Source organism: Lemur catta, chromosome 7, assembly GCF_020740605.2.
Source record: "Lemur catta isolate mLemCat1 chromosome 7, mLemCat1.pri, whole genome shotgun sequence".
NCBI classification, from domain to species: domain Eukaryota; kingdom Metazoa; phylum Chordata; class Mammalia; order Primates; family Lemuridae; genus Lemur; species Lemur catta.
Genome location: NC_059134.1, coordinates 53,704,661 through 54,679,835, shown reverse-complemented (window position 1 = coordinate 54,679,835; position 975,175 = coordinate 53,704,661). Strand labels below are relative to the sequence as shown.

Here is a 975,175-nt window from a genome sequence, read left to right as displayed (position 1 = left end):
AAGCCTGAACAGGGCTGAACAAAGCACATCCATTCGTGTCTGGCCAGCCTCTCTTCTAGGTCAAAGTTTAGTTGCAGTCCTTGCCACAACTCCTCTTCTTTTTTTGTCCCAGAAGGTCAAGGTTCTATAGTTAAGAAGGAAAACAGACCACTAGAACTTTCAGCCACTTTGAAATAAGATACTTCTTCCATAAGCCTAATGTCATTGCAAGGCTGGACTCTTCAGGAGTAAGTGCAGTTCTGGAGGCTGGAAAGTCCAAGATCAAGGCACCAGTAGGTTCAGTGTCTGGTGAGGGCTGCTCTCTGCTTTCAAGATGGCATCATGTTGCTGCATCCTCCAGAGGATGTATCCTCACATGGCAGAAGGCAGAAGGTGGAAGGGCAAAAAGAGCACCACTGGTGTCTTATTTAGTCTGTTTGGTGAAGTCATATTTTCCTGTATGTTCTTGGTGCTTGTGGATGTTTGTTGATGTCTAGGTATTGAAAAGTTAGATATTTAATCCAGTCTTCATGGCCTGGCCTTGCTTGTACCTGCCCTTCTACTGAGGGTTTTCCAAGAACTCAGAGGACTGGGCATTAAGTTAACTAAGCCTGTGGTCACTGCAGCCATGTCAGCACTAGAGGGCACCCTAAGCCCAGGTATGCTGCTACTCTTGCAGACTATTCAGCCCTGAAAGGCTTGGTGTATATATAAGGGAGAAATCCCTGGGTTCCCAGGCAAAGTCCCTAGCTTTTGTTCCTCCTTTCCCCCGAGTGGAGGGAGTCTTTCTGATTGCTGGGCTTCCTGGGTTTGAGGGAGGGGTGAGGTGGGCACTCTTTTGGCCACCACAGCTGGCATCATGTTGAGTCACACATGAAGCCCATGGCCTCCCAGACTAGCACAGTACTGGGGCTCACCCAGGGCCTGTAGCTGCTACTGCCTGACTTCTGCTGATGCTTATTCAAAGCCAGAGGACGCTTTAGTCAGCAGGAGGTGAAGCCTGCCGGGAGGCAGGTCCATCCCACAGGGGCAGCAGATTCACTTCTGGCCCAAGTTGGGTCTGCAAGTGCTGTCTGGGAACAACAGCTTAGAATCAGGGGCTTTGGGGTTCTGCCTACTTTATTTAACTATGGCTGGGCTGGTAACCAGTTGCTAGACAAAGTCCCCTGTAAGCTTCCCTTTCCTTCCCCCAGGTGGAAAGCGTCTCCCTCTGTGATGCACTGCCTGGAGCTGGGGTAGTGGTGATGCAGGCACTCCTGGGGCTGCCACAGCTTGGTGTTGCACACCAAGCACACGGCCCGAGACCAGTGCAGCACCAGGGCTTGCCCAAGGACCGCAGTCACTGTAGCCTGGCTGCCACTAAATTTTTGGGGGGCCCCAGGTCATTTTAGTAAGCTGGTGGTAAAGTGGGCTGGGACTTGAGTTCCTCCTGCTAGGATGGTAGATTCCCTTCTGGCCCCAAAATGTTCTAAATGCTTCCTCTGTGTGCATCAGTGGAATTCTGCCCAGAGCTGTCTTCCACTGTGATGGGGTGGAGCTGAGTTCCAATGCAAAGTCCCACAGTCACTGTGCTCTCCCTCCCCAGAGCACACAGATTCTCTCTCCATGCTGCACTGTCTGGGGTTGTAGGATGGTGAGATAGGCAATACAAGACGCCCTTCCTGCCCTCTTCAATGTGTCTTTCTTTATTACGCTAAAACCAGGTACTGTGATTGCTCACTGGATATTTGGTGCTTTCTTGTGTGGACTGTTGTCCAATCTGATGTTCCTCTGTGTGTGTGTGTGTGTGTGTGTGTTTGTATAATCCCTGGAGGGTTCTATTTGGCCATCTTGCTCCACTGCTGAGCAATAATCCTAGTTTGAGTTGTTTTTTTTTTTTTTTAAATGGATGCCCAGTTGTTTTAACCCTATTTGTTGAAAAGACTATACTTCAGCATTAAATTTCCTTTGCACCTTTATCAAAAATCAATTGGCTGTATTTGTATGGGTCTATTTCTGGCCTCTCTGTTCTGTTCCATTGATCTATGCGTCTGTCCTTTTGCAGACACACACCACACTGTATTGACTAATGTGGCTTTATAATAAGTCTTAAAATTAGATAGCATATAGTCATATAACTTGGTAAATTTATTTTAAAAATCATTGATCGTACACTTGGAAGGCGTAAATTATATGATACGAAAATCTCTCTCAATAAAGTTATATATTAAAAAAATCAGGCAGTGTATTTCCCCAACTTTTTAAAAAATTGTTTTTGGATTAACTGTCAAGGTGGCTGACTAGAGGCACCTGGCACTTGCCTCCTCTACGAAGGAAGTCAAAACAGTGAGTAGATAATCACACATCGAGTAGGTAACCACACGTTGAGTATAGCATTCAAGAGAGAAATCGACTTCAGCAGGAAAGTGACAGGCAATCTCTATGCCACGGAAGGAGAAGAGGCAAAGGAGCAAAGCAGCTGGCCTGGCCAGAATTGGCCTGGAGTCAAGAGAAAGTCCTCGGTGCAGGACAAATGTTGGCAACTGAGCCCCAGCAGGTCACATTCCCACAGCAGGCTCCCGCAATCCTAGCCATAGGAGAGCCCCTCGGCCCTCATGGGCCCTGAGACTAGTACCGGGAGCTGCCTGGTCTGTCGGTGGCATTGTCCCAGAGAGGGAGTTCACTCTGGGTCCCACACATACCCTGAGGCCCAAGCAGCTGCAGCCCAGTGCCATTTTGAGAGCCCAGCCCGCGTCATACTACATCCTGCCCTGCGGCCCAGCAGCCCCTGCATTTCCGCATCCCTGGAGCCCTGCAGACATCCCCCCATGCCCACCTAGAGGGCTGCGGTGTCACGACACCAGCCGGACCCAGCAGTACAGCTGGGGAGCCAGCACTCTAGACCCTACACCCCAGGGAACAGTGGGGCAGGCCACCCCAGGAAAAAGGGAACTGAAGTATATACTCTGCAGAGCCTGACAGACACTTGCCTGTGGCTATTGCCACTGACAGCAGCAGGGCTGCTGAGCACCTGCATGTGACTTTAGGGGACATGAGCACAGGTCTGCTTCATCTACTCCACCACCGCCATCTGAGCATGCTATCCAGGGGCCTGACAATAGACCTGCCACAACTGGTACTCACATGCACCATCGAGGAACCTGAGGACAGGCCTGCCCTGCCTAGCCTGTCACCACCACTGAAACTAGCACATACCCGCATGTGCCACCTAGGAGGCTGGGATATGGCCTTTCCAGCTCATTGCTGCCACTGCTGGCACCAGAATGTGCTGCCTAAGGGGTCAAGGGTTGGTTTGCTGTTACTACTGCTATTGCTAATGCCACACAGGCTGCTTGGGGCCCAAGGACCTGCTTGCCCGGCTCACTACTGCCACTGATAGCATCCGAGCAAGCAACCTGGATGCCTAAGGATCTGCCTGCCCAGACATGCTACCACTGACGTCCACGTACACCACCCAGGGGCCCAAGGACCAGCACACCTGGTCTGTCACCACAATCACCGGTGCCCAAGGATAGCTCACCCAAAGTCTTCATCCTCAGCAAAATGTCATCACAGCCTCCATTAACAACCACAGCCTAAGCCACTGAGGAATTCACAGACATCATTGAGACTGATTACAGCACAAGAAATTGTACAGAGACTGTACTACTGTCCAAGCATCCTACCCAACCAACGCTATAGATACATCTATAGGAAAAAGGCTCTTCCCTATGAAAGCCATTGTAAATGGTATTGATTTTACATTTTTGGTTTTCAACTGTTTACTGCTATTACATAGACATAAAATTCATTTTGTCTGTTGACTTTGTATCCTGCAACTTTGCTAAATTCACTTACCACTTCTAGGAGTTTTAAAAAATAGATTCCTTGGCTGGGCGTGGTAGGTCATGCCTGTAATCCTACTGATATTGTCACTCTGGTGCTTGCTTTTGATTAGTGTTTTCATAGTATATCCTTTTTCATCACTTTACTATTAACTTATACATATCATTATATTTGAAGTTTTTTATACAACATATAGTTGGATCGTGTATTTTTATCCTTCCTGATATTTCTGTCTTTTAACTGCCATGCTTAGACCATTTATATTTAATGTAATTATTGACATGTTTGTATTTAGGCCTTCTATTTTATTATTAGTTTTTTGTTGGATTTCTTTGTTTCTCCTTTCCTTTTTTGGGTGATTTTAACATTTTTTTCTTGCATTTTACTTTATTTACTATGTTTTTACTATATGTCTTTGTTTAGTGTTTAGTCATTGCTCAGGAGATTAAAATAGATGTCCTTAATATTTTGTTCAGAAATAATAACAATATATTACCATTTCAAGTGGAATGTAGAAATCTTACCACTGAGTAGGTCCCTTTACCCTCCCCCTTCTATATTGAAACCCTGTCAGTGCTAAGCTTTTTACTTTCAACTCTCAAACATTTTTAAAGAGCTTAAGAAGTATCTATTATAAACCCAAATAGTTACCATTTCTGTTGCTCTTCTCCAATTCCTAGTACTCCAAGTTTCTTTCTGGTATCAATTTGTCTGAAGAGCTTCCCGGAGCAATTCTTTCAGAACAGGTTACTTCATCTGAGAATTTTTAATCTCACTTTTAATCCTGAAGGTTATTTTCACTGGACTTAGAATTCTGAGTTGACGTTTTTTTCCCCACTGCGCTTTAGAAATGCTGTTCTGTGTTCTTAGGTTCCACATGTTCTGATGCACAGTTCATAGTTATTTGAATAATTGCTCCTGTATAAGTAATGTGTTATTTTTCTCCGGACGCTTTAGATTTTTTGGCTTTGGTTTTAGCAATCCAGTTTCTGTAGCTGCTCCATCTTACTTGGTACCAGAACTTTAAAGCACTTCTTTAAAGAAGAAATCCAGTTGATAAAGAAGTAATAAACTTAGAAAGTAAGCATTTTTGCATTGCTTTAACATTACCAAATCCTATCACTAGGAGTAGGATGACCAAACATTATGTGCCTCCTGATTAGATGTAATAGAAAGTTCATATGAACTAGTCTTGCTTAAAACAATCGAACCTGAATTTAATGAAGCCTTTAGAGCTACAAATCAGCTCACAGGCAATACGGAGGCCCAAGAACAAGCGAAGTGATGCTATAAAGAGCCACCAGCCTAAGCCAAGTTGTGAGACATTCTGCAATACAAATGACCTGGTTTCCCCAGCAAATAAATAGCACTAAAAAAGAAGAGGAAAGTGTTTTAAAGAGAATTCAGAGAAATAATAAAAGGGGGATAAATAATAGCACTCATGGGGTTCTTGAGAAGATGCCATAAGAAATGTAAAGTGCTCTCACTACCTCATGTCACCTCTCAGAGTGTCAGTTGCCCCTTCATTGTAAAACATAGGAGATGACAGCTCTCAAGGCTGCTTAAGGGTCCAAGGATTCAGCTACCTTCGGCCTCCTCCCCTCTGCACCTGGACAGGAAGGCTGGACCCTGGCAATATCTGATGCAGTGTGTACATTTGGCCAGTAGATGGCAGCTCAGGCCAGTCTATCCGGAGCCCTGGCCCCATGGGGTGCTAGTCCTGTTTTTGCTGCCTGACCACCCATCAGACAATGTTCCCTTTCTCTTCCTGGGTAAGAGGCATAAAACTAAAGTGAGAGAATCATTGCAATTTTATAGCGATAATAAGGGTTAGCAGTTGGCTGAAAATTCATCATCTGCTGGAGAGAGGTGTTTTTCAGACCCAGCTAGACCAGGGTTTGAGCACTTCCTGGCTAGCTGTGCCTGGCCCCTGCTTCTTCACCTTGGCATCCTGATGCCTGTCACCCCAGCCTGAATCCCACCCCTGCCACCCCAGCCTGAATCGCCCGTGTGCGGGTCCAACCTGGTTCAGCTTCTCTTTCCCACCAGATGGGGGTAATTTACACCTATGTGCCCACCCACACCTGATGTAAGATGTCCTTTAGGGAAAGGTTGTTGAATGAGTAAATAAGGAAATACAGGGCTGGGCATGGTGGCTTATGCCTGTAATCCTAGCACTCTGAGAGGCAGAGATGGAGGATTACTTGAGCTCAAGAGTTCAAGACCAGCCTGAGCAAGAGTGAGACCCCATCTCTACCAAAAAAAGAAAAAATTAGCCAGGTGTGGTGGTGCATGCCTGTAGTCCCAGCTACTCGGGAGGTTGAAGCAGGAGGAGGATTGCTTGAGCCCTGGAGTTGGAAGTTGCAGTGAGCTATGATGATGACACTGCACTCTGACCAGAGCAACAGAGTGAGGCTCTGTCTCAAAAGCAAACAAAAACAAATACATTGTGAATATTTGATTACATATCCTTCTTCCCGGGTAGACTAGTAGACTCTAGGACAGTGTATATACATTTTCTTTTTGTCTCTCAGCCTGGGAGGTTGCCTGGGTGGTGATTAATAGCACATGTCCTGGAACAGGATTGCTTAGATTCAAATCTCAGTACCTCCATTTGCTAGCTGCATGTCCTTGGACAAGTGCCTCAGTGTCTCCACCTGAAAAGCGGAAATACTAATAGTTATTCTCCTGTTGTATTATGGTGAGGACTAAATGAGTAATTGTATTTCAAGTGCTTAGAAAAGTGCCTGGCACATAGTAGGCACCCAGTGCTTATTAATTGCCATCTGAAACTTGCCTTGCTCTGAGCAAAATTTGATACACTTGTGAAAATGCATTCAAGGAAGATACATAAGGGCCTCATGTGGTTGTCTGGCATAGGGGAGGGCTCTCAAGAAGCAGTGGTTCCTTCTCTCCTCCTCCTTGTTCTTCTTGTTCCTGCTTCTATCATTCCTGGTTGTTTGGAGATGCCTAAGGTAAATCTCCAACTCCAAAGATTGTGAGCGCTGTTTTGTCTACCTTCTTCCAACCTCAGGCTCAGCAGGAGCCTCTACAGTCTGTGTGATGCTGGGGACAGCACACTCAGAACTGAAGGGTCCTCTTTGCAGTGGCCCAAGGATCAGAAGACACTGTGGCAGAAGACAAAGGGACACTTTCTGGTGTGTGAGTGTGTGGTGTGTTTGAGGCATCTTCTGAGAGTCAGTGCTCAGCCTGAGGCTGCTATGCAGGTCAAAAGGGTTTTGGATGAAGGGCATCTGAACCCTACAGAGGGCAAGAGGGGGACAGGGAGTTATTACGGTCTTATGCCATCTCACTGGTATTTTCTGTATGTCAGTTTGGAGAGAAGGGAAAGTGTGACCAGCAGCCACTAGGTGGTGTTATCAACGCAACGAAATCATTAGTGTGGACGCGCATCCCCTGCCCTATACAGGGAGAGGAAGAGCAGATAAACTTCTATCTGGAGAAAATCAGACTTCTCATATAAATGCATTCCAGCCATCTGATAAGATTTTGGGTGCAAATGGAGTCTAGCCCAGGAGAATGTGCACTGTGTGTGTGAATACGCAGGAAAACTGGGGGGAAAGGGGGGAAAGGGGGGAGAGGAGGAAAAGTCAAGCCTGCCTGGTCGTCTGGCCTCTGCCCGCCCAGTCCTACTGCCGAGGCCCCTCCTTGGCTCACCCATGAGATGTGCCGAGCTGCAGGGCGCCTTGGTGCCTTCGTCCCGCCACACCCTCCACCCGGAATGCCCTTGCTCATTCCTGTCTCTTAGGACTCCGTCAAGGGGTTGCCTCCCCCAGAAGCCCCCCCATCCTCCCTTCCCCAGGCAGAGCCGGTTTGTAGCTTCTCTGTGCCCCACTGAGCCGGCACCTCCTCCTTCCACAGGTCTTTGCCAAATTAGTGCACTTAGCTGTTTACCACTGAGTGGCGCTGGTGGGAAGATCTTGGCTGGTTCTATCTGGTCTCAACCCAACACGTGTGTAAGGCTTTCTCACCCATGGCACCCCCATCCCTTTGGGGGTCTGGGGCCGACCCTCTGTCCCTGGGCCTTGAGAATGTCCTAGAATGCTTACCTAACACTGTGGACAGGGCTGCCCATGTAACTTGCACAGCCCAGTGCAAACTGAAAATACAGGACTCCTTGTTTAAAAAGAATTTCAAGGTGGTGACAGCAGAGCATTAAACAAGAGCCAGGCCCTTCTGAGCACAGGGCCCTGTGTGACCGCACAGGTTGCAGGCCCAAGAAGCTGACCCTCAGTTTGGAGTTGAACAAAGTCCAGATGAACCTAGCGTCTGCTGAAAGGTGGTTGTCCATCCTCAAACTTCAGTGAATGAACCCCCTTCATATCAGGAATTCCCTGACTCCCCAGCTTTAAGACATAAGATCAATAGCCTAGAACTTGGAGTTTGTAAACCTGGATTTGAATTCTGATTCCGTCATTTAATAGTACAAATGGCAAATATCTCTGGGCTTTCATGTGGCTCCTTTGCCAAACAGGAGGCAAAGACCTGCCATGACTATTGCTGTAGGTTCAGATGAGATGAACTGTGCAATGCACGGGGTCTGGAGCCTACACCTACTGTGTCGCCTGGGCTCCCCCTACTGAGCCACGCTGCTTGTCCTCAGAAGCCTTTGGTCAGAGAGAACAGGGGCAGACATTGGGCCTCACAGCTGGGTGGCACTTGCTCAGAGAGGAGGGTCACTGTGTGGTGAGAGCCCAGTGAGCTCCTCCTGAGTGCTCTGCGGTCTCTGGTGGCATCAACCGAGTCAGGCAAGGAATGAAGGGAGGACTAGGGAGACCCTGGAGAAGCCCTTAGAACACAGAATCACCACGGGGGAGATCCAGTCCCCGTGTATCCAGCAAACGTGCATGAATGCTTCCTGTGCCAGGGATACAGTGGCAAGCAAAACAGGTGGGGTCCTGCCTTCTGTTAGCTTAATGCCTGTGCTCATTGTGTCCTGTTCTTGTGGATGCATCCCTTACTAGCCGATGGGCAACCAGCATTTACTAGGTGCTGTGAAATGCCACCATTTCCTTGGATGGACATGGATGCAGGTTGTGTGCTTTCATGCCCAGCAGCCAACGCCTACGTGTCTGTGGCAGGCTGTCCTCAGGCTGCCGGAGCGCCTTTTGCCTGAGTGCAGAGAGCTAGAAGTGCCAGGGAAGTGACATCCCCAGGGGCAGCCCTTAATGATGACTGACACGTGCAGGTGTCAATACCCGGGCACCTGCCCCTGTGGGGGACAACTCTCAGGTGTGACTCACATTGTTTCCACAAATCTCCCACCAGACTCAGCCAAAGTTCCTGTCCCTGGATTTTGCTTGATTTCAAACCTTGACTGGCCCTCTTTCCTTTCTTGTTCCTCATCTGTATTTGTCTACGTGTGTTTCCTAGGACCACTTACTTCCTAATAACTCACTTTCTGACAAATCCTCATCTCACGATCTATTTATGGAGAACACCCCCAGCCAAGATAGAGAAGCAAAAAGGAGGTAGCAATTGTTCCTGGTCTTCATGTTACTGCAAAAAGCGATGCAATGGGTCAGAAGTCAGTGATTATGAACGACAAATTAATTACTCTTGTTATAAACGAGAGTGCATTCAACATTGTCCTGTAACACGATCACTCTCTCACTTGCACTGTGAGGTGCTTCGTGAGTGGGGAAACGGAGGCGGTATTGCTGCTTGCTGGTTTGCACACCACTGCTGCCTGCATTATGCCAAGTCTAGATAAACCCTGGGTTCTACATGTAAATGTCAATGTTGTGTATTTTGCTGTGTGAAAAAAATTGAGACATGTGGATCAGAAAATTTTGGCTTCACGCCTACTGGAGTAGGTTCCCAGGATTGGGGCTTGGAGGCCCGGCTCCCCCAGGCCCACACCAACAGCACACCTTCCTCTCACAGGAATGTCTTCCCCTCTCATCTAATCCTTTCTCATGAAACACACACCCTTCCACGAAATTTCCTCAGATTGCTTCCTTGCTCCACTCAGTCCTGAGTTCTCCTTCTGTGGCACTGTGGAAAGTGGTTTTGTTGGAACCACTTCCTTAGCACTTGGACACTCCTTCTCCCACCCACAAGCTGGCTGGAGTCTGAGTTTCTTCCCCAAATCACAGGCTGGTCACCCAGGAGCACATTCAGAGCCTTAGCATGGGTGGGAGGTAGGGGCGGGGACTGGTCCTGCTGCCACAGAGTCATGGCTGTGGGCAGGTGAGGATGGAAGTCCCCCAGAGCTCAGCCAAGTGTGGACACCAGGGCATGTGTCTGCCCAGCAGCCCTGCCAGGTTGGGAGCCTGGCCCTGCATGCCCCTTCCTCGGGCTCTGGGCCTGCACCGTGGCCCTGCCCCAGCCAGTTTATACACTCATGCTCAGTAGTGCTGGCTCCCTGGCTCCCTGCCCTGCTTCTGACATAAAACTGGCAACGCCCATTCCCCAGACAGAGCTCATGCTTATGGCACCTCTTGACTCAAGACTGGGCCTCTGGCCCCCTCTCTCAGTGTACTGGGTTCTAGCAAGCTTGGATGCTGAGGCTTTTGGAGGAGTGACAGAGAGCACACGCTCCTTGGTGTCACAGAGTCTGTTTTCTGAGTCTATCTAGACTCTCTAAGTAGGTGGTGGTGTTTATATGCAAAGGGTCCTGTGTTTCATCTTTTGGTCTTCTAAAACTGCTTGGGGTAGTATCTTATACACATACACACGAAGTGCTCATTAAATGATTGTTGATTAATTGTAATTCTTCCTCCAGGCCTCATCAAGGGCCTGGCTATGGCATTCACTCATACAATCATCCATTCTCTATCCATCCATCCATCCATCCACTCAGTCATATAATAAATATCTTTATCTGAAAGAATGACTCCATTTCCTCTATTCTCATGTCACAGATTATTATGCTAAGAACTTAGACATTCATTAGCAGCAATTTCAAAGCTTCTGTTGTGTCTTGGCCCCATGTGCACGTCCTAAGTCCAGCAGTCCTGGAAGAGGGCATATTTTGAAAGCTCTACATACGTCAGCTACTGACTTCCCAAGGGGTGGGGTGGGCTTGAAGATTACAGGGTAGGTAGGAAAATGCTTCTGTTCTTCCCAATAGATTTAAGACTGTATTGTTGTCCTTGAGAATTGATATTTGTCCTTGCAAGGTATACGCGTGTATCTCCACAAATATGTTTTGGATTCTTGAAAGGATAAAGACTTTATTTGCAACTTCTACTGCCCATGAGACCTTTGAAAAGGGCTGGTGCCCACCCCGGAATGATGCCAGACTGATTAATTCCGGCTTGAGAATAAACGCTGGATTGCCTGATAGGGGCAGAGGTGGGCCCTCGGGTAGGGATGGAGTTTCCCAAGGGGCAGAGAGAGATTTTGAATGTGGGGGCTGGAAGGAGAGACCCCCACAGAGCTGACAGTGCGAGCACTTGGGAACAGGGTCGGGGCAGAATGTGACCAAGTGGAAAGTCCCTTAAGAGGTTTAACTACTTAGACACTCCGCTGGACGTGGGAAAAGACATGTCAGCACTCACCGTTGAAGTCTTTTCCTCATGTGTCGTCATTTTCTCCACAGCCTCCGTAGGTCAGGGAAGTCCTAGCCACCCATCTAGCTTTGCAGTCGGGGTTACAGAGGGATGTGAGGACGCAGGGCTTGCCGGGGGACAGACGCCCTGTTCTCTGCCTCTACTTACTTCAGCTGTGTCAGGATTGCAGCTGAGGAGGCGTGGCCTCCACTCAGAAGGGCACGGGGGACAGCCCCCTCTTTCTCAAATACCTCGGAGGGAGGGGGCCCTTAAGGCAAAGGAAAAGCTTACTTAGGGAGACCCACTGGGCACTGGGGACACACAGAAGATTAGACACAGTCTCGGTCAGCCTTGAGGAGCTCACACCCAAGGGTAATCCAGTCTTGAAAGTGCCTGGCACCTGGGAGACGCTCAGTGCGTGGGAGGGGAACGACCAGCGAGAGGGAGGGGGCTTCGGGAGTTGATTGCAGCTGGGCTTGAAGGAGCCGCGTGTGCAAAGGCTGCACAGGTGTGAGCGTTTGTGGGTACACCTGGGGCTGGTGCATGTCCCCACGCAGCCGGCTGCAGTGGATGTGGGGAAGGAAGGGGGTGGGGCAGAGGAGCCGGGTCCCCTTCTCCTTTGGCTGGAAATGGTAGGTTTCCTTGACCAAGGGCATCTGGAGTGCCAGGCCAAGTAGCTTATTCTGCACACAGTATAAAACGGTAGTGTAGTTATCAGTGGTTCTCAAAACCTGATGGGGGTATCGGCATCAACTGGGAAACTGATAGAACTGCAAATTATAAGGCCACATCCCAGACCTACTGATTCAGAAATTCTGTGGGTGTAGCCCAGAATTTTAGTAAGTTTTAATAAGCCTTCTGCGTGATTCTGCTGCAGGCCAAAGTTTGAGAACCACTGGTGTAGTGGAAACGGTACTAGACTTACTTTGGAAGGAAGGTGGGGTGGGATGGGCTGGGGAGGGAGGAGTGAGGGGGACAACGTACACTGGGTGACAGTTCATTGTGTTCTGAGCAATGTGCTACGTTACACGCCCTTCCCTTTAAGTGATCAAGTGGCAACCAGGAGGGGTCTGCATCACCACACCCTCATTACAGATGGAAGACCCAAGGCTTGGAGAGGTTAGATGATTGCCAAAGAGCACACAGTAATTGCTGGAGCCAAGTTCTGGACCCAATTTGGCCTGATTGCAAAAGCAGGTTTTTTTTCCCCCACCACTGCTGGTCCCTTGTGGCACCACGGAAGAGCAGTGGTCTGGGCAGTGTGCCTGGAGAGCCCACAGGGGCCTGGGTGGAAGGAAGGGGCTCAAGGCTTGAAGCTCCCTCCCTGAGGGCCTGGTGGTGGGTCAGTCCTGAGGCTGATGGGAGAGAGGTGAAGACTTCTGCTCTTATTCCTATCCTCAAAGGACAATCATCTGAATTTTCATAAGGTTTGCCATTCACACTGGGAGCTGGGCTTAGCAAATGTACTTTTCCACGCGACCAGCTGTTGTCCCTGGCTCCGATGGCAGACAGGTTAAATGTGAGGTTAAGTGAGAAAAGCAGGGTGAAAAATTACCTGTATGCTGTGATTACAACACTTAACAACAACAAAACATGAAACAGAGGGGAGAAAACCCAGTGCTAAAGGGATTTTCTTCCTTTCCCTCAGTTGTGTTATGTGATTATAATTATCTGCATGGTGAATGTAGATTCATCTATTTTAATGGCGCAACCAGTCACACCCGTCGTGGATGGTACTGGCATAGTGGACAACCCGTGTGTCTCGTGGTCGGGCACAGGCCCTCTCTTCATGGCAGGGTTGGTTCTCCAGCCCCTTGGAGTCTGTGGCCACCAAGGACAGAGGGGACAGGCTGTGGCCTGGGAGCCAGGCAGCACTAGTCACATCAGAGGTGCTGTGACATTCATCTCATCCAGCTGCTGGTTAGGCCTAGGGTCTCTGTGACCTTCTGGAAATCCCTCTTCAGGACAGCTGTGACCTGCCGGGCTTACGAGGGACTTTGGGGTCTACGACTCAGTCTTCTTCCAGGTCTGCCTGGTAACAGGTCCTCAGCAGGCCAGAGGACAGGTTCTGGGCTGGGACTGGTGAGAAGAAGCCACAGTCTCCAAACAAAGGCCACCAAACACCTTTAAACACAAAATAGTCTTTTATTTGTCAACGAAGGCTACACAGGATCACTTCTGGTTTTGTTTTTATGTTTTTTTCTTTTTTTCTAGAAGGTATCTACATCTGCATTTATTTACAGCCTTGTTGGTATTTACACAGTCAAGATACAGTGTTAGAAACACAAAAGTGTTGAGAAAAAAACTTCTCAAAATTAGTTCCAGACTTCAGGAAAACTATTTCCACATGGTAAGGCCAGAGTCTCCAGTGTTGGTCGTCCAGAGGCAGCTTGGTACAAAGTCCTTTTGCCGAAGCTGCGGGTTCAGAAGTCCTCAGAACAACGGGCAGATTTAGAAAAGTGGGATTCTGGCGTCGGGTGAATCCAGGGCTGCTGGGGCACCGCCAGACACCTGTGACTCAGCTTCTGCCAGGATAGCTGAGCCTGCCCGAGGGTTAGTCCTCCCTTGGCAGTTTGCCCTCAGAATAAATCACATTTTCTGGGAGACCAAGAGGTCACCCAGTATCATGCCTTTGGCATTCCAGAGGGGGTAAGAAACACAACACTGGCCCACGCCCAGGCCTCCCCCACTCTGATCTTGCACATTCATAATGAAACCTAAGAGCTCACCACTCTCTGGGGCAGTCAAGTACACAAGGCTGGTTTTTGAGAATGTAAAGGTTGGAGAGGATAAAGTTTCTCTCTATCACCTGAGCAATGAGTCTTTAAAATGAGTTTGCTGTTTTTGGAAGGTTAAATGAAAGGGCCTTGAACTGCAGAGTTCTTTTTCAAATCCCCTCCCCTCCCATAAAATAGAGGCAAGTGTGTAAACCTAGCTGGGAACTGTGTGCCTAGAATGGAGGGCTTTTTGTCCTAATGAAGATCCCAAGGGAAAGGAGAACCTGGGTTCTTTCTGGGACCCCTCAGGAGGTGGGTCCCTTGACCAGGACTGGGACCAGCTCCTAGGCTTAGTGGCTGCTGTGAGGAGTGGAGAATGGACTGGACTTTGAACATCTGGTGACCAAATCCCAAAGCCCAGGACCCTGCCGCGTGCTCGCAAGCTCATTCCTCCTGGGCACAAAGCTCAGCGTCACCGCCCTCACCACTTGGCCACTGCAAATATAAGGCTGCAAATGGTAAAACTGCATTCTAAGATTTCACATGGAAAGCCTTGTCTTTGCATAACGGAAACCCCTGCCATCTATAAAGGTGATACTTAAAAGTCACAGCAGAAAAGGTCCTTTCTTCTTCATTTTAAAAATTCTTATTCCTTGTTCTGTGTCTACAAAACACTGCCCAGTTCGACTCACCTCCCTGCCCTGGCCGTCACCTTCTGCTGGTGCCCCACCCTGACTGTCTGAAAGCACACCTCCTGGCCACTCTCACCTTCCACTCAGTTTTTTTAGATTGTTTCAAATCCTCCACCCCTAAGTGGAAATCGGGCACTGGTGTGGTCCTTGGGTTAATTCTCAGCCAACAATTCTGAGAGACAAAGGTCAGAGGCTAACAAAGGTGCAGTTTACCATGGAGTTCCTTCCCTTTCTTCCTGTTGTCCCAGCTCTGCCCGCCAGTGATGTCTGTTTGGAGGGAGGGAAAAAGGAAATCCCCTGTGAAAAACAAAGTTGGGGAATCGGTAAAGTCCTTTCCAAGGGAGCAGCAAAGGGACTGAGGATGAGGGGCCGATTGGCAGCTGTGTAGGGCAGGAGAGAAGGCAGGAACTATTCTAAAGTGGACCTTCTGCTAGGGTCAGAGGCCAACATCCTGTGTGGTCAAGAACCCAGGCCAGTGAGGGAGGGCTGGTCACGCTCACAAATGGACAGTCTTTGGCTGGTTAGTGCCCAAAGGGCAGGTGGCATCAGCATTGGGGTTGATGCTTGCAGCCTGCTAAGTACATGCAGGAAACTCTGGTTTAGGCCTTGGAACTCCCCCTCACCATGGGATTGGAACTGTGGTCTCAGCAGGAGGACAGACTGAGAGGGGAGGCACTGAGCTGCCTGCCAGCCCGAACGGGAACCAGCTGAGAAGGGCCAGGGCCAGAAGTGCCATCTCCAGTACAGCAGCACCCAGGTGAAGTGAGGTGCATAGCGCTGCCTGTTCCACAACTGAGATCCTTTCTCTGAAGCCTGGGGATCCTTCAACCTCTCCCCTACGGAAGCTGGGCCTCTGCGGTGGAATGTAGCCCAGGAAAAATACAAGATCATTCCTTTCAGAAAAACGGATGTCCAATAATTCTGTGTGTTTGATTCTTAAAAGTCCACACTATTCGTTTGGGGCAGGGGCAGTGGAGGAGGGACAGAGGGGTGGAGAATGGAGCGAGATGGTTCCCCTGGACCACATGCTTCCTCTGACCCCCGCGTATACGTCCCCAGCGGATCCTCACTGATGTCAGGCAGCCAGGATGGGGCTGATCAACCGGGCAGGAGAGCTCTGCCCAAGGCCCCTTTATATCAAGAGTACATTTTGAGAGGCATAAGTCTCTTTCCAATTAAAAAACACTGTGTTCTTCAGGCCAAACTCCTTTCCATCCCATCCAAAAACGATCTTGCCAGATAGGCGCCCCCATCCCAGCTCATGCCACGCATGGCGGGCCTGAGGGCCCCGTATCTGACTCAGCAGAGCTCTGGACCAGAGGCGACCGGCAACCAGTGACAGACAGGCTGAGGCACACTGTTGGGGCAGTGTGACTTTTTTTGGAAACAGGAAGAGCACTTAGCGAAACACATCCTTAATCCCAGTGGGAGGATGTAAGGCGAAATCTCCGCGCCCCGAGAAGCTCTGGATGCCTCCCTCCGCCAGCAGAACTCAGACCACACGCTGCTCCAATTCTCATGCAGCAAGAGACCTTCTTGGTTTCATTAACTCGTGTAATATTCTGGAGACTCTGTGAATAAGGCTATAAAGGTGCCATGAGCTTATCAGTCCAACAAGGTTTCCACAGGGAATAGCTCAGACTCAGAATTCATTTTCCACACTTAATGTAAATGTAACCCATAAAAGTCCCATTTTCTAAGAAGCCCAGCTTAAAAGGAAGCATTTGGCTTCTCCTCCTGTCTCCCAGAGCCTCCTGTGAGTAGTAATGACAATGGCAATCAGGCAGATGAACCAGGAATGGAATCCTTGAATAAGGAGCCCTCGCTCTTGCTGTTCCTCTCCCTGCCCTCAGGTGGGGGCTGTCCTCACTCCTGAGGGGGCTCAGGCCTCTTCCCGATGACACAGGCACAGGTCTTCGCGAGAACCATGCCAGCCTGGCCTCCCAGATCCATGGGCACCCGCTTTGGGAACTGCCCCTGAGCCTGGCGGGCTGGCATGACATGGGCAGGCCACACCAGTTCAGCTCTCCCTCCCTTCTCCTTATCTTTTACTGGGCTTCTCTAGAGGTGAAGCTGTTCTAGGAGAACTTCAGGAATTTCCTGCAAGCTCATCCTGCTGCATCCCAGCTCTACAATGCACCTGTACACGAGAGGCAGAGGGGACTTCAGGAGCTGGTTAGAAGGATGCTTGGCTCACACCTTCCTCTCTTTGGCTGACTTTTTTTCTTAAGCATCTTTCCAGAATCAAAGGCCCCCAAGAACCTCCTGCCACACTCCTGTTTATCAGTGGTGGCAACTGAGCAGTGGAGGGAAGATACCAAAGTCACAGGGAGAGGGATTCCCCTCAGAAGGCAGGTTGTACCCTTGCCACCACTGCCATCCCTTTGCATGGGTGGCCTTCCCGTCCCTGGACATGGTGCCCACATTGAGGGCTTGGCGTGCAGTGCTGGTTCTCACATCTGGCTTTGGGACAGAGGAGGAGATGAAAAGGAACTTCATGGAAGAGCAACTAAGCACAGACATCCTGGGAGCTTCCCCGTCCTGGGGAGGATGGGGCTCTTGGCCCCAGGATGTTATGTCACCACACTGGGGGAAAGGACCTGGGAGACACTTTCTCTATCCCAGCATGGAGGTGGCACCGACAACTACACAGGATTTGCAAAAGGGGAAGGGGGTTTCATTTAGCATCAAATATAAAGCTTGGACAGGAGTTTGGGGCAGCTTGAAAAAGGTGCTGAATGACATCATGAAATTCCCCGGAGCAAGATGATGCCATTTGTGGTCCTCTGGAGGCACAGAACGCAGTGAGTAAAAACCCACCACTTATCCGTGGGAGCTTAGCCAGAGAGCCTCAGGTCTACCGACCCTCCTCGCGGGCCCCCTTGGAGGGGGTGTTGTACTGGCCCATCACCATCTGCACCCCTCACCCCTGCCCGCCCCCAATCGAAGAAGAAAGGGTTGCACATGAGACAAGTCAGCACAGACACTCGTGTCTCACATCACACTGGGTACCTAGGGACGGACGGGGACACACCCCAGGAGGTGTGTCTCAGAGAGGAGAAACGTACCCCAAACAACAAGGAAAAATCCTCTAGGAAAAAGGGAACAAAAGACAATAAAGTTTTCATTGTGATCACACTACAGAGAAAAAAAATACCTTCTGTTCTTTGCAAAAAATGTGTGAAGGCCAAATTTGTGTTTTTCTTTTCTTAAAAAAAAAAGGATGTTGCATGAATTACAATGCAACCAGTATCTTTTTGTTTGTTTTCTGCACTTGTTAAAAAAAGGATTTTTTTTTTTTAAAGTACAACACAGTCAGGTATGCGGCCACAAAAGAGTAGCTGTCTTTGGCAAGAAGTCCAGGCCTTGGCCCTTTCTGTCACCTTCGGCCCATCTCGCTCTGTCTCATGAAGTGGATGTTGTTGGGGCTGTCTGACAGTTCTGGGTACTGCTCGACGGAGATCACGAAGAAGCCGTCATAGCCTTGCACTCGCCCTGTGCTCAGCACCTGCTGCTTCTCCCCCTCTGTCCAGGCCCGCAGGCCCTCCTCCCCTTCCCGCAGTCTCTGCTGCTCGCGGGCCCACGCCTGGCGCACGGCCCTCTGGCGCGCCAGCTCCAGCACCCGCGCCTTCTCCTCATCCAGCGTCGTCCCGTAGCGGGTATTCAAGCACAGTGCCCCGTGCTGCAGCTGGATGTCTGTGTAGCGTCTAGTCCTGCCGTTGAGCATAGTGTTGATCTGGGACACGGTGACGTTGACCCCCATTCTCCAGGGTTCGCCGCCCCCCGCTGAGGCCCAGGATGGCCAGGTCGCCTTCGGAAGGCCCTGGCTTCACAAAGTAGTGGGTGTCCACCCCATCAATGGTGAAGTGCAGGTTCTCTAGGTAATGGGCATTGTTCAAGATGGCAGCAACCCTACGCCCGTCCTCGTTGGCCACACTGATGATGTCTGTGGTCACTCGGCCGTCCTTCAAGGCAAACTTGACCCCTTTGCCAAAGACTGAGCCACTGGATGCAAACTTCTTCGTCTCTGGGGCCTGCTGGCAGCTGGTGACTGTGGAGCCATAGAGCTGGTCAAAGCGTTCTAAGGTGACGAAGGCCTTGAGCTGCTTCTGCACTTCACACTGTACCCCAAGGATGGACTGGTGGGGGAGGAGAATGAGAGAGACAGTAAGACAAAGGGAAAAACCCAAGGGCCTGGAGAATCAGCTCAGATAATGAAGTCGAATCCACACATATTTATTGACCTGCAGCATCTAGCTCTCCTGCTGACCACAGAACATCCAGCCTTCCTTCACCCATCGGTTCACCCACCCTTCTACTCCCAAACTGGGGAGCATCTAATCTGTGCCAGGTCCTCGTCTGAGCACTGGAGACACAAAAACGAATCAGACGTTATCCTTTCCCTTTAAGAACTCATTGTTTAATGGGGAAAAACAGATATGACAACAATAATTGCAATTGAATGCAATAACTGGTGGTCTAAGAGAGGTCGCAGTTATAGCTGATATTTCTTGATCTTCTTTGAGCCAAACAATTACCATTCATTGTCTCATTTGATCTTCACACTAACTTTATATAGTGGGTACTGTTATTATTCCGATTTTATGTGTAAGGAAACTGAGGCTCAACGACGTTGTAACTGGCCCGCAGTCAGACAACGAATAACAAGGCAACGTGCAGACCGGGTCTGTCTGCCTCTGGGGGCGCAGTTTCCAGGGCTGCAGGAGTAGGGGGGGCAGACAGAGCTTGGAAGCAGCTCAGCCTGAAGGTGGAGGAGGGAGGTGGGGCAGGCAGGGTTTGAGGACAGGCTCATCCTTGAGTTGGGACTTAAGGATGAGGGGGTGCTGGCAGATGGAGGAATGGCAAGAAATGTGTTTTTGGCCAGAAGGCATAAGGCGGCGAGAAGCAGTGATTTACATTAACCCTCTTGCCCTGCTTTATTGCTCTCCGTGTGTACACGCGATTTTCAAGGAAGGCGTCTGCCCCACCATGCTTCCCTGGGGCTCCTCAGGGGGCCCTGCTCTTGGCTGCTTTGGGGGACAGGCTGGGCCCTGCCAGCGTGGCGTGCCATCCACCCGTCCCTCCCAGGGCTCGGGGAGCTCAGGAAGCCATGTTCAGGCTCCAGGGCCTTATCAGCAACTCAGGGAAATGGCTTTAGAAACAGGCGCATCGGCTTCTCGCTGAAATTAAGTCCTCTTTATAATTAATAGAACCCTGTCTGTGAACAATTATTTCCTAGAGTTTCACGAAAGCTGGAGTGCTCAACAACAAAGATCTCCAATGCTTGCCAAGGGCAGAAATCAATAATTCATTGACAGGCGAGGTTGGCAGACAGGCAGAGACTGGGCTCTGAGGAGTGGGGGGCAGGAGGCGGGAGAGCTGCGCTGCTGGGCTCGGCCCTGGGAACAGCAGGTGACGGGACACCTGGGCAGGGCCTGGGGGTGGTGGGGACGCGAGAGGGCTGGGGCAGCACAGAGGGGCAGAAAGAGGAGGGGCCCCGTGGCCAGGCAGACTCGGATTCTCTGTGGCCTTTTACCACTTTCCAGGTGAGTGGCCGTGGGCGAGTTTCTCTCTGAACCCTGGTCTCCTCATCTATAAAATGGGGAAAGATATCTAATGCATGGGCCATTTACTTCTTTCAACCATTTATTTATTCGACAAAAGTTGAATACTGCTTGCTAACCCATATGCTGGGTACCAAGTGAGACCCAGTACTTACCTTCTTGGGGCTCAGAGTCTAGTGGACAGATAAGAAGGAAAACAGGCATTACAATGTAGTGTGGAGTGCTTGGCAAGAGGAAAACATAGGGTGCCACAGAGCACAAAGGTGCAGAATCTCATTCTCCAGAGGCTGGTGGAAGGAGACGCTAAGCTGAGGCCTAAAGGAATCAGTCTGGATTAAGGTACATGGATGTGAAAGTTTCCAGCCACCAGCAACACACCATCTGGCAACCCTGCTCTCCTCCTCAGTCTGTTCCCCCCTGGCAGGGACCCCCTTGAAGGCTCGGTCTCTGCCTAACTCACCCGAGTCCACCGGGCACAGCATGGGGCTTGGCACAGATTGGCTCCTAGTAGAGAATTTATGAATGGGGTCAGAGAGGAGAGGAGAAATGAACAAAGGAATGCGTGAAGTGAGCAGGTGGGATGAGACTGTCGTTAAGGACCTTTCTAGCTATGCAATAATTCTGAGTCTTTGTAATTGGGTCACAAAAGGAAGACAAGAGAAAGTAACGCTTTTTGAGCACCTACAGCATGCCAGGCACTGCACTCAACAAGACAACACAGAGCAGAGAAAATCTGGATTTGAATGCCAGCCCCATCCCTTCCTTGCTGGGTGGCACAGGGAGGGCCTCAGGCACGAAATCCGTACGATAAGAGCAATAATACTCTGGGATCTTTGCGAGTTAACTTAGGTAGAACACCTCATACAAGGCCAGGTGCATTGAGGTGCTCAAAAATTTCACATTTTCATCAGAACACACCTTCTCTCCTTGCACTTTTGTTCTGGATAGTGACAAAGGTGTCCTATTTTTGTGGAACTCCAAACTCAGTGTAACACACAAAGCTCCTTAAGGTAGCCCGTGAGTGTCTGTGTGCTGTTACAGCTGGGTCCCCAGGGGCTTGCCTAGGGGTAGGGTCACTAAGTAGTTGCTGAACAGTCGCTGGCAGGCACTGTGGAGGCACCACATTGGTTTCCATCATCGGCCCAAGCTGTCCTGAAAAGCTGGGGGACCCCATCCTGCAATGTCTGAATGGTGTGAGGAGTAGATAGCCATGTGTGGGTGTTACCTTGCTGTTGTCCCATTCCTGAGTTTTCATGTGGGTTTGGACGAGCTCGTAGGATGGTTCCATGGCATCCAAGTCGGGTTTGGGATAGCCAGGGATCACGTTGTGCAGCTGGAATCCAAAGGTAAGCAGCCAGCTGTTGACATCTGGCCAGGAGAGAAGCAGAAACACCCCAGTGGAGTAAGCAGACCTCAGATGCGACCCATCCTGATCACATGGCTGAGAGTTAGGCTGGCGGGCAGAGGGTGTGCAGAGCTGCTGGTGGAGAGTCAACCGCGACATATACTTCGGAAGATTTCATCACATGAAAGCTAAAGGTACTCCTGGGGCCCAGCGATCCCCCTCCCAGGTACATACCCAAGAGGGATGAAACTTAAATAGAACCTAGGTTTCCAGACTTCCCTTTCTACTCTGACTTCATCTCCCAGTCCCTCCAGCTTCATACCCAGGGGCAGCTGTTGATGGATGAAAACCCCCCACTTCCACCCCAACATCAATAGGAAACTCTTGCAAGGACAGCCAGCCCCACAGGGAAGATTTTAATGACTGACTTGCAAAGAGACAATTCACTTAAGAAACACCCCCCTCCTCTCCCAACCTTCTTGTAGTGATTAGAGCCAAAGTGCCACTAGGCATGGAGGTGTCCTGTACCTGAGATCAGATTTTCCTCCTGCTCCTGCCTTTCATTTACTCTGATGGCCTGGAAGGTCACTCGACCTCCCTGTGCCTTCCTTTTCTAGTAACTGTATTGGGCTTGGGGATCTAGTCCCATAGGCATGGGACTAATTGGTTTTATAACATTCCCTGGGGTTACTAATTATAAAATATTAGGCGTAGGGATAGACAGGATTTTGCCATGAGCACTTAGCTCACTGAAGAATGGAATCAGGAAGCCAAGACACAAGGAAAAGAAAGGGGGCTGAGGGTGTGCCACCAGCTACATGGCGGGCTGCTGCTGAGCACCTTTTATGTGCCCAGCAGTGTCACACAGACCCTCACTTTGCACACTCAGGACCCTGACGTGGGCATGGATGACTTTGCCAAAAGGGAAAACATTAAAAGGAGGGTGGAAGACTTTCACTTGGACAGGCTGACAAGAGCACACACAGAAGGTGGCATTTAAGCCAGACACTGAAAGCCGAGTACATTTTGTCAGGCATTTACAGAGATGAAGGGGGCACTTCAGACAAAGGTGACTGTACAAGGCAAGCCCTGGAGAAGGGAGGTGAGTGCAGAGCGTTCGGGTAACCAGAGAGAGCAGCTCAGCAAGGCTGAGAAAGAACCAGAAAGGAAAATTGTGGCTGGAAGAGGAAGAGCCTGGGATGGTGGGTAGGAGGTTATTTGGGGAAAGGGAGAGACAGAGAGACAGACACACTGTGTCCCAGCACGGCTCAGCCTTCCTTGCAAAGGGGCAGCTGAAGATGCCAAAGCAGTTGTTGACCAGAGACTCAATCCAAAGTCTGGGGGAGGCAGGATTTTGAGTGGAGCTTCAGAGCCAGGCCCAGTTTTGGCTTCTTTGCAATGGAGATAGAGCCCTAGTTAGGGAGGTCCTGTGTAGGTTCTAGGCATAGGTGGAATTGTCTTCCCTACCACCCACGGACTGCGGCCCAGTGGTGGGAGTGACCTGTGTCCCTGTCACCAATTGGTCCATGTTGCTCTCCCATTCAATAACCTCATGTTTGCCCTTGACCTCATTTTGCTTTGTTTCTGTTGCCCCTCTCCTGCTATGCGACCTGGTGGCACCAAGGTGGGTGGTGACAGAGAGGGAAGCTTAGAAACCCAGGCTCTGCTTCTTCAGTCTTCCTAGGCAAGATCATGGAAGGGGAAGAACAAGGTAGCTGAGGCAAGATACACCCAGGTCCAAATTCTGGCTCCCAGCTTGCAGACTGTGAACTTGGACAATTTACTCAACTTTTATGAGGTTTAGTTTCCTTATATGAATATTGATGATAAAAATGGTTTTATGCATTCATCTATGGAGAATACTAATAGCGTTACCATATGGGGGCTGTTATGACTGGAGCTGTTCTAAGTGTGTGCACAGATTATTGGATTTAATGTATTTTGAAGAATCCAGCTCAGTGCTGGCTCATAGGGAGTTTTCTCCATGTCCCCTAACCCGCGCTCACACGTCCTGGGAACTCCATTTTCTCATTTTAACAGAAGGGGCTTGGACTAACTTTTCTCCAAAATTTCTTTCATCGCTGAGTTTTTAAGAGTCTTTGATTCTATGAATCTTGGCAGATGGTTCTTTGGGAAATTAAAACAAACAGAACAGGGGGGAAAAACACCCTACAAAGCCATTTTGCCTGAGGCTAAGAACTTGCATCTGCATTTGTACTTGCAAAGGAAATCTTCTATTAGGAATGCCGCAAACTCCCCGGAAACCAGGGGCTAAGAAGAGGGCTGTGCCTTAATTACAAGTGATGGAGGGTGGGAAACTTTCCTATTATGCCTTTAGGAAAGATGCCGAAAACGAATTTATTCATAGGTTTTTCTACAGTGCTTTTCTGAAGAGTTGGGAATTTGACTCTCCCTCCTTGGGACATCAGAGGGAGACTTTTTACCACCGTCCCGGACTCCAGTGTTGCCACCGGGGAGTGATGCGATGAGAGCAATGATAATCCCTTTCACGTGTGCACAGCTTTGTTCTTCCCAAAGTATATTCAAAGTATATTCCTAGCATGAGGGTTTTGGAGTCAGAGCAGAGGTCTAATCCAGGCTTGCCACTTCTGGGCGGGTCAGTTATTTTACCTTTCTGTAAGGTAAATGGGGTCAGTGATCCCCACCTCCAGGCACCAGATTAAATGCAATGATGTACACAATGTACCTGTGGTGGGCAGTTTTCGGTTCCCTTCTCAGCATCCCATTCTGCTTTCTCTTTCCTTTTTGGAGTGTTCATGTAGTTTTAGGGAAGCTGACGCCACCTAAGGGGTCGGTAATGGATCACGTGCCCAGGCAAAGCCAATCACTGTACTCTTATCTCTCCAACCGTAGTGACTGCTTCAGGGATTGCCATGTGATCTAAGCCTACTCGACTAGAATATATCTCAGGACCCCTCAAGAAATTTTTAGAAAACAAGATGCTCTTTTTTTTTTTTGGTTATTATTGCTGGATGTGAACGAATATGCAGGTAGCCTACGTGAAAGCTAAAAGGTAAGGTAGTGAGAATTAGTACTATCTTGTTTCTTATTAGCGATTGCAATTTTTTTTCAATCCGCTAAAAACTTGACTGTTTATATGAAATCTCTCTTGTGCACGCCATGGTTTTTCAAACTGTGGGATATGACCCACTATGTAGTGAAATCAGTTTTGTGGGTCATGACCAGCATTTTATTGAAATGGAATAGATGAGACTAGAAAATATAAGAGTGCATCATATTCTTACATATGCTTTTGCAAACCTTTTGTTTTAGTGTTTTGCTGCCATGTAAACTCTTTTTCTTATGGTGGGTTCACAGTCAAAAATATCTGAGAAAAGCTGTCTTGGATCATGTCATCTATGAAGGAGGGCAGTATGCCTGACTGCCTTTGGGATCCCTAGTACAGGTCTGGTACAGAGTGGGTAAGAGTAATATAACATTTGCTGATTTAACTGACTAGAATATAGAATGCAAACTGAAAATGTTAGGTGCCCCTTGGTTGGTTGGTTGTTTTGTTAAAAACTGGATTTGGAGACCATGATTGTAGTGAAAGGTGTTCTGGAGTCAGAGAGCCCTGGATTAGAGTCCTAGCTTCACGTACCACATTTGTGTGACTCTGAGCAAACCCATCATCATTTGGAGCCTCAAAAGTTCATCTGTAGAACTGAGACAATGACAGTGATCTCACAGAGCTGTTGCAAAGTTTAAAGGAGATCATATCTGCCAAGAGCCTTGCGAGTAGTTAGTCATGTTAGTGCTATTCTGGAAGGAGACCATATGTATACGGTGGTGTACAAAGAAAAAGGGAGGGAGAGAGTAATATTTTGGCAAGCTGTAACAATTTTTTTTTTGATAGAAAAATACATTTCCTATTGCGGTATTTTTTTTTCCCAGCTACAGCAACCTGCCAAGACATCTCACAGGAAACTCATTGGAGGGTGAGGCAGGGGGTGTGCTTAATGCAGACAGATGTAATGGAAATGTCATTTCAATCTGTCAAGCTTCTCTAGGGCTAGCAGCCGAGTTGAGCATGGTGAAGGCTGTGAAACATTGTTAGGATATGCATGTTTATCCATAGGCCCCAAGTATGTTTTCATTACACCTGTCCACCACCTTGTTCTGCCTTCTTTCCCATGCTTAGGACTCCTGCTGTCAACATGACAACGTGGAATTCTTCCCTGAAAAACAAATCCTCCTATTGCTATAGGCAGAAACAGGGTCCAGACTGGGCCACCAAATTTAGGGGCTGGGGAACCATGTCTGTAAGGGGCACTCGAGTGAGCTAACATGTCACCCTCTCTACACTTCCATACATGCTGTCCCCTCAGCCTGGAATGCCTTTCTCCCCATTCCCTGATGACTGTCCACCCAGAAGCTGTGCTCAAATGTCAGCTGCTCTCTATGCTTCAGTGGCCATCTCTGCAAACCTTTGCCATGGTCCCCCACCACCTTGGATAGCAGTTGTCTGTCTCTCCTCTCACAGTGAGAATTCCTGGAGAGTAAGAACCACCCTTATTTCCAGTGCCTAAAACTGTGGCTGTACAGAGGACACACTTGTGGGACAGCGAAAACTGCCATAAAAGAGGGGGTAAGAGGATTGGGTCACAGACAGAAGAGGGGGAGAGACTTCCAGGTTTGTGAGTTGGGATGTGACCAAATTTGGCCGACCACAAATTCTCTTATGTCTAAAGTGAGGGCTGCACACCCTGCATGCTCAGGTTCGTTTCACCGTAGTGGAAGGTGGGGCTCACATTTTAGATCAGAAGGTGGAGGAAAGGAAACCAAGGTGAGCCAGGCACGGTGCTGGGTCTGTTATGCGATGCATTGCACCCTGCCCCCCACCTGGCCAGGCGGGTGCTTATTTCTATTTGTTCCATGTGTTCTTTGCTCCCCTTTCCCTTTTTTCCTGGCCTCGTTAGTCTTCCATTTTTTCTCCACACTGACTTACCAGCTACGCCTCTGTTTTAGTTTTTATCTTTTTAGTGGTTGCTCTCGGGTTTATAATGGGCGTATTTAGTTTATTGGAGTTGAGATAGGTATTCTAACTTCAATTTATAGACCAGGAAACTGGAACTTAGGATAAAGTAATTTTTGTAACATGGTGGATCCTTCACTCAGATCTGTCTCCAAAGTCTGAATTTTCTACCATATCATCCCAAATTGCGAACTTGTTATTATTATTATTTTTTAGCCATACCTTAACTCAACATATCAGGGACTCATAAATGGCTTGATCTCTGTGTCAGAAACTCCCAAAGTGCAATCAGGTGAGATACGAGGATTTCATGGTGAAGAAGGGCTTTCATGGTCAAATAAGTTTGAGAAAAAGTGGGTAAATATATTAAACAGTTCTCTACTACAGGACTTCTCAGGGCTTTAAATAAACTAAAATGAATTATAAAGATATAGTAATGGTGGTGGCCCTTACACATTTATTTGATGCCAGAACCATTTTTTTCAGAGCATTCTCTGAACTAGTATTTCTTCAATTATACTTTGGAACATGCTGCTCTATGAGGAAGGCAATGTTTCCTGTCACCCCATACCAGCTTTCTCAAGGAAGATTAAGCCTCGTCAAGTGACCAGAGCAATGCAGTGGGTCCCGGCCCCTGAATGAGCCCCGATCCTCACCTGTCATGAAGCACTTGATGTCCTGAGAGTTGCTGATAGGATTGTTGTTCTTAAACATATAGAGGTTGAAAGGCATGATGTTGTTGCTACTCAGGTGCTTCCACAGCTCGTGGTCTGGGCTGGTCCACCGCCCAGCCAGCACATCATAATCCCGGCGGCCCATGTGGACGAGCTTGGTGAGTGGATCGTAGAGACCCCCATGGTAGCCGATGATGATCTGGAAGTTGGGGTTGGTATCCATGTAGATCTCCCCGTAGGCTGTGTACAGGATCTGCTTGATCATCAAGCCTGTTCCACTGAAGACAGCGAGAGGGGTCCCGATGTTGTCACAAGCTATGTAAAACTCGTCACCGCTGCTCAGCTCCATGGCAAAGAGGTGTCCTTGCAGGTCGTAGTAGAGGGACGTGATCTCAGAGCTGGAATGGTTGTAGAGGTGGGTGACCTTGGTGGGGCTGGTCAGGTCTGCATAGAAGAACTGCAGGTGGTGGCTGTGGGTGCTCCTGCTGGACACCCGCCGCCCCAGGCCATCGTAGCGGTACCTGACACTCCAGCCACCAGCCCGGTTGTACGCCTTGATGAGCAGGCCAGCTGAGTTGTACTCAAAGACGTCACCACCCCCGCTGCCTCAGGAAGCCGTCCTCATCCATCTTGTACTGCACATCACCCAGCCTAGTGATGCGATCACGGAGGTCATAGCGCAGTGGCGTGAGCCGTGCGCTGTTCCCAGGGCTCAGTAGGTGGAGGTTCCCATTGAGGTCATAGCTATAGCGCCAGAGTGGCTTGTCATTGATGGAGACTGTCTGCAGCTGGCCGTCAGCATCGTACTCGTAAGAGTAGCGGGTGGTGTTGGCGTAGGGTCCCACCTTCAGCTCCTTCTTCACCACGCGCCCCATGTTATCATACTGGACAGTCATCCAGTACATGAGTGAGCGGAAAATCTCGTACTGCACTTCCTTCATCCTGCCGTACGCGTCAAAGTGCTTGGTGTGGGTCATGACTGCCGTGGTAATGATCTGGTTAATGTCATAGTAGATGACACCGAACTTCCCGAACTGCTCTGTCTTGCCTGACACGTCATCATAGCGATAAAGATCAATGGGCAACGGGGTCTCGTTGATCACGGCCTGCATGCTGGTCACCCGGAAGCTGTTGTCGTAGTTGTAGTCAAAACGGGCGTTGACCATGCCCTCCTCGGTAAAGCGGAAGATCTGCCGGTCGATCAGGGGCCCAATCTGACGGTAGCGGATGGTGCAGGTGAAGCCCTCGTTCTGCAGGTTGATGGTCTTCAGCATGCCCGCCGTCTCGTCATAGGTGAAGCTCACCTTGGTGGTGTCGTACAGCGTCTCGGCCAGCTTCGACAGCTTGCCATACTTGTATATCACCCTGCGGCCGGTGCCCAGGTAGAAGGTGTGGAGGAGGTGCCCATCCTCAGTGAAGTCCTGTATGACTGAGGCATTGCCCTCGGGTGGCTGGTAGATGTTCCTGTAGTAGCCCACGGAGCGCATGGTCTCCAGTGTCTGCCGGGCCACGTTGGGCATGGTCACAGAAGAGAGGCGGTCGTTCTTGTCGAACTCAAAGATATACTGCCTCTGGCTGTGAAGCAGCAGCACCATGGACTGCAGGGAGAGAGAGGAGGGTGGTGAGGAGGAAGAGTATCTAAGACTTAAAGGAAAGGAACAGAGGCCAGAGAGACTGGCGGTTCTCCCGAGTTGTGCCCAACTGAGTGCCATAGGATACTGCGCGTAGGTTACAGACGTGCTAATAAGCGAAAGCTTTCTCTCAGCCCGGTGGGCCTGGCAGGGACCAGGCCCCAGACACTTGGGCCACTTGCTTTCCTATGCTGACCAGCCTTGCATGTTTGCCCCTTTGTGCAGTACAGACCTGACCTCTCTTGTGTGTAACCGGGTGTGAGAAAGGTCAGGAAGCACAGGCCCGAAGTATCTGCAACAACTTCTCTATTGGCTTCCTTGCTCCAGACTTCGCAAATCAATCTTCCTACTCAAGCAAGAACGAGTTCCCCAAAACACAGTGTGACAATGTCTTTTGCCTGCTAAACTGCTTCTGTTGACTCCCTGTGGCTTAGGGCATAAAGACCATGTTTGAGAAGGGCATTTAAGCTTTGCACAATCGTTTATGTAGTAACAGGTCATATGCCCACCCTGGGCTGGGGCAGGCTGTGACAGGAATGGGGGAACCTGGTTTCTAACAACTGACTCATTGTGTGGCCCTGGGAAAGTTCTTCCCCTCTCTGGGTTTGGTTCTTCCTAGGCTGGAAGACCTTCAGGTCTCTCTCAGCACTAGCACAGAACGTCACTCTCGGAGACACTCACCCTGCACGGGCTGGCCAGGGGAGGCTCACCACAGAGCAAGCAGAGCCTGGGCCCTGCACAGGGGACCGGGAGCAGAGACCAAAGCAGGGACCTGGGGACTAGACCTGGGCATGAAGGGCATGCTTTCCCAGGAGAAAGCTAGCAGGTAACAGGCTTCTAGGCATCAAAGCTACATTTTTCACCTATTTGAAACCAACTTTTGATTTTAGGTAATTTGTGATTCTTAGCCCCTGGGATGAAATGAATCCTGACCTGAAGTAAAATGGATTTGCTAAGGCCACGCCCAGCACTAGAAGCTTACGATTAAGCACCTGCTCCCTACTGACTGATCCCAGGCTTTTGTCTGGCTCTCCGTGACCGGATGGCACCATGTGCCCTAGACCTGGGAGCAGACCCCTGCCCTGGGTCTGAACCCTGAGTCCCGCTCTGTAAGTCCAGCTGCGGTATGTGCCTGTTCCCAGCTCTGTTCTATGGGGCAGGCCTTTCATATTCTCCTGCCCTAGGGTCCCCACCTGCAGATCCTCCAGATGCCTCTTGGGACCCCCTGGCCTTGGTGGCAGATTTTTCCTGAACATTTCTGCTTTTGGAGACCACATGGGTCAGATTTATTCCCCTAAGGTCGGCAGGCTGGGCCTGGCCATGCATTGAGCTACAATGACTGGCCTTCTGTACGGCAAGGCCCGAGATGGAGGGGGACAGACACCTGCCTTCTCTAAGTATGTGTAGCTCCACGTCTTTCCATCGGCGAAGATCCTGGACGTGACGCGTCCCGCCTGGTCGTATTCCATCCTCTCAGACATGATGCCCCTCTGGATGCCGGCAATGTGGCCACCAGGGGAGTATGTCACGTTGACACCGTTCAGCCTGCTGCTGGGTGACCAGAGGCTGGGCCGGCCCGCCTGGTCGTACAGGATCCGAAGGGTGAACTTGCGGTGGTCATCATAGATCTTCTCCGTGCGAGTCACGCGGTCAAAGTCCAGAGATAGAAGGTTTCGGTTGTGAACCTGGAGAAGGGGTAGGAAGGAAAGAACAAATTACTCTGGACGTTAGGAACTTTGGTCTCACGGCCAGTGTGGCTCTCAGCTGTGCTGAGAAGCACCTGAGTAGCCTGGGCATCAACAGACATGAGTCCTGGCTATGCCACTTGGCAGCTCTGTGACATTTCCTCATCTGTAAAATGGGAATAATAATGCCAATCCCATAGGGCTGTTGTGAGGTTAAAAACAATGCAGATGTTGAGCAAGCAATAGCTGTGACTGAAGAGGACCCCCATGATTTTCGGATGTGATTCTGCTAACAAGTATGTATAAAAAAAAGGCAGGTCGTTCTTGGCTCCTTCCTCAAAAGGGAGCTGCCAAGTGAGCACAGCACATAAACACCTGACTCGTCTAGTCCATGCCAGACACTGCGCTAACGCTAGACGCTGCGGGGACCACGCTGAGGAAAGGAAGGGATTTGCTCTGGATCACGTGGCTGGTGAGTGACGAAGTCTGGGCTTGACTCTCACCACTGCAATGTGCCAACAAACGCTCCACAGTCCTCTGAGTAAGTTCTAGCTTTCTGGGGGCTCTGGACTTCCTGTCCCCTCTGAGGTCTGTCCTGCCCTTGCAGCACAATCAGGGCTTCTTCATCACCTCGGACAGTGCCCAAGACATCTTCTTCCTGGAGGTGCTCGGAGGCAGTGGTGTTTGAGGCTTGGTGGCTCCCGTGGCTGTGGGCTGGCTGGGGACACAGTCCTGGCTCTGCAGCACTTTGTTCCCACCTCCAGGACCGGGAGCCCCTTGTATAATCTCCACCTGGGCTGCTAAGTCAGTGCACAGTTCAATTTCCTTTCACAGTCAGAAAGCTATGGCTCCCACAGAGGTAGCAGTAAGTCAGGGTTTCATATTTGATAAAGCAATAGCCTTTGGGGGCCTGTTCTTGTATGTGGATCTGCCTGGATCAGCCAGGCACTGACTACCCGTGAACCGCTGCCAGGCACTCTGAAGCTGGAATGCTGGTTCCCGCTAATTGGAGCTTGGCCTCACGGGGCACGTGGGCACATTCTCTGCACCTCCCACTAGTCACTGGTTGAGTCTGACAAGTAGTAAGGAAGACCCCAGAGGAAGCACATAATTAGGTCACGTGATGCAAAGCGGCACATGTGGACTGAGGTAATGAAAGGTCTTCTGTGGCCCTGTGTGGTAGGAAAGGGGCGTAGGTCTAGGAGTTAAGGCTCGGATTCCAGCCTCAACTTTGTGACCAACTTTTCTGTGTGACCTTGGGCAAGGGTCTTCCGCTTTCTGAGTCTCAGTTTCTTCCTCTGTATGACAACAGAGCTGTTTGGAGGACTGAACAAACTTAAGTATATGACTTTGCGCAATGCTGGGTGCACAGAAGGTACTGAATAAATGGCAGAATTATTTCCGTTAAATGACAGCCAACAATCATGGTCATTCTCTGAAGAAGGAGAGACATGTGTGTCTCCCCCTTCTCCCTACACAAATGCTAAGGCCTTGAAAATAAAGATTTATAATGATGATGCTGAGACGACTCTGGCTGTGAATGGCCTGGTTATAATAAGGTTGCTTTCCCTGGGGTAATCAAACACAACTGCAGAAGCAAAAACAGTGTGGCAGACAATTCCCATGAAAAATCAGAGGCGTTGAAGGCTGAAGCTGCGTTCTTTGCGGAGAGGGCAAAGGAAGATACAGGGGCTGTGCTACCAACAAGCACGAGGGCCTTTTGAAAGCATCTTTTGGAAGGTCCCCCTACGACTCCTCCCAGGGTGGTGCCACCCAGCCCGCTGGCCCCCTCGTCCCCTGGAGGACCTGTAGTGAAGGGGAGCTGCACCTTTGTGGCAAAATTAATAAAATTAAATTAAACAGCTCACCGGGGAACCGTCTAATGCTTCCTGTGCTCGGCAGTGACGGCAATGAGATTATTTCACATCTTTCTTTATTAGAAAAGTTCCCACTTGTATAAAAAATGAGCTCCATTATGGGGAAGCACACCCGGCGAACATTCTAATTCCACATGCTGCCGCTGTGGGTGGCCATTTATTTTGGGAGGACACGTAGATGTGGCCACCCGATGAGAGCACCATCAATCTCAGGCTGGGAGAGGGACCAATTAGAGCCTGGGAAACTTTTGGTCCAGTTCGCACAGCAGAGAGGAAATCCTATTAGTACTAATCACTGCCGTTTATTGTGTACCTGGGGTGTACCCGCACTGGGCTAGGTGCTTTGAATGTATTATCTAGTTTCTGCCGAGGAACCGGAAGGCTCAGAGGAGTTGCTCAAGGATACACACGCAGCCCAAGCAGGAATCAAACGCAGGTCAAACTTTCCAGCGAGTCCACTGCCTCAGACGTGCAGGAAGGGCTCTTGGAGAATTCAGCAGGGGGACTCAGGCCACAGAGAACAAAGACAGCTAGGCCTCCCTTAGGGAACTAGTGGGAGGCTATTTTCCACACTGGGTAGCTGCTAGAGTTCTTAGCTGAGTTCTTGGCTGTTGAGGGCACAAAGGAAGCCTGGTTTTCTGGGTTCCAGTTGCGTGATGTTGGACAAGTCACTGTAATAAGGCTGTATCTGTTGTAGGTCTATTTTCTGGTCTTTACGAGCATCTTAGCTATGGAACTCTGGAAAAATCAATTACCCTCTTTGGATCTTGGTTGCTTCATGTGTAAAACAGGGGCTTAAATGAACTTTCTTTGCTAAAGGGCAGGGGACTTAAGAAAGCCTGAGCTGTGTTGGTCTGAGGATGCTTCTGTGGTTTTCACAATGTTAGGAACATTTAGCTCAGTCCTGTGGTTCACTTTAGCTCAGCAAATACCTCCTGAGCACCTGTGGACTGCGAGGTGCTGTGCTGTGCCAGGGCTAGTTCCTTAGCTTTCCCTCTGCTGTCACCTTCCCTTCTCAAGCTGGAGGGAGAAGAAGCTGCGCAGTAAGGCCCCAGGGCGGATGCCACACTCTGCAGAAACATGGATACAAGGCAGAGAACGAGCTGGCTCAGGGCATCCACATACTAAAAAGCACTCGGAATGCTAGGTCATGATGCCAGCGCCCTGGCAGTGACAGCTAGGGTGAGGCCATTTTGCTCATTTAGGGAGGGTAACTGCCTGGAAAGAGTGGAGAAGGTGGCTTAGGTTCTGAATAGCTGAACTGAATTTTGGGACATTATTACTATTAGCAATAGTAATAACAATAATTGTAACAATGGGGGGGGGTGCAAAAACCTACCTAACAAGCACAGTGAACACTATTTGGGTGATGGGCATACTTACAGCCCTGACTGAAGCATTACAAAAGTGATCCATGTAACCAAAACACTTGTACTCACTAAATATTTTGATATAAAACAATTGTAATAATAATAGCAATAACAACACAAGTAGCTATTATTGAGCACTTGTTATATTATGTGCCAGACTCTGTATAAGATGCTTTATATATTACTTCTAGTCCTTGTAGCCACTTGTAAAATTGGTTTTATCTTCCCCATTTTATGGATAATGAAATTGAGGCTCTAAGATTCTTGACTTGCTGAAGTTCACTAAATTCACTAAGGGAATAGCATATAACATTCAACTCAGAGCTGACTAGCACCAAAGCCAGCGATCTTTCCGCAAGTAAAAACTGGAAAGATACACAGGAGCCTCTTACGGCACGTGGTTCCCTGCTTTAGTTCCCCCCTTTTGCAGATGAGAAACTGAGGTCTCTGTTTCTAGAACAGAACCCAGTTCTCCAGAGTCACGACCTCCCTTCCCCACGGGACACAGCTGCCTCCTGAGGCCTTGCTCACCCGCAGCCGGCGCCCAAAGACGGTGACCTGGCCCCGAGCCTGCTCCTTGCGCTGCCGCCACTCCACCAGGTTGAGGCCGTTGTCGATGGGCAGGGTGACGTTCCTCTTGCCCACAGTGGGGTTGACGGTGCCAGCCAGCAGGTGGGGCTCGGTCTGCAGTGCCACCTCCATGCCATTGGCCAGCAGCAGCCGCAGGGAGCCATCAGCCCCGATGTAGTAGCTGTTCCGGACTTGGTCTGAGGGCAGGAGAGGCACAGACCACTCAGAGGGAGTGAGGACAGAGGGGGTGTGTGGAGAGCAGAGGCGGTGGTGGGGAGGTTAAAGGGTTTTCATTTTCTAACTGTAGAAGCAGTACATTATTATTAAACGGAAAATATGCAGTGAAGGTCATCTCCAACCTCAATACCCAAAGGAAACCATTGGAAATGCTTTGTATATTTGTAGATTTTAGGCTATTTCCAAATGCACTTACAGGTTGAAATAGTTGCTTATAGAGTTCTGCACTGATCGTTATATTATATAATGTTACTGAATGTTTTTCATAAACATTTTTCTTAATGACTGTACAGTATTCCACTGTATGGAAATGCTATAATTTATTTAACCAAGCCTCAAAGAGATATTCAGTTCACTTCCAGTTTTTCACAATTACAGTAACACTGCAAATAAATATAGTTTAAGCATTATGTTAAGTGAAAGAAATCATATGCAAAAGACCACATATTGTATGAGTCCATTTATATGAAAAGTCCAGAATAGGCAAATCCACAGAGACAGACAGCAAATCCGTGGTTGCCAGAGGCTGAGGGACAGAGGACAATGTGGAGTGACTGCTAATGGGTGTGTGATTTCTTCTGGGGGTGATAAAAATGTTCTGGAATTAGATAGTGGCTATGATTGTAATGATTGTACAACTTTGTAAATATACTAAAAGCCATTGAATTGTACACTTTAAAAGAGTAAATTCTATGGTATGTGAATTAAATCTCAACCTAAAAATATATTTTTTGGATAAATCAATGTTTTCATTTTAGAGTTTTTAATCAAAATAGATTCCTAAAAGTAGGACTACTAGAGCATAGGGTTGAACATTTTTAAGGCTCTCGATATACATGACAGTAACAATGTTCTTTATAACAAGGTTAAAAATAATTCTGACACTTAAATCACTGACAGAATGACAAATATATATTAATATATTTTAAATCATTGTCATACATATATTGTCATATGTGTGTATATGTCATGTATACATATATGACAATGATTTAAAAAGAGATCTGATTTGAAATTGTAAATTTTATTAAAACATTTTAATTCAGATCTTTAGCTAAAAGAAACTTCTGGAGGGGAAAAAAGTAAATTTCAGCTGTAAAATGCACACTGAGTTCTTTTCTAAAAATGGAAACAATTATCTTGGGCTTGTGCTGCATTCTCCTGACTCTTGCCCTTCCTCAGCTGTTCCCTCTGTCTGCGCTGCCCGTCTCTTCAGTGAGTGCTAGCTTCAATCTTTCCTTCAAGGCTCTGCTCAGATGTCCTCTCTTCCTAGAAGCTCCCCCTGTTCCTCTGGTCAGAATGAACGCGTCCTCTGCTGTACACTCCTCAGCCTCTGTATGGGCCTCATCAGGGTCTTGTAGCTGAGGGTGCAGGGTTCACCTCTCTGTTAATGCACACACTCTCACACATTTAAGTGCTTGCAGTGAGAGGCCTTACTGCACAGAGATGAAGAGCCTGCATCCTGCAGCCAGGCTACCTGGGTTCAAGTTCTAGCTCTGCTACTGCCATGCTGTAAGACCTTGGCCAAGTTCTTAACCTGTCATGCCTCTGTTGCTTCATCAGTGCACTGGGGACAATAGCTATACACTTGCCTCACACAATGCTCTGAGCATCAAGTGAGATAATGAACATGAAAAGCTGGGAACAGTGCTAGCATATAGTGTTACATAAATGTTAGTGTTTTATGTGCTAGTCGTGGTCACATGTGTCTCCTACTGTCTCTCCCCTACCTCCACTACCCCATTTCTCTCTCTCTCTCTTTCTCTCTCTCACACACACACACGCGCACACACACGTCACAGTGAACTTTTCTAGTACTGACCATGGTCCTGCAGTCGCTCCCCATGGCCTTTAGCTCAGCAGTTAACAGAGTGGGTTCTAAAGCCTGTTTGTCTGGGTCCAAATACCCTGTCTGGTGTGTGATGTGGGCAAGCTAATTAGCCTCTCAGAGCCTCTCACTGCCTTCATCTGGAAAATGGAGATATTAATAACACCTACGTCACAGGCTTATGAGGTACAACATGAGATACTGCTTAATAAGACTATGAATGTAAAATGCCAAAAATCATACTTTGTAGTTAATAAGTGCTCCAAAAATATTACATCATTACGATTATATGTGCTCAGTAAATCGGTAAATATTTGCTGGATTGAACTAGATATATTTCAGGCTATGTCCAGCAATCAAGTAGTAGTTTTCGTGGGAAACTCTCACTGAATCATCCCTGCTAGGATGGCATCCTGTTGGCCCCTCTTTCTCTCACTCCCTCCCCACTCCATCTTTCTCCTTTTCTCTCTCATGAACATGAAATTCTAAAATCTGCCTCAAACTCGCTATGCATTTCTTCCTTTGAACAGTGAGGAAGGCTGTGTCAATTTATCTTTGAAAGCAGCTCCTTGCTGAATTCACCCATGTCCATTAATGGAGACCGGGAAGGGAGCAGCCTCTGTGGAGGCCCATCTCAGACGGTCCCCACTTAATGTGGGCTGTGATTGCCCAAGGCCGCTGCTCATTAGTAGCTACTTCTTAGTACTTCCCATAGTTTAGACATAAGATGAAACCGAAAGAGCTTTTCACAAAGACTTGACTGAGGCTGCAAAACTGAGCATCTGTGCCTGGTACTCGAGAAGGGAAGGGAGCTTGGCAGAGGCACCAAAGAGGAAAAACAGGTACTTCGTTCCCTGGATTTCAAGACATGCTTTTTCTTTTCACATTTTAATGTTTCTGAAATTGGAATGTGTCCATGTATGTCTTTTGGGCACTGCGACTTTTTCCCCTCCGCCTGAAAAGTTGTTATTAAATTGATGGTGCATTTTAAAAATGAGGACTGTGGCACTTTTGAATTTTAAAAAGTTGCCCAAATATAAGAAAGCCTGCACCAACCTTTAGAAAAAACAGTCCAGCCAGTTTAGCAGTGTGGAATGGATGGAAACAGGGAAGAAAACAGACTCGAAGGCCTGAAGGCCTAGATGTCTGAGTCCCTGGCAGCCCTGTAGTCCCTGGTCAGGAGAATCCTGGCTGGCCCAGAAGTGGCACCTTCTCTTGGAAATAACCCAGTTAGAGCATAAGTACCTGGGGTGTGTCCCACCCACCATTAATGGTGGTTGGTGGCAAAGGAATTCCAGGGTTTGGTTTCTCTTTCTTTGAGAACCTTAATTGTTCTTCGAGCTCTTTAAAAGGCAAAAGACTACATTTAGGAATAAAAGTGCTTGTAAGAATATACAGACATTCGTTTTCTTACTGTAAGTTAAACTGCTTGCTAATTAATTAATTACTTAATTAATACAAATACTTAACTGAGCAATACTATGTGCCTGGCCCATGCTAGTCACTTTACATATGTTGTCTAACGAGATCGTCTGAGCAACCCAATGAGGCAGGTATTATAAGTCAGCCCCATTTCTCAGACCCAGAAACCGAGGCTCAGAGAAGAAGAATGATTCCACCCAGTTCACACAGGTAGGAACTGGCACAGCAGGCACAGAGCCCTGGTCTGTCCACCCCAGAACTCCTGCTCTTGCCACTGCCCACACCACTCAACACAGCTTCAACTGGCTTTCTTTTCCTGGAGGAGAAAACCGAGGGCCATAGTGGAATGAAATGGACTGGAACTTGGGCCTCTGAGTATCTGAGAGAGGCTGCTTTTAAGACTTTATGTTGAAACCTTTGGGAGTCGAGAGAGCCATCTAAGGGCAGGGTGAAAATCAGGCCAGGCTTTCCCTGGTGATGGTTTCTTTCTTTTCAAGCTTACTAAATCCAACGAAGCTGCACCCCCCCACCCCATCCCATGAGAACAACTGAGGCAGATAATTCACAGCAAGATTTCATCCTTGTGATTTTTACCTGAAGCTAAAAGACCAACCCACACCAGGATGACTTGGCAATGCAGAGAAGGGTCTCTTGTCTATGGAGTCCTAGCAGAGGCACAAACCTTCTCACCTGGGCTTCAGCAAGTATTTCTCCATGCCCAAACCCCTTTCATAATTAGCTGTAATTATTTTTGTCCTTTGTCCTTGCCTGCACCAGTGGGAGCATACGTCTTTTAATCTGGGAGCCATTAGCATGGCAGAATAGCGAGGTCACCTGGATTAGGAGCTAATGGATTCTCTACCTTTTGTTCTGATGATAATAGGACGGTAGAGTGAAATGCTGTTCTGAAGCTTCCAGGAAAGAATTTACTGGATTCAGGCTGGCATGTTTTGCAAATTAGGTGGCGATACAGAGAGAAACCAGTTGTGATGCTTTCCTGTTCTTGGGCAGCTCTGGCAGTAGCTTATTTCCTGTATCATCCTTCTCCAAAGGGGTCTTCCCACCCCTCTGCCTCAGCGTCCCCACGCCCCCACCTGGCTTACCTTGCAGCAGTGTGTAGAAGGCACCTGAGGCAGACAGGTTGGTGGTTATGGTGACATCATCCTTGCTTGAGGTCTCTACCTGGACATGCACTGAACTGTCTGTGTCACTGCGGAAACTGCTCACCTGGCCAGTAGGGAAAGTCACATTTGTCAGGCGGCCAAAGCTGTCATACCTGGAAACCAAAGGGGTGGGGGGGTCACTGAGTAACAGAAATATAATGACACCACGGCTTGAACTTGGCACGTTCTTCCTCATGCCACAGTTTTTTGTGTTCTGCTTTTCTTTCTGGTCAGATACATTCTCATGTCTTCCCCGTCTCCTTGCACAGGACCATAGATTTTGGGATATGACTCCAACTGCTGATATCCAACTGCAGGAAAATGACTGACCTCTCTGAGTCTTCCTTTCCTAATCCAAACAGTGGAGACAGTACCAGTGCTCTGCCCCCTGCCCAGGACTCCCATGGAGGATGTGGGAAAGTGCCTGGTAGCCATAAACTAGAATTCACTTGTGAAGGGTGGGGATGATCATGGCCATGATGAAACAACTGACCCAGAATCTTAGAACTGGGGGACTCCCCAGAATTGATACAGTCAAACTCAATGCTTGAATACCTTCTGCAAAATCCTGAAGAACTAGTTAGTTTTACAGGTTTTTCTGAAAAATACTAGAAATGGGAACCATTACCCAGGGGATTCCCAGAAGATACAGATCCTGGGAAAAGGGGACTCAATTCAAACCAGGACTCAGGTCACTAAGATTTGCAACCCTCCCCATCTAGATTTCACATTTGGCACTCAGCGTCTATGTATCTGCAACTCTCAGAACCCACAGCTTTGGACTGGTATGGTCTTTCTAAAGAATCATAATTGAATCTTAATTCTCTTTACCATTCTCCTGCTGATAATAAAAGAAATATCTACCATGATTGAGCACCTCTAATGTACTAGGCATGGCGCTAGTTGCTTTTCACACATTTTTACTTAATCCTCACTTAATATATTTTTCTTTTAATCCTCATTTAATCCAGTCTAAAAGGTATGTATTATCTCCTTTCCGGAGGATCAGAAATTGAGGCTCGGAAAAGTGAAGTCATCTGCTCAAGGTCACAGAGTTAATAAGTGTGACAGAATCAAAATTCAATTTTAAATCTACTTGCTTCCAAGCCACCACCTGCCTCTCTGTCTTCAATGAACATTTCTGCACCATCCATTTGCAAGTACCCATTGCTTGCGCACCTCCCTGCTGCAGATGTGGTTGGAAGAAGGCAGGAGTGGGCTATTCACATTTTAATTATTGGTTTTAATTAGGGGAGGCTGAAGTGTAAAAAGGTGGGCTTAAATAGCCTTTTTGCACGTGTGTGTGAATGGGGGAAGTTCTTCATCTACATTTCTGACTTCTGCTCCTGTGCAAGGCTTCAGCGTGGGTTCAGCTGGACATGTCTCCCCCATGTACTTTGGGTCTCCCTACTGGACTGTTTTTTACTGTTTTGCTTTTACTTCTGGAGCACAGTTGGCCTCTGGGTCCCTGTGAGGGTTTTAACGATGGGGAAATGAAAGGCCAGCTAGGTCAGATACATCCTGGCTCTTCCTGTGATTCCTTCTGCTGGGCCTCACTTCTTGCTGAGATGGCTGGCTCTGCAGCTTGTATGGTTTCAGCTGAGACTTGGTGGGTGAGACTAAGCAGGCTGTCACTGAGCGACTTTCTGCCCAGGACCAGACACTTGGGTGCTGCACTCCAGATCCTGCCATTTGCCAGCTCTTTCTGTACCTGTGCCTGGCACAGATCACAACACTCTTCACACTGAATGTAACAGTCCCTGGCACACTCTGCCCAGAGGAGGAGCTGGCAACAGTCTTTTGAATGAATCACCCCAGTCATTGGCCTAAGATCAATTCTTGGGGAAGGGTCAAGGGCCTTTGGGAAAGTTGAATCTCTCCATTGTGGAGGCCTGAGGAAGGGGAATGAAGCCCTTTCCAGGATGGCAGGCAATGCGGTGGTCTCTCCTACGCTACCTAGGCTGGGCTTGGCAGGGCAAGGCTGTGGAGCTGTATTGGAGGCTATACTACAGGCAGTTAGGGGGCTTTGAAAGCCTGTTTCCTGTCATGATTTATCCTTTTTCTTCTTTAGTACAGAGCCAGGTTCTTCCAGGAGAAGGTCAGTCTGGCCTAGGGAGGCAGAAGCCTGGACTAGGTGGTCATAGGTGGAGTGCCCTTCAGAGCTGGGTGAGTGAAAGGACGGCATTGCTGATGAACTAACAGAGGAAAAAAAGGGAGAAAAATCATAGCACACAACTGCCCCTTTGTTTGCTTAACCACCTGTGGCTTAACTTGTTTTTTTTCAGGAGGCTGTTTTACAGAACTGGAATAGTACTGAGCAGACAGAAAGGGGCATGTAGCCCTCCTCCACATGTGCCCAAGCACATTCTGAGAAGTCTGATAGAGCCAGTTTAGCAGAGAAGCAAAGACACAAATTGCCTCCTGTTATCATTTGCAACAATAACTGCTCTATCCTTCATCCCAATAAAAAGCCTAAACCCCTTATCCATGGGGCTGGCACTTCTTTCTTTCTTTCATGCTATGCCCTTTTCTCTCTTGGAAAGTAAAATAAACTCCTTTCTTTAAAACCTATCCTAATTTTTGTATCGAGAATTCTTTCTCATCCTGCATTACGAGTTCCCACCCTAACAGTGAGGAAGTAGTTCTGAGATGTATGTCCTAAGGCCTCTCTCACCTGGAGACACTCTCAGGGCTCTGCTTCCTTCAACTCTAAGAGAGGCTGGAGTTCATTTTTAACCCGTTATGGGCACTGAAAATTTGAACAGGAAGGAAATTTACAAAAAATGTGTCCAGTGGTTATTGTTGGGAAGTAGAATTACAGGTGATTTTAATTGCTTATTTATATACGTGTTTTATATTTCTATGATTTTCTACAATAAACATGCATTATTTTCACAATCAGAAAACTACTGTCCAGGTAATACCACAAGTTCATGAGCATGGCCATCTTGGGGAAGTGGACCATTTAAATTACTGGCATTCCTAGGAGAGTCTCACTTATAAGGCAAGCTGCTAATAGCAATTTCCAGGCCTTTTTAGCAAAATATTACTAGGGCACCCCAAGCTTCTGAGCTACAAGGCAGGACTCCAGAAACTGGTTTTGCCTTGGTCATCTTAACTGTCTCTGTGGTTCATGATTACACTGAGTCCTGTCAGATGCCGAGTTATATTATTTATTTATTTAAGACAGAGTCTCACTTTGTTGCCCGGGCTAGAGTGAGTGCCGTGGCGTCAGCCTAGCTCACAGCAACCTCAAACTCCTGGGATTAAGCGATCCTACTGCCTCAGCCTCCCAAGTAGCTGGGACTACAGGCATGCGCCACCATGCCCAGCTAATTTTTTTCTATATATATTTTTAGTTGTCCAGATAATTTATTTCTATTTTTAGTAGAGATGCGGTCTCGCTCAGGCTGGTCTCGAACTCCTGACCTCGAGTGATCCACCCGCCTCGGCCTCCCAGAGGGCTAGGATTACAGGCGTGAGACACCACGCCTGGCCCAGATGCTGAGTTATTTTTTAAATCAACAGGAAGATCTACTCCAGTCCAAGTTTCATGGGATGGGGAATGCTGTTCTAGTCTGATTCTTTGAGCACCTGTTATCCCTGTACATATTCTTTATTAAAAATAAGACTATTCACTCAGACTATCTAATCTCCTGACCTAACCACATAAAAAAAGATTTTATGGCTGCACATGGTGGCTCACGCCTGTAATCCTAGCACTTTGGGAAACTAAGGTGGTAGGATTGAGTGAGCCCAGGAGTTTGAGACTGGGCTGAGCAATGTAGCGAGATCCTATTTCTGGCCATGGTAGCATGTGCCTATAGTCCCCCCTACTCAGGAGGCTAAGGTAGGAGGATTGCTTGACCCCAGGAGTTTGGGGTTGCAGGGAGCTATGATCATGCCACTGCACTCTAGCCCAGGCAACAGAGTGAGACTGTCTCAAAAACAAAACAAAACAAAATCATTTTATTATGCCAAGCAAGGTACTTAAAAAGCAGCGTTGGAGTCTTACAGGTAAGAATTGACAGAGAGATTATTAACTAGGGGTCAGATGTCACTTCAGTACCACTTCTAACAAGGCCTTGTTCGAATGGCACCTCATAATGCCCTCCCTGGTCTCTCCCAATGATACCCTGTGCACACAGATCTATCCTAGAATTCTTCCCCTGCATTGCAGAGCTGATGTACAAGTTGTCTGCCTCTTCAGACTGTGAGTGTTTGGGGTCAGAACTGGTCTGTGGAGTCGGATCTCCAGGCTGGTAGCCTGGATTCACACTGCCTGGGTTCTGCCACCTGCCAGTGGCATGACCTTGGAGGACTGGCTCTCAGTTTATAACTGCTTCCCCAGCATTGGGACTGGAATAGAGAAGACAGGCAGGGAATGTTGGCTGAACAAATAAATAAACGCAGGATTGGATGTGCGAGGCCTCTTTCCTGCCCTGTGGGAGAGAAGAGACCATGATTCATTCACACACTAGCTCTTGCAGGACTTGGCAGAAGCTGGACATACAGTAGGTACATGATAAACATCTGCTGAATGCACAAATACGGAAACCGTGCTCGCTAAATGATGCTTTAGCAATCTCCCCAGGCATCGCCCCAGAATTTTAGTCTTGAAGACAGAAAGAGGCTTTATATAAAGGCAGACAGTTGTAATTATTATTGAAGGTAGCCTGTGATGCATAATTAAATTGAGCCTGAAGAAGAGACAATGAAAAGGCCCCATGCCATCAAGATCTGGTTTTCATTTTATATGAGATGGTCAAAAAAACAGTAATTTCCACTACTCACATTTTCCATTAGAAAGACTGCATGTCTTAATTAAATGAACATCAAATAGAACAACCAATTTATGAAATTTTCTTGTCTCCTATTCATTCATTTCAGTACCTTCCAGAGCTTGAGAAATGCCACTGGATCTCTCTGGTGCTTGATCAATACCTGTGATAATCCCATCAGAACCCTGTCCCTTCTGACTCTGCACGGGAAGAGCTGGAGCTGCCCAGCCTCTGGACCCTGCACATCTTTGCCCCGTGGGCCACCTCTGCAGAACGCTTTCTGCTCCGCTGCAGAGCTGCTAAGAGCTGCTCAACAAGATGCAGGGACTTGGAAGGGGCTCTGAGTGGCTGCTTCATGCCCTGGCCCTGTGATTGTGTGGCTTCTGGACAACGGATTAGTTACATTTGTCATGGCAAATTTTCTTTCTTTCTAACCAAGAGGAATAGAAGGAACAGTTGGTATGGAGAGGTCTCTGGAGCCAGATGATCTAGACTTTGAATCCAGGCCCCCCACTCGCCAGCAATGTGATCTTGGAGGACGGGCACTTGGTTCTGTGTTCCTCCTCACCTTCAAGCCCCCACCACAAGTGATATTTTTGCAGGCATGTTACATAACAACCTCGTTAAGTCTCTGTTTCCCCCTCTATAAGTGAGGATAGTAAATACCTATCTCATAGAGACACTGTGAAGACCAAAAAAGGGAAGTATTTAAAATGAAGTGCCAGCTTCTCACCAGGGCCTTTGGGACCCCAGGAGACTGTCCTCACTAGAATGTCAACCCCCTGAGGGCAGGAACTTCACTGGGTCTCTGCTGTACCCCCATAACTTAGAGGGTCTGGCATATAGGAGATGCTTAATAATGTGAATGAATGAATGAATGCTGGCTGAATGGCCTGGCTCCTTCCTGCCTCTCTTTCTGATTTCACCCTGAACCTCACTGCATCTGCCTCTGGTCCCCAAACGTGCCAAACTCAATCCATGCTGGGGGCGCTCAACACTTACTGTTCCCTTTGCAGGAATGCCCTTCCCTCCAACGTTGGTGTGGCTCGTTCCTTTCATCAGTCACGTTTCAGTTCAGGTGTTACCACTTCAGTGAGGTCTTCCCTGACCACCACTTCTGAAATAGATAGGTCTCCCCTCTGCACCACATTATCTTATTGCATTGTCTTCACTATGCTTATTACCTTGTTTACTTGTTTACTGTCTGTCTCCCCCTACTAGACTATAAGCTCCAGGGGCACAGGGGCCTTGTCTGTGTTCTCAGTGCCCAGAGGAGGACTCAGCGTGTAGAAGGTACCCGGTACATATTTATTGAATGAACAAATAAATACATAAAAAAATAGTAGATATTACTGCTGATTTTTCAAGACATTGACTGAGTGTAACTAAGAACTTCATCCGTTTTACCTCTGCCCTCCATATGAGGAGGGGAAAGCTCACTCATCCTCCCACAGCACCTTTTAGGTACCAGGCATCATGCTTATAACCATCTTTTTAGCAGGCATTATTGTTGTCATTTCACTAACGGTGAAGGAGAGGCTCAGAGAAGATCAGTAACTTACCCAAGATCGCATAGCTAGTAGAGGAATGTAGATTCAAAGTCAGGTCTGTCTGATCTCAAAGAACATATTATTTTATCAAGCTTCCCCTAAAAATGATACTATTTCAAATCAAAACCTTTGTGTTCATCACCGTGTGAAAGAAAACGTGGTGTCTGGAAGCCTCAAGTGGGTCAAGAAGTCTGACAGTTTTCCCTTCAGGGGGCTTTGCTTTGTCGTCACTACAACGGACTTAGCAGCAATGCTAAGTCCCCATTTGGGGGTACAATAGCGATGGCCAGATGACCGGCTTTTCTTTACTTCCTTCCACTGACTTTTCTCTACTCCATTTGTCCAAAGCATCTTTGGAGCACAGTGAAAGAAAACATATAAAAGATTCATATCGTTGCTGTGAACTTGGCTCTCAGAAGAGGATCGCTAAAGAGTACCTTCACACACACCGCTAGGCTTTCTTCTTGACACTCAGTACTTCATCTCAAGCCACTTACTATGCACAGCTGGAAAGGAAGACGCCAAATTGCCTCTCTGATACTCAACTCTTGCTGATCTTAACTTTCTGGTCAAAACATAAAGATTCGATTTTTATGACTTTGAGCTGGAATTGTTTCAAACAACGCCATCATCAACAAGGGGAAGTGGACCCTGTATGGTCTGTGAATAATTAGAGCTCCCAGCCCATGCACACTGGCAGTCCCCTGGCTCAGGCCACTGTCACACACGGCATCACTACATCATTAGCCACTCCAGAACGGGATCAGAGCCAGGGCACTCCGTGGCTTCTGCAGTAAAAACTTGCACTTGCTTCCCATTTCACAGGAGTGAAGTCCAGGCTTCAGGACCCTCAAGATCTTGCCCACCCTGCCAGGTTGTACTTGAGGCAGTGCCTCTGGGGGAAAGTGCTTAGGATTCGGGCAGACCTGGGACTGGACCCTGGCTCGCCACTCATGTCTAACACGTCTTGAGCTGCTTGGTCTCTGTGCTGGTTATTCTGTTTCCCCCCAGATCCATTCTCTGCCCTTGTCTGTGCCCAGAGCAGCTGAGCCCTGCAGGCTGCATCCCTGGGGCACCTTGCTGGCTCCATTCTGGTTGGGACAGGTCAGTGATAGGCACTGGTGAGACAGCAGAGTTCAGGAGAAATTTCTCCTCACCCCCCCTCTCCTCCAGTGCTGAATCTCTAGCACACGCTGCACCTATCCATGATTATGCCTCAACTGGGTGGCTTCTCCTTTAGGGTCACACCCGCCACTAGGCTAAAGTCACAAGATCCTGCAATTCCCCCACCTTGCCCTGCAGCCTGGAGGTTGGTAACGGCTGTTAACTGCTCTTATGCCTCAGCCCTGTTTCCTGGTTCCCTTATCCCTGTCTACACCTCCATAATGTGTCTTCATTTGAAAGGTATTTTTGCTGAGCATAGTATCTGGGTGGACAGGTTTTGGGTTTTGTTTTTTTCTTTCAGCACTGCTGTCTTCTAGCTTGCATGGTTTCTGATGGGAAGTCTGCTGTAATTCTTATCTTTGTTCCTCTTATAAAATGCCTTTTTTTCCTAGCTGCTTTCAAGATTTTCTCTTTTTCGTTTGTATTCAGCCCATTTGAATATGATATGCCTAGAAATGTGTGTGTGTGTGTGTGTGTGTGTGTGTGTTTTCTGAGCTTTTTGGATCTGTGGTTTGGGGTCCACTATTAATTATGGATAATTCTTGGCCATTATTTCCTCAAATATTTCTTCTGCCCTGTTTTTTCCCTCTTCTCCTAGGATTCCAATTATAGGTATGCCAGACCATTTGATATTGTCCCACAGCTCTTGAATGCCCTCTTCCGTATTATTTTTTCTCTGTGTGTTTTAGTTGCGTACTTTCTATTGACCTGCCTTCTTTCCTCTGCTTTGTCAAGCTGTGTTGTCAGGAGCGAGGAGCCCATCAAAGGCTTTCCTCATCTCTGTAACTGTGGTTTTCATTTCTAGCATTTCTATTTGATTCTTTCTTATAGTTCCATCTCTGCCGAAACGATCCATCTGATCTTACACATTGTTCACCTTTTCCATTAGAGCCTTTAATATAAGTATAGTCATTTTCAATTCTCTGAAAGATAGTTTCAACATGTGTCATGTCTGAATGTGGCTCTGGTGACTTCTTGGCTGTTGGGAATGTGCTGCTGTTTCGGGCCCTTCGGTACGTTCAGTTGAACGTGCGACATCTTGTGTGGCAGGGTAGAGCCTGGGCAATGGGCATAAGCCTGGAAATGGGTGTGCGTCTCCTTCCGCTAGGACTTTTGAGGGGTTCAAGTTAATCTAGTTAGGATTTGGGCTGTCTTTGCAGCTTGTTTCTATGGTGAACCTTAGTGCACCACAGGCTTTAAATGCCTCTAGCAATTCCTTGTCTTTAGGATGAGGCACTGGTTTGCCAGAGGGTTCTGTTCCCCGAGTCTGCTCCACCCTTTGCCTTGGGTCCTCCCTTTGCACTGCGCCTCAGAGAGGGTCTCTTTCCACTTTGCATGCTTTCGCCCCTCCTCTCCCCCTCTCCCAGAAGCATTCTGCTCCTCAATGTGTTTAGCCTTTCAGCTGGTTGTGGGGCTGGTGGCCTCCTCTCCTGTTTTGACTAAGCCTCAGGCTAGGAGTGGGGCCTCTTTGGTGCCCCTGCCTCTGCTCAGGCTGCAGTTCTGGGCTCCTTACATACTCCTGCTCCTCTCCCAGCAGTTTCTTTTTCTTTCTTTTCTCCCCTCATTCCGCTCAAAGGGTTGCCCCAGTGCCTAAGTAAGACAGTGTTAACTGCCCTCGTCTTCACAGATGGGGGCTTTTGCTCCCGATGGGAGATGAGGTGAGAGGGTCTGGGTGGAGCAGGTGTTTGTGCCCACCCTCAGCAGCTGCTGCACGCCCCCCACCCCAAGTCTGCCAGAAGGGATGCTTCCCTAAATCTTTCTCTGCTCTTTTCTGTGGGAAAACTCCTGGTGGGATTTGTGGAGAAAAATCCTGAAGAGGATACAGACTCCCCCAATTTCTGCAGCCTCCGAGGGCTTCATACTCTCTTACCAGTACACACTGAGCCCCAACAAATTCGCCAACCACCCTAGCTGAACTCTTCTTACCTGCATCTGACTGCATCTACCCCAGGTAAGCTAGTGCTCACATCTTGTCTCTTTCTGCAGGAGTCTGTCACTCCTTGGATTTGGGCTGGTTGGTTTCCCTGTGACCTCGGAGAAGTAGTTCAAGGAAGACTCATGAATTTGCCTTTTGTCTGGCTCATTTTCATGATAAGGTTGGGAATGATGCACTTTTCAGCTCTTCTATCCCTAAGCAAAACCCAGAAGCCAAGTCTCTTCATTTGAGCCATTTGGGTGAATTCTATGTCCTGCTGGGTACACCAACAGTGCTGGAGCTGAGATTTGAATCCAGCATTCTTCTCACTGCAGCATATTTTTTCTTCCATCTTTATCTCTCTCTCCTCCTGAATTTACATTTCTTTCATAAAATCTTTACTGTCTGTCAGCCCTACTAGCTGGTTTGATGCAGAGACAAATTAGTAAGGGTCTCACAGCAGTTAACGTGAGTGTAATTAAAATACAAGCTGTCACAGGGCACTACGGGAGGCCAGAGCCACTTCCCCTGTGAAACCTGGGGAAGCTGTTGCTCACGCCTACCCAGCAAGTCAATTCTGGAAACTGGCTCGTGCTCATCAGGCCATTTACTGAGCCACCAAATGCCATCTGACCAGGAGCCACGTCTGAGAGCAATGATGCCACACACTGGAGATGAAGATGGCATTTCTGACTCCTTTGAGGTTTTCTACCAGCAGACCTGTGGGCTGAGGGGAGGAAAGTAACCTTGATTCTCTAGAACTGTGAACTTTTTAAGTCAAATTGCTCTAAAGTGTGTGATGTTACATTAGGTGTATTATTTAATCTCTTAAGAGGGTCGATAAAGCCAACTAAAACTTGTTTCAGTAATAGCCCATGTCACAGGCAAGCCTGGGCTGTTTATTTTATTTTATTTTATTTTATTTTATTTTGAGACAGAGTCTCACTCTGTTGTCCAGGCTAGAGTGCCGTGGCATCAGCCTAGCTCACAGCAACCTCAAACTCCCGGGCTCAAGCAATCCTTCTGCCTCAGCCTCCCAAGTAGCTGGGACTACAAGCATGTGCCACCATGCCCGGCTAATTTTTCTTTATATTTGTAGCTGTCCATATAATTTCTTTCTATTTTTAGTAGAGATGGGGTCTCACTCTTGCTGAGGCTGGTCTCGAACTCCTGAGCTCTAGTGATCCTCCCACCTCGGCCTCCCAGAGTGCTAGGATTACAGGCGTGAGCCACCGTGCCCGGCCCTGTTTTTTAAAAATATTATTAATAGAATATTTGGGTTGGAATCCACTAAGCCAGTGGTCCCAACCTTTTTGGCACCAGGGACTGATTTCATGGAAGACAATTTTTCCATGGACTGCAGTGGGGGTGGGGGGCAGGTAGGGAAGTGGGGAGGCGGAGCTCAGGTGGTGATGCACAGCCGGGGGGTTGGGGATCACAGCACTAAGCTACCTGATGGAGCTGAAGGTAGAAAATTCACTGGAGCAATGGTTCATTGGCAAAATCTGTCTAAATCCTTATTAAGACACACCATAATGGTAAATACACCACACCCTTACTTCTATGGAGCCTCTAGTTTTCAAAGTATTTTTACTTTTGGTTTTTATTTAGTTTTTTGATCCTCATGATGGCCCAGAAATGGGGTTATTGCTGTCCGATCGAGACCTGGGTCTGGAAGCCAGCCCGACCTGGGGTAACACAGCTAACATCCCATGAAAACAGGTATCTGGCACCCTCGCTTGTTCCCAGTATGAGCTGAACCATTTTGCCCCAGCCCACTCTAAATGCCACTTTCCAGCCCGTTTGGGATATTCTCAGGGACCTGACTTCTTTCCTGGTTCATATCTTCATCTCTCATACTTGACACTTGATTCTGCTCCTCTTGCCTGATCTCTGATTCCTACCTACCTCAATTAAAACTTGTGTCTGCTCCTTTGATTAGTTTACTGGCATCTGGTTCTGGGGAATACCTTTCACACCCAAGTAACACTTCTGCAATGACTGGTACTGCCACTAATATTGCTTGAACTAATAGCAGCAGCAGCTATCATTTGAGTACTTACGATGAGTCAGACATTGAGCTTTCCATATTTTAGCTCATCAAAATTTTGAACCTCAGACTATCCCTATGAAATAGATACTATTTTTAATCCTTATCATACAGACAAGTCAGCAAGAACATAGGTGAACCTCGCTGTGCAGGTGAAAGAACACAGACCTGTGTTCTGGCTCTGTTACAGTCACTGTGTGATTTTACGCTTGTTACCGAATCTTTCTGTGCCTCAGTTTGTTCACATGTAAAAAATGTGCATGATAAATCTTACCATCTGAGGTTGCTGTGAAGACTAAATGGGAAAGAGCCTGGCACACAGTAGGATCTCAAAACAAAAAACAAAAAAACTGGTTTCCCCTTTCTCATTTAGGGCTTTTCTCTTCCATTTCTGGTTTGTGTCAACAAGGATCAGTACTTCTCCTCGGTACCATGAAGTTGATTCTTTGGAATTCCAAATGGCATTTTATAAAAAGCAATTGTAATAACTTTCCTTCTTCATAAAACCTCAACTATGGCTGTGTATTTCATCAAGGAAAGAGAGGGAGAGATCCTCTCTGATAGAAGTGTAGGAAACGGTCTTAGATTTCAGGGTGGTAGAGAGTAGCGGTTGCAGTGATGTGTAAGTATTTATTTTGAGATCTGAGGGCGTGACCTTGGGAAATAATTGAGTGCACAGACTTGCTCTGACAAAGAAACCCCTGTACTGGCTAAATAATGTATAAGAGATTTCCATCGGGCAATGGGGAAAATTGAATTATTTAGTGTATTTCCATTTCAATGAGTTAATCAAGATAATTGCTGTTTCCCTGGATCTTTGTCTTTTCTTTGTAATTAACAAGGCCCTTATTTGAAGAAAGGAATTTAGCCAGTGAACTTTGTATAAATTTCTGTGACATTTTTTGCACAAATTATATTTAAAAATCGATTACAGATCCTTTTCCTTTGGATTCTACTGGGACTGTGAGAAACTGATGCTTAATAAAGCTTGAGAAAAACTTAGGGTTCAAGGAGTCAAGTTCATTGGGAATTAACAAACTCAACTGGGGCAGGGGGTGGGCAGGGCAGAGCTGAAAAAGCATGAGCTCTGGCATCAGACAGATGAGGGTGTGGCCCTGGTTCTGCTATGTTCTCACTGTGAAATGGTGGGCAAAGAAGCCTCTCTGAGCCTCAGTTTCTCAATAAAACAGATATCGTCCATCTTCCAGAGCTGTTGTGAGCGTTAAATGCAATGATGCAGTTCCTAGCCCACAGCTGATGCTCAACAAGGCTAGTTCCTGCCTCGTCTCCTGCATCCTTATGTTATGGTGACATGTTCAGCAGTCTTAGTTGTCTGGAACACAGCTAAGATCTCAAAGAGATGCTTAAAAGTTTACATAGAAAAAGAGATGTTAGTCCATTCATTAAAATATCTTAAGAGGAACAGCTCAGACATATATTTGATTTTGGCTAGGATCATAATAAGCTGAACTTCTGGTTCTCTGGCCATACCCCTTAAGAAGCCCTCTATGATCAAGAGCAGGGAAGGGAGCTAGTGAGGTGGGCACTAGGACTGGGACAAATGATGACATGAGCGCCACCTTGAGGGAGGAAGCTGTGCCCTTGAGATCAGGAGCTAATAAAAGAATAGTTTAAATCACTTCAGGCAGGGGCGAAGGGGTTTGTATCCTTATTTCCCCACTTCTTGGAAGCTGTCTTCATACAGTAGCATACTATGTAATTGTTGCTCCTTATCAATGACTGACTCATAAAAAGAAAGGTTTCATTATGTCTGTGTAATATGTTTGAGAAGGGAGGCACATAACACACTTCATAAGGAATTCTACCCCAAATGGTTAAAGTGAAAATTTTTTTGGAACTTGAAGACATGAGCTTCAATTATGTGGAAAATTCACCCTCATGGGACTGTTCCTTTTCCCCTTGCCATACTTCTAGACAGTGGTCATACAAAGATGCTAGCACTTCATCAAGTACTTTTCATCTACATCACCTCCCTGTGGTATGCTGGGCAGGTATCCACTGTACCCATTTTACAGATGTGGAAACTGAGGCGTAAAGAGATTAAGTCCATGGTAGAGCTGGATTGAAGTCCAACTCCTCTGACTCCAAAACTCATGCCTTTCTACTCTACCATTTCCTTCCTAGGAAAAATCATTCAGAATAAGAACATGCAAAACATATTATTGGCAATGGTTTGCATACCAAATCGTGAATCAAAATGAAATATACCCCCTAATTGACACCCCATCAGTTTACCTCTGATCCTACAATGCACTTAATGAAAAAAACCATCAAATGGTCTTGTCTGGATACTTACTCGTAAAATGTTGTCCATCCATTTTCATTGCTTTTGGTTGCCAGAAGGCCAGAGTTGCCATGGTATGTCATCATGGCCAACTCGTGTCCTTGTGTGGTTACACTCTTGAGTGCACTGTTGGTGCCCATGGTCACCCAGTATACCTGGCCATCTGGGACCACCAGCCAGAGGGGCATCCCGGTAGAGTCTCGGCGGACATTAACCATGTTGCCATTGTTGTCTGTGATGAGTGTGACGTCACCGTCCCCGGTATAGGTGAAGTTGTACAGGTAGTCTCCTGTGGGAAGACTCTGGGTGTACAGGTGCTTGCCACTGGTATCAAACAGGTAGAGCTCCTGGTCGATTGGTGAGGACAGCTCATACATGTTCTGGGTGTTGAGGAAAGGCTTGTTCTTTCGGATAAACCGAATTCGGATATTCCCAAGGTCAGCCACATAGAGCTCCCCATCCGCACACACAGCCAAGGAAGAAGGGGTATTCAGCTTTGCATCCTTGGCATAACCATCGTCTCCAGAGAAACAATCACAGTTGGCATCATTTTTACAATCACAGCCACTGGGGGCCCCAGCAACGAGTGAGATCTCTCCACTAGTGGTGACCTGCCTGATGCGATTGATCTTTTTCTCGTCAGTCTCAGCAATATACAGCACCCCATTGTGTGAAACTGCCAAAGCGGTTGCTGACTCCAGGGTTGCATGGATGGCCACCTTGCTCAGCAAGAAGTGGTCAATGCCGGGGACTTGGCAGTGCATGGGCCTCCCAGCGACAATGCGTACCTGGTGGTTTTCAGAGATTTGCAGGACCACGTTGTTGTCAAGGACATAAAGTGAGTTGTCCATTGGGTTGATGGCTAAGTCTGTGGGCCACTCCAGGCGAACCTGACAATGAAGACAACAACACTCAAATGACTGGCAAGATGCCCACCACTCATCATCCCACACCCCATACAGCTTGTAACAGCATCCACACTGCCTTCATATACAGTCTTGCTTGATCCTCACGCAGCCTACCATCAACATTGAAGTGTCAGCCCCTGATCAGAGTGAAACCATGACACAGCTGCCACTGAGACATCTGATGGTCTCCATTAGGTGGACAAAGCATGAAGAAGGGGACAACAACAACAAAATAGCAGGCAAGTGGACAGACTTTGGAGTCAGGTAGGCCTGGGTTCAGATCCTAGTCCACTGCTTATGACCATGGGCAAGTTACTTTGCCTCTCTGAGCCTCAATATTCACATCTGGAAAGTAGGAGTGACAACAGTGCAGAGTGCCTGACTCACAGTAAGTGCTCAAACAATGGCAGCCGATGTTCTAGAGGTGGGAGGGGAGGGGAGAGGCAGTCTGGAGGCAGAAGTAGGAGTTGTTCAGAGGCTTGAGGAAGACTTTTTGTGAACGGTGGATATGGTACATGTATGGAGGATGATTTCTCAGCTCTTTGAGTTCATGGATTAATACCTGGCTAGGTGCTAGGGATATCAAGACAAAATAACCATAGCCACTGTCTGACATAGTTCTAGACCAGTGATTCTCAAATCTGGCTTCACATTTAAATTACTTATGGAGATTTTAGAAAATATTGGTGCATAAATCCCACCCTTGGTCAGTTAAGTCAAATCCCTGGGTGTGGGGCTTGGGCATTGGCATTATTTTGCAAATCTTCCTGGTGATTCTAATGTGGGGTTGGGAATCATGACTGGATCCTTCTCCTTACGGTGTGATGATCAGACAGAGCAGTGTTGGCACTGGCGGGGCACTGGTCAGAGAGCAGAATGGCAGACCTTCCCTGGAGCCTCATATTTATGCAAAATCCCCAGATGATTTCTGTGCACACTGACACTTGTGAAGCCCTGCTCTAGATAATGGTTCTGTATCTCAGAGAAGAGGTCCTCCTGGAAGGGATGATGGCAGCTGTCTGTGGGCACTAGGAGTTCAGAGGTCCTGGGCGCCATGCTTCCCTCCTGTGAGCCAGGCTGGGAAACTGGTGGGGATCGAGGCGAGCCTTCAAGCGGGCTCCTGGGGATTGCAGCTGGCAGGGTCTGAGTGAGGAATGCTGCATTCAGTGCTGTAGAGGCTGGGTCGTTGGATATGTCACACTGGGAGGTGCTGGCACTAAGGGGAGCCCTTTGCTGATTGTGTCCCTCAGAGGTCCAGCCATGCTGTGTGTGGGCCAGAAGTGCCAACGGGTGCACCCTTGTGCTGGTTTTTCTATCCCACCTAAAGACTCATCACGCCTACAAAGCCTCAATATTTGGTCCAACTTGGGGCTTACTTAAGCAAGTACATACCTTTAGAAAAGAAGTTTCTCCTCCAGGAATTTACTCTTGTACACCATTGTCTGCAAGAGTGTTTTTATCTCAGCCATTTTTAATAATGGCAAAAAACTGGAACCAACTCAAATACCCAACAACCAAGAATTAGCTAAATAGTAGTACATTTAGTTCACCTATAAGTTAGAATGCTGTGTGTAGTTGTTAAAAGTGATATTATAGACAGATATTTAATGACATGGAAGAATGTTTGCTATGTATTAAGTAAAAAGAACAGGTTATAGGACTATAAGCACAATGTGATACCAAGTGGAGAAAAAACACAAGAAATTTAGAATAGATTATGGACAAAAAGGAGATTAAAAGCTTAAGGGATATATACCAAAATGTTAACCATCCTGGAATTAAAGGTAATTTTAGTTTTCTTCCTTGTGATTTCTAACTTATGTTTTTTACAATGTAAAGGTGGTAGTTTGCCAATGTAAAAAGAAACCCCAATAAATCATATACACGTGAGATGAAGCCACCTTCATCTATTCCCTTCAGCTCAGGGCCACTCAGGCTGGTGCAGGCCATTTCTCAGTTCTTCAGAGCTCTGTCCTCAAGTCCTGCCTGCTAACGCCTCCTTGCACCCTCACTCCCAGCCCTGTCCCTGACCCACAGGACCAGGGAGCTGCAGCAGAGTGGCCGCCAGGGCTGCTGCTTCACACTCCCGTGCTCTCTGGAGCACACGTCCGGACAGCTTTCAGGCTGCATCAAGAACACAGTTTGCTCTAAAGTGACAGGGGAATTTTCAATTTCCTAAAACCCATTTCTTGTCAACACTGGTTGCTAAATATTTTATGCCCTCTGGTCCTGTGGCACCTTGGGGAACTGCTTGAAGAGACCTCTCTATCTGTCACTATGGTGAAAAGATGGCTCCCTGATGGATGGGGTGGAGGGTGAGGGGAGAGGAAGGAACAAAGAGCAAGTGCTTTGCTACACTGTCCCCTTATGCCAAGTGCACAGCGGAGCCTGGGGAGGGGGCAGGGCCACTGCTCCTGGAGTCGTCCATCACGCTGCCCGTATGATGATTCTGGACCAGACCAACTACCTAAGCCTCTGTGGTTCTCCTCCTTGTTAGTAATGATTGTGCCAGGGCTTAGTTTCCCTCACCAGAATGGAGGGACTAGACTTTATAACATCAGAGGTCCCCCAGCTCCCACGTTTTATGGTCCTAGCATAGAATGGAGCTCCCTCTGTCCTGTCCTCCTGAGCACTCTGTGCCTTTATTAAAGCACTTTGAGCCAATGCCTTGTTGCAGGGTGGTTTGCCTGCACACATGGATTGCTGAATGAATGAATGAATGAATGACCAGGGAATGGCATAGACAGAGCGACAGATTGGGATAAGGACACTTCATTTTCTGTGCCACTTCCACAATTACCACATGGCAATTTACTCAAATTTCTTAAACATGGAACTTCTTTCACCCTGTGTAAAAGGGCGTAATAAATATTACACAGGGTAGTTGTGAGGATCAAATGAGAAAATATACGAGGAGGTTCTTTCTATGAATAGATTATAAAGGGAACTAATGTTTCCATCCTATTCCTTACTAGCAGGTGGGCACTGTGCTAGGCAATTTATGTATGTGATTTCATTAAAAAATTCTTTTCTACATCCCTGATGGAACCTGGTACAGGGCTCTACATTTATAAATGCATTTGCTTTTACCAAGCCTCAGTTTTCTTATCTATAAAATGGGGTACACAATATCTACCCCATGGGATTATTGTGACAGTGAAATAAGAAAAGAGAAGTCGTACTCATCTCTAAATGCCCATGTCTAACAGAGTGCCTGGTACGTAGTAAGTTCTTATTTTGGACCCTAAGTACAGAGTTACACTTTCTCTGTGGTGGCCATACCCTGCTGAGCTGAGAGCTGATCTCCAGTTCTTAACAGGCTGCAGTACCTTCTGTTCCTTCTCTACTCTTGCCTCCCTCTGGTTTCTTTTTGTGCCTGGTCTCTGGAAGGAGACCAAGTTTCCTCAGTTCTCTCTCCCCTTTGCACTCTTGCCTCTGAGCTGTGCTCTTCTCTCTCTGGCTTACCCCGCTGCTCCCCATGGGGCAGCAAAGTAGCTGGGTATTTGTATCAGAGGAAGCTCTGAGAATGAAAGCCAGCACCCTCTGCCCATATGTGTATGTAAAAATATATGCTTGGTGTCAGAGAGTTTGATAAAAAAAAAAACAAAAATCCCATGCCATCATTCAGACAAAGGTAGTGAGGGCCAGGAGTATAGCGATTTCAGTCCAGGATTTCTGAATCTAAGTGTGGGTTTTTCCCCCTCCAGTATATGCCAGTTGTCTTCCAAGCCTTTGATCTGGTTGCTTGGCAGTATCTCTATCTGAAGTTAAACAATTTTCCAATGTGTGCACTGAAAATTTTCGGCACCCTATGCTGGCTGGTTGAGAACTGAAAATACTTGCATGCACATCCTTAGGCCATAGCAGCTTCCTGATGGGTAATTCAGGCTTGCTCACAGACCAGAGAGGCAGACTCTCGAGCCAGCAGGGGAAGCCTGCCAAATTGTGAAGACGAGTGGCAGAGAACAGATTCCATTCTGGAGTGTAACAATCACATTAGTTGGCACAGAGGGAAACCACCCCAGCATGCGACGGGGATGTGACATGTGCTGGGACTGCCAGCAGCAGCCACAGGGCCCCGTGGAAGGGCTCAGTGACACATGTCAGTAACAGAGGCAGGCATGGCCACTGAGACTGGGGCAGGTGCCACAGCCAGCAGAAAAGGGCATGCATGTGCAGGCCCCCCTAAAAGTGAAGGCGTTTAAAAAGCTAAGTGCTGCTGGAGCTGAAATCAATTTGTAATTGGCTATAATTCCATGCTCCTGATTTCCCAGGTTTTGGTAATGTCGGCAAGATTCAGCATAGGCCAGGCCCGGCCAAGGGATCTAGCAATAGAGGACACTTCCCTTGCCAAGTCATCACAGGATGTACTCACAGGATGTACTTGTGTCTCCGTCCGACCTATACTGGCATCTGCCCGCTAAGGTCCAAGTTCTTTGGAGTGGTGTGGCCAAGTCCTTCCCTAGCTGGCCCCAAACCATGCCTCCTGTTGCAACTCCTGCCACTTCCTTTCAAGTACACTCTGCTCTGGTATTTGATTTTCCACGTTCTTTGAATGTACCAGGCTCATTAACATCTTTGTGCCTTTGCATATGCTATCTCCTTTGTGTGAAACATCTGCTTTTCTCTCTTGCCACTCAGCAAACCCCTGCACAACCTTTAAAACCTGGCACACATGTCACCTCCTTTGTGAAAGTGGGCACTAGAACTTTTGTTTATTTGTCACCTCTGAAGAGCCAAGCAGTGCTACAAACCTTGCACCCATCGTTTCATACATTCTCAAGGCCATCCTCCCAGGGTGATGTGAATTATTTCCATTTCACAGATAGGAAAAATGAGGCTCAGAAGACTTCAGAAACTTGACAAAAGTTACTGAGCTAGTGAGTGGCAAAGCTAGGATTTAATCAATTGATTCATCAATTAATCAATGAACAAATACAGGTTGTGCTCCTACTATGTATCAGACACGCTGGTTACAGCAGAGGAAAAGACTGACAGAATTTCTGTCCTCATGTAGCTCACAGTTTAGAAAGAGAACAGACAATGTGCAAGTACCTGTCAGTGTTACCAAAGAGGAAGTTCAGGTCCCCAAGCCTCCACTACGGCCACACGTTGTTACCCCGATGGTGAACTCCCAGGGCATGGCTGTGTCGTGTGCATCACAGGCCTGGCACCAAGGAGTGGCCCTCACAGGCTGGTTCAGTGCAAAGATGAACTGCCACTGGGCTGGCCAGGTGCAGACAAGAGGACAGACTCAGGGCTCTGGTGGACAAAGCCTCCTCCTTACCTGAGAAATATCCATGACAGAATCACAGCTGAGGGGCCGGGCTGATGTCAGATCATTGGAGCCCAGCAGGGTGGAGATGATCCCGTTCTGATCAATGCGTCTGATCATGGTGCCATCCACAAAGTAGATCAGCCCGAACTTGTCCACCGTAATGCCTGGGGGCCAGAGCAGGGAATTTGGCGTTAGAGATGACAAGGCCCCACACTTTCAGGAGCCTTGCTAGCTGACAAGGCACCTCCCGACATGACTGGATCTGATCCTCCCACAGCCTTCGTTCCCCTTTTCAAGATGAGGACATCGAGGCTCAGAGGCTTTGAGTGACTCGTCCAGAGCAGGGATGAAACACGGGTTTCCACATCTTCCAGGGCTCTGGGCCTCCCACCTTGCTGCCTTTAGAGATTTTTACCTGTCACCTTAGCCATCCACTAAAACTGGATTCATAACTTCTGGGGTTTTTTAAGCTCTAGAGGCAGTGGTAAGGAGAATCTTTTTCAATATTAACACTGTGAATTATTTAAAATAACCTACTTCTGAAGTCCTATAATTATAATAATTGAATCTCCCTTCTCATCACAATTTTTCTTTTCTTTCAAGATAATTGTCCTTCATGTTTCTCTGTTCTTATTATTTTAGTTTCATTGGTCATTATAAAAGTATAGGCTCTAAAATGAATGCTATGGATTTGTGTAGAGAATATTATTGAATTTAATTTCTAAAGAAGGCTCCTGAAGAGAGGAGTCAGAATTCTCACTTGACATCTGCTGTGTTCACCAATCATCCACCCCATTAACTTTCTCCCTGGCCCAGCTTGTGTGACCGTGGGCAAGTCCCTAGGCTTCTCTGCATTTGTTTTCTCAGCTGCCAAACAACAGCATTGTTCTAAGTCTGTATTTCTCACTCTTGGATGTGTGTGAGAATCACTGGGGGAGCTTTGCTAAAATGCACCCCCCAGGTAGCTGCTTCAGATCTCTCAAGTGGAGCCTGAGCATCTATCTCATCTGCATTCTTGACAAGCACCTTGGGTGACCATGAACAGACCAAAGCCTGAGAACCACTCCACTCAATTATTACTTCTTAGCCAGTGACATGTATCAGAATCACCTGAAAATTTTTTTTTAATATACACCTGCTGGACCTCATTCCTGAAAATACTAACTTGGGAGGTGGCTGGGATTGGGACCAGGGCATGTTTTAGAAATGTTCCTGGGTGACATTAACTTCCACCCCAGGTTCAGAATCATAAGCATGAGACATACCCCTCCCAAACCATGCACTGTTCAGGGTTCCAGCTGAGACATGCCCCAGGAGCAGCTGGTCTCGTTGGGGAGGCACAGGAGTAAATCAGGACCACGTGATGCACCAAGGAAATGACAGACCCGAGAGGATTGTGGTGAAATAAAGGGGATTCTGGTCACTTTTGTTTTGTTCCTTTTTCTCTGGGGATGGCACGGGAGGAAGGGGTCAGAAAGGCTTCAATGAGGTGGAGACTCTGGATCATAAAGCTTTCCATTGTATTACGTTAGGGACATCACTTCTAAGTCTCAGTCTCCTCACTGATAACATGGGGACTTGCAATAGCCCTCAAAGATTATTAACGACTACTGTAATTATGAGAACGTGGCCAGCACTTGGTGGGTCTCAAGCCCTGCTCCCGGGGCCCATGCGTCTCTGGCTGGCCAGCAGGGTGGCTGGGGACACCCAGGGCCTCCCCAGCACCAGTTGTTCCTCCCGCCCTTCCTCAGGCTGTCGGGCTAGAGAGAGATTTCACACAGAGGACCAGGCAGCCTCCAGGCTGGGAAGCCTTTCTTGTGGCCCTGCCTAGAATGGAAATGAATTTCATTCTTTAAGTACCAAGACAGGTGTTTTCTTGTCTGCCCCGTCTTTCTCTTCCATCTGCTAGAACTGATGAGTGCTCCGTGAATAATCGGGTTTCTTGTTTACAAAGTTGGCTGCACAGGCTAATAGAAGTGATCTGTCCTCTGATTAATTACTCCATTTTTCTCCTTTTGTTGTGCTAAATAGATGGACATCTTTTCTCCTCCCTGCTGCAAAGTGCCTGCATATTGTGGCACCCTTGTCATTTCCATCTGGGTTAATTACAGGCTTTTGGGCAAATGCACTGTCACTACATCTGTGTGAGTGTGGGGAAGAGAACACACATGCGTGTAGAGTGACTGAAAAAGGCGTGGAGACAATAAAGATTCTCAGAAAAAAACTGTTTTAAATCCAAGAATGTTGTGGCTAAAAGAGGTCTTGAGGATCATTTAGTCCAACTTGCTCATTTACCAATGGGGAAACTGAGGCCCAGAGCCAGCCAATCACAGAGAAAACTCATAATGCAGGGTACCTAAGTGCAAGCCTAGTGTTCGTTCCACTTCCAACTGCTATCTTACTATTAGGAAATCATAATTAGAAGGGACATTAACCTTTGTTGACACAATATTTACCCAAGAGAGCTATTCCTACCAGTTATGTGGTAGAGACAATATATGATCATATGATATATGATATGACATGATGTATTATATAATACAATATAACAAAAACAATAGGAATCACTATTTATGGAACGTTTACCATGTGCCTGGTACTACTGTACAAAGCATTTACATTCCTAAGAATATTTAACCTGTACTACAACTGAACTGCGTATCCCTGTTACATAGATAAGGAAAATGAGGCTCAGAGAGGTTAAGCAGCTCCCCCCAAAATCACACAGCTACTAAGTGACAAAATCTGAATTTGAATGCCTGATTTTACTAGAGTCTACTGCTTTGATTTGAAACCAGACCCTGAAATCTGGCACTGTTTAATAATATAATCACTCAGAACAATTTTATCAGATATCATATGAAATGTATTTTGACCATCAGAGTAATCCTAGGAGGTGGACACAGACAGTATACCCCATTCTATCAATGAGGACCCTGAGGCTTAGACAACGAAAGTCACTGGCTGTAGGGTTTGCAACACAACAAATACTCCACTGAAGGATGTCTGTTAATCGTGACAGCTTCTCCAAAAAGCCTTTCCAGTCTGCAAGGCACAGGGGTCTCTCTCAGCTCTAACCACCCTTGCACAGCTCTCTCTTCTTGTATCTCAGGGAGCACTTCTTCCTTTCTCCCACATCAGAGTGATTCACCTCCAAGTCTTACTCTGCTACAATGAACTTGCGTATGCAACCACAGTGCTCTGTGTACTCAATAAATACTTAGTGAATAAGTGAACAAAAAATTGTGATTGTGGGCATTTAGAGATCCAACTTTTTGCAGGACTCAAAATTGAAACCTGTAGTTAAACCACCCTAAAACACATGAACATATGCAAAGATGATATACCACAATGCTTCTGTACAAGAATAACTAAGAGATAGCATAATTGTCCAATTGTAGGGTATTGACAAATAAATCACGAGACATCCATTTGTTGGAATACTATATAGCCATTTAAAGTGAATGCACAGGCCAGGTGTGTGGCTCATGCCTGTAATCCTAGCACTCTGGGAGGCTAAGGTGGGAGGATTGCTTGAGCCCAGGAGTTGGAGGTTGCAGTGAGCTATGATGACACCACTGCACTCTACCTGGGGTGACAGAGCAAGACTCTGTCTTAAAAATAAAATAAAATAAAATGAATTCACAGAAACTATTTAATGATATGGAGAAATGTTCATGATACATCATTTAGGGGAAAAAAGCAGGTTACTAAAGCAGTTTGCTTAATGGGATCTCATTTTGTTTTTATTGTAGTAAATATTACACACGCATGCACACACACACACACACACACACACAAACACTTAGCAAAAAGACTAGGAGGAAAGACAGGAAATGTTAACTGGGAATATTTCTTGCTGGTAGAATTATCACAATTTTAACTTTCCTCCATACATTTCTTGGTATTTTCTAAAAATTTTTGCAATACTAAACATTCATTTTGAAAATGGAAAATACTCCTGATAAATGTTCTTGATAGTGTTTACAAAGCAAGACCTTACCCCTGGGGTTGGTGAGTGTGGCTTCCGTGGCCTTCCCACCATCCCCACAGCGAGTGTCATCAAAGGGGAGGCACTGGTCACCTGTCCCCGCAACCACCTCAGAGTTCTTGACAAGGTCCTTCACCACCATGGTGGACTTGATCTTAAAGACCCGCCGGCTGTTGGTGTCAGAAAGGAGGACAGCCCCGCTCATGGGGTCTGTGGTCAGGTAGTACTTATGCGCTGGACTGTGACTAGAAAACAAAGACATGGCCAATTTGTGAGCACTTCCTTCTTCCCTATGAGGTAGCTAGAGATGTACAACTTCAATCTCTGGCTCTTTAGAATCCAAGCAAGGGTCCTACAGGGATGATGTCCCTATTTGGGGTGCTAGTTCCCCAATTTTTCTGACCTTAGTGATTGGCCTAACTATCCCTCCCAACCATTATCAATAAGAAAACATAATTAATGCAAAAACCATTCTAGTGCCATGCCCACATCAGGTGCTAGATACATGTCTTCTTGCAAAGATTATCAGTGAAGCCTACATAGGTGGCCTGTTAATTCAAGCTAGAAATATGGAGGTGCTTGACTTTAAAAAACACTTCGAGAGTTCAAAAACACAAGCCCTTCTCCCTAGGATTTTTATGGCAACCCTCCACCCCCATCTCAGGACTGATGGATAAGACCCTGGCTAGATCTGACTTCTGTTGATACTCATGTTATACTTATCAGGAGCCCAGGGATCTCCCTCCTGCAGTCAGATATAAATGAATTGCAGGCTTAGTTTGTGATTTGCAGCAGATCCAAGGAAAAATAAACAACACGGAAGAGCAGTGCTGACAATGGTTCTGTTTCTGGAAGGCAGTCACAAAGACTAAGCAATGCTAACAGAGGACAGAGAAGTGAGACTGTACAGAGGCATTAAGGAGACAAGGTACCACCTCTAGCCACAGGGTAGGAAAACTGCACAGGATTTGGAATCAGGTCAGTCTGGGTTCCAAGTCTAGCTCTGGGATTTCCTGGTTTTGAAACTTGGGCAAGTTACCTGGCCTTCTGAGTCTCAAGTTTTCTTCATCTGCAAAACGGAGGTATTAACAGCTACCTTGCTAGTGTATTAGGATAACTATATAAAATCATAAATGCAAGTATTTAGCATGGTGCAAGGCACATAGTAGGCACTCAAAAATAATAACTGTTATTTTAATTATCAGTGACTGCATCTGTTCTTGCATTTGGAGATGACTACAGAATAGGTATCCCTTAGTTTCGCTATTCCATGGTACCGATGTAAAATTTCTCCCAAGTCTAGGGCATATTGAAGTTGGATTCATCGCTCTTGGGAAGCTAATTTTGAGTTTCTGTGCTTGGTCTGATCACCTACCAGTCCCTGAAACTGCATCTCAGTATGAGAAGACCCTTTCAAGTCTCTGGAAAGTGTTTTAATTCAAAGGAGTCTCTCTCTCTCTCTCTCTCTCTCTGTTCAGACTGGGTGGCCTGGTACTGGCCATTCTCACTGCACCGTAGAGTACAGACTGTGCTAGGGGACTCAGGGACAGCCTAAGCAGTGATGAGAGCACCAGCAAGACCAGGGCACTGCAGACCCCTTTAAGACGCAAGCAAGAGAATCAGAAAAGTCTAGAAAGAAGCTATTTTGCATTTATCAGGCATGTAAGTTTGGGGTCCTATTGAAAAGCAAAATTTTATTTTACAGACTGGTGTTTTCTGAATTCCATGTGAAGGTTGGAGCACCATAATCTTGTCAGTGTGTAGGTCACTGAAGGTCTTAATCTGGCTCTGTTTGTCATTATAAACATCCTTTGCTTTGGACAGTGTACTTGGGGACTGGCTGCTTCTAACAGGCCAGGCGTCCAGATCCAAGGCTCTACCTGAACTCAACTAACTTGACATGATCTTCTCCAACTGTCCTCCCTCTCTAGCCCAAATACTACTGCCCCGTCACTTCCTTCTCAAGCCAAGGGTAAGTCTCTCTGCCTGTAGTGGGTCCTCTTCAAGCCATTCTTCCAGATCTAACCCAAATGCCAACCTGCCATGTCAATGCTTTCTCTTCTGGGACTCCCCAGCTGAGCAGCACACAAGCCCCTTCCTGCTGTGCTGCTCCATCCTCCCAGCCTCTTTGAAGCCCTTCCCTCATGGATGCCCTGCATTCTAGCCACACTGACCTCCTGTCCCCCCAGCCTGTCTCATGCCTGCTTGCACCTGCCACTCCTGCTCTGCAGAACGCCCTGCCCCTTCCCTCTCCTACTCACTATTCTCCTGTCAGCCCAATGGTAACTTCTGGTAAACCTTCCCCAACCTTTCTTCTCTGGACACAGAGATTCATATCTGGATTATAGGACACCTGACACAACGCTGGGACTGCTTATTTATGTGTGTGCCTCCCAAACCTGACTATCAATACTTGAAGAGAAGAGAAAAGATTTCATTCATTTTCATTTTTCCAATATTCAGCTTCATGCCATCTGGCCCACAGCAGCCACTTGTTTTAAGTAGATGGCATCGCCATTTTTTAGATTATTTAGGTAGTATTTTCATTCAAATTACTCAGCTTTTCTTTTACTTCTCTTTGGAGTGGGGTGGCAACAGGACATATCTTGTTTATCTTGAAATGTCCCCTGTGACTTACCCTATAATGTAGCACAGATTTAATCTTCCCAGATGACACTGATTCTGGCTGAATAAAATGCAGTGACCTTAGATCCTGCTGTTTGGTGCGGGGGCATCCTTGATTTTTCTGCTTTCCTGATGACAGCTGTGAGGTGGGGTGATTATTTCATTTCTTTGCGTATCACTCATGATAAACTGGTCCTATCTACCTTGGCAGAAAATGGTCCCTGGGGGGGGGATGGCGAGGGGGTCCTGTCCACTTAGATTAGCCCCCTGAGCTTCCAGCTCATGTCTCCCTGCACTGCTTCAGAGAAGTGTCACTCGTGGAGTTTCTCAGATCAGTAAATTCCAGGAGAAGGTGGCACTGGCAGGATTTTCCCGGAGTCTATAAGAGCTGTGGCCACATCTTTTGTGCCCCAGGACAAATTTGAGGTCTGGAGGTCAGTTAAGTGTAAGGGAAGGAACCGCTATCTTTGAACTTAGAAGGTTTGTGTTATAGTTTAGACGAGTCACCTCAATAGTACAAGCTGTAGGTCCCTCAGCTGTCAAATTTGAAGTCCCTGCTCTGCTCTGCTCATAGGTTTATCATTAGGATCAAATGAAATTATACACCTCAACAGCCCTTTGCAGTTTGTGGAGCAATCTGGACATTCTTCAGCTCATTTCCTCCTCAAGCCACCTGGCGCCGGGAGCTGCAACTGTGTCCGTGGTGTCTACCTGGACCTCACCTGGCTGCAGTGCCATCAGTCCGCAGAGCACAGCTGCAGGGACAACTGCCACGGATATGAATGCACCTGTCACCGTCCACGGGTGTTGATTCTGCCCTGGACGCTGTGCTAGCACTTGGCACACATGGCCTCATTTTCCTCACAACTACCGTATAAGGTCGGTACCTTTCTTCCTGACAGCTCAGAAAACTGAGACAGAGAGAGGTGAAGTGACTTGACTAAGTGGCAGGACAGAGTTCCAACCCAAGTCTGCTTCGCTGTAAAGTCTGCGTTCTGTCTGCTTCCCCACACTGCTGCTCAGGGCACTGCTCATCTCCTGAGACTCGGCTGGAGCATCACCTCACCTGTAACACCATTGCTGGACCCACCCTTCTTCCCCGCTAGCAGAACTGGCACTTCCTCCATTGTGTCTCCACTAGAGCCTAAGTAGTTTATACTTTTACTATCTGTAGCGCTTTAAGACAGTTTTCTGTTGAGTTATCTGTCTTCTCAATGAAATCTTGAACTCCTCAAGGGCAGGGACTGACTTTGAGTCCCTGGTACTTCATGCTGGGCTGATACAGAATAAGTGCTCCAATGTTTGGATGAATGTATATCAGCCTCCCTGGCTGGGGTACATATAGGTTATACACTCACTGCTATCAATCTTGGAGTGATGGTTCTCAAACATGGTTACACATCAGAATCACCTGGGGAGCTTTTAAAAACAGAGGCCTTAACCATAAATATTGAAGGGCATGGGCACCTGTACCTTTGAGATCTCTCCAGGTAACTCTGAAGCACAGTCAGATTGGGGAACCACAGCCTTGAACCAGTGCTTTCCAAACTTTAATGTGCATATGAACCACCTGGAAACTTTGCTAAAATGCAGACTTCAGTTTAGTAGTTCTAGGGTACAGAACTTGAGAGTCTGTATTTCTGGTAAGTTCTCAGAGAGTGCCAATGTTGCTTGTCTGTACTTCGGGTAGCAAGGCCTAACTCTGCAAATCATAAATGCTTTCAGGGTATGAGATGGAAGATGGCCTACAGCCGAGACCTGAGGCCTGGCTGTGTGCACAGGGAGCATTTCCAGGACAGGGACCATGTTTGATCTATTTCTGATCTCTAGTATCCTGAGCAGGGCTAAGCACAAAGTAGGATCACAGCTCTATTTCTAGAGTTTTCCATGGAAATCTCGGAGGACCCATATGCTTTTCTAAATCCTCAAACATAACCCTTGGTCCTTTTGGAAGTGACATAAAATCTAGAGGACTTCAGGATACCATTCATGAGGTTAATGGGCTAAAGCCAAGTCTCACTCTACCCTCTCTCTAGATAGTGTAGGGAGTTTTCCAGTAGGAGCTGGGGGCCCAGAAGCCTCTTGGGACAAGAGGTGGTCTCAGTGAGAATTCTCTTTCTCTCAAGTAAGGTCTGCCTCATGCAAAGGAGTGTCCTTCAACCACATTGGGTGGCAGTCTGGCAGAATCTGATTTGCCGGTTCTCAGAACCAGTAGGAAGAGCTTGAGTGTTGAAGCCACATAGACAAGGCTTCAAATACCAGTTCTACCACTCCCTTGGTTAAGGGACCTTGGGAAAATCACTTTCTTACTCTGAGCCTCAGTTTTTCCATCTGAGAAATAGAGATAATCACACCTACTTCAAAGGGTTACTCTAAGGACAAAATTGCAGGAGGAATGTTAATCTCTGAGCATAGTGCCCATTCCATTAAAATATAAAATGCTCAATAAATGGCAGCTTTTAAGCAAAGCTTGTCATCTTGAGAAACCTCCAGAATATTTTGTGCATAATGGAAAAGCTAAGTATGTCAGACTTAATATTGTCCTGTCCAACCTATTTCCTGGGGCAGTTAAAGGCTCTTGAGTTAATATAATATAATATGTGTAGCTGGGTTTGATGGAGCCTGGAGTTAAAATGTGCTTCTGAAGGCAAGGCTTCAAACATCCCTCCATGACCTAGGGAAGAGATCTGGGAAGAGGCGAGGATGCTTGTTTCCTGAGGGGACCACAGGGAGGATGCCCAGTGGATTTGGGGTCTCTGTACAGAGCACACCCAGCGTAGCAGGCTGGATTGAGCCTGAGGAGGCAAAGGCAGAGAGGAGCCTGCCTGGGGGAGCACAGCACAGGATGATATTATGTCACCAGCATCTAGAATTTCTTTAATCCACCTCTGACGTTTACTGATGGGGACACTGAGGCCCAGAGAGAGGAAGGGATTTGCCAAGACCCAGGTACCAGTTAAAGTCAGAGCTGGAACCAGGCATCCTAGTGTCTCCTGATTGCATTTAGACAACTGGGGAGCAGGAGGCGATTCTTTTTTCCCTTCTACTTTGACTTTGGTTCACTTTAGAAACAGTTTTTAGCATCTGAGAAAACAATGAATTGAGAGAGGGCAGGAAGCTGGCTTTGAAATCGTACCATGAATATATCAAAAGGTCACTGAACATTAGAAATAAAAGCTTCCCAACCCAGAACTCTTTCAATTTATACATGATGAGACTGGAAACTGGGAAAGCTGGTGCCCAGCACGAGGCCGCACAGTGAATGCACAGCAGGGCTGGATGAGCACCCAGCTCCCTGCCTCTTCCCAGTTGTGTCCCCTGTGTCACAGCTGGTCCCAGGCAGCCACCATCCCTGATGGACTTTCTCCAAGTTCAGTCTTAGGTTTTGATGCAAGATCTTCATGTGAAACATACTTCCGTGTTTCCTGTACAATGGAAGTTGAGGGCTCATATCAATGCAGTTCAGCATCATCCACACGAATCTCAGATTTCAATATCAGGAAAAATATTTCTCCAATGAGAAGTGGGAATATTTTCCATTTCTGATAATGTAAACTATGAAAGTAATTATGTTTTCCTATTTGCTCTGGCTGCCAGGCAGCTCAGAGCCTAATCTGATATACAATCACATGTATGTGTTTCCTCCTTTTGTCTTTTGTTACCAATTTCTGTTTAATTACTTTAATACATGTGTCTTTGGATGCAAGAGACTCAATTTCTTTTTGGGGAATATGGAGGCATCATAATCATCATCATATAAATAACTGTTGTCATAATGGTAACAAATTATAATAGTGTAAATAATGTATACAGTACATTATAATTATTACTACTGCTGCTACTGCTACTACTACCATTTCTGGAGCTCCTCCCCGTGCCTGAAATGTTGAACACTTACAAATATCCTCTGTGATCCTTACAACAAAACCCTCCAAGGAACATTTTGTTAACCTCATGTTAGAAACTAAAGTTCAGAGAGATGAAGTCATTTTTTCAAGGCCACATAATGGGAAGCTTCAGTTTTCTTATCTGTAAACTGGATGCAGTTATGGGTACCTACCTCACAGAGTGCTGTGGTGATGAAAAAAATGCTACAATCCATGTAAATCACATAACCCTCTCTCTGCTACCTAGCACTAATAAATGCTTTATACAGGTTAATTATTACTATCTTAAAATAATATATATGATTATTATGTGAATAATATATCTACTTACACAGACATAGACATAATCATCAATGGATTTGGGGTCTGTCTGTCTTTTTCCACCATCACTAAGATGTTCTTTTACCCCAACTCAGCACCAGCCCATATGCCACTTTGATCTGAGCCACACATGGATAACTGAGAGCCACAACTGTGGCCATGCAAGCCACAGCTCTATCTGCCCATGGCTACTTTTCAAATCACCCCAAACTGTGTGAGGTCGGGGACCTCTGCGGTGACTGTTACCCAGTCGTCAGATGAATGCCACAATGACAAGTGACACTGACAGGCAGATGCTTCTCTTGCTGTGTCTGACTAGACCACTCTTGCTTGCTGCGTGTCACGGCGAGCCTGCATGACAAATCTACTCTGTGACAAAGTTCCTATTTGGGAATGGCTCTCTGTAGGTGGTCCCTGTGGTCTGCCCTGTCCTTGCTGGCAAACCTTTTGGTGGGGTCACCTGGCATCCCAAAGCCGAGGCACCACGAACACCCCTAGAAGGATAAATGTAAAATCTGTCTCCCTCCAGATTCTTCACCTGAGCAAGACGTTCTCAGGACTTCCCATCATGACCATCAAAGTCTCCCGACACAGGTGGGCTGACATCCTCATTTATTCTAAGGATAAGCAGACTGTGGCATTCAAATGACTATTTCAAGATTTAAATTCTTTCCTCTATTACTTCAGTCTGTCATGTCCACAGACTACCAAAGTAGCTGCCTCATTTTGCTACAGACTCAAGGAGTTCAGGCTCTTGCCACCCACCCCCAACCATTATTGATGACTTCCTCTCGTTGCGACTGATTACCCCCAATCAGTTCCAATCATACAGAATTCTTTTGCCATGGAGCCATCTGAAATTGACACGTGTAGCTTACCATACAGCATGCAACAAGGCAGGGGAGAGACAGGACATTCTCCACTGGTTGTCTTACCTATGTCTGAAATCTTTATTTCTGACAGAAGACAGGAGAGCAGGGAATAGAAGAAAGAATGAGGTGTTAGCAGCAGGGTTAGAAGCATTATTAGCAGCCTGCAAACTTGACAGCAATGGTACTGTACAATACTGTAATAAATAAAGACTTAGCAGCTATGACACTGATGTATTTTCTATTGGATATTACTTGTCAGTGAGTTCACTTACAAGCAGCTACATATCACAGAAGAGGCCTGGTTACACCTGCACCACCACTGCTGAATTTGGGGGAAAGAGGACTAGGCTGACACATTCTGCTGCTTTAACAAGGGCCAAGACAGAGATTGGAATAGTCAATTCTCTTCCTGTACCGACATATACCCAGAGATACCCATGCTCACTGCTCTGTGTCTCTGTCACACGCCTCCTTACAAAGAGTTATCCGAACCTGGGTAACCTCCCAGGAGTCTCCTTATCACTGTATGCAGAATTGGTGATATGCTATAATTAGGAGGGCATGACTCAGAGCAACAGGTCTAGGAAAAAAAGCCTGGAAGAAAATATGTCAAAATGATAATTTACTGCTAAATCTACTTATACAGTAGATTTTTCTTTCCAAATTTCACTTCTCCCCTCCCTGCTCACTGTCTCACATGAGCTCTCCCACAGTTGTGGGAGGGAGGCAGGGAAAATGGGATCTCTTATTTGAAAGATGTGAGAATGGAGGCCCAGAGAGGTTAAGTGATTTGTCCAAAGGTGTACAGCTTCTCTGCCAAGGTGATCTGACCCCCTAATCCAAGGCTTTTCCATTGTAGTACATATATGCAGCTGACTGAAGCAAATACACTCACTGGTTCCTTCTTTCTCGACAGATGTCTATGCCAGTCAAACTCATAACAGAGAGGGAAGGCGGAGAACATTCCATTGGTTGCCCACTTCTCATTCAGCCTGACATCTTATTTCCTGCGAGCCCACCGCATGTCCCCGTGTGTGTGGGCTGACACTAACACTTCTCTTTAGGGCAGTGACCTTACCCTCCTTTCACATGTGCTCTGTAGAACGAGATCCCTTCAGTAGGGCCTTACCTCCAGGGAATAACTCAGCAAGGTATTAAGTTGCAGGAGCCCTCATTGGGCCAGGTGACAATTTTTGGTCAGGCAGAGCTGTCTAATGGCCTTCTAAATTTGAGTCCACCATTCTAGAAGTTGGACCTTGGGCAGGTTCTTTAAATTCCCAAGCCTCCATCTTCTCATTTGTCAAAAGGAGATAATAATAAACAGCTCACCGAACTGTCACACTGGGAAAATTGCAGGAGCCCAACAAAAGCGAGTGTCCTTCCCCCTGCCCACCCTGAGAAAGGCTTTCCAGTGCAAGGGCCTGTCCTGCTCACATGGACCCGAGCCCAGGAGACTGGCGGATCCCTTCCCTAACATAATTGTGATGGAGCTCGGTGCAATTTCTCCTGTAAGGGAGAGTGGGGCTGTCCTATCTCTAAAGCACTGCTTCTCCAGGACCCCAGAGCCCACCCTATGACAGTGCTCTGGCCCTAAAATGATCTGGTTTCGGGAGGTATAGAGAAAAGTCCAATACCCCAGGTCCTTCCCTGAGCTCTAAGGGTAGCTATATCCCATCACTGGTGGTCAGGACGGCGGGGGGAAAGGCTGACTCCACCCATTCTGCGGCACCTTAGGAGCAGAGACGTGTGCCCAGTTTTAGCCTGTGGGCCTCATCACAGTACTGGTCAGTCGGAGGGGACTGCTCCTAACTCTGCCGAGTGGTGAGTAATAGGGCCAAACCTGGGAACACTGCCATGGGGGCCTTGTCCATTATGCTCTCCCTTTTCTTAAAAAAGACTCATGTAACTAATTCTAATCAGTTTAGTGCTAGGAAACACAAAGAGGTTTCCAAGGAGTCTAACTTTCGGCTGCCAGCACCCTTCTATGTCATCTGGATGCTGGGGACATCTCACTGCCCCGAGAGTGGCTTGTCTTCAGTGCAGTGTGCTGGGGGAGGCAGCCCTGCTGGAGCTGGGAGGGGGAAAGTCCAGTCTGACAGGGGAGGCTCAGTGGGTGACGCAGTGGGGCCCACAGGATGGCAAAGGGACCTTGTCAGAAACTGCAAAGTGGCCATCACCATACACACCTCAACTCCAGGATGTTGGTGACGTTCCCAGAGGGGAAGATCCTTCGGATATAGTTGAAGTCACCCACGTAGAGGCTCCCGTCGGAGCCACAGGTGAGGGCCACCGGGGCCAGGAGCTTGTTGCCGTCAGCAAGGCCATTGCAGCTGGGGCAAGAGATGCTTCTCCGGCGCCCGTTGCCCATGACGCTCCCGATGACGGGGGGCTGCTGAGACACGAACTGGTTCTCCCCGTTCCCTTTGTGCAGGATGCCTGGGACAAGGACAGAACAGAATCACCTGAGAAGCAGAAATGTGTCTCCTCTCCTGTGGTGGGCCACAGAGCGACCCTGATTTTGCACGGCATGCAAGGTCTCTGGCAATCCTTTCCAGAGGAAAATCCAACGCACCAGGTGCCTTCCCTGAGCTCTAAGTGTAGCTGTGCCCCACCCCTCATGGCCAGGGTGGGGGGAAGGCTGACTCCGCTGGTTCTGCAGCACCTTAGGAGCACCCCAAGGCCATGCCTCGCTCCCCAGTGACACCCAGAGTGTCCTACAGAGGCCATACCGACTTCCTGATTCAATCAGTAAATTCTACAACTCTGTAAGGCAGGCAGTATTCTCATCCCTACTGTAACAGGGGACCAGGCCAGGTAGCTTCCCAAGACCGCAGAGGCAATGAGTGGAACTCAGCTACATGGCCTCTCCGACGGCTGCCCGTGTCTCAGGCGCCCAGCCCACAGCCCTGTGACAGCACAAATTCTTTACTGCACTTACTTGTTTTTCTCTTTTTCAATCGCCACCATTTCAAGTGTGGAGACTGTGTCTTCATCCTTTCTGTCTCCCTAGTGCCTAGCACAGAGCCTGACACAGCAGACACCAACAAATGTTCACAGAAATGAATGTGCACAACTCAGTTTCTCCTTGCCGAGCTAGAGTCAAGAGATGGGTTTTTACCTGGTGTTGCTACTATCGGCTGATCCCAGATCTGGTACAGGTCTCTTCACTGCTTTGACTGCCCTCGGGCCTCAGATTTCCCACCAACAACAGGAGGAATTGACCTCAATGACTTGCAAGCTTCCTCCTGTACCTACTCCACTTGCTTTCAGTCCAGCTCGTCCTCCCAGCTGCACACGGCCACTGCACCCTCAGTCTCCTGCCTCCCCGCTCCCGCACGGAAGCCTGCAAGGGCTGGGGCTTTTGTAGGTCACAAGAATCTTCCCCCCAGCTGTCACCTCTTAGCTTTGTCAAAGCTGTCTTTTAGTGAATGGATATCTTTAATTTTTATGTAGTCTAATCAATCATTTTTCCACTTTAAAGTCTGAGCTTTTTTAGGTTTTAGGAAATCCTTTCCTGTGATTTTAAAAGATATTCTTCTTCATTTTCTTCCATCAATTTTAAGGCGTTATGTTTCACACTTAGATGTTTAAGAAAACATCTCAATTTGTTTTGTATACAGTGTGAAGTGGGGACTTGATTTAATTTGTCTCCACATATTGAGCCAATTTTCCCAGTACTGATTTCTAAAACACGCATCCACTCTGCACTGATACGTGATGCTACCTCTTATCATATACCAAGTTCCTACATACACACGGTGTGTACAGAGACTCCTACTTGCCCACTGATATCCATCCCAGCCCTGCTTCCCGTTTTCTGCCGTTAGAGAACCTCTGATATTTAGCTGAGCACTTGACTACAATCCCCAGCCCTGTGGGCAGCTACGTTCATGACTAAGTTCTGGCCGGTGGCGTGTAAGTAGCAGTGGTGTGGGAAGCTGCTGGGAGGCGTCCTCACAAGGAAAGGGACTTACTCTTCGTCCTTTTCCTCGTTTTTGCTGGCTGAAGTGGTCACTGTGGACCATGACCTTGGGCGTGAAGGCCCCAGTGGAGCAAGGAGAGAGGGGGAGCCTGGCTTCCAGCCTGCAGCCCGGGACAAGCTACCTCTAGTCTTGCAGGTGAGTGAGAAACAGACTTGTTTGCAATTCTGTTGTTTTGGCTTTTCTAACACTCAGGGCCAAACCTGGTTTTAATTATGACTCAGAGGTCAACTTCTGAACTCTGTGTTCTACCCTGTGGGATCTATTTATCTGTTCCTGTGCCAGCACCACACAGTTTTAGACAGTATGGTTTTTCTAAGACAGCTTAATATCTTTTTTCTTGGTTCTTATTTTAAAGACTGCTTTACCTATTTAAAAATCTTTACTCTGTCATAAATTTGAGAATTAGTTTATGAGTTTCCCCCCAAACATGCCATGGCTTTGACACGCATTCACTGCCTTTTTGGATTAGGCAGGAGATATCTGACATTGTTACTATATTTGGTTGTCCCACCCTGGATCATGGTCAGAGTGAGTTATTGAAAATACAGATCTGATCATGCCGCTCACGTGCTTTAAGCCCTTCAGAGGCTGGATGTTTGCCTCTGGGAGACGTTGAAAGTCCTAATCTTCTTCCCCTGGGCTCCAGCTGCTCATGGCCCCGGCTTCAGCTTCTGTTGTTCACTTCAACTCACCCTCTGCCCAAATCACCAGGAACCTTCTCTCCAGTGACAGTGCTCTGGCACATACCGTGCCCTCTGCCTAGACCGGTCTCCCTGCTTGATACACGGGCCTGATCCTATAGACCCTCTCAGACCCAGCCTCAGGAGTTCTTGCCAAAGGGATGCCTTGGTGGACCAAGAGGCCGAGGGAGGTGCTGCTCTTCTACGCCTCCCTCTGTGATGCCATGTCCCTGGCACAGCATTTGTATTTCTGTCTGTCCAGTGTAAAGTCTTGAGGCCTTTCATTTCTGCACCCCCAGTGCCTGGCACAGTGACAGGCTCAGAGCAGGCACCCAAGCAATATTTGGTGACTGAGCCTTCTGACTGACTGATCCCATAGGAGCCTATGGGATTCAGAGTGTGCATTTTTTCTTTGGCAGGGCACAAGGGATCTAAGACAAGGGTCCCCTCCCCCCGACCCCTCACCTGGCTTAAGGAATTCTATTAATTCACTCACCACTTTGGATGTTGAGGGCATGATGTTTGTCTAGGCTCCATCCTCCCAGCTTGGAGGCGTCGATTTCATAGCCCTGCAGCACTGCTGTTCTTTTTTCCCATAGGATCAGATCCGGGCAGGATTCATACTCATAACCCACGGAAACTGCAGGTCACAGGGGAGCAAAATGTATAAGTGAGCAAAGAACTCTTTGGCCTTTAGACCCGCAGCCAAAGCCCCTGGCTTGTCTTTTGTAGAAGAGGAAAAAAGGAGCGTATTTCTAAGTTGGAACCAGAACTATGTGAAATACTAACACGAAGATTTGCTGAGCCTCAATAACCTTTTCTTTTTTTTGAAGAGCAATTGTACATTACTGGGAAAAGTTAAACAAATACTTTCAAATACTTTGAAAGGACCCAGGTGATTCAATTCCAGGGAAATAATCTTTAGTATGGAAAAGACTTTATATACAAAAATCTTCAATGCAGCATTTTTTAAAATGGCAGAAAACTGGAAGTAATCTAAAGGTTCGAGAGGGGCAGGTATGTCCACTCCAGGAATGCTATAGAGCCATTGGAAATCACAGTTATAAAGACCACATGGTGACACGGAAAATGCTTATGGAATAATGCTCACTTGAAAAAAACTGGTTATATACAATAATCTGCATTTTAAAAACTACATATGAAATAAGAAAATAAATCGAAATGTTAATGAGTAGTTGCATTTTTTATACGATCACACAGGACTTTTTTCTATTTTTGTTCATTTCTCAAATTTTTATTAATGAATGTGGTGTTTTTCTTTTATAAAGAAAAGAATCTAAAATCACTTGAATACACAGAAAGGGTGCTCAGTTGGGGTACTTTTAAAGCTGGAAGTTGCTTTGAGGTTTCAAAGCTTGAAAATCCCCTGGTTTCACTTCTGTTTCACAAATCCAGGCTCCCTTAGAAGGTCACTGGGATGAAGGCTAAACGAGGCAGGCTCCTTGAGCCTGGGCTTATGAAAAGTCCTGTAACTGATTTATGAAAAGGAACAAGGAGAGACAGGAATGCTGTTTCTTCCAAGCATTTTTCTGTGCAAGCACTGTGTTCCAGTGGGCAACATCCTACCATGTGTGCAAGACAGGAATTAACAATGGGCAGCCCCTTAAAGTTTCTTGTAGGTGCCATAAAAGATGGCTGACCATCTATGGCAACAGGGGAGCAGGCCGGGAAATGTCCCTGTGTCCTCTTCCCCATGACCTTGAGACCCTTTAGCAGCCACTATGCCTCCTACTGGTCACCTGTGATCTCAGGACAGTGACCCCAGCCTAGACCCTTCCATTTTTAACTGACTGGTGGACACTAAATGTGCTCATTTTATCTGAAGGGGTTATAAGGCCTCATTTTTTTTAAAAGGGATGATAGAAGGGGATTGACCTACAGAAGGGATTGTGAACAGTGAGAGCTGGCATCTTTGCTCTGAATGTGCCCTTGTGGGGTACGGTGGGAATGCACACCTGCAGGAAAGACCTGGGATAAATCCAGCTCTGTTTCTTCCTAGCTGTGCATCCTTGGGAGGTCACCTCACTTCTCTGGGCCCCAGCTTCCTCATGCAGAATTTGGGGATAACAATTTCTGACTCGCAGGTATGAGGATTAACTGAGATGCTAACATACAGGGGAGCACATTGCCCAGAGCAGGTGTTCATGGGATATTTCTTTATTTTCTTCCCAGCCTCTGCCTCTTCTTCCCCACATTCCTCCCTCCTCCCTCGCTTCCTCCTCCTCCTTCCTTCTTCCCTCCTCACTTCTTTTCTAAACACAGCATTCTTCTCTGCATCCTCATTCTACCTTTGTGAATCTATAAAGGGGATAAAAGTGGAGTAGGGTTCAAGGAGAGAAGAGATTTTCTGGGCTGTTACTCTCAAGTGTTTGGTGGATCAGCCCTTCTGGGGACCCTGCTCTACGGCAGAAGCAGATGTGAGTACAGCCAAGTGAGACTGGGACTGCAAGTGAGGCTAGTGCCAAATTCTGTTTCGTCTTACAAAAAGACAGCAACAATAAACAGCAACAAAGAGACCACCTCTCTGATTGGAAATAAGCATTTCTGATGAAGGGAGAACCTCAAAAAAACTGAAGGAACAGTTTTGCAGCTCCCTTATTTCAATGGATAAGTTCTGGCAGGATGACTGTGGGGTGGCCAGGCAGTGTCCCCGGGGCCCTGCCTTTGTGGCACACAGCCTCTTTTAGCCATCACGTGCCACCACAGTGCTTTCAAGGGCCACTTTGGTTTTGAAACCTCATTTTAATGGTCGAGTTTTCCATATTCAGGTCTTTCAGTATATTCTTTTAGGTCAGGGATGGTTTTAAAGGCCAATGAAGCCTTAGCTATTTTTGATCTAAGAAGAGGAAGGCAGAAAGAAGGAACCAGGGAGGTGGAAAAAGAGTCCTCCCTCTCAGGGCTGTTCTCTCTCTGAGTCCTGTGGCCGGGGGGCTTACCGAAGGCTTCTGAGAGCCCAAACACCTTCTGGTTGTAGACATCGGTCTTGTCCCAGATGAAGTAATAGGACAGGTCTGGGGCTGCAGCAAACCACTTCCTGAAGAGGCGGCCCTCCACCGCCACCATGAGGTGGACCTTCATGAGGTTGAAGGGGATGGTGGGGTGCGTGAGGCTGATCCTCAAGACAGACTTGTAGCCAGGGGTCCGGCTGCTCAGGTAGTTCAGCCTCATCTTGCAGCCAGAGATGGCGATCTCCTCCTGCAAAGCCTGGGGACAGAGACAGAGCACAGCAAGTGATGGAAACTGACGCCCTGGCGGAGGGAGGCTGGCCGTGGCCCCACAGACCCTGGGTGTTCAGGAGGTAGAGGAGGGAGCAGAGGGAAGGAGGAGAGAAGGGAGAGGAGGAGAAAGAAAAAGACGAGACAGAAGAAGGCAGAGCGGAAGGCAGAGGAGGAGGAAGAGGAGGAGGAGGAGGAGGAAAGGGACGTGAAAGAGATGGGAGGAAGGATCAGGGAGGAGGGAAACATGTCGGAAGACCAACTCTTATGTGGTAGGACCCTGCATAAGTCCCCTTACCTCACTGAGCCTCAGGCTCCTCCTCTGTGCAACAGGGATGATAATGCTCCCTGCGCTTCATTTTTGAGAGGGACACATAAGATAATGCATATAAAATACTTAGCATCATGTTGCCTCTGATTCACTAGCTGTGTCCTAGAAAACTCAGGGAACCTCTGAATCTCAGTTTCCTCCCTGGATTAGCATGAGGATTGAGTAAGGTCACACATGCAAAGTGCCTAGCAAATAAATGTTACCAGGTGGGACAAGGGCACTGCCAGTGTTGGTGGTGCTGGCAGCAGGTGACCAGGAAGAAAGAACTTTTTTCCCAGAGGAATGTGGACTGCTGCCTAAGCAGGAAAGAGGGTGCCTCTCTCAAAACTTCCCTAAAGTAAGATCTGTTTCAAGCGGCTTTCCTTTGGAGGAAGTAGACAGAGACTACTGAGATGTTGACCAAACAAATCATTCTGCGGAGTTGAGATCACAGCCTGGCAAGGACCTGTGGCGGACGCCCCAGCTCACCCACGGAGAGAGGCTGACCTGCGCACGGAGGTCCAGTGCCGGGTCAGATGAACAGAGTGGTGGGCAGGCAGCACTTTATCTGCTGGGGGCAATGGGCTTAGTTCCAAGACGGGAAGTTTAAATGAATGCCAGGGTGCTCAGGCACATGGCAAAAGCAGATAACTTTATCAGCTTCGTGCTCTGGGCTCTGTTTCAAGAAAGGGACATTCAATCATTTGAGGCTAACATATCTATTCAGGGGACAATGATTATTCTACCCTTGTGTTCACAGAGGAACTGGGTCTTTTTGATTCTGTCCATTTCATAGAAGGGTGTGGACCCCACTCCCACCCCACTCTCCTGAACGTGGGAAATTTCAGGGATTGGGCCTAAACCAGGGCAATCTTCCTAAATTACAGCTTACAAATTCCAGGCAAAGCAGGCCCTACACCCTGGTGAACCACAGGGTGGTTCCTCATGTCAGTGCCATCCTGACGCTCTCATAAGTATTTACCTTCTTTAATGTTCCCTTTAAAATTTACCTCTCCCAGCACTTGCAAAGGCTAACCACTAATAGGATTGGGAAAACCCCAGAGTTTGCTGTTGTGTTTTTCATGAATCTGATAATAAGCAGGGTATGTGCCCCAACTGAGTGTGCAGACCCCCAGCTCAGGAAGCCCTGTAAAAAGGGTGCAACCTTTAACCTCATTTGTTTCAAAGTCTCTGCTCCTGGGAAAAATGTCTAGCTGGGGTTGAGCCAGGATTGAGCAACAAATTACTTTTCTCCAGCAAGCTCTGTCTCTGCTGACAACCATTTCGTAAGAAAGGTCAGCCTGGAGGTTGAGACGGGAGACAGGCGCTAAATCTCTGAAAAGAAGAGAGGTTTCAACCTGTGAGTGCAAGGAGAATTCCAAAATGGTTGTATTTCCTTCCCGGGGGCTGGCGTTGGAAGCTGCGCAATGGGGTACACGTAGAGAGATGTGTTTGCTCAGCCAGGCATGAAATACACACACATAAATGCATAAACTCGCTGCTCTGCCAGCGCCCGCAATCCATTAACATGCACTTTGCCCCAGTTCTCATTAGGCAGGCCAGACGGCCAGAGCTTCTCCTGGGCTTCCGCACTGACATCTCGTCTCTTCCTCAGGCCTTCACTTCTGCCATTAGAAATGGGGCTGGGGATAGTGGAGGAAATGTAACTGGCAGAGCTTTGTTAGACCAAAAAAAAAAAAAAAAGAAAGATTTCAGAAATCTATCTTAATTTCTGTCAGATAAAAATGTATCTTTCCCAATTACCTCCCTTTAATGATAATTAAGTAAAGCACTTGCATGTATAAATTGGAGCCAAAGGAATCCTTAATTGGCACGAAGGCAGTGTATGTTAAATAATATCAATACTAGCTAAAATTTATTGAGCACTTACTAGGGTGCTAGACGTTATGCTAAGCACTTCATACACATTTTTCTTATTTAATCTTTATTATAATGCTCACTGTTTGGATCCTCTGACCTATTCCTCTTGGTAGAACCTATCATTTTAAATATTTTTAGCAGAAATAATGAGAGAGGGGACACTGGAGTCTGGGAAGAGGGAAAGTGGAAGTGACCTGGATGGCAGAGTGGAAAGCGAGAGGGAGCGTGCCAGGCAGTTTCCAGGTGCTCCTGTGTTTCTGTGTGTAATGTCCTCACGTCCTGACGTCACGTGTGCTGTAGGGTTTGGTGGCTGGATTCCACATGGTGGGCGGATAGGGTCTGACCCAGGTCCCACAGAGGTGTCTTCTCCTCCCATTGTCTCTGAGATCCTCCTCCACCCCCAGGTGAGATAAAAGCATGGCGAGATGCAGTGAGGAAGGCTGGGTACCTGGATTTCTGGCACGATGGGGCCCTTCTCTGCACAGGAGCTGGCAAAAGACGTCAGGGGGGATGGAGAGACCACGGGGTTGGGGCGGGCGAAGGTGCTCAGGTCGCAGCTGGGAATCTCGTTCTCCTCATGTCGCATGATGATGGTTTCCATGACAAAGAAGCGATCCCACGGCAGCCAGAGGGTGTGCTCCTGCGTGATGAAAGGGGCCCGCTCGAACCGCAGGATGATGGAGATGCCGCCATTTGTGACCAAGTCGAAGCTGTTCGGGAGGGGAGGGTTGAAACGGAGAGTAGCGGGGAGCAGGGAGAACAGGAAGCAGGATGAGGAGGAGAAGCAGGAGAAAGAGAGACCGAGAAGGGAGAGAAAATTACACCAAAGGGTCTAAGCGAAAGCATTATTTTTTCTTTCTTTTTTTTTTTTGTAAAATGATTCACCATAGAGAGTTTGCTGAAATAAACCACTGCTACAGAGAGCCATTTGCCAGGATACAGGACAGCTGATGAGTCGTCTGCTGTAGTGCTCTTGGTACTTATGGCCTTTCAACTGTGTTGGAGCTAAAGCCCGGTGGTGAAAAGTCAGCAGAACAAAGCAGAATAAGCCCTGACGTGGGTGTTAGGAACCCTAAGCCTAGTCCTGGCTCTCCCTTGAACTACCGTGTGATCTTGGGTAAGTCACTCACAGCCTCTTTGATCCTCAATATTTTCCTCTGTAAAATGCAAAGGCTCAAATGGATTATTCTTAAGCCATTTAGATTCTATAAATCTATAGTAATTTTAGCTCTGTGATAGACAACTCAACAAAAGCCTTTGCAATTACAAAACAGTGAAGCAGTTCAGAGATGACATAATTAGAATCACAGCATCTGGCTGGGTGTGGTGGCTCATGCCTGTAATTGCAGCACTTTGAGAGGCTGAGGGAGGAGGATCACCGGAAGCCATAAATTTGAAACTAGCCCAGGCAATGTAGCAAGACCCCATCTCTATAAAAAATTAGCCAGGTGTGGCGGTGCCTGCCTGTAGAACCAGCTACTTGGGAGGCAGAAGGATCCCTTGAACCTAGGAGTTCAAGGTTATAGTGAGCTATGAGCAGGCCACTCTAGCCTGGGTGACAGAGCAAGACCCTGTCTCTAAAAAAAGTGTCAGGGAAACCAGAATACTGAATGCCAACCTCCTACTTGAGAGAAGGTCACTGTGACAGCATCCTGAGAGCTTTTGTTCATTGTCCTCTGAGGATGGTGGGAAGGTCTGAGCAGGAACCTGCTTTCCTAGTCCTAGTTCTGGCTCCAAAATGACACCAAATAGGTCTGCTATAGGATGATCTCTGGGCCCTTCCCATTCTAGATGACTCCTGCCAGGCCTCTCTTGTTTCAGACTTGTGGGGACTGTACACGTAGAATCTTCCTTGCATCACCCCAAAATATCTTGTATTAAAACAGGACCCCACTAGAAACATGCTGGCAGCTCTGTTTGGTTCTAGCATCTTAACTCCCATCACCTGCGAACAAACCCAGCCAGGCACTTGCCCATCCAAGCCTTGGTGTGAATGTTTAATTTTTGAAAATCCAAGGAAAAAGAGTCCCCATTTGAACATCCCAATATTTCTGACACTGCCCAGTCCCACAGAGACTGATCTGAGGGTTCTGCAGCCACCAGCTCGGAATCCAGATGGTTACAGACAACAGGAAAGGAAGCCCAGGTGTGAACACAGGTACATCACTAATCCTGCAGGCTGGGTCTGCTTAGGTACTTAGAGGGTTTGGTTGTTACTTAAGGCCCCAAGTTCAGTGTGCAACAAGATCTCAGACTAGAATTTTGTGTCCTTTCTCCTCCTAAAACAGAAAGTTTAAAATCAAGTAACAGCTGAACCACTGGAAGGGAACTTAATGATCCTCTGACCTAGTCCCCTCTTCCCAATTTGATGCGTTAGTCTCTTCAGCACAATCACCCTCAAGGGCTCATTCAGTTCCTACCTGCACATTTCCAGTGACGAGGAGATTGCTATATCCACAGCAGGACTGTCCCATCCTTGGTTAGTTCTGACTGTTAGGACTTTTTTGAGCCTAGATCCTTCTCTTTCTAGCTCTTTATTCATTGGGCCTGGATCTGCCTGCTGGGGTGACTTCAGACTAGTCTGTTCCTTCTGCCTCTGCCAGTCCTTCAGGGCTTGGAAACAGTGATCCTGTCCACCTGCCACCCCTGGCTATAGTATCTTTTCAGACACAATCCTTTTAGCTCTTACTTTTAGGATGCAATTTTCAAGGCCTGGCTCAACTTGCTTTTTTGGGATAGAGAGCTCCTCCTAACTATCAAACTGGATGGCTCAAACTTCACCTCCTCCACACAGCCTTCCCCAGTCGGAATTCCAGCTCCCTCTCTGGGTTCCATTGTACCCTGTGCATTCACCACATTGCATCACATTGTAATTGCTCATTTAGCTCTCTGGCCAGGGACATTGATTCCTCTGTCTTTCCAGAAACTAGCCCAGTGCTTGATGATTAAAAGTTTACAGAATGAATGCATGAGTGACACTATCAACAACTTCTGAACTGACAGTCCACTAAGCACCCTCAGTCCCTTCTTTCTTCGGCTGTTATTGCAATTCAACCTAACGTTCACCTGTTCAGTTGGTGTGAGAGACCCCAGTGCAGGATCTCAGCCTTACCCTGACAGATCCACCTTGTGATATTGGGCCCATTGCTCTGGCTTGCTCTGCTCTCCTCTAAAAACTGCAAGGATTCAGCATTGAACTGTCCTGTCTTAGTGCCAAATCCTGCTCTTGGTAGATGGCATCCCCAAATTCAGTCCCCCAAGCTCCAAAGCCTGACTCTTCTGTCCTTTGCAAGAATTTATCACCAGTTTGCTCCTTGCTCAGCCCTTTCTGGGCCCACGGTTGGGTGGAGGAATCCAGGCAGCACCACTGATCAATAAGTAATGACAGAGAAACACAGGGAAGGTGTTTATTTTGAACCAAGAGTTCAGGTTTTGGCTCTCCAGGAGAATATCCACGGTTTGGGGGAAACACCCAGAGAACGACTTTTCTGTAACAGAACTGAAGAGCATCTGTGCTTCGACAGAGCATTTAACTGTCAAACAGCATTCTGGCCAGACTCCTGGGCTCCCTTCATAAAGGGCTGAATGTGGGGAGGGAGGGAAGACAAATATGAAAAGACATCCTCCCAGGCCTGTGAGCAGCAGAGAGCTGGGTGGCGTGGGCTGCGCCAGGCCTGCTCATCTGGAAGGGAAGCCCCGCTGTGGATGGGAATGTGGGTCTGACCCCAAAGGGAGGGTCTGGTCCTCAGATGAAGCCCAGACAGCTTAGGGCCAGTCGGAGCAAGGCTACTTTCTGCATAGGTGAGTCACGTCACCTTTCCAAGCCTCGGTCTCTGTATCTATAAAATGGAGCTGATGATCACAATCATTTGGCAGAGTTATCCATTAATTATCAATTACACAGATGGGATAATAGACGGGAAAGGCACAGGCCCCACACATTGCCTGGGCATCGTGCTCCGTATCATCCGTTTTTCAATTCATTGAGCTTCATCTGCTTCTCTGAGTTTTTCTTCTTGACCCCTATTTTCCATCTTTTTAGTGATCTCTTTGGCTAACTTCTTGGCTACTGTTTTCTGTTTATGAGTCCCTGTGTGTGTGTGTGTGTGTGTGTGTGTGTGTGTGAGTGAGTGAAGAGGGTGAGGGAGCTGGATGAGCGCGAATGGCAAGGTGCCTGCCTGGAAAGTGTAGGACACAAAATCAGACACGGTTCCCGAACTCCCAGGTCACTTGCATACACTGTTATCTCCAGAGTACAGCTCTAGTCCTACAGTTTCTCCTAGGGTATGAGAGGTAGGAAAGAAGGTGAACCAAGGAAGAGTGGGAGGGAAATGCTACCTGTTTTCATATAACTAACAGGGAGTTTTCAGACACTAAGAGAGCAACTGATAACTTTCCTGTACATTATGCAGTATTGGGAAGAAAATTCAAGCCCCATAACGCATTGGTAAGAACTGATCTGAAACTCCAGCTCTGTTGCAGCACTTCTGGCTACTGTGACGGACCTCAGGAGGCTGATGCAGGAAACACGGCTGATAGTCAGCTCCCAGGACCTCCTTGCTCTCAAGGGGCAGTAGAGATTGCAGGGGTAGCATGAAAAGGAGGAATCAGAGCCTGGAGGTGCCAGAGAGAAAGCTTTTCCCAAGGGCCACCAACCTTATGCCAGACTCTGGTATGTTGTACGGACCTACACTAACCAACCAGAGCAGGGCGTAAGGACTGATGATTTGTCACCTCACATGAGTGACTGGCAAGTTTCATGGTAGAGAAAGAGCAGTCCCCAAAGGTTCCTTTTTGATGACTGTTTCGCAGCAGGTAATGACATGGTCAGAACACCTGTTCCGTAGGATGCTCACGTCTGCCGTTGTCATAGAGCCGGCAGCCCTGAACCAGAAGGCAGCAAAGACAGAGCATAAAGAAGGAGATTCCTTCCTGCTGTAGTGGGCATCTTCACTGTGGTGCTTCCTGGGTTGGAAGGTGTACGGGGCAAGGGGCAGCGGCCTGGCCTGGCCAGTTTACCCCTAGGACCGGCCACTGGCCTCTTCCAGCTGGGCCCGTCCCATTCATGGAGTGAGAGGAGGGGAAGGGGCACCCCGTGCCACGCTTGCCAAGCCCATCTAAGTGGCACACATGTCTACAAACAGATGAGCCTCTACTTCATTATCGCCTCGGCCGGGACATGTTCACATCTGATATTGGATTAAAGAGGTGCTAAAATCAATCAAGCTGGAGCATATTTTCCCACACAGAGTGAAAATCAACCTTATGGGCCCACACTTAGCCAGATGGACTGCCACCACCTGGTTTTATTAAAAACAGAAGACTTGTCTCCACTGACAGCCTAAATATTCCACTTTCTTCCTCCTCCTTCGCTTTCCTCCAAAATCTTTTCATTGCCTGTCCTGTTACCATCACTTTCTCATCATTCAATAATTTTAAATCTTAATAAATAGCTAATATTTATTATATACTTAATATGTGCCAGACACCGGAAATACAGAAACAAATTAAAGGGGGGCAGGGAACTAACATTTATTAAACACCTGCTGTGTGCCAGCTGCTTCCTCATCCACCATATCATCTGCTCTCACAGCCAGTTTGTGAGATAGATATGATCAGGACCATTTAACAGATGAAGAAATTGAGGCTTGGAGAGGTTAGGAGATTCTTCCCAAGGCTATGCAGCTAACAGGTGGGAGAGCTAGGGCTGTTAAGGAAGCTTTACCTCATTCTACTGATGGTTCTTGGAGGAATTCAAAGGTCTGAATTCTGTCATCACCCAAATGGCTTCCATAGACCTATGTAATTGCTGGATGGAAACCACACAACAGGAATGGCTGAGATTTCTGGAGCTGTCTGGTCTGTAGAAAGTGGTCCACATGCAGCATTTCATATCATAAATCATGGAGCAGGATAATATGTATAAGGTACCCTATGCTTACTCTGAGAACCAAATAAGAAGAAACTGCTTCATCCATAGCCAAAGGGACATAGACCAGAGTCAGGTACAAGATCATACAACTAGTGAGTTGCAGAGCTGGGCATCCAAATTCAGGCCCTCTGAATCCAAGTCCCATCCTCTTTCCCCATTGTCCATCTAGTAGCAGCTACATGGCAAGACCACAAGAGCAGGGTCTTCACTCGTCCTGGCCCATGAGCGATCTCCTACCTGCCATCTTGCCTGCTGATTGTATATCCAAAGAGAGGGTTATTGACGAAACTGATGTTCACACCAACCAGAGGGGTCCCATCTGATGTCATCACTTGACCACGAATAACACATGCATGCCTGTGGGAAAAGAAGAGAGAACAACACGATGTACCTTTCATGGTCAGAGCCCTGGTCCTCAGGGAACCCCCAGAGGTCAGAAGACAGCAGCCAATCACTCAGACACATCTTTGCACCCAGGGACTCATGGTATTCACTCAAGATAGACAACAATCTTTTAAAAATACCACCTCAATTTAAAGCATCAAAGTGTCCTTGAGAGAATTGCTATTGGGAGGTGTTTTCAACTATTTCACTCAGAGGTTATTTTCTAAGGATACTATATTGCTGTAAGGAGATAAAACTGATCCCAGAGGGCAATACAGTGTAGCTATGTGTGTGGATATGGAGTTAGGTGATCTGGGTTCAAATCCCAACTCTGTCATTTCCTAGCTCTCTGAACTTGTGCAGGTATGTGACAGCTCTTTGAGCCTCTGTTTTTTTATCCTGGTAGAGAGTAAATTCCCTAAATGGTAATAGCTATTGTTGTCACTAACTGTCTCATTGGAAGTGAACATACAAGAAAGTTAGCAGGATGGAGGGTACCTCCTTCCATCTGGTAGTGGAGATGGAAGGACAGATACTAGCATCCCCTTGGAGGGGGTTATGGCACCTGTCACCTTGCCCAATATCCCACTCCTCTATATGATAGACACCAAAACATCTGCTTTTCCCAAACTTGCCAGGCGAACATTGCTTAGAACCTCTGTGTCTGCAATGTTCTTCCATCCGCCCAAAATATCGTTCCTGAAACTGTTTCCCAGCATTCTCACCCTGAAAGATCCAGCTTCAAATGATGCCTCTTCCCTAATCAGATGCCCCTAATCAGAACTAGTCCCTCTCTCCCCGCAAACCTGACACAAACACCTCGATACCCTGCCAAAACATACATCTTTCTCCTCTCCACTAGATCACAAGCTCTTTGAGGGCAGGGTCAAGGATTCCTTTTTTTTCTTCTCTCTTGCAAGTGCCTGAAGTATGCCTAGCAAGTACTAGGTCACTTAAAAAAATGGTGGCTGAACCAGTAAGTGGAAGAATTAGAGATCTTGTGGAATGATGGTTTCTCACATAGTCCAGAAACAGAAACTTTTTGGTAGATGACATTCTATAAGGACTTCAAAGTGGAAGACAAGTAAGAAGATCTCTGGATGAAGCAGAGGTGGGGGCTCCTCTCCCCTTGGGGGAGGTTCTGAAGGCAGGCCTGGAGTCTCAGTCTGGAAAAGTCAGTTGGAAACTCACTAGGTTAGTGGAACCCTTTCATTTTACAGAAGAGGAAACTGGGTTCCACAGAGGTTACATGATTTGCTCAAAGCCACACTGACAGGTGGTGGCAGAGCCAGGTCTTGAATTCTCGAGACTCTGAGTCCATCTCTGGACCAGTGTGTTTGCCACTGGCAATGGTGGAAATGCAGGCGCTGGCCGGGATGTCAACGTCCTAGGGGATCAGGGCAGTGGGAGGACAGCCCTCTCCGACAAGACAAATCTGAGGCAAAAATGTAGGCACTGTTGTCCACACAGCTTTCTCCACTCTCCTCAGTTCAGAAGGCTTTTTTCCTGGCCTAAGGATGAGGCCTGCAGACATTCATAAAAAAAGATCTCAAACTCAGTCCGTGCTTTGTTAGGTACCCACACCTCTACCTTCCTAGAGTGATAAACTTTTCTTTGTTTGATGAGAAAAGCAATTAACACCAGGCTTGTAAGCAGCTGGTCTCACTAGTGTCAGCTTGTCCTTTCTGAAGGCAAGAACAGCTACCCACAATGCACCAAACACCCCCCCATCCCCCACCCCCAGCCTCACCACACACAATCTGGTTAATGCTAATTCGGTCCGCAGTTTCCTTCCCAGGCCCTTGGTCTAAATGCAATTACACAGCAAACAAGTTAAGCAGGTGAAGCTCAGCAAAGACTTTTTCAGTCTTGCTCCGAAGGTCTCCCAACATATTTATGTGAAATTATCTCTCCACAAATGGGTATGATTTATTCCATCAGTTGTATTCAGCTGGTACCGAGAGATGCTTTCTTTAATGGAGGACAATTGGATTTCTTATTACTGGAACTTTGTCCTTCCGCAGAATTACTAACAGATCTCATCTCCTCATGTTGGCTACTATCCAGCCTTCTCCTGACACATGTGCCCTTGGATTCTGCCTGGACAGTAACCAGCCCTCTGGGAACAGTTTCCTTTTGGGGGCTGGGCGGTCGCTGCCCCTCTTAACACATGCAGGCTGCCTCCTCTGATTGCTCTCTCTTTGGGGATTTCCTGATAATTGGGAATCACTAAATCAGCACCATTTGGCCATCATGCAGCCTCCAGTTCGGCAAGCCAGAGCTGATGTAATTTTAGCCCAGGCTCCTATGGATTGCTTTTGGATTCCGGGGAAGATTAAGTTGACTCCTCGTTCGCCAACAGGCCATAGAGAGGCCTCTTGCCAGAACAGGAATTTGGCTCCGGAATTAAGTCCTGCAGAAAAACACTTCCATCCCCCTTCTGTTTTCATGATTTTCAGTAGTCAAGAAAGCCTAGTTTCACATAAAGCCTTCCCTGGAACAAAGGAGATGGGGAAGTCGGCGCTGTGGAGGCCTCTGAAATGTGTCTTGGGCCACATGCTTTCGTCCAGGGGGATGTTTGAAAAGATGTGAGTGCTGGGCTTCCCAATGCTTCCTTTCCTCTTCCATTTATTTAATGGATACCACCAGTGGTGCACTGGTATATGTTTATCAGCTGATTTTCAAAAAAAAGAAAAATGAAAAAGAAAAGAAAAGAAAAACAGCTTTAATTGTATTTTCCCATTTCTGTGGTGTAAAGACTCTCATCATGGTCCATTTCAAGCTACCAGTGAGATGCCACTAAACACAGAGTCGGGAAGCTCTGATGCAACAGTCCTAAATAACCTCAGCAGCAAAGATAATAGCAAAATACAGTAAAATAATTAGGAATAAGTTTTGAGTATTTATTACCTTGGTTTTTAATATATTTAATTTTATGTAATCTAATTTTAACAACCAGCTTGCAGAACTCCTGAACATTTAATAATCAGTTTTCTTTGCTTTTGAGAGAGAGAAAGTCTCACTTTGTCACTCCAGCTAAACGCTAGAGTGAAGGGGCATCATCCTACCTCATTACAACCTCAAACTCCTGGGCTCAAGTGATCCTCCTGCCTCAGCCTCTCAAGTACCTGGGTCTACAGGTGTGTACCACCAAACCCAGCTGATTTTTCTGTTTTTAGGAGAGACAGGGTCTCACTCTTGCTCAGGCTCGTCTTGAACTCCTGACCTCAAGAGATCCTCCTGCCTTGGCGCTCAGAGTGCTGTGATTACAGGTGTAAGCCATGGCACCCAGCCAATAATTAGTTCTTGTGAGCTGGTCTGAGCTGGCTTCTGTACACCACTGGAACACTGACCCCACATTAAGCGTCAGGCACTTGCTCAGTGCTGGAATGTGGCTAAGAAATAGTTGCTGCTTTGAATATAAAATTCCATAATGGAAGACTGTCTTGGTGAAAAACCATTAACATGGGAGCAAATCATTGTCACCAGCTTGGCCTCCCAGCTAGCTCACATGATCCTCTGATTGCCAGTCCTATATTTGATGTGTTTTGTTATCCTTTGGTCACTGTTAGAGTTTTGGGGAGTTATTTGCTACTCATCCTCACAGTCCCATTTAAGCTGTCATTACCTAAGTAAAGCTGTCATCAGCTCCTGGCGTAATTAATCACCTCCTCCTTTGGGCTCCTATAAACCTTACAAGTATCTCTCTAATACTGTGAGCACCACATGTTTATATCATTCCTATTTACATAGCTATATCACATGCTCATGTGTAAGCCAGAGGAGGGCTAGGAGCACATCTCCAGTGGCTATGGTAAGCATGGGATGTCGCTCTCTGAGTGGTTGTTAAGTGAAAAATGATCAAGTAACTAAAACTCAGAGAGAAAAGACTTGCTCAAGGTCACCCAGAAAGGAACTCAATTGGCTGAACTGGCACTCAAAGCTAGGACTTCTTACTCTCAAGTCCTTACTTTTACTACTGTGTTATTTATATACCTGTAGTCACTAAAACTGACTTTAATAAAAAACTGGGCATCTATGGTGAGCCAGGCACTGTGTTAGGTGCTGGGGTTATAGAAATGCATGAATTACAGTCCCCAGTTGATTGCTGGAGCTCACAAAAGCCAGTTTGAAATGCCTGCGTGTAGTTGTCTCTGACACATGGGTTTGGCATATGTCAGGCAGCTGGGATACAAAACAAGCAATTAGGCGGGGTGAACTGTGCCAGGAGGGAGTGCTCATGCCAGGCCAAGGGGGGTGTCAAACATTCTGGCATTAGTCCAGCTACACACTCAGGGCCTGACTGAGGTGCCCTTGCTGATGCCAAGGAGGGGAAGATCTGCCTGACTGCTTCCTGAGCACAGCGGCAAGGTTTGGGATCAAGAGGAAACTGCTGGAGAGAAAAAAACCACCCCAAAATGGAATCAAGCAAATAAAAAGCCAACCTCAACTGTTACTCAGGGAAAAGTGGTAGGGGTGCGGGAGAGAGCACCGGGCAGGGAGTCATAGTTCTAGTTCCGACTGTGGTAATTAAAACTGTATGGCCTTGGAGAGTCATCTGACCTTTCTGGATGTCCCTTCTCTCATCTGTCAAATGCAGGCTGAAGTTTTTCCCAACCTGGTATAAAATAGAATCTGATGTGTGTTTATAAATTTTTAATTGTTTTACTTTGGTGCTGCCCAATCCAGCTCAAGTGGATTGGGCACTTTACTAAACGTGGTTTCAGAATCTTAACAGAGCTCACACAATGCTTATACTTATCTCGGAATTGTTCCCTCTGTCTGGAACCTTCCATTTATCTCTATCCTGTTCACCTGAAAACTGCCTGCTCCCCCCAGGACCAGCTACAGCATTCACCAAGCAGTACCGCCGCCTCTGCCCCTCTGGGCCACCTCTGCATGAAGTCTGCGTGCTGCCACACTGTCAGGACAATCTTTTCTCCCCAGCAGACCATGAGCTCCTTGACGACAGGAACCAACCCCATCTCCTTCACTGCTATGTCCCCAGCACTGAGCGTGGCTGATGGTCACTTCTGACTGGGCAAAAGAAAACCTCCTCCAAAGCAGGTGTTTGTGCTGGAATTTGAAAGCAGGGCACAGAGGAAGCTCTTGATAATTATTCATTAATATTAAATGCATAGAGAGTTTATGTGCTTCTGTCACTTCAGGGGAGGGCAATGTCAGAGAATTCTGAGCTGCCTGACCTTGACTGGGATATGGTTAGAGGACCCAGGGCTGGAAGGGCTGGGCCAGCCCACATTCTCTCTCAAGGCTGGGGTCCCTTCCCCTGGGGGACTTCCTTGGCCTCAGCTTGCAGCTCTAGCCCTTTGATTCTATATCCTCCTCATCTGTACCACCTGGTGTTTGAAAAACTTTAAAAAAGAATGTTAGAAATTAAGTTAGATTTATTATTCAATGTATATTATGCTAGCAGATAAAGGAAGGCAAAGGGGGGAACATTGCAGCTTTCATTTTTTTTTTGTTATTAAATGAAAGCAGCTAATCTGGTATTCAGGAGATTGGAATAATCATTTGGGATCTAGGTGGCCAATAGTAACTCTAGCCTTTCTCTGCTTTAAAGCATTTGCTACTCTGTGCTATTATTGGTTATGTTAATCACTCCTTTGCATTATATACTTCAACCAGATTATATGCCTGATTTGTGCAAACCCTTAAACTGTGTTTTCTGCTAACTTCTGCTGACTGTATGGGGACTTTTCCAGCATCTCGTACAATTTATCCAAAGTCTTGTAAGAACATTACCTGGGCCCAAATGAGAAGCCCCGTGTGCACAGCCTGCCATGTTACCAACTTTGAAGGGGTTTCCAGCCCAAGCCTGACACTGTCCACTCTCCAGCTTCCAAGACCATCTTTGCAGCCTGGCCACACAGGCTGACCTGCAGCTCTCCCTTCCTAGTTTCCCATCTGATGCTCTGCCTCAGTTTCCTTAACCAGCCTTTCCAGCCTGACGTCTTGAACCCATATACACATTCTTGGGAAACCCCTAATCATGAAGTGTTAGAGTCAGAAGAGACCTTACTAATCATCTCTTTCAAACTTCTCACGGGACAGGCGAGGAGATAAAGTCCAGACAGGGAAGGGACTTGCCTATTCTTGGAAAGAGTTGCAGGGGAGTCAGGATTCAAATGCAGGAGTCATCAGGGCATTTATGATCCATGAAAACTTGGGAAAGTCACTTCACCTCTCAAGTTACCTACTGTCTGACATAGATATGTACCTGTGAATCCCAATTTATCTCACCTGCCCCCAGAATCAGAGTTAGCATCATTAGAGCAGGGCTCTTGAAACTTTTTGATTGCATATCCTTTCTGTAAACATTTTCGAGCAGCCTTCTTCAGTGTATTTATATTCATTGATAAATTGTACATATGCTACCATCATTAGTGAATACCAGAAAGCATAATATACATTTGGTATTTAATGAATACAAATTCCTATATGAAATAGCCTTCTTGATAATTTTGAGTCTTTTAGTTCTGTGGTCTCCAAACCCTGGGCCTTGGACCAGTACCGGTGCATGGCCTGCTAGGAACAGGGCCAGGAACAGGAACAGGGAGGTTAGCAGCGGGTGAGCAAAGCTTCATCTGTATTTACAGCCGCTCCCCATCGCTCGCATCACTACCTGAGCTCCGCCTCCTGTCAGATCAGCTGTGGTACTGGATTCTGCATTATGGTGAGCTGTATAATTATTTCATTATCTATTACAATGTAATAATAATAGAAATAAAGTGCACAATAAATGTAATGTGCTTGAATCATCCTGAAACCATGCTCCCCTCCCCACTAGTGCCTGTCTGTGCAAAAATTGTCCTCCATGAAACCAGTCCCTGGTGCCAAAAAAGTTGAGGACTACTGTTTTAGTTAACTCTGCTAGATTCTTTTTTTTCCTGTTATAGGGTCTTGCTCTGTTGCACGGGCTAGAGAGCAATGTCATCATCATGGCTCACTGCAGTCTACAACTCCTGAGCTCAAGTGATCCTCCTGCCTCAGCCTCCCAAGTAGCTGGGACTACAGGCATGCACTGCCACACCCAGCTAATGTTTCTATTTTTTGTAGAGATGGGGTATTGCTCTTGCTTGTCTCTAACTTTCAGCTTCAAGCAATCCTCCCACCTTGGCCTCCCAAAGTGCTAGGATTACAGGTATGAGCCACCATGCTCAGCCTAGACTTTTGATAATTTTGAATCTCTTTGTTAACTCATTGTTAGATCTGATGAGAATAATCATTCCTGTTTTTAACCTCATAGAGAGGTTGAGGAAGACTGTACTGCAAGTAGGAGAACTATCAGCTTTGCTATTTTTTTTTTTTATTGCTTATGTGGCACTGTTAGTATTGTCTTCCATTTGTAGTTTGCAGGAAACTTTTTAAGCCACTTTACTATTTTATGAGTAAGTCTGGTTAAGACTGGAAAGACTATATTTTACACAGACACACAGAAAGACAGACAGACACACACACAGTTATGGTGTAAAACACTACAATAAACCAGTGTGGATGCCCGTCCCTCTTTCTAAGGAGTGGATCCTGATCTTGCTCAGAACGCCTCACGTGCTGGTCCAGGCACGTAATCAAGCCACATAGGGACCAAAGGAACAAATCAGTGAAAATCCAACATTCCACAGGAATAAAACAGTCTTGCTTTCTTATTTTTTAAGATAAAAGTAAATACCATACAGATAGAAGCCCCTCATACTTTTTTCTAGTACTCAAGGCCCACTGTGCGGGCCCACGTTGGGACCACTACAGTAGAGTTACAATGGTGTGTATGTGGTGATTTCTTTGTATGAAAAATAAACTCTAATATACTATATATTGTTATACTCAAAAGCCAATTTCTTTTGTGATTCATTCTTTACAACTTATTTCTAAGTTCTTCCTATGTTTCCCATGCATGTCTTCCGACAGCCTTGGGCCCAAACCAATAAAACCTGATCTAATCACTTAATGTTCCCAACTTATTAGAGGGTGGGGAGTTGGGCCAGACCTTCCCACAGGCACCTTGCAATCTAAGATACCCCACTTTCCAACCTTCATTTTTTATTTATTATTTTTAACCAAGTCATCAGTAACTCTATGCCATTCGGGCCATTCTGTAGTACCCACTGTCTCCAGATAGAGGCCAGATGCTTTAGTTTGGCATAGAAGGCCCTTCAGGATCTGCCCCTGCCTGTCTCTTCAGCTCACGCCCTGGGTTTCCGTTCTCACACCCTGTGCTCCAGTCCTGTTGGATTTCTTCTCACATCCTTGCCCTGACACGCATCTCCACACCTCTCTGCCTTTGTCTATGCAGTTCCAGCTGCCTCGAATGTTTTTCCTCCCCATTCCTACTAATGTCTCCCTCAAGGCTTGCCTCCTCAGTGAAGCTCTTCTTGATTTCCCCACTACAAAGAAGTTATTCCCTCTTTTGGCAAACTCAACACAAGGTACTTATCCACTACATTGTATGGATTAGTTCATGTGCCTTATCTTTTGTTCTAGACTGTGAGTTCTTTGATGGTAGCTACTATGTCCTTTTCATCTCTGTAACTTCAGCGCTTAACATAGGAGTTGGTCATGAGTGTGCATTCAATAATTGTTGAGTAAAGAAATAAATGAATATGACATAAACTAATGAAAGAAGACGATGGGAGAAAAAATATGAATATAGTTATTTCAGATAACCCAAAGTAAAAGAAAAAAAATATAGATTAAGAGAAGAAAAGCTTAGACAAAGACTAGGTAAATGAGGATGGGGTTCAGTTATAGAACTTTAATTGAGCACTTACTATGCGGTAGACATAGTGCTGGGTGGTAGGGAAGGTATTTATTCATCTATTTTCTTACTTATTTACTTAGGGAAATTATAGGAGGACAGTGCCCCAAATCTGTTTTATTTCTACTGTATTCTTAGCAGGTACTCAATAAATATTTGTTGAATAACAAAAAGTTAGATATGGTTCCTACCTCTGAAGAACTCACAATCTAGAACATTCTTTGGCTTTTATAAAATCCTTGGATCTGGAATTAAAGCCAATAAAAATGAAAGCTGTCTGCAGAGTCATTCCGGTATGACTGTAACCAAGACATTCCCACGGTTGGGATAAAGTATCAGACTCTGCCCAAGTGTCCCAACTTCTGTTTTTTCATTTGGAATCGGGCTCAGTTTAGACTTCACCAGAAGCTTCCATACTACTTGTTGGGTACATGAAAAACATCACCAGAGGGGAGTATTTCTACTCATTACAAAAAAGGCTTTACTCCTCAGATCCTTTTGTGTATGTTTCAGGAGAGCAGAAGGAAATCCACGGACTCCTTCAGACTGACGGGAGGAGTTTGACTTGTAAGCTAGCGGGGTCTTCTGAGTGACTGAGTCCAAGCTCCTCATTTACAGGGAGGCAAGTCATCTCTGGAGGTGGGGCGGAGTTTCCCTTCCATCACTCACTGAGCCTGGGCACCACCAGCTCTGCCATGGTGCCCTGACACCACCACCATCCAACGACAACATGGCCCAGCAACTACTGGTGTCTTCAGGGACCTTAGGCCGTGGTTCCTGCGGAGCCCAGAAGCCACTGTTCTGTGGCCTCCTAGCTGCATGTAGCTGTTGAGCTTCTTCAGACATCGAGGGAGTGTGAGCTCTCAGGCTGTAGCTTCAGTCTCCCAAGTCTGTGGCAGCCTGGCTGCTGAATGCTGAGGCTTCGGGCTGAGTCCTCTCCCACAGAAATCTTCTGGAATATTTTCTGCTGGCTGACAAAGTTGCAAACAAGACTGGAGTCCTTGACTGTCCACCACACTATGTTTCCAGGGCCGTGAGTCCACTGGTGCAGTGAAGGAGAAACGGGATGGAGAGAGGCTGGCAGCAGAGAGCAAGGCCCCTGCCCCTGGGTAACCAGGTTGGCCACGTCTGGGGACATGGCTCAGAAACACCATCATTGTGTCTGGGGACGTGGGATGTGTGGTGCATGTCTACAGCTGTTGCCATGTGGCCAGAGGTCTGTTTCTAACAAGACTCGGGACATGGTTTGTACTGTTAGAAAAACACAAGGCAGCTGCTAAAATGTGACCCTAGCCATAGTCTCGGTGGACAAGTTCATTCCATGACTACATGTCCTGTCTTCCTGTCAGGGCACAGGGCAGGTCCTGCTTTACCAGTAAAGAGGAGATTGGTACGGACCATGATTAGACGCACTTCCTGGGGTAGGGGTTTTGCCGGGCAGAGACCAGCTAGGGCAGTCTCTACAAAGTCCAGCACAGCAAGCTGGATCTGAGGTGGACAGCGCTAAACAGGTGGCCTTTAAGGGAAACAATAATTTAAAGGACAAGGGAGGAGGCTCTGACAAGGAGAAGGCGTGGTGAAGGGGCTCCCAGAGGCATGTGGATATGGACATACCATGTGCCACCAGGTAATAAGGCCCAGGTCCCTGGAAAGAGTAGGGATGGAACTCCAGACCCAGATGTGGCAAGGGTAGGAATGTGACAAAAGAGGACAAGGCTTGAGTCCTTTGGTGCAGGGGCACCAGGCTGCTTATATCAGGAACTCAGGCATAGAGAATGAGGCCAGGACTCAGGGACAAGGCAGAAACCCACATGGCAAGTAATGGGTCAGACAAACAGTAGGAAGGACATGAGGCTGAGCAGCTGGGGTTGCTCCTAGCCCTTCTCTTAAGACTGCGGTTGGTCCTAGAGGCCTGCAGGCTGAGAGCCACGGAGTGGACTCACACGGCCCCCACTGTGGTAGGAGAAGGAGGCAGAGGTGGGGCGGGGGGCAGGCAGGGCTGGGTCTCTCTTCGGCTAAAATACTGCACAGAGGTTGCATCTCCCCACATCAGGCCCCTCATTGTGGGGTTCACTTGGAGCCACCTCTTGAATCCTCTGGGATCTGAGTGGAGGGCCGGTGAGACTCACTGCAGATTGTTAAGTCCTGATCTTATATTCTTCATTGGGGGAAACATTAGTAACGTGAAGCAAGTCTCTCCAAATATTTTAACTTCTTATTGCTTAAAATTTATCAGTGCTGGATGAAAATACAGAAAGTCTCTAACTTACAAATACCAGAATTATAGTTTGAGATACTAGAGCCCTCACTCAGGATTCCAGGTGCTCTGGGACTCAGCCTCAACTACTAACTTGCTGAGCCAAGGGCTCTCTCTGGCCTGGAAGTTTCGTCTTTCACTACAAAGGGCCGATGATCTCAAAGGCCCAGTCACCTTATGGTGCCAGGACATTTGCATCAGTTACATAACTACACTGATGTTTCAGGTTAAGATTTTCATTTTTCTCCCAGTTCTCATAGTGACACTAGAACCTACATGTATACTAATGTCACTGCTAATGCCAATATTAACACTGTAGCAATTAGAGATAATGGCCACTAACACTTATGAAACGCGTACTGCCCTGACATCTAAGTGTTTTACTTTTTCTTTAATCCTCACAACATCCCCATGAGGTATGGATGATTACCCTCCTATGACAGAGGAGGGAAGTAAGAGGCACAGAGAGACTGAGAGACTTGTCTAAGGTCACACAGCTAGCAAACAGTGGGACTGGGATTCAAAGCTCTGAGCTCAGCACTAAGCCTTCCTGTGCATCGGTTTTTTACTATGTTGTACTGCATTAGAGAGAAAGTCAGGGCAAGGTGGGCTTGTAGGGTTGTAGCAGCACCACACTCTATAGATTTCTGAACTGAAGACGCTGAGCTAGGAACATAAAGGACATGGCAGAGAAGAACAGAGGCTCAGCATGTGGGCTCTAGGGCCAGTAGGACTTGGCTTCCAGTGCTGGCCTGTGTCCTTAGCTAGTTTACTCAACTTGTCTGTGCCTCAGTTTTCATACCTGTAAAACAAGGATGACAAAGTACCAATGTCATATGGTCTGGGGGAGGTTTAAAGGCTCTCTGCCACCTGACACATAGAACATCCTCGGTAAATGTTAGGTGTCAGTACTAAATGTGTACGAGGTACTGGTCGTTGGATTTCTGGGTCTTTTATCTCATTTAATCTTCGGAACAACCTGGCAGTGTTGGAATGAGTAACTCCGTATTGCAGAGGAGGGAACAGAGCCTCGCTTGCCCAGGGACTTGAATCCAAGCCCTCTCCTAAACCCTGAGTTGTTCCCGCTTCGTCACAGCATCCTCTGCCAGTGCTTCCCATGACGGACAGCTAGGAACAGCCTTAAGCTACAAAGCAAACAGAGACCGTCATTCATTTCTGAAATCAATAAAGGGATGATCAAGTGGCAGAGCAGTTGCTGTTAGCTGCTCATCAGGATGGCGAGAGATGCTGCTGCCTGCATCCTGAGTTGAATTCACCTAGTTGCTTCATCATCCTCAACACTCGTTGCGACGTGGGGAGGGATTTTTAAAAAACCAACATGAATAATAAATAAGGGCTGACATTTTGGAGGAAGCAGGATCTTTACCTTCTTCCATCAGGTAATTCATCATTGTCCTTCCTTCTTTTTTTTTTTTTTTAACTGATGGGGTATCCTGTCAGCTCAGCTTGTTCTGAAAACACAGGAGTATAATTCAATAATAAATTCTCTCAGAGGCCAGCTGTCAGGAAGTTGGTGTTTATTTGAAGTCCATTAGATGCTCTCTATGCTTGGCCTCTCTGAGGGCTCTCTGAGGGCTGTGTAGGGCCTGGGGCAGAGGGGCGAGGGGAGCAAATGCTCTTCTGTAACTTCCGGGCCACCAACACTTATATATGGCTCCGCATCTGCAGTGGGCCAATAAAACGTGATATTGCATACGTGATGGTTTCTCCCTCCTTTCCATTATTTTTTCCTCTTGAAAACTCTTGCTTTCCAGATTCCTGGCAGCTTTGTGCCTTTATAAACGGTGTGGAAGGAATTCTGAAGACGTGCGTGGCACCAAGGTTATTTCACTTCTGTTGATAGCCAGTTTGAAGTACTGACTGAGACGAAATGCTCTAACCTGGTTTGTGAACAGTTGAGGGTCGAATCTTTCTCAGCTCCGGCCCCTAAACCACCTTTCTGGCCTTATATTCCCCTGTGTGTTCTTCCTTCTCCTACCTGCCCCCTTTGCCTACTGTGATCACATGCCTCAGATTTCCTAAGCCCATCTTGATTTCAAATGTCAGAGCACGTCTCCTGACTTTTGATGTGGAAAATAATATCACCCTAATTACCTTCCAACCACATTAAAATTCTCTCCATTCTCTGATTGTCCTGGGAAGTCATGCTGTTGCTCACACTGGTTCCTCATCTAAAATGCACTTGTAAATCTTGTTGGACTGAAACCCACAGTAAGCAACACAGCTTATCCAGTAGTATACACACACACACATGCACACTTACAACACATACATGCACACACTACTGAAATAGGTTACATGAAATACTTATTACTTTTACAGTGTTGCACTGTATTTTCCATTCCATTCTATCCCATTCCACTTAAATTTACTTTTTTTTTTTAAAAAAATTTTGACCCACTAAATTGATTTCATGAGGCACTAATGGGTTGTTGTGACCTACAGTTTGATAAATGATGTTCTAATGGCCAACCCTCCTGACTGAAACGTTTGTCTCAGGCCAAAGGCCATCTCCTGCAGGAAGTCTCCATTCATTCATTTGTTTGTTTGTTCATTCGACAACAGACATCTACTATTGCCTACCCCGAGCCTGCTCTTTGCTGCACACTGGAGAAGCAAAGCCGGGTCAGAGGCAGCTCTCTCGGTGTGGGCTCAGGGAGCTGGGCTGGCAGTGGAGTGATGGTCTTGTCTTTGAACTCTCAGAGCACTTTGTCTCTATTTCTCTTTATGCTCCCAGCAGGGACTGATTCACTGATTCATTCTTTCATTCATTGGGGTTCACTCTGGGTTCAGTGACAAACAAGGCATGGGACCTACAAGAAGCCCCCAAAATAACACGGTGAGATGTGTATCTTCTGCTATGCCTGGTGCACAGTAGATGCTGGTCAGTATTTACCAAATCCAGCGTGCTTCGGGGCAGCTGTCCCCTCTCTGAGCCTGCCCAGTCTCTCCTCCTTATAGGATCTGACCCTCTCTGTGGGATATGACTCTGCCTCCTTTGGGATGAATGTTCTGGTCACCAGCCTTCCTTTTCCTAAAGTCCCCCTGACTCCTTGAGTCTATTGTCTTTGGGCCCAGTGTCTTCTGTCAGCTGAGTCCCGTAGCTCCCTGTCCACACCCATCTGCTTGCCTGAATGAGCAGACAACCTGTTAGCATAGGAAGGGCCCAGCAAGACCTGACATCATCATGTATTTCTCAGACCAACACAGTGTCCTCAAACACATTCTGAACCTATATTCAAATACCTTGAAGGTGGTTCTTCTGTCAGGACTTCTTCCTGTAATCTGCTAATCTGTCCAGGATTGGCAACTTGCAACTATTCACTGAGGTCGTATCTGTCTCACATCTAGCCTTTCTTTTTTTTTTTTGAGACAGAGTCTCACTTTGTTGCCCGGGCTAGAGTGAGTGCCGTGGCGTCAGCCTAGCTCACAGCAACCTCAAACTCCTGGGTTTAAGTGATCCTCCTGCCTCAGCCTCCCGAGTAGCTGGGACTACAGGCATGCGCCACCATGCCCGGCTAATTTTTTTTTTTCTATATATATATTTTTAGTTGTCCAGATAATTTATTTCTATTTTTAGTAGAGACGGGGTCTCACTCAGGCTGGTCTCGAACTCCTGACCTCGAGCGATCCACCCACCTTGGCCTCCCAGAGGGCTAGGATTACAGGCGTGAGTCACCGCGCCTGGCCTTCTTTTTTTTTTTTTTTTAATTTTTTTTTTGTTGTTGTTGTTGTTGTTTTGTAGACACTGGGTCTTGCTCTGTTACCCAGGCTGGAGTGCAGTGGTGCAATCATAGCTCACTGCAGCTTTGAACTCCTAGGCTCAAGCAATCCTCTTGCCTCAGCCTCCTGAGTAGCTGGGACTATAGGCATGTGCCACCACGTCAGGCTTATTTATTTTTTAGAGACAGGGTGTTGCCCAGGCTGGTCTCCAACTCCTGGGCTCAATCAATCCTCCCACTCAGCCTCCTGAGTTGCTGGGATTATAGGTGTGAGGCACCAGGCCCAGCTTAGCCCTTTCAATCTGATTAGTCCTTCCCCAGAGAACAGATACAACCAACAGTGGGAAACAGCTCTGGCTCGAGTGTTCTCCCAGGAGATGTCTCCTGTTGCCCTCTCTTTCCCAGCTGTCTTATCCCGAGCTCCTCAGTCTGCATCCCGGCCTCTTTGTATGGACAAGCCAGCTGGAGAGCCTTCCACACACGGACCTCAGTGGCTCCTTCTCTCCCACTCGAGTCTCAATGGTGGCACCCTTCATCGTATTCTGCACGTGACTCCAGGTGAGGGACAGGTGTTCTACTAGGCAGATGGGGCCCAGGCATCCAGGCCGGGAGAGAAAGGTGATATTCAAGCCACGCGACCTGGTGAGAGTGGTCCCATGCCTGCTCTCTCCCCTCCTGCTCTACGTCACACCTCTCCCACGGTCTGTGGAGTTGAGGACAGCAGTGGCAGGGTGTCAGACAGAGCTGCTGTATTCATTAAGCCTGTATTAAACACCTGCTCTGGACCAGGCATTGTGCTGGGCTCTGGGGACACAGATGAACCAGACAGGGCCCCTGAGGGAGGTCTTCCTCACCCCCAAGCATGGGGTCAGGCCTCTGAGGAAATGAGTGCTGGGGAGAGCCCTGGGAACCAGGGACTGGCTTGCCTGCTTCTGCCACTGAAAGGTGGTCCATTCAGTTCCAAGGCCTGGCCTTGAAATCCCCTCCCTCCCGTGGTCTCAGCACCTGAGGTCCCAGCATGCCTCATATCTGAGGCTCCCTGTGCCTGACACACAGCTGGGACCCGGCGGAGTGAAGGAGCTACTCTTTTGAGACCTACCTTTCTCTGCTGCTCTCAGAAATGCTGTCGGGTCTCTGGGTGACAGCCTGCGTCTTGGAGGCTGTTAAATGAAATCCCAAACTGTCAAAACTATGGCATAGCATATGGGGTGCAGGAGGATATGGGGTTTTGTCAGGCAGGTACAGACTTTATAGTTACACACAGGTACCGAGTCAGGTCTGCCTCCCCATCAGAAATTCTATGCTCTGGAGAAATGTCCCTGGGTCCCTCTCTAACAAGGACCCCAGCTGACAGCTGGCTGGCAAGAATGCTGCCTCTTCCCTTCCTCAAATAATGATTCAACCATCTAAACCTGGCTCCTCTGTGGGGGGTTGCTGGACATGGAGGGCAGGTTCCTCTCAAGTTTCACATTCAATTAAGGGAGTGGATCTGGGAGCTCTTTTTAACGTCATCACCACTACCACCACGTAATTAGCAAGCATGTTTTTGTGGGGCAGGTACTAGTTTGTGCCTTTATGTACTTTTTTTCCCATTTAGTTCTCATGGCAACCCTGAGACACAGACATTATCACTCTAGTCCTACAGATGAGGAAATTGGAGCTCACATAAGGAATTTAGGAATGTTCCCGAGGTCACATACCTAGAAAGTGGATGCAACAGCCTTTCAATCCAAGTCTGTCTGGTTCCAAGGCTTGTGCTGTTTTCACTATGACATGCTGCCACTATAAAAGCCACCATTTACTGATCACCTAATATGTACCAAGCCTTGGGCTAGGCGCTTTATTTTAGTTAATCCTTTCAACGGTTTTCATGAAATAGTTACCATTATTGCCAATTTATAACCGGAGACACCTGCACAAAGGTTAAATCATTTCCCTGAGGTCACACACAGCTAGTGAGAGGTAAAGCCAGGACTGAAACTCAGGACACTTCCTATGACACCACACTCCCTCCTATGGGAGAAAGGAAGGCAGCAACTCAAACTTCATAGCTGATGTCCCTTTATCCCAACTGTGCACATAAACACTGTACTACCAGCCCAGAGCAAGCTAATGGAATACCAAGTACGTAGTCTAGTGAGAAAAGCATCTGCTGCCTCATGTTTCTGGGTTTCTGGTCACTTGGGCTTATTTTACATAAAAATATGTTTGGGGATCCTTCCTCATAGACAGCTGTTTCTTCTGAATCTATATCAGGAGGGAGCAGGGACATAACGATTTGAACAAATGTTAGGTAAAAGGAATTTTTACAGTAACATTTTGGAAGCTCCCATCATCTATTCATTTGTAGAGCAAATACTACATTACTGGCCCTGTCCAAAGTATTATAGGTTTGGAGAAATGAACGGTCCTGCTTTCAAAGTATATGTAATTAACTGTAGGTGACAGATATATAAACAATGATCTGCAAGCTGACTTCTGCTTCCGCTACTAACTGTAGTGTGATTTTTAGCAGGTGGTTTAACTTCTCTGGACTCTGAATCCTCACTATAAAACTAAGTAAAATAGATACTGTGTCCATCCTCCTTCCTTCCCTCCCTCCTTCTGTTTCTTCATTCTTCAAGACAATTTATATACATATATGTCTTGAGCAACTACTAAGTGCTAAAATGAGGAACATGCAGTGCTTCCCTGGAGGACTCAGTTCAGGAGGTTGACAGACATTTGCATGACTCACTATATTAAGCCACTTGTCCAGAGCTACGTATCCAGGAGTGGCAGAGCCAGGATCAGAAGCCCAACTTAGCCCCTCTCTGAGGCCTGTATCTCCCCGACCACCTGGAGGGGGGCGGTCATTCCCCCAGCACAGGCTTGTCAAATGCCACACTTGACAGGCTCCTTGAGCAAGGCAGACCCACTGGAGCAACAATACTGAGAGCCCTGCACAGGTTCCACAGTGACTCATGCTGCTTAAGCAGCAGGCTCAGTAAGTGTCCAGGAGGACATACAGGGGCCACGTCCCCGCTGGCACTGATCAGTCTGGCATGATAAGGGCACCCGATAAGGAGAACAGCCACAGGGCAGCTATAGCCCTAATAGGATCCCATAATGGGCCCAGTAAAGAAAGGCTGAGCTAGTAACATTTGCCTTGGTAGGAATGTTATTTATGTCTCCAGTTGGTTAAAAGAACTCATGCCATGGGAAGGCCTGCAAGCATTCATATATAAAATCATACAATTGAAGAAACTAGCAGGCAGCTTCCTACCCAGAGACAAAAGCAGCGTTTCTGGCCAAGATAAATGAATAGGGTTTTATTCACTCTATTTCTGCTCCTAGCTCTGCCACTTGACTAGCCTTGTGAATTTGGGGAAATCTCATAATAACCTCTCAGCTTCTCAGTATTCTTGGGGTCAGTTGAAGGGTTTGGCCTATGAAGTACCTTTACCTGCAAAAAGAGGCATGTTTGAATGCTGCCACACACCTGTGACGCCCTTCTTGCTGGGCTTCTTCCATCTCACTTTCCCACCTTGTCACTGCTTCTTGCAAGGACGGGCTCTGGAGCCTGAAAGGCCTGCACGTGTGCACCCCGCTCTGTCACACATGCCCGTGAGGCCTCACCTCAGCCTCCTCAGTCACCCTCTGGAGATGAGAGTGGCCGCCTCCTACAGAGACTCCTCGTGCCTCTGTCAGCCCCTGCTCTTTCCCCATGTGTTCCCCTGGGGCAAGCTCTTGTGTGCTCACGGTTCCAACTACTGCTTGCCTGTTGGTGGCTCCCAAATCAAGAACTCTAGGCCCTAACCTCTGCATGAGCTCCAGAAATCCTTCTTAACTGCAAACAGACATTTCCTCTCGGGTGTCCTACTGAGGTGTATCCCTTCCTCCCCCTTACCGTGCTCAGAGGGGAGGTCACCACCTTGTTCCCAGCCCTGCTCTGCTCTCAGGTCCTCACCCTGGTGAAAGTACCACTGTTATCCCGGCACTCAGGTGGCAGACTCCTCTCTCCAGCATCCCTTAATCAATTACCAAGTCTTGCTGATTTCCTCCCAAATAGAACTTGAAAATGCCCTTCACCCTTCCCACTCCTCACCACTACTCTGCTCTCCCCTTAGCCAGGGGCTCTCTGGCACAGAAGTCATGAACATAGAAAGTCACGCAGTCTGTGGCTGCTGAATTAACTGTGCTGACTTTTAGAGAAAATTCTGCCCATATGAGGCATCACTACATTGGAAGACATTCCAAAAAAATTATTATAGAGCCCTCCTCTTGGGTAGCTTGTCCTGGTTCACTGCCCTAATCTGGGGTGCAGAAAACAAAGAGTTACCTTTTGGTGGCTCCTGTGCCCTTTCATGCCTCTGGGTCTTTGCACAAGCTCTTCCCTCTCCCTGGAGCACCTTCTCCCTGCCTTGCCCAGTTAACCATTTCTCATCTTTAAGACTAAGCCTTGGCCTTCCCCCTACCCAAGAGTACCTCCCTCTGTGTTCCAAAGTACCCTGGGGGCACATTTCTGCTCTATCACACTGTAACTGTCCCTTTTTTGTCACCCCAGTGGACTGTGAGTGACCAGTAGGTAGGAATTGTGCTCCACTCATCTCTGTGATCCTAGCACAGGACCTCGCACAGAAGTAGTTAAAAACTGTTCAATGGATGACACAATGAAAAAAGGAAGAATGTGTTGGCATGTGTCCTGGGACACCAGCAGATGAACCCCTAGCCCCATTCTAGCAAAGTCTTCTGGATGTCAGCTTTGAGGGTGAACAGCATCAAAGCCTTTCAGCTCGTCTTGGAACTGCAGGATCAGTTAAGAGCTGACTGCAAAGTAGGTATTGATCCAAGATTCCCTTTGGACCTTTGGTTTCTCACTCTCTCCATCTGTCACCAGTGGGAGCAACAAAACTTTGCTCATAAAAATTCCAAATGCCTTGGGTAGCAGTTTTATGCATATGGGTACGTGAGGCTGCTTCTCTGCCTCCCCTGATATTCCATCAGAAACCTTTGATGCTTACCCTCTTGTTCTCCTCCCACCCCTACCCACCCAAATGTGGCCCTGAAGAGCCCTGGCTGGAGCTGGGGCCCTTGGACTCACCCTCCATCAAAGGGGTTCTCCCCAGGGATGATGTGCGTGCTGTCCCTGCCCACGAGGAACTTGATTCGGTCATAGAAGGAGTGTAGGTTCTGCTGGGACACAGGGACCTGTGTCTCCTGGATGATGTCCAGAGGGTCAGGGGAGCCCAGGCACAGCGGGTTGACATGACAGAGGGGCTGGAGGCAGCAGTCAGGGTCCATGCAGTCCACCAAGCCATCTGCAGGGGTGACAGAGTATGTGGTTTATATACTGTGTCCAATCAGCCATGTTATCCAGAACGCCTTCATTCATTTTTTCTCTATTTTTCACTCCCTGAAAAACTTTATTAAATGCTGATATAAGCCAAGGCCTTTGCTGGGCACCAAAGAGATCCAGGTGGCTAAAATCTGGTCCCAGCTCACCAGTCTAGCAGGGGAGACAGAATTGAGTGTATAGTGCCTGTACTGTATGTTTTTCCTCCCAAACAGACAGAGGGAATTGCATGTAGGAAGGCCCGGAGGTGACACAACACATGAACATCTGAGTTGCTAATTCAATGCTGGTGCTCAGAGGCGAGTGGCAGAGCACAAAATGCTGCTGCTGAGTGTGGCAGGGGCTCACCACGCTGGGCCTTGCAGGCCAGGGGAGGGAGTGTGAACTTCACCCTCAGGACCATGGGAACCACTGATTTTAAGCAGGAGGTGACTTCATCTGGTGTGTACTGCTGAAACGAAGGGGGCCCAAAGTGGAATCTGGGGGCCAGACAGGAGGTGGGGTGTCGGTGAGGTTGCACAAGTGAAAAATAAAAGTTGATTAGACTAGAGTAATAACAGCAGAGACTGAGAGAAGCAGATGGTTTTGAGAGGCGGTTAGGAGGTGACACTGTAAGACCCGGTGACTGCCTGGCTTTGGGGTGGGGAGCGGCAGCGTGGCTGCTGCAGTGCAGTCGTGCGGCCTGAGGCCCCGTGCTCCCCTCTCTGGGGGCCTTCTCTGCCTTTGGTGATAGGGCCCACAGGGGTGTTGGTGCTTTCTCAGTTTGCTGGATGGTCTCAGATCTCTGAAGAAGTTCCCATTAGCAGGGAATTCTCTCTACCACATGACTGGCTTTCTTCAGGACTGAAGAAAATTGTATTAAAGCTCTACTTACCTTCCCAAAGTGCAAAGAAGGAAATTCCACCAGGTCATAGATTTTTGGCCTCATTATCCCAAAGTACTTTTATAGGCATCTAATAGAACAACTTAAAATGGATAACAAACCCAGAGATCAGCACCCTGATCACCTCCCACCACCCTGGAAGCACAGATCTGTTCTGGTCATCTCTGTTGTATCCTCAGCACTTAGTAGGGGTGTTTAAAACATTACTGTTAAATAAATAAATGAATGACAACTGAATGGATTAGTTAACAAATGAAGCAGGGGATGAGACCAAATGCCAGTCCATTGAAGCCAGAAAACTATAACTTCATTCCACTCAAGTAAGCAGTATGGCATGGTGGGAGGGTCGTGAAGCTTGGAGGCTGAGGTTCAAAACCCAGCACTGCCCCTAAGAGTGGCCCCAGACACACTCCTGTACGCAACCTCTCTTACTTAACTCTCCGGCTTGAGTTTCCCATATCTCTTACAGGGGGATAATATGAGTATGATATCTATGTAACAAATATTTGTTTATATATATATATATATATATATATATATATATATATATATATACATATATATATAAAGTATAGCATTATGTCCCCAAACCTAGCACAGTATCTGACACACGGTATCTGGCACATAGTACCTAATAATGGATAGTTTCCCTTCCCGATCCTGAACCTAGAAGGTGGTTCACCACAATGAAGGGCCATTTGCTCTTTGTTCACGTGCCAGCTTCACTCTGAGATGTGGGGGGAAGGCCTCCCCTCACCCCCTCATCGTTCTGCGTCCTAACTTGTGGTTCCTGTCCCAGCTCCCAGACACAACTGCCTAGCAAAGCACCTGTCTTCTCCTGCAGTCGGCAGGCTCCATCACACATTCTCGTGCTGCCCCTGTCAGACATTGCTTAAACACATAATTACAGCCCGAGCTGAGGGTTATTTGCATTCTGCTATTGATGTTAGCATGACAAATTCAGCTGCCGCATCCATAACTCTGCAAAAATGCTCCATTATTCAATCCCAGCGAGCAGGGACGTTGACCATTAAATCAGCTAGCACAATTGAAGGGCCGTGAAAAGTCATGGCTAATTTGAAATTTTATTAGCTCTTGCCTGTTCTTGTTTACCACTGAAGCAGTCCCTGGAAGCCAGTCTTTTACCTTTTTATAAACGCTCCGCTCTGTGGCACCTGGAAAGAACTGCTTCCCGCTGAGGAGGGATGTCTGCTCTCTGGCCCTGCGAGAAGGTTGGCCAGGAATGATACTTGTCATTACTAATATCTATATTAAACTGATGACGATGATACACTGCAGCATTTACTGAGTGCCTGGCATTGTGCTGAGTATCTTACAAGCAACATGGCATTGAGCCCTCCCAGCCCCATGACGTAGCCACTGTCATCACCCTCATTTGAGAGAGAAGGCGGCAGAGGCGCAAAGTGGTAAAGTAACTTAATGAAGGTCACATAGGCGGAAGTGAGGAAGCTGACTCAGAATCTAAACTTGCTTCTTTCTGAGGTATGAAATGTTCTTTAGGCTCTGGAGAGACTTTCAGGAACTCTTTCTTAAGTAGAGAACATGGATTTAGGAATCTTACTGAAACAATATGCCACACCATGGGCCCTTTAATTAGGATTCGTGTCTTTTATCAGTTCCGCAAAGTTTGGCTACCAGCTCTTTGAATATTCCTTTCTCCCTTTCTCTCTAGTCTTTTCTTCAGGAATACTGCTAAATGCTTAAGGGGTCTTCTCCCATCTTCCATGTCTCTCAACCTCCTTTCTTAATTTCCAGCTTTTTATCTGTGTTCCATTCTGGTCTATTTCTTCAGATCTATATTCTCCTTCACTTATTTTCCCTTCATTTGTGATTGGTCTGCTGTTTGATTTGTCTTTTAGGTCATTAATTTAAATTATTATACTTTAAATTTTCTTGATAGTCTATTTGGAACTCTTCAAAATGTGCCTGTTTCTTTCTTGATAGTATTTTTTCTCCACAGTTTCTTATATCATGTTATCTCTTTAGTCATTTAAAAACATCCACTTTATAGTCTCTTTCAGATTGTTAACTTCTGGGGCATGGCACTCCCCTTGTATCTTGCAGTTGCTGACTGCAGCTTACGGTTAATCATTTCTGGCGTGTTCTATGATTCTGACTGTTAGTTGTAGGGTGGCTTGCCTTTTCTATGGGATCTGGTGTGGCTGATGTGGTTGAATCACCCTCCTGAATGGTTTCTTGATTACTTCTGCCTGCCACCCCAGAGGTACCACCTTTCAGGTTGATATCTTCTTAGCTTAGAGTTCTAGGACCACCCTGGTATATAAGTTTGGATTTCAAGATCTTTTGATGTGTAGGCTTGATCTCTCAACAATTTTTTGGTTCTACTCTCACACGACTTGCAGTCTTTGAGGGTCCTAGCTTTTCACAGGGCCTCAGTTCCAATCCCCCACTTGGAGTGTGCCTTGTCTCCTGACTCTATGAACATATTACATCCTAAGAGCCTGTCTTACTGGATCTGATAATCCCCCGTCTCCACCAGGTCTGCTGCAGCTTCAGCTCCTGTGCCTCCTGCTCTGGCTTTTGGCTTCATCTTACTTCTGGAATCTGGGGTTTCCCTGATGCCCCTTTTCTTTATGTTGAATTTTGAAAACAAATGGTTGTACCTTGTGGTCAGAAAGTCTTTGTGATGACCTAGGTGACCATTTTTCTTGAAATAAAAGTCCCAGCAAGAGCTCTGAGTTTCAGTTCTTCCATCTGTAAAATGAATCAAACCTACTTCATAGAGATGCTGTGAGCATTAGGCGAGAATCATGGATGTGAAGCACTTAACATGATAACCAGCACCTCAGTAAGTACTTGGTAGATACCAGTTATTATTAGCTCCTGGCCAGGTGCCTCCCTTGAACCAGTACCCTGGTAATAGACCTGCCCTTTGGCTCTACTCTGGACCCTCCCCATGCATGCATCACTGGGCAGCCCTTTCTGGATGCAGTGCTCTGTAAGCTACTATAGTAGAGACCTCAGGGGATTTGCAGATTGGGGTCCTCTGAAATGGAGATACCACATAAACTGTGTTCTTATGAGAGACCCTGAGACTGTGGAATTGTTCATTTTGTGCTTCGTAGGTTAGCGTGATTAATGCTAGGTCAAGAATTCTGTCTGTTTATGTTGACGTTTCCTAATCATTCATTTAAAAAATATTTGCTGAGTCATAAATGTGGCAAAACTTCCACCGATATAGGCAATCATATATAAATGAAGTACATATTTTTAAAATGAGTAGAGCTCACAAAATTATTTTCAAAAGGCTGCAGTTTACAAGACTGGGTTTTGTGTAAAACCCTCTTCGTATTTTTGGAGGTAGCATATGGCAGCCCGAAACAGTACATATGGCTGCTCCACAGTAAGGGAGAACCTTTCACAATTTAATTTTGTTAGGCATTGATGACAAATTTTAGAAGGTTCATATTAAAAGGAAAAAAGTATGCTTTGGGGACAGAAAAGTAAATTTGGGTGTAAACTAGAAACACATCAATATATAGTTTTTGGGATTCTCTAGTTTTGGTTGGTCTGGAAACATTTACATTTTCTAAACACTTCAAATCTCAATTGTATATTACATATAAGCTGGTTGACTTATAAACGGTCCATGTTTCATGTATTTGCTAATCCCACTGAGAGGGCTTTATTATTGCAGCAGGAAAAAAATCAGGAAAATAGGGAGGGTTGGCCTCTATTTTCTTCAAATTCTCAGTAATCACTACCCCCCCCAAAAAATCCTAAATTCCAGCTTTTGGGAAAGAACAACTTTTACCCAGAAATGTCCTTTTTCCTCGAAGTTCTGAAGGCTCACTCCCCCTCACATGGTGAAAGTGAAAAGGGGCAGAAGAAAATGTCAAAAAGTCCTCACGGGCTCTGGAGGATGGGGTATGGGTGCACATACACAAGAGTGCCTCTGATGGGGAGTGGGGAGCAAAGGGAGAAATAAGGAGGGCCAAGTCTCGGGGCACTGAATGACATATTCCAAAGTGGTTCACACACTTCTGACCCTGGAACTTGAAGCCCCCTGGCGTTCAGATGTTGCTGGTGCACGGAGCGTGGGCTCCTGCTAACATTTCCATCTCTGTGCTCCAACGGGGCATGAGGGCCAGGCCATTTCCTCTCGCAGCCCTTTTCAGCGCCTACCTTGTGGGGTGTCAACTGACCTGGAGAACTAGGGAAGGGTGTGTGGGAGAAGGAAATCCAAACTAGACGCCTGAAGACCCAGCTCCTCCTCTGGAGCCGTCACTCTCTAGCCACGAGGCCTTGGGCACATCTTTCATAAGCCCGAGACTAAACTGACTCATGTAAAACCAAGATGATAAGCCCTGCCGACCTTTCAGGATTGCCGAAAGGTTCCCGGGTCGTAAAGGGTAAATGAGTAAGTCAATGAAAGAAATTTTAGTGTCCTGCCCATGCGGGTGGCTGTTCCCTGGAGCCCCCTCCGCAGACAGGGGCTAGGCCACAGAAATGTGCTCTGCTGGCCGCCTGGCCCTTCTTTGAGAGAACAGTTGCCGTCCTGACTAGAAGCCGCTTCTCATTTGTTGTGAGATCTTAACAGCTGCCAGGGAGTGGTGGGACTGCAGGTGGCTCATTGCCTCTCTCACTGCGGCGGCCCCATCGGGAGTGGAAGGTAGGTGGGGCAGGCTAGGCTGTTGGCTGCCTGACAGCCACCTCCTGGCCCTTGCATGCCACCAACCATCTCTCGGAAGAGCTGGCCTACGGGGACTTTCACAGGAAGTAGAAGGCATGCTGGAGAGTTCTATTAAATGGGCTCAGCTAACTTCCTCATCGTTATGAACAAGGATGCTGGGGCTTAGGTTAGGTGACTTACCTAACTTCATACTGCTAGTGAAGGGGCAGGGCTGGGAATCTGGTCCCTAATCTTTCTTCACATCCAACTGCTAGGCACTATTCCACAGCACAGCTCTTTGCATCAACGCTTTGGGTATTCTGGCTCCCCCGGCCCTGTCCCTCTCCACAGGGGGCAGGAATTGGCTTGTTTATTTCTGTATCTGAAATGCACAGCACAGTGCCTTGCACAGAGTAACCAACATATTTGTTGAACGAATGAACAACTGCAGGAATTGCTATATGAGGACCCCAAACCAAACAGCTCAGTCAGTTTGGGAGGGCCGGTTGAGGGCCACAGGGTGTGATGGAAGCCATTCTCCACAGGAAGAGCACATCCCTCTCCTTAGACAGGAGGCACAGGGGACAAGCCTGTTAATGTGTCTAACACCTATCGCGGGGCTGGCAGGCCCTGTGCTAGGCACTGGATGTACAGGAACAAACAGAGTCGTGCCTCCAAAGGGTTCAGTGAAGTGGGTCACACAGAGGCAGCACAGTCCTGAGGAGGAAAGCAGGAAAGGGGGCTTTGGGAGCCCAAGGGTGGGCACCCAACTCAGTCTAGGGGCCGGGATGATTCCTAGAAGAGAGAATACTTAAACTGAGCAGGACAGACAAGGAGGTGCCAGAAAGAGAATGGGGATGTGGGCTGGGGCAGGTCTGGGGAGTCTATGGACTAATAAACTCTTTGTGCTGCAGTTGTCTGCATGGTTCCTTAAACTGATAGCCCCACGGACATCAGCCTCTCTGCAGGCTTAACTCTCCCTCTGGCTTGACGACCCAGCAGCCAACCTCATTTCACTCCTGTCTGCAGTCTGGCCACGGAACTGTTCTACAACAGGCTGTGAGCCATACCTGGGGAGGCCCTGGGGGTGGAGGTGGAATATGCCTCCCCTTCTATACACATGGGGAGAAGATTTTGTCATTTGCTATAATAAATTCTGTGCATTCTTTCAAAAGGTTTGCAAAATCTTTATCTGCCCCTTAGAACACAAGATTTTTAAAGGTCAATTTCTCTCCTGTCTCTTATCATGAGAAATATGGTTTAGAGATCACTTGAAGGGTGACCAAATTCTACGGCTTTATGTGAAATCTCCATTCCAGCAATAGGAGACAGGGAGGAGGAGGGAGGACAGAGAGCTTTGTTCTCAGTTTTCCTGAGATCCCTCCTTCTAGGTTGCGTCTCTTGATTATCTATTGCAACCCATGATTGTTTTTTAAGGGGCCAAGAGCACTGAAAGAGATTATCATACCTTGAAGCTGCTTAAAGATCCTCTATCAAAAGAAGTCTGGTTGTTTAAATTCCAGTGGAGTTTTTATTCTGGTTTCTTTTTAAACACGGGTTCCAGTCTAATCCTAGCTCTCCCACTGATCCCCGTGTGACTCTGGGCAAATCATTTCAGCTCACTGAGACTTAGTTTCCCTGCATGTAAATGTCTGCCTTGCAAGTTTGTTGTGTGGGCTAGAGATCCCGGACACAGAGTGTCCAGCACAGTGCCTGGCACTTAGGGAGACTCTAAATGGTGGCTTTTGTTTTCCTTTATAAATATTTGAATTCTTTTCATTTGAGCAATGAGCATGTAACAGTCTGGAATACAGATTTTGATAAAGAAAATGAAAAAGGTAAAAGCACATTGTTATATGGCAAAATACATCATAAGCGCATAACCCGAAGTGAAAAAAGTAGGATATAAAATTTTATAGAGGGCATAATTACAATTTTTAAAAATAATTATTTATATATGAATATATCCTTTATAATAAACATCATGCTTCTGTGGTTGCAGGTGGAAAGGAGCAGAAGAGACAACTGACATTTGCAGGTGTGAAACTGTCTTAGAGAACTTGAGTAATTCAGTCAAGGTCACACAGTCAGCAAACGGGGGAGCCAGGAGTTGAATTCAGACAATCTGGGTATAGCTTCTGTCTCATTGTGCTATCTTTCCTCTCAGCATTTTAAATAAACCCGTAATCCTTACAGCAACCCCACAAGGTGCATTATTATCCTCATTTTATCATCATTTAGTGTCTTTGGGATATAGCTTCACTATCTTGGAAATGGACATGAAATGAACATCCCCATGAGAGGATCAGTGAGTCTAAAATGAGAACATGCACGTGACTACACTTCATCAAGGGCTTCGCAACACATGCAACAGGAATGGGGCACACGGAGGGCTTCACACTGAGTGGGTGGGTCAGGGCCCCCTGACCTGCCCACCCGCTGGGCCCTCTCCCCACCCAGGGCCTGGGGTGAAATCTGGAGCCATGGCGGATGGATCGGGCAGCCCCGACAGTATCAGGAGGCTGGCAGTCACCGAGTCACCTTTGGGATCTGCTTGCTGCTTTTAAATCCAGGCAGTAATCATACATGAAAACAAAAACAAACCAATAAAGCAATAAAGCTACTCCCAACTCAGTCATACTGTGTAGCTTTTTTTTTTTCGGTCTCACAGTTTAAAAACACTGCTGCAGCATTCTTAATGAACCTTGAAATTCAAGTTTAATTTAAAAAGGGTTGCTTTAAGCCTAGCAAATTGGGAAAGAAGAGAAACTCGGGGTTCTCAGATAACTTGAAGGGCCACAGTGCTCTACGATGGCGCCATGTGTCTGAAGTCTGGGCACAGTGGAAAGCTCTAAGGTGGCCAGACCTCACAGATGCTGGCAGCTGTGTGACCCAGGCGAGATACTTGCTCAGTCCCCATTCCTCATCCTAAGGGAATACTAAGGGGATAATAACACCACATACCGCACAGTGTTGTTGGGTGGATGCACAACTGCTTTGCAAACTATAAAATGACATCCAAGTTATCACCATACTCTGGTTGGCTCTGTGGTACTGCTGCAGTCTCTCTGGATCTGAGTAAGTGCTCCCACTAACTTCTAGGAGAAGTCACCAGGAGAAGGCGAAGTGTTCGAGGTTCACAGGGCTATGTGGACTGGCTCAAGAGTCTGGGGTCCTAGTCCAGGCCGTGTAAAGACTTTCTGCATGACTGTGCCACATCTCATGTCATCCCCCCTCCCTGGGCTCCAGTTCTGCCGTCTGTAAACATGCAGGTGACAGAGCTGGAGTTCTCTGACGTCCCTCTCAGTCCTGTTACTCGACAGCAAGCTCTGCGGAGTCCATCTCCAAGCCCCTGGGTCACATCAGCCGAGAACCACCACTCAGCGAGACTCTCACCTTGTTTCCCTCCAGCCTGAACTATTTTTCAGGGATTATGCTGCGTCCCCTCTCAGGGCTAAAACAGAGGCACTTATTTAATTTTGCCCCCATTTGATGTAGATGTCTGGATGACATTTTTTCCCAAATGACTGTGAGCTTCCTGAGGGAGAAAGACTGGGCCTTTTTGTCCCTCAGAAAGGGGTATGTGGTTCCTTGTAGACAGCAGGAGCCCAACAAACGTGTGCTTGCCTGAACTGAAAATAGCTTAGTGCCCAGTATGGCTCACTCCTGCACGCCTTGCACAGTCTGCTCTGTTTCTCCCTCCACTATAACTGTCCCTGTTTGCCCAAGGCCCAGAGCGATAGAGGCCAGTGAAGATAAGTCTTGGCCCCTCTGGCACTTGGGGACAGTCCACCCCCTATGGCAAAGCAGGGTCCTCTGAACCTTTCCCTTGGCTCTCCTGATGGGTGGACAGCCCACCGCACTGAGGGGGTTATTAGATGAGATGTTTCCTCATTTCGCAGTTGAGAACCAAGGACAAAGACCCTGAACACTCTGGCCTCCCTAGCTGGTTGTATCTCCAATCAAGATGACCCAAGGGATGTCCTCCTGGATGGACTGGAAGCCCCACAGGACAGGACCCATATCACAGTTCCCGGCAGGGCACCCAGACATACTATGGGTCGAATGAATGGATGCTCCTTCATCACAGCAATTATCCCACTGCATCGCAATTACCTGCTGTTTCTCTCTCCCTCTATGTTGTGAATTTTCAAGGGTGGGGACTGTGTCTTATTTATCTCTGAAGCCCCAGGACAGGGCTGATGCAGTGTAGACACTCAACATTTGTCAAGTGAGTGAATGAACTATGTACAAACTCATTTCAGTCCACAACATGCTCCAACATGCAAGAGGTATATTCCCCTGCCATTGGGGATTTTCTGGTTGTTCTTTTCTACTTCCTGTTGGCTCATCTGTCAGAGCAGGTGGAGGAGGCTCCCTTCCCCTGGGGTCTGGATCAGCCCCGTTTCCTATGACAAGAAGCTCTGTCTCTCACCAAGCTGTAGGGCTTTGGGCCTCGTGCGAACACCAGCAAGTCCAGGTGCTGGGAGGCTGTCTCTGAAGTACAGTAAACAGAGGGCACACTTGTATGATGTTTCCATGTGAGAGAATAAAGGAACCTCATTCTATTACCTATTATTGTATGTGTGTTGGGGTAGGGGAGAAGTGCCCTCTCCCCACATTTACCAAAGACATTCAGTTCTTTTGCTGCCCAGATGTTCAACAGCTGTTTGAAGGCTGTGGTCAAGACCTGGACTCTAGATCAGGGAATGACTTTGTGGTGTGGCTCCTCCCCTTCCCTTCTGTTACATGAGTGTCACTGTTAGTCATTGCAATGGTGCCTACACGGGCAAGGCAAAGGGGAATGCTGAGGAAATCATGCAGGTAATCTGGGCTGACTTCTCCTTCCTATGAAGAACAAATATAAACACACTTTATCTTGCCTGAAGACAGGGACGCCTGATACCCTTCCCTGCCTTGCCGGCCTTTGCCCATGATGCCGTCTCTGAATGGAAAGCCCTTTCCTTTCCAGGAAACTCCTATCTGTGCTAGCGTCACTTTCTTGATGAATGTTTTCCTACTCCCACAACAACCAATACATCACTCTACAACAGCACTTATCACAGTCCATTAGCACTTAACTTTGGATCTTTCTCCCTCATTTGAGTTCCTGGAGTACAGGGACAGGAGTTACTCATCTCTACGTTTGGATAGCGCCTGATTCCAAAATAAGAACTTTGGATATTTATGGAGAGCAAAAATTAATGAACTCTACACTAATGGAAGTTATAACCCTGCAAGATCTTGGGCAAAGAACATGGATTTGGCCTGGCTCCCACGGCCAAGCCCCCAGCTCCTGTTGAGAGTTACTCCCCTGAGCCCAGGCCTGGTGCATCACGCCCACTCGCCTCCTGGGTTTAGACAGCAGGTAGAAGGACTAAAAGCCGCCTCAAATGTCCAAAATAGCCATCTTTAGGCTACTAGGGCCAGCTCAAGGCAAACGAATCACAGTAATAACAATACCACACACTTGGCCTTTTAATTCTTATGGTGCTTGGAGATTTTAGAATCCCTTTAAGCAGAAAATTAACAAAGGTTGTGATGCTGCATTTCTGCCCTATTGATTTCCTACTCTGTGCAGTATACTAGAAAGTCCTTTGTATAAGCAGAAAGGAATCACATAAACACGTTTGGATGAGGCCACTGTTAGGCCATTATTGGAAAGAAAGGGTTAACTGTTCCGTGTGTGTGTGTGTGTGTGTGTGTGTGTGTGTGTGTGTGTGTGTGTGTGTGTTTTGTTTTTGTTTTCCACATCTCTATCTTTTTATTTTCCTATTAACCTCTGGTAGAATCAGGAAGGATCAATCTATCTTCCAGGGGGGAAAGTAGAGCACCTTATGGTTGTATTTATCCAAGTGTATACAATACAAAAGCGAAGACTAAGACTATGACAAATATAAGGACTGAAATGGTCCCTATGGTTTGATGGCCTCATTTTATAAATAGGGATTGTGAGGCCCAGAGACACCAGGCAGCTTGCCTAAGGATGCACAGGAAGTCAAAGTCAGAGTCAGATTAGAAGCCAGGCCTCTTCCCTCTCAGCCAATGAATGTTCCACAAGACTAGCCCCTTCTTCCTTGGGCTTTGACTATCTAATACTTGAAAAAAAATCCAAAGCAAGGGCAAATTCTATTACAAAGATGTCCCCTGGTGTCCTTAGAGACGGATACCACCAGAGTCAGAGGAGACGAGGCCCTGACCAAAGGTACACATTCCTGTGCAGCTCCCGTGATGCAGAACTGCATGGCTCTTCCTGTCCACCTCCAGCCAGGGGGAACCCGTAACTGGGCCAGGCAACTCGTTCCACTGTTGCATTGTTTGAAAATTCTTTCTTCCATATGCCTTCTCTTCTACACTGGCTGCTGCGTGGCAATTGATTTCATTTACAGTAGTTCATTTTAATTAATTCATTGGAAGAACTAGTGATATGCACTCATTCCTTAGGCCACGTGTGCAGTTTCTGCTTGTCCTGGGGCCCCCCTGACTGGACAGCTCGTGTGCTGGTGGCCTGCTGACTCAGTGATGCCCACCCTCCATTCTCTGCCTCCTGCCCCCAGAGTGCCAGGGCCCATGGGTCCCAAGGGTCCTACCTCCATCATTGTCTTTGCTGTCACCGCAGGTGGTTTCCATGGAGGTGTCACATCCTGCTCCTCTCCAGCCCAGCTGGCAGACGCAGTGCCACCCGTTCAGGTCCAGGGTACATCTGCCATTACCATTGCACAACCCAGGGCAACCCTCTGCAAGACAAAGTACACAGAGTCGAGGTCTGATCTCCCAGAGCCAACTGCCGTCACACACACTCTACCTGCCGACTTTCAAAATGCTTTCACATCCGTCAGCACGTTGATGCCACAGCAGCCCGGGGAGGCAGGTGTCATTAGGAATTGCCGCTTTGCAGAGAAGGCAACTGAGGCTCAGAGTGGTAAAAGGACTTACCAAAATTGCACAGTCAGAAGTGGCAGGGATAGGTCTGAAACCCACACCTTCTGCATCTAAACCCCCCCCCTTTCAATCAGGATTCTAGAGCTGGAGTCAGTGGACGTGGCAGAATCCGACCAATAGAGCTTTCTGCCCGATCCTTGCTCTTTATTCATCCTTGTGTGTTTCTCCTGTCTCTGGCAGCTGTTTGGAACAAAGGAAACACCTCTCTGTTTACTCCTCACGTCCCTCCGCACTTCTGCATGTCATTCTAAAGGGCTATACTTTTTCCAACTCTTGTGACCAGTCAATTTTATTGGACCTTAGGCATTTCATTTATTTTGTCTTATTTTCTCCTAAACAACTGTCTTTGCTTTGAGGAAGAGGGCTTGGGTCTTTTTCTCACCATCTTGTGTGGAGCTACACTTAGAAGAGGGCTCTGCGCCCAGGGGAGCCCCAGTGACTGCCCCAAAAGAGACTAACTAGGGCTGTCTGCCAGCGCAGTGCAGGTATGTGCAGGCGGCTCTGCTCCCTACTTTCATCTGCACACCTGTCTGCCATTTATTAAGCACCTTCTCTGAGCTAGCACTGGAGGTACAGAAATGAATAAGACCTATTCCTATTCTTGAGGAGCATGCAGCCTACCAAAGGAGACAAATTCATAGAAGTAAAATATTTCAGTGCTAGGTGCCTTGTAGGAGATGTACAAAACATGGTGGGAACTTAACACAGGTGCGGCCATCTGAGAGGGCTGTGGATGATCTAATCAAGAAGGAGCAGGCAATACTTAGACTCTGCGTTGGTTATGCTTTGACCATATGATAAGGTGGGGAGTATTTATTGCTATTAAAGTAGATACAGGGTTTTTGATTACCATCCCTTCAAGCCCCTTTGAATCTGTGGCTCAGAAATCTATGTCTGAGAATATGTTAAGTTACATGGTTCACTTCAGCTTCTATTTTGCCACTTGGTTTTCATTCAAGTCCTTACTTTAATAAAGCTGTCAACCTCCTTCTCGGAGGGGCTATCAAAGATCACCTGTCACTGTCATGCCTTTTATTTCCTCTTTGCCCCTGTTCAGTCTCAGGGAAAGGTATGGATGTGAAAGCACTCTATTAGCTATACAGCTTGATTTGTTTTATTACTATGAGCAAAAAATTGCTCCAAATATGGCTACAAACTAAATTTTCTGCCATGAAACAATGGGAAATTGACCCATTATTCTTAAGTGGGGCAACAAATGTGAAAGAGGCTGTCTAGTACAAGACCCAGCCCAAGGTGGGCACTCACTAAATGCCTGATCAATCAGAATCTAAAACTTTAGTGCTTCAAGGACTTTTGATCGTTGGCTGTCATTCCAAAGTGAAAGAAAAGAACATGTTTATTTACACTTGAGATGTTCAACACAGCAAACAATCAATCAATCTGGCCATTGTGTTTTCCATTTAAAAGAAGAAACATTTACCAAGTGTGTATGCCAAGCCTAGGAGGGATTCCTTGAGAAGTTGGGAAGCGTATGTAGACTATGTGGTCTCTGCACAGCAGAAGCCTGTTGGGAAAGATGGGGAGCACCAGCATGTCCACCCCCGAAAGCGACTGAGAAGGAAGTGGGCTCCAGGAACAGTGCTGTGATGTGCAGGTGACTAACTGCACCTGATGTCCAGGTATTCTAACTCGGTAGCCAACATCAGCCACCCCTAGCGATCTAAGCAATCATAGCCTCTTCCTTTCTCGTTAGTCTCATTTCAATTTTTGTCCACATGGCTGGGCACAGTGGCCCATGCCTGTAATCTCAGCAATTTGGGAGGCTGAGGCAGGAGGATCGCTTGAGGCCAGGGTTTGAAACTAGCACCCTGGGCAACATAGGGAGACTCCTGTCTCTATAAAAAAAAAAAATTCAAATTTTGTCCATAGGCTGGGACTTATTTTTAATTAAGCCTCATTTGTAGTTGGAATTAGTCTTGGAGGAAGTAGGTTCCAATCTTTAATAATGGTAATAAACTGCTTTCTTTTGCTCTAAGATATAGCCTCTTATAAGATGCAAAGAATACCTCTTGCTAAGAGTGCAGGCTTGAGAGCCACACCAAAGGCTGGCTGTGCCAGGCAGTGGCAGTGTGACTCAGACTCGTTATTTAATTTCTTTGAGACTCAGTCTTCTTACTTATAAAATGGGGGTATTGGAAGGATAATAAGATGATGTGTGTATAATACACAAAGCCTGGCATATAGCTCAAACACGGTATCTGAATCTTCCACTCACCTTTACCTTCTCTCTATTTTGGGCACAGGGAGTATAATGTCGTAAATTGTACCTATAACCTCAGGTAGGGCTCACAGAAAGGCAAAATAGGAAATAGGCAGTTAGCTAGATCAGAGTCAGAAAACTTGCTCTGTAAATATCCAGAGGGTTTAGGTTTGTGAGCTACATGGTCTCTGTTGCAATTACTCAACTCTGCCATGTAGCTTGAAAGCAGCCACGTGCAATTTGTAAGTGAATGCACATGGCTGTGTTCCAATAAACTTAATTTACAAAACTAGCACTAAACTAGGTGATGGGCCAGATTTGGCTATAATTTGCCAAACCCTGGTTTAGATGCTTGAGGACAGTGATGACAATGACAATTGCCATATACTGAAGGTCTACTATGGCTGGCTAGTCCGTTAGGCACTTTACATAGATTATTTCTAAAATAAGTAACTTGTTAAAATTTTCAGATCCTGATTTTCTAGGGTAGTTCTAATCTCACACCACTTAATTCTAAATTTTTTAAATAAAAACCATGTATTATAACAGAGCAAGGACTTTGGAATTGGACAAATCTCAGTTCAAATCCCAACATCATCATTTTACTTATAACCCCATGTGATGACTGGCAAATTATTTAACTCTAAGCTTTAGTTTTCTCATCTGCAAAATGGAGACAATACCTAATTCAAAGAGTTGTTGAGAGGATTAAATGAGATAATGTATACAAATTATTTCTCACAGTGGGTAACATAAGTTGGCATTCAATAAATGGTAGCTATTATTATTATTGTTATTGTTGGATTTATTTGTTTTAATTTTGTATAATTTCACGAAGAAATTCACAAACAAGAAAACCCTTTGTCTGTCCAAACTGCATCAATGTTTGGGTTAAAAGCTATGGTCCTCATAAATACAACCTTGCCAAAGACGGCTGAGACAAGCCCAGTAATTGTCTCTTGGGGTTATGGGGTCCACATGCAGTACAGTGGGAGGTGGCATGATGGGTTCAGGGCCATGAGTCCCTGTGCATGCCACCATCTCATGCTTTCCTAGCATACTGTCCTTCTCTCAATAGCAATTGTCCCAAATGTACTTAAATAATCAATTTTGCAATCAGTTTAATTGTCTTGCTCCCTCCATTAGAATGTATACTCCATGAAGGCAACCTTGGGGCTAAACCAGTGCCTGCACAGAGCGGGCACTCAATATATATTTGTTGAAATGAATTGATGAATGAGATAAGAGACCAAGGTTCTGGTACCTCCTGACTCACTTGTGGGTAAGTTGGGAAAGTCACTTTCCCTCTTTGGCCTCAATTTTCTCAATTGTGAAACAAGGGTTTGGAAGAGAAGATCCATTAGGTCCTTCCAGCATAAGTGACCCAATAGAAAAGGTCAAAACAATTTCAAATTTGATGGTTCTGTTCTTAAATTCAACAAACCATACTGCACACCCACTGTATGCCAGACCTTGTGTTAATTCTGGGTATACAGAGATGAGATATATCCCCTGCCCTTAATAATTTTATATTCTATTTATCTGTACCCTGCTTTGTTCCAGGAAGAATTTAAAATGGGTCTTTCATCTCAAACAGTACTTCTCAAAGTGAACTGTGTGAAATATTGGTTTCTATGAGGTCCTCAAAAACAAGCTTCAGTAGTCAAATACATTTGGAAAACATGGCATCCTATACTCTTATCCTAGAAAGCCACACTGAATATCAATATATTAAAGGCTCTGAAAAGTTTTATCATAAGAAACCTGCTTACTTGATTACTAGAGCATTTTCCAGTTTGACCTTAGAACTCTTTTCCCTGCCAACAAGCCTGTAATATTCCATTCCATGAAACTCCCTTTGGGAACCCTTGCTCTAGTGAGCTCCTCTGGGCACACAGCACCTGTACACACATTCCATGATGCCTGGAAGCTGCCTGAAGAATAGGTGTTCTCAGGGAGGGGCAGCTCTAGGTGTGGAATCACAGGGGCACTATCCATAGTCAGTTTCTTCAAATGGACCAAGTTATACCCTGAGTATCTGCACTGTGCTATCAGTTTCAGAGGGACTTTGAGTAGCTGTGGGTGGAATGAGGTTTGCTCTCATCTAGCAATTTGCTTCTGGGATAATCACAGCCCCATTAGCCAGCAGGAGGAAGCTGCCTCTAGGGTGACTTGCTGACTTTCTTAAAGCAATATGCCCATCCTTACCCACTGCTGAGGCTGATTAATTCCACAAACCCTCAAACTCATCAATAATTCAGAGAGCCCAAGTGACATTAAGAATCCGTTCTGGAAGGATCATACCAGGCATTGGCTAGAGCCAAAATAATGTAATTTTAAGGTTTAGAGAAGGGCTGAGCTTTTCATAAGAAATGATGCCCTTTAAATGACAAGGGACTGCTTTATTGTCAACCTCCTGCTTAAGCCCAGGAAGTGGCGCCCCTTGCAGCTAGCATCAGGTGTGACTGGAAGACTTTCAGAATCTTTGAAGGTATTTTTCTTTTAGTGAGGTGGCAAGGGGGCTACACAATACACCTATCATATAAAACATACCCTGTTTCTTTATGTTTTGCTTCAGGTCCTCTTATACTTCTTTATCTCCACATTCACTTTCCTAGACAGAGTCACCTTCATCTCTTACTTAGTTGACAGCAATAGTCTGCTCATTGGTCTTCTCGTCCTCAACATTCCCCCTCAATTCTTCTTTCACAACATGGCCAGATTGATTCTTCCAAATCCAAATGTGATCAAATCATTATCCTGCTTTTAAAAACCTTCAGTGTCTCTCACATACCCTTATGTTAAATTTCACAATCTGTTATACGAGGCCCCTGATCAAATTGGGAGGGGCCAGTCTCCTTGCTAAGTGGCTCTTGGCTTTTCCTTAACCCTCATCACACTTTGTTGGAATTACTTGTTTTAGTGTCTTCTTTGCTACAGTGAAGGTACACCAAGATCAGGGACCATATCTGTTGTGCAGTTTCCACATTTCCTGGCATTTAAGGAGTTCAACGTATTTGTTGAGTGAATGTTGTTTCTTTAGTCTCTACCAACAGGACAGGAAAGCAACGAACAAAAGCTTGTTTGTCTCTGAACTGCAAAATGCTCCACTCTGACAAGTCCTGAGCTTGCATGGTACAGGTCTCTGAATTCTTTTTTTAGAATTAGTATCCATTATACTAGAATGTCAGCCAGATGAGGGCTTGGTTCAGACCTAGAATTTGCCAAGAAACATTCATTTTTTAAAGCAAGTTGTGATTCATTGACCGAATCCAACTAAAGGTCTGGTGATGATATTTTCTGAACTAAAGATCAGAACATGTAGTTTGAGACAGAATATGGGCCACTTCCCAGTGATGGTGACAGTTTGGAAGATGTGGTTTGGAGGAAAAAAATATTGGAAATTATGGGACATTCTTGGTGACTTACTGTGATAGAAGGTGGCATGTTGGACACATGGACAGGCCAGGAAATCCAAAGTCCTGGCTCTGCCGCTTACTGCAGGTGTGACCCAGGATGAGCCACTCAACTCCCTCAATTTCAGTTTCCTTTTTTAATCAAATCAGTATAATTATATCTGTTCCCTTAAAAAAAAATCACAGACTCACTTAAGGCTCATGGATGTGAAAAAACTTCACATAGTAGGAAAAAATTCCAAATTCCATCAAATAGATGGTAACATAATTAAATTTAGTCCATCCTGAAGGTTCCCCTGATAACGTGTGAAATACCTCTTGTAAAGAGGCTCAGAGGCACTACTTTTTCCCGTTGGAATGATTCTACTCTCAGCTGAGGACCAGCACATGAAACAGGAAGGCCCTTGCTTCTCACCCACCCGATGGGTCCTAGCAACACTTTCGTTGTATTGGGCACTGTTGTCCCAGCTGAAAAGCATTTAGTCAGTTATGTTTCCCTGAAATCCTTTCCATGAGTTTTCAAACAGCAGTTACTGTCTCTTGTACAAAGTCAATTTGGTCTCTTCTTTTACAGTTTCAAAAATTAATCTGGCTAATGAAGTCCTTCTCCAAATTAGGAGTGTGAATAAGAGTAAGAATATGATAAACTAGCATAACTCACATATGTTGAGCTCCTACCCATATACTAAGCACTTTGTATTCATTATTTCACTTAATCCTCATGCTAACCCTGTGGAGTGAGTCTTGCTACCATCCTCGTTGTATAGATACAGACTCTGAAGTGAAGATAGGCTAAATAACTTGCCCAAGGTCACCCAGGTCATCAAGTGTTGTGGCTGGGATTTAAACCCAGGCAGTGTGACTCCAGAGTATGTGTCCCTAACAACTGAGCACATATATCTTACCAGGTGCTGTGTTAGGGCCTGAGGATAAAAAGATGAATATGACATGGTATTTCTCCTCAAGGAGCATAGAGTCTTCTAAGAGCACACATATCTGCTCATTCTGAGACTTATTCTTAGAGCAATGAGGCCTATTTGGAAAATTAGGCACCATCTAATTAATGTAAATGTTTAAATTAGAAGGAATTACTTTGCCTTTAGGGAACACTCTTCAAAGATAAAACTTACCAAAGTCAGGCCTTCTCTGAAAAGGAAAACAACCGACCAAGCAAGCAACCATCTACCCCCTGAGGTCAGGGGTCTGCTTTTCCCCTTGTCTCCAGGGCCTGGCCCAGGGGCCCAGCACACACCGGGGGCTGCACACATGGTTGCTGGATGCACGAACACAATAGCAATAGAATACAGTCCTTAAGATTTCTGAACTTGCTCTTGGGTCTCTCCCTCTCTCAGGCCACCCATCCTGGTTCCCAGGGCCTTAATTCTGATGGGCCAGGGGTCATAAGGAACAGGCGGGGTGACATGAGATGGGGTGGAAAGGGCGAGGGGTGTATGTATGTGGGGAGAGGGGAGGACAGCAGCACAATGGTAATGTCACAAACAGATCTGAGCAACCTGGGGGGAGAATGACACTCCAGGTATATCAACTACCTTGTGACCAAGGGCATCCCCTTTGGGCAGTGAATGCTGCGGGGGACAAAACTGGGGATATAGCAGCATCTAGACATCATGCTTATGGGGTGTATATACATTTTTATATACACATTTCTTCTTTTATGCTCACACACAAACACACACAAAGACAACAGGAAAATAGAGGAAGGAAGACCATACCTTTAACTACCCTATCCAGATAGTGAGCTTGGGAGATAAAAGACAGGACATTTAAGGTAGGCTCGAGTAATTGCAATACTGCCTGCCACATAACCATGCCAGGTGCTAGGGAAACAAACGGGGCTGTGTCTCACATTTGGGACAGGCCTCTGTCCCAGTGGGGAAAATAAAACCAAAGACAGGACAACACGAGAGAGAAGGAGGGAGAGCAAGCAATTCTCCAGAAGGGCCACAAGGAACTTCAATTCATTCTGTGATCCAGGCGTTTGGAAATGTGATCATATAAACGAGAAGACATATGGATAGGGAAAACAGGAGAAAGGAGGATGGGAAGCTGCAAAAGTGGCCACACTCCTGCTCCGTCAGGTTTGCCCAGCTTTATGGAAAACCAGAACTTGCCCCATTGTCTACTCAGAGCAGCATCTGACCTCCCTCCAGGGGGAGCAGCTACATCAAGAACAAGCAAGTGCACCCCATCTGGGCAGAAGTGTTCCCAATAAGCTGGAATTTAGAAATATGCAAAATTTGAACAATCTCTGATATGCACTAGGGAATTGGGTTGAGTCTTTGGTCAAATACACTGCTAGACTATCTGTTTGCCGTTCTTGAATTTTCCACGTACACATGTGCCCATATATGCTTGAGTGCAGAACGCTTGGTGTTCTAAGGAAGATGCCTCCCTCCTTTGTGCGTCTCACACAGAAGGGGAGGCGCAGGGCAATGGATGTCACTGTGAAAAACAGGAAAAAGAAAAGGAAACCTGACTACTTCTCAGTGCTTATTAACTCAAAAGACAGAATGATGTGTGCTTTGTCTTCCAACAGAGGAGCTGTGTCCAAGCCTTAAATTATTTGGCTATCTAAGGTCTTGCTTACTTGTGAGGATGGGTGTCAAAGGTTGCTCTGAAATAAAGCCCACTGTGCATACATGTGGGTGCCTGGCTGTGTGTGTAGAGCAGGGCAGGCCTCTTCATTCCCAGCACAGATCAGTAAAACCATTCCACCTAGGCTGGAGTCATGGCCATTTGGGGGGCTCTCCTTTCCCTGTCTCCCTACACCTCCCCCTCGTATGTCCCCACAAGGGCAGATAGATGGCAGTCTCCTGAAGGAGCTAATGCATTCAGCCAGGCTGCACTCTGTCCTCAGCTCCGTTTTACACATCAATCGAAAGCCCGTCAAATGGGACTGGGCTGCAATGGTGTGGCCTTATCTGGAATCCCTAGGGCTCCATAAACTGTAAGAACATTCTTACTCTCTTCATAAAAAAATATAAATTTTACTTTTTCAATCCTCTGGATAAAACAGACATTGTTGCTGTTCATCAATATATATTAGCCTCAAAAGACTGGTGGATGCTCTTAGTTCAGGTATCCATGGGGTCCCTGTTTCAAGATGATATATGCCCCTGGAGGCTGCACAGCCAAGTGGAAAATTGGGAAGAGGAGATTTTAACTTGGCCTGCATGCTTCCTTTCATTCATATGGATGCTCCACAAGACAGGAGGATATAAGAGGAGAACATGAAGGAGAGTGGCTTATTAAGCAGGAGTGAATAAACAAAGCTGTGGAATGCCAAACGATGAAAAATAGGGACAGCCCACATGAAAAACAATCTTGGAAACATATCTGGCTAAAGGGAAGGGTTACTTGATTCTTGGTTCATCTGTCACTTTAGTCTTAGTCATGCTAATTCATCTAATTTTGCAAAGTGGTCTAAAATTTCTTAGATATCATCTCCCAGGATATACTATCAAAGAGCAAGAACACACATGATCTCCTGGCTCAGGTGGTTTTCTTAGCTTTCAGATCTGTAGAGTGTTTTGGAGAGTCCTAATCATAAGTTCTTGTAATGACTCTGAATCCAGTTACAGAAGAGGTGGAGTGAGCCTAGGTTTCTCTTCCAGGAATGCCTAGGCTGGCTGAGATGCCATTGTCGGGATCCAAATGGTCACACCACTGTGCAGCATCCACGTTGAGGGAGTTCTCTGAAGAGAAAAGCTTTCTTGACTGTCTCCAAACTAAATGGTGGTATCATGACTCTGGTGGTGATTAAAGATTATATCCACTCTGTCTATAGGATCCTCTCTCAGGGCCACAGGCTGACTTCAGACAGGTCTCTCTCTTCTAATGCCATTTCACTTTTAAGAACCATATAGTAATGAAGATCTCTATTACATGCAAATATATTTTTAATACCTTTAAAAAATTCTTACTAATGTCTCCAGACCACAGGTAGGAAGGGAAGCCAGTGGAAGTAACCCAGGCAGGCTCAGGTTACTATCAACATTGTGAGTTCTCAGGGGATGAGAGTAGACATTCAAAACTTCAAATTCTGACTCCACAAATTCAAAGAGATTCCTTTGCTACAAAGAGACCTCAAGCTGTGCTGAATCCCAAAGCTGATAACAACAGTTAATACCAAGTCCAAGAGTACTCTGGGAAGGGAATCCAGCTTTCTGCTTGTGGCCATTGAAAATGGAAGTGACAACTGGGTCTCTGAACTCCAATGCCATTTATTTATAAAAGGCATGTGTAGAAGTCTGCACTAGTGTTGCTTTTATTGTTTGAAAATCTTGGCACATAAGCTCTTGAGTACAATCATTTTAAAATTCATGATTTTTAAAGTACCAACTTTTAGAAAAGATGATGCAAAGTCCACAAGTTTGCATTATAGAAGGTGGATTCAGGACTTCATAAAATCCTGGTATCTTTTTCCTCAGGACTTCTTTCCTCCTGGGCCACACTTATTATTTTTTTTTTTTGACATTGCACAAACGTTTCTTATGCTCCTGCTATACCCTGTCACTATGCCAGAAGCTGGAGACAGTGGTGGCACATAGCTCTTTATGCCACAGACTCCGAGCCTTTGGCATGAGGTTGGTCTGTGAGGTCTTAGGTCTCTTTGGCATTTCTACGACCATCAACATGAAAACTTCTTTCCTTGACTTGCCTGTACCATCAGAAGTTTCCAAAAGTTTCTCTTGGGATAATCTCAAGAAACTTCCGGGGCCTCCTATCAAAGGTTATGGAGAACATGTCAAGAGGATTTCCATTCTTATTCTCCTGGATCCTCAGGTCAACTCTTACAGTTGTACCACTGGTACACGTCAGGCCAGATTACACAGGGATCGTTGCAGCAGGTGACACGTGTGGTGGTTATCATCATCTGAACTTCTTTCACATGGACGACAAACCTCCAAAGAGATGTTCTTTTTAAGATCTTGGATACATTAATGCTCTTCTCTCTTGGGATGAATGATCGGTGAATAAATGGTCGGCGGCACCCACCCTGGGAGAAACTCACAAAGCCCAGTAACTTTCCTGCAGTTTCCCACCCCTACTGCGTGTGGGCTGAAATCTCCCAGAGCCATCAGCAAATCAAACTCTCGCTCTGATACCGTGAGGTAGGTCCCTGTACATTTTCTCTTTCTCCTTGTCAGCATCTGTGCTGTCAGATCACGGGTGCTGTTGTGAGTAGATGCTTGTGAGGAGGGAAAACCACACGGGTATCACACAGGTGCTGATACCTGGTCAAGTGATTGGCGAGCTCTCGGTTAGGGATTGTCTGATTACAAAAAAGAAACCTGAGAGCTAACATGCAAAAGTGGACAAAGCACTCCAGAAGGTTTGTGGTCTTTCTTTCTAATTTCTCCTCCTCGTGAAGTTTGGTTTTGCTCACTCAAGCAATTGCATCATCAGAGTAGTATTTTGATCTGTACTCCCAGAGGAGGCTTTTGTTTAAGAATCAGGATTTATATGATTGGACAGCTCTCCCGAAGTCTAGTAAAGAATTCTGTGTATTTGGCATCTTGAACAATCACAGCTTTGGGGGCAAGGTTGGAATTTTACAAAGGTAATCAGAAGCTGGCATTTCCTACAGGTGTTTTGAGACTTTAAAGACAAAGGGCACTGAGGTGAATAAAATAACCATTAAAGAATTGATCTAAAATGTTAGTAGTGTTTTCTAAGAAATAGGAAAAAATTAAACACCTTCTTAAATTTAACTATGATTTTCAGCTTTCTCAGAGGAAATCAGAGGTCAAGCCCCAGGCTTAAGGGACCCACAAAATTCCTTGAAAAGACATCCAAAAATAGGCATTTGATGACTCGATGTTGAACATATACTTGAGAAACAAATACAAATCAATCTGTCTTACCTTAACTTCTGGGCTAGGAAAACTGAGCTTTATATATGCAATTGTGAGCATTAGCATTGAGAGCAAAATTGAAGAATCCCTTTTTCTTTGTAGGGTATTTTAGGAGCAGGCGACTCAGTTTTGTGCTGTTGGTTGTGCGGTTCTGTGGGTAGCAGGGGAAGGGGCCGGAATTCTGTCACCTTGGGGACTATCTCCAGCCACCCCACTCTGTGACCCACAGACAGAGAAACTGAAGCCCCAAGCAGCCACGTGGTCTGCCCATGTGCTTCCACCAAAGATCTGTCTTCAAGACGCAAAGAGACAGGTAAGTCCCAACATAAGGAATTAGTATTGCATGTGAAGTATTCTTGCTGTGTGACAAAAACACTGTCATTAAAGAGGATGCCACTGCTAAATTCCCTTTTATTCTGACAACCAGCCTCTCTTGAGAAAAATCAAGTAGCTTCCACAAAAGAGAAGGTGGGCCAAAGTCTCCAAAAGAAGACATTTAGTTCCTACCACAATAATCTGCTCTGGGAAATGTCATTGAGGTAAAAAGTTTCTTACGCTGGGGACGTGGCCATAAGGAGCCCAGATTTGTCTTATTCTTTAAATTCTTTATTCCTGCTGTAGAGTAATCAAATCCTTCTTTCCTGTTTATGGAGGGCAGCCGTGTGTAAATAAACAGGCCCTCCCCTCTCTCGCTTCCACTGCGTGGAGGTCGCTGAGTCAGTGTCTTGGATATCAGTTCTTTCCGATACGGGAAATGACTATATTGCAGTGTTGGAACTAGCTGCATGATAATGGCCTATTGTATAATAATGAAATCTGATAACAAGAGAAAATTTAACACTTTGAATTTCTAACTTTTCACATAAGCAGTTTTTTTCTTTTCCTAAATTACCCTCGCAGGGAGTAAAGTTCCCTGGAAACGTAAGAAAATGCTTCTTGTTCCCATCAAAGATTAAAGAAGGATCTCTCCTTCTCATTTCTATTTCAACAAGAAAAGGAAGGCACCTACCATTGTTCCTCTCATTTGCATCCCCTCCCCTCCCTCACATCCTACAAGGTTGCTGAAGTGCTCCTCCAGCCTGAGGGTGTTGGCTTTCTCTTGGGGATGCAGCTGGCCACAGCAGAGACCCACAGACAGAAGGTTGCCATGCAGGAAAATTAGACAACGACAAAGAAAACGCTCACCACACAATGAAAGGTAATAGAATTCTGAGCCAAAGTCCTTTCACCTGAGCCACTATGACTAGCCCATTACTTCTTCAATGTCCTATGACATTTTGCTGGTATTTAGGACTGTCAACCTTCCTCTCCTATTGTGCACATTTACCTTGATGTATTTCTTATCTGGAGAGGAAAAAGCATCTGCAACCCCAAGGAGGAATCTGTTCTTAAAGAGTGACAACAGGGTGTGCTACGGAGGTAGGAGAGGATGGTTTGACTTTTGGGCATTAAAATAAAAGAGACTTTCTTAAAGCCAGGCTGATGCATATCTACAAGATGCTGTGTGTGGCAAGGCCTGCCCACAAGCCCTGGCATGAATCATCTGTGATTGGACTAAGGGAGAATTTCCCTAAGTCCCTCATCATTTGACTCAGATTAGATGCTTTTATCTTATAAAAATTTTTGTCTGACATTTATAAACTTTTTGGAATTTTAGTAAGGTGAGCTGAGGACTGAGTAAGCAACTGATAGAAAACAGAATGTGCTCTCTCTGAGCTCTGATTTTTTTGTTTTATTTTATTTTTTAATAGGGATGAGTCTTCTTCTGGGCTGGGAGGCTGAAAGGTCAGTCCGCCCTTAGTCACGCAGAAAAGTGAAGGTGAGGGGAAAGCAGAGTTTATAGAAGAGGGCATGACTAGGGCCACCCCCTCATTAAGGGGTTCCCAGGACAATCACGAGGTAGGGTGACACGGACATAAAGAAGCCATCAAGTAGCGTACAGTAAGATGACATGGCACAATCTGCTGCAGAGAAGCAGGAAGGGCTGCTGTCGTGATGGAGTGGCCCTGTTGAGAATGGGGGCTGGGGCGAGTTAGGTGAAGAACTCTGAGCACACAGCCTCTGGGAAGGGGCTGATACCCAATAGAAAACTGGGGCTTTGTCGTGCAAGGACTGCAGAGCTAGCAGCTGGTGGGGAGAAAATCAAGCTTCAAACTCCTATTCTACCTCTTTAAGTTACATGACCTTGAGCCTCAGGCTGAAAAAGAGGAAATAATACATACTGCTTCACACGGTGATTGTTAAGAGAATAAAATAATACAATAAAAGTTCTTAGCACAGTGCTCAGCACGTTGTAAATACTTAAAAATTAGAAGCCATTATTGTTATTACTATTAATAAATGTAAGACATTCTATAGCCACTGATGTTGCTAGGATGGGGATCAAGGGTATAAACTAATGTCAGGCTGCAAACCAAAAAGAAGGAAGATTTTAAAAACCCACAAGAGATAAGAGGTAGCTCTGTTTGCTCAAAATTCCTTTGTCTCTCAAAAGCTTTGGGGCGTGTCTTCCAGTTTCTCTAAGACCCAAGAGGTCACTTTCCGAGCCGGAAAGGCAAATGGAATCCTGCCTTCTAAAGCCATGCGCTCACCATCTGATCACAGACCCTCCATTTAAAAAAAAAAGACAAGGAAGAAGTTAAAACACACATACATAAACTAGTTGATTCAATAAAGAGCTTTTGGTGAGTGTTCATTCCAGGATAATAAACAAAGCAAAACGTCTGGCTGAGTTTAAAATCAACAAGACCAGCAGGAAAGGCAGAAAGAAGGGAACGAAGTGATCAGCTTGTTTTTAAAGCTGCCAACAGTGCTGCTTCAGCAGAGGCTGGTGCCAGAGACCCCAAGAGAGGGGAGAGGAGACAAATGAAAGCAGGATGGAAGCTGAGCTCGGGGAAGGGGGATCCCAGGCCTAATGGACTGCAGATGTGGCCTTGGGGCCTGCGGGGAGCTTTCCCTGGATTCCAGGGCTCTGTGGGAGCTCTGACCCAGGAGCCAGTGGCCACGGAGGGCTCAGAGCTAAGCAAGAGCCATCCCAGACAGATAATGAATTTTACATCAATAATAATGGCTACGTGCATTAGGCTTCCCCCTATGTGCCAGCCAGTGCTACACTCTTTACATGTATTATGATCTCTATCTTCTGTTTGAGAAAACTGAGGCTCAGAGAGGGGACAGGACTTACTGACAGCTGCTAAGTGGCAGTCATCTGCCTCATTCCTGAACACTGAGCTCCTTGACCCAAAGCTATACTGCATGTAGCCTGGGAGAAGCTAAATGGCAAGGCACACTAACCAGCTAACCTGGGAAATGGAAACTGGGAGGAATAAGGTTGAAAATGCCAAGTTGAAATCCAACTGAGTCTAAATCCAAATGATGCCTAGGAAAGGCCAGTCATAATGTTGTCAGATGAAAGGACTTTTTGCCCCCTGTTCCCACATGCAGTGGGGGCCCGGAGGGACAGAGGTGTCCTGCAGACCAGAGAAGGTAGCCCGGGCCCGGGGCCCGCCATACCGATGGTGCAGTGCTCGCCATTCCAGCCGGGGCTGCACTCGCACTTGCCGTCGCGGCAGGTCCCGTGCTCGGCACAGCGCGGGTGGCAGGCCCGCTGGTCGCAGGCGGACCCCATCCAGCCGTCCTCGCAGCGGCAGGTGCCCCCTACACAGACGCCGTGGCCTCCGCAGTCAGCAGCGCAGATCTCTGTGGGGAGGAGGAGGAGGGAGGACACAGGGCCAGGAGAGGACGAAGGGGCCAGAGGGTAGGGGAGGGAGGAGAGAAACAAAACAAGCATTGAGAAAGTTATTGTTGGGCACGAGGGTCACACTTGGCTACCTACCTAGGCTTCTGTGAGAGATCAGGATTCCCAAGGCTCGGGGCACTAATCTCCGTGGACAATGACTCTCGGATGAGAACAATTCTCTGGGCAGAAGCCTGCCCGGCGCCTGCTTCCCCACCAAAATAGAGGGGATTGAAAGGCTCTGCTCAATTTGATTTTCCCTATTGCCAGCCTGTCCCTGCTTTTGTGCTTGCCACTTCCAAAGGGGACCGGCCTTCTGAACAGATGTGAGGAAAAGTCAAATTTAATTAAAAACTGGTTATGTGTGAAAACAAAGTGAGGATGAGTCCCCGTCGCCAAATGAAGTGCTTGTGGGTCTGGCCGGGCACGTGAAGAGTTCCGGGGCCTGCACTTCATTACGGGCTTCACGCCAATGGAGGGGGTGGGGGGGGGCAAAGGAGGCAGGGCCCCTATCCCATGGGCACACGCTGGGTTGTTGTCCAAAACTTGCAGTTTGTTCTGCGCTTTTGCTGGGTTTATTCTGTGCTCCAGCTCCCTGCTTACTCACCCTAGCTGCAAGCACCAGCTAAATGGGCTTTCAGATCCAAAGCAAACAGCTGGGGGGGCCACTTCACAGCCAGAGTGGAATTGCCCACCCTTCACAAAGGCTCATCTGTGAGACGGTGCGAAACACACAGGCCCCGATTCACAAGCCCGTCGGGCTCCAGGCCAGCAACGGCTCCCTGCTTATTGCAGGCAGAGTTGGTGAAGGCTTTCAAAATGCAACTGCTCTTTAGGAAACAGGTTGAGCAACTGTGTCCACTGAAGCTTTCTGCCAAGGCTCTCATGGAGACCCTGACTTCATTCTTATGCCTCATGGCCCAACATTCTTCAAATTCATGTGAAAATCCCAACGCTTTTCATTTCTTTCAAACTAAATTAGCTGGCACCTCTATCAAGTTGCACTTGCCCATTACTCCCTTCCAAGCTGCACTCCTGGTTTAGAAGCTACTAATATTCTAGCTACTTTTGAACAAGAAAAGAAAACAAAATTAGGTCTCAGAGGCTCAGACCTTCCTGCCAATCTAAAAGACAATGGATAAAATGTTTCAGCATTAAAAAAAAAATAGTAAGAGTTACCATTTATGGTGTATTCCTATGCTAGACACCCCGGCAAGCACATTATCTCAAAAGAGAGGTACTTACTACATCAGGTTTCCCACCTGTAAGATGGGTTGGGGATATCTCTGACCTGGCACCTGGGACCTGGGTTCTATGCCAGGCTCTGGAGCTCCTGAGCTGTGTGACCTTGGCCAGGTCCCTGGACTTCACTGAGCTGCAGTTCCTGGTCTGGGGAGCAGCCTCTGCTGACCTAACCAGGCAGGAGCGAACACCCGGGGAAGTGGATGACAAAAGGGCATGGCAAAGATCAGGTAACTCAAGGTGTTCTGAAGCTAAGGGCAGGATGGGAGTCTGAGGAGCGTGGTGAGGTCCATGTCTGCTCAGCCACTAACCTGCTGTGTGACCTTGGGAAGGTCACTTCCTCTCTTCTGGGTGTCAGTTTCCTCATCTATTGCAGGGGGAACCTGATGGTGTCTAAGGTCTCTTCAGGCTCTAAGCCTGTGGGATTCTATGATACAGCATCTTCCACAGTATAGTACACCCCAAGACTTGGCTGAAATGTCCCCCCACCTCTGAGAAGCCTCCTGTGATTCACCCTGTGGTTACTCTCTTATTTCTTTCTTTCCCCTTTTACATGGTGGGGTGACTTTCTGTTTGTGTGTCTGTCTCACCATCAGATTAAGAATAACCTGAGGCTGGGTCTAATTCCTCTGATCACCCCTATCCCTGGTACCCCACAGGTCATGGCACAGAATAGACCCCTTATTAAGGCTCCTTGCATAATGGACGAATCAGGGTGCTCCCACAGCCATAGGAGCCTGAGAATGGAAAACGTTCCCGCACACCCCCTTGGCCTGGCTGCAGCTCCATCCAGGGCTACCTATCTGTTTCTCTCCAGTGACCTGCCCGTATGAAATGTGCCATGTGAGGGTGGGTCTGTGGAGCTGAGTGTCACTACATCGAGCAGTCCCCCAGCATGTTGTTCAAGCTCCCTTCCCTTCTTGCTCACAAGACACCATCTTGGGCTTTCCTCAAGATAGAGAATGACAATCACCAGGCCTCAGGCTTCCCTGAAATTCCTATTTCTTCTGCCCAATGCTGAAAGGGCAATGACCTCCTGGTGGCTCTGGAGGATGGACCTGGGCTCAGGGCTAGAACTTTCCCCTGAGCCCCTTGGGAGAGAAGAACAACTTAGGATTTGTTTGGGTTTATTCAGCACTTTTCCCAGGTGGCAGTTTATGGTGTGAAAGTAAACAGCAAACAGCACTTCTGTTCAGTGAGGTGTGAGCCAGGAGAGGGACAGGCTGCAGGGCCCAAGCCAGGGTGTTTCCAGGCAGCAGGGCACACAGAGATCGTGGGCGCCAAGAGCAGAAGAGGCAGCCTTCCCCACAACTGACCTCCAGACTTCAGGTCTTGGCTAACAGGTGCTGCACTGCTTTATTCATTAACCTAGAGGCAGGGTGGATGGAAGCGAGAAGACTTGGAATCAGACATGATTCCAAATCTAAGTTCTGCCAGCTAAGTGATCTACTCAATAGCTCTGAGCTTCCTTTTCTTCTTCTGCAAAATGGGGATTATGATGGTACATACTTCCAAAGGTCCTTAGAGTCTGATATTTAGTAGGTATTAATGAGTTCATATGGATTTATTTATTCTTCTAATAACATCCACACATGCCCACTATATGCCATGGACTGTACCCAGTGCTAGAAATACAGAGGTCAATAAGACATAATCTCTGTACCTCAGGAGATCATAGGCCTAATAAAGCACAAACTAATACTGGCATTCCAAAGAACAGCCAAATACACTACAGCTGCTACTCATGTCTACTTATGTACAATGGATTAAAATAACCACAAAGCTCAGGATCAGACAGATCTGTGATCTACCCATGGCTTAGCCACTTACTTACTGCTTGGTAATCTGCAAGTTGCAAGTGATGCAATGCATTGAGCCTTCCTTTCCATTTCTGTAAGATGGGGATAGTAATTCTCACTTCACCACCTTCACAGACTTGGGGTTAGATCACATAAGGCAATGTGTGGGAAAGCCACATTGCTTTTGGCTTAAGTAATGCTTATATTGGGTTTTACAGTTTGCAAAGCACTCTTCACCTACAATTCTCATTTAACTATCACAACAATGTTGTGAGAACACCTGGCTATTAATCCTGATAGCGGTGTGGATACTGAGACCCAGATAGTATAAGGTCATTCTACGAGGTCACGTGGTCATCTAATGTGTTTTCCTTGTTTGATAATCCTCAGAATAATACGTCAAGGTAGGCACTTTACAGATAAGGAAACTGAGCCTCAGAACGGGTGAGGATGCTCACATGCCATGGGTAGGCTTTCCTTTGAGGGAAACTCCCGGCTTTCCCTGCAGATCCCCCTGCCCATTTCTGACCCTGCTGCTTATCCTTTGTTATGTCCCAGCCAGACCCTGGATGTGTGTGAAATGAAATGAGATCCTCTACACAGAGTTTCCCAGACACTCGGTCTCACTCTCCGCAGCTGCCCATCCACCCACCCTGTTTCCTTGCCAGTTTCCTCGAGACATGCTCTCCTGGCGTGAAGCTAAAGTTGCCTGGCGGCTGGGCACCCCTCCACCAGCCCTTTACAAGCCGGGCTGTGAGCTCTTACACAGTTTAATGCAAGGGGCCTGCACAGGGTGACCTTGGTGTTTACGGGGTGCTAACTGATGATGACACAGCCTGGGAGTGCTCAGGTTCTCCTCTGCAGATGGGCCTGTCGGCCTGGGCGGAGAGACCCAGCGCCTCACGATGGGAGCAGAAACCTGAGATGCCACTTTATTTTATCGTCTGGCCTCAAGTCCCTATTGTTTCTTTTTTTTTTTTTCAAATACCTTGATTTTTTTTTTTTTTTGCCCTTGAAATAAAAGGAACTGCTTTATATTTCCTTCTCAGACTCTGCTCTGACATTAAGGCAGATGTAAGTGCCCAGCGTGGCTAGTGAAAACAAAGCAGGATGATGCTGAAGAATGTGCTTTGACAGCTCATATGCCTTTTACATAATGTAAGTGGTCCTTTGTGAAATCTGGGTCACAGCTCCTCTCTAAGTCACAGGTTCCCTTATGTAAACTGGAGATGACATCAACTACTGTACTTTGGAGGGCAGCTGTAGGAATTACTCTCAGGTGGTCGATTTCCTGGGGATTTCTTGAGTGCTCACTATGTGTAAGGCCTACAGTGGGCACTGGGCATCCCACGGTGATTATGACAGACACAGTTTTTTCCTGACCCCAAGGAGCTTACATTCTAGCATAGCAGACAGATATAATCTAAATCACTTAAATTAAACAAGTTAGCATGAATGCAAGTGGAGCTTCTAGCACAGTGCCTGACACATAGTCAGGACATAATAAATTAATACATAGTTTTAGAAGAAAAGGAAATGAGATGTAGCGGCAAGTGCATAAGACTGAAGTCAGAAGCTCATACGTGAATTCTGACTTTCACAACATACTCGATACAAGGGAGCGTTTGATAAATGCTAGGTGACTTTCACATGATCAACATCAGAGCCTTTTGACTGAATGGTGGCGGGCTGGGGTCTGGGAGGAATCTTCTGAAGTACTGTGGAGTACACAGGCTATAGGGTAGACTTGGGTTCTAACTCTGACTCCCCAATATCCTAGCTGTGGGTCTTTGGGAAAATTACTTAATCTATCTGAGCCAAATTCTTCACCCCTAAAATGGGGAGAGTAATCATGGTCGCCCTACCGAGTGGGTGGTGATAACTGAAGGAAACAGTGTGTATGAAAAGCTCTATGTAAACTATGCGGTGCATACAACTGGTTGCTGAGGACCCAAGATGTACTCTCTCAGCACAACTCCAAGTCACCTCACAGAGGAGCATCTTCCTGAAGAGTGAAATATTTGCTTTTCTAGTAGCAGCCTCAAACTTTGGGTATGAAGGTCTTCTTTGGTCACCTAGCACGGCCCCAGGGGTATAGCCTGGGCTTCCTCTCAAAATCAGGGGAAAATCCTCAACTGTCCTAAAATTCTCATTCCCAGCTTATAAAGTCCTTGCCTGAACTGTACAGGTCCTTGGAGATGAACCTGGCCAGGCCCAAGAACACATTAGCTCTTCTCCTGTAGAAAGTCAACCCCACAGCACTACCCTTCCCCACCCCGCCTCTCCCTGTCTTACCTGTGTACCTATCTGTCTTCGCTCTAGGCTGGAAGCCCACCTGACAGAAGAGTCTAACTTCTATCCTTCTTGCTTCCCTGGCACTAGCACCGAGTGTGGCACAGCACAGATTTCAACAAATGTTTGTTGAAAGAACAGATGAATGAATAAGGAAAGCTTCATGGAAGAGGTGTATGTCAGTTGGCTTGACTCCGTCTCAGGGCCATACTGTACATAAGTTTTTGTTAAATATATTCACATACAGGCTCAGTTTCCTTTGTGTCTAGGCCTCTTAGAAACTTGTCTTCTCCAGTCTCTGATTGTGAACTCTGTAATTTTAAAAAGTGTCTCAGTTCTTACACTCTCAGATATACATATTCCTTCATGCCAAGGCCCATGTCACACCTGTTCTTCTATGACATGGAAGGAGGTGAACACATGGGGAAGAGGTGGGAGGGAGGGGATATGATAGAAGGTTTGGCTAATGGTTAATTATGCCAAAAAACGTATACATACAGGAAAAGCTGCCCCAGGCTTTTCTCACTAAATGTTAATCCTCACGCAAGCCCAGATGAAGCCTGGGACCTATCACAGCTATGTTTTAATTTGTCTGGACTTACTTTATAATCCTATTCATTAAAATGGATGGTAGAGGAAGCTGTGCCTTTCTCCTAAAGGGAGAGACTTACGCATAATTTTCCCGTAAAATTTCTTCTACTTACAAAGGTATTCAAAATTGATACAAATAAGGTATAGAACAGACCCCTCCCAAAGATCTGCATACTTTCCTGCTGAGCAAGGAACAGATGTAGGTGAAGCTGTTTCTAAAATTCTAGGGAAGTGGAAACAGTCTTGGCCCTGTTTTACCTCCTGGGGTGTCCTTTCTTAAATATGCCTTTAGCACTAAGAGGGATAATAAGTAAAATTGTTCTATTTTGCATAGGACTTGAGGTTCTGAGAATGACCTGAAGAAATTGTCATAGTGGGTTAAATAATTTAAAGAGATTCCTGCCAGGATTTTCCATTTCATCACTAGATCATCTGAGTTACTGCACAACCAGTGGAGTTTCTCTGAAATCCTGGTATACTTAAAGGCCAAGCCAAACTCATCAGCATTTGAGGCAAAAATAAGGAGAAAATGGAATATTCTCCTTGGAACATTCTCTAATGTTCTAGAACCATTATTGGTATAACACAAATATGGCCTCACTAAATGCTCACAATAGTCCTGCAATGATACTTTCACTCCCATAAAGTAGTTAAGCAGACAGCTTGGAGAGGTTAAGTGACTTACTCAAAGGAACTCAGCTAGAATGAAAGGTGACTATGACTAACACAGTGTTTTGGCCTGTGAATTGTGGAATCAGGTTGGGCCACGCCTCAGATGTCATCTGCCAGTGTCCCCTGACTGCTGATTGTGTATCAGATCTCTGCCCAGCTACACAAGATCTCTGGAATCAGAGTCAGACTCTCCCTCCTCACCCCAACCCAGTGCCTATGTCCTTTTGCTTGTGTGCTTATCTGTCTGCTCAGCCTCCATCCGTCTATCAGTCCATCCTAATCAGCTGTCTGTCACCAGGCTGCCTAACTGTCAATCCACCCATCTGTCCAACTGTATGACCTGAGCAAGTGACCTCATCCCTCTGTGGGTCAACGTTCTCATCTGCAAAATAGGGTATAGACACCCACATCTGCATATGTGCAGATTAAATGAATACTAACTAATGCACCTAGTGTCATGCCTACTTTTAAAAACACTCAGTGTATGGCAGCTCTATGGGGTAAACACTCACGGTATGGCATCGCTACCATGTTTACGAGCTGGAAAGAGCCAGGGGAAGGGAGGGCTTGAAGACACTGGGGAGCGCAAGGGGATGACATTCACCTGAGGTGCCTCTCACCAGGTGGAAAGGACAGATATGAAGCACAACCCGAGGGACAGGCTTAGTGGTCACCTCATCCTCTGGGGAGAGGGACAGAGGTGAAAGACGTGGGGCACAGGGTGTGCAGAGACCAGGCCTGGATAATGGGGAAGTGCTTAACCACTGGCCTCGGTGTTGTCAGTGAGGAAGGAGGCAGGATCCTCCGCTGGTGAATGGATGTGGGGAGTGAGAGCACACAGAGTACAAGAAGGGTGGCCGGGAGGGCCTGGCAGAGGGTAAAGCCTGAGCGTGGTGTGATTTGGCTCAGTGGCACTCAGACACCAGCTGTAAGATCAGAAACGGTGACTACTTGGAGTAGTGCTGGGTTTTGCCAGGTGGGTGTGGAAGCCACAGAGACACGGGGGCTGTGAATGATGAAGGGAGGTGGCTGAGGTGAAGGGCCACAGGAACAATGGAAAATGAAGAAGAAAGGCAAGCCAGGAGAGAGCTGATGCTGGAGGAAGTGGCCTGGTTCTGGCTGGGAGATCTCATTTCACCGGATTGGGGCCAAGGGAGAAAGAGAGGAGGAAAACCAGAGGAGCATGAGGAAGCGCTTCAGAGCCTATCTAAATGGAAAAGCAAGGGCCCGGAGGGAGGAAGTGGCTCGTCCTATGCCACGCAGTGTCACGCGCTCAGTACTTGTGCAAGAACTTGCTGTCCGCCATAGGAGTCGGTCATGTAAGGGCCAGCTAGACGATCAGCTGCACGAGGGCCGCCGCCACACCTGTTGGTCCCTCCTCTGTGCTTCTGCATGTGCTAGGCTCCCACACCCTGATCCTCACATGCTCACGTCCAAATGGGCTTTCAGATCTGGCTCCGATGCCACCTCCTCCTTGAAGCCCCTCCCAGTGTCCCAGCTGGAAGAGTTCCCCTTCCACCTTCCCAGAGCACTTTTATGTGGTTCTTTCCTTCTCAGGGCTATTCGTCTGTGTTGCTAGAGGGATTCATCTGCCATCAGATTCATCTCTGCCTTCCCAAGTGAATCTCACACAGGAAACGTGTCTTCTGACTGCATCTGTATCTCCAGATTCTCATTGTACAGGGCACAGTGCTCCACGGAACTATTCAAGGTTCTGTGATTTCGCACAGAGCAGAGGCTTGTAATCAGGGAAGCTGGGTTCAAGCTGCCTGCTCTGCTCCTTCCTAGCTATGTGCACCAAATATCACACACCTTTGAGCCTTATCTTTATCACTTATAAAATGGGGATAATGATATCTATCTACCAGAATTTTAAAATTTATTTAAAAATATACTGAGTACCTACTATGTACCAGATATCCCTAGAGGCTGGGGATATAGAGATGATATAAAACGATTCCTACCCACGAGGAACTCAAGCCTACCTGTGCATGTAAGTGAGCACAGTGCTGGCCACCATGCCTAGTAGCACACAGTAGCATTCTCCAAGCGCAGCACCTACTTTCTCTCCCTCCCTCCCTCCCTCACTAAATCGGACAGATGGATTTTAGTCTCAGTGAAGGTTTTAGGAAGAAGCCAGAAGGGGAAGAAGGTGCAGGAAAGGAGCCTCTGACTTCCTTACAGTAATTAGTCTCCTTTAGACACCGAGGCCAAACCCAAGCTATTCTTTCGTGCTTTTCAACTTCCCTCCCTGTCACCCGAGAGTCAGAGCTGCTTCAAGCCAGGGCCCTGTTCCACAGATCGAGATGGCAGAGAGCTAATGAGCCTTGGAAACCACACGGCCTTTCACCTCATTCAAGGAGCTTGGAGAGCTTTCAAACCAAGCAGAAAAGTGGATTCCAGTATGCTGGTGCAGAGCAGGTCTCCACATCTGTTCTCCCAGGACTAGAATTTCAAGCCTTTACAAAGCACCTATCACAGAAAGCAGCAAGCCACTGCCATTCATCTTAATTGGAGAGTATCTGGTCTCCTGATTAGAGGAGTTCAAAGCTAGCTTGGAGAGGCTTCCAAACAGGGGCTGACTTTGCTGAAGGAAACAGCCAGGAAAGGGCTGGTGAGCAAAGAAGCCAAAGAACATGACCGGGATGGGTATTTTTGGCCACGGTTGGAACCTAATCAGAACCCCACTGCAAGGGCCCCACTGGGTGACATGAAGGGATGGACAGCTGATGCTAAATCCTCTTCCCAAAGACCTCTGACCCTAACAACCTTTTGCAAAAGGCCCATTACTCCACTTAGTCATAAGCTCACCTATCTAACTCTTTCCTGGACACCTCCACCTGGATGTCCCCCCAGGCACTTCCAACGGCACACTGATACTAGAATAGCTTTCTAAAACCAAACGTGACTGTGTCACACCTCTGCTTAAAACTTCTCAGCGGCCCCCCAATGACAGATAAAACCTAAACTCTTTCAAGGCCATTCACGACCTGATGCCTGCTGGCTTCCTTCACCCTTTCCCTGCCTCACTACTGCCACAGATATCCTAAGCTAAGTCATTCCAAACTACTGGGCTTCCCTAGAAAAGGCCCTGATCTCCCATCTGGGTGCACATTGCAAATCTTCGACTTCTACAATGGGCTTCTGCAAGGTGCTTGCCTCCTCCTCCTGTCTCTGCCTGCTCATATCTGACCTCCATCACCCACGTACGTCCCGCCCTCATCACCAGTTGAAAGTGACTGCTCCTTTTCTTGAAGCCTTGTACTCACGCCAAATACACCAAGTTCACAATGTAATTTATGTGGTTCCTAGCAGTGTTACTAAAGGAAGTGGTACCTTATAAACCTGACACCTGATTCACTGGCACTTTCAGCACAAACCTTGGTAACAGCCAATGGCAGAGTTGAGCAGGGGGTAAACACGGGCTCTGAAGCCAGAAGAGCCTGGATTGGAACCCTTGTTTCCCCACAGTGTCTTTGGGAAAGTCACCCAAGTTCTCTGGACTCTGGTCTCCAGGCAATAATACCTTCTACAATGTCAGAGGCTTATATATTTGTTGTTTGAATAAATCATGAAGCACACACATGAAGGAGCTCTGTAAAATGTAAAATTTCCATTCAAAGAAGAGTTATTTTTAAAAAATTACAAGTTATCATAGCAGCAGTGTGATTCAGGAAGACAACTGGAGATTTCGTGCAAGATATCAGCTTGGGCATCCAAATAGAAACCTGATTCTGAAGCCCAATTTCAGCAAGGCTTATATTTGCATAATGAAGAGTTCCAATTCTGATAGAAAATGTTCCAGGGCTGTCAGGGGAAATTCTACTAAATTACAAATCTGCCAGCTCCTGGTTTATCAACCTTTAACTCTGGCGGTATTTAGCAGCATGCCTGTCTGGGCCCAATTTTCCAGTCTTTGATTAAATGTTAGGAACTGACCGTCTCATTGTGTCTAAACCTCCACACTACCTCCCAGACGACTGCTGGGTTCTTCCCTGCCTCCCTTTGACCCCTCCCCTTCCTTCTCTGCGCCAGTGTCAATCTCTCAGATATTTGTTATTCTGCAGTTTGATTTTAGGCTGTCACTCGCTGTTGGGAGGGGTACAGAAAATGTCAAGTCTCAGTGGATATTATTCCTTGGGTGAAATTCTAACCCTGAGTTTCCCCTCCTGTAACATACCTATACAGAAATAGCCCAGCCTGATCGTTTCCTTTTGATGTTTAATTGGATGTCGGTGCTGCGCTTTCTGGGCTGAGAAGCTAATGCTTCTCAGAGAGGGAACAATTCCGGCTACACAAATGAGACTTGTAACAGGGGAGAATGCTCGATGCTGAATCTAATTTTCTCTCGCATCCATGAACATAAGACAATTTCTCTGGCATTAAAGCATCTCACTCAGTCTTTCTGTCATTAATAAGAATTAAATTCTGTTCCCTCAAATTTAAATGTAATTATATTTTGCCTTGTAAATAAAATTGAATTTAGCACTAATGCAACTGCTATGTTTAGAGCTTTAATTTTTTTTAACCCTGTTGCTACTTTCAGCTTTCTTTTTTGTTTGCTTAAGAAAAAGCGTTGGGTTTATTTTGCTGTCAATTGTGACTTAATTTGATAACAGAGCTTTTCAGCTCCATATCCACCCAGTCATTACTGTTGTTATTTATGCGTTGTGACTTTCTTTCCTTTTGGGTAGGGGAGGGGAGTAACAGAGAGGAAACTGGAAGCGCAGAGGATCTGAGTTTGAATTCTACTGGGTCCCCCTAAATTAAGGGGGCTGAGTTGAGAGAGCTAAAGAGCGAGCCCTGGCATGGAGTCTGAAAGAGAAATCTTCAATGTTCACTGGAAGAAATCTTAAACCAAGATTTTTGGTAAGGCATTCAGTGGGCTCCACAACGTGGACCCTGCCTACCTTCTGGCCTTACCTCCTCCCTACTACCCACTCCTGCGGCTCCTACTCTCCATCAGACTAAGGTGTGACTTTCCAACAGCTCATACACTCATGCACACGCTGTTCCCTTTGCCTGCACTGCTCTCTCCTCCTTGGCCACCAGGGGCCTCCCTTCAGCCCCGGTTCACTGTCTGGGTTTCCTTGGTGAGGACCTGGTTCCTCTCCCATCCCTCTACTGGCCAAGTGCACTGCACCTGCTCTCGTGCTTCCAAACCATACTGTGTACATATCAATCAGAGCCCTTATCATGCTGCATAATTAAATATCTCACTTCCTGAATAGACTGAGGGACTCTCTGCTCCCTGGTGCCTAGAGCAGTGCCCAGCACACAGGGGAGACCAGAAAGGCTCAGTGAATGAATGAAGGGAATGTGTGTGCCTGTTGGCTCGGGTGCAGGTCTGGAGCTGTGGTGAGGTGCTCTCTCTGTGGGAGGTGAGCTGCTCTCTGGAACGGACGTCAGGAAGCTCATTCTCCTGAGGAGAGGCTGATGCTAACGCCCTTGTGCTGTGGGCCACTGACCTTGTTGTTTGGGCATAAATGTGTCAGCACATTAATGACTCTTCATCTAGAATTGACGCCCAGTGTTGGGGGTTGGGATAGAATATGGTAGAGAGACTCAGCAACTCCAAGGAAACTGAGTCTCTGAGAAAGAAAGCAAGTTGTTTAAGGTTGCATAGACTCAGCTCCAGGTCTTCTGGCACCAAACCTTTATTATATAAATTGTCCTCAGACCTAATTAGAGTCAAAGGACTGTTTGGACAATTTAGATCTAATCATGCATTCTAAAACTAAACACTAATACTTCATTTACTGAGTGCTTACTGAATGCCCAGCCACCATGCTAGGTATTTTATGCATATATATTAAAGCTAATTTGGAAAACAACCCTTCGAGGCAGGTATATTAGCCATATTCTGTGCATAAGCTGAGTCTTGAAAATCTACTGCAAATCCCAAGCAATTCTTACTGACTGCACATGCTACTTCCAAACCCATGTTACCAAATCTCTAAAACGTCTCCACCTATTATTCTGTGAAACTCAATTGCAATGAAATGATAAGAATCATAAACCAGCAGCATGAGCATTTTACAGGCAGAAGCTCTGCCATGTACTGCTTCTGTGAGCCTGCAACCCTAAGGAATAAAATACAGTGAGAGGCCCTCTCAAATAAAACTCATTTATGCCGGACAAGGCTGAAGTGAACTCACAGAGCAATGGAAATAGGAATGAATTTATGAAGCTGAGGACAGAGTCTATGGGGTGAGGGTGGAGAAGGAAGACCTGAAGGAGAACCAATGGGTGGCCTCTGAAAGGGTGCCCTGGAAAATTCCACAGAGCCTGAAATCTTCTTCGGAAGTCATTAGGCTCTGAAAGAAAGGTAGGCTTTCCTAATTCCAAGGACCGTCTCAAAGAGGTTAAATTCCTTCCCTTGTTGGGGGCAGCTCTGAGCCAAGAGGATGAAAAGTCAACCAAAGCTTGGGGGTTGGGGGTTGGGGGGCTGGGGGCTGAGGGGTGGGGGTGGGGGTGGGAGGAGTTGTTCTGCTCAGCAGCACTGCCACTTGGTGCAAAAGCTCATGAGGCATCAGGCCCAGGAGGGCTGCTCCCTGGGGAGGAGGGCTTAAAGGAGGTGAGCTGAGGGGGCTCTTGTCCAGGAGGGGTCTGGCTGGCAATGCACATGGAAGTAACATGAGCTGGGTCTGGCAAATAACAGAGGAGGAGCCCAGAGATCTGGTTCTAGCCCTGTGGAGTGTGTGCGGGGTGGGAGGAAAGGGGCCTGGGGGCAAGCAGGGGAGACAGTCCTGAGAGAAGGGATCAGGCCGTCTGTCTGGTAGTGTGCTGGGATCTTCTTGCATGGAGCTCTCTGCTGCAGCTCTCCCTCCGTTGTGTTCCCAGGGGGCTCTCTTTTTCTCACTGGTTAAGTCATTCGTGTAAGAGTCCCTGAGCACCTAATGCATGTCTGTCCCTATGCTAGGGATAGGGATGGATGCCGACCTCATGGAATTCACAGCTTGTTAGGGAAGGACGTGATTACAACACAGTGCTCAGTATACCATAGTGCTTAGTAGAGACCTTGGAGCCAGATCTATAATTTAATCTTTCTGAGCTTCAGTTTCCTCACCTGGGAAATGGTAATAGTAATACTTCCTTTTTAACCCTCCCTTCTTAGTTAAGGGTCCGTATGATAATAGCTGCAAAGCACTTAGATCAGTGCCTGGTACCCGGTAAGCACTAAGACACAGGTGGCTCTTTGACGCTCCATCCTGTGGCTTGTCAGGAAGAAAGGTCAGACTGCTGACAAGGAAACCTCGTTGGATGGAAAGGGGGATTGAATTTAAAAGCTGAATTACTCTGGGCTAGTCAATTCCCTCTCCAGCTCTTTTCTATCTGTAAAACAACAGCAGCAGTCGTCACCTTCCCCCATCGCTACCGCCACATTGTCATTATCACCGGCCCAAATGACTCAGGAAGTGAGGTCCCACCGGGCCCAGAGTTGAGGACAGAAGCGGGTTGGGGGTTGGGGATGGGCCATATGACCTGTGCTCTTCTGTTCCAGCAGTTACCTTGTGTGGTTTATCAGCAAGGGGGACCACATGAATGAGGCTGGATTTAAGGAGGAATTTCTGAGATGAGACTGGAAGCCAAGTTGCTGGGAAGCCAGGGAACTGAGTAAACACTTGTATAAAATCTGACTTCACTGTTTCCACAAACCTACCCAAAGTGCTGGGGAACTTGTCGGCTCACATTTCATTACAGGGCTGGTTGTTGAGTGCAGGGCATGTTGATTTAAGCTGCTTTCACTAAATCCTGTTCTGGGTGCCAAACAGCAAGACACTCATCTCAGGGAATAGACAATCCTCCTTCCTAGGAGGCGGCAGGCAGCAGGGGCCCATCTCTGCCAACCCTAGAACCCATAATCAACACGGATGGAGCAAGGATCGCTTAGGGTGCTGGCCTGCAGCCCCTGACGGGAGTTCTGGGCAGTGTCTTGCCAGCCCTGCCATGTCAGACAGCAAGAAGCACGAATGACATGACTAGAGCTATTGCCTGTCTGGGGTGTGAGCTGGGCCAGATACTTTGAGATCCATTTTGCCTCTATTTTCTCACCTAATCCTCGCAATAATTCCATAAGGTAATTTTACCTAAGAGGAAACTAAGAGTGAGACAGGTGAAGCCACTTGCTGAAGCCATTCAACTAGTAGGAAGCAAGTCTCCCCCAAAAAGCCCAGTGCCTGTTCCACTGCCCTGTAACCGGCTCCAAAACATAAAGACAGTCTCCTGGCTGTAGCGGATCCAGGCAATGAGGCATGTCCCGCTTAGCTTCACAGCAAAAGCTCAATAGTTTTGAAACAGCTTCCACTCAGTGAAAGTGCCCTTGGAAGGGAGGTGGTAGAAAGACATAAAGTGCTTATTCTGTGACAGGCACTGTTCTACGTGCGTCCAAAAATGATATAATTTAGCGATCACATAACCCACCGAGGTACTATTATTATCTCCATTTTTCAGATAAGGAAACTGAAGTCAAGAAAAGTTAAATTCCTTGCTAAGGTCACACAGTTAGCATGTGCAGAACCAGGATTGAACCCAGGAGGGCAAAGTCTACACAGCAGGGGCTGAGGGGAGGGAACAGTTGAGGTGCTTTCATTCCCCTTCAAACCGGCTTCCAGACAGCAGAGGAGAGACAGTGGCCTGTGGGGGGCAGCAGAGAGCACCAGGCTGGGCTTTGATCCCCAGCTTCCTCCTCACCGGCAGGCCTCACGCAAGGGACGGCACCCCCAGCCTCTTCACAAGAGGGTAATACCACCCCTGCCCCACAGGGTGCTGCTGTGCGTGTGTTTCTGTGCGAAACACCTTGGTATGCTACAAAGCACTCAGCAAACACAGATGGGTACTACCATCGCAAGGGGAGACGATAACTTTGACGCTGTCTTTTAAACTCCTGGCCTTGTGGCAATCATGACACCGTTTTAGTCAGTTACAGGCTAGAGATTTAAAAACTATAATCCAATTTCTGAAAAGGCACATTTCATCTTGCCTCTTTGTATCAAATGTCTTTGTTAATATCCGGTGCTCTCACCAATGAGTGTTTCAATCATAATCAAAACAATAGCTAACATGTATTGAGCCCATATCATGGGCCAAGAAGCATCCTAAACTCTCTTTTGCATTTTCTTAAATAATCTTACAATAACCCCAGAAAGCAAGTACTATCATTATCTTCATTTTATAGCTTCGAAAAGTGATGTAACTTGCCCCAAATTAGAATAAGTCAGTAGCAGGGCCAGGATTTGAATCAAGGTGTGTCTGACTCAGGGGCTTTTCTTACCACATGGATCTCCTTAGCCTTCACACATGAGGCCACCCACATATGTGTTGCATACCAGTTATGGGGAGTGGTGTGCCCAGGACGGAGGAAGATGAGGTCTCACAATTCTACTCAAAGTCCCTTTGGATGGTTCTGTTGTCTGCTTTCACAGGGCCAACTAAAGAATACTTAGTAATCTCACCCAAAGTTATACCTGCCTTCTCAGAGGCTGTGGAGTGTCATCAGGGATTAACAGTGCAAGACACGGTTATATACCTATCATAAATTAGCTTTGCGGCCACATAATGAACAATGCAAGGTAGCGTAGCTTTAAGAGGACCATTTATTACACCGCTATAAACAGAGCTATATAAAATGAATTATTCCTGAGACCCTGCACATCTGTGCTCACAATCATGTCTTTACATGAGCTTTGCAAACAAGGATAAAAGTCCAATTTAGACTGCACATTGGACATCAATTCTCTATTCAACAGGGAAAGGTAATTCAAAGTATTCCAAAGCCCTGAATGCTGCATGGATCTCATTTTTGCCAAAGGTCTCGACCATTTTTTCTGATCACAACCAGAACTGTTAATATACAACATAATGAGCTAATCTGAGCTTCACTTTGTTTAAGCAGTGTGGAGTGGTGAGGAAAATGATTTAGAGTAAAAAAATCTAGTTGAAGATGCTATCACTTTTTAGCTGTCTGTCCCTAGGCAGGATTAAAGTTTTTTCTGAGACTTAGCTCAGTTTACTTACCTTGATTTGTTTGTTTGTTGTCTCCGCCTGCCCTCCCAGGATGCAAGCTCTATAGGGGGAGGCATTTCCTACTCTCTTCTTCCCTTGACTAGAAGAGGGCCTGGTACTATAGGTGCTCAATAAGTATTCATCGACTAACGTATTATGCAAATTGGTAAAAGAGAGATGATTGACACCTTTCTCAAAGGGTTTCTGTGTGAATTAAGTGAAATATTAGGTGTGAACATAACCTACTATATACCAATGCTGTGCTCGGTTTTCACATGTTCCAATTCAATCCTCACTTTGAGAGGGACCAAAAATCCAAAGTGTTTTCAAACAGAAAGGTGCCAACAGAACCACCCTTTGTACTTTATAAGTATAAACCCTGTGGTGAACCCAATACTACAGTCCAGAACAACCTCACTCATGTGTTCCTCCATTCATCACTGTTTATCGAGCAGCTGCTGTGGCTCAGGCCATGCTGAGTCCTGGGGCTGCAGAGATGAGTGAGATGCTGGCCACCCTCACAGAGCTTACTGTCTAGCAGAGCATTTCGCCAGAAAGGCAGGTAAGGGCCGGATCCCAAAGAACCCTAAACACTACACTGCATTTGGACTTCATTCTGAGGAATGGGTGCAACAGAAGGGTTAGCCAGCTGGGGTCTGCATCCTGCAAAGCCCCACCCCTGCAGAGCTCACCTAGGAACACTTTCTCCATGGCCTGGCCTGCAGGGATAACCATACTAATATGAGAGATGAGATTTCAGTGAAACACATCTATCATTATAAGTAACATTGTTAAGGGATACTGTTTTGAATCTCGAGGCTACCACTAAGGAAGGAATGATGTACGGATGTGAGTTTTTGAATACTCTCTCCATCTAAGAGTAGAGGCATTGCAGGCTAGAGTCCGGGGAAAGAAGAAAAGCATTCAGAGACATGGGGAATGCACTGCTATGTGACTAAGAACAGGGCCAGGTCCCTGATGGTTAACATGTTACAGTGAAAACCCCCTCCCTCCACCCATGCTTCTTCTCCCTGCCCTCCCCCCAGTTCCTTCCCCACTCCCTCCATCCACCCTTTCTCTCCCTGCATTTACCGATAGAACAGTCATGTCCAGTCCAGCTCGGGTCACAGCTGCAAAGTCCGGTGTCCGGGAGGAAGGTTCCGTGGCCTGAACATTGGTCTAAGCATGTGGCTCTGGGGGTCTCGCAGTTGGTGCCTCCCCACCCCACGGAGCAGTGGCACTCGCCTCTCACACAGACACCCCGGCCCGAACACGTGGGGTCCATGCAGTCCACTGTGACACGGAGGAAGGAGAACACAGGTAAGCACTTGACCAGCAAGGTGAGGCTTCTTTAAGCAAACTGCTAAACTTTGTAGTCGAGGGGCAGAAGGACACAGAGGCCACTTGACATGGTGAAGAGCAGTATTTTAGCAAATGGCAGGCCTGGTCTCCCAGCTCCACCCAGTGACTGTTTACTGCCCTGAGTCTTAGTTCCCTTGCTGGTAACACGTGGATTCAAATTCCTCCCTCTTGGTTTGTGGTTGGACAGAGTAAGAAAGCTAGCAGGAGCATCAGCATAGCACCAATGCCCACTATAATAGAGGACAGGACTTTGTTTAGTCCACTTCTGTACCCCCTTAGAAGAGGGCCCGGAATATAGGAAGTGCTGAATAAATCTTTGTAGAACAAACTTTCATTATCAATTCACAATGCATGTTTATTTATGTGAGCACAAGATTAAAATAAAGAGATTCCTTAACTTAAACGAGAATTTATTTTGCAATTAAATTCCATTAGATTTCATCATATTCCCCCAATTCTCATGATTGATATGAACTTTCACACTTCACTTTCCTGAGGGCAAACATTTCAACAACTATTCAAAATTATATGTGCTGACTTTGCACAGCCTCTCCTTAGGTCGTGGGTGAGCTGTACAGCTGTGGCTCACAGCCAAGCAGGCCCTGTGGGGCTCCTAAGACCCAAGGTCAAAGTGGTCTCTAGTGATCAGCCCAGAAAGAAGGAAAACAGAATGACATTGTGAGTTACTTGCTCTGTGCTTGCACTGTATTAAGTGCTTGACATACACTCTCTCTTAGCAATCCAGTGAGGTACAGATGAGGAAACTGAGGCTCAGACAGAATAACTTATGCCAGATCACACAGCTAAACTCTGCCAAAGAGGAATTGTTTTTCTCGATTTTTTCATTGTGGTAAAATACACATAAAATTTACCATCTTAACCATTGTTAAGGGTACACTTCAGTGGTATTAAGGACATTGATATCGTTGTGCAACCAACGCCACAGCTCATCTCCAGAACTCTTTTTATCTTGCAAAACTGAAACTCTGTGCCCATTAAACAATTCTGTATTTCCCCTTTCTTCCAGCCCCTGGCAACCACCATTCTCTTATTACTTTGTCTCTATGAATCTGACTACTCTAGGTACCTTGTAAGTGAAATCATACAGTATTTATCTTTTTGTGATGCCTTAATTCATTTAGCATAATGTCCTCAAGGTTCACCCATGTTGTGGCATATGTCAGAATTTCCTTCCTTTTAAGGCTGAATAATATTCCATTATATGTATATACCAGATTTTATTTCTCTATTCATCCACTGATGGACACTCATGTTACTTTCACCTTTTGGCTACTGTGAATAATGATGCTATGAACATGGGTGTTCAAATATCTCTTCAAGACCCTGCTTTCAATTAATTTGAGTAGATGCCCAGAAATGGAATTGCTGGATGATATGGTAATTCTATTTTTATTTTATTTTTTTGAGGAACTGCCATACTGTTTTCCACAGCAGTTCTACAATTTTACATCCCCACCAGCAGTGCACAAGGGTTCCAATTATTCCATATCCATACAGGAATCTGAAGGCAGGTCTGATTCTGAAGTCAATGATATTTCTGTTAGTGGCTGACTTCCCCAAATCAAAGCTTTAATTATGGGGCTACACAAAATTAACAGAGACCTCTAACTGTTCACAAGGCACTGTATGGACAATGTAGAAGAGTACTGAGAATTAACTTAAGTGGCTCCAGTTCATATGAAAAATGCAAACGGTAGCGGAGAGAAGACAAAATTGGCAGAGAAGGTTGGTTCATGTTCTCTACCAAAAAGTTGTTAGGTCTGTCTTTCTCTTTAGGGAGGCAGGGATTCTACTCATTTCGTAACTGTGAGGGGACAGTGGTGTCCTGGTGGGGGCCCCAACATGTAGCTACTGGAGAGAGAGTGCCGTGGCACTGCAATGTGTGTATTCAGGTTCCTCCTCAAAGGAGTGAGGAAGCCTTGTGCTGCAGAGGAAAGAACTGAGCATTTGGCCTCTGACGACCCAGGTTCAAGGGTCAGGGGACAAAATGTACTGGTTCTATGACCATGATCAAATTACATGTCTGCTCTGAGCTTCCCATCTGTAAAGCAGGTACGGTAAGAATATCTCCCTCTTAGGTATTGTTGTAAAGAAGTTATTCTTTTATCCTATCAGGACATTCAGCAGCATGACTGGGGCAACTGTGATCAGAGCTCATTTATACTTCAGACATCCTTTTAATTCACTTATTAATTATATTTTATAACCCAGTATAATTGGCTTTTGCATAAAAGGCTGGGAAACGCAGCCTGGATATATAAGAGTCACAGACACAAAGTGTAAAGACTTTACAAATGGCAACATTCTGGGAACAGTTATATTGAGAATCAGCTTATTAAGAAAGCTCTTTTGTTATTTAGGTTTTTAAAGGAGTTCGACTTTATCTAAATGACAAATAAGATCAGGGTTTAGAAGTGACCATTTGCTAAGAAACATAGTAATGATCACAATATCAATTAGCATGAATTTAGTCCCTCTTTTATACACATTATCTCATTTAAGCCTAACTAGTAAGTATGAAGTAGCTACTACTATTATCGTCATTTTACAGATGTGGAAACTAAAGCACAGAGAGGCTAAATAACTTGCCCAAGATCACAGAGCAATAAGTAGAGGAATTTAAATTTGAACCACTCTTTCCTGGTATAGGCCTTTTGCTATTTCCTCTTATAATAAATCTTACTCGTTCAAAAACACATGCATGCATATATACTGACATAAACACATAAAGTGGTTTGAAAATAGAAACTGAAACAAAATAAGAAAAGAAATAAGGCAATGTGGAAAATCAATAAAGCCAAACAAAGGCAAAGAATCTCCTTCTGCAGTCTCTGGACACTGTTTAAAAATGGTTAGAGCATGACCTGTTAGAGTTGCTAGTAATTAAAAATAATAAAAATAATAATAGTGATAAATTCTCATGACCTGCCTCAGATCTCAGAACCTCAGAAGGCTTATCCTGGCCCATTAAGCTACTACTACAATTCCCTAGATCCAGAGAGCTTTCCAATTTGACAGGAAACAACTCAGCAATTCCTATCCCAAGGCCTATAAAGGTATTTCCCGTTCTGAGAGTACCTAGCCCCCCGCTTTGGGTTGAATCTGTCTCTGAGAATCCCAAGGTGCCCTTGAGGTTGAACCTATAAATTTCCACCGTTGGCCAGCAGGCTGAGAAGGTGCCAAGTTCAGCAAGAGGCCCTTGGGGTCCTAGCCCTGTTCCTCCTCAGCTGTAATGAATCTAATAGGGACCTGGGAACCAGCAAAGTGAATCCCATGCTCTCAGCAGATGGTCCAGGCAGAGAACAAAGATCAGAAGGACCCGATGAGAGGCTACCTCCAGGCAATTAATCTTTGCTTCTGAAGGTTGACTGGGCAAAGTGAGCTGGAGCAGGAGGGAAGTTTTAAAGGTGACTGCATCACGGGAGGGAAGGCAGCTCCAGGAATCCTACGCTGAACTGGCTGAGATTTCTGCAGGGAGGATGCTGTCCTTGCGCTCTGCTGATCCTAAACCTAGGATCTATGTTTATCTATGTCTCAGCGATGCTCTGCCAAAGAGGTGGTAGGCAGACTCTGGATCTGCCCTCACTTTCTGGGGCCTCTGGGGTGCAGGCCCCTTAGGATGGGATTAAAGTTGCCTTCTCTCCATCCCACTGGGACAGCTTCCCCAGGGAGCTGTGCTTAACATGGGAAGAGCCGGCTGGCCTGGGTGGCAGAGCCCTGTGACAAAAGGGTCAGGAAGGTGGTCCGAACTTTGTTGCAGAGTCAGTCTAACTTAGTTTCTTCCTAGAAAACCTGCCAAATAGTTACATTTTTTCCCTTTGCAGAGCTTGCCATTCAAGCCAAAATTTTTGGCAGAAGCATAGCCCATTAACAAAATGATGAGGCCTGCATGGCCCGGCTGCAAACACAACCCTTTCCCTAAATGTTCCATGCTTCAGTGACCGCACAAGCTATTAGACACTGTTCAGTTCCAAAAACACGGTGTCTCACTTTTCACTGCAAAACGTCTAGGTTTGTTCTTTCTGTTCCTCCCCCGACTCCCTCCCAGTGTCCTACTGGCTCCGCTCAAGCTTTAAAAAATACGGGGTAATAAACTTCAGAAGAAGGAAGAGAGAGGAAAAAAGTCAGCTTGTTAGCTGATGTTTTATAAACACAGTGAAACCGGTTAGCACAGAGCAGAGGGACGCAGGCCCCAAGAAAACCCCATTTTACACACAGGGACCGTGCAATGACGCTTCACCAGAGAAACAGAAATAATAAAAGGAATCAGGACCAGATGGCCCTCCTCAGAAAAGAAAGCAGGAGTAAAAACATTTCTTTTCAGATAGATAACGTAAATCACAGTTCTAAAGAACATTTTTTATCTCTTTGTAAGTAACCCCTGGCTCCGGGGCACCGTCTAGTCCGGGCTCATCTGGGGAAGGGCAGCTCCCCCTCTCCGGCCCACACAATGTGGGTGGGGTCAGGGGGCAGCCGCAGTTTCAAGGGGAATCTCCTCTTTGTCCCTCTTTCCTTTTCAGGGTCTTCACCTCAAGCAACTAGAATGAAAAGGGAAGGCAGACGAAGGTCGCCACTGTCTGGATAAGAATGCGGAGTTCCTTTGTTCCAGGGGCTCCCCCCTCAGGCAGCCTAATGTCGTCCCCATCAAAGTCAACAGGCCTGAATCAGGGCTCCAGCCACACTTGGGGTTTACACACAGCCTGCCTCAGAGAGGCGATGCTTTTCAGACATCAATCCCTTGTTGTTCCCCACTCTTTGAAGACAGGCCTGTTAACATTCTCAGTTTTCAGAGACAGCGATGTCTTGAGATGGGGCTCTCTGTTAAATACCTAATGGGTTTAGAAGACCAGCTCTCCTTGGAGCCCGGGCCACCCACTGGAGAGGGTGGCAGGGTGCTAGACTGCAGAGGATGGGAGATAAGGACAAGCCACGGCAGTAGCAAATGGTAACGTGCACCCATTTCAGAAGCCCTTGGATGAAGTGAGTGGGGGGGAAACAGGAAACGTGCTTCAATTGTCCCCAGAATAGTACTAATAATATAAGAGCTCACATTTACGGAGTGTTTACTGTGTGTCAGACACTGAGCTAAGTGCTTTACATGGATCATTTAATTCAATCCTCACAATGGCCCTCTGAGGAAGGTATTCCCATTTTATAGACAAGGGAACTGAGGCCAGTCAGAGGCAGGGCCAGGACTCTAATCTGCTTCTGATTCTAGAGTATGCGCTCGCTCGTAAAGCTACTTCCCACTGCTTGGGAGTGAGGCTCTGGTTCCCAGCTGGAAACCCCATGCAGTCAGGAAGAAAGAGGACTAGATTTGAAGTGAGAAGACCTGGTTTGAATGCCAGCCCCGCCCTTAGGCAGTTCTATGACCACAGGACCATCACTGCCCTTCCCTGGGCCTCAGTTTCTTCATTTGGGGAACCGAAATATCCATTTATCTGACCCAGTTAGATTTTCAGGAAAGAACTGATGTTGCTGTAAATCAGGTCACTTCCTCGCCTCGATCTGCACAGCCATGTACTTACTTTATGAAGGAGAGAGACACGCACATAGGCAGTGAAGAGCCACACACATGAATACACACACACATGCACACACACACAGGAGTGTGAAAAAGGAAGGCGGAGTTAGGAGGACTATAACAGGATGAGACCTCAGAAATAGAGACATAAAAGGAGACAAGCTTAGAAGGGAGTGGAAAGAACTTGGGCTATGGAGCCAGAAAAACAGGGCTCAAACCCAGCTCTGCCGTCTACTAGCCATGTGACCCTGCATAAGTCATTCAACTCTCTGAGTTCAGTTTCCCCAGCTGTAAAGTGGAGATGATTACTCCTCCCTAATGGGTTTGAAATTAAATAGGAGAGACTTCTAACACAAAGCCTTATATACGGTAAGTGCTCAATAAATGACAGTTCTCTTCCCCTTCACTGACCAGGACACTGATGTGTCTGTCCTCTTCTTTTAGATTAAATACGCTGCTGGCTGGGGGAGTGGGGTCACAGAGAGACTCAGGAGGCTTTCTCTGCTCCCTGGCACTGTGTGCCGGCCTCCGTCTCATGGGAAAGTGCTGGAGCTGCCAGCCTCGAGTCTTACCTTCCTCGCAGCTCTCGCCCTTGTAGCCGGGGTTGCAGATGCAGGTGCCCATGATGCAGGTGCCATGGTTGCTGCAGGCCACGTCGATGCACTGGTTGGTGGGCACATCACACTCGGTGCCCTTCCAGCCGCTGTGGCACAGGCACCGGCCCTTCATGTACTGGCCATTCCCACTACAGAGCACAGGGCAGGAGGCTGGGGAGACAGCACCAGAAAGCTGGCATGACGCAACAGCCAGTAAACCCCAGCTGCCTTTGTCCCTTTCTCTCCTCGGCCTGTCTGGCTTGACCAATAGCCACAAACACCCATGTGTGTCCATCTGTCTGCTTCTCTTGCTTGATTTCATTCCAGTTTAAACACATCTGGAATTGTAGATGCAGGTGTGCAGGGCAGGGCCTGGCAGAGCTGGTGCCCACCACTTCCCCCAGCCCCTTCAGATTGCTGATGGGACACTGTGCAGCCAGGAACCTTAGACAGGAAGCTACAGTCTGTTCCTGGGTCTCACTGGAAAAGACAGTGGCTGGACCTCCTACCGCCTGCCCCAAATCCCCCCTCCAGCACTCTCCTAATAGCACTCCACTTTCACTTCCCACACCTCATCCGCAGCACCACTTACTGTCCTCTTTAACCAGCAAATCTCGGCTTTCCTTGCCTTTCAGGCCTCCACTTCAGCCCCATACACCACTGCCCCCTTAAGAAAAGAGCTGAGCCCAACCTGGCTCTTTAAAGTATTATTCTTCCATTCTGCCTCTCAGCGTAAAGGGTTTTGTGATCATCTCTATGAAGGACACCATATAAAAATAAATTATATTGCATTGTGCTGTAAGTACTTACCAGTCTTATCAAGACACAATGAGGCTGTTTTATACATGACTGTTAACTTTAAGTGCATATGGGATGAGAAAGTTAATTCTCTTTAGAAGGGATGACTCATCTCCTCTCCCTGTACCACCTTCCCTTGGCCCCACCTGGCTTCTTTCCTTTTTAATGCACTCGGCAGGTAATCACTGCGCTTCTCTGGGGCTGCCAGCTTTGCTGCCTCACACTGAGTCTACTTCCTGTTAGGAAGAATAAGCAGAACCTCCAAAGCAGTGTCACGGCATAGTATCTGCAGGGTAGTGCTCCTTCAGCCTGGAAAACCATCTCTGCCTTCCACTCATGAACACCCTCTTGAGCTCAGACCTCAGGTCCAGTGTGGACCCCACGTGGGAAGCCTTTCCCCGTCTTCCTGTCTTCCATGCTAAGATGGCTCCTCCCCTCTACTCTGATAAGCTCCTTGCATTTAAGCTTGTTAGAGTGTGCTCCACTTACAGTACTATGTTGCAGTCATTTATTTGCTTATTTGTCCCTGAGACTGTACTGAAAGCTTCCAGGATTGGAGCTCCCATGTCCTAGCGCAGGACGGAGCCCTAAGTGGGCATGAGGTCAATGACTGCTGAATGAGAGAAGAGGTGGAAAAAACAAAAGGGGCCATTTCAGTTTCCCAGGAGAGTGCCAAATTCTCCAGACTATACATTTCCTTTGGCATTTTCCTCGTTAATTATTCCAGGACACAAATGAAGGCTAAAAGCCCAGGGCAGACTGTGGGCAGCCTTTAAACCATGTCCATAGTGGTGATCATTGGCCCTGGATGTGCCAAACATGAGGCAATGCTGGGGTCCCATGTGGAGCAGAGCAGCCCGGCCTCCCAATCCCTTCCCTGGGTGGTCTCAGCTAAGACCCTGCCTGTGCTGTTTGAGGACAGCAGCGGAGCAGCTCCTTGGGCTCCTATCCACCATCCAGGCAGAAATCGCACCAGCGTGAAGATAAACGTCAATGATGCTCAGCCAGGGCTGATGGCTCCTCTAAGGGGAAATCAAGTTTTTAAAGGGACCCTGATGCCACTCTGCCTGCCCAGCAATGCACACTAAATTCACTGTGGCTGCCCCTGTAAAAACCCTCTCTTCCTGACTTCCCAGATCATCCCCATGTGGGTAACAAGGGCTGACAGGGCCACAGCTCTGCCTGCACACCTCCCCGAAGGGCTTCTGAAGAATGGCCCTTGGGAGCCCTTCTCGGGGCAGCAGGAGGTGGCCTGGAGTTCTGCACTTGCTCTGAGAAGTGGAACCTGAGCTGCCCAAGGTGCCTGGGGAGCAAAACTCCAGAGCCCTCTTGTAGATTTCTCACCTCTGCCGCAGTCAGGGCCCAGGAAACCCAGGAAGCAGTGGCAGGTCCCAGAGATGCAGTCGCCGTTGCCATAGCAGTTGCTGGGGCAGTTATCCACCGATTCTGGGAGGAGAAAAGAGAAAGAGAGCTGAAAATAGAAATTTCTTTACCTAAACAGAGAGCCCAGGAATCAAGCCTTAGGGTAAGCAAGGCCCACATATTTGAGCTATTCTGGCCCAGTCACTGAAAGGAATCAATGGAGTTACAATTCTATGTTATTTTTACTCTTACTGAGGTGCATCTCAATTGACATTAGGAGATGTGTTCTGGAACAATGCTTTAAACAAATTTTTATAAATCAAATTTGCATTTATAAGTGCATTAAAAATTCTTCAGCTAAAAACACTGAGAGAAACAGTTTACCTGTTGACAGTGGATATCTGTAGGTGGTGGGTTACTGAGCAATTGGTGTAGTTTTCTTTACACTTTTCTGTATTTTATGTTGTCCTCATAGTGGGCTGATAGTCCATTAGTTTGTTTTTCATAAAGCTACTGGGCCTTTGCAAATCTGTTTTTTCCCTCCTCTGGTTTTTCATGTATCTGTCCAGGCCCCACCACCTCTCACGGGGGCTCCAACAGCAGCCTCTCAGCTTTGTCCTTGCTCCATCCTGACACATTCATCGCCTGGCAGCCTGAGCGATCTCTTGGAAACAAATCTGATCCTGTCACTTTCCTGCTGAAAACCCTTCCATGGCTCCCCATTTTCTGAGTTGAAAAAATCCAAGCTCTTTCGAAAGGCCTAGAAGTTTTCTTTCCTGTTTCCTTTGTACTATCTGCACCTGCAGAATCTGGTACCATGCCCACTTTTTGCAGGGATGTCACTTTCTCTAAGTCCTCCTAATACCTTTGGGATATACTCTGTGCGACATTGGCAAGGAAATATAGAATTCCAGAAAGATTTTAATAAAAAAATTAGGCTATATTTTGTAGCTCCAGTTAGTAAACCTGCTATCTAGGAAATGTATGCCTTTGGAACAGCTCATTTCTCAATGATGCTGGATGTGGAATAAGCAAAGAAGCAACTATATACTGAATGCCTTCTTTGTGCCATGTGTTTGCACAAAATTTATCTCTTTTCATTGTCACTGTATCTGACAAGCATGTATTGTTATTTCTATTTTACCAAAAAAAAAAAAAAAAAAAGAAAGAGGCAACTGAGATAAATGAAGTGACGTGCTGAAGTCCACCGGTACTGAATTACAGAGGCAGGACTGGAACCCAGGCGTTTGGACTCCACACCTGGTCTTCTTCCATGACACTATGCTGTCTGGGCCTTATTCCAGAAACAACTTATTCTAGATCTGTGCGGACAGGGCTCCCTCTGTTCCCTCAACTTTCTTTCTGTGTACTGACCGAGAAACACGGAGTGCCTTGACCACTCTGTGACCCAGCCATCTGCATTTCTCCTGCAGTCTTGAGCCTAAGCAGGGGCCTTGAACATTCCCAGGCACGATAAAAGTGTTTAGGTTGTTGCCCAAAACACTCAAAGAAACTAGCCTCAGCCCTGAGCCAAATTCCTTAAACCTTCATATAAACTCCATACCTGGTACCCCTCACTGCAGACACACCTAGGTAGAACTTCCCTTTCTCTTGCTGTCTGCCCAAGAGTTGCTACAGCACTCTGTAAGCAAGTCCCTCTAATAAATGTGTTAGACTGATCATCTTGACTTTTAGTGGGACTTTATTTTGAATCCCAGCTGACTGCATCTCAGGATGGTTTGGAGCACAACGTTGGAACTCCCCCGTAGCTGCTTTTGGGGCAACTCTAGCTGTGGGTTCACTGGACGAAATAGTGGGACATCGAGGCCAATGCTGAAGGCAGCAAAGGATCAGCTGTAGGGCAGAGAATTCTATAACTTCCAGAGCTTGCAGGATCCTGGAGACATCCAGCCCAATGCTCTCCTTTGATAGAGAAGGAAACTGAGACCCAAAGGAAGGGCAGTGACTTGCCCACGGTCTCAGAGTAAGTCAGTGGAGTCAGATTTGGAAGTAGAGGAAAAGGTTAGTTAGGCAGGCAGAGTTAAGGATTCAATCTGTTGTCTAAGCTCACAATTGTAAGTCAAGAAGCCAAGATTAAGGCCTCTGTTAAATGAAATGTTACCATGTAAGACACAAGGCTTGCCTATAAGAAGTTTGTAGCTTAATTGGGAGAACTAAATAATAAGTGAACGGTCACCTGGGCAGCAACATGGGGTACAGAAAAAGCTCTGCCCAGAGGTAAGGAAGCTTGGTTTTGAGGTCCATTCTTTTAGTACCAGGCTCTGTGACTAAAGCAACTTCCTTCCCCTCTCTGGGCCTCACCTTCCTGATACGTAAAATGAGGGTGAATGGCAGAGATGATTCCCTGGGAGTGCTTCCTGTTCTAAAGTTCTGTGAGTGTGTGATTAATTAACAGATCCACTGCGAAGAAAAGGCATCCAGACAAGGGCACCAAGACTTCAACGGAGCAAAGCACTTAAGGGTACTCCAGTGGCAGCTGGAATGGGGGTGACATTAGCAGAGGGAAGGCTTCTCAAAGGAGATGGGCTTGAAGAATGGTTTGATGATGGACGGGTGGAGGAGCTGGCATTTACAGCATGGTGCACTTCCAAGAGAGGTGTTTCCCCAAAGTCTTCCAGTATCAACTTGGGAACTACTTTAAATGTTTGGGAAAATGGTCCAAATGTATGGTTCCTTTTGTGAGTGGGAAATTCCACTCACTCGATGTGGTCCCTGCTGACACAGTAGTGTTTACACTAACACAGAATTAAGAATGGGGTATAATCCAGCACATGGTCTTATTTCAGGGCAAAGTGGACTGGGTCCCAGCAGAGTGAGGCTCACAGGCCAGGGCCTCAAGCATCTCTGCTCTCCATGGGCTTTGCCTGGAAGAATCTATGTTCCTAAGGCCTTTAAATCAGTAGTGGCTTCCAAAGCACTGTTTTTATAAAGAATCATTTAGGGAGTTTCATTTTGAATATTCTTTTTAAAAATAAGAATTTTGAGTAAAGTTTAAGGCAAGATACTTTCCACTTTAAGCTATTGGCTAGCTGTACAATCAGAGGGATAGTTCCACCCACAGTGCTGCAGAAGGAGTCCAGGCCAGAAAGGCAGATGGTGTAGATTCTACATCTTGTTCTGCTACCGAATGGTGGTGGATCCCTGGCCATGCCACTCGATCTTTCTGTGCCTGTTTCCTCATCTTTGCATTTGCTCATCCCATACATCCCTGCTTGGTAACTCCCAGTCCTTCTTTCAAATCCGGTTCAAATGCCACCTCCTCAGAAATGCCTTCTGGACATTTTAAACAGGCTAAGTGACTCCCAGGATTTGGGAGTAACTTTTTCCCTCGCCCGTATTAAAGTATCATATAGTCTACTTTGTTGACTGTGAACTCCTTGAGGACAGAAACTGAGTTTATTCATTTATGTATTTGCCCTGGTATTCAATCCAGAGCAGGGTCTCAATAAATATTTGTTGCTATCACTCAAAGAATTCAACCAGATGATCTCAGAGATCCCTCCCAGATCTAAAATTCTATGGTTCAGTCCTTCTCAAACCCAATGGTATAAAATATGTCTCCTAATAAAATTACTATCATTACCAGTTGCATTTTTAATAGGATAAACTGCAGTTAGGTGTTATATACTTTTTAGATTCTGATTGATGAAGTCTGCAAGATGTAAACCTGTTTATCATCTGCCAAAAAGCCTTCATAGTGAGAAAGTGAGGACAGCATATTTTTGTGACTGAGACTAGTATTGGTTACTAATCTGACAGAATAGAAGCCTGTTGGCTACAAAACTTGCCCCAGGCTGTTGGTGTCAGAGAAGGCATAAGTTTTAGAAGACATGAAATAATTTTAAGATGGCAACAAGGTATTGGAAGGGAGACATATGGAGAATATTTTATTTTGATAGGATGTTTATGTGTATAGTTTTTTTCTTCCACTTGGAGGGATTTCAACAATTTGGGGGTCCATGTGAGATCTCAAAAATAATGAGTCTTCGCTGACCAGCTATCTCTATGCTGAAATCTAAGGCAGAAGTGACATTCACTGGCTTGAAAAAAGTGTGAACTTTACTGCATAAATACATTGTATGTTCCCAACTAGTGTTTGGTGAATTTTTTCCCCCACAGTCTCTCCTGCTTTGCTCATGTTCATACTGCAGCTGCCTTCATTTAGCAGGAGTACCTTTAGATCTGCCTTGCATTCAAATTAAAAATTCAGCTGCCTATGAATAACGGATTTTCATAACTGGGTATGTGGTATGTTGGAAAACAGGGGCCTTTCCTCTAGCTTTTGTTTTTCTATTTCAGCAGTGGGCCCTAGTAGAAAATTTGATTTTCAGGAACTTGTTTTTCCTTCCATCAGCATTAGAATGCAGAGTTTAAATGTTTCCTTAGTTCATTCTCTGGACATATGTTGTGAGTGGGCATGTTCTCTGGATGTTGAACAAAATATTGGTCAGAATACAAAGGGGCAACAGCAGAAGGAAGAAGAGACAACCACCATTCTTCTCAGAGGAGATGCAGGGGTCAGGCAATCACCGGGGCCTCAGGGAACCCAGTGCAGTGCCCATTTTGCCTGCTTACTACTCTTTTCCAAAAACAAATCAGTAGTATTGTTGTGACAAGGTGAAAGATGATTGCAGTTGATAAACAAGTCCTCCTGAGTCCCGGGTTGATGTCTGGGAAAGCCTGCCTGTATTTGCCAACCTGTGGTTTTCTTTTTTGAAATCCCAAAGCATCATTTTGTAGGAGACAAGGAGAGACCACGAAATAAAATCCTGTGTGGAGGAGGACTGCCAGGGAAGTCCAGTTGCCTACTGGACTCCTGTTTCACAGGGGCAGTGAACCTGGAAAAGAAAGGGTAGTTTCTCCTCCATCAGCTCGCCATGGCATGGGCACACCTGCCTCTTGCCCTGGCCTGAGCAGGCAATCCTCTGTGGTCCTGGGAGCTTGATGTTGGACCACAGCAGCAAAGACAGAAGGAACCAGCTGTGTGAGTGAGGTCAGGGCCCACTCACCAATCTCAGTCTCTTCTTTCTGCTCATCTTGCACTTATTCCTCCCTGCCAGACCTCCTCTATGTCTTGTTCCCCTGTGATGTGTCTAAGCTAATAGAACCCTGCATTTACTTCTGACACCTCCTTCCTCTATTTCTGTTGTCTCTCCTTAAATTGTAAAAGTGGATGTCAGGAACTCTTTGGAGCACCTGGTTGAAGTACCAAGGTCTACCTATTGCCCAACAATCTTTTGATGCCTCCTCCTGGCTGCTCTGTAGGATAGATGATGATGCTACGGGTAAGAAGAAACTTCTATTCCAGGACAGCCAATTGCATGACTGGATATATTACCTTGACTGCAGCTAGTGAAATTTTTACTTTAGGTTACATCTATTACATCTTCTTTGTTCCTGAAATAGAAGGACTGAGCTTATTATTAGTAACCAAAAGAAGAGATGAAAACAAACTAGATAGCATAGCTGGGGTTTAATTCTATAGTAACTCAAGGGTGAAGGAATAGTCCAAAAGAGACCCTCTCATTCCCTTCAATGGAACTGTGAAAGGCATATCATATATACTAATTTAGTCTTTATAATAATTATAAGAAATAGGTATCTTTTCTACCATTTTGTAGCCTCAGATGGAAACTGGGAGATGAAGTCACTTTCTCAAGGTCATATAGCTGAGAAGGGTGAATCTTGTGTATGTTCTATATGCAGCCAAAGTTTGTGGCATATGGCTTGGACCAAGGTATGGGCTTTGGAGCCAGGCTAACTGGATGCCTTTGGATAAGTCATCTGTATACATCACTTTCCTCATCTGTGAAATGGGATTAATGATAACATCCACCTCAGAGAGTTATTTTGAAAACCAAATAGGGTAATGCTGTGTGCAAAAAGGTTGGCCCAGGACCTGGCAGAGTTGGTATTTTTGTTTTAAGGAAGGGTCACACATGCCTTCCACTTGTGAGCTAAAAGAACATTCTGACTTGGTCTAATGAATCCAAACAAGGAAATGTGGGTTTCTGATGGTAAACATACACATACCTGCCCCCTCCACATACACAACACATAGAAACTCCCCATGGTAAAAACAGGAAGGCAAACAAGCAATGCTTCTGAATGTGAAGAAGGCAGGGTGTTTGGGTAAATTGTCTCCTGGGGGAAAGCACTGTCAAAGCAAATTAAACCTGTTGTCTCCCAGAAGCCCAAACACAGGCAAACTCATGCCAACATCTGAAAGAACTTTTCTCCCTGTGCACTCTAGATTGGCACTGGGCAGGTGCCAGGTGCTGGAAAGCTGTTCCATGGCCTGTGAGGTGTCAGTCCCTGTAGGTGTCCCAGCTTTCTATGCAGATGATGGAATTCAAAGGCCATCAGTCTGCGACAGTCTAGGTCAATGCAATGACAAAAATTTGACAAAGCCCCTGACAGCCTGGGCTTAAAGCCAGTTCCATATTGGCATTTGAACTGGGAGATCTGTTTTCAGTCATACTCAGAAGTCTACCAACCACTATTAAAAGCATCTCTAAGGAGAGGTCTAGGGAAAAGATTGTTTCCTCAATTATATCCAGTCTTGGTTCTTTGTTAATTATTTCTCTGGGGGCAAATCAAATTTCACCAATAAGACTGTGAGCTCCTTGAAGACAGGCGTCCAGTCTGGTTTTCCAAAGAGTCTGTGAGTACTAAAGACAAACCAAGTCCTCAATATTTTTTGGATTGATAAACTAAGTAGGAATACAAGGGGAAATAGAGAAAAAGGGTCAGAAAAGTGGGCACAGCACATCAGTCAGATTCAGGAGAAGAGTTTGGCAGCCAACAAAGTTATTGCTTCCTTGTCCTATATTTTTAGATGTATGATGCTTAGAATAAACAGAGTGATAGGAGACTCAACTTTGCATTGCACTCTCAGACCATATTTAGAGTTCAGCAGTTCACATGTGGAAGCCACATTTAAGAGACTAACAAGATAAACTAGAACACATTCATTTAAGACCAACAGAAAGACAAGAAAGCTTGAAACCACATTTCAAATAACGACTTCTTGAAGGAAATGGGAATTTTGCTTACTAAAGGGGTTAAGCTAAATGACATTTGTTTTAAAATATCTGAAAGGCTATTATATGAAATAAGGATTAGACTTCGCAGCCCTAATAGGTTGACCTAGGTCCAATGAATAAGGACTATAATCCTTGGGAAAAAGACTTGGTTCAAAAGAAGAATGAATTTTGTAAGAGAGTCAGAGCTGAATACCACTCACTACAATGGGTTACATTCTGTTTATGTATATGTATCTGCCCACATATCATAAACTTCTTGAAGGTAGGAAATGTGTTATTTATCTCTGGCTCACCAGTAAATATCATTCTTGACTCAAAGCAGGTGTTTAATCAATGTTTGTTAGTTGAACAACTAAAATGAATGGACTACATGATCTATCAGGTCCTACATTTTCAGTCACTGGATGTATTCAAGGGGAGGGCAAATTAATGACTGGTGGTGATGCTATGGGGGTGATGAAAAATAAAGTGTATAGCATTTTCCAAGCCTGAAATCTTACGACTCTATGAGTCATGGTATATACGAACATACTTGGACTGTGCCAAAATACTTGAGTTCTAGCCCTACTGCTGCCACCAACTTATAAGGTGACTTGGCTAAGTGTCTTCCTCTCTCACGGCCTTTCGTCTACAAAATTTATTAAATTTATTCAGCAAACATTTACTGAGCATCTACTCCGGCTTAGGAAGCATTCTAGTGAAGTGGACGGCCCCAGTGATCTATCAGGTCTAACATCCTGTGAACTAATGACTCCAACCAAATTGCCAGTACTTAAAAAATTATACAAACAGATGAAAGAGCTGATAAACGGATCATCATGTTTATGGCCCCGCGGTGGCGGAAAGTTTGCTGTTTCAGGGCTGACTTTAAGTTTTCAAGTCTCCCTGCTCTGTCCTCAGATAATCGGCATCACATTCTCATCCATCCCGGGAAAGGAACCTCAGGCGAGTCACGGAGACCGAGGCCGACAGGGCTGGAGAGGGGCGCTGGCTGGCTGCCCCTGCCTGTTGGCGGCGGCGTCCCCAGTAGCGGGAGTGCCGCCGTCGGCTCGGCTCCGCAGCCTTCCCACAACTGGCTTGCGCGTGAGCACGTGCCAGGGAGCCCACTGACACGCTCCGAGTGGCGAGGACACTCACGAATGCCGTGCTGCTTAAGAGGGGCCTTCAAAGCGGAGGTGAGCGCTCAGTGTTTGGAGCCCGAGGGTCCGCACACCTCCACCCCTGCAGCTCCTGAGGAGCAGCGCTCTGCCCCAGCCAGCCAGAGCAGCGACCCAGAGGGGCTGGGTGCCGCCCCCTCCCACTGCCCACTGCCGATTGGACCGGGATGAGCACCTGACCCAAGCAGAGCCCGTGCATAGGCTGCGAGGCGCTCTGTTACGTAATGCTGCGCAGAGGTTCTGGGCCAATCAGAGTTCCTCTCTAGTATTTGAACTAAAAAATGCCCAAGGAGTGTGGCATTTGGGATGGGGGCGGGGCCAAGGGGAGTGATGGAAGGGGAGGGGCCGGAATTAAGAGGAAGTAGTCGTGAGTGAGGAGGGCAGCTGGCCTGTCAGCTGAGACTGGTGACTGGAGCTGAAGCCCAGAGAGGGGCAGAGACACCACAGCAAGAGGCCAGCACGGCCCACGGGGGAGGAGAAGGAAGGTCCCTGGAGTTGCCCGCATTCCCAGAGGCTTTTCAGCGCCTGTTTTTGTCCCAAGCCACAGGAATCTTTCTGAATAGACTTCACTGCCACACCGGCTTTTCTCTGAGGTTGCTTGAGTGTGTTTTGCTCCTTGCAAATGAAAGAACCCTAACACATCCATTCACCTGGGTACCTTATCAGGATCTACCTGATAGCTCACAGGCTTTGATGATACCTGTAAAGTACAGAACTTAATATTTTTAAAGCACTTCCACATACAGCTTTATTTGATCCTTACAGTAGCTCTGAAAAGAGGAAGGGGAGGTGTTACTACTTCCCCTTTTGTAGATGAGAAAGAGAAGGCACTGAGAACTTGCCTAAGTTCATGAAGCTAATAAGTGACAGAGCTATTATTAAAATCTGGATTTCTGCTTTTACCTAATCTAGGGATTCTTCCACTATACCACAATTGCCAATTCAATGAAAAAAATAGCATGCTGATCCCACTCCTTTTGCCTCTAGTCTCTAGTCAGTTATAGAGTCAGGACTACACAGAGGATGTTGCCAGGGCCAGTAGATTCCCACTAGTATCTATTTTGGTTTTGTTAGTTAAAATTCTGGTTTTAAAATATACCTACCGGCATTCAAAAACCAAAATGCAGCTCTGGTACTCACAACTGTATCATACTTAGACAATAATATTGATTCATTTATTCATTGATCATTCATTCATTCAAACTCTATTGACTCCACTGTGCTGATACTGTCAGGAGGACCCAAAGCATGGTCCTTATTCTCAAGAAGCAGTAGAAAGGTGTTAGGCTTTGGAGTCAGGCAGATCTGGGTCTGAATTCCAACTCTGTTACTTCTGAGGTTGAGACAGAGAGTCACTATATTTGAGTCTTAGTTTACTCATCAGTAAAATGAGAAAACCACTTGCTTTACCCGCTTGTAAAAATTAAATAAAACCACCATATATTATACATGCACCTGGTACATAAAACTTGCTCAGGAAATATTGGTTTACTCCTGTATAATCACAGTGATTTTCAAACTGTAGCCTGTCTCAGTTACCTGAAAGCTTGTTAAAACATGGATTGCTGGGCCCTACCCGCCAGAGTTTCAGATTTAATAGGTCTGGGGTTGGGTCCCAGGTGATGCTGGTATCTTTGGTCTGGGTACTACTTTGGGAACCACTGGTCTGGAAGAAAGGCTGAGACTTTACACACAAGTCTATAAAAACAAGCCAGAAGGGGCTGAAAGATCTAAACTATGCAAGAATGCAAAAGAGCTTGTGGACCAGTTCCAAAGAGGAGGGCTGGGGTCCTCCAGGAGGTAGTATTTGAATAGCTCTTAAAGAATAGGCAGCCTTTTGAAATGCAAAGCAGTTCTAGGCATGATGGGGGTCAAGTAAGAGCCAGATCCAGAATAATCATTTTTGCTGCTCCCACACAGTGACCTGCTGATCATCATGCCAACTTCATGTCGAGTCTGTCTTTGGGACAAATTACTTAAGAAATCGTTTTTTTTAAAAGCTCAACTCAGCTGCGGGCTACAGAGTTCCATCTAATGAGCATCGCTTTGTGTTGAATTATTCTGTAATGACAATGTAGGAACAGAAACAGGCTCTGAGGAGGTGGGTGGGGGGAGCTGCTAATTATTCTCTAATCATTTATCCAGGCTTGTCACCAAGCTCTCTACTACTTACAAACCACAGGGAAAACCAAGTGCCCCTCTCCTCCCTTTTAAGTCAGCATGTCCAGGTCTGAAAATGCACAAAACTATGTAAAGATGACCTAGATACTTGCAGGTTAAAAAACCTCCACATTGGCCTGGACTTCGCTTGTAAAATGGAAATATCCAGGCCATGTTACCTCTGGCCTGGACCATTGCATCAGCATTCTAAGTGGACTTCTGTCTCCAGCCCTGTCCCTTTCAGTATGTCCTGTATGTGCAGGTCAGAGCTATCATTTTGGAATTAAGTCTCTTCAGGGCACTGATAAGTCCACCGTTCCTTGTCATGTGCAAACAGGAACCCTATGGACACTTTTGTTTGCATGTTCTTTTAAAAAATTCAAATTAGTTGCCAGAATTTTGAAAAACGGAGATTTCAAAGGAAAAAAATCTTAATGTTGGCTTTAAGATATTTATTTTGATATTTAGCATTTGTTAAATATCAAAAAAAATTAACAAATTGAAAGACCCATCATGGCAACAATCTTCTCTCATTTATGGGAGGTCCAGACCCCATAGTCAGCCTCAGACCCTCTGCAGCTTCCTGCACCAATGCCACCTGCCTGGCCCCGAGGCATCCGAATATACCACCCGGGCCTCGAGCAGTGTTTTCCAAGAGTCACTTATCTGGGTACTGCCTTTATGCTGTTGCCATATTCACATACCATCTGTCCTATTATTCACTTAGCATTTTTTGATTCATTTACTTTCTTAAAGAAATGTATTTAAAATAGAAATTCAATATCACTATGAAATAATGATTTGATAAACCTAATTCTATTTTTTTCCGGTTTACTAAAATTCATAATTCTGGAGATAGAGTCTATGTATAATCTAAAATAATCTTAAAAATTATACTTTAGGAAACACTGGAGAGGAGAAAGCCCCAATTTTTGAACCAGGAGATTAAAGCTCCAACTTCCCTTTTCAAAGGTCTTCCTCATGTCCTCTTTGTGCTACTGCCAGATTCTCCCCACTCCCCCACTTGAACCCACATCCTTTTTTCAGCCTCCCGGACTCAGCCTATGTTGATAACTTTACCTGAAAGTCATGTTCTCTCTTATCCACTTGTCCAAGTCCTACTGGTTCTTCAAGTCCAATTTAATTTTTTTTTTTTTTTTTTTTGAGATGGAGTCTCTCTCTGTCACCTAGGCTAGAGTGCCCTGGTGTCAGCCTAGCTCACAGCAACCTCAAATTCCTGGGCTCCAGTGATCCTCTTGCCTCAGGCTCCCGAGTAGCTGGGACTACAGAAGTGCAGCACTACGCCAGCTAATTTTTTCTACTTTAGTAGAGATGGAGTCTCACTCTTGTACTGCCTGGTCTCAAACTCCTGACCTCAAGTGATCCTCCTGCCTCAGCCTCCCAGAGTATTAGGATTACAGGTGTGAGCCACCATGTCTGGCCTAAATATTACCCCTTTCACAAAGCTTTGCCAGATTCTTCCTAGCAAGCTAGAGCTCTCATCTGAATTCTAATGGCAGTTTCCTTGCATCTTTCACTTATTATCTACTGCTTTCTACTTTGCAGTCTGGTTATTTATGAGCATGGCTGTTTTCCCCTCGTAGACTGCAAACTCCTTGAGAGAAAGGAATACATTTCTGATTCTCCCTCTTATCTGTGCCACCCCAGTGACTGGTACACTGCTTTGTCCGGAGGAGCTGCTCAGTCAACACTTGTTAAATATCAAACGACAAAGGGCAATTTGCGATTGATTTAATATTTTTTGGTGTGTTCAGCCTCAAATCCTAAGACTGGGCTTTTTCTGTGGAGCCTGGACTGCTTACATCTTTGCTGATTTCTTTTTCTCAAATTTCCTTTTTATAAATTCTTTCCAGACCTGAGGCTTCACTGTCATCTATCTCTCTTCCTCTGCCTGTTATTATACATTCAGTTAGACACTGTACTGGGCTCTCTTCTCCCAAAACAACACTAACCATGTGTTTGGGGAGCATGCACTAATAAAATTTTGCAGAGCCTCAATTCTTTTCTCTAGCAAGAGCTGCCAAGATGGCTTCTTTGAATTATGTACCTGAATTACTTCTATCAGGATATAACACAATAAATTGATTAGCAAGATGGATACATTCTCCGGCTCTGGTGGATTTTTCTTTACAATAATTATAATATGTGTTGGTCAGCTGCACAATGATTTGAACAATCTTTCTTTCTTATTTATCTACTAGGTAACACTCAACATAATAACTTGGGTCTATAACTTTGGGCCAGAGGCCAAGTTGGACTTCTGCTTGACACCAAATCCTATTAGAGATCATGGTAATGTAATTATATGTTCAAGTTAAATATTTTACAGCTGCTCTAGCCACCTAGACAGATCACTCCCTCAGCCTCTAGGCAGAAACTGCCCAGTGGCAAAAGCCATAGCCACATATCTTGCAAGGAACTGAGAAATAGTTGCTGTTGTGAAAAGTTTATAGAACCTTCTGGCTACTTCTGACTGCCTGGTAGCAAGCAAGACTTTAAGCCACCATTGTACTGGGTTATAATGCAAATGTTAGCCCCTGCCTGGGCCTGGCCTGAAGGGGAAGTCTCCCCGGCTCCCTGACCAATGAATGGTGGCCTGTCCATGTGCCAGGGCTGCCTGCTGTCTATGCAGTGAGAGGCTTGGAAGTGGTCTGTCGCTCCTGCACTCAGCTGTCTGCATGCCTGGGTGAAGAGAGCCTGAGAAGACCCTTGAGCACTAGAGCTCAGCCCCTGTGGCTGGCCAGCCTCCCTCTAGGTCCCTGGTTCCTTCCCCTTGTCCTATGGGCTGGTGTATGAGCTGACCCAGGCATGGCCAGCTGGGGCCTTGTCTCCTTTTGCTTAGTCTCCAGCCCACCTCTCAGTGCCTCAGGACAGGATTATGTCTCTGGCATGATTTGACTTCCCATGGCTGAACTCCTTCCACCGCTGAGCATTACTATGCCATCAGGCAGACCTGGGGTTGATTTCCAACTCTGACTCTAACAGGCTGTGCAACCTTGGGCAAACCATTTAGTGTCTCTGAACTCTGGTTTCCTCACTTCCCTGTCTCATGGCAGGGCTGGAGGGCCTAATGAGATAATGCGTGTAAAGCACTCCGTGGGGCCTGCAGTAAAGTCTCATCCGTGGTAGGTAAAATGAAACCAAGTCAGAGCAAACTAAACAAAGCAAAACCATTTGAACGTGCGAGTCAGAGGCTGTGCAGAATAATGGAAAGGGCACAGGCTTACAGGCTTCAGAGTGAGACCCTGGCGGTTCTAATCCTACTCCGCCACCTCCTGTGTGACCTTGAGCGAGTCATTTCACCTCTCTGTGCCTCGGTTTTCTTGTCTGTAAAACAGGAATGATGATAAAGCCCCGATACACAATAGGTATTATAGTGTCAGCAGCTGAAAGACTGTGGATGGAGGCTGTGGACCCTTCTATGTGGGTTAGTTTTGGTGGCTGTCCCCTGGCTGACCTTAGCTCACACCTTCTTCACTAGGGGCTCCCAGAATGCTGGGCAAGCAGCTGCGTGTGTACTTTATGACAAGAGGATAAGAGGGAGCCCGGCTCTCAGCCTGGGAAAGCAGCAATTAATGCTCCAATACCGTCTCCACACAGTACTGGCTAATGTCATTAAGACACAATGAATCCACATGAGATTATGTTTCTCCCGCCTGCAGGACACACCGTAACACACTGGGATGTGTCCACATGGAGGTATTGGGGTTGTTGAATTCTCTTCTCTTTTCAGCTCCTATTTCCAAGATATGGACAACAGTTTGTAGACATTTCTCCCGCTTGCTGTGAACAATGAGTTTTAAGAGTCCAGAACACTCTTAGAAATCCCCCTGGGGCATTTCCCATAAATTCCTTTCACACTGGCCAACACCTGGCTTCTTTCCTCTGCTACTGCTCAGCCTGAACCCCGTGTGCTGCCTGTGACTAGGGAGGCTGTTCTGATGACTGTCGTGACCCGTCAGGACAGCCAGGGTCTGGGCCCAGCAGCCAAAGGCAGAGCACACACAATGGAGAAGCCTCGGGAGCTGCAACCTGCTCACTGTTCACTGTTCAACTGAGGGTGACGGGGGGGGGGGGGGGGCTGATGTGAGGCTTGCTGGGTCTTGGGGCTTCTAAAGGATGTAACAGAAAGCAGGAGAAACAGATCAGCCCCTTACCAGGGGACCGACGCCCCCCTGGGGAGCCTTCCACTGCTGGCGGCTGGCCAGTGCTCGGGAGGACGCAGGTGCACACCCTTCCAGAGCAGTTGGGCCCGAGGTGGCCGCTGCTCTGGTCCCCTGATGGTTTGCCAGGCTCTGACTTTCCGAAGGTTTGGGGAGAGCAGCTGAGTGCAGCCTCTCTTTCCTCTCAGACCCTGGGAGATCCCAACCTTCACACTCAGCTGCCAGGACAGTAAATTAAGGGGAAGCCTCTGGGCAGGCTCACTTTCAGAAATATCCTGGGAAAGTCAGAGGAGTGCTGGAATATCGGGCCTCTCATTCTTCCCATCTAAACTTCTTTGATTTCTAGTGCAGATCCAAGTCTTTAATAATAAAGTAATGGATTTAGACACTAAACAAGGTAACAATAAAAGCAACAGCCATCACCCCTACCACATCTCCTACTACGTGCTAGGCACTGTGATAAGCACACTAATCTCATACACTGCTTCATTTAATGCTCATCCCAGATTAAAAGTATCATTATCCCCATTTTTCAGATGAGAAAATGGAGGCCTAGAGAAGGGAAATGGCTCACCTGTGACTGCAAAGCCCAAAATGTTAGGCCTCCCAAACAGCTAGTTACTGAAAACCTGCTACGTACAGGTGATTAACAGATTTAACTGCCCCCTTCTCTGACCCCCCCAGCACGCTGCCCAAGTTTCACGACAGCTCGAGTGAAACTGCACTGCAGTTAGTTATCTCCACTTCGCCTCCTCACTGTCTATGCACCTGGAGGGCCCAGGTGGGCTCTGCGTCCCTCTGCAGCCCCTGCTCCCAGCTCACGGCCAGGCCAAGAGCAAATGCTTGGTCAACAGTCAGTTGTGATACAACGAAGGCACAAGGGCCCCAGACTTGCACAACCTTTGTGTCCGCCAGGGAGCAGCACAGTGCTTTGCACACACACACACACATACACAACCACTTAGTAGAGTTGGGCTTAAAAAGGTAAAATCTAAATTTGGACAATTGTATGACTTTCACAATTGTGTGAAAACAAATATGAAAGAGGAATTTGGAATAACAATCATATTGACATCTATTGCACCCTCAGTGGGGAGCCTGCTCTGAAAGCTTTGTATGTCTTAACTCATATAATCCTCACAATAAGATCTGGGCCTATGGTCTCGGCTAAGTCTGCCCTATACCATTACTAACAAGAAGTGGTACAGGAATTTGAACCTGGGTACTCAGCCTCCAGAACTTATCCTCTGAACCATTACGATAGTGTACGGAAAGGTTGCTAGCCTGTCTACATGCTCCAATCATCGCAGTATCCTTAACTTGGGTTATTCTGGATAATGAAAGCTTGGAAAGCACAGACTCTTACAGGAGTAATCCAGCATTCCACCTAAGTAAGTGTGCAGTAAATGCAGGATGTGGAACTTTCCCCCAATAAGCCATCCAAGTGAACTGGGCTGAGTGAGGAGATGTAGAAGTTCCTGTCACTACCTCCAATGGACACTTTCAATATCCTTTCTTTTGTGACTTCGGCAGCATTAAAATGTTTTTCCCCTCAACCAAAGTAATATATGGACACAGTTTAAGAAGTCAAAGAATACTATAAAGCCTACCATAAAAAATATCAGTCAGTCCTCTGTCCCACCCACACATCTGAATGCCACTCTCAACTCTCTTTTGCTATTTCTTCTAGAATTTACTTCAATATTTCCAAATAATGTGCTTAAACAGTGATTTTTTGACTAATATTTGATATTACTACTACTCTGTCCATTGCATTATCTACTACTTCGGACCAATATAATCTAATGAAAAAACATCACTTTTTGCTTACTTAATTTCCTGTGTTGCTATTAATACCTCTACCCAAACTACCCAACAGAACTAAAAAATCCCTCCGAAATAGAATTTTCCACATGGTCAAACACACCAGGTCATCTCTCTGACCCACAGCTGCCTTTTGCGTGGAGCTTCTGCCCTGCTGCAGTCTGGTCAGGTTGTTTTCTAGGCCTGCTACACATCCATCCTTTGGGCCTTCTCTTCACTTCTGTCTTGATTGAGCACCTTGTTTCCGGGGCCCCACCTTCTTGACTGACTTTATCATTTTGGTGGAGTGCATTTTCTAGTAGCTTTCTAAGAAAAGGTGAGTGGGAGGTATGATTTTAGGACCATGCATGGCTGAAAATATCTTTATTCTACTTAGACTTGATAATAATTTGGGTATAGAATTTTAAATTGGAAATAATTTTCCCTGAAAATTCTTAAGGACATTCATCTTCAGGCTTCTCACTGCTATTGATAAATCCATTGGCATCTGCTTCCTAACTCTTTGCATGTAACCTCTTTCCCCCTTGGAAGCTTTCAGGAAGATAAGTGACTTTTAAAAAATTAACTGGGCTGGGCACTTGTCATCCAGAAACCCATGTCCCTCAGCTATGGGAAATGTGCTCGTATTATTATTACTCTGTGTTCTTCTATTAGTCAGATCTTGGACTTGCTGAACTGATCCTTTTATTTTCTTACCTATTTTCTTCTATTTCTCTTTAGCACACAATCCTCTCCATGTTTTTCCAGCTCATTTATGGGAATTTAATTTCAACAGTCCTATTATTAATGTTCAGGAGTACTTTCTTATTTTCTGATTGTGTACATGTTCTTGTTTTATAGAGACAGTAATATCTTTTCCCTAATATCTTGACAGATTATAGTTTTGTTTTCTTTGAAGTTTTCTTCTTCTCCCTGCATGGTTTTTATTTTCTTCTTCTGTTTTTCCTTTTTTTCTCTTTTCTATTTGGTCTTTTTCCTACTTGCTAGAAGGTGTCCTTAGATGTCTGATCATCCTCTAAGGTCTGTTCATATTTAAGAGTGAGATACCAAAAAGCTCTATGTCAATTGCTGACCGTCACTGTGGGGGTGATAGGATGGGTACCTAGACATTTTGTGGAGAATCCACAAAACATACTGTCTATGAGGTTTTTTGGTTCCCCCAAACAATTTATTTTTTTCATCTCTTTCCTTATAGAGGAGACATGATATATTTGGCTGTCAAAAATGAGGTCTAGAAATACTGTTTACGAAGTTTAGTATATACTTATTTCCTCTGTTTTCAGTATGGTGACTCTTCCCTGCTTCTCCTATGACTGGTGTCCTGAATCTAGAACGCTTCTGGTTGATATCTCTATAGGACAGACCTCTGGTCCCATGCTAGGGTTGGAGAGGGGAGTCACCTGTCTGAGATGAGAGAGGAAACCTAAAGGGTTAATTGCTGCTGCTTCCATACTACATAGACCTCGAATCCATCCACTTTTCTGGCTCCGTGCCTCGCCCTTCCCTTCGCTGTTGCTGAGGTTTTCGGTGAGTCTGCTTCTAATTGATATCTCAATCAGCAGGGGCTCAGAACTCAGCTTCTCCATGCTGCTAACTCCATCCACTTTCTGTTTTCCAAAAGTTCAGTGGCATCTCTTGCTGGCTGTTGTGTCTTATTCTGTTTGTCCTTGTGGGTTTATTCCGTGTTTGTTTCAAATCATTACTCTCATTATAGTGAGGACTCCATGGGGGAGACAAACATACCAGCCGACTGCAAGCTCCTCTCAACAGAGTTTGACATGATTTTCTAGTCCCTCTTTTCTGAAGCTCTCTCTTCCTCAGCTTTAAAAACAGCACCCTTTCTGATACTTCTACCACTCCAGTCACTACTTCTCATTCTCCTTTTCTGGCTCTTCCTCTACCTATTAAATTTTGGTGATTCTCAGGCATCTGTCTTAAACCCACTTCCCTTCTCATCTAGCTGTCCCTATCCAATTTTTTGAGGTCTTACCTTAGATGTCGCTTACTCATTATAAACCTTCCATGACCACCATACCAATTAGGTTAGCACCCCATGTTAATGCACCCTAGACCCCATGCTTTTCCCTTATGGCACATCACAGTCACACTACTGACCACTGTCTTTCTCCCTGGATAGACATGAAGATCCATCAGGCAAGAGTCCCTGTCTGCTCTGTTCGTGATGGTAACTACAGCCTGAGCAGAGTACAAGGCAGATAGAAGGTGCAGAAGAAACATATTGAATGAATACATGCTTGCAAGAATATTATGAATGAAAGAATGAATGAAACAAACAAGAGAACTGCATTTAAACCCAGGCTTTCCAAGTACTTGCTGTGTGATCTTGGACCAGTGAAAAAAACCTTTCAGAAAAGCGCCTTACCTTTTCTGAACATCAGCTGCTGCTTCTACTCAATTGGGACAATAATCCTAGTACCATCCTACTTACTGGGTTGTGAGGATCAAAAAGAAAAAAAAAAGAAAAAAAGAAAAAACTGTATGTCTCTGTGCTCAGTAAGCTAAAAGTCTTATACGAGGCAAGGGATTATTACTGTCATGGTTAACTTTGCTACACAGAAAATTCTCATCCATTTTGGGCATGGGGATGCAGGAAACAGAATGGCAGGCTCAAGTTTTCAAATCTCAGGATTCCTTAAAATATTCTTTCTTTCTTAAAGTGAATCCCCACTAAGCCTTCTCTGTATCCTCTAATGCTAGGCATTCAAGATCTAGAGACCATCTGGGGTCTCTTCTTTCACCTCAAGCAAAGCTGGTTTAGAAAGCATAGTAAGCCTTCATGGTTAATGGTTTTAACTTAATGAAATTCTTTAAAAAAACAAAAACAAAACAATGAAAATATTTGAAATATTTATACAGGTACAGATGTGTAACAGAGAGCTGAAGAAACACATACAGGCTGGGATCGCCTGCAGCACTTAAGTTATACTGGCTGCTCAGATCCTTTTCTGGTCCTCTAGATGTGTCCATTTCATCACTTGTGCCAAATTGGGGAGAGGGGGAAGTTTTTAGAAGATCTTGGCTCTTTGAGGTTATAGTATTGAGTATTGACAAAAGTCTCGTCTTTCCCAAACCCCGTCAGTTAGAATCTCTGAAGCACTGCATTAGGCTCGGCTTGGAAGGGCACCGGACTTCCACGGTCAGCCTCACAAATCCACAGCGGTAAACCATGCCTTGGCTTCCACAGCAGGAAGGGATTGGGCAGGTGGAAAAAACAGTGCTCTCAGAATGGAAAACTTGAGTTCACGTTCAAATTCTACCTCTAAACTACATAGATTAGGCAAATCACATTGTTATTAATGGATGTGTTTATATCATAAATATAATTTCTGTGTCTTCTGGGACTGAAAATTATAAATATTTTCTCATGTTTCAGGCTTTTCATAATAATTTTTAATGGCTGTGTAATATCCATTAAGTGGATAGTCCATATTTTATTATATGCTTTCTTCTAATTAGACAATAATTAGACATATGGATTGTTTCCAAATTTTCACAATTGTACACAATGCTGTGATAAGCAGCTTTTCCTAGGTATTGGTTTATTTCTTTAAAAGAGACTCTCAGAAGTTGAGCATTTTTATGGTTTAACATAAATGCCAAATTGCTTTCCCAAAGGGTTGTACTGATTTACAATGCAACTAGTGATATATATATAGACGCAGTTCCACTGCAGCCTCAGTGGGACTGGATATTAACTTGGGGGATTATAACTTATTAGGTAAAAAAAAAGATACACCATTATTTTAATTTGTACTTCTTCAATCACTAGTGTGGTTAAACATACTTCATGTATGTTTATAGCACACCATACACTTTTGGAAGTTTTTCTACACATACGCTTTAGCTATTATTACTTATAGGATAATAATGCTTCCCCCCCATAATACACTTATTATTAACCCTTGCTCTCTCACATTTACTGCAAGTATTTTTTTAATCTACTATTTTTCTTGTTTTGATATATTTTATAAGACACATGGAAATGTTACATATTTATATAAACATTTGTCAGTCTTTTTCTTTGTAATTTCTTCAATGACTTTTAAGATTAAACGTCCTTCTCCAACCCAGAGACATGTGAATATTGGGTTTTACCCTCTTTTAGTTTGACTTTTAAATATTTACCTCTTTAATCCATCTGGAATTTATTTTAGCATATGGTATGAGATGAAGTCTGAATCAGAGGTTGAAAACTAAAATTCCTCTAGGGGCCGGGCAACGAGGTACAGGAATAAGGCTGGCTCAGTATAAAGGGATGAGGTGGAGATCGGTGAGTGACAGAGCCTGGGTTCCATTCAAATGCAGCAGGGCTCGTTCCTGCAGGAATTTTAGTCTTCTAATTTTTTAAGGAAAGCCATAAACCTATAGTGCTATGTGAATCGTCCAATTTTAAAATAGTAGGCCGAGAGTACAGGCTAAAAAACCTTCTCTGTTCATTGACCACATCCATCCCATTCAATGTCACTTTGCTGCCTCTGGTTTAAGCTAATGCTTTTTCAAGTTATTCCAACAACATTTATTGACTAAGCCTTCCCTTCCCCATTAATTTGTGATTCCTCCTTCTTTAAATAATAAACTTTTACACATAACTGGTAGTATTTCTAGGCAATTTTACTTCATTAATCTGCTTGACTCCTATTCTCTTTTAATTATTATAGATTTATGATATATTAATAACTTTAAAGACGACTCCCCTTTCATTATTCTTCTCTTTGGAATTTCTTCTATACATTTATCTGTTTATTATTCCAGATGAAGTCCTAAAACAATCAATCAAATTTATTCAATTCCCTTTAGGATTCCACTTGGCATTCCATTAAACCTACAAATGGACGTATTTAGAGTATTTTACCTTCTCATCTAGGGACATGTTATATTTCCTAATTATTCATGTCCTGTTTTATAGCTCTCAATAAAATTTTGCAGCATTGTCACATAGGTCACGTGTAGTTCTCATTAAAATGATATTTTAATTTTTATCGATTTTTTTTGACTAGGACATTTTTCATTAGATTTCATAAGTGGTTACTGCAGATATATGGGAAATCTATTGACTTTTGAAAAGCTATCTTATACCTCAGTTACAAGTTCTGAATTCTTAGTAAGTAAAATAGTTTTCAATTAATGTTTTTGTGTTTTCTAGGAATATAAACACATCCTACACAAATAATGATAACTTTGTCTCAGCCTCTTGTTTCTATGTCATGCCCTACATTGGCCAAAGCTTCTAAAACAGTGCTAACTATACATACCCCATGTATTATTAGCAGTTTTAAAGAGAATTCTTCTAAGATTTAACCAGGAAGCATAATATTGCCTTTTGACTAGAAATTGATATTCTCTATTATGCCAAGTTTCTTTCTTGTCTTTTGTTTTCAATATTTTTATGACTTACTATTATCTACAGAGGCATTTTCATCAGTTATTGAACACAAAAGACAGATCCGAGCACAGTGCATTCAAAAAGAATTGGATGCTTGCAAAATAAGTGTGAACCAGACATACCTGTTGGGATCCTACCTCTGCCTCTGTGTGACCTGAGCACAACTCCCTGCCTAATCTGGAAAATGGAAGTAATAATTCTGACTGCATGAGTTGGCTATGAGAATTAAAAGGAGTTAATGTAAATGAATTGTGCCTAGTGTAGGACTTGGCACCCAGGAAAAGCTCAAAAGATTTCACTTTCTTCTTCCACCACTTAAAAGAAAGAGGTAATAGTGGTACAAACAACATCCCAAACGCAAACTTTCCAAGGAATAGCTTGCATTTATAGGCTTGAGAAAATTCAGACTGTGTTTGTGAAAAATACCACCTTAGTCTTCTGCTTTAGCACATAGGGCTTTTTCTTGCTTTTCCAAAATTATACAGTCCATCTCTTGCACCCTGCATGGACTCTTTTGGCCTATGATACAAATGATAATAAAAAATCAGGCGGACATGTAATATGAACCAGGAATGAAACAAACTGGACTTCGTTTAGCCCAGAACATGAGCGTTGCTCAGATAAAGGCATGAACAAGCAGCTACTCAAACTGAAACCAGATGTTCCGAGGTTTCCGGCTTACAATTTTTTATAACCTTTCATATAACACTCATTGTCCTGTCATTTCAACAGAGGGTCCTCTGCTCTGTTTAAGCAGCAAGAAACCAGCCCAAACCTCTGTCAAATTTGCCATCACTAAACCTTTGCTTGATTGTAAAGGAACTCTTTCCCCAAGTAGAGATCCTTGGTACATACTCTTTGGCCAGAGAAGTGCCAGGGAGTGACAATGTACAAACCTTGCAGTGTCACTGGAGCACAGCCTGAAATGTCTTCCTACTGTAATAGGAAAGGAAACTTGGAGGTACTAGGAAAGGGGGTACTGACTTGGGAGGGACCCAGGAATGGAAGCCAGTGTAGGGGATGGGCGTGGTGGCTCACACTTGTAATCCTAGCACTCTGGGAGGCTGAGAGGGGAGGATCACTTGAGCCCAGGAGTTTGAGGTTGTGGTGAGCTAGAGCTATGATGACTCCACTGCTCTCGAACCAGGGTGACAGAAGGAGACTCTGTCTCAAAAAAAAAAAAAAAAAAAAAAAAGAAGAAAGAAAGAAAGCCGATGTAGACAGAGCATGGATTCCTCAGTCAGACTGGCCTAGATTCAAATCCTCCTGCCTTTGCTCTTACACTCATTGTGTAACTGTGGGCAAGTTTGTTAATTTCTCTGAACCCTGTTTCTTCATCTATATAAAGGAAATAATAGTTGTTCTTGCTTCCCCAGGAAGTTTGTTTGTTCTTGTCCTACAAACTATAGGTTAGGTAATGCCTGCATAACACTTAGCACACTCCTGGGGCCCTGTGAGAACTCAAAAATGTTAGTGATATTATTGCCAACAACAATAGCAAACACTCATATAGCACCTATTATGTACCAGGCACTGTTCTCAGTATTTTACAAATATTAATGCATTTTAGCTTCATGATTACCTTTATGAGGTGAGTACTAATGTTACTGCCATTTTTCAGATGAGGAAACTGAGGCACTGATGGGTTATCTGTCTTGGCCAAGGTCATACTGCTCATAAGTGGCAGAGCCTGCATTCCAGCCAGGCCATCTGGCTTTAAATCCATTCCCTAACCACTACACCATGGGGCCTTTCTCTTCACTGTCACATTGTGCGATATTTGAATCAGTGTTGCCCCCAGGTTGCCTTTACACAGAAATGAACACGGGCCATTCAGGCCCTGTGTGGCTTACCTCGTGGGGCAATGCGTTTCTAGAAAGCACTGCTGGCCCTGAGATCAGCGTGAATCCTGCCCTTATCCCACTCCCCTCCACCTTCAAGCTTGACCTTTCTGTCTTCACTGCCCTCTGCCCCGCTGCCCCAGGGAGAAGCGTCCCTGCCCCTTTCCAGGGCTCCTGCGGCCTTCGCCCCCCAGTCCGTGCCTCCCCCTCTCCCATTAATCCCTCCCTCTCTCCTGGGCCTCCAGGCTTCTCCCCTGGCTCCTTTCCCACAGCTGACAACACATTCAAGGCTCCCTCACCTTACGTAAACCCTTCCTCGAACCTGCCTCCTCCTCATGTTACTCCCATCCGTCTCCCCTGCTCTGTCTAGAAGGAATGGTTTCCACTCCACGCCTCTCACTCAGCCCTGCACTCGCAGTGACCTTGCTTCCGCCTGCACCAGGGGGCGGAAACTGCTCCCACCAAGGGTGCCAATGACCTCCTAATGACCAATTCCAGCAGCTTCTTTGTAATCCTCTCCCTAACTTTTCTCTAGGATTGGTCTCTGCATGTCTTCTCCTGCCTGCCCTCTGAATGGTGGGCCCCCTGCTTGACTCGAATCCCTGCTTCTCAGTGTACACATCTCCCCAGGCGCCCTGCTCACGCCCGCGCCCTCTCACATCCCCAGCGACGGTGCCCACTGCGCCTGTCTCCGGGTCTGAGCCATCCCCCAGTCTGCCCACTGGTAACTGCCAACAACCAACATCCACTTGGAAATTCCATTAGCAGCTCAAATCTCATGTGAATTTACCATCTCCCTACTTCATTCTCCCAGCAAACCCACTTCCCCTCATTTCCTAACTTATTTAACGATATCACCATCCATCCATTCTCTGCATACTCATAAACTTCCTGCCTCTCCCTTACAGCTAAAATATAAGCAGTCAAGAAAACCAGCCTCTAATGTACTGAAATGCCTTTGCTCCTTTTTACAAAGGCAGTGGCATTTGCTCCAATTCAGACCCCCTTCTCTCATCTAACCCTGCTGGCTGTAGAAACAGTCTTCCAATCAGTCTCCCTGTGTCAGTCTGAGAATCCAACCCACTTGTATATCCCATTGCCAAAGAGATCTATCTAAGACCCAACTGACACTACATCTTTGCTTAAAAAACCTCCTGTACTCCCTACTGCCTTCGAAACCAGACTTCCAAGCTGGTCTACAAAGTCCGTCCTAGGCTGGCCTGACCAAATTTTCCAGGCTTTCCTCCGGGCACCACCCCCTCACATGTTTTCTTCCCACCCCCAGTCTCCTGGACACACCAGACACTCTTGCACAAAGACAGAAGTGGGAGAGAACATGGGGCGAAAGTGTAGGTATTAGATCCAAACAGGCCTGGATTCAAGTTCTGGCTCCTTCGCTGACTGTGTATTTAACTTCTGCCTGGTCATTTAAGACTCTGATCTTCACTTTCCCCTAGGGGAGAAATACCTACTTTGTATGCCTGGTGTAAGGGTTTGAAATAGTTTATGTATAACATCTAGGATAATACTTAGATACGGTATGCATTGAATAAACTGTAGCTATTAATAGTATTAATTTTGTCAAGTAGTTCCAGAGAGACAGGGAGGAGTTTATAAAAATTGAAAACTAGCATGGGACAGTTGATAAGTTCCCTGTGGAATCTGAAGGAGGTCAAATTTATAAGAACAAATAACAGTTTAGTGCCTTGGAATGTTCTGGAACCTACATTTCCATTTTAGAGCTGCAGCAGTACCAGCAAAGAAAGATCGCAGGACTTGAATCAGTTTGAGTTGCTCTGCCCCTGAATTTAGCAGCGCTGGAACACGTAAACTTCCCAGGGCAGAAAGAACATTCCTCAGCCAGGTGCCTACTGTGTCCTGGATTGGCAGCTGTGTCTTCTCTCCTTCGAAGCTGCCCATAAGAGGTTCGTGCCCATGGCAGATGCTTCTAGGCTGCAGGGAACATCAGTGACCTTTGGCCTTCTCACTTGTGGTTCCCTGACCCTCTCATGGAGGTCTGCCATGTTCAGACCTTGTCAGGCAACTGGGCTCCAAAAGAAGTTACTGAGATTGGATTTGGAAGACTTGGCTTTGTGTCCTTGCATGAGCCACTGTTCATAGACTGTTTCCATGTTATCATCTTCTCAGGTCCTCCTAGTTATGGACTGAATTGTGGCTTCCCACCAAATTCCTATGTTGAAGCCCCAACCCCCAATGTGGCTGTATTTGGGCAGAGGGCCTATCAGGAGATAATAAGGTTAAGTGAGGTCCTAAGGTGGGGCCTTAATCTGATAGGACTGCTGTCCTTATTAGAAGAGATCTCTCTTCCTCTGCACATGCACAAAGAGAAGGCCACCTGAGGACAAAGCAAGAAGGTGGCCATCTGCAAGCCAGGAGGAGAGGCCTCACCAGAAGCTAACCCTGCCGACACCTTAATCTTAGATGTCCAGTCTCCAGAACTGTGAGAAATAAATTTCTGTTTTAAGCCACCCAGTTTGTGATATTTTGTTATGGCAGCCCTAGCAGACTAACACACTCCTTTTTTTTTCTTCTTCTTCTTTTGGGTAATTCTTTCGAGGTTCCCACTTCTGCTCTGGCCCCAAGTTGCTAACAGTATTTGTACATGGCTTTGCAGCTCACTAAGCATTTTTCTCACAGTAAGTCCTTTCTGCCTTACTGCCTTCTCCTACATCCCTGGCAGAGGTAGAGGCCCTCCTGTCTGCTCCCACGAAGCTCACGCAGACCTGCCTGTTGGCACAGGCCACATTACATTGGAATTATGTATGAAAGGGTCAGTTCTCCCAATTGACTGTAGGCTCTTTGAGGGCAAAGCTTCTGTTTTATTCACTGCTAAATCTCTAGCACTTAGCAAAGATGTTCAATAAATGTTGAATAATTAAGAGATATTTAAAAACACACTGAGTATCTACCATGAGTCATATGCTTTCATATTATTGTTAGACTCTCTAAAGAAGGTTTGATGCCTCATTACAGGTGAGTTAGGTGAAGCTAAGACTTATCTAAAGTCCCGCATCTCATAAACAGAGCAGCCTGAATTCAAACCCAGGTCTGGCTGACTCCAAAGCCTTTGCCCTTTCTCCAGCCCACACCACTTCTTTGGTCACAACTCTGCCTCCAGCAGTACTTCTGCTTCCGACAACCTCAACTAGCTACCACCAAAGCCAGTTCCAGCAGAGATCCACATGTCAACTGCAGCTAGGTTACTCCCTCGAGGGTGTCACAGAACACGAGGCCCCACGTCTATTATGTCCCACATATCAGCAGTACTATAAAGGGAAAGAAATAAGACAACACCACGTGAGGACCCTCTCAGAGCTGCAGTTCTGTCAGTAGAAAAGCCAGCTGGCAAGATGGGCATTAGCGACTGCCTTTAGCAACTGACAGAAAAAAGGGCTATAAGAAAATAAAAATGTAATCATCAGTTGTACAAATGAAACTATGACTGATACGTTATCCTCTATCAGAAACTCCATCTGGATGGAGGGTGGGAGTAGGGGTTCCTTCTGCAGGAGTGAGCACCAGGTCAGAGATGTTGTTTTCAGCAAGGAAGACGAGCTGGCTGCAGGTGCACTGCCGGCACAAAGGGGCCTGGGAGGTGTGGATGCCATAACCTCTCAGACCCCGTCCATCTGTACAAGGTGAGTGTATAAGGATGCACATGGATGTCATCACTGTAGATGCCTGGATTTAGACCTGGTCACTAGATGTAAGAGAAAGAGCTTGTGCGCTGGACTGCTAACCTAGCCCTGCTGCTTCCTATGTATGAGATCTTGGCAAGGAGCACGAGATCTCTGAGCCCTAATTTCTTTGTTGATAACACGGAAATACACATAATCCAGCTCCCCAGTGGTTTGGGAACTGATAATGTACGCTAGACAGTACCTGGCAACTCAAACTGGTTCAAGTCCTGCGACCTTTCTTTGCTGGTACTGCTGCAGCTCTAAAATGGAAATGTGGGTTCCAGAACATTCCAAGACAGTACCTGGCATAGAATCAGTGCCCAGCCGACAGATTGCTGTAAGTATGATCCTGGCTCTGCCACTTGATGGCTGTATGACCCTGGACAAGTTGTGCAACTTTTCTAATCCTCAGTTTTCTCATCTTTAAAAGTATGAGAATTAAATAAATAAAAGGTCAGTGAAGGCTCCTTGCATTATGTATCTCAAAGTGGCAAAAACATAAACCACCATGAAACCGAGGCTCACGGTGGCTCGGATGGAGGAAGATGGCCGAGGTGCTGAAGTGAAGGAGTCTGAAAGTATCTGGACTCTTGCTATGGAACCTTCTGCCAGCACATTCTGCCAGCCCCCACCCAGCTCTCTGACCCTCACAATCTCTTTTGCCAGTTGCATGTCTTCACTCACCCCTAAAATGGACCATTCCTCACACCTTTTGTCTTCCTGCTTTAGTCTCTTCCCTTAGGAAAAGTCATGTTTCCTTTCCTTAGGAAAAGCCACACCCTGGGGTTTGCCAGTAATCTTCATGGGTCACCATATAGCTCAAATCTGCTCATTCGTCTACATTTACAAGGCCTCCATCCCGGCGCAGGCCAGCACCAGCCCCTGCCTACACTCCTGGGTGGTTTCCCAGCTCCTATAACTGGAGCAAACTTTTAAATACGTACATCAGATGAAGTGAACCAAAGTCCTGCAATGGCTTCCTCTTACCCTTAGGATAAATTAAAAAACAAAACAAAACAAAACTCTTCACGTGCCATGTTAACATATTATATAGTTTGGTTCCTGGCCACCTCTCCAGGCTTACCTGATACATTCGACACTTGGATCCCCACACTCCATGATGTGACCAGCTTAAAGTTACTTGAACACATCCAGCTCTTTCCTACCCCAGGGCCTTTGCATGTGCTCTTTCCTCTGCTTGGTATTCCTCCTCCAAACATTCATCTGAACAACTCCTATTCATACTCCTGCCCCAACAATCCAAATTATGCCTCTTATTTATTTCTCTAGAGCACCCACTTTTCTTTACCACAATGCATATTTACCACTTACTATTATGTATCGCTACATAATGATTGCACTTAAACTTGAGAATCTATCTGAAGCCATCTCAAACACATCTATGAACATAAGGGCAGAAAGCATGGCTATTTTCCACACTGCCGACACTGAATGTCTGCTCAGGATGTGGCACACAAAAGGCAGTAGACACTGGTTGAATAAATAAGCAGATAGTGTCTAGGGCTGTCTGCCACCTGGTGTCTACCGCTCTGGACTTGCTCCTCCTGTCTGTCCTTAAAGCACCAGGCAAGGGGCTTCGAGGCTTAATGAAAACAGGTCTTGGTGCTTTGGATGGTGTAAAAAGACTGAGCCGAGCCATTTTACCTCTTCCTCAGTGAGATGGGCACCTTCTTCTTTTTCTCAGTTTCACTCACCCTAACTTACTAGCCCATGAGGACCTCAAGGTCAAGCACCATGTCTGCCTCCTGGCTGTACCCAGGGCCCAGGCCTGGGTCTGGCACCCAGTGAGCAGGCTCTCAGCTGGTATTTGTTGAACCAAACTGACTTGAGGAGGCCTGTGGCAGAAACTGCTGGTTGCCCACCCCACATTCATTTCCCTTCTTTCTGAGAGAACCCTAATTTTGTTTAGGGTGCCAATGTGGCAAGCTAAAAACATCCACTTCAGACTTCTTAAAGCTCTGAGTGTCCAAGTGACACAGCTCTGCCAAAGAAATGTAAGCTTTCTTCTCTTTCCTGCCTGAGATACAGACACGAGTCTGGGAGCCACCGCAGTCACTTTATGGCCAGGAGGTGGCAAGCATGAAACAGCAGCCCAGAGCGAGGATGGCAGAGCACAGGTGGACGAGTCTGATTCCTGATGCCACTACAGAACTGCTGCCCTGGCCCTGGATGGACACGCCCTAGACTAAGCATGTGCAAGAGGACATCAAAACTCCACTTAAATGCCACTCTAGGGGGGATTTTGGGTATTTGCACACTAAACACATTTGTGAGCCTCTCCCACAGAGAGACAAAGTTTCATTGCTTGGCACCTGTGATGTCCTTGGGCTACTTTTTCTGCTTTTCTGCCCTTGTGGTTCCAGGTAGAGAATTCAGAATGCTCAGCAGTGCAAGATAAGACCCCAAGGGGAGCGGAGGAGGTGGGGGTGGGGGCAGGGGGAAGCCCTGCCCTGGGGTGGGTAGAAACAGCTGCCGTGGGGCTGGTCTCCGCGTCTGCAGATGGAGCACTCCGATATTCCTAGCTCTCTTCCTCTGAACAGATTTCTGGCCGCAGTCCGTCTCCAATGTGCTGACTTGAGCTCTCCCTCAGCCTACGATTTTATTTCACTTATACCAGATTGCTCCAAATAAATCACTGCATCAGGGAGAGGTGAATTCATGGGGCACTTTTCCAAAGAAGTGTTTCCATTAGAAATTTCACAGAGTGCTACCAATGTCATTTACAAGAAGGTTAATTTATTACCAAGAGGCCTTGGTTCTTCATTGCTGTATTTACATCTTATAGTATAATTTAGAGGAAGGGGATATGGGGAGTAATGGGGAAGCAGTTTATTAAAAACTGAAAATCATTCCCCAATCACTTTTCTTGGTTTCTTCTTTGAGTTAGTGCAGAGTTTTACACAAATTACAGTATGTAATGTCAGAGATTTTTCTCTCCAGATCCTTGCAAACGCACTCAGAAGCTAATGCCCAATCAAAGCAAGGGAAATAAAGACACAGACCAGTCCAGTGGTCTTTGGCAAAGGATGAAGAACTCAATTTTGATGACCCTTGGAAGACAGAAACTTAGGTGAAACTATCTAGGCATACCAGGGAAAAGAAGAATGGACTACAGGGGAAGCAAATAAAAAATACCACTAGTGCTGCTGGACAAGTCTTTCTGTCCTTCCTGGATCTCTCTTCTCCATACAGCTGGACAAGCCCTCACCTTCCTCCAGCCCTCATGACACTTTGACTAGTGACTCCAGGAATGACATTTCTTGCTCTTTTCCTTGGCTTAGAAGCACTTACTGTATAAATCTTTCATCTTATTTAATCTAGACCATGAACTACTTTTGCCAAAAACCACGTCATACCTTCTCTGTATCTCTAGTTTGGGAAAGAGCAAGGATGCAATATTTGTTGATAACAAAAAGCAAAGATGAAGGAAGGAGGGAGGGATAGAAGGAAGGAAGGAACTAAATATGCTTCCAGTCCCTGGACATAGAACAGACTGGTTTACAATGGCTGCCTGGCCATACAAAAGGACTCTTCTTTTCAGTTTCAATAATCAGGAAGACCACAGCATGTTTCTCATAAAAATTCCGAGTCTCTATATTTTCTAACAGTGATTCTCATTTCTTTTCTTGAATTTCTAAGTCCACTGCAGGGTACCTCTGTTATTTTCCAGTTTGGCTCACACTGCCACAATGTCAGGTTGATCTGTCCTTTTACACTTCAGCATCAACCAAAATGAAAAGATAAGATGCTATCTGGAGACCCAAAATACTGCCATGCTAAACTGTTAGGACTTTGGGTTGCAAGCAATGCATACAAAGGTATTTTTATTTTTAAAGTTTTAGATGCTGTGATATTTTCTTCATGTCTTCTTAACGATTTCTCAAGAAAATTTCCAGGGTTAATGTAAGATGGTTACTTATAATTGGAGGCAAGTTAACAAGGGGGAAATCATATTCCATACAGCACAAGTAGAAATAAAATATTTAATGGTAACCATGACAAATAATGAGACACAGTGGCAAAGTGGGGACAGTGTGAGATGTGGTGACCAAGTTTCCATCCTAACTTTGCCCTTAACTTTGGACTAACTCTCTGAGCCTCAATTTCTTCATCTGTAAAGTTGAGATCAAAGTACCTATTGTCTAAGGTTCTTGTGAGGATTAAGTTGCACACAAGAGAGCTAAGCATGGCCTCCCAACACATAGTAGGTGCTCTTTAAATGTCTGTTAATGAATGAGTAGATGGAAAACAGAAGTAAGTGTAATACCCAAAATGGGGGTTTGATCTTGAGAAGAAAGCAAATTTTTGGAGAAGGAAGGTCATAAGTTTTGGAGTGAAAAAGATGCAAATTCATGTCCTAGCTTTTCTGTTAACATCCCTGAACCTCTTTCCTCATCTGCAATGGGGTGGGGGTGAGAATAAAAATAAGAAAAATCACTCATGGAGTGACCGCATGCCTTAAAGGATGTGTGTGAGAACCCTTTGTAACCTGCAATGGGTGGATTATAGTTTAGCTCGTGGCACACATCACCCTACTGCATTCAACACCTCGGGCCAGCAAGGCTGCCCACCCCCAGCGGAGCCAGGATCCGAAACAGTACCCTCAAATTCTCCATCTCCACACATGGGGGAAAGACCGCTGTTTCTGGGAAGAGCTTCCAGGTTTTATTCTAAAACTTGCTCGGTTTCAGTAAGGGGTGTGTACAGGCTCATGCATGTGTGCGTGTGTGTGAGTATAAATGTATCTAGTTTAGTGGGAGATCTGTCAACATCAGGTCTCTGTGTGTATATATTTGTGTATACAGTTTGTAAAGTGCTTTTAGATTTTTTTAAGGCAAAAGATAAACTTATTTAATTTAAAATCATCAGCTGGATTGCATTAAATGGAGGGAAAAGCAAAAACATACACAATATAGCCATTTGTTAAATTAAACATAATTATTTCTCCTGTTACTTAATTACAAACAGGCATAAATACTCTGGATTCTGACAACTCAGATCTTCTTAAATTCTAGATCTGCATTTCCCCATGTAATGAAGGGAGGGTCATATTCCAATTTGTGTGTTAAGCAAACCTGAGAGTTACAATTGTATATTGGGACCATAATGACTTCACTAAAACAAGACCTAAACTTTTAATTAACCTGCCAAGACAAATTACAGCTCATAGCTCACAGGTAATGATCACAGACAGCTGAGACTCAATGCCAGGGACTCTTGGGGAAAGAGGGATTAATAGCAACATCAGAATCAGTCTGTTTTTGTATTAAAGAAAAAAAAACAGTATTCATTAAACAATCACTGTAGCTCGACGGGAGACAGACAGGTCAGAAAGGCAGCAAGAGAAAGGTGGAAGGAGAAACAGGATGGGAGAGAATATTAACAGCTTCCATTTATCGAGTGCTTACGGTGGCCCAAAGCCTGTGCTAGCACTTTATATTTCTCTTTCTGATCTTCACAACAGGGACTGAAAAGTACTATTATTATTCCAGCAAGAAGAGTGAGGCTCAGAGAGGTGACATGACCGTCCCTGGCTGCAGAGCTAACACGGGGCGGTGAGGCAAGGAGGCAATGGAAGTAGCTGTCGTGAGGCGTCTGTTTTCAGAGCTCCCATGGCAGCCCACCAGCATCAGGGTCACCCGGGTCATCAGGGTCACCTCTACTGCAGGCCCGCGGAGTCGTAAATGCTGGAGAAGAGGCCTAGGAATCTGAATTTTTACCTAACTTCCCAGGGGATTCCTTTACTCAACTGTGTTTAAGAACGATCCACAACCTGTGGCCTGAAGGCCATATGTGTGGCCTCGAGGGTGGCCCCTTGAACGAATCCAAACTTCACAGGACAAATATCTTTATTATTAAAAGGATTTCTTCTGTAAAATTTGGATTCCGTCAAAAGGCTGCACTCAAGGACCCAGAAGGCCACATATGGCCCCAAGGCTGCAGGTTCCCCACCCCTCTGGCTCTAAAAGACATTACAGGGTTAAGGCAAAGTGAAGACAGGTTTCATCATTTAGGTGAGAATGGAGAAACCACAGGGAAAAGCAAAACGATCTCCCTAATCATGATAAAACAGGCTAGCAAGCTCTGACAAGCCAGGAATTGGCAAAGGTACCTCACTGTACCGACATTTTATTTCTCTAACATGTGTATCCTAATTAAAAGTAGCTTTCTTTTGGGGTTTGTATTAATATCCGTTCATATTTATGCTCAGTTATTAAAAATAAATAAGCCTGATTGTAAAAGCCCTTAGTTCTATGCAAGCGCCATACTTCATGCTTCTTTGTGAACCGAGCTTCAGAGAAATCAGGCTGTGAGACCATGAAGCTGTAGCTCGGGCACCACCGTGACTTGATAATCACGTCCTTCAGCTGAAGCCACCGTGTCCAGAAAGAGAAAAAACCAAGGACTGCAGCCTTGCAAACGCTACCGAGTGACAGCCACATTGAGGGTGAGGGCCAGACCTGGGCCTCCAGTGACAGGGAATGGCTGCCCCGTCAGCCTTGATATCACCAGTAACCATCGAGCTGCAGCCTCACATTCCAGAATCCTGAGAAACCAAGAGCTGGGAAACCGAAGTGACTTGTGCAAGGTCATAACACAACTTAGTGGTAGAGTCAGAACTGAGCGTACTTCCCACTTCCCTCCCAACAAGGCATTCGGGGAGAAAGCCCAGACTGCGGCCGCTGACAGTCCCGCCGAGGGGAGCTCACTGCCTTCCTCGCTGAGAGACACCAGCCCCGGGCACTGGGCTGCGGGTTGGCAGGTGGAGAAGACCATGCCGAAGTCCCTGCCCTCCAGGCGCTGAGTCCCGCGGCTGGGACGGACACCTCTGAATCAAGGGCAGCACAGAGGCTGCTTCCTGCGTCACACCTGGCTGCCCGACGCCCCCCACCTCCTTCATTTTGCCGAGAGGGTAGAATGTCGAGGCCACATTTACAGCAGAAGCTTATTACTCATGCCCTGTATCCAATGGGAACATATTCTCTCCTTCAACACTGAGGGCAAAATTTCAAATAAGAGGTTAAATAGCCTGAAATTGACTCTTACTGTTTAGAAGTAAGAACCAGGGTCTTGTAAGAGTTCTGGAAACCTAGAAACCAGATTCAGAGATTTTTATTAAATTCCATTTTTCCATGTGATAGGGACTCCCAGCCAATGAGTGAGACAGAGTTTTCAGGTGAACTCGAAGCCACATAGAACTTCTCATTACGCAGAAACCCCATTCCCAGGTGTTCTGCTGAATGGAGTTATGTTTCTCTGTAAGTTTTACTTTCCTGTAGGGTATTTTACCTCCAGGCTGTGTCACAGTGCTTCCAATATAAACTCAGAAACAATGTTTTCTGTCCTGAATCACCTAGACTGTCATGTCCTAAAACACACCGTGGCAATCTAAGGAGAAGAGAAATTCTATGAAACGTGTTGGTAAAGAAGAAAAAGTCTTTAAATAGGGAGCCAGACTACCCGACTCCCACAAGCTTTCGAGGTGGCCGAGGGGCTCACTGTGACCTGAGAGCTAAGGCCCCTTCCATCGTGAGGGACACGGAAGGTGCCGGCACTGGTTTCGCACAGCAGGGCTCACTCTATCTCAGAGATTAGGGTTTCTCTGTTCTCAGCTAAACCCCAGTCTTCGTCCAAGCCCTTTGCACTGCTATCCTCACTTTCTCCTCAAGCCTTTGTCTTCTTTTCTCTTCTGCCAGGGGTTATTGGCTCCCAGACAAAACAAACCAAAACCAAAACAAAACTCAAGCAACCCATCAGTGTGTTGAACCAAGTGAGACTCTAAAGGCAAATAGGTGGGACGGAAGTGCCAAGAAGAGATGCCTTGCCTGTATGTGGCTTGTCATGCAGGATTCCTGTCTCGTTGTCAGTGCCACCCCTAGTCTTCAGAAGTGCCACACACCCAGCTGCTGTGCCAGGCACCAGCTGCAGACAGCACAGGAGGACGTGGGCGACAGCCTGGGCTCAGGAGCCAGCCCAGAGTGGCCTACCTGCCCCTCCTGCGGCTCCTGACCTGCATCTCCAGCCGGCCCAGCCAGGAGGCCTCATGCCAGGTTCTGGGGACATCCGCAGCTCTGACATTCCCTTGTCGCTGTCAGCCCCCAGAATCCCCAAGAAGCCTCCCACCTGAACAGACAACACCCCACTTCCTTACCGATGGCAGTGGTGAGAAAGGAAACCACTTCGGACTCCTTCCCGTCATTGTAAAAAGCCAAGTGCCAGATTCCTGAATCCAAATACTGGATGAAGCCGGTCTCATGGCTGGAGGGGGGGACCACTCCCCGAGACTGGCGCTGGGGTCCCTCCAGGCTCCGTGCCTCCTGGGCCAGGAGCCTCCTTCCATCCAGAAGTTCCACAAAATCAAACTAAAGGACAAAGAAAGCACAATTAGCAGTGGGTCTGCTCCGCCACACGCCAAGTTCCTTCTTCTGGCTTCTCCTGGGAAGGACACAGGGAAACACAAATTGAGAGAGGTGCGAGAGGCCAAAGCTGCAGGAAGGCTGATCAAACTTCTCCCCAGGCCCCATGTTTTCACGGTAATATTCCCCTAATTCTTTTGTGAGTGTGGCATACGTAGTGGATTATTTTTTAGTTTCATTTTAATTTTTGCTGTATGGGTGGACAAGTTTTTACCAGGATAGCCATGCTTTTCAGTGGTGGGCACATGATTAAAAACCCAGCCACTTCATGATCCTTTGAACTCTGTGCAAGTAATGACAGGAATTTTGAGGAGCTAGGGCTGGAATTGGAGCCCTGGATGGACTGGAATGCCAGTCGCGTGCAAATAAAAATTTGATTTATATCTACATTTCTTTTGTCAATGGTCCTTTCTAAGCACTCCAGTTTCAGGGAACTAAACAGGGGGACTAAACTGGATCAGCTCCAGACTCTATCAATACTTACATGCTGTGTCAAATACAATTGCCAATTGATCAGAGACTGCTTGTGTGAGACTCCAGAAGCCAGGCACACGGTGCTAACAACAGGTAGGTGATTATGTCCTACCAGCCTCCTAGCAAGCAAATTGAGTAGTTATCTAGCTAGCTAGCTTTAAAAAGGCAAACCGACAAGATAGCTATTTATTCTAACTCACGTAAAACTGTCTAGAGATACGAAGTCCAGGACTCAGCAGTTCTCGGTCAACAGGGCCCCGGGCCCCTCTATTATTCTGTGACTCCCTCCAGAGCCGATGTATCCATCTAGGTTTTAACCAAAATCTTAAGTGTTAAATAACCACCGGGGCTAGGAAGACTACATTTGGCCTGGGAAAGCCCAATGGATGCCTGTGATTTATATTCCTCCAATTCCAGACCTTGGAGGACCTTGGACAAGTCTCTGATAAACTGGACCAGTCATAACTAGTAAAGAACAATCATCCTGGACAAATTTTTTCGAGTGTTTCTGGTGTGCATGTGTCTGAGTAAAAGTATGACCCCGAAGGGGAGAGAAGGACGCACACGGCCAAGGAAGTGACATTTCCTCCCAGCCTGGGCTGCACCGGCTGCCTTCTGTTTTTCTTTATTCTTCACAACAGCCCTGCATCATGGGTATTGTTACCAGCATCTTATAGATCAGGAAACTTGCTTGGAGAGAAGTAATGAAGCCAGGGGTACATACATAGCTGATAACAAGGTTCAAACTCAGGTCTGTCTGACTCCAAAGTGCATGCTTTTTTCTCTAGATCACATTTCCAGGATAATTTAACTTAGGAGATTAGGTAATAGCAGAAAGGCCATTAAGAGATTTCCTAGAATTCCTTCCTCTTAAAAAGCCCCAGGGATATCTTACTCATCTGAAAGGTAGGGTCTGAGGGGGGTAAATGGATGAAGCGGCTATAAAATACATGCACTTCCCTTCAGTTTCAAGGATCCAGACTGGGCTTCTTGACCCTGGGTTAAGAGACTGTGAAGACCAACAGGGTACGTGGGGGTTCTGGTTACCTGTGTATGTGAAGGAGGAAGGCCTTTTCTGCCATAAATGCCAACCAGAGCTGCCTTTCCCAGCGACACATTGAATTTCAGATGCACAGGATGGTCTATGAACACCTGAGATCTCCAGAAAGTGCCAGGAGGAATCTTCTGTGATGCTCGTCTTCCCACATCGATTTCTCCAGAGTCTATAAAACTGTCCTCTGGAAAGAAACTACTGGGCTTTCCTACCAAGACAGGGAAGGGGAGACAAAAGCATCCCAGTTAGCCACACGTGAAAGCAAGGAATCAGCCTGTCTGAACACCCAGGACTCTCCTCCGCCTCGAACTCCTCTCTACGATGTTCTGCTGCCAGCAACCCCCCTACCCCCACGGAGGAGTAAGAAAGTCCAGAACTTTTTTTCTCCAGTGATGCTCAAATTGTTCTGCTAAAAATATGCATTCTTCCAAAGCAGTATGGGTCCTCCCCAAGGGCCATCTGTTTACTGCATAATTCCACAGCTTGTTAAGATATATTTTGATCCTAAAAATAATCATTTGCAGTCACATGAGAGTAACTCTGTGCTTTTGTGTGTGTGTCAAGGAGAACATGGTGAAATAGAAAGGATGGGGGAACGAGGTGATGTTGTTAGGTTTCCAACTCGGAATGATTCTCCCAGCAGTGGGAGGTGTGACTTGAGTGGAGTGGGGTATTTGAAAAGTTTACTCGTTTGTGTATACATTGGATGCCAAATTCTGAGGCTAAGATATGTGGATGGGGGTTTGTGTTTAGGGCAGAGTTACGGGTTGAGGAAGATAAGGAAGAGGGTACTTCTGAAGGGAGGAACAATTTCTGCAAAATGCTTGCCTTTGGATGAGGGTGAATATCATTTTTGTGCTAAAGTGAGTAAAGATGAGAGAATTTCTCAAGTTCATACACAAAGTCTATGCCATACTTGGAAATTCAACCCAGGTTCCTAACCCTGTGCCCAGCATGCATGCAGGGGATCAGGAGTAAGGTCTCTTGGCCATTTCTGTCACCAATCAGGAGAGTGACAGCTTTGTGGGGGCAACGCAAGTGCCAGGAAGGAGGACTGCTTATTGAACTTTCTCTATTTAGTAATTAAATGCTCACATGTGAAAAATTGAAACCCTAGCTTCCTGCCAGACATCAGCCTTCTGAAGAGTTGGGAGGGAGCTGGAGGAAGCTCTAGGGATGTTAGGAGACCACCCTTAGGACACTGAAAATCCAAAGTCAAGTCAACAGACTATATTTTATTTGTCATTACAAAGGACTCCCAGGGTATCTTAGTTCCAAGGCTCATGTGCTGTTAGAGATGTTTGAAGAGACAGTTTAGAGAACAAGAATTCATTTGTCAAGAAAACACATTTTGGAACTTTTTATAAAAAGCATTTGGGGAATAAGAAATTAAAATGTCTTTTTTCCTCTAGCTTTGTAAGACTCCTTACAAAGCAAATTTGATGCTGCAATGGAGCCTGGCAGGGCATTGTTATAGTCATAAAATATTTTACTGTTTTAAATAATAAAATTCAATTTAAATGTTAAACTTCTCCATATGTTATCATTCCCGTATAAACGCCTGGGCAGAAACATCAGGTCTTTAGCTTCAAACCGTTAAATGTTATTTTAATTAAAAATATGCCAACAAAAAAATTTAAAATGCACACTATCAATACAAGTACCACTAGCATTCTGTCATTAGCAGGGGAAAGAGTTTGCATTTAATTCCTTTATGAAAGGAGTGTGCCCCGACTTTTACCTTCAAAATACAGACACACAAACCACCACACTGTGATTCACAAAGTTCAAAGACAGAAGCCAAATTCACAAAGCATTATAATGGGAGAGAATTATTCACATTCTTTCTTATCTGATTTTTGAGTTACCAATATCACAACTCTTCTAAATCCCAAGTAGAAATAGTATACCCACAGCTTTTAATTCTACTAGGGAGGCAGAATTAACAGGGAGTATGAAACAAAAGCAGACAAGTTCTGAGCTTCTTACTCCTAAAAACTGCAAAGAAATAAGTGCAATACTGCTAATTCTTAGGACTCATTTCCTTTGTGAGTAGGTGGGAGTCAGAGCTGATGTGATTTGAGAATTGTCTGCATTCAAATAATTCCTATGTTCTGAAAATCAGTAATGGAAAACTGCTCCCCCATTTTAGCATACTGCTGGAGAACCCTGCATAGTTCACTTTCTCCCCCAGTGAGCGTATTTTTAGGAGCCAGCTACTGTACCAGTACCAGCTAGGTTCTACAGCCTTATAGGCAGAGGCTAAGCCCAGAGGTCTGCAGGCCCTCAGAGGCATAAATAAGTTGGCTCTTACCCCACAGGAGGTGATAAAAGGGGACTCCCCCCCTCCAGCACTCTAGTGTTTCCCCTAGGTGGGCTGGATGGGAGGTAAGATTGTCTTGGGTGGGTATACCATGAAATAAAAATAGTGACTTCTGGTCTAGGGCATATCCTCCCCTCCACCAGGAACTCAAGAACCTCTGGTTGCCAGGGGTCTCCACACTCCAGCCACAGGGCTTGGTTGGGGGCTCTTGAGGGGACAGCTCTAGCAGCCCACTGTTCACCTTTACCTGATGGGGAAGAGTCATGAGAGAGCTATGCTGAGGGTTGGCAGCGTGAAATACCTTCCTCCTTTCTTGTCTTTTGAAAATGCTTATTGCTTTCTACTTTCTAGGTCCCATTAATATGAGAGTATTTGTCCTTAATTCTAAGTACCAAACTGTGAGCACTAGGATATAAAATATCCCCCCGTGAAACAAAACCTACCCACGGTAGAGTAATGAGGGAGGGCAGAGGGTAGAGGCAATTGGAGGAGGAAAGTCCTATGTATAAAGTTCTTCTTATCCCTACCTACATTCTGGAAAATAATAACAAATAATAATAATATTAACAATACACATTAGTGGTAGAAATAGTGATAGAAGTAGAGGAAGTAGAATTAGTTGTAGTATTAGCTACCAGTTAATGAGCTCCAATCACACTGGCAGCACCTTCACATGTATCAATTCAGTTAATTCTCACAAGACCAAAATCTATATACTAAGGCTCAGAATGCTTAAAAAAAAAACAAAAAACATTTAGAGGCTAGGCACAGTGGCTCATGCCTATAATCTGAGCATTTTGGGAGGTCAAGGTGGGAGAATCACTTAAGGTCATGAGTTCGAGCCTGGCCTGGGCAACATATTCTACAAAAAAAATTAAAAAAAAAAAAAAAGAAACCTTTTAGAGATGAAGCCACTTGGGTTCTCTCTTTATTTACTAGAATATGGCTCCTGAGAGCTCTAAATTGAATGACTAATTAAAACTCTATAAAGACATTCTCAGTGGTGGTGGGGTGTACTGACCCTTTTAAAGAGCAGGAGTCGAGTGGCAGGCTAAATATCAAAGCTAGACAAGCTAGATCCAAGGCCCATTTAAGAATTTCCTATAATGCACAATTTACTACTGCAAGGATGTGGAAACAACCCAAGTGTCCATCAATTCATGAGTGGATTAATAAAATTTGGTATATGTATACAATGGAATATTACTCAATTATAAGAAACAATGGTGATATAGCACCTTTTATATTTTCCTGGATAGAACTTGAGCCCATCCTCCAAAGTGAGGTATCACAAGAATGGAAGAATAGGCTCCACATGTACTCATCATCAAAATGGCACTATGGTGCTCACACGGTAGTAATATTCTTCAGGTATTGGGGGATTGGGGGTGGGTAAACTCACAATTAATGGATGCGGTGAGTGTTGTTGGGGGGGAAAGGCACGCTTCAAATCATGGTTTGGGTGTGGCAAAGTCATAATATGTAACCGAAATGTTTGTATCCCCGTAATATCCTGAAATAAATAAATTTAAAAAAAAAAGAATTTCCTGTTACCCTAGGATACAAGAGGTTGATCATTTTTATGCATTGGAACTTGAAAACAGGTCCCAAAGTTAAAGGGCAACAGTCAGGGTCTCAAAACATTCATGAGAAGGATACTATACCATCACTGGGTACCCCCAAAGGCTTAATAGCATGAAGAGCTCAGTTCAGCATTAGGGCTCCCCAAGAGCATGAATAGATTTCACAGGGCAGATTCCACTGGAGACAGTCCTTTGCTTTGTAAGGTTAGACAGACTTGGGCTTCCCACAGCAATGCTGTGCAAATATGCAATCATGTCTATAAAATAAATTTCTCAACAAATTGCTGAAATGATTGGATAGCTCAGTCAAATAAGCAAGATTTGGAAGAACTGAAATTCCATGTACTTCCCAATCACGGTCTTTACTTTCCTGAACTGAGACGTATCTACATAGGTTCTAAACTCCTAATCAACTAACATTCTCCCCCTCCCTCCACCTTTTTGGTTCTTTGCAGTGCAAGAACTTGCACAAAGAATCCTTTAGTTTCCTTAGCAACTGTTTGAAATTTATTTGGTTATCAAAATAAGCTGCTCCATTTTGGAGAGCCCAGCTGAGCCTGCGCACGGCAATTTGCATGGTTCAAACTGATGGGCAATTCTGATTTCATTGCAGAAAGAAGAAAATGCTATCCAGAGCCTACCAATTCAACCATCAGAAATGCCTGTTTAGTCAATGCTTTTTTTCCCCATTCTCCATTAATGCGTAACATAAGTTCTTGTGTCTTTATTTTGAAAGGCTGCTGTATTTGGTTTCTGTCCCATGGCAGCCCTGAAATGGTTACAGCCATTTTGAAAATATAGTACGAATTGCAGTTTGTTGTTATTCTCAAAGACATGGTGAACATTTACAATACTGGGGTTATCATATATTTAATTTGTATTATATAATTAAACAAATCTATATCCTTTAAAATATTCAAAACTACCCTAAACCTTTGCAGGATCTCTAGAGGAAATGTTAATTAGTCTGGATTTGGGGGAATTTAATAACTTTAAATATGGGATAGCTTGGGATTTGAGTGGACAAGGAGGGAACTAATATTTGTTGAGTGCTTCTTCACCTTAGGCTTTGAAAGGATAGGTATTATCATCCCTGTTCTGCAGATTAGGAGGCCAAAGGAGTTGCAGTAACTGGCACGAGTTAACATAGCCAGTATAAGGTGGGGTCAGGTCCAAAAACTGTCTGGTTCCAAGGCCCATTTTTCTTCTTTCTGTCATACTACTCTGCTTCCCCCATCGTTGCAGAGCAGAGACTCTAATTTTAATTCTGGAATCAGCTCTCTTCTCAAATACCCTTAGATGGGACAAGAAATATATACTCACATCAGGGTTAAAGACTTTCTCCACTGAGATATGTCTAAGGAACTACATTTTTAACATCACAATTAAAAACATAAACTGAGTAGACATTGCTATGGACAGGGCAAAAGAAATTGAGAACCATGTGGTCTCACAGAAACTATAGGAACCTTTGTCCTCTGATTTTCCAGACTGAGGTATTTTTCGTCACAGTAATTGCTTTTGATGCTGACCACTTCCCAGCACTGCACTGCATTGAAGGGGTTTGTAAACAGGATTTCCATTTGCATCAGTAATGACAGATAATCCCTTTAAGCAAAAATACTCCAATTAAAATAAACCAATAAACTGCTCCAATTTTATTTTGTCTCTTATCTGTACCTCCTGCTCCTTGGGAAAAACAAAACAAAACCTAAACAACCCACAAACTAATTTCATTAGAGTGGGAGATTTCAGATAGATCCAACTCCTGTTTAAAGAAGGTTTGATAGAGATCATGGAGGAAAGAAAATACATTTTGCTAAATGAGATTCTTCACCATTTCCTTGAGGGTTGAGTATACTTTAAATATACATTCACACATGCTGATCTAAGGCAGTCCTTACTTCATGGTATCAACCTGGCATCTGACACGATAGACTGACATGGGCACCACACGCCAACAAGCAGGACCATGGACAGGGCCAACTTGAAAAAAAAAATTAGGAAGCGCTGTCCAGTGTTATATGATGATCCCGTTACTAATTCCATACACACAACTTACAAACAAGAATGTACCTTAGAGAGAATCTAGTTCAATATCCTCCTTTTGAAGAGGAGGAAAATGATGCCCAGAAAGTCTGTTCAAGGGATTTGCTTAAGGCCACCCCACAGGTTGGTGGCAGCAGCTAGAAGTGTGCTTAGGGACTCTGACTCTCAACCCAGAGCTCCTCCCATGGCCCCATTCATGATACTTCCCTCCATATCACACTAAGGGGCAAATAAAGTATAAATTATTCAGTGTTTTAAGTCTGAAAATCTCTGAAAAGGGGAGGACTGGCTTTGCCTTGGAAAATATGGGGCAGGGGTTCTGGCTTGGGTCTGTAGAAATGCCCCCAGTCCTCACCTCCCTTAAAGATGACCACAGGCCAAGAGTTGACTTTGGCCTTCAGGATCATCATTTCACAGGTCACAAGTAGACACTATGACCAAACACATGCCACCCTGCTAACCAAACCGACTGCTGGAAGGCAAATTCTCCTAAGGACAGAGAAGCTCAAATGCCAGGACCTCAAACTTAACTGAGCTGAGAGGAAAGAAGATGGAAGCAGTGAGGGTTAGAGGAAGCTGTAGCCACTTTGCTGACTGAGGGGACACCAGAGAGATAAAGCAGGCCACAGCAGATGCAGGAGAAGGAATGGTCACACTGCTCAGAATGACAACGAGGCTGGCCTGTTAGCTCTGATATCTTTCCTGGTGCCAGTTTTTGTGAGTCTGTGCCACTCTTTTGGCTGACAGTGAAAGGATTTGTGTCCATGGCATGTTAGAAAGACCTCTAAGACATTCAGAACATGGGTCTATGGATGTCCCATTTAAGATTGCCAAAGCCAAACACTATCACCATTTCCATCACTGATAGAGAAATATCCGTGTCTCACTGTACAACAGAACTTCACATCCACATCTCTTTCAGGATCCTGTAGCCTTGGGCTGAGTCATGCAGGGAAGCTCACGGAGACAGCAAAAGCCCTGGATTCACAGACCTGGGCTCATATTCCAGATCCCACCACTTACTGAGACTCTAGCCAAGCCACTTAATTAATGTGATCCTTAGTTTTTGCATCTAGAATAGCATAAATAATTATAGTTACCTCACAGGATCTCCGTGAGGATTAAATGTAAAACTCAATCGCTTGAGAAAAAGCTTTGAAATAAACAAGCTGTACAAACACTAATGGTTATTATTATTTCAGATGTGGAAAGTGGAACTCAGGATAATTAAGTGACTTGTTCAAGGTCACATGGTTGGTAAATGCTAGACCATTTGCAGTGGTGTTTCCATTAAACCACAAGAGTTCAAGAATCCTTCCATTACAACACACCGTCTACCCACACACCGCACCCCACTCCCACAGATGCCCCTTTGTCCCATGAGGTTTGCCCGCAAGGGCTTGTTGGACCCCACACAGATGGCCACCCCAGCAGTGTGAAGCCCCCTTGAGGCATGGGATGGGACATCGCTGAGCAGCACGAGCCCTGCCCAAGCCCCCCATGAGCTCTCAGTGACAAGGAACTGCGATGAAGACAAAGGTGGACCGGCAGCCGGCGTGGAGTGCGCAGGGATGGACGAAGCGCTAGAGCATGGAGCTGTGAGCCAGGCACATGACGCAGGTCTCCTCGGCTCAAAGGCAGACACAGAGGACTCACGACACGGACAATGCAGCAACCCTACCTTCTGCGGCTCCTTTGCCTTTCCTGTCAGGGGTCTCTAAGCCAGTGCCCCCTGAGGGGTACAGGGAGACGTCCGTTGGCACAGGCCAACTGCTGGCTGTGTCCTCCGTGATCTCATACATCTGCCCCTCCATCGGCTGCAGGTGCCAGTTTAGGCCAAACAGGTGCATGGCTGTGGTGAGCAATGAGAAAAGTCATCTTTTTCTGCCGGAGGTGGAAATGGAACTCCCAAGCCATAAGGGAAGGGTGGGTGGGGTGGGGAAGACAGGCATTTAGTTCAGTTCAACAAATAGCCCCCAGAAAGAGCGCTTGCAGTGCCAGGCCCTGCAAGGGGAGGGGGTGCACAGAGGGGATCGAGGCTTGGACCCTGCCCCTGAGGGGCTCACAGTCTGCTAGAGCTGGGGGGGAACAGAGATGGGGGAGTTTCGGAAGCTCTTGCTTTTTGCTTCAAAAGATAAATAACAATCTAGGGGGAAAATTGCGATTTGTACCACAAAGAGTTAATTTTCTTAGCATAAAAGTAGCTTTTACAAATAATAAGCAAAGTCCAACAACTCAGTAGGAAAATAGGCATAGGATGTGAACAGACAGTTTACAGAATAAGAAATACAAATGGCTGTTAATCATAAGAAAAGACTCTTGGCATCACTTATAGTAAAAGAAATGTAACTCAAAGTCTGAAATACTATTTTTCACATATGGCTTGGCAAAGATAAAAAAGGTTGAAAATATACTATATTGGCAGAGAATGGGAAGCAAGCATTCTCATACTTTGCTGGTGTGAGAATAAGCTGGGACAGAACCTACGGAGGGCAATTTGATAAAAGCTAGCACATTTAAAACACACGCTTTATCCAGGACTTAAATGTTCCAATTCTAGAAATTTCTCCTCCAGATACATTCATGCATGTACTAAATGATGTATAGAGTTATTCACCACAGCATAGTTTGCAATAGTAAAATATTAGAAACCAGTTCATCAACAAGGGGCAAGAGAAGTGACAGCCAAAGGACACAATAGTATGCAACCATAAACAAGTGAGAAAGCTCTTTATGTACTTCTCTGGAAGGAAAACTACAATATGCAGAAGTGTATTTGATATACTACCTTTGGGTTAAAAAAATTCCTGTATATGTACACAGTATTTCTGGAAATATAAGAAAGACACTGGTAACAGTGAGTTTGTCCTATGAAGGAAAGAGGCAGTATGCATTGGGGGTGGAAGGGAGACATGCTTTTCACTATATATCTTTTGCATGTTTTCATTTTGTGCCATGTGCATGCATTTCTGTTCTAAAAATTTTTTTTCCAAGATAGCAACTACTAAATAGTTATGTACAACAATCTACAAGAGACCATAGGATGCCAAAAAATGAATGTTATCCCTTGAGATACACAACGCCTGAGAAGGCTAGGAAGCCTATTTCCAAAAAGCTTTGTGATCTAGTTCAAAATGTCTGCTATATCCCATCTTAGGATTCAAGACTTGGGCCTTGTCAATAGTCCAGACTCCCTTCCTCCGGGATGCCCACCCCAATTCCCCATATAAGGAGTTAAGCACTCAAGTCCCTGGACTCCCGCAGCATCTGGTGTGTAGCACTCACTGCATTGTTCCATTGATGGGCATTTTCTGAAAGCCCCCTCTATCACAGATTCTAGAGAGCCAGAATTGAATCAGACAGTCCCTGCTTCAACAAGCTCATAGTCAAGTAGGAAAGACGGACAAATAATAAAGTCTATTCAGAAGGACTAGAAGGCCCATAGAGGGTAACTGATCCATTAGGAGGGTCAGTAGAAGGAGAAGGATCTACAGAGATATGAAGGCCCGTGAGTAATTGTATTTACTAAGGACCTCCTGTATGACAGGCAATGTGCTGGCTCACTTGTGTATATGACGTGTAATCCTCATGGCAACCTCGCCAAACCCAATTTACAGAGGTGCACATTAAGGCTGAGAAAGTTAATTAAAATGATAATTATAAAACTATCATTTATTGAGTGCTTATTGTGTGCCATGCATTGTGCTAAGAGTATTAAAAGCAATATTTCCTTTAACTCTCACAAGTCTTAAAAGACAAGTATTAATAACTTCATTTTACAGATGAAGAAACCAAAGCACAACAAGATTAACATATGCAAGGTTAAACTGCTAACAAGTGGCAGAGTCTAGACTGGAATGCCAGACTGTTCAAACCCTGAAAACACACGCCATCAGCGGTCAGTCTTCCTGGTGTGAAGGTCTGGGCTCCACGCACCTTGCCAGGGCACGTCTCAAAAGCTGTATCTAGCAAGGTGGGTGTTATAAAGACATTCCCTTTAGACTTCAAATAGTCCCCAAGGCTTTTAAGTATCTTTCAGGTGGCACCACAGGATCCTGTGAGGTGGAGAGGAAGTTGTGTGTTACCTGGCCCCAGTTTACAGAAGGTGTCACGGATGGTGGTTTTGAGGGCCTGTGTCACTGCCTTCAAGACACGACAAACTGCTGAGGAGACTGGAGCACAGGGGGCCCCTGTGACTTCTAGTCCAAACAGGAGCCATCCAGGGACAGGCGCAAGTCTGCTTTAGCCCAGGGGCCGCACTCTGGTCAATGAGATCTGACCGTTTGCTTTTTCTTTGGTTACTGCGACGCAGGGGAAAGTGTGTGGGACCAGAAGTAAGAAAACTGGTTTAGAATCCTAACTGCCACTTCCTAACTCTAGTCCTCTCATCTGAGAAATGGGTATGGGAATTTCAGAAATTTCAAAGACTGTTGTATCAAATGAGGAAATATGTGGTAAAATGCTTTGCAAACTATACATATGTGGGATGACTATATTTTATAATGATAACGACAATAGCTGCTGACGTTTATTGAGTACCTTTTTAGGCACCAGACACTCTCTGAGGTGCTATGCCATGCTCTCTGCTACCTTTGTGTAATTGACAATAACAACAGAACAGTTAGCTTGCCTGGAAGGAATGAATACTCTGCTACTTCTGAGGCTGAGTTAGCTCACATTTCTGCTTACCTTCTTACTGTTTTAATGTATGTGTTGGCAACACCAAAGGTAACGGAGAAACTGAGCTACAGACGACTCATGTGTATGCAGTTAAATGAACAGCGCTTCTTTCCCCATTAGAATCAATTATCTCATCTAAGTGTGCAAAAGTGCTGTCTTGTTAAAAGGTCATGAGAATTAACTAATCCCAGAATGAATAGAATTCTCACAGCTTTTCGAAGAGAAACATTTTTATTGCAAAAGCTTTCTCTTATTTTTAGCAACATGCAAAAGCAAGTCCTTGCTTTAAAAAAAATACACTGAGGGGAGAAATAAGCCAGGGGAAAAAGGTGTGGCAAGTGAAAACGATCACTAGGTCTGGGGGCCCAGGGGAAGTAGTTAGGCAAGACAGTCCACAGCTGGTGGGGGTGTGGAGAGTAGAGGTGGATGTCACCCCTTCCAATCACTGAGGCCCACACCGCTGTGAGGCTGGCCAGTCACCTCCGTGACCAGTAGAAGATGCACTCCTGAAAACTACCCCAGAAAGCAGAGCTCTGTATCCAACTCCAACTCAGACTGACTCTCTTAGGAGATGTAGCCATCCGGAAATAACTCTGGAGGCTGGTGGGTAGGGAAGTAAACTCAGGGTCACCAAGATTGGAATGCGAAATGGCTAGCTGGCAGTTAAGATTGAAATACAGGAGTAGGATGAGGCACAGATTCAGAGATGTGGAGTTCAACCAGCAATGTTGTCTTGAAGCCAAAATAAAGGGGACATTTAATCTGTGATCTTAAATATAAATCTTAAATATAAGTCATGCTAGTGACCCCTCAATTCTTTGACTGTATTGTTTGGCTGGTGGTTAATTTACAGTTCTGGGTTATGGGAAAGGGGAAGAGAGTTTGCCCTAGTGCCTTCTTTCCACAGGACACAACACATGTTCAGCAAGGGTCTGCCCGTGAAATACATAAGATCAAGTGACCACTCTTCTTTATCCTTTATGATAATCATCATCATAATAAAAACACAAAATCAGTTTCATCTGAATGCATACTACGTAACAAATGCTTTATTTACATGATTCAATTTCATCCTTATATAAAGGTTAGGTTGGAAAACACTGGAGAATGTACATAATGGAATTGGAACAGAAATTGAGCTATAGTGATATACTTTGATTTACTCAGAGAGGTAAAGTAAGTTATGCAAGACTGTAGAGCTAGTAGAAGTTTGAGGCAAGTTTCAAACTCAGGAGAGCCTGTGTCCTCAAACCAAGCTTGCTCTTTTACATCATTTACTTTATTTGTTTATTAAATGGGCAACATGAAGCCACCAGCAAATAAAGTTTGAAATAAATGTTGGGGAGAGGTCTCATAAGTGATAATAAATAAACATTTCTTGGCCGACAGCAACCCTCATTTGAAGCTGAATATAGTAGTAAGTGCATGTTATCCAAATGATTTAGAAATAATAATTAAGGATCAAAAAAAAAAAAAACTAACAAATACAAATGGTTCTCCCTAGCCTAAGAATGGACCAGATCACCGAAATAATATACATTATAATCACTGTATTCCCTGAAGAATTAATGGTAAACACCCACCACCAATGTACATCACATGATTATCCATATCACACCCTATGCTGTGTTTTTATCACTATTGTGCAAAACCCTCCTCAAGTGCACTGAAGGTGGCCTAGATAAGAAACTTGGTACTGCTTTTCTGTTAGACTAGTTTGTAATTCAATGAAAAGGTGAAAAGATGCTAAGGAGTTCAGAAAAAGGCTGTGGAAAGGTAGCGAGTTCACGAGATCACCCACATTGAAATGTTAATGATTTCTAAAAGCCAAGAGCCAGGGTGGGGGACATTCTGATTCCTTTGGCTCTGGTCAATCTGATCCCAAGGCTGACATTTTCCCGTCGCCTTTTCCTGCCCAGTGAGAAGACATGAGAGATGGCTCAGAAAGTGCAGGCTCTATCTTGACATTTTTAAGAAATGCTTCATAGATGTTCAGACATTGAAGGCTGCCCCCAGCACCCAGCCAGAGGAGGCAATTAACAACATCATTATGCAGGAGTCACCAACACAAGTGCAGGAGAGTTTCTGCTGTCAAGGTGCCCACTTCCCTTCCAAACATCAAACTCAGGAACCCACTTGCATCTGTATATTAGCAGCTCCAGGGGGTGACTAGAGATGGTTATAACCACAAAGAGCTGTGGATTCAAGTGACATTTTTGGTTTCGAAAGGCATAGGAACCAACTCAGCCACACAGCTACCCACTTTTCTGTTCTATATTAGTGCTCAGCTTTTTGTTTCTTAACAGAGTCATTTCTATAAAATCGAAGTCACTGAAGTTCTTTGATTTATGCTCCTCTAATGGAGAAAACAATAACCAAAAAGACAAAACAACAACAACAACAGAATGACAGGCTTTCATTCCCAAGGTTTTATTCCTGGTTTTGCTACAAAGCCACGATATTGAAAAGTTCCAGACCAAGAAGCTATGTACACAGCAAAGTACATGGCAGTGTAACTAGAAAAAAATTAGAAGCAACCTAGATGTCTAAAAATAGGAGAATGACTTAGCTAATTTATGGTATAGGTACTGGATGGAATACGAGCAATCATTATAAAAAATAGCTATAACAACCAGCAATGAGGGAAAAAGGCTTAAGATACAATGTTAAGGAGGAAAAAAAAGCAGGGCACAAAATTGCATGGTTTTCCTGACTGCACCTCTGTAAAACCAGGTATGCATGTTGGAAAAAAAAATCTATAAAGAATAAAATGGACATCAGGCTTTGAATTACAGCAGTAAGATTCTTTTTTAGTTTCCACACTCACTTTAGTGCAACAACATTAAAAAGGAAGCTCTACAACTTAGTGTCAGGAGCAACAGGTAGAAGAGAAGGACGATGGGGGGAGGCATCCTAACTTAGGGCATTCGTCACATGTCAGACACTAGACAAGGGGACTGGATATTCCCTCATTCAATCCTTACATAAACCTGAGAAACTGGTTTTGCAAATGAAGAAAGTGGAGGCTCAGAGAGGCTCTAAGACTTGCTCAAAGACACGCGGACAGGAAGTGATAAAGTCACACTTGAATTCAGATCTGGTTCCAAATCCTGACTGGTTCCAAAGTCCAGGCTTTCCTCCTGGCCCATCACACTGCTGATGAGTTACAATGCCTGAAATTACATTAAAATTAAAAAAAAAAAAATTAAGGCAAAGCCTTTGCTGGCAGCATAGCCAGATTGGTTCTTCTGAGAAAGTTGTTAAGGGGCTTTCTTCTTCTCAGGGGCAAAGTGCAAGGGGCCCTATCCTTTCACCTCTGACTGCCTGACCCAAGGCTGATCCCCACAAACAAAGCTGTGGAAGGGCAAGTTAGGGGCTTGTCTGTGGGCAGAGTCAGTCTGCCAGTTTGAGTCTATCCAAAGCACTCAAAGCTTGTTTGTTTACTGGTTCTGTGGCTTTGGGCAAAGTGTTCAGCCTCTCTGAATCTCAGTTTCCTCACCTGTAAAATGAAGATGATAATAACCAACTCAAAGGGTTAAATGAGATGATGTACATTTTCTTAGAATTAAGCCTGGCTCACGGCAGGAGCTTGGTGACTGGCGGCTGTATCATCACTGTCATTCTGCTTTGCCTACATCCCTACTTTCTACAGCCACCGAAAACTTTAAGTCAGCTCTGTCACAGGACCTTTTTTCTTCTTTTTATATGTTCCCCATAATTTCCCTTCCATGTCAACTGCAAATGTTTTTAAACCGAGGGTCCTCTCCTGCTCCCGTTAGCTGACAGACTCCGGGCACGGCAATAGAGATATTTGCCCAACGGATGAAACAGCTTTTAAAAACAGAATCACTATAAAACAGCCTGACAGGATCCCACTGGTGACTACGTGGGGCTAATTTTAAATCAAGTAAATATATTGCTTTTCCTCCTGTCTCTGGATAAACTTGACTGCAACAATCAAGGCTACTGTCTCTCACTTCCAAATTAAGTGTTTTCTGGAGAATGGACTCGGGCACAGTTAATCATTTTTCTGTACCACACAGTGTTGTGGGGAAGGGGGACTTTCAGCAAGGATTCACGCACAGCTGTTCAACGTTTCTGTAAATCAAGGCAGAGTCGGTCCAGAGCCAGAGGAGGAGACGCAGTCAGCCACGGAAGCAGGAAACAGGTGTGCCTACCATCGATGCGGAGGAGAATATCAGTTTAACCAGAGGGCACCAAAAGCTGGTGACAAGGCAAGTTGCAGGGGAACTGGGACCAAAATCTAATTTGTACAGAATAGAGCAAACTGCTGTTATTGCAATAATAGAATAAGAAAGCCGTCTCTCCTGGACACCTTTCACCCGCAGGCTCTACGCTAAGACCTCTTCTGTAGGTAACTAAGTTAGGAGTTGGCCACCTCCCACCAGCCTTTGGACTAAGCTCAGCCCAGTTATCTGACCTCCCCCTGGCAGACTCCCAACACCGTGCTGGTTCCAGAGTCACGAAAATGGCACAGCGGTTATGAGCACAGCCGTTATGAGCACAGCCTCTGCAGCCAGACAGACCTGTGTTCCTTTTCTGGTTCTGATGTTTACAGCTATGTGACTATGGCACACTTATGAGTCTCAGTTTCCTCATCTATAAAACGGTGATATTATCACCTGGCTCTAACAGTTGCAGAGATGGAAAGAAGTGATGTGTTTCGTGACCTTGTGACAGTGCTTGGCAGTTACTGAAGTGTACCACCAAGCACCCTCTTTGTTGGTATCACCACCATCATTTCTATTGTGCACCAAGATTTCATTGAGAAAATGAAGTAAGGACATACCAGGACTCGAGGAGTCGAGAAGCCTGAGTTTTTGCTCTGGTGTTGGGGGATGTTGCTATGACTGACCTTCCAGGTCCCAGGGATCTGCCAACCCATCTGCACAGATGAAGAGACTCAGGCTTGACTAGTGCATTTGTGGCAGGGCCTAGGACTGAGCTGGGGCCGGTCTTCAGACTCCTAGTTCAGAGCTCTTTCCACTATGACCCGTGATTAAGTCACCGCAGAGAATCCTGTTAAGAGCAGGACAGCCATCCTCATCACTTGTTCTCCCACCAGGCCCTGCTTCTCAGGTGAAGGGAGTCATCTGCTGGGTCTAAGGTAAGGAGAACGCACCCACAGGATAGGCCATGTCAGGCCATCACACGGCCCTGCCCAGGGCAGGGATTATTCCTCCCAGCTCTGCCCCTTAGCACCTAGTCCAGAGGAGTGAAGAAGAAAGCAAGGAAAAGAAGGAGACAGACATAGAGAAGATTATTATTAAAACAATAACAGCTCCTGCTTACTAAAATTTTATCCTGTGCATATTATGCTGATTATTATATTATTTAAACTCACAACTCTTTAAGGTAGATGTTATCAGTAACCCCATTCTATAGATTAGCTTCCTCAAAACAGAGCTACAAAGTAGTTATTATTAATTTAATTTTATATCTCTAGAAAACCCAGGCTCCAGGATTGTCTACAATTGCACCATGTATCATAGCAGTGTCAAGATCCAAAACTAGCTGCTGGTGACTCCAAATCCCAAGCTCTTGTCACACTGTCCTCAAGGAAGCACAGGGCAGCCTTCCATTTACGCCCAATCAGAATAAAACTGTAGTTTCTGATCAAATCACTGCCAAAGCGCAAACATTCCAGGAAGTGACTCCACACAGAAGAAGCGCTGACACCTAGTAAAAGGCCCACAATCTGCCCTTCACACTCTGGGCCTCACTAATGATCCGGGGATCAAAGGAACCCAAAGGACTGGCTGCCTGTTCAAACTGCCGTGCTGGTGCGCGTGGTCAGCACCCCAGGACAGTGCCAGGCCTGGGAGAGTACCTGTCATTTCCCCAGAGGGGGAAAATACTGGCACAAAGTTCTGCCATACTTTGATTCCTTTCTTTGCGGGGCTTGTATCCAAGTGTAAACGCCACTCACAAGCCATCTAAAGCATCTCTCTATAAAGGTGTTCTGACCTGGCAAAGGACCCGCCTCTCACTATGACACATTCTCCCCTCCTTCACTTGTACTAATGATCAAATGAGGCAGAAGAAAAATGTGGGCTTGGTTAGTGCTTGGGAACTAGCCAGAGGAGAAGATGCCAGTTGCTATGTTCCATTTCCATAGCTACTAGAAAACACACTGTTCCCTGGCTCTGTGGAGCGACCCCTCGTTTCCTGATTTCCTTTGGCACACCAACCAACCATGTAACTGATTTTTTTCATGATCAAAGTCAATTAGGAGGTGGTCCCAACTGTACCTCAAATGGAGTTTTAATTTGTGTGTATATTATTAGGCTAGGCCTTTTCCCTCTGGAACATTCACTTCGGTGAGAGGAATGAGGGCAGACAGCTTAACGTGGAGCCTGCCACCCGGATTTGCAACTTGGGATAATATTTCTTTATAATGAGAAGCATTTTGAAAGAGCACTTTAATATCTCACAGAACAGAGTGTTTGATGTCCCTCTCTGACTCCCTACAGCTTCCCGGTCTCCTGCCCCACAGGCATTTTCTAGCCCTCTGGGACCATATCACATTTTCTTCCTGTCTGTCTTTGTGCACTGAACAAAGCACGGATAAATATGAGTTCCCTGTTTCTCCTCTTTGATTATACACAGACTCCTGGTTTGGTTTAGCCCTTCCATTAAAAAGTTTAAGGCAGTATGGAATTCTGGGCACCATGATAATTATCACGATAATGAAAATAACGACAACGATGACAATGTGAACAGCAGCCACTCTCATTAACTGGAAGCTATACTGTGGCAAGCACTGTGCCAAGTGCTTTATCAACAGTATCATTGAATCCTCACAAAGGCCTGTGAAGCAAGTAGTGTTATTACCCTAATTTGCAAGATGAGGAAACTGAGGCTCAAAGAAGTGCAACAACTTGTCCAATGTTACCACTTAATTAGAGGTAGAGAATAAACTCATATCTGGCTTCAATCCAGACTGAACCTGTCCCTAACCACTAATACTACATTGCTTTTCTGATTCAGTATAAAGCTGTGGAAATGACAAAAATGAAAAAAATATTGCCAATCTGATTTTTATATGGACCTGCCTTATTTTGCTCAAATTTTGTTGGCAATATTTCCCTGAGAACAGACACTTGAGGTAACGTCTCTTCAGAACAGAAAGGACTTTAACAGAGCACTTCAGATGCTTGTGGAACACAACATCTGATGGGCCACACTGCTTCTCAGTCAATACCCAGGAGTCTCACTCCGTGTGGATTTCTCTGTCCCTTGAGCCTCCTGCCCATCCAGCCTCTGTGCTTTTGCTGATACGATGCCCTTTGCCTGGAATGGCTACCACCTTCTCTATTAAAAAAAAATTCCCCCACCTTTCAAGGCCTCCTTCAAATACGGCCTCTTCTGTGAGGATTTCCTACCTCATTCCCAGCCCAAAGTGACTGCTACCCCCAGCCCTGCGCCCTTACCATTATTTCTGCACTTCTCCCACAACCACTGCCCCGTGGGGTGTGTACCTGTGCTTCCTGTTCCTTGCTGGTCCCTCCAGCAGGCTTAGTACCTAGGGGAGCAGATCTGAAGAGAGCGAGCTCTGGTCCTCACCAGCTGCACATCGACAGGTGTGTCACTTACCTACTATGACCCTCAGGTTTTTTATCCATGTTGGCATGGAAATAACATAAAACCATCTCCTAGGTTCTTATAAGGATTATATTTAATGAAGGTTCTTTATAGGTTATGAAGTGTAAGCATTATTATTATGTTGCTTAATAGTTAATGAATGAAGGAACACTCAAATATTCTAATTTAATACAGTCTCTGCCTAATATACAGACTGATGTTTGCATATATGTGAAACTACCAGCACAGTCTTGGGCCTATGCAATTAAGTGTATGTACAGTGCTATTTAATAGTGGCACTATTTAGTAGACTCAGTGTGTTACAGAAAAGTTAGGAGACATAAACAATGAGTTGGAAGAGTTTCTAGTTTTCAGGTAAAGAAAAATGCTACTTATCTGAAAATTTTCATTTAAAGGTTTGCTATCCTCCTACTCTATCTCCCCTCAGATACCCCTTTTGCATACTCAGTTGGATAGATTCAAATGTCTGCTCATATATACAGAGACACGCACACACTGAGACACACACAGGAGCCTGAGGAGTACATATTCCCGTACAATTCTACAGATGGCCTGAGTGGCAAATTTGGGACAATGTGATGAAATGGAGCCTACAGCACAATTAATGATACTGGCATTTTTTTTTCTTTCCTCACTGGAGGCTGTGAACAAAATCTAACTCCAGGCTGAAGGGCGTGATAAATCTAGCTGCCTGCCACACACCAGCAGGAAGGGCTTTCTGCAAAGTGAAATGTTACACCCATGGCAATCTCCTCATGCTGGATGAAGCCTGGAGAAGAGCAGAATCAGATACCACGAGTGCTACTGCTCAGTAAGTGATGGGTCTTGAGGTCTCCTGATGTCCATAATCCAGGCCTTCTGTTTGCTCCAATCCTGAAGCACTCTGGGTGCAAACCACAGCCCCATTCAATGCACAGGTACGTGGCAATGCTGGCATAGTACACAGCACAGGGCAGGCGGACGTTCATTTTTCTTCCATAAGAAGATAAGTTGGTTTCTTTCTTTAGCAGGGAGCATTTCGGATGCGGTGAGCACCACGCACCCCACGGCTGTGGGAAGACAGAGCCCAGGGAGAAGAGGACGGGCTCTGGGGGCAATCCTAGCTCTCTCCCTTCACTGCTGATGTGGCTTTGAGCAAATGACTGAATCTTCTTGGACCTCAGTTTCTCTTCTTTAAAAATGAAAATAAAGATAGATCGGTGCCTAGCACACGGTTGGCATGTGACAAATATTCACTGGATAAGTAAGACTTCTGAGAAGACTGAATGAGGAGATGCACGCGACACTTGGAACAGTGCCTGCGTGGCACGCGGTAAGCTCTCAGTCCCTGTGAGCTGCCGTCTCTGGCACATCAGCTTAGGCCTTGCTGGGGGTGGCTAGGAGCAGGGAAAGCCTTAGACAGGACAGCAAAGTGCCCCTCGTTTTCCCTAAGCCTTGGGTATGGGGCACATGACATTAGAGGAGCGCTCGTAGAGGCAGCATGGTCTATACAGGATTTAGAGTCAGAAAATTTAGTTTCTAGGCCCAGCCCTACTGCTTACCAGCCATTCTAGCTGAACAAGTTATTTAACTGCAGCAGCCTCAGTTTCCACATCTGGGGCTTGCTTGCAGGACAAGGAAATGCAGTTAATAATTCTATACAGTGCATGAACTGCAGAAGATCAACAGATTTGAAAGGCCTCACCAAGGGCAAGGTATTTATGTATTTGTCTAGTGGAACCTCCCTTTTAGGGGGAAGGCGGCCAGTGTTCACCAGCACTCGTTGTGATTTACTGTAGTTCTACATTCAAAGTCTGCAGTACAATAGAATAAAAGTACAAATGGAGGCCCGTAGATAAGTAAAGCACACAAATGGATGTTTTAATGTGCAGTCTTCTGACAATGATGCCAAAAATAGCCAACATTTCTATTTGCTGTCCTCTGCTTTTGTTTAGGCTGTTCCATCTTCCAGAGAGCCATACCCACTTTCTCTTCAATATTTTACTTGACTTATAAGCTCAATGCCTTGGGGAAACTTCACTTGATCTTCCTAATTAGAATGAAATGTTTTCTCCTTTGGGATCCCACAGGGATAAGGTTCAAACACCAGCGACATACTTTTATCATCTGCCTGGTATTGCCACCAGCTCTTTACACATGTGGCTTTACAGGAGGCTGTGGATGGCTGAAAGGCCGCAATGCCAGCTTATCCGGCTCTGTCTGCTCCTTGCAACCCGGCAGATGGGCTCAGCCAGTGCTCTCCGCCATTTTAACCCAAACGCGGGGAAGCTCCCTCTACTTAATCCCAGATTACCTCAAATTCCCACATCCCAGGATGACCCCTGGCTGCTAAACCTGAGAGGGCTTAAAGTCTCTAGGTGATCCAGCCACTGGGAAGGGTGAGAATTGCATTTACTCAGCATCCACTGGGGGCCACCCACTGGACTGGACCCTTTGCAGACATTCTCTCACTTAATACTCAAAACTCTTAGACAGTTACTGACATTTTACCAGTGAGGAAACCAAGACCCAGAGAGACTATAAAACTTGTCTGAGCTGGGGCTGGAACGCAGGTCTTTCCTAGCCCCAATTCTGCGCCTTTGCTGCTAGACCATATTGCTGCCTGCAGAAGGACAAAGCTGTTCAGATCTGGTTGTGTTGTTTTACTGATAGGAGGAAGCACCGAGTGGAAAGAGAAACACCCTATTTTTACAGCCACCTCTCCTCTCACCGTCCTCTTCCCCCTGTACCCGCCTTCCTTCCTGCCAGCCGCTCCCCCAGGCCCTGGTGGACCTAAATGCCCCTGCGCAAGGCTAGGAATTAACAAAGTGAAAGAATAGCCATCAGGGAGATTGTTTCCTCTTTCTCTCTGCACTTAAGTGCAATTAAATTATGTTCTTTCACAGTAATTAGTCTGGAATAAAAATCAGACTTAGGGAAAAAGCCTTTCCAACGATGCCCACAATCTGTAAAATCAACTCCTGTCCACACTCCCTGGGCGAAGTTGTAGAGGAGAACCCCCCGAGACCCAGCTGGGGCTCCCTCCTGGCAGACAGGGCTGTGCTGCCTCCTCAGGGGCTTTGCAACTGTCCGGAGGGCAAACGAATAAAATGAATATTCTGGTGAACTTGGGTCTTTTCTTTTTTGAGACAACATTTCCAAACTCAGGAACTGCTTGGCCCTCAAACCTAACACATCTCATTTGCCAGGGGGAAGGGAAGACAGATTTCATTTACTAGTGGCTCTTGCTGGTAAGAACTAGGTGCCCGACAGTCCTGTCACTCCCACAATGGCCTAGTACCTTTGTCCACAGGGCAGGAGAGACCGAGGCTCCGTGAGAGTGAAGTTCTTGCCTACAGTGGTGCAGTAGTTAGGAACGATGAGGTCCAAAGCCAGGTCTGTGTCCCGTGCTGACCACTTTTCAGCAGCCATCTCTGGTTTTCTCTCTTCCAGTTTTCCCTCCCTTTAGTTTCCAGGAGCCATTTTTCACTCTCATGTTATGTAGACTGTCCATCTTTGATCTCTGCAAGAACTTGGAGCCACTAATGTTTACTTTTTCTTTCCCTCCACTCCATGCCTGGCAGCATCTGTTGGGTTCTGGTCCTGACATCCTCCCCTCCTCTCCTTCAACAAAATTTTGCTGAACACATGTCACATCACACCAGACCCTGGCACAAGAAGCAGTGGCTACGACACTGAGCATGACAGAAATTGTTTCTGCCTGCAAGGAGCTACAATCTAAAGGTGGAGACTGACACTAAACAATCCATGTCACGGTCATTCAGCAGCAATTGTGTGAGCACCATGAGTGCTATAAAAGCATACAACTGGGCTCCTGGCTTAGTGTGAGGGGCTCAGAGGGGCTTGCTTGACTAAGTGACATCTGATGCAAGCTAAGCTCTTGAAAAAGAACTGACTGTGGGGAGGGGGATGAGAGGTGGCAGGTGGCTCCACTCCAGGGATCCTTCAGCCTCTTGGGACATCAGAGCCCCTTGTGACCCGACCCCCCATCTCCCACCAGTTAGACTGGCTGACCCAAGATGAGACACAAAGTGCCATGCTGGCGGGACTGCAGGGAAATTGGACACCTGTGGAGGCCCTGGAATTCAGTCCCATCCTTCTGAAGAGGATGGAGCAGTGCTCCTCTGTTAAACTCACCTCAAGAGCTTTGAACTGCTCACACCTGTGCCCCGGGAATCCGACTCTGAGGAATACACCCTCCCTAAGGTAATCCAAAGAAGAAAGCAGAGCAGAGGCACAAGATGTTCACAAAAGTGCTACTTATGATAAAGACCAGGAGTGTAATAAGGGGAAAAAAAAAAACACAAGATGAAAATATAATAGCAAAAACTGGTAACAGCAGAAATACAATGATGTAGTAACGGCACAAATACAATAGAGCTATTAAACTTGACAAGAATGAGAATTATGTCAGTACTTGAAACTGTTTGCATGAAAAAATGGCCTATGAAGGAAGAAGAACATAAAACCTGTGTGTTCACGCCGACCACGCAGAGGTGTTGGCTGCTGCCCTTCAAGGAGGTTAAGTATAACACGCAGAAAACCCCAGAATGTTTCTCTTCCTTGTCCTAATAGCTTGAATTCTGAATTATATCTTAAAAAATTCTCAACACCACTTAAATATCCTAGAGTTTGAAAATTATTTTGAATAATACCTGATTTTGAATCCAGTAATTAAATCACTTCTTTGTGCACTACACTTCTCAGAAACAGTGCCTAGAACTACAGAGACAGGACGGAGAGTGGTTGTCAGAGGTGGAGAGTGAGGAGAGGGGACTGACTGCCAAGGGGCATGAGGGAACTTTCTGGGGTGACAGAAATGTTCTGTGTTTCGATTGGGGTGGTGGTTTGTCAGAATTCATAGAATGGTAACTTAAAACATGTTAATTCTCTGTATGTAAATTACATCTCAATAAATCTGATTTAAAGGAGGGGGTTTGGGCCTGGTGGCTGAGGGGGTCAAAGGTAAGTAAGGGAGCCTTGCCTGAGCAGTGTCTGGGTCTCAACCCTAGTGTGAGGCCCCTAGAAGTACAGTCAGAGCCCTGCACGTTGCTAAGGAAAGGGGTGACAACAGGTGGGGAGACCGATGTTATCCCTTTGCCCTCCACATTCACTCTCCTTCCTTCTCCACCCCGCTGTGCCCTGGGAGGCGGATCCACAGGGCCTGGATGGTTCCCTGGGGCTCTGGCTTCCAGCTAGCTGGGTTCCACCAGAGGGAGGAGATCATAGGGCGGGAAGGGAGTGAGGCTGAGATATCTGTTCCCTGGCTCCCTCACCACCTTCCCTCTACTGAAGACCACAAATCCTGCCAAGCAGTCCCCTCCTGCGGCTGCCTCTTCTGGTCCTGGTAACCTCTCTCCCCTGCCCCTCGTGCCTGGGACATTAACAGTAAGTAACCTGCTGTCATTAGCCTGGGGTGGCACTATTCCTTGACACTCTGCCCTCCCTTTTGTAATCAGTCTCTTTATTAAACTCTCCTCAAATTAAAAACAAATGAATGATCAAACAAACAAACCCCACAACCCACTGCCTGAATACTTCCTTTGCCAGAAAGATCACTACTAAACGGTTCTATCATAGGGCAGGTCTGCAAACTGGAAAACAGTCTTTCATGCCGATGAAACATGTTGAATGACTTAACTTTAGCCAGTCTTTCATTTGTTTTTTTTTTTTTTTTTTTTTTTTTTTTGAGACAGAGTCTTGCTCTGTTGCCCGGGCTAGAGTGAGTGCTGTGGCGTCAGCCTAGCTCACAGCAACCTCAAACTCCTGGGCTTAAGCGATCCTCCTGCCTCAGCCTCCCGAGTAGCTGGGACTACAGGCATGAGCCACCATGCCCGGCTAATTTTTTCTATATATATTTCAGTTGGCCAGATAATTTCTTTCTATTTTTAGTAGAGGCGGGGGTCTCACTCTTGCTCAGGCTGGTCTCGAACTCCTGACCTCAAGCGATCCACCCGCCTCGGCCTCCCAGAGTGCTAGGATTACAGGCGTGAGCCACCACGCCTGGCCCATTTGTTTGTTTTGATTCCTATTGTACAAATGAGGAACTTACAGCTTCAGGAGAATAAATTCTTGCCCAGGTGGTTGGGCTAGTGCTGGCAGAAGGATAGAGCAAATGCGATCACTGGTCTACAGTCTGGGGACTGCAACTTCTGCTCCTCTCATTCCAGACACAGGCTCCCCCAGCACAGCCCACTCCATCAAACAGCTCTCCTGTTAGAAGAACCTTCTCCCACGGAGCCCACGGTGGCCCTCCCATCATTTCACCCCTCGGGCTGGCTCTGCCCTCTGCCGCCCCCTCCCCCGCGGCAGCATTTCAGACAACTGCAGAGAGCCATGCTGGTCTCCTACGTCCTCCTTTTGGGGAGCTGGAAGATATCTGTCTGGGTTCTGTTATAAAGAGAACAATCTATATATGTCTTGCTATTAGCAATTCCCACAGAGCAGCATGAAGGAATCAATCTTGGAGAGAAAGGTGTTAATGCAGGATCCTGCATCTTTATCACTTTTTCCTCCTCCTAAAAGACCATGTTCAATCATTTCCATTTCCCATTCTTTGGGCTATAAAGCTAAATCTATGGCTTCTGTCCAAAAGGCCTGACATAAAGTCAAAGAGAAAGGAGAGAAAATGAGCCTATTGCGCACAGATAACACCCGGGCCCAAAGTGCAACAGGCCCGTGCTTATGAAGCCAATAGCATCTGAGATCCTGACAGTGCATGAGCTGAACCAGATGGAAATAATTGGGGGGGGATTGGGGGGGTGTTGTTCTATTTGTACTTTTTTTTTTCTACTCATCTCATGACCATTTCACCTGTAGCTGAGTACAGGACATAAAATGCACAGTTCTGCCACCACACTTTTGCCCATCCTGTTTTTCTGCCTAGACTACCCTTGGCAGACTTAACCATCTTGCAAGATCTTTTATTCAAACAAGTCTTACTGAGCACAGCTACCTTGTGCCAGGCTTTGTGCTAGGAATCGAGTATGTAGCAAAGAGTAAGGCATTAGGAGATGGAGGAGTGAGAATAGTACCCTAAAGGGAAATGAAGTCTAATATCTCTTCTAACTGGATTGCTGCCATACTTAAGTCCAGTTTGCACAGTGAAATGTCAGAGATCTCGAGAGAGTCTACACAATTCTATGCAAATCACACTTAATGCCCAAGTTCACCTCTATCAACAGTTCCCAGATAGCCTTGAGAACTGGATGACCCAGGCTCTTCCAGACCAAGAACTGCAATAATATTCCAGCAAGCAAAGCTAAGAGCTGCCTTTTGAAGAAGAGCAATTAAACATTAAGCTTAGCAACATTCTCACTTATAAATTAAACTATCACCACTTCAAGCAAGGGTTCTGATTTTTTTTTTTTTTTTGTAATCTACAATCAGCTTCTGGTGGAGGTGAAAAATGTGACCTAATTTTTAAAAAGGATCCCTCACTGCCACTGTGCATGTTGCAACGTTCCACTATAGTCACCTGGAGGCAAACATTTGTGCCTCCACCCTTTATGTCCCAGTGCAGTTTCCTACAGGCAAAGAACTATACACCAGGAGGACTTTACTGGACCCTCCAGTCCCACTGCAGTCTGGGTGAGGGCCAAGGAGGGGTAACAACAATCTCCCAAGCCCACCAGCGAGGGACATCTCCTGTATCACATCATCTATTTAACCTGCACAGCAGCCTTATAAGGCAGTGCTATTATTTTTCCCACTTTGCAGATGAGAAAACCAAGGCTCCAAAGGTCACATAGCTGGAGGGTGGCAGAGCTGAGATTTCCACCGAGTTGGGTAGGCTCCAAATCCTGTCTTCTTTCCTGGTGCGAACGCCATGCTGCCTTGCAGAAACCATGGCAAATGTTGCCGACGCCCTACAAGGTGGACCTGGGCCTGATGACGGACCAAACCGCAGCCAGGGGACACTGAGGTCTTCTGTGAAATGTGACGCTGTTCCTGGTTTTCATACTATGAACGAGCCTTTTTTGTTTCCATTTCCAAAGGTCTATCTGGCAAGATAGGTGCTTAAAGAGTCAAGATATTAATCCGTGGCTCTTCTGCGTCACTCAGTGTCTACTTTTTACGTAGGGATTCAGAGTGCCAGGGAAGCTGTCAGCTTTATCAGGAATAGGCAACTGTCAGTGAAGCAAAAATCAACTTTTGTCCCAGTTAAAGAAATGACATGAGGTACTTTTTAGGCGATGACTCTTCTCACGGCTGCTTCCCTGGGACAGCAAGACATCCCTACAAATGTTTTCTGACGGGTCCCCCTGCTTGTTCTGTCAGCTGCCCTTGTGGCTAACACAGGCTGGGAAGCCCACAGGCACTGCAGTGAGGCGGGCCTGGCCCCAGTTTAGTGCCACTCAGGAGTCACTAATACTCTTTTTCCTGTGATGCTAATGGTACTAATAATACTATTAATAATAACAGTATCTAATTCTGTGCCAGGCAGTGGGCTAGGTACTTGGTACAAATTATCTTACTGGAATTTCACAACAAGCTTGTGAAGTAACCACTATTATTACCCTCATTTTGAGGCTGAGAGAGATTAAGGCACCTCGCCTGGCATCACAAAGCTGGTAAGCAGCAGAGCGGAGACTGGAAAGCAGCAGCCTCATTTCAGAACCCACGCTCTGAGCCGTGATGCTGCCCTTGGTTTCCTCTCCTATGAAGTGCACTGATCATCCCAGCCACAACTGTTATAAAAGTCCTGAGCAAAGTGGAAACTGAGGTTCAGAGAGGTTAAGCAACTTGCCCAAGTTTACACAGTCAGCAAATGATAGAGCCTGGTTCTGAACTGGGGCCTTTTGACTCTTCATTGTGTGCCCAGGACCTATGCAGCAGGTGGCTGGAAGCGTGGCCTTTGAACTCCCACGTCAGGGTTGAATCCCGGCTATCATTTACTGGTTGTGTGACCCTGGAAAGTTGCAAACTTCTTTGAGCTTTAGTTTCCTCATCTAGAAAATGCAGAAAATGATACTCATCCCACAGAATGGTTGTGAGGGTCCAGAGAGATGACATACATAATGGGGCTTGGCCTAAGGCTAGGCACATAGTAAAAATTCAAAGGACCAAATACTAGCATGGGAAAGTGATGGTATGAGGGTTAAGAGTGTGAGCTCAAAAGAGAAAAAATTTTAAAAAGTATTAATTCAAGAGCTAGAGTGCCGTGGTCAGGTGGATCCCATCCAAGCATTTGCTGTGTGACAGTGGGCAAGTTACTCAAGCTCACTGGGGCTCAGTGTCCTCACCTGTAAATTGCGGTTGTTAGGAGATTTCAATGAGAAAACACAAGCAACGTGCTTAGAGCAGAAAGGGGCACGTGGACAGCACACGGTCAGAGCTAACTGCTCTCACTATTGATGATAAACAGCAGCCAGTGTTATTTACTACTCCACACCACACCTCCTTGGTGAAAATGTTTAAAAAACAATTAAATGCTATAAAATAAGGCATTATTGCCATGGCTGTAAACGCTTCCTGGTTTGATGGAAAACTAGCCTTCCCCTCATATCACTCCCTTCACCTTTTGTTCTGCAAACAGATTTCTTCAGAAAAGAACAGGCAGGGTATTCAAATGGGGACCAACAAGGACCTGACCCCTTGCTAGGGGGAACGGGTGAACAGAACCATGCAAACTCATCCTCACGGCTGCCTTGCTGAATTGGCCTCTTTGGAGACAAACGTGCACATTTTCTCTCTGAAGAGATCCCACAGGGGCCTGAAGATCCCCGCCCAGGCTGGGGCAGCCAAGTGACACTCCCCGCAGAGCAGGAGAGGCCCAGAGGCAAAGCCCCAGGCTCCACAAGCTTTGTGGGTGGTAAGTGCTGACTCCAGTTTCTCTATTTTCCCATGAAAATGCCTGTAAATGTATCTATAATGGAAAGGTCACTGGTTGCACAAGTTTCTCAAGAAACTTCCCAACTAAGAGATGGAACGTGGAAGGGATCTGTCAGGATCACCATCCAGACGTGGCAGCCCTGGGCAGACACGAGCAAAAGAAAAATTCTTCCCGCCCTCGGTTTCTGCCTCCCCCTCTGCTGGCGAGGTGATGCAATTCTTATCTGGAACTTGATAGCATGTAGAAAATAATTAGAAATGAAAAGGTTATTCATAATTTTTAAATGAGTTAATTAGTAAATCCAGTCAGACTCACTCATTACAGTAATTAATAATTGATTGTACTTGAAATTAAACACAATTTTTCATCAAAAATCTAATTAAATATCTGTGCTTTCGCCTGTTGATTAGATCACTTGGTCTGTTGGAAGAGAGTCTTTGTTAAGGATATTTGTGCTTGGCTGAGACAATTAATTTGGTTTTTAATAATTGATAGCTCCTTACAAGTTAGTCATCACAGCCTGTAATTATGGCCAAGCCACAAGATGGTCACCCCTTGCCCTCAGTAGCTGAAGGAGACCAAGCGATAAGGCTGCTGCCCCCCAGGCCTTGAAGCAAGGTTGGGACGTCCTCACACCTGGAATGCGTCCACCTGCATGAGCCTACTCCCACCTTGCAAACATCCTTCTGAGGTAGTGGGCGGTGCCTATTTTCTAGAAGAGGAAGTCAGAACTCAGAAAGAGAAGGAATTAATTGCCCAAGGGTGAACAGCTGCTATGTGGGTTTTCGCTGGGCTGAGTCTCCAGGTGACAAAAGGAATGCCCCCAGGCTTGCCTCTCTGACCTGACCCTTGGATATGAACTCTAGAGTCCAGTCTTAATGCTTCTACGCAGATAGAATTTTATCAGAAGGATGTATTTATTCTTGGCAAGGACATACTATCAATGACTTGAGACACAAACCCTCCTGAAGTGACCTTAGATCTACCCCTTCTCTCCACCTACACTGGCATTGTCTTTGTTGAAGCCATAAGCTTTTCCTGACTAGTTCACTGCAATAGTTTCCCACCAGGTCTGCCTTCTACTGTTTCCTTCCTCTAACCTTATCTTTCTAAAATAAAAATCTGACTATGTCCTACCACTGCTTAAAACCATACAATGGCTTCCCAACTGCCCAGCCAATAAGGTCCTCAACTTGTCCTCCTAGCTGATCTTCATAATCTGATGAAACACTCCTGCATTAACTCCAACGGTGCACCCCACAAGACTCAAATACTTCAAATACAGAAAATTTCTTTGCCACCACATCATCCTTTTTCAAGTCCTTGTAAGTTCCCCTACTTTGAAATACCCTTCCTGCATGTCTACTGCTGGCTAACGCCTACTTGAAAATTCAGCTCAAACATCACCTTTCTCAGGAAGCCTTCTCTAGTCCCCTCGGCTGGGGTTGAGTATTCCCACAGCCCCTGAGCTGCTGTGTAAATCAATCACTGTTTTAGATTTGCCTGCTAACATAGAGACCTCCTCTTTTAAGCTATGAATGCCTCAAGGGTAGGGACCGTATCTTTAACCCTAGCACTTAGCATCATGCCTGGCTCAAAGCAGACACTCCGTATGGTTTGCTGAATGAAAAATAAAATTCATAAAATAGTAGATTCTAAGACTGTCAACACTGGAAGAAAAATTAAAGGTCGTCCAAGGAAAACCCCTAATCAGTGCTTGAATCTTATTCTTGCCAAGTGTTCACTGAGCTCTATTTGTACCCTTTCTGACAGGGAGCTCACTCCTTCCAACAGTAGCCCCTATCTTCAGATAGCTGAAGACCGACCATGTATTCTAATTAAATGGGAGAGGAAGAAACCCACGGGATAGAAAATAGGACAGAGTTTGATTAATCATGTAAAGATTTACTTTTTCTCATTAACTAGACTATATGGTAGAAACTTCAAGACTTCAATGGAAAACAAATTGATGTCCATATGCAGCAAATGACTTGACTTTTGAATAGTGACACTGCCTGTCCAAAAGTCTACTTGCTTGGGAAATATAATAATGTAAGTCAAAAGCAGGAGCTGTGCCAGTGGCTGGTGGGGACACAGTGCTGGTGGTGCCAGAAGACACTTTCATACAAAGCAATGGTGCATAGAACCCCACGACCCTCACCTTGATGCGATCTGTATCAATGACACACCTCTTACAGAGCCTGGGTAGGCCCTGACCTCTCCCACTTTGGCTGTTCCTTTTAGCCAAGGACCGACAGCAGGGATGGCAAATGCCTGATACATCAATATTTTCCATTCCTGTGACCATGACAGACATCAATCACAGAATCTTTCCCAACATACCTTTCTAGGCAGCAAGAACTAATCAATCAGATAGAAGGAGAGATGAAACAGGCATGCCATCCTGGCCTTGGAGCCAAGAAATTCTCAAAGCCAGTGTTGACAAGGGGAAAAGACCTGACATACCAGAGGAGGATTATTATGGCTTGAGATACTTTAGGAGACATTCTTGTTTTCAGGACTGTCATCTCCTGATTACTTGTTTTTATAAAATTGAAGCATCTTGAGAGAAAAGTGAGCACAAAACTTGCATCACCCAAACTTCCATCCATGCCTGAACCCCCTCTCCACCTCTTGAACGGTGGTGGCCCGTGCTCTGTTAGTGGCTCCCAGTGGCAGCACTTGCTACCGCTCAAGACAGCCCCTTCCCAGCCACTCTGGCTTTTCTTGTTACAAAGTTCTTTTTCACACTGGACAGCAATCTGTCTTCTTTTGGCCTCTGCTGATGAGTTCTATTTCTATTTGTGGGGCTTGTGCTGAAAAAGTCCCCTTTGCTTAGAGAATCATCTCAACATTCTCAAGCGTAGGTTCCAGGCCTTCTCATGTTGGCCTGACCTACCTTAAATCTGAGAATTACAGCATCTGAAGGCTGGAAAGGACAGGGGAAGCCAGCCTTCCCTGCCACGCCTTGCCAAGAGGTTGAGTACACAGAGGCAGCAGACCACACAATGCCCACATCTTTTCAGGTTAATCTCTCCCCTGGGAGAAGACCAAAGGGCGGGGTCAGACAGAGGACACCAGACTGTCAGAAACACATCAGAGGACTGTGGACTGCGGAGTTAGAGCCGCCCTGCTGCAGCCAGGCAGGGGCGCAGGCAGAGCTCCTCAGGGCCCTGTCATGCTGGGGCTCAGGTGAGTGGGGCTCCACACTCCACGCATCCCACCGCCAGCTCCGTCTGCTCACTGGGACGTGCTGCTCCTCAGTAGGAATCTCCCTGGCTTCCTGACGATGGTTTAACTCTGGACCTTGGTTGCCATGATACCCTCTGACTGCCTCGCCACACCTTCGCCTTCAGACGTGCTTTCCTGGCAGTTTCCCTCCAGCCCCAGGGCACTGCACCTCCTCACTGCAGCCACGAGGCGCCCGGGGAAAGGCTGCCTGCTGCCCAGCCTCTCCAACTTGTCATTTCGTTTGTAGTGACTCCAGTCTATGACACGCATGCCATAGGTCACCGCAAAGGCTAGTTCTACCAAGTGCTTACGGCTCTGTGCTAGGCGCCCAACACCTGAAAGGACACGTGCTCAACTTCCTTCCTGGTATAAGTGCAGAGTGGGGAGAAGGGCCCCTGACAGTTTGGGGGTGTAGGCCGTCCAGCACGCCAACGCTGCTTGGCGCACACTGCGTGCTTTGACTGCCATGCTGGTGAGGAGCCTCAGTGCCCACAGCTGTCTTGGTCACTGCCCTCTGGGCCCAAGGGGAGCCAAGGGAAGCCCGGGTGAGGGGGCGCTTACCCACAAAGTACGCCAGCAGGATGACCAGCGTGGCCGAGATGACGATGGCGCTGAGGGCTGCGCACTTCCAGTTACAGTACTTGGAGGGCTTCTTGAGGTTGAAGGCCGGCCGGGCAAAGGTGCTGCGGGGCAGGGGCCGGGGCGGAGGGGAGTACACCGTGCTGGACGTCAGCGGGTACCCTGGTGATGTGGTGCAGAAGAGCGGGGAGGTGCCTCCAGGCTTGAAGAGGAAGTGCCTACGGACGGAGAGGAGCAAGAGGGCATCAGGGTCTGCCGGCGGCCTGGGCGCCCAGACACACCTGCAGGACAGAGGCAGCAGTAGAAGAGGCATGCAGAGGAGCCTGGAGAGAGAGAGTCACCCAGAGACAATGGGAGGGACGCGAAAAGGAGAACACGGACCAGACCACAAAACAGGGCACACGAAGACACGTTTTCACGGAACATGGATGGGAGAGCCCTGCCCGTGGGAAACCCACCCAAGGCAAGGCAGGTGTTACCAACTCAACAGAAGGCTGGAGTTGAGATCCTTTTCCTGGGAATGGATGGGACTGAGTTTCTGTTTCTTGGGGAATAAATTACCTGTTCTCTAAAATTATTACAGTAGCTTGGAAAGTGTCTAAAATCTTGTTCTATCCCCTGGAGACAATAGGGCCTAAAATTTTTCTTCTCCTCCCAGTATGTACATTGCCAGTGCATCTTGGTTGAGGATTGGAGTACCCTTCTTTTTAAAGGGGGTCTTGTTGGTGTTGAAGCGAAGAAACCACCACTAACTTCCGCCATGGCCAAGAGTCCCCTAGCAGCTGTTACACAGCCAATGGCAGCAAAGGCCTGCAAAGCACTCTGCTCAGAAGCCAGACTGCTGCCTTCCAAGCCCCAGGTAAAAGCTGTGTGAGAGGGCAGATGGGCAACTGCACCCTACAGCCCAGCTGCAGTCTTGAGGGCAGCAGGGCACAGTCAAAGCACATGGTTGTGGCCAAACTAGGTGTCAGGGAATCCTCCACAGCTTGGCTTTAACCATGGCCATGGGAGGACTTGCACGCAGCCTGGGAAATGGAGTGCATTAGTTGCACTGTACACCCCTGCAAGTCTTAGGGTAAACCCACCTCTGTTGGGGTTCAAGATGCCTCAGACCACAGAATACACACTCAGAATACATACAATACAGGGCCTGTGCTGCATAAACACTGCTACATGAGATGGTTTTCAGAATGGCAAAGGCAGCCAGTGAGATGCTGAGAGCTGCATATTAACAAGACTGTTAATATGCTGGGGGACAGGGTATTCCAAGGATACACTGTTGCAAGTTGATCATGGACTCGGGGATGGGCATGCAACATGGGTCACCTCCCCCAGGAGATCCCAGGGAAAGGTCTCAGGTCTGCATGCAAGTGCAGGAGCCACGGGGGGAGCACACACAGAGAGGAGCATGGGGATGTCACCTACCCGTCACTGTAAGCCCCATCATGGCGGGAGGCGCCGAGAATGTCCATCTCAATGAGGTTGTCCTGCAATGTCCCTAGGAATGGCTGCTTGCCTAGGTTTCTACACACACATGGAGACATGAATGAAGCAATGAGTCATGCATCGATGAGGGGGGTAGTAGAGAAACACATAAAGTGGCTGTTTGGTGCAGCTGTGCGTGAGACCAGCGGGACGTGGTTTCCAGGCGATGGGTCAGTGTGCAAGCCACATGTGCAAGGGGTCCACCTGGCACAGAGCATCCAGAGGGAACATTCTCTATACAAACCCGAACATCTGGCCATTTGTGCATCAAATCACAGCTCTCGCTGAGGAGGCCTGACATGTGTCCAACACTGAGCTAGGTATGTTACAGTCATTTTCTCAAGTCTACAGAATAGTTTAAGTGAGGAAGGTGTGCTATCCCCATTCTACAGATGAGGAAACTGAGATATGCAGAGGTAACAGGACTTGCCAAGCTCACCAGCTAGCAAGGTCCAAAGTAGAAATCTGAGCTCAGGTTTATATGATTCCAAAGCCTGTTCTTTCTCTTCTACTTGTTCTTTCTCTTCTGCTTACAGCTGCTTAAAGAGTAGTAGAGACACTCATTTTGCTACTCCAAAGAAAAAAGAAAGTCAGCATTTTTGGCTATTATTTTCTACAGCAATGGTTCTCAAACTTGAGTAAGCATCAGCCCATCTGGAGTGCATAGCTGCGGCCCACCCCTAGAGATTCGGGGTCAGCAGGGTGCATGGGGCCTGAGGCTCTGTATTTCTCTCAGGTCCCCAGGTTGGTGCTGCCCATGGTTGGAGTATCATGGTCCTTTAGCTGTGCAGGGACCTGGGTGATGATTGGTTAGCAAAGATGGCACCACACGGAAGACAGAGGGAATATTCTGTCCCCCAAGTACACTGAGGGCAGCCAGCGCTTTGTGACTTTGCCTACTTCTAACCCAGAACGAAGACAGACACACTGGCCCTTTTTGGTGTCAACCAGGCTTGCTACGCGACATCATTCACACCTGAGTGCCCTGGGGCCTGTTTTCTGATATTTTCAGGGTTGCTGCCAGCTCACTTTCAGACCCCATAGTGAGTCACTGCTGACACTCTAGTGGCGGCTTCAGCCTGGTTCCGTGTGCCCGGAGGAAGGACTAACTGCAGAAAGCTAGCTTTTGGGCCCACCCCTGCCAAGAACCTTCCTTCTGACTTTGGCCAGGTCTTGAGAACCAGTATACCCAAATTCAAGTCCTTTTTATGCTACTTTCTTGCTGTGTGAGTTTGGGTAAAACCCTTAACCTCTCTTAATTTTACTTCCTTCATGTAAGAAGGCATTATAATACTAAATTCACATGCTGGCTATAAGGATCAACTGAGATAATGCTGGAAGAAGTTTTAAGGACCATACAAATATTATAGAAGGACTAAAGCTAAATATAATAGCTGCTATCTACCCTGTATCTACCACATAATAATTACTATGCTTGGAGCTCTGCAACTATCTAATTTAAATCTTATTCCTCAAAACAACCCTACAGAGTCAGTATTATCATTGTTCTTTTGCAGACTGGCAAAGCAAGGGATACAGAAGTTAACTTCTAAGGTAGTATCATACAGTAAACAAGTGACATAGCTGGAACTGGAACCGGGGTTTGTCTGACCCCAGAGCTCAGGCCCTGTCTGCTTCATAACCCTGTCCCACTCTGCACAGCCTTGTGACTCCTGCCTCCTGGCCAGCCTCAAAGACCAAAACGAGGAGGGGCTGTAAGTACTGTTTCAACGTCCCATGTCATTAACACCCCAGGGGGGACAGTGAGAGATCAAGGCAACACTGTTTTGCAGCCAGGCCACCGAGTACTGCAGTGGCGGTGGGGACCCCTGGTTCAGTGAGTCATGAAGCGCTGTCTGGGCCCAGCAGCCCAGACAATAGGCTGTTCTGCTGCTGTTCGGGGGCCCTGAGGCCTCCCACAGTGTCTGGGAGGAACTGCAGGAGCGTGTAAGTCCCTCAGAGTGGCTTCATTTCTACCTCCAGGCAGGTGGTTCTGTTGATGGGAGGCTTGGTGGCCCAGTGGGAAGCACACAGGACCTGAGTCCCAGACTTATCATTCACTGGCCCTCGGCAGGTGAGCCCATCTGAGCACCCACAGAAGGGGATAATGCTCACTTATACAACCAGAGTGTAATTTGGATATCACTTGTCTGCTCATAGTCCTTACCAGGGCCCACAAGATCTTGTAGGATCTGGCCCCTGCTACTTCTCAAACTCATTTTCTGTGCTACAGCTTCACTAGCTGTTTCTCCAACAAGCCAAGCCTTTGCTTTCATCTGCCTCCCCCAAATACCTCTACGGATCAAATCCCTCCCGCAAATACCTGCATGAAATATAACCTCCCCTCTCAACTACTACCTTCTTACCCTAATAGCCCCCACCCCATTCTTCCCAACCATGCCCTGGCCCCTTGTACTGATTATTCCTCACAGCACTCAACACTCTGCATATATAAGGAAAATATAAGGCAGTGCCAGTGCAAGGGGCCAGGGCATGATTAGGAAGAGAGAAATGTTTATCTATATGTTTACACACATGTATATGTGCATATATGTTTACCTGCTTATTGTATTTTTTCTTAATGCAATTTAAGTTCCACGAGGCAGGAGTCTTATCCATCTTGTTCACTGCTATCTGCCCAGAATCTAGAAGAATGGCTGATATGTAGTAGCGGCCCTCAATAAACATATGCCGAATACTGCTGAATTCAGGGTTACAAAGGGAAGCATGCCTGGCATATAGCAGGCACACAGTTGGTGCTTAACTGAAGGCAGCCACAGGTAGTGTTTTATTATTACTTCCTCCATCCCTTGCATTTCAGGAAGGAATTGTCTGCTCTCTCTACAGTGTGAGCAGGTCCCAAGGGCCCTGCCCAGAGGGCCCAGGGAAGAGCTCTGGTCGCCCCCCTGGGGCCTGCGGCTGGCAGCATGGCACACTCCCTAGAAGGCCCGGGAGTTGGCTGGCATCACCAGCTTAGGACTGTGCTCTCAGAGTCAAATCTATAGCTTAAAAGCATCAGAAATACACAAAGAAATAAAATCAGACGAAAAAGACAAAGGATAAAGACAAAAATGTTAGCAGTGGGGATTTTTAAGTGACTGGATGAAGAGTAATTTTCATTTTGATTTTTATAATTGAAAAGGAAACAGTTATTTCTAAAAAGGGAGAGAACAGATAATTATCTCCTAAAAGTACAGATCTATTAGGACAAGAAAAGAGGCAAGGCAACAGAATAAAGGCCTTCTAGAGCAACAGGGTGCCAGATCTCCTGAAAGAGCTTCCACATTCACGCTAACTCGGATATTAATCATTTAGATCACTCGGGAATTTGGGGGGACGTGAGCACTTGCTGAAAATGCTGGCTATTCAGAATGCTACTGCTGCCTTGAAAAGCCTTACTTTGTACTTTTAAAACTTAGTTGTGGGTCAAATTATTTGTCATTCTTTGACTAATGAGGAAACTGAAGCCCAGAGAGACATGTGCCCTGCTCCCAAACCCACAGCAAGTCAGGGGCAGAGCTGAAAGTACAACCCCAGTGTCCTGACTCCCAGTTCAAGGCTCCCCTTTAAATTTACCATCCTCAGCCCCAACAGTTCTTCTGAGAAACAGAAACTGTAAGGATTTCTTGATGAGGACCCTAAGCTGCTGGGCCCTGCATGGTCTCCTCTCACTGCTGCTGGGAGCTCAGGTATGGCCACCTGATTCACTTGACCTGCACACTGGTGGGTGTTATTACCCCATTTTGCAGATATGGGGACTAGGGCCCAGACAAGTTAAGTGACTGCCCAGGGTCATAAAGCAAGGAAAAGGCAGAGATGGGACTCACACCTCATCTCTCTGACGTCCCAGCTCAGAGCTGCCTCCCAGGAAGAAGGTCAGTAGTACTTGGGGAGGGAGCTGCAGCCAGGTGGAGCCCTGTTCTTAAAGCTATTCCCAGAGTGGGGGAGGGACTGGCTCCCCTTTCAGCCTGGGTGGGTAGTGGGGGGGCACCTTCGACTAGCCCTTGAACTGCCTGCAATAGGGGCTTCCAGGCCCATCTGTCTGACCCAGGGCAGGCTGAGCTCACCTCGAAAGGGCAGAACAAATGGCTTTTAGGAAAGAAGTGGCCAGGAAGCCGCAGGGGCCAGTAGTTCTTCAGGACTGTCCTGTTTAACAGCTCACCTTCTCCCAGTGAGCCCACTGTCTTGGACCACATTTCTTCCCACAAAGCCCTGGGACAGCCACTGCTGCATCTAACTCCCACAATTACCTAGAGGGGCAGGACAGGCAGGGATCAAACCCCACCACCTGCAGCTGAGCCCCCAAGGGGTGCAGTGGGTCAGTGACTCAGCTAAGACCACACAGAGAGTTAGTTATAGAGCTGGCATTTGAACAAATGAATGGAAAAAAAAAAATGAACCAGGTACCAGGTCTTCCAGACCACAGTGATACTTCTAGAAGGCCAACCCCATAATCCACCCTCTGATTTAAAAAATGCTGCTAGCTACTCACCACCACTTCTACCACCCCGAGCTTCCACACCCACAGGGAAGAGTGCAGCCTCCTTTGCACGTAACGCAAGACCCTCCTCTGCGGATCTCCATTTGCTCCCATCCTCAGGAGACTCCCTGGGCTCCCACCTCACCCAGCTGTTTGCCATCTCTCCAAAGGCCAAGCTCTCTCCCGGCCCTGTGCCCATGCCCAGCAATCCCTGGGCTCATAATTCCTTTCTCCCTGCAGACTCCTCTCAATGGATTTATGGCTATAACAACCAGGAGGCTGGCAGGCAGCGGGTAGTGGTCAGTTGTATAAGCTCTGGAGCCCACCCGGAGAAGGGACCCTGGCCCTGCCACTTACTGGCTGCGGGACTTCGGGCAAGTTCCTTCTCTGTGCTTCAGATTCTTCACCTCTAAAATGGGGATGATAATAAGACTAACCATGTGTGCAGAAGAGTTAAGACAGTAGTCCTGACTGCAATGCTTTGAAAGACCTGCTTATAAAGGTCGGCCCTTGGCTGGTGTCTAGGAGCTTAGGTTTCAGGAGGGTTCCCACCATGAACTGATGAGAGTGGCCAACTCACTGTGCCTAAGCTATTTGTGTGAACACTGTGGTTTATGCTGAACACCTGCTTTCCTTCTGACAGTGTGGTATTTGCTAGGCAAGAGGTACCTATGTGAGAAGCCCCCAGAACCCTGGGCACTGAGGCTCTAATGAGCTTCCCTGATTGGCAACATTTCACATGTGTTGTCACAACTCGTTGCTGTGTGATTCCTTTGAGAGAGGACTCCAGAACCTCATGCCTGGTTTTGCCCAGACTTCACCCCATACACCTTTTTCCTTTGCTGATTTTGCTTTGTATCTTTTCACCGCTATACGTCAGAGCTATGAGTATGATGACTGTATGTTGAGTCCTGTAGTCCTACTAGCAAATCATCAAACCTGGGGCTGGTCTTGAGGACCCCCAACATACTACCTAACGAAGGAGTTTTGAGAGCTAGTATGTGTGAGGTACTTAGAACCACACTTGGCTGTTCCCAGTAAGGGCTTTTTGAATATTCACTATGATTATTACTTAATGTGCCAAAGGAGAGGGAACCACACCCTCCTCTCTGCTGAGAGTACTCCCTCTATCAGAGCATTATTCACGGTGCCTGTCTTCATTCATTCACGGGTCTGGTCTGTTTCCCTCAAAGGACCACGCGCTTCTTACAGCAGTGGACTGTGTCTTATGCATGTCTGTGACTGAATCACCAAAGACAGGGAAGACTGTCCATCCCAACTCTCTGCAATGCTCAGGGGTTGGCCTGGCCCACAGGAAGGCACTGTATGCCATTCTGGGAACCACACCAGGGCTGGGCTGGAGACTGCCAGGGTGGCCCCCATCCCTGAGGGTGGGAAGGGCTGTTCCCCAAATTCAGCATGACCACAATATGGGCCCCAGGCTCCTAAACCAGGCTGCGATCAGATGAGCTAGAGCCGAGGTCTGGCAGCCCCCTGCTCTGGCTTCTCCTCAACTGATAGGAGCCTGACGGGTTATTCATCAGACAGTCCCTGTGAAATCAATTAAGCGTCTGATGCTGCAGAGTACAAAAGAAGTGGATCAGGGTTTGGGGGACCCTAATATATGGCTCCCACTAGAATGGATCACAGGCGCACTTGAGGAGCTTAAAGCACCGTCTTACCCCAGCTCTAGGGAGCACAGGTGGGCCCCGATTGCTCGCTGGCGGACTCATCAACCCTGGAGATTGCCAGAGGTACAGCGAGAACAGAGAAAGGGGCAGGCTTACCAAAGCCCTCTCTCTCCTTCCTCCTTCTGCTAGCCTGTCTTTTCCTGCCAGCATGAAACCTAAATTCCTCCTGGTCATTCTATCAGCTGTTACAGTATTTGCTCAGCTATTTATTTGAGACTCCAACATAGACTCAGTCTGACAGTTAGGGAAGGGTCTGTGACTGTTTGTCTGGCATTGAGAGGCTCCCATCCTAGTGGGGCCTAGCAAAAGCTGTTCAGGACAACTATCTCAAATAGGCCCTTCTCTCTTGGTCTTCCAGGCCTTTGCTCGGACTGTGCCTCTCTCAGGCCTTCCCTTCCTCCCCTCATGTACCTGGGGGACTCCTGCTTGCTCTTCACCTCTCAGTCACACTGTACCAGGTCTACCAGGAAGCCTTCCCTTTTCCCCACTCAAGTTTCAGTTAAGTAAGTTTATTCATTCATTTGTTCCATCATTCATTCATTTTACCTGTGTGTGAATATTTATCAAGCAGCCACCATGTTGTGGTAAGCCCTGGGTTGAGTGCTGGGGATCCCAAGCCAATTAAAACATAGCACATTCGCTGTGCTTACCTCTGCCATAGTACTTATCCTACTGTAGGAGAGTCTGTTCTCTTCAGTGTCTGCCCTGTTAGGCACATTCAGTGAATGTTTACTGGATAACAGGTACTACATGATAAGCAGTTGAGCACTTACTGTATGCTAAGACATTTTCAGACATTATCTTAATGTAATTGCTACAACAGCCTTAGGAAGTAATATAATGGATTAAAGATAGCCACAAATTCTTTGACACTTCTCCCAATGAGAAATGCGGTCTGTTTCCCTTCTCCTTGAAGCTGGCCAGCCCATGATTGTTTTGGCCAACACCATATGGCAGAAGTAACACTGTGCCATTTCCAGTGCAAGCCTTTAAAAGGGTCAGTGGCTTCTGTCTCATTGCCTTAAAGCCCTAAGCCACTAAGTATAAAGCACAACTACCCTACTAGGAAGACCATGTGGAGAGGCCCTGAGACTACATTATAGAAAGGTACCACTGAGCCTAGCTTTCCAGACATCCCCAGCAAGGCACGTGAGTGAAGCCATCTTGGATCCTTAAGACCAGTCCAGTTGCCAGCTGGGTACCACCAACTGACTCCTGTTAACACCATGTGGAACAGAAGAATAGCCCAGCTGAGCCCTTCCTGAACTCTTGACTGACATCGTGAAATATAATCAACTGGATGTTATTTAAGCTACTAAGTTTAGGAGTGGTTTGTTATGCAGCAATAGATAATCAGAACACAAAGTCACTATTATTTTCTCCATTTTAGAGATGAAATTTAAGGTCTAGGTCCACAGTTAGTGAAGACTAGGGTAGGGGTTTGAGCATAGGGTGTGTCTGGCCCTAAAACCTGTGCTTTGAACAATTTGCTATGGTGAATGGACCATCACTTATACCTGCAGAATATCAGGACCAAACTTACTTTTCCAAAGAAGAGAAAAGGTAGAACCTACTGTTTCTTCTTAACTCATCTGGTGAGTGAGAGCTCAATAAATATTTTTTGAGTAATTTTTCTCTTCACAGGGTTGCTAAAGGAAGCAGATATATATATATATATATGTATATATATAAAATGGACAATAGCTTTTACAGTGTGGCTTTTAACGGCCAGACACTATGCTGTGTATTTCTTACATATCTCATTTATTTCCTCCCTACCTCTTTGAGATGCCTGAATTCTTATCCCAATTTACAGCTGGGGGAATCAAGGATCTGGGATGTTAAGAAACATGCCCAGCCGGTAATGTTAAAGCCAAGGTAGGAATGAAGGTCCATCAGACTTTAAAGCCCCTATCCTTTCCACCTGATCAGCTTGTGATTCTACCTGCCAAACTTGACATTGATCCCTCTTAAACTGTACCTTGTTAGTTTTGTACCATCAACCAGTTAAGATCAGTATTAAGATCCAGAATTCTGATCATGTTATCCAGTGTATTAGGCACCTCTCCCAGTTTTAGGCTGTCCTTAGATGCACAGAGACATGAAAGAGCTTGGCATCTGGGAAAATGCTTATAAATACACATGTATGTATTATACATGCACAGACATATACTGAATATTAAATATATGTGCTACAGTAATATATATCATATATGATGTTACATATGTGCATGAATATATATATATATAGTGGTGTATGTATGTACCTATGTGTTAACAATGATTGTTACATTTTAGTGATAGATAGAGGTGATTTTCTTTTCTTCTTATTTCATTTTTTAACTGTTCAGCAATGAACATTGCTTACTTGAGTAATGAAGTATAAGGAAAAAGAAAAGGTTCCATGTGGTTTGTGTGATGGATGTGGGAGATTAGGGGGTCAGAAAGGCAGGTGAGCACCGGCTGATGGGGCAGGAGAGGTGAGCTGGGACCACCTTCGCATCACCAACTAACCATTAGGAAAACCTCCCTACTGCTTGTCCTCTATTTTCCTTTCCCTTGGAAAACCTGGAGTCTCAAAGCAGGAAGTCCTAATTTGCTCCTAAGTGAGAGAAATGAACATCCGAGCAAAGGGAGTGGCGATTGTGGCCTGTGCAGAGAATCAGAACCACCCGTTAGTTGCTGGCTTCTTTCAGCCACGTTTAGTCATTCAATAAGCACATTGGAAATAATGGAGATCTGATTAAGCTACCCTGGCGGGATGACATGCGATTTCCGACTCTGTTACTGACGAGAGCAAAGGAGGCACGAAGGGAAAAGTTGCACATGATTTTAAAGGATGCCAACAGAAATAATATTTAATAAAGAGACGGGGGGGCTGGAGAGGAGCTGGTTGGGCTGTGTCTCTAAGAAATCTGCTTTTGGAAAAATGATTCCACAGGAATAAAATGGTACAAAAGGATGTTGATTTTCTCTCACTGGACTCCACAGACTCAGTGTGACAATACTATAGTTGTGTACTTGGGAGTCATGTGGCTACACTTTCCATGTATGGATTAATTTTACATCCTTAAATCTGGTATGACTTTGTTTTCTTCACAAAGAACAGGAGTATGGGAAAATAAAATCATGTTTCCTACTACTTTAAAGAAATAGGGTAGAAGATCAAGAGGTTCCACTTTTGCCAGTCCGGGACACTACATTTTCAGTTTAGAGAAAGTAGGGAAAGGCTGCGCTCCCAGAGTCGACAGTGCTTATCCTGGAGTGGTAAGATTATGTGTAAATCTAATTTTCATCTTTATACCTTTCTGCACTTCCTCCAGTGAGCTACTATGGTTTTATAAGCATTTAAAAACATTCCATTGTGGAAAAATAGTGACTAGGCAGAGGGAAGGGGAACAGCTACTGAACTCAGGCTGACAAGTCCCTGAGCTGAAGGAAGCAGGGAGGAGGCAGAGGGATCCCGGTCAGTAGAGACCTAGGGAAGGAGGCCGTGGTGTAGGGGAAGCAGCCCTGGACGGAGTCAGGCAACTGGGTTCAAATCTTAGCTGTGCCATCAACCGCCTAGGTGCTCCTGAGCTCACTAGCTCAGCTTCCAAAACTTCCGAATAGGGATCATCATAATAATGCCACTTGATAAAGGCGTGAGGATTACATTATACCACACACAGGAAAATCCTTGTAACCAACAGCTGATGTATAAATGTTAGGGATTATTAGGGCTTTGGGTGTAAGTGATAGAACAGCAGGAAAGGAGCAGAGGAGGTTCCCCTAGCATGCCAGGTGCTAGGCACAGGGTGATGAGAAAAGGTAGGGAAGGTCCGAGGGGAGCGCCGGAATCACACCTGCACTGACAGCGTGCTCTGCCACACACCTGCGCCAGGGCCTCTCACATCGGCTCTCATCTACTTTACCCGCGGGCCTGGCCAGCGCGCACCATCGCAGCTGCGTAGCCAGGGAGGCGAGGCCCAGAGGCCCAGCAACTTGACCGAGGCCGTACCTTTAGCGAGCGGCAGGCTAGCGCTGGCCCTCGGGTCTGCTGCCCAGGCCTTGTCCGCCGCCCCGCATCCCGGCCCTTTTCTCTGGCGGTCAGAGAAAGGCATCCCCGGGCTGCTGCGCGCCCGCCCCGCCTCCGCCCGCCCCCGCACCTGGTCTCCAGGGGGATGTTGCTGTTGAGCAGCCAGTTGTCCTGGGCGTGGGCGGGCTCCGGGGCGCCGCCGGCGGGGGCCTCTCCGGACAGCGAGTGGTCGGTGGGCGCTGGGCTGGGGTTGCTCCTCGGCGTGAAGTTGCCCCGGTTCAGGGAGTTAATGGAGGCGGCGTGGTGCTGGCTGGGGGTGTGGGCGTGCGACAGCGGCGGGGGCGGCGTCCGGAGCCGCGGGTGGTTCTGCAGGCCGCCGGGGTGATCTAGGGCACAAACCGAACACGCGGTCAGCAGGCGGCGAGCCGGGCGCTGCCCTGCGGCGGACAGGCAGCCGCGATAGCAAACGTATTCAATACATAGGTAGGCAACAGGTGTTTATTGAGCAGCTACTGTTCTAGGTGCTGAGGATAGATACATCAACGAACAAAACAAAAATTGCCATCCCCATTGGGCTTAAAGTCTAGAAGGGAAGAGGAACGATAAACAACATAAAAACGACTAGTTGCAGTGTCAGCAACTTCACATTGATTCTTTCAGGCTTTTAGGACCATGGTTTTTGAAGTGTGGTCCGGGACCTTCAACATCATCTGGGTATTCCTTAGAGATGAAAATTGTGGGGCCCAGCCCCAGACTTACTGAACCATGTACCCAGCGGTGGGGCCCAGCAATCTGATTTCACAAACCCTCCTGGTACTCTGATGTATGCTAAAATTCGAGAAGTACTGATTATATATATGACAGTACATAGTAAATGAAGCAAGATATAAAAAGTAAAACATAGTTTACTGAAATGGTGATAAAAGCCAGGAAGAGGACTGTGGCCTGTGCACATAGGGGCAGTGGTGAAACTTCAGACAGGGTGGCCTCAGGGAGAAGATGACTTTTGAGTTAAGTGAGCCATGCTGGTGTCTAGGTGGAGCAAAAGTACCACCTGACATTTATTAAGCACATAGCATGTGCCAGAGCCCTGTTTTGAGCTCTCTGCATGTGTTAATTCAACTAATCCTCACAACCCACCACAGAGCAGGGACTATTTTTATCCCCATTATACAGATAAAGAGATTGAGATAAATATTGTATTTACTGCCTACAATTACTTGGAGCAACAGGTATTATTATAGCCAATTTAAATATTAAAAACTTAAGTCTTGGAGCAGGTGAGTAAAGTGCCCAAGGGTATGTGGCTAAGTGGATGTAATTTACAAAGAAACAAAGTAAATACAATTTCTGCTGATGCCACAAATGAAGCAAGTCCTGGAGGTAAATCTTTACCATCATCGAAGCTATGTTCACAGAAATCCCAGTCTTTCGAAGCCAATGATCTTACGGGGTGAAGAAGTCAAGAAATTAGATTCTAGATTCTGCCACTCATTAACTGCATGATCATGGACAAGTCTCTTAACCTTTTTTGAGCCTCAGTTTTCTCATCCATAAAATGGGGAAAGTAGTTTATTTGGGGAGATTACAGAGCTATAGTGAAATCAGGTGAGGCAATCAGTGGGAAAGAAATATTTGTGAAGTTGATGGTTTACAAAGTATTGTGTTTCATTTGTTCCTTATGAGAATTCTGTATTTTATAGAGGAGACTGAGAGTCAGAGAGAACAGGCTTCAAACCGGGGCAGATGCGATATTCCCAAGGCTGTGCTCTTCCTTGGATCAGGAGACAGCTTTTTGGAAATCATCAAGCACAATCAAGTATGAGGCACGATCAGTGTTATGGATAGTTTTAGTGTAAGATGCATCACTTTCAGCTTTTCGGGTAACCCAATCTTTTGTGCCAAAGAATTATAAAACAAATCTGGTAGGGGATTAGGGAAGGGGAGTTAGGGGCAGAAGGGAGAAAGAAACCCAGCTGAGTGGATCACTTCCTTATTACATGCTGTTATGTTCAGCATAAAGCCCATACTGGGCCTACAGGACCCTCTGGAATCTGATACACTGTCTTCCTGTCTTCCAGCCTCATCTCTCCTCAGTTCCTTCTCTATAATCTTCCCCCAGAGGCCAGGACATATGCTGAGGCAGTTCAAACAGCTGAAATCTCAACTCTGATGAGGAACGTCCCTAGGAGGGTGACAGAACGTGAATGGCACCTCCTGAAGATGTGCAATGCTGTAGCCCTGAACCAGAAGAGAGCTAGCAGGAATGCCCCTTAATGGGAGGGACGAGAACCTGGAAGCCAATACGACCTGTCCAGGAAGAGTGTCCCACTCAGAGTACAGAGAACCCTGGACCAGGGAGAAGCATCTGGTCATTTGTTTTGTCCAGCTGTCCTCAGGCAGCACTTTAATGGAGACAGACAGAGCCTGGGACAGAAGCCAGCAGCAGAAGCAGCCTCCTGGGCTGACTGAATGTCCTCCCCACCCATGGCCTTTCAGGCTGTTGGCTGCGGTCCACCAAGCAGGGAGAGGCAGTGACTGAGCCACCACTGTCCAGTGGTTGTTAGGAGGCCAGCAGAGAGGTGTGACCTAGTCCTTGCTCCTGCCCCTGCCCTAGGAGTCAACTTCCTCATGGCATTTTATTTCACTGATAGCAATAGTTGCTGCCATGTATTTTAGCACCTACTATATGTGCTTTCACACCCTTAACTTTTCTAATGCTCACAACAACTCCCAGAGGGCAGTTATTATTATTATTCCCATTTTACAGATGAGGAAGCAGAGGCTTACAAAACTATTCATAGTAAGTGGTCCTCATAAATACAAAGCCTGAATTCTGTCTACCAAACCAGGGTGCCTTTTCATGAAACACAGCCACCTAGTGGACTGTCCCAGTCATGGCCAAAGACAGTAAATAGACCCTTAGTGAAGAGAGTAGCATCCAGGTCTGGGCCAGGACAGGCTGGTCTGTAAGCCTACAAACATTTGCTTGGTGACTAAGTGGGGACAGACACCAGGCTCTGGCTTGATAACTGTTTAGAAAGGCTGTCAAGAGTCCCAGAATGATAGATTTTAAGTATAAGATCACTGGTCACATCTAAAAACTAACTTCCTCTGTGAGGTCAAGAGATATTCTGGTCTAGTCCTATTTTTTGAAAGCTCAGCTTAACCCCTATCCCACCCAGAAAGACTCCCTTGACCTACCCTCCCCAAAGTTCTCTTTTGCTCTTGAATGCTGACAGTAGGCAACCCAGACCTCTCACCTTTATCTCCTCCCCCAGAACATCCGTCCTATGTCCCCACCTTGCCTCCTGTAGGAGGTGTGAAAGTCCCTATTCCCTCTGTGCTGGGTGATCACCTGTCCCAGAACTGAACAGATGCTCAATACAAGCTCACTGAGTGAACAGCTTATGTGAGTGGCTGGGCAGTCTGTCCAGGTGAGCGAGGCTGTGTGGGGTATATGTGCAAACAATAATGGCAGACCACCCCGGACCCTAGACCACGGGCCTACACAGGCCTTTACTTACTTGCCAGGTACCAGGGTCGCAGGTGCTTCGGCTGAGCCCTTTGTTTCCCTTCCCCCACCCCATCCAGCCTGAGAAGCCTAAGAAAGGAGACTTTGATGTTTCCCAGGTTCCCAAGGGAGAAGCTCTGTATTTAGGAGCTCAGAATGGGAGCCTCACTCACAAACCCCAGAAAGAAATGTGACCTTCCCAAGGAGCAGATGTTTCCTCTGGTCTGAATGGACTCTCCCTTTTGCTCCTCTGGCCAGGAGGGGAGATAGAGGCGAAAGGCTACGGAGGAGCCCTCTTTTATCCCCTCCCCAATACACACTCCCCTCTTCAGAGGGAATATCAGAACCAATTCACTCATTCAGCATTTATTGAGTGCCTGTTCTGTGCCAAGTCTTGTAAACCAGGTGTTGGGAATAAAACAGTGAATGAGATGGATGTGTCCTAAGAGAAAATGTTCTTCTGGTTTCTATTTACTGGCTGGGCAGCCTCCAACAACTCATGTCTCCTCCTCTGTCCTTGGTCAGCGTATCTGTGAAAGCGTATACACATTCCTACTTCACCACCTTTGGGGTGATGAAGAGCCATGGCCTTTGCTCAAGTGCCAAGTATAATGTGAACTCTTACTAAGCCCCGAGGGAAGGACCATGTGTCATTCATTTCCATATTCCCAGTGGCAGCACAGAGCTGGGCCTGGTGCATGGTAGGCCCTCAGTAAATATTTACAGAATGTCTGGGAAAGAACAGCAAATCAGGTAGCTGGGCTTCTTGCCTGCACAAGCAGTTGCTTCTCTCCTGCTACTGGGAGTAAGCATCGCTACTTTTGCAAAGCTATGCCGTAAATTCCAATTTACACCCTCTTCTTGCAGATACAGCTCCAAGTGTATCTGTGAATCAAGGCCAAATGTGAGTCATTTTACTGTTATTTGTGCACAGCACTGTCAGTAACGGCCACTTGCTTATCTAGGTTTTGCAAGCCTGGTTTTCCAGGAGGATTTTCTTGTTCCCTTCAAGTTCTCATATATATATTTGCAGTTGGTGGTGCCCTCTAAAACCTCAGATAGTTTTCATTTATATGCACAAAACTCCTGAACACCGAAGCTTCCTGGCTGCATCTCCCTGAACATAGTGAGGCTCCTTCGGAATGCTGGCCAGAACAGTAGGTAACGGAAAAAGACTAGGCTCTGTGTCATACAGCCCTGAGTTCAAGTTTTGGCTCTGTCACTTATAAGCTGTGTGACCTTGATCAAGTCACTTAACTTCTCTGGAGCTTTAGTTTTCTTTTCAGTAAATGGAGATAATGCCCACATTATAGGGTTGTTATGAAAATTAAATGAGATAATGTACGTATGGTGCTTAGCACAGTGCCTGGAATACCATCATTCTAAAAAATGATAATTATTAATTCCACAATTATGATAAAGGAATGCTGAATAAATAAATTGTAAAGTACTAAATCGTCACCATGGTGACCACTTTAGCATTTACAACAGGGATTCCAAAACAAAAAACCCTGAAAGGGAAAGAGCAGGAAAATATCTAATAGAAGTATGATACTCTTTTAGTAATAAATTGCTGCATTTCCCTCCGGACAACCCACTGGGTCCCAGGAGCTTCGGTCACAGGAGGGTGCTGTAGCTCAACATGCAGCTCAGAAGCTAAAGAGGCCGGCTGCAGCCCTGACACTCTAACTACACAGGATGCATGGAATCTCCATGCATCAAAGATGAAGGCTCCTTTCTGTGTTAAATGAGCATCTTGGGGCAAACCAGGAAGGGGCTGCCACCCAAATCCGTACCTCTCTGTCCTGGGTTCAAGGTGCACTAAGGAGAGGGCCCCTGATATTGTTTAATCAGTCAGCAATATTAAACAGCCCTTTGTTGTATGCAGGGAGTTGGTCTTGATGGGTTAAAAGATGAGGAGAAGCCCCATCCTTGACAAGTAACCAGTGTTTTGGGTGATAGGTGGCAAAGAAAGGTAGAGCTCAGTCTCAAACTGGGCCTTAGGTCTGTCTCTTACAAGCTACATTCACCTCTCTGAGCCTCTAGTTACTCATCTATAAAATGTACATATAATAGTAATGGCAATAAAAGGAAGAGAAGGAAGGTGGGCTACCATATGTTGAAAACACAGAGATTCACAAATAAAACAAATATGGTCCTTGACTTTGAGATGCTCATAGTCTAGTGAAGGTAACAGACATACAGATACCACACAAGTTTGTAATTATGAGGAAATTATACATGATTATACATCATCATGTACATCAGTTAACATTTATTGAGTACTTGCTACATGCAAGTACTTTACTTATTTAATCCTCATAACACCTCTGTTAAGAAGGTACCATTATTACTCCCCATTTTATAGATGAGGAGACTGAGGCACAGAAAGGCTGAGTAATTTGCCCAAGATTACAAAATCATTAAGGGATGGAGTGAGAAATGGAACTCAGGCAGGGTGGCTCCAGAACCCATGCTGTTGAGCACTCTGCTTATGTACATAAAGTGAGTTAACACAGGTAAAATGCTCACATCACTGCCTGCCCCATAGTGAGCACTTTGCAAGCCTCAAGGACCATAGTCCTTGTTAGCTTACCCCACAGCCCCACTGGAACATTATGGGGCACAGAGGGCTGCTGCCAGACTCTGACTGCTGGGGTTGCAGGGAAGTTTCCAAGAAGTGACACATGACCTGTGTTTGAGGGGCATCCTGGGAAGAAGACGATGCATGTGCAAGGGTTCAGAAGCCTGAGTGTGCAAGGCTGGCTTGGGACAGTTTTTATAAGCAGCGTAGGAATAGCTGTGAGGGGGAGGGGCAGGGGTCATCGCCAGGAGGCACCAGGCTAAAGAACCTGGCGTTCATCCGGAGGGCGAGAGGAAGTGCCATGGTCACACTAGCGGTTGAGGCCAATTCCTGGTTGCCTCGCGGAGGATGAACCAGGCGGAGGCAGGCTTCAAGCATGCCCAGACACAGCGTGCCTTGCTGGGAGAGAGATTCCAGTGGAGCACGTCGCTATTCTTTTACAAGATCACATTCATGAGAAAAAAGGCATAAACTTCCAGAGCTTTGGCTCAGGCACAGAACTCAAACACGTCAACAGCCCTGCGATCCAAGGCCTGCACCGGCTCCAAGGGTGCCAGGCTGGGTGCCCACATCCAGCCCTGCGAACGGCAGACAGACGCCCGAAGGTCTCCTTGCTACGGAGCTAATGACGACCCCAGCGTGCACTGCAGTCATTAATCGGGCCCTGAAGATTGTCAGATATGAAAGATGATGGTATTTAATTATCATAAAACACAAAAACTCCAGCTGCCTGAGAATGCCAACAGAAAGAGTTATTTGGCTTCCATTAAAATGCCATCGACTACCACTGACACGGGATGGTGATGTAGCAGTGCTGAGAGCTTAGCTAATGAACCTTGGCCTCCACGACCAATTTAGAGAGGCCAGAAAGCTCTCTGTCACCACAGTTGGCAGGCGGGATCTGGTGGCCTGACTTCCAGTCTCAGTTCTGCCTCCTTCAAGCTGTATAATCTCAGGTAATTTATTTAACCTGAGTTTTAGTTTCTTTACCTGCCCAATGTATATATGAGAACATATCTTGCAAACTGTAAAGTCTTGTGCAAGAGTTAACGATTACTATTATTATTATTACCTCAAGCCAGAATGGATAAAAACAGTGAAGTCCAAAATATAACTACTGGTCTGAGGACGAGGCTAGGGGTCACACTTTTTGTGAGGTTTTCTCTGCCCATTCATTCCCTCTCTGGACAAGATGCTTTCAGTTCGTTTTCCCTGAAGTCCTTCTGTGTCGTGGCCCATACTCAGGTGTTCTAAATGGTACTTGGCCTGGACCCCCACATGGACTCACGGAGACGGAGGCTGGACGGCAGACTGGAGCTTCCCGAGGCTCCCCTTCCAATCTGCTTGATGGAGAGTAAGAAGTACCCTGAAGTCACAATAGGTCTGTTTCTGCCCCCTTGTTTGTTTAGTCAGAACAGAAGTTTGGGTGAACACACAGCCTATTAAATTGCTTTGCGTTTTAGAAACAGCCATCCATGAAGGATATGAAAAAGCCTTGCCGTATGATGCAGTGGCTTTCAAAAAGAGGTGTCTGGAAACGTGGTAGGGGGTGTTTTCTGGTTGTCACAATGGCTGGGAAGCACAACTGGCATTTGGCAGGAGAGGGCCAGGGAAGCCAGCCACATTCAAGGAATGGGACCCTGTGGTCCTGGGGGTACGCAGTCCAGTGGCAGTAGGATAGAAGACTTTATTCTCTCTTTGCTTCCCCCACCCCCATCCTCAGATCTAGATCATTCTGTGCCACAAGAGACTGACCCCTAAGGACTGCATCATCTGGGCTCCCTTGGCCCCTGGCTTGTTAGCTGGGTTTGGCTAACTGTGAGCACAGCCAGACCCTGAAAGGTAGGAGGAGAGAGAGGTTGGAGTAACCTCCTTATTATGATTTGAATGTGCCCCCCAAATTTCATGTGTTGGAAAGTTAACCTCCAAATTCATATGGTGATGGCATTTGGAGGTAGAGGCCTTTGGGAGGTAATTAGGATTAGATAAGGTCATTGGGTGGGGTCCCCACGGTGGGACTGGTGGCTGTCTAAGAAGAGGCAGAGAGACCTGGGCTGGCATGCTCTTGCCCTCTCACCATGTGATGCCTTCTGCCACATTACGACACAGTAAGAAGGCTCTCATCAGATGTGACCCCTAGACCTTGGACTTCTCAGCCTCCAGAACTGTAAGAAATACATTTATTTTCTTTAGAAATTACCCAGTCTGTGGTATTCTGTTATAGCCACAGAAAATGGACAAGATACTCCTCTTCCCCCACCCCACAGCAACCCTGCTGCAGCTCCATGTCTCAGGCAGGAGCCACATCCCTCAAGGCTGCACCACTTTACAGATAGAGTGGTCTAGGGCAGCTTCTAGGAAGAGCAAGGACTTGAACTTCGCTCTGAAGTAGAGGCAGCATGGAAGTGGATAAAGGGGAGGAAGAGGGCATTCTGGGTAGGGGCAGGCATGAGTGAGCAAGGGCCCACAGGCTGAAAGACACAGCCCCACGTAGCAGCAAGGCGGTGTGGAGACCTGGGGATGTGGAGCAGAGACCTGGCGAGGAGCCACAGAGAGTGACAAGGCTGGAGCCCACCTTCAGCTTTAAGGGTGTTCAGAGGGCTCACCCCAACTTCTAGGCTTGTAAAGCCAAGAACAGTCACAGGAGTGAACCAGAACTCCCAGGCTTCATTAAAATGTACACGAGGTTCCTCATCAAGCAACGAATGCTCCCCTGGATGGGGGGCTGGGGGAGAGAGCCCTGCTGCCTTTAACTTGACAATTGAGGAAGACCAGAGTTTCAGAGTCTCTGTCACAGAGAGGTGTGATCAACATCGCTCTGTATTCCCAGGTTCATGGTAATTTACCCACAAACTAAGCCAAGCCAAGAGCATCAAAACCTATCTTTTCTAAATGTGGTGCATAAATAACTTCACTTGGTCACCATCTGCACCTAGAAATCGAACTATCTCCCAATATATACTCACCCAAACTTCATTCTTGTGCTTGTTCCTAGCAACAGCTAATTTGCTGTGTGACCTTGGGCAAGGGACTTAACCTATCTGAGCCTTAGTTTCCCCAATTGACAAACAGAAAAGGAGATAGTGGGAGATGGTAGAAGGTTTAAATTTTTAATTAAATCTACGACTGTATCATTCTTGGCTGATGAGCCTGAGTTATTTATCAGTGACTGCTTGCAAAACATGTGCACGATGAGTTGTGTACTAAATCGCACAAAACAAGGCAAAAAGATGAAATGGAAGAAAGAGAAACATGTGGTGGTCCTTTCCTCCCTCCCTCCTTTCCTGCTTCTCTGCTTTCATTCCTTTTATAAACATCACTTTCCACAGGTCTTGTACTTGATACTGGAGACAGAGATGGATTAGACAAAGTTTCTGCCTGTAAAATCTGAACAGACTGCTGTAAAAGGCAAGCTGCAGCCGGGGTGGGGGAGGATCTTTTCTGGATACATGCTCTCCCCCAACTTAAAGCTGTGTCTACCTCAAGGCAGAATTTGTCCTGGGAAGGGTTTCTGGCTGTCAAGTATGTTTGTCTTCCTTCTATTGTCACCTTCCTACCCTTTTCAAAAATGATCTGATCCATGAAGAGTTAGGTCAAGTCCCAAATCAACAAGGAACCACAGTTGATAGGTGAGAGAGGGGTGTGTGTGTGAGTGTGGGGGTGGAATTCAGCTCAGCAGGCGTCAGCAGCGCCATGGAGCGGATGAGGATACGCAGCTCATGGAAACGTGGGCAGGCCACACTGACAGAGGTAGGAGCACGAGGGACGAGGGAGGGACACAAATGCTGTGCTGATGAGCTGGAGAGGGTGATCCTTCCCTGAGGTCTCTGGAGCTAGTTCATGCTATCCCTGGCTTCCCTGGGGAGTGAAGGGCTCAGAAACTGTGTTGCTATGAGAGTAGGTAGAGGACAGGTGAGATTAGCCCAGAGAGGAGAGAGGTTGGGGAAAGCCTTAAAGAAAGTGTGTCTAGGAGCCCAGGTGAAACATGCCAAGCACCTTATGATTAGCTCTCCAAGTGTCATGGCTTATGCCCACACAATTCATATGCTAGGACATTAAATGCCCAACTGCATGGTGTGTTAGAGTGCTAGATAGAAGAACTGTTCCCAGCTTTGCCATTAACTCGCTCTGTGACTTTAAGAAAAGTCCCTCTCCCTGGGCCTCAATTTGTCTATCTGAAAAATGAGGTGCCTTCATTTTGCAGATAATCTCTTGAGTCCCTTCCAGCTTTTGACAGTCTGATCCCTCGTGGCTTCCCTTGTTGCTCTCAGGGAATTTCCTGGAAAGAGGACAACAGTGAGAACACTACTGCTGCTTTCTTTCTTTCTTTTTTTTTTTCTTTTTTTTTGAGAGAGAGTCTTGCTCTGTTGCCCGGGCTAGAGTGCCGTGGTGTCAGCCTAGCTCACAGCAACCTCAAACTCCTGGGCTCAAGCAATCCTCCTGCCTCAGCCTCCCGAGTAGCTGGGACTATAGGCATGTGCCACCATGCTCGGCTAATTTTTTCTGTATGTATGTTTAGTTGTCCAGCTAATTTCTTTCTATTTTTAGTAGAGACAGGGTCTTGCTCTTGCTCAGGCTGGTCTCGAACTCCTGAGCTCAAACAATCCACCCGCCTTGGCCTCCCAGAGTGTTAGGATTACAGGCGTGAGCCACCGCGTCTGGCCTACTACTGCTACTTTCAAACAGCTGAGGGAGGAAGAGGGAGCAGTAGGAAGAGGACCCAAGGCCAGCAAGTTACCTGGAGTGGCCAGCAATTCAACCTAAGAAAACCCTTCTTCCTGCCAGCTGTACCATACAGAATGGGCTGCCTCTCAAGGTCGTGGGCTCCTTGTCAATGAAGCAGAGGTTGACGTAACTAGCCTCAGCCTCTTCCTTGAACTTCAAGTCTCTACCACTCTAACTCAATATGCACACAGTTAAACTTAACGCCTCCCTGTACTCCCCCACCCCGCTTCCACTCCTCCGCCTAATGCTCCTGATCTCAACACCACCGGCTGCTGCCAGAACCACCCACCCAATCAATCAAACCAGACCTCTGGGAATCATCATTGTCTCTTTCCTCCTTTTCAGGTTCAACAACTTGACAATGATTACCAAGCCCCCCAACTTTCACCTTCCTTTGCCCTCCACCCCCAACCTAAGCACAGGTCCTCATCAGTGGACAGGCAGGGCAGGGCCATAGCCAATGTCGGCGTCCTGGCCTGCAGGCTCACTCCCTCCGATTCACCGGGCATCCCTCAGCTGGAGTCAGCTCCCTGAAAGGAAACTGGATCATGCTGCTCCCTTGTCTTAAAGCGTTAAGGTGGCCCTGCTGCCTACAGGGCAAGACCTTTCATCATCTGGCCCTAGCCCACCACTCCAGGGGAGTACCCACAGCTCCTCACCCCCCTCTTTAAAAGGAAAGGAGAAGTTAACAAGCTCATTATAAGCCATTCATGAAACTTCTCACTGCTTGTTTCATGTCCATGACTTTGTATACATTGGTTTTGTTTTATGCACGGAAGGTTTTTTTTTTTTTTAACTTTTCTACCTGGTTAATTCTCAGATTAGAAGTTACCTCCAGGAAGCCTTCTCTGACCATTCTGACCGCCAGTTTGGGTTAGATGCCCCTCTTCTGGGTTCTTCTAGCCCTGATGGCTCACTCTGAGTTATCACCATTTGTTTACTTGTCTGTCTCTTCCACAGACTGTACGCCAAGGGCAGAGATGGTATCTTAATACATCATAGGCTCTGCAGCCAGAAGTAGACCACGCCTCTCTCTGGGGCCTATGGTGGGCTCCTCATGTGGACTCTTGCACTTAGGAACTACCACTGATTCTCGAGGGTTCTGGGGTGACTTGGGCTTTCTGGGCACCCTGATCTTTCTCTTTAAACTTGACGTTACCCAAACTGCACATTGAAGACAGCTGACAATCAACATGGGCATAAACTCTTTATATTTCTATCAGCAGTTGACTATGCCATGAAAAGAAAATCAAGGCAAAGAATGAATCTCAAGGCTCCTGCAGGGAACAGCCTACTTCATTGAAACTGATGCCAGCATTGAAGGTCAGGGCAGTACATCAGATCATTTTCCTAATTCTACCTCCCTCTGCATGGACCCTGCAGGAAGCTAAATACCAGCACATGGCAAGGTAAATTCTCATCTATTATGTTCTCATGCCTCCCTCCATTTTATACCCAACACTAATTTGGAAGAAACTGCTTTCTCTCGGAAGACACTGAGATCCCTAGGTGAAAGTGACAGGTTGGCTAAAAGGTTGCCAGAACCCACAGAGCAGTATTTCACGTGGGTGAGTGCCACGGCTCAGGCTAAGCTGCCTTGGGTTCAAATCTCACGTCCCCTGTGTATACACTGGCCACATTATGAACCTTTTCTGAACCCCGATTCCATGACATAAACCCCATTCAAACGGCACAGTGGCCAGAAGGATGAGTGCTGAGTCAGCTGGAACTAAGTTTTGAAACCAGGCTCCACCCAGCTCTGTGGCTTTGGAAGAGTTTTTAACCTTTGAAAGTCTTGATTTCTTCATCTGTAAAATGGGGATAATAGCGCCATCTACTTCTTAGTGTCACTGTGGGATTTAGTCAGTCCTTAGCATAGTGACTGGCAAATAGAAAGGATCGACTGAGGTTCACTATTAATTCACTCTCATAGCTCCTTGAAATTACATCTAATTACTTTCCCCTTAGGCTAAAGGGGCTCCAAGAGCAGAGATCTTATCTGTTTTTTCACCTGGTGCTTGGCTTTCCCTCTGCCTTCAGCGGACTTCCCTGTAGAGGCTATTAAGCTGCCTATAAATGTTTGTTGAATGAAACTAAATTAAGCCCCTATGCATGCAGAATCTTTAGGTCTGGGCACTTGGAGGCTTTCAGGGAGGAAGAGAAAGAATATTTATGGACACATGACTCTGAGCTGGGCTCTTATGAAGGCTTTCATTTCATCTTCCGGGCAACACTATAAGGTAGGTCTAATTTCTGCATTTTGCACATGAGAAAACTGAGCCTCAGAAAACTGCTCACACCTTTGATTATGAAATTTTTCAATTTTTTTTCAACAATGGGATATTTCAGGTCCTAGCATTTGGGGCAACTTTATATTTTATGTGGTATCTTGATTTAAAAACCAAACAACAAACAAGAAACCTGCCCATGGTCACGCTGCCAGAACTCAACACAGGTCTCTGACTGCTTTTTGTACTCTTGATGCCTTCTAGGGGCAGAAGATGAAAACATTAATTCTGAAGTAATTAAACTATATGCATTGAGAGATCTATTAAATGCAAAATCCTCTCATGTATTTTTTGTTGTGACTGAACAACAATCACATCAATAGTTATATGGATGACATGTTTTGGGGACCATGAAAAGTTTTAGTGTTTAATAACCCACCAGAACAACAACCCTAAGAGGTAGGTGTTATGATCCTCCTTCTATAAACGAGGAAAAAGGCTTTGCAAGGCTAAGCGGCGTGCCTGGGTGGCAAAGGCTATACACAGATACTCAAGGCCAGGGTCCTTCCCAGCCTTTATAGAAGCTGCATGCGAACTCCTTCTACCTCACCTGAAGAGCACCCGTCCCTCCCCAGCAGGTTTTCAGTGGCAAGGTGGCCCCCTGCTCACATGACCTTAACCTTCTTTCTTGGGCCCTAAAAGGCCTCACTTGGGGGAAAAGGCAAAAACGTCCAACTAATTATACAGATCAGAGAGATGCTTTTCATCATTTATGACATGACCACATGGTTTTGTACTTTTTTTATCAAGCTCAGGAGATTTTGGGCAGGTATTCCATCCATCAATGTCCATAAACCAAGTCATACTAGAAACAGATAAAAGAAGTTTTGTCCTCCTGAAATCATCTGCAAAGGGCCTGGCTCAATCCCCAGGTAACAGAAATGTAATAATACCAAATAATGGCCTCAAAGTGTTGATGGTTTACTGGGCTGCCGGTTACTCTGTGAAGCATCTGTAACAAATTTTTTTCCATTTCATCTTCCCAAGAGTCCTCTGAGGCAGGTGTAAGAGAAACACAATGCAGTATGTTAGCGGTGTGGCCTGGCTTTGAATCCTGGCCCTGTCACTTCCTAGCTGTGTGGCCTTGTGCAAGCTACTTAAGCTCTTCTTGTGCTCATTTTCCTGGCTTGAAATATGGAGATATTAGTCATAGAGAGGCTAGAAGGATTCATGTAAAGTGCTAAGAACAAGCATGACACACAGCAAGTACTCACTAAATATTAGCTATTGCTATTTCTATTTTCCAAAGAAGGAAACTGAGGCTCAGGGAGAAAAATCTGCTCATGCTTCGTAGCTACTCAGTGTCAAGACTGGAATCCAAATCTGTCTAGCGTCAACTCCCATCCTCTTAATGGCAATGGTATGCCTTCCACCCTTTACCTTGCTGTACACTTCACCTGGCATGTAGTAGGTGCTCCGTAAATGGTATCGTTATCATTATTATTAGTAGTAGTAGTATGAATGTTTGAGAATGCTCTTAAGTGCTACACTCCTGGTCAATGTCCTCTCAAGACTACTAACTCCCAGCTCCTGCTCCTCTTACCATGGCATCGTGTTCTGTTAACAGAGCAAGCCCCACAGCGAGGGCACAGGCAGCACTAACTTTATTTCAATGCAAAAAGCATACACTCTGTGGGCACCACCTGTGCTCATTCCCCAAGTTAATTCTTTTCTCTCAGCTGTGGAATATTTTATTTTTCCAATTTCAGAATCTACTTATGTTAAAAGAGAAAGAGAGAGAAATCCAATCAGCTCAGCTCAGGTTTGCGAAACAAATAATGCAGCCGGCACAGAACCTTAATCAGTTATATTCATAACCACAGTGATCACTGCTCTGGCTAATTTATACAGCCCAGGGCGTCCTAAAGAAAATGTCTCTTGACAATATAGAATTCAAAGCAGAGGCGCACTGACACTGCTGAAGGGGTGTAGCTCTCCTGGCCTGGCGTCCTGATGGATCAAAAACAAACTGGGATTCGGAAGCACGTCCCTAGGGATTCCACCTATGCCCAAATGTCACATTACATTTTCTTTTCTTTTTTTTTTTTTTTTTAAATAAGGAAATGGGAGAATTTGTTTTCTGGAAGAAATGTAGAAAGGCCAAGTTGCCTTAGTGTCCTGGAGAGGACAAGTAGTTTGGAATCTGTCTGGTGGACATAGGTTGGAATCCTGGCTCTGCCACTGACTAGCTGTGCGAACTAGACAAGTTATGTAACCTCTCTGAGCATCATCTACAAAATGCAGATGATTATACCTACTCACAGATTAAAGATTAAAGGACAGAACAGTGAATTTCCTACTAGACCATGAGCTTTGTATTCCCAATGCTGGGCACAAGACCTACTTTATTGTAAATCTAATATAAATGTTTGTTGACTACGCCTACAATCCTAATGTCTATTGTTTACTGAGTGATTACTATGTGCCAGGGATTGTGCTAAATTCTTTACATGCATTAACTTTATTCTAAAAATAACCCTGTAAATCATGTATTATTAGCCCCTTTCCAACTTTGAAATAACTGAGGCTCTGAGAAATCCGGCGGCTTGTCCAAAACAACACAGCTAGTAAGAGGGGCATCCATGGGGAGCATCCCAAGATCACAGAGGCAGAGCTAGGATTCAAAACCAGGCTTGTCACTCTACTTCTCTGTCTTGCCCCCTCTTTCCACAGACTCTATGCACACCAGATAGAAGATTCTCGAGGAATGTTATTTCCCCTTTCTTTCCCCTTTTTACTGCATATTCTGGGATTCCTTGGGACAACTCAGAAATCAGGGTACTAATTCAAAGGGGCTTAATCCTCATTTCCAACCAACATCAGTTGAACATGTGCAATGGGCTTGCTCTGTGTTGGTTACTGGACAGAGATACTTTTATTCTTGCTATGGCCTCCTAGATTTCTGTACCATCTAGATGAAAAGAAATTGAGAAATCTAACTCCTCTGAATGACTTGGGGAGAGTGGCCCCCTAGGCACACAGGTGAGTCTGATTCAGCCTGCTTGTGTCCTGCCCACTGTCCTAAGGTGGCGCATGGTAGGCCTAGGTTCTGGTCCCTGCCCTGCCATGATCTTGCTGGCAGAGTCCAGTTACCCCACCTCTCTGGACCACAGGTCCTTCCTGTGTAAATGGAGAGTGTTGGGCCTGATTCATTTGCTCAGCAAATACTTCTGTCAGTTGTTTGCAGACTTTTCACTGCTAGGATCCTATTAACATCTCCTCCTAGCTCCATTATTTATGTTTTAAAATATTTTATTTCTCACACAAGCTATATTCACTAACTAATCATAAGTTGTTTTCCCATTTTTTAATCAAGCACTTGTAAAGCTGGTGATTAGTTTCTGATAGGTGAGCTCAGTGAATGGATCCCTAGCACCTGGTCCATTGCTGACATGAAGTAGGCCCTGGGCTTACTAAATGAAGGAGTGTATGAATAAAGGAATAGATGAATGCTTGATCCTAAGCAGAAGAGCCATGGCTGAAAAATGGGGAGTCCGAATGACCTAGATCCAAATTCCAGCTCTACCATTTACAAGCTGTTTGATCATGCGTAGGTCACTTACACTCTCTGAGGCTCAACTATGAAATGAAGAACTGTCTTGCATGATTGTTTAAAGTTGAGGAATAATGACAATAATGATAAGACAAAAGCACCCAACACATATATAGTACATACTATGTGGCAAGCACTATTCTAAATGCTTTACACATATTAACCCCATCTGCATAATAAGCTTATAGGTAGTTACTACTACTATTCTCATTTTACAGATGTGGAAACTGAAGCACAAAAAGGGTAGTAGGGGCCAGGTGCCGTGGCTCACACCTATAATCTTAGCATCCTGTGAGGCTGAGGCAGGAGGATCACTTGAGGTTAGGAGTTCAAGACCAGCCTGAGCAAGAGTGAGACCTCATCTCTACTAAAAATAGAAAAAATTAGCCAAGCATGGTGACACATGCCTGTAGTCCCAGCTACTCGGGAGGCTGAGGCAGGAGGATTGCTTGAGCCCAGGAGTTTGAGGTTGCTGTGAGCTAGGCTGATACCATGCCACTCTAGCCCGGGCAACAGAGTGAGACTCTGTCTCAAAAAAAAAAAAAAAAAAAAAAAGGTATTAAGTAACTTGCCCAAGGACAGATTTGTATGATGGAGACGGGATTCAAACCTAAGTGGTCCGGCTTGAGAGTCTGTGCTCTTAGCCCTTACTCTCTACTGCCTTGGCATGTCATGCAAAGTGCCTAGTGCATTGCACAGTAACTACCATGTTTACTAAGTGGAGGCCCTAAAGGTTGGCCAGTGTAGCATTATCACAGGACAATGAACACATTTTTCAGCTGGGCATTTTGCAATAATGGCAATTGCTCATAGTACCCCTATATTTACATGATCTGTAAAGGCCCAGGAATCAAAGTTTGCGATTGAGTATGAGGTGCTATCAGAGCCTGGGTCTGCTGGTGACTGTGCCACAAGATCTCAGTGGACTGGAGAGGGGAATGAGGCAAGTGCTATCCATTTAGCCTCCTCTCTGGAAGACACGCAGGATTCCTCTTGCCCACGGCTGTTTCCTCCCACTCTGCCTTTGCCCCTCTAGTATATCTATGTGTCTTTTGCTTGACTGCTATTTCCTCTAACAATGGAAATTATCTTTTTGTTTTGGGGAGCCCTACTCTCAGCCTACGAATTGGGATGAAACTGGATAGCCAATGAGAGCACCCTTTCCTCTCTGGCTAGGGTGTCTGATTCAGGTGGAGACGTGACCATGGTCAGGGCCAGAGTCCATCCCTGGATTTTGCTGGAGGTATGGAAAAAAAGGCACTCTCTTTTCCTTGGGGTTACAAAGCTGGTAGTGGATAAGCCTGGAAGGGTCCCTTTGTCATGACATGGGGAATGTCTGCATGAGAATGAGGCCAAAATCAAGGCAAACAGAGTCAAGAGACAGAGAAATTCAAGAAGACATCATTTGAATGCCTGGATGTAGCTGCACTGATGGGAAAATGAGCCCTGGACTTTTGGCTACAGCAGCCACTACCTTTTCTTTTCCATCCCTCATAGCTGGGAGTCCTCTCTAACCCACTCCCACTGCTCCCTCGGCCTACAGTGCCTTTCCTAGCCCCCTCCTCAATCCATGAGGTGAAAACTCAACTCAGAGATTGAAACACCAAATCACTCTTCAGGTAGACCTGCCCACACCCTCCTTTGTGCCCCATGGACCTGAAACCACAGGTGGCTGCACCTGCCCGGCTGCTGCACTAACTCGCATGCATATGTCCCCCACTGATGTGTGAGCCCCTGGAGGTGACTCATTCACTGCCACGTCACTTGCGCCCAGTCCAGTGCTTGCCACACAGCAGGTGCAAATGCTGGCGAATACATGAAGAGGAATCACTTTCTCAGGCACCACTAACATTTAGGCAAATGATCGCAAACATCCTCTCTGGTTCAGAAAAAAAGGTTCCACTACTATAAAGTATGACTATTTCTACTTCATAAGGAAAATGTCTGTGGGTATTAAATAATGAGAGAGTACCCGTTCCCAGGTGGACAGACCACGAGCTGTGTGGAAAACGGAGCAGCTGCACTGTGAGCCCAGAGGCGAGGAAGAGCCGTCCGCTGGGTCACAGTAACTCAGTCTGTGGCTCTGTTCACGGTCTCGTTCTTCCGCTGCATTACTCAGGGACACTGTTACTAATCACACTTACATCGATTTTTTTCTCCCCAAGGATGAACTACCTCATCCCTCCTTAATCTAATGGCTGAAATTAGGCAAAAGCAGCCATCTGATACATGTTAGGCATCATCCCAGAAAGGAAGACATCAAACAAGATATTATAAAAAAAGTTTTAATGTCTCCATTCTCTTAACTGCCCATGGAATTCAGGCAGAATAATTCCAAATGGGAAAAAAAAAATCTGTTTGAGGGTGAGCCCGTTCTCCTGACCCTCCCTTGTGCTGGGTCAACCGGGGAGCACATTTTTGTGCTGGCCAGTCTTTCTGCAGAAGCGTGTGGGGCCTCCGTGTGCCAGGCACTGTGCTGGGTACTTTAAATCTGTGCTACAGCACAGTGAAGTTTTAACAGTATCATCCTCATTTCACAAATGAGGAAACTGGGGCTCAGGGACATGAAGGGCCAGCCTGAGGTCGTCTAGTAAGTGGCGGATTCAGACCCAGGACTAGCTGGACTCTGTAAGCACAGACTCTTTCTACCTCTCTCCGTTGTCTCCCACAGACATTGTATGTTACAGGGATTCGGTAAAGCTGGGAAGAGCCAGTCCTAGGGAGACTGGCATTTTCACAATGGATTGGGTCCCACCTACAGCCTGGCATTACTTAGACCTAGAAAGGAATGGGGGGAGATGCCTACATCTGTCGTGTTCCTGGATATCACAAGAGCTGAGGTCTGGGCAGGGAATGCCATGGCACACCAGCCATGTCCACAGACAAGCGGACTGTGCCCAAAGGGACTTCAGAAATACATCTCTATTTCTCCCTCTCTGGAACTCAAATGTGGCATTTAGGAATATTTTGAAATGTCAAAAGCCTCCACGCAGATAGAGTCTGACTGCCTCCCTCACATACACTTGAGGTCTGAGCTATAATTACAGACATGTCCTCCCTGACCCTCCATATTGCCTTGTCTGAGCCCATCTGTGCAGCATGGCAGGGCTGTAACCAAGGCAGTCAGGTGTTCCAGGCAGGCTCCCCGGAGAATCCTGCTCTCCCAGTGGACTGATGGGGAAGGCCTGGAGATGGAAGACGTAGGACCAAGGCAAGGAGGGAGGTGTCAATCTGGGGAGCCTGTGGTCTGAGTGACAGCTCAAGGCAATTCTTGTCCTGGGCTCATCACTAGACTGAAAATGCATATTGCCTATTTCACTTGTGATTTCACACCTTTTCTAAGGATCATGAGAACTCTCTTGGGGCCCTCCAACCCACAGACTCTCTGTTTTCCCTGACTTTGGAGAACAGAGTCAAGTCAACCAACTTTTACTGGTACCTACTATGTACAAGGCCACGTGATAGGCACAGAATAAAAGAGGGAACAGCGTGAATGTCATTCCTGCCATCAAGGCATTGAGCCTCCTGCAGGAGACAGGCTTAGAGATAACCAACCCTAACCAGACGCAGCATGGGAACTGTTGGTATGCAGGGTGTATATCCAGTGTGATGGGGCTGGAAGGGACTGCTGTTCTCTTGCAAACTTGGGAGAGAGAGCCTAAGAGAAGGCAATAAATGCCTATCAGAGCCAACATGAAGCAGGTACTCTGCAGAACATTTCTATTCAATGGCTCAGAGGCGATCTCTGGAGGCCTTGAAGTATGGGAGGCATTAAATGATAGAGACAATGTATAAAATATGCACGGATAGTGTGAACAAAGGCAGGCAGGCGGAAAATCAAGGGAGTGTGGTCTGTATCATTCAAAAGGCAATTAATTTAATTAAGCCTCATGATGTCTTTATGATGACAGTTCTTATTACTTAGCTCTTCCTGTGTTTTTGCCCAGTGTCTCCAACTAGGCCAATGTGTCTAAACACTTCTTTAAATCTCTGTTCTCCCTAGAATCCACACAGTGCTCAGCTTGCAACAAAAAATGACTCAACTGTTTACTGACAAAATAAAGACTATGTTCCTATACAAGAAAAGAACACTGACTGGACTGATACAAAATCAAATGCCATTTCTAAATATCTTATCCAAAGGCAGCTTTTAACATTAAAAAGGAAATTTTTTGCATGGTGATACAAAGACTAGAAGTGAATGAATGCAACAGTGTGAAAATGCTGGTCAAATGTTATTAAATGTGTGATTATAGTTCAGCAGATATCATAGCCCCAAAACTAAGACCTGTGAGATAGCAGGAAAGTAAGTTAAATAAAAATGTTTCTCAAGTACAAAACACAAGCAGCAGCACCAGGGAGGCTTGGTGTGGAGGTAGAAGAATCTCAGGACTGGTGGCAGAATCAGGCAGGGGAGCCGGTGGGAGGTATGATGCTCAGAAATCCTTGGCATCACCATCATCCTTATCCCTGCTGTCTCGGATCAGAGCTGTCAACTCTCAGCCAAGCATTCCTTCCTCAAATATTTTTTTCCTGGAGCACCTGTCCTATGTGAGGCATTGAACGAAGCGCAGAGAACACAATGGCAAACAAGAATGGATGGCCCCTGTCCTCAAACGGAAGGCAAAACAGTAAACAATTAAAAACCATGTGCAGCAGGCAGTTTGTGGTCAGGGCTGGCTTCATGGGTGTGTGAACTCTTTCTTCAGTCAGCCAAGGCCCCACACTCAGAAGGCCCTATAGTTGATTTGCTGTGCTGTTACTATCTTGAAATGCTTAAAAAATTTTGAACAAGGGGCCCTGTTCAAACCTGTCCAGCGGAGGTTTTCTGGAAGTTTCTGGACAAAATTATTCTTTGTTTTTAATACTGAGTGATGGAAGCTAGTCTCTCTTGACCATTAAATGGGCATGCACATAGTCCACACTGCTACTAGCAGCCATCTAACAAATGTTAGGTCATTAAATATGAAATGTGTAATTTTGAACCAAAAGTTTAGTTTATTATATCTCAAACAAGAAGCAGTACGATTAATCAAAGTATGCGCCTAAACTATCAGCACAGTTTTGCCATCTTAATGGTAGCTTGCTTATGCCAGCAGTGAAATAGCCTGAAGAGTGGCAATGAAATCATAAAAGGCATTTTCCACAGCTTGTTGAGAATTGAATATTTTTTGTTGCAAGAAGTGGTTCAAAGCCTGCAAGAAGTGGTAGTCAATTGGTGCAAGGTCTGGTGAATACAGTGGATGGCAGAGAGTTTCCAAGTCCAGCTTCTGTAGTTTGAGCAGCCCTATTTTTGTGACATGTGGTCCAGCGTTGTCTTGCAAGATGATTGGCCTGTCTCTATTGACCAATCTCAGCTGCTTAATCGCAGGCATCCTCATCATTTTATTCAAGTGGTTGCAGTAGACATCCGCTGTAGTCGATTGACCAGGTTTAATGAAGCTATAGTGGATAATACCAGCGCTGGACCACCAAACAGACATTATCAGCTTGTTTTGATGAATATTTGGTTTTGGGCTGTGTTTCAGCACTTCATCTTTATCCAACCATTGTGCCAAATGCTTGCAATTGTCAAAACGAATCCATTTTTCAGCACAGGTAACAATACGATATAGAAATGGTTTGCCTTTATGTCATAACAGCAAAGAAAGGCAAGCTTCGAGACGATTTCTCTTCTGACCCTTATTTAAATTCACATGGGACCCATCTATCCAGCTTCTTTACCTTGCCCATTTGTTTCAAATGGTCCAATATGGTTGAAATAGTAACATCAAACCTTGCTGCCAGTTCACACATAGGTTGAGATGGGTTCTCTTCCACTACAGCTTTCAGCTCATCATTATCCACCTTGGTCTCAGGTCACCCACATAGCTCATTTTCAAGATTAAAATCACTAGAATGGAACATCTCAAACCACACAGTACTGTGTGTTCATTAGCCACATCCTTCCTAAACACTTCATTGACATTTCGAGCTGTCTGTGCTGCATTGGTTCCATGATGGAACTCATACTCAAAAATAACACTAATTTTTGACTTACAAATGGTTTCACAAAAATTGCTCTAAAAATTTTTTTGAAAGATAATCACAAGCCAAAATGTGCATTTGAAAGAATGAGGATGTACCTTCACAATAATAATAAAAAAAAACCCAAGAAGTGTCAAAGTGAAATGTCAGAGATACCAACTGTCGAACTTAGTATTTAAGGAAATCGGACAATCCACACTTAGTAACCCAATACAAGGGGAAAGCAGCCTAAGCATGGCAGTGCAAAACCAGGAAGAGAGCCTGCGTCCTTGATGGTACTGTTGGTCTCTGGATCAGCCAACCCTGAGGCCCATTCTACCTCTGATTTTTCTTTTATGTGATACAATATATGTCCTAATACTTGGTGTTAAGTTTTCTGTTAATTACAGCCAAAAGTATCTCAGGAGACACAGCCAGACCAACTTCATTTGAAATCTTGATTCTGCTGCTTACCAACAGTATGCCTTTGGGCAAATCCCATTTCTCTCGTCCACTAGAAAATGAAGGCAGGTAATCATATTTTTTAATACTACAGTGAAGATCAAAGGAGGTAATGCCAGTCAAGATGCTTAGACAGTGCCTGGCACACAGCAGAGGCTCAATGAATAATAGGTATTATGATGATAATGTTTGGACCTAACAGCTCTCTGCCACTGCATTTCCTTGCAATCAGTTGGTTATGAGCTCAATTTCCCAACTGTATGAAAAAGCAGCAGAAATCTTAAAAGAGAAAAAAACCTTGTCTTTGCATAAATATCAATTTATAGCTACACTGATGGAATTTAAAGAGTTTGACAAGCAACTTTGATCATTTTGCACATTCCAGAAACGGTTGGTGAGTTACCCTCTCAGAAATTTAGACATTCCCTGATCACCCATCACAGTGGGACTTTTCTCTTCGTGAATGCTAATTGCTACACAGCTGAGATGGCAAAGCTGTGATTGTGTGACATTAAAAGTAATTCCATACCCATTGCCACTGATGCACACCCGAGTTTCTATTCTTATTTGAGTAACCTTCCAAATCTTAATTCTTATTCTGTATATTAACTTTGATCTCTTGAAATTTCCAGCCTTTCCTCCATTTTCTCCCAACAAAACCAAACAAAGCAAAAAAATATCAGCTGAGATTTCTGTGATTTCAGCTTAAGAGCTGCATTTTGGGTGTAGAATAAATTCTAGTTCATTGGTGGTAGGTGTTGCACAAACTTTATCAGCATTTAAGCTATTTTTACTTTTCAAAAAGCATGCATGCATGCGTGTGTGTGTGTGTGTGTGTGTGTGTGTGTGTGTCTGTGTGTGCAGGAGTTTTGCTATTGTCCATAACCTGGACAACTTTATGACTGGATAATTCCAAATGAATCTTGGGAAATTCCAATTGGGTACACCAGTGAGATGATTTTTACCATTCTCACAATGTATCTACATTTTTGGGGAAGGAAAATGTAGGAGAGCTGGAGTTCACTGGCAACTTGACAAACACCTATCCAAGTGTGGGAGTTTCCTAAAGATGACACTAGTTGTGTTAGAAAGATCGTGAAAATGCAGATGCTTTCACACACTCCTCCATGTCAGTTTGAAAACTGTTTCCATATGGACCTCTCACATAGTCACCAGAGGAATGTACCAGAAGGTCACTTCCCTGCCTAAAGCCCTTCTATGCCTCCCTACTCCCCTCAAGTCCAAGTTCCTCAGGCTGGCATTCAAGGTCAACTAAGATCTAGTCTCTTTTAAAGCCTCATCTGTTACCACCTCCTTTATATTAAGCATCCTGTCCTAACCACACTCAACCATTTACAATTTCTCAAAGAAGGCAAAAAAAAAAAAAAAGTGATTAACAACTCCCAGAAAAATGAAGGTATGCACACAAAAGGAGGAATGGTTATAGTATACTACTTGACTCAGGAGCAAAAACCAACCAAAGAAAAACCTCCTTCAAAACCCATATATTATATAATCATACTTATATAACCAATAACTACTTATTTAACACAAATGATTATAACAATTAAGTTAGAGTTGTGGGGAAAGGGACAGCAAGAGAGGAGGTAGTGTGGAAGTCTTCCATTGCACAAAGTCAACAGATAATGTATAAAGTTAATAAAAGAAGAGATAGTGGTATATGCATGTTATTTAGAAACACAGAGGTAAATAGCAGGGGAATAGCTAACCGAGATCAGAGTTGTTGACTCTTAGGGAGCGGGACCTGGCAGTGGGGAAGGCAAGGACCAGAAACTGCTATTTTTTATTATAAACCTTCTATTAAAATTGAACTTTTAAAATTTTGTGCACATATCACTTTCATTTAAAAATAATTACAAATGAAAGTTTTTCTTTTAAAAAGGCAGAGAGGCATAGCTTTAACATTAGGTTTGATGTTAATATTACAGACACTTTGAAAAAGGACACAGTAAACAGACCTATAGGGTGGTATTTTACAGATCAAGATAACTTGCTTTCTAATGGGGTAAACACCAGTGATTAGGAGAATCATCTGGAATCCATCAGCGATATGGGCTTTTGAAGGCTTTGGAAATGCTTATTTGCCTGACTTTGCAGATGATGATTTTGTAGGTTTGGGAGATAAAGATTAAAATCCTTATGATACTGTACATTTTTGCTGCTTGTTATACAGCGTTGATCTTCAACAAAATATGGTTTTCATATAAAACCATTAAAATGTTTTTGTTTGCTTGCTGTGCACTAATATTCAGCGAACTACTTGCTTGTAGTTTACGTGTGAGCATGATGTTGGAATTCCTTCACAGGGATTATTTTGCTGTATGTTTGAAGCTTGTTTCTGATGAATTATTTGCTTGTGTGCATTGTGGCTACTAGCATGGGAATTGATTTAATGTTAAAGTAGTTTGCTAGCTGCCGTGTGCCATTTTTTTACTGATATATTTGCTTTGTCGACATGGATTGCGTGGCAATTTATTCCAGTTTATTTTCAAAGAAAAGAACCAATGATGTATTACTTTTGTGTTAGAAAAAAACAAACAAAATTGGTAAGGAAAGTAGCTGGCTCCACATCACCCCTCTTCTCATTCTTCCATTAAAGATAATTAAGCAGGTGTCAAGGAACATGAGAACACGGCCAGGTAAGGGACGTAAACAGGGGAAAGTTGCAGATTGAAAATAATAAAAATAATATCTAGGGGAAGGAATGGGATCAGAACAGTGGCTGATTTGGCCCCAAGAGGTTTTCTTACAGAAGCTTTTATCCAAAATACAGGAGGCGTGTCTCCCTTTTGCTCAGAATCAGGCTGGCTCTGTCCCAAAGCCTGGAGACCCAGACACAGTGACTGACACTTCACACTCCTGTACTAAGAAAAAGGCTCCTCACTTTGAAGCCTTAGAAGATGTGTGTAAAGTTTCCTGTCAACTTCCCTAACAATGTCCTTCAAGTCAGGGACCACGTCCAAGCACAGCCTGTCAGAGAGTTGGCACTCAGCCAGGCCCAGCTCTCTCCCTTCCCTCCCAGAGGAAGAAAAGGTACTGTTATCTCTTTCTCTTTTAATCACACTTAATTCGAAGCAACTCTCAGTGATATCCAGAGCTTCCATTTCAAACCTCCTGACACCCCAAAGGGTGTGTTGTGTCTTGCTGGGATCCCTGCAGCCCCCGCTGAGAACACCAAACCCACACCCCTCCCACCTACTGGTCCCTGCCATCTAAAGGCAGAGTCCTTGTGGGGTCACCGCTGTCTCTGAAGCTGTCATGTGATCACCACTCACCCCCATATTGCCCCAGCGAGCCCCGACCTTCCTCATCGCCCTACTCTGCAGCTCCCTAAACAGAGCAGCCACTGGGGGTGGTTCTGGCTCTCTCTAGAGCCGGAGGTTGTGTGCCCTACAGTGATTTCCTGGAAGGAGGTTGGGAGGCCCAGTGCTGTCCCACCACCTGGTTGAATTTAAGGGGCAACACTATACTTTCAGAAGCAAAAAAAGATTCCTCTCCCCCCAACCAATATTCTTAACACCAAAGGTTATAAATAAAAGCCTGGGAGGGAAAACACCATCCTGCCGCTAATTCCCAATGTAACAATTCTCAGAATTTAAATGTATGATAAAGCTAAAACAATTAAAACAATGTGGAAATAGTTCAAAAATCTGGAAGGGGCTTGACAGAATAGGTTCCACGGCCTTGAAATCTACCTTGGAATACAGGAGAACTCACTGTGTAATAAAGGAGGGAGCAGAGCGTGGACATTATGAGTGAGGGTTCTGGAATCAGATCCACATAGGTTCAAATTCCAAACTCTCCTATTCGCCGGCTGTGGGACTCTGTACATACTGCATCACTTTTTGAATCCCATTTTCCTCACAATTGATGAAAATAATTATACCCAGTCTATAATATTGTAATAAGTTGTTGTAAGATTAAAGCATAAGCAAGGCACTTAGCACAAGGACAGGCGCCCACCGAGTGAGCGCTGACTGGGAGGACCGGCTTTGGCTGACAAAGACCTGGCCTGTCCACTTACTAGTTGGAAAGTCTCACTTTCCTCACCTGTAAGAGGCAGATAATCGATACTTTTATGAATGTGAAGGTTCTGGAAGGGTGGTATGAAGCACTTCCTACATTTTTGTGCCTGTGACTTGCAGAATGGAAAAGTGCCCTGGCAGGATGGCGAGAGCAGAGTGCACTGAGCACCTGATGGCCAGAGCCTAGGGCGCCCGAAGCCCACTCTGCCCCTGTCCTGGCAGGTGCCTGCCTGCACCTGCAGCCTGGGGGGCCACCATACAGAGGAGGGAAGCCCACCTCTCTCTCAGAATGTTCATTACCCATGCCTTCAGCCCCATTTGCCTATAAATCTGGACCCCTCAAAAGTTGCCTGTAAATTCACATCACCCTGCCTCCCACCAGGATATTCCAGACATCCGTGGACGGTGAACACAGCTGTCAGTCGAGGCTGAAACAGGCAGGACAAAGAAACAGCAATCAAACTCCTTCCGTGTACGGCAGGTAATTACAGAATCTGCTAAATTACAGTGATTAGGCATCGCCAAGGAGAAGTCAAAAGAAGTCTCTAGCAACTTCGGAGGTGGGAGGGGGAAAGTTTAATTAAACAGCTCCTTGCAACTGATTTAATCTCGCCCTCAGAAAAGCTCTCAGGTTCAGAAGAGACAAGGGAGAGAGGGCTAAGGAAGGGGATCCAGGGAAATCCTCCCACAATGGGACTGCCTAGGTCTTTAAATGGTTCTTGGGGAGTAAGTGATGAAATGGGAGACGGTGGCCTTTATTATGGAAATGTAAGACTTAAGCCCAGGCTCCCAGCCCCTAAGGGAGGTGGTAAAGAGGGAACCTGGTTAAATGGTTCCTGAAATCCTGCTGGGGCTGGGCCTATTTGCATAAATACAGCCAAGCCAAGCTTCAGGTGGCTGTAAGCTTTTCTCTTCAAGGATTTATTCTCCCTGTGTCAAAAGTTCACCACCCCCAGACTCTGTCATTTTGGTGTGAAATGTGCCCTTTTTAGCCAGCAAACATTGAAAACAAAGCCCTCTTTGCTGGGAGCCTATTTTACCAGCAAAGGTTTCTCTGAAGACTAATTAAATTTAGATTCTGAATAGAACAGAACAGAACCTATTGCAATTGTGGGGCCGGGACAGAAGGATTGAACAATTTAGACCAGGTGGGGCAGCTCTGTGCCTCTGTCCTGGATTAATTTTAAATTTACCATGAAAGAAGATGGGCTTCTGAGGACTAGAAAAGTGCCGGCTGAGGTGGCGGTCCCCAGGGAAAATAGTGCAAGGACTCTCAGTGAGCCTTTAATGTCCTGTTTAAATGCTTGGCTTGTGACCTTGGCCAGCTTATATAACTTTTCTAGGTCTCAATTTGCATATCAGTACAATGTGCACACTTGCTCTCGGTACCTTGCATGATTTTAGTATGATGGAATACTATTGAGAATATGAAATGTGAGTGACTTAGAAAGGACGAAAGAGAAGCTAACTGACTGATGTTCCCAAAGCCCTGTTTTTGCCATCATCCTACTCAGAAACCTTCTGTGGCTCCCCGCAGCCCACTGAATACAGTCAAATTCCCCCTAATTAGAGAGGTAGAGGTAGCAACAGTGTAGTAAAAAGGGCAATGGATTTGGAGTTAGTCTTTGCACACATAGGCAGGTGCTTCAGCCTGAAACATTTTCCCTCCCTTCTACTACACAGGGCTAAGTGTTACCAGTTTTCCATTAGCCGTGTGACACTGACAATGACTTCACCTCTCTGAGCCTCAGTTTGTTCATCTATACGTAAGAGAAGTGCAAAGCCTCAGTGTCAAGATCCTTGGAAAGGTAAAATTCACCCACCCATGTGAACTGGCCTGGGCTATAGTCGGTTCCCAATGAAAGCCCCTTGAATGTGACAAAGGTCACACTGGAGATTACCAGGTAAAGTACAGGGAGACTTATTCAAAAAATCTTGATTGTAAACTCGAAGAACATCTTAGATATTTTAAAAAGCGAACAGTATGGATAAGAGCCCTTTCTTCTGACTGTAGCAATGATTAAAACCAGGCCTTTAGCAAAGAAAAATTTGACACACTCTAACCCTTCAGAGGCAGGAAGCTGTCGTTAAAAGGTCATCTTTTCGGTCCAGACTTCATACGGTTCGGGGGAAGGTTCCAAATGGTTATGCTTTCATTTTGCAGTGTTGCCAAGAGGATTTGAGAATCCACAGGGCCTCATCTGTTGTTCCTTAAGCAAACATCTAATGTAATTTGAAATTTCACTTCATCATTTTGATGGCCGCCAGCAACTCTCCCCCAGCCTGTTAACTCTCGCTTTTAGGGAGATTAGGGCACTTTCTGAGCAGCCAAAAAGGTGCCAGCCCTACATGGATTTTCTCTGCCCACCAGTCATGAGGAATATTACAAAATGGGTTGTCAAGAAGTGCCCTGCCCACGATTTCTGGATGTGGCTCGCAAGGTTTCTCTTTCTCAATACTCCTCCTCTCCCACCCGCCCCCCAACAAAGCCAGTACTTTTAAAAGACAGGCTACCACTGCGTCCTAACAGCAATCCCAATACATGTTACAGAGAAAGGATATCCACAGCCTTGAAAAGAGGCACAGTATAAGGGGGGGTGGGGCCAGGGGCTTGTCTGACTATAAAACACACAGCCTAAAGCACGGTTTTTCTCAGTTGTTGAGTAGAAAAGGGGTGCCGTAGAAAATAGGTAGTGGATATGACATTTGCATCAAAGCACCTAAAAGCTAAACAGTAAATATTTACTGGCCACAGATCCCATAAGGAAAGAAACATTTATCAGGATCCCCTGGCTTTTGGCAAACTATCATTTAATCCTCACAAAACGTCTGTGAAGTAGGTGTTCCCATTACAGAGCATCTGGTTAAGGGACTGGCCTAGGGTCGCTAAGCAGCTAAGGGGTGAGGCCATGCTGTGGAATCGTAAAGAGTAGTAACGGTTCTAAAATCAGACGGATCAGGGTTCCAGCCCAGGCTGGATGTGAATTCCATTCTTGACTAGCTAGGGGACCTTCAGCGGGTTATCAGAATCTCTGTGCTTCGGTTGCCTCATTTAAAAATGGCAACGATAATTCACAGAGTTACGGGAAGATTTAGTGGAATAATTCTTGTAAAGTATTAGTAGACTGCCTGGAACATAGTAAATAATAGATGTTAGCCATCATTGTCATTACTGTGAAGTACAGACCAACCAGATGGCTTTGCTGGATGAAGCTCTCACTTTAGGCATCAACTCAACTTCCTGTACCTGCCAAAGTCCCAGATCTTTGCAAAATGAAATAAATAAGCCAGAAAACAAAGCAACACCAACCTGCCCCCAAGGCTGTGGGGGCTCCAGACCTGTGAGACAATGGGCCAATTTATCATGACAGGAGTTCTGTACATCAGTCTAGGGTACAGCGGATACAGGTCACTCTGTTTGATGATGCTGTCACCGCAGATTTGCCCTTTGGTGGCAGATGGCTCTGTGAGCATGGGATGGGCTTGGGGGAAGGTCGGAAGGATCCTGGCAGTGCTCTGAGAAGACCTCAGAATATACCCTCTGGATTTACCTAACTAGGGGCTGGCCAGTGTTGAAAAGCTAGTATTAACAATGGAATTTGACCAAGCTAAATTAAAAAATTCTCAGCCATGCAATTCCCTCATCTGTATAAACGAGGATGGTGAGATATACTTTACAGGATTGTTGGGCTGGGGTTCAGTACCTTTGCTACTGAGCTATTCCAAAGGGGAGAGTGGTGTGCCCTAGAGGGCTAGGAACAGGGCAAAAATTCAGCCCCTGCTGTCTGGCACCACTCTCCACAGGTAGCACCACCTATTAATTAGGAGCTGGAGCTGGAGCTAACCTGGGAATAGGCTTCCTCCTGCTACCTGACTTCCCGGCTGGAGCTGGGGCAAAAGCCCGCCCAGTGCTTCTCTAGATGAGTGGAACTTGGCTTCTTCATTTGGAACAGGGGGGTAACACTTCCCTCAAAGGACTGAGGAGAGAAATAAAAGAGAAGTAATATAAACAGCTTCACACAGTACCTGGCACCCAGCTGGGGCTCAGTAAATGGCAGCAATTATTATTATAATACACATGAAAAAGTTTGGGAAATTAAAATGCTGTATAAACTCAACATATTATTATTAGTCTTCCTATATCTACTTCATAGGCCCTCAATTAGGGCATAATTAAAGATTAGCTAAGGTTACAAGGTTGGCTGCCCACATTTTCTTTCTCGGTCTTCAGTGCTGCTTATAATTTTTACCCAGGCCCCAGGCAAGACATAAAAATACACTCAAACACCCAACCACGTTAAATGCCAATGAGATTTTGCAACATCTAAACCTAGAGAACACTTCTGTGGATTTGCTAGGTTTAAATCTCAGCGGCATTAAGGAGGCCAAGGAAGTTCACTCCAGGGAGGCAGGGCAAGGTAGTCATAGAGGCAGACAGCCATGTGTCAGCAGGGGTCTCACCCAGCATACCTGGACCTCAGTTTCTGCAGAACGTAGGTAAGAATACCTGCCTCTGGAGAAGAGAGAACATACGTTGCTCCTGGCAGGTGCTCAATAAATGTGAGCTCCCCTCTCTCCTTCTGTGCTTTGTAAAGAGCTCAGGGCCTTTTATTTGGCTATTTCTACCAACTGCAGACACAAATTAAAAGTACCTTCTTAGGGAAAGGGGACAAGGGGGTAATTTGCTCAGTGGGCTTCTAGCAAAAGGGCACCCTGGGATTAAACCTTACTTCCGTCTGTGTGAGATACAGTTGGGAATTTAAAATACCCTTCACTTAGGCAAGTACTCAGGGCAGTATTCTTACCAGGGAGGGGAGCCCCAGCATGGTGAGTGGGGTGGCTCCCAGGACAGGTCCGGTGGCAACTATAAAGGCCAAGAAGGGGGATGCTGAGGAAATGCTGCAAAGGGAGATTCTACAAAAAGACAGATTGGAACTCTAGTCACGAAACAGACACTTTGGTCCAGGCTCTGCTCATCCACATATTCGTTCACTCATCTCTCACAAACCTACAGAATCAGAGGGGCAGTCGAGTCTGACATGCTCATGTTACGAATGGGAAACCAAATCCTAAAACAAAGGCACAAACAAAAGCCACAAAAAAGACCTCAGTTATCGTCCCTCACTGTTTTGCTATGTGATGAGCAGAAAATTCTCAGGAAAACAGGTATCACCTGGGATCTGTCCCAGATTCTGTAAGTCCTAGGCATTCTCTAGGCCTGTTTCTTTATCTTTTAGGGGTTAGACTAGGGAACTTGGATGTCTCCTTCTAATGCTAAAGTCCTGACTTGAGTCTGTGAAATCCACAGTGCTATTCGAAGTGCCTATGTGCATCACAGAAAGGCGTTCTCTCCTCTCAGAGTGAATTTAAAACAATTGCTTCACATGAGGTCAAATTTCACATACTTGGGGGATTCAGCCATTACCTCGAGTGAGCTTACCTGATCTGCTTTTATATGAGTTCATAAAGTAGGCGGTGGGGGATGTGTTAATAGTTTTCATGAGGTGCTATGGCCCAAGATCTGGAGATGATATGAATTATGCTTTGTGTTAAAGCCTTCTTTATCCTTCTGGGAGGAGGAAAATGGACATACTATATATGGGGTTTTTTTTTGGTTTTGTTTTGTTTTGTTTTGGAGTACAGGAACTTTTGATTTACTACGCAGGAGGGGTTTGCGTTTCATGACCAACACTTATTTTGTTTCTACTTCATTATTTCTGTGTACTTTGTGAACGAGGAAGTGAACAACTTTTAAGAGTTTCTTGAAAACTTGGAAAAAAGGAAGCTGAGCACCTATTAAGTTCCAGGCACCTTTTATTCCTTGTACTCTTATAACATTACGCCAGAAACCCATGAGATAGGTTATTGTACTCTGTCCATTTTACAGGTGAGGAAAGGGGCTCAGAGAAGTAAAGTAATTGGACTAAAGCTAATTAGCCAAACAAATCAGTTAACTCTATAGTTCCCACTATTTGTGGGAACTCAATTTTATGTGTGTATGTGTATAAAAGGAAAACCAGGAAAATGATTCTGAGTGTTAGAAATGACTTAATGAGCCTGAGTAACAGGAAGCTGCCTGGGCCACAGGGTAAGGAACAAACACACTTAGGACGGTTAAAAGAGACTGCTGATTATAACGATGATACCAAGACATGCAGGAGAAAAGATGGGAACCATCCATTTGACACAAATTCCAAAGAAATATTTAAGAAAATGGTTAATGTATTTTTAAAATCCTAGGCAGACAAAGGAGCTGGATTCTAGTGTTCATTCCACAATAGTTAGAGCTACCTCGAGCAGCTCACCAGTGTCCTTGAGACTGCATTTCTTCCCCTTAAAATAATGGGGTTGTACAATGAGATCTATAAAGGCCCCTCTGAGTTAAAGTTTTGTGATTCCATCTGTAAAATTCACTTACTATAACAGCTCATTCCCCAGTGAGGGATAAATGAGGTGTTACAGGGCTGCCTTGCAAGTTTCATGCACATGTTTCATCTCCTTCAACTAGAAGGTGAGTTCCTGGAGGGCTGGAATGCATCTTACAGCACCCAGCACATGTCAATAACCGTTGAGTTGACTGGAAGAGTGAAAGAAGGAATGGATCTTATCATTCCTGGTGTAATACTAAAGAGCATGGAATTAGGAATCAGAAAGATCTGAGTTTTAATATAGCTTCACACTGAGCCTTATTTTCTTTGTTTATAAAATGGGAACAATAATACCTACCCCACAGGGTTGTTTACAGCTTATTATTATTGCCAAGTTAAGTGTTTTTATTGAAGGGAAGGCAAAAGAGAGAGAATAATAAAATCTTAAAGGGTACAATTAGCTCTTTAACTAATATCTTTATTACACTAATGGCACCTGTGTGTTCACCTACCAAGTATTTTTGAGGAATTAAGTGCAGAATACAGTACTAATCACTAGAAAAGAGACCTCCAGAAAGAATATTTACCAAGTATCTAAATATACTATGTTCCTAGAACTTTGCCGCACTAACTAGGGTAGGTAGGAATTGCTTTACCCATACTGAATATAAGAAAAGCAATTCTCAGAATGGTTAAATAACTTGCTGAAGGTCAAACAATTTGTAGAGGCCAGTAGACGTGACAAGATCAAAGGGTTTAACAAACTAAAATAAAATGCTGAATAACGTGAGCATTTCAATAATCACTCTGTGCAACTGCCAACCACACAACCAAGGTAGTGTGCCACAGTGAGAAGGTGGGTGGGGAAGGAGGTGAGGCTACCTTAACTAATTATAGCACACAGGTCAAAATCAAGGTGGAGTTCATTTATACGGAGGATGGGGATTAAAAACTACCATACATTTTTATTGAAATGCAAAAAGAGGTTAATTAGGAACTTAATTGGAAAACGAGATTTGAAGAATCCTTCAAAAATGCTTCCCTTCCCAGAAAAACATTGAATTACTTCTCATTATTGCAATTTTTAAAAATTGGGTTGGAAATGTGTCGTAGGCATCTGTGATGTTATTGTTCCCCTGCTGTTAACAAACCCACAAGGAGCCTTCTGTGCATGGGGAAGGGCAGTGATCTTGGGGGCTCAGACAGCTGGGGAAGGAAGGAGAGGGTCTGGTGGGCACCTGCGAAGGGATCCATGTATGTTTAGGCCATGGTTTCCTCTTTGCAGAATACAGAAGGAAGGACTATGCCACAAATACCTCTCCATTTCAATGCCAGCCAGTATTTCCCAAAGGGTGTTTTTCTGAATATTAGTCATGTGGGATGTTCCTACGATGGTTCCATGTTCAAAAATGTTTGGGAAACACTGCATATCATCTATTCTGCTTAGAGAATCACAGTGCACATTATCTATTAATAACAAGTTAATGCTGCTGAGAACTCCTGCAGTAAGGAATCTCTTTAACCTTAACATTTCTCAAATTTATTTGTCCATGGAACTCCTATTTCAAGTAGCTACTATTGACAGCCTGTAGAAATGGTTCTGTTCGGTGTTAAATACAATTTATAGAAGGCTATATTGGTTTGGACCAAGCTCCTGCACTAGTCCCAACAGACCCCACCAAGGTGGAGTCACTCACGCTAAAATTCCACTACCAAGCCAAAACTAAGTTGTTTATCTGACTTTCCAAGAAATCAGCAGAGAAAGAGGCTATAGTCAAATCCCCAAACAGGCCAGTTCTAGCCGGCATGGTCAGGAAGTCCCCTCTGCTTTAACCTAGACAACCAATACACTTTTGGTTCTCTGTCTCTGCTTTCCTCAGCCCTTTTCTGTCTATAAAGCCAAGCTCCTCTGTTCAGCTCATCAGAACATTCATTCTATTTTATAGAATAAGGTATTGCCTGATGCTAGAATTGAAAATAAAAGCCAATTAAAATCTTTAAATTTGTTGTAATTTTGTCTTTGGACATAGGGATACTTTTAAAGATTATCCTTTACTACCTGGGTTATTTCAACTGGCCCTAGGCTCACTTCTCTATAATCAGTCTTCACCCTGATTATCAAGTGATCTTTCCAGTAGGAAATGTGACTATGTTTTACACTTAATTAAAAACTTTCTATGGCTCCACACTATCTATAGAATAAAGTATGAACTCCCCGGCCTGATATGCAAGATTCTCCCTAATGCAGCTTTAAATGAAGACCCCAGGCTACTCCTTTCTATATTTTACTCTTTGGCACCCTGACCATTCACCTTAGGTGACAACCTTTTCAACTTTTTATTTTGAAATAATTTTAGATTTATCTAAAATTGCAAAAAAAAAAAAAAAAAGTACAAAGAATTCCTGTATACCTTTCCCCCAGCATCTCTCAATGATACCATCCAGCCTTTTCTAGACGGTACTCATCATTTCCTACCTTGGATTAGCACTCACGATCACCTGCCTTTAAGAGCCACATTCATGTCTGATACACCTTTGTATCGCTCCCAGAACTTAGCACTAAGTATAGATGAATAAAGCATAGGCTCAGTGGTTTCCAAATGTCGAAAATAAAAATAACAAAAGAAAACTTGCCCTCTACTCATCATTACTTCATTGGAAAAGGGATATTTTACGGAAAGGGCAATACTAGAATAAAAGACAATTCTAGGCCGGGCACGGTGGCTCACGCCTGTAATCCTAGCACTCTGGGAGGCCAAGGTGGGAGGATCGCTTGAGCCCAGGAGTTTGAGGTTGCTGTGAGCTGGGCTAACGCCACGGCACTCTAGCCCGGGCAAGAGAGTGAGACTCTGTCTCAAAAAAAAAAAAAAAAAAGACAGACAATGCTGATGAACAACTGCCTATATTTTTCTGTTTGTCCCATTTGTTGCAAGCAGGACCCTTGTGGCCAAGCACAGCAGACTGTCATCTGGTAGGCTAAAGGCATGGCAAAGAAAACCAACAGGGGGTTACCCCACCTTTCAAGCATTTTGTCAGGTTTATGGTGAAGGGTTTGGGGACTTCTGTAATAAATGCAGCTCCCACCAAGCTTGGAATATAAGTACTTCCAGCATTGCCACACAAGACTTTCCCTTGTTCTTATGGCAAAACCAGAAGTGATTTGGACTCATTAAGCACAGAAATTTCATTCAAAACCAAAAGTCCATTTGGCATTCCCAAGTCTCTCTTCCGACAGTAACACCTTTTCATGGTCTGGGTGGTGAACACATTTCTGTGCACATACGTCTCCCAACCCCGGAGCTGGATTCCACATGGCTGCAGTGACTTTCTGAAAGCAGATAAGGATAATGGAAATCACACATTTCTGTGGCCTCTCGTTGTTTTTCCTTTCTCCTTCTCTGCTACTTCAGCTGGAACGGAGATGAATTTTCCTGCAACAGTCAGTCTCCGGAGGAACACGTCTCTCTCCACATACGGCTGAGCTTTTCACAGGTTTCAGAAGCCCAAAATGATCTTTCTTGAATGTAGAGCTGACCATGTCAGAGCTCCTTGATGGCTCACTGCTGCCTAATGGAATCATGCTCAAACTTTGCAGCGCGATCTCCTATGCCCTTCCTAAACTGGCCCTGAAGGCCTTTCTAGCTGCTCACTGGGGAGGAAGGAGCGTGGTATTAGCAATTTCATAACGTCTGGCTCTTTCATGCCTTGGTATCATTGTTCATGGTATTCTCTGGACCTGAAAAACTTTTTCTTGCTTTGTCTGCTTGAAGAACTCACATTTATCCTGAAAGAATCAGCACAAGTACCAACTCTTCACTGCAGCCTTCCTGACCGCAGAGAAAGTTAATCTCCCTATATTCTATATTTCCACAGCAGCCTGTACAAACTATCAGTAAAAAGGATTAAAAAGTACCTACTTCATGGAGTTGTAAGGTTTAAATGTAAACACACATAAAGCATTTAGAACAATCCATAGCACTTAACAAATGTGTCAGTTTAATCATTGTTGCTGCTTAAAACAACATATTTTTGTTATCTGCTTCTATATGTTTATGCCATGCTAGGTAGGCCATGAGCTCATACAGGGCAGAGACCAGGTTCTTCTAAATCTCTCATCCCCAGCACCTAGCACAATGTTAGTTATACAGCAGCAGTGAAATAAATTCATTTTTAAGAAATTTATTTTCCTTTGACTCTTAAGTAACATGTTTCACTAGAAAATGTATAAAGAAGAAAGTACAAAGGGAAAAAACAAAAAAACAATCACAGCCAGAACACTCAGTAATAACTGCTGTTAATACTCGCTGGTATATATATTTCCTTCTAGTCTTTTCTTATATATCCATAAGCATACGCTTACCAAGTTTGGCTTATATTGCATATATAGTTTACACCCAATTTCCACTTAACATTATACTATAAGTTTTCTTATGTCTTTACATATTATCTGAAAACATGATTTTAATGATTACTCAACACGTCATATGGAGACAAAGCAACGTTATTTTACCAACTTCCTATTACAGGACATGCAAGTCATTTCAGATTTTCTGCTTTTGAAAATATTTCTTGAGTTAAATTGTAAGCTCTGCCAAGGGGTAGACTTAGTCCCAGATTCAACAGAGGGCCCTCACCCTGCTTTAGGAATGACAGTCTAGTGTAGGAAGCGCAGAGGACAAACTCCTCTTCTTGGGGATGGTTTAAGTGTCTCTGGGAAGGACTAGCAGACATTCACGGATGAGCTCACTCGGGAGGCTGACAGGATGGCGCTCAGACTGAAGTCAGTCTCTTCTCCCTCCCATGTCCCCTCCTTTCTCCATCCCATTAACATTCCTCCTGGGAGATTGCTGTTCCAAAGGACAAACAGGCATTGTTGGGACTCTGGCCCTGAGAGTGGGCCTTGTAACCTGAGCCCCACAGCTTGGCTATGCTGGGGCAGGTCACCCTGGGGACGCCATGGTGACAGATGAAAGTGCATCTGGGAGCTCTGGATTGTGTTTCCAGGGCCCAGGTGTGGGGAGATTATCTTTATGACAAGCCAAGCACTTACCCCAATCTCTGCAACTGCTTTCTCCTCTCTCCCTCTGTCCTAGGCCTACCAGAAATAGCACCCTCAAGCCATTCTCTGTTAAAGCTAAGAGCTGTCTTCCCCTGAGCCCCTTTGCCTGAAATAGTTACCAAAGGACCTGACAAATTGCCTCACTTTGTCAAGTGAAAGAGTGAACAAACATCCTGCCTTTTGAGTGCCCGGGCAGGCATGTTCCCCCAAGCCGCGAGCCCTCAGTGTGGTGGTGCAGAGACTGGGAGCTCTGGCACCAGACCCAGTGTCTTGCCACTTGCTAGCTGCCTGACCTTAGACAAGCCATGTGATCTCTCAGAGCCTCAGTTTCCTCTCCTGTGAAAAGGGAACAATGCTGGTGTCCCAGACTTGCTGTAGGGATGAAAGGAGACTAGAGACATAAACGCACTCAGCACCACATGTGCCTAGCAATGGTGCTCCTGTGGAAAACTGCAGAGCTGTGAAAGGGACCAGGTGTGTTTGAGGAACAGGAAGTGGCAGACTGGGGGCTGGCAGGTGGGTCTACACACTGAGGCCTAGGGACCTACTTAAAGCACTTGGCCAGGCTGCCAAGGTGGGGCGGGGAAAGGCTGTTCTGTTCAGGGCTGGGCAACACATTCAGATGTGGCTTGGAAACAGCCTGGCCTCCGGGCTGGGAGGCAGGAAGGCAAGCCCTGGCAGGGTGCCAGCTGGGATCCCGCTAGAAGCAGGTGCCAGGGCAGGGTGGACATGGGGACACAGACTGCTTGGCTCCCAGCGCCCACCCCGATGTGTTGTACAATCCTGAGCAGGCTCTCCCTGCAGCCCGATGCTGCCCTGACTCACTCTCACCTCACAAAGCTGTCCCTGAAACGGACAGGAGCTGACTCTGACAGAACACAGACTGCATTCATGGCCTGTCTTTAACCAGATTCCTCTTTTGTAGGATTCAACATTTTCTGAGTGCCTACTGTGTGCCAGGCATTGTGTTCGACCCTTTTGTACATGGGCTCTCATTGGAGTCCCGTGACAATCTTGTGTCGTAGTTATTCCCACTCCTAAGCAGCAGTGAGACTTGGGGGATGAAGTCTTATAAACATGTGCAAACCGTGGTGTTAGCCACTTGGACGACAGCCTGAATTACTGTTGTGGGGGACCGGGGTTAACCAGCTGGCATTCCTCTAGTGCAAAGGCTGACCGCCTCCCCCTTCTCTGAACCCTTAGTCGTTCATAAGTGCAAGCTCTGGGGGTGATACAAGGCGGAATCTGTCCTCACGGAGCCAGTGGGCCAAAGGACTGACTTGTTCATGTGCCTTCTGTGTGCCAGACTTCCTGCTCATCTTTCCAGAAATACTACCTAATTCATCTTGTCAATAACCCCCTCTCCCTGCTCCCCAGGTAAATATTATTATCTCTATTTTGCAAAAGACAAAAATAAGCATCAAAAATAAGTGAGGGAGATAAACTTTCCAGTGCTATGTGACCACAAATTGGAGAAGTGGTGATCTGAAGCCAGTTCTGGCTGACTTCAAAGCCTGTGCCCTTCCACAATCCTGAGTCTTTCCAAGAGAATCCTTGCAAGGCTGGAAGTGCTCACAGCCTTCTGAGTGCAGTAAAGTTTTGGCTCGATTTTTAAATCTGATGAAACTCTCCCCTCAAGAGTGGGTGCATGGTCCTATTACAGTCTGTCCTAAAGGACAGACCCTTTCTTCCCAGCCCAGAAATCTGCATCTACTGCTAGTCCCAAAGAAGGGGACTTAGCTAAATATCCTTAATGAATGTGCACTTTCAGGCAACAAACACTGAGTTTGTTCAGACCATAAATGCAGTCTGTAGGCAGCAATCCTCAGCTGGGGCGGGAGGCCCTGAAGAAAGCGGGTGCTTTCATATCCCAACTTTAGGCAATTTTCCAGTCCTAGAGCAGGTATGTTCTGAAGCATGAGGTATGCTCCAAGAAGGATCTTGACTCTTGGAAGAAGTGAGACAGAAAAGGAAAGAACACTCTGGTGTGGGGATGAGAGGCTGGGAGTGGGTGTAAGCAGCAGACTCTTATCCCAAGGAATGCAGAGATTGGAAGTGTTTGACCCAAACTAAAATGAACAGGAAACAAGTCCAGACCCTTCCTTCCCTCCTCTGCCCCTCTTTATATATTACTGTCTCTGCTTCACCAGGAGAAATTCACATTCAGTAAATATACATTTAATCGCCTGTCATAAATTCTCATCTGTCCAGAGGGATGCCAATTTTCAAGGCATATTTAAAAACCATTTTTTTCCTCATAGGGAAATGTATCTAGATCTTTAGTGATATAGACAACCTGTCTGAAAGTCTTGCTAATCCAGGTGTGCTACTTTAATGTGCAAAGATACACAGTCAAGAATCTAGATGCCAAAATCAGAATAAATGAAGGGTAGCAGATGGTAAGTAAATATTAGTTTTCTCTATCTCCTATCCTGTACTTAAAATGCTTCTATTTATTAAATATTCTATTTACCATGTATTTTAGTAACAACACACTCTGTTTACAGCTAGCTTTTTGCGCAAAGGTGTGCATGCGTATAATGCACCGCCTCACCACAGAGCATGCTGGTGGACCGCCTTCCTACTCCTCCCTTAGTGAGCACTCACACTTTTCACATGCCTTATCTCACAGAAGCCACATGGCAGGCTAGAGAGGCCTGCAGAGCAGGCAGTCTTCTTCTTCCTCTAGAGATAAGGAAAGCCAGGGCCAAGGAGACAGGGTGACTTTCCAGTGCCAATCGGTGAGTGAGGGGCACAGCTGGGATTTAAAGCGAAACTTGCCTAGGATGAACTGGCTGACACAGTGGTGACTCAAATTAAAATGCTTAACCTGTATAGAAGCAGTTTGGGGTTCTTAGTCCTAACTCAGGCAAAAAACCCAAAAACCAAAGAACAACAACAAAAAGAGAAACAAGGAACCTGATTCTGGCCCATACTTTCCTGCCCACCCCTAGCATGTCTGCCAAAAGAAAAAGGCCAGTGGAGATGATTTCCCTCATCTGACCACATGTCTGGGAACCTAGGCTCTGAGCAAACCAGCTTGCCCTATCTGAAGGAGCTTCCTTGCTTTGAAATAACAAATTGAAGTTTTTTTCTTATCCTCAATGTCCTCCCAGCCCGTCAAACCCCTAGTAGCTTGAAGGGCGAGGCTAAGAGACAGCTTCAAAAGGGGAGAAATCACAGTGCATTTTCATCATCCATTTGAAGGTTTGTGGGCAGGGTTTTTGATGTCAGCTGGCTTCCCTTGGGCTGTCATTCCTGGTGCCAAAGAACAATACTTGAGAGACAGGTCTGGATATCAGGAGCTCTTGTTCTTTGCAGATTCAGTACTAATTGTAGCTCTGTTCATTAAATGCTTTCTATTTGCTAGGTACTGGGCTAAGAGCTTTTCATAAAGTATGTGCTTGCTCACATCACCCTGCTGGGTTGGTATTATTACACCCTATTATACAGATGAAGCCACCCAGACTCCGAATGGATTATTAATCTGCCTGGGTCACTCTGCCAGTAAGTGGCAGAGCTGGGATTTGAACCTCGGCTTATCTGACTTCAAAGCCTCTCCTTTCCTTTTACTAAACACTGATAATATAAGGATAAAATCAAATTCTTTTCCTATAATTTTCCATGTATTTTCTCTTCCATTAAGAACTGTACTTTGGCTACCTTTCAGATAAAAACAAAACTAATTTTGGACGAACTTTTCTGCATGATCAAAAAAACCCCAACTATCCTCACTTTTAAGTTAATACAGTCATGCAAATCCATGGGTTCACTCAACATGTAGACTTTTTTTTTCTTGTCATGATTTCCTAAACAATACAGTATAACAACTATTTACATAGCATTTACATTGTATTAGGTATCATAAATAATCTAGAGATGTTCTAAAGAACACAAGAGGATGTGCGTAAGTTACATGCAAATACCGTGGGGACTTGAGTCTCCCCAGATTTTGGTGCCTGCATGGAGTCCTGGAACCAATCCCTCCCAGATACCAAGGGATCACTATATTCACCAAACGAAGTTAATCATGGAATAGAGTTTTCAGAGCTGTTTTATTTTACTAGTTTGTGACCCCCACAGTCCCACAAAGATAGAAAAAATGCCTAAAGTTCAGTTTACTAAACTGGTAACTACAATGATGGTATAACTGAATTTTACTGAGATACACAAGCTCAAATGCTCAGCGACCCTTACTAATAAGCAGGCAAAGCAATGCATTTTAACGGCAATGAAAAAAACGCTCTGGAGCAGGGGTTCTTAGTCTTTCTACCATCTTCCTACTGGCAACGCTGTAGCAATTGTCACACATTCCTGCGAGGCCAAGGACTTTAATCTTTGAAGAATCACTTGCTTTAAACCTTCTTTTCAACATATTCACTATGATTTCCTTCTTTGGGGTAAGACAGACAACCCTTGGTAGGTTTTCTCTCGTGACTCTAAATTGTGATCTCTGAAGTCCAGTTAATAAAGATTGAAGACATCATGGTTCTCCTTTGTCAAAACCCTTCCTTTATCTCTGGTAGAAGACTTGTTTTAAATTGGCTCAAGTATAATGAAAATATTATCTTCAATTAATGAATTTAATATCTTTAATAAATGAGGACTAAATATTAAAAGAAAGACAACTATTCTCTATAGATCTCTATGTATGGGCGTACCTCATTTTATTGCACTTTTCTGTACTGCATTTCAAAGATACCGCATTTTTTACAAATTGAAGGTTTGTGGCAACCCTGTGTTATTGGTTCCATTTCCCCAACAGCCTTCATGTCTCTGTGTCAAATTTTAGTAATTCTTGCAATATTTCAAACTTTTTCATTATTATTATATCTCTTATGGTGATCTGATCAGTGATCTTTGATGTTGCTACTGTAATTGTTTTGGGGCACCACGAACTACACCCATATAAAACGCCAAACATAATTGATAAATGTGTTCTGACTGCTCCACTGACCAGCCATTCCCCTTTTAACCTCTCCTTGGGCCTCCCGATTCCCTGAGACACAACAATATTGAAATTGAGCCAATTAATAACCCCAAAATGGCCTCTAAGTGTTCAATTAGAAGGAAGAGTAGCACATCTTTCACTTTAAATCAAAAGCTAGAAATGATTAAGCTTAGTAAGGAAGGCATGTTGGAAACTGAAATAGGCTGAAAGCCAGGCCTCTCGCACCAGTTAGCCAAGTTACGAATGCCAAGGAAAAGTTCCTGAAGGAAGTTAAAAGTGCTACTCCAGTGAAAAACGCACAAATGATAAGAAAGAAAAACAGCCGTATTGCTGATATGGAAAAAGTTTTAGTGGCCTGGATAGAAGATTGACCCAGCCACAACATTGCCTTAAACTAAACCCTAATCCAGAGCAAAGCCCTAACTCTCTTCAATTCTATGAAGGCTGAGAGAGGAAAGGAAGCTACAGAAGAAAAGGTGGAAGCTAGCAGAGGTTGGCTCAAGAGGTTTAAGGAAAGGAGCCACCTCCAAAACATAAGAGTGCAAGGGGAAGCAGCAAGTGCTGAGGGAGAAGCTGCAAGATCATTGATGAAGGTGGCCACATTAGACAACAAATTTTCAATGTAGATGAAACAGCCTTCTATTGGAAGAAGATGCCTTTTAGGACTTTCATAGCTAGAGAGAAGTCAATGCCTGGGTTCAAAGCTTCAAGGGACAGGCTGACTGTCTTGTTAGGAGGTAACGCAGCTGGTGACTTGAAGTTGAAGCCAATGCTCATTGAGCATTCCAGAAATCCTATGCCGTTAAGAATTATACTCAATCTACTCTGCCTGCGCTTTATAAACGGAACAACAAAGCCTGAATGACAGCACATCTGTTTACAGCATGGTTTACTGAATATATTTTAAGCCCACTGTTGAGAACTACTGCTCAGAAAAAAAAGACTCCTTTCAAAATACTACTAATGGACAACGTACCTGGATACCCGAGAGCTCTGATGGAGATGTACAAGGAGATTAATGTTGTTTTCATGCCTGCTAATACAACATCCATTCTGCAGCTCATGGAATAGGGAGTAATTTTGAATTTCAGGTCTTACTATTTAAGAAATATATTTCATAAGGCTACAGCTGCCGTAGCTAGTAATTCCTCTGATGGATCTAGGCAAAGTAGGTTGAAAATTTTCTTGAAAGGATTCGCTATTATAGATGCCATTAAGAACATCTGTGATTCAGAGGAGGTCAAAATAGCAACATTACCAGGAGTTTGGAAAAAGTTGATTCCAACACTCATGGATGACTTTGAGGGTTTTCAGTGGAAGAAGTAACTGCAAATGTTCTGGAAACAGCAAGAGAACTAGAATGAGAAATGGAGCCTGAAGATGGGACTGAATTGCTGCAATCTCATGATAAAACTTTAATGGATGAGGAGTTGCTTCTTACAGAAGCACAAAGAAAGTGGTTTCTTGAGATGGAATCTATTCCTGATGAAGACGCTGTGAATATTGTTAAAATGACAACAAAGAATTTAGAATATTACATACACTTAGTTGATAAAGCAGCAGCAGGTTTCGAGAGGATCGATTCCAATTTTGAAAAGAGTTTTCCTGTGGGCGAAATGCTATGAAACAGCATCACATGCTCCAGAGATATCTTTTGTGAAAAGATGACTCAGTCGGTGCGGCAAGCTTCAGTGTTGTCTTATTTTAGGAAATTGCCACAGCCACCTCAGCCTTCAGTAACCACCACCCTGATCAGGCAGCTGCCATCAACATCCAGGCAAGAAGACTCTTCACCAGCAAAAAGATTCTGCCTCGCCGAAGGCTCAGATGATTATTAGCATTTTTTAGCAATATGTACATACATTGTTTTTTAGACATAATGTCACCGCACGGTTAACAGTATAGTATAGTGTAAACATAACTTTTATATGCACTGGGAAACCAAATAAAATTATGTGACTTGCTTTATTGTGATAGTTCCTTTACTGTGGTGGTATGGAACTGAACCTGCAATGTCTCCAAGGTATGCCTGTATTGGACACACTCTGATGTAATTAATGAGACAATATTTAAAGCGTGTCCACTCTGTGTACAGGTTCCACACGCTCAGTGACCACATACCTGTATGGTCTGGATAGCCTTGTAATAAATATCGTCTATAAATAACCCAGAGGTTGAAGACCAGAGAGGGGACCCAACTTGCCCAAGGCCACACAGCTTCAGGACTCAGTCTCAGAAACCAAGACTTCCTGGCCATGAGAAAACCCTCCAACCACAGGATGCCCACCTTCTGTGTTTGATTGGATTGTGGTCTGGGCTTGAGGTAGGGAGTGGAATGAGGGTGGGGGCCGGGTGTTTGGGGGTCTGGCCAAGGCCTGGAAAAACAGAGACAGACAAGATTTTATTCCCAAACACTGCCTCCTCAGAAAACTTTAAAAAGAAAAGTTTGCCTTTACAATCTGAAGGAGTTTTTCATGTTTCAGCTCATGTTGAATTGTTTTATGCTTTGGCTATAAACCTCCGACAGAGAGAGTGTGGAGGCAAGGCTGACCAGACTTTAACTACGGCTGTGCCGCCGTAAAGCTCAGGTTACAAGGATCACTTCTGGTGCCAAGGCAGTTTAACAAGTATGAGTGCGCATAATTCGTTCCAGTCGTCCTGCCGCAGCACAGAAGGGCTATTTCTGGGGTGGGGCTCCCCACACTCGCGCCAATGTGGTTCCCATTACCGGCTGCAGTGCCTTGTTGAAGTTCCCTCCACGCCCAGGAAGGGCCTGTTTTATCACAACTATCAATTCTCTGTAAAGGTTCGGAGGGTTTCTGTATTCCAAGAGGCGGCAGTGTTTGTGAGGGTGTGCTCTCACGACAAACGGCGCCCAATCTCACTGGGCTCAAGAAACCTTTCCAAAAATCCAGTTGCTATTGTTCAATCTCTCTCCAACCCAAGTAGCCTCCCTCATTTTTTATTTTGGAAAATCTCAACCATACAGAAAAGTTGAAAGAATAGTACCAAAATACCCATATGCTCCTTACCTAAATTTTTCAGTTGTTAATATGTTGCCACATTATCTTGATGTATAAAAATTTTTTCTGAACCATTTAAAAGAAAGTTGCAGACATCAGAAACACTTTATACCAGCATGCATCTCCTAAGAATAAGGACATTCTTCCATATAACCACAATATCACATTACAATTAAGAAAATGAACACCTATTCCATATCACCTAAATGCACACCATATTTCAAAATTTCCCCTATTCTTCCCAAATGTCTTTTTTATAGCCTTACTACTTCAGGATCTAATCAAGATGTGTTGCATTTGGCTGCTGTTATTTTTTTTTAGTCTCTTTTAATCAACAGGTGCCTCCCACCTGCCCAAACACCGCCACTCCTTTTTTTTTTTTTTATGGTATTAACCTTTCTGCAAAGCCCAGGCCAGTTTTTCCACAGAATGTCCAATTACATTCTGGATGTGTCTGTTTTTTCATGATTTGACTCAGGTTAGACATTTTGGGCAAGCACCTCTCTCGTGTGATGTGGTGTACTTCTTACTGCATCCTATTAGCATGGCTCATTAATGGAGCACTGTTTGGTCCCTTGGTTAAGGTGGTCATTACTGATCCCTCCACTGTAAAGGAACTCCTTTCCCTTTATAATTAGTAAGGAATCTGTGACACAAAGTCCAATCTCTTTGCATCAGTTATTTAAACTGCCTCCACCCTCTCCCCTCCCATCCACCCTCCTCTGATTTTAGCCTGCACACCCTGAAAATGCCCTTACTGAGGTCAACAACGGCCATGTAGGTGCCAAAAATCAATGGGCATTTTCACGTGTGCATCCTTGAACCCTCAGCAGGACTGGATGTTAGTGCTCAGGCCCTTCCTTGAGGACAGGATTTTGTCTTGTTCACGTCAGTACTCTAGGGACCAACTCAGTATTTGGCACATAGAAGGTGCTCCAGAAATCTTTGCAGGGTAAATAAATGAACACATACATTGAGAGGATGTCAGGATTGGGAATCAAAAGGCCTGGCTTTGAATCCCAGCTCTGCCACTTTACATAATATGAAAGGGTTCATCTAAATCAGTGGTTTTCAAACTTTGAAAGATTCTAATATTAGGAGTGTTCTTTAAATAGGATCTTTATTCAGAAGCAAACATAGGAAACTGATAAAAGGGAGCTGCTGTTATTGAAGCCGGTAGTAAAGGCCAAACGATGTGCCTCACTAGTGTAGGGGCTTGGGGAATGATCGGAGGGGCTCAAGGAGGAGGGAAATGGGTACATTCTGGTGGGCCATGACTGCCGGCAGAGGGTTGGTACCGTGATCTGCAGGGTTAGAGTTCAACCGTGAAAGGAGCAGCTGGGAAGCTTAGTCTGGTCTGATTAGGGGTGGGCCTGCCGCATTTGGAGAAGGAAACAAGCCAAGCCAGGAAAGCCCAGTGCTGAATGGGGTGCAGGGACTAGGTGGGAAGTCAGGAATTATCACTGCCCTCTCTCTGTGGCGGTTTCCTCCTCTGAAGTCCTTTGTCATCTGCAAGCTCTTTGATTCTTTCTCCCCATTATTCCAGTGTTCCTCCTTGCTGGGAGGGGAGCACATCACTGGATGAAGAGCTGAGTTAGCAGAGGCCTCCCATGCTCTGAGGGGCTCAGGGCCATTCTGCTGAGGGATTTGATGACCTGAGAAGCCTGCCCATTGTCCAGGCCTTAAAGGGCCACTGCCCCTTACCATTAACCCACCTCAGGACAAAGGCCATCACCAGCTCAGACAAATAAGCTGCTTAGCCAGACCTCATGCATCATCTTGTCACCCACACGGGGCCCAACAGGAGAATCTGAAAAGAGCTGAGGGCTGGAGTGCAACTCAGCGGTTTCCATTCAGAGGCCTTCTGGCTAGGGGTTGGGGATTGCCACCAAAATGTGCCTGCAGTCTCATCCTCTGTGGAGGGTGGGGTGGGGAGAAAAGAAATCTCTGATCTGCTTTGGAGGTTTCCCTAGGCCCTAGGGCTTCCTGAGGGCTGTCAAGAAAGGAGAATGATGGCTATTGATAAGGGAGGCAGCTTGGTGGGGTAAGAAGAGACTGTGTTGAAGGGCCAGGCATACCTGGGACGCAAAATGCCACTTACTGTCTGTGTGGCCTTGGGAAAGTTACTATAGTTTGCTGAGAACAATAAGCAGAACAACAATGATAATAATTATAGAAATTTCCACTTATTAAGACTTTACAATAACCAGGTACTTTGCTAAGTACTTGAATTACATTATTTCGCACTGAATTTTAACAGCACCTATGAAGTAGGTATTATTATCCCCATTTATACATGAGGAAAAAATTGAAACTCAGAGGTTACATCAGTTGCTAACAGTGATGGAGCCAGAATTCAAAGCCACACTCTCAACTCTTCTGCTGTAGAGCCTCCCAGCTGTGCAGAGGCAATGGGTGGGAAAGGTGAAGCACTGCACATAGCACCTGGGCCCTGTGTGTGCTCAGTAAGGGGGCTTCACGCTTCTGTTCTGCAATCCCAGGTGTGATCAGGCCCTCCTTGGTTCCTGAGGCAAGCCCCCCTCAGTGAGCTCTGCAGTGAGTGGAGTATGGAGCAGCACACCTGCCCTCGGGCCATACTGCTCACCCTCTCCCCACATCAAACCCCAGGAAAATGGAGACTCCTGAGAGTGGGAAGGTGGTGGAGCAGAGGGTGGGCTGTAAAGCTGGGCCCCTGCCACACCAGCTCTTCCTTCACAGAGAGGAAGGGGCCTCACCTTCCCCCACCGGCCCTGCAGTGAACCGCAGTGCTTCCTTCACACGTGCCCTATGCACATGGTTGCACATGGAGGGCACAGATGAGGTTTGACCACAGTTCATTCTCCAGCAAAGGACCCCACACCGAGAACACACCAGGAAAAGTCTGCTAAATGAGTGGATGGATGAATGGACAAATGAATGAATGTTGGAGGAAATAAACATTTCCAGACTCCACAATAAGGCTGGGAGCATTTGGTTGCATGCAAAAAACTGATATGCAAAGTACAAACATCTAGGCTCTATCCTTATTGCCAGAGCCTTTGTCTTAGTCTGCTCAGGCTGCCATAACAAAATTCCATAGGCTGGGTGGCTTCAACAACAGTAACTTATTTTCTCACATTTCTGAAGGCTGAAAAGTCCAAGGTCAAGGTTCTGACAGGGGTTGGGTTCTGGTAAAGGCTCTCTTCCTGGCTTGCAGATGGCTGCCTTCTTCTGTGTCCTTGCATGGAGGAAAGAGAGAGTTTCTGGTGTCTCCGCCTCTTTTATAAGGACAACCAGTTCTATCAGATCAGGACTCTACCCTTATGACCTTAATCACCCCCTTAAAGGCCCTATCTCCAGTACAGTCACACAGGGGGTTAGGGCTTTAACATCTGAATTTGTGGAGGGACACGATTCAGTCCATAGCAGCCCTACAGATCCATAAAACTAAAGCTCACATCTGGGCAGAGCCCGAATGCGTAAACTTGCCTATGCTTCTCAGGAGTTAGTCTCCTTCTCCAGGAAGGTCCCCTGAACCTCCCAGTCTGCATTAAACCACTGCAGCCCCACACACCCTGGCATATTCCCCCACCTTGTTTCCCTCACTGATGCCTGCTTTAGAGCAGAGTTGTTTAGGTGTGTATCTGTCTCCCTAACAGCCAAGGGGTGAGCCCACTGCTTGCTATTCTCCATGGGCCCTGGCACATAGTAGGTCCTTAATAATAATTTGCTGAGTTGAATTGGTTCTGCGGGGTAAACAAGCCTCATGTTTTCCCCATATCACTGCAAATCAGACTTACCCTCATTCTCACTCTAAATTAATGAGGTTTTGTTGTCTTCAGAAGCCTTTGCTCTGAACATCAGCAAACATTCACCATAGGCCCTGTCCTGGGCCCCGTGTTGAGTCTGTACCAAAGTAAGCAGCTAGAGGGAGGGGACGACCCATGTGAAGAAGGGCTGGGCCCTGCTAAGGAGTCAGGACCTGAGCTGCCTGCAGCAGGAGAGCCAGAGAGGCAACTTGCAGGAGCTCCATGAGAGAGGGAGGGATTAAAGGGAGAGATGGGGGCAGGGAGGCCAGAGAGGATGCCACTGAGTGGCCTGGGGAAAGAAGACATAGTGGGAAATGTTTTGGCTGAGGGAAGCAGCATTTTGCAAAATTAGCAAATAGGAAGGGATCATCTTAACTTCCATGTTTTTTTTTTTTCCTTCTCAGGAGGACAGCAGACAGGTGATTACAACTTCAGTTTTGATCAAATACCCTCCTCACGCCCTGACAGTGTTCTCCATCCTTTGCCAAGGGAAGACCAGTGGACACTGAGCACCTGTTTTCATCTCAGGGTCTTAGATGTTATCCCACTGAAACACCTGCCAGACTGCTATTATAATTATTATTTTTTTTAATTTAGAGACAGGGGCTTGCTCTGTTGCCCAGGCTGGCGTGCAGTGGCATGATCATAGCTCACTGTAACCTTGAACTCCTGGGCTCAAGATATCCTCCTGCCTCAGCTTCCTGAGTAGCTGGGACTACAGGTAGGCACCACTACACTTGGCTAATTTTTTTATTTTTATTTTTTTAGAGACAGGGTTGGCAACCATGTTGCCAAGGCTGCTCTTGAACTCCTGGCCTCAAACAATCCTCCTGCATCGGCCTCCTGAGCTGCTGGGATTACAGGTGTGAGCCACTGTGCCCAGCTCCCCCAGACTGCTATTCTTACTCCCATTTTACAGATGGGCAACTGGGTGAGAGAGGTGAGCTTGGTGAGGTCGCCCAGGTCATGGGGAGGGGAACTTGGTTCACATCAGGTGTGCATTCCCCCAGAGGCTCCTATGGGACAATTCAAGAGAGGTTTCTGGAGGTACAGATTTATGTACTATTATTGTTAGCTGGTTCCCAGAGTTATTTATAGAAATATGATCCACCAGGAGAGTGGGAGTGGAACATAAATGAATTACCCGTCATTTTCCTTTCCTTTCAACTCCAGGCCAGCTGACCAGAAGGAAAAAGCATCACAGCACCAAACATCAAGGCTCTGTTGCTGGGACTGTGGGGAATGGCAGTTCAGGGGCCCCAGCAAAGAAGGACATCTGAGGCTGTGTTTCGAAGACCCCAGGCTATGTTTATTTAGCTGCTGCCTTGGGCTGGCTCCCTCACCCTAAATCTCTGGAAATCACCCAGGAGGGGGAGGGGGACTAAAAGCTCAGGTCTCCCAGGCAGAGCTGTTAATTGCTGGGGCTCCTCCAAGCCAGGATGGGTAAGAGTGTAGCAATCAGTCTTCCTTCCAGGGATATCTGGCCAAAAACTTTTGGGTTCCAGAAGGGGAATAAGGAAACTAACTTTCGGTGGGCACCTATTACATAGCAACCACCGTGCCAGAAGCCTTGCCCACATTTTCTCATTTACACAACAAATTTGTGAAGTATAGCAGGCCTTCCACATCTGTGGGTTCAACCAATGGCAGATAAATATTCAGAAAAAAACCCAATACAACCATAAAAAATAATACAAAAACAAATTAACAAAAACAAAATAAAAATTTTACATAGCATTGACATTGTATGGCTGGTATTATAAGGTAGGTATTCTAAGTCATCTAAAGATGATTTAAATTATACAGACGATATGTGTAGGTTATATGCAAATTCTGTGCCATTTTATATCAGGGACTTGAGCATCCTCGGATTTTGGTATCTGTCAGGGGGTCCTGGAACCAATCCCCCAAGAATACCAAGGGATAACTACACTATTAAAACCAGCAAGGACGTCTGAGCCTCCTGCTTCTTCATTTTACAGAGGAGGACACTGAGGCCCAGAGGGGTTAAGCAGACTGCCCATGACTACACAGCACGGCAAGGACCTGTAAGCCCCCATAACCTCTCTTCCCCTACCCTTGCTCCACACTGTGTCGTTTCTGTTTTTCTTCTAGCCTTAGTCCTTCTAGGTCTTGTAAAGCAGAGGCAATGTTTCTTTAGTTGTTTAATCTCAAACATCTACATAAATAATGGCAGTTGAGAAGGAGAGGGAGGAGGCAAAGGAGGAGGGGAGGGAGAAGAGAAAGCCACATGGTTTCCTTGTCCAGATTGGGAGCCATCAACCAGCAATGGGGGACGCAGCTGAGCTCAAAGCACCCAGCTCAGACGTGATGACGGGGCAGAGGGCAGAAGGCTGCAAGGGGGACGGGGGGAACAGATGGCTCCAAGAAGACCATGCTCAGGAAAAGAAAGACGGATGGGTTCTGGGAGCAGTAAGAGATGTTTTTTCTCAAGGCAAGCAGGCCATAGGGGGTAGCATTAAAATCCTAGACAGAGTGCTAGAAAAAGCCACAGAGCTGTGTACCCTATGGGCATGATTTGAGATGATATACCGTGAGAACAGACATTGTATAACACCGAGTCACATGCAGGACAGCGTCCATATTCTTTCAGCCCTTTGGATGATGTCGAGGAGGAAGTCTCAGTTTGGCACCAGTGTGTTTTTAACATCAAACACTTGCCAATGTCCCTGTTTAACAAAGAGAAGCAAATCTCTGCTCAGTATCCTTGAGCAGGCATTCTCTCACCAGGATGGGATAACCTGCTTTCCTAGTATTTATTTTTACAGTTACCTTCTATTTATAGCAAGTCATACACTTGCCATATGGCAAGCGAATTACAGCAGTCATATACCATTTCCTTTTGAAATAAAAAAATTCATTTAAGTAAAAAAAGTTTGGAAAAGGCAGCAGTTGAAAGGAACATAAATAACCGCGTAGGTGGGCACACTGCTGCGGTACCGACTACGTGAGTGACACACAAGTGAAGAAGGTTTGGGAAATGCCGATTTCATCCAGTTCTCTCACCGCCCAGACTAGAAAGCTGTGGAACCAAAGAACAAGGTTCTTGGAAGGTTAGAGGCAGGGCTGGGGTCAGGCCTGTGCCTCCCCAGGTTTCCATGATGAGGCTTCTCCAGGTGAGGGGTATGACTGGAGAACCGGGCTTACATGATGGCCTTGGGCTCCCCAGGTGGGACTGGCCATCCATGCGCAGATCCCACACTGGTTCCAAGCTGTGCAGCCAGAGGGGCAGCTCTGCCTATGCCAGGCCTCTTTGCTCAAGTGTGCACAGTGCTCACAGCCCTCCACTCTCCCAGCCTTACAGGACTGCTCTGTGGATCCAGTGAGGTGAGGGAGGAGAACCAGCTTCAGGAAGGCGAGGCCTACACAAATGTTAGTTATGCTAATCTCCCAAGCTCTCCTTGGCCTGCTTCCAGGTGCCTCTTCAACAGTCTGGACCCTGAAGTGTCAGGAGATGTTCTAAAATGTGGTCTGGGGTCCACGAGGGTTCCATGGAGCAGGCCACTAACATTTCCAAGGGGACACAAACCAGGCTTAGTTTCCAGATGGAAAAACCTGGACACACAGCTAATGTGCCTTCCTCAGGGGGTGGTCTAGGAATTACTAGATCGAATCAAGACATACACAAAAAATGTTATTTTTGTACCTTTTAATGCAATGGTATTTGGGGAAATTAGTGGAAAAGGAACTGCAAAGGGTCTATAATCGTGTCACGTGAGTGACTAATTAGAGGACCCTGGTTCTCCCAGGACGTTCAGTAACATTAATTCAAAGTATGACCTGTTTATTTTGCAAGGTCAGGAAGAAGCCTTACCTCCTAGAAAGCCAACGTGGCAATTAAATTAGAGTCACCAGAGTTTGCCTGAGGTAACATATGAAAAAGGGCTTTGTACACTATATAAAAACAGAGGTGACCTCCGTGAGGTTGTCACCACTGCCCCCAATTAGGGGGCATCACCTTCTGCCCCTGCTGGGAGGCCCCAGGTGAAGGCTTGCCCAGTTAAGGCAGGCACCACGCAGAGTGGGAGGGCCCTGGCATCTGGGGCCACTCTGCACTTGGCAAACTGCTTCATCTCTGTGACTCTGCACAGCTGTGTCATGCGTGTGGCTCAGTGGCTATTCCTGGGACAGTGGCAGTGCGTGTATGGGGAAGGGGTGCTGCTGGAAAGAAGAAAGGAAATCAACTTCTTTCCAGTGTTGATTTTAGCACCTACAGGTGCCAGGCGCTGCACTCAGCACTGGAGATACAGTGTGGACAAGGCCTGCCTCAAGGAACTTCAGAGTCGCATGAGGAAACCGGGCCTGTGACTGCCCCGGTCCCAGACTGTCACGGAGGAGTTTGGACAGAAGACAGCAGGGCATCAAAGAGAGGGGCTGCACACCGTAGGGGCTGTGGGGAAAGGTTCTCTGAGAACCCAGAGTTGCTGAGTTCTCGACTTTGGAGAACTGACCACTCGCCTATTTCCTCCCGAATTCCCAGGCCTGAGAGCCAGGCAGCCTGCTGGTGCCGGCCTCCTGAACCCGCACTTCTGCAGCAGAGGGGCAAACAACAAGCGCTTCCATAGAGCTTCCCAGTTTTCCAGTTTATCTAGTCATCTCTATAACCATGAGCCAGTTACTAAATCTTTCTGAGCTCTATTTCCCCCATTAAAAAAAAAAAAAAGGCACAATTCAGGATCACCGTTGATAACCTACCATGCTGAAACCCCCAAATTTTGAGACCAAATGTTTTATCAAAACTCATTTGGCGGCAAAACCTGACCTGCACTGACAAGAGGCCTGGCGTCTTTTTAAAATCCCACTAGTGTAACTATTTCTACATTCTACTGTGGAAATAGTGATGTATTTGGTTACTATGGGAGTGTGAGGAAAAATACAGAATATGCACTCTGTTTCCTCTCTGAATTCTGAAAGGCATCTGATTGTAAGGGTTTCATTTAAAGAATTTTGACCCCATAAATTAAATACCTATTTTTGAGAGTTTCTCTGCTTAAAAATACTTTCACCCCTCACTCTCTGGAAAACATCCACAAACATTTTAAATGTCATCCTGAATGAATGAATCAAGGAAGAACTCAATTTGTCTTGCAACGAAGAGTTAGGCACTTAACTCTACATAGGTGGTGTAATAAGAATTTATTTACCAACAAGCCTCTTTTGATGCAAAAGCATTGAGATAAGTGATGGGCAATATTGCCTGAAACCTTTACACAACCCAGTGTCCTTTACCCTTGAACTTAGTAAACATGCAGACTCATGTAAGTAACTGCAGTTGGCACAAAACAACAAAAACAGGTTCCACGAAATTCATAATGAAAGGAGACAAAAATTTTACCAGACACTTCCTTTCAACAGTTAGAAACAGACACAATTCTTGCCTTCTGATTTCACAAAATGACTTAAAAGGACCCCAGCAGACTCCCCCAGGGACTCTGGATGTGTTCTAAATGAAGCTGAATTTTTTTGTTTTGTTTTGTTTTAAGAAAACACTTTTAGAAGGAGCTTGCATACATAGCAGTGTTTCCCATTTAGAAAGAAAAATAAACACTGCTCCACTGGGTTGGAAGTCAAAACAAAATAATCCCAGCTGCTTAAGACCTGAGAAAGTTAATGAAACTGCCAAACAACAGTGATGCTGACTAGTGAGAAATTTGTAAGGCAAGGAAGGAAAGGCCCAGTGCTGGAAAAAGAAAATAGCCATGGCTGGCCCAGCGGCCAGGGCTTGGCTGTCAGGAAGCTGCACCAAAGTTTAATGTCTAAGTTGTCTGGTCTGACTCATCTTTGAAAGTCCTACCGTGCTCACAAAAACACGACTGAAAGATTCCAGGCTATGGTATCAGACAGACCTGGGGTTCAAATCTGACTCTATCACTTAGAAGCTGTGTGATTTAGAGGAAATTATTAACTTCTCTGGACCTGTATTGCTTCAATGAGGCTAAAATGGGCTATGTCACAGGGTAGGTTAGAGCCAATGGTTCCATGAGATAAAAATGCCTCTCACATAAGAGGTGCTTCATAAAGGGGTGTGAGGTGAGTAACAGGAATCCATCAACTTGGAATTCTTTTAAAACCAGCTTTTCTTTGGTGGAATTCCTCTTATCTCCTCTAGCCTCCTACTAAAGAGGAGACAGAAATAACAGGATCTGGCATTGGAAACAAAACAAAAAAGAAAAATAAAGAAAATAGGGGCTCTGGGGCCAAGCAGGCTTGGGTCTGAATCTCTGCCATGCCCCTTAAGAGCAATGGCAACGGGCAAGTCACTGCCCCTCACTGGGCCTCAGTTTCCTGAACAGTGAAGTGGACATAAATTGAAGGTCAAATAAGAGAGCATCTATAAAGAGGAGACTTACACCCAGAAGGAACTCATTAAATGTAAATTATCCCAGGCACCCCTCCCTCTTGACCTAGGCTTTGAGAAACTGACAGCCTTCTCTGAGCTATTTATTCCCTGATCCTCCTAAATATTAACCCCCCAGTTTTTAAAGCACCTTTGCTTTAGAATTTAGATTGGAACAATTCACGAAATGTTCAATATTTATTCCGAAAAGTTTCCAAGGGGTACGGACAAAGACCTACTTAATCCTAACCACTTCCTTTGCTTTTCAACTGTGACTAGTTGATATTTTAGTGAAATCTTTCTTTATATATATCAGTGATTTCTGGATGATTACGCTTGGGGGAGGATTAGGATTTCGATAACAGAAAGAGCTACTTCCCCTGTTTTCTTCCCCGCAGGGACAGCGAGCTGTTCTGTGGTGCCCTATGCGTTCTCTCTGCACTTTACATGGGGATTTTAGCGGGGCAGTCCTGAGGCCTGGCAGACCTGGGATCGCAGCCTCAGGCTGGAGTTGACACAGCTGTAGGCAGAGGGCCTCTAGGGGAGACTGGAGAGAGCCAGCAAACCCTGCCAAGGCTGCTTCCAAGAGGGTCAGGCCTCATCTTCACCCTTTAGGAGCCAGAGAGGCATCCTTTGTCATTTAAAATATATCCTGAATTAAGTCTCAGGGGAAGCAGGCCCTAAAGCAATTGCTCTGTTTAGGGTGGTCTCTAAATTGGTGGAAGGGCTGGGGGTGCGGAGATAGGGAAGGGAGATAGGGAAGTTTTATGGGCTTTATCATTTTTAAACTCCATAACAAACTTGGCAGCTTTCCCCCATTTCACAGACAAGCAACTGATGGTCTGAGAGGTTAGGAACCTTGCCCAGAGTCACATATCAGGGACCCAATTTCACAGTTGACTCTATAGCCATTACTCTCTCTGCTACACTGTGGTCCTTAAGTTTGTATTGCCTCCTCATTGGTTCATTCATTCACTCATTAAGTTAACACTAAATAGAAAGTATCTGAAAGGCCATGCACCAAACTATTAAAAGCAGTTATCTCTGGGAAGGAGGATTACAAGAGAATTTAACGTTGTACCTTTCTGTATTATTTGAATGTTAGCAAGCATTGTTACTTTTATAATTCACAAAAGAAATAAGCATAATCCCATTAAAATAATTTCACATTTTTCATGTAAAAAGGTCAAACAAAACCCTAAAAACATTTGTTGGGTCCATTACACAGCAGGGCTCTGTCCTCTTCACTCGCTAGTACTAGGTCCCTGCCAGTACCAGCAGGTCCTTTGGCTAATAGAAGACCCTCAGTTTGGGGTTTCAGGGGACAGGAAGGTGGCAGGAAGGGTCTACCATGGGTAAGACACTGCGCTTTCTCATGACTCCAACCCCAGAGCAGTAGACCAGTAAGGACCCAGACTCTCCCTTCAGGCTTGGGCCATGTTTACTAACCACATTTAGAGTGATACTCAGAGCGAGTCTTCGGGGAAGGAATCCAGTGTCTTACGGTCCCCTGGGGAACAGGAGCACAGAGAAGCAGAACTGAGCAGACAGCTGTAGGCCAAAGTCCCCCATCTTCCCTGCACATCAATAATGCAATAATGCCATCAATTTGCCCCAGAATTTGCAACAAAGTGATTGCCCTTGTTCAGTTAATTAGCAAAGGGAGAGATTAAGGACTTTAATCTCTTGCCTTCTCTTTTACTTGCAAGGCTTATTTACTCAGAAATGAACAAAGATCATATATATATACATATATATATATATGTATATATGTATATGTATTTTTTTTTCCTCCCCCCAGTAAGCTTAAGAAGGTACTTGCAGGGACAACTCTATCAGCACCACATGACACTCATAAAATCAGAGTACCTTAGTGATTGCTCTATCATTGATTGGCAAGATGGGGAAACTGAGGCCTGGAGAGGGACAGTGATTTGCTAAGGATAAATTACCAGGGAGCCGCAGAGCTGGGCCTGGAACCCAGGTCTCCTCATTCCCAGCCCAGCGTTCCTGTTTCTGAGCATCATATGAAACACGGGCAGCTGAAAGGTATAGAGGAGCAGTGACACTGAACCACCAAAGGGACAATCCCACCCTCAGGGAGCAGAGAGGGAAAAGGCCCTGGAGGATGGTTTGGTTTTTGGTCTTAGAGAATGCAGGGCCTAAAACCCTGTCCGAAGAGAACCATCAAGGCCAAAGATCTCTCTGATTTTCAAAGAGAGCAGAGGCTAGGAGAGGTCCTGGCTAGGGAAGGAGGGTGGGTGATGACCAGCCTTCTTTGTCATTTGGTGGTGGGTGGGGCTCAACCTAGTACCTAGAGGAGTTCAGGTGACTTTCAGGATGTGGCCTTTCATACCCTTGCAAGGCTAATGCCTATTACTGCCCAGGTTTCTAGGTTTAAAAGAGCTGGGGTAGGCATCCCATCTTCCCACCTCAGGTTCTTTGTCCACGTTTTCCCTCTGTCCAGGATGGGCATTAATGGCTATTAATCCCCTTGGTAATAATCTCTCCCTGGCACACCCTACCTATTCCTTCAGATCCAGCGAGCACCTCCTCCAGGAGGCATTTCCTAATTCTCTCTGGCTGAGTAGAGGCTCCCTCCTTGATCACCCAACACACTAGGTTCCTACCTCACTTACCACCTTGGCCCGTAATGATCTAGTCCCAAGAGAAAAGAAGGCATCTGACAGTTCTTGGAGCATTCCTAAGTGCCAGGTGATGTGCTGGGATTTCGCACACAGGCTATCCGTAAATCCTCGAGGGCGATGGAGGTGACTAGGGCAGTGACTAACATTTACTAAATTCCTCTGTCTCAGGCACTGTGATGGGCACTCGTCATGAGGCGGGTACTGTATTGCCCACTTTACACTTGAAACAAGCTTGCAGAGGCGATGTGACTCGTCCAAAGTCCCAATGCAATAAAGTTCATATTTAACTCAAAGCTGTCTGTTTCCAAAGCCCAGGGACTCTACCTTATACTTCTTGGAATCTCTGCCTCCTTTTTCAGAATCTGGCCTGAAATTTAGTACCATTCAGGCACTTAGAAATGTTTGCCAAATCAACACACAGCCTACCTACAGTGTTATTTGTGGGAAAACTGTGTCATTTCCTTTCCTCTTCTCCTTGCATCAGGAAATCTTAGGAACATTAGGGTGACCCCAGGTTACCTAATGTGCACCGTCTGTCACCTCTTAGAGGTTTGAATTGCTAACAGGGATTCACTGCAAAGAAGTGGACTGGCCTCTGCTGGACACAGACAGGGCAGGACCTCGGCCCAGTCTAACAGCACCTGATTAGGGGCTAAAACCTGGTCACCCTGGAGCTCCTCCTCCATACCCCCACACCTCCGCCTTAAGAAAGCCAGGGCAGGGTTGTCATGGGCAGGTACCTGCTTACACCCAGGGGCTCTCTCTGCAGCCAGCGCCCAGCCCTGCGGCTGCCCGGGACTTCAGGGCCCTCTGTCTGCAGGCTGTGTGAAAGTCAGAACTTTCAGCGCCAGCGCTGGGCTTCAGGTAAGATTCCCTTTCCCTCTGTTTTCTCAATGCAAATGGGGACAGTATAATACCGGGTCTCCTAGGGTTGTGAGGAGGAGCCAAAGAAGGGACCAGTGACTGTGCCTGGCACCGTCCCTGGCACAAAGTAGTCCAGTCACTTCTGTCAAGCCTTTACATTTCTTTCTGTGTCAACCTTTGTCGCTGTATCTTTACCTGTCTCCTCTCTACCTGATGTTTCTGTCCCGCAGTGGTGTCTGTGTGTCTCCGTGCATCTGCCTACCTGACCTCTGTCCCGGGGGTGGGGACAGCAGCAGCTCCCGACACCCAGCGGCGCCGCCCCCCGCTACCCAGCGAGCCCACCACGCCCCAGGCCCCTCCGCCCCTGCAAGAGGCCCGAGCAGGCATCACCAACGAAAGGAAATAAAAAAGCAAACCCGCAAAAGTAGGAAGAGAGAGGGACTTACCATTTGCCGCGACCCCCAGGCTGGCGGAGCCACTTTTAACTAAGAATGAATTAGGGACAAACTCTTCCTCAGAGTCTGAGTCCGGGGTTGGCTGGGCCACACCGTTGCCTAGCAACCGCCTCTGGCTCTCATTGGCCGGAGGGGAGGGGGGCGGGGAGGGGGACTGCTCAATAGGGGTTGATGAAGCGGATGAACAATGCAAGGGAGCACCTGCGAACCACAAAGACAAACACAGACAGAAAAAAATAATGAAAATTGGTTTTGAGGCACACGGGGAGGGGGAGGGAGCAAAATAAAACACGCATCAACAGGGGAGGGGGGTTCCCAACGCTGGGCGATCTACTGCACACGTGGCCAGGGGCGGGGCTGATGCCTCCACAGGAGAAGTTGGTGCAAACTCCTTCTGCAGAGCCGGGGTCTCGGTTGGAAGCCTGCACGGCTGGCCAAGAGGGCCCCTCGGACACACACAGGAAGCCTTCCCTGTTCTGCCTGTTCTTTGAGGGATGCCTGAAATCCTGGGGCCTGGTCTGACGGAGCTGTGTTATCTGTCAAACAGCTGTCCGTCTCTGAGCCTCAATGGCCTCCCTGGTCAGATAAGCAGCCAGGATTGGGTAACCATTGAGCCCCTACGGGCTGGTCATTCTGTGATGTCGCCCAACTGAGATGATATTCTCATCAGTGAGATTTTAATCCCACATGCCTCGAACAGGCTCTAGGTCTCATAAACGGTGGAGAGAGCTGTAGAGAATGATCCAAGGCTTCTTTCCACCCCTGGCACTCTAGGAATTCAACACATCAATGTTTTCATTGTCTAAGAATCTCACATTTTATGATTCTTAAATTCTCACATTCTCGATAAACCCCTTGAAAGCAAGAACCTTAGAAGTTTTGTCCATGTTTTTATCCCCAGAATCTAGCATAGTGCCTGGCACATAGCAGGCACTAAAGAAGTATTTGCTGAATACTTGATTCCAGGGTTCTAACATACTAGGATCCTAAGTTCTAACAGTCAAAGATGAGAATATTCTATAATGCTAGGACACTAACATTCTGTGAGTTCCAAGATGCTGTCAGTCAGTCTGACTGCAAGTTTCTACCATGTCATGGTTCTAAAATACCAGCTTTCTATAGTTCTATGAGCAAACTCCCAACTCTTCAGAAGGAGGAGGTGATGGCTTGGGATGAGAACTCTGAGCTCAGACAATTTGCAATCTTATCTGTGTCTGACCTTTCAACATGTGCAGTACATCGTCTACGAGACAGGGAACATAAGCACAGACATATCAAAGTATACAGTACAAGACAACGCATTCACTGACAGCAAGGGCTGCTTATTTTCTCCCACCTTGATTGATAGGAGGTTTATAACATAATCATATCCATCCAGCTTTTCAAAGAGACTGAACCTTAGGATACATAATGTAGCCCAGACGTGCCATCTTAAGATTTGGCAGGACTCCGAGGGGGAGGTGGCACAGAGAGTTGCTGACTGCTGGGGCAGGGGGAAGGAGTATTTTTGCGGTCTGTCCATATAAGAACAGCCCACTCAGTTCATAGTCACCAAATCCTGCAGGATTTTACAGATTCCCTGACTCTTGAGGTCAACTCCTGAGCCTAACTCTATGTTATAGAGTTGCTGTTTATGCCATTTGATTGGTTGATATTAAAATTCAGTAGGAAAAACTGCGGCAGCTGGGATTAGTGACCAAGGTACAACCTCTGGGTGGCTTCTTCCTCTGTGTTTTGGTTTCTTTACATAAAAACCTGGGGTATGATTCACCTTATACTCTTCCAAACCAGTACTCCCAATTCACCTTGAGAGCCTTCTCTGACACCACTGACCACTCAGTGCTAGAGGGTTGGACATTCCTTTCTCTATTATTCTTGTCTTCACTTCTGACATCACATTTGCCCTGCTATATTTGCAGTTACCTGTATCTGTCTCCCACATGAAAGTATACAGTATATTCTTGGGGTACAGCACATTCTTGGAGTAAGCTTTGGAGTTCAACAAAATTAGGGTTTGCATCACAGCATAGCCTCCTATTATTGGTTGCATGATTTTAGGAAAGTTATTTCCAGTTCCTCATCTGTAAGTTGTCTGCCCCCACCCTCTGCCTTTTATATAGTTGCTGTTACAACTATAGATACTATATGTGAGCACATAATATGTATGAACAAGTAGAAGCCTATGGTCAGTGCTCTCCAAATGTTTCTTAAAGTTAACAATACCACCCCACCAAGAACTCCATTCATGACTGCCTTTCCCCTGCCATCCCAGTTTTGGAAAGAATTTTTTCTGCCAGGCCACATGTATCAAACAAATATACATTCATTTCCTCATCTTTTATTAGCCAGAGACATCGTATAATCTCTAATCAGAGCTTCTGATGAGCTTGAGATAACCAGTCCCATACCATGCTGAACTGTTAGAATTTCAGACAAAAATTAAGAAACATGATATGCTGTTCCAGGGTGCTTGTTACAGCCTCTTCCTGAGTAAATCTGTCAAGCTTCATGAAATAAATAGTTCCAGAACTAAGTAAATTGTTCCATCACAAACTTCAGAGACCCTGGGGTGAGAACAGGCCCCGCTCACCCAGGCCTGGTGCCTGCCTCTTCTTCCTTCCATCCAATCACCCGGACTCCCCTCGGGCCTCATAACTAACACATGGTGCTCCGCACAAGGTGCCAGGCCCTTAGTAAGTGCACGAAGTTCCTGTGAGGTACAGATATTATTGGAAATATGTTAATTCCCTTCCTCTTATTCATTGGCAATTTTTAATTTAAGTGGTCTCCAAGGTAGGGTGGGTGCATGGGACGATTTCCTAGGATGCAAGACAATATTAGAAAATATTTATTTTTTTAACTCATCCTTTTCAAATTTCTATTTCGTATATATTTTTACAGGTACATAATACATGAGTGCTTGATATACATGTATGAAAATGCACTGCTGTACCAATTCAGCATATGTAGGAGCAGGGTAGGGTTGGATTGAAAATATGGGCTCTGGAGCCAGACTGCCTGCATTTGGAATCCAGTTCCACTACCTGCTAGCTCAGTGAGCTTGGGCAAATTACTTCACCCTTTATACCTCAATTTCCTTATCTTCATAGTGGAGGTAAAAAGAGCACCTACTCTTTTTTGGGTTGCTCTGAAGGGTAAAGAATTTGAAATAAGTAACATGTTGAGAACAGCGTGTGGCAGCCAGTAAACACCTAATAAATGTTAGATGTTGCTATGCATAAGTATGTACATAGAAAGTGAAGGGACACTAGCTTTCTTTATGTTTTCTTTTTTATAAAAGAAGTGTATGATCACAAAAGTATGGCGAACACTGTTTCATTTCACAAACATTTCCTGAGCACCCACTGATTAGGCTGGAAGGCGAGGGAGAGACAACTGTGAGAGGCACAGCCCCAAAGGAGCTGGTGGCAGGGGAGGGGGAGTGCACAAGGAGCTGTAAGCAAGGCAGAGGTGAGACTTGTCAGTACAGAATGACAGCCCAGTGCAAGGGGCTGGGGGGCTCATTCCACTGGAGGAACTGAGAAAGGCTTTGTGGCCCGAGACGCAGAGTTTCAATGGGAACAGATGAGGGCACGAGCATCTGTGGCAGAGGGAGGAATACCTGGCCTGAGGTCCCCATCCTTCAGCTGGTCTCAAGCCATCTGTCTATTCTCCTGGCCCCTTACCTCCTGGAAGGAAGGCAGCAAGGAAGAATACCTTGATTATGGCACAAAAGGTCTATGTCAAGAGGGTGGTGAGAAAGGGGACAACAGTGAGAAATGAACAGTGGGTTCAGGTCCCAAGCACTAGGAAAAGGAAATCAGACCTTAACTGGGGAGCCATGAAAGTTTTTTAAAAGCAGGAAAGTGACAAGACCAGGGCTGTGCTCTACAGGAATCAGCTCTTTGAACTTAAGGCATCTTCTCAGCCACCTAGATCTCCTCTCTAATTGGCTCAGCTCAGCCAGGATGTTGACAATCCAGATGACCTAGGCTTGCCTTTTGGGTGGGGCCCAGATGCATATACGTGTAGGCAAATAAGGATGCCTGATTCCACGGGCCTGGGATCTAGGTGTGGCTTCCCATGTATCCTGGTTATCAGCTGAAGGGGACCTGGTTTTGCAGGTGCTTCTACTATGTCTGTGGTAAAATGAGATGGGATAATTGGAGCCAACCTCCTCACACCCCACCCCAACAACCAAGGGGGCCAGTGAAGGATGGAGGGGAACCTCCAAGTTTTTAGAGAGGAGGTCCTGGTGAGCCCAGCTCTGGCTTAGAGTAGACGAGGATGGAGAAGGAAGGAAACAAAGCGAGGGAGTGCAGACATCTGTATGGTGGGGGCAGAGGTGGGTGAAACGTGTGGAGCTCCTCCTGGAGGCCAGGAACTGGGCCAGGTGCTTTACAGGAGCTTTTCCTCACAACACTAGCAGTAGGAAAATTCATTCCCGTTATCCAGGTGGAGGAATGGAGGCTTAGAGAAGTAAAGTAATTTGTCTGTGGTTATGGGACCCAGAGGAGAACCCATAACTGCAGTTTCCACTGAGTGGTGAGAATGAAATTTATCAGCCCTGGTTTGGATTTTCCACTGGGCATAGGGAAAGGGAGAGGCCTGTCCATCAGGGAAACAGCTCAAGTGGAAAGATCATGAACTTCCTATTAGGCAGCCAAGGATCAAAGCCTACTTTCACTGCTGGCTCTATGACCTTGGATAAGTCACATTACCTCTCTCAGTCTCAGTATTCTCCTTTGAAAAATGGAGTGATAACACCCCCTGCAAAGAGTTGCTGAGAGATTGATGGTATTATACTGAAAAGAAGGCCAGCAGTCTTGCTCGCTCATGGTAAAGGCTCAACCGGTATTGGCTCCCTCTGCCACGGAGACAATATGGTAGTTTTAGGGGAGAAACAGTGACAGACCTGCAAGCCTGCCAGTGATACTTTTACCATTATGTGTTATTTGATGATGTCAAAAGAGAGGAAAAGTGTTGGGGAGAGAGCTGTAATATATAAAGAGAATACAGGACACAGGACAACGGAATCCTGAGATCTGTAGAAAGAACAATTCAGTTACTCACACCTTTGTGTGAATTGATGGTAGCTTTCCTTTGCATTTGAAATCTAACCTATAACTAGAGCAAGGCAGTTCTGGCATTCTAGATTCTTAGTGTGTCTTTGGAATATACCATGAGATAGAAGAGTGAAGGGTTAGCTGATAGGCAAGTTTGTTACTCTGTCAAAGAAAGAAAGACAATTAACAAAATGCACATGTTTTATACTTTCCTCAGCAGTCCTGAGAAATCCACCTAAATGCCCAAGAATCTTACTGATCTATGTTAAGATCCCATCTAGGCTATGGTGGGGAATTTCATGGTCTGTTTATGCTTATACAATGGGAAAGTGTGAGTCCCCGACTGCAAAACATGAGCACTAGCTGTGGGCTGCAGGGAAGGCACTTTCTTCCCAGGCAATTCCCTGGATTATTTGAAGAGCTTCCTAATAACCTTTTAACTGGCAGGCCTGTAATTTAGAAGCCTGTATTTAAAATGCTTAGCCCAGTACACAGCCATTACTCCATAAATGACACCTAGAAAGAAAACAAAGCAAAACCCCCAAATCCTTAGACCTGCACAGGTACCTCATCTTGGTGGCACACTGCCCTGATGGATTCATCTTTCCTATGAAGGCTAGCTGGGTTTCATCTTCCCGGTCTTCTTTCTAGAAACACTTTAGTCCCTCCACCTAAAAAGCAAATTCATTCCTTCTCTTCTCATGTGCCAACATAGGGCATCCAGTTGCTTCTTTAAATAGGTAAACCTATACTCAGTTCTGAGGAGAGGATAGGGCATTGAGGAAAACTGAGGTGTCCTTCTGGTAGAAAGGTCTGGGGGCTCTAATGCAATGGTTTTGAGCCCTGCTTTTTATTCCAGTGAGTTATGTTCTCATCTACTGCTTGGATAGGCTATACTGCCAAACAGGGACCATGTTCTGGCCTTGCTCAGAATCTCAGCTCAGTAAAGGGTTACAGACCTGGTTCCCTTAGATATTTGAAATGGATTGGAATCCACTCCTGCAAAGCATTTTAGAAAGCTGGAAATCTGAAAATCTAGAGTGACCATATATTCTGCTTTGTCAGGGACAGCCCCAATTTATATCTGTTCTCCTGTATGGATTAATCGTAGTGCCCCTGTTTACTGTAAAAATGTCTTGATTTGGACAATTAATTATATGGCTACTCTGTTTTAGGGCAGTAAAGTACAGGCTCAGTTCGCATCAGAGGCAATAGTCTGCAGCAATGGAACAGGGGTCAAGTGACCTGAGTGTGGGTCAACAAAATGCTGCAAGCTCACGGGCAAGTCCTCTCTCTGTTGGACTGATATTCACTAAGGCTCTTTTATGGTCCAACGTTCTACACAATAGGAGTAACAGTAGTCTACACCTCAAGAGGTTGTTCTGAGGATTCAAGGAGACTATGGAAAAAATACAGGCTATAAATGACTTGAGTTACAATGGAAAGTCAGATTCTTCCAGCATCGTAGATACTCATAAATGTCTATGGAATGAATTAATTTGTAATAAATGTGTAGGAAAAAGATTGGTTAAAAAAAACTAACAATTGTTACACTGTTATGGGCAATTAAAAAATTTGAATATGCTTTTATATCTTCAGAATTTTCTACAATGGGCGTATACAGTATTTTTTATTTTTAAAATTTATTTTAGAGATGGTGTCTCACTATATTGCCCTGTGGTGGCTATTCACAGACCTAATCATAGCTCACTGCAACCTCGAACTCCTGAGCTCAAGTGATCCTCTTGCCTCAGCCTCCCAAGCAGCTGAGACTACAGATACATGCCAAGTTCTTTTTATACTTTTAGAGATATTTTTTAAAAAACTGCAGGAGAAAATCAAATAACTGTGAAAATATCTGGCACCTAGTAGGTGCTAAAAGAGATGTTGGTTTTAAATACAAATAAGATTTTATATATTAATATTAGTACTTTAATTTGGTACAAACTGATTTTAAAAACATGAAAACTTTTTAACTGAGCAACTCCACTTCTATGGATTTATCCAAAAAATTATCGTGACTTTTCAAAAGATTTACTCGTATGGATATTCATCACCACATCATTTGTAACAGTAAAGTAAAAATTTAAAAAAAATTTTAAAAAGGAAAAACATCCTTAATGTTAAAATGTAAATGCCTAATTACGTAAATTAAAGTACATCAACACAATTCTAATATCACACAGACATTATAAGCCCTGTTTGTAAAAATATTTAGTGACATAGGAAATAGGACATAAAAAAAGCATGATGTAAAACTGTATTAAAAGTAATTCTGACCACTGTTTAAATATGTGTATGTGTGCAATCTGTACAAAAATGTTAATACCAGTTACCTTAGGGCAGTAGCATTATAAATATTTTCTTTGTATTTTTCTATGTTTTCAATTTTTTTCAAGTAACAAAGGTGATGATGAGATTTAAAAAATAAATGTTACTATTTATTTTTTTTAGAGACAGAGTCTCACTCTGTCACCCAGGCTGGAGTGCAGTGGTGTGATCATAGCTCACTGCAGCCTCAAACTCCTGGGCTCAAGTGAGCCTCCTATCTCAGCCTCCTGAGTAACTGGGACTTACAGGTACATGCCACCAAGCCTGGCTAACTCTTTTATTTATTTATTTATTTTGTAGAGGCGGGAGTCTCACTATGCTGCCTAGGCTGGTCTCGAACTTCTAGCATCCAGCAATCCTCCCATCTCAGCCTTCCAAAGGCTGGGATTACAGGCATGAGCCACCATGACTAGCCCACTAAATGTTACTTTAAAAAGGAAAAAACACACACACACACACAGAGAAGTCGGCCAAGACGACAGCTTCTGCCTCAGGTCCCTAACAGAATGAGCTTGACAGAACTGCAGCCTGCAGGGTCTTTTCCAGCCTATTCAATCTTGTGGGTCTTACTCCCCCGGCCCCGGCAGCTCCCACTAAGTCAACTCTCCTCGACAGTGGTTATTTTCAGGAGCAAGTCCCAGGCCATCTGTCTCTGTGACTTACGCTGGGAAAATGGCTTTTAGAAAACAGGACGCAGTAAATTTCTCAGGCTCAGGTCATTTGATCTCCAGCTCTCCAGAAACCTCACAGGTTTCTCAGGGACTTCAATTTTTTTTTTTTTTTTTTTAAAGCATTTGCTGGGAACGGAGCTCTACTTTCACCTGCCTGCCTGGGGAAGCTCGGTCCCAGGTGCACCCTCCTCAACACCAAGAACAGAGCCCAGCAGGTCTCTGGTCTTCACATGGGGATGGCCTTCCAGCTAGTCTGCTTGTTCGACACAGGCATAGTCAATGAGGACATTCACTGATATTTTGGTAATATCAGATTTACTGAGATATAATTCACATACCATATGAGTCACCCATCTAAAGTGTACAATTCAATGGTTTTTTGTTTATTAACAGAGTAGTGCAACCATCACCATAATCAATTTTGGAACATTTTCATGATCCTAAAAAGAAACCCCACACTTATTAGCAGTCACTCCCCAGTGCCCTCAAAACCTCTGCAGACTCAGACAATTGCTAAGCTACTTTCTGTCTCTATGGATTTGCCTATTCTGAATATTTCATAAAAATGGAATCATACAATATGTGCTCTTTTGTGCCTGGCTTCTTTCACTTAGCAAAATGTTTTCAAGGTTCATCCATGTTGAAGCAAGGATTAAGACTTCATTTCATTTTACTGCCAGATAACATTGTTTTGTATGGATATACTACATTTTGTTTACCCATTTATCAAATTTGGGCTGATTCGAACTTGGGTTGTTTCCACTGTTTGGCTACTATCAGTAATGTTGCTGCAGCTATTTGTGCACAAGTTTTTGTGTGGGAGTATATTTTCATTTCTCTTGGGTATAGCCCTAGGAGTGGAATTGCTGAATTGCATAGTATGTCTATGTTTAACCTTTTAAGGAACTGCCAGATTGTTTTCCAAAGTGGCTGTATCATTTTACATTCCCATTAGCAGTGTTTGAGGGTTCCAGTTTCTCCACATCCTCGCCAACGCTTGTTATGAGCTGACTTTTTGATAACAGTCATTCTCGTGAGTGGTGTCTCACTGTGGTTCGGTTTGCATTTCCTTGATGGCTAATGTTACGCATCTTTTCATGTTCTTATCGGCTATTTGTGTATCTTCTTTGGAAAAATGTCTATTCAGATCCTTTGCCCAGTTTTTAATTGAGTTATATTTTTATTACTGAGTTGCAGACATTGATTTTTTTTTCCCTCAAGTATTCGTTTTGTGGGTATGCCATCAGGCACTGTTCTAAGTATCACTGGTAGGCAAAGAAGACAAAGCCTTGTCCTGCGAAGCTTACATTTTGGTGGGTGAGGAAAATCTATAAGCAAGTAAGCAAATAACTGTATAGAATAAGAGCAAGTGGTGATAAATGCTACGAAGAAAAGTCAAGTTGGTACGGGGCTAGGAGTGGTGGGTTGGGCGTGCTATTTGAAATAGGGTGGTCAGGGAAGGCTTCTCTGACGAGGTGACATTTAAGCAGAGACATGAAGTGAAGGAGGGAGCCAAGCAAACTTCTGGGGAAGAGCTTGCCAGATAATATTGTTTTGTATGGATATACTACATTTTGTGTATCCATTTATCAAATTTGTGCTGATTCAAACTCGAGTTCATTCGAACTTGGGTTGTTTCCACTCTTTGGTTACTGTCAGTAAGAGGGCCCCACAAGTGCAAGGTCCCTGCAGCAGGACCAAGTTCATTTGAGGGACAGCAAGGAAGCTAACAGGGCTGGAGGAGCTTAACAAGCAGGTGAGTGCTAGGAAATGAGCCTTGAGATGTTGCCAGGGGCCAGGCTACAGATGTGCAAATACTGCAAACTAAAGACCAACATACATACGTATGTGTTCTTACTAGGAGTTCTTGGAGGGTGGGGACTGGTCTTACTCATCCCCACATATCCACGGCCCACACAGTAATTCCACATACAGTGGGTGCTCACTACATATTAGGATCTATTTTAACTTCCTGAGCTCCTAATACAAACCACACTTACATGTGAATAGTATTTATTCTGTAGTTCACACAGGATTTTCACATCCGTGATCTCATTTGGATTCCTTCCCACATCCATGTGGGATAATGGCCATCCCCCCTATTTTATAGGTAGAGAAACTGAGGCTAGGAGGGGTGATGTGACTTGGGACACACAACTGGTAAGGGGCTAAGTGGGACTCCCACCCAGGGAAGAGGCAGCAAGTAAGATCCGGATATAAAACTGATTATTGTGATTTCAGGCAGGTTGCTTCATCTTTTGGAGCCTGGGACTCTCAGGATCTAGGCCTACCTTACAGGGGTCTTGTGAAGAGTAGAGACAGAAGAACATGCATGTCTGGGGCCCAGCATGGGCCTGGCATACAGCAGGTGCTCAACAGTGGTAGCTCTCCCATGTCACTTTCATTACCAACCCCGGCCACACACCCAGGCAGCCTCTGTGCAAGGCCCTGATGGGTCACTGGAGACAGACCTAAGACCAGCCCTCGTCCTGAAGGGGCATCAGCCTCACGCGTGAAGGGCATGGGAACGCATTGCTGTGACGTGAGAGGGGCGGGTGCCAGTGCAGGAGAGGAGCTGTGTGGACGGTGCTGGGGCAGAGGAGGGAGCAAACGCCAGACCGGCTGAGCCCCGCGTGTCAGCTACAACCCCAGGTTTCTCACAGGTTGTCACCTTGCCCAGGAGTTGCCTCCAAAGGGGTTTAAGACCGTCCATCTAAGATCTAAGCCTCTGGAGCCTCCAATTGGGCCAGACGGAGGGGCCATTTTCCACGGGAGGTGGGGGAGAGGCAAAGCACAAAGCAAGCTGGATTATCTCTGACTGTCAAAATCTGCCAGCGTGACCGAGGAGCCACTGAAATTTATGGCAGGCCTTGAACAATCTGTGGTCACAGAGCACTTTTTTCATCAGGGAGGCTCAGGCTTTACACTTGGCACTGAGATTTGATTAAGAAAGTGCTTCCAAATAGCTGTTTAAAGTCATTTATTACTTCTGGGGAGAGACATACATACATATATGTATACATAAAATATTTCCTGCCCCTCCCACTCAGTTTACACTGCAGCAAAATTCCAGGCCGCAGGCCAAGCAGGAGCACAACCGGACTGTCAGGCAGCCTTCTACTCAGACACGGGAGGAATGACGGAGGGAAAAGAGTCAGCCGCAGGAGGGCAGGGAGGGAACGGATATTAACTGGGCACCTACTATGTGTCCAGCATGTAGAAGGCCCTTTATATAAATCAACTCAATCAATCCTCAGACCCCTTGAAAGGATCTCTCTAGCTGACAAATGCAGAATTGGAGGTTCAGAGAGCCCGCTCACAGTCACCCAGCTGGTGGGTGCTAGGCGGGGCTCTGGACCTTGTTCTGTTGGACCCTAAGCCCACACTCTTCCCACTAAAATAACCTGAATAACAGTAATCAACATGAGAATGTACCTTTGTAAATTCATGGGTTTACTCCCTTGATCATGCATCAGCCTCAGGAAGAGGACCATATTGCTCCAAGTTAAGCCACTTGCTACAAGCCACAGAACTAGTGAGGTCTCGGAGCTGGGCTTCCAACCCAGGCCCCCCGAGCCCCAGCTAGGGTCCCCCCCAGAGCCCCCCGTGTCTCTCACAGCATCTCAGAGTGGGAGTCAGGGATTAGTGTAACCAATGAACCAGGCAAAAACTAAACAGGGGTGGGGGGGGGGGGGGCGGGAAGCAAAGCTTAGAAAATAAAGCCAGGGCTGTGTACTTATCATATGTGGAGTTTCTGAATATCTGTTACATTTCTATAAAAAGTTTTTAAAAATAACAGAAAGCTGTGCTGTATAAATATAAGCAGATAGTGAGAGACATTTCCCCCAAACAGCTTTTCCCAAGTAAGTGCCCTGATTGGAAACAGCTTTCCCGGAGCTTGCTCGCTGTGCCAAGGCCTCTTCCTCCCAGTCGATTTCTATAAAGATGCATGAAACTGTTTTCAGGAAAGCACAAATGTCACAGGGGCAAAGCGTTCTAGAAATTCCTCTAATATTCCACTCCAGGAAATCTCAAAAACCAAAGAAGTCATCAGGGGGAGAGTGGACAGGTAGAGAAATGGCTGCCCACATCTGCCCGAGTGACCGGGTCCCACCTGGGCTGTGAACGTCCCCAAAGTGAGGTTCTCAAAGCAAAAGGGCCCTTGAGGAGGCTTTAGGCCCAAGTGAGAAGAAAAACAGACTTGCCTTTTTATCTTAAATGACACTCTGTTCAGAAAGAAGCCTTTGAGATAAGAAAAGGGAAAGGAATAAACATTTGCCAAACGTGTGTCAGGCACTGTACTAAGCACTTTGGACGTGCTTTCCAACATGACTTCCACAAGTACCATTCTCTCACTCAGTAAATATTACTTGAAATTTAGTAAATAACAGAAATTCACTGGCTCCCAGTTCTGGAGGTTAGAAGTCCAAAAATCAAGGTGTTGGCAGGGCTAACACTCCCTCTGAGACCTATAAGGGGATCTTTCCTTGCCTCGCCCTAGATTTTGATCGGTTGGCGCCATCTTTGGCATTCTTTGACTCGCAGATGGTGAACTCCACTCTCTGCCTTTGTGGTCACATAGCGTTCTCCCCGTATCTCTAGGTCTTCACATGGCTGTCTTCTTATAAGGATACCAGTCATACCGGAGTAGCAGTCTACCCTACGGCAGCATGACCTCATCTTAAATAATTATATCTGCAACCCCATTTCCAAATAAGGTCACGTTCTGCGGTACTGGGGGTTAGAACTTCAACATATCTTTTTGCAGGGGGACACAATTCAACCCACAACACTGTCCTGGGGAGCTTTCAGTATAGAAGCCCCCCTTCACAGATGAACAAGTTGAGGCACAGGGAGGCCAAGTGACTTGCTCAAGATCTACAAATAGGTAGTCAATTGCAAATCCCGGTCTGACTCCAGAGCCCATGTTCTGTCTGCCGTACCACCCTGTCTTGCCACTCAGCAGGTGGTCATTTACATAAAAGGAGTTTTGCATACAACATCACATTCAGTCCTTGTAATACCTCTACAAGACAAGTATTATTGTTCTCATTTTACTGATAAAGAAAATGAGCCCCAGAAAGACAAGTCAGCTCACAAGAGAAGCAGGAATGAACCCAGGTGGATAGACTCTCTACCTACCCTTTTTCTGCACCCACACCAAGATGAGTGGCATTGTGGTGGGGGCTCCAGAGTAGAGCCAGGAACCAACACGAATAGCTAACAAAATGCTATGCTCGACACTTGCTGGGAAGGCTCATCACCCTGAGTGAGGGCACTGGATTAGAAATAATAATAATAAAAGTTTGACTGTTTTTGTTTCTTTTAACCAAAAAGCCTCATCTGGAGAGGGAAGACTTCATGCCATAACCTTGGAGGTTAGTGGCATTCACCATCCCAAGCCCAGAAGTTCAGATCTAGCCTTACTCCTCAGACAGCAGATTCTGGTTGCTGCTGGCAAACAGCAATTCTCATTTTCTGCAGGGGAGGGCACCGGGTGAAGCTTGTCTATAAAGTTTCTTGGCATTTCTTGGGCAGATCTGGAGAAGCTGCATCCTGTGACTTCAATGCCAGGGCACATGGGCTGCATTTGCCTCTGCGTGGTTAGGAAATGAAGAAAGAAAGAGGTGCCTGCAGGGTAGGAAATGCATTTAGGCTGTTCCTGGATGCCAAGCCCATGGAGTCAAGTGGTCTGTGAAGCTGGGAGGGGTGGCTGGTTCTGTGTGATCTATCACGGGTCCCTGGGCTAGTCAGAGGAAGGGAGTGCCAGCCACTTGGGGAAGAAGGCCAAGTATGCTTCTGGAGTGTCCTGACACCTAGATCCTGACCACTCTCAGTAATTCCCAAGGAGGGCTTCCAACCAGCGCCCCAGTGGCATTTATAGAGGGGAATCAGATTGGGTCCCCCACCTGCCTTTGAGAAGCTCCCAGTTTAGTGGCCCGAGCAAACCCAGAGTATGCAACTACCCCACAATGCCATGAAAGTGGGAAGCACAAAGAGCATGGCTTGGGGTTCAGCGGTCCCTTCCTAGAGGAAGTTTCAGCAGAAACCTAAAGGTGAACTAGGAGCTGGCCAGGTTATGGGGGCATTGTGGGCATGCACGAGTGTGCTGTGTATGCATGTGCGTGCACAGGGGTGGACTGGTTAGAGTGTCCCAGGCAGAGAGAATGGCGTGTTGCAAGGCCCAAGGGCAGGAAAGAGCACAAGACGGGCAGGGAACTACGAGTTCCAGGAGTTGACTGTGTCTGGCTGGAATAGAGGTAGAGAGAGGGCTGGGGAGAGGGGTCAGGCTCAGACCCTATGAAGGTTTCTCATGGAATCCGGGACCTGCCTCACCCACTGGGCTCTAGACACAGCATTGGTGACCAGCTAGTCTACGCCACCAAACTTCCCTGGGTCTGAAATTTAGCTGAAAATTACCATGGTTACATGGGTTGCTTTCTAAGCTCTCTCAGAACGCCAATAACAGAACTAGCAAGACTGATTTGGGCTATTCCACTTAATCCTCCTACCAACTCTCCAAGTTACTCTTTATTACCCCCATTTAGCAGATGAAATGAGAGAAGTTCAAAAAAGGTTAAGCGACTACATTCTGTACGTCTATGATTTTCTGGAAGAAATCGCCCCCAGGCTTGCTGCCTGAATAACCGAGTCCTTGGCTCTCAGAGAAGTGTTATGCAGGGAAGAGGAAGACAACCTGTTGATCACAACAACAATGATAATAATAGCTCCTATTGATCGGGCGCTTTCTCTTCCCCAGAGGCTGTGTACATGCTGTGGATAGACATGCATCCACTGTTACTCCTCACTTGGGAGGCAGGGACTTTTATTCTCCCCATTTCAGAGATGAGGAAACTCAGCTTACAGTGGTCCATCAACTTGGCCAAGGGCACTTGGCCGGCTGGTAAGGGGAGAGCCAGGAGGTGGCCCAGGTGGTTGACTCTACCCTGAACTCCTAATCACTTCTCTGTGAAGCTTAAAAGGAGCAAAGCTCTCCTAGCCCATGTGGTAGGTTTACACATGAGGAACCTGAGGCCCGGAAGGTGACAGAATGAGCCCACGGTCCTACAATGAGGCAGCCGTGGAATTGGTTTTGTGCCATCAATAGCATTAATAGTAACAGTGATGAGGGGCAGCCTGACAGAGGGGTTGGAACATAGACTCTGAAGCCAACTGCTTGAGTTTGAATCCCAGTTCTGCTTCTTAGTAGCTGTGCAACCCTGGCCACGTTTTTTAAGGCCCCTGGGCCTCAGTTTATCTGTAGAAAAGGGATAATAATGTACCTACCTCACAGGGCTGTACAGGGATTGAAGAGTTCAGGTATGAAAGCTCTACCTAAGTGTTTGCTGTCATTGATTTGCCACCTACTCCATGCCAGGCACTGTCCTTGATGTATTTTAATTCTCACAGCAACCTTTGGAGAAGGATTATTATTCCTACTCCCAGAGGGAGAAACAAGCTTAGAAAAATTAAATAATGTGTCTCACGTTCCATGGCATGGAAGCTGCAGAAGCTGGATTGGAACCGGTGACTGTCTGATTCCCAGGTCCATGGTATTTCCCACAATAACCTCTCCCCTACGCATACAGCCCTGCAGAGAGCACTGACATCCATAACCTCACTGCTATGAAGCAGCTGGCCTATTTTTAAATGCTGATAATTCTTGTATCTCCATGACAGGTGTGTGTGTGTAGAGGGGCTGATGAGCAAGAAAGCACACCACAAGCAGGACGGATGATTGCCTTCAAGTATCATCTATTATTCTATAATAGAATCATAATTATTCTATAAGGATAATAACAACTCATCCCATGTGCAGAACCCTCTATGGTTCAGAAAATCCTTTTACACCCATTATCTCATGGCATCCCATAACAGCCCTGGAGGGAGGGGAGTAGAGCTAATTATATTATTTTCCATTTGTTGCAGCCACTCTTGGTTGCCTGACAACATCCATTGCCCTGGCTAACGGAATCCTGGCTTTGTTCATCTGGCCGTGCTACAGGTATGGGTCTCAGTTGGTAGATCCTGACTAGCCAGTTACAGTGGCCCCAGTCCCCTTGTGGGAATGTGAACCACGGGCCAATCTGATATGAGGAGAGGTATAGGGGTTCCCTGGACATTGAATCATCTGGACACAAAGCCTGAGACTGTAGTAGCTGCAGCCAAGAAGCTGGATCACAACCTTGATGAACATGCCTAGGACTGCTCTCCCTCAGGACTTCTTGCTAGATGAGATAATAAACGTGGAAGTTAATAATTGTTGATGCCAGTTTGGTGGTTTTGTAGAAGGCATCCTAAGATCTCCTACCTCACTGTAGACAGAATCTTCACAAAAATCCATGCCTACTAGTGTCACTTTCACCCTTATTGTCCAGCCATGTCCTGTGTTAAGTGTGACTCTGTCACTGTCATTCAGTTCCCAACAACCCACAGCTCAGTTCTTTGGTTTCCTCTCAACTAGCATGAGTGTCTCCTGCCTTTGCAGTGGCTGTCTCTGGGTCAGGACTTGCAGGAGGGCAGGCATGAAGCAACCCCGCCCGCAAGAAGTCTGATTAGTTTGATTGCATAATGATGCTGAGGCTGTTTCCTCAACAATTAAGTGGGATAATGATGCCCACCTTGCAGGCTGGATGTGGGGCAAGGAGGGGGTGGTGTCCTCAGTCTCCCTCCAAGGAAATGCCACTTTCCTTAATCAGTAATAATCCCTGGATCTTCTGGTGGGCAAGTGCTATGTGCCAGGCACTCGGAACCAGTGGGGAATGAACAGAGCCACCACCGTTCTCATGACACTTCTCGTCTAACAAGGCATATGTGCTTGAAGGCCTTGTCCTACATTAGCCCCAGGTCCACTAAGGGCTGTGGCTTCTACTGAAAATCAGTGGCTAGGAGTTGTCCTTTTCCTCAGGGACGAGACCAGAGTCTGAGGACCTGCCCCGGGTTCCTGTTTCCGGTCTGCTTCTGTGATTGACAAGTGGATGATGCTCTGGGGGTGAGCCCTAAGTTGCCCTCAGAGGGTCCCCTGCAGCCAGTCTGGGAGTCAAGAGTCTCATGTGGTCGAGCTGGGCCCTGCCCCTCCAGCCCTCCTCACACTCCCAGTGGGCCCTGTGGCCCTGGGATGCATTCACACTTGCTAGAAACTGTTCCTCCTCTTGTTGCCAATTATATTATTGTATTATATATTATATACTGCTGCAACAACCCAGCCAGGCCTGGACTTACACACTTCCCTCAGAGGGGCTTATACAAAGCACAACAGATGGCTCTTGTTGTCAAAAGTCATTTCCTGACCCCCGGCTGAGATGTCCCAGACCCTGCAGTGCCCATTAGTCTTAAATCCCTGCTTCTCCTGCTCTTTGGAAACTCGTTAGTCTCTGAGCTCAGCGCCTTTTTAAGACAGCCGTGAGGACACAGGCTCTCCAGGGCTGCTCTCGTAGTTACTGACCACATCATGGTCTGGGTCTGAGGAACTCATTCCCTGGGACCTTTCCTGAAGCTTCTAGCACTTTCCTGGCCTCTGGGCTTTGCCTGGGCTATCCTTTTGACCTTTAATACCCTTGCCAATATCTGTTCTTGAAGGCACAGTTCGAATGCCATATCCTTGGGAGGAGGGAGAACTCACGCTTGTTGAGTACCTAGTATACACAATGTTCTCAAAATCTCACAGCCAGTTCATATTCATTTGTTAAATCATTCATTCACTCACTCCTTCATTCAACAAGTATCTGTTGGAAAGCCATGCTTGTGTCAGGAACTGGGGGTACGCGGCACTCAGAGAACTTACAGAGAGCAGAGCACCATTACGTGTCAAACACTTTAAGAGCATTATTTCACAGCGAACCTGTTAGATGTTTTGATACCTGTTTTATAGACAATGAAAACTGCTGCTAATGCCACGGGTCGGCTCAACTGTGGTCTGCTCTGTGCTTTTGTGTTGCCATCCATTCACCACCACATTACTGATGCTTACTGTGCACCAGGCCCTGCCCGGGCACCGAGCACACAGATGAACGAGTCGTGGCTCTCCCCTGCATGAGAAAACTCCTGCATTTGGAGCAGTGTGGTACTGCTAGAGACGAGGGGCCTCCTGAAGGCAGGGGAGGCCTAGCCTAGCATGTGCCATGCCTGGCAGTGGGGTGGCTCTCCACTCAGGGCGTGTACAAACCCAGGAGACGGATTGGAAGGAACAGCAGCCTCTGCTCAGCCTCTGGAGCAGGCCAGAGACCTTCAAGGGCAGGTCTTCCGCCTGGGCACCTTCCTGTGGTGGGGCTGGGTTGGGCTGTGGGGTTGGGGCTAGAAGCCCAGCACAGGCAGGTAGGAGCTCTGGCTGCAGGCCTCAGCCTGTCACTCACTCTTTTTGTGACCTTGAGCAAATTACCAGCCTAACCAGGACTCAGTCTTCTCAGCTACAAAATGGAAACCCTCAGGGAATGTTCTAGAGGGCATGGATGGCTAGTTATCTGTCAAGGGTCATATGGAGAAGATTCCAGCAATGGGGGTGGTGTAGGACAGAGCCCCGGGCCCCTCTGACCTTGGCCTTCTCTGTACCGCTCTGAGCCTCAGGTTTCTCATCTGGAAAAGTAAGAGACCAGGCAGGTTTAAGTTTAAATCCCATCTCAGCCTCTTCCTTTGTAATCTGTAATAAATTACTTAATCTCCCTGAGCCTTAGTTTCCTCCAGTGCAAAATGGGGAATTACAACATCTGCCTTGTTATATTGGTATAAGGCTTAGAATATTGTAAATGAAGTCTGGTACGGTATTTTGCACAGAGCAAATACCCAATAAATGTTAATTCCCCCTTCTCTGAGGGGCTAGGTGCCCTTGCGAGCCCTTGAGTGAAAATTTCGGTGACACAGTTTCCCATCTGAGATGTTAGCAGGATGAGGAGTGTGGATCGCATTTGCCTTCTGGGATCAGAGTCTCAGGAATGGGCTGAAACTGAGAAATGGACTATTTAACCCTTTCATGTTATCTGCCCGCTCACTCTTCCTGAATCCCACGCCTGAATCCCGCCTACAACACGGCTGCAGCTGACACGGCAAGAACTCACCACTCACTCCAGAGGCAACCGATTTCCTTCTCATTCAGCTCGAACTGCCATAACATTCTTCCTTCTCATGTGCCAAAATCCTACTGTTGCTGTTGCTGCTAGTATTGCTGCTGTTTTTAGTAGTAACCATAGCCAATCCAGCACAGCGACTGCGAACACAGACTCTATGTTACCACTGTGGTAGCCATTTTAAATTTAAATTCTAATTAAGATTAAAAAAAAGACCCAGCTCCTCAGTCACACCAGCCATATTTCACGTGCTCAATCACACCATGTGGCCAGTGGCTACCATACTGGACAGCACGAGTCATGGAACATTTCCGTTATAGCCCAACATTCCACTGGATAGCACTGCTCGAGCGCCAGAAGGTCAGGGATGGGGTCCTGGCTCTTGCCACTTACTGTGTGATCTCATTCAAGTTACTTAACTTCTCTGTGCCTCAGTGTCCTCATCTGTAAAATGGGGATAAAAGTGGTATATGCCTCAAAGAACTCTTTGTGAGAATTAAATGAATGAATACATGTAAAATACTTAGAAATGTGCTGGCCTTATAAATGCTGCTTATTAATAAAAACAATCACTGGTTGGTACCTACTCTGTGCCAAGCCCTATACTAGGCATTTGATGTACACTTGCCATGCAGACATTGTTTTTGTCATACGAGAATGAATATTTTTGCAAGTTAAAAGATAAATTGCTGGGCCAGAGAACATGAATATCTAACATTTTAAAAAGATACTGACAAAATGTCTTCCAAAAGAGAATGTACAGATTTTATACTCTCACTAATAACATGTTTCTCCATAGCCTGAGCAACCCCGAGTAGCCTTAACCTTTTAAATCTCTGTTCACCTGATAGATGTAAAATGGCTAAAAGTCACTTTGCTATTCATTAACTATTAGTGAGTTTGAGTATTTTTTTCTATGTTTATCAGATATTTATATTTACTTATCTGGGAATTGTTACACGTCTTTGATTTTTTTTTCTTGTTGGGTTATTTTTTTCTATTTATTGATTTGTAGAGTTTTCTGTATATTAAGGAAATTAATATATTTTATAAAATACAAATATTTTTTAAGTTTCCTTTGGTATTGCTTATGGTTTTTGGTTGGTTGGTTTGGGTTTTTTTGCCATGCAGAAATGCTTCATGTGTATGTCTCAGTCGTTTTCTTTATGGATTCTGCGTTCAGAGAAGGTCAGCCAACTTCCTGAATTACTTCCTGTATCGGGTTTGCTCAGGCTCCCTCTGGGTCTAAAGGCCAGCAAAGAAGTATTAAATTAACACATACAGACAAAATAGGGGCACCACCTCTATGCTCCCCATGTGAATTCAGGAGACGTCTGCACCTAACAGAGTCTTTTCTTTCCTCACAGGTCCCTGGTCGCCCTCCAGGGTGTATCAGAAGGGGCACAGCCTCTTCAGAAAGTCTGATTTTCATTTTGGATATACCAGGAGCAATTCCTTCTTTTCTACGGGGCTCTTCTTACTGCTAGAATGGAGATGCAGGGATGTTGGGGCAGACAAAAGGTGATGAAAATTTGTAGTTTTCCAAGAAATTCTAATTTGGGTGTTTGTTGAAGGAATGAATTGAGATTTTTTTGAGAATTCTATAGAACTCAAAGTAACATTTCCTTTTAATTTTTCAGAAGGAAGAAAAGTGATATTAATCAAACACATACTATATTCCAGGCACTGAATTAAATGATTTTCTGTCTTTTTCTCATGAATGTTTTGCCCCCTCTGAAGTTACATGTAGGTTCACCCCCTGTTTTCAGATGAGGGAACTGTGGCTTGGGGAGATTACCTGGAACTTGTCACACTGTAAGTGGACGAGAGGACCCGGGCCCAGGCCCCCTGACTCCTGGCATAGTGGTTAAGGTGTCTGGAGCCAAATGGGCAAACTTTACCTTGGCTCTTTGGATATCATCAATTTGATCTTAAGAGATAAAATCATTTCATCTCTCACTTTCCTCAACTGTCAAATGAAAGTAATTACATTCCCACATATAGATTCTGTGAGGGTTAAATAGAAACAAATATATAAAACACATAGTCTAATGTTTGGTCCGCAGAAAAGGCTTAACAAATTTTAAGAATAACAACAACAATGGCAGCAACAACTATTTTACTGTTTTCTGCCTATTATATTATTTCTCTGTCAATCATGTACTTTCCAGCTGGGTAATTTCATATTCTTAGTCTACTCTGTGGTGATGATGATATAATAACAGTGATATTCATAGCAGCTTTATTCCTAATAGTCTGGAAACAATCCCAATGCCCATCCACAGGTGAACTAATAAATAAATTGTAGTATATTCATACAATGGAAAGCTCCATAGCAATTAAAAAAGAAACTATTGATAAATGCGACATCATGGACGACTCTCACAGATTTTCACATTTTCATCATGTTGAGTGAAAGAAGCCAGATATAAGAGTATATATTGCATGATTCTGTTTCCATAAAACCCAAGAGCAGGCAAAACAGAGCAATACTTGTAGAAGTCAGAACAGTGGTTGGCTCAGGATAGGTGTTTGCTGAAAATATCTTATATCTTGATTCGGGTTATGGCTATAGGGAAGGATACATTGTAAAATATCATTGAGCAATGCAATTAAGTGTACTTTATACACTTTAATGTGTGCATGTTATTCGTCAAAAAATTTCTCAAGGGAGGGCAAATAAAAATGCAAATCTGAAAAATGATAAACGTGAAGGCACTCTATTTAAATAACAAAAATAGAGGTTACTATTACAGGCCACTTTCAATATTGTAGGCTATGTGAAGCATTGTATATAATTCTATTTCATCTAATATTCACAACAACTCAGAGAAGTAGGTACAAGTATTATTTCTATTTGGTAGACGAAGAAGCTGATGGTAGGGCCGGTTATGTTGTTCGCCCCAGGCCACTCACCCACGAAGGGCCAGGACCTCTCTGAGGCCTGTGCCCCGACCCCTTGACAATGCAAGAGACCCCCATGTGAGGCATGGCCAGCTCCAAGGTGGCCACTGATGACCTTCACTGTCTGATATTCATGCCCTCCTGTAATTCCCTCCCACACGGAAGAGCTGACCTGTAATACCAAAAGGATACGCTGGAAATTTAGAGTGCGACTTCCAAGGCTAGATCATAAAAGACATTTCAGTTTTCTTCTTGTGTTTGCTCAGATCCCCTGCACTAGGGGAAACTGGCTGCCATGCTGTGAGGACACTCAAGTAGCTATGGAGAGGTCTGCGTGGTGAGAAACTGAGGCCCATGCCAACAGCCAGCATCAGTTTGCCAAGTGTGTGAGGGAGCCATCTTGGTACTGCATGGCTCAGCCCTGGTCAAATCTGCACATGACTGCAACCCTGGCTGAGGGCTATGAGGGTGTCTTTTTTTTCACTGAGCAATACGTCTTGCAGATTATTCCCTAGCAGCACATTTAGATCTTCCTTATTCTTTTTAATAGCTTCAGAACATTCCACGGAACATAGGACCCTGGCTGTTTTCATGTCCTCGCTATTACAAACAGTGCTGCTGTGGAGATTGTTGCCTGTGCCAGCTGCAAGGTCGTTTGGTCCTGTTGTTGTCAGTGTAATAAGAAGATAGACATTCAGGACAGGACATACCCAAGTGACCCCAAGCTGAGCGGATTATGTCAGACTACTCAACTAAACTGCTTGTGAATTTCTGACTCTTAGAAACTGTGTAAAATAATACATATTAATAAACATTGTTGTTCTAAGCAGCTAACTTGTGGCATAATTTGTTACATAGCAATTAAAAACTAATCCGTAAGGGCCATTTGAATGAAATCATAAGCAGCTCTCACTGATGGGCTTCTATCTTTAAGAAACCACAAAGCCAGTAGTCTTGGCCCCACCTGAGGACTAAGATTCAGAGGTCTGACTCTCAATGTAGAGCCTGGTTTTTAGTTGTTCCCTGGTTTCCACGATTCCCTTTAGATTTTTATTTTTGTGCTGCATCCACACAGCTAAGGTCTAGAACTCAGCCATTGCATACTTCAGTTGTATTCTCTCAACCTGAATCCTATTGGCCCCAGTAACATCAAATCTTGCAAAGAAGAAACAAAAACGTGCAACTTATTTTTTAATAAATTAGTCCTATTGATGACCCAAAGCATATCGACAGTTCAGCTGTGTTTGACATCAACTCTCTTCTTTAAAATGTTAATCATTAGCGTCAAGATTTGCCTGATTCCATTAATATTAATCATTTTGGTCAGAACTTAGCATTTAAAGACTGTGGAAGAATCACAGGACGTGGGGAAGCACCTAGAAATATTTTTGGTCCAGTCCTTCTGTCTCTAGGCAAATGTTTTAACTATGTTCAAATATATCCAGAGTTAGAGATCCACACGATATTCTTTGGTAGCAACTTCTGCTTTCTACTTTTTGTTTAATCCTAATAATCACATAAATGTCTTTCCATCTTACACAAATTTCAGTTTCTTTTCTTCTACTTCATCTTCGGAAAGCGTGAGGAACAAGTGTTCAGAACTCTCTTCAGAGAAACCCTTTATATTTTCACAGAGTAATTAAATCACTGTTCGGTCTTCGCTCTGCAGGTTAGAGCTTTGGCTCCTCTGCACTAACCTCAGAGGGGTTTTTCCTTTCCTCTTGTTCCATGGAGAGCCTGCCCTGAGCGCTCCCTCTCTCCAAAGCTGCAACGTTTAATGAATGCAGCAGTGGCCTGATGTACAGTGTAAAAATGATGGTTGTGCACTTTTGCCTCCTTTATTGGATCACAGGATCATTTTAGGACTTATTTTCACAGTTTTAGACTCACAGATATGTTAGAGGTGTAGGAGTCATGTTGTCCCACCCCTCATTTTATAGCTGAGGAAACTGTAGCCCGAAGAGGACGGCTCAAGGTTACCCGACGACAGAGTGGCTGCGTCTGGAACCCAGGTATTCTGCCTTCCTGTCACGTGTCTCCAGTCTCTCCCGCTCAGCTTGAGGTCACTTGGGTGTGTCCCCCAGCCTGTGCTGAATGTCTATCTTCTTATTACGCTGACAACAACAGGACCATAGGCCCTTGCAGCTGGCACAGGCTACGATCTCCATGGCAATGCTGTTTGTAATAGCGAGGACATGAAAACAGCCAGGGTCCTATGTTCCGTGGAATGTTCCGAAGCTATTAAAAAGAATAAGGAAGCTCCAAATGTGCTGCTAGGGAATAATCTGCAAGACCTATTGTTCAGTGAAAAACAAAGACACCAAACAACGTGCAAAACAGCAAATAACGTATAAAATTGCGTTTGCATTTGGAAAGGGTACATATGCACATGAGTTTGTATAGAAATTTCTAGAAAGATAGGTATAAAACTACTAACGACAGGATGGAGTTGATGCTAAAGACTTTTCCTTTTCCTTTTACGCCCTTTAGCGCTGCTGGAGTTTCAAACTCTGTGACTTTATTACTTTTATAATAAAAAAGAATATAAATATTTAAAATGTTAATGCTGGGGACTTTCATTTTTCTTTTACTTGTCACCCTTCTCTATTGTTTGACTTTTTCAACTACCATGTATTACTTGCATAATTAGAGAAAAGATATTAAAAATAAATACATATTAACAATAATGCTCTACATCTGAATACTTGTTCTACAGCAAGGCTTTTAAGACACGGGACACAGAGATGACACACTGTGCACAGGTGAGACCAGGCTGTCGCAGTGGCCTCCCAGATGGGCCCTGAGGTGCCTGTGTGTGAACCGGGTGTGGTGGGCGCTGCGTCGAGGTTGTTTGGCTGCCATGGAGACTAAGAAGGCTGCTACTGGCACTTAATATACCCCGAAGCTGGGAATGCTAAAACTGTCTTGCCCCAAATGCGAGTGGTGCCCTGCTGAAAAACACTGGTAAAATACTTAAAAGTAGAATTTAAAAATGTCTCTATCCAGTCCCTCATTTGAACCTCCCCTTCGAGGTTAAAAACAAAAAGTACGCATTTTTGCCTCCTGTTGATAAAGAGGAAACATCTGGGAGGTAGGTTACCTGAAGGCCTCAGAAAGGGAACAGATGGTGGCAGGATTGTACTGAGCAACCAAGAGGCAAGAGCAGCGTTTGTCGAATGCTTGTTCATAGCACTGTGCCACGCCCATTACGTCCCTTACCACGGTGAACAGAGTGGTATTATCCCTGTTTTACAGATGAGCAAACTGAAGGCTGGGATTAGACCGCCAGCCCCAGGGCACTTGGCTAGTAAGCGGCTCAGCTCAAGCCCTGGTCTGCAGGCTTCCAAAGCTCTTGCTCCTTGCACTTCCCCACGTGGCCTCCCTCACAGCCAGGCAGGGAGACCAGGTGGCACCTGGAAGCAATTTCTCCTCTGGTTTCCCCCCAGGACCCATGCTACTTTGGTAGGGAATTCACGGTGGGAAATTAACCTCTGCCTACAAGGGCCAATTATACAGTCTAGAATAAAAAGAGCAATATGGGCCTGGACCCAGGCAAAACACTGGCTCCCCCACCCTCTGCCACTGCCCGTGGAGGCAGCTGGGAAGGGCAAGGGAGGGGGTGGGGGGAAACCCTGCTCTATTTTGAGGAAATAGTTGTGTTTGATTATCCAATAATACCAAGCTATAAAACTGGGACAACTATGGATTTCCCCTAAATTTGAAAAATTGTGAGTCATTAACTTTCTACTCTTAAGGCAGATCTATTCAAAAGGAATTTAATTCTTTGCAACATGCAATAAACAGGAGTCAGAGTTACTGCAGATGCAGACTTCTATTAGGAGAAGAGTAAGAATTCAGACCTGCAAAAACCTGCTAGAGAGAGAGGCTGAAGAGAATGAGCAGCATATAAGAGGATTTTTTTCCCACCATCCCACTGACCCTGGCTTCTCTGCCACTGTATCCTCTGATGCAGGCACATGAATTTTTTCTTACATCAGTATTTTATACTTTGTCCAGTCCTCATATCCTTAGGACACATCTCAGGTATGACCTCTTCCAGGAAGCCCTCCCTGACCGCTCCAGGCTGGTTCACATTCTCCGTGTCCCTAGCACTGTTTTCTCTTCTGTACTGATCTCAATTGTCACAGGACTCTGTGTGTGACTGAACTGTGTGTTCTTTTAGGACAGAAAAGAACACATCTCATTCATCTCAGGATTCCCATGACTTAAAACAGAACAGGCACTCAGTATGGGCCCTGCCTCCTGGATTCATGGTGGCACATGAGGTCATTTTTCCCACCAAAGATAGTGTTTGACGTGGATCTTGAGCAAGAACTGGACTTCTCCAGGTGGAGGAGAGAAAGGGCATGGCAGGCAGAAGGAATAACATGAGCAAAAGCTTAGAGGTGTGGAATTACATGATTAAGAAGTGGGTTGTAAGTAGGGAGCAGAGAAAGGTGGTTAAAAGCCCAGCTTTTGAAATCAATGTTGAGGGGATGACCTACAATATCATTTACTATCTATGTGACTGGAGGTGATTCACTTAACTGTTTGCCCTTTGGGTTTCTTGTTATAAGACTCTAATTAGGTGTGTATAAATGGCTTACCACAGTGCCAGGCATTCAGTGGGCACTCGATAAATTGTGGTTTTAAATATTATGATTCTGAAACGGTAGGTAAAATTGTTTCGTGGGATGACCTGGGTCCTATTGCTTCTTGGAAATTGTTTGCTTAAGATGTCCAGGATTTGATAACCAACCTGCATTGCTCTTATCTTTATTCATTCATGTACTTCATTCATCCATGCAATTCATTCATTGAGCAGTGACTATTGCAAGACATTGCAATATGCTGTGAGAGCCTCAAAGCAAGATGGATTCCCAGGCAGCAAAAAGTTCAAAACCTCGTAGGGGAGATGGGGCAGAGACACAAGCTACAGCCAAGACAGAATCACAGGGGAGCTGAAAGTAAGGCACTAAGGGAGCGTGGAGGACAAAGGAGCATCATAGGAGAAATGAGTTTATGAAATACTGGGAATCCATGTCTTTCTCTGGGTGCTTTTAAGATTTTTCTCTTTGTAATTGATTTTAGGAGTTTTGTTATAGTTTTCTTTGTGTTTATTCTTCCTGGGATTTGCTGAGCTTCCTGGATCTATGGGCTTAGTTTACTCCAAATCTGCAAAAATTTCAGCTATTACTTAATCAAATATTTGTACTGTCCTCATTTTTCTCTGACCTCTCACTGTAGGACTCTAATTACATGTTAGACCACTTGATATTGTCCCACAGGCCACTGAAGCTCTTTTTTTTTTCCTCACAGCTTTTTTTCTTTTCTCTCTCTGCTTCAGTTTGGATAGTTTTCATTGCCCTGTATTCAAGTTCATGGATCTTTTATTCCACAGTGTATAATCTGCTGTTAAACCCATCAGTAAACTTTTCATTTCAGTTATTACATTTTTCAATTCAAGAATTTCCATTTAATTCCATTTCTCTATGGATATTTTGTATTTGCTTGATTATGTTTATATATTTTTTAAACTCTTTGAACATATCTAGAGTAGCCATTTGTAAAGTCTTCATTTGCTAATTTCAAAATCTCTGTGATTTCTATTTCTATTGACTAATTTTTCTCTTGCTATGGGTCTCACATCCTCCTTCTTTGCATTCATGGTAACTTTTGATTATACACTGCATATTATGGATGTTAGGATGTTTGGGGTCTGGATTTGGTTGTTTTCCTTAAAAACTTGAGTTTTTGCTCAGGCAATTTATTTGCAGATTAGCATGATCCTTTCAAGGCTTATTTTAAGCTTTATTAGAATAGGCCTAAAGTATCCTTTAGGCTGTGGCTAGATGAACCCTATTCCTAAGGCATGGCCTCTCTGCCGTCTGTTCTGGAAGTCTAGAGTGTTAAACAAGGTCTTTTTACTTTGGATAGTTGGAACTTAAAAACAACTCTCAGCCTGTGTGAGCTTTAGTGTGTAGCTTCTTTGCAGTTGTTTTGTTTCCCAGCAATTAAATAAATAATTACTTGCAACATAAAGTAGTGAGTGAGGTGACAATGTCTTGCCCAGAGTGCTGGTTCTTTGTCCAGTCACATAAAGTCTTTCCCTGCATGTGTGAACCTTGGGATTTCATCAAAGACCCAAGAGGACCTCAATGCAGATTTCTGGAGCTGTTTTTCTCTAGTGCCCTATCCCACAAATTCCAGATTTGTCAGTGGCCCTAAACTAGGAGGATGGCTGTGTTCTGTTTGACCTCTCCTTCCTGAAGTTTCATAAAGTTCCTATAAGCTGAAAGCTGGGACAATCATGCGGCTTGTGTTGTTTCCTTTCTCTTGGAAACTATAGTTTTGTGTTGCCTTTTGTCCAAAATCAGAAAACAGTGATTTCATATATTGTATCCATTTTTATAATTGCTTATGGCAGGAGGTCTAGTCCTGTCCCAGGGACTCCATCAAGGCCAGAAGTGGAAGTGAGGAAAATGGAGAACCGGGACAGTTGTTTGAAGACTAAGGAAGATACAGACACAAAGCAATGAATGAGGAGGCTCCTTCCAGCAAGAGCAGCAAATATTTATCGAGCCTCTGCTGTGTGTGATGCACTGGGGATTCTGCGGTGAATAAGACAAATGGAGATTCGCCCTAATGGGGTTTGCAGCTTGTTCTGATCTGTGTTCATTTCAACCACTCTCAGGACGCCTGCTCTGTGCAAGACACTGTGCTGGTACAGGAAGTTGATGTTACGAAGAATAAAACACAATTCCTGTCCTCAGGGAGTTCACATCTTTTGGGAGAGAGAGATAAATAAATAATTACTTTCAACATAAAGTAGTGGGCAAGGTGACGTTTTGCCCAGGGTGCCATGGGAGAAGTGAGGCAGACTTACAGGTTTAGCTTCCTCTCTGATACGTGCACTGGGTCTCCAAGAATGCGTAAGAGTTACCCAGGAGTGGGAGGGTGAGAGGATGGGAGGAAGGCCTTGTAGACAATGGCAACAAGAAAAGCAAGAGCACGGAGGCACAGGCATCCACAGGAAACTGTGAGTGTCTCAGTGTGGCACTATGACATGAGATGAGAGAGGCAGATCAGATCTTGAGGGGCCTTGTATGCCATGTCAAGAGTCTAGATTTTGTTTGGAGGGCAATGGGGAGTCGTGGAAACCTTTGAAGCAAAGGAGTGACATCCCGCAAACTCCTGCCCTTGATACCTCCCAGCCGGCAGGAAAAGTACTGCACACACAAGGGGATTTATGGGCCTGAGGAGGGCTGTTAGATGTTAATTATCTTCTACCAGGAATTTGGAAGACCTTTTCATAAGAGCCATTTGGATTTTTTAAAAATAGTACAAGACACTTACAAAACAAATCCTATGGGGTCAAAATCTTGTCAACAGAGATACAGAAAAGTAGCAAATGTGGCAGGAGAAGATGTGCTTCTTCAGGAAAGTGGTGGGTGGGAAAGAGTTATAAAATTTTAGAGTTAGAGCAGCCCTTGAAAGTCATTCTGTCTCTTGCTTAATTTAACACACTACACTGGAGGCAACTGAGACCCAGAGAGATGAAAGGCAGAGTGAGGTGTCAAGAAGAGCCTTGGCATTGGAGTTAGGCTGATCCGAGTTTGAGTCCTGGCTTGGCCATTTACTAGCCGTGACCTTGGGCAAATCACTTTGCTGTCTGAGTTTTAGTTTCTTCCTCTGCAAATTGGAGGATGACAAAACCTACCTTGCTGGATTGAAGTAAGATGCATAAGAGGTCAGTGGAGCAGTTCCCATTGAACCTAAACTGAGACTACTTATGCAAAGTCATCAACTCGCCCACAGCTCATGCGGTCAACTGATTGACACTAATGGAGAAAAGATGGCCCACAAGGAAGACTGTTTCCTTGGGAACAGCCTGGAGAACTGGGGAGATAGTAGTAGATTAAAGATGGCTACAAATTCTTGGTGATTATACCCAGCAGGAGATGGGGCTTATCTTCTCTCTTCTTGAATCTTGGCTGACCCTGTGACTATTTTAACTAATTGAATGCAATGCATGTGAGCTATGCTAGTTCTGGGCCTAGACCTTAAGGAACCAGTAACTTCTACTTCCTCCCTGTAGGAATGTTCACTCTTGAGATCCAGCTGTCATGAAAAGAATCTAAGCTAGCCTGAGTTGACTAAGATAGCTGCCTTGCTCAATGCTCAATGGAACCCCACCTGGGCTCTGAAAGACAGAAAACAAAGCTAGAATTCTGGCAAGCCAGTTTCAAGCTGGATGACGCTGGGCAAGTCACTTTACCTCTCCGAACTTCATTTTCTTTTTCTCTGAAATGAGACTAACAACACTTGATCTGCCTATCTCACTTAGAAGTAGTTACAATCAAAAGAGACCCTGGATATAAAAGGATTTTAGAAACTACAGGGGGGATGTCTGGCTATGGCCAAATGAGAAGGTTGGCAAATCATCTCCCCTCCACAGGAACTATAAAGCTGGACAAAATTGACAAAAATAACCATTTCAATACTCTGGAAATTGCCCAAAGGCATACAATCATCTCAGAAGTGATTATGCTTGAAAAACGGCTATATTTAAGGTAAGAACAGTGGGACTCAGTGGTGGTATTGCCTTGGGCTCATCCCATCCTCCGCAGCTTGGCCAGCACAGAGGTTCTGCCAGGGTGATGTTGCTATGAGGATCGGCAACAGGAGCAGTGGGTGATGTCCACAGCCAGTGGCACTGTCAGCAGAAGTAATGCTCCTTGACAGCAGGCAAGTGGGGAGGACCAATGGGTCTGCTGGCATGAGGTCATGGTTGGGCAAGTATATTCTTGGCTGACATGTGCATGATTAGTGGAGACCAGAGAGGGCTCAGGCTATCCATGCACTCCTGGCCATCCCCGAGGATGCATGCATACAGGAGATGCAAATGGAACCAGTGGAAATCAAAAGCCAGAACAGATTTAAAAACGACCAGAACTTTGAATGTGCCCCCACCCCGCCCCCAATCTCCTTTGGCAGAGCATTGGCTGGAGGTGTTCTGAGCACAATCTCTGTATTACCATTTGTTGACTACTAAGCTATGCAGTCAGAAGCTTAACAGCAAGAATTTTAAAAAAGAAAGTGATTAGGGACACCAGTGGTCACACCGTGGGAGAGAAAGATTTCACAGATTTAGCCCAGGCATGTTCTGAACAAAGATAAAAACCAAAGAAAAAAGGAGCAGTGACAACAATCTTCATGAAGGAAATCAGAATCCAGACTTGCTACAATATGGTAACTAAAATGTCTAGTTTCCAACAACAACAACAAAATTACAAGACAGGCATACAAAGAAACAGGAAAGTATGGCCCATACTTAGGAAGAAACGCAGTCAACAGAAACTGACAAGAGTGAGACAACATTAAACATGCCAATAAACATATAATGAGGGCCCCAGAAGGAGAGGAGAGAGACAAGAAACAGAGAAAGAAGAGACAGAGAATGCAGAGGAAATATTTGAAGAAATAGTTGCTGAAATGTTCCTACATTTGATGAAAAACATTAATTTATACATCCAAGAAGTAAAATGAACCACTGATAAGATAAATGCAAAGAGATCCATACAGAGACACATCTTAGTGAAATTGTTGAACTCCAAAGACAAAGAGAAAATCTTGAAAATGATGAGAGAAAAATGACTCTATTACAGGAAAGCATTAATACAATGATTTTAATCTTAACTGATAGAGGCCAGATCAGAGCTGAAAGAAAAATAACTCGATCAAGAATTTTATATCCAGCAAAATTATCCTTAAAAAGTGAAGGCAAAATAAAGACACTCTCAGATAAACAAAGACTGAGAGAATTTATTGTAGGGGACCTGCCTGACATGTCTAAACCAAGTCTTTTAAGCTGAAAGGAAATGATTTGGAGATGTACTAAAATCCACAGGAAGAAATTAATAGCATCAAAAATGGAAAATATGTGGGTTAACCTAAATAAACCTATCAATATAAATTTTCTCATTTCTTCTCATAACATCTTTTAAAAATATAAAATTGAGAACAGCAATAATTATAACTTAACTGTATGGTTAAATTTATAACGTGTGTGTGTGTGACAAAAATAGCAAAAGGAAGGAAGGAAGGAATAGAGCTATCTTGGAGCAAAGTTTCTAGGTTTTAGCGAAATTGTTAGCATCAATCTGAAGAAGATTATGATAAATTAAACTGCATACTGTATTCTCTAGAGTAGCCACTAAAAAAATCCTCAAAATATAGTTAAACGATTAACAAAGATATTAAAATGCTATGTTAATAAAGATTTAACACACAAAAGTTAGTAGAGTAGGAACAGAGAAATAAAAAAGACAGGGAAGATATAAAAGACAAATAGGAAAGAGGTAAATGTAAATCTAATCATATCAACAATTCAACAATGACATTAAATATGAATGGTCTCAATGACCCAATCAAAAGGCTGATATTATTGAACAAGATAAAAAAGCAAGGTCCAATTATATGTTGTCTACAGGAGGCAGTGTAAAACACAAACAGCTTGAAAGTAAAAGAATGAAAAAGATAATGCAATCTAGCCAAAAGAGAGCTGGAGTGGCTACTGTAAAATCAGATAAAATAGACTTAGGATGAGAAATATTTCTAGAAACAAAGAAGGATGTTTCATAATAATAAAAGTGTTAATATATCAGGACAATATGACAATTATAAATGTATATCTAGCTAAGAATAGAGTCTCGAAATTCATAAATTAAAAACTGACAGAATTAAAGAAAAAACAGACAATTCAACAATAATAATTGGAGATTTCAGTGCCCGACTCTCAATAATTAATAGAAAAACTAGACATAAAATCAGCAAGAATACAGGTGACATGAATAATACTATAGACCTAATAGACATTCAGAGAACACTCTCCCCAAGGACTGCAGAACACACATGAAACACTGTACAGGATAATCCATATGCCAGACCATAAGTAAATATCAATAAATAGGGAAGGATTGAAATCATATAAAGTGTGTTTTTTCACAAGAGAATTATATTAGAAATCATCCAAAAAAAAAAAAAAGAAAAGAAAAAAAACATAGGACCCCTTCATCCCTGTCCTGGTTTAGCAAAATACCGCCTACAGTGACGGGGTAGCCGTCCCTCTCTTGGGATGTGAGCATTTTCCTTCTGAGGCAGGCAGAATGCTGTCCTCACTACTTCTCTTTTCCCCTCCCTAATCAATACCTCCCTTTCTACATTCAGTTAGAAGTTGCAAGCCCACGAAAACAGGTGGCACCTTACCTACTGGGAGGCCTTTAAGTTGGCGGATGGTCAGTGTCAGAAACCATAAAGATGGAGTATTCATTTACGTTACCCTAAACGCTTACAGGATGGCTGCAATATACATGGATTTAAATGTGGTGGTCCGGCAATACTCAGAAGTCAGGGAAGTGCAGGGCAGGGGGTCTTCTACTAAGTTGTGAACCTGGGTCAAGTATTATACGAGGCATTTTAATATATGACCCCCTTGAATCTTCAGCACAACTCTTTGAGGTAGGCTTGGTTGTCTTATTTAACCCACTAGATAACTGAGGTTCAGACAGGTTAAGCAAGTCACCCAAACAGACACAGGATGTGTAAAGCCTGGCAAGAACCAAATTTAGATATCCGCGAAATTTAGGTATAAGTCACAGGCCTTGATGCCTACGTTAGAGAGAAACTTTGCTATCTTTTGTTACAGAGAACAGAGTTAGAACTCTGAATGCAAAGAAGCACATGGAATGTTGAATTTTTTTTAGAAGCGTAAAGATGAGTTCTTATGATGGTTAATTTTATGTGCCAACTTGGCCGCCGTGTCCAGATATTTGGTCAAACATTATTCTGGATGTTTCCGCGGGGGTGTTTCTGAATGAGAATAACATTTTAATTGGTGGACTTTGAGTAAAGCAGATCACACTGCATAATGTGGGTGGGCCTCGTTCAATCAGTTGAAGGCCTGAATAAAACAAAAGACTGACCTCCCCCGAGTAAGACGGAGTTCTGCGAACAGATGGCTTCCAGACTTGGGCTGCAACACCGGCTCTTCCTGGGTCCCAAGCCTGCCAGCCTACCCTGCAGATTTTGGACTTGGCTCCCAGAATCATGCGAGCCAATTGTTAAAATAAATCTCTTTCTATATATACAGGCATCCCATTGGTACTGTTTCTCTGGAGAACCCTAACACCATGCTTAAATACCGTTTGAATGATTTTGCTTGACTGGAGCACTGAAATATTTCATGATACCATTTTAATACAATGGGTGGAAAGCATGTGGGTGGGAGCAGTGGGGAGGGGCGGGGAAAGGAGATAGGAGTTTATTATCCTCACTCTGCAGAGGAGAAACCAGAGCTGACAGACAGGTGAGTGACTTCCCCAGAGTGACAGACTGCGGCAAAGCAAGGTCTAGAACCCCGGCCTCTTAGAGCCCAGTTAGCATGGAAAGCAGCTGTGATGGGCGTCAGGGCCCAGCAACTGAGGCACTGCAGGCGCTGTGCACCCTAGGTCTGGCCACTGCTGCAGGGCTGCTGAAACCTCCTCACGAGATGGGGCATGAGGGAGGCCCCTCCCTGAGTGGCCTGAGCGTCCTCCATGCCTACCTAGGAGTGGACAGGAAAAGAGCACCCCCATCCCAAACCTCTCCTCCCTCAACCCCTCACAACCCACTTCCCTTCTGGAAGGATGGCCATCTTCCCTGAATCCTCTCCCTTCCTTGGCCAAAGCCACTTACCCTTCCTGAGAGAACAGGGAGAAGGTGGCTTTTTATTGTGACTGTGCACTGCACACTCTGCATGGCCCCATCTTTTCCTGTTTTTTACTAGTTCTGCCCCAGATCCCAGCCCTGACTTGACGTGTGGAGTTCTCCCAGGCGTCACTTAGCAATGCGCCAAGCCAGTGGGTTTAAAACAGCAGGGGACTCGAGAGTTTTAGACCCGCAGCTCTTGGTTGGCGAATGGGATTTTTATGAGGCCGCCGGAATCAGTCTTGCATATAGGGTGTTAAAAATTTTTATGGCTGGCTGGGATTCGTTGGAAGCGCCAAGCTGGAACGTGATGGAGTTCCCTATTAGAGAATGTCCCCAGGAAAGCAGGCTTGCATGGTTCCCTGGTATTCAGAGGTGTCAGAGAGCTGGTTTTATGGAAAGCAATTTCCTCAGTAAAGAAAAAATATGCTCCAGAGACAGAGTGATTTCAGCTCAGGGGCTCTGCCACCCCGGGTTTAACAGGCTTCCTTAGCAGGCGGTCCCCGGTGACTGCAAAGATAAATGGGCCCCACCCGTCCTTACTGCCAGCAAACTTTTCCTCCCTTCCTTTCTTTAAAAACATATATTTTAAAGACAAAATAATAAATATGTTGGAAAAAAGATGACCTGCAATGACATCATTCACACATCACCATTAGCATTTTGTTATATATACACACATGTTTTTTGACATAGTTTGGACACAGCTATGATATGATTTTATAACTTTTGCTTACTGTTTCATGGTAAACATTTTGAAGTCATGAAAATCTCTTTGTAGACCTCATTTTAAGTAACTTTATAATATTCCATTAGGTTGGTATACCATAAAGAGGTATTACTATTTTCCATACTGTTGGATATGGGGCTGGTTTCTGATTTTTTTATATATGTGATTGTAAATAATGACATCATAAACAGCTGGCATCATAAAGCTTTGCTCAGATTTCTAATAAGTTCTTTGGACTAGATTTCTAGAAACAGAATAATAACTAGGCCAAGGGATGGGCATATTTTAAAGAGTCCAGATGCATATTGCCAACTTGTTTTCCATAAAGGTGATCAGTTTACACTTCCATCCACTCTGCATGAGAGGGTGTCCGTGTTACCACACCCTTGCCAACGCTGAGGTCTTTAGTTTTAAACATATCTACTACATAATTTGCTAAGTACAAAATGTCATCTCACTGTGCTTTAGTTTGCATTTTTGGATTAATGGCAAAGTCGAACATTTTGGTCATTTGTGTATCATCTGCTTGCATTTCTTCTATTCTGTTGTAGTCTTAGTGCTTTCCTATTTGATAGACAAAGGACTGTCTGCCATTATTATTACAAAAATATTTCTACCAATTGGTTATTCCTGGAAAACTTTTCAAGCACAGCCCCAACCCTAACCAAGCTGGACACACGTGGGTTTGCAGTTTCTCATGTTTAGCTCTACAGTGATTGCCCCGTGGATGTCCCAGGCCCCAGCTTCTGCTGGCGGGGGTTTGGTGTTTAAGCTTTGGTTGGGTATGTAGGGTACCTACACTGGGTCCAAATTCCACTGCAGACCCCCAGCCAAGTATTTGATTGTTCTCATGAGCCTAACGCCGTGTGCCTAGTACTGGTGATGTGGAGATGAGTAAGACACAGCCCTTCAATGAACTTGCAGCCTACTTGGAAATAAAACAAGTACCACCACAACTAGAGTCTAAGGAAGGTGGTAATAAATGGATATAATAACAAATATTAGAGGTATGGCCCCGACAGCTGAGATTCAGGTTCTGAAATTCCACAGAGTATGAGGGTCAGTCTTTGAGCTCAGGAACCCTGACTCTTAGACCACAGATCACACAATATTGTTGAAGGGACATAAGCAATCATTTGTTGAACACCTTTACTTTACAGACGAGGGGACTGAGGCTCAGAGAGGGCAGTGACTTGACCAAGGTCTCTGGCAAGTTAGTGGTGGGGCTGGTCTGGAATCCAAGCCTCCTGCCTCCCAGGGGAGGCTTTTCCTCAAGCACCTCTGTTTCTTTACAGGCCAGTTTTCCCTGCCATCCTCCTTACCTGCCTGCCTACTTTTGCATGGTACCTTTTATGTGCCAAGCACCAGACAGAGAGTTAAAAATAGGTTCTTACCTCAAAGGGACTCACAGTCAGTGGGGGAGCGGGTGTGGGGAGGAGGCAGAGTAAGGAAACAGAAGAATGTAGGTAAGTCCTTTGGGACTCAGAGGAGATGTGGGGAGTCAGGGTGGGAGTCTTCCTGTGGCTCCCCCTTTCCTGGGGGCGTTTCCCCGGTGTGCCAGGTGCCAGGACAGCAAGGGAAGGACAGAGCCAAGATGCCAGCAGATGGCCCCACCTCAGCACCTGTCTACGGCGGTTTGGGAGAAAGAAGATGAGCTTTAGAGTCAGGCTCTGCCCTTACTAGCTGTGGTTCCCTGGAGAGTTACTTCATTCTCTGGGACTTTTCTGAGCTCTGGAATGGGCCACTGGGTTGTTTATGAGAACTAAATAAAACACATGGTAGAATGTTTGGATGAGTAGTAGGTGTGTTCCTCTCTCTGGGTCATTCTTATTAAACTTGATTAGAATATTCTCCTTTAAAAAAATTCCAGAATCTGGAAGAGATAGGCCTACCCAGGGCTCCACCCCGCCCTGCTCCTTAGAGGGTGCTCCCTGTGCCCTGTCTTCTCCCTTCTGGCTGGGCACGTTCTGACTCCAGTTCCCCACTAAGCTGACCCCGGGGCCCCCTGAATTATTCCGAGTCAGAATTGCAGGGCTGACTGCATCCTTCAGGTGCCTTTGTTCTGCTAATGAAGCTCCAAGGGGGGTTTCCGAGTCCCAGCTCCCAGCCCTGTGCTGGCCTCCGTCCTGTTTCTGGGTGCGTGCTCTGGTCACCTGCCGGCGGCCCTCCTAGGCCAGTCCTGCTGGGCTTCCACAAGACTCTCTTCCAAGATGACCTCCCTGAGGTTCTTGGCCTGTGTGTCCAGATTTCCGAGCGTGGAATGTGGGACCAGATCCTCTGCCTGCCCCCTTCTCTGCAGGGACAGTGGCTGGCTGGGGCCCTGGCTGGGCTCTGTGCCCCACTGCTTGGTAGCCCCCATCCAGCTTCAGGGAGTCGGCCTTGGGCCCGTATTACCATCCTCTCCTCACTGCCCAACTGTTGGGAGAAGCTTATGGCTGGAAATGAATGTAACTTAGGGGAATATTACAAGTGAGATCACTAGCACAGTCACCAGGCATGGAGAAGTACAGGCGACTTTCTCATCTCTTCACTGCTGCCTTTTCAAAGATCCGATGACTCCGACTGTCATTCTGATTCAGGAGACCAAACTCTGATCATAGTTCCTCCCTCAGTTTCCTTTCCTTAGATGAAACCCTTTTCCTCCTTGAGAGGAGCCCGGGGCCTATTTCCCGCCATGCATCTTTGTGCAAAGGTCTGCAAGCAGTAGCCGGGTGGCCTGCTGCAGCCCTCGTGACAAGCGGCTGCCAGCCCTGGGAGAAACAGGGAGCAGTCCAGGCCCACAGCACGAGAACGATGAGCAGAGAAACGGGACTGGTTCCTCTGTCCTGGGCAACGTGAGGTTGAAGTCTGCCAGCACAATTTTTAGATCTTGAGTTAGAAAGACTCAGAGACGTCACTGTGAGAGTCGCTCCTGTCTTTTACCCCAGCGCGTTCAGCTTTCCCCCGATGGCCTCACCTCTGCAACGAGACTCTTTCCCTTGTGGTGGGATGAGGTTTTCCAAGTCAAGGTCCTCGAGAAAAGACTGCCAGGCCATCCACCCACCCTCTGCTAGCAAAGCTCAAAATAAGGGACAATGGGGGCCAGTGCTCACTGAGCACCTACTGTGTGCCAGGCAAGTCCCCGTTTAATCCTTATCATAACTGAGCCCACAAGAGAATCTACACTTAATCTCCAGAGGAGGAAATTGAGTCAGTTTTCTTACTGTCTGACACAAAGTGGGTGAACGTATCTCTAAGCCTTGAGAAATGATAAAGTTTTCTGAAGATGTGAAGAGTTATAACCCTTATTATCGATGTAGTCTCTGAATGAGATCCAGGAGGTACGGGAGGATGTGTGTTCACCCAGGAGTGATAGCTAATGACCCGTCACACGTCACATGTGTGCTCCGCCCTTCTAGCACCGGAGGACTGTGGCTGACAGTGGCTGCTCAGCTGGGGATGGCATTTCCCGGCTCCCCGTGCGTCCACGTGGCACTGCAGCACTGGATCCCTTAGGGGACTGACAGAAAGGGAGTGTGACTCTTCTCAGCCCCAATGGGTAAGAAGCGGGTGTGCCTGCTGCACCCTTTTTTCCTCTTTTGCAGATGGCTCTGAAGCTCCAGGGGACGGAAGAGCCACAAGATGGAAGGCGCCCGAGTCTCTCAATCATCCCCAGGACAAAGGGCTGTGGCCTGCCAGTGAGGAAGGAGCACTGCACCAGACTGAAGCGTGAACAACACAGATCGGCCTGAGCCTCTGGAACGGCTTTCCCACTGATAACTGGCATTACGCTAACACACTCGACGTGGCCCATCCTCTTGTGCCTCCTGCAAAGGGGACGTTCAGGGGACTCGAGAGCTCTGATTCGCTGCTTCCCCATGTTTCTTCCACCTTCCATCCTTCACCAACAGCTTCATCCTTCACCTACACTGGGCTCCCTACATTCCTCATGGTGTCTCCTCAGGCTGCGAAGCTCCTTCACATTAATATCACACCTGTGCTTCAAGATACCCTCCAAGTCACCCTCCCTGGGCGGCTCTCCATGACCCGCTCTCCCCAGGCAGAACCAATCACCCGTGTCTCTCGATGGTGCCTGTCAGGCTTGTCCTGCTGGTATTTTTTGATGCTCTCCCCACTGTCTCATCCCTTAGCTCCCTGGGACAGGCACCAGGCCACTGCCCTTCCATGTGCCCTGTCAGTGCAGGGCTGGTGCACGAGGAGCTCAGCCATGGGGTGGAAGTGACAGGAATCCAGTGCATCCTCCAGAGAGTCTACTTGGAGGGATTGGCAGAGCTCCTGGAAGGCTGGATGGGCAGGATTCCAGGGCCAAAAGGGGCTCACCAGGAACGCGGGCTGTGATCAATGGGTGTTACCTGCCCAGGCTGTGGGAGGAGGTAGCTGCTCCATGCACGCTGGGTGTCAGCCTTCCAGATTGAACGTTTCCTGCCACCACAGATGAGGGAAGACCAGAGGTTACATAGCTCCTTTGCCGAGAATGCTTTAGAGGCTCCTCACCTCAATCCCAGTCAAAGCCCAGGCCCTGGGCATGGCCCCCAAGGCCCTTGGTGATGCAGCTGCTCTGCGATGGTCCCTCTCTGGCCTCCCCTTACTCATGAAGGGCCCATGGGCCTCCCTGCTCTTCCTCCAACTCACCAGGCACTCACTGGCTCAGGGCCTCTGTAGTGACTGATTCTCTGCAGGGAAACTTCTCCCGGAGAGCTCACCTCCTCCCACCTTTCCTTCTGTGCCCAAACGCCACCACCTCCATCACTTTTCTAACCACTCTACTGAAAACTGCGACCTCCCTTCCTGCCCACCCCCCTGCCTTGTAGTCCCAATTTCTCCGCTTCCTACTTAATTTTTCTCCATAGTCTTTTTACTGCCTAAAAAAACACCATGGCATTATATTTACCAGATTCCTCTGTTCATGACAAAAGGGATTTTAGCTGTTTGTACCCTCAGTGCCCAGCAAGTAGCAGGCAACCCACGAATATTTGTTTAAAGAACTGACAGCAAAGAAGTGAGTTAGTGTGGCACTCGTGCCTGTGCCATTTCCACTGCCATGAGAAGCCGCCCTCTGCCTTGGCGTCTAACTTAGGTGCTGTCTTCAGGGTGCCTGAGCCAACAGAGCCTTCGGAGCCACTGCCAGCAGCGACTGCTCCCCCCTCCCCCCCACAGCTCCCTGGCAGCGCAGAGCGAGCCTCGTATGGTGCTGGTGTGGCACAGGGGCGGGGGCGGCCACCGGAACTTTGGAATCCATTTATCTATTAATTTATCTAATTAAGGCCCACAATGACAGCACTATTCGTTCCAAAATGCCCTCAAACTAAACCGATACAGCATATGCACATTCTAATCAATTAAAATGGTTCTCCTTAATGCCCGACTTCAGCAGCCAGTAACTGCTGCACTCCCGGGTCCCGGGCAAGGAAATGCCTTTTCACCTCATTAGGCCCCAAACAGTCTAATTGCACAGTGGCCGCCAGGGCTCTCCAGCATAGAGAGTGAGCAGCAGTCGTTCCAGGATCCTGGGTGACGAGTGAGCAGGACTGTGCGGGGAGAACTGCCCTGCACTTGCCATGTGCAAATCCAGCTAAACCACAGGGAAAGTGGGCTCTGGGAGACAAGGGGATGGGCAAAAGTGGGTGAGAGAGCCTTAACCCACCACGCCCGCAGCCTTGGCCAAGGGCCACAACTTTGCAACCAAGAAGGCTAAGGGCAGTGGATGTGCAGACAGCTCTCCTTGGGGTTAACAGCCCCTGCCTGGGCATACGTCTGATGTTCCGCTGATTCTACCGCTTCACTCTACAGGAGTTGTGTGGTGTTCCCAAGAAGTTGGGAGCCCCTTTAGGAGCGGTTCATCCCCAACAAAGGGCATAGGAAATGTTTGTTAAACTGAACTGAAATAAAAATATCGCATTAGCCTGCTGGGAGAACACATCTGTAAGCTCAGCTCACAGTAATGATGGTTGCAATCATTCACTAACATTTACTGAGTACTGACTGCCCACCAGACCCTGCCTATTATGGCGTGGAATCCTCACAGCTACCATAGGAGGCAGGCACTATTTTTAGCACCCCATTGTGGAGATGATGAATTGAGGCAGAGCTGGGATTTGAACCCAGGCAGTCTGGCTCCAATGTCATGGTCTAAGCCACTACAATTGCAAACACTTTGGCTGCACTGAGTGGTGCCAGGAGCCATTCTCATCAAATGATGCTCTCCTGCCTCCCTAGGTGCGAGGAATGCTCGTGGCCACCTCTTTCCATTTCAGTGTGGATCACTAATGTGTGGGTAAAGGCTACACTGCTGATTTTATAAGGAAAAAGCCACTGCATATGTGTGTGCGTGTATATGTGTTTTCCAAGATATATTTTTATTATTCAACTCTCCCACAGTGCAAAAACCTATTCAATTAAAACAACAGGTAATAAAAATTATACTGCAGCTTTCTAGTAAGGTTTATTACAGGGAAGAACCAAAGAGAGGAGGGGAAAGAATCCCACAATCTTTGAGCGTCTGCTGTGTGTCTGGCTTGGCACTTACTACTGCTGGAAGTACCAATGCGAATGAAAAAGAGTGATTCCTGCCCTCATGGAGTGAGTGGATATACAATAAACAAACAAAAAACCAAAAATGAATGGTCATAAGTGCTGTGATGGGTGTAAACAAACAGGCACCTTGAGAGAGGGCACCAAGGCGCTGATTCAGATAAGGTGGTCAGAGAAAGCCTCTTGAGAAGGTGACAATCAGGTTGGACCTAAGGAATGTAAAAAGTGATGGAAGAGCGTTCCAAGAAGCGGAGTAGCCCATGCAAAGGCCAAAGGCAAGGACAAGCTTGTTCTGTCCATGGAACCAAATGTGTGAGCAGGAGGGTAGGGAGTGGCTAGGGCGGATCGCAGTTATGGGGGAGTGTGTAGGCAGGGCACATGCTCTGGATTCTATTTTAAGAATAAAGGGGAGCCCCAGAAGGGTTTTAAGCAGGGATGTAAGGATGTTGTATTTTATATCTTTCAAAGATCTACTGTGCAAGGGGCAAGAGTGGAAGGAGGGAGAGGGGTAGACAGGATATTCCAGCAGCTCAGATGGGAGCCTTGGAGACCGGAATTGGGGTTAGGGGTAAAGACAGAGAGAAAGATGGACTTGGGAGACACTTTTGGAGGTGGCACCAGCAGGACTTGCTGGTGATTTGAGCATGGAAGCTGAAGGAAAGGCAGGAATCAAAGGTGACGTGGGTTTCAAAGTGGGTAAATCATTCAATTTATGGAGATGGGGAAGCCTTTGGGGAGATACTAGATTTGGGGTTATGAGTTCTGGATAATGAGTTCTGTTTTAGTCATGTTACAGCTGAGAGGCTCACTACACATTCAAGTACAGGTGTCAACAGTTGGCTAGAGTTTGGAGGAGAGGTGTGGGTTAAGGACATAAATTTGGTTGATATTTAAAGCCTGGAAATGATAAGATTATCTTAGGAATCAAGTAGTGACTACTAAGCAACAGGACATTCAGCTGTCAGCCCTTGTTCACCAAAAGACCCCGAAGTGATTGAGAGGGGCGGTGGGATTGGGGACTGGCCAAGAGCATGGTTTGGAGCTGGACAAACCTCAGTTGAATCCTTCCTTTAACACTGACCTCCTACCTCCTAGAGTTGTCCTGAGGGACAACATGATGTCTGCAGGTGCACAGCATGGTTCCTGGCACAGAATAAATTTCCAAGGGAGCCATTATTATCATTAAGTTGGGTGCTTAGAGGTCGGATGATGAGAATGATGGGCGAGGTCAGTGTCCTTCCACCCTGAGCAGAGCAGAGCAGCCCTGGTGGTCAGTTGGCCAGTTTTGGGCCCCACACACTCAGAAAGTCACAAACTGAGCAGTGCAGACACCATATGCTGTGAGGAATGGCTGAAGGAACAGTCTAGATAAAGGAAGTTGAGGCTGGAGGAGGTGGAGTGGGGCCTGTTTTTGTATCTTTGCCAGGGAAAAAGAATTGGCCTTGTTTTGTGTGGTCTCAAAGGCAAGGGGAAGAGGGGGTGAGCAAACCTTGCCTGGATACCGGGAAGAGTGTTCTGATGCAGCACACAGAAGACCTGTTTAGCATGCAACTGTGGACTTTTACAAAGGGGACAAAGGTAAAAATATATGTTTATATTTGCATAAAGACACCCTCAAAGGGTACACAAAAGACTAAAAAGTGGTTATCTATGGGAAGGGGAGAAGGGGTGCAGGGAATGGGTGGGGGGGGTGGAAGTAAAACTTTTTACTCTATACCATTCTATGTTGTTTAACTTTTGAACCAAGTGAACATATTACATATTCAAAATATTAAATTACAAACATAATTGAAGCAAGCAAGCATGCAAATAAGAAAGCAGGCGGGAGGGAAAGTACATCCTGAGTCTGAGCTCTTCAAATATGGCACGGGCCGGGGTCGAGGACCAGCTTTCTGGGCTCGGTTCCTGCGTAGCTGTACAGGGCCCTGGGCCCGGGGGCCTCGCACCTGATGCAATGCTCTGCTGTCTTGAAATTCTTAATAATCTTCGAACATGGAGCCTTGCATTTTCAATTTGCATTGGGCTCCACAAACAATGTTGAGAGTCCTTCTGGGGAGGAAAGGTGGTCCTCATCCTTGGGGGAACACGAGCAGGGGCTAGAAAACCACTTGGCCGAATGCCCTGGGACACTTTCAAGCATGGGGGTGGGGTGGGGGAATGAAGCCACTCCTTCACCTGGAAATAAAATCGTGTTGCCTAACTGAATGCTGGGACCCCCTAATACTGGGTGTTTCTCACCCCAGAGCCCTACAGGTAGGATGACCACATGCTCCAGTTGGCCTGAGATGATCCTGGGTTGTGCCTATTGTCCCAGTAATTAACAGTGATCACATTCACTCTGAGAAGTGCCCTGGTTTGGGCAACAAATTATACAGCTACACTAACCTAAGGCTCTCTTGTCAACAGCCAGATCCTTGGTCTGATGGGCCAGGGGGAACTTCATTTATTTGGGTCACTTAAAGATCAAGACTGCTGCCTGGCTTCCATCCACTATCCTTAGATCCCCCAATCCCAACACCCCCCCCCCAATAAACACACACACACACACACACGTGCACGCCTGGCCTAGCTTACCAGTAAGCTGATTATTTATAATGTGGCAGAAGATAGTTTTAAGATAAGGAAATGGAACTCCAGCTTGATTGAAACAATGTGTTTATCTCCCTCTTGGGATGAAAGAGTGGCCAGAGAGAGATTACCCGGAATAGGTTTACTTGCTTCCTGGAGACCTTCCCCCTCTCCTTGCTTTCAGAATGGGTTTAATATGTGAAATGTGATTGGAGCTGGGCAGGGAGGGAGGAATGAAGGTGAGTCACTCCAACCAAGCTGATCCACATGTTATTCATTGACATTTTTAGCTAGACTTTCACATTAGCAGTCGTAGAATGACAGGTCTGGCAAAGATTATTACGATTATTTTAGAGACAAGCTAGTACAAATTCTTCATTTCACAGAGGGGCAAGCCGAGGCCCAGCGATGGGAAGAGGCTTGTCCAGGGACATATAGTCTGAAGCCCTGACTCCCAGTTCCCCCACATCTCTTGGGTTTCTTCTGGGGGACTCTCTATCCCATGGGAGTAGCTTGAATGTCACTCAAAGACTTTGCAAAAAATATGCAGAGGCATTTTCTGGACAACTTACTTCCCCTATACACTTCCATGCCTCTGTGAAAGCCACTCTTCCACCTGAAATGTCATTGCCTATTTGTGCTGAAGACGGTGAATTCCTCCAAGGGCCAGACTGATCACTAGGTCCCTAGGCCTGGGGCAGAATCGGGTAGAGGGAGGCCGTAAGGAAGCAACAAGGAGGGAAGTCAGTGAGGGAGTCTGGCCATGCTAACCTGAGCATCTCCCTGAACCTTCTTTCTCTCACTTCTTTGGGAGTGGGGGAAGGGGAAAAGGCTATATCAGTGGCGGTCACAGGGAACAGCCCATCTCCTCCAAAGCCACTCTTGTCCCTCTGAAACACCCAGGGCATCATTTCCCCTCAACTAGCCATAATAGCTGACTCCGCTGGCAGAGAGTATTGTCCCTGTCTTTCTAGTTCTTGTTTGAATGTCTGTCATCTCTTCCAGAAATCCCTCTAAGAGGTAGTTCTCCCTTTACTTTGTTCTCAAAACACTTTTTCCCCCATTCTCATGTCTTCATTATTTCAGTGAATATTTATTGATCACCTACTATGTACTGGGTTCTGTACTCTGTACAGGCTCTGTGCTAGGAGTCAAGAGAACAAAGACAAGACACCGCCACTAACCTCAAGTTCACAGTCTTGGGAGAGACGGCGTGAGGAGGTGGAAACAGACAGCACAGCCCTAGAGTGTGGGAACGGAAGGAAGCACTGGGGGCTGAGGGAACACCAAGGGCACATCCCCTCAAACCAGGATTCCTGGGAGAAATGACACCTGAATTGCATCTTGAAAGGTGACCCTGGAGCAGCTGGGGGTGGGGAATAAAGGTGAGAGGGAAAGACAGGTGCAAGGCCTTCGGGCACCTGAGCACCTGGTATTCTGTTGCTGTCACTTATCTCAACATTCTGCCACCCCGCCAGCCTTTTAGCTTTGTGGGGGCTGCCATGACTCACTCATCTTTTTACACCCCCATAGCCCTTCTGCCTTTCCCCAAACTCATCACTTCTTTGTTAAATAGAACAGATCAACAATGGCCCTCATTCAGGCTGAAACAAAGCTCCCTGTCTTCCAGGCCCAGACAACATCAGGGTGGGTTACTGATCCGGAGCCATCAGGAGAGCCCCCTTGCTGGGGAATCGGGGCTGGTCTCTCACCCGGCCTCAGCCATCAGTTAACACTTCCGCAACATCAACACCCAACACTCATTTTGCAGACATAAAAAGTGCTATTAGAAATTTCTTTCCAAATGTTGAGCTCATGTTGCTAATTCTGTTTTAATATTAACTATCTCATTTGGCAATTATATTTCAATAATGAAAAGGTTATCTCTACTGTAAGATACATAATGAGGAAGACTCACTGGCTTCGACTTGATAGTTCGAATTTATGTGTCATTGAAGCTGTATTCTCAATTACGACTCAACAAACTGATTAAGTATAAGCCAAGCATGAACAATAGCTTGCAGCTCTGATTCCTCCTCCCCACCCCACCTCTGAAAGCTTTTAAACTCTGGAATATAAATGTGAATTTTTCCTGGCATAAAAGAGACAAAAAACTTGTATTTCTGACCCCATCATCTACGGTTAACTGAACCAACATTTAAACCACTTGGGCCTTATTCCTCCGCCGAGATCAATGATCTAAGGGGAAGGGTGTTTCTCACCACTGGGGAAAGGAAATATAGGGTCAGAGGCCTCTTCCTTCTCTACTGAACCACTGAGTTCAATTCAATGAACATCACTGAGCACCTACTGTATGCCAAGCCCTGAGCTAGACCTAAGGCCCTAAAGATGATTCCATAGGGGAAGAAAAACAACTTGCCTTGCTCCTTGGAGCTCCCTCGGTCCCATGTGCATACCTTATAGAACACGCAGTGTTGAAATGACCTTTCCCGCATGCATCTATCCTTTCCAATATACGGTGAGTACCTCAAAGATAGAGGATGTGTCTTATTCACCTTTGCATCCCTGCTGGGCCAGCCCAAAGCCTACTACTGCACAATAGACACTTAACAAATGTTTGGTGGATTTTAATGAAACTCCGGAAATTTGAAATTTTATATGCTTTTGATTGAGTCCTCACAGCAAACCAGAAAGCTGCCCTTTCTTCTACCCAGCCCTCAGCACGTTAAACTGGAGGGTTTTTAAGTCTCTTCCCGAGAATGTAAGCATCTGAAACCATTTAGGATGCACTTGTGGACCCTCAGGAAACGGTTGCTGGATGAATGGCCGTGCCTCTTCCCTGGGTTCTTCTCCTATCTAGGACCAGCGTGCTGTAGTTTGGGTTCCCCAGGAGCAAACCCAGAAGAAAGGAGTCAGGTGCAAGTAGCACCTGAGAGTAAAATAAATACAGATGAAGGAATGGGGGTGTGAGACAGGGAAGGAAAGGCAGCCAGGCATGGTGTGTTTGCAGAACCAGGACACCCGGGAGTGAGGGAGCTGGGGTATTTATACACCAATGCTCTTCTAGTTGAGGGCTGTCCCAGGGGGTTTCATTCTTTGTCACTTATGATCTGCTCATGTGAGGGAAAACCTGCCTTCAGAGGCCAGAGAAAGCTTCAGGGAAAAAAAAAAGTAGAGTTGGAAATTGGGCCGGCTGCCCTGAAATGGTCAGAGGGTATAAATGGGGGTACCAGCTGCCGATGAAGAGTTATGATTACAGGATGACACAGGACCCCCGAACATACAAAAAGTATGAGATTTGGACACACAGATCTGGAGGTTAGAACCAGAGGACCATCAGAGGCTCTTTATAGTATCGGTATTCTATTAATAGGATACCAGGACTCCATGAGACACACTGGTTTTTAAAGTACAAACCATCTTTGCCTTTGGGGTGAGCAAGTAAAAGGCCCAGTGAGAGGTACATGTGTGGCATGGAGATGGTAGGGGAATACCTAGATAGTTTGCCTCAGTCATTCTTACATGAAAGCAGACATCTAGGGAAGCCGAGGGACACTGGTGGTGCACTAACCCACAATGATGGGGAGATGGATGGCTCGAGTCCTAACGTAAAACTCCAGGGAGGTCTAATCTCCTTGCTGGCCTCCACCAAGTCGTCGGATGTTTTACCTGCCACCTATTTGTGTCAGCACTGCCTTGTACTCTTCACGCATGTTAATCTATATTATTTAATATTCACAGCCACCCTGGGAGGTGTTATAAAAATATCATTTTGCAGATGAAGAAACTGAGGTTCAGAGAGGCCCAATAGTCAATGTAAAACCAAGGTGGGAATTTGGGTCTGTTCCTTATTCTGTGACCCTGCGGTGCTCTTCTCTATAGCTATTCATCCACAGACCTTCAAAGGATGTGCCACCTGCCTCAGCTATGCAGTAAACAGCCCAGCAAAGGATGTTTGTGCAGATTTGTGATTAAAGGCAAAGAAGATAATCAGTCCCAGGGCTGGGAGAACAGTCCTCACTCAAGCCTCAAGCATTCCTGCAATCACACAGCCCTGGAAACCTTTCACCATGGCAGTCTTGCAGCAATTACTCTGCAGACTGCAGAAGAAAGGGTGCTGTCTGAAAATGCAATTATTTCAAAATAAAAGGTTTCTAAAAGACACAAACATACAAAAGATAGCATTTTGTTTTTCTGAAACTTATATTCCCACGAAGTACGAAGATTAGCTTTGTAAAAAATGATGAAGATGATGAAGACAATGAAGAAGATGGTGATGATGATAGTGGATGAAGATGATGGTGATAATCATGATGAATACATTGAGACAAAGATTGAGATGCTGCTGCTGCTGCTGCTACTGATGATGATGATAGCAGCAGCTACCATTTTTGAGTGCCTAAGTGTCCACTACGCTGGACACTTTATATACATTATCTCTGATTATTACAATAAACCTGTAACATGGTGATTAGCATCTCCATTTAACACATGAGAAACTGAAGCTCAGAGAAGTAAAGTAACCTGTCCTGGGTCACAACTGTAGGCACAGAAAAGGATTGATAGAGATTATTGCTTGAATTATTACTCTAAATCCTGTGCCCATAACCACTAACCTGCTTCATTTATTTATACCTTCATTTATTCATTTATTTTTATAATTCATTCATCTATTCAGTAAATATTTACTTAGTCCCAGGTATACATATGATAGTTTCTAGGACTTTCTAATCCACGTATGTTAAGATAATGCCTCCATTCTCACATTAGGGATAAATGAAAATGAGGGGAAATGACATTCAAATCAAGATTTATCGCAATGACTATCCCCACAACTAGTGTGAAAAGAACTATCAATGATTTTTCAGCTCTTACAAGCTAATGCCAATTATCTGCTTCATTGTTAACCAACGTGGCAATAAAAGGCGGCTCAGTAATCGGTGGGTAAGGAGAGGGGTTGCCTTGCTTTTCACGGAAGCCTGTGCTCTAGGCAGGGGGCCCAGTGGACCAGGATGAGCAGCGAGCTCTTGGTGCCACAGGGATGACCTGAGGCTCAGGGACAAACATGGCTGGAAATTTGGGCCATACATCCTACGTGTCTACTCCCTGGGCTGGCTTGATGGGCAATGGTGGGCCTCATTCGTCAGCATTTACTAAGTGTCAGTAATAGAGACTTAATTGGCACAACAGCACCATGAAAGAGACATTAAGCATTGCTATAACAATTACAGTCTGGAGAAGTTAAATGACTTCCCTAAAGTCATTCAGTTAGTAAGTGGGGGAATTAAAATTTGATTGTATCTGTTTATGAGGTTTGTAAGCTTACCTTAGAGCTGCCATAAATAGAGATACACCCTTCCCATCCCCTGTGCAGTGCGAAGGACAAAAATAATGAAGGACTTGGAGAAGACCCAGAACAGGCCTAGCGACCAGGACGTCTGACTTCCAGGCCCAGCTCTATCACCGACTTGAGTATTCACCTGCCTGCAACACTTCTGTCCTCTGTGCCTCGGGATCTTTACTGAGAAAGAAAAGTGGTTGGTCTGTGGGATTTCGCAGGTCCCTTCCAGCCTCCCTAGACTTCTATGACTGTGTTTTACAGATTGTGTAGCTATTCTTCAACTCATCTGATCACAGGAACCACCTCCGGGGAGCGAGGGAAGGTGGGTGGTCTATGCAGCTTACCTGGAAAGACAGTACTCTAAAGCTATTCACATCCAAGGAAATACATCTCTGGAGTAGGTAGGTAACTCAATGGAAAAGCCAGATTCAATACACAGTAAACTTGCTTACAGCCTAAAACCAGGTATATTGTCTTGTTTTCTCTCATTCCCTGCCTAGATCATCTGTGTAAGTTTTTCTCCCCAGTGGAAGGGGAGCGGCTTGAAAGTAGGGCTTGTATCGTCTGCTTCTTTTGCACCCTCCACAGCCCCTAGCGTAGCCCTGGGCATGGAAAGGGATTGATGCATTTTGCTGCTGGAATTGTTACAAAAAGTAATATTTCAGCACTTGCATATGGCACAATCAGCACAGAGGTCACCTTGAGCAATACTGGGAACACCATCCCCATTTTCTACAGATGGAGCCCGGGGCTCAGAGAAGCTGAACAGCCTGGGCAAGAGCCATGTGCCAGGAAGCAGCAGCTCTGGGGCTGGCGCCAGGCCTCCTGATTCCCAGGCCAGGGTTCTTGTCACCAGCCCCCGACGGAGGGGACCGATGCCCCAGAAGAGGGGTAAGAACGTTAGGAAATGCTTCTCTTAAAGACAGCAGCACCCCCTGGAAAAATCTGCCAGGGGAGCATTTGGAGTCTTGTCCTAGGTCCTCCGGGAAGCCCTGGAGGATACCAGGGTGAGGGAAGTGAGGGTGGACTCCGGGTGCTTTCTCCAGTTCAAAGAACTCCCACTTCTTACCATAAAGAAGTTATTTTTTGGTTATTTAAGTGCCCCTCTGTCCCTCACATTAGCCTGAGAGCTCCCTGTACCCAGGGTCTGGGTCATATTCACGTGTATTTACCCCATCACCAACACCCAGGAAGACCTGGCGTAAGATTGGGATGAACGAGTGAGTGAGTGATGTAGTCAATCAGTGGGAACAACTAGAGGCTTTCAAACAGTCGGTGTGGTCTCACAGGCCCTAAGAACTGTGCTTTTTAATAGATAATAATAATAATCGGCATCTCTCTGGCTCTACGAAGTTTGGTAAGCACTTCTGCAGGGCAAGGATTACCATCTCAGTTTGGGACATGTGCCCAGGGCCACAGAGGCAGTATCATTAGCTGCTATTTAGTGAGCTTTGTGTCAAGCCCTTTCAGTCCTTGGCAAGGACTCTCTGCAACAGGTATTATTATCCTCAACACTCTTCAGATGAGGAAACTGAGGCCCCAGAAAGTAACCCGCATAAGGTCACATGGGTAGTGACTATGTGAAGCCAAACTGATCCGGCTCCCGGCCTGAGCATCTCTTACTCAGGGCTAACCTGCCTGGATCGACATTCCTGATGCTTGGCGTGGCTGCCCTAATGAGGCGCTGTCAGGCTCACAACTCTCTCAGCTCAGTGGAGGCTAATTGGGAATTTTACAGGAATAACAGAAACAAACCCGATCTCTCAATTACCACGCGCGTGAGTCTGCATGCGCCGCACGGCTGGCTCTGGGTCACGCATGTGCTGCTCATGAGTGTGTACACGTGGGAATGTGTGTGTGTGTGTGTGTGTGTGTGTGTGTGTGTGTGTCCGCTTGTCTTCCCTGAGGCAGAAACACAATGCACCCATTCAGGACCCTTCACTGAAATATTCCTAGAGGCTGTGAGCCTTGGATGTCCTGTGCTCCATATCAGGGCAATGACAGTGATCACAGCATGTACGAGCAGGATTCAGGGCAGGGCCTGGACAGGTGCGCATTGGAGGACGAGTGCCCTAATGCTGAGGGCAATTACAGGTAGTATATTTGACTTATTTTGTGTATTAAGGGTATTCTCACAGCCTTATCCTGGCTGTGAAGCCAGAAATAGTTAAAATATAACAGTAACTACAGTAAAACCAACTTAAAAAAGCTTAACCAACCAGGCACTGTTGTCTCAGGGAGGAACAAAGGCACACGCTTGCAGACGGAATTCAAGGCAGAGCTCTTTCTGGCAGTAATCAGGTAAGCAGGGAACTGCTGATCCTTACCCGGGGAAGCAAGTGGAAGGCAGGCTTATAAAAAGCGCCACGGACACGGTGCACAAGACTGTTTTCTATTAATACCAAAGACAGCTGGTGGGAAAAGGAATGGAGCAGTCAGGACATCTTCCAGCCCTGCAAGATCGAATGGAGATCAGTCCTCCCAGAACCTGATCAATGGTATTAGAAGTAGTACTTTTAGCGCTTTTTTGAATGCCTACTTTGGGTCAGGTACTGTTGGGTAGTTTCTGTGAATTATTTCATTAAATCCTCACAAGAACCCAGAAAGGTGGGGATTATCATTCCAGCTTTGCTACAGAGAAGGGATTCAATGACTTCTCATTTGGGTGAATAAAAAGCTGGGTGTTCTGATCCCCAAACCCTACAGGGTGGCTTCCTTGACAAATTGGATTAATCAAGATGATTGTGTAGGAGAAGAGACAGAGCTGCTTGGACTTTGGAAAAAGGGCAAAGCAAAGGGAATTTCTTGGGATCCTTCCATGCAAACCACCTTGTGCAAAGCTGGCTACTCTAGATACATTCCAGTACCTGTCTGCGTAGGGAAGGAGCAAGTGTGTGTGCATGTGTGTGTGTGTGTGTGTGTGTGTGTGTGTGTGAATGAGACAGAGAGAGTGAGACAAGAGAAATGAAGTCAGGAATTAAGCCCTTGTTCTTAAAGATGCTTGAACCCTGCCGTGTGTAATACAAGGGGGTGAACGGTTAGTGAGAAGGCAGAGAAGAGGTGGATACGGATTACACAAGAGACTTGAGCTTGGAATTATCCAGACATAAACATTCTAAAAGGGAACCTTGTGAAATTTAGGGGAAGAGCTTAGGGCAGAAAACGCTAATGGTAGGTTTGTGGCTTGTGGTTTCCCTCCACAAACCACAGAGGGCTGACAATTCTCCCCAAATTAAGGTCAGGCCCAAAGATTCATGCAGTCATCATGTTTCTGACCTGGTAGAGTCCTGAGATCCTAAGTCCTGATTCTCATCTACACTTCCAAATGAGGCTGAAATTGGGGAATATCGACTTCCTGGATTACACAACTATTTTGTGACAGAGCCAGGATAAGATGCTCTTCAAAGTCAAAAGTCCAGTAATTTTTGGCTGAGGAATACGTGGGTTAGGTGATCGCAGTGTGGAGATCCCACTAGACCACTCTGAATCTTTCATGTCACTGTCCCAGAAACCAGCATTCTCAGCTGCACCTGTTTCCTGAATTGACGTTCCTTTCTTCCCAACAGCTGCAGACTCACGCACTGGTGCAATTTATTTCTCCCTTTGCTCAGTCTCGTTCCATACACTCACCTCCTCTTCAACCCATGCCTCTCATTTCCTTGGCCATTTCTTCTCTGGCCTTCTTTGAACCTCAGCCAGCTCTGGGCTTTCTGTGGGACAGCCCACTTCCTTCATGGATCCACTAAGTGTTGACTGAGTTCCTGTCAAGGCCATGGTCACTAGACCTACTTGTTCAGCTGGTGCTTGCTGGGCCCCAGGCATGTGTTAGGTACCTGGCACTGACTGAGCCTCAACTCAGCCCCACAATAGTCTTGCAATGAAAAGGTACTACAAAGCCCATTTCACAGATTAGGAAACTGAGGCTCAGTTGGGTTCACTCACAGGAAGATCATAAAGCTAGCACATGGCAGAGACTTGATTTCACCCTGAGAAGTAATAGATTGCAGTGGTTAAAAGTCTGTGAGGACCAGACTGTATGGATTTGAACCCTAGTTCTGTCACTTAGGAGCTATGTTACTCTGGGAAAGTTGTTTAACTTTCCCGTACCTCAGCTTACTCACTTGTAATATAGCGATAGTAACACGGTTGTTGTAAAGATTTAGGGAGAAAAGAATATAAAGCACTTAAAACATAGAGCCCAATAAATATTAGTTGTTGCTACTATACTATTGTATCTCAGGTTATTTAATTCTCAAGGCTATGTGCTTTTCACTGTCTAATGTTTCTCAAACTTGTCTAAAATATGCTCGTCTTAGGTCAGGTTCCCTAGGAAACAAACTCTGAGATGGAGATTTGCTGGCAGGAGGTTTCTTGCTCTCGTGAGCTCTCCTGTAAGGGGAAGAGGAAGGCAGGAGTGGGCAGGGGAGACCCTGAACAGCAGTGTGGCCACAACACAGGCCTCCGCCCGTCTCCCCGGAGCTCTGGAGCTGAGCTGGCCTTTCAGAGTTGTCTCAAACTGGGGCAAGGAGTTTGGGCCTTTGTATCAATCTAATCCTCAGTCCCACCCCCACCTTTTCCATGGAGGAGTCGCTGGATATAGGCTGCCTTCAGGAGGGGTGTTAACCTTGGGCTGGGCAAGGCAGCTCCTTTCAGGGGAAGACAATTCCCAGAGAAAGAAGTAGCTGTGAGCTTCCGGCAATGGGGCAATGAGCGCCTTGGCCTTGGGGGGCATCTGGGTGTTGCATCGCAGCATCCATCACAGCCTCGAATAGCAGAAGGGCAGGCACTGCCCCTCCCCATGGCAGCACTGGCGTCAGCATCCTTGCATGGCTATCGCCTGGGGCTCCAGCTAGCAGGCAGCTTTCTGAGGCCGACTTAGAACCACTGTCAGTCATAATCTCTGGGTGGAGGGCTCAGGAGTCTGACAGTTTAACAAGCACCCAGGTGGTACATGTGTACCCTAAAGTTTGAGAACAAATGCCCTAAAGAGACTTGAGAAACTGGTCTTCAGTGACCATTTCATGAATTTCTCATAGTTCATAAGAATTCACCCCAATTTTGCATCCTTTCATAATATATCATGTTTGTTTTAATACAAGGATATTTTCCCTTTCATATCTTCAGAATTACAGGTCATTGTTCTCTTCTCTGACAATCTCTGTGCAGGCTCAAGGACAGCTGCACCCCAATTTGAGGAGGCTGGCTGCCTCTCTCTGTATCTTCACTCCCTGTTGGGGATACAAATAAATTAAGACTCAGCCTCTGCCCTCAAGGAGCTGGAAATCTAGCAGGAAACTAATACACAAGGCATCTTCCAGACCTGCAATCTTTCCCCCGGCTTCCTCTGCTGCTAGATTCACCTGCTTTCAAATTTATTTTCTGGGAGCCGAATAACCGATGCTCTTAAGGGGTTAGCAAATTTGTTTTGCCCGGGACTGCCACCTCCCCACCCTCAATCAATTTCCTTCTGTCTGAGGGCAGTTCATGGCTGGTTCAGTCTCTCCTCTGTCCATGTTTTCTGCTTTCTGAATCATTAAATTGTTCTCGTCCAAATACAGCAATCTATTTCATCTCAGATGCTTGGCTGTCTTGGAAACCCAAGAGCCCCCAGGGGAGTGGAAGGCCCAAGAGAACGGAGTGATTTAGAACTCCTCAAAACCAGGCCTCAGCACTTCTTAGTCCCACTCCCAGAGGGGCCTTTGCAGTTGGAATCTTAATTCGGAAAGTACCTTCTAAGTTGGAGGGCAAGCGAAAGTGAGCGGGACAAGAGTGATTTGGTATTTGTGGCAAGCAGCTTTCTCTGTCCAGGTGGGCTCTTCTCCAGGAAGCACTATTAATAACACTGCTCACTGCGGTAACAGCTTTTAGTTTGAGAAATCCCCAAGTCCTTTATGGGGAGAAATCATATCACCCGACAATGAACTGGATCTGCTGAGCAGAGTAAGTTAACAGCTGTTCAACAGCTGTATTACTCCAGCCCAGGGAAAGGGAAGTTTAGGGCCTTGGAAGAATTTAGGGGAAGGTAACAGACAGAACCCCACCTCGTTTAATCGGAGGCAATCAGAATTCACCCAGGATGAAAAGCGAGATTCCTGCCTGTTTTGCATTCCGCAATCAGGCACGTAATCAGAGGGAGAAACTGGGAAGCCGAGAGCAACTGGGGGCACAGGGCTGGTGTTTACTGGGCACTTCATGTGCCAGGCACTGTGCTAGGCTGTTTACAAGCAGTATTTAATTGACTCCTCATACCTATAGGATGATGTGGCTTATAATATTACCCCCACTTTACCTAAAGGGAATTGAGCCTTAAAGAAGGGAAGGAACCTGTTCAAGTTTACCTGGTGAGTAAGGGGTCCCAGGTTGAGTTTCCAAGTCCTCACTGTAAATGAGGAAGTCTTAGAAACCCTCTCTTACCATCTTGGCTGAGATGCTAGATTCGGAGCCCCTTTGGCCTGACTTTCCGACTCCTAGAGGTTGTGCCTCTTTCAAAACACTAAAGAGCCATTTCAGCTGGACATGCCACCAACAACACTCTAGCTATTTTCCTTCAGGGAGGAGAGGCACCCCCACACTGGGTATCTGGCAGCCTGTCCTTCTCGGGGTGTTGGCCCTCAGTCCCTCTCCAATTTTAGGAATTTCTCCCAGCGGCACATCAAGCAGAGCGGAGCCATGTGCTGCTCAGGCAGGACTCTGGGTGGATGATTTATGGGCCTCATATCCTTCCCCCAGCCCCAGGAAGGAGCGATTCTTCTTACTCAGAGCCCAGCCCAGCCGACTCCTGTTAAACAGCCTCGGCAGACCTCCTTAAATGACAGTGATTCTCCTATCAGGAGGAAGCCAGGGTGACAGGTGTCTGATGGAGAGCCAGCACCCCTGACAAGCCTCTCAGCAGACCCCAGCAAAGGACCCTGCTGGATATGGACAGGGTGGAGGGTGGGAAGAGCCAGAGAGACACAGGAGGCAGCAGTAAAAAGGGGAGGAAGACAGAGAAAGTGGGGGGAAGACAAAAGGGAGGCACGGAGGTTGGTAGAGGGCCATTTATGTGGCTGATTGATTATGTGATGAAAGCCTTCCCCTCCCGCCGCACTGTAGGGACCATGTCTGGTTTTGCTCACTTGTACCCTCAACGCCCAGCACAGCGCCTGACACAGAGGAGGTGCTTACAAGTACTTGCTGAATGAAATTAGAAATAAAGTGAGGTAACAGTACCGAGAACACAAGTCCTGGCACAAAAGAGGAGCTTAGTAAATGCTTGTTGACTGACTAAATGCCTACATACAGACGGCAAGTGTTTTGGAGGAAGGGAGAGACTCAGTTTCTAGGACCGGCCCAGTAGATCCAACAGGGGAAAGAAGTATTAAGGGCTGGGGGCTGGGGCTTTAAGCCAGGGTGGGGAATCGGCAGGGAAAGGAGCCTTCTCACAGCACCGGGAAGCCGGCAGCAGGCACGCAATCTCCGTAATCGAGGAGGAGAAGGGCAATCAGTGGCAGAGAAGGGAACTCACCACTGCTTTCTCAGAGTCTAGCACTGACCCAGGCATGCGACAGCATGTGATGGAAGTTTGCTGAATGAACGGAGATGAGGATTTTGGGGTGAGAAGGTCAAGGTGAGGGGTTTAGGGCTGCACCTGTGGCAGAACAGTGTGATTTGGGAGGTGGATACAGAGGCTTAAAGGGGCATGCTGGGCCAGACGTGCCCTCCCTTAAGACTTGCTGCCTCTGGGCACACGTGGGTGAAAGTTGCTTCTACTTTCACGCCAGGGCAGTGGTTTTCAACAGGGGCAATTTTGCTCCCCAGGGGACATTTCGCAATGTTTGGAGACATTTTTGGCTGTCACAACCTGGGGCAGATGCTAATGGCATCTAACAGGGTAGAGTGGGGGATCCTGGCTAACATCCTACAACACACAGGGCAGACTCCACAACAAACAGTTACCTGGCCCAAGATGTCACGGCTGAAGAACCCTGTTCTGTAGCCCTGTGAGAGCACCACTGCCTTCCTGACTCTGCATCCCAGGCCTCGTTTAGAGGTATTTTAGTCACCATAATGGAGATCACGACCATCAGTAAAGATTTCTTGAGCATGGACATGTAAAAGCAGATACCTGCCATCTTGCATTTTTTTCCCCTTAAAACAGATGACAATGGTCTGGGATTCAGAGAAGGCCAATGTGAACACAATCCGTCGTACAGCCCAGCCAGGGGCCTGACATCACACCAGCATCACCACCTGCCCTGCGGGGGTGCCGTGCCAGTGATGTTCCTTCAGCCTTCTGGAATTTGCAACCTCAGACCTTGGAACTGGACAGGCCCATAAGAGCATCTCTTCCCACCGCCTTATCTTACAAGTGGAGCAGCTCGAGTCCAAGAGGGGACTGACCTGTGGAGGGTCACAGGGCAAGTGAGAGGCAGAGCAGGCCTGGAACCCAAAACTCCTGACTGCCAGCCCAGGGCTTCTCTGAGAAAGAGTGTTGGGTAACTTAAGTTTCCAAAAAGTGCATCCTGCAATGAGAAGTGTGCGAAACACGTGAGTGACTTGTTGGAAGCTTTCCAAATGTTCAGGTAATGAGGTGCAGCTCACCTTAGACTGACCGGCTCAGGAAGCAAGAGCCTAAGAGAAGATTCTGGTGGGCTCCTGTGGCTGAAGTAATCCGCCTGTGATGGAAAGGTAATTGCTTGAAGATGTCTTTAAGCATTCACAGGGTGCCCCGAAGATCCAAAGAACAAGATGACTTTGTAATAGTCAGGATGCTTCTCCCCTACCGTCCCAAGGAAAGGGGCTAACAAGTATAAAGATTAGCACCACCAGTAGGCACTGATATTGCTTCCCCATTCCAGGCCCCTGAGACTTATTTTGATGATAAAAAGCTGGTTTTTACTTGTCCAAGGAGAACTTGCCAGGGACGGGTTCATTTGGAGAGAAAATTAAAGAGCACAGGCTCTGCTGGAGAGGTGGGGTCATTTACCAAGTCACAGAGCAGTAACATTTCCTCTGCCCCCCACCTCCACCCGCCTACTCCTCTCTGAGGACTCTGTTCCTGTGTCACCCACCCTCTAGGACATTTCTATCCGCCCTCCTCAAGGAAGAATAAATCTGCCCCATTTGGTGACCCACTCACCCTCACATAGTCTATGCCAGCACCCCAATATATAATGAATTTGTTTGTTGGGTTGTCTTTCTCCCCACCAGACTGTGAGATTTGTCCCTAGTGCTTGTCACAGGGACAAGCATACAGCAGGTGCTCAATAAATATTTGTTGATTTGTCAAAGCCAGATTCCTGGAAGTAAACTAGAGAATGGTGGTACCCAAGGTGAGAAGGTGCACATCAGAGGAGAAATGGGGTACCCGTGTTGGGATGGGGGTGTAAATATTGTTTTGATGGTCTTATTATTCCCCAAAAGGAAGGATGCTAATATTTCCCGATCCCCTGCTCTGCACAAGGCACTTAGGCCCACAGGTTTATTCCTCCTGACAAGCCTATAAACAACGTATTATTGTCCCTTGTTTGCTGATAAGGAAATGGATACTTAGAGAGCAGGATGACATGGCACCAAGGCACAAGGTTCCTGATCCACTAAGCGTCTCTTGCAGCATAAACAATGTATTTCCAGTGCTTCAGTAAAACCCTGATGATGCCCACTTGGATAGGTAGGAACCTGTCACATCGGAGCTTCAGTCCATTGATGTTTTCATATTTAACACAAAGACTTAATAAGAGCAGCTGTTTTAGCTATCGGAGCACTAGAAGCCTATTTGTTAAGCAGATATAAATAACGAAATAAAGTTGATTTGATTTGTGGACGTAAGATTTATGAAGTTATTTATTTGAAAGGTCCTACAAAGATACAAATAAACTTCATTCTGCTAAGCACTTAACAAATTGACTTTCATGTTTAAATTCCCTGAAATCAGATCTTTCCCAGGAAATCTAGGACTTGCCATAACCATTATCCACAGGAGGCATCTTAGCGCAACAGAAACAACATAGGTGGAGAGTGAAAAGAGCAGGGTAGGTCACACTGCTGCCACTTAAGAGCTGATTCTCAGTTTTCTTACCTGTAAAATGGGACAATAACATGCAGTGCACTCAGGCGTACTCTGGGGATACGCAGTTGAAAGCATTTTTGTAAACTGCAAAGCAACCTAGAAGCATTGGCTATTACAGCTACAGAAATTTTGGCATTTCATGCCCACTGTGAGCCCTTGATTTCAAAGAAACTTTAATTAAGTACATGGAAAAAGTTAAAAGTAAAAATTTCTACCCTGAGTAGTATACAATGACAGGGCCACTTACGGGTGTCAGTATTTGAGTTCACGATCTCTCCTTTCCCACTGTACCAGGGCCGAGAGGACCTTGTAATTTGTAGCATCGTTAACTAGCGTAACCACAGATGCTATTCTGGTGCCTCGGGAAGGCGCAATCCTTATTAACCTCCAGCACTCACAGGCACACCCTGGAGATCTTGCTCTTGTTGTGAGTATAATTACAGACATTTTAGCTCTCCAGAATTTTTTTTTTATATAGAACAAAATGTTCTGAAGAAATTCTAAGCCACCACGTAGAAAATATTGTGGAAATTTAATTTTAAAAAATTTGTTTTTTTAAATGTTAGGTCTGTGTGGGGCTCCAGAAAGCAACTCAGCACCTGTCTTTGGAACGCTGTGTCTGGGAGACACTAACGGCGATTCCACAGGGAGCGTCTGCAGTCAGACAGGCCGGGGAAAGGCCCGGGGACAAGGTGAGCACAGGCTGTGGGACAGCAGGACCGAGCCGGTGTGCGCGGACACTGCAGCTCTAAAAGCAGACACGCCAGGCGGAGGGTCTTGAGTTTACCTGGAAACCTTTATTCCTCAGGACAGGTGAAAGTTTTTCCCAGAACAAACTTGCAGAAGCTCTGCTGCAAACTGGCTTTCCCACAGTGCTCAGCAGGACCCCAGAGGCCCCTGGAGGAGGTCTGAGGAGCTGCAGAGGGCTGGGGCTAAGGTCCCCTGCTGTCCTGAAGAGCAGCTCCCCTGAACCTTGGAAAATCACTGCTCTAGAGCAGGCGAGGGCATGAGGCCTCCTCTGACTTGGCCTAAAAACTCTATGCGTTAACCTTCAGACTACGACCTTGCCTCCAGTGTGCTGAGGCGAGCAGAGCGGACACAGAGTTGCAGGATGTGGGCTGAACACCAGCTCACTCCTCCCTGGACCTTCGACAAGCTCGGAGACCTCTCCCGGCCTCTGCTTCCTCGGTCGTGCTGTGGCCACGCTACTACCTCGAAGACTCCACACTGGCACACGGCTGGCACACAGCAGGGCCCCAGATGCAACGGCCACTACATATAAAACATTCTTTTGTGGCTCTTATCTTGTATTTTATTTTAAAATTCTCAGCTGGCCACCAGTGATAGCCATTTGCATCCTACAGCTGCACATCACTCCACTGTGCCCGTGTTAGTGCATATCTCTTCATCTTGCTTTTGTAATTCCTCCTGAGAACATTTTTGGTCTATTTTTCCTATTACATAAGTGACACACATGCATTGTAGAAGACTTTAAAGATTCAGACAAGAAAAAAAAAGAGGAAAAACAAAACAAGGCAAAATCACCCATAATGCCACCACTTGGAGCAATCCTGTTAACACAAAAATGTGTTCCTTTTCAATTTAAGCTCATCTGAGAAATGCCTGTGCAGCTTCCTGGATCTACTCTTTGCTGTGTTGTCAAACTTACATTTACCAAAATCTCCCATCCTTCTTTATTTTTTTTTAAATTTATTCTGCGTGCTTTTTATTTCAAAAATAATGCTAATGTATTCACATATTGGAATTCAAACAACACAGAAGAAGCCGAACACAAATGCAAGTATTCCTTCCCTCCTTCCACTCCATCCATCCCACTCATCTCCCGAGGAAAGCACTGCTAAAGTTTGTATTTGCAGACATTTTCTGATTTATTTTCATACTATCATCAGTCATTGACACTTAACATGGTCTTAAAGATGGTCTTAGACCTACTGTTTTATTTCTCAAGCCTCTTGAATCATCTTTTCAACATGTCTGGCCTTAAAATGAAACGTAGCATTTCCCCTGAGGTCAACCTTGTTCAAAGTCCAGGGCAGTGCTACTCAGGTTTATTGTGTATTCGAACCACTTGAGGAACTTGTAAAAAGCAGATTTTGAGTCAGTTATGTCTGGAGTGGGGCTGAGATTCTGCATTTCTAGCCAGTTCATGCTGCAGGTCCCCGGGAGCACTTTGAGGAGCAAGGGTCCAGGACACTTGTCTGCCCAAGGGAGGCATCCGTGACTCCCCAGCTGACAGAAGCTCCAAGACGACTGTTCCTATGTATCCCACATGCCTGCATCACGAGCTTTCCTGGATAGGCCAGACTTCAGTCCAATGCACAAATCTCCCTCAAGATTTAGGGTAACCGGGGGGATGGAGTTCCCTGGGGTTCTAGAGTGTTCTTGCCTCTTTTGCATAGGGGAAGCATCCAGAAGAACAGAATACACCACAGTCATTATACCAAAGTCCCCAAAGGTGTGGCATGAACACTCAACCAAAAGACATCTAAATGAGCAGCAGTGAGGAGGCTCTAACTCTAATGGGGGAAGAAGCTCAAAGAAGCACAGCAAGATCTAGAAACCCAGGTTTAGCTGAAGTGGTCAAGCCCTTTTTGGCAATCGAGTTGAGGTCGTGGATGGAGCCTGAGGAGCAGAGACGGGAGAGTCAGTGGAAGATAATACACTCAGGATTCATTCTGACCAAGAACACCAGGGTGGGGCTGCTGCAGTAGGAAAGGGGCAACTGTGTTTACACACGTCACCAGAGAGAGCAGGGACAGTGTGGGGTGGCGCTGTACACACAGGCTAGAAATCACTGGATGACAAGCCAGTCGCCTGCTTCTCTAACCTCAGGTGTGGCCCCTTTAGGAGGCTCGCTCGTCACCCGCTGCTACACATACGACAACATGGCTAATTCCACCCAGTATAGTTCTTAAACCACAGTCCCTTGGCACTGCATAGTGACCTCAGCACTGGGTTGTCATGGTGGGGCAGTGCCTTGGGGGTTAATTAGATGGTCAGATGTCTCATCGATGAGAATTTCCCCCATCACTATACTCTGAGAATCAAAGAACTGGGATTTCTGCTTGGTTAGTGATAAAATAATGAGAGCCTAGAAAATACATTCCTTAGAGTTTCTACAATTAAGCACACCATGTTTCATTTTGCTTCACTTTTTAAGCAGTTGGCTACTAGAGAATAGCTTAAGTCTAAACCCTTTAGGAAAAACCCTTCCCTAACAAACTACTATGTCTCAAATTTTCTTTGCTGATGTGTGAGAGACTTTGCTCCATGATATGTCTATTGATATAATCCCTCCCAAATCACTGAAACCTGCCCGAGAAAGCCAGTGGACACGTACTTGCACAGTTTTCATTCAAACCTATCAGGATATCTAAGGCAAAGAATGCAAAGGGTGGGGTGAAATAACTCAATACATATTTCTAATAAACCTCTCATGAACTTGACCTGCATGGGAACCATCAGAAAGACTTGGTTCTTTCCTAATCGAATCAGAGCAAAAATACTAGAAAATGACTCCTATGGTGGAACAAAGTGAATGGTATGTACCGCAACATCAACTCTAAGATACCTTCTTTTTATGGAACATTTCCAGGGAAAATATAACAGGGACATATGGCCAGACTCTCCTACCCAGAGGTCCTGCAAAGCCAAAGCTGGGCAAAGGAAGTAAGGGGCCATCATCATCTGGGACAGCTGTTTTGTCCCTCACTACATTCCTGACATCTAGCAAAGGGCCTGCCTAGAATGGGTACTGCATACATGTCCCTTGAATGAATGAATGGATACATGGATGAGAGAATGAGCACTTCTAAATCACTATTTCCAGCATCTCTTATTCAGCTCCAGATGTCTAGTAATTATCTCTACTCAGATGACTCCACGATGCTCCAAACTCATCACATCTAAAACTCCAACTCATCAAGCGTCAACTCCTGTCCTTGCAAACAGCTCCTTTGGGGGTCTGGAATTTCAATGCCATCTTTAACTGTCTGGACTTCTCTTTTTCACCTTCTTCATCCACAAAACTCCCAGAACAAATGTTAACTACCTCTCCGATAACTTCCTGGGATACATCTTGCCTGCTCTTCTTCACTGGCCCTCTTTCTTATTTAAAAATCAATGTGAGTTTGATGTGATGTCTTTGCTTTTTATAAACTGGGAAGGGAGGCTGAGCTAAACACACAGGCAGCTGAGCTCCCTCTGAAGGGCAAAAACTCTTTTTTCTCTTCCATCTCATCTCTCTCTGGAGCTGCAATAAACAGAACCCTATTTGGGGGGAGTAGAGAAAGCCAAGAACTCTGGACACTAACTGCATAAGTTCAAATCCTGGCTTAGGAAAAAGCCATCTTAAAATTGTGCAGGAGTTTTAGCTTGGCAGGTAGGTTGCAGGAAGCCTAGCCTCATAAGAAGAGAAAGAGCCAGGGAAGGGTAAAAGCTTCAATACAACTATTCTGCTTTCGAATATCACAATGGAAAAGTGACGTTTAAAACTTCTGACAAAGTCCACTGACTGCCCAAAGACCATCAGGATCACTTCTGCAATCATAAAAAAGTATGTGTAGCTCGCTGAAGCAAGGGAGAATTCTCCCTAGGACAGCAGTCCCCATCCCCTGTGCTGCAGACCTGTACCTATCCGTGGCCTGTTACCAACTGGGCACACATTAGGTTAGCAGCAGGCAGGTGAGCCAGCAAAGCTTCATCTGTATTTACAGCTGCTCCCCATTGCTTGCATCACCATCTAAGCTCTGCCTCCTGTCAGACCAGCCATGGCATTAGATTCTTGTAGCAGTGCGAACCCTACTGTAAACTGCGGATGTGAGGGATCTGGGTTACGCTCCTTTTGAGAATCTAGTGCCTGATGATCTGAGTTGGAGCTGAGGCAGTGATGCTAGCACTGGGGAGCGGCTGCAAATACAGACTATCATTAGCAGAGAGGTTTGACTGTACAATAAATGTGATGTGCTTGAATCATACTGAAACCATCCGCCTCCCTGCCTCCCCCATCCATGGAAAAATTGTCTTCCATAAAACTGGTCCCTGGTACCAAAAAGGTTGGGGACTGATGCATTAGGGTATCCCAGACATTTGGGGGTGCTGAGGGCTTATGCTGGATGATTCTAAAGAAATCGGGGAAGCCAGGGCTAATCCTGGATTGGATGCTCTCAAAAAATGGGAACGTAATAAACAAGTATTTTTATTTAAGGGTGGGAGGATCAAAGCAGGGTTAGAGTTCACAATAGGCAAAGCAGCAGCAGTCACTCAGAGGAAGGTGATGGTACTCAAAGAGGTGAATTTTTGGTCATTTTTGTGGTCACATCCTGGCTGCGTTATGCCCTGAACATGTCACAGAGAGGTTTTGCCTGTGTCTTGCCCAAAGCATTGTTCCTGTCTGTTGTGAATATCACAGTGTGGTTGTCAGTAGGGCTGTTTTTTTTTTTTTTTTTTAACTTTTTTTGTCTTTTCAATGAACCTACTACTTATGAAGGGGCTTATTTATTCTATGCCAGGTACTGCATTAATCACTCTGTCTGTCAACTTATTTATTACTTTATAAGACAGGTAGGCATTGCAGCCATTTTACAGAAGAGAAAGGCTAAAAGATGTTAGTGACATTTTTCACAGCCACAGAGGTAAGTAAATGTCAAAGTCACAAACTGCATTCAGGTCTGAGCAACTCTAAATCCTGTGTTCTTGCCTTCTAAATGATACTGTCTCCATTTCATCAGGACTGGTGTCTACTCCATTCATTCATTTGACTGTTACTGAACCTGTGGTGGCCACTGTGCTAGGCACTGGGGCTATGGGGTCCCAGATGACATACTCTGCCCTCGTGGAACTGAAAAAAGACCCTTGATTCCAGAGCTGCACTGTCCAATATGGTGTCTACTGGCCACATACGGTTATTTAAATTTAGACTCAAAATTAAATCAATTAAAATTAAATAAAATTAAAAATTCATTTCCTCAGTTGCACTAGTTATGTTCCAGGTGCTTGATAACCCCATGTGGCCTATGGCTATTGTACAGGACAGTGTAGATATAGAGCATTTCCATCATGGCAGAAAGTTCTACTGGACAGTGCAGTTCTAGAAGAAATAGGTCCCTATCCTTCCTGCTTACATGGTTGTACTTGTCCCCTTTGTCCAATTTTCTGGCTAGGCAAAGAAACAACTCTAAAGGCACACCCGGAGCAAAGGTGTTTTTCTGATTGCCAGCGTCTGTTCCTGGTGCTCTGCTGAGTCACTCCCGCCCAGCTTCCAGCTCCAAAGGGGCTTTGGTGCTGTGGTGATGGCAGAGTGAATGCTGCCAACAGAAGACAAGCCCCAGTCCCACATCTGCCACACATCGGCACAACTCTCAGCCTGGCTGAGACTTCAGAGTCTTTATCGCTCAGGACACTGGGAGAAGCAGAAAGAAGCCAGCGTTAGGCTCTGGAGGCAAGGAGATGTCTACTGACTGTAACTGAACATGTTTGAACGTGGATGTTGTCGTGGGAGTGAGTGTGTCCGGCCTGCACACGGTCCCCAGCAGAGCTCCTCCACAGCAAATAACCCCATTTACCAACGGACAGGCTGGACTTCAGGGGGAGATGCGGGCACCTACGCTTTCAGTTGAGCCTTTTCTGTAAAAAGCCTGCAGCCAACTAAACAGAATCTCTATGCTTCTCTATGCTCTTTGTCCTCCCTCCTAACCCTGCAAGTCTTTCCTGAGGACTGAGAGTAGGCCCAGTGCCTGGAAGTCGGGGAGTGACTTTGTTTCTCTGAGCCTCAGTTTCTTTTTCTGCACAACATGAACAATAATACTGACCTAAAAGCGTTGTATGGAATTGATGAGATAATGAATGCAAAACACTGAGCGTATGTTGCACACACACGAAAGGTGCTCACTCTCAACCAGCAGTCCCCTCTCCTCCCTCGTCTGTCCCTTTGTCCAGTCTCCAGGAGCTGCCAGCCTGCGGCCTCCGGCCTCCTTCCTGTGCCAGCCCAGCAACTTCAGCCACACTCTGGATCTAGTCCCAGTCTGCTTGGCTGAGGCCTGGTGTTCACTGCACTTATTCTGCCAGGCACCCTGTGATTTACTTTTCTAGTGAGTTAATTGCAAAATCCATATGGAGCAGAGAGAAAACATCAACCCAAGCTTGCCACGAAAAGCAGGGGAACAGAGGAAGCTTTCCATCTTGGCCAGCACAGCCTGGAGAGGCAGGGAGGGAGGAAGATGCTGCCGTACTGTCTACAGAAAGGCAAACCTGCCAAGTGCAAGGTGAGGTGCGTGGTGTTTGGCCCTGGTTATTCTGCTATCATTTTTATATTCATCCCTTTAGACAAGAATCTCTCTGAAGTTTTAGAAACCTACTATGGGTATAAAAAATAGCTTATCAAATCTCAGTGTGCTTAAGCAGCACCTGGGAGGTTTATCTAAAATGCAGATTCCCAAGTTTCTCTTGCCAGAGTTTCATCCAATAAGTTTGGCATGGGGCCCCAGAATTTATACCCAGTGCACATAATCTGCAGACCAAGTGTCAAGAAACAGTCATGCAAAGCAAGATCAATAATTCAGGAGTTGGAAGAATTTAAGATTGGTTCTTAGCTCTTGAGCAAGTCACTTCGTGTCTCGGAGCCTCAGATTTCTTATCTTTAAAGCAGGAATGAGAATACCTACCTCACAGGACCACTGAGAGAATAACATAACAGATATTAAAAGCCCTTAACACAACTCTTGGCACATGGAAGGCACTCAAAAAATCGAAGAAACAATTTACTTTTCTTTCCCGGAGAAGGTTCTCTTTAAAATTGGCCTGGGCATCTTTGCTCCTGAATATTAATACATTTTTGTATCTGTTTACAAGCTACAACATCCAAAAAGGGGCCTTTGAGGGAAGCCAGCTCTTGTTGTGAAAGCACTTTGAAGATGAAAAGGTGTCAGATCCTCCAGGGACTTGGTTGGTGGAAGTTAAAACAAATGTTTATTTTAATTTGGTGAGTTATAATTTATTAAAGGCTTTTGGAAAATGGAAGTACTATTTCTACTGTCACAAGGGACCCAACAGTTTTGAATAGTTTGTAGTTAATTCATTCATTTCTTTAAGAAACATTTACTGAGCACCTGGGTGCCAGGCCAGATGAACATGTGCCAGCCCTGTGGGGGCCCAGGGTCTGGACAATGACAGCAACTTCGTTCTCATCACCGTGGGGGCTGCAGGAGCCCAGAGAGTGGTGACTTCCCTCATCCTAAGGGTCTGGGTCTTAGGAACAGCAGGAAATGACTCCATTTTGAAAGCACTCAGATTGATACACAATTTAAAAACCAATTCTGGTACAATAGATGTGCAATTTGAGATCCCTGGAGGAAAGAACTATTTTCTACAGAGATTACCCCCACACCTTTAATTTCTTAGACACTCATGCGGGTTAGGCAGACTCCTAAGCTTCAGGCCCTAATATCCAAGTGCTTCAAAGATACCTTGATTTGGAGGTTCCAGAAGTACTTCAGACTCCACAACGTGTAACACCTTATTATTTTTCTCATTATATATTTCCTCGCTGTATTCACATAGTTACCCTACTATAGTCTCAATGTTTGTGTACCCCCCAAATTCATATATTAAAACCTAATCCCCAATGTGGTGGTATTCAGAGGTAGGGCCTTTGGGATATGATTAGGTCATGAGGGCTCTGTCCTCATGAATGGGATTAGTGTCCCTATAGAAGAGGCTCAAGGGAGCTTGTTTGTCCCACCCAGAATGTGAGGACACACAGAGAAAGCACCATCTACGAAGCACAGGGCAAGCCCTTACCAGACATGGAATCTACTGGCACCTTGATTTTGGACATTCCAGCCTCCAGAATTGTAATAAATTTCTGTTATTTGTAATTTACTCAGTCTAAGGTATTTGGGTACAGCAGCCCGAATGGACTAAGACAGACCCCCAGTCAAAGCCATGTCATAAACCTGTGCCCACTGCCACTCTCATCACCCACATCTACTGATTTACCAAATTTTATCAGTTCTTTCACCTGGGTACCTCTCAAATCTGTCTGCATGATCACTGCTCTGATTCCAGGGGCTATAATCTGTTTCTAACTCTCCTCCGTTGAGTGGAACCAGGGTAATCTTCCCAAAATATACACATGGATCACATCCCTTTCTAGAGCACCTTTCAATGGCTTTCCCTCCCCTATAGAATGAGATTCAAACACCTACACATGGGGCCCAAGGCCCTGCTTATCTAGACTCACCCCTGGCACACAAGCCACCAGCACTGAGCTCCCGCAGTCACAGCTGCCTGCACATCTGAGCACGCCGTGACACTTCCCAGCTGCACTGAGCAGCACCCCAGCCCCCTCTGGGAGAGTCCAGAGAATGGCTCCCTCCTCTCCGATCTCACATCACCACTCCTCTTCCCTCCTCCAACACACTTCCCTCCGCTGTTAGGTCTGGTCACTTGTCTCTTCTGCTGGACGGAAACACCTCAGAGGATGGTGTTTGATTGTGTTCCTACCCCAGCGCTTTGAATCCCAAGCTGTGCGGAGACTTCTGGTGCTCGCTGCATCATTCTGGGCTCACTGGAGGAGCACATTTCCCGCCCCTTTGTAGTTAGGTGGGGCCCTGTGACTAAGCCAGACTTACAGGCTGTAAGAAGCAGCCCCCCAGAGCCACTTGCTCCAGACACAGTAGCTACAAGGTGGTGGAGCTTCCATCATCTTAAGTCCTTGAGAGACTGTGAGGAGTAAATTCCCCCCGCCCCCCACCAAAGCCTGCTGGGTACACACCATGAGAAGTACACTCTGCTAAGCCATTGAGATATTAGGTTTTTTGTTTTTTTTTTTTTTTTGCTGTAACATAAATTAACCATATGTTGTATTATATATTTAGCCATTAACCTATACTGACTAATGTACAAATCCATGTCTGTCTATGATCACTAAAACAGAACATGGAAATCTCAGGTTCTCCATAAATATCTGATGAATGAATGAATGAATGGATGAATGTTGGAATGGATGAATGAACAAGTAAGCCTAGAAAAAAGAACACAAGATCTGGAGTCAAAATAGCCTGTGATAACCACCCCGATCTCTCTCTCCCCAACCCCCAAGCACTGTTCTTATCTCCACTTGGCCCCAGAGGCAGGATTTAACATTTTGATTCCTCTCTCTGAGTAGCTCTGTACTGATACCAACCCAAACCATGTGCAAACCCTGGTGTATGCCTTGGTGTCCGGATGAAGGGCACCGGTGACATATTTTTGCCAGTTTTCCACCAAGTCATAATTCCACTGACTTTGAACTTCATGCTTCCTGGGCGACATCTGGACTTGGCCCCAAGGATGGGGATTCCTGAGCTCCCTGAACCAAAGGATTCTAATTCTGACAGTCCCCCCACTCTCACCCTCCCCAGATTAAAGAATGGCCCCATTAGACCAAATATCTTTTTACAGGTGGGGAAAACGTTCAGTAATTGCCCTTAAATCTTTCAACACATTTCGGTTAAACACAAAAGCAGGGTTGTGAGTTTTGGATTGATTCTACATATTTTCAAAAACAAACACAAACATAAAGAGTGTCATTCCAAAGTCATAGTTTCCTGAAATCACTGCCTAGCAAAACGGTCAGCGCACTAACAGAAACATCTGGCAGAGAGCACCTAGCTATCAGGCCAGGAAGATCACCGCGCGGCAGTGCTGGGAAGGAAGGGGGCCCGGGTGCCTGGAAGGCAGGGAGACTGGGTAGGGGGGCTGCCAGGGCCCTCAGCAAAAGGAGGTGGAGGAACTAACCTTGGCCAGTGTCTGTTTTGCCATCTACATGGCTTCAATCTCTTCCGGTGCTTTACTTAAATTAGCTTGTGGGTGCTGGGCCTAAGACTCGGCAGAAGCACACGGCACTGGAAACAGGAGGGGTTCATATCCTATTCCACCCTTTAAGAGCCGTGTGACTTTGGGCAAGTCCCCTGCCTTTGTGATTCTTAGTTTTCTTATGTATAAAGTAGGGGTGAATATAGCAACCTCCCAGTGTATTGAGGATTACACGGATTACCTATGTTAAGACAGAAAACAAATATCTGCAGTGTGTTGGTTTGCACCCCCTAACCCCAGACACCCACAGCCGGATCCTACAGATGCAGTCAATACATGTGCGCTAAAGAAATGGGTGGTGCTCTAGGTTGTTTTTTAAAGTTTTTTTTTAATTATAGAAAACTACACATAATATAAAATTTATTATTTTAAAGTGTACAATTCAGTGGCATTTAGGATATTCCCAGTGTTATGCAACCATCACCACTACCTAGTTCTAGAACATTTTTGTCACTCCAAAAAGAAACCCTCCCATACCCATTAAGCAATTATTCCCTCTCGCACTTCTCCAAGTCTACGGCTGTTTTAGCTACAAATCAATACTTTAAAACGCTGCTGGTGGATAGCGCTTTGGCAAGAAAGTTGGCAGGAGCTGGTCAAGCGTGAGTTTACTTCCCGAGTGCCCACTGCATGCTCATCTCTGTGGGAGGCGCAGGCAGGCGCACAGTCCCTGCTCAGCCAGGCATGTGCACAGATGGGAAGGAGGTTGTGATCAGGGAACTTTAAGGAGCACAGTGGGGTGGGAACCATCAGGGCAGAGTGGGGAGAGATGGGGCCGAGGGAGGGGCCTGCTGCAGGGAGATGTGGATTTAAGTCCATGAATCAACAAAGGGAAGCTCAGCCTCGTTTTCCCCTGCCTAGCGTGGTCTGGGGATGCTCTTAGGAGCAGAGGAACAGGAGACATGCGCCCCCCACCCCCTTACCGACAGTCTTCAGGGAGGGCCCTGGCCCAGCCGCTGCTGGGGCTCAAGCTGCAGAGAAGCCAGACTTGGAGGCAGGCAGCACGGACAGTTAATGAGTGATTTATTGGTGCTGCTGCAGAAGCAGCTTCCCTGGGACCTGTTCCTAATTAACAACCGCTAACTGAATGATGCCTCTTGTTTTTTTTTTTTTCAGAAGTTAAAAAAAAAAGGCCCCCAAAGACTTTATTCCCCATCTTAATGGGAGACAAGACTTCACCTTTGCTTGCTGGCTGATTCTAAGATACAACATGTATCTGGCAGAAATCCCCACCCACTCCTTCCCTCCTGTGCAGACACATATAAACACACACTCATGTACAGCCAAATCCACACACTCTTGTTCACGTGTTCCCCACACACCACCATACGTTTGTTCCTACACTAACAGGATTACACAGACATTGTCACTCACTCACACTCACACGCTGTGCGTCTGCACTTTACACCTGCAATCACACACGCACATGCATTCCTGCCTGGTCACACCCTTGGATCAGCACGCAGCCACACCCCCTGCTGTCACAGGGTCACCCACGTGGTCTCCGGTAGGAATCTTCTCGGAGGCATCCCATCTGCAGTGAAGGGGCTGACTCACCTAGAGGGGCCCTAAGATTGGGTGCCCTGACCCGGCTCGCTCAGCTGTGAGGTGGCGTGAGCCGGGGAGAGGGAGCTGCAGCCAGGCCCCAGGGGCCCTGTACTCCGGCATGGAAAGTGGCAACTGCTCTGGCATTCGGACTAAAAAGGTGTCTCCTGTTACAATTCACGGGGCACTGAAAAGCCACACACTCACTTGAGAGCCAGGCTTCTGAGTGGCAGGGGGTTCAAGGTGCCTGGCTCCTGATGGGCATCTGTTATGGGATGAGCTGTTCCCCCACCCCCAAACAAGACACGTTGAAGCCCTAACCCCCAGTACCTCAGAACGTGACTTTATTTGGAAATAGCTGGGGCAGGAGCAGTTAGCTGAGCGTACACTGGAGTAGGGTGGGAACCTACTCCAACATGACCGGTGTCTTGTAAGAAGACAGCACCACACAGGAAAAACGTCATGTGATGACAGAGGCGGAGATTGCAGTGATGCATCGGCAAGCCAAGAAATGCCAAATACAGACAGCAACCTGCTAGCAGCTCACAAGAGGCAAGGAAGGATCCCCTACAGGTTCCAGAGAGACCACGGCTCTGTCCACACCATTATTTCAGACTTCTGCCCTCTAGAACTGTGAGACAGTAAGTTTCTCACTTTTTCAGGCACTCAGTTTGTGGCCCTGTGTTTCAGCAGCCCTAGGAGACTAATACGGCATCCGGTGAATATCAGCTCCATTCTCTTCTTTCCTCTTTCTGGGCCTCAGTCTATATTCTGAGGCAGGGGCTGGGACCCCATGCTAGTCTGTGCATATTTATGGAATCTCATGTGCTGGGCCCTGGTTACACCGAGATAGGCGGAGAAACTGTGGCCTTGCCTAGATCAACACAGAGCTGGGAAAGGCTTCGAAGTAAGTGCAAAGTGGACCACCGAAGAAAAATAATGCCTCTGACCAAGAGACAGACTTTAAAAGGTCTTCAAATTCCCTTTATCCTCCATGACACAATCCTGAGCCGCTGAAGGGGATGGCAAGGTTAACCATCACTCCCACTTAAAAGGTTTCACCCCAGCTTTTGGGCTCTAGATACTGAGTTTCATTAAGATATCGTCATGGTGTGACACAAAGGCAATCAATAATGGGCAGCTCTTTTTCATATTAATTAGCCAGCTGTTCAGGGATAAAAGATAGATCAAGCCCACCCTTGCTCTCTGGGGATGCCAGAGTGGGCTCACTTTGCTGGTGTAACGACAGCAGCTTTTCCCCCCCTAGGTTCAAATTTAATAGACACTACTGAAGATCAATGGGCTGATGCCCTCTGCTGATACATCCTACAAATCAGGTGCCGGGGCCTGGGCTTCTGTGGGCTGTGACATTTTGTGGTCCTGGAAGTTCCTTGTCTATGAGCACACTCTGGATTTATCTCAGAGCTGTCCTGCTTCTTGGACTGATACCAGTCTCAGCAAGCACCTTGGCAAGCCTCCCTGTTCCGTGCCCATCTGCGCCCTGTCGAGGAGGCCTGTGGCCGTGGGCAAAGTGCAGGTTTGGAGTCTGGCAGATATGTATGTTTGAATTCAGCCTCTACCACTTATTAGATAGGTGGCCTAAGGGATGGCACTTAGCTTGTCTCTGCCCCTATTTCCTTATCTGCTAAAAAAGAAAATACCAATCTTGCAGAGATATTAAGAGGATGAAATGGGATTATGCATTTAAAGAAGCTCATATAGTACCCTACCTAAAATAAGTGCTCAATAAATAATCATTATTAAATAAACAATTATTTAGTAGTACTTAACTAATATATAAAAGTACCTATTATTAAATAAGTTACTTTCATTGTTATTTTCCCTGTACATAGATTTATCATGAGCACAAGTCACTGAAGGCCCATGAAGCCCCTTCATATCTGGTACAGTTGCTCTATTCCTTTGTCTTTTGGTTGGGGATAAGAAAGAGAAAAGCAGACCCTGCCAGCCAGGAGCTGGCCTGGCACTCAGAGTGGGGTGGTGGCGTTCTCCTGTTGAATATAAACAATCGCACGCACCAACCTCAGCCAAGGCAACTCTGACTGCAACAGATCAAGACAAAAACAAGGCCCTCTGCAGTCATGCCTGAACTCAGACGAAACCAAGAGCACTGTCCAAACCACAGCATGACCAAACATCCCCCATCCTGCCCAATATGAGACACTGCTATGTCTTTTCCGTTATCACTTTAACGTCCTGTCATTCTTCCTGCCTCCTACATAATATTTATTAAGCTACCCCAGCACAGAATTGCCCCTGTTCCCTGACGGATCCAGCCCAGAGCAAAGCCCTGAACCCACCCCCACAGCATCTAACACAAGCCACGTCCTGCATGTCCTTTCTGACACCCTGCACAGACTCCCGACGGCTCCCCACGGTGTGCTTTCTTCCTTGCTGCAAAGAGTCAGTGAACCCTCTTTGCTCAACTAACTATAGGTGAGTTCCTGGTGGTCGTTGGCTGGACAGCATTAACAGGGATTCTAAGGCCACCCGGCCCTAACAGGGAGACTGATTTAGGGTAACACAGTCTCAGAGACTTTTCCATACCTGGCCACCAGGCAGAGCTTTCTCTCTAGCCTACTTTCTCTATCAACAGGCCTCCTGGCCCTACAACCTCCAAGCTGTCTCTTCTGCCACTGGAACTCCTGAAAACCATGTTCGGATGGGTAGGGGGTAAGAGACTGTGCTGGTGGGCATTGTCCTTCCTGTGGTCCTGTCCCAGCTCTCTCTTGGTCAGGTGCTCAGAACTGCAGGGGATCTTAGGAATCCTTTAATCCAGTCACCCAAGTAGGGCTGATTTCTCCTGCTGACTCTCTGGCTTCCCCTCGCCCCCACCTGGGGCTAGTCCCCAGCACTGACGGGTCACTGTGCAGGGTAACTGCCCAGGTAGGTGCCCATTGTCTTCTCCACACTGTGAGCCCGCGAGGCAGAGACCACGCCTGCTGCTCCCAAGCCTTCCCGAAGCCCCGCAGCTCCAGCACCCGCCCGGCACAGACGGCTGAACAGGGCAGCAGGCAGCCAGTCACCGAGTGTCACAACTTCCCACCCTCCCCCGTCCCCAATTCAGCAACATCGCTATCGACCAAGCAGCACTGTCTCACTGTGAGATTCATCTGAACAAGGTTTGTTTTCCCCTGAGTAAGATCCACCGTTTCATTTTCTCTTCACTCTCACTGTCAGCACTAGCAGTAAGCTTTCTGTATTCTGCAATTTCTAATAGATAAAGTTTATAATCACTTTTGAAGAGTTATTACATAAAGGATGATGAGTAGAGAAAAAGTTACAACACTGTCCTGAGAAGCATAGACTGGGTGGTCTGCTGAGGCCACTCGGGAGTTAAACAGGAGGGCAGTCCCAGAGGCAGCGTGCAGGAAAGAGTGAGCACAGCAGGCCTGAGACTGCATCCCTAGGAGGGGCCGCTTGCAAGGTTGGCCCTGGGCTGGTACTTGGCTGGTAAACACTTGCCTATTCCCTGAATGATAGGACTGGGTCGCTGTGCCTAGACTGTACAAATACGAGTTTATGTCAGACACCTGCCACCCATCTGCAAGGCTGGAATTGGTACATGCTAGGCAGAGGGTACCTAGTGACCAGCCCCTGGTGAGCACCTTGGGCCCTGGGTCTCTCTTGAGCTTCCCTGGTGGGCAGCACTTTGCAGGTGCCATCACCTCTCATCACTGAAGGAATTAAGCACATCCGTGTGACTGCTAAGGGAGGACTCTTGGAAGCCTGCGCCTGGTTTCCTCCTTACTCTGTCCCATATACCTTTTCCCTTCGCTGATTTTGCTTTGTAGCCTTTGCTGTTATACATCTTAACCATGAGTATGACTCCATGCTGAGCCCCGATGTCCTGCCAGTGACCCACCGAACCCTGGGCACCACCTGGCCCAGGCTCCAGGTGCAGAGGTCCACTGTCGGGGCCCACAGTCAGGGTGTGGACTCGGGTGCCCTGAGCTGAGGAGATGATGTCATAATTTATGAAACATCAGGTACTAAAGGCCGTTGTGAGCTCTTACACACTCCCTGATTGTGAATAAGAATGACCAAGCTGCCAGAGCAGACTCTCCAGAAGAGCTTTTTAAATCTAGCGGGGGAAAAAAATGACACAATACTTCCTCCAAATAAAATCCACCTTTTAGCATTACTAACTCAAGCGCTGAGGTAATAAATTATTGAAGGCTGTGGATGCAGGTAGAAAGGATAAGTCCTCTGGGCTTCCGTGGTTTCTCCCCTCTTGCTACCAGGTGAGGCTGCCTGCAGAGCGGGCTTGATGCCCGGAGGCGCCTCATCCTAATTGCTGTCTAACTTCTGACCGAGCCCGTTTGGTTCCTGTTTGAAGAGCCTCCTCTTGCACTTTCACAGCCCACTTCACACCCACGATGGCTCTTCTCTCCTCCCTCTTCCATCTTTACAAGCTGCTGGAACTGCAAACAATTTCCCTTTGTTTATACCATGCTTTGAACCTGGTTTGTTCCATACATAGGATTTCCTTCTTGGAGGCACAGTCAGGAAAGCAATTTGTTTTGTAGTTAAGGTACTACAAAACCGAGCACAGCACACTCATTTAGGAGCCAGGCTGCTGAGTGGTGGTGGAGCGAAAATTCCCTCTGCAGTGTTTGGAACATAAAGGGTTTGGCTATTTATCTGAAGGGGGATTTCTTCCAGAAGGAGGATCGTTCTCACGGAGCAGACTGGGAGAAACTGGCCTAAGGGAAGGCAGGCTTGCTGGAGCCTTGTCACACTTGGCCGTGGTGCCTTGGAAATCATCTTTGGTGCTAAGAGCCAGGCTGACCCGCTGCCAGAGAGAGCTACGAACAGCTGTGCGGGGGTGTGGAGTCAGGGAGACCTGGGCTGGGATCCCCATTCTGTGATCTCAGAGCACTGCCAGACAATGATGAGACTGATATCTACCTCAAAGCTTGTCGCACATGTTAAACAAAATACAAAAACACTTTGTAAATCGTGGAGTGCAATGCAATTAGTAATAATAACGACAGCATACACTTACATAGCACTCCCTGCGTGTCTGGCACTATACTAAGTGTTTTAACTGTCTTAACTCATTTTTACCCTTACAACCACACTGTGAGGTCCATACCAGAATTATCCTCATTTTCCAGGTGAGGAAACTGAGGCATGGAGAGATTAAGAACCTTGCCTCATGTAACACAAGGAAACACAGCTAATAAGCGAAAGAGCTGGGGTTCAAACCCAGGCAGTCTGGCTCCAGAATCTGTGCATTTATATATAAGTCAGTGAGTGTTTTTGGAAGGGCTGGCCTGGCACATCGGCATCTTCTTAACCTATAAAAGCATTGACTGTCTTTCACCCAAATAGTTTTATATTCCTGTCTCTGTCAGGGTAACAACTTCAGATTTAGATAGCTGTGGGTTAGGTATCAGCTCTGTGACTACCTGGATGGTAAGTTACTTAAGTTTTTAAGGCCTCCGTTTCATCACCTGTAAAATGGGAATAACAACTCCTATTTTATAGGCTGATCATGATAAAGAAATGAAACAATGCATGCATGCCATTAATCTCTGGCTCACTGTAAATGTGTAATAAATAGTAAGCATTATTCTTTCAATTATGGACAGGTAGAGTTCATGAATAAAAAGAAACAGAGAAAGGGTGGGGGGATGGAGCAAAGGAGAGAAGGAGGGAGGGAGACAGCAGTTAGCAGTATCGATCATGGCTTATGTACCTTTTCAGATTCTCTTGGGGCCCCCATCGGTTGGCCTCTCAGCCAACTGATCCACCTCAGCTGCCACTGTGACAAGTCAACCCTTCCTGGGCCTGTTGAGTTCTGCTGCCCAGGGCCAGGGAATGCTTTGTCCTGCCTTCCTCCCACAGACTATTCTGGAGGCAGGACTTCTATGTATGTCTCTCTGCAGCTTGCTGTGACGCTGGCCAGCATGGAAACACATCGCCTTTCTTTGCTTCTCATCTTTCTTTGACTTGCTTTCCTGCTCCCTCCCTCACTGCCCTGAGACTGCATCTCCCAAATAAAGCATCAGCATTTAATACTAGCCTCAGCTCTGTTTTGTAGGAAATTTGGACTAAATCAAGTTTATCAGGACAAGAGGTCAGGAATTAGATATGTAAGCAAACTGTTTATAGACAAACTCTGATAACTAGTTAGGCACCTCTGAAAGATCCTTAAAGTCCAAATTTAGTAGAGGCAGGACTTGAGATTATTGATATGTCAAGTTCATGGTTAATTAGTCATCCAGGGCAAATGCATCATGAATGTAGGTTCCAGCCAGACCTGAAGCTTTATTCTGTTGACCTGCTTGCAATTCAAAGCTAAAGGCAATGCCAGTCTTCTCAAGAGCAAGTTCCCCCTAGATGTCTGCCCATACCTGAATCAGCAAAAGTATTTGACACTTTTAACTTCTCCCTGCTTAAAGCTTGTCTGTATTTCCTTATCAACTTCAGGAGAAAGGCTGAACTTTCGAGCCAGTAATTTGGAATCATTCTGCACCGTGACGGAACCAGCTTCCCTCTCTGGCCTCACCTCTTCTTAATCCCACAGGCTTTAGCCATAACAACTGCTCGCTGTTCCTAAACAGCCCTGCAGCCAGGACAGACCGCAGCCCTCTGACTGCTTGTCCAGCGAGCCTTCCTTACCAGTGCTGCTCCCCGCCATCAGGGAGGTGGGGATTGTCACCTTGAGGAGAGTTTGGGGAAGGTCTGGTCATCTCTAAGAGCTCTTCCTTAAACAGTACTTTGTGGGGTTTGCACTGAGCCTGGCTCCTGGGGTCCTATGGTAATTGCTTCCTCCCACACCCCATGCATCAAACACGCATGATCTCCCGGAGCTCCTCTCCACCCTTTGCTCCCCTGCTCCCTCCACAGCCTGAAGTCAAGGAGAGCAAGCCATCTCTATGTGGTGGCCCATCTGCCTGGGTTGTAGGGTGACATCAAACTTATGGTAAGGATTCATGGGTTGGGGGGAGCCCAGTTTCACCCTACATGCTGTGCTCATCTGCCTGGCCTGGGTTCCTCTCCAGTTGCCTTTCGCTTAGTGGAGACAGCCGGCTTGTCCCCACCCAGCCCCTGTATCCTCCTAAGTCAGCTCTCCCTGTTGGGGGAGGCTTTTCCTGCAGTCCTCCCAGCCCATGGCTACCCAAGGCTTAGCTGTCACCCAAAGGCCATTTACATGGGCGGGAGCTGGGAGAGGACAGCCGGCCAGATCTACAAACCAGGGATTCCAACTTTATCATTACATAAGCCCCATGACCTTGAGCAAGTCTGTCTGGCCCCAGAGCCCATCTTCTCCCAACTGAATCATGAGGCTCTGCCCAGATACACGCTCATTCTCAGTATGGGGACCCTAGAAATACTAGGCTAGTTTTGATCAAGACTATTACATCACAAATCCTGGAATTTTCAAGTTAAACGGTCCTTGAAGGAAGGGAATTAACATCTGCAAGGTCCAGCTATGTGCCAGGTGCCATCTTTTAAACTTGTTTTTACTGAAATCCACAGTAGCAAATGCATTTTGCATGACGACCTGGCACATGTGCTATGTGTAAAGTGTAACTGAAACAAATACTTAACAAAATGTTAAGTGCCTTGTGCTCTATTCCACTTCTATTTATTATTATTATTTTAAAGGATGGCCTTGAGCCATAGAATTTATTTCATGATCAGTTATGCAGTTATAACCCATGGTTTAGAAAACACTGTCCTAGTTCTTTCCTGTGCATAGTCACCTTCCATCCTCATTACAACGTTGTGAGGTCAACATTTATTTATTCCCTTGTTGCAGAGGAAGAAACCGAGCCTCAGTGAGATTCAGTTCTTTGCATGAAAGCACCCATTTCCTAAGTGGCCGAGCTGGGATTCCGAGCTTGACTCCAAAGTCCATTCTCGCTGCCTGAGATTCCAACAACCCTATTTAGTTGATGGGAAAACTAATGCTCAGAGAAGTGATTGGCCCAAGGTCACACTGGGACTGGTGACACAGCCTAAAATTAAAAGCAGATTCATCCCTGGACTCCACACACCCAGCACTGGAACTAAGCTCTGTGGGCTGTTTCCCCAGCATCAGTTATTCCCTTTCTTCCCTGAAGTCATTGTAGGTCAGATGAAGTTCAAACAAGCTCAGAAACTCACTCTCCCTGGACAAAGCTGAGCTCACTGAGGGGGAAAGAAATGCTTCTTAAACGTCTTTCAGTAGGGAGTTTGTCATTGTGCACATGCTTCCACTGGAATTGAAAGTCATGTTGGCTCAAATTAAAAGCAAAACTCACGTTTGCTGCACCTCTCTGCACACGCAGCGGGTCTTAACTGAGTTTCAACAATGCAATCTGTCTTAATTTAGCATGGCTCTGAGTCTCCCTTCTCCTCCTTTCCCAGGGCAGGAGCCGGGTGCTGTTGCACTAGTATGTGCCGTACACCAGGGAGCGTCGCAGAGCTCGCCAGAGGAGAGTGCAGGTGGGGTGCATCTAATCTGGGCTAAGACTTCTTAAAGTCCTTTTACAAGGGACTCCCAAGAACAACAAGGCCATTAGCTGTCAGGTGTGGGCTGCCAGACCACAGGCAACCCCAGCAGAGTTGGTGCTATGGGGAGGAGGCCCCAGGTCGAACTTCACTAAGGCAGCTTGAGGCAGCCAGGCAGAAGGAAGGGCTGAAACTAGGGCTGAAGGGAAGTGAGATTATAACACAAATCAGTGGTGCCAAGCATCTCGTATGCAAAACAAGGCAAGGTCAGGAGTGGGAGTCAGGCAGCGAGGTCTGAAAACAAGATGCAGCAAGGAATGAGGGACGGGCAAGAGATGTGGTTTGTGACCAAAGCCATGAACCATGAGCGAGAGAGCATGAGACACAGCATGGGACAGTGGTGACTAAAGGGCCCTGCAACTGGGTATAAGTAGCCGTGAGGCCAGGAGAAGGACGTGAGCCCTCTCTCCTTAGAGTACCAGGAAGCCCATTTTGGTCACAGAACCTAAGAGTACTGAAGTAGTTTTCAACGCTAAGGAGAGGGTGGGGTGGAGCAGGGAGGAGAAAGCTCTGTTGCCTTCGGCAGCTACATCCTCGCTGCCTCTAAGGCTCACCCTGGCCTGAGCCCCCATCATCTCTTTCCTGGATTACTGCAATAGAGTAACACAGCTTCCAGAAAGATCCTATTCAAGCATTAGTCAGACCTTGTCACTCCTCAGCTCAGAACCCGCCCATGGCTCCCCGTGCACCGGCCTGCACACGCCCCTACCCCACTGTGGCCTCCTGCACTACTCCAGCCTCTGGCTTCCACGCTGCTTTTCAAGCAGGAGCGCACACTCCTACCTCAAGGCCCTCCAGCGCCTGCCCTTCCCTCTGCAGGGACCGCTTTTCTTCCAGGCATCTCACAACTTGCTCCCTCACCTACTGCAAGACTTTGCTTAAATGTCACCTTCTCTGTGAAGCCTTCTCTGGCCACCATGTTTCAAACTGCACCCCCTCTAACCCTGGGCCTCACTACCCCCCGTAACATTTATCAGCTTGAAACACCCTACAGAATTTAGTTTTCTAACTTGCTCATCATCAGTCTCCCCCCTAGAATGTAATCTCTCCCTAAGAGGCGGAAGTTTTGTCTGTTTTGATCATTGCTAGAATCTCAATACCTAAAACAGTACCTGGCACATGGCAGGTGCTCCACAAATGGCTGTGAAATGACAATCCACCCAACTCGCCTCTTCACCTCCTCGCACACACTGCCCCATGTTCCCAGCTGCACACGCTTGTCTTCCAGCCTCATGGGACACACCTGCTATGTGTGCTCCTCCAGGCTTTGTCCTCACCAAATGCCCTTTCTGCCCTCAAAGCCTAGGCCATCCCTTTTCCATAAAACCTTCCCACATACATCCTGGTTGGATTTTTCTCTTAAACCTTTACAATCCCTATTTCAAATGGCTTTTCTCTAGCATGTCACAAATTGAGAGTGGCCTGGTCTGATCTCTAGGTCACGATTGGCTTCTAATAGGTTATGGGTTCTGCTTCTTTTCTGGAAGTTTCTAACATTGACAAAAAAGTATATGCTCTGGATACAGCTAGTATCATCTCCCAGACCACATATATTTTATGTATTGAGCTAACGGAACAGACTGCAGAGTGCAGTGGTCAAGAGAGACAACGGGCACTGGAGCGAGATGGGTCTGGACTCACACCCTGGCTCTGCCATTTACTAGCTGTGCAACCTTCCACAAATCGCGTAACTGCTCCAAATCTCAGTGCTCTTGTCTAGAAAATGAGGAGAGGCTAAGAATCAGTGGGCTTGTTGTCTCCAAAGTCCCTTCTAACACACGGATATTCTGGCTCTAACAGGCACTTCCCCGTCCTGTCTGGAACTTGGGGGTTCCAGTGGGCACTGAGTTTACGTGCATAGCTCTCTCCAGTAGGAAACTGATTCCCTGAAAACATCGGGCCCCTCTGCATTCCTGGGAGGGGTGTGGGCTGGCTCCCATAGCAGAAGAGTAGTCACATATGGGGCCCAACTTCACATTCTAGAAGACGGTGTCCCACTGTACAATGGATTGGGTTGCTGCAGAACTCTGATCATTTTGGGACTTAATGACAGATATTCTTATAGATCTTAAAAACCAAGTCTCATGAGTATGGGGCCAGCAAGGGTAGAGGATAAACTGAGTTAATTGGTAATGAGCTCCTTTCTCACTGTGCTTTGGAGCTACTCACCTAATCTGCTGACTGTGAATGAGCAATTTGGCTGCCTAATTAGGTTAACCAATAATTTCCCTTTTGACACTAGGCTGCTTGATAATTTGGTGGTGGGGGGGAGCATGTAACTGTGATTCTGTTTCATTGTTTCTTTTTAAAGTGAATTTCTCAGTTTGCCTGTGGGACTGAGGCATGGAAAGAACGCCTACTGCTCCCCAGCCCCACCATGCCTCTGCACGCCTCCACGCCTTGGCTCACGCACTCGCCTCTGCTGGGAGTGCCTCTCTTGGATCCCTCATGCTCAGCGAAATCCTGCTGGACCTTCAAGCCCGAGTGCGGAACATGAGTGGAAGGAAGGAAGGAGCCTTCGCACCCTCAGGGCAAAGCGAACAGCTCCTTGACTGTCATCCCACAGCTCTTTACAAAATTAATATTAATAGCTAGCATGAATTAAGGACCAACACAGACCAGGCGCTTCACAAATGCTGTAGAACAGGCTCACAGCAGCGCTTCGCGGAAGGAAGATGGCATGCTGTGTTTGTATTTTTTTTTTTTATTATTGTGGTAAAATATACATAACATAAAATTTAATCCTTTTAACCATTTTTAGGTGTACAGTTCAGAGGCATTAATGTATCTACACTGTTTTGCATCCATTATCACTATTTCCAGAACTTGCTCATTATCCCAAACTGAAAATCTGTCCCCATTAAACAGTAACTCCCCGTTATTGTTTACCTCCTCCCCAGCCCCTGGTAACCACCTACATGTTGTTTTCCCAGTGAGGAAACCGTGGCTGAGGGAGGTGAGTGCTTTGCACAAGGGCTCACAGCTGGGACACGGCACAGCCAGGGCTCGAGGCTGGTCTCCTCATTGGACTCTGAAGCTAGTGTTCTTTCCACCCCGCAACACTGCCTGTGACACCTCTGTCACAGAGCAGAGCCACGAGGTGGGTATAGCTCCACCCCCACACCATTCATCTACACTGCACATTCTAGAATAATGCCTGGCACGCCGAAGGGGCTAAGCATAGTTACAGAACAAATTTCAGAATGAATCTACAACATAGGCACTGTGTCAACCTGACACAGTGGTTAGGAATGGAGCTCCAATTAATTGCAGCCTCTGCTTTCTAAAAAACATTTATTAGATGCCGACTGTGTTCCTGGCCTGCTGGCCTCTCTCAGCAGGAGAGGCCTGCGGGCTGGCTCTGCCTCATGGCCCCAAGGAGGAAGATTTGTGTTTACATTACCCAGTCAATTCTGTATTTATTTTAGATATTAAGCAGTGACATAAAAGCTGCTGACATTAACCTTCAGGGGCAGAAATTGTCTTTAATGGACCCCATAAAAGTTATTATTGATGGCAGCTGCATGCAGCATCACTGTGACCTCAGCAAAAGCCTCCACCGCTATCAATACTGTTGACAATTACTATTGACTAATGCAAGGCCGGGTGTGGAGGCAGAGTCGATGTTCCTGTGGCTGGAGGTTGCTGGGGTGATGCTTTCCATTTTGCATTTATCTGCTAAGAATCTCTGAGAACTCATGGCACATTTCTGATGGCCTCAATTGAGAGCCCAATGTTCTTGCTGACTCCAATGGAGGCGGGCAAAGGGCTCAGACTATAGAGAGGACTCAGACCACTAGAGACAGGAGTTCAAAGCCAGGATTTGCCAACTTGCTGACTTACCAGTTGTCATATCTCAGTTTGGAGCCTCAGTTTCCCCATCTGGCAAATGGGAATGCTACTGAGTTGTCATGAGGACTAAAGGCAATTGTACAGGTACAGAGATGGGCCCACGGCACAAGGCTGCTGGCTTCCCTCTGCACCTGTAAAGGGGCCACACTGTGCTGTCCTGGCTAATGTGTCCAGTGGGGCTGAGCCCTGTTCTGATGGTGAGGTCCGAGTTCTTATCATAGGAAAAGGAGAGAGCTAGGGACAGGGATGGATGGGAGAGAAGGACAGGAGGGACTGGAGAAAGATGGAAGAGCCAGAAAGGAACCAAGACTCTTGTGATAGAGCCTGGCTCCTGCTCATCTAGACATATGGCCCTGTGCACACCTTTATCTCTCTGTGTCTCGGTTTCCTCAGCTCTAAGTTGGGGAGATAACAGTGTGAATCAAAGGAATGGGAACCTAACGGGTGAATAAAAGCGAGCCATTCCTAAGATCACTGTCATTAGTTAGACCCAGTGCTGTATAACAAAGCTGTCAGTGTAGCTCCCCAATTGGGAGCCAGTGCATGAGCCTTAAGGCACCTGTGGGGTGTCTGGGTTTGGGGAGTCCAGGCCCCTGGAAGGGATGCGGAGGCCAGGGGCCCTTTGTTAGAGTCACCTGCCCACCCCTTCTGCCTGCCCCTCCACCCTGAGCACAGTGAGGCCTAGAGTTCTGTGGGCAGCGTGGAAATAGATGATCAGAAAGAGAGGGCGACATGGCCTGGGGAGCTGGCAGCCTTCCCTGTCCCCATTATCAAAGGCTGAGATTCTTCAGGCTGGTTCAATGTGTCATTATCACCCAACAGAGGCTTAATTCAGCTGTAATTCTGCTCTCAGGGAATATACAATATTGTGGGTGGTATATACCTTGCTCTGCCATGACTTTATGGAAATGATCACTTGTCACCATGGCAAGAAGGCTTCAGAAGAACAAACAACCTAAGTATTTTGCTACAGAGGCAATTCACTGTAACCAGGGCTATAAGAGCAAAGATTTTAGAGTCATACAGGCCTGAGTTCTAATCCCATCTTGCTGGCTGTGTGACCCCTGCAGGTTTCTTAACCTCTCTGGGCTGGCGTTTACTTACTTTGTGCAATGGGGAAATAAACCTTTCTTCAAATAGTTGTAGGGCGAGTAAATGAGGTCATGTAAGTTTGGTAACTTACCCGTTAGCATACGCATTAACAACTTAAAGGCTCTGAGAAGTCCTGCAGTAAAGATATTGGTTCAAATTGGTTTAACCCAGTGTTTCCTACATTATTTGAACACAGAACACTCCCTCTCCCATCTAGGAACTATTCATATTTGTATAACATAGGAAATGCTAATTTCATTTAAACTATTTTATAGATGAGGAAACTGAGGTCCAGAGAAAGGATGCACCTCACCCAATGCCACACCCCGGGCCACTGATGGACCTGGGGCTCCATGCCCCCTGTGGTGTGGTGGCATAGACCCTCTTTCCTCTGCGCCAGGCCTTGCACTGCCCTTCAATTTGGTGCTCTGGTTGCACACATGGTAGGGTGGGAGGTGGGCTGCAGGCTCGGCGTGGGCCTTGGTGGGAAGGTGGGTGAGGGGGGAAACTCCTCAGGTGCTGAGGTCGTGGCCCCCTCACAGGGCTGGCTGGGGGCCAGGGGAGGGTGATATTGCCAAGCCTGTGCCTAAGCCACTGCCACCCCTGGACAAGAACACACGCTCCCTAGGCAAACGTCTATGTCCTATGGGAGGGGTGGCAGAATGGGTGTTTGGAACTCTGCTGCACCCGACTCTTTAAGGGGATAAATTTCCCCACCTGTCCCTGACCCTGTCTGGTCTCCTGCTTGATCCCCAATCTGGGAATCAATCCTGGCCTTGCCCAACTCTGCTGGAGCCTCCTTTTCAGAGACTAACCTGTCCAAGCCCTCATCTCTGACCTGGTCCCTGCCCTGCGCCAGGGGATCCTGGGCAGGAGTCACTGGGACCCTGCGTGTGGAGATGGAGGCCAGCAGGGGGCACTGGCACCTGGCTCAGCTCGCTCCTCCTCTTCCAGTTCAGCCTGCCCTCCCCACGCCTGCCCTGCCAGCTCTGGCTGGGAGTGCCAGCCACACTCCTCCCTGGGTTTCCCAGAAACAAAAGACCTCCGCCAGGCGGTGGGGCTGTCCCTGGGCCCTGCCATGCTCTGTGTTCTCTTCTTGAGCCGGCCCCTCCTCAGTGCTGACTCTGCTCAGCAAAGCTGCCCAGGGACTGGAGGGGCATGAGATGCCACGGGACGGGAGAGTCCCCTGAGCAGCAAGGTGCCACGCAGGACTGCGTTTGACTCAGAGCCCCTCAGAGATCCATCTGCCAACAAGGTCCCGAGAGTGAAGAGTAAGATTCTGAAACTGGGCTCCCTTTCCTCCACTGTAAAAAGGAAATGCTGGAACTAGACGCCATCTTTGTCTCCCCCAGCACGGCTCCGCTTTGGGAGAAGGAGCCGCTGGGATGGGATGCCAGTGGGACGAGGCGACTGGAGCCAGCGCTTCACGAGATCATGCGGAAGCTGGTGCAAAGCCTCCAGTGCTGAATTTTTACATGTATTTCCTTTTTGTCTTTTTCGCTTTCTATTTTATTAATTGTCAAACAATAATTGTATATATTTATGGGGTGCAGTGTGATGTTTTGATTCATGTATACACTGTGGAACCACTAAATCTAGCTAATTAACATACCTATCACTTCGCATACTTATTTTTTTGTGTTGAGAATATTTAAAATCTACTCTTTTAGCAATTTTGAAATATACATTATTAACATGCTATGCAACAGTCCTCGAAAACTTATGCCTCCTAACTGAAACTTTGTACCCTTTGACCAAAATCTACCATAAACCTCAAGTTTTTAAGTTATCGCCTAATGACAGTTTTTGTCTGGAGGCCATCCTCTGACCAACATATTAGGGTGGGACAGCGTCCCTGGAGGTTGCCCAGGACTTCTGAGCACCTGGCGGCTAGAGACGGCTCGGGCAGATTCAGGCAGAATTGATGCAGGACGGCTGTGGAGGTCCGTTACCGCCGTCCCGGGCTCCCTCTGCTCACGCACACGTAGGCACCTTGTGAGCAACACCCCAGCCCCTTACCCGCCTCCCTAATCTGGAAGGAAAGAGCAGCGGCCCAATCTCTGGCATGTCACTGGCGGGTGGGGACATCATGTCACTGTGCAAGAGGCTCTGACTTTTGACCACTGAGAACAAAGCAATTTTTCACCAACTTCACTGGAGCCCCAAACCATGGGGCAGAAAATCAATACCGTAATTAAAACCCCGGCCCCGCAACCCAGGCACCCGGCACAGGCCAAGCTGGCCACTCACCAGTCTCAGTGTTCTCGTGCTCAGTGTCCGTGAGCGTGAGGTTGGAGTTGGCCCGGCTGGACAGGCAGGAGCTGCGCCCTGACCGTGTGCTCCGGCCCCACAGCCGCACGGGGTGCTCAGGGGACAGCACGGTGTCAGCCTCCATGTCAGCGTCAGAGCCGGCCCCCATGGAGTAGCCGCAGTGGGGGAGGCCGATGTCAGTCCGGTACAGGGTCCCATGAGGGGGTGTCACTTCTCCCAGCCCCAGCTCCCGCAGGGTGAAGTTGGCTCCTGGGAGGAAACACAGGTGAGCTTGGTTAGGGTGCTGAAGAAGCCTGGCCTCTTTCCCAGGATTCACCGTTGTTCTTTGAACTGGCCGTGGCACTCCATGTCCATGCCTTTACCCAGGCCATTGCCTCTGCCTGCTGGGCTCTTTCTGCCCCTTCTCCACCAGCCTGTATCCTCCATGGCCTTTGAGGCCCAACTCAAATGGCACCACCTGTGTGAAGTCTTGCCCAAGTACCTACACCTGTGCAGAATCAATTGCTTCTTCCTGCAAGCCGCCTCCCAGGGCCCTTGGCCGCAGTTATACTGCACAATAGAGCTGTTCCAGGGTCTGTCTCCTCTGCAGGAGATCACTGCAATGAGGACAGGAACCATGTCCTGGTTGTTGCTAAATCCCTGAGCCTAGAACAACAACCGGAACTCAGAAGGGGATCGTGTCTGCTACATTGAATTGTGGCCTTCGCGTCCCGTCTTCCAGGGAGGACTTGTCAGCAAGTCCTGAGCAGAGCAGACGCCCTGTTAATGAGACCTCAACAGCTCCCCTGGGACCAGAAGATCCTTTCTGGCCAGGTCAGGAAAGCCTGGAGCCTGAGCATAAAGAATTTGGTAACCAACAGAGAAAAATCAGCCTCTTAGGAAGTAGGCTCTGCCTGCTGCTTCCTCACCCCCGGTGGGGCCCTGGTGGGGGACAGGAAGTGTCAGGTCTCTTGCAGGCTCAGGAAACCCTGGCAATGCCCAGGACTGAGGTTGGGGAAGATGTGGGTGAGGGGAGTTCACCCAGGGATTAGTATTTGAGTGACAAAGTGAATGCTCCCTTAATGGGAAACCAGCCTCCCTGTCACTCCTGAATGTTAATTCAGTGCCTATTTAGGGACAGCTTCTCCCACATTTCTAATATTCCCAGGAGTGTCTCGGGGTTGGGGGGAAGAGGAAGTAGACAAAGGCACTAAGGTCATATCCCAGTTAAACTAATGATTTGGGAACTGGCTCACGCTCAGGCAGCAACCACATTTGAACCAACCCCAGCGGGCCCCAGGCCTTTACAGATGCAGCAGTGAGGAGGGTGTGGTGCCCGACTCTACAGAGCTCACAGTCATGTGGGGGAACCACAGTCAAACATGTGGCTAAAGGTGAAAGGCCAAAGTGGAAAGCCCCATGGAGAGTGTTCTGGGAGCAGAGGCAGGTGAAACACCTGGGTGGGAGTGCAGAGGAGAGGTTTGCGGCAGAGGAGGAGAGTGAACACGGAGAACAGAGTGAGAAGACAGAGGCGTGGAGGCCCAGGCTTTAAAGGTATCCTGAAACCAGGGCCCACGGCCAAATAAGACAAGCCCTCAAGGGACAGTGAGAAGGACTGCCCTACTGGGAGGTGGGGAGGAAGCCAGCAGAGATGGCAGCCTATTATAATAGCTGTCTTGCTCTTATCAAATCAGCCCCTTGTGCTCCCGAGTGTCCTGGTCATCTCTGTATCCAACACCTATCACACCTGCTGCAGAGTGTGCTCTGAGAAAGTTAAACACACCCATCCTGGCAGTGCTGTGGACCATGGGTAAGGGGAGAGGGGAGAGGGGAGGAGAGACCAATTGGATGCCGCCAAGCCAGGCTGTGAAAGAGGGAGGAGGTGTGCCCCAAGCCCGCCACCCGGCTGGCGTATGCTGTACAGCCGTGGTGTGAAGGCGCAGTCATGAAGGACTTCCATTCTGGTTGGTAAACAACTGGTGCCCGAGCCACCTCTGTGTCTCCCTCCCCATCCAGTGCCTTCCAGCCTCTGCTCTGGCTCCAGTCCCTTTGCTACCCAACCCGTTTCCGTCTCCCCACAATCCAGTTACTAAACGAACGGTTAATGTCAGCAGGCCTGGCACAGCAGGGGCCTCTGGGCTCTGCTCAGTGGCCAGACAGACGTTCTGATTGGTTAGGGGCCGGGCCAGACCAGATGTTAAACACTTTGCATATCACTCCTGTGTACCATGCTCCAATCTGTCCTCCTATCTTTCCCTCTTTCTAAGAAAAAGAGAACTCTGCATCAGAGCCTAAATCCTTCAGTCTGCTTCCCACCCGCCCTGCACATCATGCTCCCTGGCAGCTCTCTGATCAACACGCCCCACTCCAGCCCTGTCTGTGCTCTGCTGGGCCAGCCCTCTCGAGAGAGGCCACTCACATGTTATGAAGAATGACTGCTACATTAAGTGAAAAATCAAATTTAGTTGCAATAAACAGCCTGGGCTGCATTGATTTCCACATGGCTTGCCCTGCAGACCCTTTTAAGCAGCCAGGCTCACCGTCAATCTGAGTGAGCAGAGACATCTCTGGGCTGGAGAAATGCATGGTAAGGGCCAACACCAAGGGCTCAGCAATCCTGTTGAACCAGCCCGGCCCTCTGATGTGTCCAGAAGATTTATTTCATCATATGTGAGAAGTCCTCATGGTTTGTTTGCTTTATGTCCTTTTGGCCTTTTTCTTGCAGACAGGGCACGGTTGACAACCCACCTTACTCAACATCGAGCTGTGCAATCTTGGGCTGGTGGTCACCTGAGCTTCAATATTCTTGTCTTTAAAATGGGGTGATAATCTATGACTCGTATCCTCAAAAAGGATTTTTGACATGCTTGCCTATGAGATGAGAATGATTCTTATTTGTTATTTACAAAGACAAGAAGGGGCTCCTTTTTCTGAGACACGTGTGCTAGGTTAGCATCCAAGCCAAGCAGGGTTCACTGAGCCTTGTCACACATAGGTAGGACAGAGCAGGAGGAAAGCTTTGAGACCATTCTTTCTCTTCCCCCAGTGAGACCCAGAGATGACAATAACAGGCAGTGTTTCTGAAGCATCTGCTTGTGCCAGGCACTGTCATCAAGTGCTTTCTTTGCAGTCTCCATGCCCTTAAACTGAGCTCCCTAACCCAGCATAGAGGGCTTTCCCAAGTCCCTTTCTGCCTTCCTAGCCTCTGTGTCCCTGCCTCTCCACGCCCCACCACTCATAGTCCAGCCTGCTGAACTGCTCATTGTCCCCGCACCTGCCATGGAGTTTGTTTCCTACCCTGCTGCCTCAGGGATTCCTGCTTCTCTGCCCACAGAGGCTTGAGCCGTCTTGATGCTTGCTGGGTCCTGGCCAATGCCTGATTCTTCCCTGCCTTCCTCCCCACACACAGGGTCAGCTGAACGCTGGCTAGGTAATTTATACACATTTTTAGCTGTTACTTAATCCTTGCAACCCCCCAGGCTGAATCATTTGCCCCAGATCACAAAGATAAAAGGAGCTGGTCACACACAGCCCACCTATGACCTCTTCATTTCCACTGTCTCCCACAGGCCAGGACCCACATGAAAGCTGACCTGTTAGCAGGGCTGCCTCTTGGCATGAAAAGTGAGAGTCCCTGTCCCAGCTTGTGGTTAAGGCTCAAACTCTGGCACCATCTGGATTTGAATTCTGGCTCTGCCATTCTTACTACCCTCAGCTTCGTCACCTGTGCAGCCCAAGCTTCTCTCTGGCTGCAGTGCAGAGAAAGGCCCAAGGTGGGCAGCTCCGGGTGGATGGGGATGGTTGTGGTTAATCCTCCCCGTAGAAACTGGCAGAGGGAGTGCCGAAGAGGGATGGATTTGAAAGGGATTTTGGGATAGGATGGATAGGCTTCGGTGACTACTGTATACAGGAAGTGAAGGTGCCAGGATATCCTCCAAATTGACTGGTCTAACCTCTGGAGCATCTCCCTTTCAAGGTCACATAGGGCTTGACACAAAGAGGCTGCTAAAATGTTTGTTGAATGAATAAATAACAAAACTAAGAACTATTATTTACTCAGCACTTACTTGGTGTTATCATGCTTACCACGAAGATGTGACAGCTCCCTAAAGTCCTCACCATTCCCCGCAGCAGGGAGACTTCTCACGCTGATCTAACGGATGAGGCTCAGAGGGGAGCCAATCCAACTCCAGGCAGTCTGACACCTGGAACCGAACTCCTAACCACCTCACCATGCCAGGGAAGTGGGCGAGCGAGAACAGAAATGAGCTAAGAATGAACTACAGGGCAGACTTTCCTAGGTGTAGGTGCCAGAACAGCAGAGACTTGGCGCTGACCTGGCGCCCCGCTCGCATTCCCGCTCACCTGCGCTCACGCCCAGGCGGGCGCACCTGCGCCCAGGCCCCGCCCCGGCCCCGCCCTCACCTGCGCGGCAGAACTCCTCGGCCTCCTGCGGCACCATGTCCTTGACGCGGCTGCCGTAGGCCAGGCGGGCGTCCTGGTCGTAGGCCTTCAGGGTCTCGCTGGAGCTGTAGGACTTCTGCGGGGCTTTGGCCTCCTCGCCGTCCGCGGGCGAGCTGGGGTAGCGGCGCCGCGTCAGCGAGCGGTACGGCTTCCTCTCCTTCACGTCCATGGCCTCCGGCCCGCGCCCCTCCACATCCACGAACAGGGTCCTCGCCGCGCTCAGGGCCGAGCGATCTGGAGCCGGGAAAGGCAAAGCAAGGGCGTGAGCTCCGGCCTCGGGAGGCAAAGGTAACACCCCTGGCCGTCCTGAATCTCGAGTCACTCGGGGCCACGTGGGCGGAGAATCTCAGGCTGGGAAGGCGAGGGCGCGGCTCCAGCGCCACCCAGCCTGCACGTGGCAGAGGAGACTTGCCCCCAAGACCTCTGATTATACTCTCTTTCTGCTACTTAGCCTGTCCAACGTGAAGATGCCTCAGCCTCCTCCAGCGACGGGTGCCAAGGAAGCTGCCAACACAGGCCAGAGGGCACTGGTAGTTAGTACTCCCCAGATAAGAATCCACCTATGCTGTTCCCATTACATTAAGGACGCCTTCAGAATGTGTGAAACGAATGCCGATGTTCAGGCACTGGGGCGAGCACTTTGTATATATTATCTTATTAAACCATCTCAAGATGCCATTACTCTCTCCAACCCTTTCTGGAAATGAGCCAAGATATAAACAACCAAACCACACTCACCACCACCAGATTATAATTATTTGTTTATTGTCTGTTCCCTTCCACTAGCATGTAAGCTCCCTGACAGCAGGAGCCTTGCCTGTTTTGCTCACCCCTGATCTATAGCACCTAGAACAAGGGCTGGTGCATAGTAGACACCGATAAACATTTGTTTAATTAACCACTTAACCAACCCCCATGTGACAGATGAGAAAACTGAAGTTCAGAGCCTCCAACAAGGTCACTGAGGCAGCAAGTAACAAAGCCAGGATTGGAACCCAGGTCTGTTTGGCTCTGAAGCCTGAGTGTTTTCTGTTCCATTATGCCTCCCTGAGGCCGCTCCCTCCCATTCTTCCAGCCACTCAGAGACTGTCCCTCACCTCCAGACTCATCCATCTCATCAGTGCCACCTTCAGCACCCGGGAAGCACCTGCCCCGTACATCTGGGTGTGGCTAGGGTGTGTGACTGAGGGGAAGCTCATAATCGCCCTTTCTCCTCATTTCCCCATCTCGACCCTTTTGCCCTACCCTGACATCCCGGGATATTTTAGTTGTGATAGCACCCTCTTTCTCCCTCCAAATGTCTTCCTTTAGCTTCCTTTGTGTAGCAAACACAACCCCCTACAGGGTCAGGGGGTCAGGAGAGCAGAATATCCTCCACAAAGATATCCGAGATCTCTTATTTCTTTTGGAACATACAACCTTCTCAGTTCTGGCTTTCCATGGCTCCATTTTTCAGAGCAACGTGGGTACACAAAACATTTCCCTGCTTTGCTGTCCTGTGAGAGATAAATGGTGCTGGCATCGGGTCTCAGTGTCCAGGTGGAGCCTCTGGCAGCTGGGAGGAGGGGTCTGCCCGCAGGGCAGGGGGTGCTCCCTGCCTGTGCAGCCTGTGTGTGCTGTGGCAGTGTGAGGGGGAGGGGTCTTGTGGATTTTTAAGACAAGCTGGAAATTTAGATGTGATATGTATGATTTTAAAATGTTACCCATTATATATGTTTTATTTAAAAAATTTCAATACTTGGCAGGTTAAACAAAACACACTGGTGGCTCAGATCTGGTCTGAGGCTAGTTCTGCCTTTGATCATGGACATCAGAGGCAGCTCTTTGGCTTGAAGATCCACATTTTTCAAAAAGGGCAAACATTTGTGATTTTATTGGTGCCTCATAATAACTGTGAAGCATATAAGATGACTATTTTTATCCCCATTTTATAGATGAAGCAACAGTGACCTAGGGCTATATGGCCTCCTGCCAAAAGCCACATGGTGAGTTAGTGGCAAAGCTGTCACTACTAGATAGACTGCTATGCCTTAGGGTTGTACCTAGAGCCAGTTGAGATGGATGAGTGACACTTTTTGGATCCTAATTCTGAAAATATCCCTGGAAATCAATTCTAGGGCAAGGGGCATGACCTAAGATACACAGATACCAGATCATATTACTGGGGCCCAAACCCAGGGCTCTGAGCTTTGCCATCTTAATGCTCAGCCTCCCAACACCAGCTGGCCAGACGATGGTCACCTGAGCATCTGAGAGGCAGGACCATGAGGAAGACTGGTGATAGTACCTTCTACTCCAGGGTCTTTAAAACTTTCTTGACTGCAAATTCATAATTAGAAAAACATCTTACATTGTGACCCAATACACACATTGATGTATGTGTGTCTGTTTATTTGTATACAATGGAAACAAAAGAGTCACAAAAGTTACTACATGATGAGCAATGAACTCTGGTATTTCCCATCTCATTCTCTTTCAGTTTTGAAAAGGCTGATGGTAACTCTCTAAATTGATATCATGACCCAATACTGGCTTTTGACCCAAAGCACCATTCTGGCATAATTTAGACGAAGATTTATGGCAACTGTTGCTTCTGGCCCTTTACTTCCAACCCCTGAGGGACAATAATAATGGTGATACTAATAAGAGGATGCACTCAGTAAATGTTAGCCATTATTAATACTAGTCACTAATCATAATAATAGTTTTAACAATAATAGCTAATATACTGCTATTAGTAGCTAATACTTACTGAGTGCTTTTGCTATTATTATGTATGATAACATTTTTAATCTTCACACCAATCCTTTGATATAGATAATATGATTATCTGCAAATTACAGATGCAAAATCGTGTGGTTAAGTATGCTGTCCAAGGTTACACAGCTCCTGGGTGGTGGAGCCAGAACGGTGACCCGGGGGCTGAACTTGGCACGTGGATGTAAGTGGCAGATGGCACTGCCCGTACAGGCTGTGCCAGAGGGATTTCCAAAGCCCAGGTCATGCCAACGTCCTGCTTATGCCTTTCAGCAGCCCTGCCGAGGCTTTAGGATCAATTCTAGTTTCTTCATCAAAATGAAGGCTCTTGTGGATCTGGCCCATCCCACTTCCATCTTGCTGAGCCCCTTGCTCTTTCCTGGAAGTTAATTTGGTGGCCTCTCCACCTTCGTGTATGCAGCGCCTGCACGTGCAGCTGGCTGCGTGGCCCACATTCAGTCTGCCTCTCTCCTTGACTACGGTTCCTGAGGGGGCTCGCTTGGCTTCCAGCACTCACAAAATGTGTCTTGAGTGGATGCATGAAAGTGAATGAATAAAATTACTTGGCGGCTACTCTATTCGTTCTTGCCAATCTTAAGTAACATAAAGTATTGGTAGTTCACTACCAATTAAGTAAAGTTGAAGCAAATCTAAGACTGACTTAGAGGCATTACTTAGATGTATTCTTTTTAAATTTCCAAGGTACCCTGCGCTTGAAGTATGTGTCCCCCACCAAGCAGGTGTGTGACCTTGGACAAATTACTTAACCTCTCTGTGCTTCAGTTTCCTCATCTGTAAAACCCCTAAGGATTGTTCTGAGAATTAAATGAGTTAATCTATGCCCCTGGTACATATGGTCCCTGGTACATAATGAGTTCTCCATATATGTTAGCTATTAATCATCAGAAAATAAAAACACATTTTCTTTTTAAAAGGCATAATTTTGAAGGCTCCAGCTAGATGTCACTTATAATTGAAAAAGGAACATTCCCCTCAGAAGCATATGTTAATAAGGCTCAGAAACATTTTAGGCTGTTACATTGGTGGGTGACCATTTCTTCTTATCAGTGTTTGCCTGTTGAGTGGAGACATTGGCTTCAAGGCGAGGGCTCAGTAACTACAAATTATTAAGAACATAGTCACCAAACTCATAGCTTCCCTATCACAAAACAGAGGCCGGGAGAACATTTGCCTGGTTTTCATTCCCTTTTAATTTTTGTGTATTTTTTTACATTTTAGGCTTAATATATTATTATGATTCAGTAAATATTTATTTTCTTTGAACAGATGGGAGGTTGGTCATGGTTCACACTCACATTGGCATTTAACAGAGCAAGAAAGAAGAGGTTGGGCTGGAAGAGGAGTGACAGTGGAGAAACGCTCCCCTCGGAGCAAGGGTCTCTGGTGACCTCGAGCCCCTGGCAGGAGGATGGGACAAATGCTGGGGAGGGGGCCCACTGCCGTGACAGTGATGGAACAAGCTCCAGGGTCAGTCCTGCTCTGGCCACCTTCTAGCCGTGTGGCCCAGGGCAAGTGCCCTACCCCAACAGGCTGAGTTTGTTAGATGCTTTGTAAACGGTAACGTAGTAAATAGGTATAAGGGATTAGAAAATTATTACCATCAATGTCATTGTCATCATCATTATTATATTGTTATTTATAAACAACAAATGATGTAACTACTTTAAACAGATGGCATTAAGCAAGTGAATATGTCCGAGGAAGCTGAAGTAGCACCTAAAGGACAGAACTTGCAGCTCAGTCACTGCAGGCCTCGGGCTAAACGTGGAGGCTCCAACTGTGGCTCCAGCTGAAGTTAACAGCCAGGACGAAGAGCACGTGGCCCCACGTGAGAAGGATCCCACTGACCACATGTGTGAGATGTGTAAGACCCCAGCAGGGACTGGGCCGCCAGCCTGCCCCTGAGGTGGCACGGCTTCCTGAAACTCTTCTCCAAGTTTCCAGCCTGGTTGGTTGATCAAGTTCACGCAGCCAGTGAAAGACAGGCTGGGACCTGAACTTGGGAGTCTCTGACTCTAAAATTCACATGTTTTATTTTTTTGTTTTGTTTTGTTTTGTTTGTTTCCTTTCTGTGGAGCTGGGCTTGGATGGCTGTGGAAGGTCACAGCAGGGTGTGCATGTGGGCAGGCCTGGGAGACACCTGGTGGTGCTGGTGGTCAGGGGATCCCTGCACACGGGCAAACAGCCTGTCACAGTGGAATAGCTGCTGGGAGTCGGACGCCCCCTCGTGTGCTGGGTACTGTGTGTATTATTTCTAATCCCTACAGCAACTATGCAACTTGTTTTCTATTTTGTCTTATTTACTCTTATTTTACTAATCAGCTAACAAGCCCAAAGAGATTAAGTGACTTGCTCTAGATCACATGGCTTCCAAGTGTCAGGGTCTAGATTTGAACCAGAAGAAAATGTTTAAGCCTCAAGAAAGGTATTGAGCACCTAGTACTGTAGGCCGATTCATTTGTTAAATACTTGCTACATCCATTTTCTGTCCTCAGTGCTGAAGAAGATGCAGGGAGGTATCACAGCTTCCCTTCCTCCCTTCTTCCCCACCCTGCTGCGCCACACCTTGTCTGAAGCATCAGATGACAAGACACACATGTTTCTGACTTCCAGAAGCTTCCATACAGTGAAGTCAGACAGGGAGAGAGGCAGGGAAGGACACCACAGGACAAGGTGGGCCAAAGGTGGAGAAACAAGAAGCGATCACTCCTCAGACACAGTAACATCTAAACCAAGACCAAAGAATGTCGAGTAAAAAGTGAGCCAGGCCAGACGGTTTTGAAGTAAGTAAAGATACCTAGATTTGTGGCTTTCACATTTCTCTGACCTACAGTAAAAATACACTTATATCACAATCTAGGAGGCACATACATCTATAAATTTCTAACTAAAAAATTTCGCAAATCTAGGCTTGACCTTACTGCAAAGGCTGAATCTGATATTTTCTACTCTGCTTAAACAGGATTATGAATGGGGCACCAGCATACAGTTTGAAAATCACCGTTCTAGGTCACAGCGTGGATGAATGAACCCAGAAGAGACAGAAGCCCAGTTAGTCCTGGAGTTCAGACTTCAGGGAGGGAAAGATGTGTAAAAGCCATCTTGCCCTTCTCTTAGAGGGCTTGTCAGAGGCTGGAGATAATCTTGAGAAATGAGGAGTAGCCTGGTAGAAGAAATAAAGTCATTTCCATAAACAATAATATAAGTGGACGGTAAAATGCAAAATGCATGTGGCAGAGAGAGCCTGCTCCAGGGAGACCCTGGGAGGGAGCGTGCCCTCCAGCTGGTTTTGGGGGGCCCCGATGCCTGGAGGGCTGGGGGAGCTGGAGCTTGCCTGGAAGATGGCAAGGGCATGGGGTTCGGGGAGAGATGTGAGAAACAAAGCTTTTGGTGTTTGGGGAGAAAGTCTAACCAACCGGGGCCCTTCACGTGGGCTCCAGCAATATTTATGAAGGGGCAGGGGCCTGGAGCGTGGGCAGGGAGACCTCTGCAGACAGCACAGCACTGCCAAGAAACCTCTGCCCTGGCCAGAACCTGCAGGGAAACGGGGCCTGTTATCACCCCGGGTTACCTCGCAACCTCAGACACAGCCAGAAACGAGCCAGGAAATTGACTGAATTCCTACTGGACTAAAGTTTTATAAGTTTTCCTTAACATAAGCACAGGGTGATATTTTTAGTTCTTTGTGTGTCAAAAAAAGCCCATAAATATTTCAGAGCTAAAATGTGTTCCACAAAATATAAGTCCTGGGTAGTGTCTATGTGTATATATAAAATCATCATGAATTTTCCTTTCCTTTGTCCTTCAGAGTTGGGTCTTGTAAGTCCTTTGTTTTAAACAGGGGGTGGGAGGCTGGGTGGCGGTGGCACCTATCCTTGTGCCGAGTACTGTGTCGGGCGAAGTGCAAACCAAAGAACGAGGCATTGTTATCCCCACTGCACAGATTTGGAAACTGAGGCTCAGAGTAGCAAAGTGACACCCAAGTTCACACAATACACCGGGCCTGGAATCGGGGAGATCTAGCTCCTGGGTCTGAGCTTTCTGTTGTAGCCCCCAGAGCACATCTCTCTGGCCCTGTCACTTTGGGGGAATCTCTTGCCTTTTAAAATAGTGAGACAGTGATTATGATAATGGAGCTAAGGGCAAAGTTTTTACATGCATTACCTGGTTTAATCCTCACCACACCCTACACCATCCCCCTTTTATAGACAAAGAAGTCAGGACTGAGAGAGGTTAAGTTCCTTGCAAGACAGCGGCAGAGTCAGGATTCAAACCAGGGTCTGCATCAACTCAAGGCTCAAGATTTTAGTTATAACCTACATCACTTTCCATGTAGGTCATCCTTTATTCTAATTGGTATAAACGTTCTATTCTTTCACTTTAAAAAAAATGGTATTAATTCTTCTGATGAACCAAGTTAGCACCTGGCCCGGGCCCCTGGGAGGAGCGCTCGTACAGCTGCTTCTTGATGCGCTCCCCGCACAGACAGAGCACTGTCGGGACAGGGAAAGGGCTTTCCTGGGGACACGGTAGAGTGTGGCTGCTTGCCCAGCCTGGCTGTGGGGACATCCCTAATCAGCGGCTGGCAGGCAGGTGACAGATGGTGCCGCTGTCTACAGGAGCCACCTTGCCCTTCTGTTAGAGGGCTTGTCAGAGGCCAGGTATCAAGGGGTGGGCACTGCTTCTTTGATCGCAAGCTGCCGAGCTGGGAGAGCTCCCGCCAGAGCTGCCTGAGCCCCCCAAGGCTGTGTACCCGCAGGACCTGGGACACAGAGGCCCTCGCTCAACAGGAAGCACTATGATTGATGTCTGTTTTCCAGATCCGTTGGTCTGCGTTCTTACTTCCCCCCAAAGCCATTGACCAGCCAATGATTCCCCTTTACAAAGGGTGGCATCTTAGCATCAGAAAATGCAGGGTTAGGATTGAAAGCATCAAAGGCCAGCTGACTCATGCCCCACCATATACCGGAACACTCCTCGGTCTCATCCCCACCAAGTGGTCGCACCAGCTCCAAAGTTGGGCACTTCACTACCTCTGTGGACAGCTCTGGCTGCCGGGCTGTGCCTCCTTTCAGCTTCCTTGCACAGGCTCAGCTCTCCTCCTCAGGGTCTCAGGAAATAAGTCCGACGTCTTTGCCCCTGCAGTAGCCCCTCCAGACTGAAGCAGGGGCCGGTCTGTGAGTCTTGGAGTCTTATCAGATCAAACATCTCTCCTGTGGTTCCCAAACTGTCACCTTCCTGGTGGCCTTTCCTCTGGGGTTGTCCATCCTTGTTCCCTCTTTCCCACCTAACACGGCTTTGTAAGATCCTGGGCTAGATCTGGGGACAAGGGGTTGGAGCAGATGCAGTCTCGGTCTACAAGGAGCCCAGGGAGCTGTCAGAAGCACAGACACGTCTACAGCTGAATCCAGCACAAAGCACACAAAAGAGTGACGGACACACACACTCTGGAGGCAGAGAGGGAGGATGCCACCTTGCGTGGGGGTGGGCAGCAGAGGCTGCCAGAAGGAGTTGACACCTGAGCTGGGTCTGGAAGTCTGAGCAGGAGTTGTCCGGGGACAGGGAAAGGAAGACACTCCTTTGGGGCCCTGCTTCTCCTGCTGTGTCGACGAGAATCCACTGGGAACCTCTTGGTGCAGCCTGCATGTCCCCCACACACCCTTTCTCCTGTACCCGATGCCATGTTCCCTCAGGGCAGCACAACCACATGGGGCTCTCTCAGAAGCCAGACCCAACGGGCCTCGGCTTGAGCTGGCTGCCGGGACTCTGGGTTTCCTCATGAATGACAGCTTGGGAAGTTTTCTGTCTCTTTTGCAGTTCCGGCCCCACTGAAAGGGATTTCTTCTCTTCTCCCTAGAAATCCCCTTTTCCTAGAAAACCCCTTCAGGGGTCAAGTTTATTGAGTGCCAATTCTCTGTAAAAACTTTTCTTTTTTCTGATTTATTCGGGGCCCACGCTATGAGCGAATCAGAGGGAGGGCAGAGGCAGGTGAGTTAATCACACCCCCCCCACTGCGTCCGAGTCTGGGCCTGCAATGACCCAGCTCCCCGTTAGGCTTCTGCCATGTGAGGTGGGAAGGAGGGAGCCTGAGGGAGACCAGCGCCCCGGAGGAGCACGTGTCAGCTGGAGGCTTCTGGAAATGGCAAGACTGTCAGTTTCCAAGGGTGACCTTGGAGGTTGGAGGAAGGGGCTGGTCCTATTTTCCTCTGTCTTTTCAGCCTGACGCCAGGCCTGAGTCCTGGGCACCTTGGGGTCTGGGGGTAGGCAAAGGTTTAGAGCCAGCCTTTCTGCTCTTCGGGCCCCCGGCGAGAAGACGCTCTGCTGACCAGGCAAGGAGCTGCAAGGTGGCTCCCCCTGGCGCTTTGGAACCTGGGCAGTGAGAGGTCTCTTCCTCAGATCCATTGATATTCCAGACTTTCTTACACTCAGGAGTCAGTAAAGCTCTGGAGTCTGCTATCTTGAGTTCGAATCACAGCTTTACTGTGTACCAGCCATGGGGCCAGAGACATGTCACCAAGCCTCTCCAAGCCTCAGTTTCCTTATCTGTCCTCAGCTGCAAAACTGTGATAATCACTGGACATTCTTAGAAAGAGCTGGTGGAGGCTTGAATGATATACTGCCCACAAAGAATTTAGCACAGAGATTGGCAGACGGTGGCACTTAAGGGCATTACCCCTCTTCAGAGGGCAGAGAGTGTGGAACAGTTGGAATATATGTGGAATTTAGAAAAAGACACACTTGGGTTAGAATCCCCACTGTGACCCTTAGGTGTGATGTGATCACAGATAATCACTTCTTCACTTGAGCCTCAGTTTCCTTATCTGAGAAATGGGGATGAGGATCCTGCAGTTCCTAGGGCTGTTATATGGAATGTGGAGATAATTTGTGTGCACACTAGCTTCTTGTCTTATAAAATTCCAGGCCAGGGCACATGCCCTCTATGCCCTGGGCACACCTGACACTGACGGTATCACAGGCAGAAAGGATAGAAATCAAGAGGTCATAATTCGTCTCTCCCACGGTCACGGCTGGGAAGACAGGATTAAGCAGGCTGCTGTTCTTGGGGGTTGGGTGTGTATGTGCGTGTATGTGCCCGTGCGTGCATGCAAGTGCACACGCACTTAGTGGCTCCCAGCCACTGCTGTCATTGTGCAGAAAGGGAAGGCTCTAAGGTGACTCTGTTCACCAGGACTCTCACTTGTTGAGCTTGAGATGGAATTGGGTCAGGCTAAGAACCGCTGCCCAATGGGTGTGGGCTCATAGCTCTTAGGGGCTGACGCAGGTTCCAGCATTCCGGGTGGGGCAGGGGCAGGACAGACGGAGAGAAACTTCCCATTTTCATCACATGTCCCCCACTGGCATTTTCTCCTTAGTTACTGTGACTCAGGCTGCCCCTCAGCTCATGGTGACTGGATACCACACGTTAGGGGTTTGAAAGTGATCTCAGAGCGGCCATCTGGTGCTCACGTGGCCTCTCAGGGAAGGAGGGGTGTCCTGGGGCAGGTCCCTTCATCACTCTGTGCCTTGACTTCTTCATCTATTAGGAAAAAACCCCAAACCTGGACCAGTAACTTCTTTGGTGGGTCCTACGTCTTAATCCATCCCAGTGCTGAGAACAGCCTAGAGGTGCATCCAGGATTTGTTAGATTGAATCAAAGTGAATAAAAATATACAGCTCTGCATATGCCACCTCCACGGTGCTTGTGGCTGCAAACTCTCTGATTTTCTCTTTGCCTGGTGAGAACCCTAAAGCCGGAAACCTTCCCTTCATAGGCCCAGCCCTTCCCCTTGGCGTCCTCTAAGTTGCTCTTTCTCTTTAGAGCAAATCCACTTTCCTCGACCCCACACAAACCCCCCAGATTTCTGAAGGTGACAATTGATTGTGTCCTCCTCGAGCTGCTCAGGACTTTGTACTTTTAGAGAGGAGGGAGCGAGGCTTGGGAGGCTGTGACCAGCTGTCAGCCTCATCCCAACAAATGAAGAGCCAGGAGCTGTCAGCCGCATCCTGTGTCCTTCCATGGCCTCAGTTTTCTCTTCTGCAAAATGGGGTGGTGTGGGGTGTCACACTTAATCTATGCTTGAGGACTGCCCTGACATCCCAGAAGGAACACACACACACGCACACACGCATGCACTCACACACAGTAATTTAAGGTACTCTGTCTAGGGCCAGGAGTTCTGTAAGGTGCAGGGATCGCAAAGCTCCTCGGGGAGGTGCTAAGAGGGGTCCTCACAACAGACAAGGCTGGTTAGCGAAGGCATCTCAGAAAAGGATGTCACATAGAAAGCAAGGCAGAGAGAAATGGCTTTGGCAGAATTTCACTGACAACTCTGGGTACCCAAGCCTCAAAGAGGTGGAGAAAAAGGCCCATAATGATAGGAAAACCCTGACTGCCTGAAGCTGCCTCCATTTCTACTAATTAAAGGCTGATTTAATAGATATTAGGGCTCTCTTTCCAGCAGCTGGGTGGCCAGGCAACTTTTATTTCAATAATTAGCCATTGTAAGTCACACAGAACTGGAGAGAGATAAAGGCAGGGCCAGTCTCTCATGGAGCTAATTGTGCCCAGAGTTCTACATGCCTAATCAAGCCTTGCACCGCTCCCATTCCTTTCATCCAAGCCCTCAGATGACTTCGCCGTGGGTAATTAAATCTCATAAGTGCCGTAAAGAAAGGGATTCTCCAGGGCAGTCAGAATGGAGAAGCAGCTTCTGAGGCAGAGATGGGGTGGGCAGCACGCAGCAGGCCCCCAAGATGGGCTACTGGGATCCAGGAATAGGCCACAGCCCGCGAGATTGGGCCCTTGCAAGCCTCTGGCCTCTGTGTGTTCTACCCATGGACACGGTCACTGCAGACCTTGTGGCTTTAGCCGGCCACCTCCTGTTGAGTATGGCTCAAGCTGTCACTCAAAGTCTTTATAAATTTCTCAACCTGGACAGTATCTGGGGGATATATTTGCTGGAAACTCCAATTCAGGCAGGGATAATTCAAAGACCACTCTCCTAAATTCTCAGAGTTAGAAGGGAACATGAAGGATATAGTCACCCAAGCTGCATCTAATGCTTGAATCCCTTCTATGAGTCCACCTGGATACGAGCCAGCCCTTGCTTCATCTCTGAGGGCAGGGAGCTTCCTCCTAACACATTTTGTCCCCTAAGCTTGGCCTTAGGTGATTCACTTTGATAGTGAGCTGGAACTTGCTTCCTTCCAGAGCCTTCCCACTGGCCCTAACTCCATGCCTTAGAGCTCACAAACAAACCTAAGTTCTCCTCCCTGGACCAAGACGTTTCTTCTCTTAAACTTCAGGAAGCAGTAGAGTACAGTGGTTAGAAGCACATGCTTTACAACAAAAACACAATCAAAAAAGGAAAAATTGATAAATTGGATCTCACCAAAACTGAAAACTTATGGTCTACAAAAGACTCCATTAAAAGGATAAAAAAGGTACAGGTGGTAGAAAATTTTTGCAAACCACATATCAACAAAGGAAGGCCCAGGATCTAGAGTATATAAGAAACTCTCGAGACTCAACAGTGGCAAACAAACACTGTAATTAGAAAACGGCCAAAAGATATGATCAGATATTTCACGAAAGAGGATATACAGATGGCCAATAAGCACATGAAAAGATGTTCAACATAATTAGCCATCAGGGAAATACAAAGTAAAACCACAATGAGCTATCACCATATACCTATTAGGATGGTTCAAATAAATAAATAGTGACAACTCTAAATGCTGGCAAGGAGGCAGAGAAACTGGATCACCCATGCATTGCTGGTAGGAATATAAAATGGTAGGGCCCATCTAGAAAACTGTTTGGCAGTTTCTTAGAAAACTAAATATGCAATTACTGTACAACTAGCAATTGTGCTCTTGGGCATTTATCCCTCAGAAATGAAAGCTTATGTTTATGCAAAAAGCTACACAATGATGTTCACAGAAGCTTTATTCATAACAGCTGAGACTGGAAACAACCCAGATGTCCTTCCACAGGTGAATAGTGAAATAAATGGTAGACTACCATGGAATACTACTCAGTGACAAAAAGAAACGAACTAATAACAATACCAACAAATCACCAGGGAATTATGGTGAGTGGGAAAAAAACTAATCGCAAAAGGTTCCATACTATATGATTCCATTTATATAACATTTTTGAAATAACGAAACTTTAGACACGGAGAACAGATTTGTGGTTGCTGAGGCTTAGGGCTGGGGCAGGGGTGAGAAGGAGGTGGGTGTGGCTCTACAAGGGCAATGCGAGGGAAGTTTATGGAGGGAAATGTTCACTGTCTTGACTGGATATATTAATATTAACCTACACATGTGATAAAATAGTACAGAAGTAGACACACACACACACACACACACACACTCTCTCTCTCCCTCAAATAAATGCCAGTCAAATGGGAAATCTGAATACAATGAGTTGATTATATCCAAGTCAGTACTCTGGTTGTGATATCTGCTTTTACTATAGTTTTGCAAAATGTTATTATTGGGGGAAACTGGGTAAAGGGTACACAGGATATCTCTGTATTATTTCTTATAATTGCATGTGAATTATAATTATCTAAAAAATTTCGATTAAAAAAACAGGTTTTTTTTTAATCAGGCAGACCTGGATTTGAACCTTGAACCTATTACATACTTCCTGTGCAACACTGGACAAATAAACTTTCTGAGCTTCAGTATCCTCATCTGTAATACAAATGGAAATAGTGTCTACCATCTTACAGGGCTGTGTGGAGGCTTAACTGAGGCGATGCATGGAAATGCTGAACTCTATGCTTGGACCATAATGAAGACTGAATAAACAACAGGTATAAACGTTGCATCATTATCCAGGAAAAATATTTCCATGCTTTCCTCTGATTAAGTTCTCATCCACCTTGCCCCATCCTGGCCATTCTTCTCTGAAAAAGTTTCTTTTAGTCAATGTCACTTTTTAGAATACCAGGGTTGGAAATTGAAGAGTCTGATGCAGTTTCATTATCTGAAACTTCTCCAGCATCTTATGATTTCTAGCTATAATGCCACACTTTACATTCTGTTTTGGCCAATCACTTGCTACTTCTTTCCTGTGTCATGTCTTTTTTCCCCAATCACATAGCAAGTTGCTCAGATTCATATTTACCTACCAATTCTTAAGCCTCTACTATGTGCAGGCACCTGTGTTAATACAAACACCACAAGTGTGGCATTACATATTTATTACCAAATCCTCAGGATACTTATGGAAGTTAGGCACAGTGGCAGATTACTATAGCAATGGCTCCCGAGGAATCACACATCCCTGTATCCAAACCCTTGTGTGGTCCCCTACACTGGCTCTGGGGCTAGCCATGTGAATTGCATTGGCCAATGGGCTAAGGGGATATTAGCAAACTTGAATCAGAGGCATGAAAAATCCTTGAGCATTTGGGCTTGCCTTCTCCTGCTGATTTTGGTAAACTGCCATCATGTAGAGAGGCCCAGGCCAGCCTGCTTGTTGCTGGACACACAGGGCTGAGCCCACCAGCTCCCAGTAGACTGCAGCCACAAGGGTGAGGCCAGAGGACTCACCTGAACCACCTAGCTTCGCCCAGCCCAAATTACTGACTCTCAGAAACAGGAACCAACAAAGGATCATTTTAAGCCACTACATTTTGGGGTGGTATGTTACATAGCAAAGGTTAGCTGATACAGGTATTATTATAATCTCCATATTATAGATGAAGAAACTGAAATTCAAATCATTACAGTATCTTAAAAAATAAGAGGTAATGTTATGAAGATAATAAAGATAGTGCCTAATGTTTTAACAGTACTTCATGACTTATAAATTTCTTCCACATTTTTACATGATTTAATCTACCACCCTGCACTTCTCTTTTGGGCACTTATCAACATTATATTTATATTACATTTGTATTTAAGTAGTTGCTTAATTATCTGCTTCAACCTCTATGAAGGTGGGGACTATGTCCATCTTGTTGAACATGGAATCCCAAGCTTCCAGCCTATAAATAGTAGGCACTTAATAAATAGACTAATTGAATAAATGAACAAACACCTCTGAGTAGCTGTGTTATGGTCCTGTATTAGGTACAGGATCTGAAGTTCAGAGAGGCAAAGTGTCTTGTTTCAAATTCACACAGCTAGCAAGAGGCAGGAGCCAGGACTCGGATGAAGCCCAGTTCTTTTGACTCTAAGTGCAAAGGTCTGCCCTTAAATTTTCCATGCATCTCGAGGGTGAGGCAGACAAGGAAATGATTAACTATCCCACAGTTAGGAGGGAATGCTGGTGGATGAATTCCACATGTTTGAGGAATGCCAATCCCCGTGCTAAGAGGATTCTGATCAAACCAAGCTCCCAGCTGGCGCAGAAACATGCTGCAGTGTGAACCCCATTGCTAGGATCAGAGATCCCTGTTAGCACAAGTCCCACGTGAACTTGTACCATCCAGCCCCAAATCCCTGTGGGGTTTCCAAATCAAACACAAAACCACTCAGAAAACACAGGGACGCTGAGGGGGTCTGGCCTGGGCCCTGGGCCCGGCTGCATGTTCCTTAGTGGGAGATCAGTGGATGTGAGTTCTCAGCTCTGCATTCTTCTGTTTCAGATGCCCCCTCCTCCTGACTGGGACGTTCCCGCTGCTCAGAGGTGACATTCTCAGAATGTCCTTAATCACTCCATGTGGGGGGAGCCCCCGACTCTAGCCGAGGAGGCTCTGTTTACCTTCCCCGCAGCCACCAGGCACAGAGGACAGACACTACCCTCCTCCACAAACCCCGGGCTGCACAGCACTGCAGCTGGTGCTGGTGGGCTGAGCAGAGCCTCCCTTGGGGGCTGCAGCCGCCTCTCTGCTTTCCGGGAGGGCACTGAGTCTGTCCTCTCCGTGGGGAAGCTCTGGCCCTTGGCCCCTCAGCTGGCTAATGTTACACCTGGGTCACTGGAGTCTGGCTTCCCCGGGCCGGATCCGCACTTTGTTCTCTTGACTGTAGCCCTGCATTTGTTTTCATTAAGGAAGTCTGCCTGTCACTCCAACAGTTCCGCTGTGTGGGTTGTTAATCCCAGTTGTTATCGGTACCAGGCGTGGTGGCTACTCCAGGCAGCAGAGGGGGTGGAGTGGGGCTGTGTGTTCTCCGCAGGGCTGGAGCCCAGAGGGTTATGGTGTCTAGGGCCCAGCATGGCCCCTACCAGCCAGCAGCAACGCAGGTTTGTCTAGCACGGTGCTTCTGATGGAAGGCCCCCCTCACGTCTTAAGTGTCACTGAGACACCACAGTGCAGGGAGCCAGGCAGGGTGAAGAGCATCACCCTCACCACCCAGCAGAGGAGGACATTCCCTGTTAGTTGGCTGGGTGTGGTGGCTCAAGGCTGCAATCCCAGCACTTTGGGAGGCTGAGGTGGGAGGATCACTTGAGGCCAGGAGTTCAAGAGAAAGAAGTGCATGGCGGCCAAGAACATCCTTCTGTAGTCAGACAGCTAGGGTTCAGCTCCCAGCTCTGTCTGCCCCAGTTGTGTGCCAGGAGGGAGTCCCCTCTCCATGCCACCACCTCCTCTCCAACGTGGAGATAATATTCTACCTACCTGATGGGTTTGGTGGGAGGACCACATGAGTTATTATGTGCAAAGCTCAGAGAACAGGCTTAGCACTTCATTATTTATTATCATTGCTATTGTTACTGTTGTTATTAGCAGATATTTCACTCTGGCCCCGATGCAGTTCTGGGTCTTTCCAGTCCATTCATACTATTGCATTAAGACAAATATCCCTGTTCAGCATTATTTATTCATTCATTTAATCACTGAACAAATATTTATATGCCCCATTTATGCTGGGATTCAAGGTGACAAGGGTTTGGTTCTTGTCTTGGAAAGAGAGAAAGGGCACCAGTTCTGAGCAGGCATATTCCACTTTGAATCTCAGCCCGGCATTTACTAGGTGTGTGCCAGGGGTGAGTTATCCTGGGCCTCCCTTTCCTCATCTGTAAGATGGGCAGTCATTTATATCCCTGCCACCTTGCCTCTTCCAAGGACCCACACTGTCATCTTGGGGCCTGGAGAGGAAGAATGTGACGGGGCCTTCTCAGACTAAGCCCTGGTCCTCCTCCAGCTCTGGCCGGCAGGGAGGAGAGGAGGGCAATCCCTGAAGCCGTTGCCTCGGGTCACTGTGCAGGCCTGTGCTCTCTGGGAAACCTGAACCACCTTCAAAAAGAGGGTTTTAATTGGCTTAGGCTCTGTGTCTGCTCCAAGGGAGCAGCACAAAGCAGGATTAGCCCCCAAGAGGGCCAGGCCCCACGTAACAGGCCGGGTGGCTGGCAACCAGCCTATTTTGCCTCAACCTTCCCAAGGTGTGCCCACCTTCAGCCTTTTGGGGCAGGAAGGGACCTGCTAGCTTTCTTTTCTTCCCATTCCACGAGCGCAGGAAAAGGGCATTTAAGGCAGAGCCTTGAGCTAAGAAGAAAATGGATAGGGCCGGGAGAATGATTTTTAGCATGATCTAAAAAGGGTCCAAGCTTAAAATCCATAGCCTATGACAAGCAATTGGATTTATGTCACCGGAGGGAGAGGCCTGGGGCCTTACCTGGACCTGGAACTTTACAGTTTACGTAGCACTGCCAACCAAGCTACCCCAGCTGACCCTGAGACGTAGGTTTCACATCCCCACTTGAGCAGGGAAGCAGGGCAGCAGGCCGGAGTGTGGCGTCTGGCTCGGGAGTGCTGACTTTGGCTTTGTGATCTGAGGCAAATAACAATAATATACAAATGACAGTCCAAGCAGTGGCTTTCTTTCACTGGGCACACAGTAGGTGCCTGGCAACACTTGCTTGCCATATTGTTGCCATTTTATATAAACTGAGGATCAGAGGGGGCAAGGATTTGTCCAAAGTCACACCGTTTTTTAAGGGAGCTGGGATTCAAAGCCCCACTCAGAGAGCCACAATTTTTTGAGCTGTCCCATGGAGGTGATAAAGATCAGCTGCCTACAGGGAGCTTGAGAACGTCACATGAGCAGGTGGAGGTGGGTTTGAAATCATTAAACACTCCATAGATATTTGTTATTCTTATTGAGGAAATTAAGCCTCCACGAGGTGAAGCGACTTGCCCAAGGTCCCCCAGCTGGCAAGGAGCAGAGCTGGACTTGATCCCAGTAGCCTGACGCCCGGTGTCCCTGCCACCAGGCTGCAGCTGCCACCCGTGACACCTGCCTGCGAGAGGATTTCCCCCGTGCAGGACAAAGGCTACAGATCTGCAGGAGCAATCAGGCTGGCGATATTTAAATACTTGGCTATTTGAAAAGTACAACAACAAGCAGTTGAGAATAAATGCCAAACCTCTAACTGGTTAGGAACACCCCCTGGGGACACAGAGATTTGTCAGCGTGACTGATGCTTCCTGCTTAAATGCAACATGCAGACGCTCACACAGAAGCAAGGCAGGCCGTGAGCTGGCGACAGCAGTGTGTGAAGAGGGCTGCTTCGAAAGCACAGCTTGCATCTGGTAACTCCCTGGGTTTGCATTGCAATCCTCCCAAGAGACGATTTGTTATATTTCTTTTATTGATGAGAAGCCAAGGCCCAGAGGCACTCAGGACTTAGCCAAAGTTGCACGGTCAGTAAGCGTATGAGCTGGGATGTGAACTCCAAATTGTTATACTCTAAAAATCTCAACTCCATCCCCTACATGCCTCTGCCACCCGCACTACCTTTGCTGCTTGGGAGAGAAGGGGTAATGTGTTTGGGGTTCTGGGAACTCATGCCCTGTCCTTGGGACTTGCATGCCCGTCATTCTTTCCTAAGTGCCTCATTTGACCCAGGTCCTGTGCTGGGCATAAGTATACCAAGATGGGTCTCTCATGGCCCTATCTTGTAGGACCTCACCATTTAGTGGAGGAAACTGAATCAGAAAAAGAAAATCCCCACCAAGATCCTGCAGAAGGGCTGCCTCAGCCAGCCTGGGGCCAGGGAGGGATCATGGCTGGCTTTTGGGGGCAACTGATGCTTGTGAAAGTCTGGAGGCTGCAGTGGGGATCTGCCTTTGGCACTGGGGAGAAAGGGGAAGGATTAGGCTGTCAAGTTCCAGAGCTCCTATCCCTGGGCCAACCTGGCACTGAACTATTTTTTATGTGACTCACATATTGGGGCCCCATTTAGAATTTCATGGAAGCAATCAGATCTTTGTCTAAAACCAAGTTAGAAAAGCACTGCTTTAAGACATATTCTCAATTTAGACTGGCCCGAATGAGTGATTTATATAATATTGGCTTACCAGTTTGGGATAACTTGACTCATTCATTCTTCCCGTTTGCTCATTTAAAAAGTCTATCACAGTTGACTCATTCATTCTTTTTACATACATCTATTGATTATCTGTTATGATCCAGACATCATTCTAGGTGTTGGAGATATAGAAAAAATAAATCTCTCATCCTGCCTGTATTCTTCTACCCTGCTGAAGCTTCTTCATGGCCTTTGGGATAATTTTTCTAAAAAGCAAATCAGACTACAGTCATGTTCCTGCTCAAAACCTTCAATGGCTCCCTACTTGAAGTCTTGCTACTCAAAGTGTGGTCCACAGATTAGTGACATCAGCATCACCTGGGAGCTTGTTTAAAATTCAGAATTTCAGGCTCCACCCGAGACCTCCTCAATCAGAACCTGCAATTAGACCCCTAGGTGACTTCTATGACATTGGGGTCTGAAAAGCACAGGACTGGAGGATGCAGACACAACCCTTCACCTCCACACACCCGTCGTGATCTATCCTTCCTCACCTCCATTCTCTTTTTTCAAATACATTATACTCAGTGCCACTGTGACCTGCACACCTGCCGTCTCCTGCCTCCAAACCTTTGTGCACATGCTGCCCTCTACCTATGGACACTTCCCCTCATGGCTGCCGAATATCGTTCCTTCCTTCCTTGGAAGTCAGGCTCAAATCCTCTGGAAGCTTCCCCAGATCCCTCCCCCCTCCCACTGCCCTGACTCCATTGCTGTCCCATCCCATCGCTTGGTCACTTGCTCCTGTATCTGTGAGACAGCTTGGTGCTCTGGAATTTGTCTGTTATTTAGGCGATGTCTGTCTTCACTCTCAAAACACAGTGAGCCTTGGAGGCAAGGGACAGGCCTTCTTTTCCCCTTGACATCCTTCCTTCCCAACTCTTCCCAATCCCTGTGCTGCCAGGCACTGGGAGGCGGGTGGGGTTCAGAGCCTGCCTTGGGGAGTGCCCACTCTGGTGGGGCAGACTGACTTCCAAAGTGATGAGCTCAAGTACATGTTCTTGGCACAGGTCTGTGGCAATGAATGGAGTGTTTACTGAGCTGAGCCACTTTCAAGGTTGAAGGAGCCACGTGAATGGTCACGGTCATGCATCTTTCCCAGTAGACCTTTCACTGTCCCCTGAGGGAGCACTCCTGGCTCCTGGGCTGAGTTCTCAGGAGACTGAGTCATATGCATGGACCCAGCTCTGTCCACCATTTCCTGGCCATCAGGGGCCTCTCTGTACTTGGACTCTGTCTGCTCACATGGCTAGTAGGGTACGCATGAACTAGGAAATGAAATGCCCACAGACAGCCAGGCCTGGTAAGGGCTCATGCTTCCTTATTTTGAAGAAAAAGTAGGCAAGTAGAAAACCCCATCATTCCTACCCCATGCTCCATGGGTCAAGTTAATAAATTAATCCAGTAACGAACGCATTCACTGATAGATGCATCAAACATTTACTGAACACCTACTTTGTGGCAGGCTGTTGAGGCAGCATTTGGGATACAAAGATACATGACTTATGGTTGCTACCTTCAGCTGAGGTCTTTCTCCCAGCTCACAGGAGGCAGCTCGAGAGTCAGGAGAATGGGGTCCTAGCCTGGCTCCCTTGCTTCCTGGAGTAAGTTACTCTACCTCTCTGAGCCTCATTTTCCTAATCTGCAATGTAAGGATTACAATCCCTGAGCTGTCTCACAACCCTGAGATGTGCATGCAGAATTACAGATCAAAAGTAAGTACTCAGTAAATTGCAAAGTGCTATGCTAATTGTGCGGTGGTCACCCAGGCAGGCAGTGCTAGTAACCAACCCAAGAGCCATCCTCTACCCCTTTTGCCAGGCTAACACAAGGCCAATTTTGTTTGGGACAGCACCATGCTCAGCCCTAGGCAATGAATCCTGATTTGGGTGAGGCCGTCAAGACTAGCCTATTTCTTCTTTGCCAGGTACTCAACTTCCCAGCCTTCCTTGCAGCTAATGGTAATCATGTGATCCAATTCTGGACATTAAGATGAAAAAAGAAGTTCATTGGCAGTGGGAGCCTAGGAGGGCTGTGGCTGATACCATTCCTGTCCTTGTCATAAATGGGTGCTCTGGTGGCCATCTTGGGACCATAAAGTGACAGGCACAAGGACTACAAGTCAACCGTAAGGATGGTGGAATGGATTGACTTTCCCTCTCCACCACCCCCATTCCTGGGGCACCTGCCCCTCTCAAGGCACCTCTAACCGATGCTGTCTGCCGATAACTCTGAGGGCGAAGCTGCTAAGATGGAAAAGGTGGGGGCAGGTGCTGATCCTGCAAACGGTTACTTACAGTCTCGTGTGGAAAGTCCTTGGGGCAAAGAAAGTACTAGACCCTGTGGGAACAAAGAAGAGGGAGGCCCACGCCAGAGTGGGGATGGCTTAGAGAACAGCAATGCTGGGGGAGGAGTCAGAGCCACAGCCCCTCGTGCCTGTCCCACAGGTGCAAACCTCATCTGTACAGTCAGACAATTGTCCCACAGCCAGGCCTCTGCCTTCTCCTCCTGGAGCCACCACTGCTCTCAACTCAATAAATGCTACGTAATCATAATGAACATGTGTGTCTACACGTGTGTACCGAATGAAGCACTTTTCTGGCCTCATGGAGTTCTACCACCGCGGCCTTTAGTTTACAGACAAGGAGGCTGGAAGCGCAGAGAGGTGCAGAGACTTGCCCAGGGCCATATACGTGCACTTGAGCCAGTGCCAAGCCAAGTCTTCGCGCCAGGTCTTCTGCAAGGTCTAGGCCTGTGCTGTCTAGTATGGCAGCCACCAGCCACGTGCAGCTAAACTTATGTTTCTAATGAAAATAAAATAAAGTTGAAAATCTAGTACCTTAGTTATACTGTCTACATTGTAAAAGTGCAATAGCCACACGTGGAGAGTGGCTACTGCGTTAGAGGATGCAGAGGTGCCGTCTCCAACATGGCAGAGGTTTTCATCAGACAGTGTTGGTCCAGAAGCTTGGGGTAATCAGCAAATACCGCAGATTCCTGCCTGTACAGTACAGGCCTGCACAGTGGCCCATGCGTGGGGCTGGGGGGCAGACAGGCTAAGTATTTGGATGGAATAAGGAGACAGGAGGGGAGAGAACATTCCCTGAGTGCCTACAACGTGCTGGTCACTGTGCAGAGTGCTTGACATCTGCCAGCCCAGCTATTCCCCAGGCCAGCTCTGTGCCATAATTCTACATCACAGATGAAGATGTGGACGCTCAGGAATGTGAAAAGACTTGCCCAAGACCACACGCCTAGGAAAGGCAGAGCTGGGATATGGACCCAGATCCGACTGTGAACTCAGGTTCGTCTCCCAGGCCTCTTTCCCTGCGTGCCAGGTTTGGAGGCATTTCCTCTTCTCACTCCTTTTTGAAAGGAAGAGATGAATATTTCAGCAAGGAGTGCTGAATTCCAGTAGGGGACGGGGGTGGGGGATGTTGTCCACCCAGGCCCAGAGGGAGGTGGTCTCCCTCCAGGGCAGCTCCTACTGTCTCCCCAGCCTGGGAGGCCAGGTCATGGGGCATACTCGTTCTTTCCTGGGCCTCCCCTCCCAGGCTGGGCTGTTGCTATTACAAGTCTCCGTAAATCAGGCCCTACTCACCCCTGGAGACTCCAGACTTGGGGGGAGGAGCTCCTACTGCAAGAAGAGCATGCTGCTCGGCTCTCCCAGGGAGTCTGCAGAAGCTTCAAAGGCTAGGGCCTGATTTATGAGGCTGCCACTGGCTCCAGCCTGTCCCAGATCAGTGCCTGCACCAGCCTCAAGCTGTGTATTAGTCCAGAGCTGGGTCAAAGGATCCGAGGCCAGACCCAGGACAGGGCCAGATCTGTCCCTTCTCCCCTGCAAGAGGGCTTGGAGTCAGCCACGCCTGGCAGGAGATGTGCCATCCAATCTCTTGGACCAGCCTGAGTGTTTTTGGCCCTGCCTGATAGGGGATGGGGAGGAGGAGGAGGGGGCAGGGCTAGGCCACTCTTGGAACTGGGGTCGAGGCTGCAGTCAGGAAGCTGTGCCCACAGAAGCAGTGCTAGAGCCGGCCTTCAATCCTCATAGCAACCCCTCAAGAGAGGCAGGACTCTCTTTTTTTTTATGTGAGGAAATGGAAGCCTAGAGAGGGCAAGTGACGTGCCCAGGTGGGAAGGAGCAGAGCAAGACTCGAACCCAGGTCTGACACCCCTGCTTCTTGCACTCTGCCTCCTCACGCAGTGCGCCACGCTCAGCAAGTCTTTCTCGACCAGCAAAGACAAACCTTACAACCCGTGCTGTTAATAGCAAGTACACATCCCTTACACTCTTTCTAAGCTCTTCCATAAGCTCGGATGAGTGGTGAGGAGAGGCTGCAGTATCCAGCCCTGGGAAGTTTATAAAATGAGACTGACTCCCTTGCCAGCGCCGACATCTGGGCCTACAGCCTGCCAGGACAGCCAGGGACCTGGCGACTTCTTAAGGCCCCTTCCAGCTTGAGGCCCGCTGGTGCCTAACCTGGTCCTTCCCCTGGGAGGGAAGCAAAGTGCCCAGTGCTCACTGAAGCCACAACTCTCAGTTTTCAGCAACTGTAGTACTAGTTGCCATTTAAAGGCACCTGCCCAGGAGGTGCCAGGTCACTCAGTTATCACTCTTTCTTTCAGTCATCTGGCAAAGTAAACATTTTTATCTGATTTGCAGAAGCACATAGGGGTTAATGCCCCACCACTAGTAAGCAGCAGAGTTAAGGCTCAGCCTGGCTGCATTTGCCTCCAACCCCACGACACTCCCATTGCAGCACCAAGCCTCTCATGACAGGCCAGCCGGGGTGAACCCAGCAAAGGTCTACAATGTGCCACTCGATTGTCATCTGTTTCTCTGCCCAGATGGTGGCTCAATTCCAGGCAACAATGCACACAGTAGAGGTTACAAGTATGGATGCCAGAGTCAGAGCCTGAGTCTGGATCCTAATACTGCTTCTTACCAGCTATGTGACTTTCCACAGGTAACTTAACCTCTCTGGGTCTCTGTTTCTTGTTCTGCAAAATGGGGATACTGCCTACCTACCCTAGGGGCTGGCTGTGACAAGGATCATTCCCAGGAAGCACCAAGCACCGCTCTGGTTCCTGGTAGGCAATCAACAAACATTCACTGTCACGATGGCCCCAGCGCTTCCCCCCGGTGCCCAGTGTGGGGCTGACACTGAGTCCACAGGCAAAGAAACAAGGAGATTCAACAAGGAGATGAAATAGGATGATGCACTGACAAAGTGTTGGGTAAAACTGCTGGTGCCATTGCTAAGGGGGATGATTTCCAGATGGAGCCCATCAGCACAGACCGTCATTCCAGTCAACTCGGGTTCCCAGATCATGTCCCCCTCACCCAACCCCCACCCTATAAGGCCCACCCAAACCAGGAAAGCGCCCGTTCTCCCCTGCCCCTGGCGTGCCTCAGACCTCCCCACAGTCTGTTCCTTCGGGGCAGGAAAGCAGCTGTCTGGAAGGTACCCAGGGAAGCCATTCCTTGGGACATGCATGTCCTCCCCCACGCCGAGCTCAGCAAGGCTGGGATGCCAGAAGAACTAATCTAGCCCAACATATGGACCCGCAGCCCAGGGGGGTCAACAGCTGGGCCACTGGCTGACTTTTCTACTGTTCCTTGGAATATTCTGGCAATGAGAAGACATAGTCTCAGCGACTTATAGAAAATTTCCCATGATATCCCAGCCTCTAAGGGAACAATTTGTTCCTTTCTCACACATTTAAATCCCTTTTCTTGGAAGAGCAATTTTTGCGTGGGTGAGCATGCACATATGCAGGCATGTGCACACACACATACATACAATTTGGTCCTGTTTATAATTAAGTAAGATTTCAGTGACAAATCTAATAATGGCAATCACTAATATTAATATTTAGTACACGCAAAGTAAAAAAATAGCTATTATATTCATCATGTCACGTAGTCCTAACAGCTCTTGAGATAGAAACTCTATTATCCCCATTTCACAGATGTGGACACAGAGGTGGGCTGACTTGCAGAGGGCAGGCTGCTGGTGTGGGGGGGCTGGCACCCTGTGCCCGGAAGTCCACTCCCTTCCCCGTGCTGCCTCCTCCAACCGTGCTTAAGGAGTTAGTCTGTTGGAGAGCTTTTCTTTCCTTGAGTATGTTCTCTTTTCTTTGGGTAAGTATGGTTGACAAAGAAGGGTTCTTTTTCTCCACTGGGGTGGATGACTCTGGAGGCTCAGGAAGGAACCCGAAGCTGCCCCTGCACTTTCTAACACGAATCGCCTACTGACTTTCCAAGGCAGCTCAGCCCCTGCCAGCGTCCCCTCCCTCCTCTGGGCTGGGGCCCGGGAACCCAGCCTCAAAGTTCAGCTTGCTTCCTCCAGCACGCACATTTGGAAACTGAAATTTCCCACATTTTCACCACACAAAAGCCAGGTTGTATTTTTGTCCTCTTCAAAATATGCCAAAGGAATTTTTTCTCCCCCTTGAACTTTCTCCAAAAAATAAATAGAAAAAGTGAACACCATTTTGTCCAACAAGCTGAGAATAGAAAAATCCACACGCAGGGTGGCATTTCAGGACGTTACAAAACAGCGAACATGCGAATCTGTCTCAACAGCATTTGGCAACCTTGGGGATACAGTAGATGCTATTTCCCACCCACGGGCTCCCCACTGGGCTTATGTTAACATTCGGGTTTTTTTCTTAAAACCAGAATCTGAAACAGGTAAGAAGCTTTGATAAATTCACACCACCTGGGTTGGAATTTGGAGTCAACAGACCAACCACAAGCAAACACACAAATATACAGATAATTTAGTAAAACAAAGAAAACAGTGGCCCAAGATGCTCTAAATTGGCAGCTTAAAGGTTGAACCCACAGAGAGAAAGGGAAGTGTTTAATCCCGTAACCGGTGAAGGCTGCAAAGAACTAAACATAATTGTAAAGGTGTGCGGATTATTCTCAACTCACCGAATCGTCTGTCCCCGGGACCGTCTGCCCTCCTGGTCTGGGCTGCCCAGGCCCCGGTATCTGCTGCTTTCAAAAGCCTTCACGTGGGTCTCCTGCGTCTCCCCCGCCCCATCTCCCGGCTCAGTGAGAATCATCTTTCACAAACAGCTTGATCACATCACTCCCAGCTCTGCTTATCTCTCCGGCTTCCCTGCTCCTCAAATCCAACACCTAGCTCTGCCCCCAGGACCCTTCTCCCCGCCCCTGGCTCCTGGCAGCCTCCTCCTCAACCCCTGCCCATCACTTCCCAGGAATGCGCTTCAAGCAAGGCACCTGCCTGTGTGCTGGGGCTTCGCTCAGCATGAGTCAGAGAAACTCCAGGTCAGAAGCAAGGGCCAGGCTACCAAGGACTCCCAACCGTTCACCTAGGGAGCACTCACCCTAAAGGTAAGCGGGCTGAGGGGCTGTAAGAACTTGCTCCCAGCCCTCCAGTAACCAGGAGCTCACTCACTCCCACAAGGAAGAGGAGCAGAAAGAGGACGAGGTTTGCAGACTGAAGTCTGCATTCAAATCCATCTCTTCCAGCTACCAGCTGTGCCTTGATGGGCAAGGGACGGGCCCCCTCTGGGGCTCAGACCTTCCACGTGTAAAACCGGACTGGTAAGTCCTACCTCACAGCCACCTACAACATCATGAACATCATCATCATCTACTTTGGACAATTTCAGTGTGAAAAGAAGATGGTATTGCAGGTAGAAAGACCAAATTCTAATGCCAACTCCAGAACTTGGGGAAATGAGTGAGCTTTTCTGACCTTCATTTTTCCCCATCTGTAAAGTAGGGATGAAAAATCCTCCCTCAAAAGGTGACAATCCAGACTGAATGAGATGCGACATATAAAAATGGCTTTGTGAATTGTTTAATGGGTATAAATGTAAGCATTCATTCCCACCGAACCGAAACCTGCCTCCTGGTGACTCACTCTGTGCTGCGAGTGGCTGGGACATCACACAGGCATCCTAATCTTGCCATCAGGACCCTCTGAGCCTGCCCTCCTGTCTGAGCTGCCCTGTCCCACAGCCATTCCCAGGGGTCTCTGGTTTGCTTTGGGCACCACTTGGGTTCCCCTCCTGGGAGGGGCTGGAACTGAGGGGTGCTGCTGGGGTTTTCTTCACTGGGGATCTGGCCCCAGTGCCTTTGCACCAGCCCCTCTCTCCTTTGCAGGGCCTCCCTGCAGTCTTTTGTGGAGCATCCCACATCACAGGTCATGTCTTTTGCCTGGTAATTTAAGGTCTGTGAATACTGAGGTCAAAGTCTTGGAGTCCTCTTTGCCTCTGTGGCCCTGAACCAGTCATTTCCCCTCCCAGAGGCACTTGCTTCCTTGGGACTAAAAGAAGGAGGTGGATGATGTCATCATTGGAGCTACTGACTGCAATGATCATTGAAACTATTTCATGTAGACTTTCTCCAAATGAATTTGACCGTGAACTCTCCCCCACTTTCTGCTTTAATTTGTTAGTAGAACTTCTCAGGGACTCTTTAGAAAGGACCTGGACTAGAGCTGCTCAGTGCCGATACCCAGTGCACCTATATGCTCTTTAAGGTGGGGTCCCCGGAGACCTTTTTGTGATCTTCACGTCAAGCCCAAGCTGGCAATGGCCATGATTGCTTCCAACACACCTGACAGAGAACACAGACAGCCCTGCTGTCACCACTTGGCTCTTGTCCACCTGCATCCTTCATCTGCCGAGTGAACACCTGTACTGCAACTCGCTGGCATGCGCCTGAGGGTGTCAATGAGTGTGGAACTCGTGGGTTCTCATGAATTTGTGCGACGTTTGCTGCCCCAAATAGGGGGAGATGGTGTTCATAGCAGTTCAGTAAAAGCAAAGGGCTGCAGGGTTGAACATTTTAAACAGTGGCTGTTTGTAGCCTCCTTAGCAATCTTTGTCTGGGGCTCTCAGATGGAGGAGGGGAGACCACCACTTCTATCCCTTCCCTCTCTGAGCACCAGTTCCCTCAACTGTAAAATGGAGGTAAGAATATGCAAATCATAGGGTTTCTGTGAGCACCAAATGCCATAATAAATATACCATACTTAGAACAAACAACATTTAGCACACAGTAAGCAGTTATTTTGCACTTTTGCAACTTGGTAAAAAGCTCATCACCCCTCGCTCCCCGCCCCCTCCTACACACCACTGACATCTAGTGGCAGACACGGGTAACCACAGGTGTGGGTACCCAAAGCTCCAGAGCCCAGACCCTTCCTGCGCCTGGCGGCCCCCACTTCAGGGACCCTGGTGTGTCTTACAAGCCAAGTCAGCCAGAATCTGCCTCAGCTTTTCCAAGCACTTCCATTTTTATTACATAATTTCATCCCCACCCCAACCTTTAGTGGTGAGTAGGGAGGAAGGGAGGATCACAGCCAGCTGCGGGGCAGGGAAAAGACCCGCCCCAGACAGTAAATTCCTTGAGGTCAGGGAATTTGTCGGTCTCGTTTCTTGCCACATCATCCGCTGTTCCTGTGACACTGCTTGGCACACAGTCAGTGCTCAGGACATATCCGGAGAAGAACTGACAATTTTAGGAAACCCCAGTCTGTGCAGGTCCTCTTCAGACGTCCACATGGCGAAAGGACTTGCTCCAGGTGACAAGTGGCCGTGCTGCTCCAGGAATAAGTTTAAAAGGAAGCCCCTCCCCATTTCCTTCCCGTGTGCGTGTGACTGGACAAGAAGTATATCACAAGCAGCTACCTGGGATGAGCGGCTGGGATCGAGGGGCCCCCACAGGGCTTCGAAGGTGGTATCGTGTTCTGTGTCTCAAGCTAGCTGGTAGGGCCATGAGAGCTTACTGTTATTCTTCAAACTGCATACATTTGTAATAAATATCTTCATAATATATGAAAAATTTTCATAATAAATATTTTAAAAGAGAAATTAGGAGAAGCTGATGTCTGTAAATGCAGTAGAGGGGACAGAGATGAGGCAGATTTTAAGAAGTTTCTCTGTGGATTCCGTGTCTCTTGATAACGACTGAGAAATGTTGAGTGGAAGTCTCGAGTTATTCTTAGTTCATTTTTGATAATCGAACTGTGCCTTGACCTTGGCATGCTCCAGGGCTGGCACCCAGGGTCACGGCTTTACGATCCCTACGTTATTGAAACCCACGGAGAAGGCAGAGAGGCTCTTGATCAATGGAAGCAGAATTCGAAGAACAGTCACACCTGGAGGCTGAGTGATCCTGGACAGGTGCTGTCACTTCTCTGGGCTCCTTGCGTTCTGCAGATAAACCTGTGCTCTTCTCATGTTCCTCCCTGGGCTGGTGTGAGGATTGAATGAGGACATGCAAATGAAGGTGCTTTGTATACCAGAAAACATGGTGTAACTGTAGGATGACCATTACCATAAGTACTCCTGGCAGAAAAATACTCTCAGAATGACATAAAGTGCCCCCAAAATGTGAGGCATTTATATTATGACTGGGCATAACTTTCAGCCAAGGTTTTCTGGAAGAGAATCAAGTTCTCATGCCACTCCAGCCAAAACAGGTGGAAAGTGCACTTAGCAGCTGCCTTCTCCTTCCAGAAGATTTATGATGAGAGGCTGCATGGCACCGAGGCTAGGAACCAAACTTCAGTGCCAGATCGTGAGAGTTCGAATCCTCAACACCACCTGCTGGCTTGAGTGCAGTGTGACCTTGGGAAGTTTCTTAACCTCTCCATGCCTCAATTCCCTATGTGTAACATGGGCAAAATAATAGTCGCCACATCGTGGAATTCTTACGAAGATTAAATGAGTTAGAATGTAAAGTGCTTGGAATAGTGCCTGGTACAGAGTGAGCTGCATGTAACTGCAGCAGTTATTAACATTAGAACAATACAGCTTCCATTTTCTGAGGGGAAAAATAAACAGAAGAAATAGGCGTCAGTTGCAGTCACCCATTGGAAAGCTGGGCTAGACACCGGGCGGGGCTTCCTGGCGAGGTTTCATAGTGCAGATCCCCAGGGAGCTCCTTCTTGGCCAATCATGGGCTGGTGCGATGGCAAGGTTTTCAGCAAGGCTGAAGCTCCAACGCTCCTCCCCATTCCCGCCAACATTATGTCTCCACCCTGGGTCCTGGGGAAGCCAGAGCTGAGCTATGTAAAGGATTAGAAAATGCTGAAAAGTGACCCACAGCCTTGTCTCTGCTCCCAAGGCTCCTGATACCCGGTGGACCTGTGCATGCATCCATGGGGCGTTGAGAGCTCAGGGAGCAGCCGATGTGGAGCCCCTGGACTGGTGCCTGGTACACAATAAGCACCACGGTCATTGCTATTTCTTTTGTCCATTTGTCCATCCACCCATCCTCAAGTGGTCATTCTAAAGCAGCCCTATCCGAAAAGAAACTTTTGTCACAATACACATGTTCTGTGTCTGTCCATGTGGCCAACAGCCCACATGTGGCTGTTGAACACTTGAAATGGGACTAGTGTGACTGAAGAGCTGAGTTTTTCATTGCATTTAACTTTTTTCCCAGGTGTTCTTACGAATTTTTAAAAAGTTATTTTTAAGGAATTATTTAAACATTTTTAAAATTAATTTAAATAGCTGCCTGTGGCTAGCAGCTACCATAGTAGGCAGCATAGTTCTAAACCTGAAATGTAGCCATGTCACCCCTTGGCTTCAAGTCTTTCCGAGTCAAGTCTCCAATCCCTTTGATATGCATCCAAGGCCCAGCGCTATCTCCAGATGAAGGGTGTTCTCTGTGCTCACCCTGCCCTGCTCCCTGAATATACTGACCATGTCTCTGTCCCTCTGTTTCCAGCACCCTGTCTGCCTTGTCTTCTGGTCACTTCTTCAGGAAGTTTCTCAGGCTCTCCCCACCCATCCAAGCAGGGTTGGGGGGCACCACCTCTGGCTCCCCTGGCCTCCAGGGCTCCCCCACCCTGGCATTTACCCGGCAGGGTTGTACTTAACTGGTTCCCAGCCTAGCTCCCTATCTGTTTCTCCCTGAGGTTTGACCAGGGCCACATGGTAAGCATTTCTATGGCTGGTGCTCTGGGCTGCACAGGGTTCTAGAAGACCTAGTCCATTCTTGTGGGCTCGCAATGCTCCCACTTTAGGAGGAACCACTGACTTCGATCAAGGCCTTTCCATTTCCCAAGACCAGTCCTTTTAGCATCACTCGCACACATCACTGCATTGCATCAGTCCTAAGATGCCAGCACCATCGATTCAGTAATAGCTTTTTTGAGAAAAGAAAACAAAGCACTACCTTAAATGTACACATTGATTGTAAGACACTTTCTGCTTTCAGAAATGCCAAAACGTAAAGAAAAAAAATTGCTGAAAATCAAGGAAAATAAGGCAAACCCTGAGCTGGCCTCTTGGCAGATGACGGCTCTAGAGAATCATGCCACAGTGGGCAAACGAAGGGCACCTTCTTCCACTCCTCACCCTCTGTCTGTGCCCACCGCTATCCGATTGGGCCTCCAGGACAGGAGGATTCAGGCAGGTCCTGTGGTCTTTTGAATGGATCGAAAGGATATTTGAATACAATTATTTCTTCTGATTATAGACATAATGCATCGTTATTGTATATGATTCCCTTTCATCCCAGGGCCTTTGTATTAGCTGCTCCTTCTTCCTAGAACACTCCTATCCAAGATTTCACCTGGATGCCCCTTCCTGACTTCTCTCAATTAAGTGTTCCCCTGCAGAGTGGCCTTCCCTTGCTATCCCAGCTGAAGTGGTCTTACCTCCCCCTGCTCTGTCAGTCTTTCTCAAACTAACCATCTCATTTCCTTCCCAGCACTTATTAGCATTTGGAATTAACTGTCTATTTATTCTCTGTCTTTTCCCAACAAGATTGTAAATGTCTCAGAGGCAAGGATTTTGTCTAGTAGGTATTCAAGAAATATTTGTAATTGAAACTACAGGAAAGCATAAAGAAAATAATAAAGACTCCCTGCATCCCCACTGCTCAGAGAGAATCGCAGTGAACATTGGAGTGCATGGCTGTCCTTTCGGACATTTTCTGCACGTGCATGTGCTTATACCATCACTTGTTTTTTAATTAAAGATGTGACCTTTTCATTTATGTTGCTTTCTAATCTGTTTCCCCACCCCACTTACTATGTCATGAGTATCTCTCGCATCCATATGCACACTGGACACCACTGTTTTTAAAGGAGGCACGCCATTTCCCTGCATGGGGTACCCCAACTGACTTGCCAGCCCCTACAGGTGGGCACTTAGGTTGTTCCAGTCCTCCTGCTAGGACAAGCAGTGCCGCCAATGAGCATCTTGGTGCAAATGCCTTTGCATGATGGTCTGCTTGTTTTCATTAAAGTGTTACTACTGGGTGAAAGGGCTTTGGATAAGTAATGAGGATGAGGCCACTTCTCAGGTGAGGGATCTACTGTACAAAAGGACTTTGCAAGCTTCAGAGAGGGTTGAGGAGGAGATGGGACACGGGCCCCAATCTATCCCTTGGGTAATCACTGTCTAGTTGGGGAGATTTATACAATCTCCTAGGGTCCCTGAACTCAGGCCAAGCACCCCCATGAAGGTTCTAAGTCCCACTTGAATAGCTGCCTGGAGCTAGTGGCTTAGCCATTAGAGGCTTTAGTTGTAGACGTTATTTTTAAAATGCTTTTAAAAATATCCTGAAAAGTTTTCTGATATATAGATACATGCATGTACATGCCGGGAAGGATAAATTTATAATTAAATTCTGTAATTATACCTGACTGAACCCACAACTTAATATAGCACAGGTGTGAGCCCCCAACTAGCCCCAATTTCAGTTCAAAAGGGTGAAATCACTATTTTCCCCTCTCAACATATTTAATAGCTGATGTTAAACCAATGAATATAATTTGGCTTCATTTGGAACTGCCATTTCTGTTATTGCTTTCCTACAATTCTGGTTGAGCTGAAATTTACAACAAATTCATGTCACCAGTGTCTCCAAACTGATCCAGTTTGACATCAGGTAAAGGCCTCCAGTTTGGAAAACCAGGGACAAAGGATGTGTAAAAACACTGACCTGACCATGCTCTAGGGTTTACACCATCAAAATCCCACTCTTCTTGTTTCTCTCAGCTCTTTTCTCAACTGGCTTCACTGAGGTCAGAGATCATGGTGGTGCTGGTCTTTCATATGTAAACAGCACACCACAGGCTGTAATACATGCTTCATCCTTTGTTGCTCCTGATCCTCACAACAGGCTTGGGAGGTTGGCCCAGAATAGTTGCTGGGATCATTTTACAGATGAGCCGACTGAAGCTTGGGGCAGGAAAGGGACTTGTGTCAGGGTAGAGCTGGGGGCCTGCCAAGTGGGCCAGGTTGGTCAGTGCCTATTTCTTTCACTCTTCCTTTGGCCAGTTTCAGCCTCATAGTCTGACCTAAAGGAGTCCCCAAACTTCAGTTTGGCAACTATTGCTCTAAACCAGATAAGAAAAGGGCTGGCTCTGAGCAGCAGTTTGCAAGAGCAACATAATCGCATAGCTGGTGCCTGAGAGAACCAGCTTAGTGCTGGGCAGACAATACTTACTACTATGAATTAATGGTGCTAGATGTTAATTATGTTCTAAAGGCATATTTAGCAAAACACAAAGGTGGCAAATTTCATTTTGATATTTTACTTTTCCATGAAATCTCAAAATCTTAGAACCATTGATTCACACGGCCACAAACAAGAAGTTATATTATTTTTTAAAAATTGCCTAAATTGTCATCACTATGCTAATGTTTCACACGTGTTCTCTTCAAGCCTCGAAATAATCATGAAGTAGGAATTATTATCTCCCTGTTATAGACCAGGAAGCTGAGGTGCATAAACGTTAAATAATGTGCCCCAAGTCACAGAGTAAGTGGCAAAGGCAGGATCCTATTTCAGGTCTGGCTCCAGGCAAAGTGACCTGGAGGAGGGGAGGGGGAAATCTCCCCAACACAGCGAGCAGTGATGCTTTTGTTCACGTTCACTCACTCTTTCATTAAACCTTTGCTGAATACCTTCTGGGGAGGAAGCCCAGACCAATGGGAAGAAGGTACAGAGGAACAGGCAGTCCCTGGCTAGAGTCCTGGCTGTGCCCCCTACCAGTGGAGTGACCAGCCGGCCACCGAACCTCAGAGCCTCCAACTGTAATGTGGAAATATACTATCTCCCTGGCAGGGTTGCTGTGAGGACTACATGAAGTAGCATATGGGAGAGGGCCTAGCAGTGCCTGGGATGTAGCAGGTACCTGATGGACATCAGTCTTCCTGCCTGTCCCTGAGGTAAAGCCACTGAGCAGGTCACTGACACTCAGGGCTTAGGGTTAGATGTGCTCTTTGATATCAGCTGGCTCAACTCTCCCACTTTACAGATGGGAAAACTGAGGTCCAGAGGGAGACCTTGTCCCAGGTCACAGTGCAGGGTAATGGGAGAGATGAGACAGGAACTCACATCTCCTGACCCTTGTCTTCTCTTTCTACAACAGCAGGTTAGTGACTTTACCTCTTTAGCTTACCACTGCCAAGTAAGCTGTAATGTAAGTGGATTGGAGATACATAACAGCATTAATAACATTTTGTTGGATAGTTGAAAAGAAAACGGTAACTCTTTGTTCAAAGAGTAAATGTGTAGAATCTGCTTTCCCATTTATCAAACAAGTATCTAGCACTTACTCTGTACCTGCCAGGAACTGTTGTTCTAAGGCCTTCAGAAACATGAAGTTGTTTAATCAACATTTCAGTCCCATGAGAAAGTTACTATTACTGTCGCTTCCAGTTTACAGATGGGGAGACAGGCACTGGGAGGTTAATTAACTTGCTTCGGTCCTACTTCTAGGAAATTGGCAGAGCTGGATTTGAACCCAGGCAGTCTGGCTACAGGGTCCGTATCATAATCACTGTGCCTTGCTGCTTCTCAGGAAGCATAATAACTTTCTTTCTACAGTGTGCACGTTACTTGAGAATCCTAGTGATAATCATATTCATAACAGTAATAATAGGAGAAATACAAATCGACAATTCCCTGTGTGAGTCTCGTTGGAAACTTAATAGCACCTACCGGAGTTTCTAAGACAGTCACGCTCCTTCCCCTCTCCCCACCCACCTCTGTTACACATGCTGTTCCTTCCCTCGCCTGACTTCCAGCCATTTCCTTCAAGGCTCAGCTAGGATGTCACTGGCCCTGGGAAAGCCTTCCCAATAGTGTCTCCAATCACGGTGGGTCAATGTTCCCTGAGTCAGCAGGGCTTGACATTGCATCCTGTGATGAGAATGATGAGGGGATAAAGATTTTCCTCAAGGAAATTTCCCAGTGGTCTCAGATCACTCCACGAATCAACGCTGTCCAGGAGCAAGATCGGCCATTGCTTCGCTGAGGCATGGATGTGTCTATTTAATGCCCTTGATGCCACAAACATTTATGGGATACCTTCTTTGTACTTGGCATCGTCACACATTACTGCATTTAAGGAACATTCCAAGCTTTGGGGAAAATACCATCTCCTTTATTTGAGCCGGGAGGACCCTGGATAGGGAATATTGGTAACTTGTCCGAGGCCATGTGACCAGTGGGTGGTAGAGCTGGGATGTGAAGCCAGCTCCCCAAACCCCTTCTCCAAGGGAAAGCTCTTTGTGTAACTGGCACAGTAAAAATTGATTGTGGCAAGAATCAACACGAGACGCTAATTCAAAGGGGAAAGTTTTGATGAGGAGCAGAATATTTACATGGTCTCGAAGTATCTCCCAACAAAGATTTATTTATTACAAAAGGAAAAATGGCAACAGGAGGAACTGGAAACCATCTGTGATGCTTAGTTGCACATCAGTGTGGCTGGGCCAGACGGTAGCACCTGTCATTTACTCAAACACTAACCCAGGTGTTGCTGTGAAGGTAGTCCGCACTGTGGCTAGCATCTGCAACCAATTGACTTTAAGTAAGGCAAAGGGCCCTTGTAAAATGGGTGGGCCTCGTCCAATCAGTTGAAAGGCCTTGGAAGCAAACACTGAGGCTTCTCAGAGAGAAAGACATTCCGCCTCGGGACTGTGTGTCACCTCCTGCCTGAGTTTCCAGCCTGCCGGCCTGGCCTGCAGATGTCAGACTTGCCGCCCCCACAAAAACACGAGCCAATTCCTTACAATAAATATATCTGTATGTATTATGAGATTACACACAATATATGTAGTGTATATATGTATAAAATACTCTCTTGGTTCTCTTTTTCTGGAGAACGCTGATGGATATATCATCTTAACCAACTGATCAATATTAGCATCGCCAATAAGAGACCAAAGGGCGTCCTGTACCTCCAAATGTTGTACCCTGAGAAGGACACATCATTTCCATAGGATTATTTTTATAATTGGAAAAAGATAAAAATATTAATTAAAAAGTTTTTTAAGAAGGCCATCTTCTATTCTCAGTGGCTCCCAGGCCAGCAGTGGCACTGGCCACTGAACCGAGTGACCGCAAAGCACCTGGCACAGAAATGGGTCACCCTTGGTGACTGTTCAGCTGAGGCTCTCTCGGGCTCTTGCTCTGTCCCCTGTCTGTCCTTCTCCCCTCCCTCCCTCCCCACACAGACACACAGAATCGCAAACACCCGTGGTTTGCAGCTCTCTCTCTGCCATCCGGCAGGCCTGGGATAATTCCATCTCCTCGATTTTATGACGGCAGCATACGCGGTGAGTCACTCCGCACACATCTGTGGATTCTTGTCGGAGCTGGTTATCTGCCTACGGAGGGATGTTAACATTTACGGCCGCGAGCAGGGACGTGTGGCACTTCAAGGAAGAGAGGTGCCAACTACCTTTCCGAGCTGCAGGTGCTTTTTATGGAAGCAGAATATTGCCACTTATTATTTATTTCCCTTCTTATTTTTAAAATGTGATTAATTTAGCTAGCCAATAAACTTGGCCAAGTACGAGGAGCACCCTTGGCAGGCGCGGTGTGACGAGGCCTAATCGCCACGAAGGCAGAGGCGGTCACGTGAGGGAGCTTCCTCCCGCATGAAAACCAACCAGCTGCTCTCTTGCGGGCTTCGGAAGCAGCAGTTCTCCCTGTGAGGTGCCCAGGGATGAGCCACGCAGGGCCTCTAGCCAGCAGGGGGTGCCGACGATGGACAGGACATGCCTCGCCATGCGGCGGGGAGGGCTGCAGCCAGGTGGGCCGGCGAGGCTCCCAGCCCAGCCCAGCCACGCCAGCCGGGCAAGCTGGCAAACCCCTGCGAGCTTCTGTTTCTCCACATGTAACAAGGGAATGGAGGGTTTCAAAGGATGGCTGCGAGGGTTTAATACGTACACATTTGGAAAGTTCCTAACCCAGTGCCTTCCAAATCATAGGCACTCAGACATCTTCAGTGTTTATAAAGGTACTAGGCTATGGAACAAGAACAGTTTGGGTCTGGATCCTAGTTCTGTCACTGACTGGCTGTGTGACTCTGGAAAATTCTGACCCTCTCTGTGCCTCAGTTCCCTCCGCTGTAAAGTGGGGGTGCCCACAGGGATGTTGTAAGCATTAAATGAGATAATCTTTACCTGGCACTCTGGTAATACTAAGGCAGCCACTGTTGCTTTTGTTACTTCCTCCCTTACTTCCTGCCCGCCTCCTTCCACGGTCTGATCCCAAATGATGTTTCCTGCTGGTGCATTCCTACTTATTCTCACAGAATAGTATCGTTTAAGTATCACCTCTTCTATAAAGTATTCCCTGATCCTCTGTAGTAGAAATAATAACCTCTGCCCTCCCTGCTGCCAGGACACTTTGTGCGCCTCCATCGGCATCACTCACACAGCCTGAAGCCCAGCCCACTTTACAGGAGACCCTCTCCCCTGCATCACCTTCAGGGTGGGGCAGGTTTTATCCACTGTGGCAAACCTGCTAGGGAGCCCAACCCTTATCAGCTCACAGCACACGGAGAAGATGGTACACTGGTCCAGCACCGCAGCCCCCGCCCTAACCAGCCTGGAGCAGACGAGATTGAAAGCTGTGCTCCCCTGTGGCCGTTCCCAGCACCCTGGGAGTCCAGGGCCCAGCAGGTGCCAGGGGGATGTGTGCTGGTGGCAGAAACACAGATCAGGGGGATTCTCTTAGCAGTTGCCTGCTCTCCCTGTCAGCATTTTGACAGGTGACATGCTGGCCTAGGAGAGGAAAGAACTGTCTCTTTGGGGCTTCTGGATCCACAGGTTGAAGCAGCGACTGTAGGCCAAGCCAGGCCCATGGAGATGTGCATTTCATGTGAGTTCCAAAGCTCAGGGCAAAAAAGAGGTCAGCTTGCTGCACGGGCTCCCATCTGGGAGGATGGATGGGATGTGCCCGCTTTGGAAATGGTGGCACTGGAATCTGGGACATGGCATCTGAGAGACAGGCCCTTTGTCAGTAAAGCACCTGACCTTGCTTTCCCTGGCGATGAAACTGTGGCCTGTTTCCTGGGCCCTGTGCTGTGAAGGAGCTCCCTTCCTCTCTCAGAGCTAACTCATTCACAAAAAGGGTATCAGCTCCACCCAACCACCACCACTCTTGGGCCCTCCTTCATGGACCAGAACCTGTGCTGGGCACAGGGGACGGACACAGGTGAGGCCATGGGCCTGCCCCCAGGAGCCCACGCTCTAGTAGGAGAGACTGCCATAGAGACCGCAATACGATAGAGCACAGCACATGCAGTAGACGCCATCTATACAGGGAGCATGGTCATATAGAAAAAGGGGGTGGGAGTCCAAGAAGGCCTCAGAGAGGAGATGGGGTGAATCCTGGCTTGAAGGAATTTATTAGACAGAAAATGGTGCTAGAAGCACACCCCAGGCAGAGGGATCAACACAAAGATACAGAGTTATAAAAAAATGCTGTCCACGTGGGGAACTCTAGGTTCACTGCAGAAGGGCAAGGTACGAGCAGAGAGAGGTGGGGTGGGTGACGTGGCTGCAGAAGTCAGCTGGAACCTGCCTCAGCCCTTGTGTGGGGTGCAGAGGAGGTGGTCTTTTCTGCCCAGCCGTGACCATGTTCTGCCATCAGCAGTACCATCTTTGAATACCTGAAAGGGACATATGTGCACACACCCACACATGAGCATGAACATTCCTATATCTGTTAATTTGTATATGTTTGTGTGTAAATAATATGAACAATCAAATTCTAAAGCATGGGTTGTTAAGCTCTGAGATGTAAGGAGTCTTAGAAACCCAGGTAGAGTTCAGCATGGTGGAGCATATGGTATGTTACAGAACACAGAGAGCATAAACGGAGAAAAAGAGACCTGGTTTAGGCTCTGTTCTAGGGCTGCTGCGTATGGTTGGGCAGGTTGTTCACTGCTCAGGGATATACAGCTGAGGAGGATAATTCAGGACTGTTTTTACGGGAAGTGGGGGGCTGGAAGTTGGAGTGAGAGGTGGGGGGATAGGAGGTGGCTGGGGAGGTTAGGGAAACCGTTGGTAGGTTCAGGCTGGGTCAGGGTCAGCCTGGCTGTGGTGGAGTAGAGGTGGTTCTTTTAAATAGAAGCACTGGCTCAAATGACTTCCCAAGTCTATTCCAGCACCGATATCACACACCCGTGCACTCAAGTAAGTTGATGAGGTTTCCTCACTGGTCAAGGAGGCTCATTCCTAGGGGATCATTTTCCAGTGTAGCCAGGCTGCACTTCCTGCTGCTCTGCTGTTCTTCTCCAGGGATCCCATTGGGATCCTCTACTTTCTTCAAGGCAGAGCCCCACCTCCCCCAGGAAGCCTTCCAGCCATGCCCTCCCCATTCCCCTCTTCTGGGTCACTTAGTCTTTAAACGTCCTCCCAGCACCTACTAGCCATTCCTGAATCACACTAAGGTGGAGATCAGATCTTGTTTTCATCAAGCACCAACTTGTCCCAGGAGGAAGAGACATTGAAATGGGGAATCTTACATCCTCACGGATTTCAGCAATTTTCTGGCCTCTATTCCCAGATGGGAGCAGGGCCTGACTGTGGTGGTAATGAAGCAGGCTTAACAGCGGTACAAAAGCAAGGAGGAAAATCTGCTCTTGTTTTATCATCCCTTGCAGTGAGAAAGCAGCCAGCCCTGGGGGTCAGAGTTAGCTGGGGTCAGGGATAGAGCTGGACTTCATTCAGGAAATGGCGGAGGAGGAGGAGAGGGAGGAGAGGAAGGGGAAGAAGGTTGGATCCCATCCAAGACCCAGGGAGGAAAAGCATGAAGAAAATTCATGTCCTTTCTATCCTGATTCTCTGAACTACATGGGATTCTGTCTGAGTCACTCCCCCGCCCACTGGACTGGGGTGTGTGTGTGTGTGTTTGTGTGTGTGTAAGAGAGGGGTATGCTTCAGATTTCACAAAATCCATTTTAATCACCCTCTGCAATCCACAACACTCTAATTACAAGTCTCTTGCACTCAAGGACAAAAAAACTCACTGAGAAAGCAACATTAAGCTTGCAAGCGGAAACATGAAAATTCATGAAACGCACAATTAAGGATCCAATGACAATGTTAACTCTCCCCTCTGCCAGCCCAGGCACGGAGGATTACCAACAAAATAGGCAATTCTAACCCCTGAGGTGTCTGCCACGGACACTGGGAACCCGGACCATGTCCTGCCTGCTCTCTCCGTGGCTTCCCGTTTGCCGCCACCACAGGCTGTCCTGGAGCCCGGCCTTCAGTATCTGAGCCCCAGCAGAGAGCGGAAGGACAGGCCCAGCCTTAAGAGGTAGGAGACTAAAAGCTGTGTTTGAGGAATGACTCCCAGTGCTTTCTGTCACCTGCAGAACCCCCCTAAAACATGGCCAGACCTTGAGGTTTTTCCCACGAGTCAAGGGAATTCCAGAAGGGTTGGGGTTGTGGTCACTCTCCCATCAGAGCGGCTTCAGCTTCCAAACCGCCCCTCCTCCTCCACTTCCGACCCCTGCGTCCAGGGTGTCCTCGGTTCTCTGTTCCAGGGCCTCAACTCTGCCTTCATCTCAGTCCCTTGCTGCCAACCCTGTACCCCGAGTCCACTCTGCAAACTTGCTTCCAGGCCAGCCTCCCCAAACGTGCATTTTAAAAGCCCTTCCTCCCCTTTCAATGTCACACGAATAAAGCAGGATGTGAAGTCGTAGCTGAGGCACCATCTTAACTACGTTATGTAGAAAAAAACCTCAGAAAGGTAGAAAGAAATTCACCAAACGTTCACTGGCTACTTTTGGATTTGGTGTCGGCAGGGCAAGAGGTAGGAGGATGAGGAGATGAACAGGACTCCATACCTTCCTATGCTTGTGCACATTTTTCACAATGAGTATTCACGTCTATGCAAGGAAGTGAATGAGCCCTTGGACAGCAGAAACGTGGAAGATGTTGACACACACACAGACAATTACAATACACTGTGGGCTTTGCCGTGGCAGATGCTCGGTGGGAACATAAATAAGAAGTGACCTGCCCAGCCTCAGGTGGGGAGGGCCTGTAATTTCATCAACTTTGAATCATTTCTATTTACTTCTTTTCCCCAACTCTCAAATCAGCAGAAACCACATCCTATTGACTATATCTTAGTAATTTTCCTTCCATTCCCACTAGCATGGACTAGCTTAGACCTTCATTTCCCCTAAGTTATTGTAATAAACTTGAATTGTTCTTTTTTTTTCTCATGCTACATCCTCTCCTGGGTGATCACATCTACTCTGGGGGCTTCATCCTAAATTTTATTCTCCAGTCCCGACTTCTTTCTTGAACTCCAGACTGGAGTTCCAACTGGCTCTGGAAATCCAACTGCCTTTGTTCTGGAGGAGTCCAAGGATCTGAAAGAGGGTGAGGCTTTCGAACTCCCTACCCTGGCCCCAGATCCTGTCCCTATTGGGCATTCCAAGGTGCTTGCCTGAGATATCAGAACCCTGTGTGCAAGGTAAAGACACTGAAGGGTGGGTGCAGGGGGCTGCCCAAGGCCTTCAAGGAGCAAAGCAGGGCTCTGCTCTTTTTGTCATAGCAGCAGCCTCACCTAGACCCCAGAGGCCAAGCTGCCTGCCTGCTACATCCTGCTATGTAATCTCCAAGGTCTGCTCTGACTCTAAGATTCCAGGTTTTTCCCTACTGTGAGGAGGCCCTGGGTCGGCAGACAGGAGAGGCGGAATCTGGGGAAATTTCCTCCACCCTGGGGTCAGGACAATAACTTGGCTTTTCCAGAAACCCAAATTTATCAGCAGCCCAGTGCTAAGAGGACCTGAAGACACTTGGAAAGTTCACACGAGACTGAAGCACAAAGCAGAACATCAATATGTTAGTTGACACTGAGAAACAAAACTGTCCACATTAGTCTGCCCAGACATTTCTACACAGAAAGCCAAATTATCCTCCGAAGGTTGCTGGGTAGGCATAGTAAATTACAGATGACCTTCCTCACTTATTCTGTGACACTCTGGAATAAGGGCTTAACATTCGTTACGTATAAATACCCAGCTGTTATGCCTACTTCACAGATGAAGAAACTGAGACTCAGAAATGCTAAATGGCTTGCTCGAGCTCACATAGCTAGGAAGGGGCAGAGCTGGAGTTCAAATTCAGTACATCGCCATGGCAGCCTACTGTTTAACCACTGGTGGAGACCAAATAGATGCTGCTGCCATAGAGAAAAAGAGCGATAAGCTTTTGTCTAAGTTGAGTCGATGTTTAACTGAATACCCATGACAGTGCTGTGAAATAGTATTGCAGCCATACAGATGGGAAGGATTATTTTTGAGAATTCTTTCACCCAAATGAGTCTTTATAATCAGGGTTTTATGTTAAATGCATCAGGTGAGAGTTACTTTTTAAAGGACTCCTATAAAGCAAGTAAATGATTTTGTTTCTGAAAATGAATAATCAGCCCTGATTTACTTATGCATATTAAATCTGCTGGAGGCAGAAACTTACTGTCCAGGGCCAGGTAGACCTCAGGTCTCAGTTCTGGATCAACATCAGCCACGTTGCCTTGGACACATAAGTTACCCGGCTTCAGTCTTTCTTGCCTGCAAAGCAGATGATCCTATGCACCGCACAGGACTTTTAAAGGAAAAATGGAGGAAATGTGTGTGCTGTGCTTAGCACAGGTCCTGCCTATGGTAAGTACAAGTTTCATTTTTTATTTTTTGGAATAATCCAATTTGCTCTCCAGTTCAAATTGCCTACATCATTCTTACCACCACCACTATCATCATCATCATCGTTTTTACTCATCTATCCAATGCAACTATCCAATTTGCTATGATTGCGACATTGATAATGCAGCTATTGAATTTGCTGCCCAAGTCAACTCATGCATTTGCAGTAAAACCCTAACCCTGCTGTTGACTTTGGCAGTGACCACACCCCTAGGGCCCTGACCACACTGTGCCCACATGGTTTCCTCTCATCATCTCTCTCTGTCTCAGAGCCAGGCACACACAGGACACACTGTAAGGGAACAGCATTCTTTTGTACCCAAGGGACACAATCTTTTCCGGGTGGCCTAAGTAGACAGATGGCTATTTTCAAGGCTGATTTGGAGCCCGTCTGGTGTTAAACAACCCCAGTCACTGGAAGGGGCTGTCACTTAGATGCTGTGAGCATGACTGGACCTTGCCTGATAGCAGCTGGGACTGGAGGGGCTGCTGGGGGCTTGGCTCTGAGCTCCTCCCAGGTGATGAGGGGTCCAAACATGACTGTGCCTTAATCAAATCTCCATGTCCCCTAAGGATTCCAGAGAAAACTCTCAACCAAACTTCCCACTGCTTCAAATGATGTTCAAGTCAACCAGCAAGTGTAGCTCTTGGTACAGTCTCCGGAGAGCGGCAGCCACTGTCCTCAGCCATCTGTAGGCCAAGAGCCGTGTGAAAGCGTGTAGTGAGCCTCGCCTAGCTCTGCCTCGTCTTAGTGCTGTGATCTTACGTACGTCATTTAACCTTTCTAAACCTCAGTTCCTTCATCCATAAAATGAGAATACACACCTCCCAAGGGTAAATAAGGGTTAAATGGGCTAACTCATAATTAGCCATCAACAAATATTAGTTCCCTGTACCCTTTCCTTCAGATACATCTGTGCAGAGAACATGTAAGAAACCCCAGGTAAGACATCGCCTGTGGAAGGACTTGGCAAATGATAAAGGGAAGAGGAAGAAACACCCTCAGGTCATGTACCGTGTGTCAGGCACCATGTTAGGCCCTTTATGGATCCTATAATATTTTGTGTCATTTGCAGAATAACTTTGGAGGGAAGATATTACCTAATTCACTTTTAAAAAATTAAGGTCAAATACACAGAACATAAAATTGACTATTCTTCACCCTTCTCAAGTGCATAGTCCAGTGGCATCCAGTACATTCACACTGTGTACCATCCCTCTGCAGAATTCCCCTCATCTTGCCAAACTGAAACTCTGTCCCCCTAGACAACAAAGCTCTATTTCCCCTTCCCCCTGCCCCTGGCCACCACCATCCACTTTCTGTCTCTGTGAATCCGACTACTCTAGGTACTTCATATTAAGTGGAATCACACAGTCTTTGCTTTTTTGTAACCGGCTTATTTCACTTACATAATGTCCTCAGGGTTCATTCATGTTGTAAAATGTGTCAGAATTTCCTTCCTTTTGTAAGGCTGAACAATATTCCATTGTATTATATATTATATTTTATTCATCCATTCATCTGTTGATGGATACTTGGGTTGTTTCCACCTTTTTTGGCAATTGTAAATAATGTTGCTATATCTGTAGATGTGTGATATTTCTTCAAGACCCTGCTTTCAATTCTTTTGGGTATATACTCAGAAGTGGAATTGCTGGATTATATGGAAATTTCATTTTTAATTTTTTGACAAATTGCTATACTGTTTTCCATAGCACCTATACCATTTTACCCAAACTTGTTTTAACATATTAACTGCCATGTGAGTTGTATTTAACTCAAGCTAGTTTTGAGCTCGGGGCCTCATGAAGCATATGTAACTCACATGTCTCTTTAACTTGGGAGACACATGAACTGTTTTTCAAGTTGCATATAATTCATGCACAGAAAACAATAAACAATAACAAATTTTTCGTTAAATTAGACAGGATCGTTTTGTTTTCAAAGTTTTTGTTCTATTTTCATAATAAAACACTGTGGCCCCAAGGAAAAATTTGTTTTCTAGTGTGGCAGTCAGGGTGTTAAAGATGAAAAAATGAAGGCTCAGAGGCTAAGCAACAGGCATGAGAGCACAGCTTTTGGAAGTGGCAGTCAGATACCAGTCTGGGTCCCATGTTCCCTCATTGACTAGCAGTTCCCAAAGCCAGGGCTCAGCCAGGTACGTCAGCATCACCCAGTGCACTTGTTAAGCATATAGATTCCCAGGCCTCTAGGTCTAGATGAGAAATAGAATTGCCAGGAGTCTTTATTTCCAAAACAAACAAAAAAACAATAAGCAAACCAACCAACCAACCCCTGGGTGTTTCTGGTGAGCATCCAGGTTTGATAACCACCATTTATGACTGTGATTGATAATCATCATCATTGTTGTCCTTGTTATCAAGATTGTTGCCATAACCATTCCAAACCCGGATCAACTCACCGACTTATAAGCATGTGGAAGCAGTGGGGACGTAAGGGTTACCAAGGAAGTCTCAACACTGGGTTTGCTCTCCAGCTTTCCAAGGGCGACACATTTAGTATTCTAACCAACAAGGCATCAGTCAGGCGCCTGCCCAGACCTTTCTTAGACTCCTGACTAACACTCATTAAGCAGCTCAAACCAATGCATTCCTAAGTAAGTGTGTGTAGAGGCAGGCTGTTGGCATTTTAATCTCATTAGTGAATTGAGGCCCTATGAGGAAGTAGCCACAGCAGCCTCTTGCCCCTTTGGGGTGAGATTCTTCACACCCTGAGACTGGCTGCCTGCCCCTCTGTGATGGCCCATTCATCCTCTCCAGATCTGCATCCTCTCCTGGGCCTGGAGCAAAAGGCTCTGGGAAACCGGAGCTCAGTGTCTTCTGGGGTGGTGGCTGCAAATAGCTGGATAACCAGCTCAGGTAACCAGGCTGCCTCCATCCCAGAGCAGACACTGAATTATCTAGCCCAGCCCGAGATGTTCAGTTGGCACCAGGCCACCAGCACTGCTTCCCGAATCCAACTGTCTGGGTCCCCTCCCCCTCCTATACCCCTTGATGGAAGCCAGACGAGGCTTTGGGGCCTTGGGAAAGAAGCATCCATCGGCAATCTTCCCAGCACAAAGCCCTCATTGTTGGAGGAGGAAGGCCTGGGAGAAGCAGAGGGAGTGCTTATCTATTGTCAACGCAGGACAGCTGAAAGGACTCCAGTGAAAAATGACCTTATAAACTAACAGATGGGGGAATATGCAAAATATGTAACTATGACCCTTTACTTCCCTAGCACAGAAATAGCTGGGGCTTTCTCTGCAAATGCTCATGGACACACACTTTAATACCTGCACCCACTTATTCTGCTCAAACTAAATCAAGAGGCAAATGTAAAACAGACTCATCCATCCATTTATCCAACCATCCATCCATCCACCCACCCATCCATCCATCTATCCATCCAGTCACTTGTTTTATTTATTCAAACATTAATTTAGTGCCTACCGACTAGAAGAAACAACAATAATCTAAATCAGTGGTTTCTAACTAGCGGACACATTGTTACTGGCAGGATTTGGGCACCCGTATGTTGTCCTTACCAAGGTTGACTATAACTGAGTCAATGTCTTATATAACATACATAGGAGCTGTTATGGTGATAAACATGGAGTTAAGACATTGCTGAATCCATATCAGCTTCCTGCCATATTTTTCTCAACCTATAAAAGCAAAAAGTATAAACACTAACCACTGGGAGATTTTGGACATGCTCTAGGCAAACAAAAGTGTGGAATCACAAAGTATGGTTTCATGAATGGAAATGATCACAACTATACCTCCACCATAACAACTAACTAAATAGCTTACTATGATGTCAGGCAGTATTCTAATCACTTTTTAATCCCCACAACAAACCTATGAGATAGACATTACTATTATACCCTTTTGCAGGAGGGATTCAGTGAGGCATGGTGACCTTCTATATCTTGCCCAAGGTCGCGCATTAGTAATGGCAGAGCTGGGATCCCAAATCAGGAAGTGCAGCTCCAGAGTCAGTGCTTTCAACTATCCTTGCAATGGTGGGTGTGATCATGTTGCCCAAAACACTCTCGGATGGGAGATGGAGACTTAGAGAGGCCACGCGACATGCCAAAGTCACACAGTGAGTTCTTGAGGGAGTGAGGGCAAGAACTTAGCATTCCTGTTTTCCCTTCTAGTTTCATTGTTGTTCAAATAAGCAGGACTTCACCCCAAAGTAAAAGTCAAAATAACCTGGGCTTGGGGCAAGGAAAGGCAAGAGAGACCATAAAGCTCAAGGTAAAACAGATGCTGCCTTCTGTACAATCTGGAACTTGGTGTCCTTCTCTTGGGTTGCTACTTTGTCCAGGATTTCCTTGGGAGAAATTCCTGACACATGGGAAGGAGGACCCAGGCTGTGCTGAAGGTGTTGGGGCTCCCAGCCAAGCAGCTTTATTTGAGGCATGAGCCACCATTTGGCGGAGCAGCCCAGCTCTTCCCTGGCCCACACAGATTCATGTCTCCCTAATTAGCATCTCACAATCACACAGCCAGGAAACCCTAGGAATGAAGGCCGTGTCCCTCTGAGCAAGTGCTGCCCAGTTAAATCCCAGCGATCTGACTCTGGCCACCGCAGTCATGCCAGACTGCAAGGCTGGCTCAGGAACCCACTGTGGGAGGATGGGTCTTTGGGAGGCAGCAGGTGGCAGTGGAAAGAGTTTGGAGTCTGACAATCCTGGATAGGAATTCTGGACCCTCTGGACACTAGCTGTGTGGCCATGGAAAAAAAATTCCTAACTATTCTAGGACCAGTTTCTGAGTCTATAAAATGTGGAGAATACCTTTCTTGTTTATGAGTGAACACATGCCAAGCGCTTGGCATATTTTTGCTCTGAAAAATTAGATTATAAGAATAGATCAGTGTTGTCCAAACCTTTTATCATAGAAGAACTGCTTTTTATTTTTGTAAAAAAATCTAAAGTGAAATTCCAATGGCTAAGAGAGATGTAGGGCTGCTGCTGGATTGGTGAGGGCCTTGGGGAGGGGGTGCTGAGGATACTTTCCTGCCTCAGTGGGCCCTGGGTTTCCTCTGAGGAACACAATTTGACCAGGTGATTGCGAGTCACTTTTCAATTGTAATTAAGAAAAGGAGGAAGGAAGGAAGGAAGGAAGGAAGGCAGGAATGAAGGCAGGCAGGAAGGAAGGAAGGAAGGAAGGAAGGAAGGAAGGAAGAGAGGGAGGGAGAAAAGGAGGGAGGAAGGAAGGAAGGACATACTCCTGTATGTTATTCCTGGGAGATTTCTGTTTATTGGGCACCACTGCTAATGGGCACCCTCATTAGCTGATAGTTTGGTAGCGAAGTCAGAGCCTGAACAGCCAATTTAAAGACTGAAAGGTGATTTTCAAAAGGGGGGCTCTACGGAAACACAAAGCAGGGGATCTGATTTAGTTTAGCAATCCGGGAAGCTGGGACTTGGAGGGTGAGATGAGAGAGGAAGGCCACGTGGACTGGCTTAGTGACGGCAGTACAGAACAGGGGTTGGATTCATGACATTTTGGAGACGGCATCTCTAGGCCTTGGTGACTGTCTGGCTGTGGAGCCATCACCGTGCAGGGTGTCAAGAATGATACCCAGGTTTCTGGCCTGTAAACCAGGTTCGAAGCTGAAAGAACAAGATTCCACTGGCTGCAATATCAGGTCCAGCAAGATCCACCTTGTACCCTGTGTCCTCTGCTCACACAGCTGTCCGTCCTTCCCCCCCGGGAGACAAGGCAGGAGGAGCCGACTCCCACTACACTCCACGAAAAGCACTGAGGTCAGAACTCTGCATGGCCTACAAAAACATCTGCAGGCAGAAGCATTTCTGGAAAATACAGGAACTGCTTGCAGTAAATTAATAATAGATGTACTGGATTCCCTCAGAAATATTTACCCAGCCGGCATGGTTGGGCACTAATAACCAGGAAGGGAACCTGAGCCTTACCTCAAACAGCCCTGACTATTGAAAATAAAGAAACGTCATCCCGGCCCTTCCTGATGCTGGTGGGGAAAACAAATTTGCAGATTGCCTCGCTCAGGAAGAGGAGCCTCTTCAGCCTGCGGGGCCTGGGAAAGGTGACCCAAGGGCCCTGGGGGGTAAGCACTGGACTAAGCCAGCAGATGAGGATGAGCACATATATTGTATGCTTATATAGTGCTCACCACGTGCCAGGCCCCATTCTAAGGACCAGACCTATATTAACACATTTCATCCTGGGCACTATGAGCTGGGCACTATTTTTAGGCCCATTTTACAGATGAAAGTACTGAGACACAGGAAGGTTAAGACAACGCGTCCAAGGAACTAGCCAGGACACAGTGGAGCTGGGATTCAAACCCAGGCAGTCTGGCTCCAGAGTATATGCCCTTCAATCACTTTGTTTTCACTGCCTCTTATTGATTTTCCCCAAATAGTCAAGAGCCGGGTGTAAGTAAGAGGAAAGAGACGCACATTAAACTGCCAAAGGTCCACTTGTACAGCACTCTTGCTACGCACATCTTCTCTGTCTCCAGCTTCTGCTGAGAACTCTGGACTCTTCTCACCAGGCAAATGCAATAGCCATATCTTCATTTAGTGACTATTTACTGAGCACTTACTGGGCCAGAACCTATGCCAGGCTTAGACAGGGCCTTGTATAATGCACACAAAATGTCCCTCCTTGGGGGAGCCCCATATTCTCTCCTTCTTAGGGCTCCAAACTGGCCCTTCTCTAGGCTGAAGTTTCCCAACTGAAGAACAGAGGGATTTGAATAGACATGAAAAAGGGGTTCTTGGGTAAATAAGTTTGGGAAACATTAGGTTAGCATCCTCACTGTAAGCCTTCTCAGAGCCTTTAGTATGCTCACTGCAGGCCTTCTCAGAGCCTTTAGTGCGCTAGTAGCCCTGAGAACTACCAGGAGGGATTCAGTGTACAATGATTCTCAGATCACTCAACAAGGAACCTCTCTTCCTTTAAAAAAATGCACACACACACACATTTTGTAGGGATGATGTATCATAGAACGCAGTTTGGGACATTTTCTCCTAGAATAATAACTACTATGTCAAATTTGTGTTGGGTTTTGACTGTCAGTCCTCTGGCAGGACTGTGAGGCTGGGGACTCTGTCTTACTTATATCTGCAGCTCCTGCCTTCAGCCAGGCCCAGATCAGAATAGTTCTTTGAAAGTTTTCTTCAGAGATGATACAAGTGAGTGCCGTAAAACAAAATTCCAGGACTGCACCAACACTACAGACATTTGCCTGCATCTCTTATTCTCCCTCCAAGGCGACAGGCGTTTATTTCTTGCCTAGATGAATCTCAGGCTACAGTTTCCTATTCACCCTGGACACTCCTTGTCCGGGCACAGGGCCCTTTGCCATCTGCCCCGTTCACGTCTTCTGGATCCTCCCCCTCTTCTCCCTACGCATCCCCTCCGTGATTTTAACTCTATGGAACCGCAGGCAGTTTCCAGAATGCAGCATGGCTTCTTTCAGATGAGGTTCACACCTGCTGGCCAGTCCTCAGCAACCTTACCTGTATGGTTTCCCATTCTTTAATCCTTAGCTCAAGCTCTTGAGGTTTGAAACCTTCTCCAAAGCCCCTTCTGGCTCCAAACCCCCAAGGTTGGACTAGATGTTTCTTCTCTGGTGCCTGCACTGTTACAACCCAAACTGCACCCAAACTGGGTGAGGATGTGCCCCGAGTTCAGATACCCCGTGCATTCTGCACTGTGGGTCAGACTTAAACGAGTTGGTAGGCCACTGATGTTACCTGCTCTCCTATTTAAGATGGTTCCAGTTCCTGAGTGAGGCTCAGACTGAGACTTTTAAAATGCACACAACATTCCCCTTTCTCAGCAGCTCTGTCTGACAGGGATGGGGTGCACCTTGCTCTTCTGGTACCTTCGGAGCCCGGGAGACCCCTCGACCTCTACAGAAGAGGTCTGCTGAACAGGCTCACAATTTTGTAACAAAATAAAAGCACAAAGCTAGAACCGAGGCACACTTTGTCGGATCTCATTCTCCCAATGTATTTTCTTCACAGTTTTCCAACTTCTACAACCATCAAACAGCTTTGGCATGACAGTCATCTTCCACAAATGAAAACACGATTGCATGCAGTGGTGTTTCCGGCACTCTGCGGGGAGCAGATTTCGACAGAAGAGGCAGGAAGGAGGAGGGAGGCGATCAGGGGAGCTGCAGCTGGAGCCAGGCCCCTGCAGAGGTGGCTGGGCCTCCAGCTCCACCGTCTGTGGGTGGAGAAACAATCGCTCCCCTTGGACCCAAAGCACAAGGCTGCCTCCCAGAGCTGAAGGTGCCAGATGGAGCCTACTAATCTGAATGCGCCACTCTGCCCAGGCAGCAGGGAACCAGCAGCAGCAGGAGACCTAGAGACTTCTCCCCGGCTCTGTCTTCCCCTGGCTCTGCTCGGAATTCCCCTGTTCTCTGGGTCTCTGATTCCAGTCTGAAAATGGGAGGGTCAGATGTGATCAGCAGCTCCTGTCTCCTGACTGTGTCCACAGCAATAAATGCACCTGACACCTCAACTCGGTCCACATATGCACATTTAGAGGGACAGGAAACTGAAGTTTTACCTAACAATGCTTAGGTTTATGACCTGCTGTATTTTTCTCCTCTGTTATGCTCATTTTATAAACTTTTATTGAAGTATGACGTAAGTAGAGTAGAGGGTACATGCTGTAAATGAACAGCTTGGCAGATTTTCACAAACTGAAAACACCCATGTAACTTGCACTTGGATTAAAAGACAGAACAGTGCTAGTACCTGGAGAGCCCTCTGCGTTCCCCTCCACGTACCGACCCTCCCCAAGGGCAAGCACTACCCAGACTGCTAAAACAGAGATCAGCTTTGCCTAGTTTTGCACTTTATTAAATGCAGTCATAAAGCCTCTTTGTGCCTGCTCCCTCCTTTCAATTTTGTGTTTCTCGGGGTCGTCACTATCGCTGTGTGCAATATTCTACTGTGTGACTATGCTGCGCGGTCTCCATTCCGCTGCTGGTGGCCGTGTGTTTTGGTGGACAGACGAGTGCGTATCTCGGGCGGATATATCAGAGAGTGAAAGTGCCTGTATGCGTATGTTCAGCTTTAGTGGACGCTGCTAAACAGTTTTCCAAAGTCATTAAACCAATGACACTTCACCCAGCAGTGTACCAGAGCTGCAGTGGCTTCACATCTTTGCCAACACTAGGTAGAGTTTTTTTCATTTTAACCATTCTGATGGGTACATAGTAGTATTTCATCGTGGTTTTACGTTTTGATTCCCTAAAGACTAATAATATTTTCATATGCTTTTTGGCTATTTGGATATCTTCTGTGAAGTATCTGTTTGAGTCTTTTGCCTATTTTTCTATTATGTTGTCTACCTTTTCCTTACTGATTTTAGGAGTCTCGTCTTTTTTTCCTACCATATATATTTTGGGGATGAGATCTTTGTTGAATACATACAATGGAAATATCTTCACCTACTTTATGGGTTACTGGCTCACTCTGTTTTACTTTAATAAATTATGATCTTGAACAACCAAATTCATTACCTGCTAATGGACTACAACCCACAGTTTGAAAAACACCACAGTACATGACTCTGCAGCCTTTCCTGGTCTGGACACCCGAGAGGGCACCTCTGGCCAGTAGCATCCGCACCTGCAGCAGCACCTCTGTATCTACAGGCAGCAGCTATCCGGAGAACAAAGGCTGCAATATTCACTATATTTAATTTCCAAATTTAAAAAAATCCTTATTCCACATCTTAAATGACAATGGTTTCCAATTCTCTTGAATGTGAAATCTGCTAGCCCCACAGCCCAGATTAAGGGGAGAGACTGGGAAGGATGGCCGAGGTGTGGGGACATCCCCGGAATTAGCCCGTCCTCAGGGCCAGGGGGTGTGTTTGCTCACACAGGCTCTCCAGCCACCAAGGGGCCTGGGCTTCAGGGGAACGGTCTTTTGGAACCAAAGATATCTCCAGAGGTTCCTTTTATCCGATAGGCTAAGACAACATTTCCTAAACTCTGGTGGAAGACATTAACCACGGGAGAGAGGCCACTGCATATCCTGAGCATTCTCTTGGTGTGAAGGGAACATCTTATGCAGCATCCTCCCAACTGCTCAGAGTAGCCCTGCCCACAGACTTTAAGCTCCAGGAAGGCAAGGACTATGTCACTTCTTGTCAAATAATGCGACCAAGGTCACGTGGCTAGTTAGCTATAGAGCTAGGTGGGCTGACTACATAGGCTGTGCTTTGATTCCTATGTTACACCCCTAGAGGCAGCCCTGCACCATGTGAAGAGTGGTGACCACATCCAAACAGCCAAAGATTCACATGACACACACACGTACATGCACACACATGCACAGACACGTGTGTACACAGATCTGTACATGCACTCACACACATGCTGTTTCACTCAGAAGTCTGTGGGCTGGACTCTACTGGTTCATTACACACTCAGCTTATCTGAGTATCTGAGTTTTAGCCTTTCACTTGATTTCCAAAGTATTGAAACAATCTGTAACACATGAATAATGCAAAAGTGCATATATGTATAGGGCACTTTACAGTTTACGAATCTCTTTCACACTCAATCTCTCGGCTGACACTCATTAACCAGCCCTCTGAACGTGCATGAGTGGTGGGTGATTCGCAAGGCCTCCCAGGCTGTGGGTCTGAGAACCCTCATTCTAGGGACACCAGGCCTCACTGTCCAGGGCTGGGGCTGTGGCAGCAGCTAGAGGTTGGCGGGATTTGTGCAGCCTCTCAGACCCATGCTAAATGTTTCCCTGTTAACTGTGTGTTTCCACAGCAACCCACCATCCTTGTCTGACTCTGAGAAGTAGGGTTTTAACCTCACCAACTTTCTGGGATTGGGCTTATGTTTGCAAGAGGGTTAATGGGATGTGAACAACTTCTCCCCTATCTCTAATAAGTACATCCATACTCCTTGTTTCTCTTCTTATTAGAGTCTCCAGCACCTCCTGTCTTTTTCTCCAGCTAAAGTTAAGTAGCTCCATTACGACTTATAATACTAGGGACTGCCACTCATGGAACATTTCCTATGTACCAGGTGCCACATGCTTTGTGTGCATTATCCCAGTACATCCTCACACAAATCCTTTGCAACGCGTATTAACGTCTTTAATTCACAAGTGAGGAAATACATGCTTAGAGACGAGAAGTGACAGTCCATGGCCACACCCGCAGCAAGTGATAGGGCTGGGACTGGACCCAGAGCCCCCTCATCTCTAAGTCCTGGCCCACTTGAAGCAGTGACAAGCAGCAACTCTTCACCGTGAGTCAGCAACACCCTCACCGTGAGTCAGCAACACCCTCCCTAACACCCTCCATATGGAGGCAGGGGGCACCTCGGGGTCTGTCTCGTCCTCGCTTCCTCTGAGCTCAGAATGAGGAACAGACTGTCCCGAACACACAGCAAGGGTACAGCTGGGACTGCAGCCCAGGCCTCCTCACTGGGGCCATCCTGCCCTGATTCTCAGCCATCCACTGGGACAAAGGACACTGGCAAGGCTCTGTCTGGATCCCAGGCTGGTGCCTCATTGTAAGGAGACACTTACTGGGTTGAAAAGAAGGTGACCAGGGCAGGAGCTGCTCTTGAAATCAAATTATGAAAAGTTATCGGAGGAACAAAGTAAGAAAAGATCGCAAGGAGGAACGAACACTATCTTTACGTTCAACCATTTTTAGGACTGTCAAGGAGACACGAAAGAGGCCTGGCAAGATGTGAGGAGGAGTGGGTTTCAAATGCAGATTATGGAAGGACTCCATAAAATTCCTAAATGTGAGGAGGTATTAACTTCCCCAGCAGTCCCTGAGGGTTCAAGCGCAGGCCAGGGATGCAGGGATGCTGCTGTGGCCTCCAGCACCCATGGGGAGTGGACCTCCAGCACCCATGGGGAGTGGACCTCCAGCTCCCATGGGGAGTGGACCTCCAGCACCCATGGGGAGTGGACCTCCAGCACCCATGGGGAGTGGACCTCCAGCACCCATGGGGAGTGGACCTCCAGCTCCCATGGGGAGTGGACCTCCAGCACCCATGGGGAGTGGACCTCCAGCTCCCATGGGGAGTGGACCTCCAGCACCCATGGGGAATGGTCCTCTAGCACCCATGGGGAATGGACCTCCAGCACCCATAGGGAATGGTCTGCCTCCAAACCTGTTCACCTCCAAGACCCCACACACCTTTGGAATGTATAGAAACCTCACAGGGAAGGCAAGCAGCAATTCTGTATTCCTCGCTCATTGTTCTTGAGGGGGGGACTATTATAAAATAAATGGAGATAAAGTCTACCTATTAGTGCGTATTTAAAAGGTAGAGAAAAAAAGCACCCATAACATTAACTTAAATCATGAATATTCTCTGAAGTGTAAAAAAAAAAAACCAACTCACTTTTCTTTAAATCTTCTTAAAAGAGTCTAAGAATAGTCCTTCAAATAATCCTTGAAGTATGCAATTTTAATTTGGACACATGGTAATTTCAGTCTACCTGTTGAAAGAGACAAGAGAGACATCAGTCATTTTTGACGAGGATTCTGTTCTGACAAGTGGCAGAGAAGATTCTGGCAGCTTGGGGGGTGGGAGTGGGCATTGGTAGGAGCAGCGTTCGCTTTGTGCCCAGGCTGAAGGCTAGTCACTGAACACTCAGAGGAAAGGGGCAACTACGGTAGCTACCAGCACAATGCCTGGCATGTAGCTCATGCTCAATAAATAGTTAAGGATTGAACTAGTAAAAGGACAAGATGGGTGAGATTTGTCATCAACTTTTCATGCAGGGAGGTACCCTGTAGGGTCATCTCTTCAACTCTTAGGGAGAGAATTTCCAGGAACTGGGTGTCTCATGGAAAACAGCACAGAGAAAGGCATATGGGGCAGTGAGGGGAGCAAGGGTGTCGGAGCCAGTCATAACTATGCCCAAATCCCGGCTCTACCACCTAGAATCGCACAACTCTGGGCCGGCTTATTTATTTATGTTCACTGTTGTTCTGAAATTGGATACTTAGCCCATTCATTAATTTTCAGTCCTTCTTTTTTAATACAAGCATTTAAGGCCATACATTTCCTTCTAAGTGCTGTCTTGGCTATATTCCACAACTTTTGATATCGAATATTTCTTTGATCATTCATTTATAAGTATTTTATAATTTCTATTATCATTGCTTTTTGACCTATGAGTTAGTTGGAGGTATTTTTGTAAATATTTCTCAATGTAGTTTTTTTTTTTTTAAAAAAACTCATCTTTCTGTTATTGATTGCTAACTTAATTGACCTGCAGTGGGTGAATACGGTCTGTAGGATACTGATTCCTTGAAATGTATTGAGACTTTTTTTTATAGCCTAACATATAGTCAATTTTTGTGACTGTTCTATGTGTGCTTAGAAAGAATGTATATTCTCCGGTCCTTGGGTATAATCTTGGGCTGTTTTTTTTTTTTAAAACCTCTCTGCACCTTCATTTCCTAATCTGTAAAAAGGCACGTGAGCAACACACACTGGTTCCCTCCCACTGCTTAAAACTATACTCCCTGACACAGAGGCGGTGCAGACAGAGTGCACAAGAAAGAAATTGAGGTGTGCTGTTTTTTGTTTATAACACTATTAATAACAATGCCCTACATTTATAAAGCATTTAAAAGTCTCCAAACAATGACCCCATCTGTCATTTGGTCTTAACAAATCCATGTAGTGTCGCTGAGGCAGGTATAAGTGAGGCCCCTCACAGAGAGGGGATGCACCAGTGGGTGTGGTGGTTCACTGAGTCCTCGGCGCTGGAACCCGAGATTGCTCCTTGACTGCCCCTCCCCCTCACGCCTCACCCCTGCTCAGTTCTCAGTTCGGTGTTCTGTGTTCTGTTGTCTCTCAAATCCTTCCTCCTTTTCACCCACAATGTCTCTGTCATTTCTTACCTGCTTTATTCCAATAGATTATTAAGTCCTTATTGTTTTAAAAATACAACTACAGGAAGTGAAACCAGACAACATCTTCTGGGCAGGTGTGGTTCTCACACGGGGCTGGGGCTGGGTGCTGGATGCCAGAATATCGGTCATGAAGGGGAGAGTGACAGTTACATGTTGAATGGGGCATGCGTGGGCTTAGGGAGCTTAGGAAGCACTGTGCTGGCTTCACATATTTTTCATCCAGCAAAACAGCCCTTCCCACGACCTTGTCCTCCATCCTACCCCAAGTTCTTTTTCTCCTTCTCAGAGAGATTTCCTGAAAGAGTCATCTAGACCACCATTTCCTCCACTCCCACACTCTTCACAAATCACCCCCAGAATGTTCTCTTTAAGATCACAAGGATGTTGTCACTGCAAATTACAGACACCACTTCTCAACCTGCAGTGGCCTCTCTGGGTCGCACACCAGCATTTGTCCCCCCTCTGGAAACTTTTCTGCCTCAGCCTCCACGACACCAGTCTCCCCGATCCTCCTCCTTCCCTCCGAGGACGTTCTCTGCCTCGTTCTTAGATTGTGTGGTTTGAACCGGCACTACTGTGATTTAATTAGAAGTGTTTCCACAAGATAATAAACATAAACCACCATGTATTAAGTACATGCCATCACTGTGCTAAACATGATTTTATTTCCCTTAATCTTCACAATAACCACCTGAGGTGGGCATTATTAATATTCCTATTTTACAGATGAGAAAGCAGAAGTTTATAAAAGTTATGCAACTTGCCCAGGATCGCTCAGCTACTACATGGCAGAATGGGGATTCAAACCGCAATCCATCTAATCACAGCCCACGCTCTCAGCCACCACGCTCACTCACCCCACCCTCCTATGCCCTGGCTCCCGTGACTCGCTATTCTTCCACCACGCCATGCATTTCATGCTTCCATGTTGCTTCCCCCTGAATGCAAGGCCTTTACCCACACTGTGTGCTGAGGAAATTCTATTCAATGTTCAAGGCTCAGTTCTTCCCATAAAGCTATTTGCAAGCCCAGGCAGGTTAATTAACGCCTTGCTGTGGCAGCTCTACAATGATACCAAACCATTCATTCATTCAACTGACCACGCATCCATCTCTGTGCAAACAGGGGAGAAGATTGTTTATCCTGAAGTCTTCACACTAGAAGCACCCAAAGGAATTGTTTCAAAGGACATTTTATGCTCACTCTTTGAAAAACTATATCATACTATTGTCAAAATTAAAGAAAATTTGCTAGAAGTCATGGCGTTTGGGGGAGGGATGTACTTTGCTTGGCGTTTGTGAATGACTGATGTGTCAGGAATAGCCGTCTACGTGATCTGGCCAAGGTGGTTTCCAAGGTCACTGTACCAGGTTTGTCCAATTTCCCTTACTCAATTCCCACATTTTAAGATCCTATTTACACATCAAGCCTGGCTCAAATACCTCTTCATCTTGAAGTCTTCCCTGATTCTCCTCCCCCAACGTGTACAAATGAACCTGGACCCCCACCATGCACCACAATGTATCTGTGATATCCCTGCTGGCACTTGGAATTTAATCACTCATAGCTAATTCTACATTTCAAAAAGCACTTCGACATATTCATTTCATATTTTTACCTCCCCTTCTGGTCTCCTTGGAGCTAAGTGTTGCATCCAATTCACCTTAGATGTCTTCAGGACCAAGCCCAGTGGCTGCACAGATGTCAATGAGTGAATGATTGATTGAAACTAGATGACATTGGCCTTGAATGGGAGAGGCCATCCCAAACCCACTCAAATGCAAGCACCCAGCAGCGTATTAGGCAAATAGTAGGTACTAAATAAATATAAAATCCTTCTATCCCCTTTCCACTTCCCAAAATATAAGGATCAGAAAAGTGGGACAATGTGTCCATGGAGCCCGTGGTTTCTGAAGGCTCGTGTATCATTGTTCACAAACACGTGGGTACAGTAGTGGCTTTTGACATTTTCAGGGATGAACTAGGCACTGAAAACCCACATTTGGACACATTCTACCATCCATAATCAGGCAATGAGAATCAGAGCTTTGAAGGTAGGCAAGTCCTTCAAGATGGGCTGGCACAACCACCTCCTTTTACAGAGGAGAACCAGAGGGTTCCAACAACCACACGCCACAGGACGAGAAGGCTGTGCAGATGCATCTTCCCTGTCCCCTCCTAGACTTGAAAATGAATCCTCTAGGAAACTCAGTGCTCTCTAAATGGCTAAAAATAAACTCCCAGAAACTTCATCTAGATATATCACGGCTGTAATTTACAGCGTCTAGAACTTCAGTGTGGTATAATTAGCAAATGGATTACAATAATTTATTTTTGGTTTAAAAGCTCGAATGAACACGACCTTCCAGTAGAATGGAAAATAAGAGGCTGGGAGCCAGCTATGTTCCTCCAGCCCCTTCCAATGCCACGATTTTAGTGCTGGCTGGCATTTCTCTTCTGACATCCGGCGGACAGGCCACAGGGAAGGACTGAGACTCTGAGTCGTGGGAGTTCTGGGGTAGAGCCACCCAAAATGGCCAATGTTCATCCTGCTAGTGACCAGGAAGATGTCCAAGCTCACCCTTTCAAGCCACAGGAAAATCCAGAGGTAATCACCAGGGAGGAAAAAAGAGTCACCAGCCTTAAATTGATGCAGAAGAAGGGTGCACATGGAACAACACATACCAAAGACTAATTCCATGGAAGGTTTTTCCCCTACAAATTCTGGGCACCTTTTCAGAATGGCTTTGCCTCACTTTCCTCACTGCCAGGAAAAGTTTGTTGTGATGTCTCTGAGCAGGCGACATCAAAGGATGGTACCATGAGCGACACTGTCATGCAGCTAAAAGAAGGCTAGACTGGGTTCAGGGAGGACCTGAGTGCAGGTTTGGGTTTGTGCCATGAATAACAACCAGTGCAAGTCCTTTTTATACAATGTCAAGTATCTCACATGATTGTTATGGAGGTTAAATGACAAAAATGTATGAAAAGGGATTTGTAAATGAATATGAGTGATTTTTCTTGAATGAATAAATTTCCAAAGTAGCTCTTTCTGATGAGGAGTTTTTCTAACCAGTGCACTATAGAATAGTGTAGTACGGGCCAAGGTGGAGCAGCAGAAAACCTGGGAAGTTGTCTTCTTATTCTCTGAGCAGAGGCAAGTATGCCAGCAGCGCAATCTGGAGGTAGGAAAGAGGGATCCCGACTTGGGTCAGAAGCACGAAAGCAACGTGCCTCGCCTCCCACACGCGTCTACCAAACCAGTCAAACATCAGCCCAAATACCCACGCATATCCTAGAAGGTGGGATGATAGTGGCCAGGTAGTGTGGGAAGCCAAAGCAATGCTTCTCCCAGCTAAGGGAAGGGAGTTGTTATTTTCTGAGCATCTGCTGTGTGCCAGGCACAGTGCTGGGCCCTTTTGCACTGGGGCTCCTCTCCAAGCCACCTGCAGCTCCCCGCCGTGGTGTGCCTTTGCTCGTACTGTGTGCGGCTGTGAAGCCTCCTCTCTCCTCTCTGCCTCTCCAGCCAGTCCCTAAGCAGGAAGGCCCAGACTCTCATCCTCACTCTTTCAATTCTTAGTGGTCTTAGGTAAGTCACTTCTTTTGGAAGAACTTCAGTTTTCTGATCTATTAGATTGGGACAAGAGCCCCAGACACGCCTGCCTCACCAGATGGCTTTCAGAGCCCAAAACGGTGGGTGTGAAAAGCTTTGGAAGCCGTGTGAAATCCTTCAGACCCGGAAGGCTATGTCACCCCTTGTTCAAGCTCCTCAACAGCTTCCTACTGCTCTTAAACAAAAATGTCTACTTGTCCTCTGCCCACCTTGCCAACTTTATCTTCCCATCTATCCCCTTGTTCCCGAGCTCTGTCCAAACCAGTCATCTTTCAGATCCTTTTGCTCAGGAATGCTGTCCCCAATTCTGGGAGTTACCTCCTCCCCTTTAGGTCTCAGCTTAGACTTAGAGTCACTTCCTGGGGACAGCTTCCTTGGCCCCTCAGAGTAGGGGCCTCTACTCTACATTCTTCAGAGTCCTTGTGATTGCACACCTAGCTGAGTATTTGATTAACGGCTTCATCTGATCAACATCTATCTCCCCAGCTAGAATGTAAGCCCTCTGGGGCAGGCCCACCGTGTGTCTTGTTCACCAGGATGTCCTTGGGGGCCAGGTATTCAGTGAACACTCATCTGTGTCTGTCTTGTTCACTGCCCTGGAGTAGTGCATGGCACATAGTAGGTGCTCAATAAGTACTTGTTGAATGAGGAGTACATTTCAACACAGTTCAAACCCCTCCTCTTTTCTGCGCTGGTCTACCGTGGCCCTGTCTCCCCTGGTCTCCCCAAGCTCTCACTGCCTTTTCCCTGCCCACAGGGTCCTTCCATGGATTATTTGCTACTGTGGCTTAGCCATTATCCAAGTGAGGAGCTCGTCTTTCTTGAGACAGCACAGTCACCCAGAGGGAGGCCGGAGAGGCAAACCAGGACCAGAGGGCATCTGGAAAAGGGGAATAGCTGAGTGTCTGAGGAAACGGTAAGGGCACATGGGAGGGGCTTCTCAGGGAGCCCGCTGTGGCCCACTTGGAGCTTCTGCCTCAGAACTGGTGTCTGGGGGCAAAGCTTCTGGCCTCAAGTCCTTGCTTCATGGGCTAAAATATGCCTCTCTCTCTCTCTCTGTCTCTGCTTCTCTCTCTCTTTTTTTGGTGTGAAATAAATGGTTAGCCATTAAGATGTAAAATGCAGCTGTCACAGTCCATAGAACCACAGACAGGTTAATGTGGGTTCTTAAGAATGCCATTTCCTCATATTAACCCCAGAGCAACGGCAACCTATCAAGAGGGACTCCGGAGAGCTCTGGAAACCTGCTGTTTTTCTTCTTTAATAATATTTGATGTTTAAATAATAGTTGATGTTTGTTTCCAAGTAGAGTTTGATAGTTTGTCTTTCTTACCCTCCCTCCCTCTCTCCCTCCCTCCTCTTCTTCCTCATACCTACTCTAAGGATATCTTGGCTTTAGTTTTCTCCCTGAAATCTGGGATATAAACATGCAGCTGTGTATCTGGGTCACATCTGGGGTTCTGAACTTGCCTCCTGTTGGGGTTCCCTGACCCCCACTTCCCCTCTCCACCCTCCACCGCCCTCCCCTCCCAGCCAACCCAGCCTACCTACATGTTGCCTGCCATAGAACTAATTTAACTTCAAAATGTTTAAAACTTTAAAAATAGTTTTTCAGTTCTTCCCTACAAGAGGTGAAGGGAAGTTAGACCTTTTGCAGTTACATAAACAGCAGAAACGACTAGGACGGGCCTCTCTCGGGAGGAAGCCAGCGGTGGCTCCGGAGGCCGGGCCTGGGTGTGCACTGTGGCTGCACCCACCCGGCAGCCTGGGGAAGTGACCACAGAGCCTGCCCTGCACATCCGACTATCCGGGCCCTGCCCACGCCAGCACCACATCACCGCTGGCAGAGACGACCTGTGCCGGGGAGGGTTATCGGCCAGGTGCTTGTCTGCAGGGGCAGCCTGGTACTCAGCTCCCCTCCGGCCGCTGTTTGTGTTGTAACAGGCACCCCAGCAGCAGTCCTGCAGGAGCGGGCAGGAGCAGGAGATTCTGGCATCGCCAGAAATTACTTGCAGACCCTCAAACGGGGCAGGCTCTCTCAGGCATCCCACACTTTGTACATGCTATTTCCTTGGTCCCTGTCACCCTCATCTTTCCCTGAGTAATTCCTTCTTGTCCTTGAAGACTCTGTAGAAGGTCACCTCCTCCTGAAAGCCTTCCTTACTCTCTGGCAGGATCAGGGACCCATCTTGACCTTCCATAGCCCCCCTTCTATGCCTCCCCTGCTGGCCCGATTCTCCCCTTTGTGAAATGGTCCGAGTATTTGGCCGTCTCCAGCGAATGTCTCCTGTGAGTCCCCACCAGTGCAAGGTGCCTGGCACAAAGGCAAAAATAATCAATACATTAATTAATCTATGTATTGACTCTCTGCCTTGCTTCAGAAAGAATTTAAGGAAACACAAAGATCAAATATGTCCCCGAGGAGCTTAGAGTCTGGTTGAATGGCAGACGCATAAGCATTTTTAACACATTAACTGCCATGTGAGTTGTATTTAGCTCATGCTAGTTTTGAGCCCGGGGCCTTGTGAAGTGCATGTAACTCACAAGTCTCTTCACCTTGGGAGATGCAAGAACTACTTTTCAAGTTGCAGATCACTCACACACAGAAAACAATAAAAATTAAGAAAATTTTCATTAAAATAGAAAGGGTCATTTTGTTTTTGAAGTTTTTATCCTATTTTTGTAATAAAACACCATGGCCCCAAAGAAAAAATTTTTTTCTAGTGGGGCAGTATGTTAAAATATATGATAAGGGCTGACATGATGTGATCTGGTTAAGGGCTCAACCCTCTCTGGTCAGGACCAGGCATGACACGTGAGGACGCTCAGTGAATGTTTCTTGAATGAATGAGATGGGTTGGGAGGGACCTAGAGATCACTTACTCCAAGGAGGGAAACTGCAGGTGGAGGGAAAAGGGACTATGGATGAGCCTCCCAGTTAGCAGCAGTGCAAGAAACAGAACCCGAGACTTTGCGATGTTAACTGGTAATCCTAAATCCCATTCATCAGGTGCACAGTAAGACAAGCTGCTTCTCTTCCATGAGCCTCAGTTTCCTGCCCCATAAAGGAAGGGGTTGGAGCAGCCCATCACTGAGGGCTGAGACTGAGGTAACCAAGAGCTAAGCAGTGCCCAGCTCACGGTCATAGGACAGTCTTACCTGTCTTATTCTGATACAAATTCAAGAAGCTGCTCACAGACAGCAGCCTTTCATGCATTTATTCAAAATGTGTACTGTATGCCAGGTGCAGGCAGACCTGGGCATAACCACAGGATATGATCCAACACTTCCCCTGCACCTGCTCCCCTCGTACAGGTCTCCAAAACCCTGGGCTGCCCCAACAATCTGCTCTACCACTTGTAGTAAATCTCTGATCTCTTTTATCACACTTTCCATCTTTCTTCCCCTTCCTTGCTTTCTCTCTCTTTCATACCTTCATTCATTTACTCATGCATTCAGCAATTGCTTACTAAGTCCCCACACTGTGCCTGGCTCTGTGCTCAGTGTGCTACAGCTACAGCAGTGAGGAAGGCCCAGGATTTGCCTTCTGAAACTAAGTGGGACCCTTTCCTGGTTCTCAGTTTTGTGCTGTGTGGCTGCCTGGAACACCCTCTTTACTGCCACCAAACTTTTACCCCACATCCAATGCCTCGTCTACAGGCTGCCTCCCCTGTAAAACTTTCCCTGACCTTCCCTGCTCTGGGGTCTCACAGTCCCTGCTTTCTACAATAATCCCACTGTATTGTATGGAAGGGTCGTGTCTGCTGGCCTCACTACTGTGAACTCCAGAAGGGCTGGAATAGTGTATTTTCATTACTGTAACCACAGCAGTGGGAAACACAGCAAGTGCTCGGGAAACCTTGGCTGAAACATGCTGCGATCCAACCTTCCTGTAACTAGCCCAGGCTCTGGGGAGAAGGCAGAATGGTCCCTCTATCCCACCGCCTGTCCTACCTACAAAGCCAGCACTATTCTGCTCTGCAGCTTCTCTCTGCCTCAGACATTGATTCCAGCTCACATGGGACCCGGGAACCCTGCTCCCTGCTTAGGACTTTCTGCAGCTTGCTGGAGAATGTGCATAATCCAAAGTAAGTAAATCTACCTTTGCAACATTTCCACAAATAAAAAGTGCCTATAGAGCCTTAAGCTTTTCTGGCTGAATGGAAAAATTTTGGTCAAGATTCTTTCAGGGGCCGGGCGAGGTGGCTCACGCCTGTAATCCTAGCACTCTGGGAGGCCGAGGCGGGTGGATCTTCTGAACTCAGGAGTTCGAGACCAGCCTGAGCAAGAGTGAGACCCCATCTCTACTAAAAAATAGAAAGAAATTATCTGGCCAACTAAAATACATATAGAAAAAATTAGCCGGGCATGGTGGCGCATGCCTGTAGTTCCAGCTACTCGGGAGGCTGAGGCAGGAGGATCGCTTAAGCCCAGGAGTTTGAGGTTGCTGTGAGCTAGGCTGATGCCACGGCACTCACTCTAGGCCAGGCAACAAAGTGAGACTCTGTCTCGGAAAAAAAAAAAAAAGATTCTTTCAGGAAGAGAGAACGAGCTCCCCCTATAAGGTTGTATTCACACTAGCCCAAGCACAGGAGGCCACGGATATTGGCAAGACCCTGCCTTGGCATAAGGTGGCTGAGGTTTCAGCTCTGTCTCTGTCGTGCTAGCTGCAGGGCCTCAGCAACTTACGTCTTCTCCCTGAGGAGTCTCATCTGTAAATCAGAACTGATAACACCACCCTTACATTGAAGATTAAATTAAAAGGATGCAAGGCTCTTGACACATTGATTGTGACACTGTCCTCACTCAGTAAGTAGTGACTATCAGTACTCTCACGGAGGAGCTGGGAAGGTGAGAAGAATATCATTTCTCCTTGTAGTTTACACTTCTGAAATTGATTCCACACGCATTGTCTGATTTAAGCCTCAATCAATAGTCCGTGGATGCATTTTATTATCCTTTTTTCAAAGAGAAGGTTACCAAGACTCAGAGAAGTTGAATGATTTGCCCAAGATCGCACAACCGGGAGATGTGGATGTTGACCCGGACTCACCAATTCTCTGACTGTAAATGTGGAGCTTTCCATGGCCCCAGGCCACAAAGGAAGCCACTTGCATGTGTCCCCATCTGGGGAGAAGTGCTCCTGCTCGGATGAACACCTCTGTTGGACTAGGATCCCCCCAATATCCCTAGTATGGCAGAGGTGGTTACTGCTCCCTGAACAGCCCCTGCTCTTTGCAGTGAAGTATAGAGAGGGTGAAGCGAGTGGCATGGACATGTGTCCCTTCTAGGCCAAGGGAACAACAAGTCCCTCCGTGCTGCTCTTCCTGTGCCACAGTGACCCTGGAAGCCATGGTTTCTAGACTGCACAGCTACAGGCCAGGCATTCTGCATGATCCTGGCCTGTGACATGAGAAAGAAACAAGTCTTTGTTGTGTCAACACCACTGAGTTTGGGCAGGGGTCTCTGTTATTATATCTTATCCTAGTCTACCCTGCATCTATGTAGACTGAACACCAGAAAACACCATATGGAATCATACTTTGCATATGGTATCTCATTTAATCCTACCCTATGCATAAGGTATCATCACCTTTATTTTGCAGATAGGGAAACTGAAATTTAAAAACAGTAAATACAAAAAAGTTTTAAAATAAGAAGAATAAATAACTTGCCCAAGGTAACATACATAGCTCATTTGTTTTTGTGCTTTTTGTCACTCCCATTGTCCTTAGTTTCCCTATCTGTAAAATGGGGAAATGGGGCCAGACCAGACACTTGTGACACATACCCCAGCTCTGACAAGTTATAACCGCCTGCCTGGCCCCCTGACACATGGCTGACCCTGCCGTGGAGCTTCCAGCGGGTTCCAGCTCCAGTCCCGGCCTGCGACTTCAGTCTTGCTGCTGTCGCATCTGCCCAGAGAGGAGGAGGGAGCCAGCTGCTGGCTCGCTCACTCCTTCCCTCAGTCACCTACTCATCTCACATAATTACCAACTCACTCATTCATTTATAATCATTTACTCATTCCTAGTCACTTCCCCAAATTTTCACTCCTTCACTCAAATTCACATACTTTCATGCATTCACTTATTAGCTTCTTTATTAATTTACTCATTCACTTACACATTCACTGAATCCTTTTTTTACTTATTTATTTCTTCATTTATTCAGTCATTAACTCACTCATTCATTCACCTTTTTGCTCATCCTTTTCTTCATTCACTCCCTTCTCCACGCATCCGCTCACTCACTCCCCGTCTACACCCTTCCTCCCTGATCCCAGCGCAGTGTCCGACCAGCAAGCAGAGCCTCCCTCTCAGCTGGGTCCATTAGTTCTCCCTCCCAGAACATTCTCTTCCCTTTTAGCATCCAGCTTGCCGAGCTGGGCAGGCATGTCTCCCGGCATGCAGGGGATATGCTCTCCACTCAGAAACAGATGTTCTTGTAATTACTGTTTCGACTTTCTCCCTCTAATGCCAGGAAATTCTTTCCACAAACTCCTCCAGCACACAGGAAGGCAACCACGCAGAATGGGCAGGGCGAGCAATGCCTGCGGGGGCAGATTCCAGGACACGGGCTATGCCTGGCGGTCAGCGCTCAGGAGACTTGGAGACCCCCTCACTCCAGGACTTTGCAACCTGGGGTCCAGGGCTGAGCTGGGGACAGCGGCAGCCCAGAGAGCAGCAGACTCTGTGAACCAGGTTAAGGAGTGTGAGGAGAAGTAGCCTGTCTCAGGACTGTGGAGTCTGGGCTTGGGTCACTGCAGTGACAGGCAACAAGGTCAGGGGAGAATGTGGAGGCTTATTGGCATGTGGCCAGTGAGAAACTTGTTAGCAACATCATGGCAGAAGATCAAAATCACAATTTACTGACCTCTTACCATGTGCTAGGTATTTCCCATACTTTAGGCTACTTGTTCCTCAATGATCAATCTCCGTATCTTTCATTTGGAAATAGAATCCCCTGAGTTTTAGCTGGTCCCGTGACCTCTCAGCCAAAGAATATTCCCAGATTCCCTTGCAGGGAGGTGTGACAATTGGGTGTGAGCCCAGGTGTATGTGTAACTTCTTGACTGTGTCTTTAGAAGGAAGCTGGATGCCCTCCACTTCCTCTTCTGCCGCCTGCTAGCTAAAGCGTGGCCCTATTTAGTGAGCCATCTTTGACTTTGGGCTTAAGGGTTATCGTAGGGTAGCAGAACAAGATAGAAGCAGCCCTGGTCCCTGAAGAACCTTGGGAAGCAGAACGTCTCTAACCCCCCAGCTGAGATTTCCCGTGCAAGAGAAACAAACCTCAGTTAGGCTCTGGCTACTGTTGTGTTGAGCTCTGTTCTTAAAACAGCCCAGCCAGGATTCACCCCAGGCCGAAACTTCTTTGCCCTTGTGGAGAAACTTCCTTTAGAGGAACACTCTTCCTTCTCTCACTCCCTTACTTATTTTTCTATTTTGCGGTTGAAAAGTGTCGCCTCAAAATTCATGTCCACTGGGAACCTCAGAATGTGACCTTATTTGGAAATATGTTTTTTGTGGATGTATTTAAAGTAAGGATTGGGATGAGACCGTACTCGATTAGAGTGGACCTTAGACCCGAGGAGAATGTTTTTTATAAGACAGAGAAGGACACACAGGGACACAGAGGAGAAAGTCCAGTGAAGGTGGAGGCACAGGTTGGAGTGATGCATCTACAAGCCAAGGGACACCAAGGATTGCTGGTGCCACCAGACGCTGGGGGAGAAGCAAGGGATGGATTCTCTCTCACAGCCTCCAGAAGGAACCAACCCTACTGGACACATGGATTGTGGACTTTGGTCTCTAGAACCGTAGGAGCATAAATTTCCATTGTTTTAAGTCACCAAGTTTGTGGTAATTTGTTATAGCAGCACTAAGAGACTCATACAGTCTCTGAGAGGAATGACAACTACTGAACTGGCAGGTTTGGGAGAAGCAACTGGACCTGCCTCATCCCTTGAGGTGGCCTACAGAAAGCAAACTTCCTCTCCTCCATGCAGTGGGATTGCCAAGTCTGTCTAATTCTAGGGTGAAGTCTTAGCAAGGCCCGCTGGCTGCAGAACTAAAGCCACAGGGTGGGCTTTCCATTGTAACTGGCACAGTGTGGTGCTCAAGACCATGGCCTTGGAAGCCAGACCACCCAGCATTAGGTCCTGGTCGGCCAGTTACTGGCTGTGTGATGTGGGGCAAGTGAATTAAACTTGCAGTGCCTTGGTTTCTTCATCTGTAAAATGGGGATAATAATGGTACCTACCATACAGAATTGTGAGAATTAAAGGGCTAGAACAAATAGGAAGTGCTAAACAAGTGTTAATGCTTAACTAGTGGTGATGATGCTATGTAAGTATTTGCCATTATTATCTGTCTGACTCCTCTATGTCTCAATTAATTTTGAATTTAGGCCAGGGAGATGGGTATTATCTTCTGGGTCCTCTGGAACCCCAATATTTGTTTAATCTTTATTAGCCTCATTTTGCAGATTAGGAAACTGATCCTGGGAGAGAGAGATGAAATGGTGAGCCCATGGTCACCCTTTGAGCCTCCTCCATGTACCCTGGCTGCTCAGTCACTGGTCTGGTCTGGTTGCTGGGCTTCCAGCTCACTCCTCTGGCAGCAGCCGGCAGGCCCTGGAAGGTCTCCCTCCTGGCTCTCAGGCAGTGTGCTGGAGCCCGGTGGGGACTCCCGCTCCAGCAGTTCCAGTCTGCCGTGCAGCCTGGCGGAGTGGGCATGGCCCATGTGAGCACCCGCAGTCTGTCTTCACACAAGGCCGGCTGACTCCGCAGCTCTGACAGGGCTGTGTCTACAGGCCTGAGTTGCGCCCCAGGGGAGCAAGGTGCATATGCTTGCACAGATGTGGCCCCTCTGCCTCAAAGGCCCGGAGACCTCATCCCTGGGTAAAAGCAGAATATTAATCTAGAGAACCAGCCTGCTTAGCACACACCCGAGGGCCCCTCCCCGTCACTGGGAAGACAGAGTTCCCCTTCGCCCAACTGTACTGACAGGCTGAGGAAAAGGGTGGGGAGGGCAGCAAGGCGAGGAAAGGAAGGGACATCTGCCAGGCTCTGTGCCAGGTGCTTCACATTTGGTGTCACATTTAGTCTTCACAACAATCCTACACTGTAAACCCATTTTAACAGATGCAGAAACTGAGGCCCAAGGAGCTGAAATCACTTATTCAGGCCATGTAGCCAGGAGACATCAGAGGCCTCTAGGCCTGGCGAGCTTTTGCTTTGACACCACATTGGACTGACTTTCTTCACTCTGGATAGGGAGGGGCCTTCGGGTCCCAACCAGACTGGGGCAGCGTCTACCACGCATTTCAGCCCTTGGTCACCAGCAGCAGCAGCAGCAGCAGCGCCGGCAGCACCGAATGGCGTTTGACACTTACGGAGGACTCTTCCATTACCTCCGTTCACTTGACGTTAAGTTGAGATGTGCTCTGCTAGCGATCTCAGGGAGAAGGTTCCAGAGCAGGGAGCTGAGGCTATTTCCTCTTCTGGGCCCCACTGGCTCCATTTCTGGGAGCGCCAAGGGCACAGGCCATAGGCGTGCTCTGCTTTTTAAGAGGCCTTTTCATCGGCGAACTTGGCCATCGTTTCCCGGTGCCCACTCTGCGCCCGGAACTGTGCTAGGGGCAGGGGCTTCAGAGATGAGGCGAACAGTCCCTGTCTTTGAGAGGTTTATGCATAAGTGGGGATTACAGACCCGGAAGATTAAGAATGATGACGATGATGATGATTTTAACACTTATTGAGCAATTACCATTCTAAGTGATTGATGCTTATTATCTTATTTGATCTTATTTAATCTCAATTTTGTAGGCAGGCAGTGATTAATCTGCCCAGGATGGATGGAGAGGCCAGTTACATCTTCACAGAGAAGCAGATATCAGAGCAGGGTTTTAAAGAATGAATAGGAGTTTGCCAGGCAGAAAACACGTGAGAGTGAGTCAGGAAGTTCCAGATAGAAGAAAAATGAGGAAAGCATGAACTGTGATCGAGAGGCACGAAACTGTGGTGTGCAGCAGGAATTCCAGGTAGTTCAGTATGGCCACAGCAAGAAGTTGGGGAGTGGAGGGTGAGGTATGATTTCAGAAATGAGGCCACAGAGGGAACAAGGAACAGCTCTTGGAGGCTCGTGAATGCCAGGCAGAAAAGCTAGACTTTTTATTTATTCATTAAACAAACAGGAGTTTTATTTGTTTCCTACAATAAATAGCTGGGGAAAAGCAGTTCAGGCTGGCACAGCGGATCAATAGAGTCATCAAGGTCCCCGGTCTCTTTTGCGTCCAGCTTTGCCACCCTTAAGGCTTTCCTCATGGTGGCAGGGTGGCTGCTACACCTCCAAGCCTTTGTATTCACAGAAGGAAGAAGGGGGAAGGGTCAAGGACAAAGATCTGCTCTTTGTGACAGGAGCTCAAAGTGGCAGGGTAGCTGCTACACCTCCAAGCCTTTGTATTCACAGAAGGAAGAAGGAGGAAGGGTCAAGGACAAAGATCTGCTCTTTGTGACAGGAGCTCAAACTTCACCTCATGGCCAGTGGGGACCCACTGAGGGGTCTGAGACAGAGAGGGGATGGTGACAATAGTGGCCAACATGTATGGAGCCCTGACTTTGCACCAGGGAATGCTCTCAGTGGGCACTTTATACACATCACCTCGGCTAACCCTCAAAGCAACCTTAAGACACAGATACTGTCATTATCCTTAGTGACAAATGAAAATGAGGAGACATAGAAATGTAGAGAAAATTGCCCAAGGCCAGGAGTGGTAGAAACTGGGCAGTTTGGTTCCTGAGTCTTGCTGTAATCACCACAGTCTCATGCACTATAGAAAGTACACTCTGACTGTGAGAAGCCCCAGGTGAAGGGGACAGGGCTGAGCAAGGGTGGTGGCCATGGGTGGAGAAGGGGGCAGGGAGGGAGGGGGAGATTCAGGACACAGAGAGGGACTGGTGTGGGGTGAGGTTGAGGGGCGAGGAGCGGAGAACCTCGGGTCTGTGTGACTCTCCCTCTCTTACCCAGCCCCTCTGTGTCCACAGGGCCTGCAGAGCTGTTGCTGGGCCACCAACGCTGGACACACACGGAGATTTTGAAAAAAAGTCATAGCACCGTGGCAGGCACAGCCTGACTCAGGGCTGACTTCCACACTGACACCCACATCATTACTGTCGCTCTGTGCAGACTCTCACCCTACACAGTGCCAGGGCCAAAAAAAGCATCAGCTGGTTTGCAGAGCTGGGGCCATGGTTAGATCATCGTCCCGTGCAAGGCAGATGGGAGCAGGGTGACGCTGACGTCTGCTGCTGACAGGAGCCTGGATACAGGCTCTAGGCCTGTCTAGAGGGGACAGGACAGAGATTCTGTGGCTCCCATTCCTGCTGTCCTCAAGCCAGTCCCTGGCAATCTCCTGAGCACCTACTATGTGCCACACCCTCAGTGGGATGCTGGGACATAGAAACAAATCTGCTTCTCCAAGGTCAAGGAGCTCCCAGTCCCCACAATGTTGGCACCCAGTGGAGGATACTGTGCCATAGCAAAGCACACAGGGTGCTGGGCTCATGGGGGGCTGGGCCAGGGGTGTGTGTGGGGGGATGTGAAACCAGCCTGGAGGTCTGGGTGGGCCTCCTGGAGGAAGGGCCTGCCACCAACTCTTCTCTTCCCAAAGAGCAGATTTGGCCAGGCAGAGTGGGGCTCCCTTTAGTGGGACTACATGGAGTAAGGGGAGAGGAGCAAAAGCAAAGCACACAGAGGACAGTCTTTGGGAAGACCAAGCCTACTGTGTTTCTTCAGCACACTCCTGGCTCCGGGTGTCCTGGTAGCTGGCAGACAGGGCCTCTGACTTTTGCAGAAAGCAAAGCTCTTAGTGCTTGCAGTGGATTGTAAAATTGACACAACCCTTCCCTTCCTTGTATCCATACCCCTTTGTGGTGTGGCTCTGCAGCTCCTCCCATAAGAAGTGGAGTCTATTTCCCTACCTGTTAAATCTGGGCTCACCTTGTGACTTGCTCTGACAAATAGAATGAGGCAAAGTGATGCTGTGTGAATTCTGGGCTTAGGCCTCAGTAGACTTTGCTCACGTCTGCCTGTTCTCTTGGAACCCTGCTCAGCTGCCAGGGGAACAAGTCCAGGCTAGCCTGCTGGATGACACTAGGCATATGGCCCAGTACCCCCTCATCCTACTTCTTTGCTGCACATGACAACCAGTCCTCAGCTGACCCACCAGCTGACCAACTCGTCCCCCTTTGCCTAGGACCTTCTTATTTTTAAAACTGAAAGTCCAACACCTCAGGAACCCTTTGAGTCAAGGCCCAGGAAAATGGGGGTGGCTGTTCACCCAGGCTGCCTTCAGATGCATGAGTGAGCCCAGCCAAGCTTCATCTAGGTCAGCAGAGCTGCCCAGCTGACGCACAGACCAGGGAGCAAGAATAAATAGCTGTTGTTCTAAAGCACCAAGTTTTGGGTGGTTTGTTACCCGGCAATAGATAATGGATACACTGGCATATTTGGGAATCAAGCCCAGGCTCTTGGCCTCAGTAGCAGTTGGGAACTGACCAGATTCCTCTCCTCAAGCTGGGCATTGAGTGGGTCATGAGGAGGGCACTGCGGCTCGGGGAGGTGAGTCACCTGCCTGGATCTCGGAACCGGGGCGTACCGGCGATGGAGTGCAGACCCAGGTCTCCGAAGCCTTCCCCTTCCACCACGCTGCCTCTTTAATCAGCACATTTGTGCTGCAGTAACTGAAGCGCCCCCAGAGACTGTTGATTTAACAAATTTCTGGTCATGCTCGGGCTTGCTGAGATGGTTTTCTTTACAAGATCCAGTGTCAGACCGTGTGGTGTGACCCCTTCTCCCAAAGGATGATGAGACCGATACTTAACCACAAGCCACTGTCAATTCCACTGTGGCCAGAGAGCAGGGCAAAGGCCAACGCTTGTCAGTTGGCCAAAGGGAGATGTTCAGAACATCACGAGGCAAAGGCTGGAAGCCACACACACTCTGGGCATGAACAAGGAGCTGACAGACAGGGATCTTAGTTCTGATTCTGGCACACGCCAGCTGCATGACCTTGGGCAAGTCACTGCCCTTCTCTGGCAGATTGAGTGTCAATTGATTATTTAAAGCCTGGACTACTCCCTGGGAAATCTTCAGGGGCAAGAACCATAAGGTGTTCAGCTTTGTATCCCATACCTGATATGGTGCATTGTAGCTGCTCAGTAACAGGGCAGGGGACCCTGGCAGATTAATCTGGAAGAAATGTATATTGTTTCCCTATTCTAAGGAAGAATGGAACTGGACTTTGTGTTTCTAGTGTTAGGGCATCTCTGCCCTGAAAGGTGGCTGGCTCTATTTCATTCCCAGGAGCTCTCTCCTGTCCAGCTGTTCTGCACACCTCAGACAGATTGTGAGACCTCGTAGTTTTGGAGGAGAATGGTACTAAGAGGGCTGATGTTCTCAGGAGTCTAGTGAGGAACGCGAGGGGCAAAATATAGCACCGAGAAGACCCTTCTCCTTCCAAGGGTCATGGAGGCTTGGGTGGGAAGGTAAAACTTTGCCACCTTAGGAGCCCAGCACTGGACAGACTGCCATGGGCCAGCAACTGTCTATGGGCAAAGCAGCTGTAGCTGCAGCAGTAGATCAAACAATAGCAGAGCTTTTCCATACTTGGGAGGTGTTATGAGTTGAATTCCATCCTCCCCCAATATTCCAGCATTGAAATCCTAACCATTAGTACCCCAGAATGTGACCTAATCTGGAAACAGAGTCATTGCACATGTCATTAGTCAAGATAGGCTGAGGTCATACCCAAGTCAGGTGGGCCCCTCATCCAATATGGCTGGTGTTCTGAAATACAGGGAAAACTTGGGCACAGACACCACACAGGGAGAACGCCATGTGAAGATGAAGGTAGACACTGGGGAGATTCTTCCATGTGCCAAGGAATGCCAAGGACTCCCAGCAACCCCCCAGAAGCTAACGGAGAGGCGTGGAACAAATTCTTCCTCCCAGCCCTCAGAAGGAGCCGACACCTGGCTCTCAGCCTTCGGGCCTCCAAACATGACTTTCTATTGTTGAAGCCACCCAGGTGTGGCACTTTGTCATGGCACCTGGCAAACAAATAGACGAGGGGGAGTCTGAGAGAAGGGGTCGCGGAGAGGACCACAGAGAGCCTTCTGGGCTCACACCAATCTGTGTGAAGGCTACGCCAGTTTAAATTTGACTTGAATAAAGGACTGGGTTACGTATAACTCCCTGGCCCCCAAGCATGGCCATGAAGCACTTTTCTCCATCGCATAATGGACAGTAAGCATCAAGGTGAAGCAGCCACAGAGCTCAGGGAGGCACCTTCCCCTGCTTCACAGGGAAGAGATGAAGGTCCAGAGAAGAGCAGCATTTTTGTCAGGGTCCCATGGCAGGGAAGGGGTAGAGCTGGGACTAGAGCTTGGGTATCTCCAAATGTCTCTCTCCAAATACCAGCGCGCCTCACCCAACAAGCATGAAGGGCTGTGGCATTTGTGTGAAATGCTGAAGCCTCTGTGGGCACAACTGTATATTTAGACAGTCTCAAGAAGGGAAGGCAGCTGCAAAGTGGATCTTTCCATTTCACAGAGTATTTTGAGAGCCAGGATGAATGTGGATTATCTTCCAAGACTGCACCTTCCTAGAGGGAAACCCGGCCATGAAAAAGCTGGAGAGGAGGTTAGTTCCTAAATAAAACCTTTGATCTGCAAAAAGATTAACCACTGGTTTCCTTTAAATAAAGAGTCTCTTGCCCAATGAAGTATGGTGTTTTAGAAATCATTAACAACTGGGGGAAGGGCTGGAGAGAGGAGGAGAAGGAGGATTGGGAACCAGAGTCCCATTCTAGGGGTGGGAGCCACGTGTCACGGAAGATGATCAGACAGCAGCGGAATGTGACCTGAAATAATTGCGTAAGTTAATGAGCAAAGAAGATCAGCTTTTGGACAAATCTTCATTAACATAGCTAATGCTGATTGACGTTTTACATTTAGATAGTGTTTTTCAAATTTCAAAGCACTTTTCCAACAATTCTCTACAAACTCAAAATTCTCTCTAAGTTAGGGTGACCAAGTACTCTATCATCCAAGGAAGGTCGCTTTTGAGGGTGATAGGAAGCATCCGTAACAATCGTGTTGGGTCAGCAGGTGTAAACCAGGACTGTCCTAGGCAAACAGGGATGTGTGACCAGCCCACCACAGCCTCCAGAAGAGACTGGGTGACCAGGGACACCATCATTCACTCACTTACCCATTCATTCAACCAATCCCCAAACCTGTCCCTCCCTGTCTGCTTTCTCTTTATCCATTCAGTTGTTCAAATAAAATATAGGTTACTCTCAATTCTGCTTTCCCTCACTGCCCACCGCCAATTCCCATTCATCAGCAAGTCCTGCCAACTCTGCCTGCAAGTTATACCCCATGTATCCTTCTCCTTTGTGGCCTTCTACTCTGATTTCATCCTAGTCTTAGGCATCATCGCTTCTCACCTGGACAGCAGCAAGAGCGTTCTAATCTATCTCTCCATTTTCATTCTTGTCCTTCTTATAATCCATTATCCCAAAAGCAACCACAGTAATTTTTCCAAAGCGTAAATCTAATCACACGTTTCCCTTGCTTAGAATTTTCTAGCAGTTCTCTGCTGTACCAAGAATCAAAAGCCGAACTCCTTATTTTGGCCCTTTATCTTTGCTCGACAAGCATGTGTTAAGTAAGTGAACACACAGTCAACAAGGGTTTTTATTGAGCACATCTTATGGACTAGGCTCATGTAAGGGACATTTTTAACTTCTGTGTTGCCCATGTCACTGTTGGGAGGGAAACTCCATCCTAATTCCTGATATTTATTTCTACAGGAAGGGAGCCCCCTTAGTGTCTGTCCTAACTTCTCTCTGCACTTTTGGTCACAGGTAGTGGTGTGAGTTACATTAGTGGTAAACTGAGGAAGAATAAGTCAGACATCCTTGGTTGAGCCTTGTCCTCCTTCTACTTGGCAGCTGGCAAAATTTTTCGGGGCTCCTCTGGGGGCTGCCCAGTCCTGCCTTATCCAGCATAGCCCATGACCAGGTGGCTCAGGCTGCCTCATTCTAGGTCCAATTATCAAGTCTGTTTGGCTCTCACATGAAGCTAAGTTATTCATTATCAACAATAAACATGGAATTTGGGCTTCCAGCTGCCACCCTTTGTTTCCTTATCCATGTGTTCAGAACTCAGGTGGGGAAGGGGATACTATTTCCTGGGCTGCCTCAAAGACCTCAAATACCCCCTGAGAACCAGGAGAGTGCAGTTGCATAAAGCCTGGTGCAGAGCTGCTGGCAACCCGAGGGGCTGGCAATCTGGGACTGGAGAAACGAAAGCTGTGATAGTGCGGTTGCCGCCTGAGCAAGGATCATGTGGGACTCACAGTGAAAACTGAAGTACAAATTTAGCAGCCGCATTTAGCCCAGAAGAATGTCTTTGGGAATGAATCATGAAGGGAATGTTGTCATTTATGCAAAGAGACAGAGGGTTATGAGGGAAAAGGTGGCTAGAGATTCTCATTTACGTTTATGAAAACAGATGGCCTTTTTGGAAAACAGAAAGCCAAAACAAAGGCATCATTTATTCCAGGAATTAAGAGATTTTTCTATTGACATCACATCAAAAACCCATCTCTAATGCTTTTTAACCCCCTGGAGAATTCATAAATAGCACTTAAAATAAAAGCAAAATGAGTTTTCATAAGGATGTAAGTTATATAAGATTACCTTGTCCTCCCCTACCCTCAACTTGTCCTCCCTAGGCCTGTTCTTTGCCCAGATGCCACTGAAAACCTTCAGACCTCTCCTGGGAGTGGCTTGTAAGCGTTAGCAAGTGTGAAACTGAGCACATGAAGCTCCTGGGGGATAGAGGTACTGACTCATACCTCCCTGTGTCTCAGATATCCTACAGTAAGTGAAAGACAGGATTGGAATTTTGATTTTGTTTCCTCACTATATTTAATTTCTTTTTCTTCAACCCATTCTTCCCTCTGTCTTCAGACTCTGATTTAAAATGAAAAACCAACGCCCATGTCTACAGCTAGGGCTGTGCCTGTTGCGTGTCTTCCACTGGCTTGTCTAGATCCACTCGTGCCCTTTTCCAGCCTGTTCTGTGCCCTGGAAGGCTGCTCTGTAACCACCGGGTCAACCGGCTCCCTCTGGCTTCCAGCTGGGTTCAGCCAATGGGAGGCCCTGGCAGGAGGTCTGAGGAGGCTGGGGGGAGAATGAGGTTGGGGTATCTGTTCTCCTGACGACCTCCCTGCTGGGCTGTGGGTTGGCAGTGGCTGTGTTCCCAAATAGGAGGGCACAACTCCTTTGGGGTAGCCCTTTGCTACAGCTACAGCTCTCTCCAGATTCCAGTAACTCTCCTCCTTGCTCATCAGGTCTCTGAGTGACAGCTCCCAGCTGTTGCTAGCCTCAGGGTGCTTGACCATCCTCAGTGGTTGTCCTTGACCCTGCCCACCCTTTTTAAATGGTCCATTCACTACAGTCTCCTCAACTACCTGAAATCTAAAAATGCCATTGTTTCCTGCCAGAACCCTGATTAATATGCTGTATCTCTATGTCAGTGTCTATGCCTATGTCTGTCTTTAATTGACTTCAAGTAGAATTCTATTTCTTTTCTTTCCTCAACAAACTTCTTGGACAAATGCCCCAGAAGATTTGAGCTCAAAAAAGTTTTCTGGACTGTGGAACCTGGTGTTAACTAGTACTTATTTTCTGGAAGTCAACTTGTTAAAATATAGCAAAAAACCTCTAAAAGTGTTCAATGTCTATAACTCAGAAATTCCAATAATTCTAACAAGGAATGCATGGATTTATATAAAGATATTTCCAGGGGTGATATTATTTGTAAAATATTTAATGACTGGTATGGGCACTCACTAGTTGAAATGGGGCCGGATGTATTACCGTATCAGTACTGGCCGAATGTCAGCACTGGGTTCTCACTGTAGCATTAAGTAGAAGAGTGAATAAAAGTAGGAAACAACCCAAATGTCTAATATCCAGAGAAATGTAAATAAACTCTGCCATTCCATATGAGGGAATACTACACAATTTTATAAAACAATTCTGTAGATGAATATTTAATGACATGGAAAGATGTAGAGTATATATTGTGTTAAATGAAAAATCAGATCACAAAATTCAGTATGGAGTGTTGTCCTGTCTTTAGAAGTTAAATAAAAGGTGAACTGTGTGTGTATGTTTATAGATCAGAGAGATCAACAGTGCTTATTTTTAATGTGGTAGGGTAATAGATATTTTTTTTCTTCCGTTTTCTTATCTGTAGTTTCTAGCTTTTCAAGAATTAATAATTATAACTTAGGTAATGAGAAACTATCACAATGAAATGTATTTTTAAACAAAAATCACCCAGGCCAGTTTTAGAGATGTGCTATTTAGGAGATGTTTGTGAAATTTTGGTTAGCAGTCTCTGATTATTAATTGTTTGCTGAATGCATGGCCATGGGGCCAATCATTTAACTGGTAGATTCTGGTCTCCTCAGAGGTGGTTGGCATTTCATAACAGTGCAATTCAGATCCTAGGGGGTCCTCGGGCCATCTTCTTCTATATGCCACCTACCCCAGTTCTGCTCAATGGCCACTGACTCCCTGCCAAGACAAAGATGTGTCCCACACAGAGTCTATTGCCGGAATCCCCGGCAGTCCTTTTCAGATGTGCTCTCTTCTGAACACTTAATATATTCCTAGCAGATTGACTACATGTTATTAATAACCATATAGGCTGTCAATCAATACCATCTTCTGAGAGAAACTTTCCAAGTCAGTCATATTAAAAACCCAATTAAAAAAACTATTTAAAAGGCATTCTTTCTCAACAGTACTTTTAATTACTTGACATCTAATTATTTATTCTTTCATTTTTTACTCTGCCTCCTCCTCCAAAGGACTCAGTGAAGCTAATTAGCCAACAGGAAGCTACATGCAGATGTATGTGTGTGCAAAGACAAATTGGTACACGTGCTTGTAGCTATAGTATTTACTACGTAGTAATATGTACTATACAGCATATAGTCAGCAATGATAGTGTAGATTTTAGCAGTTGAAAATGCAATCACATTCATTTTATTCAGGAAGGGGAGGCATGGGCCAAAGCACGCTACTAGCATCAGTCTTCCAGAACGGGGAAAAAAACGGGAATTTGCTGAGGTTCCTTTGGTTCCCTGATTGAGAAGTTCACTGTCATCACCCCTCACCTTGATCTGCTATAGCTTTCTGGGTGGATTCTCTCTCTGGTTTCCCCCTCTCCACTCAGCCCCACTCCCCCGCCAGACTCGTCTCCATAACGTGCAGACAACACTCGCACTCGCCTGCTCCAAGCCCTTGCCTGTGGCCCAGGACAGTTGTTTTTAATGAACTGTTTAAACACTTCTATGTTTTAAGCAGTGGGACTTTTTCCTCCAAAATGAAATTTGTATTGGCACTCAGTATATAAACAGATAAAGGAAGAGCTACTGTAATTAAAGCAGGGGTGAGGGGCTGCAGCCCCAGTGGGCTTCCCGGGGCCTCCAGACCTAGCACACTCACCATCCTGCACGTAATTACTTTAGAGCTGAGCTCCTCCGCCAGGCCGGCTTTCTCTCCCTTTCTTCTGCCCTCCCTCTTCAAAGGCTCGCTGAGCACCTATAGGCAATGCTCATTGCTCAGGGACCGAGCATTAAACAGACAAAGCCCCTGCTTCAGAATGTCAGAGTCTACGGTGGAAGTCAGATGACAAACATATGACACATTAGGTGATGACCAATGGTGGGGAGAGAAACAGAGTGAACGAGGAGGCGGGAGGGTGGTGGGAGTGGCCTGGTCTCTATAGTGAGGTCAGGGAGGGTCTGTCTGGTAAGGTGGGCTTGGTGGGGACCTAAAAGGAGGGGCCAGCAAGCCCTGCAGGCCTCAGGGCGCAGAGGTTCAGCAGGTGCAGGGGGCTGTGGCAGGAGAGTGCCTGGCACTGTGGAGGGGTGGCAAGGATAGGGTGTGGCTGGATGGGGAGAGCCAAGGACAGAAGGAGGAGACGAGAGCAGAGCACCAGGGTGGGCACTGCTGTGACAGATGGGTAGAGCCCCGTGGGACTTGGCATGATTTTGGCTTTTCCTCTGAGATGGGGAATCTTCGGAAGGCCGTACACAGAGGAGTGATGTGCAGGTTGAAGAGAGGAGCAAAGAGGAAGCAGGAGGAGCAGGCAGGAGGCCCCTGGAATAATCCAGGTTATAGATGGCCGGGGGAGGGCGTGAAAGTGGCACAACAGGACCATATTCGATCATATACTTCACATGCATTTGAAGGCAGGACCAACAGTATTTGCTGATGGATTGAATGCGGGATGTGAGACACGGAGAGGAGACAGAGAGATGCTAAGGTGTTCAGCCTGAGCGAAGCAAGGAACGGAGCTGCTGCAGGAAGAGCAGCTCGGCGAGCAGGAGGGGAAACCGGGGAATAAGGTTGCACCTGTTAGGTGTGAGAAGAGCTATTCCCTGTTTAGGTGGATACACGAATTTGGAGTTCAGGGCAGAGATCCAGGCTAGAGATATAAATCTGGGAGTCATCTGTGGATAGGGGGATTTAAATCACGAGACTGGACGAGATCTCCCAGGAAGTGGAGAGCAGAGAGAACTCCAAGGGCTGAGCCCTGGGGTGCCCCAGCATTTAGAGGTTCAAGATGAAGAGGAAGCAGTAAAAGAGGCAGGAGAAGTAGTGGGTAGTGAGGTAAGGCAGAACCAGGAGAGAATGGAGTCCCGGAACAAACAAAAATGAAGTGCTTCAGAAGAAAACCATGTAAAATGCCACTGGTAGGTTGAGTCACATGAAGACTGAGTGATGACCACTGTATTTAGTGACATGTAAATCTTTGGGGACCTTGACAAGAGTAATGTGGGAAGAGTGATGGGGAAAGAAGTCTGATTGGAGTTCCTCAAGGGCAAAGACCACCTCCCATCCATTTGTGTATCCCCTACCCTCACCCCCAGGGTCCAGCACAGTGCCTGGCACATCATAGGCGATAAGAAAAATGTGTTGATGGATGAACAATTTCCCCTATCAAGCCATTAATCTTTATATTATATTTCTCTGTTCTATGTTCCAAACTTTCCTAATGTTTAGTACATGGATTGTAAATGAGTCATGGATATAATTCATAAATAAAGCTGCAAATACTGAAGATGTGTAGTCAAAAACCAATTACTGTTAGGGATAGATGATAAAAAAAAGTTTGAAGATTGAGCAAGTGTTCAGTAGAGAGCTTGGCATGTAGTAGGTGCTCAAAATGGTTTGGAATAATATTAGTTAATGTTTACTGAGCCTCAAGCCTGTTTCAAGAGCAGTGCTATGGGCTTTACGTGCATTATCTCATTTAATTCAACAACCCTCTGATGAAATCAGTATTATATCCCTGTCCTATTTTACAGAGGAAGAAACTGAGGCTGAGAGAGATTAATTGTCTCTCCCCCATGGCACACATGAGAAAAAGGTAGCATTGGGAGCTGAATCCTGATCTTTCTGACTCAAAAAGCAACGGTCTGGGCTTACAAATTGCTGTGCAGATTCGATGGTGCCATCTTAAATAAATATTTTTAGGTACAGGCTGAACATTAACCAAAGCAATGTGAAAAGGGAAAATGTTGATTTTACTTTTGAAGCTTCCTTACTAAGGTTTTAAAAACGGCTTTTGGCCATAGGAAAAAAGGTGAGGGGTGGATCATGGGAACCTCCCCTGTATCTATGACTGTGCCCTCCTCCCACGTGTACCTGAGTGTGGAGCTTCTACAACTACGATAACGGGAACATGGCCATGAGGCAGACAAAGCCTGGAATCAGACATGGATTTCCTCATAGAAACTTCCTGACACATAGAAACTATTGATCCTAAAGATTAAGGAAGCATCATGGTATAGTGACTACAACATTAGGGAGAAAGTCAGGCAGAACTGGATTTTGCTCTATTATAAGATAATGTTGCCTTGGTCAAGTCCTTTAAGCTCTCCAAGCATCAGGGTTCTCATTTATAAAGTGAGACTAATACTGCAACTTAGCAAGTTTACAGGCCTGCTGGAACACTTAGCAAATTGTAGTTGTGGTTAATCATGACTAGACTGCATTTTAAAAATTGTTTCTAGCAATTTTTGTTGTCCTAATCTTTTTGTAACAACGCAGTTAAAAATAAATCAGACCAATAATCTGAATAGGCCTATATTTATTAAAGAAATTGAATTATTAATAACCTTCCACAAAAGAAAGTACCAGGCCCAGATAGGCACACTGGTAAAATCTACCAAAAATTTAAGGATGAAATTATACCAATTCTCTACAATCTCTTCAAGGAGACAGAAGCAGAGTGAATACTTCCTAACTTATTCTATGAAGCCAGAATTACCCTAATGCCAAAACCAGACAAAGACATTAAATAAAAAAAGAAGAAAGAAAACTATGGGTCAATACCTCTCATGAACATAGATGCAAAAATCCTCAACAAAATATTAGCAAATAGAATCCAACAATGTATAAAGAGAATTGTACACCATAACCAAGTGGGATTCATCCCAAGTATGCAAGGCTGGTTCAACATTTGAAATATCAATTGATGTAACCTGTCACATCACCAGTCTAAAAAAGAAAAATCACATGATCATATTAATAGATGCAGAAAGGGCATTTAACAAAATCTAACGTCTAATCATGACAAAAACTCTCAGTAACCTAGAAATGGGGGGAACTTTCTCAACTTGATAAAGAACATCTACAAAAAACCTACTGGTAACATCATATTTAATGATGAGAAGCTTGAAGCTTTTCTGCTAAGTCAAAAACAAGGCAAGGATGTCTCCTCTCACCACTGTTTTTCAATATTGTACTGGAAGTCCCTAGCTAATGCAATAAGATAAGAAAAATAAATAAAGGGTATGTATATTGGAAAGGAAAAAATAAAACTGTCTTTCTTCACAGATGACATGATTGCCTATGATAGAAGATCTGAAAGAACTGACCAAAGAAATCTTCTGGATCTAATAAACAATTATAGCAATGTTGTAGGATATAAAAAGTCAATGACTTTCCTATGTATCAGCAATGAACAGTGGAATCTAAAATTAAAAATACCTTGCCATTTATATTATCATCCCCCAAAATGAAATACTTAAGCATAAACCTGACAAAATATGTACAATATCTTTATTAGAAAAACCACACAACTCTGATATCAAAGAACAAAAAAAAAATAGATGGAGCGATATTCCATCTTTATGAATAAGAAGACTCAATATTGTCAAGATGTTAGTTCTTCCCAACTTTATCTATAGACGCAATGCAACCTCAACAAATTATTTTGTGAATATTGACAAAATTAGTCTATAGTTTATATGGAGAGGCAAAAGACCCAGAATAGTCAACTTGATATTGAAAGAGAAGAACAAAATTGGAGAACTGATACTACTGGACTTTAACATTTCCTATAAAGCTGCAATAATCAAGACAGTGTGATATTGGTGAAACAATAGACAGCCAATGGAATAGAATAAAGAGCCCAGAAATAAATCCATGTAAATATAGTCAACTAATCTTTGACAAAGGAGCAAAGGCAATGCAATAGAGCAAAGATAGTCTTTCCAACAAACGGTGCTGGAACAATTGAACATCCACATTTGAAAAAATTAGTCTAGGCACAGACCTCACAGCCTTCACAGGAATTAATTCAAAATGGATCATAGACCTAAATGTAAAATGCAAAACTATAAAACTCCTAGAAGATAACATAGGAGAAAACCTAAGTGATCTTGGATATGACAATGATTTTTTAGCTACAACACCAAAAACATAATCCATGAAAGAAATAACTGATAAGCTGGACTTCATCAAAATTAGAAACTTCTACTCCACGAAAGACAATGCCAAGAGAATGAGAAGACAAGCCACAGACTGGGAGAAAATATTTGCAAAAGACTATCTAGGAAAGCACTGTTATCCAAAATATACAATGAACTCTTAAAATACAATGATTAGAAAACAAACAACCTGATTAAAAAATGGGCAAAAGATCTGAACAGACACCTCATCAAAGAAGATATTCAGATGACAAGTAAGTATATAAAATGATGTTCAACATCATGTGTCAGTAGAGAATTACAAATTAAAACAACAATGAGATACCACTGCATACCTAATAGCATGGCCAAAATCCAAAACACAGACAACATCAAATGCTAGTGAGGATGTGGAACAACAGGAACTCTTATTCGTTGCTACTGGAAATGCAAAATGGTACAGCCACTTTGGAAGATAGTTTGGCAGTTTCTTAAGAAACTACACATATTCTTCTCACATGGTCCAGCAATTGCACTCTTTGGTATTTACCCAAATGAATAGAAAACTCATATCCAGATAAAAACCTGCACATGAATGTTTATAGAAGTTTTATTAATAATTGCCCAAACTTGAAAGCAATCAAGATATCTTTCAGTAGGTGAATGGATTAATAAACTATGGTATATCCAAACAATGGGATATTATTCAATGTTAAAAAGAAATGAGCTACTGAGTAATGAAAAGACATGGAGGAAACTTAAATACATATTGCTAAGTGAAAGAAGTCAATATAGAAAGTCTATATAGTATATGATTCCTGCTATATGACCTTGTAGAAAAGGCAAAACTATGAAGACAGTAAAAAGATCAGTGGTTGCCAAGAGTTGGCGGAAGGAAGGGATGAGCACAGAGGATTTTTAGGGCAGTAAAACTACTCTGTACTACAATGGTGGATATAAGACATTCTGTACATTTCTCAGAACTCATAGAATGTATGACACCAAGAGTGAACTATGGACTTTGGGTGATGATGTGTTAATGTAGGTTCACTGATTGTAACAAATGCACCACTCCGGTGTGGGATGTTGGTAGTAGAAGAGGTTATACATGTGTGGGGACAGGGGACACATAGGGACTCTGTACTATCCAATCAATTTTGCTGTGAACCTAAAACTTCCCTAAAAAATAAAGTTTATTAATTTTTAAAAAGGAAGACAAAAATCAGTCAGTCAATGAGTGAATGAATGAATGAATGACTCTACACTTCACATGCATTAGGAGGGCTATTACATCTGTAATCCCAGCGAGTTGGGAGGCTGAGGTGGGAGAAATGCTTGAGGCCAGGAGTTCAAGACCAGCCTGGGAAACATAGTGATACCTCATTTCTAAATTTTTTTTTTTTTTAAATTAGCCAGATGTGTTGGCAAGCACCTATAGTCCTAGCTACTTGGGAGGCTAAGGTGGAAGGATCACTTGAACCCAGGGATTTGAGGCTGCAATGAGCTGTGATCATGCCACTGCTCTTCAGCCTAGGTGCTAGAGTGAGATCCCACCTCTAAAAAAAATAAATAAAACTCAGAAAATAACAAGTATTGGGGAGGATGTAGAAAACTTGGAACTCTTGTGCATTGCTGGTAGAAATGTAAAATGGTGCAGCCACTGTGGAAAAGAGTATGGCAGTTCCTCAAAAAATTTAAAAGTAGAATTATCATATGATCCAACAATTCTTCTACTGGGTATATATCCCAAATAACTGAAAGCAAGGACTTGAACAGATATTTGTGCATCCATATTTATAGCTGCATTATTCACGACAGTCAAAAGGTGGAATCAACCCACAAGTCCACTGACAGATGACTGGATAAAGAAAATGTGGTGTATACATAAGATGGAATATTATCCGGCCTTATAGCAGAAGGAAATCTGGACACATGCTACAGCATGGTTGGACCTTGAAAACATTATGCTAAGTGAAATAAGACAAATAAAGGACAAACACTGTATGATTCTACTTACATGAGGCACCCAGAGTAGTCAAATTCATAGAGACAGAAAGTAGAAGGGTGGCTGCCAGGGCTGGGGAAAGGCAGAAGGAGAAATTATTGTTGGATGGATTAAGAGTTTCAGTTTGGAATATGAGAAGAGTTCTGGGATAGATGGCTTTACAGCAATGTGAATATATTTAATGTCATTGGATGCACACTTAAAAATGGTTTAAATGTTAACTTTTGTTATATGTATTTTCTCAATATCCCATACTAAGGTACAAATGACAGGTTCAGCTTATGGCTTATATTCTGCTCAAAACCAACTATACATTTCCTTGAAATGGAATAAAAAAAACATTTAAAATTGAAGAAAAAAATAGAGTCTTTTACTTCTTAGTCCATAACTTTGACAAGTGACAGAACAGAAGCTTAAAGCCACATATCTGTGGGCAGCACCCAATGGGTTAACTGGGCCAGTTAAATGGCCAGCCACTTTTCATAATGTGTCACCAGTGAATAGCTGGGTGCTCTTTGACTCTTGGTGCCAGAAAGAGACAATGAATGTGGAATTTTCCACAGAAAGCCTATTTTCCATGAGTATTGGCATACATCATTTGATTTTTACGTTGCTTGGACTATGTGAAAGCTGAAAAATCATTGCCCAAGGTTTGGGGTGAAATTGTCTATTCCTACCCCCAAATTCTTTATTCTGATGGAATCATAAACCTTGGCAGTTCTTAGAAAAAGTGCATTGGCTTAAGAAAAAAAAAAAAAAGGAAGAACGTTCACTCTGCAGAGAGTCTTTCCTTTTTCAAAATTCCTCCTGATATAGTTTCATTAAATTTCCAGAAACATCTGCCAAAGAGGTAATACTCATAACCACAATAATTATGGTAATGCAGTTAACAGATCTGAGTGCCTGTTCTGTGCCAGGACTGAATGTGGTATTTTACATAGGTAGAAGAGTTGGTTTCATTGTCCCTATAATCTTTCCAAGCAAATATTTTTTTAACCTCACTTTTAGAGATGAAAAAACTGAGTCTCAGAGAAATCAGGTGATGTGTCCAAGGTAAAGTGGCAAAATTAGGATTTGAATCTAGATCTCTCTATGTGCGAAAACTAATACATTCTCTCCTGTACACTACACTGCTTTTACTAACATTCCCATGTCTTGGATGAGTAATATCATCTTGCCAAGACTCAAGCTTATAGTTGGCTAAGCTGGTGACAGCCTCAGTTTCTAGGTAGGCAGTTGTGGCTCAGAGAGGAAGTGCCCTCGGTAAGAGAAGGGAGACAAGAATCCAGGGTACCATTTCCCCTGGCACTTCTTCCACCCCTGGAAGCCATCTACAGAGCCTTAGTAACAACAATTGCATCTATTCACCATGTAACTGTTATACCAGGCACTCTAGTGGAGACTTTCCACGTTTTCTCTCTAATTCTTGTCGCAATTCCAGAATGCAGGTATGCCATGCTCATTTTATAGACAAGGCTCAGAAAAGTAAATGACATGCCCAGGCAAAGCAGCTCCTCAGGGGCGAACTTTCCTCTTCATCTTGCAGTGCCTAATGGCAGTAACCCAGAGCCAGTCTACACACCAGAGAAAAGCAGAGGGTGGTGAGGCAATCTGGGGACATGGGATGGGACGATGAGGGCATAGTGACCCTTACCATCTCAAATGTTCTAAAGAAATCGTCCACGTTGCCTAGAAGTACGCAAATAAATAGCATGGGTGACTGTTCCTGGAATAAACTACTTTGAATCTATACATGAATGCACTGAGCTTATTGATTCGTCGGCATCCAGGGTATATTATTAAGCACACGGCTCTAATTTATTGCATCTGAAACAGCCCCTTGGAGCTGGATTCTTCTGGCCCTTTGGTGAAAGATTCTCCTCAGACCATGTATTCACATTGCAGGTGGTATTTAGCAAGGGTTTTGTTAAGGATCTTTCACAGGAGGGTGCCGTATTCATACAAGACCTTTAAACACCCTTCTTAGCCCTACTGCCCCCTGCCGTTCCTCCCTCCCCTGCTTGTTCTGGATGCTCAACTCTCACACACAGCTCTACTGTTCTGATAACGCTTTGGGTTACTACGCCCCGGCTCAGGGTGACGACCTGAACCCCGTCTATTAATTTGACTACGCGAGGGGTTCAAGAGAGAGTAGTTACAATAATCCTTCCCACTGGGGAGAAAGGGAAAAGTGCAAGTCTAAGAATAGCAGCACATATAAATAAAACACAGCTTCGTCCTACCCGTCAGGAAGACGGGCCCGCTACTTGCTAACGTGGTGGCCACAATTCCTGCCCAGCCCACGCACGGGTCCTTAATAATTAATCCCGGGCCCGCTCAGCCAGAAAGTGCTTCCTAAATAACCTTCTGTCAATAGTGGTTTGAATTAAGACCAAGTTCTAAATGCAATAGTTTTCAATTGATTGGCTTTGTGCGTTCCCCCTCCCTTCCCGCGTCCGCATCCCTGGGCAGGGCCCTGGGGAGACCATGCAGGGGAAGGATTCTACCCAGACTGCTCCGGGCGGAATAGCATCCCCCTCCCAATTCATCTGCTGAAGCCCTAACCCCCAGGATCTCAGAAAGTGACTGCATTTGGAGACAGAGCCTTTAAAGAAGTAATTAAGGCAGAATGAGGTCATATAGGTGGGCCCTGATCCAGTGTGACTGGTGTCCTTGTAAGAAGAGGAGGTCAGGACACACAGAGAGGGAAGACCACATGAGGACACAGGGAGAAGGTGGCCATGTGTCAGCCAAGTGGAGAGGCCACAGGAGAAACCAACCCTGTGGACCCCTTGGTCTTGGACTTCCAGCTTCCAGAGCCGGAAGGAAATAGATTTGCTGTTTCAGCCACCAGTCTGTGGAACTTTGCTACAGTGGCCCCGAGAGCAGAGTTTCACCAGCCATTGGGAGGGAGACCTACCGTTATTCATGACGGCAGGGCCTGTGTGCCCAATACCCACCCGTGAGACCTCACTTAATCCACACAACTGCGGGGACACTCTCACTTCCCTCCCGAGAGTGCTCTTTACAAAGGATCTCTGTGAACTGACTTTTTCAATAGCTGCACATTTTTGGATCAATTGTAGGTAAATTATGCATCTCACTTGTTGGGGGAAGTTGGGGAAAGAGGAAACTGGAGACTGGGGATTGAGAAGAGCAGCGGGAGAGCCCCAGCCCGGGACTCTGAGGATCTGGGCAGAGCTGTGGAACTTCTTCCCAGGAAAAGACATCCACGCCCACAATGTCTGAATTCAATTTCAAGAGTTAATAGATACAAACTCTGCTGGACTCACGGACTCCAGCTTATGAGCCCTACAGCAGACGGTTCAGTGACGTCCTCAGAGATGAAATGGTGGAGGAGAGAAGATGGGAGGAGAGAGGAGAGGGAAGAGGGAAGGGTGGGAGAGGGAGGAGGGAAGGGTGGGAGAGGGGAGGACAGAGGAGGGGAGGAGCGAGGAGAGAAGGATAGAGGAGGAGGAGGAGGAGGAAGAAGGGGAAAAGGAGAAAAGGAAGGGAAGAATAAAGGAGAGAACAGAATGGGATTGAGGATGGAAAAGAGGTGTGAGGAGGGAGGGATGGAGGAAAGGGAGGGAGAAGTGGGGCAGCAGAAGAGGGAGGAGGGGAACGAGAAGGGGCGGGGGTCCATCTGTGGCTGGCCCAGGCAGGGCCACAGTGGAGGATGGGGTGCAGCAGCTGCAAATGCAAGGCCTGACCTCAGGAAGGCAGTCACCACGTGGAGGCCCAGATGTAGGGAAATCTTAGCACGTGTTACCTGCAAGCATGTAAAATCAGTAATTCAAAATGTCACTAAGATCGTGGAGGGGTCCTGAAAAGTTCCTAGTGCTCATGGAAATTATTAATATTAGTATGAAATTCACAGGTATTAAAATAGATGTAATTGGCATAGTTCTGAGGCGGGATGTCTTTCTTGTTGAATTTTAGGGAATGTAAAAACATGTGTAAGGGCTTAGCAAGCTATTTAAAACACTGTATGAATGTGAACACAGATATATTATGGCATAGAATGCAAAATTTCCCATATTCATTATTTGTGATCTTGGGCACATTACTTTAACTCTATTAGTTTAAATTTCCACATCTGTTAAAAAAAAAAAAAGAAGTGATGTAACACATGTAAACTCTGCATTTAGCAGGTGCTTGACAAATATGAGGTTCCTTCCCTTTTTCCGTAGGCAGTTAGTCCCCCCACCCCCCATTCCCACAGTAGTCTCCTTCTCCATCGTCACACAAATATCTTACCATCATTATATGTCTGTATGTCGGTTTCTTCCCCGGGGCGTGTGCTTCCTAAGAGGAGGGACTGTGTCCTGTCCCTATCTGATGTCCAGGCCTTGATGCCATGCTGGCATGTGGTAGGTGCCCACCAAACAGTGGCAAATGAACCAAACATTCCCTTTCCAAACACTCCTGCGATGCCCTGTGACAGCTCTTACAATATCATTGATCGCTCTTCTCCCTCCTGGAATGAGAGCCCCTTGAAGTCCAAAGTTAGGTATCCACCGTCATTTTATCCTGGGTCAGTAGTGTCTGAGTAAGGCATTGTAGGGCCTCAACAAATATTTACACAATGGATTTCACTTTGACTTGACTGGGTATCACAGTTGGCATGAATAATAGAAGGCAGGGGTCCATGAGTGTAGCACAGGAGCTGCTAGTGCTGCAGGCTTTGCCAGGTCATTACTTATCCAGGCAGTCTCAGTTGGTGGTCCTGCTCCTGGTACCAGACCACAGAGTGCTGTGGGACCCCCATGCCACTGATGGTTGGCATGACTGCATCAGAGGGCAGTTGGTCACTCCTGGTGCTAGAGGGCAGCCTTCCCAGTCTAGCAGGGTTTACATAATTTCCAGTCTACTGACATGGTGGCCCCTCTGGGCAGCTTTCTGAAACCTACAGTCCCAGCAACATGGATCTCTCCCTTCTCTGTGCTCCTGCTAAACCCTGTAGCTTTATCTCCACTGTTTGCATGTTAGTCCTACTTGGTAGATGCCATCACTGTGGTATTCTAAAAGATGGTCACGCTTTTCAGTTAGACAGACACAAACTGCCATTTCTGCCTCTTGCCAGCTGCCAGTTAAATGGCCCTGGGCACTGACTTTACCTCCCGAGTCCCAGCTTCCTCGTTTGTGAAATGGGCGTAAGAATGCCCGCCTCACTGCTGGCAAGGGGCTTAAATGAGACAAAGCCATAGAGTGCTTGGCCTTGTGCCCTGCGAGTGGCAACTCCCTCTCTGTTTCCCCTCTTTGCCCTCTTCCAAAGGCAGGGCCAAGCCTTATTTCTCCTTAAGACTGTCAAGGCCTCACACAGAACCTGGTAAAGGGTAGATCCTCAAAATTTATTTTTAGATTCAATACATGAACAAGAGTCAAAATCAATACAATGCCACTCCCTGGCCCCTTAAGAAGCACCGCGAGGACCCTAATACAGAGAGCCCCTCCAGACAGACATACAGGCTGTGGTAGCATGTGTAGAAGGAATCATGTAAAAATGTAAATGGTCAATATGAATAGGTGGTACAACACAAAGAATGTGCTTTTTCTTTATGTTGCAAAGCAGTTTTAATTATAATTACAGTTTAAAAAACGATCTTCGGTACAGAGACCGCATCAGAGTGTTTTGGGCACAGGAGAAAAAGGTTTGGAGCACCATCCAGGGGAAAGGGTTACTTTCCCCACCGGGCTGCAGTGGAGACAACCGTTTCCGGCCATCGGCTCTAAGTTGCCTCTTGGGACTCTGTGTGCCGCAAGGAGGGGGCAGGTAGGGGGTGTCGCAGAAGGCGGAGGGAAAACTCAAGGATCCTCACGGGCTCCTCTTGTCCTGCCCTCCCCACGCCACCCAGCTCCCAAGGCCCCTCCCGAGCAGTGGAGGTCGGGGTCCAGCTCTCCCACCGGCCTCACCCCCGCCAGCACCACCCTCGCCATTTCCTAATGCCCTGCTGGAGGCCTCATGGGCAGCTGGGGGCCGGGCAGCCGGGACTCAGGTCTCACAGAGGGCCCCCCGATGCGCTTTCCATAGGCAACCCTGGTTCTGACCACTTACATTCTACAGCAGCAAGGCGGTGGGATCTTTTATGGCTTTAGTCCCTTGTGTTCCTCTTTTCCCTAGGTCCCTGGGTGCTGGCTGGTGGGGGGCATGGAGCACTGGACTAAGACCAGCAGACAGGGGGTTGAGACCCAGCCAGCTCCACCCTGACTTGCTGTGTGGCCTGGGCCAGGTCACCATCTCCTTTCGCCCTCAGCCTCCTGGGTGCAGAGCTGGGCTGGATGGCCTCTGTGGGCACTGACCCTGCAAGGGCTTGTCCACACAGCAGGGGCCCGACACCGAGCAGTGGCCTGGGGGGAGGCAGGGAGCCAGAGACATAGTCGCCTCACTCACTCACTCTCTCAGTGGGCTGGGAGACTGGTTCCCCCTCCCCACCTTGCAGGGAAATGAAACGAGAAGCTCACAGAGGTCAGGGGTAATCAACCCGCCCAGGTCACACAACTAGAAAATGGCAACTGTGGTGGGTTTGTGGAGGGGCAGAAGGGATGGGAGTACATGGAGATTGGGGACAACCAGCTGGGGAGGCATCGGGGGGCCATGAGAGTGGATGGCAGGGAGCATCCTGCAGGCTGGACTGACCGGAACGCCAACCTGAGCCCGACGGGCCTGGCCTCCTCAGCTGTGTGACACAGGAGAAGTCACCGTGTGTCTCTGAGCCTCAGTTTCTTCCCCATTAAACTAAAGATAACAACTCCTCCTTGGCCCATCCTGTAGTCTTGTTAGAAGAGCAGATGAGAAAACAGGTCTGAAAGCTGCTACTTAAAATTCTCCAAAGCCCCAGCCTCACCACTGATTGGTTCTGTGGTCCCTTGAGCCTCAGTTTCCCTGCCTTTGCAAGCGGGATCCTAACGTAGCCTCCCAGGGTGATGTGGAGAGCAGTGGTGCTGTCCGAGGGGTGCTCGGCCTGCCGCTGTCAGTCTTTGGCCGGTGCTCCAGCCATGGTGGCCAGAGGGAGCCCATGGCACACAGACCTGTGCACAGGTGGAGAATCACTGTCCACCTTTCCTGAGGGAGGTGGCTTTCAGGGAGTGTGGCCCACCCCAGGCCAATGGAATCAGAACCAAAAGCTGCTCAGAAGCCTGTGCCTAAGAGGTGCCTTGTTTGCAGTTAATCCCAAAGCCATTTCAGCTTGGGAGCATTAGTCCCAGGCTGGGAATTGAATCAGGTCCCTCTGACCCCAGGGCCCAGGTTCATAGTCACCGTGCTACATGGCCTTCTGTGGATCCACTCAGAATTCCAGGTTCAACACTCTCCCCACGTAGTCCTCCCTGCTCCCCCAACCTCCTGTGATTTCATTTTCCCATCTGGCATTTTGTTTTGATGTTCAGGGCTAAAGGGCCAATAGCTTCCCCCAAGCTATTTCTTCTCCAAAGCAGTGAAATAGCTTTGCAATTTTGGAGCCATTTAAAATGCATTGTTTTGCTGGGGGACCCGGTGGGAGGAAAACCTGGCTTTCTTGTCTCCTAAATCCTAGCACAGAATGTAGCAGGTTTCTAATCAAGACTTTTTGTTTCTCCCAGAGTCTTGTTAGTCATGAAGGCAGAAGCCTTTCTGCGTGCACTGTGCTCCCTGCGGAGGGAGAGGAGACTTACACGCCTGCAGGCTGTGTAGACCACTGAAGGGCTCACAGGGCCCCAGTTGAAACCTGGCCTCCCCCACTTCTCTGTGTGTGACCTTAGCCTGGACGTCCTCCTCTGTGGGACGGCAACACCACCCAGCCAACAGCACTCACCACGGTTAGGAAAGAGGGTGATGCAAAAGGCCCGGCACATTTTTTACTCAACAAATAAATGTTATCATTACGTGGTGAGGATGACAATTACCGTCCAAGGCCTCTGGCGTTGAGGAACCCGGAGCCGTGAGGCCAGGACTGGGTTTTCTACCAAAAGCTGTCTTCTCCTTGGTGGCTTGGCCTCCAAAACACGACCTAGAGGTTCAGGCTACAGAAACTGAACATACAAGACGTGCCCAAGCCCAGGTGCCACCCATGAAAGTTCTGATTCCATTGGCCTGGGGCGGGTCCCAGGCGGGGTGGGGTGGGGGCGGGTGTCTCTCAAAGCTCCCAGGTAATTCTAATAACGAGCAGTCAGGGCTGAGAAGCTCTGCCTAATTCCTCCTCTTCCCTCCCTCCGCACTCTCTCCTTCTCAGAGTCCTGATTTCCTCTCCTCTCCATGGCTGTGATGATGTTACAAGGAGAAACGATCCCCAGACCAGTGGGAGCCATACAAATGTGCTCTCAGCAAGCCAGTGAATTGGTGGCAACATACGCAGCCTGTTTCCAGGCACACCCTTGCCTCTGGGCAGAACTGCTACCAGCCCCGCTTCTAGCCCTGTTTCCATGCACTTAATTGACAAATACTCACCGGGTACCTACACCCATCCAGCACTGAACAGGACGCTGGGGAAGCAGCAGGGAGGACAGTGGCACCGTCCCACCCCCGGGGAGCTTCCTTTCCGAGGGGGAGGGGCGATGGGCATTTGAAGACTGGGCCCAGGAACTAGGAGGAAGGATGAAAGAGGGCGCTGGCCTGGTCTGGGGAAATCAGAGCAGCCCTCTCTGACGCAGGGACATTCAACTGAAACCTGAGGGTGACGACCAGGAGGTGGCTGGGGGAAGAGGGGACGGGGTCTGGAGGAGCCCTTGGTGTTAGGTAGACAGGGCTTGCGAGTTAGAGGAGCTGGAAAATGGCGGGGCAGGGCGGAGCAAAGCGGGGTATGGGGGAGAGCGGGTCAAGGTGCGAGTGGAGAAGTCAGATGGTCACCGCACAGATATCACGGAGAAGTGGGGTAACGCGGCCACGGCAGTCAGGAGCATGGCCACTGGACATGGCGCGTCTGGTTCAAACCCTGCCTCAGCCACTTGGAAGCTCTGTGGCTTTGGGCTACGCACTTAACCTCTCTGTTCTCGCTGTCCCCATCTCCAAATTGGAGATGATACTACTACTACCTTTTTCAAAGGATTTTTGTGAAGATTAAATTCATTAATTCATGTAAACCACGTGGAAGAGTGGCTGGAACACAGTGAATACTATGTAAACATTTGCTCACGTTATGATTATGTGCTAGGTGGTATTTGTCACCTCATCTACAAAGTTAAGAATAATAATGCCCCTAACTCAGAATGCTACCACGAGGACTGAACGAGAAGGTTCAGGTGGAATGCTTAAAACATTACCTGATACAAGGGAAGCAGGCAATACAAGTTCACTATCATTGTTATTTATCTTTAATCATTATGAATGCTGGGCAGAGGATATGAGGCATCTTAGAGCAAACTTGCAAATGACCAAATATCCAGAAATGGGTGGGGCGCTCTCCGAGGAGGTTTCTTCCCTGCAGGTATACAGCCTTGGGCTGGACAGAGCACTCAAGCCGGGTGCTACATGAGGTGCCCTTGCAGCCTAAGAATCCATGATTCTACCATCTCTAATCTCCATCGATTTCCGCCTATCTCTGAAAATTTTCACACACATGTCCTGGAGGCTTTGCCCTCAGACAGTAATCCTCTGCTGCCTGTTTTCCTGCCGTGGCAAAGAGACAGTAAATCCAGGCTACTCCTCCGCCCCAGGCTGACAACGCCTGCAGCGAGAGTGCAAGGGTGAAGTGGTCCCCTGGGGTCGGTGCAGCCTTCTCTGCCCTCACAGCTCACGGGACACCGGCAGCCTCACTGCGCCAGCCAAGGTCGCAGGGGCTGATGAGCCGCTCCCCAGGCAGAACCCTTCTGGGATCAGCTCAGGACCCACAGGGTCTCCAGAAGCATCCAGGGCTCTCCTCCCCCTCCCTCCTTGGGTGCAGTTCATTGCTGTCCTCTAAAAATAGCAGTGGTTATTCAGGGAAACACACTGCGCTCTGTCTCTTGGGATGCCAGTGCAGGGGCCTCTTTCAAAGACTGAGCCCCAGTCAGGTGTCTTCCTCACCCCCTGGCTCTGCCTGCCAGGCCCAGACCTTCGGCAGCACCCAGAGGCAGGGCAGGGCCGATGCCGGGCGTCACACAGCTGGGGCAGCTAGAGCCGGGGTTCTAGGACCCCGCTCTGTTTCCTTCCAAATCTCTTGATCTATCTCCACTTTAAAAAATCCATTTCACCTTATTCTAGGGATGATGGAAAACATCAAAGGTAATCTCAGCATCCAGAAATAACCACTGATTTTAGTCTGTTCTTCCTCTCTCCCTTCTGCCTATATGCACCATACACACACACACACACACACACACACACACACACACACACACACATTTGTAGAATTGGGGTAGTGTATTTTATATATGTTTTTTTTCACTGACTATCATATCAAAGGTGTTTTCCCACATCATTAAATATTCTTCTGTGTAAGTTTTTTTAATGAGAATAATATAAAGATTAAGCACATAAGCTCTGTTTCAGAAAGATCTGGTTTCAAGTCCTGGTTCTGTCACTTATAGGTTTGGTGGCCACGGGCAGGGATTTAAACTTTTCAAACTTTAGTTTTCACATTTATGAAATGGGGTCAGTAGTCGTAACCGTCACTGCTGGGTTGTTACAAAGATAAATGCAGTACTTCCCTAATAACTGCTCAGCAAATGCACGGAGTAATGAATAATAACAATAAACTCTGTTAACTATGATTGAGTTATTGTTCCCCCCATCGATAGGTATTCAGCTTGTTTCTAAAGCCCATGCTGTCCCACCACACACTCCTCTCCCCTCTGGGAGGTTCTGGAATTCAGAGAACAGAATTCAGCTTAGAGGATGGCAACTCCCTGCTTGGCGACGTTCCAGATTCACAGCAGGTTGGCTGATGAAGGGGGCCGGTGGTGGCGGGGGCGGGGGAGGAGGGGAGGAGGTGGTGCGAGCTGGCAAGGCCCCACACCTGGGATCTCCTGAAGAGACCTGCCCCCGCCTCTGCCACACAGCCTTGCCAAGCTCTGGAACAAGGCAGCAAGGCAAGGCTGTGCGTCGGGCCCTGGGCCTCCACCCTAACGTGAAGCCTGGACAGTGGGCCGCCTCCTCTGATTCTCAACCAGAGTCCATCCCGATTTTCTTTTTCCCTCCAAGTTCAATTCCCTGGGAAGTTGAATAGTCAGTCTTTCTTTCCCATGGGATCCTTTCACTGTGCCTGGAAGATAACAAGCTGGGCCCTGACGAGGAAAACGGCTCAGAAAGGTTAGCTGACAGCTCCATAGCCACACAGCTGGTCATAATCAAGCTTCAAACTAATTGAAGCTTATTATGGGCTGAATTTTGTCTTTCCAAATTCATTTACTAAAACCCTAACCCCCAGGATCTCAAAATGCGACTGTATTTAGAGACAGGACCTTAAAGAGGTAATTAAGGTACAATGAGGTCATATGAGTAGGCCCTAATCCAATATGACCGGTGTCTTTATAAGAAGAGATTAGACACAGAGGAAAGGCCATCTGCAAGCCAAGGAGACCTCAGAAGAAACCAAACCTGCTGACACCCTGATCTTGGACTTCTGGCCTCCGGAACTGTGAGAAATTAAATTTCTGTTGTTTACACCACCTGGTCTGGCTATTTTGTTATGGCAGTCCTAGCTAACTAATGCAAAGCTTAAACACAAACACAAAAACTCAACAGTTTATAAGGTTACAAAGTAATTCCTTTTTTTTTTATTCTTTTGAGCTTCATAATAAATGACCTTGTCGAGTAGAAAGAGTATTTTTATTCCCCTATGATTGGAGGGAATTGGTGAGATGGAGGTAAAGTGCTTGGCCCAGAGTATGGCAATAATAAATGCCCAAGAAAAGGTAATATTGTCCTCACCTCCAAGCACTGTGCCTGCCAGGGATTCTAAGTGGATGAACAGTGGGTGGGAGCCACAGGGGAGACAGTTCTGAAACTCCATCTAAGGAAGAGGTGCCCAAGGGTGTAGGGGCTTCCTCGGGAGGGAGTGGGTTCTGCCAGAGGACACATGAGCGCAGAGTGGGATGGCCCCTCGCACCACACTGCAGAGCACTGGCTCTCACCGTGATCTCCAAACCAGTTGGAAATGCAAATTCTGGGCTCTACCCCAGACCTACTGGAGCAGAAGCTCTGGGGATGAGGCTCAGCAACCTGTGTTTTTCATAAGCCCTGCAGGTGATTTTAGTGCAGTGAAGTTTGAGGACCAGTGGAGACTGGCCAGGAAGAATGGAAAGGACATGATGACATTTACAGCCCTGCAGAGCCAGACACCAAGATTCAGGAGGACAGTGATTTCTCCCTCTCCCTTTATCTTTCAGAGGCCACACATCTGTCAGCCAAAATGCTGGGGGTTGACTTGTGTCCTGCAGTATCAGCTGACCACATCCCATCGGTGAAGCTGGGAAAAAGCTGCCTGGGAGCTCTTCAGATTGCACGGTAGCTAGTGTCCCCCAGAACATGCTATAGGTTCCTCCATCAGTGCTCGAAGGGGCCTCAATTTATCATCAGAGCAAATCTGGTTCAGAAAGGGCAAGGGTCATCCAAGGTCACACATGAGAGTGATGCAGGCCAAGCCTTTCAGGCTTACTCCTCATCACTGTGTGGCCATGCTTGGTGCCCTTGAGGAACATGGGCATCTATCAAAATCACTGGGGGCAACTTCTATTCTCATCCCCCCTCAGTTTGGCTCAGCTGGCACATAGATGCCTTTCAATTCCAGGCTGATCATTCTTGACGGAATATTTCAAAGTCAAGGCCGGGGCAGGAGAGGACAAAGCTGTTGCTCCAGGCACAAGCACAGCCTCTGACCTTTTTGCCTGTCACTAGCAGTTTCTGTCCACACTGGGGGATTATTTTGCCTTGGAAACACTTTTACCAACGGCATTACAAGTGACTCATACTCCAGTTGCCTTAATAACCAGAGTCACCCAGGAGAGAAGCTTGTCAGACCTTGTTTAATCAGTCCTGTCAGGGAGTATGCTTGAAGGATGGGCACATTATAATTATGCCCCACACAGCTTTCTGACCTTATTGGCCATGCTACAGAGGGTCTAAAGGAAGGAGCTTTTGTTCCAACTGGTACAGCAGAGCCTACCATTGGGACTTGAGGACATGAGTGACTCCATGAGCAGGATATCGGACAACACAGAAAATACGATCTTGGCTGAAAGATAGCAGTTGGGAAGTTTGGGCTTGGCCACTTGCTATTTTATCATCTTATGGGTGGGGCCTGAAATTTACATTTGTAACAGTAATGTTGATTCTGGCAGTCCAGGGACCACACTTTGAGAGCAACAGGGCGTGCTACCCTGGCTTGCCTTCCTCATGGGCTTCTCGTGATGGTTTCTTGGGAAGACCTGTGGCCAGTCCAGTTCTGCCATTTGCCTGCTGTGTAGGAGCCTTGGACCCTCACTTACCGTCTCTGAGTCTTCAGTTTTCTATTTGTAAAACAAAATAACAATTCCTACTATGTGTACCACAGAGTGGTGAGGGTCAGAGAGAGAAATAATTAGGCAAAATAGTTCTAAACATTGTACAGACTATTCACATAAACACACACCATGAGTCAGAAGCTCTGTAAGACGCTGGGGATACTGGCATGAGCAAACCAGAATCCTTGCCCTTTGGGACGCTAGGGGAGAATGGGGAGGACAGATGAATGAACCCCTGACAGGGTCAGTGCAGTGACAGAATCACAATCACCTGAAGAAGCATGAAGAAGGGCTGGGCCAAGTGGCTTCAGGCCATCTGACTTTATCCTTCAGGCAAAGGGAAGCCATTGTGGGGCTTTAAGGTGAAGTGACCTGGTCTTATAGTTGTGTGGGCTGGAGAATGAACCACAGGGAAGGGCAAGGTGAGAGGCAGAGAGGCAGGGAGACTGAGGAAGCTGCCACAGTGATCTAGGAGTAAGACAATGGAGAGAACTGGATGCATTTGAGAGTTCCAGGAGAGCACTCAGGTGGCCTGGTGACTGATTTGATGTGTGAAACAAGGCAGAACAAAGATGGCATCCAAGTTTCTGGTCCACCAGCTAAGAAAGTAGGGCTGGGGAAGTGGGCTGGGGTGGAAATGATGTGAGTTTGGTTTGAGGCATGATGAGCCTGAGGTGTCCAGGATATACAGGTCTTAGCTGCCTCCTGTACACACTGGCCACGGCACTGCCATGAACAGACACCTCATCCCCTGGGCCACCGCCACTCTGACTGCCAGGTCTTCCCGGCTGTGAGGGGAGGGACTTTTCCCCTTCCATCCTCCCATGCCCTGGCTTTACTGAGCTGCTGTTCTCTGCCTCTCCGACATGCAGCTGTGTCTTTCCCATCCACAGAATCATCTCTGAAATGAACAACAGTAGCAATCAGCAAGCAATCATCTTTTCTTTCTCCTATACAATGCCTGGGTATGCAGATGATGTTTGTGATTGTTACAAAAATGATGGCATGAAAAATATGGCTCCTGCCAAGGAAAAAGAAGAAAAGGAAACCTACTGGAATAGATTCACCTGGTTCAGAACCCACTGAAGCTTCCTAACCTGGGACTTGCCAAGGTTCTTTGCCCTCCGTGTGTGTGTGTGTGTGTGTGTGTGTGTGTGTGTGTGTGTGTGTGTGTGTGTGTGTGTGTGTGTGTGTGTGTGTAGCAGGAGGAGAGCAGGATGTAAGACCCTGCCAGGGCAAGACAGCCCACAGCAGGGGTCCCTGGGAACCCTGGAAACCAAGGTGGTGGTGGAACTGTTCTGACCCCCACCACAGGTTCCAGGCATGAATGAAGGGCAGCCCTCTGGGCTTTCCACTCGCCCACAGCTGAGCTCCCAGCCAACAGAGAGGGGGTGCTCATGGAGGTGCTAGGTGACTTTAAGAGCAACCCAGACAAAGAGACTAGATGAGACCCCTGATAATAAGCTGTCACTGTCACTCTGTTCCCAAGAGAGCCAACTGCATCCCATACTGCTAAGGGCTTTACCAACCAATTGTTTTATTTAACCTGTTCTCACAACTGTCCTGCAAAGTTGGTATTATTAATCTCATTTTACAGAGGAAGAAAATGGAAGGAAAAGTTAATTATGATATCACAGCTAGTAAACAGCAAGAATGGGTTTCTAACCCATGTTGCTTGATTCAAAAGCCCACGATGGAGCTACAATCAAAAAGACAGTTAATGACAAGTGTTGACGAGAATGTGGAGAAATTGGAAGCTTCATACACTGCTGGTGGGAACGTAAAATGCTACAGCCACTTGCAAACATCCTGGCAGTTCCTCAAATGGTTAAACATGGAGTTACCATAGGACCCAGCAATTCAACACCTAGTTATATTTATGCCCAAGAGAAAGGAAAACATGTCCACATAAAAATTTGTACACACATGCTCATAGCAGCATTATACATAATAGCATAAAAGTGAAAACAACTCAATGTCCATCAGTTGATGAATGGGTAAGTGAAATATGGTACACCCATACAATGGGTTATCACAGTAATCACCTTTTATCCACAGAGGATACGTTCTGAAATGCCTCATGAATGCCTGAAACCGTGGATAGTACTGAACCCTATATATACCATGCTTTTTTCATATATATGCATACCTATGATAAAGTTTAATGTATAAATTAGGCATAGTAAGAGATAACTAGAAATAATTAACAATAAAATAGAATAATTATAACATACAGCCAGACCCCTGTATCAGTGGGGGATTGGTTCCAAGACTCCCTGCAGAGAAAGCTCGACTCCCTTATATAGAATGGCACAGTATGTCTGCACCTGTGGATGTTGATCTGCCTGCGGTTGGTTGAATCCATGGATGCAAAACCCATGGATACGAAGGGCCAACTGTACTGTAGTAAAAGTTACATGAATGTGGTCTCTCTTTCTCTCTCTCTCAAAGTATCTTGCTGTACTGTACCATGAGAAACAAACTGCGGACAGTGAACTTTGGATAAGGGGGGCTACTGAATTTGGCAACAAAAAGAAATGATGTACTGACACAGACTACAACATGGATGGACCTTGGAAACTTGCCAAGTGAAAGAAGCCGGTCACAAGTTATCACATATTGCATGATTTCATTTACATGAAATGTCCAGAATAGGCAAATCTATACAGACAGAAAGTAGATTCATGGTTGCCTACGCCTGGCTGGAAGGGGGTGGGGATGGTGGGTGGAGGTTTGGGAGGGGGTGTTAGCTTAGGGAGAAATCTGCCGTGACTGTAACGGGTATGGGTTCTTTTGGGGGCAATAATGAAAATGTTCTAAAATTGATTGTGGTGACAGTTGCCCAACTCTGTAAATATTAAAAACTATCGCATCAGGTACTTTAAATGAGTGGATTGTATGACATGTCAATTATATCTCAATCAAGCTGTTATTTTTAAAAAGTGATGATTAAATATTAACAAAAAGAATGAAAGGAAGAAAAAGAAAGTAACCATAACTCTTCCAAGCAAAAGCATCTGGAATTATTTTTTTTACTCATTCAGCAAACCTTGAGCCCCCATTATGTGCTGGGCACCTATCCTGGGAGTCTGGGTGGGGAGATAAGATGTGGACACCGATAACCATGCTTCATGGTAGAATCAGCCGAGGAAATTAAAACAGTAGGATGCCATTTCACACCCACTGGACTGGGAAAAACTCAAGCCTGACATTCCCACGATGGTGAGAATGCAGAGCCACGGCTATGCCGATGCAGTGCTGAGAAAGAAGAAATAGGTAGGGGCTGGGAAGGATTGGGAAGAAACGTGGCAGTGTTTAGAAGAGCTGAAGACGCACACACCCTGTGACCCAGCTGTCCTGCACTCTCCTAGGGCACAGTGGGGAGAAACTCTTGCAGAGGAGCACAAGGGGCAAAAGCAAGAACATCCACGGCAGTGCCGCTCACACCAGAAGACTGGAAATAACCAACCAAGTCCATCAGCAAGAGAAAGGATGAGTGTTACAGTCACACAATTGATAATACACAGTGATAAATTCCAACAAAATATAATTTATATAAAGTTCAAAGATACACCAAACAATATTATCTATAATTTGTGGATACTGTACATACACATGTAGTAAAAATATAAAAACATGTGAGAATGATCAATACCAAATTCCAGATACTGGCTTACTCTTAGGAAGGAGAAGAATGAGATTGGGGGATACCCTGGGGCCTTCAATTGCACCTATAATGTATCTTTTAAGGAGGTACTTGCCATATCTCTTTCATTTGTTTAGCTAAAATTTGTACTGAGATAATTGTAGATTCACCTGAAGTTGTAAGAAATAATACAGAGGGAGCCCTTGTGTACTTTGCCCAGTTTCCCTAATGATAACATTTTGCAAAAGTATAAAATACTGTCAGAACCAGGATAAGGATATTGATACGACCCACCAATCTTACTCCAATTTTCCCAGTTTTGCTTGCATTCGTGTGTGTATGTGTTACGTTCTATACAATCGTATCAGCTGTATATGTTTGTGTCTCCATCACCACGGCTGAGATAGAGAATGTGTCCGTCACCGCAGGCATCTCTCACGTTGCCCTTTCATGACCCCACCCACCTCCCTCCTACCCCGGGTGCAGTTCCGCAACTCCAGCAACCACTAACCTGTTCTCTATTTCTAAAATTTTGTCATTTCAAAACTCAGTGCAATTACACAGTATCTAAATTTTTGAAATTGGCTCTTTCTTGCTCAGCACGATTCCCTGGCGATTCATGCAAGCTGTTGTATGTTTGGAGAGCTCATTCCTTTTAGTGGTGAGTAGCATTCCATGGTAGGGACGGAGCACAGCTCAGTCACCATTCACCTGCTGAAGGACGTCTAGCTAATTCCAAATTTTGGCTATTACAATAGCTATAATGTTTTAAGCCTTCAGCTGGGTGGTGCCTTTTCACCACATTATTTTTTCCATACTACTTTTAGAAAAAAGAGCATTTTCTGATTGAAATAAAGGAGGGAAGAGAGAAAGGGGGCACTGCTAGTGCTGACCCAGCCCCGTGCAACGACCGTGCTGAAGAGAGGACAGCCCAGAGTGCAGGGCTCAGGCTGACAGCGGGGCCCAAGCTCCGGGCCACTGGCAGGTCTGGCGTTCGGGAAGTGGGGCCTATGTGTCCACTTGCTTCAAGGTTCTAGGCCTTATGTGGGAGCAAAGAAGCCTGTCCAAGTCCTTCAGCCTCTGGGGCAAGTGCTTAGGAAACCCCCTTTGGTTGCAGAGTCCTTTCCCCTGCCTGGGTGTGTGGGCAGGCTGCCCCCAAATGGGGAAATCAGAAAGAAAGCAGAGGAAAAGAAGGTAGTGCTAAAGGTGGACGGAATGAACTCTGGCATCTCTTGGAGGGCCTTGAGAAAGACCCAGAACTGCAGCAGAGTGGCCGCCTGCACAGTGCTGGAATACAGAAGGCCAAGCGGAGGGGACTGGAAACTTCCTTCCAATTTGTGGTCAAAGCTGTTTGGGACTTTTGTTGCCAATGGGTAGAGAATGAGGTCCTGATCCTGCCTGTGACTGCCAGGTGCAGGGGAGACAGGCTTCCTGTGCACCTCTCCATCCCTCACACGTAGCTTTAACCTTCTTTGCCTGAATCCCTGCAAATGCCAATTGTGAAATCCTTAGTCCTGGGCAGAGTGGGGGCCAGTGGCCAATTCATGCTATGAACCTCCACTGGGGGCCTGCCTGGTGCTCAGATGCGTCTCTGCCCTCAAGAGCTCCTAGTTGGGACATGTGGAAATGCCCCATGTGCCCGGAGAATGGTGGCACATGCTGGGAAGGCCGTGGAGGTGCTGTGTCTACCCGCTGTGGGACAGAGGCAGGAACAAGGCAACCAGCCAGCGAGGTCAGGGGCTGCCACCTGCCAGTTCACCTCCCAGAGAGTGAGTGGGATTTTGACAGGTTCAAAGTATCCAGAGCAGTGCCCACCCCGAGAGAAGAGCATTTGTAAAGGCTCAGAGGGCAGGAAGCACTGCTATTAAAGCTACTACTGCTGCTGCTGCTAATATCATCACAACTAACATTGATTGAGGCCAGGGGCCCTGCCAAGAGCTTCAGGTGTATTATCTCATTTGACCCTAACGAAACATTATTTTATTATTATTATTGTGATAGGAATTTATACATAAAAGCATAGAAGCACAGGGTGGTTAGGTAACTTGCTCCAGGTGACATACTCCAGAAGTAGGAGAGCTAAGATTGGAACCCAGAGCCTGAGGTCCTTGCCACTTGTGATAAACTCTTCAGCAAAAAGGGATAACGCTGGGCCTTCTGCAATACTGTGAGAAGTTTGGGCTTCTCTGGACAGCAATGGGAAGCCACAGACAGTGACTAACTAGAGAGGGTCACAGCAAAGCTGTTTTAGGAACGCTACCCCAGAGGCCATCTCGAGCTCCCTCCTCGACGTCTCTGAAGGCCCAGCACCTTGGTTTTCTCATTATTCTTCTGTGCCTAGTCTTGATTTTGCATATCAACATTTTGGTGAACTAATATCAAGCTTGTTTTGGAGAATCAGGCAACATTTTTTGCCATAACAGAAGGTACCTGCTGAGTTTGCCAAACCAACACAGGAAGCATCCTTTCTCCACAGTGTTTCCTGCTCCATCTCCCCACACTGACCCTCCAATGGGCACGGCTGGATCAGAGACATTCCTATGGCCTCCAAGACAAGACACAAGCACAAGGAAGCCTAATGGCAAGTATTTCTCCAAACCTGGATGCTGTAGTTCTCAAGGCTCCCCAGGTTCTACGGACTGCTCTGGACCCATGTGGCCATCCAGGGCTAGACCCTGGCACACCCCCTGCTCCCTTCTCTGAGACGTCACCGTGTAATGGGAGGAAAGGACACAGCCTTTGCTGTCAGTGGGTTCTGGGTGCAAGGCCTGGCTCTGTCCCTTGCCACCTGAGTGAGCTGTGGAGAGCTCCCTCCCTCCTTGGGCCTACGTTGGGAGAGGAGGTTGGATGAGAAGACACCAGAGGTCCCTCCAGCCCTGCCACTCCTTCTGGAGGACCCGCAGTGCCCAGGGCTGAGCAGACCCTCATCTCCCCAGCTGAGATGGCAATGGCATCCCCTCACCCTTCGGTGGGCTGCTGCAAAGGCCCCCAAGAGAACAGACAGGAAATACTGGCCAACTGCAACAGGCTTTACAAAGCAAGAGATCATTTTATAACCTAGTTCATCTCCAGGCCCTCCCGACTCTCTTTCTTGTGTGTATATGTTTCTGTCGGTGGTGGGAGAAGAATGAGAAGGGGGGAGGCTGAGGCTGGAGGAGGGTGAGGAGCTGCAGAGTGTTCCTCCAGCCCACATTTGGATTTGCTAGGCCGGTGCCCTGACATGTTCTGGGCAGAGACAATGAACCACTCAAACGCTGTTCCTCGCCGCAGAGGACAGGTGTTGCAGGGAAACAGAGCTGGAGTCAGAGAAAGGGCCCCCCTGCCTGGCTCTGCAGGACAGAGCAGCACTCCCTGGCACGCAGGCTGGGTGCTGTCTCCCGTGTGTCAGCAACATGGCAGAGGCAACTCGCCTGTCACGCCTGACTTGGACGCGCCCAGATGGGAGTCAGAGGTGGCAGCCATGCTGGGAGGATGGCTCTGACGGGTTGGAGGAGAGAGATGGCCACGCTCACTGCTGGAAAGGAATGCTCATCCCTTCCTTCCCTGGGCCAGGCACTGGGATTCAGAACGGAATCAGCCTCCGGCCCCGCCCTGAAGAAGATCCAGAGTGTCAGGGCAGATGTGAGCTCAGGCGTGGAGGGCAAGCGATTCAGTCATCTGGGGCAATGTCCTAGCCTCGCTCAGCCTCAGTTTCCTCATCTATTTAACATAAAATGGGGATGATGATGAAAATAATGGTTGAGTTGCTGTGAGAGTTAAAAGAGATAGTATAGTAAAATAATAATGCTAGTCATAGTTATTGGGGGGATAGAATTAATCATTCAACAAACATGTAATGAGGGCCTGTTAAGCACCAGGCATTATTCAGGTAATTCTAATATATGTAGACCCCTCCATCCCGGGGCACATGAGGACGCTGACAGAGGGCAGCAGGGAGCTGCAGGGAGAAAGAAGGGCCATCCGACCTTCCTTTCTCAACCCTCTCTGCCGCCTTCCAGCCCCTCCTTCCTCAGGTGGGCCACTCGCCTACTACTGCACCTGCCTGCGCCTGGCTCAACACTTTCTTCCCCAAATGGTGTTACAGAGACCTTGGAGGCCAGGAGCTCAAGTTGAGGGCCCCGGATGAACTTGAAACCCATTGGGAAACCCCAAACTCTCCCCCCTTAAAAGATAATCACTGAAAAGACTCAACTCCATCTGGACTTCTCAGCTTCCCTGACATGAATTTCTCCAAACAGGTTGAATATTAATTGTGTCTATGAAGGAAGAACCAGGAAATATTGTCTTTGATAACCCTAAATGGATCACCCCATCCCTCTCTTAGGTATTTCCTAGAACTCCTGGGACATCGTACATTTATTTGGTCCCAGAGAGGGGAACTCTCCTGTGGATGCTATTCATGCCCACAGCACTTATTGTCTGAAAAGCAATTCCCTCAACAGACTCTCTTTTTTTTCCCCTTCAAGACAAGGTCTTGCCCAGGCTGACATGCAGTGGTGTGATCACAGCTCACCTCAGCCTCAAACTCCTGGGCTCAAGTGAGCCTCCGGCCAGCCTTCTGAGTCGCTGGGACTATAGGTGTGTGCCATTACACCTGGATAATTCAAAAATTTTTTTTTTTGTAGAGATGGGGGTCTCGATATGTTGCCCAGGCTGGTCTCAAACTCCTGGCCTCAAGCAAACCTCCTGCCTCAGCCTCCCAAAGTGCTGAGATTACAAGCATGAGCCATAGGCCCTCTCCTGAACATGTGCGTGTTGGGCTGCATGGGAGTAGGGGACTAATACACGATAACAGTTATTGAGTACTTACTAAGTGGTAGGAGCTTTACATATATTATTTCCTTTAGTCCTCAGAACAATCTAATGAGAGGAGGTGTTATTATTTCATTTTATAAATAAGAAAACTGAGGCACAGAGAGATTGATTAATTTGCTCAAGGTTATATAGGTTGTTAAATGAGGCAGCATTTGAACTTGGGTGTTATCTGGCTGCAATGTTACTGCTTATTCTGTTATAGCAGTGCTTCTCAATCCTTCTTTTCATTACGACCTTCCCATCCCACCAACAGGGCCTGTATACACTTTCCTTTTTTTCCAAATCCCACCTTTCCTATCAAATTTTAATACTGCAGATATACTGTATGTGTTTATATACTGCAGCCCTTTGGAGGACCACAAACCATGGTCCTAAGATTTTTTCAGTCCCCAACCAACCCATAAGAACCAACGTTTCCCCCTTGAGAATGAGATGGCTCCTAATGAGAATGCCTAAATTATACCAGTGGTTCTCAAAATGGAAGTGGGAGAGGGAGCAAGACAAAGCAGAAATAATGAACAAAAGAATCAGACCTCCAAATACTAGAGGTACCAAAATGATCAGATTCAGAAAACAAATGTGTACAATATTTAAAGAAGTATATAAGGGTAGTGAAAGCATCAAAAAAGAACAGACTATCAAAAAAGACAAAGTATTAGAGCTTGAAAGATTACTAACTAAAAGTGCTAGAAATGAGACTGATGTGTGGGCTTCCTCAGGCTGTTGTTCCAAATCCGGCTGGCAGCATCAGAATGCACCTTGGCCTTGACATCAGAAAAGTGAAATGCTGTGTGACTTGAGCCAATCCCTGCCTGTCTCTGGGCCTCAGTTTCTTCATCTGCAAATAGAAAGTGGAACTAGATCACCTCCTAAGTCTGATTCTATAAACTGAAGCACAGGGAGATTAACTAACTTGCCCAGTGTCCAACGCTGGTATGCTAGCATCGGATCCTATCGGTCTGATTCCAGAGCCTGTTCTCTACCACTGTGACATCCTGGGTTTCCAGCTCCAGGATTTCTTGACTTACCAGGAGTCTCCTGGAGCATGGGGCGCCCAGTGGCTAGCATACACTATCAACAGCAACAAGAATGCCCATTCCAGTGGGGCAGCAAGAACACCATGAAGTCAATTATCAATCCCAGATATCATTAACTACATCTTTGAGCAAGGCCTTTGCTGATTTAGACAAGAGCTATTTATGACAGTAGCAAACAGTGACGAATTGCTGGGGCTTACCTTCTGAACACCCATTTTTGGAAAATGACCCATTCTGAAAGCACTCCTCTATGCCCTGGTTTCCTCATGTATGAAATGGGGATGATACGAGTACCTAATATCGCTGGGTTGTTGTGAGGATTAAATGAGCTAACGCAAATCAGGCTTAGAGTGAGCATGTCACAAATGGTAGTTCTTAATGCTGCTGTTCTTGTTATTATTTTCAACCCAGTGGGAAGAAGTTGGGCTTTGCAAATGACCTTGCTTCAATTCCAGGCTCCCCCACTTCCTAGCTGTGTGACTAAAGTCACTGACCCTCTCTGAGGCTCCAGGGCCCCATCTGTGAATCAGAATAACAATGCTGAGCTCATCTGGTACTTGTGAGGGTTAAATGGACTGTGAAATGCCTAGCACAGTGGCTGATATCTAATAGGTACTCAACAAATGCCTGTTCTCACCCCTGGAGTGTTTTCTGCACACTCTGCTTTTCCACTATGGTTAGAATCCAAGCAGACAAAGGATTCTGTGCCTCTTGTTGACTCATTGCTCTTTTCCATTAGAGGAACTTTCACAAAAGCAATGGGAGGTAGAAGATGTCTAAATACATTCACTTCACAGTGGGTAAGTCAAGGCAGTACAGTGATGGAGGTCCCCAGCCTTGGAAATGGGCCCTCAGACCACGACCTCAGCTGCTTTGGCTGTCCTGGCCACCAAGGTATGCAGCCACAGATGCAATCAGCCGCAGAAAGCCAGCCCTAGGATTAGGAGGATTGAATCCACCAAGGGCAATGACACTGACCTTCCCATTGCAAATAAACTAGGCACATGGCTTATAAATGGCTCTGTGACCATTCTGAACACACACCCAGGATGGCAGTGGCACCACTCCCGGGAGGCAGGACAGGTAAATAAGGACCACATCAAAGGGGTTTTGTATGGGCAGCAACATCCACAGCAGCGGCTGCGCTCACTCTGCTCACCCCAGCCCTGGCTGGCCTTGGGAAAGGGCAGAACCCACACTTGGCCTGCACAGCTGCCTGGTTATGGCTTCCCAAAGTGTAGGAGGCTGGGACCAGAAATGGTTCTCTCACAGAGATTCTTTTTTGAGCAAATAGGAAACTCCTGAGTTTCAAGCTCAATTTGTAGCAGCTTTTGGATTTCATCTTAGGTGAATTGCTCTTTCTTCCTAAGACTATTCATGTGTTCAGTTGGTCCTGGAATATTAATGAAGCAAATACTGGGTGCTGGAAGATGATGGAAGGCTGTGTGCATCCCGGGTGTTCCGGGTGAAGACTGCAGGTGCAAACTTGGGAAAGAAAAGAAGCCTAGGAAGGTTCCATGGTCTGGGAAGGAAGCCTGAAACCAGCACGGGGTTGCAGCGGCCACTGCAGCGCTGCTGAGGATTGCTCCAGCCTCGCCAGTCTGAGCACGGCACCCTGCCAGGTCAGACTCGGCAGTTCTCTGCTTGTGGAGGACAGTACGGTCTTCCCAAAGGACAAGACAGACAGACCTGGCTTCAAACTCCAGCTTCACCATGTAGCAGCTGTATGTCCCTGAGCAAGATGCTTCTCTGTGTCTCAGTTCGATCCCTGGAAATGGGAATATTTCTGTCTCATAGAGCCAAAATGTATAGGTTTCCATAATGAAGATAAAACATGCAATGTGCCTAACACAGAGAATAAGCCATAGCAAGAGTTCAGTAAATGTTCATTTATCCTTGCTCGACAGACATCACTGGCACCATGTCACGATACACACTTAGCCTTATAAGGCTTGTCCGCCTTACTCAGTGTTTAGACAGGAACTAGGGTGTCCCATATTAGGATTATTTCTTCAACCAGACCCTGAGAAAAAATATATCTATCTCAATTCCCTTGAGTTTCCAGGCTCCCACTGCCAACCAGGATGGGTTCTGGCAGGGCATGACCACTCAATAATTTCTGAGTTACTAGTACCTCTAGTTAATAGCAACTCAGGGTTTACATCTTAATTGTGGTCATATCATCTATGAAAAGCAAGCAATATGAAAGTGGGGAGATGGATTGTCTGCTGGCTCCATGGAAGCTGCCATGGTAGATGTCAAAAGTGTGGAGCAAAGAAGCATTATTGGTGTTCCTGTTCAACTTTCCAAGAGCTAAAAAGTATATTTGGAGAGAGATGATAGAAACACATTTTTCAAAAGAGCAGCAAGCAGCAGTAAACACTCTAGGCCAAACAAATGGTGCCAAGCCCTTGTGGAGTAGTGGGAAAAGGAGCCATGGGCCTTAGAGGCAGACTGACCTGAGTCTGGAGTTTGAATCCCAGCTCTGCCACTTGCTAGCAAGGTATCCTGGGGTGGGGCCGGGTGGGGGAAATAAGGGAGAAAGCCTCAATTTATTCATCTGTAAAATGGGGAAAATACCACCTCACTGTTGTGATGATAAGATGACATGATAGATTCCTGGCACATAGTAAGTGGTCAGAAGCTGTTGGTTTCTTTTCGTCTTCTTTTTTCTCATTTCCCCCTTTTTTCCCCTAAATAACAGACGTGACTTTATTTGCTAATGAGTTAGCATTAGTAGTGGATGACTTTTATCTGCCCATTGGTGACCCTGGTCCTCTGTATACATACATGTGTATACCATCAAGGAGATGCTTGTGCAAAAACTTTCAATGGCTTCTCACTTCTTAAACAACAATCAAAAAATGTCCCAGCTCCTCGCCAGCCTTCCACCAATAGGCCCCAAGCCCCCTCTGGAACCCACCTCTGACCACTCTTCTGCTGAATGCTCACGCCCTGCGGCAGCCACCACGGTGTGAGTGTGGGAGAGAGCTCAGCCCAACCTCGGATGTTCAAGTTGGTAAGAAAGCTGTCCCAGAGCAGTCACACCAATGCAACCTTAAAGCACGAGGAGGATTCCGCTAAATAGGCCAAGAGGGAAGGAAGCATTCTGAGCCAGGAGAATATCACGGGGGCCTCCCCAGAGCAGCCAGGCCTCATTCCAGGAAAATTCTATTCCCTCTCCACTGAGACTGTTCTCACTTCCCTTCCTCTCTGCACCAGAGTCACAGCCGATTTCTCCACTCCCTGCTGGACTCTGTGGTAAGAATTTCACCTCTTGTACCCACGGTTTTCAAAGTGTGCCTCAGGGATCCCTGAAGGTCCCCAACACTTTCAGGAAGTCTGGGAGGTCAAAACTATTTATAATAATGCTATGACGTTATTTGCCCTTTTCATTCTTACTCGCTTATGAGTATACAGTGGAGATTTCCACATTGAAGGCAGAAGCAGGTACATCTATTAGGCCAAACATTAAAGCGACTTGCTAAAATATAAAACAATGTCACTCCATTCATTTCTGGGTTTTTTTTTTGTTTTGGAAAATTCATTTTTCATAAAGGTGTGTTATGTATGCCAATGTAAAGGTTTACTATTGTTATTTTAAGTAAGCTATAAATAACAGTTTTAACATTTTCAGTGCTAATTACTAGTATGATAAATTCTGATAGATATAAAGCACAGTAATGAAAACTCTTTGGGGTCTTCTATAATTTTTGAAGAGTTAAACAGGGTTCTTTTTTTTTTTTTTTTTTTTTGAGACACAGTCTCACTTTGTTGCCCAGGCTAGAGTGAGTGCCGTGGCGTCAGCCTAGCTCACAGCAACCTCAAACTCCTGGGCTTAAGCATTCCTACTGCCTCAGCCTCCCCAGTAGCTGGGACTATAGGCATGCGCCACCATGCCCGGCTAATTTTTTCTATATGTATATTTTAGTTGGCCAGATAATTTGTTTCTATTTTTAGTAGAGACAGGGTCTCACTCAGGCTGGTCTCGAACTCCTGACCTTGAGCGATCCACCTGCCTCGGCCTCCCAGAGGGCTAGGATTATAGGCATGAGCCACCGCACCCGGCCTAAACAGGGTTCTGAAATGAGAAAGTTTGAGAACTGCTGCTTTAGGGTGTGCTGTGAGGAAGGCAGCGGGGGACAAAGTGTGTCTCTCTTCTTGGGCAGCCTTCTCAGGCAGCAATTTCTGCCCATTGCCGGGATCAGTTCTGAGTTAAATTTTGTATACGGTGTGAGGAAGGGGTCCAGGGTCTGACTTCATGCCTTTGCATGTGGATATTTGGTTGCCCCAGCACAGTTTGCTGAAGTGATGACTCAGTGTCTCTGTGCCTCAACTCTGTAGCCTAAACTCTACAATGAGCTTTAAAATACTGTCTTGCAAGGTGCTGTGAGCACTGAATGAGCAAGAAAGAGAAAAACACCCCGGTACAAAGCAGACAGTCAGTGCCTATAACTGAAAGAATGGACAATGGATCTGAAGGTGCTCTAACACGCTGGTCGTCGTGACACTGTGTGACCAGAGTGGCTCCACCCCTAAAGGTCTTTAGCACCCGTGGCCCCGTTTGCTTGTCACAAGGGCCTGTGCCATCCCCAAGACCCTGGTCTGCAGCCCCCTTCCCAGGAACCCCTTTTCTGAGTGGCCCCGTTCATCTCTTTTTCTTCTCCGCTTCCCTTTTGTCTCCCTTTCTACCTTAAATTTTTCATTACATGTTCTTCGTGTCAATTAATTAATTAAGTTAAAATTGTTAACCTACTCAAATCCTTTTTGGCAAGGAGGTGGGAAGGCATGACTAAATGAATGAGTCAATCAATTAAATGACCCCCAAGTTAAAGACTAGCAAGTGAAGCCCCTTGAGTGACTCTCACGGGTCACCCCTCAGGTGGGTGTCACAGGAGAGCCGGTGTGAGGCCAACTCCAGGGCTCTCTCCACCCCCAGGCTCCCTCCCACCCCGGAGAGATCCTTTTACATCACGTCTCCCTCCTCTGCAGTGTTTGCAACACCTCCCGATTTAGTTTTCTCTCTGAATTCCATTAGTGTCCCATTTACCTCCTCCTTCTAATCTCCTAGGCAGGCGCTGAGAAGGAGGAGGCTGAGCTGGCAGCAAGGGCTCCGCCTCCTGACTGGGGGACATGGGGACAGGCAGAGGAGGAGGAAAGGGACCCCCGGGTGCAACCCCAGGTGGTGCCTGGTCCATTCTACTCAGGACAACTGGGTCCCATCTGTGTGCCAGGCACTGGGGTTCAAAAACAGGTCCTTGAAAGTCCCAGGCTCCCGGGGATGGGTGGATAATGCCTGTGTCATGTGCTGCAGGGACTTCACCCTCCTGGGCGGGCAGAGTGCGTGAGTGAGAAATGAGCTAGTCGTGGGGGAGAAAGGCAGTGGGGACGTTCCAGGAAGAAGGACCAGTGTACGTAAAGCCTGGGTGGTTTGAACAGTAGTGTGTAAGCAAGTAGCAATATGGAATCTGCTCAATTATTTGTTCATTCATTCCTCCTCATTCAGTCTATATCTACTGAGTGCCTGCCGTGTGCCAGGCATCGTCCCAGGCACAAGAACACTGCAGGGAACAGCACAAAGTAGGGCCCTGCCCTCATAGAGCTTATATTCTAATAAGAGAAGACAGAGAATAGACAATCAAACTTATCTGGTAACACATAATGCATCAGATGGAGGTAAATGGTATGCAGAAAAGTTCAAACAGAGGCAAGGCCCAGGCAGAACTAGCCTGGGAGGACTGTGCCTTTGTGCAGGTGGCTGGGGACAAGGGAAGACCCCTGCCCTCACCTCCACTCTGCTCCACCTTGCCCACACCTCTGGCCTCCTGCAGCTCCTTGAGCAGCAAACGCTCTGGTGCTCAGGCCCTCCAGGGTGGCCACATTACTGCAATAATCCAAGTCGGAGACGGTGCTCACACCAGCGTGGGGACGGACGAGGGGTCACAAGTGCTGAGGAAGGGGGAGAGGTGATCGGGTCAGTGTAGACAGCTTGGAGCACAAGGGGAGGGATGGCAGAAGATGAGGCTGGAGAGAAAGGGGAGAACATTCCAGACAGAAGAATCCGCCTGTGCCAATGCTCAGGTTTGACCCCATCCTGCCAGACTCAGATCCTAATACCTGGTATTTTTGTAAAATGTCTTTCTTCCTTCAATTTAGATGAGTTCAACAAGCCTCGCTGTGGGCCCAGCTATGTGGGCGGCACCAACATGGAATGAGCAACCCAGTCTCTGGGCTCCGCCAGGCGCCTATCAGAGCTGAAGCTGTGTTCATGCCGCACAGCACAGCAGGCTGCTGGGGAGCGGGGAGAGGATGGCCTGGGACAGGGAGGGGCCTAGCGGAGGAAGAGGAGACCACACTTCTTGTGGGGGACTAGATCTGATGAGCCTGGCTGAGGCTGAAGAGTTTACCCTCGGCTTTATCCTACTTTATGTGTGAACCTCAGTTTTCTTATCTTAAAAATGGGATTGTAAGAACTACTCCCTGGGGTTGTGGGAATCACACGACATGCACAAATCAAGTACTTGGCACAAAGCCTCAGTAAATGCGACACATTTTACCTGTCCCTCTATATGAAAAGCAAAACATGGATCTCTTTGGAGAACCACATCTCTACTGCAGAACATTTATCTCTGTCTGCAGTTGTACATCTTTCAAGGCGAGAGCAGAGGCTACCTTTGTTTTTGCTCCTTGTAGCATCCCCAGAGCTCAGCAGGCTGCTGGGCTGTGGTAAGTACTCACTATGTTTTCGCTGAATGACTAAATAAATGCCTGAGTCAGAGGCTATGCAAGGTCCAGGCTCCAGCACTTCTTAGTTGGGAGACTTTGACAAGATAATTTCTCTGAGCCTCAATCCTTACCCGTAAAATGGAAACAATAATGTCTACTGTGGCAGAGGCAGTTACTGCTCCCCAAATGTCCATATCTTTCCCACATTTCCCAGAACCTAGAAATCAGGCAGGACCACAGGGCTGGTTCTGGCCAATGGGTTGTATGTCACTCCAGGACCAAAGCATTTAAGAGCCAACGCTCAACCTTCCAGCGATTTCTTCCACTGCTGCAGAGACCAAGGTGGCCACATATTCCAGGCAATATACCTAAAATGTGGCAGAGCTTTCATCAGCCTGGTCCCTGAGTCACCAGGTGGAGCAGAGCCCACCTTGGGTAGATACGGGGCGTGAGCAAGAAATAAACCTTTGCTATGTGAAGCCACTGAGATTGTGGAGTTCAGTCATTCCTGCAGCATAACTGAGCCTAACAAGATTTATTCTTCTAACTTCCAAGATCACTCTCAGGATAAGAAAAAGTTCTTGGTACCTAGTAGGTTCGTAGTAGGTTTTCAATAAAGGGCTCACTCCCTCTCTCCTGGCTCCTTCCTCTGCTTCCTTGGCCTCCCTCACCACGGCAGCCTCCGTTTATAATCCCACCCCTCTCTGACCCACGCTCCTTCTCTACTCGAAACATTGTTCTCTTTTGCCCACAAAACCCAGGCATTTCCTACTGTTTTTGTCATTGCTGTCCTGCACAGCAATATGAGGAAAAACTTCCAGAGAGCCATCCTGGCTGCAGCACTTGGCTGCTGGACCACCTGCCTCCTGGGCAGCTGTCCCCTCTCCTCTCTGTCCCCCATTCCCAACTATGCCTCTGATCTCACTCCAGCTCAGCTCCAGAGGTGGCTGCCAGACTCCTGGCCCCCAGAATCACCCTCATCACCACTGCAACCTCTGTGGTCCTGGACCTGCCTGTAGCCTCCTTACCGCCAGCGCTGCCGTCACACCCCTGCTAGACGCCTGGCCCTTGCCCCCCTGCCCTCCCACCACTCCTCCTGCCAGCCTAGTTTCCAGCAGCCTTTGCCACCCACCAGTCCTACTGCACCTGCTCCCTGAGCAGGCCACCTTCACTCTGGCCTGACCTCCTCCACTTCTTATGCTGCCTAGTGGCAAAAGCCTTCAACCAAAAAATATGCATGATTCCAGAGTCCAAGATGGCATTTCTCATCCAGGTCACAGGTTTGCAGCTAATGACAGAAAAGCAGAACAGAACAAGGGGACTGACCTGGCTCCATGTCGGCATGTTCTGAAGAGTCAGCAGTGTCTGTGTGCCCTGCAGCCCTCTCTCCAAGGCCATTGGATCCTGGAGGACGGGGAGGGATCCTTCCTGTTGAAGCAGAAAGCAGAGATCCAGCTGAGCAAGGTGGCGAGTTGCCCCAACCCTTTTTCACAGACCTCTCTCCGGCAGTAATTGCAAACGCACACCATGGGGAAATAAGGCTCGTTCTTGGTCCACAGCAATGACGAGAAACAAGTAGGATTTTAAACACCCTGCAAATCCCACACAAACACTTCTATGCAGCTTTCCTGGGAGGCTCAGTTGCGCCTTCCTCTCTTCTCCCATCTCAACTTGTGCAGTAGGAGTAACGGTCTTGTCTCATAGTCATTGTTTACATGTGTGTTTCCTCCGGTGGCCCAAACCCTGCAATCGCAAGGACTGCAGATCTGCCCTCTGTACAACCCGGGTGCCCAGCACGAGGCGTGGAGCAGAGCCGGAACTCAGAGTTTTACGAACAATGAATTGACTGTGCGCTGTGATGGGGATAGATGAGGAATGGAGCACAGGGCTGAGGGCTGAGGGCTAGGACCAGTGACCTCCGTGACAGTTCTATCACTGATTCACCAGGAAAATAAGTCAGTCAGTTGTCCTCTCTGAACCTCAGTGTCTTGCTGCTATGGTTTGAGGGTGTCCCCCAAATGTTTATGTGTTGCAAACTTAATTCCTCAAAGTGGCAGCGTTGGGAGGTGGGGCCTGATGGGAGGGGCTTGGCTGTGAGGGCCCCACCCTCGTGAATGGATTAGTGATGCCATTGCAGGGGTGGGCTTGTGATAAAGGGAGCCTGGCCCCTGTGCCTGCCTCTTGGGCACGTGCTCGCTTGTCCTGCTGCTTGTCTGCCATGAGGTGAAGCCGCAGGAAGCCCTCCCCAGATGCCAGTGCCCTGCTCTCGGCCGTCCCAGCCTCCAGAACTGTGAGCTCAGTAAATTCCTTCTCTCTGTAAATGACCCAGTCCATGCTCTTCTATTATAGCAACTTTCTCTGTGAAATGGGCCAATCTGCCCTGTAATATACCGCATGGGAGTGTTGGGGTCACCTGGGCAGAGGCCCTAACACAAAAGAATTCTGGTTCTGGCTCAACTGCTTATTGCAACTTCTGGCAAATCACTTGCCCTCTCTGACCCTCATTTTTCTCATCTGAAAGAGGAAAGCTCTAAACTGGGCAACATGCAAGGTCCCTTTTGCCCCTAGAATTCTAGGACTATGAATTTGATTCATCTCAGCATCTCCAGGACCTAAGTGGGTATCTGTATGCAATAAAGGCTTTTCCATGAATAGAAGAAATCCTGTTCTGCTCAAAAGAAGGGTAAGAGGAGGCTGAAAGGCTTTAAGTCATTTACTTCAGATCATTGAGGAGGAGGAACAGGGATTTGAACCCAGGCCCTCAGAGACTCAAGATCCGTGCATTTCCTCTGCACCTTACTGCCACACTCCCCCATCCAGAATACCGCAAAATGCCTTTTCATACAAAAGACCCACTGGGTTCAAGAAAAAGGCATGAAGCATACACATAGGTATTTGAGGTAAAAAAAAAAAAAAAGCCATTATTTGAGAAGATCCTGAGTATATATTTGTAAAATATATCTAGGAACTTAGCTAAGAATACATTATTGTCTATTATAAGGTGAGGAATTGCTGGTAATTCCTACTAAAAACAAAGTTCTCCTAATTGTAAAATTTTGTTAGCTTCATCTGCATTTCATGTTTCTTTATTGTAAATTCTCATTACTCTAAACAAAGAGTAACTCTGCCCTAGCACAGAGTGTCCCTTGCCTACCCTTGGGAGTCAGGCTCCTGAACACCCAGGGGAGAAAACCTAATGGCCCAAGTAGCGTTAACAAGACACAGTTTGGATGTAGAGCTAGGAAAGTCCTTATAAGTCATATTATATCCACTAAGATAAAAAGTAGGTAATACACTAAGTAGGAATATACCTATCATTTTATGCATTGCAAATAGGCAATAGTGGCTACTGAGCCTTTAATTTCTATTTACCATGCCTTGCCCATTAGAAGTTTATCCCCCAAGTTCCAAGACAGCGGGAAACTGGCTTGCTTGGCTGTAGCAATGGACAAGGCCAGAGGTGCTTTGTCCTGTGCCTGGGCCGCTCCCTGAGTGTGCAGTGCCTTGTGGATTTCAGGACTCAGAGCTGTTGGTTTTGCCCCCGGGGGCCTGCTGGGTCCTAGGCATATCCAGTGACTTCTCTGTTTGATGCTTGGATGAAACACTCAAGGTCCTTCCCCGTCCTTTGGCTAGGTCATGAGATTCCACTGTCCCCCCTCAACCCCACAGCTGCAGGCCAAAGCCTGTGCTTTGGCTTCTCCCCTGTGCCGTGTGGCCCCTCTGCTCTTGACGGACTTACAGAACCGCAGTTCTCACTCCTCTGCTGCCTTGTGTTTGCCAAGGCGGCAGGGAAAACCTCATCTCCTTGTCTTCAGTCTGTTTATTTCCTTTTTAAATCCCATCCTCAAATCCCTTCTTTTTCAAAGTACCTCTAGTAAGCAACACGAGGACAGTAAATGAAACCAAAATACTCATGTGTTGCTGAAAAGGTTTTAGAAGTATTTATACGCTAGCACTCCATTATGGTGAAATTTAGTCAAGAAGGGATTATGGCATTCACTCATTCACTTATTTGCACACTCATTCATTCATATACTGAGAGGTAGATGCTTTGCAGGTTACACCCATGACTCAGAAGCAAATCTTGCCTTCAGGAAGCTCACAGGCTGGCAAGGAAAATAAGACATGGCCACGAAGAACCACAATCTGTGGCAGTTTTGTAAGAGGATGCAGATAAGACCTAGCGAGTACACAGAGGATACAGACATCACCTTGGCTGGCAAGTCATGGAGGACTTACTGGACAATGTGCCATTTAAGCTCAGCCTTGCACTAGACATAGTGCTGACGAGGTGGCGTGGGAACAGGGCAGGTACTCCATATGAGGGAGCAGAGGCATGGGGGAGAAAGCATGACAAAGAATGAGTGTGTAGCTCAGCTTTCCAGAGTGTGCGGGCTGTGTAGAGGGAAGTGGAGGACATCACACCTGACAGAGGATGTGGGCCTCAACAGGCAGGGCCCTGAATGCCAGGCGAGGGAAAGTGGCCATTATTCAGTGAGTAATAGGGAGCTATCGAGGGCTGTTGAGCGGAGATGTGACATAATTGGAGATCTGCTACAGGAAGATGAATTGTTAAGCCTCGCACAATGTGAATTGGAAGAGGAAGCACCTGGGGCAGAAAACTCCTATTTATTTGTGTGCTAGGGATTGGGAAGGCTGTTAGGTGCTTTGATCTCATTTAACCTTTTAAACAACTGCAGGAGGTAAGCATTATCCTTTCACACCTGCAGATGAAGAAAGGAGGCTTTGGGGAATCTAAGCCGCTTGCCCCAGCGAGGAAGCAGGGTGACAAGATCCAAACCCTGTCCTTTTCCTTTCTGGGTGAGCCGTAAAGCATGCTGTGACCTTGTGCATGGCACCTGTGTACCTGACACAACTGTTTTCCCGATCCCCGTGCATTTCCTGCCTGCTGAAGGGTATGTGCAGCTTGTTTCCTGGGCTGCCTTTCAGGAGGGTCCAGGTGGAATTAAGTGCAGAGCACCTGCCTTTGCTGCTGTTAGATTCCCCCAAAGTGACCACAGATCAAGGAGATATGATGATGCCTCGAGTTGGGTTCCAAATAACACCAACTGCATTCTGTTGCAGAGAATTCCAAAGGCAGCAGGAAACCACCCTCTTCCCTGGCAAGACGTGCTTGCTTTTTGCCTTTCCATTCTCAGCTAAGCAGTGTGTAAGAGGAGCAGCGGACACGGAAACCGAGGGGAACATCTTTTGGATACCCAGGAATCTGCTGGGGCCATGCAGAATGCCAGGGGGAAACCCAGCACTGCTATGCTCTGGGCTGACTTCCCTGCCCAGAGGACTCCTAGTGCACTCGGAACTGGATCATCGCACCTGCCGCCTGGAGGTGATGATCCTGAATCACTCCCATCAAGATGCCTGCCATTAAAACTCAGTTTAAGGGGGGAAAAAAGATTTCCTCATTCTAACCATGGCACACAGTGACAGCTGTGCTCTGTACATGACGATCAAGGGTGCAGGTTTTCTGAGAGGAAGCCCAGCACAGTGGCAAAAGCAAGGGTTTGGGAAGCAGAGTGGAGGCTGAATCCCACCTCACCCAGTGGCAGACCACTGAGCTTCTTGGGTTTGCCTATTATTAAACGGGAATGAAAATAATGGATTAGAGAGTAAGTACCAGTCCCTTAGTACATACATGAAAATGTATACTAATTTCTCTCTGTCTTTTTATGTTCAACATTGTGGGCATTGCTTTCTCGGTGAGGTTGTTTTTCTCCTCAAAAAGTTACCAAGTGAAGAAATGAACTTTTGGAGAGAAAAATGCTGCAACTGCAGCAAGTTGTCCATACCCTTGAGCTAGTCCTTACGACCAGTGTCTTCTAATTATTTGTCTCTATATCTTTCTCTCCCAGCACACTGGGAGCTCCTTGAAGATAGTGACCACTGTGTCTTCAATTCCCAGCACGCAGCTACCTTATTTTGAGAACCAAACAAACGACAGAGTCTGCAGATCTTCTGGGATTTTTATATTCCCAGCCTGGTTTAAAGAGTGACTTTAAGCAACACCTTCAAGAGGACAGCCAATCCTCTGAAAACCACTTCATTATCATGTAAATCATTAGCATGGACTAATTCACCTTGTTACTTTGCTAAGAGCTTTGATTTCTAAGCCAAGCCAATTATATGTGCCAACATATTCAATAACATCTTAATAATGCCAATCCTTCCAGGTCTCTGGACAGAACCAGACCAAGGTGAGAGAGAGCTGGGGTCCAATGAGACACCGGAAGCGGGCATGGCAGAGGAGAAAGAAAAGAAGCATCAAAACTGTGTTCAAATCCTGGCTGTGAATTTGGAACGATGAAGCATAGTGCCTGGGGTCAGGGTAAACAGTCAGCAAAGGTTAATTCCCTTCTCCTCTCCTGACTCCAGAGAAAAGCAAAGCCGTAAAACTTGCTGCAAGTAAACAGGGAGAGAAGAAAAGATTCACCATTCCTGAGTCCATTTAGAATATGGATTTTTTTTTAAAGCCTTTCTCCCTAAGGACTGAAGGAAGCAGGTTATTTCATTTTAATTATGGCAGCTGCAGCTGCTGCTTGTGGACTCAAAGAACAATTTTCAGATTAAAAAGAAAAAGCCACACACATACACACCCACACAGAAACTCACCGAGAAACTCAGCTACATACACAGCACGGCACCTCCTTCAGAGAGCACGCCAACGGGGTGGAAAAATCTGGAAGGCCCTGCTCTAGACGCTCAGATCCAGGTGGAAATCCCTGTGCGTGCTGCCCCCACCTCCCCTCCCACCTGGCCTCCTCTGCGCCCTGAGCGTCGAGGACCAGCTCGTGGGCCACGTGGTGCGGTGGAATGTTTCGTGTGGAGCAGCTGCACGTTTTTAATGCACACAGGGGCAAATGAAGGCAGCAGATGGTTTTATGTAATCTTCCTATGAATTTTTAACTGGGAGACCTCATTCATGAAGGCCCGAAAAAGTTTTCTTAACTGGTCCTCTGTGGGTTGAGCCAGCCAGCCCCGGACATGTCGTGGTGAGGATGTGTCTGTTTGCCGGGACCCGTGCAGGGAAGCCGGGCAGAGCTCACTTGCCTTTTTTGGCCTAGTTTCCACTCGATATTTCCTCTTGCGGTTCTCTCTCTGTGTACATACAAGTGCAATGATAGCCACGGCACACTACGGCCCACGAATCCTTCACAGGTGTGCTGCCAAAATCCGAACCACGTGCAGCTTTACTTTTGAAATGGCTGAGGACCAGTGCTATCGCAGGGACATCTGTCAGACAGAGGGTCAAGTGGAACCGGTGGGGTGGGCACCAGCACGCGAGCTCCTGGGAGTAGGACGAGAGACACTGGGCTCTCACCAGAGAAAGATCGGAGTTGTACGAGATGTGCAAGAACTCTGCCTATGAGAGTGGCCTAACAGGAAGTGCTGGCAAGGGCAGGAAACAGTTCTCAAATGGCCACAAGAGCTCAAAAGCAACCTGATGAAGTCTGTGGTATCTTTGGGGAGTTTTATCAATTTTCTGAAACTTGCTTTTATTTAACCAATGTCCGCCTTTAAGCTCTTCAAGTACACCATCAAAAATTCTGGGAATTGAAAGTGCAGGACAAACACAAACTCTAGTTCTCAAGCACAGGCGTCCTCCCAGACCTCCCGGCCTCTGCTCAGCAGTGTCCTCAGCCTGCAAAGCCATCCACCCCGCTCCTTCCACGGCCACCAGACCCTCCTTTGTCTATGCCTCAGGAGACAATGCAGGTGCCAGCTTTCCACGAAGCCATCTCTGTCGCACCCGCAAAGCTGACTGCGCTCCTGCCAGGCTCGTTGACTCTACCAGGAAGTCCCAGGGGTAGGCTGACCTCTGCCCGGGCCTAGTGCTCTTTGCCTCCTTCCTACGTATTGCCAGCGCTACTTCTAAAATGCAAACCTCACCCTGGCTCTTCCTGGCATGAAGCTCTCATTGCTCCCCCATTGTATTTGGGACAAAATCCAAACTCCTCCCTAGAGCAAGAAGGTCTCATCACCGTCCCGCCTGGCCACCTTTCTGGCCTAGTCCCCAGCCACGCTCACCTGAGACCCTTTAAGCTCCAGCCAAACTGAAGTGGTTTTACACCTCACTGTCTTTGTGGCTCTTCCCCTGGCCTGGCACCCCTGTAGCACCAAGGCTAGTTTCCTGTGCAGTGCCATCTTGTCCTGGCGAGCGTCCCCTCCTCCTGGGAACCCCCTTCCACTGCTGCCACCACTAGGCTGTGAGAGTCATCGTGCTGCTGCCACCTAGGTCCAGCTCTCTGTTTTCTGGGAGCACAGAGGGGTTGCCCACCCTGACGGGGCATGTCGCTGACTGTGGTCACTGAGTTGTATGCAAAAGTGTACCGCTTCCAGGTGGAAGACATCATGGGCAACGCCAGACCCTCCAGAGCCCCCTTTCAGCACAGCTGGGATGGTTTGTCAGCCTGGCCTGGGGTCCCTGCGGACTCCAGTGAGCAGAACCCACCCCCACCACCACCTCTACTGCCCACAGAGGCAGAAGGGATCCTTTGTTGTTACAAAGCCACTATGACTTGGGGGATGACTTGTCCCAGCATTAATTAGCCGATCTGACAGACACATGGGTCAACACAGTTCTGGTCCCGTTGCTCCCCTTGATAAGATCAGACCCTGAGTGAAGACAGACGGGTTAGAATTCTTCCCTGGGCTTTTGAAAACAGGAAGTGAAAGAGAATGTAGTGAAAATTGTAAGATGTAAAAACTAGGAGCTATTGGTGGCCCCGTGGGTGTTATGGGTTGACTTGTGTCCTTCAAAAAAGATATGCTGGAGTCCAAACACCAGTACCTCAGAATGGGGCCTTATTGACTGGGTCTTTCCAGAGGTAATCAAGTTAAAATGATGCCATTAGGGTGGGCCCTAATCCAATATGACAGGTGTCCTTATGAAAAGGGAGAAACTTGGGCGCAGAGACAGACGTGCACACAGAGAGAGCACCAGGTGAAGACCAGAATTCTGTTGTCACAAGCCAAGGAACGGCCAGGAGCCAGGACAGAGGCTGCAGCAGGCCCTCCCCTCGCGCCCGCAGAGGGAGCAGGGCCCGCTGACGGCGTGATCTCAGACTGCCAGTCTCCGGAACTGCAAGACGGTCAGTTTCTGCTGTTTTTTTTTTTTCTTTTTTCAGCATATTATGGGGGTACATGGTGCTTTTTTATGTCAGCCCTAGGAAACTCACACGGCAGGAAAAGCTGGTCTGCAGTGAGAGAGAGACGCTCACGTGCCTGAGAAAAAGACTGAAGCAGCAGAAAGGGACAAGGCAAATCTAAACAGACTTAAAACTCTACTCACAAATCTACTCCATCTCTGCCTTTTCTTTTGCTTTTTTTTTTTTCTTTTGAGACAGAGTCTTGCTCTGTCACCGTGGGTAGAATGCAGCGGCGTCATCATAGATCACAGCAACCTCAAACTCCTGGGCTCAAGCCATCCTCCTGCCTCAGCCTCCCGAGTAGCTGGGACTACAGGTGCTTGCTACCAGGCCCAGCTAATTTTTTCTGTATTTGGTAGAGACAGGGTCTCACTCTTGCTCAGGCTGTTCTTGAACTACTGACCTCAAGTGATCCTCCCACCTCGGCCTCCCAGAGTGATAGGATTACAAACGTGAGCCATCGCGCCTGGCCCATCTCTGCCTTTTCTCTGACTGGAGGTTTTACTCGTTGTAGGATTCTATGAGACAGTAGTAAATCTCTGTTTTAAGTACTATGGTTTTGAGGTTTCTGTCACTTCAAACCAACAATCCTAATGAGCACTGTTATTAATATTTAATGATTATCATTGCCATGAAAGCTAAGAAAAGGAGTAATGTGAATGGCTCCAAGTAATGGTAGATTTACCAGGTTGGTGGCTGACGGACAAGCACGTCCACTGCTTCCAAACGCTGTCCACACATGTGCCTGAAGAGAGGACAGGGTCCCTCCTGTCTGGCTGCAACGGCCTTCATACACTCACACGGTTTAATCCTCTCGGTGTTTTCTTTAATCCAGTAACAGGCAGAATAAAATCTGAAAAGAATTTTCTTCTGCACAGTTATGCCTTTCTTCCTAATCCAAACACAACTGCATGCCTGGCCCCTTGAAATGCTCCAAAACAAAACAAGAAGGCCCAGCCAAATCCCTCTTCGTGTTTTATGTTGTTTTCTTGGCTGCACAAACTTAGGAGCCTTTGTTTCTTCTGCTCTGTCCTTGGACTTCTCCTTTCCACACTCGCATCTGTCCAGAACTCCCACGCCAGCAGCAAGGGCTCTCACTAGCAGAGGAAGAGAAAGGCGACGGAAGGGAGGCAAGCTGGAGCTGGTTCACCGCCTCAGACAAGAGCCGAGGCCCCCTAAGCAACCTGCCAGCCTCCTGGAATGACCACGGCACACAGGCCCCCTCGGCAGAGTGGGCTGGACGGTGGGGTGTGGATCATGCGCTTGGTCCTACAGAGCAGAAGGTAATTGTTCAAAGTACAGTGAGCCCCTGGGGCTGGCGCCCGTGTAAGAATGAACAGAATCCTCATGCCTTGAAGATTCTACCCGTGAAAAGAGACACTGCTCTTCTCCAAAGGACTAGGGACAGCAATTACACACATGAGCAAGATTTAACGACGACAGAGTGTGATAAAGTTCATTGCCCGCTCCCGCAAGTAAAGGAGGATCTTGATTTTCTCCCATTTCTTCTACCCAGGAGATTGTATAAAAACACGATGCCTTTATCAAGCTGCCAGCTGTCTTGATCAGAGAAATTAGAAAATAGAAGAGTTTTCTGGAATGGGTGGGGACCAACACAGCTTTGAACCAAGGGGGGCGGGTGGAGGCGGGAAGACTGATCGGACACCGTGCCAGCCATTTATCTGTTTGTTCCCAGCTCCACTCCCCACGCGTGCCCACTCTGATCTGTTTAGCGAGTGTGACATTTCTCAGTCTCCCTTGCTTACTGGCTTCTGGACAGGTCTGGCTAATGAAAGCCCCTGGTGGAAGAACGGAGGTGAGAAGAGAGCAGCAAGGGCATCTCTTTCTTCTCTTGCTTTGTCTCGGACAACAGCCCTGGCACTGGTGATACAGTCTCTGTTGCTTCAGGTCCTGACAGTCCCCCTGTGTAACAGTTCTAGCTCCTGCTGGATTGTACCAGCTTCTGGGATCTAGAAATATCACCTCCTCCTTGCCTGTCCAGCCTAGGGGTGATAGTGGCTCCCTGTTGTTGTTGATGTCAGGGCTGAAATGCGTGCTGCTTAGCTTCTTAGCTGTTTGACCAATTGTGTGACCAATTCTCTACATTAAATTCCCTCCATTGAAAGACCTCGACCGTTTCTGTTTCCCTGCCTGGACTCTGATAGAGAATCTGCAGGTGGAAGTGCCACTCTGCAGCCCCCACTACAGTGAATGCTCCGAGACTCTCGGTACCTGGGCTGGGAGGGGGCCCATTACAGAACCGACCACTGCAGCGAGCCCCGGAGGGAACAAGTGATAGGTGGGACACCCGTGCAGCTGGGGAGGTGGCCCTGGAGGGACGGTGGGCACATGTGGTCATGTCTTTGCTTTTGTTTTTTTCCCCATAAGTCTAGCCAACTTGGATGTGACTTTCTTGCTGTCAGGTGATAAACTAACGTGTGAAAGGCCAATCATTAATTCAGTGAATGCCAAGGAGCTCGGCTGTGAAACTTCAGCACCCTTTGGCTGGTTAGGGTGTCCTGGGACACTGCAGGAAAGCCAGGAGCTCAATGAAACCGAGAGAGGCCAAGAAAGGCACCTCTCAGTAGTCTTAATGGGATGTGGCTCATTTGGGTCTTGTCTGTGTGGACGCCTATACCATAAAGGGTTAGCGTCTGTCCCTCCAAACTCAGAGGGGTGGAGAAAGTCATTCTTTATTGAGAGAGAATGGGGACATGAGTACAATGAGAAGACATTTCAGTGACTGCTGAGAGACAGGACATCCTTTGTTAGCGAGGAAGAATTTGGATGCAAAAAAAAAAAAAGTATCTATACACAGACAAACACAGGCTGGGACTCAGAAAGAGACAAAGGAGCAATAAGGCTCACTATAAATGAAGGGACAAAGGCTCATGAGCTCCCCCCGCGAGCAAGGCTCCTGGGTGGTGGGCCAGCTTCCCAGCGGGTCGGCTTCCCAGCGTCAGAGCAGGGGCTCTGAGATGCACAGCACATTTGCCTTTTGCTTCTGCTCAGGTCCTTGTCACAGGTGGCCTTTTATTGACTGACCCAAGTGTCCCAGACCCATGTTCCCTGAGGACCTGAAAGGACCACCAGGTGTGGAACAGCAGGGCTGTTAATGAACTGCCACATACCTCACCTCCCAGGAAACCTCTAACGATTCCAGAGAGGGAACCAACGCGGAGACGCCAACACAGACTCGTCTACACCTCGGCGCCCCCACCCGCCTCCGTGGACCTCACGTGCCCACCCACACGGACACACGTGCACGTCTCCACCTTGGTGAGGCTGAAAACACTTGTCGGGGGAGAAACTGACTTGGAAAAGAAAGAGTCCTTTCCAGAGATGGGAAAAACCGAGAAACTTTGGAGGCTACAAATGTTCCCCCACTTTATTTTTTTTCTAATTTTTGTTATAACATGTCTCATTTTTTTAATACAATTTTTTAGACCATTTATAGATTTACAGAAAAATTGTGGAGATAATATACAGAGTTCCCCTACACCCTGCACCCAGTTTCCCTCATGTTAACACCTTATATTAGCGTGGTTCATTTGTTGCAATTAATGAACCAGTAGTGATACATTAGTCTTAAGTAAAGTCCACAGTTTATTCAGATTTCCTTTGTGTTTACCTAATGTCTTTTGCTGTTCCAGAATCCCATGCAGACGACCAATTTACATTTAGTCATCACATGTCCTTAGGCTCCTCTTGGCTGTGACAATGTTTCAGACTTTCCTTGATTTTGATAACCTTGACAGTTTGGGGGAGTCCTGGAAAGGTTTGTGCAGGATGCCCCAGTATTGGAATTTGTCTAATGTTTTTCCTACTGTAAGACTGGGGTTGCACACTATTGGGGAAGAAGTGTCCCTTAGGTTTTTAACCATTTCTCAGTTATAAAGCCAAGCCCATACCCCTGCTGGGCCCACTGGCCAACAGCTCAGGCAGGCAGCCACTGTAGACACGTTCCGCGGTCACTGCAGCATCTGTACCCGTCGCTGGTATCCTCGCCCCTTGGACGACCACAGAATCCTCACAGTCCTGCCACAACCGACCTCTGCAGTCTCGAGTCCTGAATTTTCCTTCCCCTGTTCTCTTGCCACACAAGAATCGCTTGCAATTTCCCAAACATGCCCACACCCTTTCTTATCTTCGTGTCTATGCTTTTGCTCTTTCCTCTGCCAAAAATGTCATCCCTCCCTTCACCTACAAGTCAGGGCCGAGCACAAACACACCTCCTTTTGGGGAGCCTGCTCTGATCCACCTCCAGCCTGTCTGTCCTCTCCGTGCAGCATCGTCCACTCCTATCCATTCCTGACCCCCCTGCTCACCACCCCAGGGCCCTCCAGCACCTGGCAGTGTGTGTTTATTAATATTAACTTGTCTACTCTTTGTCTCCCCCGCCAGAATAGAAGCTTCGTGATATTGGTCTGTTGTGTTTATGGCTACGTTGAGGCAGTGCTTGGCACACAGCAGGTGCTCCATCATTAATATTTGCTGGAGGAAGGAACGACCCTGCTGGAGCATTTCCTACACTGTTTATGGCTGGTGGGGTGCGCCCGTTTCTCCAGGTAGACTATGAGCTTTGCGGGGAAGGGCCAGAAGCAGATCCTGTTTAACGAGGGACGCCTGGGCACAGAAGCTGGCATTTAAACCACACCCTGAGGACCATTTCAGGACTTGTTGGTCATCATAAGCTACTGTTCCTTCTTTCAGGACACCACCCCACACTTTCTGGAGGAGCACCCTCGTGTGGCTGGAAGGGACATAGAGTGCATTATGCACACACGACCTTCTCCAGAAGTTTGGAACCTCAGAGCTTCTAAGCAGTGGTGAGGCCCTTCTTTTTCTCAAGCTGGATTTCTGACCCTGAGCACTGCCCCAGCTCCATTACTGAGTGGGCAGGACTGTCCCCAAGAACTCACTTGGTAAGGTAAGAAACAACAGCAGCTCTGCCATCCAAGGAGAGGGCTCCAGCCTCTGCCTGTGATTAGCTTTGGGACCACGAACAACAGGAGTCTCGGTTCCTTTGCCAGATATGGAAACAATATTAATAGCTACAACACAGCTAGAGGGTTATGGTGAGTAGTTATTGAAAAATGGATAGCAAAGCACTTTGTAAAAGTAAAGCCCAATCTGAAGCATTTTTGTTGTCATCAGCAGCAAGTAACCCCGGCTTCATGTTTTCTGAGCCCTGTGACTTTTGGCCAATGATGACAGAGACAAGACAGGCAGTGGGTGGGGAGACGGACACTTACCAGGTAGAGCTTTAAAGACAAGTCACTGGGTCTTTTGACTAAGATCAAATTCAAGTGTGCACAGGAAAACACACATATAAGCCAACCATATGTTTATGGTACAAAACATTTGTCTTCTTGCTGCCTAGCGAGAGCCCCTGGGCTTAGGCTACACTTCCAGCCTGCCTTTGATGCTTCTTTCAGCCCACCGGACTCCCTGGCACGGGGAAGAGGCATGTGTCGCCTGGGGCAACCTGATTCCAACCTTGGCCGGGGATTTAGCATGCTGATTATACAACTTAACAAGAGTGGAAATTAATTTTATTTTGTAATTCTGCATAACAGAAAGGAAATAAAGTAAAAAAGACATCAAACTGGAAAAAAGATTTGTAGCATGGAAGATAGGAGAGGATTAATAGCCATTCAATAAAGATCTGGTGCAAATTGATGAGGGAAAAAACTCAGGACCCCAGCAAATAAATTGGGAACAGACGTGGGCAGGTTATACAAGAAGAATATTAAGTGAATGCATACATGGGAAAAATGTTCAGTTTCTCTAGTAATCAAAGAAATACAAATTAGAGCAAAAAATAAAATACCATCATACCTAAATTAGTAACCTTTTTAAAAATTTATTTAAAGGGCTGAGATGCAGGGGAAAGGTCACAATGTTTTGGAGGCGCTTATTTATCACCTACTATACACCAGCCATAACGTAAGGTGAGCTGGATGAAAAATCAGATGTGATTCCTAGCAGCAGGGACCTATATCCAGGGCATCCACTTTCTGGCCCTGAAAGTGTGACTCTGGGGAAGTTATTTAACATGTCTGAGCTGCCCATTTCCTTATCTGTAAGATAAGGATCATGATATCTACCCCCAGAACAGTTGTGACAATTACAAATCTTCACATCTGTTAATTCATTTGATTCACCCAGCTCTGAAACCTAAGTTAGGCAGGGAGCATTAGCCCTGAGGCAATTGGATGAAGAAACCCAAACTTAGAGGGAAATTTCCTTGCCCAAGGTCATAGAGCCAAGGGCTCCAACCCAGTTCTTCAGCGCTCTGAGTCATGCTTTCTGCAGAGGCAGGAACGTGGAAGGGCCCCTGAAGAGAAGCTGGTGAGGGGACCATTCCAGGTGGTGAAAGGCCAGCAGGAGGTACCAAGAAAAAGCCAGGCAGGGCCAAGAGTGCAAGCTGGGGTGGATTCCTCTGGCACAGAAACCCTGCGTGGTGGCCCACACCCTGAGCCCTGCCTCTTCCTTACCTCTGAACCCAGCATGCGCTGACCCCCTCTGCACTGGGCAGTGACGGCGAGTGGGTTTTCCATTTCTTTGACAGATGATTGGAAAAGCAGGAGGAGGCATCTGGCCTGTTTATGATCTGTGCCTACCAGGCACTTTAGCATGATGGGTAGATGTGTGAGGCAGGAGTTGCTGAGTGCACCCTGAAATAATTCGCTCTTCACACACTCACTGGTACGAGCCAGGTGAATTGTGCTCACATGCAAGACACACTGTGTCCAGAACAGAGAGAGAATCAAAAGGAATTTCCCCGAGTGTGATTCAGAATTCTTATGGGTGAGCAGTGTCTGGGAGAATAAAGGTGATGTTCAGGTAGAACCTCGGTCAGCCAGAGAAGGAGCCAAATCAGTGATCTGGTTGGAGCTCAGAACCTGGACAAATGCTCCCCAGGAGACCGGAGCGAGGTCGGCAGAGTGGAGTGGTTAAGAGCTCTCTGCCTGTGGCACTGCCTTGATGAAAACCATCCCTGGCATCTCACTGGCGACAGGATGAAATTCCAGACCCACAGAATGAGGCACTTCATGATTTGGTCTCTGCCCTCCCAGCACCTACCTTGCCCTCGAGCCTTGCCGGGTATTTGTAGTTCCCCAGATGTGCACAGTTGCCCTGACCCCACACCAGCTCCTCCAGAAGCCTCCACTGAGGCCACCCGACTGGGTCAGACACCACTCCTTTGGTTTCCCTTCACCTGCAGTGTTACGCAGTTACTAATCTCTCTCCAGCACTACGGACTGGACCATTTCTTATGGAACTTTGCATCCCGAGTATAACGTGAACTCTGCCAATCAGCAAAGACTCACATATTCCACAGTCATTTATTGGATGGATGGAAGGTTGAGTGGCTGGTTGGATGGGTAAAACAAATGCTTGACAGAGTCACCCATACCCATACAGAAGATGGGGGCAGAGAGGGAGATATGAAGACCACTGAAGAGGCTGTATGCAAAGGGGGCTCAGGATGGGACGGGTACAGGGGATTCAAGTAACGATGGTAGACGGACGTATTAGAGCCTGGCAAGTGACAGCGTGGAAAGGTTGAGAGGGACACTGTGGGGAAGCCGAACGCTAGTTTCCAGACAGGGCAGAGAGTGCTGCATTTAGGCAAGGCAGGGACCCAGGTGTGTCACTTCATATTGGCGTGGGTGTGAGTGGGGAGAGGAGGTGATGAGCCAGGTTTTATCAGCAGGGAAGCATGCCTGTGCTAGCAGAGTTCCAGCACGTTCTTACCCCATCCCCAGGTGGCCCTTCCTGAACCTTCATGGGGCAAATCTTGGTTAAGGTGGCCCAAAGACAGAGTTTACATGATTACAGCAAACAGAAGGCTCTCTGACCGCAGCCGGGGTCTGGGGGCCTTGCAGTGAGCGAGAAGGAAGAGGCTGCATTAGAGAGTGACAGCCCAGAACTCACCTCCCACATGGCTTTGCCAGGGGACTAGGCGCTACTCTGCCGTGTGAGGGATGCCAAGGGAGGCTGTTCAATGGAGTGCAAAGAGCACGGGGCTGGAGTCAGGCAGACCTGGGTTCCCATATGGGGCTGGGGTTTGCTACTCGTTAGCTTTACTTCTCTGAGCCTCCGTGTTCTCACCTGTAAAGTGAGGGCAATACAACCACTTTCTATTGTAAATGTCAATTTAAATAAGCTTGCACATGCCTGGCACTTTCTTCCCTTTGTTCTTCTTTCCCGCTGAGTACCTCATTCATCATTTGAGCAATGGGGTAGAAATTGCTGTAAAGGAGCCTGTGAAGTACTTCTTGGGTACCTGTGTGCTGGGCACCCTGAAAGCTAGAGAAAAATCTAAGAGAAGGTTTGGCCCTCTATGTCCTTACAATGAAACACTGGATACTATGCACACGCGTGCCCTGTGTAGGCACGGACATCTCACCTCAGTTCCTCCTGGCTAGGGGGCCTGGGGCAGTTCGCTGCCCAGGCTGAGCTCAGTTTCTCCACAGGCTCAGGTAGGGCCTACTAACCTCTGCACTGGGGCTGTCCTCAGGCTGGGATGAGATCGCTTTTGGAAAGCATGGGGGTTAGGGTGTGGAAATGCTCAGGGACGGTCCCTGGGCTGGCTTCCTCCACCTCTGGAGAGAGTGGCTTTCCCTGGAGTTCTCAGAGCTCCTTTCTGCTTTCTCATTTGAACACTTCACGGGTTTCACCCTCTTAAGTGACACCTGCTGGAAATGTAATTGTGCACATAATTGCTATGTGGGAATGGAGGTGGGTTTATTTCCTAACGCTGGTGCTTCTCTTAGAAAGAGAAACAGTGCATCCAAGAAGCCTTTGCCTGTATCCTCGCAGAAGGAGCCCACAGTGGGCTTTTCCCCTGGATGCAGGGCAGTCAGCCCGGGGACTGTGGCAAAGCAAGAAGGAAATACCTGCTGAAGCATTAGGCTTTCCAGAAACCGCATATGTGGCATGGGGCTCAGTGAAGCCAGGGGGAATTGTCATAGTGCTAAGAGAAGAAGCCTAAAAGTTTCATCAGCAATTTCTCTGACGAGCATTCTAATTAAATTCCAAACAGCAGGGTGGCCCACTGTACAGTACAAAGCGAGAGATGTAGGGTTAAGACCTGGGACGAAAGAGGTTCCAGTTGCATTCCTCTCTAGTCATGCGGCCTGACACATGGTAGGTGTTCAAGATAGGGAGGTGGGGACCTTAATGATGACACTGGTGATAACAGCAATATTGGTAATAATCTTGTTAATGAATTGACCAAATGGAACCCAGGACAGGAAAATTTGGGAAAGCAAAGAGAAAAGAAATGTGGACCAGGGGACAGGAAAAACAGGCCTCTATATGTTCATAGATGTAAATACATCAATATGTGAATATAAATTCATATACCAATGTGCAAATACGTATCGGGCTTGTCATGTTCAAAAGCTGCCCACGGGTCTGTGGCTCTGTGGGAACTGCTGTTTTTCTCATAACTGACACTACCCGCTCCAGCCCCCTCCAGTGCCTCCTTTTAGCTGTCAGATTTATATGAAGTCCCCAGATAAGAATTAGGACATACACTTTTTAAAAAAAAAATTTTAACTAAACTTGTTTGCCTGTTTAGATCAATTCCTTTGCCCCTCATGTCTGTGGTTCAACTTCTTCCCTCTCTCCATTCATACAATACCTAGGAGGCAGCTGCGGCGGCCCTGTGAGCAGCGGGCTAGGCTCCTGAAAGTGTTTCGGGGTGACTTCCTCCTGCAAGAAGGACACTTGGGGCTCAGGGTCCCAGGCTCACATGGTGCTGACTCCTGACGCCGTCATGACACCTGTTACCAGGTACCGTATGAAACAAAGGTGTGTGCTGGGTAATAACCCAGAGTACACGGGTCCCTGCAACTCTACATCTCAGTCCTTCAGCACAAACAGTAAGGAGAAAATGCACATCGTTATTTGTAGAAATCCTTCAGAAGCCTCATAGAGACGTGCCTGCCCTCCAATCGAACTCTCCTGAACACAGTCTAAACTTTCCCTGATGGCTGAGGATTACGCACACTCTTCTTTTTACTGGGCTCTGTTACACGGACGCCCTTTGTGACTACTACCTCTGTAAGGTTATTTGCTCCTCAATGGCACAGCCCCGGCGCCGCCGTGTGCCTTTGAAGTTTCTATGCTTACTCTTTCCATGCTGTGATCTCCTCCTGACTGTCAGCACTCAGGTGTCACTTCTTTGTGTTCACTTTGCTGTGCTCATGTCTCTCAGTACGTGAGCCCTTGGAACACAACTCACAACAGGACTTGGCTCACCGGACACTAATTATCTGGCCACATCTGCGGCAGATCCCAAATACTGGCTCTCTCAACACTCACCAACCCCCTTCCAGTGCGCCTTTCTGTCCCACAGAGGCTAGACAGCTGGAAACAACTCCCTTGCGTCTAGACCCAGGCAAGCAAATGCATCCACGGGATTGTAGAGGGCGGATGCTGTTACAGGAGCTGCTGTCCATGCTCAGGTGCACCGGATCCTCCCACAAGCACAGTGGCGGAGGTGTGTGTTTATCTGGACAGCTGCCTAGTTCTTAGAGTTTTGAGTCCCAAAGAGTGAAGCCAAGGGGATTCCATTAAAACAGTCCATTGCTATGCTGGGTACGTCTCTGGTTCTGTGGCATCCAAGCGTGGGTCCCTGGCATTCCTGGAAAGTTTGCAGTCCACCTAATATCCTGTATTAAATCCTTTTCTGTTTAAACTAGCCAGAATAGATTCTGTTGTCTGAAACCAAGAACCTTGACTGAGACAACATCCATCTGCTCCCAAACTGTAAGCTCCTTGAGAGCAGACATTCTTACGTCTCTGTATCTCCCCTCTGCCAGAAACATACTCTGTGCCTCGAAGACTGCTGCTGACTGGTGACCAAACTAACAAGGAGGTAGGTGGAGAGGCAGGCACCTCCAGAGGCCCCGCCCACCACCGCCACCATGCATTGCTGCTACTCTGCTAATGCTTGGGAAATCAGATGGCCTGGCTTATTAAATGCTGGTATACAGTAAGCATAAACAAATAGGCTGTGGGTTGAGAGCATTTCTTACCAGAACAGTCTAAAGACCGTGGTGCACAGCCAAATTGAAATGTGTTTTGTCGGCTCAGAGGCTTTTTTCCGTTTCCTGCTTCGCTGGCTCTCTGCCGCGTTCCAAACAGCCGAGGGACTTCCAGATAATCAAAGTTCTCTAACCATACGTACTGCTAGGAATTCCTTTCAGACCCCTTCCTGTCCAGATGTACAAAGAGAATAGCAAAGGGAAATAAGTCCAACACTTCCTCGCTACACCCACTAAACCGCTAAATCTCAGCAGTCTTGAAGCATCAAACCTTGCATTTCTCATTAACTGCCCCTCATTGCAGCATTTTCAATTAAGCTGGGAGCACTGCTATACTAATTATGTTATGATATTAGTCCCTGCAGATTAATATGCAGCTAACAGTGTGGGAGTGCTGTCTGGATTGTATTTCTCTATTTACCTGAAAGGAAACATTTCCTTGAAAGCTGTCCTTGATTTGGGGACTTGCAGGGATCGGACCTGTGATGGTTAGTTTTATGTGTCAACTTGCCTGGGCTAAGAGATGCCCAGATAGCTGGTGCAACATTATTTCTGGGTGTGTCTGAGGTTGTTTCCAGCAGAGGTTAGTGTTTGACTCTGTCAGCTGAGAGAAGATTGGCCTCACTCACGTGGAAGGGCATCATGCAATCTCTTGAGGGCCTCGATAGAATAAAAAGGTGGAGGGGCGGTGACTTTGCTCTCTGCTTGAGCTGAGAGGTCCCTTTTCTCCTGCTCTTGGACCTGAGAGCTCCTACTTCTCAGGTCTTTGAACTCGGATTGGGACATACACCACTGGCTCCCCTGATTCTCAGGCCTTAGGATTTGGATGGGAACTATTCCGCTGGCTTTGCAGGGCCTCCTGGCAGACAGCAGATCCTGGGATTTCTCAGCCTCCATAATTGCATGGGCCAAGCCCTAATAATAAACCTCTATCTATCTACCTCCTATTGGTTCTGTTTCTCTAGAGAACCCTAATAAAGGACCCAAGAATTGGCGGCTCTCAGGTGAGCTGTCTCTGCAGAGGCCACTGTGGTTGCACCAGGACACGATCCCATCTAGTCCCGGGTGAAAGTCACTGGGCTCTCTAGGCAAGGCCACATTTGATGTTTCCTCTGTATCCACTCACAGGAGGTACTCAGTTAACACTTTCTGATCAGACCAGCCTTGAAAAGTCCTCCCGAAAAAACACGACAGGAACCCTGCAGTATGTCTGCTTTTTATAGAAAATATGGCTCTCGTCCATGAAAAATACAATCAATGAAGGGAAAGGAAGTCATATTTGCTGCTGCACATTCTGAGTCAGACACTTTCAAAATACATCGGCTCATTTAATCCCCCTGAGTATTCTGTGAGGCAGATGTTATCATCCTTATTTTACAGATGAGAAAACTGAGGTCCAAGAAGGTTAATTGCAGAGTGTGGGACCAATTTAGGAGATGGCAGAGACCTGGATGCATCGACCGTAGGGCCCACGCTGTGTCCAGTGTGCCCAGCACTTGTTAGCTCTGGTGTGACGGTGCATTGATAGGGACCACGCATCAGTGTAAGACGTGTCCCTGTGCTCAAAAAGGACAAAGGAAACTAGCAGCCATTCAATAATCATAATCACAATAATAGCACTCATTGCTGACTTTCGCACAGCACTGACTACACATGAGGTGCTCTGCTGCGTGCTTTCCTGTTTCATCCTCACCCGGCCCCATGGGCATCAGTGTCCCCATCCCAGGAATGAGAAAACGGAGGCTCTCAGGGTGCTCAGGTATAAACACAGGAGAGGCCGAGCCCAGAGCTAAGGTATCACTTGACTTCAGGTAAGTCACTTCAGAACTCTCCAGGCCTGTTTCCTCCTTTAAAAGGCAAGAACACCCAGTTGTTGCAGTGATCAAGTGAGCAGAGGTACGTGACATCATACCGTCAATTATCAAAGGCTTTACGGATGCAAGGCACTAGTCACAGAAAACTATGGTGGTTAAGCGCTCTGGAGCCAGACTGCCTGAGTTCCGGTTCTGGCTTTGCTATTTAATAGCTGCATGACCTTGGGTGAGGCACTCTCTGTGACTGACTGCCTTGGTTTTCTCATCTTTAAAATAAGGGTAATAATAGCACCTGCCTCCTAGGGTGGCTGTGAGGATTAAATGGACTTACTGCAGGTAGAACTTGGTATTGCTGTGGACAGCCGGGAATAAAAACAGGACTTGTGGACCCTCAGCACTTCCATGACATGCACTCTATCCTAACTTTGGCCAGGAAACTTGCAAGTCCATCTCTTAATCATAGCGGGTCTGATCGAGAATGTGAAAGGCTTCCAGTAACCACTGCTGATATATCAAATCCATCCTAGGTCAGCTCCTGCAGAAAGCCCACCTGGACAGCTCTGTCTTACCATGGTTACTTCCTTGCCTGATTTCCTATGGAAACTGAAATTCAGAGAGATGAAGTAACTCATCCGAGGTCATGCAACTAATAAATAGTAAACCAGGATCTAAACTCAGGCCCTCTGATCCCAAAGCTTGTCCACTAGACAAGCATGGGAATCTTCTGTTCCTTGGTACTTGGAAAATTTCAGCATTAACTTATCTTAACCTGAGACTTTTAAAAAATAAATAATTCCATTGAAACTTTTCTCAATGTGCCCTTTGCATACGATCTTTTTTCTTTCAAGTTTTTCTACTTTTTTTGGAGTGAGTTTGAGTAATTTACATTTTAATGTGTTAGAGTACAATAGCACATTGTATGGTTACCATTTGAAATCACATCAGTTGCTTTATTTTCTTTCTCACCTATTAGTTCTCTTGGTTTTAATCTCAGATGTCATCCAGCACTATATATTTATTTTGCAGCATACAGAGCAATAAGAAGTGTGCACACACACAGTTATTTTTAAATGCTGGTCACAGTGAGCCTGACTGGCCTGAAGAGAAGGCAGAAACTATCTTTGAGAAAGAACTGTTTTTTTTTTTTTTGCAAGGAAAAAAATGCCAAAATGAGCCTGTTAGGATATCAAAGGGATGGCAGCTCGGGTTTAGACAACGAAGAGTTATACTATTCTATCTAAGAAAGCAACAAATAAATCTGACTGAAGACTGACTGGTTTGGGATGGCCTAGAGGGAGGAGGACAGGGAAGGAGGGCCAGGCACCGAGGTGGCAGGCAGAGAGAAGTGGCCTGGGGGACTCAGAGAGGCTGGGGAGGGCCCTGCTGGCCAGGGCTTGCATGGCTTGCTTTGAACATTGAGGGCCCCAGTCACTACAAAGTTGGAGAAGATGCCAGAGAGCAGACTAGGTTCACTCCTGAAATCATATGAGCCACACAAGCAGGCAGAAGGATGAATGTTTAATTGAGTTTGTTACACTCTAAAGTGAGGCTTGATAATGCTTAAATCAAGGAGCCATTGTGGGAAGTAAACAAGGGAATGCATGCTAACGGCCTCGCGTGGTGCCCACTCGTTGCAGACCGTCACTGGACGCGACGTGGCCCTGTGCAGGGGGACAGAAGCCCTGGTGATGGGGGCACGTGTGAGTGAGTGCACGTGTGGGGGAGGCAGGTGGAGGAGGGAATGCTTAACCACCAGCCTTAAGAATCCCTGCAGGCCCAAACCACCTAAAATTAACCCCCACTCAGCCCTGAGTCAGTAAAAAAAAAAAACAAAAACAAACAACAACAAAAAAAAAAACCAGCAAGTGGGTGGCAGATCTTGGGGTACTACCTAAAGGCAGCGGGTGAAATAACCCCAGCCAGCTTCTCTGTGAGCTGGGACTGTGTGGGGCCCCGGTGACAGCCCAGTGGAGGGGCAGGCTGCCCGAATTTCATTTCTGATCCTCGCATTTGGGCCCCATCTCAATTAAGATCAGTTAGAAGTCAATTTCACAGTGGTTGGTTTTTTAAGATCCCCCAAAAATGATAAGCTGGAAACAGGCTTACATCACATCAGTTGCCTGGCAATGGCTTCCTTTAGGAGCAGGGGCCCCTCGACAGGGGCTCAGACGCTTTATTTATTTATTTTGATTTGATTTTAATTTGGTAAATAATGTTGATTTAATTTTTTCTATGCTTTCAAAAGCAATATATGTTCAGGAGGGAAAAACAGCTGTCATATCCCTCGCCAGGCCTCAGAAGAATAGTGATTTTTTCCTTCATTGCCTGTGAGGCTTAAATAAATACTCAGTGCTGATGAGCAATAGTTTCCCAATGTAGAAAAAAAACCAGAAAGGTGGAAAGAAAAGAAGAAAAATCATCCACAGTCCCACTACTCAGATACGACCACTGTTAACAGGTTTTTTTGTGTGTGTTTTTCCTTCCTGTAATTTTTCTGTAATTGTTTTACATGGCTGAGCTCACACTGTGTGTGATTGTGTATTCTGCCTTTCGCAGGATATAAAATCACCATAAGCATACTCTACGCATTTCCCCATGTCATTAAAAGCTCTGCAAACATCATTTTTAACGACTACAAAATATTCCGTTCTATGAACGAACCATAATTTACCTAACCTATTCCCTAAAGTGGAGCATTTAGCGGTTTCCAATTTTTCGCTCATATAAATAAAACTGCAGTGAACACCCGTGCGGATTCATTTCTGCCTGCATTTCGTATTATTTTCTTAGGATGGATTCCCAGAAGCAGAATTACTGGGTCAAAGGACACACACTTTTTTGAGGCTCTTGAGTCTCGCTGCCAAACTGCTTCTCTGACCAGCAGCCCCAACACCTGCCCCCGCCGCAGTGTGAGGGGCCCGTCGGTGTGCACAGGCCGGGCTTGCTCTGATGCATTTTCAAACCCTGCACCCTGGGAAGGGAAATCAGCACTTGTCTGGGGCCTGGGCGCTGGGGAGGGTTTTGATTCCTCCACTCCCGTTTCTAGCGGATTTCTATCCCCCTGATCAGCCCCCTCCTTGTCTGGAACTCCCCCTTTGTTCCTGGCTTCAGCTCCTTTCACGGGCCAGTGGGGGGCTCTGTGTGCTCCTTGTCCCTATCCCAAACCTACGCACAGGAGGAGGCAGGGAATGGGAGAGGAGGTACCTGTGATTCGGAGGTCCTTTTTACCTCTCTTTTCTGCAATTTATCAGACTGAAGGCATCCTGTTTTCTGCTTTTTTGAAGTCCCCCTGGGTGCATGGGATGGCTTTGATGCACACGTCTGACTGTCGTACTCAAACACACCCCCACACAGTGGATTCTGGGGTCCGTTTTGGGTGGCACCGGAGAAACCCTCTTTCTGAATTGTGCTATAAGGTCACTGGACTGCCCTGATCAGAGGGCAATGCTGAATTTAAACAAAAAAAATGAAACACTTCAAAGGGGAAACCATGTGAGCCTTTCCACAAGTAGAATCAGAGAACTACAACAAAACGCTGCAGGGGATATTTAATCTTGAGAAAAAACAGAAACACAAGAGGAGGGAGGGCTGCACGAACACAGCCACTGTCTCCAGGGTGGGCCGCTCTCAGAGGGGCAGGAGGTCACATGCCCACCAGGGAAAGGCAGGAAGGAAGATTCTGAGGGCCTCCTGTGGAACAAGGGCTGGGAGGCGTTCTCATAAACCGGACAGCAGAGGCTTCCAGTGTGCTAATCCGGTGTGCCCATCAGGACAGTGAGGCTCAGAGAAGCCATGCACCCAGCTGAGACCACTGAGCAAGTAAAAGCCAGAGTGGGAATTCAACCCAGGACCAGCTGGGGTCCGGGTCCAGTGTGGCCCACAATAGTGTTTTTCAAACTTTAACGCGGATGAGATTCAACTGGGGGTCTTGTTAAAATGCAGATTCTGATCCAGCAATCGGCAGGGCTGGGGGGGTGCCTAAGAGTCTGCATTTCCAACAGGCTCCCAGGTGAGTCTGGTCCTGTGGCCCGGGGACCACACTTAGTTCTCAAGCCTGTGGTTCTTAAACTTTAGCGAGCAACGCAATCACCTGGAGAGCCCCTGAAAACAAACACAAATTGCTGGTCCTACAGAGTTTGTGACTCAGGAGGTCTTGGATGGGGCCTGAGAATTTGCATTTTACAAAAGTCCCAGGTGAGGCTGATGCTGCTGGCCTGGGGAACACTCTGGGAGAATCACTGCCCTGTGCCAGAGCTTCTCTGGGGGAGGGCGGGGAGCAGTTCTCAGCCTGTACCAACGCTGCTGTCTGGCCTTCTTATGTTCTGATGAACATGTTAGGCCCTAGCTCCTGGGAGGCTGTGGAGGTGGGGTTGTCCTTGTCCTGAGATCCTTAGCTTTTGGATGTGGCTTTAGGAGGGACAGGCCTCGTGTGTGTGTGTGCGCGCGTGTTGGCGGTGGTATGACGTCTCCAAAGCCCTTTTAATCTCCCTCCAGCACCAGGCAGGCATAGGAGAGGCCAGAGAATTTCCGAAGCAGCTTGAGGACTCACCCATAAAAAAGCCGCTTTGCAGTACATCAGTTATATTATGTTGTCGAACAGAGCTTCCTGCTTGTTGGGTCTTGGAGTTTAATAAAAAAATATATTATGACTCAGTCCAAACTTTACAAAAGTCCTTGGGGAATCTGAAATGAATCATGTTAAGCTCCTGTTATAAAACAAACAGTCATCTCTTTCACAAGCCTGTATCTGCAGCAGGCTAGAGGCAGAGGTGGGGGGAAGGGAGGACAGGGAAGGCGATGCAGAGTAAGGGGGGAAATCTTTGCCCAGGGCTTTCTTAAAGAGCCAGAGACCTCCAGGCTGAAGGAAGGCAGAACCCAGACAGACTGTCTAGGGAAAAATTCTTCTCTAACAGTGAGTCCACCCCCTAATAGTAGAAGGTAGCTAGAGGAAGTGAAGATTTGGAGGTCACCTCCTCCAGAAAGCCTTCCTTGTTTTCTCTAGGCAGAAAGGCTTTCAAATTCATGGCCCTTTATTTTTGTCTCTGAGCACAGAAAACCATCTCCTTATATGCCAGCTGTTTGTGGCCATGTTTGCCCTCCTACTCGACTGAATCTTCTGGGCTGGCTGAACACAGGGTCCCCTCATCTCCACAGCCCCCACCCTGCATGCCGTAGTTCCTGCAGTGCAGCAGGAGCCCTGAAACTGCTGCATGTTTGACTGACTGGCTGACTTAACAATCCAAATCTATCTTCACAGAAGTAAAGAGGCAACATCATATATTACAAGAGCCCAGACTGCAGCAACAAGACCCAAACAAGGAGGTGGACTGGTGGGCGTATATCAACAAGGCATTAACTAGCATCAAAATACGTTCTTTCACACAGAGTACTGGCTAGGGGCCTCCCTGGAGGCAGAAGGTGGGCATAGGAACCCAGCCTCCACCAGTTACTGACCAGGAGAACATGGGCCAATCACTCCCCTTCTCTATGCCTCAGTTTCTTCACCTGAAAATAAGGGCTAATAATGGAACCAACATCATGGCATTGTTGAAAAAGTCAAATCAGATGCTACATGAAAAACCCATAGAACATAACCCTTAAAAAAAAAATAAAGGAAGAAAGAAAAAGAATCAAAGTGGTATTAATAGAAAAGGAGACCCTAAATCCACGACAGAGAAAGAGAGAGGAGAGAGACAGCGCACACACAGTGCAAAAGGTTAAATCCTTATATAATTTCAGGCCAAAATCCACAGATATATGCACAGAAAGGGTAAACGAGGGGGTCAGATAAATGGACTACACTTCCAGAGTGCTCAATAAATGTTAGCTATTATTAAGACTCGGCTCTGTGCTAAATATGTGCTAAGCACATGAATGTTATTTCATTTTAATTTTATTATTTTATTTCATTTTCATCTTTATAATAACCTTGTGAGATAACTTTTATTTCTTAAATTTCATAGATGAGGAAACCGGGGCCACCCTATGCAAGACTGGTAGAGCTATTTTCCTACAGCATAAGTTAAAGAAAAAACAAGTCAGCAAATTTGAGGAAATAATTTGGCACTATTTAGTGAAATTGAAGATAACCAGGCCTGTGAACCAGCACTTCCACTCCTAGGTGTACACCGAACAGATAGGCACTCCCAAAGACTTACATGAAAACGTCCATAGCACCATCGTTTGTAACAAACACTGGAAACAACCCAAATCCCCCTAAACAGCAGAATGGGTAATTTCTGGATACCTGTACAGTGGAGTATCACAAATGGAAAAACTTGAACTATATACAATTTGAGTGAATCTTAATAACATGATGTTGAGAGCAAAGATGGCCAGACACAAAGGAATACATATTGCATGATTCCATTTATAGGAAGTATGAAAACAGGCAAAACTAAGTCCTATTGTTTGGGTACACACACTTAGATGTCAAAACACAGGAAAGGAAGGATGAGGTTCTCAGGAAAATGAGGGTAGTGTTACCCCCGGGGGGCGGAGCGGTGAGGGACGAAGGAGATGGCTGTTTCTTAGGGAGGGGCCTAAAAAAGCTCTGGGCCTATTATCAGTGTTCTATTTTTGCCCTGGGTGGTCATAAGATGGTGTTCACTTTGCGATTATTTGTTGGACAGATTAGTTATGTGTGATGCATTTTTCTGTATGAATACTATATTTCATAATAAAATATTCAAAACCCTCAAAACAAAACAAAACAAAAAAACAAGGCTTCTTTTATAGTGGGGACTCCAGGATATCTTGGCTAAAGCCAGGACAATTAAGGACAGGACAGATGGAGTTCAGCATACAAGAAGAAGGCGCTGATGCCAAGCCTTGAGCAGTGCCCTGCTGGCTTGGTCTTCCCTTTCCGACAGCAGAAAGTGTGGTCACCACAGCTACCGCTTACTGAGGTCCCAACCGTTCCAGATCCCACGCTGAGTGTTTATGTTCATTGTCACTAATCCTTACAACAGCACTGCAATGTAACCATTAATAATTTATTCTACAGCAACAGAGGTATGTGAATGCTCTCCATGTCTCCCGGCTAGGAAGTGGTGGAACCAGGATTTAACTGTGTCTGTCCCAGGCCAATGCTTCTGGCGCCATTTTCACTACACTACACGGCCTCCCGCCACACCAGACTTGCATTCTTCGGGAAGGACAACTAAGATGAGGGAAATTTCTGGACTCGCAGAGCATTTGAACATTGCCTTAAGGCTATATGTTCCTTCCTCCCTGTTTTACAGGTGAGGAAACTGATGGGAAGGACAGTGAGCTGCATGGTGGCCCATGTGCTGGCCAGGTCTTCACCAAAGGGCACAGAAGCCCTGTTCACCCAGATGGCTTGTCCTCTGGCCCCTCAGAAAGACACAGGGCTGAGCCGGTCTTGTTGAAGATAGAAGAGCCTGAGATGATGTGGCTGTGCTGGAGCTCTGTGGTGGCCTGCCCTCAGTCAGCATCCCTATGTGACCTTACAGGACTTCACTAAGCTCTCGTGAGACTCAGGCCCCTCCGAAATGGAGATGCTGCCAATTCAGAATTAGGTGAGATACCTGAGCAAAGCTCCCAACAAGGTACCTGGCACACAGTAGGCACTGAACAAAGAAAGACTGGTTGACTGAGTTTTTACTCAATGTCCTACATGATTCAGGGGTTAGAGTAAGGGTCCTGCAAACCTCTCCTTCCAGAGAGTTCACACAGTTTTGGGCATGAGAACAAGTGAACGCCTCCTTTGGTATCCAGGGACCGCAGTGCTAGAAAATTCCCATCAGTGGCCGAGAAAGGCACTTTGCTCACCGCACACAATAAACATATGGAGATTCTTAGAGAAGTGTCCTCCACACCTCAGGGGAGTCTATTTTGGGCATCTCAATTGTATCTATAATTCCATCCCTAAAATCATTTTTTCACATCTTCCCAAGGATTCAAAAATAAAACTTCTGCCTGATAGAGGCGGTAAAAGGATTTTCAGAGGAAAAAAAAATCTTCAAATACTATTTTTAAAAAACCACACACACCTTTCTCCCATCTCCTCTTGCATCTTCACTAGAGACCTTTGAGTTATGAAGTGCACTTAACACCATTAATTGCCATGGAAACTACAGCATCTTCCGCTGAATATGGTCAACTTTTTTCTGCAGAGAAATTTTTTTTTTTTTTCCCTTTCAGCAGAGACTTTGAATAATGGGCTGTTTTTGTTCCTTTTGTGGGAAGATAAGGCTTCCCTCCCCCACCCCAATCCTTTGGATGTGTTACTTCCCCTGGCCACGCCTCTATGACAGCAGAAGCTGGTTACCAGGTTTCTGGAAGGCCAGGAAAGGGGAAGCGGGAACATCCTCTGGATTCCAACTTTCTGCTACCTGTGGCTTCCACGTGTTCTCACCCAATTTTTAGCAATGATTTGGTCTTCAGCAATTTTTATTCAGTGTCATTGACACAACCCTAGTTACATCAGTAACGATTGTTAATAACAATTCCCATTTGCTTGAGTGCTTGCAACAAAAATAATAGGTTTTACCTAGAAGTCACTCCGTGCAGGGACTAAGTGCACTGTGTTAATGATTTAATCCTCACAGGAACTGTACAGATATTAATCATCCCCATTTTGCAGGTGAGGAAACAGAGGCAAAGGGAGATTTAATCCGCCTTCCTGTGGCCACAGAGCTAGTAAGCACAAAAGCCAAGATTTGAACATAGGTCCCTCTAATCCCAAACCCAGCCCATGCATTTTCTATCTTGCTTCTAGTCTACCTTTTAAAAGAAATGACAGTGTAACCCCTCAGCCAGTAACTACATATTAATGAATTGATTGAATCATTAATATTTATTAGACTCCTACTATTTGAAATAGAACCCCAGCGCTGGGGTTCAAATTCATCTCCCCAGCAAACTCAGCCATCTGAAACTCTTCTGAAAAACAGGATCTATGCCAAAAAGCCTCTGAGCCACCCAAACATATTACAATATTCACACACTTTATTTATTTGAGAAATACTACCCCAACTTCTTTACTTTCTCTAGAGACAATGTTAGCAAGCTTGCCATTTGAAAACTGGGGAGCTAGATTTGAGTTCCAGATCTGTCCTTCCCTAGCTATGTGGCCTTGTGTGATTTATCTAACTCTTCCCAGCTGCTTTCCCCACATTTAAAATAGGAATAACCTCAGGAGGTCCTGACGATTAAATCAGAAGACTTATGTAAGGTGACTATTCCAGTAACTGAATAGCCAGTTACAATTAGCGGTAATGGTGGCATTCATTCATTACATAAACTCTTAGGATGCACCGGTGATTCCCAGCATACTATTTGTGCCTTGCACTAATTTTCTTCTAAGAAAATGCCCATAAAGTCAGTTGTGAGACTCAGTGAGACACTCTAAGTATAGGGCTAAGCAGGGCACCAGGCCAGAACAGGCACACAAACAGTGTTGGTTCTGCCTGTTGAAGGCTGCTCTCTTGCCACAGGGCCATTGTTTTTGTTTGGCCCAGGGTTTTACCTGCCAAAGATACAAGACCAGGAAGTGGCAGAGCTAGAATTTGAACATACATCTAGTGACTTCTAATCCTGCACCTGGGAGTAATTAGATTGAAGACATTTGTCCCAATGGGGAGTAGAGACACACATTCTCAAGTTACTGAAGGCCACTCCTGCTGTTCTGTACCCTCTTTTTTTAACCTTTCAAAAGTTCTGCGGTAACTTTTGCTATTCTAATCTGGTTTCCTGACATTAAAGAAAAGAGTGATCCTAGGAAATATTGTCTTCTGTCAATCCAGCATTAAACACAATTCAATTCCTTAATGACATTTGTGATCATTATGCCATGCTTGTCATTGAAAATGAATAATTGAAATTCTAATTATTACAAGAGTCCATAGAAGGCAACTCTAGAAGGCAACTTGCTAGGCAAAGCTTAAATTCTCAATCACTTTTTAAATCCAATAGGTGTCTGGCTATTCAATTATTTAACGAACATGCATTTCTTTGTGCTATATCCTGGGAAGAAGTTTAAAATGAAAGGACTCATAAGTGCTTTTCTATGAAGTCATAAGTGTTGGACTTCTGGTTCTGGCAACATAGTAAACTGACTTTTACAGATCTCCTTTCCCACCAAAACCACATAGAAATGTGGGACAAAATGAAGTGGAAAAAAAAATTAAATAAGGAACATTTAACCAGAGCTTTAAGATGTGGTGACCCAGAAGAATATGAGACAGAGACATAGAGCATAATAGCTGGGGGCTAGAGCTTTAACATCCACATGGGGGAAAGAAGATGTGGACCCAGGCTGGGTGAGGCAGGGAGTTGGAACTGAGCCCTGAGACCCTGCGTAAGGTCTGGACCTTGGAAGGGTCTCCTCCCTCCGGGTGTGAGATCTCTGCCCATTCAGCTATATAAGAGGCCAAGAAGCTTCCTTCTGCTTAGGGCTTTGTATAGAAAAAAAAAATTAGCCCATGATATAGATAAACTCAAACCTGTGCCATATGCAAGCATGAAGTCCAAATTTATATCACCTATGGTTTGCTAGAATTCTGAACCAAGAAATTATTGCAAAAACTGGCCTAGGACCAGTAGAATCTCTGAGGTACTTGATCAAATTAGAGATAATCTAGCTCTATAGACTCTGTAGGGACACTTCTATAACCTTGAATGCAGGGAATTCCCACTGGAAAAAGAAAACAAAATAACATCAAAAACCATATCACCTGAAGATGAGCTTTCAAACAATTTACAAATCACCCAAGAAAACACTCCACTAGCAGGCACAACAAGGAGGCTTAACATCCTTGAAATATTAAAGTAATTTGATAGATTATAAATGTATTTAAATGACTAAAAAGATAAATGAAGGAATAAAAATCATATTAAAAGAATAAGACCATGAAAAAATAAAGGCAGTTTTGAAAAATAACCAAATAACAAAAAAAATCAATCAACAGAGTAAATAGATAACCTACAGAACGGGAGAAAATATTCACAAACTATATAAACAACAAAAGACTAACATCCAGAATCTACAGGGAACTCAAACAAATCAGTGCCAAAAAAACAAATAACCTCATTAAAAAGTGGGCAAAAGTCATGAACAGTCATTTTTCAAAAGAAGAGATACAAATGGCCAACAAACATGAAAAAATGCTCAACATCACTAATCATCAGGGAAATGCAAATTAAAACCACAATGAGATAACATCTTATGCCTGTCAGAAGGGCCATTATTAAACAGTCAAAAAACAATAGATGTTGGCATGCATGTAACGAAAAGGGAATGCTTATTCACTGCTGGTGGGAATGTAAATTAGTACAACTTCTATGGAAACAGTATGGAGAGTCCTCAAAGAATATATTTTGATCCAGTAATCCCACTATTGAGTAGCTACCCAAAAGAAAAGAAGTCATTATATCAAAATGACACATGCATTCATGATTATCGTAACACAATTCACAATTGCAAAGATATGGAATCAACCTAAGTCCCCATCACCTGATGAGTGGATAAGAAAATGTAGCATATGTACACCATGGAATGCTACTCAGCCATAAAGAAGAATGAAATAATGTCTATCGCAGCAACTTGGATGGAAATGGAGTCATAATTCTAAGTAAAATATCTCAGGAACAGAAAAAGAAATACCACATGTACTCACTTGTAAGTGGGAGCTGAACAACAGGAATACATGGTCACACAGTGTGGTACAAAGGACTCAGGAGACTCAAAAGGGGAGAGGGTGGGGGGAGGAGGAGGGATCAAAAACTACCTATCGGGTACAATATATACTATTCGGGTGACAGGTACACTAAAAGTCCTGACTTCACCACTATACAATTCATCTATGTAACAAAAAAATCACTTGTACCCTCTAAATCTATTGAAACAAACAAAAAAAGAAAGACAATTAAACAAAATTTGAGAAATAGGAAAAAGTCATTAAAATTAAAATTCAGAAGTTGAATAAAAGAGCAGATTAAGTACAGCTAAAGAGAGATTTAGAGAACTAAAAAATCGGTTTCAGGAAATTTCCTATAATGCAGCACAGGGAATAGATGGAAAATACAGCAGATCTATTAAAACAAAGGAGGGAAAATTAGAAGATCCAACATATAACTAACGTGAACTTCCAAAGGAGAGAATGGGGGAGAGAAAACATGAGACTATGGAATAATGAAAGCAAAGAAAAAAAAGTTCTGAGTGTTGGTTTCCTTTTTTTTTTTTTTTAAAGGGGTCACTATTTGGAACACTGAAGAATGAAAAATAAAGAAAATCCATGGACTGAAAGCAGCACAAGACTTAGCATCGTGGGAAGAACGGTACTGTTGAGCAGTTCTACTCTGTCAGCCAGAAAACTAGGGCAACTTCTAGGTGCCATGAACCGTATATAGCAGAAGATTGCATCATTGTTTCTAATTTTTCACTCTTCACCTCATGCCCTTTGCCTTGGACTTTTCAGTGCTTCCTACTAAAGGTGGAGTACATTTCCCTACCCACCGACATTGGACTTGGTCATGTGACTTGCGCTGGCCAATAGGATATTAACAGATATGACATGAGGGAATGCTGGGAATGTACTTTCATAATGGAGATTGCCCTGTTCTGCCATTGCCAAGAGAAGAATATGCCCCAGCTCCCCTGCTAATCCAACGAGGACGAGGACAGGAGCAGACCTGGATCCAACCCACCAATTGGGGCCAAACTCAGCAGAGCCCAGTTTAGATCAGCTGACCCTCAGCTGACTCCCAGACACAAGGGTGGAAATAAACTATTGTTTTAAGCCACTGAATTTTCAAGTGGCTCATTAATGCAGATGATAGTGACAACAGTTACATAATACGTGTATTATCTTGGCAGATTTCACAATTATGAGGTAGTTGTTGCCCCATCTTACAGTGAAGGGACTCAACGTCTCTAGGAAGTAATGCAACTTGCCCGGCCTCACGCAAGAGTGAGCTCTACGACTGAGGCTTATTCTGTGTGTAGAGCCCGGACTTTTAACTTCTGTACCAAACTGCTTCTCAGCAAATGTTTGCTGGATAAAGGGATGAACAGATGAACAAACAAATAATCCATCTACTGGGGCCAAATACATCAACTGCACTCACTGAGACTCACACTTGGGGCCTGGCTGCTGTAAGGCCTGGGCACGTTCATCACTGTCCCCAAAGAGGTCCACTTTCCTTTTATGAGGCGTCTGCTGCACAAACAGCTTGCCCAGAGTGAATCTCCTTCGTGTCAGGAAAACAAAAACAAGAACAGAAACACCGCACTGGAGCGGAAAATAACCACAGCCTGTCAGACCCCGTGGCATGCCGATGACCTTCGTGGTCCAGCAGATGGTGTCAAGGGTGTGACCTCCCGAGGTTCACAATGGGCAGTCCACAAAGCCCTCATCTAAATGAGTGACACAGAGTCCCACAGCTGATCTGTGTCTTGGTGGCGGGTTCATAGCAGCTGCAGGAGAACCGTTTGATCGGTACAGCTTCCCCTCAGAACCAATGGGATTCGAAATAATTCATTGCCTTGTTCTACTTGGGGTGGGAACAGGGAGACCGTGCGAGAGGCCACAGAGGTTTCCCTGTTCAAGTGGGAGAGATTAAGATGTTCAGACCGTCATCCCTCCCCCTTTGATTTGGCATCTCAAAATAAACTGAAATAAAATTGGTGGTAAAAGTAAAATACTTGAGATTTAGATCCTGCTTTTGATTCCACAAAATACTTTAAAACTTATTTCCAATCCAGTAGGAAAAAATAGACAAAGAATATGAACATTCTATTTAGGGAAGAACAACTGTAAACAGCTAATAAACATATGAAAAGATGCTTGGTCGCACTGATAATTAAAGAAATGCAGATCAAAACAAAAATGAAATACCATTATTTTTGCTTATTAGGTTGGTAAAAATGGAAAAGCTTGATAATTCCCAGTGTTTGCCTGTAGGGAAGGGGCACTCTCCTATGCTGCTGATGGGGCCATCCACTGGTGAAACGTTTTGCAGGACAATTTGGCAATATCCATCAAAACTTAAAACTTTTTGGCCCATCCATTCTATTACTAGGAATTTACTCTCCATTATGCCTCCCCAAATATGCCAAGATAGCGTGTATGAGTTTACTAAAGAGTTATCTATAATAGTAAAAAGCTAGTAAGGGTCTTTGAGTTGAGAATGAGGTTAACCATCTACGGCACATTCAAACAGCGGAAGAGGATGCAGCAGTTACCCAGAGTGGTTCGTTCTGTAGGGCTTGATGGTCAAACACTTCCCAGCTGTGTTGTCAAGGGGAAAACACAGGGTGCAGAACACAGGATAAAATGACCTCTTTGGTGTAAATAAAACATGCATCCAAACTTTTTTTTTCCTGGGAAAATAACAAGAAACTCTTAACAGTGGCCACCTGTGGAGAGAGGCGACTAGGGCGCTAAGGTGAGTCACGCGTTCTGTCGTCTTTCTGTGCTCTTCGTGCTTTCTGACCATGCACATCTATTTCTTTGAAGGCTAACAGGAGTTATTTAAGCAGTGAGATTAAAGGCCATTTTTGTTTTCCTTACCCTCACGTGCATTAAAAATCTGATAAGTGTTACAATGTATTGTACTATCGAGTGTTAATTACACCGTGATCACAGGCCACGTCAGCGAGGCAGCCGAGGAGAGTCACACTCCCCAGTGGAAGCAGCCCCTGTACGGGAAAGGAGCCGGCAGGATAGATTTTCTGAATCACCCCAGTGGGTTTCTTTGGCAAGCCCAAGTAGTTCTTTCCTGGAGATAATCAGAAAAAGAAGAAATTGGGGCTTTGGAGGTGGAAGGAGACAGTGGAAGTCAGGGTAGAATAGAGGCTTATACCTGTAGCCTCGAAAGCAATGAGAGGACAGAGACAAAGCCTGCCCGTGCTGGAAGGGCGTCCTGCACCTTGCAGATGACAAAGAGTGGCAGGGACCCTAGGACAGCTATGGGAGGAGCCCAGTGAGAGGGTCCCACTGGATTTGAGGGGCATGGGCAGCAGCCCATGGGTGGCTAGAAAGTTCTGGAAGCCACCTCAAAGGGGTGGACACGATGCAACTCTCCCCACAGTTAGGCAGGTTGAAGAGGAAAAATAAAGGTGCCTATTTTTTCATCCCAAGTGGCCAAGTTTATGTTCCCATGGGACTCTAAGCTGTGGAGTACGGGCAACCCCTCTGTCTCCTGTGCCACTCAGCACCCAGCACAGTGCCTGCCACACAATAAGACCTGATTGTGGGACAAGTGGGATGTTGACACCATGTGCTCAGGCTGGCCTCTCAGGTTCCTGACACCTTCACATTTCACATAGATCCCTGCAAAACTGCAGCCAGTTACCCTTTAGAGCCTGGAGTCTGCTAGCAGAAGTTATTTATACATGCAAAGAAGTTCAAAGAACTCCTTCTGGAAAGCCTGACCTATTTCACCAGTGAGGTGATATCTGAGCAATAAAGATTCATTTGACTCTATTAGATCAAATGTAAAAATAAAATTAAAATTAATTAAAAACGACAGCATACAGCTCCTTGCAAAAACACCTTTGATGTGCATTCAGCACATCGAACAGCCAAAGTTAAGGAAGGCAATGAGGTTTCAATTATCCCAGCTACTGGCAGAAAGAGATAACATGGATAAAAGAAATCCACAGATAATCAAAATTAAAAATCTTTTATTCTTTTTCTCCATTTCAACTTTGTTCCTAACGCATTCTTATGAGGACGTATAAGGAATGCTCAGGTTTGTTTAATCTTCTCTTCCGTCCCTTTTTCTGTGGAGGCGGAGGTGGCCTGCCCCGAAAACGTCCTGCGTGTCAGAGCAGAGCTGGGCTGGACAACCTGTGTTTGCTCCTCCACCTCCTTTCTCTACCCTCTCCTGCCCTTTTCTGTGCCCCAGGAAGTTGGCCTTTTGGGGTGGTATCAATGGTCTTCCTTTCCCTCTGACTTCTAGTTGGGTTTAGCCAATGGGAAGCACAAGCCTCAGAGGACGGGAGGAGAGAGAGGCTGAGGTATTTATTTCCCTAACTCTCCCCTGCTCGGCTGTGCATTAGTAGTGGCTTCTTCCTTCTTCTTAAAGCTGTGGCTCCCACCCGGCATCTCCTCCCGTGGCTCCAGCTCTCTCTCAGTAACTACTGCCACCCCTTCCCACTGAGGCTGAGGGGGTGGTACTGGTCCCCTACTGTTGCTTAGGCTGGGGTGCTGTGCTGTCCCTTAGCAGTTTCCTGAAACCCTGCCCTTCATTAAACCCTCCTCCGTTACCCCATTTGAGTGTGCCATCAGTTTCTCACATTTCCCTTTTATTGTTTCATTCAGTGTCCTCATTTTCCAGAGAGCTTTGAAGGGGATAACTGATGTGCCTAAGGTCACACCACTAAGGAACTGGCAGAACCAGAATCCCAAGCCATGACTGCCCAGATGCTAGAGCTTGGAGATCTGACAACTGGGTTACACCACTGAGAACCCAAAGCGATTGGTGAGAATTTGCAAATGGTGCCATCTGCAAGAGAACCATTTGAAAGTTGCATCTCAGAGTTGGAAGGATTCAGAAAGCTGAATCTTTACGATTGTCCATGCCATGTTTGTCTGGATGTGTTAAGAATCCTGCCTTTCTCATCAATGACTTTGTCTCTTAAATTCCAACTCCTAAAGGTCCTGCCTCAGTTGTGGCTCCTAGACTCTGAACTGCACATGGGCCACCTTCAGATTTCATGGCTGCCATTGAGATATAGGGCTTTTTGGGGATGGGGTTTGGCAGTGAGGCAGCAACTCAGGTAACTAATCAGTCCTCTGTGTCCTTATTTATCCCTCCATCCGGTCACTGCACAATTACTAAGGGCCTTTGGAGTGGCCCAGATGAACAGGACATGGCAGGAAATCTGCAGAGCTCCTAGTGTGACCACAGTGGATGACACCTTACCTAGCCAGGGTCAGTGGTGAATGCTTCCTGGAAAAAGCAACCCCTTAGCGGCATTTCAAAGGATGAGTAGGAGTGGGCATGCTGAGGGTCTGGGACACAATGCAGTGAGGGAAGGCAGGGACATTCCAGGCAGAGGAGGTGGCCAGAGCAAGGGATGATGTGCAGGGGATGCCAGAAGCTCAGCATTTCTCATCATGGGATGCGTCCAGGTGGTAGGAGATGGGCTGGAGGGGCACACAAGGACCAAGCATGGTGGCTCTGTTCTGTGTACTAAGGAACTAGGCCTCTGTTATGAGACTGAGGTCTCTGGGCCAGCCTAGTAGCCTCTAGATCTGATATGCACTTCTTAGAGAGCTTATTTAAAAAATTTCCAACCTATTTAGAAGAGAATAGTTTAGTGAACCCCTATAGACTCATCACTCAGGATGCCGTTCCTTAATTTCCTCTAGTTTCAGGTCAAGATTGGACCTAGTGCCTGGAGCTCACCAGGCCTGCAGGTGCAAAGGTCTCAGCTAATGGGGAAGGGCACCAGCCGGAGGTGCTTCCTGAAGACTGAGAGTAACAGTGGCAAGCAAATACTGATCCACTTGCTTCTTTTCACCTGCACAATGGAAGGGTGGAGGGTGGGGGGCCCACAGCTAATGCAATAAAACTAATAAATTAGAAAGAGTTGACACATGTCTTTGACACCTGGGCTGCCAAACCAACTGCCAGGAAGGTTGAGCCTCCCCAAGCAGCAGTGTCTGGAGTAAATGAGAACACACAGGTTACCGGTGCGGGTCATACAGAATCTCCACCCGACCCATTTTCAAGGCCACTGCATGTGCTGTTCAGAAGGGAAAATGTCAAACTGAACTTGAGGCCAAAGAGCATTCCAACTCCACACATGCTATCATTAAGAATCATCACAGATAATGTGGTTTTAATTAGAAGGGTTGAGATCTTGGCAAACGTTCAAAAGGCTTGCCATCTGAGACTGCAGCGTCGTGGGTGCAAACAGCCTGCAGGATGTGAGGCTGCTCAGGTGCGAGAGTTCAAGCCTTCCTCCTGCAAACACCTGGGAGGTGAGGGGGTCACTCGCTCCATGGTGCAGACTGGGTGGATGGGAAGTTTGGTGTTGTCCTCTTTACATTGCTGAGGAGAGGAGGGAGGGGTTTGGTGGCTTGTCACATGCTGATGTGGAGTTTTGGAGTCACAGAAACAAGCTTTTCCGTCAATTACTGATGAGGAGTCCTTGGACAGATGCATAACATTTCTAAGCCTTGGGTTTCTTATGTGTAAAGTGGAGAAAACTGCACCTACATTCTGCAGGGCCATGCGAAGGACTAAGTGAATTAATGCCCTTCCACAGTGGTACAGGCAACCCGGCACACACTGGATGCTAGAGAGCATCTCTTCCTTCCCTTCTCCTGCCTCCCCATGCTAGCAGGCCATGGGACCTCCATTCCAACCTGTCTTTGTGAATCTAAAGGCTGACCCCCTTCGACAGCTCTATACAACCTCTCATCCTCATTTGCAAGGACCAGACCAGGGCTTTATTTCACAAGGGTCAAGTGTGCGGTAAGCAAAAGTGGCCTTGACTTGTAATACATCCAGTTTCCAAATGTGAGAAGTTTCCTGCCTGCAACTCTAAATCCTCTCAGCCTCCTGCACCAGGGAATCTTTACTGACAGTGAATCCATTAAACACCAATAGATGGCTGGGCTTCTGAGCACATCGCATAAGCCTTGTCTGCTAACGGAGCCAGGGCTTAGACGGACGCAGTTATTTCAACCAGGGAGGCTCAGGCAAAGCTGTTTGTCTCTTTTTAAGCAAGTGCTCCCCCACCGGCTCCCTAGCTCGCTAGGATGATGTGTCTGTCATTTATTCATACAATCCGCCCACTTCCCTAGGCAGGCGAATCATCTTCATGCTCATCTGAAGAGAAAGAAGCCCAAGATGAGTAGTCTGAAGCTGGGTTTCTGTCCTGGCTCCTCCACCTACCAGCTGTGTGGCCAGGAATGACTTCTTTCCTTCTCTGGTCCATTCCAAAATGGGGATGATCTAATTTGTTTGGTTGACAAATGCAGACCATGTACAGTGTGCTAGGCCATATGCTCAGTGTTAGATGAGCTCATAGTTCTCGAAGGAGTTGGAGGGTGTTCCTAGGACAGAAGTAGGTATGCGGTAATGAGGATACTGCTTGGCACAAAGGAGGGTTTGGTCAGACTACTTCCCACGGCTCGGCTGAGGATCAAATAAGATACAGAAAGTAAAGTACTGTTCAAAAGTAAACGAGGATGAATTCATCTCTCTGTGCATCTGTCCATTCACATGCTCTTTCATCCACCTAGCCACCCAATTCAACAACAAATATTTACTGTCTATTATGTGTCAAGTCCTAGGCATTGGACATATATCAAGGAACAGAATATATGAAAATTCCTGCCCGCCTGGAACTTGCATTCCAGTGAATCTATCCATGCATCCACGCATCCACACAACCATCTATCTCTATACCTGTGAATTCAATCACCAAGTATCCATCAGACACCTGCTATGTACTCACCACTGCACTGGGCACTGAGAAGGTATTAAAAGAGACAAAAAACCCAAGATCTTCATTTTGTTGTCATGCAGTCTAGTCACCCAAAATGGCTTGGCACCACACTGCATGCAGACAAGATCCCTGGGCTCTGAGTTGTCCCTTTATGGCCACTTCTCAGACCCACCCGTCAAACAGCTCTGTGATTCAGGAAAGAGTTGAGAATCAAATTAGTGGGACAGACCTGGCACTACCCTCTGGAGGGCTGTGGGCTGCTGGAGGGTAGGGGCGTTATGTGGAGGTTTACAGACTTTCTGTGGACTGAAAAAATATTATGCTCACTGTTGAACACCTGTTTCTGATGTGAGAGTAGATACTGTTGTGACAAATACATTATAACTCCACTGAAGGGCATCAGGGAAAGACAGTCACTTTCAGTCGTGACTTCACACCAGAGCTGGGACCAGGGTGCGGGGGTGAGGCACCAAGGGTGAAAATGCTCAGGAGACACTCGCTGTTGAGTGCTGATGTTGCCCGGCACCGCCCTGACTGGGAGTGCCTCTCTGCACTGTCCTCCTGGGCTCCTCCCTTCCATCTTGTCATCTGCAGTGTCACAAAGAAGCCCTTTAACGAACACATTCTCCATACCTGCAAACGTGCTGCGTATGGTTTGTACACATTATCTTACGTAGCTTTTACAGTCACCCCCCAAAATAGATATTAATGAGTTCCATTTTGCAGGAGGGTACACTGAGGCTACAGAAGGCATAGGATGTACTTAAGGTCACACAATCACGAAATCCAGGGAATCCAGGCCTGCCTGTTTTCTGACCAGAGGAGACCTCCCTGTGCCTCCCTGCGGCCCAGCATGCAGCGGAGTGACGCAGGGACCTGCCAGGTGACTGTGGAATCGGTAAATCTCCCTTTGCTTTACTTCAGCTGCCTTCTCCCTCCCGGTGCCGGCTCTGGGCTCTCCAAGGTGGCCCCTGTCCTCACCGGAGGGCCCCTCGCTCCCTCCCAGCACCTCCTGCTTCTGACACAGACTGGCCTGAGGCCCTTCTCGGGACCCAAAGCTGGACAATGCCAGCCGTCCCCCAGCCACCCCATTCCCCTCTCCCCAAGCTCCTTGATCAGAGGGACAACTGGGCTAGGAAAATGATGTCTCCTGAACCTGGATTTTTCTTCTTCTTGGAAGTAGAGAAGAAGAAAAGGGAGAAAATGAGGTGGTTTAGAGAGAGCCGCCAAGTCAATTTTTAATAACCCGGGTTCTAAAGTGGCTGTAATTGAATGACAATTTGCCGCGAGGCGCAGGGGCCAGCGTGCCTGTTTGCCTTGACGTGGCAGGTGTGGACGGGAGGCTGTCTCATGGGGAATTCCTGACATGAGCCATGCAGAGTGGGCCCTGTGTATGGAAAGTTCCCTGGGTAACTGCTCCCCCACCGCTGAACATGCTCCCACGCCGAGTCCAGGCATAAAGCAAAGCCTGGCCATGGATTTCTGTAAAAAGTCTGAGCTGACTTAGCAGAACTGCCCTCATGTTTCTGGGGTGGGGAAAGCTGGTAGAATCTGACCCCACAAATCTGCACCAATTGCTGTGCCAGGGGCTGTGGAATGGACACTAGTCAGGCACTAACTCTGTTCCCCACCCCGTGCTACGCCTGTTCCCACGTATTCCTTCATTTAATGCTCACCACGATCCCATGAGGTGCTAGGGGGAAGGGCACGAGTTTCTTTTCAGGGTGATGAAAATGTCCTAAAATTGACTGGCTTGGCTTGGGTCTGCCCCACCCCATCACCGGCTCCCTCCTCCCCCTGAACCCCATACTGATGACCCCTGGGAACAGCTCTTCCCACCTCTGTGGGGTCTGGGGCCGGGCTGGGAATACACACAGAGACAGCTGTGGGTGCCGCAGGACGTTGTAACTTACAAAGTTTTTAGGATTGTTTTTTCTTTAGGAGGAGGGGTGCTCTGGGTTTGGGGATGAAACCATTTCACAAACACACATCTTGACAAAACAAAGCCAGCGCCTTCTTCCTCCACAGCCGCTCAGATTTCTTCCCTGACCCCCAGAGACAAATACTGGGGCCGGCCTCTGCGTCCCTCCAGAGAAAGATGCTGCCAACACTTGGTCTCTAATAACCTCAGATGGATGGAAGCAAGTCACAGGCATGGGGCCCACGGGGACGCCAAAGGGGCCTGCGGAGGATCACCAGATCACAGCCCTGTAAGGATTTTCTTACGTTTTGAAAAAACGGCCTTCAGGATAGATTACTTCTTCTCGAGGCAGAGCCGGTGAGGTAGAAGACAAAAGCCCGAGAGCTGGGCATCTGAAGATACGTGGTGTGTGAGTTCCCAGCATGTGCCAGCCGCCAGGCCTGCCCTTCTGCGACACCACGGGTCCCAGCTCTGTACTTCATTCTAAAAAGTCTTGGAGGCTCAGTTTTCTCCTCCACAAAATGGGGCCAATAACAACATCTGCCTCACTGGGCTGCCGGGAGAGGGCTCGGGAAGGCTGGGGAGCAGCAAAGTGCCATGGAGCACACGCGCGTGGGCAGTTTTCCCGTGTTCTTCTGGGTCCTCTAGTCACGGAGACCAGCTATTGATCTGACACTCCAATCTGGACTTCCCTTTGAAAATTACCAGATTCAACAAAAAACATCTGGCTCAGGGCACGGAGCCCCCAAGGAAGTGGACGCCAGCCCCGACGATTAAATTACTACTACCCCTGGCTAGAACTGAAAACAAATTTTATAAGTGTAAACGGCTCGTTCTGTCCATTTCCCCTAGCTCTTTGAAGATCACTCTCTTTCCCACCCCCACTTCCTCACTACAGCAAGAAGAGATGCTTCGGAAATGAGACCTCAAGATGGAACTCTGAAAACAATTTTAAAAGGAATGTGTGACCCAGTGAGGGGTAGAACTGCTTGGAGAAGCAGCTTGGTGTGTTAGGTTTAAAGAGCAAGACAGATTCAAATCCCAGCTGAGCCCCAGGCTGGCTGTGTGATCCTGGACAAGTTACTTAATATCTCTGAGTCTTTTAAGTATTCCAGCTGTAAAATGGGGATAATGAAAACTTCATGGAAGGATATCTTTGAAGAATAGGTGGGATGATACATGAAGGTGACTAATAGAAACATTCGCTGGACTGAGTGGAACTGGATCAGTGCATGCTGTCTCTCCCCTCCCCAGCACCTTTGGTGAAAGCTCAGCTTTTCCAGCTCTCCCTGACCACCCGCCCAGTACAACATTCTTTTCCAATGGGCTCAGTGGCCAAAGGAGGATTGAAAGCATTTGGCCAGAACGCAGACCTCATTAACTCCCGTGTCTCTCCATCTGCTATCTATCAGGAACCCGTGGCAAGGAGGCAGGTGACCAATAAAAGCCCTCCCGTTTCCCTTTGTCTCTGGGCCAGTGCGTGACAGTGCAAAGCTGTTCACAACCGTGGGTCCCTGTCAGGGCTCCACTCTGGCCTTGTGATTCGAGGCAAGAGCAGGGGCTTTGCTGGGCTCGGGAAAAGGAAGCAGAATTCACAGCCAACTCAGAGGCAGCAGCTGGGCCCAGATGGCCTCGACTGTAGGTCAAGAAAGAGTCGGGAAACCAGCAAATGGCACTGCAAACACGGTGGAGTAAGGAGGTCATTATTCGCAGCACAGGAATCTACGATTCAAATGAGTTTCTTTATTCCCCAAGGCCATTGAAAACATTGCTTGATTTACAAAAGTGAGATCTGTATTTTAGTTTTTCCAGGAACATGCCACTTACAGAAAGTCAGGTAACAAAGAGTCCATGTAGACGGTAAATGCTCAATACATGGGAGCTGTTGTTATTATATGAAATGTATTAATATGCTGAGAATTCCTTTGCACTTCTTGCAGGTGGGACATAGGTTTGCTTCTTAATTTCCAGGCAGCCAATGGGAAGCAGTAAACATGATTAGTTTAGATCAGTTTCACAATTCCTAATGTCTAGAAGTAACCCCAGTAACCCAGAACGAACCCCACTGTTACTGGCACTAAAACTCGAAAGAAATAATATCTTCTGTAGGTCCTCATAGAAAAGGTGTTGTATAATGTGAAGAAAAAGGTGTTCAGTAACATCCCAGCAGGAAACGCAAGGCCGCGTTCCTGACGTTGACTGTGGCCTGTACTTGTCAGTATCTGACGACAAAGAAACTGCGCCGCCCTCTCTGAGATACCAAGGCGGTGGCAAAACAATGGCTGGCACGGATGCTTTACAATCCCAAGCCACCGGGCTCCACATCCATCTTTTGGCCTTTGTGTTTTGTTACTGGAGCAATTAGAGTATTATTAATCAACCAATCAGTCAAATAAGCCTCATTACCATTAAAAAAGAGAAAGTAAGCTTTATTTATGCAATTATTAGACATTTAAAAAACAAAGGGATTATTATTAATACTTGAGCCTGGCAATCTTCCCAGAGTGGTAAACCGACAAGGGCTTTGTTCTTGAAGAGGCAATACAGCAGTTGTAGATTCCTATCCCCCTGCTCCAAGCTCCTGGTGTATGGAATGCCTCCTGAATATTCAGGGAAGGTTCCCAGAGCCCCCTTTGGGGAAAGCTTCAGTGGGTCGGGGGTTAGGAGGCTGGGTGCTGTGTGACCCTAGCCAAAACAAACACCCTCTCTGAGCTGCAGTTTCCCAGTCATTACATGTTGGAAATTGAACTAAAATCACTGGGTTGGGCTTTCAAAAAATACTAGGACCCCATCCCCATTTTGGACCAACTGAGTCAGAATCTCTGAGGGTGGGGGGCCAAAATAGTATATTTAAAAACTGTTCTAGGTGATTCTAGAACACAACAGGGGCTACAAATCATGACCTGGATGCCCTCTAACTCCTTTCTACCTCTGGTCTTGTCAACGCTTAGGATTTCAGGTACAAGATACCTGATCTTGGGTTCTCAAATGCAAATGTCTGCAGAGCACCCATAGGTAACCTAATGGGTGAAGAGAGCCAGGTCTAAGGCAAAAGATGCTCAACTGTTTTGAGACTTAGCATAACACCAGCCAGGTTAGGTCATCTTTAAAGAGACAGTACAGACAAAATTAAACGGCACACACAGTCTACACGGCCCTATTTGAGACCCCTGATAAACAGATCCCAGCTCCCTTTAGACAGCCAGCTCACTGGCCTGCAACGCATGCAACTGTGGGCTCCCCAATGACACAGTCCATCTCTTACTTCACTTCACATCAGAAGCCCCGGGCACACAGTGGGCGATCAGTAAGCGCTGAGCAAAGGAACGACTGGGTGAACAGGTGAGTCCCAGACATCCCTTGATGCTTCAGTTTTACATTGTTAATAAAGAGTTTAGGAATCTAGGTCTGCACTGTCCAAGGCTCCAGCCACCAGCCACACGGGACTAGTGAGCCCTGGGCTAGTCCAGAGTGTAAAATGCATATCACATTTCAAAGAGTGAGCGTGAAAACAAGAATTTAAATTTTTCATTAATAAATTTTTATATTATGTACATGTTGAATTGATAATATTTTGAATACATGGTGTTAAATAAAATATGTGATTAAAATTAATTTCATCTGTTTCTTTTCATGTTTTAAAATGCAGCTACTGGAAAATTTAAAATATTATATTTTTATCGGAACGTGCTGCTCTGAGCCATTTTGCTTTCATTTATTTTTCACATATGTATCCTTATCTTCCTTATGTGTGATTTTTTTGCAACATTTCTCTCCTGCCAATCAACTCTATCCTTCTTCCTTCTCCTCTCTTTCTCATTCTCTAGTAGGATTATAATACAATACTGTGACAGATGGGGAGGGAGCAAGGAGTCAGATAAAAAACTAGTTTTTCTCTAGGCCTGGGAGGATATACTATCTATTCCCATCTTCCACCCTCTGCCCAGGGTGTGTTTCCTTGTAAATGACCACCATCTCAACTCTCCCCTGGAGATTTCCACTGTCTGATACCCTTCCCATTTTCTACTTGGGGAGGGAGTTCTTACTCATCCTTGAAGACCCAAATCAAATGCTCCCACTTCTGTGAAGCCCGCCCTCATCTTGCCGGTGAAGTAAGCAGCACTCTCATTTGCCTCTTCCTGCACTCAGCTCTTAGTGCCCTTGTAGCACTTCTCCCAGGAATGCTTGTGATCTTTTAACCTGTCGGTCTTTTCCATAAGATTTCTTCCATGCAGGGCTGGTCCACCCACCCTGTGTTCCCAAGGCCTGACTCAAGATCTGACATATGCTCAGTAAATGCTGCATGAATGGATGGATCTCACTCATCCAGGGAAGTACCTTTATTTATTCATCTTCATCCTCTCAACGCATAGTTACTGAGTAGCTACTGTGTATCACCTACCAAGCACACACAGGAAATACTGCAATGAGCAAAACAGACAAAAATGCCCGCTCTGGTGCCCCTTCCATGCAAGTGTGGGAAAGTGCCTGGCACCACCCTGATGCCCAGGTGAATGTTCACACATGCTGCTGCTGAAGAGGAGGAATAATGGGGACGGGAGGAGCTGCTGTGCCCCAGAGCCCACCCTACCGAAAGGCACAGGCCCCAGTCTTTGCTACTGGTCTCACTAGAGGCTTCCTTAACAGAATCTTTATAACCCTCCACTTACGCTGTGTACTAAAGAGTTTAAGAGGTGCAATAACAGAGTGACAGCAGGTATTTATTGGTTCTGATAGAGACAGAGGAGGCTCTGAATTGACCAAAGCATGGCTTTCGCTTTTCTTACAGGCACCGCAGTGGTGACCAAGGAGATTGCTAAGACTTTCAGAATCATCTAGAAGAGTAACCATAAAAAACAAATTGAAGCCATTGCGTTCATTAAACAAAGGATCATTAAACAGAAGGATCTCTGCCCTTCAGCACCACAGAGTTTTATGAGAGAGACAGGCATGTACATAAATTGTGAGATACAAACGAGGCTGGGATGAAGGCTACCATCACCAGCAAGTGGGTGTGTGGATGCCATCTTCAGCCCACGCGGAACTGAGCTCCATCTCTCCCCTCCACCGCTGCTTCCTCACCAAGCTCCGTGGTTAACCCCATCTTCCACCTGGTTACCCCAACAGAACCTCGGAGCCACCCTCGTCACTTCCCTCTCTCTTTTTCACCATCCACGTGTAATCAATCACGGAGCCTCATCAGTTCTACTTCCTAATCATGTCTCCAACCTACACATGCCTCTCCATTCACACTGCCAGCACCAGAGTCCAGCCCACAATCATCATAGGCCTGGGCTTACTGCAAAGCCTTCTTGCCAATCTCCCATCTCCGTGGGTCTGTTCTTGACACAGTCCCCACTCCCACCCAACCCCAGTGTTTTGCAGAGGCCACCTACTCTGTTCAAATCCAAAGATGAATGTCCTAACGTGAGAAGAATGTCACAAATACATCACTGCTCAGCTCATAGTTCTAATTCTGAGAATTATGGAAGGATGAAGGTTGATGCAGGGTAAGCCATATAGAATACTGGAGTATAACGTACGGATTAAGTTTTGAAGTCAGATACACCTGGATTTACATGTGAAACCTGCCACTTTCTTGCTTTGTGACCTATCACAAATTACTTAACATCTCTGCTCCTTGATTTCCTCACCTGTAAACGAGTATAATCATATCTACCTCCATAGTATAGACTCTCTCAACCCATATACTATATACCATAGAGAATAATGATATATGTATAGCACTCAGCCCAGTATCTGGCACATAAATAAATTCTTAACAAGTTGTAGTTGGCTGAAAAGAATAAAGATTATTCACAGAAAGCATCTGTCTCAGGCAAAACTCTGATTCCTAGAGAACCCAAGTCCTGCCCCAGCTCTAACACTTCATTACTGGAAAGTTCCAGATGCCTGTCTAAACTCTAAATTGATCGTGTTTTTGACTGTGTTGAGATAACCTAATCCCTTTCTAGAGTAACCAAGATAGAAGATCCTTTTCATTCCTGTCATTTGAATGCCAGGAACCTCCTACATTTTTAGGCTTTGAGCTTCTTAACATCAGTGTAAAGAAAGAAACATAATCAGTTATAAAATTCCCAGTGTTCAAGAGAGAAAAACAAACTGTTTAGGAAAGGCACAAACAATCCTGTCATTGAGACCAGAGAGAACTTTCTCCACTCTGAACTCAAAGGGAAAATTTGGGGTAACACAGGAGTCAGCAAATTTTTCCTTAAAGGGCTAGGCTGTAAATAATCTAGGCTTTTCGAGCTACATGATCTCTGTTGCAACTACTTGATTCTGCTGTTGTAGTGCAAAAGCAGCCACATACACAGTATGTTAAAGAATAGTGTGTCTGTATTTCAATAAAGCTTTATACACAAAACAGCCAGCAAGCCTGTCGGCGACAGTTGACTGACCCTGGTGTAATATAATGAACCACATTCCAGCTTTCTGATGTTGGACAAGTCACTTCATCTTTTTGAACCTTACTGTAACATATGAAAATATGGGAGTTTGGGGCATGAGTGAACTAAGTGAAATAAAATACAGTCAATCCTCATTATTCATGGATTACCTATTCGCTAAAATTTATCTGCGCATTTGCCTGTTTACTAAAATGTATTTGTAACCCCAAACTCAATACTTTCATGGTCATTCATGACCATGCCCAGAAAGGTGAAAAATTTGAGTCACCCTAGTGACGTTCCCAGCTGAGGCTGAAAAAGCAACGCTCTACCTTCTTGTTTATGCTCTCATATTGCAAACAAGTGTCCTTTTGTAATCTAGTATCATGTTTTTCCCATCTTTGTGCTTTTTTTTGTGATTTCACTGTTTAAAATATCCACCAGACATAGTGCTGACGTGCTGTCTAATGGTCCTGAATGCAAGAAGGCTGTGATGGAAAAACTACGTGTGTTGGATGAGCTGGCTTCATTCAGTAAGAGTTAGTAGTGCTGTTGGATGTGAGTTCAATGCCAATGAATCAAAAACATGTATTAAATAAGGTACCTTTAAGCACAAATACACATGAAACAAGATGATGTATTAATGAGTTGACCAAAATGTTGTGACCAGAGGCTCAAAGGAATCTAACCCTGTTTTTTTCCCAGGAGCAAAGGCTCAGTATTCACACCTACTTTATATAACATAACTACTGTGAAAAATGAAAATCACCTCTGTATGAAGATGTCCAAAGTAGCCGCTAACAATAATACTATTCTAAAACTCTTAGTTTTATAACAATGATGTGACGATGCTATTATTACTAATCATAATACTCTCATCTTCTAATGCTGCAATGATGCTATTACTAATTAACCATGTTAGTTTGTATTATTTAACAAGAGTGCTGTGCTGTATTACTGTTATTAAGTGGTTGTATCCAGAGTCAGCCAGAGAATTTGGCCACCACTCCTTTTTCTCATGACTTCCTGAAGGGGAAAAAAACAGAAACAAAAATAAAGCTTTCCTGCAGACTATCTCCCAGGGGCTTCTGCAAACAGAAAGCAGAAATGAAGCACTCTGGAGCAGTGATCTTGGGCCAAGAGCAGAGCAGCATCTTCCAGGAAGGGAACAGGAGGCCGTACCTGGTGGGGCCTTGAGGCCGGGCCCCCGCCTGGGTGACAACATGGCTCCGCAGGGCCCTCACTCGCCCCGATGGCCAAGCAGGCTCTGAAGAGCAGTGCCCTCAGCTCCTTGCTGCCCTAGTTAAAATGCCAGCCTGGTATTTATTTGTTTTCTCCCAGACAGATGCCAATTATAGGGGGTTGAGGAAAGAGACAATGGCCCAGATCTGATTGACAACGGCTGCCGAACAAGGGGCCTCTGTGGCATGTTTAATGAAAAGGCAACTGTGGTTTTATTTCATCTATTTGATTTTAGAGTGTCCTTTATAAAAACAATTCAACCAGCAGGATTAACTGCTCCTGGGCTTTCTCTTCTCCCTGCGGCTCCGTGGCTGTCCTGCTATCCACCCACCTCCTCCCTTCCTCCTCTGCTCCCAGCAGGTCCCCTTCCAGACTTCCACGGGCCCCCGTAGAGGAGCACAGGCCTGCACACAGGCCCAGCCCCACTGGGACTCCTCAGTGGTCCCTGGATTTGTCCCCACGTCCCCCTCTCTCCAGCACCACCATCCTTCAGGCCAGCAACTCCTCTCGCCTGGCCACCTGCAAGGGCCTTAAGGACTGCTTCCCTCTGTTGTCCATGACTCTGGGAAGGTTCCTTCTTCCCGAGAGGCTTTTGGGAGTGTGTAGGGCAGGTTTGGGTTGTTAACGATCTGGAAGTGTCACTGGCACCTGGTGCCTGTGGGTGGGCAGGACAAGAAATGAGCCATCCAAAGGGATCCCCCAGTGGTTTTATTCCCTTTGCCACTTTGTAGTCAAAGCAATTTAGTTTCTAGTCCCACAGTCTAATTAATTACCAGATTGTACAGTATGTGAATTATATCCAAATAAATCTGCTATATAAAATTTTAAAATCTAATTATCATACATCCCTACTTAAAACTCTTGAATGATTTGGTATCATCTGCACTGGATCAAGTTCAAACTCTTCATATGGTACATAGAGTTTCACTGAGTTCCGGGCCCTTCTATCTCCCCAGTTTATCTCCTCTCACTGCTTCCCACTAACCATGGCCTCCACCCCCATCCTAACACACATTTTACTTCTTATTCCAGCTCTACCTGTTGTTCATATTCTCTCTAGAGCACCCTCCACCTCACCTCCGTCCCTGAGAAATGCCTCCTCATCCTTCAAGGCTCTGTTTCAGCATCACCTCCTCCAGGAAGCCTACCGTGACTCCTCCCAGCCTCAGGCTGCCTCTCTGTGCTTGTATAATTTGCAGGGCAGTTACCCTACTAGACAGCCCCAGAAGGGCAGGAAGCAGGCTGGATTCAGTCCCCAGTGGAAGTCCCAGCTCACAGAAGTAGCAGATCAGGTGGGAGAACAGCGTCCCTTCTCCCAACCAGGTGCAGCTCTGCCTCTTCTTGTTTTACATACTAGGACATCATCAAAGACTTTGAAGAAAATTCCCACAGTCACAAAAGGTTTGGAAATGCTGTTCTAGGTCACTGAGTTTGTCTGCTGGGGAAACTGAGGCCTTGAGACTCCTTCATGATGACTTCTGAAGGCTCAGCAAACATGGGCTGTTTACCCACGGAGCGTACCTCCCCATCTTGCGAAGGGGGACGGTCCCGGCTCCTGAGGGCCCTGCCTAAGCACCAGGTGTTTAATGGTGGGGCTGGTGGAGCCCAGGCCTTCAGACTGTTCCACCCACAAGCCCTGAACTTGCCAGAGTGGCACCAAGGCGGGCTCCTCAGCCCACACACTCCCCGAGCTCCTTCTCACCGGGCCCTGGGGTGGCAGGAGCAGAGGCCTGGGATTTCCTCGTGGCAAGACCACCTTGGGATGAGGTCCTTGTGTTCTTTAAGTGCCCAGACTCTCCCACTCCAGGAAGCGGGAGAAGGGGGTGCAACCCATATTTACCACGCACTGAGCGCCAGCTGCGCCCCAAGACTATCTCAGACACACGCGAAGAGCTCGTAGTTAAATAAAATGACACGGATGATCTCATTTGGTTCCCATAACACCCCTACAAGGTAGCGAATTCTGTCCCTGTTTTCCAGATGACAAAACCAGAGCTAAGAGTAAATGGCAAAATAGGGATTTTCAGACTCAGGTCTTCATGGTTCCAAAGCCATGAAGTGCTTTTGCCAGTTCCTGCCTCCCAGCTGTCCCGCCCTATCCTGAAGGCCGCTCCCCAGCATTCTTGCAAGGTTCCAGCCAATGCACGTGCAATTCCTGTCCATAGTCATCGCCTGGGACACAGGTGCACGTGCCAGGCCATGGAGGTACATTTGGGACAGGTAAGCAAGGCGCAGTCCACCCTCCCAAAGTCACAGGCTGCTCAGTAGTTGGGGGAGAGGTCGGGGGGCTTAGATCCAATAAGAAGTAGAGCTAGGGAGGAAGGCAAGGCAAAGATTTTGAAAAAGAAATGAGCATTTATTGAGTGCTTATTGTGTTCCAGGCATGTTCTGAATGCTTTATATATAGTATTTATATATTGTTATTCCCCATGTTGCGTATGGAGGGATTTGAGACTAAAGTGATCTTGTCATTTGTGCATGACCACACTGCAATGGGGGCAAAGGCATGATCAGCTCAGCCTGAAAGCAGAGACTGTGCTAGGCTTCACCACTGCATATGACACCAAAGGCTCAGAAAAGGCTTCCTGGGAACAGGTGGCTTCCTGGCCCCAAGTAGTTCCCCAATCTCTTTCTTCGAGGACCCCTTACAAAAACAGAAGGTAATTAATTGGAAATTCTTTAAAGCTCTCCCCTGATATATGGGTCCCATGATAAGCAATGTTCTCCCCTCAGGATGCTGTAGGCATTGCCATGCCACACACCTCAGCCCAGCCCCTTCCCATTCCCGCAATCTTCCCTTCTCCTTCCTGCCCTACAACGTTTGGCTCAGTGACAGCTCCCACTAAGGCCTTCCAGCAGGGACCAGCGACCACCCCCGCCTCCACACTCCTCCAGCAGGCCTCCGATCTGGGGGTTGAGGGAAAGAACACTTAAGAACTTATGAACAATACAGTATTTACAAGCAGCTGGGCTAGGAGTTTTACATATTATTTCTTTCAATGTCACATTGTCCTTAGCACTATTACATGAAGCAGGTGTTAACATCACACAGAAGAGAGACCAGGCATAAAGAAATGCTTGCTCAGCCTGTGACCAGAGCAAGAATTAATTTGCCTGACTTTGAAGTCCACATGCTTAGTTTATGGTGCCTGATATGGTGTTTGTTCCTTCTACAGGTGTCTGTCCAGCTGAGAACAGATGGTGCACTCCTTGAAGGCAGGAGTTGGATTATCTCTGTATCTTCGGAGCCTGCATTGTACTTGGCATATAGTAAATGCTTGCTAAAATTTTATTCAATAAATATTTCACATTCCTGCATCCTCAGTGTTCAGTAGAGTGCTCTATATAGTTTAGGTAGGCAATGAAGAATGTTTTTTTTTCTTTTCTAAAAATTAAAACAAAGATTTTATTAATAGTTAAAATTAGCATTAACGATTTTGATTTTGTGCCTCGTCCATATACATACACAAAATACAAGACAGTGCTGTTCTCGCTAACATTTCATTTCTATTTCAGCTTAATTTTTAAAACCCTGGTTAACTCCAGGACTAAGTAGAAAGTTAATTTCAACCTATGCTGAATTTCACTCTTTGCCCTTCTGTGGCACATCATGGCTCTGGAGTTCCAGGTTTATGGGGCAGCATGATGCGATAGAAATGTGACACTTCCACATTACATTTGGAAGGCTCTGCTCTTCCTCTAAGTAGTTTATTAACTTGATTATATCTGGTCAATCTCCCTATAGCTTAATTTCTTCAAAAAAGCGGGTTTCAGTTGAAGCTCTGATGTTCTTGAATGAGGCCAAAGGACCTCTGAGGTTCTAGGGAAAGATTTTTTCAATGATGAAGATGAGTACTTTTTAACTACAACCCCAAATCTGGCAAGATGTGCTCCAGTGCTACCCAGTGGTCCTGCAGTCACCACCCTTACAGCATTAGGAGTGAGGCTCCAACTGAGAGGACAAAATTCAAGTTTTTTTAAATTTTTTTTTTAATTTTTGAGACAGAGTCTTGCTTTGTCCCCCGGGTAGAGTGCAGTGGCGTCATCACAGCTCCCTGCAACCTCAAACTCCTGGGCTCAAGGGATCCTCCTGCCTCAGCTTCCCAAGTAGCTGGGACTACAGGGGCATGCCACTGTGCCTAACTTATTTTTCTATTTTTTTCTTGTAAAGTAGAGATGGGATCTCGGTCTTGCTCAGGTTGGTCTCAAAACTCCTGGGCTCAAGCGATCCTCCTGCCTCGGCCTCCCAGAGTGCTAGGATTACAGGCATCAGCAGCCATGCCCAGCCAAAATTCAAGTTTTGATTTCGACATCGCTATTTACAATATAAAGTATAATGAAGAATTCATGAACGCTACCCACCTCAAAATATTAAGAACAAGCCCCTTTGAGGTGCTATATAACAATTCTTCCTATAATGGAGGCTTTCTGCAGAGAGTAGTCTCATGCCTGGAAGACACACTTCGGAGAGATGCATCCACAGGAAGAACTGACCCTTCAAAACCATTCTCATTTAAGTGTATTATTTAGAGTTACCAAGGTAACCAAGAGAAGAACTGAACACGTGATATATATTGACTCCTAATTGCAAGTATACCCTGGGAGGAGGTGGGGTGCCAGTGGGCTAAGCCTCCACTTCATCCAGCAGGAAGGCAATAGATACTGTGCAAAGCTGGTATGTCGATTTGGAGCAGTTTAAGCATATGCTATTTAATAACGTGGAAGCAACAACCAAAAAACCTAAAAACAAAAGTAGTTAAATGTGAATGTCTCAGGGAAGCATGTCTGGGGATGGGGAACTTGCTTTTTACGATGGGACCTTCTGCATTATTTTATTCTGTAATCATTTGTAAGGATAGCCTTCATTTTAGAAAATAAGAAAAAATCCTGCTTTTTGCCTTCCCTGTTCTCCAGGAAGACACTGTCATTTGGGGAGTCTGGAACCATTCCTGTGTTTTTGCTCAGCCACCTCTCAATCTGTGGGTTTTTGAAGAACGAGACGGTGCTGATGGAGACTGGGCTGTGTGTTACATGTTTATGCCAGAGAGTGAGGGGTCTAGGAACCATCATTCTAGAAGTAGCAGTGAATGTTCAGGAATGCTCCATGTTCTTTCAACAAGTTCATTTTCTGAAAACAGTTATGATGTAAACAATCGATTACGAAGCCAGGGAAATGGCCAGGCATCACAGCCCGTTTACAAAGGGGAGTAATGGCCAGGCATCACACCCTTGCTAACTGCTTGGAGTAAGGGACCAGGGAAAACTTCCGCAAATGAAACCCAATCCTAGGGATGGTGTGAAAAGCTTAGCTCCATATTATCCAGGTGTCTATGTCCCCAGCTGGAAGGTCTTTCTTACACTGACAGCCGAAAGGGGGGTGTAGAGAGAAGGAAAGATATAAGCTGGACCCAGAAGACATGGGCTTTGGTGGTGGCCCTGACAGTGTCCTGCTGTGTGCTCTGACCTGCTTGTGGATGGCCCCAGCAGTTTATGCATCTCTCTCCTGCCCTAGGCCCAGCACCCTCTAACACCTGGGGGTCTCTGTCACCACCATATTCCTTGCTGCTTTTTGGGAACCCTCTGCAGCCCCCCTGTCTCCCCAGGGGCCTTCCTTCCCTGCTCCCCCACTCCCCAGGGAGAGAAAAAGTCACCCAACAGTGAGTGGGGGAGACCCAGCCCAACTGCCCTGCCCACTCCTTGCAACCATCCCTCCCTCTGACCCCCAACTTCTGCTGCCTCAGGAAAGGGCTGAAGACACAGATTCTAAATATAGGCGCATCCCCCACCCTCCTGCCCAGCTAATATTAGCCCTTTTGTGGAATCCACTGACAGCATTATTTCCTTTCTCTGGCTGCGCTGGTGGGAATTCTTCTGCTTACTGTGAGGCGGGCTGAGCCAGCAAAGCGCGGGGACCACGCCGAGCCAAGCACAGAGAGAGCTGCGGGCCCGGCCTGTGCGGGTGATTTGTGGAGCTCCTTTTCAGACACAAGATTGATGCTGTTGGGGAACAGGGAGGTTTGGGAAATGGGCGGGGGTTGGGGATGAGGTGGGTGGTTCTGGTTAACTGAATTTGTCAGCTTCCAGATGGAGGGGGCACTCACAGTTGTTGACAATTTCCTCCGAGCCAGGGACGCTGCTAAGGATTTCACACGCATAATGTCACCGAATCTTTACAACAGCCCTGTGAGAGGGGTGGTGTTGTGGTCCCTGTTTTACAGACGAGGCACTGAGGCTCCAGGACGTGACGGGAACTCGCCCCCTGACACATGGCTAGTCAATGCGGAGACGGGATTTGAACCCAGGTCTTTGTGCCTCCAAAGCCTCGGCTTTTTACCACGCTGTGGGGTCTATTTGCTTCAACACTGGCAGAAAATCTGAAAATAGTGTGCGCGTGCGACTTCTGTACTGTCCATAGTGAGGGTCCGGGAAGCAAAGTGCCGACTTTGGAGTCGGGGACACGACCTCGGCCCTGCCAGTGTCTGGATGTCGTGGAGTAACTGATTAGGCCTGTCTGAGCCTTGGTTTTCCACGTGGCATATAGAGGTGCAGGCACAGGACCCCCAGAGGTGCTTCCGGCCCCGGCTCTTGGAATCTGCACTGTTTTCTGAGGGTCTTGATTTTCCTGGCCAGGTCTCACCACACCGGCTCAGAAATGCAGCCTGGGGCGGGGGGGCAAGGGCAATATATGTAACCTAAACTTTTGTACCCCCACAATATACTGAAACAAGAATAAAAAAAAAAATTGAAAAAAAAAAAAAAAAAAGAAATGCAGCCTGAAAGGCGCATGGGGACACGTGGTGGGGGCAGAGAGCCAGCTGAGCACGTACTGACCAGCAGGCTCCGAGCAGCCGCCCTGCTGAGATTTCAGCTCACTGTCTTGCAGCTCGTCTCTACAAAGTAAGAGAACACAAAAGCTAATTCTGCTGAGGCAGCGTAGCACAAATGGGGTCCTCCTGGTTTCTCAAATTCACTCAGAGAAGAGAGAATGAGAAAGCAGATGTGAGAGAGAGGGCATAGATCTGGAGTGACCGGTAATACGTGGGGAAACAGGAGGTATTGATTTCATTCTGTGGCTTATTTCCCCACCTTGTTCCACTGGGGACTCAAGGCAGGGAGCTCACGATGCCTAAGAGGGTGGCAAGGCCATTCGCCGAGAAAGGAACAGTGTCAATGAAGACAGCTGGTCCTGCCTAGAAACACAAAGCTATGAGCTTGTCCCATCAGGAAAATGGGACTGGCCCAAGTGACTGCTGACTGTCATGCTGGCTTATTCCCTGGCACCTGCAGAGGTGCACCCTTTGGGGAGCTGTCAGCATTTTAGTTACAGGCTCAGGACCAAAGACCAGGGCTTGCTTGCAATGGAGAAGCCGGGAAGCTCCCGAGAACCCCTTGGAAGGATTCTCTTCCCAGCAAAGCAGCATCAGAAGTACCCAAATCCTTGCTACTTCATCTTTGTTCTATTTTATTGAAGTTAAACTGATACTGAAATTTCATTTCCAGAAACCTTCCCTGGACCATTTCTCTGAGAAAGGACGTGAGCCTGTGAGTGAGCCACTCCAGCTGCCCGGGACAGCAGTCTCTCAGGAATTCTCAGAGCTTGCAGCTCCCAAGTGGTGCTGCGTATGTGTGTTCATGTGCCTGCATGACAGGCGAGCGCGGTGACACTGTCACTATCAGGAAATCACAAACAACAGGATTGCTTTCAAGGTGAGGCAAGGGTTCTGCATCCTCCAGAAACCAGCAGAGCCTGAAGGGAGATCTCACGGGCACATTCATGTACACGTTCGCGTAGACCCAGACAAGTGCATGAGGCCCAGGGACACAGACGCACCCAACATGCAGGTCCGAGCCCCGAACACACACGCCTGAGGAGCAGGCACACGCACAGGTCCACGCCTGCAGACACTTGCACAGCCACCACATCCCAGGCACGCATCCGAGGCTCGGCCCTCTCGACTTTGGCATCGGGGCTGGGGAGAGTGGTCCCTGCAATCTGAAAGCCCACCACATTAGGGATGCCCTTGCTGGCACCAGCTCCGGAGAGTTCCCAGTCTGATGATCTCAGAGAACTCCGCAAAGTGTGTTAATATGTGTATTTTCACAGCTGTTTCCTCATCACCTTCTGCCCAAAAGGCCTTGGAGGGAGTGCACCAGGCAGAAGAGGATAGCACAGCCCTTAGTATGAGAGCAGCCTCGGGTGAAATGGTGTTAAGCAGAGAGGCAGGCGGGCAGGGAGATGAAGTATAGGCTTCCTCAGGGTCAAGTCTGACTTCTTTATTGTTGGATCCCAGAGGCCCACAAGATGGGAGCGCCCAGTGGTGCTTCACAGGTGCATTGATTCAGGGCTATTTCAGACCAACCTTGCTTGGTCTCTCTCTCGCCTCCCCACCACCCGAGTATCAAGGCCACAGTCCCTATAGCCTGACCCACGGAGCCAGGGCCTGTCTTCCCACTTCGCATCCCACCCCTGCCCCACGCCTGCCTCCCCATTCCCCAGGCCTGTTCCTCTGAACTTCCTGCCATTCCGGGACCCCAGGGCCTTCCAGGTCTCAGAGCTTTTGCGGAAACTTTCCCTCTGCCTGGAATACCCTTTGCTTCCCTCTCTGTCTGGTGAACGCCTTCTCATTCTTCAAAATGCACATCAATTATCCCCTTGCTATGGTTTGAATGTTTGTGTCCTCTCTAAAATTCATGCTGAAACTTAATTCCTAATGCGGCAGTACTGAGAAGCGTGGCCCTTGGGAGGTGAGTAGGCTGAGAGCTCTGCTTTCATGAATGGGTTAGTGTCCATCATGAAAGGGCCGAAGGAACTAGCTAGGCCCTTTTTTGGCTCCTTCCATCCTTCCACCATGTGAGGACACAGTGTCCCTCCCCTTTGGAGGATGCAGCAACAAGGTGCTATTCTAGAAGCAGAGGGAGGCCCTCACCAGACACCAAACCTGTTGGCACCTTGATCTTGGACTTCCAGCCTCCAGAACTGTAAGAAACAAATTCCTGTTCTTTATCAATTACCCAGTTTCAGGTATTTTGTTTTAGCAGCACTAACGGACTAAGACACCCCTCTTCTTCTGCAGCTTTGTAGCTCATCCCCTCCCCCACCTCTGCCCGCAAGTCAGAGTTCACTGCAGCCACCAAAGGGCTCCCAAAGACCTTCCTTCATCCCTCTGTGGCTGTCTCCCCACAGTGCGTGGCTCCAGGAGGTGGGCCTGTCCCACTCATCCCAGAGCTGGCACTCACTAAGTGACGCTGGTGGGGGACTCAGCCAGGTGGTGCCACAGCTCCAAGGCCTGGTCTGGACTTGTGAGTCCCATAGCTTTCCCCTTCCACTTGGGCAGGAACAGAAGAAGCTGTGGATGTCACGTAAGGGAACCAGACAGGGGAAGGAAGTGGTCCGGGGCACAGACTGCACTAGACCTGCTCCTAGGGCTGCTGCAGTCATGAGCGCCAGCCCCAGGGACACATTCCAGGGTGTGATTCCTGTCTCTCTACATCCTTGCCCCCTGGCCTGTGGCTCCTGCAGCCTCCTGTCCCACTTCACCTTCCTGAAGCTCTCTTCTTAAGAGGCTCCTGGGTATGAAACCTCATTAAGGATACATCTCCCCTGGGTTAAACTCTGTGACTCCCTGATGCACAAGAGACACTTCTTTGCCCTTCAGCTGGAGACACGGGGACAGCCAGGCTGGGTTGACGGGAGTGGGGGCTATAGGCCGTCCCTGCTCCCTAGGGAAGCCCAAATTAATGAACACCTGGTTGGCCCACTCAGCAAAATAAACATATAAAATGAGGTGATTTAAAATATTTTTTCTTCATTGGTTTATTTAGATTTCTAAAAGGTCACAGTCAATTCTTTTTTCACATGGACAGAAAACTGAAATGAGTAAAGGGTTGAGGACTGGAACTAAATTCACCTGCAGAAACATTTGGCTGTCTTTATGTATCCAACATGGCGTTAGGCTCTGCACAGAGAGAAGAGGGAGATGCAGCCAACCCTCCGAGAGCCCCCATGGTAGAGGAAAAGCACAGCTTCCTTGTTCACTTTCAGACTCAAAAGGCAATTCCTCAGCATCTTTGATGTGCCTGAGGACAGCACAGGGATCATTTCACTTCCTCCTCTCACCCTCCCCAGAGGCGGGTATTAGGACCATTTTTTACTCCACAGAGGAGGAAATGGAGACTCAGAGTTCAATGATTTGTCCAGAGTCAAGCAGCCGAGTGGGCTGGGCTTTGAACCCAGGTCTGTGCAGCTCCCTGCACCGACGGTTTACTTGCCTAACAGACTGGGGCACAGCTTTAGTCTGTGGGAGATTCTTAAAAAGTTCTAGAGAACCTTTTATCATTTTATTGTCACAACCACCCTAGGAAGTAGGCATCAATATCCTTATTTTAACATCGAGAAAAGTAAGGTTCAGACTTCTCTGCCCAGCTTGGAAATAAGAGGCGAGACCAGAATTCAATATTTGAGTCTGATCTCCTGGTGATCTGCGATGGCCCTTCTAGGGTCATGGAAGGGAACACAAGGTCCTCAGGGCGGGGGACGCTCAATGACAAGGCTCTAGGAGGCCTCATTCCATCCAAGGACAATTCTGCAAGGTCTAGACCTGGCCTGTGTTACCAAATCTTATTTGAGTCCTGCCTCTCTGGTACCATTGGGCTCCTGTATAGAAAAAGGTCTGAATCATTAAAACATTTCGTGTCCCAGGATGAAGTTCAGACTCCTTCACAAAGCACACAGGTCCTTCAAGATCTAACTCCTCGGGTCTCTCCAAGTCATCTTTCCATGCTGTTCCTTTGAGTCCTTGTGACTGCCTCTGAATGTGCAGCTAGACTCTGTTCTCACTGAACTCCTGGTGCTACCTGGGTCTGGATGGGCCTGTCCCACAGGCCAGCAGGCAAATTCCTGTGCATCCTTCAAGATTCCGTGTGGACATTTCCCCTGACATTGTCCATCCCTGATCTCTCATCCCTCTACATTTCCATGGCCCCCTTTATGCCCATGTTATAGCCGTGATCATGCCTGGTAGTAATTCCTTGTGTAGAGTCTAATGTCCATCCCAGACTGGGTGCTGCTGTGGGGCAGAGACCCAGATGGATTCCCTCTGTGTGAGCAGACACTCCAGGACGGGGCCTGGCACAGGAAAGGAGCTTAATATGTAATTGCTGAATGAATTCATGGAGTGACTACTGAAGGAGTGAATGGGTACAGTTCTAAAACTCTCTCCTTTAGAAATGTTCAGGGGCTGACATCATTATCTGTACTCTTGCAAAACTGCTGCATTTCAGCGTGCAAACTTCTTACTATGTTCTAATCAATTTCAGCCAGGAATATCCTTTCTCAGTTTTACATGTTAAAAAGCAATAAAAACAAACATGCGACTCTTTTGTTTGCCTAGATGCCAAGCTATTGATACATGTGGATATTTTTATTTTCTAAGAGGACAAGAATGGATTCGAAGGGAGATAATGGTGTAAGCATTGGTCTTGTTCAGCATGTGGTCCAGAGGCAAACATGTTATCTGTTATGAAGGAGAAAGTTTTGCTTCAAAGGAGTATCCATTCAGGCATTTATCCTGAAATGTTTAAAATTGAGAAAACAAAAACCAAAAAAACTAGGAATATATCTGCTCCGTCCATCCTGGGTCCCCGGTGTTGAGCACCTTGCCTGGCGTGATGGCAGGAGATTCACTGCCCTGCCCATAGAGAAATTGTCAGGCTTCAATCCAATGTCAAGTTTCTGGTGCTCATAGATTTTTTTTTCTGACAGAAGCACATGGTACGACATAACTTAGAGCTATCATAAGCTTTGTTCTTATCACAACTTTTTAAAGTTTTCCAAAAAAGGGGCAAGATTAACATAAATCCTTTATAAACTCTTGCAAAAAATAAAAGAGCAGGGAATCTTTCCCAACTCATTCTATGAGGTCAGCATTATTTGGATACCAAAGACATCACAAGAAAAGAAAATTAAAATTACAGATCAATATCCTCCATAAGTATAGACATAAAAATCCTCAGTAAAATACTATTAGATTGAATCCAACAACATATAAAAAAGGATTATACACTATAACCAAGTAGGATTTATTAAAGAATGCAAGGTTGGTTTAACATACAAAAACAAATCAACGTAATATACCACATTATAACAATAAAGGACAAAAACTAAATGATCATGTCAATATACACAGAAAAAGATTTTGCTAATACCCATTCATGACAAAAAATTCAATAAACTACGAATAGAGAAAATCTTCAACTTGATAAAGGCCATGTGTGAAATACTCACAGCTAACATTATACTTAATGGTGAATGACTGAAAGATTTCCCCCTAGGATCAGAAATAAGACAAGGTGTCTGCTCTCATCACTTCTATTTGATATTGTACTGGACTCTAACTAAGGGAAATTAGTCAAAAAAAAAAAAGTATTGAAGTTGTGGAAAGAAAACTGTCTTTACACATAGATGAAAAAATCTTAATACATAAAAAAATTCTAAGGTATCCACAAAAAACTATTAGAACTAATAAATGATTTCAGCCAGTTGTAGGATATAAGATCAGTGTACAAAAATCAATGGTCTTTCTATTCTATACACTAGCAACAAACAATCAAGAAATAATTCTATTTATTATAGCATCCAAAAGAATAAAATATTTAAGAATAAATTTAGCAAAAGAAGTGTAAGACTTGTATTTGAATATTATAAAACATCATAGAAAGAAATTAAAGAAGCCTTAAATAAACAGAAAGACATCCTATGTTCATGGATTGAAAGATAATATTGTTTAGATGGCAACACTTCCCAAACTGATTTACAGATTCAATGCATTCCATAACCAAATCCCAGTTGGATTTTTTTGTAGTAATTGACAAGTGCATCATGAAATTCATATCGAAATGGAAAGGACAAAGAATACTCAAACAATCTTAGGCCGGGCGCGGTGGCTCACGCCTGTAATCCTAGCACTGGGAGGCCGAGGTGGGTGGATCGTTTGAGCTCAGGAGTTCGAGAACAGCCTGAGCAAGAGCGAGACCTTGTCTCTATTAAAAATAGAAAGAAATTATCTGGCCAACTAAAAATATATATAGAAAAAATTAGCTGGGCATGGTGGCACATGCCTGTAGTCCCAGCTACTCAGGAGGCTGAGGCAGTAGGATCACTTGAGCCCAGGAGTTTGAGGTTGCTGTGAGGTAGGCTGATGCCACGGCACTCTAGCCTGGGCAACAGAGTGAGACTCTGTCTCAAAAAAAAAACAATCTTGAAAAAGAAGAACAAAGTTGGAAGACCCAGATGTCTCAACTTCAAAACTGACTATGAAGCTACAGTAATGAAGACAGTGTGGTCCTGGCATAAGGACAGATGTACAAATCAATGGAATAGAGTTGAGAGTCCAGAAATAAACCTTCACATTGATGACCAATTGATTTTTGACAAGAATACCAAGACAATTCAATAAGGAAAGAAAGTGTTTTCAACAAATGATGCTAGGATAACTGGCTAACCACATTCCAAAGAATGAATTTGGGCCCAGACCTCACACTAGATACAAAGATTAACTCAAAGTGGATCATAGATCTACATGTAAGAATTAAAATTGCAAAACTCTTAGAAGAAAACATGGGAATAAATCTTTATGACTTTGGATTAAGCAATGGTTTCTTACATGTGACATCAAAAGCATAAGTGACAAAAAAATAGATAAATTGGACTTCATCAAAATAAAAAACTTTTATGCTTCAAAGGAAATAATTGAGAAAGCAAAAAGACAATGCACAGACTGGGACGAAATATTTGCAAATCACATATCAGATAAGAGAGTTGTATGCAGAACATAAAAAGAACTCTTATACTATGGTGCTCACATGGTAGTAATATTCTCCAGGGATTAGGGGGTTGGGGGGTGGGTAAACTTACAACTAATGGACAAGGTGAGCATTGTAAAGGGGAAGGGCATGCCTCTTATCCTCGCTTGGGTGAAGCAAAGACATAAAATGTAACCAAAACGTTTCTACCCTCATAATATCCTGAAATTTAAAAAAAAAAAAAAAAGAGAATTCTTATATGCCTATAATCCTAGCACTCTTGGAGGCCGAGGTGGGAGGATCGCTTGAGCTAAGGAGTTCAAGACCAGCATGAGCAAGAGTGAGACTCTGTCTCTACTAAAAATAGAAAAACTAGCTGGACATCATGTCATCAGGTGAGACCTGTGGTCTCACCTACTCAGGAGGCTGAAGCAGGAGGATACCCTGAGCCCAGGAGTTGGAGGTTGCAGTGAGCTATCATGATGCCACTGTGCTCTACCTCCAGGCGACAGAGTGAGACTCTGTCTCAAAAGAAAAAAAAAAGAAAAACTCTTATAACTCAACAATAAAAAACAACAACTCAATTAAGAAATTGGCAAAGGACTTGAATATGCGTGTGTGTGTGTGTGTGTGTGTGTGTGTGTATCAGGAATAAAATATTAATTCACACTATAAGATAGATAAACCTTGAAAACATTATGCTAAGTGAAAGAAACTACACACAAAGGCAACATCTTGTATGATTCCATGTATATAAAATGCTCAGAATAGGTAAGTCCATAGAGAAAGAGGGGATTAGTGGCTGCCAGTGGCTGGGGGGAGTGACTGCTAATGAGTGTGGGGTTTCCAGGTTTCTTTTTAGGGTAATGAAATGTTCTAAAGTTAGATAGAGGTAATGGTTACCCAACTCTGTGACTAGCCTGAAAAACACTGAATGTATACTTTAAAAGGGTGAATTTTATGGCATGTGAATTATATCTCAATAATGCTGTTATAAAAAACATATGCAAGAGACTGTCGGGAATGTGGAAAAAATGGAAACAGCTGACTTGCCAGAAGTGGTGAGATGGGAGGTGATTGTATTTCTTTTTCCTGTTATTGTTGTTTTAATGTTGTTTGTACAATAATAATGTGAAAAGAAGAGAGAATGGGAGAGACAGAGCCAAGTATAGAACAAGAGCACTGGCTTTGGAGTTCAGGGCTCTCACTCTGTCATCCCTCGCTCTGCTAATTACTGTGTGCTCTTCAGTAGGTGGCTTCACCTCTCTGGGCCTCAATTTCCTTTCTTCAGAAGTGGAAACAACACTGACTTTACAGGCTGCTGTGAGGATTGCGTGAGGCTTTACACACCCAGAGCAGATAAGTAGTAGATACCTACATTTTTAATTTTCTCTCATCTTCATTTATTTATGCAAACAATCACGTAGCATCTATTACATACTGGGGATATATGTGAGTTAAGATTGGACCTTGTTCTTAAATATCTTGGAGTTTAGAGAGGAAGACAGACACATTAATAACTAAAACAAGTTCATTGGGGAGGGTAATAGTAAGACATCCACAGATAACACGTTGGATAAGCTATCTGCATAGACCAAATACATTTGGGAGCTTCTGTTGGGAGCTATTGGTGAAGACCAAAAAATGAAATCTCACGGAAGAAAGACAGAATCCATAACCACAAATCCTTAAATTGGCATGTTTGTTTTCAGCATGCTTTCATGTGTATTATCACGTGCAATTCTCAGAGAATGCCAGCAAGGAAAGTATTATTACCCTATCTTACAAATGAGAAGCTTAAGTCCAGGAGATGTTAAGGGAGTGTTTTGTGCAACCAGCACATGGGACAGGACCCCTTCCACTCTGCCACAGCAGCCTCTCCTTCTGAGCAATCTTGGTTACAGCCCACTAGGAAGGAAGATGGGGGCAAGTGAAGTGCCAGAAAACAGACAGGTGTCTTCTCCAAGTCATGGCTGGTAGGAGGTATTGAGTATGTAACCTGGTCCCCCTTGGGTTCCAGTGAGGAAGCATGCCAGAGGAAGACCCCAGGACCCACCTAGCCCTGGATCATCCAACAAAGATTTAATGTGTTCCTGGAGGAAATATGCATGTTCTGTAGGTCATCAATGTGCAGTAAATTCTTCTGCAGTGATCTCACTAAGTAACGAGTCGAGGGTGGGGAAAGGAAACAGGGCATCATTTATAGAGCATTTACATTATACTGTTGCTTCCCCAACAAGAAGAGTACATAGAGTACATAAGGCATCATGATGACCATTTCCTATTGACACTGAGATGACCCTGAAGACCAGAGAGGTCAAGTGACCTGCCCAAGGTCACATAGAAAATCTGTAGCAGAGAAAAGAGTGAGGACTCACAGCAGCCCCTCTTTTCACTCATCATGAGGATGCTAAATTCCGCCCTATGAAAAGAAGTCACGGCTTCAAGGGCAGAGGGCTGAATCAACAAAGTGACCATAAGAGCTCAGGAGTGACACAGCTTTGGAAGCTGTGAAGCCCACATCTTCTATAAACACATACACACACACACACACACACACACACACACACACGCACGCACGCACGCACACCACTAGTCCGAATCTCAAGGGTGAGGGGTGGGACACTGATTTTATATTTGTATCCCCAAGGGCTTAGCTTAATATCTGGCCCAGAACAGGGGCTTCAATGGGACCTCCTTGGCAACATCCTTCTTGATCTTTGGTTTTGATGGAACTGGCCCCCCCTAAAAGCAAAAGACCTCTCTTTGCCAAATACATCTTCCCTGAAGAAGGAGGATGGTGGCTCGGAGCACAGGTACTCAGCACAGAGACCCAGGTGGGTCCTGTAGTGACACTGCCAGGCTTTCAGCAGCTGGCCAGCTGGAATGACCATGGTCTCATTCAAGAGCCACAACTAGTCACTGCTTGGCTTCAGAGTCAGCCCTGACCCGTTGACCCTGACAGTGAGTTTGTGATCCCAAAGACTTCTTACCACTGGAACATCTCTGGAATTAAATAAAACTAATAGCTTGCAGGCCCAAAAGCCAGGCTGTGCCTAGGACTTTATAACTATGCTGTTCAGGAAAAGCAGAGGGACTGCCACTCACCCACTAGGGTGGGGTATCTCCCATCACTCTGCAGTGATTCACAGTGACCTGTGGGCTTAACATCCAAAGTCTGTAGAATTCTCAGACACACAAGACTCAGTAAGGAGACCCCAGTGTCATCACGAGATCACCCCAACAAATACTCAAAGAACACAGACTTGGGAGCCAACAGGCCAGCTTTGTCTCTTGCAAGATGTCTCATCTTCAGAAAGCATCTTAACCTCTCTAAGCTTCAGTTTCTTCATCAGTTGAGATGGATGCAATTTCTTGTTGTTAGGAAGGCTCGAGAAGCTAATCAGATGGACGAGGTTAGCAGGCAGCTGACTGGTAACCCAAAACCGAGGTGAGGGAGGGATGTCTGAGGTGGGGTGCTGGTTGAAGTAGGAATGGGTGAGGTGACAAGAGTGTGTGTGGTGAAAAAAAGAGAGGAAAGGGAAATGAATCATGGGGACAACTGCAGTTAGTAGGGTAAGAGGAAAGCAAGTCAGAACTCCAGTGAAATGTAGTCAGGACGTAAAAACTGAAAATATAAGAAAATCACATTTTCCAGTAGACATACGGAGAATCATCTTTAAGGTTTGCCAACTGTTTGATCTTGGAAGAACAAGCCTAACACTGAAGACTTACTATTCCTGCATCAATACATGTCTCCTACAGATGTAGAGGGCAGAGGCAGCAAACAGGTTCCCTCTGACGAGCAAATTCCAGCTGACGGCTAACGTTTATCTGGAATATTGTATTTGGAAAAATCCTGAGGCCTCATCTGAACGCAGTGGTAGGGAGAGCTGTTTCAGCTGGCAGTGTCTGCAGGGCAGTGGCGGAAACAATGGCAGCCCACAGGCCGTGTGTGGTGGCCACTGTGATGTGCCGCCCAGACGCCTGCTCTGGGGCCAAGGCACTCGCTCATCCCCAGCTGCAGGCACTGTTGCTGTCAACTGCTGACAGCTGTCAGTGGAGCCCCTCTCCAGAAATGGCCCTTAGCCCAAGAGAGCTGTCACCTGTGGGCAGACCACAGTTCTACAGCTGTCACCGCAGGGGCCAGTGAGGCCAACTCCCCTTGGCTCCATGGGAGGTACCTGAAGGCCATCCCAGCTCAGGAGTTGCCCGTGGAGTCAGCTGAAGCCTTTGTGTGTCTGCATTGCAGCTCAATTCCTCCCTCATCCAAGCCTGCTCCCCTCACTGCCTTACAGGTGTGGATCCTAAGAGCGTGCCCCAGTTAACTTTCTGCATGGAGTTCTCTGTCCTAGAGTCTGGTCCCTGGGAACTCAGCCTAATGCACCATGTATTTGCCATTCCTGCACAAGCTATGCCTCTCTCTGCCTAGCTAATAGCTTGCATCTGTGTTTACTTACTCCTCAACAAAGATGCCTCAACGTTAGCCAAAGAGAACAACTTCTAATCCATTGGCTTTCTCTTTTTCCTGTGGTGACAAGCAAACTCAAAGATAAGTTCTCCATTCCTTCTTCTCCTTTAGGCCTGGGCTCGCTCACCTATAAATGACGGCTTGGTCTATTCCTCTCTTTCTCAGTCACTCCTCCGCCAGCCTCTAACCCTAGAAGAGATAACCTTCATCCATGACTCACTTTGTGGAATTATTATAGATCAAAGGTGACAGCAGGAGGAGGAACAATATTTGCTAATTATCCTTACTGGCATGATGCTTTCAATTTGTATGTATTATTTTAAAGACCCAAGTCTTTAAGGTCATTATTCTTTCTTTTGAACAAAAGGCACCAAGAGGCTAAATGATTTCCCAGCTCACACAGCAAACCCATTGCAGAACTAGACCAGCATCTGGCTTTCTTGACTTCCAGCCATACAGATTCCAGCCCCAGGCAGAGATGCTTAGCTGCCTCTGCGGCTCTCTCCGAGGCCAGTGCGTGATTTCTAGAGAAACCTGGAGTTGGCTCCGGGGACTCTCCTTCATTCTGCCTTTTGTTCCATTGCAGGACCCGGGATCTTGGTAGCGTTCAGGTTCTGGACCAAGCCCGAGAAAAGCATCCTGGAACCCAGGAGATGATCTGACAATCCAGTGCCAGCATCCCCGCTACAGCCGTGACAAGTGACCGGCTCATTCCTGTCTCGACCGTCTCACTGATGCAGACTCTCCCTGCTCAGAAGGCTGCTTATTCTGTTGTCTCCTCATTTCTACCACTGGGACAATACGAACATGCGAAAGCTGTGACATTTAAATGAGATAACGAATGCCAAGCACACAATAGGTACTCAGTGAACGGAAGGAGCTTTTTTCCTATTTCTGTTAGACACAGAACAAGAGCAGAAGAGAATTACCCTGCAGGGAGAGCACACTCAGCTCCAGCCACTGACGTGGGCACGTTCCTCCGGAATTACTCAGTCCTTACACAGCCCTGAGACAGAGCTGGAGAGTGCAGAGGTTGGCGTGTAGGCTCTACAGCCAGACCACTGGAGTGGGAGTCCTGGCTCTGCCATTTAGCTTGTGTGACCTCAGAAAAGTCACTTGATCATTCGATGCCTCAATTTTCTCATCCATAAGATGAGGAGAGAATAATGCTACCTACCTCAGCAGGGATTGTCATGTAGACGCTTAGCACTCTGCAAGGCACATGATAAATGTTTGTTGCTATTTTGGTCATCATTCCCATTTTAAAGATGAAGAAACTGAGGCGAGGAGATTGAGCCATCTCCTTAAGGTCAAACAGCTTCATAAGGAGCAGAGCCTGGATATAGATCCTTGCCTGCCTGGGTCCCAAGTGCATGTGCTTTCCTTTGTATGACATTACTTTTGCCATTCTTTTTACCCTTTTTATTTTTTTTGAAGAAAAGAGGGAAGGAAAGAACAAATGCTCATAAGAAATGCTGCCAGAAAAGCTGGTAGATCCTGCTCATTTGGGAGCACTGTTTGGTCATAAGGCACAGCTGAGTGAATCTGGGAGGCCCGTCCGCGGGCAGGCTATAAAGTGTGCTACCTGCCCGCTACAGAGACAACATGCCAGGGGCTGGGCGACAAGAGACAAGCTCCAGCTTCCAGGTCTGCGGCCACAGCAGAGCCAGCTTCTGTTTTGGTGGTGGGGGTGGGGAGGTGCAGAGGGACAAACTGCCAAGCCCCACTTAGCCATGTGGACTGGTTACATTCGGGTGACTCTGTGGCCCGAGGATGGACGGGCAAACGCAGCAAGCCCTTCTCAAAGACAGCAGAACTGTTTTGGCTCTGTGCAGTGGCTGGGGGTCAGTTGCTAGCGCGACACGCCTGTGTTAGGACGCAGCTGACATTGGATAGCGTTTTCTGGCTCTGCACAAAGGAAGGCTTGTGAGAAGGAGGGAAATTAAAAATATATAATAACTGATGCAGCATGGGCAGCGACCAATCAGAACAGACACGCTTCCAATGAGAATGGATATGAGCTACAAACAAACATCACGGCCATGGGGGTATGTCCCAGCTGAACATCCGCCTTGACAACAAAGAAGCCCAATGTGCACACGGGGAGAAGAGGATCTTTAGGGTGGGACCCAGAAATCAATAGAAAATCGTCTGCCTGTCTTCCCTGGAAGTCCCAGAGAGGATTCCACCAGACCCCAGCACTCTGCAGAGCATGGTTTAAAAACCGCTGCTGTGGCGTAAAGAGGAAGTGCCTTCAGTGTCGAGCTTCAAGGCCCAGTACTGTCACTCCTTCAGTGCACAGGGCAAAGCCCTGATTCCACCCAAAGACAGGTCCGCGAAGGCTCTAATTGATAGGCCCCCATGTTGTCACTCTTCTCACCTTTCCCTTTGCCAAGGAGTGTTCATTTGTGGTCTCCCAAAGCAGTTGTCCTGTTCTAGCATTTATAGATGAGGGCACCAGTGGCTCCCACTGCATCCCCAGCACTCAGAACACAGCCCGAATTCATGCACAGCGAGCCCTGGCCACAGCAGGAGTCAGGAGTCAGAATCCCAGTCCTGCCCGGACAGACCCAGAGTCACTCCAAGCCCCTCTCTCACCCAGGCTCAAATGTGCCCTGCTGCTTGACTGTCACTAAAAGCATATGTTCCTGCTGCCTCCTGGAGAAAGTCACAAGGGGTCAATTATCTGGCGGCAATGAAGCTGGAGCGCCATTTCTTCAGCTTGCGTAAGATGAAGCTCCATGTGATGAAACAAATCATTGGTCCGTGAGATCTTGGGGGAAGGTCCTAGAAGGGAAGGCCCTCCCTTGAGAGCAATGCACCAAGACCTGTCCCTTTCTCCTGGCCTCAGCCACCAATGAGTCTGCTGTAGTGGACTTGCCAGACCCAAGAAATACCCCCAGAAAATGCCGCTGAAACACCTCCACACTGTTCTCCATGGAAAGATTGTGCCCGTTCATGCTGATCTGCCCCCACTTATGTCTTACAGACTGGGTCTACTCCCCAAGAAAGGCACCCTTTTCTTGCTAATTTTATTAGTAGCTCTTCATTCTGTCTTTCGTACATGACTGTGACCTCCCAGCCTTCACCAGTTCTGCCTCCTCCAGAGGGAAATCTCACACAGCCTTGAGTTAGCACTGGATGTGAGTGACAGCTTCACAAGAATTGCCTGAAGGAGCTGTGGCTATGAGGTATGCAGGGACACCTGCGAGGGGCCAGCTCATCTGGGTGGGACAGGACATTACGCTGAGCGCCAAGCTCCCATGCCAGTCAGCCTGGGTCCCGTTCCCAGCTCTGCTACTTACCAGCTGTGTGACCTGGGGAGGTTACTCAAAACTCTCCAAGCCCTTTTTTTAGTGTAAAATGGTTATAGTGGTATCTATCTTATAGGGTTGTTTTAGGAATATATAAGGCACATAGCCATATGCCTAGCACACAGTCAATGATTTAGCCATTATTCATATCAAACATTTATCAATCCATTGCTATAAACCCTCCACCCTGCTAGGGGCTGGAACTCCTAGTTTCTGCCCTCAAGAACCTCACAGTCCAATGGAGAGGACCACAGAGGCACCAACAGTTAGGATGCAATATGGTAAGAACTTTATTAATAATTACTTTAAAAAAACTATCACATATAGGTGACAACCATTTTTTGCTAGCCCTTGTGTGCTACCTGCTTTTCATGTCACGTATATAAGCTTTCTAGTCTAAATACCTGGATTCAACTCTTAGCATTACCACTGAATAATTATGTAACCTTGGACATGTTAATTAACTTCTTTGAAACTTAGTTATCTCATCTTGAAAGCAGATACAAAAGTTAGAAATATATATGAGATGTCACCAGAGTGCCTTGCACATAGTAGGTGCTTAATAAATGTCTATTGATTAGCAGGTTGGAATAAGTACTTAATGCAGTGGAATAGGGTGTTAGGAAGATTGATGCTGGGTGGCTATTGTCCCCCACCCCTGGACAGTCTGTCTGGGTGGGTTTGAAGGCCCAGGCCACAATGTCCACCTGGGCTGTGTGGCAGGACTGTGATGCTCAGTGGCTCATCTGGTTTGGAGCCAGTTCTGAGCCAATGACTGCAGCTACAGGGGCCAGAGGCTGGCCGCTCCACTGGAGTTTCTGCCAAGAATCAGGCAGAATGTTCCTAATAAGGCAGGTCTTCCAGGACCAAGGTGGATGGTGGGGCTAGGGGAGTGGAGGCAGAAGGAGGTCTGCGTTCCAGGCATCTCCTACCCCACGTCAAGGCCAGGCCTGTAGGGGCTGATAATAGGCATGTCGCATCCTATTTTTCTCTGCCCCAATTTCTTCTCTGTCCAATTGGGAGAGTAATCCTAGTTCTGCCTTTAATGCAGGGTTAAGAAAATAATAAAAAGTAAAAGAACCTTGAGAAACATAAAGTACTACAAAAACAGGGCATTATCATTACTGACATCATTATTACTACTACTAAATTACAACTACCAATGACAACTGTATTTATCACTCTCTTACTATGCATCAGGTGTACCTTAAGGATTATCATGAATCTTCCCTACAATCGAAAAGATAAAGAAATTGAGGCTGGGAGAGTAAGGGCCACCACTAGGCACTTTATTGCCTTTGTGTAAATTTGAAAAAGATGTCTCTTCCTCTGGGTAGGCACGGCCCCTCAGGGACACGTGGCTTGGCAAGTGGAGCGCAGGCTGGTTTTTGGCCCCACTTGCCCTTGACAGGCAGCCTTACGCAGGACATACCTTCCACAGTCCCTGTGCAGCCGGCACAGAGAAGCTGGGTAGGGCAGTTCAGTAAGAAGTCCTATGCCAAGACTCAAATGCAGGCCCGTTACACTACATGAAGCCTGAGTACCCCAGGTGGGCAATCTGCTGCCTGGAGCCAGCAGCTTCTGTTCAATACATAGAGCGCAAACACTGGCCACCCCTCCTGCACACTGAGCCCCATGCTGGCTACTGCGGGGACGAGCAAGGACGATGCACACAGAACCCCACAGCTCAGGGAGTGCATTACCTCCAAGAAAAAGCCGTGCAAATCCGAACACACCAGCTCCAGAACTGAACCAGTGCACAGAGAGGAAGAAAATGGCACAAACCAGACCTGTTTACACGAATGAGCATTCTTGTAGCACAGCCTGATAAGCCTGTTGCTAAGCCTGCCTCGCTTCCTGTCACAGAGCACCTGGCTCTTGGCTCAGGAAAGATAATCGTTCTGGGAACCTGCTCACCTCAGGAGACCTGGCAGATGCTTGCAGTCTAGGGTGAAGCCTGCTTTCAGCACGGCATCACCTCCTCCCGTGTCAGACAAGGGGAAATCCGACCCCTAAAGGAGAGGGTTTGCACACACACAGTTCTGCCGAGTGTCTGTCGCAGTAAGTGACCCTCAGGGAAAGGAAGGAGCCCCGGATCTCCCAGCTCAGAGCACCTCCTAAACAAAGACCCTAAAGTTTCCTGCTGGGATAACGAGACACGGGCGCTCAGGTTCCAGGCGCACCTGCAGTTATCATCTGTCAGCCCTGACACCACCACTGCCTGTGCCGGGGTCCAAGCAGAGAGATCAGAAAGGCATTGGGGGGGGGGTTGGGGGCTGCGGAGGCCAGGGAGCGGGGAAGGGGCTTTGGAGAGATGAGTATGAATAGCAGGCACGTTTATCTGACCCCAGAGAAGAGGGCAGGGGAGAGCTGTGTGATCCGAGCCAGGATGAAAGAACGATCGGCCTCCCCTTGTAATCAAGAAGTTTAATGAGGCTTATTAAAAGCCCATTTCTAGGTCCTGTTGAAAAATTACACTTGTAAGTGTTCTCTTCTCTTTCATAAGAATTACCTCCTAGGGATTAAAAAACACACACACACACTTCCCGCAAGCCCCAAACCCCACACGTTCACACGCATTCTCCATAAATTCCGCACATCCTGTATATCACATGCATTGTGGGTGCATCTGCATGAAGGATGGCCACAATGCACAACATACGCACGTACCGTAAAACACGGAAACCAGATCCGGTCCTGAAAGTTATTCATGCACCCTTTAAAATTCCAGACTATGAGAGAACCCAAGAGCTTCATCCTCAAGGAGTTGTCATCCACATAAACAAACAGCATAGCCTCTAATCCAAAACATGCCCCGTGTCTCGCCTGAGGCGAGACAACTCGGCAAAGGCAGAAGCTACCGTTCTTGCTTTAGAGTCCAGGATCATTATGCTTTGGTGAAAGCAGCAGTTTCACAGCCCGGCCACTGCACGGGAAAGGGGGCTGCGTCTCACGGCCCAGGTTGGATTCTCTCTGACATGATAAATCCCAGCTACCTGGTGGAGGCAGCCCTGGGCCTGGGGCAGGTTTCCCTCCAGTTAACAGCTTACCCAGAGTCCACGGTTGCCTTCACTCTCAGGCAGAGAAGGCATTGGTTTCTGGAACAATCAGCCGGATGCAAAAATGTATTCCTCCACCGGTGTGGGCTCTATCCTGGTGCTGATCTCCCTAACATCACACTCACTGCTAGACGTAGGGTACGACAATGACCATTCAAATGCTGAAACCAGCAGGTGAAACAGTCTGCTGCTATTAGAAACATGTTTTGGAGTTGGTGAATGCGGGTTGCAAGCCCAGCTCTGACCCTTACTCATTGAAGGGCCTTGGCCAACTCTCTGAGCCATAGTTTCTCCTCTGCAAAATGGCAATACCAACTTCCTTCCATGTTACAGAGTTATAGGGAAGATCAAAAGTACCCTACAAACTGTTAACCCCAAAGCAGATGTTAGAAGCTCTCATGATGAGACAATAATGAGGAAACAGAGGAGCTCATAAATTGGGCTGTGAGCGCCTCAAGGGCAAAGCCTATGTTATATTTACGCTGTTATCTCCAGTGCCCAAGCCAGAGGCTGGCACCAGACATCCTGAGGAAAACCAGTATGAAAGAATGAATGCAGGATGGGTGACTCGCTGAGTTTAGTGGCTTGCCTAAGGTCACAGAGCAGGTCACTGTGGGGCCTAAGCCCAGGTCCCCTGGCCCCCTAGTGCGGAGCTCTCTGTTCTAGGTGCACCAAGCAGCTGGGACTTTTGGAGGGACAGTGAGTGTCACACCAGCTGCAACGTGGGGCCAGGCATCAGAGAGCCCTACCCTTCCCAGGGAAAGACCCAGTGTGTGCCAGGCAACCAATCCACCTTCAAAGAGTACTTCACAAATCCGCCTGTCAAACATTCCAACTCGACAGTGGGAACAAACTGAAACCCCAAGTGCAAATAATACCTCAATGCCTCAAACAGGCTCATCTTATTTGCTGACTTGAACTGCACAAAACAAAAAGTCACAAGACTGGAACAATGGGTCTGGCAGAGGTTAGATCGTGGCAACGAGAAGCATATCCTGTTTTAGGCTCACTTTCAGCATCGTTACTCACCTACTGACCAAGCATCCGAGAGATCACTAGCCCTCTCTGAGTCTCAGTTTTCCCATCTGCAAAACAAGAAGACAATCACAATTAATCCCTTGTGATCTCTAGACTAAAATGCATCACAGGTTTTATACCTCATATCGGTTACCAACTGCTTACGATCCCATGTAACCGAGGAAACTGCTATGGCTGGGGCTGCGAGGGAACTATTTTAAAAATGAAGCGTGATAATAAAAAATGAAGTGTGGTCATTAATAGCTATGTGACAAGCCAGATGCTGGTGGTGCCAGATTCCCGGTACAGAAAAGTCAGCCTTCCAATCACTGGAGAACTTATTTTTATTTTTCATCGATGTCAAAAATACAAAAGACCATTAAGAATACTAGGAAAGAAAAGTGCCACTATTTCAACATATTCACTTCTAACATTTTAGGGTGTTTTCCCAACTTTTTTTCCCTTCTGTCCATAGAGTTTACCATTTTTCAGGATGGGAGCTATAAAGATACACTATGTTGAAAAGTACCATGCATGCCATGAGTCCCCTTCTCTCGACACCAGCTTTAGACCAGACGATTGCCCTAGTTCACAACTCATTTTGACTCTCATCCCTTTCCTCAGTTTCCCCAGCGACCTTCCAGGTGTGCAGTCAGGTCTCTGGAGGGCCCTGTCCACACCCGAGCAGAGTGGGCAGCAGGAGCCCTCGGCCTGTTCTTCCCCTCCTCTAGCAACTGCACTGACTGATTGCAAATACCCTTCTCACTTACAAAGGTGAGGCTGAGGAAAAGGAAGGAAAGCTCATACATTTGAGTCCCTACCATGTGACAGCTATTGAGCCAATCATATCTACGGTTATTATCTCACAGTCCTCATAACCACCCTGGGAGATGTTACAGGTGAGAGAACGGCAGCGCAGTGAGGCTCAGCCGTCCATCCAAGGCCCACTGCAGGCATTGGGCACCCCATTCACGTCTGCCATATCCACGTGTCACCTCTGCTACCATTTAGTAATTTTGCCAAATCAATTCACATTTTTTACTTAACTTTATTTTTAAAGGATTTTTTTTTAAGTTTCTGCAGCTCTTTGTTTCTGGCCTTTCTCTTATGGCCCAGTGAAAGGCAACCTTGCAACTAAGATGGGTTCTACAGTTGCAAAAAGGTTGCTACCGGTGTAAAGGAATTTGTCAACAAAACCATTCTGTGTGAAAGTATCTATGCAGTCATAGGTGTGAGGTGCTGTTTGCACATATTCTTCTAATTCTCATTAACATAAATAAGTTAGGAAATTTAAATTGCTCCTCTATGTACTAGGTCAACTTCCAGCAGCACCCCTATACTTTGGGAAGGCTGGTCTGAGGTCCCTCACTACACTGTGACCTCAGAACCTCAGTCTGTCATATTTCAACGCTGAAACTGCAACATACATAATGCTTAGTCTATGTCAAGGAAGTTGCCTGAGTTCACACGGCAAGTAACTGAAGGGCCCAGACAGGGCCCTGCTGCTCCCTGGGTACATTCCGCTTCCCCCTTCCCCCTGAGACCCGAAATCTGCAATTCCATGGCATCTGGCCACCAATCAAGCTGTTTCTAAATGCAGGCAGGGTCATCCTGTTCTGTTATGTCGTCCACAGCTTTTCCATAGTGACTAACTAGATGGTAACTGACATCTATTTACGTTCCCAAAAGGGCACTTTGGTAAGATGCTGCGTAATTTCCGAAACCAAGTTTAGAAACTGTGAAGTGAAAGTGATTCTCTATTCAAAGATTCAAAATTGAAACTGAGGAAATAGAAAGGGCTGATAACGTAATACCCAGGAATGCCACTGCCACTGTCAATGAGCATAAAGTCCCAACTGAGTCAGGGGAAGTGGAAGAAAGTGGCAAAGTGACTGCACTGGACACTGATCGAAGTTGTTGTCAAGTGTCTTTCTAGAGCTCTAAGCCTCCATTTCCTGTCATCTGGTTTAAAATTAATTGGCATGAATGTTTTATGACCAGAGAGCCAACAGGCTGAAAGGCCTGTGCAACTGGCTTGGGTTTGCTTTCTGTAGAGTCTCCCATTTCTGTGCTGAATGTGAGCTCGTGCAGAAACAGGAAAACACACAGAACCTTGATTATTCATTCCCAATCCAGTGACACCTCTTCCCTGAAGCCTCTCCCACGAACCTGAGTCAGAATTAGCCACTTCCTCTCCTGGCCTCCCTTACGGCAATACTATATAGTCTCTGTTATATTGTAGTCATATAGTCTTCTCTTTTTATAGTATTATTATTTCTATTTACCCAGATTATATCTATTTATTAAATACAATAAAAAACTCACCTACCACTAGCAATATAATTTTAGATATACTTCCCTCTAAACCTTTTTGTATGAATACTCACATGCACAGACATTCACATAATGCACATTCAGGTAGTTTACAATGTGGGATCATACTGTACACACTAATTTTAATCTATTTTTTAACTTAGTAAAATAGCATGCTTTTAAATGGTTATGTAGATATGTAATTAATCCCCTACTGATGGACATATAGTCATTTCCAATTTTTCACTAGTGTGACTGATATTTTTGTGCAAATTTCTTATACAGTTGTTTGATTATATACTTAGACTATGTTGCATAACATTTAAAATAATTTATAACTGCCCCCCACGAAAGACTGTATCACTTTTAATTTCTACCAGCTGTATATAAGATGCCAATTTCTCTTGCTCTCATCCTAATGCTTAGGCGTTAGCATGCTTTCTTAAATCCCTGTCTATGTGATAGGTTATTTTAATCTTCATTTCTTGCATATCAGTTAAACATCTTTCTCTATGTTTCCTGGCCACTGCACGTCTTCTTTTGGGAGTTGCATGTTCACTGTCCCTTACTCATTTCTTAGTAGGGTGTTAGTCTCTTTCTTGTTGGCACATATAGTTTGTCATTTCTCTTTTGCTTTGATTATTTGTTGTGACTTTCTTCCAGCATGTTCAATCACAGGACAGGGCACCACCATCTACTAGTTGCTTCCAACAAAAACCTGGGTCCTGTCTTGACACCTCCCTGCATGTCGCTACCACGGCCACTCAGTCACCAAGTCCTATCTGTCCTACCTCCTAAATGCACCTTAAATCAGTTCATTCTGCTCCCTTTCTAGCCCCACCGTCTCATTCACGTCACCACTATTTCTCACCTGGACTTCTGCAGTAGTCTCCCAGGTAGTCTCCCTGCATCCTACTCCAATTCTCTCACCACCAGAAGCCAGAGGGATTTTTAAAAGAATGCAGATTGGATCATCTCTTCTGCCTCAAACCTTTTCACAGCTTCCTATTCCACTGAAGATAAAATCCAAGTCCTTAATGTGTCCTTGTGCCTTACACAGCTGCTTCTAGAACCTGGCTGCAGCCCCTCAGTCTCTGTACTTGAGCCACACTGGCTTCCCTTCCTGTCTGCAAAGAGGTCAAATTTCTTTCCAACCCAAGGCCGTGGGTGTGGCTGCCACTGCCTGGAAGGTTGTTTGCTGTCCTCTTTGCCTGGCTGGCCCAAACCCACGCTTTAGACCCCTCAGCTTAAAGCCTGTCTCCTCAGAGAAGCCCTGAACCCCTAAGCTAAGTGAGCTCTCTATTTACTGGAATTTTCCTTTGCGGTACATCTCCTAACTGTGATTAAATGCTCTTCAGCATGGTTTGTTTGACGGGCAGCAGCTCCATGAGGACAGAGGCAGGGTCTCTCTTAAAGCCACCACTGTCCACTCAGAACTTAGCACGGTACTTAGCACATACTAAGCATTCAACAAATGGCAAATTGCTTTCTTTTTTCATTAAAAAAAATGAAATAACCTATCTATTCCAAGAACCGAGCAATCACCTCTAGGTTTACTAAGAAATTAATGGAGTCTTCACAGAGGAAGCAGATGAGGTGACAAGCCAGTCCTAATCAGGAAGAACTGTCACATCTCTTCCATGTACAAAACTCCAAGCCCAGCCTTTGGCAACTACAAGAACACTACAGTGGAAGCATCTTGAAGGTGAAATCCATGTCTTGGGCTTCTCTGTAGCTCCCTCCTCTCTCTACCCTATGTGTTGCCCATATTCAATAAATGCCTTTTAAATGGACTTAATTTCAAGTCAAATTATATAGTAATCATATCTAATTCACTGCCCTCTCTCATGTATAACATTTTAAAATAAATTTGCATTACTAGCATTATTGACCTGATGGTTTTCCCTCTGTAGATCAATATCTATATTTATGAATATTTCCTCTTAGGTTATTTTCCTGAATTAAAAAACAAAAGTGGATTGTACATAAGAGAGGCTCAGCTCTCCTCTGGCCACATCTCTGCCCTGCTCCCCAGGTCTACCTTGTCTTCAGCATTCAGTGCATTGACTTAAGAAAAACTGTATTCCCTCCTTTCCTGTAGGGTCTCAGCATGGAAGTCAGAGACCAGGCTGCTGGGTGGAGCCACCAACTCCTTGACTTATCATAATTTGGTCTCTTCTCAAGCTAATCCCAGAGCATCCCCCTGGGCATAATGATCAGAGCATGCTGGGTGTCCATGCACTCCCTGGTCATCTCAGGCACTGACGTTCTAGTGCAGGGAATGGAAGGGAGTGCGCAGGTGAGGGATTTGCTGGGCTGATTACGGAGGGCTTAGGCACTCACCTGCGCTGAGGAGAATAAAAGCTTGTGTCCTGCCCTGGAGGAATTTGGTTTTCAGTTGGGAAGACCAGACCAAGATGCAGTAAATAGTCTTGATCCTGCCTGTGTCTGCAGCCTCGTCCCTGCCACTTCTCTAGTTGCTGCTCCAAGATTCCTTTTCTTTGGACATTTGTCTAGGTGGAGTGTCCTTCTTCAACTAAAGATCCAAGGAAGAGTGACTGGGATACCTGGTGGAGCTCACTACATCCCCGTTAAATGTTGTTAAGAGGCATTGGCTCTGGAATCAGAGTCTGGGTGTGACCCCTGGTTCTATTACCTCCCTGCTGGGTAATCTTGGACTGCGTATTTAACCTCCCTAAGCCGCTGTGTTTCCTTCTAAAATGTGGGGGACAGTAAAAGCACCTACCCCTTGGGCTGCTGCAGTGCTTATGTACCTGTCACCTGGCAGAGGCTCAACAAAGGTTGGTGAATATTATTATAATTGTTACTATGAGAATCCCAGTTAGCAATATAGTACTTACTGTGTGCCAGCCACTGTCCTAAGCCCTTTACAAATATTAACTCATTTAACTCGCACTATTATTTTCCTCATTTCACAGATGGAAACTGGGGTACTGAGATGCTAATAAAATTGCCTGAAGTCACACAATAAATGGTGGAGCCAGGATTTCCAACCCAGGCAGTCTGGCTCCAGAAGTCAAGCTCTAAACCATTACACTATTAATCATCATAACAATTATTTGATGAGTTACCATAGTTTTTAGTTATTAATAATTACTGTTAATTTTTACTGATGAGGGGTAGCTGGCCTACTCATACATGCCCCCAGGCAGCAGGGGTGACTGGGATGGGGTTTGGGCTGGTAGGTGTTAGGAAGCCAGACAACCTCACTGAAGTTCAAGAGTCTTCCAGTTGCAGGTGGGAAGCAAGGATCTGAACAGGAAACCAGGGCAGGAGCTCAGTGTTGTGTGTTGGGCCAATATGGTAGTAGTAGAAAGGGATGATGGGATGGCTGCCCTCGGTACCCTTGGGCTGGAGCAAGGGCACCTGCACCTCCAGGCTCTGCCTTCTAGAAGGGCTGAGATGTACACTGGGTTTCCCACTGTATCAGGGTGGATTCTAGGCCTGAGTGGGTCAGAACCTGCAAGGGGAGGGCCCCAGTGACCCTGAAAAGCAGGGCTGAGCAGGTGCAAGCTAATGTCTCCTTTCTGGAAGTCCCTGCTGCCCCTGCTCATGAGGTCCCAGGGACCCTGAGCCTCGGAGATGCTTCTTGAGCTCGGTATCTACTCTTCAGTTGTGGAAGCTGATTTCAGGACACTCGGTTGTTCTATGCTAAGTTGCCACCAGATGTCTGAGCGAGGACGCGTTCTTCCCCAGGGACCATGGTCTATGACTTCCAGCTGCTTCATTGTTGGAGCTTGGATGTTTTTCCCAGACTTCCGCTGCTGATTAGGTCCTCAAAACATGCTCACTTTAGTTTTCTTCTGGGCATTTCAGAGTCAAAGATTTTGACTTTTCTCATTCCCTCTTGGTTAGGTATCATTTTGTGTGTGTGATCAGAGTGGTATGAAACAACTTAGGACAATTTAGGAGGAGAAAGTTGCACTCTAGCCACAGGGCCTCAGCCCCAACAACCTAACAACCTACCATGGCTTGGGGGCCAAGAATACGATCCCAACACAGTAACTGGTTTTCCAGAGACCAGCTGTGTCCTCCTCTGGGTGCCCTCGGCACAGCTGCCTCATCTGAAGGTGGTCTCTAGCTGGGGACACTGCATCAAGTGGCTTTCAGAGTGAGGTGGCTGTCTGTGTTGTGCAGCAGAGATAACAGTTCTTATTATTTACCTAAAAACTTGGAAAGTCTAATAACAACCAGAGAAGCTGCATGATTCTGTTGCTTCTTTTCAACCAGGCCCATGGAACCATGTGCAAGAGCCTTTTTTAATTTTAAAAAACCAAGCAAGTCAGCTCTTGTTGAAAAATCAACTTCTCCATCCAGCATCTTCCTTCTCACTCTTTCATTTGACTGAGAAAGTCACTTAGCCCTTCTGAGCCTCAGCTTCCTTATCAGCAAGATGAAGATCCTCATCCCAACCTTCCAGGGCTGTTGTGAGAGTTATATGGGATGCAGCGAGGAAGAGGTCAATTCTACTGGGACAGGAATGGGACAGAGAGACTTTAAGCAAGACTCATGTGCACAGTCTTTGCAAAACACAAGGCCTGTGGCAGGAGGTAGAGAAGGTGCACACATCCTGAGAGGTGAGCAGTGGAAAGAGCAGCAGAACTTCCAACAGAGTTCAGAACTACAGAGGGCTCAGGGCCAGCTCCCGGCACTGGGGTCCTCCGCCGAAGGCGTCTAAGCTGGGCAAATGCAGGGTCAGGTTTGTCCTTGGGATAATCACTCTGGCTGCAGTCAGGACAGACTGGAGGGATGAGCCAGGAGGGAGACTGGAACAGAGAGAGCTGCAAGGCCCAGGATGATCCAGACCCGAGCAAAGGGTCCCTAAATTCAATCACGAGACCACTGGTCACCCCTGCCCAGCTCCTCCCAGTAGCCTGCCTGCAGTGGCCCAGTTCCCAGAGGGTGTGGGTCTGGCTGCTCCAGAGCTGCTCCGTAGAGGGTCCTCGCAGGCACCACCTGCAAACCCATCCACCAGACCTGTTCCTGTCTGACCTGGCTCTGCAGGACACCCTCTGCTTCCGGCCTGCCGATCCCTGCACCATCACAGAGCCCTTGCCTGGAGCCACGGACCGGGTGGCTGAGTGGCTGCCCCGGCCTCCAGCAGGCAAATGAATTCAATTCCATTCAGTTAAATTACTTTAATATCTGGACCCTGTGCTCAGTTTCGAGGCCAGTATGAGATTGTAACAGACAAGGCCAAGGGCCCAAGAGGATGTTAGTGACGGAGGCACAGGTGAGTGTAAACCACAGCTGAGTGCTGGGATGCACTCAGGAGAGGGCTGAGTGATAGTGCCCCTCGGGGACAAGAGATGGGGCCAGGGATTCTCCTTGACAGCATGGGAAAAGCTTTGTGGAAGAGGTGGCCCTTGCCTGGGGCCTGGAGACTAGGAAGGTGCTAGATGTCAAAGGATGAGAGGGCACTGGGGCCGAGGGAAGGAGTGTGCGTGGAAAGTGCCGTTGCCTGCTGGGGCTGGACCCCAGCAAATGCAGGGTGGTGACAGGAGACCAGGGCAGGAGAAGGGGCTGAGGTCGGCCAGGAGGGACCTGGTGTGGCTTTATACTGTCTTCCCTGAGGCATAAGAACAATGGTCACATAAGAGACAGCAAAGCAGCAACTTTTAAGTACCTACTATGCACCTACTATACTAAATAACGTGCATTACATTAACTCTACATAAACACATTCAGTCTGAATTTTATAACCATTACCTGGCCCGCCCAAGGCCAGAGAGGCAGGAATGGAACCCAGATATCTGAATCCCAGCTGCACACACACCGTCTCCCTGAGCAATGAGGCAGAGGGATGTGCCTCATTCAAACCGCCAAGAAAACTGAGAATCATCACCGCCACTGCTGCCACATCATCACGGACTCCAACATTTATTTCATACGGAAGAAAATGTACCAGATACGCAACTTTGCAACAGGATCTTATAAAATCCCTGAGGATATATGTTTAGCTAAAATCAACCACTGCCGGTGACTGCCTGTGGTCACTGACTGTTTAGAGAGCGAGGTGCTTCCACTCCACGTATGTAATGACTGTTACAACCACCCTGGAGAGTAGCTTTTACACCCCCAGTTTTATAGTAGAGGACACGAAGGCTGGAAAGTGATGTGATTTGCCCCAGTTACACGGAGAGGCAGCAGGAGCAAGAAGCAGGGGTGGTGGCACTCGGACCCACCTGTTCATCTCACTCCTCGTGCCAACAACTCAGTCCTCAGGGTGTCTCTCCAAAGGGTCCTCTCCTTCTGGTCCCCAACTCAGGAAGTGATACCACCTTCCCCCAGCAGCACAAGCTAGAAACCTGGTCACTCCTGACTCCCCTCTCCCCTGCACTGAATGCCCGGATCTAACCCATCACTGACTCCTGCTGGTTCTCACTCTTCAGTCTCTCCCATTTCTGTCCACTTCTCACCATCTCTGCCTCCGCTGCCTTCGTCCAAGCCACAGTCATCTCTCACTTGAGCTTCCGCAATGGACTCCTGACCAGTCTCCCTGCATCCCGTGCTGGTAGGAGATGGGACCCCTGCAACCTGTGCTGGTAGGAGATGGGACCCCTGCATCCCATGCTGGTAGGAGATGGGACCCCTGCATCCCGTGCTGGTAGGAGATGGGACCCCTGCAACCTGTGCTGGTAGGAGATGGGACCCCTGCATCCCGTGCTGGTAGGAGATGGGACCCCTGCATCCCGTGCTGGTAGGAGACCCCTGCCCTGGCTACCGGCCCTGGCATGGCCCGGTCCCTGCTGGCAGCTCTGCTTCTACTCACTCCGCCATTCTTTCCTTTCCTCTAACGCCCCATTCTGTGTGACCCGAGGCTTTTGCCCTCTCCGTGTCTCAGCACCCCTTTCTGCAAAACAACAAGAAATGCCCAGGCCCTCCAGATCCGAGATTCTCCCAAAGGACCTGCTGGGAAGAACGGGGATGGAGGGGGGCAGATGGAAACTGCGGGGACCTAGAGATCCAAGCAGCACAGAGCTCTCTACTGCCTGAGACTTTAAGGTGCAGCCCAGGCCTGTAGGGGGGTGGGGGCTCCACCTGTCTCCTCCCACCCCAACCCCCCGCTTCAGCCACCAACAAACTGGGAGATGTTGGTCTGATGCAACTGAACGCCAACCAGGCAGCACAGGGCCCAGGAGCTGTCTCTGAAGCTGCTTGGCTGTGGGGCCGCCCAGGCCGGCGGGAGGCTGGAGGTGAGGCTGGCACTAGGGAGCAGCCACGAGCCAGGGAACCTGGAGTCCCGGGAGTTCGGGTGGTCTAGAGATCACTGGGGCGGGGGTCTTAGCCTTTCGTCCCACGGACCCCTCTGGCAGGCTCTGGAAACTGACAGGCCCTTTCTCGGAAATATGTTTCTAAATGCATAAAATAGAAATCCATAGGATTACTAAGGAAACTGATTATACTGAAATAGTTATCAAAATGTGAAAATGAGAAATATGTGATACAGTTATATTTTTATTTCATTTTCAGTCATAATGAGATCCAACGGCAGGTCTAATAACTACCATAACCTTGAGGTAGTGATGAGTGTGGATGATTTTGTGAGCTATCTCCAATAACTATAATGGGCTACAAATATCTGATTCCTCCTGGTAACAAAGGCCCAGAGACGGCTAATGCTGTTGTGCTTTATTACCCGTACTCACAGTGGAGAAAATGGTCACTTTCGGTTATTTTTTCCCAGCCACACGCTCACATTAAGAGCCCCTAATTCAGGGCAGTAACCTCACTTTACAGAGGAGGAAACTGGAGCTCCCAACGGCCACCCGGCAAGTTAGAGCTAGGACCAGGCTGCGGCACAGGCCCCTCTGCAGAGCTGCCCCCACCTGCGACACTCTCCAGACCCGTCATGCAGGGCAATCGTTGCGCTTCTCGGGGCCTTGGTTTCCTCACCTGTAGAAAGGGAATAACCACACCCACCTGTGCAAGCTGTTGTGCGGACAGAATGAGAAAATGAACCGGAAGGGCTTTGTTACCTAGGCAGCGCCCTGCGATTGCAAGTATACATCAGTAGCATGTCAGTAATGATTAGGTAGTACCTCACGAGAAACTACAGGATAAGAGGTCAAGGGTAAGACCACAGGAGGGTGGGGACTACAGTAGACTCTGAAAAGTACCAGTGGAGGATGCCACGCAGGAAGCTGGCCTGGTGTTGACAAATCTGTATGATACAGTCTGGGTCTCCTCCAAATCACGTGTTGAAATCTGATCTCTAGTGTTGGAGGTGGGGCCAAGGGGGAGGTGTCTGGGTCATGGGGGCGGATCCCTCATGAACGGCTGGGTGCTCTCCCTGCAGTAATAAGTGAGTTCTCTCTCACATGCTAGAGAGCCGGTTGTTTTAAAAGAGCCTGGGCTGCCCTTTCTGCCTGTTCCTTCCTTCCTCTCGCCGTGTGACACACCTGCCCCCCCCTTTGCCTTTGGCCTTGACTGGAAGCTCCCTGAAGCCCTCACCAGAAGCAGATGCTGGCACCATGCTTGTACAGTCTGCAGGACCATGAGCTGCGTAAACCTCTCTTCTTTATAGATTACTCAGCCTCAGGTATTCCTTCATGGCAATGCAAAATGGACCATGACACTGAGTTTCTTAGAGATGGTAGAAATCTACATTTTTAGCAAAATGTCCTGGTTTTTATATTTAATTCCTTGATATTTAAAACAGAATATGAGCCCCAAAACATACCTCTAGGCTGCCAATTTGCAGCCTCATGGGTATACAGGTAGGGGAGTCCCACTGCCTGGGGAAGGAGAAGATGGAACAGGTCAGTGTTTCCCACGTGGGCCAGGAGGGTCCTCATCCCATGCTGGCCCTGGAGGTCAGACAGGGCCCGTGCAGGGTGGGCATTTTTGCGAGGGCCACGGAGGCCTCCCAAGGAGACCATGAGCTCTGCATTTGTTCTCCAGCCCCTTGCTGCTGGGAGGCTGCCTAGGTTTTATTAATAACCCTAGATTATGCTCACAGCACAGCAAGGTAAACAGAGACATTTCCAGGGTGTGTAACGTGGATAATTCTAACAGATGAAGAAGAAACAGGTTTCCAAATATACATAGGAAGATAAAATAAATCGGCAGAGACCCAAGTCTGCTGCACACTGAGTTACAGGCTGTGAGCCACAGACTTGGAGAATCGTGGATCCTCGGGGCTGGAAGGGACCCTCATTTGGAGGGTGGGGAGACAGGCCCAGAAAAGCGAAGAGACTTGCCAAGGGTCACATTCATTATTGGCTAGTTCTGATTTCTTATAGCATCGGTTTCCTCATCTGAAAACGGTTATAGAGCCACTCAGAGTTTCCTGAATGTGTCACATTCTCCTGGCCCCTGCCGATGCCCACGCCATTCCCTCTGGTATCTGGCCATCTCGAACTTGACCTTCAACATCAGCCTGGGGCGGCCTGCCCTGCCTCCCGCGGGCAGGCACAGACGCGACCCTGCTCAGGACCTCAGCCCACTGTGCCTCCGTCAATCATGGTACTCGCCACACAGGATTACCACCGTCCGCGTGTGTGTCTGCCACCCCTGTCCCGTGGGAGCCCCGAGGCAGGCCCTGCCTCACCCAGCCCTGTCTGCCCGGAGCCCAGCACAGGCCCCGGCCCCTGGGAGGTGCTCCAGAAACAGATGCTGAATGAAACGGAACAGCGCATGACGCCAGGTCCCTATGCAGTGGCATAAGGAGGTCGCAAATAAAGACGGCCACAGAAGCGCTCACCAAGCTCACAGAAGAGCTCTTGATGTCAAGTTAGCGTGCCAAGTGGTCCCGAGTCTGAGATAAAAGGAAGACTCTGGTCCACAACTTCAAAGACCAGCTAAAACTCTAGTGAGGAAGGTATGTGGTTACTTTGATAATCCATCTTGTGAACAAAAGAGGAAGCAAAACTAAGTACTATAGTTACTGAGGATCCAGCCTCCCTCCTGGACACCCACACACACTGCCTACTGAACTCCAGAGCTTTTGAAAAGTAGGATACACCCATTTTACAGATGTGCAATGAGGCAGTGACGTCCAACGGCTAAATAACACGTCCACGGCTGGAAGGGAAGAAGGCAGGACTGAAGCTGATGCACACAAGCCCGGAGCTCTCCCCACTGTATCAGAGCCGCCCCTGTGGTTGACAGTGGCCTGCTTTCACTGGCTCTGCCTTACCCCAAGCTGGAGCAGCAGAGCTCTGCATAAATTATTTCTGCACCCCCACTCTGAGCCCTGATACTCCAGACCTGCCGTTGCCGCGGGGCTGGGGGCTTGGGAAGAGGTGGTCATCATGGGGTCTGTCTGATGATTTCTAGGAAAAGAAAGAAAATGCAAAAGACAGCAGCCTGAAGCCCTCGCTCGCTGTAGCCACAAAGTGGGTAGGAGGGAGAAAGTTCTGTTCAGCTTTTTAAAAATCTTATTTCTTAAATATTATTTACATTTTCATATTATCCCTAGAAAACTTTCGTCTACAGGGTGCCTGCTTGGAGACAGAAGTCCTCAAGTTAATTCATTTCTTCATCAGCCTAATACTAATAATTCCAGCGGCAGTAAGACAGGACATGAGAGGGGGTTTGTGAAACCATTCTGACTGCTCGGTGTGTACACTGGGCATCTCTGGCTTCTAACTGGGCAAGATCCTGCATCCAACACCGATCAGTACGTTGACTTCCCGCATACCCTAAACGGATGGGGCAGAGGCTTGATGTTGAGAGACTGAAGTCCCAAATCCACCTAGCCCCTCCAGTCCTCGGTTTCTGCGCCTAAGTCTTACGGGGCTTCTGCGATGACAGCGACGTCCGTTAGGTGGCCAGCACAGTGTGCAGCACATTACACGCTGGTCCCCGTGGTCCCCTGCCACTCTCACCTTAGCGCTGCCGGAGGCAGCCGGGGCGCGGAGGGGAACAGGCGCAGCACATGTGCTGTGTATTCCCTCAGGCTTTGCCTCCCTTGTACCTGGTGAATCCTACTGTGTAGATTGGGCTGATATTTTAAAAGCCCACAATACATTGTTTTTATGAGCTCATAAAAATCTTCAGAGTGAAATCACATTCACTTGCTACTTTCTGGTGCGAGCACTAAAGCCCAGCCCCTGAACTTACCCATTGTGGGTCTCCGGCCTCCCTCCCTCGTGGGGAGCACTCCGTGGCCTCCCCACGAGTCTCTCACCCTTCTCTAGGTATGTTCAGCCTATCCCTGCCTCTGCACTTTTGATCATGCTGTTCCTCTTCGGGAACAATCCAAACCCTTCCAGGCTCTCTCCCTTGCCCCCTGCCATGAGGGGCATTTTCCTTCTTGGAATCCCACAGTGCTCAGAGAAGAGGCCATCATTTTTACTTCCTTCTTCCCTGGGACGGTTTTATTTGCTGCAGGGCCCTGAATGAGTCTCCAAATCCTTCAAGGCCTCCGTGTACTCACAAGAAGGAGAGCGCCTCCCAGCAGGGCCGGTGCAGCCCCTCACCCTGCTATCTTCACGTTCTTCACATGAGAAATACCCAGGGTGAGGGCTCCCTCCTCCAGGAAGCCTTCCTTGGTCCACTGAGCTGGCTTTGAGCTCTCCCATCTGCAGTGCCCCACAGCACCCCATCTGAATCATTCCCAGAGCACATGTCACTTCCTGTCCTGTAAAGTAGACATACACGAGGCTCCTCAGCACTGCGAGCCTGTGAGGGAAGGGGCCACGTGCTGCTCACGCCTTGCCTCCAGCATCCAGCACAGGGCTTGACACGAGTGGGATTTCAGTAAATATCTTTCTAATTAAGAATAATGACAGCTGCGGAAAACAGGTATGTAGCACTTACTATGTGCCAGGCATGACTGCAACTGCTTTACATGCATTGATTTAATGCTTTACATATACTAGCATATCTAATGTACACAGCCTCCCTATGAAGTATGTGCTATAATCACTCCCATCTTTCAGATGAAGAAACCAAGTCACAGATGAGTTAGGTACTATGCCCAAGGTTGAGCAAGTGACAAGCTTCCGCTGGAATCCAGGCCAGGTTGTCCCAGCAACATGTTCTTAACCACCGAGCAGCCAATACCACCTCATTCATCTTTCTATCCCCAGTGCCTAGAAAAGACCCCAGAAGTCAGTAAGCACTCAATTAACACATGTTCGTAGCGGCTCTGCGTTGGAAGACCACCCCCAGTCCTGGTGAGACGCGAGATGGGATGAGCACCTGGCAGCGTGGATCCAAGCCCTGCCAGGCCACCACCAGCACATGCCCCCTTCCCTTATGAGTTGCCCAGTCCCCACTCTGCACAGCCTTCTCTGCCAGGGCGAGCTCCTAAATCCATTCTCAGTAGCAAGCCTCGGCTTGAAGCCTGTGGCTCTGTCACCATCAGGACTGGCCGCCCACCTCTCTCTATACCCATTGAGGTTTCCCCACACTTGTTTTGTCTTCCAGAGGAACCCCATCCTCAGCCACTGTCACAAATACTCAGTTTGTGTGGCTGGAGACGCTCCCGACCCAAAACTAGAAGGCAAAGGAGCTGACCCTACATCATACTTCTCCGACTTCGGTTGTTTTTATTACCCTCAGCCTCATATTCACACATGCAACATAACTGTTCCTTGGATTACAAAATGCGGGGGGCTTCTAGTGTTGTGGAATGTGATTCCAAAGCCAGGTGACATTAATCTTTTGGCTTATTCATTCCCAGACCGTGTGCAAAGGGACCAGGGCTCAAGACAGACAAAGACGACTCCAAGTGATGGTTCTGAAGACCCTGGTCCAGTCTCCCCACAGCAGTTCCTCACCACAAAGCCCAGCAAATTGCACACACCAGACCCTCCCCCTGCCAAAATACGTCTCACATCATGCTGTTCAAAAAGATAATCCCCGGCTAAATCCTACACAGTCGTCCCCAATGTTTGCTGGTAATGGACACCAGAAAGCTAGTGAACTCGCCTCCACTCTAAGTACATTTGCTAATAACTCTTGCATGGAAAGAGCTCCGTTCCTGCTGATCTCAAGGCTCTGGACATCAGATTCCTAACACATTTCCTTTGACTTTGTTTCACATAATCCCGCTTCTGTCTGCTTCATGCTCTTCTCCAAGTGTGTTGGGTCCCAGCGGGCCATTGTCCTCCATGAATGATGGCTTCAGGCTCGACAAATGGCCCTCCATCCATCATCGCCGAGCTCCAGCGGCAGCAACAGAGGCTCTTCTGTTCCTCTCTGCAAGCAGGCAGAGTGATGGCCCTGCCTCGGACTTGCCTCCCCCACCCTCTTGGGAGAGACAGCAAGAATGCTGAGAGTTCTGGGGACACGAGGAAAGGCTGGGCCATTTCCACTTTCCACGTGAAACCCTTCTGGTCTGTGCAGACCCCATTTGTGTTCGCTTCTCCCTGGTGGCCAATCCCTGCTCCCCTCCATCCTCCTCTCTGCAGCCCGAACCCTTCTTCCAACCACAGCAACCATCTCCCTATTGAGCTCTGAGAACCTAATGGGATAATCACGCTTCATGAATACAGAATGGCAGAGCTGTCGAGGAGGACGGGCTCTGCAGTCAGGAAAGCTGGGCTCCAGTCTGTTTCAGCCGCTTTCAGACTGTGTGCCCTTGAAAGAGCCACTTAACCTCTCTAAGCCTCAATTTTCTCATCTGCAAAGTAGGAACAATGATGCCTGCCTCATGATGTCACCACAAAACTCAAGTGGACGGTGAAGGCAATGGATAATAATCACTAAGCATAGTACCTGGCAAACAGAAAGCAATTAATAAGGGGAAATACTATGTTTAAAAAATTATACTATAATAATATTAGTAAGAATTCTACATCTTCCTTAAAACTCTAGAAAAAATTATGGCAGAGAGAAATGAATTGCATTTACCTGTGGTGTTGGATCTCTCTTAACAAAACCTGCTAGGGGCTAAGCGTGGTGGCTCATGCCTGTAATCCTAGAACTCTGGGAGGCCACGGTGGGAGGATTGCTTGAGCCCAGGAGTTGGAGGTTGCTGTGAGCTATGACTGCACCACTGCACTCCAGCCTGGGTGACAGAGTGAGACCCTGTCTCAAAACAAAAAGCAAAAAAAAGAAAACCCCAAACAAAAACAAACAAACAAACAAACAAAAAACACCTGCTGGGGCTGGGGCTGGAGGAGCCTGGTGGTGCCGGTTCCAGCGCAGCCCTGGATCTAGCTCACACCCTGGCTCTGCCACTTGCTGCATTACCTAGGCTAAGGGATTTGACTTTTCAAAGCCTCAATTCCTCCCTCTGAAAACTGGGACAAACAAGATCTAGCCCACAGGTCTGTAGTGAGTACTCGCGTGGTTATGCAGGCAAACGTTAGCCTTTAGTTCCTACCATACAGTAGGTGCTAAAGAAATCTTAGCTAGTTACTTTAGTTATTTATTAGACACTTATTAATGGGAGTCCAGGACATTGTACAAGGTGCTGGAAGAGTTTTGAAGGAGGAGGAGGGGGAGAAGAAGGAGGAGGAGGAGGAGAAAAGAGGAAGGAGAGGTGACTGAAATATGATCCATACCCTCACGGAGCTCACAGTGTAATGCAGGACTCTCAGCCCTGGCTACACATCACAGACACTTAGGTAACTTTTAAGAATACTACTCACCATCTAATTGGTTTCACTGATCATCACCTAAGAGCACATTTAGGAATAACATTGATTGGGTGTTGGGCAGATGTGGGTGGGGGAAGGGATGGGTGTATACATACATGAGTGCGATGCTCACTGTCTAGGGGATGGACACGTTTGAAGCTCCGACTGGGGGGGCGGCAAGGGCAATATACGCAACCTAAACTTTTGTACCCCCACAATATGCTGAAATAAGAAAGAAAAATAAAAGGAGTATTAAAAAAAAAAAAAAGAATACTCGTGACCAAACTCCACACCCAGAGATGCTCATTTAATTGGTCTGTGTAAGGCCTGTACATTGCAGCGGCTTCCCAGGTGATTCTAATGTGGCCAGGGCCAAGAACAACTGGGCTATTTGGGGGAAGACATAAACACGTAGTTGTTTAATAATACATGCTTAGGGCTCTAACAGAGTAATGCACAAACGGTGGTAGGAACACAGACGAAGGCAAGGATAATGCCGTGTCATTTAAGCTGAGTAACAGGGTGGGAGAAAGGGTTCACCAGAAAGGGTCTGGAAGAAAGGCATTCTGAGTGAGTCTTTACTGCAAGACCCCAAATAAAGTGAGTCACCAGGCAGGGACTGGAGCAAACCAGGACAACTGTGAGGGTGCTGAACTGATTCCCATGAGCTGAGCTCCTGGGGACCCCAGCCCTGTACCTGCGCCCCACTCCTTGGCTGAGGCCCTGCTCCAAAGGCTTCACCACTCAAGACCAGGAGGCCTCCTCCGTGTAGGAAAGAGATAGAGCATATTCTGCATCATCAGGCAGCCTCTGGAAAGTTCCTTTGCTTTCCCATCAACCAGTGCCACATGCCTTGCAGAAAGGCCAAACACTTAGGTTGACTCATAGGTTCCTTGGGTTGGGGAGAGGGGGGCAGGAATTTGCCACCTGTCCATGGTGCTGAACAATCCCTGTGTGGAGAACCAGGGTACTCAAAGTGTGGTCCGTAGACAAGCAGCATCCGTATCCCATGGGAGCCTGTTAGAAATGCAGAATCATGGGCCCTCCCCCAGGCCTACAGAATCAGAATCTGCCATTGCTCAAAGCCACTGTTTTCAAGCTGCAGCTTGCATCCCCTTCTGGATGGAATGGAATAGAAAAGAATAAGAATTGTCAGAGTTTATCACATGCATTAAGAGCGAGTATTGTTATTATATACATGGGTGTTCTAAGCAGGGCCTAAAAAGTATTTTATTACCACGAATTGCATTTTAAACAACATCTGAAAGCCAGTGGGTGTTTTTCCTAATTCTGTGACACTGGTGATTCTTACCCAGTATCTACCAGGATTCTGAGCCAGGTGAGGAGACAGACAGTGGGAGAAAAGAGGGTTAAAGATCGACAGAGAAAGAGAATAAGAGATTGAGGCTTAGCCTGCTAGAGTGTGTATCCTGCAAGAACACTGGGTGTGTGTAAATGAACAAGGCTGGTTTCATATCATTTACCAGGCACCACAAAAGAAACCACCACCAACCAGGGCTCAGGTATCAAATGATTGGCAAAATAAAAGCATAGCCAGGCAAATGTAGGTATGCACAAGTAAGTCTGTGTGGGCAACAAGCATACCCAGGAGAGAGGGCTGGATTGAGTAGTTACGGTCTATAGAGTTACTTTAAAGTGCTCTTGGTTTTCCTTTTTATTTCAATGAAATTTTGCAACATTTTACACCACCCTTAGAACAAATATTGCAGTGAGTTTATATTTCTCACCAGATGCAGCTGATTCCCTCATATTTCTGATGGCTTGTTCCCGCCAGCCCAGGGAAGACGGTGGGGCAGAGGGTGGGGAGTGCCATGGCTTACAGTCAAGAGCCACAGAGTTTTGCTCCTCCCCATGGCCAGATTTCTTAGGTTTCCCACAGCTCACCATCAACCCAGAAATTCAGAGGCACAACTCTAGAGAACTTTGGAAAGAAATAAGTACAGGTCTCTTTAAAATGCACAAAGACGCTTTGTTCACTTCAAGGGGTGACAGAACAAAATGTCAAGAGTAGAAGTGACACCGTGATTTTTCTTCCTTTCAGAACCGGGCGATGGGAGTTATTAACCTCTGGCCACGCGTCTGTTATTTCATTTATACATCAGTGTTCTACATTTGATTCTGCCTAGGAAATTGGTGTCTAATGGAAGATGACAAAAAATGACTTTTAAAATAATTTTCTTCCAGGCTAGTGCAGTTTATGAAAGACTGAGCTCAATATTCCCACTTTGGGAAGTTCTGCATGGAGCGAGTGGTATGGGACAAAAACTTTAATATCCATATATGGTTTCAGCTTCAAGGAAGACCCAACTCCATGTATTTGTCCTACAGAATATGTGTTCGTCCTACAGAGCAGCATAATCAAAACCACCATCTCCTCCATAATTAGCCAAAAAGTTAACAGAGACAGTTTTACTTTATTTTTTTAAATAAAGAAATGACCAAGTAATATATATCTGTAATCTATAATTTTTTGACGCAGACAGGGTATCTAATTTTGTAAAGCCATTTTAATTCTCTCAAAACCCTAAGTTACTTGGCATGATGCTTGATATAACAAGTGCAGTGGCTAACTCTTATTGGTACCTATTATTTTCCTGGGGCTTTCATACCTTTATTTAGTCCACTTGAAAAAAATGGGGTGACTATTACAATCCTTATTTTCAGAGATGGTAAAATGAAAGCCCAGAGAGGTTCAGCAAACTGCCTGAGGTCACACAGCTTATCCGAATGCCACAAAGAGAATATGAACTGCATGTCTGACCCCAAAACTCCAAAGAAGTTGAAAAAGAGTCAACTTGTTTTATTGCCTTTTCTGTCTCAATTTCAAAAGCCCCAATGTCTCAAAATAACCTCTTTCCGATAGGCTTCTGGCTATGTTCCCAACTTGGCACTTTCATCTCTCTGGGTCTACCATCTGAGTAGGCTGAAATTCCCCCCTGGTTTTGTCTGTCACTGAGGAATTGTCCTGTGTGGGTGGATGGCCACTCACAGAGAGGGTCTTCTAGAAGCCAACTGGCTTCCCACAGTGGCCCCAAATGACAGCAGCTTCCCGTCTATTCAGACAATGATTGTAAGAAACAGCATATACTTGAAGTAGGAAAATTTAAGTAAAATTCAGCTTTGAGGCTGGATTTCCTCAATATCACAATTTAAGCATTTCTGAAACTTGTTAATGCTTACAGAGAAATAGTGCCCTCTGAGAAGTGACATTTTGAAAATCTTGATCTGAATACAAAGACAGTCAGTTTAACACAATACTTTTCTGGGGCCTACAATCTTCCTCTCACTGTGAATGGGGGAGGAAACAAAAAGGAACCAAGGCATCATCTTAAACCACGGTATTTATTTAACAGTGAAAAAGCAAATTCACTGAAAATTCTAACCAGAATTCAGGCTAGAAGGAGACACATTTCAGCTCAACATAATAAAGGATTTGCTGACCATCAGGATTCATCCGACAACAAAACAGCCAGCCTTATTAGGTAGTGAGTTTTACCTTAAGGTGTCTGGTAAATATTTAACAACTGGCTTGCCAGAAGCAGGGAGAGCCCTGATTTGCAGTGTTTGCTGAATTCTGGGGTGTAGATCCTCCTACCATGGCTGACTTCAAGCTATCAAAGCGAAGTCACTGTAGGTGGAGTTGGGGAGACCCAGCAACAACAACCATCATGTACTATTTCCACTACGCAGATAAAACAGACATAAATAACCAACCACCACATACCATTTCCACTACCCAGATAATATAGACACAAATCACTGCAGGAGTATAATATAATATAGTAAAATAATCAGGAAGTGGTGAGTGGCAAGGACTCATTCCCTTTGCTTGTAATAGAATTTCTTTAAGTTCAAGTTTATACAACTTAATTTTTAATAATGGCTGTGTTTAATAACTAGCGCACAAAATTCCTGGAAAATTAACCCTTGGTTCTCATAAGCCAGTGTGGGAGGGCTCCAGAACTCCACGTGGTTGTTACCGTATTAGGAGGAGAAGGTGACAATTGGAAGCTGGATGGCCGTTCCCCATGGATATGATTTCCTAAGTATTTAGGCCCATCCAGTTTGGGTGTCAGCCACTGCTATAGTATCACTGCTGCTGGCATTTCAGTCCCAACCATGTGCCAAGAAGAGTGCTGAGAGCTTTGCATGCATTATCTCATTTATTGTGACTAAAACTCCGTAAGGTAGATTGGGACTACTATCTACTATCTACCCCATTTTACAGATGAGGAACTGAGGCTTTAGAAAGATGAAGTAACTTGCCTAGAGTCCCAGAACAGTAAGTGGAAGTGCTGAAATGACTGACTCCAGGTCCCTTTTCCTTAAACCGGGACATTACACTGATACAATAAGAAATGCACTGTATGTGGCTGGTTCATGAACCAGCCATTATACTTCAGGCTAACTCATTTGTAAAGTATGAGAAAAGAAGTGATAGTCTGTTCCCGTTACAGATTTCAGAAGGGCTGGCTCACCTTTCCAAATCCAGAAACCTAAATTGAACCCAGAACATGTGAAGGAAGTGTTTAAATGAACAGTATCTTCCTTTCTTTAGTTCGGCAATAAACAACTAAAATCTTAAAATAAGTAGATACATATAATATCACCATCTTTGTAAGTAAAAGAAAAATAAAATCAACTTAACTTTGTTAAAGGGACAATTTGGGGCAAGCTAAAGAGACTGCCAGCAACGTGCAGCCCGATCTGAAGTCTTGATCATTAATGCTAACAAATAACACACCCTTTTCCTTTATCCAGGGGATAGTGAATGGATGAGTAATATGATCAAACTAGATACCTAATATGAGCAGGACAACGTATCTCTGTATTGCAAAGCTGCAGGTGATTACAGGGGCTGTGTCCCAGCACCTACCACCGCCTTCTCCACTGTGCAGTGAAACAGTGGGTGACCCCATGCTGAGCTAGCAGCCTCCCAACCTGTCCCATCCTGAAGCTCATCCCCAGTGCCCTAGTCCACACAGATGCCCACCCCAACTGGGCTTGCAGATGACAAGGTGTTCTTACCAGGTAGAGGCTGCTCCAGTGACGAATGGGGCTGCAGCGACCTCACTGTGTTCCCCACCTACCTTCTACTGCCATGGAGGCTCCCGGCAGGGCAGGGAGAACACAGCCCATGGCAGAGCAGAGGGCCCAGCACCCACAGGCAGAGCGCAGCCCACTGGCTCCCCTTCTTACCTTCTGCAGCCTCCTACTCGTGGTAACATCCCCAGGATTGCAACTGGATGCAAGCGTTTATACTCAGTGTTTACCTGCGGAGGTTTTGGTCACTCTCTTAACCGAGATCCCTGAGCTGTGCATGTTAGCTGCTTTTTCATCATGCCTCCACAGCATGGAAGGACTGAGCACAGCTGCATGATGCAAACCATCCAAATTGCAGGCAAGAGCTCCTGCTGCAACACACACAGGGCATGGGGAGGGCTGCCTGGCTCTTGGCCTGGAGGACTCTGACTTTAAAATCAATCAAAATAGCAGTTGAGAAAGAAATAATAACAGCCATAAATTTTTTTTATCATAAATGATGTGACAGGTGAGTTGCTTCCAGTCCTCATAGCAGCTCTTCAAGGTAACTGTGGCTATCCGACCTCTGAGATGAGGAAGCGAAGGCTCAGGAGAGTTGAGACGCTTGTCCAGTGTCACACTGCCAGTATGTGGCAGAGCCAGGTTTGAAACTCATGATGTTTGTTTATATCCAGAACCCTTATTCTAGCCACAATGTGCAAAGGGGAAAAAAATAATTACTGAGGGCTTATTCTGTGCCGATAATCACGATGAAGAGACTAATGATAATAGTGGAAATGGCTAACACTTACATAGTACTTGCAATGCATCAGGCAAGGTTAAAGTAAAGGTTTTCAAATTCTCCCAGCAGCCTTCATTTTAGAGATAAGGAAACTGAGGCTCAGAGAGATGATACAATCTGCCCAAGGTCACATGGCTAAAGACTGAGCTAGGTGCCTCTGCACAAAAGCTTCTCTTAGCATCCTCTTATCAATCTTGAGAAAAAGGACGGTAGCATCACTGATCCACAGATGAGGAAACTGGGGCTTGGAGCAGGTAAGAGACTTGCTGAGAGACACATGGCTAAGAAGCATTTGTAAACGGAAGCATTTATCCCAGCAGTGATCATATCTCAGCAGTAGAAGGAGACGTGGTTCGCGATAAGCTCACCACTTGCTGGTTGCATAACTTTGGACAAGTCCCTTGTCCTTTCTGTGCCTCAGTTTACTCATGAGGAAAGTGAGGGGCTTTAATCAGGGCTCCCCTATCGTCTCATCCAGGCTGAACATGCCAGGACCCTGGATGCTGGAATGACGATGGATGGGAGATGTTCTCTCAGCGGAAGGAGGAGAAAAGTGCTGCCTTCAGACCCAACACATGCGTCTCCCCCCTGCCCTGGCTGTTACATTTTCAGGCGAATTAACAGTCTCGAATGCTTCCCAAATCACTGCTTAATGCTTCTCCTCAGGGCATGATCTTGTTTATGAATCTGTAGAAAGGCTTTATGGCAACACTGTGAATGGTGCAATGTCCCAAAGGATTTATCAGAGAAGGTGATGTAAAAGAGCAGCAAGAAATCACAGGAGGAGGAAGGGGGTTAACTGCCCGATTCTTGCTGGGAAGGAAAAAGGGAGATGTAGCTGGGAGGGAGCAGGCGATCTAAGCTTAAGCAACTTGTCACGGGCCGCCTGTGACGACTTTCTGTACGAGCAGGGAATGACAAAAAAAAAAAGGACAATTTGGGTGGGACACGCCAAAGGGGCAAAGCCTGTTGATGTCTCAAAGGCACACACAGACTGGAATGCTGAGTGCAAAGCGTGTCACAGAGCCATCCCCATCTCCGTAGCTAGTTGGGTCGGCCAGGAGCTGCAGGTGTTTAGAGGTCTATTCACAGATCTCACGCTAACAGTGCCCGTTTGGCCTGTCCAGTGCATTGTGGGAATATCAAGCTACTTGGAAGGAAAGGGCAAAGGTCAGATGTTACAGGGTAGATGAGAAAGTACTGGGTTTTGGCCAAAAGATGACTATGTAGAGCCTGGAAATCAATGTGAGATCGGTTTCATGTGGACCCTCTGGGATTGGAATTGATGTAAATTCCTGGAAACAGGCATAGCTCTGGGTGAGCCAGGCCTCACCTTGTCTCACCTTCTCTGCATCATCTCCTGCTACATCCCCTCTCATGACTTCGTGTCACATCTCACATCTTAGCACTAGTCACTCCCTCTGTCTGGATGGCCCCTGCTGTGTGCTGCTGGCAACATCCTCTCCTTCCCTTTGGCTTTTTCAAGCATCATCTGACTTGGGAATCCTCCTTCCCCTGCATGGGCTGGATTCAGGTGCAGGCAATCCATGCAGTTGCACAGGGCTACATGCTTAAAAGAGCTCTGTGCTTGGTTTAATGCTCTGCTGTTGCTGTCTTTAAATTCGTAATTTTTGCATACAGGACTCTGCAGTTTGCTGTGCACTGGATCTGGCAAATTACGTGATGGGCTCTGCTCCTACCCCTTGAGGCTGTGGTCTCACAGCACCTTGCACACTCCTGTACCATAAGACGCATCATTGTTTTTAGTTGTTTGTATCTTTCCCCTTGCCTTATTTCAAACAACAACAAAAAAGTGAGTATTTAAATAGTTAAAAATGATGCCAACACCCCCTGCCAAAAAAAGAAAAATCCCTACAACACAACAAATAGCAATTTGGCATAAAGTGGTAATAGATGAGAAAGAAAAAAAAAAAAAACAACGACAGGCAGGTAATCAAAGTTGAGCTATGAATTAGGGTAATTCTCTTAACAGACAGACCTCAGCTTTGACCCTATACTCCCCAGCAGTCTACAGGGACAGTGAGACGTTACTGTTCATGCAATTCCATGTTTACAGGATAAAAACAAACCAACTTCTCTAGAGAGGCATATTTTTTCTTAACATTGAGAAGAAATAAAATTTCTCCTGAGAATCCTCATAAAAAGGATTGTAAACCAGAGGGGCTTTAACCTGGTACCTGCTCATCTTGAAACAGTCCATGGCACTCAGTGTCCCTGGGGAAGGACACTGCTTTGGGGCAAGCTCCATGCTGGGGCTGGATCCTCACAAAGAATTAAGGTTCACTGTTTCTCACAACGGCCCTTCATCCAGGCTAGTGGCATCTCCACAAAGCGCAGCTCTACATAACAAGTCTTATTGATTTGGCACTGGGAACTTGCTAGAATGGAATTATGTGTGTATGGGCCCAGCTGCAGGGGATCTTAAGGCAGACACCTTTTCCTTCTCACCTCTGATCCCGGAAGGCCTAACCCAAGACTCGATATAAAATCAGCATGTAGTAAAACTGGCTGGGCAGCTGCATGGAAGGACAAATGAATCAACAACATAAATGAATAAGTGAACTGAACTTCTAACAACCCATCTAGTACTCTTTTCACTCCAGCATGCTGAGGACTGAACTCTTGCTTAGGAACGTTGACCTACTCTCTGCTGGCACGTCAGGTGATTAATTCCCTGGGTCTGGGGTTTCAGCAGCAAAGTGGGACCCTCCCAGGCCCGTGAGCTTCCTTAAAAAAGGCAGCCTGTCCTCTAGCGCAAAGCGTCTCAGGGATGTGATGGTAAATTTTATATGTCACCTTGACTAGGCTGTGGTCCCCAGGTGTTTGGCCAAGCACTAGTCTAGATGTGGCCATGAAGGTATTTGTGGATGTGATTAACATTTACAGTCAGTTGACTTTAAGTAAAGCAGATTACCCTCCACAACGTGGGTAGACCTCATCCAGTCAGTTGAAGGCCTTGCGAGAAAAGAATGACATTTCCCAAGGAAGACACAATTCTGCCTCAAGAGTTAACTTAAAAATTCTGCCTGAGTTTCCAGCCTGCTTGGCCTACCCTGCAGATTTTGGACTTGCTAGTCCCCACAATCGTGTGAGCCAATTTCTTAAGATAAATCAATCTCTCTCTCTCTCTCTCCCTCTGTATGTGTGTATACACACACACACACACAAATATATACGCACAGTCATTATCCCTCAGTATCTGTTGGAGATTGGTTCCAAGAAGCCTCTGCAGATACCAAAATCTGTGGTTGCTCAAGTTGCTTGTGTAAAATGATGTAAGATTTGCATATAACCTACACACATCCTCCTGTATACTTTAAATCATCTCTAGATTACTTATAATACCTAAGACAATGTAAATGCTATGTAAATCGTTTTATACTGTATTTTAAAATTTGTATTGTTTCTATTGTTGTAGTGGTATTTCTCCCCCCTCCCCCCGAATATTTTTGGTTGGTTGAATCCATGGAGAGGGACCCGGTGGATACAGAGGGCTAACTGCACATAGATATAGACGCACAGACACACACATATATATGTATTACAGACTATACAGATACATAGAGATATAGTTAGATGGATACAGCCTATTGGTTCTGCTTTTCTAGAGAACCTTGAACAGGGACTAAGCACTCTTGATCACTCTGAGTAGGCGACACGGCTGCTCTCCCTCAGAAGCCTTCTCCACCGAGGGTTCCCAGAAGGGGACACAGAGAGTATAAGAAAGGGAGTTTCCAGAACTAACGTGAATGTGATAAACCAGCTGCTCACCTTAGGGGTCAGATGAAACGAAGTCAGAAGGGACCACCCCCAGGAGAAGGCCCCGCCTCTCTGTGAGTCTCTTTCTGAGGGAAGGGCCCGCAGACCAAACTGCCACCCGGCCCCCCAGTGGGTTTGTCTGAGGAGGAGGACCCTGACACGCTCTGGTGTCCCACCCCCATCTGTCAGTATCCAAATAAGTTGCTGAGATGATCCAAAGGTGGCAGCTGAGGGAGAGAGAGGAAGGAAGTCACAGGGAAAGGCTGGCAATGACATCTTTGAGCGGGCTCTGCCCCACTCCTGAGAAGTGAGTGCTACCTTGTGCTGGGGAGGGTGTCCCCAGCCTCTTAACCTTTAATTGACTCTCCAAGAGCAGCTAATATCTATGTGGGCCACACATGGGCTCACGTGGTCCTCTCAAGGATACGACAGGGGAGTGACCACACCCATTTTGAGGAAACTCAAAGAAGAGAAGTGGCCAAGATGGGATTGGAACTCACAGCTGTTGGAATGAAAAGACCACCCAGTTTTCCCTCAGCCTTGCCTTCTGTTTGCTTGTGTTGTGCTCTGAAAGAATGCCCCACTGGTATAATCTTGGCTTCACCAGTTACTAGGTGTGTGGACATGGACAAGTAACACATCACCTCCAGATAGCAGGATCCTCCTCTGTCAAATGCCTGCCTTTCAAGATTAAGTATTAATTGAGATCAAGTCACCTAGTACTTGGTAGGTGTTCAGTGAACAGAGACTATTGCCATTAATTTATATTCCACTGGGTCCAGGACATGGATGACTCGCTGGATCAATATCACGTCTGTATGAGAACACACCCGAATGGCTCCATAACCTCTAACAGGCGAAGTTACACCTCCACACTCTGCAGCTCGTGCCGTACTTAAGAGAGCATGAAACACCAGCTCCATCAGGGAATTTTTGCACCGGGGAGGAGAGGGGGTAGAAATGTGAAAATTAGGAAACAAAATCACTTTGTGAACTCATTAAACATGTGCCTGCTCGCATCTCTTTGTGCCTCTCCTGTTCCTGCTTTGGGTGGTGTGCCTATTATTAACTACCACCCTCAGAGGGGAAACGTGCGCCTTATCCCAGGAACATATTGTGGGGAAAGAGATTTCTGAATATAGTGCAATCAACAAGTTTTTTAAAAAGTCCCACCTCTCTGCAGTAGAACCTGGCTCAGAAACCATCTTGGGCTCCCCACTGCCTGCAGAATGAAGTACAAGCTCCCAAATGGGTGTGGAAGGCCTTTCCCATGAAGGCCCCCAGTCCCCTTTCCATTTGGCTTCCACTTCTCCTGTATGCATCACCCATCCCAACCAGGCCACCCAAGGTTAACGCAATGACCTGTCCTACATTGCGATTTGCTTATAGTATCCGCTGTCTGAACGCCATCCTTGTCTGTATCTTTGCCCCTCGAGTGTCTATCCAGTGCTCAAGGCTCTTCTCAAAGGCTTCCTTTTCTGCCAAGCCAGTCTGGACCCCCCAGTCCAAACTAACCTCCCCCTCACTGGAAGTCCCGTAGCTGTTAGTTCATTTGCCGTTCACAGCACTTATTGCATTAAATGGCAAGCTGTCACTTTCTTGTATGTTTCTCATCTGTCCTTCCTGTCCTGCTCACTGCCAGTTTTAGGTCAAATTCTCCAATAGCAACCATGAGCCTGTGTCCCATGAGAATCCCAACATCCTGACCTGGGGTCGTGAGTTTGGCTTTCCATACCCCGGCTCCCATTTAACTGAGTCTCTGTCTCCCATCCCCTGGGGCTTTTCCATGTTCACGGTTATCTCCTTAGCCAGGCAGACACCTCCTTTTAGGAGAGAGCCAGGTTTGTTCATCTGTCTCCGCACCCCAGTGCTGGCATATAGTAAGCTTTGGTAAATATCTATTCACCATTAAATAAATTAGAAAATAAACTAATAAATTAGTTTAAAAAAAAGAAAGAAAAAAACTGAATCATAAGCTGTTTAAGGGCAAGGGCCTCATCTTACTTATTTTCCTCTCTCCCTTTAATGCTCTGGCTGCAGCAGAAGCTTAATTAAAGATATGGGTTGCTCTGAACTGAACAATACTCAGGTCTTGATACTTAAAACAGAATATTAATCTTCATAAACGCTCAGACATTTTCCCCCAGCCTTTGCAAAGTGAGGTTATGTAAGTCAGCCAGAAGGTGAAACAAAAAGACTATGTTGACAATTTTAAGTGCCACAGAAATAGATAATTTTAATGGATACAGTATTTCTACAGAAATAAAATACTATAATTGAGACAGCAGCCCCGAGTTTCACCACTGGATGATAGTGAAGTTTAAATTTGGATCAATGAGGAAGGTCTACAAGTCAATTGCCTTTCATTTTACTCCTCTGCAGTAAATGAAAGTTTAGGGCCAATAGCAAAAGTATATTGGAAAGGACCATTTAACAATTTATTAGTTCATACATCACCACCACCACCACAAATATTCTCTATAAAACACATTTATATTTATTAGCTCATTGAATTTAAGTCAATCTCAATTTAAAGTTCACAGTGAGTTATACAACACAGAGAGTTAAGTTTCATTATCATTCCCATTTTACAGCTAAGAAAACTGAGTCTCAGTGACTTCTGCATCTTGCCCAAAGTCACTCATGTATCTAGTAAGAGCACAGTCGAAATTGGAAATGAGATTTTCTTTTTGACCCCCACGTCCTGTGGCCTTTGCCCAAAATCAGACCTACTCAGGGAACCAATGGGAGGAGAGACGGTGGCAACAAGACACTTGGGGAAAGAAATCTAAGCTCAGTGATCTGCATCCTGGGTCCTCAGAGGCCTCCGTGTGTTGTCTTCAAAGAGGCAATTCCACCACTGTCTTTTAAATGCCACTGAAACAGGAAAGTGCCAGAGAACTAAAGGCTTTCAGGCCCTGCTCATGAACTGTGAAGGAAAATGTTTCCAGGGCACAATTTAGGGAGTGAATGCTTCAGTGCACGTAATGACAGCCCCACAACCCGATACGGCCCCTCTGCCATCCCAAGGGACCCAGGGTGCGTCAGCACAGGGAGGTTATTTGAAAAGCTTCCTTAGCAAGACATCTTTTTTCTTTGTTTTCTGGAAATGAAAACATTTCTCTTTCAGACCCATCCCAAGATACAGCCAGAACTTCTGTTGCAATCAGGAATATGAGGGAAGAAAAGAACGAACACTCAGGCTCAACATTCTGCATATCCAGTCTCCTCTTTCCACAGTCCTGCAAAGTGCATGTGATCATTCTCATGCAACCAACAAGGGCGCAAAGGCTCAGAAAGATCGAATAACTTACCCAGGAAGCAAGTAGAAAGTGGCAGGTCTTGAACTCCAGCCCATGTTTCCTGGTCTCTAGCACTCTTGTTCTTCCTTCCCCAGGCTGGGAAGAGAATGCTTTGTCTGTGTAACCCACAGAGAGGTCTCAGAAAATCACAGCAGACGGAAAGACAGAGTCTGCCTCCCAGGTGTTGCAGACTGCCCAGCTGACTCCATGAAAGGCCCTCTAGCCTCATGCTAAGTGGCTTCTCATTCCTTGACAGCAAACCCTCCAACTGCAATCCTGCAGCCGCTGTAGGATGCAGTTCAGTGCGCCTGGTCAGAGGTGGTGGGGAGGCAGGGGGCACACAGAGGGAGTGCGGGAAAGAGTCTGTTCCAACAGTTATGTGGTAAATGAGGGGATCGCTCCCTACAACACACCCACTCTTGCGCCGGATGACAGATGGAGAACTGAGGGCGAAAATTTACATTTACTGAGCACCTACTATGTGCAATGCCCTATATTAAGCACTTTTTAAAAAATATTATTGCATTTACTCATCAAAATAACACTGAGAGGTAGGCAAGAGGAGCCCCATTTCATACAAGAAACTGAGGTTCCTGGGGGCTCAGGGACTAGTATTCCAGAACTGATACAGCCCAAAAGCTGGGCTGACTCCAGAGATTCTTTGGAAATAGCAGAAAAGTTTCCCATAGAAAAAGCCATTGTCCCTTCAAAACTGCCCTTCCAGCCTGGCAGAGAACCATCCCAGCTGACCTGGCCCAGCTGAAATTAACCATCTGACTAGGCACTGGCCTCTTGGACACCCCTGAGGAGCAGCTAAGAAGCCATGGAGAATTCTGAGCAAGTGGCAGCTTTAATGGATGAACGTTTTTGTTTTCCCCTCAATGCATCTTTCCTTTTCCCTCATAGTATGCAGATTTCCTTTCTGCCTTCTCCAAATTATGCACTACGGCCACGGTTGGCAGAGGGTAGGAATAGAGAATTTCCTCAGGGCAGGGCTGGGCGCCTTAAGGATTCAAAGAGACTGAGGCAGTGTCCCCAGCTCCGTAGTGACAGGGGAGACCTTCTCTGGGAGCACTTTCCTTTGGAAAAGCGAGACTTTCATTCATTCATCAGATATTTGCCAAGCACCTCCAACATCCTAGCCTCAGTCACAGGCCATAGAGAGCTTTTGTTTCGGCAGAGAGATGACAGATTAAGTAGTAAACACAAAAGAGGGTTGAGAAGCTCTGATAGAAAGTGACTTCGGGCAGGGGCGGGGCTGGGTAGACAGAGAGACTTGTCTCTGTTGGGGGTGGTGTCAGGAGGACTTCTCAGGAGGCATCACTTGAGTGAAGAGCAGGGTAACGGGAGAAGCCAGCCGTGCAAAGACCTGGGGCAGAGCTCTCTGGCAGCAGGAGTCCTGCACAGGCTCGAGGCAGGAAAGTTCTGGCTTATTCCAGTAAGAGGAAGAAGGCCAGTGCATCTGTGGCGGGTTAGCAGGGAAGGGGGGATGAGATCAGAAGTTGGCAGGGCAGGTGGAGTAGGCTGTGTGGGCCTCAGCGTAGGCTTTGGTTTTAATCTGAGTGTTCTGGGAAGCCACGGGAAGGTTTTAAAGAAGGGAGTGACAGGAGCTGATTTATATTTTGTAAAGATCGCTCCAGCTGCCTTGGAGGGAATGGCTGGTAGAAGAGCAAGCAAGGAGGCTGAGCAGGACCTGCTGAGTAAGAGATGAAAGTGGCTTGGGCTCCGCCAGTCGAAATGGAAATAAAGGGAGTGGACAGATCCAGGCAATGTTGTGTTGGTAAATGTTTAATGACCGGCTCTCTGGGGGGAAAAGCCTTGTTTGCCAATCTCCATGGTGTAAACACTCCCACTGTGGCCGATGTCAAGTTGTCAATGTGACATCAATCAGTGAACACAGAACTGGGAGAACTGTACACAATCAAATCTCAAGAGCTGGTGTGAGCCGACCCAGCACACTTCTAGCTTTGGGGGTCCACTGGATAGGACTTGCCAATGGACAGGCATGGGAGTGAGGAAAACAGAGGCATCAAGGGTGACGTCTAGGACTTGGGCTTGAGTGATGGGAAAAATGGAGAAGCCACTTCTTGCGTCACTGGCCCCTGTCCATTCCCTGGCTTCTGGATTCCCGAAAGGCAGGAGGCTATAGGCAAAGAGCACAACCACCGGGCTCTGGGCTCCCTGGGAGCTGACTGCACACCTTGGTCTTCCCTGTTTCCTCACTCACATTCGGCCTGGTGCACAGACAGAACTGATCAAAGGGCAAATGCAAGATCAAATGAGCAACCTCAGTCTCCTCATCTGCAAAATGGGATGGTAATATTAATATCCTCCAAAGTAACTGTGAGAATCAAATGGGAAATCATACAAAAGCTACCAGAGTTGAGAGCTATATCCATAGGCATTACATCATTATCCTTACATCAGCCCTGGGAAGTTTTTCTATCCCTTTTGACAGATGAGGAAGTGAAGCTCAGAGCCATTAGGTGATATGCCCAATCCCTAGCTAATATGTGGCAGAGCTGGGACTCGAACAGCCCCAAGCAGTCAGACTGACACGCTCAGCTGCTGGAGCCAGCCCAGCCACAGGCCTGTCAGTTTCCACTTTCTCACCAGGAGTGACAGATGCCACATGGGGTCTCGAGGACACGTCAGCCACCCCCTGCCTTGCCAAGATCTGCAGGCGAAACAATATGACTAAAGTGAAAGTCGGGCAAGAGCTGGGAACCAGATTTTTCCCTCTCCTGGCCAGGAAGAAGGGAGAGAGAGGTCCCCCAGGAGCAGCAGAGGATTTGCCTGCACTATTTAGGATGAGCGCTTCCGAGTTAGAGCAAGTCGGGGGACGGAGGCATGGCTGCCCTGCTGGAAAAAGCCGTGATTGTGCTCAGCACAATGGCGAGTGTGTTCCCTTGGTAGAGACACGCTGACCTGTCCCTGACTGATAAGTGGAATTTTTTTTTACCACTTTGCATGGCCAATATTTTTTCCCAGGCTGACAGAGGTGTACGAGCCCAGGCCTTGGAGGCAGCGTCTTGAGTCTGGACTCTGTTCTTACTACCCACGGGCTGTGTGATCTTCAGCCAGTGGTTCATGTGAGCAGCTTGCACCTCTGTTTTGTCATCTGCAAAATGGGGGCACAGCAGAGTTCTCACCTTGGCGGGCTGCAGGTAGCCCTGAGGGGGCTCCCAGGGTTGGCTGGGAGGGGACAGCTGGGCTACCAACACAGTGGCCATGCCTTTCCTTCGTTCCCCAGTGTCTGCTACACATACACAGGAGAAAAACAAAGAGCCGGAAGGAAAAAAATCCCCTCAACTCACTGCTACGTGTTATACAAATGTAAGTGACACATTAGTTCCCTCTCACCCTGGGAAGGCTACAAATTGTCCGATGCAAGAGGGAGCCTAATGGCTCTGGTAAATCACAGCACTTCCTGAGACCACTGGGCAGGGAGCCTCACAGAGGCTGAGCGCTCAGCCCACCCGCCAGCCGCCCTGTTCTGTCTGGGGCTCCAGGCAGAATCCCTGCTTTGCCACGTAATGGCTCCAGTTCCAGCAGCCTTGGCTACTCATGCAGAAAGGACACTTGTTCTGAAATCACTGTTGTCAAAACCTGTCAGATTTTGGCGCTCAGGTGTACCAGGGCACGAATCCATTCTGCTGGAGGAGACGATGATTCACATTGCAACAGGATGCTTTGCTTTAATAATAATAGATGCTACTTACAGAGCGCTTACTCAGTGCCAAGTGCAGATTTGATCCTCACACAACCTGTAAAGTGGTTTTGACTATTATCCCCATTTTATAGCAGGGGAAACTGAGACCAGAGAGGTTAAGAAACTCACCAGCTAGAAACTAGCAGAGCTGGGACACGACCCCAAGTAGCCCAATACCAGGAGCTAAAGCCTCAGCTACCGCCCCAACCTGCCACTCCAGCTCCTCCAGGGATGAATGGTTTACTTGCAGGTTATAGGCTGGGATGCAAGGCTAGAATCCTAGAATTTAACACAAAAGTCACAAATTAAATGGCTTCAGAGGGCAGAAAGCAGATCTGGCCTCAGTCTCAGCTCCAGGGGGCTGGGTGAAAATGAGGATCCCGTCATCATATCTTTTGCCCCTTTTTCAAAGTAAGTTGAACAACCTGAACTTTCATTAGAAATCTCTTTTAAAAAAAAAAAAAAATAAGGCTGATATTATGCTGGCCCACCAGAATCTATCCGGGGGCTAAATGTGGCCAGGGCATAGCAGTGTGCAACCTCTGTTGTTGCTTTATAGTTTATAAGCACTCTTCCCACCCACTGCCTCTCTTGCTTGGATACCCAACGTTGTTGTTCTCCCATTTCACAGATAAATAAACTGAGACTATAGAGCTTAAGTGGAGTGCATCTCTTCCCATGAGCAATCACTATAAATTATGGAATATTAGGGACCTTGATGATGTGGTCTACACCACTGCATTGTCCTGGCTAAGCTTCCTCCAGCCTCTGCTTGCTCACCTCCTCCAGGGCCAGGGAGCTCACTCCTTTGCTAGCAACCGGAAGCATTTTTAAACAGTTCTAATCTTGAAAAAGTCACCTGAACTTCTGCCTGCCTATCCCACTCGGGAACTCTGGAGGTATGCCCAATTCCCCTTCCACATGACGGGTTTGCCAACCACCAACAGTGAAGATGGCAGGGGAATGAAGTAGAAATTTTACTGAACACCTCCAGAGCAGGAAGCTCAGTGTTCAGTACTTAACATACTTTCCCCCCCCCATTAAATCCTTAGAGGAGCACAACACAGTAGCCTTCCCTATCCTCATTTGCAGCTGATGTTTAGGGAGGCTGGGTACTAGCCCCAAAGTCAAAATTGGTATATGATAGGGAGAGCATTCAAAACAAAGTCTGCCTGATTTCATGGCTGCCCATCCATTCATCTATCCAACAAACATTCACCAAGAACCTACGATGTGTCAGGCCCTGCTCTGGACACAGAAGGATACAGCTTTCCCCTCTGCCATGCCACTTCCCATCATCTTCTTTTTCAGGCAAAAATACATGGGTTCTTTCATCTGATCTTTATGTGGTCATTTTCTAGACCGTTCCTCTTCTCTGACTTGTCGTGGAAACGTGTCAACACCCCCATTACGCAGAATGGAAGATGGTCTTTGAGCAGAGCCCAGACAAGCACGTGGCTGGGAGCGGCCGCCCCTCCCCGACTTGGCACTCGCTCCTTGAGCTGACGGAGCCTATGCTCATATCAGCTTTTCTGGCTGCCTTCCCACAAGCAACTTTTCAACCCAAACCGTGAAAATTGTTTTCACAGCTGCTGCTACTAAACCATGTCTGGTCTTGGGATATTGGGTTTGAAGACCCAGGAAAAATGAAACTTCACCTAATACCTACTGAGTCAATTGTATGTACTAAATATTTTATAAACATTTTAAAATTTGTATTACTATTTTCATTTTTCAGCACGAAAAAAAATAAGACTCAGAGACGTCAAGTGACTTGTCCTCGATCATTTAACCAGTAAGTCATGCAGGTAGATGTGAGCTCAAGCCTGTCTGGCTCTAGAGTTTGATTTTTCCTAATGGGTTTCACATTCATTCCTGTTAAATTTCCTCTCCCCTGAACAGGACATTGCTCTGGACTCTTGTCTTTGATCCAATATCCTGATGACACACCCTGCCTTTCTCAGCACGTGGACTGAGCTGTATAAGTCATCCAGAGCTCCTGAGCACAGTAACACCGAGCGCGGCAAACACCATTGACTGCCTAACTGGGCTTCGGCACGAAGTAAACAGTGACAGCCCTAATGAGAACAAGCACCAGGACCAAAGAGCAGATCCCAGCGGCCTTCCAAGTAAAGAGCTGCTACTGAACAGGAGACGGACTGCCTTACCGTGTCTCACGCAGTCTGGCAGGACTCAGCCGGACCCCTAAGTGGGCCCATCTGAAGATCCCTAACCATGTCTTTGAATGTGATTGTCCTGGGTTGGGGCTGAGTGCCCTGACCTCGGCCACGTGCCAGGAAACGCCGCGCACACCGCAGCAGGAGACAGACATCTAAGAGGAGCCATCCCAACAGCCTTCGACCTCCCACCTCCAGCCCCCCTCCCCTGGCCCACCCTCCCTCGGCGCGGAGTACTTCCTAACACGTGGCCTTGCTCAAACCTTTCCACAGCTGCCCAGCGCCGTCAGGGTAAAACCCCGTCCTCACTTTACACTGTCCTGAGGCCTCACCCCTTGCCAATCTCCAATCATCCCCAGGAAACAACCCTATTCTGTGGCTTAGCATTTTCCAAGGTAGGTTCAAAAGAACCCTACCCCTAAAAGATGCTCCAAGTGTCCTGAGACACCAGCAAGTCTAGGAAATGCTGCAAACAATGTCATGATCTTGAAAAATCACAAGGAGCTTTAGCATGTGGCATATGACTGAGAAGTCCTGTCATAAAGGGATCTGTTTCACTTTAAGCTGGCATTTCTACTTTTGTGACAGAACTCCTTGTCTGACCAACACCCATGCACATCCCAAGGGAAGGATTTTTGGATTAGTCGGTGATGTCACCAACTTCCCATCATTTCTTTTATGCTTTGGGGCACTGTATTATGCCGTGCCTTCCAACAAAGCTGTTATTCTCCTTTCTCCACCTACGAAACTCACATTCATGCTTCAAAGCCTGGTTCAACTCATAGCTTCTCTGAAAAAAATATTCCTGTAAATTCCAGGCTTGGTTTTGTTCTTCCCTTGATGTTAGCACTTATCGCAGGATTTGTTACAGTCCCATTTCCTTTCAAAGTGTGAGCTCCCTGAGGACGAGAACCAGGCCTGCTTACTTTCTGGAAATGGCATGGTTCCTGGAGCAGTGGTCCACACTCGTGGTGTGATGGGATGTCAAGAGTGCTGAAGGAACAAGAAGGGGAATTGCCCATAGTCACCAGGAGAACATGCTTCAGCCTAGCCCTGCTGCGGAACCCTGCCAGGTGCCCTGCGCCATGACTGGGGACAGCTCCCTCCCCAGGCAAGGCAACACCGTCTCAAGGCAATAGCTGCCACGCTCCAACAGAGTCTACGGGTCACTTCAGGAAGATTCAAAATAGATGCTGCATCACTTGGCGTTGCTAGGAAACAGCTCGCTTGCTACAAGGCAGGCTGATTAGCGTTGTGCAGAAGACACAAGCTAAGAAATGGCTGCATCTTCTCACCTGCCCAAACCAGACATCAGTTTCTAATTCAGCCTAGGTGGAAAGGCAAAGTTTGCAGTCAGATGTGAAGACTGCAGATGCTTCTCAGAAGACCCTGGGACACCTCTGAAGCCTGGGGCGACTCTGTAAGCACTGAGACCAGAAGGGACAGACTTAATTCACGAGGTCTGCTCTACCTCGGTTGTGCACTTAGGGACTTTGTGCATCTTGGCCCAGGAAGAGCCTGGAGGAGACACAGTCTGGAGAAGTGTCACATGCAGGGAGGAGAGACCTCTGGGTGCCTGCTGCCCCCTCCCTGCCTGTCTCTGAGTTATAGAAACCCAGGGGTTGGAGTGACTCATGCTGCCTGGAGGTCTCGCAGGGCAAGCAGGAATCACCAGGCCATTACGGATGAGGCCTTACAGGCAGGGGACTGCTGACTTCCTTCCAAGGGGGCCATCCTGGGAACCACGTCCTCTACAAAGCCCTCTTTGCCAACTCCTTGTCTAAACCACCAGAGCAGTGTGCTAGATGCTTTCATGGGGACTATCAGCTGTGCACAGATGAGGAACCAGGCTCAGAGTGATCACACCGTGAGCAACTAGCAGGCCAGCCCTTGAATCCAAGTCTGACTGACACATGTGCTATGATACCAGCTAGATCTGGACTGAACAGGAAACAAACAAATGCAATTTGTAATCTTTGAATATTTTCTCCCTTCTATATGGAAGAGTGTCTTGAGGGGTGGGAGGGAAGGATGGTTTGGTCCACGGAGCCCCACTCTTGTAGCTGGGGATATGGTTCCACGTCCTGCTCTGCCACTAACTATCTGCACTGCCTTGAACAAATCCCTGTCCTACTCCGGGCCTGTAGCTTCTGCTCTGTTACATGGGGATAACAAGAGCCGTCCTACATACTTGGCTTCCCTAGGTATTAGATGGGAAATGGAAAAGAGCTTTAAAAAGCATAATAGACCACTCAGTACTCAGCACACAGTATGAGCTCTAAAAGAATTCGCTGGTTATGTGCTCATTAGCCATTACTGCAATGTACAGAGGAGCTCAGAGACCCAGGACTGGGCTCCATTTGGTTTCTACCATGTTGGACAAATTACTTAATCTCTCTAAGCCTCATTACTTCCATCTGTAAAATGGGAATTGTAATGCCCCCTTGATAATATTGCTATGAGGATATAGTAAGTTCGGGTATGTAAAGACCAGGCTCAAAAGGATGCAACATATTAGAGTTCCTCTCCACCCTTCTGCCCTCTCTCTAGACCCACTGGAAGGCAGAGGTAGCCTGCAAGCTGCCTGTCCCTCGTGCTGGCCAGCTGCCCGGGAGGCCCCCAGTTGCTGGGACTGGCCAGTGTGCACAGCGGCACTTACTCAGTTGTGCCCAGCAGGATGAGACAAACTGTAATTTCTAAGGCTGAGACCTAGCCCCACTCAGGGACACAGCATGGGGCCACTGTGAGAAACCCACATGCAAGGCACAGTCTCCCCAGGCCCCAGGGAAATGTAATGGCTGAGGGAACAAGGAGGTGACCGAGCTAACCGTCCCTGATTAAAGCAACTGGCCTAAAGCCAGCCTTTGCAAAGTTTAAATTTTATCAGCGATTCTCACATCTCACATCTACATAGCACCTTACAATGTACCAAGGCCTTCTGCAAACAGTCCTTATTCAATGAATCCCTGCAGTATACAAGGTACTTTTTTTTTGTTACAAACATTTCATTGGTCAGGGCGGTCTGGGAGAAACAGGTGTGTACCAGATGTTTGGTGGCAACTGCATACCAACATCAGCTTCTAAGGGAAACTGTCCCATCCATGGCCCAGCCATGTTTTGTACCACGTGATCATGTCCTATTGTGATCACAGCTGATTAGACCAGAGCTGGGTACTTGTTCCATGGAGGGTCCAGTTACCTGTGGTTTGTCTCAATTAGATTCTTCCTTTGGGGATTTGGAATTGGACTTGGGGAACAGAGACTGGGGCAGTAAGCAGAGGAGGGAAAGGCCAAAAGGGGTCACTAAGAGCTGTCAGGTTGAGAAGGCCAGCGTGGCCACAATGGGCCTTTGCAAGGCAAAGCTCTGTGGCACCGTAACCTATGACAAGCCAAGGAACTGGGAGACGCAGAGCGGAACAGAGCCACACAAGGCTCTCGTGCCTGGCAGCTTCCCATTTTTAGTTTCAGTTGACTCCCTGCCACCTATCACAGCCATCCTTTCTTGAGTTAGCTGGAGTGGATCTCTGTTCCGTGCCCTCAGTGGACCCTCGCTTGGGACAGCAGCAAAGTGAGCGCTGCTGTCCACACTCTGCAGCCCGAGAGCCTGTGGCACAGGGCAGTGCTGAGACGGGCTGGCATCTCGCAGGTAGGCAGATATTTGGGAAGGTGTTTCTCAGCGGTCCCTTCCACTAGAACGTGTGAGTTCTGGGAGGGCAGGGACCGTGTGGTCTTGTTTACCGCTTCATCCTGCAGCCTCAAACGGGGCTTGCCCCAGAACAGATGCTTATGCATGTCTGTCAAATGAACGACTGAATCCATTAATCAGTCTCAGGACGGTAGACCACGGTAAGAACCAGGGAGGTTTGCATACCCTCACCCAAACAACAAGAAGTGCTACTTCTTTTGGGATTCCAGATTCTTCTGGGGCAAATGTTCACTTCCTCCTCCTTTGGGAATTGTTTCTGAAAAGCAGCTGTTTTCAGCTTGGGTTCAATCCCGGTCAGTGCTGGGAAGTAAGAGGACCACTTAGTCCTGGAACAGGGCGGCCCCCGCCTGCCACCCAGGCAGCAGATGTTGGAACTCCCTCCAGAGCACCGCCCACGAGCGACCTCTGCCTCTACCTGATTGCCCACTGGACCCAAGGTCGTCCCTTCCCTCACTGGCAGCCATGGCAGGTGGGAAGCCGAGTTCACACTACTGTAGCTTCTTTCCCCTTGGCCCTGGCTCTCGGCCTCAGGGCCTCACAGAAGCTGCCTAAACTATCTTAAATACAGTATGGAATGAAAAATCTTCTGGAATGCAGCCTAGGGAGACATGAGTCCCAAATTTGCCCAGTGATATTGAGCCAGTCACTTGATATCCCTGAGGCCAGAAGACCGGAAGTCTTTGGCCAGACCTGGGTTCAAGTCCTAGCTGAACTTTGGACAAGTAGCTGTCACTGAGACTCCTGCCATCCAGCCCAGAGTAACGTCTGCTTGCTCAGAGCAGCCACGTGAGCTGCCTGCCGAGGGCCAGCGTGGACGTCAGATCTACTACGGAGATGCACTCAGTTCATGTTGGGGCCACAGGCCCCAAGACTGAGACTGGAAGCAGGAGAGGATGCCGCTAAGGTGGCCGCCCCCTCTCGAATCTCACACATGTGCTCCTGGAGCCGGGGCTCGGAGTGCCGGGAAGACCCAGCACAACCTGGTTTTCCCCAAGCTCCAACTACGGGGCCTGGGGACTGGCAGACCAAGCCAGGGAGAGCTGGATGGGGCTGTCTTCTGACATCCCCTTCCACAATCCAGTGAGAGAAGGACACCAGGCTCCATGAGCACGTGACAGGAGTGCCTGCTTACCAGTTGGGTAACACCTGCCAAATCACCTGCATCTCTGAGCCCCGATTTCCTCATCTGCAGTGTAGGCTAGGACACCTGCTCTCTCTCCATCCACATGTTGTCATGGAGATCAAACTTGGCCTGAGGTCAGCAAAGTTCTGGTAGACTGAGGAGGGCTGTGCCTTTGAAAAGGGCCACATGGCGCAGTGTGGAAGCAGCACCGCATCCTTCTCCCTCCCGTGAGTCGGGAACCAAGGTCGGGGCTCCTGGGCAGAGCTGCAGCCTCACATTCTCCCCACTCCCCTGGGATTTACGGAACACCTCACTATGGAACCCCCAAGCTCCCAGTCAGATGGGCATTATTGTACCCATTTCACAGATGACGAAGCTGAGGTCTAGAGAGACTGAGTGACTTGCTGGGTCCCACAGTTGCTAAGTGATAGCTGTGACCCTGGGGAGAGAGTCACAGGGAGAGAAGGATGAGAAATGGAAGAGCGAGAGGGGGGAAATGGGAGGAAGGCAATATCCACAGAGAAAGATGGAGGAGAAGAGCAAGCAGGGGGAAAGAGGGGAGGAGGGAGGAGGGGGAAAGAGCAAAGGTTGAAGATAAATCACCCGTGTTGGGGCACAGAGGGGACACTGTGGGCAGGCTGGGTGCAGGGTGTGGGACGGGCCCTCCAGGCAAGGGGTGGGGGGTGCGTGGGCAGCAGCATGAGGAAGTGACAGGTCAGCAGAGCCATTCAGCTGAGCTACAAAAGACTTCTGCCAGGGTGGCGAAAAAAATATTAAACCAGACTTCCTCGTGCTTTAGAAATTGCTGAAATACAGAGGCCGCAATGGAAGATAAAGTGTCCTACAAAGGGAGCTCTGAACGGAATCAATTTCCCTGGGCCGACTTTTATGTCCTATTATAAGAAATTGAAAAATTATTTCGGTGGGAATGTCGCTTTGCCAGTCCACCTCTCCCGGAGATATTGAGGAGGAAAATGGCTTCCAGTAAAGGGTGTCAGTTCTTTTCCTCCATCACCGAGCTGATCCTCTGCTCTGCGGCCCAGGAGCCTGGGGACGTGGGGCCGGGAGAGTCTGGGGGGCTTTCCTGTTAGAGTTTTGGGGCTGGCATGGAAGGCAATAAAAGGGAGACAAATGTCACTGCCCCAGGGACCACCAGCTCCTGACGGCCAGACACACACAGCACCGGCTGGAACACGATAGCCTTGAGGCTGGCTAGACGGGGCCAGGGTGGAATGTCAGGACTCCCTGGACGGGATGTCCCACTACAGGGAGGACCCTGGCAGCTGCTGCCATAGCACACATGTTTGCTTCTAGGATCACAGCATAAAAGGCCTTCCCGCCCACCACTCCTGCCCTGGTCCCCACGTCCCATCGCTGTGAACTTCTCGCCTTTCCCTACACATGGCGGGCTTTCCTTCCACACCTTGGCGTCCTTGCTCCGTCTGGGACGCCCTTTCCCGCTTGTCAGTCTGGCAAACTCCTACTCGTTCTCCAACAACCAGCTGAAATGTGCCTCCCCAGACGTCATCCCTGATCTCCCTCCCCCGTGTGGAGGGTGGAGTAACGGCCTCCCCAAATGCCCACGTCCCAGGCCCCAAAGCCTTTGACTCTGTTACCTTACACGGTGAAAGGGACTCTGCAGAGGTGACTCAGTTAAGGGCCTTGAGATGGGGGGTCACGCACGTACTGACAAGGGCCCTCCAGGCCAGCAGTGGGACATGAGAAGGAAGAGGCTGGAGTGACGCTGGGGGGGGACCACCGGCTGCAGGCACCTCCGGGAGCCGCAGAGGCGAGAAAACAGACTCTCTCATCAGAGTCTCGGGAAGGAGCCTGCCCTGCCGACACCTTACCTCAGTGAGACTGACTCTGGGTGTCTGACTTCCAGAACCATGGGAAAATAAATGTGTTGTTTTAAGGCGCTCAGTTTGTGGTGATATGTCATAGCAGCAACAGGAAATGGATACATGCTGGCAGGGCCCCTTCTCTCTCTCCTGGGCTCCCCTGGAACTCTCTGTCCTCACAACTAGCATTTATCAGCCTTCCGTGGGCCAGGCCTAGCCTCGGGCCACAGAGGAATGAACGCACTCGATCCTACCACGGTGCGGCGGGGCAGGTACTGTTGTCCCCATTCTGCAGGGAGGAAGCTAAAGCCCAGAAAGATCAAGCAACTTGCCAAAGGAAAGTCACACGGGTAGGACGTGACAGAGCTAGAACTTGAACTCAGGACACACTGTACGGTAATCGTATGTTTAAGTATTGGTCTCTGCCACCAGAAAGTAGGGTTACAGGATAGATGTTGGATTGTCTCTGGGTCCACAGGGCTTGGTCCAGGCCTGGTTTAACAGCCCAGGCCTTCAACAACTGCAGAACAGTAAACATCTGAACCAGGGCCTTCCTGATCCTATACCAAGAGGTTCAGTGAACCCTGTTGTATGAAAGGTGCAAGACATGGAATGTCTGCCCTTGGAAACTAGAACTTCTAATCAAACTAGATTATTTGTAATAATAACATAAAATACTTTCTTTCACACTTTCTCTGAGCCTTCCTTATGGGTGGTTTCCCATGAGGTAACCTCTGGCTGAGTTCCCGCCAACATATATCCCTGACCCTCAAATTCCTCATCTGCAAATGGATACCATCATCCCACAGATGAGGATAAATGAGAATGTGACACGAAAGCACCGGGTGCAACGAGAACGCTGCTCTTGTCCTCCCTGGGCCTCGCGGCAAAGCTGCGCCGCACGCTGGGCGGGTGGGCGGGTGGTCTTGCTGCCCAGCCACAGAGGGGGATACCGCGAGCCCACAGGCTGCTGCGGCACCCCGTTATAAAGCGTGAGACTGTCTGACCTCAGTACCACGGGGGCTGTCCACGCTAGGTGCCACCAGGATGCAGATGTGGAGGTGTCATTTGGGACCAGGATGAAGAGAGGTGACCAGAGAAGGCAGCCCGTGATTGTCAACGATGGGTGTGACTCTGATGGATCATGATGAGGGGAGGGCTTTGAGACGGTGCACGTGGGCTGAGCAAAGGGAGTGCCGGAGGGGAGAGAGCCCCACGGGGAAGGGGAGGCTTTGAGAACGTGGGATGTGGGGTTTGTGACAGAGGCCACAGAGCCAGTGGGCAGAAGAGGAGAGGGTGGGTGGGAGCAGGGGGGTGGCTGGGAGTACAGGGAGCCCCCTGGCCTCTCTCAATCGGTCTGTTGTATGACTTGGAGCTGAAAGTCCAAGGGGCTCCCAGCCAACTGTCCAGGCCAGGGGTTCCCAGCCCTGGCCTTGCAGAGGAACCACTAGGGGGAGGTTCGAAAATCCCAAGGCCCAGGCTGTGCTCCAAACCAATTAACTCAATGTCCCCAGAAGTGGGACCCCCTTACCCCGGCATCAGCATTTGTCAAAGTTCAAGTGAGTCCAAAGTACAGGCAGGCTGGGAAGCTCTGCTCTAGGCCTGGGACCCAGAGCCGGGATGCCAGCCGGGGTCATCTGGATCCCAAATTGGCTAATTACCTTCAGCAGTTCCCAGTGCGGTTGAAATGCTTCCCCTCCCCGGCTGGTGCCCCTGGAGCCCGGCAGCTCTGCACGAACACGATACTCCACTTCCCGTCCTCCGCCAGAACTGGGCCTTTGCGCAGTTGTTTGAGGATCAGATTCCACCTGCTCATTTCCCTGAGGGCCAGACTGGCTCCCTGGCTTGGTGGCCCTGCCCTGAGGCTCGGTGGCTCCTAGGCCCCCAACTCCCAGCTCACCCTGAGCATCACTGAGGCTTCTCTGGGGCCGACCCGTAGCATGAGTGGCTTGGGGACAAGGGGATAGGCGTGGGTAGGTGCTTCATAGGCACACTAGTTAAGTTAGCCTGATCATACCCAGGAAGCAGACATTTGAAATCATCCTATTTTACAAAGGAGAACACAGAGGTTCAGGGAAGTGCAGTGACTTGGCCTATGGTTTCACAAATGGAAAATGGAAGAGCTGAGTCTCCCACCCAGGTCTGCTGACTCCAGAGCCTGGGATTTAGCTCTTAGGGTCTCAGTTTCCCACCTGTAAAATGGGCATGACAAATAATTCCTCCTTCACAGCATTTGCGAGCATTAAAACAGTAGCATGTTAACCTATATAAAGCAGCTAGTAGAGTGTTTAGAATTCAGCTGATGCTTGATAAAAATGGCCCAGATTCACCTTTTTAAGGACTCCACATTAATGCCTACGTGGTCTGAAGAAGAGAAAGCGTGGCTAAGTTTAAAACAAAAGAAGAGGAGTTGAGATCAGAGTATTATTTTTCTCATCTCTGCTCTGATTCCTCTCCATGCTCTCTGAAAAACTAATGAGCTCGTTACCCATGCTAATTAGCACTTGTCTTGGCACCCAACCAACAAGGAAATGCCTCAGGTCAGCCATCGGGGTCCCTTGGGGCAAAGCTGAGCGGTGAGGCTGGGCTGCCTCCCCGGGGTCTGCCAGGGTGGGCAGGCCCTCAGGCGGTGCAGAAAACCAGGTGAGGTCTTGGCATCCCGGACACTTCCTAGCTGTACTCGCAGACATACTGCTTTTATCTCTCCTTTTCAGATATCACTATTTTCTCCCTGTTTTAAAGCATGCACCTATCAGTGCAGCATCCTAGATCCTACAAGGAAATGCATTTCAAATACTCACAGATCTAGGACAGTGCCTGGCACAGAGTACGCATCTAATAAATACTGGTTGAACGAATGAATGAATTTATGAAAACTCAAACTGCCTAAGTCTCCAATACTCACACAGGTGGCAATGGGGCTGCTCAGAACATGAGGCCTTAGTGAGCTGGAGGCTGAGGGAAGAAATGTCTCTCACCCTGGGCCAGGGGAAGTGAGGTCAGGGAGCCAGAGAAGGGGTCTGGCCTGGGCATGCACTCGGTGCTCGGGCAGAGAGGGAGGGGCTGAGGGCAGACCACGGCAGGAGAAGGACACAGGTCTGTGAGAAGCTCTCACACCTGCAGCACTGCCCCAGCTAAGCTGCTTGGAGCTACGGAGCTTCCAGAACAGAGTACGTGGACACTCACAGACAGGGCCTGCGAGTGCCCCGCCATGGTGGATTGGCGCTGGAGTCTCTGAAAATAAAACTTCTCTTTGACTAACCCTCCAGACAGCACCCCACTTTGACAGTCTCAGAATCCTTCTCTACTTTCTCCCACCCCACCCTGGCCCTTCCCTTTGACCCTTCCAGAACGACAATATTTCATTTCACTAAGAAAAACCAGCGGTCCAAGGCAGGAAGCAGAGTAGACAGGCCACCTTCCCAATTCTACCTACATTTTCTACCTAAATTACCAAGACAAATATTTCAGGAAACTGCACTTGGCTGGGATGGTTAGGTAATTCATCTTATTTACCATCTAAATGCACTTGAGAGCTGAGATAGATTCATTCACGTTGTCACTTCTTAGTCAGATGCAATTCACAGTAGAAATCGCTGCCATCCGAAGCTTCCATAACTTCCAAAGGGTAATGGATTTTTTTCAGCCCATCTTTCTTCCCTGCTCATATTTGCTTGAGGATTCCAAATGGATTCTATTTACTGTAATTACTGTTCTAACTGCAGCTCACTTGCAATGCATCAGGTTAATGTTAACAAGATACCCAGCTGATTCTGGCAATGTGTATTCATTGTTCAAACTCGTCACCCACCCCCCTTTGGTGTTGTCTCAATTCTATTTTCTGAACCCAAAGGGGAGGAAGCAAAGCCAAGTAACACGGGTGTTTTTTCGTCTGTTTTATTCTTCTCTAATGCCATGGGCTTTTTCTCCATGGATATTCATTGTTCCTGGGTTTTCCTATTCCTGTATTTACATGGCATTATTATAAATGTTATGCTTTGCTTAAATACTGATTTACATGCTTACCCTCTCTCAAGTGTTTTCATGCTATTAGTGTCATTAAATTCCATATTATTTGATTCTTAATAATAAAAGTTAACATCAACAAAGTGCTAACAATTTGTAAGACACATTTCTCCTATGTTATCTCTATAAGAAGAAGAGAAATAATGGCCCAGTGTATCAAGACTCTTAATCTCTAAGTTATTGGGGAGTTTTATATTCATCATTTGGATCTATGGAAAAAGTACATACTTCAGAGGGGCAAAGACTAGGGTTCAAATTCTACCTTCACCCCTTATTAGCTGTATGAGTTCAGGTGAGCTTATCTCACTGAACTTGAGTTTCCTTTTCTGTAGGACAAAACTAATACCTACTTCACATGTTATTGAGATGGTTCTTGCAAATAGTCGGTGCTTAATAAATTATTAATATATCTGTTATTGTTTTACCTTACTAATAATTCCAATCATATAGCCAGACCTGAGGACCACAGGCCAGATGGATATGACTGTATTTTAACAGGGTGTATTTAGGACTTCCACATGGACTTGTTGAGCCAGAGGGAGCTTGGAGATGAGACCCTTACTACTCAAAGTGTGGTTCACAATCCAGCAGCAGCAGCATCTGAGAACTTACTGAAATGCAGACTCTAAGGCCCTTCCCTAGGGAAAAAAAGTCTCATGACTTGACGCTATGGAGTTGGTAGAAAAACAGATTGTCTCTCCAAGGCGTCCTGACTACCTGGTTTCAGTTTGAAAAACAAAGAGAAGTCAAGAGGAGATATTCCCAGATAAAACCCCAAAGTCCATTCTAGCTTATTCCATCATGCAAACAGCTATAATGCCCCAGAGCACATTTTACCGTCCTCCAAACAGTGATGATCATTAAGTACGATGAAAATAAAGGCCATTTGTTGATTTGGGTGGTAACAGTCTAAGACACATGGCTTTGATGTTAGACAGATGCCCTCAAACTCTGGGTAAGTCTCTTCTCTTTTCCATCTAGGTTACCTTGTCTATAAAATGAGGATAACAATACCTACCTCCAGGGGTGTTTGAGAATTAATGCAGACAGATGCTTAGCTTGGTGCCTGGCACACCGCAGGCACTCAATTATAGCTGCAGCAGGAGTAGCCTTAGCAATAGTAAGAATTTGTGTGTCGGGGGGGTGAGACGTGGTGGTTGGAGCTGCAGCTGCTGTTATTGGCACGTCTGCAAAAAGAGCTATCCTTGCCCTGTTCCCAAAGCCACTTTCTCAGAGTCAGTCACCTGCTGTCATTAGGGGAGGCAAAGGGAAACTGGAGTTGGAATGAAAAAGTTCAGCTTTACTTCCCGTCTCCTGGTAACTTTCTTGGGAGAGATACTTAACCCTTGACAATCACACTTTCCTCATCTGTAAAATGGGCATAACACCATTTCCCCCACTGCCTCAGGGCTGGAGTGAATAGCTCAGAAAAGGAAGCATCTGAAAGTGACTTGCAACCATACCACACTGAACAAATGAAAAAGATCCCTGTGATCCCTGCTTCCTCCTAGGCCTGAGCCATGAACTCACGGTGGTTCTCTTCTGTTTCCTCTCATTTTTTTCCCTCCCTTTCTCTCCTTTGCAAAGGCCTCCATTGCCAGACAGGCCCCTGCAAGCTCCTCCTGGGTTTCACTCGCTCCCCCTGCAGACAGATTTGTTCATCACTGGGGAAGAATCTTACTTAGAAACTGCCCTTTCTCTTCCAAAATCAGAGGTGGCATTATCAAGGGATTGGGGAGGGGGTGCTTTAGCCTCCACATAAACTCCACTAGTCCTGGCCCAAGTCAATACTGTGTCTGCCATGCAAACCAAGCTTCCAGGCAGCCTCCAGCCTCTTACCACCCACCCTGTACCCCAACCCCTGCCAGCCCACCACAATGGTACCTTTCCACTGGTCCTAGAGAGATTCTAGAGTCATCTTCTACCAAACCCTCATGGCTTCCTTCCCATTCTCTGAACAACCATTGAAGGAACCCCTAATATGCCAAGGCCTAAGGATAGGATATAAGGCTGGCTGATCCATCATTTCCCCACGATGAACTCAAAGACAATGGAGACCTACTTGACTAACTTTAGGGCCAGGGTCCTTTTCCCCGTTAAAGGAGGTATGGGTGAGGGCCTCGTTCTCATGGCACTTTGGTACCACGCTGCTTGCAGGTGGGGCCTGCAGACAGTCAACGCTCCCCAGATATCCGTGTGCCCTTTGGCAAGCCGCTCCTCTGCTCCTTAGCTCCTGGGGCCCCAGCCTCCCTCAGCCTCCAACTCTCTGTCTCTAAAAAGAGGAATGTGCAGCTGGGAGAACGTGGCACAGAACAGCTATTTAGTTGTCAGGATTCCCCTCTCTTTGACAAGACCTCATGGGGCCCCATTTCCCAGGATACCTGGACAAAACCATTTTTGAGCTTTCTGTACCCAATCATAGTCATCAGTCTTGAATAGAGTCATCTGTTCCCTTACATGATAAATACTCATTGACTGTCTTCCACGTTCCCACACAGGCTACATCCGAGGGTACAGTGGTGAGCAATGTCGTCATGGTCCCTGACCTCAGGGAGGCCGTACTCTAACAGCAAATACTAGCTGTCTCCCAAAGGACTGACTGTTCCAACCCCGCAGAATCCTCTTCACTGGTACCTGGTATCAAAACAGACAGATCATGCAAGATGCCTCCGAGTCAGATTCGGGGGCCAGATAATGATCACCATTAAATTCTGGTTCCATCCCTTGTTAGCTATGAGGCAGCTATGGACTGAATGTTTGTATCCTCCCAGAATTCATGTTGCATTAACCCCCAGTGTGATGGTATTTGGAGATCAGGCTTTGGTGAAGTATAATAACTAGGGTTAGATTAGGTCATGAGGGTGGGGCCCTCATCATAGGATTAGTGGTTTTATAAGAGGAAGAGGGAGAGAAAGGCCATGTGAGGATGCAGCAAGAAGACAGCCATCTGCAAACCAGGAAGAGGGCTCTCACTGGAAACCCAATTGGTTGGCACCTTGATCTTGGACTTCCAGCCTTCAAAACTGGGAGAAATAAATTATTGCTTAAGCCACAACATACTGCAGTGGGAGCTCAAGCTGGCTAATAGTGACCTTCCTAATCTTCTCTGACTCAGTCTCCTCATGTAGAAAATGGGAATGACTATAACCCTCTCTCACAGATTTGAAATGAGTATTAGACGAAATAATACACGTAAAATGCTTTGTGCAGAGACTTGCTCAATAAATGTAGTTATTATCAAAATGCCCAACCTGAAATGCCAATCACAGCATGACAGAGCCGGAAGGGATCTTGTCACACTCCCTCACTGTATGGAGGGAATGAGGCTCGGGGGCGAACGCCTTGCCCAGGACCACATAGGGAGGGAGAAGCTGCGCCGGGACCCCTGACTCCTGCTCCAGGTCTGCCCCCTCACCCCTGGGGAAGGTCTCATCCTGACACCTAGCACACCCACTTAAATTGTCACCTCCCTCATGTGGTGAGCAGCTTCTATGTGAGGTTGCTAAGAGATGAGGATCCACCATTGAATTCCACACCTGGAAATTCTCTTAAATTAGGTCGTCAGTATTTTTCTCTTTGAAGAAAACCCAAATAGAAAAAAAAAAAATCTCACCCATGTTTGCCTTGAAAAATGCTGGGGGAGGAATCAGAGCTGTGCTAACGTGTGCAGCACCTTTATGATAATAGCTGAACACCTTTCATCTGCTTTGCCCTTTCTGGTCTGCAAAGCATACTTTAGATTGTTGAGTCCCCACGATCATTCATTCCTAAATACATAGTTAGCACTCTTCACGGACCAGCACTGTTCCGTGCCCAGACGCTTAGCAGTCAGTAAGAGATACAAAAACCTCTGCTTTCATGGGGTTTATGCTCTAGCAGGGGGAACAGTAACTTGCATATATATGTATAATGTTTTCAGACACTGGCAAGTATTATGGAAAAAATAAAGCAGGGAAAGGGGAGAGAGAGTTAGGGGAATTGTTTGGAGTGGCCAGGGAAGCTTTCTCTGGGATGCATTCCAGGCAGGGATTATTAATATTGCTGAGTGAACGACTGAACCCTCATTTTATAGAAACTGACGTATGGAGACATGGCCTAAACTCATGCAGCAGGTAGGTGGTAGGACCAGGAGGAGAATCCATATTCTCTCTATCCCAGCCTGTGGCAATGCCAAGTCTCAGGTCTGGATCCAGGAAGCCAGACTCGGGGATGAGGTGAGCTCAGTGTGCGTGGAGATCAAGCCCCCACGTCCCTGCAGTCACACTGCCCGCCCGCTCCGCCTTACTGCGTGCTGGGCCCTGGGCTGGGCGCTGGGACCAATGAGATAAAGCAGAAGTGGTTCCTGCCCTCGGGGAACTGCCAGACTAGTGAGGGACGTAAGACAAGCTCACACTTAACTGTGCCTCTGGGCGGAAAGCACGTGTCCATCCCAGGGCCTTCGGCGTGTGGCTGCCCTCTAGCACACAGGAAGCAAAAGCTCTCCGGCCTCCTGATTGTCTTCTCCTTGGTCAACAAACAGGAATTAGATGCTGACTCCAAGGTGACCACTGCCTGGGATCACCTCTGTCTTCCCATCCAGGCACCTCAAATGCAACTTCTGGCCACCTTTACTGTTAACATCTTGTCTGTGCCATCGTCACCCCTTGCCTGCAATGCTGTCATAGGCTTCTAGCTCCTGCAGCTTCCAGGATGAATCAATGCTCCTGACAATCACCCCCCTCAGGGTTTTCTCAACCCAGCAGCCAGAGAGAGCTATCCCATTAAAACGTTTATCAATCATGTCATTCCTCAGCTCAGAACCCTCTAATGGCCCCCAACGCACTCAAAGTAAAGGCTAAGTCCTTACCCTGGCCTCTCAGATTCTACATGACCTGACCTCCCCACTCAGACCTTGCCATCTTCCTACTCCCCTCGCTGCTCACTCTCCTCAGCCACACACACCTCCTGGCTTTCTTTCTACACGCCAGTCATAGGCCTACCCCAGGGCCTTTGCACATGCTATTCTCTCTGCCTGGAGTGCTCTTCCTGCAGGTATTTACAAGCTCTGCTCCCTTATCTCTATAAGTCTTTGTTCAAGTCTCACCCTATTTTACTTTATAGCCTCCTCCCCCGACCTCATCCCAATATTCCTTATTTCTGCTTTTTCTCCCTGTCTTTTATCATCTGCTCATGTTTCATATAATTTACTCACTTATTTTGTCTACTGTCTGCCTTCTCATACTAGAATGCAAGCTCCACAAGGACACAGATGTTTGACTTATTTAGTAGACATCCCAATGCCTGGGACAGCGCCAGGCACAGAGAAGGTGCTCAATAAATACACATCTGGACAATCATCTACCCCACCCCACACTTGTGTTTCCTCTGAAAGCCCTTTTTTCTGTTAATGGCATGATCGTCTACCTGACCACCCAAGGCTCAGTGCAACAGTTCAACGGGCCCTGACTGGTGCCCAGGAGGTGACAAGCCCTGTGCTGGTGCCATGGGAACAAAGTGAAACCTGGGAGTCACTTCCCGTTCCTCTTTCTTCCCACCCCCTCATATCCAAACTAAACCTCAGTTTTCTGATCTATAACATTAAGATATTATAGTAATACCTATTTCATAAAATGAAATCAGGTAACATGTATAAAGGGTCCAGGAAGCATATGTGCCTCATAGATGTCTAAGAAAAAATAACTAGAGAGTCATGTTCCTGGATATCTCCCAACCATGTCAGTTTCCCCCTTTCCCCACCCTGCTGCTGCAGGAGGAATTCGGAGGCAAGAGGAGCGGACAGAACCAAGGGGTTGGCAGAGAGGCATGTGGTCAGGGGGGACCTTGACTGCCAGCAGGCCCTGGGCTTCGCTGAACCCTTGACCTAAACATGATCACCAGTCACATGCACAGGGTAAGACCACCACCCTCTGGGGCCACAGAGCCCCCAGGGTTCCCACGGAACCAGAAGCGACCTCCTCCCTGCTGTCTCCTCTGCATGCCAGTCATGCCAGGCCCCCTCGGTAGGCCTGCTCCCTCCAACCGGCTCCTCACACCGCTGCCCGGTGACATCTGTGGGGACAGAGAGAGCCACCGAGCGTGACCGCCTGCAGCTAATGGATTTGTGTGAGTTGCTGACAGAAGGATGTGCGTGACCCCCATGGAAGATCAGGAGTGGGACGTTCTGGGCAGAGAGGCTCAGGGAAAATCTGCCCCTTGCTCTCTGCTGGCCGGCTGGGGAGTCCCACCGCAGCCTCTGTGAGTTTATTCCAAGGGGAAGAAAAGGGAGAGAGGGAGAGAAACAGGCAGATGGACAGGAGACACGGACACAGAAAGAGACACGCAACAAATTAAGGTTTCTGAGCATTTTCTGTGCGCCAGGCCTACCTTCTCTCTAAAGAAGTAGAAAAGAAAAAGGCAGTGTGAGGGGTAGTGGGCGGTGGGCAGAGAAAGAGAAAGGGACAGGAAAATGACAGAGAGACAATGGCAGATGGGCACTCCCCTGGCCAGGCCGGTGATGCATGAGCAAGATCAGCTCTTAGCTGTTGGGATAAACCTGTCTCCCAGTTGGGGGACAGCCAGGGGGAAAGGGTATGGATCTCTCTGGCCCCTAAATACTTTGACCTTACGGGAGAGGAACGCAAAGCTGAGCCCGCACGAAGGCACCGGTGAGCCCTGCCCGCAGAGGGCAGGGGGAGGGAGGAACAGCGTGACTGCCACACACCTGCCTCCCAGACCAGACCAGCTCCGACATTCCCTGATCTTACGTTTCAGTTTAGTTTAGTTTAAATTTGTTTTCTTTGGGAAGTTTTCCTTCCCTTCAAATCTATCTGATAAAACAGATCTTACGAGAAAGCCCAGCTTCTGGTTGATGATTTGTAGAGAGGAAGAGTCTACATTCTGATGGCCAAGTCTAAGAAGGTTTTCTGACCTAAGCAATCTCATTTCTGGACTTCTAATGGGGTTATTGGGGAAAAAAATAGTCTTCGCCTTGAACCTGACAAGGCAGACTCTGTGAATTGCCTAGACTTCCTCAGCCTCATCTGTCACTCCACAAATGTGCCATCCCAAAGCTGTGACAATCTCTAATGCATCATGGCTTATAAATGAGTCTGATGTGAGGCCTGGTACATGAAAAACGCTTATAATCAATCAGGCAAATCAGAGAAGCTGTAGAAATAGCTTATAGCTTATGTACCTACTGCCAAGAAAAGCTACAAAGAATGTACTCATGATCAACCTGCCAGAGATATGCAATTAAAACAAAAGAACGAGAAAAAAGAGGGTTTGCAGTAGGGGTCAGTAAACTCAGGCCCATGGGCCAAATCCAGCTAGCCAGTTTTTGTAAATAAAGTTTTATTGGTACACAGCCACGCCCATGGGTTTACATATCATCTATGCTGCTTTCCACTACAAGGCAGAGTTAGCAGAGTAGTTGTGACAGAAACTGTACGAGCTAATAAACCTGAAATATTTACTGTCTTTACAGAAGTCTGCCAATCTCTGTGGCACAACAAAGACCCACAACTTTTTGTCTATAGAAGCTAAATGCAGGGTCTATCGTTTATGTGACCTTGGTTTTTCTGCTTACAAAGTGGGTTTGTAAGTGGAAACCCACTTAATTCCCAGACTGAGAAGTAAAAAATGACAGCTATGTAAAAGCACTTTGCACTCTGCCTGGCCCATGGTGAGCTCTCGCTGAATGACATCTTTGTGACATCAACGTTATTTTAGCAGATGCTGGTTCCAGGACACAGAGACGTTCAGGGAAGGCAGAGCTGGTTGATGAACTGTAACCAGCGTTCTGATTAACGAGCCACAGGGAATCTTTAAGGAAGTTGTGGGAAATGAACATTTAGCAAGTGGCACTCTATGGCAAGTTCATTTTATTTCATTTCTTTGATTCTTATAAGAACTTGCTACCATTTAACAAGGGAGGATGTCAAGGCTCAGAGAGGGCACACAAAGTTACAAAAAGCCCAGGAATGCAAGCCCAGGTCTGTCTGCTTCAGAGCCTAACTCCATATTTTTTTTCTACTTTAAAATAAGTAATGTGGTTGAAGGAGCTGGTGCTATTTTACTTCGAAAAGGGAGAATTAGTGGTGACACAGTAGCCTGCCTCCAAATATTTAGGTGTTTCTATGTACAGAAGAGGTGTGATTTACAGTAGCTTCAGTGGACAAAACTAGGACCGTCAATGCATCCCTTTTCTGATGACATGCTGCTGAGAAATGAACATTTTCAAGGATATGTGATAATTCTCCACATGACATATGCAAAGAAAGCCCCAAACAAAAAAGACAACAAAGGATTTGAAGTCCAAAAAGTTTAAGTCTGTCTTAAAGATAAGCTGGTATGAATAAAATAATATTCTACATGTGCAAAGTATTGGTAGGTTATAAAGAACTTCTGTATGTATAATTTTATTTGGTATTCACAAGAATCATGCTAAGATGGTGAGCCACGTGTCACAGCCTCCCATTTCACGGAAAAGGAAAACTGAGATTTAGAAAAAAGTAGGCGCCTTAGCCAAAGTCATGCAGCTAGCTGGCTATAATCGAAGCTGTGGCTCACACTGGCATGAGAGACCAGAGTGACATATTATAGGACCTCAGTGGAACAAATTTACACAACAGAGTGTTTGTCAAGATGAGAAATGAAAATGACTTTGATCCTTTTAGCAGTCAGAATCAATAGCTTGAAGGGGGGAGCATATTTCCTATCCCGGGGGCTTGAGGGGCCCAAGGCAGAACCACTCTCATATCCCTTAGATCTATAGCCTCAGAAGCCCACAGAGTCACACCAGCAGCGACCCAGCAGGTGGTGGATCTCCTCAGTGGTCCGGGGCACCTGGACAAGACAAATGCAAAGTATTTGTGCCCATCAGAGGGTCCCTGACGTGCATCTGGACATGGATCCGAGGAGAGGAGCCAGAACTTTTGCCCACTCTGCATTTAAACCTCTTCTGCAAGAGTGTGGGGTAATGGTTATAAGGGGGCTCTGGAGTCCTGGATTCAAGTCTTCCTAACCAGTTGGGTAGCCTCAGGCAAGCGACAACATTCTCCACCTCAAGTCCTTCATTTACTAAAGAAAGATAATAATTGTACCTACCTCTTGGCTGGTTATAAGGATCCAACAAGAACATACCTGTGAAATACCTGTCCCGGTGCCTGGTACCGGGTCACTGTCACCACTGCTACTACAACACTGGGCTACAGCATAGCCTGGTTTAAGAGAAAGACAATTCCTAGGGTTGCTTGGGCTCCTAGTCTGACTCTACTCACTGTATGACCCTAGGTAAGCCACAGAAGCACCTGGGGCTTTAGTTTTCTCCCCTGTCAAATGCAAATAATAAGCCCTCCAATATCTGTCTAGTGGGGTCAGATATGAGAGATAATAGACATGAAAGGGCTTTGTAAACAGTAAAGTGGTGTTCACAGATGAGTCAAAGTCATTATCATCATCGCTATTGTTAGTCCTAAAGGATGGAAGTGTTATACTGGGTAAAAAACAATCTGCATTTCTATTCATTTTTATATTTAATAGGACAATGCCTTTTTTGGTCCTTTGTTTTGGAGATGGTGCTTGCTCTCAGAAATCATTTGCACACTATATATATCCATAACGGATATTAGAATATAATGAGAGCTATCATTTTTGGATGCCTACCATATTCTAGGAAGAGACTCTCCTTCTGTGACATCAGCACACTGCTGAGAGGAGAGGCAAGTCATACCCATTTTACAGACAGGAAACATCTGCCCCAGGTGCCAACAGAGACCCTCCTCCCTTCCCTCCCCCCCCACAGGCCCAGAGACAGAGCAGAGGACCTGCTGGTGCCACATTCCACACATGGTGGGAGATGCTTTATCAAATGACTATGGGAATCTCCCTTGAAAATGGCCCATTAAACAGAAAAATAACCAACACATGCCTTGGCTGAGGACTGGAGTTTCTTACCTGGAAGTCTCCAAAGTAATGGCATGCTCTCAAATGCTAGGCACTCTTTTAGGTTGTCCCCAAAGATGCTCAGGTTGCAGATTTGGTTTAGAATATCTCTCCTGTCTTGAGGCCACTTTCATAGCTGGCTCTGACATCAGCCTGACTTGGGAGAAGCCTGTATATAAGGATGCACACAAGATGCACAAGCCTGTCCCTAGCCTGGTCTCAGGGAATAGCTCGAGGCCGTCGTCATAAATCTGCCTGGGTGTGTCATCTACTCCCACCTCACATCCTGCCTCAACCAAATTATGAAGGCCCAGGGTTTTACAAATGTGTCTTTGTCAAGATTCCAGCTCTTGACCTTGGTGGCACTCTACCCTGATCATAGCCCATTGACTTAGCAGTTGCTGAAGCGTGTTTAAGGGGGAAATTCTAGACAGCCAAGTCACTACTGGTGCTGCCCATGATAGAGCAGGTACTAAATCATTTTAAAAATAATCACCTTGCACCAGGTGCTTCCATCCTTCCAAAGAAAGAGGGGGAAAATAAGTGTAACTGATGACAATGGTTTTTTTTTTTTTTTTTGGTTAAATTTATGCCTTTGGTTGATAACCCCTAAATTATCTTGCCCACTTCTACCAACAGCTGTCCAAGTGTGGCATGTATTTATAGGTAAATAAGCACTGTGAGACATACCACAAGAACACTCAATTCCTGGAACATCAAAATAGCTCACGTGTATCACTATGCATTAGGTTAACTGCGAGATGGAAATAGGCTAAATGGAATGGAAATGTTTCCACTTTGAAATGTTAACACAGTAATTACCATGCCCAGAGCCTTATTTACCATGATCTGGGCCTACCCCCAGAAATAATATCCCTCCTTTACAGCACTCTCCTCCTAAAGGCTCTGGGCTTTGATAAAATCAGGGCTATCATCACAGCAGTCCTGCCAGATGAAGAATCTTCCCAAATACCTTAGAATTATTAGCTCTTCATCCACTTAGCAAACTGCCCCCCCCAACATGTGATTGACAATTTCAGGAAATTAAACGATAAATATTTCTAAAATGACCTTTAGCGCAGTGCCAACTGAGTAAATGCCAGTATTACATCTTGTGGCTCAGAGGCCCAGAAAGCCACAATTATCGGGCAGCCTGGGAGGTGAGTGAGGGTCTGCCCCTGGAGAGCCCTGGGCCAGACAGGGAGAGGCTATGGCCAGGGCTGGGCACTCTCAGGACTCGAGACTGGAAGTGGAGGCAGGAGGCTCTGTCAGTCACCCACGGGCTTGGTCAAAAATGCTTTTGTCACCACGTGGGGAGAGCCGGACACAAATGGTATGCACAGTGTGATCACAAGAGTACCAAATTATGCATTTGTAAAAGGCCACATTCAACAAAACTGATGTGGGTAGTGAGTCTAAGCATTTGCACCTGCCTGCCTTCCTCTCTCCCTTTCTTTCCTTCTAACTTCCTAACTTCTGAACTTCCTCTCTCTCTCCTTCCCTCTTTCATTCAATAAATACTAACTGAACATTTGCTATGCTCCAGGCACTGTGCTACATGTTGATGATAATGCAGTAAAAATAAAAAACAGGTTTATTTTTCATTGTACTTGTACGTATTTTTGTCAGTTGTCTTTTTATGTTTTTTATTTTTTTTTTATTTCAGAGTATTACGGGGGTACAAACACTTTGGTTACATAAATTGCCTTTGCAATGTCCGGCAAGCCTGCCCATCTCCCCGACGTTAAGTGTGGCTTTACCCAACTCCTCCTCCCCCTCCCACCTGCCCGACACCCTATGAATGTTATTTCCATACGTGTACGTTAATATTACCAATTTGATGGTGAGTACATGTGGTGCCTGCTTTTCCATTCTTGTGATACTTCACTTAGAAGAATGGGCTCTAGCTCCATCCAGGATAATACAGTAGATAGTTGGTCATTTTTTTATGGCTGAGTAGTACTCCATGATAAAAAGGCATATTTTCTTTTTTTGACATAAGAACAAATATTCAACATAACTGGTTGTAAAAGTCTACAAGACAATCAGGGTACTATGAACACTGACTAGATAACTGATACTATTAAGGACTTATTGCTAATTAGTTATACATGATCATAGTTTTGGTTTCTTTTGAAGGTGGGGAAATCTTAATTTTTTTAGAGATATGCACCAAAGTATTCACAGATGAAATCATATGATGTATAATATCTGGGAATTTGACTCAATATAATCCAATGACCAGATAGTGATAATTGTTGAAGCTGAGAGGTAAGTACATGGGGTGGGGGGGGGGGAGGGTGTTACTATATTAACTTCTATTTTTGCAGAAGTTTGAAATTTTCTATAATAAAAGCAAAGCAAAACAAAACCAAAAATCATATAAAAATAAACAGGTTAAGTCTGTTGCAGACAGAGGCATGAATAGCGAAAATCAAGGTAGGGACCTAGACAGAAGGAAGACTGCAGATCAGACATTCAAAAATTTTTTACCTTCCCCTATATCTTCACTTAGATAAAAATTATCATCATCATCAAAGTCTCTTCAAAGACAAAGAACATCCCTCCTCTAATCAAGTTCGTCGTTACAGAGCCACAGCCTCTTCCTCGGTGGTCCCCACTGTACTTTGCGCAGTTGGACGATAGTATTTATTCTGCTTTATGGCAGTTCATTTCTGTGTCTGACTTCTCCGCTAACTCCATGAGGGCAAGAGCTACATCTTCCCATTTCTGAATCCCAGTTCCTCACGCTGTGTGGGGGCATATAATGAATGCTTCGTTAAACTAATTTCAAAACATCCTGGTGCAATTCCTAAGTTTTAAAACGTTTTCCCTAAAATCATAATAACTCACGTGGTAGGGCAGAAAGAAAGAATCTGTGAATGAAATGGAAATGCACAGGACATTTCTTCCCACTTGGGATCAGTCTGTTGATTCTGCCCACACAGAGAACCTCTTCCTTTTCAGCTGGAGGAGCCATTTGTCTTTGGCCACGCTTGTCGTCCATGGAATTACCAAGGAGCAGGCAAGACGATGCCGCACCAGCCACACACCTTCCCTCAAAATCAAGGAAGAAAAATAAGGCTGAAAAGTTGACATTTGTGCCAGGAGATGCCACTTCAACTACAGAAGAAAATCCCAATTACGACGATCAAGTTAAATGCCTGTTTGGTATTTGCATGGACTGTCAGATTTTTAGTCATGTGAAGGCCTAATCTCTTGAGTCTTTATTTAAGGGTAACTTTTATGAATGAACAGGCCATAATAAGACTTTCTTGTTCTACACTGGGATATCATCTTAAAGTCAGGAAGGTAATTTCTTAAATTTAACCCTTTCACATCTACAATGAAGAATGTGTTGTAGGAATCTCAAACTCATCATGTCCCCAAACAAACTAAAAACTGTCCCTGAATAATCTCTTCCTGCTCTTCCTGCCCTGCCCAGTGCCCGCTAGGCCTTTGACAGAGCTGAGCAAACTACTGTGCATGTCACAGCCTGGTCACTGACAGAGCCCAACACCGCTGTGCACATCTGAGGCCCAACAATTATCATGTAACCTGTGACCGTGTGGTGAGATGATATTTAAGGCAATGATGCCCGACTTTTGGAGGGATAGGGGTGGAGGTGTAAGATCTGACAGGCATAATGTCAGTGCCACTCCTCTGAGGAAACTGGGGAAGCCTGAGAAGCTGAACTCAGTGACGGTCCCCCAGCCTCTGGTGCCTTTAGCTGAAAAGGGATTCTTTGTGTTTACTGCAGTAAATGTAACTTGTATAAGATACATGAGTTTAAGAGTGCTCATTTTTACCAAACTTCAAATCTAGTCCTCTGCTGGAGGAGTTCACATCCCTACCACAATGGCAGAGTATTATTTCTTAAGTACAAACCAAACCATGCCATTGTCTGTTTCAAACCCTTCACGATCTATGGAGCTACTTTCTCTGGCTCCAATACTGGTGTCTTGCCCTCTCTCCTTAGGCCTCGGGTGCTAACAGCTCCCCGCTGGTGTTGGTGTTGGGTGGCTCTCCTGGCCCACACCTTTGTGAACAGTCCATGCACTGAACTCTCTCCAGTCACCCCTTCTGAATGTGCCTTCTCTTTCCTGCTGAGACCCCGACTGGCACAAATCGTCTGCTTCGAAGAAGAGGAAAGAAGGGACAGTTGCTCATCCAGAGATCAAGCTATGTTACTTAAACAGTGTGGTACAAATAGATAAATATGGTGACAGAAGAGGATATGGAGACTTTTTATAGTTGGAATTTGATAGATGATGGAAGTGGCAGTTCAATTCAACGGGGGGTGGGGGGGGTGGGAATAGACTATTCGATAAATGGTGCCAGGACAACCGGTTAGCCACCTAGAAAAATAAAACCTGTGCCATAGACACTGGACATACTTACAGGCCCAGTCTAAAAACTAGGCCCTGGGTGCCTCAACACTTAGCACATATTCAGAGATTCAAAGAGTCACAGAAGCTGGAGATAAACCTAATGGATCTCAAGAGATCTTCTAGACCAGATCCCTGCATCCAGTTAGGAAAAAGGATCATTCTCATCTGACAGATGAAGAAACTGAGGTCAAGACTGATCAAATGGCTTGCCCAAGTTCACCTGATAAGTAGCAAGGGGATTAAATCAGTATGACCTGGTCTCATACATCTTTGAGTGTGAAGGTGCGACATACAACTGTTGAGTTTTGCACCATTTCCCCCCATCCCAGTTTCAGGTGCAGAGGCAGGAACACAATGCGAGCAGACAGCTGCTGCATGTCAGCAGAGGGGAAAATAATACCTGCTCATTGGGGAGCTAATTCTGCAAAACACACCATCTAATATGTACCATATACACGTAAATAGGATGCTCTGATCAGCGGGAAGGCAGGAACTGCAATCTATCCCTCATGGACCTAAAATATAATGGAGCTAAATTGAAGTTTTTATGATGCCCAAAGCACTTTACTTGGAAGACTGATGCTTTTCCAGGCAAGGTGTTCATTTCCAGAACAAGTTCCCACACTCTTTGACATCCAGTCCTTGGGAACAGTGGGCACTGAACAAAGCAATGCCTGGGGCAGCTTGTCAGTATTTATGGAGCGTGTGGGAAGAAGTACAATGCGGAGGTTAAGAGCATATTTAGAAGACAGACAGACCTGGGTTCAAGTCCTGCTCTGCTAGTTCATAACTCTGTGATCCTAGATAAGTCTCTCAACCTCTCTGAACCTGTTTTCTCACCAGTGAGAGAAGGATGAGAATGTGCCACGGGAGTATTGGAGGATTCATTGAACTCAAGTAGGTAAAATGCCAGCACATACTTAGCAGTCAATGAGTTTTAACCATTATTATCAGACTGATTTCTAGGTGTGGCCCATCTTCTTGTTCAAAGAACATTCGTGGGGAAGAGTTCTAAAAATGTGAGCCATGGTGATAGTGTTGGAGCAAGCACATTGCCTCTTGGTGATCATTCTGACGAGAATGATGAACAGATCACGTAAGGCCAGACGCTGACTCACACAGACGGATTGCAGCTCCATGTTTGGTTGCCTGGTACGGTTTTTCCTTTCAATCCAATTCATTAATAATATGCTCAAATCATAAAATTTCACATAAACATCTGTATTTCCAGTTTCTCTTGGAACAATAAAAGAGGTAATGATGAAACACCTGAATTCCTTGCAGACCACGACGCGCTGGAGTTGAGTGGCAGCTCCCCACTGTGGGTGGTCACTGGGGCTGCTCCACTGCCCCAACCCCCACCGCTTGCCCTACCTGCCTGACAGCACCTGAGTTTCCAGCTCATCCTGACGGGAGGCTTTCTTCTCCCAATCTGAAGTCAGAACACTGTGGATTTGGGAAATGTGACACATTATCAGAAAATAACTTGGGAAGCAGCGACTGTGGGTTTGGAATTTGACTGACGTGAGCTCGACCTGTGGCTCTGTGGCTGCCCGGCTGTGAGGTCCTTCTGCTACAGTTTGTCTCCGAACCTCAGCTCTCTCTGAATTTGTCTCTTAACTCCTGCTTCCTCATCTGAAAAACGGGGATAAAACGCTCATCTCCCAGAGTCAATGTGTCAATATAATTATCACAATAATCATTTTGGGGAAAAAATGGAGCTCGGGATCAAAGTTATGAATAAACGTATGAAATCTCTTCATGTTGTTTCACTAGATAAAACTAAAAATAACAGATTGTACTCATTTATTTTAAAAAGCTATTTTATCCGCATATTTTTATATAGTGTGTGCTATCCATTTCATCTCCTATGCCAGTCTTTGCCAGCTAGAAACACTTTGGGATCTCCCTCCTTCATTGTTCCAAGGAGATGTCTGTGGCTTCGTTTGCTGAGTTGCAAGTAATATGTAAGTCACAGGAGTTTTTTTTCCTTTTTTTTCTGAGTCTGGTTCCTTCATTTTAATGTTTAATGATTTTGATGTTATCACCTAGAGCTGTTTGGCTCCCACCTTTTGAATTTTATTTGTGTTCCCAGAGATGAAAGTTTACTTTCCCTGATTGAGGCAGGGAAAGGGGGTTTTGGGTGACCCTTATTTTACCTTAGTGACATCACTACAGAGTTATTTTTCAAGCACCATCTATGAAACAGAAGGACAGGTAATCTCAGCTCTAGCATGGAAACTATTTGTTAAACACACACACGTTTCATAACTATGTGTACCTGAGCCCGCACCTGCAGGACACTGGGGCTAAAGCAGTAAGTGGGACAGACACGGACCACAAGCACTTGCATCTCAGAACCCTGCCTCCTTCCTCATGTCTCGGCACACTCTGTCTGCCCCACGAGCCTGCCAAGGATGGGCCTGGGGAACAGGGCTCCTCTGAGCCTCTCTCTCTTCTTGCTCTCCCATAATCTTTCCACTTTTTTGGTTGCCCAAGTCTGATTCTTTTATTCCTTGCCCCCTCCCCCCCAGTTATCTCTATCAAGAGTGACTCAAAATTCATACAGATCTAACTAAAATCCTCATAGGTATGGAAAAGCTATAGTAGAAATCTGAATTAGGCCAATTTATTATTGGGCAGTGGAACATTATATGTTATTAATAACAATGACAACAAAAATAGTGAGTACTTATTAAGCATCTGTTACATGGCATCTGTACTATCTAATTGAATTCAGCAATTCCTTGAGGTATTATAATTCCAGTTTTACAGATAAGAAAAGCAAGGCTCAAATCCCACTGAGTCCCAAAGTCCCACATTTGTAAATGCCAGCGTGAGTGTTTAACCCCAGCCCAGTCTGACTCTCATGCCAGTGGTCCTGTCTACTCTACTAGTTGTCCTATATTTGCTTAAAAAACAGTCTTTGCAATTTACTGCCTTATAAATCTCTTTTCTTAAGTGGATTTAATAGAGATACTCAAAATCACTCAGCTAGAGACATTTACGATACAATAGATACATTGCCTTTTCTTTAAAATTTAGTTGTTTTTAAGAGGAAAACAAAAACCATTGGGAGACACATTTCAAAATCTTCCTAATGAGGTATTTACCTGATAATCCACAACGGCTTTGATTGCAGGATAAATACGGGATTGCCACTCAGACTTTCAGGAAAATATATGTAATTACCAGGATTTAACAAAGTATGAATAACAAATTGTTTTCAATTCCTGGCACTAAGAATGGCAGCCCCAAGAGGCTTCGAGCTGGGATATTAAGCACCATATCTGCCCCAAAATACCCGTTACAAATTAGGTAAGTGTCCCTCTGTTATGACAACTTTCTTCCTGAAGAATTAATATAAGGTTGGTCTTTGATGAAGGAAACCCCCAGGCATTGGCTCTTCCTCCCTCTGAGGCCCACCACAGCCCCTCACGAGTTAGCCAGCCTCCAAGCTCCCAGCAGCAACTATATTATGAATCATTCCAGGTTCTTTTTCTTGGAGGAGTTCTGAAACCATGACATTTTAAAGCAAGTAAGACTTGGGTGTTTAAATCTTACCAGAGACAGAAGTCAAATACCCATGTGAGGCTGACCCTTGCTGCCTTCTAACCAGGCTTCTCCAAATTCCATCACCTGTTCCAGAAACATTTTTGCCAAGCTCTGGGCCAGGTGCTGAGGACACAGTGATGCACGTGGCAGCCACGGCTACCGCCCTTCGGAGCCTCTGCTGCAGTGGGGAGATGGGCGTTCACAGCTAACTGCCAGGTAGGTTAGTGACACACCATGCTAGTGACAGGTGCGGAGAGGAGGAGGAGGAGCTAAGAGCAGAGAACAAGGACAGCACCACCAGCCTCAGGAGGGCTGGGGACGTCTGTGGAGGAAGTGACATTGGAGAAGTTCGGCCTGCTTGAGGAACATAAGGATGCCTAGTGCAGAGGTGGAGGGAAGCCTGTGGTGGGGAGAAGGCATCGGAAGCTGGGTCGTATAAGGTTTGAAACTGTTAGGGGCTTTGAACACTTTATTTTCAACAGGAAGCCACTGGTGGGCTCTGAGCGGGAGAGCTCACGTGAAAGGTCAGCACAGCGGCAGAGTGGACGTGAGTTGGAGGTGGGGTGTGCTGAAGGTGGTTTGCCCGGCTCAAGAGGGCCGATGACTCACATCTCTTCCAGCTCCCCATTCAGTGACATCATGCTGGTGCCCGAAATCAGCCATGGTGGCGGTATTTACACCACAGAAATTGGCAAACACTTTTTTCTCTCCTGGTGAATTGGTTGTTAAACATTTGCTGTATGCCACCGACTGGAGGGGACGAGGGTGGCAGCGGAAAGGGCAGTCAGGAAGAGCAACCCAGGCAGGAGAGTATGGTGGCTGAGACCAGGGTGGAGGCAGGGGAATGAAGAGGAGGAGGGGTGCGTTTGTCTGTCATTTGTGTCTGAAAGGGAGATATGGACTCGTATGTGCCACAAATATCCCCTAAGCCCCTCCTGTGTACAGGCTGAGGATTCAGATGGGAGAGGATGTTCTGCATGTTCTCAAGAAGAAAAAAAGCCACGTTAAAATTATTGTAGTTCATGGTAGGATATGCCAAGGTTCAGGACATGTTAAATTCCGTAAGATACATTTGAGCATTAAGAGTAACAGCAGCAGCAATAATACGTAATGAGTGTTCACCGTACATTATTTAATCTCTGTTATGACCCCATTCCTGTTTTACAGATGAGACAACTGAGGTTTAGAAAGGCTTAATAACTTGCCCCAAGTGCCTGTTGGTATTGAGGACACGAAGGAGAAAGATACCCTTTCCTGAGGAAAGTGGCATTGAGCTCGGCCTTAAAGAAGGGGGAGAGTTGGGACTCAGGAGGGATCGGCGGAGGCAGTGCCAGCAGAGGGGCCAGTGTGAGCCAAGGTAAGGAGGCAGGAAGCAAGGACTCCCCGGCCACATGGCCCCTGGCACAGGACGCAACCCTATCACTGTAGTGCCGAAACATGACCATGGCTGGGTTCCAACAGAACTTTATTTATGGACACACATGATTTTCGCATGTCCCAAAACATTATTCTGCTTTTGATTCCTCCCCCCAACCATTTAAAACATAAGAACTATCCTTAGTGTATGGGCCATAAAAGCAGGTGTTGGGTCAAATTTGAACCCTGGGCTGCAGTTTGCCGATCCCAGTCCAGACCAGCACCGTCCAAGAGAAATACAATGCCAGCCACATCAGTGATTTAAAAATGTTCTAGTAGCCACATTTTTCGAAGTAAAAAGAAACAGGTGAAATTAATTTTAATAAGGGGTTTTATTTAACGCAGTATATTCAAGATATTATTTCAACATGTAATCAATATTCAAAATTATATATATAATTTTATATGTAAAATTATATATTTTCATATATAAAAATAACAAGAAATATTATGTCTTTTTTATTGGTACTAAGGCTTCAAAATCTGGTATGCATTTTACACTTATAGAACAGCTCTGTGTGAACTGGCCACACTTCACGGAACCATGAACCACCGAAGCTAGTGGCTATCACACTAGATCCTCCAAATTACTAGCTTGTTTGATCTTTAAAGCAATCTACACAATAGGCACCTGTTTACCCATTTTATAGACTGTGCTTTTTCCACTAGACCCCCCCCCCCCCCCCCGCACACCCAGCCCTGACTCTGTGGAAGGGTCTCCATCGATGGTCCAGGGTAGCATTAGTGAAGGTGCAGGGCTTCCTACTCATCCTGCCCTCTCCAGCTCACCTTCTTGATGAAGGCCCAGGCCTTGGAATAACTGTGCCATGGCATGTGCCACACCACGAGGGGACGTGGTGCATGTTCTGTATGCAACTTCTACTATGCAGTTTATAGGAGGTGGCAGAGAGAGTGACTCACACCATGTGAGGGACCCACCAGCCCCTGCAGCCGTTGCACATGCCCTGGATTAAGGGGATGGTCTGAGTGAGTATGATGGGGAACGTAAACTGGCGGCTCCCTCATTCTCTCACGTGAGATCTTCTCTCTGCTTCAGGGGCAATTCACAGATTTCAAGGGTGATGTAACCTATACGCAATTTTCATGTCTGGCCCTGACATTAGATGCTAATCCTACCACCCTGGTGCTGCTCCACTGTATTGTGTCTGGCAGTCAACTTCCCTGTCTCCCCGCAATTCACTGTGAGCTCCTTAAGGCCCAGGGATGTGTTCTATTCCCCCTGTATTCCTAGGCCGAGTAGGATAGCCAGCAGCTGAAAGGGAACTAGACACAGGAGAAATCACATTACAGTGAGTGGTGGATGAATGAACGATGCAAGCCACTATAGAAAAGTCCAATCCAATCATTCATTCCACAGCTCTGCCAGAAGGCACAGAGGTATACATTAGTCAATGAATAGTGACCCATTCACAGCTCTCGTTTGAGACTTATCAATATTTTCTTCCTCTTTGGATCAGAAAATAATAATAAGGGCCGGGTGCGGTGGCTCATGCCTGTAATCCTAGCACTCTGGGAGGCCGAGGCGGGTGGATTGTTTGAGCTCAGGAGTTTGAGACCAGCCTGAGCAAGAGCAAGACCCCATCTCTACTAAAAAAAATATAAAGAAATTATATGGACAACTAAAAATATATATAGAAAAAATTAGCCAGGCATGGTGGCACATGCCTGTAGTCCCAGCTACTTGGGAGGCTGAGGCGGAAGGATTGCTTGAGCCCAGGAGTTTGAGGTTGCTGTGAGCTAGGCTGACACCACAGCACTCTAGCCCAGGCAACAGAGTGAGACTCTATCAAAAAAAAGAAAGAAAGGAAAGAAAAGAAAAGAAAGAAAGAAAAGAAAAGAAAAAAAGAAAGAAAGGAAAGAAGAAAGAAAGAAAGAAAGAAAGAAAGAAAGAAAGAAAGAAAGAAAGAAAGAAAGAAAGAAAGAAAAGAAAGAAAGGAAAGAAAGGAAAGAAAAGAAAGGAAAGAAGGAAGGAAGGAAGGAAGGAAGAAAGAAAGAAAAAAATAATAAGGTTGGTGTCATTTACATAGCTCAGGCAAAAAAAAAAATACTATAAACAGTAGAGATCAAATTTTGGAATTGCTCAAACCTGCATTCACATCCTGATTCTGATACAAATTGGCTGGATTACCATGGGCTAGCCTTTCCTGGGGCCTTGGGCCTCCACTGCCTTATCTATAAAATGGGGGAATTGAAGTAAATTGGGAAGATGAAGCAAATCTATGTATGAATGGCTGCAAAGGTATCTCTGCTCAATAAATGTTGTTTTCGCTTTCTTTCCATCTGACTTTAATATATACATGGCTGCTAGAATCTCTAAAACTCTCATTGGAGGGTTTCTTTACAAGGAGCCACTTTCCATAAGTCAGCCAGAAAGAGGATATTTTCACAGTGTGGTGCAAGATTATTTTTGTTTCTCTGTCTGTCTCTCTCCCCCCCTCCCCTTATTCTCCTTCCCCCCTTTCCCTCTCCAGGAGAGTCTAGGGAAATGATTCCTTTAAATTCCTATTCCTCTTGCCAGGATTTAAAACATATCACACCTTTTCTGATGCACATATGTTATTGATTAGGTACAATGAGAGAATTGCCATCATTTTGCCAATAGCTACTTGTCAAAGAAGATATAGATTATATACGACTTGAGGCTTTGGAAATAACTTATTTATGTTAATCCAATGTGTCAATGACCTGCTGAAACTACCTAAAAATGGAACAATTTTATCATCATTTTGATGCAAATTATTGGAAGAAAAGAAAAAGGAGACAGAACAAATGTGACATTCAAATGGCCTGCTTTGACCAAAAACCACTTCTTCCTTGAAGCCTTCAAAAAGCAACAATTTGGATGACTACTGATCTTCTTTTGGGGGGGGGGGTGTCTTTCATTTCTCAGGATCAACAGTTTCAAACCTCCTTTGTGTCAGATTAATAGCAATAATAATAGAGATAGTCTCTTGTAAGTAGGTCTGACCAAAGCAGGTGGAGGCTGCCGTTTCTTTAGTCAAAAGGGAGCCAGTATGGGGTTGAGAGAGGCAAAGTGCTGCCACTTCTAGCTTGCTGTGGCCTGGGGGGCAGGAAGGCAGCAAGGCCAGAGGCCACCCCGAGACTGGGGCTCCTCCACGGCAGGGCCGGGTGGGCCTCATCGGTGGTCTTCCAACAGGCAGCAGCCGAGAACAGCCACTCACTGTTCGCCGAACTGCTGTTCATGCAGCAGATCAAGCCTCCGGGAATGATTTTATAAATCTAATGAAATGAACCGGCAAGTGAAACCATCTAGCTTAGAAAGTGGCCTGGAGCCACATCTAGCAGTGTGATCCTGGGCAGATCACTTGACCTGTCTGAGCTTAAGTTTCCACCCACCTTGATGGAGACAGTGAGAATTAAATACACAGCTACGTGAAACAAGAACGGCGTCCACCCTTGGCCAGCACTCAATAAATGGTCCCTTGTAATATTGTTAACAGCAGTAATGTCCTTTTCAAGGAGCAGGGCAGCAGGGTGTGGTTGAAAGGGCAAGGATGTTCAGACTGCTCAGACCTGCTTTCCAATTCCATCCTACTGGTTAAAGGCACAGGCTTTGGAGCCAATCTGCCTGCATTTGAATGCCAGTGCTGCCGTTTGCTAGCTAAGGGCAGGTCACTTCATCTTCCTATACCTGATTTTCCTCATCTGAAAAATGTGGATCATAACAGCACCTATCCAACAGGGTTATTGTGAGGAGTAAATAAGCTGAGACATATAAAGAGTTTATAATAGTGCCTGCCATATAAATATTAGCTTTTATCACCACCATCACCATCATTGTTGTCATCATTGTGCTGTGCAAATTAATTAGCCTAATCTCCCCACCTGCAAAATGGGAACAGCGACAGCTGTGTCACGAAGATGTGTGGAGTCAATAAATTCAGGAATGACAGGTACTCTGTACACGGTAAATGTCAAATTAATGTTAGTTTTCTCCCTCCTTTCTTTTCTGATTCCAGTAACAAGGCAGCTTTGTCAAGGGGGCTTTGGCATTTGTAGTGCACACGAGTCCATTCTTGCCTGCTTTGATTTCTTTGCAGACTCTCCTCCGCACCTTCTTTTCTCTTAACAGTCTCAGGCCCCCAGACAACAAAAGAAAAGGCCACATCCTCACTGAGAATGAAATCCTTTTTTAACAGGGAACTGTCCCTGCAGCTGGCAGGGCCAGGAGTCACTTGAAATGACACCACCAAATTACCAACCAGTCTCCGAGGTTTCCGAGAGAGGCTTAAGAACCTGGGCAAGGGTTTGCAGCATTTAACCCGCTGAAGCCTCTTCAATTGCAGGCTGTCACCCCCTGAGTTAAGTAGTGGATGAAATCAGCATGTATAATTTCTCATCTTCCGAGGTTCAGAGAGGCGCATTACATTTCAGCATGATTAACACTGCTTTCACTCTTTTTTTTTTTTATTTTGCATTTTCCCTTCCCAAGGATCAGTGATATGGTTCAAAGAAGTAGAGAGGGACAGAGGTGAGCACTTCAATAGAACAGGTGCTTAGCTTTAAGTGAAACACTCCAATGATAGTCAGGGAAAGGGATCTTCCTTTCCTCATGCTTTGCTGAATTTAGCAATTTCCCAGCAGGCCTCCCTGGGCTGCGAGAGAGACAGAGAACAGGTAGGGAAACAGTCGACCTCGTATACTCAGGCTCACAGTCATCCATCCATCCATCCATCTATCCAACAAGCTCTCCCCTCTCTAGCAGGCTAACTTGCATTCATCGGCAGACCTCAGCCATATCCTTCTAGAACCTGCTCTGATCTGTGGCAGGGTCAAATTCCCCCAGGATCTCACAGTTCTGAGTAGATCTCATTTAAATCACTGACCACAGTGACAAATGCCACATTTATCTGCATAATTATTTAATTAATGGCTGTTAGAGCTGGGTTCAAACCCAGGACTGTCTGTCTCCGAAGCCCAGGATATTCCCAGGTGAAGCATTTGCAGCTCCGGCCCTGGGTCTGCAGCTCACGAGCTGTGTGATGTTCCACAAGCAGCCTCCTCACTCTGGGTCTGTTTCCTCACCAGTCAGCAAAGGCGGCCACATGGGGTGACATTCCAACTCCCGTGTGCTTTGATTTTCTGGGACTCGTCATGTAGAACTGGCGTGTGTGAGGAAGGGCCCCTGGGAGCAAAGCCCAGCAAAGGACAGAGGCCACCCCCCATCCCCGCTCCCTGAGCCAGGCTCCTGCTCAGACCCCACTGCGGCCCTTCCATCAAGATGGGCTCACGAAGATGAAGGCCTGGGCCCACCCCCACACCCCACCACACCGTTATCATGACGGCGCAGGCCTGTCTCCTTCCTCCTTTCCACTGACTTTCAACTTCACATGCATCTCTGCACCTGACACCACAGGTTATCAGACAGGAGTGGAGATGGAGCCACGGGCCTCCCCCTCCCAAGTTGTGGTAGTGGCATTGCTCCCGGGGGACACCTGCACTCGTTAACTATTGCCTCCACGATGTGGAGTATGAGCACCCCTGAAGTTCAGAAAAATTAAAAAATGGAAAATTTAATTAAAGCTCTCTCTGCTAATTGCCTTCCTGTTGGCTTATGGGGTCCTCTGAAGGAAAGAAAACAAAACTCTTCATCCTCCCTATCAGACTGAGATTCATAAAGCTTGAGCCTTCTGTTAGGAGGAACATGAGCCTAGTGCTCCCTTTGCCTCCATGAGTTAGTAGAAACAAACATGGAAGGATAGCTTGGTGACCTGGTGGCAGGAAAGGACTTCTTAAAACTCCCAGAGGTATAAATCCTAAGGTCAAAAAGGGATGAATTTGATAATCTCAGAATTAAAATGTTTGCTTAACACAATTAATAGATGTATATAGTCTGGAAGAAGATACTTATCTAAAAGTGACACGGGATTAATATTTACAATACACTAGGAACTCCTTCCAGTAGACAAGAAAATGTCAGGAACCCTAACTGACCAATGGACAGAGAATGTGGAGAAGGAATTCAATGAAGAGAAACCCAAAAGGTCAACATGCTCATGTGGATACTCAAACTTATGTACAGTTAAAAGAAAACAAAAAAATAATAAGTAATGCCTGGACCCCTCACACTGGCAAAAATAGAAAGTTCTGCCCCAAGTGTGGGAGGCTCTGCAGGATATAGGATATCAGAAGCTTCATGCCAGTGTGCGTGCAGACCCGGGCAGCCTTGGAGGGGAGCAGTCTGGCACCAGTGGTCACGTTAAGTCCACGTGTGCTCTTGGTCCCAGGCACACAGCCTACAGTTTCCAAACAGGTCCGTTAGGAGGCATGGGGGAAGACGGCCACTGCAGCGTTGTTTAAAATGACAGGAAGTCAGAAGCCACTCTAGTATCCAAAATAGCAAACTCTTTTTTCAAGAAGGGATCTAGAAGCCACATTAACCTGTGTGTGTGGCTAGATTTTTCAACCAATAATTGATTTAATTTAATAATAACTCTTGCAGGGGACAGTAAAAATGTCTCCAACAGCATTCTTTGCACATTTAAGAGTGTGCAGAGCTCTGCAATTTGCAAAGCACTTTCTTTCACTCCCATCTTCTAATCTGATCCTAACAAAAACCCCAAGTGTCAGAAATGCTCTCCATTTTACAGATGTAGAAACAGATCTCAGAGAAGGGAAATGATCTGCCACAATCACCCAAGCACCAGAGGCAGGACTTCAAGCCTGGTCCCAAGACCCCTGCTCCAGTGCCTGTTTTAGCAGACCACACTGCCTGACTTGCTGATCAATGAATCATGGCGTGTTTGCTGGCCCCTTGGCACAAAACACAATCACCTTATAGCTCCAATGTGGTTTCATGGCCCATGTTCACTGAATACTTTCAAGAAACTGGGGCTGGAAAGGAGCCAGCCCATGGTCACTGGCTGGGAGGGTCCAGTTCTAGGTCTCTGACAGGTAGAAATTACCACCCTCACCAGCTTGGAACATGGGTGTTGCTGCCAAGACAAGACCATAACCAGATAACAAGCCCTTAAACACAGCGCTCACGGTCGGCTTTGGGTTCTCCGGGACTCACTCACAGCTCCCACACGCTTGCTCATCACACATTCCAGGAGGAAAAAAATCTGCATGAAGAGTCTGCCCTTCACAAGAGCCTGGATCTCTTTGCTTCTCTTCTCTCACAGTGCCCCTCCTGAGGTGTGCTTTGAGACAAGCTAGGGAACTGTGGTTCCCAAATTCCATGAGTGCCTTGAGAAAAGGCACAGAAGAAACATGAGCAGTTATTAACATGACGATGGTGGTTACGAGTGAAGGCAAGAAGCCTCATGGGGGATGCACATAGCAAATATGATCACCCACAGCACCAGCTTCCCGTCATTCTGAAGAAAAGAGACTTCATTTTACCTCCCAAGCCCCAAGCTACACTTCTGTCCCAATGACTGGGGCAAATGATCCCCAAATACTATTTAGAAAGTGAGCAGAGATGAGAGGTAGCTGTGAACGGCAACTGTCGTTAAGGAGGAAGAGCCCCAAGGTGTCAGGGCTAGAGCTTGGATCAGGAAATAGCAGCAAATCCTCTGCGAGCCCAGTCGACAGTTCTCCTGCCCTGCCTCTATGCCCCTCGTGCAGATGAACTTCATGGACTTTCATAAGGGTCACTGAAAGTTTGGAATAGAAAGATTGACTTTTGTATCATTACCCCAGCTTGTGATATATATTTTGAGTGGTGATTTTATTTTTATTTTTTCCAATCTCAGTCTCAAAAGGTCAATCCAATACTTACTAGATGGACATCCCAAGGTTTGCAATACAGTCGGGACCCATATGATGGGATTTGGATGGCAGAACCATTTCTTTTGCAGTAAAATGTAATAAGAGAATCTGCAAGAAGGGGATGTTAAAATTATATGTTGAGGGTATTGAATGGCTTTGCTGTGTCAAAGTGCGTAAGGCCCTGCTCCTTAGGAAGAAGCAAGCCTTTCCCTTCCAGGGTTCAAACGGTAAATCAGCAAGGGTGTGGGGTAGGGGGATGTGGCCTATCCCTCAGCTGCTGATTGTGAAACCAAAACTGATCTTCTTCTCAGAGACAATAACGTAAGAAGAAAGGACTGTAACAGAATCAGTTAGAACTGGGGGTGAATCCCAGTCTGCAACTACCAGCTGTGAGAGCTTGGACAAGTCTTTTGACTGCTCTAAGCCTCAGTTTACTCTGCTGCAAAATGGGAACAAAATGTTTGGAAGGACACACGAGCTCATGAAGATATGAGGCTTGGCATGTAGTGGGCGCTCAATAAGTGTCAGATTCCACATCGCCCCCTTTCCTTTTGACAAATTCACTTGGAGAATTATACATAAGGGAGATGGATGTCGGGCCTCAGCCCTGTGGGTATAGCTGACTCGGGCAAGGTGACTCAGGCAAGGCATTTCTGGATACAAGCTGACTCCACAGCCTGGTGGGGGTGTCAAGCATGAGTCCAATAAAGTATATTAATGGAGGCATGCTCAAAGTGCAGAGAACAGGTGATGACTAAATGCTTAGGATAGGAAGTTTTTGCCGGTTTTTTTCATTGGGACAGAATTTTTTTTAATTATGAAAAATACACATATAACCAAAGACATTAAACATATCTAAACAAAGAGATTCTTGTCTATATTGTTTACTGCTGTATCTGCAGTGGTTAGAACAGTACCTAATAAATAGTAGCTGCCCAATAAATATCTGTTATGTATGTATGTATGTATGAATGGAAGATGGATACATGCATGTATGTATAGACAGATGAATGGAAGTGTGGATGGATGCATGAATGGGTGGATGGATGGACTGCTGGCTGGGTGGACAGGTGGGTGGATGCATGGGCAGGTGGATAGCCAGGGGGCATCTCAGAGGGGGCAAGAAGGGAATCAGCAGGTAAACACAGTGAAGGAAAGAGGAAGGAGGTAGGGAGATCATAAGAAATCACCAAATTCCTGTTGTACCTTCTCCAACAACAAAAATTATCATTTAAAAAATAAAAATCTTTCTGTTAACCTGAAAGGCAAAATATGGTGAGGTAGCAGCTGATTCAAAAATATAAAAAACCTTATATACAACTTTATATAAAATATAGTTGTTTTATATAAAAAGCCTGACTCACCATAGAGGTAAAATTAATCTGCAAGAAACCATTAAGTTAAAGGCAAAGATATTTATTTCAAAGCTCAAGGGCCTGATTACTAGCTATTACTTTCAATTTCATGCATTCCCAGACAGAGGAAAGCAAGTGTTCCAGGACATTCAGGGTGGGAGGCAGGTGGGAGAGAGGGGACTTGTAGGCAGGCCTGGGACAGTGAACCAGGGAATCAGTGCTTGTCCACAGAACTCAACAAGTGACAGATGGGCTGACAATGTTCATGAATTCAAACCACAGCCAAGGGTCCTCTGATGATTTACCAAGATGAAATTCAGCGCACTCCTTGAGGACTGAAATGTTCAAAGATTAATCTTTCTACTCTGTGACCATACTGACCCTTCCAAATCATCTCCAACATACACGGTTATTAATAGCTAATTAATAGCAATACCAGTACTGTTTCAGGGAATTGGGTAGGTGTGGGGAGGACATCTGTGTCCCTATGTAGCAAAGTCACTTGTCACTTCAATCTTTATACATAAATTTGCACACACCCACGCACTGATATAGAAACTGAACCTAAGGCAACAAGCATTTTACATGCTGTCTCCTGTTACTTAAAACCATCATTTCAGGTGGTTGCATTTAGCCCCCTGAGTGAGCACAATTACTAGAAAATCCATTCCCTTAGTGTTAGGTATTTATTTCACCTATTTCCAACTTTTCTCTACTGTAGTAGACAGTGTAATACTACCTTTAAGTATAAAATCCTTTTTTTTTTCCTTACCTTGAATCATAACTTTAAGGTAAGGGTTCAAAAATGTTATCACTTAGTCAAGGGTATAAGCTTTATCAAAAAGTTTTCCTAAATTTATTTTATATGAGAATGGTAGTTTTGCCACAAATTTACTAATAGAAAATATTACCAAAATTTTCTCTTGGTAGTTTAATAGGAAAAACAATGCCGGGTTAATTCCTAAAATAGCTATAGTATAGAGAAAGGCATAAAACCACAATGAAGTTTTAACAAAGTCCAAAGACGCATTACAAAGAAGGCAAATGCAGTTGCAAACCTGAGATAATTAGTAAATACATGCACACTTCATAGGAATTCTGCTCTGGCAGTGACAATGGGCACGCCTTGCACTCATTCTCCTTTCAAAGACTCTAATGCCACTTTGCCCTTTTTTCTGGGCATTAGCCCCTGTGGGAATTCCATGAGAAAGGCTGGAAAGGAATAAGAGAGGGGGATTTCAAATATTCTCTTTGTCCAGCTCATAATAAGGATTATTCTAAATCTTTTGTCCAGCACATATAAGATACCATGACAGTTAATGAACAAGTTAATTGGTTGAATCATTCGAGTGGGCGCCTCCAATTCATTCCTAGGGAGCCAGTAATGTGTGAGTAAAAGATTAAAGCTGCATTTGAGAAAGGACCAAGATACCAGATGGCTCAAAGGAGCCCCATCCATATTTTAATTTTTTTAATAACAACAGTCATATGTTCTCATTAAAGAAAACTTGGGAGAAAGAAAAAAAGCAAAACAAAAACAACAATTATCCTATAGCTGCACAATCTATAGCCACTGTTTTGATAGATTTTCTTTTTTTTCTAAGAGACAGGGATCTGGCCCCGGTACCCATGCTGGTCTTGAACTCCTGATCTGAAGCAATCCTCCCACCTCAGCCTTCCGAGTAGCTGGGACTGTTTTGATAGATTTTCAAGCAAATACACCAGTTTTATGAAATTGGAATTAGACCATTTGTAGCTTCTTGTCCCGTTTTTTTGCATTCAACGTTATAAGCCTTTCTAATTAAAAGAATGCTTTTAAGACATATTTAATGGCTAAAGAACGTTATCTAGAGTGGATGTATCATGCATGTTAAATCAGTCTTCTCCCGCTAAATATTTTACTTCTGAAAATTTCTTTGATTTTTGTCGTGATTCTTTTATGCACTCAACATGTATTTCATGCCTGCCTGCCATGTGGGATGGACTGGGCCAACACAACCGTCTTGGCCTCCTGCCCTCCATAAGAAAAATGTGAAGCAATTAACACACACACACGTTTAATCAAAGCTGTGTAAATGCAGTAAGAGAAGTGACCTTTCAGTGGAGACCAGCAGGCCACAGGAATTGCGAGGTCGGCGTGGGAGCGGAGAGTGTCGCAGCTGAGGGACGCGCGTGTGCAGAGTCCAAGGCGAAACAGGGTCGGCGTGGACGGAGGCAGGAAGTTTAGCATCACGGGTCGCAGGGTGGGAGGGGGGAAAGCAGCTGTGCTTTCTGTACTAAGTGCACGGAAAAGCTATTCACACTGTGAGAAACGCAGGATGCGCTTCCACATTCTGAAAGAGAAGGTGTGTTAACACTGAGAACACCAAGGGACTGGATTCCTTCGACATGACAAGCCTCTAATTAGCAGCCAGTTTGCGCTCGGATTTCACGGCCGGCCAGTCTGCCTGTCTGCGCGCTACTGGCCGCGCGTACACAGCGGTAGGGCACGCAGGCAATGGAAGGCGAGCCCGGCACCCTGCAGAGACGTGCAGAATCCGTCTTTTCTCCTTCAGTGGGTTTCACCCATATGGAGGGATGCGAGGGGCAAAGATACTAGATGCACTTAAAACAACAAGATCGAATCTCTGGCTCTTGATGTCTTCGTCCAAATGATTTGTCTCTGTCCTAAGATGACCACTGGGCAACCTCAGCAGGTAGAAAGCAGGTTCAATGTTGATCACGTGGCTTTGTTAACGTTGCTCTGCTAAGTTGCCCTTTCCTTGTCTTGGCTCTACCTGGCTAACTCCCACCTTGCCTCCTCCTGGAAGCCTTCCCAAACAGGGCTGAAAATGCCCTTCTTGATGGCACATTCCTCCACCCCAGCACTTGCCATGGTCCGTATAATAGATTCTTGACTTAGCCGTTTCTTTGTCTGGGTGTGAACTCCAGAGGGCGGGGCATAGAATGTCTGCTCAATAACTTTGTGATGAATGAATGAATGAACTGTGGTCCGAATTTAATTCTTATTAGAAGCTGGCCAATGTGTGTGTCCCTCCCCAAGGACAAGAATGACACCCCTGCTAACTGCTTGTCCTGCCTTTGTCAGGGTGGTGTGTCCCCGCTGAGGGGCTCACACTCAGCCCTTGCTCCTGCCCCTCCATGTCTACTCTCAGGATCTGTGCTTATTTTCTCTGCAGCCCCCAGTGCTTGTGCTGTAAGCTGAATAACGCCCCCTTCAAAGATATCAGGTCCTAATCCCTGGAACCTGGAAATGTCATCTTATTTGGAAAAAGTGTCTTTCCTGATGTGATTAAGACTATTAACATAGGGAGATTACCCTGGATTATCCATGGGGGTGCTAAATGCCATCACAAGCGTCCCTACAAGAGAGAGGCAGAGGGACACATACGAGGAGAAGACAACATGAAAATGGAGGCAAAGATTGGAGTGATGTGGCTACAAGCCAAGGAATGCTGGCAGCCACTAGAAGCTGGAAAAGGCAGAAACAGATTCTCCCCAGAGCCTCCAGCACAGCCCTGTTGAGAGCTTGATTTTAGCCCACGGATACTGATTTGAAATCCAGTCTTCCAGGACCATGAGAAAATAAATTTCTGTTGTTTAAAACCACCAAGTTTGTGGCAATTTGTTATAGCAGCCGCAGGAAACTAATATAGCCAGATAGTGGATGGTTCTGGGCATCAGACTCCTGGCATGTCATCTCAGCTCCGAAACTCACTCAGCAATGCTCTTTTGGAAACAGAATTCTTACCCAGGCTTCATCTTGATTCACAGCTAAACCCAGGCGAGTCCCCTCCCTCTGGCCTTTAGTTCCCCAGCCAATAAATGGGACGGTAACAGTTTGCAGCCGGCAGAGTGGCTGGGAGGAGTAACGGAACACATGCGTGCAACCCCTAGCACAGCGCCAGGCACACAGCAGCCACTCCATGTAAATGCCTTCTGTCCTCCCTTTCTTATCATGAAAATAATCGTCAGCACCAACTGAGTGCCTACTGCGTACCAGGCACCATCTAAGCCTTTGCTTACAAAGGAAGTACAGGCCAGCGTTCCCAACAGGGGAGTTGGATGGATTAAATGTATCCCTAAAAGAGAAGTGTTTTGTGCTCCCTAGAAAGTAGGGTGAGTGAATGTGATTTATTGAAAAGCTATAGTGTCCCAGAAAAAAAAACACAAGACAAAAACCAAAAAATAACAGCAATAAAAAAATACAATCAACAAAATATTATAGAATTCTTTTACTCTACCAGGGGCATCTTTCCTGTCCTTTGTAACCAGCCCGGGGTATTTTCCCAGTAAGGAAGTCTTTCTCGTGATACAGAGGTCAGGCTCAAACACTAAACACAGCTGAGCATCTCTTCGTTTTGTCATCTCTACCCTCCGTGCCTTCCTGGAGGCTTGACTTTTCTAGATCCAATTGTCTAACATGAAAAATAAAGGTAAATAAAAGTAGAAAGCTTCTGGTATGACCTGCAAATTTCTAGTTAAACGGGCAACTGTTTCTCCCAGGAATTAATGCTTTGCTGTCTCCTGGGAACTCTCACGCATGCCCGGGCTCCTAGCAATCAAAGAAGACCCATTGAGGCCCAAACTGTCCCGCACCTGTGGGGGCCAACTGCAGGTAGGGCAGAGCATGAGCCAGGAACCCTGCTCTGTCTTTCTCCTGGTCCCTGCCACGTCCTCCCAGGCTGGGTGTAGGGACCAAGCCCCAGCAGGACAAGAACAGGTAGGCCTGGCAGAGTCCACGACTGCCCAGCTAAGTGGTGAGCATGGGAGGAATAATCCGGGTCTTTCTTCCAGACTCTTGGTCCAGACTGTCACCCTGTGGCATGCCTTGCCCTGACCCATATCCTCACTGGACCACGTGTTCAGACTGGGCTTCCATCACAAAGGAAGCAGAAAAGCTCAGTGGTTCTGAGGGTGGGTGAAGGCTCCAGACTTCGGGAGTTTGAATCCCAGTCCCGACATGAACCAACTGGGAGGCCCTGGGAAAGTGTCCTCACCTTCCTGGCCTCAGCACCCTCACCTGTAAAATGGGGCAATAGAAGATGGGGAAAGTGTGGCCCAGGGAGCCTGCACCGTAGTTGTCCTATATTCCTCCTCTTGTATTCCTTCTGGGAACAGACTGATAAACGAGGCAAAGCCCCTGCCCGCATGGAGGTTTCAGGGCTTGCAGGGGTGAGAACAGAAACCAATACAATTACGGCTGTGAGCAAATGCACGTTTTCACGAGAAAGACAGTCAAAGGGTGCTGAACAGGTGGGCACTGGGTGAGAATGGGCAGGCAGCATTTGCAAAGACCGGGACGAGAGAAGGGGCAGAGTCAGGGTGCCCAGAGCAGCGGGGGAGGGTGAGCGTGGCACCAGGTTGGTCACAGAGCCACCTCTCAGGCAGGGCCAGGCCTGAGGTGTTCAAATCTCATTTTAGATTTAAGTGATGATAAACCTACATTGAGAGTTTTTACACAAGGGAGAGGGGTTGTCATGGCTGCGTTGTCAGAAGATCACTCTGGCTGTTGTGTGAAGACCCTACTAGAATACAGTGGAAACAGGACCCCATTTGGATGCAATTGCCACGGTTCAGGGAGAGATGACAGTGGACTGGACCAGGGTAGCCTGAGTGGAGATGGAGCGAGATGGGCAGGTTCAGAGGACTGTGATATCCCACCCACTACTTCATGTGCTCCTCCTGGCTGCCCTGTGAGGTCAGTACTCTTACTACCCCCAGATGAGAAAACTGGACCAGAGACGTTAGGTAACTTCCCTAAGGCCACACAGTTCGTAAGGGGCAAAGGAGAAATCTGAGCCAAGGCCATCTGATTCCAGAGCCCATATGCCAACAGGCCTCGACAGTGGACGGGCTGAGGGTGGGGAGGGAAAGGAAACCTGAGACGGCTGCTAGGGTTTAGGCCTGGGAAACCGGGCCAGTGGGGAAACCGGGCCAGTGGGGGTGCTGTTCACAGAGGGGGATCTGCTAAGGGAGAGACTGGCTTGTTGGGGTGGGGGATCAACAGCTTGCTTTGGACCTGTTGAGGTCCAGCCACCTTCATCCACTCCTCAGCCCTTTCCTGAACCCACAAAGCAGTCAGTGGGGGCGGAACCAGAGCAGTTGTTCTCTGTCTACATGAACCTCCCTCCCCCGACACTTGCAGGTGTTCGCCTCCCAATGTCCTTTCATAAAAGGAGGTGGGATGGCAACATGTTTGGAAATGCAGTAAACACTGACTGAGAAAAGCAAAGCAAGATTGTCCAAACATTTTTGTTTTTAGGGGGTTTTTTTTGCCTTCAAAATTTGTCATAAGTTATCAGTAATTGGAATGGCACACATGGGCACTTTTCCACAACAAAACAATGGGAAAAAAAAAGAGGAAGAAGAGAATGAATGGCAACCCCGGGCCGCACTGTGTTCCGGAGGCAGGGACCCAGTGCTGTTTCAGGGACGGAGGTGGCATCGGGGGAGGACCCCATCCCCCATCCTTGGAGGCCCACTAGCTGAGTCAGGTGTTGGGAACAAGGCTGATTTATCTATTTCAGTGTTTAGTGAAGAGTCATTTGGCTCTGTAGGATGTTAATAAGCATGAACAAAACAAATATTTTTGGTCACATAGGCTTGGGAAAAATAGGCTTATTACAGCTTCCTGAACGTGAGGATATGCAGCGTGACCCTGTAAGAAGGAGGAGAATTTCCCAAATGTGTTTGATCACAGACGCCTTTAAGCATCTCACAGCTCAAGCCGTGGCTGGGTTTGGGAAATGTCCTCCCTTTCACTCTTGAAGGAAAGTCAGCGGCTCCATTACTCAGAGCTGGATGTGCAGACGGGAACGCCGGGCCAGAAGCCTGGTAGGGGAGACGGGGTAGCAGGGCTGTGTGGCAAGGCGTGGGCCCAAGCACATGCTGTGTGACCGTGGCCACGCTGAGGCTCGGTTCCTCCACTATCTGGGCAACTGGCTCGCGGAATTCTGTGAGGACTGATGGCGATAACTCTAAATGCCGACGACCGGCACACGGCAGGCCTCTCTTGAAGCTCCAAGACCTCTGGCAGGCTCCTCGAGGCCCTGACTCTTGAGTGTGTGGTCTGCACAGGTCACACGGCCCTTCTCACCCCACTGCTAAGCCGGCTCCCCCTCTCCTTGGCAACAGCCCTCCCCAGGTGGCCCGATTCCCTGCCATTATCGGTCTTCTCAAGTGGTCACTCAGAGGGCAGCCAAGTCTAACCTGGAACTTCATAACAAGCCCCCCTCGGGCACGCGGTAATTGTGGCTGATGATGCAATCATGCCCCACAGCTTACATGGCCTGAAAAAACTCCAGGAAGAAAGAGCCAGTGTGCACAGTTTTCTAAATGCATCAGGTTTCTGGAATGCTCCAAGCCTCCTTATCTACTGTAACCATGGCTTCTGCAGTGGCTCAAACAGAAGACCTGGCCCTGTATTTCAAGAGCTCCCAACATTTGCTCACCACTGGAGCGTCCGTTCAACACATTGCAACCCATCCCCCTGTCTGGACCCACTTTGGGGCCAGGCTTTAGAGCGCAGGAGAGCGGCCAGTCTAGTGAGGAAGGTACACAGTGGGTCAGTGAGCACGGGGATGGAGCTACACACAAAGTTCTGGGACAGCAGCAAGGACAAGGCTTTGGTTCACTCCGAAGAGTGGCTCCAAAATCCGCTCACATTTAGGGAGCATTTGGCATGTGCTTCCTGAAGGAAGCCTACCATAAGCCAGAATCCAAGTGATTATAAAGCGCAGAGCATCCTGTAGAGATGGAGCCTGCAGGCCTGAGCCATTGGTGCAGCAGGGGGAAGAGGGGGGCAGGAGGATGTGGACAAGGTGCTACCATGAGATTTTCTCTCCAGAAGAGGCTGGGAGCCTCTTCTTCAAAGGCTCAGAGCTGGCTCCAGGCCTGAGAAACAAAACCACGCCTCTCTGTGGGGAGAATCCTTGGAAGAATATTTATGAGACACTGAAACCACTGCCATCAACCCTTTAAAAAATTCCTGTACATGTAATTATGGGTCCAGGGATGAGATTCCCGGATATGGTATTAATTATTTCCCTGAAGCTCACAGTCCCTCGGGACTGCAGACAGGAACACTCTGCCTGCAGCTCTCCTGGGTCTTTCTCTGCCCCTTGCAGACCCTTCCTTTCACAAGCATGCTGCCACCTTCCCACCTGTGCCCCTGGCCCCTCTGCCCATTCTCCTCCTCTCTCAGCCCTGCTCTGTGCCAGGGAGTCTGGCCCAGCAGATGCAGTACTGGGGCCTCCTTGCTGGCTGCCCCTCACTGGCTCTGGCCAATGGAAGGTGCTAACAGGAGATGGGAGGGTAGGAGGGGAAGAGGCCAAGGCTTTTTTTGCCCACCCCGCCTTGCTTCGGTGCTGCACCCTCTGCAACCCCAGCTCCTGGCCACAGCCCCTCCAGCAGGGCCCGGCTCTCCCCAGGCTGCAAAAATACTGCTTTCTCTCCTGGCCCCTTCAGACCTGGCTGGTTTGTGCTCCACCCCCAGATGGCCTCAACATCTTTTGTTTGTTCCCTTAACCCTGACTGCTCCACTTCTACTCAACAATTCCTTCATTAAAGGCTCCTTATTTAGACTATCTGGAATGAATTCTATTTTCTGATGAGGATCTGACAAGAAGCAAATCAGGAAGAGAGTTACAGTATTTTGGCCCCACAGCCACAAACTTGGTAAGGAGTAAACTTGTCACCACCTCGCTGGTGTGTCCCCATTCTGTGCCGTGTGTGGGCACTAGAGGTGCAGGAGGGCTGGGCAGGGGAGGGCGCCCTGTGGCCAGCCAGGAGTGCCTGCTCTTGTGCCACTGTCCTCTTGTCCCACTATCCCTGCACAGTGTGTGGCTGTGTGCGTTTCTATTTTTCACCTTAGTCTAAAACAAAAACACCACGCTACTCACATCCTTGATCAACAAAATATTAGAAAGAATAATAGAGATTTTCCAATTTGTCATTCATTCACCAAACCTGCCCTGAGAACCTTCTGTGTGTCGAGCCCTGAAAAGGAAACCTCGGTGCAGAAGTGAATGTTTACATAAGGCACGTCCCTGCCCTTGAGCACCGCCAGAATACTGAGCCTCATATTTCTATTGAGCGACCAAGGAAACCTTCGGCACTAGAATAAAGATAACCTGCCCCTCATCCTCTCCTCCCCACTGGTTTATCTGCTAGGACACAGGCAGCCAGCCAGCTAGCCAGACAGACACACGCACACTCCAGCCCGATGACCAGGAATTCCCGCCCAATGCCACAGCAGTATCATTAATCATTTACACTGTTTTAGAACAAGATTGGGGGGATGAATGGAATCTGCACTGAGCAGAGGGCCTGAGTCCATACAAGTCCTTTATTTTCTTCAAAAGGACCTAATCAGTGTTTCCTTTGTGAAATGAATAACAACATTATAGTAAGAGCGCCATGCTTTGTGCACATGTTGCTTGTTTTCATTCCACCACGGTCATGGAGCACTTGGTCTGTGCCCAGCCTGCCCTTGATCCCTGGACTTCAGAGTTTCTCCATGCGGTGTCCTTCCCTCCAGGCAGGGGCGCCCACTTCCCTGTGCCGCTTGTCATCCTCACCTGTCTGCTGACTCTTCCAGATCCTGAGCTCCTGGTCTGTGACTCAAGAGGTCTGAGTTTTGGTCTCAGTCTCTCCCTGACTCACGTCCTGCACGAACGTGCACACACCACTTCCTCATTTTGGCCCTCGGACTTCCCACCTGCATGGTGAGGCGTTAGAATGGATGGCCAGGAGGAACTCGGAGTGAAAAGGCACTGCATGTTTCAGAGCCCCTTGTCACTGAGCATGAAGTGGGCTGCACAAGAAAGGGTTGCAGCCCACAGTGGTAGCGCAGAGAATGGAAGGCAAGGCATGAGAGTGAGTTCACTCTGCCTGGTCCAGTGGTTTCACCCTGCATGCATGTTGTAATCACTTCAGGAGCTTTTAGGAGTCCTGATGCCCAGGTTACTGCTAAGACCAATCAAATCAGCATCTCCAGGGCTGCAACCCAGGCATCGGAATTTGCACAGCTTCCTTTGTGATTCAAATGTGCAGCTAAAATTGAGAACCACTAATCCAAGTTCACTGTCAACACTTTGGGTAACTGTCACCAGATAGCCAATAATGTCCATTTCGAACTCGTGCTTTAGATCGGGCGGGGAAGAGATTTTTCAGTCACGGAAAACTGAAAGAAGCTAGGTTATTAAACACTCTCTATTTGGGCCTCATCTACAAAAATGTAATCCCCTATTAAGATGAGAGTATATATGGATTAACTTCTATAATCAAAAATGTAATTAATAACCCAGTTAGAACAAGATTTTGAAGAGCTAATAATCCCTAAGTACAAATTACGTGCTCTCATTAAAAATCTAACTGTTACAAACTCCACTTATTCAACAAATAACCCCTTGTCTAACAATTTGCTTTACTTTATAGTTATAGAAAAACATATTTTCCCCCTAACCTTTGTGATTCTCCCCCTAGAGCTTTTCAAAAGTGCTGGTTCACAGCTTCAGCCTGTCGCCTGCACTTTTCCTGACACCACTTCCCTCAGTGTGGGGACACAGGCTCCAACTGTCCCTCCTCCCTCCAGGTCGCCCCACACCTGCGCCGCCAACTCCCATTTGCCATGGGGACTGTGAGTACCTGCTGTGTCTCCATCAGACAGCACAGAACAATCCCACTCAAAAGACAGCATAGTATGTTCTTTTCCCCTTAGATTATTCTAAAATCACTTACTCAGATTCTTTCTACTATAGAATAATGAAAAGAAGACACACTTTAGCATCAGATAGCTCTGGCCTGAAAATTTAACCACAGGAGTCCAGAAGCAGACACACAAATGTGTAGTCACCTGATCTATGACTGGGATAACCCTGCAGTGCAGTGGGGGAAAGGTGGCCTTTTCACTAGACGTTGCTAGGTCAATTGGTTGTCCATATGCAAAAAGATAGACCTTGGCCTCTCTTTCACACAACACACAGAAATCAATTCCAAGTGGACTGCAGCCTTAAATCTAAACAGTAAAACAATAAAGATTTTACAAGAAAACCTTCGAGAATATCTTCATGATCTTGGAGTAGGCAAAGTTTTCTTAAACAAATCATAAAATATGCTAACCATAAAGGAAAAAAAATTGATAAACTGAACTTCATCAAAATTAGGAACTTCTCTTGATCAAATGACATAACTAAGAGTAAAGAGACAGGCCACAGAATGGGAGGAGATATTGACAATACCTGGAAAAAGGTTTATGCCAGAATATATAAAGAATTCCTACAAATAAACAAGAAAAAAATAGATGATCTGATTTTAAAAAGTTGAACAGGAGCTTCACAAAAGAGGATATGCCAATGGCCAATAAGCACATGAAAAAGTGTTCTACTTCACTAGTTACTAGGGAAATGCAAATTAAACCACAATGAGACATAACTGCACAACCACCAGAATGTCTAAAATGAAAAAGGCAGTTGTTAGGGAATACACGACCTTGGAGTAGGCAAAGCAATCAGAATTCTCATATACCTCTGGATATCGGTAAAATCACTTTGGAAAACTGTCTGGCAGTACCTACTAAATCAGAAGATAAATGTGTGTGTGTGTCTATATTCTCTAACCCAGAAATTCCAATCCTAAAACCAAATTAGTATCAAAAGACATTCACAAGAATATTCACTGAAGCACCATTTGTAATAGCCCCAAACTGGAAAGTAACCAAATGTCCACCAACAGTAGAGTGAATAAATAAATTATGTATACTCACAAAAGGCAATACTACGCAGCAGTGAAACTGAATAAACTACAACTACATGGAACAACATGGATAAATCTCACAAACATAATGCTGAGTTAAAGAAGTAGGCACAAAAGAATATATGCTCTATGACTCCATTTATATTAAATTATAAAACAGGCAAAATTAATTTATGGTATTATAAGTCTGGATAGCAGTTCACTTTGCAGGAAAGAGGAGAAAGAGATTGAAAGGGGGGTCATAATCTTATTTCATGATTACAGTTCTGATTGCATGTGAATGTTAATTTTATGAGAAATTTACTGAGCTATACACTTATGAGTTGCATACTTTTCTTTGTGTACATTATACATCCATAGAGAGTTTATACACACACAGACACACACACACACAAACTTGGCTGCTCCACCTTTTAACTATGTGTGACCTTGGGCAAGGCATTTAATCTACCCGGTATTGTTTCATCTTCTGTAAAACTTGGAATTATAATACCACTTATCTTGCAGGGTTGTTACAGGATGAAAGGGGGGAAAAAGCATGTATCCACACATATATTGATAGCATCTGGGACATACAGTATACACTCCATAAGTGAGTTTCACCTCCCTTCCTTTTGGAACTCTCTAATAACCTTTTATGACCCCAGACTTAGTCTCTTTCCCCTGCATACATTAAAAAATAAACATGTGGTGCTTGTTTTTCCATTCTTGTGATATTTCACGTAGTTGAATGGGCTTCAGCTCTACCTGGGAGGGATGGGTATATTCACACCTAATGGGTGCAGTGCGCACCATCTGGGGGATGGACATGCTTGTAGCTCTGACTCGGGTGGGGCAAAGGTAATATATGTAACCTAAACATTTGAACCCCCATAATATTCTGAAATAAATAAATAAATAAAGTAAACAAACCCAAAATAAAATAAAACATCACCAAAACAGAAGATGTTTTGAGTGTGAAAGGCAGTACAAGGCCTTTCACAAATGGCCTTGAAATTTTGGGGGAGTTTATATTTGGGTAATCACCACCTCCACCAAGGTTAGAACCAGGCATGGGCCACAGCAACAGGGATGTGAGATCCAGCTTAGTCCAGAAACAGGGACAGTGGGGACCACACTAGGATTACAGAAAGAATGCAGTAGGATGCCGCGAGCCAATATGGCAGCCACACGCTCTTTCCTTTTAACCACACATGGGCTGAGATTTTCAGCAACAAAATTCTTCACAGACCAAACCAAACCAAACAAACAAAAAAAAAACAACCAAAAAAAAAAAAAACACTCAAGGAAAACCACTTTGTTGCTTTACAGCAAGTGCCAAGTCACAATGTGAGAAAGTGCAAGTTACAGAAAACATGAGATTCCCAGAAAATAAACTTGTGATTACTGTACCAGGAATTGGAAACCAACCACTTCCTGCCACACCTTCATCCCCACCCCCAATAGATCGGGGAGGGGGTCCTCTGGCATGCACGTGGGGCGTGTCTCCCAGGCCACTTACTTGGTGCCTTAATTCTTTCATTCACCCAGCAAACATTAACCGAGCACCAGGGGATGGCTGGCCGGCCTTGTGTTGACTGGACACAGGGCATCCAGAGAAGAATGAGATGTGGTCACTGCCCTCATGGAGTTTACCATCTGTGGAGGGTTCCAAGAGGTAAATGGGGAAGCACAGGGCAGGGTGTTGCATGCTAGAATGGGACAAAATCCAAAGGTCTCAGGAACTAGAGAGGAGAGGACACCTTCCTAGAGAAGGGGACAGCTGAGCTAAAGCTGGATGGAGTTAGACGTGGACATTCTCAAACAGAGGGGCAGTGCGAGAAAAACCTAGAAGTAAGAAAGCAACAGTTGACGTTGCTGGACAGAGAGAAGAGACAAGAAGACCCAGGAAAAGAGGCCAGAGAGGTTGGCAGCACCAGATCCAGGCAGGCCTTCCGTGGACTCTGTCGTGTAGAGATGCCCAGAGATGAGTGTTTAATGGGCCTGTGCTCTGGGCCGCCACCGCTGTTTCCGAGCAGCGCCCCAGGTGACTCTAGCACGCAGCCAGCATTGAGAAGCACGGCTTATAGTCCGGGCGTCTGCAAACTATGGGCCTGGGGCCAAATCTGTTTCTGTACGGCCTGAGAACTGGGAATGGTTTTCACAAATAAATACTTGCATTCAATTTCATGGTTGGGGACATGAACTCCAATTAAGCAAACACCAATTTGAACCCCAATCAGGCCAAATGTTATCCCCCCAAAAGAGAAGTTTGATTTTTCTCATCAGTAGACCTGTATCACAGAAAGTACTCAATTATTACAATATTTTGAATTTTATCAATAAAAGATTTGTGAAAATGTGTTTTCTCTCTTATTATATAAGTACTCACATCATATTCTCCATTTTGTCTCTTGGACTGCAAATCCTAAAATATTTACTATCTGGCTGTTTACAGAAGAGTTTTGCCGACCCCCATTATAGCTGATGGGGAACAATTGGCCGTTTTTGAGCAGGAGAGGTGGGCAGGAAACCCAGTCCTCAGAGGTTAGAGGAGGAGGAGACATGTGCAGGGCTTGGTGGCTGATGGATTTGGGAGGTGAGGGCAAGAAAGGGGTCCCGGAGACCTTCTTGGGACCACCAAAGACCAGACAGAGCCACTTCCCCATCCTGTGGGAGAGGAACCCAGAGGCCTGTTCCAGCACAGTTAGTGGGAGGTGAGACTGGGGCTCACTCTGTCACCCAGGCTGGAGTGCAGCGGTGCCATCACCCCACTTACTCTTCACAGCTCTTGGCGACAGTTCCCTTCCTGGCACCTCTGTGCATAGACAAGAAAGCACAAAGAATCAAATTGTGTTTTAATACCCTTTGGATCCCTGAATTCCAAGTACCACCTACTATGACAGTCAAGGAAGATACTATTGTCCCCGTTTTATAGATGGGAAGCCGGGGACCACAGAGGAACTGAAACTGGCCGACAACACACTGCTAGGAAAGACAGGATGATTCAGAGTCTTTCTGCTCCCCCTCAAAGTGCCGACAGGTACCCTAGACCACTGGCTGCCCCACTGTTCTCAGAACGCCCTCTTTGTCTCTGTGCCGCTTATGTCCCCAAGCCTTCATGCAAGCTCCTGGAGGCCAGCACCTGTGAGACCCTGGGCTCCAGGCCAGTTGGTCCTGGGTTCAAATCCTGACTCCACCATGTCCTTTACCACTCTGAGCCTCAGTTCCTTCACCTGGGATATGGGGGTTGAAACTGTACTTCGTATGGTTGTTAAGAGGCTTAAATGGGATAATACGGAGTGCTTAGTACAGAGCCTAGCACGTGGTAAGTGCTCAATAATGCATGTTGTCTTCTTAGGATGGTTCCCTCTTAGCAGCCTTAATTTTTCTTTGGTTGAGCTGGACATATACAGAGAGGCGATGCCATTAAAAGTGTGAACTCTGGAGCCAAAATGCTGGGGTCTCAAGCCTGGCTCTGCCACATACTAGCTGTGTGAACTTGGGTGAGTCACTTAGAAAAATAGTTGCTACCTGCTACTGTAGTCATGAGAATTCAGTGAGTTAAAATACGTAGGGCATTTGGAACAGTGCCTGGCAATAGTAAGTGTTCTACAAGCGTGAGCTATTCCTATTGTTATACAGTTATTTTTATTTTCCATGGTAATTTTAACACGAGGCCAGTTACTGGGATCCAGCAGACCTTGTGCCAACGGTGAGCCTGCTGATGCATTTACTCACCCGCTGTTTTTCAGGCCCCTCCTCGGGGCCTCATCTGTGCTGGGCTTGGGTGCCAAGCGGCACGGGTCTCCCCCAGCATACCTGAGGTCCTCACCTCCTTGCGAACTACTGAACACTGGCTTATACAGCCTTACATGGGCAATCGTCATCTCTCTGTGGGTTTACATAGCGAAGTAGCAAATATTAATCAATGGAGCCACAGGCCCTTAACAATCCTGACACTCAAAAAATTCTAAAACCAAAAGGTTGTTTTGTTTTTTTAGCAACCCATTTGATGGCAAAACCTGACATGAAGTGATGTGAAGCTATTTATTCTTTATTTTTTCCACTTTGTGTGAATAGCCATACATTTAGCTGCAGAAAAATTAATGGGTTTGATTATGGAACACTGCCCCGGACTCTGCCAGAGCTATTACATAATATACAGTACATACACCCTATTTCCTTTCACAATTCTAAAAACATACCAAGTTCCAAAATACATCTGACCCCAAGGGCTTTGGATGACAGACTGTGGACATGCATTTATTACTTCCATGGGACAGTTATAATCATTTCTATTGTTCCCTTCAACCAAAAGATACAGAAAATTGGTGTTTGCCCATAACCAAATTACGTTTTATTTCTCTTGGAAAAAAAATCAATATATTGTTGGGATCCAAGAAATAAAATTGGCTTTCCGTTTTTTATGCAGTTGATATTGCAAAAAACATTTACTTATAACCAACACAGATTCCATCAGCCTGTTCTCAGACAGAAAAATCCAGCTCTTAGGTCGAGGACAGCCAACATCCACAGTGGCTTAGCCCCGGGAACACCGCAGGATGGGAGGATGGGTGTGGAGAGGAGCAGGGTCTCTCAGAGCAGGAGCCGCAATCCCCTGCCTTACATCCCTAGATAACCCTTTCCTTATGATGTTTGCTCACCGGGAAGTTCTGGGTGGCTACACGTGCTGAAGCTGGGCGGGGAAGCATATTGTGAACTTGCAGGCAGAAGGAGCGAGGCAAATGCATTGATTACTTCATTGGCTAATTAGGAGATATCCACTTTGTGAATTGCTAATAGCCTTGGGGCATTGCAGTGACAGGCTACATTAGCAGCCAGGATGACTGGGTTGCTGGCTTAGTGAAAGTCCCCTTAGAAAAGGAAAGTCTCAGGGAGGAAATGCACCTATGTGATGTTCCTCTAAGTGCTCCTGGATCACACAGATTTGGGGTAAGGAAACGAAGTAGGCAATCAACCTACGGTCCCTGCTTCCCAAAGTTGTCTAGCTGGGCCCTGCTCTTTCTGCCCCCACCCCTGTGGCACAGCAGAGGTAAACGAGAGCTGGGACACAGGTGTCCTGATCTCTGCAGTCCACTTGCTGTGCAACTTGGGGCAAGCCACAGAGGCCCTCAAATGTCACCTTCCAGATTCGTAAAGTATGGTGCTGTAGAGCACTTCAGCCCTTCTTAATGAAACATGTTTTGATTCTTGGGCCACTTGAATCACCCATTCTGCCCTTTCTTTCTCTCTTTTCTCTTCCTTCAGCCAAAATGCAATACGAAATTCCCAGCATTCTGGCATGTAGCAGGGGCAGAGCGATACACATACAGTCTGGGAGTGAGAGACAACTCAGAATTTAGTGAGAAATCCATTTTGGCTCCCCACCCTGGACACCACATACTGTGCAGGCCCTAGGTTCATCCCCAAAGCCCCCCACAGCACCCCCATAACTCTCCTTTCCTTCCTCTTCCTCTCCCTCCAGGATGCTGACCTGAGAAAAACAACATGTTTTTCCTTCTCCTTCCATTCTGAAATCCAGCTACCATCAACTGAGTACTTACTGTATTCCATGTAAGTACATTCACAGAGATTATTGGGTGTAGACCCCCAAATCGCCTTGTGGAGTAGATAGCTCACCCCCCTTTCAAAGAAGAGGAGGCTCAGAGATCAAGAAATTTCCCCAATGGCACATGGCTGGCAGGTGGTGGAGACGGTGTTCTGACTCAGGTGGCTGGGCAAGTTCCTAGATAGGTATCTCTCTGAGCCTCCACTTCCTCATCTGCTCACTAACTTAACAAGATGCTTTTAAAGACTAAATGGGACATGAGCAAAGCCATCCAATGGTTCTCAGTGGCTGTAAGAGTATCCTTATCCTTATCCTAAACAGCCACTATTTCCCACTTGTGGAGTCTTTAAATGATGGGACTGCACCAGCCCTCTGGGCAGCTCCTTCCTGTTGACAATGGCAAATGAGATGGATATGCAAGAATGGCAGGCCAAGGAAGGAGACCAGGAGTCAAGAGAGTGTGCCCAAAGCAGCAGAGGTGGGCACCCACCATGCACATGGGAACTGGACAAGAGCTGAGTCTTACTGCTGGACATAAGGGTGGTGGGGCCAGAGGACAGGAGCGCCCGAGGCCTGCTGGGGGCAGCCTGGACTTCGCCCAGGGCAGTGAGGTACAGACGGCTGTCTGGCTCTGGCAGTCTCAAGCTGGAGGATGCAGCAGAGTAGGAGCAGACCTAAAGGAAGGGTGAGGCTGAAGGAGGGGGCCAGACAAGAGAGGGGGACCAGCCTTGGCAGAGGCCTCAGACCTGTTCTCTGAAAGCCAGGAAGTGAGAATCAACCCTGGCTCCCCGCAACTTAGGGTGAGGCAGAGTAAATGCAGCTCCTCACCTGCAGAAATGTCCACAGACTCACTAAACCCTGGCTCTCCCGAGATTTGGCCTACACTGTCTGCCATGTTCAGTAACAGTCAATGCTTGCTACCGTGAGGGTTCTCCCCAGAGCAAGAGTGAGCTCCTGAATGCAAGTCGAGCCAACAGCATTTGCAGAGCGCCTGGTTCTCTTGAGCATCCTCTGAGCTCTCTGGGGACGTGAGAAGGGTGATGAGCTGCCCCTGCCCCCTGCAGCTCCCAGAGGTTGGAGGCACAGTGGGAAAGAGCCAGGTTTGAGGTCGAAGTCCCAGATTCAGGCCCTCTTCCTCTGTCACCTCCTCACTGTATGATTTTGAGCAAACTGCTTTTTAAAAACCTCAGTTTCAGCAGCTATAATAGGGCTGATTGTGCCACCTACCCTTAGGATTACTATGAGAATTTAATGTGATAGTCACTGTCTCACGACCTGTAAAACACCACACAGAAGTATTATTTTGTTTAAACACTAATATGTGACAACTATTGGGGACTGAATTATGTTCCCCAAAAGCCATGTTGAAATCCCAACCCCTGGTACCTGTGAATGTGACCTTGTTTGGAAAGAGGCCCTTTGCAGATATTATTAAGGTGTGAGCTAAGGGGAGGTCCTACTGGAGTAGGGCAGGCCCTTCATGCAGTATGACTGGTGTCCTTACGGGATGAGGGGAACACAGAGACAGACACACAGAGGGGGAAGACCACCATGTGAAGACACAGACAGCCACATGAGGACAGGGGCAGAAACTGGGGTTATCAGCTGCAAACCAAGAACAACAAAGATTGTCACGACCACCAGAAGCCAGGAAAAAGACATGGAACAGATTCTGCCCCTGAAGCCCTCAAGAAGGAGCCAACCTTGCTGACACCTTAATTCTGAACTTCCAGCTGCCAGAACTGTGTGAAAATAAATTTCGGTTGTTTCAAGCGATTCCATTTGTGGCACTTTGTAATGGCAGCCCTAGGAAGCTAATACACCAACCAAGCCACCACACAGAAAGCGCACTCAACAGACAACGGTGTTGCGGCACAGAGAATGAAGCACTTAGTTCCTGCCCAAATGCTTGCATCCTTTGCTATCTCTTTACGTCAGCCATGTGCCTTCCAACCCTGGGCTCCATCGATTCTGACTTGTCAGCAAGATACTTCTGGAAATGAGCCTTACAGGTACCGACTACCATTTTCTCAAACTGATATATCCAGTAATAACTGAGCACCTCCTTTGTGCCAGGACCCGGCATTGAGGATAGAGAGGTGAACCATGCAGACTCCACTCTTGACTTCATGGAGTTCACAGTCCAGATGCAGGAAACTTTGAATAAGAAATTGCAACCAGGAACACATTCCTGGAGCGGGCCTGGCACACAGGCTACTCTGAAGAAATGCAGCAGGAGGCTAAAACATGCCCCGCATGGAGCTGCTGACAGACTCACATCAGTTCCAAAAGGCCACAGGCACACAGCTCAGGGTCCTTCTATGACTCCCAGTGGCTACAGCATCAGGTTCCAACCCCTTGGGCCTCATTCAGAATTCCCCCCTATCCCTTTCTGGACATTTATCACCTACTCCTCCTTTACAAACACTTTATATTCACTCCAGTAAATAGACAGGCAACACGGGCCTTGGGGAAGCTTGAGTTAGAATCCTGGCTCTACTATATTCTCTTTAACATTGTTGAGTATTTATCAGAGGCCTGTTCCAGGGCTCTGTCCTCAGGATACAGAGATTACTAAGACATATTTGTCCCTGCTCTTGAGCAGCTGAAGAGCTATTTAGAGCTCCTTGGCCTCAGTTTGCTCATCTGTAAAATAGAGGCAATAATGTTAGTCTTACTTTACAGTCAGTGTGAGGATTTCAGGTGTAGCAAGTGTCTGGCACTCAGCAGGGATGCAATAAACACCAGGTCCTCGTGCGTTTATTTTCTTGGTCATGCCTTTGGTCAGAACTTGCCCTGCCTATATGCTTTCCTTTATCACCACTTCTCCATAGCCAACACATTTTTAAGACTCAGATGAAATCCTGATCCTTCTGTAAGCTTTTCTTGAACAGCCTAATCTCTCCTTAGAATTCCAACCTCCCCAACTGTATGAATCTGAATACTCTCCCCAGTTGTAAGGTCCTATTAGGCATCTTTTCCTTTGGGTCTTACCCCATCCTTGTTCCCTGCCTCTCACAGTTCTTTGATTCATGCTTTACATCTAGTTCTTGTTCAAGGAGTATCGGTAGATTGGTTTACTGACTGCTTCATTAGTACAAGCCCAGGAAAAATGGAGAAAAAAAAGTCACGCAAAACTCATCAAGTATTGGGCCGCTTAGGAGCCAGCCCTTCCTAAAAATGGAGGCAGGAGGACCGTCCTTACCAGGAGCCCAGTGATCCCCAGACCTGAATGGCCTCGTCACTTCCGCTTTCCTGGCTCCCCAAGCAGCCCAGCTGTGCACACCGTTGTGGGGGCCCCTTCACCCCAGGGTGAGGAAATGGCTGCCAAACTGCAGCCCTAATGGGGAGGCAGGCAGGGGAAGGGCTGGGGACAATAGCCCGAGCGTCCGCCTCCCCTCCGTTTGTGCTCTTCCCAGCCCTTTGCACACACGTGGTTCCCTCCTCTAACACATTAGCTGCCATGTGAGTCGTATTTAGCTCACGGTAGTTTCGAGCCCGGGGCCTCTCGAAGCACATGTAACTCACATCTCTTTACCTTGAGCCTCCTGAACTATTTTTCAAGTTGCATATAACTCACACACAGAAAACAATAAAAAATGACAAAAGTTGCATTAAATTAGAAAGGATTGTTCTGTTTTCGAAGTTTTTATTCTATTTTTGTAATAAAACACCGTGGCCCCAGGGAAAAATCTTTTTTTTTTCTAGTGTGGCCGTCAGTGTGCCAACCTTCAGGCAGGTGGCCGCGGGGCTCCCAGGCCCTCTCCTCTCTGGTTCACACTCCACAGCGCCCTTTAATCTCTCCAGGGCAGAGGGGGGAAAGCAGCTTGAATAACCTCGTGAGTCACCAAAGCCAAAAAGAGAGACTCAGAGGAAAGCTGCTTTCTGGGTCTGCCAGGGCAATGGTAAGGGAGCCTGGGCCATTGTCCTTGATCAAGGACTCTGCCTTTCATTTCTTCTTTCACTGAGCGTTTCCTGAGCACTGTGCCAAGGGGCTTCAGAACCTAGGCAAGGACACAGGAGCTGCGGCAGGGACTTGGGAGTTCAGATGGCAGACCTCTGGGCCTCGGCAAAGGAAGTCACGGGCTCCGGCTAGAGGTGTCGGAGAAGGGTCCCCAAAGGGCTGGGATTCAGAATAGAGCAGGTGCCGAGAAGGCATAGGCCGTCCTGGCTAGTCACGGCGGGGATGTAAAATTCACAGCAGCCCACTGGGTACCAGGCGGTGTGCTTGTTGATTTTTATATATGATTTTATTTCATCCTCAAAATAGCCCTAGGGCGTAAGTTTAATTGTTATTAACATCCCTATTTTGCGAATGAAGAAACCAAAGCCCAGGGGCCTGAGTAACCTGAATAAGGCCAGAAAGCCAGCAAGTGGCAGAATCAGGATTCTAACCCAGTTCTGAGTGACCCAAAGCCTGCCCCTCTACCCATGTGCTACAGTGGCCTAGGGAGGGGGAGAGGGAACAGATGTGCCACTCTTCTTTCTTGCCTAGACACTGTTTCCTGAATTAACGTGCTGTGCTCAAATTTTGGGCATCTGAATAATGCCTGTCTGGGCCAGAGGTAGGCGCCACTCATGGTCAGTAAGGAAAGACATCCAGTAACTCGATAGAGCTTAAGATTTAGCGGAGAGTGCAAATGGCTGGGGTGTTCTGAAGGCCATTCAGCTCTGGGGGTCACAGGACTTCTCTTGAGGATGGTTTTCTTATTTCAGAGTTTTTAGGGAGGACTGGCTGCTGAGTGGCCCAAAACTTGGGGAAGTTTGACTATTTTATTTTCCCTCTTCCTTTTTCAGGGGCTTACAAGTAATCAGCAAACCAATCTACAGATACTGTCAACTAGAGGTTGCATGGCGGGGAGTTAGAAGGAAAACCGTCTAGCATTTAAAAATGCTGACTCTATGCCCCATGCAAGGCCCATTTATATGGGGTTTCTCATTAAACGCTCGTGACAGCCTTGCATAGAAGGTATTACTATCATTTCCAATGAAAAAAATTAAGACTCAGATTCGTTTTAAGATTAATGAACTTATATAATGTGTTTACTTCTATTTATCCCAACTTATACAAAAAAATTATAAGCAGTCCAGTGCAGACGGAAGGTAGAAAATCTGGAATGTGGCCCAAGGCTTCTCTCTCTTTCCTGTGCTTTGGTGCACCCATCACATGTGTCCTCCAACCTAGGACACCCCCCATGGGTTCAAGATAGGACTCCATATGCAAAGGTTTGATTACCTGTGAACTTTCAGAAGCAGCAGACAATTAGGGGTGGAGGCGTCTCACCTGGTTGGGAGTTAGGTTAGGGGCTTTTAAAGGTCAGCAGTGTTTTTCCAGACTCACCTCTTGGGGTCTTGAGAGAGAGCTGGACTTCAGGCTGCCACTGCCACTCACAAACTGCATGACCCTGTTCAGATCACTTAACCTCCCTGTGCTTTTGTTTCCCCATCCATCCACATCGCGGGGATATTAACAGTAGTTATTCCTCCTCACTCACAGGGCTGTAAGGGCAGTGAGTGGGGAGTGCGATGTAAACACACTTGTAAACCATAAACCGCTGCACTAACGTGAGGGTTTATTTTCATTCTGACCTGGGTTACAGTGCGGACATAAACAGTGTGGACCCAGTACAGCCCAACCTTAAGGAGAGCATACTCAGGGCTGATTGCAGGATTTCTTCAACTGTACTCAATAAATGTATTTTGAGTACCTGGTTCTTTGATAGAAGACCAGCCAGACAGACGCAGAAAAAAAATTCAGGCCACAGTGTGTTAGGTTCTAGAACTGAGATGGAGGACAGATGAGGCATGCTGGGGGCCCAAGGACAGGCTGGCAGAGCGGACCCTGGACCCTGGACAGACGGGAAGGGGCTGATACCTGGACTGAGTCTTGAAGAATAAGTAGGATTTGGCCAAGTGGGCACAGAGAGGCATTCCAAGCAGAGGCAACAGCATGGCAAAAGCACGAGGCCTGAGCAGGATCACATGCAGGGGGAAGTGTGGAGTCGGCATGGGGGAGTCAGCCTCTCGGGGTCTCCTGGGCCCAGCAAGCCTGGCCTCCATCCTTCATCAGGAAGGGACAGGATTTACTCAGCAGTGGGACGTCACCGCAACTGCCTTGTATGACTTTTCACAAGCAGAAGCATGAAAACACCCCAAATCTCGCCATCCCAAATGATTCCCAGCATTGCTTTTGCCATTTCTCACTCTGATTTGCTAGCAATTTCCTGAAGGCAAAGCAATCCACCGGGTACGCAATCTGAGTTCCAACTATTTTAGTGAGCAGAAATCTACTGGTTCCATATTCTTCTCTGCGGAAAGAGCCGGCTGAAATAAGTAGTTGTTTCCCACATTTACATGCTTATTTTCTTCTCTCTTGAAACACTGGCAGACAAGGCCTAATCTGTTAGGCTGCAGAGAAAAACTGTGGCCCCTGCTACCCCTGCCAAGGAGAAAGGACTGGGGGTGGGAGGGCAATATTTTCTGCTTTGTCAGAGCAATAAAAAACTTTGATTCTTGGGAATTTGAGGGGACTTAAAGTTAGAAAGGAACGCAGAGGTGATCTTGTTCTATATACTTCCCAAGGCAGGACTCCCTTATAAAACCGCCTGGCTGACGGGCTGGCAAGTCTTTGCTTGAATACATTTGTTTATCAATTTGAGGATTTGATGGGTCCTACTTCTGGTGGAAACATACACATTGTGCATCAAGGAGAGGGGAAAATGTGGAGTTTTGGAAACAGACCTAGAGTCAAATTTGGCACCTCTGGTCACATAGATTGAGTTGCTATGACCTTAGGCAAGGCATTCAAACCTTCTGAGTTCTCTCCTCTGTAAAGAGTGGGTTATAAAACCTTCCTTGTTGGGGCTGTCATGAGGATTAAGTGGAATCATGTATATAAAGTGCCCGGCAGAGTTTCCTGGCACGCAACCAGCACTCGATAAATGGTAATTATGATTATCTCATTAGCCCAAACTCCCACCCAAGGCAGAAATCCTTCTTTAAACAACCCTGACAAACTAGAGAGCTATCAGGTCTCTGCTAGAATAAATATTTGTTGATTGATTTGGTAATCAGTTGATTCTAAATACCTGGGGTACACCACACACACACACACACACACACACACACACACGTACACACACACATTCTCCAGGATCACTTCCCCTGGTCCTCCCTGTGAGGGAGACACATTATCAACACGAGCATATCCCTCTCTGCTGGGTGACACTCAGTGGTTAAATTCCCATCACGGAGCCAGAATCTAGTCACTGCCACTCTTCTTCAGCCCATGGTCTGCCTCCTTAACCAAGTTTTTTTTTAACCACACAGACTCCTTTGAAGAATTTCCCAGGAAACTGCACATGCATGGAACAAATTGCCTACAACGTCAGGAGTGTCACAGACCTCGTGAAGGTCTTTGTGCCTCCAGGCTAAGCTCCACTGCGCTGGCACCTGACCAAACAAGTCTCTGAAACTGCAGACACTGTTCCCGCCCGCTCCTCCCAGTGTTCCTCCCATAACTTCACAAGAGGAATACAGTGCTGGGCTCCAGCTCTGCAGTCGGCGGACCACGGTGCAAATTCCAGTTTCCCACTAGTACATCTTTAAGCCTCAGTTTCCTCATCTACAAAATGGATAATAGTAGTACCTGCCTCATAGAGCTGTTGTTACCGCTGAAGGGATACTGCATGTTGATACTTAGCACAGGGCCTGCCACAGAGTAAACACATCATTGGTTTGCTATTGTCATTTTTCTCCCTATGATACCTGTTCCCTTACCCTCCTCCTTGCATGGCATGACACTTTGTCATTGTCCCACTTACAAAGCTGCTCCAGAATGTACACTCAGCTCCAGACAAGGGCTGCACCGTCCTGAGTGCTGTGTCCTAGGTGTCAGGCAGGGGGCTCTCTGCCCAACTCAGACTTGGGATAGTCGTGACTGTATGCCACATGTGGCCCCACAGGAGCTCTGGCTGGTATTTATAAGGTCTTTGATTACTAAAAATAAGAAAAATTTAAACCACTGATTTAAAAATCAGTGATTCAATAGATTTTTAAAAAATAACAAAGGGTCTTGGGGACAGAAATAATAAAAGGGATCCTTGGAGGTGTAAAATTTGAGAGTCCTAACGCCCTTCCCATTTGGCTTTCCTGCCTCCTTCTTTCTCTTTCTCCCTTTTAAAGAACAAACATGCATTGAGCGGTTACCTGTGCAGGCCTTGTGCTAGGCATGGGGAAGATGAGATAGATAAGTCGTGGTTCCTGCCCCCTAGGAGCTCACAGTCTAATGAGGGAGCAGAATTAGGAAAAAACATGCTTCAACGAGTCCCCCAGCAGGGTAGGCGCAGGCTAATGCCAGAGCCCCAGACTCAGTGTGGGACACAAAGGAATAAGGGATACATCCCACAGTCGATACTTAACTTGAGATCTTATAACCATTTTTATTAGACATTGTTGCTGGTTATCAAAGTGAAACATTTACTGCAGGATATTGGAAAGCACAGTGGTGTCAGAAAAAGAGAACATCAACCATTATCTCACCACTAGAGGCAACCGCTAATACATTCCAGAGCATCTCTCTATCTTACCACCCAAGCATTTAACATAAATGAGCTCATTACGTCTATGCATTCGATAACCTCCCCTGTTCACTTAACATTGAAACATAAGCATTTTTCCATCAAGTTCAGTCCAAAAGAGTGACCCCTGGATCTCTGATTTGGGGCACCAAGCCCAGGAGCCAGGGCTGGCCTAGAGCAGAGATGGCCAGCTGGGTTTCAGTGAGCAGGCGCGGAAGTCAGCAGTGCCTGAGGAGCGTCCCACCCAGGGAGGAACGCTGGCGATGGCTGGAGAGCTGGACGTGGCACTCAGGAGGCAGTTCAGGCCTAGAGAGTCCTCAGCACACCGGTGGTGGTTGACGCCATGGGGATGGATGAGATCCCTCAGGGAGGGTGTGCAGGGTGAGAAGAGAGATGACTAGGGTAAGGTCCCTGCCCTCTAGAAGCTCACAGTCTAGTTGTGTTCATGTGCAAGTCATCTACCCCCAGCTAGATTGTAAGCTCCTTGAGGGCAGTTACCACTTCACACACAGCAGTGCCTCGCCAACCATGGGGGTGAGGTTTCTGCAAACCCCTGGGGCAGGAGAAGTCAGGCTCGAGGAATTTAGGACCTTACTGGGGAAAAAACAGGGTTAGGGGAATGAAGTCACCAGTGAACTTGTGAAATCATTGTATTTTTACATTGATATAAAGAAAAATGATAACAGCAGCATATTCAAAACATGGAATGTCAATGACATATTATCAACATACTCTCAATCTAACAAAATATACTTTACAATATATTTTCATTTACCATCCATCCCTTTAGTAGAGCTCACCCCTTCACAGCTTTAACAGTATGCTTAGAAATGTATTTTTGCATTGATGGAAAAAAATACACTAGCTAAGAGTCATTGTCTTCTCTATGTTTTTACATCCAGTTCGATGCATTTTGTTTTTTAAGTCTCTAAGCTACTGGCTCCTGTCTCTGGGTCCCCCCTGCAAATGCAGGCACACACCCACATCCTAACAGGCGGGAGTGTGTTTCTGCAGTCCGATCCACACCCCCCCACCCCACTTCACGGCAGATACCTCTCCTCTGCTTGGCTGCCCCTTCCCCTACTCTCCTCTTCCCAACCTCTGGGAAGATTTCACCAGTTCCCCACAGGAATGAGCAAAGAATCCTTGCATTCTCCATGCCTTCTGAAAGAGTATGCCAACATGAAGCTGCCAGCATTAGAATCTGGTATTTTTTCTTTGGTAGACCCTAGTTTTTACTCACTAGCTCATAGTAGGTTCTCAAAGAATTCTCGTTGAACTGAGCAATTTCCTAGCCCAAAGTAAAGGATGTAGATTTTTCATTCTCTCTCACTCTCTCTAATCACTGCACCAAATGAATATTAAACCTTCATACAGCATAGATATTGAAATATTTGTAGGCACATTTAATTTTCACTTCTGGCAGGTCATGATGACAAGAAGCAACTAATAGATGCCATCTATCTGTACTCACGAAGGGAACTTGGAGTTCCACATGACATGCCGTCAATAGACTCAAAAGATATGACCCGTTAGTAAAGGAGTTCTCCATCTTTTCCAGTCAAACCACTCTGATAAAACAGAAGACCCACTAACCATTCCCCTATGAACATAATGACACGAAAGGTTATCACCTTGACTAATTAGGAGGACTGGCATTGTTTTTGATGAAATACCAACAAAACAATGTCTTTGACATGAAATAATAATCAGTTACATTTACACAGCACTTTACAGTTTGCAGCATGCTTGCAAGTACATTTTTATCTCATTTTTTCTTCACAGCAACTCTGTGAAGTGGTCAGAGAAGGCACTGACTGATATCTCCATTTTGCAGATGAAGAAACTGAGGCTTACCCCTCAGGAAGGGGCCACAAGGGAGCAACTCACTAGTTAAATTTGAGCTCCCCTGTCCAACTCCAACCAATGTTCTGTTTCCAGTGGGGTTACAACTAGAAAAATAAAACTGAATTGCAATGCTGTTCCATTGTCACGTAGTTGCCGGTGCCCAAGAGGCAGCCCCCCGTCACACACACTCCCCCGTCCCCCCATCCCCAGCTCTCTTCCACATCCGCTACCTACTCCACAAGTTGATGCCAGCCTGGCCCACGAAGACATTCGATTCAATATCACATGCACCAGATATGGCATTCAGCACTTCATGCTCACAATCTCGTCTCATCCTCACAACAACCCTCCCAGCTAGCAGACGGGGAAGTTGGGAGAGGTAAAGTGCCTTGCTTGGGTCACAGGGCTTTAAGTGGAAGAACCTAGTTTGAATTGAGTCTGCCCAACTTGACAGTCTTCTTTTGCATTGCTTCCCACCAGTCCATGACGGGTAAGTAGCAGGACTAAGCTTTAAACCCTGGTCATCTGGCTCTAGATTCTTGGGTTATCTTCTAAGGAAGCAAAGAGAAAAGTATGAGGGTAAGAAATCCCTGGGGACCCTTCACCAGCCTAATCTCTTTACGAAATACAATGATCACAATGATCACCCTTTCAGAGTTGCAGAAACAGGCTCAGAGAGTGTATTAGCTTGACCAAGGTCTCATGTCTAGGTTCAGTTTCTAGACAGCAGGGCAGTCCCAAAGAAAGGGGGAGAAAAAGAATGCTGCATGTGCTAGCACAGAATCTGCAAAAAGGTGCCTCGGGAAGGGTTTCTTAGATGAATTAGTCCTCTAGTTCCCAAACCTGTGGATATGGAAACTCTCAGCACAGGGAGTGCTCAGCACCAGAGTCGGGTGTGTGCACGTGCACGTTTGTTCACCTAAGTCAGTGTGTGCATGTGCGTTTGTTCACTTGTGTCACTGTGCGTGTCTGTGTACAATGGACAGAGGGGAAACTTCAGAATTACATTCTTACATCCTGACTCATTGGTTTAGTACATTGTTACACCTTCCAAATTCAACAACAGTAATAATAAGAAAAACAATGACAATGATAACATTATTATTATGCCTATTCTTAAACAGTGGCAGGTGCTATTTACTGAGAAACTGCTACCAGCCAGCCACCTTGGTAAGTGCCTTCAATGCATCACCCCATTCAATGTGCACAGCAACCCCTGAGAAAGGAACTCTCCCCATTTTTCAGGTGAGGAAGCTGAGGATCACAAGGTGAAGTACTGGTCCCAGATCACATGTCAGTAATGACAGAGACAGAACTGTAATTAGGTCTGACTGACACCTGTGATTTGCGGGAAAGCATAGTCAATGGTCCAAACTGTGGGGAAAAGTCTTAGAATATAAAAAAGCTATTTTTAAAAGACACATAATCACTTTAGCCAGAAAGAACCAAGATTAACACTCTAACATATTTACTTCTAATGGTTTTTGTGTCTTTTACACAATTGAAATAAAGCTATAGATGCAATTGTATATACCGTTTCCCCCTTACGTTGTACATCAACCTTCCCACATCTTGACAATTCCCCATACATACCACTTTGAGTAGCTACATAATACTCTGTCCCAGGGATACTGCAACTAACTCTCACCTTAACGTTGAGCAAGTGGGTGCTTTTCAATCATTTGTGCATATAAATAATGCTGTGGCAAACATTTTTGTTCATCTACTTCCTCTAAAGGTAGTTATTTCTTAAGGATTTTTATAATAGATTCTAGCTACGCATTTAACTTCATGTCCATAACTAGAACCCTGGCTGGGCAAGAGCATCATTTATGGAGGTTTCTACAAATAGAGGCATCTGGCCCGTCCCCAGAGCTAGGACCAGAGTCTCCAGGACTGGAAGGGGTGGCTCTGGTGGCTCTCGTCTTACCCACTGTGCCAGGGCTGACATTCCCACTCCCTCGCCCCTCCTGGCCTGACTTCATGGACACAGAATCTTGACCAAAGAGCAGGTTCTCTCCTCACTACACCAACTCCTGGCCGGCAGAGCAGAGGCCGGCTGGCAGTTTCGAGCTGTGTCTCTGTGATTTCTGCCACCCCCCACAGGCTACCTACACTATTACTGACCTAATATTTTTTCTTCCAATTCAGCTGGCTTTTGGTTTCTGGAATCAATTTATTAATAATATCAATAAAAAAGGAAAATGTATCTCATTACAGTAAGTGAAAAAGACACAACCTTGTCAGGGACAGAAGAAAAAGTCTGAAAAAAATGAATATGATGAAAACAAAACAAGATGAACACTGTTGCCTCCTCATTCAGAAGCAGGTCTCTGTTAAACAGGAAAACGAGCGTCACGGAGGTATTAAATACCTACCAGCGCCAAAATCAGGCTCTCTCCTCGACTAAATCACAAAGATGGAAAAGAAATTGAAATAAGACTTTCTCACATGATTCAGTGTTACTTAACACCATGCTTAGGTAACACACACAACCATTTGGTGCCAGGCCCCGTGGAAAATGCTGATCTGCCCCAGCCTTCTCCATTTACACGTGAATAAAGGAGCCCAAGGGTTAAGTGACAGCCCTTTGAGCCTGGCAGCAAGGCAGAACCAAGAATCTAGGTCCCCTGGCTTCTAAGTCTTATCTGATAGCTCTTTGAAAACTTCATTTTTAAAAAGTGTTGGGCAGTGGAGTATATATAGAGAGAAATATACTTTGATCTTTTCTTACCATTTCCCAGAGCATGTTAGGATAGAAGAGATTAAAGAAACAAGCATTTCTGTAAAAACAACAATGGAAAAAAAAAAAAAAAAACGCAAAAAAATTCAATCAACAAGTAAGTATTGACCAACACCTCCTTCTGTGCCAGACCCTACGCTGTGTGCTGGGCCTATAAATACAGAACAAGAGACAGCTTCCTGTCCCCAAACCCCCAACTGACGGGCTATGTGGGGCGATGTCTGTACTAGAAGTGGCCTTCGTGGATTCATCACTCATTCAATTCATTGCTTCACAAACATGTATGAGCACCTACTACGTGTGAGACTTCCATAAATGATCTTTTATGGGAATGCTGATGGTCTCTTCCAGACAATTACTCTGACACAATTACTGGGACGATTCAAACATAAGAATGGCAGGATTTAAAACTATCACTCAGATCAGTTACAGGAAACTGTTTTATAAAACTGATGCTGAATGTCTTAATGAAAGATACAATTTTAAAAGCATTAAACTGTTTAGGAACTGTTAATAATAGCTAACAAGCAAACCAATCATAAAATAATTAACAGCTAATATTTATTAGAACCTATACTTGGCACTCTGCTAAACATTTTTGCAGACACTGACTCACTTTGTCCTTACAAGAATCCCAATCATCTGCCACACCCAGTCTTGGGATCGAGGCTTAGAGAGGGTAAGCAGCTTTTTCAAGATCACACAGCTAATAAGTGGTGAGACCTGGATACAAATTCAGATAGCTGACTGAACATTAAAACCTTCCAAAATGTGAAAGGCATACTTACTAGAGGAAAAATAAATTCATTGAAATTTTTATCACTTTAATTATATTCACAATGAGGAGGAGAAATTTTAAAACACCTTCAAAGTTTAACGACTAGTTTACCCACCTACCAGCAGTTAACAAATGGGTGGTGGTGGCGTCTCCCAAACTTTGCTGTGCATCAGAGTCACAGAGGACTGGTTCCGACAGGCTGCCCGGCCTCACCCCACCGCTTCTGGTTTGGTAAGTCTAGGGTGGAGCCTGGGGATCTGCATTTCTAATAAGCTCCCAGGTGAGGCCGATGCTGCTGATCTGGAGACCACATTTGGAGAAACACCAGGTTATGGGCTAACGGGCTTTAGAACTAGACGGACCTGGGTCAGAACCTTGATTTTCCCATTGCTTTATGATGTGTGATCGTGGGCAAGTCACAGAGGATGAGCTCCTCATCTATAAAGAAGAATATCACTATCAGAAAAAATCATTGTGAGAATTACATTAAATGAGATTATGTAATCCGCAATAATTTCCCAAATACCTGGCACATAGCAGACATTCAACACATTGGCTCTGTTAATATTATAGATAAATGATCCCCAAGGGACAGTGCACAGGAACTTTTCCACTGCTTGCTTTATTGGAGATAGGAAAGCGTAAAGCTATACTTTGGGGGATAACGATATCTCATCCCAAATAATTACGTTTGTCCTCTCTGTACATAAAGACATTAGAAAATGGTGGATGATAAAAAAGGAAATCATACACGGCGGAAACTCATAGAAGCCAAATACTGGTGGGTTGAGAGGGCTGCTCTTCCCAGCACCCAACCCGTGGTGCAGAAGGACTTTCAGGCAAAACTAGAGGTGCTTGATGGGATCCAGGCTCATTGGAAGCCCATAGCAGAATTATAGTTATCCAATAACAAAATGATTGCCTGGGCTTTTTAAAACGCTTTACTATGGAATGGAATAAATGCAAAGTATTAAGTATTCCTTTTGGTCTTCCTTTGTCTGATTTATTAAGTGTTGTCTGTGGGGGATATAGTGCGTATATATGTGTGTATTGTTTTTTTGTTTTAAAATAAGCCACAGAGATAAATTTTGTTGTGAGTTCTGGAGCTTCTGCAGACCCTGGCACTGGGGCTCTATAGAACTGTGTGGTGGGGCACGTGGGCACATTTTAGGGCTGTCTGGGAGAATGTGAAGCATTTAAAGGCAGATTCTGGTATGCCTGAGCAGGACATAAATCATCTGATGAGGGATATATTTCAAAGGCTATTCGTAAGTTCTTGGTACAAGGAGAGTAAGGCATGTTTGTGGGGCCCAGCGAAGAGGGATAGAGGTGGAGCAGAGGAAGGCAGAGCTTTCCCTCCCCGTGAAGGTGGGAGAGTGGCCTCCAGGAACCATCTGGCTGCCCCACAGCCGCCCCCTCTTGTCCACATCTCAGCTCGGGTGCTGCCTGCCTGACACACCATCTGCAGCAGACACCACAGATCCCCTCAGTCCACCTGCAGCCCGGCACCAGTTTCCACGCCATGGAGGCTCCCCACCTCAACTCAGACACTTGCATTTCTCTGCCTGGGGACTCTCTGGCAGTGGACAGCCACGCATGGGGCAGGGAGGACGTGCCTGGGAGTTAACATGCCCAGAAGCAATCAACAGGAAATGAGGAGCATGAGCTAGTGGGTAAATACCCCCAGCTTTCCTGGGCCCCTGATGGAACAATTGTCTGCAATGACTTCAGTGTCTCTCAGAGGGTCCTAGCAGGACTGGGCTCTAGTTGCCCCCAGTGGCGACCTCACCATTAATTACCCCCAATAGCTTTGCTCTCTTTCTTGTTGGCCCTTTACTCCCTCCTCAGACTTCCTGCAATCACCCTGCACATAAGTTACTTACTGCCCCTGAAGCCTCCTCTCTCCTCCCTTGTCATTTTTTTGTGTCTTCCTGGTGCTCTCCTATAGCACCTCTTCCCCCAGTTTTTCTTTTCACCAAAGCCTGGAAATAAGAGCATCCACTAGATTGCGAGATCTCTGAGGTTTTCTGTTCTTTGGTTTCTTCTCCATATCATCTCCAGGCATAGTAAAAGCTCAGGAAAGATGTGTTCAATGGAAGTGATCAAATCCTCCACAGGAGCTGATGACGTGTTCAGTTGGAAACTCTGCAAGGCTACTCCTCTGACTGTCCTATTTCAGCCCTGTCAGTGTGTGAAGACAAGAATTGGGCAGCGATTCAAATCACTGAACAGCACTATTAAACATCAACAAAGTGTTCATCTTCAAAAGGGAATTCCATGACAGTGGGAGCCAATGCCCCCAACTCCAACTTTGCAGAGGAGCCCAGCAAAGTGCTGATGCTTCCCTTGGCCACAACGCAACAGAACTCCATCGGCTCAGCCTTGCTGCTACGGAGGAGGTACTGGTGGTCAGACCCAGTTATTCAGAGGGACAGGTGGACTGGGCACAGCCACCATGACAGTCCGGGAAGCCTCCTGAACACCCAAAGAGGACACAGGCCTCCCAGCTCTTTCAGCAATGGAACTTGTCGGTAAAGCCCAAGATCAGTGTCAGAAAGTGTCCACATCCCTGAAAGCCTGCCACACAAAGATCACCAACACGGTGTGAGATGCCAGGCCCTAGGGATGGCAAAGATATCTGGCTCCCTCAAGATGGCCCAGCTGGGTGACAGGCTGTCAACTGTGAGTACATCCTTAGCCATGGCCCTGGAGTCCACTCAGGGTCCACCAGTCACTGGAGGGAATTCCCTGACCTTGGAATCACAACACATAGTGAGATGGCTGAGAGTGGACTCTGGAGCAAAATTAGCTGGGATCAATTCCCGGCTTCAACTACTTATTACCCACATGTCCTTGAATAAAGATTCATCAAATAAATACTCATCACATCTCCCAATTACTTCCTAGTACTAACCTCTTGGAAAACTACCTAATTACCATGCTTTCATGCATGCGTCCACTCATTCATTTATTTATTCTTCCCCTACCAGTTCTCATAACCTTCTGCCTGATCACAGCACTTATGACTGGATCACTGGGTCTGCTCAAGAGCATCTTCTCTGCGCCACAGCCAGGCACTGTGCCAGCACTAAGAACACAACTAGACAACATTAGGTCCAATAAGGAAGGTGGAAACGGGTAAGGGTCACTATGGAACAAAGGCAAGGGCGGGTGCTAGAGGTATCAGTGGTGGGTACCTTAGTGGGACATTAGTTGTAGCATGTCTTAATGATGTTGTAATAATTAAGGGCCATCAAATCAGGCTATAGCAAATAAAAAAAACACATCTCTATATCTCTGTAAAGGCATGTTCATTCTCAAAGGGCTATAATCAAAAAATGGAAATGAGAAGCAGAAAAAGAAGTCAGAGCAGGCCAGGCGTGGTGGCTCATGTCTGTAATCCCAGCACTTTGGGAAGCAGAGACAGGAGGATCGCTTGAGGCCAGGAGTTTGAGACCAGCCTGGGCAACAGAGTGAGACCCTATATCTACAAAAAGTAAAAAAATTAGCCAGGCATGGTGGCATGCATATGTAGTCTCAGCTACTTGGGAGGAAGAAAGATTGCTTGAGCCCAGGAGTTTGAGGCTGCAGTAAGCTATGATGACCCAGCTGCACCCTAGCCCAGAGTGAGACCCTGTCTCAATAAATAAATAAATAAATAAATAAGTCAGAATAAAACAGCACATTCCAGGCCCCTTGTGTTCCAAATCTACTCCTATGTCATCTCCTAGGATTCCCAAACCTCCTGGCAGTTGTCCCCAGTTCCCAAGGTGTCCTCAGGCTCACACTCCAGGCTGCTCACAATCCTTTGGCAACTCCTTGCTTCCCACATAACTAGCCGTGGGCTGCAGGACAGTCTGGTTTCAGCTCCTTGGATCCACAGCCTTTCTGGCAAGAATCTAGGTGGCTCTGCCTCTGCCTGCCTGGCACAGTGATTCCAGCTCCTGCTACTGATTGGTCAGCAGACGTGAGCAGGAAAGCACCAATGTTCCCAGGAGACATCCGCGGCCAGCCCCGAACAGCTGCCTCAGCTGGAGAGGGCTGTTTCACTCTAATCTGGAGATGATTCTAGCTCATGAAAACTGCTTATTAGGAATGTTGGTTCAACATACCGACAAAATGTAACACATAAATTTTGTTTGGATCCTCATTTAAGAGGGAAAAAAAAGCCATGAAGACATTTTTTGGACAATTGGGGCAATCTGAAAATGGACTAGAAGTTGGATGATAATTGTAAATTATTATTGCTTTTCATGGGTATGAACATCATATTGAGGTTATATGGAAGAATGTCCTTGCTTTTAGAAGAGGCATAGCTAAAGGATGTTCAAAAGAAAGAATCAGGTCTGCAAAAAATGGAGAAAAATACATATCTATACATATGCATACACACACGTGGCTAAAGCATATATGGCAAATATTCCAAGAAAAAGAAAGATCAATTTCTTGTGGCTCTGCAGAGAGCTTATTCATATTCTCTGTACTGAGGACTGAAAGCAAAAAAGGAGAGATACACAAACACAAGATACATATAATTTATCTCTGTATTTCAAAATTCAACTTGACTTTGCCCTTAAAGGGAAACAAGTCTCTGAGCTCTGCCCCTGCCACTCCACTCACACACACGTGTCCACACACATGTGCAAGGGCCCGGAAAGGCACTTCCATCAAGCCCAAAGCCCTAAGAGAAATCCCAGAATAGCTGGCCTGGAACAGAGAAAAGATCTGTGACTCCTCGTTGGAGGACCTGGATTCAACCTCTGCTGCACAGTAGCTGGTGATCTTGAGAAGCCACTGAACTAATCTGAGTCTCACTGTCCTGTCACTAGAGACTACAATAACCATCCTGCCTCCCAATCCCACAGGGTTGGTCCAAGGACCAGGAGAAAGAATAGCCATAAAGATGCTGTCTCAATGCTCCTTATTATTGACTATGCTCACAAGCAAAAGATGCTAAGACTCGAATGCGTGGACGGGTATCTACCCTCTGATTAAAGGTTCTTCTGCATCAATCTTTTGGAATTAGGCTTCCAAGAATTTACTCTTCTGAGATGCTGGCTACGGAAACCGATATAACTCTTTCAGCCATACATGTTATGGTCAAAGCAATAAAAACACAACTTGCTTTCCAATTTTTTTAAAACAGTTCTGGCCGGGCGCGGTGGCTCACACCTGTAATCCTAGCACTTGGGAGGCCGAGGCCAGTGGATCGTTTGAGCTCAGGAGTTCGAGATCAGCCTGAGCAAGAGTGAGACCCCGTCTCTACTAAAAATAGAAAGAAATTATCTGGCCAACTAAAAATATATAGAAAAAATTAGCTGGGCATGATGGCGCATGCCTGTAGTCCCAGCTACTTGGGAGGCTGAGGCAGTAGGATTGCTTGAGCCCAGGAGTTTGAGGTTGCTGTGAGCTAGGAAGACGCCATGGCACTCTAGCCAGGGCAACAGAGCAAGACTCTGTCTCAAAAAACAAAAAAACAAAAAAAACCAGTCATTCCCAAAGCTGTGTTACATAAATGGATCTGAAACATACAGCAGAAATAGAGGGGCTGAGTAGAGAGATGGAACCCAACCAAGCAGCCCTGCTTAGATCAAGGGCAAAGAATGCCAAAACCTTGGCCTGGTGCCTCCTGAGCTCCTTGAACCTAAAACCTGGGCAGAAAACCTCATTCATTCAGAATCCATTAATTCTGATAATTTGCACACAGCCTCAGCTGACCTTGCCATTGTTCCATCTGAGGAAAGCGGTCTGGCTTAGAGGGAGCAGCCCTGTAGTGCACGGGCAGGCATGTTAACTGGAGCCCAGGAGACCTGGTTCGCCCCTGACCTCACCACTCTGTAACCTTGGACAAGACACCTTCCTTCCCCAGCTCCAATTTTCATCTCTAGGACAGTGTTGGATTAGGGCTGTCCCTGTCTTATCAAAGAATTTACGATCAGTCACTTCCTTTGGGAAGTCCTTCCAATCCTCAAAGAATGTTTGCTGAACAGAACTGGTATCTGTGAAATTAAAGCATGCTTAATCAACCAAAAAGAACAAACTGTTTTAGAGTACTTTGGAAGCACTCCTGTCTGCGCCCCAAGGAAATACAATGCATTTTGGTTTTCACTCAGGTTGATTCACAGAAATTTCATCCATTTGCAGGTGGTTTGGATTATCTAAGTACCCTATATACCTGAAAGTGACAATGAATGCTACCATTGCAGATGTCTAATTGGGGTGTCCACTAAATGCCGGATTCTGTGCCAATAGCTTTATGCACATAACTCCTTCAAAGACCACAGCAATGCTGCGATGGAGAGTTACCGTCTCCTCCACGGAAAAACTGTAGCTTGAGCTTACTAAACTTGTCCAAGGTGACAGTGGGAAGTGAAGCTGGGTGTCAAACCCCATTCACTGTGGGAGCATCTGGAGATAGCCCATCACCTCGTAAACAAACTCCAGCTTATGAGTAGCTGTTTGCCTTTCTTTGTAGTAATGTTAACTTAAAAAAAAAAAAAAGCTTTACTGAGCTCTACTTGCTATACAATAAACTGGACATGTTTAAAGTATACAACTTGATGAGTTTTGATATCAGTATACATTGAAACCATCGCTACAATCAAAATAGCAAGCATATCCATCACCCTCTGAAGTTCCTCTGTCTCCCTTTATAATCCCACCCTCCCCACCTTCCTGTCCAGGCAACCACTGACCTGCTTTTTATCAGAGTAAATTACTTTGCATTTTATAGAATTTTACATAGATGGAATCATAGAGTATACATTCTTTTTTGTCTAGCTTTTTCCAATCAGTATATTTATTTTGAGATTGATCCATGTTGTTGGGTTTATCAAGAATTCATTTCTTTTTTACTGCTGATTAATAATCCACTGTGTGGATATACCACAATCTGTTTATCCATATACCTGTTGAGGGACATTTGGGTCACTTACAATTTTTGGCTATTACAAGTAAACCTTCTGTGAACATTCCGATACAGGTCTTTGTATGTAATATGCTTCATTTTTCTTGGGTAAATACCTAGGAGTGGAATGGTTGTGTCATAAGGTAGCCATATATTTAAGTTTTTAAGAAGCTGCCAAACTGTTCTCCAAAGTAGTGATATCATTTTACATTTCTATTATTTCACATCCTCGCCAACACTTGTATGATCAGGCTTTTTAATTTCAGACATTTGAGTGAGCTTGAAGTGGTACCTCATGGTTTGAATTTTCATTTCCCTATTGACTAATGATGATGAGCATCCTTTCATGTGCTTACTAAAACAAAAATTCTTAAGCTATGACATAAGAATTTGATAAAAATAATATTAATTTTTTTCTATCCATTTTTTTTCCTTTTTTGTGAGACAGAGCCTTGCTCTGTCTCCCAGGGTAGAATGCTGTAGCATCAGCCTAGCTCATAGCAACCTCTAACTCCTGGGCTCAAGCAATCCTCCTGCCTCAGCCTCCCAAGCAGCTGAGACTACAGGCATGTACCACCACACCTGGGTAGTTTTTTCTATTTTTAGCAGAGACAGGATCTCACAGTTGTTTAGGCTGGTCTTGAACTCCTGACCTCAAGCGATCCTCCGGCCTTGGCCTCCCAGAGTGCTAGTATTACAGGCATGAGCCACCATACCCGGCCAACATTATTAGTTACTGTTTATTACATTGTTACCCTACTATGTGATGATATGATGCTAAGAGTTTTATGTACATTATATCACCTTACCCTCATAACAATCTAATGAGGATGGTACTAATATCCAGGTTTGGTGGGTTGTTATGGCTCATGCTTGTAATCCTAGCACTCTGGGAAGCCAAGGTGGGAAGATACCTCGAGGCCAGGAGTTTGAAACCAGCCTGAGTGAGACTTTGTCTTCACAAAAAGTAGAAAAATTAGCCAGGTATGGTGGCACGTACCTGTAGTCCTAGGTACTCAAGAGGCTGAGGAAGGAGGATTGCTTGAGCCCAGGAGTGTGAGGTTGCAGTGAGCTCTGATGACACCACTGCACTCTGGACCCAAGCAACAGAGTGAGACTCTGTCTGAAAAAAAAAAAAAAAAAACAGGAAAAAGAAAAAGAAAAAGAAAAAAGATCCAGGTTTACAGATGAGGACTGACACTCAATGAAGTCAGGTGATTTGCCTCAAGTCACACGTGAGTTAGTTAGTGGAAGGTTCAGGGTATCTTTCCAGGCCTTTGCTCTAAACCCTAGAGGGTGTACCTGCTACTAACACTGCTTTTGTGCAGAGCTTGCATCTTCTAGCTCAGGCACAGTCAGGATTTTGGTACCTAATCAGACAATGGCAAAAAATGACAGACAGCGCAGACAAATGTAACATCGGCACTTTCTTGCCACTCACACAGTCATTCCTTGTTTGCTAGAAACATAGGACAGCTTTGCCAAGATACACTGTGGCTGAGGTCCTGATCAATATATCAATATTGTATAACATTAAAGGCAAAACAGATATCTAGAAAGCAGTTAACTGAGAGCCTCAAATCTAAGGACTGGCATGAGAATGTCAATGTTTAGCACATTTATGTTGTGCTGAAGAAATCACTTACAAGAACTTTATTTTTGTTCTTTAAAGGCAAGTATATTTCAAGCGTTGACTCTTATGTAAGCATTGGAAACAAATCTACAGTTTCAGACACTACGTTCTGGTACCAAGGGCAAGGCCGTGTAGGGCAAGGGAAAGCTGAGCAGTTTGAGCAGGCCAGCCAGCCTCTCTGCACTGTTTGTTGGTGGCTGGTGTGGGACTGCTCCCTCTCACCCCTTCTAGTGCTGAGATGCTGTTGTTTGAACTTAAAGATTTTCAGGTAACAAGAACCACAAAAGTGTTAGTAAACACGACTACATAATGAGAACTGTACCTAAGTAGAAATTTTTCAACTCTGCATTTTGACCCTAAAACCTTGGCTTTGAACTGTGGTGTTCATGTTCCATGTCCACAGCGTTGCATCACCCTCTGAAGAACAGCATGCATGTCTCCTGCAATCCTGCGCAATGCTCATGACTTTCCTGCGGACACTTACAATGTGACACCCTCTATATATAGTGTCCTTGCTCCCTCAGAATAAAGTCCAATCTCCTTGTGGCTTTCCTTCTTCCTAAGGTCACTTTATCCCACCCCACGTCCTCTGTGGATGTGCTTTTCCAGAACTGCCGTGCCTGTTCTCACGCTCTCTCCTCTGCCTGGGGAGTCCTCCCACATTTTCCCACTTAGAGATCACCTAGACCCTTAGGATCCAGAACAAGTAAGGCCTCTCCTTTCTAAAACCTTCCCTGCTGACCCCAGGCAGATCTGGCCACCTCCTAACTGTACTCTCCCTGGCTGGGGTACCTGCTTCCAGGGAGGCCCTTTCCCACTGTGTACTTCAAACAGGGTGTGCAGCAACACTGGGCTGATATGTCTCCTCTCACTAGGCCAGCACTGCCCAGTAGAAAGAGAATACAAATATGGTAAATAAGTATACATGATAAATAATACATATAAAATAATAAAATATACATAAAATTTAAAATTCCACTTTAGCCACATTTCAGGAGCCCAATTGCCATATATCACTAATGGCCACTATATGGGAGGGCACAGATAAAGGACATTTGCACCGTTACAAAAACTTCTACTGAAAAGCACTGGTCTAGAATATCTCTTTGGGGATGTCTTCTCAATGGTGGTAAATCTGCTTCTTTAGAGTATAACATAGTTCTGTAAATAAGCAAAAGACACTGGGACTGCAGTATAAGGAACATGGAAAACATTAGGAATACTGATACTATTGGCTGCAAGATGCCACTTCCACCTGCTGGGGCATAGCCAACATGTGGCTCTGAAGGCCAATTCTGGCTTTCATGAACCTGTCCAATCTATTTTCCCTCTCACAGCTCTACAACTCAACACAACATCCTGTGCTTGAGTCCAACTGAAATGACTTCATTTGTCATTTTCCTATATATTTATATATGCTGTTCCCTATACCTGGAATGTCCTCTCCTGTCACGTCCTCTCCTGTCACTCTGGCTGACTCTGATCACCCCTTGGTGTAGTTTGTGCTTCATCTCTTCCGAGAGCATCCCTGACTGCCCCTGTGCAGGGTGGCTCTTGTATGTCCCTGTACATTCACCTCCCCCCTCCAATTACTGCTTTGCATGGCTGTGTCTTCCGACAGGCTGTCATCTCCTTGAAGGCAGGGGTTGGCTTTTCCTCTGACTGTGTCTACCACAATGCCTGGAAAATTGGACACTCTTGACAAATATTAGTTGAAAGACTGAGTAAATGAATGACTGAACTTTCAAATTCCCAAAAAGGAATCCAATCTTATGTTTAGCAATGGCGGCATCACTTGAATAAATGTCTGGCCTCTCCTAGTGCCACCTCGGGAGGAAATCAAACTCGTTGGGTTGTTTACATTCCAGGCCGCATCTATAATAGGCTTAGCTCATAAATGTTTGAAGCATAGGATGGTAAGAAGCCCATAAGGGCAGCTGAGCCATTTCCCTGCCTCGAGGACAAACTCACATCTAAAGTGGTCAAGGAGATAAAAACAAAAACAAAAACCTACTTGGCTTTTTAAAAACACATAGGAAAGAATCCAAAACCACTCCCAGTAATCCATGGCAATGTTGAATTAAGAACTAAGGGCGCCTCCCTCTATGTGCTGAGTCAGTGGCCTTTGTCTGCTCTGTGACTCACCTCACTGCCTATAGAGCACCTGAATAGTTGGGAACAGGGTGGCCGAGCTGCTCCCTCCCCCACAGTCTGAATGGCACCCATAGCAACCACAGCACAGAGAGGGATGTGTTCCCTCCCTACTCCTTAGAAGGCAGCTGGGCAATCTCTAGCTCTTTCCCACAAGGCAGGGATGGGTGGAGGGTGAGATGGAGACATGAGATTGGCAGTCAACAAACTTGCATTCTGGACTTGACACTGTGATATGGGCTGTGCAGTGGGTTCAAATCCCACTCTGTGGCCAGCGACCAGCCATGGTCATGTTGCTTAATGTGTGCTAGCCTTATTTCCTCGGCCTTGATGAAGACAACACCCACCTCCTGGGTTGGCTGTGCTGGGTAAAGGGATTAGGGGTCTGCCGGGCAGTAGGCGTTCAAAACATGTTAGGCGCCATCTCCATCTGTACTCCTTGGCCTAAAGTCCCATAAAGTGGCTTTGTGTTTGCAGACAAGGCAATTCCCTTCTCTAGGCTGTCAGTTTCCCCAGCTACACAGGGGAGACAAATCATCCCTCAGTTCCTCCCAGATCCAAGGTGTGGGGTTTTCTATTATGAGACTTCCTGTGTGATGTTTTATGTGTATATACGTGCGTGTGTATGACAGAGAGAGCGAGGGAGAGAATATGAGAGAGAAATCATTTTTGTAAAGTTCCCTTAATGGAGTAAGACAGATTTAAATATTTTGACCCAACCCACTATGTTCTCTTTGTTCCATATATATATATTTTTTAAAAGCTTGTCTTTGCCTTTTAGCTCTTTCAACAATGCAGATCCTTCCCAATACATGGTAAAGGCTTTCTCTCTCCTGATGACTTAACATACATTTTTTAAAAATGTTAAATCCTTACTCTTCGTATTTAAATTCTTTGATGTTTCCCATAAAATAGGTTGGGAAGGGTTGGAACAAAAACCGATTTCATTTATCTGAGTGACTAAGACGTCAGAAAAAGAGGCAGGCTACAGCCTCCCAGGACGGGTAGCAATCAGAGTCCCTGCAGGACTCTCGAAGCTTTCTGCTTTGACCATATTGCCAAGATAGGAACCGTAACCTAACCCTGTGCATTCATGAATCCATGAAGTTTGCACCTCCCAAACAGTTTTTGAAGAAATTCTCTTCTTGTGAGAGTTCTGAAAATGTTGTTGTTGTTTAACTCTCATACGTTAGAAGTTTGGTAACTTTTAAGTGCTATTTAAACTTTTCTTGGAGAGTAACATCAGCATAGTAAAGGCTCTGAGAATTCCTGCAGTGCAAGAGCACCTTTAACCTGTCTTATGTGGCATTTCTCAAATTTAGTTATACTCAAACCAGTTTTTCTTTGGGGGAAAGGGGTATTCTCTTCTATGGGGGAGAAAGCTATTACCCTTCCACACACCTGCACATACACACGAAATATGGAAAAAAATGTTTGAAACCCAATCCCTGGAGCCAGAATAGGGCAGAGGTAAGAGTATTGCACTCCGGAGTCAGAAAACCCAGGTCCAGTGCTAATTCCACCAGCAGTGCAGCCTTAGGGATATTACTTAACCTTGTAGAGCCTCTGCTTTGTAAGTGAAAACTGGGCTTGGATGGTGCTTGTGTGTGCACTGGATGAGCGGAGGCGTGCATGAAAGCATCTGGCACATGAAAGGTATTTTTAAAATGTGACTCTCCCTCTTCTCTCCTCTGCAAAATCACAAGTGGAGACATTTGAAAGCACGTTGGTCAATTTTTTTTAATGCTCATAAAACTTTAAATCAAATTATTTCACATAAGAAGCTATCCTGGAACGGCATTCCATTACCTAGTCTGTAAGTTTTCATAAATAAAGTCATCCAGGAAAAAAAAAAAGGCAGGGCTGCTTTAATACATAGATATGTGAAGGAGAGCCTAGTATTTCATAACAGCTATCTGAAATTTAATATCAAGGAATTTACCCGTGTCAGATATTGCTTTATTTAACGGAATGTGATATCACTTGATGCAGTCATAAAGTGCATTCCTATCAAAATACAGCTGTTATTAACATTACTAACAACTGCTTTATCCCAGTGAGTTTTATTGAAACTCTAACGATGGGCACTTTTGAAATAAGTGTCCCTAGCTAATTTTCAGAGGCCCATCTCCCACAGAGAGTTCGTATTATAATTCTAACGGGGTTTTCACACAAGGTAGAGTGAGGAGTTTAATACGCTTGAAACAGAGTCATCTCGAGGTCACCGATAATTAAATAGGAGCTAAAGGAACAGAACAAGGAAAACGTGTAATCTTCCCGGGCTCTGAAATAAAAACAGATATCAGCGCGACAGTGGCTCTGCGGGGAGACCCGATCTCCATCGACAGCGGGATTCCTTTCAAACCAGGATGTCTAATTCAACATGCCCATTAAAAGTCTATGATGGACTTTAATTATGAGAGGCAGAAGATAAGAGTCCAGTTCATTCCCTCCCTGTCAGGGTGCTTCCGAGCTGTCTGTCATCACCTACTTCAAAGAGGACCAAGGTGTGGATACCCCTTTAAAGACGATGGCTGGGCTGTGAGGGAGGAGCTCTGACCCCACTACCCCACATGGGGGTGGGCAGAGGTGCACCTGGCAAAGTGCACTGAATAGAACCCCTGCTAAGGCTATGGCAGTCTGCCTGTTCCCCCAAAATGCAGTAACCATGGGACCCCATCACCCCCTGCTTCTCATCGCTCTGCCCCCTAAGAACTGCCCCCACCTCTGCTCACCTCCTCTCACACTGTTTGGAGGTGATTTGATCTGGTGCCCCTTAAGCTAACAGGTGACATGAGCACACACACACACACACACACACACACACACACACACACACACGGGGTAAAGGACAGCACCGCGGGCACCCATCTCTGTAAAAACCAGCACCAGCTCTACAGTCAGAAAGGCCTGAGTGTGAATCTGTACTGCTGTGTGGTCTTAGGCAAGTTACTCAACCTCTCTGTCTGTAAAATGGAGACAAGATACCTGCCACCGAAGATACCTGCCATCTAGTTTAACATGAGGCCCCTGGTTCATAATAGGATACCTAATAATGTCATTCCCCCTGTAGAAAAGCAAAAGCAGCAGCCCTGCAGTCAATGTTTGTCTGCCTTCATGGCTTCCTATAAAACAACTCCCTCCGCCCCGAGAGAGAAACTCGCTGGAGAGGCCAGCTGAGAAAGAAAAATGTTAAATAATTCAGAAGCACTAACATCAAGTCTGATGTAGGTATAAAAATAGTTACAAAACACCACACTCCTCTTGTTTTCATTACAGCAACCTTGACTCCCTGGTAGGAACACAAGGGAGGGTCTGCCTGAGGCTGGGACCAGGCCTGGGGCAGGGACTGTGGCCCTGGAGCCTCACCAGGTTTCTATTTTGGCTCTTCTAATTACTCATCTTTGTGCAAAGGCAAGGCAGGCATTTGCTTGTCACCTCTATATTTTAAAACAGCCTTCTGATAGGCTGGCTTATTTTTAAATTGAAAGTATGCTCAGCTGGGCCATTTGGAGCAGAGGGAATTCTCTACATCCTGCCTTCTGAAGGGGACCAACTGGTGAGCTCTCCAAGGATGCTGGGCTCAACTCCAAAGCTTAAGTTCAAAGGAGAAGGCTGGTAGGCTGCCCTCAACCCAGTCCCAGTCCCTCAAGGAGTCCCGTGCCATTGGCCTGTGTTACCCAGAAGGACTATGCTGTCCCTAAAAGCACAAATTCTGGGAAGAGAACAGGAAGATTCCAACTAGCGAGCTAACATTAACTCAGCACCTACTATGTGCCAGGCACTCTGCCAGGACTTTTACCTATGTCACCTCCTGTAGCCTTCACAACAAACCCCAGATCAGTTGCAAGTCTGCATTGTACAGATGAGAAAACTGAGGCCAAAGTTGTATTAAAGGGTCAGGGCTCAGACTGAGACAGTCTGACTCCCCACCCATGCTCTCTCCCCCACACCATCCACAAGCGCAGAGCAGGTTTGAAAGGGTCTTCATGAAATATTCAACTGCATTTGTAGCTCCTGTCTCATCTAAGCTAGATCTGAACGCTTACTCAGTGTATTTTTCCTTGCAAGGGAGCTTCATAGAAACAAATTTCCAATGCATACTTAACAAGACAGGGAAGGAGGGCCTGTTCATGGCCTGCTCCTGAGCAAGGGGCATGTCTCTGTACACGCCTGGAGCTGTGGGCACAGGGAGGGTTAAATGTGAGGCCAGAACCAAACCTACTTCTTCCAGGAGCTGAGGGTCTCAGTAGAGTCCCTTTGGCTGACTTTGTAGGAGGGAAGAGGGAGTAACGAGCAAGTGAGAGAAGGCCTGTCAGGGTGGAGGAGGGAGGAAGAATAATAATGATCATAACATTTCCTGTCCTTTTGGAAAATATGTTCTAATCCTTCAAGTCTGACCCCAAATTCTTCTTTCTTTTTGAAGCTTCCCAGCCTCCCCTCCTCCCCCGGCCACCTGGGTTTGAGAGTTCCTCCTCAGGTGTGTCTACTTCATGCCGGGCCCTGTGCTAGCAGCTTCGTTAATGTTATCTCATTTCAGTCTCACAGCAGGTATTGTTACCCCATATGAAAGAGGATGGAATGAAAACTGAGAGTTTAGATAATGTGCCAAAAGTCACACAAGCTAGCCAGGTGGTTCCCAACCAGGGACAATTTTGCATTTTTTTTTTTTTTTTTTCCTAGCGAACTTTTGGTTTACTACCAAAACATTTTTGGTTGCCACAACTGGCAGGAGAGACACTGGAATCTAGTGCACAGAGGCCAGGGATGCTGCTAAATGTCCTGTAATGCACAGGGCAGGCCCACAACCAACAATTATCTAGTCAACGGTGCCAAATCTGAGAAAGCCTGGGCCAGGGGTGCTCAGCCCAGATTTAAACTGAGGTCGGCCTGATGCTTCAGCTCACAGCGTCTTGTGCTCTTCACTGTATCCTATGTGCCTCGAGGTCAAGCGGACTCTCCTGCTCTCCTGTCTCGAATCACCCCACTGCAGAGCCCAGCTCTCTCAGCAAGCTCTTACCAATGGGATCAATCAGTGCGCTTACATGCTTAACAGTGGTGCTGAGGGGCTGGGTGAGGAGCCCCACCAAAGGGAGCCAGCCATTCTGTGACTGAAGCTTTACCTCCCACCCTCTGTAGGAAGCTTCTGTCCAGTAGCCTGGGCAGCCCCTGCTTGCCCTCCTCCAGTGACGGGGGTCACTCCCTCCACAGGCAGCCCGTCCAGTACCTGGTGGGACGTTCTCCCTGATGTGACCTGAAGCCAGCTGTCCATGCTGCCCAGCCCACCTTGGCCTCTGGAGCCCAGGGGAAAAGACTGCAGGTTAGCCCTTAGCAACTAGCCCTAAGGTCTTGATCACGTTCTCCTGAGTCCCGCGATGGGAAAGTAGAAGAACACGGACTTGGCCAGACTGATCCAGATTCCAACCTTGGCAACACTACTCATATAGTTGGTGACTTAGCATAATGAGTCCTGTGGGCAGAGTTGCTGTGGTCAGCACACAGGACGGGGTTTTCCGCACATAGGAGGGACACAAATGCCTGAACTACCTCAGCTGGCAGGGTCTGCTCACATGGACCTGCTCTCACCCCTGTAGTTTGAGCTCTGTGACATCTGCTGACATTCCCATCACACCCCTCTCTTTGGCCTCTGCCTGCCTGCTTCTGGGGTCCACTTCCGCATAAGTGAATTTAATTTCATGATTACTAAGGGGATAGGGAACTCAGAAGGGTGACAACAAGAGATCAAGAAATAACAGCCATGAGAGTTACCAAGGCAACGCTTTAACTTGAAAAGTTCCAAGAATATTCTGTAAATTATAGGCATGTACACACACACACACACACACACACACACGCCTGAATGTGCAGGGCTTTTAGAAACTACTTTGATGCCTTGAGACTGTCACCCAAACTCTGGTCTAGAATGAATTTCCCCCAACACTATTTCCCACCTTCAGGGGTAGGTTACGGAGGGAATGCCTCCTTCTAGGAACCCAAATTAATTCTTGATACAAGGCTTCCTTCACCAATGCAGGCAGATGTTGGAAGAGACTAAATATCTTCTTTTAAAAGTTTTGGCTGAAGATTCAGAGACATGCTAAGACGGTGGATATCTTATCTCTGCTACCAGGTAGATGAGACAAGGTCCCCACTCCCTCCATAGCCCATGAACTAACTATCAACACCTGCTGGGGAGGAACATTTGCTTTAAGGCCAGGTGGATTTGTGCAGAACCCTGGTCCCCTGACTCACTTAGGGGGTGGCCTTGGGCAAGATGTCTAACCTCACTGCCCCTCTGAGCAATGGGAATAACAAGATCACACCCAGCTCACTGTGAGTCCTAAATAAGATCAAGTAGGCCAGAGGCCTCACACAACTTGACAAAGATCAGTTGAGAGCCTGCTATTGCCACATTCTTCTAGGCACCGGGGTTACCTCAGGGCACCAAGGACAAAGGTGTCTACCTTCGTGGAGATTAACCATAGTCCTGAGAGACTGAACGTACGGATGGACAGCACCAGGCCTCTGACACAATCTTTGCAGCCGGGACAACAGACCACCACCTATGCAGTGACTGGCCCAAAATGGCCAGGACTTGGTCAACAACCCACCAGCTTGCCTAAATTTTACCTTCACTTCCACCTCAGAACCAACCAGAGGAAGCCACATATACCCTCAGACCACTCCCACAGGATACCAGCTTCCGGTCGGCCCGCCCCCAGCCAGGCCAACCGCCCCCATCAGGGCAGACCCGAGGCCCCTCCCTTCTGTTCACTGTGAAGCTGCCCCACTGCCCTGCTGCCGCTGAGTCTCCGACAAAGCCAGGTGATGGTGGCTGACTCCCTTGTTATGGCAAGCTCTCAACAAATAGTCTCTGCTTGCCCTCACCTGGGGAGGCTGTCTTTATGTCCACAGTCAATAAGCAAATTAAATAGCACGTTCTGCCCTTGACCCATGGACCCCTTCAGATTATTCTTCACACAGCAGCCAGAGTGATCTTATTAAAAACAATAAAACATAATATTTAACACTGTGGAAAGAAGAAAACATACAGCAGGGTAAGGGAGGTCTGGAATGCTGGCGGTGGGAGGAGGGTTATGACTGCAATGGGATGGTCAGGGTAGGCCTGGCTGAGAAGGTGACATCACAGCAGAGACCAGGAGGGGGGCAGCCACCCATGTGGAACATCCCTTCAGCAGGAGTGGGCCTGACGTGCTTTTATAAAGTGCAGAGGGCGAGGGATGAAGGACAAGAGGGAGGCCCGAGAGGTCACAGGGAGACGTGGCAATGGAAAGGGGCTCTGCTGGTTGTACAAGGACTTTGGCCTTTACTCTGAGGCAAACGGGCAGCCACGGCAGGGTGTTGAGCAGAGGGGTGGTATGATCTGATTGAGGATTTAACAGGATTACTCTAGCTGCTGTGCTGACAAGAAACTGCAAGTGGGCAAGGACAGAAACAAGGAGCCCAGTGAGAGGGGGTCCTGCAGTCACCCAGGCGAGAGGGGATGGGGGCCCAGACTGGTGGTGGCAGTGGAGATGATGATGAGTGGTGGCTTCTGGATATATCTGGAAGGCAGAGCCAACAGGACTTCCTGCTGGCTCAGCTATAAGGTATAAGAGCAAAAACAGGTAGCAAAGATGACTCCAGAGCTCGAGGCCTATGAGCCAGAAGGAAAGAGTTACCACTAGCTGAGACGGGAGGACTGCCGTTAAAGCAGGTCTTGCAGGGAAGACGAGTTTGGATGGGCTGGTGTTGAGATGCCTATGGGATTACTCAAGTAGAAATATCAAGGAGGCAGTTGGATACGTGAGTCTGGAGTCTGGGAGACACTTAGTACCTTTCTTCCCTCTTTTCTTCTCTCCCTGAGAAGTGCAGATACCTTCACAGACCCAGGAAACGAGATATCGTGTAAGTCCATCCTAACAACCTGTTGACCATCTGGCCCAGTGTGACACAGTTGAACACACCTGAGCCAGGAGGTGGCACGCCAGAAAGCGCTGTCTGCCCTGGGCTTCTCCAGGATACCCTGGTATCCCTGGAAAGCAACAATCCCTACAACTCCCCACACAAGACAGGAATGATGAAAACTTCCCTGATCAAAATCCTACCAGGCTGCAGGGAGCTTAATCTTGGTTCCATCCCTCTGCAGGCCCATGGAGCAACACATACCAAAAGCTCTAAAGAGCTGTGTAATCTTTGACCTAGAAATTTTAAGAAATTGGGCTGAAGAAAATAAATAGGCAAACACATGTAAATGTTGATCTCAACATTATTTACAGTAGTGAAAAAAGAGAAACAATGGTACAGAATTAGCTAAATAAATAATAGTATATCCTTATGATGGAATACTACATAGCTATTATACATCATGTTGGAGAGAAAATTTAATGGCATGGGGAAATGTTCATGATATATTAAGGTTACGAAACAATGTGCACAATTTGCTCCGCAGAAAAGAAACCAAAATGCTAGGAGGAACTACCATGGCAGGATTATGGGTTGTTTTTACTTGTTCTCTGGGTTATCTTAGGTTTTCTCAATTTTCTATTGTTTACATGCCTTATTGCTGTAATCAGAAAAAAAAAACACACATTAAATAAGAACATAATAAATGTTATAACATTATCAAAGTAATACTTATCCCAGATAAAAAAAATCATTACGTATCCCACGATGTGCTGTGAGGTTTAATGTGTTTGAAGATATAAAAGATGCCCGAAGAGTGAAACATAATACCTGGAACTGGCTTCCTTCTACAGCATGATGATAATAGCCACTATTTACTATGTCTACTTCGCAACACAATTGTCTCCACTGAGGCCACAACAATAGCGACGAACAGATGCACAAAGTGGAGAGATTCCATTCGCTCTACGGCAGTCCACATCTGGTACTCCTGGAACTGGGGAGATGAAGAGGAGAGCACAGCAGGAAGGAAGATCGAGGTCTTAGGGCCCCGCTCAGCCAAGTGTGGCCTTAGGCGGCATCAGCATCTCCCTGAAGCCTGTCAGAGATGCAGGATCTCAGCCCCACCGACCCACCCACCAAATCAGAATGTGCATTTTATCAAGTCCTCAGGCAGTGCCTGTGCACACTAAATTTAAAAAGTCCTCTCCAGAATATAACATGTTTTCCCAGTTTGAGGTGGGTTTGACATGATCTCAAGAAGAAAGCAGACAACTGAGCAGAAGGATTTCTCAACCAAATACTAATCATCTAAAAGATGTAAAATCAGCAACCCATCCAGAGTGCTGAGCCTCCCGGGCCCTTGGGCAATGCTAAGTCTCTAGCACTGACCCTGGAAAGCCACTATCATCTGATGAGCATTTTATAGGATGCTGACGGAGATCAGGCATTTCCTCTTCTACCTGGAGAATTCCAAGGCCTCGCTGGCTGGGTGGATGGTTGTGCCTGAATGGTTAATAGCGCACAGCCCAGAAGTGAGCATAAAAGGAGCAAAAGTAGGTCAAAGGACTATCACGACATCTCCAGGCCTTTCCCAGCATTCGGAATGCAGCTGGGTGGGATGGGAGGAGAACAGGCTGAGTGAGAAGGCTGCTTTTCTGATGGAGATGCCCCAGTTTGCCAGAAAGGGGGCAGGGGGTGGGAAAGAAGCCTTGATTACCATACCCGTAGTCCCATGGCTCAGATAAATGGGTCACTCACCTCATATGTAAATTACTCAAAATGGGATCCCTTTATGCTTCTTTGAAAATGGGAGAAAACCAACATTTAATAAGGCTCTATTCTATGCACCATTTCTCAACCCTGGCTGTACCTCAGAATCACCTGGATAGCTTTCCAGAGTTCTGATGGAGAGGTTCCCTCCAAGGCAGCTGCAGAGCACCCAGTGGTGGGGCCTGGGGCTGGTCTTCGATGGGAGCTCCCCAGGCAGTTCTAACGAACAGCCAGCGTTGGGATCCCTGCGTTAGGCACTGAGCCTGAGGAGTTCTCAGTCTAGTGCCCAGCAGCAGCTCAGAGAAGCAGGTAGAGAATTACTGTTCTCATGTTTTAGGTGACTGACCTGGTGCAGGGTGGCAAAGAAACACAGCTGGAATTGGAACCAGGGTCTGCTGACCTCGATCTAGAGCACTTTGGTTTTTCCATTTCTATAGGCACGTCCATTTTCAGAAGGCAGGGATTCCAGGGGGTCCTCTCACAGTCTGACCTACAGAAACCTGGAATAGACCCCTTCAGACCTCCCATACCCATCCTGCCCCCTTCACTTGCCCCCCTTCCTGCTCTCCTACCCCCAGCCACACACTGCATCTGCCACTCAGCTGTGCTGGTGGCTCTGGAAGAATCAGAGGACCAGTAGCTGAGTGGTGGGGAGATAACAGGAAAAACAGCAATGCCAAGAGCCACTATTCTCACAGAGGACACTGACCATTGGGCACTACCCAAGTTACTTCACAAATCCCACAACAACCCTTTGAGGGAGAAACTTCTGTTCACCATTTCATAATTGAAGAAAATGGTGGAAGCTCAGAGAACTTAAGTAACTTACTTGAATGTATGCAGCTACCAGGTGGCAGAGTGGAGAATTCAACCCAAAATCTGTTGGCATTTTTCCACTATCTTACATGGCCTTAGGAAGCATTTTATTTAACTGAAGGATATGTACAGAAAAAGGAACCCAGGACTTAGTGGTGCTTAAATAAAATACTTTTAAGGCTCTGGAAATAATGGTGCTGATTCAACAATGACAAGGACCCACAACACTGTCACAAACATTCTTGCATGATCCTCTCCTACTAACAACGCGCCAAATACTGACTATTATCCCCATTTTATGGGTAAGCAAACTATGGCACAGAGATGTTAAGTAACCCGCCCAAGGTCCCACACACAGAAAGTGTCAGAGCTGGGAGTTGTGGCTGGTGACAAATTCATTGCTTCTTTCAGCTGCTAAGAGGGGAAGTTTGAGAGGAAATCTTTCAAGGTGGCAAAAAGTGAGCTGGACCCCAGTGCCCTAGACTCTTCCCAGAACATGGTTTCAGGCAGAGCCACATGGCTGCTGTCACTTAGTGGCTCAGGGCTACTTTTTAGTTAGGCATGTTTTTGTTTTAATCATTCAACCTGCAACAACAAAAAAAAGAGGAATGTCTGCTTTATTTATTTCTTGAGAGGGACAAGAAGCAAGGCTGGGAGATGCTGAGGGGCTTACACAGCATTACAATGAAGGACATGCCAGGGAAACCAAGAACCAACATGCAATGGCCCAGGCAGGAATGGAGCTTCCAAGCCTGTACTAGAGACAGCACAAGACTCAGAGTCAGCCAGGCGTCAGTCCCAGGCCCAGCACTGCCACTCACAGAACCACGTGATGCCTTCACTCCTTCCTCGGGAAAGTGGGGATCCCACTAATCTCAGGAGAGAGGCACGCCCCACTAATCTCAAGAGAGAGGCACGAGCCTTAAATGCATCTCCATTCTAGAGGGCGCTGCATACCAGGCGCTGAAGCCATCTGCATCTTTATTTACCTGTATGTGCCAGATGTCCCGCTGAAGCGCACACTTAGTCCTCACAGCCATGAGATAGGAGATGGATTCCATTGCTTTCCCTATTTACAGATGAGGACACTGAGGCATGGAAGGGTCGCCTAAGGTCCCACAGCAAGAAGTTAACGGGTCAGGGTCTGGACCCAGTTCTTTCCGTCTCTGAAGTTGATGTTCTTCCCAATACTCCATGCTGCTCAATTAGAGTCACCTCAGATGATTCCAAGTCAAAAACAGACTTAAATGGCCATAAAGAAGAATTAAGGTTTGACATTAGGAAGAACATCCAGGCCTTAAAGGCAAACACTAGAATGGATAAGCCATAAATTCCAAACTTCATAGAAAAGAAAGATTCAGAGCAACTAGGAGTCTCTGATGCATCCTACAGCAGAAGACAGGGCTCCGAGGGGCGTGCAGTTGCCAATCTTTTTAGATTAGTTCACTTATTACAAAAAAGTAAAAATTAATTAATTAAACATAAAACTTAATAAAGAAAAAAGTTAAAACACTCTTCCAGAAATCATCAAAAATGCTATTAATCATAAGTTATCATTCTTCATACTTTCTTTCTCTAGTCCAGCTTCAAAAACTATCTACTTTTTAAAGTATATTTAGAGTTTGACAGTATAGCATTTAGTATTTTTCAAAAATAATTTTTATTGTGGTATTTTCCTTTGACACAAAACACATTTTCAAAAGCAACATTTAATCTTTTAATAATATTCCACTGTTTGGTTCTGCCATATTTTACTTATTCAATCCAACTGTTTACTTTTCCCCCCACTATTATAAATAACACTGCAATGAACATTTTTATTCTTAAATCTTCTCTGCCCATCTCTGATTATTTTCTTTGGCTAGATTCCTAGAATTAGAATACTAGACTAAAGGGAATAAGTGTTCCTAAGTCTACTGACAGTTACTGCCAAATTGCTTTCCTAAAAGGGTGTATTAATTTGCATTTCCACCAGCAGCAAAGGAAGAGTACCTGTCTCCCAGCATCCTCTCCAGGATCCAACACTGTCTAAAAAATAATCTTGGCTAATAAGAGAAGTGAAAAATAGTAGCATGAATCTGCAAGGAGACACAGAGTGTTTAGATAGTCTGCCTGTAGTCACACAACCAGTATGTGGCATAACCAGGACTTGAATTCAAGTCCTTTAACCCCAAGAGCTGGGCTCCTAACTACTACCCCAAAGTACTTTGCCACAGCTTGGGTTACTTAGTGGTTGCCATGTTTTAGCCACTGTTTTAGAAAATTTTACATTGGAATTCCATAAGGACAAGGATCTTTGCATTACTCTTTGATTATCCCAATCTTTTAGACCAATGCTGTCCAACAGAATTTTCTGCATTGATAGAAATTGTTTACAACTGCACAACTGTACTATGCAATATGGCAGCCAATATCCACACATGGCTATTGAGCACCTGAAATCTGGTTAGGGCAACTGAGGAAATTAATTATTAGTTTTGTTTAATTTTAATTAAATTTAATTGAAATTGTTACTAGTGACTACCGTATTGCATAGCACAGCTCTAGATTATCTGCTACATCAGCCAATAAATATTTATTAGGTGAAGAACTGAAATAGTCTCCTAATTCCACCTATGATACCTCCTTTGAGGCAAGAGTTGGCCTCTTCCTCTCTCATCTCTGCATGTCCATTTGTTCTCTCAAATGTAGAGCTAATGCTATTTATCTGTTTTGTGGGATGATGTGAGGATCAGCTAATTAATGTTTGCAAAGAGCTACATCGCTGACTGGTTCTCAGAGTAATTGCATGTTAATAAAATGTTTAAATGACCAGTTCTCATCCAGATGCCAATGGAAGGCTGAGTTTATTTAGTAAAAAGCTGGTTTCTCTGACTCACTCTGAACTGTGGACCTCATCAATACAAACCCCTTTCATTTAACAGTTTCTACCAATCAGAAGATACTGAAATTTACCTTCACAATGGTTTTGATGTCACAGTTTGATGAGTAAATTAATAATACAAACAAGATTGGGGAGGGTGGATATTTAACCAACTTGAACAAATTGCTTTTAAGCTCTTAAGCACTTTAATTGCTTGCATGATAATGATGCAAATTTTTACATGTCTTGATCCACTCTCAAAGTAGGCCCAGAAAAAGAACCTCTAAAGAGAAACACTTTGCTAAGCACTTGATTTTAATTACATGACATTCTGGAAAGGTACAAAGTTGCCATTCTAGGAAAAATAAAACCCAACAGAAACAAAACAAGGGTTTGGGAGCCAGAGAGACCTACAATCAAATAGTAGTCCTACGTGTGTGACCCTGGGCAAATGGTTTTGCCTTACTGAGCCTCAGTTCCCTCATCTAGAACATGGGAACAATAGTAGCTGCCTGACACACAGAAGACACAAAGCACATGTTTGTTTTGCTCTTGCCCCAATCCTCTGCCTCCTATATAACTACAAGATGAGAGGATTGACTGTGTCCCTCCCCACTTTGTCTACAGAAATGAAGATGCCAATTCTCAAAATCCACAAGGAAAAAAATGAACACATCTCTTTATAGTGCCATTCTACAAACATAGGACAGCTGTTATTGATATCCAAGGGGTCATTATTATTACTGTTTGAAATAATGTCAGAGAAGGAGGTGGCTTGAAACCTTGCTATTCTAAGTGTGGACCATGGACAAGCAACATGGCATCACCTGGGAGCTGGTGAGAAATGCAGATTCTTGGGCTCCTCTCCTGACCTACTGAATCAGAATCTGCTTCGTAACAGTATGCTCAGGCAAGGTGTGCGCATGTTAAAGTTTGAGAAGCACGAGTTTGCAATACATTGAATCCGCTCTCCTCTTCCAACCCAACTTTAGAGAGGAAAACTGGCTCCAAGAATTGGTAAGGTCTGCTCAAAGCCATAAATGTACTAACTGCAATGATTTTGTTCGACTTTTAAGGGGTTCAAGACCAGACTTTTAGAAATCAACAGTCATTCCACAGCAAGAAAATCGACTTTCAGAGAAAAACATTCTTAAAACCTAATATTCTCGAGGATTTTAATGATTAATCAATGGTGTCTGATAACCCTTTCACACCGTCGGCCGAGGCTACAGAGTTCCCATCCCATACAGCCAACACAAGACACACGGGGAATGGGGGTGCTGGTCCCTGCTCTGGAGATCCTTTATGGCCTGTTTCCTTTCTGTTTTCCAAATAAAAGCCCTGATTTGATGTTCAGAACATGACAAAGAACAGAAACATCCCCTCACCTTCCCTAGTGGAACTGGAGTGCTGTAAGTATCAAAGCAGCATCTAAACACCTGTCTGAAGTCAGAGTCAGCAAGCAGCAGAGCAGGCTCCCTGTATGGCAACCACACCGTGAAACAACCCGCAGGTGACCTCGCCACCTCATCTAAAGGAACTCCTGATGCCTCCGGCTGAGCATGGGGACACCTTGGAAATGGGAGGACAGGACTTCCCCCACCAGCTCCACTGAATTCTTTGTCAGATGACAGTCATCTCATGAGAGGGAACAAATCTTTTCCGGATCACAGAAATCCTACGCATGAAGACTGGCAAGTGCACCCTCTGGCTGAATTGGACCATGCGAGGAGGGGACAAGATGCCCAGCTACTTCCACAAAACTGCAAGTAGGCATGTTGATTGACTGATTGATTGTACCCTGGGACTGTGAAGAGAGACTCAATCAGATTGATTTTCCCAGTAAAATGCCATGTAGCATGTGGGGATAAGCTTGCTGTGGGGCAGAGTCTCAACTGTGTGCTTTATAAAATCTCTCAGGCCAGTCTAAGGTCTCTGAACCAAATGGAAGGAAAAGGGGTGGAGGGGAATCCACAGCCCCAGTGAATGCTGAAACACACACACTTCTCTTCTCCGAGGAGGAACTGTTTGTCACTCGCCACAGAGCCAGCCCCACCTACAAAGCTGAGGAACATATTTACATATTTCAACTCCATTGCTGGCTGAAGCACCACAGAAAGTGATGATTCCATGAGCCAGGGAAGAAAAATGTTCTTGGAAAAAAGATTTGCCTATCAGTTCAGCAGAACAGCTCAAAGTTATGCAAATTTGCTGCTTGAGGTTTGATTGTCACCCTTGCCTTCCACCACCTGGGCTCCCAAGCCTATAAGCGACTGCAGAGTAAACAGCCATATTCTGGTTAAAAAAGATCAAGCAGACATCACAGTTTACCTGCTTTCCATGTGTGACAGAAGCCTTAGTATGACATCTGCCTTTGACCCTGAAATTCTACTTTCTAGGAATATATCTTAAGGAAATACTAAACTTGCTCAGCATGTATAAGGATGTTTACTGCAATTTGTTACAACAAAAAACTAAAAGTCAATAAACTGGGTAGTGATTGAATAAAATATGTCATATTTTAAGCATTTAAAATATTATAACTATGATCTCATTTTTTTTCTGCATTCATAAAACTCACAAGGTACAATCCAAAATGTGGCAAAACATTTTGTTTTTGCTTTTCTGAAATAAAAGGTCTGAAGTTGCTACAGTGAATGCAGAGTACTTTGGTAATTAGAATAAAGACAGTAAAAGTTAGAGGAAATATGTGACAAAGTAATAAATATATCACTCACAGAACACTAAGCATATTTACATTGTTTCATTAGACTCTTCCCTTATGGAGAACAATACATTCAGGGACCCACGTTTGCTTGGCTCCCTGGGAACTGGGGCATGTTGCTTGCAGAGTGGCCCCCATAGCAGTCTGTCAGCGCACAGCAAAGATGGAGTGATTCAGCTTTCAGTTACAATAAGCCAGGCTGATAGACCATGTAAGAAGGCAGGTAAAAATCAGCCCCTTAGATCTAGAATTGACATTGATTTAACCTGCTAGGCTCTTGGAATCAAATCTGCAAGGAGGTGATTTAAATCCCATTGTTCTTCTTGTTTCACTTTTTAGACTAACGGATGTGGGAGAATGTACTGGGATGGGAACAACAGAAGGTTTGGGGCCTGGGCAGAGTAGCTGTTAGAACAGGACAGGCAGCTGAGTACCCAGAAGAGGCTTTGCACCACTGTGGTGCTTATCAAATCTTATTTTCCTTCAACCTCTATCACGGTTAAAGAATGTGAGTTGGCATCTGAAACTGAGTCCCTTGCTTGTGTTGCCCAACAATCTTTAATTTCTAATCACCTTCTTTCTCTTATTTGTAACTTCTGATTTGGAAATATCAGGTTATGTAACATGCCAATCTGCACGAGAATGTAATTCTGCCAGAAAAGGACTCAATGAAGCACAAATTTTAACAAAACTGCAAATAACTTTTCTAAGAAAAGAGAAGATATTTTTGTTTCGAGCACTTGAAGCTAGTTTTAAATAGACTTTGGATGCAATGTTGCTGACTCTTTTTGGACTGTCGAGTTCCCTGCCCAACTCCCATCCAACAAATACAGGATGTTGGAAAGGGGTTAAGGTGGAAATGAACAATCATCTGCAAAGGGACCACAGTGTGCCAGAGGTTTTATGCATATTAACACAGTGTTGTAAACTAGATAATATTGTCCCATTTTTTTGTTTGTTTGGGGGTCACTTTTCTCCTTCTTTTTAATTTCAGAATATTATGGGGGTACAAACCGTTAGATTACATATATTGCCTTTGTGCCGCTGGTAATACTGTCCCATTTCAAAGGGGAGAGAACTGAGGCGAGGCTCCAAAGACAACTTGCCTAAGACCACATGACTCCAACCCAATAATTTAAGGAGTTAAAATCACATCCCATCACTTTATTCCCACAAAACACTGAGGAGATTATACCAAATAGAATCTGATTCTATTGGAGGAGCGTCCTTGGAAGCCTAAACCATCCACTACTACAATACCTAGCCTTCTGCTGGAACATCTACTTGGTGGGGAGCTCACTACCTCATATTCCAGATCATTCCACTCACAGTTAGAACTGTCCTCCAAAGATTCTTCTTTAGGTTAAGCACTGGTTCTGCCCCTGGGGGCCCTCCCTGAGCGAGGTGGACCCTTTTTTCCCCCCACAGTTAGGATGGCTTACTGGCAAGCTGTCCCATTGTACCTCCACCCCCAAAATGAGGCCTTGATGAGAAAAGGATGCCGGCAGAGGAAGAATCCGTGAAATCTCTTTAGAAAACTGAACCTCTCCATCCCCGATACCTTCCCCACTCCAGAAGATGGCGATTTCACACACGCCACTCCGCACCCTGCCCCCGCTCACTTAAAGACACATGCTGGGGATAAAAGCTTCCCTGATTTAGCCCCCTAAACGCACAGGAACATCTTTGTCCCAAGTCTTGCCTGAAGAGCCTGGGTACGGACGTTCAGGTCCCCGAACACACACAAGGACCTACTGCACGCAAAGCTCTACTGAGAGGAGACACTCGTTCGCCCCAGGCAATCAGCCTCGACTGGTTCAATTCCACTTCCGTGGAAGCGCTCCTGCCATTACCCACACCAGAGAAAACGGATTCTTTCTCATCATTGCCTCATAACGCCTGGAAAGGGAATCCCGTTTTCGTGCTGTCGGCCTTTGCTGCAAACCTTCCCTCCCTTCCCCATCTCTCTCTCACACACACTCACACGCAGAAAACTTGCTCCCACTGTCACCGCCAGAGAAAACGCCCCTCGTAACTTTGGCGAGGAGGGCTACCGTGGAAAGCCGATCCGCAGGGCGCCTGGAGCGCGCCGGTGGCCCCGAAGAACCGGGTCGGGAGGGGACGGAGGAAGGGAGGGAGGCGCGGCCGGGACCCCGCGCGATGCCGCGCGGCGCTCGGGGCCGGAACGTGGCCTGGAACGTGGCGGTCTCGGCTCCGGTTTCGCGCCCAGGCCCCGCCCACCAGGCGGCCCCGCCGGCTCGCACCGCGGCTCCGGCCAGCGAGGAACGCACAGCCGGGGGCGCCCTGCGGATTCCGGCGGAGAGCGCAAGGGGCCGCAGCCGACCCCGGACCCCCGGAGGCGGCAAGAGGCCGGCGAGGAGGAGGGCCGCGCGGGGTCAGCGCCGGAACGCGGAAGCGGGGACGCGCGGGCCCCGCGTGCGGGAAACAGGTTGCAGCCGAGCCCCATCCCCTCCCCCCGGCCGCCCCGCCGCGACCCGATTCCCGCCCTGCCCCGGGAGCAAACCCAGCCCCCTCCGGGGCGCCCTCCAGCTTTCTGGACCCCCGGGGCCGGGCCCGAGCCCCTCTGGCTGCCGAGTTAAAGGCGCCTTCAGCAAGGTCAAGGCGCGGCCGGCTGGCACCTGGGGATTTTTCTCAACGGAGCACTAGCTTTGCAATCGCATTGTTAAGGATCATGGCAGCGGCAGGAAATCCGAACGGCCTCACAGGTCTGCGAGAGGGAGGATTTATTTTACAGCGCGGAACGCATTCAGACAGATCCGGGATTTCAGTGGGAATGGATGCGGGGTTTCAGGACGTTGGAATGTGGCAAAAACAAAACGCTCCCCACCCATGCACACCACCTCCTCCTGCCTGCTGGAGGTAGGGGGATGGAGTTCAGGGCCAATGTGCCCCAGACTTCAGCGTTCCGCGCTGCTCTGTCAGGGTGGCTTATCCCTCTACAGACGAAAATCAAGATTTAAAAACACTCTACTACTGTGCTTTCTCTATCAAGCCCATCGACGTGACACGGGCTGCGGCTGCGAAGGGAAGCAGCGAGACGGAGAGAATAAACGTAACACAAGCAAACTGCTGTCCGCGGAGGGGAGAGGCAAGGGGACGAAAGCCATACGCGGCACCCACTCCCATCAGTGCCCGGCTAGCGCAGGAAACCAGGAATAGGCGTACATAATGGTGGCCGCTCCCGCCAGCGTGGGCCTGGATGGCTGGGATGTTGGGGCATCTCCAAGGGGGACAGGCATCGCGGGCGGGTTTCTAAGCTCGCGAAGGGCACTGGGTGTGAAAGACGGAGAGGGGCCCCGGGAGAAGCAGAGAAGAGGGGCTCTGGGGCTCCCCAGGACACAAAGTCAGTTTCCTAAAACGGCGGTCCCTGGAAGGCCTTCCAACACCCCCCAGGGGAGGCTCGAGGCTCTGAGGACTCAATAAAACCCGAGTTCTGACCGGCTTCTCCTCTGCGATCAATCCCGAATGCTCCCACCCAGTCCCTGCCTCGGTAACCGGTTCTTTAGGGACAGCAGCAGCAGCACCCGACGCCCATCGCAGAAGTGGGCGCCGTGGTACGAGGCGTCTCCTGGTTCTCCGGTCCCGGGGTGAGAGAGCCTGGTACTTACGCTCCCCAAGCAGACAAACTTTCAGGCTGTCTTTCGAGAACTGGGTGCTCGCATCACCTTTCTGGGTAATCACCGAGGCAGCTTATATAATTGCCCGCGATGCTGTTCGGTAGATCTCCCTCCGTACGCGGCCTCACAGCTCTCAGCACGTGAGCACCTTCTCCCCCCAACCCTCTCCCCTCTACCTTCTACCCCCACCCCCTGGCGCTCGGAATCCCTAGCGTGCCCTCCCGCCGCCTTCTACGAAGCAGCAGGGCGATCTCCTCTGCTAGTCATACCCCAAGTGTGCATGCAGGTTCCGGCAAAACCCTGGCTGCCTCCCTGCGCCCCTTTCGCTGCATTGGTGGCTTATGGATAACTACATCTCAACAAACCTCGCCAGGGTTGGGGCGCGGGGTGGGGGTGGCGGTGGGAGCAAGTTAGAGACCGGGTGGGGGATTGGCGTTGTTCTGGTGAGGGCTCCGCACCCAACTGAGCGCTAATACTCTCATCCACATGGACCCGGGAGAACAAATCGCCTTAACGTTTCGCCCTGAAAGGGGAGCCAATTTCCAAAGTTGGAGACCACGCAGTAGAATTTCCAGTACTTTCCAACCTTGCCTAGGCGGGGACAAGGGAGAGAAGGGGCAGGCAGCGGCCAGCGAAGCTCACTCTACCGCCCCGCCAAGAAGGACTCACTAGTTGAACGCCCCCCGCCCCCCGCTCCCTTCCCCCAAGTAGTTGGCTGTATATTCCTCGGTTGCGTACACACACACACACACACACACACACACACACATTCCGCGCCACTACCTTCCCGTCTGCTCCTCCAATGTAAAGACTTCATTTTTAAATCGCGATGAAAATGACTAAGGAGCTCAGTGATCACATTCCAACCCAGACCATATTTCCCGAAACTGGGCGTGCGAGTAGACACACACTCACACTCGGGAGCCCTCCGAGTTTCCAGCCGGGGGCTACAGACTAAACTCGCTCCGAGGAGAACATGGACACCGCGGCTGGGCGGCCAGCGAGGAGAGGCGGGCGCCCCGCGGGTTGCAGAGGGCGCGGGGTTGGGGTCGCGTCTCCAGGTTCTCGGCTCCCTCCTGCCCCCCGGCGCGCACCGGGCCGCTGCAGCCGGCGCTTGCCCCGCAGGGCAGGCTGCAGCCACCGGAGCCCGGCGCCGCCTCGCGGGCTCCTCCAGCACCCGCCGGGGGTCCGGGGCGGGCTGGTCTGCAGAGGGGCTGCGGGCGACCGGGCCGGGGCGGAGAAGGGGAGCCCAGCGCGACAGACAAACCCGGGGCGCGCCGCCTCCCTCCCAACCGCCGCCCCGAGTGCCAGGCCCGCGCCCACCTCCCTGCTCTGCCCCAGCCCTTGCTCTTAGGCTCCAGTCCAGGGCGGGCTCCGGGGGCTGCGGCGGCGGCGGCGGCTCGGGGATTCAGACTGGCTCGCCTCGTCCCGCAACCCGCGCCCTAGCTTTCCTCCCCCGGTGTGGGTCAGGAAAACAGGCTAACGTCTCCCGGAGCCCTCGGCAGCAGCGTGAGCCGCCCGAACCCTGCCCGGGCCAGCCAGCGCAGAGGGGCGATGGAGCCGGCGAGGCGCCGCCGCGGTCCCCAAGGCGCTTTTCCGTAGAGCGGATCACGCCGCCTTACCGTGGCTGCAGGCTGCCACCGCCGGGGAAGCGGGGAGGAGGGCGGCAGGGAGGCAAGGCGCCGCGCGGGTGTCTCCTCTCGCTCTCGGCGGCGCGGCTCCTCGGCTCCGCGAGCTGGAGCGGGGCGCCGAGGAAAGAGCAGGTCCCGGCTCTGCGCTCAGCCCCAGCGAGACCAACAATAGCTCCCGCGGGGAGCGGAGCCCCAGCGAGCCTCCAGCCGCGCGCGCACGCCCGGCTCCCGCTCCCGGCCGCTCCCGGCCAGCGTCCCTGCCAGCACTGCTGCCCCACATGAAACAGCTGCAATCCCGAGGCTTCTGGGGGGTTGGGGCGGGTGTGTGCGCGCGCGTGTGTGTGTGAGTGTGTGTGTGTTTAATAGCTTCCCTCTCCTCCCCTCCCTGCCTGCTCGCCTGCCTGCCTCCGTCCCCCACCCTCGCTCTCTTACACACAGCGAGGGCGAGCGAGACACACACGCACACACACACACGCACACGCGGGTTACATGAATGGGAGGCGGGAGCCAATCCTGCGAGGCCGGCGAGCCGCGGCGCACGGGCGCGGGGCGCAGGGCCGCACTACGGCGCGGGGGGGCGCCACGCAGGTGATGCGCGCCTCTCCCGGGGCCACGCGCCGCCTCTGCGCTCACCCCGTCTCTCCTCCCCTCCCTTCTCTCCGCTTTCTCCGTCTTCTCTCCTTTTCTTTCTCGAATTCTCTGAGCTCTCTCAGTTCGGTGTCTTTCCTGGGCTCTTCTTTTACCCTCCTCGATTGCTTTCTCTCCCCCTCTCTGAAACTTTCTCCTCTCTTTTCCCGACTTTTCTCTACTTCCTCGCCTCTTGCCTTTTGTTCTCTTTCTTCCTCCTTCGGCTTTCTCCCCAGTCTCTCTGTGGTGTTGTCTGATCTCCTCACTCTCTCCTCTCTTGGCCTGTCCCTAGGTCTCTCTGGCGCCGATGGCCTCCTTCTCTGCCTACCCCTGATGCTATTCCACCCTCACCACCCCCACCCCCACCCCACCGCTGTCCAGGGACAGTCTCTCTCTCTCTCTCTCTCTCTCTCTCTCTCTCTCTCTCTCTCTCTCTCTCTCGTTGCTGCTGCAGCCCAGCTAGAGGTAATTCAGGACTGAGAACTTGAGTTCCTTCCTCAGGCATGCAAGATGCCCGAAGAAAGGCCCTCCTTCCCCGCGGACAGCTTCCCCAAAACCATGGTAACAGCTACTGAGTCGTGATAACAATCATTTAAAAAATAGCAGTGAACGTGGTCCAAGAGATTTCTGTCCCTCGCATGTCTGGATCGTGATCACTAGCACATTTCCAAGAAAAGGGCATTTTCATACGATGGGAGAGGCAGCTTGATGGAGTAGCAACTGGAGGAATTCCCACTGCAGCCCTGCTGCATGCCAGCCGTAGGACTTAGTGCCAGCCGTTTCACCTTACCCGGCCTCAGTTTTATCATTTATAAAACGGATGATGCCTGCCTCATCAGGTATGGTGAGGATTAAAAAAGAGAACACTGGAAAGAAAGCACTGGGTATATAAGAGATGCTCAATTAATGTTAGTTTTCTTCCCTCCCACCCCTTTTAAAACTCCTTTCATGATCTACTACATTTTACCCCTACGTACTTAATGAAGGAGGAAATGTGACAATGCTAATTTCACATAAATATGAAAGGAGGGGTAGGCTGTTTTGAAAACTCTACTGTGTGGTCGGGGGACTGCCTAGCCAGTTGCCGTATGCTGATTAAAGAGGCATCACAGATTATAAACTTGGGGTGGCAGAATGCCCTTCAACATCTCATAACTGGGGCATCTCAGAAAGGCAGGGATGCAAGTTTCCACTCAACTCGTCCAACTGGGTTTAAAATATTCATAAGTGAACACTGACCAGTGACAAAGCCTCTGAGACTAACTAAAATGTCAAGTCTTTGCCTTTGGATAGCATTTATCAACTTTGTGTCCTCACTGCAGACATCAAATGCTGGGCATCAGCTGTGATTGGCAGTTAGACTCAGTCCTTCAACAAATATTTGCTGAGCACTTACTCTGTAGCAGGCACTGTGATGGGCTCTGGGCATTTGGTGGTGAGGCAGCCATGCCCTGCTTTCTGCGCTTACAGTGTAGTAGACATGTCTTATGAATGTATAATGAGAAAATGAGACACATACATCTTAAGAGGTGACATTTTTTTGGTGGACAAACTTTTATAACATGAGGTCCATTACAGGGGGATAATAAAGGAATCCTTGAGAGTCATACTTTTGGAAACCACTTTCAGTCTACGTACCTCATTTGACCCATGAGAAAACCGAGACTCAGATGTTAAAAGTAGTGAGTGAAAATATGTTAAGAAACAAGATATTACATAGTCTCAAAGTAGCTCCCCACAAGATACTGATTATTTTCAAAGGAGAAAATAGTAACTTCACAGTAGATAAACCTGGCAGACTACACCTTAAATAAACGATTAAAGTCAGCATCACCAGGAATGTGATAAATAGACATCATATGCCCCCTGATATAATGCATAGAGAAGGATATAGTATCACTTTTGTGGTATTCCTGCCAGAAATGAATAACCTAAATCTAATCATGAGGAAACAGCAGACAAACCCAGATTGAGGGCCATCAAAATAACTATTGTGTACTATTCAAGAATATTAAAGTCATGAAAGACAAAGACTCCAGAACAGTTTCAGATCATTGTTATGCAACATGTGATTGTGGATTGGGATATTAATAGGGCAACTAGCAAAATTTAAATAAAGTCTGCAGATTAGACAATAATATATATCAATGTTATTTTACTGCTTTTGGTGTTTATGCAGATTATCCTTTTTTTTTTTTTTTAGGAAATATGCAACTAAAATATTTAGAGGTTAAAAAAAATGAACAAAATCCATTTCCTACCTTCATGGAGAGGCAGTATGGTGGGTATCTGCCTAAGGAGCAGGTAGAGTGTGAGCACAGAAGGATGCCCAATCAAATCCTTGGCAATAAGGGAAGACTTCCTGTAGGAGGTGACATTTAAGATTAGTTTTGAAAGCAAGGAAGTTGGCTAGACCATGAAGGGAGGGAAGATGCCTGCCGTTTAAGTGCAGGTAACAGTGCAAGGACATGGACAACAGCTTGAGGCACTCATAGCAGAGGAGCTGGACATGGTGGAGTGTCTTGGGGGAGTCTAGAGCAGTCTGTAGGGTTGGACTTTAAAGGGCCTGAAGGAAGCTAAAGAGCAAAACATTCTGAAAGCTCAGGTACAGGGATGGCAGGGGACAGGAAGGTAGACAGTATTAAAGGCTTTTAAGTAGAAGAAGGATGTGATCTTGAGGGTATTTGAAAATGATGATTTGGCAGCAGAGAAATGGATTAGGTGGCTTGGGAAGACCAGAGACAGAAATAAGTAGGTCATTTAGGTAAACTAAGGCAATTGCAGTGAATATGGACAAGGGAGGAGAGATATGAAAGAGATTGCTGATGTAAAATGAACAGATTTTGATGTCTGATTGGATGGAAGTAGACAAGGAGAGAAATCCAAAGTGACACTCAATTCTTAAGCTTGGGTGTCTTGATTAAAGGTAGCAGTACTCATCGAAATGTCAAGAGACTTCAGGAGGAATTTTAGAGAGGAAAATAAAGCTAGCTGTTACCATGTTATAATCTATTAATAATTCTATAGCTAACGAGAAATTTTCCTGTATGGCTATTCTGTGCCATAGGAAAAACTAACTATAAACCTCAGCCTGAGACTCTCCAAACAGCCAGCTCCAAGTGTCAGCCAGAAAAACAGGAGATTGGATGTGGTAGCAGAACCTTCTTTGTAATAATGGGGTGGGGGGAGGTGAAACAGCCTAAATGGTCAAATAGGATGAGTTAATTGGAGGACAGCCTTTGTTGGAACATTACGCAGCTACTCGAAAGTATGTTTTTGCAGAGTTTTCCATGTTATGGAAAAATATCAGTGTTATTACATAAAATTTTTAAAAACAGTATTCAAAATCATTAAGTACATAAAAACCCTCTTAGAGAAAAATCTGGAAAAAATGCCAGATATTAACAATGGTTGCCTCTGGATGATGGGATTATGAGTAATATATATTTCCTTCTTTATGGTTTTTTGGTATTTTCTAACTTTCCTACTATGAACATTCATTACTTTCATAATAAAAATTAAAAAGCTGTCATTAAAAAAACAAAGGCATGGCTATGACACCCCCTCCACTTTATCCCTTTTCAGTCCACCCTTTCCCCTCTCCCTGAAGAGTAACTGCCTTTTGGGCTTTACCTTTGAGTGTGAAATAAGAAGACATTTAACAAATCAGGGGGAATTATCAGCTAGACTGGAGAGAGTGAGAGGGTGTTCTTATGGAGGCAGATATGTTATTAGAGCTGTTGAAACTGTATATATTAAAGATGTTTGCATTGCCCTTATTGATTCTGTGATATGTTACAAGGAAAAGAAAACATATAGTGGGGCCAAGAAAATGTGGGTATTTAAAGGGCAAGTTTTAATTAGGAAATGTATTTATTTGCAAAAATACTTCCCTTCAGAGTCCAGCAGTTACTACAAAATGGTTTCAGGAAGCAAGTACTTCAAGCAAGCAGACAGTGAGGGGCAAGAGGCATGCTTCATGCCTGTTGTCTGACACTACATCAAGTACACAAGCTGGTTACATAGGATTTGGACACCCACTGATAAGCACCATCCAACTTGCACAATTAAAGGGTAAGAAAAGTGCCCACCAGAGGATGTTCTCATTCTTCGGAAAGGTTACTGTAAATAGTTCCCTGGTAAGGTTCCCTCTGCATCTGTGATTTTTCACCTCACAGAAATGTTTACCATGTGGACAGATTCCCCAACTTAATAAAAATAACACCTTACACAAGCATAGCCCTTTCACCTTTTCAGCAGGCCTTCACATCTGTTGATTCACTCAAACCTTGCACCCACTGGGGCTGGGATCCTATTACTTCCAGTTTGCACAGGAGGAAGAGGGACCCAGAGAGGTTAAAGCAAAGAGGCTGAGCAGGGGTTAGAGCAGAAAGAAGGAACAAGGAGACATTCTTGGAGCACCTTCTGTGTGGCCCTGGGCTATCTTGGTGCGTTAATGCACGGAATCCTCGTGATAACTAGAGAAAGGAGTGAGCAAGCCCAGCTAGTGTGGTTCCCGCCCGGCAGAATCAGAATCCAAACCCAGCTCCCCAGAATTCCCAAGCCAGTGTCCTTCCCCAGACGACCCCATATTTAAAAGCCAAGAAGGGAGGCTGGTGATTACCTTCTGTCGTGCTGACTCAGTGTCATCTTTGAGCTGTCTTTCTGTGAGCTTTGTCGAACCTGTGAGTTGTTTTTCTGTCTCATGGAAATTAGAGCCTAGTATGTGGGGATTTGAGGATAAACAATGACTTTTGAATTATCTGCTAGAAAATAAGGGTAAGCCTCTGCTTGGATTCACCATAAATATTATCTTTTAGGGAAATGATTGGATCTTATCTTCCACTCCACCGCCCACCCTCAAATGCTCAGCAGAGTATTAAGCACTTATAGGTTCTAAATAAATATTCCTTCACTGAGAGAAGAAATGAGTGCTAATAATGCTAATAACAACAATAGCTGGCAGGTATTGGGCATTGTGCCAGAGACTGAGCAAAGGGCATTATCTCATTTAAATTGTAGCACCATACCTTGTGGTAGATATGATTATTATCCCTATTCCATTGGTGAGAAAAATGAGACCTGGAGAAGTTAAGCAAATTAATCCAAGGTCACATAACTAATAAATGGCAAGGTCAGATTCCAACTTGGATTGCTCTTAGCCACCATGCTGTATTGGATGGATGGATAGATAGATGGATAGGTGGATAAATGGAATTAGTGATACTAGCAGTGAAGTGAGCTCTCCATGAACTGCAGTACATTTTATGGCATGGTTAGTCTTGTCTACAGTAGGCCATCTTCATACCCTGTTTATTTCCTTCATTGCATATTTCACAAGCTATGATTATTTGTTTCTGCTTTTGTTTTACTTTTTTAAAAAACATCTGCCCAACTGCAATATAACACATAAGTTCCATGAGTGGAGTGCCCAAGAGTGTCTTGGTCACTGTTGTGGTCCCCAGCACCTAGCACAATGCCTGGCACAAAGTAAGTCTTCAGTAAATATTTGTGAAATGAGTGAATGAATGCAGGCTTCCATCCTTCTTAAGCAGTGGAGTGCCTGTGAGCACACATACATGTGCACTCACAAAAGGTGGGTATGTTATGTGAACCTTTTCCATCTCCATGCCAACGCTATACTTTCTGCCTTAAGGGCATATGGTTTGGGTGGTGGGGCTGAGATTCAGATGAGCACGGAATGGTTCTGATGTCAGATTGTGCCCCTCCACTGACATCTGCTCCCAGATAGCAGGGAAAACACTGATCAGAAAATAGCAGCATCTGTTGTGGTCAAAGGTGATGAGCTGGCAAAATTCCGTGGTGGAGGCATCTTAGGTCAGCCCCCACATTCACAGCACTAAGGCACTGCATCAGATGATGTTGCTTGCTTCATAATGTTTTCTTTCTGAGGGCTGCTCACAACGGTCTCCTCAAAAAGAGCTCTCTCCTAAAGCTTTCTTCTGCATGCTCAATGCCATATGATATTTTCCAAAAAGGATGCATCTCAGTCAAAGCCTTCTTTCCTGCCATTTTTTGTGCTTTCTCTTCTTATAATTTGCCTAGCAGACTTCCTTGCTCCTCATGTGGATTTGTCTTCTTCATGCAGGGTAAATCAGGTGGCAGGTGGCAGGTGGGTGCTGGTCTTCTGCAAAGCTAAATCAGTTCCATTTCCTGGTCTTAGAAGTCTACAGCCTTCATTAGAACTGCATATTGGTCCAGAGGGCCATGGCTGAGTTAATCAAGAATGGAGGAGAGCAAACAAAAGAGCAACAACAAAGGCCTCCACCAAATTACCAAAGCCTCTGAAGGATGATTCTAATGATGGTGATGTAAACTACGTGCCAGACACTGACCTAATGCCGTACACATATTCATACATTTAGTCCTTATAACAGACCTATACAATTAATTCTATTGCTACTCCCAAATCAGACTGTGATCCCATATTTCTAGGCCTTATCAACCTGTGGGACTATTAGAATTTACACACTGTTCTGTTCTGCATATTACTTTTTTCATGTACAATATGTCTTGGAAATAAGTATACATATGTGTATGTATATATGTACAATATCTTGGAAATAGGTATATATATGCCTATATAAATATATAGGTATTTATCTCTTTGTTCTTTTTATAAATGCAAATTTTTTAGAGGTTTGACTTTTTATTCATATATAATTGTACATATTTATAGGGAATATGATACATGCATACAATTTGTAATGAACAAATCAGGGTGTTTAGGATATCTATTACCTCAAATATTTATCATTTGTTTGTGTTGGGAACATTTCAAATCTTCTGTTATAGCTATTTGGAAATATACACTAAATTATTGTTAACTTTGGACACTCTACTGTGCTATCGAACACTAGAAGTTATTCCTTCTATCTAACTGTATGTTTGTATGCATTAACCAACCTCTTTTCATCACTCTGCCATCCTTCCCAGCTTCTGGTAGCTATCATTCTACTCTCTACTTCCATGAGATCAACTTATTTAGCTCCCACATATAAGTGAGAAAATGCTACATGTGTCTTTCTGTGCCTGGCTTATTTCCCTTAACATAATGACATCTATAGTTCTATCCATGTTGCTGCAAATGACAGTATTTCATTTTTTATGCCTGAGTAGTATTCCATTGTGTATATATACCAAATTTCTTTACCTATTCATCCATTGATAGACAGGTTGATTTCATACCTTGACTATTGTGAATAGTGCTGCAATAAACATGGGGGTACGTGTATTCCTTTGATATACTGATTTCCTTTCCTTTGGATTAATACCCAGTAGTGGGACTGCTGAATCATATGGGTAGTCCTATTTTTAGTTTTTTGAGAAACCTCCCTGCTGTTTTCCCTAATGGCTGTACTAAGTTGCATAGTATTTTACTTTCTGGATGTACCATATGAATTTAACCACACAGATCACACTGATGATGGTATATTAATTTGAATAAATATCAAGCAAATAACCTAAGGTAAGGCACATGGTAGCTGCTCAAAAATGTTAAATAAGTGAATTGAATTATAGTATCACTATCAAGTCTTTTGGGTCTAAAGTAACCCAGAGGAAGTTGAAGTTCCAAATTAGAATGTGAAAAACAAAAAATGTGAAAATTCTAGAAAAAAATCATGTAAATCACAATTGACATGATTTTGAATGTGAAGAAAGAAGATATTTTTAAGTGTGAGATGAAAAGGAAGAAATCCTAAAGAAAAATGTCAATAGATTTGAGTATATAAAAAATATGAAATGTTTGTGTATTTAAAAAACCAAGACAAAAATCAAAAGAACAAAATGTTGGGAAAGTATTTGAAACATACATGAAAAAGTGCTAATATTCTTAATATACAATAAGGTTCAACAAATGTATAAGAAAAGATATCTCAGTATAAAAGTTGGCAAAGGACATATAATTTACCAAAAATGTATAAAGCTAGACATAAATGTTTAACTCATTAATAATTCCAAGAAATGCAAGATATAATAATATTGAGTTTTTTGTTTTGTTTTTGCTTATCAAATGAGAAAACTGTAAGAGAAAAATAACAGAAATTATCCAGAAAGTAGTTATTCTACCTGTATTGCCAATGGGTATATATTGGTACAACTTATCTGAAAGAGAATTTAGCAGTGTTTACCAAAAACCTTCCATTATGTAGAACTTTCAACCAAAGAATCTATATCTACATTTAATGGTGCTAATTCAAGGAAAATAATCATGGATGGACCCAAAAAATTATATAGAGGTGTTTCATCAGTGTTAGTAGCAATAGAGGCAGTTGGAAACAATCTAAATGTCAACTAGTAAATGATCAAGTGTATCATGGTACACCGTAGTATGATGAACTATTATACATCCATTATAGATCATGGTGTCTCAACAGTCTTCTATCTGTATTTCCATTCTTCCATTACAAGTAATAAATGATGCTATAGAAAACTAGTTAACAATTTGGGAAAATGGCCACAATATCTATTTTAGTAGGAAATAATCATATATATATATATATACACACACACACACACACACAAATATATACTCCTCCCCAAAGATACGTGATGTTAGCAGTAGTTATTTCTTAATGACAATATTAAAAGTAATTTTTAGTTTCCCTTTTTGGTTTTTTGCTTTTTTAATATATACAAAATTTTCACAAAGAACCCATTTTATTTTTGGTATAAGAAAAAATTTTCTAAAAAACAAAAATAAACCAGATGGTATAAATTATAATATAGTAAACTGTCTGCCAATCTTACACGTGGGTAGAATAATGATAATTCATTACATCTGCAGAGTGCTTTGCAATTTACAAAGCATTTTCCATCTATTATCTTTCATGATCATCACAACAGCATTGTGAGGTAGATAGAAATATTGTTTTACAGATAAGAAAGTTGAGGTTTGAAAGGATCACCTATGGTGGAATCAAGGCTAGAACTCTGAGCTCCCGACCTCTTGGTCAGTATTCTCTCCCCTGCATGACACCTATGTCTAGGTGATTCTTACTATGTAACCTCTCATTTTACAGTAAGACAAGAAGACCCTGCAGTGTTCTGCTTGTTGCTTAGAATGCTATCCTTAGAACCCTTTCTTTAGCGTGAGACTTGGAGGCCCATACAAATACCAATACTTCCTTTTCAGCTTAATTTTTATTTTTATCAAAATGATTCATTAACATAATTTTAAAAGTCAAATATTCCACAAGGATTTTAATGCAAAACAGCAGTCCCCTGCCCTACAATTCATCATCCAGCTTCACCTCATATTCCCTCTCCTCTCAGGCAACCACTTTTAACTATTTGAGCTGTCTCTTCTGATTTTTATTTTCGTATTGCTAAATATTCTGCCTCCACTGCAGTTTCTTGATTTTTAATTATTAGAAATTATCATTATACTTCCTATTATTGAAGACAATCATTTAACTGTTTTTTTCCTCTTTACATAGACATTTCCCTTTTCCCTATCCTCTCAACATACTTACATCATAATTTTGGTTAGTGTTAGTGTTTCCATTATTATGATTGTGTAAAAATTATTCTCAACTAAGCCATGTTGTACTATGCCATACTTTCCTGTATTAATTTTTGTTTTTTCTTGAGTTAATGATTGGCTCTTTTATTCCCTCTTATATTTGCTTAGTGTTTTAGGTACCCATTGCTATTTCATCCCCAAACTCTCTACCAAATTATGGATCTTTTCTCAATAGATTCCAATCCATCAAGGAATCTGTCAATTTCTTTTGTTTTTCCTTTTCTTTCTTCTTTCTTTTCCTTTCTCATAGAAACTTTATTTCCTTTTGTCTAAACTGTTCCAATGTGGACTAGCTGCTTTGTAGGCCTGTGCATAGTTCTTATTCTCGGATCTCCTTCCACCACTTTCCTGGGAATGTTCTTGGATCTCTCTCTTGTATTTGTATTTTTTGTTTCCAGGATGCCATGTCTTCCTCTTCTTCCTTTCTTTTGCTCTTTATACTGTAAAGAACAAGTATATGGAAGGTAGTTTTTGAGACTTGATTTGGCTGGATATAGAATTCTAGATTGGAAGTAAATTCTCTGTTATTTTAATGACATCTGTGGTTCCATTGTCCTCTTTCTTTTAGCGTTGCTGTTAAGAAGACTGATGCTGGCCAGAGTGGTAGCTCACACCTATAATCTCAGAGCTTTGGGAGGTTGAGGTGGGAGGATCCATTGAGCCCAGGAGTTGGAGGTTGCAGTGACCTAAGGTTGCAGTGAGCTAAGGTTGCCTGTCACTGCACTCCAGCCTAGGGGAACACCTTTTTATTCCTCATCCCGCTAGAAGGTTTTAGGATCCTTTCCCAGTGTTTAGCAATTAATATGATGATTGATGTGGGTCTTCTTTCATCCAATGTGTTGGCCCATTTCTGGGTTCTTTTTCTTTAGAAACTCTGAGAGATTTGTTTGAATTATTCCATTGATAGTTTCATTGTTCTCAAAACTCCTCTTATTCAGATATTGGATCTCTCAGACTGTTCCTAATTTTTTAATCTTCTCTTTCCTATGTTCCATATTTTCGACTCTTGGTTCTACTTTTGGGAGATTTTCTCAGCTTTGCTTACCAGCCCTTCTGTTGACATTTTTATTTCTGCTGTCATATTTTTAATTTTCAGGACTCTATTTTAGTTGTTTGAATGTTTCTCTTTAAACAGCCTCCTGTTCTTTTTCATATATGCAATATCTTTCTATATCTCTCTTACGATACTAATGATATCATTAATGAAATGTTTTACTGTTCCTTGCATTGACTTTATGTTCTTTGAGATTTTTGTAATTATTATTTTTTGTGTGTGTTTATTTTTCCTCTTGGGGCCTTTGCTCAGATATTAATGATCTGTGGCTATCGATGCACATTCAACTAAAAACTAGCTGGAAATGTCAAGGTGTGTGAGCAGGACTTGTTGAATGATGGGCATCCCTGTAGGATGGCCTGGCTGGGTCACTGCATGAGTTAGCCCTTACAGTACCTATAAGATGTTTTCCAGTGGCCACTCAGATTTACCAGAAAGGAGTATTCCAGTCTCTTCCTGGGGAGTTTAAGACTGGCTGCTAAGATTTTCTAGAAGCCTAGTAAGGGAAGGGACTGGGAGATAGTCTCACCATTCTATTCAGATTTCATTTACTCTGCCCATTCCTTCTATTCAGCACAGAATGTCCACCTTTAGCTGAGCTGTTTTCTGTAAGTCCAGGGTGTCTCAGGCTCACTTACTAGAGTCAGGGATCTCCTTGTGGGTTGACAGTGGAGGCACTCAGGAAAGCAAAATGGAGGAGGGGATCTTAAGCTATTCAGCCAATTTTCCTGCTCTCAACCCCACCCAGACCCCTACTTCCAAAGTGCCTCAAGCTTCCAATGTCTGAGCTTTCCTAGGACTCTGCAGTAAAAATCCGATACTTTCTAGATTTTCTCCACTGATGGCTTAGATTGCACTTTCTCAGGTCTGCCTAAGTCAATTATTTCTGTCTATCTGCTTTATACTTCCAAAATGCTATTGTCTTCTCTTCAATTCTTTTTCCCGTGCAGTTCTGTGCTTTTTTTTTTTTTTTAATCATTTCTCTGTTATTTTAGTAGGTGTTGGGGAAGGAACAGAGGTAAAAGTGTGTGTTTCTCCCTCTTGGTGTAACAGAAGTCCAATCTCTTCCAGGCCAGCACTTTAAGAGGTATTCAACCTACAACAGGGTCTTGAGCTCTTTTTCTGAAAACTACTGTGATTCCACTGTGATTCACAGGGCTATAGGTGAATTCGGGAGCCTGAGTATCCTTATCTTTAAAGTATGGACGATAATATCTGCATCACTGGTTGTTGTGAGGATAACTGGGAGGCTGTTTGATCTATAGTTTTAGTGCCTAGTTATTTGAAGAATATCAATAGATGGTAGTTATGTTGTTTTTAATATCATGATTTCTGGCAGGCTATGTTGAGGGGGTGGGAAGTTCATTGGGTTATTGAAGGACATGATAAATCAACATTAGAAAACTAGAAGAGCCTCTTTTATAAATGCTTTGGTAACAAGTCCTAGGTTATACAAGTAATAATGATAGCTAATACTTACTCAGAGTTTACTATTTGTCAACTACTGTGCTTCACACGTTATCTCAATTAAGTATCACAATAACCCTATAAATTGATATCATTATTATCTTCATTTTAGAAATGAGCAAATTGAGGCAGGTGATGTTCAATCGTTTGGTTGATATCACACACAGAGATGTGGCAGGTCTTAGATCTGAACCCACAATTTGCTGTGGAGTTATTATTCTTAATACTGTGGCCAGAGCTTCTCAAACTAATGTCGTCACAAATCACCTGGGGATCTTGTTACAGTGAAGCTCCGGTGGGGTAGGTCTGGTATGGGGCTGAGATTCTGCATTTCTAACAAGCTCCCAGGTGATGCGGCTGCTGTTGGCCAGGGCCCGCACTTTGAGTAGTGAGGCCCCACCCTGTGGTCTCTCTATGGCGGCCACGTGGTGTGGAACCTCACTTTCCCAGGGACGGAAGAGACCATATAAACAGTGACCGCACCCATCTCACTGTCTTCCTGTCCCACGTGCATAAGCAGGACCACAGAACTCATTTCTCCTACCGCTGTCCCCGGGAGCCCCTAGCATGCCGCGCATGCTCACAGTCCACTGCTTTGGCCACAAGACACTCACTCTTTCTACCATTTTTGAAGTCAGCTGAAGGTATCCCCTCAATGTTACCTGTTTCTACTGCCTTCTCTGAGCCCGCCGTGCCCGGATTTCTAACTCTAGGTCTCCTGGAACATGCCAGAGACTCAAGGTGTGGAAAGACATTGAGTTCTTTCCCTGTAGCCCTTGGCAGAGTTGTGCCGTGTCCCCTAAGAAACAGGGAGAAGCCCCTCTCCCTCTCTGGGTTGCCAGGGCCCAAGCAGCACTACTCGTGCTCTGGATCTCACGGCTTCCCTTGTGCTGCTGCCAGTAGCCTTACTGGCCTGGGGAAATGTAACTTCTGCCCTCCTATGTCCCTTTCTCTGTCATTATCCTCTGCTCCAATTCTCCTGGAACTGACCATCCTGAAGCAAGTCAACTCTGGCCAACTGCCAACTCAGGCTCATTAATTCAGCAGATACACTCAGCTATCCGTGAATCTCAGCTTAGGCTCAACTAGAACCATGCTTTGCTATGACATAAGGCATAGTAAAGGAGATTTTGAAGAGGCACCTCAAAGAATCAGAGTTCACTGTGAGGCAAGGGAAGGCACAGGAAAACACTGGCTCTGAGATGGGAGACCCACCTCTGCCCCTACTTAGCTGTGCAACCTTGGGCATTTCAACAACCCTCTCTGATTGTTTCTGAAACTAAAAAAAAAGGAGCAAGGGCCTCCAGATGATCTTTAAGGTGTACCTTCCAGTTCTGTCTGATGTTCTGTAAACTTCTAATAGCACTTAGTAGTCTAGGTAAGTTTATAAGAAATTATTCCTACTTACCAAACATCCGTTATGTTAAGTAGAAATCAGAGCAGTGCTCAGTAGAGAGAGTTCAAAATGTAAGTCAAATGACTTGGGTTTGCCCCATTACTAGCTATGTAATCTTAGTCAACTCAATCTCCCTCTCCAATCCAGTTTTCTCACTCTAAAGTGAAAGGGTTGTACTAAATGAATTCATAATAATGAACACAGTTTTCAAACTGAAGGCTCTTGGGCTTCATTCAGTCTACAAACATGTTTTTCTTGATCCATAGAGCATTTAAAAAAGCTTTTAGTCAGTTACCCATTTAAAAATTGGAAGTTTTACATAAAAATCTGATCTGGTTTTCTGGCTGTTCTAGGAAGATCAGAAAATCTGGGCCACATGGGTCACCCACTGTTGCAGAGCCACCACTGACCTGAACTACACAGGACTGTCCTTTTCGAGGGGCCTGTGCCCACTACAGCACCACAACCCCTCCATGGCCCACGTTCCTCATTTATATCACTCAAGTCCTGTAAGTATCTGAGTCTGTGATCCCTGGGTAGTAGTTGTACTAATGAGTTGTATGATATCTGGTGAGTACTTATCCTTTTTTAAGACTCAGCATCCAAATCATAGAATGGGAATAATAAAATGTTCACATTATTGCTTTGATTGTATTAATAAAATAGAGCAGGGATTGACAGACTTTTCTGTAAAAAAAAAGAGAAAGTAAATATTCTAGGCTTTGCAAGTCATGTAAGATCTCTGTTACATATTCTTCTTATATTTATTGTTCTTTTTTTTTAACAGTCTTTTAAAAATGTGAACATTCTAAGCTTTCAGGCTGTACAGAAACAGGCCCCAGGTGGATTTGGCCTATGGACCGTAGTTTGCTGACCCTGAGATAGAGTATATGGGACACTTACAATAATGTCTGGTATGCGGTATCAATAAATGTTAATTCTCATTACTGCAATTCCAGGCCTCTCATGCTCTGACTCTGGGACATGGGTGGACCCCACAGTGCCTGTCAGAACTCCCCACTGCCATTCCAATTGTCTCCTGAGGACTCAGAGGGGAACAGCATTTTGTCTGTTGAGACATGTCCTTCTAAATAGAAAGCCCTGCATGGTACATAAAGAACCCCAAAGCAGCACGACAAATACAGTGCAAGTGTGTCATCACCGTGAAATCAAAGCCATTGTTTAAGCCATTTGCTAAGCCACATCCCCATTCCAGTTATTCCGTCTGAAACGTTACCAAACAATCACAGCTGGACAGAGAGCTGGAGGTCCTGTAAAATCTGATTATGAATTCTCTGTTCTCATAGCTTTCTTCCTTTGTTTTGGTCCTTTAATTCCTCTCCTCCCCACCCCCCAAACACCTTGTGCTGTATTATTTATTATTTAACTTGAATGCCAGGGATGCAGCTTGAGATGAAAGGTACTTGACAAAATAAAACCGCATTGTGTTGTGTGACTCTCAGACGTGCAGCTTGGTGTAATTAAAATAAGAGAGACGTGATATTGTTTGCTCATTCAAAGAATGTGATGACTGAATCTAAAGAAATGTCAGTTATTTTCTATGGTGTCCAAGAAACCCAAAGAGAATATGCATTTAAATAAAAGATCCAAGGAGCATATCAAGAGCTTGTCCAAAAGATACACATGCCTTTTTCCTCCTACTGGTTATTCACCAAGAAATGGACCAAAATCATATATGGGGCATAAGCCACATTCCTAGAATAACATTGACCTAAATTTCCTTAATCTGGGCTCTGTGCATCATGATTCTGGGAATTCACCACACTTGCATTCACTTGGCAAACATTGCTTGAGCACCTACTATGTGCCAAACCCTGTGCTAAGTGCTAGAAATGGAGGGATGAATAAATCAAGGCCCCTGAAATCTAAGAATTTATGGTCTCATGTTAAACACATAATTCTAATATAAATCTAAAGTGTTAATTAGTGCTATTACAGCAAGAGTCAACACTTAATACACATATACTACATGCTGGACATTGTTGTAAGTGCTGTTTATAAAATGAATCCATTTAATCTTCTCAACAATCCTAAGGGTTATATGCTGTTATAAATTTTCATTTTACAGATGGGGAAATAGAGGCCAGAGGCTAATTTAATTCTTTAAGGCCACATAGTAAGTGGAAGAGCTCTGATTCAAACCCAAGGAGGCTGACTTCAGGTCTAAAGCCCTTAAAAGGCACTAAACAGCCTTTTAATAAAAGCGCCTGAATCACATTCTGAAAGCACAGTGCAAAAAAGCCCCTAATTCTACTTTTGGGGGTCAGGGAACACATGAGATAACATGTTTGTCTCGAAGATTTCCTTCCCAGGGAAGCTGAGCAGGACATTCTAGGCAGAGAAGGAGCATATGTCTAGAGGATGATATTTGTAACAGACCCAAAAAAGAGAATATTCAATCCTGTTATACTTGCCTTTATAAAAAGCAACGCTGAGTGTTGCCAGTAGTTGCTTGTTCAATATTAGTCTTCCCTGCAGTTCTGGAAACTCCAGGAGGGCAAGTACATGTCTTTTTGTCTGCTGTATGCCTAATGCCCAGCACATACTTAATAAATAAATTTTGAGACCAATGAACAAACCTAGTCAAAGTAGACCAGTAGGACGATTAATCTAATGTGATCTACCATAGACAAGGGTTAATGCTCAGCATTATTTTATACCCATATTAGCATTTTAAAATTCTCATTTCACACTGCTCTTTTTTAGACATGCCCATGGTATTCTTAAAAGGTTTTAAAAGCACAGTATTGTCAAAACTCCCATTACTATACATATCGGTAACATTCAGTAACATATCTAGAGCAATTATTCCATGCACAGAATTCTAAGAATAATGTTGTACTTTACCCATGATAGCCATTAATTAGATAAAATGAAATGATGTTACAATTGCATGCAGCACATTTTAAAGTGCGAATCCATGTGTGAAAAGAAATGAACTTTCTTTTTTTCTCCTGTAGAAGAAAATCATGTTGATGCCCAATGTAGAAGCCTCCCAAACAGGCTTCCTTAGGGAAGCTGGCAGGACCATCTAAAGAGATGTTTTGACTTTGCTAATCAGATCAACAAAGATGTCTAAGGTTGGGGGTAAAAGGGAAAAGATGGGATCTGTTTGCTAAGGACTTTGGGGTAGGGCTACAGGAGGTTTGGCAATTTGATTATTTCCCGTTAAGATGTCTTTGCAAGCATCAAATTGAGAACAGCATGAGTCTGGAAGGTTTCTCCAACTCTTATAGATATTGAAAGTGCAGTATAGGGTTTAAGTTTTTTTCCACTACTAAACATTTTTGATTAGGAAATTATTGTAGAATGATTCAGATGTTTAAGACAGGTATTTGATTTTCCCCTGAAATAATTCCCAAGGTTGGGCCACAGACAGCTTTTTACCTACAACCACACAAAATAATGCATGGTCATAACTCCTAAGGAGCACTGACGTCCAAGACCAGTGCCCATTTCTGCCTCTAGTGGGCACTGTCCTCATAAATGAAGGTAGCGGTTCTAGCAGCTACTCTGTATGGGGCTTCCCCTGGATAACAGCTGAACTTCAGGTTGTTAAATATATTCAACCTGAAGGGAGAAAAGAGGAGAGCTTTGTGTCCGCCTGACCTGACTTCCACTTCTGGCCCCAGTGTTTAGTAGGCGTGTGCCTTTGGGAAATCATGAGGCTGGCATGGAACAGTGTTCCCTCCCCTCGCTCATTACATTTCCAAATCCAAGAGCGGAACAGAGATGGCAGAAACAGACATTTAAAGATAAAAACAAAACAGGTAATAACTTGCCTAATCCTGAGTTGGAAAGAGATTTATAATTGGAAACAACGTATTACCTGGCCCTGCCCTGAGTTCTGAGACAATATGAAACATGAGAATCATTTATATATATATATATGTGTGTGTGTGTGTGTATATATATATATATGTGTGTGTGTGTATATATATACACACACACACACACACATATTTCATTCTACAAATATTTATGGTGTATTTACAACATACCAATGACTGTGCTAAGTACTAAGGATACTACATAGAGCAAATGTGGACATGGTCCCCTTGGAGCGGTTCATAGTTTACCAGATTCTTCCATACACACCATTCCAGCAGTGTGACAGAGAAGTTATTGATGACCCCATACAATAGATGGCAAAACTGAAGCCACGAGCCAGAGAGTCTGAGTTTAACATAAGAAGTGGAGCCAAGTCACTCTCACATAGTGTGACTCTAAAACCAGTGCTCCTTGCACTGTATCCGTGGCCTCTCCATTTCTGTACCAACATCACAGATGTCTATTTAGTGCTGGACAGGTGACCAAGTACTTTTTGCTTATTTAATTTCATTTAATTCTGTGATACAGTTATTCCTACTATTATCTTCATATTTCATGGACAGGATTGAGACTCAGAGGGATGTGGTGGCTCATCCAAGGTCACACAACTAGTCAGTGACAGGCAGAGACTAGATTCCAGGACTTCTGATGCCAAACTTTTCTACCAGACATTGACTCCCAGTTTAAGTTTTTCTAAACTCAGTATCTTTGAGCCCTATTTTCACGGTCTAAGATTATTTCCACAACCTATGTAAATTACAATTAAATTCCTGCTAACATGCCATTTTGTGGCAAAACCTCCACAAGCAGTGAGCTGAGGTCTGCAGGCTTGCAGAGTTATTTATGGCTGACTCCGAGGGCTGCTGTTGCTCAGTCTATATGTGCAGCAGCGAAGTGTTGACTCGTATATGCAAGCTGGCTACTCAACTACATTTTTCTTCATTCCCCCTCAGCAAAATTGGGGAAACCGGATTTTAGCATACGGAAGTATTTCTATATTGCTAGATTTTCTGATGAGAGTGGGGTGGGATGGTAGAAACATGATTTGCAAGTTTGTGTCGGGAGAAATGTATATTTCTGAGTTAGGCTGATTGGACCAGTTTCCATATGACAAAAGTTGTCTCCAGAACAGAATTTTTTCTTCCACTTTACTCTCACTTCACCGTTTGTGAAACCAAGTGCTTTCTGAATCTGCTTCACACTTGTGAGGACACCAAGTCCAGAACATTCAGGATTTTTTCCCCTTGCAGTGCTGAGTTCTCTGGGGGGCTCAGGTTTCAGCCAGCACAGGCACAAACAAGAGCTGAGCACTTTCTTCAAGTGTTTGTGACCACACTCAAGTGTTTTAAAGTAAATTAAATTACTAACTGTGTAAGCACTGCCTGGATAGATGCTACCTTTAAACTTAGTATGCTCACCACATTAATTTTATGAGTTAACCTATACATAATACATTATTCTATTCTCAGACCAACAAAGGGCTTCTTGAGCTCCCAAGGACATGAAAACAATATGATGTACGCTTTTAGTGGTCTAAGAAATATACATTTTTCTCCTTCAGACAACACTTTCCCCTTTATTTGGATTCAAAATTTTTATGGAACTGGTCTACTGTATCAGGTAAAGACCTATCAGCTGCATAAGTATTTTTCTCTACCCAGTTTGCTATCTAGAAACGTATAGAAATATAGAGACACAGAGGTGTCAACATGACTTTGAAGGACTTGTGGGTAATTCTAAACCAGAGGGTCTGATGCGTGCTAAGGACCCTACGCCTGCTCTGTCATTTTAACTGTGCCGTAAGAGTCAGCACGCCAAGGAGCCCTCGCAGACGTCCTCTCATTTGTTCCTCACAGCATCCCCAAATGTCTGCCATTGGGGGTTGCTACTATCCCTGTTGTACAGATGAGAAGACTGAGGATCAGAGAGACTAGGTAACTTCTCTCAGGTTACACGTGGAGCAAATGGATGGAGTTCATTTCTTTGACTCTTTGTCAGACCCTTCACCCTCCCTGGAGGCATGTGGGTATCCAGGGTGCTCTTCCCATCAAGGGGCAGAAAGCTCCCAGGCGCCCCTCCTCCTGCATTTTTGGAGCAAGAGGGCTGACCTGGGTACTGTCCCTAAGGCTTCCTCCTTCTCTGACACCTTATAGGTCCTGTACTTGCAAGGCTCTATATCTCTAGGCAGTGACTCAAAAGATCTTGCATTTTGATTTTTAAAATTTTATTTACTGCCTTTCATGTATGTTGTATAAATCAAACTCATAAATGCTTATAACACAATTTCTTAAAGCACTCAGAAGGGGGCAGGGGGGATTGAAATTTTACTTAAGTCTGACATTGCTAAGAAATGTTTACATTCGTATCTTATTCCTCAAAACGACTGAAATCCTAATGGGAAAACTGATGGATTTGGTGCCACTGTCCCCCATCCCTGCTACTGTCTCCACACCCTGCTTTTCCAGCCTTGGAGACTAGCACAGTGCCCGGTGCCTAGTAACTATTCAATAAATAGCTGCAGTTTTGCTTTGCTATTATTTTATTCTTATTTAATTCGACCTACTACAAAGATTTTTAAACACTACTTTAAAGAAGTATTAATAATTAATGCCTCCCACAACAAAATGACTCTTTGTAATGACATATTCAATCAGTGTTATCACATGTGCAATCTGTACTCAGATAACATGCAGATCAGTTAAAAACAGGGATACTTTCTAGGAAGGTCTGAAGAGTTTCCAATGTAAAGAGCACTGAATACTATGTATGAAGATACGCCTGATTTTCCAGAACACTTCTGATTTCCTGTACTCTTACTTTTTTCAATAAAGGCAAATCATTAAATATACAATAGCATATGATTCTACCTTTATACTGTTGTTAGATTTTTCATATAAGTTCATCAACTTGAAGAAAACAAATCCTTTTTCTGCCCAAAATGAGATCTCCTGATTTTGACTTGGAGAAATTAAGTCTCTACTTTAGTGTGGCACATGAGAAACCTCTTGGGTGGACTGACAAACACTCAATCGTTTGCTTTTACAATCTGACCCCACAAGACATGCTGCAAATCAATGTGTTTGCAAAGCTCCCATGCGTTGAGTGTCCACTGTGTGTGAGGCATCCTACTATTCACAATAACCACGCAAGATGACTCTTATTATCCCTGTCTGATAGACAAGGAAACTTAGGCTCAAAGCCACATGGCGAGGAGCCAGCGGAGCAGAGAGCCGGACTCTGGCCTGTGGAAGCTCCAAAGCCTAGATTCTTTCCACCACCACTGAGCTGCTGCTCAGAGACCCTGATCTCTTCCTCTATGCAGAATTCACTGTTGACAGAGCTCCAAGCTAAAAACCATTGTCTCAAAATGACAGAGGAAAATCGAGTTGTCAGATGTGACCTAAAGCAAAGATCTAATTCAGAACCATTTAGTTTCATATCTGTCACCTGAGACCACAGCCATATTTCTCCCTTCTTGATGAAGGAGGGCACACAGACATACTCGTTTTGACTTACTTTTCAGGACCAGCATCTGTGGAGGCCCGGCTGCCATAAGACTGCTCAGTGGCTAACACTTAAAATGATACTTGCTACATTACAGTCGAAACCACCATGCCTACTTGCTCAACATTCCTCTTCCCGGACTTTTCGCAGATCCTGGCATGGTATTCTGCCTGCTGCCTGCATCACAACCACTGGGCACCTCTGGAAAGCCAACGCTCGATTTGTTCTAATGATGCAAGAGGCAGAAAGAGCCTCTTGAAGTGCTAGCTACGTGATAAAATTCATGGGACTCATCCTTTTCCACAGCGCACACTTTATTTTTATATGAAAAATAAACAACCTGAAAATGCTGAAAGTGAGTATCTGATCTCTGAATAAGGAAGTACTTCTAAGGATAATAAAAGGAAGAAAGCACATTGAAAGATATCAGTAGATCGACTGCATAAGACTTAGATTTCTGCACACCAAAAAATTCATTAAAAAATAGAAGGCAAATAACACTGAGAAAATATTTTTAATAGAGTGACAAAGGCCTAATATCTTTAATATAGATGGCTCTTTTATGAAATGATGAAAAAAAAGTATAAAAATGGACAAGGGGCATGAACAGAAAATTCATAGAAGAGTAAAGATAAATGGCTTAATAAACATGAAAAAGAGTTGCATCTCACTAATAATCAGAGAAATGTAAATTAAAACAATATTAAAGGACTAGTTTTTGTATATCAGTATGTCAAAGTTGAAAAAGAAAAATAGTTCCCATTTGTAAGCATGTGGGAAATGTTTTTACTTTTTTAAATGTGATACACACAAATTTGTCTCTCATTACTGTTCAACTTTGCATTTCTTTGACCATAAAAAGTTTTTAAAATGTTGGTGTTCCTTGACGCATTAACTCCAATTCTAGCAATCTATGCTAAGGACGTCATAAAAAAATGGGAACGTGAATTATGTATGTTTATCACAGCATTATTTACATTGATAAAAATTGGGGTGGTGGGGAACGTAAATGCCCAGGAAAGATAATTAGTTAAATTATGGTACTACGCAGGCACAAAAATTATGAACAAACAGTTGTAATGATACTAGAAAGTGCTTATGACATACATATACACATATGTGTACACACACACATACAATATAATCTCAGCTACTTAAAATGTATCCTGTACCCGTACACACAAACAAATGAAAAGAATTCATAAGTGTGTAAGTGTGATTATTCTGTCTAGAGGAAATATGGTATTATGGGTATTTTATTTTCTTCTCTCAATTTAACATTTTCTATAATGAACATGCATTGCCTTTGTAATCAGAAAAGAATTCCAATAAATGTTATTAATAACAAATCAGAAAAGAAGACATGTGGGCAGCCTGTGTTGGAGGCCCCACCGTGAAAGTCTAAACACAGATCCCAGTTCTCAACAACTTTGCACACACACAGTCCATCGTGTGGAATAGCTGCTGAGTCAGACGCTGGGGTTTGGAGGACAAGGCTATGAACCTCCTGGAATTAAGCCTTAATTCGGGGCTAAAGTTAAGATAAGCCAATCATAGCTGACCTGGTTATTGTCAACACATTGTGGAAGTTATAAACCATAAAATGCATTTTGACACTTGCTTAAAAGTCGGGTACAATGCACGTGAGACATTTGCTACTGCAAAGGTGAAGTGTTGTTAGTTACTATTTGACTTGATGAGTAGAAACATGCTGTTCTGAAAAAGCACCACTTCTTAATATAACAATTGTTCTAATAAATATAAAAAATTTTACTTAAAAGTAATATACATACATCATGGAAAATTTAGAAAATATGGAAAAGTAAGTAGAGAGAAAAAAGAAAATTATAGTTCTACCATGCAAAGACAACCACAGTTCAAATTTTGCTATAGTTCTATTCTTAGAATGGTTTTTTTATTTTAATTGATTTATTTTTGTTCTTTTCTCCTCATAATTGAGATCATAGTATATTTTATTTTCTAAAGAAATAACTTTCAAATTAACTTGTTGCCCCCCTCTTTTTTTGTATTGGAGGAAAGGTCACCATAATTTTAAGGGAATTGTGTGTGTGTGTGTGTGTATGAGACAGAGAGAGAGCATGAGCGAGCATGTGAGGACAAGTGAGTGGACAATACTGTATCTATGCCCATGAAGGAAGAAGAGGTTCCTTCCTACTAGAGGTTAATAGAGAAACCTATACTAGATGTTCATAAAGAAACCCACAGGACAAAATTAATAAACATACAATTGCAAGTAAATTTGAAAATACTGTACATAGTAGAGATATTTTCATCACGTAACTTTGATCGGTGTATTTTAAAAGATTGTGGAACTTTTTTTTACTTTCCTTTTGGAAACATAGGCTTAATTTGTACAGTCACGAACTCATATACTTGGGCCCTGAAATGAGGCAGGAACTTAACTAGTAGTTCGAGGCTCTGAAGACATTTATTGTATCCATTTCTACACTAATAGAAATGAAAAGGAAGCCAATCATGGTTTGTATTTTTCAGGGATTTGTGGTTCTCATTCCCGCCATCCAATACTCTGTAAGGCTTCTTTGGGTCTATACTTGCCATACGTTGCTGTCATGGCCAGCCACGTCCTGCCGGCCAGAGACGGTTCACCCCAAACTTCACTGCTCTCTGGCAAGGAGATTCTGTTGCTGAAATCAGCAGTAACCACTGGGGATGGTGTTTGCAACACAATTTAAAGCCTTGAGAAATTTCTAATACTTGAGTAAAATCCAGAGAATATTTTCAATTATCTCCACCCATCACTTTAAAAAAACAAAGAGTGAATGAGTAAATGAAAGAAGACAGGCACAAAGGAGCTTTCTTGTGGAGAAAACACAGCCCAACTTTCAAGGAAGTTATGTAAAAAACAGATTTAGGTTTTGTTTATTCTTTGATCTTTATTTTTTTAATTATGGATTTCAAATAATAAATGTTAACATAATAACTGGTACCATTTATCCAGTGCCTTAAGCACTGTGGGAAAGCTTCTTTGTAGATATTACAAAATGTAATTCTCCAACAATTCTTGGTCCTTATTCTCGTTTCAAAGATGATGAAATTGGTCAATAGTGGAAAAGACAGAATTTGAATCCAGTACTTTTTGCTGTGGATATCTTTTTAATGCAGTCCTTCAATTATACCTATCATATGGTTACACAGGGATCATTTTGATAATAATTCGTTGGAATTTATTATTTATTTTTGCAACCGTTCCCGTAAGTATGAGCAGTAGGACACTTTGTTGAAATGTATTGTTTTCCTTTGTCATGTCAGTAGCTACCATGTGTCTTCAGTGGAGGCCCTGGTGTTCAGTGTTGGGCATGCATCACTGCATTTTATTCTCATTACAACTCCACCGAGGTAGCTACTAGGCACCAGGCACCGTGCTAACCCACTAACCAAAAATCCATTTTTCAAATGAGGAAACTGAAGCACAGAAATGTTAAATGACATGCCTAAGACACACAGCTAGTAAGTGGCATAACGTTTGCATCCCCCTCAGTCCAAGTTCCATCTTCATCCACTACATTACTGTCTCCAGTAATCAGTACAAACTCATCATCGTAAAATCACAGAATTTAGAGCAGGAAGACATCTTAAGAAGCTCCTTATGACAAAGCACACGGACAAAGGGACACGAAGCCCAGAAAGGCCAGTAATTTGCCTTGGGTCGCACAGGGAAGAAATGGCAGAGCAGACTGTCTGCTCCCAATTCAGTATTGTAAAAGTAATCACATTGTGATTTAGTAAGGGATTTATAGTTACAGGTGAGAGTTTCGTTGGTAGCTTCTTGCCCATTAATTTTTGATCTTCTAAGAGCTCTGTCTAGATTGCTTGGCATCTGACTCTTATTAATTCCTTGGTGTCAAAGGCCCTCGGCAATGACACAGTATCAGATGCTTTGCAAGTGGGCAGAAGCCCAGGCTGTTCTGTGCTCTCCCTTCATATCCTTGTCCAAGGCCCAGGGCTGGACAGACCCACAGATCTATTTAGGAGCCCCAAACACCCCACTTCTACTGATGGCAACAGTCTCTTGAGCCACCGAGGCAAGGCAGGGCTCCCATTCTCTCTCCCATCTTCCCTCGCCTGCAGCATGCTTTCACAAACTTCCAGCTCCCCCAGGAATCACCCCATCTGTGACAGGGGCTCAGTGTTCACAATCCCCAGGTTCGGGTATAAGAAAAGAAAAACTAGAAATAGGTCTAGACTTTAGAGTGCTCTGTCTAGTGCGGTCCTGAGCATTGCTATTAGTGAGGGAGGGCTAATGACCACATTTGGAACTTTGCCTGGCCCACAAGGTCCCTTCGTGCCCAGCCCAGGCCTGTCCCCAGGTGAGGGGGTGCAGCATCAAGGCGGCCTGACCTTTCAGCCTGGCCCATTGGCTGTGCTTGAGGACTTCTCTATCTCCCTTAGTGCTTGCTAGAATTGGCTACAGAACAGTCCTCAACTCAAATAACTGAAAAATATACTTAACACCACATTGATTTTCCATATAATTTTATAAGCACAAACATTCTCTTTCATTTCCTGACAAACAACTATATTCCCCAAAGTGCCCAATAAAAATCAGTAATTTGCACATCACTATCTTCATCAGTGGCTGCTGTTTGGAGTTAGTCACCAAGGCCAAGTTCTTTCTCCTGACACCTTCACCCCCCTTGTCCCCCATCCCCAAATAAACCACAAAGTTGAACTGAGGAAAGGGGGGATAGCTGTGTAGACCTTCCTGATGCTAAGTTCAAAGCCCTTTATGGAAACATACATAATTTTCAAGCAATCCTTCATGGAGAAAGGAAACCAGGGATGGAGATGAAAGGTGCTACGCCAAACACAGTGCTGCCCCCCCAACTTGGAGAGGGCACAGACGGCACAGGTCCCCTCCCCACCTGCTCACCCCCAGCTGTGAGCCAGGGCAAATCCTCCTGGTGCACATGTGAAGCTGAGACGATTAATTCAATGGCCCGACAAAATTCTCAGGCCAAGCAGGCACCCCGACCTCAGTGGCAGGTCTTACTCTAAAGTTGCATACTACGAAAAGCAATGACAAGAGTGAAAATTGAAAGTGGAAGTCACAGTCCCTAGGAATCTTTACGTTGCACCCTCTCCCCCAGCACCAAAAGCACTGCACGTTCCTTCTTACATGCCATTCCTAACTTCCAGGACAGCCTTTCCTCCCGACCAACCCCTCCTCTTTTTGAAACAGCGACCCAGGCTGAAAGTGGCAGCCGAGAAACAAAGAGGAAAGTGTTCATTCTCACCCAGAAGTCTTGCCTCCACAGGGTCCTTTAGAAGCTCAATCCTCCAGAGATAGAGTGCTGGGGGTTACCAAGGGGACCTGAAATACCGGTTTGCTACAATCCTGACCAGGTTGGCTCCCAAGGCTGAGAGAGGAGAAGGTGTCAGTCATTCAAAACCCACTGTGGCTCAGATTCTGAAGTGGAGAAAAAAGAAGCAAAGAAAAGCATTGCTCAGCAGTGGGCAGGCAGAGCAGTGAGGAGCCTGGGCTCTTCGGCAGAAACGCTACAGCTCTCCCAACATGGACAGAGCCAGGAACTCGGGCTGGTTGTGTCAAGAAGTGTGTATTCTTCCTTAGTGTTTCGGTGTTGTTTTTTTCCCTCCCTCTTTCCCTGAGCTCTGGCACTGGGGAGCGTGGAATGGCTCAGCCTGTTGTAATCAAACATGTGGGTTGCTGCTTGTTGCAAAGATATTGCAGCAGCCTCTTCATTAAAGCAGGCTGTTCTTGGATGCTGAGAATTAATTCCTTGTCTGTGGTTGCCTGCTTGTGCTCTAGGCTGGGGGTGGAGTGGGGTGCCGGGCAGTAGGGCAAAGGCAACAAACACTGGGCACAGCGGGACTGGCCCTGGCTTGAAGCCCCCTGGAGCAGTGGCCCGTAATTCCCACTTGCTGGAGCCAGGGGGCTCCTGAGGACCACCTCCTCCTCTGGTTCTTAGGAGATGAGGCAGATGCCACAGGAGACTCCAGCAAAAGCATTGTCTATGCACAGTTGGGCCCTAACTCTTAATCCCATCCCAGACCTTAGTGACAACTCGAATTCCATCTCCTGGAATCTCACTGGTCCTCTGATGCTTATGCTTTCTGATCACAGGGCAAGCTCACCAGGTGGGGCAGTCTGGGGGAAATACGGAAGGCATGAAGGCATTCATTCACCCATTTATTGGCCCACTCACTTATTCATTCATTCCTGCACATGTGCTTTCATCACTCCATTCATGTATTCATTCATTCATTCCTCCTTGCATTAATGCATTTATGTATTAATGTATTTATTCACTTTCATATTTTCATTTGCCCATTCAATAGACTTATTTATGTATGTATTTATTGACTCATTAATTCACACATTCATTTACATTATTATTCATTGACATATTCATTCATTCCCCTATTAATCCATTCATGCAATCCATGTACTTGATAAATGTGCATGCATTCATTTTTGCATATGTACAGCATTTACTTTTCGTTACATGTGTTTGTTTCTACATCCATCCATCCTTCCATTCAATCATTTTTAAATGCATTTATTCATAGATGTGTTGTCCATTAATTTATATGTTCATTTATTTATGTACCACTTATTCATTTAACTCTTCATTCACATTCAACACATACCCTAAGTGCCTATTATGTGCCTGGCACTGTGGGGGAAGGAAAAAACAGAATCAGACACCCCTCCTGTCCTAAAAGAGTCAAGGATAGAAGACCTGACCTTAAGGAACCCTAAGACACAGAAGAACGTGAAGGAAGCCCTAGAGAGGGGCAGAGGAACGTGAGCACAGAGACTGTAGGGAGAGCCAAGGGGTCCCAGGCTGCAGCTCCAAACATCGGAAAGAGTGCTGGGCTTGGATTCAGTCCCACAGACATGATGTATCACAATCTGTCACCTAGTGTGGCCTTGTGCTAGTTAGTTAGCCTCTCTGAACCTCCGTCTCTTCTTCTGTTAAACGTAGAGGAATGACATTGACTGCACTAGGTGGCTGGGAAGCCTAAATGAGGTCATTGATGTCTAGAGCCTCACAGATTAACAGAAAATTGTGTGTGTGTGGCGGTGTCTGTAAATGTTCATTTTCTTCCTCCTTCCCTCTACATTGCTTTTCCAAACTTTACCAGTACGTTTGCCTTTACCTTCTCCTGGGGGGGGGGGCAGGTGGGGAGGATGAGGGGATGCCCACCTAGGAGCGGCAGCCACATGCGGGGGAGCTGGCTGGAGTGGCAGAGACAGCCAGAAGTTAATCTCTGAGAGGTTTCCAGACCCTCCCTGCAGCCCTTGAGAAAGGCTAAGGGAAACTGTCAAATAGCCTTTCACATGTAAAACCTGCCCAGTGAATTGGTCAAAGGAATCTATTAACATAGGATTTGCACAAACCCTCTAGGTTGGGTGAAAGGGGATGAAGGATTTTATTAAGAACAGAGTGAGGTCAGGGCCCAGGTGCCACTGGGGAGGACGGAGTCTGACTGGTGGGGTCTGGGGGGACAAAGGGGAGGGAGCCGACTTTTCCTGAGCCACCCACTCTATGGTCCGGACCTTGTGTGGATGTGGCCTGAACATGATCTCACTTGTTTCTCATGGCGGCCTCACGAGCCAGGTATTACTACAAATGAGGAAACAAAGAAGTTCGGCAGTTTACTCAAAGTCACACAATTAATAAGTGGTAGAAGCAGAATTTAAATGCAGGTTTGTCATATTCCAAAAACCTCTGCTTTGATCCACAGCAATATGCTTTCTCATGAAGGTTTTCCACCCTCTGTGGACATTTTTTTAAAGGCTCATTTAAATGGGCTATGAACGGTCATTGTCCAAAGATTTCTCACTGTCTTTTCTAACCAAAGCCTGAACTGTAAACAGAAGTAGGCCAAATCTTCAAGGGAATAAATGAGAATTTTTATTTCAGAGTCATATACAATACATGTGTACAGTATATATTGTTTTCATTTGTACTTCAAAATATTTTTAGCAGTAGGTACATAAAAATATGACACCAACACAAACAGCTTCATGGTTTCCCATTATGCTCCGAGGCAGGGGGTCTGGGGCTCTGGCTGTGTTGGCGGGACTGGTTTCTCAGCCCAGGCTTGCGGTAAGCACTAAGAACGTGTCAGGTTCGCAGCTGCTATTCCAGATATGCGGCCACAGGTATGGCAGGGCCACAGGGCAGTCGGGACCCTGAGCCCGAGCTGGAGAGGGCCAGTGTTGTGGGCTGAATGGTGTCTCCCTCAAAGTCATCTGTTGACGCTCTAACCCCCAGCAGCACAGAATGTGACTGTATTTGGAGACAGGGCCTTTAAAGAGGTTATTAAGTTAAAATGGGGCCTTAGAATGGGCCCTGATGAATCTGTCTGGTGTCCTTATATGAAGAGAAGATTAGGACACACAGAGGGACACCAGGGCATCCTTGCACAGAGGGCCAGGTGAGAGGCAGCACGAGGACAGCCAGCTGCAAGCCAAGGAGAGAGGCCTCAGAGGACACCAACCTTGATCTTGGACTTCCAGACTCCAGCAGTGAGAGATTACATCTCTGTTGTTAGGCCACCCGGTCTGTGGTTACTTGTTAGTACGTCGGCCGGAATTGCTCAGCACAGCCCGGGAGCAGCTGTGGTGGCCCTGGCAGTGGTGGGGGGACTTGGGGGACTGGGAACAGCGGCCATTCACAAGCAGCAAGGGAGCACTTCGGTATTTTAACAACTACTACAACTGTTCTGGGCGCGCTGCTCTACCAGCCAGAGCAAGTGTGACATGAAGGGGAAGGTCCCCGGGTGGGGAGATCCTGCTCGGAAGGGACAGAGAGACAGGTGGGGGATGTGTGGGCAGGGGCTCCCTGCGCTCAGGTTTCAGGGGAGAAGGAAGGACGAGGAGACCTTCTGGCAAAAGTGGCAGGTTAAGCACGTGTCTAGTTTTATTCCCTTGAACACTCCACTAAACTATAGGAGAAGGAAGATTTTTTTGGTTTGTTTGTTCTTTAGTTTTCTAAGAACATACTCTGATGAAGACAGGGAGAGTGGGAGAGAAGAGAACCACAGCATCTGAGTAGCCGAAGCAGATGACAGTAGATTGTAGAGAGCCGGATCCTGAGTCAGGGTTGGGGACAGTCATCCTAATTCCCAAACCTGCAAATGGCTCGAGCACTGGCAGCTTCAGGTACAGCTAGAACTGAGGCGAGGACAGAGCCTTTAGGTCCCCAGAACCCCTCCCTTGCTTCACAGTTCTGGGAGATTGCCCCTCCCCCACCCGGGAGAAAGTGGAGTGTATTTTCTGGAGAGGGTGAGCGTTCAACAGAATTTCTCTGGGCCGGAGCACACCAGGTACAGTTGAGGTGGGTGCCCCACTGAACAAAGGGCACAGAGTGCGTATCTGCACAGAGAAAGCCAAGACCATCCCAACGCCACCTCCCAGCGGTTCCTATTGCTGTTGTAATGACTATAAGCTTAGTGGCTTACAGTAATGCAATTTTATTATCTTACAAGTCTGAGAGGTGGAAGTTCAAAATCAGTTTCAACAGCTAAAGTCAAGGTGTAGGTAGGGCTGGGTCCTTTCTGGAGCCCCTGGGGGGAAATCTGTTTCCTTGCCTGTTCAGCCTTCTAGAGGGCCCCCCACATTCCTTGGCTCATAGCTCCTCATCACTGACCTCTGCTTTCATAGCTACGTCTCCTTCTCTGACTGGGGCCTCTTACCTCCTTCTCATAGGGGCCTCTGTGATTACCTTTGGCCCACTGCATACTCCAAGATGAGCTCCCCATCTCAAGATCCTTAACTTAATGACATCTGCAAAGTCCCTTTGGTGTGTAAGGTAACATATTCATAGGTTCTAAGGATTAGGACATGGGCCTCTTTGGGGACCATTATTCTGCCAGCCACACACAGGGCACTGGAAGGATCTCTGGAAGTCTAGTTGAACTGACTAGTTCCAAGAAGAAAGAACCACAGGGACTGACATTGGGGTTCCCAACAGGAGCCAGCTCTCCTGCAGTGACACACTGACAAGCCTCACCTGCAAACTCAACCAGCTTTTAATCTCCTGTTCTTAAACATTAGCAGACACCCGAGGAGTGAGGAGCGCTGCTAGGATGGAAGATGGAGACCAAAGCAGAGGGGGGGGGGGGGGTTGGGGGTGGAGTTCACGTAAGGAGTAGAAAATGTGGAAAAAAAAACTGTTAGGGAAATTATATACATTAGAAGGGTTGGAAATTAAAGTTGAGATCTCTTAGGAAATAGAGCAAAAAAAAAATTTAAGAAAACATCAAGGCAATGGAAAGTATGAGAGAAAAGATAAATAAATCAGAAGGCTGACTTAGGAGTATCAAAATATTAACAATAAGAGTTCCAGAAAGGAAAACACAGACAATGAGTAAGGAAATAATTCAAAAGTGTTTCCCAGAATTGAAGGGCCCACTAAGTGCCTAGAAAAATGGATAAAAATACACCCGCCCAAGGCACATCACTGTGCAATTTCACAACTTTTGGGACAAGGAGAAGATCTTGAAAGTTTCCAGGGAGCAGTAAGATGCAGACAAGAATGAGGAATGGAAATGTCTTTGGCTCGCTCAGTGGCAACGCTGGCCACTGGAAGACAGTGGGGTAATACCTGCAAAATTCCGAAGGAATAATCTCCCACTTGGAATTCTATGTGTAAGGGTGGGATAAAGGCATTTTTAGATATGTAAGGTGTCAAAAATTTTTACCTGCCATATACCTTGTTTCTGGAAGTTATTGGAGGATGTCTTCCACCCCAGGCAAAGAAGTAAACCAGGAAGAAGGAAATGATTTGAAACTGGCGATGGGGCATTTAATATGGGAACGAGGAGAAGGGCGAGGCCAGGAAGGCAGCCCTGCCCCAGGTGGAGAGGGCATCAGTCCAGGTGGGAAGGTCAGAGGCTGCAGCAGGGAGTCTGCGTCCTGCTTTCAGCTCACTGGGCTGGGGAATGTGAGGAGCCTTCTCCCCACCAGTGGTTTTTGGTGTCACGGATCCAGGCCACAGTTTTGCAGGGTAAGCCTACACCCATGCAGCCTCATTCTCTCAACTTTTCCCTGTTATCTAGTCCTCTTTTTATTAATCTGACTCAGTTCCCCCTCCAGCATTCTAGGTCTCTGATGCCCCACACCCCACACATTGCCGGGAACTTGGCCTCCCTGACATACCAGCAGCTGCTGCCAATTTTTCCCCCAGGGAGGGGGTGGAGGCTGCTTCCTGGGATCCCAGCCATGCATGGGATGCTTGCTGGGGACTATGATGTTGCTATTTGGGGCTGGGGTGTCCACAGGCTCATTTACCTACTTGCCAGGGAAGAACCCATCTGTCCTATATCCAGAGGTTGCTCCTCTTCGGCCAGCGCACACTGGACCAGGCACTCTCCATTCCTCAGGATTACCCTCCAGACAGCCTTCCCCTGTCCCTACTCTGCATGAATGCCGCATGGCCCGGGCGTCTTCTTTTACTTCACTGGCCCACAGTGCCAAGAGCCACCAAGCAGGGGATAGCACAGCCCAGGATGTTTCATGCCAGAGTCTCTTAACACAGACCATCACTACCTTTTGGTAGGGACTGCCTCTTTCTGCCAGCTCCAAACCAGAGTACAGGACGTGGAGATGAGCCCAAGTGGGGAAATGAAGAGACCCAGCTCTCTGTTGCCTACTCATACCTTCACCCTTTGCCTGCCTCCAAGAAAGCACATTCGAACACTAAAGTGAGAGTGGCATTTACCATAGGAATAGTTGTGAATCTACTCTAAAAAGTAAACCATTAGCAAACATCAATCAGATGGTGTTATGAGCTATTATGAGTAAAAATTACTTATACACACTTCACTACTGATCGTGACATACCAGTATAAATGGTGGACAACCACTGGTATACTGGGAGGAGGCCAAACACCCCTTTATTCCATGGTGTTCCCAGAAAGACACTCACCACTTGGAGAGAGGGTGGGGTTGTAGCGTGAGGTTCAAAACTGCGAGTGGAAATCAGTTTCAAGGAACATTCACTGCACACCTGCTATGCCCCAGACATTGAGCTGCAAATTGTAAAATACTCCATGTGATTAAATCATGGAGATGGGAACAATTATTATAACCAATTATAGCCACAGATAAACTGTGGATGAGTCCCTCGGTCACCCCCTTTTTCACACCTGTAAAGTATGGGTGACATTTCCCAGCCCAGCCAACTCTATGAGGTAAGGGAGCTTATAACTCCGAACTCTAAAGTGTCTCATAAGTATTGCAGCTGAAATTATACTTCCTGGGACATCACTTTACAGGTTTTATGTTTAGTTTTACTTTTTTGAGACAGAATCTCACTCTGTCACCCAGGCTAGAGTGCCGTGGCATCAGCCTAGGTCACAGCAACCTCAAACTCCTGGGCTCAAGAGATCCTCTTGTCTCAGCCTCCTGAGTAGCTGGGACTACAGGCATGTGCCACCACACCTGGCTAATTTTGCTAATTTTTTCTATTTTTAGTTGCCTGGCTAATTTTTTTTTCTATTTTTTTTAGTAGAGAGGGGGTCTTTATCTTGCTGAGGCTGGTCTCGAACTTCTGACCTCAAGTGATCCTCCCACCTTGGCCTCCCAGAGAGCTAGGATTACAGGCATGAGCCACCGAGCCCACCTCGGCACTTTACAGGTCTTAAAGCACTTCAAATCCCTTATGTATTTTCATTATCTCAGCATTCCAGGGAAGTAGTCTGGAATTAGAACTTTTCTAGCATTTTTTTGGCAATTCTATCAGAGAGGGGAAAGTATGATGTCAACTGAGGATCACTGGCATTCTGAATCTACCAGGCATGTGTTGAGCCTTTCCAGTGTGAATTACCTCATTGAAAAAGTGTTTTGTATTTTGATACTAAACATGAGTAGAGTTGGTCTGCTCTCTTTAGCAGATCATGAGCTCCTTACCAAGGACTGTGCCTTCCTCAGTTCAATGTCCTCAAACACTAATCTGGCACCTGGAAAAGAGGAAGGGCTCAGGAAGTGCTCATTGACTGACTGGCTGATTGACTGACTGACAATAAATGGGGCATGAGAGATTAGCTGAGTGGGCAGAAAGTTGAGATCACAAAGATCTGGGACTGGGATGCTCGAAATGAGATGAATACAAGATAAGAAGTTCCCTGCATCAAACTGGAATTGCAAATTGGGAAGGGCATAGATGGAAATATATACATGTCATTTAAAAATATGAATATACATTGTATTTAATTAAGATCAACAATAAGCAAATGAGAAGCTTATGTCTATCGACATTGCAGTTCTTACTATAATTTGTGATTAACTTATGTTTCCTCATTATTACTTTTGACACAACGTTAAATGGTTTTTTTAAAAAAGAGGAAAAAACCCTGAGAATTAGTTCTGCAAGTAAAATAATAAACACAAACACAATTTTCCACTGTACTAAATTTAAATGATACCCTTCTTACTCAACCAACTAAAGAGAAATTAGTTGTCATTAATTAAACGCTCAAACACAAAATGACCACTAGCCGGATCAACATAGGCCCATCTCCTACACCACCGGTAATTAATGAGCCTTTTCATCTGATTGACAATAGCGACCATATAGCAAATGGTAGCAATATTTCACTAAGGTCTGGAGGCTAAAAGTGATTGTGCTCGAGACTATTGGTGGATGTAAATAAAGAATCATGTATACCATGTAAAGCCTTTTCTGGACTATATATGTTTTATCTATTAAATGGCACTAAATATAGGTCAGCTTTATGGGTAATGAAGAGTCATTCATTTAACCAAGTTATTGGCTAGGCAGTAACTATGGGCCAGGCAATATGTACCAGGCACTATGTATATGTAATGACTATGTGCCAGGCAATAATAACTACATATATCTAATAACTACTTGCCAGGCAATGACTATGTGCCAGGCAATGTGTATGGAATAACCATATGCCAGGCAATAACTACATACATCTAATAACTATGTGCCAGGCACTATGTATGTAATAACCATATGCCAGGCATATGCATATGTAATAACTATGTGCCAAGCAATATGCTTGATGCTGGGGATACAAAAGTGGACAAAACCTAAACTCAAGGTGCTCACAGTCAAACAGTGAAAAGAGACCTGGAAATCAAAGGGAACAAACTTGATACGATATAAAAAAGGGAAAACCAAAATGTTGGGAAACCCAGAGGAGGAAGAGAAGAGTTGACTTTCTTAGATACAAGTTTTTTTAAAACAAAAAATAAAAAAATAAAAAAACAACTCATTTGAACTTGGTGTTTGATGGAAGTCATGTCTAATTCCCGTTGTAGCCAGAGAGGCCTTTCCCAAATGGGAACTGAAGATCTCTCACTGCTCTTCTCCTTAAATGCTTCAATGCTCACTGCCCGTCTCCCCAGCTAGATTCTCCTTGTAGAAGGTGGAGACTGGGTTCATTCTGCTCACCTCTCACTGCTGCATGCTTGTCACTGTGCTCCGAGCAAAGCAGGTGCTCAAGTTTATGTGCTGAATAAATGAACGCAGCTCAACGGGAGAAACCAAAACATGATCATAAAGTTTCAAAAAGTTTTCTTCCTTCCCTTTTTATATCAGCATATTCTGCTGCTTACGGCTTGTAGAAGTTTACCATGCAGAACAATGTGGGGTCAAGAGTATGAACTTTGGACCCCGTGACATCCAGTTTCAAGCCCTGACTTCCCCTTTTCCTAACTGTATGACCTTAAACACATTATTTAACCTCTTTCCATTTTAGTTTCCTCACCTACAAAATGGAAATGCTGATAACAATAATGCCATCTGCTTGGAAAGATAGCTATGAGCACTAGAAATTCATAGCAAGTGATTCACAGGCTCTGCATTATGTATTGAGTGTTCAGCAAATGTGGATGTTAGTTTTGTAATTCTCCTGTAAGCCAAAAACAAGCTCCCAAGTTTTTACCATTGCATAAAACACTGGGGACTTTCTCTTTGGGAATAGCTTTCAGGGTGCTCATGTCTAAGCCCCTCACAGGAACCTCCAGATCTGCTCCTCCTCCTCCATCACAGTCCCAGGGAGGATTCCTCATCTCCCACTTGGCCACTCCATATGTGCATCACCAGATTTGGCCCCAAGTGACTCGGGGTTATTTCTAAATTTCAACTAAAAAAGCCAAAGACTTGTTCCCGTTGAGAAGCCTGGAACCAAAGTTGCTTCACTGACAACTTGGGGGTGGGGGAGAGAAGACAGTAGTTTTTAGAAGGCAGCTTTCCTGATCACTGGCTAAACAGGGCTGCCCCTTTAATTTAACCCTGTGCTTACCTTAGAAAGGCTTATTTTTTTTAATTGTTTTATCTGTTTGTTCCTATAATACATTTCTGTAGGAAAAAAAAATAATGGTAACGAAGGTTGGGTACATGGAAATGACTCACTCTTTTTGATAGTTGACATTTGATATTTGCATCTCAGGAGTTAGATTTGGGAGAGTGGGGATATATAAATCACTAGGGGACAGAATGAGGATTACCCACATTTACGCCAGTTTGAAACAAGGTCACCTGTGATCTTAATAGTCTGATTTTATAATTCTGAAGCAGCCTTGTATCTAGACACAGTCTTCATGTATGTGGCATCCTGGAAAGGAAGCTCGGAGGGGCTGGGAGGTCTAGGTTCTAGCCCTTTGTTGCCCTCCTGCGGCGTTGTCTTTGGGCACACGAGCTCCCCTGTGTGTCAGCTGAATCACATTTGTAAATCATGAGATCCTTGGCACCTAGCTTTCTCACTACCAAGGACCCGCTTGGCATGGCTTTCCCCGAAGGACGCTATTTCTTGCAAGACTTTGCCCACCAAACAAACAGGGTTGGGAAGCTTGTTAACAACGAGCTTGTGCAAGGGGCACTGGAGGCAGGCGAATTATCTGGGAGGCACATTCGCCTGTGGAGGGCAATCCTGTCCCAACAGCAAAGATAATCCCAATAATAATTTGAATTGTATTAACTACAATCATTTATTAGGAGCTTAATATCTGTTTAGACACTCTGCATGCATTATCTGATTTAACCCCTACCACAAAGGAGGAGGAAGGTGCCATTATTTCTGCATTTTACAGATCAGGAAACTGAGGCTAGGGGCAGTTCAGTCGCTTGTCTAAGGTCACACAGCTAGTAAGGGTCAGAGGAGGGGCTCAGCTCAGGTCTGGCTGATTCTACAGCACAAGCCCTTAACCAGAAGACTCAACTGCCTCTCAGTTTCAGTAGAATAATTCTTTCTGTGTAGGGCTTACATTCAGAAGTCAGGAAAGTTGTATAGAGTTGTCATTGTCCCTGAGAATCCCCTGAAGCCAAAAGTGTGGCAATAATGCTTACAACTGAGAGCAAGTAAAGAAAAAGCATCATGTACCCCACCTCGGGCCTACCCTGGGGCATAGCCTGTTGGCAGAAAGGTGGGCAGGATTGCTGTCTTATCTCAACTCTTTATATATTATTTTTCCACTTTCTCCACTTTTTTCTCTTCTTTTCTTTCACTAAATGATTTTAGCTGAAATTATTTGTATTAGTTTCCTATTGTTGCTGTAAAAAAAATTACCACCAATATAATGGCTTCAAACAACAGAAATTTATTATCTTACAGTTTTGGAGATTGAAAATCCAAAATAGGTCTCCTGGGCTAAAATGAAGGCTTTGGCAGAGCGGTGTTCCTTCTAGAAGCTCTGGGGGAGAATCCGTTCTCGTTGCTTCTATCCTGTGCCTATGGCTCCCTCAGTCTTCAAGGGCAGCAAGTGGCTCTGCTGAGACCTTTGCTTCCACGTCACCTCTCTGATTCTGCCTCTCCTGCCCTCCTCTGTCACTTATAATGCCCCTAGTGACTACATCACACCCACTTGGATATCCCAGGATCAATCTGCCCATCTCAAGAGTCTTAATTTAATCATATCTGCAAAGTCTCTTTTGCCATTAAAGGCTACATAGTCACAGGTCCAGGTTTTAGGACGTGAACATTTTTCGGGCCCGTTTCTGCCTACCACACTGCTTAAGTTACATGTACACTGACAGGCCCTGGTATTAAAAATATGCGTCATATAAAAGGTCCCAAGCGCCCATGTACTCCTGGAGGGCAGGGTCCCAGGGTGTGTTATCACCGGATCCCCCATACGCAATACCATCTTTATAGTGGGTGCTCGATAAATGCTTGTTGCATAAATAAATGAATGAATGAACACTTTTTTCTCTTTTGTTTTATACAGACTTTTTTTCTTCCTTTCAAGAAATTTCAAAACTACAGAGAATAACATAGCAAGTCCCTGTTGACGCATCACCCAGCATTGACTATTTTTAACATTGTTTTATATACACATTCTTTCTTTAGAAAACGAAATACTTCTTCTAAGATTGTGTTTAAATTTTCCTGACCCATGAGCCATTTTTGGCTCCGCTCTGCTCAGTTTTAGGTTGTTTTGTAACAGAGGTTAACAAAGGACTCCTCCTGTCTTTGTTTCTGCTAAAACTCCTTGAGAAAGCATGCCCAGTACTGCCAGTTCCAAGGTGAGGTGTGAGACCCACAGAGCTGAGATTGGTCCGACGTGGTGTTCACAGGCGAAAGCCTTGAAAAGAATCCCAGTGGCCCAGGGGAAGCTGTTGGGGATTCTGGGAGGAGCCATCGGTGAGCTTTGTGCTCCAGCCTTACCCACAGGGACAGGCAGTATCCCTCCCTCCTCGTGCCTATGGACAGAGCTTCCATGGGACCCTTCAGAAAACTCTGTATGTCTCCGTGGAGCTGGGGGCACACTTTGCCCTGATGTCCAGCTCACACCTGAGACATCTAAAGGGCAAGAGATTGTGGCTGGTTCCTGAGCACACGGGGGAGCAGACAGAGGGTGCTGGACCAAGGACACCTGCCTTTCCCGGGGTTTCTCAGCACCAGGTACGGGCTACCTGAGACAGAGATCAGGCACAGGCTGGTCTCACATGCTGACAATGAGGGGCCCCTAGAGGAGGTAGGGACAGGCAGAAGGAAGCTGGAGATGATACCTAGGGATGGAGAAAGGAGTCATCAGTGATCAGCCAGGGGTGCCATCTGTCTGGGTTAAGAGAATTAATTGCAGGTGAACCTCCCGAGCACCGAGGTCTCAGAAGCAGCCTAGAGTGTGCACCGTGAGAGGAGGTTGGCCAAGCCTGGTGCCTTCTGAGCCTGCAGGGGTGCCAGTCAGGCAGGAGCTGTGCTGCCTCTCCCTCTCCTCCCCTTCCCTGCAGGGGGCCACCCCTAAGCATAGGCCAGGGCATGAAGAAGCTTTCACTTTAAACGGACTTGGACATTATAACAATTACATGGGGCTCCTATGCTAACTGCTGCCCTGAGTCTTTTCTGGCAGCAGAAGTGACTGGAGGACTTGCTGTTACCCTGTAGAACTTGCCTTAGATTTTATCCAAGGGGGTAGGGCAGATCTAGCCACACAGAGCAGATTGAATAATGTTGTTTTGGGATCATAGCCTGGCATTCTGCTCAGACAATGTAATCGTTGTGACTGTGCATTTTGAGTCTCAGAGCGGAGCCTTCCTTCATCCCCAAGTTCTTGAGCATAATCCGTACTGCCTTCCCCACATGCGGTTTTCTTGGTTTTCTTCCTTGCAGTGTCTGGAGCTTAAGAATTGTCCGACTCCAGTGTTTGGTCTTTGATCTTACTGCCCTTGCTGTCACTTTGGCTAAAGGGCCATCAAAGGCGTGAGCATCGGTGAGCTACCTGGGAGAGGCTTAGTCATGTAGGGGAATGACATTTCCTGGCTGGATCCCTGTGACTTTGGGAATGCACTCGCCATTCCCGAGCTTTCAAAACGGCAGTGTCTGGGAACCCAACTGAAAGCTGTCCTGATCGCCTTTGCAAATAAGCTGAAGATGAAAGGTTCTGAATGCTTGAGGGAAAATAAAAGTGGGCTCACTGCCTCCTCCACGGACAAGGTCTCTCTCTGCCTTTGGTTGGAGAAATCAGGGAGCCACAGGAGTGAGGGGCAAAAGGATGCTCTCAAGGCCAATCCATGAAATTAACAAGGCCTGGGGGAGTTATGACCAGATCGAGGACACATCGTGGTGAGAGGCAGAGCCAGGATTGAGATCCGGGTCTGTCTGGTGGCAAAGTCTGTGTCTTTCCCCCCACACCCTGTTCCTGCCCATCACAAGATCAGAAGGAAACTTCCAGAATAATGGCACCCACATTAACCAGGGAGGAAACAGAGGTCAGAGGGCAAGTGCTTTCCCCAAGGCTGGCCAGGAAGCGATTGGCAGGGTCTAGAAAGCAGGCCTGCCGACTCTCGGGAGGGTGCTGTCCTCACTGCCACGTGCCAGGGTGCCGCCATGTCTCTCCTCTGAGGACAAGGGAGGAGTGAGTGGATTTCAATACTCTGTCCCCTCCCAACCTGCCTGTTTGTATTGTCTTATGGCAGCAGATGTCTAAATGGGCACCCTGGCCCTCATCTCTTCCTCCACCTTTTTCACCCTCCCTCCTACTTTCCTTTCCTTCCTTTACATTAGCATCAAGTTTTATATTAAATAATCAACACCCCAACATAGGATAGGATAGGCTTCAAAGAATATAGACTTCACATTAAATAATAATACATAATAGTACAGCAGCACATAGCATATGGCAGGCACCATTCTGAGACTTATAAATACATATGTAAAAGTATATGTATATATACATACATAAGACTTTTCCCCCACACCCCCAATTCATATGTGGAAACCCAAATCCCTAATTTGATGGTACTTGGAGATGGGGTCTCTGGGAGGTAATTTGGGTTAGATGAGGTCATGAAAGTGGGGCACTCATGATGAAATTAGTGGCTTTATAAGAAGAGGAAGAAAGCGAAGAGAGCTCTCTTTCCACCATGGGAAGACATAGTGAGAAAGTGGCCACTTGTAAGCTAGGAAAAGAGCCCTCCCCAAACACTTATGCGGCCTGCACCGTGATCTTGGATTTCCAGCATCCAGAACTTCTGGAGAAATACATGTTTATTGTTTAGTCTATGGTATTTTGTTACAGCAGCCCAAGCAGACTAATACACATATAGAAACTCATTTAATCTAACAACAGGAAGAGGTAGTAGGTACAGTTATTGCCTCCCTTCTACAGGTGAAGAAACTGAGGCTCAGAGAAGTGCTGTGCTAGGTACTGAGTTGGCCACAAGGGATAGAAAGAGTAACGCTTTGTGTTCCAGGAACAACCTAGTGCAGTCCAGCCGGTTCAGCCTGGCCCGGTGCTGTGCCCTGGGCCCCCAAACAGGACTGTCTCCCTTTGGGAGCACACATTTTGCTTGTTTAACAATTGGCCTCAATCATGTTAACACCACTTTGAGAGTCTCTACATCAGGAAGTTTCCTCAATCATCGAGAAACATCTCTCCTGAGAAGGGAGAGAGAGAGGTCCTGGCTGCCAGTTCTGACTCCATCCTTCTGTGACCTTTGGAAAGTTACATGACCTCTCTGAGTCTCAGTCTTCTCATTTGTGCCATGGATACAATAATAACATTTATCTCATAGGGCTAATGAGAGGTTTGATAAGATCGAGATACGGAAAAAGCTACACCACTGAATACCTCAATCTTCATATTAGAACGGACATTATGAGTCCATCTGTCTCCAGCCAATGCAGAAACTCTCTCTAATTTTCCTGCCAAGTGTTGGTCTGGCCTATGCTTTATTATTTGTAGTGATGGGGGCACCATGCCTGGTGCACAGGCTGATTGTGGGCAACCCCTGGTCCAGCAGTGCTGGACCTTTTTCAATGACATGCATGGAGAATACCCAGTGACATGGGGATAATGATGGGGACATGGGGATTAGAGCCAGTGATGGTGGCTCTAATAATAATGATGACAGTTAATGTTTACTGAGTAACTAGTATGAGCTATGCATCATACCAATTCAGTATTTCATTTGATCTTCATGAAAATCCATAGGCTAGGAAGTAATTTATGTCTATTTTCAAGATGAAGAAACTGAAGATCAGAGAGATTAAGAAATTTGCTCAAAGCCCCAAGGTCAATACAGGGTTGAGATGGAATTAAAACCCAGATCTACTGATTTTAGGGCTCGCAAACCCAGTCCCTGATATTTCAAACTATCCACACACAGGGGCCAGGCAGGCGGTTTAGATGACACCCCAGGGGGCAGGTGTGACTGTGGTGAACTGGAGACCTCATGCCCCAATTAGATGGGGTGGCAGCTACTTATCAGCTTCAGCTCATACAGCTGGGGCAGGGGGATGGAAAGAATGCAGATATAGAGTTGTCAAATGCTCTAATTTCACCAAGAAAAACTAAGATTTTGGATATTACAAGGTGATATATCATGATTTTAAGATGTTGCCTCAAAATTTTTGAAATCAGTTGTCATTTGACTGCTCAGTGCTGTCCCTTAAATGCACATTTAAGCCAGTTTCTTGTTTTGCTGTCCCTTTCTCTCCCATTCAAGTTCTAATTTTGCAAAGAAAGTGAGAGAGAGGGGCTTATTGCCCCGAAAGCCCTGCATTGTCTAATTGTCTGTTAGGTGGTTGTTGGTTTTGAACATTGGATATTTAACAATTACTGGTGGTTGGCTGAGAGCCCCAGGGCTAGGGCTGAGGATGCAGGGGGCCAGGGCAAGGAAGGAGCTCATCTGTGCACACAGAGGAGGGGCATAGGAGGCCCCAACAGCCACCAGGGCCAGCCCGCTCCCCACGGGACCCTACCCTAGCCAAGTAGGGGAGAGCAATCTAACCCTTGCTCCAAAACCTCTGGGCAAACTAGATTTCACAACCTCCTGGAGGAGGACCGCCTATTGGCCCAGGCCCAGCTCCCAGGTGCTTTCCCAATCCCGCTTGCTGAGTTTAACCTTGTTTCTCCTCCTAGACTAATTAAAACAATTGCAAATGTGTTATTTATGGATGGGCTAAAATCATTCCTTATTCCTCAAAAAGAACTGAGGGGGCTAAATTTGCACAGCGAGGACGATATGCTGAAGAACAGTAGCACAATTGCACCATTTAACCCTCACGGCATCGTCATTTCACTTACGCAGAGACTGAGGATCAGAGGTTGTGTGACTTGCCCAGGGCACTTAGTGAGAAAGTGCCAGAGTTGGAAATTCTAAACTGGCCTTCTCTTCCAACGCATTGTTTCCTCTGGTGCTCCACTCTTAGAGGAGCAACAGAGATCTTCAGTCTGAAAAATGAGGAGGTAATACAATGGCCACTTGGCTACCGTTCCCCCCAGCGCAATCAACGGCCTCCCCCGAGAATGAGGAACAGACCAACAGCAACACTAGGTGCTGCTCTCACACCCCCTGTTCACGGGATTCCCGTGTAGCTCTGGGAGTGCAGGGTTACTGCGGACTGAGTGCAGCTGAGAATGCAACAGCCCCACACACCCTTCCAGTCCTCGGCCCATGTCTCCTAAACAGGTCCTTGGCCTGCCCGCCTGGGCTGCCAAGTTTAATTATTGTATTAACTGATTGTATAGTTTCTTAATTTATGTTTTATATCATTTTTCCTCATGATTCCAAGATAAGGTGGATTTTTGATGTGCTTTTAAATTATTAGTGTAAAAGGTTTTTTTTTTCCTACTTATGTTTTATATTTGCCTTAACTTTCTTGGGTATCTATAGAAAAAGTTTTTTTTTAATTTTCAAATTTAAAAAGGTATATAAATCTTTCTGGTATTTACATTTTCATCATATTAATACTTTCAAAATTTAAAAAATACAAATAAAATTAAAAATAAGTCTATGTTACATCAGAGTTATCTTAAGAAAAGGTGAATGAGGCCACATGTTGCTATGTGGCTGTTTATGTATTGATCTTTAAGTTTTTTTAAAAAAGTGTGAATAAATCATACTCTTTTAATGGAGTTCTTAAGTCATGTCTGGCTGGTACAAAGCTTGGGATCCTAGAGGTATTATAAAAACTTAATATTTAATTCTAGATTGTTCCTATTTTACGGCTGTGCACAGTGAGGACCATGAATATTCAATGACTTTTCTCAGGTTACACAGCACGTGTCTTGAAGAAGACTGGCTAGAGCAATGAAATTGGGCTAGATGAGATTTGAGGACCACAGCCCAGTATGCAGATAAATAGCCTTCCTTTGAGACCACTGACTTTTCTCCAAAGGTAGGGTAGGGGTCTCTGGCAATTCCACTTTCAGAGAGGAAGTGTCCTACCTTATGTAATCTCACTTTTTTGGGTAAAGGTGGAGTGGGATGTAAATCTTAGCATTTGGGGAACTTGATTAGAGGTTACAGGTCTCGTTCAACATTTTTCCCAGGAGGGCTTATGTCCCTTAAGCAAATAAGTCTCCTGGCCTGCTTTGAGTTCCCTGGTAAAAATATCTCAATCATCAGTGAAATAGCTCTCTGAGGTTAACACCCTGCAAAAAGGCAGAGGTGGGAGGTGGGGAAAGTCATGCTCTTCTCTCATTTTTATCCTATGCAATCGTGTTTATCTTTCAAGATCCCACTGAAATGCTAGTTGTTTTAGGAAACCTTCCTGATCTCTCTAGTTAGACAGACCACTTCCTTCTCATTGCTTCCATAATATCCTTTTTCATGTCCTATATCAGTGCTTCTTATAATCTCTTCGATATACTTAGTTATTAGTGCATTTATCTTATATCCTGTATATTCTCCTCTGGACTGGTAGCCCCTTTTGACTTACTTTCTTACCCCCATGCATTGTCTAGCTCAGAGAAGACAAAGGTATCTTCTGGTATCTTAAAATCCTGAAGTTACTTTGGAGTGAGATGCAAGGTGTTTATGTTCAGTTTTGCACAGGCTTCTCTAGCTCCCAGGCCATACACCTAAAGCAAAACCAGCACCACTTGGGAAGGAGCCTATGACGTCTTCTGTGCTGTCATAATCGTGGTGCAGAAGCAACGGTCCCCACCCACTGTGCATTGCCTGCCAACCTGCTCTGGTTTCAGATAATACAAGGCAGATTCCTAGCTATGGCATTACTAGCTTTGTGACCTTAAGTTACATCATCTCTCTCTTCAGTTTCCTCTTTTACAAAATAGGCATCATATTTGCCTTTTATGGCTGTTGTTCCGAGGACTGGAGATACTATATCCACAGTATTTAACACAATGCTTTGCACATAGTAATCTCAATAAATGCTAGCAGTTTTTTTTTCAATGTGATGAACAAAAAATGCTTAAGACAGTGTCTGGCATATAGGAGAGAATGTAAGAGCTGTGTGTAAGCAGTCAATTTTACTCTTGTTTTAGGAAAGTAATAAAATATAGTACTAAGATCAGGAGTTTTGGAATCTGCTTTGGGTTTAAATTCCCATTCTGCTAATTGCTAGTTGAGGTGTCTTGGGTAAATTACTTAATCTTTCTAAGATCAGATTTCTCTTCCCTAACCAGGGGATAATTCCGCCTTATAGAATTGTTGTGGTGACTTAGAGGCAAATATATATGTATGTGTATGTATTTTAAGAGTTGTGATGGATTATATTTATCAGGGATAGCCACAATATCTCTCATCTGACATGCTCTTCTAGAAACCTGCCACCTGCCTGCCCCCCACTCCCAAGAGCTGGACTCTGATTTCTCTTTCCTTGAATCTAGGTGGGCTTGTAGGTCACTCGTAATCTATAGAATGCACTAGTTGTGACACTGGGTGACATGGCTCCCATGTGGCTCCCATCTTGTCAGTTGCCACTTGCCTTTGGAATCCTGAGTGCCACGTAAATTTCCACTATGGGGTAAGGAAGTCCTGGCCACGTGGAGAGGCCACATGTAGGTGGCTTACTGATGGATCCAGCTGAGGGCCGGTCAACAGCCAGCATCAACTGCACAGATATCTGAGTGAAGATGCTTCAGAGCAATTCCAGCCTCCAGCCTTTAAGTCTCCTCAGATGAGGCCCCAGACATCACGGAGCAGAGACAAGTTGTTCCCTGTATGCTTTTCCCAAATTCTTGACCTACAGAAACTGTGAGTTGATTTAAGTTGCAAACTTTGGGGTAATTTGTTACGCAGTAATAGTTATTGGAACAGGGTGCTAATAAAGCTCTAGTGCATAGTAAAGGCCAGATGAGGGAAAGTAAAAGCCTTTGTTATTAGAGCAATTATTAGAATCCTTACTATCTGGTGGGGTATGTGTATAACCAGAGCGGCTGCCAGGAGCGCTCCGCCCCTCAGGCTTCTGCCCCGCCCCCAGGGCCTCAGCCATTGAGAGCCCAGCCTGGAAGCCCCTCCCTCTCCACACCGCCCCCCGTGGCTGTGCGGGCAGAAGAGGAGGTCTGGGCGCCGCAGGTGGTTTTGCTGGCTTCTTGAGCCACGTACTGCGGGGGAGGTAGGGCGCCCTTCTCCCTTTTTTGGGTGCGGCTTTCTTCCCTGCTGCAGAGGGGGAGCGAGTGCTCAAGCTGCTTTTGTGTAAGACTGGATGGCTTTGCCTGGGTGAGGACAGCTCGTTAATCTCCTGTCCTCTGCAGCTTTTACACACTGACTGGACAGAGGTCAGCTTCGCGGGACACATTCTTTGTTGCAGTGAAGCCAAGCCCTTCGGGTCTTAGAATTGGTTTAAGCCCGATTAACTCACAAGGAAAAGGAAATTTTACATTTTGGGCCTGGAGAATAAGATATTTAAGCCATCTCTTAGAAATAAATGCTTTCCATCTTGCTACTTTCAAAGCCAGGTGCACTGGCTCTCTCTCTGACGCTCTCGCCCTTCTACTCCTTTTGCTCTCAAACTGGCTTTTTCTCTCCTTCCTCTTTTCACCTCCTCTCTATTATTCGCTCTCTTTCTTTCCCGTTCTCCTCCAAATTCTACCCTGTCTGTTCTCTTCCGTCCTTTGTCTGTCTCTCCCTTTTTCTCTCTCCACTTTGCTCCTCCCAGCTTTGATAGCTGTCACTTCTCAGCGTCTTTGCTCCTGGATGCTGAAACGAGCAGGTGGCTTTGAAGCTGACATCAGTGTGGTCACCAAGCGGTTACAGAGAGAGGCTGGAATTCTGGAGCTCCTACACTTAGCTTTGCTTATATTCTGAGCCGTCTTGGTGGTGAGCATGCCCAGCAATGTGTTTCAGGTCTAATGGGCCAAATCTCCCCTTGTCTGCAGAGGGGCTGGTGGAAGCCACGCTGCGGGTTTGATGGCCCATCCTCTAGGGCTCCCTGGGACGTCTCCCGTGCTGTCTTTTGGAGGACAGTTGCAGGGCCGTGAATGAGGCAGAGATCTGAGGATGATTAGATCTGTCTCTGAAGGCTTTGGAAAGAGACTCGGACGTGGGGTGAAGATCTCGGGCCCCCACTAGCTGTATGATCTCGGGCCAATCACTTTACCTCTCTGAGCCTGTTCCTCACCCATAAAATGGAGAAATGACAGGCATCTTGCCTTCCTCAGAGGGCCGTTATGAGGCTCACATGAGCTAATGAATGAGAAAGCATTTTGTAAAGTATAAAGTGCTGTACAAATTTAAACTCATTTTATTATTGTTGTTATCATGATCATAATTTTTATGTCCCACTAATGTTCATCTTACAACTCATCGGTATTAAGAAGAATAAGCTCTAAGTGGAATGAAATCTTGTTTCTCCCTCGTGCATGAATTTATGACATTCTTGTGGGAAATAAACATTACTGTTTCAAGGGGCCTTTATGAAGCCCCCTGCTTCTGCCCCACCCTGGGGTGGGGGTGGTGTGTGCTATCATTTCAGAAGAGGGGCTGTCATGTCTCTCCAAGCCTGGCTGGCGCTCCCTGGAGGTGGGGCTGGGAAAAGCACAGTGCTGGCCAAGCTGCTGTCCTGTGCCCACCCTCGCGCCCAGCATCCTGCCCCATTCCTGCATCTGTCCGCTGTGGTGTAAGCCCAGCCCCAGTCTGTGTTCCTGAGACGCAGCAGCTTCCCTGAGGGTAACCCCAGGGTGCCCCAGCACCCGGCCAGCCTCCTGTTCAGGTAGTCCTCGCCCCGCCCTCTCCGCGGGCTGCGGCCAGCCTCTCCTCGGTCTCTTGGGCGCCCCCTGGTGGTAGGTCACAGCCGAGCCTGCCTCACCGACCCTCCCGGAGGTCCTACAACCGGGGAAAAAGTCAATTGTCCCTTTAGAGAACTGTGGCTCCAGGAATCACAGATTTCTCTATATTCTCAGGCTGCTGAGACCACTGGCCTCCGGTGCCTCTGGGATATGCAAAGGCAGCTCCGGGGAGCTGCAGCTACCTCATCACCTGTGCTTGGCTTGGGGGCTGCTTTGCTATTAAAGCCAGTCATCATATTGCAATCTTCCATCTTATTCCAACCTGAATCAGCATTCTTACCAATCCTCAAACCTGGATCAGACACGGCACTCCTGAGAGTTGAGATGGGGCTTGCAATGGAGGCAGGAAAGAGGTGAGAAGTGCATTCAGCGGAGGCTTTGTTTCAAGCCACCTCTTGGGCTGCACCCCACAGGCTGCACCAACCCGGCCAGCCTCACCTGGATCTGTCCTGGTGCCCCCGGCTCCCGACTCAGTGCACTGCCTATGCCTGCTCCTCCCTTGGCCTTTCTCTCCCCTCTCTGAATCTTGGGGAGCCTTTCACTTGGTCTCTTATTCCCAACCCAACTTTGGCTCCCACAAACACTCCAAGAGGAGCTATCATTGCATTTTACAGATGAGGAGACTGAAGTCCAGGACATTAAATGACTTGTCTGAGGTCTGAGGGCCCTTGGAGTGGTGGGGCCAACAGGGGAACCGAAGCGGAAGCTCATTCCCTTACGGCGTGCTGTCTCCTCTTGGGTTTCACCAAATGATTAAGGCTTAGCCTCTGCCGTCAAGGAGCTCAGGGCCTAATGGAACAGACAGTCACATAAACAAATGCCTGCTATAAACCGAGGCAGTAGTGGGGTAAGGGAGACATTTACCCACAGCTCCCCAAATACAGAAGAGCTAGTTATTAATTTTGCCTGAAGAGCTTGTGATAATGGTGTGGGGTGTGTGTGTGTGTATGTGTGTGTGTGTGTGATAGCTTTTAGAAGAGGCGCTGTGTCATGAAGCAATATTGTTAGTATTTTTCTGAGGTCAGAAAGCCAGAGAACAAAATAAGTTTTTGTGCTGCCATTGGCAGACACTGCTCATCAGTCTTCCCCAGTGAACCCAGATACGGCTTCAGAATCCTTTGTCACATGATGTCCAGGTGGCTGTACCTTTTGATTGAGGCTGGCAGGCAAGAGGGCATTTTGGCTATTCTGGAGTCTTAGAAACTTATGTTTTCTAGCAGAAGAAACAGGCTGAGAGAGAGGGGTGACTCCCATATATCACTCTGGCCCAAGAGCACCTTCAATTCCACTGGGATCAGCTTCTGAATGATTTTCTTATCTCTTATACATTATTTAGTTCTTGCTAAACATGTATTGAATTCTTGCTTTGTGGCAAGAACAGGGAATATTAACCTGCATTACTTCTCATTCTCACTGCTACCTGCGAGGTAGTCCCAATGACTGCCATTTTACAGAACAGTAAACTGAGGCTCAGAAGTTTAAATAACTTGCTCAAGGCCACATAGCCAGGAAGCAGTGGAACCAATGTGTAAGCTCAGATCCGTCTCATTCCAAAGCCTATTTACTTTTTAATCCTTCTAAATTTATTCCAAAATGTTTAAAAATCTAAAAAGATTTAAGATGAATACAGTGTATATCCTTGTCCCCACTCCCCAGTTAGGAAATGAAACAAAGCCTGTTTTATTGTACCATACCACACTCTCCTTCATAACACATAAATAAAAGAGATTTAATAAAGTAATTGTGCAACGTTGAACATTTCTCAATGAAGCCTGCTTTTAGTGGAGTTTTAAAATGAATTTTCTTTATAAATTGAAATAATGTCTTTGGATATTTCAGAGATTGTAGCAAGGAAAGTCTGTAGTTCACAGGCCTGCTTGTCTGAGTAGTAATTTAATGCCACAGATGTAGATTTCTCTTTTTACCCTTAATCAATTTTAACAAGCCAGATGGTCATTGCAAATGGGTCCTCTAGCATCTCCCTTTTCTGCCTCTGCCACTCTCAGGGATTTATTTGAATTTGGTCCTCCGCAACAATTTTATACCTTTCTGTTCTCTGCTTTCCCTGCCACCATTTGGATCACTCCTACTATTCATATCTGTATCTTCTCTAGCCTCCCAGTTGGAATTAACTTTCCTTCTATATTCTACACTCTCCTTCAGCACATGGTAACCCTTGTAAGGCGCATATATGGCTTGCATTAATTATTTATGTATGTAATTTCCACATTAGACCCAGCCTTGCTCATTTATAATCTATGTAACAGTAATTATTATAACTGTGAAGCCTTTATGGTTTGCAAGTGCTTTCCTACTCATAATGTTATTTAATATCTGAGATTTTATTTTTTATTATATTCAGTTTTACAGATGTGACCACAGAGATGCAAAGAGGTGAGGTATCTTGCCTAAAGTCACACAGCTAGCTCCTTGCAAGGTTTGGACAAATTTAGTGCTCCTGTCCTTTTAATAGAATATACAGTATTCTATATATAATTTTTATAGCTGAGATTTGTTATAGTTTTAGTTCGACTCCCAACCATCAAATGCTTTATTCTATAAATGTTTATCAGGCACTTACTATGTGCCAGGAATTATGCTGGGTTCTGATGAAACGGCAGAGAATAAGACAAAGAAGTTCTTTGTCCCATGAGCTTAGAGTATAGTAAGCAAACAAGTCAGCAAAGAAATAAACAAGGTGTGACAGGTTGAATGATGTCTCCCAGTCCCCCACAGGTGCCCACATCCTTATCCCTGGAACCTGGGAAGGTTACATTTCATGGCAAAAGGGACCTTGCAGATGTGATTAAGTTAAGGACTTTGAGATGCGAGATTTACCTGGATTATCTGCTAGGCCCAGTGCAATGAGTCCCTAGGAAAGGGAGGCAGTCAGACCAGAGGCAGAGAAAAAGATATGAATATGGAAGTAGAGGCTGGACTGGTTTGATACACAACCTTGAAGATGGAAGGGGCTGTGAGCCAAGGAAAGAGAGTAGTTTCTGGGATCTGGGAAAGACAGGGCAATGGATCCTCCCCTAGAGCCTCCAGAAGGAATGCAGCCCTACAGCCCCAGTTTAGATGTCTGGCTTCCTGAACTACAAGAGAATAAATCTCTGTTGCTTTAAACCACTGAGTTTGTGGTAATTTGTTACTGCTGCAGTAGGAAACTAATACACAAGGCAACTATGGATCATGATCAAGGCTATGAATAAAAAAGACATTTTGATGAGACAATAATTGGGGAAGCCCTCTCTAAGGAGATGATGAGAGTGCACCAGTCCAGGGAACAGCATCTCAGGCAGTGGGAACAGCAGGTGCAAAGGCCCAGAGGAGGCAATGTGATGAGGGACAGAGCCAGTGTGGCTAGACTTGAGGGAAAGAGGGGAGGGTAGTGCGAAGCGATGTTGTAGAGTTAGGCCAGAGTTGCATCATTCAGACCTTTTAGGCCATAGTGAGGGGTTTGAATTTTTTACTAAAAGAAATGGGAAGTTCTTAAAGGATTTTACACTGGGACAGAATAAATTGCCATTGCATTGCCCAAAGTTCCCTGCATGATGAAGACTTTTCCTTGGGGCACAGGGAAAACTTATACCTACCTAAGACCAATTCACCCTCCAAATGAGCTCTCCTGTGCTGTACCAGGTGCTTAGGACATGTCCAGTCTTTTTATTACAGGAGGCCTGGGGCACTCCAGTTCTGTAGGGGCAGGTATCTCTGATGTAAACCATGGGCAGGAGACGGAGCTGTAACCTGATTTTCTACAGTGAGACATGGATGAGAACCCAGCATGACTGAGCTTAGAAATACCCCTGCCAAGGGGTGGAACTTACCACTTGAAGCACTATGCACATATCTTGCTTATTATTTGCTCTTTCTTTAGACTGTAAGCTCTGTGAAATCAGGGACCATTGTATTTTTATCCATGTGTTTCTAGTTTTAGCACATAGTAGGTACTCAATAGGTACTAGTTGAAAGCATGAATAATTGGAGGGAGGGGACATCAATAATTTAGCCCTCTTTTTTGTAGGGAGCAGAAACAGGAAGAGAGCCTAAAAGTAGGAACATACAAACATCAAAACAATGTAAGTCAGTTTTGCTATAATGCTTGTTTTCAAAATATGAATTTGTTCTAATGCAGTTTATACTAAGGAACAATGTAAGCATAAGGCAGTTTCCCCCATGAAAAAGACGAGATGAATGCCAATGATCCAGCTGAACAGAGCGATGTACGAATCCACAAAATGCATACACGCATACACATTAAACAGCCACAGCCACCTCAGATCCCTGCGTGTGTCAGGCGCCACACCCATCCACATCCGGTGTTCTCACTTTCTGTCCGATTTCAGGTGATCTTTCTCCCCCCACTGCACAATTGCTCATGGTCTTTCCGATGCCCACTTCCACAAGCAACTGCAGGTCTTTATCAAAGTAAAGTGCCATATTTATTTTAGTGTTTATATATTTAACCATTACATACTTTTAAAACAGTACCACTATTTTTATTAGGTTCCTATTTTGTTTTAATGTGTCATTGGTAAAGTTTTTGAGTGTTGTGCCTCTAGCTCTATTTCCCCTGTAAACCCTGTGTTTTTAACAGATGATTTTGCAGAGGGCAGTGATTTTTTAGAACATGTGTATGGCGTTATAGCAGAACTGACTGTACTTTCTTCTGCTTGCAACATCAGGCAAACAAGAAAATACATGCAGTGATTAGCAAGAAAGTGAAACCAAACCAATAAACACTAAGGATGATTCCTGGTGTCCTTCTGGTATATAGAACAATCCTCCTATTATTTATTCATTTCTAAATCCATCCTTCCATCTGTTTATTCTAAAAATATTTATCAAATTCCTACTACACCTCAGGTCCTGAGATAGACTCTAGTGACACAGCAGAGAACAAAATTAGAGTCTTAGTTAGGGTTAAGAAAAAAATAATATATAAACAAAAAATGAGAGTTTATCTTTATTGTAGGCTTAGTATACACCAGGCACTATGATCAGCACTTGAAATACATCATTTTATTCAATCCTTGCAATAACCTGGTGGTTACTGGTCGATATTACTAATGAGTGAGGTAGGCATTATTATTCTTCCCATTTTCCAGATGAAAGTACTGAGGCTTAGCAATCAGTGGTGGAGCCAGCATTTCCACCCAGGAGTCTGACTCCAGAGCCTGTGCTCTTGTATGATATTGTCCAGATCTGCCCGTCTTGCCCCTGCTGATGCCTGGTGGTGGGGAACATGCTGCCTTTCCATCTTTGGAGAAGGAAGGAGAGCAGCCTGTTCCACCTTTGGCAGTATATCAAAGGCGTGGAAGATATATTTTAATAGCTGGCACTAGAGCTCATAGTAGGGGCAGAGTTGTATTTATTTAAGAAGATACATTGGGAGGCCACGGCCTTTGGGGGTACAGAGGAATATGAAGGAAAATCTGAAAGGACACCAAGTTGTACTGTTTTGCATCAGATTTTCATTGGAAATTACAGGTTGGGGCAGAAAAGAGGAGGTTAAAGAAGAGAGAGAAGGGACTGTGCCACCTGGCAGAGTGCCGGTGCCCACAGGAATGGTGGCCAGGGAGGAGGTCCTGTGGGCGGAGTGGCCACAGGCTGGGGAGGCCTTTGACGTTGTTTGCTTTGCTGTGATGTCAACCCTCTCATCGCCTAGACCTCCCTAAAGTCTGCAGGATACTGGGGGACGATCAAAGCTCAAGGGTCATGTCCCAAACTGGGCTGGAACAGAGCAGAGCTGGGAGCCAAGGTCCCCAGTACAGGCCCATTACGTGATGGCCAGTCACCACCAGTCACCACCAGTCTTCCACCAGTCACCACCAGTCTCCACCAGTCCTGGGAAGTAAGAGCCATTGCGGGCACTGGGGGAAATTAGAACCAGCTGTGCAGTGAGGACCTGGGTTCCAGGGGGTTTGCAGACATCTGGGGAGGGCTCAGGTGTAGATTGGGGGGCGTGCATGTCCAGTGTTACATGATTCTTCAAGGACTAGGGAACCTCAGATGGCCTCCAGGTTCCAGTTGTTAGGAGTAAGGGCTGTCAAGTCAGGTTTGAGTCCCGGCGTGGCCATTTACTGGGTGACTTTGAATAATGTACTTAACTGGCCTGCACCTCAGCTTTCTTCCTCCACGACATGGAAATGACCTTCCTTCCCTTTCGTGGTTATTCTGGGATTGACTGTATGTACAGTGTTCAGCACAATGCCCAGCATGAGAGTCAATCATTTAACGGTTGCCGTTAGGACAAACTCCAAGGTGGGGTGTAAACAGCACAAGTTTTACTTGGTTGGATCAGGGTTCAAACTCCAGTGTCACTGCTTACTAGCTCTATCTGCCTGAGCATGTGACTAAACTTCTCTTGCTCTTAGCAAAATGGGGAAAGAAGATCTACCTGGGAGGGCTGTGGTGAGGATTAAATGAGAGAATAGGACATACCTAACACTCTGCTGGGTGCACAGGCGACGTCCAATGGTCAGGGCCAAGGCTGATCTACAGGCTGAATTAGGGAAAGGTGCCCCTGCCTTTGGGCAACACAGCCTGCAGGTTTCAGCCCTGCTCACCATCCCGGCCGGGAGACGTGTGTGCAGTGCGCAACTTGCACATCTGTAGGACGTGGCCTCTCAGTGATGGGCAGCGTTATGACTGTGCTAATTGGTATTCTTCTGCCTCTGACTTGCTCCCTTTGTTCTGGCATAAGACTGTTCTAGGTTTGGAAGAAAGCACCTAGGCCCCTTCTTAATTTTCTGTCTCATGGCACTAGCTGCCTTCCCTCTTGTGACCTGGTTTCTCCATCCCACTCCCCCATTCCCACCCCCCACCTCCCTGCAGGCGGGATCCTGGCCAAGCCCTGCCTGTGCAGCTGGCCTGGAGACCACTCAGCTGGGAGGCTGGATCAATGGCCTCCCTCCCGCTTCACAGGCCCAGCCTGGGTTCTGGAACAGCCTCTGCTGAGATAATCTAGCGCTTTAATTGCCAACAGCAGTCAGAAGGAAGCAGATGATCGCCGCCCATAAAGGGCGCGAATCCTCAGTGGGCAGCCGGGCTGGCTGTAGAGCCATTGCAAGCTATTTTTAGCGCTTGGACACAGAAGTGCAAGGAGAAAATGCCAAGCTGGAAGGCAGTGTGCCGGCCTGGGCTCTGAGGGGCCTGCCTGTCCTGTGACTTTCAACCCCCAGCCCTTTGTGGTTCCTCTACCTCCATGGTGGGGGATCCAGGCATTGCTGATGGCAGCGGTCGTCCGTCTGCTGGGAGCCAGGGCAGGCTGGGAGGGATGCAGCCGCTGTGCCTGGGCTGGCGATTTAGGCTGACTCTTCAACCCACTGGTGATTCTTAGCACCAGGGGACTCAGCTCTCATATTGTTCTCATTTTATAGGTAAGGAGACTATGAGATATGAAATGGCTTCCTTAATGTCATTCTTCCAGTAAGTTCTCATCGTAGTTGTCTTTGCTTCCTTAAGCAAGGATGCATTTATTCAGCAGGGTGGTGAACTGGCGCAACCAGATGCCCTGGGTTTGCCTCCCCATCTCCCCCTGGCCGTGTGGTCTTGGACAGGTACTATCCTGAATCCCAGTTCCCACCTGTAAAGCAGGGGTAGGGGTAGGCAGCTAAAGAGAGAGCAGGAGAGCCGCCTGTACCCAGGCTCGGCATGCAGGAAGCGCTCAGCAAGCGTCTGCTGTTGATGGAATTACTCCAGCACTTGCCATGCGTCCTGCCTAGTCCTCATAGCAACTCAGTGAGGAAACATCAGCCCTATTTTTCATATGCGGAAACTGAGTCCCAGAGAGATGACTCAAATTCTGAAGGGCACACAGCTAGGAAGGGCAGGAGGTGGGCCTTGAACTCAGGGCTCTGCCCTCCCAGGTCCAGGATCTTCCTCCTATGTAGGCTGGAGCTTCCTGTGTGCTGTGTCCCTTGGGAACTTGAGCAGCGGGGACAGGTGTGAAGGAGGTGACGAGGCGTGGGAGTGCACAGCACGTTAGGAGATTGGTGGGGAGGAAGAGGGAAGCGACTGTGGCCCAGATCGGCACAGATCTAGCTCCCCTCCTTCGTGGCCTCCAGGGTGTCTCTGAGACAAACTGAGAGAAAGTCCCTCAGTGTCATCCCGCATGTGGATCACTCTCCCATCCTGCCCATGCCCGGTGGCATGGCCGTGTGAAGCCCAGGGGCCGTCCCCTCAGTGGCAGGTCTCCTAGAGTCGGTGTGGCCTCTGTGGAGTGGTGTTGGGGGTGATTCTCTCTCAGCCCTGCCTGCTCTGCCCTGTCCCTGACTGTTCTGTCTTCCACGTAACTCTTACAGGCACCGTTTTCCCTCGAGCCCACTGCCGCCAGCCTGCTGGAAACCTGCTTCTCCCGGCCGGACCACTGACGGCCACGGCTTCTAACCGGTCTCGCTGACTCCAGTCTGGGTCCCTCCCCAACCCACGGGGCTGCCTGTGCGGGCGGCCTCCCCAGATGTGAGGTCATCGGGGTCACTTCCCTTCCTACATCCTTCACGAGCTTCCCAGGGCCGGAAGGATGGAGCTTGAGCTTCTAGCTGTCCCCTCAGCCCCATGTGTGGTCCCTCCCCCACCCCAGAGACCCCAGTGGTGAAGCCCAGAGGTTCCCAAAGGAGTGTCCCCAGGAAATAGGCCTTTAGATTGTTCGTGGGGGAGGGGTGGGCAGCAGTCCATGGGGAAGTTAGTGTGGGAAAAACACTGAATGAGGGTACCAGGATTATTTGTTGTGGGACTGCTCAGAGTCTCTATTATGCTAATTTCTGATACAAAACTCTTCCAGTTAAGCACAGGCAAGGCTGCTAGGAGAATAGTATGGACTCCCCATTTTAACAATAGCTGACACTAACCCAGCACTCCCTGCATGCCAGGCACTGTCCTCTGTGCTTTAGTCCTATTGGCTCATTTCGTCCCCACTGTTCTAGGAGGCACACACTATCATCACCGCCATTTTGCAAACGAGGAAACTGAGGCACAGAGAAGTAAGTGGCTTGCCTAGGTTCACCCAGCTAGTCAGCAGCAAAACTAAGAGACATTCTGGCTCTGAAGTTGGCCCTTGTAGCTATTATACGAGACACATACTTGGAGGACTTCAGATGTACCTGGCATTGTGATAAGCAAGCACCCAATGTGCATTATTTCCTTGGTCCTCACAACCCCAAAATTATTAGTATTATCTTCACCCTTTTCATCAGGGAAACAGAAATGAAGAGCACACACATTGAGCTAAGAGGTACCGGAGGCGAGGCTTGGACCTGAGTTTTTCTGCGAACTGGGAATCTCTAATCTGTCTTGTTCTGGATGGAACAGGCATCTTTTTATCAAGGGGCATCTCACAGCATGTAACATGCACACTGGAAATGCTTCTCTAGCTATCTGGACATAGTCACTGCCACCAAATCACATCATCCTATTTCCAGACACCAGACCCTTCCTGTTCTGCTCCCCTGGCCCAAGGGCCATCTTCCTGCTCAGTCCTTCTGGCACCAAGGAAGAACTAAAATAAGGTCCCATCTCTTCATTTTTTCCAGACTTTCCCCTTCCAAGCAGCTGTTCCTTGTCCATGTTTCCATGGCACCCTAGGATAAAATTATGTGACGATGGTCTGTGACAGTATAGATTCTTTCAATTATTCATTCTCTCCCTCATTCAGTCACTTAAATGTTTACTGAGCAACTACTAAGTGCTGACACTGTTCCAGGTCCCAGGGATACAGCAGTGAATAAAACAGACACAAATTTAGGCCCTTGTGGAACTTACAATGGAGTGGATGAAAAGATAATTAAACAAGAAGTAAACTGGATGTAGCATTTCTGAAGGTGAAAGGGTACAGGGAGGGCTGCGGGTGGGAAAGGGTTGCACCTTAAATAGATAGGGTGTTAGGAAAGGCTGACCTGAGACTGTGACGTTTGAGCAGGGACCTGCAGGAGGAGGCCTGTTCCCACACTTGGGGGCGGCACTGCGGCTGCCGTAGGGTGAGTGGGGACAGTGGCTGCAGATGCCCAGCAGAGGTTTGTTCATTTGGATTGCTTAACATAAGTTTCAGCCTTTTCCAATGGTGTTACTGCCAAACTTCTCATTAGCATTTTCCAAAGAAATAATTTAATGATGAACTAATATATGTGTGACCACGAAGCACATAACCAGCATCTGAAGATCTGGGGACCAACGAAGGGCCAGGGCAGAGCCTTAAAGTTAGGGGCCTGCTTTAACCTTGAACTTGGGCAATCCCCTCCCATCTTGGCTGCTGTTTTTTTCTCTTGTATAAGGGACCCAGGGATGTCTCAGGCCCCTTCTGGTTCTGGCCTCATGCTATTTCAGGAAACACGGTCTCCTTGCCTGTGAAATGGGGGTTCTAATATCTGCTCCAGGCCCTGTTTTGGTGGTTGTGTCAAATCAGGCAACGGATATGTTTTTTTAAGAAAAAAATAAAACATGGAGTCCAAAGGAGATAAAAGCTAGTTTTAATAGGAATGCTATTATCATGTGTTAGTGACCAAATCTACCATGTATGTTTGCTGCGGTCACTTCCTCCTTTTCCACTGCCATGACTTGAGCATTACCAGGCCTGTTTTAATGGTTGACGAAACTGCCACAGAAAGGCAGATTCACTTGCCCGAGGGCACAGAGCGAGTGAGAGGAGGACCCAGGATTCAAATTCCAGATGCTGCCAAGCTAGTGCTGATGTCCCAGCTGCACACATAGGCGGGGCTGAGGACGAAGCTAAGCCTCCATACAGGGACAAAGCAGAGCCAAAGGCAGCATGAACCCAAACAAAAATTCTCAGCCCTTACGGTTGCTGCTAGCCTGGAACAACGTGTAGCCTGAAGGAAAAAAAGAGTGGGCTTGGGGGGATGAACCCGTAGGCTGCTCCTGGGGACCCAGAGCTAGGGACTGAGGCTTTAGGCCAGCTCAGGATGAGGCGCAATGTGGAGAAGGTACTGGCTGATCCTGGCTCCAGCCACAGCTCTTGGTGGCCCGGGAAGCACATGCCTCCCTCCCTGACAGGGTGTCTATGGGGAGCAAAGGGCCAAAGGTGTCAGCTTTGCCCAATGAGATATTAAAAATATTAAAAACATATATCAAGGATCCTACAAGACAAGAGAAAAGAATATAATGGGGGAGAAAGAACAGAAAATCATCTTATATATATTGAAATAGAGAGCCTAAACAAAACTATCTTTATTAATATTTCCATACTAGTGATAAGACAGATGGATTGGAATTAGATATGGAAAAATGTAATATTGTACGAAGGATACTCTAGGCAGACCCAGGCAGTTACGAAGGTCGTTTCTCATTAAGGGTGGACTTTTCTGTTCTTTCCTCCACCACCTTTTTCCTAACGAAGCCTCCGCCAGAGCCTGCGATTCCCCGCTCCTTTTGTGTGCTGGAGACAGACTGTGCCACCAAATGCCCCCCGCAGCTAGTCAGTGACAGGCTATTTTTAGCTTTTCCAAACAACTAATGAAATTGTTGTCCGTTCTTGGGCTGTGGGCTTTTCTTTACTGGCTGTTTCAACTGCTTTTGCAGTCAGAGCAGCATATTAACTCTGCAGCTCTCAGACACCTAGGATGGGGGAGATGGTTCTCCCTTGAGTTGGGCCACGGGAAGCAGCAGAGATTGCTGAATTTTGGAGGTGGCAGGTACTTTGGGGAGACTACAGGCTTTAAGGTAGACTTGAATCCCAAGACACAGACCCCTTGGCTGTAAAATGTACGTTGTAGTACCCACCCTGTAGGTTGTGTTTCTGTCTGCGAAGTGCCTAGGATGGAGCCTGGAACATTCAAGGAAGAAACACTTGTTCAAGGAGTAGATAGATGGATGGATGGATGAGAGAACAGTGGTGTGGTTCCTGCTAGAGCAAATTCCTTTTTTCTTTTTTTAAGTAGGGACGGGGTCTCACTCTTGCTCAGGCTGGTCTCGAACTCCTGAGCTCAAACAGTCCTCCCGCCTTGGCCTCCCAGACTGTTAGGATTACAGGCGTGAGCCACCGTGCCCAGCTGGAGCAAATTCTTATTGAATAAGTAAGACTGTGTGTGCAGCACTTGGCAGAGCAGATTATTGCTGGGGAATGTTATGGGCTGAACCACATCGCCCCAAAAAGACATGTTGGAGTCCTAACTCCTGGTACCTCAGAATGTGACCTTATTTGGAGACAGTCTGTATGGAGGTAATCAAGTTAAAATGAGGTCACTGGGGGAGGCCCTAATTCAGTTTGACTAGCGTCCTCATAAAAAGGGGAAATTTGGACACAGAGACACACACAGAGAGAATGCCAGGTGGAAATAAAGACAAAGATCAGGGTGATGCATCTGTGTCCCAAAGAACGCCAGGGAGGGCCAGCAAACCACCAGAAGCTAGGAGAGAGGCCTGGGACAGATGCCCCCTTATAACCCTTAGAAGGAACCAACTCTGATGACACCTGATCTTGTATTTCTTGCCTGTAGAACTGTGAGACAATACATTTCTGTTGTTTCAGCCAGCCAGCTCGTGGTATTTTGTTATAGCAGCCCTAAGAAACTAATACACGGTATACTATAGTCTGAATGTTTGTGACCCTCCCGCAAATTCCTATGTTGAAACATAACCCCAATGTGATAGTATTAAGAGGTGGAAGCTTTTGGAAGGTCGTTAGGTCATGACGGCAGAGCCTTCACAAGTGGGATTAGTGTCCTTATAAAAGAGGCCTGAGGGAGCTTGTCTGCCCCTTCTGTCCTGTGAGGACACAGCTAGAAGGCACCATCTTTGACTCAGAGAAAGCTTCTAAACCAAATCAATGAGATAACACAGAGCAGATACCTCATACAGGATCTAGCATGTAGTGGATGCTCTCAGTACTTGTTAGGTGGATGGATGAATGAATGAATGAGGTTATACATGATGCATGTGTCCCAGAGCTTGGCATACAGGCAGATGTGCAGTGCACATTTGCTAACTGGATGGTCATCAGAGCTAACATTTTTTACACAGCGTTTACTATGAGCCAGGCAGTACTCCAAGTCATCGACCCATAGGGAAGCCTCATTCAGTCCTCCCAACAATCCTATCATTTACCCCATTTTAAAGATAAGGAAACTGAGGTATGGAGAAGTTAAATAACTTTCCCAATTTCACCCAGCTCATGAGCAGTAGGGTTGGCTTTTTGATCTAGTTTGTCCGGGACTGGGGTGTTTACTCTTAACAACCTTTTGGAATAATGTATGTGAAGAGCCTGGCACGTAGTAGGTGCTCTATTCCAAACCAGCGAGCGGATGAGAGTACCTGGGCAAAGCCCGGCATGCAGGGCCCTGCCCTGCTCCTGGTGGCCCTACAGCAGGGAAAGCCCTCTTGCTCCCGTCCTACATTCTCCCTGACTAAGACTACAGACCTTTGGGGCTTCGCATGGCTCAAGGGCAGAATGGCAGCTGCCTGGGCCCAGCCAGAATCAGTGGGGACTTCCTCGGGGTGGAGCCCCTTATATATCAGCCCCTTATATATGTATCCCTACTCCCTGTCCTTCTGCTGGGCTCAGAGGAAGCTGCCTTGATGCTGAAGAGGGGAATGGAGCAGAGGGGGCGTCAAAGCCTCTCGCTGTCTGCCAGCAAAGCAGCTCGGCTGTCAGAGGGCTGGCCGCCCAGAGTGTCCCCGCCTCTCCTCCATAATTCACCCCAAACCGAGCGGGGAGTGCTGACTCGGCGCTTCTGCCGCAGGGCCACGCTGGCCGGCAGTTCACTCACTTTCCCAGATGCTCCTGGGCTGTGCCAAGCACTAGCAATGGCGGTGATTTACCGTGTCGCAGGCCAGCGTCCTCTACCCTGACCACTGCTCTAGGCCACAGGTTTAATTATTTAAACAGATTTTAGATTTTATGAGTGTGCCCTCAAGCCTGGCAGAGGAAAGAAAGCCTTAGGAGAAAGAAAACTTTGCTTAAAACATTAAATTGAAATATGCAACGACAGACTACAGAAAATATTTTGAATGCCTAAGTGTGAGCGTCGTAGGTGTTCAGGGCTCTTCTGAATTTGCCCTGTTTTACCAGCTCTGTCCCTTGTTGCTGCCTCAATTTAGAACAGTGATACTTGCCCATCCTTGCAATTTTGCTCTGCTAGCCAGCCTGTCTGTAATGTATGTGCACACACGCACACACACACACACACTCACTCACTCACATATAGGGTTTTACTATGTACCCGGTGCTAAGGTAGGGCTCGGAATGCAGTACTGAACAAAACACACAAAAATCCCCGCCCTCATGGAGTTTCCATCGTGTGGCAGGAGACTGCCTCAGCTCATCCCTTGAGACCCTGTTCTCTCATGAGTATCAGCTAAAATGCTACTTTCTCTGCCTTCCCTGACTTTGGAGAAATCCATCACTTTCGTGACACTCAGTAGTCGTCTACCAGAGCCCAGACTCACTCTGCCATCACTGTCGGTGGGCAGACTTGAAGCTCCTTCTCTTAGGCTGTGAAGCCCTTAAAGGCAGGGACGGGTGGATGTTGCTTCTATCTCAGCGCCTAGTGCAGTGCCTGGCACATAGCCGGTGCTCATGACATAGAGCCCATCAGAAGGCTCCTCTGCCTCTCCTTTCTGGCAAAGAGCAGCTCCTTGTGTGTTCTCCTTAGTCTGATCTTTTCTTGTTCATTTCATTGTTTGTTTTCTCATTCATTCATTCATTCATTCATTTGCTGACTTACTCATTCAACATGTATGCATTAAGCACCAGTGTGTATCAGGCCCTGCTCTGGGTGCTGGTGACATGCTGATACAGACAGAACAGGCTCCTGTCCTCGGCGTGCCTGCACTGTGCTGTGGGGGCGGGCAGTGAGCAGCTGTTCTGTGGTTGTGAGGATGTCAGCTTCTCCAGCGGCTGTAGGCGGCAGTCAGCCCTCAGGCCACGGCACGCCCGGGGATGGGCCTGGGAGGATCCACCCTAAACCTCAGGTCATGAGGTGTCTGCGTTTTCCCTGCCTGGCTCAGAGGGACAGGCTGGAGAAAATGAATCCCACTCATCTCCCTCTTCCAAGCTCTCTACCTCCGTGTAAACTGGGAGAACAAAGTCCAAGGCTATTAAAATAATAATGCAAATAATCCATATTTTTCATCTTAAAAGCACTTTGGAGCATCTGATTAATCTTCTCAGTACCCTTGTGTGTAGGTAAGTATAAGGTTTTGCTTTTAGATGAAGAAACTGAAACATGAGATGATTAAACTATTGGCCTGAGGCTACAGAGAAAGCAAGGTTTTGAACAGGGATTGGATTCATCAGTCCTCAGTTATTTTGAATAATTGCAGACTCCACGGGGCCGTGTCCCTCGGGCAGCTGCTAGGGAGTGTAGCCGGCCTGCCTTGGCGGGGCACCGCAGTGTGGTGGGGAAGGGCCGGAGCTCTGCAGCCCACAGACTCCACCGCATGTGGTCGTGCAACCTTTGGCAAGTGGCTTAAGCTCTCTGCACTCCAGATTCCTCATCTATAACATGGAGATAACAACTGTGTGTCAGGGTTATGAGGGTGAAATAAGATATATATGTTTGTAAATTGCTCAGCATAGTGCAGGATACCTTTTTCTTAAAGATATATAAAGACATAAGCACCTAAAATTGGCAAAGTGTGTGAAACTGCTAATCATCATCATCATCGTTGTCATTCAACATCTTCTGAGCACTTGGTGTGTTCCGGACGTAAAGGTGTCTTAGCATAACTTCATTAAATGCTAGGTGTCTCATTATTATTATCAGTCAGTTGCACACCTAGATCATGTCCTTCATTCAATTTCTTTCAACAAATGCCAAGGGTCTGCCCTGAATGCTGTGGGGGATATAGAATTGCCCTGAATGTGGACCTTGCCCTCTGAGAGCTCCAGCTGGGGAGGAATCCGTTCTTTCCAGCCCAGTTAGAGTCATGAATGGCCTGAGGCTACACCCTCAGCTTCACCCAGAGGTGGGTTATCAGGAAGCTTTGGTGATACCAGCAGAGAAGGTTGAAATTAGTCTTGACATTCCATAAGTGCCATGGACGGTGCGGGCGCATAACATGCATTCTTTTGTCTAATCCCCACAACAATCCTAGCAGGCAAGAACAATTATCACTCCAATTTTGTACATGAGGAGAAGGAAGTCATTTTTGCAAGGTCCCATAACCAAGTATGTAGTTGGCCAATCCTGAGTTTGGTAAGGCTGAGAGGAGATTTGTGTCTGAAGGTAGAGTAGCAAGGAATAAAATTAAAGACAGATTCATAATCCAGCTCCTAATAACATGTTATGTGGATTTTTAGGCTGTCGCCAAATTTTCTGTGCAACTTTAGTAGATCACTGAGTATTTATAGGATCTCTGTTATTGGCCCAGACTGTGTTAGGCACTATGGGTTTTACAAGAGCTGTAGAGGATACCTTTATTTCCTCAAAAATATATTGAGACAGAAGTACTTGAATTGGGCAAGGTGTTTGGATATACTAATCATCATCATCATCACTGCCATCCAACATCTTTTTTGACACTTAGCATATTCTAGATATAAAGATGTTTGACACAGACTATCCCATGGACTCCTCAAAAAAATCTTTATGAATAGGGATTATTTTCCCCATTTTAGAGCTGAGAAAACTGAGGCATGCTAGAAAGCTCACAGACGTTAAGTAACTTGCCCAAAGTCACAGAGCTGGCAAATATGAGAGCTGGTTTTTAATTCGTGCAGGGTTGCAAAAAGGATGGCTGCCACTCCCGATAGGGTCCTGTTTGAGAAGCCTCCTGTCTCATCTCCGCCCTCGGTGTTACAGCCAGCTTTCTCTTCTAGCAAGAACGAAAATTACTAGCTTTAATGTCAGAGGAGTCACTCTTTGGTTCACATGCTTTTACAAGGCAGCCCTGGGAGGACACTTAACCTCTGTCTGCACCTCCATTTCCTCATCGCCCCCACGTGTCTGCCTCCTGGGGGGTGTGTCTGTATTATAAATGATGGCAAAGTGATCTGAGCGCACTGCACTGAGATAGAGTCATGAGAGTGTAAAGTATGATTAATCTCCAGAAACAATGGCTAGGGCCATGTGGAGGGAAAGGACATGGGGACCCTCTGTTGAGCAGGGCTGTGGCATAAATACATTCACATCACTCTCATACCTCAAAACGCCTGTGTGGTAGGCTGCATGTCAGATGAGTTGAAGGATTGTCAGGGCCATGGAGACTCATATGATTACTGGGAAACAAGAGAGTTGGACCAAGGAGAAACCAGTGTTACAGAACTTCTAGTGCTCACCGACATCACAGCTATGCCAATCCCCCAGCCTGCCCTGCAGCTAGCTGTGTCCATGTGTCTGCACCTGGCCAATGGTGTGTGAATGGATAGACTGTGTGCGCCACTCCCAGGCTTGGCTTCTAGAAACCTCCCACGTGGCATGTTGCTCTTTTATTGCTAGAGGACTTAAAGGAAGGTGGAGCCACAAAGTGGATGGAGCCTGGGTACCTGAATGATAGCTGAGTTTCCTTGCCAACTCACATTGACCTGTGATGTGACAAATAAACTTTTACCATGTTAAGTAACTATGAGATATTCGGGTCTACCTGTTGCATCCACTAGCATTTTTCACTTACTAAATAATAAAAATAATGTGACTTTTATGGCATTTGTGGTTTTCTAATCACTTTCATATATTACAATTAGGAGGATCCTTGGGAGACCTTTGTGTTTTCAGTATCACAAATAACTGTGTGTTTCTGGAGAGGATGACGCAGACCTTTCACTTGCTGCTTCTCACACTGTTGAGGATCGTCAGTAGGCTGCCAGCAGGTGAACGAAGAAGCCACAGAATAAATGTGGCACAATTTTGCTAAGTCTGTGCAGAAACAAAACTTCTGAATTTTGAGATGGCATATGCATGAGCAACATCAGGAGATGTTTTCTTTCCATACTGCCCAAGCTCAAGGTCCTTCTCCCCGCCTCCCCTCCCTGAAAAAAAGCACTTGAAAGTAGAAAATTTTCATATGCCTGAGTGAAAGGACAGCTTGACATTGGCTATGATTAAAGCGTAGCCTCTGTGTCCCGGCTGCCGTGGTGCCCGCAACGTGCTCTCCCCGCGTTGCTCCGCAGGGCCAAGGCTTTGGCCGGTATGCAAACGCCCTGTGAGCAGCCTCTTGCATTACCTTTTCATGCTGGCACATCCCTCCCTAATTTGTAGGAAGTGTCCCACATCAGGAATTTCCCTCTGACTTGCATAGAGGAAAAGCAACCCCTCTCCCTCGGAGTGGCCATTTGTTCTCCTGCTGCTACAAGGAGCCCTGCGAACACCATGGCATTCCTCCTGCACCTTGGCAGCTGGGAAGCCCTGGCGCCAGGTTTTGCACATATTTGCTCTCTCCTATTTCCTTTAAACACATTGTTATTTCTTTCCTTCCTTCCCCCTTCACTTATTATTTTTATTAAGTTTATTATAAACGTCCTTTTTTGGTAACTTTCCACAAATCCTTTCTAGGGTAAGGCAGCACATAAATCAATTCAAGAAATCGCATAAGGCCATGAGGCTGGCGTTGTAAAACTTCTAAGTGGGCTAGATTCTTTTTTTTTTTTTTTGCTTTGTGCCTCCCTCTCTGCCTTCCCTTAGCCTTGTGGTCACTGCATAGCCCTCATTTCTTGCCCAAACTCACCTCTGTAACCCTCCCACCTTTTGCTCTGACTCCTCGTCCTTTATTAACCCAATAAATAATCCTAGCAAAGCCACAAAGTGAAAGGAACGAGTAGTTTTAATAAAACAAAAAGATATTCAAAGCTCCCCTTGAATGTCAGCTTCAACTTTTGGCCACACCAGAGATGGTGTGGAATAATTTTGATGAAAAACTGCAAACGGGGGTTCCCTGGGGGGCGGGATTCACAGGAAGCCCCCCAGGTAGAAAGAACAATGCCATGGGACGGCTCGGTGGGATGGGTCACCACACAGTATAGGGAGAAGAGTGGCCAGGTGTGTTGGCAGTGCCCAGGCCAGGAGCTGGCATCACTATTTTTAAGTGGGCTGAGAAAAATAGGCATTTTTCCTGTATGTTGGATTTTTATTTTTAATTTAATATTGGATAGTTGTGCTTAAAACAATGCCACCGAAAACAGAGCCCAGGGAATTAAGGCTCCACCATCAAATATTAAAAATCACTTTGGACTTAAGAAATCCATTTGCTAGCTTTAAAGAAATGCTTTTAATGTATATCTCTAAGAGTTCCCACCCTCTTTTGCTTTTTTTTGCGGCTTCCTGCCTGCCTCCCACTGTAACATCTCAAACATTTCATTCTGTTTTTTGGGGTAACTGAGACCTAGTTCCTTTGACCAGGTTCATTGTTGGGCCCCCTCTCCCTTGGTGGTCAGACCAAGAGTGGAAAGTTAGGGCCTGACATAATTGCTACAGGGACAGCCCTACCAAGTCCTGTTGACAGTGTGCAGGAAACAATTCTTGCATGTCTGGGTTCTGGAGACAATGAAATGGGACACAGAGGCTCCTCCCTGCTATTCAATGGATGTGCACTGACACCCTGTTACGTGCTGAGGGGACTTCAGCGTCAAAGATATGTGGCTCAACCCCTTAAGTTTAGAGAGGAAAGATGGAGTTCAGAGAGGTGAGGTGACTACCCTAATGTCACAGTGCCACTAAGAGGCACAGCTAGTACCAGAATCTAGGCCTTCCAACTCTCTACTTGCAGAAACAATGGGGTCTTGATCCTAGGAGGAGGCATAGGAGAAATAACATTTATTGAGCAGCTACTATCTGTCAGGCGCTGCCCTAGGTATTTTACTGCTATTACTACTTCTACTACCCAAGTAATGCCAATGTCAGCAACTGCTTATTGGATACTTGCTACTTGCTAGACACTATGCTAAGTACTCACACACATTTTGTCTAATCCTTACACAATCCACAAGGAAAATATTATTACTCCCATTTTGCACATGGGCAGTCAGTCTAGAATAGCTAACCAAGTTACCTAAGAACACATGAAGGGAATGCGGGAACTGGGATATGAATGAACCCAGGGTTGTCTGACTCTAAACCCATCTTCTTTTCTGAATCCGTATCCTCCCTGCACCCGCCCCCCCCCCCCCCGCCGTGAATGTTTTTATGCAATTGGTCCAGCCTTGGCAAAGTCGCATGGTAGGTGTTTGGAACTCAGGGTGTGTATGTGGGATTTCCCTTTCTGGGATGTTTCCTTTTCCACGCTTTTCCTCTCCACTATGTTTTCTGCTCTTCTGAAGCAGATGCACATACTTGGGGGAACACAGAATGGCACAATGGAAAGAACACATAAATGTCAGCTCCATTCCTGTTACGATTCTACACACCATGACATTGGGCAAGTTTCCTAACTTCTGTGAGCCTTGTTCTCCTTATTTTTAAAAGTGGAAATAATAGTATTCATACCTGAGGGTCAAATTCAAGCACATGAAGTGTCTGACTCATACATAGGTGCTTAGGAAGTGACAATTCTGGGCTATAGTGTTCCTCCCTGGTGCTAAATAGCCTTGCTCTCAGGCAGAATATTGAGAGCTCAAAGTCCCTGAAGGGTGTAGGAGACCTGACCTATCCCTTCCCCTCCTGGGTATGACCTTGGGCCTGGGAGCTCTGGGAGGGCAGGGCTGGGTGAGCATCGATGTGGGGGCACTCTGGGTCATGAATCATTGCCAAGGATGGGAACTGTTGGGTTCACCAGACTCATTGCCTGATACATAATTCCCACCCTTGTTATAGGGTGATGCCAGAGATTCTCACTTGTTCACATGAAGGAGAAGAAAAATAGCCCTAAACCATCGTGTGGGAGGGGAGGGGCCCCCAGCGGCAGATGCCAACAGCTTCCTGTAGACACCGAGGTGGGGCAGTGAATAAGAGACAGGTGGTTTGGCGATGGAAGCTTTCTTGGGTACGTGCATGTGTGCATGTGAGCACATGTTTGCTTGCTCTCGGCTGAGCTGGTCTGTATTTGTGTGAAAGCTCTCTGGTCTGTCAGGAAGCAGTAGGCTCAGGGTGTTGGAGATGCCCCCAGGTGTGACAGCTCGTTACTACCAGGAGCACTGAGGGCTAGAGGGTGGTTCCCAAACTTGGCTGTGCATCAGAACCCAGGCAGCTTACAAAGACCCCTGCAGAGTCTCAGGCCCCACCTCTGGAGAGCTTGATAAGAAGGCCCTGGGTGGGAACCAGGCATCTTCTGTATTTTTAAAAGGCTTTCCTTGTACTCCTGTTGAATAGCCAGGTTAGGAACCACTGGAACAGTGGACAGGCCGTGGTGTAGACACCAGACCGGGCTTGAATCTCTCTCTAACATGGACTATCTGGAGACTATGGCTCTGCCGAGTCATCTCAGTTGCTTCCTCAGAGCCCTGTGTGTGCATCAGCACCCCTCTCACAGAGAAGGAAAAAGCCTTCAAGAAGTGGCCGGGCCAGGCAGGGTCTCCCTTTGGATCACGGCCACATCTGGGGACATAAGATATCCTGGCATCGACTAAACGGCAGAGCCAGTGCCGTGGGGTCACACCCCTCTGGGCATCAGTGGCCATTTACTTAAAAAAGTAAATTACAATTGGTGCATTTTCTGCCTGCAATAATAAAGAATAATTTCTCTTCCTTGTGCACAAGAGCTCCAATTATGATTTAATTCAATTCCGATTAACTATGCTTTGATGGCATTTCCATTACATAAAAAATAAATGTATTAGCCAAGCATAATGTGTTTTGACTATGGTTCTGATGCTAATAAGGAGGCTGTTTGGCGGCTATGATCCCGCACTTCATTCCACAGTAGTAAAGAACGAGAGGGAAAGAGGCTGAGACAAGGAACTGAGAAATCCCGCACATGAGGGACGTGGTGACTCGGGTGGGGTGGGCGCTGCCAGCGTAGCCTGGCACACACAGGCTTGCTCTCACAGCCGCCGCTGGCAGCGTTTCGAGATGCGCCTGCGGGCAGGTAGCAGTGGCTATTCTGCCTCTCGGGGTGACTCCAGGGTCGGGGTGGGTGGTTTGGGGGAGAGGCGAGAGGGTGGAGCCGATGACACACCCACACCTGAGTCGGCAGGCAGGCCTGCCCGTCAGGCTTGTCCCCACCCCCTCAGGTGGAGCAACGCCCCGCCCACCTGCTGTGTGCCCTCAGCCTGCATTACCGCAGCCTTTGCCTCAGCTCCGGACCCTGCTCAGCTGGTCTCCAGCTGGACCACCCCCTTGAGAGGTCCAAGGGTCCTCCCACACCTCCCAGGTGCATCCGCAGTCAGTAACACCCCTGGGGCTCAGGGACCCCGCCATCCTTCACTCCTGAAGAAGGGGGCCGACCTGGGTGAGCCTGTGCTGACCCTAGCTTTACAGCCACTGTTTTCCCAACCATTGCCTGCAGGAGAAGAGGAAGCAGTACGGGGTGTGCCCGCTTGCCCTCTGGTCCATCTCTTGACACTTTCTCTCCTCTCTTCTACTTGGCCGGGGGCCTGACCGGCAGTCTGGCTTCCCCGGGGTTCAGCCAGGGGCAGGCACCAGCTGGAGGTAGGAGAGCAGAGGTTGCATTGCTCTGCGGGGCGCCGCCCAGGTGGACAGGTCTGCCCTGGGGGCGGCTTCCCCTGGGAAGCTTCTGACCTTCCAGGTGGGGTCATCAGAGTCTTGCTGTTGTTAACCTTTGAGTTGCCTCATTCTTCCCTGTTTGGCTTCCCAGCTTTCCAGCTCCTGTGCCACCCATTCTTTATAATAAATTCCCTCTCTTTCAAATTCCCCAAGTAGTTTCTGTGTCTCCCGCTGAGACCGAAGCTACTAGAGGTTAAGTAACCACCCAGAATAATAACCATCGACACTGCAGTGTCTTTCCATCCAGGTTTTAAAAATGTATATACTGATTAGATCTTTCTCTTTGGATTTCATATATATTAATATAAACTGTATATACATCTATATAGGAATAATATATATGACACAAATGGGTCATACTGTACATATGGTTTGATCTCCTGTTTATTGCATTATGAAAATATTTTCTTATTTAATTTCAAAATATATGTAATGAATATTTAATATTTAGTTATAAGATCTGTTATAGTTTATTTAAATAATCTTCTGTTATTGAGCCCTTAGATTCTCTTTATTTTTTTACTTATATAAATGATCACATGGGACTTTTATCTAATGTGGCAAAATAAAGCCAGCTAAATAATTGCCATCCCTTAGTTCTTGACTAAATGGACAATAGGTCATTCAAAATTTGCTCATCCCCTGCTCCCCTCCAAATCATCAGTAGCACCAAATAAGGAAAAGGTTACAACCTCATGCCATAAACTTCAAGGAAAGATTCCAACCCTGCTGGGGGTGTGGTTTTTAACTCAGCCCCGCTGAGTTAGAAGCCAGGTAGGGGAAAGGAGGTGACTGAGTGATGTGCTGAGGCTTCCAGGAGTCACCCACCCGGAGAGGAGCAGGCTGTGTGCAGGGAGCCTCACAGCCCTACTCACTGTCCCCAGGATCTTAGCACTGAAGCCAAGGCACGTAGACTCCCCGGCTCACCATTTTCCTAGGACGTTATGTTTATGCCGCGAAGCATGTTAGGAAGCAATGCCTGAGACCACCCAAAAGTGCCTAGTATCACAGTGCTACAGCTGTGGATGTAGAGCTCACGAAGAACAGATATCAGATGTAATGAGAACAGAATCAAGAAAAGTTTAACCACACTGCATAGAAACAGAAAAAAATAAACAGTCTAGTCAGAACCTCCCGTGTCAAGATAAGAAAGATGAAAAGAAACCATGTGGCTATTAGGCAAACACATTATAATCCCCACCCCATCCCGAAAGAAAGAAAGAAAGAATAAAAAAACGATTATTGCTTACAAAAGACAAATGAAAAACCTAACCTGAAAGAAAATATAACTCCAAGAAAAAAAGAAAACTTCCAATGTGTATTTTGCATTATAGAAGAACTTAATAAGATTCTGAATTTCATGAAACAGGGACTCAATAATGAGACATGAGATGACAACTCAATGATAAGAAAATTGAAGATTCAAACTATACTATGACAGAAGTAATAAATTATAAACAAACAACCTAAATCAGACAGCTAAAAACTATATTTTTGACATAAAGAAAAGGTTTGCTATAATAATGGTGAAAGCTAAGGAAAAGGACAGAGATTAAGGCAGTTAGAAAGAAGATATACATGTGAAGGACATGGTTGACTCAAAAATAAGAATAATTGGTATCTCTGCTGAAGAGAACCCAACAAGTGGAATAGTAAATGCATTTAATTCTGGTTTTTAAAGATTGAAAGGGCATACCATATTCCATAAAAAAAAGACTCAGAATGATGAACAAGAGAGACTATCTTGACACTTCCAAACTTGAATAATGAAGAAATAATTTTTCTGACATCTAAACAGAGGAAAACAAGTCATCCTGAAGGACAGAATCAAGCTGATCTTAAACTTCACAAAAACTTTCAGCACCAGAAGGTAGTAAAACAATGCCTAAGAAGTTCTAAGGGAATGTCAAAGGGACTAAACATTATCATAACTGACCAGATTACTGTGGAAGTATAAAGGCAAAAGGTAGTCATTCAAAAATGAAACATAAGAACTCATCTTTCCAGAGAAACTACTCAACTGAAATCCAGCCACTGATGGCATGAATGCAGAAACACAGGCAGAAAGGCTAGTGCCACACTCAAAGGCAGAAAGTGGTCGAACAATGTCTACATGATCCAGGGGGGATGTGAGACCCAAGATTGCATTTAGCCAACTTGTCCTTTATACATAAGTGCAACAAAAGAGTCTATATTTTCAAGCTCTTAGGAACTCAGAGATTATAACATGTTTTTTTTAAAGTTGATTGATGATGAAATACAGCCATCATAAGTTAAACCAATATGAAGAATTCCAGAATGGATGTGCTTTGGCAAAGGACAGTAGGTTAGCGGTCAATCAATTTAAATAAAATAAGATAAAAATAATTTTTTAAAAGTTATTTTAAAAATATAGTATTTAAAACAAAACAAACTAAACAACTACAGGAGTTATGGTTACATTAGGTAATTTAAATATAAATGTTGATAATGCAAAATTACTAATACACCTCCCAAATTGGGAAATAAGGTAGAGGAGGACGGAGGATTGTAAAAGTGCTAATTTTCTCATCTTTAACAGCAAAGGGTCAGTCAATAGTGTTTAAGATTAGACCATAGTGTTAAAACACATGACTCAAACTTCTTAAGACTTTTTCAGAATATTTTTTCTTAAAGGAGATATCTTATTTCATCTACGTATTTATCATGGGTTGAATTGTCCCCCTAAATAGATACACTGAAGTCCTAATCTCCAGTATCTCAGAGGGTGACTCTATTTGGAGACGGGGTCTTTACAGAGGTAATCAAGTTACAATGAGGTCATTAGGGTGGATGCTAATCCAATATGACTGGTGTCCTTCAAGGGGAAAATTTGGGCACAGAAACTTGCATGCAGGGAGAAGACATCCATCTACAAGATGAGCAACGCTGAGACTACCAGAAGCCAGGAGAAAGGCCTGGAACAGATCCATTTTTATGTATACAGGTTCAGAAATATATCTGGAATATTGTCACCTTATTTTAATGATGGTCATTACTAGGCGATACAATTTTGGTTGATTGTTTTGGTCTCTTTTTTTGTACTTGTTATTGTTTAAATGTTTTTCAATGGGTATGAATACTTTATTTAAAAATAATAATATTTTAAAAATATTAAATAAATATTATTATAAAAATCTTTGTGTTTTGGTCCATATCTATATATCTCATTTTTACAAAGCTATACATCTTAGATAGAGTTTGAATATTTTTAGGCTCTTGATAACTGTGACTAAATTCCTTTCTGGATTATAGCAGTTTATTATCATATATGCAATATATTATGATGCCTGCCTTATTACATTATTGCAATATTGAGTATTATTATTAAAATAGCAGTTTGATAGACTAAAAATGGCATCTTGCTTTTAATTTGTCTTTCTCTAATTACAAGAGAGAGATTGAACATTTTTCAGAAATTTAGGGACTTCTTGTATTTCTTGCTCTTTTCATGTTTTAATACTTCTGCTATGGTTGTTTGTTACTTATTTATGAGCACATCATACACACATGAACACACACAGACAACCATCTTCCCTGTGTGTTGCTAATAGTCTTAGTCTATGCTTTGTTTTTAATTTTGTTCTTAATGTTTCAAAATGTTCATACATTTTTAATTTTTTAGTCAGATAATTTATCTTCCAATCATTTCTCTCATTGATTTTGATTGATTTTTTTCTTTGGCATGTTTTATCCTTTTTAATGTGCACATCATATCCTCCCAACAGTGAACTGCTCTGACTGTTCCTTGAGGGTAGCATCTCTCATCCTCCCTTCCCAGTGCATTTTTTTCTTACCACTTTAACCATTTTAAAGTGTAAAGTTCAGTGGCTTCTAGTATGCTCACAGTGTTGTCCAACCACCACGACTATCTAATTCCAGAACCTTTACATCAGACCAGAAATAAACCCATATTTATTAAGCAGTCATTGTCCATTTTCCCCACCCCCTGAGCCTCTGGCAACCACTAATTTGCTTTCTGTTTCTATGGATTTGCCTATTCTAGACATCTCTTATAAAGGGAATCCCACAATATGTCATCTTTTATGCCTGGCTTGCTTCGCTTAGCATAATGTTTTCAAAGTTTGTCTATGTTGCAGCATGATCATTACCTCATTCCTTTTTCTCCAATCCTCTTAATGGCTGAATACTATTCCATTGTGTGCACATACCACATTTTCTTTATCCATTCATCAGTCAGTAGACATTTGGATTCTTTCCACTTTTTGGCTCTTATGAATAATGCTGCAATGAACATTTGCATGCAAGTTTTTGGTTAAACATCTATTTTCAATTCTCTGGAGTATATACCTAGCAAGGAAATTACTGTGTTATATAATAATTCTATGTTAAACTTCTTGAGGAATCTCTAAATTATTTTCCACAGCAGCTGAATCATTTTACATTCCTACCAGCAATGTATGAGGTTCTAATTTCATCATATCCCCCCTGAACATTTTTCATTGTAATTTAAAACTTAGAACGATCCTAGTGGGTGTACAGTGGTATCTCATTGTGGTTTTGATTTCCATTTCCTTAATGACTAATGATGTTAAGCATCTTTTTGTGTGAGTTTTTGCCTATTTGTACTTCTTCTTTGAACAAATATCTATTCAAGTCTTTTGCCCATTATATAAATTGGGTTGTCTTTTTGTTGTTAAAAGAGTTCTTTATATATTCTGGATACCAAATCCTTATTAAATATATGATTTGAAAATATTTTCTCCCATTTTGTAGGTTGCCTTTTCACTTTCTTGATTATGTCCTAAAGCTTTTAGGATACATAAAAGCTTTTAATTTTGGAAGTCCAATATATTTATGTTTTCTGTTGCCTGTGCTTTTGTTACCATATTTAAGAATCCCTTGGCAAATCTGAGGTCATGAAGATTTACTGCTATGTTTTCTTTTAAGAGTTTTATAGCATTAGATGTCACATTTAGGTTTTTGATCGATTTTTTTTTGTATATGATGTGAAGTATGGATCCAAATTTCTTTTTTTCCCACTGGCTATCCAGTAGCCCCAGTACCAATGTTGAAAAGATTATTCTTTCTTCCATTGAATGGTCTTGCTTGGTACACTTGCTAAAAGTCAGTTGGCCAGAGACTCATGTTTTATTCCTGGACTCTCAATTATATTCCATTGATCTATATGTCTATTATTACATCAGTACCACACTATCTTGATTACCATTGCTTTGTAGTAAGCATGAAATTGAGAGTCCTCCTACTTTTTTTAAAGATAGTTTTGGGGCTTTTTTGGGTCCCTTATAATTCCATATGAATTTTAATTTCAGCTTGTCAATTTCTACAAAATAGTCATCTGGGATTCTGATAGAGAATGTGTAAATCCACAGATCAATTTGGGGAATGTTGCCATCCTAACAAAATTGTCTTCTGTTCCATGTAGAAGGTCTTTCCACTCATTTAGATATTTTTACCATTTCTTTCAACAATGTTTTATAGTTCTCAGAGTATGCTGCTTTTGTTAAATTTATTCCTATGTATTTTATTCTTTTTGATTCAATTATAATGGAATTACATTCTTAATTTTTGGATTGTTCACTGCATGTTGTATGGAAATGCAATTGATTTTTGTATATTGATCTTGTATCTTGCAACCTTGCTGAAGTCATTTATTAGTTATAATAGTTATTAAAGTAAATTTCTTAGGATTTTCTATAAAGAACATCACATTGTGTTATCTGAAAATAGACAGTTTTACTTATTTTTTTTTACAGTCTAGATGTCTTTTATTTCTTTTTCTTGTTTAATTTCTCTTACCATGACCTCTAATACCATGTTGAATAGAAATGGTAAGAGAGTATGTGATATTAGGCGAAACTGTCCAGTCTTTCTCCATTAAGTATGATGTTAGCTGGGGATTTTTCATAGATGATCTTTAGCACAATGAGAAAGTTACCTTCTATTCCTAGTTTGTTGAAATTTTTTTAATCATGAAAGGTTATTGGACTTTATCAAATGCTTTTTCATATGCTAAACTGCCCTTGCATGTCTGGGATACATCACACTTGGTCATGAGGTATAATCCTTTTAATGAGCTGCTGTATGCTGATGGTTAGGATTTTGTATTCATTCATAAGGGCTGTTGGTATTTTCTTGTAATGTCCTTGCCTGGCTTTGGTATTAGGGTATCTTGAGGAGACTGTGATGATTCATAAACTGTGTCAACATTCAATGTCTTGGGCTTTTGCCCACCACACTCTTAATTCTACCCCAGATTTGTCTTGTTTTACAGTTCTAATTGTTCGGCCTCAAATGTTTTCTGTGTTTTTCCTCTTTGCTCTGCCTCTAGTCAAGCTATTCCTTCTACCTGAAACCCTTTTCTTATTCTGGCAGATACATTTGTCAAAATTCTATCAAGACTCACAGTAAAGGCCACCAGTTCTTAGTGGCCTGTCCTAGCTCTTCAACTGGAAGTAATTGCACCAGCCTCTGGGCTCCCACAGAACTTTACCTAGAGCTACATGCTTTCTTATACTCTTTGCTCACTTGTGTCTGTAGCTTTCCTTGAGCTGTGGTCAGCTGGTAAGCCAGCAACTGCACGTAACCTAGCTTAGTGTCACTGACACGCTGTTAACAATCACACATTATTGTAGCATCTGTGAGGTATAATTTCTGTAGCTAATTTTTAAAAAAGAATTTTCTTTGTCACCATTTTTGGTGGTTTTATAAAAATTTTGTTGTTTCGAGGGGACTAGGGATTTATTCATGTGAACATGATTTTTTTTATGGTAGAAGACAAATGAGAAGCCCTTCATGGGAACACGTGCTCTGGGACCTAGATCCTGATTTAGTCATGGCTATGTTTTCAGCTCTTTGGCATCCTAGGCACAACGTAGATGTTCTGGGAATATTGGGGAGTTGAATGTATCACATTTTCACAAACAGCTCTTTTCTGTTTGACTCTTGTCTTTGTCTGACTTCAAGCACTTTTTTTTTTTTTTTGGAGAATCAGGTCTTTATATCTTGGGTCTTGGGCTTTTACCCACCACACTCTTAATTCTACCCTAGATTTGTCTTGTTTTGCAGGTCTAATTGTTTGGCCTCAAATGTTTTCTGTTTTTCCTCTTTGCTCTGCCTCTAGTCAAGCTATTCTTTCTACCTGAAACCCTTTTCTTATTGTGGCAGATACATTTGTCTTTCTTATCCCTCCTTTCTTTCTTTGCCCTTCTTTCTTCCATTGACATTGAAATATCTTGTTGCCATAATAAGTGTTGAGACAGAAATATTAATTTGAGGAGTTTGCATGTCAGGTGAAAAGTTACTTATATTTGGGATCTTAAACAACCTTTCCCCACCAACTTCCACCCCAGCCTAGTCCCCAAGGCAAACTTCTCTGGAAGGGAGCTTGGGGAAGTAAAGTGGAATTTGTTCACTGAGAAGCAGGGAAAGGCCGGGGAGTACCTAGCATCAGCTATTATCAGAGCGCTGCTAAGTGAAAAAACCATGGGCCTTGGGGATAAAACAGCCTTACGTTCAAATTCTGATCTTTTAAAAAAATTTTTATTTATTATTTTTAACCTATGATTTGGATTTCTTTGGGCAAGTTTTCCCGAGCCTCAGGATTCTCATTGCAAAATAAGCATCATAATATTAAATAGTTACCTCACAGGATAATGATGAAGATTAAGTGGGATGCATAAATATTTGCTGAGCATTTACGTTCTGATTGATGAGTGGATAAATGAGTGTATGGTTTCTGTCATCAAATGCTTGGGCCCCACTGTTGGCCTAAAAATCCACCAACTTGAGCAATGGCTTTCCAAGGAGGGAATATGGTGGGAACAGAGAGTTCCCAAGAGGAGTGTTTTCTCATTGACATTGTGTAGAAATTTTTTGTTCTCAGAACATAGGGATAAAAAAAGCAGCCTGACTTTTGGTTTTATTACTGCTTTTAAATTTCCTCCAGACAGTGGCCCTCCTTATGGCTTATGCCCCAAGTGGACGGCTTCCCTGCTCCCCTACCCCACCGCCCGGAATGCCTCTTCACTGGAGATGGGACTTAAGATTGTGGAAATAGAAGACTTGGCCCTGACTGTTCTGGGCCCTTGCTTGTAGACTCTATGTTATTTCTGAAACTCCTTGCTTGTTCAATCTGAAAAGTAGTTTGCAATGGAAATTTCTCCCCCTTGAAATCCTTGTTAATCTAATTGCAATTGAAATGCATAAATGAAATGACAAAAGCTGCATTTTATTAGCAATTATAGTAATTTTCTTTTATTTACTGGAGTCTGACCTCTGCTGTATTGATGAATTGCACTTTTTCAAGGTCTATTTTCCCATCAGCAAAGTCAGGTTGTTTAGAAAATGATTGGCATAAAATGTCGTTCTCCCCTCACCTGTTTTTATTTTTTTTTCTCACATTTTAAGAATGTGCCACAAGTCTGAAGAAATTGACTAGAAATTTACGGAGACTGTACATCTCCATCTAAGTGGACATTTTTACACGGAGCTTTGAAGCATCAAGAACAGTCTTTTCAATGCTGAATCCGAAAAATAAGCAGCATCTAGCGTCTCACACCTCTGTCTTCTTCTGAGTCCCTAGAGATTTGGTTTGTGAAATCTCTACCTATTATATTTTTGATCTCTCATCTAATTGCTCTTTCCAAGGTGACATTGTCAGCAAGTTGCCATGGGAAGCTTGAGATAAGTGAGTGGCCTCGTCTCCCTCCCCTTGTCCAGGCAGTTACCAAGTCCTGCTGATGCCACCTCCCTGGGTCCTCCCTTCCTCTCCATTGCCACTGCCACTGCCTTAGTTTAGGTTTCATCCTCTCTCCCCTGGACCCCTGCACCAGCCTCCACACTGATCTCTCTGCCTTCAGCCTTAATTCTTTTCCTTTCTTCTTTTCCATTCTCCAAACAGCTGCCAGAATGATCTAACATGCCCCATCACCTGCAAGAAAACATCTCACTGCTTTAGGATGACCTGCAGGCCATAAGTAAGCAGAACCTGAATCCCCCCATCTGTCCATGTCACAGCCCACCTGTCTCTGTCCTGCCTCTCCCCCTGCACTCCAGCGACCCAGAGCTGGTTCTAATCTTCACACTGCGTGGTGACTGTGGGTTATGCTGTCTCCCAAGCCTGGAGAGCCTCTTCCCTCCTCTTCTCTTGTCTCCTGGCTAATCTTACTCAAGCTTTACAATGATGTGTCAGTCACCTTCCCTGGGAAGCCTCCTCGATCACTCTGGTTTGTGCTATGCATCTCTTTATCAGAGCTCTCACTGCCATGTATGGAAATGATTGCTTTTCTGTCTGTGCCTCCCCATCAGACTGAGGACAGCTTCCCTGAGTGTGGGACATGCAGCTTAGGTAGCTCTGTATCTCTGGTGCCTGGCTCAGGTAGCCACTCACAGGTGATGTGTTAAGTAAATTACGCTATCTCAGAGTTGCTCAGTAATTGCCAGTTTCCTTCTCTTCTCTCCTTATTCCTCAGAGGACCAGTTTTCTATCTATAAACTGCATAAGAAGTTACTTGTCTTATCTAGCTCCATGCATTGCTTTGAGGTTCAAATGAGATATTGGCTACAAATGTGAGATATAAACTTGAAAGCACTTCCTAATGTTAATTTTTTTCTATTGTTGCTTCTCTTTGGCACCTCCATCTAACTCCCCAATTACACCCCTCCACTCCCATGAACAACTCTGATTGAATGAACTATTTCAGATGGAGAATGGAAACTGCCAACAAACCAAATGCCATAAATCAAACCAAAGTAGAATAGCAAATGAGGTGGACCCTGACTAAGGTATACGGTTATACTCATTTTGGGAGTTTATTCAATCGTTGCCCCTTTCCCTGTCAAATCATATAAACGTCCAGGCTTGAGACAGCTGTCCCTTCCTTTGTCTCTTACCCTGTGGGTCTCAATTCCCTCTTCGTGGACTGCCTTGTGTTGTGAGCAAATGAGAGTTAACATTGTTAGCGATAGCTGATAGCAGCATTCACCATGTGCCAAGAGCCAAACTTCTAAACAGAATGGATTGATTCATTTAATTCTCTCCAAAATCCTTGGAGGTGGATACTCTTACTATCTTCATGTACAGGAGAGGAGACTTTGGACTGGCTAAATCACTTTTCAGAAGCTCCCTGGTTGGTAAGAGGGAGAAGAGAGTGCAGAGGCCTCTCAAGGCCGTGTGTCTAGTTCTCTGGACTGTGGTATTTTACTTGCAGGAGCTTGGTCTGATGGACCCATGTATCTCCAGACTCCAGGAAGCATTCTGGAATGGAAATGCTCCCACTGGAAGTCATGTAGTGTTAGGGAAAGAGTTCTGTGGAGATACAAGATCCAGATTAAAAACTGTGCATTCGCAGCTTTAAAAGTGAGCCTCTTTTCCACTTCCGGAAGATGAGAGGAAAAAAAAAACCAACCTCATAGATCTGTTGGGAAATTGAGTGTTACAAGTGGAAACATTAGACTAACAGTGAGACGGGTTGCTTGGTGAGTACCAGTTTGAACCTCCCGGGGCCTCAGTTTTGCCAGTGTTTTTTCCATACACCGTCATACTAAAGCTTGGCATACGCTCTGTGGGGTGTGTGTATGTGAGTGTGTGTGCATGTGTGCGAATGTGTTGAGTACGTGTATGAGTGTGTATATGTGTGAGTGTGTATGTGAATGTGTGTGTGTAACTGTGCAAGTGCGTGTGTATGAATGTGTTGAGTATGTGTATCAGTGTGCAGGGGTATACGTGTGTGAGTGTGCATGCGTGCAAGTGTGTGAACGTGTGAGTACGTGTGCATGTGACTGCCATTCCCACTGTCTGAGGGAGGAAGCAGGCACAGAGAAAGGTTGTGAGCTGGAATCCCCTGAGGGAAATGCCCCCAACACGAGAAGCCCAGTTACCCTGGCTCTTGCAGAGTGTCTTGGATCACTTAGGGACTTATTGGCACTGCCAATCCTGCTTGAAGTCTTGTTGCACCACATTTCTCAAAAGTCCCTCAACTAAGAATGTAAGATATTGTGGCTAACCAGGTAGAGTTTGGCCTTCAACCTAAAATCAACCTGAAAGGAATCTCTTTGATCTCATTGCACTGTTCTTTGGTTTTTGTCAATTCTGATAGCTGTACCTTAGATGTCTTTGGTTGCCTGTACTGTCTTCCCACACTGAATCCCTCCAGCACAGGCAGGAAGAGCCAGTTCTTACACTCAGGGAGGTCCCAGATTGCTAGGAGACCAATGCATAGACCAGGATTCCAGAAGAGTTCCCCAGGATGTATTAATACATGATAGAGTCACTGTAATCAAATGACATGTTCCTCTGGCTAGAGGTATCAAAAAGTGGCTTTGGAGCTTATCCTTGAAGGGCCTGGGGCAGTTCACCAGGAGGAGAAAGTGGGAAAAGGTGGTTTTGGTGGAAAGACGTGCGGGCAAAGCATACCCCTGCGAAGGCCCATGGTGAGGAATCTACTCTCTTTTTGGCAAGTGGCAGAATAAAGTCTATATTATATCTTGAAAAGCAACAAGTAGGTAAATATTTCAAGTGTGGCCTCCCAGCCAGGAGAAAACAGTGCCTACCAGTCCCGGCCCTTCCCTTTCCTGGCAACATATTTCTACACTTGTCATCTTAGCTCTACCAAATACTTAAAGTGAAAATAATGAGGACCCATGGTAAGGGAATCAAAGTCTGATATTTCTCTTCATGGAGATTAATGACTGTAATTTTCCCTATGGTGGGGGTGAAGTGGGGAGAGCTGTATAAGAAGAATGCTTTACTCCACAAGGCGTGCAGGCCTCAAACAGGGCTTACCTTGACAATTATGGCTTTGCACTCCATTGCACAGAGGGGTCTGATGCAGCAGAAACTACCCCAGGCGAGGGGTGGCCTCACTGGTAGCTCACGACAGCCAGTTTCACTCTGGGCTCCCAGCTGACCTGTGCCCAGCCCAGTGTGGCTCTTTAATGCCCAATTTTGCAGCTGTTCTTCTGCCTTGCACAGTGCCTTATACACTCAACACACAACCGCCAAATAAACTTGGCATGAAAACAAGACAGAGAGGCAGTAGAGCACAGCAGTTCAGAGCAAAGGCGGGAGAACAGCAAAGAGGCAGAAGAAATGAAGGCTGGCTGCTTCCTGGCTGCATGACCTTGGGGAAGGGGGAAGGTAACTCACTTTTCTGAGCCCCAGGGTTCCTCTTCTGTTAGACGAGAGTGTTGTGAGGCTATATAAGGTACCTGGAGCATACTAGAAGCTCAGCAAATGTAGAGCCATTTCCTCCTCTCTAGATATCTTTACCCTGCTAGTGCAAATGTCCTGTTTAGAAAAAGCACTGGGTAAACAGGGCCTAAGTCTTAGGAAACCTGAAGACAAGATGTTCAAGGGATTTAGCATTTCTTTGAGTGTGTTCCTTTCTCTGGGGATGGTGGCTACTCCCAGGGGATGGGATGACCAACAGAACGTGGTAGTATCAAGGTTAAGAATATCACTGTTAGTGCAGAAGTTTGTGTTTTCAAATCCTGTCCTTGTGACCTCCTAGCTTTGTGTCCTTGGGCAAGGGATTTTTACCTCTCTGAACCTCAGTTTTCTCATCTGTAAGATGGAGATAATAATAATACCTGCCTTAGTGGGCTATTAGCTCATTAACATATGCAAAGTTCTTTAGGTTCTTGGAGCAGTGCCCAGTACCTAGTACATACTATATAATCATTTGCTGTCAGACTTTCCTTTCATTGATTCTTGTCCTGAGAGTTTCTTAAAAATTGATTGTATCAATATTTCACATCATTTTCCCTTCTGGGGAGAATTATGCCTCTCTGTCTTTCTGTCCTTCTTGCTCTCATCTTGGACTACATGCCTTGAAAGGCCAGGGCAATGAAGAGAAAGTAATTTTGTATGTGTGGATATTGATCATTTGAGGTTATGACTGTTTGCTTTAAATGTGTCTGAATGCTTCCTTCTGCATCCACGCTTTTCTTTGGTGTTGTGGGAGCCTTGCTATTATACATCGCTGAGAAGTTAAAAAGGTAGAAGAGAGGAGAGTCTACCTTTGACAAAACAAGAAACCAAGGCAACCCTTAACCCCTCTGAATCTCTGTTTCACATCTGGAAACTAAGGAGTTTCAAATAGATAGTCTCTCAGGGCTCTCTCAGCTCAAAATTCCTGACATTAAGATAGCATGAATTTAATTCATCTGATAGCAAAAAAGGGATTGAGGGCATGGGGCAAGATCTATTTCACATAAGAATAATGCATTTCCAAAAGCATGATATATTCATGAGGTTATTTAAAAAAATTATCAGACAATTCTGTATTATCCTGTTGTAGCAAAATAAAAAAATAAATTGCAATGTAAGTCTGAGTATGACTATAATAATCTTTCTGACAATTAAAGTCCTAAAATGCATTGTTCAAGATTCTAGCCTGAATGCTATTGCTCAATAATCTGTGGATGTTCGGAAGAGGGGAGGATGTCTCCTATAGAAATAACAACAGTCCCATTAATTACAGGGCATTGCATTATTTTAATTAATTTCTTGTTATTGCCTTTTTGCCCAGGGTGCAGTTGGAAGTGCACGTCATTAATTCAGAGGAGCAGTCCTCTTTTATTTCTGGTAGGGGGAAAAAGGGGATTTCTTTATTCCATGATTAATAGCAGTTTTGAATAATTTCAGGTTCCATTTTACTAATAGAAAGTAAATTGTCCTTGGCAATGACTCCTGTAATGGATGAAAAAAATTAGTCCTTGTAAAGTGACACGTGGGTATCTCCCTTCTGGTCACATCTTTGTTAGAGTTAGCTGTTTCTTACACCCAGCAATAGCACGTCAAATCTGGTTTAAAATCTTCTTCCTCAATAAGCCATCCTACCAAGGGATTTGGAAACAATAGATAAAATATTGTAGAGGACCTTGTGTTGTTCTCTGATGTGACAACACAGTTCTGGCATATGGAACCGTGATGCTGGGGGAAGGACACCTGGACTATGATTCAGCTTTTACTAATGACTTGCTGTGGGACTTTTCACCAAATGCTTAACCTCTCTGAACCTCTGAGACCTCAACTAAAAAATGGGAAGAACCAAGGCTTCACCTTTTTCCCTCCCACAGTTATTTTGAATATCACAAGAAAATGATGTGAAAGTACCTTCTGAAATTATAAACTTTTACAGAGAAGTAATTAAAGCATAGTGATTAGCAGTCAATATAACATTGTTAAAAAGGAGTACCCAGCAATAAGTCTCTGAAATGTCATGCATTTAATCTGGCTCTGTAAAGTTTTCTAAAAATGAAAGGTGCTGGCAGACTGGACAGCAGTGGTTACACGTTGATCGATGAATCAGCAGGTCGTGGTACAGCACCTGCTGCGGGGCCGTGCCCAGTGCCGCGGGGTTCTGCGGAGGAAAGCGCAGCGGGACCAAGCCGGCCCTTCCCAGGCCGTGGTGAGGGTTAAATGACCTCACACAGGACATGTGATTTACCCCCTTCTCACGCTCTCCCCACTTGTGCCTCTCTCTTCCTCTAACAGATGTGTAGTGAGCACTCACTGTGTGACGAGCACTATGTAGGTGACCGAGATAGAGCAGTGCACCTGACAGAAGGAGGCCCTGCCCTCGGGGAGCTTAAACTCTGGAGGGGATGATTATCAGATAAATATCTACTATTTGGTAGAGATAAAGGCTCAGGGGAAAAAAAAACAAGTAGGGTAAAGGGATTCAACATGCCAGGACCGTATTAGACGGAGTGGTCAGGGAAGGCCTCTGTGAGGAGGGACCCGGTGCGCCCAGGAAAGGAGCCTTCTGAACACTGAACGAGCCTTTGGAGGATGGAGCAGGGACTGTCACCGTCTACCTGGGTCTGGACGGCCCACTCTGGCTGCTGGATAGAGGGCGGACAGTAGGTGACACGAGGTGGGGCCAGGCCGGTCAGTTTGTGGGGGACTGGTTGGGGACACGAGAGAGCTGACGGTGGCGCCAACTGGCAGTGAGGGAGGAGGTGAGGGGTCAGATCTGGGTGTGTGCTGAAGAGGGGACCAGCACCACGTGCGGTAGAGGGCGTGGGGAATGAGAGGGAGAGGCGCTGAGGGCAGCTCCTGCGCTTTTGGCCTGAGCTGTTAGGCTGAGAGAGTTTCCACTGGGCGAGATGCGGGGACTGTGGGAGGAACAGGTTTGTGGGTAGAGGGAAAAGGTCACAAGTTCAATTTCAGAGATGATAACTTACAGATGCCTTTTGGATATCTGAATGAGGGTGTCACACGCAATGTTGGATATGTGAGTTAGGACAGAGACTGGGGCTAGAGGTACTGCTAGATGCTTGCAGTGCGCCCTTTGGGCAGAGGGTTTGCCTGATCACATTTGTGTTCTTTAATGCTTGCTTGGTCCAGTGCAGCACTTTGCACGGAGTCCAGGTAAGCGCCCAACACAGGCTTCCCTTAGCCCGCCAGCCTCAGCATAGAGAATGCGCAGGCCGGGGCAGGGCAGTCCGTGCACTGCCCTTCGTGGGCGCTGGGCACCTTGCTGCTGCTCAGAGCCCTGAGAAGTCTCTGGAGAGGCAAGGCTCTCTGACTCTACATGCATCAGAACGAAGTGCTGATTATCCTGCTTATTCTGGTTTCTAATCATAAACCCCAGACTTGACTCAAGTGCAGAGTCACAGATTGCACACCAGGAGCGCCCATCAGTCTCCCCCTGGTTTCCGGGAGTCTAGCTGGGAGTGCGATGTGTTTTGCCTGAAGCTGTGACCACGTGTGGGGAGCTCACATTTGCGGGAAATTAAGAAGTCGCAGCAGACAACGGCTGCCGGTTCATTAGCCACTGGAAGCTGTTACCAGGTCATTCCTCCAGACGGAGAGAAAGGAGGCTGGGTCAGGGCAGGGAAGGATGTCAGCCCTCTGAGCACCCACCTGGACAGCAGAGAACTCCACGCCAGCCATACCTGGGCCAGCAGCCAGGCAGTGGGAGGAGCTCCGGGATAAAGTTCAGGTGACTTTGGTTCTGGGCCTGCCACAAGCTCTGTCGTGTTACCCTTCGTACATCATATTTTCTGTCTGTTTCCTTATCTGTTCACAAAGAGGTTGACTTACAGGATGTCTTGGAGTCCCTCCAGCTACCAAATGATGAGGCACAGGCAGACTCTGAGTGGCAGAGTCAGAGGTGACTATGCCATTACTCTTTCCTCTGCTGGGGCTTTTGCTCACCTCCTAACTGTTGGGCTTCTTCAGGCTGAGTCTTCTGCCTGCTTCTCTCCCCCCTCTGCACGCTCTGTGTGTGTGTGGCAATGACCCTGTCTTGCGCTCTACAGTCAACGTCCTGCCGGCCATCTTCTTCCCCAAGCTCATCTGCAGACCCCTTAATGTCAAGATGCTTAAAACTGAACTCATCTCCTTCCCTTCTAGAACCGTCTTTTTCTCTTGAGTTTTGTGCCTTCATTAATGACACCATTCTCCCAGCTGAGAAATGTGGAGGCCATCCTACCAGTCACTGCACCCTACCCGTTCTATGTCATTGCTGTCTGGCCTCTCCATCCCGGCTTCCCCATCCTTCCCTGGTGTTCTGGTGCAGCCGATGCCCTCTGCCCCCCTCTCCGCCTCTCAGCTTCTGGCTGCCTTTGGGAGTGGCCTTCTAATCACCAGGCCTGATGTTAATTTCTTGCCTGAAACCTCCAGTAATTTCCTACTGTCTGGTGGGGAAAAAAAAATCAGCACCTTGGGCAATAGATCAACGTTTGTTCAAAAACTGAAAGTTCAATTTTTAAAATACCAATAGTTACTGTTTAATGTCCTGGGCTTAAAGCTTTATTTTCATTATATTATACTATTTAATTTTCATAGCAAACCTGTGTGGAAGACATTATTATCCTCACTTTATGGATGAAAGTGAGTCTTTAAGAGGCGAGGTAACTTGCGTGAAGAACCCCACCAGTAAGTGGCGGAACTGGGGGTGGCGTGCTCCTGGGGCCAGCCATGCAATGCCAGCCCCTCATCTCCCTGCTGCTCCCACAAGCAGGAGCCTTCACAGGTGGTCTCAGCTTAGTCCCTCCCTCTCTCACTGATGTCTCTATCTCCTCCCAACACATAACCTTCGTTTGTTTTTATTAGAGTACCTCCTACAGATCAAATTTGCCATAACTTTTGTATCATGATACCTTTGCCTGTGCTATTTTGCCTGCCTGGGATGCTATTTCCACCCAGCAGATTCCTACTTCTCTTGCAGGCACCATTCTAATAGCATCTCTGTAAAGACTCCTCTTTTCACCCCAGACAGAATCCTTCATCCTGTCTCTCCTGCTGAAGCATCATACTTCGCCATTGTCCGCAGCATCCAGCGTGCCGTGATTTGAGTGGCAGCTCACTGTTAATACACCAGAACATTCCAAGGGACTAGAATCTTATTCCACTTTGTAGCGGTTTGTATCAGTCCTCCATGCTCAGCACTGATGCACAGGAACTGCTCAATAAGTGGCTGTTGAGTTAAATGGAGCCCAGCCTCAAATATCGTGACGGCACTCGATGGCAACGGCAGCGTTAGGCAGAACAGTTATACAATTTGAGTTATCATATGCTACAGTTTTATTAATCATTAATTGTGCATCCTACTCTGTGCTATGAGTTTTGGAGGAAATTAAAGATGAAAAAGGCATAGTTATCATACTGGCTAACATTAATTGAGCATTTACTACATTTCTGGCTGTGCTTTATGTATAGTTTCTCATTTAATCCTCATGCAAAGCATATGAGTTACAAACTGTTTTATTCCTATTTATAAACAAGAATGTCTAACCTGATTGGAAAGACTGAACACACTCTGAAACCCAGGTGATAATGCGTAGCATGAAAATACGAGATGCCGCAGAGGTACAGGACAATGCACTGGACTAGGACCTGGGCTCTAGATAAGAACCCTATTCACAGTGTGACTTTGAGACCTCAGTTTCTTCATCTATGAAACTGACACAGGGTCACACAGATGCAATTTTCATGGGTCATAAAATCTCAGAGACCTGTAGTGTTCCATCACTACCGTCTTCAACATTTGTTGTGAGTTCAGAACTCCCAAAAGAGTTATTGCCATATGTTCTGGGTTGATTGTGTCCCCCCAGAATTCATGTCCACCCAGAACCTGGGAATGTGACCTTATCTGGAATTAGGGTCCATGCGGATGCAATCTCATTCAGATGAGGTGATACTGGATTAACATGGGCACTTATCCAATAACCAGTGTCCCTAGAAGAAGAGGGAAGTTCAGACACACAGAGACACAGAGAGGGGGGCCCTACAGCACACAGAGAGGGAGGCAGAGATTGCCATGACAGAGCTCTAAGCCCAGGAACACCAAGGATTGCCGGCAATGCTACAATCTAGGAGAAAGGCATGGACCATATTTTCCCTCAGAGCCTCCAAAAAAGAACCAACCCTGCTAATACCTTGCATTCAGACTTTACACCTCCAGAACTCTGAGAGAATGCATTTATGTTGTTTTAAGCCACCCAATTTATAGTTCTTTGTTATGGTATCCCTGAGAAGCTAATAGACCTTACATGATGATGATGATTTTAATGATGATAATAGTAGTAACACCAGTAATAATCTATAAAAATAGAATTAAGTTTCTTTCTATGGGAGTGTTATTGTATAACTTTAAAACACCTATGCAAGTTTTTTTTTTTTTTTTAGAGAGGGAGTCTCTCTCTGTCACCTAAGCTGTAGCGCAGTGGCATGATCATAGCTCACTGCAGCCTCCAACGCATGTGCTCCTGAGTAGCTGGGACCACAGGTGTGCACCACCATGCCAGCTAAGGTTTTTAATTTTTTAGAGTTGGGGTCTCACTATGTTGCCTGCATGGTCTTGAACTCCTGGCTTCAAGCAATCCTCCTGTCTCAGCCTCCTGAGTAGCTGAGGCTACAAGTATGAGCCACCATGATTGACTCTGCATGAGTTTTGACCAGTTTTTTTGGGATGATCTGGCTTAAAATATAAGGCTTGCCATGGACTTAACTTAGCTACTTTTGAAGGTTCCTCAAAGTGACTAACCACCATCTCCCGGGAAAACCCAATGTGCCCTCTGTGTGGCAGGGGTATGCCAGACATTTCAAGACACCTGGACAGAGAAAACAAACAGTGGTTTATAATATTAAGGCCAAACAGAATTGCTCCAGGGCAGATGCTGGACCTGCAGGCTCTGAGCTGTGATGGAGTAGCTTCTGACAAGGGCAGCTCTAGGTACCTGTCTTCCAGGTGAGCAGCAGCAGGGATTTCCGTATTTAACTGTGGTTAATGATTCTTCAGCCTCACCCTGGGGAGACCAGCTGGTACGGCAGAAGAACCAGCCATTAGGGATGACTTACTCTGTGCCATACACTTTGTGAAGCACATTATGTCATCTCGCCTAACGCACAGACCTCAATCACCCATGTCTGACGGAGAAGAAGACGGAGGTTTAGGAAACCTGGGCTTTGTTTCTGCTTAATGAGCTCCGTGAATGCATCACCTCACCATTCCTTTGTTCTGTCTCTGTCCTGCATTACTCCAGATGGAGAACAGAACTTCCTTCCCCTTGATTTTCCCTTAAACCATCGTTCACAAGGCATTTGTGAGTGCAGCAGACGTTGTGGGTTTGCAGTGATGAAGGGGTTTGTTCTGCCAGGTGGCTTTGCCCCCTTCTGCTCTCCTCTGTCTCCCTCCTGCCTTCTGAAAGGCCCACCTTGCCAAGCCCAAAGACTCAATAACATGCTCTGCTAAACAATGGGCCATTTACTCCAGGACTGGCATTTAGCAGAAACAAAAAGTTGGCAAGGACTTCGGAATTTGGGTTCATGCCTCCCCTGCCTATCTCAGCAAGGGCAAAGGAGCAGTTTAGGCATGAGATAATCCTGATATAAATTGAATTAGGCCTCACCTGCTTAGAAAGCAAAAATGGCTACTGTCAATGAGTGCTGTAACTTGCAGTGATTTTTTTTTTCCCTCCTCTTGGTCACTTGTCCAACTCCTCTGTTAGACCACATGTTTCCTCGGGAGAGACATGGGGTGACACTACCCGTGGGTCCCCCCAAGGACCTGCCATGGTGCCTGCCACAAAATAAGGGCCCAGAGAGGGCTGGTGGGGGTAAATTGTTTCTCTAGGTGGTAGTTTTCTGGGGAGGACACCTTCAGAGCCTAATTTCTTGGCTTGGACTTTTAAATAATGGGAGGAAGAATATATATCCCTGGGTAAGTGTTAGATGTGGCAGTATTTTAGGGAACACTCCCAGGATTACTAGGACTGGCTCTTATCTCTTCATTCGCAGGCCCCAGCGTCTGGCTCCTTTGTCAGAAGCACTGCTTGACCAGGGTGCCTTGCTTGGATCGGCGGGGATTCTTCACTGTGCACGAGAACTTCGTCCCCTGCAATGCGAGGCAGGCCTGTGCCAAGCACAGTGGGACCTGGACAGGCAGCTCCCTGGCTGTGAGGTCTCTATGTTAAGTGTCCAACTAATTAACAGTGCTCAGTGGAGGGGACATCGCTTTGATTAATCACAACTGCAGAGAATTCAGAGATTGAAAAAGCAGCACCTTCCCTTAATTTTGTACCGAATATGGACTAGGCACCTCTATCAAACCTTTTATTTTAATCTCCAAATTAAAAAAAAATTCTGACACAATTATATAAAAGTTCTTTGTCTTTAAAATTCTTATTTAGAAAGTTTTATGTAACAAAACTAACCAAATTTAGAAGATATAATCTGGGTCTTCAAATGCAATAATTTCTGGGTTCAGTTTCCAGCTCCCTTTTGTCTGTGACACCCTCTTAAGACTATACTTAGAACCAGGCCAAGCACAGAGTAGGTATTAACTGAATGATTAAATGGAAGAATAAATGAGACAAGATATTAAGATACTTATGGGAGGGGCCGTGTCTCCTTTCTCTTTGGTACTGAGCCACTGAGTGTGCGTACAGAGAGGGAGATAGTGATGTTTCAGAAACACAGCGCTCTCTGTCAAGAGAGCATATTCATTCCATCTTGAGTTGAGTATAATTTCAATTGCTGATATTCTTTTACCAATCAAATTATGCCTTATTTCCAAGATGCACAGATATTAAGGTAGCATTTTGCCATAGTTTAGTTGGTGGAGGCTTTTCCTTTAATCATGTACATAAGATAGTGGTGAAGTTTACAACTGGTGGCATATTAGATTTGATGAACTATTGTATGGGGGGAATCTCTGTTAAATTTTATTCTTATTGATTGTTTTGTTATTATCTAAGTAATGCTTTGTTCTGTTTTGGTTGTTATTTTTGCCCTCTTAATTCTTTGTTATTTCTGAGTCCTTTTTCAATCTAGGAAGAAGAGAGCTAGGTTATAGCATATTTTGACTTACATTAGTGTGCTTTGGTCAAAAGAAGTTTGAGGGCTGGGAGCAGTGGCTCATGCCTATAATCCCAGAACTGTGAGAGGCCGAGGTTGGGAGGATCATTTGAGGTCAGGAGTTCGAGACCAGCCTTGGCAACATAGCAAGACTCTGTCTCTATCAAACAATAAATATTAATAAATAAAATAGATGGGTGTGGTGGAACATGTCTGTAGTCCCAGCTACTTGAGGCTGCACTGAGCTATGATTGGGCCACTGCATTCTAGCCTTGATGACAGAGCACCTCCAGAAAAAGAAATTTGAGGATTTCTGCTCCAGACCAGGGTAAGTATACAGAGTCTATGCTGTGCCCATATCAGACATCACTAATTGATCACTGCACTCTTTCCTGTTGAGCTCAGATAAGGGCTCACAATCCTTCTCACTACAGTCCCTTGGGCAGTCATTATGAGTGATCTGGGCTTGGCATTCAAGACCTATCTGACATCACAGGCATTCTAGATGCTGTTCCTGGATCAAGTCAAACCATTAAAGGGCTTTGGATTTGGCAGCCATACTCTAGCTATACTCTAAAAGTTGAGAGACCCAACTTTTATTGAGAAATGATACAAAAACTGCCTTATAAACTATTTTCTGCATTTTTTTCAAGGAGTTGTTAAAGTCATTATTTACTATATCACTTAGTGTACCTCATAAAGACTTTTTTTTAAGTATTAACTGCTAAGAAATACTCAAATACTTTCTATCTCTTGAGAAATGGCTCTATTTCTTCCTCTAACAACTAAGACTGCATAACCAACTTGGTCTCCCTTTTGGTTTTGGCTTCCAAGAAGCTCACAGCCAGATCTGAAAGATCCTTACGGATTCATTTAATATCTATATTTGTGTTCCTCCTCCAGTCCCAATTTTTTGACATTTAGCCTTTATATATGTTACAAATTACTTTTAGATTTTGTCATGCAATTGCTTCCATTGTATAATACATATTCTTATTGTAGAGCTTCTTCTGGACAAAAGGCAAAGTAAAAAAAGAGTGAAATTGGGTGGTTCCATCTATTAGGCCAACAGGAGGTTAGGCAAGAGTGAGAAAGAAAGGTCAGCATTTGCATGTAGGAAAACAGGCAGGCTCGAATTGTGGTGTAAATGGTAACCCTTCACGTCTGGGTGACTGGGGCAGGCAGCTTCCCAAATGGCTCTCAGTGGTTCTTGCCTCCTGGTTTTCACACCCTGTGTAATCCCCTCCCCTTGATTGCAACCTGTGAGAGACACTGAGCCAGAGGACCCTATTAAGCCACAGAAAACCGTAAGATAATAAACTTTGTTGCTTCACGCCAATATGTTTGGGGCTACTTTTTTTGTGTGTGTATGTGTAGCAATAGACAAGTAAGACAATAACTCTTCATGACTTCTGCAGGACTTTCTTTTGATTTGTATGTCAACTCCAACAGCTAAGTGTTATCCCTACTCTCTGTACACAGAGGGGAAACTGAGGCTCAGAACAGAGCCCTGTCATGATGAAGTTCACCCAGATAACAACAGAGAACTTGAAATCAGTTTGTCTGATTCTAAGTCTGGTGTCCTTTCTTCTGCAACAGTGAGTTCTTAACTCAGGGTGCATATAAGCATTGTTGTATAGCAACTGACTAACTAGTTAAATTGGTGGAACTTGACAACTTTCATCTGTATTCTCATGCTGTGGATACAAGAACATATTTTATTGAATGTCTGGAGTGCTGGACATTTTGTTGATTGTCTCATTTGCTGGAGTTTTAGCTTTCATATACAAAGTAGGTTGCACAGTGAATATATTTAGTAAAACATAGTTAGTAGTTTTATAACAAGCATTTAGAGAGCATCTGTGTGTCAGTTACTTTCACGTCTCTTTCCATTTATGCCATCTGAGCCTCACAGCTGCCCAGTGAGGAAGGTTACAGATAAAGACTGAGGCTCAAAGAGGTTGAGGGACTTGCCCAAGATTATCTGACTAATAAGGGAAAGAGACAGAGTTTAAACCCAGCTTTGTTCAAGCTAAGCCTGAGGTTTCTTCACCACAAATCATAAGTCTTGACTGGTTCCCCTTCTATAGCGAGATTAAGTCCAGAAAACTGGTGAGTGTTGAAATGGGGGTAAGTTTCTGTCTAAAGTTTTTACTTTGTATTATTGTAAAGAATGTCTTTTTGAAAAACTCTAAAACACTAAAGAACAAATTCTAATACCTGCTTACACCACTTTTAAAATTTAGGACTCGGCATCCCCCAAATCCCTATTGTATTAAAGGACATTTTCTCCTCCTCAAAGAGAAAAAGAATAAAGACATTTTGAAATTGGTATCAGCTCCACTTTACCAGATCCTTCTCAAGGACTTTTACATGTAAACAAGATCGTTAAACACTTAATGTGACATTTATTACCTTTAAATATTCATAAGCCACTGAGTACCGGGAAACACCTACTGTACCGTTCAAGCTGACTGACTCTTTCCAAATATGATGTGCACTCGAAATATTTTCAGGAACCTCGAGAAACTTCATGGTGTAGCTTCCTCCTCTGATACCTTGACGGCACTCACTCACTAAGTTTAGGAATTGTCCTGTTTGCAAACAGGGCAGTAAGCCCAACAAAGCAACCCATGTCTTTCATCATACATGTGAGCGAACCTAGGCTTTCCTTTGAAGAAGCTAGAGGGAGACATGCACGTTTTGGCTCCACTTGTTCTCCCAGCCCGTTCCCTTCCCCAGGGTTAAACCATCAAACTCTGGAAGAATGAAGGATGTCTCCTTTTTAGCCCTGATAACTGTGACCAATGTGTCGCTTCAGTTCTAGGATGTGAGATGGGAAACTAACTTAGCAAGAGAGGAGTGAAAAGAAAATGTATTTCTATTCCGCTGCAAACATTGCCCTGTGCAGACGGAGAAGGAAATCTACTCTCAGGTAGAGTGGCAAAACTCTGGCTGTGCATTATTTTCCCCTCTCAGTTATTAAAGTAACAAACATTACTTAGGGATGAAGTCAGAGCACTAGGAATCCGGCTAAGGATGTGGAGGTGGCAGGATGGGTAGGTGAGAGAAAGATCTAGTTTCACCTTTCATTCCCTGTAAGGCAAAGTGTTGAGTCCTGTTGTTGCTGTAGTTGTCAGTGTCCAATCTCTTTCATGTTGATAGTAATCACAACAATGATTATCATCCCATTTTACAGGTAAGGAAACTGAGGCTCAGGGATTTTGAATGATTAGTTTAAGGTCACACAGCTGGGACTCAAACTCTGTTATTCTGACCCTAAATTTAGGACTCTTTCCACTACAGACACCTAATTCACCAAGTCTTTCCCCTGTCCTTTTGGATTCCCCAGCATCCTTTGAAGGAGCTTGAGATTAAGAGCACAAATCAGAGAAGACTGAGGGGCGATAGAGTCTCTATCTTCAAGTAGATGGTCATATGGGAAAAGAATTAAGCCTGTTCTATGTAGTTGCAGATAACAGAATTAGATTAATTGGTAGAAATTAAAGGGAACAGATAAAAGGAAAAATTCTCTAACTATCCACACTAACCAACAATAAACAGGTGATAATGTTAGGTGTTGAGCTTCTTGTCCTAAGGAGGTTCTAACAGAGTCTGGTAACCTTCTGACTGGGACACTGTGGCTGGGATTCCTGCAGTGGGCGAGGAGTTGGATTAGATGGAGCTCAGGCTCCATGGTAGGTGCGACTGCTCAGTAGAGAGGTCTCTGGGCAGCTCCACTGCATGCTCAACAAACCGCACGAATCTAAGACTAACTTAAAAACCTTAAGAATTCCACCCACACAGGGGCTACAGGTTGCTACAAATGTTTGGTTTGAATTTGAATTTTAAAAGTTTTATATTTTCTCATAAAACAGGGAAAAAGACTTTGGAATAGAACCTAAACATATGGGATTTAATAAACGATCAAAGGTGACATTTATAAAGAAATAAATTCTTCAATAACTATTGTTGGGACAAATGCCTAGTCATCAGGACAAAAGTAAAACTCGACCCCTACCTCATTCCTTATGTGGAAATAAATTCCAGTTTAATCAAATATTTAAACCCTAAAAATAAATATTGGAAGATATGTTGTGAGGATACACACATGCACACAGGCACGTGTGCACACTTGCTGCACATATGATAGGTGAAGGGCTGATTTCCTAGTCTACACAGAGTTTTTCAGTGTATGTTCTGAAGTTTTCATGTGCGTGTCATTGATCAGGCAGTTGTAGCTGCATTTTTTGTTTTTAAAAGTCAGGCTTGTGCATGCTGCTCATGTGAGTTGGCTGACCCGTGCAGCTGCAGTCCCCAACCCCTGGGCTGGGGACCAGTGCCGATCCATGGCCTGTTAGGAACTAGGCCACACAGCAGGAGGTTAGCAGCAGGGGAGCGAAGAAGCTTCATCTGTATTCACAGCTGCTCCCCATCGCTCGCATCACCACCTGAGCTCCGCCTCCTGTCAGATCTGCAGTGGTATTAGATTCTGCATTATGGTGAATTGTGTGATTACTTCAGTATATATTACAATGTAATAATAATAGAAATAGAACAGGCGTGGTGGCTCACGCCTGTAATCCTAGCACTCTGGGAGGCCGAGGCGGGCGGATTGTTTGAGCTCAGGAGTTCGAGATCAGCCTGAGCAAGAGTGAGACCCTGTCTCTACTAAAAATAGAAATAAATTATCTGGCCAACTAAAATATATATAGAAAAAATTAGCCGGGCATGGTGGCGCATGCCTGTAGTCCCAGCTACTCGGGAGGCTGAGGCAGGAGGATCGCTTAAGCCCAGGAGTTTGAGGTTGCTGTGAGCTAGGCTGATGCCACGGCACTCACTCTAGCCTGGGCAACAGAGCGAGACTCTGTCTCAAAAAAAAAAAAAAAAAAAAAAAAAGAAATAAAGTGCACAATAAATATAATGCACTTGAATCATACCCAAACCACCCCTGGTTTGTGGAAAAATTGTCTTCCATGAAACCGATCCCTGGTGCCAAAAAGGTTGGGCACTGCTGCCCTACAGCACGGGGTGTGCTGATGAGAGTTGTGTGATTTATTTCTACCAAGGCTCAGGTGCCTCTATTCTTGGCACTCTCCTGTTATAACAAAACGGACAATCGGGTAAAAATAGCAACCACATTACAAATGTTTTGTTGTGTGCTATTCTTGAATTAGGAATCATTTTGTTGCTTACTGTAACTTTGGGTGTTCCTTTTCTGTCCTTTATGTTCATGTAAAAGAAATACAAGGTGCTATTGGAGGTCATTAGTGATTCAGCTTTGAAAAGAAAATGTCCTTCTGCTCCTCTTCAAAGCTTCTGGATCAGTTGATGCGAGGGGCATTCTGAGACCGCAAAGCAAGCCGTGAAGAATGCGCCACTGAAAGCTACTTCTATGTGCAGACACGGGTATTCTCGAGACTGGCACAACCGTACAATGCAGAGAAATAAAATGCACGCTGAGGCTGATCGAAGGTTGTAACTTCACAACCTCATTTTCTCATTGACTTTATAAATCAATGCTACATTTTGAACTTGAAAAATAAATTGAAGCTAAATAGACTTTTATTTGTTTTTCTTATTGGGACTCTTGGAAAGGGTTTATTGAAGGAGAAAAGTTCTCACTATTAAAATGGTTGAAAGTCAGTGACTTAAGATGTACTTTTTCTGGAAAAAAGCAGTTTTCTTGATTATCACTGCTTTTCCTCTTCTCTTTTGGCCTTGGCTGTCAAAATGCGCAGTACTAAGATACGTTTTCAACTGCGGTAGTATCCACAGCTTAAGTTTTCTAGGATAATTGTTTCCTTTCTCCATCATGACTTCTTTTTAAGGATATTTGTTTTTCTATTATCTGTCGATTGACCTTTTTTATGAATAAAAAACCATTTTTTTTCTGGAGGCAGGTGGGTTACATTCCTTCAACAAATAGTTAATTTAACAGATACTTATTGTGTGTCTACTACATTTCAGGTACATTTCTAGGGGCAGAGATATTAGACAATAAAAAGAGTCTCTGGCCTCATGCAGTTTACATTCCAATAGGCTGAAGTAGATAATAAATAAGTGTATAACATGTTGGGAATGATGCGAGCTGTGGAGAAAATGAAGCAAAGTGAGGAGGCTCAGAGTGAGGGCTGGAAGAGGGGGCCCCATTTTAGGTCACAGTTGGCCTTTCTGAAAAAAGTAAGATTTGAACAGAGACTTGAACAAGGTGAGGGAACAAGGCCTGGTGACATCTGAGAAAAGAGTTGCCCGTCTGAGGGATCAGCAAAGGCATGCAGTGGAGCCTTGGACACCATGTACGTACATTTAAACAGCGGGAATAACAGAGGTGACTGCATTTCTCCCTCTGCCCGTGGGAATGGGTGGCATGGTGGGCTGACAGCTGTATGCCCTCACACATGTGCTCGCCTCTGCTGTCCACTCACTTCTGCGGACTCTGTTTACCAGGGCAGGGCCAGAGTCTTTCCAGAGAGCTCGGGAGCCACAGAAATCTCATTACTGTATTCATCAGCTTCTGCTTTTTCCATTTTCACTTTTCTACGGACACTGCTGTCTTCAGCCTTCTGGCTTGGCCCTTTCAGCCCCCAAGCTAGTGCTAGTCAAGTGCTGACCTACACGTGGGGGCTAACGCTGTCACGCTAGGCCTGGCATCTTGACTGCCAAGACAGTGTTGCCGCTGATGGTGGTGGTGGTGGTGGTGACAGCAGCACCGATCATTTATCAAGCACTTGCTCTACGGGAGTCCCAAGAATCTTGCAGGACAGCTAACATTCCCAATCTGCAAATGAGAAAACTGAGGCTCGGAGATGACAAATTCTTTGCCCTAAGCCTCACATCTTGGGAGTGGTGAGTTAGTACTGAACCCAGGTCTATCTGACTTCAGAGAATGAGTTCTTTCCATTAAAGGTGCTTCTGAAGGTGAAATCCAGGCTCCCCTATGGTCATTAAGAAGCAGCCCACCCCAAACACACCATCTCTCGGCCTTGACTCAAGGGTAAGGCCTCTTTCATGGTTCCTGATTAATGTTGCAGTCACTCATTGAGAAAGACACATTGACTAGTAGTTCCAGAACCTTGCCCAGGGAGGTGGGCCTGTCCATCATGACCTGAGAATCCACTGAAGCAAGTCCTCTGTAAACCGTCTGGACAACTGTCACTTTCTGAGCCCAGGACATCAGTGCCGACAGGGATTTGAGCTACTGTGCCTCAACCGTCACGGATCAGGCCGAGATCTGCCACAGTTTTTTTTTTTTTTAATATATAATTAGAACTTCTTGTTACCTGCTTCAGGGGCCAATCCTTTAGCTAGTGGTTTTGTTTTAGCCCACATCCCAGACAGATACAGCCTGGCTTACTCTTCTTTCTGAGTTCCCTGGGTTTTGATCCTTTTCCTTGATGTGAGAACATATTCTACAAATGCAGAACTATTATGAGCATTTTTCCAGGATTTGATCCCCTCTGTGCTCAGTTTTTTGGGATATGTTCCAAAATGGTTTTTTTTGCAGTACAATTTCTGAGGAAGAAGCGTACTGTGTTTAAAACCTGCTATTTCAAGGGCAGATGAAAGTTTTTTCAAGAATTAGGAAAACACTCCTTCATTTAGCTCTTTGGCAGAGTATCTGCATTTGTTTCTTTTAAAATCCTTGAAATTAAGACCATACTGTATTTGTTTTCAAATTATAGAAAATAAGCTAAAGAAGGAGTGAATAGAAGAAAGACATACTTTGCTGAAAGCCATGCTTTCGTAAATTGCTTTATTATATGAATTCATTTGTTTGTCTAATGCAGAAATTGACAAACTTTATTTGTAAAGGGCCAGGCAGTATCAGTATTTTAGGCTTTGTGACTATAGCATCGCTCTCACAACTACTCAACCCTAGCAGACATGGAAACAGCCATAGGTAATATGTAACTGAATGAGTGTGACTGTGTTCCAATAAAACTTTATTTCCAAAAATAGGTGGTAAGCCAGATTTGGTCTGCAGGCCATAGTTTGCTCACTCCCAGTCTAATGGAAGAATACCTACTATGTGTCAACTTATGCCAGCACAAGGTAGAGACAAAAGTAGTCAGAGGTAGCAGGACTCTTACAGATCATCTATTTCAACTTCTTTATCTGTGAGCATCTGCTGATTACTCAAGGTTACACATAACAGCAGCATCAAGAAAAAGAATGAACTAATATTTATTGAATACGTTAATATTCATGGAAAAGACTGGTCGTCCTAAATATCTATTCTTCCCAACTTTTTCAGCAATGGAATCACTGATTTTTATCTGGACACATGGCCACTGGAAATTAAGACTATGTTTTCCAGCCTCCCTTGACTTTTGGGTGTGGCCATGCAACTAAGTGCCACTCAATGTTGGTGTGCTACTTAGAGGAAGTGTCAAAAAAAAAAAAAAAGAGAGAGAGAGAGAGAATGTACCATTCTTCCTCCCTTTCTCTTTTCTTGGAACTGGAATGTGGATGTGGTGGATAAAGCTTGAGTAGGCTTCTTGTGTGATGGTGGAAGCACTGTGCTGAGAATGGTGACTCAGTTAGACAGTCACCACACCTGGGCTGAGCTGTGTCTACACTGCTTTTATTTCAACACTTTAAAAATATTATTCTACTGCCTTCTGATCTGGATCACATCTGATGAGAAATCTGCCATAATTCTTATCTTTGTTCCTCTCTATGTACCATTTTCTTTCACTGCTCTTAAGATTTTCTTTTTATAGTTGAATAGTTGATTTTTAGCAAAGGATTGTGACGCACATTGGTGTGGTTTTATTTGTGTTTATCCTTCTTGGGGTATGTATATATTTCTTAAATCTGGAAAATTTAATGCTATTATGATCTCAATTTTTTGTTCCCTCCTTCCCCTCTCTGCCTTGTTTCTAGGCCTTCAATTACATGCATGTTAAATTTCTTTATATTGTCCTATAGGTCACCAAAACTCAGTTATTTTTCCAGTCTTCATTCTCTCTGTGATTCTGTTTGGAGAGTTTCCATGGTCTTAACTTCTAGTTCACTGATTGTTTCTTTCTGTTTGTTCTGCTTTTCAATAGTTTCAATTTCTCTCTTCATTATGTTTGTATTTTCTCTCAAATCCTTGAATATATTTATAATAGTATTTTAAAAGCCCTTCTGTGCTAATTCTAAAATATTTATAAATTCTGTATCTCTTTCTATGGTTGAATTTACTCCTGCCTATGGGTTACATTTTCCTACTTGTTTACATGTCTAGTAATTGTTATTGGATGTTGGATATTATGTATGTCATGCTATTGAATGTTTGGATTTTGCTGTTTCTTAAGAGTGTGCAGTTCGATTGTGGCAACCAGTTAATTTACTTATGGATCAGCTTGATCTTTTTGAGTCTTTTGAAAGTTTTGTTAGGGGAGGTGAAGAGTAGCTTTTACTTTCTGAGTATAGTTTCTCTCTTTCTCTAAGACGTGATCTTTTTGCAGTTTCTACTGAATATGTATTGAGTATTCAATGAGGTTTAAACTCTGGGAGTTGTTCAGCTTACAGCTTTCCCAAGTAATTTTCTTTCAGTTCATTGTTCTGTGCCTGGCCTCATGAAATCTCGTCCTATTTATGTGCATCTTAGGATTAAGCCAACGAAACTCAAGGGGATATCAATGTTGAGTTTTTGGAGTTTTCTCTACATAGTTCCTTCTTTTCTGGTATAGTGCTCTGCAAATTTCAGCTGCCTTAGTTTCTCCAGACTCTCTATTTTTGCAAGACTGTTGGACTCTGCTTAGGTCCCCCTCTCTATTCCAGGGAGAAAGACTTCAGGCATAAGCATGGGAAAATCAGCCTTTGTTTCCTTTATTTCAAGGATCAAAGGCATGCACATCCTTTTTTCCAATGTCTGAAAATAGGTGTTTCATATAGTGAAACAGTTTTCACTGTTCAATTTTCTAGTTGTTCATTGTAAGAAGGCTAGTCTACTACTAGTAATTACATTACAGCTGGACGTGAGATGTACTCATGTTTAAAAGAATGAGAATAAGAAATGTCTACTTGTATCTTGTATAAGCTACTGTAATAATTGGTTTTTCAGTTACTTGGAGCCAGACTCAATCTCAAATATTCCACTCCAATATGCCAAGTGCCAAGCCAGATGTTTCATATACATTATATCACAGATCTCATTTTAGCCTCATAAATGTCCTATAAGGCCATAGTTATTGTTATTCTCATTTTATAGATGAGAAAAACTGAACTAGAGAGGAAAAATGCAATCCAGGAGGCTCCTGAAAATTCCACTGGGCAGTTAATAAGGGTCTGAATTTGAGTGATCATAGAGAGAATGAAAAGTAAGATACCTGGAAGACATTAGGAAGATGGAATTAGTTGATATTAATAAGTGATTTGATACAAAAAAAGAGGAAGAGTCTGAATGTTGGTACCTAGGAGAATAGAAGTATTCTGAACATACACAGGAAAGATCCAATGATGCTCACCATGCTTACTAAGGCAAGAAAGATATTGGTGGTGGTGTGTAAGGAAGCTTAGAATTTGAGGGAAAATGTGGTACTTATTTAGTTACTACTTATTATATCATCAGTCAGAAGCTCATAAATCTTATTTTTTTCCATGCATATAACCAGAGTTTTTTTTCTTTGGGATTTCTGGCCTTCCAAGGGTGCTGTGTAGGAGACATTGTCAATGGAGTGACTTCCTCTGCACCTATGGGTAGGGTGCAATCACCATAAGCTGGAGCAGCTTCTTCCTGGACTAACCTTACATACTGAATGCCTCTTTTTTTTTTTTTTTCTTGAGACAGAGTCTCAGTCTGTTGCCCAGGCTAGAGTGCCATGGCATCAGCCTAGCTCACAGCAACCTCAATCTCCTGGGCTCAAGCAATCCTACTGCCTCAGCCTCCTGAGTAGTTGGGGCTATAGGCACGTGCCACCATGCACGGCTAATTTTTTCTATATATTTTTAATTGTCCAGGTAATTTCTTTCTATTTTTCAGTAGAGACAGGGTCTCGCTCTTGCTCAGGCTGGTCTTAAACTCCTGAGCTCAAACGATCTGCCTGCCTTGGCCTCCCAGAGTGCTAGGACTATAGGCGTGAGCCACCGTGACTGGCCCTGAATGCCTCTTGTACTTTGCCCCAACATCCTCTTGGCCCAACTTCTTACCCCAGTCACTGCCCTAGTGACCAGTTTCATGCAGGCTTTGATGGCTTTGTGTGGGTATGATTGGACAGCACTTCACCTTAGGAAGTTCCTTTCATTCCTTCCCTGGGACTTCTCAGACACCACCATAGAAGATATGTTATGGAACGTGCTCTGCTCACATATATCTAACTAGGGAGTTCAGGAGAGTTAACATCCTTGACAAATGCGAGAGAGGTCCTGAAGGTCCCTCTCATTCCTTAGACAGGTAATTCTGAGGTGCAATTTACAAGGCTGCTGGGGGTTCCTTGAAGGACTGAGAACCAGTCGCTTTAGTAGTGATCAACGCAATATCACATCCTTATGTTGGCTTTTTCCCCTTCTCCCTTCTCTAACATTTCTGCTCCCTGGGTTCACATTCCCAAATAAATGACCTGCATGAAAACGACAGTCTTAGGCTCTGCTTTGGGGGTAACTTAGGCTAAGACACACTGTAATGTGGAACGACTCAGGGAGTGAGTCTGAGAACATTATTGGTCAACATTTTGGGGTGAGTCTCCTAAAGAAGGCACTATAGGGACTAGAAGGATAAAGACAGAAAGTGATATAAAAAATGATATATAATTTCTTGAAGAAACAGGAGGTCATGTCATCTAACATACGAAATACCTGATCACGGAGTTCAGAGACATGTGAGCTCTTCAGAGCTTTTCCTGACTGGTTATTTAGCAATCAACTTGGCTTTGTGAACAGAAATTGGACAAAATAAATTTAATTTCCTTTTAAGATACAAGGTTAGAAATGGGAGCAACTGGTAATACTGTTTATAGAGTCTTGATTTGTGGGATCTGCAGGGTCAGGAGAGAATAGGGGCCAGTCGAACCAAGCTCTTGATTATCAAGTTGAACAATGTTCCTACAATAGCCTCTTCACTGGGCTTCCTGTCTCCTGCCTCTTTGCATTGCCTGCAACCACTTCTACCTGACAGCAGCAGAGCACTGCTCCCAAAGCTCCGTGGTGGTGAGACCAGACATTCTCCTCACGGACTGCAGTGGCTCCTCATTGCTTACTTCGACTTTCAAGGCCTTCTATAGTCTGTTCCCAAATTACCCACAATTTCAGTTAAATTGAACCAGAAGAGGTGCTTGGAGAACTCCAAAACAAGGTTCCACATTCTTCTGATTTATGTAGGGCTGGTGAATGGTGGGGAATGGATGGGAAAGATAATTTACCTCTACTGTGCATCAGGTGCTTTCCATACTCAGCTCATTTTCAGAGTCTTTATAACATTCTAGAAAACATGTAATATTGAACTCCCCATATGGAAGGAGAATGTGAAGCTCAGAAGGATTGAATGCATTGCCCTGGATGTACAGCTAGTAAGTGGCAGAGTCAGGATTTGAACACAGATCTCTGTGGCTCCAAGACATTTGTTTATTCCATTACAAACAGGGGACTGTAAAATTTATTGCCCTAATTGGAAGACTTTGGAAAAAGAAAGGGAGTGCTATTAATAATCACGCTGGAACAACTGAGGCAGGCTGGGACTCTTCTTGGCAAGCTGTGTCCTAGTGTCACCCTAATTACAAGCCATCATTCCCTCTGTGCCTCTGGGCTATTGACTGATCTGAAGCAGAAAACTAAACTGTCTCCTCCTGAGATCTTGATCCTTTCAGACAGGGCAACTTTGGAAGAAATGATTTGGCATTGCATAGATCTTCCTTTATCGACAACTGGAAAGAAATCCATGTTATCCAATGGAGCAGATGAGGAATGATGTCTTCTCATATTCTTTTAGGAGAGTTGGGAACATTCTTTGTCCCTTTTATCACCTGTCCTAAAAGGGGTGGGGGTTAAATAAACTATCTACTAAGGCAAAATTGAATAAGCTCACTGGAATCAGGCATACTGGGCCCAAATCTAGCTCAGCCACTTATAAATGGATTATAATAATAGCAGCTTTCTTTATTGAGCTCTTGCCAAGACTTTTATAGGCATTATCTCATTTATTCCTCACAAAAACCCTGTAAAGTTGGGTCCTAGTTTTATTCCTGTTATGCAGATGAAGAAACTGAAGCAGAGGGTGACCAACTGAGTTACCTAAACTCACCCAGCTATTTGGGCAGTAGGACCCAAATTTCTTGATTCCAAGACCCAGCTCCTAAATACTGAACCATGTGGCCTCCCATAAGGAGATCATGGTATGAAACCCATGGGGTTATCTAGTAGATTCAACAGTAGCACATTTACAAGTGCCAAGCACCGTGCCTCGTGGTATGTAGGCATTCGATAAATGGCATATACTGCTATTTTCAAGCCGTACCTTTCAAGGAAAATATGCTAAATGCCTGGTAGCACCCCATGTCTCTCTCTAACATGTCCTCACTGATTCTGCCATAGAATCACAGGTTAGAAATGGAAATAAAATTCACTATTTATCAAGCTAGTGCCAGATGTTGGAGATAAAACAACCCCAGCATCCTTCTTTGTTGCAATCACATTCTAGCAGAAAGGACTGACATCTAGGATATGTAGAAACAATGCTCGATATAGCAAAGGTATACCCAAGATGCCACGGATCCTTCACTCCAGAGACACTTGGCCAATACTGTTCTAGGCCTTGGAGATACACAGACTGTGGAAGTGTGGGGCAAAGAGGGGTTAGTTTTACTCAGGGAAGAAGGGCAAGAATAATTTACTCAAGAAGAACAATATCACAGAGATAACATTCAATATGAACTTTGAAAGGCAAAATGCAGTTTGTCAAGGTGTGCAGAGTATTCCAAGGTGAAGGGGCAGGTGATGCAAGGCATGGAGGAGAGAAAGCCCACAGCTTGTCTGAAGAGTGTGGAGGTGCCTGGGGCCTGGCTGAGCCCAGAGATGGCAGCAGGCACCACTGCAGGAAGGGGAATGCTATTCACCAAGTGTCTTCCAAGAACCAGTGCTGTGCTGAACACTTTATACACAATGCCCTGGGTCCTCAGGGGAGCCCAGTGCAGTGGGCACTATTGGGTTCAACAATGTAGCCAAGGGCACTTCCTAGTAAGACGGGAAGAGCAGATGTGAATGCATGTCAAGCACCCTCTGGGCCCTGCTGCCTCTTAGGCGGCAAATCCACCATGGAGTGAAGAGCTTCCTCCAAGATACCACCATGGGGGTCGTGCCACCTCTGCATGGCACCCCTTTCCCAGGGGCTCACTGTGGTACTTTGCCCTCGCCATTCGCCTAATTTCTGGCCAAGCTTTGGAACTGTGTGCCTGGGGCCTGTGCTCTCAGCACATCAGGGGAAGGAGTGACAGTTGACTTGCCTGGGGGGAGGGGAATTGGCATTTCACAATGAAGATGTGTAAAAATCACATCACACCCTTTGTGCCGGTATCTGGGCATAGCTTCCTTGCGGTAGCATTTCCATTTTGGCTTTCTGCCTTTTCTCTCTGATTCCACGTTGCTGCTGTCAGTACTCAAGTGTAAGGAAAGCTATTTTGATTGGGGGATATACAACACAGAAATTCCCCAGCCTATGAAAGAACACAGCTGAGGGTGTGAGGGACTTTTCCAGAAAACAGTAAATGCGTGCTGGAAAGATGCTAAACGAAGCAGCCCTTTAACTTCCATTTCTGTGGAAGCCCCTCAAGAGGCTGCATAACTTTAATGAAGCTCTTTGGCTGACTGTTGAGGCACAGGGGAGGGAAACGCACTGATCGAGCACAAAATATGTGTCCAGCCCTGCACTGGGTGGACACGCTCAGCTCCTGTAATGCTTACTGAGGGTCTATTCCAGCTGTTATGGGCCATGCGTCCCCTGCAAATTCATCTGCTGAAGTCCTAATCTTCAGTACCTCAGAGTATGACTGTATGTGGAGATAGGGCCTTTAAAGTGGTAATTAAGATGAGGACATTAGGGTGGCTTCTAATTCAGTACACTTGGTGTCTTTAGAAGAGATTAGAAAAGACACTGAGGAAAGACCACCATGTGAAGACACAGGGAGAAGACGGCTGTCCTCAAGCCAAGGAGAGAGGCCTCAGAGGAAATAACCCTGTCAACACCCTGATCTCGATGTCGAGCCTCCAGGACTGTGAGGAAGTAAATTTCTGCTGTTTAAACTACCCAGTCTGTGGTGCTTTGTTATGGCGCCCCAGCAAACTAACACACCAGAGATAAGCAAACTTTCTCTCAAAGGGCCTTGGTGGGCCAAATGGTCACTGTTGCAAATGATCAATGTTGCTGCCGCTAGTGGGCAGAAGTCGTAAACAAGTGAGTGTCGCTGTATGGCAATAAAACTTTATTTACAACACCAGGCAGCAGCCAAATATGACCTGTGGGCTGTTGTTTGCTGACCCCTGATCTATACTGACCGGGCCCTGTGCTGGGTGAATGAAGCCCACCCCCGCCTGAAGGAGGGTGCAGTCTGGTGAGGGAGTCATGCAGTAGAACCATTCTGCACAGGATGGTTAGTTTATGGCAGTAGGAAATTCAGGATGTTAAGTGGTACAGAAGAGGGGTGTGTGGTCTAACTTGGGGTGGCTGGGTAAGGACAGGGAAGAAGAGCTTCCTTGGACGAGGCTGATGCCTGAGCTACGTAAGGATTGAGAGACATTTTATTTGATAATTCCTTTTTGGTCCTATGAAATGAGATCATGGTCTTCTACCACTTGGGTTAAGATCTGGAGCTGGCTGGGCTGGAGTCTTCCCAAGGGTCCGGTGAGTGTGCCAGTGGTCTCCAGGGTACTTCTGGCTCAGCCACGCATGGAGCCTGGGAATGCCCCTCTCGGGCTGGGCTCCAGCCCCCTTCCTGAGCTTTCTCACTGCACAGCCCACTGAGCTCCAACAATGGCCTTGCCAGCCTGGCTCTGGCTGCCACCCCTCCAGCCACCGCATTCCATGCTGTGCTGCCCAGCTGGCCTGCCCGCGTCCAAACCACGGGAGGATGACACATTGGCGAAGTCCCTGTGATCACCAAGCTGAATGTCTGGAGGGTGATGGTGGCTCACTCTTTCTAGGGCACCGCCAGGGTCTTTCAAGTGGCATTTCTTTTCCAAAGGGCACTGGAGTGAGGCAGGACACTGGAGCTCAGAGAATCCAGCTTCCTTATTTTGCAGATCTGGGGAAAGCAAGGCAGGCAATGCAGCAGCTTGCCTGGGCTTTGCAGTGACAGGGCTGGGACAGAACTCAGACTTTCCACCCCCTAGGTGGAAGGCGGGGCTGCCCCTCCCTACCTAGTGGGGTTGCTTGTGGGAGGCTCATCTTCCATAAGAGGTTACCCTCTCTGACAGCTTTCATCTGTATTTCTTTTTGGAGGGGAGCATTGTATTTTTTTCTGGCTATATAATTAATATATAGTAATTGCAGAATATCTGGAAAGAATAGAGAAGTGCTGATAAATAGAAAAATTTATCTATGATTTCAGCTTTCTGAAATGATCACCATGGACTCATTGGCACATTTCCTTTAAGTTGTTTTGCTACTTAAAATAAAGAAACAAAATTGAGTCTTGATTTTTGACACAATTTTGCAATTTACTTTTTGTGTTTTAATATCATAAGCATTTTCTCCTACCATCAAAAATGCCCAACTATCATCTTCCTTTGCCTTTGGTGAGTCTCAAGGTTACCTGAGTAAAGCTTTCTCTGGGCAACAATCAATATATGAGCTGCAGCATGATGCAAGAGCCCTTGCAGGGGGCGTTAGGAGCTGGAGCTCTGTCCTGCCCCTGCCCCTGACTTGGAGAAGCTGGTCTGGCCTCGCCCATTCACTGGTCTTCAGTTTCTTCCTTTTTCTGTAAGCAGGCTGGTCCAAATGCCCTCTAAGGTATCTTCTGGCTCTGCGATGCTGCTCTATCTACTGCTTTTTCTAGTAAAGTGCTCCAATAGGATTGCTGACTTGTAATTAAGAAAATTTTCAAACTAGCTTTCCTGAAACACAACATTACTTTGCACACACTGTATCAGGAGTGTTTTGAACAATTCAAGAAGACAGATTGCCCCATAGGTATAAACAGCTGAATGTTTTTCAATTCATGCCATTCTTTAACAATATTTTGAAGATGGAGAAGATAGGAGGAATGAATGGTGGGAAATGAGTCTATTTAGGAGGGTCTGCAGGTGACAATTCTATTTTTTTTACATGAAAATGCCAATTTCATTGCTTTGTCAACAGCAATAGATTCATTATTTGATTGTTTTTACCAATTTAATAGGCATAAATGTTGTTATGGCTATATTTTATTTAAAAAATTTTTTAATTGCAGCATATTACAGGGATACAAATGTTTAGGTTACATATATTGCCTTTGCCCCACCTGAGTCAGAGCTTCAAGCCTGTCCATCCCTAGCACCTCTTGTATTATCCTGGATAGAACTGGAGCCCATTCTACTAAGTGAAGTATCACAAGAATGGAAAAACAAACGCCACATGTACTCACCATCAAATTGGTACTAACTGATCAACACTTATGAGCACATATAGTAATAACATTCATCTGGTGTCGGGCAAGGGGGAGGAGGGGATGGGTATATTCACACCTAATGGGTGGGGCGCACACTGTCGGGGGAACAATTCTATTTCTAACTCCCTGGCTGGCTGTCCATTTCTTTCCTCTGTGGTTCTCAGGGTTCACAACTGTTCTCTTCCTCTGTTAGAACTGAGCGTGAGTATTAATAACAAGTTTCTCTTATGCTGTACTGCCCTGTGATGACTGGGTGATGCACTTGGGATTTTATTATAAAGCTTGAAGGGAGTCAAAACTGAAGGGTTTTGATTTACCTAAGTGTCTCACGGGCTTTGGAGATGAACTACCTGGATTTGAATCTCGGGTTTGACATTTGGACTTGCATGATTTTGGGCAATTTCTCTGAGTCTTGGTCTTCTGATCTGAAAACCAGAGGTGGTGAAATAACATCTAGAACAATGGAATCATTGAGGGGAATACCTGGAACAACATATGTGACATTCTAGTATGTTTAAAAACACTATAAGGAGTACTGTAATTATCATGATGATACTGAGTTAAATATCAGTTGTGTATTAATTGTAAAGAACATTGTATCTAGAATTTTCAGACATAATTTTCAAGACACACTACCTGTAGCCTCTAGCATGAATGTACACATTCTCTGTGTACAGAATGCATAGTGAATGAAATTCCTTTATAATCATCCAATAATTTTTCCTTGAGCAATGACAGAATTTTAAAATGTTTCTCTGGGAGAGATTTTGATAAGAGCTTTAGGTTGATTACTTTTTGTATCCCATGTCCTGTTTGGCTGATGAGCTTCCAATCTCTGCATTTCACATTGTTTTTATCATCCTGGGCTGTACCCACCTTGTCACTGTCATCTTTTCGGTTGTCAGAGTGAAACTGAAGGGAGACAGAGGGGGAGTGAGGCATTGGGAATGAGAGGCTAAAGCCCCAGGCGAGGGTGAGAGGCCAGCGCTTCCTCAGAAAAGCCTGTTCTGGTCGTGGAATTAAGCGTAATCTCTAGGACACAGGTCTTTGCACCAGCATGGTCCCCAACGTCTGGCTCTCACATCGTGCTGAAGCCCCAGGCTTCCTTTCCTCTGCCTTAGGCTAGTGAAATCCTGGATTTTTACGATAGCTACTTAATTCAATGTACTCTTTAATCCCATTGTCGTTTCTTAGAAACAAATGTGTTCTGAGAATCACAGAATTTTAGAGTGGGAAGGGACCTCAGCAAACACCCAGTTTAGACTCTTCCTCTTCAAAAGGAAGCCAAGGCTAAGGGAAGACAAGAGACTTTCCCAAGTCACTAGACAAGTTAGGGGGAACATCATAGAACATTAGCACTATCTAAGGAATTCATGGGCACCTTACTGTGGGTAGGCTGGCCTTTGAGTTATTCATAATTGCATGGACATATTTGTGCTTAAGAGGTCTATCAGTGAATTCTAGGTAGCTCCTTCTGTAGCGTGGGCTCAGTTATCAATAATTACTTGAGTTTATAGAGCTGTGATTTTATACAGCCTCTTCAGATGCTGTTGGAAGAGAGACCCAAACAATTGTGGAATCATTAGGCTGGCAACCCATGTGGAAAGCCTAGAAAACTAACACTTGATTGAGGACTGTTACAGACTGTGTTCCCCCAAATTCATGTGTTGCAACCTTAACCCCCAGTGTGGTGGTATTAGGAAGTGGGGCCTTTGGGAGGTGATTAGGTCACGAGGGTGGGGCCCTCATGGATGGGATTAGTGCCCTTGTAAGAAGGGACAGGAGAGCTTCCTTCTTTTTCTGCTCTCTGATATGTGAGGGTATAGCACGAAGTTGGCTGTCAGCAAATGAGTAAGAGTGTCCTCACCAGACACTGGATCTGCCAGCACCTTGATCTTGGACTTCTTGCCCTCCAGAATTGGGAGAAATAAATGTTTGTGGTTTAAGCTACCCAGTCTATGGTAATGTGTGATAGCAGCCTGAACCGACTAAGACAATGACTTCAGTGGATACTGGTGTGTTCAACATCCATTTCAATTTCCTTCTACCGTGCCTTCTTATATTGTAGAACCTGGAACGCTAAAAATTATATTTCCCAGACTGCTTATGGCTGGGGTCTCAGATGTGATTTAGGCTTCCCCAGTAAGATACACTCATGCAAGAGTAGAATGTTGTACAACTAGGATTTTATTGTTGTTTTGCTGACAAGGACAGTCGGGGAGGCATTTGAATTTTTATGTGGCTACAGTAGAGGTTCCTAGTGGGACATCCATTTGGATCATAACAAAGGTGGAGTACCATTCTGGAGCCAGCACGTGTAGTGGTGGCTGCCCACTCTGTTAGGCGACTTCTTGTTTCTACATCTTCCTGCTTATAGCAGGGGCAGCTGCTCTCTTAGAAGCCCAATTCCACTGCATGGTTTTAGGAGTTATTCCTGGAAGCTAAGCCTAGAGTCCATTTCTTCAACTCTCAGTAGTCTTGTAAGATAGGGATTAGCAAGCTTTTTTTCTCTAAGAGACCAGATAATAAATATTTTAGGTTTTGAGGGCCATATGGTCTCTGTCATGACCGTTCAACTCTGCTATTGTAGAATGACAGCAGCCTTAGACAATGTATGAATAAATGAGTATGACTGTTGCAATAAAACTTTATTTGTAAAAGCAGGCAGATTTGGCCTGTGGCCTGTAGTTTCCTAAGCCCTGAAAAATACATCCCTTTCTGCTTTTTAGCTAGAATGAATTCTCCTCTTTACTGTCAAATGCAGACCAATAAAGAGAAGTCCAAGTCCAAGAGTGGATGGAGTGTGAGAAAGGAGGGGAGTTTATGCCTCAGGTTTCTGATTCAGAGGACTGATAAGGAAATAGTGCATGCATCTTCATAGCTTGGCAAAGATCTTTTGTACTGTGCCTTTCTCAAAGTGCTTTCACATGTGATACTTTGTTTGACTTTCACAACACCTCATGAGGGATGTGAAGGGGGTATGGTGGGGAAATCTCGGAAACAATCAGAAGGGTTGTAACTTTCCCAAGGTCACATGGCTTGTGGGGAGGAGAAGCAGAGCTTGAAATCAGGCCTCCTGCCTCTTAGTCCAGTGCTTCCTCCGGGGCTCTATTCTGGAGCTTGCTGCTGAAGCTGGGATACCTTCAAGAGGATAGTCTGACAACATTTGGGATGGCACTTGTGGAAGTTTTGAGGGCATTAAGAAACTGTGTAGAGAGGCCTGGTGGGAACTGACCACAGATTTGCTAGTGCATATGTGGGTTGTAGACCAGCAGCACCTGGGAGCTACTGAGTCAGAATCTGCAAGCTCTCTAGGTGATCCACATGCACGATAAAGCTTGGGAAGTGTGGGCAGACTATGCCTCAAAAGCAAGTGCTTGCAATTGAATTGCCACGGCTCGGGAGATACAGTATACATAGTACAGTCAGAAGTCAAAAATCATGGGGAGGGTGAATAGTATTAAAGGGAAATATTAAGATGTTACTGTTATGCCCTTTGGCTAGGAGATCCAGGGATACCTGAGTCTTGACCAGCCACTCTCCTCACTGCAAATTTTCAGAAGAAGATGTATGCTTAAAGGAGGAAAAACAAAGCAAAGTAAACCCTAAGATAGAAATACAGTGAGCATGTTCCAAGTAAATATTCCTTATTTTTGCATTTTCTCATTTAATATTGCTCCAACAAACCTGCAATTCAGGTGCTATTATTTCATTTTCCATTTGAGATATATCATCATCATCATCATCATCATCATCACCATCACCACCACCACCAAACCTGTATAGCTTGTATTACTGTTCTGAGCCTTTTATACACATAACTGACTCAATCCTTACAATAAGTTTATGAAGTAACTCTATCTTCCAGATAGGAAGACTGATGCATAGAGAATTTCAGTAACTTGGTCAAGGTCACACAATTAGCATGTGGTACAGCTGGGATTCGAGCCCAGGCAATCAGGCTTCAGAGTGCGTGCTTGCAATCCCTACACCACCCGCTTGCTGGGCAGCATGGCAATTTCCCCAAGATCACGTGGCTAACAACTGGCAGAGGTAAGGTTTCCATTCCACATAGTCTGACTTCAGACCTGTGCTCTTTACAAAAGTGTTCTCAAGCAGGGTGAGATTTCTTGGAATTCATCCTAGACTTCCTAAATCTGATTCTCTGGACATGTAATCTTTTTTTTTTTTTTGAGACAGAGTCTCGCTCTGTTGCCCTGGCTAGAGTGAGTGCCGTGGCATTAGCCCAGCTCACAGCAATCTCAAACTCCTGGGCTTAAGCAATCCTACTGCCTCAGCCTCCCCAGTAGCTGGGACTACAGGCATGCGCCACCATGCCCGGCTAATTTTTTTCTATGTATATTTTTAGTTGGCCAGATAATTTCTTTCTATTTTTAGTTGAGACGGGGTCTCGCTCTTGCTCAGGCTGGTCTCGAACTCCTGACCTCGAGCGATCCACCCGCCTCGGCCTCCCAGAGGGCTAGGATTACAGGCGTGAGCCACCGCGCCCGGCCAGACATGTAATCTTTTTTAAACTCCACAGGTGATTCTAGTGCCCAGCTTTGGCCAAGCAGCATGTGACTACACTATTCTGTCTCTTTGCTTAGTTAGATATATTAGTAGTTCTACTGGACTGTTAGTTCCTTAAAGACATGTTCAGTGTTTTATTTAGCTCTGTGTCTCCAGTGCCTAGTTCAGGACTTGCCTCACAGTAGGTTCTCTATAAAGTTTGTGGTTAGAACTGAACCGATTACTGCCCAAGGGCCCAGTACTCTAGGGCAATGGCTTTCAAACATTAACATGCATCAGCATCACCTGGAAAATTTACTAACATGCTGATTACTGGGCCCCACCTGGGCCCCACTTCCAGAGTTTCTGATTCAATAGGGCTTGAGAATTTGCATTTCTGACAAGTTTGCAGGAGGTGCTGATGCTGCTGGTGTGGGGACTACACTGTGAGAAGCACTGGTCCAGGAGAACTTGAGCGAGGAGGAAGGATTAGGCTGGGCCTTGAAGGATTCACAGGGAACACAGACAAGGGAGGAACGTTACTACTGTACTGTTTAAAGTTCATGTTTCAAGAGATGACTCACTATACCCTTTTATGAGTACATGACCCCATGAATTAAGTATGAGAAAATATGACATCTGATATCATTCGCACTGAGCCAATGGTGCCTTTAATTTCACCTTATCCAGGAATGTGGAAAAGTGCAGATGTAGACTTCAGTTATCACCAACTAATTGGGGATGCATGGTCAATCTTTACATTTTCCAAAAATGTGCCATTGTTAGAAATTCATCATTACAGGGTAGAGTGAATTTATTTGGTATTGATATGAAGGTAAAACATTTCATTAAGTTATATTTGGGTTAGAAATCAAGAAAGGAAATCATATTTAAAATAGAAATGGACAAAATGGATGGGCAAAGATGGGCTGCAGACTGCATGCTTGTAATCCTGTGATATTATTATTTGCTGTTACTGTTTCCTAGCAAAGTAGAGTGGAGACAGCTGGTCACTGAGGCCAATAGCACATGCACAGACCAAATGAGCATATGATCTAGGAGCATTTAGATCCCTTTGATTTTCTTTGGTTAACCATTTGATTCCAGTAAAAGAGATAGGAGATGGGGCAGGAGATGTTTCTCTTGTCTATACCATCCTTTCTTCTCCCCATTCAGAGTTTTCTGGGAATCACATCCTGAGAAGGACAAACATAAACTAGAGCTACCCAGAGGATGGTGGCTAGGTTGTTAGGGGACTGGAAAATGGTAGGTAAGAAGAAATGAGAAGTTACTCTTAGGAAAGGAAGCCCAGGGGTAGGTGTATGATTACTGGCCACTCACAGTGTCAACCTTCACATCTTCTCTTGAAACTCTAAGCATGTTTGGCTTGTTGCTATTTAACAGATCACACTGTGATCTATGAATTTGCTTATTTATCTCTCTCTCCTGCCCTACCATGAGTTCCCTGATGGACAGGAGTAGGTATTATTCACCCCTAAGTCTCTAGCATCAAACGTAATTCCTTTAACAGTGTGAGACCTCAGTAAATGTCCATTGACTTTAATTCAAGTATTGGAATAATGGGAAGAGGGGGTGTACTTGGTCTGTGTGACCCCAGATGACAGAGCTGGATCAGAGTGGATATGAAGAGGGAACTGTATTGTGGCCTATGCTATCAGTTTTTGCATCTAGATTTACACATGAGTAATAACGATACTTGTGAAGTGTAAATGAGATTAATTTTGTAACACGCTTGCACATTGCCTAGGGCATAGTAAATACTCAGTTTTCTATTATTATTACTGTTATCTCACGGCCTTTTAAAATTCTATAGCCTAAGTGGCAAGTTTCATGGATGTTATGACTTTGGTCTGAATCTCCATTCCTCCCTCTTTCCCTTCTCTTCTCCCTTCCTCTCTTTCTTCTTTCAATTATGATTCATTCTGTCTTTCTCTTCATCTCTCCACTTATTTATCCAACCACCTAACTGTCCATCCATTCATCCTCTCATCTATCCTTCTACCCACTCACACGTATATTTAATTACTTTCTTACTCAGCCCACCCATTCAGCTTTAATTGGGTGGCTGTGGTGCCCTGGGAAGTGCCTGGACACTGTCACACACATGCCTTATCATTGGAGTCCTCGGACAGTGTCAGCTATAACAGACAGCAGGGGACACTGATGTTGGTGTTCAGTGCGGCTGAGAGGTAGACTGAGGGGCCCGTCCAAGTGACTTTTCATGGCGTGTCTGAGAGCCATCGAGGTCCGCAGTCCCCATCAAGGCACTCTGGGAAGCCACTCAAAGCGGCAATATCTGAGCTGGGATACGCACATTTACCCTTTACAATTATATGGTATTATTCATCACAGTAATATTTTATTTAAAGAAACCAATAAAGCAGATGGAAACTGCTGAAGATGTGACTATTTTAGCTGGCATGTTTGTTCAGCAACTGGCACAATAATAGAGATGCAAAGGAGAAGATGAGATGGGAAACACAAATTATTTTAATTTTCTTGAAGAGGGGAACTGAGATCACAGTTTTGACCTTCACAAACCTTAAAATAATCTGGATTCTAGGAATTTCAAGATGATTGTGAGACACTTGGCAGAGCAGAAAATTAGGCTGTGGCTTTTATATTTGACTCCCTCGTGCGGCTGAATTAATTGAAGTGCAATTTCTAGAGAAAGAGTGATCCTGACAATGTAGTAGAAAGAATATGAGTTTGTTGTTGATCAGATCAAGGATTCCTGTTCTTCTACCTACCAGCTGTGTGTCTTTGGGCAAGTCATTTAACTTTTCTGAGCTTCAGTTTCCATTTAGGTAAATGGGAGATAATAACACCATTACATTATTAAGGAGGATTCAAATGAAATAATGGTGATAAAGCGGCTGGCAAAATGCCAGATGCAGCTCAACACAGACCGGCTCCATATTGGTTCCAACATTGCATACTGATCAGGTCACAACTGGAATATTCTGTTCCCTTCTGCACAAATGCTACAATAGTTTAGTATGTGCCCTGAAGATTGATCGGGATGATGAGAGACTTGAATCCACGTCCTGCATCCAGTTGAAAGCGGATAAAATGTCTAATCTTAGGAAGAGAAACTTGGGGCAGACAATACTGGGGTCTCCAACTATTGAAACATGTTGGGGAAAGAGGGTACAGACTTACTGTAGATGTTTCCCCAAGAGACAGATGAAAGAAAGCTACAGGCAGATACATTTCGCTCAAATATGGAAAAAATACTGTAAGAACAAAACAGCTCCTAGTAGTGGCACCACTGAAGGGAACGGAAAAGGCTGCCTGGAAGAGGAGAGGAGTGATCTGGTGCAGGGGCGTCCCAGGCAGCCTGGGGACACCGGTAGTGAGGGGTCCTCCCAGGCAGAGGAATATGAGATGTGAAGGTCTGGTGGGGTGAAACAGCACGATGAATCTGGGGAGCCATGCACTGTCAGCAAACTCCGGAACGTGGATTAGGCAGGTTTGAGGCAAGTGGCAGAATATGACAGGTCTTTAGGGATCATGAATCCCTGAATTTAGCAATTTTTCTGAGATAATGGAAGGTTTTCAGCTGAAGAATGATACGAGCAGATTTATTTATCATAATAGGAAAAAAAACAAACAAAACAAAAAACAACCCAATGACAAAGGGGACAGCACAACATTCACTTCCAGCTCTACCATTCGGTGTGTGATCCTGGGCAAGTCATTTATTTAGGTCTCCAAGACACAAATGTACAATGGAGCTAATAATCTTGCCTTGCTTTTTTGTTTCTTTTTGTTCCAGGAGAAATTTGAAGCACTGAATGCATCATGGATATGGAAATACATGAGAAAATTGCACAGTGCCCTGCCAAGTTAAAGGGCTGTTGTTTTATTGCTATTTCTACCCAGTTCTGATGAACGTGGAACAAAGCATCGAGAATATGTCTTCTCTTGGGTTCTTGGTCCCTTTTCTGCTTTTTTTTCCCTTTGGCTTTGACTGTGCTCAAACAAACCATAGAAATGCCATGCTTGTCCATCTGATTTCATAGATCAAGTGGGGACCAAACATTTTGGCCCTTCCTCATGGTCTCCGTCTACCTGACCTGTGCAGCTGGATGTTGGATACTGGAGCTGCATCAATTGCAAAGTGCTGTCACACGGGAGGCTGCTGTATCCACATCTCACGTCTCCATTAGAGCATCAATCTCACGGTGTTAGAATAAGAGGCCTGAGAAAGGTTACAGTGCACTATGGTTCCTAAATCTTCTATTTATACTTTAGGAATCACATTCCTGACACCCAAGGCTATTCTAAAGATCAAATGAGATATACTAAAGTGCGTGGAACATAGTAGATCCAATAAAAAAGAAAACAAACAAAAAAATAACAACTATAGGAAGCAGTATACCTTTAATGGGGTATACATATTAACATCAACATATATTTCAAATATGTGTATGTATAGTACATAGCCAGGTACTTTTGTTGTTTGCATTAGAAATGAAAGCCAGAAAAAAAGCAGGACTGGATGAAACTGTATGAACATTGATGTTTCTTCAACACTGAGACAAGACTCAAACATTGCATTAGAATGTTCTCCGGCCCAGAGTGTGACGGTGTTTAGGCCAAGCTACAGAAGCATTTTGGAGGCACAACCTCTATGGAGGCGTGGAGGAGGGCCCTGCCGGCCAAGGAACATCGACACAGCCTCTAATAATGGACCGTGAATTCTGGGTCAGGGCTGCAGTTCTTAATGACTCCTTTCAGCTCAGCCACCTTGTTGAGCTCTTGATTGCTTAATATCTTGGAAAGCTGCTGTATTCTATTTTCTCTACTGGCTCCCATTGTGGCGTGGTGTGAAATTCAAGACCAGAGTCTGCTCTCATGCTCCAGGGGCCTGTATTTGGAGATGGAGTCTGAGATCCCACTTGTCCATGGAATGCCTGCTTATTTCCCTGGAAGGCTCCTGGGTGGGCCTGCCAGAGGCAGAGGCCTGGCCATGGTGACTGTGACTGAGCTCTCTGGGCTCAGATGACCAGTGGCTGTGCAGTGGAACAGGGGCCGTCCTTAGGAGGGGTGCTGACTGCCTGGGGCTTTCAGGGTATCCCCAACTTCAGCTCATAGAAATGGATTTTTGGGGATCCCTAACAGCAGCCTGTAGAAATTCTTTCTAGAAATTACCATTTCTAGAAGCATTTCCCTTACATCATTTGGATTTTGATAAAATTTATAAGAGGTCGCAGTGTTCTCTTCAATATTTTATAGTGACAGTATTTTATAATAGACAGGTTTGGGTAGTTAAAGTTAGAGCAACACTAGAGTTTGAGTGTGGGATCTACTTTTTAACTTATGATTCTGGGGAATTCTCTTAAGCTCTTCATGCCTCAGTTTCCACATTTTATAGACGGGAATGATAACACCAACTTTCCAGAGTTATGACTTGTGACAGATAATGCAACTTGCCTGAAACCCAACCCCATTTCCATGTCATATTTTCAGATGGCATTCAAAGTATTTGCCAAGCAATTTAACTACCAAATACTCTCTCAAATATTTTAAGTGTAGACTATATTTACAACCTACAACAAACTTTATGAACACGTTTCTTTCTCCATCATTCTATTTCTCAGTATCTTTCACTTGCACCATTTCTCCAAGATTTTCTCCTTCTGGGTACAATTGTGCCCAGCCTCTCATAAACACCAGCCTGTGCAAGCTCTCTGGCCTTTCTCTCTTCCCATTCCTATCTTCACTGGCTGTGCCCCAAAAAAGGGGGCCCTGGAGCTAACACTATAAACTGGAATCCTCCCACCTTAGAAGTGGGGATGGGAGATGGGGAACAAGCACAAACTGACTGCCTGGGTAGCTGAATGGAGAGCAAGGAATTGGCTACCGGAACCCAGAGCTGGGAATGAAGGGCTGAGGAGTACCACGTTCTAAGGCAAATGCTCAGTGGCCACACACCCCAGCCTTGACCTCCTCCTCAACTCATCCTGTAAGCTGTTTAAAAAGAAGATTAGGGAGACAGGGAGAAATCCTTCAATTGTGTCATTAGGCTACCTGCTGCACAGGTGAGAGAATCATCTGACAAGACTGGGGGCGTGGGCAGAAGGGGGAAACAGGTTTCCCATTCCCTCGCTGGATGTCTGTTTCTGAGTGAATCCACTGGTGCATGGCATGCCTATCTGAGCAGGGGAGCAGACAGTTGGAGAGAGATGCCAGCACAGAGTGGGGGGTTAGCAGGTGGACAGTCTGTACTCCCAGCGTGTGCAATGGCAAGGGGGTGGTGAGTTCCTGAGAGTCAAGGGTCCACCATGGAAAGTAGCCAATCTGGAGCCCTCTAGGATGCCTTGTCCAAGAGGACTGGCTGGCAGGAGTGAGAACTCTGGCTGAAAGGGGACATGGATGGACCACATTGGATGAGACCTGAGGCAGGAGGGCAGGTCAGGAGGAGGTTGGCCAAGGTGTGGGCTTCCTGCCTCATCAGACAGCTACCCCTACTAGACCCCTGTGCCAGTGTTTGGACACTGGGCATCCAGAGGACACTGTGCTAGCTTGAGAAGCTCAACTTGTTTCCTCCCATCTTCCATTCCCTGCGTTAAGTTATGGGCATGCTCACCTCCTCTCTGCCAACATGACAAGTTGCTTAGCCACAGAGTGCCAAGCCTTCGTGGGGAAAGGATGAGCTTGAGTGTTAAACAGGATATGAAATTGAAGTTTCAAATGAGGCTGGGCATTTTTAGACCCAAAAGAGACCCAAAAAGTATGGAATATGCCTCAGATGTCATTAAGTGGTGAGAAGGGGAGATCTGACAACATGGTGGAAGGTGGTGATTAGAGAAAAAATAAAACCTGTTTGTATTTGTGCCCTGCTGAGTTCAGGCTCCTCAATAAGCCAGTTACATTTGATGAATTTTCTTTTATCTCTGATGCAACAATATAGATGAAAATGTTCTGTAAACTGGAATGTACTATACAAATATTAGTTATGATTAATAATCATTATAAAAAGGAGTAGAGAAATAACATAAGGGTTTTCTTCATTTTCTCAATATTATTTTAGAAATCCAAAACATAATTCCTGATCTGGAGGGAGAATTAAGTAGTGGTTCAAAATACCCCGCACATGGCCCTGGGGCAGCAGGACAAGCATGCTCTCTGACACATGGCCCTGGGGCAGCAGCACAAGCTTGCTGTCTGACACGGGAGCAGTCTGGCTCAGGGTGCTGGCAGGGCAGGGGGTATCTAAGTCCACATCCTCCTCGATAGCGTCACCACTTCTTGCTGACAGTCAAGACCCTTTGAAGATCTCTCTTTCTTTTATCTCTTACCTCCAAGCAGTAGCTACATTTTGTAGTTCTACTTCTGAAATGCTTCCACTACCTATCCTCTCTCTCCACATCTACTTACATAATGCAAACCACCCAAGGCACGTTGGGTGCAGAATATACCGCAGGCCATCCACCCCTCACAGCAGCCCCGTGAGCTAGATACAGTACAGAGCATAAGACTGAGACTCAGAGATGGGAAATCACTTATCCAAGCTCAGGAGGCTTCGGTAGTAGGTGACAGTTGGCAGAGGGGAATCTTGACTTGAGAGCCTTATGTTAACCTAGGAGGTCCCCAGTGTACATTCTCTCCATTGCCTCCGTATCCTCCGCTCTGTGGTCAGAGTGCTCTTTCCAAGTCTGGTGGTGCTAGTGTCCTCATTAAAACCTTTCAGGGGCTTCTTAATGCCCTTAGACGAATTGCATGCCCTCAGCTTGGTGGGCATGCCTTCCGTGAACTGACGCCAACCTCTGTCGGGCGCCATACTCCACAGAGCACCTGGACCACAGGATAGTCTCTTCAGACCTCTGCTTATTTTTTTCCAGCTTGTCTTTTCTGCTTTGAACATGATGGTCCACCTCTGTCCTTCTCTAAGCACTAGAGAAGACCATGTAAGCACTGGCTCAGTGCACAGTCCCCTGCAGGGCTCCTGCTAGAGGTGGTTATGTGTGACGGCCAAAGCAGAGCATCAGACCGGGGTTCAGCCTCTTACCAGCTATGTGAACTAGGAGGGTTTATTTAACCTCTATGAGTTCTGGTTTCCTCATCTGTAAAGAACAGTAATTATGAGGTAGGTATTCAAGAACGGACTCAGCTGATGCATGCAAAAGTGTGTAGCATAGTGCTCAGATCATTCTAAGCCCTTCATTCATTCCTTCAACATATATGGAGCATATTATATGCCAGGGCTATGCAAGGTTCCTGGGATACAGTGATGAACGAACCACATCTAGTCCCTGTCTTCAAGCACTTTACAGTTTCATTGGTGAGATGGACATTAACAAAACAAACAAACATGTCGTCACTCAGGCTGCCTTCTCAGAGCTTTCCCTGAGATGTGGCTGGGTGGTTGGGGGCTGCACTGTCTTTCATAACAGGCAGCCCTGGGAGGCATGCACTTCACAAGTGAGGAAACCAAGGCCAGGAGCAATCAAGAGATTAGGGTTAGCCTAATCTCGTCAGGATTAGCCAGACAATAAGGAGGGGAGACAAACCTGGAACCAGATTCATTTAAATTCAAACACTAAATTCTTTAATAAGCCAACCTCCCTGTACTATGGATGAGAATATGGGCTACTCCTAATGAGTCTTTCTAATCTCTTACCCTCAAATGATTAGATGACTAAATGGACGAGTGCTAAAACATTAACTTGTTTAAAGTATCAAAGAAGACCTCACAGGCTAGCAAAGGTCATCTTACTTTACCTTAAGTGGAAATATCCAGAGTTAGCAGGGACCCCTCCCAGATCCCTCAGAGGTGGGAGGAAGACACAGGCCAGCCAGAACCAGCCAGAACCCAAGTATCTAGGGGTGTTTGTAAGTGTCTTCAGAATATATGGACAAATATTTCATTTTTTGTGAGTTGATACCTAAGGAATCAAAAATAAAGACATGGCTTTGTCTCATCTCCCCACCTTCCAGTCCTCATCTAACCAAAGCGATACTACTGTTATCAGTTTCATACTTTGGGGACCATGAAATATTTCTTTACAAATAAGGATTCTGTGCTTCGAAAAAATAGTTGGAAACCACAGATCTAAGGGAATCAGCTGCCAAGAGACAGCCCCGGAAGTTGCCGAGATCTCCGGGGCAGGAGAGGGCGGGGCGGCCGACAGCACTGTTTACCTGCCACTGTTGCTCTCCCAACTCCCACACCTGCTCACTCAAGCACACGCCTGGCCTATGTTTGCGGAGTGTTTTGGAGCCTACAAAGGGTTTTCACACACATTATCTCAGCTGATCCCAACAGTGACTCCTGAGAAACACACAGAAGTGGTGTCCTCTCTGAGGAAACTGAGGCTAGAAACAGTGAGTAGCTACGAAGGGGTAGAGCCTGGGCTTGGTCACCCTTGTCCTTCCCTCTCGGATCAATGTGCCAGTCCCCTTGGGTCTGCCAGTCTCTGTGGTAACTTTTCACAAAGCGTATTCCACTCTGCTGTAAAGTTCTTTAGAAGAAATCTCAGCCAGCTGTTGCCTGGTCTAGGTGGGGTACGCCCTCCTTCCAGAAGCATGTGTCTGACTCGGGGATGGAGGGAGAACCTCACAGACTGTGGGGTTCAGGGCATTGCATTTCAGAAACATAACCCCATATGTGCAAAAAGTCTTGCTTCTCTGCTGGACAAAGTAACTTGGAGTAGGGAAGGGAGGGTCTAACCCGCTGAGGAACATGGCATCCCTTGGGTACTGTTCTGTCCAGACAACTCGTCATTTGTTACAGCTGTTTTTCCACAAGAACCCAATCCTCCAACATCCTCTAAACACAATATAGACAGGACATTAGCACAGAAAGAACATGGGGTGGGAGTCAGGGTACCTAGTTCCCAGCGTGCCCCTGCCATGGAATGTTTGCTATCCTTGGGCAGGACATATTCCTTCCCAGAGTCCTGTTCTCATTTATAACAGAAGTGTCTTCCCTGGTAGTTTATGGTTCCAGCAGCCTCCTGTCTTCCTTTTAATCTGCTTCTCTTGGCTGAGATTTCTAGACTCAAGACTCTCTGATCAAATGTGTTTGTCTGCGCTAGATATGAGCTGGCCTCTCCTGGTCCTTGACTCTGCAGGCCTGTGCCTAGAGCTGAACTCAGTCATGTGTCACAGAGATATCTGATGCAGGCCCTTGGAAGGCCAGCTGCATAATTTTCTGTATGTCCACTGGGCTCCTTTGTCCCCTGCTCCTGAGCTAATGCGAAGGCCTGTGGGCTTCCTATCCAGAAGGTGACCACCACTCCACATTCCTCAGACCATTTCTTACACGCATAATCAAACACAGCTACTGTAAATCACCTCAACAGTCTCTCTCTCTCTCTCTCTCTCTTTCTTATGGGGGATTGGCACTGAGCTCAGAGCAATGACTAACTTTAGGGACCGGATTCCTGCTGCTAGGAGGCTAATTAAAATTCCAGGGCCTGAGGTGGCTTTGCTTTCCCTGCTGGATGGAAGGAGAAGGGTCTAAATGCAACCGATGCAGCCTCCCTTCCACTCCTGCCCCAGGTTTCCCTGGTCTACAAGACAGCTTTTGATGAAGAGAAAGGGGTAACAGGGTAAACAGATTCAGTTAAGAAGAGGAGAGAGAGAGAAAATAAAGACAATGTGACCAGTGTAGAGGGATCACATGCTCTTTTGGTAGCGTCCACACTGTGGCAATATCACTCAGAAAATAACCCGACCTTGAATAGCAAGCGCCTGAAAATCATTCATGCCATTTGACCCAATAATTCCACTTTGACAAATCCATCCTAAGGACCTGATCAGAAATGCAAATAAAGCTCTAGGCACAAGCATGTTTATCACAGGGCTGCTTATTACGGTAACGAGTATTGGAAATAATTTAAATGTCTGATCTGGGATTGGTTATACAAACTGTGACTCATCTGTACAAAATGGAACATTCGATAGCAATTTAAAATGATGTTTATGAAGGCATTTTCATGGCATGGTTAAGTGCTTATAATGTAATGTTAAGCAAAATCAAGCAGAACAAATTTTAGAAAAAAAAATTATCAATAATATTATATAAAGATAAAAAACGTGCTTACGAAATATCCTGGAAGGAAATATACCAACATGTTAATAGTAGTTGAACTCTCAGATGGGAAGAAATTTGCTTGGATTTTCCAATTTTTTAATGATGATCATGTAATTTTTTTTATAATTAAAAAAGAGGATAAAATAAAAAAGACCTAAAGAGCTATTTTCTCCCTTGAAATTATGAATGCTCTGGATGGACCTCTGTTGGGCCCAGGAGTCTGTAAGGTTGTCCTAAAGGCCGAAGGCCGTTGGCTCTAGCAACAGCCAAACCAGAAGAGCCCTGTATTTAAAGTCTGGACAAAGGTGCTGTCTGGTGGTAGGTGACCGTCTGAAAGCTACAGAACCACATTCTCTAGGAAGCCTTTCCAGGCTCAAGTCAGGCACCACTTTGTGTTCCCAGGTCCCCCACATGGACCTTCTGTGCTTTACCACTTAAAGAATTTTGTGGCATTTTATGTATGGGAGAGACCTTAGAGATCATTTAGCTCATGCATTAACTCTTTCATTCATGTATTCACTGATTCATTCTAAATGACATTTCTGGGGCTCTATGGGAGGCGCTGGGGAGTCACATGACATGCTCTGTACCCTGGAGCCCCTCGGGGTGCAGTGGGGGGGGGCAGGGATGGCCAGCACAGGGGAGGCGGCAGGTAATGGTAGCGCAGCCAGCGTGAGAGTTTCATTCATCCTCCCCGGCATGTGGTCAGTGCCTACTGAATATTCATTTAATGACAGATGAATTGTGCTCTGATGAGGGTCACACAGGGTACTGTGTGACACTGAGGGGGAGACAATACAGTTCAGGAGTGGTAGTGTTCAAGAAATGACTCCTGAAGGGGTGCCCCGTTTTACTGATGGGGTCCATATGTTAGTATTATATAACTTGATGAGGGTCCAAGTGCCTTGGTGACACGGCTGAGATGTGAATCCAGGTTTTAGGGCTCTTCGCTCTTCTAACTACACACAAGTCTGGAGATGCTATCAGAACTCAGCCAAGATGTCACCTCGTCTGGGCAGGTTTTCATGGCTCTTTCCCTCGCTGCTTTTCCCCAGGTAGAGATGATCAACAGTGACTTTGGATTGAGGGACGTAGCCAGCCAGACGTGACCCTGTGGGGAGGGAGCCCGGGGAATAACTGCCCAGATTTCAGTTAGCTCCTGCTCCACACTGCTGTCGGCGTTGCCTGTTGGCCAGACCCAGCAGAAGCCGGAGGCTGCAGGAGCCCTGCTGAGGAGCCGCAGACGGCGGCTGGCATGAAGGTCTGGCAGGGCCAGGGGGAAAGACCTGGCACAGCCCTGAACCCAGCCTGCCCCTGGAACACTCTGTGTACTTGAACCAGTGAATTTCCTCTTTTCATAAATCAGCCGGGCTGGCTTTTCTGCCGCTGGCAGTCAACTGAATATTTACTGACCCGGTGGCTTAACCAAACTTCAGTTTCTTCCCTAATACTTTTTAAATATGTTTTTCTTTTATTGTGGTAAAATATGTATAACATAAAATGTGCCATATAAACCCTTTTTAAGTGTACAATTCAGTGCTATTAATTACATCCACAATATTGTGTGACTCTCACGACTATTTCCAAAATTCTTTCATCACCCCGAACAAAAAGTCGGAACCTATTAAACAATAATTTCTCATTTCTCCCTCCTCCCAGCCTCTGGTAAACTCTAATCTACCTTCTGTCTTTATAAATTTATCTAACTTAGATGTTTCATATAAGTGGAATCATACAATATTTGAACTTTTGTTTCTGGCTTATTTCACTTACTGTTTTAGCGTGTATCAGAATTGCATTCCTCTTTATGGCTGAATAATGTTCCATTTTGTCTGTGTGTGTGTGTATGAAAGAGAGAGAGAGAGAGAGCGAGCTGTCTCACAATTTATCTATTCATTTGTTGATGGACGCTTGGGTCGTTTCCACCCTCTGGCTGTTATGAATAGTGCTATTATGAACTCTGTATTTTAGATGCCCACCACTAGCCGAGGTCCTAAGGAGGGAAGGAGCTGCTGATAATAAAATACTTTGCACCTTGTGGCGGGAGCTCATGGAGGGGGGTCACAGCCACTGCCACTGAGCATCAGGACGTGCTGCCCACTCAGGGGCCAGACTGGACCCCAAGCAGCCCGTGCAGAGGCCACGGAGGCCAAGGGGAGAAGCCACTGATTTCTGAGGTATGGAGCCCATGACTCAGGGTGTTGTCTTTTAAAAATACCAGGAGCTCATAGTAACCTAGTAATTAGACTGGCACTGTCGCCAGCATTTCTTTAATGGTTGAGTGATCAGAAGTTTTCTTTTTTTTTTTTTTCCTTTCTCCTGTCAACTCGGGCTGATTAGAAAGGCATGTGAATCTTTCCTTCACATAATTTTGTAAGTCTGAAGTGAGAAATTGAACTGAACTCAATTACAGCAGCTGATCTAACGTACTTAATTGCACACCGGAGCTAGGAATTTGAAGGGTTCCTCGGAGGATGGGGGTGAGCAAAGTCACTGATGTCACATCTACCTGTGGACGTGCTTGTGGTCTCGAGGGCAGCCCTGGGCCCCCTGCCCCCAGCACACATTTGTGTGTACACACTGATGGAATGCAGATGGGGTAAGATCCTGTCCTCTGAGCTGGTGACGCTTCCTCTGATGGTTTGGCTAATGAGTTTATGACTGCTTTCAAGTACTAATTCAGAAGCCTGCATGATTTTTTAAAAACATGTTTCCTCTCTGAGCAACTGCAACAAAACTAATGAAAAGAAGTTATGCAAAGGGGGAAAGTTGCTTGGAGGGCAGAGCGTGTCCCCAAGGGGAAACAGTGAGCAGGGCCCGTGGAAATCCTGCTGCTCCCAGCAGCAGTAAATGTAACAGCAGCATGGTGGGGTCTCGGAAAGCCAGTGTCCTGTAATCAATGCCGTGGCCTTGGCCTTTGGGGCTAATCACCCTCACAGTGACAAACGTTTACTGAGCACTTCCTCTGTCTGGACACTGTGTCCCTGCTCTTCATGCCTTAACTTGAATCTTCAAAACACCCCTGCACGGCAGATGCTGGTGGGACTCCTGCTCTCCAGGCAAGGACAGTGAGGTGCAGAGGGTACAAGACTTCCGTGAGTGACTGACAGCACAGGGTTGTATTTTAGGTCTGAGCTGAAGCCAGAGACTGTTGCATTATGTCTCAGTGTCATGCAGAACTCCAGGCTCCAGGCACAGAGACTGCCACACAAGGCGATGACACCCCTCTGCCTGGCCTTCCTCCTTGCCCCCTCCCTGCCTTCTCCTTCCACATTCCTCATCCTCCATTCCCCCTCTCTCTCATCTCCATCCTTCCTCCTGAAATCATCCTCCACTTTTCTTCCTCCCTACCCATTCTCACCAAACTTTGATCAAGAACTGGTCATACAGTTGTCACTTTGAAAACAAAAAAGGGGCCCCAGGCAAGAAAACTTCTTTTCAACATAATTTAAGCTGCAAGGTTGGCAGGAGACACTGAGGTTGAGCCACGAAACCCCAAAGGGCAGCGAAGAGCAGCCTAAGAATGAAGGATCCTTTGACCTATACCTGGGGCCTGGGACTGTGCTCCAGTCCTCTGGCCTGGGCTGTAACTTGCCAAATAGGCCAGAGAAATGTCTTCAACTTGCCTTAGAGTTGTAGGGGCTGTGCAGAGTGGAGCATCAGATAGTGAGAGAAGGGAGAGAGTGGACTTGGCAATGAGGAGAGAAGACACCATAGGGAACCAGGGCACGGGGCCAGGGAATGGAAGAGCCGGGGAAATGTGTGCAGTGAGGTGCACATTAACGCTAGTCAGCAGGAGGGTGGTTCCAGGTGAGCTCAGGCTTGCTGCCAGTGACCAGTTCTGATGTGCCTGGCTCTCCTTGGCATGGCGTGGGGCAGGCCTGAGCCAATTCAAGGCCTAGGAAGAGGGCTGCCATTATCCGCTCTTTGGCTGGTACCACCCACCATTCCCTACTCTTAGCTTCTGTACATGTCAGACCTACTTTGGTGAGTCTGACATGAGGTCACCAAGGCAACGGCCAACTCTGTGATTCCCCCATGTTTGCAAATGATGACTCTGTGAGTCAGGGGTATCAAAGGTCTTGTCCAAGCTTGCAGAACTAGCAAGTGAAAAACTGGGATCAATCGTAGAAATTCCTTCCATTTATCCACGCTGCTTGATTCCCTGCTTGAAGGCCAGGTGGAGTGGGATTTGGAGATAAGCATAGGATTTGGAGTCAAACAAATCTGGTCCTGAATCCTGACTTTACATCTTATTACCTACATATTTCCACTCTCTGTGTTTTTCTGCTGTACCAAACTCCTTTGGTTTATCTTTACTCTTTGTGGTCTGCTTTACACAAATAAACACAATAAAATTCACAGAATTCACTGCTCCTTGGTACTTGAACGCCTGGTCCCTGTTAGTCACCCCGAGTCCACAGAAGGCAGCCTGACAGCACACCTGTCCTGGGAGGGAAGCCTAGGAGGGCCTCATTATTCCCAGAGAATGACTTTTACCTGGTGGGATCTGGGCCGGCAATGATGCAGATACGTGATAAGGAGCATTTTCTAAGTGAGAACTCGGAGGCTGTAAAAACCAAATGGAATGATTAGGGAGGCGCTGGACCATGGGAGTGTTTTCCTTGAACAAGTCTTTTAACCTTGCTGAGAAGCTGACCCTCTCTCAGCCACTGACAGCCTTTTCAGAACAGGGAAAACAAGCTCAGTTCTTTTTAATGTATATTAAATTGAGCCTGTCAACCTTGACAAGGTCCCCTTAAGTAGATGGTTTCTAAGAGGACAGCTTACCCAGAAGACACGCTGCTTGGAAGGCTATGTAGACGGCATTTCCTTCCACAATTTAGGCTGAACAAAATCTCACTTTCTTCTTCCCACTCTTCCTTCCTTTCTTCCTCCTTTAACAAGAGCTAACATTTATTAGTAATCACATGGGCCTAAATCTGTGCCAAGCACTTAGGTGTATTCTCTGACACTCCTATGAAATGGGTTTTATTTTATCCTCATCTTACAGCAGAGGGAAGCAAGGATCAAAGAAGTGCCGTGTCACAGTCGATGGCTTACAATAGGTGAGTCTGACTTCTGTGCTTAGGGTCTTAATATCTTTGGGTATCATTATCTGCATAAATCAAACTATTTTCATTTGCTCTGTGCTCCTCCAGGCTTTGCCCACACATATACATAATTTTTACATAATTGTGACTTTAATTATGGTAGAGCTATAGTTAGCGTTAGTATTCTTTTTCAGTTTCATTTTTATCAAAGTAATATTTTAAAAAGTCAAATAGTGTAAAATACACCCCTTAGACAACATGAATCTCTGTCCTTACTCTGTCTCTTCCAGTGGTTGCTCCTGGTATTGATCTCCAAATTGCTAAATACTACATTCATATGGCTACTTTTTGCTTTATCAGTTTTAAATACTGACTCCTTGGGTGGCAGATGAGAATGGGCTCTCTCTGCCTTCACTTCCCTTTCACACCACCAGCATAGCTATGTTACAATGTGATCCTTAAGTCATAAATATGTCTATTACGACTTTGTGGATATCATGCAGAGCCAAGCTGTGCCTCCTTTCTTGTATATATTTTTTTTCCGTAAAGACACTTGTCTTTTCATTTGCACACTTTCCTCTAATCTGGCTCTAATTTCTTCTGCGTGTTGTAACATCTCTGTCATTGACCTATCAGTAATGTTTCTATAAACTCAAACATATCAATTCCATTTTTTTTTCCTGGAGATCCCTTTGAAAGCATCTGTCTTCCTGTTCTAGTCTGAACTGGTTGCTTTCCAGGGTGGCTGCACAGCTGATCCATGGGGTCTTCTTTGGATCCTGGGAAAGGGCTTCCACGGTTCTCTTGTGTTGGTTTCTCCATTTCCTGCAGCCCATAGCTTTCAATGATGTGATTTCATTTTAAATTTACTTTGCTAACGAAGGGTGTATAAGTTAAATTTTTTTTTTCAGTTTTTGATTACCTAATTACTCACTTAAACTTACATGATAGTTTGACTAGGTATAAATTTCTAGTTTGAAAATGATTTTCTTTCAGAATATTAAGAGCAATTCTCCATTGTCATCCAACTTTTGGTTTTACCACTAAGTTTGAGGCCAATTTGATTCCAAGTTTTTTTTTTTTTTTATGTGACCTTTCATTCTCTAGAAACTTGAGGACATTCTCTTTATCTTTGAGTTTAGAAATTTTATGATGATGTGATTCAATATAGGGCTTTTTGCATGCATTGCACTCAGAATTTGATGAGTCCTTTTAATTGGAGACACTTTTGTTTAGTTCTGGGAAATTTTTCTTCTCTCAGACTGACTTATGGTGGAGAGATTCTCCAAAGTTTGATCTAGTCTGTTTTGTTTACCATGGAAGGAAGGAAATTGATTGTTTACTGAACAACTACTATGTGCCAGGCATTAAAATAGAGAGTTTACATGTGCTATTTATTTCATCCTTATAGAAAACCTCCAAGACGGCTATTGACATCACCATCTTATAAGTGAGACCTCTGTGACTCAGAGCAGTTGAAAAATTTGTCCACAGATGCCTGGCTATTGAATATCACCGTCAGAATTCAATCCAAGTCTGCACAATTCAGTCCCCTAGATGAACAATGGCCTAAGTGTGCATTTTAGAACACCAGTGTCTTATATGTTTCTGTAATCTCATATGTTTTGGAAATGCTGGGATAAATATATGTCTCAGTTACAGGATTTCTCAAAGGCATTGATATCTTAATGTGCATTGTGAATCTCTAAGTAGGAGACTGTGTAATGCATCATTCCCCACAGTAGATGGATGTGCTATTGAAGCTATGCCTTGAGTGGTGGACAGAATTTGAGCATTTCATTCCCCCCAGCCCACCTTGCTCAAGGTGGGCGCCAATCACAGTGCCTTATATTTACAGGTTATTAATTACTCAACAGGTATACTGACTGTCTTTCATATAAGCTCCTTCCTGCTTTGGGAATTTCTCACACACTACTCTCTTTGCCTGGACTACTCTTCACATCCCTTACCTAACTCACACCTACTCATCTTCCAGCCTAAAGGCAGCTACCTGGAGGAAAACATCCTTAAACACTCTAATTAGGTTAGGTCTCCCTGCATTATATTCTCAAAGTACAATGTTATACTTTTATATCATATCAATCATAACATGTATCATTTGCATGTGATATGCAACATATCAATTGCAAGCATTTAATTATATGTCTTTTGGTTTGTTTATTGTCTCCTTTCTGTAGACTCCAAGTTCCTTCTGGGGCAGGGACCATGTCTGTTTTGCTTATTACCATATGCCTGGAGCAGAGCATGGTGCTTAATACATGCTAAGTGCTCAGGAAACATTTGTTGAGTGATTGCATGAATGACCAAAGAGATGAATGAAAAAGGCTACTTTGTCATCATCATTAATGATGGTGCTAATTAATGAATTTTGCTTAAAATGGTGGCTCTTGTTAGAATTCCAACACCCAATGCTGCTTCATAATAGGTCTGCAATGAGACAAGGAAATAATGCATAAGACAGCCTCAAATGTGATGAATACTCCATGAAACAAAATCCTAATTCCAAAAAACAATTTGTTTCTGTTCTGTATGTGAATTATTTTGCCAACGGGTATCTCAGTGTGAGACTGCCTTCACCCCCAAAATATCCAGCCTCAAAAGCATATTCAAGCAGTTCTTCATGACTCCTGTAAATCAAGCTCTCATCAGTGAGCCAGGGGAGCAAATGAATATTCTCTTTTAGAGAGTGAGAAAGCAAACGCTTGGAATAAAAAGAATCAGATTAGATCTTTGTAAGGACTCATTTTCCAGCCTTGGCTGGCTGAGCAGGTAAGCCTGACCCAGAGTCCTGGGCCAATGCTTTCATCTCCCATGGGATCTTCTGACCACTGAGATGGGATATTCTGATAGCCGTGCCTTCTATTTTACCATGGGAGGACTTCTGGGAAGACCAAATAGCATAACATCCCCACAAGCTTCTACCAAATTGCCTGTCCATACAATAAAGCCTAGTTCTCTTGCCCTTCTTATTCCTCATCTGCCTTGCTCTGACCTTAATATATTGATTTATTAATTAGCTCTTGCTGTGGGTGCCTCTACCCTAGACAGTGGATGCTTTAAGGATGATAATATCTTATTCATCTTTGCATCTCTAGCCTTCCTACAATGCCTGGCACACATGAAACACTCAATAAATGTCTGCTGGTGAAGGAGTCAAGCATCCATCCACAGTCCTGCAGAGTGAGTGTGGGATCTATTACTCAGGAGAAGAAACTGAAGCTCAGATAGTTCATGTGACTTACTTGCCTGAAGATCCAACTGATGATCTTCAGCCTGTACAACCTCTAATTTAAGGATGGCATTCAAAGCGCTTTCTATGGTCTAAATGTGCACACCTTTTCCCAAATTCATATGTAGAAATCCTAACCCCCAAGGTGATAGTATTACGAGGGTGGCCTTTGAGAAGTGATTGGGTCATGAGCTTGGAGCCCACATGATGGGATTAGTGCCCCTGTAAAAGAGGCCCCTGAGGGTTGCCTTGCCTTCGCCACTGTGTGAGGACATAGGACACAGCAAGAAGGTGCTTTCTATGAACCAGAAAACCAGCCCTCAACAGGCACTGATTTTGCTGGTGCCTTGATCTTGGACTTCCCAGCCTCCAGAGCTGTGACAAATAAATTTCTGTTGCTTATAAGCCCCCCAGTGTAAGGCATTTGTGGCAGCAGCCTGAATGGACTAAGACAGCCCTGCGTGACCTGGCCCCTGTCCCCCACTCCAGGATTTTCTCCTGAAGCTCCTGACCTCACTGTCTATTCTCTAGTAACACAGAAGGCACGTGGCTCCACGCTGGTGCTGACTGACTGAATAGATGCTGAACGAATACTTTTTGTCGTCTGGACCTTTGTTCATTTTGTCCTCTCAGTCATTGACCTTTCGGAATGCTGTTGAGGCACCTCCGCCTCCTGGAGCCTTCTGTGGGTAGCCCTTCCCTGCTCTGAGGGGAGAGTCCCCCATTCCGTGCCCTTACGGTGCCCTGTGCTCCCCATAGCACTCGTGACATGGCACACTGGTTGTTTCCTGGTCTGTCTCCCAGACTGGACTGTGAGCTCTTCCAGGGTAGGGGACAGGGCCACCTGAGGTTGACATAAGACAGGCTGTAGACTAGAACTCAAACGTTTGTAAGAGCAACCAGGAATGCACTTGAGGTCCCAGCCTGGCGCTCCCGGCTGAGTGCTCTTTCCCAGATTCCAGGCTGCCCCATGGATCACATAATATGAGCATCAGGAGGAAAAAAAATAGATCAAATGGCAGCACAAACCCAAATTGGCAGCCATCCTCAAGATGCTGAGAGGCTGCCCATCTGCTCTCCTTGCGTTCTAAATCCACAGTTGTGCCCTCCATGCTGAGAGAGCCGGCAGCAGCTGGCCCCCTGCTTTGAGTGAGGAGAGGAGCGATTTATTACAAAGGGGCCTCGCTAAATCAATCTTCCAATCAGCCCCGGCCTCTAGGAGCACAGGCGGCTTGCGGGTGCTGTCCTCGGCACACCTCTGCTGCCTCTGCATTCCAGCTGCGTGCAGCCGGAGCCTCACCAGGCCTCAGCGAAGGTGTCTGATACTCATTTCCAGGAGCAATTTTGGGAAATCAGATATTAGAACATTTCATTCCCTTCAAAACAGATGGGTGCACTGCTGGCATGTCCCAGGGCTACGGCTCCCATGGCTAGCTGGCATCTGGGTGATATCCATGGTTCTGGAAGATGGTTTCTGACCAATGAGGTCTTTTATGGAAACTAGTTTCCATGGCTGATACCTCTGATTATCAAATGACGTCTCTGACAGCCACATCTGGGAACACCCCTTCTTTGGGAATCACTTAGAATATTCTTATTCTCAGATTTGGAGCTTGCAAGTTGGACCTGCGATCCAGTCCTCTGTAATTATGTTAGCCTGAAGTTGGGGGTGGAAGTCAGTCCCAGTGGGCCAACATGGATCTTTTCTAGAAGTCAGACCTGCTCTGCTTGGAGCCCAGGCTGAGAGTGTTGGCCCTCTGCACCCCTGTGTTGTACACGTGATCCTGCCCTCTGGACAGTGCTGATTAAAGTACTCAAGAGTAGCCAATCCACAGGCTTGTGGGTGACCCACCATGTGATCTGATGCAGAAAGATGATCTGGGCCAACAGCATTTACTATCTTGAGAATGTGAACTGAGAGTCCTCCAGGGAATGAGGTTATAGTGTGAAAACTGGAGTCGAAAGGTCAGATGGAGAAACCAGGGGGGTACGCGACAGTCAGTGAGCAGAAGGCATGGTGTGGAGACCCGCGTGTGGGGTCAGTGGGAAGGGAAGAGGGGAACAGATGTACGGGGAAGGGAGACACCACGATGAGAAAGCACACAGAGCCCTGCAGGCCTTCAGGCTGCACTCCAGTTCTTATTCCCACAGGTAACTGAAGGGATGTATGTTCCTTGAACCACAAAAGCCCCATTCATGACTTTGCTCATTAAATAGGGTTCGACTAAGCCTTTGCTATTTGTTAGGTGTGGGGCTGGGATGATTGGGGTAAGGCCCTTTATCTCAAGACACTCACAGTCCTGTGGGAGAGAGAAATGGATACCAGGTCGAGGACACAGCTCAGCAACCGGTGGTGAAATGCATCGAGATAAAAGGTGACATGGAAACTGGGGAGGAGCACCTGCGTTTGCTGCAGGAAGTCAAAGCAGGCTTTCCAGCCACGCTGATGCTGGTGGGTCCAAATTCTAGGAAGATGAAACAGATTTTGTAAAAGGCAGAGGAGGAGCACGGCATGCCTTAAGATCTGCAAGATGCTCGAGAGTGCAGGAACATAAAGCTCCACTGAATATTCCTTCAGAGGAGAAAGTGCACTAACAGGTAGTCATGAGGAGAAGGAGAATATTACATTAGGCATCAGTGAGTTAGTCTTCAGATGCAAAAATTATAAAATGATGAAGGAACTTAGAGACCATCTGGTGCAACTACCTTATTTTACCAGTGAGGAAACTGAGGCTCAGAGATGGGCAATTGCCTTCATGCTTCCATGAAGCTTTCTGAAATTTCACAAGGATGTCGGTGCAGGGCGGGGACAAGATGCAGGACTCCTGAGTGCTGGTCCCAGCCTCTACCTGAATGACAGTTAGTTGGAGTGATGCAGTGGCTTTTCCATTTCAGCCTGATGCTTCATGGGGGGAAGGGAAATCCAGCTACCTGCTCCTGGACAGAAGCAGAGGCCGCAGGGCAGCACACAGTGACAGAGCACGCACTTACTCTATGAATAAAGGAATGAATGAATGCTTGGCTCCAGTGCTTGCCGCCAACCTGCAGTGCCTTCTTTATCTTCTCACATCCTGCTTTCCCTCAGGATTTGCTTCAAAACTCCCTCTTGCTGCAGGAAGCCTTCTGTGAGCACCAAGGTCCCGCAGTTTAGAGGCTCTCTCTCTCTCCCATGGTCCCACAGACTTTGCCATTTGCGGGGCACTCATATTCCCTGTTTGTTCCATGAGAGTCCTGCTCATCTACGGAGTTATTTGTCCAACTGGAAACTGCTGCTCTGGGGAGGGGCTACCTTTCATACTTTCTCATACCCTACAACACCTAGCCCAGTGCCTGGCACAAGGAAACACTGATGATCTTTTCTGCCTTCCCTTTTATCCCTCCAAAGCTAACCGGACTTATTATCATTGTCTAGTTTCTACCTCCTGCCAGAGTTTCCTCATATTTTCAGAACACTGAATGCTAATTTTAAAATCCGTTTATATTCATATGGAGCTTCATAGTTGACAAATACTCTCCCACATGTGCAGAGACCAGAGGTCAGAAAAGTTCAGGTTTTGGGGTGATGCTGGTCAAAGTGATAGATGAGTTCAAAGTCATAGTTATGTGTACTGAGGGCTGACAGGAGGTAAAGAGCCACTGGTTTAAACATCTTCAGGTAGTAGGAACACAGGCTATAAAGGGGTGCTCTCTATGATCAAAGTGGATGACATTAGAAATCTTTCCCTCTGGCAGTCTATGACAGAGCAATAGTTGCTATGTGGGGTTTGTGCTCGTTACCCTGACACTGTGCCCATCTATTTGACCTACCTGGATGTTTACTGTGATTTGGCAGACAATGAGATGCTTATTCCTATTCTCTGATAAATTCTAAAATATCTCTTTTACTTTTCTTTCTTCTCACATCCTTCTCTTATTTGTTTGGTGCAAAAGTAATTACCGTTTTAGCATTGTTGAAATTTGCCATTTGATATTGGAATACATTCTTAAATAAATGTGGCTATGTTATATATATTTTTATTTTTTTGTTTTTATATTTTTTTATTTCAGCTCTTCATGGGGGTACAAAAGCTCAGGTTATATGCATTGTCCATGTCCCGCCCATCCCCCTGAGTCAGATCCTCAAGCGTGTCCATTCTCCAGACAGTGTGCCTGGCACTCACCATGTGTTATATATAATTTTAATGTGCATTTCTCACTTTGTTTTTTGCTAATGAGTTATTACTTGCTGTTTGTTTTATATTTACTTTAGACTATGGAAATGATGTTAGACAAAAAGCAAATTCGAGCGATTTTCTTATTCGAGTTCAAAATGGGTTGTAAAGCAGCGGAGATAACTCACAACATCAACAACACATTTGGCCCAGGAACTGCTAACAAATGTATAGTGCAGTGGTGGTTTAAGAAGTTTTGCAAAGGAGATGGTAGCCTTGAAGATGAGGAGTGCAGTGGCCAGCCATCAGAAGTTGACAATGACCAGTTGAGAGCAATCACAGAAGCTGATCCTCCTACAACTACACAAGAAGTTGCCAAAGAACTCAACATTGACCATTCTCTGGTTGTTTGGCATTTGGAGAAAATTGGAAAGATGAAAAAGCTTTGTAAGTGGGTGCCTCATGAGCCGACCAATCACCTAAATGCACATCGGGGAAAGGTATCAATTGGATATCAGACTGAGACGGGGGTAGGGGAGGGGGATGGGTGTATGCCTACATGATGAGTGCGTTGCGCACTGTCTGGGGAATGGTCATGCTTGAAGGTGCTGACTTGGGGAGGTGGGGGGGGAGGGGATGGAGGTATGACTACATGGTGGGTGACAGGTGCACTGTCTGGAGAATGGACACGCTTGAGGCTCTGACTCAGGGGGATGGGCGGGACACGGACAATGTATATAACCTGAGCTTTTGTACCCCCATGAAGAGCTGAAATAAAAAAATAAAAAATAAGAAAAAACCAACTTGTTTTGAAGTGTTGTCTTCTCTTACAATGAACCATTTCTTGATTGGATTGTGACATGTGACAAAAAGTGGATTTTATATGACAACCAGTAATGGACTGAGAAGAAGCTCCAAAGCACTTCCCAAAGTCAAACTTGCACCAAAAAAATGTCCTGGTCATTGTTGGGTGGGCTGCTGCCAGTCTGATCCACTACAGCTTTCTGAATCCCAGTGAAACCATTACGTCTGAGAAGTTTGCTCAGCAAATTGATCAGAAGCACCAAAAACTGCAACACCTGCAGCTGGCACTGGTCAACAGAAAGGGCCCAGTTCTTCTCCATGACAATGCCCGACTGCACATCACAAAACCAATGCTTCAAAAGTTGAACGAATTGGGGCACAGAGTTTTGCCTCATCTGCCATATTCACCTGACCTCTTGCCAACCAACTGCCACTTCTTCAAGCATCTCGACAACTTTTTGCAGGGAAAATGCTTCCACAACCAGCAGGATGCAGAAAATGCTTTCCAAGAGTTCATGGAATCCCGAAGCATGGATTTTTACACTATAGGAATAAACAAACTTATTTCGCATTGGCAAAAATGTGTTGATTGTAATGGTTCCTATTTTAATTAATAAAAGATGTGTTTGAGCCTAGTTATAATGATTTAAAATTCATGGTCCCAAACTGCAATTACTTTTGCACCAACCTAATAATCTATTGCATATTCCAACCCCTGGCCCAATCACATTAATTGCATGCCCAGTCTATGTCAAAGGAGGTCACTGTGCTGGATCTTTTTCATTTGACTTCCAGATGCACTTTCCACTTTTCTCCATCCTGCCTGTACCCACAGAGGCCACTCCTCTATGGACTGCACCCACAGGCCCCTTGGCCTATGGTGTCTCCCTGGGCTTGGCTTAGCCAGTGGGAAGTGCTGGCAGGAGGTTGAAGGGTAGGGAGAAGTGGAGGTCAGGGTATCAGTGCCCTGGCTCAGATGGTGATATTTGTACAATAATTTGAACATACTTAATGGCACTGATCTGTACACTTAAAAATGATTAAAGTGATAAATTTTATGTCATATATATTTTACTATAATAAAAACAATAAATAAAAGGAAAATAAAAGCCAATCACTTATTAATGCCTGATAGGCTAGACACAAGACAATATCTGTTTTTCATTTTCCATATTCTAGTAGGGGATCGACACTGGGTCAGCCCATACATTGACTGGGAATGTTTTATTCCTTCCAAACAATTTATCATGTTCAGAATGCTATTTAATTTATTTGGGCAAACAGACGTGTGCCAGCCTTGGTCTGGAAAAATATGGTGCTGGTACACAATACTGACAGAGAGCATCCTCCCATGTTATCCGTACTTCCAAGGCCAGCTCACCTCCTCTTGCCCCCTGAAGCTTTCTGGAATTTCTAGAACATGCTCTCATTGCTCTTCTCCTTCCTGTCACTGAGCTCCAACAGCACTTGTGCCTGCCTCTGCAGAAGTTGGCCCATTATTTTACTTCTGGTTCTAATCCCAGACAATTGTTTCTCAAAGATTCGGAGTTTCTTGAGGACAAGGATCATAGCCTTATTGCTGTAGTTCCCATATACCTAGATTGATGTTGAACAGTCCTCAGCACACGTGGTGATTGATTACAACCTCACACAAATGCTATTGTGTGATTTGCATAATGAAATGCACTGCACACCAGAATGTGTTTCTCTCTGGCTCTGATTTCGACTTGTAGGAAGACTAATTTTCTCAAACTTACCCACAGCCCAGACTCTTGACAGCAATCTGGCACCTGGGAACAATGGGGTGGTGGGGTGGTTTGATAGTCTGGGTGCATTTTTTTTTTTCCTTCAGTTTCCCATAGCCTCTGAGCCAGAATTTTATAGAGAACAGCTAAAATCTTCGAAGACAGCATAAACTCCACTCCAGGAACTTTGGAGGTAGGCAGCATCAACAGAGCTGCTGTTTCACCAAAGAATGGACCTCTGTTCTGCTGGAATTGTTCTTAGACTGTTGTTGCAGCCTCCCTCACTTTTTCTCTCTTTTTGAGTAGCAAACTCTGTGACCTATTTATATCATGATCCTTGTCTTGTTTTTAAGCTTGGCTTTTTCAGTGGAAGAGGGAATTTGGTTCAGAATATAAAAAATGCTAGCAAACTGCAGTTCTATTCATGAGCATTACTCAAATAACCAGCTATGTCAGAGACTTGGCCAGGGGAGTCCTGACACCCCAAGACTTGCTTTGCTCTTGTTCTCTCAATTGAGTGCTGGAATGGAATACTGGAATCCTGAAATTGGAATATGACAATGAAGTAGAATAGTAGTGTGTCCAAGTCCTTGGTTCTTTTACTTATTATGATCTATTTTTTTTTATTGATTTATATAAACTATTTCTATATTAAAGGCAACTCACCACATATTGTATTTATCACTTTTGAAATTAGTTCATTGTTTGTTTCCTACTTTTATTTGTGGCAGTTATGAAAACTTTTCACTTTTACGTACTCCGTATACATTGGTTTTTTTTCAGCTCAACGTCCCATTCCATTGAATTAGCTATTGTTTACATTAACATTGCATTTAATGCTAATAAGTTAAGTGGGCATTTTCACACAATTTTTTTTATGTGAATATAGTTGGTATAACTTCAAGAAAAGCTATTTTCCTGAATAGATTTCAGAAAAATCATGTTTATACACTGTAACCTAATAATTTCCTGTCTAGGAATCTGTACTAAAGGAATAATAAAAAATGTAAAATATTATGCCCTGAGATGTTCATTACAGCACTATTTATAATAGTGAAAAATTTGATATAATATATTGAAATTAGAACTTTTAGCAGACTGTTATGTAATGTTTAAAATTGTGTTTATAAAGACATTTTTAAGACCCAGAAAAAGGTTGTGATATAATTAGTGGTGTGCTAGTAAAGTTTAACAACAGTGTCTTTTAAAAAAAATAAACATCACTACTTTGTAGTGTCTGCCAATTTCTGTGGTGTAAACATTACTACCATGGCTGATTCCAAGCTACTAATGTGGGGTCATGAGGTCACTGAATGCAGAGTTGGAAAGAGATGTGTTTTGGCTCTTGCAAATAAATACGAGCCAGCTCCAGTGCACCAGTAGATATTATGTTATGTGACAAAAATAGTGTATAAAAAGGTGTATACAGTATGATCTCAACACTATAAATATCATATAAAAAAGGGATAGAAAAAAATTGAGTGGTTACCTCTGGGCAGTGAAATTATGCATGATTCTTTACCCCTCTGCCTTTTTTTTTTTTTTTTTTTTAGATTTTATTGTGGTAAGAACACTTAACATGAGATCTACCCTCTTAACTGTCAATATGGTATTGTTATCTACAGCACAACGTGGTACAGTAGATCTCTAGAACTTATTCCTCTTGTATAATTGAAACTTTATATTGTTGGACAGCAAAACTCCCTTTTTCCCCATCCCCCTAGCCCCTGGCAAACACAATTCTATTCTTTGCTTCCATGAGTTTGACTATTTTAAATACCTCATATAAGTGAAGTCAATCATTATTTGTCTTTCTGTGACACTTAGCATAATTTCCTCCAGGTTCATCTGTGTTTTTTCATATTTCATGATACTCCTTTTTATAAGGCTGAATAATAATACATTGTGTATATAAATTACATTTTAAAAATCCATTCATCCATTGATGGACATTTAGGTTGTGTTCACATTTTGGCTATTGTGATTAGTGGTGCAATAAACATGGAAGTGCTAATATCTCTTCAAGGCCCTGATTTCAGTTCTTTTGCAGAAATGTCAAAAGTGAAATTGCTGGATAATATGGTAGTTCTATCTTTAACTTTTGAGGAATCTCCATACTATTTTCCATAGCAGCTGCACTATTTTGCATTCTCAGCAACAGTGTACAAGGGTTCCAATTTCTTCATAACCTCACCAACACCTGTCTTTTGTTTCTTTTGATAATGGCCACTCTAACAGGTGTGAGATAATATCTCATTATGGCTTTGATTTGCATTTCCCTGATGATCAGTGATGTTGAGTATCTTTTCATATACCCGTTGGCTATTTGTATATCTTCTTTGGAGAAATGTCTATCCAAGTCCTTAGTCAATTTTAAAAATCGTTTTATTAGTCTTTTTGCTACTGAGTTGCCAGAGTTTCTTACATATCTTGGAAAAGAACTCCTTATCAGATATATGGTTTGCAAACATTTTCTTCCATTCTGTAGTTTGTCTTTCACTTTATTGATTTTTTCCTTTGTTGTGAAGAAGCTTTTTAATTTGATGTAGTCACACTTGTCTAGGTTTGCTTTTGTTGCCTATACTGTAGTGTCACAGTCATGAAACCTTTACCAAGATAAATGTCATGAAGCTTTTCTTCTATGTTTTCTTCTATGACATTTATAGCTTCATGTCTTATGTTTAAGTCTTTAATCCATTTTGAGTTGATTTTTGTGTAAGGTGTAAGACAAGTGTCCAAGTCAAGTGTTTTTGTATGTATATATCCAAATTACCCAGCATCACTTGTTGAAGAAACTATATTTTCCCCATTTTATGTTCTTGGAACCGTTGTTGAGGATCAGTTGACAATATACATGTGGATTTATTTCTGGGCTCTTTAATCTGTTCCATTAGTATTTATATCTGTCTTTATGCTAGTTCCACACTGTTTTAATTATTTTAGCTTTGAAATATGTTAGGAAGTGTGATGCTTTCAGCTTTGTTCTTCTTTTTCAAAATTGTTTTGTCTATTTGGAATCTTTTGTGGTACCATATAAATTCTATTAACTTTAATTTTTATGAAAAACACTGTCGATATTTTGATAGGAAGTACATTGAATCTACAGATTGCTTTGGGTAATATAAACATTTTGACAATATCAAGTTTTCCAATCTTTGCACCTGGGATGTCTTTCCATTTGTTTGTGTCTTTAATTTTGTTCATTAATGTTTGTAGTTTTTAGTGTGCACTTCTTTCAGTTCCTTAGTAAAGGTTATTCCTAAGTATTTCATTCTTTCTGATGCTATTGTAAATGGGATTGTTTTCACAGTTTCCTTTTCAGTTAGCTCATTTTTAGTGTATTGAAATGGAACTGATTTTTGTATGTTGATTTTGAATCCTGCAACTTCCCCAGATTTTTTTTACTGGTTCTAACAATTTTTTTGTGGTGTCTTCAGTGTTTTCTATATATAAGATTGTGTCATCAGCAAACAGGGACAATTTTACTTCTCCTTTCTGATTTGGATGTCTTTAATTTATTTTTCTTGCCTAATTGTTCTGGCTAGGACTTCCAGCACTATGTCCAATAGAACTGGAGAGAACGGGCATCCTTGTCTTTTTCCAGATCTGAGTGGAACAGCTTTCAGCCTTTCTTCATTGAGAATGATGATAGCTGTGGGCTTGTCATATATGGCCTTTATTACGTTGAGGGAATTTCTCTTTTTTCCTAGTTTGTTGACAGTTTTTGTTGTAAGAGGGCATTGAGTTTTATCAAACACCTTTCCTGCATCTATTGAGGTAATCTCACTTGGTCATGGTATATGATGCTTTTACGTACTGTTGAATTTGAGTTGACAGTGTTTTGTTGATGATTTTGCATCTATGTTCATCACTGATATTGGCCTGTAGTTTACTTTCTTTTTTTTTTCTTTTTTTTTTTTATTTCAGCATATTATGGGGGCATAAATGTTTAGGTTACTTTACTTTCTTATGGTGTCTTTGTCTGGTTTTAGTGTCAGGGTAACTATCCCTCTGCATCTCAATATTTCTCTGGACTTCACAGGATTTTGACAGAGAGCCTAAATTATTATTATGATCCTAAAAACAATTGCTGCAGGCCCTACTCCCCTCACCCCCACATCCACTCCTCAGCATGGAGCTTGGCTTCTTTTGTGACTCCAGGGACTCTAGTGACAATACTACACTGGGGCTTTACTGAGGGCAGCCTCTCCTTGAAGACTTGTCTGTCTTTCGAGAGCCTTTTCTTTGCTTAAGAATCTCCTGTCCGTACACTTTTCTCCTTTTTCATGCTCCTCAAAGAAGGTGCTTTATTATCCTGGGATAGCAGGCAGAGGGAAAAGAAATATACTTAGACAAGCTAAATACAGCCTCTACTTTTATCACAAATATGTGCCTCCTGTCACACAATGCTGATAGAAAATCCTCATTCTAGAAGGAATGAGTTCTCCCACTTCATTGTAAAATGGGGAGCATGAGACCAAGAGACTGATTTAAAGGTGTGCAATGAGTTAGTAGCTGGAAACCGAGGTCTCCTGACTCCCAGACAGGTGCACCATCTACTGAAGCACTGCCGAAGGTAATGATCAATCTAGAACTTTCCATTTGGGAACTGGTAACAGAAGGCAGTCTCTTCACATCCTTCACTCTCCGTATTAAGACAGGCAGACATCCGACACTGTCACTGAGAACTTTGCCTCAGCTTGCAGGGAAGTGTGATAGTTCCCAGGAAACAGCAAACCTTACCATTTTCTGAAAAGCGGCTCCCTCCTTTCCTTTAACAGGTGCATTTTGGGATGTGGTCAGTCATGCACTGAGAAGAGGGGGTGGCAGGGGCTTAGGGGAATATTGGGAACCTAGACTTCAAAACCTTCATTTCATAAAGAGCAACTCTACAGGAAATCATTTAGCAAGAAAAGTAGTCACAAAGAAAAATGTATAGTTAATGGAGAAACCATTTCTTCTACAGCTAGGGCAACCTGCAGTGTAGACAACACTGCCTTGGGCAATGTTGACCTCTTGAGGTGGGGCCTACAGTGAAGTCTTTGGAATTCTGAAATACAATTTTCTTACTTGAACCCCCCTCCCCTATCTTAAGACATGGCATTCCTCCCCTGTTGCTCATTCAGAGAAGTGTGCGCTAGTTAGAAACCTTGTCCTCAGACTTGTACTTGTCCTGACTAGTCCTGACACTCTTTCCTGCCCCCCTGCATGATCCCCCAGCCCATCACCACACACTGTCGACTTTCTTCCTGGGGATCCCGTGACCCCTCCACTGGCATCCGTCTCCATCACCCTCAGCCAAGCTGCCTCCACAGGCTGCCTGGACATTGCAGTAGCCAAGCCGCTACCTCTGCTGTTCCACATCCACCCTGCTTCCTCCCTTCCCATCCCTTCTGCACAGGTCACCAGGGTTGTCTTTCCAGAGTGTCCACACGGGTTCATGTCAACCACCTGATTGCAACCTCTGATGCCTTCCCTTTTCTCTTAGAACAAGATCAAAATCCTCCATGTGGCTTGTGTGCCCTGAAGCTCCTGCCTCTCACCCCCACCCCACTCCAGCCTCCCCAGGGCCCCTCTCACTCTGGCTTTCTCAACTCTGGCCCCACTTTCAGTTCCTTGCCATGTCATGCTTTCTCCTTCAACAGGGCTTTTTGGTACATGCCACAGGGCTTAATGCTGCCATGCACAAGCCCCCAAAAGACCCCCTCCCCCAGTAGCTCAAACATCACTTCCTTAGGGAGACCTTCCTGGTCTCTTCCCTTAGGTGACTGGGCCTTTCGTTATATGCTTTCAATAAGCCATGCCACTTTCTTGCAGAACAGTTACCCTAATTTGGAGTTACACATTAATTTGTATATTTATTTGGTGAAATATACCACTTGTCCCTACTGTGGGCACCATGATAGCAGGGACCACGTCTTTCACTGTTCATGATTATATTCCCAGCATCTGCCTCAGTGCTTGGTAGTGGCCCATTAAATACCTTTTAAATGAATGACCGAATGAATGAGATATGACTTCCTCTGTGCACCCTTCAAGACCAGACCTTGTGGAGTTAGCAACTCCTGCCCCGACGCTCAGCTGGCACTTCATCATATCCATCTATCAGTCTCCCCATCTGTACAATGGGCCTAACCATATGTCATGGTGCTGGATAGAAGTTGAATTATGACGACAGACCCAGATATATTCATCGCAATGGCTGTCATATAGTGAATGCTCAAGAAAGTGCTTATTTTCTGTACAATCACACTTATTTATTTCAAGCATGAGCACTTTAAAGGAACAGGCCTCAATTCACTCATCTCAATAGCCCTCACAGAGCCTTACATGTAGTACATAGGCCCCCATGAACGTTCCATGTTTGAACCATGAAACTGAGACACCAGTTTACATTCTCCCTGGCTGCCTTTTCCAAGACAAAATCCTTAATTACCTCATCTTCCTTTGAAGCATCTTTCCTGATCACATAACTCTTGGCACACTCTGGCTAATTCATTTTTGATCAACTGGATTACATTCCTGTGTAATGTGGCCTCCAGAGTTCCCCTCAGCACCGGAAGGCAGTCTGGCTCATTGGAACAAATTGCTTAAGATGTTAAATTAGATTCACCCATCCTTAGGAAGAAATTTTTTTTTCAATGAAGAAGATGAATATCAGTTGTCCTCATACCCATAATTTTCCAAAACTGCCTTATTTTACTGCTGACAACTCCCAAGTCATGTTTGCATTGTGTCTGTGACTTGCTCCAAGTAAGAGGTTTAAGTCATTTTCACCATCATCAGCCAACAGTCACTGGGGTGTGCTGAATGTTTGGCACTGCACTTACAGCATGGTAGAAATATTCCTGACTTTAAGAGACATACAATGTAGTTGAGCTAATTCATTCATTGATTGTTAATATTATTAATTTGTCCATTCACGCTTTTCCCTCTCAGCCCCATCCATTGTGCACCCACTGAAATCTTATTTAGCCTCTAAAACCCAGCTCCAATATTCCCTCCTTCCAGAAACTTTTCTATTCTTTCACAAAAAATTAATGACTCCTTTAATTGTATTAAATCTGTATCTTGAATACCCTTCTATTTTTATACTCACCAATCTGTGTTACTTTGTTAAATGCTTTCTCCCTTATTGGAGTGTGAGATACTTTAAGGCAAGGAAATAATTATATCCTGTGTATCTAATTCAGTGATTAGTATATAGCACATGCTCGATAAATGCTTGTTGAATTGAATTGGTAAATTCATTAAAACAAAAAAGCATTTATGGAGCATCTACATCTACTATGTGCCAAGGGCTAGGGACAGGTATAAACAGCATCTAGACCCTGCCCTTTAGGAGGCTGTGGGTTTTTGTGATATGACAGATACATATGTAAAACATAAACAAAGTGTCATAGATGGAATCACTGTACATAGTGAAGTGCTATGGAAGCCCAGAGAGGGGAATGGCCGACACAGACACAATAAACAGATGCGTAGCAGCGAGGCAGTCAGTACATGCACACGTGCACCACGAGTACTTTAGAGGGAGCACATGTTAGTGTGACTGGGGTGATCAAGGGAGGGTTTGTCCTAATCTTTTGATAATTTGGGTATGATTTGAGTTATATAACTGGAAGTTCTTTTTATCCTGATTATGCCAATGCTGCAAGTTAAAATATACAATATTTGTCTACAATAAAGAGGATGGACCCAGGTGTAAGAGTATGCGCAGCTTGAGGCCGCTGACAGCCAGTAGTTCTGGGCCAGTTTAGCAACATGAGGAGAGCAGTCTCAGGGCTTGCCTTCCGAAACCCGTTTGGTGGAGTTTTAAGCCTTGGACATTAAAGAATACACAACTAAATACAAATGAAAGAGTTCACTCTGGATTCAAACTCCGAATGATGGAACCCGATCTTGCAAGTTCCCACAACTTGGTGAGGCCTGTGTTCCATTAGGAACCAGGCAAAGCCACTTGCCTCACTCCAGTAGTGTCTGCTGTGCTAGGAGGACCAAGGAGGCCCCTGGCTGCGTGCTGGAGGGCTGGCTGCAGTCGCTTTGCATGGCAGGTGGGGCTGACACACTGTCCCTGATGAGGGAAAGGATCCCAATAAGATTCCACCATTGCAAGCATGATGAGCAAGCCTCATGGGCTAGATCAGTGGGTTCTGGTGGCTTCTAGGAGGCTCTGGGTACCATGAGCAGACCACCATGCAGAGAGGACAAAAGCCCTTGCAACACACCCTGGGCAAACATACGCTTTCATGGATGCCCCTGCTCCATAAAATGATGGTGCTAGCAAGAGCTGATTCAGTGTCACGCTGTGGAAAAAATCAAAGATGGGACATGAGGAGGCACAGATGCCCAAGTTCTGCCAACCTGATAACGTGGGCAGAAACGTGTGTGAGCTTCAGATTCTCCTTAGGCACCTGGAGCCTAAGGTCTGCACTAGAGGAAAGCATAGAAGCCCACTGGGAGACCACTTTTCCGTACCTTTGCCACCTTCGGGTCTTCCCTGACCTTACAAAGGCATCACTCTTTGGTAGGAGAAAGTGTTTGAGGAAGATGACCCATTCCCTTTTCCCCAAGACCTAGTTCAGAGCCACTTAGCACGCTCGGTCTGTGCTTCCTTTCTCCTGCGTTCTGTTCTGGTCCTTGCTAGGCCCGACCCTGCGTGCGTCTTCCCCTGAGAGCTGCAGCAGAAGGGGATTAGGAATCAGAAAGACAAGGCACGCAGGGAAGACAGTGGCAGCTCCAGTTCTGTTCCTTTTATTACCTCTTTCCTCCTTTCCTTGAAAGCCCCACTTTATTTCAAGAAGCCTAATGGTGTGTGTCTGCATGGCCATTTCAGGGTTCTCCTCGGGAGGGTGGGAGACGCCTTGGCCTCCCCCCGAGGCTGGACTGTGCTGCCAAGGGGCGTGATGCCCAGTCACAGAGCAGCGTGGGAGCAAGACTGCGGGGCACAAAAGGGCATCAGCTGCCTCCTCCTCCATGAAGCATTTACTGAGCATTAGGTGGAGACAAAATGACTTTTTAATCCTTGTGACATTCCCAAAAAAATAGTATTAGCATCATCTTACAGATACGGAAATGGAGAAGTCAAGAAGTGAAGTTCATTTCTGCAGTTACACTTTTACTGGTTTTAGCTTGCTCACTGGAAGGAAGATACCGAAAACAGGTTTTTAGGTCTAAACCCACGCATGGACCTGAAATGGAGCCACAAGCTGGCAGAAATGAAGGTGGCTTCAGGGAGGAGGCATCCTGGTTCTCTGTTTCTCCTTCATGGAGATGCCCACGCTCTTTTCCTGTCCACTCCAGTGTTCCCTTGAGCTGCCTGGCCAGCTCTCCCCACTTTCCCAGTCCACACCTAGAGGGGCGAGTGGCAGTGGTCTGCCCACGTCCACTTCCCCCGGTGGGCAGAGCCCAGCCCCCAGGACACCTCACTGGGCCTTGAAAACAGTGACTTTCACATTTGAAAAAAATGGTTTTATTATGATCTATTAAAAATATATTTTACACAGTTACATGTATACACACATAAGGTAAAGATACAAATTCACATGCGTGGTGTATGGCAAACACAGATCTATAAACACACACATACATATAATATAAACCATATGTTTGCTTTAAAAACATAAGTAACTGAAAAATGTTTTATGAAACAATATGACATTCAAACCACTCTGATATTTTCCATTCTTTCTATCCCATTAGGAAAAGTACTGCTCATTATCCTCCAGATTGATTTCATAATCCACTAATGAGTTGAAACCCTCACTTGGAAAAACACTGATCTAAATGTTGGAAGGCCTCAGGGCTCGGTCCTTGGCCCTCTTCTCTCTCACACCCTCTTTTGGTGATCTCATTCGGCTTCATAATTTAGGTGCCACATTTACTGATGACTCTCAAATTTACACCTCCAGCCTGGACCTCCTCCTGCACCTCCACACTCATATATCCGATGGCCTGTTTGACACTGTACTTGAATGTCCAGTGACAGCTCAAACCAAACTCCCAGCCCCTACCCCAAGCCTACTCTTCCTTCAGTGCATCCTGCCTCAGCAAACGGCAACTCTAGATGCTCAGGCTAAGGCACTTGGAGTCATCCCAGATCCCATCCCGTATCCAAACCACCTTCAGATACTCTTGGCTTAAAACTGTATCTAGAAATCAACCAGCCCTCACCACCTCCACCTCCAACACTCTGGTTCAAGCACCATCATTTCTCTCCCGGATCATCGTAACGGCCTCTTGGATGATTCCCGTGCTTTCAGTTCAGCCAGAAGGAGCCTTTAAAAATATGTCAGACCATGCTGTTCCTCTGCTCGAAACCCTCCAGTGGATCCCCACCTTTCACAGAGTGGAACTCACTCTTCCCACGGCCTTTGAGGCCTCCACCCTCGGGCTCCTGTGACTCTCCTACCTCCTCCCTCGCCCAGACCACTCCTCCGACTAGATACACGGCTCGTGGTGGCAGTCAGGGCTCTCCAGAGAAACAGAACCAACAGTGCAGACAGAGAGAAAGAGATGTTTTATAGCAAATTAGCTCATGCGATTATAAAGACTGACAAGTCTCAGTATCTGCAGTCAGCGAGCTGGAGACCCAGAAGAGCTGATGTTTCAGTTTGAGTCTGAAGGTGGGAAAAATGGATGCCCTGACTCAAAAGGAGGAGGAATTTCCTCTTATTTGGGGAGGGTCAGCACTGTGTTCCACTCGGGCCTTCAGTGGGTTGGATGAGGCCCACCCTCTTTAGGGAGAGCAATCTGATTTACTCAGTCGACTGATTTAAATGTTAAACTCATCCAAAAACACCCTCACAGAAATACCTAGAATAATGTTTGACCGAATATCTTAGTACCCTGTGGCCCGGTCAAGTTGACATGGAAAATGAACCATTACACTCACTCCTTCACCTCCTTTAGGTCTCTGCTCAAACAATGTTTTATAAGGGAGATTTTCTCTGGCCATTTACACATACTGGAACCCCTCTCCCCTCCCATGCTCCTCCAAATCCCTCACCCTGCTTTCTGTTTTTCCAAAGTACTTATTAATAACCTGACATATTATAATATATATTTATTATTTTTGTTCATTGCTATCTACCCAAGATTGTAAACTCCAAGAGGGCAGGGACCTGTTTTTGTTTCCAGTGTCTAGAACAATGCCAGACATATAATAACTGCTCAAATAATATTCATTGAATGAATGAATGAGTCTCTAGCTGGCCAATGAATAAGTCATTCTTGGACTAGGCACTTGCCCTGATCCAGCCAGTTGCCACCTCTTGTATGAAACAGCCGACTTTCTTCCCTGAACTGAGGGCAGGGGGCAGGACTGAGTCAGCCAGGAGGGGCCCCTGGGCATAGTAAGTCTGTGCACGTTGAGCTGCATGTGTAATGAACCACATATTTTCTTTCCTTGGTATGGATTGTGAATGAATATTTTTTGTCTTCTTTGTAAAGTCTAATGAAAAATAAAGTTACAAGAGCCACAGGACACTTGAAGATGCTATGCATGTCAGAGAAGGGAGGGGTTGAATAGAGTCAGTGGAAGAGAGGCTCTTTCTGGAGGAGCAGTATCTTAGCTGAGTCCTGGGAGAAGGATTCAGGACTGGAGGTGGTGCTGAGCAGAACGGGCACATCAGGCCAAGGGATAAGCACAAGCACAGGCAAAGGGGTGGGAAAGTGCACCTGTATGTGAAAAACAGAGGGCAGTGCTGCTTAACAGAGCATTTTGTAAGTACCAATAAATAAATCATTGCCGTGGGCGTAAGATCAACAGACAAATTCAGGTGCAATATAAGTCAAGCTCCTAAGTTTCATCTTCCAGTAAGAGGGTTTGCTAGCCTGGATTTCCCAGGTCACTGCGTCTCCTCCTGCCTCTGGTGGGCTGGGTGTCAAAGCAGGCAAAAGCTTAGAAATCCCCTGGCTGTCCTGTTCAGGACACCTTCGATGTTCAACAGGTACAGGCGAGATGGTGGTAACTCCGCTAAGCAATGGGAGCCTGTGATTGCAAAATGCTTGTCTTGACTTTCTGAGTGTTTAATCAGTTGATGCTCACATCTTTAACTGCACAAGGCACCTGAATAATGCTCACACAGCGCTGTTTGCTTTCTCTCCAAGGCGAACAATTTTAAGCTTGACAGAGCCATGATTTCCCTCTCAGTGTTCAGTGATTTTACTACTTCTCCCAATTTATTCAGACTTGCTAAAGAACTGCACAAGTAGTTGCTATGGCATTATTTTTTATCCTCCTCTTCTTAAAAATTACTAACTTCATCATTTTAAGGACCTCTTGGAAGATAGAAGATTAAAGGATGTTCTTAGCTTACACATCTCTGACTTTATATGTTTTTTTTCTATCTGTCTCTGTTCTTCTGTTTGTCTCTATTTCTGTGTTTGTCTCTTTGTCTGTGTCTCCCTCTCTGTTCATTTCTCCACCCAGGCTCTCTGAGAGGTGATGGAGTGGACTGCATAGGAAAGAATACTTGAAAAACAAAAAGGAGGGTTAGGACCTGGGTTCTAGCCCCGGCTCTGCCATTTAATAACTGGGCATCACTGGGCAAGTTGCTTAGCCTTTCTGAACCTTGGTTTTCCTGATTGAATAATGTGGAGTTGTCCACGGATTTGGGAGGCAGGGTGGTGTCGTGAAAAGCAAGAAATTCTACCTGGGGCCAAAGACCTTGGTTCTTCTGCCAGTCCTGTCATATACCAACTCTGTGGCCCAGGGCAGGTTCTTAAACCTGCCTGCCTCTCAAGTTTCTAACTTGATAGAATGAAGATAACACAAAGCTATGGGGAGCAAAAGGCATGGTGTTAACTTAGCAGAGACAGTTATGGCTTTGCACTTATGCAGGCCAGGGTTCAGTCCCCACTAATGACTAGCCATGTGGTCTTGGGTAAGTTTCTTAATAATAATAGTTAATCTTCACTGTGCTTGTATCACTTACCAGACACTATTCTAAACTTTTATTTGGATCATCTCAATGATTCTTCCTAACCCAATAAAGAGGGTGAAATCATTTTATATACTGTATATACAAGGGAATGGGGCTCTAAGAGACTTAGGTAGTTGCTCAAGGTCAAAGAGCTAGGACATGGAAGAGCAGGGATGCAAGTCCAGCTCTTCTGACTTCAGAGCCCACGCCCTTTGCCACTGGGCAATCATGACTCCAAGCCTCGGTCTGGGCAGAGCAAGTCCATAAGCAGAATTGTTGGTATAATAAGTACTAAATAGTTCTAGGGTTATTGTGAGGGGATTAAATGAGATGCTACATATAAGCAACTTAGCATAATGTCTCATATAATTCTGCAACAAATGTCAGCATGTATGTATATACTACCTTAAATATTTAATTTTCAGACATAATAGGGTAAAATATGTATATTTATATACGTGAATAAATGGTTTGCAACCTTTTATGTGCTATGCAAGACACTATCTTGTTGATAATATCTAATGTTCCTTCTAGCTCTTTTTTTTTTTTTTTGAGACAGAGTCTCAATCTGTCACCCCAGCTAGAGTGTAGCGGTGTCATCATAGCTCACTGCAGACTCTAACTCCTGGGCTCAAGTGATCCTCCTGCCTCAGCCTCCTGAGCAGCTGGGACCACAGGCATGCACCACCACACCTGGCTAATTTTTCTATTTTTGGTAGAGACAGGGTCACCCTCTTGCTCAGGCTGGTCTCGAACTCCTGACCTTGAGCAGTCCTCCCACCTCAGCCTCCCAGAGTGCTAGGATTACAGACGTGAGCCACTGCACCCGGCCCCCCTTCCAGCTCTTAATTCAGGCCTTCTGTGACTCATTTTCCCCAGGCTGTCAGCTGCAGTGGAAATTCCCAGACCACTTTGCACAGTGATGACACACGGTTCCACAGCACTCTGACTTCTGTATTAATTAAATGTGAGAAAACATAGAGCTCTATGGCAAGACACCTTTGTGGTTTCATTTTTAACTCTCTATTTCCACCATATCTTGCAGCAACACCACTCAGAACAACCCGCATACAATATTGTATTTTTTTCTGAATGATGAGTCACAGGTTAGTTATTGAAGTTTCATCTCATGTTCTCAAAAGAAAAGATGTACTTTGAGAAGCAGAGGGGAAGAAAAGTGCATCAAGAGGCTTTGAATAATTTGTGCGAAGGTCGCAAATACAGTGCCAGCCTTTACACACTCATTCATTCCCCAAACACTCACTAAGCCCTTATGCAACACAAGGTACTGAAGAAACAAAGTCAGGTAAGTCTTGCCTCCCATCCTGGAGCAGGGGAAGGGCGAGGGTCTCCCATTTATTGCTTGTTTGCTTGCTTTGGGCTGAGCACCAGGCTTGAAGTTTTACATTTAATTCTTACAATAACCCTCTGAGATAGGCATTATTATTCCCATTCTGGAAGTAAAGGAATCGAAGTTTAGATAATCCAAGGGGTTTGCCCAAGGACCAGACAACTGGGCAGTGGAGAAATCACAACTGTTGGTCCTGCCTCCACTTAGAGAAGCTCATATCTAGTGGGGGGGAGAGACCCAAATCATTTCTGCGTGGAATAATGAGCTTCTGGAATTTCACTCCTGCAGTATATGTGGAGCCAGAAGTGAGAGCTTCCCTGTGGCTACTGTCAGATCCTCCCTTGCCCGGTGTAGGGAGGAAGGGGATGGATTAAGTTTTTTGCTACCTGTGTTGTCTCAATCCATGTGTGTCTATTTCTTCAAATCAATGCTAAAAGCTCAGGAAATGTAAAGGTCTGGAGAGTGGAGCCACCTTGCAGGCTGCCACAGGTGCTGAAAACTGGCAGCCTTTGCCTGTGTCACATAGAAGCAGGGCGGAGTCTGAGCAGCCCCAGCCTGGCTGACAAATTCTAGGACAGGCTGCCCACAGTGCTCCTAAACCTGGGTCTCCCCATATTGATCCTCTGCTCAAAACCCTTCAGTAACCCCCACAGCACAGAAAAGAGGCAAAGTCCCGAGCTGGGTACCGAGGCTGCCCTCTATGGGGCCCTGGCCTGTCTTTGCAACATCCTCTGCCACTCAAGCACCTGTCCCCTACAAGTCCAGCCATGCCTCACCTCTCTTCTTCCTTTCGAGATTTTTTTTCCACTGCTTACATGGTCTCTTCAGTCAGCTAAGGTTTAACTCAAATGTCTGCTGCTCCAAGAGGCGTCAGATCTTCCCGAAAGGAATGAATCACTCTTTCCTCTGCGCTCTCACAGCACTTTCAAAAGTAGGTTGTGCCTCCTGCTTCTGAAATAGCACAAAGCACAACCTGCCTTTGATCATGCCTGATCACGAATGCACATGTGTTAAGACAAAGACTTGGCCCTTGCGGGTTCCTCCTCAGGCACAGAGCCCTGCTCACAGTCCGTACTCAGTGAGGGTTTGTGGAATGGACTAGGACGCTGTGAAGGGTGCACGGCTGGCTCCAGTGTCTGTGCCGTCATGGTGCCCCTGCTCTGTGCTGGATCCCAGGGCGCTGGTCTCGCCAACCACACCTCCCCAGCCTCCTAGCTCAGGTTCTGAGACCATACCATGTGGGCCTCAGGAAACCTACATGCTCATTCTGGCTCTGCCACTGAACGTCTTTGGGCAATTCATATAATTTCTTTGGGCTTTAGATGGCTCTTTAATAAAATGAAGATGCTGAATCGATATTCTGTAAGTGTCTAAGAATCCATCTATCCATCCTTCTTTTATCCACATACTCAACGAAAAATGTACTGAACCCTTCCCCTCTGCCAGGCGACGGGGACATAGAGGTAAGTACAGCGCGGTTCCCACACGTGGTGAGCTCACACAGAGCACGAAGTACCTCCAGAAGGAGAGGGATGTAGGGGGGCGTGTTCTTTAGAGCATGTGATGGGCAGTCTGCTGTAGGCCAATGGGAGCCCATTTTGAGAGGGCAGAACCACAGCAATGGGCAGACGTCGGAGGGGGTCTGGTTTCATCTCAGCTGGCAGGGTGAATTTCTAGTGATTAGAGGAGCTCCATGCTGCATTGTAAGATAGGAATGTCCCTGTCAGCAAACAGATTCAAGAAGCAGCTGGATGACACCCTGGCAGGTAGCAGGGGAACATTTTCCTGCTTTGGGAAGATACACTAGATGGCTCTTAAGATAAACTTTTAATCACAGCTACTGTGATTCTAAAAGTCAAGGTTTCCATTCTTTAAATTAGTGGGCTTGAAAATCTTTTTAAAAAACCACAAGACTTTACCTTTAGACAAAACCCCATGGAACCCCGGTTTATAAAACCAGTAAGGTTGAAGCTCTCCTGGTTAACGTGCAGGACTCACTCTACTGACTGTCCCCTCAGTTCCTAAAAAACACCCAGGTTTCAAGCAGAGTTTTGCAGTCTAGGGCCTTCGGCTTGCTGCTAGCTGGGCAGATGTGTTCTGCAAGGCCTGCTGGTCCTAGATCTTCCCTTTCTCCTCCCTCCGTGGCCTGTAGCCACACGTGTAGTCCCTTGTCCTACTCTCTGCCCTTGGCCATGAGAGGTTAAGGATCTGGCTCGATGCCACGGGACCCGGCAGCGTGTGGCCCTGACTTTGCCATGCTCTGCTGCTGAGGCCTCCGCCAGCAGCTGCCTCCTGAAAAGGAGGCCACTTCGCCCCCTTTCCTTTTCCCCTTCTCCCCTCCCAACCTCCTCTTCTTCCCTAAGCCCTGAGGACCTCCTTTATTAGCAGGAACTCGCCTTTCCTGAGTGCGTCCTCTGAGCCAGGCTCAATGCTCTTGTCTGACTCTCACATCAAAACTGAGAGTTGGGCATTAGTATCCGTTACTTATGTCACAAATGAGGAAACCAAGCCTCAGAAAGGGCAAGTGACGTGCTTGTGGTTACTGAGCCGGGAAGCAGCTGAGTTGAGATCACATGACTCATCTCTGCCTGGCCCTGGAGCCCACGTTCATTCCACTCCCCATGGCCCCCCAGTGCCTCTGGGGCCTACGCCCTGTCTTGCTCTGCCTGGTTGTCCTCTCAGGGGGCCAGGCCTCTCACTGCTTGAAGACAATCTTCCTACCTAGTTTTGTTGAGTCTCAGCTGCCTCTGAATTCCATTTTGTCTTAATCTCTTTACATACGCCTACATTTATAAAGCCCTCACTTCATACGGGGCATGGTTTTAAACACTTTACATATATTAACTTATTTAATCCTTTCAACAGACTTATGAGGTAGGCATAATTGTTCCACCCATTTTGTAGATGAGAAAACTGAGGCCCAGTGAAGTTGAATGAAATGGTTATACAACTATTAAATGGCAGAGCCAATACACAACTGGGCATCTGTCTCCAGAGGCTGAATTCCTAATAACAAGGTCACCGTATACAGAGTTTTACGTGGCTAACTTATGTCCTCCCCACACCCGCAGGTGAGACTCAGTGACACTGGGACTCAGTGGGGCTTAGTGACTGCCCCTGCCTAAAGATCACTGCAGATCTCACAAGCCTCAGGACCTGTCCAAGAGCACTGGAAGGACACAGAGTCCAGGACAGTGGCGCTGCTGTTGTCATTGCCATGACTTCTGGCAAAACAGATGCAGAACAGTGCTAGAGGGAAGGAGCCCTTAGCCATGTCGCCAAGAACTAAACAGAGAGAGAGATCTCTACTTATTCTCCAAATTGATGATGAAAACATCTAGGGTCTGTTTGAATTGTGAGAGAATGCCAGGACAGATACGCTACCCAAGAAACATCTTCTTTGTGAACACCTCTCCCCATCCTCCCAGCTTCCTGTTCCGCATCACATTCCTGTTGAGGCCATCCAGGTAGGAGCTGGATGGAGATCCTGGCAAAGCTCAGGTCACATCTTAGGATAATGATAGGCCTGGCCTCACTTAACTGACTGAGGATAACACAGGCAAGAAAGAGTCAGGATAAGAAATCAGTCCATGGGTGTCAGATAAACAAGCAACTTGTGTGCATCTCCTTCACCTCCCTTGCTCACGGCAGACATTATTAATACATCCTGGCTCATTTTCCTGCTGGGACCAAATGTGACCCCAGAATCCTTCCCAGCTTATGATTCCAGGCAGCTGCTGTAACTCAACCAAAATTTGGAATGAGGTGAAATCTATTTGTTAGCTGAAAATGGCAGCCATTCACCAAAGCAAAGTGAGACGTTTTGATAGGGCTGGGTGGAAAGAGACAAGTCCTGTCGTTCCAAGTAATGAATGCAGAGATATCCCTGCTCCCTGTTCCATCACACACACACACACACACCCTTCATCACTGATTTCTTTATCAGCCAGAATAAAAAATGTCCTCAAATCAAAGCATCTATGTAGGGTAGTTACCACTTTGACACCTTTAGGCACCTCATTTTTACAAACGAGGAAACTAAAGCTCAGGGTATAAATGTCTTGCCCAAGTTTACGTAGCTGGTTGACAAGGGAATCAAGACTTGAACATCAGTCTTTTATGCTTAAATTGGAGAACAAATACTCAAATGTCAAAAGGGACTAATTACATAAGGGCCACGGCATGTGGGTAAAATACAGCGAGAAGTGAGGGGACCTGTCTGCCTAGGAGAAGCCACCCATCAGCTCCAGCTGATGAGCACCAGGTGGGCACGTTCGTCCAGCTCTGCCAGGTATTCAGGTTTCACGGAAAAAGTGGAAAATTATATTTGTGTGTGACATCTCACCAAATGTTTAATGTTGCCAACTAATCCTAATTAAAAATACTGCACGATCCAAGTACATTCCCTCTGTGGGCCAGATGAGGCCTCAGCATGCCAGTTGGTGACCTGTGCGTTTTATCTCCGTAGGGTTGCCCTGGATACAGTACCAGGGGTCAAGTGCTTGGACTTGCTGAGTGAGGGACAAGTTCCAATTGCCTCTGTGGCTGAATAATTTAAAGTCTCTGATATTGGGCTGATCTCAGAGCCTTCAAGGTGAGTGGGATGGACACCCTTGAGTCTCACATGGATGCTTTGAAGTTGTGTCAACTCCAAATGACAGTCTTCCTGGTCATTAAACATGACCAAGAGCACGAGCGATGGTCTGCAAATGGGCTTTGCTGGGGATAAATGCAAATCAATACAAATTATGAAAGGGGCCCAGTGATGGATTGACTGGCTGTCAAGAAAGATGAAATAGTGAAGAATTATTGCAAGGAGGGGGGTGTGTTTCTCCGAATGCCTGGCTCTTTGGAAGTGGAAGGCAATTAACTACCTAACAATTACATACATGGGCTGGGGAGTGGTGTTCCGCCTTAGAGGAAATGATCAGCTCTGCTTTAATGTAGACACCAAGAGACATGCAATAGAAGTTTCGGCCACATTGACTTGAACATTCATTTATTATGACAAAACGAGCTGGTATTGACCTGAAGGCCTTAATGCATGATATCAGCATATTAATAACAGGCTATTATAGCTGTGTCTAAATGCTGGGGAAGAAAGAATTGCTGTCCTTTCAAATATCAAGGAAACGGTGTCATTTAGATTTGCAATGATTATTCCCAAGTTATCATGAATACATGCAAATTGGAGTTTGGGGAATAAAGAGGAACAGCATGGAGCCAGCATGGGTTCCTATCTTAATTTCACTACTGACTAGCCTTAAGTCCTTGGGGATGGTGCTTAACACATTTTCAGTCTCAGATTTACCATCTGTACAATGGGAATAATATCTTCCTTCCAGGTAGGTTGGGAGATGGCATTTGTAAACCTACCTTGCACAATGCCTGGCACAAACTGGATGCTGAATGCGTATTCATTTTCTTTTCCCTCTCAACTCCCGGAGCACTTTGTCTGAGCCATGCTTAGGATTTAGCTGGCTTTCTAAGTGCTGGCCTTTGATGATGTTTACACATTTAGGTGTCCTTTTCCTAGATGGAATGTCAAAATTATCTCTATAAGTAGTTATGTGATCACTTCATTGAACCGCAGAATTATAGAGAATCCAAAGGGAGCTTTTATTATGCCAGATGCATTTTACTCTGCCTGCCACATGCTATTATGGGACCAGGAAAGTTCTGGAAATTGGTTTGCTGTTTGGCAAGAGACTCAGAGATAAGCATTCCCACAGGTAGTGATAGTTTAGGCACAAGATGGCTCCTGATAGAATTTCTTTAAGGACTAAAGGTGGGACTAAAGACAATGGAATTTGCAATAATCTCGGTAAAAATGCTGGGCTTTTCACAGGATTTAGAATGGGATCTTGTACCAATCTCATATTAATGTTAAGAGGCAGAGAGAGGACTCCTAGGTGACCTCTTGGTCACACAAGTGTTTAATGGCTAAATGTGGACACAGGAGTGGATGTTGAAATTCATATTCTGGCTCTGGAAACATCGGTAAATTACTTAACCCCTCTGAGCCTTGTTTTTTCCTCTGTAAGGTGGAGCAAATATTAGTGGTGACTTTATCAGGCTGTGGTGAGAATGGAACAGGAAAAGCACATGCAGGTCTCAGTGTGGAGTGTGGTCCATGATGAGCACTCAAGAAATGGTAGCTTATACCTCCCACTACCACTAGTACTTCAACTGCACACACAACAGCATATGGTTGATTGCATTCTTCCACATCTGTAACATACTTTCACTATGCCTCTTTTAAGATTTTTGTTGCTTTCTCTTTTGAATTTGCAGTATTTGTGTCCGTGTCATGTCTCGTCTAAGTTACCTTGTACACACTTATTTCAGCTGATTTATGGCTGGGCCCTTCCAGCATTCATCACAGTGCTGTGTCCTGGTTGGGGTCCCCTTTTCCTACCTGCCTCCTCAGCCCCAAACAAGGAAGACTTTGTTATGATGCTTGCTTCCTTACTGTGGTCACCAGTTGTTTCCTAGTTAGAGCCTATAGACCTAAGATTTGCTGCTGATGTAACTGATTATATTGCAGCCATTTGAATTTTGGCAACATACATTTTGAAATGAGAGTGAGAAATTGATGCTAGCTGTCTGTTTTATTAATAGTAGGGTTGGTGGTTTTATCTGTATCTGGGCCATTTAGTCCTGACGCACGGACAGTTTTGCTAAGATCAAAGCCACACCCAGATCACCTGTGAATTTTTCTCTGAGCCACAGACATATACCAGATCTGAGATCAAGCAGTTACATTCAAGTTGGGTCTCAGAAATGCCATCTCCTTCCCATCAAGATGAGGCAGGGCCAGGTTTCGTGGGGACCAGCAGGCTGCCAGGACATCTCCACAGCCGCTTCTCTGTCATAAGAGTGGACAGTTTGTGTCGTGAGGGGTGAAGAGCAGCATCCTTGATCCCCTTTCCTGCTTAAAGATCCTTCTTTTCTTCCTCACGGGGCCCAGGGAGGGCAGTAGGCACCTGTAAAGCTACGTTCTTGGTATGAAGCCCTTCACGTAGAGGAAAAAGAACCTGCACCTCGGCCCTTCTCTGGAACTAGAAAGTTGGTTAATCTCTGATGGGACAGATGCAGTTTGGCATATAGATGCTTTTGATGGCATGTGGTATTATGGAAAGGACACAGATTTTAGACCAAGATTTGAATTCCTGTGGTAATTTATAATAAATAATGTTTACAATGCACTTTCCTTTCCTTATGTGTAAATGGAACATTTCAAAATGATAAAACTGGTTCTTCTGTCTGATGCAGAATAGAATTTTGATTATAGTCAATTTCCAGCACAAAATCTTCTATTACCCCCTAGTTACCACGATCTCACTCCTGCAGACTGGGGGTGCGTAGAACCCTCTTGCTTTGTACATTCTATTGGTACATCCTGTCTGCTGGCAAGGAGCGTGTCGTAACAACACAGGATATGGTTTCTGAAGACTTGTCTGAAATGTCCACTTGCGCTATTGGTTGACCCTGGGACACTGGGCAAGTCACAGTCTTCTCAGGCTTTCATGTCCTCACCAGGAAAATGGGGACAATAACACCTTTCTAGCCATCTCTTACGGTTGCTCAGAAGATTATAGTAATCTAGTCATATGTACTTTGGGCTTTATGAACTATTTTTTCAATTTCAATAATTTTAGGGGGTACAACTGTTTTTTTGATATATGTATGAATTGTACAGTGAAGTCAGGGCTTTGAGTGTGCCCATCACCTGAATACCATACATCCTACCTGACAGGTAGCTTTTTGATCCCTTGCCCTCTTCCCACCCTCACTCCTTCTGAGTCTCCAAAGTCCACTGTGCCCCTCTGTGTGACCATGTTTACCCCTTTGGACTATATTTTTACATGTGAATTTTCTTTATTCCTCTGGGCCTCAGTTTCCTCATATGGAAATGGGGCTGATCAGGTCATCTGTAGGGGCAGGCACTCAGAGTGGCAGCTTTTAATTATTAATACTAATTCTCATGATAACCCTTTAAAGCTGAACTATTATTATTAATTCCATTTTCTACTTAAGGAAAGTGTGTTGTAAACATTATTTATTATAATAGTATTTATCACTACAGTGATTACTTTTCAGTGTTTGGGAACCAATCAGAACTAGCTTATATACACTTTCTGTTCCTGTTCTGCAATAACAGTGACATAGAACTTAATGCATGGAGTGTGCTTATTAGCAACAGACAATTCATTGGGACCAGTGGGAGTCAGCGGAGCTCGCTTGTAAGGGCTGCTGTCAGAGCCACCACGAGGCTCCCTCTCACCCGCGTGTGCCACCCTTAGGGTCTGCTGGCTGCTCACAAATCCAGCCCTTATCAGTGTGGCTTTTCCAGCTTCTCCGTAGAAAGTAGTATGTGACAAGCCTGCTGGGGCAGGAAATAGTTTCGCGTTAATGAGTTTGTGCTTCACTGATGCTTTCCCATTAAAATCATGTTAACTGTGCCCCCCCTCCCGTTAATCATCCCCAAATCAGTTTATTAATTAACTCATTTTGGGAAATCGCAATTTAGTCAGAGCTCTCCATCTCATTAGCATGTTACCAGGACAGAGAAAATAGATGTCATTGAAATCTCTCCTTGCGTGTTTAGCTCACAGGGCACCGAGTCTTCTTCAGGCCTGTTGGTTGGTTCTCTCATGAATTCATTTGACAAAGAATGACTGGGTGTGTCCTATGGGCCTGACTCTGCCCTTGGTTTGGGGGTGGAAGATAGAAGGCCTGGCCTCTGCCTCAAGAGCACCGGAAGGTTGGGGAGCGAGACTTGTGAGCTGGACATGAGTGATGGCGAGAGAAGAACACAGGGGCTTGTTTGCGTTCCAGCTGCTTTTTTTTAGATAATTTCTCCTTATACCAGAAATTGTCTCAGGGGCCAGTGTTGCCTTCCAAAGTCACTTCCGAGTGAGCAATAACCGGGTAAATGCATTTGGGTGAGGAACTCTGAGATTTCCAGCCCAATCTCCAGTTTTATTATAATGATAATATTATGAACAAAAAAGAGCTAACATTAATTGAATGATTACTGTGTGCCTTGTCCTGTCCTAATCACTTTACATGTAATAACTCATTTAATAACAGTGATTTAATAACTCATTTAATCAATAATAATAATTAATGAGTTAGTACCTCATTTAATCCTCACTCTAACCCTATAAGGTAGGCACTAAAAATATCCCCATTTACAGATGAGGAAACTGAGGCAGGCCACACAGATTTGAACACAGGCCATTTGGCTCCAGTATCAGGTAAGGGAATGAGACTCAGGAAAGGAAGTGACTTGCCCAAGTCACATAGGAAGTAGTGAGAACAGAGCTCAGGCATCTCCAGTGGACAAATCAGCATTCTTTCAACTGCTGTCTGTTCGCAGAAGTTTCCATCTCTGGATCATGCTACCAACTTCTGAAGGTTTCTCATGAAATATAATACAGAGTCTGTGCTCCTCAGGGGTAGGGGTCAGAAACAAAGGTTCTTAGTAGATGTATTTCTGGGTTCTCTATTCTGTTCCAATGGTCTATATGTCTGTTTTTATGCAAATACAATGCTGTTTTGATTACTATAGCTTTGTAGCATATTTTAAAGTCTAGTAATATGATGTCTCCAGCTTTGGTTTATTTTTTTGCTCAAGATTGGTTTGGCGATTTGGGGTCTTTTGTGGTTTCATACATATTTCAGGATTGCCCTTTCTATTTTTGTGAAGAATGTCATTAGTATTTTGATATTAATTCTTTCAATCCATGAACACAGGATATCTTTACATTTATTTATGTCCTCTTCAATTTCTTTCATCAGTGTTTTACAGTTTTCATTGTAGAGGAACACCACCCTACCCTCATCAGACATAGTATTATAAAGTAATAAATAGTGTAATAAGCCACTGAGGTTTGGGGGCTATTTTTTACTGTAGCAAAACTTGACCTTTTCTGACCAGTTCAAGTAGGTTCTATTGTGATCCATTTTCCAGATTATGAAATCAAGGTCTTGTAGAGGTAGGAAAGCCAGCAAATGGGCAGAGCCAACATTCAAAACCAGGTCTGTCTGACATCATAGACTACTCTTTCTATCGTACCACAACTATGAGACAGAAGGAGACAGGGGTGAGACAGGGAAGCAACAAAGAACTAGGAGACACAGACCTACTGTGTCACTTCACACAGGTTTCTTTAGCTCTCTGGGTGCTGTTTGCTGGCCTGTGGAAAAGGAATTCAGATATTTCCCACCCACTCTTCCCATCATCTTTGGATGTTGGCCAAGAAGTTGAGTGATGTGAGAAGAGCATCACTGGACTGTGGGGCGGGACCTACTGCTGGCCATTCTCTGGTGGGGTCTTGAGCTCTATGGCTTTTTCCCCTCCACGAGTTTCTTCTTCATAATCTGTAACAGCAGGGGGCTGGGTTAGATGACTTGTGAGGTCTTTTTAGTCGTAAAAGTGAACTGACTTGCCTTGAAGGGCTCTCTTGGGGGTCGAATGAGAGCAGACAAGTGCAAGACCTTGTAAATTGCAAAGTACCACGCACTGGGGAGGGAGCACTGTGGTGAAGTCGCCCCAGAAGCTGTGGAACATCCTGACCTGGGGCCTCGTTAACATGAATAAATGATTCCTTCCGGATTGTGTCAGACAAAGACACTGGAGTGCGGGAGGCTGCTACTAAAAGCTGGCAGGAAGCAACAAGGGTGAGGAGCAGGTATATGAAGTCTTTCAGCTATGGATGAACAGAATGGCAGGGGCTCATCCTCATTCAAGAAAGACTTGAACTTCCTAACACCTTCCTTCCCTCCCTGCCTTTCTCCTTCCTCTTTTTAAATGTTATTTTTCAGTCTTGCTCTTCCTACTACACCTTCTAGTGTAACTCTCTCATCACCTGCTCTTCACTTACTTTATTCTTCTTTCTATTCTTCTGTGGTCACCACCTGACAATACTGTGCACTGTGTGCTGCCCCACTGCAATGTGAGCTGTGTGGGAGCAGGCGCTCGTCTGATTTCTCACATCTAGAACAGTGCTTAGCACCCAATGAATGTTTGTTGAATAACTTAAATGAACCATTGATTCATCTTACAAATGGTTATTCTCCCACTCCTCTTGTGAAATACATCAGTTGGGGGGGGGGGAGGATTCCCAGAAGAGCAGGACAGGAAGGCACCTGTGGGATCAGGTACTCTAAGAATTTCTCTCAGAGGAGGGGGATCTGGGGGGCTAGAAAGAGGGAGAACTGGGAGAAGAAAAGAAGCCCCCAACAGCTATAGCTTACACTTACCATTTTGGGGCCCTTCTGAAAGTAGAAGCAGGCTGCCATGACTGTGGTCCCAAACTCAGTCACATGCACAGTGGCCCATTGTTTGGGTACACCAGAGACATGGCATCCATAGACAGGGACCATGACTGATTCATGTTCTGTGTCCCCAGCATCCAGCAGGGAGGTGTCCTAAGTGGGAGCTTGGGGAGTCCATGCTGAAAGAGCATATGGACCAGAGAATTTCCCCTTGTTTCTGGATCTCCCTGCTCTGGCTCCCAAATTTTCACTCTCTATTTCCAATTTGCCTGTCCACCACCCCCATGTGCCAGATGCACAACCATCCTCAACACCTCCCTCTTCCCCATTTCTCCTAATAATTCACATTTTATGCCCATTTTCTCCGCAAAGTTCCCGTTACCACTTAGAAAGAATTTATTTCCTCTCTCTCTTTTAGGCCTTTGGTTTTTTGAGAGCAGGAACTCTGCATTATTCATCTCTTTATCCTCAGTACCTCCCATGTTGTCTGGCAACCAGTAACGACAAGGATAATAATGAAAATAATAATAATAGCAGCTATCATTTATTGAGCATTCACTCTATGTCAGACTGTGTGAAGCATTTCACATGATTTCACTTCACATGTTTCATTTAAATCCATGAGTTGGTGAATTATCATTCCCATTTTACAGATGATAAAATGTTAAATAAATAGTAGTACTCAGAACTTGAAAGTCATAGTACTCACCCAGCTAAATATTAACGGAACTGATTAAAGGGGGATAAAAGAATGAAGCAGATTGAACTGTTCTTTCTACTTTCTATATCTATATTGGTGTGTGTGTGTTTCCTTTTTCCTTTAACATCAGTAAAAAAGAGTCCTATTTCCTAGATTCTATAGGCATGCACGTGCGTGGAAATGAGCCAAGCCCAAACAGGGCACCGAGATCATCACGAGGCCTTTGCAGGCTGATGAAATGAGGGCTGCGACCCCACTGTGGCCTTTTCTTGGAGAAACTCGTGATTCACTGCATCTCCTCCTCCCTCAGGTACAGGGGACCCATGAGCTCGACCCCACCCCCAACAGCAGCTATGAAAACCCACTTGAGTTGCAAATTAATATGCAATTATGATTTTGGCAAGCGGTCCAAGGAAACCCAAAAGGACTTAATTGACTGGCACTTTCCCATGTGCCCATTCCCAGACAAATGGGACAAAACACTTTCAGATGTGCTCTGGCCCCAGACGTGTAGCAGAGGCCATTGCGATCTCAGGGGGCGAAGGGTGCTGACATCTGAGGTGTGGTGATGGGAATTCAACCTGACAAGTACTTGTTATTTGGGTCTGCTAAGCTTCAGTGGGGAATCACAGCATTAAGGAACTTACAGTGTAGAGGAGGAGATGCTAGAAAAACAAATCCCACCACAATTAAAATAAAATGTCATAAATCTTCCCAAATGGGTTTCTCTGGAACCCAGTCAAAGGCTAGGGATTCAGCCTATATGCAGGAAGGTTGGGAAATCTGGGCCCAACATCAGGGCACCACAAGCCTTGAACTTGAGCTGTGCAGCGTAGAAGACACAGCCAAGATCCAGGGATGAGATTATAGGGAGGCAGGGATCAAGCCAAGCAAGCAATGTTATCAAGAAATCTCCTACCTCACACCATATACAAAAATAGCTTCCAAATGCATTAAAGATTACAATGAAAAAAGAGAAGAAAATTAGTAGAGTATTTGTACAACCTTGGGAGCTACAGGAACCTTTTTAAGCAAGTCAGAAGCCTAAAAGGAAAATATAAATATATTTGAATACATAAACATTTAAAATTTGTACAGGTCAAGATAATATAAACAGCCAAAAACTTCAAACAAAACAAAACAAAACAAAGGCTGCTCTAGAAAGACATTTGCAACACATATGAATAAGGTTGTAGGGACATAGGTGAATGTGTCTGTGTACAAAGTGATTTCAAAAATTGACAGGAGAAAGTAAATCAAATTAATTTTAAAAAACAGGCAAAGGTTATACACAGACAATTCGTGACATCTAAATGGCCAATAAGCACATGAAGGGAAATAAAAATTAAAGGAACAGGGAGATCCCACTTTTCATTATCTAGATTGGAAACATTGTAGACAGCAAAAATGTCTACTCCTAGGGAGGAGGCAGGCCAACAGGTGGTCTCATCCACTGCTGGTGAGAAGATGAATTAATAATGTTTTTGGAAAGTTACCTAACAATATCTTTAAAAACGAATATTACATGTATCATTTGACCCCTAATGTGGGCCCATTCTACACTTAAACATATCAATATGGAAGGAATTATTTATAATGATGTTTATTATAGCAAATAGCACAAAACATCAGCAAAAGAAATCTGGGAACAATTTGAATATCCATTAATGTGAGAATTATGAATAAATAATAGTATATTTATGCATATTATGGCATATTGTACAGCTATTATGTTATATGAGTTAGTTTTGTATCTTCTTATAAATTTTGACCTGGAGCACTCTTGCAAGGTACTGCTAAATGAGAAAAGCAAAAGTAATGTATATATTATAATTTCGAGGGTAAAGACAAATAACAGCAACAATGCTATTTGTACACATCTGTATATTTTTATGGGCATGGGGACAGGTGTTGAAAAGGGAGTGGAGGATAAATATTAGATTTTTACTTATTCATCTTTAATTAGAATGCACATAAATTGCTTTTGTAATTAAAAAATCCCTAAATAATGGGAATACAAAAAGAGGACCCCTGAGAATGAATGAATAAATTATAATAGTTATTAAGCAGACCAAGGCAACGGACTCGCTATCACAGACAGAATGCTGGGAGAGGCCAGTTGGCCACATGTGGGGATGCTGTGAAGGGGATTCCTGCCCTGGGTGGGAGTTCTGTTTCAAGACATTTAAATTCCCCTCTAGCTCTAAGACTGGTTGGTTGGGTTAGAAGAAAAATAGGACAATGCAGGGTCACAGCAAATTAATGAAGGGGAGACTTTCAAGGGGGGTGGGAATGGCTCAGACAGGTGATTCCAGGGTGGAGTCAGGAGGGGTGAGGCTGGGCGCTGTCACATTTGATGCGCAGTACCCTGCTGCCCACGTGCTTTAAAGAAGCAGCCTCGGCAGGTCTGTAGGAGGGATGAGGAAGGTGAAGGGGAAAGAGTGAGTGTAGCGTTAGCAAACTTGGGCTGGAAGGAAGGTGAGAGAAGGCTGCTAACTGGAGAGGCGGCCAGGCAGAGGGGAGGTTGGGCTTGGCTAGACCTGAGTGTGAGTGCGTTTGTAGAAAGGGCACCCATGTGAGCAGAGAATCTATTGGATGAGGTCTGCTGAGGGCCAGAGCTGGGTTACAGGGCAAGGGAGAGGGTGCTTGGGGCTGGCTTGGGGGCAGAGCCCTTGCTTTCTAAAATAGGAGGGTGGAAAAAGGTCAAGGTGAAGGACTTTTACTTTGGCTGGTTTAATCTTTGTAGATAAGCAGATCTTGGTTTGCAATCCAGGTTACTAGCTCTGTGGTCTTTCCTGTCTAAGCCTTAGTTAGATTCTTATTAAATGGAAATGCTTAATGCCTCCTCCGAAGGCTCGATGTGAGTACTAGGAAAAAACACAGGTAGTGTCTGGCCCCTAGTTGGCACTGAGTACATGACAACTGTGGTTACTGTTTAAGACACTTTGGAGTCACACAGAGAGGGGCTGGTTAGAACCCAGGCCTGGACACTTAACTACCTGGTGATCACGGAGACCCTAAGGCAGGCCGTATTCCTCATCTATGAATCGGGGCTGTGAACAGAAGGCGTTGAGAGGTTCAGAAATAATGTTTGGCAAGTACCGTGCCTGAAACAAAGAAATTGCTTCATACATAGAAGCTGCTATTGTTTATTTTTCTCATCTTCCTTTTCATAGGAGGTGAGGTCATGGGATGGCAGTCTTTGCAACACATCAGGAACAGTCTGAGAAATAAACACACTGGTTTCCAAGCAGCAGACAGGCCCTGCTCAATTAACATGGTGTTCTCTAACAATTCTTGGCTTCCTGGAGTCGGGAGTGGGGAAGGGAGACAGAGGGTGGGGGTCAGAGTGAGAATGGGTACCCCCGACTCTACCTTGTAACTAAACCTCTATCTGACCATTTCTGTTTTGTAAAGTTTACTTTGCATATCTGTGGTATTATATGGGAGAAGCAGGAAACGGATCCAGGTGGACCTACGATTTGATCACTTGCTTGCTGGGTGATGCTGGGCGATGCTGGGCAAGGAGTTTTATGAGCTTCAGATTCCAACCTGTAAGATAGTTAATAACTCCCACATCAGGATTCAACAGGCATTAGCTGACACCAAGGTGCACGCAGGGTAGATGCTCAGTAAATATGAAGTTTGCTTCCCTCAGATACTAACGAGGGCCTTTGTCTCATTCATCTCCCATTGTTCATAGCCTCCCATGAAGCCTGGCCCAAATGAGATACATTTCATAAGTAAATGGATACATGAATGAACAAAAGAACTGAGGAAGAACGCTGGTGAGGACGATGTCACAGTGGATGATCCTATAGCATCGCTCCACTGCATGTAATAGAGCCATGTGCTTCTAGTCTCAGGAAGTACAGTACCTAAGAGACCTTTCTTCCTGCCATCAGAGATAGTGATAAAACGATAAATTATTTTACAGCCGGTAGTAATTAGACAAGAGGGTCATTGCAGTCTCTCTGTCTTTCAGCTCTTGGGGAACATTTATGGGGCTCGGAGGGCAGCTATTTCCTACTGCCCCGGCATCTGTGCTGGTTCCTGCATTCAGGGGCCTAATGGACCCGGAGTTGGGGGGAGGCAAGTGCATGGTTGGCTGTCCCTGCCTGCTCAGCAGGTCCTGGGCCGACTGGAGGACTCAAGCAGGGTCCTGCTGCCCTCTGTGAGTGCCATTCTCTTTCTGGCTCCCAGTCTTCTCTTCTATAAAATGAGAAGTTTACATTAAATGACCAATAGTGCTCTAATTTTGAATCTCATGTCTACGCTGATCTTTTTGAAGCAAGTATTTAACTTGACTTTAGGTTCAGGGACACCCATGAGAGAGTGCCTGTGTAGGTTTTCTGGAGGTCCGTTCTGTAGCCCCCAGATGCTTATGGATGCTGCACTGACTTTCATAAGCCCAGTTGGTGATTAAGATCACACATGTCACAGCTAATGCCAGAAGGATCCCCAGCAGCCTTCTAGTCTAGAGCTTACACACCAATGTCCTGCTGGCTTTTGTGTTGCTGTCCTTATTCCTAAATGTTTTTAAATCTCTTTTTATCTTAATATACATCCTGATTTACTGATTCTCTTTGCCCATCTGCTCTCAATGCATTTTAATTCGTGACTCTTGAAAGTGAAGTTTTTTCCTTTTATACACAAGTCATTGGCTCCGCAGGAAGGGAAGTGACTTGTACAAGGCCCCTCAGCTGGGATTCCAACAAGAACTTCTGGCTCTTAACCCTCAGCTTCTTCCTCCACATAAATCTGATAGGCACAAGTTGAAGTCCCACAGAGATGGGCAGTCCTTTGACATAAGTACCCTGGGGGCGTCTGATAGTGAAGTCTTCCCTGAAGCAGATTTTAATGGGAAGAACAGAGAATGAGAACAAAAGACATGTCTCAGATGGTGTTAGCATCAGTTTCCTCACTCAAAATGGTAGAATGATCCTACTGTGTTCCCTACCTTGATGAGTTTGGGGGCTTTAAGTGAAATTGGGAAGGAGCCCATGGGTACTCAGGAAATAGCAGACTTTCCTCTGGGAATTGCCTGAATATGGGTGAGGGGTTGACTGGCCTTTACTCTCCTCATCTCCCAAATTGTAATAATCATGCCCACTTTCATTTTCAGTTCCTCAAAAGCAAGAGATTTACATAAAAATGCACATGAGTACTTTGAAAGACTTGGGAGTACCAAGACACAAGCCCTCAGGGCAACCTCAATACCTACCTTCCCCCCTCCTAGTACCCATACCTTAGGCAGCCGCCTGCAAGGCTGGACCATGGACCTGACCCAATTTCCCTGAGTTTGCATAATGCAAAAAGTCATTTACTTTCATAGTCCCATTCTCTCTAGGCTGAGATACATTTTCCTTTCCTGAAAATATCCCGGTGCAGATGCATCACATTTCTGACAACACATTCTCTCACCCAACAGATCAGAATGATCATTTAAAAGCTCTGAGTGAAAGCCCAAGCTTCTGATTGATCCGATAATATTGTCTCGTTTCCATTTTGAGCTACCTGTTCTTTAAATTGCATATAAAAATACAGTCCATGCAATATTAATACACTAATGAATAATACACTAACAATTTGAAGTGTGCCAACCCACCCAAGGATTTTTCATCTCCTGCATGTTTCATCAGAGACACTTGGTATATACTGAATAATCGTTAGGATGATGAAAATGATAATAACAATGAAATAAATATAGAGCAGTCTCACCGTGGTGGGGGAAAACATGAAAGGTAATTCTCAATTATAAGTGAGAAATGGATGCCTGTGATCCAGGGATAGGCCTGTGCTTTTGATGTATCACAGGTAAGGGCAGCTGCAGCTGTGTGCAAGTGTGTGTATCACACCACCTCATCTGTCTAGTACTGTCAGAGAAGGTGGCCTTGTACAAAAATGGGATTTCCAGACACCAGAAGTAAAGAGGTTCGAGGGAAAGGACATGGACTTTGGAGACAGCTGGCTTCAGATTCAAATGGTGGTTCAGCCACTCCGTTGCCCTGTGAACTCTTTCAGGGTTCTATTTCCTATCCAGAAATCAGGATAATAACTGCCCCACAGGATTATGGTGAAGATTAAGCCAGACCATGTATATGAAAATGCCTGGACCAGGGCCTGAAACCTGAGAGGTGTTCAGCAAACAATGTCCTTCTCCAAAGCACGTGGATGGTCCCTGCAGTGGCTCCATAAACGTTAGTGCCCTTCCACTTACACCGTAAGGCTTAAGCTTTTTTTTTTTTTTTTTTTTTGGGACAGAGTGTTGCTTTGTTGCCAGGGCTAGAGTGAGTGCCGTGGCATCAGCCTAGCTCACAGCAACCTCAAACTCCTGGGCTTAAGCGATCCTACTGCCTCAGCCTCCCGAGTAGCTGGGACTACAGGCATGCACCACCATGCCCAGCTAATTTTTTCTATATATATTTTAGTTAGCCAGATAATTTCTTTCTATTTTTAGTAGAGACAGGGTCTCACTGTTGTTCAGGCTGGTCTCGAACTCCTGACCTCGAGCGATCCACCCACCTCAGCCTCCCAGAATGCTAGGATTACAGGCGTGAGCCACTGTGCCCGGCCAAGGCTTAAGCTTTGAGGCAGCTGGTTTAAAAGCCCAGAGGCTTTTGTTTGGTTTTCATCTGTGGACTTGGGAGTACATCTCAGCCTATTATGGTTTTCAGATTTCTGATATCCAAATAGGGGAGTGTTACGGCACATCTATATCCAAATGTGGATATATGTGAATGGTGATACACCAAATGCTCAGCCAAGAAGAAACCCAGTTGACGTGTACATATAAGCTTTCTTTTAACTGTGAAGCTTTGTAAATGAAAGAAAAAATCCATCATTTTGGGGAAAACATTTTAAATGGGATTTATTTTGTGAAGTGTTATGAATTTTTTAAAAATAGAAAACAAGCGCTTTCATTCATTCATTCATTCACTCACCAGTCCGACACTGAGTGTTGACAGTGAGCTAGTCACCATGCTGCAAACACTGAAGGTATAAAGACACAATCCAAAGCAGGTAACAGGCCCATAAACTGCTGACCAGTTAAGTAGAATGAAAAATGCTAAAGTAGGAGACATCATGCTACTGGGATCACAGGTCAATTTGGACAGCTATGATCAGGGACTACTTCTTGAAGGAGGTGGCAGAAGGGAGGGAAGTTCATTCTGGGCTTTAAGCACAGTGCCAGAACCAAGAAAAGTGGTGAGTGCTGCAGGGTGGTAGCATTACGGGTTGAGCATTCCTTATCCAAAATACTTAAGCCCAAAACTGTTTTAGATTTTGGATTTTTTTCAGATTTTAAAATCTTTGCATATACATAATAAGATATTTCAAGTCTAAACATGAAATTCATTTATGTTTCATATATATCTTATACATATAGCCTGAAAGTAACTTTATATAATATTTTTAATAATTGTGTGCATGAAACAAAATTTTGACTGTGAACTATCACGCAAAGTCTGGTATGGAAATTTCCACTTGTGGTGTCATGTCAGTTCTCAAAAAGTTTCAGATTTTGGATCATTTTGGATTTCATATTTTAGGATTAGGGATGCTCAATCTATATAGAGTATGTGATGTGTTGTGTGGATGCATGTGTATCAGGGTGCTGGTTGGGTATGATTCTAATACTAGTTGCTATTAGTCATTGATTGCCAAGTGTGTTCCAATGAACTCTGCAAAGCACTACCAACGTTGTCTCACTTGGTCATCTTAACAACCCTGCAGGCTATGCATGGTTGCTGCCATTTTACCCTTGAAAAACCTGAAATTCAGAGAGGAATGACTAAACCATGACATACTCAGAATTTTATTTTGTCTTTCTGGTTCAAAGGCTGTGTTTGAACTCTACTAAATTCCAAGGCATTGCTTTAAGGGGGATACAGAAGATAATAAGACAAGACCTTTCACCAAAAAAACTAGTTGCAAGGCTAAGACTTAGATGTGAAATGAAGTTTTAAGATTTTAGGCAAGATACGATTAGTCCTAACCTGGAGGCAGGTGAGCCGCCTAGTTCACAGCCACAGTGAGGTTTAATAGATGAATAGATGAGGAGGTTTTCAAATTAGGTCTTGAAATGTAAATAAGACTTTGACAAGCTGAGAAGAGGAAAGGGTACACATTTAAAGCTGGGGTTAGGGAACAAAATAAAGTGGAGGAGGATATGAGTAGGGAATAGCGTAGAAGAAATTGCAAAGGAGTTTTAAACTTGACTTCAGGATATTACAATTTTTGTGCCATTACCTTTTCTGACTACATGTGACACCTTAGTTAGGCAAGGCTTATAACTTTTTAAAATTTTTCCCACCCATCAAGAATGCTCCAAGGAACTACCATCAGGAAAAGTCTGATACTTTGAAAAAAGCAATCAGAAGCCATTGATAGAAACGCACTTTGGAAATATGGAAATTATATTGCAATAGACCATAGCAACTTGGCCCAGAAGAGTAGGTCACCATGGCAGAGAGAGAGGGAAAAACCCTGACTCTCACACACCTATCAGAGTCACTTCCACCACTGGGCACGAGGAAGCTCTAAAACTCAGCTCACAGCTCCTTACACTGTCACTATTTAAGCCTTTAGCAGTCTGGGGAGAGCTGTGATCACATGATATCAACAGATTACTTTTTGACCAAACCAGTCAAAAAGGGGTGATGCCGCTACGTGTGCTGTGCGACATGAGCAATGCCATTCTGCCTTCCTAGACCTCAGTTCCCTGTCAATACAATGAAGAAGTAGGAGTAGATGTTTCCTAAGGTTGCCTCCAGATGGAATATTCCATAGCAATGGGAAATGACAATTCATCCACAGCTACCTGTGCTGAGTCAACACTTCTCAAAACATTGCTCTTTGGGATGCTAATATGTATTAAGTAAAAGTCAAAATAAAACAAAAAATCTAACCAATAAAAACAGACAAAGAAAACAATAAGGAGGGAGGGATTCTATGGTCAAATGGGGTTAAACAAAATCAGACAGAATTCATTACTGAAAGCGTTCAGTGAGTTGAAGTGCATTGGGAACTTCCTGAGGGATGAGATACAGAACAATTCCAAAACTTATTTGTGCACATAATCATATTTCTCCCAGAGCTAGTATTCAGTGGATCATACTTAAAGAAATGCTACACTAGGTTGGTCTAATGAGTTCAAACCCTTGGAAGTTCTTTCTGAGGCTCAGGACCAAGGGTAGTACAGTAGAGAGAGCCCTGGACTGGGGGTGTCTGGACCCAGGAGCACCCAAGTTTTAAGTCCAATTCTGTCCTTTTTCTTACAGCATGATCCTGGGCAAGTCATTGTCTCTCTCCTTCCTCATAATTGAAACAGATTGGATGAAATGATCTCTGAGGTCTCTTTGGATCTAATATTCTGTGAATACATGCTTTTCTATAGCTTTTTCATTCATTATTTCATTCATTCAGCAAATACATGCAGAGCAGAGGATATGTGCTAGCAACTTGAAACAGATTGAAAAAAAAAAATCCAATACCTGCCCTGGGGGAAGTCCCAGGCCAGTCGGGGGGTGGGGGAGAGAGAGATACATGCTTAGGCAGTAACAGTCCAGTGTGACCAGGGTTTGTGTCCACGTATGGCTCAGACAGGGCATGTCACCAACCTGGGGGAGGGGATGGTTTGGAAAGGCTGGGTGGGAGCAACGCCACTTGAAGGATGAATGGAAGTTAACATGGTGGTAAAAGGAGCTCTGGGGGAAGAAACATCATTAAAGGCATAGAGAGAAGAGTGAATGCAGCACATTTTGGAAACTATAACAGCATCAACAACAAAAACAACAGTAAAAATAGTAGCGGCAGCTATGCTATTTCCAGCACATATCAGGTGCCAAGCCAGAAATGTTCTTTGCATTCATTAATCTCTAATTCCTACAACCCTAGAAAGTAGTTAGTATGCTGATTTTACAGTTAAGGCAGTAACAGACAATTCATTTTGTTTTGGGGAGATTTCCCCCTCAATATAGTTAACTTTCAGCTAATCCCAAATAATCTATCCATTTCATCTATTACTCATGTCACTTTTAGTCCAAATTGATTTTTTTCCTTTCATTCAAGTTACTTCTGGCTGCTTCTTACCAACTCCAGTGAGAGCATGAAATGCAAACTCCTTTCAATATTAGCTTAGGCAAAGCCTTAGGATGCACAAGGATCATAATGCACTTAAAACCAAAAATGAGTGATTTGTAGATTTTTCCAGTAACAGCTCTCCACTCTATTGGGACAATTTATTGTGATTAAGGTTTAATTAATTCAGTTGTCCTTTCTGACTTTGGAAGGGCCTGGACGTTTTTTATATTAATGCATTCATTCATCAATCATTTATTGAAAATCTATCCCACGCCAGACACTGAATAAAATACTTTGGGGATTATCTTCAATCCTCCATGATTCAGTACAGGTGGTACCTCTTCCAGGAAGTCTTTCTGGCTCTACTGCCCCAACCCCACAACAAGCTGGGCCGGATGATTTTCTCTGTCCTCTAAAACTGCTTCACACCTTGCTTAATCATAGTACTTTTCTCACTGTAGCACAATTGTCTGCTTATTTGCAATTCTGGGTTTGGTGTCTAGATTATGTCTATGAGGGCAGAGATGGTGTGTGTTATATATATTAGCTGCTGTATTTCCAATGCCTAGTATCTTGCCTAGCTGCATAATAGGTCCAATAATACTACTTTATCTGTATTCTTTGAATACAGATACCATTTCTAATATTTTTAAAATCACAAGTGCTTACCAAAGTGTCTGGGCATAGTAGGAGCTCCTTAGAAATTTGTTGAATTAAATTAATAAATAAAAGATGGGAGGCACGCTTTCTGTCTCAAGGAGTTTATAATCTATCAAGGCAGATAAATTACTTGCTGTGGACTAGCATCTGTCCTCTCTATTGGGCGAGAGAACTCCATCCTTCTCTATTTGTGGGCCATGCTATTCAGATGGGCCTCCACCCTCCGCTACAGGAACAAAGCAGTTCATTCCAGAAATTGATTCAGAGGTGGGCACCTGAGCCAAGCAGTTCTCGCCAGAGGGAAAATATGAATCCCAGGTCTTGGAGGTGAGGGTACTGGAGGAGACATTGGCTTCCACTGGTGTTGGAAGTAAGGATATGAAGCTTGGAGCTTTTGCAACCAACTGGCTACTCTGAGAGAAGCAACCTGGCTGGATCCTGAGGTCCTCTTAGGCAGTGACAGGAGAGGAGCAAGGACAGGTGGGCAGGGGCTAGCTCACAGAAGGCCTTGGGTATCAGGCACTGCAGATGGGATCTGCAGCAAATGTGAGTCTCTCTTCCTGGGAGGTACAGTGTGGAGTAGTATTGTTCCATCCAGGGCCCACCGGCTTGTATGCCAGGGCCCAGACAGAATCCCGAGTCTACCACACACTTTTGGGATGAGAAGCAGAGCCCACCTGTCTGCTCTATGACAGACGCCTTAGGCTCGCCCTTCTCTCCTGTCTTTGCTGGCACCATACGCATATTTCTAACTGCCTATTTGCAGGGAAAGGAAGGGAGAAAGAGAACAGAGAGGTACCAGTGAAAAGGTCCTTTTGAAGCCATAGATCCCAATATGAAAATTGTGTCCCAAAGACACATCTTCCTACAATGGGAGTGAACCATTGTGGAGGCAAAAACCAGAGAGAGAGTGACGAGAAGATCTTCATTATTGGGGCTGTGATAAGGAAGAACAGGGCCTTGGTAAGAGATATTGCCAAACCGACAATCAGGATTTTGCGAGGAATTACAGACTCCCTCAGACAGATAGAGGACAGGTCTTCACCTTCCACTCACTCCACTGCCTGGACCGAAGTGGGCGTTTCAGGTTGTTTCTACGCAGTTTAAATTAGCCAAGAACTTAGGCAAAACAAGCTTTGTATGTAGGGCCAACTTCACGGGCATGAGATCTATTTGGCTGCAGTGGGCCCCACGCTCAGAAGGGCCCAAAGCTTGGTTTACTGCTCTGCTGTCATCGTCTTGAAATTCTTAATACTTTTCGAATCAAAGGCCCACATTTTCATTTTGCCCTGGGCCTTGCAAATCATGTAGTCAGTCCTGCTTCCGTGTCTCAGAAAAATGGAAGGAAAAAGTCAAAGGTGACTTAAGTTGCCAAGATGCTTTTCTTACTTGTCAGGTCCTAGCATGCCCAGCACCTGCCCAGCCTCTCTTCCCTTCCTGCTGTTCTTGCTGCCTTAGAAAGAGCAGCCCCTACCTCCGTGAGGCCGAGTCCTACCTACCTCTCAAGAGCAGGCAGAATGGTCCTTCTTCCATCACGTTTCCCTGATTCTTCCTATCAAAAGCAGTTCCTCTTTTTTCATCATCTTACGTTGAACTTTGTTCATTTTTGTGTCATATTATGGTTACTTTTGTCATGTAAGATGGAACCAGCATGAACTTTTAGAGAGACAGACCTAGATCCAAATGTCGGACTTTGGGCATACAAACTCTCTTAGCCTCAAGGACTTCATTGGTAAAATGGGAGGAAGGACTACTTATCCTTTAGGGTTACTGAAGACATTAAATGAGCTACAACTAGGGGACCATATCTTCTGGTTTGCCCGAAACAGACCTGGCCCATGCCTATGATCCAGATGTTACTATTAACAGTGTCTCCTTTAACTCCAAAGTGTCTGGTTTGAATGAAAACTTATGTGGCTCTCTGGTTTCACACTTTAAAATGCTCAGGAAGGCATCTGATGCACATAGTGGGTGCCCTTTGTGGTGTATGTGTGTGTGTGTGTGTGTGTGTGTGTGTGCATTTTTGTATGTCTACCAAACTTTACAAATTTATAATTAATGACCAAGTATACAGAAGCTAAAAAAAAAAATAGTATGGTGGGAAAAAAAATGACAAAACCACTACTTTCATCATGCTTCTGATTCTTCAAGGACTGTGACGATGGCTTGTATGCCCTTTACCTGGCTTCCTGGGAGGGAGTGGGGGCAATCTTGCCATCTTCCTCATCTCCATTCCAGTGGGCCACAGGTAGGCAGAGGCAGAGGGAGAGCGGAGTGCTTTTATTTCTATATTTTCACTGAATAAAGCACACCCATGTCTCTCCCATCTCTGCTGAGGGAGAACTGGAGTCTGGGAAGGGAGCTCTGACGTATTAGTATTTAGGGAGTATCTAGAACATGATGAGTGCTGAGCCCAGCCCTTTATATCAGCCACGTGGGGTTGGTGTCCCCTTGTGAGCACCCCTGGAGTGACGGGCTGCATGGAATCTTGCTTCAGCTGGCACAGCCGCCTCCTGCAGTCCAGGGAACCTTGGAGCTACGGAGCTGGCTGGGATGACCTGCCCAACTCTCTGGCCAGACCCCTCATGCGACACTGTTATAGTAGAGATGTGTTGGAAGATGTGGCACCTCCATCCTGTGGATGGGGCCAGAGCACTCCGCCCTCGTTGTTTTGATCATGTTTGGGTCTTTGCTTCATCAGCAGCAGGAACAATGACCATGTGCTATGCAGAGGGGTCAGAATTACCGGATTAGAAATATAATAGGGCCAACCTAGACATTAGTATGGTCCTGAAATGTCTGCCAGGTATCATACTGTAATCATGAATTAACTAAAAAAAACTATTAATTTTTTTATCCAGTTCATAATATTATAGGTAAAAGGACCAAGTTAAAATAAAATTGATGGCTGTCAACACTGAGTTCCCCAAAGATTCAGTGCTTGTCCTTGGTGCTCCCTTAAAACTTGGTGCTTGTCTCTTCCTCCCCAGGGGCCACACTGTTCTCTGATGTATGGGCTACGTGTCTCCTTTGCTGACAAGACTGGAAACCTGCTGAGAGCCAAAACGATCTTTGCCATGTCTGTTCAGGCAGCAGTCTACTTCAGAGCAGTATTGTCCAGAAAGCTAGCACTGGCCTCACTTAGGGAAAGTGACACAACTCAGCCATCAGTACCTTCACCCCCGGTCTAGAGTGTGCTCGGTGTGTGGAGTAAACAACACAAGCCCTTGTAAGTGCCCCCAAAGCCCTTGGCTAGACTTTATTTGGAGTTAGTTGGGAGCCCTTGGTGAGTCTTGGGCAGAAGAGTGACATGATCTGACTTAGCTTTGAAAAGATTACTCTGGCTGCTGGGGCCAGAATAGATTGTGTGGGATAGAGGTTCAGCAGACTGCCTGGGAGGCTGTTTCACTCACCCAGGCAAAATACAAGGAGGGCTTGAACCAGGGCAGGGCAGTGGAGTGGTGAGAAACATTCAGAAATGTGTGTGTTTTGAACACCAGGCTGACAGGTGTGGCTGATGGGGCAGATGTAGTGAGTGAGGGAAAGAAAGAGGAGGCAAGGGTGACCCAGTGTTTTTGGCCTGAGTGATGGATGGCTGGAGCTACCATTTACGGAGCCGAGGAAGAGTGGGGGTGGGAGTAGGTTTGGGATAACACCCTCCATCACATGGGAGAAGATCGCTGTCACTGGGCATGTCCTCAGCTTCTCCCAGCTCCACATTCCTGCCTTTGGGAGACCCCAGTCCTGCCCAGACCCTAGTCCTGCTCCCAGGGTACCAATGTCTGACCTCTACCTCCTTCAACATCCTTTTCTGTGCTGCCTTTTCCCTGGGATGTCCTCATGTCTGTCAGATGCAGCGAGAAGGAAAATCAGGTTCTACCCAATTAGCTCATCTTAAGTGGATTTCACTGTGCATTTAATTAAACCTGTTATAATCTTGAAGGGTATTTTGATACATGGTACTTGATACAGAGTAATTAGACTACTGTGGGCATGCACATAAATATCTTTGGGCTGAGGTTTTAAGCTGGGCTTTGCTGTTATGGGTTTGTGCGAGCTACCCTGCCAATAATGTCAAAGCCAATAATGTTTATACACTCCGTAGTTTGCAGCCTTCTCAGCCCTTCTGGTTGGTGGATCAATTGCAAGGTCATCTGGTTATGCCTTGCTCTGGCTTAGAAAAAGAGTTCCTGACCCTGTCACTCCTGCTCAAGTGATTTTATTTTATTTCATTTTTCAATTGGCACATAATAATTGTACATATTCATGGGGTACATAGTAATGTTTTGATATATACAATGCATAGTGATCAGATCAGGGTAATTAGCATATTCACCATCTCAAACATTTATCATTTCTTTGTGTTGGGAACATTCAATATCCTCCTTGTAGCTTTTGAAACTGTGTATTATTGTCAACTATAGTCATCCTACAGTGCTATAGAACCACAGTCCCCAACCCCTGGACTGCAGACCAGTACCGGTCTGTGGTCTGTTAGGGACCAGGCTGCAGCACCTGACACCCCCACCCCACCCAGTCATGGAAAAATAGTCTTTCATGAAACTTAGGAACTGGGGGCTGCACAGAAGGTGAGCAGCGAGTGAGGGAGGGAAGCTTCATCTGTATTTATAGCTGTGCCCCATTGCTTGCATGACTGCCTAAGCTCTGCCTCCCCCTCCCCACCCCCACCCAGGTCCATGTTAAAATTGTCTTCCATGAAACCGGTCCCTGGTGCCCAAAAGGTTGGGTACCATTACTATAGAACACTAGAACTTATTCCTCCTGTCTAGCTGTAACTTTGTATCTTTTAGCAAATCTCTCTGGATCCCCCTTCCCTTTTGAGCCTCTAGTAAACTCTTGTTCTATTTTACTTCCATGTTGCTTAGTGATTTTATGGCTCCTCTCTGAGTATAGAACGAGGTCAAAACTCCTTTGGTAGGCATTTTTGGCCACCCAAAATTTGGCTACCCACTACTTTTCTAGGATTACTCAGTCTGCAGGACCTCATTCCCTGGACAACTATACTTCCATCTGTCTCCAAGCCTTTGTTTCTGCCATGTCCTCTACACGGGAATTCCTTCTGTCTTTCAGTCTTAGGGTAGACGATGCTGCAGTAACATATGGCCCTGATATCTCAGCGGCTTACTACATCAAAGGGTTGTTGGTGGCGGTTTTTTTCCTCTCTCTGTCACTCATTCTATGCAGCCATTGCAGCTCAGCTGCAGCCCAGCTCTGTTGCCAGTTATGAAGGTGACGGGAAAAGAGAACATGGGGAATCATACACTGGATCTTAGAGCTTCTACTCAAAGGTGGTATATCCATTTCCACCAACGTTTCCTTGGCCAAAGAAGTCACATGGCCAAGGTTCCTTCCATGGGGCCTGGAAGTACAATCCTCTCCCAAGCAGAGAGTGCATGTCTGTGAACAACAGTACGATCTGAAGTTGCACTGTGCATCTTTCCAAGATGATCCTTCATTTTTTATTTCCAAAGCAGTGGTCACTCTGTACTTTCCATTAGAGTTTTTAAAGTTTGCTGTATTTTCCTTTAACAGATATGGAGCTGCTGGAGGGCAGGGGCAGTGCTCTTTGTCATCCTTCTCACCCACGTGCCTCGCAGGGTGCTTTGCCCATTAGAGACACAATAAGCATCTATGAATAAATGCTGCCTTTTCAACTATGCACCACCCAGGAGGCAGCATCAGGAAGAGGAGAAGCCTGAGAAAGCTAGAACTGTGCCCTAGATAGGCACACAGCTTTATTTAGTAATATCGTATCTCATTCCATCCTTAGGACAATCTTGGGAAGCAGGTACTGTCTTTACCCCCATCATACATAAGAGAACACAGAGCCCCAGAGACACGCAGGGGTGCTCACCATCATAGTGGACTGAAGTACTGCCAGTTCAGCACTCCCTTTGAATTTAAAGTTATGTCCCAAAACGAGGATTTACTGTTTCATGGCCAAAGGGATAGGCCCAAGTCTTCTAACAGGAAAATGCCTTTGCCAATACATATGCCCTCCAGGGAGGCGGAATGGGTGGGTGAGGAATCACCAAGTTACTCAGCAAGATTCAGACAGACTTGCTTAATTGTTGGAGTTTACTCACTTTGTGAATTTGTACTTAGGTTCTTTTGTTAGGGAGAGCCAGAGAGTGCAAATAGATTTTTTGGGAAGGGTGTGGAGTAGAGGAAGAAAATAAGAAGAGAAGAGAAGAATGGAAGGAACTAAAATATTTGTGGAGACATGTTTAAAAAGTAAGTTTGTTAGAAAAAATATTTTATTATGTTAACTCATCATATAGTGCTACTAATTGTCAACATATGTGCTAAGTACTGGAGATACAGACATGGAAAAGAACTACTTCCTGTCCTTGAGGAAATCTGCCACCCGGAAGAGGAGACTACTCCCAATGCAAGGCAGAGCAATGGCCATCATGTGGGTGGCTCACCAAATACACTGGGAGCGGGGAGAAGGGGGAGGGGCAGGCAGTGCCAGAGCGAAAGCTGCTGATCCCAGCAGTATTACTCTAGTCCAGGCGGTTTATTAACCAGATTGTCAATAATGTCATGGTAAATGTTTCTAATGTTTTTTAAAAAGCCTCCAAGCATTTTATTGCATTTGACCCTTCATCTAATAAAGCTATCTGCCTAGCCAAGTGGTGTCAGCATGTTAACATGGGCAGCCAAGTCCATCACCGGGGCCGTGGGGGACGGGCTCCTTTATGAAAGCCGTCCCTCCTCTCCCAACTCCCCCCCCCATTATAAATTCCCCCCAGGCCACATCCAAGCTGTGTCCTGGAGTATGTTATGTGTCCTACTTCCACTCTAGACACTGGCAAATGTTTCCACTGGGGACGCTAAATAGCATCGGGTAGGAGTGGGGGCTCCCAATCCAGCTGGTATGTCTGGACTGACACCCTGGCTCCACCACTGAGCCCTGGGTCCATAGTGAGCATCAGTTTTCTCGTCTTTAAAATAGGAATTATGAGCATCCGCTTTGCTGACATCCTGTGGTTATTGTGAATGCCTTAACAATTCTCTACTGTCAGCACTGCCACCACCAGCCATGCCCAACTCTGAAACTTCGTTGGTGCCAAGCACTTTGTGTGCAGGATCTCATTGAACCCCCACAGTTTACCTCCACTGCAGAGATGAGGTCACTGTGGCTGGGTTACCTCAAGTAACCTGCACAGTATCGCATGGCTATGGAGTGGCTGGGGCAGGACTTGAACTCAGGTCAATCAAGCTACCAAGATAAACCCTTTGTGATCCCCTCCCACTCACAAAGGAAGTACAGACGTGGTGCCCAAGCCAGGCTATGGGAATCACTCGGGAAAGACACACCACAGCTTCCCCCTACCAGATACTGATCGAGTGCATCTGGGGGTGAGGGCAGGGGTGGGTGGCTGGGTGTGTGTGTGTGTATAGAAAGCCTTCTATCTACCCACTGACTCTACGTCAGCAATACAGACCAAGGTAAGGCGGAACTCCCAACGTGGAGGAGCTCGTGGTTTACATTTTTCTTATCTTTGCTGGAACTTCGCCTTCTTTCTGCTTCTAGTTGCAGCCATGGACTCTGGAGGCCTAGTGGACATATCTCTCCTTGGTCCTTTTTTCTTTTGTTGTTGTATATATTTAAGGTGTACAACATGATGTTTTGAGATACATATGTATAAGTGAAATGAGTATTGCAGTCAAGAAAATTAACATATCCATTACCTTTGCATAGTTACCTTTTTGTATATGTGTGTGGTAAGAACACCTAAAATCTACTTTTAGCAAATTTCCACTGTACATCACAATATTATTAACTATGGTCCTCTTGTAGTCTGTTATGTATTCGTCCTCCAATACTGTGACTTTGTAATCTTTGACCTAAATGTCCCCATTTCTGGTCCTCTCTTCTTTGAGAGCACTATCCCATAGGAGAGGATGAAGAAAAGAGTGCTTTCTAAGGGTGGGTTCAGTCTCTCCGTGGGCTCGGACCTCACTGTCACTTGAGGTCCCCCTCCCAGGCAGCTAGCCTGGCGCTTACCTGTGCTTGCTCTATCCACCTTCCTGTTACATCCCAGCAGATCTCCAAAATAAGCGTCCGCAGACACAGGGGGACCTATCCAACCCTGCCCTGCACAGGTAGGGGGGCAGGGTTGGAGGCTTGGAGATGGGAGGGGCAGAGAAGCAGAGTCAAACCAAGAGCTCCCTTGGAGAGTCATGGACAAGTTTTAGAGGGGTCCACTAACCCTTGATGTTGTACACGTATGCCTTATGTGCATGTTGTGTGTGTGTGTGTGTGTGTGTGTGTGTGTGTGTGTGTGTGTGTATGTGTGTGCGCGCGGTGGTGGTGGGAGAGTCTGACTGTCACTGGCTTTACAAACGTCTGTGACTTTTAAACGGTTGAGAGCTACAGCTATCGATTCCTTCAAAGGGGGTAAACACTATCTTCAAAGAACTTTCACTAGGCCTCACAGGTTCCCTCAATTTCTTACCCAAGAGTCTTATATCTCATTTGCTCTTCACCACTATCCTGGAGAGCAGTTATTAGCTCCACTTCATGCTTTGGGAATTGAGGTCTTAACAGGTAAAATAACTTGGCCCAAGTCCCCCCGTTACCACGCGGCAGAGGCAGGGTGCCCACACCCAGATTATTCCACTAGAAGACATGAAAAAGTTCTCATTCACTCTCAGGAAAAACCAGTGAATAGACCAGTTTAAATTAGTCATGAGAATTCAATACCCACTTTTTGAGTGTTTACCATATGTGGTCACTGACATACAGAATTTCATGTAACTTTCATAAGAATCCTGAAAGTCCAGGGAAACTTTCTGTTTTACAGAAGAGGAAGATGAATCCCAGAGAGGCTAGATTAAATTGCTCAAGCTTCCACCACTGGAGGGTCAGAATTTGAACCCAGATTTATTGAGGACTTCATGGTTTTGTTTCTTTTGATATCTTTCCCACCTCCCTGGGCGATTTACAGGATCTGTGTAGGAAGGAGCTGGGTGCTGGCTGAGGCAGAGAGTTGAGGGAAGGGGATGGATATGGTGGGGTACTAACTCTCTCTGAACCTCAGTTTTCTCATCTGTAGATTGGGAGTAAATCATATTGTAAAGGGTGATCGTGAAGATGGAATGAGATAATATATTTAAGTGCCTGACATGTGGTAAAGCCTTGTTGCATTTAGCTATTATTACGTGACTGGAAAGAGAAGGACGTGCTGCCACAGTGGGACTGTCACCCTCCAGGTCTCTGCTGTTCAGCAACGACTGAGTGGCTTCCCGTGAGGTGGGACCAGCTTTATTAAAGAATTTCTTCGTTTCATCCTGCCAGGAGATTTGAGGAGTTCAAAACCATTTTGTAAAATATGTTTTGACGTTTAATTATATATATCCTCCTCTTTAGTTATAACTTCCCCTGACACATCTGCAACAAATAGGGGTTTTGATGTACTCAAGTATAGCTCCAGCCCCTCCATAATCGGTTTCCTGCCTTTAACGATTAGTAGTCTGAACACTGAAGTTCAAACAGCCAGGTAACTTAATTACTTCTCTTTCTCCTTCCTCTAACCAAGAAGAACCAGCAAATGACACATTGGTTTATCTAGGATTTTTTAAAATGTGATTTTAGACTGCACGCTGGAACCACTGACCCTGCTCTCAGACCACATTCAATTAATATGCAAATGAGTTAGACCTTCTGGGTCAGCACTCAAGTTCAGAATCAAAGGAAATCCAGGGACACAGGAGGGAGGAATTAACAAGTGCTTTGAGGAGTAGTTCAGAAAGAGTTGGATTTGGAATGGGATCAACCAAGGTTCGAATCCTACCTTTTTAACATTTACTTGCTTTGTTACCATAGTCATGAGATTTATTCTATTTGAGTCTCAGTTTCATCAACCTTAAAAGAGGGATAATAATTTTCTCTGACCTTACAAGTTGTTACCACGTTTGCCATATGGCTAGGTTCTTCCTGCCTAAGAATGGGACCTGACATTTCTGTCCTTACCTTTCAGGGGTCGTCACTTTCCTCTGGTGCAGATACTGCAAAATCAAAAGCCTACCGGAGCCAGGTAGACAATGCCAATGAGTCAAGTGGGTCAGAGTTGTAAGGAGAACAACAGGGAGTGGTGAGGACTATGGCAAACGAGAATGTGCAAGCCCCACTGGGACAAAAGGTGGCAGCAACTACCCAGCTTCCATGGAGCAGACTTGGGTTGTCACAATTTCTGACTTTATAAGAGAAGCTTGAAACGTGGGTTTTATATAATATCACCCAATATTGTGTAGGAAAAACAAAAGACGTCTGTAGGCTTGATCCAGCTGGAGAGCTCCCAGTGTCCACCTTTGTCTAGTATGCTGGGGAATCGAGGATTGGCTCACTTTTGCTCTGAGGTAGTGTACTTTGCAATCAGCCTTTTCTCGTACCATCTCTGTCTTCCCCTTTAGCTCCAGAAACTCGCCCAATTCCTATCTTCTTTAACCTTCAAGTAAAAAAACAAAACTGCTATCATTTTATTATGCAGAGCAACTTAGCTCTCAGTGGCCACCTGAAAGCGAGCTCTGGAGCCTTGAACATCCACCTGAGGTCTTAGCGGCTTTCCTAAACGGAAGCACTGCATTCTATGAAACGAGGCCCCAGGCTGGAGCAGGGAGGAGAGAAGTGCAGACCTGCAGAGAGCAGCCTTAGGACCCGGGATCCACTTCTAGCTCTGCCACTGGGTAACTGTGGGGAAAGGTCACTGGAGGGGTTTGTGTGTTGGCATTTTCATTTGCATGATAGGAATAACAACATCCTTCCCTCCCAGATGTGACAGAAGATCTAACAATAACTCAACGTTTTCTGAGTGCCTGCTCTAGCCCGGCCCTGTACAAGAAGCTGGAGACACTCAGAGGTACAAGGCTCTCCTCGTTTTCAAGGAATTCAGAGTCTGATGGGGAAACACAGATGTTAATAACCATTTGCCATAGAATAAAGTGACTGAACCACAGGAGGAATGTACTAGAACAGTGGGAAGATGGAGCAAGGGGCCTTCAAATCCTCTTGGGGTAAAGAGGTCAGGACATGTTACCTAAAGAAAAATAACTTTTATTGGTTGGTTGACAGAAAATAGTAAATGTATTCTGGCAAACAGCCATGATGTTGTAGAAAGACCCTAGAATTTCATTTGTTTACTGTTTATTCATTTATTAATCCATTCAACATATTTACTAAGTAAGTACCTATCATGTACCTGTCTCTGTGCTAGGAACCTAAGTCTCACTGTCTCATTTTAGTATCATGATAGGTCAATTTGGTGACTACATTTAGTGAGTTGGTGTGTGTATTTTCAGCCCCTAGTAGGGGCCACTGAGTATTTGTTGAAAGTGAGCACACAAATGAGCACATGTTTGATGCAGTTGAAATCCTTAGAACTGAGTTCTAAAAGTTTTTGCCAAGATAAATCTGTGATTCTTCTAATTTGGGTCTACTGCTGTCAAATGCACTATGTTTGGGAAGTACTCGGACATTCAAAACTCTTAGGTTCCTGGGGCTTTGAGAATACTTTTACTATGTAGTGAATTTGCCATCTAGTTAATAAATTTCTGCCTGGGAAGGACTTAGGAGACAGAGTGGGTTGGAGAAGCTATACCCGGTATCAGCGACCTTTTCCTCCCTGCTTTCTTTGCTTGGTCTTGCTCAAATGGGGGAAAGGATGTCAGTGTTCATTTTGGCCCAAGGCATCAGTATGCTGTTTTAATAGACAATGAGACATGACTGCATTCTGGAGCCAGGTGAAATTCCCATCAATGTGGAGCAGAACTGGCACAAAACCAAGGAAGAGCAGGGTGAGGAGAAAAGACTGGGAAGGAGAGGAGGGTGTGAAGTAGCAGTGACCCAACCTGAGACTGATTTTGGGTACCCAGAAGCTTCTTCGCGCAAATGTTCAAGGCATGCTGGGTATAGCAGCACGGCTCTCTTCTTTGTGACCACAAAGCAAAACCTTCATCCTGCTCACTCCTCCCACCCAGCCACTCGTCCAGTCAACCAGTCTCCATGGGCATGCTCACCTCAGCCACTGGATATACAGAGGTGAGTAAGGAGAGACAGACACATGAAAAAGCAAAGTAGGATACACTATACCTATAGCAATAGAGAGATGAATGAGCTGCTGAGAAAATCCAGAGAAGGAATCAACCAACTAGCTCGGCAGGGAATCAGAGAAGGTGCCCCAGAGAGTGTCAGTATGGCTGAGACTGGAAGAATAAACGTGGTATTTCCAGGACGGGTAATATGGAGGGTTATACCAGGAGGTGTAAAGAGCAATTTCAAGGTCACAGAGGCAAGAAGGCTCTAAAAAGTGGGAGAAGTCACTGCTAGAAGTGTGGCTAGAATGTGGGCTTGTGGAGTTGGCACATTTTGCAGGACTGGCTGATGTTTAGTTTGCTGAGTTTTCAAGACATAACTTTAAAAGGTATCAGCCTTGAAGACATAAGAATACATTTTAATGTCAAACGAGACTAGGTTAAATGCCCCAGCCCTGTGCTCTCACATATATGCCTTCTGCATGTCCCCAGTTGAAATGCCCATTGCACATCATTCATTATTCTATCCATTGTAAGACAAAATAACAAACATAAAAAGCCATATTTACTCATTTCCACATGCCAACATAATTTCACAAAGCCTCTGACTCTGTAACAACATACAGCTCTCTGGAAAGATGCTTGGAAGATAAAACAGGATAAAGCACATGCCCCCACCCAGCCCGTATCTCTATCCTGAGTCACTATATTCCTTAAAAGATAAATGACCCCACCCTTGCCTTTTCCTACACTTAAGATAACGTCTGTCAGGGTTAGTGATTATGCTTCTACAATCTATAAGCAAACATAGTCTCACACTCAAACCTTAATATGATTCTACTTTAATATAACTTTTAGACAAATTTGATATAATTTTACACATGCTAAACCTCCACCACCTGTGTGTAAACATGCGGCTACAATACTGTGCTGGCGCAGTCGGACAGAACCTCTTGAAAAGACTGCCCCAGTCAGTAGTCCTCCATACGACTTCTAAATAATTCTTTTCTTTGACATATTAATTTAAAGAAAACCAAATGTGCATTGAGGAAATACTCTGCGCCAACAAAGGCACAGAGAGGTTAGTTTACCGATGATCACCCCGCTAAGTTCATCATAGCAGGTGACAGCGAAAAACTCAACCCCCAAAGTCCATGCTCCTTCCACGTACACCAGCATCATACAATGTGAATTTCTCTTTAGAAGGATGAAGGTAGGAGCTGCTGTTCATGGAAACCGAGTTCTTCTGACTCTGAGCCTTGCTTTGCTTTGGTAATAAACATTACTAAGGAAGTGTCTCCTCATGAGTTGCTTCTGCCTGAATATATCAGAAGGATTTATCAGTGAACAAAACAGATGAAGACCCCTGTCTTTGGGGAGTTTACTGGGTAGTGTAATTTCTTGAAATTACCTGTTCAAGTTGTCTTTGCCTTCCAGAGAGTAAACTCATGCAGGCTGAGGTTCTATATCTCTTGTTCAGTACAGACCCTGGCACATAGTAGGGCTGTGATAATTTTTTTCCCCCTTTCCAGTCTGTCCTCCTCATTCCAGAAGTAAATGACAGCTGACAAGCTATTCCAGTGGGCTAATCAGATGTCATTTGCAAGGGATCGTAATGCATCCACCCTCACATAGCAGCCACATAAATGTGCCTCAGAAATAAAAACTTTGTTCTGTCCAGCTTTGTGCCTGCCATGGTTACATGGGCAGAAGTGACCCAGGAGATACTCCCTTGGTAGCGTTTATTGCCAGGGCAAAGTGAGGCTCTGGTTTCATGCACAGCTTGTACTTTATGTCCCTTCCTTCATGCATCTAAGGAGACATTCACGATGTGTGATGCCTGGTGTGAGTGCTCGGAGCATGGGTTTTGAGGTTGGAGTTCTCCTCTCTCACTTTCTATAAGGAATGTAGCTGGGGAAATGTGGAAAAATTCATGTCTCTGTGCCTTTGCTTTCCCATCTTTAAAATGCCTGACTTGAAGCTCAGGTGAGAGTATTAAATGAAAAAATATGGAAAGCACTTGGCCCAGTGCACCTAGGTCAACATCGGTCTGCAATGGACTCGGAAGATGATAACCATCAGTACCGTAGCTCAGACCTTTTGAGAGATGTGATAGGTCATTTGAGTTTTGTAGAAAGAATCTAAGACATAGAAACAGGGGATCTGTATGCTAATCCTGGTGCTGTCACTTGTGAGCTGTGTGATATCAGCTTAGTTACTCAACCTCTCTGGGCCTTGACTCCTCATATGTTATAAAAGAGGTTGGTCCAATAATTTCTACTCGTTATTCTTTCTCAGCTAAGTGCCCTCCTCTCAATTCCCATTGCTGACAGCTTAATTTGGCCTCTCTTGGGTAACAATTGCAAAGCTTCTGCAGCTAGTCCCCATCTGAAAGAAAAGGGTGATCCATCTGGGCAAACTGGAAAGAGCTGCCTTTCCTCTGGGTAGACCTGAGCTGCTTGTGGAGCTGCTTGTAGGCTGGACTTCAAGCCCTATTCTCTCTCAGCCAGGCACTCTCAGGCAGTGTATAAATACTGCCCCCTCATAAGCTGTGGCCCTGGCCCTCCACTGCCCTCCCAGCCTCCAGACGCAGCTATCCTACTGCAGTCCTTCCTCCACACCATTCCAGGCAATCATTCCCAAACAGAATCTCACGCAGTCACACTTCTCCTGCATAAACCCTTCTCTGGCGCCTCGTGGCTTCAGGACAAAACCAAGCCACTTTGCCAAGCCTCATGTGAGCTCTTCCTCTCTCAGGGGATCTCTGCGAGCACCATACATCCGCAGCTCCCTGGACATACAGTGCTTGTCCTTGCTGCTGTGCCCAGGCACACAAGGGCCCCTGCTCAGAAAGCCCTCTCCAAGTCCCTCCTCTCTTCATCCACACTAATTCTCAGACACCCATCAAGGTTAAGCTCCATGTCATCTCCAGCAATCTTTCTGGGACACTCACCCCTGAGACAGACTGGGGGCCCCTCACTGAGCCATCTTTCTTAGCACAAAGCTCCTTCTTCTAGTGAAGGGTCTCGTGGCACAGTTGAAGAAACTGAGGCCTAGAGAAGAATCACGATTCCAGCAGCAGCTGTGGTCGGCACTCGCTGAGAACCGTGTCCCAGGTTCTGACAGCCACCCTGGGGTGTGGGTATTGGCATTTCCAGTTTACAGCCGAGGAGCTAAGGCTCTGTGTGGCCTCTGTTATCTCGTGCAGGGGTTCTCAACGTGTGGTCCCCCATCCAGCAGCAGCAGCAGCAGCAGCATCCACTGGGAACCTGGGAGAGATGCAGAATCTCCAGCTGACTCCAGACTTATCGAATCAGGAATTTCTTGGGGTGGGCCCAGCAATATGTATCTAAAAAGCCCTCCAGGTAATTCTGATGCATGCTAAAATTTGATTCAAGTCTGCAAAGCCCTGGTCTAATGTTATCCAGCTGGTCATGGGTGGAGTTGGGATTTAGAGCCATATGACTGACATTTGCAAAAATGAATAAGCTTATGCTTTTAATTCCACATTGTGAACACCTATGGGCTTTGCTCTGGGAGGCCTCTGCTGGCCACCCTTTTTTTAAGTCACTTCTCCCCTCCCACATTCCACTGCTAGCATCTCCCATTTCTTGCCCCTTCTTTTATACCATAGGACTTCCCAGCTGCAATACTCCACATTTTAAATATTTGTTTATCTTTGTCTGAATCAGCTCGGGCTGCCATAACAAAATACCAGAGACTGGGTGGCTTAAACAACAGAAATTTGTTTTCTCACATTCTGGAGGCTAGAAGTCTGCAACCAAGGTTCCAGCATGGCCAGGTTCTGTGAAAATGCTCCTCCTGGCTGGGAGACGGATGCTACCTTCTTACTCAGTGTGAGTGCAAGCAAGCTCTCTAGTGTCTCTGCTTGCAAGGGCACTAATCCCATCAGGAGGGCCCCATCCTCATGACCTCATCTAACCCTAATCACCTCCTAACAAACCCCTCTCCACATGCTAACACATTGAGGTTTAGGGCTTCAACATATGAATCTGGGGGAGACAGGAACATTCAGTGCACAGCAATCTCCTACTACTTATACATAAAGCTCTAGCTGGGCAGGGGTTTGTCTGTTCAGTTTACTTGCTAACTCCTAAATCCTCAGTGCTCAGAACAGTGCCTTGCACATAGTAGGTGCTCAATATATATGTGTGAAATAAATGGCCACACAGCTGGCTGGTGACACAGAAGGAGACTCACTTGAGTCTATTTATTCACCCTCCAATACATTCCATATGCCTCCCTCAATCTTTGCCTCCATTTAGTGTTCTTGTAATTAGCAGTGCTCTCCTTCCTAGAAAGGTCATTTTCCAGAAACATTCCTTTACCAATCATCAGTTGCAGGAAGAGGGTCTGTTCCCAACCAGCCCTGCAGAGCAGTTACCCTAGGCATGATTTAGCTAATTTACTCAGCGCTTTGTCTTAATGGTTCACCAAGTGGAGATTTCTTTCAGTAATGACAGTAAATGCATTTGAAATGTAGATATCGACCCAGGCAATGCTGTATATTCGGCTCATCAAATTTTCATGTTAAAATGAAAATCTTTCTTTTCTTTTTTTTTTCTGGTGGGAAGGGAAAAGCTGAAGTGTTGATTCACTGTGGCACACTTTTATTCCAAATGAGAAGAGAACACTTTAATCTCACATCCCTCCCATGGCTACTGCCACATAAGGAGATGACGGCAAGAGAGGGAAAGAAATTAGATTCCTGGAGGACCTAGCAGGTTCTACTCACGGCCTTCAGCTATACATACAAAAATGTGCATGGGATACTTTGCCCTGCCACCCTCAGGCAAAACAGATGCCAACACCATTCCATTATTTCTCTCAAATAAAATCTTCCCAGAGCTCCCAGCTGCCTCAGTTATTATCAGAGATCCGCGAACTCCCGCTACAAGATTAAAACAATCCCCACTGTTTTTCATTTAGTTTATCAGCACCTCAGTGTTACTTCACTGACCGCCCTATCCAAGTAGGTATCCCTTATTCTTTTCTCTTATTACCCTGGTACTTCCTCCTACTATTTGTTATAATCCACAACTGTTTTGTTCATTCCTTTTTTTTTACTAGTTTATTTTCTACTAGTTTGTTGTCTACTCCTAGGTAAGCCAAGACTTATGGAGATGTAGCTACCCTCTCCTTCCTGGGATGGGGAAGGGGTTGGCAATGTCAATTTGCTTCTCATTAATTCACCTGCTACACACACTGGTGACTTACCATTTGCAACACCTCCATGAGGGAGGAAGCAGCATTGCTACTTAGTCAATAAAGCCACTGAGGCCCCCAAAGTTAACAGATTTGGCTTGTGCTAAACAGATGATAAGTGAAGGGTCCTCAGTGAAGCACCAGGTCTGCCTGTCTCCAAAGTCTCGCTCAGCGGCGGGGCCTGTGGGCTCTGAAGCCAGCTGCCCTCAATTCAAATTCTGGCTCTGGCCTCTAGCAATTCTGTGACGTTGAGTGAGTTATTTAATCTTGCTTCTTTTAGTTTTCCCATTTGTGAAGTGCAAATAATAATAACACCTACTTCATGGTAAGGGAAAGGTTGAAGAATTAAAAATATAAAGGACTTTGAAATAATTTCTGGTACATAGTAGTTACTTAATACATTTGCGCTAGTATTTTGACTTCACCATGCTGGTAATTCATAATTTCTCACATTTAAGTAGGCTTTTGCAACACACTTTAAAATGAGTATTGCCAACACTCCCTCAACTTCCCCTCATTTTCCAGATGAAGAAACTAAGGACCAGAGATTTCCAGCCACTTGCTCAAGGTCACAGGCTAAGAAGCTGGCAGAGTCAGGGCTAGGTCCAGGGCCCCCGGCTCCTCCTCCAGTGGTCTGCCTCCTCAGGCCACAATTTACACTGGCTGTGTGCGTCTAGGTGGCATTTGTAGCCTTAAGATGCCAAGGCTTTTCCAATTCCTTAAAGGAACTGACCAAAAAAAAAAAAACATTAAATGTAGTAAGTCATTCCTCTGCCAAAATATGGTGAAAGAGGGATATAAGCCAAGCCTTAAGAGAGAGGCTGGAGGGCAGGTCAGAGTAGAGATCTGGGCAACCTGTAATGTCTCCCCAGTGAGTGAGTGGGGGTCTTTTGGGTTTTGCTGCCATGTCCTCATTTCTGGGATTCTATTATCCTCCAGTGCAGGACATTGATGGGTGGACAGCAAGACTGGTGGTTGTCTGAACCATGTGATTAGAAAAATGCTGCCTTTCTCCTCCACTCAATATATCCAAAATAATCTCCCCAACCAGACTGTCAATGCTACCACTGAAGACACTCTGTCGGGATAAGGCACTGCTCCTCCATCATCCTGGCCACAGAGCAGGAGGAAGTTTTCAGGCTCACTTCTGAATCCTGGCTCTCCCTGTGGGTGGCTTTCTTCCATTGTATGTGTCAAGTAACCCTACAAAGTGAAAGGGAAGGAGCCTCATGTTTCACCTCAGGCAGCTTCCATGTTTCAGGAGAGGGTAGCATGTTTTGTTCATATTACTGTGTATCCTTTAACCCTATGTTGAAACTGCAATATAATCAGCATTGTTTGTTTTTGATGCTTAAGGACACAAACTCAGAAAGCTTAAAGAATTTGCAGGAAGTTACATAGCTCCTTTTAATGGATCTAAAATTCAAACCTGGGTGTTCCCAGCTCTGAAGTCTGTGCTGGTTCCATGACACCAAAAATTACAGGTCAATGGCTTAGCAGCTTGGCTTTCTGTGTGACTATGCAGGTGTTCGTGCAGCCTTTTCTGCTTATCGGGCCACTCAAGATGGGACAGTTGAAATCCCTTCTTTAGACCTTGAGTCTGTTTTCTTGGAGGCTAGGGATCATGCTTAGGTTGTGGAAATCTGCTTTCCTGAAGTCTAGAATGCATGAAGGCTCAAACTGGAGGTTCCAACCTATTAATATTTTGTCTCCAAAATGACAGTTTGTTTCTACCAAAACTCATGCCATGTGTGCATCGGCATCAATGATTCTGCACCACTCAACCCTGAGGAGGGGCTTCAGGAGTGATTCCTGTAGCTCCTCCCTTTTGAGTATAAAATGAGTCAAGAATAAAAGGTGTCTGTAGTACCTCCAGCATCCAAGAGGCTTTTGGGAGCTTTGCTATGGCTTGAGCCTGTGCCAGTTCTGGGTTCCGTATCTGGGATTCCTGTCATGAGCAGGCTGCATGGCTGGCAGCTCATTCCCACCCCACCAGCACTTCTGTGTCTTTCTTTCCTTTTATCCACTACTGGGTGGATAATACTCTGAGTCCCTCAATCCCTCTTTTCCTGAGAGTTTTTTCTTTTGTTATTTCATTGTTTCTTTTCCTTTCTTAAGTAGAATATCTCTTTCCAGTATCATATCACAGTCATGCAGCTCAGCCCACCAAAGCCTTGAAGTGGTATTTGACACCCTGGTGTACGCTCTTGACTTTTCTTTGTGTCCTTTCTCTACTCTTGATAGCAAATGGTAGACATTTGAAGCCATACATAAAGTTCTCAGCAGTCTTCTCTTGTGTCCCTCGTTCTACCCTACATAAAGCCTCACAATAATGTAAATTCTGTAAATGATCTCTAAGGAAGGTAAATGAATGTGTCCTGAGCATGAACCATATGCCAGGCACTCATTTTCTCTTATGTCATCTCAATTGTACCTCAGAACAACTCAGAGGGAAGAGAAGAATTTTCACATGCATTAGATAGGAAAGAAAATTGAGACTCAGAGAGTTTAAATAATATGGCTAAACTCAAACTCTTCAGGGTGAAAGTTAGGATTTCGACCTTCCTTTGTCTAACTTTGAAGGCCAGGTCTTTCTAGGACAAAGTACTGGCCAGCATTTAAGACCTTCATAGTCTTTCGACTTTTTCTACTTGGCTCTGGAAGAGTCAAGTATTAAATATTCTATTCTTTGTCACATTGTGAGCAGGCTGAAAACTAGAATAGGATACGTTCACTTTATGCCTCAGTAGTCACTCTATAAAGCAACATGAAACACACGAAATTTAAAATGAGCCCTAACTTTATAAAAGATGTTTTAGAACTTGCAATCAAAAAGACATTTATTAACAGTCCTATCAACATTCACCAATTACATGGCTCTGTCATTTACCTGCTTGAACATCAAGCGAATCTACAATTATTATTTTAAGTAATTACTTCAGTCCTTTATGCCCAGGGTTGGCCTTCGGAGACACCTGGCTTATTTTCACAGCAGTCCCTGATACTCAGCTGTCAAGCCGCATCCTGACTGGCACTCTGAGCTTCATGCAAGGCCAAGCACTTAATCTCTTTAACGGAGACCTGTCATCACTCGCTTTCACTCCAGTGCAGCCCCAGTCTATGTTGAGACATAATGTCTCGTGCACCTGTCCCCTCCTTCCCACTGTAACAGCCACCATCTGGGTTAGACACTTCTCAATTCCTCTCTGCATCATGGTTCCTCTGATTCACTGAGCACTTGCTCTGTGCCAGGCACCACATTACGTGTTTCATATTCCTCTTTTCCCATCCACAAAACCACCAGGTGAATAGGATTATTATCCCTGTATCTCCCCAAAAGGAAATGGAATCTTAAAGCAAATGAACTGACTTGCATAACCTCCCTCGACAAGGAAGTTGCAAGGCCTAGATTTGAACAGAGCTCTATGATGACATCAGTAACTGTGCTCCTACGCCTCTTCCGTGTTACTTCTCACCCTGCTGTCCAGGCCTGTGAATGGGAGACAGCAGCTAGCCGGGCTGTGTACCACACAGAGGGGTGAAACAGAAAGGCAAGTCTCCAGAGAAAACATGGCAGAGTGAGGGCCTGTTTAGGGGAGATAAGAAATGCCAGAAAACCCTGTTGAGTAGTCTTCTCTGGCTATGTCATGTAAATTCTCTCTATTGTCTTCCCTGTAGACTCTTCAGTAAATTCTGGGCTGTTCATGATATTTATGTACAGTGTGTGTATTGGTGGTGGTGGTGGTAGAGCAGGTGTTCAGGGCTAAGAGGAAAAGGAAGAGACAATGGACACTTGGATTATACTTTGTTTTAGAATTGAGGTTATTTAAAAAAAAACAAAACAGATGAAACAGGGTATTAGGGCGGGGTGGTTCCCAACACTTGAATGAAGGAAGAGGTCATTTCAGGGGGGGGAAACAGTCCCTGCAAAAGTCCAGAGCTGTGACGGGGCTCACACTTCCCAACCACGTGAATTCCCAGGGGTAGCAAGCATGGTTTTCAGAGGGATCCTTTCTGGACAGAGGATGCTGACCTTATCTGCTGTACTCGAAAGGTTATCGGCCTTTTATATGTGGTTCCTGACCAGCCTTCAATCCTAAGCCATAGCTTAAGAGTTCTGCCTTTCACATTCCCCCCTGCCTGCTGTTTAAGCATTAAAAAAAAAAAAAAAAAAGGATATAGAAGAGAGAAAGAAATTCTAGCCATTTCGTGTCCATTGCGTCTTAGCCTCTTAGCTGCCCTGGGGGTGCCACCTCCAAGCTGAAACCTCCGGTAATCATTCAGGGCTCACTGGGCCTCCCGATGACACCTTCACTTAATGCCATTACAGTCTGGCTCCAGGTTCTTAAAGCCTGTTACCTGCGCTTTTTGTTTCTTGCTGCCAAAAGGAATTGCTCTTAAAAGCTATCCTTTATGCCACTAAATTGGTTCTCCCTACTGCATCGTGCATCCAGGTAGGATGGTGGGTGGTTAAATCTCTCATTTTCTGGGTCGTGGAAGCAGTTTGAAGCATGTCTGCTGAGTGTTTCCTGAAGCATGTCCTGTAGAACACAGTGCCCATGATATGGTCTTCAAAATGTAAATTCAGTGGGCAAATATTCTCGGGAGATGTGCTGCCCTGGACCCCAGGCTTGAGATTCCTAACGCATACGGCAGATGCAAGGCATGGAGAAGTCCTACAATAAGAAACCTCTTGAACCCAGAGTTTCCTAAACTTATTGCCAAATAGGGAACCTTATTTTTGCATTATCCCTACACCCTTGGTAAGTGCCACTCTAGATAATAATAACCCCTAATTGGTATCTAATATTTTATATTCTGTCAGAGCCAGTACTGTGAGGAAGACAGTGTGGTCTGTATTATACAGGTGATAACACTGAAGGGCACAGTTGCTAGTGATTTGTTCTGGGAAATGCAGGTGGTCAAAGGGAGGTGAAAGTCAGGGTCTCTCATTTGTAAGGGTAGGGGTCTTGTCACCAAGCTGCATGGCCATTTTGTGGAGGCCATTTGTACCATTTTTCTAGCTGGGTCTAAACCACACACACACACACACACAGACACCAAAATGTACTTTATAAATAATCGAGTTATTATTACTTAAAAGAAAAACACACTGTGAGGTAGGGGGAGAAAACTAAGTAATAAATTCTTGTTTAGTGTAGAGGGAGCTGGGTGCTTCATATACATTACCTCCTAAATCTTCTAAATAATCCTGAGAAGTAAATATCAGTGTCCCCATTTAATAGAGGAGCACAACAAGGCTCAGAGAAATCAGGTAACATTTCCAGGGTCAGCCAAAACCAAGCTGCTCAGTCAAGTCTCGCATTTAGGTTTGGTTCCACAACACACTCTCTGTCCTCTGCCCCCACTACATTTTCCTGCGAGCGTCACCACCTCTCTTACCCCAGAACCCAACAGAGAGAGCTAGGTTTACCCAGATGCCTCTGGGCGCTGACCTGATCCGTGTTCCAACAGGCTGTTTAGAGAAGACTGGCTTATCCTGGAGGTTCAAGAATCAGAATATTGGGAATTAGTAACTCTGTGCTCAAAGGAGATCAAAGGGAGTCCATGCTTAAATGGTTTGACAGAGTCTTGCCCCACCCTGGAAAGTGGATTTGGGAATTTATCCCCCAAACCAAAAGAATAGTTGGTGCCTTATTAGACAACTGAGCGAAACTAATCACCACAAGGGCCTGGAGATTCATGAAGCTAAGAAGCTGCTTGTATGGAAAAAGCCACGGCAGGAAGTAGGACGGCCAAGGTTCTAGCCCAGGCTGTGCACCCACAGAGTGTGGGATCTTGGAAATCTCTTAACTCCTTGTGGCCTTAAGTTCCTCATGTGTAAAACAGAGGGGTGTGGAAAGATACCCAGAGGTGAGCATGACTGTGGGGGATCAGGTTTCTCTCTGGAGGCAGGAGGACCTTGTCTGTCCTGGATGCCATCCTCTAGCCTAGTCCTGGGGGGGGAGGGGGCTCATTTTAGGTCCACCAGAGGGGAGAAGGTTTCTTGACCTCAACCTTCTGAAATGAAAGCAGAAGGGGGTCCCCACACCTTATACTTAGTGGACAGAGCACTGGGAACCACACACCAGGGGCCATCAGAAGGCTCAGATCCAAGAGCTTTGGGTGCTTTCCCCCGTTGGTTACTTGGTGCCCTGAGTTTGTGCCCCAGGCAGGCAGCCCGCAGAGGGTTTGTTTGCTGTTCATCTGTTTGGGGGTGGCTGGCATGGAGGTGCAGGGCTGTGCTGCTTTGGCGCCCACGTCCCACTCCGCAGCTGAGCGAGCTGTGGTAGTGCTACACAGGGAAGGACTGTGTAGGGCACAGGGTGCCGCGACTGTGAAGGGCAGGGGAAGGGAGCGCTTGCCAGCCTGGGCCTGGGAATACACTCTGGGCTCCAGCAGTAGAAATTTCCAGAGGCTCCCACGATAGCAGATTGGATTAAATGATGTCTCAGCCCCGCTCCCAGCTCGCACATTACGTGCTGATTTCACTTCCCTGCCTTCCGTGAGCAACGCGGCAAACACAAGCACCTCAGATGAGCTCAGACTTCAGTGTGACTCACTGAAGAGCGTACCGCTGCCAGGCTCAGGCACCCCGATTCCAATTAGCTTCTTCCCAGGCCCTGCACACGCGAGGTCCACCGCACAGGTGTGGCCCGGGCCCCGCTGAGACCACTGACAACTCCCCTCACAGAAAAGAGCATCTTCAGGAAGCTCACCTCATGGGTCCCGCAACAGATGACAAGGAATGTTCTTAGGGCCCCTGTTATTATTTGGGAGAGAGACACAAAGGCAAAGGCAGCCGTGCCTAGATTCCAAAGTGTGGGAGGAATTCATCAATACTTCAATAGCACCAGCTGTCGGCACCGTCCCAGGGCCTCTACTCCACCCCCTCCTTGCCAGGCTCCTGGTTTTCCCACCAGTGAAAGCTGGCAAGTGCTTTAGCACTGGGGCTGGAGGCTGGACGTACTGTCAGCAATGCTGTCAAGGTGAAGCTAAAACATGTCATCTGCAGGGGACACCCAGGCTGTGGGTCAGGGATGCGGCTGCAGCATGGAGGTCAGTGTGCAGGCTCCATGCAGGCAGGGATGAGCCCAGTGGAGTCCCCAACACTCAGTAGTCGTCCCTTAATAAATAGTTGTTGGATGACTGATGAGCACAGAGAGGTGGAGAAGCAGGAGCCATTGAGTGTCTCAGACTGTGATCAGAGAGGTTAGTTCAGAAAGCAGGAGTCTCTGGAATTTGCTTTTGGAGAGGAAAAGGAAGAATTAAGGGAATAATTTCTGAGTTCCTACTTTGTGGGACACACATGATTGGCACCTCATATGAGTTTCTTTCCTTACACTCTAAGCAGGGATTATTGTTCCTCTTTAGGAGCTGAGGCTTGAGAGGCGACGTGAATTGCCAAATCATTTGTGAGTAACAAATGTAGGATTCACATCTCAGCCTTTTGATTTATCTGCCTTCTCATAGTGAGGCAGTTTTTTCCCCCATTTTAGAGAGAAGACTGAGGCTGAGAAAAGCAAAGTCACAGCTAGGAGGAGGCAAAGTGGGGACTAGAGTTCATTCAGGAACGTGGCCTCACAGCTGTGCTCCCTCCAGCCCCTCCAGGGAGCGCCTGGTGTTCTCCCGGGACATCCGGGTCTCCCTTGTTCCGGGCAGCACGAGTGTACTCAGTAGCTCGTCCTGTGCCGGTGGGGGCTGGGACCCCCCCCACCCTGCGCCTTCAGGGAGGGCGGACATCTGGCTCACAGCTGGCCTGAGCACAGCGCACGCAGCCCTACGGTGGAGAATGTGGGCTTCATGTGTGTTTATTTTTCTTTTCTCCGCTGAAACAAAACTGGATAATGGGCCTGATGGATGAAGCCCCAGCCAGAGAGCGGGCAGGAGTCCTTGTTCTGCTGGGAGCTGGAGGGGCTGAGCTGTGCCACTGGGATGCCCTCTCAGGGTCCTCGTGTCCCCACCTGTAACATGTGGGGTTGCACAAAATGATACCCGAGATGCCCCCTTGTGCCGACCTCCTGGAGCTCTATGTAAAACAGGTCACCACACGTACATCAGAAGAGGCAAATACCCTTCTCCATGCAGCGAACTCTAAAATTAAACATGCATAAAATATTCTGAGGTTTAAATCAAACCTTGGCATTTTCTATTCCCTTTATTTTTTACCCTTGTATGAAATTTTTTAAAAAAATAGTCTTCATTTTGTGAGGAAAAATATATTTTCCCTTAATAAATGCATAGAATTTCAAACTTTGTTGTTCTCATGCATTCTTTTTTTTTTTCTTTAAAAACCATTCATTAAAAACCAAAAAGAAAAAAAACAACAGAGGGATAAAGCAGCCTAAATATAAAATCCTTTTTGGGGTGGGCCGCTGTTTATCTACATCTTGTGATAGTTAACTTTTGTGTCAACTTGGCGAGGCTGTGATGCCCAGGTGTTTGTCCAAACACTAGTCTAGATGTTGCCATGAAGGTATTTGTGGATGTGATTAACGTTTACAATCAGTTGACTTCAAGTAAAGCAGGTTACCCTCCCTAATGTGTGCAGACCTCATCCAGCCAGTTGAAGGCTTAAAGCCTTCCCAGAGAAGAAGGAATTCTGCCCCAAGGTGCAACATAGAAACCCTGCCCGAGTTTGAGTTTCCAGCAAGCCAGCCTGTCCTATGAATTTTGGACTTGCTACCTCCCACAATCCTGTTAACCAATTCCTTAAAATAAAACTCTGTGTCTGTCTGTCTCTCTATTTATCAGTCATGTATCTATGTATCTATACCCTGTGGGTTCTGTTTCTCTGGAAAGACCTAACATATATTTGCTAGATTTGAAGATTGTTTCCACCAGAAATGTCATAGGATGCACTGTACTCAGACTTCTCCAGGAATGCTGTCCTTATTTTCTGGCCGTGTCATGTCATAGCTGGTGAGTTCAGGAGTCCAGTGACCTGGTGTGAAGCTAACCCCACTGCTTATGACCTGTGGGGCCTGGTGCAGGTGGCACTGCCTCTCGGCTTCAGTCCCCTCATCTGTGGAGCAGGAGTGGGGAGGGGAGTGTGTGAGGATAACACCTGGCACGGGATGGCTGGGAGGGTGAGGTGAGAGAATGCATTAAATCACCTGACACATAACGTGCACTCCATAAAGAATAAACACTACCCACGTTATTACTGTGGCTCCTCCTCCTCCCATTCCCCCACCTCCACCTTCCATCACAATTATTAATTGGACTCAGACAACATTTGCAGAGCACTGCCTGGCTGCCAGGCCCTATGCTGGGGAACTGGTGATGGGGGATGAAAGTCAACATCTTTACCCTTCAGGAGCTCAGAGTCAATTGAGAGGAGCATGCTCAGTGAGGCACAAGACAAGATGGTATAAATCAAAGCTCTCCCAAGCCTTCAAGGCCCAACCCAAATCCTATCTCCTTCACAAAACCTTTCCAGATCCTCCTCTTGGAAATTAATCTCCTGACTCCCATGTCCCCAGGGCCTTTGGCTTGTACCTTTCCTGCAGTCCTTACCACTATTTACCCTGTATTAGAGTGATTTATGCACGTGTCAGCCTCTCCCACTAGAATGTGAATTCCTGAGGACAGAAATATCTATGAAGGGCCTTTCTCTGACTTTGGCTATTGTATGAAGGACCAACATAACAACATCAATAATCCACTGCACCTTTTAAGATGATTCTATGGCAAAATAATTAAAATTAAATATGACTTAAAAAATTATTTTCACATTTTCATTCTCATAGCCAACATTTTTATTCATGTCCATTTTATAGATGCTGTGCAGGAGGCAGAGAGCTTGCCGCGACCTGCACAAGGTCACAGAACTAGTTAACAGCAGGGCTAAGCCCACCCAGCACTTGGCCCATTTGTGCTCAGCAGTCTAAGGCTGGCACTTAACCGATGCGGCTGCATTGCATATTCCTAGTCCCATTAAATCACCCTTAGTGAGCAATTCTGCATTCCGCCGTGCATAAGCAGTTTGGCTTCCTTGTCATGAGTGTGGTTTAGTAAGTTCTCTCCCTGTTTAGACATAAAATGAAGCCAGATGAAACAAATTGCATCTTTTAACTGCCTTTCCAGGCTGGTTGTGACTCCTGCCCTGACAATTTTTAGGTTTGCAGAAGCTCCGTCGTAGGAATTTCCCAACCAAACCATGTGGCTTCAGAGTGACTAGAGTTGGGTGTGCTTGAACACTGATCTTTCTCCTACCTGGAACCTCTCAAGGCCTTGTGACAACACTGAGAGATAGGCTCCGTTATTTGCAACTGACAGATGTGGTCACTGAGGATTTGAGAGGTGGAGTAACTTATGTGACCAAGGCCATCACCGCCAGAATTCAAACCTCCGTCTGTTCTGATGCCAAAGACCTTCCATTATGCCCCCATTAGATTCCCTTCTCTAACTGGCAGGGACTGGGAAAGCAGGGCCTGACTCGCCTATCTCTAGTGGCCAACTTCATTTGTATGATGCCAATAGGCCAGGTGCAGTGGCTCTCACCTGTAATCCTAGCAATTGGGAGGCTGAGGCTGGAGTTCTTGAGGTCCGGATTGCTTGCAGTCAGGAGCTCAAGACCAGCCTGAACAAGAGCAAGACCTCATCTCTACAAAAAAAAAAAAAAAAGTAGAAAAGTTAGCTAGGCATGGTGGTGCGAGCCTATAGTCCCAGCTACTCAGGAGGCTGAGGCAGGAGGATGGCTTGATCCCAGGATTGTAAGGTTTCAGTGAGCTACGATGATGTCACTGCACTCTAGCCCAGGTGACAGAGCGAGACCTTGTTTCAATAAAACAAAACAAAACAAAACAAAACAAAAATCAAGAAAACAAAAAACCCAAAGATGCCAACTAGAGGAATGATTTTCTGGGAGAATTAGTTAGAATCACTAGATAATGACCATGACCCAAAGACTCACTTTTGAGATTAGTACACACTGCTATAAGGCTGGATGTGACTTTTTTTCCTCTCCAAGTTTGGTATTTGAACACATTACTTGGCAGAACTCTCCACTGGGATCTTCCACTACAGCATCTGCTCCTGCAGTCACACCTGACGGATGGGAAGACTGACTAAAACCCTTCATCCTCTCAACCCCATACCTTTGCTTTACCTGCGTTTCCCACTTGGAATGTCCTTTCTTTACACCTATAACTAGCCTCCCACTCCTCTTTCAAGATCCCACTGGATTGGGCACATGGACTGGCTGAATTGAGTTGATGCAAATTTGTACTTTGGAGAGACCAGCACTTCATGCAATGAACAGTAGCAGAAGAGTCAAAAGCAAAGAGTAATAATGGGAAGGAAGGTAGGAAAGTGGGTGAAGGCCAGGTTTGGCTGAGGAATTTGAACTTCTTTTTTTGGGGAGCCATGGAGGTTTCTGAGCAGAGAAGTAGGTCATATGATGTGACTTTTTTATTTTAGCAAAGTAAATCTGGAAGGAGAATGTCAAAGTATTTATACTACTTAGTAGACTCTTAGAATAGTCTAATTGCAAGGTAATGAGGGCCTGAGGCAGGGAAGTAGCTGAGAACTGGAAAGGAGGGATGGATAGGAGGTATTTTGGATGGAGTAGACTGGAGTTATTTTCCAGTAGGGTCTTAACAAGATGCAGCACAGCATATGGGCTTTGGAATGAGGCAGTCTGGGCTATGAATCTCAGCTCAGGCCCCTGCAAGCGTGTGACCTTGGGCAAGTCATGTAAGCTCACTGAGGTTCAGTTCTTCATCTGACATATAGTAACATTACTGACCACTCGTAGACCTGTTGTGAGGGTCAACAGAAACAGCAAACGCGCAAAGCTAGTCACATTGTAGATGATCAGTTAGTGATCGCCCTCATAAAAAGAGGTGAAAATGCATCCTAGATAAGACCTGTTGCACTTTTGCCCCTTGTCAGCTGTTTGAACTTGGGCAAATGACTAGACCTAGGTGATCACAGTAGCAGTAATATGAGAATAACAACAGCTCACCCACATATCTGAGAGAATGAATATTAAATTAAATAAGTATATGTGAAGTGATTAGCTTACTATGGGCACACAGGAAGCATTCAGGTGCTCTTTACTCAGGTGAAGAGTAGTTGGTATGATCATTATTATTGGTGTCTGATGGACACTGCTGGTTGGCTGAACCAACTTCCTTCCTACCCCATTTTCCCTGTTCCTCTCCTACTATAGAATCTCCAAATAGGCCGGGCGCGGTGGCTCACGCCTGTAATCCTAGCACTCTGGGAGGCCGAGGCGGGTGGATCGCTCGAGGTCAGGAGTTCAAGGCCAGCCTGAGCGAGACCCCGTCTCTACTAAAAATAGAAATAAATTATTGGACAACTAAAAATATATATAGAAAAAAAAAATTAGCCGGGCATTGTGGCACATGCCTGTAGTCCCAGCTACTCGGGAGGCTGAGGCAGTAGGATCACTTAAGCCCAGGAGTTTGAGGTTGCTGTGAGCTAGGCTGACGCCACGGCACTCACTCTAGCCCAGGCAACAGAGTGAGACTCTGTCTCAAAAAAAAAAAAAAAAAAAAAAAAAAAGTAAAAAAAAAAAAAAAAAAATCTCCAAATACTCTCTCTTTCCCATCCTCCTGTGCAGCTGGCAGCGGCCACGTGACAGGGTTCTGGACAAAAAGATATGAGCACATGTCTCCGGGTGGGGGTGGTTTGGGACTGCTTATACTTTCATGATTAAAGGAAGAGACCCAGTCTGTGTGGCCCAACCCCATTCTTTTAGTTTATTTTTATTTTTCCTTTTGTTTTGTTTGCTTTTCCTTTTTCTTCTTTGTTATTTTTTTCTTTTTTACAGGTATTTATTTATTCATTCATTCATTCATTCATTTATCTTCCCCCAATCCCATTCTGTCCCTTGCTCTGGCCTTAAGTTCAGGGATGACACCTGAGGCTGGGACAGCCAGCTCACAACCATGAAGAAGAGGCCAGCTCACTACTGGGGAGCTACTAGTCTAGCAAGGCCAAGAGCCATTTACTCGGACCCCCCATTATGTGAGCAGAACAAGCCCTTTACGTACAAGTCACCATATCTGGGTTTCCTACACCCTTATAGGTGAATATAGTGCTAACTGACATAAGGGGTAAGAGAAAGAGAGTAGAAAAAGTCACTAGGTGGTTTTGAGTAGCAACATTCCACCTAAAGGAAGCCATTCCATGTTCTCTATACAGGCTCTGTGTTGTCCTTCTTCCAGGGATCTCCCTGACTGGAACTCTCTCTGACCCCCTCTCTGTGTGCATAAATCCTCCAAGGCTCAGCACGGAGCCACCTCATCTATGAACCATCTCCATGTCTCCGTGTAGAATGAATCTCTCTTCTTTAAAGTTCTGTTTTCAACACTGTTGTTTAAAATCATAATCTCAAATGGCTATGTAGTTTGTTATTGGTGTCCACAACTTACTCTCTGTAGCAGAAACTAAGCTCCTTTACAGACATTATTTTTGAATGAGATATGGCACAATCTTACAAAAAATATTAGGTATATTTTTATATTTTGTACTTTGAATATTTGGTCTATTCATTTGACAAATATGTACTAAGAATCTACTGTGTGCACCATTGGAGTTAATAGCATAAGCTCTGAAGACAAACAATTTGGGCTGTCTAGGACAATTTATTCAGTTTCTTCATCTTTCAAATAAGGGTAATGGTAGTAACAGGGATATTATGAGGAATAATTGAGTAACTATTAATATGTGTAAAGTGCATAGAACTGTCTGGAATGCAGCAAATACTCAGGAAAGATTTACTGTCAATATTATTATTACTGGTATTATTTACTAGGCTGTATTAGTTTCCAGGCATATACCTGTTTCCCACCATACAGTAGGACCTCAGCATATATTGAATGAATAACTTATGAATAACGTGTGTATGTGTACCTCTGAAATGTTTAAAAAACTCCAAATGAAACTAATTTAAATGCATATATACTTAAGAATATTAATGTTCATGAATAATTCACATTAACAAATATGTGTTTTTAAATTGATTTTCCTTGAAGATTGCATTGAGAATTTCACAACAGCTCTTGAAGTAATTAGAGAAGCATTGGCAACTACCACAAAGCCAGAAACATGGATGACTTAAGTCAATTAGGAAATTCATTTGCTTTTAAATTCAGCAGTTGTCTACTCTCTGCCCACTCTGGTTTAGCACCTAGAGAGGCTTCCACCCTCTGGGCCTCCACAGTGAAAGTTGACCCTTTCTTCTGGCCCACAGGGACCCCACAGTCTGAGCCTAACGTGCGGCAGCAGCTTCATGTTCAACCACTTGCCAACAGCCTGGGCTCTGCAGTCAGAAGGCCTTGGTCCAGATTCTTTTTCTGCTGTTGACTAGGTGTGTAATCCCTCTGGGTCTTAGCTCGTCATGTACAAAATGTAATAATAATAGTATCCTTCATACTGAGTTATTGTGAAGCTTAACTGAATTGATCCAAGTAAAGTGCTTAGCACAGAGTGGAGCACGTGGTGCAAGATCAGTAGGTGTGAACTGTCCCGTCATCCCAGTCATCTAACAGTGTAGTCACACTACACTTTTCACTGGGCTCCTTCAACACCCACAACCTTGCACCTGCTCTTCACACACGAGAGTCCTTTTTCTTGTTCTCCACTGGATAACCTTCTATTGATTCATCAAGACTCATCACAGACAATACCCTAGTGAAGTATGTAACATGACATGATCATGCATTCTTGGAGTTTACAATCTTCTGGGGGAAACAGGTAAGTGAACAATAATACTAACAACAACAACAATAGATAACCTTGTGAGCTAACCACTTAAAGGACCCCTTTCCCAAGCACCCATATATCCTACTAGTCTGGGATATCTGACACATCTCTCCACTTACCATTCAATCTAAGTGAGTTCACTACTAGCAAACACACTGGGAAGAGAATCCTATTTCCTTCGACTGAGGTGGAATATCAGATCATTGCTGAGTCAGGGAGGGGACTAATAATTGTTATGTACCTACTATGTGTTGGCACTCTATGAGTGCTTTATATGTTCTCATATTTAATCCTACCACAACCCTATGAGGAAGATAGTGTATTCATTTTACATAGAAGGAAACTGAGGCACAGAGATGTTATGTTACTTGTTTAATGTTACAAATAAGCAGTGGCTCTGGGATTTGAATTTAGGCCTCTCCACTGATAGAGTCTGCATATTTCTCTGGGTTTTTCTGGAGAGGAGATAGGGCAATATGGAGTTAGCAGGGTGACTAGAAGATACAGTGAGGTGTGAGGGTAGGCAGGAAAGCCAGGCATTTCTCCTTTGCCAATCTTAAGGGCTGACACTGACTAAAACCCTGCCAGCTGTATATCAATAATAGAAAATCATTTCTGTGTAGGCTCATTTTATTTGCAGAATGGGAATAACTACATCATGGTTACACAGAAGAAACCAAGAAATTTAATCATCTTCTTCTGAACTCATATTAAATTACACACGGTATGCTGGAAAGTCTGCTTTAGAATCAATCACCTTCAAACTGAAATCCAGATTTCAACACATGAGGGATCAGACTTAAGGCAAGTAATGTGACCTCATCAAGCCTCAGTTGCTTCATTTAAAAATGGGATTATTGATGGTGTCAACTCAGAGGACTACAATGAGAGACTATAAAATGAGGTATGACTAGGGGTGCATATATAATCTATCTCTTAAACAAGAGAAGTTGAGAAGTTGGTTGTGGGGGGTGGTCCTGTTAACAATTCTGCCGGACAACAGGTATAAACTGATCCCCTTGAGCAAACTGGATGGTATTGCCACGCCAGGTACGATCTATAAAAAGTGTGTAGCACAGTGCCTCTCATCTAGCAAGCACCTGCAAATGTTCTTCCTTGCTGGTATTTGAAGCACGATTCCAAACTCCAATACTTTGCACCATTTAAAATTTTCTGAACACATTGGACTCACAGGCAGAGATCCCTCAGCCAGGGTCCTATTAGTCATGAGTTGTTCATATTCTCAAGTCTGACAGACGAGTGGACATGTAGGGACTAATCAGAGCAATATAAAAGGCTTCTCAGTGTAGTTAGGAGAAGACAACGTAAGAGGATTTGTTCAAAGGGGAGAAGATGGAAGGTATGTGCTATAATCTGCTTTAAAACAAACAGGAAGCATACAGCTTCAGATCAGAAGACGAAAGGGGGGTGTAAGGGAACAGAAAGGAACAAGTTAGAACAGTCCATTTATTAACCGGTATCTGCTTAGGAGAGAAGGTGGAAAGCCCAAAATACGCCAAGATGAGGCAAGCCGAGCAATCACTGGATAATACTCCTGCAGATTTAGCAGGGGATGAGGGTAGAAATCCTAGGATTTTGTTCTTCCTGACAAATAGGGCACACTTAATAGATGTTAGTTTCTTTCCTTTCACTTCCTTTGTGGTAAGGAGTGGTAAAATAATCTGAGACTCTGAGTACAGCCACAGTCTATCGGCTGCAGCATGGAGTAGAAGTTGGTGAACACTAATGCCTGCCTAATTGTTGGAGCCCCCTCCTTCTTTCCTTCCTTCCTTCTTTCCCTCCACCCTCCTTCCCTTCCTCAGTGATTTATTGAACCAGGAACTGAGGATATGGTGGTGAACAGACAGGTTTGCGATTTGTCAGGAAGACAGATGCCGAGCAGATAAGGAGCGACAAGCATAGTCGATGCCCTGAGATCAGAGTCCACGCCTCCCCGCAAGCCCTCCTTTCTGATATATGTTTGATGTGCCCATGTGGCTATCTGCAAAGCATCTCAAGTACATGTCCAACACTGAACTCATGATCTTCCCCCCACATCCAGCTTCCTGACTTACCTGTCAGAGTTGAAGGTATCACCTTTCGCCTGGCCAACCCAAGCCAGAAGCAGCCTCAGGGTTATCTGTGACTCCTTCCTCTCACCTATCCCATGCATTCCATGGATTATTGAGTCCCGTAGCTTTCCCTGATGCCTCTTCCACCCACCCACTTCTTTCCACTTCTTTCTTTTCACTGCCATTGCCCAAGTTCAGGCTTTTATTATCTCTTCTCAGGACTAACAGCATCACCTCCATTCTCCATTTGCCCCCTGCAATCTTTTCTACCTAATGACACCAGAATAAACTCAATGCTCAGTCCTGGTCTTGTCTCCACCTTGATAAGATAAAAAGGGCCCTTTGATGACCACCCATCTCTTCCCACGCTAAGCACCTCCGCCTTTCAGGTAAGTCCCACCACACAAAGATTCCTGAATGCTTTCTCAGCCTACCTCTGTTTCCGTTCCTAAGCAGTTAAGCCTGAGGTCGCACAGAGGCCACACCCATACATGCACGGAGCCTGGCTGGGGACCCGGTATAACTCTCCAAAGAGCGCTTCATGCACAGATGTCTTGGCTACATGTGTACTTCATGCTCGGACATGTCAGGGACGGTAAAGTCATGATCTCATGCCATCTTTGGATTGCTCTGGGGTGGTGAGGTTGTGTTCATGATGTCTACTTGCTTAGAAATTGTGCCAGGCACTGAACTACATCATCTCCAATTTTGTTATTATGGAGGCATAACTTTTTGTAAGTTCTGATCACTACTGTATCTCCAGCATCTAGAGCAATGCCTTGCATATAATAATCTTTGAATAAATAATTGCATAAAGTCCTATTTTATGAATATGAAAACTGAGGTTCAGAGAGTTTGACAACCTGTCCAAAGAGTAGGTAATAGAGTGAGAAATTAAATGTAGATCTGCTCAATGCCTAAATATTTGTCTTTTTCCTAGACCAAAGTGCATGAGCCATCGGAGCAGAGTCTTGGGGAGAATGTGCTTTGTGTGTTCACAGAGACCTACAGAAAGCTTATGGGAGAACAAATTTGGGGAATGTGAATTGTGACCATTAACTTTTAAGTTGTACTAGAGCTGAATTTGTGTGTGTGTGTGTGTGTGTGTGTGTGTGCATGCATGCAAGTATGGGGGGATATGGAGGGGAAGAGGGAGGAAGGAATCTCTGATCTGAGATAGCAATCACAGCTCTGGAAAGTTCATCAGTGAACCCTTCTCCTCTGTAACTATGCCCCACCCCATCATCTTCATCATCATCAACAACAAAAGACAAAACATAGTAGAAGCGCTCACACCTGTGTTCAGCCCACTTTGTTAGAACAAGAGAAACTTATTTGCTAAATTCCTCAATGACAAGGAAAGAGCAGCTCTTGCAACATTTCCACCCAGACACCGTCCACCCCTCATCCTGCCATATCTATCATCTATTTACCCATTTGAGTAATGGGAGGAATGAGCAGCTTCATAATCAATCTCACTTTCCCTGAGTGTTTGGAGTTAACAATCATTTGCATTTCCACAATGGTCCAGCGGTCCCTTATCCCATCCATCAATTTGAATGGTAAATTGGCTGCCCGGGTTCCATCTGATCTTTAATTGAATAACTGCATGCCATCAACACAAATTTGCAGTTTGGCCTAGAGCTTGTTTTGGAGGGGCTTTGCTTCTTTACTAACGTGTTTCCAATTTTAAATTTATAAATTTATGTCCACATAGAGAGTGTGGATAGTGTGTATAGGGAGAGAGGTAACTGGGGGTGGGAAGAGGTAGAAATGAAGGTGTTGGAACTACAGACAGGCACACCACTAATTAAAATGGAAAAGTAAAATTCTTTCACTTGGGGCCACAGGCAATGAACGTTCCCTGGAAAAAAAAGTGGAGCCTCTAATACTCAGAGATTTGCAACTGGATAATAACTTTGCAAAATGTGACTGACAGTTAACAGATTATCTGCTTAATCACACCTTTATTTCTATTAAGCAGGGCTTATGCTCCCAGCAGGTTTCAAACATGTGTTAATGCTGAATATCCCATGGAAGAATCAAAGGGCTGTAGTGACTGGAACTTTGTGGAGGGACTCTACAAATAGGAACATTCTGGGAGAGGGGCGGAAAACCCAGTGTAGAGCAACATCAGCTTTAGTCTGCCCTGGCTTAAACAACTGCCTCATTTCCTCACTGGCTCAGAATGTCAGGAGCATCACAGAAAGATGGTAGAAATGTAGGGGAAGGCATAAAAATCAACAAACCCTGCAGAAATTAGTTGCCTTTTTGTCTCAATGAAATCTTGGGATTCCAAAAGTCAATTGGTTTCAAAGGACTAATTCCCATAAGGACACAATTAACATTTATTTTATTAAGTCATTTTTATTATGTGATTTTTATCATGAGTGTTCTTATCTTTTACTTCAAATGTCTGGCAACTCCAAATAACCTGCTTGTAAACCCTCCAAAAGGGGTGAAAATAATCAGAGACTCAGTCTTTCTGGTTTAAAAACTAGATCCAAGTACCATAGGAGTTGCTGGAACCTCTTCCTAGGAGTTTGAAAAGGAAGGATAAAGGGAAATAGGCTCTAACTGAGAGTCTATACCAGGTACTGTGGATATTAACTTGGTCGATTGGCACTCTGAGCGAGGTGTTGTTATTCCCTGTTGGAGATGAGGAAACTGAGTCTCAGGGAGGTTCATTAACTTGCTTAAGAAACCACACTGAAGAAATCATGGAGTTGGAATTTGAACCACGATCCTCCCTCATTACCAAGCTAAGTGAATGGAGCAAAGTACTCAGGAGCTGTTGTAGATTTTCTCTTTGAATCCCACTTCAAAGAATTCCCACTTTCCCTTTCCTGTCCCCTCTTCTTCCTCTTCCCCCTCCTCCTTTCCCTCCTTCTCTTACTCGTCCTTCTTCTTCTTCTTGTTTTTATTGGAGGAAGAATTGGGGCCAGAAGCGGCTCAGGAATGCCAGGAAGAGAGGAACACAATCATTTTGTGTTCCTCTCTTCAATCAATAACCTTTATCCTGTGAACTTCAATCCATCTTTTAAGTTGTATAGGCTGCCCTGCACATGCACATCCATGGGTTCCACATTCATGGATTCAACCAACTATGGATTGAAAACATTGAAAAAAAAAGTATGGTTGTGCCTGTACTGAATAGTACAGACTTTTTTCTTGTCATTATTCCCTAAACAATACAGTATAGGAACTATTTACATAGTGTTTACATTGTATTAGGCATTATACATAATCTAGAGATGATTTAAAGTGTACGGGAGGATGCACATAGGTTATATGCAAATACTACATCATTTTATATAAGGAACTTGAACATCTGCAGATGTTGGTATCTGTGGGTGGTGCTGGTGGTGGTCCTGGAACTAATACCCTACAGATACAGAGGGATGATTACACTTATCATTTCTTCACCAAAGATAGTGTCCAGAATCAGAGAGATAACTGTTTCCTTGCCCCTGACCTTGGCCAGAACATAGGAAATCTATCTCCTTTTAGAGGGGTAGACAAACTGGAGCATGTTCAGAGAAGGACAAGTAAGAGTCTGGAAACCAAGTTCATCAGGAAGAGTTGAAAGAATAGTTTCCTCTGTAGAAAAGATGCCTCAGGAGAACTTGGCCATTTTTCCTTCCTCAGTTGGCCTTTCTTGTTCCAGGGAAGAGTTCTTTGTTCCTTCTTCTGGGCCCCCACTGAATCTGGGTCAGATTTCAATTGTACCATATCACTTTATACTGTCATTATTTTCACACTTCTCCCCTTCCAGACCACTAGCTCCTCAGGACAGTTTCAGTTACACAAGCAGTCCCATTTTTGGCATATAGTAAATTTGTTGAAGGAAAGAATGGAGATGACAATGTTTTGCAGGTGCCATTTTTTTCCTCATAGTCAACCAGAGATAGTTCCTGCTTACCTGCAAAGACTTTATTTTATAAATCACCCAGAAAGGCATTCAATGTGCCTGCAGAAGAAGAAAAGGAAATCCCAGAAATGATTATACAGGCATTGTGATATTTGGGGGATAAATTGGGTTTGAAATTAAAATGTCTAAATCTCAATCCTAGCCCCACCGCTGACCAGCTGAGCTGCCTTTTTTGCAAGTCACTTCCTTTTTCTGAGCCTCATATCCTCAGAATGAGTGGGATGGACTAGAAGGGTAGATTCCAACTTGTATATATGGTTCTCCATCTCAGGGTGTCATTGCAAAGGGTCTGGTAATCCACAGCAGCACCAAGTATTGTTTGCCACCGTAAAACTTAGTATCCATGTCTTATATCTGAGCTGTGTTTTCACATGTATAGAGATGCGGTTATAATTGATAAAATACAAGATTCTTAAGGCAGTCTTGAATTTGTTTTATCTATTTGCTTTGTTCCTAATCAAGAGATAATAAAATTATCTGGTGTGGTGGGGTCCACAAAGCACTCTGACGTTAAAAGTAGCTCTTGTTCTTGGGAAAATTGTAAATCACTGAATGTCAAGTCTTGGTTTTGACTTTGAAGCTCATGTCCTCTGAGCAAGGACAGGGTAGGTTATCTCATCTGTAGACAGGCAGCTCTTTGCTAACCATAGTAATGAACACCTAGGTAGGAAATACTCAGCAAAAGCCAGTGAGCATATTTTCTAGTTTTCTAATTTACTTCCTTCTCCACAGACAGTATCCATGACATAAACACAAGGTCCCATATTATGAGAAGAGTGTGAAAATATTTAAAGAGTGTAGAGGCAATAATTTTTTGTAAACATTGAGAAAACATTACTTGCTCTCACTTTTGGATGAAAGATCTTAATCTATTATCATCACTCAAAAATATTTTAGAAACTTTTTCCCTCTAATAGATGATGCATATTTGGGGGAAAATTCAAACAACTGAACAACAATCTTTAGGAGTTACAGAACAGATTGAAAGAAATTTGTCAATTTTGAGGAACATTTTCCAAAGCCCAATTTAAGGAACTCAGTGGCAATTGAATGGGAGTTGCTAATTCTTAGAATTAATGAACTAAAGAGCAATACTTTAAAAATTTTCAGTAATATTTATTTTTATATTTTTCTACTTACTAAAATAATACATATCCATTATAGAATTTGGAAAATATAGAAAAGCTCAAAAGGATATATAAGCTGCTATTAATCTACATGCAGCATTTTATAATTTAGAAATTTAAAAGTTTTTAATCATTCATACTGTTTGATAACTTGCCTTCCCTTAAAATTTATTGTAGGTAAGGCATTGTAAGTTATAAAAGATGATAATAAAATATTACATATTATAATCTTATAATAGTGGTTTCTTACTGTAAGGTTTTTGTGAAATTATTTTTGTCCAATTATGTAAGATTTACCTATTATTATTATATATAGCTGTATTTTAAAATTTTCATTGCTGTATAATATTCCATTGTCTGAATATACTGTACTTTAGTCTCCTGTTGATGAACAATTGAGTTGTTTCAAGTTTTCATTTCTTTTTTATTTAAGAACAGTTCTGCCATGAAAATTCTGGTATTTGTTTCCTGGTGCACATGTGTAGGAATTTTCCAAGGGTACATACTAGTAGTGGACCGGGTAGGGGTGTGTGCATGGGTGTGTATATATAAAATATAAAATTGTTTTCTAAATTAATTGTACTCTACTATCAGTATAAATACAAGTATACAAGCAGATCTCTGTTTCTTTATGTCACTGGCAATATTAGATATTTCCAATTCGTATTGTGTATATAGATCTTATTTTAGTTTCAATTTGCACTTTCTTATTTTAAAAATGTTTGACATTTGTGTTTTCTTCTCTGTGACATGCCCCCTTCAAATCTTTGTCCATGAGTCTGTTGTTTTGATTGACTTTCTCTTATTGGCATGTAGCTAACATTATTGATTATTAGTAAAGGGAAATTCCTTTACTGTTGTAGAATTTACAGCTGACATTTTAATTGACGAACCAGAAGCTATTTCTAACCATTTCCTCTGTTGCTGCCTTATATTATTGAAGTTTCAAAGTCAAATAATTATTTTGCTAGACTCTCTAACAAGTAGGCGTGGCCATATGACACATTCCTGGGGCCGTGGCATGTAAACATACCTCTCTGTGGATGTATCTGAGAGAACTTTTGCTTTCCTGATAAAATGACGCATATGGCGCTGTCACAACCGTGTGCCATCCCTGCTTAACCCTGACTTGAATGCAGATGCAATGCTGGGAGCTACAACAGCCACATGACGGGCATGAGGGAAAGGCTAAGAAATTTATCAAAATTCTGACCTTGACAATTCTTATACTCATTCATCTCCAAACTTCTGGTTATGTGATTTTTTAAAAAAAAATCTGTTTTGCTCAGATATGGTAAATCCAATTTGCTGTTAATCAGAGCAGAATGCAGTCCTGACTGAAACAGCATCTTACCCACTAAGTCTTCAAACTAGAGCCTAGCAACCAGCAGTGTTCAAAAAGGTAGTGAAGAAAGTCTACAAGCAACGTTATTAATTCAGAACACAGAATTTGTGACATGGCTAGTATGATCTGGCTACTCCCTTTCCTTTCATCCCCATGGCATACCGCTTTGCCACTTGTTCAACTGGCTTCACCCACCTGCCCCTTCATCATTGCCAAGACAGTACGAAATTCTTTCCTACTTTGTAGGCTTCAAGCATCCTGTTTCATTTGCCTGGATTCCCTTTCCCTTAACTTTCATTTCCTTTCCGAATTAATGCCACTTGTTATTATCTATTTATGAAGCAGATCACAATTTGTTTTCTCCACTAGGTTTTGATTTCCAGAAGAGAATACTCTGTCAGTTTTGTTCTTAATTTTATACCCAGTACAGCCCAGCAGGGCAAAGGAGAGACGGCAGGCACTCAAAACTATTTTGTTAGATGAGCAGATGAATATCCTGTGTGTCAACCAAGTGTCACACAAAGCCAGCCCTTAGTTTCTCTTTAACTTCCTAAGCTCAGGTTTTTCACCTTTGGGCCAAGATAATAAGCTCTACCTCTCAGTGTGGTTTGAGAATTAAACGTGATTACTGTGTGTGTATATCTGTTTGGAATGTGGTTTGGGTCACTTGTCTCTGATGAGGGAAATCTTCATTCTCTGGTTAGCAAATTTTCTTTCCAACCTCTGTTCTTCAGACTTTAAAAGTAATACTCGATATAATTATTATTAGTGATAATTATTCTTTAACCTAACATTTGTTGCACACTTGCTTATGCACTTTATATATCAAACACTTTATATACATTACTTCATTTATTTTTATGGAGGTAGCCTCTGGTATTATCCCTTTTTAGAGATGAGGAAACTGAGGCTTAACAAGGATAAGAGCAAGCCTCTTGGGCCACTCGGCCATCCCTTGCAGGCACACACGATACAATTGTGGTTGATCAGTAACTATCAAACCAGAGAGTCTGCTATTTACTGGAAATGTTCTTTGCACTTTCTTCATTTTGTTCCTTTCCTGAGAAAAAGGCAAATCAAAATAAAACATGCTGATATCAGATTTTTTTTTTTTTTTTAGAAAAGCAACTTCCAAAGACTGCTCTGAGGTCAATACGGATTTTCATTCCAATCTTCTCTCTTCCTAGATCCACAGACTCTGAAATGAAAACTGAAGCTCAAGCTGGTGACCCTCAGGCAGGATCCTTAGCCAGAGAACAATGACTGAATACTGCATGGGCAGCATGCATATGAGGTCCAGTCGGTAGATCCATGCACATTACAGAAATTTTGCTGTAAGAGTTGAAAGCAGAGGCACTTATTTTAACCAGAGCTCCTGGTATAGAACCTTCCATGTAGGAGGTTCTTAATGAATGCAGGTTGAGATGCATTCCATGATCATGATATAGTGAGATTTTCTTATAATATTCAGTGTTCAATATAGTTTATTTTGAATGCCACTCAAGAGAAATTGAGACTCTTCAAAACCTACCATTCCAGTTTCTCCTCTTGACATTCTGCCCTGCACATAGTTCTAACCACACCAGAATACCATTTCCTGGACACACCCGAATGTTTCTGTATGTTTGCTTGTGCTGCTTCTGCTTCCTAGAATTTCTGCATATCCCCCCCTTTAAAAACAGGCCAATTCATTTTGCATTTCTTTATTAGACTGACTTTTGCATTCATCCCATCCCAACTAAGACATATCCACACCCACGAGCTTCCAAATCTTCTAGACACAGTCATGGCAGCATTCTCATTTTGTGGCTGGCGGATAAAGCACAGCCTTTAGAGTTGAAACTATCTGGGCACAAATCCAAACTCTGCCACAGAAGAGTCATGCATGGTGGTGCAATCTACCTAAATGTGAGCTTCCATATTTTTTAAAAACGGGGATATCATTACTTGCCTGTTAGGGCTGTTGTGAGGAATAAGGAAGGAAACGTGCAAAGTACCCAGCACAGTGCCTGGCACATGGTCAGCAGCGGCCTCCCTGTGGTCATTCAGGTTCTCTGCTCAAATCTGATCTCTTGAGAATGGCCCCTGTTGAATATCCTACCCCTTCTCTCCACTCCCATCTTTAACCTCTGGACCAAGGCTGTAGTGTTCAAATTCCAAATCTACCACTTATTAGCTTGTGTAAGTTTGGGCAAGTTACTTAACTCTCTTGCCTTACTTCCCTTATATGTAAAACTGGGCTAACAACAATAATTAACTGACAGGCATGTTATGGGGATCATTTAAACCTTAGATCAGTACCAGATATGGAATAAATTCTATCTGTTGCTGTGCTGTTCACTCCTCTATCCCAGGGGTGCATTAGAGTCTGACTCAAGTAGGCACTCATTTCATGTTTTTCAAATGAATGAATGTGTACGCCCTGGTTCTTTTCTCCTTCCCTGCATACCTGGCTCTCCACAGAGTGTGGGCTTCTCTAGGGGTTGGAGAAAGGCATTATTGTTCTTAGTGCCCAGCACAGGGTCTGGCACCAGGCGACACTCAGTCAATTTTATAGAATGGAAGGAAAATTTTTTCGGAATGTAACCTGCCTCCTGATCCCTGGAAATGAGCTCATTAGCATCAGCTGGCAGAACAGTCCAGGCTCCGCCCAACACTCAGCAACCTCTTGCCACCACTTACTCAAGTACACTCAGTCAAGGATGACCTGGGGACAGAAAGTCACTTCCTCTCTGGCATGACAAAGTCCCAGACCATTGTCTATCTTGACTGGGTACAAGATTTACCTTGTTCTGCTGGCAGATTCATTAGCCCATGCCCTGTTTGGCTGGCAGTGAGAAGACTCTTTTCTCTTTTATGGGTCTAATCTCCTGAATCAATATTAGTTCCCACCTCCCTCTGTCTGCAGACAGAAACTGCTAAACTGACATGGTATCTCTAGAGTAAGAGGACAGCATGGGCTATGAGGATGGGGCTGGGCAGAGAAAAGGAAGAGACCATCCTGATGGCATCTCAACAGGTCAGCAACTTCACATTCCAGTAAAACCAGTCACTTCTGGGGTGAATTTGTTTAACCTCTTTGCAAGCTTCTAAAAAGAGGTAGTGTGGGAGGAGTGGAGGACACAGCCCATTAAAATTCAGCCCCAACCAACAAAGAGAAGTAGGCCATGGCTGGCTAACAGAGAGGCATTGACAGAAAGAGGTCCTGGCACCGCGAGCCCATATTGCTTGAATGTTCTTTTCTTCCACAACAAGAGAACCTCCCCAAAGCATGGACTTGTATTGTCCATGTCTGGGTTTATAAAGTGTGTGCTCCTCTCCTGTAGAGCCCACAGCACAATCTGTTTGGCTGGCCTTCCATCCTCCCCCTTCTTCCCTACAGGACACAGACGATTCTTGTCCGTTCCCATCACTGAGTTTTCTTCCGATTGCCAGATGCAGTGTCTGCACGTAGCCTGCAGGCAGGTTCCGGGTCTGCTGCTAGACAGATGCCATCTCATAACACATTCACTCTCCGTGCCAACATCAGTGTCTTTCCGCATGTCCTCTGCTGGCTGATCACTTTGTAGGTCAGATGAGAGGAGAGAGAGAAGAAGATGGAGAGGGAGAGAGACTGAGGAAGCCAAGGGAGTATGAGATGTGAAAATTTGAAGTTCTAAGCCAAACGTGGTGGGAGGCCACTCAGGAGAACGGCATACCCTACCTTACTTGTGTGTCCTTGAAAATGGGCTTGAAATCTGAAGCATGAGGGCATCAATCAAAACCCTGTAGAATAAGGGCATTCTCTTAACAGCTAAAAGTCGTTAAAACTCACTACTTTATCTCTTCTTTTAAACATAACATGTGGTATATAGACCTTTAATTCTGTACATGATCTTTAATTTGGCTCTTCTCTTGCACGACTGAACACATAGTTGGCAGGTTTCAGTTTACAGCTGGCCAACTGAGGCCAGAGTTGATTTTTTGGTCAGGTTTAAAATTTGTTGTCCTTGACTCCATTGTATTAAGGTAACAGGACCTAGTTTTACTTTCTGCAGCTGCTACAGCAAGTCTTATAACTACCATACTGCTGTTCTCATTACAGATGAGGAAGGGGACACTGCCATTGTCTGGAAGGCAGCATCTCCATGTTCACAACGTTCATTTCATTAATGGAATGACAGCAGTGCATAAAACAGAGAAGTCCTAGTTGCCAAAAAGTTAAAATTTTTATGTAGTCAAGAGCCAGCTCTATAGGCAAAAACATGGGCTTTGTAAACAAGGGAGGATTTGAATATAGTTTGCTGATTCTGAAACTCAATCATTTCTGGGGTACAAAAGAAGATGACATGTTTAAAGGTCAATGTTAAAATATATCAACATCATAACGAGCTAAAGACTGAAAATGGGAGAAGTAGGAGTCAGAATAAGTCCTACTGTTATCTGGCAGAGAGATTTACTTGTCCTGAGGGGCCTGACCAGTTTTAACACTTGGCAACTCTTTCGTCATAGCTAACCCAAAGCCACCCAAGCTCAGCTTTCCTCCTGTTATGGTAGGGCCAGAATGAATGTCATGGGCTTTAGAATCTAAGAGAACCTTCTTCTGCATGAATTTGGGTACATTCATTATACTCTCTATAATTTCACTTCACTTATAAAATGAGGATAGTGCTACACACACAGGATTATTGTGAGGTTGAAATGGACATATAAAATTATTAGCACAGCTTGAGACATAATGAATACTCAGACCAGTAGTTCTCAACTGCCCCCCGCCCTTGACCCAGGACAGCTGTCAATATCTGAGCCATGATCATAACTGTGGTGGGGGGGGTAGGAGCAGATGCTACTGACATCTAATGGGTAGATGTCAGGGTGAACAACCTATAATCCACAGGTCAGCCCTCTACAATAAAGAATTATCTGTCCCCAAATGTGACAGTGCTAAGGCTGGGAAACCCTGGCTATATACATAGTAGCCATTATGTATCAGGCATTTTCCTGAACATGTCTGGTCTCTTTCAATTCTACAGGTTCCAAAATGTGGATGCTGAACTTTCGGGCTAACAATAATGACATCATCTTCTCATTTACAAAAAGCATCCCTATATTATCTCATTTAATTTTCAAAATGACCTGTTTGTAAGAACTATTGATTTGATCTTCATTTCACCATTGGAAAAACAAAGAAAGGCTCAGAGACCCGGGCTCACTCAGCTGGTAAGCAGCATGTCCCATCTAGGCCACCATCCTCCTGCTTTCAATGCCGGTACACTGCCCACACGCCAATAGCATGTTTAGACAACACAGAAGCTCAGCTTTGCTACTTTGGGTAACCTGTTCATCTGTGAAGTGGGATGAATCATGCTGATCTAGGGAGAGCAATTATTGTAAGGGTGACATGAAATGATGCAGGCAGTAGGCACTCAAAACTCAGAGCTCCATCAATATTCCTGCTTTGTCTTGATGATTGGCAGTGAACAGTCCTCAACACCCCATTTCTAAGCCAAGAGACCCCTCAAGCCCCACAAGGCCAAGCCAGGCCTGCTGTGCTGCTGTCAGTTCCCCCCACACGAGCCTCACCAAGCCCAATGATCCACAGTTGCTTTGTTCACTGAGTGATGCCGCCTGTCAGGCACCACCCGGTGCTGGTCACCGAGACTTTGCAGGAGCCATCAGTCCTGGCGCCCAGCTCCCTGGGGCTGGTGCCTTGACAACTGTGTCACTGCTCTCTCATTACCTATATGGAGGGTCACCTTTCTGACAGACAACTTTGAAAATTCTTTATTAAATTTTTTTTAGTAGAAAAGACAGATTACTTTATAGTTCTGACATGCTCTACTTATTATGACATGAAACAATGTTCTTGTTGCTTTTGCTTGGGGACGTTTAACTGCTGACTTTGGCTCACATGCTATATCACTATGATGCATTAGTTATTAGGTCAGACCTTCCATGACCTTTACATATTCATTTATTCACTCATTCATTTACTCACTCAACTAGACATTTGAACGTCTACTGTGAACCTGTCAGTCTGTTAGGCATTTAGTGGATTATAAAAAGAATCCAAAACATTTGCACTCAGTCCTTGATCTGAGGACATCCCAGTCTAATAGGCAATGCAAAGGTGTAAAAAAGATAAAATTTTAAAGTGATATATGAAATAAAAAAGGTGCATATTGCACCTGGTAACATAAGCTTTGGCAAGAGAGAAACCAGAATTGGTAGTGGATCTGCAGAGTGGAGTGCCTGGTTCACTCCGGATGGTGATAGGTGGGGTGGCAGCAGAGGGGTGAAGATTGGGTTTCGTTGGAATACACTGTAATCTGTGTGCAGCGGGTGGAAGAGGAGCTGACTACACACAGCTGAAATAAGCTGATGATACTCCATCTTGGAAGAAGGACTGGATGCCAAATTTTTGGCTCTCAGTTTTAATGATCCTGATATGTATTTGATGACTAATATCTCAAAGGCAATGCTAAGCACTGGAATGTATGAGCAGAGAGCTATAGAAAACAGAGTTGCTAACCCTGCCAGGGAAGGTGGGGAAGTGCCTCAGGAGATGTGCTATTTGTACAGGGTATTAAGCCTCTTCAGGGAGGCTCACCATGTGGGAAGGGGACGCATGGCATCTGAGCACAGCCAAGGTGAAGATGACGTGTTCCGAGAAGGACGAGGATGTGGTTAGAACACAGCATGGGGGAGGCAGGGGCAGGAGGTGAAGCACAAGGGCAGTTTGGGGCCATTTGAACACCAGGCTGTGGAGCTGGACCGTGTCCTGTAGGGCTCACTGGGCCCATGGCTGGTTTATAGAGAAGAGTGGCAGGATCTGCAGTGCAACCACATCTCTCTGGGGTCAATCTGGCTTTGCAGGAAGATGGACTGAAAGCTCAGAGACACAAGGCAAAGAGAGAAGTCAGGCAGCTGCTGCAACCGAGAGTGAGAGCGAAAGCGAGAGAGAGAGAGAGAGAAAGAGAGAGAGAGAGAGAGGGAGAGGGAGAGAGAGAGAGAGAGATTTCATTCCAGCCTTTGGAGGCCAGTTAAACCCATTCTTCCATTTAGAAGATGCAGAACATATTCATGAAAGAAAGGAAGGAAGGACAGATAGACTGGGAAAAGGCACCCAAAGATCAATGAGTTTCTTAAACAAAAATTTAAAAGGCAAAACTAAGACACATTAAATATTTCTGCACCCAGTAGAACCTGAAGTGCACAAACATCATGGAATAAATACATAAGGACACCAGAAACAGTGAAGTATGGAATAGAGTCAAGTTCTGGTAAAAAGGGCACTGAAAAAGTTATAAACTTTCCCAATGGAAACCTCCACTGTCAGCACCAAGCCTGCCCTCATTCTTGTGCATGTGAAATACGTGGGGTTAGTGGTTTGCCTTATCCTCTCCGTGAGACCCTCAGCTCCTATTTGCTGAGCACCTGCTATGCTTTATTATGTAGGATATGCAGGGGAACACACATATCATCCCACTTAATCTTCATAGCAACTGCGAAGCAGGCTTTATCAGTCCTGAGGCTCAGAGAGTTTAGGGATTGGCCCAAGGTCCCAGAGCAGTAAGCAGAATTGGGATTTGAACCCCAGTCTGTCCAGCTCTAAAGCCCTCTGCCTTAATGCATCCCAATAAGTACAACATTTCCATTATCATAGGATGAGGAATGCCTGAAAGCTGTTAATATCACCTTCCTTTCCAGACTCTGATTCTGTGTCTTTAAAATACTGATGTGGACAGAAAAATCAGAAGATTTTGGGTGAGGAAGGAAAAGATGAGAAAGAGGAAAGGAGGTAAAATCTCTATCTCCAACTTTTGCTTTGGCCTTGTGTAAACTTATCTTCCTTAGATCTGAGATTTTTCTTTGGTAAAATAAAATATATGAACTAAATCATATGCAAGGTTTACTTTGCCTTAACATTTCTAGGATGCTATGCTGTGAACTGAAGTTTTTATATGGTAGAAAGCAAGGCTGTGAAATGTAATGGTTTTCGGTTTTTTAAACTAGCCTAAAGATAAAACAAGAAATCACTGTGTGTTCAGTTTTAGAAGAGAATGGAAATGTTATAAACCTTGTAGCATTTCCAGATTTAGCAAGTAAAAATAGAGGGTGTTCAATTAAATTGAAATCTCAGCTAAGCAACAAATATTTCTTTAGTGTATGTATGTATGTGTCATGTAATATTTGGTACATAGTTATACTAAAAATTATTGTTTATGTGAACTTGAAATCTAACTGGGCATCCTGAATATTCTCTGGCAATCCTAAAACCTTGACAAAGTAAAAATGATAGCATAGCTCTGATAAAGGGCTGATAACCAGAATCTATAAAGAACTCAATCAAATCAGCAAGAAAAAAGCAAACAACTCCATTAAAAAGTGGGCAAAAAACATGAACAGAAATTTTTCAAAAGAAGATAGACTAATGGCCAATAAACATATGAAAAAATGCTCAACATCTATAATCATCAGGGAAATGCAAATCAAAACCACAATGAGATATCATTTAACTCCAGTGAGAATGGCATTTATCAAAAAGTCCCCAAACAATAAATGTTGGTGTAGATGCGGAGAGATAGGAACACTCATACACTGCTGGTGGGACTGCAAACTAGTCCAGTGTCTATGGAAAGTAGTATGGAGATACCTCAAAGAACCAAAAGTAGAACTACCATTTGATCTAGCAATCCCACCACTAGGTATTTACCCAAAGGAAAAAGAGACATTCTATAAAAAAGACACCTGTACTAGAATGTTTATAGCAACGCAATTCACAATTGCAAAGATGTGGAAACAACCCAAGTGCCTATCAACGCATGAGTGGATTAATAAAATATGGTATATGTATACCATAGAGTACTACTGAGCCATAAAAAATGGTGACTTAATATCTCCTGTATTAACCTGGATGGAACTTGAAACCATTCTTCTAAGTGAAGTATGGCAAGAATGGAAAAACAAACACCACATGTACTCACCATTAAATTGGAACTAATTGATCAACATTTATCTGCACATGTGGAAATTATATTCACTGGAAATCCAGCAAGTAGGAGGGGGAAGGAAGGGATGGGTGAATTCACACCTAATGGGTACAAATCACACTATATGGGTGATGGACACATTTATAACTTTGACTCAAACAGTACTAAAGCAATTTATATAACCAAAATATTTGTACCTTCATAATATTCTGAAATAAAAAAAAGAAAAAAAGAAGGTACTGTGATAGGAATAAAAAACAATTTGACAATATTCAATAAATATAATTAAAATTTAGAGAAAAGAAAAAAATAATATCAAAGCTGATTAAAGTTGGAAGGAAAGGTGAAGCAAAGTACAGGGGAACTAGTTTTCTTATCTCAAAACTTGACAAACCAATCAATTGTATCTCAAACAAGAGTTAAAGAAATAGAGTATTAAGTTTAGCATTTGTAGTTATAAAGTTAAATACTAGCAAAACTGAACAGGAAAATATATTAATAGTAACAACAATAAAAACTCCAGAAGGGTGGGAGGACAGGAGGAAGGCAATACAAGTATCCCAAATCCCTCTTTTAATGAAAGGAGCCCAGATACAGTCTGCAGTGGATGAGTCATGAAGTAAAAGCATAAAGAAATCATTTAGCATTATCACGGTAATTACCAAACAAATAAAAACAAAACAACTGAAAATAGTTTGTTCTGGGCAGTGGGGCTTCAAACGCAGGTAAAGAGAGAGAGTTACTTTTTATTTTATTCTACCCTCATTAGATTTTTAAATTTTACACCATGTGTGTAAAATTAGTCTAAAAATAAAATAATTATATTAATCATTTTACTGCCAACCATCATTCAACAAATTGTAAGAGTTTTGCTCATGTACACACTCACGTTCTCAATCTCAGGCTTACTATATTTGTCTCTATCAACTTCATTTGGGTGTAAAAATATTAACAATCATATTTACAAACACAAAGGGTGCACAGATATTTGCTTTTGCTTTGCCATGCATGGCAAAAATATTTCCATGTGTTCTGGTATAAAAAAAAGATAAAAACCTTAAGATAAATAAACATGGCTCATTTAATTTAAAACAAATATTTGAGAGGCACTCTCCTAACATGCCTTTAATTGTGAGTTGCTATGCATTACCCTTAACACATATTTGGCAAATGAATTACGCTTTCATAAGCAGAAATTAAAGTACTATCCAGAGCAATGTTTGGTTGATTTGCTCAGGGTTTGATTCATCCAACTTACAAATATATGGATTTCACTCAACACTTGCATTCATTTGGAAGGGAGGCACTGGAGTTCAGAAAAAGTCAAGCATTAAGAAGACACTTGATGTTGAGGCCTGATCTTGAGAGTGTGTGTGTGTGTGTGTTGGCGTGCACACAGATATGAGGTAGCTTGACTAATACACAGATGGTTTGGACTATAAAAAAGTCGCTGATTCTAAGGTGAAGTCCCATTAGGAAAAGGCTTAAGTACAGTGGAGACATAGAGCTGTAGCCTGTGATTAATGGTGCTTCCACCCGAAATATTACTAATGCACCCTGGATCCCACAAACCCTGTCATCTTACTTCAGACCCAACTTTACAGTCCTTGAACGCTGCTGCCATCACCAGCTCATTGTAGTTCTTTAACACGAGCTTCATAGTGTGCTAAAGTGCATGGTGCTAATCATGGCATTAAAGGTCCTCGACAAGCTAGCTGGATCTCCCAGGGTGGAGATCAATAGCTCAACCTCCTGCCTGGGCCATGCTGCATGGAGACTTTGCAGGGACCCACAGCAACCACCCTTCTGTCTAGCTCTTCTTCTCACTTTGCCCTGCCACGAAATCATGATATCCTTCCCTCACAGCCTGGCAAAAAGGCCACCTTTTCCAGAAGGATCTTCTGTCTCTCCCAACATCAAGGACTCAGCTCCATTCAGAGCTATACTGAAGAATAAATAAGACCATAATGGAGGCTAATGACTGGGGTAAGGAACAAATCATTTATAATATAAAGAAGGAGAAAGCCATGGCCTATCTGGTTCCAGTGCAAAAGAGATAAGAATTATAAAAGTAACAGCAAAAACAACAACATCAATACCACCACCATTTCCACCATTTACTGAGTACCTATTATGGGTATGTTAGGAGTTTTACAGTTATCATCTTATTTTATTCTCACCACAGGTGGGGCATTATTATTCTTCATTGCAAAATAAGGAAAACAAGGAGCAGAGAGGTTAAGTAACTAGACCAGAATCACACAGCAATGAAACTGCAGAGCCCTAATTCAAACCCAGGTTCGTTTCCACGTGAATCCTGTGCTGTAAACTACTCCATGCAATTGCCTCTCTGGGCTTCAATAAGAAGGCTAAAGGAAAAATAGATAAAAATAGCAGAAATAGCTTCCAAATAAACATTGACACATTTCTTGTGTAATCTAAGTCAGCTATTTGAAATCACATGCCTAGAATCCCTTTCTAGGAGGTCGTACTTCCACCTAGAAGTTTGAAGGTATCCATAAACACGCACTGAATGTGGTGTGCAAGCTGTACATGGTGGTATGTTGCTGGCATTGTGACTATGGGGACAGAACAGAGGAAAGGTCCTGCTGTCCATGAATTAGGAGGCTGTGGGGTTACACAGCCCTGTGCAGCTATGTGCCTTGAGATGCAACACAGACTGCTGCCTTGGGTGCACGGACACAAGCAGCGAGTGCAGCTGATCAGACACGCAGAGGATGGTGGCTGCTATGGTGACCCCAGGGAGGTTGTGGTCACTTGAGAGGGGGTTTTGATTACAAGGAGGGCTTAAAAGCATGAAACGACTTCTGAAGTGCTTGACAGGCATCATTTGTTCCACAGAGAAGCTGTCTCTTGAGGAATCCAGTTCAGACGCGCCACGCCCCACGGCTGACCTAGCAGTAGTAGACAGACTGCCTCCCGGCCGGGCCAGAGGACAGCTAGGGATCAAGGTTTGCCCATCGGGGCACCCCTGCTGCTTCTGTCTCGTGCAATTCTCTCTTCTTTCTGTTCCTGGTCCATGCTGCAATGACCTTTGTTTAACTTCATTTTCTGACTCTAATTCTCTTTGTCTTACCCGTACCTCCATTTTCCCCTTGTTCCCTTAGCACAAAATTTTCTGTACTGCACCAAATACTGGAAACAGAAGATGAAGAGTGTTTCTCAAGGACCTGACATCACCACGTGGGGGAAAAAAGATACATATTCTTATTGTACAAGGTAGACCATGTTAAGTGTCATTCTTTTGGTGTTTATTCATTCAGGAAACATATATATTTTTAAACCCTTCTAATTACCAAGAACTGTGACAGACACAGAATTCTATGGGAGATTAAAGAAGGGAGTAATTACTTCTGGCTAGTCGTCAGCAGCCAAGAGTGTGGTATGGAGGAGGGCAATATTGGGGAAAACATGTATCAAACGTCAATAAATGTTAGGCTATTGTAAGAAAGCCTAACATCTGGTCCTATTTTAGCCAACAAAATAGAAACTCTTGCTGAAACTTTGCTTTCAGGGAAATACCTTCTCTTCATTCCTTTATTGGGAGCTACTCATGGGCATAAGCACCATCATATCAGGCACACGTGTGCGCACACACACACACACACACACACACACACACGTCACCTCCTCCCCTCTTTTTTTCACATCTCTGTATTTCTGCCCTTGGTTCCTCTGACTGCCTCTCTTCTCTCTCTCCTCCCTTTTCTCCTCTCTTTAGCTCAATTCTTTCTGGAAGCTTTAGTTTCTGTGAGTAGCAGTGAGAGCCTCGAGCAGCGCCCCACTCAAAATACTTGCTGACCTCAAAGTGCTCTGCAGTGGTAATTGTGAAATATCTCGAACCGGCTAAATGTTTAATATTAGGTGTGTGGTTATGTGAATTATTATTCATGCATTTCACGGAGCATTACAGAGCCTCTCTTTAGTCAGGCCTTTGCTTCATCGTCACCTCGTCAGACAGGCTTCCCCTCAAACAGCACACTGGCCTCTCACCTGCTCTAGTCTCCTTCACTGCCCTTACAGCTCAGGTCATTTGTCACCATGCGTCTCCTGCCCTGCAGGGTAAGGTCCAGGAGGGCAGGGCTTTGTCTTCACTGCTAGACATCTGCAGGCGTAACAAACACCGGGTGCTCAAGGAATACTTTTCTTGACTGAATGGATGATTATACATATTATACTTGTATAAATGAATGCTATTTAATAACATGGAATTTCTTTTTGTCATCCATGAACTAGTAGATACAAAACTGTTCTATACTGTGATCTCAACCACATAAACACGTACTGTCAGAGAAAAAGCATGAAAAGGAAGGATTAATGTCAACTGTGCTTATCTCTGGGTGGTGGTATTTTCTATAGATTTATCTATATTGATCAGAATTTCCCCAGTTTTTTACAAGGAGCACATATATATTTTTATAAATTTGACTGCTTTAAAAAAAAAGTGGTTACTGCTTCTGGCTCAGGGCAAAGATTCTGTAGCCGGGACAGCTTGAGGGGATGTGGAAGTGACAGAGAAATCAGCCCAGCGGTTGGGAAAATAACCCAGAAGGAGCTGACTCATCACCCTGACCGACAGTTGACAATCCCTCTGATTGCCAGTGATATGTTTAAAGTGAATGTTTTGATGACATAAGTGAAAATGAAGAAGTAGAATCAATAGGCTCAAGATTGTTTTTTAGGGTGTTAGGGCTGAGACATGAAAGAAAGTGAGGGTCTGGCGAAGCCCGCGTTTTGGTAGTGCCAAGCCACAAATGATCAAAAACTGCTTCAAGATGGGCTGGGATGTCAGAGAGAGGCTGCTCGCTGGCCGTGCACACAGCCTCGGTGCCGCCAGCCCCAGCCCCGGCTGAGGCAAACACTCTCTCCTCTGGCCGAGCCGATGGATGGGAGCTCTGTGGAGACGGGCTTTGTCTGCCCTTTTCAGCCTTTTCAGTCGCTGCCACTGGTCATCTGTCCTACCCCCACACTCGGCTCTCTCCTTTTCCGAGGAAATCTGCACTTGCAGAAGCGTTTTCAAACTCATTATCAAGTAGACATTTGAACAAGTCTTGCTCTCTGAACTTTCATCCATTCTTTGAACTGTTTATGGAGTACCTACTATGTGCCAAGCACTGGACTGGACCCTGGGGATACAGACATTGATAACACAGACAAAATTCCTGCCCTTATGAAGCTTACATTACAGTACGGGGCCTGCGGTCTAGCCTTGAGTGCCTGCCAAGCCCGGGGCTCCTCTTATTGCTTTTGGAAAAATGTCTACATTAGCCTTATCTTTACAAGTGGATGGCTGCCTTAGTTTCCCAGGTAGCACTAGTTCCTGGAAGGGGCTGGACAAGCTTGGCTATGACGCTGACTCCCTGCCTTGCTCCTGAGGGATTATCTACGGAGGAATTGGGACTTCTTGCTGCCTGAACCTAGAGTTTGGCTATGAGACGAATAGTTAACCAGAACAACTACTCTGCTAGCTACTCATCCTAATAATCGTAACAGCTATCATTTATTGATCACTCGCTATGAGCTAGAGATATGCCAAGATTTTTCTTTCACTGTCTCATTTGCTACTCATGATATATGTGGGGTTTCTGTTTTCAGCATAGCCAAGTAAACCCAGTCAGATCCCACCCTTCCATGATAACAACTGTAAACTGTGGACTAAACATAAAAACAAAATAAAAAATAAAACAATGATCTAAAGGTACTGGAAAATGACCAAAAAAGCAGGCAGATTCTGGAGGGAAATAAAAAGTCCAGAGGAAGGGAGCAGCATGGAGTGTGTTTTTCATTTTTACAGCTTTTAACCTGAGGACAAGCCACATTGGTATTATGCAGAGTCAGTAAACCTGTGATACAAAACCCACAGTCTTTCCAGCCTAGAGACCCAAATAACAGAGTTCGAGCTAACCACAGCCACTGAAAAGTGAGGAAGGAATCTTGGAAGAGAGAGAGAGTCAGATTCTGTTTATAAACTCTTTCCAAGTCTTGGCTTACCCCTGCATGTGTGGGGCAGACTGGAAGCAGCATGTATCTAGGGCTTAAAGAACACACACACTGCCAGTGTGGAAGGTTGCAGTATGAGCCTGACCAAGTGCGAAGGTTAGTCGTACGGCATACGGTTGTTTAATCGAACACTAATGTAGGAATTGCTGTGATGGTATTTTGTAGACATGGTTAACATCTACAATAGGTTGACTTTAAGTAGAAGATATTACCCTTGATCATGTGGGTGGGCTTCAGTTGAAGGCCTTAAGAGCAAAAAATGAGGTTTCCTGGAGAAGAAGGAATTTTGCCTCAAGAATGCAATATCAAATCCTGCCTGAGTTTCCAGCTTCCAGCCTGCCCTTTGCCCTATATAGATTTCAGATTTGACAATCCAACAACTGTGTAAGCCGATTCCTTAAAATAAATCTCTTTTGTTATAATACATATAATAATACATATTTTTTATATGTATGTATATCCTATGTATATATCTCATTCATATCCTATTGGTTCTCCAGGATCTCTAGAGCTGTGGTCCCCAACCCCCAGGCCGTGGCCTGGTACTTGTCCATAGCCTGTTAGAAACTAGACGATGCATCATCGCCTGAGCTCCACTGCCTTCCCCTCCCCACCCCTTGGAAAAAGTGTCTTCCATGAAGCTGGTCCCTGGCACCAAAAAGGTTGGGACCACTGCTCTAGAGAACCTACACTAAGTTAATTTCATGCTAAAACAAAAAACTCAATATTCTTCAGGACTATAACAGAATCTAGAGGCTCTATAATATAATACTTACAATGTCCAAGATAAAACCTCAAATTACTTCATTATCAACAACCAGGAAATTGTGACCCAGTTGTAAGAGAAAAGATAATCCACTGAGATTGACCCTAAGATTACCCAAGTGTTGGATTAGCTGACAAGGATTTTAAAGCAGTTATATTAACTATGCTCAATGAAATAAAGGAAAATATGCTTGTGGTAAATAAAAAGACACAAAACCTCAACAAAGAAAGAAGAACCACCAAAGAGAACCAAATGGAAATTATCAAACTGAAAAATATAATATGTGAAATAAAAATTCACTGGGTGGATTTAATAACAAAATGGAGATGATGAAGGAAAGAATGTAGATATTAATATTATGCAAACTGAAGGGCAAAGAGTAAAAAAAATGGAAACAAATGAGAGAAGACTCAAGAAACTATGGGATGATAACAAAAGGATATCCAGAAGGAGGCAGAAAAAACCATTTAAAGATATAATGGCTGAAATTTCTCAAACTCTGTGCTCCGTGGAAGATACAAATTTACAGATTTAAGAATCTAGAGAATTCCAAGTAGGATAGATACAAAGAAAATCACTTCCAGGGAAATCATAGTCAAATTGCTGAAAACCAAAGATAAAGAGAAGCCTTTAGAACATTCAGAGAGAAATGACACATTACATAAAGGGCAATAATGATTCAAAATCTTGCTGATTTCGTACAGAGTCAGAGAGTGATGCAAATTCTTTAAAGTGCTAAAAAATTACTCAGAGTAAGAATATCCAATGATATTTTCTTTCAGAAAAAAAGGTGAAATAAAGATATTTTAAGATTAAAAAAAACAAAGAAAATTTGTTGTCAGAAGATCTGTAATACATGAAATAATAAAGGAAATGCTTCAGGCTGAAGAAAAATGATACCAGATGGAAAACTCAGTCTTTAAGAAGGAATAAAAGGCATTAGAAATTATAAGTATCTGGGTAAATAGACTAGATTTTTCTCTTAATTTATTTAAAATAAAGTAAAAATTATAACACTGCCTTACAGTGGCTATAATGCTATTGTTAGCATAACATGGCAACTTTAACATAAAGGAAAGTCAGGTGTGGTAAATGGACATATGAGGTTGCAAGGTTTCTATTATATTTTATGACAAGACAGTATTACATTATTAACTGTAAGTGGAGAGAAAAATGTATATTGTAATCCCTAGAGCAGTCACTAAAAAGAAAAATAAAATAATGCAAAGAGATATAACTAAAAAGCCAAGAGATAAGATACAACTGAGTTTAAAAGTTGTTCCCAAAATCCCAAAGTAGGTAGTAAAGAAGAAAGAAAGAATCAAAAACAGAAGAGACAAACAGAAAACAAATGCAATACTAAACTGGTAGAAGTAAAACCAACCATACCAATAATTACAATAAATGTGAATGGATTAAACATTTCAACTGAAAACCAGATATTGACAGAATGGATTTTTTTTAAAAAAGCAAAATCTAAAGTAACTAAATGTGCTGTCAAAAAGAAGTAATTGATTGAAGATAAGTGGGTAGAAAAAGATAACCATGCAAACAGTACACATAAACAGCTGGAATAGCTGATTTAATATTAAAAAAAACTACTGCTTTTGCCAGGTGTCAATTTTATTGTTTCTCAGCTCCAAATCCATCCTCCTTTGGCCAACTCTGTGGCACTGGAGGTGGACCCTGTCCCTATTTCACCTTCACCGCCTTTGTTAAGTTCTGCCAGTAGTGGGTGCTGCAGGGACACCGCTGGAGGAAAGGGCTTTTCTCTCTGGTTGGGTGTGCTTTTCCCCTTTCTCTCTCCAGTGGCATGGGTGGCCCGCAGTGTGTGTGCAGGGCATCCAGTGGTGCTCAGTCTCCACTGACTTCCAGTGGCCCCCTTCGGGCAGCTTCCTAGCTAGTCCGTACCAGCTGACACTCAGTGGCTCCTGTGGGTGCCTCAGCAGGCACCTTTCTGGTGAGTTTCCGCAGCACCCAGCAGGCGTCTCCCAGAGAGTTCAGTGAATGCCTCAGAGAGTGGCTTCCCAGGGAGTCCCAGGACACCTCAGAAGGTAGTTTCCTAATGAATTTCACCAGTACCACCCCAGTGTGCTGTTTCCTGTTTGCCAGCTCCACTTGTGGTACCCCATGAACTTCTCTGCCATCCAGTGTGCCAAAGTCACATTTCCAGCAAGCTCTGAGTCTCATGCTTAGGAGCCCTCTTCAAAATATGCGTCTTCCTTAGGTACTATCCCTCAACCCCAGAGGTAGTGGCTGTTTTCTATGTCTTCCATTCTTGTGTTTTTAGAGTTCTATTTGTCCCTTAGTAATTAACCTCCTGTAACTAATTAATAATTATCTACATTAAATTTGCCCTGTTCAAATTCTGTGTGATTTTGGGATCCTGACTGATACAGACCTCAAGACAAAGAACTTTATGAAGGATAAAGAAAGCACCTTTATAATGATAAAAGGACACTCATCAAGAAGACATTTAGCATTGACAGAATTAAAGGAAGAGAGAGAGAATTCCAGTCATAGCTGGAGACTTTAACAACCTTCTCTTAGCAACTAAGAAAAAAAAGGTAAAAGACATAAATGTTGTGAACATTATCAGTAAAATCTGGGCCTAGATGATATTTATAGAACACTTTAACTACAAAATACTATTTTTTTCAAGTGCATCTGTTCATCAGGATAGACCAAGTTTTGAGCCACAAATTAAAAAAAAATTAAATTGAAAAGGATTGAACTGGCATAATAGTGTATGTTCTCTGACCTGGACATAATTAAATTGAAGTCAATAACAATCAAATACCTTGAAATATCTCAAATATTTGATAATCAAACCACTTGTAAATAATACATGGATCAAAGAAGAAATCATGAGGGAAATTAGAAAATATTTTGTTCTGAATTCTAATAAAAACATAACATCACAATTTGCAGGATTGAACTAAAACAGTGTTTAGAGGGAATTATTGCTTCAATGCTTACATTAAGAAGAAAGGTTAAAAAACTCAGTGCCCTCTGGTATTTCCTTAAGAAGCCACAAAAAGAACAGTAAAGTAAATGTAAAGTTAGTAGAAAAAAGGAAATAGTAAGTTTAGAAATAAAGCAAATAGAAAATTGGCAAATAATAAAGAAAATTAACGAAGCCCAAAGTTGATTCTTTGAAAAGATTGGGAAACTCAGTAAAATTGTAGCTAGACTGATCAAGGGAAAGAGTGAGAAAACATGGATTACAAATATCAGGCAAAAAAGAGGGATTATTACTACAGATCCTATAGATATTTAAAGGACATTAAAAGAATATTATGAATAACTTTATGCCACATATTCAACAATTTAGGAATTCAACAAGTCTCTTGGAAAATACTATTTATCAAACTGACACAAGAGAAATCAGAAAATCTGAATAGCCCTATATCTAATAAGAAATTGAATCATTATCAAATCCTCCCATAAAGAAAACTCCAGGCCTGGAAGATTTTCGTGGTGAATCTTATCCAATATCAAAGAAAGAAAGAAAATTCTGTCAGAGGTTAAAGGAAGAGATGAAGTCAATCTTACATAAATTATTTCAGAAAAAAGAGAAGGAAAAACTTCCCAACTTGTTTTATGAAGCCAGCATAGTCATAACACCAAAACTTGACAAAACATTTAAAAAAATTAGCCCAATATCCCTTATGGACATATATGCAAGAAATACATAACAAAAGATTAGCAAGTTAAATCAACAGTAGAAAAAAGGATAATAAATCACGACTAGGTAAGTTTTATTTCTATAATACAAGGTTGTTTTAACATTCAAAATCAATTACTGTAATCTGCCACATTAACATAACATAGGAGAATCATGATCATTTCAATGGATGCAGAAAAAGAAATTTACAAAATTAAAAACCTATTCATAATAAAAATTCTCAGAAAACTAGGAATAGATGAGAATTTATATAACCTAATAAAAGACTGTACCAGAAGCCATATAACAGCAAATATCACACCTAATGGTGTGAGATTGGAATAAAGTGAATGAAGTAAAACTGTTTCTATTAGCAGGTAATATAACCATTTACATAGAAAATCCAAAGGAGACTGTAATACATATATTAGACCTAATAAGTACATTTAGTAAAATAGTAGAGTACAATGTTAATATATAAAAATCACTTGTAATTTTATATTCTACCAGTAAATATGCAAATGATTACATTTGCAATAATGTTATAAAACATAACATACTTTGGAATAAATATAAGATGTGGAAAACCTCTATACTGAAAACTATAAAACCTTGAGAGAAATGAAAATAGATCTAAATAAATGGAAGATATACCATGTTCAATTTCTTAAGATATTAAGTCATTTTAAATTGATCTATAGATTCAACACAATTCCAGTCCAAATCCCAGGAGGCTTTTTGTTGTTGTTGTTGTGGTAGAAATTGACAAGCTGATTCTAAAATTTATTTGGAAATGCAAGGATATCCAAAGAAATCTTGAAAGAGCAAAGTTGGGGGAATAATACTACCTGATTTCAAGATGGACTACAAAGCTATGGTATTCAAGATAAGATGATCTAGACATAAAGATCAAGAAATAGATCAATGGTGCAGAATAGAGAGCTGGAAAGAGAACTGTATATGGTTATTTTATTTTTCAAGAAAAACAATAAATCTATCCAATAGGGAAAGGAAATTTTTTCCAATCTGTTGTTATTGCAGTAAAATACACATACCAGAAAATTTACTATTTTAGCCATTTTTAAATGATAATTCAATTACATTGTATATATTCAAATTATTGTGCAACCATCTCCATCATCAATGTCCTTAACTCCACATCTTGTACAATTAAGACTCTATATCCATGAAACCACATTCCCCCAGCCCCTGACAACCCCTGCTCTACTTCTTGATTGCTCTAATTACCTTATATAAATGGAATCATACAGTATTTGTCTTTTTATGACTGGCTTATTTCACTTAGCATAATATTCTCAAGGTTCATCCCTAGTATGTGTCAGACTTTCCTTCCTTTTTAAGGCCGAATAATATTCCATGTCTGTACATGTCATATTTTGCTCACCCATTCATCTGTCTTTGGACACTTGTGTTGCATCCAAATTTAACTACTGTGAATAGTTATGAGCATGGGTGTCAAATATCCTTTGCCACCTTGCTTTCAAGCCTTTATCTATATACTCACAAGTGGAATTGTGAATCATATGGTAATTCTATTTTTAATTTTTTCAGGAACTTCCATAGTTTTTTTCCACAGGGACAGTACCATTTTACCTTTCTACCAATAGTATATAAGGATTCCAATTTTCCCACATCTTCCCTATTTTCTGTGTTTTTGGGTTTTTTTTTTTTTTTGTCAGTAGCCAGAAAAGAAGTTATTCTTAACAAGTATGCTAGAATAACTGAATATCACCAAAAATCAAAACAAAAAATTATGACAATCAATCTCTTCCTCCGACAAGGCACAAAATTAACTCAAATAAATCATTTAACTCTCTCTGAGTAGTCACGTTCATCCCCTCTAGGAAATCTGAGGGTCAGAGCAATTATGTGATCTTGCAACATTACATTAGTAAATGGTAAAGTCAGACTTTGAATTCACATCTCTCTGTCTTCCACATCTATGCTGTTTATTGACTTTTGAGTTCCAACTTTGAGTTCTATCTAATCATCTTTTTCATTGAATCACCAGGGCCAGCCGCATCTGGTACCCAGTAGACACCCTGTAAATACTGGTTCAAGAGATGCTTGAATGGTCTCTAGAAGCCGCTGCTGCCTATTTGAGTACAACCTTCTCCACAATACACAGCCTAAACCTCGTAATCGACATGATTCCTTGGCCTCCTTCTCTGTAAGGAGCTTGGTTTTTAAGTCTCAGGCTTGGAGATCTTAACCAAATTATGAGAGAGGAGGAAAACAAAAAAGATCATTGAAAGCTTGGACACTGGAACAAAAGCCATTTTTATCTAAAGAGCTAGTGACATATGAATCAAAAGTAAAATAAAAATATTTTTGACCACAACATAATTTGATCAAAAGCAACAATGCCATTTAGAGATAATTTAACGTATTCAATTTGCTTATCTTTAAAATTAAGATACAGAGAGAGGGGTCATCAAGTCCTATCTAAGATGTGTCACAATTAGTGGCGAGAGAGGGCCTGGAGGAGGCTGGGCAGGACTGGAAGACAAATAGAGAAGAACATGGAAGGACGGAAGGTGGGACAGAGAGAGAGGAAAGCAAGCGGAGGTGGCGGAACAGTAAGGGGTATCCTCCTTGCTCCACAATGCATAGGACGCGTCCCAGCTTTAAAGTACCCAGGTGGCTGGGACTCTGTCCTGGGAGTCTTGCCTTTCTCTTGGCCTGGGATCTCTGATGATCCCAGGGTGATCCTGATTCCCAAGAATATGCTGTTCTGCTTTTAAAATCTAGCCTCAGCATAGAGAAAGGCCCTTGTGTAGGTGCCTAAGGAAGAGCCTGACAGCTCTCAAAATAACATTGCCAAGCACTGAGGAAAACCCCAAAAGAAAAGAATGAGAAAAATAGAAATACTGGAGTCACTGTGATATTCATGACAAACAGATTCTGACCCTACAAGAGTTAAGCCTGAGCTCCACAGGGCTGGTGCACAGCCAGGGACTCCTGCCTGGTTTCCTGCCTTCTCAGTTGAAGGCCTGTCTCCTGACTGCCTCACCTCCTTACTTCTCACCACCCAGGTGTGTCTGCCAGAGTCCTTGTCACCTCCCCAGCTGAGGTCCTCCAAATCTCTTCTTCAGTTTCCTTGGGCAACTTATACTCAGGTTTTTTTTTTTTTTCTTTCTTTCTTTCTGACATGAAGGAAGTGATACTTCCGTATCCTTCAGCTGCATGTGTTGATGGACATAAAGACTTTGCAGGCACTTGCTCACCTGGAAACATGTTATGATTTGGTTCGGGGCTCTTATCCATTCATGAGATTTAGCAATCAAACCAGGGCACTTTTAGAGCTAAAATAGAGCCCTGCTCATAATTATATGGGGACAACAGGCACACATGGACCGCTCCGGGCGGGATGTGTGGTCACCGTAGTTATAGACCCACAGTAAACAGACACTCTGACACTCCCACCCAAATAGTCATATACAGCTGGAATAAAAATTATCACACAAACAGTAGCAAGTTTGTTTTCTTCTGGAGAGAAAGACAAACAACAGAGGGAGAGAGGCATATGTATACAATTATTCAGGAGAGGGAGAAGGAGAAAGAAAAAAGAGAAAGAGAATTAGGATGAGAACAAAAGACAGGAAGACACTGTAGGTGATAGAATCGGTAGGTACTGGAGTGAATGCTCATCGCTTAGGTCATTTTTTGTGTTTTTACAGGAGATACTTGCCCTTTGAGATGTTAATTGCTCTATTTCCTTAATTCTAAGAGGAACACTTTTTCACATTTTAATGATTCTGAAATCTGAATGTATATTGCAAGGGATGTCAGAAAGAACACTTTTGCTCCTAGGCAGAGGACTAATTTGTGACAGAGTTGTTACTGCCTGTGCATGTATGAAATTGGCAATGTGTAGAAGGTAGATCTGTTCAGACTGACAGTTCAGATGAGACATTTGCATTGGTAGCACCATATGTGTTTGAATTTTACACTGAATCTAGATTTATAATAATTGCTCAAAATGTCCTCAGAAAGGTTGTACTATGATGTCACACTGTAGCGAAAAATTAATACCCGCAAAAGATGACCTGCACATTGCAAGCAGTGCAATTAAAGGCATTGGAAACCACCAAGTATCTTCGAGTGGTTCACAGAATTATCAACTCTGGTAGAGGTAGGTGTTGACAAGTCATGTTTCAAGAAGAACTACAACTTAGGTGCCTGTGGTATCTGGCAGAGGCTAAGGTTGACTTTTAACAGAAACTGTTTAACCTTTGGAGATAATTAGTTTAATTAAAGGAAAAAAACTATAAGTTTAACCATATAGCTAATGTAGATCAAACTGTGGTCCCTTCCTATTTGCTTTTAAATCACACTGTCAATTATAAAGGTGTTAAAGATTGCCGGAGATGAAAATTAGGCTCACCCTACGATGCAATGCATAACTGCAGATGGCCAAAAAGGATTCTGAAGAATTGTAAGCATTAAGGAGGATTAGACTCAAATTTTCATAGTGACACTTAAGATAGGTGGTATGTATATGGGTGGATAAATGAATGCTGTTGAGTAGATTTTTTGAAGTTAATTTGCACATATTTTACCCCTCTCCTGCCAATAACTGAGCCCCCCAATACTATTGTTGAATTAACAGTCGGTTTCATAACTGACCTGTCTTAAAGTTAAGGAAGTATGTCACTTGTCAGCTCCACAACTGTCTTAATCCTGATCTTTGGAGGCTCTATCATCAAATGGTTAACCCAAGTTGCCACCCTGATGGGCAAAAGTAATAACTAGAACTGTGTAATTTCCAGAACTGAACTAAGAAATCGAGTTTCTGGTTCAAACTGCTTAAACTGACGAAGAACAAGGTTTAGCTCTGAGGAGGAAGATTTGTACTCCTGATATTAGTATAGATTTTAAGATAGATACTAGTGGTTCAATCTCTGAATGAAGAAAAATAAATGATAGCAATACCACTGCAGAATAACATATAATTATTTGACAACATTCGTTTCATATAATATAGAAATTAAAAAAATTAAACAGATGTGAATTATTGACTATTAGAATATTTAACATTAAAGGTGAATGCCACATGAGAAAAGATATATTTTTCTTTAATTCTGAATTAGTAAACTTTAGTCTCATAGTGAAATGAAGTATTCATTGACTATGCTTCCTAGATTATTTGTTTTAGATGTTAAGTGTCTCACATTGCAAAGTTAGAATCCACCAGACCACTCAAAAAAACTGAGGAGAAAGAGCAAAACATATCATCGAAAAGGATAATCATTTGGGCATTGCTAACACTATTATCTTTATATTGTTTTATAAAGTATTCACAGAAATATTTCTGTTGAGATTACAGACAAATCATTCTGCACCATTTACCAAAAAGGTAAAAACTGATTTCAAATGAGGTTAACATATTATTTACCTGTTACATAATTAATTATACTAAAACATTTGATGCTCTGTTCTACATTAATATTAGCAATTGAACCAGGTTAAACAAAATGGTTAAGAGGTAAATAATTTCCTGCAGGTGTGCAGAGGAACACACCCGAAGTGTTCCTCACAACTTATTTCAGGTGGCATTCTGGGATTTTAAGATGTGCACAATACGTTTTTCAAATGTGATTGAAATTCTGATTTTGTTTTTTATGATGTTAAAAAATGAAAAGGTTTTGAGCATACCAATGTTTTCAACAATGTGCAGACAATCCAAAAGTGATTATATTGTATTTGGATGGGAAAAATAGAACTGAAATTGGCTTAGAACTAAAAGTAAAAAAAGTAAGTCATTTGTGATGTGTGCTGATGGGAATATGGAAAGGGATGGAGAAATATGTGAAGAGGATGGTAGAGGGCATATATCGACTTTATTTTCTGAACCAAAAATCAGAGCACAAGGCCTGTAACTCCAAATATAATAATGGAAACAATGGGATGGAAAATCATGGCTATCTCAGAAAAAAACAAAAATTGTTCTAAGAGTACATAAAGATGTAGTGAAACAATGACAAAGGTGTTAATCTGGAGAAAAGAAAACTTTAAAAAAGAAACCAATTACTGTAAAGTGAATTATATTTTTCAAACCTGTTTCTGTTTTCCCCAAATTATTGCCAGTAGTACAGGAAAATGTGTGGGTATGAAAAAAATGTGTTAACTGTGCCTTCTGAGTACATTTATTATTCCCAATCTGCATTTATGCATCAAGAAATATTTCGTGCAAAAATCAAGAAACAACTCAGTCTCCAGAATGAACTCTTTTCTTTACAGTAACGAAAGACAAGCTTCTTTTCATACACCTCTAGCTACTGTGCCTCCCAATCAGCAAAACTCCAAATCAACCTTCCCCTCATAAAAAACAGAACAATATCCCATTCAAAACCAACAAAATAGGCTCTGAAGAAGAAACCAGAATAGATAGCATGTCTAGAAATATATTTCATTCTTGCATGAGAATGCAGCTTATGTGAAGGCCAGAAATCTTTTAAGGAAGTTTTGAAATATCTCATTTTAATGTCGACTCTTTGATATTTTTTCAATCTGGGATAAACTCTGTATCTTGTCAACAACATTTCAACAACATATCAAACCAAGGCAGCTATGGTAGCAAAGTTTCATTACTGAACACAAGGACTTCCAGTATAAATAAATGATCACTTTTTGAATAAGACAAAAAGGAGTGATTACTTTTCCAGATATATTTGTCACTTTGTAATAGGATTCCTTTGAACATAAAAATTCTCTAGGGATTTACATTTTATATATGCTTCATGAATATTTGGTGTATACACAACTCCTTAGCAATGCACCTGTGGCCTTTGAAGGTGCACAGAGTATACCTATATAACTAGAATAACAGACTCGGTACAGGTGTGGGCAGAATTCTAAAGACTTTGGGGAGAGGCTTGAGAATCATGAATACAAAATGACCCAAGAATAAAGAAAATTAATCAAGTCAAGCTCTCACCATAACTTGGCTCATAACCAAAGGTAACAAATGGGAGGTAAAGAACCATATGACTCACCAATATACTCCATGTTTGTCACCAGGAACCCGTGACAAATCCAAGCTCATTCAAAGATTGGTCTGTAAAGAGAAAGAAGAAAAGAACATTATCACTTCTGGGGAAATGGAAACACGAGAAATAGTCTGACCACATTCTGGTAGAACCATTTTGCAAGCCAGGCTTGGGCATGGGCATGGAGGGGAAGGGAGAGTGCATGCCAGAACCACCTGCTTCTGCTCCTTCAGCCGCGATGCCACACATCCAGTTTGCAGCCACCCATTCTGGGGAGTTGAGGCCCGCCCTCCTACGGAAGCCAATGCCAGCCCTCAGCAAGAAGAAACCATCAAGGTTTTGATGAAAACCCTCTATCAGACTATTAAGGGCATTTTGTTGCTGTTTTCTTCAAAAATGCATATCTCATCAAGTTACTTCTCTGCTTAAAATGGCTTCCCACTTTGAGGGTCAAGGTAAAACTTCTTATTAGGGTTTATTAGGCTCTTCAGGACCTGATTCCAGTCTCCTTGCCTTCCCACCTTGCTGTGTCCTGCCCAGCTGCACTAACTCATTGGCATCTCTAGAAAGCCACACCATTCCCCTCCCTATGGGCCTCAAGTATGAGGATCCCTCTGTCCAGAAAAATATGTTTTCCCTGTTCACACAAAACCTCCTGCCAGTGTGACCCCGTTCATGCCCAGGACTCAGCCAGTTATCACCTTCTCTGGACGGCTCCCCGGACACCTAGGGCTCATTCAGGAACGTGGCCACCAGACTTTTGCTCGACCTGATTTCTAACTTTACCTTAGCATTTAGCAGCTTAGTTTGTGACAATTTATTAAATGATCTTGTCTTTATTGTTTGGTATTGTTACACACCTTATTTATTGTTGCACTGTCAGTATGTAGTAGAGTTCCTGGCATATAATAAGTGCTCAATGAATGTCTGATAAATAACCATATAGACAGAGTGAATTAGCATATGACAGAACAAATGAGTAATTTTTTCACTATTTATCAAGCATTTTTATGCCAGGCACTGAGCTAAATTCATTGCAAATATTTGCTTCCTATTCTTTTGCCCAGATTCTGTCTTCCCATGTTAGAAATGACTTATCTTGACTCTCTAAACTCATTCTGTTCTCAAGACCATTTCCTTCAGCCTTCTCGCTTGGGTTCCTTGTGCCTAATTAGCAAAAATTAGAGTTTGCCTGACAAGACCTGTCTGAGTTGACTTTCTTGAATTTGACTCTTAACTCATGTTAAGAGTTTGCCAGAATTCTTCTTAGATAGTTTTGAGTGAGGCCTTCAGCTCTTTTTTTTTTTTTTTTTTAACAAGGCTTTGGAACCTCTAAAAGTTCAATAGGCCATTTGGTTTGGTTAGGCCTCTTGGTTGGTTTAAGTGGTTGGCAAACTATAGCCCACAAGCTAAATCTGGCCCACCACCTGTTTTGATAAATAAAGTTTGATTAGAACACAGCCATGCCCACTTGTTTGTATCTTGTCTTCAGTTGCTTTTGTACTACAACAGCAAAGATGAGCAATTGTAACAGAGACTATATGACCTGCAGAGCCTAATGTGTTTACTGTCTGGTCCTTTACGGGAAACCTTTCTCAACCACTGGTCTAGATCATCTTCTTACCTAACAATAGCAAGTGCTATACAATATTCCTTACAGGGAGTTATTCAGCCTTTTCACTGGAGAGAAGATTCTAACTTGGAAAAACTCATTTAATTTTTGGAAGCTCAAACATAGAAAGATCTCCCTTATGTTAAAATTAAATCTAAATGCAACAAAAGCACAAAGACAAGAGAAAAAGAGTCTGAAATGTTAACTTTCTTTAGTCACTGCTGTATTTGAGTCATAGATTACTTTCTACTTTTCTAGATTTTTTTACGTTTCTTTAGTGTATAAACACTGCTTCTATAAATGGAAAAAATGGAAAGATAAACATTGTTATTGATTTAGCCTAGATCTGACTGTTCACCTGAGCTCACTATGGGGGTTACGGAACCTTCCCATGAGTTTCTCTGTCAGGAGAGAGGGTAAACTCCACACAAGGGTGGGCAGAAACCATCGTGGCCCAAATAGGAATAGCAGGGCAAGCAGATAGTTTCTGAGTTGTGTTGATGGCTTAAGTAGATAATGAGATTAAACAGGTCATGGAGAGTTGCCTATGAAAAAGAGTCATGTGATACAGTTTTCTTGTTGGACTCCCTGCCTTTTGTATGCTTCTCCCAGAGTTCTTGAGACTGTGAAGCCCAAGACTGAAGGGGACTTTAAAGGTCTTCATCTCGCCTCTCCCACCCCGCCCAGTCCTTCAGATTGTTCTGCACACTCTCATCACTGTAGAGTCACATTGTGCATCTCTAATCATGGGGCCCTTACTTTCTGCAGAGGCGGCACATCTCTTATGTTGAAACAGATCTTCTAAGAGCTTCCATTCATTGGTCATAATTCTCTCCCATGTGACCCTACAAACCAGTCTACTCCCTTTTCTTCATTGTGACTTCAGAGGAATTTAAATCCCCGAGTTTTCTCCTCTTTTACCTGCATATCCCCAGTTCTTCCAGCTTATTATTTCTGGTTCCCTGACCATCCTTTGTGCCCTCCAGTTGAGTCGTGTTTTAAGTGAGGCTTGTCCCAAGGCACAGTGACACCATCATCTTCCTATTTTAGATCCTATGCTTCCATCGAAGCACATGAGTTCAATGTTAAATTAGGCTTGATTTTCACAGCCTTGCTCACAGCTCCTCAACATCTATCTATCTCCTCGGTCTGACCACACGTTACAGCTCTAACCTGTGATTATGTTATCTCGTTCTCTTTGCCACACATGCTTAAATCTTATATCTTTAAAAGCAAATATAGTGTCTGACATCAGGCCCTAGCTCTTTATCCCTCCTTCCATTTGAACCTCTGCTGGCATTATTTGCTTATGTTTAGTTTTCAGTTAATCACAGTTAATACCAGAAATATGGACAACAGAATCAAGAATGAAAACAGATCTCTTAGCCCTATTGCAATTTGTGTTAACATTTTGATATATTTCTTCCAGCCCTTATTCATATGTTTGTGAGTAGGAGTATGGCATGAGCACCATAGTATGTGAGTTCCAGGTTTTTACAAAGTTCTCAAAATCATAATTTCAGATAACTTTGCCATATTCTCTCTGGGAAAGACCATGAATTCATGTGACCATTTTTCTGAAGTTGTATATTTAGGTTGTTTCTGTAATTCTCCTTTATAAACAATGCCACAGTAAGATTTTTTTCCCCATAAGTCTTCTTCATATTTAGGACTATTTCTTAGATTTACTTCCTAGAAAACTATTCCTCTTAAATAAGTACTTTTTAGTTGAAAAATTGTGAGATAATAGAGTATAAGCATCTTTTAGAGATCATCTACTCAAACGTCCCATTTTAAGTAAAGTCACTTGACTGAGATCAGATAACAACTTAACAGGAGAGAGCATCTGCCTGCCCTCAAACTAAAGGATGTTTCATTACTCCCCTGCTCTATCCCCTCCACAGAACTACCTGCTGCATCCTTCTAACAAGGCACATAAATCCTACTTGAGTAAAGCGCATATACCATGCAAATAGACAGTGATTACAAAATAATAAAAATAAAACAAATCAAGGACCTCTAACAAAGCAACAAAATATCCACCCAAGTATATATATTTTGAAAATATTTCCATTTCAATAATCTAGATTGCTACAGGAAACAATCAGAACAGGGTGATTTTAGAATATGAAGATTTTTATATCTATAATAGTCTTTATTTACAGCTCATGGAATTGCCCACCGTTTCTCATTTTGCCTACATGAGATGGGCTTTCCCATTGCAAATATATATTTAATATGCATAACTTCTTGGATTATGTATAGCATTTGCCTCAACAGTCATTAACAGACTTCTCCAAGCACTTATGCCACTTTCAAAATCCTAGACACTGCAGATGCTTCTCCAGCACTCATCTGGAGCAGAGCACACATGACATGCCAATCTGGTGGAGAAAATCACCTAGTGCCATTGCTGCTATGTTCACCAGGGAAACACTTCTCTCTCATCTCCTTTTCTTCATTCTTATTCTTCTTTTCCCACCAGTTAGGGGGTATGATGAACAATACTTTTCCCTTGAGGTTTATGCATCATTTAATAAGCAGCCCTCCCATTTTCATGGAGTGCCAGGCACCAAGTTGGATGCTGAGAACACAGCTATGGACATATGGATGTGGTCCCTGCCCTCATGGTCCTCACCCTGCCAAGACTCCATGGTGGTTGTTGCAAACTATCACTATGATCTTCACATCTCTGATTCTGGCTTCACCTTTCTCATTGTGGACAGATGTCTCAGAAAATGGATAGCTTAGTGATGAGAAAGTAGAAGACATATTAGAGTCTAGCCAGTTTTACAATGACCTCTATTAAAGCTACCCTCCCACCTTCCTCCTCCATATACTCCAATATTACCTTCCTGGCCATAGTAGAGACCCCTGGCAGTCACTTTGAGCAAGACTATTACTTTCCTGGCCACAGTTGCTTGGACCAAATGCTGTTATGATGGCCACTCAGAATTCT

The 975,175-nt window shown here is 45.8% G+C and overlaps 1 protein-coding gene and 1 long non-coding RNA gene across 2 annotated transcripts; one reads left to right on the top strand and one right to left on the bottom strand.

The window, feature by feature from the left end:
• Nucleotides 1-13,446: 13,446 nt before the first annotated feature.
• On the bottom strand, nt 13,447-512,873 carry TENM4 (teneurin transmembrane protein 4). Its single transcript, XM_045557253.1, is given in 33 exon segments — nt 13,447-18,490; nt 18,492-18,869; nt 21,520-21,662; nt 27,292-27,907; nt 27,909-28,907; nt 30,329-30,625; nt 34,404-34,639; nt 39,033-39,205; nt 52,870-53,747; nt 59,053-59,207; nt 63,047-63,279; nt 70,803-70,823; nt 72,926-73,175; nt 75,899-76,042; nt 78,360-78,627; nt 81,278-81,539; nt 86,999-87,118; nt 107,002-107,218; nt 119,381-119,527; nt 134,762-134,947; nt 152,678-152,878; nt 159,065-159,259; nt 161,231-161,332; nt 196,760-196,970; nt 198,546-198,760; nt 206,189-206,359; nt 230,441-230,676; nt 231,884-231,982; nt 242,263-242,518; nt 390,926-391,195; nt 395,351-395,623; nt 450,835-450,931; nt 512,776-512,873. Coding segments are annotated over 31 exon segments (8,268 nt in total). The 5' UTR covers nt 395,559-395,623; nt 450,835-450,931; nt 512,776-512,873; the 3' UTR covers nt 13,447-18,109.
• A 210,594-nt stretch (nt 512,874-723,467) lies between these two features.
• On the top strand, nt 723,468-724,430 carry LOC123642282. Its single transcript, XR_006736428.1, has 2 exons — nt 723,468-723,693; nt 723,981-724,430. It is a non-coding gene; the product is annotated as an uncharacterized LOC123642282 (long non-coding RNA).
• The last annotated feature ends 250,745 nt before the right edge of the window (nt 724,431-975,175 follow it).